General features: G+C 55.0%; 250 protein-coding genes across 250 annotated transcripts; 124 read left to right on the top strand and 126 right to left on the bottom strand.

Moving 5' to 3' along the window:
- Positions 1-598: 598 nt before the first annotated feature.
- On the bottom strand, positions 599-2,087 carry CH63R_10645 (C6 zinc finger protein; the record flags this gene model as incomplete). Its single annotated transcript, XM_018305619.1, has 2 exons — positions 599-1,913; positions 2,038-2,087. The coding sequence occupies 2 exons, from the start codon at positions 2,085-2,087 to the stop codon at positions 599-601; spliced, it is 1,365 nt and encodes a 454-aa protein (XP_018155043.1).
- A 1,589-nt stretch (positions 2,088-3,676) lies between these two features.
- CH63R_10644 (Beta-glucosidase) lies at positions 3,677-6,520 on the top strand (the record flags this gene model as incomplete). Its single annotated transcript, XM_018305618.1, has 5 exons — positions 3,677-3,841; positions 3,894-3,941; positions 4,052-5,018; positions 5,076-5,752; positions 5,819-6,520. The coding sequence occupies 5 exons, from the start codon at positions 3,677-3,679 to the stop codon at positions 6,518-6,520; spliced, it is 2,559 nt and encodes an 852-aa protein (XP_018155042.1).
- A 584-nt stretch (positions 6,521-7,104) lies between these two features.
- Positions 7,105-8,286, top strand: CH63R_10643 (Methanesulfonate monooxygenase; the record flags this gene model as incomplete). The annotated part of the gene is made up of 1 exon (XM_018305617.1): positions 7,105-8,286. One exon carries the CDS (start codon positions 7,105-7,107, stop codon positions 8,284-8,286), a length of 1,182 nt encoding a protein of 393 aa, XP_018155041.1.
- A 191-nt stretch (positions 8,287-8,477) lies between these two features.
- On the bottom strand, positions 8,478-10,201 carry CH63R_10642 (Integral membrane protein; the record flags this gene model as incomplete). Its single annotated transcript, XM_018305616.1, has 4 exons — positions 8,478-9,243; positions 9,345-9,709; positions 9,777-9,844; positions 9,919-10,201. The coding sequence occupies 4 exons, from the start codon at positions 10,199-10,201 to the stop codon at positions 8,478-8,480; spliced, it is 1,482 nt and encodes a 493-aa protein (XP_018155040.1).
- A 7,301-nt stretch (positions 10,202-17,502) lies between these two features.
- Positions 17,503-19,582, bottom strand: CH63R_10641 (uncharacterized protein; the record flags this gene model as incomplete). The annotated part of the gene is made up of 3 exons (XM_018305615.1): positions 17,503-17,602; positions 17,656-18,675; positions 18,744-19,582. The coding sequence occupies 3 exons, from the start codon at positions 19,580-19,582 to the stop codon at positions 17,503-17,505; spliced, it is 1,959 nt and encodes a 652-aa protein (XP_018155039.1).
- A 2,728-nt stretch (positions 19,583-22,310) lies between these two features.
- CH63R_10640 (Upf0187 domain membrane protein) lies at positions 22,311-23,903 on the bottom strand (the record flags this gene model as incomplete). Its single annotated transcript, XM_018305614.1, has 1 exon — positions 22,311-23,903. The coding sequence occupies one exon, from the start codon at positions 23,901-23,903 to the stop codon at positions 22,311-22,313; it is 1,593 nt and encodes a 530-aa protein (XP_018155038.1).
- Positions 23,904-29,656: 5,753 nt separating this feature from the next.
- CH63R_10639 (Major facilitator superfamily transporter) lies at positions 29,657-31,321 on the bottom strand (the record flags this gene model as incomplete). The annotated part of the gene is made up of 2 exons (XM_018305613.1): positions 29,657-30,827; positions 30,909-31,321. The coding sequence occupies 2 exons, from the start codon at positions 31,319-31,321 to the stop codon at positions 29,657-29,659; spliced, it is 1,584 nt and encodes a 527-aa protein (XP_018155037.1).
- Positions 31,322-33,754: 2,433 nt separating this feature from the next.
- On the top strand, positions 33,755-34,060 carry CH63R_10638 (uncharacterized protein; the record flags this gene model as incomplete). Its single annotated transcript, XM_018305612.1, has 1 exon — positions 33,755-34,060. The coding sequence occupies one exon, from the start codon at positions 33,755-33,757 to the stop codon at positions 34,058-34,060; it is 306 nt and encodes a 101-aa protein (XP_018155036.1).
- A 1,172-nt stretch (positions 34,061-35,232) lies between these two features.
- On the top strand, positions 35,233-36,846 carry CH63R_10637 (Isoeugenol monooxygenase; the record flags this gene model as incomplete). Its single annotated transcript, XM_018305611.1, has 1 exon — positions 35,233-36,846. One exon carries the CDS (start codon positions 35,233-35,235, stop codon positions 36,844-36,846), a length of 1,614 nt encoding a protein of 537 aa, XP_018155035.1.
- Positions 36,847-37,213: 367 nt separating this feature from the next.
- CH63R_10636 (Major facilitator superfamily transporter) lies at positions 37,214-39,610 on the bottom strand (the record flags this gene model as incomplete). Its single annotated transcript, XM_018305610.1, is given in 12 exon segments — positions 37,214-37,557; positions 37,628-37,807; positions 37,861-37,997; positions 38,077-38,219; positions 38,227-38,352; positions 38,415-38,588; positions 38,681-38,898; positions 38,946-38,991; positions 39,048-39,086; positions 39,150-39,249; positions 39,313-39,368; positions 39,431-39,610. Coding segments are annotated over 12 exon segments (1,743 nt in total).
- A 1,326-nt stretch (positions 39,611-40,936) lies between these two features.
- CH63R_10635 (Sulfatase) lies at positions 40,937-42,975 on the top strand (the record flags this gene model as incomplete). The annotated part of the gene is made up of 4 exons (XM_018305609.1): positions 40,937-41,273; positions 41,343-41,500; positions 41,554-42,522; positions 42,616-42,975. 4 exons carry the CDS (start codon positions 40,937-40,939, stop codon positions 42,973-42,975), a joined length of 1,824 nt encoding a protein of 607 aa, XP_018155033.1.
- A 602-nt stretch (positions 42,976-43,577) lies between these two features.
- CH63R_10634 (Glutathione-dependent formaldehyde-gfa) lies at positions 43,578-44,186 on the top strand (the record flags this gene model as incomplete). The annotated part of the gene is made up of 5 exons (XM_018305608.1): positions 43,578-43,663; positions 43,735-43,760; positions 43,816-43,925; positions 43,983-44,008; positions 44,066-44,186. The coding sequence occupies 5 exons, from the start codon at positions 43,578-43,580 to the stop codon at positions 44,184-44,186; spliced, it is 369 nt and encodes a 122-aa protein (XP_018155032.1).
- A 299-nt stretch (positions 44,187-44,485) lies between these two features.
- Positions 44,486-47,134, bottom strand: CH63R_10633 (Glycosyl hydrolase family 92; the record flags this gene model as incomplete). Its single annotated transcript, XM_018305607.1, has 2 exons — positions 44,486-45,158; positions 45,222-47,134. The coding sequence occupies 2 exons, from the start codon at positions 47,132-47,134 to the stop codon at positions 44,486-44,488; spliced, it is 2,586 nt and encodes an 861-aa protein (XP_018155031.1).
- Positions 47,135-48,969: 1,835 nt separating this feature from the next.
- Positions 48,970-49,199, bottom strand: CH63R_10632 (Hydantoinase; the record flags this gene model as incomplete). The annotated part of the gene is made up of 2 exons (XM_018305606.1): positions 48,970-49,107; positions 49,143-49,199. 2 exons carry the CDS (start codon positions 49,197-49,199, stop codon positions 48,970-48,972), a joined length of 195 nt encoding a protein of 64 aa, XP_018155030.1.
- A 2,347-nt stretch (positions 49,200-51,546) lies between these two features.
- CH63R_10631 (uncharacterized protein) lies at positions 51,547-51,775 on the bottom strand (the record flags this gene model as incomplete). Its single annotated transcript, XM_018305605.1, is given in 2 exon segments — positions 51,547-51,757; positions 51,768-51,775. 2 exon segments carry the CDS (start codon positions 51,773-51,775, stop codon positions 51,547-51,549), a joined length of 219 nt encoding a protein of 72 aa, XP_018155029.1.
- Positions 51,776-56,284: 4,509 nt separating this feature from the next.
- On the top strand, positions 56,285-58,972 carry CH63R_10630 (Sulfate permease; the record flags this gene model as incomplete). Its single annotated transcript, XM_018305604.1, has 4 exons — positions 56,285-56,558; positions 56,716-56,975; positions 57,378-58,271; positions 58,388-58,972. 4 exons carry the CDS (start codon positions 56,285-56,287, stop codon positions 58,970-58,972), a joined length of 2,013 nt encoding a protein of 670 aa, XP_018155028.1.
- A 650-nt stretch (positions 58,973-59,622) lies between these two features.
- Positions 59,623-60,285, top strand: CH63R_10629 (Sulfate permease ii; the record flags this gene model as incomplete). The annotated part of the gene is made up of 1 exon (XM_018305603.1): positions 59,623-60,285. The coding sequence occupies one exon, from the start codon at positions 59,623-59,625 to the stop codon at positions 60,283-60,285; it is 663 nt and encodes a 220-aa protein (XP_018155027.1).
- A 1,342-nt stretch (positions 60,286-61,627) lies between these two features.
- CH63R_10628 (uncharacterized protein) lies at positions 61,628-62,098 on the top strand (the record flags this gene model as incomplete). Its single annotated transcript, XM_018305602.1, has 1 exon — positions 61,628-62,098. One exon carries the CDS (start codon positions 61,628-61,630, stop codon positions 62,096-62,098), a length of 471 nt encoding a protein of 156 aa, XP_018155026.1.
- Positions 62,099-62,549: 451 nt separating this feature from the next.
- CH63R_10627 (Alpha beta hydrolase fold-3 domain-containing protein) lies at positions 62,550-63,464 on the bottom strand (the record flags this gene model as incomplete). The annotated part of the gene is made up of 1 exon (XM_018305601.1): positions 62,550-63,464. One exon carries the CDS (start codon positions 63,462-63,464, stop codon positions 62,550-62,552), a length of 915 nt encoding a protein of 304 aa, XP_018155025.1.
- A 796-nt stretch (positions 63,465-64,260) lies between these two features.
- On the bottom strand, positions 64,261-66,576 carry CH63R_10626 (uncharacterized protein; the record flags this gene model as incomplete). The annotated part of the gene is made up of 1 exon (XM_018305600.1): positions 64,261-66,576. One exon carries the CDS (start codon positions 66,574-66,576, stop codon positions 64,261-64,263), a length of 2,316 nt encoding a protein of 771 aa, XP_018155024.1.
- Positions 66,577-67,328: 752 nt separating this feature from the next.
- Positions 67,329-67,900, top strand: CH63R_10625 (6-O-methylguanine DNA methyltransferase; the record flags this gene model as incomplete). Its single annotated transcript, XM_018305599.1, has 2 exons — positions 67,329-67,642; positions 67,747-67,900. 2 exons carry the CDS (start codon positions 67,329-67,331, stop codon positions 67,898-67,900), a joined length of 468 nt encoding a protein of 155 aa, XP_018155023.1.
- Positions 67,901-68,755: 855 nt separating this feature from the next.
- On the bottom strand, positions 68,756-74,374 carry CH63R_10624 (Kinesin-like protein; the record flags this gene model as incomplete). The annotated part of the gene is made up of 4 exons (XM_018305598.1): positions 68,756-69,334; positions 69,410-73,674; positions 73,765-74,088; positions 74,209-74,374. 4 exons carry the CDS (start codon positions 74,372-74,374, stop codon positions 68,756-68,758), a joined length of 5,334 nt encoding a protein of 1,777 aa, XP_018155022.1.
- A 3,745-nt stretch (positions 74,375-78,119) lies between these two features.
- Positions 78,120-78,950, top strand: CH63R_10623 (uncharacterized protein; the record flags this gene model as incomplete). Its single annotated transcript, XM_018305597.1, has 2 exons — positions 78,120-78,369; positions 78,829-78,950. 2 exons carry the CDS (start codon positions 78,120-78,122, stop codon positions 78,948-78,950), a joined length of 372 nt encoding a protein of 123 aa, XP_018155021.1.
- Positions 78,951-80,101: 1,151 nt separating this feature from the next.
- Positions 80,102-81,047, top strand: CH63R_10622 (Kinase; the record flags this gene model as incomplete). The annotated part of the gene is made up of 3 exons (XM_018305596.1): positions 80,102-80,567; positions 80,636-80,971; positions 81,022-81,047. 3 exons carry the CDS (start codon positions 80,102-80,104, stop codon positions 81,045-81,047), a joined length of 828 nt encoding a protein of 275 aa, XP_018155020.1.
- A 33,119-nt stretch (positions 81,048-114,166) lies between these two features.
- Positions 114,167-116,602, top strand: CH63R_10621 (C2H2 finger domain-containing protein; the record flags this gene model as incomplete). Its single annotated transcript, XM_018305595.1, has 5 exons — positions 114,167-114,510; positions 114,568-114,802; positions 114,852-115,174; positions 115,228-115,604; positions 115,656-116,602. The coding sequence occupies 5 exons, from the start codon at positions 114,167-114,169 to the stop codon at positions 116,600-116,602; spliced, it is 2,226 nt and encodes a 741-aa protein (XP_018155019.1).
- Positions 116,603-117,194: 592 nt separating this feature from the next.
- Positions 117,195-117,419, bottom strand: CH63R_10620 (uncharacterized protein; the record flags this gene model as incomplete). The annotated part of the gene is made up of 1 exon (XM_018305594.1): positions 117,195-117,419. The coding sequence occupies one exon, from the start codon at positions 117,417-117,419 to the stop codon at positions 117,195-117,197; it is 225 nt and encodes a 74-aa protein (XP_018155018.1).
- A 126-nt stretch (positions 117,420-117,545) lies between these two features.
- On the bottom strand, positions 117,546-117,773 carry CH63R_10619 (uncharacterized protein; the record flags this gene model as incomplete). Its single annotated transcript, XM_018305593.1, has 1 exon — positions 117,546-117,773. One exon carries the CDS (start codon positions 117,771-117,773, stop codon positions 117,546-117,548), a length of 228 nt encoding a protein of 75 aa, XP_018155017.1.
- Positions 117,774-122,144: 4,371 nt separating this feature from the next.
- Positions 122,145-122,775, top strand: CH63R_10618 (EC51a protein; the record flags this gene model as incomplete). The annotated part of the gene is given in 2 exon segments (XM_018305592.1): positions 122,145-122,625; positions 122,630-122,775. Coding segments are annotated over 2 exon segments (627 nt in total).
- A 336-nt stretch (positions 122,776-123,111) lies between these two features.
- CH63R_10617 (uncharacterized protein) lies at positions 123,112-123,497 on the bottom strand (the record flags this gene model as incomplete). The annotated part of the gene is made up of 2 exons (XM_018305591.1): positions 123,112-123,321; positions 123,369-123,497. 2 exons carry the CDS (start codon positions 123,495-123,497, stop codon positions 123,112-123,114), a joined length of 339 nt encoding a protein of 112 aa, XP_018155015.1.
- Positions 123,498-132,135: 8,638 nt separating this feature from the next.
- On the top strand, positions 132,136-134,254 carry CH63R_10616 (uncharacterized protein; the record flags this gene model as incomplete). The annotated part of the gene is made up of 3 exons (XM_018305590.1): positions 132,136-132,364; positions 132,419-132,781; positions 132,840-134,254. The coding sequence occupies 3 exons, from the start codon at positions 132,136-132,138 to the stop codon at positions 134,252-134,254; spliced, it is 2,007 nt and encodes a 668-aa protein (XP_018155014.1).
- A 203-nt stretch (positions 134,255-134,457) lies between these two features.
- Positions 134,458-135,340, top strand: CH63R_10615 (uncharacterized protein; the record flags this gene model as incomplete). The annotated part of the gene is made up of 5 exons (XM_018305589.1): positions 134,458-134,548; positions 134,610-134,732; positions 134,815-134,841; positions 134,900-135,041; positions 135,103-135,340. 5 exons carry the CDS (start codon positions 134,458-134,460, stop codon positions 135,338-135,340), a joined length of 621 nt encoding a protein of 206 aa, XP_018155013.1.
- Positions 135,341-135,505: 165 nt separating this feature from the next.
- On the bottom strand, positions 135,506-138,489 carry CH63R_10614 (ankyrin; the record flags this gene model as incomplete). Its single annotated transcript, XM_018305588.1, has 6 exons — positions 135,506-135,646; positions 135,718-136,499; positions 136,761-137,178; positions 137,231-137,587; positions 137,646-138,349; positions 138,396-138,489. The coding sequence occupies 6 exons, from the start codon at positions 138,487-138,489 to the stop codon at positions 135,506-135,508; spliced, it is 2,496 nt and encodes an 831-aa protein (XP_018155012.1).
- An 846-nt stretch (positions 138,490-139,335) lies between these two features.
- Positions 139,336-140,457, bottom strand: CH63R_10613 (uncharacterized protein; the record flags this gene model as incomplete). Its single annotated transcript, XM_018305587.1, has 1 exon — positions 139,336-140,457. One exon carries the CDS (start codon positions 140,455-140,457, stop codon positions 139,336-139,338), a length of 1,122 nt encoding a protein of 373 aa, XP_018155011.1.
- Positions 140,458-141,374: 917 nt separating this feature from the next.
- CH63R_10612 (uncharacterized protein) lies at positions 141,375-142,213 on the bottom strand (the record flags this gene model as incomplete). The annotated part of the gene is made up of 2 exons (XM_018305586.1): positions 141,375-141,781; positions 141,835-142,213. The coding sequence occupies 2 exons, from the start codon at positions 142,211-142,213 to the stop codon at positions 141,375-141,377; spliced, it is 786 nt and encodes a 261-aa protein (XP_018155010.1).
- A 1,457-nt stretch (positions 142,214-143,670) lies between these two features.
- Positions 143,671-144,410, bottom strand: CH63R_10611 (uncharacterized protein; the record flags this gene model as incomplete). Its single annotated transcript, XM_018305585.1, has 4 exons — positions 143,671-143,693; positions 143,741-143,857; positions 143,904-144,264; positions 144,312-144,410. 4 exons carry the CDS (start codon positions 144,408-144,410, stop codon positions 143,671-143,673), a joined length of 600 nt encoding a protein of 199 aa, XP_018155009.1.
- Positions 144,411-146,803: 2,393 nt separating this feature from the next.
- Positions 146,804-147,599, top strand: CH63R_10610 (uncharacterized protein; the record flags this gene model as incomplete). Its single annotated transcript, XM_018305584.1, has 2 exons — positions 146,804-146,889; positions 146,942-147,599. 2 exons carry the CDS (start codon positions 146,804-146,806, stop codon positions 147,597-147,599), a joined length of 744 nt encoding a protein of 247 aa, XP_018155008.1.
- Positions 147,600-147,935: 336 nt separating this feature from the next.
- Positions 147,936-149,178, bottom strand: CH63R_10609 (Mus38-like protein; the record flags this gene model as incomplete). Its single annotated transcript, XM_018305583.1, has 2 exons — positions 147,936-148,548; positions 148,601-149,178. The coding sequence occupies 2 exons, from the start codon at positions 149,176-149,178 to the stop codon at positions 147,936-147,938; spliced, it is 1,191 nt and encodes a 396-aa protein (XP_018155007.1).
- A 3,285-nt stretch (positions 149,179-152,463) lies between these two features.
- CH63R_10608 (Wac domain-containing protein) lies at positions 152,464-153,468 on the bottom strand (the record flags this gene model as incomplete). Its single annotated transcript, XM_018305582.1, has 1 exon — positions 152,464-153,468. The coding sequence occupies one exon, from the start codon at positions 153,466-153,468 to the stop codon at positions 152,464-152,466; it is 1,005 nt and encodes a 334-aa protein (XP_018155006.1).
- A 2,240-nt stretch (positions 153,469-155,708) lies between these two features.
- On the bottom strand, positions 155,709-156,767 carry CH63R_10607 (Aurora kinase 2 splicing; the record flags this gene model as incomplete). Its single annotated transcript, XM_018305581.1, has 1 exon — positions 155,709-156,767. The coding sequence occupies one exon, from the start codon at positions 156,765-156,767 to the stop codon at positions 155,709-155,711; it is 1,059 nt and encodes a 352-aa protein (XP_018155005.1).
- Positions 156,768-158,599: 1,832 nt separating this feature from the next.
- On the bottom strand, positions 158,600-160,982 carry CH63R_10606 (Glycosyl transferase; the record flags this gene model as incomplete). The annotated part of the gene is made up of 2 exons (XM_018305580.1): positions 158,600-158,608; positions 158,634-160,982. 2 exons carry the CDS (start codon positions 160,980-160,982, stop codon positions 158,600-158,602), a joined length of 2,358 nt encoding a protein of 785 aa, XP_018155004.1.
- Positions 160,983-161,973: 991 nt separating this feature from the next.
- On the bottom strand, positions 161,974-163,109 carry CH63R_10605 (Mitochondrial chaperone bcs1; the record flags this gene model as incomplete). The annotated part of the gene is made up of 2 exons (XM_018305579.1): positions 161,974-162,000; positions 162,066-163,109. The coding sequence occupies 2 exons, from the start codon at positions 163,107-163,109 to the stop codon at positions 161,974-161,976; spliced, it is 1,071 nt and encodes a 356-aa protein (XP_018155003.1).
- Positions 163,110-165,421: 2,312 nt separating this feature from the next.
- Positions 165,422-166,545, bottom strand: CH63R_10604 (uncharacterized protein; the record flags this gene model as incomplete). The annotated part of the gene is made up of 3 exons (XM_018305578.1): positions 165,422-166,056; positions 166,108-166,417; positions 166,465-166,545. 3 exons carry the CDS (start codon positions 166,543-166,545, stop codon positions 165,422-165,424), a joined length of 1,026 nt encoding a protein of 341 aa, XP_018155002.1.
- Positions 166,546-167,616: 1,071 nt separating this feature from the next.
- Positions 167,617-168,577, top strand: CH63R_10603 (uncharacterized protein; the record flags this gene model as incomplete). The annotated part of the gene is made up of 2 exons (XM_018305577.1): positions 167,617-167,873; positions 167,920-168,577. The coding sequence occupies 2 exons, from the start codon at positions 167,617-167,619 to the stop codon at positions 168,575-168,577; spliced, it is 915 nt and encodes a 304-aa protein (XP_018155001.1).
- Positions 168,578-168,659: 82 nt separating this feature from the next.
- Positions 168,660-170,127, bottom strand: CH63R_10602 (uncharacterized protein; the record flags this gene model as incomplete). The annotated part of the gene is made up of 3 exons (XM_018305576.1): positions 168,660-168,865; positions 168,899-168,962; positions 169,006-170,127. 3 exons carry the CDS (start codon positions 170,125-170,127, stop codon positions 168,660-168,662), a joined length of 1,392 nt encoding a protein of 463 aa, XP_018155000.1.
- Positions 170,128-170,659: 532 nt separating this feature from the next.
- Positions 170,660-171,588, bottom strand: CH63R_10601 (uncharacterized protein; the record flags this gene model as incomplete). The annotated part of the gene is given in 2 exon segments (XM_018305575.1): positions 170,660-170,674; positions 170,692-171,588. The coding sequence occupies 2 exon segments, from the start codon at positions 171,586-171,588 to the stop codon at positions 170,660-170,662; spliced, it is 912 nt and encodes a 303-aa protein (XP_018154999.1).
- A 1,147-nt stretch (positions 171,589-172,735) lies between these two features.
- On the top strand, positions 172,736-174,196 carry CH63R_10600 (Nuclear pore protein-like protein; the record flags this gene model as incomplete). The annotated part of the gene is made up of 4 exons (XM_018305574.1): positions 172,736-172,863; positions 172,934-173,709; positions 173,763-173,980; positions 174,143-174,196. 4 exons carry the CDS (start codon positions 172,736-172,738, stop codon positions 174,194-174,196), a joined length of 1,176 nt encoding a protein of 391 aa, XP_018154998.1.
- A 1,019-nt stretch (positions 174,197-175,215) lies between these two features.
- CH63R_10599 (uncharacterized protein) lies at positions 175,216-176,200 on the bottom strand (the record flags this gene model as incomplete). The annotated part of the gene is made up of 2 exons (XM_018305573.1): positions 175,216-175,448; positions 175,507-176,200. The coding sequence occupies 2 exons, from the start codon at positions 176,198-176,200 to the stop codon at positions 175,216-175,218; spliced, it is 927 nt and encodes a 308-aa protein (XP_018154997.1).
- Positions 176,201-182,674: 6,474 nt separating this feature from the next.
- CH63R_10598 (uncharacterized protein) lies at positions 182,675-183,998 on the bottom strand (the record flags this gene model as incomplete). Its single annotated transcript, XM_018305572.1, has 3 exons — positions 182,675-182,771; positions 182,936-183,918; positions 183,969-183,998. 3 exons carry the CDS (start codon positions 183,996-183,998, stop codon positions 182,675-182,677), a joined length of 1,110 nt encoding a protein of 369 aa, XP_018154996.1.
- Positions 183,999-186,217: 2,219 nt separating this feature from the next.
- CH63R_10597 (uncharacterized protein) lies at positions 186,218-186,670 on the top strand (the record flags this gene model as incomplete). The annotated part of the gene is given in 3 exon segments (XM_018305571.1): positions 186,218-186,239; positions 186,248-186,546; positions 186,608-186,670. Coding segments are annotated over 3 exon segments (384 nt in total).
- An 8,860-nt stretch (positions 186,671-195,530) lies between these two features.
- On the bottom strand, positions 195,531-196,472 carry CH63R_10596 (FluG domain-containing protein; the record flags this gene model as incomplete). Its single annotated transcript, XM_018305570.1, has 3 exons — positions 195,531-195,752; positions 195,956-196,329; positions 196,376-196,472. The coding sequence occupies 3 exons, from the start codon at positions 196,470-196,472 to the stop codon at positions 195,531-195,533; spliced, it is 693 nt and encodes a 230-aa protein (XP_018154994.1).
- Positions 196,473-197,021: 549 nt separating this feature from the next.
- CH63R_10595 (UbiD family decarboxylase) lies at positions 197,022-197,369 on the top strand (the record flags this gene model as incomplete). Its single annotated transcript, XM_018305569.1, has 1 exon — positions 197,022-197,369. The coding sequence occupies one exon, from the start codon at positions 197,022-197,024 to the stop codon at positions 197,367-197,369; it is 348 nt and encodes a 115-aa protein (XP_018154993.1).
- Positions 197,370-198,272: 903 nt separating this feature from the next.
- On the bottom strand, positions 198,273-199,445 carry CH63R_10594 (uncharacterized protein; the record flags this gene model as incomplete). Its single annotated transcript, XM_018305568.1, has 1 exon — positions 198,273-199,445. The coding sequence occupies one exon, from the start codon at positions 199,443-199,445 to the stop codon at positions 198,273-198,275; it is 1,173 nt and encodes a 390-aa protein (XP_018154992.1).
- Positions 199,446-200,747: 1,302 nt separating this feature from the next.
- Positions 200,748-201,801, bottom strand: CH63R_10593 (uncharacterized protein; the record flags this gene model as incomplete). Its single annotated transcript, XM_018305567.1, has 2 exons — positions 200,748-201,666; positions 201,722-201,801. 2 exons carry the CDS (start codon positions 201,799-201,801, stop codon positions 200,748-200,750), a joined length of 999 nt encoding a protein of 332 aa, XP_018154991.1.
- A 4,462-nt stretch (positions 201,802-206,263) lies between these two features.
- On the bottom strand, positions 206,264-208,769 carry CH63R_10592 (FluG domain-containing protein; the record flags this gene model as incomplete). Its single annotated transcript, XM_018305566.1, has 4 exons — positions 206,264-207,309; positions 207,369-207,718; positions 207,782-208,263; positions 208,323-208,769. The coding sequence occupies 4 exons, from the start codon at positions 208,767-208,769 to the stop codon at positions 206,264-206,266; spliced, it is 2,325 nt and encodes a 774-aa protein (XP_018154990.1).
- A 6,299-nt stretch (positions 208,770-215,068) lies between these two features.
- Positions 215,069-215,764, top strand: CH63R_10591 (BZIP transcription factor; the record flags this gene model as incomplete). Its single annotated transcript, XM_018305565.1, has 1 exon — positions 215,069-215,764. One exon carries the CDS (start codon positions 215,069-215,071, stop codon positions 215,762-215,764), a length of 696 nt encoding a protein of 231 aa, XP_018154989.1.
- A 1,240-nt stretch (positions 215,765-217,004) lies between these two features.
- On the top strand, positions 217,005-217,789 carry CH63R_10590 (C6 transcription factor; the record flags this gene model as incomplete). Its single annotated transcript, XM_018305564.1, has 2 exons — positions 217,005-217,561; positions 217,621-217,789. 2 exons carry the CDS (start codon positions 217,005-217,007, stop codon positions 217,787-217,789), a joined length of 726 nt encoding a protein of 241 aa, XP_018154988.1.
- Positions 217,790-219,583: 1,794 nt separating this feature from the next.
- On the top strand, positions 219,584-220,416 carry CH63R_10589 (Nudix domain-containing protein; the record flags this gene model as incomplete). Its single annotated transcript, XM_018305563.1, has 3 exons — positions 219,584-220,137; positions 220,330-220,345; positions 220,396-220,416. 3 exons carry the CDS (start codon positions 219,584-219,586, stop codon positions 220,414-220,416), a joined length of 591 nt encoding a protein of 196 aa, XP_018154987.1.
- A 365-nt stretch (positions 220,417-220,781) lies between these two features.
- CH63R_10588 (C2H2 finger domain-containing protein) lies at positions 220,782-223,224 on the bottom strand (the record flags this gene model as incomplete). Its single annotated transcript, XM_018305562.1, has 5 exons — positions 220,782-221,728; positions 221,784-222,160; positions 222,217-222,539; positions 222,589-222,823; positions 222,881-223,224. 5 exons carry the CDS (start codon positions 223,222-223,224, stop codon positions 220,782-220,784), a joined length of 2,226 nt encoding a protein of 741 aa, XP_018154986.1.
- Positions 223,225-228,386: 5,162 nt separating this feature from the next.
- On the bottom strand, positions 228,387-229,358 carry CH63R_10587 (Integral membrane protein; the record flags this gene model as incomplete). Its single annotated transcript, XM_018305561.1, has 1 exon — positions 228,387-229,358. One exon carries the CDS (start codon positions 229,356-229,358, stop codon positions 228,387-228,389), a length of 972 nt encoding a protein of 323 aa, XP_018154985.1.
- Positions 229,359-231,580: 2,222 nt separating this feature from the next.
- Positions 231,581-233,971, top strand: CH63R_10586 (ERCC4 domain-containing protein; the record flags this gene model as incomplete). Its single annotated transcript, XM_018305560.1, has 1 exon — positions 231,581-233,971. The coding sequence occupies one exon, from the start codon at positions 231,581-231,583 to the stop codon at positions 233,969-233,971; it is 2,391 nt and encodes a 796-aa protein (XP_018154984.1).
- Positions 233,972-234,928: 957 nt separating this feature from the next.
- CH63R_10585 (Phosphoglycerate mutase) lies at positions 234,929-235,853 on the bottom strand (the record flags this gene model as incomplete). Its single annotated transcript, XM_018305559.1, has 2 exons — positions 234,929-235,707; positions 235,838-235,853. 2 exons carry the CDS (start codon positions 235,851-235,853, stop codon positions 234,929-234,931), a joined length of 795 nt encoding a protein of 264 aa, XP_018154983.1.
- A 1,687-nt stretch (positions 235,854-237,540) lies between these two features.
- On the bottom strand, positions 237,541-238,228 carry CH63R_10584 (uncharacterized protein; the record flags this gene model as incomplete). Its single annotated transcript, XM_018305558.1, has 3 exons — positions 237,541-237,656; positions 237,769-237,842; positions 237,957-238,228. 3 exons carry the CDS (start codon positions 238,226-238,228, stop codon positions 237,541-237,543), a joined length of 462 nt encoding a protein of 153 aa, XP_018154982.1.
- A 2,854-nt stretch (positions 238,229-241,082) lies between these two features.
- On the bottom strand, positions 241,083-241,520 carry CH63R_10583 (uncharacterized protein; the record flags this gene model as incomplete). Its single annotated transcript, XM_018305557.1, has 1 exon — positions 241,083-241,520. The coding sequence occupies one exon, from the start codon at positions 241,518-241,520 to the stop codon at positions 241,083-241,085; it is 438 nt and encodes a 145-aa protein (XP_018154981.1).
- Positions 241,521-244,436: 2,916 nt separating this feature from the next.
- CH63R_10582 (Oligopeptide transporter 8) lies at positions 244,437-247,421 on the top strand (the record flags this gene model as incomplete). Its single annotated transcript, XM_018305556.1, has 12 exons — positions 244,437-244,659; positions 244,726-244,809; positions 244,866-244,899; positions 244,947-244,991; positions 245,052-245,279; positions 245,335-245,441; positions 245,491-246,121; positions 246,175-246,367; positions 246,410-246,760; positions 246,822-246,916; positions 246,970-247,309; positions 247,362-247,421. The coding sequence occupies 12 exons, from the start codon at positions 244,437-244,439 to the stop codon at positions 247,419-247,421; spliced, it is 2,391 nt and encodes a 796-aa protein (XP_018154980.1).
- Positions 247,422-247,862: 441 nt separating this feature from the next.
- On the top strand, positions 247,863-249,161 carry CH63R_10581 (Sirq protein; the record flags this gene model as incomplete). The annotated part of the gene is made up of 3 exons (XM_018305555.1): positions 247,863-248,154; positions 248,214-248,344; positions 248,397-249,161. 3 exons carry the CDS (start codon positions 247,863-247,865, stop codon positions 249,159-249,161), a joined length of 1,188 nt encoding a protein of 395 aa, XP_018154979.1.
- A 135-nt stretch (positions 249,162-249,296) lies between these two features.
- On the bottom strand, positions 249,297-250,734 carry CH63R_10580 (Chitinase 1; the record flags this gene model as incomplete). The annotated part of the gene is made up of 3 exons (XM_018305554.1): positions 249,297-250,136; positions 250,198-250,441; positions 250,505-250,734. 3 exons carry the CDS (start codon positions 250,732-250,734, stop codon positions 249,297-249,299), a joined length of 1,314 nt encoding a protein of 437 aa, XP_018154978.1.
- Positions 250,735-254,006: 3,272 nt separating this feature from the next.
- On the top strand, positions 254,007-256,522 carry CH63R_10579 (Zn 2cys6 transcription factor; the record flags this gene model as incomplete). Its single annotated transcript, XM_018305553.1, has 5 exons — positions 254,007-254,297; positions 254,364-254,447; positions 254,508-254,617; positions 254,676-255,751; positions 255,810-256,522. 5 exons carry the CDS (start codon positions 254,007-254,009, stop codon positions 256,520-256,522), a joined length of 2,274 nt encoding a protein of 757 aa, XP_018154977.1.
- Positions 256,523-256,648: 126 nt separating this feature from the next.
- CH63R_10578 (Voltage-gated potassium channel subunit beta-2) lies at positions 256,649-257,862 on the bottom strand (the record flags this gene model as incomplete). The annotated part of the gene is made up of 3 exons (XM_018305552.1): positions 256,649-257,253; positions 257,310-257,704; positions 257,849-257,862. 3 exons carry the CDS (start codon positions 257,860-257,862, stop codon positions 256,649-256,651), a joined length of 1,014 nt encoding a protein of 337 aa, XP_018154976.1.
- A 626-nt stretch (positions 257,863-258,488) lies between these two features.
- On the top strand, positions 258,489-259,448 carry CH63R_10577 (NAD dependent epimerase/dehydratase; the record flags this gene model as incomplete). The annotated part of the gene is made up of 1 exon (XM_018305551.1): positions 258,489-259,448. The coding sequence occupies one exon, from the start codon at positions 258,489-258,491 to the stop codon at positions 259,446-259,448; it is 960 nt and encodes a 319-aa protein (XP_018154975.1).
- A 348-nt stretch (positions 259,449-259,796) lies between these two features.
- On the bottom strand, positions 259,797-261,573 carry CH63R_10576 (Cytochrome b2; the record flags this gene model as incomplete). Its single annotated transcript, XM_018305550.1, has 5 exons — positions 259,797-259,960; positions 260,025-260,233; positions 260,296-260,756; positions 260,812-261,359; positions 261,423-261,573. The coding sequence occupies 5 exons, from the start codon at positions 261,571-261,573 to the stop codon at positions 259,797-259,799; spliced, it is 1,533 nt and encodes a 510-aa protein (XP_018154974.1).
- A 682-nt stretch (positions 261,574-262,255) lies between these two features.
- On the top strand, positions 262,256-263,242 carry CH63R_10575 (Dihydrodipicolinate synthase; the record flags this gene model as incomplete). Its single annotated transcript, XM_018305549.1, has 1 exon — positions 262,256-263,242. One exon carries the CDS (start codon positions 262,256-262,258, stop codon positions 263,240-263,242), a length of 987 nt encoding a protein of 328 aa, XP_018154973.1.
- A 469-nt stretch (positions 263,243-263,711) lies between these two features.
- Positions 263,712-264,854, bottom strand: CH63R_10574 (glycosyl hydrolase; the record flags this gene model as incomplete). The annotated part of the gene is made up of 1 exon (XM_018305548.1): positions 263,712-264,854. One exon carries the CDS (start codon positions 264,852-264,854, stop codon positions 263,712-263,714), a length of 1,143 nt encoding a protein of 380 aa, XP_018154972.1.
- An 808-nt stretch (positions 264,855-265,662) lies between these two features.
- Positions 265,663-267,776, top strand: CH63R_10573 (Quinate permease; the record flags this gene model as incomplete). Its single annotated transcript, XM_018305547.1, has 9 exons — positions 265,663-265,879; positions 265,938-265,958; positions 266,015-266,202; positions 266,262-266,373; positions 266,451-266,558; positions 266,616-266,777; positions 266,835-266,966; positions 267,022-267,274; positions 267,341-267,776. 9 exons carry the CDS (start codon positions 265,663-265,665, stop codon positions 267,774-267,776), a joined length of 1,629 nt encoding a protein of 542 aa, XP_018154971.1.
- A 1,130-nt stretch (positions 267,777-268,906) lies between these two features.
- Positions 268,907-269,992, top strand: CH63R_10572 (C6 transcription factor; the record flags this gene model as incomplete). Its single annotated transcript, XM_018305546.1, has 1 exon — positions 268,907-269,992. The coding sequence occupies one exon, from the start codon at positions 268,907-268,909 to the stop codon at positions 269,990-269,992; it is 1,086 nt and encodes a 361-aa protein (XP_018154970.1).
- Positions 269,993-270,817: 825 nt separating this feature from the next.
- On the bottom strand, positions 270,818-271,995 carry CH63R_10571 (Pectate lyase 2; the record flags this gene model as incomplete). The annotated part of the gene is made up of 4 exons (XM_018305545.1): positions 270,818-270,980; positions 271,036-271,549; positions 271,615-271,784; positions 271,847-271,995. 4 exons carry the CDS (start codon positions 271,993-271,995, stop codon positions 270,818-270,820), a joined length of 996 nt encoding a protein of 331 aa, XP_018154969.1.
- A 6,032-nt stretch (positions 271,996-278,027) lies between these two features.
- On the top strand, positions 278,028-279,610 carry CH63R_10570 (MIP family channel protein; the record flags this gene model as incomplete). The annotated part of the gene is made up of 2 exons (XM_018305544.1): positions 278,028-279,315; positions 279,432-279,610. 2 exons carry the CDS (start codon positions 278,028-278,030, stop codon positions 279,608-279,610), a joined length of 1,467 nt encoding a protein of 488 aa, XP_018154968.1.
- A 486-nt stretch (positions 279,611-280,096) lies between these two features.
- On the bottom strand, positions 280,097-281,329 carry CH63R_10569 (HPP family protein; the record flags this gene model as incomplete). The annotated part of the gene is made up of 2 exons (XM_018305543.1): positions 280,097-280,717; positions 281,063-281,329. The coding sequence occupies 2 exons, from the start codon at positions 281,327-281,329 to the stop codon at positions 280,097-280,099; spliced, it is 888 nt and encodes a 295-aa protein (XP_018154967.1).
- A 4,869-nt stretch (positions 281,330-286,198) lies between these two features.
- CH63R_10568 (TfdA family Taurine catabolism dioxygenase TauD) lies at positions 286,199-287,678 on the bottom strand (the record flags this gene model as incomplete). The annotated part of the gene is made up of 4 exons (XM_018305542.1): positions 286,199-286,361; positions 286,441-286,746; positions 286,817-287,303; positions 287,387-287,678. The coding sequence occupies 4 exons, from the start codon at positions 287,676-287,678 to the stop codon at positions 286,199-286,201; spliced, it is 1,248 nt and encodes a 415-aa protein (XP_018154966.1).
- A 537-nt stretch (positions 287,679-288,215) lies between these two features.
- Positions 288,216-290,464, top strand: CH63R_10567 (Pantothenate transporter; the record flags this gene model as incomplete). Its single annotated transcript, XM_018305541.1, has 7 exons — positions 288,216-288,476; positions 288,571-288,672; positions 288,755-288,919; positions 288,987-289,074; positions 289,454-289,682; positions 289,767-289,997; positions 290,131-290,464. 7 exons carry the CDS (start codon positions 288,216-288,218, stop codon positions 290,462-290,464), a joined length of 1,410 nt encoding a protein of 469 aa, XP_018154965.1.
- A 1,020-nt stretch (positions 290,465-291,484) lies between these two features.
- CH63R_10566 (TPR domain-containing protein) lies at positions 291,485-293,284 on the top strand (the record flags this gene model as incomplete). Its single annotated transcript, XM_018305540.1, has 1 exon — positions 291,485-293,284. One exon carries the CDS (start codon positions 291,485-291,487, stop codon positions 293,282-293,284), a length of 1,800 nt encoding a protein of 599 aa, XP_018154964.1.
- A 226-nt stretch (positions 293,285-293,510) lies between these two features.
- Positions 293,511-294,731, bottom strand: CH63R_10565 (uncharacterized protein; the record flags this gene model as incomplete). Its single annotated transcript, XM_018305539.1, has 1 exon — positions 293,511-294,731. The coding sequence occupies one exon, from the start codon at positions 294,729-294,731 to the stop codon at positions 293,511-293,513; it is 1,221 nt and encodes a 406-aa protein (XP_018154963.1).
- Positions 294,732-295,525: 794 nt separating this feature from the next.
- On the top strand, positions 295,526-297,154 carry CH63R_10564 (uncharacterized protein; the record flags this gene model as incomplete). The annotated part of the gene is made up of 1 exon (XM_018305538.1): positions 295,526-297,154. The coding sequence occupies one exon, from the start codon at positions 295,526-295,528 to the stop codon at positions 297,152-297,154; it is 1,629 nt and encodes a 542-aa protein (XP_018154962.1).
- Positions 297,155-297,725: 571 nt separating this feature from the next.
- CH63R_10563 (PA domain-containing protein) lies at positions 297,726-300,311 on the bottom strand (the record flags this gene model as incomplete). The annotated part of the gene is made up of 6 exons (XM_018305537.1): positions 297,726-297,859; positions 297,955-298,438; positions 298,544-298,865; positions 298,955-299,468; positions 299,547-299,752; positions 299,818-300,311. 6 exons carry the CDS (start codon positions 300,309-300,311, stop codon positions 297,726-297,728), a joined length of 2,154 nt encoding a protein of 717 aa, XP_018154961.1.
- A 2,328-nt stretch (positions 300,312-302,639) lies between these two features.
- Positions 302,640-303,562, bottom strand: CH63R_10562 (Cytochrome P450; the record flags this gene model as incomplete). The annotated part of the gene is made up of 3 exons (XM_018305536.1): positions 302,640-302,753; positions 302,839-303,361; positions 303,441-303,562. The coding sequence occupies 3 exons, from the start codon at positions 303,560-303,562 to the stop codon at positions 302,640-302,642; spliced, it is 759 nt and encodes a 252-aa protein (XP_018154960.1).
- Positions 303,563-303,638: 76 nt separating this feature from the next.
- CH63R_10561 (Cytochrome P450) lies at positions 303,639-304,600 on the bottom strand (the record flags this gene model as incomplete). Its single annotated transcript, XM_018305535.1, has 3 exons — positions 303,639-304,001; positions 304,080-304,276; positions 304,357-304,600. The coding sequence occupies 3 exons, from the start codon at positions 304,598-304,600 to the stop codon at positions 303,639-303,641; spliced, it is 804 nt and encodes a 267-aa protein (XP_018154959.1).
- A 1,890-nt stretch (positions 304,601-306,490) lies between these two features.
- On the top strand, positions 306,491-309,253 carry CH63R_10560 (uncharacterized protein; the record flags this gene model as incomplete). Its single annotated transcript, XM_018305534.1, has 2 exons — positions 306,491-307,431; positions 307,555-309,253. 2 exons carry the CDS (start codon positions 306,491-306,493, stop codon positions 309,251-309,253), a joined length of 2,640 nt encoding a protein of 879 aa, XP_018154958.1.
- Positions 309,254-309,348: 95 nt separating this feature from the next.
- CH63R_10559 (Oxidoreductase bli-4) lies at positions 309,349-310,459 on the bottom strand (the record flags this gene model as incomplete). The annotated part of the gene is made up of 2 exons (XM_018305533.1): positions 309,349-309,625; positions 309,705-310,459. 2 exons carry the CDS (start codon positions 310,457-310,459, stop codon positions 309,349-309,351), a joined length of 1,032 nt encoding a protein of 343 aa, XP_018154957.1.
- Positions 310,460-312,038: 1,579 nt separating this feature from the next.
- On the bottom strand, positions 312,039-314,138 carry CH63R_10558 (ATPase; the record flags this gene model as incomplete). Its single annotated transcript, XM_018305532.1, has 1 exon — positions 312,039-314,138. One exon carries the CDS (start codon positions 314,136-314,138, stop codon positions 312,039-312,041), a length of 2,100 nt encoding a protein of 699 aa, XP_018154956.1.
- Positions 314,139-314,912: 774 nt separating this feature from the next.
- CH63R_10557 (uncharacterized protein) lies at positions 314,913-315,101 on the top strand (the record flags this gene model as incomplete). Its single annotated transcript, XM_018305531.1, has 1 exon — positions 314,913-315,101. The coding sequence occupies one exon, from the start codon at positions 314,913-314,915 to the stop codon at positions 315,099-315,101; it is 189 nt and encodes a 62-aa protein (XP_018154955.1).
- A 1,069-nt stretch (positions 315,102-316,170) lies between these two features.
- Positions 316,171-316,719, top strand: CH63R_10556 (uncharacterized protein; the record flags this gene model as incomplete). The annotated part of the gene is made up of 1 exon (XM_018305530.1): positions 316,171-316,719. The coding sequence occupies one exon, from the start codon at positions 316,171-316,173 to the stop codon at positions 316,717-316,719; it is 549 nt and encodes a 182-aa protein (XP_018154954.1).
- A 117-nt stretch (positions 316,720-316,836) lies between these two features.
- On the top strand, positions 316,837-317,349 carry CH63R_10555 (uncharacterized protein; the record flags this gene model as incomplete). The annotated part of the gene is made up of 1 exon (XM_018305529.1): positions 316,837-317,349. The coding sequence occupies one exon, from the start codon at positions 316,837-316,839 to the stop codon at positions 317,347-317,349; it is 513 nt and encodes a 170-aa protein (XP_018154953.1).
- A 1,234-nt stretch (positions 317,350-318,583) lies between these two features.
- On the bottom strand, positions 318,584-319,802 carry CH63R_10554 (Starch binding domain-containing protein; the record flags this gene model as incomplete). Its single annotated transcript, XM_018305528.1, has 2 exons — positions 318,584-319,633; positions 319,701-319,802. 2 exons carry the CDS (start codon positions 319,800-319,802, stop codon positions 318,584-318,586), a joined length of 1,152 nt encoding a protein of 383 aa, XP_018154952.1.
- Positions 319,803-323,146: 3,344 nt separating this feature from the next.
- CH63R_10553 (Integral membrane protein) lies at positions 323,147-324,510 on the bottom strand (the record flags this gene model as incomplete). Its single annotated transcript, XM_018305527.1, has 2 exons — positions 323,147-324,079; positions 324,205-324,510. The coding sequence occupies 2 exons, from the start codon at positions 324,508-324,510 to the stop codon at positions 323,147-323,149; spliced, it is 1,239 nt and encodes a 412-aa protein (XP_018154951.1).
- Positions 324,511-325,697: 1,187 nt separating this feature from the next.
- CH63R_10552 (uncharacterized protein) lies at positions 325,698-326,882 on the top strand (the record flags this gene model as incomplete). Its single annotated transcript, XM_018305526.1, has 1 exon — positions 325,698-326,882. One exon carries the CDS (start codon positions 325,698-325,700, stop codon positions 326,880-326,882), a length of 1,185 nt encoding a protein of 394 aa, XP_018154950.1.
- Positions 326,883-329,111: 2,229 nt separating this feature from the next.
- Positions 329,112-330,585, top strand: CH63R_10551 (Methyltransferase domain-containing protein; the record flags this gene model as incomplete). The annotated part of the gene is made up of 7 exons (XM_018305525.1): positions 329,112-329,255; positions 329,310-329,400; positions 329,464-329,505; positions 329,561-329,753; positions 329,821-329,958; positions 330,059-330,478; positions 330,540-330,585. The coding sequence occupies 7 exons, from the start codon at positions 329,112-329,114 to the stop codon at positions 330,583-330,585; spliced, it is 1,074 nt and encodes a 357-aa protein (XP_018154949.1).
- A 1,868-nt stretch (positions 330,586-332,453) lies between these two features.
- Positions 332,454-333,515, top strand: CH63R_10550 (uncharacterized protein; the record flags this gene model as incomplete). Its single annotated transcript, XM_018305524.1, has 3 exons — positions 332,454-332,620; positions 332,745-333,198; positions 333,279-333,515. The coding sequence occupies 3 exons, from the start codon at positions 332,454-332,456 to the stop codon at positions 333,513-333,515; spliced, it is 858 nt and encodes a 285-aa protein (XP_018154948.1).
- A 1,389-nt stretch (positions 333,516-334,904) lies between these two features.
- CH63R_10549 (BNR/Asp-box repeat protein) lies at positions 334,905-336,155 on the top strand (the record flags this gene model as incomplete). The annotated part of the gene is made up of 2 exons (XM_018305523.1): positions 334,905-335,425; positions 335,537-336,155. The coding sequence occupies 2 exons, from the start codon at positions 334,905-334,907 to the stop codon at positions 336,153-336,155; spliced, it is 1,140 nt and encodes a 379-aa protein (XP_018154947.1).
- Positions 336,156-337,355: 1,200 nt separating this feature from the next.
- Positions 337,356-340,968, top strand: CH63R_10548 (Beta-galactosidase; the record flags this gene model as incomplete). The annotated part of the gene is made up of 10 exons (XM_018305522.1): positions 337,356-337,472; positions 337,568-337,644; positions 337,706-337,892; positions 337,958-338,073; positions 338,136-338,511; positions 338,587-338,721; positions 338,795-339,051; positions 339,128-339,319; positions 339,378-339,601; positions 339,668-340,968. 10 exons carry the CDS (start codon positions 337,356-337,358, stop codon positions 340,966-340,968), a joined length of 2,982 nt encoding a protein of 993 aa, XP_018154946.1.
- A 249-nt stretch (positions 340,969-341,217) lies between these two features.
- On the bottom strand, positions 341,218-344,647 carry CH63R_10547 (Hsp70-like protein; the record flags this gene model as incomplete). The annotated part of the gene is made up of 6 exons (XM_018305521.1): positions 341,218-341,704; positions 341,906-342,088; positions 342,678-342,705; positions 342,760-343,597; positions 343,675-344,251; positions 344,358-344,647. 6 exons carry the CDS (start codon positions 344,645-344,647, stop codon positions 341,218-341,220), a joined length of 2,403 nt encoding a protein of 800 aa, XP_018154945.1.
- A 1,769-nt stretch (positions 344,648-346,416) lies between these two features.
- Positions 346,417-348,340, top strand: CH63R_10546 (uncharacterized protein; the record flags this gene model as incomplete). The annotated part of the gene is made up of 3 exons (XM_018305520.1): positions 346,417-347,211; positions 347,271-347,607; positions 347,688-348,340. 3 exons carry the CDS (start codon positions 346,417-346,419, stop codon positions 348,338-348,340), a joined length of 1,785 nt encoding a protein of 594 aa, XP_018154944.1.
- A 1,557-nt stretch (positions 348,341-349,897) lies between these two features.
- On the top strand, positions 349,898-352,225 carry CH63R_10545 (Ring finger domain-containing protein; the record flags this gene model as incomplete). Its single annotated transcript, XM_018305519.1, has 5 exons — positions 349,898-350,544; positions 350,674-350,988; positions 351,102-351,620; positions 351,663-351,715; positions 352,104-352,225. The coding sequence occupies 5 exons, from the start codon at positions 349,898-349,900 to the stop codon at positions 352,223-352,225; spliced, it is 1,656 nt and encodes a 551-aa protein (XP_018154943.1).
- Positions 352,226-352,730: 505 nt separating this feature from the next.
- Positions 352,731-355,061, bottom strand: CH63R_10544 (ABC transporter transmembrane region 2; the record flags this gene model as incomplete). Its single annotated transcript, XM_018305518.1, has 4 exons — positions 352,731-353,457; positions 353,512-354,185; positions 354,257-354,472; positions 354,537-355,061. 4 exons carry the CDS (start codon positions 355,059-355,061, stop codon positions 352,731-352,733), a joined length of 2,142 nt encoding a protein of 713 aa, XP_018154942.1.
- A 908-nt stretch (positions 355,062-355,969) lies between these two features.
- CH63R_10543 (CSL zinc finger) lies at positions 355,970-356,310 on the top strand (the record flags this gene model as incomplete). Its single annotated transcript, XM_018305517.1, has 2 exons — positions 355,970-356,164; positions 356,230-356,310. 2 exons carry the CDS (start codon positions 355,970-355,972, stop codon positions 356,308-356,310), a joined length of 276 nt encoding a protein of 91 aa, XP_018154941.1.
- An 889-nt stretch (positions 356,311-357,199) lies between these two features.
- On the bottom strand, positions 357,200-357,830 carry CH63R_10542 (uncharacterized protein; the record flags this gene model as incomplete). The annotated part of the gene is made up of 2 exons (XM_018305516.1): positions 357,200-357,351; positions 357,413-357,830. The coding sequence occupies 2 exons, from the start codon at positions 357,828-357,830 to the stop codon at positions 357,200-357,202; spliced, it is 570 nt and encodes a 189-aa protein (XP_018154940.1).
- Positions 357,831-360,827: 2,997 nt separating this feature from the next.
- On the bottom strand, positions 360,828-364,789 carry CH63R_10541 (Leucyl-tRNA synthetase; the record flags this gene model as incomplete). The annotated part of the gene is made up of 11 exons (XM_018305515.1): positions 360,828-361,593; positions 361,677-361,719; positions 361,771-363,109; positions 363,162-363,327; positions 363,383-363,611; positions 363,668-363,706; positions 363,759-363,893; positions 363,947-364,073; positions 364,127-364,375; positions 364,431-364,518; positions 364,572-364,789. 11 exons carry the CDS (start codon positions 364,787-364,789, stop codon positions 360,828-360,830), a joined length of 3,399 nt encoding a protein of 1,132 aa, XP_018154939.1.
- A 621-nt stretch (positions 364,790-365,410) lies between these two features.
- CH63R_10540 (uncharacterized protein) lies at positions 365,411-365,939 on the top strand (the record flags this gene model as incomplete). Its single annotated transcript, XM_018305514.1, has 3 exons — positions 365,411-365,636; positions 365,690-365,760; positions 365,823-365,939. The coding sequence occupies 3 exons, from the start codon at positions 365,411-365,413 to the stop codon at positions 365,937-365,939; spliced, it is 414 nt and encodes a 137-aa protein (XP_018154938.1).
- A 145-nt stretch (positions 365,940-366,084) lies between these two features.
- CH63R_10539 (Clathrin adaptor complex small chain) lies at positions 366,085-366,719 on the bottom strand (the record flags this gene model as incomplete). Its single annotated transcript, XM_018305513.1, has 2 exons — positions 366,085-366,582; positions 366,651-366,719. 2 exons carry the CDS (start codon positions 366,717-366,719, stop codon positions 366,085-366,087), a joined length of 567 nt encoding a protein of 188 aa, XP_018154937.1.
- A 528-nt stretch (positions 366,720-367,247) lies between these two features.
- On the top strand, positions 367,248-368,010 carry CH63R_10538 (Frataxin; the record flags this gene model as incomplete). The annotated part of the gene is made up of 2 exons (XM_018305512.1): positions 367,248-367,607; positions 367,738-368,010. 2 exons carry the CDS (start codon positions 367,248-367,250, stop codon positions 368,008-368,010), a joined length of 633 nt encoding a protein of 210 aa, XP_018154936.1.
- Positions 368,011-368,688: 678 nt separating this feature from the next.
- CH63R_10537 (uncharacterized protein) lies at positions 368,689-369,168 on the bottom strand (the record flags this gene model as incomplete). The annotated part of the gene is made up of 1 exon (XM_018305511.1): positions 368,689-369,168. One exon carries the CDS (start codon positions 369,166-369,168, stop codon positions 368,689-368,691), a length of 480 nt encoding a protein of 159 aa, XP_018154935.1.
- A 1,220-nt stretch (positions 369,169-370,388) lies between these two features.
- Positions 370,389-371,786, bottom strand: CH63R_10536 (Upc2 protein; the record flags this gene model as incomplete). Its single annotated transcript, XM_018305510.1, has 1 exon — positions 370,389-371,786. One exon carries the CDS (start codon positions 371,784-371,786, stop codon positions 370,389-370,391), a length of 1,398 nt encoding a protein of 465 aa, XP_018154934.1.
- Positions 371,787-373,177: 1,391 nt separating this feature from the next.
- Positions 373,178-374,194, bottom strand: CH63R_10535 (RTM1 protein; the record flags this gene model as incomplete). The annotated part of the gene is made up of 2 exons (XM_018305509.1): positions 373,178-373,907; positions 374,022-374,194. The coding sequence occupies 2 exons, from the start codon at positions 374,192-374,194 to the stop codon at positions 373,178-373,180; spliced, it is 903 nt and encodes a 300-aa protein (XP_018154933.1).
- A 1,291-nt stretch (positions 374,195-375,485) lies between these two features.
- On the bottom strand, positions 375,486-375,710 carry CH63R_10534 (uncharacterized protein; the record flags this gene model as incomplete). The annotated part of the gene is made up of 1 exon (XM_018305508.1): positions 375,486-375,710. One exon carries the CDS (start codon positions 375,708-375,710, stop codon positions 375,486-375,488), a length of 225 nt encoding a protein of 74 aa, XP_018154932.1.
- Positions 375,711-377,277: 1,567 nt separating this feature from the next.
- CH63R_10533 (uncharacterized protein) lies at positions 377,278-377,784 on the top strand (the record flags this gene model as incomplete). The annotated part of the gene is made up of 1 exon (XM_018305507.1): positions 377,278-377,784. The coding sequence occupies one exon, from the start codon at positions 377,278-377,280 to the stop codon at positions 377,782-377,784; it is 507 nt and encodes a 168-aa protein (XP_018154931.1).
- Positions 377,785-379,204: 1,420 nt separating this feature from the next.
- Positions 379,205-379,845, top strand: CH63R_10532 (Extracellular serine-rich protein; the record flags this gene model as incomplete). The annotated part of the gene is made up of 2 exons (XM_018305506.1): positions 379,205-379,573; positions 379,642-379,845. The coding sequence occupies 2 exons, from the start codon at positions 379,205-379,207 to the stop codon at positions 379,843-379,845; spliced, it is 573 nt and encodes a 190-aa protein (XP_018154930.1).
- Positions 379,846-380,992: 1,147 nt separating this feature from the next.
- CH63R_10531 (Xylosidase : arabinofuranosidase) lies at positions 380,993-382,784 on the top strand (the record flags this gene model as incomplete). Its single annotated transcript, XM_018305505.1, has 2 exons — positions 380,993-382,595; positions 382,657-382,784. 2 exons carry the CDS (start codon positions 380,993-380,995, stop codon positions 382,782-382,784), a joined length of 1,731 nt encoding a protein of 576 aa, XP_018154929.1.
- Positions 382,785-383,242: 458 nt separating this feature from the next.
- CH63R_10530 (Glutathione S-transferase) lies at positions 383,243-384,085 on the top strand (the record flags this gene model as incomplete). The annotated part of the gene is made up of 1 exon (XM_018305504.1): positions 383,243-384,085. The coding sequence occupies one exon, from the start codon at positions 383,243-383,245 to the stop codon at positions 384,083-384,085; it is 843 nt and encodes a 280-aa protein (XP_018154928.1).
- A 560-nt stretch (positions 384,086-384,645) lies between these two features.
- On the top strand, positions 384,646-386,316 carry CH63R_10529 (Proline oxidase; the record flags this gene model as incomplete). The annotated part of the gene is made up of 3 exons (XM_018305503.1): positions 384,646-384,654; positions 384,855-385,396; positions 385,458-386,316. The coding sequence occupies 3 exons, from the start codon at positions 384,646-384,648 to the stop codon at positions 386,314-386,316; spliced, it is 1,410 nt and encodes a 469-aa protein (XP_018154927.1).
- Positions 386,317-386,686: 370 nt separating this feature from the next.
- On the top strand, positions 386,687-387,656 carry CH63R_10528 (Pyrroline-5-carboxylate reductase; the record flags this gene model as incomplete). Its single annotated transcript, XM_018305502.1, has 2 exons — positions 386,687-386,729; positions 386,788-387,656. The coding sequence occupies 2 exons, from the start codon at positions 386,687-386,689 to the stop codon at positions 387,654-387,656; spliced, it is 912 nt and encodes a 303-aa protein (XP_018154926.1).
- Positions 387,657-388,323: 667 nt separating this feature from the next.
- CH63R_10527 (Serine threonine-protein kinase nak1) lies at positions 388,324-390,615 on the top strand (the record flags this gene model as incomplete). The annotated part of the gene is made up of 1 exon (XM_018305501.1): positions 388,324-390,615. The coding sequence occupies one exon, from the start codon at positions 388,324-388,326 to the stop codon at positions 390,613-390,615; it is 2,292 nt and encodes a 763-aa protein (XP_018154925.1).
- Positions 390,616-390,648: 33 nt separating this feature from the next.
- Positions 390,649-391,872, bottom strand: CH63R_10526 (major facilitator superfamily transporter; the record flags this gene model as incomplete). Its single annotated transcript, XM_018305500.1, has 3 exons — positions 390,649-390,892; positions 391,108-391,764; positions 391,838-391,872. The coding sequence occupies 3 exons, from the start codon at positions 391,870-391,872 to the stop codon at positions 390,649-390,651; spliced, it is 936 nt and encodes a 311-aa protein (XP_018154924.1).
- A 913-nt stretch (positions 391,873-392,785) lies between these two features.
- On the top strand, positions 392,786-394,738 carry CH63R_10525 (1-pyrroline-5-carboxylate dehydrogenase; the record flags this gene model as incomplete). The annotated part of the gene is made up of 4 exons (XM_018305499.1): positions 392,786-392,935; positions 393,003-393,475; positions 393,525-394,501; positions 394,566-394,738. The coding sequence occupies 4 exons, from the start codon at positions 392,786-392,788 to the stop codon at positions 394,736-394,738; spliced, it is 1,773 nt and encodes a 590-aa protein (XP_018154923.1).
- Positions 394,739-395,780: 1,042 nt separating this feature from the next.
- CH63R_10524 (Sarcosine oxidase) lies at positions 395,781-397,150 on the top strand (the record flags this gene model as incomplete). The annotated part of the gene is made up of 2 exons (XM_018305498.1): positions 395,781-395,990; positions 396,050-397,150. 2 exons carry the CDS (start codon positions 395,781-395,783, stop codon positions 397,148-397,150), a joined length of 1,311 nt encoding a protein of 436 aa, XP_018154922.1.
- Positions 397,151-397,408: 258 nt separating this feature from the next.
- Positions 397,409-400,063, bottom strand: CH63R_10523 (C6 transcription factor; the record flags this gene model as incomplete). The annotated part of the gene is made up of 8 exons (XM_018305497.1): positions 397,409-397,902; positions 397,964-398,147; positions 398,215-398,390; positions 398,465-399,340; positions 399,400-399,594; positions 399,649-399,761; positions 399,823-399,945; positions 400,014-400,063. 8 exons carry the CDS (start codon positions 400,061-400,063, stop codon positions 397,409-397,411), a joined length of 2,211 nt encoding a protein of 736 aa, XP_018154921.1.
- A 2,544-nt stretch (positions 400,064-402,607) lies between these two features.
- On the top strand, positions 402,608-404,346 carry CH63R_10522 (Transmembrane amino acid transporter; the record flags this gene model as incomplete). Its single annotated transcript, XM_018305496.1, has 5 exons — positions 402,608-402,751; positions 402,818-403,079; positions 403,155-403,346; positions 403,430-403,821; positions 403,924-404,346. 5 exons carry the CDS (start codon positions 402,608-402,610, stop codon positions 404,344-404,346), a joined length of 1,413 nt encoding a protein of 470 aa, XP_018154920.1.
- Positions 404,347-406,375: 2,029 nt separating this feature from the next.
- Positions 406,376-406,978, top strand: CH63R_10521 (uncharacterized protein; the record flags this gene model as incomplete). Its single annotated transcript, XM_018305495.1, has 3 exons — positions 406,376-406,394; positions 406,457-406,689; positions 406,766-406,978. 3 exons carry the CDS (start codon positions 406,376-406,378, stop codon positions 406,976-406,978), a joined length of 465 nt encoding a protein of 154 aa, XP_018154919.1.
- Positions 406,979-409,508: 2,530 nt separating this feature from the next.
- CH63R_10520 (Isotrichodermin C-15 hydroxylase) lies at positions 409,509-411,208 on the top strand (the record flags this gene model as incomplete). The annotated part of the gene is made up of 4 exons (XM_018305494.1): positions 409,509-409,574; positions 409,672-410,446; positions 410,497-410,861; positions 410,939-411,208. The coding sequence occupies 4 exons, from the start codon at positions 409,509-409,511 to the stop codon at positions 411,206-411,208; spliced, it is 1,476 nt and encodes a 491-aa protein (XP_018154918.1).
- Positions 411,209-411,607: 399 nt separating this feature from the next.
- On the bottom strand, positions 411,608-414,079 carry CH63R_10519 (C6 zinc finger protein; the record flags this gene model as incomplete). Its single annotated transcript, XM_018305493.1, has 4 exons — positions 411,608-412,819; positions 412,958-413,413; positions 413,521-413,853; positions 413,945-414,079. The coding sequence occupies 4 exons, from the start codon at positions 414,077-414,079 to the stop codon at positions 411,608-411,610; spliced, it is 2,136 nt and encodes a 711-aa protein (XP_018154917.1).
- Positions 414,080-414,778: 699 nt separating this feature from the next.
- CH63R_10518 (C6 zinc finger protein) lies at positions 414,779-417,756 on the bottom strand (the record flags this gene model as incomplete). The annotated part of the gene is made up of 7 exons (XM_018305492.1): positions 414,779-414,994; positions 415,060-415,411; positions 415,507-416,810; positions 417,037-417,284; positions 417,420-417,474; positions 417,562-417,596; positions 417,654-417,756. The coding sequence occupies 7 exons, from the start codon at positions 417,754-417,756 to the stop codon at positions 414,779-414,781; spliced, it is 2,313 nt and encodes a 770-aa protein (XP_018154916.1).
- An 859-nt stretch (positions 417,757-418,615) lies between these two features.
- CH63R_10517 (Multidrug resistance protein cdr1) lies at positions 418,616-423,873 on the top strand (the record flags this gene model as incomplete). The annotated part of the gene is made up of 10 exons (XM_018305491.1): positions 418,616-419,228; positions 419,335-419,786; positions 419,926-420,269; positions 420,372-420,615; positions 420,717-421,303; positions 421,375-421,729; positions 421,797-422,109; positions 422,186-422,811; positions 422,896-423,359; positions 423,435-423,873. 10 exons carry the CDS (start codon positions 418,616-418,618, stop codon positions 423,871-423,873), a joined length of 4,437 nt encoding a protein of 1,478 aa, XP_018154915.1.
- A 1,491-nt stretch (positions 423,874-425,364) lies between these two features.
- CH63R_10516 (Alkanesulfonate monooxygenase) lies at positions 425,365-426,468 on the top strand (the record flags this gene model as incomplete). The annotated part of the gene is made up of 1 exon (XM_018305490.1): positions 425,365-426,468. The coding sequence occupies one exon, from the start codon at positions 425,365-425,367 to the stop codon at positions 426,466-426,468; it is 1,104 nt and encodes a 367-aa protein (XP_018154914.1).
- A 284-nt stretch (positions 426,469-426,752) lies between these two features.
- Positions 426,753-428,951, bottom strand: CH63R_10515 (Modin; the record flags this gene model as incomplete). The annotated part of the gene is made up of 2 exons (XM_018305489.1): positions 426,753-427,741; positions 427,871-428,951. The coding sequence occupies 2 exons, from the start codon at positions 428,949-428,951 to the stop codon at positions 426,753-426,755; spliced, it is 2,070 nt and encodes a 689-aa protein (XP_018154913.1).
- A 1,405-nt stretch (positions 428,952-430,356) lies between these two features.
- CH63R_10514 (Choline dehydrogenase) lies at positions 430,357-432,730 on the bottom strand (the record flags this gene model as incomplete). Its single annotated transcript, XM_018305488.1, has 8 exons — positions 430,357-430,389; positions 430,454-431,121; positions 431,185-431,271; positions 431,333-431,546; positions 431,628-431,872; positions 431,920-432,067; positions 432,132-432,358; positions 432,556-432,730. 8 exons carry the CDS (start codon positions 432,728-432,730, stop codon positions 430,357-430,359), a joined length of 1,797 nt encoding a protein of 598 aa, XP_018154912.1.
- Positions 432,731-434,637: 1,907 nt separating this feature from the next.
- Positions 434,638-435,765, top strand: CH63R_10513 (Oxoglutarate iron-dependent oxygenase; the record flags this gene model as incomplete). The annotated part of the gene is made up of 1 exon (XM_018305487.1): positions 434,638-435,765. The coding sequence occupies one exon, from the start codon at positions 434,638-434,640 to the stop codon at positions 435,763-435,765; it is 1,128 nt and encodes a 375-aa protein (XP_018154911.1).
- A 1,295-nt stretch (positions 435,766-437,060) lies between these two features.
- On the bottom strand, positions 437,061-438,182 carry CH63R_10512 (DUF636 domain-containing protein; the record flags this gene model as incomplete). Its single annotated transcript, XM_018305486.1, has 1 exon — positions 437,061-438,182. The coding sequence occupies one exon, from the start codon at positions 438,180-438,182 to the stop codon at positions 437,061-437,063; it is 1,122 nt and encodes a 373-aa protein (XP_018154910.1).
- Positions 438,183-438,597: 415 nt separating this feature from the next.
- On the top strand, positions 438,598-439,079 carry CH63R_10511 (uncharacterized protein; the record flags this gene model as incomplete). The annotated part of the gene is made up of 3 exons (XM_018305485.1): positions 438,598-438,625; positions 438,695-438,916; positions 438,994-439,079. The coding sequence occupies 3 exons, from the start codon at positions 438,598-438,600 to the stop codon at positions 439,077-439,079; spliced, it is 336 nt and encodes a 111-aa protein (XP_018154909.1).
- A 471-nt stretch (positions 439,080-439,550) lies between these two features.
- Positions 439,551-440,889, top strand: CH63R_10510 (Metalloendopeptidase; the record flags this gene model as incomplete). The annotated part of the gene is made up of 3 exons (XM_018305484.1): positions 439,551-439,853; positions 439,914-440,060; positions 440,131-440,889. 3 exons carry the CDS (start codon positions 439,551-439,553, stop codon positions 440,887-440,889), a joined length of 1,209 nt encoding a protein of 402 aa, XP_018154908.1.
- A 630-nt stretch (positions 440,890-441,519) lies between these two features.
- On the bottom strand, positions 441,520-449,720 carry CH63R_10509 (Amino acid adenylation domain-containing protein; the record flags this gene model as incomplete). Its single annotated transcript, XM_018305483.1, has 4 exons — positions 441,520-441,600; positions 442,326-448,722; positions 448,783-449,199; positions 449,449-449,720. The coding sequence occupies 4 exons, from the start codon at positions 449,718-449,720 to the stop codon at positions 441,520-441,522; spliced, it is 7,167 nt and encodes a 2,388-aa protein (XP_018154907.1).
- A 1,498-nt stretch (positions 449,721-451,218) lies between these two features.
- CH63R_10508 (Major facilitator superfamily transporter) lies at positions 451,219-453,252 on the top strand (the record flags this gene model as incomplete). The annotated part of the gene is made up of 4 exons (XM_018305482.1): positions 451,219-451,512; positions 451,605-451,957; positions 452,131-452,521; positions 452,593-453,252. 4 exons carry the CDS (start codon positions 451,219-451,221, stop codon positions 453,250-453,252), a joined length of 1,698 nt encoding a protein of 565 aa, XP_018154906.1.
- Positions 453,253-454,448: 1,196 nt separating this feature from the next.
- Positions 454,449-455,978, top strand: CH63R_10507 (FAD binding domain-containing protein; the record flags this gene model as incomplete). The annotated part of the gene is made up of 1 exon (XM_018305481.1): positions 454,449-455,978. The coding sequence occupies one exon, from the start codon at positions 454,449-454,451 to the stop codon at positions 455,976-455,978; it is 1,530 nt and encodes a 509-aa protein (XP_018154905.1).
- Positions 455,979-456,536: 558 nt separating this feature from the next.
- On the top strand, positions 456,537-457,250 carry CH63R_10506 (Cupin domain-containing protein; the record flags this gene model as incomplete). The annotated part of the gene is made up of 1 exon (XM_018305480.1): positions 456,537-457,250. One exon carries the CDS (start codon positions 456,537-456,539, stop codon positions 457,248-457,250), a length of 714 nt encoding a protein of 237 aa, XP_018154904.1.
- Positions 457,251-457,876: 626 nt separating this feature from the next.
- Positions 457,877-464,169, bottom strand: CH63R_10505 (SH3 domain-containing protein; the record flags this gene model as incomplete). The annotated part of the gene is made up of 2 exons (XM_018305479.1): positions 457,877-458,523; positions 458,595-464,169. 2 exons carry the CDS (start codon positions 464,167-464,169, stop codon positions 457,877-457,879), a joined length of 6,222 nt encoding a protein of 2,073 aa, XP_018154903.1.
- Positions 464,170-473,708: 9,539 nt separating this feature from the next.
- On the top strand, positions 473,709-475,116 carry CH63R_10504 (Integral membrane protein; the record flags this gene model as incomplete). Its single annotated transcript, XM_018305478.1, has 2 exons — positions 473,709-474,645; positions 474,746-475,116. 2 exons carry the CDS (start codon positions 473,709-473,711, stop codon positions 475,114-475,116), a joined length of 1,308 nt encoding a protein of 435 aa, XP_018154902.1.
- A 1,750-nt stretch (positions 475,117-476,866) lies between these two features.
- Positions 476,867-478,344, top strand: CH63R_10503 (cell wall glycosyl hydrolase YteR; the record flags this gene model as incomplete). Its single annotated transcript, XM_018305477.1, has 2 exons — positions 476,867-478,141; positions 478,252-478,344. The coding sequence occupies 2 exons, from the start codon at positions 476,867-476,869 to the stop codon at positions 478,342-478,344; spliced, it is 1,368 nt and encodes a 455-aa protein (XP_018154901.1).
- Positions 478,345-478,538: 194 nt separating this feature from the next.
- CH63R_10502 (Class II Aldolase and Adducin domain-containing protein) lies at positions 478,539-479,627 on the bottom strand (the record flags this gene model as incomplete). The annotated part of the gene is made up of 3 exons (XM_018305476.1): positions 478,539-478,936; positions 479,031-479,288; positions 479,390-479,627. The coding sequence occupies 3 exons, from the start codon at positions 479,625-479,627 to the stop codon at positions 478,539-478,541; spliced, it is 894 nt and encodes a 297-aa protein (XP_018154900.1).
- A 1,527-nt stretch (positions 479,628-481,154) lies between these two features.
- CH63R_10501 (Glycosyl hydrolase family 71) lies at positions 481,155-482,911 on the top strand (the record flags this gene model as incomplete). The annotated part of the gene is made up of 4 exons (XM_018305475.1): positions 481,155-481,325; positions 481,419-481,676; positions 481,764-482,171; positions 482,297-482,911. 4 exons carry the CDS (start codon positions 481,155-481,157, stop codon positions 482,909-482,911), a joined length of 1,452 nt encoding a protein of 483 aa, XP_018154899.1.
- Positions 482,912-483,542: 631 nt separating this feature from the next.
- On the top strand, positions 483,543-484,370 carry CH63R_10500 (Methyltransferase type 11; the record flags this gene model as incomplete). The annotated part of the gene is made up of 1 exon (XM_018305474.1): positions 483,543-484,370. One exon carries the CDS (start codon positions 483,543-483,545, stop codon positions 484,368-484,370), a length of 828 nt encoding a protein of 275 aa, XP_018154898.1.
- Positions 484,371-484,552: 182 nt separating this feature from the next.
- On the bottom strand, positions 484,553-486,466 carry CH63R_10499 (Cytochrome P450; the record flags this gene model as incomplete). The annotated part of the gene is made up of 4 exons (XM_018305473.1): positions 484,553-485,562; positions 485,653-485,766; positions 485,868-486,165; positions 486,260-486,466. 4 exons carry the CDS (start codon positions 486,464-486,466, stop codon positions 484,553-484,555), a joined length of 1,629 nt encoding a protein of 542 aa, XP_018154897.1.
- A 1,679-nt stretch (positions 486,467-488,145) lies between these two features.
- CH63R_10498 (aminotransferase class-V) lies at positions 488,146-489,732 on the bottom strand (the record flags this gene model as incomplete). The annotated part of the gene is made up of 1 exon (XM_018305472.1): positions 488,146-489,732. One exon carries the CDS (start codon positions 489,730-489,732, stop codon positions 488,146-488,148), a length of 1,587 nt encoding a protein of 528 aa, XP_018154896.1.
- A 4,935-nt stretch (positions 489,733-494,667) lies between these two features.
- CH63R_10497 (C6 transcription factor) lies at positions 494,668-496,982 on the top strand (the record flags this gene model as incomplete). The annotated part of the gene is made up of 2 exons (XM_018305471.1): positions 494,668-495,810; positions 495,963-496,982. The coding sequence occupies 2 exons, from the start codon at positions 494,668-494,670 to the stop codon at positions 496,980-496,982; spliced, it is 2,163 nt and encodes a 720-aa protein (XP_018154895.1).
- A 328-nt stretch (positions 496,983-497,310) lies between these two features.
- Positions 497,311-498,728, bottom strand: CH63R_10496 (Alanine racemase; the record flags this gene model as incomplete). Its single annotated transcript, XM_018305470.1, has 4 exons — positions 497,311-497,753; positions 497,828-498,323; positions 498,376-498,492; positions 498,558-498,728. 4 exons carry the CDS (start codon positions 498,726-498,728, stop codon positions 497,311-497,313), a joined length of 1,227 nt encoding a protein of 408 aa, XP_018154894.1.
- Positions 498,729-499,356: 628 nt separating this feature from the next.
- On the bottom strand, positions 499,357-501,255 carry CH63R_10495 (Cytochrome p450; the record flags this gene model as incomplete). The annotated part of the gene is made up of 5 exons (XM_018305469.1): positions 499,357-500,074; positions 500,165-500,476; positions 500,547-500,638; positions 500,738-500,886; positions 501,027-501,255. 5 exons carry the CDS (start codon positions 501,253-501,255, stop codon positions 499,357-499,359), a joined length of 1,500 nt encoding a protein of 499 aa, XP_018154893.1.
- Positions 501,256-502,930: 1,675 nt separating this feature from the next.
- Positions 502,931-503,953, bottom strand: CH63R_10494 (Thioesterase family protein; the record flags this gene model as incomplete). Its single annotated transcript, XM_018305468.1, has 2 exons — positions 502,931-503,787; positions 503,845-503,953. 2 exons carry the CDS (start codon positions 503,951-503,953, stop codon positions 502,931-502,933), a joined length of 966 nt encoding a protein of 321 aa, XP_018154892.1.
- A 978-nt stretch (positions 503,954-504,931) lies between these two features.
- CH63R_10493 (Paxu protein) lies at positions 504,932-505,819 on the top strand (the record flags this gene model as incomplete). The annotated part of the gene is made up of 1 exon (XM_018305467.1): positions 504,932-505,819. One exon carries the CDS (start codon positions 504,932-504,934, stop codon positions 505,817-505,819), a length of 888 nt encoding a protein of 295 aa, XP_018154891.1.
- A 508-nt stretch (positions 505,820-506,327) lies between these two features.
- CH63R_10492 (Cytochrome p450 1a2) lies at positions 506,328-507,902 on the bottom strand (the record flags this gene model as incomplete). The annotated part of the gene is made up of 1 exon (XM_018305466.1): positions 506,328-507,902. The coding sequence occupies one exon, from the start codon at positions 507,900-507,902 to the stop codon at positions 506,328-506,330; it is 1,575 nt and encodes a 524-aa protein (XP_018154890.1).
- A 1,598-nt stretch (positions 507,903-509,500) lies between these two features.
- CH63R_10491 (uncharacterized protein) lies at positions 509,501-510,710 on the bottom strand (the record flags this gene model as incomplete). Its single annotated transcript, XM_018305465.1, has 3 exons — positions 509,501-509,532; positions 509,606-510,543; positions 510,643-510,710. The coding sequence occupies 3 exons, from the start codon at positions 510,708-510,710 to the stop codon at positions 509,501-509,503; spliced, it is 1,038 nt and encodes a 345-aa protein (XP_018154889.1).
- Positions 510,711-511,429: 719 nt separating this feature from the next.
- On the top strand, positions 511,430-513,933 carry CH63R_10490 (uncharacterized protein; the record flags this gene model as incomplete). The annotated part of the gene is made up of 6 exons (XM_018305464.1): positions 511,430-511,464; positions 511,514-512,165; positions 512,242-512,311; positions 512,393-512,867; positions 512,941-513,106; positions 513,175-513,933. 6 exons carry the CDS (start codon positions 511,430-511,432, stop codon positions 513,931-513,933), a joined length of 2,157 nt encoding a protein of 718 aa, XP_018154888.1.
- A 1,093-nt stretch (positions 513,934-515,026) lies between these two features.
- On the top strand, positions 515,027-515,809 carry CH63R_10489 (uncharacterized protein; the record flags this gene model as incomplete). The annotated part of the gene is made up of 2 exons (XM_018305463.1): positions 515,027-515,507; positions 515,562-515,809. The coding sequence occupies 2 exons, from the start codon at positions 515,027-515,029 to the stop codon at positions 515,807-515,809; spliced, it is 729 nt and encodes a 242-aa protein (XP_018154887.1).
- Positions 515,810-516,073: 264 nt separating this feature from the next.
- On the bottom strand, positions 516,074-517,081 carry CH63R_10488 (uncharacterized protein; the record flags this gene model as incomplete). The annotated part of the gene is made up of 2 exons (XM_018305462.1): positions 516,074-517,003; positions 517,070-517,081. 2 exons carry the CDS (start codon positions 517,079-517,081, stop codon positions 516,074-516,076), a joined length of 942 nt encoding a protein of 313 aa, XP_018154886.1.
- A 1,036-nt stretch (positions 517,082-518,117) lies between these two features.
- On the top strand, positions 518,118-518,744 carry CH63R_10487 (uncharacterized protein; the record flags this gene model as incomplete). The annotated part of the gene is made up of 2 exons (XM_018305461.1): positions 518,118-518,572; positions 518,609-518,744. 2 exons carry the CDS (start codon positions 518,118-518,120, stop codon positions 518,742-518,744), a joined length of 591 nt encoding a protein of 196 aa, XP_018154885.1.
- A 3,418-nt stretch (positions 518,745-522,162) lies between these two features.
- Positions 522,163-523,859, bottom strand: CH63R_10486 (Major facilitator superfamily transporter; the record flags this gene model as incomplete). The annotated part of the gene is made up of 3 exons (XM_018305460.1): positions 522,163-523,482; positions 523,585-523,641; positions 523,719-523,859. 3 exons carry the CDS (start codon positions 523,857-523,859, stop codon positions 522,163-522,165), a joined length of 1,518 nt encoding a protein of 505 aa, XP_018154884.1.
- Positions 523,860-524,812: 953 nt separating this feature from the next.
- On the top strand, positions 524,813-525,211 carry CH63R_10485 (uncharacterized protein; the record flags this gene model as incomplete). Its single annotated transcript, XM_018305459.1, has 2 exons — positions 524,813-524,827; positions 524,984-525,211. The coding sequence occupies 2 exons, from the start codon at positions 524,813-524,815 to the stop codon at positions 525,209-525,211; spliced, it is 243 nt and encodes an 80-aa protein (XP_018154883.1).
- Positions 525,212-528,010: 2,799 nt separating this feature from the next.
- CH63R_10484 (uncharacterized protein) lies at positions 528,011-528,342 on the top strand (the record flags this gene model as incomplete). Its single annotated transcript, XM_018305458.1, has 2 exons — positions 528,011-528,031; positions 528,163-528,342. 2 exons carry the CDS (start codon positions 528,011-528,013, stop codon positions 528,340-528,342), a joined length of 201 nt encoding a protein of 66 aa, XP_018154882.1.
- Positions 528,343-530,970: 2,628 nt separating this feature from the next.
- Positions 530,971-532,881, top strand: CH63R_10483 (Heterokaryon incompatibility protein; the record flags this gene model as incomplete). Its single annotated transcript, XM_018305457.1, has 1 exon — positions 530,971-532,881. The coding sequence occupies one exon, from the start codon at positions 530,971-530,973 to the stop codon at positions 532,879-532,881; it is 1,911 nt and encodes a 636-aa protein (XP_018154881.1).
- A 336-nt stretch (positions 532,882-533,217) lies between these two features.
- On the bottom strand, positions 533,218-535,315 carry CH63R_10482 (uncharacterized protein; the record flags this gene model as incomplete). The annotated part of the gene is made up of 3 exons (XM_018305456.1): positions 533,218-533,244; positions 533,450-534,272; positions 534,330-535,315. The coding sequence occupies 3 exons, from the start codon at positions 535,313-535,315 to the stop codon at positions 533,218-533,220; spliced, it is 1,836 nt and encodes a 611-aa protein (XP_018154880.1).
- A 3,388-nt stretch (positions 535,316-538,703) lies between these two features.
- Positions 538,704-540,752, top strand: CH63R_10481 (Major facilitator superfamily; the record flags this gene model as incomplete). Its single annotated transcript, XM_018305455.1, has 8 exons — positions 538,704-538,900; positions 538,993-539,108; positions 539,218-539,397; positions 539,454-539,530; positions 539,599-539,714; positions 539,806-540,353; positions 540,411-540,499; positions 540,558-540,752. 8 exons carry the CDS (start codon positions 538,704-538,706, stop codon positions 540,750-540,752), a joined length of 1,518 nt encoding a protein of 505 aa, XP_018154879.1.
- A 70-nt stretch (positions 540,753-540,822) lies between these two features.
- On the bottom strand, positions 540,823-541,584 carry CH63R_10480 (N-carbamoylsarcosine amidase; the record flags this gene model as incomplete). The annotated part of the gene is made up of 2 exons (XM_018305454.1): positions 540,823-540,960; positions 541,030-541,584. The coding sequence occupies 2 exons, from the start codon at positions 541,582-541,584 to the stop codon at positions 540,823-540,825; spliced, it is 693 nt and encodes a 230-aa protein (XP_018154878.1).
- A 496-nt stretch (positions 541,585-542,080) lies between these two features.
- CH63R_10479 (Kinase) lies at positions 542,081-543,651 on the bottom strand (the record flags this gene model as incomplete). The annotated part of the gene is made up of 3 exons (XM_018305453.1): positions 542,081-542,329; positions 542,835-543,399; positions 543,452-543,651. 3 exons carry the CDS (start codon positions 543,649-543,651, stop codon positions 542,081-542,083), a joined length of 1,014 nt encoding a protein of 337 aa, XP_018154877.1.
- Positions 543,652-544,001: 350 nt separating this feature from the next.
- Positions 544,002-545,082, bottom strand: CH63R_10478 (Retinol dehydrogenase 12; the record flags this gene model as incomplete). The annotated part of the gene is made up of 2 exons (XM_018305452.1): positions 544,002-544,119; positions 544,181-545,082. 2 exons carry the CDS (start codon positions 545,080-545,082, stop codon positions 544,002-544,004), a joined length of 1,020 nt encoding a protein of 339 aa, XP_018154876.1.
- Positions 545,083-546,853: 1,771 nt separating this feature from the next.
- CH63R_10477 (Cofilin/tropomyosin-type actin-binding protein) lies at positions 546,854-547,294 on the top strand (the record flags this gene model as incomplete). Its single annotated transcript, XM_018305451.1, has 1 exon — positions 546,854-547,294. One exon carries the CDS (start codon positions 546,854-546,856, stop codon positions 547,292-547,294), a length of 441 nt encoding a protein of 146 aa, XP_018154875.1.
- Positions 547,295-549,460: 2,166 nt separating this feature from the next.
- On the top strand, positions 549,461-553,123 carry CH63R_10476 (uncharacterized protein; the record flags this gene model as incomplete). The annotated part of the gene is made up of 3 exons (XM_018305450.1): positions 549,461-550,831; positions 550,903-553,020; positions 553,082-553,123. The coding sequence occupies 3 exons, from the start codon at positions 549,461-549,463 to the stop codon at positions 553,121-553,123; spliced, it is 3,531 nt and encodes a 1,176-aa protein (XP_018154874.1).
- A 3,824-nt stretch (positions 553,124-556,947) lies between these two features.
- CH63R_10475 (ATPase) lies at positions 556,948-558,660 on the bottom strand (the record flags this gene model as incomplete). Its single annotated transcript, XM_018305449.1, has 2 exons — positions 556,948-557,364; positions 557,476-558,660. 2 exons carry the CDS (start codon positions 558,658-558,660, stop codon positions 556,948-556,950), a joined length of 1,602 nt encoding a protein of 533 aa, XP_018154873.1.
- A 4,410-nt stretch (positions 558,661-563,070) lies between these two features.
- Positions 563,071-563,496, top strand: CH63R_10474 (uncharacterized protein; the record flags this gene model as incomplete). Its single annotated transcript, XM_018305448.1, has 3 exons — positions 563,071-563,188; positions 563,243-563,315; positions 563,400-563,496. The coding sequence occupies 3 exons, from the start codon at positions 563,071-563,073 to the stop codon at positions 563,494-563,496; spliced, it is 288 nt and encodes a 95-aa protein (XP_018154872.1).
- Positions 563,497-564,118: 622 nt separating this feature from the next.
- On the top strand, positions 564,119-564,916 carry CH63R_10473 (Serine threonine protein kinase; the record flags this gene model as incomplete). Its single annotated transcript, XM_018305447.1, has 1 exon — positions 564,119-564,916. The coding sequence occupies one exon, from the start codon at positions 564,119-564,121 to the stop codon at positions 564,914-564,916; it is 798 nt and encodes a 265-aa protein (XP_018154871.1).
- A 1,519-nt stretch (positions 564,917-566,435) lies between these two features.
- CH63R_10472 (Flavin-containing monooxygenase) lies at positions 566,436-568,784 on the top strand (the record flags this gene model as incomplete). The annotated part of the gene is made up of 6 exons (XM_018305446.1): positions 566,436-566,789; positions 566,851-567,104; positions 567,170-567,318; positions 567,463-567,815; positions 567,886-568,142; positions 568,220-568,784. 6 exons carry the CDS (start codon positions 566,436-566,438, stop codon positions 568,782-568,784), a joined length of 1,932 nt encoding a protein of 643 aa, XP_018154870.1.
- A 913-nt stretch (positions 568,785-569,697) lies between these two features.
- CH63R_10471 (oxidoreductase molybdopterin binding domain-containing protein) lies at positions 569,698-571,521 on the top strand (the record flags this gene model as incomplete). Its single annotated transcript, XM_018305445.1, has 2 exons — positions 569,698-569,900; positions 570,042-571,521. 2 exons carry the CDS (start codon positions 569,698-569,700, stop codon positions 571,519-571,521), a joined length of 1,683 nt encoding a protein of 560 aa, XP_018154869.1.
- Positions 571,522-572,548: 1,027 nt separating this feature from the next.
- Positions 572,549-576,667, top strand: CH63R_10470 (cytochrome P450; the record flags this gene model as incomplete). The annotated part of the gene is made up of 8 exons (XM_018305444.1): positions 572,549-572,825; positions 572,921-573,039; positions 573,110-573,145; positions 573,217-573,909; positions 574,015-574,867; positions 574,958-575,553; positions 575,710-575,885; positions 575,989-576,667. The coding sequence occupies 8 exons, from the start codon at positions 572,549-572,551 to the stop codon at positions 576,665-576,667; spliced, it is 3,429 nt and encodes a 1,142-aa protein (XP_018154868.1).
- A 785-nt stretch (positions 576,668-577,452) lies between these two features.
- On the top strand, positions 577,453-578,508 carry CH63R_10469 (Arylesterase monooxygenase; the record flags this gene model as incomplete). The annotated part of the gene is made up of 1 exon (XM_018305443.1): positions 577,453-578,508. One exon carries the CDS (start codon positions 577,453-577,455, stop codon positions 578,506-578,508), a length of 1,056 nt encoding a protein of 351 aa, XP_018154867.1.
- An 842-nt stretch (positions 578,509-579,350) lies between these two features.
- Positions 579,351-581,174, bottom strand: CH63R_10468 (Major facilitator superfamily transporter; the record flags this gene model as incomplete). Its single annotated transcript, XM_018305442.1, has 4 exons — positions 579,351-580,279; positions 580,435-580,768; positions 580,879-580,932; positions 581,013-581,174. 4 exons carry the CDS (start codon positions 581,172-581,174, stop codon positions 579,351-579,353), a joined length of 1,479 nt encoding a protein of 492 aa, XP_018154866.1.
- A 1,029-nt stretch (positions 581,175-582,203) lies between these two features.
- CH63R_10467 (Fungal specific transcription factor) lies at positions 582,204-585,125 on the bottom strand (the record flags this gene model as incomplete). The annotated part of the gene is made up of 3 exons (XM_018305441.1): positions 582,204-582,901; positions 583,044-584,324; positions 584,642-585,125. The coding sequence occupies 3 exons, from the start codon at positions 585,123-585,125 to the stop codon at positions 582,204-582,206; spliced, it is 2,463 nt and encodes an 820-aa protein (XP_018154865.1).
- Positions 585,126-585,834: 709 nt separating this feature from the next.
- CH63R_10466 (Ketose-bisphosphate aldolase class-ii family protein) lies at positions 585,835-589,470 on the top strand (the record flags this gene model as incomplete). Its single annotated transcript, XM_018305440.1, has 4 exons — positions 585,835-586,114; positions 586,207-586,691; positions 586,758-587,396; positions 587,455-589,470. 4 exons carry the CDS (start codon positions 585,835-585,837, stop codon positions 589,468-589,470), a joined length of 3,420 nt encoding a protein of 1,139 aa, XP_018154864.1.
- A 715-nt stretch (positions 589,471-590,185) lies between these two features.
- On the top strand, positions 590,186-591,868 carry CH63R_10465 (uncharacterized protein; the record flags this gene model as incomplete). The annotated part of the gene is made up of 1 exon (XM_018305439.1): positions 590,186-591,868. One exon carries the CDS (start codon positions 590,186-590,188, stop codon positions 591,866-591,868), a length of 1,683 nt encoding a protein of 560 aa, XP_018154863.1.
- Positions 591,869-592,330: 462 nt separating this feature from the next.
- Positions 592,331-592,936, top strand: CH63R_10464 (uncharacterized protein; the record flags this gene model as incomplete). Its single annotated transcript, XM_018305438.1, has 3 exons — positions 592,331-592,381; positions 592,453-592,627; positions 592,719-592,936. The coding sequence occupies 3 exons, from the start codon at positions 592,331-592,333 to the stop codon at positions 592,934-592,936; spliced, it is 444 nt and encodes a 147-aa protein (XP_018154862.1).
- A 959-nt stretch (positions 592,937-593,895) lies between these two features.
- On the top strand, positions 593,896-595,431 carry CH63R_10463 (uncharacterized protein; the record flags this gene model as incomplete). Its single annotated transcript, XM_018305437.1, has 1 exon — positions 593,896-595,431. The coding sequence occupies one exon, from the start codon at positions 593,896-593,898 to the stop codon at positions 595,429-595,431; it is 1,536 nt and encodes a 511-aa protein (XP_018154861.1).
- A 2,197-nt stretch (positions 595,432-597,628) lies between these two features.
- CH63R_10462 (uncharacterized protein) lies at positions 597,629-600,550 on the bottom strand (the record flags this gene model as incomplete). Its single annotated transcript, XM_018305436.1, has 7 exons — positions 597,629-597,949; positions 598,665-598,730; positions 598,831-599,016; positions 599,317-599,719; positions 599,773-599,820; positions 599,888-600,024; positions 600,155-600,550. The coding sequence occupies 7 exons, from the start codon at positions 600,548-600,550 to the stop codon at positions 597,629-597,631; spliced, it is 1,557 nt and encodes a 518-aa protein (XP_018154860.1).
- A 1,851-nt stretch (positions 600,551-602,401) lies between these two features.
- Positions 602,402-603,149, bottom strand: CH63R_10461 (uncharacterized protein; the record flags this gene model as incomplete). The annotated part of the gene is made up of 2 exons (XM_018305435.1): positions 602,402-602,503; positions 602,556-603,149. The coding sequence occupies 2 exons, from the start codon at positions 603,147-603,149 to the stop codon at positions 602,402-602,404; spliced, it is 696 nt and encodes a 231-aa protein (XP_018154859.1).
- A 1,131-nt stretch (positions 603,150-604,280) lies between these two features.
- On the bottom strand, positions 604,281-605,885 carry CH63R_10460 (S-adenosyl-l-methionine-binding protein; the record flags this gene model as incomplete). The annotated part of the gene is made up of 3 exons (XM_018305434.1): positions 604,281-605,234; positions 605,346-605,609; positions 605,736-605,885. The coding sequence occupies 3 exons, from the start codon at positions 605,883-605,885 to the stop codon at positions 604,281-604,283; spliced, it is 1,368 nt and encodes a 455-aa protein (XP_018154858.1).
- Positions 605,886-606,462: 577 nt separating this feature from the next.
- Positions 606,463-607,920, bottom strand: CH63R_10459 (Glucan 1,3-beta-glucosidase; the record flags this gene model as incomplete). The annotated part of the gene is made up of 1 exon (XM_018305433.1): positions 606,463-607,920. The coding sequence occupies one exon, from the start codon at positions 607,918-607,920 to the stop codon at positions 606,463-606,465; it is 1,458 nt and encodes a 485-aa protein (XP_018154857.1).
- A 669-nt stretch (positions 607,921-608,589) lies between these two features.
- CH63R_10458 (Glucan-beta-glucosidase) lies at positions 608,590-610,623 on the bottom strand (the record flags this gene model as incomplete). The annotated part of the gene is made up of 1 exon (XM_018305432.1): positions 608,590-610,623. The coding sequence occupies one exon, from the start codon at positions 610,621-610,623 to the stop codon at positions 608,590-608,592; it is 2,034 nt and encodes a 677-aa protein (XP_018154856.1).
- A 1,012-nt stretch (positions 610,624-611,635) lies between these two features.
- On the top strand, positions 611,636-612,001 carry CH63R_10457 (uncharacterized protein; the record flags this gene model as incomplete). The annotated part of the gene is made up of 1 exon (XM_018305431.1): positions 611,636-612,001. One exon carries the CDS (start codon positions 611,636-611,638, stop codon positions 611,999-612,001), a length of 366 nt encoding a protein of 121 aa, XP_018154855.1.
- A 697-nt stretch (positions 612,002-612,698) lies between these two features.
- Positions 612,699-614,474, top strand: CH63R_10456 (Maltose permease; the record flags this gene model as incomplete). The annotated part of the gene is made up of 3 exons (XM_018305430.1): positions 612,699-612,880; positions 612,991-613,053; positions 613,178-614,474. 3 exons carry the CDS (start codon positions 612,699-612,701, stop codon positions 614,472-614,474), a joined length of 1,542 nt encoding a protein of 513 aa, XP_018154854.1.
- A 440-nt stretch (positions 614,475-614,914) lies between these two features.
- CH63R_10455 (Fg-gap repeat family protein) lies at positions 614,915-616,714 on the bottom strand (the record flags this gene model as incomplete). The annotated part of the gene is made up of 1 exon (XM_018305429.1): positions 614,915-616,714. The coding sequence occupies one exon, from the start codon at positions 616,712-616,714 to the stop codon at positions 614,915-614,917; it is 1,800 nt and encodes a 599-aa protein (XP_018154853.1).
- Positions 616,715-617,655: 941 nt separating this feature from the next.
- Positions 617,656-619,326, bottom strand: CH63R_10454 (Cytochrome P450; the record flags this gene model as incomplete). Its single annotated transcript, XM_018305428.1, has 1 exon — positions 617,656-619,326. One exon carries the CDS (start codon positions 619,324-619,326, stop codon positions 617,656-617,658), a length of 1,671 nt encoding a protein of 556 aa, XP_018154852.1.
- Positions 619,327-621,406: 2,080 nt separating this feature from the next.
- On the bottom strand, positions 621,407-623,312 carry CH63R_10453 (uncharacterized protein; the record flags this gene model as incomplete). Its single annotated transcript, XM_018305427.1, has 5 exons — positions 621,407-621,450; positions 621,524-622,198; positions 622,634-622,770; positions 622,833-623,066; positions 623,128-623,312. The coding sequence occupies 5 exons, from the start codon at positions 623,310-623,312 to the stop codon at positions 621,407-621,409; spliced, it is 1,275 nt and encodes a 424-aa protein (XP_018154851.1).
- Positions 623,313-625,013: 1,701 nt separating this feature from the next.
- CH63R_10452 (uncharacterized protein) lies at positions 625,014-625,315 on the top strand (the record flags this gene model as incomplete). Its single annotated transcript, XM_018305426.1, has 2 exons — positions 625,014-625,045; positions 625,129-625,315. The coding sequence occupies 2 exons, from the start codon at positions 625,014-625,016 to the stop codon at positions 625,313-625,315; spliced, it is 219 nt and encodes a 72-aa protein (XP_018154850.1).
- Positions 625,316-626,546: 1,231 nt separating this feature from the next.
- CH63R_10451 (Tetraspanin) lies at positions 626,547-627,681 on the bottom strand (the record flags this gene model as incomplete). Its single annotated transcript, XM_018305425.1, has 4 exons — positions 626,547-626,855; positions 626,941-627,439; positions 627,504-627,532; positions 627,649-627,681. The coding sequence occupies 4 exons, from the start codon at positions 627,679-627,681 to the stop codon at positions 626,547-626,549; spliced, it is 870 nt and encodes a 289-aa protein (XP_018154849.1).
- A 2,935-nt stretch (positions 627,682-630,616) lies between these two features.
- Positions 630,617-632,344, top strand: CH63R_10450 (Phosphoinositide phospholipase C; the record flags this gene model as incomplete). The annotated part of the gene is made up of 1 exon (XM_018305424.1): positions 630,617-632,344. The coding sequence occupies one exon, from the start codon at positions 630,617-630,619 to the stop codon at positions 632,342-632,344; it is 1,728 nt and encodes a 575-aa protein (XP_018154848.1).
- A 226-nt stretch (positions 632,345-632,570) lies between these two features.
- On the bottom strand, positions 632,571-633,210 carry CH63R_10449 (uncharacterized protein; the record flags this gene model as incomplete). Its single annotated transcript, XM_018305423.1, has 2 exons — positions 632,571-632,889; positions 632,921-633,210. The coding sequence occupies 2 exons, from the start codon at positions 633,208-633,210 to the stop codon at positions 632,571-632,573; spliced, it is 609 nt and encodes a 202-aa protein (XP_018154847.1).
- Positions 633,211-635,310: 2,100 nt separating this feature from the next.
- On the bottom strand, positions 635,311-636,117 carry CH63R_10448 (uncharacterized protein; the record flags this gene model as incomplete). Its single annotated transcript, XM_018305422.1, is given in 3 exon segments — positions 635,311-635,783; positions 635,815-635,987; positions 635,996-636,117. Coding segments are annotated over 3 exon segments (768 nt in total).
- Positions 636,118-637,597: 1,480 nt separating this feature from the next.
- Positions 637,598-638,386, bottom strand: CH63R_10447 (uncharacterized protein; the record flags this gene model as incomplete). The annotated part of the gene is made up of 1 exon (XM_018305421.1): positions 637,598-638,386. The coding sequence occupies one exon, from the start codon at positions 638,384-638,386 to the stop codon at positions 637,598-637,600; it is 789 nt and encodes a 262-aa protein (XP_018154845.1).
- Positions 638,387-641,546: 3,160 nt separating this feature from the next.
- CH63R_10446 (Homoaconitase, mitochondrial) lies at positions 641,547-643,800 on the bottom strand (the record flags this gene model as incomplete). Its single annotated transcript, XM_018305420.1, has 4 exons — positions 641,547-642,851; positions 642,920-643,282; positions 643,338-643,409; positions 643,468-643,800. 4 exons carry the CDS (start codon positions 643,798-643,800, stop codon positions 641,547-641,549), a joined length of 2,073 nt encoding a protein of 690 aa, XP_018154844.1.
- Positions 643,801-645,741: 1,941 nt separating this feature from the next.
- On the top strand, positions 645,742-646,771 carry CH63R_10445 (NAD dependent epimerase/dehydratase; the record flags this gene model as incomplete). Its single annotated transcript, XM_018305419.1, has 3 exons — positions 645,742-645,997; positions 646,174-646,202; positions 646,274-646,771. The coding sequence occupies 3 exons, from the start codon at positions 645,742-645,744 to the stop codon at positions 646,769-646,771; spliced, it is 783 nt and encodes a 260-aa protein (XP_018154843.1).
- An 81-nt stretch (positions 646,772-646,852) lies between these two features.
- On the bottom strand, positions 646,853-648,066 carry CH63R_10444 (Isopenicillin n synthase and related dioxygenase; the record flags this gene model as incomplete). The annotated part of the gene is made up of 2 exons (XM_018305418.1): positions 646,853-646,883; positions 646,955-648,066. 2 exons carry the CDS (start codon positions 648,064-648,066, stop codon positions 646,853-646,855), a joined length of 1,143 nt encoding a protein of 380 aa, XP_018154842.1.
- Positions 648,067-648,927: 861 nt separating this feature from the next.
- CH63R_10443 (Phosphatidylinositol N-acetylglucosaminyltransferase gpi3 subunit) lies at positions 648,928-650,433 on the bottom strand (the record flags this gene model as incomplete). Its single annotated transcript, XM_018305417.1, has 2 exons — positions 648,928-649,900; positions 649,955-650,433. The coding sequence occupies 2 exons, from the start codon at positions 650,431-650,433 to the stop codon at positions 648,928-648,930; spliced, it is 1,452 nt and encodes a 483-aa protein (XP_018154841.1).
- Positions 650,434-650,849: 416 nt separating this feature from the next.
- On the top strand, positions 650,850-653,522 carry CH63R_10442 (DEAD/DEAH box helicase; the record flags this gene model as incomplete). The annotated part of the gene is made up of 1 exon (XM_018305416.1): positions 650,850-653,522. The coding sequence occupies one exon, from the start codon at positions 650,850-650,852 to the stop codon at positions 653,520-653,522; it is 2,673 nt and encodes an 890-aa protein (XP_018154840.1).
- Positions 653,523-654,184: 662 nt separating this feature from the next.
- CH63R_10441 (Calcium-transporting ATPase) lies at positions 654,185-658,203 on the bottom strand (the record flags this gene model as incomplete). Its single annotated transcript, XM_018305415.1, has 3 exons — positions 654,185-656,700; positions 656,752-658,005; positions 658,125-658,203. The coding sequence occupies 3 exons, from the start codon at positions 658,201-658,203 to the stop codon at positions 654,185-654,187; spliced, it is 3,849 nt and encodes a 1,282-aa protein (XP_018154839.1).
- Positions 658,204-663,723: 5,520 nt separating this feature from the next.
- On the bottom strand, positions 663,724-663,903 carry CH63R_10440 (uncharacterized protein; the record flags this gene model as incomplete). The annotated part of the gene is made up of 1 exon (XM_018305414.1): positions 663,724-663,903. One exon carries the CDS (start codon positions 663,901-663,903, stop codon positions 663,724-663,726), a length of 180 nt encoding a protein of 59 aa, XP_018154838.1.
- A 1,688-nt stretch (positions 663,904-665,591) lies between these two features.
- On the bottom strand, positions 665,592-669,077 carry CH63R_10439 (WD domain containing protein; the record flags this gene model as incomplete). The annotated part of the gene is made up of 1 exon (XM_018305413.1): positions 665,592-669,077. The coding sequence occupies one exon, from the start codon at positions 669,075-669,077 to the stop codon at positions 665,592-665,594; it is 3,486 nt and encodes a 1,161-aa protein (XP_018154837.1).
- Positions 669,078-672,168: 3,091 nt separating this feature from the next.
- CH63R_10438 (ADP,ATP carrier protein) lies at positions 672,169-673,753 on the top strand (the record flags this gene model as incomplete). The annotated part of the gene is made up of 5 exons (XM_018305412.1): positions 672,169-672,207; positions 672,507-672,528; positions 672,657-672,733; positions 672,888-673,133; positions 673,190-673,753. The coding sequence occupies 5 exons, from the start codon at positions 672,169-672,171 to the stop codon at positions 673,751-673,753; spliced, it is 948 nt and encodes a 315-aa protein (XP_018154836.1).
- Positions 673,754-674,709: 956 nt separating this feature from the next.
- Positions 674,710-675,223, top strand: CH63R_10437 (uncharacterized protein; the record flags this gene model as incomplete). Its single annotated transcript, XM_018305411.1, has 2 exons — positions 674,710-675,114; positions 675,176-675,223. 2 exons carry the CDS (start codon positions 674,710-674,712, stop codon positions 675,221-675,223), a joined length of 453 nt encoding a protein of 150 aa, XP_018154835.1.
- A 6,639-nt stretch (positions 675,224-681,862) lies between these two features.
- On the top strand, positions 681,863-682,878 carry CH63R_10436 (Extracellular serine-rich protein; the record flags this gene model as incomplete). The annotated part of the gene is made up of 3 exons (XM_018305410.1): positions 681,863-681,911; positions 681,972-682,311; positions 682,596-682,878. 3 exons carry the CDS (start codon positions 681,863-681,865, stop codon positions 682,876-682,878), a joined length of 672 nt encoding a protein of 223 aa, XP_018154834.1.
- Positions 682,879-683,806: 928 nt separating this feature from the next.
- Positions 683,807-684,712, bottom strand: CH63R_10435 (Cytochrome b5-like Heme/Steroid binding domain-containing protein; the record flags this gene model as incomplete). Its single annotated transcript, XM_018305409.1, has 2 exons — positions 683,807-684,316; positions 684,413-684,712. 2 exons carry the CDS (start codon positions 684,710-684,712, stop codon positions 683,807-683,809), a joined length of 810 nt encoding a protein of 269 aa, XP_018154833.1.
- A 1,536-nt stretch (positions 684,713-686,248) lies between these two features.
- CH63R_10434 (uncharacterized protein) lies at positions 686,249-688,223 on the top strand (the record flags this gene model as incomplete). Its single annotated transcript, XM_018305408.1, has 2 exons — positions 686,249-686,605; positions 686,679-688,223. The coding sequence occupies 2 exons, from the start codon at positions 686,249-686,251 to the stop codon at positions 688,221-688,223; spliced, it is 1,902 nt and encodes a 633-aa protein (XP_018154832.1).
- Positions 688,224-689,485: 1,262 nt separating this feature from the next.
- CH63R_10433 (BTB/POZ domain-containing protein) lies at positions 689,486-691,231 on the bottom strand (the record flags this gene model as incomplete). Its single annotated transcript, XM_018305407.1, has 3 exons — positions 689,486-690,633; positions 690,696-690,905; positions 691,054-691,231. 3 exons carry the CDS (start codon positions 691,229-691,231, stop codon positions 689,486-689,488), a joined length of 1,536 nt encoding a protein of 511 aa, XP_018154831.1.
- Positions 691,232-694,744: 3,513 nt separating this feature from the next.
- Positions 694,745-697,099, top strand: CH63R_10432 (uncharacterized protein; the record flags this gene model as incomplete). The annotated part of the gene is made up of 6 exons (XM_018305406.1): positions 694,745-694,884; positions 695,126-695,187; positions 695,231-695,375; positions 695,868-696,162; positions 696,567-696,693; positions 696,753-697,099. 6 exons carry the CDS (start codon positions 694,745-694,747, stop codon positions 697,097-697,099), a joined length of 1,116 nt encoding a protein of 371 aa, XP_018154830.1.
- Positions 697,100-699,234: 2,135 nt separating this feature from the next.
- Positions 699,235-701,862, top strand: CH63R_10431 (fungal specific transcription factor domain-containing protein; the record flags this gene model as incomplete). Its single annotated transcript, XM_018305405.1, has 2 exons — positions 699,235-700,011; positions 700,084-701,862. The coding sequence occupies 2 exons, from the start codon at positions 699,235-699,237 to the stop codon at positions 701,860-701,862; spliced, it is 2,556 nt and encodes an 851-aa protein (XP_018154829.1).
- Positions 701,863-702,581: 719 nt separating this feature from the next.
- Positions 702,582-703,286, bottom strand: CH63R_10430 (Nad-dependent epimerase dehydratase; the record flags this gene model as incomplete). The annotated part of the gene is made up of 1 exon (XM_018305404.1): positions 702,582-703,286. One exon carries the CDS (start codon positions 703,284-703,286, stop codon positions 702,582-702,584), a length of 705 nt encoding a protein of 234 aa, XP_018154828.1.
- A 1,772-nt stretch (positions 703,287-705,058) lies between these two features.
- CH63R_10429 (Kynurenine 3-monooxygenase) lies at positions 705,059-706,378 on the top strand (the record flags this gene model as incomplete). The annotated part of the gene is made up of 1 exon (XM_018305403.1): positions 705,059-706,378. The coding sequence occupies one exon, from the start codon at positions 705,059-705,061 to the stop codon at positions 706,376-706,378; it is 1,320 nt and encodes a 439-aa protein (XP_018154827.1).
- An 807-nt stretch (positions 706,379-707,185) lies between these two features.
- CH63R_10428 (Nonspecific lipid-transfer protein) lies at positions 707,186-708,650 on the top strand (the record flags this gene model as incomplete). The annotated part of the gene is made up of 2 exons (XM_018305402.1): positions 707,186-707,688; positions 707,768-708,650. 2 exons carry the CDS (start codon positions 707,186-707,188, stop codon positions 708,648-708,650), a joined length of 1,386 nt encoding a protein of 461 aa, XP_018154826.1.
- A 100-nt stretch (positions 708,651-708,750) lies between these two features.
- CH63R_10427 (Acetyltransferase) lies at positions 708,751-709,551 on the bottom strand (the record flags this gene model as incomplete). The annotated part of the gene is made up of 2 exons (XM_018305401.1): positions 708,751-709,004; positions 709,026-709,551. The coding sequence occupies 2 exons, from the start codon at positions 709,549-709,551 to the stop codon at positions 708,751-708,753; spliced, it is 780 nt and encodes a 259-aa protein (XP_018154825.1).
- A 708-nt stretch (positions 709,552-710,259) lies between these two features.
- On the bottom strand, positions 710,260-711,063 carry CH63R_10426 (uncharacterized protein; the record flags this gene model as incomplete). Its single annotated transcript, XM_018305400.1, has 1 exon — positions 710,260-711,063. One exon carries the CDS (start codon positions 711,061-711,063, stop codon positions 710,260-710,262), a length of 804 nt encoding a protein of 267 aa, XP_018154824.1.
- A 1,640-nt stretch (positions 711,064-712,703) lies between these two features.
- CH63R_10425 (EC51 protein) lies at positions 712,704-713,554 on the top strand (the record flags this gene model as incomplete). Its single annotated transcript, XM_018305399.1, has 3 exons — positions 712,704-713,251; positions 713,307-713,395; positions 713,463-713,554. The coding sequence occupies 3 exons, from the start codon at positions 712,704-712,706 to the stop codon at positions 713,552-713,554; spliced, it is 729 nt and encodes a 242-aa protein (XP_018154823.1).
- Positions 713,555-715,416: 1,862 nt separating this feature from the next.
- On the bottom strand, positions 715,417-716,255 carry CH63R_10424 (short chain dehydrogenase; the record flags this gene model as incomplete). Its single annotated transcript, XM_018305398.1, has 2 exons — positions 715,417-716,143; positions 716,194-716,255. The coding sequence occupies 2 exons, from the start codon at positions 716,253-716,255 to the stop codon at positions 715,417-715,419; spliced, it is 789 nt and encodes a 262-aa protein (XP_018154822.1).
- Positions 716,256-717,909: 1,654 nt separating this feature from the next.
- Positions 717,910-720,999, top strand: CH63R_10423 (Heat shock protein 70-like protein; the record flags this gene model as incomplete). The annotated part of the gene is made up of 1 exon (XM_018305397.1): positions 717,910-720,999. One exon carries the CDS (start codon positions 717,910-717,912, stop codon positions 720,997-720,999), a length of 3,090 nt encoding a protein of 1,029 aa, XP_018154821.1.
- Positions 721,000-722,675: 1,676 nt separating this feature from the next.
- CH63R_10422 (Eukaryotic aspartyl protease) lies at positions 722,676-724,210 on the top strand (the record flags this gene model as incomplete). The annotated part of the gene is made up of 2 exons (XM_018305396.1): positions 722,676-722,910; positions 723,006-724,210. 2 exons carry the CDS (start codon positions 722,676-722,678, stop codon positions 724,208-724,210), a joined length of 1,440 nt encoding a protein of 479 aa, XP_018154820.1.
- A 1,000-nt stretch (positions 724,211-725,210) lies between these two features.
- CH63R_10421 (uncharacterized protein) lies at positions 725,211-725,856 on the bottom strand (the record flags this gene model as incomplete). The annotated part of the gene is made up of 3 exons (XM_018305395.1): positions 725,211-725,523; positions 725,629-725,718; positions 725,789-725,856. The coding sequence occupies 3 exons, from the start codon at positions 725,854-725,856 to the stop codon at positions 725,211-725,213; spliced, it is 471 nt and encodes a 156-aa protein (XP_018154819.1).
- Positions 725,857-729,956: 4,100 nt separating this feature from the next.
- Positions 729,957-730,603, bottom strand: CH63R_10420 (40S ribosomal protein S25; the record flags this gene model as incomplete). The annotated part of the gene is made up of 3 exons (XM_018305394.1): positions 729,957-729,982; positions 730,050-730,273; positions 730,569-730,603. The coding sequence occupies 3 exons, from the start codon at positions 730,601-730,603 to the stop codon at positions 729,957-729,959; spliced, it is 285 nt and encodes a 94-aa protein (XP_018154818.1).
- Positions 730,604-731,066: 463 nt separating this feature from the next.
- CH63R_10419 (40S ribosomal protein S5) lies at positions 731,067-732,054 on the top strand (the record flags this gene model as incomplete). The annotated part of the gene is made up of 3 exons (XM_018305393.1): positions 731,067-731,206; positions 731,455-731,638; positions 731,737-732,054. The coding sequence occupies 3 exons, from the start codon at positions 731,067-731,069 to the stop codon at positions 732,052-732,054; spliced, it is 642 nt and encodes a 213-aa protein (XP_018154817.1).
- Positions 732,055-732,989: 935 nt separating this feature from the next.
- CH63R_10418 (Acetyltransferase) lies at positions 732,990-733,898 on the bottom strand (the record flags this gene model as incomplete). The annotated part of the gene is made up of 1 exon (XM_018305392.1): positions 732,990-733,898. The coding sequence occupies one exon, from the start codon at positions 733,896-733,898 to the stop codon at positions 732,990-732,992; it is 909 nt and encodes a 302-aa protein (XP_018154816.1).
- Positions 733,899-735,752: 1,854 nt separating this feature from the next.
- CH63R_10417 (Heavy-metal-associated domain-containing protein) lies at positions 735,753-736,196 on the bottom strand (the record flags this gene model as incomplete). Its single annotated transcript, XM_018305391.1, has 2 exons — positions 735,753-735,916; positions 736,109-736,196. 2 exons carry the CDS (start codon positions 736,194-736,196, stop codon positions 735,753-735,755), a joined length of 252 nt encoding a protein of 83 aa, XP_018154815.1.
- Positions 736,197-737,882: 1,686 nt separating this feature from the next.
- CH63R_10416 (Nulp1-pending protein) lies at positions 737,883-740,069 on the bottom strand (the record flags this gene model as incomplete). The annotated part of the gene is made up of 1 exon (XM_018305390.1): positions 737,883-740,069. One exon carries the CDS (start codon positions 740,067-740,069, stop codon positions 737,883-737,885), a length of 2,187 nt encoding a protein of 728 aa, XP_018154814.1.
- Positions 740,070-741,195: 1,126 nt separating this feature from the next.
- CH63R_10415 (G2 m phase checkpoint control protein) lies at positions 741,196-743,265 on the bottom strand (the record flags this gene model as incomplete). Its single annotated transcript, XM_018305389.1, has 3 exons — positions 741,196-742,617; positions 742,837-743,077; positions 743,141-743,265. 3 exons carry the CDS (start codon positions 743,263-743,265, stop codon positions 741,196-741,198), a joined length of 1,788 nt encoding a protein of 595 aa, XP_018154813.1.
- A 1,264-nt stretch (positions 743,266-744,529) lies between these two features.
- Positions 744,530-745,228, bottom strand: CH63R_10414 (G2 m phase checkpoint control protein; the record flags this gene model as incomplete). Its single annotated transcript, XM_018305388.1, has 1 exon — positions 744,530-745,228. The coding sequence occupies one exon, from the start codon at positions 745,226-745,228 to the stop codon at positions 744,530-744,532; it is 699 nt and encodes a 232-aa protein (XP_018154812.1).
- Positions 745,229-747,458: 2,230 nt separating this feature from the next.
- Positions 747,459-748,528, top strand: CH63R_10413 (3-oxo-5-alpha-steroid 4-dehydrogenase; the record flags this gene model as incomplete). The annotated part of the gene is made up of 3 exons (XM_018305387.1): positions 747,459-747,495; positions 747,556-747,780; positions 747,858-748,528. 3 exons carry the CDS (start codon positions 747,459-747,461, stop codon positions 748,526-748,528), a joined length of 933 nt encoding a protein of 310 aa, XP_018154811.1.
- Positions 748,529-748,835: 307 nt separating this feature from the next.
- Positions 748,836-749,735, bottom strand: CH63R_10412 (uncharacterized protein; the record flags this gene model as incomplete). The annotated part of the gene is made up of 1 exon (XM_018305386.1): positions 748,836-749,735. The coding sequence occupies one exon, from the start codon at positions 749,733-749,735 to the stop codon at positions 748,836-748,838; it is 900 nt and encodes a 299-aa protein (XP_018154810.1).
- A 684-nt stretch (positions 749,736-750,419) lies between these two features.
- Positions 750,420-751,060, top strand: CH63R_10411 (Helix-turn-helix-domain containing protein type; the record flags this gene model as incomplete). Its single annotated transcript, XM_018305385.1, has 2 exons — positions 750,420-750,571; positions 750,661-751,060. 2 exons carry the CDS (start codon positions 750,420-750,422, stop codon positions 751,058-751,060), a joined length of 552 nt encoding a protein of 183 aa, XP_018154809.1.
- Positions 751,061-752,953: 1,893 nt separating this feature from the next.
- Positions 752,954-756,015, bottom strand: CH63R_10410 (RAM signaling pathway protein; the record flags this gene model as incomplete). Its single annotated transcript, XM_018305384.1, has 3 exons — positions 752,954-755,392; positions 755,452-755,563; positions 755,621-756,015. 3 exons carry the CDS (start codon positions 756,013-756,015, stop codon positions 752,954-752,956), a joined length of 2,946 nt encoding a protein of 981 aa, XP_018154808.1.
- Positions 756,016-760,479: 4,464 nt separating this feature from the next.
- Positions 760,480-762,143, top strand: CH63R_10409 (RecQ family ATP-dependent DNA helicase; the record flags this gene model as incomplete). Its single annotated transcript, XM_018305383.1, has 2 exons — positions 760,480-760,559; positions 760,658-762,143. The coding sequence occupies 2 exons, from the start codon at positions 760,480-760,482 to the stop codon at positions 762,141-762,143; spliced, it is 1,566 nt and encodes a 521-aa protein (XP_018154807.1).
- Positions 762,144-763,711: 1,568 nt separating this feature from the next.
- CH63R_10408 (glutathione-disulfide reductase) lies at positions 763,712-765,304 on the top strand (the record flags this gene model as incomplete). Its single annotated transcript, XM_018305382.1, has 2 exons — positions 763,712-763,962; positions 764,044-765,304. The coding sequence occupies 2 exons, from the start codon at positions 763,712-763,714 to the stop codon at positions 765,302-765,304; spliced, it is 1,512 nt and encodes a 503-aa protein (XP_018154806.1).
- Positions 765,305-765,640: 336 nt separating this feature from the next.
- On the bottom strand, positions 765,641-766,170 carry CH63R_10407 (uncharacterized protein; the record flags this gene model as incomplete). Its single annotated transcript, XM_018305381.1, has 2 exons — positions 765,641-765,758; positions 765,821-766,170. The coding sequence occupies 2 exons, from the start codon at positions 766,168-766,170 to the stop codon at positions 765,641-765,643; spliced, it is 468 nt and encodes a 155-aa protein (XP_018154805.1).
- Positions 766,171-769,481: 3,311 nt separating this feature from the next.
- CH63R_10406 (Integral membrane protein) lies at positions 769,482-771,062 on the top strand (the record flags this gene model as incomplete). Its single annotated transcript, XM_018305380.1, has 8 exons — positions 769,482-769,608; positions 769,661-769,680; positions 769,729-769,765; positions 769,818-769,885; positions 769,941-770,192; positions 770,256-770,377; positions 770,427-770,488; positions 770,536-771,062. 8 exons carry the CDS (start codon positions 769,482-769,484, stop codon positions 771,060-771,062), a joined length of 1,215 nt encoding a protein of 404 aa, XP_018154804.1.
- Positions 771,063-773,432: 2,370 nt separating this feature from the next.
- On the top strand, positions 773,433-774,123 carry CH63R_10405 (40S ribosomal protein S8; the record flags this gene model as incomplete). Its single annotated transcript, XM_018305379.1, has 2 exons — positions 773,433-773,496; positions 773,564-774,123. 2 exons carry the CDS (start codon positions 773,433-773,435, stop codon positions 774,121-774,123), a joined length of 624 nt encoding a protein of 207 aa, XP_018154803.1.
- Positions 774,124-774,944: 821 nt separating this feature from the next.
- Positions 774,945-777,888, bottom strand: CH63R_10404 (TBC domain-containing protein; the record flags this gene model as incomplete). The annotated part of the gene is made up of 4 exons (XM_018305378.1): positions 774,945-775,007; positions 775,066-777,266; positions 777,327-777,672; positions 777,787-777,888. 4 exons carry the CDS (start codon positions 777,886-777,888, stop codon positions 774,945-774,947), a joined length of 2,712 nt encoding a protein of 903 aa, XP_018154802.1.
- A 4,152-nt stretch (positions 777,889-782,040) lies between these two features.
- On the top strand, positions 782,041-794,628 carry CH63R_10403 (HECT-domain-containing protein; the record flags this gene model as incomplete). The annotated part of the gene is made up of 7 exons (XM_018305377.1): positions 782,041-782,088; positions 782,155-789,379; positions 789,440-789,985; positions 790,046-790,108; positions 790,165-794,079; positions 794,136-794,480; positions 794,534-794,628. 7 exons carry the CDS (start codon positions 782,041-782,043, stop codon positions 794,626-794,628), a joined length of 12,237 nt encoding a protein of 4,078 aa, XP_018154801.1.
- Positions 794,629-795,889: 1,261 nt separating this feature from the next.
- CH63R_10402 (ribose-phosphate diphosphokinase) lies at positions 795,890-797,382 on the top strand (the record flags this gene model as incomplete). Its single annotated transcript, XM_018305376.1, has 6 exons — positions 795,890-795,966; positions 796,013-796,093; positions 796,349-796,443; positions 796,505-797,009; positions 797,063-797,100; positions 797,156-797,382. 6 exons carry the CDS (start codon positions 795,890-795,892, stop codon positions 797,380-797,382), a joined length of 1,023 nt encoding a protein of 340 aa, XP_018154800.1.
- An 830-nt stretch (positions 797,383-798,212) lies between these two features.
- On the bottom strand, positions 798,213-799,547 carry CH63R_10401 (40S ribosomal protein S6; the record flags this gene model as incomplete). The annotated part of the gene is made up of 5 exons (XM_018305375.1): positions 798,213-798,308; positions 798,378-798,545; positions 798,839-799,201; positions 799,324-799,410; positions 799,542-799,547. The coding sequence occupies 5 exons, from the start codon at positions 799,545-799,547 to the stop codon at positions 798,213-798,215; spliced, it is 720 nt and encodes a 239-aa protein (XP_018154799.1).
- A 464-nt stretch (positions 799,548-800,011) lies between these two features.
- Positions 800,012-800,464, top strand: CH63R_10400 (Ctf8; the record flags this gene model as incomplete). The annotated part of the gene is made up of 1 exon (XM_018305374.1): positions 800,012-800,464. The coding sequence occupies one exon, from the start codon at positions 800,012-800,014 to the stop codon at positions 800,462-800,464; it is 453 nt and encodes a 150-aa protein (XP_018154798.1).
- A 1,812-nt stretch (positions 800,465-802,276) lies between these two features.
- On the top strand, positions 802,277-803,510 carry CH63R_10399 (Beta-xylanase; the record flags this gene model as incomplete). Its single annotated transcript, XM_018305373.1, has 3 exons — positions 802,277-802,504; positions 802,562-803,197; positions 803,271-803,510. 3 exons carry the CDS (start codon positions 802,277-802,279, stop codon positions 803,508-803,510), a joined length of 1,104 nt encoding a protein of 367 aa, XP_018154797.1.
- Positions 803,511-804,759: 1,249 nt separating this feature from the next.
- CH63R_10398 (Diphthamide biosynthesis protein 1) lies at positions 804,760-806,189 on the bottom strand (the record flags this gene model as incomplete). Its single annotated transcript, XM_018305372.1, has 2 exons — positions 804,760-805,913; positions 805,994-806,189. The coding sequence occupies 2 exons, from the start codon at positions 806,187-806,189 to the stop codon at positions 804,760-804,762; spliced, it is 1,350 nt and encodes a 449-aa protein (XP_018154796.1).
- An 845-nt stretch (positions 806,190-807,034) lies between these two features.
- Positions 807,035-808,506, bottom strand: CH63R_10397 (Aldose 1-epimerase; the record flags this gene model as incomplete). Its single annotated transcript, XM_018305371.1, has 2 exons — positions 807,035-807,417; positions 807,468-808,506. The coding sequence occupies 2 exons, from the start codon at positions 808,504-808,506 to the stop codon at positions 807,035-807,037; spliced, it is 1,422 nt and encodes a 473-aa protein (XP_018154795.1).
- Positions 808,507-811,764: 3,258 nt separating this feature from the next.
- Positions 811,765-813,168, top strand: CH63R_10396 (uncharacterized protein; the record flags this gene model as incomplete). The annotated part of the gene is made up of 3 exons (XM_018305370.1): positions 811,765-811,962; positions 812,192-812,418; positions 812,904-813,168. The coding sequence occupies 3 exons, from the start codon at positions 811,765-811,767 to the stop codon at positions 813,166-813,168; spliced, it is 690 nt and encodes a 229-aa protein (XP_018154794.1).
- Between the last annotated feature and the right edge of the window lie 6,345 nt (positions 813,169-819,513).

Below are 819,513 nucleotides of genomic sequence, written 5' to 3'. Positions count from 1 at the left end.
TGACCATATGGACAATTGAACGGCTGCCTTGGTTACAAAAATACTCATCGAAGCATGAATGCTGCATAATTAGCACCCTACTTGTGGCCGGCGTGTCCTTCCAGACAGCAGCTCTGATGACCGTGGGTTGGCTGGTAACAATCGACGTCCTATTTTACGGTGTCAGCTCTCGCGTCTCCGTAGCCGTGACAATCTTTTGCATCGGGTTCGGCCTGGGCTGAAAACCTTTATCTCACGTTGTGGCTGCCGAGACTCCCACCAAAGGGGCTGCGGGACTTCACTTTCACTCTTACCTCCGTCTGCAACGTCGTTGATCAGTCTGCCGTCGACTTTCTCTTCAGTCTTGAGGGTGTTACTACTCGAGACTTTGGCAAGGCCAAAGCTTGTCGCGATGACTCCGAGGTGGAAGACAATTTCGAGAACCATAATCTCCAACAACAAGGGTGCGAAGAACGATAGAGGTTTCTGGGTAATAAATAGACATCGTCAAGGTCATTGCGGGTCATCCAGGGTCCCACTGAGATGATTGAGCCCAAACTCTGAGCACTATGTAGTTTCTTAACCGTGGGGCTTGTTCAATGATTCGATTTCAAGACGGTCAGGGCGTTGGGTGACCGAACGTGTGCTTTACCGCCGGGGAGTTGCAGTCCCCAGCCTGGGCAAGCAGGCAAAGGTTCTCTCGGGGAAGGCCGGGAAGCGGCGCCATGCCTAGAGACTTCAAGCGAGATTCCAGGTGCCAGCACTTCGTCGCGACGACAGAGATGGCTGGCAGATATCCCACGTCGATGATAAAATACGCGTCGCCCGTGAAGACTGCTTTGACTTGGGGGTTTGTGATGCCCACATCATCCAGCATGGCTTCGTATGCTTCGAGGTGCTTGTTGTAGTCGTAATCATCTCCTCCAAATGCCGTATTGAGCCAGACTCGACAGGACTCGTGGCGGCACAAAAGAACGAACCGGGAAGCCTTGGACATGTATTCCGCCCCTTGACCTTGACCGGGTGTGTCTGGCGACCAGGAGGCACGAGATTCGTAATCATCGAAAAGGGCCTTCCAGATGTTTAACGAATGATTGAGTCTGGCTTGTTCAGCTAGTAATTTGGGCGGCACAGGACTTTGTTCCCCAGGGTGTTGGCGGTAGGCGTCGGCACGCCGCACAAGTTGCAATGTGCGACTGAGGACATCGTCGAGCATGACTTGGGCGTCGTTATAGACGGAAAACCCGGCAGGGATAGGGTGTTCCAGTCCCGTCAGATTCGGAAAATCCTCAGGGTCATCACCGTGTACGAATGCGATGATGGTTGTTCGTCTAAAAAAGGGGAGGAGATGCTCCCTTATCCACGGATAGACGGTGACCGTGACCGTATCCTGCAGGAGCTCAAAGCCATGCTTGCAGTGCTTGATGGCGACCATCTGCCTCGACTGGAGCGTCTCGATGGCTGTGAACAGGAGGCAGACAAGCAAGATCGCAGGCAGACGCAGCTCGACGGTCCCGGTCGTCAGGTCGCGGATCGCGGCGTTGTAGTGATGGAGAGCGAAAACCTCGTCTCGCAGGCGGAAACCCTCTGCCTTGTTATCCCAGTACTTCAGCCTCTCTGCGAGGGAGCTGATGGCGATAACGGAGTGCCGCGTGGCAGAGTCAAACACGGTAAACTGCATGACCAACTGGGGCCAAAACTCGGGGTTCACGGCGCCCGACAGGTACGGCCCGGCTTCCTGGCAGAAGTACTGCAAAGCCCGGCCTTCTCTTTGACCGTTTGCACTGGGGGACACTTGGTGTGGCTGGTAGTGCCGGAGCTCCAGATTCCTCGTCGATGAGCCGCCCGGCGGTTGGTATCCGTCACAGTGGCGGCCGGTGGCTATGCAGCGGTTGCACGACGGCTTCGTCTCGTCGCACTTGACCTTACGGATCCTGACGGCGATGAGTTAGATTAGGCGCGTCTTTACTGGAGAGACTTAACATCAGCCGCGCGCAGCGTTCCAAGTGTCTGCGGCAGATGGCCAGAGGGGAGAGGGCGGCTCTGGGGCAGACTCACTTGCAGGTGATGCATCCCGTCCTGGCCTTCTTGCTACCCTTTCGAGCCATTGTGTTTGCCCAGATGACTTTTGCGCGGGGCCACCCGGCCAATCCCGCGCGGTTCGCTGGAGCCACTTCCGTCCCCCTATCGTTGCCGCAAGCCTGTGTACGAGCGGAGGCACAGCCTGGTTGCCAAGGGAGTGAGAAACGCCTTCACCGGAACTAAGGCCTAAAGATCATGCGGAGAAGAAGAAATGATGGCGCTGGCTGATACTATCCTGACTGGTTGTTGCTCGTGCCATTGCGGGGGCAGCATGGGGTTTGTCCGAGCTGACCAATGTGAGAGAAGCATCTCAGGTTCGATTATGGGCAGCCAGGTCCTCCTGTTCGTGACTTACATAATAGGGTAGTTAGTTGACGGGAATGCTGGCAAGTTCGTGAGATGATGTTGGAACATAATGAGCTAGATGCTCGGGTATAGGGAAATGAGAAGCCTAGAAAGAAACCCATGAGTCTTAAAGATCCCTAAACTCCTGGAACCCAGGCCGGTTAGTAGTATGATGACTGACATGACAGGGCTGGCTGGGGTTGTATGGTTTTCTCATCAACGGTTTCAATTTGTCAGGGGCAGTCCTTATCAATGGCAGATGACTAAGCCTTCTGTCCCTTCAAACCCTACAACACAAGATTCGATACATTAACCGGTCAGAGCAGAAGGTTGACAAGCGAATATAGCTGCGGCGGAAGTAAAAAAATTTGAAACTCTGGAAAAAGACGTCAAGTTCGTGATCTCAAGACTGGCGAAGGGAAAAACAGACGGATTCTGCAAAACACTTGGAGAAATTTCATGGCGGTTTGGTGGTGAAGTGATGAAGAACTCGCGTTCATACGAGTCCCATGGAAGCTCAGCAAAAAGGCTCTGATAAGTATTGAAATGTAGCCAAACTGATCTTGATTCAAATGTATGGCAAGCAAAGAATGAGCCATCGCGCAGTCGTTTGGAAGCTCTTTAGGGTTGAGGGTAACAGGCGACTGAAACCACCAAAAAGTCAAGTCCACGAGATGGCTATCACAGCTGGCAACAGACGTGATATTAAACCGTCTCCTTCTCGCTTCTCGGGTGCAGCGAGTGGCCTCCGGCACGTGGTATGCCTACATTCTGGTCTCGTGGCTTGGAGATTTCCCTGGCGGCTCACGTGGCGATTTAAATGTCCGTTGCCCACATCGAGCCTGTCTCAGTCTCGTGCGGGGGATTCCACCAAATGGAGTCTGCGGCATTGGCATTCCCCGTGTCAGATCAACGACTGGTCCCCCGGACTGAGGTGGATGTGGGCTTTGTGGGGGGCCCCCCCGTGGACTCCGGAAGCCCTCGGACAGGGTTCCGGGAGTTGTTGCTTTAGCCTAAATGGCCAATGTTGGACCGCTCGAAGTACGCATGACTGGCACAGTTCCTTCTCGTTTACCGACGATACTCCGAATCGGGCCGTTGAATCCACGGCGGACCGGCCAGCTCGGCGGTTTGCTTCTCTTCGACCCCGAAGGACGGCCGCTTGAGGGAGACACGCCAGATCGCATAAGATACGCCGTTGGCGACCAAAGCCTCCGCTTCCGCATCGTCCGCATCGTCCCCGTTCGTCCCTCGCATTCCAGCCTTCTCGATGACAAAGGTCCCGGATCTCAAGATGACTACCGACACCACCCCCCCTCTCGACGTTGAAGCGTTGATCAAGCAGCTTAGCTGGGACGAAAAGATTGAGCTGCTCGCCGGCCAGGGCTCCTTCCGGACTACCGGCCTTCCGCACCGTGGCATTCCCGACCTTGTTGTCAGTCATGCTTTGAAGCACCAAAGTAAACAAAGCTGACCCCCTAGTCTAGACCTCAGACGGGCCTCATGGAATTCGTGGCCGTCGATCATTTGCTCGGGTGAGCACAGCGCACGACCCCTGCGTTGATTCCATGTCATATGATGGATTGATGAATGACACTTTGTATTATCACCGACCGCGTGATAGTGGTAGCTGATCTCCCTCCAGAACCCAAGCCCCATGTTGCCGTCCGCGACCGGCATGGGAGCAACATTCAACGCCGAGTTGCTGCACAAAGTCGGGAACCTCCTCGGCGAAGAAGCGAGGGCGAGAGGGGTGCACGTTCTGCTCGCGCCCACCATCTGCCTCCAACGTTCGCCGCTGTTCGGTCGAGGATTTGAAGCCTTCGCCGAGGACCCTTATCTCAGCGGCATCCTGGGGGCAGCCTACATCAACGGCGTCCAAGAAAGAGGAGTCGCGACCAGCGTCAAGCACTACGCGGCGCACGACCAGTCCGATAACTCCATCGAAGACAACGTCTGCATGACGCAGCGGACGTTGCGGGAGGTCCATCTCATGCCGTTCCAGCTCGTCATGCGCGACTCGGACCCCTGGACTTTCATGACTTCGTACAACAAAATCAACGGGGTCCACGTCAGCGAGGACCCTTTGCTTCTGAAGCAGGTTCTGCGGGAGGAATGGGGGTTCAAGGGGCTCGTCATGAGCGATTGGTTCGGAACATACAGCACCTCGGAAGCTCTGAATGCAGGTCTGGACTTGGAGATGCCCGGGCCGACGCAGTGGAGGGGTAAGTGTCTGAGTCTGGCGGTCAACAGTCGAAAGGTCTCGCGGGCAGCAATCGACGATGCCGTGAGGAATGTCCTCAACCTTGTCAACAAGGTGACCGACACGAAACCGGCGGGCCACTTCTCTGCTTCGAACACGCCTGAGCAACAGCGCCTGATTCGCACGCTGGTCTCGGAAAGCATTGTGCTGCTGAAGAACGACCGCAAAGTGCTCCCCATCAAGAAGACGGGGGAAACAAGGATCGGTTTGATCGGAGACCACATCAAGAACCCCGCTCTGAGCGGTGGCGGAAGTGCGGAAGTCGAACCGTACTACTCCGTGACGCCGTTCGACGCCATCGTTGAGGAGGTTGGCAAGGAACACGTCTCGTATGCTCTCGGATGCCATTGTAAGCCTAATCCAAATGGTATTGCTGAGGCATATGCTGGGCTAACTTGACTCGCAGCTTTCAGGTTCAGCCCGTTGCTGAAGAACCTTGCACCCAAAAGGCCGCAGCATCAAGGCTTCGGGTGGTCCGTCGAGGTCTTTGGAGAAAACCCGGACGAAAACCCCGGTTCTGAAGTCCTGGCATCGGCCCATGCGCAAAAGGAATTGATCGATATCCCGGAAAGTTTCCACGCCTCGCTGCCGAAGAAGTTCTACGCTCGAGCTCGCGCAACCTACACGCCTTCCACCTCGGGCCCCTTTCGATTCGGGTTCAGCACTTCGGGGAAAGGAAAGCTGAGGATCAACGGAGAGGAAGTCGTCGACTTGTGGACCGATCAGCCGGCCAAGACAGGGCCCACGCCCTGCTTCAACCGGCTTTCCATGGAGAGGTTCTGCGAAACAACAGTCACCGAAGGGCAACCCATCGACCTGGAAGTCGTTCAAGTCAACGAGGATCTTTCTGGAGGCGTCGGTACCGCATTGACTCTCGCAGGACGTGTCGGTGGTTTCGAGGTCATCGACGAAGACATTGCCATCAAGGAAGCGGCAGATCTGGCAAAGTCCGTCGACGTCGCAATTGTTGTTGCTGGCCTTTCCTCCGATTTCGAATACGAAGGGGCAGACCGTAAACATCTCAGGCTTCCCGGCCGCGTTGACGATCTGATACAAGCCGTGCTCGAGGCGAACCCGGACGCTGTGAGTTCCATGTTCATGTCCCAACGGAGAGGCACCGCGCTCCAATACTCACATCACGACATCTAGGTAATCGTAACCCAGTCTGGATGTCCGATCGAGATGCCATGGGAACCCAAGGCGGCCACGCTGGTTCACGCTTGGTTTGGTGGCCAGGAAACAGGCCATGGTCTCGCTGACGTTCTCTTCGGCAATGCCAACCCATCCGGCAGACTCTCACAGACCTTCCCGAGGTCCATCAAACATACACCTGCGTACCTGACATTTTCCAAGTCCGACTACGACATCGTGTACGGCGAGGGAGTGTTCATCGGCCATCGGTATTACGAGTCGGTCGACAGAGATCCGCTCTTCTACTTCGGGCAGGGTCTGTCCTACTCGACGTTCGAGTACTCCAACCTCCGGGTACCCGAAACCTTCGAGCCATCCGCAGAGCACAAGATGATCATCTCGGTCGACGTGACGAACACCGGCCCCTACGACGGCGCCGAGGTCGTCCAAGTCTACATCCACGACCCGGAGAGCACTCTTTTGCGGCCTGTGCGCGAGCTGAAGGCCTTTGCGAAGACGTTACTCGCCGTCAACCAGAGCAAGACGGTTGAAATGACCCTTGACAAGTATTCTCTCTCGTACTGGTCCCAGGAGAACTCCAAATGGGTTGCGGAGGCCGGGGAGTACTTCGTCATTGTGGCTTCAAGCTCCCGGCCAGGGGATGAGATCTCACGCGCTCGCTTCAACCTCCCGGAGACATTCTTCTGGGAAGGCGTTTGAGACTCCAAGCGGCTCGGGATGCACAACAATACCATTCGACGGTTCACTTCAGAGCAAGAGTTCAATTAGGAGAAGTGAGAAAAGGGGGGCATGGAAGAGGGAACTGGCTCTCCGCATCATTATCAAGCCTTCTACGTAGTGGTTATCGTAAAGATCAACCAGTGTTACATGCTTTTGATTGACCTAAGATCGAGTTACAGATCCTGAATAAGCTCCCCTGGGAAAACACAGAACTTAATTATACAGAAAGGCATCCCCCTTACCCGGGTGATGCCGTCTGAACACATGCTGCTTAATAAGGGAATCCGTGACCATCGATGGCGTGCTTCGTGTAAGCCGATGGCGGAGATGGTTGGTTTCCACAAGCGAGAACGATAGGCTCAGGAGGTAATCTCGACATCCCTCCTCAATCACACGCCATCTGCAACCTACATATCTGACGTATTTAGTTATCAATAAGAACAAAGCCTCGAACCGTATCTACGCTATCGGACAGGTAATAACGAGAGCTTCAACATCGCGCTGCCGAAGAAGTCCGGCTTTCCCATATCCAAACTCGAGTCACTAAGCAAAACCATCTTTTCATGTCTGCTTCATCGGTGCGTGAGGGCGGCCCCGCGCTGAAAGGGCCGTTCGACTTCGAGGATAGTCCACTGAGCAGGGCCGCCCGTCAGCCGTTGCTCCTCGGCCTCTTCCTCAACCTCCAAGACATCAACTTTTCCACACAGCCCACGACAAACAGCTGGACGTTTGACTACAACGTCGAACTCGTCCGCAGGGCCGAGGAGCTCGGTTTCGAATTGGCCTTCAGTCGTACGCAGTGGCTGCCCAAGGGCGGCTACGACGGCGAGGCTTCCCTGGACGCCTTCGTCGCGCTGGGCGCCATGGCGGCCGTCACCAAGTCCATCCTCCTTATCTCGACGATGCATGTCCTCTACGGGCCGCTCCACCCGCTTCACATCGCCAAGTACGGCGCTACCTTGGACCACATCGCCAAGGGCCGATGGGGCATCAACGTCGTCACCGGCCACAGGGCGGTAGAGCACGAGATGTTTGGTCGGCAACGCATCGAGCACGATAAGCGGTACCAGATGGCCGGAGAGCTGTTCGACGTCGTCAACAGTCTCTGGGGCGAGACCGAGAACATCTCCTACAAGGGGAAAGTGTCGCCGTGGCAGCTCGAGAACGCCTGGATCACTCCCAAACCGCAGTTTGGCAGACCCATCCTTGTGAATGCCACGGGTTCGCCTGCTGGCATCGACTTCGCCGCACAGTATTCCGACTTGATCTTCATCACCTCGCCGGGAACGGCGCACATTGACAGCGCATTGGAGACTCTCCCGGATCACATCGCCTCTATCAGGGCGGCTGTCAGGGCCAAGGGCCGAACAGTCAAGATCATCATCAACCCCATTATCGTCTCAAAAGACACGTCCGAGGAAGCCTGGTCCTATGCTGAGAGCATTGCCGAGGGGACCAGAATCCAGGCGGGGACCAAGAAGTTCGGCACGGCAAACGGGGCATATGACAGCGATGCGCACGCCTGGAGAGGGCGCAAGGACGCCAAGGAGAAGAAGGGCCTCAACCTCGGCGGCAACATCGAGATCATTGGGTCGCCGGAAGAGGTGGTTCAGCAGTTAGACGCCTTGCACAAGATCGGCATCGATGGTGTCCAGATCAACTTCTACGACTTTGCCCCAGACTTGGAGTATTTCGGCCAGAAGATACTGCCATTGCTGAAAGAATCTGGTTTGCGAGTGGAATAAGGAGATCATGACGAACCAACATTAGAGATAGCAGCGGCAAAAACAAGAGGTGCAAAGACGCAACTACCGCTTGCATTGAGAACTATGGCTGTCATAAGAACTATATACCGTTGGACCGCACGCTCGCAAGAGCCTGCTATCAGTAACCGCTCGCCATTTTGACAAGAAAATCTAGACGAAATTCTCGCTATTTATTCACTCGTTGACTTTCGAGATTTGGGTGGCGGGCTCAAAGGCGTCGGACACTCGAGGTCCACTTGTTCCTCCGTGACCCCGAAGTAGTAGACATCGTCATCCGAGTCCCTCTCGGTCAACGCCATGCTCATGTGTCTCCGTAAACTCAAGTCCCGACGCAACCCTCCGTCTCCCAAAGCAAGGCTGCGGTCGCTATACACACTACTCCTGACGCTGTTCCTTCGCTGCTGCTGAGGCCCTACGCTCTCGACCGTCCCGCCGCTTTCCCTCCGCACACCGTTCACCTCTACCGTTGGCATGGCCGCCATGACCGGCATTGCCGGCATCATCGGCGTCACAGGCAGCATTGGCGTGACGGGCAGCATTGGCGTGCCGGGCATCGGCTCGATATCGTCGACTCCTGCAATGGTCGACTGCTCGCTGCGTTGCCGGCTGCGCTTCCAGGTGAAGCTCGGCCTGTGCTTCCTCATTGCAGTGTCGGAAGCGCAACTTATCGACGAAGATATCCTGTCGTTGGGTTGTGGCAGGGCGGGCCGGGAACGGGGCGTGTTGCTGAAGTCGCTTCCGCCAGACGCGCTTCCGCCGGGGAGGTACCGGGATCTCTGAACCAGCGGGCGCAGCGTTGGAATACAGCAGCATATGACGGCACTTGAGAGTTCGGCAATGGACCAAAGGGTGGTCGGCGTACTCTCATATGTCTGATCGACTGTGTCAAGAGATCCCGGGAGCGTGATGATTCGAATTATGGATATAGCACAAGTCCTAAAGGCAGCATGTGAGCTTTGGTGCGCGTAATCGGTCACGGCCATTCCAAAGCATGACAGGAGGCCAGCATAATCCGAGGAACCAGGGGCGTGGCTTACAAGAAACCTAGTGAGAAGCTAGCAAATAACGCCAGCTTCTGCGGCTTGTGCAGTTTGAGCATGCCCAGTAGTGGTAAAGGCAGAATGAATATAAGAATATCCGTGACCAGATGCAGGGAGGCGTTTGCTAGCCACCATCCCAGTATGTTGATGGGTGAATTCCAGTAGTTGTTGCGAAATATGATGTCGTAGGTGACCCCCGCAGAGATGAGGGTAGATAAGCCGAAGACGACGAGGAACGCGATTCCGATGTTGCAGAGCAGCTCTACTTTCGGCAGCGGGAACACGCGGCGGTACTGAAGCAGAAACGCAATCTTGATTGAGATGAAGGCGATGTTATACAGCATGATGATGGACATGGCAAGCTAGAAGTGCGCAGTGAGTAATTACCTGAGTGCAGCCCGAAGGGAACAGGACCAACAACAACTCTACCTTTTGGCCTTTGATAATCGTCTTGATTGGCGTCATCCAAACGTGCTTTCCAAGACCGAATCTCGTGCCTTTTGTTTCGTATAGTCAGCGGCCTGAAAAGCCGTGTCCAACCACCGCGCCTCAAGCACACGGGAGGACTCACCGAGACAGATCATGGTATCGTGAAATACGACCGCAAAGAACGAACAGACAAGCATCGTGTCATCTGCTCTCCATTTCTTTATGAGGAACGCTCTAACGTAGATCCGCAGCGCGACGAATATGGTTGTGACGGCCAGCAAGGCGCTGGTTACGCCGATGATGAGGTCGACGAGATTTTCGTGCGAGTTTTCAGGAAGAACACCGTCGGTTATCCCAACCCTTGCGTCGTTGCCGGACGGCGACGGATCCATGTCTTCCTTCGGAGGACTGTACAAGATCAGCATTGAATCGATCGGTTCGCTCATCGGTGCATCGGGCGGTCGAGTGCCGTCGTTCGGGAGACGAGCGTTCCCAGGGGACAACGATGTGGCGGTTATCGCGCTGTCACAAGGGAGACTCCAGACGTAGTTGACTCCCAGGGTTCTTCTTCTTAAACGTGTTTTCTGTTGCGTGAAGAGGGAGGTCACTCGATGCGTACCGACTGCAACGGGGACAGCGATGAAAGGAGTGAAAGAATGAGATTCGGAATCCAAGTCCAAGGGAAGAAAACCAAATATACAGGACGCCACTTTGGGCGTTCCATCGTGCTAGAGCTGCCGCTACCAGCCCTTTAGCACGCGTTCGTCGAAATGTCTCAGAGACCGAGTCTACTTGTGAACCATCTCCCTCCGGATCCGGCGACCGATTTTCCAGATCGCACCCAGCTTGTCAGCAAGCGATCACTCGCCCGGTCTTGACATTTTGTTTTATGCCGTTTGTCCACAATTCTTATCTTGACCATTCTTCTTCGTACAGAGAGATCTGCCATATTGCTCTGCAGACGTGGGAGCAACTCGGAGCAAACCCCAGCTCGATTTCAGCCTGAGACCTGCCCACGGGAATGAGCCAGTGTCAGGTTCGTCCAGTTGACCCATTCCAGGAAAAGCTTGTCTCATTATAATCAAGAACATTCATCAAACGTTGAATGGACGACGGAGGTGGCTGGTCGTGATGGAGGCTGAAACGAAGACTGCCATACTGCCATGTTTGCACCACTCACGGAAACTCCAGCTTTCATTAGTCTGGTGCACTCCACTTGGACGCGATTCTCGTGGCACTACGAAGCTGGGGCACCTCCCGCTTGCTTAGAGATCTATTGTAACAGGCCCCAGAATCGACCGATCGACCCTGTCAAAGCAAGCCATGATGCAATCACTCGGGAACACCGCTATTCAGTCCGTAGCGTGGCGTTGTGGCGTTATGCCCCGGGGCAAATTACTCTCTTACTTGTTCATCCGCCGCATGTCTGTTGAAGACGAGCAGGCAGTCTAGGAGATACACCTCGGCGCATCGGATTCCAATCTCATCTGCTGAAGCTACAGGATCCACACATCTTTCGGCCCAATCAAGACCTTTCGATTTTGATATCATGACTCTTTCCCCGTAACCCTGCCCGGTCTGGCCAGGGGACCAGGATGCAACATGCGAGGATCATGCTGCTCGTCAAGGAACCAGCCAGACACCAGCCACGCTTCATAAAGTCATGAAGTCACGGAGGCCTAAGTGTTGCCCGGGTTAACCTTAAAATGACTTTTTCCTCACCCTCAAGTGGCGCGTCGCAGCAAGTATACTCTCATCGATCACTCGTAGTCGAGAGGAGAACGAAATGGGCCGTGGGCGGTCGGCTTGAAAGGCTATCGATCATTATTCGTCGCCCGGGATCGAATCGCCCCAAAGACTGGCAAATTCCTTGAACATGGCTTCGGCCATCTGTCACAAGTCGCAGTTGCGGCCACGGGCGCTTTGTACGCTCTGGCCGTTGCCGGGTGCTGCGGGCTCTTTGTTCTTCTGTTCTTTCGAGGCCAACTCGCTTTGTGAGGGACTATTCCTAGAGATACGGGTAACAAATCAGGTGAAGGAATCCGAGCAACATACTTCTCATAAGATTTTGTAACTGTTCATCTTGGTTGTTTTGATATCCAGAGAACATCTTGAAAGGTCCCAGAATTCCATTTTTGGTGTCCACTGGGATCCAATGCAGCAGCTTACTTTAACCAAGGAAAAAGGAGGAATGATTCCCGAGGGAAAGTCTTTGCAAACTGTTCTAGAGTACGAGACTATTCCGTCTTTGGTCAGTGCGTGAGAATTAGCAGGTGCTGTCATTGCAAATACGAATTCGTTGTTGTCCGAGATAATGAAATGGCATTGTGCGGATTGATGTGACATGACAAATGTCTGGGGTTTCAGTAACTGACACTCCAAAGTTCCGCAAATTTCAACTGGTGTACCTTCTTCCATGATTCCGATCTAGAGGGACACTCTTGAGAGATTGGAAGAGGCTCTGTTGCTCCCAGCCTATTTATAGAAGGGACCTCTTTCTTACAAGAGGGTGTGAAATACGAGCGGAGATTAGAATAGCCGCCCTCCCTATCTGTTGACGCCTTGCTCCATATACCATAGCCCCTGACATCCGTCTGTACAGTGATTCCAAGTGACTGAGTCTTCTTTTGACTCAACGATGAAACTCGGTCAAGAAGTAAAACCCCTGACAGTGATCATCGGAGTTCTAATGTAGGGTAGAACATGCAACCCAACAAATGAAAAGGAAACAGTGACAGCAAGAAGACCTATCTTGACGATTGTCCAATAGTGTAGAAGGCCGCTTGCTCCCTGGTGACAATAACCACGCGCAAGCCATGTGTCTCGGTGCATGTGCCGGCAGGAAACCTGGCGTCGGTGCCACAGCAGCAGCCGTCACAAAGAAGACGTCGTCGAAGATCCGATTCTGATTCTACTATGACGCCAGTTCTGGTAGCCAGCTCCCCCGTGTTCTTTCACAGACATTGCTCCCTTCGGAAAGATAAGTCTATCGAGGGCGACTGAGTCTGTTGGACGCCGGTCGTCAACCAACCGGAAGACGAGATTGGGATCTAAGACCGTGGGATTAAAATAGTCCCGCTGCAGATCTGGCAGTTACTTGATGTGCCTGAGTCAAATGCATTCCTGAGGCACGGCAGTCAACTTCGAACTAATGCACTTTTCCTGTTTCCGATGCTCAGGTTGCCCATGACGCAGTTGTTGATTGGAAATGAGGTGACCTCGACTTGTAGCAGCCATGAGCCGATGCCGATGGGTGGATTCAATCTCTCTCTAAGTCAACATACCCACATCTGGCCCCCCCCCACATCTGGCCCCCCCAAAAATGAAGCCATCTCCAACATCACCACCATTTTCACTTAATTACTGCCCTCTTCTAGATGCCACTACAATACAGTCTTCAGCTTCACTAGGTAAATCAGACTCGCTGGATTCACCTGCAGTATCCTCTTTTTCACCAGCCTCAACCTGCGCCTTCTGCACGTCTGAGATAGTGGCAAACTTAGTGTTAGGATCCAGCTGGACTGCCTTCCTTTTCCTCACTGCAGTATTGGCCACTTGGGCCTGCAGAAGCTCCAGCTTGTGCTGGGCAGTTGCCAGCTCATATGCCTTTTCACTGAACCCTTTTTTCACCTTCATGAAAAGGAGGCGTTGAGTACTGGCGTCATTATCCAGCTCTGTGAATAGCTTCAGTTGGCCAGCCAGATCCTTCATCTTCCTTGGCGTCGACCACACCACTGCAGATGACGCAGATGCCCATCCCTCAGCTTCCTTGCCTCCAGACTGCCCTTTGCAGGCCTGATCTAATGGCCCTGGTGTTGATGGGAGCAGTAATGAGCTCATAAGAGGCTTCGCCATAGAGACAGGCCATAGTCCAGTCCATTTCCATCCACTCTTGATGTTCTGCATTGTCAGGCCTGCCAGACGAGCCTTCTGATAACAGCCTATAAAGTTCCTCTTGCCTACAATAGTAGAGTCATTCCACTGACTGAGGTATCCAAGCTCCTTCCTATAGGCTGCCTTTACAGGGCTGAAGACTGACTGGTCAAGTGGCTGGAGGACATGGGAGGTGTGTGGTGGCAAGAACAATAGGTGGATGTTATTAATATAGCAGAGCCACATAAATTCCGTCGTTGTGTGACTCCCATGGCCATCAACAACAAGCAGTCTGGCCTCCTCCTTGCCCTCCTTGCCCTGGGAGACAGTCTGAGGGATGAAGACCTTCTGCAGCCATTCAACTGCAGTGTCGTCTGTAGTCCATCCATTCTCTGTTGCAGTGAACTGCCATCCTTTATAAGGGCCAAGGTCTAGAGGAAACCACTGCTGCTGGACTGTCTTGCCCTTATATATGATGAGGGGATCAAGGGCATGGCCCAGGGCAGAGATGCATTCGATGATGGATACCCATGCCCTTGATCCAGGCTGTTTCTTGCGGACAGACTTCGTCTCAGACATGCCTAGCACTAGCCCATTAGATCCTTGGCCCTCAAGGATACCAGTCTCATCCATGTTGTATCTATTGGCTGGTTTAATGCCCTTGATCTCTGGTATGGCGAGGAGTTTGAACCAGTCCCTGATGACCTCAGTAGATGCCCCATTAATACGTCTTGAATCTATAGGGCGACTTCTCTGCACCTTGACTGATGGATTTCTCTTCAAGAAGGCTTGGATCCATCCCTTTCCTATAGGCTCTGTGTCCCCTATAGCATGAAGGATCCTTCCTGCGAATACCCTCACTTGTTGATGAGTTGGGGCAAGGCCAAGGGCATGCTGGATTCGCACCCATTCAGCCAGCTTAGCCTCCTGATCTGGGGATAACCTCTGGAGGTCACAGAAGGCAGCTGTCCTTGCTTGGACACCTTGGAGTCGATGACGAAGTGTTGACCTTGGGATCCCCCATTCAGATGATGCCTTGTGAATAGACTGGCCATTGGCGACGGCATCTAAGGCCTGTTTGACCTCATACTCGGTGTATTTGCCCATAAGGACTATAAAAGGTTATGTAGAAAAAATGAAGTCATTTGGTTAAAAACTGTAAATGTTGTGATGTGGTGAAGTTGGTGAAAATAGGAGGCTGGTGATGGTGATGAGGCATTTTTGGGGGGGCCAGATGTGGGGGGGGGGCCAGATGTGGGTATGTTGACTTATATCTAAACTGCTGCTTGCTCAACGGTTGCCTCCCATCCGTTCGAACATCTTGCCAAGGCATGGAATAGACATACAAAACGCCTGCTCGGGGATCTATCCCAATTTCCCTGTCGTAGCAGGTCATTCGCAACGTCTATGCTCAACTCCGGGCATGCGTGGCGGCGGTATCCTTCCGCTGGGAGATCACGTCAAAAGTCATCGTGGCACCCTTGACTCTGACATCCAACACAAACTTTCAAGTTTGGGGGTCAGATAACGAGGTCATTCAGCTCCCGCTGTCTCTTGTTCTTTTCTGTCGGCGACTGGAAGGCCATGCTCATCGCTTCGCTTGAGACATTCGGCACGTCCATAGTCTAGCCCGCGAGGCGGTATCCATCAATGTCTCAAGGGGTTCCAGGGAAATGACGGCGTGGAGGCATCCCTCGTGTTTTTCTTTCCATTCATTATTGATTGTTCTTTAGGGTTTGGGGGGGGGGGGGGGGGTTCGGCAGAAACAGGCTTGAAACTTCTTGCACGAGCTGAACAATGGAGGGCAGAACGAGGTTGTGAATCTCAGCCGCTCAGTATCTTGGAGCCACAATCGCCCGAGTCCAGCGCGTTCGATTACGAAGCCATGATCCGAGCGAAAGGTCTTGGAACTCAGCTCGCGAGAAGGCTTTTTTTTTTTTTGAACGCTCTTGACATGCCATCAGGGCTCTCTGTACATCGAAGGTGTAACGAGGACCATGTGAGAGCTTGGTTACGAGCAGTCGTCAGACCCATCTACTGTTAGTGGACTTGAGACTCTATCATCGGCTTCTTCGTCACACCGTCACATAAAAACCCTACTCCGCGCTGGTGGGAGGCCTCGACCGTGGAATATCCTTCTTACCCCCCTCCCCCGGCACGTCATCACCATGTGTCATGGTTGATCTGGCTCGACGAGTCCACTGCTGGCAGTTTTTGGGACACTATCTCGCAGGGATACGACGAGCTAAGCTACTGCGGCTCCCACGATGCTTGTGTTGGTTCTCAGCCCTGATCAAGAGTGAGATCAGGGCGCAAATAACGGGATGGGGGGTTTTTTTTTTCCGTTTCTTGCAGCTGTCAGCTATGGCTTGTGGCACACTTGTTTCTCGTCCGTATCCCCGATGCAGGGCTTCTGAAGACCTTCGTCGAATGTGACTTGCACGTGCAGCAGAGCCGGGACTTCGATCCCTACTCTCGCATCAGCGAACAACGCTTGCTTATTCCGAGCGGATTTGCCGCGGACTACAGGCTCCTAGGCCGGCCGTTTTCTTCTTCCGACCTCTCTACCCAATCAGCGGCATCCCGGAGGTCTCTCGAGTTTCTCCTCGCCGCTGGGAGCAGGGGAGAAAAAGACCTCCTCCTCCCTTTTCACCCGGGGTGCCGGGCGGGCTATTTGTCCCTGCCAAGTCTCTGGCCGTGTGTGTGCCATGGTCTGATGTCTACGTCTCAGACAAGACCTTCATTTGCCCTTGCAGTAAGACCCGTCGGGTTCCTTGCAGCGCAGTCAATCTGAATCCCACCACGCCCAATAGTCAGGTACCGTGACGGTTCTAGGCGTTGCCCCTCTCATCACGCAAGCTCATCTCTGATTGTGAGTGTCTGCCCCACCTCGTCCTCTCGTCCTCTCGCCCTCTTGGCCTCTCGCCGCGGCGGTCAACCAAGAGAACGGGTTCCTACGAAACACACACACACAGAGAGAGAGAGAGAGAGAGCCCCCCGCGCAACCAGCGAGCCGTTGGTCCATCGCGGCGAGCAAGGACGCTGGGGCTAACCAAGCCACATTCGCTAGTGTCCGCAAGCTTGGTCTCGTCTCTATCGGACGTGGCCAGGCAGGGATGACACCTGCCCTGGGTTTCTTATCTCTCGATGGGCAAAGCAAGCAAACAGCGGCGTTCGGCCCTGGATCGTGGTGAGGCCAAGCCCACGGGCATGGCCGGCACTATCGTTGAGGCAATCGCGAAATGACCCAAGGGAAGAAGGAGTCTCAGACCTGGCAAGACGCGATATTGACTGCAGAGAGCAAGTCGTGGCCGTTCGTTTGCCTCCGGCCGGCCGCAGCTCATCCCATCCCTTGGGCAAAGACAGGTTCGCACGTCCAGTGATGCTTCTTCTTTTCTTTTGAGCCATTATCTTGTTTCCCAGGGCCTCTCTCTTCTCGAGATGTCTTTGGATGTATATAACTCGACCTCTCCGGGCAGGCTCTTCTAGATTTTGTTTCCTCTTCATCTCGACACCGGCGCAGTCATCTCCTGCATCTCCTGCATCTCCTCCCAACGACAAGATCTAGGCAATCTACCCCCCACTTCGAGCCTCGTCCCGAAGCCCAACGGTCCCAGTCTTCCTCAAGAGGTCCAATTTCCCGTCCTCCCATCTCCGGTACAGCCATGAAGCCTTCCACTTCCGCCGTGCTGGCCGCCCTCTTTGGGTTGAGCGCTGCTCAGTGTGCCAGGGACAACTGCCTGCGAGGTAAGTAACCGTCACCCATCCGCACATCCCCCGCACATCATCCAGGGGGGGGGGATCTACACCAGGAGTTCACAAGAGCTGACCCTTGCTTCTCTCTTTCTCTCCTTCAGCTATTGCGGCTAGTGCTTTCACGACCAGGAGCGGTACCGCCGACTGCTCCAAGTTTCTGCAGGTGACCGTATTCCCCAGTGCCGCGTAAGTCGTTCCTATACTCTCCCAGTCAGGTCAGCCCCCGAGACCCCGGTTCCCCGACACTAACACGCCACCAAAAGCACTTCCACCGTGACAGTCACGGCCGCGACCAGCGGCGTCTTCACGTCGACCGTCACCGTCACCGATGCCGCCCCGGGTCCCGTCGAGACGAGCCTCGTCGTCGAAACCGCGCTGGTGTCCGCCACGGAGACCAGCCGCGTCGGCATCACCCAAGTCACCACCGTCGCCACCGAGACCGTCGTCGTGCCCACAACCGTCCTGGTCGCCAGCACCCGCACCCTCGTCTTCGGCACCACGCAGATCACCACCGTCGCCACCGAGACCCAGACCATCTTCGAGACCATCGCTCTCAAGAAGCGCCAGGGCCCCGTGACCGCCGTCTCTTCCAACACGTTCCCGGCCTACGCCTCGGCCTGCAGCTCCGTGGCCCGCTACGCCTCGGCCTGCTCGTGCCTCGGCGTCCTGCCGAACACGGTGACCTCGGCCGCCGCCGTCGTCACCGTCACCCAGACGGTCCCAGCCACGATCTTGTCCACGTCTGTCATCACAGTCACCATCTCCACCACCGGCTCGGCCTCGACCGTCGTGGCGACGACGACGACGACGGCCACTGCCCTCGAAACCATTGTCCTCACCTCCACTGACTTCGACCCCCTGACCGCTACCGTCTCCGTCGGCAGCACCGTTACAGAGGTGATCGAGGAGACCACGGCTGTCACTGGCACGGTCTTTACCAACGCCACCTTCACGACCTTCGTTACGCGCACCTCGTCCGTGCCGCCGGTGTTCAACACCACCACCGTCACTTCCGTCAGCGCTTCGTCTTCGGCTTCCTCGTCCGAGACTTTCAGCTCCACCATCTTCCCCAACAGCAGCAGCACCACCGTCACCGTTTCGGAGACCTCTTCCACCTTCACGTCGACGTCGTTCCCCAACGTCACCTCCACCGAGTCCAGCAGCTCTGCTTCGACCGACTCGGTGACCTCGACTCTCTTCCCCAACACCACCACCATTACCTCCGAGTCCACGACCGTCACGTCCAGCATTGTTTCGACCACTGTCTTCCCTAACACCACGACATCGTCATCCGTGGAGACCGTGACGAGCTCCTCCTTGTCGAGTCTGTTCCCCAACATCACCTCGACCGAGTCTTCGTCCGCTTCTTCCACTCTTTTCCCCAACAGCACGACTGTTACCCCCTCGGAAACGTCCTCCACGCTGAGCTCGACCTTGTTCCCCAATGTCACGTCCACCGAGACTTCTCTGTCTGCTTCTTCGACACTTTTCCCCAACGTCACTTCGACCGAGACTTCTCTGTCTTCTTCTTCGACGTTGTTCCCCAACGTCACTTCCACTGAGACCTCCATCTCGGCTTCTTCAACCTTGTTCCCGAACATCACTTCGACTGAGACTTCTCTCTCCGTCTCGTCGACTTTGTTCCCGAACGGCACGTCTACCAGGATCTCAATCACGGCCTCTTCCACTCTCTTCCCTAACGTCACTTCGACTGAAACTTCTCTGTCTTCTTCTTCCACATTCTTTCCCAACGTTACTTCAACCGAGACTTCTCTGTCTGTCTCCTCGACCTTGTTCCCCAATGTCACTTCGACCGAGACTTCTCTGTCCTCTTCTTCGACTTTGTTCCCGAACGTTACCTCGACCGAGACCTCCCTGTCCGTCTCTTCGACTTTCTTCCCGAACGTCACGTCTACTGAGTCTTCTCTGTCGGTCTCGTCGACCCTCTTCCCTAATATCACCTCCACCGAGACCTCGATCTCAGCCTCTTCGACTCTCTTCCCCAACGTCACTTCAACGGAGACATCTCTGTCCTCGTCGACCCTCTTCCCTAATATCACATCTACTGAGACCTCCCTCTCAGCGTCTTCGACTCTCTTCCCGAACATCACTTCAACGGAGACCTCTCTGTCTTCCTCGACCTTGTTCCCGAACGTGACCTCCACCGAGACCTCCATCTCGGCTTCTTCCACCCTCTTCCCCAACACCACCACCTCGGAGAGCATCACCGCCTCGCCGACTTTCTTCCCCAACTCTACCGTCACCTCGGACGTTGAGACGACGCCCTTCCCCACGTCGACCGTCTTCCCCAACGTGACTGCGTCTGAGACCTCGCTCTCCTCCACCTTGTTCCCCAACAGCACGATCGTCAGCGAGACCTCGACCGTCTTCCCCACGTCGACGCTCTTCCCGAACTCGACGGCCGTTGAGTCCTCAAGCTTCACGAGCCTTTCTTCCTCCTTCTCCGTCGTCTTCCCCAACACCACATTCGTCCTCCCGACCATCACCACCTCGGATGCTTCGGAGACGTCGCTGCCCACCGTCACAGTCTCCCCCAACAGCACGACGGCGGCCACCGACGACGCCACCATCACCCTCACCATCATCAGCTCGTCCAGCACCACCCTTGAGCCGACAACGACGGACGACCTGAGCTCGGCCTCCGAGTCCTCGACCGCCACCACCTCCTCCGCGGGCGAGTCAACCTCAGCGTCCGAGTCCTCGACCGCCACCTCTTCCGCGGGCGAGTCAACCTCGGCGTCCTCGAGCGAGATCAGCACCTTCATCACGAGCACGACCGCCACCGGCACGACAACCACGACCGCTTCGTCGACCTCCTCCTCCGCGACCCCGACCTCGACCGAGGTCTTCGCCCGCAACCTCTGCCTCCGCGTCGCCACCGGCGACAACTCGGGCTCCGTCGTCGCCCTCGGCACCAACCGCTTCAACATCAAGCCCATCGGCACCACCGCCGCCCGCTTCGACCTCAACCTCGCGACGGGCGAGCTCTTCCAGTCCGACGGCCAGACGGTCGCCGTCCCGGCCCCCTACGACGAGGACAACCGCCCCGTCAACGGCTTCACGCCGCGCCAGGTCCTCGTCCGCAAGCTCGCGCCCCTCGTCTGCCAGACCAACGGCGTGTCCCTCACCGTCGGCGTCCCGCTCAACTGCACGGCCTCCGGCGACGACGGCGTCAACAGCAACACCTACGCCCGCTTCTTCTTCAACCGCAACTCGGCCGACTCGGTCCTCCGCATCGCCACGTCGGCGCGCTCCTTCACGCAAAATAACCGGGAGATCACACTGGCCCCCTTCGACGCCGCCGACTGCGTTTAAAAGGCGGTTTCCTTTTTTTTTTTTTGTTGATTTCTTCTCTCTGAGAGCCTTCGGCACACGGTCGGCGATTGGGCCCGGGACTGTTGGATCGAAGCGTGTACTCTTTTGCCATGATTAGGCAGTTTTTATTCTCTTTTATGGGAGCCATAATCGTGTACTTATATAAATACTTGGGACCCGGGTAATGGATAGCTCACTACAAACTCTCGTTAAATTGAAAGGCTTTATTTTTCTTGAAAAGCTTGGAATGAAGCGAGTGACTCTTGATTTGACTGTATCGAAGCTCACAAATGGACGTATCATGCTCCTGTGTTCGCTTTATGAGTCAGGCAGTGGTCGTGGACGAGGTGCCTTGCCAGCTTTTTTTCTTGCTTTTTTTCTTCTCTATCCATGGCTCACGAGACCTCGTTGTGGCTGAGGAGCCAAGACGCCAGAAGACTATGGCAATACTACCGACCTCGTCTCTCCGTGCACTGAGTGCCCTCCACAGAACGCAGAGGACAGCAAGCCAGCACGATCTCCGGTGTTCTTAAAGAGATAGGCGTCAAGAGGAAACAACGTCGTTGACGGCAGTTGCCACTAATAACTGTCACGCCCCATGTGTGTGTCGAAAAGTAGGGTTGTACAAAGGCTGGACTGGAAAACCACCGCCGCCATCCATCCAGCCATCCATCCACAGTTACACAGTCCGCGGAGAAGCAGTCAACCACGGCGGCCCTCGGGGGCCCGTATTATTCGCAAAGGGTCTAGAACAACCCAAACCAGTTCCGTGCCCCCCTTGTTTCGCCATGGATGCAACCCAATTCCGTGCACATCATGCATTTTGGGGGGGGGGGGGTTCCGTAACTCTTGTCTGATGGTTCTCCTCTGACCCCTGTCGATGGCGTCCCGAGATCCCACCCACAAATATTCCATACTTGTACACACACACACACATACACACACACAGCGACTGCACTACCGACGGCCCCACTTTACGGAGTGCGGCCCGCGCCGGGCCTGCGTGTCGCTGCTCGGCCGATTGTGTTCCTTGACGCTCTGCCCAGACCTTGAGAATCTGTCGGACGGCCGGCCATGTCGAGTCTGACTTTTAATGTGTTTTTTTTGTTTACTCCAGGGTTGATTGCGAAGAAATACCATCACGACACAATCGTGCAGGATTTTACAACAAAATGTCAATCCCAAGACGGTTGGTGGTTGTCATTTTTGAAATGTTTTACATTCAATTTGGATATCTACCCGTCGTAGAGTCTGTTTCTAGTATCTCATGCCATGAGAGATAATGCCGCGCTCAAAAACACACCTGTCCTTTTTTTGTGTTCCAGGTAATTACAGTGAAAAGAAAATCCGAATCCGTTCCAGTTGCCATGGCCGCCCTTTCGGGGGGCATGGATGAGTCTTATTTGGTTTACCCCCGCCGTGCCTTGAATGCTCCTGACGCAAATCGCTGAACCCATCTCGCATCCCCACTGGTGTATGCAGCAGCGGATGGGATGGATGAAAAGGAAGAAGAAGAAGAAGAAAAGGTGGGAGGACGCAACGCGACACAAAAGACGGCACAAGTCATATCTAGACGTTATGGTCGCCGTTGATCGTGGTGGTGCCCTCGCTGCTGGCCTTCTGTTCCGACGTGTGGCCGGCCCTCGACGCCACCTTATCGAGGATGACCTTCTTACGGAACTCGAAGACGGTGTTGTGCTTGGACTTGATGGCCTCACGGACGCGATCCTCGGAGCGGCTCATCCAGATGTGGTAGGGAGCCATACTGGCGGGGAACAGGGGCAGGTTGTGGGACGACTCCATGAAGCGGTAGGGGTCACGCTTCTCAAAGGAGGCGATGATGTCAAGCTCCGAGGCGATCTGCTCGCAGTAGGCCTCGAGGGGCAGGTCGTTGACGTCCTCGCCGAAGGGGTTCTCGATCTCGCGGCCGATGAACAGAATGCCGAGGATGATGTAGGCGGCGGCGACGGTCGCCGGGATGGTGATCCAGTCGAGCTTGTCAATCAGCTGGAAGGGGAGCAGCATGACGTAGACCCAGGTGATCTGGCTGATGGCGATGGTGTAGGCGATGGGCAGAGGCGTGGTGAGGACGCGCTCGGTGCCCGTCATGATGTCGTTGAGGAGGGCGACGTTGTTGTAGGCGAGCGTCTGCTGCATGGGGACCTTGAGCTGGCCGTCCTCGACCATCTTGTCGACGATGCACGAGATGTGGTTGAGGATCTCGAGGGGCAGGTTACCGATGGGGCGCGAGGCCTTCTTGATGGTCTTGCGGGGGTTGCTGGCGGCAAAGGAGACGCCGAGGTACTCGCCCGTCTCCTTGAAGAAGTTCTTCTTCTTGAGGACGACCTTTTCGGGCTCGGCGGCGGTGGCCTCCTGGGCAAAGGTCTGCAGGTGGGCGACGAGGTGCTCGAGGTCCTCGTAGGCGGTGTAGGGCTCGAAGCGGAGCTTGTGCTTGATGGAGACGGCGAAGGCCAAGAGGAGGTTCATGCAGCCGACCTTGCGCAGGAGCGACTGTCGCGGGTCAACGCCCTCGGCCTCGGCGCCGTGGATCCAGAAGACGCGGCCGAGACTCTGGGTCGCGAGGATGAGCTGGGCCCAGTAGCGGCGGCCCTCGGCGTAGCGCTCGTAGGCGGTGGAACTGCGGAACGAGAGGCCCAGACCGACAACGAAACCCAGGACGGTCAGAAGGACCGAGTCGACGCCCATGTTGGTGCGAAACTTGTCGATGCAGGTGATGGCGGCGGACCAGATGCACATCCAGATGAGGGGGACAATCATCTTGGGCAGGATACTGCCGTGCATCTGCATGAAGAGGGGCCACTTGGAGTGCTTGAGGATGTCGCGAGGGCCGGTGAAGTAGTCGTCGATGTCGATGCTCGTGTTCTTGCGGCTGAAAGGGTTCGGGGTCATGGGCCCCGTGGGCGACATGGGCGACATGGCTTCACGGAGCTCCTCGGCGTTGAAGTCGGTCATGCGGGGCTTGATGGTGAAGTCGGGCTCCTGCTTCTGCCGGCTGTCGCTGGCCGGGTTGTGGTTGTTGTGCGCGCCCGTTGGGACGTGGTGACCGCCTTCTTCGGCCATGATGTAGGGAGTGTTGCCCGAGTCGTTGACTTGTGTGTTGATTGCTGGAACTTCGTGTGTCGACGATGTGAGCTGTGGCATTATTCGGGTGACGCGGGGGGGGACGAGGAGTAGAAGTAAGAAGAGAAGGGACCCCGTGTGTCGAAGGTCCTTAGCTGTACGTGTGAGATGAGTACGCTTGTCGACTAAGAATGAACCCTGTCCATCAATCGGCAACGAATGGCGCGTGAGGAATGAGCGGTCCAAGGGAGCGTCAAGAGGTCTCGGTACGGGAGTCGTGGGTAGATGAGGCGTAGCGCCCAAGTCGTGTGTGAAGGGGTAGGGAATCGGAAGGGGAGCAAGGCCAACGAAGGAGGGGTGACCTGGTTTGAGGTTGGGATAATGCGGGAGTTAAGCTAAACTCGGTGATGGGTGTGTGTGGGAGGTTCGTCCAGGGGGAGGTTGAGATGGTGTGGTGAGTGATGTGTGTGTGTGTGTGTGTGTGTTTGGGAGGTGTGGGAGGATACGAGTGAGTGTGTTTGTGTGTGTGTGTACCTGTAAATGATTGGGCAAGTTGAGTGACTGTGTGAGTGAGTGAGTGAATGTGGCCGACTGCAGATGATGAGTTAAGGTACGGATAGAAACGGATGAAAGGGGAAGCAGGAACGAGGGAGGCAGTATGATGGGAGGAAGTAGGAGAGATCGAGGGGATAGGATGAAAAGGGAAGGAATCAAAAGAGAAGACGGCGTGGATAGCAGATGATGTAAAGAGAAGAGAAGCGAGAAACGAGAAGCGAGAAGCGAGAGAGGCCAGGGCAGAGCAGAGCAGAGAAAGAAAAATGTCACCGTCGCGTCTCTCGTGTTGATTTTTCTTCCCCCCTTCACTTTTTTTCTTTCATACCCTCCTTTGATTTGGTCCTTTCTCGTCCAAGAGGAGAGATGCGGTACGGATACAGATACAACTTCCCCGTAACTTACAAGTACCGTACCATCAGCATCGCTCCTGGTCCTGCTCCTGGTCCCCTGCAGGCCACAGTTATGTACCCCTTGCCGCCTTTCCTCTTTAGGCGACACCTTCCCGCTGCCGGATCGTCAAACGGTCAGTGCTGGGACATCGACAGCCAATGAAAGACGCGTGTTTCCTCTCCTTCTTGCCCCTCCAGCCGGCCTCTTGGTGCCAGTGGCGGTCTCCCAAACTTGACAAGCCCAAAGGGAAGGAGCGAGGGACAAGGGTGTGGGAGCGGCCTGCCCCGGGGAAGGAGCCCACATTTCGATGCCAAGTGGGAAAGCCAGTCAGAACCGGTGGAAAGAACAGGGGGGGCGGAGCTGAAACAGGGGCCATGCGGCTCCACTTTCGATCAGGTTCACACACTCTCTCTCTCTCTCTTACACTCTCACCCGTTCTTACACTCAAGTCTCACTCTCTCACCCTCTCACTGACGCCAGCCAGTCTCTCTCACTCGTGGCGGCTTCATGCTTTCTTTGCATTGTTCGACCAGAACCCCTCCCCCCTGAGTCGGTTGGGCCAGCTGCAGCGAAATGTGACATCTACTTACCAACACAAGAGGACGGGCAAACCCTTCCGCTCAGGTACACGAGAGCTGACTTGCATTTCTGGCCCTCCGCTATTCTTCTTCCTCATCTACCCACTGGGCTGAGCTTGACACGTGGAGGCGCCCAAGTTGATCGCTTGATTCCCTGCCCGTCCTGGAGTCGTGGATTCTTGTTTCTGTCGACATATCCAGACGCACGGCCACGGGGCCAGAGAAATGGAGGATGCAGAAAATAGCAGCTCTGCCGTTGATTGGAAGACGCTCACGCCGAAGAGGGGCACGCCCTGATGGATCGAGACCGTTGACAGTCACGGCATTCGATTGATTTGCCCCTTGGCGCAGGCCCTCCGTTCCTGGTCGAGATTGGTCCGCAATTGATTCAGTTCTTGGCCCGACACTGCAATCATTGGGTCACTCTGCACTCCGTCCCGTCGAGTGATGTGCTCCTCTCTCCCACCCCATCACAGCAGCACAGCATATCTCGTTCACGGCGGGTACAATGCATCTATCTCGGCTTCTTGCACAGCGGTCGCTTACCGTCGACATGTGCCCTCCTGGGGAACGTTACAAACGAGCACGCACGCACTGGTGGTGGCCCCCGAAGCCCACCGTCTGTAAGCCTATCAGCCAGCCCTCTTGGCCCTGTTGTCCCCGATGGCTAGGCCGGTCTGCGTGCAGGGCGCAACACGAAGCGATCGATCGTATTCGACGGGCGGAGGCGCCAGCGACGCGACGATCCTTCTGCTTTGAGGCTTCCCTCGCGCGCCCTTCCAAAGTTCCAATCCTCTCGTTTGGGCCTTGGCGGTGAGTGAGGCGACGCTCATTTCTGCATCTCATTTCGCCAGCGCATTTGCAGCCATCATCACCGACATCACACTGGGTCTTGGCGGGGGGTTCCCCTTAATCATCGGGGGGGTCGGTGTGCTGGCATCTTTTGTCTGAGACTCTTACACGCTCAATCAATCAGTCACTTACTCGCCATGTCATAACCACACTCAACTACACACTTACTGCACACGCAGCAGGTCGGTCTAGTCTGCTGTTTCAAGCGAGGACTCAGGAGTCACAAAACAGCTGGGACGAGTGTCCCCTGCGTCGATGCGATGCGCCTCACGGCGCGTGGTTAGTCGCGTGCGGCTGCTAGCGTCAGGCGGCCGGCAGTTTAGGGGAATTTAAACAACCTCGTCGACTTCTGGGGGACCGCGCAGGTGGACGGACGGCGTCAGTAAAGGTCCACGGACGACAGACAGCATTCTCCCGGCTTACGGGTTTTTCGTTCGGACGGTGATCCCAATGGCATGGATCTGCCTGCCGCCATCTGCATCCCACATGCCGTCCGCGGGCCTCTTGTCCGTCCAATGTTTCCTTCCTGTGGACACCAGATGATTCAAGTCAGACTGCTGCGCTGCTCGCTGACCCAACACAACACAAACGTTCATGATGAAAGGAAATGTTTTTTCCATGTTTTCCATGTTTCCCCCCCCCCTGACCATTTTCTTTCTCCTTTAGCGGCGGTGCCAAGAACCCGCTTCCCCTGCATTTCAACACACCAATCTCACATTGACACACGCCACCCAGGTCTCCGTCCACAACGTGTACCCGTACAGCAGCAGCAGGTAACACCGTCCAAGTACCTGTCCGTACCGTACCCTGTACCCCGTGTCTGGAACTTTGTAATGGCCATAGATGAGCCGGCCAGCATTTCACAGCAGAGATGGCCATGCCCCTCTGACATACATACTGACATACATACATCGTACACCAGGTACCGAGGAACTCACCCGGGGGCCCATCGTACCCTGGCTGACTCGCGGTCTCGATGTCGGCCAATAACCCAGGAAAACACAGTTAAATTGCCCGCGTCTCCATTCCCTTCCATCCGGTCCCCCTTCCCTTTGAAGCCAACTGACGGACGGGTCCCTGTGGTGGCGAAGCTTCCTTGGCATAGTGGGGTTCTACTTGGGAAATGGAACTGAGGGAACAACAAGGCCCCCCGGTTCCATTTTGGGACGCATACCGTACAGAGCTAGCCCACGGAATCGTCCGCTGAGTCGACCCATTCCCCAGCCGTTGACGCACACTACTCAGTCTGTCTGACCCGTTTTGTGGCTCGCGAAAAAAAAGCTTGACCGTCTTCTTGATGGAGAACGGTGGACAGCCTACAGCGGACGGTGAACGGTGCGCGCAGCATCGAGCTCCTACTCTTCCGCCCACGCAAGCAATGCTTTCGTTGTGCGTGTTCCGTTTATTTGGCTCCAAGTCACGCAACACAGCTCGCCGTGGTCTTCAAATTCACTGACTTGAAGAGGGTTTGTTTCCCTGTTCCGCGTAAGTGGTCGTCTTACCTCCGTCCAGGCCAACCTAGCGTCTGCGTTAAATTTCGTCCGTTACTTCTAGCTGCTCAACACTAAAGCAGCTGAAAGAACTCGAGTCGTCCCATCAATGAGCTAGACGGCGGCGAGCTTCAGCCTCGATTGTGGCTCTACCCGTGCTATTTTCTCCCAGTTCGTGTCGCTAGCCCGCGACCCGACAGAACGGGCATTGATCGGTATGTGGGATATCGACCGACACAGCCTCCTCTATACGACGTTCTCCGTCCCAGGACGGCCACGTCGCCGATCTTTTTTCCATCAGTGCCGAATGGCCTAGCCGATCGAGGTACCTTCAACCGCGCATTCCGCAGTCCCCGTCCGTGGGCCTCCCTCCGGCTCATTTCTTGGTGCCGTCGCCTTCGGACCCACTCGGCGGTACGCGCGCCGCCCGTCCCCTGATGAAGAAGACAATGGATCCTGACTGATTGGATGAACCATCCTGAGTTCTGTTTTTATGACTTCACTTGATGTGATGAAATCATTGGGATGGTACACAATCACTCTATGACGGTTGAATGTTCCTCCCATTCATAAGCGGGATATCAGTGAGCAACGCTGATCAAGCCCGCACTCACTTCTTCCAAATCCTCTAAACATCGTTGCCGGGGAACTCGTTTAAGCATCCACGCAAGAGAGGTTGCGGGATGTTGATTCGTGAAGCCCAAACTTGTCCTATCGCCAGATCGCCGAGACATGCGAAACTCCAAATTCGAGGTCGAAAGCAGGAGATGGATGACATGAGCCAGCCCTCTAGTTGCTCGGTGATGAATGGGATAGATGTGGGGATTATTGAGTGGGCGACATATCATCCAGGGGCGGAAGCTAGTTGGTGACGGGTTGCGAACCGCTTGGCTGCTACATGTAGTGGAATCTGAGTTGCTTTGGATTGCCTCTTATCGACTTGTGATACTTAACTGACAAACTAGCTGTTCTGGTTTCTACATCACTCTTAGGAGGGTATCTCCTAGCATCCGAAGCTGTTGCTTGCGTTCTCAGCTTTAAGCAACTATCTCGTCCAGTTGCTCATTCAAGTAAGCAACCGCATCTCAACAATCATTGAAAGTCTTTTCAACGCTCAATGTCAGACTCCTTTTATTCAGCTGATAAAATGTGCACATTGATATCACCGGACTTCGACTGGAACGGATGCTCACTTTCAGACCCTTCCACCGTTTGCGGGAGTATTGAATCGAACTCGCTACAGAAAACACACGAGCAGCCTCATCGCGCTATTTAAAGCGCGATCGCGGATCTTTCCAAAGCCAACGCTGCAGAATCTTACCTCGTGGATCCGAGGGGATCCCTCCATCTCTTCTGAAAGCGCATTGATGTATGCCTCTTGTTTTCCTCGCGTTCTTTCGACAAGTCGTTGTTCATCGTCTGCGTCTCGTAGGTAGGATACTTGTTGCAGCAAGGACAATGACAGTACTGATATCCCTTAACATACGGCATTATTAGTTTCTACCCGCAGTAACGAGCCCATCGTTCGGGTTCTGTTTGTCGCCTCTAGGAGTAGGCCGTTTGGTCTGGTGTGCAGAGGCCAGAGAAAGACATTTTGCAGACGTTCCCACCAGGAACGTAAATTGAGGATATGGATCGCGAGCATCTTTTCAAGAGGCTAGTACTCGAGCATACCTGGAGAAAATACTGGGGGGGATTATTCATGACCATACTCGGTTGTACATGTCCGTCTTGATTCTGGCTCGACACCGTCAAGGAAATCTGCAAACAAGGCGGCGGAGACATATTGGAAGAAGGAACTGAGTTGTGATCTACACGTCTTGCCATCTCTTTGGGATGCTCCTATTGGGTGGTATTTGTCATAATCGTGAGGTGTATCGTGAAAAAAATGATATACTCCGTGCCGACTGAATATCCTTGAGTCTACCAATTGGCCTTCTCACGAGGCCTCTTTTCCAGACACTAGTATCTACACCTCCCTCGAGCCTGTTACCTGGGCCGCCTTCGAGTCAGGCCCGCTGACCACTGTCTCGTTGTCGCCTAGCTTGGGGTTCTCTTCGTCCGACCCGTGAGCGTTGGAAGGCTTTTCGTATCCGTAGTCGGCAATCTCGGGGTGCCGTCTATGCCACCACAACATGCCAAGCTGAACCAAGATGGTGGCGACAGTGAAGGAGGTCGTGAGCGGGAACCCGATGGGGTATCTGGGCGCGTCGGCAACCCGGAACGCCCCCAGGGGAATCGTGGCGTGACCGACGTAGACGGTGGTCACGGTCATCGCGACGATGATGGAACGGGCCTCGGGCTCCTTGCGGAGGATCTCGGCCATCCACGCCATGAGTGAGGGGCTACCGGCGTTGGTCGCGTACGTGAGGAAGTAAAAGGCGAGGATGACCTTGTGGTCGGACGGCCAGCCGCACAGCACGGCGAGGCAGATGCCGTGGGCGGCGGCGGAGAAGACGCTGATCTGCCAGCGCCAGTGCTTCCAGTCGGACAGCCAGTTGAGGCCGACGTTGGTGACGATCTGCAGGGCGTAGCCGCCCAGGGGCAGGATGTTGACGTGGTACGTGTCGTAGACGCGGTTGCCGGCGGCGTCCTTGATGCTCTCGAGGTACAGGACGAAGTACGAGTTGGCGCGGTGGGCCCAGGCGCTGAAGGCGAAGGAGAAGAGGAAGAAGTAGGTGACGGGGTGGACGAGGAGCTTGCGGATCTTGGCGCGGAGGAGCTTGGCCGGGATGCGCTTGGAGGTGGTGACGCCGGAGTCGCCCATGCGCTCGCGGGCGAGGCGCTTCTCGTTCTCGGTGAGGTAGAGGGCGCGCGTGTTGGAGGGCGAGTCCGGCACGGTGACGAAGGCGATGAGGCCCTGGCCGACGGTGACGGCGCCGGCGATCAAGAAAAGCCACTGCCATCCGGCGTAGCCGTGGACGCCGTTCATGTCGCGGAACAGGGCGGCCTGCAGGGCGCCGAGGAACATGGCGCCGGCGACGTCGCAGACGGTGAAGCAGGCGACGCGGACGGCGAGCTCGGCGGGCGTGTACCAGTTGAAGATGAGGGCGACGACGCTGGGCCAGAAGGCGGAGGAGAAGAGGCCGAGGAAGAAGCGGAGGCCGAAGATGGTCTGGGCATTGGGTGCTTTGTATGTGCTTTAAGGGAGAGGGGGGGAGGTATCGTCAGTTGTCGTCTTTTTATATTTCTTTCGGGATTGATGGAGCTGATAAACTTACAAGAGAACCAACAGTCCCCAGCTCATCTCGCAAAGGGGGAGGAATATCGACGGCCGGAACCGCGTCTGGATCAACTGGCCGGGGACCAGACCGAGGGCGTAGCCGATGGAGAAGAAGGTGTTGAACTCGACCAGCTCGTTGCCGTAGAGGTTGAGCGACTCCCTCATGCCCGAGACGTAGGCCTGCGTCGTGGCGGACTGGTCCATCTCCTTCATGATGCCGGCGAGGAACATCCACGCGAGCAGCATGACATCCAGCTTGAACACGAGCACATTGCGGGCGTCGCGAAAGTACGGGATGAACTTGGAGATGTGTTTGAAGATGCCCTCTTCGGGAGGTCCGTAGTTGACGGGCTCTTCTCGAGCGGCCGGCTGAGGCGTCGTCGACGACGACACCGATGCGGTCTCACCCATAGTGTATTCGTCTGCTCGCTGTGTGTAGTCAAGAGAAGAAGACACGGGAGACTACTTGATCGTTGCGGAGCTCAATCGGTGAGCGGAGATCCGGGTTGGTAACAAGCTAGCCAGAGTGACCCTCATCTAAATTCCTAGGGAGTATTCTATAGAAAACCCAACAATGGGCGGCTGAGGTTATATAAACTCACAGGCAGGTGGTATTAGCTAAAGATGATCCAAGGATACGACTCAGGCCGCCGAGGAAAAGCTGGACAAATTCTTTCCCAAAGAAGTGATTTTTTCGATGTCGCGATCTCAGAGATTTGCACCACCATTGGCGTCCTGCGCACGACGTCCGATGCATCCCTCCCACACAGGGAACGCCAAAGTCTGGGCAGAACCCACCGATATTCGACCAAATGCTGCAGTTCTCGCCGGTTGACGGGCTTCCCAGCCTTCCAGTCTCCAATCACCGGCCGCGGTAGAGACGATAGACTCCCCCCCCCGTGTGATGCTCGCGGTTGTAAGGGCCGGGTGGCGGGCTGCCGTGGGGGAAAGGGTATCCGTCAGGGCAGAAATACGGGGTTGCGTCGGGGGTTCTGGTCCAGACATGCCCCCTGTTGCCGACGATTGCGTGACCAAAGGTCCAGACTACGACATTTGCAACCCGTTCGTGGTGTGCGGCCAGTGACCTCACCTCCACCCGCATCTGGCAATTTTGGTCGGGTTGTCGGCGACGATGCGACGGGATTCTCTTGGACTCTTTGGAGCATGTTGCCGGACCCTGTAGATCCTCGAAGCCGAGTTGTCGGCGTTCAACCCGCTCGGCAGGGAGGTTATCATAGCACGGTAACCTGCGTCGAGTACGGATAAAAGGTTCGAACGTACAGGATCAAGACGCCAAGTCCCTCGGATTATTTACTTGCTTTCCTCTCAGTGGATGCCGACTTTACTCGCCAAGACACCATGTGTAAGCAGGCCCATGGCGAAGCTTTACGCCGATAAAACCGAGCCTCTCTGCGATTTGGTTGATTTCAACACTTGCGTTAATCAAGTTTGACTTTCTATACACAAGAAGTTGTCTAAGCTTTAGCCAAACAAAGATATTGCGTTCGTCGAGGTCATTAAGCAGCTGGCGAAATTGATGGTAAGGCTTCCAGCAAAGCACTTGAGGATTTCATGTGTGGTTTCAATCTCTTTTAGCAAGACCAAAGGCTTTGTAAAAGACCAATCATGGTGTCCATGGAGACAACAACCCCGGTATCAAACCAGGTGTTGGTTTTCGGCTCTCACTATTCATAATCATTTTGATCAACACCCGGCCTAAGGCACTATGGCGGGGAGTGGCAATGCCTTCCTACGATGATAATTGCAACCTCCTGGCCATGAATTGGTCCAGGCGGCATGCTCTCGTTCAACTCTTCCCTCGTAGCACTCCATCATGGTGCAGAGCCTAGTTCCCAACAGTCCAACGAAAGAAGCCTCATCGCCGGCAATTCCGGGTCCCGGGTTTCCCGGCCACTTTGGAAGGGAGGACTAAAGCGATCAGACGGTGTTCCAGAGTGGCACGAGTTTGCTGCCCATAATTTCTTTTCCAGTCCGCGCTAGTATGGTCACCACGCGAGAAATGAGTACCAGTAGGTCTTGGCCGAGACATCTGACACCGGTTTGTAAGACATGCAGCAGGCTCGCGAGTTGTGACCAATTTCTCAACGCTACGATTATTCCTACAACTCAACTGGACTGGCGGAAAAGGGCGTCAGCAACCCGAGGGGCATAGGCCACGATAATGGAAACAATTGCAGTGTATGTGCAGCATTTTGACAACTTGTTTCATGCCTGTACCTCTGGGAAGTAACGCTATAAGCCCCGAGGGTTTTCTGCTTGTCACGAGCACTCCCATACACAGAACGGACGTTTGTTTGCTTCTTTCTTGGCTGAAGGTGGCTTACTGCCTGGTCTCTTCCCACCGGCACGGAGTTCCGTCAGTCTGTCTAACCTATCCGAGAGGAATACCTTTTCTCTACATGCGTTTCCTCCCGAGTACAGACATTGCAGTTGATGTGTATCGAGACGGGCCACCAATCGAAGTGCCAGAGCGTTCGACAGTCTCGTCTCTGCCTCTTCACTCGACACAAGCGCCTCCATCTGGCCGAGACATGCATGGATAAGACCGCATTGGCGCCGTGGTTCGCCTCAGGGGTCGGCGGGAAGCGACTCTTCTTGAAATATGCGGCACGCCCACACGTGGCACCACGTGCAATGCATGTGTAACCCATGCACTGGATTTCCACCGTTCCTCGAGACTTTCTCCTTCTCCTTTTCTACACACAAGCATCAACGTTGACTGATATTTCCGTAAGAAGAGCATCGACGTCCATCACCTACCAGTAGCGAGCTTTCGAAGCCTCATCCACCCACAGCATTCAAATAACCCGAGTTGATGCCCAGATGGCACCTCGAGAGTGGACAGATCAGCAATTGGCCAACTACTCGGCGGTCGAGTACGGCAAAGGGCGACGACTGTCGGCACCCCCATTGAAGCCGGACCGCGAAGGTATCAACGGACTCTCCGGCACGTACGTCACGATTCCGGTCCCGGGCGAACCGATGGCTGCGCAGAATCGAGGGTCGTGGATACGGAGGTACTGGATCTTTGTCTTGGCCATGGCGATTCTCGTCGTCGGCGGCATCATTGCCGGCGCCGTGGGCGGTATCAGTGCCTCGCACCAAACGACTGAGCGGGAGACCGGGTGAAGACATCACTAGCAAGTTCGGAAGGCCCCTCAGACGAACTACAGATTGAAAACTCAAGTCAGTACTGGCCCCCGAAACTTTTACTCTCCTCCTGGAGCTCAACTCTTGCAGTACGCATCGATGTGGACTAACCGCAATACCGAGGGGCAGAGTCATCATGATTTGCTTTTTCCATGCATGAGCATCTCGCAGCTGAAATCACTACGACGCTTTGCAGACTACGAAGAGACTCGGGCCGTTTTAAGATGCAAGACCCACGTCTGTCGACGCGATAGGCGCAGATATCCAACAACTCTCCGCAAATCTAGATATGAACCTTGAGGATCACGGCTCACGAAGACGACTCTGTTGCACACCAATCACGGTGGTTATGTTCCCTGGAATGCAACAGAAAGTTACCCGCGGAACTGCAAACAATCCGTCTCCTCCCTTTGCCCGCGAGCTTGCCAGACATGTCGTTGCACAGACGTGCCGACTCGGCACCATGCCGAAGCGGACTGAATGGCCGCCGGACACCCGGACTAGTCACTAGGAAACCTAGTGATATCTCGATGGCAGTAAAACAAGAATTCCCCATCCGCTGTCATGGAAAAGGGGCAATATCAGCACAGGGGTTCAAGGCGGTGTCACATGAGGTTTCAGCCCGCATTGGAACCGGCACTTCGGACGGCCGGCTGGATGTGAGACCTCCGTATGACGGTGCGTAGGTTGGCACATCATGGAGTGTTTGGACGACGGGCCCGAGATGTTCCCGTGTTTGATGATCCAGGGGGGCAAGTCACCTCAATCTGCCGGGACGTCCCTGAAGACTGAAGGCACAAGCAGTTGTGTATCCCGGCGGTGATCTCAACGACTGGGGCCTCACGCAGAAGCGGCCGCTCTGGATGCGGGGATTTCTGGGGTAAAAAGGATAAGTGAGCTCGATGCCGGCCGCGAGAGCTCAGCCGTTGAACCTTAATATATGACGCCCAGGATGTAATGTTTCGGTAGTTGCAATCCCTTTTCTGTGTACGGGATCATAAGCGTGTTCTTTAGCAAGCCTTGAGTAGACTATTTGAGAATCCAGATCAATACAAGACCGCGCACTCGAGGCGATTGATACAGTATCAGCAAGAGCTCTCAGGAACCACAACAGTCTGGTTATCACAGAGACCTTGAGTACCTCGTCAACAATGGCTCCCAGCCGTTTCGACAACGAGGCCCCCGACCTCGCGGGCTCGGCCGACGGCTCGTCTAATTATGGGCTGACCACGAAATGGCCTGAAGCATACGATCTTGCCGGGTCCAACATGCCATGTCGTCTCGAAGGAGAGATTGGCGACCTCGTTGTCCTGGGCGAGATCCCGAAGGAGATCGACGGGACCTTTTATAGAGTCATGACGGACCCCTTCGTGCCGCCGCATCCCGGCAACGTCCCGCTCGACGGCGACGGCAACATCTCGGCATTCCGCATCAAGGACGGGAGGGTCGACATGAAGATGCGGTACGTCGAGACGGAGCGCTACAAGCTGGAACGCAAGGCCAACAAGGCGCTGTTCGGCCTCTACCGCAACCCGTTCACGCACCACCCCTGCGTCCGCGCCGCCGTGGACTCAACCGCCAACACCAACGTCGTGCTCTGGGCAGACCGTTTCCTTGCGCTCAAGGAGGGGGCGCTGCCCTACTCTGTTGACCCTCAGACCTTGGACACCATCGCGTACGACCCGTTCGGGCAAGTCAAGGCCAAGACGTTTACGGCGCATCCCAAAGTCGACCCCTATACCAACGAGTTGGTCGTCTTCGGGTACGAGGCCACAGGGCTTGCGTCACTCGACATCGTCATATACGCGCTGGATAGCCAAGGTGTCAAGCACGACGAGCAGTGGATCAAGTCACCGTGGTGCGCGCCGATACACGACTGCGCCATCACGCCCAACTGGATCATCCTGGTGCTGTGGCCCTTTGAGACCAGCGTCGAGAGGATGAAGAGAGGCGGCCATCATTGGGCCTGGGACTACGACCTCCCCGCAACCTTCATCGTCGTCCCTCGCCGAAGCACAACCAGGCTGCCGCCCGGTTGGCAGCCGGGCGAGAGCCGGGTGTACTCGTGGAAGAACTGCATGCTCGTCCATACGGGCGGTGCGTGGGAGAGCGAGGATGGCGGAACGCTCTTCATCGAGACGACGCGGGTTCACGACAACGGGTTCCCGTTCTTCCCGACGAACGATGGGAGGTATCCGCCGCCAGACCCCAAGTCGGATTATGTCCGGTGGACGCTCGACCTGTCCCGGCCGACGAACGGCAAAGTGCCCGACCCGGAGACCGTTCTGGATATACCAGCAGAGTTCCCCCGACTGGACGAGAGGTTCCTCTCCAAGCCATACACCTACGTCTGGATCAACGTCTTCCTTCACGAGCACCAGAGTGGCGAGGGCCACACCATCGTGAACGGCCTCAACGGCCTCGCGATGCACAACGCGGAGACCAAGAAGACGCGGTACTTCCGCGCGGGCGCCGAGTCCTTCTGCCAGGAGCCCATATTCATCCCGAGGGCTGACGATGCGCCGGAGGGGGACGGGTGGGTGATGTCCATGGTGGAGCGGCGGGGGGCGAACAGGAACGAGATCGTCGTGCTGGACACCAGGCGGTTCGAGAGGCCGGTCGCCGTCATCCAGCTGCCGTTCCACGTCAAGGCGCAGGTCCACGGCAACTGGGTCGACCAACGGAGGTTGAAGACGTGGAAGAAGCTGGCCAGGGACGCGGAGGTCGGGCCTATCAGTGGCCAAGGGGCCTTGGAGCCGCTGTGAAGGTGAAGAATGGCTGCGGCCGAGGGGGGCGCAAAGAAGCAGCTCCATGACCAACCTGCTTTGCCATGGTGTCACATTCCTCAACGATGACTTCAGGACATACATCACGGAAATTTCCATATCAAAATCTATGCGGTCCATCTCATATACTATCTATTTTCCATCATGCATTGTTCAGCGACAAATGGGAATTGAGTCTTGTTCAACCCGTCTTCGTTAGTCCGTTCCCTCAACAGACGACCAAAACTAATCGATTCCCATACACAATGATGGTGAATCGATCTGGTTCGGCCGAGATGTGTTTTCTGGGCCTTCCGAGCGGCGACCTTTGTTGATCGAGTCTTCACACCGCCCGAGACTCGGAGCCTCAGTAGGCGAAGCGGAAGTCCAGACGCTTGCTCCCGCCATCCTCGTTCTGGTCCAGGTACGCCACCTTCTCGTCCGCCCGGAGTGCTTCCCACTTCTGGTCCCGGACCCTGTTCCGCCAGATGTAATAGCCGCGGGCGCCGGCGTAGATGCACAGGTTCCAGGCGACGATCCCCAGGAGCACACTGTTGCCCCGGCGGTAGCCGGGGGCGTCGTCGGCCCTGTAGATGTTGGAGCCGATGATGCCGCTCACCTGGACGCACATGTTGTAGAGGGCGGCCGATACCGTGCGGGAGCGGACGGCGTTGGAGTTGCGCGAGACGAGGTTGACTTGGATGGGGTGCGCTGGGCAGATTGGTCAGTTAGGGCCACGGACTTTATAGAGAGACGTTGTGTCTCCCGATGCTCAACTTACGCATCGGCTTCGTCAGCATCAGTGTCATGACAATCCAGACAGTCCACCTTGATGCCTTGGTGGTGTCGACGACTCTCAGCCAGATGAGGAACGGGAGCATCCAAATCTGCGAAAAGGCTGACCACGCCAGAAGCTGCTTGGTTCTCTCGGCGGTCCACAGCAACAGCATCATGGAGAGCGCTAGTTGTATTTAGCTCGAACTCGGGATCTCTTTTCGTGACGGCATGACTTACTTGAGAGCGCTTGGGACGGAATGACCAACAGATTAGTGTGGAAGGTGTTGAAGCCGAGCCCTCGAAGCGAGAGAGTGAGGTACTGTCTGGGCGTGGTGGCGGGAACAAGGAAAGTGAATCCAATCAAGTAAATGGGCCTAGGATAGTCAATATACTACATCATCTCAAGGTCCAGGGGCAGACAGGGAGAGGAAAAAAGGAGGAGATGCGTCTTACCACAGGTCGTAGTCGCACATGCTCTTCCAGAGCAGCCGGAGTGTGATCCTCTCTCGGTTATGCATAGAACCCTTGTTAGGGTCGTCCCTAATGATACGATTCACCATGATCTCTTCTTGTCTGCTTCTGGTGAGCCGATGCTCCTCTAACAATGGTCACCCCTACTTGCCTGGGGGTATACCAGCCATTTTTACCCCTGAACCAGCTTGCCGTCTGGGTGGGGCCGGCGGGCATAAAGAGGAATGACAGGAGGCCGATGGCCATAGTAAGCAGTCCCTGGGTCAGAGTCAGATTGGTGTGACCTAGCAATAACGATATCTGGATGAAGAGTAACCGACCTCTATAAGGAACAACCAACGCCAACCCTCGTGGCCGTGCACTCCTCGCATGTGGAGGATACCGTAAGCGAATAGGGCGCACAGGATGTCCGCAAAGGTCATGGCCATCCAGAAAAAGCCCAGCCTGATCGTCATCTCGGCATGTTTGTAGAAGTAGGAGAGATACAAGATGATCTGGCCGGCCCGGAGCTGTCAGCGCTAGGTTTGTGCCCCGTGACGGAGACGGAGCTGGAGCTGTTTCCGAACAAAACGAGGAAAGGACTCACATCGGGGATGAAACCTCCTTGCAGAAAACCGAGCAGGCAACGGCATATCAGGAACGAAGCCAGACCGTTGAGCTTGAACTGGCAGGCCGCCACCAGAGACCACAGGACAAGTTGGGTTGGTATCCAACGGTCCGGTCCCGCCCACTTGGACACGAGCTGTGAGGGCAGCTCTGCGCAGAGGAAAGACAGCGAGAAGAGGGTGTTTCCCAAGTTGTAGTCTGTCGATGTCAGTCATGACGAGATATCGAGGATCAACTAAGCTCACCGTTGGTAGTGAGACCTAGATCATTTAAAAAGTTGTCGGTCAATGCCTATATTCTTGTGTAAGCACCACTCTTACCAATGCTCATGTGATTAGCACAAATACCTGGCTCAAGTTTGCTCTGTCGATTTCGAGACCGATGAACTGTTATGTAGTTGGTCAGCATGGTTTCCTCAGTTCAGAGAGCCGTCTCAAACTTGCCATGACGCAAGCCCATATCATGATTCGCCAGTCTGTTCTGCGGATAACATCATCTTCCTCGGCCCAGGTCCAGCGAGCCGAGGGATTGAAGCGATGAATGTTTTCCCTACAAAGTTTAGCGTTCATGTCCCTGGTCATCTTTTCTTCATGAGACCAAAGAAATGCGTACCAATTGTCTTGAGGCTTATACTGTGATGCTATTGAAGGGTCGTCATATACGCTCGGCTGTAAGAGGAAATAGTTAAGAAAAAAAAAAACAATCCTTTCCTGAAGGGAGAAGAGTTTACCAATGTTGCAATTGCCGAAGGATCATAGTGCTGTCTCTTCTGGAACCAGAACTTTCTCTCAGGACGAGGCTTGCCCAACGGCGCAACCGGGGTAACGGTCTCATTGGGGACACTTTTGACGACGGAGTCCGAGTCTGACGACGACTCCGTTGCAGGCTTGGCAGTGACTACGGTGGCCATGGTGATCTGGGCCGAAAGGAATGGCAACTTGTATGGGGAGTAGCACCGTTCGAGAGAATCTGTCACAGCACGACGAGCGCGAACACTTTATTTATCAAGGACAAAACATCCCGCCAAGTCCAACTCTCCTTCACAATACGCCATTTTCGGATGGTACAGCGACACCCGAAGGGATGCCGAAGGGGTGCCGGAGCGACTGTTCAGGAAGTCGCAGGCTGTGAACCGACAAGGCTAGGTACGCGGGCAGACGATACCATCATCGGCTGCGCGTCTTGCACCATCGCGGGGGTCGTCGAGCCCAAGCATGCTTCCGACGTCAAGTCCAGGCCCTGAGTCTATGCATCGGGGCGACCTGATCCAGCATTCCATGGGCCCTCTTATGCAGAAAGGTAGATCGGCAGATGATGGCTGCGGACATGAGCCATTCCTATCGATTAGCCGTTGGGGTGTTCTATCCGAATTCTTGGTGTAGCTGTTCTATGTTGTAGGCATGAGGTTCGCCTGTTCACACAAAGAATCTAGTTGCCGTTGCAATACACTAGTAAGCACATTTCAATCGGGGTAGCTCGCGGGGTATCTTTCCAGTGATTCGTTTGGCAAACCATAACTGAACACTTGAGCAACAGTTGTCCTGCAATGCAAGTATGAAACAACTGAGATCTGATTGGAGAGCAGAGGATTTCATATCAGTGGCAAGCACGTGGGTGTTGCTGGCGAAAACGACATCTTCAAGCCAAGACGTACTGCAAGATAACAGGACGGAAACCGGCATCTCCTCGGAGGTCGATCGTGTATTTACATAAGTGTGTGCTGCCTCCCATGCATTCGAGAGTGATCTTGGGCACAGGTCGAAAGGGTGGGCCGTTTTTCGCCTGCTATAGCTGTCGTGATCTCTCCCTCCAGGCTATTTCCCTTGCACACGTGGTTTTTATTTGGCAATATTCGGCACCGCAATGCCTGGAACTGAACAAAGCCCCAGGACAAGGCGAAAGAGAAACAGTCCAGATGGTCCTCCAATGACTCCCGTGGCGTCGGTGTCTACTGATGTTATCACGGCATGGATCCTCCGCTGTCGGTGAAGATGTGGATGCTCCTCGTTGTTGCGATACTGGGGGCGGAGCACGTCATCGGAACTCGCGGGCGGCAGTATCGATTCTTATCCGGCGAATCATCTCAAGTACCGGAAGGCGGAGCTCGGCGGCTTAAGTAAGGAAACAAACTTTTGAGTCTCTCTGAGGATAAAGAGAAAACGGGAGAGTTTCTTTCCCGGCAAACACCAATTAATTGCCTGCAAGTGTCGATCAGCAGTTGGGCGTCGACTTCAAGATGCAGTTCAAAACTTCGGTACTGGCCTCCGCGGCATTGCTTCTGTCCGGCAATGTTGCGGCCGCAGGCGACGCTCAGGCTCCCCTCGCCGGCTCTGACCGGGGTGCGGTGCCGTCGTCCTCCCGGCCAAACATCGTCTTCGTCTTGACCGACGACCAAGACCTCCACATGAACTCTCTGGAGCACATCCCTCTCATCCAGAAGCGGCTGATCGAACAGGGGACTCTCTACAAGAAGCACTACTGCACAACGGCAGTGTGTTGCCCATCGCGCGCGAGTTTGTGGACGGGCAAACTGGCCCACAACACGAATGTCACCGATCTCAACCCGCCTTATGGTGAGACTCAGTCCTGAATGATTTATTTTGCTTCAAGTACCTGCAACTCACCGAGAATCTATTCTACAGGCGGATTCCCCATCTTTGTCAAGAATGGTCACAACGAAAATTACTTGCCCATCTGGCTGCAGAATGCCGGGTACAACACATTTTACACGGGCAAAATGTTCAATGCTCACACCATCTGGAACTACGACAGCCCCCATCTGAAGGGTTGGAACTCTTCTGTAAGCCATAAACTGAGAACATACTTCGTGCTCCCCTTGCTTATCCGTTCCAGGACTTCCTGCTGGACCCCAACACGTACGACTACTACAACGCCACTTTCCAGCGCAACCATGAGAAGCCGGTGAACCATCTGGGGGAGTACTCAACGGACTTGGTCGCGGAAAAGGCCTACGGCTTTCTGGACGACGCAGTCGAGGCCAGCAAGCCTTTCTTCTTGGCCATCGCGCCCATCGCCCCCCACAGCAACGTCAACGCCAGCATTCTTTTGCCCGTCAAGGGCCCCGACGACAACGTGCCCGTGTCCGATGACAAGTTCAGGGTCAACTTCCCCCTGGCGGCCAAGAGGCACGAGCACCTGTTCACGGACGCCAAGGTCCCCAGGACGGACAACTTCAACCCCGACAAGCCCTCGGGGGCCGACTGGATCCGTCGCCAGCCCAAGCTGACGGACGAGAACGTCGAGTACAACGACAGGCACTACCAGGGCCGCCTGCGCGCCCTGCAGGCCGTCGACGAGCTCGTCGACGGACTCGTCGACAGGCTTGAGAAGCACGGCATTCTGGACAACACGTACGTCTTTTACACGACCGACAACGGCTACCACATTAGCCAGCACCGGCTGCAGCCCGGCAAGGAGTGTGGGTACGAGGAGGACATCAACATCCCGCTCATCGTCCGCGGCCCCGGCGTGCCCAAGGGCGGCGTCACCGAGGCCGTCACGGCCCACGTCGACCTCGTGCCTACCATCCTCTCGCTCGCCGGCGCGCCGTTGAGGGCCGACTTCGACGGCGCCCCGATCCCGCTCTCCGACAAGGAGCTCAACGAGTCCCCGCTCACCCGCGAGCACGTCAACGTCGAGTACTGGGGCTGGGCCATCACGGAGAGCACCTTCGGCTTCAACGGCGACGACACAAAACGCATCTACAACAACACGTACAAGGCGCTGCGCGTGGTCGGCGAGGGCTACAGCCTCTACTACTCGGTCTGGTGCACGAACGAGCATGAGCTCTACGACATGACGGTAAGTCTCGACTGACTAACCCCGAGCCAAAAAAAAAGCTGGCAAGTATGAAATCGAATCCGCTGACTCTGTCTTTCTCTCTCATTCACGCAGACCGACCCTGGCCAGCTGCACAACCTCTTGCACGCCGACGAGGCCGCTCTGGCTGCCGGCGCCACCGTCCTCGGGTACCCTCTAAAAAAGGTCCTGCCCCGACTGGACTCGCTCCTCTTCGTGCTCAAGTCCTGCAAGGGCATCACCTGCTCGCAGCCCTGGCACGCCCTCCACCCGTCCGGCAACGTCGGGAGCCTGCGCGAGGCCCTCGCGCCTCGGTTCGACGAGTTCTACACGCAACAGACGCGTGTGCAGTTTGACCACTGCGAGCTTGGACACATCGTCGAGGCCGAGGGCCCCCAGTTCGAGCACGACGGAGCCGTGTACTGGAAGGGCTCGAAATGGAGCGACTGGACGTGATTTTGATGTCGTTCATTGGCGTGGTGTTTTGATAGAGTCGACATTGACAATGCGGGAGATATTATACAACACCAACTTAGACATCACAAGCCACATCCGGACTCTTTGACTTTACCCCTTCGTCTATTCGGCCGTACCAACGACCAGCTCGTCATGTAAACCAGGACGACAGGCAGCGTATTCTGGATAAAGACAGCATCACAGTCCAAGAGCTGCGGTGGCGATGTCCTTCTCTCTCTCTCTACCCCGCCACGACTCATGTTTCATGCCCCTCTCTTCCACCCCCGCCTGTCCCGCTCGGAACTATGGACCAAGCTTCCCTTCCCTTTTTCGGAACTAGGAATTCGGATTCCTTGTTCTCGAGAGGGAGAGAGGGGGCTTGGTTTAGGCTTTTGCGCGCCTGAATTCGTTTGAGGTAATCCACTCAAAGTGACCTCATTCCGTCATCGACCGAGGGACAACACCGGCCGCCTTGGGAAATGGAAACAAAGCTCGACACTTACTGCTTCCACACACCTCTTCTGTCGGCAATTCATCTGCTTCATGACGCTTCATAACCAGCTATTGTGAAGTCCGTTATCAATCCCATCCCATCGTCCACTATGGCACCCTACCAAGGACACTGCAACTGCGGTTCGGTCAAGGTCACTCTTAGCAACAAGCCCGAGAGCATCATCGTCTGCCATTGGTATGGGTTTTTTTCCCCCCAACACACATGTCAAAAGTGCCACTACTAAAACCACTTTTTCATGTTTCTAGCGCAAACTGCAAGCGTGCCGGTGGCCGTGAGTGATTGACAGTAGCTTGCATTCCCAGTATCCTTTGCTCACATCGGAATAGCCTTTTCCATGAATTTTCTCGTCGACGACGGCCAGTGGGAGGTTGAGGATAGCCAGAACACCCTGACCGAGTACCTGGACAACAACACCGATTCCGGGAACCCTGTGCATGTGAGTGGTGTTCAACCACAAAGTTTCCAAGTACAAGTGACTGATCAGATTGTACAGCGGTTCTTCTGTCGGAATTGTGGCAGGTGAGTCGTCCACCTCTTCTACAAACAGTCACTCTTACTAATGACCGACACACACAGCCCGGTCAAGACCACGGCTAAGCCATTCCCAGGCCAAGCTCTGGTCAAGGCGTCTCTTTTCGATGACATCCCCACCAAGAGAAATGAAGTGTTCGGCCAGAAGGCGTTGAGTTGGGCGTAAAAATCACGACGGCTGAGTTTGGTGTTCTACGGACCCAAAAGGCTTTGCACGGGCGGGTTCTTGAGATTGGGTAGTGGTGGCGTTTCAAGCAAAGTCGAGTTCTCGTTATAGGATTCTAAAGTCTTCAAGCAGAGGCATGCAAGTTCGAAGGGTCTCAAAGCTGATGTGCTTGTGATGAATTTCCCGACTGGCACCGACCGGATGGCCTAAAATGCATATACAGAGGTATCCAAAGCAACGAAATATGTCTCTCCACAACACACGTAAGTCAGTCCGCCATGAACCCCCAGCGCCGAACTTTACGCGTCCAAATCATGTCCCAACTCCCCAAAGTCGCTCTTGTACGTCGTGTCTACTATCCTTGTGCGATTCGAGGGAACAGTCCTGTTGAATCCGCGATACTCTCCCAGACTCGGCGGGAGGTCCCGGACCCTCGTGCCCCAGTTGCTCTCCCTCCGACCTAGAGTGAGCACGAGTTGCTGGCCCTCGGTGAAGAACTTGTGGTCGACCCAGTTCTTCCTGTAGGGCTGGCCGTTCAGCGTGGCGTTCTGGATGTAGATGTTCCGGTACTTGGGGTCGAAGTTGGTGCTGCGGATCCTGGCCGTCTTCCCCGTCTGCGGATGGGTGATCTCGACGCTCTCGAAGAAGGGCGGGATGATCAGGTAGACGTCCTGCCCGGGGTTAGGGAACAGGCCCATCATGGCAAAGGCGAGGAACGATCCCATGGCGCCGCTGTCGTCGTTCCCTGGTAGACCCGCGGGCTCGGCCGAGAAGAAGGACGGGATGTAGGAGTGGGCTCTCTTCGCCGAGAGCCCCGGGCGTCCTGCGTAGTGGTATTGGAAAACCGTGAGGAACGACGGCTCGTTGCCGATGTAGGTGATGTTTTGGTCGTGCAGGAAGTTGAGTCTGCGAACGAACGCGTCCGGGCCACCGTAGGTGTCGATGAGCGTTGCTTGATCATGGGGAACGAAGCTGACAAGAGTTAGCACCCGCCCGGAAGTCATCAGACAGAACAGGACACGGTCATCGACTTACAATCCGTATTCCCAGAGACTGCTCTCAAACGTTTCGGGCCCGTTGTTCTGTAACGAGCAGACACTCTTCCCGTCCAGGTTGCTGCAGTTCAACGGGTTCTGATACGCCCACGTCTGGTTCAGGAACTTGGGTTCGAAAAAGCCCCGGAAGCCGGTGTCTGTCCCGTTGAAGAAGGACGACTTCTGGTCCTGCTTGTACAGGTTCCGCCAGTTACCGCTCGACGCGATGTACTTGTCCCGGTCCGTCCCGCGTCCCATCCGGTCGGCCATCTGCGCGATGCAGAAGTCGTTGTAGCTGTACTCGAGCGTGCGCGAGACGCTCCGCGTCATGGTGCCGAAGCCCTTGACGTCGAAGTCCTGGACCGGGATGTACCCGAGCCGCTTCCAGCTGTCCATGCCGCCGCGGCCGTTGACGCTCCAGTCGAACGGCTCCTCCTCCGCGTCCTTCAGCACGGCCTCGTATCCCAGGTCCCAGTCGATGCCCTCGGTGATGTTCTTCAGGAAGGCGTCCGCCAGCACGTTGTCGGCGTTGGACCCTCCCTGGGTGAGCCCTTTGCACAGGCTCATCCGGCAGTCCGGCAGCCATCCGAGGTGGACGTACGTGTCGATGAGAGACCTGACCATCTCGGCGACCGATGTCGGGTCGATGATGACCAGGAAGGGGATCTGGGAGCGGAAGGAGTCCCAGAGACAGTAGAACGAGTCCCAGTACGGCTCGCTGCTGTCCCACAGCGGGTTCTCGCCCGTGTAGTTCTGCGGGTTGACCATGGTCCTGTAGATGCCGCTGTAGAAGTTCCGCGCAAAGGACTCGTCGACCCTGGTCGTGTTGACCTTGATGGGGCTGAGCTTCCTCCTCCAGGCGGCCTGGGCCTCCACCGAGACGCGGTCGAAGTTGTAGTCCGGGATCTCGCGCTCGGCGTGGGCGCAGGCCCGCTGCTCGCTGATGAAGCTGGTGGCGACGCGCGCCGTGATGGGCTTGGTCGCCGTCTTGAAGCGCACAAACGCCCCTCCCGGCAGCGGGTAGCCGTTGATGGACCGCGAGATGGTCAGGTTCTTGACCTCGGTGCTGGCGCGGCTGTCCGCGAAGATGCCGCTGTCGAGGATGTCGGCGCCGCGGAAGTCGGTACAGAAGTGCAGGACGTACGTGCCGCTGCCGAAGCTCGGCTGGAAGCGCGCGCGGCCCCTGATCCGCCCCGTCTTGCTGTCCACGCTGATGGAGGCGTTGTCCTGCCGCGTGTCGCCCAGATCGGAGAGGTCCTGCAGGATGAGAGGCTGCCCTGCTTGCGGGAAGTTGAACCGGATGAGGGATGCCCGCTCCGTCGTCGTCATCTCCACTCGGATGCCGGTTCTCATCGTGATGTTGAACAGTCCCGGCTTCGCAATCACGTCGTTCTTGTCGAAGTAGCCGTATTGCGCCCTCGACTTCTTAGGAAACGTGCACCAGTTGATGACCCCGCTGGGGCAAGTCGTGTAGGCGAACAAGGGGAAGTTCCCCAAAGATGGCTGCCCGCCCGTGCCGGAGTCGTGCATGGTCGAGAAGCCTGTGACTGGGCTGCCGTCCAAGGTGAAGCCGCCCTGGTTGGAGGTGCTGTTCGTGTCCGCCGAGGCCTTTGCCATGCCGTAGGGCAACGTCGCGCCGACGAAGACGTTGCCCCCATTCGTGGAGCCGATGAGAGGATCGACATACTGCAGGGCATCGAAATCGTCTGCCGCCAGCACCGAGGCCGAGTTCGTCAGGTTGGCCAGGTCAGCAGTGGTAGCAGTGGCAGCAGTAGTAGAGCCCGATACCCAGTTGGAGGCTGCGTGTGCGGCGTGCGAAGCCGCGCTGTGTATTGATGGCAGATGGGTTCCCGGCATGAGAAACCAGCGGAAGAGAGCCAGAAGGCCGTGGATCGACCACAGTTCCTCCCACATCGTGACTTTTTGTTGTTTCGGTCTTCGTGACTCAGATGAAGGATTCCGCGGCTCGCTCCATCGAACTGTGCCAGCCGTGGTCCAGCCTCCTCTTCACTCGCTTCTCCCCTACATGTATTAAACAACTGCCCCGGGTACCACGTGACGAAAAACGTCAAAGCTGACATAGTCTCAAGTCGCTTGCAGAGTTTCTTCCAAGATGTCCCGAGGACGTCCTGCAGGGCAACATGAGGCGGTCATCGAACGTCATGGCGCACGGCAAAACGGTTGTCACTCATCAGCCGCCTCCCAACCCTGCAGGAACCTTTTCTCGCTGGGGAAAGAAGATCGATTATGGCTTTTCATAGTGGTTGCATTGATTTCCATCTTTCTTCCACAAAAGCTTCTTTTCGGCTGAGTTTGTGAACGGCAGTTGAGTCACATTCTCTCTTCTCACGCGTCGCATTGATCGAACGTCCGCTTGGACCGACGTCTTAGCACCGACAAGCAAGCAGCCGCTGCAGAAACCAACAATGGAGGCGGAGGCAGGCGTGTGTTCGTAAACCCAACCGTTTCAAACCAGAAACATTCATCCCTTCTTTGACTTTGGACACGTTCGTGGTCTTCGTTTCCTCACAGGTCGGGTCAGCCGGTGAAGTTATGGTTGGCGGTCGCCGCCATTGTCCGCGATAGTAACGGCGTCCCCTCGGGTGTCCGTTGTTGTACTGCGGGTTGGTTTTCCGTTTAAGGAAGATGTAGGTCGCCGAAATGAGACGAACGACAGTTGAATTTGGTGCTTCGCACTTCCACGTTCGTGAGGTTGCTTCCGGTTCTTCTCATAACTTAAGCCTGCTGTCCGGCCTTTTTCACAGGATACTGGAAGAAAAAAGATTGCGCAAGACTGCATCGATTTTTTCAAACCCCTTGGCCTTCTGTTTGCCAACAAGTATCGACATAGTCACCGATCACAAACACCAACTCCTGACAATGACTCTTGTCGCGTGCGTTCATGGCAGTGGCGTCTCAAGCATTGTGTGTGTTGTCCGAACTTTCCCAATCGTTTCAAGAGTGTAGCTTTGGAATGGTTCGCGTTTGATCATGCCGCTGATGTTCTGTTGGGCCACGAGCTGGGCCACTTTGTGATCGAGGCAGAGTCTCTGAACCTTAAGCTCGCGTCCACGTCTCGGCGCTTATTTCATTGGGCAAGGCTATGCCCAGCTGCCTCGGCGGGCTTCATGTTTGCTGTTTTGGAACCAAGCTATTCTTGGCAGCTTGGATGACCACCTTGGACTTTTTAGGACATGCTTGAGCTTATCGAGTTTGGCATCTTCTCTGTGCAGGGGCTTGCTTGTTAAGTATGCTCCTTCAAGTTTCATGACGATTTGCTATCGTGGCGATGAATATCTCCTTGTCGAACTCACCAAATGCTTTCAGGCTTCCGAAGTTGCCACATGGTTTGTTCCTGATGTAGTTAACGCTAAAAGGATTTGGGCCTACCATTGCCAAGCACAAGAGCAAGACCGATGACTTCTGGCCACAAACCGAGACGTAACTAAGATTTATATATGTTCTCTGGCGTGCCGACAATCTAGTTGTACTGGAATTGTGATCAATGATTGTGTGAAAGTTCGGTACAAGTACCGTCAGTTCTCTTTGCATTCCCCTTTTCCACCTCTTCTGACACATAGCTAGCAGACGTACGAACCCTAACACCAGCAGCTTGTCAGCTCTTGAGAAGGGAATCTCGGCGAAGCCGATGTGATCCTACACGGCAGAGAGATTGGTTTTGTTTGGTTTTGTTCGAAGTGGACATATCTACACCCTCGAACATTGTCTCGGCTCTTCAAAAGCACAGTCTAAATGCTTGCCACGGCCCCTTCCAGATAATCTTCGCTTTCTCCACGACTACCGCGCTTCTCAATCAGCGTCTCCGCAACGTTGTCGACTTCCTTCACCTCTATTCCCTTGGCGACCGCGCGGCCGATCCGCCATAACTGGGAAAGAGTACGGAGTATGCTCCACTACCCACCTCGTGGTCTCGGCTCTCGTCACCGGCGGGGTCAGCGCCGGCGACCTCTGAGCCCATCTCCGCACCGCTCAACCTGCTTGTCTGGCAAGACTCATACCATTGTGACGATGTTTCCATCGTCGCCGCCGGCGATCAAGGGTGTCTAGATGGCAGCCCGCCCGTTGAAGAAAACGGTACTGCTTCTTGGCAGTCACGGCCGAAGACCCCCCTGCGTGACATCCATATCCACAGTCGACGGGAATATCACTAGGCTCATCAAGCAGGTTGATGATCGGGTTTTATAATGGAGATTTTGCCAAGCATCTCAAGCAGGATGGCTAGCCGCCATGGAAAGAGAATACCACTGCCGACGTTGCAGATGTAGCTTTTGATGCTAATATAGTCAAGCCAGTCTCAGCAGAGGCAGCGTTGAGCGATAGGCCTGCAGGTCAAGATGTCGATCTCTGCTTTCATCCAGCCTTTTGAGTTATCGTGGTCTGCTCCGCAAAAGCCCATACCAAGAGCGTGTAGGCTGGCGATGGATCGCCCTCAGGCAGGTTGGTTTGAGAGAAGCTCAATACTCCCAACTGATGTTGGAACGAAGCGTTACTGGTTGACAACGAATGTACTTAGTCTTTCAGCTCATGATTCATTGTTGGTAAGAGGTTGCCACTCCCAGATAGAAGGTTCCCAACACCTAGACAGACGAAGGAGTCGCAGCCGCAGCAACGGACTTCGCCTTGGTCTCATTCTCCACCACCTCTGCAGAGTCCTGGGCCAGTCTGGACTCCGTCAACATGCGTGCATCTACGATGGCACTAACACGTGCAACTGCCGCGCCGATCGCGTTGGCAACTTCACGCCAGCCCACTCGGATCTTGGCGCTTCGCTAGCCCCCTCCCCTCTCTAGCTCGTCTTGCGCAATATCAACGCCACTCCTGAGCTGAGGCGGAGGATGGTGCTGTCATTGGGTGAGATTTTAATCGTGTCGGATATCTTTTCGGTCTTTCGCCTCATGATGGCTGGGGGCCGAGTCAAGCCGCCGCCGCCGCCATCAACTACAAGTCGTGCCAGCGTGAAACGTATGATGGAAAGAGAGGCCAATAGGGCTCACTAGAACAGCAAAGTCCGTCGCGGTCAGAGATGAAGATTCAGATTCTGCTGCTTCAGTTTGGACCCAATATCTGTCAACGCCCTTAGAGCTGACGGTCACTACTAGGAAGTCTCCACCAATACCAACAGTTTCAACATTCTGACAAAATGAAACCAAGGCAAACACGCCGCAGACAGCTTGCTGTCGTGGGAAGAGGCTGTCTTGCAGAAGGCCAACACCGGTAATTGTGCCACAAAAATCGACGTTTACCACTCACTGCCTTGTCGATTTGTTCTGGTCATGGAAGCAGGCATTCGCCTACTCGACTTGTGTCATACCAAGGCTCTCGTTCGAGTCGATATGTGGGAAGGGTCAATGAAAACATTTTCAACAACATTGACAAAAAAAGCGACGGTCTAAGCAGTGCTACCCACTCTCATGCTTCTTCAGTACCCTAAGCTCTTGGTACTCCCTGTGTGGTCAAAACAGACTCGTAGGAGACAGCCAAACGGACTCAAGTAACTGCATACCCGCCAATGACGGCCAACATGCAAAGAAGTGGGAAGTGGAGACCCAGAGGATGGTGACCACCAGGAGCCCGAGAATATTTTCCCCTTCTCCCGATGCCGGAACGGCGACAGGCCTCGGACCGGCCCGCCAAGAACGGGGAATCCGGGCGACGTCCCAGAGCCTCATTCAACCAGGCAAATGATGCATCCCCGGATGTTGAACCCGAAGACGAAGAAAGAAGAAAAAAAACCCCGCTGACCGCGGATTTGCAGAAACTCTTGGTTCCATGTATCCACCGTCATGGGCTGTTCGCCAGGAAGACTCGGGCTCTCTGCCACATTTTTTTTTCTGGGCCGCTTCGCTCCGAAAGCACACAGACTCGGCTTCATTCGCCCGACTGGCGATGACGTGCTCGCAGAGACACCGAGACGGCCTCTTGGCGTATTCGAAAGGCCGCTGACAGTCTTTCCCATCCCTCCCCCCCCCCTAGTCAGTTACTTTACGTGAGTGAAGGCACATACAGCACATACATGGAGTACCGGCGCAGCTTTCTAGAAGCGTGCAGCCAACCGAGGCGGCCTCTTTGCCTGTCTCGCTCGTGCAGGGTGCAGTCGTCGCCGGGACCAGAGCCGTGGGCTCCCCTTTCCACCAAGGGAAAGGAAGGGGTGGGTGTTTCTAAATCCTCGCGCTTTGCATTAGAGGGGAGGGGGCCATCCAAACGGCAGAGCCCATTCTCGGCAGAGAACCGATGAGCGAGTTGGGGGTTTCTTTTCTTCCCGCGTCTGGTCTCCCTATGACCTCTGTGGCGAGATCCAGCATCATCTAGATGCGCATCCTGACGGACGCCGAGCACTCGCTCACTCCCTTTGGGCTCTGGAGAATGCAGAAAGGCCTATGTGCCGCGGCGATCCTGCGGTCATCGCGGGTCATGGTGATGGCCTCTCTCGCGTCGACGATCGAAGCCTCCGCGGCGATGGCCGAGATCCAAGATCTGACGAGGGTCCAGCCGGTGTCGATGGCTTCTTTGAGCCGACTTGACTCACCGTGGCATCTCATCAACCCTCATAGGCTTGTGCTATGATATCAGACACAGTTCACGGGATGTGGTTTGAGGAAAGGGGGAAAAAAGATTCAGGGAGGGGGTGTGTGTGTGAGTTGACGAGTCACCAACGCGCGGGATGAGCGCGCAAGCATGCGGCCGTACAGACATTTGAAGAAATCACCATTCGCACTTTCATTGCCCCCATTCCACGGTTCCTCCTTTCCTTTCATTTTTCTTCCTCCCGTCCCCCATACCATGTCTCGTTGCACCCCCGGCCTCCCCGGCCAGGCCAGAAATCCCTGATGGATGGATGGATGGATGGATGGATGGATGGTGGCACACATGTAAGGGCGAGGCGCAGATGAAGAGAGAGAGAGAGAGAGATAATGGCATCTCCGGGTGAGAGCCGGCCGAAGTGGCTCAGAGCCCAAGCGTATGGCGACATCTTCTTTCAGGGAATCAACATCATCTCCGTCGCCCTTTTTTTTCTTTCTTTCCCTTTGAGGAGTGCCTCCTGATGCGCTGCGGTGAGTGAATCGCGGCGATCTATTGCGTTCTGGGCCACCTCCGTCACCAAGGTCGACGCCGCCCTAGCTTCGACGAGTTATGTGGTTCGTGATCTCCAGCCCGTAGCCAGCGCGGGCGACGGGCCAAAGAGCTTCGACAACTCAGCACGCCATATAATCGATCGACCATGGTCTATTAGTGATCACAGGTTGTTGCTCGTCAGAATAACCAGGGAATATCCATGCGCGCACATCACATTTACATGCGCATGGCGCCGATAGACTGGATGGGAACGACCCTTTACAGGCCTACAAGTACATTACCACATACGCACGGCTCAGCTGTCGTAGGCATGCCCGGGGTGGGGGGGGGAGAGCAGGAGGATGGATTGTGTCTCGGGTTTCTTTGGGGGAGGAGTCCAAAGTCGAGCCTAAAGCGATCTCGCCAGCCCGGGCTTGCATGCTTGAACCAGAGTCTCTCCCGTTCAGCTGGGACACACGGCGGGAGGTGACACTGCATCCCATCCCACGCTCTCCGTGATTCATGCTTCGATACATTCTCGTAATAGTCCCAAAGTCATGCCCCCTTGGCTTAATTGATGAATACCCCCCCGGGGCACTGTAAGCACTGGACCTTGACGGGAGAAAAAACTCTGTCAGCTCATAAAACTCAAAGTGACGGGGTCCCAAGACATTTTGGACCTCGGAAAACTTGCAGCTCGAGACTCGCCCATTCATTCTCCTCCATTTTTTTTGTATCACATCCGCCGAACCGCTTCCGCTCCCCTCCCCTTTCCTCCCAAATCGCGTGACAAGTTGCTGTTTGTGGAGAGACCAAGAGATTTACCAAGAGCAGTCCCGTCTAGTGTAACCCTTGCCGGGCCTGATCATACACTCCTTGTGAAGAGTTTTTTTATTCTTTCCGTCTTGGCTGGCTGGGCTGGGCGTCTTCCCGCGCGATGCCCAGGCTGAACAAGCAACGACAAGCTCGCGACTCAAGCTCTCCGGCTTCGACGGAGAGAAGGTTAGGACGTCTGGGCGCGGGCGCAAGATCTCTTTGCGAAGAAGGATGGGTGTAGGGGGGGGGGAGACACCTTTTTGGGAATAGTTTGAGGGAAGAGAGTGAATGATGAGAGACAGACAGACAGAGCGGACAGAGATTACGGAAACCTTAGCATCGAGACCATGCTCCGATAGAGGAGGACGAGACAGACACAAGATACATTCAGAGAACCAAGGTAACAGGGGGGGCCTCGCCCTTCAGAAAAGAGACATGGGCGTCGCCGAAGACTTCCAAAGTTCGGGGGTAAAAAAAGGCAGAGAAACAAGTCTTCTCTCTGGGCTTCTCGGTTTTGTTTGTTTGGCGCGGATGATCCATGATTCCCCCCTTTGGAATCGGGGAGGATCCTTTAACGCTGGTCTCATTTACGCCAAGGATGGCGTGCTCAACACCATCGTCCAATATGCTTCCCGAGCCCCGTTGTTTTCTTTTTTTTTTCTCCTCCTCCCTCCTCCAAATGTCTCCTCATAGACTCATGCATGTCGGCCACCCCACGTCTCCCACCACCACCCACCTCGTTCCACCAAGATTCTCTCAGCCCCAGAAGAGCCTAAAGAAACAGACGAAACAGGGACCAGTCTTCTTTGGCATTTCTTGGGCGGGGGGAGGCGTCGTTTTTGCCCCCCCCATCTCACCCCCCTGCTGGGCTTCTGGAGTAGAAAGAAAGAGGGGGGGGTAAGAGGAAGATTGGTGGTAGCAGACTGGCCCGTCAGTGAGTGACATTTGTCGATTCTCCCATCTCTCGGGTCTTCGGCAGGACATCTGGGTCACACACAGAAGCACAGGCAACGCTAGACACGGCATCGCGGAGGCGAACGTGACGGCAGTGACGGGCAAACCGTCTGGCATTTAAGCTTAATGGGAGGGCCTCTGCCCCAGCATGCTGGGGAGGCAAATGGCACTATCAGGAAGGTGTAGAAAGAGAGTGAGAGAGTGAGAGAGTGAGAGAGAGAGAGAGAGAGAGAGAGAGAGGAAGGGAGGGTGAAGCTATGCAATCCGTAACAAAAAAAGAGAAAAGACCCATATAGAGCAACGCGTGTGCCCGTCGTATGGATGCAGCCAACGGCCTCTCGCAATGCCGCCGCGGAGAAGTGACCTCTGGTAGAGTTTCTCTCGGCCGTCTGCTGGTTTGCCTGCACGATATAACCCCCGGCCTTTCCAACGTTCCCAGACATCCCGAGGACCAAACTTGGTCTGGAACGCTGTTAGTCTGGCAGTCCTTCTTCTACACTACACTGCCATCGGTTCAAGGATGGACGGTCGAGAGAAGCTGAAGACGCCACACGCACACACCGAGTGATCATGGGAGTTGATCTCGGGTCCCACGAGGTTGGGCAGTCTGGAGAGGCGAAGACACACGGAGCGAGAGGCGAAAACACAAGAGAGACAGTCCGTTCGTCAGTTGGTCAAAGTCGGCCGAGTCTGTGTGTTATCTCTGCCGTCTCAATGTTACGCCAGCTCGTTAGCCGCGCAGTCCTGTAAGTCGGCTGCATGTACAGATACATGGCACATGCCGAATCAAGGTCAGCCCCGGCCGACGCAGAATTGGACGGCGCAATTGCTTTTTTGACAGCTTTTCTCCAGCCGCCCGCCCGCCGCCCCCACGCCCACCGAGAGAGTCAGGATCCCGGCCGGGCGAGAGGGCCACCAAGTATGTGCGTTCCAACGCGTGTAGCCCGTGGCGAGCATTACCAGAAGAGCGGGAGAGAAGTAGAGAAGTAGAGAGAGAGAAAGAAAAAGAGAGACAGAGAGAGAGATTGATTGGTGCTCCCCGGTACTCTGCGCTCGCATTCCACAATAATCGAGGACGTATTCTACTCATCTACCTGCAGAAATACACACGCGGCACAGCTTGCCAGTCGTCCAAAAACAGATTCTACCCGCAGAACAGGACCCTTAACAATTAGCTCGGTCCAAGATGATGCAGAGAGAGTGAGTGAGTGAGAGAGTTGTATGTACTGTAATTAACCTGTGTCCGCCCCGCCGCCCCCATCCATCCACCCCCCTCCCTGTCCTCCCCGGCGTGGCCTGGTCTTCCGCCGGTAATGGCACACTCACACTCACACTCACACTCACACACCATGCCATAAACGAGGGGGAAAAAAGACACCGCGCTAGAACATGGACCATCCCTTCCCGATGAGCTGGATAGAGTACAGTAGTGGCAGAAACAGCGTGCGTCCGCCTGGGCCAGGCTCCTGAACCCCAAATCTCTCTTGGAGAGGAAGAGGAAGAGAGACACACAGACAGACCGACAGATGGAGAGAAAGACGAACATCACAAGGGGAAAACAAAGAGTGTGCCCACCCCGATGCGACGCCATCAAGATTGGGAATGTCGTCAGAAAATGGCTTGCAATTCACACACTCACTTCATAGAAACATAGACACTACGGATACACACTACTCGTATATCACACACACACACACACCCCCCTTCCCTTCCCTTCCCTTCCCACCCCTCCCCTTAGGGCGGCGGCGGCGGCATGTGGGAGTTGTGTTGTGCAACACCAACAGGGCACCAATCCCAAGTCCCTTGGCGAGACCTGGGCGATCCGAAAAGCCATGCTTCTTGGCGACGCGGCCAAGCTTTTCCTCTCGCTCTCCAAGAGGGGAATAGCATCATGACGGGTCCTCTGTCGTTCTTCTTGACCTTGTCGCCGCATCGCATATAAGGTTCAGTGCCCGGCCGTGTCCCATCGTCGTATTTGTCGTGGTCCCTCCGTCTTTCGGCCAGGCAAGCATCATCTCCCTTTTTCTTGAACAACACACACACACACACACACACATACACACGCCCGCCTCTCCCTCTGTGTGTCGTCGTGGTCTTGGTTCTTCTCTTCCACCCCCTTCAACTTGTTCGTTCCCAGTCCCAGTCCAGCCCATAAGGCGGAAACATCCACGCCCTCCCCATCCCCCGCCTCGGGACATTCGTCTCACCAGGACGCCCGCCATGCCGAGCAACGTCGGACGAACGCTGGCCAAGGGCCTTGGCATCGACGTCGACGCCCGGTACCGTAACGAGCCTACCGAGGTCGTCCAGTCCGCCGCCGCCTCCTTCCGGTCCGTCGAGCAGTACGAGGAGAGAGAGCCCACCATCGCCGAGTTCCTCCATGCCCACCGGCCGACGGTCCACGGCGCCGTCGCCTACCTCAAGAGCCTGTTCCCCTTCTGGTCCTGGATTTTCCATTACAACGCGACATGGCTGTTGGGAGATGTCATTGCCGGTACGTTTGCATCACTTTGCCCCCCTCCTTGGGTACACACACGTACACACATACATACACATACAAGCACACACACATGTTCACATGGTGATGAACAACAACTGATGATAAACAATAACCCCCCCCCAATGTCCCGTGGCTGACAGTCTCTCCCAAGGTGTCACGGTCGGCTTCGTCGTCATCCCCCAGGGCATGGCGTACGCGCTCCTCGCCCAGCTGACGCCTGAGTACGGCCTGTACACGTCCTTCGTCGGCTTCATCCTCTACTGGGCGTTCGCGACGTCCAAGGACATCACCATCGGCACCGTCGCCGTCATGTCGCAGCTCGTCGGCAACATCGTGCTGCGCGTGCAGGACTCGCACCCGCAGTACGGCGGGCCGCAGATCGCCCAGGCCCTGGCCGTCATCTCGGGCGCCGTGCTGCTCTTCATCGGCCTCGTCCGGCTCGGCTGGATCGTCGAGTTCATCCCGCTCGTGGCCATCACCTCCTTCATGACGGGCGCCGCCGTCAGCATCGCCGCCGGCCAGATCCCGGCCCTCCTCGGCCTGCAGGGCGTCAACACGCGCAACCCGACGTACGAGGTCATCATCGACCTGCTCAAGGCCCTGCCCACGGCCCGCATCGACGCCGCCATGGGCCTGTCCGCCCTCTTCCTGCTCTACGCCATCCGCTCCTTCTGCAGCGTCATGTCGAACCGCCAGCCGCACCGCAAGAAGTTCTGGTTCTTCATGTCCACCCTCCGCATGGCCTTTGTCATCCTGCTCTACGTCCTCATCAGTTGGCTCGTCAACCGCCACGTCAACTGGAACGCCAAGAAGGCCAAGTTCAAGATCCTCGGCAAGGTCCCCAGCGGCTTCCAGCACACCGGCGCCCCCAACATCGACACGGAGCTGCTGTCCGCCATCGCCCCGGACCTGCCCGTCACCATCATCGTCCTCATCATCGAGCACATCGCCATCTCCAAGTCCTTCGGCCGCGTCAACAACTACGTCATCAACCCCTCGCAGGAGCTGGTCGCCGTCGGCTTCACCAACCTGTTCGGGCCCTTCCTCGGCGCCTACCCGGCCACCGGATCCTTCTCCCGCACCGCCATCAAGTCCAAGGCCGGCGTCCGCACGCCCCTCGCCGGTATCTTCACCGCCGTCATCGTGCTCCTGGCCCTCTACGCCCTGACGTCGGTCTTCTTCTACATCCCGATGGCCACCCTCGCCGGCCTCATCATCCACGCCGTCGGCGACCTCATCACGCCGCCCAAGGTCGTGTACCAGTTCTGGGAGGTGTCGCCCCTCGAGGTCTTCATCTTCTTCGCCGGCGTGCTGCTCACCATCTTCACCAACATTGAGAACGGCATCTACCTGACCATGTGCGCCTCGGCCGCGCTCCTCCTGGTGCGTCTCGCCAAGGCCAAGGGCCACTTCCTCGGCCGCGTCCGCGTCTACCGCGCCACCAAGGACACGACCGGCAAGGGCGTCCCCTTCAACGACCAGGGCGAGGCCATCGAGATCCCCTCGCGCGAGGCCTACGTCCCGCTCGCCAAGGACGACGGCACGAACCCCAACATTGACGTGCAGAGCCCCTACCCGGGCGTCTTTGTCTACCGCTTTGGCGAGGGCTTCAACTACACCAACCAGGCGCACTACATGGACAGCCTCGTCGCGTACGTCCAGAAACACGCCCGCCGGACGATCCTCGACCGGTACGAGAAGCTTGGTGTAAGTTGTTTAAAACCCACCCCCCCCCCCCCCCCCCCCCCCCCAAAAAAAAAAATCAAATTTTTAAAAAAAAAACCACTCTTTACATGAGACATCTGACTGACATCCACTTGCAGGACCGCCCCTGGAACGACCCCGGCCCGCGCCGTGGTGCCAAGATCGACATGGACGACAACCGCCCCATCGTCCGGGCCATCATCCTCGACTGCTCGGCCGTCAACAACATCGACGTCACGTCCATCCAGGGCCTCATCGACGTGCGCAACCAGCTGGACCACTACGCCGAGCCCCAGGTGGTCGAGTGGCACTTCGCCAACGTCAACAACCGCTGGACGCGCCGCGCCCTCGCCGCCGCCGGCTTCGGCTTCCCGTCGCCCAAGGACGAGAACAACCTGGGCCGGTGGAAGCCCATCTACAGCTTCGCGCCCGTCGACTCGGGCTCGGGCCACGAACCGCACGTCGCGGCGCCGCGCAGCCGCGACGAGGAGGAGGACGTCATCTCGCCGAGCAAGGGCAACAACACCGACGGCGCGGCGCAGGTCGTGGGCCGCGGCGACGGCAAGCTCGCCGCCGTGCAGGGCATGAACAGGCCCTTCTTCCACATCGACATCGCCGCCGCCGTTGAGAGCGCCATCCTGAACGCCGAGAGCAAGAGCGAGGGCCAGACGTCGCCGGCGAACTCGGTCATCAAGAGCGGTTAGACGGGGTGACTGTTGCTGTTGCTGTTGCTGTTGCTATTGTTATACATTTGTACGAGCGACGAGGACGAGGACGAGGGCGCAGCGGTTGTTCTTCCAAGTCATAGATACTGATACCAGAGTTGTTGTTGTTGTTGTTGTTACATATGGCCGGTCTAGACTCTGCTTACTTACAGAGAGACAGAGAGACAAAGAGGGCCGGAGAGGATGACAAACCTCATTATATCTTCTAATTCAATCATCCAAGTGCATGCTTTCATGTTCACAGTCAGCCTACGGTCCATCAACGGCCAGCCAAGTGTGAGCCTAGAGGGCATTATTCATGTACCGAAGTCTCTTTTCCGCTTTGGTGAGTGTTTCAACGCCATGTGACTAACAAGTGTGTCTGATGCACCGAGTATCCGTGCATTTGGCCCAGCAGAGTTGGTCTGAAACGTGGGTGATGCAGCTTGGCTGATCTTGACACTTGGAGTTAGCATTCCGTACATATGCTAGCACTCACCCACTTTGTGTGTGTCTCTCTCTCTCTCTGTGGGTGTGTGTGTATTTGGTCAAACAAAAGTTCAAGCGTTGGCGTTGAGTCGACGCAGGCTTTGAATCTCTTCAACTCTCTCCCAATCCACTGCGTGCTCCTCTCGTCAGGATCCAAAGCCATGCGTCTATCGTCAGCTCCACTACTGCGAGCCACCTTCGTGGCCGCCTGGCTCGTCTCGACGGCCCTCGCGATGCCCCAAGTCGTCGACCGCGAAGACCCGCCGCTGTCCCTCCCTAAACCGATCGCGACGGCCGACGAGGGCGACAAGGCCAGACCCAGCAACTCGACAGCGGCGTCACCGTCGCCGCCATCACAAGGAGAAGAGCAACAAGCCAAACCCCCGATCCCTATCACGGTGCGCCTGTTCCCGAGCGCGCCCGGCGTCAAGACGTGCCGCGGGTCCCCCTTCGTCGACATGGCGCTGCCGGCCGACGCGTCGAGGCAGCCGACCTTCACGACGCGCGACGGGCAGTGCTACAACCTGCCCGGGACGGCGCAGTGCGGCCTCTTCGCGGGCAACAAGGCGGACGGGTGCGAGGCGAGGCTGTTCCGCGGCGAGCGGTGCACGGCGTTCTCCAACGTGGCCGTGTTCCAGGACGAGCTGCGGCCCGTCGGCGGCTTCTTCGCGAGCATGAGCATCAAGTGCGGCATCGTGCCCGTCGAGCCCAAGCCGCTGAGCCTCGGCGGGCTCGGCGGCAAGTTGCAGAAGCCGGTGCAGGGCAAGAGACGGACGACGGCCGCGAGGGGGTCGGCGCCGGACGCGGGGATGCACGGAGAGTGAGGGTTGGGATCACATAACTTGGGGGCAGTGGGGAGGGGGGTTCCTTGGACAAGAATCTGGGACACCAGGGATGTATCCATCCATATGATTAATGAATGATGAGACTTGACGACACCATTGTTTTGGGACTTGTGGACTTGAAGAGGGGAGAGAGAGAGAGAGAGAGAGAGAGAGAGAGAGAGAGAGAGAGATTGCGTGTGTGTGAGTGTGCCCGATTAGCTGTGGCCCTAGCGGCTGCCAATCCACCTGTCTGTCACGGCACGTCAACAGAGCATAAAGGAGAACGGCCCTCGGCCGAGTTCTTGTCCCCTGGCTTGATCGATTCCCTGATTCCCTGGACTTGTCAAACTGCTGTACTGGCTGTGGGTGGCTGGGCTGGGCTGGGCTAGCCACCAAGGAACAGCAAACCGTTATGCTAGAGGAGGATCAAACAGGATGGGCCCGCTGCCGGACCACTCGTCCGTGTGTCATTATCGCTGTCGACGACTGACTGACTGGTCTGTGCATATTGAGGAGAAAACGTGAGACGATCGGATCTGTGTCGCTTGGGTTGGTGACCCATCTTGAAGAACTCACTCGACCGTCAACTCCGAGATGGATTGCGCGCAGATACAACACACACACACACACACACGCAAGCTGACATAAAGAGTCTATGGAAACTCAATCCGAGTATAAACTCGTCCATCATAACAAAAAGACAACTTTCGTCTTGTCAACAGAAATCAGCAGAAGCACCAGCGTCTCAAACCCCCACAGAGAAAAAAGGCTTAGCCATGTGCGTGTCCCTGAGCATTCTTAGCGCAGGCTTGATCCAAGACACCAGACCGTCTGATCTGAGGTCCCAAATGTGTCATCTCGTCTCAGCCCCTTGCACGCACACACTCACACTCACTCACCACTCACTCACACGCTTACACAATGACACACTGACAAGCACCACCACCACCACCCCCCCTTCTTCCATGTATTCTCTTGTCCATCGTGGGGCACATATAACCACGCGGGCTTCCTTGTCTTCCCTCTTTTTGGTGCCTGCTGCCGCTCTCCCTCATTTTTCTGACTCAATCTACTTTTTTCTTCTTTTCCTATTTCGTTTTTCCGTATCCATTCTTTTCATTTCTCAGTGGCCGGCCACTTACAGCTTTGGGGTGTCAAGATTTGTTTTTCTCTCTATTTTCCAAGTCTAGTGGTGGTCTCACAAGATCCTCTCGTTCTTCCAAGCCACTTACATACCACCCTTGCTCTGTCGACTGTAGTCTGTCGTCGTTAATACTTGACTTGACTGTCCACCGCACCGAGACTCAAAGAAACGCACGCGAGACAAGAAGAGACGGAAAAGATGCACCACTTCGTCCTCGCTCAGATCCTCTTGGCGGTTTCCGTCCTGTCCAACGGCGCCCTCGCCAAGGCCCTCGTCGTCCGCCTGGCCGCGCCCACGACCGGCCAGCCCACCGCCGTCTCGTGCGGCGAGTACTCCCGCATCGCCAACCTCTCCACCGTCGGCGCCAACAGCACCTACCGCGCCACCTTCTTCGACGCCTCGCCCGCCGGCAACAGCTTCAACGCCGCCGTCCTCGACGCCGCCATCGCCAAGCTGCCCTCCGTCATCATGGACCGCGCCCTCAACGAGGCCTGCGGCAACCTGACCGCCCTCGCCATCCAGGAGGCCGCCAACAACTTCACCATCCGCACCGTCCTGCAGTTCTCCAACATCCCGCCCGCCGAGCCCCTCGACACCTCTCTCCACATCATCTTTGTCTGCGCGGCCGCCCTCACTTTCATGACGGGCACCTGGGTGGCCATGCCGTGAGATGCTCTCCACGTCTCTTTTGGTGAGAGAGGAACTTGGGAGGGCAACGGTGTGAAGGGAGACAAGACACGATGTCAAGGTCGCTGGATTCCTATACAGAACTTAATGCATCTCCGTTTACCACCAGCTGATCCGATGTCGATTGCCTTTTGAAAGCTGGAGCAGGGCGTCACTTTGCGCTTAACGTGGAGTTGGATGAATACAATTACGATACCCAATTCAAGCATGAGAATCTGAACCAGTTTTGAACCAATTCTGATGCCAGTAGGTACATGTAACTGTCAATTCGTAAAGTTCTCATCAATTATTTCCCTCAAGTATTACATCACTTTATTGACTGAAGTGGATGTTTATTGCTACATCTCTATGCTATGCGTGATCAATCCCAGAATCGCCCGTAGTCCTCATATTGTGTGATATTGGGCTTTTCCCCGACAACCGCCTTCAAAATCTACTCCTTTCCAAGAAGCCATCGCATCCCCTTCATCGTGTTGGGCCCCAATTCCGCCGGTGCATCGGCTGGCGCGAAGATGCTCCATCCCTGGTGTCCCCAGTCCAGGTAGTTGTCGACCCTCGCCTCGACCCCGTTGTCCCTCAAAACCTTTGCGTACAGGAGTCCATCGTCTCGCAGCGGGTCACGGTCTCCGACCTGGATGTAGGTCCTCGGGGACTTGGCTATCGCCTCGACGTCGTTGAACGGCGAGAACCATGGCGACCGAATATCCGGCTCAAGACCCCTCTGCACGTCTTCGATGCCCGCGCTGGTGAATGTCGGGCTCCATGTGGCGTTCTCCTCACGGGAGACCCATTCCGCCGCGTACTTCTCGGGCACGATCTCCTTGACGAGTAGGAACGGGATGCCCAGGAGGGTGCCCGTGATCCCCAGGCCCTCCACCCCGGACCGCTGGCTGACGACCGAGGCGATGTTGGCCCCGGCGGAGAACCCGCCGACGACCCAGCCTTTGCTGATATCCGCGCCGAACCGGCCGGCATTCCGCGACAGCCAGACGGCCGTCTCGTACCCGTCCCTCACGGACCGCGGGAACTTGTTCTCGGGCGACAGGCGGTAGGTGGCGTTGACGACGACGGCGCCGAACTCGAGCGCGAACTCGCGCGCCGGCCGCGTCGTGGGCTCGACCCCCGCGACGACGAATCCCCCGCCGGGCCACAGCAGGATCAGGGGGCGGCCGCCGTTGGCCTCGTTGACGCCGCGCGGTCGGACGATTTGTAGGTCGATCTTGTAGCCGTCGGGGAGGGTCGCGACGTCGCAGAACTCCTCGAGGGAGGGGTCCAGCGGCGGGAGGGCTGCCAGCAGGCTCTGGAGCAGCTGTGGTCGGGTTTCCCGAGACTTGAGGAAGGCTTCCATGGCGATGGTGGAATGGGGCTTGTTTTGGGTTATCCCAGGCAGAGTGACAACCACTTGGTGTAGATGAGTTGAGGGGGGTGAGTATGAGAATGAAGATAAGAGTGAAGGTGAGGGTGTGAGCGAGAGTACGAATGAGGGTGAGCAAGAAGAGTGCGAGTGAGGCTTCCCCAGCTCCAATGCATCACCCGAACCGCACCCCCTCCGCCCCCCGCACAAAAGGGATGGCGGGTCCGGAACGATGTCGAAAACGCGGGGGTCATCGGCTCAGTTCGTTCGGCCGCGGAGCGACTTCGGAGATGGTCAGGGCTAATTCCATCATCTTAGTGGGTGCGAGTTGAGAGGACGGGCCCGCCCGCGGGTTATTCTACACCGAGACCAAGCATTCCCGCCGTCCAGGCATCCCATCATCTCAGCTACCATACGCTGCACCTGAGGAACGCTCAATGTGGTTATGGCAGTCAACTAGAGTCTGTCTATAACATGCCGAGATCCAGTTCAAAGCCTGGCGGTATGTGGGAACCCTGCAAGCTAATCACCTGTAGGAGAGGACGCAGGTTAACGAACCATTGGGATTTTTTGGTCAATCGGACTCAATCGCATGTTTTGACATCGGCGGTCAACACGCTAGCGGGAGATAAATTGCAAGTATACGTATTATAGTTGAACTTTCACTCTGAAGGAATGTCCAAGGCTCGAATGACGGGACACCAACAACAACATGGATACCAAATCCAACGTACAGATCGAATCGCTGCGCGAACGCCAACACAACATTGTATCAAGACGGCCCCTTCTCTCACCCACCCATTACGACGCAGGGACGATGGCCAGGCCGCCTTGCGAAGTGGATACAGCACTCTAAGCAAGCTGTGACTTGAAGCACGCCAGGGCATGGCTTCTTGCTTGACCGGCCGCTCTTCCAGTTCGTCAATTGCTCTTGCATCAACCCACAGGTGAGAAGCTGTTCTAGCTTTCGACTTCGCAAGGCGTAAACCATCACCTCCCCCGAGGCCTGCTCGCCGGGCAGCTGTGGCACATTGAACCCGGAGACGACGATATCCTCGCCTTCTGGCACCTCATACGGTTTGTTCCTCGGGTGCTCGCACCGAGGGACCACCCAGCCGGAGAGCAGTTGAGAGATACAGCGTCTGAAGGAAACCGTCATTGTTTTTTGGGCATCGACCGCCAGCTTCAGCCGAACGGAGATGACCTTCTCAAGGAGGATGACGTTCACGAGGATGCTGGTTTTGGGAGGACGACAATGAGGCTCAAGACAAGTCCCGCCGGCCAACCGGACTGGGTTCTGATGCCCCGAGATTAGATCCAAGGCGCTTTCGACCTTGGGGGGGATTCCCTCAACAATGACGTTGCGAAAAGCCCCGTTTACCGATGCTCTGCCGGACTGAATGGCGATCATTCGTCCGAGGCCATCATAACACTCGTCTGTCATTATGCAAGTGTAATAAATCGTGTAGTGTTTTCCCGAGACTCCAAGCAAATAGTTGCGTAGTTTCGATGTGTCGGAGTTCTGCTGCCAGTCGGTCGAGAAGTCGTTGCAAATGAGCTCTGCGAGATGGCTGAAAAGATCTCGGTGGCTCGGTGCCTGCCTTCCCCCCACGAATGGTCGTCTCTGTCCGTTCAAAGGCGTGTTTTCAACCTTGCCGAAAACCATAGCCCGGGCCCAGGACGTGACGTTGTCGTCTATAAGAACGTGCTCCTGTACTCTCAACTGGTCTGCTTCGAATGTACAAAACATCAAAGCGAGTGCCGTTATTGCGAAACCGCGAATAAGTTTCGCAACGAAGCTACAAACGCAGTTCTCGGTAGTGTATGCCCGTTCGCCGTGGAGGGTATAGTGGTATAAGTTTGGCGGTGTACGATGAAGACCACACCTGCCTCGGAGTCCGCCCCAGGTTCGGTTCAGGTGAATATCGTAACTGGCCTGCTCATTCTCAAAATTGTCAAGGCTGATGCCCAATTGTATGAGTGTCTTTTCTAAAGCCAAGATTCCCTGAGAGTGCCCAACCATGGGGCAATCGAATGCCGCCTGAAGAGGATGTGGACTTTTATAAGTGCTAGACCAGGTATTCTTCAAAAGCCGAAAAGATAACTCAGCTATCGCTGCTTTGATGGATTCCGCCGTGTCGGCGTTGATCTCGGGCCTCTTGACGAACTGAGCCTCGAGTGCCTCTCCGAGCAAGTAGTCGACCGATATCGGGGAACATTCAGTTTCCTCGTTGTCCGGCTCTATCCTCAAGGTCATGGGGCCAGCTCCCCGAAGCGAATTCTCCGACGAACATTCCCAATGTCTGTCGAGCTGGAAATGGATGCTTCCTCGATCACCTCCACTCGCCCACACGATTTGATCCCCCAGTCGCAGCTCGACGGACATCCCAAGTACGTGACTGGCAAACGCCGGAAGCCAAGAACCGCGCATCTCGAGCACCATGTAGTCGCTCTGCCCATTTTTGGATGTGAGGATGAGCTGCTTGATGGCGCGAGCGAGGGCGACCGGGCTGCCCAAATTCTTCATCTGCAGAACTTGCTGTTCCGTCCTCAAACGTTCGGGTAAACGACCAACTGTTCGTCTGGACCTGATCACTCTTTCGCAAACATTGGTTATGTGCTGGACTACCTTGGAAAACCCGAGATCCTGGACGAACGGAGCCAGGTAGCCGACCAGGCCCTTGAGGACGTCCACAGTAGGAAGCATATCGGCCTCGAGCCCGTGGACGGACATTAGCTCCCACAGGCACTGCGCGGCGGCGAAGGGTTGGCAGCCCGTGGCGAGCGCGCCGACGAGAATGATGGCGTTGGACCCAGCCACGGTGCGCGCGAGGTCAGCGACGGGCGCCGAGTGACCCCAGCCGATGCTCAGGGCCTTGGAGAGGACGGACTGATACGTCTTCTTGGACGCGATCTGGGCGTAGAGCGTGCTCTGGAGCGATTTCTGGACCGGCATCAGTTTGCCGAGCTGAACGGCGGACCATAGGGCGTAGGTGTCGACGCCGCCGTCGCTGAGAGCCTTGAGGAGCCGTCCGGTGAGGACGTGGCCCATGGAGGCTGTGTTGACAACATCAGCCTGGAAGCTGAAGCCGACCTGGTCGGACATTTCGAGTGGTAGCGGGCTTTACAGCCCTCGCCGCCACCTTGGGGTAATGGATCGGTCAAGGCCAATCTTCTACAGCTTGACTTCGCGATGAATTGAGTGAGACAGGGTGAATGAATGCTCGCGAGGGAGGGGGTGCTTGTGTGAAAAGAGATGAGAAGTAGTGATGCTAGATATGATGAGACTAAGGCGAACCAGCTTGGAGATCTCAAAGCGGGGTCAAGGCGACCGCAGCCTGCAGAACAAACGAGGCAGGCGGCTGTGTTCCTTGTGGTGTTGATTTGGATGGACATGACTGGTTGTTGGAATGCAGGCGGTGCGGCTTACGCCCTGATCTCGACCGTATGTATGCGAGGGCGGCTGTCCCATAGCCACCTCGCCTTATCGTTATCGATCTTTCCCTCTTTTCCCCCTGTTCTGCACAGGGTCAGTAGAGGTGAAAAAAGAACAGAGACCATGGTTGACAAAGGTGACGGTGATGGCGAAACCACCAACAACACCATGGTGGTGTCTACAGATGCAAATGGCCATCAACCCCAGCAAAGTAGTAGCTCCAACCGTGGGACGGAACTGCTGACCAATCAGGATCACAAACAGATCTTTCCTTTCCAAGCAGAGACGAATCTGAGTCGACGACTTATTCCCTTGTTCACTTCACTTACATACCGCCGCATCCCATTTCGCACCGACCGCGCCGCTCCGATCCTCCAGTTGAATTTACTGCCGCCGGCCGAGAATACCGATTATACAAGGAAATGCCCCGCACTGACGAGGCCGAGGCCTTCTTCCACGCCGTCTACACCGCCGTCCAGGAGATCCCCGCCGGCAAGGTGACGACCTACGGCCACATCGCCAGGCTTATCGGAACCCGTGAGTCTGGCCCCTTACACTCCCTCCCCCCCACCCCCCTTCTCCATCGCGTTCGCCTCGCTCATGTCATCTCAGCCGAACGGCCCCGCCAGGTCGGCATCTGCCTCAAACACCTCCCCACCGACCCGGCCTCGCGCTTCAACAACGAGACCGTCCCGTGGCAGCGCGTCATCAACGCAAAGGGCACAATCTCGCCGCGGTCCGTAGAACCCGCTCTCCAGTCACGATTCACACACTCGCCATCATCCAGATCCCCCCCCCTCTCACTGAAGGCGCCAAACTGACCACCCATTCCTCTTGCAGCTCTCAACCCTCCGGCGCCCGTAGCCAGGCCGCCGCTCTCGAGGCCGAGGACGTCGAGGTCTCACAAACGGCCATAGGCGAGTTTCAGGTGGACTTCAAGACTTATGGCTGGTTTCCTGAGACCCTCCCCTCTGAGCAGGGTCAGGAGCAGTGATCAGCTTTGAAAAGGGGAGGTTGCAGAAACATGAACCGACATCAAAGAAAGCCACGGCCGGTCAGCCATAGAATAACGTCACAAGAAACACAACATCACGTCTCACATGATTCATGACAACAAGAAATAAGTTTGAACATCCAAGCTCCGTTTTATTCAACCAGCCACATTCAATGGGCGTGTCGGTAGCATTAACCAATGTAGGCTGGTGTCTTCTCGTCCCCTGTCACCCTCCCAGGAGGCGCGCACACCTCGACGAAGGCGCTCAAGGAACTCCCAATTGGCCAACCCAATTACCATTGATTCCTCCCGCCATCCTTTCCCTCGTGCCATTCATAAACGCACGACGTCGACCTTGCTATTCGTAGAACGTCTTATGTAAAGGAAATAATTATGATGATAAAAAAAAAGAAAGAAGAAGACCAAACCCAACGAGAAGGGCGAACCAGGGGCATCTTGCAGGAGCAAAGTCGCTTATTGGTATTAAGAAGAGAAAGAAAAAGATTCAATGTCAAACCCCCGCCAGCAGAACGACACGCGCGTGAGCCACCAGTGTGAGAAACTCCTGCCCATCATCTGGGTTTCGCCATGCGTAAGGGGAATCATCTTCGGCAGCATAAACATGTCGCACACGCAACAATACAAGATTGCGAAAGGGGATAAGGTAAGTAGGTGGTGGTAAACGCCAAAGAAGCAAACGAAGATGCAAGAAAGGGAAAACAAAAAGATGGAGAAACAGACAAGCCCCCTCATTATGAAGAGAAACGGTCTGCAGAATGTCAAATCTCATGAGACAGACGACCCCGATCAGGTGTCGTCCTTCCGAGATGTGAAGCTCCAGAAACATAGCCTCGACTAGAAACAGTTGAGGGAGCCCTTCTTCTTCTTCTTGGACAGAGCGTTCATGCGCTCCTCCAGGAGACGCTGTTGCGCCTCGGCAGCCTGGCGCTTCTTGCGCTCCTCTTCGACAGCGTGCAGGCTCCATCGGTTGTCCGGCTGGGGCGTGGGGGCAGGGCGGTCCTTGAGCTCCTTGATCTCGGCTTCCAGCTCCGTGCAGCGCTTGCGCCAGGCATCGCTGTCGGCCTTGACTTTGTTGGATTGACGCTCGAGGTCCGTGAGAGCCTCTTCGAGCGTTTGTGTGAGCTGCTTCTCGGCCTGGAGGTGCTTCTCAATGGTGCGGATACGGGCCTCTTGGTCTTCTTGAATTTGGTTCGTCGAGCCCATGTTGTCTTTGCTGCCAGGACGTCCGCCTTGGGTGGGTGTGCTCGGCACAGTCCCGTTGGGACCCGAGGCGGTGTTTCCGGCTCCGGGCAGAGGGGGCAGAGGGATGGCAGGCGGTGGCGAGGGGAGGGATGATACCGAAGTACTCTTGCGAAGCGGCTCGCTGATCGAGTTGGACCGTTGAACTTGACCAGAAGCCTCGTCCATCTTGGCCTGTCACATGTTAGCGTCTCTTCTTCTAGTCTACTTGGCCAAGCCCGAGTGTCACGAGCGAGCGTCATATCTCACCTGAAGAGCGGCGTATTCCGCCTTGAGCGATTCGAGCTCGCTTTCGGCCTTGAACTTGCCAGCTTGGGCCTCCTCAAGCTGCGTGTTGCGCTCCGTCTGCAATGTTGAGAGACGGTTGTTGGTCATCTGGACCTGGTCAAAGTTGCTTTGGAGTTGATCTTCCAACTCCTCTACGAGGCGGGAGTTCTTCTCGTTCCGGCTCTCCAGGTCTGAGATTTTCTTACGAACAGCAGACAGCTGGTCGGACAGAGCGGCCGGGCTCTTCTCGGCTTCGCCTTCGGCCGTCAGAAGATCCGTCAGCGTCGACTTGGCTTGCTCGAGCTCCTTGACAAGGTTGTCATTGATGGCCAACAACTCGGCAACATGCTTCTCGGCCTCGCTCGACTTCTTTTGCTCTCCACCAAGCACCTTTTGGTCGGCAATGAGATCGTCAATGCGCTCAGTGATCTTTTCGATGCTGACGTCCAGGCCGAGGGCGAACGCTACCTGGGTGGCAACCTTCATAAGGTCTTCCCGGGCATCGTTGAGCTCGCACTCAAGCGCCCTGACGTTCTCCGCATGCTCGTTGAGGAGGACGGCGACTTGCTCCTCGTACCCCTTCTGCTCCGCCCGCTTCATCTCCTCCAGTTCCCTGGCGTGGTTCTCCTGGAGCAGCTTCATGCCGTCTTGGTGCGTCTTGAGAGCCTGTTCATGAGCCGTAATCTGGTTCTCGAGGTTGGCGATCAGGCTCTGCTGCGTCTTCGCTTGGGTCTCGTGCAGGTCGCGAGCCCTGATGGCCTCTTCCAGTTCCGTCTTGGTAGCGGCGTGGGCAGCTTCCAGATCCGACACCTTGCTAGCATTGGTGTCGATAGCCAGCTTGTACTGGTCAATCTCGTCACGGAGAGACTTAACGAGCGTCTCGTGCTTCTCCTCAATGTCCTTGACTTCTTCGACACTGCGTGCAGAAGACTGCTCAGTCGCTTTGGTGTTCAACAAAACAATCTCGGATTCGAGCTCCTCAATGGTCTCCTTCATCTTCGTCTCCGTCTCTTGCAACGTGTCGAGGGCGGTCTGGTGCTTCGCTTCCCAAGTGGTGAGTTCGGCTTGAAGCTCCGTGATCTTCTTGTCGTTCTCTGCAGTCGCCTGCAAAGCCTTGGGTTCGGCGGCAACGGCCTCGGTAGATGCCACTGGGATGTCTGCGACAGCACCAGCCACGGCGGTTGCGACAAGAGTCTCGCTAGTGGTGGCAGCCTCTGGCGTGGCCTCGGGTCCAGAGCGAGCGGCGATGGGTTCCGCAGGTGCCCCTCTGACGGAGGCGCGCAGGCTCTCGAGCTCAGCCAGAAGCTTCTTCTCGGTAACCTCGTGCGTTTCTCTCATCTCGGCCATCTGTTTCTCGTTCGCCTCGAGCTGGTTCTTCAGGTTGGAGACCATGGACATGTCCATTGGCGAGGCCTGCAGACTGGATCGCTCACGCGTCAAACCAGAGATGATGGTCATCTTAGTTTCCATCTCTTTCTTGGCCGAGGCGATATCGGCCTCAAGCTCCTGGATCCGCTCCGACCGAGCGTGCAATTCGTGCATGGCGGCGTTCAGGTTCAACTCAAAGTTCTGCATGACATCGGGCTGCTCTTCGAAATTTTCCGCTGCGATGTTACGGAGCGAGGCGAAAGATCGATGGGCGCGGTCGATGATCATGACATTCTGGCTGGATTTGCGGCGGATAACAGGCTGGTTAGCCCTTGGCGAAGATGCCTCCATAGCCTTGGCCTGCGCAACCTCCGTCTTGAGCTCCTCGAGCATGTCCAGGGCCTCATGGTGCTTCTGTTCGAGTTGGGTATATCTCTCGGCGAGCTCCCTCTCTGCCTCTTCCTTCTCGGCGGCGAGGGCCCTGAACCTCTCGACTTCGGTGTCCAGGAGATCCTGGTGCGCAAGGTCTTCGGCGGACGCGAGCTCGGGGTCGGACTGGGGCTTCGCAGTGGCCGCCGTCTCGGCATCGGATGGGTCAACCGTCGCGGGCGACTCCAGCGCAGAGGACAACTCGGAAGAAAGAGAGCGAGACGAGAATTGGCCGCCGTCCTTCAAGTCGCTAGACCTGGCATCGGAGAAGAAGGAAGGAGGCCTGGTCTGGTTCGGGGACGTGACTGACATCATGGAGTCTCGCACCTTGCGCTCCGGGTGGCGGGACTCGTCAATGGTATCCTGAAGTTCTGCCAAGGTGCGCAGGGCCTCCTCGTACTTGGAGTGCAGCAGATCGTATTCGTTGACGGTCGTCTCGTGCTCGACACGCAAGTCGATAAGCTCCTGCGTGACGTTCTCCAGCTTGTCGTGGACGAACTTCGATTGAGCAGGGCTCTGTGGTGGGTACTCGTTCTTGTCGGCTTGTAGGTTCTGCTGCTTGGGATCGGACGTCTCAACGTCAGTATCACTTCCGCCTCGCTTGCCGACCTGTGCAGACTGGGTAGCCTCGGCTGTCGCCGCCGCTTCTTCTTCCACGTTCTCCGGAATGACATCGTTTTGGCTCATGCGGCCGATCCGCGACTGTGACTGGCTTCGAGAATGGTCGGCATTGGACCGCGTAACTCCGTTCGAAGTCTCTACGATGGGCTCGGGCACTTTGCCGTCTCCCTGAATGTGGTCCAGCTCGTGGAGGAGAGAGTCCAACTTTCCGAGGCTGCGCTGACGCTCAATCACCTGCTCTAGTCGGTCAATCTCGCGCTGCATCAGCTCTGCATCCTGGTCTGCTTCGGCCAGTCGTTCTTCCAACGTCGAGATGTAGTCTTCGCAGGATGCCTCGTTCTCTCTGACCCGGGATATCTCCTTGCGCAGCTCCATGATGATGGTAGCGTTCTTCTCCTCTCCGGACGTGTGGCCGTCGAGCTTGTTCTCCAGGTCGTGGAGATAGTTTTCGGTGCTCGCCTCACGGTCGATGAGCTTCTGCAACCGCGCCTGTAGCTGATTGTTGATGGTCTCAATGTAGGTGCACTTGGTCTCCTTCTCCAGCAGGCTGGCTTCGGTGTTGGCGAGCGTTCCGCGGGTGCTGGACAGCGATTGCTCCAGCGTCTGGATGGTCTTTTCGTACTCGAGTACGACCTGTTCAACGGCGGCAGCGAACGAGTTGGAACGGTTCAGTCGTTCGGTTGCCGTGTCTCCCATCGACTCTTCGTGCTGGTCGTTCTCTGCAGCCTCGTTGTCGCGGGCCTTGGCCATTTCGGCAATAAGCTTCGCGTGACGTTGGCTCAGGGTGGTGTAGTTTTCCTGTGCGTCCAGCAGCTGGTTTTGCAGTTCGTTCTCCCGCTCGTTCTGTCGCTCGGAGCGCTCGCCAGTGGAGGTGATGCGCCGTTCACCCCCTCCTCGTTCTGCACTGCGCACTTGTTCCCGCAGAAAGGCAACCTCGGCCTTCAGACGATCGATGATGGCTTGCTTGTCACCCTCCTCCACCTGCTGGATCCGCGGCTTGCTCTGGATGGCTCGGGCCCTCTGCGCATATTGGACGGTGTTTAGCGTTTCGCTCAGATGGAACTCGGCTGGTGTCACGCATGCAATCATGTAAGTGATGGCATTCCCGCCCAGCGAGTCTTGCAGCAGGCGAGTCAGCTTGGAGTCACGGTACGAGACGTGAGATCCAGCTTGCCGCGAAGACAGTTGCGAGATGACCTTTCCGAGCGCCGCCAAACCGGCGTTGATGGAAATACCTTCCTTGGCACGCTCGCCTTGAGCGCCCGTGTTTTTGAGCCTCTCGCTGCCTGCCAGATCGACGAAATGGAGCTTGCTATCTGTGGTCACCCAGGTCTCGGATCCCGTCATAGATTCGATGGGCACAGAGAAGCGCTTATCGGATCCGTTCGGACCCTGCAGTCCACTCTTCCGCTGCACCAAGTTGAGACTGAATACGGCATGTGAACGGGAAGACCTGGCGTTGATGGCCGTCGCGTCTGTCTGTCGGAGGGTCGAGCCGAATTCCAAAGCATTCATCAGGTCTTCTACAGAATTAATTTCGACCTGTCGCAAACCGGTCAGGATGATGTTGCCTTTTACATCCTCACGGATGGTTACGGCGCCACGCTCATGTTGTGGTACGTGGTCTGGGACCAACAGATCGCGCAGCTGCTCGTTGTAGATTTCGAGGTAGGTCGCTTTCAAGGACCAGTTCTTGTCGGCCGACGAGCTGGACCCTTGCCCGGAATACCGCTGTGGTGATCTAAGTTGAGACATGGAGCCACGATTCGCTTGTTTCTTCGCGCCGTCAAGCTTTTCGAACAAAGCCGTCGCCGCCCTCGGGATGACACCTAGGGAGAGGATTCGCTGTTAGCTCTCGAGCCTATCGAAAGCCGAAAAAGCTCACAAAGAAGCGAGGGGAACGGCGCGGTGTAACTCACCCATCATTTCAACATCGCCCTGTTCGCTAGGGCCCGACGTGCCCATTGTGTACGACTTTCCAGCTCCTGACTGTCCGTACGCCAAAAGCGAGACATTGTAGCCCTGGATAAATGCGGTGACGCAATCGTTCAGGTATTCCCAGACACCCTCCTGGTCAACGTCGGAGCCGAAAACGCGGTCAAAGACAAACAGCTTCTTTCCTTGCGGCGAGTCGATCGCTAAGCTCGTATTCGAGGTGACCTGGACCATGGATCGCTGGAACCGTTGAGGAATCAATTCGTAGCCAGGGTCGTTCGGGTTGAGTGGTGGTCGAACGCGCACGGCTGGAGGGACGAAATGGGTGGTTAGTGGTGTGATGCTCGATGGGCGAGAAAAGGGGGGGGAGGGGGCTGTCATGGCGGCCAGGGCGAGCGACGAACGACGAGGGCAACTTCAGAACTTACCGACTTTGACAGCGGTCCGGGAATCCTCGTCAGAGGCCTTACTTCCACCGCCATGTTTGCTCGTCATGCTCAAGCGACTATTGCTTCGTGGTGTTGGTCGCACCATTGCGCTCATCGGTCTTTGGGGTAACTGATTCCCAGGAGAGGCCGGCGGGGAGCTGGCCATGGTGAGAGAGGGAAGAAAGAGGAGAGGCGAGTCGGGTCAGGGTTCGCGAGAGGAATGCGTTCCTCCTTGTACAAGGCTAGTCGCGCAAGGCAAACGGCGGAATAGACGGGGGGGGGGGGGGGGGGGGGGGGTCGTTGGGGGTTGTGCAATCCAAAACCCCAGGCCCCGAACCCTGTATAGTCGGGTGGATGAAGCACTGTTCGGGATCTGGTGCGGTTGTGCCGATGTCTCAAAAGAATGATGGAATCGATGGGGTAGTTTAATGGACTTGCTTGCGTGGAGCGTCCCAAGAGCGGGAGTGTCGATTCCCATGCACTATTATTCGTTATGGTTCGTATGCGGGTTGTGAAGGAGAAAAGTCGAGACTGTTGGCCTTCTCTGTTCTCTCTTTTTTTTTTCTGTCTTCACCAAGGCAAGGCAGCGTCAGCGCAGCAGTCGCAGCAGCTTGGCGAAAGCGGAGAAACGCAAGCGTCCTAAGATGATGGTCGGATGGATGAAGCCGAGCAAAGAAAAGGGAAAACAGAAAGCAGAAAGCGTCGGCCACGGCTTGCTTCGTCGCCGGTTGTTGCGTTGCTATGCAATGCGTTGGCGGTTCCGTCGTTGCTTGGGTCGGCGCGAGATTGTTGAAGAGGGTCGCAAGAAGGGGTAGGCCGGGATGGTGAACTGTTTTGTTGCGGGCCTGGACGACAGACGTGGAGGGGAGAGGAGAACCACGTCGTGCGTGGACGCTCGACTTGGACAAGTCGGGTTAGGGGTTTCGCAGCGTTGCGCTGTGGTGTTCTGTGCGCCAGTAAGTATTCCTGTCCTTGTATCCGTGGGCGTGGAAGGACTGGGACTGGAGAGTGGCTAGACTGGTCATTGGCGTAGGGGGGAAACAGGGGAATCCAACCGTCGGACATGTTTATTTCAAAAAGACAGCTACGACATACAGGCTCAAGGGTCGTGGAGTGAATGGTCTTGGTGGTCACTGGTGGTGGTGGTGGTGGTGGCGGCGGACGGCGAACCAGGGGGGGGGGGGGGGGGGGCGTGGGTGGATGTCCCGCAAATTAGGATCGCGTCGGTGGCTCTTTTTGATTGGGCGACGCGAGATGTGACGGATGCGCCCGTTCGCGCAGTTGCAGTCTACTGCGCCGATTCGGGAATGGGGGGCAGACTGGGGGGACTCCTTTCCGACTGTCTGAATCAGGGCGAGTGCGAATTAATCCCCGGTCGATCGTCGTGACAGAAATGGGCCGCCAGGTGCTGAGTCGCGATATGCGACTAGATAATGCGTGCGGGTGCTCAGGATGGAGGAGAAGAGAGTAAGAGATGGTTACTTGGATAGACTGCGTGAAGAGGGGAGAGAGAGGAGAGAGAAAGATGCCTGCCCATAGGGATCAAAAGGCAAAGAAGGGGACGGGACGAAGACGAGGTTGACGCAGAGGAAGGAACAAGAATAGACGCCGAAAGTACCATCTCGGCCAGTTTTGGCAAGGGATGTACTTGGGGCACCTGGGGTCGAGACGAGAGGTAGCTCAAAGGAAGGTCCAATCCTGGAGCAGGAAGGAGCAAACAACTGGCAATCTGGCTTCCCAAGTTGAAGCAACTGCCATCCAGACATTCATATGCTTGATCTACGGATACATAGTACCTAAGGTTTTTAGTTTTGTATTTCACATCAATCCCCATTCAGCTGTCCAGTCGATCATCACTGATCAGCAAAACCTTCGGGACAGAGTCTTGTTGCACGAGGACAACAGACGAGAAGCAACAGGGTCCTGAGCAGGGGTGTTGGATGGATGCTACGAACTCAAACTGAACATTGAACACTGAACACCGGGCGCTGCATTTGTAAGCCTGGGGAGGGGGGGGGGGACAGCCATATAAGGCCCGCGTGGTTAGGACTGCCCTGCCCACTATGCCGGTATCTCGCTCGGCTTCAGAGTCTCTTCCTCGTCAGACCACCGTAGTTGGCATTGTTCCTCGTCATCCAGCAGCGAAAATGCACAGAAGGCTGCAGGTGAAGAGGAAAAGAAAGAAGGAAGGGGGAAAAAGAAAAGGATGGGACCAAGACCGAGCGGAAGAGGTGGGAATGCAGGCCATTGGTCCTCGACACACGCAGGCCGGCACAGGCCAGAGACTGCCAAGCGGGGCCACACATGGCGCTAGTCTAATATCGGCATCAGAAGGCTTATCCCTGTCGCGTTGCTTGAGCGCTCGCAAAAGGGTAAGAGTGAGAGGGAGGGAGAAAGAGAAAGAGACAAGGAGAGAGAGAGAGAATGGGTGATTGAGAGAGAGCAAGAGCGTGGCTGCCCATTGGGATCAAGGGCAGCCATGCAGAAGGCATCACTCACTGGGTCTGTAGCTACATGTACCTTTCCTAGGTGCCTACCTACCTACCACGCGACACTGGCTCAAGACTAAGAGGCAGGAACCAGCGCCAACTACCCACCGCCTGCAAGGCACATGTATCCATACGCAGGTACACTAGCACACAGGTACAAGGCAAAGCAAGACAAGGCAAGACCAACGCAAGCATGATTGATCAGAGATTAAGCACATGTATCTGTTATGTACAGAATATGGCGTCTGAAGCGTCAGCACACCACGATACGTACCCACTGTCCACCTGACGCAGGGACCAGCGCCCCTCAGCTGGTTTCGACTCACTGTGTGGGCTCTTTTGTCATGTACCTATTTTTTCTCGTCTTTTTCTCCTCCTCTCTAGGAGTAGTGCAGCTACCTAGGCAGGCCTTTGACTGGGACCGTTGCAGCGACAAAACTACTACGCAAAGAAAACAAACAGCAAACTTGGCCGAAACATTTGAAACAACACTGCCCATCCTTGCACCGGTACTTCTGGGCACCTTGTCGTCGTCCGGGCCGGGTCCACCTTCCGATGGATGCCTTCTCGGGTGACTCGGGCCTGCTCCAGTTCTCCCGATCGCTTGGTATTCCGTATCCATCCACGTCGGTATTTATCCGCATTCACGACGAGAGTCGAGAGTAGAGATCCAAGCTGACAGTTGCGCGCGCGCGCGCGCAGTTTATGCCGGGGATCATTTGACACTGCGGAACGAACTACCGAGAGCAGCCACGTCCACAGGAATTACTATTTGCATCATCATATTCTTCTTTTTCACCGATGCCACGGTGACACAACTCTCGCTTCAGCACGCCCATCGTCGATATTCCAGGGTCCTGCAGAGACACAGACCGTCCCTAAGCATGGGGGCGCAAAGACGGCGAAGCCAGTGCCACAGCTGAGAGGGTTGGACGGTTCTAGTCCAGAAGATGCATGTCTCACAGGCCCATCTTCGCTCTACCTAACCTATGATAACCATTTATATGCCGTCAAGTTGGAGCGCATCATCATCGTCAGCGGACAGAAATTTTTCAGACAGGGCGCAGCCAATGGGATCCCGTCCAGTGCACTTCCGGCCGCCCTCCCGCGTCACCCCTCGTCCACCATTTCACATTCGACGCATCCAGGCGACTGTCGGCCTGACGCCGTGAGGGAACCGAGCTGCCAGACGCACATACTGGTCTTGGCCGCCACTTGAGCTTGAAGACTGAAGGAAGCAGGCCCTCGCCATGCTCGAGAGCAAGCCGATGACATCGCCAACGGCTAAGCTCGGATCTGAACCCTTTTTTCTTTTCTTTTTTTTTTTCTCCTCTCTTGATTTTTTCTTTCCTTTCTTGCCTCACTAACCGACGCCACGGAACGGTGCCGGATGACTTGGGCCAGCTTCCCGAGCAGGCCCTGATGGTCGTCTCAAACCGTCTCACCTACGGCGTGGCTGATTCCATTCCTGGCACGTCAACCCATCACGTTCATGAAATCATGACTTACGTGTGCAGCAGCCGTATCCAGCTCCGTGATTCGTCCCCGTTTGCCCTTCTCACAAGAGTCATTTTGACGGAGAGCAGGGACAAAAAGGCCGGATCCGACCAGCTCAACTCTCGGCTCGAGGCATTCATTGATCGGCATTCCCGCCAATCCCGCTCCCAGCCATGTGTGTCACTCGGACTCGTCATCCCATTGTGCATCTCAATCCGGGAGCATACTGACGATGCATCACCATCCGGAGGTGAGCCCGTCCCAAATCTAGCAAACGTGCGAGAAGCTTTTTAAAGCACAACCTCCATCTTTACCACGGATCGATCGGGCGACCTCATAAACTCAAATTTGCTCGTCATCAACCGTGCGCGTGCATCTCTCCTGCGATCCTTTCCAGGGTCAGAAGCAAAGAATAGGGGTTCAAGGTCTTTAAGCAAGCCAATCGTCCCATGCCACTCACGCAATCTGGCTTGTCCGAGAGGCCTGAGAGCCGGCGAGCGACTATTGTAAGCGTGGGGGGGGGAAGTCAACAATCAGTGCAGCAAACGAGATCGCGTGGATCGGTTTTCTTTAGAAATTCGGGCTTGCAAATAATAGCCCAAGGCTGCAACGGTCTTTGGCTTCGATTTCAAAGGCGGTTCTAGACTGGGCAGCGCGCACCTTAGCAAGGCATACTTCCTTGTCGTCTCCGTTGTCGGCTCGAAGGATTTCCGGATGATCGTCGACGAAAGAGAGGCTTCATCCCTCGAGCTGTGAGCTGTGCCACGAATCCAGTCAACCACTGCATGAACCCACGCGATCACGTTGTACCAGCGTTCATCCCTCACTCCCGGGGTATATAATGCATATGATATTGCCCCTTAACCTCTTTTCACGCCACGGAAGTGTAGCATCTGAAACCGGTAACCGCCCATCGCCCTCTTCGGCGTACGCGTGTGCCAGAAAGTTGTTTAGTCTCTCGTGGGGGGGTGCCAGCCCCAAATGGCGATTCTGGACAATGCCTCAACGTCCGGGACGCCGAGTAATGAATGATATCTGCGTCTCTGTACACTTGCAAGTTCCCACTGCTGTCGAACGGACTGGTCTCCCGCTGGCTCCAACACGAGCTACTTGCCCTACCCGCTCGCTCATTCACCGACGCGGTCTTTTCTCAGGTAGCTAGCTACCTTACGTGTTCGTGCCCGATAACGCAAGGGTCACACGGTGGCTTGCCGCCATCGTCTCGTCACCGCCGCCCCATTGCTCTTGATGTGCTTTATTTACTCCGAAGCCTGTTTCATGATCCCTTTTGCCCGCTTCAGCACGAATTTCGTTGGCGCACGCACTCCACATCCATCCTTCATCTCGTTCAATCCGTCCCTCGGGGCCCGAAAGCCACCGATCTCTTCCGCCCACAGCGGGGCCGCTCGCGCCGGGTGGACTCGGTTGTGGGAGCGACGCCGTTAGGATGGGGCCAAGAAAGAGGCTGGACTTGGCCTGCTTCGAAGCACCACCATCAACGAGGAGGTTTAACCTGGCGCCAATCTGAATGCTGGCCTAGATCGCCTGCAGTGGCCAAGGAAATAACCCCCCCTCGTCCCGGCTGTCATGGCACGACATGGCAAAAGTCGTTGACCCGGAGAGACACGCGTTGAGGGGCGTGATACAGCAGATACCCGCTCCCGATGCTGTGTGCGCAAGATGGTCCATCTAATCGGACGCCGTACAAGATGACGGCAGCATGGCAAGCTCTAGAAGTCATGTATACATGCCGAGAATGAAGTGTTCATGCCGCCTAGCACAGCATCAAGCTGTACCTTGATACCTTAATTGAGAGAGCGGGCATCCTTGCATCACACAAACTTTGTAAGCAGACAGACCTGACTTCACCGGGTTCATGAGCCACAAGCTCGCAGTCAACGTCGTTCATGCAGCAAATGGCCCGATTACTTGGCACAAACGCGATTTTGACGGGGCGGCTCTCGTCCTACACCATTGTGAAAGAGCTGCACGAGGCCGTCGACAGAGCCGCCGTATACCTTGCCAGGCGAATTCCTGTCGCGACCATTGATCAACATCTGCCAAGTCGCCAGATCGAGCACAGGAACCAGAGCAGCGACAAGTTCGTCATCAAGAGCATCCGAGGCCATTGGCGCCTGCGTAACGAAGCCAACGTCCTGAGGCGTTACCAGTCCAGGACTCCTTTCCTTCGCCCCCTGGTTGACGAGATCCAAGAGTCGGCCGATCCATCGTCTATTGTCCTCAGGTATTTAGACAGCGACATGCTGGCCGAGTCGAACAAGAAGAGACTGTCGCGCCCCGAGATCAAACAGGTCGCCAGATGCGTTCTTGAAGCCCTTCAGGTCCTGCACGACGACGGGATGGTTCACACAGGTTTGCCTTCCTCCGCTCCTCACTACCTATTTACGTTGGACCGTCGTCTAAGCCTGTCTGCCCCCTAGACATGAAGCTGGACAACATTTTCGTCAACCATGGTCAGGGAGATCGGCGCTTCTCCGACATTCAGCTTGGAGACTGCGGAGGCGTTGTTTCCCAGCACTCAACATTTGCTAGAGAAGGGCACCTGATTGGCGCCGGTTTGACTCGTAGTCCTGAGGCTATGTTCCAGCTACCGTTCGCAGACAAGGATTTCCTTTTGAAGATTATGAAACTCGACCCCCGCGACAGGCCTTCGGCAGAGGACCTCCTTGCGGACGACTGGTTTACAGAAGATTCACAGGACACTCGTGACCCGCTGCCGGGAGAAGCGAAGCAGCCCGAGAAGGAGGAGCAGTGTGGTAATGTCGGGTCTGGCTGGGCTCTAGAGATCAATCTCATTAATACTAAGTGTTGGAATACCGATCGGATTATTGATAGGAAAGTGGAGACGTCAGCCTGGCTGGGCTAATCAGATTATACGGATCCATCTCTATTAGAGTAAGTCTACTAAGCAGCTATATTGCAGCCTTTATTCTTCCTACCCTTTACTTTAGATCCTCTCTTCTATATACTAGAATTTATAAATACCCTTATTTATTAAAGTATTTATTTACTTAAGTAACTTATAATTCTAATACTAATTAGTAGTTAATTTTATAAATTCCTACTTAAATACTGCAAATTAGTAAAGTTAATAGAAGAAATAAATTAATTAATACTCTTAGTCCTCTTATTTATTTAGCTAAAGAATAGCCTAATTAATTAAATTTATATACTCTTCTAAACTATATAACGTAGTTCACAAGTGAGTGAGCCACACAAGTGAGTGAGCCACTTTTCTAGAATTTCGCACAACCTACCTTTCCCTTTATTTTTCTCCACCTACAACCATGGTACAACATTCAAATGAAAGCGATTTAGTCCTAGCGCTAAATGCGCTTAAATCCGACCCAAAATTAAGCGTGCGAAAGGCTGCATCTCACTACAATGTATCTCGTGCAACCCTCCAACGACGATACCATAGCCAACCTGCTAGACGCGATATCCGACCACCCTACCAGAATTTGACCTCGTACGAAGAGGAGACTATTGTACGATACATCATTGACCTGGATTCGCGAGCATTTTCGCCACGCTTGAGTGCTGTTCGAGAAATGGCCGATCGACTGCTTCGCGACCGTGGCGCGCGACGCGTCGGAACGAACTGGGCCTCAAACTTCGTACGACGACGACCTGAGCTCCGAACGCGTTTTAATCGAAGAATCGACTATCAGAGAGTCCTCTGCGAAGATCCGGACGCGTATCGCGCGTGGTTTTCCCTCGTACGAAACACAATTGCGAAGTACGGGATAGACAATACCAATATCTATAACTTTGATGAGACTGGGTTTGCAATGGGCAAGATGTCCTCTGAAATGGTTGTTACAGCCTCTGAACGACGTGGCAAGCCAAGAGGAGCACAACAAGGGAATCAGGAATGGGTTACAGTAATCCAGGGCATTGGGTCGTGCGGCTATTCTATCCCGCCGTACATCATCTTTGCAGGCAAGGTCCATCTTGACTCCTGGACGTGCGACAGCCCCCTCCCACCCGACTGGGTAATTACACTTACAGAAAATGGTTGGAAGACAAATGAGAAAGGCCTAGAATGGGTACAGCACTTTGATTTCCATACAAGGAGTCGTACGAAGGGTGCTTACCGCCTCCTCATCCTTAATAGCCACGAAAGCCACCATTCTGTCGATTTTGAGCTATACTGCAAGGAGCAGAACATTATTACGCTCTGTATGCCCCCTCATTCATCGCACAAGCTCCAGCCTCTTGATGTTGGGTGCTTTAGTCCCTTAAAACGGGCGTACAGCCAAGAAATTGAGGTCCTTATGCGGGTGCACATTACGCATATTGCAAAGGAAGACTTCCTCCCAGCCTTTTATAAGGCGTACGACAAGGCAATGACAACATCAAACATTCAAGCAGGCTTTAGAGCAACTGGCCTTGTCCCGTACGATCCGGAATATGTGATTTCACAGCTAGATGTGAAGCTTCGTACGCCATCACCTCCAGGTTCTTCTGCTGGCTTACCAGCAGCTTGGGTCCCAAAGACGCCAAACAACCCAATTGAGTTTGATTCACATTCTGATTTTATTACGAATCGCATCGTACGACATCAGAATAGCTCCCCAACGTCAATTATTGGGTATATGCAGCAGCTGAAGAAAGGAATTATGGTGGTAGCCCATAACCAGGTTTTGATGCAGGCACAAATGACTGAGTATCAAGAGGCAAATGAGCGTATGAGCCGCCGTCGCCGTACGAAAAAAAAACAGCTTCAGAAAGGTGGAACACTTACAATCAATCAGGCAAAAGATATAAAGTCTCAAATTGATGTAACAGAGCAGTTACAGGTAGAAACAGGTCAAAGTAGTGGTCGTGCGAGGAGGACAGAAACGCGCGCGCGACGATGTGGCATCTGCGGAGAGACTGGACATAATGCTCGCACATGTCAGAAAGTTGAATCTACCTCTGAAGAAGAGGATTCTAAATAGTTTGAATTAATTTAAGGTGTTATGGTTAATTTCTCTTACACTTTGTCGTACGGGTGCTAGAAAAGTGATTCACTCACTTGTGTGATTCATTCACTTGTGAACTACGTTATTTTATTTCTTTAGAAGTATTAATCTATTTGTAATAGTAAATTATCTTTTAAATAAATTTAATTATTTTAAGTATAAGGAGGAATTAGAAGAACTAATTCTTTAATAAAGAGTAAATATACTATATTGTACTTAAGCTAAAATAAATAAATTACTTACAAAGCTAGAGTGCATTTATAAAGTAAAATAAATAGTATTTAAGAAGAATTAGGAGATTCTAAATAGTAAATTTGCAGATTCTACTGTATTCTCTTTTAAGTTAGTTGTAACTAAGGAAGTATAAGCTAGTAGTACTTTTAGAATTATTAATTAGGAGGTAGTATTTAAAAATCTAGAGCTAGCTAACTTTAATTTTAGTACTCCCTTAGTAGTATTTAAGAGTATTAGAGATTCTTAATTAGTTCCTATAAGTTATTTTTATATTTATAGTCTTTCTATTTAAGTTAATAAGATATTTATTACAACTATTTTTATTCTTGTAATTAATAATTTATTTAACTTTATACTCTAGTTTATTAAGTTCTATAATAATATAGTCTTTAGTATATAATTTATATAGTACTAGTTTAAGAAGTATAATATAAAAGACTAAATAGATTTTTATTATATTAAGTAGCTTAAATTTATAATTAACTACTAAAACTTTTTAAATAATTTTAAAGAGTCTAAGCTTTTTATAGTCTAACTTATTACTAAATTACTTAGTTTTAATATTTTATTATATAAAATAAGTACTATCTCCCTCTTCTAAGAATAGTCCTCTAATTCTTAAAGTATTAGTATATTTCTTTATTTATTCTCTAATAAATTCTAAATTTTAAGAGATATTTATTTAAATTTTGTATATTTTATTAATTTTAGCTATAGCTTTTAGGGCCTATAGTTCTTTGTATAGTTCTCTATATACTATAAATTTAAATTTATAGTTTAAGTAGAATAGGGAGTAGAGAGTACTTTCTCTAATTGGACTATTATAAGTAAACTAGACTATAGGTAAAAGTAGTACTTAATTATTTTAATTATAATTAATATAGTATTATAAATACTATTTAAGTATTTAATTAATTTATTTAATTTAACTATTAGTCTATAAGTAGAAAAAAGTAAATAGTTTATAGTTTATACTAAATTGCAAAATTAGTAATTTCTAAAACTTTAAAGTAAATAGCTTAACGTACACGCATAGCGAGTCGGCCAACATAGCGAGCCGGCCACTCCTTATCGCTAGAAAAAGCCCCTTTTCTAACTATTTATTAAAAAGTAGATTCTTAACTAATAAAGACCTAGTTTTTAGCATTAGATAACGATAAGAGTTAGATTTTAAGAAATAATAGTATTAAAATTATTATCTCTTTCTAGCCTATATTACTAAGCTTACCTCTTATCTAGGCCTCTAGATAAGAGGATTACTAAGAACCTAGGGTTAGGAAGAGACAATAATTTCTACAATATTATTTCTTAAAATCTAACTCTTATCGTTATCTAATACTAAAAACTAGGTCTTTATTAGTTAAGAATCTACTTTTTAATAAATAGTTAGAAAAGGGGCTTTTTCTAGCGATAAGGAGTGGCCGGCTCGCTATGTTGGCCGACTCGCTATGCGTGTACGTTATTTCTATTTAATACAATTTTATTAAGTAGTCTATAAGTACTAATAATATATTTTAAAAATATATATATAAAATTTTCTACTATACTTACTTCTAAGTATAGAATAAAGTAAGTATATTTAGTAAGTTAGTTTATAATAACTAAAATACTATTATAATAGACTTTTATAAGTAGTTCTCTTAACTTTAGTAATTTAATAATAAAGTCTAAAGAGATTAAATACTATACTACTAGTAGTACTAGTAGTAGTTAAATAAGTCTATAGAGCTTATATAGACTATTCTTACTTTTTTTATAGAGTTTGTAATTCTAAATTGTATTTATAATATTTTATCTTATTACTTAACGTACATGCATAGTGAGTTGCCCATCATAGTGAGTCGCCCACTTCTACTTCCTTCTACACCTTCCCTCTTCCTCTTAGCTTTACTCCACGTACGACAATGAGTTTTACTTCAAATGAAAGCCGCATTCTCCTTGCACTTCAAGCTATTGAAAAAGACCCAAAACTATCCGTACGGAAGGCTGCTTCTATCTACAACGTCCCAAGAACAACACTTCGCGACCGACGCGTCGGACGACTACCACGACAAGAAACGCGATCGAAATCAATGAAGATGACTGAGCTAGAAGAAACAGTAATTCTTGAACGAGTTATTGACCTAATCGATCGAGGATTTCCACCGCGACTTGACGACGTACGAGATATGGCTGATTGCCTCCTTGACGAACGCGACGCGACGCGTGTTGGACCCCGATGGGCAGAGAACTTCGTACGACGTCAACCACAACTAAAGATGCGTTTTCGACGTGGAATCGACTATTAGAGGGCATTAGCTGAGGATCCTGCAATTGTGCAGGCCTGGTTTACCCTCGTACGAAATACAATCGCAAAGTACGGAATCCACGATGACGATATCTACAATTTTGATGAGACAGGCTTCTTGATGGGAATGCTGTTGCACGCAAAGGTTGTTACAACCTCCGACTGTAAGGGAAGGCCTCGTACGAAGCAGCCTGGCAATCGCGAATGGGTTTCTGTCATTCAGGGCGTATGTGCGGATGGCTGGGCGCTGCCTCCGTACGTCATCGTCAAGGGCAAATATCACCTCCTCTCGTGGTATACCAATGGCCAATTCCCACCCCAATGGCGCGTCCACCCTAGCGAAAATGGATGGACTACAAATGAGATTGGCCTAGATTGGCTACAGCATTTTGAAAAGTGCACAAAGTCTCGTACGAAGGGTGCTTTCCGGCTCCTAATCCTTGATGGCCACAACAGCCACAAGTCCACCAAGTTTGACAATTACTGCAAGGAACACAGCATTATTGCTCTTTGCATGCCTCCCCATTCATCGCACGAGCTCCAGCCTCTTGATGTTGGCTGTTTTAGTCCACTAAAGGCGTCGTACGGTAAGGAAATTGAGAAAATGATGCGGATGCAGATTACGCACATTACTAAGGACGATTTCTTTCCTGCCTTTAAGGCAGCCTTTTTTACTTCAATGGGTGAAGAAAACGTACGAGCTGGCTTTAGACAGGCTGGCCTTATCCCTTTTAACCCAGAAGTAGTTATTTCTCGCCTGGATTTCAAGCCAAAGACGCCAACACCATCCAACTCACGCCCAAGCAGCCAGGGCTCCTGGGACCTAAAGACACCAACTACAGCACATGACGCCGTACGAAGCTCTGCATCACTTAAGAAAAGGATTACCAGTCATCAACATAGCTCACCAACCCATTTGTACGAAGTAGTTGACTTGCAGGCCAAAGGTATTAGCAAGTTAGCACACAAACTAGCTCTTATTGAAGCTGAGTGCCGTGGGCTTCGTACGGCAAATGAGATACTAAGCAAGCGTCGGAGGGCTAAAAAAACCCAACTGCGTCTTGGAGGGTCCCTTAATGCAGCTGAAGCAGAGGCAATCCGGGTAGAGAAGGGGGTTGTTGATGCTGGAGGCGAAAATACGCGTCAGGAGGGGGCTCGTACGGAGGGGGGTGAATTACGCGGTCGGCGATGTGGCAATTGCGGAAAGACTGGACATAACGTACGAACATGTCAGGTAGTTTGGGAGACCTCTGAAGAAGAGGATGATGAGTAGTTTTAATTGATTTCGTACGATGCTGCTTGATTGACTTATATAAATGGCTGGAGGGTAGGTGGAAGTGGGTGTTACGGTCGGCTTTCCGTGGTAGTGTCTATTAGCAGAAGCTGAGGCAACGAAGCTGGGGAACAGTGCTGTAAGTCGTGCTGAAAGGATCAGGTCTTCAGAGGATACGGTGATCAGTCGTATACTCAACAAAGGTCTTGTAATGTGTGTCACTAGTGAAGGGTGCCGAGAGTATCCGAGGGGATAATCACAAAGTTGATTGCTGAAGAGCTATGGGAGTCTGTCCTTGAGTGCGTCCAAGTCCATCCTATATACAAGTCCGCTCATGTAGTCTTAGAGGCATCCGTATGTTCAACATACGGGTGCCGTACTCTTGGCATACGGGTGCCGTATCCTTGGCGTACGGGTTCCGTATTTCTGGCGTACGGATCTAATCTAATCTTATCTCCACGTGACCTGTACCATAGTTCTTCCGTTCCGGGGGAGTCATCTGCTTAACCCTGTCTTTTGTCCATACAAAGGCTGTGCCGCCCGCGTCCTGCTGGCCGGGTGGGGCTCTCGTCGCCTGTAACTTGTTGGGTCGTAACATCAGGTCTCCCCTCCAAAGGTCTTGTCCTCAAGACCCATAAGTAGGTAGTGTCTCCCAGGTTGGGGAGTCGTCAATTCTGCGTCCCTGTTTATCATGATGTTGACAACATGACAGGTCGCGTCCAAAAGTCAAGGGACTCCAAATCAGCACTTCGTTCAGCGTGTGACGACGTCTTCGATCGTTTTGGTTCTTCTGATACCATGCCTTGTACCCGTTGCTTCCGCGCGAAGCGTCCATGTCGGATTGCTGAGGGTTCCAAAGTCTGCCAGGGTTGCAAGAACCTGAAGCGCCCTTGCGATGGCGTGGTGGTGGCGTCGAGCCGTGAGTTTTTCGTTCTTGTCGTGAGGTGTCTTCTTGGTGGTGTGCTGACAAGGGTAGTGCGACGCCTGAGTGATCAGCGTCAGGAATGGGAGGAGAAGGAGGAGCAAGCGAGTGATGCTCTCCTGGGGCTTCATGAGAAGCTTGCTCGTGTTCAGGCCGAGGTGGCTGAAGCGGCGGGTCGTTTGGCGCGAATTCGTACTATTCGCAAGAAGGTTAAGGAGCGTCATCTCGAGACGTTTTCTCGGGGTCTGCAGGAGCTGGAGGATGACGAGTTGCTTTCTGCTTTGGATGCTCACGAGCAGGGTGTCGTGGGTGATCTTCAATCCATAGGGGTTCCTAACGAGGTCGACTGGCCTTCCTTCGGGATTGGCGAGGAGTTTGCGGATTTAGGTTCCTTAGTTCCGGAGCGGTCTGAGAGCTGGAGTACTCCCGTAGAAGCTCCTGGGAATGCTGGAGGTTCTTGACTGGTTCCCATGAGTTGTCTTCGTGTCCGTAACCTTTCCACTTAACGAGATATTCGTCATGACCGTCTTCGTTCCTGTGGTCGATGATTCGCTCGACTTCGTATTCTGGTTCGTTGGGTTCAACGATGATGCAGTCTTCAGTGTGTGATCCGCGTGGTGCTGGTTCGAGGAGTGCGATGTGAAAGACTGGGTGGATTTTCATCGTATCGGGTAGTTTTAGCTTGTAGTTGACTGGCGAGACCTTCTTGAGGATTTCGAAAGGTCCGAGTTTTTTGTAGTCCAATTTGTCGCTAGGTCGCTTGGTTTTGATATTTCGTCGTATGAGGTAGGCGCTATCTCCCTCTTCTAAGGATGGTCCTCCAATCCTTGAAGTGTTGGCGTATTTCTTCATTCGTTCTCTGACGAATTCCAAATCTTGGGAGACGTTTGTCTGGATTTCGCGCATCTTATTGATTCCGGCCACGGCCTTCAGGGCCCGTGGTCCTTCGCGTGGTTCTCCATGTGCGGTAGGTTCGAATCCGTAGTTCAGGTAGAATGGGGAGTGGAGAGTGCTTTCTCCGACTGCGCTGTTGTAGGCGAACTGGGCTGTAGGCAACAGTGGTACCCAGTTGTCTTGATCGTAGTTGACATAGCATCGTAGATACTGTTCGAGTATCTGGTTGATTCGTTCGGTCTGACCATCGGTCTGCGGGTGGAAAGAGGTAGACAGTTTGTGGTCTGCACCAAGTTGCGAAATCAGAGATTTCCAAAACTTCGAAGTAAACAGCTTGTCTCTGTCTGACACAATTTCGTTGGGTAGTCCGTGGTTGCTGATGATGTATTTCAAAAACGTGTACGCAAGGTCTTCTGCTGTACTTGCTTCCAGGTATGGAATGAAGTAAGCGTATTTGGTGAGTCGGTCCACAATGACCAAAACGCTGTCGTAATAGACCTTCGTCAGTGGTTCTCTTGACTTTGGTAGTTTGACGATAAAGTCCAAAGAGATCGAGTGCCATGCTGCTGGTGGTATTGGCAGTGGCTGAATGAGTCCGTAGGGTTTGTGTGGACTGTTCTTGCTTTTCTTGCAGGGTTCGCAATCCCGGATTGCGTCTGCGACGTCCTGTCTTGTTACTCGCTGGTCGTGATGTTGTCGAATTCGTTTCCAGGTCTTGGTAACTCCTTGGTGTCCGTGTGCTCGAGTACTGTGAATCTCTCTGATCATCTCATGCGTCATTTTGTTGGTCGTGCCAATCATGACTCGTCTGGCGATCATGAGGAGTTTCTGTGCTGGAACAAGGTCTCCATTCTTGTCTGTCTTGAGGATAACTTGTGTTTCCTCTGGAACGGGGACTTCGTGATCCGTCCTTCTGCTGAGAGCGTCGGCTCTGCCGTTGTCGGTTCCTTTTCTGTAGATGATCCGGAAGTTGTATTCCGAAAGGAATTCTGACCATCTGACTTGTCGTTTGTTCAGGTTCTTGGATGTTGTGAAGTGTGCGAGGTTCTTGTGATCCGTGTATACGAGGACTTCGTGTTTCGTACCAGATAGTTGTGGTCTCCATTCATGGAATGCTTCGATGATTGCCATGAGTTCTTTGTCGTGGATCTGGTAGTTCAATTCTGGTCCGTGGAATGCTTTGGAGAAGAAGGCACAAGGGTGTAGTCTTCCTTCTTCGTCGCGTTGACCGAGTTGTCCGCCCATAGCGAAGTCTGAGGCGTCGGTCTCGACTTCGAAAGGTTTGTTAGGGTCGGGGATTCGAGTGACAGGTTCTGAGCTGACTTGTTGTTTGACTTTCTCGAATGCGTCATTGCGTTCTTTGGTCCATTCGAATGGGGTGTCTTTCCGTGTGAGGTTCTGGATGCATTGCACGCTTCCTGCGTAACTTTTGAGAAATCGTCGATAGAAATTGACGAATCCTAGGAACGACTGGACGTCCTTGACGTTCTGAGGTGTAGGCCAGTCCCTGACTGCCTGTACTTTCTTCGCTTCCATCTCGATTTGCCCTGGGGTGATGGTGTATCCTAGGAAATCGACTCTTTGGGTGTGGAATTCGCATTTTTCGGCTTCTACCAACAGTTTGGCTTCTTGGAGCTTCTGAAGGACTTGGTGGACGTGTTCCTTGTGTAGCTCGAGGGTAGGTGAGAAGATGAGGATGTCGTCGAGGTAGACGACAACGAATATGTCGATAAATTCGCTGAGGACGTGGTTGATCATTGTCTGAAAGGTGGCGGGTGCGTTGGTGAGTCCGAAAGGCATCACGAGGTACTCGAAGAGTCCTTTACGTGTTCGGAACGCTGTTTTCCATTCTTCGCCTTCCTTCATTCTGATCAAGTTGTAGGCTCCTTTGAGGTCGAGGGCCGTAAACCAGTTTGCTCCATGTAGCAAATCTCGGAGTTCTGAGATGAGTGGTAGCGGGTAACAGTTCTTCTTCGTAATGCTGTTGAGTTGTCGGTAGTCAACGCATAGTCGTAGTTTGCCATTTTTCTTTGGCACAAACAGGATAGGGTATCCTGCTGATGACTCAGAGGGTCTGATGTATCCCTTCTTGAGGTTCTCGTCGAGGTACTTGTCGAGTGCCTCTCGTTCTGTTTCATTGAGTCCATATATCGGATGGAACTTCGGGTGGGAGCCTTCGATGAGAGGGATCTCGTGATCGTAAGGTCCATGTTCTGGTAAGCCTGTTTCCAACTCTGGGGCAAACAGCTTTTCGTACTTCCGGTACTCCTCTGGAATAGCTAGGAGTGGATCTGATCCCTGATCTGATACTGCCGGGGCTACCGTCTTGGAAGGCCGTATCTCCCGGAGATAGGCTACGTATCGGATTCGTTGTATGGTGTCGTCAAGAGGTGCTCTAGAGGATTCGTTTGAGGCCTGGCTCTTGCAGTGCTGCTCAGTGACTGAATCTGACCATTGGAGTTGGCCGGTTCTCCAATCTATTCGTGGGTTGTGCTTTCGTAACCATGTGATTCCTAGGATGACGTCGATGTCTCCCATTTCTGTGATGTCGAATTGGAGTTCTTCTTTCTGGTCATGAACTTGCAAAGGGAGGTGCACTGTCTCCAAAACAATGAGTCCGCCACCGTACTCGACTTGTTCTCCTTCGACCGTCCGTAACGCGTACGGGCGTTCTTTCTTCTGCCATGGTATCTGTCGCTCATTCACCAGTCTGGGTGAGATGAAGTTTCCTTGAGCGCCGCTGTCGATGATCGCGCGCGTCCGTTGTCCTTGGATCTCGATGTCCAGGTCGAAGTGTGCTGCGTCGTAGGTTGCACATAGGGTCTTATGGGTTGTCGCCGTACGTTGCCCTTCTGTCGTAGGCGTCATCAGTTTTTTGACTGTTGAGCTTCTTTTTGTGCCTTCCGCCAGGCCTTTGCCTTGGCTTTGGAGTGGATGAGGCATTCGTCGTGTTCGCATTCTCGCCATCCCTTGTCGTCGTTGTAGCATGACATGGGGTATTCGGGGTCTGGGGTGAAGGTGGCAATGTTTCCTTCGCCGTAGTATCGCATTGTCCAGAATGGGAGTTGTTTGTTGAGGTAGACATCCTGAATGGGTTCTTTAGTGTATCGTCGAGGGTAGAAGTAGAACTCCTTCTTGCCCTTCTTGTGTCTTCTGCAGTTGTCGTCCAGGCATTCGGCCCAAAAGAGGTCTTCGTGGTCCTCGTGGCTGGGGTTCAGTAGCGGGTGGTCTCCTGGTACGAGTGGCGTAGGTGGATGGTTCTTTTTGTACGCTGTCCCATGGAACTGAACTGACTGGTTGTCACTCTTGGGGTTGATGATCTGGTATTCTGGTCGCTTCGGGGGTTCCGGGCTCTCTTCTTCGGAGCTAGATGCGATGTAGGTTTCGTAGTACTGACTAGGCGTGATCCTGTAGTCGGGTGTTTCTTCAGAGTCGTAATCTAAGCCGTCTGGCCCTTCCGGGTGGTCGCTTGCAACGTGTTCGTACGCCTTTCTCTGCTGGGGGGTCCAGGTTCGTGGGTCTCGAGGGTTGTTTGCTGCGACTTGGTTGAGTGTAGTTATCTCGATTTTTCCTCCTGGTGCTACTAGTCCTTGAAGTGCAGGTCTCCTGACTTCTTCAAGTTGTCCTGCCTGGAGCATCTCGTCGAGTTGTTCGTTGATCTTGCGTGTGAGCTTCTGGTTGGAGCCCCTTCGCATCATGGCGAGGGTTCTTGGTTGTTCTTGGGTGGTTCCCTTTTCCTCAGGGGTGTCGTCCTTCTTGAGTCCTTTCCTTGCATCGGGGATCTTTTGGTAGGTAGCAATCCCGCAGGCTTGTCGTAGGACGTCGACACACTGTCGTTGGTGTTCTTCGGGGGTTTTGCATATCCCTGTCTTCTCATAGCCTGACCGGGTCATAGCTAGAGTCCGGGGGGTCTTGGGATACCATCCCGATTGTTTTTTGCCGTCTTGGTGAGTGAGGCAGTTGTCGTCGTAGCATGCGGTCCATGAGAGCGAGGCGTGGGGGATGTCTTTGTTGGCGATGTTGATTTGTCGGCCTTTCTCAGGTACTGGTTGGAACCGCTGTTTCTTGGGTTGTCGGCATTCTCTAGCCATATGTCCTGGCTTGTCGCAGTTGTAGCACTTGAAGTCTCGTGTTTTGTTGTCTTTCTGGGCCACGCTGAGGTCCATAGGGCCACTGTGGTGTCCATAGGCGGTGCTGTTGCGATTCTGGTTGTTCTGCCAGTAGTTTCCTCTAGGGCGCTCGGCTTGCCCGTTGCGTTGAGGGTGGTTCTGCTGGAATCGTTGTTGGGGTTGCCATTGGTATTTCTTGGCCGAGTTGGCTGGGGCTCGCTTTTCGCCTTTCTCCTTGCGTCGTTCGTAGAGGCGGTTGTCAATCTTGATAGCGAGTTCGGCGTACTGAAGGAAGTCTTCCGGGCGATCAAGCTTGATGATCTCGTCCTTGACTTCATCCTTCAAGTTGTTGTAGAACATGAAGATCTTGGTGTCTTCGGTGAGCTTGAGCTGGGCGCAGAGTCTTCTGAATTCTGCTGCGTAGGCAGTAGCAGACTTAGTCTGGCGTAGGTGGGCCAAGTCTCTTTCCGCTTGTCGTGATCCGTCGGGATCCTGAAATAGGGATTTCAGGGCGTCTTCGAATCCCTGGAAATTGGCGAATATGTCCCTAACTTCGCTGGAACAATGGTCGAGGGTCTCATTGTTGAGATATTCTTCAAGGAAGGGCTCGAACCATTGAAGGGCTCGTCCTCGCAGGAAGGTCGCGGCATGAATGACTCTCTCAGTTCCGTTGCGGAAGTTTCCTTGATGGAAATTCTGATAGTTCTTGACTTGGATGAGGAATCCCTTGAGTAGTCCTGGGGTTCCGTCATAAGTGATGGGAGAGTTGAGCTTGAGTTTCTCTCGTCCATCCATGGGGGTTTGGATGATGTTGGCGGCCGCTCGGAGGGTGTGAACCTCCTGTTGGAGCTTGTTGGCGAGCTGGTTCTTGTTCTCGAGCTCCGTCACGGCGTCGTTGAACATGGCCTGCATATGCGCGATGTCGTTGTTGTTCTTCTCGATGCGCTTCTGGAGGTTTCCGTAGACTTTCTTGGTGAAGTCGAGTTCTTCGTCAGAATCCTCGGCTTCCTTCATTTCCTCGTCCAGGGATCGAGCAGGTTGCTTGCCTGAGGAGGCGCTGGATCCTGGGGTGGGAGTCTTAGGAGCGTTGGGTCGCGCGGCCATGGTGTCGTTACTGTTCGTTAGCTTCGTAGGGTCAACTTACTGAACAGGAGCAATCAAAGTGTTACGGTCGGCTTTCCGTGGTAGTGTCTATTAGCAGAAGCTGAGGCAACGAAGCTGGGGAACAGTGCTGTAAGTCGTGCTGAAAGGATCAGGTCTTCAGAGGATACGGTGATCAGTCGTATACTCAACAAAGGTCTTGTAATGTGTGTCACTAGTGAAGGGTGCCGAGAGTATCCGAGGGGATAATCACAAAGTTGATTGCTGAAGAGCTATGGGAGTCTGTCCTTGAGTGCGTCCAAGTCCATCCTATATACAAGTCCGCTCATGTAGTCTTAGAGGCATCCGTATGTTCAACATACGGGTGCCGTACTCTTGGCATACGGGTGCCGTATCCTTGGCGTACGGGTTCCGTATTTCTGGCGTACGGATCTAATCTAATCTTATCTCCACGTGACCTGTACCATAGTTCTTCCGTTCCGGGGGAGTCATCTGCTTAACCCTGTCTTTTGTCCATACAAAGGCTGTGCCGCCCGCGTCCTGCTGGCCGGGTGGGGCTCTCGTCGCCTGTAACTTGTTGGGTCGTAACAGTGGGCGACTCACTATGATGGGCGACTCACTATGCATGTACGTTAATTCTAATTAGTACTTAAGAAAGGCTAATAAATTAACATTACTAATAAAAATACCCCCTATACTTTACTCTTATAGACTGCATACTATAATAATAACTACTTTACTTACTAAAATAGTAAAGAATAATTAGAATAGTATTTTAAGACTCTCTAGACTCTAGCTATAACTTAATTAGACTATAAGAAAATAGGTATATATAAAACCCCTAAAGAATACTAATAATAGTATATTAATATTTTATAATAAGCCTATAGAATTACTACTTACTAAAGAATCCCTAATGTAAGGAAAGAACTTAAGAAGAATAATACCCCTAAGAAAAAGGAAACCCCCTAAGAATAACTAAGAACCCTTACTATAATATACAGGGGCTCTAACTAGAAGCTTATATACAAAATTAATAAATAACTTAATAAAATACTCTAAATAGAATAACTTAAAGAAGTTAGGAGACTTATACTTTAGGGACTAGTAGTACTAGGAGGAAAAATTAAAATAACTATACTTAATTAAATTATAGTAAATAACCTTTAAGACTTATAAATTTAGACTTCCTAATAGAGAAAAGTATATAAATATACTATAACGTACACGCATAGCGAGTCGGCCAACATAGCGAGCCGGCCACTCCTTATCGCTAGAAAAAGCCCCTTTTCTAACTATTTATTAAAAAGTAGATTCTTAACTAATAAAGACCTAGTTTTTAGTATTAGATAACGATAAGAGTTAGATTTTAAGAAATAATATTGTAGAAATTATTGTCTCTTCCTAACCCTAGGTTCTTAGTAATCCTCTTATCTAGAGGCCTAGATAAGAGGTAAGCTTAGTAATATAGGCTAGAAAGAGATAATAATTTTAATACTATTATTTCTTAAAATCTAACTCTTATCGTTATCTAATGCTAAAAACTAGGTCTTTATTAGTTAAGAATCTACTTTTTAATAAATAGTTAGAAAAGGGGCTTTTTCTAGCGATAAGGAGTGGCCGGCTCGCTATGTTGGCCGACTCGCTATGCGTGTACGTTATAATTTTATAGAATAGTATATAAAAAGAACTATTTACTTATACTACTTATATTAGGAGACTACTTACTATTAAACTCTAATTATAAGGACTATAAAGACCTCTTTTAGGCTGAATACTTAAATAATAATTGTAGAAAATATAAGAAGAGTAAGAAGGAGTTCTACTTCTACTCTTAATAATATACTAAAGAATTTATTTAGAATGTCTACTTTAATAAATAACTCCTATTCTAAATAATACAATACTATAAGGAAGGAAATACTACAATTTTTACTTTAAATTCTAAATACTCTATATTATACTATAATAATAATAACGTACATGCATAGTGAGTCGCCCATCATAGTGAGTCGCCCACTTCCACCTACCCTCCAGCCATTTATATAAGTCAATCAAGCAGCATCGTACGAAATCAATTAAAACTACTCATCATCCTCTTCTTCAGAGGTCTCCCAAACTACCTGACATGTTCGTACGTTATGTCCAGTCTTTCCGCAATTGCCACATCGCCGACCGCGTAATTCACCCCCCTCCGTACGAGCCCCCTCCTGACGCGTATTTTCGCCTCCAGCATCAACAACCCCCTTCTCTACCCGGATTGCCTCTGCTTCAGCTGCATTAAGGGACCCTCCAAGACGCAGTTGGGTTTTTTTAGCCCTCCGACGCTTGCTTAGTATCTCATTTGCCGTACGAAGCCCACGGCACTCAGCTTCAATAAGAGCTAGTTTGTGTGCTAACTTGCTAATACCTTTGGCCTGCAAGTCAACTACTTCGTACAAATGGGTTGGTGAGCTATGTTGATGACTGGTAATCCTTTTCTTAAGTGATGCAGAGCTTCGTACGGCGTCATGTGCTGTAGTTGGTGTCTTTAGGTCCCAGGAGCCCTGGCTGCTTGGGCGTGAGTTGGATGGTGTTGGCGTCTTTGGCTTGAAATCCAGGCGAGAAATAACTACTTCTGGGTTAAAAGGGATAAGGCCAGCCTGTCTAAAGCCAGCTCGTACGTTTTCTTCACCCATTGAAGTAAAAAAGGCTGCCTTAAAGGCAGGAAAGAAATCGTCCTTAGTAATGTGCGTAATCTGCATCCGCATCATTTTCTCAATTTCCTTACCGTACGACGCCTTTAGTGGACTAAAACAGCCAACATCAAGAGGCTGGAGCTCGTGCGATGAATGGGGAGGCATGCAAAGAGCAATAATGCTGTGTTCCTTGCAGTAATTGTCAAACTTGGTGGACTTGTGGCTGTTGTGGCCATCAAGGATTAGGAGCCGGAAAGCACCCTTCGTACGAGACTTTGTGCACTTTTCAAAATGCTGTAGCCAATCTAGGCCAATCTCATTTGTAGTCCATCCATTTTCGCTAGGGTGGACGCGCCATTGGGGTGGGAATTGGCCATTGGTATACCACGAGAGGAGGTGATATTTGCCCTTGACGATGACGTACGGAGGCAGCGCCCAGCCATCCGCACATACGCCCTGAATGACAGAAACCCATTCGCGATTGCCAGGCTGCTTCGTACGAGGCCTTCCCTTACAGTCGGAGGTTGTAACAACCTTTGCGTGCAACAGCATTCCCATCAAGAAGCCTGTCTCATCAAAATTGTAGATATCGTCATCGTGGATTCCGTACTTTGCGATTGTATTTCGTACGAGGGTAAACCAGGCCTGCACAATTGCAGGATCCTCAGCTAATGCCCTCTAATAGTCGATTCCACGTCGAAAACGCATCTTTAGTTGTGGTTGACGTCGTACGAAGTTCTCTGCCCATCGGGGTCCAACACGCGTCGCGTCGCGTTCGTCAAGGAGGCAATCAGCCATATCTCGTACGTCGTCAAGTCGCGGTGGAAATCCTCGATCGATTAGGTCAATAACTCGTTCAAGAATTACTGTTTCTTCTAGCTCAGTCATCTTCATTGATTTCGATCGCGTTTCTTGTCGTGGTAGTCGTCCGACGCGTCGGTCGCGAAGTGTTGTTCTTGGGACGTTGTAGATAGAAGCAGCCTTCCGTACGGATAGTTTTGGGTCTTTTTCAATAGCTTGAAGTGCAAGGAGAATGCGGCTTTCATTTGAAGTAAAACTCATTGTCGTACGTGGAGTAAAGCTAAGAGGAAGAGGGAAGGTGTAGAAGGAAGTAGAAGTGGGCGACTCACTATGATGGGCGACTCACTATGCATGTACGTTAAGTTATTTATATTTAAGTTTTAGAAATCCCTAATTTTACAATTAGAAGTTAATTATAAGCTATTAACTACTTTCTACTTGCAAATTAATAAATAGACTAAATAGATTAATTAAATTCTTAAATAATACTTATAATATTATATTAACTATAATTAAGATAATTAAGTACTACTAACGTACGTGCATAGTGAGCTGCGCATCATAGTGAGCTGCGCACGTCCACTGCCTTTCTACCTCTTAAACCTTTACACCTACTTTCCTCCACGTACGAACATGACTTCTTCTTCTAAAGAAAGCCGTATTATCCTTGCCCTCCAAGCTATCCAAAAAGACCCAAAAATGTCTGTACGAAGAGCTGCCTCCACCTTTGAGGTTCCTGAATCAACCCTTCGCACGCGACGCGCTGGTGTACTCCCACGAGCCGAGACGCGACCGAAATCAATGAAGATGACTATAACTGAAGAGGAGGTGATTCTTGAACGAGTTATTGACCTAATCGATCGAGGGTTCCCTCTGCGACAAGAAGACGTACGAGAAATGGCCGACTAACTCCTAAACGCGCGCGACGGGACGCGTACGGGACCCCGATGGGCAGAGAACTTCGTACGACGCGTCCCCCAATTGAAAATGCGATTTCGACGTCGAATCGACTATCAGAGGGCCTTAGCTGAGGATCCTACAATTATACAAGGCTGGTTTGCACTCGTGCGAAATACAATTGCAAAGTACGGAATACTTGATGACGATATCTACAATTTTGATGAGACTGGGTTCCTGATGGGAATGCTGTTGCATGCAAAGGTTGTTACAACGTCTGACTGTAAGGGAAGGCCTCGTACGAAGCAGCCTGGCAATTGGGAATGGGTTTCTGTCATTCAGGGTGTGTGTGCAGATGGCTGGGCGATGCCTCCGTACGTTATCGTGAAGGGCAAATATCACCTCCTCTCCTGGTACACCAACGGCCAATTCCCAGCCACATGGCGCATCCATCCAAGCGAAAATGGATGGACGACAAATGATATTGGCCTAGATTGGCTACAGCACTTTAATTAGTGCACAAGGACTCGTACGAAGGGCTCTTATCGCCTCTTGATCCTTGATGGTCACAACAGCCATAAATCGACCGACTTTGACGAATACTGCAAGGAACAAAGCATTATTGCTCTCTGCATGCCTCCCCATTCATCGCACGAGCTCCAGCCTCTTGATGTTGGGTGCTTTAGCCCGTTAAAGCACTCGTACAGCAAGGAAATCGAGAAGATGATGCGGATGCAGATTTCGCATATTACTAAGGATGACTTCTTTCCTGCCTTTAAAGCAGCATTCTTTGCCTCAATGGGCGAAAACAACGTACGAGCTGGTTTTAGACAGGCAGGCCTTGTACCTTTTAACCCTGAAGTGGTTCTTTCTCGCTTGGATTTCAAGCCAAAGACGCCAACACCATCAAACTCACGGCCAAGCAGCCGAGGCTCCTGGGACGCAAAGACACCAACCACAGCACTAGAGGGCGTACGAAGTGCTTCCTCTCTTAAAAAGAAGATCCAAGCACATCAAGGTAGCTCACCAACACCAATGTACGAAGTAATTGACTTCCAGGCCAGAGGTATTAGCAAGTTAGCCCATAGGCTTGCTATTGTTGAGGCTGAGAACCGTAAGCTTCGTACGGGGATAGAGGTACTAAGTAAGCGCCGGAGGGCAAAAAAAACACGACTACGTCTTGGAGGGTCACTTAATACTGCTGAAGCAGAGGCACTACAAGTAGAAAAGGGTGGTGTTGATGCTGGAGGAGAGAATAACCCTCAGAAGGAGGGTCGTACGGAAGGTGCTGAACCACGCGCGCGACGATGTGGCAATTGCGGAAAGTCTGGACATAACGCACGAACCTGTGAAGTAGTTTGGGATAGTGATGAAGAAGAGGGTGATAAGTAGTTTTAATTGATTTCGTACGTTGTAGTTGAATTAACTTATATAAGAGGTAGAAAGGCAGTAGACGTGCGCAGCTCACTATGATGCGCAGCTCACTATGCACGTACGTTAATAATATAAGGGCTCTAATACTTTTACTCTTAAAGGCTATTATAGCCCTTTAACTTTTTATAGTATTATACTAGACTTAAGTACTATAGGCTTCTCTATAGTAGGCTACTTATAGTACTTTACTCTTTAATAGGCCTTACTAATTATTATAATAATAGCTCTACTAACTAAGGCTATTATTGTTACGACCCAACAAGCTACAGGTGACGCAGCCCCACCAGGCCAGGCAAGGGCGCGGGCGGCACAGCATTTGTATGGACAAGAAACAGGACCACACAGGTGACTCCTCGGAACGGAAGAACTAGGGAAGGTCACGTGCAGATAAGGAGGACCGACGGACGATAAGCGGTCCACGCTAGGGACCGACATCCAGACAACCTTTCGCGAACTTTCTCTTCACAAAGTATCCACTGTTAGTAGCTGTTAAGATCATAGAGGGCTCCGGCCCACCGCACTATCATTTCTCATCATCAGCCCACGTGAGCTGAATTTCACCATCATGGCCGTCTCTCTAGACGCAGGGCCATCGATCACGGTTCACGGGGACGCCAGTACATCTCGACGGTCTGGACGTGTCCGGAAACCGACCGCAAAGGTCAGAGTGGTTGAGCAAGTCAGCTACCAAGACAATGCGGAGCTTAAAGACGAGATCAACAAGCTCTCAAACCTCGTCCAGGATCTCCTACGACGGGACGCCGAAAGGGAACAGTTCCTGAAAGACTGTTTGATGAAGATCGAATCCTTGGAGAAAGAGCTTCAGGAAGAGAAGCAGCGTTCAGACCGGCACCAACGTGGTCTAGCAAGGTCCATGCATGCTGTTAGCACAGGACCCAGCGAGTCTGCCCAGAGTCTCCAAGGGCATCCCTTACACACAGCCCAGAACCAGCCGCCCCAAGTTCGGTCCTACGCGATGGTGGCAAGCCAGCCACTTACCAGACAACTGCATGAAACAACTCCAGCAAAACAAGCCGCAAACCGGGCGGCTTCAAAAGACCTTCGCATCTTCGCACGTCTGCCACCTGAAAGCCCGCTCCGCAACGAGAGAGCCTACGACATCTACGCGTTCGTTCGTGAAAAGCTAAGTCCCCAAGCTCGAGAAGCCCTCAAGGGGATCGACCATGTCAAGACAGGATTAGCACTCCTACCATCGTCAGCAGATGGGGCAAAAGTCCTGCTAGAGAACAGAGAACAGATTGCTGCCCTTCTCCAGGCACAGGCGGTCGAGCAGCGCGACACCTGGATCCGGGCCTATATCGCAAACGTCCCTTACACCAGACACTGCCTGCTCACCAACACTGAGCTGGAAATCACGACCGAGGAGCTCCTTGAAGAGATCCAGGCCACGACGAAACTCAAGCCCGAAAAAGCATACTTTTCCAGAAAAGACGAAGCCGAAAGGCTAGGCACGGTGACAGCCTGGTTCAAGGCGGAAGCCGTAAGGCAACTACCAAGGCGCCTCCGTTTGATGGGGGCCAGCGTTTTCGTCAACCTGCAGTTTCCGAAGGAGAAGAGGTCTCCCCAATGCCACCGCTGCGGCGGCTTTCACAACGAACGAACGTGTACCAGAAGGAAGAGATGCCTCAAGTGCAGCTCTCCTTCCCACACGACCGAACAACACCGGGCACCTTGCGGCGGCACTGAGGGTCACGATGGCTGTGACTGCCCCTTTAAGTGTCCGTCGTGTAACGGGCCCCATGCCGCCTTTGACGTGACTTGCCCTATCAGACCAAAAGTGGTGAGGGGCGTAGTCCAGAGGAGGAACAAGGCACAGCTACGGGCCATCCGAGCCGAGGGAGAGAGATCGTGGAGGCTTGCGACCCAGCAGTCGCATCAACAATCCCGAGAAAGAGGAGAAGAGATGGACTGCAACCAAGCTAATGAGGGACATCAGGAGAATGCGGCCCTCTAGAGTCCTGCAGATCATGCAGGCGAACGTGGCCAGACGACCGCTCGCACACGAAACGGCACTGAATCTAGCCTACGCGGCCCATGTCGACATACTGCTACTTCAAGAGCCCGCTATCCGCTCGGAAGAGAGAAGGCTCACAAGATGCCACCCGGGCTTCGAGATCTTCACCCCAGTAGACAACTGGATTGAAGACAGACCAAGGGTGCTCACCTACCTCCGCAGAGGAACGGGACTACGGGGCGTACAAACACGCCCGCTGCCCAGCCCATCCACAGACCTGCTCTTCCTACAACTCCTGGCGGGAAAGCGGAAAGTTCTCACAGTCATCAACGTGTACAACGCCCCTTGTGGCTCGCTGCGACCAGGCCAAGCGATTAGGGATATCATAACAGCCTGGCAACCCGGACACCAGGAACGTGTGTTGGTCGCGGGGGATTTCAACCTCCGTCATTGGACCTGGCAACCCGAGGCGACCAGCTCCTCGGACGCTGATGACCTGGTGGAATGGACAGAAAACGTTGGCCTTGTCCTCCTGTCGCCGATAGGTGAAGCCACACATAAGGACGGCAACACGTTAGACCTATGCTGGGCGTCCGGCAGCCTCCACGGGGCATCCACCAGCATAGAAACGTCCCTACACACAACGTCAGACCACGAAAGCCTGCTGACCCGGGTCCCCTTGGCCCTAACCGATCCGGTCGACCCAACCCCGGGGAGGTTCCGGCTTGACACAATGGACGAGAAGCTCTTCCTCGACATCCTTCAGCGAAGTATACATCCCGTGCGCCATACTGCAAGCAACGCAAGAGACCCACAGGCTCTGGACATGCTAGCACAGCAACTCACAGATTGCCTTGTAGAAGCGCTTACGGCTTCTACAAGGCGTGCGCTTGGCAGAGGACCTGGGAGACCATACTGGGACGAGAACTGCAGGCGGAAACACCGAGCCTACACGACCAAGAGAGCAACTGTGGCAAGACTCTGCGCCTTGGGAATAGATTGTCAATGGGAGCGAAACGAGGAGGACGCTCTGAAACAGGACTTTCTCCATCAGCTGCGGCGCTCTAAGGACACGTACTGGAGAGGAAAGATCGCCGCAGCCTCCACTGGCAAAGATGTGTTTGAAATGGTCGGGTGGCAGAAGGCCAAGGGATCCTTCCAGACCCCTCCACTCCGGGATGGGAGCAATCCAACCGCGCTCATCTCACAACCGAAGGAGAAGCGGGATCTGTTCGCCCGCGTCCTCCTCAGAAATGCTGCCATCTCCACGGACATACCAGCAGAGAGCCCAGGACCTCGCCTGGAGGCCAATCTTCCTTTCCCGCGTGTTACAAAAGACGAGGTACAAACGTCAATCTTCTCTGCGAGAAGCACCACCCCCGGGTCCGACGGAATCACAACGGCCGTCCTCAAGACAGCGTGGCCCGTTATCGAGGACATCGTCTTCCGGCTCTACAGCGGATGCGTATGCGAGGGCTGGCATCCCACCTGTTTCAAAGAAGCTATCCTAGTCATCCTGCCTAAGCCGGGCAAGAGAGACAGGGCGCTCCCGCGCTCGTATAGGCCAATCGCGCTGTTGTCTGTGCTTGGAAAAGGCTTGGAGAGACTTGTCGCAAGAAGGCTTGCCTGGATCACAGTCAAGTTCCAGGTACTGCACGACCAACAGTTTGGGGCCCTCCCCCTCCGCTCGTGTAGCGACCTCATCGCTGCTGCCATCCACGATATCGAGTGTGCCTGGCAAAGAGGTCGTGTCACCTCTATGCTTACGCTCGACATCAAAGGGGCCTTCGACGCTGTGCTGCCAGGGAGGCTGATCCGACGCCTCCGATGCCAAGGATGGCCGGAGAACCTCGTGCGGTGGGTCTCGAGTTTCGTCCTCGGGAGAAGAGCAAGAATAAGGCTAGACGGAGAGATGGGGGACGTCTTCGACCTTGAGTGTGGGCTACCACAGGGCTCGCCCGTGTCTCCCATCCTCTTCATGCTTCACATCGAACCCTTATTCAAGCTGGGCACTGTTCATCCAGGCAGGAAGCGATCTCGATTTGGCTACGCCGACGACATTGCCATCATGGCAAGCTCAACCTCACTAGAGGACAATTGTGCCCTGCTAGCGAAAGAATGGGAAGAAGCCCAAGAATGGGGGGCGTTAGAGGGAATCACTTTCGACACCGATAAATCCGAGCTCATCCACTTCACCAAGAGACCAAAAGATAGAAACCCGCCAATCACCGTCAGACTGCTGGACGGGAGACAGCACACAGTTCAGGCCGTCAATCAAGGGGCCTCCCTACGGTGGCTTGGGGTCCACTTCGACCGGAGACTCACTTTCAAGAACCATGTGAAAGGCCACTGCGCCAAAGCATGCCAAGTAGTCAACGGACTACGGGGACTAGGGAACACCGCCTGGGGCGCGCCGACACACCTGCTGCGCCGTGCTATTGCCTCCTGCGTACTGCCCATTCAGTACTATGCATCAGAGGCATGGTGGCCGGGCAGGAATCGGATCAAGAACGGACACACCGCCTCGAACGGGGTCAACGGTCTACTCAACCAACTTGACATTACGCAGGCCAAGGCTATTCGAGCCGCACTTCCTGTGTATAGAACGACGCCTGTACCGATCCTACAGCGTGAAGCTGCCCTGCCCCCAGCAGAGGTGATGCTAGATGCGAAGCTCCATAAAGCCTCCGTAAGGATCCATCGCCTTGACGATCGACACCCCCTCCGAACGAGGCTCGGAGACAGGCCCGGACCGGACTCAAGACTACGGCGAATGGCAAGCCTTATCGAGAGACATGCCGAATACATCGACCCGCTAGAGCTACCGCCTTGGGAGCGCTCAGCCGACTGGCACACAGCCCTGAGCATGGTCGGCTATGAACCAAGGAAGACCAAGGATGAACTGGCCACCGCCTTTACAGACAGATTGGGAGCATTCTCAAAGCGGGACATTGTTGTCTATACTGACGGTTCCCAAATGGTGGACGGTAGCAGAACCGCCGCTGGAGCAGGCTGGGTCGGGTACCAGGCCACACGGCAGATCTTCCGAGGATCAGAGCCGCTCGGCCACCAGACGGAGGTCTTTGACGCAGAAGCGCAAGCCGCTTTTCGGGGCCTACTGGAAGCCATGAGGTCTCCCACGGCGCGGATGGCAGACAATGTTCATATCTGCCTCGATAACCTCGCAGTCGCAGCCAGACTCGTCACCCGGAGCCCAGGAAGCAGCCAGGCTAGGTTTAGGGCCTTTAGTGAGCTCTCTGCCTCTTGGGCACAGAGAGGACGGACAAGCTGGACGATGCCTGGCAGGGTATACATTTGGTGGTGCCCTGGACACACGGGAATAGCAGGAAACGAGGAAGCAGACGCTCTTGCCAAGGAGGCCTGCAGACAAATCCCAGAATCACAGCCACAGCCTACATTGGCGCACTTGAAGCGGGAGTCCAGAGCAGCCGATCTCCAGGCTTTCGCCAGGAGATGGCCGTCAATCTGCCCTCGGCAGTATGCCGACCTTGGGATAAGTCCTCATCCCAAGCCCCCCGAACTTCGCCTTCCTCGGCATTTGCTAGGAAGGCTATATGCGGCAAGATCGCATCATGGAGACTTCGCAGCGTACCACGAGAGATTCGCCCACCAAGACGCACTGCTTCACTGCAGTTGCGGAAGACGCAAAACCCCAGTACACTTCTACTTCTGCAAGCGTGGCCGTAAGGCCACCCCGCGGCATCTTCGCCGACGTATGGCGAAGGCAAGCATAGATTTTCTGCTAGGTACTACGCAGGGAGCTTCTCTTCTGTGCGAATGGATGGAGGCGACCAATTTCTTTTCCGAAATCTGCCCAAGTCACTGAACAGGAACGTTAGGTGAAGACGGCAGCCTGTAAAATAGTTTAGATTAGGATAGACCATGTCGGCATCGCCCGGCACGTCCCTTTTTACTCTGGACGTTAAATACATCATCATCATCATCACCGACATCCAGATCGTCGGTCCCAGGACGAGGACCGACTTTGAGATGTCGGTCCCAGGAACAACACCCAAGGATATAAGGACATCCATTCCGTATAGATAGATTACCTTCCATAGCTCTTCAGCAATCAACTTTGTGATTATCCCCTCGGATACTCTCGGCACCCTTCACTAGTGACCAACGTTACAAGCCTCTTGTTGAGTATACGACTGATCACCGTATCCCCTGAAGACCTGATCCTTTCAGCACGACTTACAGCACTGTTCCCCAGCTTCGTTGCCTCAGCTTCTGCTAATAGACACTACCACGGAAAGCCGACCGTAACACTTTGATTGCTCCTGTTCAGTAAGTTGACCCTACGAAGCTAACGAACAGTACGACACGATGGCCTCTAAAGCAACCCCCGCGACTCCTGCTCCCGCCTCCAAGGGAAAGGCCCCTATGCCTCCCAAGACCCTGGACGAGGAAATGAAGGACGCCGAGTCCTCTGATAGCGACGACGACGCCACAGAACTAGCCAAGCAGCTCAAGAAAACCCATCGAGACATGGCTCGTATGCAGGACGCATTCAACAGCAACGCAGCTGAAGTTACTAGACTCCAGCAAATGATCCAGCAGAATCCCGAGCGTGCCCAGCTCATGGCACTCCAACAGGAAGTTAATACTCTCCGTACGGCAGCCAACATCATCACCACCACACACCACGACGGACGAGAGAAACTCCGACTTAACTCCCCCCAAGCTTTCGACGGAACCCCAGGACAACTCAAGGGATTCCTCACTCAAGTTCGAGCTTACCAACGATTCCACGGAATGAGTTTCAAAGATGAGGCTGAGAAGGTCATCCACGCGGCCTCCTTCTTGAAAGGACGAGCCCTCGCTTGGTTCGAACCTCACCTCACCGACTTCATGACCAACGAGTGGGACGGACTCAAATCCAAAACCCAACTCATCTTCCAAGGATACCACGGATTCGAAAAGGCACTCCTGTCCCTCTTTCAGGAACCAGATGAACAACGACAATATGAACGCGACCTTGCCAATCTCAAACAGAAAGGCGCAGCCACTCATTACGCTGCAGAGTTCAGACGCATCTGTGCCAGACTTGACTACACTGATACCACCAAGATCTTCTTGTTCTACGAAGGACTCAAAGAAGATGTCAAAGACGAACTCTCTAAGCAAGACCGACCAGACGACTTCCTACAGTACGCGGAACTCGCTGTCAAGATTGACAACAGACTCTTTGAACGAAGAAAAGAGAAAAACGAGAAACGAGCACCCGCCAACTCCGGAAGAAAGTACCAATGGCAACCCCAACGACAATTCCAGCAGAACTACCCTCAGCGCAACGGACAAACCGAGCGCTCCAGAGGAAACAACTGGCAGAACAACCAGAATCGCAACAGCACTGCCTACGGGCACCACAGCGGCCCCATGGACCTCAGCATAGCCCAGAGAGACAACAAAACACGAGACTTCAAGTGCTACAACTGTGACAAACCAGGACACATGGCCAGAGAATGCCGGCAACCCAAGAAACAGCGATTCCAACCGGTACCCGAGAAGAGCCGACAAATCAACATTGCCAGCAAGGACATTCCCCACGCCTCGCTCTCATGGACCGCATGCTATGACGACAATTGCCTCACCCACCAAGACGGCAAAGAACAATCGGGATGGTATCCCAAACCCCCTAGAACACTAGCCATGGCCAGGTCAGGATATGAAAGAACAGGGATATGCAAGACCCCTAACGAACACCAACGACAATGTGTCGATGTCCTCCGACAAGTCTGCGGAATCGCCAGCTACCAGAAGATTCCCGACGCAAGAAAAGGACTCATGAAGGACGACCCAGCCAAGAAAAAGGAAACCCCCCAAGAACAACCCAGAACCCTCGCAATGATGCGACGGGGCACCAACCAAAAGCTCACACGCAAAATCAACGAGCAACTCGATGAGATGCTCCGGAAAGGACAGCTTGAAGAAGTTAGGAGGCCTATGCTTCAAGGCCTGATAGCACCAAACGGACAAATCGACATAACCGCACTCGACCAAGTTGCAGCTGCCAACCCACGAGACCCACGAACATGGACCTCCAAGCAGAGGGAAGCGTATGAACGCGCTGCAAGCGACCACCTGCAAGGGCCAGACAGCTTGAACTATTACGATTCAGAAGAAACGCCCAGCTACAGAATCATGCCCAGCCAGTACTATGAAACTTACATCGCATCCAGCTCTGACGAAGAGAGCCCGGAACCCCCGAAGCGACCAGAATACCAGATCATCCACCCAGCGGACGACAATCAATCAGTCAAGTTCCACGGAACTGCATACAAGAAGAACCACCCACCTACGCCACTTGTGCCAGGAGACCACCCCCTACTTGATCCCAGCAACCAGAACCATCAAGACTTGTTCTGGGCCGAATGCCTGGACGACAACTGCAAAGACCACAAGAAAGGCAAGAAGAAGTTCTACTTCTACCCACGACGCTACACAGAAGAACCCATTCAGGATGTCTACCTACACAAACAACTCCCATTCTGGACAATGCGACTCTACGAGGAAGGAAACATCGCGACCTTCGCTCCCGACCCCGAGTACCCTATGTCGTGCTACAACAACGACCAAGGATGGCAACAATGCAGACACGACGAATGCCTCATCCACTCCAAAGCCAAATCGAGAGCCTGGAGGAAGGCACAGGAAAAGAAACAGCCAAAAAACTGAAGACGCCTACGAAGAAAGGGCAACGTACGGCGACAACCTATAAGACCCTATGCGCAACCTACGACGCAGCACATTTTGAACTGGACATCGAGATCCAAGGACGACGAACGCGCGCAGTCATCGACAGCGGCGCCCAAGGAGACTTCATATCACCCAGACTGGTGAATGAACGAGAAATACCATGGCAGAAGAAAGAACGCCCGTACGCGTTACGGACGGTCGAAGGAGAACAAGTCGAGTACGGCGGCGGACTCATTGTTTTGGAGACAGTGCACCTCCCTTTGCAAGTTCATGGCCAGAAAGAAGAACTCCAATTTGACATCACAGAGATAGGAGACGCCGATGTCATCCTAGGAATCACATGGTTACGAAAGCACAACCCACGAATAGATTGGAGAACCGGCCAACTCCAATGGTCAGATTCAGTCACTGAGCAGCACTGCAAGAGCCAGGCCTCAAACGAATCTCCTAGAGCACCTCTTGACGACACAATACAACGAACACGATACATAGCCTATCTCCGGGAGATACGGCCTTCCAAGACGGTAGCCCCGGCAGCATCAGATCAGGGATCAGATCCACTCCTAGCTATTCCAGAGGAGTACCGGAAGTACGACAAGCTGTTTGCCCCAGAATTGGAAACAGGCTTACCAGAACATGGACCTTACGATCACGAGATCCCTCTCATCGAAGGCTCCCACCCGAAGTTCCATCCGATATATGGACTCAACGAAACAGAACGCGAGGCACTCGACAAGTACCTCGACGAGAACCTCAAGAAAGGATACATCAGACCCTCAGAATCGTCAGCAGGATACCCTATCCTGTTTGTGCCAAAAAAGAACGGCAAACTACGACTATGCGTTGACTACCGACAACTCAACAGCATCACGAAGAAGAATTGTTACCCGCTACCACTCATCTCAGAACTCCGAGATTTGCTACACGGAGCAAACTGGTTTACGGCCCTCGACCTCAAAGGGGCCTACAATTTGATCAGAATGAAGGAGGGCGAAGAATGGAAGACAGCGTTCCGAACACGCAAAGGACTCTTCGAGTACCTCGTCATGCCTTTCGGACTCACCAACGCACCCGCCACCTTCCAAACAATGATCAACCACGTACTCAGCGAATTTATCGACATATTCGTTGTCGTCTACCTCGACGACATCCTCATCTTCTCACCTACCCTCGAGTTACACAAGGAACACGTACACAAGGTCCTTCAGAAGCTCCAAGACGCCAAGTTATTGGTAGAAGCGGAAAAATGCGAATTCCACAGCAAGAAAGTCGATTTCCTGGGATACACCATCACACCAGGACAAATCGAGATGGAAGCGAAGAAAGTACAGGCAGTCAGGGACTGGCCTACACCCCAGAACGTTAAGGACGTTCAGTCGTTCCTAGGATTCGTCAATTTCTATCGACGGTTCCTCAAAGGTTACGCAGGAAATGTCAAGTGCATCCAAGACCTCACACGAAAAGACACCCCGTTCAAATGGACCAAAGAACGCAACGACGCATTCGAGAAAGTCAAGCAACAGGTCAGCTCAGAACCTGTCACTCGAATCCCTGACCCAAACAAACCCTTCGAAGTCGAGACCGACGCCTCGGACTTCGCCATGGGCGGACAACTCGGTCAACGCGACGAAGAAGGAAGACTACACCCTTGTGCCTTCTTCTCCAAAGCATTCCACGGACCAGAATTGAACTACCAGATCCACGACAAAGAACTCATGGCAATCATCGAAGCATTCCATGAATGGAGACCACAACTATCTGGTACGAAACACGAAGTCCTCGTATACACGGATCACAAGAACCTCGCACATTTCACAACTTCCAAGAACCTGAACAAACGACAAGTCAGATGGTCAGAATTCCTTTCGGAATACAACTTCCGGATCATCTACAGAAAAGGAACCGAAAACGGCAGAGCCGACGCTCTCAGCAGAAGGACGGATCACGAAGTTCCCGTCCCAGAGGAAACACAAGTTATCCTCAAGACAGACAAGAATGGAGACCTTGTCCCAGCACAGAAACTCCTCATGATCGCCAGACGAGTTATGATTGGCACGACCAACAAAATGACGCATGAGATGATCAGAGAGATTCACAGTGCTCGAGCACACGGACACCAAGGAGTTACCAAGACCTGGAAACGAATTCGACAACACCACGACCAGCGAGTAACAAGACAAGACGTCGCAGACGCAATCCGGGATTGCGAACCCTGCAAGAAAAGTAAGAATAGTCCGCACAAGCCCTACGGACTCATTCAACCACTGCCGGTACCACCAGCAGCATGGCATTCGATCTCTTTGGACTTTATTGTCAAACTACCAAAGTCAAGAGAACCACTCACGAAGGTCTATTACGACAGCGTTTTGGTCATTGTGGACCGACTCACCAAATACGCCTACTTCATTCCATACCTGGAAGCAAGTACAGCAGAAGACCTTGCGTACACGTTTTTGAAATACATCGTCAGCAACCACGGACTACCCAACGAAATTGTGTCAGACAGAGACAAGCTGTTTACTTCGAAGTTTTGGAAATCTCTGATTTCGCAACTTGGTGCAGACCACAAACTGTCTACCTCTTTCCACCCGCAGACCGATGGTCAGACCGAACGAATCAACCAGATACTTGAACAGTATCTACGATGCTATGTCAACTACGACCAAGACAACTGGGTACCACTGTTACCTACAGCCCAGTTCGCCTACAACAGCGCAGTCGGAGAAAGCACTCTCCACTCCCCATTCTACCTAAACTACGGATTCGAACCTACCGCACACGGAGAACCACGCGAAGGACCACGGGCCCTGAAAGCCGTGGCCGAAATCAACAAGATGCGCGAAATCCAGACAAACGTCTCCCAAGATTTGGAATTTGTCAGAGAACGAATGAAGAAATACGCCAACACTTCAAGGATTGGAGGACCATCCTTAGAAGAGGGAGATAGCGCCTACCTCATACGACGAAACATCAAAACCAAACGACCAAGCGACAAGTTGGACTACAAAAAACTCGGACCTTTCGAAATCCTCAAGAAGGTCTCGCCAGTCAACTACAAGCTAAAACTACCTGACACGATGAAAATCCACCCAGTCTTCCACATCGCACTGCTCGAACCAGCACCACGCGGATCACACACTGAAGACTGCATCATCGTTGAACCTAACGAACCAGAGTATGAAGTCGAACGAATCATCGACCACAGGAACGAAGATGATCATGACGAATATCTCATTAAATGGAAAGGCTACGGACATGAAGACAATTCATGGGAACCTATCAAGAACCTCCAGCACGCCCCGCGACTGCTTCAGGAATATCACGGCCACCGGACGACTCCTCCACCACCAACGGTCCCAGACCCGAGAAATCATCACCGAGCCCGAACGAGGACCAGTCCACGTCATTAGAAACCCCCATAAATTGCAGCTCCTCCACCACACCACGTTCATGAGCACCCAATGCCGACTCCAAGGCATCCGACTCATCGATCTCCTGCATACCCCTACGGAAAGTCTCGGCCTGACGATCGCGAACCAGCTTCCGAGTCTTCCGAATCCTCGCCAGACGACCTGCTGCCGTTGCCATCAAGGATTGCAAGCGAGCAAGCTCCTCGTGGAGCTTCAGAAGCTCCTCACCAGCTTTTTCCTCTTTTTCATCCCACTCTCTTTGCTGAGCATTCAACTTTTGAACTACAATCAGTTAGCCAAGAAAGAATTCATACGAATAGGGCTACCCACGAGTGGACGCCACCAAGACGCCGTCACAAGGCTTCTTGGCCTCGACACAAGCCCGACAGCGAGAAGAGCCTTCGCTGAAACGACAAGACGCCTTTGCGCGAAAACAGCGAGTACAAGGCATGTCGGCAACAGTAGAACGAGCGTCAAAGAACTCCAAAAGTGCGAGACGCTCACGATCTTTTATCTCTGTCTTTTGAGACTTAGACTTCGATTTCGATTTTTCGACGCGACCTGACATGGTGTCAGCATCATGAGGAATCAGGAAGCAAGTTTGACGACTCCCCAACCTGGGAGACACCACCTACTTATGTGGTCTTGAGGACAAGACCTTTGGAGAGGAGACCTGATGTTACGACCCAACAAGCTACAGGTGACGCAGCCCCACCAGGCCAGGCAAGGGCGCGGGCGGCACAGCATTTGTATGGACAAGAAACAGGACCACACAGGTGACTCCTCGGAACGGAAGAACTAGGGAAGGTCACGTGCAGATAAGGAGGACCGACGGACGATAAGCGGTCCACGCTAGGGACCGACATCCAGATCGTCGGTCCCAGGACGAGGACCGACTTTGAGATGTCGGTCCCAGGAACAACACCCAAGGATATAAGGACATCCATTCCGTATAGATAGATTACCTTCCATAGCTCTTCAGCAATCAACTTTGTGATTATCCCCTCGGATACTCTCGGCACCCTTCACTAGTGACCAACGTTACAAGCCTCTTGTTGAGTATACGACTGATCACCGTATCCTCTGAAGACCTGATCCTTTCAGCACGACTTACAGCACTGTTCCCCAGCTTCGTTGCCTCAGCTTCTGCTAATAGACACTACCACGGAAAGCCGACCGTAACAATTATTTAATTTAGTAGTAGTAATTCCCTTATATTTATAAGTATTATTACTATTCTAATTCTAATTAGTAAGATCCCCTTTTATATTATCTTATTAAATACCCCCTTTTTTTTCTATCTTAAAGATATAAATTAATTTAGTATATAATTTAATAATTTCTATAATGTCCTCTATTAGAGTAGGACTATTATACTTATTGTACAAAAATAGGGCTACTCTTAAATACTTCTTAAGTATTAAAAGGAGTAATTCCTTTCCTATAATAACTTTATGGAAGGTAAATTATAATACCTCTATTATTAATTTAATTATCCCTCTATTAATTAACTTTATAAAGTACTATAATAAGTTAGCTATTTAATTAAGAGAAAATTACTTAAAGAATTAACTAAAGTCTACTAATATTACTAACTTTATACTCCTACCCCCTTATAATTTAAATTTACTCTTTATAATAATTATTACTTTAATTTTAAAGTTATTATTAATATTATATATATTAAGAGTAACTACTCTATCCTTTATATTATTAATACTACTACATTCTTTAATGCAGTATAATTTCTTAAAGACCTTTCTACTTATTATATATAGGAAACCCTTTCAATATACTAAATTAATATTTATTAAGGACTACTAGACTAAATTATTACTCTCTTAAAGAATGAAACGGCTTCTTTGCCGCCTATTTCGGCAGGTTCTGCCTTCACATTCGGCGGGATATCTGCCAAAAACCTGACGCCGCTTTTAGCCAGGAGGGCCGACCCACCCAGCGATCCAAGCCCAGTCCCAGGTGGGGCATGTACCGCGGGGTATCATCCAAGGTACCGTTTGACTCTTCCATGCCAATGTTTCCCGAGGCTGCTATTTTCGTTTGGCTCTCATCACAGCTCCAAAAATGGCTTACGCACTGGGGGTACATAATCCACGACTGCTGCTTCCCAACAATGCATCTTGTTTGCATCCTTCATCATCCCTCCTTTCCCGACGAACGCTCGCCGCGAAGCAGTCAGCTCTTTGTGTCTCCCCCTCCCCAACAAATCTTGCACCTCTTCCATCACCATGCCACCCCGCCAGCGTTGTCATGTCGACGCCTCCAACTCGGACGATTCCTTATCGCCTAGCGATGACGACATCAGTGATGGCACCTCCAATGCCAACGAGGACGTCTTTGATGTAAACGAAGATGAAGATGGCCCGAGCACCGACGCGACGGACATCGAAGACCTCGACAAGGAAGCCGAACTTGACGTCGAAGACCAGATCATGTTGTTTGGTGGGAATCTCCACCCGCCCGACTACTGGCGGAGGGCGGTGGAGGAAATGAACGAAAGCGAATTCGAGGGTCAAGATTACAGTCCTTCGACAATGGCATTACTAGATAATGTTGAGGAGCAGTGGCGCTTGTAAGGACGACGTGGGCTTGCCTTTGACATTGCCGTAGCTAACGCCCTGAACCATAGATATTGCGAAGTCCTCAACCGCGACCCTCGACATTGCTACGAGACGCTCTCGATCAAACTCCTCTATAACTTTTTCGATTGGTACCTCAGCCAGAAAGTTGGCAAAGACGGGAGGAAGAGGAACGGCATCAAGAAAAAAAGCTCATTAGGGACATACTGGAAGATCTTCAGACTTGTGTTTGAGAGGGCTATGGGTGAGAGAATAGCCTCTAAGCTGGGTCGCAGCATGCGCAAGGTATGCAGGCGTTTTGAGTCGACACCACCGCTTTTGCTGACGAGATCAGGTTATTGGAAGGCTGGCCGAGAAGCACGGCCTAAACGACCAGGCGCGGGCCAACCGTATTATGACAATCGACCAACTGAAGCAGCACATCGAAGAAACGCTAAGCACAACACGAAAGATGTTTGAGGTGGGAGAAGTGCGCATCCTTGCTGTACTCTTTGTCCTGTTGGTTGCTCCTGCTGGCGCCCGTCGCAGAGCTATCGCGAGGCTTCGTTTCAGGGACATACGCGTCGTTCTAGCGAGAGATCCACAAGGAGGACCACATAAGCTTCTCATTCGGTTCACTCCGAAGTTCACAAAGGAATACCTGGGTGCTAAAGCTCAGTATGAAGCCGGTGCTAGTCCTCTGCAAGTGTCAAGAGCTAACGCGTCTCCAGGAATACCTATCCAATACCTGAAACTATGTTCGATCCCTCCTTACTGCTCAGCCCACACGTGTTTCTTCTGGGCATTCTCTTCCGCCACCAGGCATTTCGTGCAGGCAGCCTTATCTCACCGGACCAGCTGAAAAAGCTCGACATTTGCCCCGACGAGCTCGAGTTGCCTTTGCCGCTACGGGAGAAATTGAATGACACCTACATTTTCCGTCGCGCTGTTTTAGGAACCGAAGGTTATGTACTATCCACTAACGAACCCATTTCCGAGGCCATGATGGGGGCCTGGTTCAAGAGAATCGGTGAGCTTATGGGATTGGAATACTCCACCATACTTTACAGCTTGCGCTATAATGCAGCGAACGGATTTGATCAAAGCGGTTTGTGTTGTGTCCTTCCCCCCGGTGAACAATGCTAACCCCCAGCTATAGCCGATGTCAGCGAGGCGCTCCGAAACCTGGTCTTGGGTCACGCCAGCTCCGAACCGTTTCGACATCACTATCTTGGACGTGAAATTGGCGCCGATCTTTGGGGCATCCTCCGCGGCCAAAGGCCGCAACAGGCGCTGATCAAGCAGTCTGGCAGCATTGGCCACTCCATCAGCAGGCGTCGGCCAACCGACCTCACGCAGGAGCAGTCTGCATCCATCGCCACTCATCCTACAATCCGAAGATTGAAAGCAGCCCTTCGACGACTACCTCCTCGCTCCAAAGCGTACAGGGATGCTAGACGAGAAATAAACAATGAAAAGCAGAGACTCAGGAGAGAGCTCAAGCAGACTATCATCCACGAATGGACTGACAATCAGGCCGTTGACGACATTGAGCGCCAACTACGAGGTGATAGCTTCACCAAGCCTGCGGTGGCGGACACCTGCCGTCCACAGGGACCGGCACAAAAGCGCTTGCTCGCAGCGCTCACTGCTCCGCTCATCGCCACACTCGAAGACCAATACAAACGGAGAGACAACGCCATCGATGCAGTATCCGCGTACTGTCTTGTCCAGGAAGGTTGCACCACGCACCGGCCTCGGTCTCAGTCGAAGGATTCGCTCCCTAAGACGCCTTCCAGTGGCTCGGAAGTCAGCCCCCTTTCTCTTGCCACACTATCTGTTTATGCCAGGAATAAGACAGAGAGGCCAAGAAGATGCTTTCTATGCATTGGCCAGGCCCATTGTCTCCTTCCGGACGATCCTCGGGTGGATAATCTCATCCAAGAGTTCTACTCTTCCAACAGCCTGACTAGGCACTTCAAACGTAAGCACTTGTCCAAGATGAAAGCCGATGACAAGATAGAGTGTAAGGTTTGTAAGATGCCGCTGGTCCACAGGATGCACCTTCAACGTCATGCCTTTGAGGTCCACGGCACTGTTTCCTGAGCGTTCCTATCTCGTTACAAATATAGCAAGCCGTTTTAGTAAAGAAAACCCAGGACGACTCCATGACCCGCAACCACAAGCGTAAGCCAAGGTAGAATCCGATACCACCGCCCTGAGGACAACCCGTAGCCAAGCAGGAAGGTCATATCACATCCACTAGCAGTATGTACCTCACATCAGGTCATGCAAAGACGATCAAAAAGGCGAAGCCTAGACAGACAGCTAGAGGGATATGGGTCCAAACCGAGAGCCGGGCCTAGAATAGAACGGAGGTGTTGTCCGAGGATGTCCTCGTGTAGTCCAAGGATGTCCTCGTCTTGATTGATTGACTGACTAATTCATAGGCTGACCTAGCAGCTATAGTGGCAGCTATGCAGCGTGCAACTAACTCTCCCAAAACTGCTTCCCTTCTGCTTGAGTGTAGTTACTCCTCTACTGACTGACTTTGTAGATTTCTGCATCTATGCACTTGTTAGGCCTTTTCTGGCCCTCCTGTCCTTCTGCTTACTACTTATCACTCGTCTTCGCTATGTGTATTTAAGAGCTGTGGATGGCACCATCCTGAATTGCTTGAGAATCCCCGTCCTTAAAATCATTTGACTTCTTGTACTGCCATTGACGGGTTGCAGAGAATTTGCTTCATGTCCGTGTACGTTCGCTTGCCTGCCCACATCCGGTACCGTTCGTCTATCCAGTTTCTGCGCTCGAGGATGGTATGTCGCACCTTCTGTCTTCCGCGGCCGCATTCGCACTCGCCGGTGTTGGCCTTGTTGATGTCGTAGAGATAACCCTGCAGCCCGATCTTGCTTGTGCACATTTATGTGATGGCGGAGCTAATCGCTCTGTGCGTCCTGTTGTGTATGCCCATTGTCGACTTTCCCGGTCGTACCCCAAGCTTGTAGAGGTCCCTGCCGTGCTTGGACTTATCCCAGGACGTCTCCCACTAGTCGTTCGATGCCCGTCGATTGATGGTTTTCGTGGTTGCTATGAGTGTCCGTAAGTGCTCCGGCTCCGGCGGTGGTGCGGCGCAAGCGTCCGCGATAGGGCTGAAGCCGGCGGCTTCTTTGGCTGCTTGATCCACTATTTCGTTGCCTGGAAGACCGACATGCGCCGGGTAGAGCTGTCCAAGTCCCATGACTCTCGTCTGGCCGTAGTGGCAAGGCTTGGCCATCTGCTGGGAACATGCAGCTATGGCATCTGTTCAGCTACAGCCAAGGCAAGGATACCGCAGCAAGCCAGCTAAATGCCGCCATACCTATCGAAACTTTGCTAAAGCGTCGGGCACCCTCTGCCTGTCGATGTCAGCAGGTCCCTCCCCAGCGACCGATGGATTAGGAGGAAACACTCAGGCTCCCTATAGGATGAAACAGATCAGGCACCAGAGGGGCACCAGCTCACCACTGGTCACCTAACGGGCACCTATAAAAGGACCTCCTTCCCTACACTAAGGAAGGGGAGGTCCAGAGATGAATTTAGTCACCTTTTCATACCCATCTAGCGTTGACCTCTTCACTCTGTAAGTCAAAGCACCCACTTTTGGGCCACCCCCACATATGGGCCACCCAAAAATGCCTCATCACCAACCTCCTCCTTCATCCTCCTCCAACTTCAAACTATCACATCTTTTTCCAACCTTATGCAAATGGCCTCATCTTTTTAGGGCACCTTATTCTAGGCATTATGAGCCAGTATACAGAAAATGAAGTCAATCAAGCGCTTGAGGCCATTTCGAACGGTCAGAGTGTCAGGAAGGCTGCCCAGCAGTATGGTGTGCCAAGGTCTACCCTTCAGCATCGTCTTCAAGGCACCCAGGCAAGGGCAGCAGCATTTTCTGACCTGCAGAGGTTCACAGTGAGCCAGGAGGCCAAGTTGGCTGAATGGGTGCGAATCCAGCATGCCCTTGGGCTTCCTCCAACCCATCAACAAGTGAAGCATTTTGCAGAAAGAATCCTTCATGCCATAGGGGATACCCAACCTATAGGGAGAGGCTGGGTCCAGGCCTTTATAAGGAGGAATCCATCAGTCAAGGTCAAGAGAAGTTGCCCTATTGATTCAAGACGTGTTAATGGGGCATCTACTGAGGTCATCAGGGACTGGTTCAAGCATCTCGCCATACCAGAGATCATCAGCATCAAACCAGCCAACAGATATAACATGGATGAGACTGGTATCCTTGAGGGCCAGGGATCTAATGGGCTGGTGCTGGGGATGTCTGAGGCGAAGTCTATCCGCAAGAAACAGCCTGGATCAAGGGCATGGGTGTCTATTATTGAATGCATCTCTGCCCTAGGCCACAGACTTCATCCCCTTATTATATATAAGGGTAAGACAGTCCAGCAGCAGTGGTTTCCTCTAGATCTTAGCCCTTATGAAGGCTGGCAATTCACAGCAACTGAAAATGGCTGGACAACAGATGCTACTGCAGTTGAATGGCTGCAGAAGGTGTTTATCCCTCAGACTGTCCCTCAGGGCAAGGGGGATAAGGAGGAGGCTAGACTATTGATCCTGGATGGGCATGGGAGCCACACAACGACTGACTTTATGTGGTTGTGCTATATAAACAACATCCATCTATTGTTCTTACCGCCACACACCTCCCATGTCCTCCAGCCACTTGATCAAGCAGTCTTCAGCCCTCTTAAGGCAGCCTATAGGAAGGAGCTTGGATACCTTAGTCTATGGAATGACTCTACTATTGTAGGCAAGAGGAACTTCCTAGGCTGTTATTATAAGGCTGCCCTTGCAGGTATGACGATGCAGAACATCAGAAGTGGTTGGAAATGGACAGGGTTATGGCCTGTCTCTATGGCGAAGCCTCTGATGAGCTCCCTCCTACTCCCAACAACACCAAAGCCATCAGCATCGTCAGATCAGGTCAGCAAAGGGCAGTCTAGGGGCAAGGAAGCTGAAGGATGGGCATCTGCGTCGTCTGCAGTGGCATGGTCGACGCCAAGGAAGATGAAGGATCTGTCTGGCCAACTGAAGCTATTCACAGAGTTGGATAATGATGCGCATACCCAACGCCTCCTTTTCATGAAGGTGAAAAAAGGCTTCAGCGAGCAGGCCTATGAGCTGGCCACTGCCCAGCATAAGCTGGAGCTTCTGCAGGCCCAAGTTACCAACACTGCAGTAAGGAAAAGGAAGGCAGTTCAGATCAACCCAAACACTAAGTTCGCCAACATCAAAGACATCCAGAAGGCTCAGGTTGAGGCTGGCGATAAAGAGGATATCACAGATGAGTCCAGCGAGGCTGATTTACCTAGTGAGGCTGAAAGCTGTATTGTGGTGGCATCTAGGTGCAGTCAATAGTTAATTGAACATACTGGTGTCGATGGGAATACCCTCATTTTTGGGTGGCCCATATGTGGGGGTGGCCCAAAAGTGGGTGCTTTGACTTATAGTGACCCTGACACCACATCAGCCATCGCAGCATTGGTGTCCTACACAGCACAGCGCGGGCGACAAGAGATCCATAATCATAAGCGAGGTTTTGTGATTCGAGTTGCGATGCCTACGTCGGTCACAGATAACGTAATGGAAGAAAACAGGTACAGCCTAGACAAAGACACGGAAACTTTGTCCTCTGCGAATCTGGGTTTTCTCTCTACAGTTAGTATAGACTTGAGATTTTATCAAGTTGATAACTATCAACAAGAGTCGTCGGAATTGAGTCCGTTCCCAAACGCGAAAAACTGTTATTGCAACTCGCACCACACCCGCACCCGCTGCAGCTCACTCACTCACTTGCAGCCTCTCACACCTCCAGCTCAACCTCGCACCAACCTCTCACATTCCCAGATGCCTTCACATCTAAGCCCGGCAAACTACTGATTTGTAAATGCCCCCTGATCTCACCCTTCCGCCCTTGCCCCAGCCAAGACTCAGATACTTGAGCTGTGTAGCGGCGAGGTGATAAAGCTGGCTGAGAGCGCTAACTAAGGCAGCTGGTAGGCGCTCTACCTAAGCCACAGAAGGCCGTACATCGCCACTAAGCTGACCTCCTGCAACAACATATATAAATCCAAGTATTCCTGATGTAAGGTTGCTAGCTGTCATGGCATGTCACCCCTGCTTGCTTCCCATTACTAGCCCATTGAAGAAAAAGGCAGCTGCGATGTGGAGGGTTGCATCACACACAATGTATTACTAACCCTGGATTGACCGTTAAATCATCATTCGACTGATGTCATCCAATGGCAGGTCCTTGTTGAGGCGAAAAAGGGGTTAAAGCTAAGCAACTTGCCTGTTGTCTCTTTACCCTTATTCCAACTTTATAGGGTCGGGCCACAAGAAAGCCGTCGTGGCGCAGTAGCGCGCGGGTCGTCTTTGCTCACCACGATCACAGGCTCTGCAGTATCCGCCATCGTCGGTTGCGTCGCGTCACACTGCAATCGGCAAATGGCTTGATCACGACCAAGCTAGTGAACTGAGAGATTAGTCTCATGTGCACTGTTTCTGCGTGGCGCATCACAAGTAATGCTTGCAATGTGCAAATTCCACGCAGGAATCACAGCCCTTAAATCGCATCCCTAAATCACGTCCCTAAATCACGTCCCTAAATCGCATTCCTTAAATCACATCGGTAAGAATCGCAGGCCGACGCACGCGCCAAGACCTCACCCTCTTCGCCGACCAATTCCATACCCCGTCCGGATTGTATCATCGTTTGCCAGTAACAATGCCCTAAAGCGCCAACAACTGACTCCACCCCCTGCCAAGCCAGCAAAATATAGTGAATGTTGCTGACTAATGAGAGACCCGGGAATGTACAGGCCCGTGAACCTATCGGGAGCCTGGATATACGAAAAAAAGGATTTATTCCATTGGGTCTGTCTGAGCATTGTCGGTCGTACTGACAAGGCAAAAGACAATGGTGCTACTGAATGTTCCAAAAGAAACCGATGAGAACGGAAATTACCGAGCAGTAGGTTTAATTGTCTGAAGCGTGCAGTGATGGAACTGAGCTAATAAGTCCGTAATGTCACGGCGCTGGGCCGGAACCCCACCACATCTGCACATCATGACAGCCTAAACGCGGCATTTCCGACGCGCCACTCGGGCGATTTCAGAATCACAGTTTGGGTGGATCTGGCCACCCAAAGGTAAGGATTTCGATGACAGGCACATTTTGTGGATACAGAAGCAGAAGTTCACAGCTAGCAGGACCTCTCCAGCTACACACACATCAATACACAAGAATTGACCCCACCCATCAACACAACATTCTTAGTTTTACATACGTATGTCACAAGGGAATGTAGCGCAGATTGCTGCCTGCATTCAATTGTGTTGTTTTTGCGGCAAAGGTAAAAGAAAAAAAAGGCAGGGGTTGTTAAATTTGTCTCTTCAAGGTTAAACCTTCCTCCGGAGATTCACTATATAAGACTCAATGCTCTATGGACAGGTGGATCCACACCTGTTGGCATCTGGTGACTAGTGTTCCTATATAGGCGTGTGACAGTAGCTATATAAGACACATGGTTTCGTATTTCCTTTCTATTTACTTGATGAGCTTTTGATTTCAAACACTGTATTTATAAAGATGGTTTCTCTCATCATTACTCTCACATACCTCCTTGCGACGGTGACATTTGCCTTGCCTATCGACCTGCTAGGCCTTGAGGAGAATTTTCCGATCAGCCTGGTCACGCGCCAGGACGGCCCAACATCTCGATACACGACAGTTAAGAACGCAGCAGCAGCAGCCGGCAAGACCCTAAACAACGGCGAATGGCACTACTTACGGCTATGCACGCCTCTCAACGGACAGCCTCCGGAGGACCATGTCCAGGAGGAAACAGGTTGCAAGCACTTCTATATTGTTGTCGGCCAAGTTATAAAAGAGCGCGTTTTTAAAAAAAGAAAGGACTTTCAGGGCCTTATGTACCACGTAAGGTACAATGACGACACACGCAAGTGGTTCTGGACGTCCCATACTTACATTGCCTACGATTTCCAAGAGATCGTCTACGGAGGCAAGACTACAAGCAGAAAAGCTAGTACAGCCAGGCTTGACACACTTAGTAGGTTACAGTGGAATCGTTTATTCTAGGAACAGCGCTAATAAGATGACTACTAAAGGTACAGCTTGGGTTGATAAATGGGGCTCGTACTGTGATCTAAATGAGGCGAGGTGTTTCGGCTACTATCAATATATGGCTTCAAACTTATAATTTCATGCTCTCTAACTCCGCTTTGCTAAGGGAGCTTGTGCTTAGGCGCACAATACCGTCCGTGTGGACATTGCGTCCCAGATCTAGGTTTCCAGAAGATTCCATGCAGACTAGCCACACAGCAGAGCAACGCCCCTCAGAGTTTAGCAAAAAGGGTTCTTTGCAGCGTTGGTGTAGAAGCGTCTGTTTGTTCATGATCTGCTCAAATGAATCTGCTAAAATTTCCTTCCGTTGCACAATCTCAAGCTCGCTTCAATTTGAGCCAACAATCGTACTCGCCGTTCTGTAGAGCCGGCTCATTGCAATCTGAAAATAAACTTCCAAGGCCCTGGCTACCTAGATAAAGACTCCACAATATTGTCCTTGGGCCTTGAAGCTTGTTACTTTGAGCGACCTATTCTCGCTGCCAAACGCAGAGTCGTTCTTGTGAGCGCTTATGTTTTCTGGTCGAAGAGATATAGTAGGGAGACGTTTGGATGAAATAGTGCTCTTTCTGGTCGCAAAATCCCGGGGGCATCTAGTCACAGGGACAGGATGAGCCCTGCTCTTCAAGAAACATTAGTCCAGGTCGATCACCCCGCAATTTTACTAACCAACTCATCCTTAGACTTAGGACACGATGGTTCGTTTGACGAAGTATATTCGTAGTGTTTGTGCTGTCGATGAATTTGGATGTATACGTCGGCATCATAACGCTGCCTTATTTGCTCACACCTCCACATGAAACTCTTTAAAGCCTTCTCAAGATTCTCGTTACAGTAGTTCTGTCCCGCTTTGTGCCTGGAGTTGTTGTTTCGGCTAGCGTTGGATCGCGCTGGACATCTGTTAACTGTGGACCCCAGGATGGGCTATGATAACATATTAAAATACCTGATGCTGATGCTGATGCTGATTATGGTGCTGAAATGGGGAATGGACTGAATCCTCAGACTGAGGGGAAAGAGGTGATCCAATAAGATGCGAGCCCCGTTTGGCTTAGGTAGGGCGTAATAAACCAAATTGGTGAATTATGGGATGCTGCTTTGTGTGATGGGCCTAGATATGCATCCCAAACGTTGGACTTACCCGGTAATCACAGTCAAGTTGGCCGGCATCCAGCGGGTTGTTGTTGTTGTTGTTGTTGTTGTATTTAACGCCATGGCGGCAAGGGTGGAACCCTTGTCGCAGACCTCCCGAAGGGTATGTGGCGTGGAGAGCCGTGGGCTAGGACTACGTACTTCATACATCGCCCTTCCTTTCGTCCTCCAGATCCTGCCTGATGGCTACTATGCGTTCTATCTGTCCCTGGTTCCCGCTGGTTCCCCAGTTTCATTGCTTCCCGTCTATTTCCCTTCAGGGCTTAAGTGACTGTCCAGGTCCCGTGCCGGAGCCCGTTCCCTAGTAGCGTGGACAGATCTTCCGGAAAAAGTGTGTCACGCGCAGGAAGGCCTCAAAGCCTTTTGGGTCAGTCATTAGTCCCTTGAAGTATCGTTCCAGGGATCCCATAGGTCCTATGGGGTCGAGCGGACCAGTTGGGTAGAGGGTGGGCCACTGCTGCCTCCTCGCCAAGGTCGCTGGGCAGTAGACCAGATGATCTACATCCTTTGCCTCCCCGCAGGAGCAGGTTAACAAGGCCTCGGTGTGGTTAAAGCGTCGGTGATATTGTTCAAAGTCCCCGTGACCCGACCGGGCCGCCAAAAGGTGGTGGAGGGTGCTCCGTGGTAGGGCGAGTTCGGGAGGGCAGGAGAAGTGTAGCCTCAGTCCAAGCTGGGTGTACCGTTCTGTCGCCTCTTTACCCCACCACTGTCTGTACTGGTTTCGCAATCTCTCTCTACCGAGCCGTTTGATCCCGGAGAGCGTAGCCAGTTGGCCTAGAGGGACCGGCAGCGCTGTGCCCTCCCTGGCTAGCCGGTCCGCCTCTTCGTTGCCCTTAATCCCCTGGTGCCCTGGCGCCCAGTGGGTGTGGATGTTGTATATCCTAGCAGCAGCTTGGATCTCGAGCACCGCTGCTTGCGAGGAGTCTGGTGCCTCGCCCCGTATTCCTTAAATGACACTGGTGTTGTCGATGCAGATGTGTATCGGCTGGCCTTGGGAGGTTAAGAGGGCCCGCCGGAGTCCTATCCTCGCCCCTTCAGCCTCGGCGTCGAACACCTCTGCTAGACCGAGTCGGCCGCAGCCCTGGGCCACGCGCCTGTTGCTGCGGTAGATAACGAACCCATATCCTGTGGCTCCGTTCGTCGCTTTGGAGCCATCTGAAAAGACAACCATGTGGCTGTCTGGTACGGTCTTTAGCCAGGCCTGGAAAGCTTTGGCTGCCTCTTTCTTACTCTGCAGGACTATCAGGTCCTGTGAGCCTGGGAGGTACTGCGGTTGGATGAGTGCGGGTCTCGGGCATTTCGGTGCAAGGTCTGCAGTCCGTTGGAGCCTCGTCTGCTGTCGCCCTCGTTGGGAGAGCCTCGCGACAAGAGGGTGTTGTAGGTCAACCTTCTTTAGACGTGCTGCGAAGCGTAGGCGGACTCCTTCCAGAGCCATCTTGCTTGGTGGTAGTCCAGCGTCCCTAAGGAGGCTGCGTGTCGGAGTTGTTTTCCAGGCCGGCAGGATAGCCCTTGCCGCTTTCGTGATGACGCTTTCAACCTTACGCGCAAGGCTCTTCTAGCCTGTACTGACTGAGCCTGTCTGGGGGATAAGGTTGCGGCCGGTATCGGTGGTTCTGCCAGAGGCTGGCTTGGTCATGCCTCCATACCAGGTCTCGGCCCCGTAGAGGGCGATTGGCAGGACGCAGGAGATCACAGCCTTACGTACAGCAGCGGCCGGGAGCCCGCCTTTTGTGTTTGTCAGGTGTCTAAGATGTTGGGCCGCCTTCTTTGCCGCAGCCAGCTTCGTTTCAACATGGTGTCGGAAGGAGAGCCTCTTGTCGAACCAAACCCCTAACCAGCGGATAGGCACAATGGATGCTTGAATTTCCAGTTCTCCCGCCTTGATCCCTGGCAGGTCTCTTTGTTGCTTGTGTTTTCTTGTGAAGTGGATAGCTTCGGACTTGTTGTGGTCGAAAGCGACCTTGTTCTCAGCTCCCCAGTCGAGGATGCGTGTGATCTCCTGGCCGAGGATCGCAGCATTACTCTCAAGGGAGGGGCCCATGGCCAGAAGGCCGATGTCGTCTGCGTACCCGGACCGGAGCCTCGGATCTTCTGCTAAGATGTCTGCGATGTAAAGAAGGAAGAGAATAGGGGACAGCGGGGAGCCCTGGGGCAGCCCGCAAGCCAGCGGGAAGTCCTCTGTTGTTGCGTCCTCCAGCCTGACTCTGGCAGTTCGGTTCGAAGCAAAGTGGAATATCAGCCTGGTCAGGCTGTGAGGCCAGCCTTGTTGTCGTAGCCGGACAATCAGACGGTTCCGAAGGACAGAATCAAAGGCACCTTGGACGTCCATCGTTACCAATGTCGCTGTGAGCCCTTTGTCAAGGGCCATCTCGATGTCGTGAGCAAGGCAGGTGGTTAGGTCGACCGCTGACCTGCCAAGTAGAGCCCCTATTTGTTATGGGCTGGTCACCCCTTCTAAGATAGTAAGGTAGGACATTCTTCTGGCTATCAGCCTCTCGAGCCCTTTCCCAAGACAAGATAGTAGGGCTATTGGCCGCCAGGATCCGGCTTTTGAGAAGTCTGTTTTCCCCGCTTTCTGGATCATAGCGACCTCCGCTCTGCGGAAGGCTGGGGGAAGTAGCCCGTCTGTATGCAGGCTTGGAACAGTTGTCTGACAGGCTCAGATACAAGGTCCCAGCAGGCCTGAAGCAGCCGTGTTGTGATCCCGTCGATGCCAGGGGTCGTGGTCTTTGTCAGAGTAGCCTCTCTCAGCTCTTCTTTACTGATGGCATCATGCCAAGGTATCCGTCGTCGAGAGACCGTAGGGACGTCGAACGGGTCTCCTGGCAAGTCATCCTGTGCACTGAACCTCTCTAGGAGGGCTCTTCGGAGTGCCTGGGCCTTACCCTGAGTGTCGTCGATCGTCTGACCCTCCACTATCAAAGGGGGTGATTTGACCCCTAGGCTAGCCTTTCGCCAGCCCATAATCTTGTAGAGATCTTGGTCCGAGGAAACTCCTTCGATCTTATCAGCCCAGTAGGCCCGTTTCGCTTTCCTGACTGTCCTCAAGAAGACCTTCTGCTCTTCGAGGATAGCAAGGCGTGGGGTAAGAAGGCGTAGGGTCTGCTCTAGCTCTTGGGCTTGCCGGCAGCAGGCCTCGCGGTACGATCGGTGGGCTACTGCGCACTCCTCTGTCCACCAAGGGGCCCCCTTCCCATGCTTTCCTCGTTTCTTCCCTACAGCCTGGACAGCCGTGGAGAGAAGGTCGGCTATTCTCCCAGCTTGGGTGTCCAACTCGGCGGGGGTAGGTTCGTCTTGGAGAGTGGGTAAGACCGAGGCTCCTGCTCTGATCAGGTCTCTGAACCGGGGTAGGGCCGAGTCTGGGACTGATAGTGACCGTGGTTGATCTGTCTGTTGTTGTCGTTGCTTATGAAGCGGGATTGTTGAGACAATTGCTTGATGATCGGCCCCTGGGTGCAGGTGTGGGCTGATCACTGCGTGTGCCAGGGGGATGTTGGAGAAGGTAAGGTCGAGTACATGACCTTGGGCATGGGTTGCAGTCCCTGTCTCGCCTATGAAAGACAAGCCGTGGCTATCTGCCCAGTCTGCTATGTCGTCCCCCCTATTCCTGTTCCTCGATCCGGGCTCCCAGGAGTAGTGATGAGCGTTAAGGTCTCCTGCTACAAGGACTTTTTCTGGCGGCCTGTATCCTAGGAGGGTTGTGGTTGTGTGATTGTGAGGATCTCCTGGTTGCCTGTATACGTTAACCACAGTTATTGCGTTATTAACTGTGATCCATAAGATGTCCCTTGTCTGTACGGGCCTCTGCTGCTGGGCCTTCCACTTCATCCCTTTCCGTACGTAGGTCATGACCCTAGGTCTGGTTTCCCTGTCCTTCCAAAAGTCCACTGGGACGTAGGAATCGAAACCTGGGTGTGTGTTGATTTGCGTTTTGTCAACATAGCCTATCCAGGGTTCCTGGACCAGTACAATGTCGATCCGCTCAGCCCAGCAGAGCTCCAGGAAAGCTGTATGTGCTGGCGACTGCTTCCCTACGTTGCACTGGGCTACGCGCAACACCCGTGGAGAGCCCTGCTTCGTCTTACGTCTCCAGGTCGAGCTCCAGGTGGGTGTAGGCATTAGCAACGTTGTAATCCGGTTTCTGGGCTACCCTCTGGCTCCTGTTTAAGAGGGGTAGGATAGCGCGGTTGGTCTGGGCAGTGCCCTCTGCGTCCTCAGGTTCGTCTTCACTCATGCTGCTGCTATCAGTGTCCCCGTCCCCGAGGCACACAATCGAGCTCTCTGAAGGTGTCCTTGTGCGTGGTCGCTTGGAGCCGAGCGGTTGATCCTGGCCAGGGGGGGGGAGTTCCCCAGGCTGTTGGGTGTTCTTCCGAGAGGCACTCAGACTGACCTCGTAGAGGGCGTCGTATGCCTTCTGTCCAACCTTGCGGATCTGGGCCCGCTCCTTCCGGTCTGGGAGAGTAGGGATGCCGTTCATCGTCATAGGCCTTGCTGGACAATCCTTGTGGCTGGCCTGGGATGGGCCGCAGCAGTTCGCACACTGAGGTTTGGCTGTGCAGGGCCCAGTCTCGTGCGAGTCTGAAGGTCTGCCGCAGTTGTTGCAGAGTGGATGTCGGTTGCAGTAGCTGTTTGAGTGGTAGCCCTGGCAGCCAGGGTCGTGTCTGATAAGCGTCTTCCTCTTCTGAATAAGCTGGGACCTGCTACTTTGGTTAAAGAGTCTGAAGGGTTGTGTCTCTTTGAGGAACGAGATCACCCAAGAGACTTTGTTTGTGATGGGGTCCGGCCCAAGGCGGGATTGCCGGGCCCGGGTGGGCTTCTGTCTTGTCTGGGCAAAAACCTCGTCTTCGATCAAGGTGGCTGGGTCCAGGGCGTCCCCATCAACGCTCCACAGCTTGGCTGGGCAGCGCGGGACGACGTAGGTAAACCACTTTATCGGGGTCTCTATCTTGTAAGCTCCTAGACAGGCCGCTAGTTTTCGCTCTTCCGCCAGGAGGCCTTGCTGAATCTGCTTGTTTGATGGCCTCAGTGAGTAAGTCAGACTACCCACTTTTCGGCACCCCCCCCATTTCGGCACCCCAAAAATGAAGCTATTCCCATCATACTCGTCGACTTCAATTAATCATTGACTTCTTCTAGATGCAACAACAATACAGCTTTCAGCTTCACTAGGGTATTCAGAGTCGCTGGATTCGGCTGCATCATCCTCTTTTTCCCCAGCCTTAAGTTGCGCCTGCTGGATGTCTTTGATGTTGGCGAACTTAGTGTTAGGATCCAGCTGGACTGCCCTTCTTTTCCTTACTGCAGTATTGGTGACTTGGGCCTGCAGAAGCTCCAGTTTCTGCTGGGTATTTGCCAGCTCATATGCCTGCTCGCTGAAGCCTTTTTTTACCTTCCTGAATAGAAGGCGTTGAGTAAAGGCATCATTCTCCAGCTCTGTGAATAGCTTCAACTGCCCAGCTAGATCCTTCATCTTCCTTGGCGTCGACCATGCCACTGCAGATGACGCAGATACCCATCCTTCAGCTTCCTTGCCTCCAGACTGCCCTTTGCTGACCTGATCAGATGATCCTGATGCTGCTGGTGTTGATGGGAGCAGTAGGGAGCTCATCAGAGGCTTCGCCATAGAGACAGGCCACAACCCTGTCCATTTCCAACCACTTCTAATGTTCTGCATCGTCATACCTGCAGTACGAGCCTTCTGATAACAGCCTATAAAGTTCCTCTTGCCTACAACAGTTGAATCATTCCACTGACCAAGGTATCCAAGCTCCTTCCTATAGGCTGCCTTGACAGGGCTGAAGACTGACTGATCAAGTGGCTGGAGGACATGGGAGGTATGTGGCGGTAAGAACAATAGATGGATGTTGTTTATATAGCATAACCACATAAAGTCAGTCGTTGTATGACTCCCATGTCCATCCATGATCAGCAGCCTGACCTCCTTGCCCTGAGGAAGAGTCTGAGGGATGAAGACCTTCTGCAGCCATTCAACTGCAGTGGCATCTGAAGTCCATCCATTCTCCGTTGCAGTGAATTGCCATCCTTCATAAGGGCCAAGGTCTAGAGGAAACCACTGCTGCTGGACTGCCTTGCCCTTATAGATAACGAGGGGATTCAGAACATGGCCCAGGGCAGAGATGCATTCGATGATGGATACCCATGCCCTTGATCCAGGCTGTTTCTTACGTACAGACTTCGTCTCAGACATGCCCAGCACCAGCCCATTAGATCCCTGGCCCTCAAGGATACCAGTCTCATCCATGTTGTATCTATTAGCTGGTTTGATGCTGGTGATCTCTGGTATGGCGAGTAGTTTGAACCAGTCCCTGATGACCTCAGTAGATGCCCCATTAACACGCCTAGAATCGATAGGGCGACTTCTCTGGACCTTGACTGATGGATTCCTCTTCAAGAAGGCTTGGATCCAGCCTTTTCCTATAGGCTCTGTATCCCCCATGGCATGGAGGATCCTTTCTGCGAATAGCCTCACTTGCAGATGGGTTGGGGCAACACCAAGGGCATGCTGAATGCGAACCCATTCAGCCAGTTTAGCCTCCTGACTAACAGAAAGTCTCTGCAGGTCAGAAAAGGCAATTGACCTTGGTTGAGTGCCCTTAATCCGATACTGAAGTGTTGATCTTGGGATGCCATACACCTGACCAGCCCTCTTAATGGGCATGCCGTTGGTTATTGCGTCAAGGGCCTGATTGACTTCATCTTCGGTATACTGGCCCATAAGGTCGAAAAGAAGCTCTGAGGAAAAAATGAGGTTATTCGCATAAGTATAGAAAATGTTGTTGATGTTGAAAGTTGAGGGGTATGTTCTGGTGATGAGGCATTTGAGGCATTTTTGGGGTGCCGAAATGGGGGGGGTGCCGAAAAGTGGGTAGTCTGACTTATCCGGTCGCAATGTGGTAGATGTGAGGGATATCTGCCAGTTGGAGGTCAAAGGTCCGGCAAACTGTCTGTCGCAGGGCAAAAGGAGCGTTCTTTCGGGCAGCTGACAGGCCCTCCTCCGGGATGCGGGCGAAGACCCGTAGGTCCTCTTTCGGCTGGGGTTGAGGCTGGGGTTTGGCCTGCGGGCGGGTCGGAGCCCGGTGGGGGTCCGGAGCTGTGGCTGGTGCCGAGGCCGTGACGGCGGCCCAGCTCCGGCTCAGTGTCGGAGCATGTTCCTTGTTAATGAGTTTCTCAAGGGCTTGGATCACATAGGCCGTAGCCTCTTTTGCGATCTGCTTCCTGGGGCCCTCAAAACTGGAGACGACGTTATCGACAGACTGTGCGATAGTTAAGAAGACATCCTTGCGGGCCTCATAGTGCCTGGCCTCCTCGTCAAGGGCGGACAAGACAGACCCAGTGGCGGTCCTGCTAGTGGTTGGAGTTGAGATCGACGGCCCCTTTGCCGTTGGGGGAGCTGGACTGAAGGCGTTGGGCTGGCTTCCCGCGAGGCTGGGCCGGAGTGGCTGAGTCTCGGTATTGCGGCGGCGTTTAGCCCTTGATGGAGAGGTTGGCTCTGGAGGTGGCCCAGGGCCCCGATCGGGGCCGGCCGGTGAGGCCGGCAGCGGTCCGATGCCCGCCGGAGGCTGTGAGGCCATCGCGGAAGGGCTCCGGAGCAGAGAAGTGAAAAGTTTTCGGCTGTTAGGGCGGCTTAGTTGTGCCGGCTGAAAGGTCGACCGGGCTCGACAGAGTGTCAGGCTCAACTGGACAGGCCCTACTCGGTGTCACAAGAACGCCGAAGTTGTACGGCAAGTGGATGGGTGCCTATCGCAGTCTGGCGACCATGGTTCATTCTCCAGGTACGGCCTGGGAGCTGAGACCGTCCAGGCCAAGTTCAAAGCTGGTGACGTGGCTCGCTAGGTCTAGACAGGGGTTGATGGCTTCGCAATGCTGCGGATATGGCCAACCATTCGCCCGGCAAGTCCGCTATCACAGCCGTCGATGGGCGAGGCGGATCGGCAATCACACACAAGAAGGCGCCCATCAGCGCGTCAGGGGCATCACCAAGGCTTGGAAGAGAATATCGCATCATCCTGAGTACCGCATGACGAATGAGTTGCATTTAGCCAGTGGCCAAGTGATGCTGGTTACGTATTCCCCTGTAGGTGTGGAAGCAGCAGGGTCTTCTATGGGTTGATGGGCGGATGTTTTGGATGAACAGTCGTGTCCAGGAGAGGAGGGGCTCATTTCAAGACGGGTAACACAAGTATATAAAGCCCCCTTTCGCCATTACCATGCCAGCCAGCTCATGCTAGATCAGTCAAACTCGCATTTCTTCCTTTCGCCCAAGATGGTCCTCTCACAGTTCAGAGAATTGGACGTAAAGTCCATGGAACAGTTGTACGAAAAAAAAGAGCGTAAAAAGAGGCAACGCGCAGAGCAGAAACGTCGACACGAGCGCGAAGAGCAGCAGCAGCGACAGCAGCAGAAACAAGCGCAACTCCCATCAACGGCCCTTGCAACACTACTTGGACAGACCGTTGGAGTTCTGGGTGCGACAGAGGCCCAGACCACAAGCTGTATGTCAACTACATTCTAACCACATCCCGCTGACGTCAACTTACAACCAATAGGGACAAGCGCCGACCCTTTCGCTAGCATTGGCAACCTTGACTTTGATTCCGGTGAGAATATTGGAATCGCCGAAGCGTACACACAATGCGACTTCGCGTCCTTGGAGTCCACAGAACCGTCTTGTGAGATCGGTGGTATCCTATCGACAATACCAAAGCCTACCTTTGCAGGCAATATCAAGTCACATTCGCCATTTTGGTTGTCTTGCGCATCCCTACCTGCTCAGCCTTCCACAGAACGAGTCCCTCATGACGAGGCAAATCCATCTTCGGCTGAGGAATTGTCATTGGCTCTTGACCTAGCCAGACGGGCAACTGGGCAACTTCGCCTGGCAAATTCTGTTATCAGCGCCATGAATGCATGTGAGTAGCCAAGATTCGATCCAGGAAGAAACATCGGACTGACACAATCATTGCACAGCTGTAGTTGAAGTTGCAGATAGCAGCGAGAGCAGCGAGAGTTGCAATGCTGATGAACCCGACGACGGCAGGGGTTCTGACGATGAAGAGACCGATGTTGAGAGCTGCCATCAAGAGATGGCAGTCCCAAGATGTGAACTTACGGGAAAAGATCTGTCGGGTAGTCCTGTACTACACGCCCTGTCACAAAGCAACCCCGCAGCGCCCAACTGCCCAGAGTGCCCATCTGTTGCTAGAAACCCATTTCTCAGCGACTCGGCAAAGGCGCCAGTTGGTTCCTTGGGCGGGTTGAAAGAGCCTCAAACAGGCGATTTTTCACTCCCTACCCCAGCGTCTGATCACGCCTCCGATTCAGGGCAAGTTGGCCATATTGTTACCTGTCGGAAGAAACGGGGAGGCGAGCCAACCGAAGGCGGCAGCGAGAGCCATGAACTACGCCCGGCTAAACGAATGAGGCCTCGCAAAGTTGACAACGGGACAAAATCACCGGCTCTGCCACCCAGGACTTTACGCGCATTGCCATCTCGAGTCCCGGCTGAAAATTCAAGTAAGAGGCTGTCAAACGAAATTGAAAGACAGCCTCGTCGCTCGGCCGAAACACCGGAACGGTCTGAAGCGGAGGACCCCATCGGTTTAATACCCTGTGGCAACGACAAGCTGCGCCCTGATACATCATTAATGCACGACTTGGATTATACCTCCAAAAGAAGCAGGTGCAAGGAAGCAAGGCAGGGTCGCTCGCGAAAAATATCGCCTGTTCCCTCACTTCGCCCAAACCACCTTTCTAGGAATCACGATCAGACCGAGAGGTGCGGATTGGTTCCCCCTCCGCCTATCAACACCACGGCGAACCTACCAGTAGCCACATGCCATGCTTGCGGCTTTTCTGCGAAACACCTATTACGCATGATCAACACTTTCGAGGCTCTCAATGGGGGTATCGCTAGGTTGCCTGATGGTGAAAGACGAATGGACATGCTTGAGCTATTCCTTGGGTTCATCAAAAACTATGCTACGGAGAGACTTCCACACAACGAACTAATCACGGGGGAAGACGAACCGTATAACACGACACATCAAGATCATTCAGCGGAGGTTGCTATCGGACTGTCACACGGTGATACATTCAACCAGGATGATGGCTCGGACGACAACACCGATGGCAACGACAGCCAAAGCGACGACCAAAGTGACAGTGATAGTTCTGATCACAAACCCAGCCCAAACAGTCTTGATGAAAGCGTTAAAAGATCTAAGCGCCGCCGTTGGACGGATTGGGAAGAGGAGCGTCTGCGTGTATACATTGAAGAGGGGAAGGAGTGGTCATGGATTGCAAAAAGGCTGCATCGAAGCGAGCCAGCTGTGACTCAGCATTGGGTGATAATGGAGAGGCAAGACAAGGAGGCAGCAAAGTGATTCAGACGTATTTGCTACTAAGTTGCCAACAACTTCAGAGGACTGTCATTTGATGTCTTGCAAGACTAACATCAAACGTATAAATGGAAGGTGGTAGATAATATCCAAATTGTATGCATCACCAGCACTGAGATAATTCATACACACTCCAACAAGACTTATAAGCCATTCTGTTCACTAAGAAAAGGCCGATTTAGCCTCTAATGAAAATTGAAGTAGATACCTCCCGAGAAGTCGGCAACGTCCAAAGTCCTCCAGCGAGTCGAGTCCAGGCTGAAGCGAGTGAAACTTTGCGTGCGTTTGCCACTTTTAGACCCCTAGGTCCGCCAGCCATTGACAGACTAATAGCTCCCAGGTTCTTATGCCGAAGTTGGTTCGGACCTGGAAACTAGCGATGAGGATGGCGCTTATAGATCCAACGACGACTGCGTCAGAGAGCAAGCCAACGCTGGCAAAAGTCAGCTAGGGCCCCAGGGCTGTGAGAAAAATTCTGCAGGAGACTGTTGCTCGGCAAACTGCTGGCCCCGCCCGATGGGCAATTGGGCAACTTCGCCTGACAGATTCTGTTGCAAGCGACATGAATTCATGTAAGTCGCCAATATTGTATCGAGGAAGAAACATCGGACTGATATGATCATGGCACAGCTGCAGTTGACGTTGAAGATAGTAACGAGAGCAGCGAGAATTACCATGCTGATGAGACCTCGGACGACGGCAGGGGTTCTGATGATGACGACACTGGCGTTGAGAACTGCCAAGAGAGGGTGGTTCTCAGAGAGTTCCCTGGGTAGGCTTGTGCTACACGTTCTGTTAGAATGCAAGTTCGCAGCGCCTGACTGCCTGGGGAGCTCGCCTGTTGCTAGAGACACAGTTCTCGGCGATTCAGCTCACGCACCAGTTGGTTCCTTGGGTGGGTTGAAAGAGCCTCAAACAGGCGGTTTTTCACTACCTACCCCAGCGTCTGATCACGCCTCCGATTCCGGGAAAGGGGGCCAAATTGTTACCCGTGAGAGGAAACGTGATTTCGGCACAACTGGAGGTGTTTGCGAGAACCTTAAACTACAGTACACCCGGCTAAACGGATAAGGCCTCGGAGAGTCGACAACGGAAGAGAGCCGCCTGCTCTGGCTGGCAGTGGCAGCAGGATCGCCAGTGCACGTGTCACTGATGGACAGACAAGTGGTAGACTGGTAGCCAAGCAGTAGTCTCCAGCCTTGTAGGGAATTATTTTGATTTATCATTGGCTTATACCTATTGCAGGGCTTGGCGAATCTTCCTCTTTACTTCATCTGCTTGGGCCTCGACACACTCTACTATTTGTTTCGCCATGCTGTCCTTCATTAACTTGCACATGTCTTCTTTGAATGTGTCGCCAATGTTTGCCTTCAAGTCCTTGAACTCGTCACAAACGTCTGGTATTTGATGTACAACCTCGACGTACTTGTCCTCCAGCTCTCGCTTACTTCAACAGGTAGATTGTTGATGGCGTCATTAGCTTGATCTTGAAGAGTTTCCAGCCCTAAACAGTCGGCCTCCAACTCATCATGTAGTCCCTTGAGCTTTTTGTTCCACCTCTGCAATTCCCCGACATTCTTTTGTAGATGTTCAATCTGTTCGTGTTGCAGTTCAAGTTGTTGGCGTTGCTGCTCAAGTTGTTGGCGCTGCAGTTCAAACAAATGCAGGAAACGCGCTGCATTGTTCTCGTCGCCCGAGTCCAAGGATGTAGATGGCGGTATTCTTGCAGGGTGAGAGGCGCCTTTTGCAGTCGTTCCTGGCGAGCAGACAGCGGCAAATGAACGTTTTCTTTTGGGGGTTGCGTGCGTATTGATATCTTGTTCTCCGCAGAAGGCGGGCGGGGACATATCCAGCACATCGTACGGCTGTTCGGTATTGCCGTACTCCGGTGGGGCAAGGCCGCCAGCTGGACTTTTGGCGAAAATGGCCGCGGCTGCGGCGTCTGATCTGACCCTCGGCGACCGTTCCTCATTCAGATATTCGGCATACGGCGGTAGTGACTCTGGGAGACGTGGGTCAGTCTCAAAGGCAAGGGTGCTGCCGTACGACGCCGTCGTGGCTGAGGCGGGAGAACTGCAGCGTTCCCTCGAGGGCGGAGAGCGGTGATGGTCACGGGGTATGTGCACTTTGCCGCCAATGCCATTATAAAGCCTATTCACACTCCGCATACCCTTGTACGACTTCCTCAGGACTTCCATACCCAACTCGACATCGTCCGTCATCCCGTCGGCTGTCCAAAAAGGACGCTTTGATGTTATGTCCATCCACGCTTTTCAAACCCTGCTCCTCCCCAGTTCAGTTGTTTCGGGACTGAGACGTCCTTGGTAAGACAACTGACATTGCCTGTTAGAAAACCACCATTCTAGGTTGTCGCACCAGTCCACCAGAAACCAACTCTCACAATCAGGTAGTGTCGGTTGCTCTTGGGCCAAGACAGCATTGGATACACAAGGCCCGTCATCCGTGAGCCAAAATCCCAGCCATAGCTTACAAGCAGGATCAACACTTGAAGCCTCTCCTAAGCAGTCGAGTCTGATTTGACCAACACAAGCTGAGTTTCCGTCGGTATAATGTAGTAGAAGTCCGATGGTGATAACCCTTCCTCTATGATGGCGTCGACATGGGACAATCTCAACTACTTCGTTGAGTTTGGCTTTGTTCCAGGCATAGTACTCGCCATGACGAAAGATCGGATACGATGAGGTTGGCCGCTCAAAACTGGGTACTTGGGCTCGCCGCTCAGGCCGAGGTGTCTCGAAGCCTAACCTCCGCACACCGTAAGTTGTTGTTTCGACATAAATGCGGCTCGTGGTGTCGCTCGGCAAGTCAAGAAGAGTCCACTCAGATTGGCTCCAGTTTGGCCGAGGCTGCACCCCTAGGAATTCCGAGCGGCCCTGGTTTGTAACTAACTGTTCGATGTAAGCAGACTCTAACGTGATTCACAAACAGAACGAGACGTACCAGTAATCCAATTGCACTTCTGAATGGCCCATTGAATTTCCAAATTTCTGTCAATACCTCGTCTGCATGAAGTGGCATGTATTGCCATATAGCAGTTTCGTCCGTGGTTCGTAAGCTTTGATAAAAGTCAAGGTTCTCTTTGACGTAGTGTGCATGCAGCATGAGGATTTGTGAGTTCCAGCATAGTGAGTAGGCTGTGGTCTGAGGATCGTTACAAGATTCAACCGACATGTGGTAGCTCGGCTCTGCATTCCATATGCTTTCAAACCGAACACACTCGGGTGCAAGTTGTGGAACGCCCCAACAGTCTTTTGGTAACACCATTGCTTCACCTTTGAGGTCGCGCAATTTCAGTCCCTAACGCCTCAAGTAAGCATGCATATTGAGAATCACTGCGTGGCTGGCTTTTACTTACATCGCTATGGTACTGGATACGGCCACCGAGGCTTTCCAGTTTCAATGCTCTCCACCAAACGCCCACTTCCTGTTCGATGGTGCATTGTTTTGAAGAATCGGTAAACAACAGCTGCCGGACACCAAGATGATCGTTTGCGACAAACAAGCTATTAATGGATGTTGGCGAAGTCGGATCGAACAAAAGAATGTCTTTGTCGTCGCTGGCTGCATTCGTCAAGTAGGCAATGTATTGGACGCCCTCAAATTCGACGTGTCTGGCATAAATCTTCTCCGAAGTCTTGACGGACAAAACAGCGCTCACTTTCTCCGCACATCTTTTGTTGACACAATCAATGACCAAGCGACGACGGGTCAGTCGATGGTCTAGGGCCCATGCTGCAATATTATGACGGACTTCCTCCGGTAAATGAGGAAGATGGCGGGTCGTTGTTTCGAGTATTCCAGCTAAACGAGACTGAAACCAGCGGATGCGTCGTTTGTCTGCGAGTACGGGGGGCTCGAATGCAGGTGTGGTCACTTCAAGAACCTTTGCGAGTGTAAAATCGGGCGTGATCTCGATACAGTCAACATGACAGCCAGCTCTCTGCTCATCGTGATGACATCTCCCAAGACACTGGGCATAATCGATGCCCAGAACACTGTCGGTAAAGCCCACAATGCTGTACTTGTAAGGTTGAGATGTTTTGATGTCGGACCGCCGCACTAAGGCCGTCAGAATAGTGGATGTCGAGGGTCAGGAAATACTAACCTGCAACAATGTTGTCGCCAAGTTGAAGCTCAAAACCACAAAGTCCGCAACGTCGTGGTACGCAAACAGATTTCATTGTGGTCTTAACATGCATGTTGTGTGTTCAAAAGCTTTCCTCAGGAGCGAACGGAGGGGAAATTTTCTGGCTAAATCACGCGTCATCAGATGTCTCGGATTATCTTTCTGCCAGATTAGTAAGAGGCTCCCATGTACAAAACCGGTGAGAGGCCGAACGTGGTGATACACCTAAGAACCCGTCAGACTCTAGACACTAAAGATCGACTGCCCCTAATTAAGTGGTAAAGAGGGCGTTATGTTCCGAAATCGGCGAGGGAGGTGGTTTCTAGTCATTGCATCAGCAAGTGGGTCATCTCCCAGCACAGACAGACAATAGCACTTGAAAAACAAATACAATCAACACACCTGCCCCTTTCAAGCATGTAAGAGGCGTCCGGCCACTAGGTCTCCTCGGTGCAGCCCAGATGAAGGAATTTTGGTGACCACAACGGTCGAGGTGACCCATCAACTCAACACAGCTTGAGACCTACCACCTTCACCACAGGCTAAATGCTTGGGACGGAGGCATGAATGCTTAGGTCGGTAGGCTTAAGATATTGCCCTTGCAGAACAAGATTCTCTGAGTCGCAACGAACCATATTATCCATGACCTTTGTCCTACTGGCACCCGAAACGAGGAATTGCGGTGCGGCTTAAGTTCAACGTAGTTCAGTTATTGCTGCAGTTTCAAGTACACGAGAAGATGATGCAGAAGCGCCTTTGAATAGCATTGTGGAGGCGATTGGCAATAGAGATAGGATGTTGTATTGGTGACGGAGGAGTGTTAAATATTTTCCTGAAGTCAGAATTTGCCGGAGTTGAGCTGGCAGGTTACAGTAAGGAAATAGATACCTGTGGGAAATGTCCGAAGCCCTGTCGATGTTTAAGGCTTGTAGCCCCAAACAGTGTAGCCATGCAACTGTTCACGTAAAGTCAAAACGTTTCCATCTCGTGTCCATTCGCTCTTCTCAGTTTTGACTTTCTCCTTCTTCCACGTAAACTTGTAGCCAGAGTTGTTTTCCCTTCGTTCTAGCGTCACCTCCTTGGTTTTAGGCCTTCTCCTCCTTTGCCCCTCTTGCGAGGGACCAGGCTCAACATCCGGCTCATCCGGCCCAAGCGCGACTAAGTCGTCGATCTCCATTGCATGGCTTTGCGAACTCTGGAAATTTTCGGATGGATACGATTGATCCGCAGAGGAGGGACCAACGCTGTGCATGTTGTACTGGGTTGAGGACTCTGAAAGCTGATTGGTTTGGGAGTAGAAGTCTGCTGGGATATATTGGCTCGGGGCAGGTGGTCCCTGGGGTTGCTCCTGTTCGTACAGATATTGCGCAGTCGCTTCCTGGAGGTTGAGTTCTGCTTCCAGCCGTTGCTTCTCTTCTGCCTCTAGCCGCATCTGCATTATGTCAAGTCTGTTCATCCAGTCTGGTGGTGCGACTAGATAACCTTGGACTTCGAATGCTCCAAGCGGAAGAACATCCTCATTCTTCACGAGACTTCCAAGTCGATGCCATTCGTACTGGCCAAACGAGGTACGGATATCGATGTAGGAGTTTTTGTCCGCTCGGATGTAGTTACCGAAAAGTGGTTGAAGTTGGTAGTTTGGATATTCAAGCGTCCAAACACGGAACGCTGTCCCCACCGTCGTGTGACAGTACAGCTGGCTTAAGCCCCCACTCTCCATCACCAGCCTCGCCTTCCTCTCCACGTCGTCTTCGGCCTTCTTGATTTCTGCCTTTGCAGCCCCCAGTCTCTTATCTTCTCCTGCGACCACTCTGATCACATGGTTCCCTTGTAATACTCGTGAGACGGTTCTGTCGAATCTGAGATTGCTTCGATTATCTGGATAATCTTCTCGTGTCGTCATAAAGCGTGCTGTCACTGGATACATGATCTGATTTTCGAGGTCCCAGTATGCGTTCGTGCTGGCTTCGCGGTCGTCACTGTACACCTTTGCGTATCTTAGTCGTCTCACATCGGCAACGGGGTCGAGTTGAGAAGCCATTTTGAATAAAAGCAAGAAGTTTCTAGGCGGTAAGTACCGTTATTGGGCTGAACTAAAGAACTTTGAAGAAGTATGGTCCATCAGTCAATAAATAAGTATTTTGCAACTGGGTGAGAGTTGACTTTCTTGCTTTCTTGCTTTCTTGCTTTCTTGCTTTCTTGCTTTCTTGCTTTCTTGCTTTCTTGCTTTCTTGCTTTCTTGCTTTCTTGCTTTCTTTCTTTCTTGCTTTCTTGCTTTCTTGCTTTCTTGCTTTCTTGCTTTCTTTCTTTCTTGCTTTCTTGCTTTCTTGCTTTCTTGCTTTCTTGCTTTCTTGCTTTCTTGCTTTAGACACAACCATGACTCAGGCATCAAGTCCTCTTGGGCACACACCAGTTTGCTCCCCAACTCAGATTTTCTTCCTACAACAGTCATCTATCTCAGTCATGAATCTCTCCTCCAACCCGACACCCTATCACCAACGACAAACAATAACTACCACAGACCTGCACAAGCTGAAGTATAGTATCATTCAAAAGCCATGCGTCAAGTTCGAGCTCAAGAAGCTGAGGTTATGAGAACATGCGCACAGGAGGTAGAAAGCTCTACCATCAACAAATCACGCAAAGTAATCAGTCTGCTAAAATGTCAACAGGTGTCTCTGGATGAAGTCGAACTGGAGTGGAGGTTCGTGCAAGACCTGAAAAGGAATGTACCAGCTCAACACGTGACCAAGGGGTCAGTGTTGGCAATTGTCGTTGACATGACCGAACCGAAGGGGCACATACGAGTTTACGACAGCCAAGACGAAGAAATTGGTGTGGTGCAGGGCCAGGCCAACAGAGGCTGGATGGTAATCATCCCGTGGACACCTGGGTGGCAATACGTCTTGTACGGCACAAGCTGCCGCGTCGCTCATGTCTATTCCAAGATTGAAGAGTCTACATGATCTGCTCTAATTCTGTTAAAAGGCGCATTGCCTCTTTGGGGTCGCATCTGAACGTGACAAAAGGCCATTGCTCACTATCAGGCATCGTGAGTAGCACTTGGAGGTCGGTTTCCCTGTTCACCGCCAATAGCCGGACAGCGTTCAAAACCCCTAATTTGTAGACCTTTCCGGTGAGTGGAGCTTTCTTGCAGTCAGTATGTGCTGTGCCGCTGGTGGAGTTTATCATACCGTCGGATAACAGTGGGTCATTCGTTGGCTCAGCAGTGGCCACGTCACAAAAGTCGTCCTCATCCAGTGTCATGCGCCTGGCCTGCGGAGTCGGTTCTCCGCCTTCCAGTTCTGTGTCGCCAAGTCTGCGTTTCAGATGCACCACTTTATTGTGGTTGTCGGTCGCAGTGGCTGGGGCTTTCTGACGTTAGACCGACCTATTGCAACTAGGGGAGATTGCCTACCGTCATCTTCAACTAGCGTCTTGTGCCTCTCTTTGTATTTCCCAGCCACTGTCCTAAAATTACTGGATATTTTGATTCTCTGTTGTAACTCTCTGAGGAATGCTTCATGTTTCTTTATCCCGTAGAGTGCAGTCTGTGAGAAAGTGAACGAACACAGTAAAAACATGTCAAAGCCGAGGTCGTCTTGAATCCTCTTCAAGAGTTTGAAGGCCGCCTTGCGCTTTGACACGGTTGGTGCGCTGTCTTCAGAGCGACACCCTCCATCTGGAAACAAGCCGATTGCTGTGGAAAAGTTCGACTCGTGCCTGCTGGTTGGTTCAGCATTGTTCTCAAAATGCTCAAGCACCTTAGACAACGAATGGAGGAAGTGTTTTGACATGGGGAGAGAGAGGAGGACGCAGAGCGGGGGAATGAGCGCGCAAGCAAGAAACAAGAAACCAGGAAAGTAAGAAACCAGGAAAGTGGGACAGTTAAAAAAGGGATGGAGGGACTCTTAACCTCGGCTGTTTTTGGCTAAATTGGAAACCAACCATCGGTCGGATCTCGGCGCATGATGGATCTTGACTGGAAAGTCTGTATTGATTGGTCGAACCGCCTGCCAAGTGTTTGGATTGGGAGTTGCCCAGAATTTGGGGCCGGAGCCTTATAACCTCACTGACATTGCTGACCAAAGGCCCCATTTCCGCCAAGGGCGGGGTAGGCCCAATAGGGGCTCCCAGATCCAAGATCCATCAGAGTCATCTAATAATTACACGTCAATCCACATGTAGCACTTTGTACTGGCTCGGCCACTGGAAGAGTATTAGGAAATCTCGCTTATCCTTAAAGTATTATTAACGAAGCAGGGAACATTAGCCTAGCTGCATTTGAGGCAGGCTATAAAGTCGCTATTGAAGCGCAATGGAAACATTGTTCATTGCAGCAGGGTAGCACAGATTTTGCATTGTATCCGTAATTGTTCGCGCAATAAATGCGCAGTAAGAGCTGAGTGATTTTCACATTTGCATTTGCATCATGCGCGTGTACATGGCCTGACGGCAATTCCTATTGTGAGGAACAGGCAGCTTTTTGTCTCACTATTCCTACCACCTCGATACAGAGTGCTATCTAACTGCCGGTTAAACTCCCAGCAGAGAAAGATGTCCTAACAGCCTCAGATTCCCATTCATTTAGATTATAGCCTCTGAAAGCACAAATCGCGAACACGTTGAGATCATAAAAGGGCATAATTGAAGTTGTAATTGGAAACTGCCTTGTGCTAAAACTCGTTCTTAATTGCATTGCAAGCAAAAAGAATTATCTGACGGTCGAAATCGGTGCTCTCTAGCAATATCTCCGTGGCCAAATTTCCGAATTTCCGGCCATTCGTCTTATTACTGCCAAGTAGCTGAAGCTCATGACAGTTAAGTCTAAAAAATAAAATCCTGCCGCTGGAACTTTACAACCTGACATATTGGCCGACCTAGAGGGGCTGAACCTTGATCCAACTCCATAGACAACCCCATTAGTAGGGCAGAACCGAACCGAACCTAGCTAGGTAGAGCTGCCCTGGATGAGGTTCAAAAATTCGTAACTTCGAGCAAAGGTCGTTGGTCATCAAGAGCGCAAGAAGGGTGCGATCGTTCCTTTTGCGTAGGATTATGTTGTCTAACGTAGTTTTTATTCCCTTATACGGAGGTATTCGTATGGCGGTTGGATACAGAGAAGCACTTCAAGAGGATCTAGGTGGTGTGAATCCAGTTTACATCGTTCGACCGTAGGCTATTGACAGTATGGCTCCACCGGTATTATCGATTAAGAGGGTATTGTCTTGGGCCTGCTTATGTCTCGCGTGGATTATGGTCCTTCGATTCTTCGTTCTTTGCAAGTATTAGAAGCAAGCCAATCAATGAGGGAAGTGGCTTACGTCTGAACTGTTGAGTAGAGAAGCGATAGAAACCTTTGGAACTGCTTGAGCTTTCTGGGGCCAATGCTCCTCCCAGAATGCCCGTTAGACTTGGCTCATGGAGCGGCCCATCACGACCTGTACATGTAAGCTCGAGGCTTGTTCAATGGATCTAGAGACTTACGTTCTATAATTTGAGTCGAGTCATGTTCGGCGGTTCCCTTAGGGGTCGGAAACTGGTTTTGTTGATAATTCGGCAGAGTGCCGTGGTGCTTAAGCGTATCCGTGGGTGAGATCTGCATACCTGGTGGTGCAACTTTCCAACCGGCATCTTTTAGTATCTTTGCCAGTTTCCACTCAATAACGAAAGCTGCTCCTTGGGGATCTGGCTCAAAGTCATAGGGCGTAAGCGGGTCCTGTTCTGAGGCTAGACCTGGGGGCGCGACGGTCCAGCCCTGCTCACAAAGCATCCTAGCCAAGCTCCGCTCCGCAGCTGGACGACGCCAGCCGCATTTTTTGCCGCCTCTGTTGCATGTAACGTATGTCTATATCGTGTCAGCAAGGGGGCAAATCTTCCTTTTGACCATCATACCTTCTGATCATGTCGAGAACGCATCTTTCCTTGCAATTTTGCAACTCTAGTTCTGCCATCGTCGCGCAGACGAGAAGCTTGAGTGGGATCCTTTCCCATGCTGGAGTAGTTGGAAGTGTGGGTATCTGTCCTGACAAGACAAATGGTGGGAAGGGTTAGTTGCAACGATTTTGTCCCGGCAGCCGCGAAACTTATAGGGCGAGGCACGCCAACCTGAGGTGTAAGAGCCCTGTCTCAGTCTATTCCTGGTTGAGTACTCTATCAGGGGGTCTGCAAAAGATGCAAAGCTATCGGGTGGAAAGGCGCTATTTGTTGCTGCATACGCGGAAGTCGACACACCCTAGGGCGTGTGCATGAAAGATGAGATGAAGCAAAATAAAGGGCGCCCGAATCTGGTTAGATAAGGCTTTTGTTTGCTGATCGTCTGTCAGTATGAAAGAACCAAGGTCATTATGAAGTCCTTGGACTGTTTCTTCTGGCCCTCCGGGATGGGTGTAATCAGTCGACACCTGCGATGGAAAGGGACTGTGCGGCGGATCCATATCATTGAAGGCTGCTCCTGAGGTCTGGTAAATGCAGCCAGTGTAACAGGCGTTCCTGATGAACCAGATGCTACTTGAGATTCTCGCAAGCCGGGTTTTGGAAGTGAGCCGCATACATCTTTAGCATCGGGCAGAGCCGCCAACCTGTCCGCCTCATGGGCCGTCTGTACCTTTCCTTCTTACAGGGAACCGACCTAGATCGGGATGTGCTGGCTAGACTCAAGGAGCGGGGAAGGGCCCTGTGCAGCAACGTTCAACCCAGCAATCGGCCAACCCCGCTGGTGACCAACGGACAACACTCTACAGTACATTTTACCATCGTTGATTTTTTGTTTCGTCACGGAGCCTATCATCAAGTCTTTGTTGTAATATGGCATGATGCAGCTGCACGAGGCCGATTATTACCAATCATTAACGCAGAGGTAAAGGGGCGTCATGTCTCAACGGCGAGCGGGATGCGACACATGCTTTGACGCTGACGCGTCAACCTCGCGAGGCGGCGGCGGAGACATTACTTTTGGCGAACTAAAGCTGCCATCCCCACTGCCCACGCGGGTAGGTCATCAGCATAATGAGTGGACATAGAAAAGGTCTCGCTTTCACGGCTATTTCGGTCGTTTCAAAGTATTTTTTTTATTGATGTCTCCTCCGATTTCTCTGATAGCCTTTTTCTGTGCCACATGCTGGCAGACATGGCCGACGTGGACGTCTCGCAATCAGCATGTGGACGCCAAGTTCCTTCAGATTCCCGATTTCGAATGCGAAAGTTGCGACCGCTACTTTAACCGTCGAAAGGCCGTCGAACAGCATATGCATGCCCTTGGTCACTGGGCAGATTCGACCTCTGACGAACCCGGACAGTATTGCGATTTCGACGCTTGCTCCGAGGTCTTCGATGACGAAGAACTGAGAGACCACGACATTGAGAAACATTTCTACTGTGATTGTTGGTATCACAGATGTTGTGATACTGGTGATCACGAGTATCGAGCCTTTCAGCAGGGTGAAGTAGCAGTGATTCTATTGATAATACTGATTCTCAGGGAACAGAAGAGTAGAATGTGAAGAGCTCTCTGAAGCAGTGGTCTATATAAGCAAAGTGAGATTATTCAGAACTGACGATAGTCACGCCCTTGAGCAGGGTTCTGCTTCCTGCGTAAGTCGCCGGCTCCGGCAGCCATAATGTGAAAAGTGTTCTGTCACTTGCGTGCTGCACGCCAACTTGCAGCCAGTGACGGTTCCACCATGGTGATTGGTTCGCCTTGGTGGCTGTCAGTTGGTCCATCTCGTATATAGTTGCTTGTTTGGACACTCTGCGGGTTCTGTGGTTATAGCCCGTCATGAGGGGTACCTGCAAGGCCGAGCCTGGTATCGTTGAGATTTGGATTCAAACCGAGTCTCTACCGCCGCGTCTTGAAGCAGTAATCCGGGCGAATGCATTTGCCTAGCGCTTATTATTCCATAAACCAAGCTTCGATTAGGACTGTTTCGAAGATAATGCAATGACCTAAGTGCAGCCGCGTGAGACTGCATATCCTTATGATCAGTCAGATGGGGGAGGGTAAGGGGTATGAAGCCGGGATTAGGCGCCCGCGTAGATGCTTGCGTGAATTCCTGGAGAACCAACCATTTTGAGGCGGTTATGACGATTGTCAGCAACAGTTATCCTGGAAAGTTCACATCCAGGCAGCAATCCCCTTTCGGAGGCACCTGCAGCATATATTGCTCGTGGGAGTAGCTTTGTTTTTTCTCCCTAATCTGGTCGCTAATGGGGTGGTGGCTTATCTTCCACCGAGTCTTCTGCAATATTTAACAGCGTAATCCCTCTCACTTCTCACTCCTCTTGCAGCAATTGCACCGCGTATCTCTTCTGGACTCCATCAATTTCTCTCGAAGCAATCTATCATTACTTAGTTGCCAAGAACCCCCTAGCAAAATTCTGGCTCCATCATGACAGTCGCAACTCCAAGCCCTGTGGTTATTAACGGTCTTCACGTTCCTCCCACCATTGAGGACTTGAAACTGTCATCCCTGGCGTATGTTTGGAAAATGTGGTGTAAGAGCCTTTTGCTGATCGTTCTGGACCAGTTACAACCTTCTCCCAGACGACGGGGACCAGCCTGAGGTACAGCAGGTTCACCTCCAGAAGCTAGCCGACCTCTTCAAGCGCTTCAACGTTCAGGACATGTTTGGAATGCACCTCATTCATGGACACTTCCAGCTGGACGAAGGCAACGTCATGCTCGGGACTACCCTCGCGTCTGTTCGTGGGTGTTGGACCAAACCTACTCCCATCACGGATCTCAAGTCCGCAGAGATCCACGGCCATATCTTCAGACTGACTGAGAGTGGCGAGATGCAGGCCTACGAGTATCGTGATGGGCCGACTACCAATATGGATGGCGTCGATCCCGCATTTTTCCAGGAGCTGGTCGAGTATCTACGCGTCAATAATTTGACGAAGATCCTCGGACTTGAAGTCCTTGCCAAAGAAGTTCCAGAGATGATGTGCGAGTTCATCCTCAAAGACAACAGCACCGTCATGTTGGACGCGAGAGATGTCAAGAAATGGACGTCCTACCGCTTTACCGGATTCGCTGTCAACAGGCCAGGCATGAGTGAGCTTAAGGGCAATCAAAGCCATGCCAAGACTGTCAGGAATACCCACCAGGTTTTCACTGATGGGAAGATTGGCAAGGAGGATATTCTCATGGATGTTCTCCGGGCTGAGGATATTGTTCATTGAGTTTTCAGGAAGATCGCATTTGGCGTATCTCAGAGGATTTCAGGAATAACAACTGTCACTACCAGATCATCTCTATGTAGCTTTGGATAACTCAATTTGACCAACTCCGTTCGGTACAGCTGCTCAACTTCCCCCCCCCCCCCCCCCCCCTGAAACCTTCGTTGATAGCCCGCCTCAGCTCTTCATGCGCGGCCTCAACCCATCTTCCTCCACGTGTTCTTCCAGAGTCCCATGACTTTGTTCAAGCTGTGTCCAATTGTGAAGCTAGTCTTTTCAGGGTTAACGCTATACCGGCTCGAGAGCGGCCATGGCATCTAGCTAGATGGTTCGCAAAGGTTACGCCAACGCAAATGATCCTGCTTGCGCTCCAGGGGCCCAGTCATCAATTGTGCAGAATGCATCGAGATACGCCAGGGAAGAAGCATCAGACAGATCCACCACACCTTTCACAACTTTTCCTTCTACAATGAAGCCGTACCGGCAGAACAGACCAATCATCCTCGCAGCCCGGATGAACTGCAAATCAACCTCCGAGGCATTTCTGGCTTCCTCCAAAAAGGTCTGCCAAAAGAGATCCTCAAGTTCGCGGCGATTGTCATAGTAATGCCATCCCTCAGAATCCATATATCCTAGCACATTCTCAAACCCCCACAGCGAAAAGCCGAATGGAAGGATTGCTGCTTCGGCCCAGTCGACAATCCCAGTAATGTTTCCGGTTTTGGAGTTTACGAGGAGGTTCATCTCGCAGAGGTCGCCATGACTGAGAACGAAAGGAAGTGTCCCTGAGAAGAGCGAAGGGAGCACTTGTCGAACTCTGCTCAGGTTCGACGCAAAACGGTGAGGAAGTGATCGAGTAAGAAGTTCAAACTTAGAGCTGAACTCCCTCCGCAGAGTGTCTATATTGTCTTGGGACAAATGTTGACTATTGTTCCATGACTGCGCGAAGAAACTATTCACGCATTAGCCCTGGATGTGTTAGCGCAATGAACATCTGAACACACCTCGCGAGGTCTGTCACGGTGCTGCGCTGCCGGGAAACAGCATCAGTTGGCTGAGGAACAGAGAGATTGCGCGCAATAATGTAAGCGGTTCCAGGAATGTTGTCCATCTCGTAGATGTGGATGGGCCGCGATTCGCCAATGGTTCCGTGATATTTGCAGTCAGCAACAAGTTTTGGATGAACTGTCTTGGCCAGGTTCATGATTTCCATATCGATGCTGGAGTCCTGGATTCGAAACTGGAAGATTTTGGACTTGTTAGTCCCTGCCGTGACAGTATAGCTGAACGTCCCCTGTATCTGCACTGGGTTGACCTGCCCACCAGCGCGAGAGAGGGTAAATGCATCGCATTGTTCTCTTGTTGCAGTTGTGTTGGTTTCAAAAAACGCACTGATTGCGTTGTCGAGACTGTAGTAAGTAGCCATGGTGGTGAAATTGAAGTACGGCGAGGGATGATGAGAAATGATGAAGAGCGTTGGCGTTGACAATCCACTTTGGTGAATTGATGTGATGTGGGTTCTGGTGCTTTGGCAAAAAAGGAAGCACGGACCACACACCCAATGAAATGAACGAAATGGCATCAGCTTTGGGAGCACCTGCACCGCTGCCTAACCCTTCGATTAACACTATAAATATGCGGATGGTTGAAAGGCCTTTGTTTACCTAGTTTGTCTTGGCCCGTCTTACCTCGCTAAGCCTGTAGACAGGACAGTAGACGAACTGGATTCTGTGCATACTCTTATCCTAACTTGCTGTCTGGAGTTTCTGCCTGATTCACCAGAAACATTGGCACACTGCCCCGTGCGGTAGAGCTTGCTGCGGCCTGTTACCACGCCTGGTTCGACTGTCAATTCATTCTTCAAATGACGTCATCCAATGGTGTGTCATTGCCGAGACACAAAAATGGATTCAAGTCAAACAACTTGGCCATCAGGTACATACTTACCTTCATTGCACTCATCTTATTCTTTCTCGGTAAGCCGAAGTTATCGGCTAAAAAGATGCATAAGGCGCCCAATCAGCGTTGGTGCGATGGGTTCAACTGGGCTCGTTGGCTAAGCAGGGATTTCCGGTCCGGATACCTGCCTGTGGAAACACAGCTGTAAAGTACCAAGCAAATGCCACAAAGGGTCTTCAACTTCGCCCTGCTTGCGGGCGTACCAGACCCGTCGTTACAAGTCAATGCTGTCAAGACCCGCTTAAAATATTGTATCCAACCGGAAGGGGTTTCACTTCATCTTTACAGGCTCATTCCTTGTCCGGAACACGCCATGGCGTAAGTTGGCCAACCAGAGTGTCGGCCTGGGGCGCGAGGGGCAACTGTCCATTTCCTGCGCCGCTTGCGGCCCTTCCGACAGCCAAGCTTGAGCCAACAGGTGCTTTGCCAATAGCGCCATGCCAAGCAGATCAGCAGCCGCATAATACGACCTTTCGGCTCCGTTGTCCGTCCTGTTGGAAGATACACTACATACACCTCCACAGGGATGCCAGACGTTAGCTTTATACTTACTAACTAGATTAGGGGGGGGATCTACAGGTCAGTATACTCTTCAAAAGGAGGCAGATACTACTAATGATAAGTATAGATACTAGTTATTACTCCACTATTCTAAGCTACAAGTCACAACTAGCAGCCGCTCAGCGTAAGTGCTTGTAGCTTAGTAAGGAAACTGATTTCCTACTCTAGATCTTATACCTACATTTTGCTGTAAACCTCACTATTAGCTAAGTTCCTCTTCTAAGTGGGGCAATTCACTGCACTAACGTCTGACATCCCTGTGGAGGTGTACACTGAGTAGCTAGGCGGTGTGGGCTGCCAGCGTTTCTTTCCACGTCCAACGAAGTAGACCTGGCTCGCTCCTGCCGAGTGTCTCTTAGTCCGTTTCTTGTGTCTTGTGTCATCTCATTCGTCGTGGAACTGGAAGCGCCCGTGGCCTGCTTCTCACAACGCTAGGGCGGAAGATCGGGCCCGTAACCATAGCACAAAGCTGCCCGTTGCAGCCGCTGAACTGCTCTTTGGCTTAAGCATGGCTATCGGAATGGCCCCATTCAACGCCGACACTCTGGGTCAACGAAATGGCAGGGCGCCTTTTCTGACAAGGGACCTCTCAAGATGAAGCAAGATCTGCTGCCTGTTTTTATCGCTCGTGCAGCCCTGCGGATCATCCGATTGGATAACGATGGCTGAAGAGGGTTATACCCACTCCTGTAAGTTGATTACATTGCAATTGGCCTTTTGATGTACAGGCACATAGTACTAGCCAAGGGGCCTAGCCACACCCTTGGTTGTGTCATCCTGTACATGCAGGAACCGGGGAGCATGGGCAAATCACTCATGGATTTTAATGGTTTCCGGTCGTCCGTGTTAACGGGTTGTCACATTTTAGGCTACGTGGCTAGCAGTCACACGAGAGGTTCGTGCATGGACGTGACATGTGATGGCACCTTTGCCAAGTCCACGTTCCGGTTCGATGCGTAACGACATGGTCGTCTCTTGTCGCCACGGCGCCTGACACTCATGTCCGATGAAACAGATGGTCCAGACCTTCCAGCACCAACAAACCAATTAAGTGATCGACAGGCTGGAACAAGCAACCATTTCTCAGCGGAGTCTTGGTCGCGCTGTACTTGAGCGTATCTCATCATTGAATGGTTCTTGTGGCACCGGTTCATTCCTAGCTTTGGCTGCAAATCAGCCTCAACCCCGGACGAACAGGGGTCCACCCAATCCGCTCCTCCACCAGGGGGCCCTCCGCACATCCTTGCTCCGGAGAGATATACGGCTTGGAAACCCTTGTCTACTTGTCTGTCTGGACCCGGATAAATTGCTGTAGAGAGGCGCAAAAGTCTACTATCACCGGGCGCCTGAAAGTATGGGGATGCACATCGACGTTAAAGGTGCCAAGCGCTTAACAGGTCATTATCAGGTAGACAATTCATAGCATATACGCTGGCAATAGAACCTATACTTTGTCCGTTTCTAGGTCTCTGAATCTGATATTCTTCCAAGAGGGGATAACTTTGAAATGTCCACGACGGCTGTTCACAAAAGGTGTCCACCACGACCGTCTAAGCCAAGTATACAAACCGTCTTGGATGTTGGACTCGGAAGAGATAGCCCTGCAATCGCTCTTCCGGTGGACTCCAAGTCTTTCAGACCTGGAGGGTTCCGCATACACGCTATAGGTATTGTTAGCTGGGCGTGGCATCTGAAGCGGCTTATGTCAAACTGAAAAGGTGACGCAAGAGATATTTCAGAGCTGGGTTTCTGAGACAGGGAACAGTAGCTCTAAGAACTCTTTAGTGTTTCACACGAGGTCTGACAGGGAACAAAGCAAACAAGGAAGTTCTTTAGAACGCTTTAATGTTTAAAGCCACTAGTTTGTATCTGCAAAGGGCAGTTCTCAGGCTTGCTAAATCAAGGTGTGCTGTAAATTAAGTAGCTTGAAATGAAGCAGGGAATAGGCAAGCTGCAGTAACAGGAAGCTAGACCCGGATTGCGCCTGAGGTTTCCGGTATGCCGTAGCATTGTGGTGGTGACTAGAAGGCAGCAAGAGAGCTGCGTTCCCAACTCATACCTGGGCCGTTGTGCGGAGAAACAGGACCGGTATACCGGGAATTAGCGCGATCTTGAAGCCTGGACGGGAATATCCATGGATCGATGGTCGGGCAGGTCCTCTTCAATCATGCTGGCATCGTCGCCATGAAGATGTTACGACGGTGCCAGGTCTTCGAGCTGATTGTCTGACTTCTCCGGTCTAAACCCCGTGGATTGGGAAGTCGAATTATGGCAGGGTTTTTTCTGCGACCGGATTCGAACCGAGTGTTATGATATGATTCGATCGGCATGCTTCGGTGGAAAGAGCCTATGGTTCCCGCGGACTCGTGAACGCATGTGTCTGGCTTTCGCTAACTGTCGCCTTAGGCTCGGGTATCTCGGATTCAGTCTTCGGTGTCTCGGGTTGAGATCCATGTGCGACAGACACAGACTCGGGCTCTTGAATACAGTTTATTCGGAGTCGTCGCGAGGAAGGGGTTGAGCGGGGCCCCCATCCGAGACGGGCATTGGTCAAGCCTTCTGAAGAGGCGCTTTTGGGACTTTGGCGGCCTCCGGTATGGTGAATGTGTAGCCTGTCATCTTCGGCGCCGATCGGACGCACCTCAAGTCTCTGTCGGCGTGGACTAAAGTTTGATTTCTCGTCGGGGAGGAAAACCTGCGAGCGTTTGGTAGGTTTGGAGGGGGTCTGCGTTGCTAATTGGCGTGCTCTTTCCCGAAACTTGACAAATTTATCTTCGTTCAAGCCAAGGATGTCCTCCAGCTTCTCCACAATAACATCCGGGCAGTCAAATGTTTCGTCGTCGCTACTGTCGTCTTCTGAAGGATAGTCTGCAGTTCTAAGTTGAACATCGTAGAAGGCAGCGAGATAAGCTAACATCGACCGGTGTCGATTCGTTTGAGGGTCCCTCAAGGAATAAAACTCGTTTGCGTTTCGGGGAAATCGTGTGAGTTCGGGTTCGAGGATGCCTTGTTCAGGGCGATACACAACGACAGGGCGGATGGGGAGAGTTGGATTCTTCAACGCGTTATTCCGCATGTAGGCATGTGATTGACGGATCTGGGCTTCGAGGCGCTGGTTCTGGGCTTCGAGGCGCTGCGTCTGAGCCTTGACGAAACCGATGTCGTTTTTGAGTTCTTGCCGCACAAGGTCGATAGAACATCGAACGGATGTGAACTCGACTTTCAGCTGGTGGTCCTGGATATTGCGCAAGTCGATATAATCGTCGTGCGAGAGTAGCTGAGGATGCTGCTCGTGAGACCAAGAGAGGGGAGAGGGTGATGTCATGACGACGGTGGTAGTGGAAACGACCATGTGGTGATTGGGGATTCTCGGTCTTCAGGTTATGACAAAGTTGATCGCTGAGGGTCTAGGAAAACAGTTGGGGGAGGGGAGGCCAGTACTTATGCGGCTCGTCGCTCAATAACTGGCGGGGCAAACTTAGACATTGATTGGCTCGTAGTCGGAAGACGGACCTCCTGGACAGACCAAGCGCACTGTCCCCATGAGTCAGCGAAAGCGCACGGGCTAATCAAGTGGATACTACTCAATTGGGTCTGTGACCGACGCGCTGCTGTCAACGTGAGGGAGGCTGCGTCCCGCACTGCGACTAAGGTAGCACAAGCAGCAGCACTTCCAGTTCTCACCCATATTCCCAATTCCCAATTCCCCAAAAGCAGGACTTGGCTGCAGTATGAAAAATAGCTTCCTAAGGTGTTCGTGGGGAACAAGGCGCAGGATGGTCTCTATCGTAGGTAAGTAACTGACCCCAGTGGCGCGCTATCCTAATACCTCGTCCCCTATGGTCCGGAGGAGTGTCCGTCGACCACGGAACACAAGACAGCCTGCCTAAAGTGTCACGTCATTTCGCCTTGCCCTTTTGAAGGATATGTTTCTATCTCGTTATCAACTCATTCTGTGGTTCTTCTACTGTCCTGTTTCAACCATATCAATGATACTTTTGTGTAAGAGCTGAACAAAGATTCTGCTGCTCGTGCTAGACGAAAACAAGACGTGCTGAGCCTTTGTCTTGGAACCGTTTACCAAAACTGCTGTGAATTTCTGATACAGAACCAGAATGCCTTAATAACCGCCAGCGTCCATCATGTCTTGTGTCTCATCCATGGCCGTAATTTGAACGGGGATTATGTCGCAAAGCGACGATGAGGATCAGGAGCACCGTCATCTCTTTTGCCGCAGAGAACATTCATTTCATTGCCCTCCATGTTGATGGTAAGCACGGCGGTTGGGTTGACTCCATCACAGGCCGGACAGTCCTGAAGATGCCCGGTAGGCGACGTTTCCACTGTCTCCTGCGAACTGCTCTCCCAATTCAGCTAACATCACAGCAAGAGTTAGGACGTGCGAAGTGGATTCATTCGAGTAATATGACGCCGGATCCAGCTCTCCAAAGAGCTGGCACATAGTGATTGAAGCTGCTTGCAACTTCCCTGCTACAAACTCAGCAAGAAAGAAGCGCAAGCCGAAGAAAAGTTCCTAGTAGGAAGATGCAAGTGGTTACTACATGCACCCCCAAGGTATACGATGAATACGAGGGTTTCAGTCGTCCAAAATCTCCGTGATGGTCTTTTCTGCCCTTCCATAAACCCTTCTCAAAATCGTTCTGATTTGGCAAACATTCAGCTGCTTTTCCTTAGATGTCGGGGTTTGATCGTGTATTCTGCCGTCTGTTCTCGCACAATCTGAAACATTTCCCGGCCACGCTGTCCTCCTAAGCTGGACGTTAGTTGTTCGTCGCTTACTGGTTTGACAACACCTACGAAACGCCTCTAGGCCAAAAAGACCTGGACCTTTGTCATCGTGGTGACTCGTATTTCACAAGGTCAGGACTGTGGTTAGAGCAAGGGCGAAGAAAGATCGGTCGGGCTGATCTAAGTACCTAAATCGATAGGTTTCCTGGATTGATATTGTTGGCACAAGGCGGATCGATATATCGATGATTTGGTGATAACCTCACTTTTGGATTGGTGACTGGCTATCAAGGAAGGAGGGATAACCAACAAGGGTGCCCTGCAATGGGCCGGTGAAGTGGGTGGCCCATAGTGGGGCACCCTTCCCTTAACCCCGAAATCCTCCCTTAACGCCGATCTGCCGATTCGGCAGCACCGATTCCTGCAAACCAACACTGGCAACTTTTCTTATGGCGAAAAAGTGCCTTTTTCGTGTTTTTCGCGGGATCGGCCGAATCCTCCAAAAACGCAATAAAATGAAAGGTATTATACTTTTACAGGTCACGTGGCCTCCCCACGTGATGTGATCCTCCTCCCGTTTGTTCCGCGGAGCAACGCAGTCTCACAACGTCACGATCAGGTGCGTTTCTCCTCAGCCGAAGCGTTGGAGGCGTATCCCTTCGTTTGACGGATTACAGCTGTCGATTGCTTCCTCCATCCATTGCCTTGTTCCCGTGTATATCCTCCCTTTTGCCTCGCGGGCGCAGCCTCGGTGGCCCTTCTCACGATCGGGTGAGGATCTCGGTTCTCGCAGCCTCGTGGGCTCTTCTCATCTTCATGAGGGCCTTGCTCGGCTTGTCGATCTCAGGCTCGGGCGACCCATCCCTCCATTCGTATCTGCGCTGATGAAGTTGTGATGAAGTTCTCAAGGGCCTGGTTGGGCGTTGCCTTCGTGAAGGCGTCTGCCAGGTTATCGTCTCCATGGATCCATCGGACTTCGTACAACTCGCGTCTCTCGTACGACTGCCGAAGGGCCATGATGTCGATCATCAGGCGCTTTTCCTGAGTTGTGCCCAGCTTGACCAGGCACTCGTACAGTGAGTAGGAGTCTGTACACGCGATTGTGGGTATAGGAGGGAGGTTGAGTTTCTTCGTGATCATGGCCAGTGTGGATGAGATGGCATAGGCCATGTCTACGCCTGCCACCATGCCATAGATCTCTGAGGCCAGCACGCTTCTGGTGACTCTTTTGGACTTCGTTGAGCTGTAGTGAACGACGTTGCCGGTCAGGGTGAAGGCATCCTCGTGGCCGTTGATCGGCTCTTCGTTTCCGAGGATGATGATGAAGCCGAGCTGTGAGGTCATATCGCGATTGTTAGCGAATGATCCATCCACGAACACAAAGAGCTTTGCGGATGCCAGGTCAAGGGGCACGAAAGTGAGGCCACGATCGAGGGATTTCATCTGCCACTCGATCCTTCGGTTGAGGTTCTTGATATCCTCATCGGTCGGATCCTGCTGCTGGGCCGCTGTCGACAGGTCGAAGCATGCCTCGGGTTGGCAGATGGAGGCAATGTAGGCACCACGTGCCCGCTGCTGGACGTAATCTTGCTTAGCAGTCGGCGACTTCGCGTCGATCAGCTGTAGCTTCGTCCCCTGGCCTTTCTGCCTCTGCGTAATGACAGTGCTGTCGGATGAGGCCATCGCGACGATTCCTCCGTTGAACAGGAGCTTCTCGTCAGCGCTCAAGTACGTCTTGGGCTTCGCCGAGAACGATGCCTTGGCGAGCTCATCGCCCTCTCTGGCATCGAACAAGCTGTCGGAGAGGCCGATGGTATCATCGGTCTGCATACCGACTATGCCGAAGTCTGCGTTGTCATCAGAGGGAAGCAGGAGACAAGGATCATAGGTTGATGAGATCATCTCGAGGTTTTCTTTGTGGTGGCGATTATAAGTCGCCCACCAGTGGGTGCCCGCCTCCGCGATCCCGTATAGGGGTTTCACAACCTCCATGATCGTCCCAGCGGGGTGTTCATCCCGGATCTGCAATGGCAATCGCGCGAGGATCGTTCGGTTGAGCTTCGATTGTGACTGAGTGTAGGCCTGGGTGATGTCTCGAAGCCACAGTCTGAAGCCCTCCAGAAGGAGCAGTGATGGGGCAAGGGCCAAGATGAGTCGTTGACTTGCGCGCTGGATCGTAGGCGACTGGGTGAGAATAGAGGTTTTGCCATCGTCCGCGTAGCCTTGGATCACGAGTCGAGATTTCTCGTATGGGGTGTCTGTTGTCTTGTCCTTCACCTCATTGACGATTCGTGACTTGAAGATCCTCACGCCCTTGTGGCGTACAGGGTCGAAGACGATGAACACGAAGACCCCTCTGTCGATGAGGGCCTTCACCTCCTTCTTCGTGGACTCCTCGAATGGAGCTCCAGGAGTCGTGATGATTCCCTTGTCTCGAAGCTCGATGGCAAGCTCCCGATCGGCTTCTTCCTTCGTGGACATGAAGATCATGACGACGTCGGTCTCTTGGATTAGGACCACCCCGTTGGAAGGCGTCTTGCGCGGTCGGCCCCTCGTTCGTCTGGGTGAAGGCGGCGCAGGCAACGAAGGAGCAGGATTCGCGACAACAATGGTATCTTGCATGGTGTCGTTCCTGTTGGCGACAGGCGCCTCGTTCGTGATCGCATCGCCGCGATCGTCAGGGACCGTGATGGCATCGTCTGGATCGGGGTGGTATGGTTTCACCACCGTCGATCGGAATACTCTCGCGCCGTTGGCATCAACGGTGCAGTTCTCGCCATCGACTGCGAGGAGGCGATAAGGACCGGACCATCCCCCTTTTTCACGCCACACGCGTACGAGGGATCCGATCTCTGCCACCTTCAGCGCCGAGGTGTCTGGTCCGTTGCGAGCGGCCAACGCGTCATTGACCTTCCTGGTCGCGTGAAGCTTCTTGATGGCTTCGCTCGCTTTCCTGACGGCGGCAGCACGTTGGACGATGTCTGGCGATGGGGGCGAGTCATGAGTGAGTCGCGGGTAGGCGCCGAAGACCAGCAGGGTCGGGACCACGCCGTCCGGGCCTGCAGTATCATTGATGGCCTTAAGCGCAGACTGAAGGATTGACTCCTTCGCCATCTCCGGGCAGTCACGTCGAATGACGTTATACGCCCTGCGCAGCATCGCGTGGTATCTCTCCACCTTGCCGATGCTGTGATGTGCCTCGACGGGAATGATCTTTAGGCCGCAGGCCATTGCTTCAGCTTCCTGGCGGAACTCGGTGGCCACGAAGTTACGGCCTGCGTCGGCGACGATCCAATCCGGAGGCCCTTGGTAGGTGTCGATCCATGCCGCTCGAAGAGCTTCCCACGCGGACTTCGCCGTCATGTCAGGTAGGAAGCGTCCGGCATTGAACGCAGTGGCCAGGTCGACGATGTGAAGGACGGGGACATTGCCGTCAAGGTATACGACGTCCACGAAGATCTCGTGGTTGAAGGCACAGTCGTCATGAATGGTGAATCTGAAGCGCTGAGGCGCGCTGCCGTTCATCTGGCATTGATGGCATACCTTCGTGAGGTGCTCGATCGCAGTCATTTCGACCTTGTGACCAGCCTCGTGAAGGACTTTATGGAGTCGTTGGACCGAAGGATGACCGAAGCGACGATGTAGTCGACGAAGCTCAGTGTCCGTCAGGTGACAATTCGCGATAGGATGCTCAGGAGGTCCCAAAAGCATCCATGGATGTCCCCACTTGCGGATCACAGGTACTGAGAGCTTCCCTTGGCGCATGACGTTGGCCAGGTTGTCGAATTGAATGTGAAGGCGATCCATATCGTGAAGGCACAGGAGAAACGGGGTATCCGCGGGTACGACGTGGAAGTCGATCGGGCCGAAGGAGGTACGGACCGTGACTGTCCCGATCGAAAGGACGGGATCACCACTGCCGAATCGGATCTTCGCTTCTCCGACTTGTGACGTATCGATCGTCACGTCACGATGTGTGCGTTGAAGGGCTGTCACTTGGTGTTGACCTGCTGTGGAGAAGTTGGCGGCGCCGGTATCCGGAAGGATGCCCTGGAATACCTCCGATGAGTATCGGTCGAGTGTGAAGGTCGTTGCCTCGCCCTTCGGCTTCTCACGGTATTCGTCGGTCTTCGTCAGTCGATGACGAACGGACCGATCGGCAAGGTATGATGTAAGGGCTCCTCCGTCGAAGCTCTTTTCGCCGAAGAAGGCCGTGCTGACCATGAAGGTATTGTCATAGCCGCCCTCTTCGAGGTCCGACTCGTCGCCGAGGCTGGCAGCAGGGGTAACCTCAAGGTGGTGACGGATATCTTCGTCACTGGAGCTGTTGTAGTCACACCCTTCGTAGCTGGCGAGGAAGGACGTGTATGTCTTTTTCGACGGTTCCTTCACGTGTTTGTTGCTCTTGAACTTCGCGTAGGCTTCACGTCGTTCGTCTGCAGTGTGACGCGTGGAGTAACATCCATGCTGGCGACAGACGTAACACTTCTTGTCGGTCGGAGGACCTCTGTCACGACTGTTGTCCGAAGACGTGTTGCCTTGTGAAGGTGCTCTTCTTCCGAAGCGGTTATCTCTGCCGGAGCCGCGGTATTGTCGATCCGTGACGTATTGGTTGTTCCCTCCAGATGGGTACTGTCGATGAGGGACAACACGCATTGCGGTCGCGATCGATGACCGAAGCTGTGAGCAGACTCCTTCGAGTGTAGGGGCTGGGTTATAAAGACAGAGATTGCACTCCTCGATCCCAGCGCAGGCATTGAGGAGCTGCATCTTCATGGCCTCCTCATTCTGCATGCTGTCGGGGAGTGCCCTCTGGATGACTTCAAGTCGCTCGATGAGGATCTCCAGGACCTCCGTCTTCGACTTGTCTGGGTTCCTCTCGCTGACGTTGACGAAGGTGGTATCTCGCCATTCGGAGATATATGACTGCTTCATCTGGGGTGTCTCGAAGTGGTTACGGACCATGTTCGTCATGACAGTGAAATCCTTGACACCGGGCTTGCAGATGCGTCGATAATAGAAATCGGCAGCCTTGTCGCGAAGCATTAACGAGAAGGCGAGGGCGTAGTGTTGCGGCTTGATATCAACCTTCGAGCAGGCATCAAGAAAGACGGCAACCTTCATGTCAAAGACATCATACATCTCCCCACCGTACTTCATCTTGTCTGTATTCAAGATGCGTGCGAGATCCCCCAACTGTCTCGACTGTATACGGTCCTCTTCGTTGCTGCGGAGATGAGTGAAGCCCGTCGGCGGAGGCAGTGGCGGGCGCGGGGAGTTTCTTCGGTGTTGAGTGTCGCCTCGGGCGAGGGGACCGCCGTGGTCATCTTCGTCGCCGCTGAGGATGTACTCGTCATCATTGGGGTCCATGAATGAGAATCTTGCTGACCGTCGAGGTCGAGTATCTACGTTGGGGTGTTTCGTGAATGAGATTGGAGATGTCTCACGCCCTGATGGGACTGGTGCTGGACGTCGCAGTCGATCGGCGGTGTCGCCAAGCAACTCTTCCATGGCCTTTGCGTTGTCAATGGCCTCCTGCCGGTGTTCTCGGACTCGAGCCATGGTGTCTCGGCGATCCTCTTGTGACTGCGGCACTTTTGCGAAGATAACGTCGGCTCCTGTGATGTCGCGGAAGAAGTCGTCATCTTGGATGGCGATCCTGAACTTCGAGGCGTCTCTGGCCACCTCCTCTACTTCCTCGCGTGACCACTCGTGATAACCTTGGTGTTCGAGACATTCGGAGAGGTTGGTGGCAATGCTCTCTCGGTTCTTGGCCACGTATACCCCTCGCTCGCGGAGGGTATCTCTCAGGATCTCCCTCATGACATTCCCGGCAGCGCTGAACACATCGACGGTCCATCCGTTGAAGTCTCTGACGAAGTGACGCCAGAGGTCTCGGCTGATCAACTTGTCATGATCCCACTGGGCGATAGCGTAGGCGATGTATGAGCCTATTTTCTTCGGCTCTGACTGGCCTGTGAAGACCTCGTCGACGTCGCCCCACGTCGCGTGGTCGATGAAGCGTGTGAAGGCTGAAGGGATTGGAAGGAGATTGGGGGTTGTCGATCCCATCGCAACCAGCGGTTGTTTTTGTGAAGGGTCTGATGGGTTGACCATTGTGATGAAAGATTAGACGGGTGACGAAGGGATGAAGGATAGGGTGAAAGATGTGATGGTGATGATGATCTTCGCGAGAGTCTGGTTACGTTGTTGTTGTTGTTTTTTTTTTTTTTTTTTTTTTTTTTTTTTTTTTTTTCGCGTCTCGAAGACCGTGATCCTCCAGCTCGACCTCGTACTTGCGTTTGAGCGTCTCGTTGTCGGCGTCAAGCCCTGCGAGTCGGGTAAAGAGGAAAAGAGAAAGAGGGTAATGGAGGACGCGAAGGGCGCGTTATATAGGTTTTGTGATGATCGTGACGGTCCGCCGGCCCATACGATAATGGTCGTAATGGTCCGCGTGACGAGTTTTCGGGTGAGATGAAGGGGAAAAATTCGTATTGTGAAATGCCTGTCGAGCGAAGGCCTGAGCTTCGCAAGGTCGACTGGCAGCGTGATCTGACGCACTTGAAGGTATCGCCAACGGTCGACTGAACGGCGGAAGGCGAGTCTCTTCAAGGCAACCTCAACGGTCGACTGAACGACGGATAAGGTTGTTGTAGCAATCTCGGGGGCTCTCGATGGGCCGCCGAAATTCTCTTCTTTCTAGCCTAGCTTCTCTGTGGTTATGATCAACCACTGATCAGTGTTGGCACAAGGCGGATCGATATATCGATGATTTGGTGATAACCTCACTTTTGGATTGGTGACTGGCTATCAAGGAAGGAGGGATAACCAACAAGGGTGCCCTGCAATGGGCCGGTGAAGTGGGTGGCCCATAGTGGGGCACCCTTCCCTTAACCCCGAAATCCTCCCTTAACGCCGATCTGCCGATTCGGCAGCACCGATTCCTGCAAACCAACAGATATACATAATAAGAAGTGACAGTAATTGGAAATCCAAAAGCACTAAGAAGTGTATATGCAGCACGCCCCGAACTCAATCACTGTGAATCCAAGAGGTATTTCGTCTCAGCCCTACTTTCCCTTTGGTTTGGGAAACCCATCTCTCCGCATTACTCAAAGCGCCCGAGGGAGAGCCCCTGTTTGCGAGGAGGAAAGAAAGGATGTCAGCTGGACTGAATTCCAACTCGGGTACCACGCCTACAAACTCAATCGCCAACCGCTGAACTTCCTGGTTGTTCTTGGCTCGCTGCTCCACATCAGGCAGCTCCTCTTCTGACTGTTCAAATACAGTACGGAACAGCTTTGAGATCACATCGGAATCGGCAAGTTGGAACTCGATTTTCTTGTCGACGCGGCCAGGTCGTATCAGAGCATCATCTAGATGCTCTATGTGGTTTGTCGTCATGATGAGAACACGCCCCTCCTGCGAAGCCACGCCGTCGAGGACATTTAAGAGTCCAGACAACGAAAGAGTCCCGGGCGTCTTGGATGAACCTCTTGATGCCTCTGATCGAGAGTCGGACTCATCAGTGTCGGCCTCCCGGGATCGTGTCGTTCCGACTGCGTCGACGTCTTCAAGTAAGACGACACAACGCTGAGGAAGCTCGGTGAACAAGGCACTAAGTTGCACGTCGTTGATGCCGGCAAGACTAAGTACGTAGATGTCCAGCCCCAAACAGCCGGCGATGGACATACTGAGGCTCGACTTTCCAGTTCCAGGGCAACCATATAAGAGGTACCCTCGCCGGTAGGGTATTCCTCGGTTAGCGTACCAGACTTGCGCTTTCGGGTCGAGGAATGAGCGAATGTCCGCAAGAAGCATCTCCTTCAGCTCCTCGTTCATGACCACGGTATCGATCGGTCTGATGTCTCGAGTAATGGTCCTTTTCCAGCCGTTATTGCGATGCTCGAAGATGGAAGTTTTGTCCTCGGAAAGTCTCAAGTATTGGAGTCGACATTCGTCCATAAGCTGACGAAGGATCTTTGAAGAACGGCCGATACAGGAGACCGTCATCGTCTTGCGCGGGAACAAGGCGGATTCGTTTTCCGTGTACTTCAAAGTGAGAAGACACCCCTTGTACCAGAAAGACAGTCGTTCTCCCCAAGGTGTGAAACGAAGGGGTTTCTTAGCCGCGATGTCGGATTTGAAATGGGCGAGGGCTTTTCCTCTCCTGCTATCAACACTAGCAAGCGAGGAAGGGGCGTCTTTGGCGAACGCCTGGGCAGAGACCCATGATTCAAGCATGTTGTGCGCCTCATCTGGATCGTGAACTTCTATTCTCGAAGCTTGGAGATGTTAGAACCACACCACATGACTTAGAGGGGTTGCTGACTGAAGTAAGTGGACACGAAGCCTCCCACGTTTCGGCATATGTACCTGCCACAGACTACCAGCATCCCGCAGATGCATAAAAAGCCAGCATAGCTGTCCAGATTTCCATTGAGAAGCTGATGTAGCACCGCCGTGACGCCGGTGAAGCCGGGGAAGAAGATGTCTAAAATGGATACTTGGGGAGAACTAGGATGATCCATGATGAAGATGGAAAGAATGGCCTGTGAACTATTTCTGACAGTGACCAAAGCTGCCAGTTGTGATGATTTGAATTCGATTTATCGACTGATTTCGGACATTCACACAGCAGAGACACAGGCCGGGCATGTTTAGAAAGGTAAAGCTTGTGGAAGGAGGGGGCACAACATAAGTTTTATAGGCTTTATGGCTACCCATCATTGATGCAGAGGCCACGGATGGAAGCCATACTGCCAACTGCTCGCAACTCTTCCCTCTCCCCACAGCTAGGCTTTGCAGCTTTTGGCGATATCCCTTGTCCCTAACCCCCCCGCTCTCCACCCCACTGTGTAAGCGTGCAATGCAATCTGCGCTGCCTGCCAATGCAAGCAAGACGGGGCCAAACCCAAGTGCCTCGAAGCCTGCACCGTGCACCATGCACCAAAGTGCCTCAAAGTGTGCACCATGCGCCAAAGTGCCTCAAAGCGTGCACCATACACCAAATTGCCTCACGCACCTTGCACTCGAGTGCTGGAGAAAGTCCCGTACCTGAACATTTGCATTTGAGCTTAGTTCTGCTACCTGAGCCATAAGTTTCATCAGCTTGAAGGATATCATATTGGCCCCAACGGCGGGAGTATTATACACAATAAAACAGTCTGCTCGGAGATGGCTGATCTGCAGCCCTTCCGGCTAGCTTGGATTGGTACATGTTGCATAACGGATCCTCATATGTGTGGTTTATACCAACACCGTTTGAATTGAGGTAGGTCCGGCCCTATAATTACGACATACACAATCTCCTGATAATTCACATCTGCTGCCTCTTGTAAGATCTTTGGCGCGTTTCGTTCTTTTCACCATTACTTTGGGGGTTTGGTGATGAGGTCGAACTCGGTACGGTAGTTTCCGGGATGGTCTGCTGACCTTTGCACCTCGTGCAAATCCAGCCTTCAGGAGTTACACCTTCCGTACAGTACTGGCATCCAGGCATGACGACGTTTTGTGGAAAATTTGCTTGAAACTGCTGTGGTGTTAGTGCTGTACACAGAACAATATGATAAGACTCACCGTAAGGGCAAGAAACCTGGTTGAAGAGGGGCAGCAAGTCTCCAAATTAGACAACTGCGTCAGTGGGCTGACTCAAATATATAGCATACGAGGTGGCGAACTCATACTTGCATGTGACTCCAGTTAAGCTCGGATAATTGCATTGAGTAGACCCAGGTGTTCGGAACAACCTTTTCGCGGGAACCGTTGGGCTACCATGCGTCATGGCCATCAGCCCGATCTCCAAATTATCTCTAAACATCGTATTGCGCAAACAGTTTCCGAAGCACCCCTATCCTTCATATAGCGTCCGCGACAAACTATCACAGCAATGACAACAAAAAAACCCGATATTGAACCATTTGAGCTCTTCAAGGAATGTGGAGTTTTCTGCTTAGAAGACGAAAACATCGGGAAGTTGGTCCAAGAAGTGGATGACCTTGGTCTCTCCACCAATCTCGAGAGCTGGAAATTTTTCAAAGACACGGTTCATGGAAACTCTGTAAGTAGATAGGCACCAGTAGTCATTCATATCTAACTTTCCCTAGACAATACGACAGATACTTGAAGGGTTTCTCGAGCCGCCCAACCCGCACAGTTGTCATACCTTTGGTCCGGAACCCCGTCAGGTCTTCTGCTTCTGGCCACAACCGAATCAATCACATCGCCTGGTCCTTTCAATGTGGAGTGCGGGCACGAAATTGGAATTACATGAGGGATCACACAAAGGTCCTCTGAAAGCCGTTCTAGCCTCAAACGGTCTGTTCGAAGTACCCGGCGCGTCCTTGGAGAAGCATAGCATTAAAGCCGTACCGCGTGATTTGGAAAAGGGTGGCATGTAAGTGTGATATGTCCCATACTTCTGTCGGTCTCATAACCTGGAGCAGCTTGATCTCGGATGTACGATTCGCTTTCGAGAGGAAAGCCGGCTTCACGATTGCATACAGGATGGAAAGTGTAACCCCCAATCAAGACGGCATACCCAAAGTTGGATAGTATTACAAGCAATCGAACGATAGCTCATACTGCGTCTCCGCCGGCGCCATCGACGCGTCGAGAAACTGTTGGCCCGACATCGATTCAAGGCCAGAGCGCGGACCGTGGCGTGATGGTAACGACGTTGACTCTGCGCCTAAAGAGACCGTGGACCATAAGGGCATAGGGAATTCCGGTAATTGACTCTGCCAACTGATTCCAAATGGCAAGAAAAGGGGTGGATGAAGTTGTGGGGAGCGGGACAACTGCGAATCAACGGCGGGGACGAAAGCCGAGTCATCGGGGTCAAACGCGATGTCGCTGGTTTGTCGAGAGGGGCCATGGTTTCCTTCTTCCACAAGTCCTTCGATGTCTGATGATAGTATAGGCTGCCCACATCGGGTGTCATCCCCATTTCCAATATCTAAAACCATGCTTGGTCGCCGCTTGATCTGGCTTGCTGTCTTAGCCACACAATTTGTGTTGTTTTTCTTAGCGTATAGATCCCGCTTGGCCTCGGTGCGCAACACGTTGCATCTCCTTTTCGTGTATGTCCGCTGATTGGGAAGTCCGCCCTTTACGCACTTATGCGTTATGTACTTGCGTGCACTAGTGAAGGTGTTCGAACAGAACTGGCAGAATTCCTTGCATCGATAATCTAGTCACGATGAGTAAGTTGCTGACCAAGACGTAGTAATTGAGTCTTTACGAATTGTGTAGTGCCGTTCGAGATCTTGCTTCCTTGCGAAAATAGCTTCGCATTCCGGACAGGCGAATGCCTTCTGGGGGTCCGATGGGTTACTCTCGTCGGTTGCTCCTCGATGCTGAGGGGATTCTGCTTCATCTGCCGTCTGTATCATCGGCAACGGAGGCAAGGTATCAATGTCGGATTCGAGATTATTCGTGTTGACAATCGGGAGCAGGGGAGCGCGGGTGTCTGACGACTTGATAGTGTCGAGCTCTGTGCTTTGGTGGGCAAAGAGTTCATGCAACTTCGCAAGCAGTGTCGCAATTTCGGTCTAAATTGAATGATTAGAAAGTCCAAGCTGCCGATTCCAATTCTTACCTGGTAGTGCCAGATATGCTGTTGAAGCTGCTGCTGCGTTGGAAACGGCAACGAACAGACATGGCATTGGATTGAATCCATAATTGAAAATTGGGATGTAGGCAAAGGGGGAAGTTTGCCGGAGTCAAGAGATTGGCTGGACTTCCCCTCACCTGCAGCGATATCTTTCGGAGATAAGATCTCACGTGATATATGGATATTCAACACCGGCGAACCCCAGAATGAGATTTTGTCACTTGAAGCTCTCGTATTAAAACACACTGTGTACAGCCTGGTGCAGCACACAGATCAATACATCGACAAGATCCCTGCGCACTCATCCCGCAGGTTCTGAGGTTCTCCGGAATGATCGCTAAAGGATAGGTACGATCCGCCCACAGTCATATTACCCTCGTCATCCAAGCATCCTATCAACACGAGGCTTCAAAGAACCACTTCAAGGACAGGGGTCCACGGACCTTGTCAGCCAGCGAGGGGGTCCCTGATCAGCGTCTCCAATTGTCGATTGGGTAAGCGGTCATGTTTCTATCCTACGGGACGAAGCCATAGGGATTTTGTCAGTCGGAGATGCCTCATTCTCAGGCGAGGAGTTGTGATCGCGATCGCTCTCGTTCCGTAGGTCCATTGTCTCTTCTACGAGCGAGTCGTAACTGTAGACACAAACTTATCTATCGCGGGTACTGAACAGCAGCAATAGCGTTGGTGTTGTACACACACATAGCTAAAAAAGGCTGCAGTGGAAGTGGGCTGGAGGAGTCAAGGGTGTCTGTATGCGTGGTTGCCTCGAGGTACCCACTTCAAGTGCACGAGTCCATGAATCTTGCCAAGCACCTGGCCAAGCACCTCAGGTGCACAAAAGTGTGCACCTTGAAGGATCTCGTACCTCCTGGGCGCGGGCTTGTGCACCTGGCAAGGGCATGAAAATGTGCACCGGCAAATCAGGCAAATTCCGCTTGCATTCGTCGTGATAAAGTAGATGGTGTTGATGCTAAGTCAGTCAGGGTTCTGTATTTGGACCGGCCACAATCTATCAACAGGTCTATAAAGTTTATGTGTCCTCTCACATCCGAAGTCGTATGTGTCGAGAGCAAAGGTTCCGCAGAGACTCCTTGTTTTGCCTTTCGCTATCCATCTTTACAACTTCTCTTTGCAATGGACTCACCTGCCCTCCTGCTCTACAGGACTGCCCGAGTGGCCGTACGACAACCTCATGAAGCTCTTGTGACGACGGAAGGCGAAGAACCGGAAGTTCTGTATATCACCCAGGACGGCATAATAGGTGGAACCGGTCAGGTTTCTGTGTATCTGATGCAGCCGAAAATGACTAGTGTTCGGGCAGAAATCATTCGCCGTTCTGCCCATCCCGTATGTAACTATATTTGGAAGGTCAAAACTGATTGTTGGAAATTGTAAGAGCGCCCTCTTAACTCTGAGTGTCGACCTAATGAGAAACAGACAAGTGAAATTCACGTCTCCGTGGCAGGCCTTTGCTCAGCTGGCTTGGTTCCCGTCTCCTGAAGGATCTCGGTGTACAGCAGCTGCCTCCTTTTCTCGTTCTCCCGGCGAGGTGGTCGTGCGGATGGGTCCGTCTGGCCGGGCGGTCGGCAAAGCTACTCAAACTCTTATCGCCAGCTACGGCTCGCCCACCACCTATTCAATCGATATCAATCATATCACGAAAGACGATTTGATCGTCATTTTCCAACCAGACGATCCGACTTTGGCTCCTGTGCTTTCTCAGGCATGCACGAGATCACCCGTCGAATGGAAGACAGAAGCAGTCCAGCCAGCTCCCGATTATAGCAACGACACTTTCAGCATGTCAAGTCAAATCGATACAGTCTATACAACTGAAGCGGAATGCCAAATGGACCTCTGCTTCCCACTTCGGAGAAGCGGCGTCTCGCTTTTTGAACTGCAAGCTGGCCAGCAAAGCTGCGTTTCAGGCCAATACCAATCGCCATATACAGATGAATCCAGTCCGGCCTCGGAATCAACACTCGACATACGCGCAGATGATGGACTCAGTGCACGGTTTGCCACAATGTATAAGGGTGGAACTCAACAGGAAGATAATGATGATCAATGTATTGTCGTCAAACTTCTGCCGTGAGTCGATGAAGGGGGTTAGTTAGTGGCTGGCAAATAACGCCTATTGGTAGATCTGGTGATAAATGAGACGTTTGAAATGGCAATTATTGAGTTGTCTGTCGTATCTTATTTGATAAAAATTGTGCTTGGATGTTGTCGCGGGCAGACGCGTAGCGATAGGTATTGGGGTTGCGATTGTATTGGTAGGAGTCTAGGAAAGGGATTCTAATGAGTGGATGAGTAATATACTCCATGGAAAGCCCTTCCTGCGAGCATACGTCTCTCCGATGGCCGCGGCCGGGCATATCCCCTGCCAAAAGTGTTCAAGGAGGATGCTACATACCAACCTCATTCCCGGCGTATCGACTAGGCACCCGCGACTTTCGCTGATATATCGTTTCGAACTCCTAATCTCATTAGATTAGGCTATAACTACTAGGATACTCTTACCTTAACAGAAGCAAAGAATCTTGTAACCGCTTTGTCGCCTCCGAGCTCATCTACTCTACCACTCTTCACCCGGGCTGCAACCAGTCTTGCCACTACCTGAACGTATGTAGGTACGCTACGGGCCATGTCTTCGTTGGTGATCTTTGGATTTTGCACCTGGGCGATGACAACTTGTAGCCACCGTTCAATGTTGGACCATTGGAGGATGTGACCTCCGAGGGCTAAGGTTTGCTCTCCACGTACCCGGAAGACAAAGTGGATTGTGCCTGAATTAAAGAAGACCGTCTGGCCGGGCCTGAGAATGACATATCGCCACCGGCCACCGGTGTAACCTTGAGGGTTAACCATCCAGTCAGTCTGTTCTTGAACGGTCGGGCGTGACATCCAACCGAAGCCGAAGTGTCCTTCTTGGGAGGTGATCCACGTTGCAAGACCATGGCTGTCAATGTGTGGTGCTGTGTTGTGGCCCCCTTCTGATAAAAGCGCCCATTCAAGAACGTCTCTCCACTCATTCCATTGTTCCCCTGACGCAACTGCCCTCTCCGCACGACTCCCAGTGAGCACCATGTCTCGAACGCGAGGGAGCAGTTGGCAGTTTTCCCCAGTCAAGAAGGTAGGCAAAATGGAGGGAGGGAGCGGACTGCGCAGGTCCAGAATGTTCCAAGGGTCATTGGTTTCTAGCTTCTTTAGAAACCGGTTTCTGACCTGACTGAGTTTCTGGCTTTCAAATGAACTGAGTGAGGAGCTGCGAGAGGGGACCTGCACTGAGACAGATCGGTCAAAATCTTCCATACGGCGGAACAGCTCCTCAATTGGACGGTCTCTACCATTCCATCGAAATTGCTGCTGGCTTTCTGTAAAAATTGGAACGTCCGATGATCCCGACTCAACTCGGCTTGTCGCTTCGCATGCGGTACAGAAAAGGGCGTCAACCTCGCCACAACTCTCATCCGTTTGAGGTTGCTGGGCTTTTTGGAGGATGTTGTAGACTAGTTTGTCGGCTTCTTCGCCGTGGGTGTTGAGAAATGACTTGTTCCGCGCCAACCTCTCCTGCAACCCCGCGAGCACTTGTTTGCAGTAGGCCTCGTCGGCCATCTGATCGTGCAGTGGCCGGCGGTCCATGTCTCTTGGTCCGGTCCAGTGTGTGTGTAAGCCACCAAGTCGCGGTTTCTTAAAGAAAGGGATAGGATGGTTGATATCGGGGAGAGAGGCGGTGCGCCGTCGAGGGGGTGAGGTCTTTGAGGAATCAGAGGGATTGGCCAGTAGCGGCACGTTCCATTGATATCCCACAGATTTGCCCACCTGATAATCGTAAGCCATTACGGACTTGACGAAGAGCTGAAGATGTCGGTGACAAATATGATTGAGGTTGGACGAGTTTACCCTCACCAAGTCTGCCGAGAAGGCCAACGGGTTGTCAAGAGCTGCAAGTAACGTTGATGGCACCTCGGGCGGACAGCAACGTTGTGGTATCCTTGGGGTAGCAACCGATATAGCAGTGGCGTTCTTATCCGAGTTTGGTTTTCCACCGGACGGTTCTCGATAGGATGACTGTGTCCGTGGCCGGAGAGTTCTCTCCGCTTGGGTTTGTTTTTCCTGTGGAGCTGTTGCCTCTGGCGAATCACTGATATTTGCTTCAGCGCCGGCCAGTTGTTCAGCGGAGAATCCGCTAATCAACTCGCTCACAATGTCGCCTTCCGAGGCAGCTTCCGGCACGACTAACGAGTGAGTGTCGTTTTCGGCTGATGCAACGGCGAACTCCTTCCCAACCATGAGTCCAAACCTGTCGAAGCCAAACCCCTGGGGCAGGTCTGTATCTGCGAGCTTTTCGAATAGAAGGGAATGCTGGCCACGGCGGTTCTGTTTCACATAGGCCTGTTTGCATGTCCATGCTTTGAGAGTGACCAGATCCCTCTGCTCGATCGGATTAGCTACTAACTTGACGAGACGAGCTCCAACACGTTGGTGTCGTCCAAGCATCACCCGGTTCAATTTTATCGCAGCCTCGGCCCATTCGGGAACGGCTCGGGCTGCCGTGCGCAGAACCTTGCAGTACTTCTCTCCTTTAGAAGCCCAGTGGTAGTGCTGGACCTTGTCGAGTCCCCAGCAACGGCTCACCTCCGTCAGGGCCGACAGACACTTGTACTTGATCTCCATTCCTTCGTTCGCTACACCTACGAAGCGCTCCCATACTGAGATATCGTCCTCTCGGGAATTTGTTAGTCGGCTTGACGGCTTGTTTCTGTTCTTCCTCCAAGCATGATACTCAGCGCACTCGGCAAGCATAACCTGGTCGAATGCAGCGATCAGGAACTGCAGGCTTGAGTGTTGGCTGAGTAGATCATCTCGTGTCTGTAAGCATAGCCTATATCTTGTTGCTTCGTCCTGGCAGAGGCGAATCTCGTTGCGAAACCTGTCTATTTCCTTGGCCTGGCAGGCGTCGAGCAATAAGGCATCGTCGCTGACAGTGGTCGAGTCCAAAAGGGTTTCGAGCGGTTGCTCGGCGCTCGCCCGTCGTTGACGTAGTTTGGGTAACCCATGTCGTTTTCCTGCGAAAGAATCGTCCTCAGCAGTAATGGCCATTGCGGATGCTTGGTAGATGGGTAGATGGAGTAGGTGAACCACACTGGCGCCGCCGCTGTAAGATGCTTCGATGGCTGTTTGTGGCGACGGTGTGAAAGATAGAAGTTCCTTCATCATCTTCCTGCCTCAGGTGAGAATGAAAGACCCACAATGTCGGGTCGAAATGAGACTTGACAAGGTGGGTCTTTTATTCCTTTTTTTTATTAGCCAATCACGTCGTGGCCCCACGCGGATTGGCAAAAGATCCGGCATCTCCACGGCCCTCGTCGTGTACCCTGGATTGCACCACGCGAACCAGAGCGGACCCGAGCCGGATCACGGGCCTACCCTCGGTGCGGCGGCGCCAGATCTGCTCTGTAGGCCGTTGCCGCAGTAGGGACAAGACCATTGAGACTTTTCGTGAACGTAGCAGGGGCATAGTAGACTGCAAGCTTAGAGAAGTCCTGTGTGATGCATTGACATGTTGTTTGGTGCCAATGAAACTTTGCGTGAGACGCGTGAGAACAAGGTACGGAATGTAGTGGGGGAAAACCCAGCGGAGGTATTAATTATTGGTAAGTAGAGAAGCTTGTGGTAAAATGCCTAAGGCACACACACAATCGTGATGTTGAGCCTGAGGCTGATATGCGCTGTCTCCTTTGCGTAACAACAGTGACTTTGCATTTTAACCGAGCTGCGCTCGATTGTGCACAAGATATCAAAGCCAGTGTTCCTGCACACGGTGCATGTCCAACCCAAGCAAAAAGAAAAGACACGAATCATTGACGGCGAATTGCCGCTCTTCAAACCAACCTGGCGGTAACTGATGTTCTGTTGGCTGGTAAATGCAACGCGTTGGGACTGTCGAAACAAACTGCATCCAGGATTGGTTCGTACCGTCGGGGTTGGAGGTGCCCAGCATGATGATTGCAAGTGATTAGCCACTCTTCCTGCAGGAGGCCAACAGCTCCATACCCACTTGTAAGCTTGCTTTTGTGTGCCCGCAGCACAGACACATCAGCGGAAGCAGATGGGATGCAGTAACGCAGCAGACAAGAGTGAAAAGGGAGGAGGATAAAACCCCCGGGTCCTTTTGTGAATTTAACAGAGTCTTTCGCAGCAAGCCAGCCCGTTTCATATTTCGTCCGTCTTGCAAGTTACCACAGCCATGGCCGACGAGGTCTTCCACACAATCGACCCCAACGGAGACGTGTTGCTCATCCTCCGCAGCCCAAACGCGCCGTTTGCGGTTTGGAATGTAGACAAGGGAACCGAATCTCTTGCGTCAAAGCGGATGTAAGAATATTCTTCTTCTCCTGCAACGCTATCAAGATGCCCTAGGCAAAGTTAATCTGACTTCCTACAGAGGCTGGGAACAGGCTGTCTCGGAGTCCTTCGACCCTCCACCGCCGACGGATGATCTAGACGGATCGGATTTTGCAACCCACAGCATCTCGACGAAGAAAATGAAGAAGGGGAAGAAGATGAAGAAGAAACCAGGGGGCCGTGATTCGTCGCTCTGCATCACCATGGCATCGGGCTCGACCTCGACGGATGCCCTGTCCTGGTCCCAGAATGAGTCGCAGCAGCTATCAGAAGCTGAACCGCCCGGCCCGCCGCCCCCAGACCCGCCCGCAGACCCAGAGGAAGAGCCCGCAGAGTCAGGAAAAGAGACCGAGATCAAATATCTCGTCTCGTCGCGGCATCTTACGCTGGCATCAACCAAATTTGAAGCCGAGTTTAAAGGTCCTTGGATGGAAGGCTCCGTGAAAAACATCGACGGCCATTACCCCATCAACGCGTCGGACTGGGACCCTGATGCACTTCTAATATTGATGCGCGTCTTCCACGGGCAAACGAGAAGTGTTCCACGTCATATTGGTCTTGAGATGCTGGCAAAGATTGCTGTTCTTGTCGACTATTACGACTCTCCCGAGGTTGTTGAAGTTTTTGCAAACATTTGGATTGGTGCGCTCAAGAACAAGCTTCCCACCCAATACGGCCGAGACATGGTCCTGTGGCTCCTCATTTCACACGTTTTTCAACAAGACGACGTCTTCTCCCAAATGACCAAGATAGCGGTCATCCAAAGCACGGAGCCGTTGCCGACCTTGGAGCTTCCGATTCCGTCGATCGTAACTGGTGAGTTATTTTGTTCAGTGCACTCTCAACAGAAACAAACTAACCGCGAACAGACCTGATCGACTGGCAGAGACAAGAGGCAGTCGATTTCATATTCAAGACTCTTCAGACCCTCTTGGAGGCTTTCCGTAAGGGGTCGTCTGGATGCAGCTTTGAATGTTCCAGCATGCTCCTCGGGGCCTTAACCAAGGAAATGGATAGGCACAAGTTGTTGAATCCAGTCCCGAAGGAGCCATGCACAGGGTACTCTATTCTCGACACCGAGAAGATGGTGAATAGTTTCCACTGCCCTCATTGGAATCACCGCAGAGATTCCTACTATATGGATTATCCAGATAATTCGAATTCATGTAATCTCAAGATAATCATATCGGCTCGCTTGAGAACTCAACCCAATGAGGCCAAGGAAGGATTCAAACGCTCTGAGATCCAGACGCTGACCCAGAAACGAAGCCCCAAGACGGAAGACAAGAAGGAGAATGCTTAGGTCGGATATGGGCTGATACGCTTACCACTTGATTCTCAAGTATCTCTACGGCGGAATACCCATTGGGCTTGAGTGATCTTGATGGGTGGATAGAGATGATGGTGATCTTCCTTAGTATTCTTGCGAGGTAAGCCGGGCGACAGGATGTCCGAAGTACAGTCTGTTAAAGGCCAACGGAGTCTTCAGATGTAAAACATATTTCACTGGAAAGAGGTTGCAACAAGTCTTCCCATCAGGACTGATCTCTTGCAGGTACCACAAGAACCGATAACGGAGCCACTCGCTGCAAGCGAGAGAGGTCAGAGCGGAGTGCAGCTTGGCCGCCCCCGTTATCTGCGGATGGTGAAGGTAGTGATGCCAAGTCTACTGAACATGTGTGGCACCGTAGTTAGATACGTCTGCTTGTTTATGCTGCTGGTTATGTACATGCCAGACTATCAAAGGAGTCCTAGCACGAATTATCATGAGTTGCAACAAGTTGCGTGATTCCATTAAGCACCGGAGGGGTGCCGGCTGACTATTGGGAGGGTTGCGAACTAAGCCGGAGATGAGGCTCCCAAAAGAGAAGGGAAATCTCCAGCCGACGAGGGTAGAGCAGTCGCCACTCTGTTGCTCAGGTGCGGCCAGATCATCCGCCGCCCTGGGATAGTGCGACCCATCCAGACAGGGTAGGCAGGGTGAGCTAGGCACCTCTGAAGGAAGTTGATAGGAGAGTACTCTATTCGTAGAGGCGGTTGACAGAACTGTCCCTCCTGAACAGATACAACAATGCTTGAGGCAGTGGCTAAAAGGGGGTGGGGCGGGTTGGCAGTCACACTTTTGGGCAGTGGTGAATAGCCTCGTCAGTCCAAGAGCCCAGTCATATGAATATTGCAAGCCAGCAAGCCCCAAAAATCTAGTATAGCCTCGAATTTGATTTTAAGTACTTTGTGGGCAACGCTGGTTGTTGCTGTTCTCGATGTAATTAGAAGCTTGATTTTTGTTCGCTACTTTGGCTGGAATGGACAGGCTGCTTGTACTTAATAGCGCTTTTGATCACTCTGAGGTGACCATGATGTTTTGTATGTCCAACTATCCCCTTCAACCCAAATCCTGGCTTTGGCCTTGGAACGGGTGAACCTTCCTGGGTTAGACGGCTGGTACTGCACAAGAACCTTACCTTCGGATCTAGTGCAATCGAAGTCGAATCTGGATATCACTCCACCAGTCCGCCTCGGCACGTACCCAACCCATTTAGGATCTATACCGATTGCTGTGATAAGTGTTTGTCAATACCAGCTAATGATAACGGTGTTAGATTGAAAGCTTACATCTCTCGACCATTTGATCTATTTTTCGCATGAGAGGTTCATACTGGAAACCAGAGCTTGACGATTTAGGGGCAAACACAACAGCGACTGGATCTTCGTCTGGAGCGAAGACGTTGCCACTCAGATCCGACAGCCCATAGTACATATCTGAGCTCCCTCTACCATTATAAAGGACAGCAATACCATTCTCGTCAAATGTGTCGTCATTAGTGAGGACAGGGTGCTCGTACACATGAGCCATCCAAACTGCCGATCTCGACATGACAATAAGACCAATACATCCGCAAAGCCCAAGCATTGCGAGCGATCTTGGTTCATCCTTAAAGCGGACGTACTCGGAGGTGACTTGGCCTCCGTAGATAGAGACAATGTCGGATTGGGTGTCTGCCCGCTTTGCTATCTCGCCGCGGAAAAAGCTATCAACGCTGTTGCCATAGTTGTTTGGGCCATACCAATGGCCGCTGGCCGGATGTGATGACGGGTCGGGCGCTTCAAGAACTCTGGGACTCAGCTGGCGGCGACATAGACCCGCCCGCTCTCTATCACCGCAGGTTTCCAGGCTGCAATATTGGACTTCATTCGGCACTGCGCGACGCAGAGAGAAGTGGCTGAGTGCAGGACGCGATTCCCCCTCATGCGCGATCGCAATCCATAGCAAAGAAAACAGGAGAAGAAGTTTCGAATTTCGAAGCATTATAAAATGTCAGTCGCAGAAGCTTTAGAGGAGCATTTGGCCGGAAACGTGTAATGGAAAAACTTGATTTATGCTCTTATATACACTTGAAATAAGTGCACTGAATTGTCATGAACAGTAAGTACCCCATCTGTAGCTGATGAGCCCCGTTTCCGCTGTGGCTCGATTTACCCAATTTCCCTTCAATTTCAAGCAAAATCACTTTCAAACCACTTTTCGTGAGTCTTTGTTAATAAGCTCATATAATTGAACTTCCCTGAACCCATCAAAAACGGAGATTACCAGTTAATACAAAGGGCATGGCGCTCTTTTTTGGAAGTGTTCTGCAATCGAACTGACTATAATAGTTTAGTTCTATTTCGTTAGGGCCGGTCTTCGCCGGCCCCGATATCAAGGGGTTGCCCGACTTCGTTAAAATTAAAACAAAGCCGGGTTTTCGAGGGAATTAATTCGCCGAGCCTGCTTGGCTGCCTCTGCCGCGCCTGCGCGGCGCCCTGGGCACCGAAGAGTCATAACCCCCGAACAGGAATAACAATTCGTTGAATACGTTTTCTCAAACTCTAATCTCAGGAACAGACTGCCGCTCCACACCCCTCAACCCTGGGATCAGTTAGCTGCCTCAGCAAGTGTCCAGGCAAATCCTGGAGCAGCAGGCATGCTCTGTAACCCTTGAATACATGTGGATTCCGAACGGCTGATTGTTTCATTTATCACAACATAATAGCTATGGCATTCAGTCTCACTCACGGCTCCGCTGCAAAGAGGTGTGCATCTGGGCAGTGCCGGTCGACGCCCTAAAGTGAGCCACGTACCTCGTATGTTATACTTGCATCCTTAATAGCACCTCGCTTGCGGGCGTACTAGACCTGTTGCCAAAAGCTACTTCTCCGTCAGAGCCGCGGCCAAGGCGTTTCGACACTTGTGCCCTTCTAATGGCATGTCTCCGTCAATTCTGACAGTGCCCATTGGTGTCTAATCGAATGATCCGCATGGCTGCACGAGCGCTCTGTGAAAGTTTGGGAGTCGCTCTTGCTTCGCCTTGAGAGGCCCGTTGTCAGAAAAGGTGCCCTGCCGTACGTAAACAGACCAGAATGCTGGCGTTAAATGTGGTGATGCTGATAGTGATGCTTGGGCTGAGGAGTGCGAGGCCAAGAGCGCTACGCAAAGAGCTGTCCAGCAGCGGCAATGAGCGGCGTTGTGTCATGACTTTGGACCCGGTCTAGGATATCGTTTGTATACCTTGCAATTACAGTAGTAAATTGGAAGCGACCTAAAGAGCTTTGACAAAGACTAGAGCGGAACGCGTCAAAACCGTACTCTAAGATGGACGCACATGTCCTGCAGATAGGTTAGTGGTTAGTTGAGCAGCTGCTGTGTGATTGGCCTCTCTTTGCCTGCTGCAACGCGTCCTGATCAGTATGCATATTGGTTAGCTGGCATTAATGGTCTGAAGCAAGTTCCTGAAGGATAGAAATGGTGAAAGGCTAGGGAGATGTAAGAAGGGGCGACAGTTGGATTTAAACACCTGCATCTGTCTGCACAAGATCCACATAGGTGCTATAGTATGATGTTATCGCAAGGAGATGTCAAAAGGGGGCAGGCAGCTTCCAGAATGCTGATGTTTTGTTTGTTTGTTTGTTTGTTTGTTTGTTTGTTTGTTTGTTTGTTTGTTTGTTTGTCACACAAAGGCCCGCTCACACTTCCAACCCAGCTGTGCCTCACATCAAATCCCGGTTGGCTAATCAAATCTATGATTTACTACATGCCCGACTAGTTCCCTGCAACGTGCTACATCCTCCGATCCCTCCTCTAGCTCCATTGGGTTGCCGGAATGGTATGCATCAACATGATGGACCGGGGCCTTGGGGCTGTCTACTTTTGAGGATCCATCGTCACCGCGATGCTGGGCGTCATTTTCCTCGGCGGCGGCCCTTGGTCTGCGAGTTGGAGAAGAGGGGTGGCTGGTCGGGGCACGGCTTCGCCGACTGACAAAGTCCAGGGGCGTTCTCGTCACAGGAATAGGGTACGTTCTTCCCTTCAAGGTACTATTATTAGCCTTGAGCGGTTGCTCCACAATTGCACTCACCATCTCTGTCTTGGTCTTCGGCCACGATGGCTCAGTCAAGGAAGTGTACTCGTAGTGTTTATGCATCCGACGGACTTGAATGTATACGTCTGCACCATATCGCTGCCTAATTTGGTCACATCGCGACAACAAGTTCTTTGCTGCCTTCTCAAAATTTTCGTTGGTCCTGTCTCGCGTCTCGAGCGGGCGCTGATTCAGAGACGCCATCCTGTGACCTTCGAAGCCTGCGCTACGACACAATTGTTGGTATTGTCTAATGGCTAGTACAGTACTTATAGATCTTGTATGCACCAAACTGAAAATGGTATAATAATCTTCGCACCATGAGTGTGCTGGGCCTCACAATGGCTAATGCATAACCCGTCTTTGTTTGTCGCTGGAGTACGCCGTGGTAGTCGTCATTTTTGACCACTCTCTGGTCGGAGCCAGGAACCGAAGACAGAAGCAAAAATGGCCTTGATCCATTTTGAAGTCTGCAGTAATGCTGTACCGTAGCGTGCCTGGGATTCCGAGCAGCCCGTACCGTCGCCCGATGTCAACTTCAAAGTAAGCAGATTCAGCACACTGCGTTAGGTTGGGTAAACCTTCTTGGCCCGTTTCCCATTTGATTTTCGGCCCCATAAGCTTGTTCTCGAAGGTTCTGTGTACTTTTGGTGCCGAGGAACAGATGATCCACATCTTCAGCACGAAGGAGCTGCATTCGTTGAGCTTGACCAGACCGTGCACCAAACCTGCAGCCAAAAGCGTCCTCGAGGCGGGTTGTCCAAAGCTGACGCCCAAGCAGACGCCAAGAATGGGTGTTCAAGATGGCTGGTACGTTCAGAGTGATTGGGCGCCACTTCTTGCTGTAGAGCTGGAGGCCAACCAACCTTTGCCAGAATATGATTGAGTGCTGACAAGTTCCCCATATGAGGATTGAGTGCTGACAAGCTCCCCAAATGAGGGTGGATGCTATTCAGGTATTCACCGTAGTCATCAGTGCCAAGGGCCACCGTCGCAAGAGAGGATAGCTAGAAAACAAGCATGAGTAAGCACATCACAGGGGCCAATACAAACCCGAACCTGCCGTTCGTCTGTGACAATCCAGCGGCCACTTCCACTTGAAGGCTTCACTTACTGTGAGGATAACGTCTAGGTACTTTAGTATACTTAATGGATTATCAACAATTGGAAAAAAGTAGCTGCTGCGTGCTCTAAAAATCCGATAGATGCTGCGATTGTATGTGGCGTAAGTACCTCTAGGTATAATCAGCATAAGCTGTACGCACGACATCTGGTGCCCCATGGTGACAATGTGGACCACAAGATGCAGTATCTAGCTTACCCGGGTAGCCACTAGATCGGACTTTGTAGGATGAGCAGTGCTTGAGTTTTGTTATTCACACTAGGCGATGTTCCACACCCAGCAGCCTACCGTATTGTCCTTCCGTTAAAGTTGACCCTAAACGTTGATCACATTTAAAATGGACCCATCCCCCCACACTAATGCTTTTCACATAGACATACAGTGCAGCACTAAAGCTAGCAAAACTGTCTTAGGTCTTTTTGTAAAAACAAGAAGCCTCTTATCACTAATACAGTGTTGTTTCGCACGGCTGTACAGAAAGCGCCTAGCTTAGAGGTACGTATAGGCTTTTTGGAGTTAGAATCGGCTTTTGTGTCAGCAGGCTGCTGACAAGAAAAGCCACTGCTGGATTACCTGCCGACAGTCCAAAGTAAATAAGAGTGTGAGATATGCATATGCACCGTGTACACGTGTGTTTGGCATTTGCCAAAATGGACTACTGTGTGTGAATCCTTTTGCACGGTCAAGACACTGATTACTTCACCCGCTTACGGCTGGTAAGCAACTCCGTTTCCGCGACAGATCCATTTGGCCTAACCCATATGCCCCTCAATCGGACGGTTCATGTCAGCGCAGCATTGTCATCGTTTCAGTTTCCCAGGCGCTACACAGTGTCTTCAACGCGCATCAACGGAAGCCCAGGCCACGCCACACACCCGCCAGTCGTCTGTGCGGTACACTGTCATGCGCCACGCTGCGTGTTTGGATGGAAAGAGAAGCGATTCTGAGCATCAGACTTGGCTGTAAGAACTTAAGTGGACGTCACTTATGAACGTGCAACCAGAAGTGGAGGTCCAGTCAGCAACAGAAGTTGCTCCAGAACTTATTTGCCCAGGTTGCATCCGTTTTCTTGGGCCACCGTGTTTTCTCTACTGAGGCGCTGCCCTCAAACGCAAAGGCTTCTGAGTAGGATTGAAGTCAGGTGTGTTGGATATCTGTCCTGTACACCAGTTCTGGCCACTTATTGTGGTTAGCTACTCTGGAAACCCATTCTGGACGCCTCTTCTGGCCAGACAACTGGTCATGATCTGGAACATGTTCTGGAACCTGTTCTGGCACCCATGGTCCGTCCAGTTTATCAAGTCGGATGATGCCAAGAGAGCTGACTGTTGCTTTCTAGAAAATGTTTGGTTGGCTAGTCACGTGGCAGGAGTCCCTTGTTTGCCAAATCGCTTGTCAGCAATTAGACCCACAAGCGGCTGTGATTAATTAATTCCCAATACTGAAACACCGGAAACCGGTTTCGGTTGCGGCTACATAACTAAGTAGCGACTCAAGTCAAGTGTTTTAGGCATCTATGTATCTTGGACACCAGTTCTGGCCAGCTATTTTGGAAACCAACTCTGGACGCCCACTCTGGCCAGACAACTGTCCTGGAGAATCAGGTTTCAACGGCTAGCTCCCACTTTTGTTCAACGCACACTCGATAATGTCTTGATAAAAGAGCCAGCCAAGCCCTGGTTAACTCAGGAAGTAATGGCAGCGATTAGGTTGTTTTGTTAGAATCATTAGAAACTGCTAGCATCAGCATAGGGATCTGTCAGCTTACCAAAAAGCAATCCACAGACGCAGTAGTTTCTATTGGTTATGAGAAATCTAAAACAAAGCTGTCCAGAATGTGCTATAAAAAGCTGTAGGCATTCACGGCTTCACAATCAGAAACCAGCAAAGATTTATCTGCCTCAGTCATTCCTTATTGATCTTCCTCTTCTGGAAATGCCCTGGGGTTCACTGGAAGTTGGGTGCTAGAATGGCTATTGCACAGCCTCTGTATTCCACCGGATTACTGTACGACCATAGCAGTCGTTGATTTTAATTAGAAGAGAGCCAAAAGTGGCCATGTTCTATTTTTGGTTTGCGCTCCTCGCTACAAGATCTGGCGTGACTGCGGCGATGCGTCCCTGAGAGCCCAAGCATTGGTCGTCATCAGCTTCAGAGTTGATATACAGTTCAACTTGGGGCACATGTACTGTAGCCTCCTCTTCAGAATAGACTTACGATGTTTTTAAAGCCAAAAATGGCTGTATTGTACTCTCTAAATCCCTACTAGTGGCTGTGGCTGCCCATTTTCGCCTAATTATGGAGCTGTGGTGCTTGATGGCAGTGCAAGTAAGTAGGTAAGCTGTAGAGCTGTACTTAATATGCTCCGTTTCTGGCGATAGTAGTCGGGTTGAGTCCTATCAAGCTCCACAGATAGGCGTATACAGTTAACATCCCTAGGGAGTGACAATATGTGGAGCATGTTTAGAGATTCGGTGAATGTCTCTGAAGAGGAGGGGCTTATATTTACAGTTCTATAAAAACTGAGAAGATTCAAACTATGCTAAGTATGTGAAAACTGCCACTAAGCCTCTTGATTCGTCTCCTATAATGTCCTTGACTTATAATTTTCTTCTTGAAGCTTCTGTGGATGTTCAGTCTCGAGAGAAGAACGATCTACATATTCTGTACGAAAGAGGCCAAGTGACGCTCTGCTTTCATTGGGATAAGGTGGTGCACTAAATCTGCTGTAATGATTCCCGCACCGGTTGAGGTAAGCAACCTGGGTCGAGGTGGCTTGAAGGTCAATAGGTTAGACCCTCAGCCAGCAACAAGCCTCACGCTGCAACGCGATTGTTCTTTAATGCAAGTTTATTATGTACAGTACTCTAGCTTCTGCTCCTAGTAACCTGATTCAACATCCTAATGCACTGAAAAATGCATCCCGTGTTGCGTCGGGGATGCCTTCAACGCATGGCAAATGCAGCCGGGACCTGGCTCCCGATGATACTGGCTCCATTTCGCCATTAGCTACCATCGAAGGCGGTCCTGAAGCATTTGACACATGGCAAGGTGCTAGGAGTACATTGCTGCCAAGGGTTACTTACTGAGACTTACAGGATGGGCCGAAGAATCACACACTTGGGCTGGAATTTGCGGCAAATAGCTTATAACTGGCTGGAGCTGCGTTGAACAATCGAAATGGCATGGAAATGTATCGCCGCACAGCGATAACAAGTCGCCCAGTGAAGCAGGACTGGAAGCCCAAGCCAAGACGTCCGTCCTAGAAGCGCACTTTTCGAAGCGAAGCTGTTGTTCGGGTAGAATCCCCCATACCGCGAGGAGTGGCAACAAGGCCGTCAGAGTCCTGATACTCTTTGCTTTTACCCGTTTGTCAAGATGGCCCAAGACCGCATTAAAATCGGCTTCCTTTAACCGCCGAAGGCTGCTCTTGTTAGAGTGGAACGCGTAGACTGCGATCCAACCAACTCACTTATCATCTCTCAAATTCTCCGGTAGGAGCAGTAGGATACCACACCCATACCTAGTAACCAGCATAGCCAGCTTCTTTCCCACCGTGAGCCATGTGTTGAATGCGTTCTTGAGCGGCTGTCTCGAGGATATGTTGGAGCCACTTCGCATTGCTATCCCTGCTTTGCTTGGGAAGAGTTTCTCAGCAAACTGATCGACAAGTGAGGGATGGGGAGCGGTGTCTTTCGGGTCGTAGTTCGTCGCATTCGCAGTGCTTTGGTCAAGACTTTTAGCCTTATGATACAGATGTACCATTTGAACGTGGTGGAAGCGCTTAGTAGCTGAAAAAAAGTGCATGTTCGAGCTCGCTACCGCAGATTGTTCCTTCAGAATGTCTAAACGGTCCAGCACGGATTTCCCGTCCATGGACAGTTCTGGCTCGACAGGCAAGACTTGCCTGTGTCCTTCCGTGAGGGTCCGAGTTCCAGTCCTTGAGTCCCTGCAGCTGCTCCAGAGACGTACTATCGTGCTGGGGCTTGCGATGTTCATCATCTTCGCGATAGTGGGACCAGTACGCTTACCCATGCTGTCTCTTTTGCGCTTGAGGGATCGCGTGGCAACTTGTGGATCCATACAAACCTTTCCTCCGATTTCTTGCTCAGTTGGCAAAATGCCATCCGCCTTAGCCGTCTCTCGGACCAAAGCGTGTGGCAGTGACTTATCCATGATCAGATTTTGGGATGGAAGGCTGTCAACATTGCCATTGACAGCAAAGTCTGGCTCGCCGACTATGGCGCGCGAAAAGCTTTTACAGTGGCCGCTGTCGCTTTCGGTCAATGGCTGGCCAGTGGGTACGTTCTGTGCCATTTCTCTGGGATTACTGGCGACAAGGACCGCTACGGTACCGCTCTCTCCCTTTGCCAACGCTGCATTATGGGTATCTTGGGTTTGAGAGACGAATCTTGCAATCACGGACGTGAACTTCAATGGATCTTCGCTCAGGACAGAATAAAACGTATCGAAATCGCAGTTCAGACGATCGCATAAGTCTCGTAGCTTTATTCGATGTCAGTTTACAGAGTCATCGCCATGACAAGAGCCTCTACCTGCTGCGCTGCGTCCGTAGCCGTGTGCATCTTCGTCAGCCTATAACGTCGGCTTGCCGAGAAAGGTTGAAATGATGGAGGAGAAGGGCAAGTGCTTGATGGCCAAGTTGCTTGTCTTTAATAGTTTTTTTTGCCTTGGCAATGACCTGTCCTTGAATGACGTCAATAGAAGAATGAACTGACAGTCAAACATCTGATGCAGCACCAGATCCTTGCTGGGAGCGCCCTGAGGCATCTCTACGCCTCCGCTATGAATGTAGTCTTCCCTGCTTCACGTTTCTCATGTTAGCTGCTACTGGTGCCCCTCTGTTGACATCCTTCTTTCCTCCACATGGCAATGGTTTCCCCTGCGCCGACGCCTGCATCTGCTTCATTAGCGGAGTCCTTTCGACCCGATGTCGATCGTGAGTCTAATCTCAACTACAGAGCTCGGCCATCTCCAAGCGAGCGCTGCCTTGATCGAATGAAGAAATGGGAACCCAGGGAAGCGGGCACTATCCCCGTGTGTGAAGAAGACACCAGTAAGTCGCCAGCTAGCCACCAGTTAGGCCGCTGGTGGTCAAGCTCTGACATTGATTAATTGAGGTGGCTCGACCAAATGCTCTTGGTGCCAAAAGCTTTCAGGCAAACCCTGCTTCAAGATGGTCCCTTACCTAACCAAGAAGAAGGAATCGGTTACTTGTAGATTGGCAACCCTCCGGTGCCGTTGAAGTTTTTCCCCGCGAGCTTGGCCAGGTTCTCAGCGCCATTCGCAGGGATGGCTATGATCAGTGGAAGGCAAGCACTTAAGAGCAATGATGGGGCTACTTATACGCGGATCTAACCGCAAGAAGTAGGATCGGCTCTGCACTGCTCAGGCTGGTGTGAAGAAGGCCTTTCAGACGGTTAAAAACCTGAAGAGTATGCCTGCCGAGAAACGTGCCGTTCACGGGGTTGAAGAGATCGATTCGTACAAAGAACGGAAGCTCCGTGCGCCAGAGCGTTTGGTTGCTGCATCCGATAGTACAGACGCAGCAAACGCTTTTGGAGGGTTCTGTGAGGCAAGCTACTATTCAGGAACGCAACAACGTTGCCGCAGCAGCTGTGCAGGCAGCCACTAATGAGCGCCTTGAGCAGCTAGCGACACTGCATCAGGAACATTTAGAGTTCATCTCAAACATTGTACGTTAGTATCTACAATTCGCTTGGATTTTGCTGACACTTATCTAGAACAAGAACGCCCTTGAGTCGGAAGATAAAGATGACACAAATGTCGATATCGACAAGAATATTTCTGGGTTGTGTTGAGTACCATAGGAGGCGAATTGAGTGTCACTGAACTTTCAGTTAACATCACTAGTGGCGGTGGGGTGGCCTTGCGACTTGTGCGGCGTGGCTGATTACACTTGTAGTGACGAAGTACTCAAAGAGCAATCCAACAGAGCCAGAAGTGGCTGCTGACCTACTAGTAATCAGTCAGAGGTCTCCCTTGGAGGTACGCCTGTTGAGGAACGATAATCTCGGAAATACCGTTGTCTAAGGACGTCCCACCGTTGTCCAAGGACGTCCCACCGTTGTCCAAGGACGTCCAACTGTTGTCCGACGACGTCCCACCGTTGTCCAAGGACGTCCCACCGTTGTCCAAGGACGTCCCACCGTTGTCCAAGGACGTCCCACCGTTGTCCAAGGACGTCCAACCGTTGTCCAAGGACGTCCAACTGTTGTCCAAGGACGTCTGTGAGGGTCACGGCTCTAGAGAGAGCAGGTTCAACGCAATAGATGAATTACGATGACCCGTAGGGTCAGGTCTAGATACAAGACGTAACGCGAAGAAGAGGAGAGAGAGGTCGCGCCACCGCAATAAAAAGGGGTTATGGCTTCGCCATGACTCGCGATACCCTTGACACTACCCTGGCACGCGATCCCGTGACGACGTCCCACTGTTGTCCAAATACGTCCCACTGCTGTCCAAGGACGTCCAATTTCGATTTCAACAAGGCATAAAACTCAGCACTGTACATGTAGTCAGCTCCAGTGGCCCTTTTGGCTTTGCCGCCGAGCGTAATACATTGTGTGTGTGTGTGTGTGTGTGTGTGTGTCTGTACTTACTGCTTGCGCATATCTGCTTGAGACCTAAGCTGTTTTGGCGAAGCTGCTTGAGCAGACTACTGCGTACGCAGCCATTCTTAAACATTTTTCTGCGTACGCAGCTGTGCCTACGCACCCTTCTGCCTACGTACTCTTTCTTACGCACATTTCTGCGTGCGCAGATGTTCTTACGCACCCTTCAGCGTACGCAGTTAGTCTTACGACGAGCAACGCGTACGAAGATCCGCTGACGCACCCTTCAGCGTACGCAGTTAGTCTTACGACGAGCAACGCGTACGAAGATCCGCTGACGCACCCTTCAGCGTACGCAGTTAGTCTTACGACGAGCAACGCGTACGAAGATCCGCTGACGCACCCTTCAGCGTACGCAGTTAGTCTTACGACGAGCAACGCGTACGAAGATCCGCTGACGCACCCTTCAGCGTACGCAGTTAGTCTTACGACGAGCAACGCGTACGAAGATCCGCTGACGCACCCTTCAGCGTACGCAGTTAGTCTTACGACGAGCAACGCGTACGAAGATCCGCTGACGCACCCTTCCGCATACGCAGGCATTTTACGATCAATTATACGAAGGTCCGCTGACGCAGCCCTCTGCGTCGCAGCTGTCCTAATAGTTTATTACACCCTGGCTAAGCCATAGGATATCATGTGTTAACCTTACTCTTCATCCATTTTTACCCTGACTTTAGGTAGCCCATACATAGGATACACCTAATGTCTTATTCTTGATTACCGTACTCCTTTCCAACTCAATGAGTCCGTTCTCGTACCGAATTGCCTACTGGTGTTGGTAGCCTCGCCTGCCCTTACTACAGTATATCCTTTCAGCGGCTGTTATTAAAACGCGCAGATCCGGGCCAGGTCTAAGGTAGAAAGACCTGTTACGCTAAGGGTTTCCGGTGGCCCGGAGCACCGTGATTGTGACCAGAAGGCAGTGAAGAAGCAATTTTCTAAACTAGTATCTAGCAGCACTAGGATTGTAAATTGAGAAAGTGAGGTCTCGAAGGTGCTGCTGCTCAGATCACAGTAAACTCGGAGATTCGTACTCAGAATCTCTTACTCCCCCCTTCGCTTTGCTGTGCTATTCCCTTCTCTTACGGCTTCAAAGCGCAAGTTCTACCGACTCCGGGAATGGAGCCGTTGGCATTGGGCCCTCGGCAACGATTGGCTAGAAGGGAAGATGAAAACAACCAAACTTGTCCCACTAGTTGCTATGACAAATGATGGAACGTGGTTCTAGAACCTTCCATCTATCGTTTTGTGGATGCATGGGATGATGACGTAGCTAGGATATACAAGAGTGTGTCGGACCAATCGAACTGCTTCGACGGTGATGTGAGACGTGCTTGGTGCTTGGTGCTATCTAGCCCACGAGACCCTGACACTCTAGCCATTTCGCTTACCTTTACCAGTGACCTTGGTGTGGTGACAAGCGCCTAGGATGCACTCTGAGTGACTACTGAGGACCTGAAAACTGATGTTAAAGAAGAAATAAATCGCATGGTATTGGGGCTGGCAATTTAACGGGACATTGAATCTGGAAGAACGAGGTGCCTTCTCTGCTCCTCTATTTACAAGCTACATTAAAGTCCCCCTTGCGACTTATAGAAGAAGGACAATACTCTAAGTCAGTCTGAGGGTCACGGCTTAAGAGAGCAGGTTCAAAGCAATCGATGGATTCTGATGACCCGTAGGGTCAGGTCAAGATACAAGACGTAACGCGAAGAAGAGGAAAGAGAGATCGCGCTATGCGAGAGGCGCGTCGCTGCAATAAAAAGGGGGCATGGCGAAGCCATGACTCGCAATACTCTTGACACCACCCTGGCACGCGATCCTGTGACACACATGTACTGTAGCCTCCTCTTCAGCACAGACTCCCGATGTTTTCAAGCTAAAAACGGCTCTACTGTGCTCTCTAAATCCCTAGTAGTGGCGGTAGTAGCCCATTTTCTACACCTAATTACAGAGCTGTGGTGCATAATGACAGTGCGAGTAAGCAGTTAAGGTATATAGAGCTGTACTTAAAAAGATCCGTTTCTGGCGATAGTAATTAGGTTGAGTCTTATTAAGCTCTACAAATATGTGTATACAGTTAACATCCTTAGGGAGTGACATTATGTAGAGCATATTTAGAGATTTAGTAACTATCTCTAAAGAGGAGGGGGCTTATATTTATAATACTACTGTGAAAACTGAGCTAATTTAAGTTATACTATGTGAATGCTGCCTCTAAACCTTTTAGTTTGTCTCCTATTACATAGCTCCCTAACCTACAAACTTCTTCTTAAAGCTTCTGTACATGTTTAGTGCTAAGGAAGACTTAATAATCTATACGAAAGAGGCCAAGTAGTGTCCCGCTTTCATTGGGCTTGATAAGAAGGTGCATTAAATCTGCTGTGAAGACTCCTGTACTGGTTGAGATAAGCAACCTGATTCGAGGTGGCTTGAAGGTCAATAGAGAAGACCTTTGGCCAGCGGCAAGCAGTACGCTGCGATGCTATTATTTATTTATGCAAGTCTATTATGTACTGTATTGCGTAGATTTACAGCCTTCTGGTGCCATTGAAGTTAATTCCCGTGAGCTTGGCCAGGTTCTCTGCGCCATCCGCAGGGAAAGCTATAATCAGTGGAGGGCGAGCACTGAAAAGCACTGACGGGGCTCCTGAGCTAATCGCCCCACTCCATTTCAGGCTGCTAATCCAGTCCGTCGCGCTAGCATCCGTGTGCTAGCGTCTGTATATGTGTCAGATTGGCAAGGGTAACCGTGATGGGTCAATTGTGCGTATATTAAGTGTGTGTAGTGTGTAACTATTCTTGTGTGCTGCAGCTGCACCCTGCCGCCCGACTAGGCCTTTGGCAGCCCCTTTCTTAGGCGCCTAAGGCCACCACGAAGCCCACTGCCCGGGACGAAGCCTGTGGCAGGCCCTTCGTTGCCGCCGAGCGGCCGGTTATGCTGGCCGATAAGTCCTATCTCCGACGCCCTTCGTGGCGCCCTTCGTGTGCGTTACCCTCCAATTCAACACGCCCCCTCAGGGAAGGGCTTCTTGACGGCCTTTACGGTCCACGGCCGTGAAGGGCGACGGCCCCTTCGCTCCGTTGCTCCTTGAGCGCGCAAGAAGGCGTTTCCTGCGTTCGTTTTGACGCTCACGGGGCGCGCGGGAAGTCACAGGCTTCCTCCACGGCCCATACGTCCTCCTTCATCATCTCGGCCTCCAGTCGAGCCTCGTCAGCAGCCAGATCTCTAGCGCGGTTGCTCTCGAGAATGACCTTCTCGTTGGTCATATTGAGCTGTTGGATGAAGGCGTCGTGTTTTGTCATATCCAGGGCCTTCGTGAGGCCGTCTGCCATAAGCTCTGCAGACGGGGTATATGCGACGTCTACACGCCTTTCGGCGATTTCTTGACGCAGCCAGTGGTTGTGTATATCGACGTGACGGAGCTTCGTACGGAGCTTCGAGAGCTCACTCGTAACCAACTTAACCGTCTGTTGGTTATCGCATTGTATACGTATTGTCGTGGGCTTTTGCTCTTTTGAAGCGTACGTCGCGCGCTCGCCGAGCTCACTGGGGAGCTGGACTTGTAAGCGCGAAATCAATCGGCTTGCGAAAAGGGCTTCCTTGGCGGCCTGCGTGAGCGCTAGGAGCTCTGCTTCAGTTGTTGACGTTGTGACGGTATCTTGCTTGTTGGCCCGCCACGCGACGAGGCCTCCGAAAAGCTTCATGGCGAAGGCCTGGGAGCTCTTTCGGCATAGTGTATTGTCGCCAAAGCTCGCGTCAGACGCCACCTCAAGGGCGTCATTCGCGCTGCCTGGGGCGGCGCCGAAGCAAAGGCAGAGGTATCGCGTTTTGTATAGGTATCGAAGGACTCTGTCAGCGGCCTTCTGGTGGACTTCGCTTGGGTTTTGATTGAATCTCGCGAGCCTGCTGGCTGCGAAAGCGACGTCCGGCCGCGTCATCACAGCGGCGTATAGGATCGTCCCAACTTTGCGTTGATAACGGTTGATTTCGCTGGGTTGCGCGTTGCCTTCACGCGGCAGCAACTCCTCCTTTGCCATCGGAGTGTGCTTATGAGAATCGTCGTCTAACACGTCAGCGCGCGTGGGAAGCAGTTTCTTACACTTCTCGGCGTATACCGCCTGTGAGAGCCAGAGTCTCCGTGTCGCGCGGTCGCGAAGGATCTCAAGGCCTAAAAACCATTGAAGTTTTTCGCCGCCTTCAAGGTGGTATTTGCCTTGAAGGGCACGTATCTCGGCCATTGCCGCAGGCTCATGGGCCTTCGGAAACGCCAATACGCAGTCGTCAACATAGAAGAAGAATGTGACCTGGCCCTTTTGCCAGCAGCAGTCTTCGCCTGCAACGCGTTGAAAGCCTTGCGCCAACAGCCCACTTTCCAGGTGCCTTTGCCACAGCAGAGGTGACCGACGCAGACCGTAGAGGGCTTTCTGTAAGCGTAGGACTACGCCTTGTTTGCGGTATCCTGGAGGCATCTCCATATATACCTCCTCATCGATATCTGCGTGCACAAACGCATTCACTGCGTCGTATTGCAGCAGCTCGAGGTTGAATCGGGCGGCCAAAGCCATCAGTATTCGGAATGACATACCTGCAAGCGTTGCGGCGTACGTATCTCGCGCGTCTTTCGCCTGTTGGTCTCCACGTATCACGAGCCTTGCCTTCACCTTCGTGAGGCGGCCGTGCTTGTCAAGCTTGTATGTGTATACCCAATGGCAACCAAGAATCTGGTTGCCGCGCGCGGACGCTTTGGAGACCTCTCGCCAAGATCGCGAGAGCTCGTGACCTTGTAGGTGACTCCTTTCAGCATCTCGAAAGGCGCTTTCAAGCGGGTGAGTTGCCAGCTGATTGTGTGATGTGGGAAGAGGGGGCAAGTCTTTCCAGTGGGTGCCACGCGAAGTGGCTGCTTCAGTGACGGTTCTTGCGTCGTTACTACGCCTGCGAGCATGCTCAGCGGAGCGCGTAGGAAGCCCCTTACTGTCTGCCTTTAACTGCTTCCGGCCCGAAGGCCACGCGACTGCGAGCTGTTGGAGCCCTGTCTCATGCGCTTTTAGATCGTCCGCCGTGCTGTTAAAGCATTCAATCACGGGTTGATCTACACTTGCCGCTGGGTTCGGGTGGCCAGCCCGCTTCAGCAGCGTACAAGTGCCATCCATCAATCGTTGCGTGGTCTTGTGTTTTTGGTGCGTGCGTCCCGCCAGAAACGCAGCCTTGAAGGACTCGCGTAACGGCTTCGGCCACGTCTTTTGTGTAGGAATGGTATTACTGCCGTCTATGGGCAGATGAGATCCCCTTTCTCGCCCCCTCACGCCTAGCGCAGTTGTAAGCGCAGTGAAGAAAGACGCTCTCGGCGGCGTCGCCGGCGGGGTTATCAGTTGGAATCTTGCTTCGGTGTGCGGTGCCGGCCCGGAGGGCCCGTCAGGGCGGCCTTCTCGTGGGCCTTCAGACCTCCGGTCTTCACGGCCGTGGACCTCTGAGGGCCTTTCGACTATACGGTCGTGAAGGCCAGAGGTCCTTTCGACTTCACGGCCGTGAAGGGCAGGGCTGCCGTGGGCCGCCCCCCCAGCTCGCTCGGCGTGCTCTGTAATCTCGTCTGCTTCTTCGTCAGCCGTGTGCGTAAAGCTTGTCTCGCGCGCTCCTTCGCGCACAAGGCGGTCAATAGTCTGCTGTATTTCGTTGAGATCTAATTCTCGCACGCTTTCAGCAAGGCCTTTGAGATCGCCATTGAAAACGGCGCCTTCGTTGAAGACGACGTCGCGCGTTGTGAATACTTCACCACGAAGAGGGTTCCATATGCGAAAGGAGTTGCTGGAGCTGTAGCCAACGAGGTAACCTATCCAAGCACGTGGGGCAAGCCTTTGCCTGCGCTGTTTGTGAAGCTGGGTATCTGCAGTAAGCGCGTATGCTTTGCAACCGTATATTCGAAGGTGTGAAAGGTCGGGCCTTGCGTAGGGAGCCTTTTCCTCAATCCAGAAGTGCTCATGCCACAGCTGGTATGGAGTCTTCCAGCCGCGGGCTGCCTGCGGTGTGCGGTTATAAAGGTAAGTGGCTGCAGTGTATATTTCAGGCCAGAGTACGTCTGGAAGGCTTGCGTCAATTGCCATACTGCGGGCTTTTCGCTTTATAACAGCAGCAATGCGCTCTGCAGCGCCGTTTTGCGCTTGGGTATTCGGAGCGCTCGCCTCAAGGCGTATACCGCGTGCTTCGAGGCTCGCGACGATTTCATGGTGGCGAAGAAGTTCGTTATCCGTCTCGATGACCTTTACGCGGCAGTCGTATTGGGTGTCAAGGAGCGCAAGGAAGTCTGTGATTGTCGTGAGCAGGACGTCTGTGGTCCTTTGGCGTAGGTAAAAGTCCCAAGTAAGGCCACTGCCTCGGTCAGAAAACAGCATGCAAGACTTATACCCTGCGTAGCCTATTTCGAGGTCGTGAAAGTCGATGGCCAAGCGATCGCCAGGCTGCGCTTGAGCAGCTGACTCTCGTGGGCTTCGACGGATCATTCGATGGGCTTTGCCTTGAGCGCAGGCGTCGCAGTCCACCGTGGTGATCTGTTGACCTTCAACACCTTGAAGGCGTACTCCACGGGCTGCGTTGACGATCCTTTTGAGCGCTTCTGGGCCTGGGTGCCCAAGGCGCTTGTGCCAAGTAATAAGGTCGCCAAGAATAGGCTTCCGGCGCGTGGCCGTTGTGTATGCGTGTCTCCTGCGCGTAGGAGGTGCTTCGTCTAACCGAGCAGCCGGCAACGGCACAGCTGCCGCAAGCGCGGCCTCCGAGCCGAAAGGCCGATGGTCGAGCACTTGTTGGTCGTGGATTTCGTCAACGTACGCAACGAAGGACCTGTCTGCCCTTCGAAGGCAGTTATTTCCTGGGCTGTTATCCCACCAAAGTCCTCGTTGCCTGAGCTTCTTGAAGGATACGAGGTTCGCGGCCAACCCAGGGCAAAGGGCCACTTCGAACAGGGTGAGCTTCGTAACGCTGTTGCTACGTGCCTTTAGGTTGATCTCCGCGGTCCCATACGCTTCGATAGGCAATTGCTGCGCGCCAGCCCATAGGAAGTCTCCATGGGGCGCGGCTCTCAGCGTCTTGAACCATAAAGGACTATTGAAAACGTGTACTGTAGAGCCTGAGTCTAGTATGGCTGATCCTGCAAGGTGGTATTGATTGTAGGCAGTGTGAAAGGACGCTGGAGATAGCTTCCCTCGGCAGCTACCATACAGTCAGTTAGGTAGGTTAGCTGCTTGTCTCACCTGCCTCAGGCGCTCCGCGAGTTCTGGGTCGTTTCGGACGCGCTCATCGATAAGGGCTTGAGTCGTTCGGTTGAGTGGCTTGCCATCCCTTCGCAGGTGAGGGAGCGCGTAGAAACACTCGTCTATTTGGTGCCATGGGCCAAGGCACAGTTGGCAGCCGTTGGTGCGCTTGGCAAAGGGTATCTCAGTGGCGCTCGTGCTCGACCTTTCGCGCTTGGCGTGTACGCTTGCCTCACGTGAGGTCATTGGCGACGACGACGAGGTTGAGGCTTCAGTTGGCACACTGAAATCCCTTGGCGGTTGGCTTTGCCAACGGCCTCCGCGGCCACGGCCTCTGCCGCCGCGGGCCCTATTGTTGTTGCCACGTTCTTCTTGGGAGGCATTGTTGCCGAGGTTGGTTGGGCCAAAGGCGCCTCGCGCGGCCTTTCTTATAGGCTCTGCGTCGTCTGCGGTCTGAAGGAAGCGTCTGACGTCGGCTAAAACGCTCCCTGGCGTAAGGGCGTCCCTTTCGGCTTCGCGGACGTGGGTTTCGTGGTATACGTATACCCAACTTGAGATATATGATCTCGCGAAGGCCGTTGTGAAAGGCGTGAACCAAAGGCTTGACGTCTGGGCCTGCGGCAGGCCGCTCGCAGAGGCTTCATGGAGCGCCCTTTCCCACTTCGTGATCCAGTCTTCGACGTCTCGTCGGTTGTTGAGGGGTTTTCTCGTGGGCGCCGTTAATACGGCATCGTACGCGACTTGCGCGTTGTTTCTGCGTTCGAAAGGGCGTATGCCGACGCGGGCCTCAAGGGCCTTTATCCATTGATCGACTTCCTTATCTGAGGTACAGCAGTGAAGCTTCAAGTCGATGGATACCGTCTGGCGAATCCATTCTTGAAGGTCACAGTATCGTTGAAGGCGCTTTTCTTGCGCTCTAAGCTCTTCGTTATATTCTGCTCGTCGGGCACGGTATAGGGCAAGGTCGGAGGGTGAGAGATCCTCCATTCCGTGCGCCCGCGGCGTATCGTTGTCGGTGTGCGGCAACAGGGTGCCTAGCTCCGAGGCCGTCGGGGTGACCGTTGCCGAGCGCGTTGACCCCGCCGGGCGCGTTATAACCCGCGGGTGGTCGCTTGGAGAAGGCTTTATAGGCTCTTCAAGGTATTTCTCAAGCGTCTCGTGCGTTTGGCGCGTAGCAATCGATGGGTCAATTGCGGCCCAGAGCTTATAGGCCTTTGCTTTCGTCTTCAGCTGGTCGAACCAGAGGACCCAATCGGTGGTCGCGTTGAGGACCGTTTTAGTGGTATCATTGCTCATCCTAGCGTTATAGGCACTTGTGAATAGCTTTGCGGTGCTCGTTACTGTCGGTGTATAGGCGTATGAGACTCTTAATTGTCAGATTGGCAAGGGTAACCGTGATGGGTCAATTGTGCGTATATTAAGTGTGTGTAGTGTGTAACTATTCTTGTGTGCTGCAGCTGCACCCTGCCGCCCGACTAGGCCTTTGGCAGCCCCTTTCTTAGGCGCCTAAGGCCACCACGAAGCCCACTGCCCGGGACGAAGCCTGTGGCAGGCCCTTCGTTGCCGCCGAGCGGCCGGTTATGCTGGCCGATAAGTCCTATCTCCGACGCCCTTCGTGGCGCCCTTCGTGTGCGTTACCCTCCAATTCAACAATATGCTAGCATCTGTGTGCCAGCACTGATGTGTGCCAGCACTGATGTGTGCCAGCACTGATGTGTGCCAGCACTGATGTGTGCCAGCACTGATGTGTGCCAGCACTGATGTGTGCCAGCACTGATGTGTGCTAGCATCTGTGTGCTAGCATCTGTATATGCTAGCGTCTGTATATGCTAGCGTCTGTGTGCCAGCTCGTGATGGCCTCATTGATTTGTTTTGCATATACTAATAGCGTTTCAGGCCAGCGTTGCTCTGGGCATTTGAATGGATGCAGCTCAGAAAGATGTTGGGCTTGCGGCGTTCAGTGAAGACATCCTCAAGATCGAAATCAGCGGACCTGGCGTTAGTTCTTCTCAGCTTCCTAGTTCCTTTTTTGGTTTTTTTTTTACTGACCTTCTTTAAATCGCAATAACACTTAAAGATCATTGATGTCACAGGAATTTTCCGTGTACCCACGCCAGGTAAGCTATAGCTGGTCCGCTGGAAGTAGGCATCCACCGATTGAGGGGCGTGCAGGACTCACCACAGAAAGCGATATCGTCCTTGTCGAGGATATGGTTAAGGTCCGTACATGTCGTCTGAACGCATCCAATGTCGGGAACTTGGGTCATACTGGCATTGAGGATGGTTGCACCGAATGAAATCGATACGCTGTACAGCACGCTCTCTTTCTACCAGATGCTGGTCGTCAAAGTGGTCATTTTTGACCGTAGGCCGGCAGTACTTGAACATCAGAGCGACATCGTCGAGCATTACGGCGACCCTCATTTCCCGAAAAAGCTGCGTATGTTCGCCGAAGCAGTGTATCTGCCAGTGCTGGTTTCTTTACTCATAGTCCTTTTGGCTAATGTTTCACTTCTGACTGATGATACCTTGTCGGTGTCCCCTCCCTCAAGTAGATACCAGCTGCATTGTTATATCTCTCCATCGGCTGCATGCAAATATAGCTTTCTTGCTAACTGGCAGTGCAACTCCTTTCGGACTTGTCGATGTGTTAATCCTCGGAAGCATGGACGATATTCGACTTGATCATGAGCGACAAGAGCGGCGCTCAACCAAGGAACTAGATCAGCTGTACCGGGGCGTTTTGAGATCTCTGTACGGCGGCGAAGCCTCCCTGCACGGTCAAAGAACCCATATACAGCTCGACGCAAATCGGCAAGGTCCTTCATCACACCAAGTCTGACATGCTTGTAGGTCATCTCGGCAGGTATTTTCAGCGTGGAAGCCGTATCAATTCTCCCGTGATGGGTCTTTCGAAGCCCTGACCGAGTTGATGATACGTGGTCTCGACGAATTTGGCTGTTTCGCTCGGTTGTGCTCTGAGAGGCATCGACGGTATGAGTAGAATCCTTCACTATAGCCTTGTTAGTCAAATCGCAGTCTTGCAACGCGCTACTCACCTTTGTAGGTGCCGAGATAGATCACATCGTCGTCGGTTCGTTTCTTGGCTGGCTGGCAACCTACCGCCGTCAAAGATGCCGCATTCTGCTCAACCATCCTAGGTGATCGTCGTCTCACCTTTCGAAAAGGATCAGAAAATACAGCTGGTGAGATCGAACCACCAATTGTGGGGTACCTAGCTTCGTACCGACACGAGCTTTCATTCAATGTGAAGATGTGAGCGCGTATGGTAGACAATGGGCTTCCAAGCCTTTGAGCTTACTGATGCCTGAGGCAAATATATGCTGGATCGGCGTATGTAACACTTGGGTGACGCTAGGCGGTATAGACCCTGTGAGGGTTAGTCAGGGTGGCCAGCGGAATATGCATATATGAGTGAGCAGAAAAGAGTGTCTATTCCTACTAAAGAGTGGATGGAATCACCACAGGCTTGTGGGCCTAATGCTATCCTAATAACTGTTACAGAGCTAGGGCCAGGTGGAAATGGCAGGCTGGCCTGTTTAAGTACAGTCAGACCATTCTGGATGGGTTATGTCCATGACTCGCATAGAAGCATGCAAGGATTCTGTCACAACCCCACCCGCCTGGTTTTCTAACGAAACGCTCCGTCATATACAGATGCTCTGCGCAATCTTGACCAAGGTAATGGTCTTCACCCACTCAGTCGATCCCGTCTGGTTCCTGTGGAGCGTTCGAGAGGCTAGCACAGCGATGCTGGTCGGCAACCTCGTCCTCGGCTTGCCGATCCTCCGGACCTGCTGGCGGTTCTTCGTCCCCAGAAATGACAGCAGCTCGGGGGCCAAGTCATCAAAGGCGAGCTCGGGCGCCACGGGCGACTCGTCTGCGTCAGCAGCTTTGGAGCCGACCTCGTCGAGGTCGGCGCCGACGGCGCGGGTGGCGATCAATAGCGTTTACACGGACATCGAGCTTCACGGCAAGGACGGTACGCAGGGCATGACACGGAGGCTGTCGGTCCGGCAGGAGAGCGTATGAGACCCGTTTGTTCGAGTCGAGGGATGGCGGTGCTGGGCTTTTTGAAGAATGCTGTCTCTGGCGTAGGGCAAAAGGCGCATTCTTTCGAGTGGCCGACAGGCCCTCCTCAGAGATGCGGGCAAAGAACCGCAGGTCTTCTTTCGGCTGGGTTTGGCTTGCGAGTGGGTTAAAGTCCGGAGGGGGTCCGGAGCTTCGGCTGGTGCTGATGCCGTGACGGTGGCCCAGCTCCAGTTCGGTGTCAGAGCGGATTCTCCACTAACGAGCTACCTCAGAGCCTGTATCACATATGCCGTAGCGTTTTTCGCGATTTTTTCCCTAGACCCTCAAAGCTAGAGACGACTTTGTCAACAGACTGTGCGATAGTCAAAAAGACGTCCTTATGGGCCTCGTAGTGCCTGGCCCACTCGTGAAGGGCGGACAAGACAGGGCCAGTGGCGGCCCAGTGAGAAATTGAGATCGGAGACCCCTTTGCCGTCGAAGGAGCTGCATCAGAGGCGTTAGGCTTGCGTCTCGCCATGCTGGGCCGTAGCGGCTAAGGTTCGGTATTGCGGCGGTGTTTGGCTCTTGAGGTAGAGGCTGGCAGCCGTTCGGTGCCCTCCGGAGGGTGCGGTAGAGGCGACAACATGCTAAAGACGGTCGCTCTTTGAGGTGTTTGACTTGCGGTTGCCATAATCTCAGCCTATGCCAGCGATGGTAGCAGAGTCCCTGATGTTTACAATGACCTCACGCAGGGTTTGAACTTAGGATGGTCTTTGGTTCTGTGGATTATATATGCTTCCCATAGATTTGAAGTAGTATTTAATCCTATTTTCCTTGTCGTCTTGGGAAATGTGGCTGTGAGGCGGTGGATTGTTTCGTCTGATTCGAGCTCCCAAAATAGTAGTAACGTCTGGATCAATCGGTTCACTGGCTTTCCCACTCTTTGTACCATGTGGCTACTTGATCATCGGCGTAATCCCAGGTCGTCGGAGGCGTGAAGCTAGCTGGAAGAGAAATCTGATACGGGAAAGGAGGAACGTTGGTGGTAAAGTTATGTGGGCGGTCTGTGCTGCCCATCTTGTATAGTTCCACTAAAACCCATCTTTCGAGGCGTTGACTGAGAAACAAATTCCACGACGTGGAGACCCCGATAGTAAAAGAGTGGCGGAGGGCGTGGGAAGTGAGGGATTTTACTTCAATCAAGAAGTGATCGTCTCTTCGTTGACTACGGTTGAGTCCTATCGTAGTGGCCGTGCCCAGTACCTCATATTGAGAGTGATCAATAACGTGACTGGGCGTGGACATCGGCGTATCGATATTATCTGCAAAGTCCACAACAAGGGAGAAGCGATCGCCAACTCGTCGGCATTCCATACCCTTGAACTTCTTGCGCGTCCAGTCAGGCCAAATCACATCGCGCGTCGTCCAGCCGTGGTGTGCGTATTCCATCAGACGGCGGCCAAAATCATCTGTCAGTCGGCTCAACGGGTAAAGCTTATGCTCCTGAATGGTGACGATTGGGAAGAGCGAGTATGCCTTGTCTCTCGTGATGAATTTCAGGTCGGCGGTTGTACATGCAGTCTTGAGGATACTGAGGAGAGGAAATCCATCAGTCAGTGTGAGACGGATTGTGGTGCCACGCTTGGCGTTGTGCAGTAACATCTCGGCAGGTGTTTGAGGCTCATCACCATCGTCGTGTTCGCTTTCGTTCTCCACGTACAGTTCCTCGAGCCTTAGGTAACGTGCGAAATGCTCGGCTCTTGGTCCTGTCTCCAGAAACACATCCAGATACGGAGTGCGTAGACAGCCGGGAACGAAGAAGTTAAGGGCAAAGCCTCTCGAGATGATTCCGCCATATTGCCCCATGCGCTCACGGAATTGTCGGGGATTGCTGACAAAGGCTCGAAGATGCCTTTCGATGTTCAAGCGAGTCTTCAGCAAGTGCCCCGGGAGCCAGCGAAACGACCGGCACACCCGTTGCAATCCGAAAACCTCCGGTATGGTAAGGCAGGATGTAAGGGAGTCCAAAATTGGGTACGGAGCATCCTCGCTGAGTAGGCCCCGGAAGGTTGTGGCGGCTGCTTTAGCTGAAGTCATGTCGAATTCATGTCAGATAAGACGTGCAAAAACCAGAAAAGGTGCGGCGCAAACCTCTGTGTTGTGTCAGTCATGCCAGGAGCTGGGCTCAATCTGAACGGCCAGGAAGTCGGGGGTCATGAACGCCGCCAACCATTGTGGCTGCTGGACGGGGGATCCAGACTTTTAATGCCAGGCAGCAAGGAAATCACTACAACCCACTTTTCTGATGTCACACCGACGGCAGGTTTGGGACGGTTCGCCTCAAACTCGATGTGGACGTGGGTGAGGCGGATGACTGGGGCCGGGCGTAAGGGCAGCGGGCTGGGCTGGACAGGAACGGAGGGGCTACATCGCACGAAAGACCGTTGTTGCCATGGGTATTGGGTTGGGCTGACTGGCGCTCTCGGCTGGCACTTCACATCACTGGGCCATAGGGTTATATCCTCAAACTCGTTCTATTCTGCGACCATGGCGCTTCTGGCAGTACGGAGCTTATAGTTACCTAATCACCTGACGAAGCTGGCACCATCCTCGTATGTAAGGATACAAATAAAGTACCTCGGGGTGTTCCCCCACCAAACGTTTTAGAGGTAGATCTGGTTACTTATTGACTTGCTGCCTCAACACGTTAGAGTTTGTTTGGGTGAGCTTGGCCAGGTTCCGCAGCTGGCAGTAGTCCGCCGGTGCCCCACAGGTGCGCGCAGTATTCAGAATTCTGGAATCATCTAGGTCGGGGTTTCCCAGAAGCCCAGTAACATGGCACTTTGTCGCCAGTCTAGCAGCTTCGGTACTTCTCTGGCGCCCCAATAATCCTTTGCTGTTAGCCCCTCTAGACCTTTGAACCTCCACAGATACTCTTCAAGCCTCTCAGTACAATAGCTTTGTGTCTTGTTCCTCTTAAGCCGTATATCTAAGTCCACGTTGGCGTCATCCAGGTTAATCCCTCGGTACGATCGATGAAATGCAAGTGGAGACGAAGTTAGTGCACGGGCCAGAACGCTACCTCTGGGGCGTTGTGGCCAGTGCACACCAAGCCTCACTTCAGATGCGCCTCTTCGTTAGTGCTTCCGCCTCAAGGACTCCTCTATATTCCTAAGCGTTGTGCTGTCTAACATGGCCTCACCTGGACTATTTTCTGGACCCAAAACGGCGGTATCCCGGGAGTCTCGCATCCGAGCCGGAAGACGCGTTCCCCCGGCTGGCGCGGTGACCTGGCTTCGACCCAGTCCATAGCGAAAACAGATTGTTCTTTCTGCGGCTAAAAGAGACACAATGGACTTGTAACCATTGCACCCTTAACCACAGTGATGCAGATCACAACTAGAATACGCTTGTGGTCTTCTTCTTCTTTTTCTTGACCGGTGGCCCCCACTCCACATCAATCGGTTCAACTGCGTCTTGCACAGGCTCATCCTCCACCACAGCTTCCGGTGCAGGTTCTGCAGCCACCGCCGGAGACGCCGCCTCAGGCTTGGGGGCAAATCCATACAACTTGTTGCCCTTTTTCTTCTTCTTTTCTTTTCTAGTGAAAGCCTTTTCATCTTCCAGTGCAGGTTCGCCGTTCAGTGCAGGTTCCTCTGCCGGCTCCGGTTCAGGCTCGGTGGTATCTAGCAAAAGGGTCGCTTCGGGGCCTGCTGTGGTGTCCGATTCTGCCTGGGGCGCAGGCTGCGACTCGGGGTAGACAAAGGTCGACTTTTCGCAACATATCTCAACCATGAGTTTAACGAGCATCTTCGAGTATGGTGTCGCGCTGTCAAAGCACTTCAAAAAGCCGATTTTGTCCAACGAAGCGGGGTCCTCAAACAATTGCTGAACATGGAGTTTGATGAAGTCCGAAAACCAGCGGTCATCCTCCCCAAGGAGTTGACAAGCATCCGATGCTAAAACGAGAATCTCCAAAGCAGGCGACGCTACCGCATAACGAGAGATCCTCGCCTCAGCAAGCGCTAGCAACCACGGTAGCTTGTAGGTGCGCGCAGCGGCGTAGACGTGTAGGCTGGTTCCAAGTTGAGTCGGGTTTCTCGCCGTATCTAGCGGATATTTGCCTTGAAGAGTTTGCCACGTGCCAGTGTGGAGGTAGTGGATGAGCACATGGCCTGCTTCGTCTGGTATATGCCTCAGACGTATTTCGTGAGAACTGCGGCGAATGACATCGAGTTCTTCGCACAGTAGATCGCGCGGAACTCTAAACTGTTGTCCGCTCTTGAAGTAGACCTTACAGCTAGGGCTTGCATAAGGGCTTGGAATGATGATTAGCGTACGACTTTATGTTGAGAGAAGAAACTTCAACTTACGACACCTTGGGTCGAACTTCAGGCTCGGTGTTTTCCGATGTGTCTGGCGGCGGTGTCGCCCTCAACCCGTTCGTCTCCATGCTTGGCAACAGTTTGCTGCTAACCAATCCTCGATTTCATTGAAGGGTTCCAAGAATGCCTTTTAAGGCGTCTTACCTTGTCTCTGTGTAATGTTGTATTCACCATTACCTTAACAGAAAATCACCTCACCTATGTATAAGTCTTGTGAATCAGCGATGACCACGGTCGATGAGCTTCGTTTCTTTTCCTACAAGCGCCTACCAAACATAGCCACAGCTTTCCCCGCTGTGATTACAACGCTGAAGTGCATCGGGCTGTCTAGCTTCCTGCACAGACATTGCCAAACTCCAAAGGCGTTGGTTCCGACAACAGAATGAACGCCTTTGCAAGCCTGTTGCTCACACCTGCTTTAATCATTCCTGTCCCGCGTGACTTACCTGCAGTGGACTTGCAGCCGGTGAATGCAGCCGTGATGCAGGTGTCCACCGCCAAACCCAAATTAGTGGCTAAGCGCTCCCCACGTCGTTGCGGCAGGCGCAGCTTGCTGGCCAGAATCGCTGCGTGCCCAGACGCAAGACCAGCTTCATCTGCAGTAGTACTATGAGCGGCGTCGTCGCAACAACTTGTATCATCGCGCCACTTCAATGCATCGAACAAACAAACTTTCTTATACGCGCCTAGCGCTAACAGCTGGGCACTTGGAAGATGGGCAGCTGGGCAGGCAGGCTGGTGACAAACAAAGCAGCATGCCAGTATTGGCGGCGTCAAGGCGCACGGCAGAGGAAAAAAGGAGAGTGTGAAACGTGCCCGCTGCCAGGGAGGCGTAGCACATTGACGGCGGCTGCTGCATCTGCTGGCTGAGGGCGGGGTGCGGACCGCAAAGGGCAAACCATCTGTCTTGATTCAAGTGCCCCCAAAAGTAAAGTGATGGGCTAATACCTGAAATGCCGGGGAGCCGAGTCCAACCAACCTACCATTATCGGCACCTGCGCCACGCATACATCTGCTACATCCGACGGGTCTACCAGAAAAGCACTGCAATGTGACTCTCGGCGGCGGCTGTCCTTTTCCAGCCGGCGCTTATCATGGAACCCTGATTCGACCTACAGTGCCCATCCGGCGCTGTTTGAAAAAGCTCATCTCGGCGGCGCGAAGTGAGATTGTTAGTAACTCACCCTTGTAACCCGAAGCCAGTCGGAGGTGGAGTCATCTGGGCAACGTTTTCAATACCTTGACGAGGCTCTTCGCTGACGAGCACGGTACCAGCAGCGTTCGGGACATTGTAATAACAACACAGCCAGGGCCCGTTAAAGCGAGCCACGGCGGCGCGCTTCGAAGATTGTTACTAGCAAAGCGCTCAGATGCAGCCCTCTAATTGATGGCGACTATTGGGGCCGGTCGGAGGTGGAGTCATTGGGTGGCGGTTAGGGCACTGTTACTGGCAAATCAGTTAGTGAGATGACAAAATCGGGACGAGGTGGGGGATTAGTCGGCGAGGAGGATGGGGTCTCGGCGCGCGCCCGCCTGTGATGCGTTCCGATGTTTCTTCTCAGCGATTGTTAAGCGCCTTGACTGAAATTTGGAAAATTAATGCTGAAACATAACTTTTATAAGGGATTTGATTTCAGGGGATGATTTGGGGGACCTGATTTAGTGGATGATTTGGGGAGCCTGATTTAGGGACGTGACTCAAGGGACTTGATTTCAGGGATGCAATTTGGGAGACGTGATTGATAGATGGACTACAGGGAAGCTTGGGGAAACCAGTTCGAAATGGATGCCATCCGGGATGCTATTTCACTTAAATCTGCCGCTCTATGACCGCCCCATTGATGTCGTGCTCTGATCAAGCGCCGCCCTTTCATTGGCGCAGGCAGCCAATGCTGGTGAACTCGTGATGTTGATTCAGCGTTTGCCTGCTACAGTGGACTGGCAATCAGACTGGAGCTGAAGGAGCGTTCGTGTTGCGATGCCACGCCAACCAGACACAGTGGGCAGGTGGTGGTAGTATGGAGACCTGACTCCTAAGTGATTAGGTAATTTACCTCAAGGTGCCCGTCCCCCAAGGGGATCCACAAAATTTGGTCTCTCCCCGACCTGCTGATGTGGATCCTACATCCCAGACCCCTAGTTCAGGACGGACCTGAGGAGTCATTATAATTCATCTGTTCTTTCTGAACCTACTCCTTGAAGCTGCGACTCTCACAGCAGGGGACTTCTATTCCTAGGAACACAAAACTAAGGACGGGGCTATTCCCAGGAATGCTAAGGACGGGGGCCGCTCTAGGTCGCGGGAGCCGTTTCTGTTCCCAGGAACACTGAGGACAGGGGGACCCATTCCCAGGAACAAGAAGGGCAACGGGGGCTTCAGGTCGCTGGAGCCGTTTCCGTTCCCAGGAATACTAATGACAAGTAGGTTTTATTCCCAGGAACAAGAAGGGTCGAGCCGCATAACTGCTGGGCCAAGTCTAAGGATGAGCTGGTTAGTAATATCGCGGGGTGATCGACCTGGACTAATGTTTCTTGGAGAGCAGGGCTTATCCTGTCCCTGTGACTGAATGCCCCCCTGGATTTTGCGACCAGGAAGAGCACTGTTTCATCCAAACGTCGTCCTACTACATTTCTTCGACCAGAGGACATAAGCTCTCACAAGAGCGATTCTGCGTTCGGTAGCGAGAATAGTTCGCTCCAAGTGACAAGCCTTGAGGCCTAAGAACAATATTGTGGAGTCTTAATCTAGGTAGCTAGGGGCTTGAAGACTTATATCTATTTAGATTGCAATCAACCGGCTCTATTGAACGGCGGGTACGATTGTTGGCTCAAATCGAAGTTAGCTTGAGATTGTGCAACGGAAGGAAGCTTTTAACATATTCATTTGGGCTTATTATGAACAAACAGACGCTTCCACACCAACACTGCAAAGAACCCTTTCTGCTCAACTCTGAAAGGCGTTGCTCTGCCATGTGGCTGGTCTGCAAGGAATCTTCTGGAAACTTAGATCCGGGACGCAATATCTACACGGACGGTAATGTGCGCCTGCCACCTTCCGAAGTGATGATTCCCCATGCCCACGCAGAAACGGCTGGCAGCCCAAAGCACAAGCTCCCTGCTCCCCGAAGCTGAAGTTCAATGGCTTCATTATTTAACTGTCTGCTTGAGGCCTGCGCACTACAAGCATTACTAGTAATGCATCACGCAGAAACAGTGCACATAAGACCAATCAATCCGTTTACTAGCTTGGTTGTGGACAAGCCGTTTGCCGATTGCAGTGCAACGCGACGCAACCGACGATGGCGGATACGGCAGAACCCATGATCGAGGTGAGCAAAGACCACGCGCTACCGTGCCACGACGGCTTTCTTGCGGCCTAACCCTGGTGAAATAAAGTTGGAATAAGGGCAAATAACCTTTTCGCCTCGGCAATGACCTGCCATTGACCTGCCATTGGATGACATCATTCGAATGATGGTTTGACGGCACGACGAGCAATGAGTACGAAGGTCCGCTGATGAAACTCTCCGTGTCGCAGTTGTCCTTTCCTACAGAGGTTAGTGATGGGAAGTAAGCAAGGGTGATACTTGCCATGGCAGCCCTCAGTAGCGGCCACGATGGGTCACTCAGAGAGCCGCTCATAGTGCTTGTGTTTCCTCTGCGATGCAACATAGACGGCCCCTTGATCGCGGTGGTTTATTTTATTACATTGCTATATTACGTTTTCTCTGACTTTCTCAAAGTTCTCATTGGTTCTATCCCGCTTCTTTTACAGGAGTAAGTCAAGTTTGGTGGCATCCATGTTAGTATCGAGGCCACAGTGGCTTAATACCACACAGCATCGCTATACTGAATAACCATACCCTGTTTAAACCATAGATTAAGAACAACCTGCATCTAAATCTTAGGATTTAGTTTCTACGGTTAGTTCGCCTCAGTCGTGCTGACAGGCCACTCTCACCTGCCCCGGCCGGGCACGATTGATGTACCTCACCCCGAAGCGCCGGCCGGCCCGCCCAGACCCCACTATGCTGAGTGTCCCCGCACCGAACTTCGGTTGCCATACGGGACCCTTCAATAGTAACATGGCCGAGGTAGGCGCTTCGGGGGCCCGCAGATGGAAGCTTTGATGACTGTAACCAGTAAGCCACTCGGGTGTCGTCTCGCCTACCAGTAAATTGAATGCGGTCAATGTAGTCTGAAAACCCGACCGACCTGCTGGTAAAAGATCTCCCGAAACGCCCGCAACCTAGTCATGCTTCTGCTAGTCGAATCCGCTCCCGATCGGCCCGATAGCAACAGTGCCCAGAGCCGCCGCCGCCGGCTGGGGACTCCTGTCCTGGGAACTCCTGATCTCGGTGCCCGATAGATTCGAGCAGGATTGCAATTGGCTAGGTCTCCCAAGTGCTTCAACCGTTAGGACCACAAGTTAGCATCGCGTTGCATTGAAGGCACATAACAGAGGTGTTAGGGTCAATAACTTCTGTATGTCTATCTAAGTGTCCACAGTACATACTCTGTAAATCTAATCTAGGACTGGCCCTCAGCCTGGGCTTCCATCCCTTTAGCCATCAGTCTACGCTTGAACTTCTTTGATCGTCTTTGCATGACCTGATCTGACGTCCTGAGCGAAACCCCATGGGAGTCATGCACGTGCCTTCTGAACGCATCCAATGTCGGGAAGTTTGGATCATGCTGGCATTGAGGATGGTTACATCGAATGAGATCACCACGTTGTATAGCGCGCTCTCGTTCTACTAGATGCTGGTTGTCAAAGTGGTCGTTTCTGACTGCCGGCCGGCAGTACTTGAAAGTCCGTTCTTCTAGGGGGAGCCTCTCATCGCCGACGCACACAGGACACTGATTCGGGTCGAGGAGGAGTGGGAAAGACTTGGCTTGAGGGCTCTCCTCTTCGATAGGTTGCTTGGGTTGAGGATGGGTGCGGATGCGGTCTCGTCTGACCGTCTCTCTCTTATTACAAAGTGTGACCATCAGATCGATAGCCTCAATCCAAAGCTCCATGAGTTTGTCGTGAGAGCAGTCGACTGGTTGGTGGCAGAGGATGTGGGCCAGTCTGGTGCGCTCGGGAATCTGGAGGTTGGTTTCCGGTTCAGCATACTCCTCCTCTTCTTCGCCATTTTCTTGCCTCTCGATATCCCATGTTGGGCGGTTGTAGAAATAATATTCGCGATACTCTTTGACGACGTTCTTGTCGCGCTGATCCCGCTTCGAGCGTATCTCCTCGGTTAGCCTGCGAATCTCGGCTTCGTTCTCGTCTCCTTGCACTCGGTATTGACCACCCTTCAAATTCTGTCGTCGTTGCTCCAGCTCCAGAATTTCCGGATCGGGTGACAAGTTCTCCCAGACCTCCTTGGGGACCATGTCCCTCGTTGCCCGGGGATCGCGCGTGAGGCTGACATGCGCAAACACTTTATACATCTGCTCCTCGGTTTCCTCTTCTAGGAATGTGTTCTGGAGGTCGAACTCAACGTTCTCGTTGAGGTACGCGCCTTGGAACCTGGCGAACTTGGGATCGTGGCGTATCATCTGGTCGCGGACGGCATCAGAGGCATTCCCTAAGGCCGAAGTTGTTAGTATTGGTGGTCCTCGGCAACCGCTGCTTACTTCGACCTACCATTTGCTGCATTCGCCGCCCCTCTTCGGGCGAACCGTGGCGTCCAGGCCTTCTCGAAACCTGCATCAAGGCTCTGTCGGCCCATGTCGTCTCGTAATTTAGAATAGCTCATGGCCTCGCCGACGGCCAACGCACCGCCGCTAAGCTTTCGAAAAATCGGAACCTTGAGCATTGACTGCTTCCACCGCAAAGCCGTAGACTGGACTGGGCCCCTGACCTCTGCTCTTAGTATCTGGGTCGCATCTGTCAGGCTCGCTGCGTCGAAAGCCTGGTCGTGGAGCGCTAGAGCGATGATGGTGCTGACGGCACAGAAGATGAGCTTCCTTGCGGGCGTGAAGAAAAAGACAGTCCTATCCATAGTCAGCTTTGAAAGCACCAAAAGGGGTTGAATCCGCGGCGCTACGCATACTCACGGCCTTGGCTTGTTGTCAGCTCCTTTGTGGTGGATAAACTTGACGGCCATCGCTGGTACGGCTCGACCCGTCACTGGATGGCGAACAATCATCATCAGTATGTCCTCATAGCACAAGGCTTTGGGACGCCCTCGCCCAGCTGTTTCCTGTAGCAACAGTCTGTCGAGAAGGGAGTCGTTATCTTTGCCACACTCATGATTGATGGACTTGACGCCTTTGAGCTTGAAAATCTCGTCCGTGCATCCGTCTTTGGGTGTTTTCCTTTCGGCATGCACGATTTCGGCAGGTCGCGCACCAGTGTAGTAGAGAAGTTGGTAGCAACCAGCCAGCTGAGGGCGCTGCCGTTCTGACGGGAAGATACCAGTATCATACGCGATGTTGAATGTCAAGATGGCCTGTAGGTTATCGGCTCCGAGGACTGGCTTCCCGTTGATATTAGGTGCCCGGTATCCGAAGCGGGGAATCAGAATCGTGTGGTGAAACTAGCCCAGCCCATGTCAGCATCATTGTGGAAGTGTCGATTACCGCAAATGGTAGATACCTTATAGAGCTCCTTGGCATCATTCCTGTCCATGGAGCGACCGGTGACGGTGTTGTATAGCTGCTGAAACTGGCGGATATATACCTGCGTCGTACCCCATGATTTGATTTTCCCTTTCGACCACTCGCTGACCCGGAGAAAGAAGCTCATCATTGTCTCGCGAGTTACGTTTTCTAAGGCTGTTTGCCACTCGCCGAGGTTCTGCTCTTTACAGTAACTGTTGTTGTAGAGGTCAGTCAACAAGAAATCAGCGCCTGGGCTTCTCGCAGCGAACCGTTTCCATTTCCTGCATACGACCGCAATATTGATCTCGGTTTCGTCTGCGAATCTTGGCTTGATGAAGTTGACGTTCCTGAGCTGCTTGCGTAGGTCGGCGTGCTCCTCAGCCGAGAACGGCTTCGGCTGGTTCGCGATCCGACGCTGTGCTTCTTGGTCGGTGAACCGCATTAGAAAGTCTGCGGTTGCTTTTGTTTGTCGAGGGCGACAATCGGGGGGCATCGGCCGGGGCATGGCTGGGAGATGGTCGCTCGTCGCATCGGCAGGAGAGGGGTCGTGACCGTGTACTGAGGCGAGAGAAGAAGAGAGAAGACGGCGGGCGCGATGCCGCTCTTTATGGCGGGCGGCGCCATTTCGTCAAGCGGAACCTGAGCAGCCTGAGAAGCCAGAAATCGCTCCAACGGTTGCCAGAAAGCGAGAGAGTTGGCAACAGGAAACCGGTGGCATAGCCAACGGGCAAATCGTAGGACATGGCAGGCGCTTGGACCAAAACAGCTGCAAGGGGCGCACTGCCATGACCAGGGTGCCGCTTGGCGTTGGAGTCAGGCAGCAGGACGAAGTTTTCAATACCTGGCAGTGTTCGCCCCTCGCCCAGTTCCCCCTCACTGCTTGTGCCGCATAAAACGGCGGCGCTTTCCTCCGGATTAGGCGGCCCCAGCAGCGACTTCTCGCTTTTTAGAGTTGAAAAAAAGTAGCTGCTGCGTGCTTCAAAAATCCGATAGATGCTGCGGTTATGTGTGGCGTAAGTACCTCTAGGTATAATCAGCATACAAGGGGGAAAAAAGCTGTGCGCATGACATCTGGTGCACCGCAAGATGCAGTGTCTAGCTTACCCGACTAGGTAGCCACTTGACCCGACTTTGTAGGACACATAGTGCCTAATTCGTGCTATTCACACTCTAAGGATGATGTTCTATACCCAGCAGCCTACTAGATTGCTTGTCCGTTAAAGTTGATTCTAGACGTTGATTACAACTTAGAATAGACCTGTCCTCCTACAGTAATACTTCTTATATAAACATATAGTGCAGCATAATACGTAGCTAGACAACTTGTCTAGGGTCTTTCCGCAAAGACAAAGCCTCCTAGCTTTAGTACAGTTTTGTTGCGCACGGCTGTACCAAAAGCGCCTGGCTTAAAGGTACATGTGGACTTTTGGAGTCATAATTGGATATTGTGTCAGCAGCGTCCTAACAAGAAAAGCCACTGCTGGATTACTCCACCAACAGTCCAAAGTAAATGCAAGTGTGCAATATAGATATGTATATACTGTGCATGCGTGTTTTTAGCATTTGCCAAAATGGCTCACTGTGCGCAAAGTATCTCGTACGGTCCATGCACTAATTACTCCACCTGTTCACAGCAGGTAAGCAACTCCGTTTCCGCGGCAGGTCCACGTGACCTAAACAGGCCCTCAATCGGACGGCTCATGTCAACAGAGCACTGTCATCGTCTAGCATCAGACTTGGCGGTAAGAACTTAAGTCGACGTCCACAATGAACGTACACCCAGAAGTAGAGGTCCAGTCAGCAACAGAAGTTGCTCCAGAGCTTATATGCTCGGGTTGCATCCGTTTTCTTGCGCCACCATGTTTTCGCTACCGAGGCGCTACACAAAGGCTTCTGAGTAGGAATTCAAGTCAAGTGCTTAAGAAATCTGTCATGGATGCCCGTTCTGGCCACCTACTGGCCAGCTACTCTGGAAACACATTCTAGACGCCTCTTTAGGCTAGAGAACTGTTCTGGAGAATTCAACGGCTAGCTTCCAGTTCTATTCAACGCACACCTGAGGATGTCTTGACAAAACAGCCAACCAAGTCCTTGTTCACGCAGGAAGTGATGGCAGCGATTAGCTCGTTTTCTTGGAATCCTCGAAAATGCTAGCATCAGCATAGGGAATCTGTCAGCCAGAAAAAGACAATCTATTGGTTTGAGAATGTGCCACAAACAGCTATGTGCATTCACAGCTTCACAATCATAAACCTGCACAGATTTATCCGACTCTAAAGTTCCTTTCCGTTCTTCCTCTCCTGGGAATATCCCAGGGACTTGATGTGAGTCATAGCTTGGTTGGATGTGTGAGTGGGCCTTTAGGTGATAAAAAATCAAACAAGCATTGGCATTCTGGAAGCTGTCCCCTTTCGACATCTCCTTGCGGTGACATCATACTGTTAACCATGGGTCTTATGTGGACAGGTGAAAGTATTTAAGCCAGTCGTGGCCCCTTCTCTGGGGCTAGTCCATATCTTTTTTTGTCTTTGCACTCCAAAAACTTGCTTCAGACCTTTGATGCTGGCGACCCACCATGCACACACTGCTTAGGACGCGTTGCAGCAGGCAGAGAAGGCTAATCTCACAGCGGCTCAACCAATAATTAACCTACATAAGCTGTGGGACACGTGCGACCGTCTAGTTTGCGACTTTGACGCGTTTCGCTCCATTTTCTATCAAGATCCTCCAGTTCGCATTCAATTGCAAGGTACACGATTTACCAGTGTGACAGAACCAGTGCGACAGAACCGGTGTGGCAGAACCAGTGTGCCAGAACCGGTGCGGCAGAACCAATGTGCCAGAGCCAGTGTGACAGAACCAGTGGGGCAGAACCGGTGTGACAGAACCGGTGTGACAGAACCGGTGTGCCAGAACCAGTGTGCCAGAACCAGTGGGGCAGAACCAGTGTGACAGAACCAATGTGCCAGAACCAGTGTGACAGAACCAGTGTGACAGAACCAGTGCGGCAGAACCAATGTGCCAGAACCAGTGTGACAGAACCAGTCAGTCAGTTACTGTATCTCAGTCGTCAACAATCTTTTCGCGCCCTGACCCCCATAAGATAAGGTAAAGAGACAAAGGATGACTTGTTCAACTTCAAAACACACTTTTTTGCTTCGACAACGACCTGCCATTGGATGACGTCATTCGGATGATCAATGATCCAACAGGAAGCAACCCCAGATGTCCAGTGCAGCACCAGTTCCTGACAGGCGCGGCCCAGGGCCTCTCTCTGTCTCCGCTCTGAACTGACCAACCTCTATTTTGCATTGGTTAGGTTGTGCCTTTCTTGCGCGACTTCTGCGACGAACAAAACTGGCTGGCGTCTTTCTCCTAGGTGCGGGATAGATCCTTTCCTTCAAGGGGTTAGTACACACACACATACAAACAATTTATTACGCCTGGCGGCAAAGCCGAAAGGGCCACTAAAGCTGACTACATGTACTAAGCTTATGTCTCTGTCTCCTTATAGCCTCTAAGTGATGTCTCTATTTCCTAATTACTCCTCCATATCTGCCGTCTCGCTTCGGATTCCTGTGGTTTAGTTGTATTATTAGCATGCCACCTTGAAGACTATTCTCCAAGTGTTTAACGTCCTATCTACGGCGGCTGAAGCAGTGCGTGCTGTCTGTGGCACGGCCATGACTCGTGATATCCTTGGCACGCGATCCCTGGACAGATTGACCTTCAAGGCCCTTCAAGGATCGGGCGGTTACTTCCAACGAGAAATGATTAGGCTGCAGAGTTGGCGCATGCTCAGATCGAAATGGTCCTAGAGTAACGCGTCACTTAGCATTTGTTTATTGAAAGAGGTGCGTCGGGATTTCCTCGGCACCAACCTCCAAAGAAGATTCGAGAAAGAGATTGTAGAACCCAGGGGCCAAACAGCGTGTGGGATCGCGGACACACGAGAGGTAACTGTCTTGCCTGTCTATCTCCATAAGCAGGTGGGAGGTTATCCCCCTCCCCACCTCGCCTGGGGCGGGAGCAGGAAGAAAGGAATGGCTGGATGGAACCGATGCAAGCACTATATATTAATCGGCAAGCAACCAGTTCCTCCCAAGGCCGCACAGGTACGAATACACAACAGCGATAGAAACACGATTGAAAACTCCCAGCATAGGTGTCATGCCTAACACAGATACACATACAGCCCAGTCCAAATGGTTCAGACCAGAGACAAGCACGTGTGAGAATTGAGACTCGGAGACATATGCTAGCTAGGAGTGCGATGTTGCAGCCGAGCAGTAGCTTACGTGTACGGACGAGACCTCGGTACCATCAGAAACTGTGCCATGCAAGCCAGGTCATCCTCTTGTTGAGGCAAACCGAAAGCTTGCTCCTATGACAATGGCCACAAAAAGTACATTGAAAAAGTACACATCAGACCCGAGGGCTAGACCAAACATGGAAGCTTCAGCTGCACAGATGGCCTGTCTAGACCTCCCTCTGACCGATCAACGTTTGGCTGATTGTTTTGCAGGAATAAGAAATAACAACTGTGGCGGGGACTGGGAGAAAGCCACCGAACCCCAGCTAGGCCCACATGGCGTGATCTAAGGCCTAAGATAAACACAGGTGTCGCATTCCTGGATACGAAGCAAGGTCGGTGTGTCCACATCTTCTGTGGTGTTAGTTCTGGCACAGGGGTTCAGGAGTGTCTGTCCACCTGGCTCATTGGCTACGAGGCACCGGGAGATAAGTCCCGTGCTGATGACAGGCTGACTGCTGTTGGCTGGATTTATATGATGAGACGCCGCTAGCTGCATAACACTTTAAGACCTTTCACATTTGAACTTGGCATGTGTCGTTTACCTGCCGCGGTCCCGTCATTAGCTTGCGCTGTGTAACTTACAGAGGTATCATTGGATTGCAAGGCGCCATCTCCCTCCCTCCAGTGCGAGCTCTTCTCCTCATGGCTTGGTTCCTGTAAACCATCTGGCGCGCGCGTGTTTGGGCAGTAAAGCGCCTGTAATATGCCTAGAAGTTGGTGTTGAAAAGTCGGCGACGTAGGCCTCTCTGGTTGCTGGCCCTTCTGCTTAAACCCGGCAGACCGGAGCCAAGGAAGGGCAGCGAGAGACGGAAGACAGACACTAAAGGAGGTGAGGGGTATCCACAATGCGTTCTGGCACTGCGTATATATTAGCACCTCTCCACGGGCTGCAGGTAAGCCAGGCCATGTTCGTATCTGCATCGCTGATCATCTGGAGGGGAAGATGGAGAGAGGAAATGACGAAGAGGAGCGAGAAGAAAAAGAAAAACGAAGAGAAGAGAAACAGCAGGTTCATGGGGGAAGGAGGTCAGCGCGCCGGAGCTATCCCCCGAACCAATCACAAGGGTTACCGACCCCTTCGAATATTTCGACATGCAGGGTATCAGCCACTGGCTGATTGGCAATCATCCCTGTCAACGGACAGACATGCACCAACAGCCTGCCCACAGTCGACATCCGGCCTGGTATTGGTCTTGTTTATATGTTTTCTTCATCCTCTCATGCCGGCCCCATCACTTGCATGGAGTACAGCTACAATGTTTAAGCCCTGCGACTTCCCAGCCGTATGGCGTCTCATGTAATATCTCGAACTTTTTCTCCTTGACTGGCCAATCGGACCCTATTCCGTACCTTATATCTCGCAACCACGGTCTTTCGCTCCGTAGTCGTCTGCTCTCTAAACCCGACGTCTCCCGTTGCCCCACGGCCTCACCGTTTCATCTGTTCTCCTTGGGCATCCACCCGTCCCTTGGAAGCAAAGTGAGATATCTGGCCGCATCTCTGGATGGAATTTGCCCCTCCCTAGCTACAGCCCGCTCGCTATTCTCCTCTTCGTCTTAGTCCAAACAACAGTAAGCATGCCATGAAAACCACCGAGCCTCGCCCCGCCCTGCTGAACGACACGCTGGCCGGCCGCGCATGCCTCATACACGTGTAGAGCACAGTAAGTTTGGATTTAAACTTGGCGCCTAGAACATCTACCAAAGTCGCACCGCATGCTATCAGTAAACTTTGGGTGGGCAGTACTTCCTGTTGTTCTTATGCAGATACCTGCCCCATCGTGCCCATCTCGCATGACCGCACCCTTTCTTGATAATCACCAGGGTCTGGTCAAATATGCCCTCGCCACCCCTCCCAGTTAGTTCTTCGTCATCGCCTCTTGACCCCTGATTCTTTGTTTGCTGTCCGTCTTTATACACTTCTCAATTTCGGACTTACATCCGTAAGACAACAATTGGACCAAATTTATAGCCTTCAACCGAATCTGTTCTCCATCCCATCCACCAGGTCGCTTCCAACTTGAGTCTGTTTCCACAGCGTCCACTCGAGATCACCTCCTAGGCGACCCGCTCCTGGAGTCTGCTATCCCATTTCTGTATGACTCTTACCCACGGCTGTGGTCCAGTCCAAGAAGGCAAGTCAGCTAACACCCATCTGTCAGAAATCAAATGGCCCAGTCAGGCTATCCCGGCCAACCCCTGCTGGTTGACGCACGACACATGTCCCTGACTCTTTATGACATGCTACTGCTGGAGCAGGCGCCCTTCTTGTCTCCTACTTACGACAACTATCTCTGTCAGTAGTGGACTGGGCTAGGTTACTATATTTGTGAGCTAGTATTTTCCTCTGGCAACTCTGCAGGATTAATTCATTCGGATTATTAGGAGATGGAACAAACTAGCCATTAGTCGTCAGAGGCAGCTGTAATGACGACGCCTGGTAATTCAGCTGTCAGCTGGGCGCTGCGTTCCGAAAACTGGTCCTTGTACCAGGAACTTCAGCAAAATCTCCAGCAACTGCAACCAGCCTTCTTCAGCCAGTCGGCGCAGTGTCTAACGCCGGCTGACTCCCCCCTTGCCATGGACGCAGCCTGGCAGACTGCCACCAGCGGTCGAACCGGATCAGAGCCAGACTCTAGGACCACCATAATGAAGAAAGTAGCGATATTGGTAAAAGAACCACCGGAACCGCATCGTTCGTCGACGGCCCAACACCGCACCAAGAGGGCGCGCGTTGAAGCCGGCAGCGAACACTATCTTGTCACCCCGATATCGTATGACGACAACGAGGGCGAAAACAGTGACATATCTCAGGCGCTGCGAGGCCTGGAAAGGAAGAAGACACATCGCGTCAAAAGTCGAGCGGCCGCCAAGCGCTTCCGCGAGAAGACAAAGCAATACGAGACGACCCTGGCCAACAGGGAGGAGCAGATCATACAGAAACGCATATATCTGGACGCTTGGGTGAAAGCGCTTAAGAATGAGGTGCTCGCGCTTAGGATTCAGATTCTTGAGCATAGCAGCTGCGACTGCGAGATGATCCAGGGATACATTGCGAGGACGGCCTGTAGTGTCGTCTACAGCGGGTACGAAGTACTTGCAATGCTGCCGTCGTTGATATGAAGCTAGGACGGAAACGAAGCTGAAGCATTGCGACGTCCGATACCACATTGCTTTGGAGCAGTGCTGAGAGAAGCGCGGTTGGGGCATCGGAGAGCACACGAACGAGGGCAGTGGTCTGTTGGAAGGGAATTGCGTCTGATTCAAGATGTCAGTCAGTGTTGAAGCCGCCTCGTCTAGACTCGACGTGCCCAGTTGACTAAGCTTTGTTCTTGCTCCTCCTTTTATCCCACGGCACCAGTTTTCAGACATCTCCGTCTATTCAACAAACGGCTTCTCTGCCGCAAATATCGTCGAGAGACTTTGCTTAGTGGATGGACTTTCAGCCGATACAATTTGGCTGTTTGTTGTTGTCAGGCCCATCCCAGTTCACTCGTTACAACGATTGTCACACTATGCTTATGGGACAATATGGTCTTACACAAGCATGACTAAGTTTGCCTAGGATATGCCAGCATAAGGGGTCTTCCACTCACTATATAGATAGTCGGGATATTCCCATAGTCATTCGTTCTTCATACTCATCAATTCATCCTATTGACCCCCTACCTGACGATCGCTGCCCAACAGTTGTCTTGGAAGCGGGACGTATCCGTTGGCTGTGTGCAGAACGCTGTAGTGGGGCGTTGGAAAACAGGCCCTTGGTAGGTCCGTCATCTCTCGGAAGAGTCTCCGACGAATCAATCAATAGTCGCGGGGACGGAGCATTGAGCCTGGCAGCTAGCGCACCAATACCACAGACCCACAGCATGCGGTGTTGTTATCCTCACTACAACATCATCATGATCATCATCAGTCCTTCTTCTTTCCCTTCTTCAGAATTTATGTTCTTGCATCGTTATGGGCATCTTCCTCCTCATTTCCCCATCTTCCCTTTCTGGCTTTGTTGCTTGGTTCTAGTTTTCTCGTACTCGTCAAAAGACCTGCTCCGCTGTGTGAGCATGCCGACGGCGCTGGAACAATCCGAGCTCCTCGGCCAGACAAATGAGACAATCCAAGCGAAGCAGACGGATCTGCTGCTCTTGTAAATCCGGTCCGCTCCCGCGCTGATTGAGGCTCTGATTCTGCCCTCCCTCTCTCTCTCGATTCGTCCACCAGCGCGCTCATTCCAACTACTGTTGGCGAGCGTACCGATCACGCCATCCCAGCTACTACACGCCTGCGCCTTCTATCACCAGTCAGTCCTTGGCGATCCTGGTCGCCCGCCAGGCGTGTGCTTGTTCTTCCTGCGCCCAAGGTCACGATGAAATATCAGCGAGAAATTCTACCCTCAGGCCCATCAGTAGCCAGCAGCGTCTCATCAGGACGGGACTTGACCCCGCAATCCGTCACCAGAGCCGCCTCAAGTGCGCCTAGACGGCATCCCCTGACAAAGATTGCTTGCACCTTTTGTCGGAGGAGGAAATCAAAGTGCAATGGCCACTGTCCTGTGTGCTCCATGTGCGCCAGCATGGGCTGTGCAATGTGTAAGTATGATGGCGGTCCAGACGTTACTCGCTTTGCCGCCCTCAAAACCAAGCATGAGGAACTGCAGCACCGCATTACCCTCTTTGAAGAATTCTTCCACCTGCTGTCGATGCGCTCTGAGGCTGAGTCCGTCGAAATCATCGGCCGCATGCGCATCGCCAACATTGAAACGGACCTCGAAGACCTCGTCAAGTTCATCAAGAACGCCGACTTGTTGGTGCAAATGGCCTCCGCCCAGTCGGACCAGACACCTCCGGCCTCAGGAGAGCCAAGTGTTGACACGCAACTCCCAATTGTGCCCCTGGACTATGTGTCCTTACTCCTTGAGCTCTTGTAAAATGACCTAGCTCCAAACTCTCTCTGGGCTTTTGAGACTGACAGCAAGACACCAGAAAACCGGCCGTTTCCAAACTCGACGCCTCGGCCCAGACTGCTTTACTCGACATGATTAGACATGTATTAGATGCCTTCGCCTCACGCGAAGGCAGTCGATCAGGCTTCGCGGAAACAGTAAAACCGGACGGAGAGGCACACGACACGGAGAGGCACACGCAGAGATGAACGGCGGGCGCCCCCGAATACATATGGGGTTTCCCGAGCGGCTACTTAATGATGACATGATGAGACCGAACTGACGCGCGCATACCATATACCCTCGGAGATTGGCGCATTCTTATAGGACGGCCCCGAGCGAATGAGGGTCATAAGAAGGAGGCGGCCGGTTAGCCTCAAGCTGGCACGAGAGCTTGACCGGTTGATCGCGGACTACAAGTCGAAACAGGAGGCGGGCTTGGGAAACTACCGGGTCGTGACAGGGCACGCACGGAACGACCTTTAAAGGACAATTGAGTGCTCAGGCTGACCAATCAACAACGATGGTCTCCCTTTTGCGTATTGAGCTGAGGATCCACCAGTGAACCACCGACATGGACGTGACACCACTCAAAAGTGGGCGTCTCAGGGGATCGTTGGAGCATAAGTAGCTGTCGACTCTCTAAACCCGTCCATAAATGTACATCTCGGGACCACCATTGTCTCTCTTCCAAGTCCTCATTGCCACTTCATCATGGATCGGTATCCTTGCATCAACCGATACAAGCACGGCGTCGACTGCCCCATCTGGGTCTATGTGCACGGCGCTCGATGCGAAGATTGCGTGGTGCGTAATGCTTCAAGCCTTGAATGAAAAATTGGACTGCTGTTGAAACGATTCCAGCACAACCGATAAGGGCGGACTATGCTACGGAAGAACGGTCGTTTGCCACGGGCGAGGGTCGTGAGAAGCAGCTGGGGTAGGAAGGACGTACATCAAGCAAGGCCGATGCTAAACAATGTCATGACAACTCAACTTTGGTCCCGCGAATTCAACGCACTTGCTTGTTGTCTTTCATGTGAACGGCCAGCTATGGAGCTCTGTGTTGAGCAGAAGGTTGGACGACAATTGACTGCGGACGATGTGTTCCTTCAACTCGCGACAGTGTCCGCGGAATCTGTGCAGGAGCTCTCATACTTAGTAATTGGACGACCCGAAGCGAGTGGAGCATTGTGCTTCGTGGACCGAGCCTGCGTCAACTCGGCGGACGACAGTGGTGGTCGAAGGATGAAATCATATGGCCTTCCAACTGTTCGACCAGCTGAGGCAGCAGTCCCAGACCATCTGTACCCAAGGGCATCTATTCCAATAGTACCAGAAGGCCTGGGATCGAAAAGTCTATTAACTGGCTTTTCTTGAGCATCAGATTCAGTCATTACAAGCTCAGATAGACAGCCAACAAGAGGGTGGGAGAAAAAGGTCCAACTCGATCCCAAAACTAAGTTTGCGAATATAGGAGACATCTAGAGGGCCTAAATCGAAGCAGGTGCAAGTGAGGGTGATGCAGATGAATCCGGCAGGTCTGGTTCACCTAGTGAACCAGAGGCCTGCATCTGGGTAGGTGATAGGGTGGAGGAATAGTTGATAGGAGTAGTGGTATAGGTGGTGTTGATGAGGTAGATGGTGTGGTTCAAATGTGGGGTGTTTTCAAATGAGGACGGTTGTACCGGATATCTCCGGTCCTTGGCGTGTCATGCCATTATTAGGAACTGCAGGTGGATACCCAAAAACAAGGGTTTGTTCAATTGGGTCTGAGCACTGTCGATCGTACTAACACGGCGAAGGGCAATGAATGCTAACCTAATATTCCAAAAGAAATCGATCAAACCGGAAATTACCGAGCAATGGGTTTGATTGTTCTGAAGAGTGCAGTGATGGAACTGATCTATAAGACTGAAGCCCTATTACTCAGACTTCTCAGCAACACAAGAAGTGTTACAGCAAAGACAGCCGTATCTCAGCCATAACAAGCTGTCGCCACAATGAGGTTTCTTATTTACTCTCTATACGCCTTCTTGGCCCTGTTATCTACTACATCCGCTGTCACCATTGAAGAGCCCGATGCACTCGATAAGCTCGACGAGCTCGGATACCAAGTCAAGACCAATGGCGCAGAATGGAAAATTGGCCGTGATGGTATTGTCATTAACAAATTTTTGGTCGACGGTTTCTTGGAACAACTCACCATCTCCGATGCCTGGAATGCACTCGACAAGCAACCTCGACTTCGAATGCGAGAAATCATGGCTTTAGTCTGGGCCCGAGCCGGACTCACTCTTGACGAGCTTGATACTGTCCGAATCTTACGTATAGATAATGACGAGACAACCAAAGCTATTGAAGAAACACGCAAGGCGATTGGAACCCAAGCGAAAGAATTTGTAGTAGAAAAGGACGGCGTTGGATGGAACGAGATTACTGACTCTCCTTTTTACCTGTCTGTAGCTAAGCTCTGCGCTGAGAAGCAAGAAGAGATGAAAGGGAGATCAGTTGTTGCAATAAAGGTGCAAAGCAGTCCTGGGAAGCTTGACACAATGTATATTAAAATTAATTAAAATTTGTCCAATTGGGGGCAATATTGCACAAAAAGGGCATTTTAGAGGATCTCTAAGCCTCGACTGACCGGCAAGAGCATCTCTTATCCTTGCCTTCTAAGACAACACGAGGACAACCTTAAACAACTACTGTCCTAAGACTCCCATCCTAATAACCTCTGCCTTCTCTATAGGAAGGTTATTGATAAGGTTAGTACCTTATCTTAGTGCCTACTAGATTTGCGCTAATGTGTAATTAGCTACGCCTTTACAATGCTTGAACTGTTAGCGATCACGAGTTAGCATTATCTTGTACAAAAGGTCTAGGATCGAGGTGTTAAGGACAATAACTGTTGTGTCTATTTAAGCGTCCACAGTGCATATTTTAGGCCCGGCTCTCGGTTTGGACCCATATCCCTCTAGCTGTCTATCTAGGCTTCACCTCTTTGATCGTCTTAGCATGACCTGATGTGAGGTACACGCTGCCAGTGGATGTGATATGGCCTTCCTGCTTGGCTACGAGTTGTCCTCAGGGCGGTGGTATCGGATTCTACCTTGGCTTACGCTTGTGGTTGCGGGTCATGGAGTCGACCTGAGTTTTCCTTGCTACAACCGGCTTGCTGTATTTGTAATGAGATAGGAACGCTCAGGAAACAGTGCCGTGGATCTCAAAGGCATGACGTTGAAGGTGCATCCTGTGGTCAAGCGGCATCTTACAAACCTTGCACTCTATCTTGTCATCGGCTTTCATCTTGGACAAGTGCTTACGTTTGAAGTGCTTGGTCAGGTCGTTAGACGAGTAGAACTCTTGGATGAGATCATCCACCCGAGGATCACCCGAGGGGAGACTATGGGCCTGACCAATACATATAAAGCACCTCCTTGGCCTCTCTGTCTTGTTTCTGGCATAGACAGATAGCGTGGCAAGATCGAGGGGGCTGCTCTCTGAGCGATGGGAAAGCGTCTTAGAGAGCGAGTTTTTCGACACAGGCCGAGGCCGGCGCGTGGTGCATCCTTCCTGGACAAGACAATACGCGGATATTGCGTTGATGGCGTCGTCTCTCCGTTGGTATTGGGCCTCGAGTGTGGCTATGAGCGGAGCAGTGAGCGCTGCGAGTAAGCGCTTTTGTGCTGGTCCCTGTGGACGGTAGGTGTCCGCCACCGCAGGCTTGGTGAAATCATCGCCTCGTAGTTGGCGCTCGATGTCATCAACGGCCTGGTTGTCAGTCCATTCGTGTATAATACTCTGCTTGAGCTCTCTCCTAAGCCTCTGCTTTTCGTTATTTATCTCTCGCCTAGCATCCTTGTACGCTTCAGAGCCTCGAGGTAGTCGTCGAAGGGCCGTCGTTAATCTTCGGATTGTAGGATGAGTAGCGATGGACGCAGACTGCTCCCGCGTGAGATCGGCTGGCCGACGCTTGCTGATGGAGTGGCCAATGCTGCCAGACTGCTTGATCAGCGCCTGTTGCGGCTTTTGGCCGCGGAGGATGCCCCAGAGGTCGGCGCCGATCTCACGTCCAAGATAGTGATGTCGAAACGGTTCGGAGCTGGCATGACCCATGACAAGATTTCGGAGTGCCTCGCTGACATCGGCTATGGCTGGGAGTTAGCATTACTTACTGAAGGGGAGGGGAGGTGGAGTTCAAACCGCTTTGATCATATTCGTTCGCTCCGTTGTAGCGCAAACTGTACAGTATGGTGGGGTATGCCAACCCAAGAAGCTCCCCGACTCTCTTGAAAAAGGCCCCCATCATGGCCTCGGAAATGGGCTCATTAACGGATAGCACATAACCTGTAGCTGTTAAGATAGCGCGACGGAAAATGTAGGTGTCGTTCAAGTCCTCTCGTAGCGGTAGAGGCAACTCGAGTTCGCCGGGGCAAATATCGAGCCTTTTTAGCTGATCCGGTGAGGTGAGGCTGGATGCACGAAATGCTTGGTGGCGAAAGAGGATGCCCAGAAGAAACACGTGTGGACTGAGCAACAAGGAGTCATCAAACATGGTTTCGGGGATTGGGTAGGTGTTCCTGGGAACGCGTTAGCTCGTGTTGTCATTCTCAGGACACTAGCACTGGGCACATACTGAGCTTTAGCGCCAAGGTATTCCTTTGTAAACTTTGGAGTGAATCGAATGAGAAGCTTGTGCGGTCCGCCTTCTGGATCTCTCGCTAGGACGACGCGTATGTCACCGAAACGAAGCCTCGCGATAGCTCTCCGGCGAGCACTGGCCGGAGCAACTAACAGGACGAAGAGCACAGCAAGGATGCGTACTTCTCCCAGCCCAAACATCTTTCGTGTTGTGCTTAGTGTTTCCTTGTTGTGCTCCTTCAGTTGATCGATCGTCATGATACGGTTGGCCCGCGCCTGGTCGTTTAGGTCGTGCTTCTTGGCCAGTCTTCCGATAACCTAATCCCGTCAGCAAGAGGGGCTGTGTCGAATCAAAAGGACTACATACCTTACGCATGCTGCGACCCAGCTTCGAGGCTATTCCCTCACCCATAGCCCTCTCAAACACAAGCCTAAATATCTTCCAGAATGTTACCAAAGAGCTTTTCTTCTTGATACCGCTCCTCTTCCTCCCGTCTTTGCCAACTTTTTGGTTGAGGTACCAGTCGAAGAAGTTATAAAGGATTTTGATCGAGAGCGTTTCGTAGCAATGTCGAGGTTCACGGTCGAGAACCGCACAGTATCTATGGTTCGGGGCGTTAGCCAGCGGCAATATCAAGGCAAGCCCACGTCGTCCTTACAAGCGCCACTGCTCCTCGACGTTATCGAGTAATGCCGTTGTCGAAGGACTGTAATCTTGACATTCGAATTCGCTGTCGTTCATGTCCTCCACCGCCTTTCGCCAGTAATCGGGCGGGTGGAGATTCCCGCCAAACAGCTTGATCTGGTCTTCAACGTCAAGTTCGGCATCCTCCTCGAGGTCATCGGCGTCCGTCGCGTCGGTGTCCGAGCCGTCGTCATCTTCGTTCACGTCAAAGACACACTCGTTCGCATTGGAAGTGTCCTCGCTAATATCGTCATCGCTAGGCGAAAAAGAATCGTCGGAGTCGTAGGCGTCCACAGGACGACGTCGGCGAGGTGGCATGGTAATGGAAGAGAAGCAAGACTTGTTGGGGAGGGGCTAGGGCCCGCGCGAAGGGTTGAATGCTCTACTACGAGCGTCCGTAGGAAAAAGACGGATGGATAAGGATGCGAACAGGATGCATTGTTGGAAGCCAGCGGGCGCGGCATATGTACCCTCAGCGCGTAAGCCAAGTTGAACACCGTGGTGGGAGCCATTCTTGGATGTTGTGTTGGGACACCGCAAACCGAAAATAGCCGCTTGGGAAAACACTGGCATGGAAGAGGTCAAAAGGTACCTTGAGCGATACCCCGCGGTACATGCCCCACCTCGGACTGGATTTCGAGCGCTGGGCGGGTCTGCACTCTTGCCTAAAAGCGGCGTCAGGTTTTTGGCTGATGTCCCGCTGAATATGGAGGCAGATCCCACCGAAAATGGTGGCTAAAAAGCCGTTTCATTCTTTAAGAGAGTAATAATTTAATTAATACTTTTATAAAAGTATTACTAAATTAAGCTCTTAAGGGCCTTATAAATAATAATAAAATTAATATATAAATAGAAAAATAAATTATATAAAAGTAATAAGTAAAAGGAGAATTTGTATAGAGTATAAGAATAAGAATAGTAATAGAGTATTTACTTTACAAATTAAATTAATTAGCTGCAATTAGCTAATTAGCTATATAGTTATTCTAATTTAGTAAAAGTATTATACTTTTACTTTTATTATATTTTTTACTATATTTTAGTAAAAACGGTATTTTATTATTTTAAGGGTAAATTTAAGTATAATCTAATAGTACTAATGTACATGCATAGTGAGCGGATCAACATAGTGAGCGGATCACTTTCCCCTTCTTTCTTACCTTTCCTCCTTACAACAACTTTCCTCTACGCACGACTATGGAATCCTCCTCAAATGAAAGCCGCATTATTCTTGCACTTAAAGCTATCCAAAAAGACCCAAAACTATCCGTACGAAAAGCAGCCTCTATCTACAAGATCCCATTCTCAACCCTTAACTACCGACGCATCGGACGACTACCACGACAAGAAACGCGATCGAAATCAATGAAGATGACTGAGCTAGAAGAAACAGTGATTCTTGAACGAGTTATTGACCTAATCGATCGAGGATTTCCACCGCGACTTGACGACGTACGAGATATGGCTGATTGCCTCCTTGACGAACGCGACGCGACGCGTGTTGGACCCCGATGGGCAGAGAACTTCGTACGACGTCAACCACAACTAAAGACGCGTTTTCGACGTAGAATCGACTATCAGAGGGCATTAGCTGAGGATCCTGCAATTGTGCAGGCCTGGTTTGCCCTCGTACGAAACACAATCGCAAAGTACGGAATCCACGATGACGATATCTACAATTTTGATGAGACAGGCTTCTTGATGGGAATGCTGTCGCACGCAAAGGTTGTTACAACTTCCGACCGTAAGGGAAGGCCTCGTACGAAGCAGCCTGGCAATCGCGAATGGGTTTCTGTCATTCAGGGCGTATGTGCAGATGGCTGGGCGCTGCCTCCGTACGTCATCGTCAAGGGCAAATATCACCTCCTCTCGTGGTATACCAATGGCCAATTCCCACCCCAATGGCGCGTCCACCCTAGCGAAAATGGATGGACTACAAATGAGATTGGCCTAGATTGGCTACAGCATTTTGAAAAGTGCACAAAGTCTCGTACGAAGGGTGCTTTCCGGCTCCTAATCCTTGATGGCCACAACAGCCACAAGTCCACCAAGTTTGACGATTACTGCAAGGAACACAGCATTATTGCTCTTTGCATGCCTCCCCATTCATCGCACGAGCTCCAGCCTCTTGATGTTGGCTGTTTTAGTCCACTAAAGGCGTCGTACGGCAAGGAAATTGAGAAAATGATGCGGATGCAGATTACGCACATTACTAAGGACGATTTCTTTCCTGCCTTTAAGGCAGCCTTTTTTACTTCAATGGGTGAAGAAAACGTACGAGCTGGCTTTAGACAGGCTGGCCTTGTCCCTTTTAACCCAGAAGTAGTTATTTCCCGGCTGGATTTCAAGCCAAAGACGCCAACACCATCCAACTCACGCCCAAGCAGCCAGGGCTCCTGGGACCCAAAGACACCAACTACAGCACATGACGCCGTACGAAGCTCTGCATCACTTAAGAAAAGGATTACTAGTCATCAACATAGCTCACCAACCCATTTGTACGAAGTAGTTGACTTGCAGGCTAAAGGTATTAGCAAGTTAGCACACAAACTAGCTCTTGTTGAAGCTGAGTGCCGTGGGCTTCGTACGGCAAATGAGATACTAAGCAAGCGTCGGAGGGCTAAAAAAACCCAACTACGTCTTGGAGGGTCCCTTAATGCAGCTGAAGCAGAGGCAATCCGGGTAGAGAAGGGTATTGTTGATGCTGGAGGCGAAAATGTGCGTCAGGAGGGAGCTCGTACAGAGGGGGGTGAATTGCGCGGTCGGCGATGTGGCAATTGCGGAAAGACTGGACATAACGTACGAACATGTCAGGTAGTTTGGGAGACCTCTGAAGAAGAGGATGATAAGTAGTTTTAATTGATTTCGTACGATGCTGCTGAATTAACTTACAATAATAGTAGGAAGGTAGAGAAAGGTGATCCGCTCACTATGTTGATCCGCTCACTATGCATGTACGTTAGTAGTAATAATTAGAAGACTACTAGTAACGTACACGCATAGCGAGTCGGCCAACATAGCGAGTCGGCCACCTTCCTCTACCTTTCACCCTTTTGTACAAGTTAATTCAACTACAACGTACGAAATCAATTAAAACTACTTATTATCCTCTTCCTCATCACTATCCCAAACTACCTCACAGGTTCGTGCGTTATGTCCAGACTTTCCACAATTGCCACAGCGTCGCGCGCGTGGTTCAGCACCTTCCGTACGACCCTCCTTCTGAGGGTTATTCTCTCCTCCAGCATTAACCACATCCTTTTCTCCCTGTAGTGCCTCTACTTCAGCAGTATTAAGTGACCCTCCAAGACGTAGCCGGGTCTTTTTTGCCCTCCGGCGCTTACTTAATACCTCATTTGCCATACGAAGCCCACGGTTCTCAGCTTCAACAAGAGCCAGTCGGTGGGCTAACTTGCTAATACCTTTTGCCTGTAGGTCAACTACCTCGTACAAAGGTGTTGGTGAGCTACCTTGATGTGCCTGGATCTTCTTTTTAAGGGATGAAGCACTTCGTACGCCCTCTAGTGCTGTGGTTGGTGTCTTTGCGTCCCAGGAGCCTTGGCTGCTTGGCCGTGAGTTTGATGGTGTTGGCGTCTTTGGCTTGAAATCCAAGCGAGAAAGAACCACTTCAGGGTTAAAAGGTACAAGGCCTGCCTGTCTAAAACCAGCTCGTACGTTGTTTTCGCCCATTGAGGCAAAGAATGCTGCTTTAAAGGCAGGAAAGAAGTCATCCTTGGTAATATGCGAAATCTGCATCCGCATCATCTTCTCGATTTCCTTGCCGTACGAGTACTTTAACGGACTAAAGCACCCAACATCAAGAGGCTGGAGCTCGTGCGATGAATGGGGAGGCATGCATAAAGCAATAATGTTCTGTTCCTTGCAGTATTCGTCGAAGTCGGTTGATTTATGGCTGTTGTGACCATCAAGGATCAAGAGGCGATAAGAACCCTTCGTACGGGACTTTGTGCACTGATTAAAGTGCTTTAGCCAATCTAGGCCAATATCATTTGTCGTCCATCCATTTTCGCTTGGATGGATACGCCATGTGGCTGGGAATTGGCCGTTGGTGTACCAGGAGAGGAGGTGATATTTGCCCTTCACGATGACGTACGGAGGCATTGCCCAGCCATCTGCACACACACCCTGAATAACAGAAACCCATTCCCGATTGCCAGGCTGCTTCGTACGAGGCCTTCCCTTACGGTCAGACGTTGTAACAACCTTTGCGTGCGACAGCATTCCCATCAGGAACCCAGTCTCATCAAAATTGTAGATATCGTCATCAAGTATTCCGTACTTTGCAATTGTGTTTCGCACAAGTGCAAACCAGCCTTGTATAATCGTAGGATCCTCAGCTAAGGCCCTCTGATAGTCGATTCGACGTCGAAATCGCATTTTCAATTCGGGGACGCGTCGTACGAAGTTCTCTGCCCATCGGGGTCCCGTACGCGTCCCATCGCGCGCGTTTAGGAGTTGGTCGGCCATTTCTCGTACGTCTTCTTGTCGCGGAGGGAACCCTCGATCGATTAGGTCAATAACTCGTTCAAGAATCACCTCCTCTTCAGTTATAGTCATTTTCATCGAATTCGGTCGTCTTTCGGGTCGTGCGACGCGTCCGGCGCGTCGGTCTTGGAGTGTCGTTCGAGGGACCTCAAAGGTTCTAGCTGCTTTTCGTACGGACATTTTTGGGTCTTTTTCGATAGCCTGGAGAGCAAGGATAATGCGACTTTCGATTGAGGTGGTTTGCATGGTCGTACGTGGAGGAAAGTTGGTGTAAAGGTCAAAGAGGTAACGTTAGAAAGTAGGAAAAGTGGCCGACTCGCTATGTTGGCCGACTCGCTATGCGGATACGTTATTAGAATACTAATTAGATTATTAATAGGAATGTAGAAATATTAGTCTAATTAGGCTAATTAGATTATATAGATTTATCTCTATTAGAGTAAGTCTACTAGGCAGCTATATTGCAGCCTTCGTCCTTCCTACTTTTTACTTTAGATCCTCTCTTCTATACACTAGAATCTACGAATACTCTTATTTATTGAAGTATTTGTTTACTTAAGTGACCTGTGATACTAACACTAAGAATACATTTCAACCCTATGAGAACCGCCTAGTGGAAACCATTCTGGCGGGATGATGGCGAACCCGTGATCACCCCCATAAGGACCATAGTCAGCGTTTTCTTGGAGCACCATCGTTCATATGAGGGCCACCCAAAGCAGAGCGACTTCAAATGTGCCTTTCAGACAAGCAATCATATTACCCGATTCAAAAAACCACATTTTCTGCGGGCACTATGCTCCCCAAGGCTCCGAGCTGTTATCGGCCGGTTTATTGCTGAAAAGAAAGGGGGGACGACGGTCATGTTCGCTTGCTGGTGATGTTGATTTCTAGTGCGCCAGAAGGCCAATGAAGTGGGTATCTGTTCGGCTGCCGCCCGTGGTATAAACTACTACGGTCAACTATGCTACCTTTCAAGCGATGTGCGAACCCCTTGGTTCCGTCACGGACGACCCGTCAAATATATGGTCTTGTCGTTCCGTGTCTTGGGTCAACACCAGTCCGTCCGGTACCGCGTCTCCCTGTGGTCGCGCCAATCCTTTCGTCGGGGTGGTGTCCGCCGTCGTGACCCCCTTGGCGTAGCTTCCCGGCGTATGATCGAGGTGGTGACAATCGCACGAGTTCATCTTCGTGAAGGCCAGCAGCTTGTTGAGGACGGTGAACTCGACCTTCAGCTTGATGCTGTAGACCAGCGGCTTGCTGGTGGTCTGGTAGACAAAGTTGTTCGTGTACTCGAGCACGACAAGCGCGACGTCCAGCAGGAAGACGAGGACGAACAGGCTGAGGAGGTACCACGATATCAGCCTCGCCGCCCTCGTCTTGAACGGGAACAGCGGCCGCAGGTTGAAGAAGCCCTGGCGCGCGAAGATGCCCGAGATGAGCGTCTCCTGCAGCGTGAAGATGACGATCGAGACCCTCTCGTACACGCCGTACCGGGCGATCCACGCCTGCTGCTCCGGCGTCGGCGACGCCCAGCACAGCACCCACATCGCCACCATGGGGGCGTGAAGCGCGCACGCGTTGAAGACGATGAGGGCCAGCACCAGCCGGGTCCAGGTGCGGCTGTAGACGACGAGGTGGAGGCGCGACCACAGCACGACGGACTGGCCGGTGACCATGACGCACCAGGCCAGGATGGCGAAAGCGCCGGGGATGACGTTGCCGTGGCGGGAGAGGTAGCGGACGAGCGAGGCGATGGCGTGGCCGAGTATGCCGGTGTTGGCGACGACCATGCTCCAGAAATAGCGGCCGCGGCGCTGGCGGAAGGTGGTGAAGATGAGGAGGTAGATCTCGACGGCGTTGTACATGCCGGCCGTCGCGAGGGCGGCCATGGCCATGGCCTCGGGCCGCGTGAGCTCGATGGCGCCCTTGATGCTCGTCGCCATTTCTTTTGGTGGTTGCGTTTGTCTGTCTCGGCGTGGCCTCTTTGGGTGACGGTGACAATCACGGCCACGGCCACGGCCACGGTCACGGTGACGACGGGCGGAGAAGAGCCGAGATCTCACGACGCCCCCGGCCGCGGGTCATGCCGATCGGGAAGCGTGGGGCTGGGGCTCTCTGTTGCAAGTGTGAACTAGTTTCCCGTTCCGTTCCGGTCCAAGCGGGGTCGTGAGTTGAGTTGGATATCTGCTCTCTGTTTGAACTTGCCTCAGCTACACACAGCCGTCGTTCTAGCAAGTGCATGAGCGGCCAAGAGTCTTGGGCCTTGTCGAGTCTGAAGCCATTGGGCAGTGGGCACTGATGGTACGTACGGCTGAAGAAGAAGAAGGGGTGGAACTTGGGAACGGACGGTCCGAAGGACATGCGCCGATTGTATGGCTGCCATCATCCTATAAGTCAGCGCACAACGAATGTGTGCTTCTTCGCCCTTTAGGTTGATGGTTGGGGAGAAGGTTTCAATATTGAGTCATTGAAACACGTTATAGTTTAGTTTCGGTGGATGGCCATTGCCCGACACCATCGGACCACGATGCTAATTCTTGTGTGTCATGAGTCGTTTCTACCATGTCAGCGAACGTGAATGCCAGGCGGTGTTTGTGAGTTTCCTTCCCAAGCATGACCACCCAGTCCCTTTTCCGAGGTGCAAGTCAGCGATTGCGTGACAACCTTCGGGCCGCCCAAGCCGCTTTCAGGCCCAAGCCAGAATAGACCCTGTTGCCTGATTGATGGTGCGTCGCTTCTATGCGCGAGGCTTCCACAGACGGAGGGATCGGATGTTTGTGCAAACCAAGTATCGCAAGACTGCTCCTAGTGTAGCCCTCGGTGAGCTGGATGAGGTGAAGTTTCCAGACTAACGATCCCGTTGGCGTAGACGATACATGTCGTATCATATGAAGAAATACCCGTTCATCGTGGCATCTGAAATTGGACTATAGACGGTGATGTGGGGTTTTGTTACATCTGCACGGGGAACAGAGGAGGAGGCTTTTACAAACGACGCAAAGTCATGGGGTGTCGAAGCTGTCGCTCTACTCATCGAGCCTATGCGAGAACAGACCCTCGGCGGTTGCAAAGACACGACTCACGATCATGTCCACGACGCGCAAGAATACCATTGGCCCCGTTGGTAATTAAGGCGGCCCAACGGTAGGCGAGTATTTGACGTCAATACCAGCCAGTTCAACCGAGTGCGTCTCTGATAAGCGTAGAAGCCGTTATACCTTTTTTTGTAATGAAACCACGATGCCTGGTACAGTCCTGCCGCTCCAACACCTTTCAGGTTCTTGCAGCCCACTTCATGACGGGGATTGACATGTTGCGAACCTCCCGATCGGGGAAGAGTAGCCCTCTTGGCATGGATCGCTGAGAGCCGCACCTCCATGGGCTCACTGTTCAGGGCGTGGCGCGATGTGTCCCGTGATCCACGACTCGCCTTGCCGATGTGCTTGATTATTCTCTTTACCCCGACCCACGGCAAGTCCGCAGACCTCTGGTTACAAGAAGTGATTTATAGTTACGGATAACCCGAGATCGATGCAAAACATATTAGTAGGTCAAGCCTAGTCCAATCTGTAAACTGCAGGTCAATGACACGATGCGTAGCAGCCTTTTTGGAGGAAGTCAACCCCGCCGGCCATTAGTAGGTTGGTGTACGATGTACGATGTACGGCGTGGTTCAAGGTTGCTTAGAACCATAATGAGATGGGGCCAGAAGATCATCAAAAGCAAAAACTAGCAAAGTTTTCAATCCGAAGTTGGATAATTGGATGCGGTACCATTGTTTAGGGTTAGGCTCTCAGAGTGCTGGTGCATTTGGTTTGTTCATAAACTGTGAAGATGCCTGAAGTTCCCGACGATCGCCTGCATGAAAGCAAGGGTGCTCGCATCGGCTGACTCAGCACCGAGCCGTCCTCAGACACGTGACCTTCGTGGGTGTTTCGCGCTAAGCCAACGGCGCCAATCGCACCGAAGACCCCACCTGCTCAATTCCGAGACGCGACTCTGCGCCTATGTTTTAGCTACCCACTCTACCCACCTTACTGTGATGATATGTCGACAAAGATGATGATGCATCCTGCCGCCTCGTAGGCATCGTGGCGTGCCCACGCACTGTTTCCCTCCTGGCCAACAGCCCTGGATCTGGGTCAAAGAAGACACAACGAGAAGAATGGCGGCCGAAATCATCAGTTTGCTCTCCTCCAGTCCGTCCGTTGGGGACCAACCGGCACCTCCACCATGTCGTCCTGCACAGCCCGCGGTTACTGCCGTCACGAAGGCGCTGACTTATGACGATGACGATGTATTCGACTTGACGGCCGATTCACCCGAGTTCGCTCCACAATCCTTGCCCCAACCCGGGCCTCCGGAGGCTTCACGTTCCCCTGGAACAGCACCCCGGGCCAAACGACCACGAGAAGAACAAGCTCCTGTGACCGCGCCCGTCTACTTCAACTCGGACGACTTCGACACAACTGTAGATCTAGAAAGTAGCCTACCCATCGATGAAGACGTGCATGAGGGGCTACGGAACACCAAGAGGCCGAGACTGTCGCTTTCTCGAAGCGGAAGCACTACGTCGATCAATCGATCGCATCCTCTCGCAGACCAGCCGGGGCATCCGCCCGTCAAGCAATCGAACGGTCTGCGGCAAGTTCACACTTTGGCAGATCCAATAGAGTTCTCTAGTTCACCCGGAATTGCATCCCGACCCGGAATTGCATCCCGACCGACAACGATTGCACAAGTGGCCAGCGAAGGCCCAGAATCCGACGACCCATTCGCTGCGCTGCCACCCTCCGCCCAGCTTCCACCCTCCGCCCAGCCTGTACCGAGCAGAGAGAGCCCCCCGAGGGTTGCTCCCACCGCTGTCGTCGCCCGTATAGACTATGACTTGAGCTCCGACGACCCCTTTGCAAGCTCGCCCCGCGCTCCAGCAAAGCCAGCCTCAAAGCCGTGCCCGATAGTCTTGGACGTCGATGGGGATGACGATCCATTTGCCAGTTCCCCAAGAAGAGTCCCGGTCGAGACGATGAAATTTCCAACTATCGGCAACACCGGAAATGTGATACCCAATGGAAAACAGAAAGTCGCCTCGCCGAGACGAAAGGCCAATTGGGACCCCATATCCAGCTCTGCGCCCGAACACAAGACGAGGAACGATCCGTTTGATAGCTCGCCGCCTCCGCCACGGAGGACTCTGACAAAGGCCGTCAGTCTAGTCATTGACCTCAGCGACTCCGACTCTGCACCCGTCAATGCCGTCGTCGACTCGGACGAAGAGTTTCCAGACCTCGATAATTTCGACGTCACCAAACTCAAAGCCCGGTTAGATACCCAGACGACGGTCTCTCGAGGCTCGTCCAAGACTGCGCCAAAACCCACCGCCAAGTCGACATCTGCCCGAGCCACGGCCAAGAGGTCGACGGATGATAAGGCGAGAGACAAAGAGGCAAAGGCCACAGAGCGAGAACAGGAAAGGGAGCGCAAGAGGCAAGAGAAGGAGGCGGCCAAGGAACAAAGGGCGAAGGAGAAGGAGCGCGCTGCTGCCCTTGCAGAAGTCAACAAAATCAGGACCGACAAGAAAGTGTCGACGCCGGAAATGATTGCGGATCTTCCATCGAGCTTAGCCACCGCTGTGACGCTACAGATACAAACATTGCTGAAGGACCTCGACGTCCAGTCTAACACATGGGACAGCCCGGTCGGCAACGTCGTCAAGTGGAGGAGGAAGGTCGCAAGCAGATTCAACGATGAGCTCAACCACTGGGAGCCAATTCCACTGCGCATCGAGCCCGACAAGTTCGCTCTCGTCATTGTTACTGCAGACGAGTTCGTGACTTATGCTCTCGGACCCGAAGGAAGTGATCTTGAGGCGCACGTCTTGAAGATGAAGCGCCACTTCCCGAAAGAGCAGCTCATTTACCTCATCGAAGGCCTCAATCCCTGGATGAGGAAGAATCGCAACGTCCGCAACCGACAATTTGCCTCTGCAGTGCGAAATCAAGGGGATGAGGCTGATGCTGACGATACCTCGACGACGAGTGCCCAATCACGGCGGAAGAAGAATAAACAGCCGCAGGAGTACATTGACGAGGACTCGGTTGAGGACGCCCTTCTCCAGTTGCAGGTGATGCACGGCGTGCTAATTCATCACACGAACGCGGCCGTTGAGACGGCGCAGTGGGTAGCCATCTTCACCCAGCACATCTCGACGGTGCCTTACCGCAAGCAGCGCGAGGCGACCAACGCGGCCGGCGCCGGCTTTTGCATGGAGACGGGCCAGGTCCGCACCGGCGAGGACGTCAAGGATACGTACGTCCGGATGCTGCAGGAGATTGTGCGCGTCACGCAGCCCATCGCCTATGGCATCGTGTCCGAGTTCGGGACGGTGCCGGAGCTGGTGAGGGCGTTCGAGGAGCGCGGGCCACTGTGCCTTGAAAACTGCCGGAAGAGCACGAATAAGGATGGCGGGTTCTCGGACCGGGCTGTCGGCAAGGCCGTGAGCAAGAGGATCTGCAAGGTGTTTACTGGACGGGATGAATGGAGTACGGATGTATAGGCTGCCGACAAGTTCGGCACTTGTTTTATGGATTATGACGCGGATCAAGTGGCTAGAAGCAACTCGCTCATGTTTTTTTTTTTTTTTTTTTGTTCGTGATACCCAGGTCAAGCAAGTCTCGGGAGGTCGAACTGACATTCAAGATCGGTGGGAAATGTCACAACATTAAATACTTGTAGTCGACGATTGTGTATAAATATCGCTTAGAATTAAGCTCTATCCCGAACCGAGCTGGCTACTGGAACCACATGTTTCTCCTTCGCTGTGCACCAAGCTCCAGCCATGCCGCCATAAATTGTAGTCCCACGAGAAGAGTTTTTGTTCTACACCCTGAGGCTAAGCCCTTGTTGAAAGGTCCGCCAAGGTGACTGCTGAGTACCGTCCCCAACTGGACGCAGGACAGGGGGATTCGAACCCCCCAGCACTCATCAGGTTGATGTATCGTGGTGAGTGACCACGATGACATCTTGGAAGCAACACAGTATGTCAAGTTCCAGACCAGCGAGGTGAAGTCAAGCCGGTTAGAATCCAGAATCCCGCGAGATGCTTGAGCCACAGTTAGCTTGGGTTCCCAAAACTCTCAGATATCAGGAAGAGAAAGGGTTGCGCTTTTTGTCAGACAGCGGTTGGACGAAGTTGTTTCCACATGTAGTTATTTCGGTACAGGTCTGTGAATATTCTTGCCTCATCATGAAAAGCGGTGGGTGTGTGGTGATTGTAGAGAGTAAAATGGATTGACATACCTTTTTAAAACAGTGGGAAGACTCGGTAGTAGACCGAAGGTCCGAAACATAGTCGAGGACCAAGAGATCCGCAACTCCAGTTTGAACCCGCAGGCTCGTCAAGTTGAGACCCGCAAGACGCATCGGACAGTAGAAGTAGAACTGACACAGTGCTGCCAAGAGGCTGAACAGAAGGAATAGACACAGAAGTTGCGGCGATCATCAGATCCAAGTCTCAATTTTTGCGTTTTCTAGACGCGGGCGCGAAGAACGAAATGATCGTCTTCTGCTTCTCGTCAAACTTTGCGCTACCGATGCCGCCACGGGTCTTTTTCAGGCCCGCGAGGTGTTCGGTGCAGTTGACCGCGACAGTCTGAAGAGACAGATGCGGCCATCTGACGGCCGGCAACGCGTCTAGCGACGCGCGCGCAAGGTCAGAAGCTACCGGCATCGACGTGATGCGAATCTCGACGAAGCCGGTGTTGCTCCACGACCATGGCCGCTGGGACTCCGAGTCGGGATCCACAGCAGCGAAGAGCCCGGGGCTGCAGAGAACGCTCGACAATACACCCAGGATGATTCCGTGGGCGACGATGACGATGCTCTCTGCGGCCCCACCGGGCTCCGCTTCGACGCAAGCGAAGATGGGAGCCAGGTACCCGTCAACGAACCGCTTGGCGCGCATGCGCATGGCATCAAGGTCCTCGGCGCCATCGTGTCTGGGTCGTGCTGCCCCAGACGCGGTGGTGCCTCCGAACTTCTGTCCCTCCCCCGTGCCGAAGTGCTTCTCCCGGAGATCGGAGAGCCGCACGACCTCGATGTCTCTCGCTGCAGAGTGATGCGAGGACGCAACGGCTTCCCTAACCGCGGCAGCGGTGGTAGAGGCACGACGTAGGGTCGAGGAAAAGATGTGCGTGATGCCGGCGGAGGCAGAAGCGGTTCGTGTGGCGAGGTGAGCGCCCAGGCGCCTGGCTTGCAGGACGCCGTGGGATGTCAGAGGCGAGTCGCGTGAGCCTGCACTGCAACACACACAAGCAGAACAGTTAGAAAGAGGGCGACTCTTTTTCCCTGGCCTGGGGGGAACCTGGTGGGGAAGAGAGAAACGCCCACGTCCGGAACTGATACGAGGTGGGTATGCGCGTACTAGAGCTTTGCAACATTGTCGACGGATTCGCTATGACGGACGAGGAAGAGGTGAATTGTGCCCATGGTGCACGCGAGAGCAACTACATGGGCGGACAAGTCGAGCCGGTCTGCCGTCGTTGTCCCTGGGAGGTTCGCGTCGGTTCTGACAGTAGGTGGGAAACAATGAAGGAACACGGGTGGTGATGAGGAAGGAAGAAGAGAAGACGGAAAGAAAACTCAGAGCGCTGTCGCGTTTTTTGTAGGCGCGTGGAGTGGAGAGCGCGCTTTGACGCATGCACCACTTAGTGCTTAACAGCATACTGTGCCTATGACGATATTTATTCACTATCTCTTTAGAGTATTCCATCTGCCCTGCATGGTCATGGGGAGGGTGGGTACAGCGCGTGTCAGTTAACCAATCAAACTCTAACTATCGCAGCCCGACGCGACGGGCGCGAAATTGAAATTGATGGCATTTCCTTCCGTCTTCATTCTGTCCGGTTCCATCATGTAGCCGAGAAATCAGTCCTGATCTACAGGCAAAAAGAGCAAACTGAACACGTGAAGGCGTTCTTTTCATTGCTCCCGGTTCCAATGATTATTTGCAGTCTGACATGACGGTAATTGTACCCCCGTACCCAGTTCCACGTCTCTACATCCAGACGACCCTTGCAACCGAAGGTAAACCAGGTCTAAAGCGGTAAGTCAAACTACCCCCATTTCGGCACCCCCCCCATCTCGGCACCCCCAGCCCCACCAAGCTACACCAAAACCTACTACTTTCTAGCACCCTTATAACTATAAACCTACTTATTATATTTAATATAAAATTATATATTTAAGTAAATAGTATGTAATATAGTATCTTTAAAAAGTAAATATGCTATTATTTCTATCTACTATATACTAATTATACTATAAATACTAATGTTAGTATCTACTAGTATTTTACTAGTAAACCTTAACATTTTTTAAAACATCTTTTATAATTTAAAGAAATTATATTAAAATATAAAAACTACTTATTATAGTATATTTCTATATAATTAGTATTATAATATAGAGCAATATAGTATACTACTATTAATAAGCTTAAAATAAAGAAGTTAGTTTTCTACTTATATTAATTTAGTAAGGAAAATTTATAAATAGCTATAAAAAAGCTATTAAGTAAGTAATATTAAATTAAACCTTATATAACTATAGTAGTACTCTATAAATACTTATAGTAGTTATTATATACTATTTAGCTTTAAATTTAAGTTATAAAGCTTATAAAAAGAAATATAGTATATTACTAGTAAAATACTACTTTTACTTTCTAACTACTAGTATATAGTAAGTATTAGCTAAACATATATAAAAATAGTAAATTTTAGTATATATAGTACTTAATTACTATAAATAATTTTAGTATAATTCTTAGTCTTAAAAGTAGGGTTATATAGTATGTATAGAAAGTAGTAGGTTTTAGTGTAGCTTGGTGGGGCTGGGGGTGCCGAGATGGGGGGGGTGCCGAAATGGGGGTAGTTTGACTTATCTTTGGAGGACCAGGGGATTCAACCAGCGATTCTTTGGCAAAGGTAACGAACGCTGAGGCATGGCCAGAAGTACTTGTAATGTCTCGACAGCATATAGGCATCAGACAAACGCCGGTCTGCTTCAGCCTCAGGCGGCTGACCGCACCCAAACCTCCCACCCGCGCGTCGAACTCCCTAGACCTCAGACCTGACCCGTCATGAACCGTATCTTCTTCATCTCCTCCTCCGCACATGGTATCGGAAAGGCAGTGTAGTCATGACACATGAGACTACCTTGCTCAACCCATAGATAATCATCTGCCGGTCTGTTTGTTAGCTGGTGGCGTCTTGTGTCTTTGGTTGTCGACAGTTGCAGACAGGCAGGCATCCTTACCAATTTTGACTACGGCGTCGACCACCCCCCACTCACTATCGCATCTGCACTTCATCTTGCCCAACGCGGCCCGGTACTCGCACGCCGAGCAAGACTTGTCGAAAAACCCGCTAGAGAGTAGAGGCGAGCACGGTCAGCCAACAGTTCCAGAGAAAGGACGTGACGGGGCGACCCTCAATCAGTACATCGAAAGACGGAAACCGCGGGGCATAATCGATGCTTACTCTCTTGCGTACGTGATTGCCCCGTCAGTGTTCGCGAAGCACGCGAACAGCGGCATCCACGAACATTTGTCCGCGTCCGGTGTGAGGCATCTGGCCACCACGTACGGCGACGTCTTCTTGTACTTTTTGAAGTTGATAACCCTGGGATCGAAGAAGCGCACGTCGTAGCAGCTCTTGATGAAGCCACGCTCAGTCTGCTCGGAGCGTTGTATTACGTGGCTAGTGGGCGACTCTGGTGGTGCTGCCATTGTCCCGCCGCCTGCCAGCAGCATGAAGAGGAGACTCGACACCAGTAGTCTCATCCTTTTCCCCTCTTTTTGCTGCTTGAAGCGGTTGGGGAACAGTGGGCTCGGAAAGCGAGGAAGACACGACGGGTCCGAAAGCCGGTTCGATGGGACAGTAAAGGCTTTCCGTAACTGTGATGCGACAACAAGCGGCGGGCAGAGTTGGGAATCCTGAACATGTGGTCTTTTATCAAGGTCCCAGTAGATGCAAAGGATGGTTCAGGGAACCAGACCTGGTTTGGCACCTGAACTTGTGTCACACCCAGTTCTCCCGTGGCACACGAGAGTTTCGACAACAAAGGGCCATGATGACACGAAGAGCTTTGGATTCGCTGATCACCTCTTGGTATCACAAAACATGCCGTTCTGCGGATAGGCATTGGCCCTGAAGCGCGTCGCTCAATCCCTGCATGCGGCGAACCCGCAACCTCCGGCTTCTTGCCATAGACATAATTGACCATCATGTACCCGTGCGTTTCCCTCGAACGCAGATCCTGGCGCATCGTCACGGGAAAGATCTAGTGCTTGTCCCTGGGCCATTGCAGCATGTTGTTCTTCGTCAAAAGGGTGTAACCCAAGCTGGGTTGATAGCTAGGCTAGCACAAGAGACAGGCAGGGAGGAGGAGAAAAACCCCCTTAACAAACACAAGACTTGGCTTTGATAACATCATCTATTATTAGTTAGATATAACGCCTGACGAAAAACAACCCTCCTGGCAGCCCTTGCAGTCAGACAGGCTGAGTTGCGCGTCAACAGAGCTGAAAGACATGACTTACGGTCACTTTTTATGACGCTGGGCTACTGACCCACACGTCTCAAGCGTGTAGGAGGGAAGCAAATCACAAGTGAAGCAAAAGGCAAAAGCAAAGTAGCTGTTGAAGTAGAGGTTATAACACGCATAAAGGGCACTTTGGAGGTGGTTGAAAATAGGATTCATCAGCCGCTGTCTCCAGCCTCGATAACTAACAAGAGGGATATCAAGTCTCGAGATCATTTAGTTGGCATCCTCTCCCCTGTGGTCACAGAGATCTGTCAGGCAAGCCTCGTAGGGGTTCAGGGTTCTAAATAGAGTAGAAACATCGACAGCAACAGGCAACAAGACAACATGCAGATTATGCTTTGACATCAGACAATGTTATTTTATTATCTTTTGCTTAAAAGAGCTTGTTTGGCCTGTCTCAAAATCCAGCCTGAGAGCTACTACCTGCATCCGCAACTGGCCTCGGTACAGCATACACCTTCTTGGCAGCAGCCGATACAGTGTTGGACATCTCCGCATAACCCAACGTCTTTGAATTGTCGCGTTTCAAGTGTGCCGAGAGAGCTGGTTCCAGCAAGGCCTGCAGGCAGGACTGCAACTGCCGAAGCAAGAGTTGAAAAGAACAAGAGGTTGGTAAAGATCATGATGAAATGATGAAATAAAACTGGACAACAAGCTATTGCACTAGATTAGTAAAATGTTCTATTGACTGTTTTACTAGCATGTGAATCATTGGGGAGGACTAACCTAGCTGTAGTAAGAAGGAAAGAGTAGTAGGATCCGGGCAGACGGTTGAATGAAGGGCTATGGCGATGAAGACTGGACGATGTGAAATGCGATCTATTAGAGAATGGTGCATTTATATGCGATCTGGTGATCCGGCGAGTCATAACGGGTAAACGGCTTGCAAAAGATTGGTTCCTGGGTCTACCTGTATGCTCAGGGGAGAGTGCCCCGGTCATGAGTCAGATACACTCGTATGAATGACACGGGTCCATAGTCGATCCGACTGGGGGTCTGTAAAGAACCTGTCATTAGCGGCAGGCGTTGACTTGCAGTCCTACTGGCTTTGACGGCGACCTAAGGGGAATTCGGCAGGTTTCATTCCAGACAGGAAGTGTTTGATCGACCGTCTCTTGGATTACTTACCGATACTAACAGTTTTTTTATTTCGGATTCGGGTCCGTCGAGCGATACTGTGTGCGTCGTGCTTACAACGGAGGCTTGCCTTTCACTGCTACTCAACCAGTAGGAGAACGTGGTCGGCAAACCAAAGACTGAAGTCTTGCTCTTGCAACAACGCCCGCTCCGAGTCAAGGATCTCGCTTTGAGTAAGACTTTGTGTGGTCTCGAAAACCAAACGAATTTCTTGGGTTACTACATATGTGATGATTAGCCACAGTCAAGAAAAGACATAGTACAAACCCCACAATGCGCCCATAACAATGTGAATTAGTTAGCTGTTTCTCGCTGCATCAGTTTACCTAGATCGTGGTGAGACGCTGATGCCTACACAAAGAAAGTTGCTGCTTCTTACCCTTGCCATCAATGTCATATAGCGTGTAAACGTAATGCTCCTAAGCGTTGCGGTCTGACAGGCTGGATTGCGCGTCAGAAGAGCTGAAAGGCATGGCTCAAGTCAGTGACTTCTTGTGACGCAAGGCTGAAGGGCCAGCTGGGTCGCTGACCTACACGTCTCAAGCGTGTAGGGAAGCAGGTGTAACAAGTAAAACAAAAGGCAAAGGCAAATCATAAGCAAGAGGCAGGTGAAATCAAGTGTGTATCTTTACAGTTGAACCTTGCTTGGGGGAAGTTGACTTTGTGTAATGCTATGTACTCCATAGACATGTAGATCTGCACCTGCTGGCAGTTAAAAGTCGCTGCTCTCACACAAGGCATCAGCTAGTTTGGGATTTGCTGCCTATCTACTTAAAGATAACAAGTTTGTAAACCAAGATTTTTAAACAGGCACAGTTTAACCAATTCTACAACAAGGTACAACTGTTAGTCAGGATTGACGCACTTCAAGCTGGCACGTAACAGACAAAAAACCATACCTCAAATAGCCATGCGTTCAGTCCTTAAATAGAACCCATGAACTCCAGAGCGAATAATCGCGCATCAGCAAGGGCAGCAACTCGGTGCGGAACTACCAATCGCGCATACTCCTCGCTCATGATTGTGTCTCTGAACACCCTGATGCTCTCATACTTCACAAGGTCCACTTCATCCCACTGATCCTCCTCTAGCCCTAACACCTTGCCCACCATCTTGCCTGCAAATGGGACTCGACTGCTGCTCATCGTCGGAAGCGCAAAAAAGGCAGGTACATAGCGTTGTTGCCATGCCTCTTGGCCGCTGCAGGAAGGGAGAGAGAGGATTTCGGCCGAAGTAGAAGGATCGTAGACTGCGACGGGCCGAAATTTGAGAAGATTAAGCATATAGACAGGCTTGTCAGGGTCGATGGATGCAATGGCTTCTTCGATTGCCGAAGTGTCTGTGAGCTCTGTGGCAGGCATTGCAAGTCTTGAATATGAGTTTTTTTATTTGAAAGAGTCGGATGGGAATATGAATACGTTTGGACCAACGTTCAACTCCCCTTTCTCAACTGGCTGTTATAACAGAGGAATTTACCAGCTGAGAACAACCACTTGACTGAGGAGTACACTCTGACCGAATCGCAAAGCAAGGGTTGAGTAATCTAACCCGCTAAGCCGAGACTCTTTCGGCTTTTAATTACGTGTACTGTTGTCCATCAAATCCCGCCTACTCAGCTCTCTAGCCGATCACGAAATTAACGTAGTCCTTAGCACTCCACTACACTCAATCATGGACTTGTTACATAAACAAGCCGAGAAATTGATAACCTACTTCATCTTTATGAGGACATATCTGGGGTCAGTTGGCCAACACACGTGCTAAGAGGCTGCCTTACTGACTGGCGGCGGTGTGGTCCTTACGTAACGGCTGCCGAGATCTAGGGAGTTCAGAGCGCTAATTCGACTTGGTTTTTATTGTTGAGCTTTGACGACGGGGAAAGTATGTAACATGTCCGACCAAACTATGTAACATGTCCGACAAAACTGACAAACTCCTTCTACGCAAGTTTTCAGCTTACGACATTCTGAGGGTTACATGCTGGCGGCCAACAATCGAGGCGAAAACGGGACGGAAACTCGGATCAAGTACCTATGCATCTACTGTTGAGGTTTCAGTCCTCCGATGCTTAATTGTTTTACTTCCGAGCCCGTTTCCCAACCACCACAATTTCCTACCGGCACCGTCGACACCATAGCCCCTTATCTCATTCCCTTTAGTGACTCATTAGGTGCCTAGAGTCGGAGTACCTAGCCTCAACATTCTATTGACAGAAAATCTCATCGCGGATTGCTGGCTGTAGCATTGGGCTGCTTTTTTCAGATCTTTGCTGTTGCTGGTAGCTTATAGAGCCTAGTCAGTCTCAACTTCTGCGTAATGGCTCATGATTTAGTGTCATGAAGCTCGCTATGAACCTTGAGACCTCTCAAAGGATGATGCGGTATTGCAGAAAGCTGGAGGTGATAGACGCAGTGGAGTTCGACCTTTGCAAACCAGGTTTAGTCACCATTGCCATCAAAGCGAGACTGCATCTGGGCCTCTCACCCATCGTCTGCCAGAGCGGAGCCGACATCATCGCCATCGCCTTCTTCCTATCAGGTCGTGTCTCGACGCCAGCAACCATTTCCTCAACCTAGATGGATCTATCAATAAGCCCCTGATAGAAGACTGGAAGAGCCTACGGCATTTGGTGATGCGCCAATGACCTCTCCTTCGGGCCCTTGGGCCGAGGTACCAGACTCGGAAGATACATGCGGAGCCCTTACCATGATAGGTGGCGCCATTACGGGCCGCGCCGCAGCGGATGTCTTTTGTGTGGGCGGACAGCTCGTGATCACCAGTTGACGATGGCCATGAGTTCTTGGAATGAGAAGAATTAGAAGATCCAAACGGCAAGATCAAGGCAGTCTTATCCCAGCCGGAGGCGACGACTGACAGGTAGGTCAAGGACTTGGTCTGCGCCGAGCTGCAGGTTGGCATCACAGTTGAATCTGCAATCCATACTCTGAAATCTCAGACCGATTCCACCTAATGCCACCACTCCCAGGACCAATGTAGTGTCAGTGGATTCTATCGTTGCCATCTCCTTTCAATTTCTTGTGGTGGGGCCATTGTCTCGATGTATCCCAACCTCTTGTTGTTAAAAATGAGAAATAGGAGACGCAATTGGTGCAGGTACGGATTCGTCTCTTACACTCTGCTATGAAGTTGTCTACTAGAACGTCACTTTACGTTAGTGATAATCCAACGGGAACTTCAGTTGCGTGTCTGCAACCGACTCCGAGTTTTATTACACATCGACTTGGGCCATCTTGGAGCACTGGGCCTGCCGGACATAACAAGAAGCCCTAGAGGACGTGGGGTTTCTCCAGCCGGTCATCAACATAAAGGGTTGGGTCCATTGGCTCGGAATTCTATGCCACTGCCATGAACGGTACCGCGAGTGGATGCGTATCCTTGCCTCATATCAGGAAAAAAGGGAGCCGAGTCCTTGAACCGATATCGGGTCACGGAGTTGTGAGGTTACCGTGATTGCGGGGCAGATGTCTAATACTCCCGGCCTGTTCCTTGTGGAAAGCGATGGGCTTTTGTCAACCGGCAAAACAAACATCTGAAAGAGCAGTTATACCAATTGAATAGCCTTGATGTTTTCACCGACTGTGACGAGCTGGTTTTGCCAAGTGTTGCACTAAACCAGTATCTGCATCGCAATGTCTCTGTGCTGTTGGCGAAGCGTCCTAGCCCTCCATTTCATCGGCTTGACCTCCAGGGTACTCTTGGCTAGGCAAAGCTCTCTTCATCCCCGCACTTTTTCACTCTATCTCAATCCTCGATAAGTTTTTGAGAATGTCTTGGCATGTCACCACGGACATGTTCATACCGAGATGTCGGGACCGGGTCCGCTTCGGTGGGCCAAGAAAAGATGGCGACTGGCCGGGCAAATCTCGCGTCATTCAGAATCTGCAAGCGAAAGCGAGTGTGGCCCCCAATCAAGTGGCCAGCGCCTCGACTCCCAGTCGGGGCCAGCCCGATATCACGTAAGTAATAATACGAAGTTGGGCTAGCCGCCGCGAACAGAGGTGAACCGCCATGTGAGCTATCCCATGCTCTTATCGGTAGTGCAGTCTTGGCTGCATTAAAGTTATGGGCCTCCGCGGGTTTAACACAACAGCGGTTGACGTGATAAGAGAGAATTGCGGACTCGGAGCACCTGCACATAAACATGCATGGGAAATATAAGGAAGGGCCCGGGGGAAACGGAAACTTTGCCATTGCCCTGCGGATATTCTGGTTTCGGACAGAACCTCTCGCCACTTGATCCGAGTCTCGAAAACAAGATGGCGAACACAAAGGCATCGGTCGTCTCTACATCCGCCGTAGATGATGACGCCCCCTCGTCCGTCGCCGCCACCGGTCGGGGCGTTGATGCTTCGAAGCTCGACAGGCCTCGGGTCTTGGAGGATGACAAGTCGGACGACGGACTGAAGACGAACGACCCCGAGCGAAACGAATCCGAAGACGAGAGGCAGCTTGTGAACGGGGCTGTGGTGATTAGAGACGGTAACCCAACAATGGCTTTATAACTCTAACCAACTGGCTTCAGTTTGGCTGATCCGTCAAGCATAGGCAACGACGTTGCAAGATACGTTGTCAGCACCCAGGACGATGGCGACGCCTCCTGCACGTTTAGATCTTTCATCATCGGCTCTGGTAAACATACGCCTTGAGGCCCCGGCCGGCTTTTTCTTGCAGCTAACCTTGGGAAGGTCTCACCGCACTGGCGGCTTGCATCAACCAAATGTTTGTCCCTGGGCTCTCTTCACAAGCATGACTTTTATTGACATCAGCCCCAGTTACTTCTACAAGCCTGTAGACGTCTCTTTTGCCTCCGTGTAAGTTACATTGTCCATTACCCACCCCAACTTAACAGACAGTGAAGGCTGACAGAACAGCTTTCTCTGCTTGATGGCCTATGTAATTGGCGTCACATGGTCCGTCGTGCTCCCCCGCCGCCATCACGTCGAGCAATACCTCCCATCGCAAGCGAAATGGCTCGGGCCCGTGGTTCACTTTATCAACCCCGGTCACTTCGGCTTGAAGGAGCACGCCGTCGCCTCGATCCTGTCGACTTCAAGTGGCAACGGCGCTGCCATCGTTCAGGTCTTTGGCGCAGAACGGCTGTGAGTGCCTATTGTCGATGGTGTTACAAGGCGACACTGACAAGATAATGGCTAGCTTCTACAACCGAAACACTGACGCCGCTACTGCCATTCTTACCGTCTTTTCTGCCTCAATCTTCGGTTATGGTCTCGTAGGCATTTTGAGATCTATCCTCGTTCATCGTGAGTGCGACTCATAATCAAGCTTTCGGACGAACCTGACACGCAACAGCGAGCGAAATGGTATGGTGGCAATGTCTTCCCATGATCTCGATCTACCAGACTCTTCACCGCGAGCCTGAAGGGAACAACAAGGACAGACTTCGCATGTTCGGCTTCACTTCCATCGGCATGTTCATCTGGGAACCCATCGCGTCGTACATCTGGCCTTGGCTCAACGGCATCTCGATCCCCTGCCTCGCTTCCATGAAGGCAGCACCGCCGACCCGAAAGGTCCTCATGACAATCTTTGGCGGCATCTCCTCCAACGAGGGCCAGGGCATCCTCAACTTCTCTCTCGACTGGCAGTACATCACATCCCGGTATATGTCCCTCCCGCTTCTGCAGCAGGCCAATTCGTGGGTGGGCATCGTGCTCTCCTACATCATGTGCTTCAGCCTCTACTACGGCGGGGCCTGGGGCGCCAAAAAGTTCCCGTTCATGTCGACGGCCATGTTTGATGGCAAGACGGGGAAGGTGTACAACCAGACCGCCGTCTTTGGCCAGAACGCAATCTTGGACCCCGAGGCGCTGGAGATCCACGGCCTCCCTCGGTTGACGGCATCCAACGTATGGGCGAACATGGCGGCGATGGCAGCAATTGGAGCCCTGCTAACCCACATCTCGCTGTTCTACGGACCTCTGTAAGTTTACCTGAGGCAAGATATCTGGCGGAGGGTTGTGCTGATTCAAACAGTATCAAACGATCACTGAAGCAGGCCTGGAAGAAAGAGGAGACTGACCCCCACTACAAGATCATGCAAGAGAAGTACAAAGATGTCCCGATGTGGTGGTACATCGCTATTCTGCTTGTTGGTTTCTTCACTGGTCTAGGTGCCGTCATCAAGGGCAATACCACTCTCGACGCCTGGGCTTACGTCTGCGCTATTGTGAGTCTGATTCCCATGCGTGGTGTCTCCTTTTGCTAACAGGGGGACCAGCTCCTCGGATGCATTGTTGCGCCTTTCTCGCTCTGCTTGTACGGGTTGCTCGGCACCAGTGTCGCGACGAACAACCTATCCAAGATGCTTTGCGGTGTCCTCCAGCCTGGGAAGCCCGTGGCAAATCTCTACTTCTCCATGTTTAGTCACGAGGTCACAGTGCTTTCGGTGTTCTTGTCAACAGATCTCAAGATGGCCCAATACCTCAAGATCCCTTGGAGGACCATGTTCCTTCTTCAGACGTGGGGAAGTTTGTTTGGAACTGCTTTGAACTACGTCATCATGGACACCATTGTTGCCAACCGGCGAGAGATTCTTCTCGACCCCATCGGGAACCAAGTTGTAAGTCTTCTAGTTGAGGTATCTCGATGTGTCATAGAGATAGGTGCTAACGGGATCTCAGTGGAGCGGACGCAAGATTCAGTCCCTGAACACTACTGCCGTGACCTGGTCTCTTGCCAAGTATGTTTACGGCTTCGGGAAAGACGGATATGGATGGTAAGTCACAAATCGCCTGTCTGTTCATTCTACATGCCTAACCCTCAGGGCAGGATCCCGCTCTCTATCGTCATTGGAGCCGCCATCCCCGTCATCCTCTGGCTCGTGTCGCGCAAGTACAAGACGATCTACGGCTGGGAGGTCCGCAAGCTCGTCACCCCCGTGATATTCCACAACGCCTCTGAGACGACGTCGGGTACGACGTCCGTGATTTGGTCTCAAGTTGCGACCGGACTATGGTCTCAATGGTATATGCGTCTGCGCCACCCGGCCTGGTTTGGAAAGTACAACTACATCGTAGGCGGCGGTCTCGACGCTGGCGCCAAGGTCATGATGTTCATCCTGACCTTTGCTGTTGCTGGCGGTTCAGGAAAGGAGGTCCCCTTCCCTACGGTGAATAATTCCACAGACCTATCCTCAGTTCAAGAGACTAATTCGACGATAGTGGTGGGGCAACCCCAATTCGAGCTCGAAGCAGTACGCCGACTATTGTGGCACTGGCTGATGGACAAAGGATTAGTGGACGAATAGGTGCCTGCCAACTAGACAGAGCCCAATATGAAGGGGTGTAAATAGACAATGTGTCACAGACTTATAGTCGTCAGTCTATTGTAGCTAAGACTGAGTAACAATTCAACAAGTCTAGGGTGTCCAACTGTATCCCCTTTCCGAAGTTCTGAGAGACCACTTGACGGATTTGACGGAATCGCATTGCATCAAGGGTCATACCGATTGGACGCCGCCGGTGTGACGGATTCGGCGTCGTTTCCCCGCTATGAATCATAGTGGCTCACTGAGAGCGTATTGGGCCTGCATGTGATTTGAAGAGAATTTCGAAAACTGCCGGTTTGGGTAAAACCTCCAAACTGCCACCGTCCAGGTTTTTTTTTTTGGAGCCTCCGTCCCAATTTATTGGATATTCTGAAGCTTCAAACGTCCACCAAACATGACCGAACGAAACCACGCCATCGTTTTCGGAGCCGCAGGCCTACTTGGCTGGGCGACTGTCGACCAGCTGCTCTCCAATTACCCCACCGAAGGCTCATTTGACAAGGTCACTGTCGTCATCAACCGCCCTCTGTCTGAGATCGAGTTCTTCTGGCCGAAAGAGTCGGCGAGCCGGCCTTCTCTGCAGATAGTTTCTGGGGTGAACTTGAACAGCACCACGGAGGACCTCACGAGACAGCTGGAAGATAGGGTTCAGGGAGTCAAGAATGTTACCCACGTGTTTTATTTCGGTATGAGACCCTGTGTCTGTGTGTCTTTTTCTTGTGGCTAACCTCTTTGATTTCTGCAGTATTCAACCAGGTCGCTGATGACCACATCCGAGAGTGCGAAGTCAACTGCGGCATCATGCAGAGAGTCGTCGACTCGCTCACGTCATTGTCATCAAACCTCAAGTCTTTCGTCTACCCCGGAGGCACGAGAGTGAGTTGTGATTCCATCGCGTAAACTCGACGGACCAGGCTTACAAGCATAGGGGTATGGGATCTACGTGCCCGGCGGAACTTTTGAGGCTCCATTGAAGGAGTCTATGGCAGACAACCTCTCCGAAGACTACGCCAGGACTGTCGCATACCCGTGGTTCCGTGAAATTCTCGCAAAAGCAAGCGAAGGCAAGCAGTGGACCTGGTCAGAAGTGTGCCCTGACGCAGTCGTTGGTTTTACGCCAAACGGGTCTGGGTTCTCTCTCGCGCTCCACTGGGCACAGTACCTCTCGCTTTACGCCTACAACCACGGGGTTAACGACAAATCCGAGACTCCTGTTGAGGTACCGTTTCCTGGAAACGAAGGCGGTTATAAAAGCCTCTTTACTCCGGTTTCGTCTCGCGTTCTCGGCCGTATCGCCGTCCACGTCTCCTTGAACGGTGAGAAATGCGATGCCAAAATCATCAACATGGCCGACAGTGCGACGCCAACCAGTTTCAGCCAGATCTGGCCAGATCTGGCTGGCTGGTTCGGGCTGAAGGGAGTGGGGCCCACGGGAGACGAGAAGGCATTGAAGCCCGGTGAGTATGTCCAGAAGAACAAACACCTCTTCGAGAGGGAGGGTTTCAGCAAGGCGGTAGTTGCTGGTGTCGGCGGTGGAAGCTCGCAACTTGACAGTGTGGGATACTGGTTGTCATTTGATCGGCAGCTGAGTCTGGAAAGATTGCGAGTGGTAGGGTTCACTGAAGAAAGAGACCCGGTTGAGGGCTGGTTGGAAGCATTCGAGAAATTTAGACAAGCTGGTATTATTATGTAGGTCTATGCATACGGATGTGGCTAGCTAGCTGTTCACAACGATAGGCGTCTGTAAAGCCAAAGGAGGATACGTGTGGTGATTGTTATGCGGGCTTGAAAATTCTTCTATAAAAAGGACTAATGTTGAGATAGAACACTATCTCCTCTCAGAACTTCGGTTCGTCTCTGGGATGGAGGTAAAATTACTCTTCATCCCGTTGCGAATGTTGTCGTACTGAGAGACCGGGTATGAGAGCAAGTTTGGTGATTTCTCGAGCCCTCCTAAACCAGCTGCCATTTTGCGGACGAGGCTTTCGCGGCCAATTTTATCTCCCGTAGCCTCCCAGAACATGGCACCGCCAAGTTCCTTCTTCTTGATATATGCCTGTTTGTACTTTGCACTCTTCATATTGTCAAACGACACCAATTCTCCGGTAGTGTTGTCGTATGAGTATGTTGCTTTAGCCTCGTTGTCGAAAAGAACCTTGGATCTCGGCCGGGGGAGGTCTTTATATAACAAAATACCAGGCTGGCCGAGGGTTCCGTTAGGCACGCCACAGTATGGCTCCCCAAGACCCCGAGTTTTGCTGAATGCCCTTCCATAGAGCGGTATGCCGAGGTTGATTTTCCTAGGTGCCACTCCGCCATTGGCGTAATCTTTGATTGCGCGATCGATGCTGGCTTTCGTGCTCATGAGGTTGGCCTTGTTGCCGAAAACGTTGGATTGATGACCCGTGGTGTTGTCCCAGGGGCCTGCGAAATCGAAGGCCATGAGAGACCAGAAGTCGAGAGACTCGTCCATCGCCTTGAGGTTGAAAGCCCGGTAGTTTTGTGGCCCAGCGGGCGCCGCAAAGCCCAGGGCAAAGTGGTATCCCTCGGCATGCTTCGCGGAGTAATCATCGAGGCCTTTGCGGAGTTCGGTAAGCATCTTTACACAGTTGACGTTCGTCTCGGTGGTATTAGGATATTCCCAGTCGAGATCGATACCATCCATCCCCTTGGATCTCACGGTTAGAAGAGATTGATCTGTCCATCTTTGCGGGACGAGAAACACTCACCCAGTCCGTTACCAGCTTGACGGCGGAGGAAACGAAGTTGGCCCTGCGCGCATCGTCGGCGGCAACCGGCGCAAACTTTGGGGAGAAGCTATACCCGCCAATCGACAGGATGACCTTCATGTTGCGGTTGGCCATCTTTTTGAGATACAATTGCTTGATCAAGCCGTAGGCGTTATTGCCGGGCTCATTGGCGCTGTCATTGCCGAGCGGCTTCCCGGTGTCTGCCCATGGATCGGAGGAGACGCTTGAGACACACGCGTATTAGCACACTTATGCAAGGTCGTATCAATGGCATGTAAGGACTTACACGGTACCGTTGGGCTGAATGTCCGCAAACGCGTAGAGAACATGAGAAATGTCCTCCACAGGGATATTGTCAGGATTGTACCCCGCGCCATAGATGCCCCAGTTCGTCACATATAAAATATTACGATGGCCTTGCTTCACGGTCGAGCTCCCACATGAACGTACCGACGGGGCCACAGCAACAACTCGAGTTACCGTGACAAAGACTGCGACAAGAGTGAGGAGCAACATCGTCACCGGTAGCTATGTGTCTAAAAGACGGACGGAGTGATTTTTACAAAAGTAGGTCGGACCATGAAATTGCAGGGCCTCATATGGAGTATAACGTCGGGCACCCACTTTTCGCCCACCCCCCCATTTCGCCCACCCATAAATGAGGCTATCCCCATCATAACCACCAAGTTCAATTAACTATTGACTTCGTCTAGATGCCACCACAATACAGCTTTCAGCTTCACTAGGTAAATCAGACTCGCTGGATTCATCCGTGATACCCTCTTTTTCGCCAGCCTCAATTTGAGCCTTCTGGATGTCCTTGATATTGGCGAACTTGGTGTTTGGGTCGATCTGGACTGTCCTTCTTTTCCTTGCTGCATTATTGGTGACTTGGGCCTGCAGGAGCTCAAGATTATGCTGGGCAGTTGCCAGCTTATAGGACTGCTCGCTGAAGCCTTTTTTCACCTTTATGAAAAGGAGGCGTTGAGTACTAGCATCATTATCCAGCTCTGTGAATAGCTTCAACTGGCCAGCCAGATCCTTCATCTTCCTTGGCGTCGACCATGCCACTGCAGACGATACAGAAGCCCATCCTTCAGCTCCCCTGCCTTCCTTGACTTCCTCCTTGCCTCCAGACTGCCCTTTGCAGGTCTGATGAGATGATGCTGATGGTGTTGGTGTTGATGGGAGCAGCAGACGACTCATAAGGGGCTTTGCCATAGAAACAGGCCATAGTCCAGTCCATTTCCACCCACTTTTAATGTTCTGGATCGTCATCCCTGCCAGGGCAGCCTTATAATAACAGCCTAGGAAGTTCCTCTTGCCTACAACAGTAGAGTCATTCCAATGACTAAGGTATCCAAGCTCCTTCCTATAGGCTGCCTTTAATGGGCCAAAGACTGACTGATCAAGTGGCTGGAGGACATGGGAGGTATGTGGTGGTAAGAACAATAGATGGATGTTGTTTATATAGCAGAGCCACATAAAGTCCGTCGTTGTATGGCTCCCATGCCCATCCAAGACCAGCAGTCTAACCTCCTCCTTGCCCTGAGGGACAGTCTGAGGGATGAAGACCTTCTGCAGCCATTCAACTGCAGTGGCATCTGTTGTCCATCCATTCTCTGTTGCTGTAAACTGCCAGCCTTCATAAGGGCCAAGATCCAAAGGAAACCACTGCTGCTGGACTGTTATACCCTTATATATAATGAGGGGATGCAGTCTGTGGCCCAGGGCAGAGATGCATTCAATAATAGATACCCATGCCCTTGATCCAGGCTGTTTCTTGCGAACAGACTTCGTCTCAGACATGCCCAGCACCAGCCCATTAGATCCTTGCCCCTCAAGGATACCAGTCTCATCCATGTTGTATCTGTTGGCTGGTTTAATGCTGATGATCTCTGGCATGGCGAGATGCTTGAACCAGTCCCTGATGACCTCAGTAGATGCCCCATTAACACGTCTAGAATCGATAGGGCGACTTCTCTGGACCTTGACTGAAGGATTCCTATTCAGAAAGGCTGTTATCCAACCTTTCCCTATAGGCTCTGTATCCCCCATAGCATGGAGGATCCTCTCTGCGAATAGCTTCACTTGCAGATGGGTTGGAGCAACACCAAGGGCATGCTGAATGCGAATCCATTCAGCCAACTTAGCCTCCTGACCTATAGAGAGTCTCTGATGGTCAGCAAAGGCAAGTTGCCTTGGTTGGCAGCCCTTGATGCGACTGCGAAGTGTTGAACGTGGCACACCCCATTCGATTGATGCTTTCCGGAGGGACTGCCCATTGGCGACTGCTTCCAAGGCCTGATTGACCTCATACTCGGTATATGCGCTCATAAGGGCAAGAAAAAGGTATGCTGAAAAAATGAAGCCATTCGGATAAAAACTGTAAATGTTGTGATGGTTAGAAAAAGGAGGAGGTTGGAGGTTAGGTGTGCTGATGAGGGATTTATGGGTGGGCGAAATGGGGGGGTGGGCGAAAAGTGGGTGCCCGACGTTATCATCTGCAAACCATGGACGCCAGGACATTGCAGGAACGTGGGAGAACCCGAGGGACTTGTCTTCCAAAAGAAGGAAAAGAAAAAAAACAAGCTTCTGAAGGACGCGTCTCTTTTTCTGTTAAGCTTTTTGAAACAGGGAGCTGATGGATTTCTGTCCCTGTTGGTTGGATCTCCCGCTCCTCTTTCGTTTAGCGCACTGGCAGTGCCACGCTGATTCCGGATGGTTGATCCAACCAGAGGAGAGAAGTAGCCCATGCCGTGCAAGTCTGGGGAGTTTCGGGGGTCCAAGGAGAACACATGAGCATCTCTCCGTGGTGCCATTCGCTGAGAAGCACCGAAACAGATACAAACTGCTTGAACAGTGGCAATGGCTAGACGAACCTCGCTTTTGCTCTCGCCATTGCAGAGAAAGCCTCGACTGCTGCCCGCCATTTGCATCTGGATTGTTGTCGCGTTTCAACCCTCAAAGCTTGTCGGCCTCGTCGACCTCTCCTAGAGCTTTGTCTCCCTATCGAAGGAGACAGCCTTTTCTTGCTGAAGACCTATCACACTTTTGGCTAAAGATGAAGAGACTTTGCAGGGCGGTTCAGACCACACGAGCAATCTGGAAATATTCGGGCAAGTTCATTGGCCTGTGTTCAACGATGCTTTGCCAGCAAGGTGAGTAGATACGCACAAACTACCTGGGAAAATGTCATCTTCGTGAATCTATATCATGCTCGTCAGTCAAGCCATCTCACGTGTTAGAACGGAGCAGCCGAACCCACAACCCCGTCTTGTTGGTACGGGTTTCCAAGTCACACAGAAACCGGTTGGTCTATCAATATCCATGTCCTACAGAGACGGCCTCACTGTGGATTACTAAAATAAGTAGCTAATGGAAAATAAGAACTTTCACTATGTCTTTTGTATTTAAGTATTGCATGTAGATTAGGTATTTTAGAGCATGTATAAGGGTTGTTCATCTAGTTTTCAAGTCATCTTTCTTTTCGAGACTCCAAGTCGAAACACCATGTCAAATATCTCGTACATAACAGCTAGGTAGGTCTCTTGTTGCTTGAATTTCAGATGATTTGGTTATAGAAACATTTAATTTTTTAAATGGAATTGACAGCATGACCCAAGTTGTCTTCGAGCCAGTCATGGCAGCGGTGTGACACCTGATTGAGACAGCTCCAGAGCATATGCCCCAGAAATAACGATGTGTCATCAAAACGGTAAAACAATAAATAATACACACATCAGAACAGCTCCTCGTGATAGAATGTGGGGGTGGGGGTTGGCTCCATGTCCCCTAATCATCTCGAACGGCTTTCTAAGCTGCCGCGGGGACGTCGAGCAGATGCCCCCTGTCCCTTCTCCACACACAATGCCGACCACGCGGACGCATGTCATGTCTCGTTCGGAGGACTTCTCCTCATTTTGCTCCTTACGACCGGCTCCAGAGGGACCCGGGATTTTCGCAAACTACAAACACCTGTCAAGGCACAGCAGCGAGCCTCACCAGACGAGCTTGCGGTATCGGCCATGTCAAAACGCAGCTGGTCGGATGCCAACGAGGGCATGGAATTCATGACGGTGGGACCTTTATCTCCTTTGCTGTGTCCTTTACGCAACATGCTGACTGGCCACGGCAAACCTCAGCTGATCACGGCTGGAAATGGCGAGCAGTCGTTTCCGCAGATATCTCGGAAAATCAAGGCGTGTGCGGCGTGCCGAAAACACAAGGTCTGCAGGCTTGATGGGCCCCTTTCACGGAAAGTCTTGTGACTAAACCAGACTTTGCAGATAAAATGTTTGATGGACGAGAGTGGCCCGCCATGCCGTCGATGTGCTGAACGAAATCTGGGTTGCGTGCTGGGGAAGAACTTGCAAAGCATAATCGACGAGAAGACTCAGTAGGAGAAAGCCCCGCGTCGGATGTTGTAATCAGATGAAATGTTAACATTCTTGCAGATACAACGAAGCCCTTCTCCAAGACATCGAGAACCTGCACAACACACTCAAGGAAGTCTCCAAGAAAGTCGGTCTACCTGAACCCGCTGCTCTTCAATGTTCAGCGCTGCAGAAGTCCGCGGAGTCGCCCTCACAGCCAACCCGTTCGGTCCATGGCGTGAGCGGGAACGGATACCGTCTAGGAGTGTCCGTGCAAGACAACCACGGTCCATCTTGCGACAACTCGCCCAAGATCTCACCAGAAGACGAGAACCTCCCCCACGTACCGATTCATTCACTCTACGCCCTTACGAAACTGAGAGCTCTGAGGTCACCAGACGCCCCGGAGGGTCACTCGAGCCCTGCTCGGGACGATTTCATCTCCAGAGGCGCCTTGCAACTGGAAGACGCTGAGCGTCTTTTCCGCCTCTACCGAGACCGTCTCGATGCCTTCATGTACGGTGTTGGGTGCAAGTACCAACAGCTGGAGGAGCTGAGACGCAAGAGCCCGATCCTGACCGCGGCAACTTTGACCGTCGCCGCTCTTCACGATCCCCAGTCCAACAGCTTGTACGGTATTTGCAGCTCAGAATTCCGCACCCTAACGGAACGATCCATGTTCGACCGAAGAGTCAATCGTGACTATCTTCGCGCCATGTGCGTGGCGTCGTACTGGCTGAGTGACGTGAGCTGGATGCTTTCGGGGTACGCGATACGAAGAGCGGCCGAGTGCAACTTGCACAACAGCTACACCCGCGCCATCGAGGAGAAGAGTGAGGAGGCCGCCGACGGGGCGCGCTTATGGTACATCCTCAACATCTGCGACCAACACCTTGCCACTCTCTATGGGCGGCCTGCCATAGTGCAGGAAGACTCTTCAATGCAACAGTGGGAGAGCTTCCTAAAGTCTCCCATGTCGACCGAGGAGGACAAGCGCCTGGCAAGCCAGGTGGCCCTTCTTGGAATAATCGGCAGCATTAGGGAGTTATTCGGCCCTGACAAGGGCCAACCGACGCCGCGGGCCTATGTTCATCAGATCACTCACTTCAGCAAACAACTGGACCACTGGATCAAGCACTGGTCAGAAACTTTGCCAGGTGAGTTGTCAACTGATAGTCGACTTGCAAAAGAGAATTTCATTCTGATACTTTGCAGAACAGTATCAACACATCGGCCGCTTCCCTCGAAAGGGGGCATTGTTACACTTCCATTTCGCAAAGCTTCACCTCTACTCGCACATCTTTCGAGGCCTCTCGGGCGACAGCCCGATACCCCATCACTTCCTCGACTGTGCGGCATCGGCCATCTCCGTCGCGACCTCCACGATCGACTTCATCATCACCGATCCGGATGTCGCGGCCGGGGTCGTGGGGATGCCGTCCTACCTGCACTGCATGACTGCCTTCGCGTGCATGTTCCTGATCAAGGTCGCGGTCAAGTACGGCGGAGACCTCGTCGAGCCGCAGCGCGTATGGGGCCTCACGACTGATCTCGTACGGCACTTTCGGTCTCTGCCGGCGGGCCGGTGGCATTTGGCGAATCTCATGGCGCCGGGCCTTGAGCGTATGGTTGCGACGCTGAAGCCCGGTTCATCGGGCGAGCCTGGTCACCATCACTCGCACGTCCAGACTGTCAACACTGGGGATCGTCTCAATACCAACGGCGTCATCGATGCTCAGGTTTCGGGTTCGAATGCGGATGGAACTTTGATGGGCCCCGAAGGGGAATTCTTCTTTGACTACGACATGAGTTTTGGGCTGTCTCCGGTCTTCCAATTCGACATGTCGTCCTTGAACACCGATACTCAGACTATGACTGGCCAAGATTTCACCCAAGTTGACTACCAAACGACAAGGCCTGGCATTTGATCACAATCGAGTATACCTCACTTGATGTGGAGTATGATAGGTTTAGATGGCAAACAGATGACCGATGAGGCATTGGCTGACGAATCTAATGGCTTTATACGTCCTCTATAGACTAATCATGTGGAACTACATCCCTTGAATGCTCCTTGGTCTGTATTCGCTTTCCAGGTATTGACACTCCTCTTCGGTCAACTTCAGCTTGAGTGCTTCTATTGTCTCTTTGATCCTCCTTTCCGAACTCAACCCCACAATGGGCCAACATCCCTTCTGCAATACCCAAGCAGTCGAGACTAGAGCCATGCTGACGCCCCTCTTCTTCGCAATCTCTTCGACGCGGTTGACAATATCAAGATTGGCGTCCGCGAACCACGCTTGCGTCTTCTTATCCGTCTGGCTTCTCAGTGATGTCCCCTCGCCCTCGTTGGAGAGAGGCTTTTCGAGCAAGCCGCGCGCAATGGGCGACCACGGAATCACTCCGACTCCAGTCGCGCGGCAGAAAGGCAGCATCTCTCGCTCTTCCTCGCGGTACAGCAAGTTGTAGAACGGCTGCATCGAGATGAACTCGGTCCAGCCGTGTGACCGGGCGATGTACTGCAGGCGGGAGAACTCCCATGTGTACATGGACGACGCTCCGATGTAGCGGACTTTCCCGGACTGTACGACGTCGTGCAGGGCTCTCATGATCTCCTCGGGCGGCGTTTCTCGGTCCAGACGGTGGATCTGAAGGACATCTACCATCGAGACGATGAGTTTCACTACATCGGCCTGAAGAACCCAGTCAACTCACCGATGTAATCCGTCCCGAGACGCTCCAGGCACTGGTCGACAGCGTGAAAGACGTGCTTTCTGCTCAGACCCATCTGGTTGACCAGCGGACCGTCATTGACGCTGGCGGGCCGGGACTCATCGTCCATGACCGGGTTGAAGATCTTGGAGAGGATCACGACCTTCTGCCGCGGGATGTTGAACTTCTTGAGCGCTTTGCCAATGATGACCTCAGACTGTCCGTTCGAGTACGTGTCGGCCGTGTCCCAGGTATTGATGCCGTTGTCGTACGCGGCCTTGAGCAGCTGCAGCCCCTCTTCCTCGTCGAGAACCCATGGCGAGCCTTCCCACTTGGACGAACCAAAGGTCATGCACCCCAGGATGATCTTGGAGATCTTGAGGCCAGTGTTTCCGAGTCTAGTTCAGGGCCGTGTTAGGGGCTGGAAGCCTACGATGATATGCGAAACCCCATCAAGGAGATTTGGGAGCGCACGAAGGACATTCTGTGTGCAGGACGCGTTGCGTACGACTGTTGAAATGTTATGCGATAATTGAACTTACCTGACGTATTCCATTTTGAAGCTGTCATGAACTTTGAGTTGAGTTACAGAAACAGTAAAGTCACTTAGAGCAGCGAATCACCATTGCCAGACTCTGCCAATTTTCGAGGTTTTTGTTTGCATCGTCGCATCATCCCACATCGCTCCGCGGCCTAAACACCTCTCCATCTTGCTCCTCATTCTGATGATTCTACACCCCTGTCACCTCCAACAGATCCCCGGTCCCGGTGCGGGGAAAACGCCCCTCACGGATTTGAAGAGGTGGGACCATCGGCATTCTCACCGACGCCCGATGTAGACGCCTTTGCATCGGCCACTTGTCCGGCCTACAGCTCCAAACCTTTCAAGACTTGCATATTCGCCCGTTTGTAGCCGGTTACGTTCGGTAAACTCGCAGGAAAGATGAGGAGAAGCCCGAAGACGTAATTCGTCCCGGCCAAGAACCCCCTCATGGAAGATGTGGAAGGGCAAACAGCGAGGTCGGACGGTTAAAGCCGAGAGCTGCATGCACGATCACGCTCATGGTGCCATAAACGCCTGGCTTTTGTTGAACAGATTTGGTTGAGCGTCTTGCTAAGAAACACATAATCGAAGCACCGCCAAAAAAAAAAACCCCCCAAGGCACCTCAAGAGCAGCAAAGATGTCCAACGAAATTCTCGTCACAGGCGCGGCTGGCTTCGTCGGCCAGGCTCTCATCAGCGCCCTCGTCAAAGCGAACCCGTCCACAACCCTTGTCGTCACGGATGTCATCGAGCCCCCGATCCCGGCCGACGTGGCGGGGGAGGGCAGCAGGATACACTCGCTCAAGGCCGACCTCACCGACCCGGCAGCCGTCAGCTCCTTGCTCTCGAGGCAGTTCGCGGCGGTGTACCTCCTGCACGGCCTCATGTCTGGCGGAGCTGAGGCGAACCTTGACCTGGGTCTCAAAGTCAACCTCGACTCGGTCCGCGCCGTCCTCGACCATCTCCGCAAAAGCTACCCGGGGACGACCGTCATCTTCACCAGCTCGTGTGCGGTCTATGGCCCCCGCCAGCCCGTCATCGAGAGCGAGACGGTGCCGAAGCCGAAGACGTCGTACGGCACGGAGAAGCTCATCGTCGAGTTGTTAGTCGAAGATTATTCGCGTCGTGGGCTTATCGATGGCCGCATTGTCCGACTCCCGACGGTGACGGTGAGGCCCGGTGCACCATCCGCCGCGGCGTCCAGCTTCGCTTCCGGTATCGTCCGCGAGTCTCTCAAGGGCGTCAAGAACATCCTGCCCGTCAGCCGGGATCTCGAGATTTGGGTCTGCAGCCCCGCAACGGTGGTCAAGAACCTCGTCAAGGTCAAAGACGTCCCGAAAGAGAAGTTTGGGGACTCGAGAGTCGTCAACCTGCCCGGTATCACGGTGACGGTCCAGGAGATCCTCGACGCGGTAGAGAAAGTCGGCGGCAAGGAGGCGCTGGCGCAGATTGAAGAGAAGAGGGACCCGGCGGTTTTGGCCATTGTCAACACGTGGCCAGCCCGGTTTGATGTTAGTAGAGCCTACAGTCTGGGTTTGGAACCGGATGGGCCGATTCTGGAGGCTGTTGAGGCGTTTTCGAAGACATTGGAGGCGTAAGAAAGAGCCGTGATAGAGACGGTAGAAACATGCAGGTCTCGACTCAAGACAGAATCTATCTCCCTCATTGAAAACTTGTTAAAACATGCGAAAATTTAGGCTTTGTGGAAACACAAAATATCAATCTTTGCAGTTGCCTTGTTTCGAAGAATTGATTGATCTCTCACTGTGTCACCATATTTCATTCTTCGACATCAGAAACAAAATGATCAATAAATATAGCAAATGATCTTTTTTATAGAAAAGATTGGCTGGACCTTTTGAAAAATTTACAACACTTATTGTAGGCTAGCATCATGGAAACATTTTCTAAACAGGAGGACCAACGATAATCTACTGATCAACACGTCAAAGCTTCGACCGTGGTCTTCCCAAAGGCTTCTTTTGTCTAGCTCGGTCCTCCGAAACCACCAAGTACTCGACATCCAGAGTGTTCACCATTGCAGGAGTTGCCTGCCTAAGGCTGGTGATACCGCAGAGCCTCATTGAGGTTTCAAGCTCGTCTTTAAGGACTATCGATAAAAGAATTACTAGTCAGCAGCTGTCTCCTTTCAATTCTCGACTCAAACAACTTACTCTGTGAAAGATGCTCTACGCCTGGCTGGCCGTAAACAAGAGAATACAGGAACGGCCTGCCCACACCGACTGCTGTGGCACCAAGTGCAATGGCCTTCAGTATATCCGACCCCCGCTCAAAGCCACCGTCGATGTAAACCTCTAGCTTGTCGAAAACCTCAGGACACTGCTCTCGAAGTTCGAGCAGGACAAGAATGGAGGCTTGCGAGCTATAACCGGGGCGATGTCAGCGCGTGTTTACTCATATCATGATTCAGCTTCGGAAACCCACCCATCCAGAGATCGACCCCCGTGGTTGCTCAAAAGTACTCCATCCACACCATACTCAACTGCTAACCTGACGTCATCCGCCGTCTGAACGCCTTTAAGCACAATGGGAACGCCGCTGGCTTCTCTGATCCACGAGAGGTCCTCCCAGGTGATGGACTTGTCAATATACTGAGCCATTAAACGTCCAAGACCGCTGCCCTTCTTATCTTTGCTGCTTTCGGCGCCGCTGATGGCAGCTCGGATCGTGCCTGCTTGGGCGGCACGCTCATCCGCCTCCCGCTTGCCGGGGACAGGTGCGTCCACGGTCACAAAGACGGCCTTAATACCCAGAGCACGGGCAGAACGAAGAATCTCTATCGTCTTGTGGCGTTCGGAGTTGATGTAAAGCTGGAAGAAGAAGGGCTGCGTGGGCGGAGCAGCCGAGACGATGGACTTGAGAGTGTAGGATGCATTGCTCGAAATCTAGATTCCCAGCCATCAGCTCCATGGTCCGGTTTTGAGACACGTACGCGCTTACACATTGAATGATGTTCTCATTTGCCGCTCCTCGACTCAGGGCCAACTCGCCGTCAGGATGCACCAGCTTCGCCATGGCGGCGGGCGAGATGAAGAAAGGGGCCGAGCTCTCGAAACCCAAGATAGTCGTCCTCATGTCGATGTGGGAAACGTTTCTCAGGATCCGCGGCCGGATCATGATACGTCTTACAAGCTCCTTGTTGTTCTTGTGCGTTATGAGGTCCGTAGCTGCAGAAGAGTAGAAAGCCCAAGTCTTCGGCGTGAGTGCTTTGGAAGCGACATCCTCGAAATCCGGCGCCCCGATTATGGAATCGAGTGGCGGTATGGCGTTCTGTCCTTGAGTAGACGTGGATGCTGCTTGCACAGTCTCTGCAGATGCTTTTGTTGTGCCGTTCGTGCCACCTGACTGTGATGAAGCTGCAGGAACGTCTGGAGTGGCGTCTTGCAAAACCCCGACGAGCTTCTCGTCAGGAAGCTCCTCGAGGATGTCTGGTGCGTGGACCTCGTCAAAGATCTTTGTGGCATTTGAACCGGCACACTTGAGAAGGACTGAGCGGTGTCTACGGTAAGTAACCTGTATATTGGTTGCAAACGCAAATTGTCTTAACTCACCCGACGGACCTCCTGGGTGGTCATTGATGAAGTCAGTGATATCCCAGACTTTCGAGTGCACCGCTATCCAACAATCCGCCTTGGTGTTGTGCTTGCTGAGATCAGTCAAGCTGATCGTGGCTCGCTCCGGTTCCTGAGTCTTGGTCGTCATTGCGTTTCAGGTTCCGCGTGTAAGAGCTTTCTGGTATCTCTGTGAATTGCCGAGAATAGCAAGATGGCTAGGTCTTTCTTGAGCGGACGATATTGCCTGTGTTCGCGTGAGATAGTTGCTACAGCCACCATCAAACCCTATTATCCCTTGATTATGTCTGTCTGAGCCTTGACCGCCCTGAATGAAATGGCCGTCCAAATCACGGCATCCCGGCATAGTCGGAGACGACCCCATTGCTTGTGCACTCCGCACTCCACATGCACGCCCCCCTCCACGTATCGGCATTCTCGCCGATGTGGACCATGACACAATGGCAAACGGCGTACAACTTTGAGTAGCAAGATGTCCTTTCCTTACGAGAGCCATACGCAGGTCATTTGAATGGCTGGAATTGGGATCTCAAGAGGGGCTCGACTTCTCTGCGTGATCGGCATGTAACCCGGCTCGTGGCAACACATGCAGAGGGAGAAAGAAGGCAGCCGAGGGGCATTCTAAATCTGTTGGTCTCCACATCTTGGGATTTGGAGGGGTTATCATGAGCGGTTGGCTTCCATCGAAGCTAATTCATACCCTCGTCTCTGTCACTGTTTGATCACTCGTTCCAGTGTAGACGAAGCCGGCTGTACTACCTTGTACCAAATACCGTTATTCTATTCCTCCCTCCTCTAATCATCTCTCCAACATGACTTCCAGCTCAATCCCCCCAAAATCGACCCCTCTTCCGGCCGGGGTTTACACCCCAGTCGTCACCATCTACAAAGCTGGCGACCCCGAACAGCCCGTCGACCATGATGCCATGTACAAGCAGTGCCAGGCGCTGGTTAAGGCCGGCATGCATGGCCTCGTCTACTCGGGAACCAATGGTGAACTCTGTCTTCTCACCTCCGACGAGCGCAAAGCCATCGTCGAAACCGCCGTCCGGGCCGTCAAAGACCTCGGCAAGCCAAACTACCCGATCGTCGCCGGCATCTCAGCGCAGTCGACGCGCGAGGCCATCATCAACGCCAAAGACGCAGCATCCGCCGGCGCAAACTTTGCGCTTCTGTTGCCGCCCAGCTACTGGCCCAAGGCACTCTCCGGCGAGGCGATATTGGGCTATTTCCGCGACGTCGCTGACAACTCGCCCATCCCCATCGTCATCTACAACTTCCCCGCCGTGACATCCGGCGTAGATCTCGACTCGGACCAGCTTGCTGCCCTGGCGTCGCATCCCAACATTGTGGCTGTGAAGCTTACCTGCGGCAACGTGGGCAAGGTGACCCGGTTGGCGAGCCAGTTCAAGCCTGAGCAGTTCGGCGTCTTTGGCGGCAGCAGTGACTACCTACTGCCGACACTAGCTGCTGGAGGAAGTGGCTGCGTGACGGGGATGGGCAACATCTTCCCGGCTTCCACGTCGGCCTTGTATGATTTGTGTAAGGCCGGAAAGGCGGAAGAAGCCTGGAAACTCCAGTACGCCGTAGCAAACGCGGAATGGGCGTGCAAGAAAGGAATAGCCCTCACGAAATTCGGCGCCTGGCACTTCTTGGGCCGCGAGATTGGAGTTGCTGACGAGTCCTCTTGGGAGATGAGGAGGCCGTATCTGCCGTTGGGCGACGCCACGAAGAAGTGGGCTTTGGAGACGTTTGCGGCGCTTGAAGCCACCGAGAAGCAGAGATCATGGGGCAGCTAGATATAATTAATCGATAGTTAACATGTCCGAGATGCAGTCAAGTGCTAGCATGTCATGTAATTAGAAGGAAGGGTGGCCGTTGGCTTGTGAAAATTCCATACTCTCCCCCTTTCTCATTAGCTGGTGCAAAAGCAAGACATTATGTAGATAGAGAAAGATTAATATTGTCTCCCAGAAACATGAGACCGTTGTAATTGAGACAAAAACACAGTAAGCGCTAAGGATTTCTTATTTACGGCAATTATCAGTCACCTGTTGACATAACCAGTTTCAAGTGATGAGCAGATGAGTCCCCCCAGGGTAATTCCATTACACTTCGATTGTATCTCGATCGCTTGACATATTTGGTGTATGTTTTCATTTGCAGAGATTGAGACATAGTGCCTCTTCACAAGTTTAGTCTAAACTGCAGCCGAACCGGCTCCCTTCAGTGCAAGCCGGCACTTTCACCCAAGCTTATGCCCTTTATCTATGCTCTGTCCACCCAACCCTCCACATCGTCTATACGGACGTATTTGATGTACTGCCTGTGGAATGTGAAAGCAACATGTACCACTGATACGGGACCCTCTTCCTCGACGGAGATGCTCGGATAGCTCAACTCTCGATTTGTCTTCTCGATGGAGTTGTTCGTCATACAGAACCCATCACCTTCTTCCAGCACTCTCTCTTTCCAGCCCAGTCCGTCGTTACTAGAAACTGCAATGGTCAATGCTTTCCGGGGGGTTCCCCAAATGGCATGCTTGCCGTTGACGGACGCTTGATTTGGGCGCCTGTCGTCTTCTGGTGTAATGTCGTCGTAGAGGCCTTCCCTCCTTGCCATGTCAGGCTCAGCCGCGGATCGATTGAAAACAACGACGACGTTTCCTGAAGCCAAGCGGGCGGCACATATACCGCTGTTGGGGTTTGGTAACGTGGTCGGCTTGGGAGAGGCCCAGTTCAGCCCGTCGGCGGAGGTTGAGCGGTAAACATTGTCCGCCCAACGACTGCGGAAGAAGGCGACATACTCTGACCTCCCTTTCGACGGTGGAACAATGTTCATATGTACGCAGCCGAGACTTTCGGGCACCACGCTTTCTGACCATGTTTGGCCATCATCTCGGGTAAAGAAGACGGAGGAAATGTCGTTGTTACCAATCCACCTCTGACCCGGTGTCGAGCGGCAATGGAAGACGGGAAGAACCCAGGTCCCATCGCCAAGGACAACAAGAGGTTGACGTACGAACGCACCAGTGACACCCTCCAAGGGGTATCGGGGTTCTGACCAGGTTATGCCGTTATCACCTGATGTGCGAGCCATGATGTACGCGCCGTCTTGGTTGCCGGCATCTTGCGAAGTGTGAAACAGCCAAACATCCCCTGTCTTTGGTGCCCGGAAGAGGACGGGGTTCTGGCAGCTGCGATTGGTGTCGGAGGAGACTTTCTGCGGCGTGGACCAGCCCTTCGAACGCGGTTCTTGACGAGACAGCCAGATGCTGATGTCCGGAAGACCTTCCTGGGAGCCCCCGAACCAGGCGCAAAGCAGGGTCTTGTCGGGGAGTTGGAGAAGGTTGGAGGCGTGCGACTGAACGGTTGCCGCAGGGATGGCAGCGGAGTGGAGAGTTGGGGACATTCTAGAACGATTGGTTTTGTTGGTCGTCGGCGACAAGAGCGAGTAGTAGTATGTTCTGCGCCAATAGGTTGAAGTTGCTGCAAATGGGTTACAGGAAAACCAGACCCAAGATGCTGCTATGTTTCGGTGCTTGCAACCTCGGATATGAACTGATCACAGTTGGTTCTATGTATTCAGTCCTTCTGATGGCCCTCATCCACTGTGTCCCCGCTTCCAGCTTCCCTTCCCCTCTCTCTCTGTCGTCAGTCTGAGTTTGTGTTCAACCGGCACAATCTCCGGCTCCGCTCTTCTCCAGCCCCCGCCCCGGGGGGCCCCGGCCATATGCCGTGTCGCAAACTTGTCATAAGGTTACGAGCTAGGACTGGTCGCCGAGTTTCCCGATTCTGCCTAGTCTCTCCATATCCGACCATTTCGAGGAGCCAGAATGGGTCGCAGATCCGGGGAAACAAGAGACAGAGCGCGTACAATCACCTACTGGCGCATAGTATCAAGATGTAAACTGATGACATTGTTCGGTTACGGTCTTCTCCCCGAGAAAACGCATTCGCTGATCACCATGGTCGACCATGTCACTATGGGCCCAGGTATGCTGTGGGTTACGCGGGGTAGTTCGGCTCTTGAGTTGCTCCCCATGGGGTGATTCAACGCCTGTCATGAAGGGATCGAGTCAGTTTGCCCGGATATATGATATAGTTCAGAGCCTGCTGCTACCGTCGCTGAATTTAGAAGCCGCCAACAGACTTTTTGATCCGACAAACCCAGCTCTTCAATTCCTACGTCCGCCGGTTCGACATCAGAGTCAGCAAAAATGGGCGGGGGAACTTCACTTTGGGCTTCTCCCGAATGGAAGAAGGACCCGAAAGAGATTTTCAACTCGAGACTTCTCCTGCTGGGCATCACCATTGACTTTGCCGGATGCTCCTATGGCTTCGACCAGGGAAACATCGGAGGAATTATGACGTTCCCATCGTTTCGGACAGCCTTTGGGTTCGACACCATCAGCCAAGCGGAAGCAGACACAAGAGGTAGGATCCTTCGTCACTGAACGCTGTTTCTTCCTCATAAGACTAACTCTTCACTCAGAGGGAAATATAGCTGCGATGTGTACGTAACTCATTAGTTAAGCTACACGTCTTGTCTACTAATGGTCATGAATGCAGTGGCTGCTGGTGGAACCGCAGGGGCGTTGCTGGCAGCTTCTTTGTCCGACTTTCTCGGAAGGAAGAAGTCTGTCACTTCAATGGCGGCACTGTTCCTGGTAGGCTGTTCCATGCAAGAGGTTCCCAAGCTCAACGTTCTATACGCCGGGCGACTTCTGGCCGGAGTAGCCATTGGGGCAACTTCTATGGTCAGTACCTCCGCAAAGCAAGTTGGGTCTCTGCGTTTACTGAATGTTGGCTATCACAGCTCGCTCCTCAGTACCTAGCGGAAAATTCTCCGAAATCAGTCAGAGGCTCTCTCACCACATCTTACAACCTGATGATCATACTGGCGCTAGCTCTTGCCTTCTGGACAAACTGTAATTCAACGCCCCGTCACAATTTCCACGTATGTGAAGTGTGAAATAGCTTACAAGTACTAAAATGGTCTTTACAGACGCGGTCAGTCTTTGGTCTCAGGAGGACCTCAACGACAACAAGGCTTGGCAGTTGGCTCTGGGCGTTCAGCTTATTCCTGGCTTCTTCCTGTTTGTGTCCATATGGTGTAAGTTATCCCAGGGCATCGATATGAGTATTTTTGATTAACCTTTTGCGTTGCAAGTTGTTGTCGAAACCCCCCGTGCCCTCATCTCGAAAGGAAAACACGAGCAAGGTTTGAAGAACCTTTGCAAGCTTAGGGGACTACCCGCGGAACATCCCTATGTCCGTCAAGAATACATGGAAATCCTGGCACAGGCTGAAGCCGAACAGAACAAGGCGAAGGGTATGTCTCATTCATTGACTCTCAAGTAGAGCCATGACCTTTAACCTCAACTTCTAGGATATGGATACGTCGTTGTCGTCAAAGAAATTTTTACCAACGCAAGCAACCGCCGACGTCTCTTTCTCGCCGTATCGCTTTTTATCTTTCACAAGGCTACGGGTACAGATTCACTAAATTACTTCGCTCCACGTCAGTGTTCTCTTTTATCCCAGGCCAGGTCTCAAACGCTTACTATGTTTATCAGAGATTTTTGCTATGATCGGAGTTCCCAAAGGCTCTAGTTCGCTTTTGACTACAGGGGTCTACGGTGTTGTCAAGTTGGCAACGACCATCATCTACGTCACTGTCATCGTCGATCGAGTTGGCCGGCGACTCCCTCTTATGATTGGTGCCACTATCCAGGCAACATCGATGCTATATATCGGTCTCTTTCTTCGCTTCTCCGACGTTGAGCCTGGTAGTGGAACTACTCCTGGCGGCATCGTGGGGATCATTATGTGAGTCGAGGTTATGAGTGATTGCGCAGCAATTGCAGCTGGTCATGTCTCTGACACGCTACTTAGGATCTATCTCTATGCCTTTGGCTGGTCTTTTGGCCATTCTGTAGCTCCTTATGTGGTTGCTGCTGAGATCTTTCCCTCTCGGATCCGATCCGTCTGCATGTCTTGCTGCCTCTTCACGAATTGGATCGTCAACTATGGCATCACCACTGCAACCCCCCACATGCTGTCGACAATGGGTTACGGCACCTTTCTTTTCTTTTCCCTTATGACATACGCTGGCGTTATTTTCGTCTTCTTTTGCCTACCGGAGTTGAAGGGCCGCAGCATCGAGTCCATGGATGATTTATTTGCGCACTCACTCTGGACCATGTTCAAACGCGCGTACCCTACTGAAGATGAGAAAGTCAGGCATGATGTGCAGGAGAAGCTACATCAAGAGGAAGAGAAGGGAGCGTCACATGTGGCCATGATCGAGGATAGTGGGAGGCGAGCTTAAGAGTAATTGAAGGCCGGTCAGTGGTTGTAGGGTGGGACTCTGAAATGCGATCTCTATTGTGTGGGCATCATTGGCAAGAAACTGATTCATGAAAGACTTTTAATTAATGTGAATTTGTATACACCAGTTGATCTTCTGTTCTCTACCCGTATGTGAATCATGGGATAGTGTTGCTGTTGTTGTCTCGATAAGTTGCCGTCCCAAACAAAGATAATGGAATGCCGATCTCAGCAACAAGCTTTTACGTAAGATAGCTTCATGCAGTAAGCAAATGAAGAGCAGTTGAAAATGAAGAGAGTTTAATGACACCTTTCTCCGCCCTTGTGGGGAAAACATTTTGCACCGACTCACGTTGCATAGCACTAGAGCAAAATAGGTAAGCGCCCCAGTCATGATGGCATGGGAAATTCCGTTTTGTCTGCCTGCTGCCCACTCATCATGCTCGTGTCTGCCGTCAGGTCCCTCTTTTCCCTCTTGATTTCGTGTTGCCCGTGTCGCCAGTTACGCCCAACACGCCGAATACCGTCCGCTACAGGCCGCTTGCGCATATATCATGGATGAAAGGACCGAGACTGCCGTGACTCCAGTTGCGCAGTCAGAAACCCGACGTCGAAAGGGCTCCAAGCACGACAAAACAGGGTGCCTGACCTGCCGTTATCGGTAAGCACCGGAGACAACCTCGCCAAGACTGTCAACTTGGCCTTCTGACATCCTCCAGACGGAAGAAATGTGTCGAAAATACAATTCCAGTATGCGGCACCTGTGCCCGTCTGAACCTGAAGTGTGTTCGGCCGTCAACCCGCGATGTTGTGCCAACAAGCTGGGTTGACCAGAAACAAGTCACAAAACACGTGCAACAACTATGTACAGCTGACAATCGGAACGACACATCGACGACGACGACAACAACGGCAATCTTTCCATTCAACTTGCCAACGCTGACGGGAGATCATGCTGAACCACCTCGGAAACGTCAAGTAATGCGATATTATATCACAGTGCTATGTCACTACTTGACAGCTAGTGAGCAGTTCAACTCGTTTTTGTCGGGTCAGTCCAGTGTCAACTCACTCAACAGTCCCTTTGTCTCTGCAAATCCGTACTAACAAAACCTCTCAGCTTTTCTCCCCATGGCCATGGAGTCAACGGTGCTTTATGACGCACTGGTAGCGTTGGCCTCGGGACATTTGTCACTCTCGAATGAGTCGTACAGGCTCTCAGCGCTGGAAGCTCACTCGACAGCCATCACTAATCTTGCAACGGCGCTCGGCGCCCCCCAGAAACAGATCACATGGTACGAGACAAAGGCAGCAGCATGTCTCGCCTTCGTCATCGGAGAAGTCTGCGTGGGCGATGATTCCGGATGGTCTACTCACCTCAACGGAGCCAAGCTTTTGATCAGGTCCGCTGAGGTGGTTACGACCTCCGGTGTCGTGTTGCGTGGCCCAGAGGTCTTCAGGAGAAGTTCCGAGGGGCAGTGGATACTCCGGAACTTTGCATATCACGACATAATCGGCAGCATCACGTTGAGGAGGCGGCCTCTGCTCGACTGTACCTATCTGGACGGAATCACCGACGTGGTGGATACCTATCTGGGGGTCGCTACGGACCTATTGCGCCATGTCGCCACTCTGAGCAGTCTTGATGAAGAGACGAAGCTCGGGCCAGACCTCACAGTCGATGAAATCGTGGAGAGGAAATCGGCTTTCCACACCACATGTGCCAAAGTCGAGCAAGAGCTGCAGGTGTGGCAGTGCCGAGTCGATGCTTCTCCGGAGCTCGCTGCCTTGGCGCACGCGTTTAGAAGCGCGGTCTTGATCGTGCTGTATCGGCTCATTCGAAATCGACTGACTTGCGAGGAGCATGACGAGGAAGAGACAGACGTGGCGACGGGGTGGGACATACTGCCGACGAAGATACGCACGCAAGTTTCGAATATCTTGAGGCATGTCTCTGGCATCCCGATAGGGTCTCATTCCGAGTCGGCAATACTGTTCCCTCTTTTTCTCGCCGGTGGCGAGGCCACGGAGGCCAAACATATGGACGAGGTCCGCATTCGCCTGAAGATGACGCTACAAAAGAGACGATTTCTGAATATTGCGCGGTCCTTGGAAATTCTAGAGGAGTTGTGGCAAAGGAGAAAAACCCCGGATGGAGTTCGATTAGACTGGACTGACATCTTGGATGAGACTAGAGAGCACCTTTTGTTGACGTAGCGTGGGGGCTTGAAGGATTCTTTCTACCTTGTGCAGTTCATGAAGCCAGTTTCATCTAGTCAAGCGTCAATGGTAATCTACAATACTTTTAGTTACGTCTTGCGGTTCAATACACTTAGATCAGATCATTCGTGATGAAACTAGGCTCTCAATTAGGTTGCTATTTGACGAGGCCATAAACTATGACAACGCAATGAACAACCGCCTAACCTCTAGTCTTTAACCAAACATATCCAGTCATCCAGACGTATAACCCTCTGTTTAACATTCCAACAACGCACAGTTTCCAATTCCATGCAGAGCAGCTACAGGTCCTTAATCGTGCTGCATGTGATCCGTTCTACTGCTCTGACCATAACCTCCCAAAGTCTATAACCGCGGGTTTGTGTCAGAGGAAGTTGGTAAGTGCGGGTATGTTTGGTCCACGGTTTGCAGCCAAAGTTGTACAGACAGCGAGTAGAGAGATTTTTGAACCGAAACTCCAGATGAATCGAGATAGATTGAGTCACCAAGCTTCGAGACCTGCCAGCTTGATGTTTTCCTAGTCCGGGTCTCTTCAAGCCGGCTCGCACCGCTCTTCCGTTCATCGCTTGTCATAACACGGTCAAGAATTTCAGTGCTGCATAGTCAAACTGGAATCAAAGTCTTGATCGATGACATAGCACACTCTGCAACCGTCACTGATGCTAGAGACATTTACGGTTGAGCAACACATGGGTAAGCAGAACTTGCGGGTTTTTGTGTCTCAAAAATCTGTTATTCAGGCCAATCTTCCAAGAATATTGAACTATCAACTCTTGAGCCAAGAGCTTAGGCCATCGCCAATCAGAACCCAAGCGTTTGTCCCGCCTCCTTTGTCACCGCCGCCTTGACGTTGGCAGATCCCAAAAGGGAGTAGCTGTAAGGGGGGCTGCTGGCCGTGAGCTTGCCTACGGGCGCGGTGTTCGCGCTCTGGCCGCCGAGAACAACATCGATGGCAACGGCGTAACTAGATTTACCGGTGTTAATCTTCAAAATCCTCTCAGGGAGAAGGGGGGGCTTACCCGGTCTCCTTGCTCGACTCGCTGAAGATAGCCTTCTTGCCGACATTCTCAAAGACGGAGCTCTGGATGAGAGCCTGGGCGCCCATGCGGGTGTTCAGACCAGTGTCCATGGTGTTGTAGTACTGGTTGTAGACGTGGGCGGTGCCGAAGCGCAGCAGCGGGCCGCGGCTGCGGACGTTGAAGAAGTGGTTGTTGGCATAAGTGACGCGCAGGGTGCCCGTGTCCTCGGCTGCGTTGTTGTCCGAGTGGCCGACGAGGGAGCCTTTGGAGTGGTCGTGGAAGTAGGTGTGGGAGATGGTGACCCAGTCGGCGGCGTGGGAGAGGTCGGTCAGGCCGTCGTAGAAGTCCTTGTCGCCGTCGCGGGTGGCGGACAGGTCACAGTGGTCGACCCAGACGTTCTTGGACAGCTGGATGGTGATGGCATCGCCGTAGGCCGCCTCGACCTTGCTGATCTTGACGTTACGGATGATGACGTTCTTTTGTCCCAAGATGGTGAGGCCGATGCCTTCAAGCGCTGTGTGGGGAGATTTCGTTAGCTGATGTTCTCCTGTGACATGGCGATGTGCGAGGTAAACCAACAGCTGCCTGTTTTCCCGACAATGGTCTTGTCAGAACCAACCTGCACCTTGGCCTTGCCGACAATGTTGCCCTGGATGATGACGATTCCAGGGCCGGACGCGTTGGCAGCAGCAGACAACTGAGCGAGATTCGTGACGGTCGTAGTGGTACCGCCAACACCGCCCTTGGTTCTAGACAAAGTACTGGTCAGCATCGGATCACCGGACAAACGGCAGAAGCTTGGTTCACTCACCCGCCGTTCTGGGTCGCGTAGCCTATGTTGGCGGCATCCGTGATGGCTGCTCTTTTGTTCAAGAGGTGGCCCTCCTCGACAATGGAGGTGGGAATGGCCGAGACAGCGGCCGCCAGCAAGGCCCAAGACGCGAAACCGGAGAACTTCATGATGAGAACGAAAAAAAAGCGGACGAAGCAGAATATGTACAGGAAGAACAAGTTTCACAATGTCAAGTCTGTGGAGCGCTGCCGAATAAGCATAAATCTTCAAAAGACAGACGCGGATGGCGATCACTTATACGTCGGCAAACCGCGTAGTATCACGATGTATCCCGCCTACTCCACATCATTCTCCCTCCTTATTTGACGCCTGCCGAGTAAGACAGAGACAAGATCGACTTGCAGGGTGAACATACTGCTCCCTTGGCGTTGTAGCATCACCTTCCTCCAATCCGAACCGTCGCTCGTCCTACATCCTACCCTCTTAGGTGGAATAACCGGCGTCACGCAAATCCCCCGAATGAGAGGGAAGCTCTCTTGTCGTCGCGTGATGCTTCAGGGGACCTGTCTTTCTGTTCTTGGTTGAAACGCAGGCTTGCCCGAGCGGGCACGCAGAGGAACGGGAGACCGGCTTCTATTGGAGCAGCAATTTATTCGGTTCTCTTGGGGGACGGGGCCGCCGATCCCATTCACACATTAAAGGGGGCTTTGGTGCGGAGAAAATTGTTGTTGGAGGAAAATTGCTCCGGGGATTCATTCCCCCCCAAGTGACGCGGGGGGGCTGGTCTGGTCTGGTCTCAGTGGTCTGTCGACTCGTGAGAGCCGTCTAACTTGGGTACACACTCGAACTGGTCCCTCTTAAGGTCGCACAGGCACAAAATAAGAGAAGTGAGAATCATCTAACATGGCCAAGGAAATATGTCCGTCCGCCCCCCCCCCTCCCCCCGGACGTTACATCGTTTCTGCTTCTTTCCCCGGACTTGATCGGGCCCCGGCACGGCGAATACGCCGATGGGCGGCAATAGCCTGCCTTAGCGTTCGGATCATCGCCTATAACTGATTACCCGTGTAATAAGGTGTGGCCAGTTTTCAACATCGGCGCCGCTCCAGACAGACAAAGAAATCAACGATAGAAACCCGCCTTATCTGTAGGACGTCTCTTTAACGTTAGCTGACGCAGATCCTCATGGGACTCGGATGATACATAAAAATAAAAAAAAGCATTAGACATCCATTAGTTTCGCAGGACGGACTGAGTTTTTGAATCACCTCAGTCTTGATGCGCTGCGTCTGGCGGCATCACACCCTTAACGCTCAACTATCGCTCCGGCTCCATGGACGGCCGAGCTTCACGATGGTGATGACCTTTTCGAATGGGCTGGACCAAAAATCTGGACCAAACAACGAAAATTACATCTGAAGTTAAGGGCCGAGATGAGGGAATTTCTGCTTCACATGTGGTCTTGACGGTGAGGACGAGGAGAGCCGCATGGCTCGCCCTACGAACTCTAACCATGGGAAACTGCATGTTTACCATGTGAAAAGTCCATCATTGGCTGGATATTCATATTCTGTATTCGTGCTGATGATTTCTGGGAAGCACTGGTCCGAGTACAGCAGTTGCCCGGAGAGCTCTATATAATGCAGTTTACGCCGAGCATTGGTCCATGGGCACCGAGACAAGACCTTGTCGCAGCCCAGATGGTTGCAGCCCTTGCCTTTGGGGGAATAGAGTCCGTTCATCAGCCCATGGTTGGTTGCTTGGTCTATGAAGCTCATCTTGTCACGATTGGATCAACACGCTCATTGGCATTGGGCTTGGACGACGACAAGCTTTCAGCCTATGGCGGCTCGATTTGAGATAAGCGAGAGTCCGGGCACGAGAGTAGAATCGTACGTCCTAGACTCCCGGTTTCAGTGTTTCCCGCAGCATTTTGTGCCTGTCGGGAGAGTTCTCCTCGACTTTTACTTTTGAATTCATCTCACATCATCGGCTTCGTGGGGCGAGCTGCGACGTCGTCCAAGTCTGCTTCTCCTATTCCTGTCGACGATTCGTTAGAACACAGAGCTTCTTTAAAGGAAAAACGCGGCAATGAATTTAGAGAAATAAAAAACCATACGTCGCGGCCTGAGATTGGCTCGATTTCCCCCCCTTCACATAACGTTGTGGAAGGTTTCCTTCCTGGCACCACGCCACCTGTAGGGCATTTTGCAGACCCCTAGGGTAGAGAGAGGGTGTCGGGAAGAAACGGTGGTGTCGCTTCTGTAACCAGTTTCGTCGGATGCTTGGACTTCCCATCAACAACAAGACCAGCGTCGATGTAGTGAGCATTTCACTCTCACATCATCAGAACCGGAGCCAAGAGAACCCAGACAGGTCAAGTTTGTTCTGTCATGATGGAGCAGATACTCCGTATTCCCCCGAAGTCGAAGAGCTGCAAAACTCGAGGGGCATTTCCAGTCGGCCTGATGCGTTTTGGAAGATCGGATACTCCACGCCGGAACGTCTTCGCCTAAAGTTTAAGAGGCTGTGATGCCTGGGAGCATGAGCCCACCAAGTCAAGTCCGAGCCCTTGTTTCGTCATCCCACAACTAATCGTATTTTCCCCCCGTCGACGTGATCAAATGAACATATCCGTCCCCCTCTGCCCTAACCCCAACATCGCGCAATCCGTTTCACCGGATCTCGGTCGGCGTTGCACTGGCCTCAAGGCGGCCATCCAAGGGCGAAAGCCGACGTTGTCAGAAGACCCTGAGTCGCAGAGGGATTTTTCCCTTTCCGCTCTCACCTGTCGGACTTTCTCCGACCCTTTCTTCTCGGCTCATCGTGATCTGACAATAAGAGCCGCCGATGCAAGAGAACATGTTCGATGGCCAGCATCGTTCATAATTCCATGGCCCATAATTATCTTCTAGAAGGCCATACAGCAATTCGGAACTGGCGGTCTAGGCCAACTGGCCGAGTCTCGGTGAATGACGACCAACATGAGCTGGCCGGAGTGAAACTCAAGGATACCAGGTCTATGGCTGGGGAGTTGAGCAAGGGTATGCTGACTCTCAACTAGAGTGACATTTTCCCCCTCCCCTGCGGAACATCTCGCCTCACCCAACCTCGTGTGTAGCCATCTTGCTTCGTACCAATCGCTGGGGAGGAAGGGAAAGAAAAAAGGATATCCCGGCAATCTCGATCGCGAAAGTGTAGATCATCCTCCACTTTAGGGGGTTTCTCACACAGTCCGGCGACTCTTTGTCCCGTTGGGAGACGGCCACTGTTCATGTCCCCAACCTCGTGGCCCTCGGGACCAGCCACACACACAACTTCGAGTCAACGCGAGCCACCCGACTGAACTTCTGGACGACGGATAATTGACACTGGTTGTCAAAGAGGGTGGGAGGGGCTCAAGGCCTCAGTTGAATGGGGTTACCAGCCACTTGACACTGTCTTCCTGCCACCAGTGTGTCCGCCTCGTCACAGATGGAGAGGGTATGTACAGGTATGTCGTGGCAATGGTGGAGAAGCCCGAAGCCACCTGAAATAAGTTGACAAGACTTCTAAGGTCACACGGCCAGTTGCCGTGTAACAGAAAGTGAAGGGATTCCCACCTCTGGCGCAGATTGCCGACACCCATCTCCATCGGAGGCTACTCCGGTAGGTATTTGCTCACCGCTCCGTTATGAGAAGCCCCGTGGCGATGAACCCCTTGGCTGTAATTAGAGCTTGGATAGCCCGTCTCTTAATATGCCGAAAAGACTGGGGGAGCCATAAAGGGGCTGACGCGCCCGTTTCGTCTCTTGGCACTCGCTCGAGCGATCTTCCGAGGTCAGCAATGCCAACACGGTTCCAAGGGTATCATGGATGACCATGGATGGATGGCAGCGTGCGGTTGGCTGGTGACAGATGGAGGGAGGAGAGCAATCGTATTGAATGGAGCCAAGAAGATGAATGTGAGGGCACTGGATGCTCGATGCTTTCCACGTAGCACCCTACTGTACAGGTACCAAGCAAAAAGTCGCAATTTTTCCGCCTTACCTACATACGGCCTTGCTGAACCTGCCCTGCTTCGTCCCTCTCACATGAGTGTTGATAGAGCCAGGATGGTAAAGGTTTCTTCGGTTGCGGTGAGCCACTAAAACGCATGGAATGCTAGTCAACTAGTGCAGTGTCTTGATGGGCTTCCCACCACCACTACGCCGAGAAACAGCCTGCGTCCAACCCACGTCCCGATATTAACTAAGGTGAAAGGGGTTTTCTCCATCCCACTTGAGCTAATATACGAAAACAGAATTAAAAAACAGGAGACACGGTTTTCTGGTCATGTGGGACGGTGCGGTGGTTGGACCAGGCGAGTCGAAGACTTTTGACAACGGTTTTATTAACGCCCAGCCACCCTCACAGAGCCAGTCTCTGTTCTGCGGCCGTCATCCCTGCCAGTTGAAGTAAGCCGTGAACTTTGGTAAACTCGTGCAATTTGGTTACCTTCCTTACCTTGTGGCAGTAAAAAAGGTGACTGACCGACGGTGGCGAGGAGTTGGCCCAAAAAAGCATCTGTTCGCGAGGAGAGGCGAACAGACTCGTCACATTCAGCCAAAGAGCCCGTCCCAGGTTATTTTTGACTCCATCCAGTGTGAGCCTCATCCGAGCCACACCAACATCGGCTCTCTTGACTCTCCAGAGCCTCTGGTGGAATCTGAGGGACTTCCTTCTGCCTTGAGCACTCGTGGAGTCGTGGGATCAAATGCTCATTTCTGAAGAGTAGGAGAGCCAAGACCAGCCATCGCACAATCTCCTTCCGTACTCGGCATCACTTAGCCTTTCGCTCTACCTCGGACCTTTCCTTTAAGTTGGTCGATCATCTGCTTCAAGGGTCAGAGACCAGGCAATGAATGGGAATGAGATGGCGGTGGAGCACTGCGACGTTTCCAAACCACCACCAGCTACGAAGATCCTCCTTTCGCACACACGGTTAATCCGGCCTTCATGATTCAGTCCGACACCATCGACTGCCTTTTGACACGCCGTTATCGTCCTTGGCCCGCAATTCGTCTCAACCGGCGGACGCCAGCCAGCCAGCCTGGTGGAAAAAATATGGGACAAGGACCCCTCAGCTCATATCTGGAGTTGTGTTAATGGGTGTTCTGGAGAGAGCGTGGGCAGTCAAATCTTCCGATCTCCCCAGGATGCCACGAGACGGACGCCATCGTGAAGCTGTCACGCAAGGATACTGCAGTCGACGTGTCAACCGGTTGGCGCATAAGCGGCTTGGGTCTCCTGAGTTGCGACGGCGATGATCCCGGCTCGTTGGCGGCATTAACGTTCGTTTTATGAGTTCAATCCCAACCACACAGACGCCGCAGCGCCTCAATTTGCTTTCAAAATCGGGGCTCGTTTCACCCTCTCTTCTCCCGTCCACTATGTGGTCAGGCACATTCACACACACGCACACACACACACACACACACACATGAGCTGATGTGATCCCATCACGCCCAATCCGAGTTTGACGTCACACACCCGGGATATCGGCTCCAGTTCCTCCCATGAACCCTCACCATCGCCGGGACCTCCACAGCAAGCCAGACCCAGCTACCACGCTGCGTTGCATGAGATCAACACTGGGGTCACCCATGGAGGCCGCGCTCCGCCCTCCACGGCCTACCGACCACTCACGTCCGTCAATTCGGCGACCCCCGCGGGTCCGAGGGCAGAGGCCCAGAGGCCCCCAAGAGGACAGCCGACGAGGAGGCTCAACGGTCCCCTGTCGAACCTCCCATCCCACACGACTTCACTTCCGCTTCCGCAGTACGATGTATAGCGTCCCCGCGGTCCTTGTCGAAACTAAGTCAGGTGGCTGATCAGACGAAAAGGAATCAGGGCCTAACTAACCGAATGCGCGGTGACGTCGAGCACGAATAAGAGGGAGAGGACTGGTCATGGTTGGGCATTCATCTGAGTTTTGAGGGAGAAGGTATAATATGAACCCTCGGACACCCCCGGGAGGCACATCAACCCTACTTGAACCCTAGAGGACCCGAACAAGTCTTGCGTCAGCATCTACAACCCGTCTCTTGCCACACTTGCTCCTCTCTCTCTCTCTCTCACTCACTCCGTCAAGACGGCAGACTTAAGGATCCAAGGCCCCCCTCGGTCTATAATACTGCCCTCCTCGTCCCTGAGCTTGACACCCGAGTTTGACCGAATCATGTCAGGCCAGCAGACAGGACACTTGAAAGCCCCTGAGGGTGAGCCCTCTCCCGTATCACCAGCAACAGCAGTCGACCCCAACGCCTTCTCGGACGAAGACAACCAGACGCAGTCCCCGAGATTCGTCTCGCACTCACAGCAACCCTCGAGAGGAGGCTCGCGATCAGTCCGCCGCAATAACACCAACACCGGCCGCGGAGGGAGGGAGTCCGTTGACGACAACAACCCTCCGCCCACTGGCGTCTCGGTCAAGTCCAACCGGCCCCTGAGAGAAGGCGGCGCCCGCTTCGGAGACTACGACGACGAATCCGACACGGACCGGTACTGGGACAGTAACGACCGGCATCCGGACTACAGCGGCGGCCGAGCACCCCGTACACGGCCGCCCCGCGCGCACCTCAACCGGCCGCAACCCTACTTCAACTACGACGCGCAGACGGAGGCCAAGGACTACTACGAGGAGACGCGGTCCTACGAACCCGGCGACTACGGCGGCAGACCGCCCTCCCGCAGGATGTACGACGAGGAGATGGCGGGCTACCCGCGCAGCGGCGTGGCGGTCCGCAGCACCAACGGCGAACAGGCGCGCATCGACTGGCACAACCTGTCGCGGGAGGAGAAGGCGCAGGTGATGCGTCTGCCGCTGACGCAGTGGATGAACTCGGACCTCAAGAACCACTTCGTGGCCAGCCTCGGCGAGCTCGTCGGCACGACCATGTTCCTCTTCTTCGCCTTCGCCGGCACCGGGGTGGCCAACATCCAGTCGGCCGATAGCAACTCGACGGGCCTCCTCACGAGCAAGCTGCTCTACATCTCCATCATCTTCGGCTTCTCCCTCATGGTCAACGTCTGGATCTTCTTCCGCATCAGCGGCGGCCTCTTCAACCCGGCCGTGACGCTCGGCATGGTCCTCGTCAAGGCCATCCCGCCCGCCCGCGCCGCGTGCCTGTTCGTGGCCCAGATCCTGGGCGGCATGCTCGCCTCGCTCATCGTGCGCTTCCTGTTCCCGGAGAAGTTCAACGTGCGCACGTCGCTCAGCGGCGGCGCCACGCTGGTCCAGGGCGTCTTCATCGAGGCCATCCTGACGGCCGAGCTCGTCTTCACCATCTTCATGCTGGCCAAGGAGAAGCACCGCGCCACCTTCATCGCCCCCGTCGGCATCGGCCTGACCCTCTTCATCGCCGAGATGGTGGGCGTGCAGTTCACCGGCGGCTCGCTGAACCCGGCCCGAAGCTTCGGGCCCTGCGTCATCACGGCAACCTTTGAGGACGAACACTGGATCTATTGTGAGTTTCTTTCTAGTTTTGTTTTAGTTTTTTGTTATAACCTTTACCCCTCCCTCCCTCGACACAAGTCATGAGTAGTGGCGTAGCGGAAGGCTAACCTTGTTATCAACCGTTAGGGGTCGGACCTTGCTTTGGTGCATTGATCGCTGTCGTCTTTTACAAGTTCATCAAGACGCTTGAGTACGAGATGGCCAACCCGGGCGCCGACGGCGACCCGGAGAATGACCCTACTCAGAACCCGGCCAAGCTGGCAGAGCTGCGTCTGGCTCGCTCCAAGTCTGCCAAGCAGGGTTGATGATGAAGAAAGAAACAGAAAAAAAGAAGAAAAAACAGTTGACCACAAGAACCCCATGACCAGAAGGGGAAAGAATGAAAGAGAGAGAAAAATCACGGCACGAGATAATGGAGGGGAATTGATGTGGTTAATGAACGACGACGAACGTTTTTGATGCTAATGATTTTGCACCGTGTCAAACCGGGATTTTCATATCCTGACAAGAATGATGAGATGACTTTTCTTTTTTCTCTCTTACGACGAAAAGGGAATTGGACGGGATTTTGAGGCAATATACGACAAGCCTCCTATGGGTGAGATATACCAATTTGGTGGATGGGGAAGGGGGGATACTCGAGTTACGATGATAGAATAGGACGGGATGATTTCAGGAATTCTTTTTCTTCACAAGAAACCGGATTCTTCTGAAACGAAATAGGGGATATCTTCTTTTTTGAATTTTACCTCGGAAACGCTACATAGATGATGTGTCTGAAAGCAAGCGGCTCATAGTCGATTACTCAGTTCTTCCAAGAACATCTTCTCCTCGGGCGTGATGAACATGGTTTCTGGAACAATCACCTCCCCGGGCCTCATGATCAACACGGCATCCTCCCTCACCGTCGATTCGCTCCGGCTCCGGGCCTCGGCCTCGTCGGAGCTGCCGTCCCCTCCTCCTTTACTTTCCACGTCCTTGTTATCATTGTCGGCCCGCCGGCGCCAGGGCGCGCGGTGCAGGCGGACGTCCTCGGGCGACCACCAGTACTGCGGGAAGCGGCGCTGGATGTTGTTGATGACGAGGGCGACGACGAGCATGAGAACGCAGCCGAGCAGGACGATGGGGACCAGGATCCATCCCAGGCGGACGACGCCGTCGTCGACGACGGCCAGCAGCGCGGTGGCGCCGGCGGGCGGGTGGACGGTCTTGGTCAGGGCCATGACGGTGGTGGCCAGGGCGCACGACAGGGCGCCGCCGAGCCAGCGGATGGACTCGAAGTGCGGGCTCAGCTGGAGCAGTTTGCAGATGGCGACGCCAATGACGGCGGCGAGGAGCTGGCCGAAGACTGAGTTGCGGGGCTGGGCGAGGGGGGACTCGATAGAGTAGAACTCTAAGACGGCGGCTGCGCCCTGGGAGGAGGAGAAAGACGAGTCAGCAACCGTACGGATCGACGTTCAAGGTAGGTTGGCGTTCTTTTGTGTGTGTGCGCGGCAGTAGTAGTAGCAGCCGTCACATGCGAGGTGTGAAACGGGACGAGGGGGTGTCGAGGTCAGAAGCTGGCCCCCCCCTTGAACGGTGGTGCTGCTTCTCCGTAACATGGTGGTTGTAAGAGAGGTGTGGGAACGGTGATCGGGTTATGGGTTATATAGTATAGGCGTGTGTAGGTGGGAAAGGGAGGGGGAGATTGGAGCACGAGCGAGACCAAGACAGTGAGAGAGAGCGAGCGAGAGAGAGAGAGAAGAAAATCCGCTTACAAAACTGCCCACTATGATGGGCGCGCCGTGCTCCTTGAAGACGGGAATCTGACGCGAGACGATGGCGACGACGGCGACGCCGCAGAAGACGCCGATGCAGGCCCAGAAGATGGGAACGAGGTTGCCGACGTTGCTGGGCTTAGACCTGCGGTGGCCGAAGAAGTGGGCGATGGGGTAGGGGAGGTGGTGCCATGGCGGAGGCGGGATGAAGGGGTTCAGCAACCGATCAATGTCGAAGTTCCATTCCCTTGGGTTGCAATGCAACATCTGAGGGGAAGGGGGGGGGGGGAGGGGGAGGGGGAGGGAGGAGGAGGAGGAGGAGGAGGGCGAGGGCGAGGGGATCGTTGGCGTGCCAAGTCTGGGGTAAGACTCGAGAATCTGGGGAGCGGAGCCACTTATGCCAGGGGGGATGGGGGGAAAGAAGGGGGAACCGCCCCCTTTACTCGTCGGTGAGTTGATGTGATGTCGATCGCCCGCAAGGTCTTGTTCTTCTTCGAGTTGTCGTCTTCGTCGTCTCCGGGAACAAAGAAAGGATGAGTCGATTCTTGTGGGTAGACTGGTTGAAGCTAGATGATACGGGGCACAAGCCACACACTAACAAGTGGTAGTAGTAGCAGCAGCAGCAGCAGCACAGCAGCAGTACTAGCCGTAGTCGTAACAGTAGTAGTCGTGATATCCGTAGTGGTACTAATAGTAGTGGTAGTGGTAGTGGTAGTGGTGGTAGTGGTAATAGTAGTGAATAGGTAGTAGTAGTAGTAGTAGCAGTAGTAGTATCACAGACTCAAGTAACGGGCAACACGGTCCACGCAAATTTTCATCCAAATTCGAGCTTCATCTCGTCCCACCGGCGACCAACTTCTTTCCTCTGAGGGATCCCTCTCCCCCTTTAACAACCACCGCAGCCGCGGAGATTCACCATCAACGGTGGCCGGCTGACAGGTGTTGTCCTGGCGTCGACCGGGGAGTCCCACGTCATATTTGGTAACAGAAACTCCCAAACGGGCTTAGGTGCCGGGCCGGACGGGACACCACCGGGCATAAGTGGATCCCAAAACGGCCATTGGGGCGCCCCGCGAGCAAACTATTATATAACAGATGGCAAGTCGTCATCTGATGGCCGTCTGGGGCCATTCAGACCGTCTCACCACCTTGCCCTACCGTGCTCTTGCGTGCCTACCGTGCATACCGTGCCGTCCTGGCGCCTGTGGCCCAAGGGCTCGGCCATGGTTCGGTTCACTGTCGGTTGACTGTCGGGAGGGGGGGGACGGAAGGGTTTTTTCAAAGCCCTTTCATCCTTCTCCGGACCTCCGGGGAGGGGAGTCAGTTCTCTCTCTCTCTCTCTCACTAACTGAGTACGCGAGACTCCCGGGAGTCGGTCGGGAGATCGGCCATGCCCTACCGCTGGGAAATCTCTGCCCCGTCGAGGATTCAGAAAATTCTCCGTTGCGCCACCCCGCGCGGGCGCTTGTCACAGTCGAGTCGGCGGGCTGAGTCATGACGACCTGCTCCATCATCTCCTAAGACTCGACCAGAGGCTGAAAAGCTTGGAATGTTTTACTTGCCGGACGGACTCGATACGAAGGGGCGCCCGCTCTTCGGAAACACAACAATGTCTTGCTCGATTCTCCACAGTCGAGCTCTCAAGGTTGTCTTAACTTTTGTCCCTTTACGTTCTGAACCGTCGATCGGGGGGGTTTGCCTCGACTCTTCCCAATTGGGGTCTCCCTCTCTACTAACTCTCATTCTCTTGTCATTCAAACATGCCTTGACATATCTATTTACATCACCCCCGGACGAAGACAGCTTCACAGATATGCCCACAGAGTCGACGGAAACCTTAACGACGCCAAAATGACACCCTGCCGCCAAGAAGCTTTGTGGCGCTTCGTAACGCCTCCCACCACATATGCTACACGGCCCACCCCTGCGCTGCCGCGTGTCCGTCGCACGCACCGAGCGGCGGTTTGTCAGTGAGGGGAGGAGACACAGCAGAGAGAATATTTCCTCGACTTGTTTGCCCAGAGCCCCAGACGATGGCACCCCTTTGAGACATTTCATTGCCTGCTCCTCAATCTCGCGGTGCCAACTCCTCACCAAACACCGTCCCCCGCGATCCATCATACAGACACATGATGCCGTTCCAAGCATCCCGTCGGCAGGAGTAACCGGTGTCCTCCGTTGCCCGACGATGTCACCGTGTACGGACCGGATGGCGACACGGCCAAAGCACAAAACGTCGCCTGATGTTTGGCCTGAAGTCGTCGGCGGCCTTGCGCCCCGTCTCGTCTGGACCCTGCTGCCATCACACCTGAGATGACGCGCCGTGTGGTGTTGCTGTTGTGTCGGCAGCGCCGCCGTGCTCGTCATCTTGCGGTCGGCCCGTCCTTTCTTTAAGTGTAACGTGCATGTTTGCGACCATTCGCCCTGGAAACTGTCTGCCGTTGGTGCTTTGGAACAAAGCGGCATCGAGATGAATGGGTCGTGGAGTCTCCGATGGTCGAAATAACAACTGGGTTGTTGTTTGCTCGGACGATAGCAGCCCTTTGAGAATTTCCGTTGCCCCCTCCTCGTTCTCGTGGTTGCAAACCGCACCACGGTCTTCGCCGTTCGCTTTCCATACACATGAAGCTATTTCGAATTTGCGGTTCAAGCTTTGGCGTCATGCCATCGTCTAGGCCTTGGGATGGGCTCCGTGACTGTCGCGGCTTTTGCTCACCTTTCATAATAGTCTGGGCGATAATAGGGCGAGGCAGAAGTAGCACACTGGCAAAGGGCGAGGTTCTATACCCTGCAGTCTTAGGGTGTTTTTTTATATACATATTTTGATAACTTGAGGAGTCAGTAAGTAGATAACGTATCCGCATAGCGAGTCGGCCAACATAGCGAGTCGGCCACTTTTCCTACTTTCTACCTCTTTGACCTTTACACCAACTTTCCTCCACGTACGACCATGCAAACCACCTCAATCGAAAGTCGCATTATCCTTGCTCTCCAGGCTATCGAAAAAGACCCAAAAATGTCCGTACGAAAAGCAGCTAGAACCTTTGAGGTCCCTCGAACGACACTCCAAGACCGACGCGCCGGACGCGTCGCACGACCCGAAAGACGACCGAATTCGATGAAAATGACTATAACTGAAGAGGAGGTGATTCTTGAACGAGTTATTGACCTAATCGATCGAGGGTTCCCTCCGCGACAAGAAGACGTACGAGAAATGGCCGACCAACTCCTAAACGCGCGCGATGGGACGCGTACGGGACCCCGATGGGCAGAGAACTTCGTACGACGCGTCCCCGAATTGAAAATGCGATTTCGACGTCGAATCGACTATCAGAGGGCCTTAGCTGAGGATCCTACGATTATACAAGGCTGGTTTGCACTTGTGCGAAACACAATTGCAAAGTACGGAATACTTGATGACGATATCTACAATTTTGATGAGACTGGGTTCCTGATGGGAATGCTGTCGCACGCAAAGGTTGTTACAACGTCTGACCGTAAGGGAAGGCCTCGTACGAAGCAGCCTGGCAATCGGGAATGGGTTTCTGTTATTCAGGGTGTGTGTGCAGATGGCTGGGCAATGCCTCCGTACGTCATCGTGAAGGGCAAATATCACCTCCTCTCCTGGTACACCAACGGCCAATTCCCAGCCACATGGCGTATCCATCCAAGCGAAAATGGATGGACGACAAATGATATTGGCCTAGATTGGCTAAAGCACTTTAATCAGTGCACAAAGTCCCGTACGAAGGGTTCTTATCGCCTCTTGATCCTTGATGGTCACAACAGCCATAAATCAACCGACTTCGACGAATACTGCAAGGAACAGAACATTATTGCTTTATGCATGCCTCCCCATTCATCGCACGAGCTCCAGCCTCTTGATGTTGGGTGCTTTAGTCCGTTAAAGTACTCGTACGGCAAGGAAATCGAGAAGATGATGCGGATGCAGATTTCGCATATTACCAAGGATGACTTCTTTCCTGCCTTTAAAGCAGCATTCTTTGCCTCAATGGGCGAAAACAACGTACGAGCTGGTTTTAGACAGGCAGGCCTTGTACCTTTTAACCCTGAAGTGGTTCTTTCTCGCTTGGATTTCAAGCCAAAGACGCCAACACCATCAAACTCACGGCCAAGCAGCCAAGGCTCCTGGGACGCAAAGACACCAACCACAGCACTAGAGGGCGTACGAAGTGCTTCATCCCTTAAAAAGAAGATCCAGGCACATCAAGGTAGCTCACCAACACCTTTGTACGAGGTAGTTGACCTACAGGCAAAAGGTATTAGCAAGTTAGCCCACCGACTGGCTCTTGTTGAAGCTGAGAACCGTGGGCTTCGTATGGCAAATGAGGTATTAAGTAAGCGCCGGAGGGCAAAAAAGACCCGGCTACGTCTTGGAGGGTCACTTAATACTGCTGAAGTAGAGGCACTACAGGGAGAAAAGGATGTGGTTAATGCTGGAGGAGAGAATAACCCTCAGAAGGAGGGTCGTACGGAAGGTGCTGAACCACGCGCGCGACGCTGTGGCAATTGTGGAAAGTCTGGACATAACGCACGAACCTGTGAGGTAGTTTGGGATAGTGATGAGGAAGAGGATAATAAGTAGTTTTAATTGATTTCGTACGTTGTAGTTGAATTAACTTGTACAAAAGGGTGAAAGGTAGAGGAAGGTGGCCGACTCGCTATGTTGGCCGACTCGCTATGCGTGTACGTTACTAGCTATTGATACACCGTAATCCTGGCCCACTAACATAAAAGCGAAGCGTAACAACTAGAAGTGAGTAGCAAGGCAACACAGCATTGGTACCGTCTTTACATTAGATACAATCTGTGGATGTAACTGTAGGCTGATAATTACACTTTCGTAGCATTCCATCCTCCCCTTTCTCAGTTGATACAACACTCCAGATGGCTATCTGCAATCAGAACCTGTCTAGCCTGTGTTGGCTGGGAGGGACAGTTAACAACGCAGAGTCTCTTCAGCTGGGACTCATGTAGGACACCCAAAGAACCCTGGAAAAAACTCGAGCACAGAGGGTATGTATTTGAACAATCAACCTAGATTCAGGAAATAACGCGCTGTAATTGTCGAAAAGCTTCCCACGACATGTCATGCTTCCCCTATCTTCTCAGCAACTAGCGACCCTTGTTGGCCGAACTACGGATGTATGGCTCGAGCGTGAAAACCTCAGTCTCAGGCCGTACATCCTTATATATCTGATCCCACCTCGTCTGGAGGACTTCGGGAGTGGCCCACGCATTCTCCGGATCGCGGAGCCAAAGGCGGAGTAGGTGGCGCCTAAGATATGTTTCTTAGCTCCAACTCCTTGCCGGTGGCACACACATCAACCCCAAGCATGGATGGTGTGAGGACTTACTGCTTCTCGTCCTGGTTGACGAAACCGTCTCGGGCGTGGAAGAGGCTGAGGTTGTTGACGTACTGGATGTCGCCCTTTTCGAATTCCGTGTTGACGCAAAACCTCTCCCCGGTGAAATGCAGGGTATCCAGGGCCTCGGCCTGGGCCTCGGTGATGGGCGGGATCTCTGAGCTGCGCGGCAGGGCCCCGAATCCTACAAAGTAGCGGCGCCCGTACTGCAACGAGACCCTCTGGGGCGCCGTCTCGGTGGCGGGCAGGAGGTACAGCAACGGCCTCTCCGTCCACTGCTTGTCGGCCTTTTCGAACCTGTTCGCTCATCAACAACGCTGTGCCGACGCAACGGAAGTCGGCGAATAGGCTGTCTAGTGTTACCTACACTTCCATATCCCACGGCTCGGACAGGGTGTGGATCAGGTCAGGCCGCGTCCGGGCGATCTCGTTATACACCCGCCACGTACTGGTCAGCTTACTTGCGCCTCCCTCCTTGGCGGTCTCGAGGGCGAAGAGAGCGACAATGTCGCCCGAGTCAGTGTGGAAGACCTGCTTGTCAGTGGTGTAGGCCGGGCTGCCGATTATGTTGTTCGGGTCGGCGTGACTGAGGTCCTTGACGTGAGTGAGGACCACGTCGGCGGGCTCGCCGTTGTATTTGTGGTCCTGCCGTCCTCGCTGCGCGGCCACGTGAGCAGAGAGCCCAGCATAGATGATGATGTTCTCCTCCCGGGTGTGCTCCTCGACCTTGATGCCGCGGAGATCGAAAAAGCCGTGGCCGCTGTGCAACTCGTGAGAGAGGCGTCGGAGGACAGAATGCAGGGTAGGCAACGGGAAGGTCTCGACGTTAATATGGCCGTACGAAAGATGGAGAGCTGCTCTGATTCAGTTTGCTTGTAAGATGAAAGCATGGGGCCTTGGTCAACAGCCAGGCCGGAACGGACGGTTCATGACGCACATTGGAAGTGAGCGACAGCTCGGTCAACCTCGGCCAGCTGCTCGGCATTCAGGACGTACGTCCAGTCGTACGTCTCTGCCAGTGTCTCGCCCTCCCACACCATGGGCCCGGTCAGCTGAGAGGGAAACCCGTCGGGCAACTTAGTATGGAGGTTGCCTTGGGAGAGGCGTCTGGCGACGCGGGCTTGCCATTTGTCGTAATCCGGCGCATAGTTGATTTCGGGCTGACCTGGAGGTTGCTTCGCTGCTGGAGTGACCCAGGTAACGGTGCTGGTAGTAGTAGTGGTAGACATGGTGGTGGATAGGAAGTATTACATACCGAACTGGAGCAACATCATGTGTAGATGGGGTTGAAGGTGTTATTTTAAGCATACTTTAGACAACCGATACGCTCCACTTGGTTTACCTTGAAGGCACTGAGCCAACGGCACCTCAACCAGGACCTCGGACGGTTTTCCCCTCTGGAGTCGAGTCGGCCCATTTCTGCCCGCATAGAGCGTCAAAGTCCAACGAATAATGAGGCTCGGCGGAGGAATACGTGCTTTGCGGCCGCCATTTGACCATTCCATCCTATCCACATTTTGTCAAGTCTTGGTGCATGTCACCATTGTGGATCCCAGACAAGGTGGTAACCCGACTCATCATACAGCTTTCTCTGTGCAGAGCAATCAAACCGAGTCTGAGATTCCGTTGTAAGAGCACGCGTTAAATATGTATTATATGAACAGCTTTCCTCTCGCGAGCTGTAAGCTCCAGGGTCTCAGCACCAAACCCTTTCACTCGTCCACATTAGCCATACACGTCGGCCTTACCCAAAGACAACATATGAAATGAGCGTCAAAAACGTTCACGATGCGTCTACTGCTATTCACCCAGAGACTCATGACGAGCTGCGGACGGTGAAGCGGGCCAACAAAGACGACATCGTCCCGGACGACGCAACAACGCTGTCGGACAGCGAGCTGGCTCGAGAGGCAGCGCTCACGGCCCTGACTGTCGAAGAAGAGAAGAAGCTCATCCGCAAGGTTGACTGGCGCTTGATTCCCCTCCTTGCCATGCTATACCTTGTGAAGAAGCTGGACGAGAGTAATGTAGGCCTCCTGAAGCTCAACGCCACTCCTTTCCGCCCTTCCACCCCTCCCCCGTGCCCTGTCTGAGCCCGTCTGCTAACATCCATCTGGCCAGGTTTCCCAAGCTCGCATCATGAACAAGGGCACGGAGAGGAATATCCTGACCCAGCTCGACGTCACGTCTGACCAGTACGGCATGGTCACGGTTCTGTATACTGTGAGTCCTAAGCGGCCGGCGTAACCCTCGGCTTCTAGCGTCTGGTGTTGGAGCGCTATCAAGCTAACCGTTGGATGAACAGGTGCCTTATATCCTGGCTGAAATCCCGTCCAACCTGTTGCTGAAACGATTCAAGCCGTCCCGATGGCAGTCCAGAATCATGCTCTCCTGGGGCATTGTCACCGCTTGCACGGCCGCAGTCCATAACTTGGGGGGTCTCTACGCTTGCCGGTTCCTCCTTGGCTTGGTACGTTGGATTTTCATGCAGAGCTGCTTGGTCTTCTGTTATAATCGGTTTTTCTCACAACGAACAGACCGAGGCTGGGATGTTTCCCGGCATCATTCTCCAGCTGTCGTACTGGTACCGTCCGGATGAAATCGCCGTCCGACTGATGTGGATCTGTAAGCTTATGAACGCAGAGAGTGACTGGAGTGTAGTGCATTTAAGCTGACAAGAGTCCAACAAGTCGCTTTGGGGAATGTTTCTGGTATCCTTGGTGGTTTGCTAGCCTATGGCTTCCACGCCGTTTCAGGAGCAGCCGGGCTGTCCGGTTGGCAGTGGTATGTATATCGACGGGCTATCTACCCATCCACTTCCACAGGAGTTGTATAGCGTTGTATGGCTGACCATGGTCTCGGTAGGCTCTTCGCGTTTGAGGGAGTCTGTACCGTGCTTCTTTCTGGTCTCGTCCTCTTCGCCCTGCCTGACTGTCTGTCGTCCCAATGCTTTCTTTCCCCCCTTCTCGCTATGCTTCATGAGACCGTAGCTAACATTTTATAGTCCCTGGCAACACAAAGTGGTTGTCTCCCGTCGAAAGCGCATTCCTCCAGGCCCGTCTGCCGCCAAACTCCCCCCGGTCGTCCGAGAAGAACTTTGCCGGCAGCGAGATCATTGCATCCCTCAAGGACAAGCGGCTCTGGCTCTTTACGCTCAGCTGGGCCATGATGACGTGCGGAAAGAACGGTATCGACTTCTACCGCCCGAGTATCATTGCCAATATGGGGTTCAGGTATGTTGATATCCGCCCTGCTCTGCTCTGCTCTCCTCAACTGAGGGGGGTATGATGTTTCTGGGTGCTGAGAAGGAACTGTAGCGACATTGCCACCGCCCAGGTCTTGAACATCCCTACATCCGCCGTAGCCATCTTCCTGATTCTCTCGCTGGGGACCTGGTCCAACAAGGCCAAGATCCCTCTCCCGCTGTTCCCCATCGGATGCACCGTCGTCATTGTCGCCATGTACTCAATCCTCGTGGTGTACCCCAACGACATTGGCGTGTATATCGGAATGATGATTGGCGTCGCCTGCGGCACCGCCTGGTTCCCGTGAGACTTTTTCTCTGTTACCTCTTTCGATATCTCTCTCTCTGTCCCCCCCCCCCTCTCCCCTTCCCTCTCTCTCCTCACTGTCTGTATATCAGCGCAACGATTCTTTGCTAACCCCGAGGTACGCATACAGTCTCATGTGGCCGTGGCGTGCTCAGACAGTCAACGGCGCGACGGGATCCGCCTTTGCGATTGGTTTCGTCAACAGCTACGGACAAGTCGGCGACGCGCTGGGGCCGCAGATGTTCCAGGAGAAGTACGCGCCGTCGTACCAGCTGCCGTTCGGCCTTTCCATGGGCCTCGTCGGCCTCTGCGGCATCGTCAACGGCGTGACCTGGTGGGTGACGCGTCGGACGGAGAACGACACGCGCAGACACAAGCGGGCCAGGATCCTGGCCAAGAAGAACAACGAAGCCGTGCTGGACGACGTCGTCGACCTGGACCTGGGGCGCAAGCTGCGTGTCTGATGAGCTACCCCGGGTTACCGTCGTCGGAGGCGACGTGTCCCAACTGGTCAAGTCGGGAGGAGGAGACTGTTTGAGATTCTCGATAGTAGTCAGGCTTTGTCTGATTCGGTGGTCGGAGTGGGAGAATGGAAAGCCGCGGGATTAGTCGATAGACCCCAGAGAGGAAGGGAGAAATGAGAATATGTGTATTAGTCGGTTTATGAACGGCTGTAGGCGGTAATGAAACGACACTTTAAGGGTTTACATTTTCTACTCTCTAGTAAAGCTTTTATTGTTCGTTTGAAACACAGATCAGCGTTGCAAAGGATCATGGTGGACATTTTGAGACAAGGCATAATAATATAAATACAATATATGCAGAACAGGTTACGCAGAATCAAACTGCACAGACTTTGCATATTTCAAGGTAAAACTGACGACTTTACAAACAAGATTCAACATTGAAAAATGCTGCTCAAGCGCTCTTGCAGATTTGTGATGTCGGCACACAACTTGCTTTGGTGTGCTGACTGGCTAACATGATTTCGTTCTTGTTCCTGCAGCCACAACTACTAAACTCATCTTCCTAATCGTACTAGCCTACTATTGATGTTTGCTGGTCTTTCATTGACTGCTCATGGCCTTATCACCGCTTGCGCAGCATCCCAGGAGGGTTGCGTGATGGACAGTAAAACCTCCGCTGTGGAGCTTTAGATGGACACAAAAAGGTCCGCCGTGGGGCTCGGAGGATTTCCCCAACTTTCATGCCCATCTACACTACATGCAGCGTCTCCAAAAGATCTGCGCTAGGAAGGGGAGGAGGAGGGGGAGGAGGATGACGAGGGGAAGAAGAGGGCCTCGGGAACAAGCCTAGCTACATACATGGTGTAGATTCAAGATGAAGAAATGCCAGCCCAAGATACGCCGCCCATACATTCCACGGTCAACGTCACACTAAACCCCGGTCTACGGTAAGCGTACAGGCTGAAACAAACAACTCTCTCACTGGCTCCCGTCAAAAACCAACAAGGCACGCACAATATGGGCTCCGACTCGCCCCTCCCAGCCGTGGCTTCACGGTCCTCGCGTGATGCGTACTACGACCTCGGCAACTTCAGTCTCAAGGTCAGCACCGCCTCACCCGAGGCCCAGGCGTGGTTCGACCGGGCCCTGGTGTGGACGTACTGCTTCAACCACGACGAGGCCATTGAGTGCTACAAGCAGGCCATCGCTCACGACGGGGACCTCGCGCTCGCGTACTGGGGGCTCTCGTTCTGCTCGGGGCCCAACTACAACCGCACCTGGAGGCTGTTCGGCGAGGCGGAGCGACAGAGGGCCGTGGAACTGTGCTTCGCCTACTCGCAGGAGGCACTCCGCAGGGCCGCGGGCGCGGCGCCGTGGGAGCAGGGGCTCATCGAGGCCCTGGGGAGCCGGTTCCCGGACGGCGACCCGGACCGCGATCTCGCGGTCTGCGACAGGGCGTATGCGGACGCCATGAGGGAGGTGTACCGGCGGTTCGGGCAGGACGACTTCGACATCATCACGCTGTTCGCCGATGCGCTGATGAACGTCGCGCCGCGCAGGCTGTTCGACACGGCCAGCGGCGAGCCCATCGCCACGACGCCCGTCCTCGAGGTCAAGCACCTCCTCGAGGCCGCGCTGCGGATGCCGGGCGTCGAGAGGCACCCCGGCGTCGCGCACATGTACATCCACCTCATGGAGATGTCGGCCACGCCCGAGGCGGCCCTGCCGGCTGCCGACATGCTCCGCGACCAGATCCCGGACACGGGGCACACGTACCACATGCCGGCGCACATCGACGTGCTGGTCGGGGATTACCGCCGGGCCGTCGAGTACAACCTCAAGGCGACGCTGGCCGATGACATCTTCTTCTCCCAGGCCAAGGTTCAAGTCGAGGGGAGCAGCAGCAGCAACAGAAGCAGCAGCAGCAGCAGCAAACAGCACACATTCTACAGCTACTACCGGCTGCACAACTACCACTCCCTCATCTACGCGGCCATGCTGGGCGGCATGTCCAAGGCGGCGCTGAGTGCGACGGACCGCATGGAGGCCGCCGTCACGGAAGGCCTCCTGCGCACCGAGAAGCCCGCCCTCGCCGACTGGATGGAGTTCTTCAAGGCGGTGCGCGTCCACGTCTACATCCGCTTCGGCCTGTGGGACGAGCTCAAGCAGCTGCGGCCGCTCGAGGACGGGCGCCTCTACTGCGTGACCAACGTCATGCGCCACTACGGCAAGGCCGTCGCGCACGCCGCCACCGGCGAGGTCGACGAGGCCGACGCCGAGCGCGCGCTCTTCCGGGAGGCGGCCCGGCTCGTGCCCCCGGAGCGCCTCGACTTCCCCAACAGGATCCGCGACATCCTCCACGTGGCGGCGGCCATGCTGGACGGCGAGATCGAGTACCGGCGCGGCAACTACGCCGAGAGCTTCGGGCGGCTCCGCGACGCCGTCGCCCTCGAGGACGAGCTGCCCTTCGCCGAGCCGTGGGGGTGGATGCTGCCGGCGCGGCACGCCTACGCGGCGCTGTCCCTGGAGCAGGGCCACGTCGAGCAGGCGGCCGTCGCGTACGCCGAGGACCTGGGCCTCCGTCCGACGCCGAAACGGGCGCACCAGCATCCCAACAACGTGTGGGCGCTGCACGGGTACCACGAGTGCCTGGTCCGGCTGGGGAGGGACGCCGAGGCGAGCGTCATCAAGAGGCAGCTGACGCTCGCGGCTGCGGAGGCAGACGTCGACGTCACCTCGTCTTGTTTCTGCCGGGTCGGGGTGCCCAAGTCGGGTACAGATGGACGTGTGAACGGCTCATCGTGCGATGCTTGTTAGGTGTAGGACTCGAGGTCTTGTTCACAGCTTTAGGCAGGTGAGGCAGAGGGAGGAGAGAAAGGGGAGAGTAGAGTCAAAAGAAATATAATAAAACAAAAACGTGTCATTATCGCCGATGATTTGCTGGCTTTCTTTGTGTCATATACACCAACGATTGCTCTCCCGTTCAGCTTGAGAAGCGGAATCAAGCAGTATGGTATGTTAACCACCCCCTTTCCCTCCCAACCTAGGCCAAGGCATCCTCAAACTGCCGGATCTTGGCCCTGACCTCGTCGACGATTCGGTAGCACGGAATCAGCGTCCTGGCCGCCGCGCTCTGGGGACAGACATCCGACGGGTCGGGGTCGGCGTAGCAATCCCTCTCCTTCCAGCAGCGGCCGTCCTGGTCCGGACACGCCATGTGGCCGATGAGGTGTCGCTGGCGCTGTCTCTCGGCAAACCGTCCTCCGAGACGGGCGAGCCGGTCGGCGTCGGTCTTGAGGCCTTGGGTGACGACGTCGTAGAACCCATTGCTGGTCGTCTGGAAGCCGAGTAGAAGCGGGGAACCGGAGCTGGAGCCGGCGTCACCACCGCCTGGTTCTCCGGCCCCGTCCCCGCCGAGCGTGAGATAGACCGTGTCGCCGCACATGTTGCCCTCGGCGAGGCCGCTGCAGTAGTCCCGGAGCCAGCGCAGGTAGCGCTGGTACCCGGCCGTGACCTTGAGGCAGAGCCGGCCGATAAGGAGGACGTTCTGCAGGGTGACACGCGGGGGCCTCGACACGTCGTAGCACTTGGGGCACGTCAAGAGCGTGTCGAAGAGATCGCCACCCTGGCGGAGGGTGCGTACCGTGTTGTGCGACACGGCGTGCGTGTTGAGCGATCGGATCACGTCGAACACCTGCTTTGCGCAGTCGCAGTCGCAGGCTGGCTCCAGCCCAACCGCTGCTGCCGCCGCCGCCGCCGCCGGTCCCGATGCTGATACTGATGCTAATGTTGACGTTGACGTTGATGTCGATGCTGCGGCGGCGGTGGTGGTAGTAATAGCGCTGCTGGGTGAGGGCAGCTCCATATCATGCTCGACGCCGATCAGACAGCTCCGGAACGAGTCCAGAGGCAGCGCGTCCAGCTGCCCGCTCATATCGAAGTCGAGGAACGGCAGGGCGCCGAAATCGTCGCCGCTGCTGAAGATGGCATCGCTGAAGACGGTATCGGCCGAGTCGCCGGAGGACGTGGCTGCTATCGAGGAGCCTTCGTCGGGGGAGAACAGAGGGGTCATCGTCTGGTCATTCACTCGAGTGTCACTGTCTCGAGCTTCATCTTGCTGTCCGCCAAAAGAACGGATCTGCCGTTCGTTGTGCTTGGCGTGCCGTGCGTGAGTTGAGCGGCGGCGGCGACGATGCTGCTGCTGCTGCTGCTGCTGCTGCTCTCCGAGTTCGACGATGGACCATTTCCGGGGTCGGCCGGGCATCCCCTTGTCGTGAAAGTCACAAACCAGCCCGAGGCGGACGCATCTGGAGCACCCGGTACTATCTTTGCCCGAGCACTTGAGCTTCCGCGAGCCTAGCAGATGTCAACACGTGGGGTCCCCCAGACCATTGATGAGAGGGAGGGGGGGCAAGATCATGGAGAGAGACTGAGACACGGAGAGAGACTAAGAAATGGAGAGAGCCTGAGAGATGGAAAGAGACTGGAGACTCACGACATGCTTCGCATGACTTTCGTTTCTGCGGCTGCATGGTGCTCATTGAACAACTACGGATACGGCGTTTTGAGGGGAGGGGGGGGGGGGGGGGTTAGATTCGATCCGGCCTTTCTGGGGCTTACTTTCCTTGCTTGCTTGTCCAGTCCACAGTCTCTATTACTCCGCGCCCATTGACTGTCATGAGATGGGGATGAGAATGAGAATGAGCGATACGAATGGCGAGCGTGAGCGGGGCGATGGCGAAGTGAGTGAGGAGCCCGGCCGACTGGCCCTCCTTACAGGGATTATGATGCCCCCGGAAAGGCGGAGAGAGCTGGCTGCTTGATGTGAAAATGGTCCGAGAGGGTTGTATCTCCATGAATGGGTGCGGATACTTCGGGTGTTTTAACATGTTACAGTCACTTTGAGTACTGAGATATAGTATGGTAATAGAAGGTCTGCAGAGCTAGTATAGTCACAGTAATAGACCCCCATACTATGCCGGTCCTGGGCAGTAAAACATCAGGCCGATATTGCAAGCTGACTGTGAACATACATCAGCCTCTCACTCCCATCGAGCCATGGCCAAGTCAACCACCACCACCCCCCTCGAGCTGCGCCAGCACTGGCTGCACCGCCGCGAGGTGGCTCTGCTCGATGTCCGCGAAGAGGGCCCCTACGCCGAGTCCCATCCCTTCTTCGCCCTGAGCGTCCCCGTCTCCGAGCTCGAGGCGAGACTGCCCGCCCTTGTCCCGCGCCTGGCCGCGCCCATCGTCGTCTACGACAACGGCGAGGGCTACGTCGACCGCGCCTCGGCACGCATCGCCGCCTTGGGCTACCGGGACGTTTCCGTCCTCGACGGCGGTCTGGCGGCCTACGCCCGCGTCGGCGAGGTCTTCCGCGACGTCAACGTGCCCTCCAAAGCCTTTGGCGAGCTGGTCGCCGCCATCCGCCGCACGCCGTCGCTGCCCGCCCCGGAGGTCAAGAGGGTGCTGGAGAAGAGGGGCGGGCGCCACGACGACGACGACGATGTCGTCGTCCTGGACGCGAGGAGGTACGAGGAGTACCACACCATGACCATCCCGGGCTCCCGGAGCTGCCCCGGCGGAGAGCTGCTGTACCGCCTGTTCGATGCCGCGCCGGACCCGGCCACCACCGTCATCGTCCACTGCGCGGGGCGCACGCGCAGCATCGTCGGCGCCCAGTCCCTCGTCAACGCCGGCGTCCCGAACAAAGTCGTCGCTCTGGAGAACGGAACCATCGGCTGGACCCTCGCCGGCTTCGACCTGGACACCGGCAAGAATGCGCGCGTCGGCCCGCCGTCGACGGCCGGGGTGCAACGGGCTCGAGAGCACGCCCGGGCGTGGGCGCGGCACGTCGGCGTCTCCGTCATCGACGCTGACCAGCTCGCGCTGTTCGCGGCCTCAGCCGAGGACAGGACCCTCTACCTGCTCGACATCCGTGACCCGGAAGAATACGCCCGAGGCCATCCCGATGGGTTCGCCTCCGCCCCCGGCGGTCAGCTCGTCCAGGCCACGGATGAATGGGTCGGAGTGCGGGGTGCGCGCATCGTCCTGTACGATACCGACGGCGTCAGAGGCCTCATGACGGCCAGCTGGCTCCTCCAGCTCGGTTGGGATGTCCACGTCTTGCAGGAGGATGCCACGCCGCCCGGCGGCCTGCACCAGGCCCGGCAGTCGCCCTCATGGCTTCCACGGAACTCGACAAGTGGCATCACGGTCGAGGAACTAGAGAGTCGCCTCGGCGACGCGGCCGTGGTGGACCTCGCCCGCAGTCCGGCATACCGCAAGGGTCACATTCCCGGCGCGTGGTTTGCTTCCGGCCCCGAGCTGGCCCGGGACCTCGGCCGCGTGCCGGGCACCGGGCCCATCGTGCTCACGTCGCCGGACGGTGTTGTTTCCTCTGCCAACGTCGAGCATGCGAGCCAAGCCATCGCCGGCTCCTCCTCCGTCCGGCAAGTCCTCCACCTCATCGGGGGCACTGCAGCTTGGAAAGCGGCGGGCCATGCTCTCGACACGGAGCCGAAGTGGTTGTCAGAGCCCATTGACGTGTACAAACGTCCGTACGAGGGGACGGGAAATGCCGAGAAGGACATGCAGGGCTACATTGACTGGGAACACGGACTTGTGGCCCAGGTTGCCAATGATGACATCGCGAATTTCCACGTCGTGCGTGAGCAGACAGCATAGAGTAGGACTGTAACTGGTCACAATGCTGGAAGAAGGGAGCTTGACATAGTGGATGTCATGATGGATGTCATGATGGATATAGAAGGGCGTCCCTTCTGTCAGTCAAGTCAGTCCTTGAAACCAATCCAAGACGTAGATAGCTTCAGGATAGGTAAACCTCTCCCTTTCTTTGCCCTCTATTCTCGCTAGGGAGACTACACGCTTCTCATCTTCTGTCTCCTCCATGTATCCGTCACAGCAATGGACGATGTCAAGAACCAAACGCCACAGCTGGTTTGTCAAAGCCTCCAACTCATGGCACTTATTTTGAGCAATTAATTCTATTTGCTTCTCATTAGCTGCTACCCAGATGTACCGGACGGCTGTACTACTAATTCAAAATGAGGGTATCACAGGTTAGCTCCAACTCCTCGTCTCGTCCCACGCCGTCTATAGACCATTCATCAAGCCGCCAGGGTATGCCGTCCCCCTTTATGTCCTTTCCATCGCATACGCATACGCCAAAACTCCGACAGTCCCCCCCTCCCGTCATAAGAAAAGAAGTCATCACGTTTGCCCATCCTTCACCACGTCAAGTCTTGATGATGTCGGCGGCCCGCAGGATACCCCGCGCCGTCTTGGAGACCCACTCCTGTGCGACCGTCAGGTTGCCGTCGCCGTACTGGATCCCCTCGGTGATGCCGGGGAACAGCACAGGGGCGTAGCCTACGAAGAAAGGAAGAAGAAGTAAAACGTCAGCAACGGCATAAGAGAAAGGACACACACATGACCCTCCACGGTGAGAGCTTGACTGTACTTACCCGTGTCCAGCCCAGGCGCGGTCACGACGTGCTTGTAAAACTCCCGGTCCGGCAGGCCGCCCTGGCTGATGAAGCCCCTCTGGAAGTCGCGGTACTTGTGGTTGACGACGGCGATCAGCGCCGTGTCGTTGGTGGTGACGGCGAGCCGCTCGAGCGCCTTGACCTCGTCGGCGCGCGCGGCGAAGACGTCGACGGCGTCGGACAGCTCCGAGAGGTCGAGCCCCGCGGCCGCGGCGCCCTCGGCCTCGGCGTACTCGGCCAGGTCCTCGAGGTACGCGCGCAGCTCGGCGGCGTAGTTGGGCACGTCGATGGGCAGCACCTCGTCGTCGGCGAGGTGGAAGGCCAGCAGGGCGAGGTACTGGCCGATGGCGGCGTGCTGGAGGAAGCCCGGGTCGCCAAAGGTGGCCATCCAGTGGTAGCTGTCGTAGTTGCTGTGGTAGTGCCAGATGGGATCCGTGGCGCCGCCGCTGGAGCCGACGTCGAGCTTTATGGGAGCGAGCGGTCAGTCAGACTGGTTTATCTTGGATCTCGATAGTCCCATGTCCAACTGCGAGGAAGCGAGCGATGGAGGGAGGGATCTCTCACTTACCGAGTTGATGCCCCGGTGCAGGAAGCCTGTGTAGTCACTGCCGCTGCCGAGGGCCTCGACGACGCCGCCCGACGCCTCCTCCCACGCGTCGTACAGGCTGATGTTGAAGGCGCCGAAGTTGGGGTAGATGACCTTCTTGAAGATGTCCGTGCCGATGGCGTGCAGCTCGGGCGTCGTGGCGAGGTTGGGCCGCGGGCCGGAGACGGCGACGTCGATGTTGAGGTACGCCACGGCCGTCTCCGTCAGCCAGTCGACGTGGTCCTCCACCCACTCGGTGCTGCCGACGAGGCCGTACTCCTCGGCGTCCCAGGAGGCGATGACGCTGGGTTGTCGTGTTGTTAGTAGCCGTCAAGGGGGGTCGGAAGGGGGGAAGAGGGAGTTCCCGGTGATCAACACCTTGAAAGGACTTACATGTTCCTCCTCGGCTTCCAGCCCTTGGACACGAGGGCGTTGACGGCCTTTGTGAACTCGACGAGGATGGCCGAGCCCGAGTTGGGGTCCCCGTTGCCCCCGATCATCCAGGTGTCGCGGTGGTTCCCGATGACGATGGTCTCGTCGGCGTTGGTGCCGTTCAGGTGGCCGATGACGTTCCAGATCGGCGTGATCTTGCCCTCCATCAGGTTGTCGAGGTGGAGGGTGACGCCGGGCTCCGGGCCGGTGCTGTAGTTGGCATTGAGCGCGCCCGCCCAGACCGTCCGGTTGACCTCCTCGGCAGCCACGCCGAAGCCGTCCAGGGCCTGCAGCAGGGGCTCGGCGGATGCGTACGAGATGGGGATGGAGGGGATCTTGGGGGTGACGGGCGAGATGTCGGCGCGGTCTACGCCCTCGTGGGAAGGGTAGCCGGGAGTCGTCGGGTCGCCGGGGTGGGTTGAGAGGAACAAGACGGAGCCCTTCTGGACCGCGCTGGGGTGTCTAGCCGGGCCATCTAATTTGACGATGTTCAGAAGGTTAGTATTTGTGGCAAGGGGCCAATGGGAAGTGGAACAACGGGGTCAAGACGGACTGGGATACGCTTCGTAGCCGTTGGCCACGGTCTGGTTGCCGTCGTCGGCGGGGTCGGTGAAGATGACGGCTCCGATCATGCCGTGATCCTGCGCGTTCTTCACCTTGAGGCCTCGGAAGAGACCTCCGTATCGGGCGAGGGCAATCTTGCCTTCGAGCTCGACGCCCAGCTCGACGAGGCGGTCAAAGTCGAGCTGCGATCCACGTCTTCAAGACCGTTTCCCCGTTAGCTCAATATCCAACCAAACATACAAGAACCTGTCGTCACTGACCCGACGTAGACGTATTCCGCAGTCACGTTGCCCGACGCCGAGTAGCCGTGGAAGGTGGGCTGGTTGTCTTCCCGGCCCGTCACGTCGTCCTCCTCGAGGACATCCTCGTCCAGCCTGACCTCGCTGGTCGTGCCGTTGGCGTACATGATCTCCAACGAGGCGTGGACCGGGTAGCTCAGGTAGACGTGGTACTCGCTCAGGTGCGCGTCGAAGCCGTTCTCGGTCCACCGGTCCGCCGTCCACTGCGCCGCCTCCTTGCCGAGGCCGGCGAGCTTGACCTGGTGGCCGTAGTAGTCGGACCACTCGTCGATGGTGACGTTGTCGAAGGCGTTGACGAGGATCGTCTCCTCCTCCGAGAGCACCGGGGGCCACTGGTCGTCGGCCCTCTTGGTGATGGGCTTGCGGTGCGTGTGCCTCTTCTCGAGGATGAAGTCGCGCTGGCAAGCCGATGCCAGCGCCGCAAAGGTCAGGGCGAGGGGGATCTGGCCACGCATGATGGCAGACTTAAAGTTGAAATCTAATTCTATTTAGACGGTCAAGATATGCCACTCGTTCCGGGAAGAGAGAGAGAGGGAGACGAAAGAAAGCGGAACAAGCTACAGCTGGTTTTATAGCTTTCTTGCCTGCGCCAGCCACCGACCCCCTTGCAGAGCACCTGTTGTAGCACAGCTGGACCAACTTTGTTGATGATTGTCATCCTGCAGAACGCAGACCGACCCAGCCGGCCATCCCGGTGATGCCATTGCTCAATGACTTTCCGTAATTCGCTCGGCATTCCGGGGGGGGGGGAAGGGGAGACTGGAGCTGGCACAACTGTCCGCCAATGTTGGTCCGCAGCTCAGCGAAGAAAAAAGCACGCAACGTCGTCATATCTGCTCCCAAGAGCTCGGCACTTTTGGGCGCGCAAGCTAACATGACCCGTTCTTCGGGGGGGGGTTAGATTCCAAGCTTCTACCCCAACCCAAGAGAGGGCGGGGGAAATGGACGGGGGAGATGGACGAGGGGCCACGCAGTCAGACGGCGTGGAACGGCAAGCTTAGCTGCATGGAAGGCCGCTCGACCTGCCCTGTTGGTGCTAGACAGGGCAATATGCCAAGCAATGTCGGTGGGTAACCTGATGACATATCGGCGAGGTGAGCTTCTTGATATCGGCGCGGCGGAGGTCGACCTTGGTCTGCTTCGTCGAATCGTCTTGGAACACCCCGCATCAACCGGGTCCAACCCCTCTTGAACTCTTCTGGAAGTCATTGTCTAGTTGTAGTTGCATGTCATGTCAAGATTGACCGGGGCCGACTCAAGCCGACCCCGAAGCCGACCCTTGAGGGGGGGGGGGGAGGTGGTGTGGTTCCTGGGCTGCTGCTCTTCGGGCTTGTCTGCCTGGGAGGATTCGTGACGTGACGCTATTCACGCCATCCGTCCCCCCCCCCCCGCGCACTTGGATGACGAATCTTGTCGGCGAGGGACTTTTGCTTCCCTCGCGCCGCATGTCAGACGCGGGATGTGGTCCGGTGTAATCTTCTTCAATGGGGGGCTTCCCCCGAGCAAAAGTCGGATGAACCATTGGCTTGAGCTCCGGCAACCCTGTTGCACAGCATGCATTCGAGGAAGGCAGTTGACAAGAGTCTGGGATGAACACAGCTGCACGTTGTCCATTATGCCAAGCCTTACGATTCCCTAGCTCATTGTTCATTCGGCTGAGGTTGAGCAGTAAAAATTGGTTGGAATTAGCTTATCCAACTGAATTGTACCGATGCTGACAAAGACCAGATGCCACAAGTCCAAGTAGTCAGAGTAGTTTCAACGGGACTAAGGTTATGGATTGTAGATTTGAAGTTCTCTTCCACAGTTGTAGCTAACGTCAAGGGTTGACGTGTTCGGGGTCCGACGGACGCCATACAAGTAAGGCAGTGTACAGATGCAGCGATGCCCAGCTTCCAGGCGCCTCGCTGGACCTCTTTATGTCTACATAAAAGGGCCCTCTTTCCCACTGCCTAGCGAAGTGAATAGAGTGCTAGAACCGAGTCTGGTCGCCAACCTGGACATGTCGACAGTTGACCTAGCCACTCTGTGCTGCAGCCCTAAGCGTTCTATCGCGTCACCGTTTTCGGAACTCATATGTCTTCCCAATAGTATCGAACAGCTGACGGTAGAATTGCGGATAATCCGTCGGAGGGATCTAGGGTAACAACGAACTCGTCGTGCGAGTGATGTCGCTGTAAACAACGGTTACCAACACAGCAATTCTAGTCCCGCATCACTTGTCTCAACCTCTCTCCGTCTTTTTTCCCTTTCCTTCTTTCGCAGACGAACTGGCCTGACTCGACTTGGTGTGTCAGAGAGTGAAGCGAGTGTCAGTCACTGTTACCAGCCAGCCGCAGTTGAACAAGGAAGCCCCTGTTTGTTCAGACACACACGGTGGAGTTGAAGAGGACCGTTTCCACATCGCCGTGAAAACTCTGCAAACCTTGCCAGGCTTTACAAGCTCACTTTCCGCCATCCACCTCAACAATCCAAGGCAGATTTCATATCTGCCCGGCTAGCTCAATCGGTAGAGCGTGAGACTCTTAATCTCAAGGTTGTGGGTTCGACCCCCACGTCGGGCTCAATTCCCGTCAGCGATTGACATGAATCTTTTTGACTTTTCGACTGTTTTGGTGATCTAAGGAGGTTGACTGACGCAGTAGCTAACCAGTAAGAGGTATGTATGTGTTAGTATTGGAGGTCTTCCTCTTTAGGGTCGAGTCTTCCACTCGCTGTAATGGATAATGTGGTAGGAATAGACTCAACCTGAATGACTAGACCTCTCTCCCTCCCTCCTCGACTCACGGCCTTTTGGTCACTCGCAGCCAAAAGTCTGTCGTCACCCAGAACGCGGCGTCATATAGCTTGAGCGGCTCTTGTGGTGTCACGACCGCGAAGTCGAACCTGCGCAGCAACTGTCAAAGTCCGGCTGTCATTAGCTGTGACTCTCTATTTACCACGATATGCCACACATCCGTCAACGAAAACTTGTCCACTCACTTCGACAAAGATCTTGTTCAGCTCCATGGCCGCGATGGTCTTGCCGAGGCACTGGAACCGGCCGTGGCCGAAGGCGAGGTCAACGACACCCGCCATCTCACGAGAGCGCGCCTCGCCATCCTTATCATCATCAGCGGCGGCGTCGGCAGCCTCTAACCAACGCTCCGGCCTGAAGACGTCGGCGTCCGGCCCGAACGTCGCCTTCGACCGCATCAGCTGGTGTATGTTGACGCCCAGCTGCGTTCCCTCTGGGAGGAACTGCCCGCAGAGCTCCGTGCCGCCCTTGGCCACCTGCTTGTAGTTGAGGCCCGTGGACGGCGGGTACATGCGGAGCCCTTCCTTGATGACGGCCTGCAGGTACGGGAGCCGGCGCGCCTCGGCATCGCGGATCGGAGAGCTGATGAGGCCCTTGGAGATGCCGGTGTCGAGTTCTTGACGGAGCGCGTTTAGAGCCGCCGGCGTGTTGAGGAGGCAGAGCATGGTCATGCGGATCGCCGTCGCCGTCGAGTCCGAGCCGGCGATCCTGAAGCAGTCAGTCGGTCAGCGATCTCGGGGGTTTGACTTGACCTCTTTGGGGTTGTAAAGCCAGACAGACTACTTACAGCTCGAGAAAGATCTCGGCCAAGAGCTCCCTGTACGTGACCCCGTTGCGAAGGTGGATTTGCACCATGTTGTTCTCGTCGAGCCCGGCAGCCAGCTTTCTGTCCGCCAGGTTCTTCGCCATACTGCAACCGTGTAAGCTCCTCTTCTCGACTTATATTCATTCCACATGGAAAAAAAACAAAAAGCGGTATGGCGTTTTACCCCATGAGCCTCCCGAAGCCGAACCGGTCGCTCTCGAACGGCAGCAGCTTGTTCAGCGGCCACCGCTGCATCGCGATACCCAACCACGGCATGTTCAGCATGACGGCGAGGACGGGGAAGATGCGGTCGTTAGTCTCGACGTAGCGGAACAGGTCCTCGTCGCCGGCGACGAAGCCCAGGGCCTCGCCGAACGAGAGCTCGCTGACGACGTCGAGGGCGAAGTACTGGGCCTTGTGGGAGAACTCGATCGGGCGGAAGTCGGTCGGCGTCGACGTGTACTTGGACCCGATGAGCGTGACGAGCCGCGCGACGATGCTGTCTATGCCCGCCTCGAAGCCGCCGTTCTCTCGTCCGGCGTACTGGAGAAGCGAAGCGGTTAGGGTACTCGGTCTCTCTACCAGACGCTACGCCTGACATATCAGTTCGGCATCACGGACGCCTGGACTCAGCTTGGCCTTCAACTCCTTGCGCTTCTCGTCGTCTCGCAGCGAGAACAGGCTGTCCTGGTCCGGGACGACCTTGGAGAGGGCGTACCACGGGCCCTTTGTGAAGTCGGAGCGGACCGCCGAGATGGCGCGATAGCTATCCGCATCGCCGAACAAGACCTCGTTCGGGCCGACGCGGACCAGCGGGCCTACAGAAAGACAACATACTGTGAGACTGATGAATCCCGGATGAAGCGGCACTTGTGAATTAATGAGTCTTTTCTTTTACCGTATCTGTCACCTAGGTCCTTGAGCCGGAAGCTGAGTTTCCCGCCGAGGCTCATGCAGTTCATGGGCGCGATGGAGATGGAGTTGAGAAAGGGGCCGGGGATGTGTCGCAACCTGTACCACGACCGTAGATACCACGCCAGCATCAGGAGTATCGCCAACGCTGCTCCGGGAGACGACGAGACCGGCTGGGGTCGACGGCTGAGGAGCTCCGCCGCCATGCCGTCGTTATCGTGGCGCGCCATGGCAGAAAAAGGCACCCCTCCCCTTGGCGATTGCAGACGTGATGAGGACGGGAGTAGAGTTGCCAAAGACAAAAAAGAACGATGGCCTAAACGCGAACTGAACGAGCAGCGAGGGACTGGTTTTTAACATTGTGCTAGCCCGCCCACGGTGCGTGCGGGGAATAATAAGCTTTATGCTTCATCCTCAACAACACGTCAATGGCTGCTGGGTGGACGTGATCCCGGTTCCCGATTCGGGGACAGACCCTGAACTCATCGATGTTGCATCCGAGACCTACAGGCTTCATCTGAGTGGTCACAGGACGTCTGGCGGTGAGCCCGTCGCCGCCAATCGGTGATCCGTACCATATCTCATAGCTGCGTGGCTGAACGCAGGCATTGTGAGTGTGTGTGACTGATGATGACAGCAGTGGTTCGAGCTTCCTGCAGCGGGTCATCAAAGAGTTGCGAACGGACCAGTGGTTCGTGGCGGGGAGAAGAGAAAGCACATGGCAGTTGTGACGGCACGACATTTGACGGGCCTCGACGCGCATCTTGTCATGGTACCTTGACATACCGATGTGGGATTTCTGTGCGAGGAATGGACCGAACAGGACTCAATACTGTTCTCTACTTATCGTGTTCTAGCACTGTTACTCCGAGAGGTATCGGAACGAGTCTTTGCTCTGATACGGCTGAGGTGAGGGCTAGAAAGTTGTCGACAAACCAGCCAAGGATTAAGAACGACCTTTTCGAGGTTGGCTCTTGGAGCTTTGTGTGTTTCACAAAAGACGACATGGTTTGATCGACGCCGATACGACAGATGCAAGGGGAGTTTCGGTGCTCAACGTGGCAGCTGGGGAAAAATGAATGTTCTTTGCGGCACCGCATCGCGTTCTTTGGTTCCGGACCCAGCTCCGTCGTGGGCGGGCATCCGAGAACATCGGAGCTCAACCCTCTTTGGGCCCAACAGCATCCCGCGCTGTCTGTCTGTCTGGCTTATCTCCCTGGCGCCAGAACCGACAAAGTACCGATGAGTCCATGGTCCGCCGGCTTGCCATTGGCCACGGGAACGAAGAACCTGGCGACGGCGAGACGAACCAACAGACACATTCAGGCCCCCCCCTCTATACAACCTACAAAAACGTCTTAGCGCACCCATGTCGGCACACAGCGAATGGAACTCTGCCACCAACAGCATGGGAAAAGGGGGGGTTGGGGGTTGGTGGACGATGCTGACAAGGGGGTGATGGTGGGTTTGGTGAGTGAATGTGCTGAATTTTTCATCGAATTTCCTTCATCCCTGTGTACATAATGCTCCACCGGTCCCTGAGAACCCAGATGATCCTTTCCGACTTTCCCACAATAGAGAGAGAGAGAGAGAGAGAGAAAAAATTAACAGCGAATTTCCGGCCCAAGTCTCCATCGCCCACACGCCGCCGATCTCCGTCCTCGACGCCGGTAGCGGACGGATACCGGATAACCGACACGGAGGGAGACACAGCCCACTCGGCCGCCGGACTTGCTGGGACACTACTCCGGCAGAGACAGAGCAGGTTCACAGTGGGGGAAAGGGGTTGACTTTCGGGCCATAGCCAGATACTCTCATCCCGCGTCCGTAGCCCCCCTCCTTTCTGTTACGCTTGGAAGCCTGGATCCAGTCTCTTACTTGGCTTATCTGGTGGGACACAGAGTGGATGCAAGGGCAAACTGAGTATCCAGCCGTCTGAGTCGTCCGAGGGGCACATATTCATCATCAAGGAAGGGCGGCATTCCAGCCAACGGACGGACGGACAAGATCAACCACCGCCAGACATGCTGGTCCACCCGCAGCGGCGGACTAGCGCATCCTCCGTCTCACTCTCGTCCTCACATGCGCCAGTGTTGTCTGCCGATGCCGAGACAACGCCCATGGTGTCTTCTTCGTCCTCCTCTTCTCCACCGCCGCGGGGATGGCACGCCCGCTCAACCTCGTCCATCTTTCGCAAACCAGTGCCCGCGACCGCGCTCCCGGCGTCCAAGAAGCCCGGGCCGACCGTCCACGTCACGGAGACGACGACCGAGAGGACGGCCAACGGCCAGATGGACGCGCACGGCATCGACCTGAGCTCGCTGGGCGGGTCGTCGACGACGGCTGCGGCGCGTTACGGCGGCGCTGACCCCGTGTTCCGCGGCCGAGACTCCATCTCGCCCGATGAGGCGGCGGCGGCGGCGGCGGATGATGCGATTCGCGGCCATCACGTCGACCAGCGCCACGATGCGCGCGCGGGGCTGCTTCAGAACGCCCAGGAGTCGGCCTATGACGGCTACTCGTCCTCTTCCCCGGACTCACAGCAGCAGTATCAACAGCAACAACAGTATCAACAGCAACAGCAGCACCATCATCACTATCATGAACAGCTTCATTATCATCAGCAACCAGCCCAGCCACCGCCATACATCTCAAAACCCCTTTCAGTATCCCCCAACGAGCCGGGGAAGAAGCCGTTCGGCATCAAGCACCCCGGCTGCGGCTGGCACGCCTCGTGGAACATGTACCTCTGGCTCGTCCTCGGCGTCGCCTGCGCCGTCGGCCATCACGTCTTCTACCACACCCTCGACGGCAGGGCGGCCGACGACCAGGTGCGCATGCTGCGGTACGGCACCGTCCTGGCCTTCGGCGCCAAGGCCAGCCTGGGCGCCGCCGTCATCTCGGCCTTCCAGCAGCGCATCTGGACGACGGTGAGGTCGCGGTTCATGACCATCGCCGCCCTCGACTCCCTGTTCGCCGCCACCGAGAACTTTGTCGCCCTGTTCAACTGGGAGTTCCTCAAAGGTGCCAAGGCGGCTGCTGCCCTGGCCTTGTTCGTCTGGTGAGTGATGTGATGATGTGATGATGTGACCAAATGTCAATTTCCAATCTTGATGTCCATGTCATGAATCTTGATAGACATGATTTCTAATGCTCATGTACCATCTAATTCCCCCTTTTCTAGGCTGTCTCCTCTGGTCGTCATCCTCACTTCCAACACGCTTCTCGTGGAGCCCAGGACCATCATGGAAAACACGACGTGCCCCAGTGTCCGCAGCCTCAACTTCGCCAAGGAGGACACGCACCAGTGGCGGGAGCCCGTCAAGATCGACGGCCGTTACGAGATGCCGCTGTCCATCTGGAACTCGACCAAGCCCGCCGACTCGGAGCCCGACGGCTGGTTCGACTACTACACGGGGCCGAGCCCCAACTTCCAGCAGACGGCGACGCTCGGCGCGTTCCTCCAGGAGGTCGTCACGCGCAAGAACGCCTCGACCGAGGTCTGCGGCAAGGGCTGGAACTGCACCTTTGAGATCGACTTCACCGCCCCGGGCTACCGGTGCAGCGAGCAGGCCCGCGGCATCGGCTCGCGGCCGGCGAACCTGACGCAGGCGTCGGGCGAGGCCCCGCCGCCCTTCGGCACCGACATCCTCCTCCCCGAGGGGACCTACGCCTACTACGCCTTCACGAGCGGCGGCGAGTACTCGACGACGCAGATGAAGGAGGTCGAGATCGGCGGCATCCCGAAGATGGAGCCGCCGTACCCGGAGCACATGGGCGCCCTCCGCACCGAGCCCGTCATCTGGATCGGCCACGTCGTGCCCCCGGACGCCGAGCACCCGGCCTCATCCAAGGAAGGGGACGAGCAGCAGCAGCAGCACATGGACTACGTGCCCAAGATCTTCGCCTGCGAGCACCTCGAGACCGAGTACACCGCCGTCTTCAACTACACGGACGCGACGCAGTCGGCCTACATGAAGACGCGCCGGTTCCTGGGGCCCATCATCAACACGACCTTCGCCCCGGGGCTCGACGCCGACGACGGCACGGCGGACAACGTCACGGCCGTGCCGGAGCAGAACTACGTGCTCCCGCGGGACGTCGAGCGGTACCGCCGCGTCGCCGCGTACCACTCGCTCGGCTTCATGCTGCGCCGGTTCCTCAACGGCACCGTCCAGGTCGACCGGCAGTCGGCCAACCCGATGGCCAACACCGAGGCCATCCAGACCAAGCTGCTCGACCCGCGCAACAGCTACTTCCCCGTCTTCGACCTGCAGGACGTCGTCCAGGAGTTCTACGAGGACCTGATCCTCTCCATCTTCTCGACGCCCCAGTTCCTCCCCGTCGTCTGGGCCGCGCGCCCGGACGAGAACTCGGGCGGCCTGGCCGTCGGGGGCGGCGGCGGCGGCGGCGGCAACCGCTCGGCGTACGAGTACCCGTGCCAGCGGTCGCGGGTCGCTAACATGTACAGCTACCACGCGCGCGACCTGTGGATCGTCTACGCCATCGCCATCCTCCTGTCGTCCTCGGGGGTCGCCCTCGGCGCCCTCGCCGTCCGGGAGAACGGCGGCGTGCTGCGGAACACGCGCTTCTCGAGCGTCGTCGCCGCCACGCGCGGGCCGGCGCTGGACAAGGTGCACTGGGAGGGCCCCGACCGGGACCGCGGGGACGTGCCGGCGGATGTGAAGAGGTTGAAGCTCGGCTATGGCGTCATGAACCAGGGCATCGAAGGCAGCGGCGGTGGCGGCGGCGGACTGGGTATAGGAGATGAGAGATATCCCCGGCAAAGCATGATCTGGTCTCCTAGTGAGATTCGGTGCGGCTTCGGGTTAGAAGGGGATGTGAATCAGAAGCGAAAGGAAGGGTCCCTATTTCACAGATAGGGCAACGAAGTTTTCTTCATATATTATACATAATTACTACACAGAGAACATGCGATTCATTCCTAATTATTACATTATAACCATGAATAATCTACTTAATGCATTACCAGGTCGTCCATCGGGCATCCCTTGTCGACGGACTGGCTCTTGGTCTTCTCCGTGATGATCTGCCGCGTCAGCTCCATGAGCTGGTCGGCGAGCGCGTCGTCCTGGGACAGCTTGCTTCCCGGCTCGGGGACGGCGGGCGGGCAGATGTACTGTCCCGACTCCTTAGTTGTCGTGGCGGCGTAGACCATCGAGACGGCGCCCTCCCACTGGGACTTCTTGAACGGTTCCATGCCGACGGCCATGGCGTATCCCCCGAGAGGGTATCTGCTTTCAGTCAGTATCTTGAGGGGACAAAGTCCAGGTAGCGAGGACGAGCCGAGTTTGATCGATGAGGAAAACATACGGCTCAAAGATCTCCTGCTTGCTCATCTTGGTGCTCACGAAGCCGGGATGCGTCGCGTTCATCAACACGTTGGGATGGCCGTTCTGCGTCACCTTGCGGTTGAAGTAGCGCGCGTACAGGATACCCGCGAGCTTGCTGCGGCCGTATTGCCCGTTGGGACCCAGGTCCTGGTTGAGCTCGTCGAGGCTCTCGAACCTGCAGTCGCTCGGCGCCGCGTTGTGCGCGTTGCTGGCCTGGTTCGCGATGCGCACGACGTCGCCGCCCTCGGCCGTCTTCTTGATGAGCGGCAGCAGGTGCGACGTCAGCACGACGTGGCCCATGTGGTTGACGGCCATGTGGCGGTCGACGCCGTAGTCGGTGAGCTGGTACGTCATGATGCCGCGCCCGCCATTGTTGACGACGATATCGAGCCTATCCGTGTCGTTCTTGATCTGCTCTGCGACCTCCTTGACGCGCCGCCAGTCGCCCAGGTCGCACTGGAACCACTTGGTGCGGCCGGCCTTTTCGGCGCCGAGCTCCTTGGAGATGGCGTCCTTGGCGCCGTCGACGACCTCCTGCAGGACGGAGAGGATGTAGATCTTGGAGATGTTGTTCTTCAGCAGCGTATATGTGACGCCGTAGCCGATGCCCTCGCTGCCACCGGTCACGACGGCGACCTTGCCGGTGAGGTCGGGACACTCCTCAAGGGTGAACTGGTGGGTTCCCAGCTTCGAGGCCGCGCCTCCAAAGTTCTCAGCGATGGTGTTCTGTGACATGTTAGTGGCTTGCTATAGACTTGATATCATCACTTCATAGGGGGGGCGGGGGGCATCAAGTGTTCACCTTGACAGCGTCCATGATCGGAGGGGTTTGTAAACGTCTGGTGTTGTTGTATTGACGGAAGCCTTTGGAGGGTGACATGAGGGTCTGAGACGTGATGAAGGAGGATCTGGAGCATGATAAGTCCAACGGGCTACCGCGTCCAACCACTCGGATCGGGATACGTTTGCAAGTCATTGGCGGAGGTGTGTGTGAATGTGTCGAATGATTTCATCCCACTGTCACCTAGCAGTCCAAAGCCTTCCCGTGGGCTACATGCTGCTCGCTGCTGATTGCTTATAAGTCGTCGTGGCCGAGCGCCCATGAATCATCAAGTGTCACTGTTTGTCTCACCGGTTGATCGCACCCGCATACGGGGCGATCGATGACGCGCTTGTGTCCGTGCCGGGAGCAACACCCCCTGCAGACTAGGCCCTACAGAGGTCGGGTTTCGGCTGGACAGCGCGGAGAGGGGGTGGGTGGGCGTTGTTGGTGTTCCTTGGTGGCGTTGGTAATGCTGGATATGCGATTGGGGGTGTCGTAATATGTGCGTATTTTACTCAACGGCCAGCTCCACCGTAGTTGTCTCGTACTCCATCGTCACTTCGGCTGCTGGTGGGGGTGAGCAACTGAAGCTTGATGCATTGAAGCAACAGGGCAGTTTACCGAAGGTGTTTGATTCGTTTGCTTCCTAGTTGATGGTTTTATTGGTGTAATGAAACATAATGTACAAACAAGCAGTGAATGAATCCGATTGGGGTGGGTTTTGTTGCTTTAATGATAGGCCGGTGATGTCTACTCTTGGAACGTCTCATTGTTTTGGCTTCTGAGATTAACTAGACAAGCAACAAGATGTACCACACAGAAGGTAATCATAACAGTTGGAACTGTCGGAGATGAGGTTGATAAACCATTGACTCAGTTAAAACCACATCTCCCAATTGCGCTTAACCAAGTAATCAGCATTACACAACACATCTCCAGTTTCACAAAGTGAGTAGAGTTCTGCGTTCAAGATATTGACACCGGGGCTGTTGTTGTTTTGTTGTTACTCTTGCTGCTTAAATTAGTTTCCTAACCTCTCTATCGATTTATGAGTTGCCTTGGTTCATCTCGTTCACTCTGGACTGACGCGGATCAAGTGATTCTTCTGATTGGGGTAACGTTATTTTGGGTTGCAGATCAAGTAGTTCTCTGAATAAGTACATCGTGATCAACAGAGCACCAAACCAAATTTGATAGCTACAGACAGCGTAACGCTGAAATGTTATCTCGCCATCACTGTGCCCACGAGTAATTGTCAACCAATCAACCCTTAGGCAAAGTGCGCTCATCGTCGACCTAAATCTGAGGTATCAATAACCTCTCAACATGACTTGAACACATGTCCTATTCGTGATACCTATCCTGCGACTCCAAACTCCTTCCCCGCCAACACTGACCAAAGCTATAACCTGCTACACAGCGTTGATGCGGCCTGTGGTCTAACAATAATCATGAACGAAACACCTACAGCCCTCAGGCTACACCAGATGCTCACGAAGATGACTGCGGACGCCTCTTCTCAATGTTCAGGACGACGTCGATGAAGCTGCGCCGCAGCGGGCTCTTCTTCCTCGCAGCAAGCAGCTGCGCCGTCTTGAGGACGTTCTTGATCTGCCGCCCGTTGAGTGGCAAGGCCGCCAGCTCCGCGACGTCCTCGTCCGAGACCTCGCTCTCCAGCGTCGCGCCCTTCAAGAAGTTGGCCCAGATCAGCCGGCGCGACTCCGCCGTCAGGTCCGGGTACTCGAGCGACACGTGGATGCGCGACTGGAAGGCCGGGTCGATGTTGCCGACGCGGTTCGTCGTCATGAACAGGATGCCCTCGTAGTACTCGAGCGTGCGCAGGAAGATGGAGACGACCTTGTTGCGCTCGAGGTCGTGCGCCGAGCGCGCCTCGAGGAAGACGTCGCACTCGTCCAGCAGCAGGATGGCGTCCCACCGCGCCACGAGCTCCAGGATCCGCGCGAGGCCGTTCTCCACCTCCCACGGCTCCGAGCCCAGGTCGCCGGAGCTCAGCGTGTGCAGCGGCACGCGCAGGTTCTCGGCCACGGCCTCCGCCGTCAGCGTCTTGCCGACGCCGGGCGGGCCCGAGAGCAGGCAGATGATGCCCTTCCCCTTGCCCGAGATGACGTCGTCAAACGTCGACCCGTCCAGCTGGGACTCGGAGAAGGCGAGGATGAGCTCCTTCTGGTCCTCGGGCAGCACGAGCTTGTCGAAGGCGTTGGTGTTCCACGTGATCTCCGTCACCTGCTCGACGAAGAAGTCGAGCCACTTCTTGAGCTTGAGGGAGTAGCCGCGCGTCCGGGACCGCGCCAGCATCTGGTGGTAAGGCGTCAGCTTGGGGTTGCTGCCGTCCTTGCCCGGGCCGCCGTGCTGGCGCTTCCACGCCGAGAGGGCCTCGGCGTCCTTGGCGGTCCAGTCGTTCAGGTAGCGCGTGTTGTAGTACGGGCTGAAGCGGTTGAAGGAGTTGATGTCGATGACGACGCGGCCCTCGACCTGGATGGGCACCTCGTTGCCCTCGCGGTCCCAGGTGATGGCGGTGCCCGAGTACTGCTTGTAGTGGTGGCCGGCCAGCTCCTCAAAGATGCTGCCGCGGCGGACCAGCGCCGCGCGCAGGGCCTCCCTGTCCGGGTGGAAGGCCCAGGGGTAGGCGTTGAGCCCCGTGATCTTCTTGGTGCCGAGGAACTCGGGGATGTTGATCTTCTCGCGGTGGCGGCCAAACGTCTTGCCGCCGTAGTCGACGCAGTCGGCGCGCAGCTGTAGGAACTTGCCGCACTGGTTCTCCATGTACTCGGTCTCGTCGAGCTCAAAGGCCGACAGCGGGCCCTTGTGGGCGGCGAGGACGACGGCGCCGGGCTGGAACATCATCCAGAGGTGCTCGAACGTGATGACGCCCTTGACGACGTAGTCCTCGAACGCCTTGATGCTGTGGCCGATCTCGTACTGCAGGATGTCGCGGAGGATAACGAGGTGCTCCCTGGTCGTGTCGTCGAGGTCCTTGTTGTCCAGGTACTTGCGGAACTCGGTCCAGCGGTGCACAAAGGGCCGGAAGGGCGCCTCGAACTCGAGGCGGTCCAGCTCGCAGGCGACGCCGGTGTAGCCGTCGAGGACGTCGGCGAGCGCCTTCTTGAGCCAGGGGCTCTGGATGACGATGGAGTCGGCCTCGAGCTTCTTGCGGCTGTCGTTGCTCTTGACGTTGCGCACGACGACGGCGTACTGCGCCGTCTCCTCGTTCTCGGCCGCGTCCTCGACGTCTTCGGGGTATTTGTCGACCCAGGTCCAGTTGCCGTCGCTGTCCTTGGGCGACTTGTAGATGTTCTTGGGCGATGCGATGGAGCCGAAGGGGGCAAGGGGCTTCTTGGGCTCTTTGGGCTCTTCGCTCCCGTCGGCCTTGGTGTCGGCAGATGCTTCTTCGGTATCTTCTGTGTTTCCGTTTGTGCTTCCGTTTGCGGCATCACCGTTTGTCTTGTCGCTATCAGTGTTTGTGGTGGTTGTGCCGTTCGTCGTCTCCTTGGAGGGGGTCTTGGTCTTCTTGGACGTATCACCACCCATGGCGAGACCCTGGGTCTTAGCGATTGTGCCTGAGGGTGCCATTGTGTCGACTGTTGATGCTGCTGAGATGATACGAGGAAAGACGGACAATGTTGAAGAGCTGAAGCCAGAAGCCAATTTCAACAGGATATCGAATGCATATTTAACCAGCTTCACTGCATCCGTCCCAAGGCAGCCAGCCGCGAGAAAAAAGTGTATAAACTATCAACTCCACACTTGCTGGCGTCGGTATCATCGCTGTCGGCATGCCGCTAGGCGCCAGGCATATCCTCTCGCGTTCTGTTTCAGTGGCTGCCTCACTCCGACAAGGGTTTGCGGTTTGCGTCCCGTCTCTTGTGGCGGTGACTCACCCATGTTCTTTTCAAGGTTTGCAGCCTGCAGCCTGCAATACACAGCCGCGCGAGGCCAGTTGTGCTGTGCTACGTGGAAAGGAGCATGTTGCTGCCTGCAACGGACCCGTCTCGTCTCAAAACCTCATCGTATGAGGGGCGTCAACGGGCGAGATAGGCGTAAGCACTAGAGAAGGATAGACGCTAGGCGCGTCCCAAGGCTGAAGAGAGAAGAGCCCAAAGTTTTTTCTCAAAGGAATATGAGTCCTCAGAGGATTGAAACCGCCAGAGTTGACCGTGTTACTCACTCGCCGATCTGTGGCAACCAAATGTGATTTGCTGTGAGTGAGAACCGGCGTCGTCTTCACTCGCTCTTCACTGCACTGAACTAAGACACATAGCACACTATCCCGGATGGGGAGTGAGTGAGATCTACGGGTCCACTGAGGCCTCATGAAGGATCCGGCAGACGGCGGCTTTCCACGCCATGACCCCCCTGTCCGCCCATGGCATGGCTGCAGGGGCGCAGGCAGCCGGCCACGGTCCCTGGTGTCTTGTGGAGTTGATTTGGCTGAAATCTAGCGAGACGGGACGAGCCGATGACACCATAATCCCGAGCCTGAAGACGGTTACCTACTACTACAAGGTTGCATTGTCACGAGAGAGTAAGGACTAGGCCATTATCCTACAAGTCCCTGATTCCAAGTTCATCGAATGTCATATGCCGTAGCCGTTAGATCTCAGGACTTACGCTACGTAGAGCCCACTCATATTCCTGTGCGGCTCAGACGACAAAACCTTAATGTCTTTAATTAATAACTTAGAGCTTTGCAATGTGTCTCCTACAGCATCATCGAGAAAAGCAACAATGGCGGGCTTAGCGATGATGCCGCGACGGCCGTTCACCTTCTTGGAGCTTTGTTTCGGTCTCGACGGGCATTAGTAGAGAGACTGTGGTCCCATTCATGATATACATCAACGCCTAAGGACGCATTGAGAGCGGAATGGATGAGAAGACTGATTTATATCGGCTATGCTAGTAGTGGAGGCGGTTACGAACAACAGATCTTGACGACCGGATGTACGCAAAGGGGGACACGCATCGGCCAAGTTGGGGGGGGGGGGGGGGGGGGGGGACAAAATCAGGCGATAATGCCGTATCATCTGTGCTGTCTGTACCACCTGAATTGCGACATTTCATAACGTGGCGTGCCTGCGACCAATTACCCGGCCTTATCGCCAAAATAAGACATCCATTCGTCTGACAGCCTGCTTAATCTATCCATATCTCCCTATGACAGGCTTCTGCGGCGTGCACAAAAGTCTCTACCAAGAGTGGCATGTGGCGTTGGGCTATGCAGCTAGATTAGACCCGGCATAACTGGTTTGCTTGTGACTTATAAGCCCTATATTTAGACACCGACGCAATACAAAGTATGGTACTGGTTGATCATACCCTTACAGCATTAGTCATGAACATCCTACCGATGTGCTCACCAATATTTTCATTAAATAATTGGATCACGGACTGTTCCTTACAGCAGAATGTTGCCGTCTTTGTTAGCTCTTATTTTGGGCGCAATACCTACTGATTTGCTACTCGGCTACTCAACCGTCTTTATGGACTATAACCGGCGTCTATCCGAGGAGTCGGACCCTCACAGTGATACGAGGAACACCATGGGTGGCTCCTTTGTCATCGCTCCCAGGCGTTCCGTTTTATCAACTGACGACAACCATTCGAAATGAGCGAAATGCATCAAGCGCCTCGGCGAGAGCTCGGGGTAGAAAGTGGATCTGCAGCGTCTCTTCTCGACAGCAATAGTCCCGATGTTTCCCCCCGCTTCCCTTTGGATACTGTCACCCACAACCTCCCAAGGACACCGGTCATGAGCCGAAAACACTCGAGAGTCGACCGTATCTTGCTGACTCTATCTTCATGGTGGTGGTGGGAGATATGCGGCTGTCTAGTCTGCATTCTCAGTAGCATGCTGCTGATTGTGTTCGTCGCGAAAATCGACCAGGTGTCTCAAGAAGAGTGGGACTACAGGCTACAACCCAACACAATCATCTCGATTATCACTACAGCTGGGAAGACATCCATGATGGTGCCCATCGCGGCTTGTATCAGTCAGCTAAAGTGGACCGAGTTCAGGCAGCCAACTCGACTGAGTCTCCTCCAGAGCATCGACGACGCCAGCCTGGGGGTCTCTGGTCCTCCTAGCCAAGGCGCGCACCAAGGTCCTCCTTCTCCCAGCTCTCGCCTTCCTGACAGTTGCCTCGGTGGCGTTTGAGCCAAGTGCCCAGCAAATCTTGCAATTTCCAACGAGGATGGCATTGCTCAGGAATGCTAGTGATGTGGCTCTTACCAAAGCGTCACGGATCAAGTACGCCGTAATTGTACCTACGTGATGGGAGAATACATCAACTCTACAAGCACCCGAGCATGGTCTGAGAGAACATGCGGTTACACCTTTCCTGGCCGCGCTCTCAATATGGGAACCTTTCAACGCGACATGGAATACGCTATGAGCTCATCCAAGGAAGGTGCGAATCTTGCTATAATCATCGAGTCGGCAATCCTTTATGAAACCAGTGATAAACCTATTGGTAGACGATCCGGCATCACATTTGACGTTTTGAAAATCGACAAGGAGACAGAGTTCGAGTACAACAGCCCGCCACATTTCGATGCTTACACTATTAAATGGTATTGGTGCGCCAAGACATTTCACAACTTATCAGCTTCTCAAGGGGAAGTTGATATTGGCACAACAAGCTCAGAACCTCTTCAAGTCAACGCTGACTACAAGGTTGACGATCCATTCGGATTATATTACGATCCCTATCTTATCGTCGGGAATACTTCATCGTCAAGCGCGCTGTACCAGACGCCCCCCCCCCCCATTCTGGGACTCTCTTAGCGACTCACTACACCATTCTGTATTTCATGGGGCTCGCCGTCATTGAGCTATCAAAACACTACACGCGCTGCGGAAGTACCATACACTGCAGACATAGCTCAGACGGTAGAGAATGTAGCATCCGTCCTCAGCAGTTTCGTCCGGAACGATACACTCGATAACCTCTTAGCAAAGACGCTACTTGGCGACGCCCTAGTTACAGAGTCGTACATCCACGTCCGGTGGCAATGGATCGCTATAGTAATCATAGAAGTCCTCCTAGCGACAGCTCTCTTAGGCGCATCGATTGTTGCCGTTCGCGGGGATCCGCTGCCCAAGGCTTCTGTCATCGCCTTATTAGTGCACGGGCTGGAAGATTCAGATGATGTCAAGGTGCCCGCCCTAGAAACTTCGGCGAGCTTGGAGGAATCGTCGAAGTATGTAGTGGTTCAGTTAACAGACAATGGCAAGGGTCGCTTTTTGTTTGTTAACCAGAAGGTACAATAGGTCTTGCAGACTTAATGTTAACTTGAATAATCCCCACTGAAAGCCCCTTCCATCACCATGGTACGCCTCGAGGCCGAGGAAATCGTTGTATGGTTGGCTAGGATCCACCTCGAGGCCGGGAGCATCGTGGTTGGTTCGTGGGAACAGGCTCTACCACCACGTATGTTCCCCTCGAGATGGCGTGTAAGTGTCGACAAACAACAAAGCAAACCCAAGCCATCCCTCCGGGATGCCATGACAGGTCGTCTGGGCTGTTGACATGAAAAATAGTTGTGGACGTAGCCTCCACAGCCTGCCTCCAAAGCCTCCACCGCATTCTGAGAACTGAGACAAGCAAAAGAGACAAGGAACTGATGAGAGGTTGAGGAGCTGTGCCCCCATCCCATGTGTTTGCTGTACGCTAAGCTGAAGCTTCGCCTCATCCTCATGCAGGCAGCGAGACTTGTTGTGGATGTGTTGTCTTCCACGCAAAGTCCACAGCAACCGAGGTTCTTCGCTCACTCACTCACTCACTCACACCAAGACTGCATCAACGAGGCATCAACAGCAAGTTTGTTGTTAGTCCAGTCAATGCGAGATTGTATCGTGTCCAAAGACATGTAAACGATTCCATCAAAAGAAAACTAGCTGCAGAATGAAACAAATACAAGAATGAAACTGAAGGCCGGCGTGTATCAATCCTACGCCGGTTTCCCCGACCAAACGGTTCAAACCCTGGCCAGATCGACTCCATCACAACGCCCATCATCTATCTCCAGTTGCTGCTCACCGTCACGGCCGTCGAACAGCCCCGCGGCACCGTGTACGACCGGTTCGGGTCGCTCTCCCACGTCGCCGCGCCGCCCGACGCCACGTTGATGAACTTGTACTGGAACGTCGTCCCGGCCGGCAGCGACACCGTGTACGTCCACAGGTTGTTGCTGCTGGTGTACTGCGCCGCCGAGAGCGCCGGCGCCGACGAGACGTCCCAGTTGCCCAGCGCCGCGATCGAGCCCGCGACCTTGATCGTCTGACCCGGGTTCGTCTTGACGATCTCGTTGAACGTGACGGCCACGTTGCTGGCGATGGCGCACCCGCTGGTCGCTGTCGCCGCCGCGCTGCTGGTCCGAGTCGACGTCGGAGGAGGGTTACTTCCACTACCGCCGCCGCCGATGGCGATGTCGGCGCAGGTGAGGTACACCTGGCCCGTCTGGAACGAGTTCCAGCGGAACGAGAGCAGCGTGTGGTTCGAGACGTAGTCCGGGATCCTGATCTTCTTGGTGACCGGGTACCCGCCGGCGATGGACGTGTAGCAGGACCCGAGGGGAGCGTTGTCGACGCCCTGGCACGCCCGCCGGCTGCTCGCCTGGAACGCGTTGCACGTGAACCAGTCGTTCCGCCAGCAGGCCTCCCCCGCCGAGCAGTCCGGGCTGTAGCCGCAGCTCTGGCCCGTCACGTCGGTGCACTTGAGGGTGCCGCGCTGGAAGCAGTCCTCGGCCGCCTGCTTCTCGACGTCGGTCGGCAGGTAGCCCGGCGTGATGAACTTGTCGACGAGCGCCTGGTCCTGGCAGATGCGGTAGCTGAACATGCCGCCGTGGTCGCCGTTGTTGTCGACGCACCACTGCACGTCGACCGTTTGGCCGCGCGTGTACGTCACGACGGGCGAGTTGCCCCATTTGCTCGACGGTTGGTTGTAGTCCACGCTGACCCGCGCGTTGTACCCGCAAGGGCCGCTCCGGCCGACGGTGGCGGCCGTGACGTCCGGCCAGGCGGCCACGGGCTCCCGGATGGTGCACTCCGGGCACGAGTCCAGACCGGCCTGGATATGGTGTAAGTTCAAGCGTCACAGGGAAAATCCGTGGTGCCCTGGGGCCTCTGGTTCTCACCTCAGCGCCCAGTCTAGTACGACTGGAAGGGATAGTCAAGTAACCGTGTCCATAGACAGAGCCAACGAGGCCGGCAACGGCCAGAGCTGCGGTTGACCTCATCTTGACGACTGGTTGTGTGGCAAGTATGTACTTGTAGATAAGTATCCGATGCTGTGAGAAGCGTCTAGGCGATTTGCTCTGGTGTCTGTCCTTTAGTATAGCTCACCAACCCCCGTAGAGGAGAAACTCTTCTCTTTTTATACTGCTCATAGTCTCGGTTCCTCAGCAAACGCACACAATTCTCCCATGCCACTCTTCACGATCCGGCCGCCGTGGCTCGCTCTCTTTGACCAGCCGGCATCAGATCAAACAGCGCCGAAGTACCCCCAGCCGAGACGGCCCTACCCGCGCATGTCTCCCCGGATCTAGGCTCGTCCAGGCAGTCCGGGGGGGGCCCTCCTCCAAAATGGCATGCAGGTCATGGCGGGGTAAGTAGGTTTTGTTAGTGCCGGCCGTTGTGGCTCCAACCGGCAACCATCGCCGCGAGAATAGGACCGTTTTGTGTGGCCGGCCGCCCATCCAAACACACGCCATGCGCCGACCCCATGGTCCAGCGGTCGAGGCCGTACACTACTGTGTGATGTATTGGCCACGGCTGCATGTGCTCGACTAGAGAAGCCCACAAAGTGAGCCTGTTCGACGGGCCATCCCCAGAAAGCACACATGCTCGAGGCGGAGTTGTGCGGAGTCTCCAGCAGTTGAGGTGTCATCCCGTCTTGCCGATCAGACGACCTGTCAAGCCTGCAGGCTAGTAGGCCGAGCGAGGCTGGGCGACGACAACCTCAGATGCTCAAGAATAGGCCCGATGATGGGCGTTGTCTCAGGCCATGGCATGCCCTCTGGTTAAAGTCTCAGCGCAGAGGCAAGCGAACGACCGTGGAAGCTGCCGAGGAACGTCCGCGCCCTGCATACAGCTACCATACTAGACGGTTATGTCATTGGTGGCTTTCTATACTCATGGGTCGGCCAGCGTTGTTCTATCTCGGGTCCCCTGTTGTTCACCTTTGGCCCGGAAACCGGGTCATGTTTGGGCTGCCATCACCCCGCGGGCTTGAACCCCATTATGGCTGCCGCCATGCACATTTATTTCCTGTAAGTACCGGGCCCTTGGCCAAAAGCCCACCGTGAGGCCGGGAGAGTATCGTGGAAATCGATTGTGGCGGTTAAAGTGAAGGACACGATTCGGCCCGACGTGGAGCTTGAGATATCACATCTCAAAGCTGGGTCACCTGTTCACCATCAGTCCTTCACGAAACCTTATTGGAGTGCCTCAACGGGCTTTGTGTGGTTTCTGAGGGACCATGGGTAAGTCGGCATGAGATCAACCACACTGGAGGGGCTGCCCACCTTGGCACCAATATGAGAGTAGCAAAGCTAGTCGCCGATGAGCTCATGTCAGCATATCTACACCTCGTAGCCCTCTACCATCTGAAGTCGCTCTGTAGACCTCATAGCTGGGTCCAGAAGTAGTATCAGGAGGACTTCCGGCCTATTTTTACGCGTCATCTGGTCATAGAGCATCCCACTCAGTGTTTTTGTTAGCAAATGGGGGTTGGCGAGGGCCCAAACATACAATCGGTCATCCTCTTGGACTAGACATTTCGGGATTGATACGACTAAAGCACGTAAGCAAACACGTCTTGGGCTGTTGCGTTCAACAAATGGGGGGTATTGTGGGATGGCTTATAGCAGAGTGTTGCGTTCTTGCGCCCTTGTACTTGTTGTTCTCCAATGCCCACACAAACCTGAAGTTATTACTCTGTTCTGAAAGTCCCATCCCACCGGCCGGCTTACGGAAAGCTGTTTCGGCACAAACCTTGTCAGCGTCGATCGATGTATGCCTACGGCATCTGTTCCCGAGCCTGACTAATTTAGACTCTTCTCTCTATTTTCCACGTCAGAAGAAAAACACCCGGCCCCATTGAGCCTGCCAAGCCATTGTGTCAAACGCGTTTCTTCGTGTCAGTCCCCTGATGTATTTCTTATTTGGTCCGCTGTATCGATCAGCGGCGCCATCCGGCCACTTTTCTCTGTCCAGTATAGTGTCGTCGTTCGGCAAAAGACTCGCATATCAGCCAGCACCGTAAAGGGTGTTTCCCAGTACGAGGACACGACGGTTCTGACGGCTACCACATGGACCACGTGGACCCTGCGTGGCTACAAGTTGACGGAGAGTCGATCTCGATTTTAGCTTCCGGGTCCAATGATGGGCCACTGAGTCCGAACTTAAACCAAACTTAGTTGAATGCTGAATTCCTTAATAGTGTGGATAGAGACCAGGTGTATCCTGGCTCTGTCTGGCTCCCACGTCGTTCTGTTCGGTAACAGTTTACAAATACTTGCAACCGATTTCTCACTTGCTATGACCTCGAGATGTGCTCCCTGCAAAAAGTCAGGATCCGTTTTTTGCTGGCGCATTTCTGCAAAATATCAAGGTCATGTGGGTGCCGGTTCAAGATTTGAAAACAGTTCTATCTAAAACCAGATAAAGGTTGAATGCCGCAATGCCGGCCATGTCGGAGCACAAGAACTGTCCTTAACCTTAACTAAATAGTCGGAATAGTCGGCATGTATTCGAATCCTATCTATTAGACCACTCGTCCAAATCGTAGACCGGAATGTTTCTTCAACTTGCATGAACTCACACGTGAGATGGGTTGAATTTTAAGAGCCTCTCCGCATCGACGCTTTGTAAGACTTGATTGAAACTGCGAATCCCCTGTAGCAACTGCAACTTGTTAGTTTCGGGCAGCAGAAGCTCAGCAGCTGATATGACAGTCGTGTGCGCGAAAATGACACGTTTGTTGTCTGATTTTCTCCCAATATCTGGAAGTGAGGTTCCACCGGAGCCGCAAACGATCCTCAGAGGAGACCTCATAACGTTCTGCAACGACGAGCCGACATCAGCAGCGGGGTTACTGGAGAAAACGAGGCGCGTCGCTCTCGGTCCTAGGAGAAACACCAACTCAGGTCTCCGAGTCAGGATTGTGGAACTCGGCCTTGCTCGTGCCCTCCAACCAGGGGTCCATCTAATCACCCACCATCCCCTATCCACATTACGATCGTTGTCCATCGAGGACACAGACGAGCACGGACGAGGGGATCGGCAGTTTGCCAGACAAAGGAAAGAAGGGTTAAATCAAGGGGGGGGGAGGGTTGCAGAGACTTTTCCACTGGGTCCTCTGCTTCGCCCAAAACGAGGGAGTTGGCCTCGCAAACCAACAAAATAAAGGCGCGTGTGACCAACAGCCAGATCCGTCGGCGCTGACACCCACTTTCTGGGCGTCTCTCGTTCGGGGGGTTCTCGACTCTTAGGGGGGGTGGGGGGTAAGTTTGTTTGAGCTCATGTTTTTATTGTAACATACACTACGTGTCCACTTTCTATCGTTATCGCGTCATTTTCTTCATACAATGTTGTTGACCCTGTGCCTCCCATCGTGCCCCGTCGTATCTGGAATCGAGTGGTTGTCGCCGCTCTCGTGAGTCGCGTCGAGGCCGTTCTGCCGAACGACGTCCATCTCGATGCCGTTGTCCCTGCCCATGATGTTCTCGGCCGAGCTGGCGTACGCCTTGCGCGGCCCCGAGCTGATGGTCTCGTGGTTCGTCCCCTTGGTGCCCCTGCTGTTCTCCCGGTCCCGGTTCGACAGGCCGAGCGTCGACCTGGCCGCCCGCCAGGACCCCATGATGGCCGCGTCCAGCACCGGCAGGGACGCCGTCACGATGCCCATGGCGATGTCGAGGACCGTCCATCGGAGGATGACGGTGTAGTCCCAGAAGATGTCGGGCGACGTGAAGGGCTGGATCTGCTGGAGCAGGCCGCCCGTGACCGTCAAACCCCCCGCGGCCCAGATGATGAAGAGCCGGACCTTCTTGCCGCGGTCGATGCGGACTTTCCACAGGATGATGATGGGCGTGGCGAGGAGCAGGACGCTCTGGACGACGTGGATGATGCTGAGGATCTTGGCGCTCCCGAACTGGTTCCCGCACGTCGCCGGCTCCGCCAGGCTGCCGGCGAACTCGCGGTCCCAGATGACGCGCGACGGGCTGCAGATGAAGAGGTTCCAGAAGACGGCGAGCAGGATGTAGGCGACGAGGGTGCCGAGGAAGACGTCGGCCACCATCTTCCAGGTGCGGTAGGCCGTGTCGACGAGCCGGCGGATGAAGAGCGTGATGGAGATCTTGATGATGCCGACGGTCGGGTAGTACAGCAGCCGGCAGAGGGTGAGGTAGTACGAGTAGAACTGGTAGTCGTCGTAGGTGTTCTCCCACGTGTGCGTGCCGCCTCCAGCGTCGACGACGACGAGAATCTGGAGGATGGGATATACTATTGCCAGGACCTGTGGCACGAGACGGTTGGGTTGTTAGTCTTTCCACCACCAAAAAAAACAGAACATGCCTTGCTTATGAAAACAAACAGAAGGCGGGGAAGGGCTTCGGGCGGGGGATTCGATCTTCGACGTACGGCTCCTGCGCATAGCACCCAGTCGTCCCACCCGAACTTGGTATAGGCCCCTCGTCCCCGGACCCAGAGCCTCGCCGCCGTCGGGACGATGATGGCGAGCATGACGACCACCATGCCGGCGATGATGGCCCCTTGCTTGGACTCGTGGACGGCATTCTCGGGCTCCTTGGCGGCGAAGACGTATCCCAAGCTCGGGTCGAGGCCGGCGATGCCGTACTGTCGGTAGATGCCCCGGATGATGTTGTAGTCCCGCTGGTTGTTCGGGGGTTTGCCGATCTTCGCGGACGCCGTCGTCGTGTTGGACATGGCGGGCGAGGGCGAGGGCGCACAGTCGGCGGGAGTGGTGAGGGCCGGTTCTCTTCGGAGGAAGTTTGACCACCACGGTGGGAGGCCGGGTCCGCTTTATGACGATGGGAATTTGCTTCAAGTCGGATCGGATCGTCTTGTTGTGAAAATCTGGCGCAGCATGGCGAGAAGGATGGTCCAGACCGGCTCACACACACACACCCCTGGGTTGTTAATAAGTCGGGGTTTCTAGGACCGACAGCGCTTTCTCTCTCTCTCTCTCTCTCTCTCTCTCTCTCTCCCTTTATCTCTCTGCCTCTGCCTCTGCCTCTGGCTACCTAGTCCTTCTCTTTGTCTCTTTTTCTCCAAGCTACCCGCTTCGGATCTGCCCCGTTCCATGTGGCGTGTCCCGGGATCGTGGAATAGAAGGTCGCACTGGAGAGGAGTTTCGCAACCGGATCAACATGGGGGGGCAGAAGCCGCTGTTTTAGCTGGGTCGTGATAGTGCTCAACATTTAAATTAGACGCAAGGTCAAGGTTCCCCCCAAGGTGGGCAAGCTGATGTGGAGGATGAGGCGATCGCGAGTCATGGCCGACCCCTCAACCCTGCAACAGACGAAGAACACTGAGGCACTGTCCGCCCCGAGGACAGCCCTCTCCCCCTCCAACTGCACCAAGTTCGACGGCCCTTGGCGCCCAAGATCGGACAAGCCCAAGCTGCATGGCGAAACTCTAAAGAGATCCCGATCCCCTTCGCCTAGCACGTCTTGCTTCGCTGGGGGGGGGCATTTCACTTGGCCGTGATGTGTTGGGTAACAAGTCCGTCCGTCTTCTTCCTGGTAAAGACCCCATCCCCCGAGATTGGCCGTCAAAAGTTCGCGCTCCGTTGTGGTAATCTCCCGCTCGTTCCTTGGATGCGGGACCACACGACGAGAGAAGGACCAAGTTACCGTTGTTTGGCGTATATTAGCGATGGCAGGCTGTTCGTCAGCCCTCTTCGTCTTGATGGATCTTGTTTCTCGTCCCTCTCTCCTTTTGACGTGTGTGTGTGTGTGTATTGTGTCTGTGTGTGTGTATTGTGTCTGTGTGTGTGTCTCTGTGGCGGCCGAAAGACCATCCGCGCATGTCACCCTGGCGCATCCTTTGACGTGGGCCATCACTGATCAACATCAACAACAACAACAACCTCCACGCTACGTCTCGTCGTCATGGTCAAACTCGGGGCACTCTCTGCCCTCGCGCTCGGCCTCGGCGCCGTCGGGGCAGCCTCTTCATCTGCCGAGGATGGTGGCTGCGTTGGCGTAAACGCTGTGAGCGCGAGGTGCAGCCCTCAGGAAACTCTGCACAGCCGAGAGTTCTTCTACGTCGGAGGCCAGACCGCCTCCGACCCGACGGGCAACATCACCGTCGGCCAGCTGTACGTCGAGAAGCTGACGCCCCTCATCAAGCTCCGGCCGACCCCCTTGGTCTTCATCCACGGCGGCGGCGTCTCGGGCACCACGTGGCTCAACACCCCGGACAACCGCCCCGGCTGGGCGACCTACTTCCTCAAGCAGGGCTACCAGGTCTACCTCATCGACGCCAACAGCATCGGCCGGTCGACCGTCAACAACCCGGCCGCCTTCAGCATGGCCGTCGGCATGTCTGACGAGTTCGTCGAGATGGGCTTCACCGCCGTCAAGGCCTACAACACCTACCCTCAGTCCCAGCTGCACACCCAGTGGCCCGGCACGGGAATGCGGGGGGATCCCTTCTTCGAGCAGTTCCAGCAAAGCTTCATCCCATACACCAGCAGCTACGTCCCGCAGGAGCTGGCCGTGCGTGCCGCCGCCTGCGAGCTGCTCTCCCTCATCGACGCACAGTCCTACCTCGTCTCCCACTCGCTGGGGTCCAAGTTCGCCATCGGCATCTCCAACGACTGCCCCGAGCACCTGGCCGGCAGCATCAACATCGAGCCCTCCACCATCCCCTTCCGCGCCTACGGCTACGCCCTCGGCAGCACCGCCGCCAACCCCTGGGGCCTGACCAACACGCCCGTCGACTACGAGCCCGCCGTCTCGAGCGCCGCCGAGCTCAACGCCTCGGTCGAGTCCGTGGGCCAGGAGTCGCTGGCTCGCCGCAACTGCTACCGCCAGAAGGAGCCCGTCCGACGCCTCCCAAAGATCGCCAGCGTCCCCTACGTCGCCCTGACCGGCGAGGCCAGCGTGCACGTCACCTACGACCACTGCATCATCGACTACCTGAAGCAGGTGGGCGGCCGGCCGGAGTGGATCAAGCTGGGCGACATCGGCATCAGGGGCAACGGCCACTTCATGCACCTGGAGAAGAACAGCCTCGACATCGCCGCCGTCGTCCACTCTTGGATCAAGAAGCAGCAAAACTGGTGGTGGTAGGGTTGCCGTAGTCGTGCAGCTGGGCTGGATGACCGATCATCGACTAATGTACATAGTATAAGTATAGAGTAATGCTAATGCTAGAACTCAAGCCAGCCCGTCTTCCATTGATGGAGATTCTCATAGGTTTCCCCAATGGCACACATCCCCTAGCTTCCTGGCTGCTAAATCTATGATTTGATCTTTGCGGCTTTGAAACTAACAAAGGTTAAGGCTCTTTGTTTTCTTTTCTCTCTTCGTTGAAAGCGTATGAAGTAATCAGGACTTGTCGAAGAGCGGCATGTTGAACGCCTTCGTCTTCGACAGGGTCTCGCTGTTCATCATTAATATACTTCGACGAATGCCATATGTTCTCATAGGTAGTCGGAGACAGATCGACTTATACATAGACCCAGGAACAGGGACCGTGTTTTGTTTGCATTTCAACCCAAATCCAGACTCTTTGCGTGTCTTATTTGAAGCTTGGTATCCGATCACGGCAGACCTCTTGGAACGGTTTCATTCCCAGACACCAGTGATCCGGCGACAACCTGCAGCACTTCAAGTTTGGCTTACTAGCCAAACCCGTTTCTTTGAATTGAAGCGCCCTTCGAATTGGAATGAAGCCCGGTTATTTTCCTAGCCATTGCAGACTTCCCATTGTCCACCTCGCTGCAAACTCTGTGATGAGTGGTGACTGGTAGGGCTGAGCCAGACGGTTGTTAGATCCTAACCCACATGTTCCGAAATGAACGAAAACCTCATTCTTTGAAGACTGATTTTTCCAAATGTTAATTCAAGTCTTACTTCCTGTGGACTAGGTACACCACAACTCTTTCAGAGCAAAGGTAACTTCCGTACCAGGGAAGCATAGCTACGATCACAAGAATTCTTTTTTTGTTCGAGTTATCAAACCTAGTCTGTGTCTGATCTTTTTCGGTTATTTTCCCCACCAGTCAACCATTGGAACGGACGTAAGTGATCTCACATCAACGACAATCCCAACTAAACAAACACCTTAAGAGAAATCGGGGTTATACTCAACGTTTCTAAGCACCAAACACCAAGGATCGAGCATTTTCAATCTAGTTCACTGGGTTTCTAAATGTCAAATTAACAAAGTCCAGGAGAGGTTGGAAGTTGCGGTGTAGCTTTTGCAAATTTCTACAAGAAGTTCGGCCTCAATGTTACCATCACCACGACTGGTTCACAACCCGAATTCATCAGTTCCATTACAACCTCAACCTGATATTTATCATTCAAGGTTTTTAAAGATACAGTTACGTGATTTACTATTAATGTCTTGAGGAACGCTGCACACCGTGGATCTAGGTTCCAGTCGCAGAAGGTGGATGGGATCTCGTGGGGTAGCTTAACTACTGTGCTGTCCCTTGCATTTTGATCTGGGTTTCACCAACTGATAAGACATGTATCCAAGTATCCTGATTCTTGGGGCCAGTTTCCCTTGTATGTGACGGACATTTCGAATCATCCTCCAAGTCGCTGCGCGTTATCGCACAATCAACATCTGCACACACCGTAGTCATGGTCAAACACATGCGCCAGATGAGTCAAGTTTGGCTAACTGGTTGGTTAACGCCGGAAGAGGCTCAAACCAACGTTTGGGGGGGTTTCGACCATTTTAAGCAACGAATGTGGACTCGGCCCTTGGCTACCACGCTCGAAGCATACATAAAATGAATGGCAGGCTTCAACAACCTGCTACTTTTCAACACAACATGTATGAACTTTCGAGACAAAATAAAGCGAGAATGACTAACCGGAATTCGACATGGGCCCCTACGATGGATAGAATCAGCCAACCGCCTAGCCATCCACACCACTGGTGATTGGCTGAAGGCGATGTCAACAGACGAGGTGTTCAGGGTCCGGCCAACAGCGCACATGTTCTGTGAAATTATGCTCGAATGATTGAGAATGGTTGGCCACACACCCTTGTCCCCGCAGGAAGAGAGCCTGCCGCTGCCCGGTTGTCTTGTCCCAATGCGTTGGAATGGTGCTCATTCGGGCAGCCATCTCCGCCGTGTGGGAACAACAAGGCCGTTGGAACCAACGAGCATGACGAACAGCCAAGGAGAGGGGAAGGATTTCAGCCCCCCCCCAAAGAATAGATAAATGTCTTAGCTAACCACTCGTTCCTGAACTCATGCACAAAGTTGTCCCAGCACATCATAGCCGATATTGAATAGCAGCAACGTCTGACAACCAAGCCAAGCACATCCTCCCGAGATGTTCCGTGGCCTCGATTCTGCCCCCGAGACTATCATTGATCATGAGGTCGAAATTACTGCAGACAATACAGTATCTTGGGATTATCAGTTTGGTTTTGAACACTCCGTTGGGGCTGGCGGTTATTCGTCTGATCCAGCATTCGTGAGGATGACCGTTACATCATGAACAGATTTGTGTACTCATCACAGCGCATAGGGTCCAGCTTCTTCCAGCAAGAGTGCAGCGGCATCGGTATTTGAGTACAGGCAGGAGAATGGAAGGACATACCACGCCTACAAAGAGGGCAGTGAGTAGAGGCTTTCGACCGGCAAGGATATGCCAGGGACGTGCTGACCGAGTGGCTGCGCAGAATACAAGCTCCCCAATGATGAGAGAGAGAACGACCGACTTGGTAAGCAGATCCTGCGCCTGACGACCTCATGCACGGCTGACTAAAAGCCCTCAAGACCTACAGCACAATCTTATCCTTCTCACCTTCAATGACAGGCTCGGTAACGCTCCGCCCAATAACCCAGGCGCCAAGGTCGGAAGGGTCTTGGACGTCGGCGCCGGGACGGGTATCTGGGCCATCGACTTTGCCGACGAGCACCCAGAGAGCGAAGTCCTCGGCTTTGATCTCTCGCCCAACTTCCCAGAGTAGTCAGTCGCTCTATGCCTCCGTGCACGTTCCCGTTCTGAGAAACAATGCTAAAAGACAAGCGCTCAGCACGCCGCTCAACGTAAGATTCGAGGTTGACGATCTCGAGGAGCCTTGGATATACTCGCGGCCCTTCGACTACATCCATAGCCAGATGATGAACGGGTCTGTCAATGATTGGGACGTTTACGCCAAGAAGTGCTTTGAGTAAGTGCGGAACATTTTGACACCTGACACACGTCACTTTTTGCCATGCTCAACCCAGGTACCTCCTGATGATGACTGACAGCTGACTGAGACCCTATAGCAACCTGAACCCGGGCGGCTGGGTCGAAATGAACGAATGCAACATCAAGCCCGAATGTGACGACGGTACCCTAAGAGAAGACTCCATGCTTCTCCGGACCGCCAAACTGGTTCAGGAGGCATCCGAAAAGTTTGGGCGGCCAGCCAAGGACATGAAGGAGCTGAAGAATGTCTTGATCGACGCCGGTTTCGTGGACGTGAGGCTCATGCAGTACAAGTGGCCCACCAACGACTGGCCGAGGGAGCAGAGATACAAGGAAATCGGCATGTGGAGCCACGACAACGCGGTGTCCGGCTGGGAGGGGCTCTGCATGACGATGCTCACCAGGGCACACGGCTGGAAGGCCGCTGAAGTGATTATTGCCATGGCGCAGTGCCGCAAGGAGCTCAAGGACAGGAGCATTCACGCCTACTACCCTCTGTGAGTCTCGGCACAAAGGCATCCGAAGCCCCGCGAGCAGCCTCATACTGATGTTCCCCAGATACTCGGTCTATGGCAGGAAGCCTACGGAGGAAGAGTTGGCATGAGAGCTGTTGATGGAGGTTTGAAGTTTCATGGATTCAAGTGGCAGTGCTCACTGTATATTCAAAGTGGCTTTGGAGGAGTGGATGATGCTCTGGTAGGCCCAACAGGCGGTCTCAACACTGAGAGGTGATTTTGAGTGTTGTAAAACACGGAGAATAGTTGGCTTTTTGTACTTTGAAAAGACGATTGAAAGCTACTTAGGTTTTTTCGTAGGTTTTTTTCTTTTTCTTTTTTTACCGATCGGCAGGAAACCGACGGACGAGAAAAGTTGCACATTTGAGGAGTCAATCCTAAGGTTGTCATGGTCCTTTCCAAGGAGAAGTGCACAGATGAAGCGTTGCGGCAAAAAGAAAAAAGAAGAGGAAAACAAGAAAAGAGAAATTCATGTAGTAGTGGTAGACTTGTATGGTTCGCTACATTCTAGCTTTCCATTCTCCCAAGACAACTTTGGCATCGAAACTGACAAAACGTCGGATGAAAAGCGCCCCATGGACTTGAGAGACTCTAAAGACTTCTTCCTTCCGGGTATGCCAAGAAAACCTAAAGGCGTTTTGAAGGAAGAGGATCAAACAAACAAGACAGGAACCTGTTCCTCGAGGCTTAGCTTTATCAACTCCAAACGTGTGGTGACCACATGCATCATAGGCATCTCAGATAGGCCGACAAGTCTTGGCGCAACCAGGCGGTTGGCGCCACAGAAGGCAAGACAATACATCGCCCAAGGCGGCCGCAGCAACACTGCCTCCGTGCGAGCGAGCAGCCTCGGCGAGTGTGCCTGGCGATCAACCCCAAATCCAGGAGCACATCGCTCAACGCAGCAGGCAGTGCATGATGTCTGGGAAAGAGGCGGGAGCGTCAAGCTTCGCTCTGCGTGCATGCGGCACCGATGAGCGTGGCGAGGGGGAACGAAAGGCTCTGTAGCGGGGACGCCGCTGAGCACCGTCCATCATCAGAAACAAGCATCGAGAACAGGCGAGGGAGAGGTTGATAAAGCTTTGAAGTCGAGTGTCGTGGTGGACCAGGGATCACGACAACGAGGTGACCGGCAACCCGCCTGCGGCATTTTTGGTTGTTGTTGTTGTTGTTGAACCTCTATCAACTACCGCACGATATTCTGCACCCCAAGGGGGACAGTAAATTCCTCATCACTTGACCCTATTCCCCGGCCAGGCCGTGTCCCATCTTCCCGATACGAGAGATTCTGCTCCGTTTTTTTGCTTCAATATACTCCATGCTGACAGCGCCCCTGGGCGAATAAAGGGGGGGCCACAGCGTCACCTCTAGGCTCAAAAGGCATAGCGTTCTTCTCTTCTCCATCAGTGGTTTAGCAAGGGAGATCGTCGGGTGCGGCCGCATCACAGGGGGGGGGCGCCCCTCCCATCCGCTCAGACGAGACATCTCCCCCTCTCTTATTTGCCAGCTCGCACTACACTTACCCAAACTAGCCAGCGAACTCGGGCGGTGGAGAGGTGGCTAATGTGGCTCTGCCGTTTGCCGTGTGTGTTTGCACAGGGGCTAGTGTGCGGCACAGCCAGTAGTCCGCCCGGCCAAGGTGAAAGAAATATGGCAGCCTAGACGGTATTGGGCTCTCTCGCCAAGAGGGATTTTCCCATCAGCCAGGGGGGGGGGGGGGGGGGGCGGGAAAGGCGATGAGAGTGGATATGGATAAGAGCATCGTCGTGATGGCTCTGTTGGTTCAAGGACATACTTAAGGCTTGGTTGGCCGGGCTTATTGTTGTGTGACGGTGTGTATCAACCAAGTTCAGTTTGACTTAACTATTGACCATTCGACTTCGGGTTCGAACCAAACCACCCACAAGAAACCAACCACCAACAAACCCGACAAGCAAGTGGACTAAACATCTGAAAGATGGATCTGTACGACATCCTCTCCATCGTGCGGATCGTGCTGGTCCTGCTGGTCGCCGTGCCGGCCCTCGTCTTCTTCGGCCGCCTCCTCCGCCAGCCGGGCTACCGCCACGACAACACCCGCCGATGGGTCGACCTGACCAAGATCGCAACTGGTCTTTGGGGACTGTAAGTCAAAGTCAACCCCGTCACTGGAGCTCCTCCTTCTACAGTGACGACACTCTCCCTCCAACCCTCAAGCCCGAATGCCAAGCAAAATGGACTAACGCCTCCTCCTCTCCCCTCCCACCAGAGCCCAGCTTCTGAAAGTACTCGAGCTCATCATCTATGTCGCGACCTCTTTCGACCAGTACTACGCCCGGCAAGCCTACTACGTCTTCTACCACACCAGCTCCCTCCTCGACGTCTGGGCCGTCATCGTCATCTTCCTCGCCCTCTTCTACCTCGCCCACGCCCTGACGCAGCTCCGGACCGAGAGCCAGGAGGAGTCGGGCGCCTACCGCAAGGGCCGCCGGGTCGTCTTTTGCGTGGCCGGGCTCCTCCTCCCCCTGAACCTCGCCCGGTGGTGTCTGCACCTGGTCGACGACCTCGCGGGGGCCGACCGGAGCGTCCGCAACCGGACGGCCGGCCTCATCGCCAACTGCTTCAGCGTCGCCATCGCGGGGATCCTGTTCCTATGCGCCACCGGCTCCGTCGTCTACTCGGCCAAGTCGCGCAAGAAGTCCTTCGGCAGCCCGCTGAGAAAGGTACGTCGATGCCATCCGTCCGAGCTTCGTCTCGGTGCCTGCTCCGTGCTGATATCAGGTGTTTTCTTTCCTCCTTTCAGGCTGGCACCCTCCTCGTTGCCTGCTCGTCGCTCTACCTCGTGCGTGAGGCCTGGCAGTTTGTTGCCTTCTTCTTCTTCGGTCTGTTTGGCGTCTTCAACCTCATCGACGTCTTTTTGGGCTGCTGGATGACGTTTGCCATCTTGACCATGCTCTACCTCTTGGGCGCCCAGCCGCATTACTCACTCTCCAAGGTTCACTACCGGTCGAGTGCCACGACGGATGGCCAGGCCATTTAATGGTCTTTGACTCTTGGGAGCAACAGTGTCACGGGAGGAAATGATGATGGAGCTTTCGTGTGCACATGGAAAGGGAAGGGGATTTGTTACTTTGATGTACAAACTCCGGAGACGCGTTACGAAGTAGAGGCATTATAGATTACACATAGACAGCTGGATATACCCATGCTTTGCTCATGAAGTACATTAGACAACCACAGTACCACCCCCGCCGTGCTCAGTTCCGTTCTTGTGCGCCGGACTACTTTTGCCGTCCGATGACTTCCCCGGACGTTAGGCGTAGGGAGTACAGGGCTTCTCGAGGCCGCATCAGAAACAACAGATAACAAAACCCCATCATTTGGTGTGAGTGAAAGAATCCCGCCGTGTAGCCAAACACGTAGGCTGCATACTAGCCAATACTGCATGCAACTCCAAGAATTATCAGCACGACACAACAATAAATGTTGCAGAATGAGTATGGAGGATGGACCGAACATGGCGACTTCCAGAGGTTTTAAACATCGCAAAATATAACAAACCACCGCTTCCCCTCACCATGTCAGCATCAGCTCACAACCCATCTGCGCAGAAGAATTCGCCAGGCCAAGAAACACCATCATCATCGCAACCGGGCCATTGGCAGATATGATTGGCGCGCATCTCGGTCTACACGCGCACTCGGTACTTGACTCCATTTCCCCCGCACCAAAAACCCACAGCCAGACTTCACTTCCCAAGCTGCCGGGGGGGCGGTTCCCGAGCGAGCTCGAGACAACATTGGCCCGGCTCTCGCGACACCCCTCAATCTTATTTCTTCTCCTACTCGGCAGAACCCTGTCGTCTATGGCCTGGTCCTGGGTGCCCTCTTTCATCATCGTCATCTCGCGCCGAGGGTCGTTTGTTTGGAGCGCATACCGGGAGTTCTCGCGCGCAACGATGCTCGCTCCTCCCAGTCGGTGTACGAACACTCGATGCTTCATTCGGCTACCTCCAACCATGCTTGTCAAGCTGTCCTCCTCTCTGGGTTTCTCCAGGTCTCTCCAGTTCTATCGAAGCCTCCCCAAACGCCTCTCCATACTCTCCACGTCTTCCCCCCGGTCTGTGGGGAAAACAAGTCGGTGCATAGCCGCCACATGGCCACCGAGGTTACCGAGATGGAGCTCGTAGCTCGGGCCAAGTCGCATCGCGCATCTTGGAACGGTCACCAGCCGGCCCAGACCAGTTCTTAGTCTGCTCCTCTTGGTCTCAATGATATGAACCCGGCAACGAGGGACGCGAACGACCAACGGAGCCGTACATAAGAGAAAGGTCCCCTCGTCTCGGTCCGGGGAACGATCTGCTCTCCCTCTCTCTCCCCTCCCACCTCACCTTTCAGACGCGTCGCATCCCGCAGAGAACAAGTCCATCATGATGCTCCGGTCCGCCCTCGTCGCCGCCGTCGCCGCCCTCTCGTGCGGCCTCGCCTCGGCCCTCGAGACCTTTGAGCGGAACCTCATCTTCCAGCCGCCCGACAACTACACGGACCCGCGCGTCCTCTACCCCCGGACTGTCCAGCTCGACGACGGCCGCCTCCTGGGCACCTGGGAGAATTACTCGCCCGAGCCCCCGCTGGTCTGGTTCCCCATCTACGAGTCCCTCGACGGCGGCCTCACCTGGGAGGAGGTCGGCCAGGTCCACGACCAGGTGAACAACTGGGGCCTGCGCTACCAGCCCTTCCTGTACGAGCTGCGCCAGGACTTCGCCGGCTACCCGGCCGGGACCATCCTCCTGGCCGGCAACAGCATCCCTACCGACCTCAGCGAGACCCAGATCGACCTGTATGCCTCCCAGGACAAGGGCCGCACGTGGGAGTTCCTCTCCCACGTGGCCCGCGGCGGCCGAGCCATCCCCAACAACGAAGAGACCCCCGTGTGGGAGCCTTTTATCCTGTAAGTTTTTTTCTTTCTTCTTCTTCGTGAGGTTGTGAACGTACAGAGTGCAGTGTGTGTGTGTGTGTGTGTGTGTAAATGTGTTCGCTGACATGCCCTACCCAACTCCAGCATCTTCGAGGACGACCTGATCCTGTACTACGCCGACCAGCGCTCGTCCGAACACGGCCAGGAGATCTCGCACCAGACGACCAAGGACCTCAAGGCCTGGTCCGACGTCGTCATCGACGTCTCGTACCCGCGCTACACCGACCGCCCCGGCATGCCCTACGTCACGCAGCTGGCCAACGGCGACTACATGTACACGTTCGAATGGGGCGGCGCCGACATCATCAGCCCGTACTCGTTCCCCATCTACTACCGCATCGCCAAGGACCCGCGCAAGTTTGCCGAGGCCCCCGACCACTACATCAAGAGCACCAACGGCGGCGTCTTCCCCATCAACAGCCCCAACGTCGTCTGGTCGCCCGTCGGCGGCTGCAACGGCACCATCGTCGTCAGCAGCAACAGCGCGCCGCTCTTCGTCAACCGCCGCGGCGGCGACCCGGACGCCTGGGTCGCCTACGACTCGCCCGAGGCCGGCGCCTACACCCGCAACCTGCGCATCATGGAGGACGACCCGGACTTCCTGCTCATCATGAGCGCCGGCGTGCTGCCGCCGAGCACCACCAACAAGGTCACCGTCAGCATGCTGAAGCTAACGGACCTCTTGGGCCTCAAGCAGGCGTGAGTGCTGGGGAGAGGGGGGTCTGGAGACACACGATTTAACGTAGATTATGTCTTGTCTTTTTGTTGGCGCACACGAATGCGGAGATCAAAACATGGTGGCATATTTATGCGTGTAATAAACGTTCAAAAATGAGACCCATCGCATTACACAAGAACTTTCTCTCTCTCGGCATTTTGTGTTCCACGTGACTCTACCAGCAAGTCATCATCAGCATGAAGGTATTTGCCAAGAGTCAGCTCAGCTAACCATGTCGTATGGAAAAACTTCTCCCTCATCTCCGTGACGTAACGAGCATGGCGGATGTGACCCCCTTTTGCCTACCTGAATCCGTCTTTTTGCATGTGACCAAACCCGACTCTCTTCCTCTTGGCCGGGTCTGCTTTTCCGGTAAGAGACCTGGAGAATTCTCCGTGGTTCGTGACGAGTTTCTGCCAGTGCTGGAACTACCCAAAGTCAAACACAAGATGGGATTCATGAGAATCCTAATTCTCCGCGTTGGCGAGTCCTCATTCCCGGTATCGTATGGACCGAAGCCTCGACTTGTTCCTGAAGGCCACACCCCCCTCCCTCCCTCTCCCCGGGCACGCGGACCGTTGGAGGTGGCGCAACCTCCGCATGGGAAAACCCCTGACTCGTCGGGAGACAAGGGACGAACAGGTGGTTAAGTTTTGATACCCGACAAACGCGGGGTTGGTCGAGCGGGGAAGCAGACCGGGGGGATCGGTTGGAGATGCTGTGCCATTCTCCGTCTCTTCTCCCGGCTAGTCGAGTTGCAAGTGCCAGAAGTGGCGCACACCATGCACGTCATGCTATATCCGTTCGTCTCTGTAGACTGATGAGATCAGAGCACGCACGTAAGCAACCAGTTGGAGTTGGAGTAGGCACAGAACTGTAGGGGGGGGTGGAAGAGGGGAAGCTTGCTCGGTCGACATTGCAGACGAGGACGCCGCGGTTCCTGGTATGTGCCGACCATTCACGATGCGGCAATGCCGATGATTCCGCCGCTACGTGGGGATCGGGTCAGGGCGGTGGTGACATTCCGGACCGTCGCTTGTAGAGGTCGGATGAGCTGTTGTTCACGTCAAATAGTAACGGGTTCCGCGCCCTCGGGAGGTTGGGATAGATGTCAGTCTCAAGCAGCTTTTCCAGTTGACAACTCCCAGCTCTCTGACATTAGCATTGGGTGAGCTTCGACCAAAGATGTTGCTATCCCGTGTCAAGGCCCTCTCTCTCCTGGCTTTGGCCTGGCTCGATGGAGTCAGCGCCAGGGCCATTGGGCGGGACTTGAAGCTTCTCAATGGGAGACAGCAGGACATTGTAAGTTTTTAAACACACAAGAGAGCGTCAATTGGGTCCTGGTCGGGACTTTTGGCCATTCTAAGGGGCGGAGAGGAACTCACTAACAAGCTTAGGTTACCTGGGATGACAAGAGCTTGTTCATCAACGGCGAGAGACTGATGATCTTCAGCGCCGAGTTCCATGCTTTCAGGTAAACAAAGCCCACCGTGGTATGCTGTAAATAAGTCTGAAGGCTAACAACTAACAACCAGAATGCCCGTCACGTCCCTCTGGCTCGACATCCTGCAGAAGATCAAGGCAGCCGGATACAACTCGGTCTCCTTTTACGTGAACTGGGGCTTGATCGAGGCGAAGCCGGGCGAGGTCCGGGCCGAGGGCATCTTTGCTCTCGAGCCGCTTTTTGAAGCCGCCGAGAAGGCTGGTATCTATCTCTTCGCTGTAGGTCTCGCCCCTCCTTCAGAGTTTTATCTTAGCACGGGGCAGATCACTTACATGACCTCCAGCGCCCGGGGCCCTACATCAACGCCGAGGTCACAGGAGGCGGCCTCCCAGGCTGGCTGCAACGCGTCCAGGGAGCTCTTAGAAGCGGCGACGAGGCCTACTTGAAGGCCAGCGACAAGTAAGACGCAACGAGAAAAGAGTGCGCCACCATGCCACAATCGCCCACTGACAGAAGAACAGCTACACGGCCGCTCTCGGCGGCATCATCGCCAAAGCCCAGATCACCAACGGCGGCCCCGTCATCCTCTTCCAGATGGAAAATGAGTACAACGCCGCCGTGCCCCCCTACCCGTTCCCGGACTACGACTACTGGCGGTACGTCGACAACCAGTTCCGCAGCCAGGGCGTCGTGGTGCCGTACGTCAACAACGAGGCCTGGCAGCTCGGGGCCATCACGGCGCTGACGCCGGCCAAGGTCGACATCTACGGCCACGACTCGTACCCGCTCGGTTTCGACTGCTGGAACCCGACGGTGTGGCCCCCGAACGGCCTGCCGACGGACTGGCTCGCCACCAACGACCGCATCGCGCCGACTTCACCCTACACCATTGTCGAGGTATGCTATATACGGGTGGTTTGGATGGCTCACCGGACGTCCTTCATCAGCTAACAGCTTTCCCCCCCTTCCTAGTTCCAAGGCGGTGGCTTCCAGCCATGGGGCGGCGCCGGCTTCGAGTCCTGCGCAGCCCTCTTGAACCACGAGTTTGAGCGTGTTCTCTTCAAGAACAACTACGCCGTCGGCACCACTATCTTCAACGTCTACATGGTAAACTCTTAAGCCTGATCCCGGGTCTCTCTTGTCTCCCTATGTATGTGTGTATATCCGCTGACTCTGCTAGACCTGGGGCGGCACCAACTGGGGCAACCTCGGCCACTCGGACGGCTACACGTCGTACGACTACGGCGCGCAGATCACCGAGGAGCGCCTCGTCCACCGCGAGAAGTACAGCGAGACGAAGCTGCAGTCCAACTTCCTCCACGTGTCGCCGGCCTACCTCGAGGCCGACCGGTACAACTCGTCGCTCGAGTGGACGAACAACGCCGCCATCACGGTGACGCCGGCCACGACCAACTCGACCAAGTTTTACATCGCGAGGTATGTTTCAAACAGTAACCTCCCCCGTCGGGGTATTCCCCTGTATACTAGACGACGGCTAACCCTCGGCGCCCAGACACACCCAGTACGACTCCCTCGAGACCGTCGCCTACAAACTCAAGGTCAAGACCGTCAGCCACGGCGACCTCGAGGTGCCCCAGCTCAGCGACAGCCTGTACCTGACGCGGAGAGACTCCAAGATCCACGTCAGCGACTACGCCGTTGGCGACAAGAACCTGGTCTACTCGACTGCCGAGATCTTTACCTGGTCAGAAACGCCTCCTCCCCACAGACAACCACCGACCGCTTGCTAACACCCCTCGCAGGAAGAAGTACGCCGACAAGACCGTCCTCGTCGTCTACGGCGGTGCCGATGAGCACCACGAGCTCGCCGTCGAGGGCGAGCAGGCCGACGTGACGGACGAGAACGTCATCGAGGGCTCCGACGTCACCATCGAGCAGAGGGACGGCTACACCGTCCTCGGATGGGCCGTCTCGGACGAGCGCAAGGTCGTCCGTGTCCACGAGGATCTCTACGTCTACCTTCTGAGTAAGTCACACACCATCGAAGCCGTCAACCTATCCTCTTGTTGACATGATACAACACCTCTTCCAGCCCGCAACGAGGCCTACAACTTCTGGGTGCCCCCCGCAGTCGGCGACTTCGCCACCTCGGACGTCATCGTCAAGGCCGGCTACCTCGTCCGCAACGTCGCCGTCACCACCGACTCCCTCAGCTTCTCGGGCGACGTCAACAGCACCACCACCATCGAAGTCATCGGCGGCGCCCCGAACCCCCTCAAGGCCCTCAACTTCAACGGCAAGTCCCTCGACTTCAAGCAGAACGAGCACGGAGTTGTGACGGCGACCGTCGCTTTCGCCGTGCCCGAGATCAAGCTCCCCTGCCTCGGCCAGGCGGGGTGGAAGTACATCGACAGCCTGCCCGAGATCAAGCCGGACTACTCGGACGACCTCTGGACCGACGCCGACCTCGAGAAGACGTTCAACACGGCCAACCCGCTCAAGACCCCGACCAGCCTCTACGGCGGCGACTACGGCTACCACACGGGATCGCTGCTCTTCCGCGGCCGCTTCACCGCCAACGGCGACGAGTCCACCCTGGACATCACCACCCAGGGAGGCAACGCCTACGGCGCCTCCGTCTGGCTCGGTGACGAGTTCGTCGGCTCCTGGGTCGGCAACGCCGTCTCCCCGGCCCGCAACAGCACCTTCACCCTCCCCAAGCTGACCAAGGACAAGGAATACGTCTTCACCGTCGTCGTCGACAACATGGGCCTCAACGGCAACTGGGTCGTCGGCGAGGAGCAGCAGAAGAACCCGCGCGGCATCCTCAACTACGCGCTCGCGGGCCACGAGCAGGCCGACGTCAAGTGGAAGATCACGGGCAACCTCGGCGGCGAGGACTACGCCGACCGGGACCGCGGCCCGCTCAACGAGGGCGGCCTCTTCGTCGAGCGCCAGGGCTACCACTGGCCCTCGCCGCCCTCGGGGTCCTGGGCGGACAGCAGCGGGCCGACGGCCGGCATCGACAGGGCCGGCATCGCGTACTACTCGACGACCTTTGACCTCGACCTCCCCGCGGGCTTCGACATCCCGCTGTCGCTGACGTTCGCCAACACGACGGCCTCGGCCTACCGCGCCCAGGTCTTCGTCAACGGGTACCAGTACGGCAAGTTCGTGCACCACGTCGGCCCGCAGACGCGCTTCCCCGTGCCCGAGGGCGTCCTCAACTACCGCGGCTCCAACCACCTCGGCATCACCCTCTGGGCCATGGAGGCCGGCGGCGCCAAGATCGAGGGCTTGAAGTGGGAGGTTGGCATGGTCAGCGCCTCGGGCTTCGGCGAGGTCGAGCCCGCGCCGCAGCCCAAGTGGGCGGAGAGAAAGGGGGCCTACTGAGGGATGTGTTGAGAATGTAGTCTTCTCGTCATGGCTTATTTGAAGTCCTACGATAAACCAACGTCTCTGCAACACGATACAAAGCTGCCTATCTGTAGCCTAACGAATGGGAATTCGGTTGCCATACGCTGGAAGTACTAGATATCAAAGCACAACACCCGATCTTGTCAATCATATGTTGTGAAGTCTTCAAACGTCTACTACTTCCTCCTGCAATCAGTCTTGTTCATAATCACCTGCACTTTCCACTCATCCTTGTTCCAGAAACAGTAACGGTCCATGAGCCATCAGGAGGACCGTAACCATCCCTCTTGTCGTGTTTCCCGACCGTGGACTCGGGGTGGCGAGCCGCAATGTAACGCTCTGCGGGGCGGGATTAGCTGGAGAAGACTCCGACACTGGGAGCGCTGCATCGGGCTCGTCAGGGGCCCGAAAGGTACCTAGATAGTAGAACGGAATGTAGAGACCAAAGTTGCCGGCCACATTGGCGAGAGCAAGGATAAAATAGCGCCGGTCCGGGAAGCCGCTAAAGTCCGCGACGGACCAGACGGACTTGACGGGTTTGCCGGGATGCTTAGGCGTAGAGATGAGCACAGCGACGGCGTAGCAGCCCAGGCTGATGAGCGCGGCGATTCGCAGCGTCCATTCGAAGCAGAGCCGCGGCACGAGGTGGGAGATTATGACGGGCAGACAGACGCCGCCGATCGCGAGAGCACGGCGCCGGCTGAAGTGCTGGCTGGCGACCGGCACGGCGGCGCACGTGCCGAAGACGGCCGTTGCTCCGAATAAGACGCACTGCAAAGTACCGGAAGTGTGAGCTTAGAGTTCCAGGCGGGGGAGGGGGAGGGGGATGTCACTGACATCTGGACGTCGACCTACCTGACTCGGGATGAACTGTCATATCTGCCCGTCCTGCGCGAACGGGACGCCGACGCACGAAAGCACCGCGCTGAGTGCGGCCACCGAGTATAGCCTCGCGGGGCCGTAGGCGTCCGCGAGGCCGCAGGCGACCGGGTTCAGGATGTACATGAGGCCGAGCTCGAGCGATTTGATGACGACGGTGACAGACGACGGTGACAGACGACGGGTACTCGGCGACCCCGTGCTCGGGATAGTGGTCCTGGAAGTGGCCGAAGTTGTTCATGTACGCCAAAGGACATGAGGTCAACGAGGAACGGCCCGGCCACAATGAGCTAGCCGGCGACGGTATGCTCGCCGTCGTCGGGGTGGTCAAAGGGGTCTCCGCCCGCTTCAACCTGTTGTTCGGGGTCAGATCTGGATGACATCGTGCTGTAAGCGGGTTACCTGGGTTCCGAACAGCGCAGAAAAGTCACCGGATATTGCAGTGCTTGCCGATGATTTCTCATTACTAAGTACTGAGGCAAGTCGCTGGCGAAGACGAGAAGATCGCGACACACAGAGAGAGCGTGGGTGTCTGGATACTCAGTGATTACAGTATGGACGGTCATGGAAAACTGACAAGACATGGGTCAGAATACTTCGATAGCGGCGGCCTCAACTGATTATCTGATTACGTGACTCGGTTGGCAGACATATCCACACCCATCGCGATGTCGACAGGACTCCTTTGTCGAATCTTTCCTCACTCCATTATCTACAGGACCTGGATCCTCAAAATGTACCCTGCCTTGAACTCCATCACCCCCATCCAACGTGTCTCTTGTGTGCGTGTCGACCATCAAACATACTCGGCGGTCACGGTGCTGTATCGCTGATCTAGACAACGTTAACGGACGACCTCCCGGTATCGGGGATGGAGCAGCAGCTTACTGTTATAGAGCAACGTGTAGGCGGTCGACGCAGACAGGTAGACGGCCTCGATCTTGCAGCTCAGCTCGTAGTACCATTGCCCATCAAGACCCTTCCGGCGGGCCAGCATGTGCTCCGGGATGTGGCTGACATCGGCCTCGACGTGGACGAGCATGGAGACGTTGTCGTCGCGGGCCACGGGCGCGGCCCGCGCGTTGCGGTCGGCGTAGACGTCCATCTTGATCTTCTTGATGCGGCCCTGGCTCACCAGGCCGGTCCACACAAAGGACGTGTAGAAGGGCTCGTTCTCCGACACGTTGTCGCCGCGCTGGATGAACCACTCCATCGTGTACACCTTGTAGCAGCCGTCCAGGCCGCACCAGTGCCGCCTCTGCTCCAGGTGCTTGTGGGCCTTGACGTCGTACTTGGTGCGCCACTCGGTCCCGTAGTGCTTGCGCGCCTTGCGGTTCTGGACCCGGACCTGCGTGAGGCGGTCGGGCGACACCTGCGCCAGGCCCTTCATGACGGCCCCCTGCACGACGGCCTGCCACGCGTTCGGCGGCTGCATGATCTGGATGTTCTTGTCGATGGCGTTGCGCAGACGCTCCTTGAGGTAGTGGGAGGCGCCGAACCCGCCCACCAGGAGGACGGCCCGGATCGGGGTGTTGCTGGCCGTGATCTGGTCCTTGACGAGCTTGATGCACTCCAGCACGACGGGCTCGAAAATGGTCTGGAGATCAGACGCCTTCAGGGCGAACCGACCGCGGCTGATGCCGAGCTCCTTGTTGTTGGCCAGGCCTCCGACCGGGATGGTGTAGGTTTCTTCGGGGGCGGCGCCGAGTGTGAACTGCCGCTTGATCTGCCCCGTGTGTGTCAGTAAAAAAGATGCCATAGTCTTCCGTGACTCCCGGGTGGGAAGATGGATTCGAGCTCTACCTTCTTCTCAAACTGCTCCATGGCCTCTGCCATGATGTCGTCGTCGAACCCGTCCTCCTTGCCGAGCTTCGCCTTGAGGAACTTGGCGAAGCGCATGTTGAGGAAGGTCGAGCCGCACAAGGCACCGGATCCCGGAGCGGCCTCTTGGACCTCGAGGATGGGCTTCAGACTCGTGATGGTGTAGGAGATCAAGTCGACAGTGCCGCCTCCCGCGTCCACGACGACGACGGTATCGCCGACCTTGAGGCCGTGAGGGTCGAGGCCGTGCAACGCGTAGATGGCGGCGGCCTCGGGCTCGGAGACGAGGTGGATGGGCGCGTTCGTCCCTGCGGTGAGACCCGCCGCCTTCTGGCAGGCCTGCCTCGTCTTGTCCTTGGCGAGGTCGGACCAGATGGCGGGAACAGTGACGACGAACTCGAGAGGGGTCGTCTTGACCACTTGCTCGCCCAGCTTCTCCCGCAAGGTGTAGTGCAGATGGTCGCCGAGCGCCGAGATGTAGTCGGTGACCAACTTGTCCACGGCTTTTCGCTCGGAGGGGACGGCTGGGCTCATGCCCTGAAAAGAAGCATCGAGGTCACTAGCGAGCATAAGCTACTACTGGTTTCTTGAAAGTGTTTGTTTACCCCGTTTGATGGGCTCTGCACAACATGAAAGTAAAAACCCAAGCGGCGCAAGAGACTCACAGCTTGAACCACTCGATGACTTGATCCTGAGGCGCAGTGACGGGGATGGAAAACCCCCATTGAACCTCGCCGTCGGCGTATCTGAGCTTGGTAGGCACCTTGTCGGAGGATTCGCCCTCGCGAACCGTCTTGCTGATGGGCCACGTGGTGATGGCGGTTCGCCGGTCGGGGCGTTGGGTTTCGGCCCAGGCCACGCCCGAGTACGTGGTGCCGAAATCGATACCGACGACGATCTTGCGCTCGCTCACAGAGAGCTTCTCAAAGGTGTCCATTTTGGGGGGCGTGGTCATTTTCTTTGCGTAGAGATCGTGAGAGAGTCAAGCGACGGATGTCAAAAACAGGAGTGGACGAGCGAAGCTGTCGAAGTGTGTATATCGATCACTCGAACAGATCTAGTTCAGCAGACGGAGAGCAAAAAGTAGGCAACGACTCTGAGACCAATTTTAGGGAGGATATCTGGAAGTCAACAATTCTAGGTGGCCTCGCTTCTGGAAATATGACTGAAGCCGTGATGGACGTGGCTGGATGCGCCTTACACCAGCGAGAAACGGAAGCGCGGTGTTCGAAAGACACAAAACAGGGGGGAAAATCAAAGTCGTAGGGGGACGGCGGAGAAGAAGGGCGAGAATTGAAAATGCAAAAGGCAAAAGGCCGAAGCGAAAACCTGTCCTTGTTTAGTCCGTCTCATCCGGCAGAGAAGGATGCTTGATCGGATTATCAGGTCAGCAGGCAGAGCACCGAGGACAATTCTACCTTCACGAACCTTGGATGAAGATGGGTGTCTTTGAAGGCGAAGAAACAAGTAAACGATGCAGACGATCAGGCAACTGGATACCTTCCAGCTCCCGGTAGGTACTTTACAGCTTCCACGTACGTTACGTTGGAGAGCTTTGTCCCGGTTCCGTGTCGCCAAAGTGGGACCGAGAGGAAACGTCGTGACCTTTCAATGGTGACGGATATCCAGGCGCGAGCCCCAGGACCGTCAAAGACCAGTTCGTTTCAGAGGTGATGCGAGCCATGGGATGAGAACATGGAGCGGTAACATGGTACGACCAGGTAGTTGGCGGGACGAGACCTGCGTCCGAGCGAAACACTGCCACCACCCGCATTGGAGGTTGTCGTGGGCGTCCAAATAGGCGTACAACCAAGAGCAGGCATAACGCCTATGAATGAAGCATTAAGAAGCGTGCCCCTCCCGATCTGTATCCACAACGTTCCAGCTCCTCATGTTGCAGGGAAGCGCGTATGCGGCATGCCGCTCAGGGCCTGCAGGCATCGTGGTTTGCGCTCTCCGGCCCAATACATGGACCGCATACTTTCGAACGTCAAGCTCGTAGCATCATGAAAAAAAAATCAACAAAATGCTAGGGCATTGTGATCTCTGCTAGAGTTTTGGGACGCATGGGCTGTTTCTGGTCAGAGAGCATGACGATGCATCAGTCCCGTGCCCGCCAGGGCAAAGCAGAAGCGTGATCTGAGCTAATCAGACAGTCAATGGCCACCACGCAGCAAGAACGGAAGGAATAGATTGTGCTTTGGGTCAAAAGCTGACTGTGAGATACAAAAATGTACTTGTCGCAATACGTAAAGATGCATCTCTTTGCTTCATCCCCCGGCGTAGATGCGTGAGATGGGTAGATAGGTACGTACCAAATCGGGTGTTACGGCCCCACCCCTTGGCGAAACGCCCCACATCGGAGCCGGGATACCTGCGGCAGGCAGCCGAGACAGACGGAAAGAATGAGACAGGTAATACGGTCGTTAAAGAAATGATGATAGACAGCTACCACAGTCGCCGGTTACAATTCTTCTTGTCCTATCTGCCTGTAAAACTCCCTGTGTCCCTGGGATTGTGGCACATGGAATAGAGCATGGCATGGAATCTTTCACAGCACGCAGCGACCCGCGCCGCTCCTACATTTCATCCAAACCATCCAAACCTCCCCGCCCATTCCCCCCCATTCCCCCATCAACCTCTTGCAACTCAAAGACCCGGACCTCACTCGTCATCCAAACTCTCCTCCGTTGATCCCGCCGTCTGGCATCCCTCGTCGACATCATGGAAGGATTCCAGCAGCTGCACTCGACCTTGGCCCAGCACTACGAGGACCACCACGGGCCACCGGTCCCGGCGAAGACACCCCTTGACGTTGACGTCGCACCCACAGCCTACGAAGACATGAGATTCTACTGTAGCCCTTCCCTCAAGAACGAACCAACCATCACCACCGAGCCAGCTAGTCCATCAGCCTTGTCTGAATCCGACATGATGGGATTCACAAAGATCGAGCCACCGTCTCCTGAGCAAGGTGGCACGCAGAGTAGGGGGCCAAGGCAGCCGCTGCCAAGAGGCCTCGTTGCCAACAGATTTCAGAATCATCCTCCCTCTCATCGACTACAGCACCACCAGTCTGCTGCTTCTATCCCCACCTCACATGGCTCGGTCGAAGGCGATCTGATCGACCTCGGGGCTGACCCAGACGTCTCTTCGCTCCCGCGAGAGACCTCCAGCCATGACCCCATCAATGGCGCCGGACCCGGAGTCGAGCCCAACTGGGACCTGCTTCTGCGCCGCGAGATCAACGCGTTGCATCACAGACTCAAGTCCACCATGGCGCGAGCCGAGATCGCCGAGGAAAAAGCTGAGAGAGCGCAACGCAGGATCGGCGAGATCAAGTCCAGCATGAGCTCGACCGCCACCGGCGCCTCAACAGACGAAGGGTCGCTCGCCCTGAATCTCGAAGAGATGCGGGCAGAGAATTCTTCTTTGAAGGAGCAACTGAGAGATGCGGAGTCGCACATCTTCAGTCTGCAGCCTTATCGCAAAGAGCTCACCCCCGAAGAGATCGGCCGCGTAAGTACAGGATCTGCCCGGCAAGTGTTCGTTGTATTCCATGTCTAACTAGACTGCAGGAGTACGATGATCTCATTGAAGGCATCACCGACTGGGTCTCCCGGTTTATGGACCCCCTCTTGGACGACCACAATCGGGGCATTGAAGACGTCCTTATTCAAGCCCGTCGGAAGCCCAGTGAGGCTCTCAGGTTGAAACGGACAGTAAACATGTATCCGGACCTGTTCACTGCATCCACGTTTCCAGAAACGGACGAAGACATCATTGTCTCCATCATCATGCGATTTCTCAACGAAAACATCTTTCAAAAGGTGCTCTACGGATCCGTGGATAATTGCGTTGGAGTCATAAGCTCGGTGGAGACGGCGTTGCAGAATCACGTCGAGCCCAAGCGAGGTAAGACCATACAAACACCCACCCACCGGTCATTGATATTACATATACCCGAGACATAAAGGCTGAACCGCTTGACACAGATCTTTTTGCGATTCGAACGTGGACCGCCGAGGCATACAACGCCATCCTGAGCTCTCTGGAGTTTGGAATCCTGCGAGAGAAGAAGACGCGCGAGCTGGCGAACGAACTCGCCGGCATCTTCAAGATATACTGCCGGAAAGACAAGACGGAGTGGTTCTTTCGAAGCTTCGCGGAGCAGTGCGTCGAGCCGGCGGCGCAGCTCTACGAGAAGATCCAGGTGTCGACGAACCACTTCTACTTCGACATCAACCCGTACGTCATGTGCGGGCCCCACGGCGAGATCCTGACGTCGCCCGACTTCCTCGACGGCCTGCGGGACCTCGACTGCAAGAACATACTCCAGAACCGCAAGGCCGTCCACGTGGCCAAGATGGACCCGCCGCCCACGAGGGCGGAGCTGGACCTCCACATGTTCAACGTCTGCGCCCTCACCCCGGCGCTCTACATGCGGCGGATCGGGCGCAACGACTCCATCAAGGAGCCGCAGCTCGTGCGGCGGCAGCAGATGCTCGTGGCCTGGGGCCCGCAGGACAAGCGGGCCGAGTTCCGCCAGAGCGGCGACCGCACGCTGCTGTATAACCTCTACTGCGATAGGAGCGACCGCGAGAGGCAAGAGGCGGGCGGGTGGGCGACCTTTCGCTGGGGAAGCTAGCGGCGACTCAGCTGGGGGCTGTCTGCTCCGCATTCTCTTTGCTGAACGGGGGTGGCATGTTTCTGATTCATGTGAGCTTTTGAGTGGCACTGCTGTGTTGTGAAGTACGTTTGACGATGATGACGAGCGGCGGAGACAAGGTGTGCGATTGCTCAGAGATACATGAGATCACTTTCTTTGCAAGCCCAAATGTCGATCACTATTGGCATTAAGGTTGATAGCTACTATCGTTCTTTAGAAACTGAGTAACACCCCAAGGGTTCAGTTTACCATTAGGTAGTGCTCACTTGATGTCTTGAGAGCCCGTCTTGTGTCAAGAACGTACGGCCTAATCATTCAAAAGAACCCCAAGCCCAGACCTATTCCAGAAAGTTTTAACGTCGGCGGGCGGACAAGACGATATCTAGGGGTTGTTTCCTGTAAGAATCAGTTGGTATGACCAGTGATGTAAGTCAAAGCCGCCATTAGTCTCACTGAATTGGTACTGGTCGAAGGTTTCACATGAGCTACATTGATACATATGCATACTCCCGCCAAAGGCTCATCCCTCCTCCCGCAAACCCGTCTCGCCCATGCCATGAACCACTTGGACGGAGACCTGGAACCGTCTTCGCGTTCAAGGTTCGTTGCTTGACCCTCTATCAGCCTCATCCAATGTCCCTCCAGTTCGTGGCGCCTCATGCCCTGGCTGTCGTCGCCCTGCGGGAGAGCATCGCGCGGCAAGGCGGCGAGCTGCTCTGCAGCATTTCCACACCCTTCCAGGCTCGCTGCCTTCTCTTGCATGACAGACACACGCTGTAGTCAAGAATCAGAAGCATGTCTTGAAGAAGCGCCGGGATCTCGGTTTCGCTCGGAAAAAGCGACAGCATAGTGTTTGTTATCCCAAATTAGCCAGTGAGGGCATTTCAGTTGCAGACCTGATTCATCTAGACTTCTCCAGACCACCTCTCTACGCCACCGTCCGTCTACCTTTCTTCTGTTTCCTTGTTTGTTCTCGTGGCATGGATGCATCTGCCATATGCTCGGACGATGATGCAAGGTCGAGGGCCCGAGTTACACTCCAAGCATCTCTAAGCGTCGAGCCGGGACATCCCAGCGAGCGTGCCGCTTCCCGTCATGTTTCAACCACACAGGCACAAAGCCGTTGGCGCTGGAAAGCACCATCACCAAAAACAAACAGGCAGTCAGGCAGATACTGGACCCCGGTTGTTTGTGTGTATCCTTTGCTTCTGAGGCGCTAGAAGCAGGTGGCGTTGACCTACGACCGCTGGCAGAAAGCCAAGCTACCTCCTACCCTGCAACTTTAACACCGTCAAGCAAGAGTCTCGAGCCATTCTTACCTCCTGCTGATACGAAAACCCTCTTCGACGTCCCATCTGCACTCAGATAGCTTCCTTGACGATACTTCTGGCCGTTTGCCAGCAGTGCCGACGAAAATATCAACGGCTCGAGCAGGGCCAGCGGCCAAGGACAGACTCCAACAAGAACAGGAGGACGTATCGTCAGACCCAGACCCGAGATATGTTCTTTATGTCGACGGTGTTCCCTTGACCAGAAATGTTCGCCCCTCGCAATAACGGGCCGCCGCCCAGCTATCACTCCAGCGCCAACTCCTCTCTGGTGGGAGGCTTTGGCGGTGACGATGGATTCGACTCCGACCCCCCTCAGTACGACTGGGTGATGGCGGCAGACGTGGGATCTCCAAGGGAAGAGCAACGGCCCTCGACACGGTCGCGGATCGCACAGCGGGAGCAGCCGCTGGCCTCCTCCTCCCACGAGGCCCCGCGACGTGCCCACTACTACCGCGCGACCAGCGCCGAGATCATGGCCGACTTCGACTTCCCCGTACCGACACCCAAGCAGACCCCAGCCGTGACAGAGACGGCGGGACCGTCCACCTCGCCCGCTCGACCGCAGAGGGGCTATCTCCTCCCGACGCCGGCGTCGATTCTCGCCGGCTTCGACGTCGCCCCTTTCTCGCCCCAGACCACGGGTGGCAGCACCAGCACCGCCGCCACCACCCCGCCCATGCCGTCGCCGTCTACGCGCCCGGCGTACAACTCGAGACTGGACTCGTGGAGCGCCAACAACCCGTACGTTGCCCTCCTCGAGCAAAAGGAGCAGGCCATGACGGTGGCCTTCCTGCGGAGCCAGGACGCGGGCTCCGGGTCGCGTTCTGCCGACCTTGCAGCCGATGACTTTAGGTGGGCAGTCCCCTTAACCTCTTCTCTTCCGTTTGAAACATCCCGCAAGGGGGGAACTGGGCAGACTATGTGCTGCTGCCTTTGACCGAGAGGGGACCCTGCGTCTCGGCGGCTGCTAACATGAAGCAGCTTCGGCCAAAGATATCACAAGGCGGCAGACACTACAGATGTCGTCGTTACTCGACAGAGGCTTCCGGCCAATGATCTCGGCGGTTCGAGAGAATGCCCCATCTGTGCCGAGACGAGAGACCCGGCCTCCTTTCCCGTGCTGAGCGTCACGCCGACGTGTACGCATCCTCCCGAGGCGTGCTTGGACTGCTTGCAAACCTCCATCAGGTCGGACTTGAACAGCAAGCTGTGGACGGAAATCCGGTGCCCAGAGTGCCGTGAGCCTCTAGAATACGTCGATATCCAGAAGTATGCGGACGAGGAGACGTTCGCCCGGTAGGCTCTCCTCGTGCACATCTCCCCTCCCCCCGTCCTCCCCCTCTCCCTCTCTCCCGCCCTCAGGTCTCAAGAGAGAGCATCCTCCACTAACCGCTCCCCTCCCCCCCAAGGTACGAGGCTTTGGCCCTCCGAGCAGCCATGGCCGAGGCCGACACCTTCATCTGGTGCACCGCCAACTGCGGCTCGGGCCAGCTCCACGACATGGGCGGGGACCGGCCCCTGGTGACCTGCTTACACTGCGGCCAGCGCTCCTGCTTCACCCACGGCATCGCGTGGCACGAGAACCTGTCGTGCGACGAGTACGACGCGCTGCTGCGCGACCCCGAGAACTTCCGCTCGCGCATCGAGATGGAGCACGACGACGAGCACGACCTGGCCCCGGCGCGGCGGGCGCTCGAGGACGCCGACCGCGCCGTGGCCCAGGGCCTCATGGCGGAGCAGAGGGCCGAGGCGCGGGAGCGCGAGGCGCAGGAGCGCGACGAGAAGGAGAGGGCGCGCAAGGCCGTGGCCCTGGCCAGGAAGGTCGCGGCCCGCCGCAAGGCCGAGGAAGAGCAGAGCCGGGCGACGGTGAGCCGGACGACGAGGCCGTGTCCCGGGTGCGGCTGGGCCATCGAGAAGAACTCGGGCTGGTAAGAGGCCTTGCTTGACGCGGAGATTCTATTTTTGATGAGGACCGACGACGCTGACGACGATACGACGACGACGCACAGCTCACACATGACTTGTAAGTACATCATCTCATTCCACTCATGTGCTTTTGAGCGTTCCCCCTTCCTCCCCCCTCCTCTTCTGTTCTCGAAGCCGTATTAGTGCCCAAGCATTCCGTCTTGTTCTTCCAAAGCCCAGGCCAACACCCATCATAGGCATAAGGTGCCGCTACGAGTTCTGTTGGGGCTGCTACGCTACCTGGGATCGGGCGCACAGCGTCCAGTGCCGAGGCCTTGTGCCTCCCGTCTAGTCCGGGTAGCGAGTGGGCGAGCGAGTGAGTAAGTGGGTGAGTGAGTGGGTGAGTGAGTAAGTGGGTGGGTGAGTGAGTGAGCGGCATCAAGCGCATATCCCCCCCCCTGAGGCCGAAGAGGAACATGTGTCTGACCCGGACGGTCGGGCTTTAGGTTCGAAATGCAAACACGAGTTCTGCTACGACTGCGGAGCGGATCACAAGCGTGTCCTGAAGTTCGACAACAGCGTACACAGCGAGGGCTGCCGCTTTCACCCGAACAACATGTTCGACTAGCAGCAAAAACCCAAAGATGCCGCGAGAACGGGTATGGCACCGTGGCATAAGAGAGATATGAGACTTCTTAATGGTAGTAGTAGATTGCCAGCATCGGGGAGGTTGGAGCTTCACGCCTGCAAAAGGATCGGCTGGTTTTGAGAGCACGGTAGTATGGTCGGATGGGAGTGATTCCTTGATACCTTTTCTCTTTTCTTTTTGAGGACTTTTTGAGACCAGGCCGGAAAACTGCACGAAGCGTGGGCAGGGAGCCCAGGATGGCCATGGGAGTTGTTGACATTATTCTTTCGGTTGCCGCACCAAATCTACGCCAAACCCCCCTCTCTCTGTAGTCGTCGTGGTCTACTTATGTACAAATTGCAAAACATCCGTAAAATCCATGAAAATCATGTTGTTGGTAGAAACCCCCTTCCGTCATCTGTCTCATCGGGCTCAACTTGCTTCATACATGCCCGGCCAAAATGTTGCGCAGATGACGTTCCAAGACCGTGTGGCCACTCACGACTCACGCCGCAGTCAACTCGGCGATGCGCCTCTCGATCTCGGGCACCTGGCGCAACAAAACCTCAAGGTCCTCCTTCTCGTCCTCGAGCTTCAGGCGGCGGTCGGCGTCGAGCTTGGTGAAGACGAAGTTGCCTTGGCCGTCGAACTGGAGGATGCGGCTGTGGTACTTCCACAGGCTGCGGCGGTGGCTGACGGTCATGAGAGTGATGCCGAGAGCCTTTGCGTTGTCGTACATGACCTTCTCCGTGTCGAGTGTGACGCTCGAGGTGCACTCGTCGAGGATGGCGTAGCGGGGCCGGTGGTAAAAGAGGCGGGCCATGGCGACGCGCTGCTGCAGGCCGCCCGAGAGCACATCGCGCCACTCGGCTTCGGCGTCCCAGCCGGCGTCGTAGAGGCCCGGGAGGTGCTCGAGGCCGAGGAGGGAGAGGATGGAGAGGAGGTCGGCGTCGGTGACACCCTTTGCGCGCATCTGACGGAGCGAGTCCGGGTACGTGATCTGCGTGCGGAGGGAGCCGCGGGAGAGGTAGGGCCGCTGGGGGATGTAGAAAATGTCGGAGAAGGGCGGCTTGTGGACGGTGCCGCCGTAGACGGGCCAGAGGCCGCCGAGGATGCGGAAGAGGGATGACTTGCCGCAGCCGTTGGGGCCGACGACGAGGAGGTGGTCGCCCTGCTTGAGGGAGAAGGAGAGGGCCTTGACAAGGACGTCGCCGTTGGGAGAGATGATGGGACTGGCGATGGTTAGTAAGAACAAAGGTTCACGATGAGGGTGGTTTGAGACTTACACGTCGATGAACTTGATGTCCTTGCTCTCAACGACGGTACCGCGGCCCTTGAGGACGGCCTCGTTGTTCTCGGTCCCGGAACTGGAGACGAGCTTCTTCTCGAAACGACCGGCGCGGATATCGTTCATGACCTCGAGGAGGGAGTCGACACGCGACGTGTATCCTGCCAGCTCCATGATCTCGCGGTACGAGAACATGATGCGGCCGAAGGCGTCCGAGGCCGACAGCAGCATGCGGCGGTTCGTGACGAAGCTCTCGGTGCGATCACCCATGTTCATGGAGATGTGGCCGGGCATCTTGACGAAAACGGGCACGGAGCAGAGCAGCAGGCCGAGGGCGCCCCAGAAGTACTTGATGACGAAGTCCTCCATGAAGCCGTGGTAGAAGCGGCGGCGCAGGATGTAGTTGACGTGCTTGATGAGGGTGAAGTAGCCCTTGTCAAGCGTGTCCTTCTCGGCCTCGTGGCCGTGGTAGAGGGCGACCTCCTCCGAGTGGTCGATGAGGCGCGAGTGCTGGAAGCGGAACTCGCCCTCGAGACGGGCCTCGTCGGCGACGTATTTGCCGAACGGGGGCGTCAAGGCGCGCATCACGTTGGCCGAGAGCTGGACGAGGAGGGCCATGGACACGACGCCTTCGCCGCCTACGCTGCGAGATAGCGAATGTGTGTAGATGGTCTGTGAAGAAGGTTAGGAATCGGATGCACAATGGAGGTACAGGTGGGGGAGGAGGGGAGGGTTTGATATACCATGTCTAGAATCGGCTTCGCCAGGTTGCTGTAGAGTTCAGCCAAGCTGTTGGAGAACTTTGCGACGTCGACCGCGATCAACTGGTCAGGGTTGTTTATCCGGTCATCGAGGGCAGAGATGCCGTAGAAGGTCAGCTTGGAGAGGTACTTGTCGTGGATGTGCTGCGTCAACCGTGTCCGGTACTTGAGCGACAGCTCTGCCTGGTGATAGGAAAGCTGTTGGGAGATTTTGTCAGTGCCAGTTCGACCAGACCCTTCCTTGGCTCCACGGGACACACACCATTGAATTCGTAAACGTCGCGGGGATGGCGATCAGCATCCACCACACAATGTGCATCAGGAACTCCCTGCCGTTGCCCTTGACGAGACTCTTGACGATGGCGCCGTCCATCGCGGCGACCTTGAGGCTGATCAGCGTCCTCACGACCAGGAAGAACGAGTGGCTGATCAGTAGGCGGGCCTCCTTGCTCCTCCACCCCGGTATGACAATCTTCATCAGGCGCAGGAGCGAGCGGAAGAAGTCGCGGTTCAGCTCGACCTTTTTGCGCTTCTTGGTGACGTCCTCGTCCGAGACGGCGACGGTGGCGCGGGACTCACGGACGGCGGCCTCGCGGGCCGAGGCGGCCTTTTGCTCCGAGATGGCATGGCGGATGCGATTCGCGAGGGCGACGAAGAGGGTGATCCAGACGGCGCGGGAGATGCGTGAGCGGTTGGCGAGGTAGAGCTGGGTCAGCTGCAGGACGAGGTTGCGGACGGTGCGGTTCGAAGGGATCCCGATGAGGGAGACCTTGGATTGGACGGCCATCGTAGACGATGCGTGCGCCCCACGGGGGCCGGGGAGAGAGGGATGTTGTGGATGTTGCGGTTATCGGGATTCGATGCGGATGGTTGATGATGATGATGATGTTGTTGTTGTTGTCAAGTTCGTTCGTTCGTGGGCGAGTCGTCGACGAGATGCCGCGGCTACGTCACACACTGGCAGCGTCCTTCGGAGGGAGGGATTGGGTTCGTCAGGGCATTCGTCCTGGACTGAGCTTCGTCGGCGGGCGGCGATGGGGCGGAATTATTGGAAGGAATCGGCGTCGTCGGTGAGAAAGGGGAAGAGGATGTCGCCAACGGCCATGGCTGGTGCTGGTGCTGGTGGCCGTCACACGTTCCTCCGGACGAGTCTTTCGGCCTTTGTGGTGGTCTTGGTCTCCTTCAGCAGACAAACGGTACTAGGCTCGGGTCTTTGTTTAGCACCCGCCGGCGCAGGGGACTTGGGGCACCTGGGGAAAGCGCTGCTGTCCCTCGGCTCCCCAGAGTGCTCGCTGGAGAACGTACGGCCCCATATATGAAGAGGATCTGATTGGTGAACCCCGGAAAATGGGCGCCTGGGTCTCCGTTCCCATGTGAATCGGCAGCCGATGGCATGTGATTAGGTACCTTGGCATTGGACGTTGCCTGAGGCTCCAATGCACTCGGGCCGCTATGGCTTGACGTGGCTCAACTCTTGGGGGCAACAATCCACCAGCCACATCGCGGGGCAAAGTGTGGGAGGAGCTTTTTCTTTTTTTCCAAGTTTTATTTTTATTTATTTTTGTCTCTCCATCCCCTCACGAACAGTGACTCCATCGCCAGCTCAACCGTCGCAGCCCCAGCAGCAAACATACAACCACACCCACCGGAACGATCTTGCCTATACAAACCACGCCGAGAAACCAACCGCTCACAATGTCCGACGACAACATCTCCATCTACGACGAGATCGAGATCGAGGACATGACCTACGACGAGGACATGCAGATCTACCACTACCCCTGCCCCTGCGGCGACAAGTTCCAGATCGCCCTGGCCGACCTCCGCGACGACGAGGACATCGCCGTGTGCCCCAGCTGCAGCCTCATGATCCGCGTCATCTTTGACAAGGTATGTCTCAACCAACATCTCAATCCCGGCCCCCGCCGCCGCGGCTGACCAAACCGCGCGAACAGGACGACCTCCCCAAGGACGACCCCGAAGACGACGCCGAGCTCGCGGGAGAGACCGCTGCTCAGATCCCCGTCGTCGCTTGAACGCCCTCGGATGGAAATGAGACATTTGCGCCGCCCGAGTCCGAAGCGCGGCTGCGTCAAGAAAACAAAACAGATGCCGCCCGCGCCCGGGAGGACAACGGACCCCAAGTCGCCTGCTACGGTGCGCAATCATCAACGCCGCCCTAGTCCACACAAGAGCAAGGTTTCCTTCCGAGATAAGAGGGAGGCAACGCGCGACAGTGCCCGCGCCACGTTATACAAGGCTTCCGTGCTACGGTGCACCCGGGTCACGTCCCTCCCGTCGAAGCACCCTCCCTTTCCCCCTTTTCCTTTGTGCGATGGGAGAGGGAGATTGGAATGTGTCGCAGAGAGAATAGGGGCTCTCGCAAACAACTCTTGGTGAGAACACGACTTGTGGCCAGATACTCGGCTCGAGAGCATTGTTCCAGGGGCAACAAGCGCCGCGGCGCTGATTTTCCCGGCTCACGGCACACAGTTTCTGCTCCACGGGCAAAATCGGACACCATGTTTGTCAAGTTGGCCATGCATGGGACAGAGGATGTGAAGGATCTAGATTTTGCTCCAGACCTGAATTGGCAAACCCTTTCTGTGAATCACGAAATCGGAACATGACATTGATAAACATCACATACGCTATCAAGAGAAGAGAGGCAAGATGTTCGAAAATATTCATATTTATAAGAATTAAGTAGCAGCATTCATGCTGTGTCGTGATTAAGGTCCTTAATCATCGTATGCAAAATATCCAACGCCGTGGCTGCTCCAAGCCGTGTTTCATCATACATGTTCCTGAAAAGCCATTGTCTGTCATGTTCCCTTCGCGTTTGAAAAATAAAATATAAAAGTCCGCTTCGCTGTCATTAAGCTTGATAGTAGTAGTTCCGTCGTGATGTTGTTGTTAGGTTCCTTAAAAGAGGAAGAAGCTGGCGACGCCGGCGGCGATGAGACCGACGATGGAGCCTTGGAGCTTGTCGGCGGCGGCGGTGGGTACGACCACGGGACCGGTAGTGGTAGCGTTGGGGAACGCGGTGTGAGTCTGGGTGAGAGTCGCGAGGGTGGCTGGGGGGGTCGTGTTAGTCGCTGGGTCATTCATGTTCACGCAGATGAGAGAGAAACTCACTGTTGAGGGGAGGGGGGACGACGGCGGTGATGGTGGTGGCCGGGTCAAAGGTAGACTCGGTGATCACAGGCAGAGTGATGACCGGGTCAGACTCGGAGGCGGTGGGGATGACGATGGGGGTGGTGATGGTGACGGGAGGGTCGCTAACGACGACGATGGTGGTGGTGGTGAGGCCAGCCGAGACGGTGCTGGTTCCCGCGGAAACTGTCACGGTGGTGGACGGCGTGGGCTCGGGCGAGACGGTCACGGTGGTCTCGGGGACGGTGGCGGTGACGGTGCTAACAGCGTCGCTCGTGGCGTCGGTGGGCTCGGGGAAGACGGGGAGGGTGAGGGTCGCCGTGATACCATCGGTGATGACGATGCTGGTGACCTGGGCGGCAGCGAGACCAGCAGCAGAAAGGATGGCGAAAGAGCGCATTTTGACTTGTGGTTTGGGTTTGGTTGGGTATATAAGAGCCGAGGCCTTTTGTAGATGCAAAGAGTTGATGTTAGTGTCGAACAGGAAGCGACTGATCTAGCTCGGAAGCCTTGGGTTGAGTTGCTGAAGTGCGGGAGTGGGAAATTTGTTTGCGGTGATGGTTGTGTGAGTAGTGAGTGATACAGAAAATCAAAAGAGACGACTGGTTTGGGAAGAGAGACTGGATGAGGATATATACTGCGAGACGACAAGTGAGGGTTTGCGTGACGGGCAGCAGAGCCCGAGAGGGACGGCTACGAGCTGGGTACGCCGCACATTGTGCGAGTCGGTGACAGCAGCGGTGCCAAGAATGGCGATTTTGCACGACATCATCTCGACTGGGGGTGACGGTGACGGCACACCACTCAAAGGCGCTGGGGTTGGAAGGCGAAGGGTTGGTTGTTTGGTTGCTTGGAGGGTGCTTGGGTTGCCAGGGGTGGGAAGGGCTAGAAGGGTGGTGAGGTGGACTTCTCCTACATTGGCAGGCCTGGGTGATTCGTGAAGCAGGGAAACGCGGCCTTGGAGGCTTTGACGGCCTGCAGAACCGAAGCCAGCCCAGAACACAGCATCATATCCTCTCGCTTGCTTGCTGGCTGAGTGCTTGCCTGTCCAGGCTGTCCTGCTAGACGCTGCATCTAGACTGGCCGCGGGCAAGGGTGGTGGAAGCAGCCGAACAACGAGGCAGAACAGGGTTGTTGTTCGTCAGACAGGGAAGATCGACGTGGGGAACTAGGCGGGCTGTTTCTTCGGAAGACACAACAACAACTACGTACTCGGCAGAAGAGAGCGAGGGGCTCCACGTCTCCAAGGAAGGCTGGGTGGGATGTCCGCAGTGATCTCTGATGTGATGGATGCGCGCATAGTGAAATGGCTGGGGATGGCCTCACTTGCAGCCTTCAGCACCACCTCACTGCCTCTATGCCTCTATGCCCAAAGGTGGGTGACTCGCCGCAGCAGACGGGTGCTTTCCCCCACCACCTGAATTTCCGTTTCATGTTGCTGCCATCCCATCTCATTGGCAGAGGCCATTGCAGACCAGCATGATCCCCAACGACACAGGCACTGGCAGACGCCATACCCGACGAGTTCGCGCCAGAACCACGAGCATCCATGGACGAGCCGGAGCTCCTAGCTCAGGAACGACGATCTAGATCTTTGGCCTCATCCGCACAAGCAGACATCCTGCACTGGGCATCCGTACCTGGCCAGATGGAATCTCCTCCAAGAGTGACCGACGGACAATTTCAAGAGTGACGCTTGCCAACGGTGCTGGACTGCCGGGTTCCCGCAAACCTGCACCGGCACCCTCGCGCAAGAGGGCATCTCGTCATTTCGGGCCAGGGGGTGGTGGTTGGGTGACGGAGGGCGACGCGGAAGACAAAGCAAACAAGACCAAATCAGGCAAGCTGGCCATCTCCGCCGACAGAGAGAGAATCCATGGTGGTACGGATACCTGTATTGTTGAATGGCCGCGGGATCCAGGCCTGGCCTGACCTGACAGAAAGGAAAGCACAGAAGGGGAGGGGGTTGGAAGCAAGCTGGCGATACCCGACGCTGTGCTCAGTTGCGTCATACCTGACCGGGGGGGATCGGTGGGTGGTCGACTAGCTCGCAGAAGAAACTCGAACAACCGAGAGGTGTAAGCAGGCGGCTGGCTGGCTGGCAGGGAGACGGATTGAAAGGAAAAAGAAGAAGCAAAATCGGCTGCATCGGCTCTCCCCTTGTGCCTGGATTGGTCGGGCCATTGCATGGCATCCCATCCCATCCCATCCCATTCCCCCCTCCTCTCGAGGGCCTTGAAGCGATCTCGCGTCCTTTAACGGATCACACCATGACATGCTAGGCCAGACGAGGCGGCTCCGGGTCTTGGAAGAGGGTGTGAATGATGTATGTCCGTATTCAGCGTCGTCGTCGTGGTGGTGGTGGTAACATGGAGAAGCGGAAAAGAGGGAGGCCGGGACCAGGGCCACAGAGACTGAGAGTGGAAGGTGCAATGGCAGGGGTCCCGGCCAGGTTTTTCCCTCTTTTCGTTTTCGACCAATCGCCGTCGGCCCTGCTGTTTCCCTTCCCTGCAATTGGCATCCGTCACCGCATCGCCGCCCCCAGCCACTCCTCCACGTCCGTCTCCACAATAATAAGACCCAATCAGAGCTTCAAGATGTCCCACCAGCCACCTCCGCCCAGACCACGATACGTAGTTCTCTACACTATGAGTATCTGTACAACTACCGTCCTCTCTCAAAGCCACACCGTCTCTTTCTTCCACGAATTAGCATTCCACCACTCCTCTTGTTGTTCCAACGCTCCATTCGCTTTCTTCGTAATGTAGACTTGGAGGCCCAGAGACTTGGACCACCTCATCGATGTACGACGTGCTGTCATACTGCAATAGGCCATGGCCCAAGACCTTTCGAGTCTGAGTCCGAAGTATGGACATAGCTCCTCGGGTCTCTCAACTCAACTCGTCTCCCATGTCAAGCATACCGGCATAATGGATCTAATGCCTTGATTCCCATGACCCCATAAACCCTTGTTTTCAGGCCGCAGTGAGCGACGGCTGTCCCCGAGCAGGTTCCCCATGTCCCCTCGATCCACTGGGCATGCAAGAATCCCATCTTCAACACCCACCCTCTTTGCTGGAGAACGATGGACTCTAGGCTTGCAAAGAACCCCGAACCGCTGGCCAAGCCTTCTCCACGCCAAGTCCGGCACCACATCATGAGAAATGCATGCATGCCTCGGCCCTGTTTCTTGTGTCACCTGTTCTGACGAAAACCTCGTGTTTTTTTCTTGAACGAAAATTCGTAAACATTCACGTCTATCTCTCATCATCTTCCTTTTTTCTTTTCTTCTCTCGTCTGCCATGCTTAGATATGCAGTGTGAACATTCAAGTGCTACCACCACCTGGGACTAGGTACTTCACCATTTTGACCATGACGCCCATCTACCGCTGCACCTCATGACGACTCCACATTGGCAAACAGGAAGTTGGGCGCTCCCGGCACCGCACCCTCGGCGTTGGGCGGCAAGTTCTCCTCCACGGCCCCGCTGACGAGGTCCGTACCCTTCTTGCTGCCCTCCTCCACCGCAATGATCTTGACCTCGACGAGGTTGGCGCTGCGCTTGAGGCCGTCAATCATGTCCACGAGTACCGCCTTCTCGTCAAACGCCAGCTTGCGCTCCAGCACCGCACTCGCCGGCTCGCCCAACTGGAGACGCCTCTTGAGACCCTGCACGAACGGCATCGCCTTCTTCATCTCCCCCATCTTGGCGATCTTGCCGTTGAGCGCCTTGTCGTCCACCGAGTTGGTCTCGGGGTTCCACATCTCCTTGAGAAGGTCGATGTACGCCTGCTGCCACTGCGGGAACTTCTCGCTCATGAAGATGGTGAGCGCCTTGGGCTTCTTGGGGTCGAATGACGTCTCCTTGCCCTTGGCCTTCTTCTTGAGCTGCAGGGACTCGGCCGAGTTGACGTTGGACGCCGTCACCGAGATGTACTTCCTCGCCGCTGTGAGCGCCGCGTCCGTCTCGGGGATCTCAGGGAACGTCGCCTGCTGGATCGACGTCGGCTTGCCGAGGATCTCCACCCACACCGACTCGGCCCAGTGAGGCGCGATGACGGCGATGAGGAGACTCTGGAGCTCGATGTACCGGAGCACCAGGTCGTGGTGCATCTTGGCCGTCGCGCTGCTCTCGCGGTAGAAAGAGAGGGCGTTGTTGAAGCTGACGCGCGCCGTGTGTTAGTCATGTTCGGTCAACCGTAACCATGGGTACCAAAAACCCCCAAACCCCCAGAAAAGACTTACTCGTAGAAAGCGGCCTTGAGAGCCAGCTTGTAAGACGTGTCGGCTAAAGATCGTTAGCGTGTTCACTGAAGCATCGGGACTGCGACATGCTTACTGTATTGCTGGATGGCCTCCTTGGCAATGACGTTCATTTCGTTGTTGAAGACCTTGTCAAAGAAGTTCCACTCGCCCATGCGAAGCTCGCTCTTGTTCTTGACAGCATCCTCACACCATTCTGCTACTATTAGTCCATGCTTCCCCATTCGGTGTGTTGTGTAAAACGTACCTCTAAGAGTGTGCAGACGCAGGATGGCTTGGTTGGCGACGTCCTCCTCAAAGTTGCTGTCGCCGTTCGTGTCGCCAGCGTCGGCGAGACCAATACGGGCGGCATCGGCACCGAATTTGCGGGCGACGTCCTGCAGGGTCATGAAGTTACCGGTCGACTTGCTCATCTTCTCGCCGTTGAGCATGAGATGGCCGTTGGTGCGGATGCCTCGAGGCCAATACTCGGGTTTGAAGATGGCGAGATGGATGTAGAGGAAGAAGGTCAAGTGGTTGCCGATGAGATCCTTGCCGGAGCTGCGAAGGTCCAGGGGGTAGAAGTATTCGAACGAGCGACGCATGCTCTCCAGGGTCTCCTTGGAGATCTTGGACTCGGACACGATCTTGTCGTCGAGCTCACGACGGCAGAAGACGTAGTCCCACACCTCGTCAATCATCTGCTCGGGGCCGATGTCGCCGGTGCCCTTCTCCCGACCAAAGATGTCCTTGTGGAGGTAGGGGGCGATGGTGTAGTACGCCATGTAAATGGTACTGTCGCTCAGCGACTCGACGAGGAACTGAGGGTCCCAAGGCAGCTTGGATCCGAGACCGTACGATCTCGCGCACGCCCACTGGTTGAGCCAGTTGAGAACACCCTGGAAGGCGTTCTTGGTCTCGTGGCTGAAGGTGTTGAGGCCCTTGCCGTCCGCGTTTTCGACCCAGTCGAGAGCCGTCTTCTTCCAGGACTCTTCTCCGTAGTCGAGGTACCACTGGTCCATCAGCGCGACGATGCAGTCGTCGCCGGATCGACTGACAACCTTGCGCTCGGGCTCCGAGTAGACAAAGGCAAGACCTTGGTCGATCAGAGCCTGGCGGACCTTGGGCTTGGCTGTCTCGACCGGCTCGCCCTTGAACTCGCCAATGTTCATGGTTCCCTTGTAAAAGCCTTCGCTGTAGGCCGTCTCCTTGGCCTTTTCGAGCTGCACGGTGTCCTTGGGCGAGGCAATCTTCAGCTGCTCGCACAGAGTCTTGGCAATCATGTCACCGGACGGGGTGTTGATGATGGAGACAACCTCGAGCTCCGCCCACTCCTGTTCGATGCCGTAGTAGGCAGCCTTCTTGCGGAGATCCATGGTCATGACCCAGTCGGCAGGACTGTCCGAAGGGACAGAGGTGACGACACCCGTTCCTTTCTAGAGGATATTAGACGTGCCAAGCGGTGGCTAAAAAATGAGTTTCACTCACCGTGGGCAGAATCGACTCCATGGGCAGAACGCGGACACCGTCCTTGTGGATAGAGAAGGGAGCATTGACACGGGTGCCGATAAGAGCAGAACCGTCAATGTCGGCGGTCTGGTCGACGACGCCGTCCTGGACGAAAAGACCCTGGTAGGCCATGTTGCGAGCGGCACTAGTTGTTGTTAGTGTCCGTCGCAGACAGATAGGGTGCGGAATGTGCTTCTCACCGCTGGGTCATGATGTAGTAGTCCTTCTCCGAAGCCTTGAAGACACCGTACGTGATCTTGGGGGACACGAAAACGGCGTTCTGGCCGTACATGGTCTCAGGGCGCAGGGTGGCCGGGATGAGGAAGACGTTGGCGTCCGCGGGCAGCTTGGACTTGAGAGCCTCACCAGCCTTGGGCGCCCATTCGAGGACCTTCATCTTAAGTCCCGTGTACTCCTGGGCACCGACGCCTTCCGTAGAGTCAGTCTGATAGTCAACGTTATGGTAGTATGAAAGAGAAACTCACCTTCACCCTCAGCGCGGTCGTGGTCCATGCAAGGTTGTCCTTCAGGTGGTCAGCTAACAGTGATGCATCCGGGATAATGGCAAAAGCATACCATCCTTGATAGAGTAGATGGTGTATCTCTTGCCGAACTTGATCTTGTTTAACTCTTTGAGGCGGATCATCTGCCACCGCACAAAAGCATCAAAGTAAGGGTTGGCCTCGGTGGTGATGAACGATCGGCGCCAGTCTAGGCTCGTTAGTCAGTTCGCCATAGCGCTGAATGTTGGGAATCCCACGAACCAATTCTGAACCCGAGGCTTGTGAGATCTTCCTGGGCCAGAGGCGGGAAGAAGTCGAGCCAGTACGAAGCATCGGCGAAGAGATGAATCTCCTGCCTGGGGATGCCCATGGCCTCCATAATTTGGAACTACGCAGCGTTTAGTCCCGAAGTCTCATGCCGCCGTCACAACCGCAACACACCTGGTACTTGGCCTTGATCGTCTTGGCATTCGCCTTGCTCTTCTTGGTGGAGAACTTTGTGATATCTTCGCGGGCCTCCTTGGCCTCGACAGGCTTCTCGTCGACGAGGACCTCCTCCTTGTATCCCTCAAAGTCGCGGCCGAACATGGCAACTTCGTTCTTCAGCTTGTCGGCAACAGCCTTAATGGGCATGCCGGTCGCGTGCCATCCCATGGGGAACAGAGCACGCTTTCCTTGCATACGGGCGACCTGGATCACTCCATTAGCTCCCTCCCTGGGTTTCCAGACATATGGCTTCTCTTACACCGGCACCGAACTCGACCTTGCTCACGGAGAACAGGTGGCCGGCGTGAAGACGGCCGTTCATGTAGGGAAAGGCCATGCAACCCATCCTGCGCACTTGTCAACATGCCATCTTCAGCAATCTCACCCAGTTGCATCATACCATTTGGGCTGCTGCTGGCGCAACTCCTCGGCGGTGATGGAGTGCAGGGGGACCTCGGTCGTGGAGGGGGCGTCGACCTCGAAGATCTTCTCCTCGGCCCATTTCTGCTGGTACTTCTTCTCGAGAGAAATGAGAAAGTCGCGCTTCTCGGTTCCCTTGAGCTCCTTGGTCTTGGAGACCTGGAGAGCCTCAAGGGCCTTGGCGGCTTCGTTGGCCATGATTGCGGGTATCTCGTTCGATGATCCGTGGAATTGGGAATCCGCAAGAGGGGGAAGCCAATTCCAGCCGACTCAATGCGGGTAAATGTGTTTCGACGTTAGGCTCGTTGCGCCGAACGATGCAGTTCACTCTCGGAAATCGACCGCGTGCTCGTTTGCTGCTCCTTCGGAACGTTGTGGTCGAGGATCCTGAGTCACAATCGAACGTGGGGGGAGATTTCGTCGCAGCTCCGATGTTTTTTTCGAGGCTGAGTGTGCCCCGCGATGGGCGTGGGTGGTTATGGCGGGGTATTGTCGGGTCACTGATCAGTGTTAGCGGTCACTGGCCGCTATCCCCTGTGTACGATGTATGCGGTAATAGAGCGCTGTGTTTCACCGGGTCGAAAGGCATACTGTCATTGGGCGGTACGTACCCGTTTCGAGCTCCGACTGCTCGCCGGGACATATTGGCTAGTGCGATGTGGCTGACCATCCATGGCCAATCTTGGGTGCGGCTGTGCAGTCCGACGAGCTTCTCCCGTCGCGAACGTTCCGAGGCCAAACGCTGCACCGTTGAGATCTTGTCTGTCCAAATCGCCCGCTAAACCACCCCGGCCAAGTCGACGTGCAGCCAGATCGACAATGTTTCCCACGTTTGTGCGACGAGCGGCCGAAGCTGCCGGCTCCAAGCTTACAGTCTTTAACAACCCATACCGGACGAAAAAAGTCTGGCCTCCCAACTTCACGAGCCTTTCGCCCCAGTCCCAGCTCCGATTCGAGAAGAAATACAAGCGGCGCCTAGCACTGGTATACGCGAGGCCGCGATGGAACAAGGCCGTCAAGCTGGCCCAGCTTGCGACAGTCGTCGGTTCGTGCAGGATACTGCGGCGTGGATATGGGAATTGTTCTAACCCGCACCAGGTTTCCTTGGCTGGACGTTCTTCTTCTCCGAGCTCGAGTTCTTTGGCAGGCAGTATAGGCCTTCTGAAGAGGTAGGCAACCAGCTTTTCAATCCTTGCTCTAGATGTCGGGTTTTGCTCACACTTCCCGCCAGATCCGCAAGCGCGTCCTCGGCGTGTTTGGTACCATCGATGCCGACAAACGCTACGAGCGACGCAGAGATGCGCCTGAAGCGCCCGAAGCGCCCACCTCCACCGCGTCGCCCAAATAAGCCATCGGCCGACGTAGAAGCATCAGCATTGGAAGGAGTTATTGGCGTTTTGAATACCCGGCGCAAGAAAGAAAAAAAGAGCCCCATGTATAACCACAATCACTTGAACAAGAACGATGATATTCCTCTCAGAAAACGTCCCAGTTTACCGTCCATGCCAGACGAAGTTGCCACCCATGCCCAGTCCGCCTCCCAGCCCGACGTTGCGGCCCTCGTTCACGGGTCGTTTGGCTACGGTGCCTTGCGCCCTCACCCCAGACACGATGCGATCCAGATTCGTCTCTATCACCACTCCTCCCACAATCATCTCGCCCAGTGTCGCGTGTAACGTCTCGAAGTTGAAGATGAGGTCCAGCTCGCACACGTTCTCAAAGAGCTTATCGAGCGCTTCGACGTAGACTTGGATCAGGTCGATCAGCGCGAGGGGCGACTCGGTCGAGGTCGAGATGACGATGAAGTAGAGGGTCGCGTAGTTGCGGTAGGTGACGAGGGAGGGCACGTCATTCTCCTCCGACGACGACGAGTGCGAGGTGCCCGAGGCGGCGAGCAACGGGGGCAGCGGGAGGAAGTTGCAAGAGCCGGCCGGACGGTTGGAGACGAGGGTGAAGATCTCGGAGATCAGGCGCTGTTGCATGCTGGTTTCCTGTGACGATGGGGTGTCAGCCAACTTGCTCAACGAAGCGCATCCCTTGCGCCTTGCTTGGCTCGTACCAGTTGAGTGTAGAACTTGGTCAGCCTGGGCTGACCCTGGCCGTTGAAGACCAGAAAGGCGTTGATCATTGTATTCTCTGTTGTCTGAGCATCACGACTTGGTGGAGAGTATCGTGAGGCTGGCGAGTGCTCTCGCGGGATGGCCCACCAATCTCTCTCGATGCGCGCTCGCTGCTTTGGTGGGGTCCAGCAGGTGCCTCAGCAATTAATTGCCTTACCATTGCCATCCACATCCATCCCGCTGAGTACCACCCAAAAATGAAAGGTGCGCTGGTCGTTCGGGCACATGACTTTCTGACGTAATCCACACCCCGGGGCCGCTCGATGGCCCAAGCTCGATTCTTTCATCGCCTGTGGGTCGAAGAAGCACTTGCAGCTTCCTCCCCCGTCACTCCTGCAGCAACGTGGGGAAACAAGCAAAGCAATCGAAGCTGTCTTCCATCTTCCGTTCCGCCTCTTAGAAACACCATCTCAATCTCCAACAAAACCAACCCTCTCCTTTGCTCTCTGCTTCGTCCACCAAACACTCACAGTTCAAACGTAAAACTCTACAATACCAGCTATCCAACTGTCCAATTTCACCCACATACAGCTATTATGGCCCGCAGCAACCTCACGAAGCTCTCTGGCGCGGCTGCCCGCACGCTCCGCGCCTCGTCGCAGGCCCGTCTGGCCATCCCACGCCGCTCTGCCCTCCTCCTCCTCGCCCCCAAGCCGGCCGTCTCTGTAGTTCCGGCCCGGAAGCTCTTCACGACGTCGTCCGTCGCTGCCCGCGGCATCATGCCCGATACCGACGATCCCAAGGTCAAGGAGACGCCCAAGGACGAGGTCAAAATGAATATCGTTGAGCTCACAGATGCCGAGTACCACGAGCTCTCAGACGCTCACCTGGAGACCATCCTCACACAGCTTGAGGAGCTTGCTGATGCCCGCGAGGGAATCGATGTCGAGTATTCTGTAAGCAATTACTCTGCTGAAAGAACCACGCCACTGAATCTCTGATTTCACGACCTTGCCCCCCCTGTTTGACGCATTACGAAATCTCAACGCAAACAATCGCGCGCGTATGCTGACTAGGGTTACACAGGCTGGTGTTCTCACCGTCACATTTCCCGACGCCGGCACCTACGTGATCAACAAGCAACCCCCCAACAAGCAGATCTGGCTCTCGTCGCCCATCTCGGGCCCTAAGCGCTACGACTGGGTCATCGTCGGCGACTCGCAGAACGAAAAGGAGGGCACCGCCGCTGGCGCCTGGGTCTACGCCCGCGACGGCAGCACCCTCGACGACCTCTTCCTGAAGGAGCTCGATATCGACCTTAGTATAGCCCCGTCGACCTACGGTGAGGATCAGTCGTAGGACGTCAAGAGTTCCACCCGAGGATGATGGTGGGAGGCAGCCGCCGACGCAGCCTTGCGAGTATTCAAGCGCTGGAGTGTATTCTACATGGCAACAGGGAGTTTCAGGGTGGTTATTAGGGACTGGCAGCAAGCGACCCCTCTCAGAAGGGAGGCGACAAACAGGATGGCTGTTAGGCCTGTGTATACAAACTCTGTAAAGCAAGCGTTCAATCGCGCAAATTTGACCCCGGATCTTGGCGAGATTGCCGGATCCTCCACCCGGTGTGGTGTCACAGTGAGGTGGGAAAAGTAATTCCCTGTCAACAGGAGATGCGCCTCGTGTGTTTTGAATTTCTTTTGATTCTATTTACGCTACAGGTTATCTCCCGCTCAGGACCCGTATGCGTAGGTTGCGTAGATACCAGCCTGTGTCGTGCCGGTCTAATAGGTATTCCAGACTTGTTCCTCCGCACATACATTACAGGGCTATCCACACTCTTTGGCAACTATGCTTGCAAAAATAGGATGAGTCTTTCTCACAGAGTCCGACTCGGGTCGTAACGATGCTAAAGCGAGGACAGTGCTTAGCGAGGGTATCGTGGGTCTCATTCCAATTTCGTTTCATCAGGTCTCCGACTCCGGGGCGCCATCTACATCGTGCTGATTCCCTTTTACTTCCTCCCCGGGGCGAGCGGCGTTAGGCGGGCATCTCGTGCCTCTCGACAGGAGCCGGCAGCTCGACGGGTGGCCCCTCTCGCGTCTCGGGCATCTCGTGCAGACCCCTCGGCGCCGGCAGCTCCGTGGTCTCTCCGGCGTTGTGGGCCAGGATGGCCGCGTCGTCGGGCTTTTCCGGGTCCTCCATGACGGTGTCGAGGGCCTCGTCGCGGGCGGCGAGGCGCCGCGCGCGACGGCGGTTCCAGAACCAGACGAGGGCGACAACGAGGAAGACGAGGCTCGAGGTGGCGCCGACGGTGATGCCGATGATCTGCCCCGGCGCGAGGCCGGACTGCTGCAGGATGTTGTCGGGGAAGGGCGAGGCGTCGGAGGTGGCGGGTGTGCCGACGGTGGGCGAGGGCGTGAGGGTGATGGTTCGGCCGCCCTCGGTGACGGTCACGGCTGTGGGGACCGTGAAGCCTGGGCCGAACCTGGTGGTCGGGAAGGGTAGCGTGAGCGACATGGTCGGCGGCCGCCCAAATGAGAAGGATGGGAATGGCTGCGCCAGCGTGAGGAGAGCTGGGTGGTGCGGTGGTTGCTTGTTTTAAAGGGGGGGAGACGGTGAAGGACGAAGACGGAAAGGATGCATCAGAGCGGGATCCAAGGTTCGCGTACTTTTGCCCCCCATCCTCTTTTCTCTGTGTCTCTCTGTCCTATTTCTCTCACACACACACTCTCTCTCTCTAATCTTCCGAATTCACGGTTGAAGAGGGGAGGCGCAGTCCTTTTTGACAAAGGCACCCCGTGTCATGTCCGACGGCCATGGCGTTCTTGTCTGCCCGTCTGGCGGGTGTCTTGACGGAGGAGGCTCTCTGGGCGTATGCAGGAGGAGGGAGGAGGCGGCGGCGGTCGCAGATCGATTGGAGGGTCGAAGGGAGTTTTGACCGACTCCCGGACGCTGTTATGGCGTGCGATGCTGAGACTTGGATCCAGCCAACACGTCAGAAGAAGCGCAGAGGCCGTGTGTTCGTCGTCGGTGATGGGACGTGCCAATCCCCCATCCTCCTCCCGCCCCAACCTGTCCAAGACATTTAAGAACCCGAGGAGAGCCCACTCCCTCATCGTGCTTGCCTTCCAAGACTCCGGATACCCGAGGCGCCCGGCGTGCGTCGCGATGGCGTTGTTTGGCATGAGGTGCGTGGCCGGGTGTCGCCCTTGCGATTTGAAGGAGGGGGAGGAAGACCTCGTTGGTGGTTGGTGCTGTTGGTGGGCATGTTTCGGACTTTTGGGGGAATTGTTTTGGCGCTGCGGTGGCGCAAAGCCCGAAGTTGAGACGGGACGCGCGCACCGGTTCGTTCCATGATTTTCCTGGGCAGAACAGCAGCTACATGGACTGGGTGCTCGTCAGATCCGTCCGACGATTAGTCAGTCTTCCTCTCTCTCTCTCTTCCTCTGTCTGTCTGCCTGTGTGTGTATGTGTGTGTAAGGGACTCTCTGTCTCAGTCTCCGTCTCGGTCGCCGTCCCTGCTCGCGAGGTCGCAACAACTCGGGCCTTGGAAGAAGTCGTGCAGCTCTTAAAACAGGGTCGTCTGCCGTCGCATCCTGTGGTGGACGCAGGAGGCTGGTTTTTGGCTGCCGTTTTGCCGATGGAACAAGGTTTCCTATCCTTTGATCTTCCTTGTCTTGGTTTTTTTCGTCCCTTTTTTTTTTTTTTGGTCTCTCTTCTCACGCTTTTGCCCGTCATCATCCCGTGTGCTCTCCGAGCACGGAGAGGGGGAAGGCGAGCCACTCGGACCAGTAGTCGCCGAGGTGGGAGGCGACAGCGCGGATGAGGAACTCGCCGGCGTCGGCAAAGATCCAAAAGTTGCGGCACCAGTGCAGCAGGACGGCGTAGAAGGCGAGGATGACAAGGGCCTCGGGGCGGCGCTGCTTGAGGACGTCGATGAAGCCGGTGGTTACGCGGACGCCAAAGGCCATGACGGAGGCGGACTGATGGGTGCTCCGCTCGGCGATGGTGCGGTAGATGGCGTACGAGTGGCGCAGGGTCTCGGCGGCGTCGCGGCAGGCCTGCAGGGAGGCTGGGCCCAGGTCGGCCTGGTCGAGCATGCGGTGGAGGATGTCGACCTCGGAGGGGGCGTGGTCGGCGGGGCGGCGGGACTCGAGGAATTCGATGAAGCGCTTGGCACCGGACTCGCGGATGACGTGCCAGGAGCGGCTCGTGACGGTGCTGACGCCGCGGTGGAGGTTGAGGTAGCCGGCGAACTGGTCGAGGAAGGCGTTGAAGTCATGGCGGTTGGCGCGCAGAGTGTCGCAGAGCAGATGGGTGCCGAGGGTGGAGGAGAAGAGGAACATGGGGATGCAGGTGTCGTCCGAGATGTCCTCCTTGGCGTCGTTGAAGAGCATGAGGGCGCGGGTCTGCAGCTGGGTGGCCTGGTGGCGGTAGTGGTCGGCGCGGTCCGGGTGCAGGTCGGCCATGTGCAGGGCGGACAGGCCGAGCAGGACGTCCATGAGGTAGGGGGCGTTGAGGGCGGACTCGAGGTTCATGTCGACGAGGGGCTTCATGAAGTCGTCGGCGGACATGAAGACGTTCATGTTGGTCTCGAGGTGGTGCAGCAGGCGCATGTGCTCGAGGGTGAAGAACTGGCCGTTGGCGGGGCTGGCGACCTCGCGGTCGACGTCGGAGCGCATGATGAAGTCGTTGACGACGGCGGTGATGGAGGGCGAGGTGGCTACGGCGGGCATGCTGCCGGCATTGATGAGGCTGCCACTGTTGCTGCTGCTGTTACCACCACCGCCGCCGCCGCCGCCGGTACCGCCGGAGCTGGCCGGGCTGTGGCCGGCGACGACGAAGCCTCGCTTGGCGGGGATGGAGGGGGCGGCAGAGCGGGCGGAGGCCGGCAGGGAGTCGAGATAGGAGCAGTGACGCTCGGCGGTCGCGCAGTTGACGCAAGTCGGGCGAGTCTCGTCGCACTTGACATGCCGGCGCTTACACTCCTTGCAGCCGTTGCGAGACTTCTTGTGCGCGCGGCGGAGCTTGATGTCGCCGGCGGTCGTGCCGGGGGTGCTCGGGGGGGTGTCGCCACCATTGGCCGAGCCGTCGCCAAGAGCCGGCGCCGGGTGATTGCGCGTCTGGGGCGCCATGGAGAATGGCTTTGGGGGGGGGGATGTCTTAGGATGTCCAAGCAGAGGAAGAGGAAGAGGACGAGGAGGGGAAGAGAAGGAAGATCTCAAGGCGAGAGGCGGGCCATTGGATGAGTGAGAAGTGATACAGCTGTGTTAGAGAGCAGCACACCGGTAGGTGCTCTGTAGATGTGTAGCTTGGATTGACCTGGCCGACGATCTGATGCGGCGGCGGCGGCGGCGGCGACGCGGCTCTGTTTGTATTAAGACCGGATTTCCCTTGGACTTTTATTGTGTTCTGTTTTTGTCCAACAAAAAAAAAACCCCGAGTTCAGCCCTTTTTCGGTGGGGGTGGAAGGGAGAGTAAAGGAGGGAGAGAATGCTGATGAATACCCGTAAAGATATGCTTATCTGGGCTGGGCTTACAGGTACTCCCTACTCTGTACAGGTGCGTAATGTCGGAATGCACCAATGACGAGAAGGTGGCATAAAGGGGTGGGGCCTCTAATACACGGGTTTGGCTTCGCCTTTTTACGGTGGATCCCCGGTAGCCCATCAGTAGGCGTTTTTACGGGCAGACGCACCGCTACAAGGGCCTGCGAAAGTGGTTCCAGGCCACTTTGTAGCGTGATGCGCCACAACTACAACGTACTGCGCCTGCCGTAGGCCACGCGGCCTTCCATGTCGAGCCTGAAATCTTCTGTCAGGGTGCTCTGTAGGTATGTATCGTATGGCACGGAGATGGTATGGTGGTTATTTCCGATCCAATGACATTGCGCTCGACTTGGATTACACCGCGATTCTTCTCATTCTGTCGTCCCTCTGCACTGCAGTCGGGTGGTTGTGGGCTGGGAAGCCTCCACGATACACGATACTGCGTTTCTGAAGAAGCCTTATCTGGTGTTTCAGTGTCGGGCACAATCCTTGTTCCGTATTTTCTTTACCACATTTTTCTGTCTACCGGGTCACCTGTGAGACCTAAAGAGGAACACACATCTTTAGCCCATCTGTATTGCACAGTTTTGCGGTGCTTTCGTGCGTATGATGTATGTAGCATCTACTAGAGGTTATTCCCATCCTAGCTCTCTTCAACATTTAGACTTCAAGGGGTTTTATCATCGTGTTACAGCAGACGATAACTAGTGGTTAAAGTTTGTGGGGGAAAAGCAAGACTTCGCCGATGAGTCAGCCCGTTAATAGTTAGGGATCATAAAGGTCAAGCATAACCGGCATCTCTTGATATTTCCTAATGGATGGTTGATTACATATCCCCAGCCTCTCTATGATTACATGTCCCGCCGTCTCTATCATCGACCTGTCGTGGACTCGTGGTTCGCTTGACAAGTTACTGGCCCAAGAACGATCCATCGCGAACCCATCCTCAGTCTCCCATCCTCCGGCTCCCAGCTGCTTTACCGCATCGGCTTGCCCTTGGACTCTCGCTGGCTTCCGTTCGTCTCCGCCGTCATGTCGTAGTTCTCCACGTCCGACGTCGACTGCGACCCTCCCTTCCGGATCTGGAACGCCGCCGGGAACCGGAACCCGAACGCGACCATGACGAAGAACATGAGCGTCGCGTCGAACACGTACAGCGTCCACTCGTTCCGCAGCGGGTAGCCGTCGCTGCCCAGGACGTACTCGATCAGTCGGAAGATGGACCGCACCATGATGAAGGCGCTGACCGCGTACAGCATCCAGAGGCCCGACCGCCACGGCGACCGTCCGCTGGCCGACGCCTCGGTCGGGAACTTGGCCAGCCGCACGTGGAACATGATGGCCGTCACCCAGAAGATGCCGAACAGCACGATCTGGATCACGAGGCCCGCCACGATGAGGTTCTGCCCCATGTCCTGGCTGCCGTCCTTGACCATGAGCCCCGCGCCGCTCGCCTGCACGAGGAACGAGAAGACGTCGCCCGTCACGAAGATGCGCGTGAGCCAGTTGACCCGGATCACCGACAGCGACTCGCCGTGCACGCTGCGGATGATGCGCCCCAGCGTCATGTACACCGACGCCGCGAAGAGCGCCGGCGCCACCAGGATCGTCACGCTCTGCATCACGTACGGCCCGATCTCGCCCGTCTTCTCGCGCGCGATCGCCCGTCCTGCATATCCGATGATTTCCACTGCGATTCGCCAACTCCTGTTAGCCGTCATGGTCTATATAGTACGGGCTTTGCTGCCGGAATGGATCGATCTTGGAATGAGTCGGTGGCCACCCCCCGAACCCGAGGAGGAAAAAATAAAAATAAAACACCTACAAAGACCACCGATGCAAAAGACGATGCAGAACCACGTCTTGGTCCTCGCAATCTTCCACGCGTGGAAGAGCGTCACCAGGACGAAGAGCACCTCGAAGATGATGGCCGCTACGAGGCTCGGCACGTAGTGCCAGAGGTAGTACCCATTATACGACTGTAGCTCGGGCATTGTGTGGCTTTGGTTGCGGCCGTGAGTTGAATGAGTGGATGGATGGATGGATGGATGGATGAATCTTTGGCTTTCCTCCCTATTTCGTGCTATTACCGCGTCGAGTAGCGAGTGGGCTGTGTTGTTGAACGGGGTGTTGGCTCGGTTCCGTCGAGATGCTGACGACAATTGCTTCAGGTGTTCTGGCGGCTTGTAATCTCGTCCTGGCCCGTTCGTGTTGTAGCAAGCATCCGCCAAGGCTCAAGGGGGACACTCGACGTCTGGCCATCTTTATAGGGGGCCCTGAGAAAGAGAATTGCTTGTCCCCAGACCCGTGATTCAACGCTTTTTCGACGCCATCCCCATACGCGTTTGAACCCCCAGGGGCGACGGCCAAGGTCCTACAGAAGCTTGTCTGATAGTGAGGCCCACCTGTCCGGCTTCCCCATGAGGACGGATACGTGGAAGGAATCTCGTCTGATTGGCCTATCGGACAACCCTTGCTAGCCCTGTTGGTGGATCGTGCCGAATGCCACTATCGGACTGCGAATCACGTCTTGGCCCATACGCGTATGCGGGGATGAACAATCCCGAGGAGGCTGAGGGCATTACTCTGGACCTCCTCCACCCGCGCTCTTTGGTTGCCTGTTGGCTGTAGAAAAATACAGCTCTTTGATAAGGAGCTTTCCGTTGACGGGGGCTTACGTGTGCTCCCACAAGGCTGCATTTACGTGTATTCGTCTTTACGAGGGACCCGGCCGTTGGGGGCGCATGTCAGAACTAAGTTGCATCGCTTTTCTTCCGGCACCAAATAACCCGGACGCCCTGCCAATTAGATACATCGGAAAAACGCTGCTGGGCGAGTAGAAAGGGGGTAGGGAGCTTTGAGTAGTGGTGCTCTTGAATCCTTAATCCTCCTGACGGAGAAGGGCTTGGTGATTGCCTGTAACATTAAAGAGAGGAAGATATCCATGGGCATTCGCAACACTTCTCTACATCAGCGAAATCCTTTTTCCTCCAAACTTACTTCCACCAGGAAACCCTAGCCTTCGTAACATGCTCGGTGGCGCCATTCGCTGACTCGACTGTGGAAACCTGATGTGGTTTTCGTTTTCCCTTTTTTTTTGTCCTTTTTTTTTTGTCCTTTTTTTTTTCCTTTTTTTTTTCGAGGGAGTCTACCTTCGACGACGGAACAAACGACAAATCAGGAATTTCGACTTCCTTAACGCCCTTGTGACTGGCTGCTAGGCTCAACCTCTCCAACGGCATGTTCATCAGCAATAATCAACGTGATTTTTCCTCCATTTTCCCCTTAGTGTTTTTCACGGACAGTCGCCATCACCCGACTGGCATGATGGGCCGGAGTCGCCCGTGCTTTACACCAGCCGTGGTCGCGACTGCCAGTGCCGGCGTCCCTATCCTCTCTCTGCTCCAGGGACTTGCAGCCGGTGGGATACGGACTCATGCCCGCCACCTTGATGCGTCGTAGGTTCTCGCTGGTCTTGGCAGCGGAGCGGATACCGGCCTCATGTGTCATCTGCGGTGAGTCTTCCACTTGCTACCCATTTCATAGGTCGGCTCGCTTCAGATGAGTTTATTCGAAGAGGGTCCGGCCCGCAGTGGACTAGCAAGGATCTGGAATACTGCGGAAGAGCATGGCAGACAGGCCGAGCCGCAATCGGCCTCCTGGCGCAAGTGGTGTTTGTCGCAGCGTCGTGGTCGCTGCAAATGTCGCCAATATTTCTTACTAGATCCCCTCACCCCCCCTTTTATGGCAGTTTTCAATTTGCTTGGTAGATCAATTATCCAATGGCACCTGCTAAAAATAGGGCTTCCACGCGCTGCACCTAGACTCTCCTGTCGCTGTTGTACGCCTTTGGTGGTTGGAGGCTGGGAAGGATGACCGGTCTCCGTCGACGACGGCTTTGGCTTGACGGCATGTAGCTTTTGGATTCTCTTTTCCTATTTGAATCTGATTTACGATCGCTTTGTACGTGCTGGCTGCGTTGGATGGTGGAGATTTACACATGCTCATGCCTCCTTATATCGTAAGATGCAGCCAGGGAAATGCGCAATTCTAAACAAAGTAGTATATTTAGGGAAGTAGGGAATGTTGCCGCCAGTTCGGCTGCTGCGAGCTATTCGGGCTGCGGCTACACTCCTAAGGATGTAGCGACAGACCGTACCGCTACCGGGCGGCGAACGCCGGCGACCAACACTGTGATTAGTCCCGGTCCTTTTCCCGGCCCCGGCCCCACCCAGTCCGGAACGAACTGCCCCGTGTCCTCCAACACCACTTTGACTTATCTAAGAATGCTTCTATTCGTTTCTGCGGTACTTGACTGCTGTTGCTGAGATTAACTAGGCGGGCTTGCATGACCTGGATTAACGCATATCCCCGGTGCGGATGGACCTCAAGTATGCAAAGGACCGGAGTTGCTAGAATAGACATATTGCATAGCAATTTGATCCTAATGAGAGATTGGGTAAGCCGAATTAGAGATTCAGCACGCAACATACGTGGGGTGAAAATTGATTTGAGAGCCATTTTCCCGTTGTTTGGTTGAGAGAAATAGTTGTCCCTACCACCACCACCAACACCGCATTTTTCGTACTGAGTCAACACGCCCAGCTTGCCCTTACCGGGGCGATGAAAACCGCTACAGTGTATACCTTTTTGTTGCATAAAACTAGCCTATGTCCCAAACCGAGCTAGACGTCACCGTGCGGTAGTAGTGCCGAGCAGATCAGTCCGCCACAAACACTTCGATGCAGGGGTTGTCGGCGAGAATAAGGAACAGGCGAAGTGATGTCAACGCGCTGCCAACTTTTTCTTGATAATCGGATATCACATATCCCGTATCCCAAAAACAAAAAAACAAACGTTGCGGGCAAAGCCACCTACAGCATAGAGCGAGTATCTATCTTCAACCCTCCCTGCCGAGAAAACCCTGACAAAGAACGCAACCCGCTGCATCCAGCCCATTTCGATCTCCAAGCATCTTGGTCCTACCCCACACGGATCCCACCTCCCCTCATTCCTATCTCTCTACACTTATCTCTCCCTTTTATCTACGGGCCACCTCACCTCACCTCACATACCCATGTCGTCCCCGTCGCCGGAAGAGAAGCAGACGCAGAAGGACAAGGTTCTCGCGCAGGCGACCGCCAAGCTCCAGGAGGCGCAGCAGGAGGCCGAGTCGGCCGAGGAGACCCGCCGCCGCGCCGAGGGGGTCGAGGACCCGGAGGAGAAGAAGAAGATCCTTGCCGAGGCGGCGGAGCACGAGAAGAAGTCAAAGTCCCTCGCAAAGCAGTCGCAGCGGCTGCAGAGCGGCGTCTGGCAGGGCGGCATCGGCGGCGCGGGCATTGGTGCCGGGGTCGGTACGGGCCTCGGCGCCGGCGTGGGGACGCTGGTCGGCACCGTCGTTGGGGGCGTCACGGCGATCCCGACCACGGGGCTGGGACTCCTTGTCGGTGTCGGGACTGGGGCGATTCATGGGCCCTGGTACAAGTTGGACCAGGAGAAGAAGAAGGAGGCGGGCGAGGATGCTGCAGAGGATGCCGCAGAGGATGCCGCAGAGGATGAGAAGGATGGGAAGGGCGACAAGTGAACTGCGCCATTCTTTTTTTCTTTTTGGTTTCTCACGTCGCTCTTCAGAGGTGACACGATGGTTCACGGAGAGGGGGGTTGGGTGGAATTCGATGCATCTTTCCTCTTAGTATCATGGATCACGGCCGACGATGACGTTCGCTGCTTGATTTGGTATCGTATTTTTGCATAGCGAGGCAACAACGGGCACACTTAACGCAGTTTAAAAGGAGCGGAACTATAGGCAATCAGAATTCCTAGTCTGGTCGGCGTGAACACCTTTGGCAGTCCAGACTCCCTACTCTTCGTTTTGAACCTATGAAACAAAATATTCAAGCATATGCCGAAAGACTAGTGCTAAGAATGTGACTTCTCGCCTAAACACGCCGATTCAAGGGATCTGCTATGAAACCTCCGTAACGAGTACACATTTTGAGGACGCGAGTTCAAGGAGACGACTTCCACACTTGTACCGCTATGCCGATACGCTGTACAGTGCATTCCCATATCCTCGGCCAGAGCTAGCTCTCTCCCTCCCAGTCAATGAGTGCAGAAAGCCAAATGACAAGCTTAGAGTACGATAATACGTCTCGTCAGGTCTCACTCCAGGGCAAAAACAGCAGAATCCTTCCTAGTCGCGGAACGAGTTTTTGTTTCTAATAGATTCCCAAGAACGATCGCATCCATTTACACACGAGCTAACTTTTAGCCCTGGATCTGTAATAGTGTCCAAAATTAGACGCAGGCGAAGTGTTCATCTCGTCAATGGGGCGGAGTTTTGGCAGATGGGCTCCGCCACGCCATCCGGTCCAACAACCCGCTGCCAGGGTACCGCACACAACGCCAGGGTCAGCCGCCATTTTTTCCGCCGTCAGCATTCCTTTTCCCGCAGCTGCTGCGCGGCAAGCAGCCAGTCATCTTGCAGTCCTGTCTCGGCTGCGTGAGGTTCCAGCGTCAGGGAGGATTTAGTGCTGCTTGTGTTTCCCCCCGGACCACCGGCCTTCCGGCTCATGCTTGGGGGGGTGACACAGACTAAGTATTTCGGGCGTTTCTTTTTCGCGCTTAGAACACATGGCCAACTGCGAACTGCCAACTGGGAGATGTAAGCCGCGTTGTGGAAGAGTATCGTTCCGTAGGGCTGTACAGCGACGCGGCGACGCCATAAGCTGGGCAACATGAATCCATGATGGAGTCGGAGGGAGCATTTTCTGGAATTTGTATATAAGAAACCGATACGTCTGTCCACCTATTGCCTTTCTCTTTCTCCATCACACAGCATAGCAAACAGCAAACTCATCTTTTTAGAATCTCACCTATCTCGCAATCTCTATTTTCTCCAATTCCTAGAGTTTTCTATTCACTTGTTTCCACAAGAATAATTCATCAGTTGCCGCCTACTTCTTGAAAAGAGAGATAAAAAGCCACAAAAGTCCTCATCCAAAATGTTCTCCATCAAGACCCTCTCCACCGTCCTCCTGGCCGCCGCCGCCGCCACCGTCTCGGCCGCTCCGACTAACACAGTCGGTACCAAGACGCCGTCCCGCACGACCCACCTCACTGGTGTCACTCACTCTGTCGTCGCCGGCCTCGGCGGCCTCCGCTTCGACCCGGACAACGTCGTCGCCGAGATTGGCGACGTTGTCGAGTGGCACTTCCTGCCTCGCAACCACTCGGTCGTCCAGTCCAGCTTCGCCGACCCCTGCGCGCCCCTCGCCGACGGCACCTCCTTCTTCTCCGGCTTCAACTTCTTCACCCCCGAAGGCCAGGCCGACAACGTCTTCCAGGTCGTCGTCGAGGACCGCAAGCCTATCGTAAGTCTTGTTCCTTTTTGGACGTTGTTGTTGGACGATGGCAATGGGGACTGACAGTCGTCTTGTAGTGGTACTACTGTGCTCAGAACGTCGGCCAGCATTGCTCTTCCGGCATGGTTGGCGTCATCAACCAGAACTTTGACAGCCCCGACTTCACCCTCGCCAAGCACAAGGCCTTGGCTGCCCAAAAGGGCGATGCCATCGTCCCTGCTGTCCAGCAGGGCGGCTACGTCATTCCGAACCCCAACCCGCTCGGAGGCTTCAAGCTCTAAATGTCGAGGCGTGAAACTGTCAGGAATAGGAGAGGAGGGAATTTGCTTTGTTGAAGACGTGTTGCATCACGGCGGCGGGAACTTGGCATAAGGCGGCGTTACATTGCTTTTTGGTTGCTGGTTGAATTAGGCTGTAGAATCTCTCATCGTTCTCTTGAATAGGTAACTTTACACTCTTCATTCATATGAATCATGCTCCCTCTTGAGTATCACGCAGTGAGCATTCTGGTTCCGCTGTACGAGCTCTCGAGGACGTTGATCAGATGCCGGAGTGCCGTCCACAGACTGGTACTCTTCACATGTGTTTCTGAGCCAACGACTGACAGAATGAGAATAAATGTTGTAAAGCCTGACGTGGGCCATCGTTTCGACTTGTTTATTGTATAGCTGACCCTCCATAAGGAACAAATTACCACAAACAAGCTTACTACTGACCACATTTTCTCCCTACATGCTTAGAAGTGAGCAACTTAACAACCTTCGGCTGACGGATGAGTAATGGCGGACCAAAAGTCGGGCTATCCAGCGAGTCACTACGCCCTAGGGTTTACATCTGTTCCGAGAATCACGCCTACGTCCACAGAAACTTCTAAAGAGCCGTAAAAGCGCCAACCGGCACGATCTGATTCGCCGGTGGTTTTGTAACCGCAGGAAGAGACATCCATGGCCTCGCGAGCCCTTGCATTATACGACGTCCACCTGCATGCGCTTACCCCGGCTTGTTGGGAAATGGCCTCATGCAGTAGTTTACCCGCACAGGCACGACGTTATCACTGGGAGACCAACAGTAGTGGTACGCGACTTGTGCGGGGTTCTGGGGTTCTTGATGGTATTTAACCAATCCTTCACTGACAACCCCGCTTCAATTCCGCCACTATCTGGGGAGAATAGCCATATCTAGAATCGAATTGGCGGAAGAAATCAAGGGGGAAAAGATGTTACTCGCTCTCGCTCTAGCGCCTATTAACACCACAGGCCAAGCCGGAAAACTCGCACTTGCCGACACATCCTTCTGTCTGCAGAACCGCCTATGGGAATGTACTTAACATATGGCCGGACCTCTGAGGCCAGAGAGAGAGAGAGAGGGGCAGGAAAGAGCTGCTTACAGCTAACATAACGTTTACTGGTGAGAACCTCCCTGTCATCAATGCGCCTCTTCAGCCTCTTTTGGCTATCAGCTATCACCCTGGCGACCCAAGGCCAGTCTCAGGTCAACAAGACCTTCACCAACCCAGTTTTACCCGGGTGGAACTCGGATCCCAGTTGCACCTTTGTGAAAGAATGGGACAACACGTTTTTCTGCACAGTATCATCGTTCTTGGCTTTCCCAGGCATCCCGGTGTACGCCAGTAAAGACTTGGTCAACTGGAAGCTCGCCAGCAACGCACTCACGCGGCCCGAGCAAGTCCCAGAGCTGTACAGGAACTCAGGACAGAACGAGGGAATATGGGCATCTACGATCCGTTTCCGCGATGGCACCTTCTACCTAATCACTTCGTACGTGTCTTGGTATGATGGATGGGGTCCGAAGATCCTACTCTTCACCACCACAGACCCCTACAATGATGCATCCTGGACGGGCCCGCTGCATGTGGAGAACCCGGCAAACGACATCGACCCGGACATCTTCTGGGACGACGGCAAGGTCTTCATGTCGGTAGCTGCTGGAATCTACATCAGCGAGATTGACCTCAAAACCGGCGCTGCGACCGAGCCCATCCGAGTCTGGAACGGGACGGGCGACCGCAACCCCGAAGGACCGCATCTGTATCGAAAGGACGACTACTACTACCTCCTGATCGGCGAGGGCGGCACAGAGACCAACCACTCCGTCACGATCGCCCGGTCGAGAGAGATAGCCGGCCCCTACGAGGGTGCGCCGCACAACCCCATCCTCACGGCCAAGGACACGGATTTGTATTTCCAAACGGTCGGTCACGCCGACCTCTTCCAGGACGCCTCTGGAAACTGGTGGGGCATCGCGCTGGCCACCCGATCCGGCCCCGCGTGGGAAATCTACCCCATGGGCCGCGAGACGGTCCTCTTCGCGGTCGACTGGAAGGACGGCGAGTGGCCGTTCCTCGACGTCGTCCGCGGCACCATGACAGGGCCTCTGCCGCCCGTCAACAAGGACATCCCGGGAGACGGTCACTGGATTGACGAGCCGGACGTCGTCGACTTCACGCCGGGGTCGGGGTTCCCAAGGCACTTTTTCTTCTGGCGGCCGCCCAAGACGTCGCTCTTCGCCATCTCGCCACACGGGCATCCAAACACGTTGGAAATCTCCCCCTCGCCCGTCAATCTGTCCGCAACCCCCGCTTTCGAGCCAAAGGAGGATGGTCTTGGGTTTATTGCCCGCAAGCAAAGCGCGACCCTTTTCAACTACACGGTCGACGTTTCGTTCAACCCCGAAGTGGAGGAGGAAGAGGCGGGCATCTCGGTGTTTCTGACACAGGCACAGCATATTGATCTGGGGATCGTTAATTTGCAGGCCTGCTCCGGTACAACATTCATCCCGCGGTTCCGGTTCCGCGTCGAAGCATCAGGCAAGCCGAACATCACCGTCCCCGAGACCGTTGTCGTGCCGGTCCCCAAAGAGTGGAGGTCGGAACCGATACGGTTGTCCGTCTCGGCTGTTAGTGACACCGAGTACGTGTTCGGTGCGGCTCCTGCGGCAAGACCGGAAGAATACAAAGAAATAGGCTCGGCAAGCGCCCTCATAGTTTCCGGAGGCAGCGGACCTTTTACCGGTGAGTGCTTCTGAGCAAATGTTTAGGCGGATACTTACTGACACACCTACCTACTCTGCAGGTACTGTAGTTGGCGCTTATGCCACCAACAATGGCGGCCAGGGGAAGACTCCGGCCTATTTCAGTCGGTGGAGATACACTCCTGTTGCGCAGAAGATTGAACAAGACACTGTAGTACCGGCAAAGTAGATTACTTGAGAGATTAAAACCGTGGTTTGAATGGTTCACTTTAAGCTGTTTAGCCAATGCCAGAGGTATACAGATGCTTCCGTATAAGGTGTATTCTACGTCCTTGTAGTGCTGTCAAAGTTGATTATCTCAAGGGCACACTATGACAGAAAATGTTAATTTTGAAACCGCTCATTACATTTGGGCCAATATTGTACGCCCAGATATGCTCGGAACCCCGAAGCCACGGATCGGCGGAGGCGGACCCGAAGTGGATCCTACCCGGCGCCGACACTTCGGAGGGCGGATTCTCCGCATTTCGGCGCGTCTCCAAAACACAATCACAATCACGTCATTGGCGGACTCACGTCATCGGTCATGACCTGCCATTCTACACCACTCCAGAGGAAGTCCTCACCAATTCCACCCGAGACTCTTTACGTTCGTCATCCTCAACGTTGAAACACAAAACCCACACCATGGCAAACGTCGACACGTCGATCGGCGCTCGCACCACCGGCGCGGCAGCCCGGTTCGCGGCCGAACACTCGGAAGAGCATCCGCTGAAGCTGTACGGCGGCTGGTTCTGCCCATTCGTGCAGCGGTCTTGGATCGTCCTGCACGAGAAGCAGATCCCGCACCAGTACGTCGAGATCAACCCTTACAAGAAGGATCCCGAGTTTCTCAAGATGAACTCTCGGGGCCTGGTTCCCACACTGGCCGTCCCTGTGGACGTCAAGGGCAACGAGCAGAGGCCACTCTACGACAGTACAGTGGTGTCCGAGTACCTCAACGAGGCTTACTCGGGTAACAACTACGGTCCGCATCTTCTCCCGGAGGCGCCGTATGACCGCGCCAGATGTAGGCTGTGGATAGACCACATCAACTCGCGCATCGTGCCGGGGTTCTACAAGTTCATCCAACACACGCCGGAGAAGGAGTACAGCATAGATCAGGCGCGAGACGAGTTTCTAGGAAACATCAAAACGTTCACCAAGGAGATGGACCCCGAGGGGCCTTGGTTTCTCGGCAAAACGTTCAGTCTCGTCGATGTCATGCTTGCACCATGGGCGATGCGCTTGTTCCTCTTCGACCATTACAAGCCAGGTGGCCTCGGGATTCCAACCGAAAGTGAAAATGAGGACGACGAAAAGACTTGGAAGAGGTGGAGGCAGTGGTATGATGCCATTCAAGAGAAACAGAGCGTGAAGAGTACGCTCAGCGACAAGGATGCCTACATCGAGGTATACAAGCGATACGCCGAAGACAAGACGAACTCAAAGGTCGGGCAGGCAACAAGAAGTGGAAAGAACTTGCCCTAGGTACTGCGTCCTCGGCACTGCCGTACGTTCTTCTGCTCTTGGACAAAATAGCCGATGTATGTACCCCTCAAATGAGCATGGCTTCGGGGTCATGGTTACACTGCAGCCAGAAGAAACGTGTACGGCTAGACGGAGATAGAAACGAACAGCATTTCAGTTAGTCAAGGAATGCCTCATGATAGGGTCTGAGCTGACAGCCGTGATACTCGTATCATCTCTCGCATCGTGCATACTCCCTACTACCATCGGTCCCCTCTCCGACTCAACCTTCCGGATTCCAAACCGAAGACGCCCAAGCATCCGTCCCCCCCCACACCCACCAATATCGGGTTCCGGGCCCGGTAAGTTTCAGGCAGTCCAGCCAGGCATGATGCCAATTTTCGACCGAGGACTGCAAGCAGGCCTATCTGGTCACCTCGTGACATCGTACAGCTGGCTATCTTACCCCGCGTTGTGGGCGGGGTATCGATAAGCTGGCGGACAAACATCCACGTGGCTATGGCCACTGAGTTTCCCAGTCCAGTACACGCATCAGACGGCTCCGGTCTCGTTGCGAGCCGATGGAGCTGGTATGTGCTGACAGGTGTGAGTGACTGAGTTTGGTGTAAGTGGCGCTGGGAGCAACTCACCCGGAGGCCACGATGTGTAACAACTTAAAGGCAAACCGTCCGCTCGAGCATGTATCACTGCGTAAGAAACAACCACAGAAATTGTCATGATGAAACTCTCATACTGCAACGCCTCTCTCATAGCGAGAACCCCTTTGAAGCGCCATGTTACAACTGCCCCTTTCCTGCTCTGTTCGAGATCCGTCTCGACCGCCCCCTTGGTTGTCGAGAAGGGCGTTGGAACTGCAGCTCCGTCCACCTTGGCAGCTCTGCCTACGCCAGTCCTCATGAGGTCCCTTTTGGTGGCTGCCATCTCTTCCAAGCCGATGCTCCTCGGCCCATCACTCTCGGTCCTGTCGTTCCTCACACGACCGAACAGAGGGTACTTCACCGACGTCGACCGGAACCCGGTGCTCCACGCGCTGTTGAAGGGAGTCTTCTACAAGCAGTTCTGCGCGGGGGAGACGCCGAGAGAGGCGAAAGACACCATGCGCCACCTGCGGTTCATGGGCTTCCGCGGCACGATCCTCACGTACGCGAAAGAAACCATTTTCGATGCAAAGACGAACACGGAGCACGGTCTGGGCATCGACTCGGAGGAAGACGCCGCGAAGAATGGCCACTGTTCCACCATCGAGTCGTGGAGAAAAGGGGCCTTGGAGACGGTCGACCTGCTCAGCGATGGAGACCAACTGGCCTTGAAGTGAACCCCCCTGCCTTTGGTTGCAGAGACGGTTCAGATGCTAATGTGACGGCATCCATAGACTCACAGGAGCCGGCCCTCGCGTCACGGAAGCCTTCGCGGCCAGACGGCTGCCGCCGCAGCAGATGATGGACGCCCTCAACGAGATCTGCCAACGGTGCAAGGACCGCGGCGTCCGCCTCCTGATCGACGCCGAGTCCCAGCACTTCCAATGGGGCATCTTCCTCGCCGGCATGGAGCTCATGCGCAAGTTCAACCGCGACGCCGGCCGCGCCACGGTCTACAACACCTACCAAGCGTACCTGAAGAGCACGCCGGACACCCTCGCCGGGCACCTCGAGGCGGCGAGCCGGGAGGGCTTCACGCACGGCCTGAAGCTGGTCCGGGGCGCGTACATGAGCACTGACGAGAGGTCGCTGATCCACGACACCAAGCGGGACACGGACGAGGCCTACGACGGCATCGCGCAGGGGGCCCTCAGGCGCCGGATAGGCGAGTTCGGCGCGCCGGGCGGGAAGCCGTTCCCGTCGCTCAACCTCTTCCTGGCGAGTCACAACAAGCGCAGCGTCGTGGCGGCCCACGAGATGCACCGGCAGAGGCTGGCGGACGGGCTACCGACGGTGCCGGTGGGGTTCGCGCAGCTGCAGGGCATGTCGGACGAGGTCAGCTTCTCGCTGCTGCAGATGAAGGAGGAGGAGGGGGGCGGGACTGGAGGGCAGGGCCGGGACGCGTCGCCGCAGGTGTGGAAGTGCTCGACGTGGGGGAGCGTGGGCGAGTGCGCGGCGTATCTGCTGCGGAGGGCCGTGGAGAACAGGGATGCGGTCTCGAGGACGGTGGACGAGTACGTGGCTCTCAAGACCGAGGTGGGCAGGCGGTTGAGGTCCAGGTTCGGCCGGTCTCGGCAGTCTGTAGGGCAGTGATGAGGTGGGTCGTTGTGTTGTTGGCCTTGCAGACAATGACTGCGGCGTGGAGTGCCTTCGATGGCGGAGACCACGACGGATGCCCTCCCGATATCAACTCCCCACCCGTGAGGTTGGATGGCGGGGTAGATCCCGGTTGATGTGTGGTGAGGGGTAGCTTCAGGGACAAAAGACAAGGACAAGGGTAGCTTTCTTCTAACAGTCGAGAGCTTCAGGAGTTTGCCTGCTTGAACCAATTCGAATTCGTGTCAGTTCTCTGTTTCTTCCATCATACGTTGCCTGTCTAAGTCGTCTCCAAGCAGCTCAGTTCTCCAACATCTGTATGCCAACAAAAATAGCCAGTACGCAACAAGGTTCAAGAAATCACACTATGGACTCCCTCAAGGACCTAACATTGTGTGTATTGGGATGTGGTGAGTCCTGTATTGATCGTTTGAATCGAGGTACGGTTCTCTAACCAGGTGCTGTTAGGAAACCTCGGCATTCCCATACTGAAAGCACTTCTCGACAACGCCGAAAGCGCAAGCAGCACCCTCCCCATCACTCGTTTTATTGCGTGCGTCCGAAGCGAATCTTCAGAAATGTCCCTGAAAGAACGGTTCGCGGCAGCGGGAGACAAGCTCGTCGTCTCGAGGGGCGACAACGCCGCCGCCCTGCAGAAGTCAGATGTCGTCGTGTTGGGAGTCGACCCCGGTGACGTGGAGGCGGTTCTCTCGCAACCAGGGACGAAAGAGGCGTTGGGAGACAAGTTGCTGATCAGCGTAGCTGCTGGCTGGACCAGAGGCAGGCTGGAAACGACGATATACGGCAGCGAGACCACGTCCGAGAACGCAGCAGGCCGCGCGTGGGTGGTACGCACGTTGCCCAACATCGCGGCCATGGTTTCCCAGTCCCTCACGGCGATCGAGATATCGGAGCCGGCGGTCCCGGCCCGCTACCTGGACCTCACCGAGGCCATCTTCAACAGGATCGGCAAGACGGTGCAGATCGCCCCGAAGCTCATGAACGCGACCACCGCCCTCGGAGGCTCGACGCCGGCCTTCTTCGCCGTCATCTGTGACGCGCTCATCGATGCCGCCGTCGCCGTCGGGGTCCCGAGGAACCTCGCGCACATCATGACTTTTCAGTCCATGCTGGGAACCGCGACGCTTATGCAGAACGGTCTCCATCCCGCTCTGTTGAAGGACCAGGGGACGTCACCCGAGGGATGTACGATTGGGGGGTTGATGGTCTTGGAAGAGGGTGCCGTAAGGGGGCATGTTGGAAAGGCGTTGAGAGAGGCTGTCACGGTGGCCCGTCTGATGGAGAGCCAACCTCATGTAAACGACACTAGACACTAGATGACGATGACGGCTGAGCTGGCACAATGCCGTGTCATTTTGTTGAAGAGGCGGCAAGTTGGTCCAGTATCGAGAACATTTGTCCCCTCGACGGCGAGAAGGCTCTGATGTGGGATGGTAGTAGCTAAACAGAGCATGCCAAGGTACCTAAACTCCAGTTATTCCTACTGCCAAGGTAAGGTCTCTCTTGCTGGCTTTTAGGGCTTTGGGTGCCTGAAGCTCTAGCGGCCTCTCAGTGGTGCAGTTAATGTGGCCTTTGGTGTGTAGCTTTATCGCGTGGTCGAGGGGATAGATTCCGCCCGCATGCCTCGGGTCACGTTGATGCAGGATAAGATAAGATAAGATTACACTGTCTATCCGCTGATCAGTCAGCAGGGATATAAGTAATTGATCGGTGAAGCAACTTCCACGCCACCATATCCCTTGGCTACCCCGACAACATGCAACATAACCACAAAACTGAACCATCGGCGGACCGGTACAGTTCACTGTGCTCATTCTCATTTGCAGAAAATTCTGTGACAAAGTATGGTTAATCTCGGTACTTGGGAACTGTCGTCTTCGCGCTCGCAGCGCCGCCGCCGCTGCCCTGTCCGGCTCTCCATCAACCGCCTCTGCCACGTCGAGCCCAACCCCTCCCTATAATCCCATATCTACAATCCAAGCCATGTCGAACTATCAACAGGCAGATTCATCCGGCTATTCGGCGAGCAAACAAAAAGCTGTCGAAGACGCGCAGAAGGCGCAGGCGTCCGTCGTCAAGCAATGCGCTGTTGCCGGCAAGGAACCACCGCCATACATGCTTTCGGAGCTCATCGGTAAGGGAAGCTTTGGCCGTGTCTACAAGGCAACTGGCCCGGCGTCAGGACAAGCTGTCGCCGTCAAAATCATCAGCATTGAAGAAGGAGACACCCTGGAGCCCGTTGCGGCCGATACGTTGAGTGACATCCTCAAAGAGGTGAAGACCTTGAAGCTGTTGAGAAGTAGCGGTGCGAAAAACATCAACGCTGTCATCGACACTCTTCTTGTCGGGCATTCGGTATGGATGGTCACTGAATACTGCGCCGGTGGCAGTGTTGCATCACTGATGCGGCCAACTGGTGGGCTACCTGAGAAATGGATCGTCCCAATTCTCCGTGAAGTAGCCGAGGCCATCTATTGGGTTCACAAGCAAGGCATCATTCACCGCGATGTCAAATGTGCCAATGTTCTCGTCACCGAACTTGGAGGAGTCCAGCTTTGCGACTTCGGCGTGGCGGGCATCATCGAAACAAGGTTTGACAAGAGAAGAACAGTAACTGGAACGTTGCAATGGATGGCTCCTGAACTATTCGACTCGACAGTGTCTTATGGCATGGAGGTTGATATTTGGGCTTTCGGCTCCATGGCCTATGAGGTTGCCTCTGGGTTACCACCAAACGCAACCACAAGAATCGATATCCCACGCTTCGGCTCCTACTTGAAGCAACATTGTCCTCGTTTAGAGGGTGATCAATATTCACCCCAGCTCAAGAGTCTCGTTGCTTTCTGCCTGGTCGAAGATCCGAATCTGCGCCCTCCCATCGAACAAGTACAGACACACCCGTACATCTACAACACAAATGGCGAATATCCGACTGCGTCACTTTGCAAGCTCGTGAGTGCCTACAAGGCTTGGGAGGCCCAAGGTGGCAGCAGACAGTCCTTGTTCTCAGCGGGCGGTGCTCAAGGATCTCAAAACCACCCGTCCCCTATTCCGAATGATGAGTGGGATTTCAATGACGATAGCGATTTCGATCAGTCAGAACTCAACAATCCAGCAGATGCACAAGCCGTGTATGATGCCTATGGTCTGAGCATCGATTTTCCTCAAGCGCGTCCACAGCAACCTAATCGTCGTCGTCGTCTACCTCCAAATATGAAAGAGTTCAAAGCTCCCCTCGCGAAGCTTTTCGATCCTCATACCATCTCCAATTATGGGGACAACACTCGTGCCGTTTATACCAGATCGGCGTCATCCGACTTGACCATTCGGGACGACTCAGAGCACTTGGATGTTCGCGAATCATTGATCGATCTCGACATCTCCTTTGCGGATGGCGAGCCGGCGCGAATCACAGGAGCCGACACGATCAAAGCCAGACCGCGCTCAACTGACGCGACAGATATGAATCGCCGTACCCAGGACTGGACCTTTCCCGCGTTTATGCCCGCTTCTGCGAACCTGGATATGCCACACTCTGAGTCAAGATTCGCAGACCTAGACACAATCAAGGCGGCCCCCTCAAGTGGGCCAGGCAACTTGACGAGTCGCCGGACCCAAGATTGGGTCTTCCCGGGCTTTGCGCCTCCCGCCGAGCTACATAAGCCGCACTCCGAGCCAGAAGATGATGACACGCTCCATGACCTTAATCGGATGTCCGCTCTAAGTCTCATCGATCTTGACGCGGGCATAGCGCCCACATTTATGGATCGCCCTTCTACTGCAGTCTCGGATGCTACGTCGACTGGGTCAGGGAGTCTTCACACACCCTTTGACCTTGAGCCGCAAACAAATGGACAAGATTTCGTTCATGGGGTCAGAGAACCATCGATCTACGTACCTAGAAGTGTTGGGTCCATCCGAGAGCCATCCATCTATGTGTCTGACGACATGGACGTGTATTCCATACAAACAAGTCAACCGAGTGAGTGTAGTGCCATGCTGAATATCCCTGATGAAGACCCTATCGCTTCAGCTGCGCCTGAGAAGGGGACGAACCCAGCCAGGCCACCCACACACCTTCCGCCCGCGCCACCTCCAGTATCGCAAAACGTGATGCAGGGAGTTGCCTCCCCGGACGAGGTCAAGAATGAGCTACGTCGCATGGTATCCAGCTTCGCCGATCATCTCCAGGCCATCAATGATGTTGTGGGGAGGATCCTGGTCCGCCAACTAGGACATCACGGTAGCAACGGAGACCGCCCCAGGGAGCCCTGAACAAAGAACAAGACCGGAGGTAGAAGAACGGATCTAAGTGGGACAGAGGGAGGCCGTGTTCTTGACATGATGCGTCTTGGCCTCGAGGAGCTGCTTGGACTCGGGGAAGCAGATGCGGATGAGGCCGACGGCGATGGAAATGCGGGTGGCGATCCAGAAAACTGTATTCCACGTCTCGACGCCGCTACCAAAGCCGGGGTTAACGCACGCGGCGAGCAGGCAGTCAAAAGATTGTCGCTGCTGGAAGACACCGTATACGAGACCGCGGGCGCTGGAGCTGAATGTGTCTGCGTGTTAGTAGGCATCTATTTGTAGACGCTACACCCTCGGATCACCAGCAAGTTCTGTCTGGGGATATGTAGACTGTGAATTAACTTATTGCCTTCACCAAATCGCCTGCAATGAAGGATATCTGCCAATCATGGATTTGTCTATGTCATTCGGGAAGCCCAGCCCTGGAAGAATGTCCGCAACTCCAGATTCGCCAAACACCCGATGCCAAACGCCGGTATGATCCTGACGCAACGCATGACAACCGTCGACGGCACATGCCCCCGCGTCCGGGCCACCCTGTCGGAGAACGGCAACCGTGTCTGCCTCTCGTAGTAGTCCAGCGCGATGAGGTGGATCGGCGAGGCCACCAGCTGCGACAAGACGGGGACTGTCAGCTGCGTGATGGTCGTCTTGGCGTGCGAGGACACCATCACGGAGTCTGGGATGGTCGACGACACCCAGCCCGGCAGCGTGAAGGAGCCGAAGATGGTCACGGCATCTCTGAGGAGGAACGTCGCCGTCGCGGCCCTGGGGAGGCCCCGGGGTGCCGTCGTCGTCGTCACCGCCTTGCCCGCCTCGAGAGATGCCCCGGAACCAAAGATCTCGGCGAAGCGCAGGTCTTTCCATACGCCGAGGGGAACGTTGACGAGCAGGGTGGAGGCGAAGGTGGCGGTGCCCACGGCAGCGGCGCCTTCGTATCTCTCGGCCACGGTCGTCGCGGCGTTGGCGGTGACGTAGGTTGCCGCGTACAGAGTCCAGACGATGCCGAGCGGCCGGGTGAGGAAGAAACCGCGGGGTCGACGGATGGCGGAGCGTAGCTGTGAGACGAGCCCTCGGATGAGGGGCCGTCCTGTGGTTGTCCGCTCAACGACGGCCCTGGGTGGTCGTTAGTCTTCGACCAGGGGTTCATGTCTCTGCTGGGGCTGTCTCGTGTAAGTTGTTGGCTCACCTGTCTAGGATGGTGATTGCCGGAGAGATCAGCATGGCGGAGACAGCACCCGCCGCCAAGTCGCCCGCCAACTGTCCCGGAAGGGAGCATGACTCTTGCTTTTTGCTTTCCAGGCCTTTTTGGGTATCGGCTGGAGTCATTGTAGAGAGTTTGGGGTAGAGGAGCGTGAGACGTATGGGACTCCCACTTAGTGTGGCCTTTCCCGTACTTATCTATGCATTCACACGATGAGCACCACTGGCCAAGCCTCGGAATTCCCTGATCATCAGTGCCTCGAGCAACTACGCATATGTTGCTTGGAAACCACATCGAATTATCAAAGTCAACATTGCGTCGTTGGGTTTACGTATGACAGCCTTGTACTACTCAGGGCGAAGCTTGTGATCGACGCCCTTGACCAAGGTCGGGAAAAGGCAGCACCAGAAACCCCTACTGACTTGGCCTAAGGTCAATAACTTGACTTCGAATCGGGATCGGAGACGACCGATTGCAGTCTTGGTTGAACACGGGAGCACATGCCGCTGGACGCATGTGTCAAGGTTCAGAATCCGAAATTCGCGGGGGATATGCAGAAACAAAGCACATGCTCCACCCCGGCGGGGGTCCTGCATCGAGATATCGGCAGGCCGTCCGGGACCCCTCCGCTCCGGGATCTGCTCCGTCCGATCTCGGCACAACTGCAGCAATGACATCGACGGAAGAGGTGATTGGTCCACAAACGAGAAGAGCTATCGGGAGCTTGACCGGTGCAGCAATGCCATTGTCAAATAAGACAGCAGGAGAGACGTCCAAGCTGGTGCTATGTTCCTTGCAGCAGCACTCTCGTCACTCGAGGCAAAGCAGACAGAAAGCTACCTTGTCGACATTCGTCGTTCTTAGCAGAGAACCAACAAACACAACCTCCTACGAGTCGTCAACTTTGAGTCTCAACCATCTGCAGCCGTCACAATGCAGCTCGCCGGCATCATGAGGTCTGCGAGACCCGTTCGGTCCTCGAGGGGCGCACTGCACCAGATCACAGCCCCCGTCGTCCTGTCACAAAGAAGAGCAAAGTCGACGATGCCATTCAGGCTACCCGATCCGAGAAACGAGCCCAACGTGAGTCCCAGGCACAGGATTGACACAAACGGTTAGACCATGCCTGCTGACACTCGTTGTGCCAAAGCCCACGTACGAGAAGAACTCCCCGGAACGCGCAAAACTCCAAGAAGCCCTCAAGAAGCTGCGCGCTCAACTGCCCGCAAAGAGCGACCTCTTCTACAACGGGCAGACGCAAGCAGCAGCCAAGTCGTTCAACACCGTCCTCCCCTCCGAACACGCGACGACCTTCTCCAACTTCCCCCTCGCGTCCAAGGAGCAGGTCTCCTCGGCCATCGAGTCGGCGCTGGAGGCGAAAAAGAGCTGGGAGAACACGCCGTTCGTCGACCGCGCCGCCATCTTCCTCAAGGCCGCCGAGCTCGTCGTGACCAAGTACCGATACGAAATCATCGCGGCGACCATGCTGGGCCAGGGGAAGAACATGTGGCAGGGAGAGATCGACGCGGCCGCCGAGTTGGCCGATTTCTTCAGACTCAACTGCAACTTCGCGGCCGAGATTCTCGAGAAACAGCCGACACGTGGCTCTGATGGCATGTGGAGGTGAGACAATACTCAAACCCCCAAAACCAGATATTATGCTCTTCCAAAGACGTATTGTGGCTGACTTGGACTCTAGCCGCCTAGAGTGGCGGCCCCTGGAAGGTTTCGTCTACGCCATCTCGCCCTTCAACTTCACTGCCATCGGCGGCAACCTCATCTCCGGCCCCGCGCTGATGGGCAACGTCGTCGTCTGGAAGCCCTCCCCCAGCAACATCTACGCCAGCCAACTGCTCTACAACATCCTCCTCGAGGCCGGCCTGCCCCCCAACGTCATCCAGTTCGTCCCCGGCGACGCCGAGGAGGTCACCGACGTCGTCCTCGGCCACCGCGACTTCGCCGGCCTCAACTTCGTCGGCTCGTCCGACGTCTTCCGCTCTCTCTACGCGAGGATCGGACAAGGTATCGGGAAGAGGACGTACCGCGAGTTTCCGCGCGTGGTCGGCGAGACGAGCGGGAAGAACTTCCACCTCGTCCACCCCACGGCCGACATCGAGCACGCCGTCAACCACACCGTCCGCGGCGCGTTCGAGTACCAGGGCCAGAAGTGCTCCGCCACCTCCCGCGTCTACCTCCCACAGTCCCGTGCGGAAGAGTTCCTCTCCAGCCTGGCGTCCAAGGTGAAGCAGATCACCATCGGGAGCCCCGACGGCAAGCTGGATGCCTTCATGGGCCCGGTGATCCACGAGCGCTCCTTCAACAAGATCAAGGGCATCATCGACGAGAGCAACAAGGACCCCTCGCTGAAGCTGCTGGTCGGAGGTACCTACGACGGCTCCGACGGATACTACGTCAACCCCACGGTCTACCTGGCGGATTCGCCCGACCACCGCCTCTTCAACGAGGAGATCTTTGGCCCCGTCCTGGCCGTCTCGGTCTACCCAGACGCCGAGTGGTCCTCGACCCTGAAGAAGGTCGACCAGAGCGGAGGTGGCTTCGCCCTGACGGGGGCCGTCTTCGCCAACGACAGAGTTGCCATCCGCGAGGCGGAGGATGCCCTGCGCTACTCCGCAGGCAACTTCTACATCAGTAAGTCTCATAACTTAACCTTCTAATGCAATTTTCTCCTGTGATCTAACGTGTGTTTCCCTAGACTGCAAAACCACCGCTGCCTTGATCGGACAACAGTCCTTTGGCGGCGCTCGCGCCAGTGGTACCAACGACAAGGCGGGAAGCGCGGACGTCATGCGGCGGTTTGTCAGTCCCAGGCTAATCAAGGAAGAGTTCTTCCCACAGACGGAGTTCCTGTACCCCAGCAACAAGTGAGAGAGGCGGTGTTGGCTTATTGACGATGGATAATGTGGTGTGTTGTTGTGCAACGTAGGCGTAGCCACGCATCACAACAAGGGCCTGTTAGAGGCATACTACGTATCAAGTTGTTTAATTGTCATGAACGCTCAAGTTTAAGAGAAATTGTTTCCCGATCTCGGTGATCATTCATGTCCGCTAATAATGTATCTCATGACCGTTGATGTAGCATAGTAACATAAGGCAGTTGTAGCTATACCACTTTGCTCTCAGCACAGAATGCTCTGACAGCAGGAAGCTTCTTGACAACGACCTGGAGCAAATAGAAGATAATGCGTTTTGACTGATTCTTTCTTGAAATCAACGCCCTCGCCTTTGAGAACCCTTCAGCCCCATGGGAACATTATCGCTGGAGCCATATAACCCCTCACAACTCTTACGCATGGGAAACGTGCTTTTCCTGAGGGTCCTTGCAACAGCCGACAGACACACCTATGATTGCCAATGCCCCCATTATCTCCAATTCGCAAGTCAAATCACTAGTTTATTGTTCATTGGTACGCTGGAACCGCTGTAGACACCCCAGTATCCCATCCCCGCCCCCCACATGGTCCGATTTCAGTCAAGAGTGTGTGCACCGGATGAGCTCCCGGCCACCTCAGCAGTGCATTAACAGATAGTCGGATCGGCATCCGTCTTGATGATACAGAACGATACGACCACGCTACTTCCCCGTAAGCAAAAAGATCTAGCCACCTGCACCACCTTGTGGTGGTGCGCTGCGCCGCGCCAGATCCCCTGCTCCTTGCGGCTACGCTTGTTTGCTTCTAACCCCACGATGTAGCTAGTATCTCGCAGCACGTCTGATCCGAGACCGGGGCAAGGGCCCGAAGGAAGCCGGTTTTCTGACTTTCACGAGGGTCACACACGGATACCAAGCAACATGCTTTACATCATACATTAGGAGTGGTAGAGCTGCTCTGGCTGGCCATGCACCGCACCAAGCTGTAATCATTCACAGCTACTCAGTAACTAATTGTCAGTTCACCATCTAACGACCATGACTATCCGTCATTCCGACCCAATCATCATCGTGGGCGCCGGCGCGTTTGGACTGTCCACGGCCTACCACCTCTCTCTGGCCGGTTACACGAACATATCCGTTTTCGACAAGCACGAGCAGATCCCCCCTCGGGATTCCGCCGCCAACGACATCAACAAGATCTTCAGGGCCGAGTACGAAGACCCCTTTTACACGAACCTCACTATTGTATGTCGATTTCCATCACTCCAAATCGGAAAGAAGATGAATAAGCTGACTAGAAACAGAAAGCTGCAGCAGCATGGCAAACGCCGCTTTTCGCACCGTCCTTCCACCGGACTGGCTTCCTCCACTGCGTCTCGGCCAAGGCTCCTGAACGAGCGTCCGAGACGCTTCAGAGATTCCAAAAGGCATCGGAAGACCACCCGCTCCTGGCAAAACATGTGGTCCCCATCAACGGGGGGAAAGACATCAACCATAACGTCTGGCAGTACGGCGAAGGCCCGTGTTCCGGCTGGAAGGGCTACCTCAACCGCTTCGACGGCTACGTGCATTCGGGAAACGCCTTGATTGCGCTCTACAACGCGACCCGCGTCCGTGGGGTCAAGTTCTTCCTCGGCCAGCACGGTGTCGTAGGGGAAGTTGTCTACCAAGCCTCCCCCGAGGGGAGGAAAGCCACCGGCATCAAGACACAGGCGGGCCACCACGTGCCATCCAAGCTCGTCATTGTCGCCGTGGGAGCGGCCGCGGCGAGGTTGATACCGGAGTGCAGCAGGCAAGTCGTGGCCAAGTCGTGGTCCGTAGCCCACGTCGAGCTCACGGACGACGAGACCTCGGCCCTCCGGGGCATCCCAGTCACCTACGCCCGCGATCTCGGGTTCTACTTCGAGCCTGACCCCAAGACCAACCTGCTCAAGCTGTGCCCCATGGGCGGGGGCTACATCAACACGGATCCGGACACGGGCGTCTCGCTGCCGCCGGCGTACGAGGAGAGCCAGTTCATGCCGCTCCACGACCAGCAAAAGGTGCGGCAACTCCTCGCCGAGACCCTCCCGGCCCTCAAAGACCGGCCCCTCGTCAAGCAGACCATCTGTTGGTTCGCGGACACAGCGGACTCGGACTTCATCATCGACTACGTGCCTGAGTCGAACGGGTCGGTAGTGCTCATGTCTGGCGACTCGGGGCACGCGGCCAAGTTGATCCCGCTCGTCGGAGACTGGGTCAAGAGCCTGCTCGAGGCGCCGGACAGTAAGCAGCCCGTGGAGAGGTGGCGCTGGAAGGAGCCTAAGACGAAGGACGATGGAAAATGGGGTGATACCGTCAGCTGGCGTCTGGGGAGCACCGTCGAGTTTGCCGAGATCCGCAAGGCGAGACAGTCGAAGTTGTAGACCCAGCCCATAGATGAGAAAAGAAGGGTTATTTCTTACACTTAAACAATCGTTGTAGTTGTGGTGGCACCTGTGTGATATGCGTACAAAGCCTTGGACAAGTTCTGGGTTGCCAACGATCTCGGGGTGTGTTGGCCGTCACGCCAGTCACAGCTCACCCATCACTTTTGTATCCATGCCTGACATGCCAAAGCTATCTAGAGTTCGGGCAATGGGAAAGACAAAAAGACATCGCCGAAGCAACTTTTGGTTCCTAGGCTACCAGATGCTATGCTCAACTATCGTCTGAGACATCCACTCCGAGTCCTCCTGCTCAATGGAGTTCGCCATGTCCAGCAACTGCGCCATCGTGAGCCCGCTATCATAACTCATGTCGTCCATGGTCCCCGGTATCGAGGACGAATAGCTCTCGTGCTGCGAAGGGTCCGTTGTCATTGACGAAACGACCGTGTCCGGGGGGCTTGCGTCCTCGCGAGGTTGCGTCTGTCCCGCGTCGCCCACGAGAGTCGCCTGCTCCGACGCCTGGGACGGCCACGGAGTGAGCTGTTGCAGCATGCTTTCCAGCTGCTGCAGCTCCGACTTCCGGAACTTGGCGATGGCGTTCCCGGCCATGATCATCTCGTCAAAGACCGCGTAGACCTTTTCCAGCGAGGAATCGAGGCACCCGAAGCACTCCGGGTCTATCGCGGGACCTAGCAACAGACTGCTGGCGGAGATGAATATTGCCTCGAGGTCGAAAGGGAGAAAGGTCTCTGAGGAAAGGAAACGGTGTCAGTTGTTGACCAGGTTTCGCAGTGATGCATGAAATCTCACCCAGTAGCCCTTGTGACTGAAGACAATCCAAAATGGACACCATTTGCTGCGAGGAGTCGATGCACATCTGGATCAAGTTTCGGACCGTCTGAGAGGAACCCAGGAGCTCTGTGCATTTGCTCTGGGACTCGAAGCGGATCTTCAGGAAGCAGAAGAGCAACGGTCTGGTGGCGAGCACGATACACTAGCAAGACCCCGTCATGTCAGTTTACTGCCTGCCATGTACCCCCTTTCGGTTCAACGCAACATACTTGATGGTGAAGGAGGTGAAGGTGGGCCGACGTTCTTGAGACGCAGCTTGTGTCCTTCTCCAGCGGCAGCGCAAAGGACTGTTGGAGCTCGTCGGCAACTTCTGCGACGCTGGCGAGCACTTCTTTGGTGCCGAGCATGAACTTATTGTTCAGTCTCCCGTCGAGGCCGTAAACCTCTTTTGTTTTTGGCATGCTGTTAGCTTATGTCGTGGTTCAGTCAAAAGGTAGAACCAAAAAAGACTTCACTTACTCCTGTTGATGCTCCCTATCACGCCGGAGAGCCTGACCCGCATGCGCAGGGCGGCGGTCCGTTGTACGGACCCTGAGTAGGTCGGGAGCTGGCACAAGACGTAATCGTCATGGATCGACGGCGGCAGGCCAAATAGGGATGTCATCTCCCTGTCCAGGATATGCACCGTCCACCACAGCCTGCGACATCTTTCGACGTGCGACTCTCCAAGCTGCTGTGCCGGCATATCCGTGTGCATGCCTTCCCCGAGTGCGAACCGGAGAGCCTGACCTATCTGGCATTTCTTGTAAGTCATGGTTATAGTGGGATGCAAATCAGAAGAAGAGGCTCTCACAAAGTTATTTGAATGGTGCCTGAAGTCGATGCATTGCATGTACAGGGAAACGCAGCAAAGTATCTCGGTAGACAGCACCGGTTCTCGCAGCAGGACAACGAGGTCCGGGAGCAGCTGCATTGCCTTGACGAAGAAGTCGTGGCCCGGAGGCCTTCTACCGCGGCTCGTCTTCGTGGTGAAGGCCTTCCCGAACGAGAGGATGAGGAGATAGTGGATGAACCATAGATCAGTCGGGTCCGGCCTCGGGTTGGGGTCCGAGTAAAAGTGACCAAGCGACTTCATGAAGGTTTCCTCGTCAAAGAGGTGGAACATCTGGCCGCAGTGGAACTTGACGGCGTTGACGAGGTAGATGGCGTAGTCTTGCGTCGGGAGAGCCGGCATCTCTGAAGCATCTCCGGTCCTGTAGCCATTCCAGTCCAGAGAGTAGGCCGTGGCGTCAAAAAGGAGGGCGTTGGTCGGCAAGGGGGTCTTGTTGACGTGCTGGTGCGTGATGCTGAGGAGGCGGCGCACGAAGGACCAATTCGAAGACGTCCCGAGGTACACTTCCCACCCGTGAGCGTGTTTTCCATTTACGTCGAGTTTAACAACAAGAATGACTTACGTATCCTCCCATCCGGGGCTGTTGTGTACTCGGACTGGCCGGTCGATAAAGGGTTGGTCAGGGTGGAAGCCACGGGATCTACTGGCGGTGGTGGTCTGGGCCGGGCTTCCGCGCTTCCTTTCTCTTGCGTACTCTCTGCAGCATTTGGGCCGCCGCTTGAATCATCCCTCATGGGAATGTCAACATCGCCCTCACCTCCTATCGTCAGCCAGGTCTTGGCCAAAGCGGCAGCACGGATGGAAGACCAACTGTTTCTTGCTTTACTGGCACGAGGTCCGCCCTCGACCGAGGCAAGGGTAGGCTCATTGATGCTCCGGCTCCGTTCCCACCGTTCGATCCTCTGTTGAAGGTCGATGATATATCTGGTTCACGGATGATGAGCCCAGCGAACCTTGTGCCCACGAGAACGAGCCAGGCTCTTACCCTCTGGTAACGACAATCCGCTGGTCTCTCTCGTCAAAGATACACGACTGTCTCCGCTTGCCACAGGCATCACACGGCTGAGAGCCGGAGCATTTGATCTTCTGACGGCGGCACCTCACGCAGCTACCCTTGCTGGTAAGCTAGCTTGCCATTGCACCAGGGCCACCGGCGGAGAGACGGAGAAGACCTACGCATTCGAGGATCGCTTCGATACCTTGTTTCGTCCGGCTCCGGGCTCCATGTCACACACTCTTTAAGAATGATTTACTCGAATAGTTGACGGGCTGGAAAGATCTATCGAGCAGGCATAAAAGTTCACTCGGTATACCAGTCCGCTGGTCGGGTTCGGTGAGCCTCAAGTGTGATGTGACGTCCATCGCCAAACCGAAAACGCGGGGTAGCGGCTGCTTGTGGAGGAACCAGATCCCGGGGGCCCCCTCGGGCCAGGTGCCTATCTAATCCATCTATCTCACAGTACAGAGTAATAGTTCCCCGAGACTCTCACCAACACGGACCGGCGATAAGTTGGGGTTCGGGAATGCTGCACCCAAACTCCTTTCTCGTCTCTAGCGTGGGGCGGTTGGCTATCAGACACGTGCGGCCGGTGATAACGACAGTTTTGATGATGGAACTGCACCGTTGTCGGAGAATTGCCACCCTCCTAGAGCCACCCTCGATACACCGCAGCAATACGACATGGCCATGCGCTGCGATGCAAGCATGCGTTGATAGGTATCTATCTGCCCGTCGGTGGGACCCTCTCGACTCGCTTCTAACGGGGAAAGATACCTCACAGAAGAGAAAAAAGGGTTTTCCCTATCTCTTTCTCTCTCTCTCTCTAACCGTGGACGATGCAACGCGACGTGAGACGGGCCCCGCGACACCAACCGTCCGCGAGGGTCTGGAGATAGATAGACACCGTGCCGAGAGTGCGCTGACGGCGGTGGACGCGCTGTTGGCGACACGGACACGGGCAGAGCTGGCCATGGCTCAATTACCTGCTGTCATAATTTATGCGGACCGGCCGAGGGTCGTGGTGAGTGAGTGTCGGAACGATGGCTAAATTGTCGCTGAAATGCATATCCCTCCGTATCCGACACACTCAAACGGAGTCTCCCCCGGGACCATGGCGGGAAAGCTCGTGGAGCCTCCAAGTTCCAGCTGATGTCAACTACTTGATGCCATGGTCATCTCATGTGATGGTTCACCCGCACCCCATGGGGAAGCGGAAGTCAATCCAACGCTGCGAGGCTTGAATCCCCATTCCATCATCATCGACACCAGGTTGGTTCTGCGGCGAGTGACTAACAGAAACTCATCGTGAGCCTGGGTAAACCATGGCCCCCCGCGATTCTCCCCTCATTCCAAGTGTCCCAGTGTCGTCCCGCAGTGGCGACGTGCAGGAAAGGGAAGGGAACACACTGGGTGCGAAAAGTCGGAAGGTCATCCCGATACGTGCTCGTCAGTACAGGTAGGCGGGACGATGACCGGTTGAGCACCCGATGGTTTGATTTCGAAACGGAGGCGGCTCCGCAAAGAGGTGGAGGGAAAACAGGGATCTTGGGCGTCGAGCTATCCTTGCTTCAGGAAGTCCTCCGCGAGTCGTGCCGACGGCGCCTCCGCTTGGCCAGCGAGAGCGGGCAAGTCTCCACGGGGACGTAACCTACAGGGCATGCGAAGGCAGGTTTTCGCTGGATATGGGACATGGGGGGCAAACGGGCCGTTGTTATCGCAGCTGCTGCAACATGCATGTTTGCGTTTGCGGTGTTTTCTGGGGGGGATAAAGCGTGGTCCGGCAAGGATTCAGATATCCCTATCCGACTCTGCCGCAAGATATCTAAGAGTACATGTAACGCAAAGTTGGGAAACTTGCAAGATTAAGTGAGAGGAGATAGAGAGATGCAGATACACATTCCGTCTCAAGCATGGGGGAGGGAAATAGTCGGGATGGCATCCGACCATCCAATGTTATCAGGTCATTGGCTCTAGCGAGCTGTTATCCCACACCCACACCGCCCACCAACGCGTTGCTGCAAACGCGTGCATGCTCTCAACGCTCTCACGCTCACGGAGAAGTGCCGTGCGAGTCAGTCTTGCCCCCCTGAGTCCTTGACATCCGTCCCGCCGTGACGTAGAGACCCCGTTGAGAATCAGTCTGGGGAAAATATGGGGTAGTTCTCCCTAGATGGATACGTAATCTAACTAGAGCGATAGCAAGTTATCTCTTGTTCATTGCGCTGTGGCCCATGCAAGAGGAGGGAGGGAGGCCTGGGCCTGCCAGGCAGGCTGATGGGAGAAAGGGTTCTTGGCAGCCTATGCCAGCTTTCTCCCTCCCTCTCTCCCGAATCCAAGGACTTGTGAGGCCGCACGCTTGGACTGTGTTTTGTACAAAAGCGCATGATTCCCAATCCCGATATGGGTCGTTTTTGTTCCCCCGAGTCTCTAGACTTATCTATCATCTCTAGCAAGCAACAGTTCGCCTTCAGAGTCAATGCATCTCCATCTGCTTGGCGACTCATTCCTCCACATTACGAGAGCGTTCACTTATATCAACCACCGCTCTTGAACTCTCTGAAATCCCGCTACTTCAATCAGTCTCAGAGACAACAATATCTACCAACTTGCAACAACAACAACAACAACAACAACAACAACTCCTCTCCATTGCCGCGAGTGACTTGTTGTCGTCTCTTGTGAAACGTCGTCCGTCGACTGTTGGCCGACTGCCGCCTCTACCGTTTGCGAATCAACAAAGTGAAAACCCCTGTTTTCAACTACTGCCAAGATGACGAAGATGAAGAAAGAGGACATTGAAGGCCTGGGACCCGTCTCAACACACTCGCAAAACGGCCAGGTCCTGGAGGACCCCAACTCGTCCTACGATGCCGTCTTCGGCGAGATCAAGGAGGGTGGCCCCAACTACCGTAATGTAAGAGAAAAGAAGTCACAGGGAGGAGCGGGTCTTCAGCAGGATACTAATCAACCTCCCCTTTAGGTTGGCTGGAAGGGAACCGTGGCTCTCATGATGAAGACCCAGATCGGTCTGGGTGTTCTGTCCATCCCCAACGTCTTCGACGTCCTGGGCATCGTGCCGGGCGTGATTGCCCTGATCGGCATTGCCGCCATCACGACGTGGTCCGACTACATCGTCGGTGTCTTTAAGCTCCGTCACCCCGAGGTCTACGGTATCGACGACGTCGGACGCCTGCTGTTCGGCCGAGTCGGACGCGAATTCTTCGGAATCGTCTTCTGCCTCTGTGAGTGATCGAACCATGTCCCATGTAGAGAGAAAGAGGGAAAGAAACTCGGGCTAATTCAGACATTCTCAACAGACTGGATCTTCGTTGCCGGTTCCGGCATGCTCGGTGCCTCGATCGCGCTCAACGCAGTCTCCATGCACGGCGCATGCACTGCCGTCTTCGTTGCGGTGGCCGCCCTCATCGGGTTCGGCTTTGGAAGCATCCAGACGCTGGGGAAGATTACCTGGTTCGCATGGATCGGCCTCATCTGCATCTTGTCTTCGAGTAAGTGCCGTGCTACATGTCTTGGCGCAATTTTACCCCCTTTGGGCGAGAAGAGCAGCCGGCTAACACTACATGTCACGCAGTCTTTGCCGTCACCGTCGCCGTAGGAGTCCAAGACCGACCGGCCGCCGCGCCCCAAGAGGGCCACTGGACCTCCGACTACAAGATAATCGGGAGCCCGACTTTTGCCGAGGCCTCGTCGGCGCTGTCCACCCTGGTCTTCGCCTTCGCCGGCACGCCGGCCTTCTTCTCCATCGTGTCCGAGATGCGGGACCCCCGCCACTACACCCGCGCCCTGATCATCTGCCAGAGCGGTGTCACGGCCACCTACATCGCCATCGGGTGCGTCGTCTACTACTTCTGCGGCTCGTTCGTCGCCTCGCCCGCCCTGGGCTCGGCCGGCGCCACCATGAAGAGGATCTGCTACGGCCTCGCTTTCCCCGGCTTGATCGTGACCACGACTCTGGTTATCCACGTAACCACCCCCCCCCCCCCCTCCCCTCCCCCTACCCCTCTCAATGTTTGGAGCCGGATGTAGTTGTATGTGTCACGGTATCACTGACAAGTTCTCTCTCAGCTTCCCGCCAAGTACATCTTCGTCCGGATGCTGCGTGGATCCCGGCATTTGACCGAGAACACGATCAAACACTGGGGCATCTGGCTTGGTTGCACCTTTAGCATCACCGTGATCGCATACATCATTGCCAGCTCCATCCCTGTTTTCGACGGCCTCGTGTCACTTGTCGGTGCGCTCTTTGGCACGCTCCTGTCCTTCCAGCCCATGGGCTGCATGTGGCTGTACGACCACTGGACCGAGGGCAAGTTTGAGAAGAGGCCGAGGTGGATTGCCATGGTCTGCTTCAGCGTCTTCGTCGTCGTCAGCGGTACCTTCCTAATGATTGCCGGAGCCTATGGCTCGATTGTCGGGATATTGGACAGCTACAAGGTGTCCGGGGGCTCGGCGGCATTTTCCTGCGCCGACAACTCCAACTCTGTCTGACGTGCCCCCCGGAGATTCGTCCGCGGGGAGTTTTCGAGCTCCATGCTTATTGTTAGAAATATACCCAATCTGTTCTATTCTTGCCAATGTCTCTCCTACTACTAGGCTGTTCCCCGTTGTGTAACTCTAGTTTTCGCCCGGGCCGAAAAGGCTTCTGGGGAAACAGCTGAAACGGAAAACTTTTCTCCAACGAAATCATTGTGCTGATCCCTTATTTGCAATACGCAAAAGAGGCCAAGATCTACAGGGTTGTGGTTGGTTACGGAACACCCGCCATCCAGCTGATGTGCCGGATTCTTGCTAACCCCGGACCCCGGGACCTTTCAAGGATGGGCGAATTTGGAGCAGACCCTGCAAGCCAGTTCAGTTCCGCCAGGGCGGGCTGTCAGGCAGTTCCCTTGACGGTTGAGAAAGATGGCATCATGATCTTCATCCTTCGCCTCACGAAGTTCCATTCCGTTGAATGAGGTCCCATTCATGCATGATAAGGGTACGGGGCGATTTTCCGACGGCAACCCGATATGGGCTGTGGATTGCGGACAGGCGTGCACAAACCAGTAGTTCCACATGTGGGGATGGGGATTGGGATTGCAGTCGGATGACCCGGCATTCTCATGATCATCACGGCACTGGTGATTGTTCTTTCCGCATCCGAGTATCTTGTCAAGCTTTCCCACTCGAAGACTCTCTGGCGGAGAGTGTGGCGGAGAGTGTTTTCCACCACGCGACAAAGGTAGTCTTTGCCTGGTCCCCTCAGCCAACAGAAGCTACTCAAATTCCATCTGGGGCCTCGGATAATGAAATATCGATTGCGCGTCCGTTGGATGATGAATTTTGTGACATTTAATTCTGTTCGAGAGGGACACGTGTTTGGCTGGAAACTAGAGCCGTTGGGGTTTTAAATCAAATCTTGCTGACGCTCAGTCTGATGGCCATGATCAACGACTCTGCTAGCCTGCTATCAGGCCGCTGTCTTGGGACACTGATTCAGAGACGGAAGAATGCGTAACACAAAGAGCAAAAGAGAGTGATTGATAAGTTCTCTGGAAGCAATTTGTCACGTGTGTCTCTAATTGATGTCCTCTTCGGCTCGGGATTCTTCTCTAGTCCGACCCTGTCAAAACGTGATTCCGTATGAACCGTTGACGGCCTCGCAACACAAGTGACAATCGTTGCAACTCCTGCCGGGCTTCTCGGAGCTGAAACAGCACGTTGCTCTGTTCAATCATTGTCAGCCACAAACGGACCAAATTCCCGAGGTACACTGGGTGGCAAAACCCGCCCAATGCAAACCTGGGTAAGCACCGCCAACGATATGATCCGGCATAAGCGTACGACCCGCAGGGTTGTTAGATATCGGAAGGACACTCCGACGTCCTCAGATTGTTCAAGTAACTTGGTCCTCACACAGTATGAATCAATGTTCCCGAGATTTGAACGAACTGCGGATCCAACAAATGAATAATGTCGGAAGCGTCTTCTCGTTCTTCATTTCTTGAAGCGGACGGGAAAGAATCTTGATTTGAGGTTCCATAAATGCTTGAACGACCTCTCTCATTCTATCAAGCGATGATGTGATTGGGGACCTGGGTTGGAATTACAAGTCTAGCATCATGCTGACGATATTTATGGTCACTAGAGAAGGGGGAAACAGGACCAAGTTCGAATTTCATCACGTGGAAGTGAAATTGGTGCTCTGAAAACTTGTCTTTTGGCGTCAGTACATACGTAGGGCGTACCCAGATAACCCCCTCTGGCCTACACACTCGACATAACTTACAACCAACTTTGTGCTGTAGAGCTAGCAGTTCTACGATTACTTACGTCAGACCACCAATAATCTCTTTGGAAGACCATGTTACTCCAAGTAGTGGGAGCAGATATCTTTGTCATCGAAACTTCATAGACCAATCTCCAAAGTTCTGTATACGGAAAGCTCATCTCTTATGACGAGAAATGTTTTGATATTTCCGCAGGGCCTAGTATCAAGGTAACCAAAGCAGTCAACGCCTTACCTGGCTATCTCAACATGGCAGCGGCCTGTCACTGTGAAGGGAACTGGCACACTACTTTAGGAGCGAAAGTACTCAGACTGCTCCCCGAACCGCAGTACTTCCGAGCCTTCTCGACGTCATGAAACGGGTCTTTGGCACATTCCACCTCGGAAACGCTGTCGCAGGAGAACTTGCCGGGCCCATCTTCATTCCCCGTGTACCGGCAACCCTTCTTCCCGAAGACGCTCTGCTGAGCTTTGAAGCTGGGGGGCCAGGGCCGTTTCTCCACGGAGTCGAGTGCCGCCGTCCATCCGACCGAGTCAGCAGTGCAAAGGTCGAAATCGGAGTCGTCTCCCTTTTTGGGGAAGATGAGCCACTTCCCACCCACTCCCCCACCTCCTGCGGGACTGTAACTTCGTTGAAAGACGACGACTACTCCGTCCGAAGGCCTGGAAGGAGGAGGAGGAGGAGGAGGTGGTGGTGGTGGCGGTGGTGGTGGAGGCGAAGATGTCCGAGGCAAGGAAGAGGTCGTTGAGGTTGTCGGAAGGATGCTTGACTTGGTCGATGGGCTCGGCGTCGAGGACGGAGCCGAGATGGCAGTTACGGTCTCTATAAGGTTTACCGTTGTCGTTTCTTGATACACCGTTGCGGTGACTGTCACGGTTGTTTCGGGGGCCGACTCAGTGATTGCCGTCCTTTGTGATGGCGGCCCGGACGCGCTCGATGTCCGTTCATCGCGTTTTCCGAGACCCCTTTCTGGAGAGTGTATAGACCCTCTTTTAGAAAAGATCAAGAAGGACACGCCAGCACAGGAGCCGATTGTACATGTAGGCTCCGTTGGGGCGATGCTCTTTGTAGTTGTTGTAATCTTCGCCGATTCAATGGCGCTGCAGCCAGTGACTGTTGTGTAGGCGCTGATCACGCAGGCGCTTCTCGTCTTTAAACCTAGGCGGCTCCCCAAGTCTGTTAGGTTTGTCAGTTTAGAACAGAGAAGGCCCGATACGAAAAACGAGGCGAGGTTGAAAAGTCAGCCTTTGGTTGGGTGCGAAGAGCCTGACAGTCCTGACCTTGAGTGACAGAACAAAGTACGCTCTGGTAAGTGGCCGTAACAGAGACAGCGTAGAGAGAAGGGGGACATGACGAGGTTTTGCTTTCATATGGAACCAAGAGGGAGTCTTGTTTTGGTGAAGAGGTTGCGACAAATGGTAACGAAGTGAAGCTCATCCCCGTCGACGTCCCATGATTCCCACGATCACCAAGCCCCTTGGCGGGCGGTAGCCCCCACATAAGAAACACTAGACGTGCAGACACCATGGTTGATGGAACCAAGATGCTTCGAAGTGACGGAGCTTGGTAACATCTTGGCTGTTATAAGCCGTGAGTCTAAACCACGAAAACGACTTCAGGGATTCCGGGCATTGTGTCTCGTTTCTCGTATTCGATGGATGCCATTCCAAGCCTAGAGAAACAGTTACACAACAGCGTTTGGCTGATTGAAACGCTACTGAATGAGCAAACATTCGTACAAGCTTTGCCACCCGCGCCTGAAGATGTGTACTGCATTCTTTCATTCCTCGTTAGTCACATGCGCCTCTGACGGAAGCAAACTCCATCAGTGTTTCGGAACAGACTTACATCTCCCTTCAGGGAGATTTCTGTTTGTTCGAGAAGACTTGGAAGTGTTACACAACAAAGAATAGGTAGTTTTCAGTCTTGGTTCGCCTGTCAAGGTAAGACCTACCACACACTCTGGAGAGAAGCTATGGAAGTTGACTGGGAAGATACCTTGCCAAGAAATACAAGAAGCCGATATGAGCGTGACATGATCGAAAGGGCAAGGTATGATTCGAGGATAGAAAGATTGTGTTGCCCTGCTTCGAGACTGAGTTCTACGGATGATGGGGTGCAGAAGTTATCCGGTTCTTCGGAAAGTACTTGTATTTAGCGGAACAATGGCATGCGAAGCAGAAAAGGACGAAATGCAAACAGAATGGAAACACCAGGTGTAAATGCACATGGTGGAATCAAGGACAATGATGCAAGGGTTATCTGACTGTCGTACAGACATGAAAGACCGTTTCATAAGCAGACTTTTATGCCGTGTTGCTATCCCAAAACCATTAATAGAAGCTAAAACTGTTTGTGCTCAGTTGCGATTAGCCAAGGGACGGTTTGCTGTGCAGTCGAGATTAGAGTGACTGATGACCACGAACACGACATCGTTCAAGCCTGTCGGCAGCCCGGAAGGCTGTGCGGTCCGGTGGCCAACAATGGCGACGACAGAATAAGGACCAAAATCATCTCCACCCGACTGTGAGAAAAGTCTCGTGCCCTAGGCTGGATTCCGGCTCTGGACTACGGAGACGGTGGACGCTCCGGCCGCCATGAGGGGCTTCTGGATCGGCCGGACTTCACAGGGATTCCGGCAAGTGACCTCGGAACCTTATTCAACCTGACGAAAGATTACGTCTTGCACAAAGATCAGCAAAAAGACATCAAGCGTAGGGTTGATAAGCTGTGATACTGTGTGACGACTTCAGTGTTGTGTACTATGCTGAAGCATTGCGCGAGTTGTTTGTATCTACTGAATGAAGGGCAATTCAGGAGGTCTCACAGTGCATTCTTTGATTAATAATCGACCAAAACAACAAGGGGTGGGAGGAAAGTTCTTGAGAAGCCCATCGTTTGTCACTTGTGTTTTCATCCCTGGCGACATCTTGCAAGTTGGGGCGTATGGCCTTTGCAGCTTACAAGTACTTAGACATGACGGACACCGGGCAACAACGCCTTTCACAGGATCGATTTTATTGCGGAAGCCAACGAGAATGACACATGATGATGGGACTCGCAGTAAGGCGTTTCAATCCGAATACGGCACTGGACTGGTCCGGGTCGGTTTTGTCGAAACACTCGTCCGAAGGTTCAAACCTGGTGTGCCCGGTGACAACCCAATCATCTCGTCGATAGCAGGTAACACTAAATGCAGCATTGCAGAAGCGAGTTCCTTGTCCTCGCGTGGTGGAAAAGCATGTTTGCCGCCTGGAGGTTTCCCCTCTCGCTCAAAAGCTCAACAGCCTGTTCTGTCGACGCTGATGAACGCGGGGGTTTGTCAGAGATGCAAACATCCCACCGGCAGCTCGTGCTTTTTTTTTGTCATCAACATCAAATATGGCGGCTATCTTGACATTCCTGTGGGAGAATTCCACCCGTATCGTGGCAGTTGCCCTGGGAGGCGTGAGTGACGCGAATACCTCTTGTTTCTGCTGCGCTTCTCGCCACATGAAGCCAGGCCTGGGAAAGACAAAGGCGAAGCTGAAGCTGATGATGGCAGGCTCTTCTCTGGCAACTCCTCCTTGCCGGCTACAACATCGCCCTCCACCCCCTTCGCAAATACCCGGGCCCGGTTCTTCAGCGCGCCTCTCCTTTCGTCTGGGCATGGCAGCATGCCTTTGGATACCAGGCCTTCAGCACCCAGCGTCTCCACGATCGGTACGGCCCCGTGGTGCGCATAAGCCCGAACCACTTGTCCTTCACCAATGTCGAGGCATGGAAGGACATCTACGGCTTCCAGATCGGCAAGGACTTCGAGGACAACGAGATCCCCAAGGCTCGCCTGTTTTCCACGACGATTGAGGAGATCCCGACGAGCATCGTGAATGCCGACCGCGAGGAGCACCAGCGCTTCCGCCGTGCGCTGTCCCACGGTTTCTCTGACAGCTCCATGAGGGCGCAGGAGGGTATTATTGTCAAGTACATTGACAAACTCATCAGCCGGCTGCAGAAGAACTCCGATAGGGGGAAGAAGGCACTCAATATCGAGGCCTGGTACAATTGGACGACGTTCGATATCGCTGGCGACCTCATCTTTGGGCAGTCGTTCAAGTGCCTAGAAAGGTCCGACTATCATCCGTGGATCGCCTTCATTTTACAGACCATACGCTACAACGCCTTCATGACCGCCTTGAAGTATATCGGACTCGACCCCGTTGTTCAGGGGTTGTTCAAGATGGGCAGCCTTTCTGCCATGGCCAAGCTACAGGAAAGCACACACGAGATGATGGAAACACGGCTGAACATGGTACAGGACAGAAAGGATCTTTTCGAGGGTTTGCTGAAGAGGAGGGAGGAATGGGTAAATCTGCCAATGCCCCCTTAGCCTTTCCTTCCAGAGCCTCTAGAAAGCTGACAACGCACGCCTGGACCAAGAATCTCTCTTTTGAGAAGCTCTCGGCCAATGGGCTCATCTTGGTGCTCGCGGGCTCCGAGACTACGGCAACGACCCTCGCAGGCGCCACATACCTCCTTGCGAGAAACCCGGACGTGCTGCGGAAATTGAACAACGAAGTCCGCTCGGCCTTTGCCGACCAGAGCGAGATCAATATCGGTTCCGTGAGCAAGCTGGCGTATATGCTTGCGGTGCTCAACGAAGCGTTGCGACTCTACCCCCCCGTGACGTCTGGTCTAATCCGGGAGATCCCCAACGGCGGATGCCAAATCGCGTCAGAGTTTGTTCCAAAGGGAGTAAGCATTTTGCAGACTCTTGCGAGGCCTTTGAGGGAAAAGAAAGAAAGGGATGACGGCTAACCTCTGCCCCGAAGACCTTTGTCGAAGTCCAACAATGGTCGGCGAACCATAGCCCAGACAACTGGACCAGGCCGTGGGAGTTCCGGCCGGAGCGTTTCCTAGAAGGTGGAAAGGGGGAGCACAACCACCTGGACGCCCTGCAAGCTTTCAGCCTGGGACCGCGCAACTGCATAGGGAAGAAGTACGAACTACCCGTGGGCCCCTTGGTTCTCAAAAAAAGCACAAACGAGATGAGGTTTGCTGACAAGAAACCTGGTTGTCAACATCAGCCTGGCGTACGCTGAGATGCGGCTCATCTTGGCCCGCATCGTGTACGATTTCGACATCAAGCTCGCCGAGGGGAACGGCCCCTGGATCGAGAGACAACGGTCGTTCGGCTTGTGGGACAGAATCCCGCTCAACGTCTATCTCACGCCGGTCTCTCGTGGGAAAACCGAGTGATCAGGACTTGTGAGTTGAAACAGATCAAGTTGGACCGGAGCGATGCCGAAGGAAGCCAAGAAAGCGGCCGGGACTGCATCTGTAGGCGATGGCACGTCGAGAGACCTACCTACATCAGGGCTGGTGATGGAAGGACTGGCAGTCCGCTCCCTGAGCATGACTGCACGTAAACGCGAACATCTGGAATTCTGGATAATATACATCTATCTCTTTAATCCGTCTCTAGGCGGCGAAGGGCCGTATCAAAGAGCATGCTGTCCCGGCGCCGTGCTACCCAAATGCCCAAAAGCTGAGGCGCCGCCCGAACCCGGAGGCAACCCGCCATCAAAAGTCTCAAAGTCGGAGATGTTCGCGTACGAGAACATGGCGGCGCCGTCGTCGGACCCCGTCGCCGGCGGCCACTGCTCGAGCGGCGGCAGGCCCGCCTGGTGCTGTCGGAACGCCTCGAACGTCCGCAGCCTCGCGACGACGAAGGGCGTGTCGCACGAGATGCCCAGGTTGCGGAACGCCAGCTCGCGCCGGCCCCAGCCGGCGAGCAGGTTCTCGGCCCGCTGCAGGTTCTCCCTCTTCCCGACGTCGTACAGCTCGCGGTGGTGGTGGTACAGCCGGTCGACGGCCCTCCACGCCCGGTCGACGAGCGTGCCGACGGGCTGCCACTGGAGCAGCTCGATCATGACGGAGAAGGCGTCGGCCTGGAAGTGCAGCTTGAGGTACCACGTGAAGCGCTCGTCGATGGCGTCGTACCAGTTGACGTCGCTTTCAAAGGAGATGACCCAGGCCCGGAAGAAGGACTGCTGACTGCCGCTGCCGCTGCTGCTGCCGGCGTCAGCGTTGTCGATATCGTCCCATGGTTCGCGCGCGTGGAGGATCATGTCGCGCATCCGCTGCGCCGTCAGGGACCGGATCTTGCTGGCGATGAGGTGGATGCCGCCGGCGCTTGCGTTCGTGTATCGTCTCTCGGCGGCCACCAGCCGCTCCTCGTACTGGTCGACCAGCTGCCGGTACTTCTCGAGGGGCTGCCCCGCGAACCGCTTGGAGCGTTCGGTGCTCACGGTGCCGCCGCCGAGGATGACGGCCTCGAAGTCGGGGGCCGGGTTCTCGCAGAAGAAGACGCGGGACTCGTAGAGCATCAGGCAGAAGGCCATCTCGGTGGCCCCCTCGCGCGACTTGACTGGCTCCGAGGAGCCCGGCAAAAGGTCGACGTCGTTGACGTTGGAGGGCAGTTTCGTGTCCCAGTTGGGCGGTAGAAGAGTGTCGCAGAAGCCGGCGAGGATGGCGTACTTGGTCTCCAGCATGATGATCTGCCACCAGATCCGCCGCCTGATTTCCGTTTCGAACGGCGATAGCCCGATGAACTCGCCATCGCGGTGGAGGCCCATCCGCTGGGCTATCCTGACCAGTGTCCCGGTCAGGATCCACGCCGCGTGCCGGTCGAACTGCCCCTGAAGGGAGACCTGGGGGTCTGTCAGCTCAAGAGCACCCGAATATCTCTCAGGGGCAGGGAGAGAGAGTGAGAGAGAGTGAGAGAAAGTGAGAAAAAGAGAGAAATGGAGAGGGACAGGGAGAGAAGGAGAGGGCCTCAAACGACGTACCAAGTACAAGACCAAACACTGTAATATTGTGATGTTGTATCTCCTCATGAAGTCGAGCTTGGCGAGGGCCTTCTTCAGCGCAAACATGGAGTTGCGCAGCGCCTTGCTCTTCTCGACGTTGAGCATCTGGACCGCCTCGGCGTCCGAGAGGGCCATGATGGCGACCACGTTGATGGAGCACAGCAGGGCCTCGAAGTCGGGGCTGAGGTTGAAGCGGTCCGTCGCGGCCTCGAAGACCAGCGGCTCCAGGCTGGGGACGTGGACGATCTTGACCATGGGGTTGACGCGTTCCAGGAACACCTGCCACAGCCTGAGGACCTCGACGGGCCCCAGCGCCAGCAGGTCAAAGTCCATGGACTTTTGGTGCGCCGGCTCGCCTCGCTCGGAGGTGCTGCAGGACGCGGACGGGTTCGTCGAGCGTTCGTTGTCCTTGTCATCGAGGCTCAATTTTGAGAACTGCAGCTGGGTTATCACCGTCAGATGTATGTTTGCAGGGGGGAGCAGCAGCAGCAGCAGCAGCAGCAGCAGCAGCAGCGCGGAACGACTCGAACAGCGTTACTGACGTGGTCAAGGACATTCCCCCGAAGCGGGCTTTCCATAAAGGTGGCGCGGCCCTCATCGCACACGATCTTGCCGCCGGGTCTGGAACTGGGCTGCTTCCGGGCTTCCTCGTAGCTCACCCAGGACATGGCCGGGCTCGGTGCCGACGCCGCCGCCGCTGTCGTCGATCCCGGCGTGCCGGGGTAGACGGGACGGCCGCCCCTCTCGGCATCGTGGGGTGCTACCTGGCTCAAGAGACTCTCGCACTGGTGCAACCTATCGAGCAAGTCCTTCACGACGCGCCGTCTCCCGGCACCGGGGGGCGCTCGCGTCGACGGGACACACGGCTGATCAGACTACGTGCGGGCCGTTAGTGGGTTATCTCCGGGACGAACCCCCCCATCGGCTCTCGGACGCGATGTGGAGCTGAGCTGCTGACAAACCAACCTTGATGCAGTTGGCGCAGGGAGACTTGCGGTCACACTTGATCTTGCGCTGGTGGCAGAAGACACAGGCCAGGACGGTGCGCGGCTTGTCGGGTGCCGGGGTGCTCGGTTGCGACGCTGAGGTCTCGGATGCCATGAGATTTGTTTCGAGTCACTCTCGAGTCGTTGGGCTTTCACATAACTTGTTCATGTACGTGCATGACGTGGGGATGTGTGTCTTCCAGACACACACAGAGAGAGAGAGAGAGAGAGAGGTTTTGTCTTTTAAGTGTGCTTTACTTTCTTTGACGGACCAAGGGTAAATACAAGAATAAAATGACAGGGGGGGGGGGGAGGGGGGAGATGGAGGAGGATGAGAAGGGGGAGTGGAGGCGGACGGGCGGACTAATACGCCACATGCCACAGGGCTCCACTGTTCCCGGAGCTGGTGGAGCCGCTAGGCCGTTTTGGACCGCCCGAGACCCGGCTGATCCCTGTAGACGGACCGGAGCGAAAGCCCGGAATGCCGGAGCCAACCGCCACCGAAGACCTCGCGATGCCCACCTCCTTTTTCGATGTGTAGTTTCCCGCCAAGCTCCCCCGTCTACAAGTACGTAGGCCAGCTGTTGAAGCGGTGGTCAACACGCCGCAAACGCCAAGTGTTGGACATGTATAAGCATGCGTGGCAGCGTACCACACATGGTGTACTGTACATTCTCTATGATAGCGGAGTGATCTACCGAGTATCATATCGTGTGCATCTTGCTGCAACCGGCCACCCATTGGATAAATTGGCACGGCAGGCTACCACTATTTGGGAATCCACGTGCCGTTCTCGCCGTCCACTGCCACCACCTTAATTGACGGGCCCTCCGTTCGGCAGCATGTCGTAATCCTGCGTCAGACCCTGGTAGAACATGGGGTCCAGGTCAGGCAGGAAGTAGCTGAACAATCCCATAACGTTGGTTCCCATGGGAGCACCGGGAGACACCTGGTCCATCCCGTTGTAGAACGAGAAGTCGACGAAGCCGCTCTGCAGAGGACCGGGCATCACGGGATGTCTCACCATGGTCTTTGGGCCAAGTCAGCATAAGCATCAACTTGCCTTCGGCGGCGGATTTTCAAAAAAATACTCACATCAGAAAGATCCATCTGCATCACGTCCGGCTGTGGCGCCTGTTGGCTGTCCTGGAGCTCAAACGCTGGTTCCTGGGCTGCCGTGGTGGACACTTCAGTCGGCGGCTTCGCGGCATCTGTCGTCCGCTGTTCCGACTGCTGGATCTCGTTCACGTAATCCCGCGCAATCTTGGCAAACTCGGCGATGAGCGATCCCGGCACGGCTCCGCCGCTCACGAACTCGATCCTGCTAAAGTGGCCCGCCGCCATGTCGAGCAGGGCCAGGTTGGACGCCGTGTCTGGCAGCTGCGGGTCGTGGATCACGATGTCGAAGAGCACGAAGAGCGCTGTGATGGGTATCCCGGCAATGACCCTGGCGGCGAGTGAACAGTGAGCGAGGAAACCTTAATCGAGGGGAAGGGGGACGGATGGGGATGGCGATGACGAATGTGCGTGTTCGCTGCCTACCATGTGTTCGTGTACGGCTCCACCTCGATCATCGATGTCAGTTCGAGAATGAACCGGGACCCGTTGAGGGTCGTCTTCACATTGGACGACCTCTTCGCCGCCACCTCGGGCGCCACCGCCACGGAGCCATCCGAGGTCTGCAAGTAGACCAACATGGTCCTCGAGAGGGTCAGGAGGAGGCTGTAATAAAGGTAATGCAGGACGACGGCGAGCGAGCGGGCCATGGGCTCCAGGATCGCTTGGGCGCGAACCGTCCCGCCCGGCCTGAAGCCGTTGTCCGGCAACGACGCCCGCCAGGCCTCCAGCTCGACGTTCAGTTGGTCGATGACGTCCATGTAGTACGAGCTGGAGTTCCCCGACACACCCACCGAGAAGAGGGACGTGTACGCCCGGGAGAGCAAGCGCGAGAGCCGCACGAGGTGCAGGAACGGGTTGAAGCCCGCGATCGCTGCGTCGGGGATGACTGGGATAGGGCAGGAGATGTCACAGTCGACGAAGCTCTGTCCTGGGCGGTTAGCAGCGTACAGCAAAGAAGAACCGGGCGGGATATCGTTGTTGTTGTCCGGGGGGGGGGGGCTTCTCACAGAGCTTCTTCCAATATGGAAGCTGGTGATTTTCTCGATGATGTACATGGACCAGAAGGCCTTCTGGTATGCTGAGGCCGCCGAACCGGTGAAGTTGTGGCTCGACATCATCTGGGCGCGCCGGGCCGCCTCCGACATGATGACGGGCTCGACCGAGAGTCCGCAGAGGCACAGCGCGTACAGCGACATGGCCGTCAGCGCCTGCAGGGTGGTGAGAGAGTCCGGCAGCAGCAGGAGGTCCGAGAAGCTGCCGAGGCTCACGGAGAAGAGGCGCCAGGACTCGCCTTTGCCGGGCTCGAAGGTGCCGCCGTCGGCATGCTGGGAGCCGATGGCGAGGACGGCGTGGTAGAGGCAGGTCCACGGCTTGCTGTGCTCGAGGAGGCTGGGGAAGTTGGGGTTCGCGACGGTGGACTCGAACGAGGCCCTGTCGAGGAAGGGGAGCGACGGGTGCACGCGTTCGAAGTAGACTGGCCCGGCCGGACTCGTTAGCTGTCTGCAGAAACATTCGGGAGGAACGAACATGAGAGTGGTGTGTGTGTATGTAACTGAGTGGGAGCGCTTACGGCGAATGTACAAGTTGGCGCTGCCGCGGTAGACCACCGTGCCGGGCTGCCCCGTCTTGCGCGTGGTCGTCGTCGCCGGGTCGGCACGCCGCAGCCGGCCGTTGACGATGGCCGAGATCCTCCCGACGAGCTCGTTGACTTTGCGGTTCCGCAGACGCTTCGACAACGACAACAACCTGCTGTCCGAGAAGAAGGTAAGATTGTTAGGACCCCCTTTTGATAGATAATCCGTCAGCAAATGCGGGCACGCTCAAGGTCGGGGGTGGGGGGGGGGGAGATGGGGCGTTTTCAATGTTACCAAGAATGCTATTGCTCTGAGATGGGGGGCGGGATTTCTTCGTCAGTGAGAACGATTCAAGTACCGAGGAGAGAATCCAGCATACCGGGACGAACATGGCATCCTCTTGAGCCTTTCCGTCAGAATCCTTTGGCTCCTGGGCTCGGGCGAGGATGCGGTCGACGTAGAGTTCATGGATGCGATGTGATGGAGATTTCGGCGATGGCGTCTCCGTGGCTTCGGGTTTGATTTGGCCGTCTGATGTCGACAGGTCCAGAACGGCTGTTGCGTTCGGCGGGCTGGGTGCCCGTTGGCTTGATGGAGAGTAGTTGGTTGGCAGAAGCTGACCGGCAACTGGACGATGATGTCAGTCAGTAGAAACCCAAGTCGTGTGGCCTCTCAGATCGGTAGTCTTCTTATCGTGGCATGTTCCTTTGGAAAGAGTCCAGGCGACGTGATGATGACATGCACTGTTTGTTGAAGACTTACCATTTCGCCTGTGCGCGAGCTTCTTGACACTGAAGCGACACTCTTGCTTCCGACGCTTCACAGTTTGAACGAATCCAGTTAGCGATAATACACAATAAGGATCAAGAAATCATCGAGAGCAAAACGATAAGCATCATCTTACCGTACAATTAGCACAGGGGCCTGGTGGGCCGGTGCCTGCTCATGAGGTCAGTCGGGGCATTGTCTGCTGTTCTTTTAACCTGACGGACGTACTTGGACAGCGGACTTTACGAGACTTGCATGCATCGCAGGACTTGTGGGTTCGTGACGCAGCACCGACGGGACTGTGTGCTGGCGTAGTATCAGCCATGCTCATCCTCGGCTTTTTCACCAAGAGTGCAAGTTCAAAACAGGTCAACAGCCGAGATAAGAGATTCGAGAAGTTCGGAGACGAGGACAGACCAAAGGAACAAGAAAACCGCAAGACGTTGAGATGAACGGGAAACCTTTCATGGGGGGGGGGGGAGGTTTTGGCGGTGGATCAACCGAAAGCTTCGGATGACATGACATGTGTGTTGTGACAGACCTCGGCCCCGAGATGCCGCATCGGGCAACTCTACGCACCCACAGGGGGGGGCTGATCTGCACTGCCCCCCCTTACATACATGCTGGTTTCGCAGCCGAGATCCTAATGGCGGGTTAGCGGCAACGTCGGTCAGGTTCGAGTTTCTTGATCTCGACTTGTTCTCTCGGCGCCGAGTTGACAACCACGGATCGGCCCCCCTGTTGACCTTTGGGAAGGGTCCAGCGCAAAAAGGGAGGAGGCAGCGTATGCGACTGAAGCCTGGGTTGGAACTCGGCTCGCAGAATGTCAACTCGGCATGGGGGGGTGACGCAAAGAAGTCTAGCTCCCGCGTTCGACCAAGTTGTTGAACCCCCCTTGCCCGTCGTAGCTCAATGAAAGCTCGACCGAGATTTGATTTTGTCACTTGCACGAAATATTCACATGCTTGAAGTGTCTAAGGGTTCGTGGTGTGTGTGTATGTGTATGTGTGTGTGTGTGTGTGTGAAATGCCACTGAGGAAAGGCAAACAATAAAGTATATCTACCACCTCTTACCTCGAAATCTTTTTCTTGGCCGTCTCTCCTCTAGTCGCCATCCACTATAGTTCTTGTTTGCATTCTCGTTCTACCATTTCCGAGTAGGTTAGCCTAACAAGGTCCAGCCGCCCACGATGATGGACTCTCGGCCCTCCGCCGGCAACGTCAAGTCCAGCCCATCCGATGACACCCTACGCGACAAAGCGGTGCAAGAACACGACCATCGACAAGATGAAATGGACATCGAGATCAGCACCCCCCGAGTGAATGACCTCGTACGGCCTTACAGCCTCGAGCTCATCCGCTCAGCATCTCGGCTCGACCCCGACATCAACCCCTTCCTCTCGTCCCACCCGTCCCTCGACCCCAGCTGTAGAGAGCAGTTCAACGCCAAGAAGTGGGCAAGGGCTCTGCTCCAGCACTCTGCTCGCAACCCCCAACACTATCCTCGCCTCGAGGCCGGGGTCGCCTACCGCAGCCTGAGCGTCCACGGCTACGGCACCGACACGGACTACCAGAAGGACGTCCTCAACGTCCTCTGGCAGGCCCCGGTGCTGGTGAAGCAGGCCCTGAGCAAGCGCCGCCAGAAGATTGACATCCTGAGGGACTTTGACGGCATCGTCGAGAGCGGCGAGATGCTGCTTGTGCTGGGCCGCCCCGGCAGCGGTGTGTCGACGTTGCTGAAGACGATTGCCGGCGAGACTCGGGGTCTCCATCTCGGGCCACACTCGCACTTTAGCTATCAAGGTGAGCGTTTGTTCAGTTCAGGCTTCTTCTGTTTCTTTTCCGGCTTCCAGATCATAGCAATGGCCTATTGTAACTTGCAAGAGACTGACGAAGGACGAACCCAAAGGCATCCCCATGGAAATGATGCACAAGCGGTTCCGCGGGGAGACCATCTACCAGGCCGAGACCGACATCCACTTCCCGCACCTCACCGTGGGACAGACGCTCCTCTTCGCCGCGCTGGCGAGGACCCCCAAGAACCGACTCCCCGGCGTCAGCCGGCAGCGGTACGCCGAGCACCTGAGGGACGTCGTCATGGCCGTCTTCGGCATCTCACACACCGCCAACACCAAAGTCGGCAACGACTTCGTCAGGGGCGTCAGCGGCGGCGAGCGGAAGCGCGTGAGCATCGCCGAGGTCACCCTCAGCCAGAGCCCGATCCAGTGCTGGGACAACAGCACCCGCGGCCTCGACAGCGCCACCGCCCTCGAGTTCGCCCGGACCCTCCGCCTGTCCACCGACATGGCCCGGACGTCGGCCGTGGTCGCCATGTACCAGGCCTCGCAGCCGGCTTACGACGTCAGTTTGTCCATCGCTTTCCCCTATACACACACACACACACACACACACACACACATACACACACAAACATACACACACACACATATACACACGTTACGTGACACCGGATTTGCTGACAACCCTACCTCATCTCCAGGTCTTTGACAAGGTCGCCCTGCTGTACGAGGGCAGGCAGATCTACTTCGGGTCCACGGCCCTCGCGAAGCAGTACTTCGTCGACATGGGCTACCGCTGCCCCGACCGCCAGACCACCGCAGACTTCCTCACGTCGCTGACGAACCCAGCCGAGCGCGTCGTCCAGAGGGGGTATGAGAACAGGGTGCCTCGGACGCCGGACGAGTTTGCGGCGGTGTGGAAGAGCAGCGACTTGCGCGCCCGGCTCATGGACGAGATCCATCGCTTCGAACAGGAGCATCCCCTGAACGGGCCCGGAGTCGACAAGTTTGCCACGACTCGCCAAGCCCACAAAGCCTCTCTCCTGTGAGAAAAAACAACCCCCTTCAAGAGTCTCCCCAAGAGTCTCCCCCCCCCCCCCTGCGATGGATGTCGTTGGGTTCCTCGTCTGACAGTTCGTTCTCGCAGCTCCTCGCAGTCCCCTTACACCATCTCGCTGCCCATGCAGGTGTGGCTCTGCATGACACGCGGATATCATCGCCTCGTGGGAGACTGGCTCTTCCCCTTCGTCACCATCTTTGGAAACTTTGTCATCTCCGTGGTTCTCGGCAGCATCTTCTTCGACTTGCCCTCCGACGCCTCGAGCTTGAACTCCCGGTGCATCCTGCTGTTCTTCGCCATCCTCTTTAATGGTCTGAGCAGTGCTCTCGAGGTGTGTCTCGCCCAGCCAGCCAGCCAGCCAGGCACCTGACGAGGAGCAAAAATAGAAAAGATGACAGTGAAAGGACTTATGTGTTAACAACAAGCCTCTAGGTCCTCACTCTGTACGCCCAGCGGCCCATTGTCGAGAAGCACGCTCGGTACGCTCTCTACCACCCGGCCTCCGAGGCCATCTCGTCCACCATATGCGACATGCCGACCAAGATCCTGTCATCCCTGGCCTTCAACCTGCCGCTCTACTTCATGGCCAAGCTGCGCATGGAGGCCGACGCCTTCTTCGTCTTCCTCCTCTTCGGCTTCATCACGACGCTCTCCATGTCCACGATCCTCCGCACCATCGCCCAGACGTCGCGCACCATCCACCAGGCCCTGACGCCCGCCGCCATCTTCATCCTCTCCCTCGTCATCTACACGGGCTTCATCCTGCCCACGCGGGACATGAAGGGCTGGCTCCGGTGGATCAACTACGTCAACCCCATCGCCTACGCGTTCGAGAGCCTCGTCGCCAACGAGTTCACCGGTCGGCGCTTCCCCTGCCTGCAGTACGTGCCGGCGTATCCCGGCGCGGCCCCGGACGAGAGGACGTGTTCTGTTGCGGGCGCCGCCCCAGGAGCCGACTTCGTCGACGGTGACTTCTACATCAACGCCACTTACAGCTACTACAAATCGCACATCTGGAGGTAGGGAGCGCTGGAAAACAGACGGACAGTCGATTCCAATCCGGTGCCATCACTGACTGCTTGATGTACAGAAACTTTGGCATCCTCGTCGCTTTCATCCTCTTCTTCATGTGCACGTACCTCGTCGCCGCGGAGTATATCGCCACAGACCGCTCCAAAGGCGAGGTTCTGGTCTTCCGCCGCGGCCAATCGAGGCCTTCAAAGACGCCGGACGAGGAGGCGGGCCAGCCGGACCGCGTCTACGCAGCTGAAAAGAGCTCAGTCTCCCCGGCGGGTGCTGGGGGTGGGCGGCCCACGAACTTCGAGGACCGATCCGTGTTCCACTGGAAGGATGTCTGCTACGACATCACCATCAAGAACAAAGACCGCAGGATCCTGGACCGTGTTGGGGGATGGGTAAAGCCAGGGACCTTGACAGCCTTGATGGTGACTTATTCCTGATTCTCCGAGGAGTGTTGAGGAAGGGTCCTGACTGACATCAAATGCGATACAGGGCTCAACTGGCGCCGGAAAGACCACCCTTCTGGACGTGTTGGCGAACCGAGTGACGGTGGGAGTGGTTTCGGGTGACATCCTCGTCAACGGGGTCGCCAGGGATAAATCTTTCCAGAGGAAAGCGGGCTACGTCCAGCAGCAGGACATCCACCTCGAGACGTCGACGGTTCGGGAAGCACTGCGGTTCAGTGCCATGCTTCGACAACCGGCATCCGTCAGTAAGCAGGAGAAGCACGCCTATGTCGAGGAGGTCATTGGGCTTCTCGAGATGGAGGCCTATGCGGATGCCATTGTCGGCGTACCCGGTGAAGGTGAGTGAAGAAGGACGATTCGATATGCAACCAAACTCGAGACGGTATAATTGACTGACAACCCGGCGAAAACAAGGTCTGAACGTGGAACAGAGAAAACGCCTGACCATCGGCGTCGAGCTGGCCGCCAAACCGGACCTGTTGCTCTTCCTCGACGAGCCCACGTCCGGCCTGGACAGCCAGACTGCATGGTCCATCTCCTCCCTGATCCGCAAGCTCTCGGAAAACGGCCAGGCCATCCTCTGCACCATCCACCAGCCCTCGGCCCTCCTGTTCCAGCAGTTCGACCGGCTGCTGCTCCTGGCCCACGGCGGCAGGACGGTCTACTTTGGCGACATTGGCGAGAACGCCCGGGTCCTGACCAGCTACTTCGAGCAGTACGGCGCGGCGCCCTGCGGACGGGACGAGAACCCCGCCGAGTGGATGCTCAAGGTCATCGGAGCCGCCCCGGGGGCCAGCTCGGAGAGAGACTGGCCTCAGACGTGGAAGGACAGCCACGAGTGCGCGCAAGTCCGACGGGAGCTCGAACGGCTGGAACGGGCGTCCAAGGGCGCCGGCTCTGTGGCCGCCACTGAAGCCGAGATGTCCACCTATGCTGCCCCCTTCCGCGTCCAGCTGGCGTTGTGCACGGAACGAGTCTTCCAGCAGTACTGGCGCACCCCTTCGTACATCTACTCCAAGCTGATCCTTTCAGGCGGCACGGTAAGCCAGACCCCCCTTTTTGCAGACAGTAATTTCCCCTTGGTAGACTGGCGAGGATCCCGACTGACAAACCTTCCGCTGCAGAGCCTGTTCATCGGCGTGTCCTTCTACCAGTCGCCTCTGACCATGCAAGGGCTGCAGAGCCAGATGTTCTCCATCTTTATGCTCCTCGTGGTCTTCGTCTTCCTCGTCTACCAGACGATGCCCAACTTCATCCTCCAGCGCGAGCAGTACGAGGCGCGGGAGCGCGCGTCCAGGGCGTACTCGTGGTACGTCTTCATGCTGGTCAACATCGTCGTCGAGATACCGTGGAACACGCTCGTCGCCGTCGTCGTCTTCTTCCCCTTCTACTACCTCGTGGGCATGTACCGCAACGCCGTCCCGACGGACGCCGTCACAGATCGGGGCGGTCTGATGTTCCTCCTCATCTGGGCGTTCATGCTTTTCGAGTCGACGTTCGCCGACATGGTCGTCGCCGGGGTGCCGACGGCGGAGACCGGGGCGACCCTGTCATTGCTTCTCTTCGTCCTCTGCCTCATATTCTGCGGGTAAGATCGTCCCTGATAACATTATTCTCTGAGGAACTGTCTGGTCGGTATACTGATTGTGTAACTCCTCTATAGTGTCATCGTCCCTCAGGATGCACTACCAGGCTTCTGGAAGTTCATGTACCGAGTATCCCCCCTCACGTACCTCGTCGAGGGCCTCTTGTCAACGGGTCTCGCTCACAACACCGTGGAGTGCTCCCAGCTTGAGCTTTTGCAGTTTCGCCCTCCGCCGGCCAACGGCACCACGTGCGGCGACTACATGGCCCCGTACATGGAAATGGCCGGCGGTCGCGTCTACAACCCCGACAGCACCGACGTGTGCCAGTTCTGCCCGTTGTCCACCACGGACATGTTCCTGTCCACCGTCTCGGCGTCCTATGATAGGAGGTGGCGGTCGTATGGGCTGATGTGGGTGTACATCGTCTTCAACCTGTTTGCCGCCTTGGCGCTGTACTGGCTGGCCCGGGTGCCGAAGAGTTATTCGGTAGCCCAGCTGTGGAAAAAGACGAAGTAGTCTGCGAGCAGTCATTGAAGACTTGCTGATTCATGGTTTGAGTGCTTACCTAGGGGAGTTTAATATGGTTCTGGGTCCCCAAATTGTTGTTGTTGTTGTTGTTGTTGTTGTTGTCTCAAGCATGTAGGCTATGCTCGTCGAAAACGAGGCCATTTTGTGCAACAAGTCGAAATGGTATAATGATGAGTATGATTACCGCTCTTTAGTTGATCTTGTACTTCCCTATTTTGGAATAATGTTACTGCTGAAATCGGATCCGTGGCGCATTTCACCCTACACCAAGAAGGCCACTAACATTGCCACGTCTGAGTCTGCGGTGGCCGTTCCATCACCCGAAATATCAGTTTGCTTGAAATTATCTGACAGAAGTTTGTGAAGGAAAGTTCGCTATAACAGCCAATCCGCGTTCTGAAGCCAAGGGCAGATTCGCATACGGCCAAGCGACGTAGCGTACCCAAACTCCAAAGATGCACGCAGTGTCTCTCTTGCCACCTTTGATTCCCCGCTGGCCGCCAACTATCCATTAAGCGTTATAAAACCCTATCCCCATGATACAAACGGCCAGCTCGAATGCGGGATTTTCGCCGCAGCCATCGTTGGAAGGCCCCCAAAGGAGGAGAAGTGGACGACGTGCCCGTATGCGGCCAAGTGACAAATCACGACACATGCGGCTCACTGCGAGGCGAGTTTGATTTGTAAGTGATGTTATGATGGCTCGATAAGGGTCTGAGTCGGACAAACTGCGCCTCTCGAACCCAGCCAATGTCGAGCCCTCGGGAGGTACTGATTTGCGGATATGACCGACGTTGGGTCCCAAAGATGTGGATGTGTGGAACTCAGCTCGACGATTGCACCATCGCATCCCGATTGCTGAAGCGGGGTAAACCTGAAGCTGACGGAACGCGCCCGGTATCCGTTGGTTCCAGGAACTGTTTATGCCATCCGGGTCATGAGGGGTTGGTTATGAGGGGTTATGAGGGGTCAGTGAGAGTTGATCGGACTCTGGAGGGGTTGCCGGCGTCGAGTCCGTGGCTTAGCGGAGCTGCCCCGGCTCGCCCGGCCCCGGCGCGGCGCGGCGCTTCGGCGCGCTTGTCGCTACTATCCGGGCAACCGGCCTTACAAGACTACAAAGTCAACAATTCTTCAACAAAGCTCCCGGGAAAGACAGCAAAAGGAATGGAAAAAAGGAACCACTGCTCAATTTCCAGATCGACCCAGGGCCCCTCCGGATACGATGGGGAGTTATGGTGACATCTCGCTGGGGAACCCCCCTTGCCGAAATCGGCTCGAGGGTGTAAGGCGTGATTATCATGCAGTTGTCGTCATATCCTGCAACGAGTGTATTATATAGGCCGCCGCATAATTCATCAACAATGCCATGATCGAAAAGGGAGACAGAGACAGAGACAGAGAGAGAGAGAGAGAGAGAGAGAACAGAGAGAATAGTATTGATACTCCACCCACTTCCCCCTTTCACACCAAACATTCACAATGCCTACCGAATTCATCAGCGTAACCTTCCCCAACGCCTCGACGGAGATCGCCCCGATCCCCGGCGCCGGCATCGACCCGGAGTTCCTGGTCCGGTACGCCAAGAACCTGGACGACTACGGCTTCAACTACACGCTCGTGCCCTACGGGTCCGACTCATATGACCCCTTCACCATCGGCGCGACCATCGCGGCCGTGACCAAGAACGTCAGCGTCATCATCGCGCTGCGGCCCAACACGCTCTACCCGACCGTGGCCGCCAAGGCGCTGGCGACGCTCGACCAGCTCAGCAAGGGCCGCGTCGTCGTGCACTTCATCGCCGGCGGCAGCGACGCCGAGCAGGCCAAGGAGGGCGACTTCCTGTCCAAAGACGAGCGGTACGGCCGCCTCGAGGACTACATCAAGATCCTGCGGCGCGCGTGGGAGTCGGACGCGCCCTTCGACTGGGACAGCAAGTACTACACCTTCAAGGGCTTCACCAACAAGGTGCGGCCGACCAAGGGCACCATCCCCGTCTCGGTCGGCGGCTCCTCGGACGAGGCGTACCGCATCGGCGGCTCGCTCGCCGACATCTTCGGCCTCTGGGGCGAGCCGCTCAAGGAGACCAAGGAGCAGATCGACCGCATCTACGGCGAGGCCGAGAAGGCCGGCCGCAAGGACCGCCCGCGCATCTGGGTGACGTTCCGCCCCATCATCGCCGAGACGGACGAGCTCGCGTGGGCCAAGGCGCACCGCACCCTCGACGCCCTCCGGGGCAACATCTCGGCCGGCCAGGGCAAGCCCGGGCAGGCCGGGCCGGAGCCGCAGAACGTCGGGTCGCAGCGGCTGCTCGAGATCGCCAAGAAGGGCGAGGTCCAGGACCGCGCGCTGTGGTACCCGACCGTCACGGCGACCAACGCCCGCGGCGCCTCCACGGCGCTGGTCGGCTCGCCCAAGACCATCAACGACTCCATCCTCGACTACGTCGACCTCGGCGCCGACCTCATCTCCATCCGCGGCTACGACAACCTCAACGACGCCATCGACTACGGCCGCTACATCCTGCCCGCCGTGCGCGACGAGTTGAAGAAGAGGGGGGAGAACGGGGCCAACGGCGCGCAATGATGCGACCCCTAGGGGTGCGTAGGGTGCGTGGATGTGTGTGTGTATGAAGTTATGATGTACATAGCCACTTTGGATATTGAGAGAAATACCATGCAAGACGACATCAAGAAGACAAAGTCCGTACGACTTTTTGAGAACATGGTGCTCTATATAACGTGACGATGACATGGCTTTCTATGGGTTCCTATTCATGATTTCGTTACCTTGACATTATCTTCGTTGTCTCATTAATATCCTCCCTCAGCCACTGACTGATAGTTGTCCCTCCTTCTCCCCCCTCACCCTTATGTGATATACACCGGCAACCGGCTGCCAAACACCTCGCTCTTCTCAACCTGGATGTCTTTCCCGTGAAAGTCGTGGAGCAGCAACCAACACATCATCCTGAACACGAGCATGCACCACACGTCGTTCACCTGCTGCTCCTGGTCGTGAGACACCGGCTCCCCGGAGGCCGCCGAGACGATGGACCGGGCGCCGCGCTCCCTCCGCGTCTTGTCGGCGAGCATCTGCCTGCAGACGACCTCGACGACGCGTTTGCGGACGAAGAAGAGGTAGATCTCGGCCAGCACGGCGTGCCGCTCGCCGGACGACGCCGCGTCGAGCTTCTGCAGCAGGGAGATCTCTTTCTGGGCCTTTTTGCTCTCCTCGCTCGTCTTCGCGACAACGGGTGCCGCCGCCGCCGCCGCCGCCGCCGTGGGGCGTTGGATGAAGAGATCTTGCGCCTGGTCGGCATTCGATCGACTCTTGTCCGTGGCGTCGGGGGCGGCGGTGGCGGCGGCGGCGGCGGCTACCACGGCCTTATACTCCCCGTCCGTGTCGTTGAGGATGCGCAGGATCTCCTGCAGGTGGACGCGCAGCACGTTCTGGACGAGGTGGGCGCGGTCGTGGTGCTTGAGGAACTCGTCGCACCGCGCGATGGCGGCGTGGAGCGCCACGACGAGGTCGTTGGAGTAGATCCTCTCCTCGGCGTTGTTCGTCGGCCGCAGGATCGCCTCGGGCCCGTCCAGGGACTCGAGGTCCTGGAACTTGCTCTCGATCGTGCCGGCCTCCGCGGCGATGACCCCGACGCACGACGACACCTCCGTGCTCTTCAGCAAGCGCTGGTCGGCGGCCGGCGCGTCGGCCATGGCGTGCACGAAGTCGGCCAGGAACGTGCGCAGCGAGAACGATTTCCGGTCCCAGTGCCAGATGGTCGGGTTGGGAAGCATGCGGAACGCGGTGCCGGGGATTTGGAAGACTACTCCGACCATTCCCAGGAGCTCAAAGGCGACTAGATAGAGAAGTCAGGCAAGATGCCGAGTGTAAGCCAGACAGAACCTCCGTCTACTCGAGGAAAATGGCACAGCACGGCACGCCGGTTGTTGTGACGATGAACATATAGAGGAGGAGCTTCACCTACCTGGAAACAGATGAATGTGACGCGTGTCTGGCTGAGGCTTCCGGAAATACCTCACAGTGTTCGTGTTGCAACCGATCACCACCAGCGTCTCGGCAATGGCGGCCATGCTGCCGAGCTGCAGCGTGCCAATGTCCTTGGGCTCGTCGGCGTACTTGTGGTTGTTGCTGGCCTCCGGGCGGAAGATGGTCGGGCAGTAGCCGAAGCAGAGCTCCTTGACGCGGTTGTCCGGCACGACGCGGTTCTCGTGGAACCAGGTGGGCCCCGTCTTCTCGAAGCTGAAGACGATGCCGAGGTCGTCGACGTCGTAGCCCGTGATGCTGAAGCCGTTGCCCTGGGCGCGGTACCGGTCCTCGTTGCGGTTGAACTCCTTCCAGTGCACGCCGAGCATGCCCGCCACCTCGACGAGGTGCGAGATGGTCGTCGTCGCGTACGGCTTCTTCATGTTGTCCGGCATGCTGTCCCACGACTTCTTCTTGCGCTGCATGCCCACCGCGAGCGTGTGCGTGACGGCCGCCGTCGGCGCGTGCGGGTGGCACGGCGTCTGGTCCTCCCACTGCGGGTTGCCGTGGCCAAAGTACTCGTTGTCCTGCCAGGTCCGGGACTCCCTCTCCATGCGCTGGATCGCCATCAGCAGGCCCAGCCAGTTGGCGAGCTCGTTGTCGGCCGTGTGGATGGCCTGGCGACTGTTCCCGGCCCGCAGGCTCCTGTCCACCTGGTCGTACTGCTGCTGGTCCCAGGTGAAGGTCTTCTTGTAGCTGTCCGAGGTGCCCGTCATGTACGTGATCTCCTTGTCGTTGTGCTTGCCGAGGGGGCCCCTGTGGTTCGTCGGGGGCGCGACGAAGATGACGGGCACCTCGAATTCCACCTCGAAGCGGAACTCGTCCCACCGGAACCGCCGCCGCGTGAACTGCGCCCAGTCGCCCATGACCTTTTGCGTGCACGAGGAGTAGCCCGTTGCCGAGGCGTAGTACTGCTGGAGGGCCTGGAAGATGGCGATGATGAAGGCGAAGACGGAGATGACCAGGGCGACAATCGCCACGATCAACTCGACGCCCTTGTCATCGCCGTCGTCGGCGGACATGGTGTGGTAGACGCTGTTTTATTTTCTTTCTTTTTTTTTCTTCTTTTTTTCTCGCCGACCTATGTTAACAAATGAAATAATTATTCAATACCTCAAAGCAGGTCGGTCGGGTATGGTGCGGTACGATATTGTGTCTGCTCTATGTTCCTGCATAGCTTCATAGGAATCACACGATGCTGCAGCATGACTGTCGAGGTGAGGGCTGCCGCCATCTGCCCGCGGCAGAACTGGACGTTATATGTGTAACGTCGACACTCACAGACTTAGTTTCCATCTTTCAACCTCCTTGACGCAAAGGGCGGGCTGGGCCGACCATCGCCGCCCCATCGACCAGACCATGTGTGTGACCACCCCCCTCCCCTGTGTCTCGCATCGTGCAACACACGATTCGGTTGGTTGCATTCGACCGGGGGCTGAAAAAGGCTCGATGCCCTCCTTGGTCATCTGTACCTACAGGGTAGTCTTTCACTAGCGCAGCGAGTTGTTGCGATCCCATTCGGTCGTTCAAGTCTGGTCAGGTTGCTAGTTAAACTGCTTCGGTGTGTCGTCCCCCCCAAAACACCATCCCGCGAGCCATCGAGGCGGCTAGCGAGGCAGACTGAAGATCCAGAGTTTGCACTACGGGCTCGAAAGCACGCTGTCGTGTCACGGCTCTTGTGGCTACATCCATCCATCATAAATGCAATCCAATACCTACACACACTTTGGAGCATTGTGACGGCGCCGAGTTACCCGTACGTACGCAAAAGCCACAATAGTGGCAGCCTGGCAGGATCAGCACGCCACCCCATGATGACGGCTGACTGAAATCGATCAGGGAGGAGGAGCTTCAGTCCCAGTCCCTTGCTATCGAGGGTTCAAGCATGGGTTCTATTGGCTCGACGGAGGAAAAAGGCATGCAACGGGCCATGCTGACACGCATCTGGTGGAGCCGACTATCCAGCCCCAGCCGTCTTTTTTTTTTCCATTCCTTTTTCCCCTCCTCTTCGTCAGGAAAAACAAGCACCAAAGGCCTCTCCTCGGCGCGGTTCCGCTTTCCGAAGGCTTAACATCTTTGTCGACTATGGTCCGGCGTCAGACCTGGTCAAATGGCGCTGCCAAGTCAAGTCACAGAGGGGTTAGAATCTGACGAAACTCGGTCATGACCCGTGGTGTTAAGGCGTCCAACTTGGCTTGAAAGACAGTCAGTGACTTGACGAGGCAAGAAACCAAGTGGCTTCAGCCTAGGCGAGGTAGAAAACGCTGCCTGCAGGTTCGTTTTCAGTGTAAGCTAGGATTTCACCGTCACATCCGAACTGCGTCAAGTTCTGTTTGCCCGTGGTCCAACTATACAACTAACTAGTGCTCCGGTTTGTACACTTCCTTCTTCCTTCGCGGGTCCCTTCTCACACCACGTCACGTCACGTCACGTTCGTTGTCCTAGAATCATGTCCGCCGCCTACAAGTGACATCAGCACATGTAGCTACACCAAGGCGTGCCGATACGAAATTCGGAGACTCACCTTCTCAGCAATGGCATACACCGTCGCCTGCGTGTGCGCCGATGGTACGAGAGGCATGATACTCGCATCCACGACCCTCAACCCGTCAACTCCGTAGACCTTGAGATCGGAGCCGACGACGCCCCCGAGAGCCCTCGGCAGCATGGCGCAGGTCCCCGAATAATGAAACTCCGTCGACGTGACTCCTTTGATGAAAGTCAGGATCTCCTCGTCGCTCTGCGTTGCGGCCCCAGGAAGCGTTTCCACGGCCCCCAGCGCCTGTATAGGCGCTGTGGCCAAGAGTTCCCGGTTGAATCGCAGCGACTCCACCAGGACTTGGCCGTCGTAGGGGTGAGAGAAGTAACGCGGGTCAATCAGCGGCGGTAGGAAGGGGTCGGATGAGTTGATGAGTACCGTTCCTCTGCTCAACGGATGCATCAAAATGTTCACCACCGAGCGGCCGCCGTCAACGTAGAGGAGCTCCATCCCGGCCGTGGACCTACTCTGGTGCATCCTGTGCAGTTGCTCCAGTTGTTTCTCGTAGCCAGCGACTACGGTCTCATCAGTGCCTGGAGGGAGAAACGAGGTACCGTCAATAGCAGAGAGGAGACGGTTGGCCGCCTCCAAGGTAGTAAAGTTGAAAAGGGGGATGAAAGCAAGAGCCTCGGCAATGGTATCCGTCCAGCGCCCTACATCACGAGGTGTCAACATATTCGCGCCCCTGTATGACTATTCAGTTGCAACTGGCTCACCTCTGCGTTCGGAGTAGTACAGATCCCGCTGTTCGGCATCAAAAGTTGCATTGTCCAGTTCGTAGTTCCCGGGGACTCCGTCGCTCACTGTGAACCCGTTTTAGAAGACGTCAAATAGGCCACCAACAGGGACTATGATAGGGCTTACGAGAGGCGAGCGTGAGCCCAAATGGGTGATCCTGGAGATTGGCCCCGACTCCGGGTAGGTCGACGATGGACGCAATCCCAAACTGGGATATCACCGTCGCAGGGCCGATACCAGACAGTTGCAAGAGCTTCGGGGTGTTTAGGGCGCCCGTGGATACGATTACTTCTTTGCCTGCTGTCACCCTTTGTACGACGGAGTCTGGACCGGCTGAGAACTTTTCGAAAACAATGCGTTAGCCCAGTCATTTGCCATCAGGATGTGTACAAATTCCCAAAGGACATGGCAACAAACTCACCTCAACCCCTTGTGCTCTTGGTTTTTCGCCGCTCGTGTCAAACAACACCTTTGTTGCCTGTTGGCCCGTAGCTATGTGCAAGTTGGCTCTTCCCAAGATAGAATCGTAGTGAGCAGTCCTTGCACTTGACCTGGACTGGTTGCGTGGATCGATGGAGTGGGTTGTGAGGTATGCGCCGAGCGGATTGCAGCCCTGATCATCCGGGGTGCTGATGCCCAGGCCCTCCATAGCATTTAGAAAGTTTGCTGCGGCAGAAACGTTAGTATAACTCTCGATTACCATGCTCAGTCACAAAGGTCTGGGTAGGGCAGACTGTTATTTGGATGCGACCAAGCCAAGTAGCTTGACTGAACCGGCCCCTCGAAACCGTGACAGTCCGGATCATATGTCATATCAAACAGAGCTGTGTTTTCTGGCGATGCTGGAGTAAACCTCTCGCTCTGTGTTGTGAAGATCCAATAAGCTTACAATTTCGTACAAGCATATTGGGACAAAAGCTCAAACCTTTTTGAAATAGGGCAGAAGACTCCCAAAGTCCCAGCCGTCGTTTCCCAGCGCGGCCCACGCATCGTAGTTCGAGGGCATGCCGCGGTCGAATATCATGGCATTGACCGTGCTGCTCCCGCCGACGGCGTGGCCCTGTGTGAGATTGACGACTTGCCCTTGCAGCGACTCCTGCGCGACGGAAGTCAGGTTCCAGTCGTACCGGGTTCCCGGCGCGAAGCCAGAAGCTCCCGGGTAGAAGCGCGGAATCATGACGGCGGCTTCATAGTTGTCTCTGGTCACAAGTTAGGCCCCACTGCACAAAACGATCGGCGGAGACTGGGACCGTATGTACGTACGGCAAGCCGGCCTCGATGACGAGAACAGAGTCTGTCCCCTCGTCAGCGTGAGGCTCGTATGCAGGTCTTGCGATCCGTATTCTCACTTGATGGGTCGCTCGACAGTCTGGAGGCAAGCGTCAATCCGGCAGTGCCGCCGCCGACAATGACATAGTCGTAGGAATCTCCGATTGTCCCAGTTTGCCTGCCATGGAGCTCCGCCGAGACCACCGAGGCGGCGGCGAAGATGACATGTCTTGACGCCTTCATCCTCACACGCATGTTCAAGTAGTCAGCCCGAAGCAACTCGACTGAGGATTTCGGAAACAGAACCCCCAAGGTTCTGGTTTTCTGGTTATGAAGGCCAGTGCTGGGCGGAGAAATGAACCCCCTCCCTTTTGGTCGGTTTGCGCGGGAAACAACCCTGTTCTCGCACAGCTTGAGTTCGTGCGAAGTAACATCGCCAAAAGTATAACATAGTGCGGACATGGGGAACAACAAACATTTTGCAGACCGAGTCTAGAACCAGTGTGAGCAAAAACATGGAAGCCCACTAGGCAAAGCCTCTAGTGGATTATTTGAGATTTGGGTTTACTTAACATTCATGCCAACCACAGCACTAACAGGGAGGAGAGATACTCTCAGACGCTCTCTTCTTTTATGACGACGAGCAATGGTCCAAATTTTCCTCTAGACTACTTCTAAAGTTTTGACGATTCATACGTGTATAGTAGTGAAAGGCCCTGTTCAACTACTCCGCTGCTAGCTGTTGTTTGGTGCCAAACTTCTTCAGGTCGCGTGTCGTTCTGCCCTTGTATTGCACTTTCATCCGACTGTGCCGGATGAGTATCAAAGTTCAGAACACGACTGTCCGTTCCATTTACTATATTGGTCGGACTGGGCAGCCTTTTTCGCGAGGTGTTGAAGCGCTTACACAATTACACAAGCGGCTGGAGTGGGAGGTGATCATTGATGTTCCTTCCATTACAACATCTTAAGCAACGGCTGTTACATAGAGCGCATATCAAAAATACATTATTGCTACTAGCCAGCCGTCTGCACACTTGCCCATTAAACCCCGTGTTTCTTAGCTGTTCTCTCATCCAATTCGAGGCCTCAGTCAAGGTTCTCACTACCCTAGATGTTCTTCGGACGGAAGTTCTGAAGCATTGTTGTCAGCGCCAGCTGGATTGGTTGCCGAGATTTCAGATAAGCGGTGTGTGGCAAGGTCGCCGATCGTTCCGCTTAGCCTCTGAGCAGAACGGGTATAAATAATGGGGCGTATGTTGTTAGCGTGTCCGTAAAACGTGGTTGATACGTTACCCAGACAAGCGAACTGTTTACATTTGTGAAAGGATGAAGAATGATTATCAAGTGGAAAGGCCAGCCTGCAGTCGATCCCTTGTGCTTGCGTGGCCACGTCAAGCCTCTCCAGGTAGACCTTGAGCGACGCAGTCGATGGTATGTCAGCCACATCTTCATTACCACACATACTGCCTACCTTGATGGTAAGTTTATGCCATCACCGACCGTGGTTGAAGTGAGACATGAGCCAATGGTCGATCAGTTAAACACACGGTTTGAAGAAGCTGAAATTTCTTGGATGACAAGAAAATCTTCGATAATCTAGCTTTAAGATGACTTTAAGAGGACCTGGAGTATGCTCAGTGGTCTATAAAAGAGCTCCTATCCCTCCCTTTCCGAGAAGATGGTCAGAGAAGAGTAAGAGCCCCGACTACTACCCAACTACAGCCCTCTTGACGGACCCTTTTACTCTGTGCCTACCCAGCCCCTGCCTGACCCATCACCTCTCATGAACAATCGATTCGCATGAACAGCCACCCAACTACCGCATTCTCTTACAAGCACTACTTTCGTTGATCATCATGCAATTACGGTCTCATACCAAGGCCACGCGGCCCACTTTTCGATGGGCAAGCCTTCCACAAGAGCTGCGACTCACGATATTGGAAACGCTGCAGAGCCTGGTTCCGTCTTGCAGAAAGCAGCCCATGGCAAAATGGGCTTGTGTTTCAAAAGAATGGCAGGGCTTTTTTGAACCATTGCTTTGGCGGACGTTGACCTTCCGGCCCTCAAGTTCAAAATCAGGATTACAAGGGTTCCGCCGATTTATCAAAGACTCGAATTACCGAAAAGCTTTGGTCAAGAAAATCTCACTCACTGTCAATATGAGCAAATTCAGTTGTGAACGCTGTGGTAAAATCACCAGGGACGTCTTACTTCATGTTCATATGAATTCTTACCCTTGTGGTCGATGTGGTCAGACGACTTCTAGCTTAGCCATCATCTTGGACAACGTCAAGAGGTTTTCAGAAAACACGAGGAGACTCTTCTCCATTCTGCATGATTGGACCGAAGAGGCTGCAACGTCTGGCATCGCGCTTGAGCTTGGTGCTGCTTGGCCTGGCGATGACGATACTCAGTACCCGTTTGGAGACTGTCGTACCCGTTGTCGTGCACACTTAATGCCCCATATCAGCTGGTCCAGCCTTATTGGTCTTGATCGACATTCATCCCTTCGGAATGCTCCTATCATCACTTCGCTTTTCATCAAGAAATCTCTGCCTTCCAGCCTTCTGGCCTGGACAATATTCCAGATTGTCGACCATCTGCCCCGTCTCGAGCAAATCAATTGCGAGCACCGACTCGAACTCGAGCTCAGCGAGCACGACCTACATCACAGCGCGAATTCGGCTCTTTTCAGTATACGTGGTCAGATGCGGAGAATATCTTTATGGGTGGCTCGCTCACAATCTGGGGCACCAAGAATACCTCACGATCTCGGCACAGCTGCGACACGGGCTGCTTTCCAAGTGAAAGAACTGGCAATTTCGCATGCTTCAGAAGCAAGACAATTTTTCCAGCTCCTCAACTCCAAAGCCTTGGCAAATCCAGAACAGATATCACTTGAGTATCTGGTTCACACCTGTACTCTCAGACAACTATATTCTCAGCCGGCGGAGGTCGCGAATCTGCTTTTGCTTGCAAGCACCGCGGCCAAAAACATGCCCCATCTAAAAGTCATGGAAGTATGGAGCCCCGGCGTTGGAGAAGGCTTCTTCTTTCGATATGAGGCTTTGGAAAGCGGTGTCAGGCTCACGGTGGCTGCTACTTGGCAAATTCGAACCGACCTTCGGCAGGCTATCCAGGGATGGCAACAGGTTGCGGAACGACACGCAGATCAGTATTTTGCATACTCTGTCGAGAAAATCGATCGCAGGATCTTGACTGAGAGGGACAGCATCTGCAAACAACTGAAATTGTTTCACCTACTGCGAGAGTGGGACCGTACGTAATTACGTGTTTAGATGTAGAAGAACTGCGCGATTCTCATTGAAATTTAGAGGCGCAATACATTCAGCATGTGTCTTGGGATATGTGTAGTCCTATCCACAACGAGCTTGTCAACTCGCTTTCTTGCACGTAAGTCTGTTTCATTCAGTTACAATCTGGAGCCTGGCAGTCTGTGCTGTCCTTCAGTCTACATCGCTTCAAGCTCATCACCCTATTAATCTCAGGAGTTTAGGGGATGAAGGGAACATGTATTTCTACCCCTCAACCTGTTTCACATTGGCATCACCATCCAGCACTGCCCTTACCATCTTACTCTTTCCACCCAATGTCCTTTCTATGTAGGCATGCACCTCAGTTCTGTTAGCAAAGGCTGAACGAGGATATGATCTTGCCGTTGGAGTTACTTTACCCCCGCCCCATACGAGATCCCTCTTCTTACTGTCCTATTTTGTAGAAGACTACATACGGTCTTGCACCCGTCCTAGGCAGGATGCTAGCAGACTTTCATAATGTAGAAACGAGTTGGCAAGCTAAGCCTTCCTGAATGAAGAGCATGTTACGCTATTCAAAGACGCTAGGCACTACTTAGTGTGTGTTCAAACCACTACATCTGCTCAGAGTTTTTGATAGGCACTTAATCTCGTCATTGACAACGCAGCCAGTACATATATCTACTTGATTCAGGACCGTCATTCCACGGATTGCGTAGACACAATCAATACCTTTCCAAGACTTGCCCAGTTTGGCTGACATTCAAGTAACAACAGTTCTTTTCTTCTCTTGTGTTGTTGTGATGAATGGCGCAAAAGTGGACCTATAAGTGCATCACACACAGCAATTGTGGCTTGTGTAAAGTATCGATCCACACTTATCACACGACAAGTGATTCGTTTAAGATAGGCATGCAATTTCTTCAAACAAGCAAAACCTTGCTTGCCTATTACGCCCGTGGCGTAGGCAAAAGAGTGCGCCGAGGGGGAATCGAACCCCCGGCTCCCCGACGCTGCTGGATGGCAACGGAGAATTTTACCACTAAACCATCGGCGCAGTAGCTGTTGATCCAAGGTGGAACCCGGATGTGATTTCAGCGGCTGGCTGGCGATTTACAGATGCAGGACATGGCTGGTATTCATAACTACACACGCCTCTTCTACATCTGCTCATAAAACTCCAAGCAAAGATTGCAAGGTTGAAAGTTTTCATTCGGAGCTCAGCAAAAGCTAATTGTTATTGTTTTGTTTCCTGGGCCAAGACCTGCCATCCCTGACCGGCCTGCACAGACTACCGGAGCAACCGTTCATCCTATGTGTTGTCCCTCCCGGACTGGGGTCATCCATTCACTCGAAAGAGATTTCACCGAAGTCACGATTCCCTCTCGCCATCCTCCAGCCGCGTCCACATCCCATCCGACCTTGCCGTAGGACCACGCGAGCAGCCCCTCGGCACGAGCGCCGTTCGGGTGATGCAGCAGCCCGACCGCGATGTCCACCATGCCGTCCCGGTCACGAACGGCGTAGAAGACGTTGGCGGCGCACCTGGAGCAGAAGTACCGCTCGACGTCCGGAGAGCTGTCGTAGACCGCCAGCGTCCCCAGCCGGGCGTCTCTATTTCGGGTTGCCGTGACCGCCCCCCTGAGCGCGGCGAGACTTCGCGGGAACTCGGGGAGACCCGGGGACGAGTTGCCGGCCACGTCGAAGCCGATGTGGGTTAGGGGAGCAAAGGCCCAGGCATTCACATCTGAGCCGAACGTGAGGCGGCACGAGTCACACGAGTCAGCGCTGGCCTTGAACTTGAGCGACTGCGGGTTGATGCATGATGTCGTTGAAACTTCCGCCGGATCCGCTTTGAGATCGGCGGCGCTGCGGAGCGAGAGGTGGACGCCCCTGCAATGGCAGTGGAAGGGGGTGGCGGACGGGGAGGCTCTCGCCCCGGCGGGGGGCGAGGCCGATAATAAACCCTTGGACGCCGGCGACGACTCCAGCGACAACTCTTGGCTGCCGCGCCCCCCGTTCCATCTCTTGGCGGGCGGCAGCCAAACAGAAGCGCCGCCGTCGACGGTGTCCCCGACAAACATGTGACTGCTGTACTCGACGAGACCCGGCGTGTTCTCCAGCGCGCCGGTCACGACGTAGACGGCCGGCCCCAGAGTAGAGACGACGCGGCAGAAGAGCTTCGAGGAACAGCCCCCGCAGAAGAAGATGTCGGTGTGCCTGCTGTACGAGTACTTGTCGAGACCGGACAGGTCTTCTGAAGGGTTGGGCCACGGCGCGCAGCTGGAGTACAGCGACCCGGTAACGCGGCGGCAGGAGGTGCAATGGCAGCACACGGCTCTCAGCGGGAGGGCGGATTCGGCCAGGGATGCCGAGAACATGTGTTCCTTGCACAGGCACTGCGCCTTGATGGTAATCGAGTCGGCCATTCTCGATGCTACGCTCTGGTGACCAAGAGACCCAGCGGTTATGCTGGGAGTTGGTTGCTCGAGCTGGTTGGTGGTGGTGGTGGTGGTGGTGGGGAGCCACAAGGCGGAAAAGCTTCATGTGCAGACAGAAAAACTGCACGATTTGGGTTTTTTTTCCCCCTTCTTCTTTTTCTTTTTGCGTTTTCTAGAAACCTAGGCTGTCAGGAAAACTCACAAGGGCTGACGGAATATGACAAGACCAAGACCACACACATCACATGTCCTGCCAGCCCTGCCTTGCTAAGATATGCTATGCCGGGAATGGCATGGCATGACATGACATGGCTCATCTTAACACTCGCCGGTTTAAGACTCTCTCCAATGAGTGGCCAGTCGCTGTTTTAAGACGGTCTAAAGCGAGTCCGAGCTCGCTGCAATGCTGATGTTGGCGGAACTCGAAGAAAGTGAGAGAGATGCTCCATCCAGTTGGCCGCCTTGAATTACTCCGGATTACTTTCTATTTCTATTAAAAGCCGCAAGCCCACCTTCCTTGGTGGGCGTACCCGAAGGCTATACATCGTACGTAACCACGTCCGTCCCCCCCATCGAGCAAGTTTATCTTGTTTCGGTGTGCCCTAGCGCCCGCTCATGCATCTTTTCCCAGCTGAGGCCTGTTTTGACGAGAACAAGATGGATGGTCCTTGTACCAAGAGATACTTTTCTGGCCAGAGCTCAGTGCTACGGTAGCAATATGCGTACGTAAAGTCTCTTCGTACAAAGATGATCCTTGGTCTGCGAGGCTCTACTTCCCGACAATCTGATTCGCTGACAGCCAGTCCAAACAACAACAACCCGCCTCTTGGGCTGCGATGCTCACGGGTAAACCGCCGAGAATACACACCCGACGACCTGCGTTGAACGGTCGTGAAGGCTCTGTTTAGACTTTGGCAAAGACCCAAATGTGCTATGAGGATCTACACTCTGCACAATACGGCCTGAACTCTGCAATATCTGCAGGCTGAAAAGATACAACGGCAATCTGCGTGAGGGACTTCCTTAGCGAGGTGGAGGAATAATGCAACATCGCAGTGCTTTGTAAGGTTCCCGACTGGTGGCCGCCGTCGAGCTTCGGTCATGATAAATAGGAAGAACTTCCCAAAAACCGAAGATCATTTCTCTTTCTACCTCTCCAGTCTTCCAGTTTCAGTCTGCTACTGTCGTCTTCACCTTTGGTCGCTCTTTTGACATCACACCCACTCTCGTTCACCAAACATCACTCAGCCTTGTGCTCTCTCTCCTTCATTCGCTCAGGGGAGAAGTTAGGCATCCATTCGCTTTTTCAAGGAACAAGTCCCTTCGGAACGAAAAAGAAAAAAAACCATCATCATCATGGCCTCCATGACCCTCAAGGCCTCCATGGCCGTGGCCCTCGCTCTGTCCCAGACGGCCCTCGCCGCCGTGTTCCCCGCCAACATGTACGAGCGTTCCGAAATCGAGGCCATGCCTCTCGAGAAGCGCGGCGCCATGAGCCAGTGGCAGCTCTGGGACAAGGGGGAGATTCCCTACATCCTGGAGGGCCTCCAGCACGACCTTTCTGACAACATCCGCGATGCCATGCGAACTTGGGAGCAGAACACCTGCATCCGCTTCCTCCCCAAAAAGGATCAGGCCGCTTGGGTCAACTTCAAGAAGGTAAGGGTTCTTCTTGTTATCGAGAACTCTCGGGCACACTGCTGACGGACTCCATTCCAGTATGACGAGGGTTGCTACTCTCAGAGATTGGGATCTCCCGACAAGGGAGAGGTCCAAGTGAACTTCGACTACCCCAATGCATGGGAGCAGATGATTAGTCTCGGTACCTTCAAGGGCTGCTCGGCCCCCGGCACGGCTGGTCAAACGGTGAGTTGAGAACTGCGTTTCTACAACCGATCGATGTCGGCCGACACTGACATCATAACCAACAAAACAGCTTGGACACGTCATTGGTCTCATCAACGAGCAGCAGCGTCCCGACCGCGATCAGTTTATCGAAGTCTTGGAGAACCGCATCAAGAAGGAGTTCCTGGACCAGTTCACCATCAACCCCGACGCCGACACGTCCGTCCCCTTTGACTACAACTCCATCATGCTGTACGGCCGCAAGGCGTTCGCCAAGCACAACGCCTGGACCTGGCTCGTGGGCGCGTGGAGCCTGAAGGACACCATGAAGTCGGTGACGGATAAGCGCATCAACCCGTGGGACACGCCGACGGCCAACGACTACGCCGCCGTCAACGCCGGCTACGGCTGCGAGGAGTACTTCAGGCGCTCCATCCCCGAGTGCCGCGCCGGCGCCATCCCCGCCGACGGCGAGCACTCCTCCTACAGCTTCCTCCTCGACCACTGGACGGAGAAGTACATGCGCGACAACGGCTACACCCACGTCGCCGCCCACCAGAACTGCCGCTCCAACACGCTCGGCCAGGACACGAACAACTGGGGCTTCACCCCGCTGAACGGCTCCGGCCCCAACGCTCAGTACAACGTCACCGTCGACCGCTGCAAGAAGGACTTTGACCGCCACGCCAGCCGCTACGAGGTCGCCCTGTGCAGAGGGCCCGACGAGGGCACCTGCGAGGTCAAGTGCGGCCTGCGCCGCGTGTGCCCCATTGATGCCAATGGACAGCAGGTCGACAGCAAGGCCATTAACATCGTGGACGACGCCCTCTGGGTCTGCCACGGCCACTAAATCATGACTGCAGTTCGTGACTCAAAAAAGACAAACGAAACGGGTTCAGCTCCATGGAGTTCAGGTGGTTGGGTGCATGATCGAAATAATGGGTGGTCGGTCGGTCGGTCGTCAGCTTAGAAGGGGGGAAGGGTTTAGGTTTTTACTTTCAACACGAGGACATGCCGCGGAATAGAATAAAAGTTCTTGATATCTATAACTATATACCAATTTGTAATATCTCTTGGATATTCACACCACGCCGGTAACTCGAGAGTGCATCTGAGCTAAGCATTCTCGGCGACTCTTGGGGGTTTTGTTGACCATGAGTGAGACAGTCCTTGGAGTCATGGAATCGCTGATTCTATCATCGGCCACGTTTGTTCACGTCTTCTGAAGGCCACTATTCTCATCTAGCCCAGGCGTTGAGACACTGGGGCCTTTCTTCTCATCTACCATTTCCTGGAACACGGGCCGGTTGAGGCGAAAGCTGCGCAGTAATATTGTATGGCACGATGGAAATGCCGCTTAGACATACTTGACAACCAAACGCCTACAAAGCCTTAGGAAGCGTTTGACTCAACGGCGTGCATTAGGATAACGCAGTGACTTCAAAAAATGACGCAGTTACATTTCCCACTCTCGGTCTCATCACCAGTACACTGCGACCCAGTAAAAGAACGCTTTGATCTCTTCAGGACAGGCAATGACTCGGGTGTCAAACAGAGGAAGCTAGTACCGCAATTGCAAGGGCAGTTGGGTGAGTTTCCATAAGCCTTGCAGCCCTTGAGCCGGGTGGTCCTCTCCAGGCCCAAGAACGGAGATGTGCTGGAAGCCAGCAAGGCAGATTTCCCGACTGGTGACGGAGCAGCTGGATGTCTGGGGACTCCCTTGGTGTTTTGACGGGATCTATGATATTATTCTGCATGTTCTTGTGCATGTTCAGCTCTCTGTGGCTTGGAATAAGTCCGACTCGTCTCGTGTATTGCGACCATCACAGGCTCAACGCTGTGATGACAGGGAGAATCAATTTACGTGTTCGTCTCGGACAACTGAATTTACCCATGATCGGGGGCGACAGATAATTGCTTAACAAAAGGGTCGTAACGTTAATGGACAACTGTACGAAAGTTTCCCCAACCTTCTATGGGACTTGGAATGCAACACAGCTTCTCAAAAACATCATCGTCTAAACCAAGTGCCTCTGTCTACTAGGACCCTGATCGGCGAAAGCTGTTTGTCGGCCTCTTAATCGAGTGAGTGACTGATCCTACAGCAGGTAAGAACCCGATCCGCATGAGGAATTCCAGATTCCTTCGGACAGCAACTTTGAGTCGCACGGGGCACTCGTTCACGCGGCTACTCCTGACATCCCACTCCATGGAGCCATCGTAAAGCAGGTGAGCCAACGGCCACAGTGGATGCGCCTCCCGTCTCGCATCCACATCCCCCCTGACCGCCGAGAACCATTCAGACGCCGGAGTTGGGCGGATATGATACCCCGAGGCCTGGACGAGCCTCCAAAATCCACCCCATGTCATCCCATCCTCTTGGCTTTCGACGGCGTTCCCCCGTGGCGTTGGTTCGAGCGCGGTGCGGATGGCACCGGCAGCAGTCGTGGCCGCGTCTGACACATGCAGCCAGGCATCCTCGTCATCGGCGTTGTAAGCGCCAATGTCGATGTTCGCCGAGGTGAGTCTCCAGATGTAGTCGTCGAGGTTGGCCACGCCCTCAGTGGCGGTCCCGATCACGAGGCCCGGCCTGTATACCGCAATGTTTCTCCAAAGGGGACGACACCTCTCGGCGGCCCTCTTGACCAGGACCTCTGCGACGAACTTTGTCTGGCTGTATCCCATCGCGCTCGCAAGCTCGAGAGCAACGTCTTCGTCCCTCTCCACCTCGCTCCTCCACTGCCGGCCGCCCGAGACGTATGCGAATCTGAGCGATGGGTTTCGGATGGCGAGACGAAGCAGCTGAACGGTCGAGCCGACGTTGACTGCCTCGAGGGCCGAGTAGCTTTTGTTCCAGTGCACAGCGGCGCCGTTGTGGATGATGGCGTCAAAAGAGTGGCCGTCGCCCAGGAGGTCCCAACGCTCTTGTGCGAGGCCCAGCTGCGCACGCGACAGATCCCCGTCCCAGACGTCGAGCTTGTCGTCGTGGAACTCGGTCCACCACAGGGCCTTTTGAGCTGTGTCGACCACCCGGCTCCTGGCTGCCTGGGGGCTTGAACTGCGCACGAGAGCTGTCACACGGCCAACATCGCTACGCTCGAGGAGTTGGCGCAGTATCTGTGTGCCCAGGTAGCCGCTTGCGCCGGTAAGAAAGACGTTGAGGCCGCTGTCTTTGTTCTTAGGACGGCTAAACGAAGCTTCGGGGACGGATCCCGACAGCCTAGACAGCTCGTCGTCGTACCGGTTGACTTGAGCCATGATATCGATCGTCTGGCTGGTGGCCGGGGGCGCAGATGCCTGGACGGAGTTTCGCCTTGGGCTGGAACGGGAGATAAACGCCGCCAGCGATCGGATGCTGGTCTGCTCGTCCATCAGGAACTGCATGCTGACCCTGGTCCGGTATTTCGTGTGGATGAAGTGCATGAGCGACATCATATTGAGAGAGTCGAGGCCGGACGCGTGAAGCAGTATGTCGTCGAAGCCCCCAGCGATGGCCGACCTGGGAGAAAGAGACCTCGAAGGCACCAGACTGTAGATCTTTTCCGCCAACTCGTAGGCGGGGGTGTCGTCTGGGAGTATAACTGCGAGCTCTGTGGACGACTGGGACGTCTTGCCAAAGATGCTCGGTTCTCGCCCCGACAGGCCTTCGAGCCAAGTCGTGATCAGCTTTCTGTCCACCTTTCCAGAGGCGGAGAGAGGAAAGCCTTTATGAGACAGTTTGTTGATGCCAAGCCAGTGGGCTGGTACCATGATGCTGGGGACCTTCTCGGACAGCTCTTGCCGGATGTCATCCACCTCTTTGTTGCAGCTTTCTTCGGCATGCGGATGGCCAGTGGCACTCCTATGGCTATTTTCGGCTTCCAACACTACCACAAGCTGACTTGATAATGGCCCTTTTGTAGGGAAAACAACAACTCCGCGCTGGAACCGGAGGCAACCCGACAGATGGGATTCAATGTCCCCGATCTCAATTCTCTGGCCGTTGACCTTGACCTGCATGTCTTTGCGGCCGACGTAAACCATGTTCCCGTCGCTGTCCTTCCGGACAAGGTCTCCCGTCTTGTAAAGACGACCCGCGTCTCTCGGACGACTCTCCAGCGGCCATGAAGAACTGTCGACGAACGCCGCGGCTGTTCTCGCCGGGTCGTTGAGATATCCGTCAGCCAAGGTCGCCCCCCCGAGAAGCATCTCGCCGATATCTCCGTCGGCAACCAGAGACGCTTCGTTGTCATCCGCATTAACGATCCACGAAGAACAACCCACAGGGAGACCAATGGTCCGAGGGTCCGTATGTGCGGAGTAACAGTGGCAGGCCGCGATCACGGAGCACTCACTCGGCCCGTAGGCATTGAAGAGTCTCGTCCCGGCATCTCGCCATTTCTTAACCAGGACCCCGTCCGGTGCTTCCCCTCCCAGAATCAAGGTCCGGAGCGACGGGACCTCTGCCGGATCGACGATGCGGGCGACGGACGGCGTCAGGAGGGCCAGGTCGACATTCATCCGCCGCATGAAGCCTCCGATGCTCTCCAAGCGCTCTGCTTCCATAGCCACGCAGACCGTCCCGCCATGGATGAGGGTCGTAAGAATCTCGAACAGGCTGGCGTCGAAGCTGTACGCCGAAAACTGGAGCACGCGGTTGTCGCGAGACATGCCAAAGACAGAACCGTGGGCGGCTGCGCTGGAGGCGAATGCCGCATGAGATACGACGATGCCTTTCGGGGTCCCGGTAGACCCGGAGGTGAAGATAACGTATGCTGGACTGTCGGGTGTGGAACGAGTGGCGAGCATCTCGGGGTCATCAGAGCTTCCAGGCCTCTCGAGCGATTCCCGGTCGACGATGATGCGCTCAAGAGTGCCAAGGTCTGTTGCTTTTGCTTGGAATGCCGACATGAGGACAGTCCTGGCTCTGACTTGGGCGACGACCTCTCTCAGGCGGGATATTGGCTGACTCGGGTCCAGGGGGACGAAGACGGCGCCCGCTTTCAAGGCTCCGAGCAGGGCGACGACTGTCCAAACTGACTTCTCGAAGCACATCGGAATCATATCCCCCGGGGATACGCCACTGTCGACGAGTCGTTGCCCCAGTGCAGAAGCCATGCTTTCCAGCGTGGCATACGATAGACGATCGGTCGTCGAGACGACTGCGTCCCGCTCGGGCTCGACTCGGCTCTGCTTTGTGATGAGTTCGTGCAGCATCGCCGAGACCTTGACGGGTTCCTGATCGTTGTCGCAAACAGACTGTGAGAGGCATGAAACCTTGTCAAAGGCAATGTCGGCAATCTTGAGGGAGGAACAGCTCGTCCCGATGGTAGCCCGAGCGAGCTGGGTCATGATGATCTTGACAGTCTCGATGGCGTGCGCCACGAAGACCCGGCTTGTCACTTCCTCGTCCACGTGCGTCGCGAACTCGACCCGTCCAGGGTGCAGCCAGGCCTCGCAGGTGACTGGGAAAGTCGTGTACTCTTCTCGATAGGCCGGCTTCAGGAGGGGGCCCGGTCCGGTCTCCTCCCAGCCGCCGCCAGCCTGGACAACCAGCAGGTTCTGGAACTCGCAGGCCCGCCTCGTGTCGTCGTTTAGGGCCTTGATCCCCTGGATGCCCGTCTGCTCAAAGGGGATCATCGAAGCCGCCTGGTCTTGGATCCGGCGGAGGAAGTCGACCATGGCCAGCTTCCTGTCGATGCGGACCCTGACCGGAACGGTGGCGATGGTCGGTCCTTCAACGCTCTCGATGTCGTCGAGGGGCGCATTCCTGCCAGAGACCGTTGCTCCGAACAGAACATCATCCGAGACTGAGAAGTGGCCGACCATGAGAGCCCAGGCTGCGCGCACAAACGTCGACATGGTGACTCCGGACGACGGGTCAATGTCGATGGCGAGTTCGTCTCGGACGACAGCCCTGGCAAACGACTGATGACGCGGATCTGGCGAGGCCGCCGGGAAGCTCGACGCCGGAGATCCCCACAGCTCCCTCTTCCAATACTCGGATGCGCTGGGCGAGAGCTCGCGGGTATAGGCGATGAAGCGGCGGTAGTCGGTTGCCGGTTTCGCGACGCGTCCGTGGTAGAGGTCGTTGAGTCTACTGCAGAGCATGGCGAGCGACCAGCCGTCGTAGAGCATGTGGTGGATGGTCCACACGAACGTCACGGCGCCGTCCCCGGACGTCACGAGCGCGAAGCGGTTGAGCGGGTCGCCGGGGTACATGGGCCGGGAGTCGTCCTCGTCGAGGTATGCTTCGAGGTCGTGGTGCGCGAGCCATCGGACCCTTTCCCTTATGACGGCCTGGAGAGAGCCCGCGGACGCCGTCGTTGCGAACCGCGTCCGGAGTATCGGCGACGTGGCGTGGATATGCTCCCAGACGCTCTTGAAGCGCGCGAGGTCCACGTCTTGGGGAAGAGAATGGATCCATCGGCCGGTGTAGCTCCCCGGCCGCGTGAGGTTGACCGCCATGAGACCTTCCTGCATGTTGGTGCAAGGATACAAGTCTTGGATGTCCTCGGCCCTGACATCGCACTGAAAGGAGGCTTCCTCACGAAGCTCGGGCACGGCATCGGGGTCGAGGAACTGGAAGGGCGTAGTGGTGCAGCGAGCCGAGCGTGCCGGGTTGTCCTCGTCGTCCTCGCCGGCGCGTTTGCAAACCAGGGCCATCCTCCGTAGCACCGAGTTCTTGAAGATGCTGGCGACGTTGATCTGCAGCGCAAGTCGGCGGCACGCGGCAACGACTTTGATGGCGCCGATCGAGTCTCCGCCGAGCGCAAAGAAGTCGTCCTCGGGCGAGATGGTGTCGCCTGGGACGCCCAGCACCATAGCCCAGGCCTTGCGCAGAACAGCCTCGATCGGTGTCACTTCAGAGTCTGAGGGGCTAAACAGAGACAATGATGCTTCGGATGAGGGTTTTGTGTTGCCGGAAGAGATGGTGAACTGTCCAACCGAGGAGCCTGCTTCAGACTCGGGGAGGCCGCCGGGCGGTAATATTACAGATGTCTCTGTTTCAACTTCGGATGCCGTCTCGCCTCGCGCAGGGGACCGAAGAAGCTGCTGCGTGGTCATTCCGTTCCCGAGACCGCGGAGAGATTTCCTGTCGACTTTCCCAGAGGGCGATAGTGGCAGTCTATGGCAAGCAATGACTGCCCTGGGGACCATGTAAGCCGGGAGGACAGTCGCAAGCTCGGCCGAAGCCTCTCGGAACCGGCTGTTGGTATCATGCCACGTTCGATCTGTTTCGCTGACCAGTATCTCTATTCGGCCGTCTGTAGTAACACCAGTAGACGACTTTGAAGCAGGCGTCACAAACGCCGTCAAGATGCCGTGGTCAGCTCCGATCGGCCGGAGCAGCTCGACTGCGACATCCCAGGTGGTCTTCGGGGACCCGGGAGTATTCGTCGAGCCCAGACATCGCGCCAGGTGGTGCTCGACCTCGCCAAGCTCAACACGCTGGCCGTTGATCTTCACCTGGCCGTCTTTCCTCCCCAAGAAGTCTACCGAGCCATCCACCCTCATCCTCCCGAGGTCGCCCGTCCGGTAGCATCGTCCCGAGTCCCTCGTCACGCCGCGGAGGAAGCCCGGATCGTCGAGGAAGACGGCACCGGTCTTCTCCCTGTCGCCGAGATAGCCACGGGCGACGGGCGGCCCCTCGATGACGATCTCGCCGACCGTGTTGAAGGGCGCCAGCCGCCCGTCCTCGCCGACGATCCAGACGGCGCAGTTCGCCGGTCTCCCGAGCGATATGCTCTTGACGCCCTTGGTCCTGGGCTCGCTGACGATGGTGATGGCCGAGCACTCGGCGGGGCCGTAGGCGTTGATGGCTTGGACGTGGCCGGCCCAGGTGTCGGCCACGGCTTGCGGGAGCGCCTCTCCGACGAAGCAGAGGACTTCCAGACCCGGGGCTTCTTCCGGGCTCATCAGGCTCGCCACCGAGGGCGTCAACATGGCCCAGTTGACACCCATGCTGGATATGCACCGGGCCAGGTTGTTCATCCTCTCCTCCTCCGACGGGATGCAGAGACAGGCGCCGACCATCAGTGTCGACAGGATCTCCAGCATCGAGATGTCGAACGAGAAGGAGGAGTACTGCAGCACGCGGGCGCTGGGGGAGTCGAGGCGGATGGCCTTGGAGAACCCCTTGGCACTGGAGCAGAATGCCGCATGGGGCACCACGACGCCTTTGGGCTTCCCAGTCGATCCGCTCGTGTAGACGACGTAGAGCGCGTTGTCCGGAGTGGTCCAAGGCGGCTTCGTGGGTGGAAGTGATGTCGCCGCCGTCCTGGCCGGGAGCCTTCTGCAGAACGATTCGTCGACGATAACCCTGTTGCCCGGGAGTATCTCCTCGGGGATCCGGTATTGGCTGCCAGGAGACGATATTACGACGGATGCCTTTACATCCTGGACGATCATACGGATCCGAGCGGCCGGGAGCGACGGATCAAGAGCTACGACGGCGCCGCCGGCCCTCACCACCGCCAGTATGGCGACGACGCTCCAGAGTGACTTTTCAAAGATGACGGGAACCAGGACTTCCGGGCCGACGCCCATGTTTGAGAGATGATGCGCAAGCTGTTTGGTACACTGCTGCAACTGGGAGTACGACATGTTGCCGTCCCAGGCGCAGATAGCCGGGGCGTGCGGCTCTGACTGAACCTGTTGGTCAATCACATCATGAACCAAAACATGTTCTTCTTTCGGTAGTCTTTTATCGTCAGTCTCCCAAGTTTTTCCATCACGCTCCGGGGAGAGTATGGGTACTCACGGCCTGTTCAACTGTACAAGATGACGCTGGCTTGCCGGGCTCAGCATCTTGACATTTCCCAGCGTGGTCTTCTCGCCGAACAGGTTGTCTAGCTGCCATAGAACATGCTCCACGTCGTTTAGTAGGAGTCGCACCGCCGGCCGAGAGAAGTGATGGTCGAAAGTGGCCGAGAGCTCCAGTTCTTGCTCTTTGATCCGGCACTCGAGTCGGATCGCCCAGTCGGAGAGGAAGTCCGACAACTCATGCGTATCCGGGGCCGCGGCCGAGAGGGCGATGACCGTAGTTTGGGATTCGTTCTTGTCCGGTGCTGGGGCCTTCAACCAGGGCTCAGTCTTGGGGACACCAGATAGAGCAGCAGTCGAGTCTGCGACGTCTCTCAGGAACACAGATGCTCGAGTGTGACGACTGACGGCAAGTCTGGTTGGCAACGGCGGAGACAGAGCCTCCCAGTCTGTGTTGTTGGAGACGCTCAGCCCAAAATTGATATCCTCTTTATCTGTCTGCGAGGACGACGACAACGAAGACGACAACACCAAAGCCCATGCGGCGCATACCGCGGGCCCGATATCTCCTTTCAGGTCAACCACCGGTCCCCGAACGTGAGATAACTGGCGCGCAGTCGATTCCGCATCGACGGTTGTTTCTTTGGCAGCAGCAGCAGCAAACAACGCTTCTCCAGGTGGCGTCCCGGCGTCGGGTGAGTCGTGGCCATGCCCTGGAGGACCGTGGACCGTGTGCGTGTCATCCTGCTCGGGGCCTCGCGTCGTGGGGGATCTGAAGACGAAGCGCTTGGGCACGCCCGGGACGCCGGCCGGGAACGGGTTCTCGAAGACGATCTCGTCTGGGGTCGGCGAGTCCGCCGGGGTTGGCGCGTCGAAAACGAACTTGACGGAGTGAAGCCGCGGGGTGAGCTTCCATCTCCCGTCTGTAGACAGCATTCTTGACTTATGGTCTGATCACGGAGACAGCAACGACGAGAAGATGGAAGAAGAAAAAAGGAGGTATTGGATGTGTGGTATCATCAGTCTCGGAGCTTGGTGCCAGGACAGAAGGGCAAGGTTGATCGTGTTGGTGTAAGTGAGTGTGGTGGCGGACTCTTAACCCTGGGTAGGAAGTAACATCAGGCGTCTCTCGTCCAGACTCTAATACGAGACGTCTAGACTCGCGTCATGTGAATCCTTCAATGTATGACAACCTCCACATCCGTCTCGGCGGGCGCGGTCCATGTCATCCATCCTCACTCATCCCACAACCCCGTCGTTGACGGTCCAAATACCTGACTCTCGGTGCGCCACCGAGCCGATGGCCGCTTGATCATGTCCACTCGGGCCGTCTAGGCTGCTGAAGAACGTGTGCTACCTGCCTAGCAAGGCAAGCTCGATGGCACCACCCCCCCTTGTCCTTCAATCCTTCCATGGGGTGGGCGCCTGGTGATATGTAGATTCGTAATCGTTGGATGATGTGACTCCATTCAGACTAGGAGAACAGTAGCCCGGTGGTAGGAGGAGCAGGATTCCCTAGGTCCGGTAGCGGCTCCAGCAGCGGAACGAAAGGATTGTGGGGTGCAACATCTCACGGCACCAAGTTGCCGTTGACTTGGGTCATACAGAGGGGGAGACTTCCTTCGATTCCGTCTCCTCCGTCTTCCTCGTACTGGGATGGATGAAAGGATGAGACATCTGCAGCCGCTGCTGACCGTCCAAGCCGACTTGCCACCTGAACGTAGTCCACTCAAATACAGAGACAGCCCTAACGTCGATGACCCTGCAACATGGCCCTTTTGTAGCGCGTGAGGTCGGATGCGGTTGCAACCATTGCCCTGCCTGGAGATTCGGACGAGTCGAATCTTCGGGTCCCTCTTTGGAACGACGACGTAGTCGGCTCTTTGGGCCCAATAAGCGGGAGCCAAGCCCTTGACAGAAAGCTTGAAGGACCTCGGGATGCAGGTCCCTGTCGACTAGTCGCGCACTTCAGATCCTTCGGCTCCACGGAGGGGGGAGGGGGGAAAGAGGGGTGGTCAGCGATAAGGCGACATAACCGTCACGTCGCCCCGGTATCGTAACGCAGTGGTGCCTCTGGGTCTTGTTCGACGTTCTTTAGGCGCCTGCGGTGTTCCTATGGCCTTCCTGATGCGGTTGGGAACCTGGCGAGGGGGGGGCGATGAGATCCATGTAAGCCTAGGCTCCAATTCCGGACCCGGTCTGTTCTGCCAGTTCGGCGGGGCGAATGTCATAGAGCTCTTTTACAACCTAGCGGTAATCCTTTGGAATTTATGACAGAGATGAAGGGGGTGGGAGAGAGAGGAGGGGCAGGATAGTGTTGGGCACACGGCATATTGGACCATGATGCCCATTATCTCAACGTTGTGATTTCCAACGTTATAGAGATTCCCCTCCGTACAGCTATTGTTCAGATCAAAGATCAGACCAAAGAGCCATGCCTACTACAGACGACGACCCGAGTTCCACTGATGCTCGCAGCGGATATCAGGACCATAAGAACGAAAAGACCGCCGCCGCCGCCGCCGGCGGGCTCAGCATCAAGCCAGATGTCTCCTCCCTCAATACGGCAGAACCGGCCGCAGCGCCCGACGACCTCCCCGGGTGGAAGGTCTTGGTCATCTGGTCGGCCATCGCCCTCGGCGTCCTCTGCACATTCCTGGACGAGGGCATCATCGCCACGGCCATCCCGCGGATCACGGACGACTTTGGCTCCCTGACGGACGTCGGTGTAAGTAGTAGCAAAACAAAGAAACCCCCCCCCCCCCCTCCAAAAGAAACCCCGAACTTCCGTGAAACCGAGACTGACGAACCGAATGCAAGTGGTACGGCTCGGCCTACCAGATGACCCTCTGCGCGTTCCAGCTCGTCTTCGGCCGTCTGTACAACCAGTTCTCCATCAAGACCGTCTTCCTCGCCTCGCTCGCCGTCTTCGAGCTCGGCTCCCTCGTCTGCGCCGTCAGCCCGAGCTCGACGGCCTTCGTCGCCGGCCGCGCCGTCGCGGGGCTCGGCGCCTCGGGCCTGCAGAGCGGCTGCATGGTCCTCATCTCGGCGACGCTGCCGGCGAAGCAGCTGCCCATGTACGTCGGCGCCATCGGCATGGTCTACGGCGTCGCCGCCGTCCTCGGGCCCGTCGTCGGCGGCGTCATCACCAACAGCCGCCTCACGTGGCGATGGTGAGTTTGGCCCAAGCCGTTTCTTAGCCATTGTTTTTGTCTTTTTTTTATCATTTTCTATTTTCCTTTTCCCCCCCCCTTCTTTTCTAACCCTGCTGAAACCCGGTTTGATCCCCCCCCCCCCCCCCGGTTTTGTATTAGCAAATCCCACTTACAAAAACAACGCTGTCCAGGTGCTTCTACATCAACCTCCCCATCGCCGTGCCGCCGGCGGTCGCGACGCTGTTCCTGGTCCAATCGCCCCCGCCGACGGACGAGCAGCGGCGGCCCTGGCTGGAGAAGATCCGGGGGCTGGACTACCTCGGCATGGTCCTCCTGCTGCCGGGCATCACCTCGCTCCTCCTCGCGCTACAGTTCGGCGGCGCCCTGTTCGCCTGGGACGACAGGCGTACGATCGCGTGCTTCGTCGTTTCCGGGGTCCTCGTCGTCGGGTTCGTGGTCGAGCAGTGGTGGATGGGAGAAAAGGCGCTGGTGCCTCCGCGCCTGGCCACGATGCGAGTGGTGGCCTTCGGCGCCGTGTTCGGGTTCTGCTTAGACGGCGCCTTCTTCACACTCGTCTACTATGTATGTATTTTATATCCTTCCATGGCATCCTCTGCAACTCTCACTGACGGTCCTCCCACCCCCCGGCTTAGGTGCCGCTCTGGTTCCAAGCCATCCAGGGAGCAACGCCCGAGCAATCCGGCGTGAGATATCTGGCCCTCTGCCTCGCCTTCATCTTCACCATCTTCCTCAGCGGTTGGGGCGTCACCAAGACCGGCTACTACCAGCCTTTTATGCTGGCGGGGACGGTCCTCTTGTCGATCGGTGCCGGGTTGCTCTCGACGCTCAAGGTCGCCTCCGGTGCGGACCACTGGATCCCGTTCCAGGTCATCGCGGGCCTCGGCATCGGGGCCTCGACGCAGCAGGCCGCGGTCGCCGTCCAGAGCAGTCTGAACGAGGCCGATGTCGCCATCGGCGTGGCGGTCGTCTTGTTTTTCCAGTGTTTGGGGCCGACGACCGCCATCACCGTGGCCCAGGCCGTCTTTGCCAGCGTCCTCACGTCCGGCATTGCGGCCGAGGTTCCTGGGGTCGATCCCCAGGCCGTCAGAGCATCGGGAGCGACGGGGCTCAAGGACCTGGTGCCAGCCGAACAGTTTGGGAACCTCGTGCAGGTCTACAACCACGCCATCACGAGGACGTACCTGGTCGCTGCGGCTCTGGCTGCTGCCAGCCTCGTCGGCGTCGTGGGGGTAGGGCTGAAGAAGATTGAGAGTGAGGGTGACACTGAGAAGTCGGATGTTGAGAGCCGATGAGGCATACCGTCACCGTGTTCGGTACACCATGAGTTGAGAAGTGGCTGAAGTACGGACCGGTCTTGGTTGTTTCTTGATGATATCTTGGAGGAAAAGTAAAAGTCATCTCAAGATTGTTCCTGCATCGACCTTTCAGAACACTCAAAACGCGTTTGTAGAGTTGAAGAGAGATTTGGTAACTAAATGTGTTGTGTCACTTTGCAGTAATAATCAGGACTGCACGCCCCATAGTCTGGCTATTCATGTCTCTTCATTCACTTGTCTCTTCTCTTCCTAGGTGACTTTTTGCTCAGATTCCTAGTCATGTAGCAGTCCCATCGCCCATACAGTTAATCGTTTCAGAAACGCATGCTGAGGAACCCGAATGCGAGGGATCAAGATACTCAGTCAAAGCAGTCCCCCCCCCCCCCTCTCTTACGGACGGGTACGCAGACGATAATTACAGAAAAACACAGCACAGAAAAGACTTATCCATAGCACTAAATGTTTCCATGTACATGGGGTTTCCCCTGGCAGAAGAAGCGCAACACCCCAAGACAGGCTTCGAAAGTTCATTCCCACCAACTATACAATGCATAGCATATAGCTCGTAGACCTAGAGCAAGATTGAGAATTTAAACCTCAGGCCAAAGAAGAAGAAGAAAAGAAGCAGCAATTCGCAGTGGCAGTCGTGTCTCACTCCAGGACAAAAGCCCGCAATAGGGGGGCCATGCTATGATATAGGCGTAATTTGGCATGTTCATGCAGCGTGATTGAGGGTTGGTTACCACCAATTCTCGCATAGACGGGCAGTGTAATATTCAAAGGACAATCCTCCCTTTTAACCTAGCTCTGGCGTCTTAGTCATCGTCGTACGCATCACGGCCAAGAAAGCTCCGCCTCTCCCATCTCCCCTTCTCTTCTTCTTCCCCCCCGCCAATGACGACGAAACACACATACACACACACACACACACCCCAAGAAGCCTGACGACTCCAGACAGTCTCGGATATACGTTTTCTAGCATTTTTGACCAATTTCTTTTCTAATTCTTTTTGCCATTTCCAACATTGCACCCTCGAATCCTTTTCTTCGTCTCCTTTTCAGCTTCCAGGTCCCACCCACATCCTTAGATTGCATACACATACATATATACCTAGACATACCAAGACACACACACACACACACACACACACGCATGTAAAGCACCGCACCCCATGGACGAGCACGACGCCGCCGTCCGGCGCATCGCCGAGGCCGTCCGGGACCACCACTCCCGCCGCGAGCCCTTCCGCATCTTCCACGGCGCCACCAGCAGCACCCGGCCCCCCCACGGCCAGCGCGTCGTCGACATCAGCGCCTTGCGCCGCGTGCTGCGCGTCGACGCCGCCGCCGCCACCGCCGTCGTTGAGCCCAACGTGCCCATGGACGACCTCGTCGCCGCCACCGTCCGCTGCGGCATGCTGCCCCCCGTCGTCATGGAGTTCCCGGGCATCACCTGCGGCGGCGGCTTTGCCGGGTCCGCCGGCGAGAGCAGCTCCTTCCGCCACGGCTACTTCGACGAGACCGTCCGCTCCGTCGAGATGGTCCTCGCCAACGGCGACGTCGTCACCGCCTCCGACGCCGAGAACCCGGACCTCTTCCGCGGCGCCGCCGGCGCCCTCGGCACCCTCGGCATCGTCACCAGGCTCGAGCTGCGCCTCCTCCCCGCCAGGCGCTTCGTCAAGGTCAGCTACCACTCCTACTCCACCATCCCCGAGGCCATCGCCGCCATCCGCCGCGAGACCGCCCTCGCCCACAACGACTACGTCGAGGGCCTCGTCTTCTCCCGCACCAGCGCCGCCGTCGTCACCGGTCACTTGACGGACGACCTCCCGGACAAGTGCCGCCCGCGGACGTTCCGCCGGCCCGGTGACCCCTGGTTCTACCTGCACGCCCGGAAGCGCATCGCCAACGGCACCCCGACCCCGGACTACGTCCCGCTGCAGGACTACCTCTTCCGCCACGACCGCGGCGCCTTCTGGATGGGCGAGCTCGCCTTCCGCTACTTCGGCTTCGTGCCCTTCAACAGGTTCACCCGCCGCGCCGTCGACGGCCTCATGGACACCCGCACCCTGTACAAGGCCGGCCTCGGCGGCGGCGGCGGCAGCGGTCGCATGACCTTCCGCTACCTCGTCCACGACCTCTCGCTGCCCTACGCGACGGCCCAGGACTTCATCGACTACGTCGCCGACACCCTCGAGATCTGGCCGCTCTGGCTGTGTCCCCTGCGCGCCCTCGCCTCGACCCCCAGCTTCCACCCGTACACGACGGAACCGCCTGGCGGTGACGGTGACGGCAACGGCAACGGCAACAGCAACGGCAACGGCAACGGCAACGGCGAGGGCGAGGGCAACGCCGTCACGCAACCCATGCTCAACGTCGGCGTCTGGGGCCCCTCGTCCAAGAAGATCGACCGCTTCGTCCGCCAGAACCGCGACCTGGAGGCCAAGCTGGCCGAGCTGGGCGGCCGCAAAGTGCTCTACTCGCACGCCTACTACACCGAGAAGGAGTTCTGGGACGTGTATGACAGGGAATGGTACACGGCGCTGCGGGAGCGCTACGGCGCCACCAGCCTGCCCACCGTCTTCGACAAGGTGACGGTCGACGTCGGCAGGGAGCGGGAGCGCAAGTCCCTGCGGGACAGGGTCGCCGTGTCATGGCCGTTCGCGGGCCTCATCGGGGTGTGGTCTGCGATCCGGAAGTGAGCAGGAGAAGGAGTAGTAGTTAGTAGCGGCGGGAGCGTGATCGTCTGGGGGCGGGACGTGGACTTGAACACAGGATTGTGTAATGCTCGAAGTCGTTGCCTGGGGACGGGCGGCGCTACGCAGGTGCGTATACTACGGGGGACTTGATGAACCATCATGAACCATCATGAACCATTATCACGACTGGTCGGGGCGTTGGTTTAAGCGTTTCTTCACACAGGGGGTGGGAGGGAGGCACTGCTTTGGTTGGGGTCTTGTGCATTCACGCCAGGTTCCGGTTGTTTACATTGGGAGAACGTTGAACATCTTGCGTGAGCCCAGATGGGTCAACGAACGGAATTAATACCATGGGATCTATGACACAATGATATATCTATCATACATCAACCTGCTTTGAAGAAAGGCCTGGCATGATGCCAATATCTGCCGCATTACCGAATACAGAATGAAACAAATCAAAGACAAGACGAATGGTTTATGAGTGATGACAGACTCCCCCAGCTTAAACTAAACCCAATGGTGTATGACGTCAGGTGTTACATTACGCATATAAACAAGATGCTCTCCTTCTCTTTGAAGAACACCAAAGATGATTCAGTTCCCATTATACACCAAAGTCTCAACTCTCCGAATACAACATCATTAACACCCTCGAACCCAAGAGCCCCGTCACACTTTCAGCCAGAGTTCCACAAACAACCAAGTCACAAGACGAAAAAGAAGATGCCATCCAATCTCGCCCTCACGCCTCTCTCCTCCCTCCGCGTCTCCAGACACCTGATCCCAGCCCACGGCCTCCTACCCAACACAAGCATCCAGAACAAGCCGCTCCTAATCTACCACGGCGTCTTCCTCTCCTCCTCGGCGTCCGCCATCGAGGCGCACCTCCGCTCCGTCGGTGTCGTCGAACCGCAGTGGCGGTACACAATGTACACCGCCACCCACTACCACAGCACGACCCACGAGGTCCTCTGCGTCAGCGCCGGCCGCGCCCGCCTGTGCTTCGGCGGCGAGGCCAACCCGCACCGCGTCGAGCCCGTCGTCGAGGGCGGAGACGTCCTCGTGGTCCCCGCCGGCGTCGCCCACCGTCTCCTGGAGGACCTGGACGGCGGCCGCTTCGAGATGGTGGGAAGCTACCCGCGCGGTCATGACTGGGACATGTGCTACGGGCGGCAGGGGGAGGAAACCAAGGCGGGAGACATCGGCAGGGTCGCCTGGTTCTCGAGGGACCCGGTGTATGGCGACGATGGGCCCGTGGTCAAGGAGCCATGAGACATGATTACGGAGAGTTATTTATGTATTTCCCTTCCCTCCTACGACCATCATGGCGGCATTGAACTGGGAGATAGGAAGAGAAAAGACACTTGAAGGAAGAAGGGAAAAGGAAAAGACGCCTCGTAGTCCAGCCTCCCACACACACAGGGTGGGAGAGAAATTATTATTCACGAAGAGAACCTAAAGTGAAAAGAGCCGCATCTGCCGCGCTGTGTCGTCACGCAGATGAAAGGAGGGGGATCCTATACACACACACACACATATCCTGAACACCGTCGCCCGCCAACCTCTCTACCTTCGCCCCGACAAATCAACCACCCACACCACACATACGCGCGCGCGCGCACACACACACACACGCACACACAAAGAATAAAAAGCCAAGGGAGTAGCCGGCAGCTATCCTGAGCACTGCCAACCCCTTCCCCGTTCCCCATGGGAGACCACTTCAAGTGAACAAGTATGTACACATCGTCGTCCTATTCCTCGAGACGACCATCACCTTGCTTGCTCTCCTCTCCTCTCCTCTCCCCATAATCAGGTGATCCTCACGACACTGGGTATTGCCACTCGCCCGTCGTCTTGTTCATGTAGCCGAGCTCTTCGGCCGCCGCCGCGAAGTCCTACTCCTCGTGCACGCTCCCCATGGCACCGCTACTCTTATTAGACTTCTTGCCCAGTTTCAGCATGCTAAACCTCTTCCTGACGCTGCCTCGCTTGACGATACCAACGTCCTCGACCGGCCGTTCGTCTCTGTACTCGCGCTCCTTTTCCGTCAGGTTGATGCCGGCGTCCGAGCTCTGCCGCCCGCCCGAGTCCGTCACCCACTCGCTGGTGGCATCGTTACTGCCCAGAATCCGCGGGGCGTCCGTGGACGGCGCCCGGAAGAAACTCCGACGGTTAGGATTGTCTTGGGTTTTGCTGAAGCTCCTGCTGCGTTGGCTGACGTTGTCCTCCGCCTCGCCGTTCGCCGCCGGGGCGTCGCCGTTGGTCTGCTGCAACACTGGCGGGGATTCCTTCTTACGGCCTCCCAGGAAGCTCAGGCGTGTACCCCGGCCCTGACGGATGGCAATCGGCTGAACAGTCGAGACCTCCTCGGCCACCACGCCGTTGCTCACGCCGCCGCCGCCTGCAGTGCTCTGCGGTTGCGGAGATGCCTGTTCTGTGGACGGTGATGACCGTCTCCAGGTCTGCGAGCCGTTGGCCGAGTCACGAGTCGGTTGCGGTGGAGCAAAGAGAGCAATCTCGGGCGCAAAGGTGCTTTCGAAGTCTATTGGTTTTTTAAATGAGAAAGAGTCCCCCTTTTTTATAGGAATGACTTGAAATAACAAAAACACTTACATTGTTGGAGTTCCTCGTGCCTTTGATTGAGTATCTCGTTCGAGCTTCTCGAGAAGGTCGCTAGGCATCGCTTGATCATGATGGCGTGGTCCACAAGGGCCATCTTGATGGCCTTGTCTTGCGGATCAAGCTCGACGTCGCGCCCCTCCTCGTCCTGGTCCTCATCATCGTCGTCGTCGTCAACATTCGCAGCGGTTGGCAGTAGCTGACGGTAGCACACCACGCTGTTGTCAGAAACGGGATTCACCGATACGCTCACGGCATCCACCAACAGTTGGGCATTCTCCTCGTCCCCTTCGGCGATTCGCTTTTCGACAACCGTCATCTCCTGCGTCTTCCTGACGATGCGCTCCAAGCCCGTCTCGCGAGCCGTGAGCTTGATCTCTTCGGTGTGGACGATTTCGCTGCGACGGAGGATTGTTGGGAACGGGTCGGCTGTGATGAACACCATCTTCTCCGCATAGTGCTCCTCGACGGGCCCGGACGTGCTGCGCTTGGATGACACGGAGAAGCTCTGAGGATGGGCTGAGAGTAGGTAGTCTCGGATGACCTGAGGGACGCGGGCCCGCTGGAAGACGGCGTGTGTCAAGTCGCGATGGGGAGTGATGGAGGAAATGACAAGGAATTGCCCTTCAACGTCGTCGACATCGCCCCCAGTCACAATCTGAGCAGATGGGTACTGCTCCTGCATGCGGTCCGTAAAGGCCGAGGCGCGTTCTGTCGGGGACCCCTCGTAGACGAACTCCTTGTCGCGAAGACTGGAGGGGAACCCGAGCCCCTTGTAGACAACCTTGAAGTACTTGGGCACCAGCTTGTCGCTTTTGGAAATCGTCTCGTAGATGGTCGCAACGGCGCGCTCCGTCCTGGCGAGCTTGGCAAAGTCGAAAACGTTGGTCTCGTACTGGGTACGCAGCTCCTGGTAGGCGGCCAAGGCGCTGCTCCAAGCCTCGCCCTCCTCGAAGTGCTTGATCATGTCGAAGTAGATGCGCTCCTTGCGCTCGAAGGATGTCTGCACGGGGAACTCGGGGTCGTCCAAGGCCGCAACCTGCTTCGTGGGGTCCCAGTCGTAGAGATCGGCATGCAACCGTAGCGCCAGGCCTGCTTCGCAATGGTTCCTTGCCTCGCCCTGGAACACGGCCAGCTGATGGACGTACCGGATAAAGATCTCCTCCTTCTGCATGTCCCGGAGGAACTCCATCAGCCGCAGGCGGTTGATGAGATGCGACGCCTCGCTCGTGTTGTCGCTGCCGTGAACGGCCACGAGGAGGTTGAGGAACTCGTCGACGGTGGCCATCAGATCGCGGATCGCGGCGTACAGCGGCTCGTCGGCGACGCTCGATAGCGGCGCGAACCTCTCCATCAATTCGTTGACGAACAGCTTCTGCAAGATGCTCTCGGTCAACGGCTTGGACTTGAAGTAGTGGTCGAGGCAGTCAATCATCTCGGTCTGGATGACGGACAGGTCCTCGCTCAGCGTCCATTCGCTGACAATCATGGTCTGCAGCACCTCGACGGCCATCCGTCGCAGGCCTTCGTGCACACTGAGGCAAAGCTCGACGATGGGGCTGACCAAGGTAGGGACGTATTGGACCTGGTATCCGCCCATCTTGGACAGGCCGTAACGCGCCCGCTCGTCGCTGCTCGTCTCCCAACCAATGGCCTCCCATGTCCGCCTGAGCAGCTCGGCGCCGTGCTCTCTGACGTCGCCGGCAATCTTCCACACAGCTCGGCGCTTCTGCTCGGGGAAGGTCTCCAGAGCGAGGGATGGGCTGCCGACGAGCTTGAGCATGGTCGTGAAGAACATCTTCCAGAGCTCCGTGTTGAAGTTCTCGGCCTCGTCGGGATGGGGTAAGAAGGACTCGAGGAGGATGGTGGACAAGTACTGCAGCGTCCTCATGGTGGACTTGTGGTGGTAGATGTGTACGCTCAACCATTCTGGCGGGAAGGCCTCGCCCATCAAAATGCTCATGTGCACGCGAAGGGTATTCTCTAGCAATGCAGTCAAGTCGCCTTCCGTCAGTTCTAGTTGCATGCCGCTCGGCGAATTCGAAACGGCAGAAAGAATCGCAGAAAGCTCCACCAGGGCCTCGTCAAAAGTGCTCTCTTCGGCAGCGGGCTTGGAAGGAAAGGGGTATGATGTCGGGAAGAGAAGGGAGAGACGGTTTCGAGGCGTGACCGGGGCGGCCACGATGGACATGTACGAGTCGATGATCTTGGGGAGGTAGTCGGGGATCTCGGCGCCGAGGTTGTTGATCTGGCCGGCGAGGACCGAGCAGCAGAGACGGACTTGTTCCTTCCAGGAGTCGGTGACGGCTTCATTGTGGCCCCAATGGGGCGCGATCCATCGAACCGTGTTGGCGGTGAGGGCCGACTTCTGGTCGGGATGCGCAAAGATGTCCAGCTTGGAGTAGTTCATGATGAGCACCAGCTTGTAGAGCACCAGCTTGCCCTTGACGTCGGCGCACGAATCGAGGAAGTCGATGGCGATGTGGAGAATCTCCTCCATCGACAGGAGACCCGTCAGCTCCGGCAACCACGTGTGGAAGTGCTGGACGGCCAGGGTCTGGCTGCCAACAAGCACGGGGACGTTGTTGCGCATCATGGCGTCCAGGGCCTTGAAGATGTTTCTCAGTTCGCGGGTGAAGCCGGGCGCCGAGTGGGACGTCGTGATGCCGATTCCGGCTTCCTTGGCCTGCTGCTGCCCCCGCGCATGGGTGATAAACTTGAGGATATGCCGCACAACCTTGAACGTAGACCGGAGCTTGCGCGATGTTGTGGGCTCTGTCGGCTTCTCGAGCAAACGGGTGAAGGAGCGGACGAGGCACGCCGTGGCAAACGGGTAGTTGAAGCGCGTCTCGGCGTACTGGTCGACGAGCGGGCCCAGGTTGAATCGCCTGTCGTGCACGATGCCCAGGACTCTGACCAGAGCCGTGAAGACGAGGTCCTCGTATTCGTCATTGCCCGAGTATTCCACCAGCACACCGAATAGCGCATCGAGGACGTCGCTCAGAAGCTTGACAACCTCGATCTCGGGCACAAAGATGAGGTGTTTCAGCAGGGTGGGGATGTCCTCCTTGGTCGCCTCCTTCCACTTGAGCAACCCCAGAACGGTGCGGTCCTGGGAGAATCGGGTGCTGCACAGGTAGCTATCGACTCGCAGGATGGCGAGGGGGCCCGTAACCTCGGCCGAATGTTCGTCGGCTCCCCTGGCGCTCCACTGCAGGGAGAGGTAGCCTCCCTTGCCAGAGGGACCGGCTTGCGCGGTGGAAGTGAACTCGTCCGTCTTGTACAACAGCAAGGTATGCGCTCCGTCTCTGACGAAGGCTTCCTGGTTCCACAGCGGCATGTGGGCAACCGCAAAGGGGGCGTTGGGCATGTCGGACAAGAACATGACAATATGCGACGAGAAGACATCTTCGGGCGGGACGGCAAGTCGGACGGTCTGGCTCCAGTGTTCCCCTTTCTCGACCGCCACAGACTTCCACGTGGTAATCCCTTCCGTGTTGGACGAAGAAAAGATGCAATTGGGGATCTTTTCCCCGCCCGTCCTCCGCACCTCGAGTGTAACCTGCAGGTTATTTCCGTGCAGCGTGCTGGAGAGCGTGGCCGGGTTCCCTGCATACCTAGACAAGAGGCTCTGCTTCGAGAGCGTGGCCGTGTCGAGGGTGACGTAAATGTCCGATCTGGCTTTGGTAGGCGCCCCCGAAAACCCCATCTTGTTCGTCTTGCGGATGCCAGCAAGCAGAGTGGGCGTCACCTTGACTAGCTCGTCCACGTCGGGATGGTTGAACGATTTGAGATGCACCTGTACTCTCTCGGTTCGGCGCGACTTCTCGTAGTGGCCACTCTTGCTGTCCATCAGATCCCGGACGACACTATCCCACTCTTCGTGAAGACCTTGTTTCTCTGTCGAGAGTGTCGGTGACGACGGCGACCAGATGCTCACGACCTGTTCAATCTCTTCGTCCTGCTTCATGACTGCGTTGAGTTTCAGAACACCGATGCCCACAGTCCGCTCCGCCATCAGGAATCCGGGACCGGCGTCAAGGGAGCCACGAGGCTTCGATCCGGCGGTGCTGGGAGGGCCGGCGGCACTGTCTTGGCCGTCCTCTTGAGTTGGCGGGCGGCCCTCGGGATGCTCCGTCAGCGAATCGAGCTTCGGCGTGGCATTCCCCCTCGAAAACGCAGACCGCCCATTCTTGGATCCCCACATGAGACTTCTCCTAGAAGGCTTGCTGTTGCCGGCAGACGATGGCTTGGCGGGATCCTTGGAGTGGCCATTTCCCTGGGACTTTGCGCCGGAGCGAGAATCCGGCTTCCCACTGACGACTACTTGTTGACCGGACCGGACCTTGATGACGAGGTACAGCTCCGTTTCCGCAGACGGGATGTCGCCTATGTCCTGCGAAGAGAGATCGGCAAAGATGGTCCTCGTCTGGCCCGATTTTGCCAGGCTGCCCATAGTCCCGCCGGGGGGGATGTCGATGACGAAGCATTCGGTGAGCGTGGCAGCCTGACCCCCGGCGGGCTTGGCCACCAAATAGGTCACTAACGAGGTCTCCTCGGCCGATGCGCCAGCGAAACCCTTGATGTCGACAAGGAGGTGGTGAAGAGCCGTGGGTTCTATCGTGGGCTGGGGAGGCTCGTCCAGAACGCTCATGACCGACTGCAGTTTGGTAACATCCACCACCGAGTCGTCGCCCGTCAGAACCCGTCCGCGGTCTGCCGGATCGCGAACGATGACTTCCCCGCCGCAAAGCTTGTTGACGCGCACGAGGTCCCATACAGTCTTTTCGCGCAGCTTTTCGTATTCATGCCTTGTGAGAACATTGTGTAGGAATTGTTGTCGGCTCAGGTTGAGCGTCTGGATGAGTTGCGACAGCTTGTCTAGACGAGGGTATTGCCGAGACAGGAGGAGGCCGTGCAGATTCGTCGAGTGCCATTCGCGCAGGCAGCTTGCAATCTCGTCGATGAGGGGTTCGGCGACCGAAGTGGGAGTCTCGTCGCCAATCTTGAGCATCGGTACGGGCGCGGCAGGGCGAGGTGCGTCAGGATCGCGCTTGACGGGGATGGAAAGGCGACCCTGTGTGCCATTAGGGAGTTCCCTGAGGGGCCTGCGGCCCTTGATCTCGAACCGGGAACCCTTTGAGCCTCTCGAGCTCCCTATCGACTTGTGGCCGTCCGTTGTCCTGGGCGTCTCGGGGGCAGTGGGAGTCAAGCCGCTCTTGCCCGAGTCGCTCCCGAGCTGCACGTCGCCGGCGACGCCTTCGCTAGCAGCATCATTGGCGGCGTCTATGTCGTCGGTCTCGCCCAGCACCTCACGCACCTCGACGCAGCTGCGAGGAAAGATGCCACTGAAGACGCGGGCCTCGAGGGTTTGGCCCTTGACGGAGGTCAGCCCGGCCAGCAGACTGGGCGGAGCGACCAGGTAGCCACGCAGCCAGTTGCCGTCAGGGGTCTCCTCAATTATGTACAGCTCATCGCCAAGTTCGAGAGGAAGGTCGGCCGGGCCCGAGGCGGCAAAGGGGTATGTCGCGACGGCGAAGGCAATCCGGGGAAGAGGCTGCCAGGGCATTGAAGGGTCGGATCGTCGTTGACAACGGGAGCGAAGAGGGGTCGGTCGGGTAGGGAGGGAGAGAGGACGAGCGGGCGAAACGAACGTTTGGTTGGGTTGTCGACCTGTTGACCTAGATCAGATGCACTTTTAGCTTTTTGGGGGGGGTTCTAGACCACGAGGCGGCGGGCGACAAGATGGTCTATCGCGAACCTGTGGGACCCTGACAGGGCTAGGCAGTGGTGTTGAGGCGGCCTCGTCGGGGACGATCGGCTATGGCTTCATCAGGGACTGACGACACGGGCCGAAGTTGCGTGGTTCTCCCGGCTCAAGGTATCCGAAGAATCGGGCGGCGTGGGGGCGAGAGACGAGGGAGAGAGGAAAGGAAGGGGGAGGGGGGGAGGTCGCAGATCGACCGACTCGGAGAACGGGGGGTTCAGATATGGTGGTAATAGCGGCGGAAGGAAGAGAAGGGTGAATTTGTCGATGGAGCAACGGCTGCGTCGTCGGCTTGCCTGTTGAGATGAAGCGAAAGGGAGATGGATCGCATTAGGCGAAATGGGTATCGAATTGGTCGTTTTGTTTGTTATTGCTGTTGACGTTTTCCCCCTGTTTCTCCTGCTGGGAAATTCGGCGTACGAAAGCGAGGACGTGGAGTTTCCCTTCGTGAGAGGGGGGGGGGGGGGGGGGGGGGGGGGGGGGGGTGAAGAAGGGGGAGGGAGGGATGGAATGGAGAAGGGGGATGAGAATTCCGAGAATGGGGTATCAATCAATGAAGCGCAGTTGGGGCGAAGAAAAGCGAAGAAGTGAAAGAAATGAGAACGAAGCGACTACGGGGTCGGGCCGGAGGAGGAAGAAGGGGATTCGCCGTCGTGCTCGGGGGTCCCGTTGATTGTTGATGGTTGATGGTGTTGATTCTGCCGGATATGCGATATGCGTGCTGTGCGTGTGTGTGCGCGCTTGTCCGTATGTATTGTGTGTAGTATCTATTTGCTCGGGATCGGAGGACAGGACAATCAAGATCAAGCCGTCAAGCCGTCAAACGAGTCGACAGGGAGGACGAGAACGAGGACGGAGACGGAGACGGAGACGAAGAGACGATGGAGACAGCGAAAGAAATTGAGCCATCAAGAGGCGCGAGATGGATGGCCAAGTTGGTTGGTTAATTGTGTACAAGCTTCAATTGGAGAGTGAAGAATTTCCCGCCTATGCGGTTGCGTCTACATCTGTGTCTGCACCTGCGCCTGCGTCTGGGTATACGTATACACTGTACATCTGTGATAAGAAGCAGCAGCAGCAACAGCAGCAACAGCACCCACCAATCGAAAGGAAGGCGCATTGAACAATGAGTTGAGAGCATGGCATGAGCAGAGCATCAACCATGAGCCTGACCCTGAGCATTAGCATTAGCATGAGCATGAGCACCGCGCCTACCTACATTGACTTGACTTCCCTGCTCCCTGTTCCCGACCCCCTAAAATTCAGGAGCCCCTGAAGCACACAGCACGCAGCACACACACACAGCAGCAGCAGCAGCAACGCGTGGGAACCTAGGAAATGGAAGGCACGACCTGGCGTGTGGGGACCTGAGCCGTGCTCTGAGTGGTTGGCGGAGAGAATGGAGCCGGGCTGGGCTGAAGCTGGGCCCCACGCTCCCACTGGTCGGATTGGGCTGAGATGCACCAAGGTGTGGTGGGACCTGCATGGCGCGCACGGATCATTCATAAGGGAAGGGCCTAGACACTAGACAGGAGGAGGGGGAAGGAATGGATTCTAATAAGACTGCTGCCATGCCTGTGCCCGTGCCTATGCCTGTGTCTGTGCCTGTATCTATCTGTCTGTATCTGTATTTGGCTGCTGCTGTGTTTGTCTGCGAAATACGGAGTACTCTGTTCTCACCTGTCTGAGGTGGTGGAGGAGGAGGAGGAGGACATTTCTCGTCTACCCACAGCGTTTCCCTACCGACGCTCCCTATCAACAATGCACCCGCTAAGAAAATCAAGAAACGCCATCAGTTCTACGCAGTGACATACAAACCTGTTTCAGTCTATTTGTGATGTGGACGAAGCACATGAGGTTACCTGACCTACCTACCTACGGATACCTACCTAGGTATGCACGCAAAGCGCCAATGGGTCCGAATAGCACGTCGCTTGTTAGATGGCAAGCCAACCCCGTACACTCCAGCCAAAGCACACAGAACACATCCAAGACCAATCAGGCTTCATTTCAGCAGACAGAGCAGACAGACAAAAAAGAAAATTACACGGGGACCGGGAAAAGCATTGCGATCGCTGCCGCCAGGGTCTCATCGAGTCAAGCAGCCACTCTCGAGCGGAATTGACTCTCCCAATCGGGACCCGTTGCTATTTAACCGCATATCGAGAGGCATGCATCCGTACACTCCCAGCAGGGGGCGTCCCGTCTCGTCCCAAACCGGTTCGGCCGGGGAGGGCATGGGAAAGAAACCTCCCGTTGCCAGCCAACTCAAATCCGCCATCAGTTCCAACGTTTGTGTCTTGGACCCTGAACGAACCCTTTTCTGGTCTTTCAGCTCCGCGGCGGGAAGGAAAACAACAACAACAATAACAACGCAACACGGGGCACAGACAGACGGACACCAAGAGAGATACACACAGACATTCAAAACCGCTTTACTCTAGTCTTGTCGGGCGTGTGCTGGAGTGCTGGTTGTTTTGGCGTAGGACTAAACGTTAATTGTTGTTCTGAGCCTCAGACATGTGGTTTGCGCTACCAAACAAACGCTCGCCTCCTCGTTGGACTCTGGTGGTTTTCTGTTCCGCTGTAATGTTCTCCGGGGGTTTGTTCTCCTCGCCTTCCGTCTTGTTTTCTTCTTCCTTTTTTTTTCTCTCTCCCTTTTTTTTTTTTTTTTTCATGTCTTCGAATTCTGAAAACCGTCCGAGCGCTGCTTTGAACGCCCGACGCTCGACGCCTACTGCTTTGGTGGTCAGGCCATGGGCCTGTGGCTTCTTTATCTCTGTGCTCCCCGTCGCGCCTGCGTCCTTCGTTCTTCCCGTTTGGGCAAGATGCCAGCCAACGACTCGAAGCTGCAGCTGTGTTGCGCAGTACGTACCGCCCCCTCGCGCACATTTGCGTTGGAAAGCATCAAACAGGCGGGTCCATCCTAACAAACGCAAGAGCTCGTGGTTGGCTAGGCCCGTATCGGCATTGGGCCCGAGCGTCCACTGGTGAATACGCTAGGCCCGAAGTGGCATTTCCATTCTTCCACACACTGAACCCGAGGAACAACAGCCCTGGGGGTCCTCCTTCCTGATCTCCCGACACCACTCTCCTGCCGCTTGCCTGTCTCGTTTGCTCCTGCTTGCTGTTTGATGCCGTATCTGGCCGCAGGTACCGGTAAGGTGAGGTACCACCACCTAGGCCTGGTTCCTGCATTTCGCGCTTCCCTGTTGCAAACTGCGTGCGTGCGGGTGGTGCCTTTTTCCCCCCGGCCTGGCGGGGTGTACAGGTAATGCCTGATTTGATGGCCATCAGACGAACACTAGCATCCACGGCATGCGTCAATCGCATTCATCTCACCTCTCGGCATCAACACCACCACCGCGTTCTTCTACTATTTCACAGATCAAGATCACCTTGGATCCAGTCTCGGTCTCCCTTTCCCTCCTGTTTTGTTTGCTGTTCTTCTCTTCAACAACCGTGTTCCCCGCCATCCAAGCTTCTCATAATTCGCCTCCCTCGGTCGCCATGCCGCACACACACACACACACACACGCTTGACTACGCAAAGCGCTTTCGTCTCCGTCCTCGGCATATCGTGAGACGCCAACATCTTCGCGGCTTCCATTGACGGATCCCACCCCAAACCTTGCCCTGATCCTCAGCCAGGCCCCATTGGTGCGCAAGAGATGCCACACCAAACCCTTGGGATAGATTTGTGCGTCGCCGAACCGCTCTTTGTGTCGTCAACAAGGGCATCTTGCACTCTCTCGTTGGGCACGTTGGCACGTCGGCGCCCTCGCACTCCCTCTCTAGTGCATACGTTCGCACCTTTTGAGGACCCTACCGGCGCCTGTGTCCATGTCGATATCCCTGCATCACCTCATCAACTGGCTACCATGGACGTTGCTACATTGCGCTCGTATATCTGTCTGTCGCAGTCATGCCACCCACAACCAGAGCCTTTAGCCACCTTCCATCGATGCAGTAGGGCTCGTCAGCGTCTACGATTTCGGGGATGAAGGGCCGTCTGGCGTACGACACACCCCGAAGGCTCGTGTCCCTCCCGTCAAGCTCTCGACGATGCGAAGCATGATGTCCACCCCGGATCCCCGTCGTCGAAAACCGTGGACGTGGCGGAAGACCTAGAGCATATGAAGCTCCCTCCTGGAGTGCCGAAACGAGGTTGACGCCAAAACCTGTCTGTATGACTAACTGCTGGTGCTGCTCGGGTGTAGTCTGCTGATTCGGATATTGGGATCCCCGTCTTCGTTGCGCCGTCGGCTCTCGATCTCCCCTCGTTTCTTATGGCCTTTTGCTGCCCAAATCTTTCCCGTTGCCACTCCGATGACACACGCCACTCAGCTCGCACCGTACACGAACATGTGGCATTGGTATAGCCTGTAGCGCCAACTGTGCCGTAACTACCCTCATTTTCCGCCATTCTCGTTGGGTCGAGAAAGATCAGCAATTGGTTCCATCTCCAAATCTACTCACACAGCAAGACCTGGGCGGGATTGGGTATTGCAGACTCTGGCATATGGAAGCCTTCGTGAGCAACATGATGGTATCAAGTTTGCAAACCCATAAGCTGCTCCCTCGATACCGTGTTCGCCCCTTTCTGGGAACCATCTTGATGGGAAATGTTTCTCCGTTGGAAATGAACAACCTTTACGTTGCACAGGAGCGAAGGCAGTAGAGATGCTGGCCAAGGAGCGTTCTCTCCTTACACCTACCATGTCATATCAACGGGAACCGCGTCCATGTTGACGAGCGCTTTCACCGTAATGCTGATCGCAACTGACAGCTTGCGTCGATTGCCTCCATATCGTCGACTAGTCGACGGCTTGGCAAGGCGGGCTTGAATCCACATTCGAGACCTCATGCGTGCCCAGGTCTGGTCGATCCAACTTCCCCAGATTGCGTAGTGCAACAGTCATGCAACATGAAGTCATCATCACTTGACATCTTTGCATGTTCCTCCGGTGTATCGATCCGCTTGGGAGTCCGTACGGTGGAGGTGTGTGTCAGGTTTGCACTCTTGACTTGCTTCTCGTTTTCTCGTGTTGCCGTTTCCTCAATGGCAAGATCGTTCCGATTGTCAGAAAAGCAGTCCGTTCGACAGGCATGGTCGGCGTCAGGGACATCTAACCATTTTCCGAGTTCTGTCTGTTGGAAGAGGCGCACTTCGCTTCAAGTGCAGTCCTTTCAGAAGCCTCGACTCGACCGTCTATCACCTCGGAGGGGTACAGGAGGTATTCGCGATGGTGGACTTTGCCTCGCGTTTTTCAATTCCTCCACAGTTGAATCGACCCGGTGGACAGGTGGGCGCTGTGATGACACCGTCGGCTTTTCAAGTCGGCGCAATTCTTTGGTACAAGTCTTGTATTGTAGGCACACGATCCGGATGGAGAATATCTGTCCAGCTGGGCCCCGACTGAACAGGGTTCGACGGCTATCCTGCGCGGAAACGCCACGCGGGACATGTCAGATGTTGGAGTGAGCGAGGCCACGGCCGCAATGTTTGACGGTGTCGGAGAGCAGAGTCGTGATACTCTCAACCCTCTTGGGGATTTGCTCCGGCGGACAACGTCTAAACCTTTACTTACTAGGGGATCGCGATACGTGGAGGGGAGACAAGTGCGCCATCAGTACATCCTGCCTGACATTGGCGAACAAAGGCAAACTCTTTGCTGAGGAGTCGGTGCTGAGGCGAAGATCCTGGTCGCTGACAACAAGACGCACTGCTCCGGCCGGTTGACGGACCGGCAGGACAAGATGTATACTAATCGGCGTCGGAAAACGGAGATTTTGGATCACCGAGACGGAGATTTGCGGGGTTGACCTCGGTGGAATGTTGAATCATCCGGAGCGTGCGGAACTGAGACGCCTACTTTGACTATCTCACAGTTGCAGGCTCCCCGAACGGAGATAGGTTCCATTACGCCGACCCGCAAGTGCCGGCCGGGTATGAAGTTTTTGGCCGATGCTGACAAGTCGAGCAGCATGTCAACAGCGTAACGGAGTTCAACCAGCACGGCGTCGAGCGGACATTGCCAAAAAGCTCGGAGCTCGGTAGCGCCCCGGGGTCGATCTGCAGGGCTGAGTTTCTAAAGGGGGCGGGCGGCGTCAATACGCGGGACGGCCGGATGGATCGCATAAACGCGGAAATGGCCAGTCAACTAGCACCCCCCCGACGAGGCCAGAAGCGGACTAGTCGAGGACTGACAGGCAAGCGACAAGAAGTCTTGATGGCAACAAGACTTTTGTCAAAGGTGTCTGTCTACAGACATTGGTAAGGAGCCGTTTGCCTTGTTTGTGGAGAAGGGAGAAGATAATGGGGGAAAGGCTCTCTCTTCACCGTCAAGGGCACCGACAAGAGAGGCGGGCTTTTGTCTGTCGAAACGAACACAGGGGAAAATACGGTACGGTAAATACCCCCCACACACAAGACAAGACAAAGTCTCGGAAACCCGCCGTGGGCAAATGTGATGATGTAGGCCAAGGCGCCTTTCTACTTGGTGTTGCATGGCGGGTGTGCCGGCCCCCCTCTCAACCTCAAAACCCTGCAATCAGATGCAGTCAGGTCACCCTCCATCCACCGGCCAACGCAATTAATCGCGGTCGGAATCTGGAAATCTACCTAGGGCGTACAGAGTATGGCGGCGGCATGTGTTTGGACGCCGACATCCCGCGAGACCGTAGGACAGCGGGTGGATGGATGTGTGGCGCTTCTCTTCGTTCAATCGACGCGGTGCCACCCGTCCAAGGCGTACGACGATGTACATTTGTGCTGTATCCGTTCTGTTCGCCAACTAAGAGTACGATGCCTAGAAAGGGATCATGTTTATTGGCGAATTCCACTTTGAAGGTCCAGCAGAGCAGATGCCCAATCTTGCGCCCCAGTGTTCAAGGGGCAAAGGGGGCCGGTCGTGGGAGCGGAGTGGAATCCATCCCGGCGGCGACACAGGCGGCGGCAGAAGGTCGATTTGGTCCATGGTGAATGATGGATGAAGAACTGGGCCGACCTCTCCTGGCTCGTCGAGTCGGTGTCCGTCCGTCTTCCATGCCCATGCCCACTGGAAAGTTTTCTTCCGGCCGCTGGACACGGGCAATGCGACGTAAACCAAAACACAGCGGTGATTATCGCTGCTGGCGGAGGACGCAGCGAACGGACCAGCGTCCCACCGCAAATTCAGCGGAGTAGAGTACAGAGTACAGATACAGGACACAGGTACAGAGCAATTAATAAACAAACACTCAATCAATACCCAGAACGACAAGACGGACTGTCGGATGCCACGGAAGCAGTCTTCTCCACAAGGCTCCTCCCCTCCTCTCACCCCTGTTCGATTGGTCGACTGGCCCATTACGCGGTGTCGTGTGCCTCGCACACTCCGTCATCATCGATCCCTCGCCCAACTTTTTGGTTGACGGCAAAGAGAGAGCACTCTAGAGAGACGAAGAGAGAGAGAGAGAGAGAGAGAGAGAGAGATAGCGGCGGTTCGTAACTACAGGTACACCTCCCGGGGATGTGGGAGAAAGTAAGCGGAAGGCAGGCAAGCAGGCATTCAGGCCACGGATACCCAGCGATAAGCATAACTGGGATGGATGGCCGTTCCCACGGACCTCGACTTCGAAGCATGAAGAGAAGCACCAGAACAAGAGACGCTCGTTTTACGGTAGGCCGTGCTCTACTTACACCGCCCAAGTAGTTGGTTACACTGCTTGACGGCACGAGCCAAGGTACGTCAGGTAGCCCTCGGAGCAGAGGAGAGGGCCAAGTCATTCATGGGTGTCACTACGTATGTCGAGAGAGTGAGAGAGTGAGAGAGAAAGAGAGACAGCAATAACGGCGAGCTGCCAACGACTGAGCACGCGACATGCGGTCTCTTTGTGGCGGTTTCTTTCTCCATGTCTCACTCATCCTATCAACTTGGGCCGTTGGCCACCCACCACCCACCTTGCAATATTTCATCTTTTTCTGGGTAACACAACCCACGCGGCACTTGGCGGGCGATTCGTCCACGTCGGGCATCCCAGCCAGCCAGACATGACTGACAGACACCCAGACACCAAGACCTTCAGTCCCGCCCTTTCAACAGCCCACAACCCGTCTCCATGGCGAGATGGGATTTCGTGTCATGGACAGGGGGTCGTGGCGGGTAGAGCTTTTTCCCTTTTTTTTTTTTTTCCTTTTTTTTTTCTTCACTTCTTCTTTCTACGTTGTATTCCCATTCCCACCGTCCACTATGCGCCCCCTTCCCTCTCTCCCCCCCCCCTCCCCGCTCTCACCGCGGCCAGGGCTGCCACCGGCCGTCGGAGACCATGCGGAGCCCGCTCATGTGGACAAATGGCCGGTGGGTGGGATTGGGAGCCAAGTGCGAGAGGTCTGCCACGTCTGTGTGTACGGTTAACTGCCTGCAAGACAAGCACAGTAGGTGCAGTGTACGGGATGGTGTACACTAACATGCGGCATCTGCTGCGCTGCGCTGCGCAAAGCGAAAAGCCAACCTTGTTCCTCTCGCATCGGTCAAGCAAGGTCCAGCGCGTGTGTTGTGGGTTGTGCCGAGCCTGGGCTCTCCGCGCAAAGTGTGCCGCAAGTTCCATGTCCTGGTTTCTGGTATTATTACGAGCTCCATCCCATCCCATCCATGTGTGTGTATTCGTACCTATTACTTGCAGTCTTGCTCGTTTGTTGGCAAAAGCCGATGTACGTAGTAGTGAGGTTCAGTACGTCCATCTGCTTGCTGCTCGTTACCCGTTTCCCAACCCAACCCATCCCATCCCATCCCATCCCTCCCCTCTCGTTCTCGTTCTCATCCTCACTCTCGCTCTCCTCTCACTCTCACCACTCTAATCAACTCACCCGCCTCCGTCCGTGCCAAGAAACCATCCCGTAGCTTCATGAGACCTTCTTTTGACACGGACACTCTCCCATCCCACATAAACCGACCATCCGGTAGCCCTGTCATTCATTGGCTTTGACCATCCATCACACACACACACACACAACCAGCCGGTGGACAGGCGCTTGTCGTTTGTCAGATCCATCCCACCCACGCCCGCCCGCCTCCCGGGACCTGTGCCCTTCCCGAACCTCCCGCCCTCAAATACCACGTCGGCGGACCTGGAGCGAAGCCAAGTCTCCAGTTCTCCTCCCACCTCTTCCTCTTGTTCCCTCTCTCTCTCCCTCTCACTCTCACACTTTCTCTTCCTATCACTGATCGCCGTCTCCATTGTCGGCTGTTGCTTCCCGTTATTCGTCACTTGTCCTCCATCACCCCCCATACAGCCCCCCCCCCCCCCCCCCAAAAAAAAACAAAGTAGACGAAGCAAAGAAGAAGAAGGGGGAAAATATGGGTATCGGAGCCGTGGCAGAGCCCCTGGTGGTCATCACCCTCTTGTTCGGCGGCACTTGGTTCAACCGCAACACCGGTGGCAACACCTACGACAACCTAGGATGGAAGGGTCCCGATATCGACGACGTCGAGCACAAGCGGTCTGACGAGCGCCGTTCCGGCAACTCGACGCCCGACTCGGAAGAGTCTCTCCTCTCGCTCGGCGGCGCCTTCAGTTCGTCATCGACCTTGTCGCCGCACGAGGAGCCCCCGCGCCGCACGCGCCGCATCAAGTTCTTTGGCTACCAGCGTCTCGTCACAACACCCAACACGAGGGCACACAAGGACAGGCTCCTCAGCCGGGTGCTCCGCAAGTTCCCCTTCCTCGTGGAGGCTTGGTACTGGGCTCTCATCTACTGGGTGTACCAGGTCGGACGGGCCTTCACCGCACTCACCCTCAACGAGGGGACGGTCGACGTCGCGCGCAAGCACGCGCTCCAGCTCATCCACCTCGAGCAGCGGCTGCACATCTTCATCGAGGTGCCGGTGCAGCAGTACTTCCTCCAGCTGCCGACGGTGATGCACTGGATCAACCGCATCTACTCCTTCATCCACATCCCCGGCACGATCCTGTTCCTCGTCATCCTCTACTTCGTCACCACGACCCGCAAGCGCCGCGCCCTCTCGGCCAAGCTCGGCGGCAACGAGAACGTCCGCTGGAACTCGGCCGGCCCGGCCCTGTACGAGGCCCGCCGCCGCACCATGGCCACCTGCAACCTGCTCGCCTTCGTCGTCTTCACCCTCTGGCCCTGCATGCCGCCCCGCCTGCTGAGCGACCCCAAGTACAACGGGCCCGACGCCGGCGAGTCCAAGAGCTTCGGCTTCGTCGACACGGTCCACAGCTCCTCGGGCGAGAGCAGCGTCTGGACGACCAACAAGTTTTGCAACCAGTATGGTGAGTTTCCCTCCCCCCTTGACATGACGTGACGGGCCACACTTTATTCTTGGTCAAAACGTGAAATATACAGAAGAAAAAAAACTAACAATCACCTCAGCTGCCATGCCCTCGCTGCACTTTGGCTACTCCCTCCTCATCGGCCTCACCGTCGCGACCCTGCCGATGCCCTCGATCCGCTCGCGCCCGTGGAAGCGCTTCGCCATCGCCGCCATCGGCATGTCCTACCCGGCGCTGATCCTGACGGCCATCGTCGCGACCGCCAACCACTTTGTGCTCGACGCCGTCGCCGGCGCCATCGTCTGCGGCCTCGCGTGGAACTGCAACGGCGTGCTGCTGAACCTGCTCGTCGTCGAGGACTACTTCCTCCACGTCCTGCGCCTGCACAAGCCCGTCAACTGGACCGACCCGGAGGTCTCGGCCGTCGAGAGGGAGTGGAAGCCCAGCATGGCGCTGGGCGACGACGCCTGAAAGGACGGCGGGGGGGGCGTGACAATGGGGAGATTGTGTGCGTGTATGTGTGTATGTGTTGTGTGTCAGATTCCGGGGTCTACAGTGCACGCGGCCCTGTGAGACGATGTGTTTTGATGCGTTCTGTTCTGCATGGGGAAAAACGGGATACATTGTGTGAGGGTGGCCGACTCTTTCTCGTATTTTGCCGACTCGTTTTGGTCAGGCGAGCAACCAGGCTCGGTGGGGAGTTGCGCGGACTGTTTTCCCCCCTCTCATCTATTTCTATCTTGTTGCTGGTACTATTTTATTTTTTTTAACATCATCACAGAGTGGAAGATATATACACTCCGGCTTGCGGGTGATATTCTGGTCAACTCCCACGACTGGGGAAGTACCTCACGAACGAACATGTTACCTATGGTTTATTTAATGGAACAATGATGACACTCTACACTCGGTCCTGGTCCAACTACCTACCATGCGGTCCTCCAAGTCTTGGTCTTGCCGCTCACACACCTTCCTTTGTATCACAAGCCTGATGAATGTTTGCCACATCCCTCTCTTCCAAAGCGTCTGCCAAGCCGGAACCTGTTTGCAGATGGCATGGTTGGGCCCGTTCGCGACGGCCGAGCACATCGTTCAATGTTATTCGGGGGGGGGGGGGGTCGTGTTTGACGGACGCTTCTTTTTGGGGGGGAAGGGGAGGGAGAGCATTAATGCCATGCGAATCAGAGGGGAAAAGAAAGGGTGGAGGGGGAGGTGAATGTGGCTGAGGGGGATTGGTGAGGTTTCAGTTCGGGGCTTCAAGTTCGGATGACGGTCCGAGGATTCATGGTTTGCGGAAACGATGTCCCGAGGAAGGAAACGCATGGATTTGGACAGTGATTTGGGGGGGGGGGGGCGGGACGAGGGACGGACGGGTATGAAAAAACGCTCCAAATAAGATTCTGGGGAGCATTAAAGCCATGAATGGCCCCAGGGCAAACGTTGCTTGTCAGGCGTTTCGGGCGGTTGACCCCCGCGGGTGGTCCGGCCGAGCTGAACGGGTTATTCTGGGCCGTTGATCCCGTTCGCAATGGAACCTGGGATCTCTCCGGTTCAACGGTTAACGGTCGACGGCGCTGGATCGGAGGGCAGATGGGTCCACACCCGTCCCCGGATACGCGGCACGGCACGGGGGGATCCGCTAGCGCCGGGGTGGAGCTGATCTTTCGGATCGGCTCCGGACGATGGTTCTCGGCAGGTCGTCGTCCTCTGGATGTTCGAGCCGACGCGGAGGGGGGCTACTCTCAGCCGCAGCCGGAAAGACCCCCCTCTCCAACCCTGCCTCTGACTCTAGCTGAATCGGACCCGTGGCGTAAGGAGTCCTACTCCTAATCGGACCCCAAAGCGAGGAGATGCCCCGAGGATTTCGGGGTACCGGGGTTGCTAGCCCCCTTTCCCCTCCCCCCTTAACCTCCAATGGGACATCATTCCTCAAAGGAGACCATCGTTGCAGCGCCCGCGTATTCTTCCGGCTTGGCGGGCGCGCTGCAGGTCATTCCCTCCCGGCCGCCCCCTCCCTCCCCCGTGCATCTCCAATTTCGCCGGCGCCGTTCGAGAATTTCCCTCCATTGAGACATCTCAATGCCTCGGCGGGGACCCTTTGCTCTTACCCCTCCCCCTCAACGAATGCCACTCTGTCTGCAGTCCGGCGCATGCGACGTCGTAGTGGTGGTGGTGTTGTTGCGCGGAAGAGGAGGAGAAAGGAGAGGGGCAAGGAGTCGCGATGCAATCTCCCGGGGTTGCTCCAGTGTCCTGCTGCCCGTGGAAAAGGGAGCACCCGGGTCGACCTGCGTGTAAAGGGTTGTTATATAGCCAAGAGGTGCTGTTCCTTGCCTTGGGCTGGTTCCCGTTCGTGATCACAGCCCTAAATCTCTTGGTGTTGTTGCTACCCACCCACCCCTGCCTGCGACTCGTGCCTAGATCCCCTCCTCCGTCCACGATGCGCACCATCGCCCCCCTCCTCGCCCTCGCGGGCACGCTCGCCCTGGCCTCCAAGTGCTCCTCCCGCCCCTACTCGGAGTGGCTCGCCTCCTCCTTCGTCGCCCGCAAGTCCCCGATCGACGCGGGCTACGGCCCGGCCGTGCTGTACGATGGCATCGCGCGCGCCGCCGCCCACGTCGGCAACGCGACGCTCCTCGCCGCCGCCGAGGCGGCCGTCTCCTCGCTCGTCTCGGACGCGGGCGTGCTCGACGGCTGGGACCCGGAGTGGTACTCGCTCGACGACCTGCGCATCGGGAACAACCTCCTCTGGTTCCACCAGCGCACCAACGAGACCAGGTACAAGGTCGCCGCCGACGGGCTGCGGCGGCAGCTGGGCCGCTGGCCGAGGACGCCGAGCGGCGGGTTCTGGCACCGCGCGCCCATCTACGAGGACCAGATGTGGCTGGACGGCATCTACATGGCCGACGCCTTCTACGCGACCTACGTCTCGCTGTTCGAGCCGCGCAACACGACGGCGTGGGACGAGATCGCGCTGCAGTTCGACCTCATCGAGGAGCACACGCGGAACCACACGAGCAACCTGCTGGTGCACGGCTACGACGAGGCCCGGGACGCCGTGTGGGCGGACCCCGTCACGGGCGCGAGCCCCCTGGTCTGGAACCGCGCGGTGGGCTGGTACTTCATGGCGCTCGTCGACACGCTGCAGGTCTGGCCGCGCGACCACCCGGCGTACGGGAGGCTGCTGGGCTACTTCGCCACCCTCGCCGACGGGCTCGAGAGGAGCCAGGACGAGGGCGGCGGCGGGTGGTGGCTCATCATGAACGAGGGGTACGAGGCGCGCGCGGGGAACTACATCGAGTCGAGCGCCGCCGCCATGTTCGCGTACGGCCTGCTCCGCGGCGTGCGGGACGGGTTCCTGGCGGCGAAGTACCGGGACGTCGGCCTGCGGGCGTACCGGCTGCTGACGAGGGACTTTATCCGGGACGACGGGGACGGGAACGTCAGCTTCCTGGGCACCGTCCGGGTCGGCAGCCTGAACTCGAACGCGAGCTTTGAGGTGAGAGAGAGAGAGAGAGAGACGAACCCATTCCTTGCTCTTGTTTTACGCGTGTGTGTGTGTGGTGGTGAAACGTGTCTACGGATGGCTAACATGTCTTTTTTGTGCAGTACTACGTCAGCATCCCAGTCGTCGAGAACGATGCCCGTGGCGGGGGTTCGTTCATATTCGCGGCCATCGAGGCCGAGAAGATCAAGGCCTAATGCCGTCTGGTGTGACTTTGAAAGCCACAGGGGGGGGGCAGAGACCCCCCTACCTGCAGTCCTCGTAGATGGTATTGGGATTCCCAAGGAATCATGATATATATATAGATCGTCCAGCAATACCTACATCCTGCTATTCCTTTTTCTCAGCCTGTCTGTCCTATCCCGTAGACCCCAAGGCAACATGTGACATGCTACAACAAAAAGTCCCCGCCAGACTCTTTCAGAATCATCTGGTACTCGGGCACGAACTGCATGTACATGACCTCGGGCGTGCCGGTCCCGTCCTTGGTGTACTGGGCCTCCTCGTGGCCGACGATGGTCTTCCGCAGGCCGGCCGCGGCGCCGTTGGTCCCGGGCGCGGCGGCCTGCTCGACCAGGAGCTGCGTCTGGCACGCCCGCTCGAGGGCGATGAAGTAGGCGGCCGCCTCGGCGACGGTGCCCCCGGCGGTCAGGAGGCCGTGGTTCTGCAGGATGACGTTCTTGTTGGTCGGGCCCAGCGCCTCGGCGATGTGCTCGCCCTCCTCCTTGGCCAGCACGACGCCGCCGAAGCCGGCGTAGACCGAGAGGTCGTTGTAGAACATGCAGGAGTCTTGTATGGCGCAGTTAGCGTGTCTGTCTGTACGTCTGTACGTATGTGCGTATGTATACATGTATGTATAAAGAGTTGTGCAGTCTGTACCTACCCTGGTTTAACATCTCAATGGGCCGCCCGAACGTGCTCCATGCGCGGCCGTATGGGCTGTGCATGTGGCAGGCGGCGTTGATATCCGGCCGTCTCTTGTGCAGCACGGAGTGAATGGTGAATCCCGCCGTGTTGACCGGCTTGTCGGCGCCGCCGATGCGGTTGCCGTCCTCGTCGATGTGGACCATGTCGGACACCTTGAGCACACCAAAGTGGACGCCGTACGGGTTGATCCAGAACGTGTCTGGTCTGACGGGATCTTTACGGGTCGGGAGGTCAGTCACCTCCGGGTATCGTAACACCCCAACGAGTAGATCTAGAGGCTTTTCTCTGACTTGTGTTATGGACGGGTAAACACACCTCTCAGGCTGATGTGGCCACTGCTTCCGTCCGAGAAGCCCAGCTTGGCAAAGATGCGGAATGCGGCGGCCATCTGCTCAAGCTGCCATTGCCGGGCCGCCTCTTTCGTCTCGGGGACCGGGATCTGATGAAGTCTCTTGACCTTGCCGCTTCCCTCCCTGCCCGAGTCCAGCGCCGAGCCCAGCTGCGCCGGTGCCGGTGCGGGGGCGGAGGCCGTCACTGTTGTAGTGGTTGACATGTTTTGTTCTGTAGGTCTTTTATGAGTGTTGCCAGGGAAGTCTGAGAGATGTGATAGTTGCGTGTAGATTGTCTTCTGCTCCGGAAGATCTTGTCCAGGTCCTCTTAGAAGCCGTGAGTGACGGCGGGCTCTGGACTGGACGGCAGTGGACGCCTCAAAGATCCTGGTGGTAGAACGCTGGGGTGGCGGCTACTCCGCATCGGATCCGCGTCTCAGAGGGACGCGGATAAGCACACGGAATGTCGCCATTGTTCGGAAACCCCCTCTTCCTCTCTCCATCTATCATCTATCTCGCTCATGACCCGCCTGCGAGTCGCTCTGTTACCGCACCCCCCGCGCCGAGTGTAAATGCTTTCCGGCATCGGAGCGGCTCCGAAGTTTACCACGCCGGCTCTGATGCCAGTGTCGACGCGCTTCCCGGACCACTTTGCAATCCGGACGATTCGGGAGCAATCAACCCGTGCTGTCCATGAGCCAGTCGTTCTCGACTTTCGGTTGTCCGTGTCTTCCACTCAGCGGCTGAAAGGAACGGACCGGTTGAGCAGCTCTGCCTGGCGCCTCTTGGTTAACTTGGCTTCCATCCATGCACCATCACCAATCTCCACAGTCTCTGTGGCTCAGTTGGAAGAGCGTTGGTCTCATATCACAGCAATATGACTCTGGAGCATCCAGGGACATCCAAAGGTCGCAAGTTCGAGCCTTGCCAGGGACATGATCTTTTGTCAAATTGACGAAGAGCAAGTTCGTCGTCTCTTTTTGATGCTGGATCCCTCGTTTTCTCTGGTTAGTATGGTTAGTTTGCTCAGCAAGCAGCACTTGGTGAAAAATGGTACGCCACTCGCTTTTACCACATCAACTAGACGTGCAACACAACATGAGCAGTGCGAGCCTCTTCCAGTCGGTGGATCCAAAGAAGAGACAGCTACAATGAATGACTTCAGGGTTGTCGGCGCTCTTCGCAGCGAGTTGAGCTCAAGTCATGTTGGTTAATTAGTGTCCGTCTGCCCAGCAAGCATAGCCCATGTGCCGCAAACAAAAATAGCACCCGGGCTGGTTCCATTTAGCCTCTGCAGCATCCCTGTACCACGACCGGAACGCCCTGTAGTGCGCTAGAACTGGAATGAAGTGGCTGACAATAAGGTACGTCTGTGGTCCCGGTTGGTGTGTGCTGCTACATAATGCAATCTTCGCACTGGCGTCGTTGTCTCTCTCTCTCTCTGTTTCTCTCCAGTCCACGGCCCCATGGCCTATCTATGTATGCAGAGCATCACCAGAGACTCGCCCATGGCCTCGAGATAGTCGGGTAAGTCGGGACGTTGCTAAGCCCTCGGCTACCGCAGAAAATGGGGCCCTTTTCATATGGCCTTGAGTTGCCAAGGTCTGAAGCTTTCGCCCATTCCACGTGTCATTTTTAAATGGAGCGGCCCGGCGGGTGAAATGCGTCATTGCGTCGAGTGAATATTGATTCTTCGACTTCCTCCCCCCCTTTTGTCAAAACACAAAACAACGACGCAGACTGCCATCATCATGAGGAAATTCTTCAAGGAGGCCAAACAGAAGATCGAGGCCGAGATCGCGGCCATCACCGGCGACGATGACCCTCAGAAGCAGCAGCAGCAGCAGCAACAGCAGCATTACCCGCCGCCTCCGCAACCGCCGGCTCAGGGGTTCGAGCGGGCCGTGTTTGCCCATTTCATGGTATGTCGAGAGGGTGACGCGTCAACCAGGCGGGGGAGGGGGAGGGATGAGGCCTCCTCCGGTGGTGTTGTAGCCCGACTATGAGACTGTCAGACTGACGGAAAACAAAACCCCCAGCTGAGCAACACGTGTGACTACACTGTCGACGAGTTCAAGGTCGACATCAGGCTGGCCCAGGAAGCGCACATTGACGCCTTTGTTCTGAACTTTGGCATCCACGAGGAGGCCATCGCAAAGCTCCCGGACGTCTTCGCGGCGGCCGAGCAGACCGGGTTCAAGCTGCTCATATCGTTTGACTACGAGGGAGCGGGAGCATGGCCCAAGGAGCGAGCCATCGACATCCTTAGCCGGGTAAGTAGCACACATACATGTCCCCCTCCCCCCGGATAACGATGAGGAAGAGGACGAGCCGCTGACATCCCTCCGTCACCCCACCAGTTCGGCCCGTCGCCGGCGTATTTCAAGCGCGGGTGGCAGCCCGTGGTGTCGACGTTCGAGGGCGTCGGCAGCGCCGCCGACTGGCACGAGATCAAGGCGGCGACGGGCTGCTTCTTCATCCCGTCCTTCTCGTCCGTGGGCGCCGAGAACGCGCTCAACACGGGCGTCGTGGACGGCCTCTTCAGCTGGGCGGCGTGGCCGCACGGCAACACCCGCAAGCTGGACGAGGGGCTCGACGCGTCGTACCGGCACTTCCTGGGCCCGCACCGGCCGTACATGGTGGCCGTGTCGCCGTGGTTCTACACGAACCTGCCGACGTGGAACAAGAACTGGGCGTGGAAGGGCGACGACCTGTGGAACGACCGGTGGAACGAGATCCTGGCCATGCGGCCGGAATACGTGCAGATTGTGAGTGAGACCCTTGTTTGTTTTTTTCTTCTTCTTTTTTTTGCTCTCCGTTATACAAGCCAGGATGTCTCTTGTCGGCATCTGTTCTGTTCCATCCCGTCTGTTTACTGACAACAAACTTCCAGCTCACGTGGAACGACTTTGGAGAGTCTCACTACATCGGCCCCCTCCACGAGAAGCAGTTCGGCGCGTTCGAGTACGGCAAGGCGCCCTTCAACTACGTCCGCGACATGCCGCACGACGGCTGGCGTCTGCTGCTGCCGTTCCTCATCGACCTGTACAAGTACGGCACCGCCGCCGTGACGAGGGAGGGCCTCGTGACGTGGTACCGCCTGCACCCGGGCGACGCCGGCGACGCGGGCGGCACGACGGGCAACACGAGCAGCCACGGCCAGGAGCTCTTCCACCCGGCCGAGATCATGGAGGACAAGATCGTCTACTCGGCGCTGCTCGCGGGGCCGGCGCAGGTGACGGTCAGCGTCGGCGGGGACGCGCGCGAGGGCGCCTGGGACGACGACGGCGTGCCCCGGGGCGGCGTCGGCGTGTACCACGGCAGCGTGCCGTTCGACGGCCGGACGGGCGAGGTCGTGGTCACGGTCCACCGCGGGGGCGACGTCGCCGTCCAGGTGCAGGGCCGGCCCATCACGACCGAGTGCTCGCACGGGGGGATGAACAACTGGAACGCCTGGGTCGGCGCGGCCAACTCGCACGCCGAGACGCACGCGGTTGCGCACCTGTGAGACGGGGTTGAAGAGTTGAGGAGAGTGTGGAATGGGCGTTTTGGTCCTGTAGCGGTTCTAGAGAGAGAGAGAGAGAGAGAGAGAGAGAGAGAGAGAGAGAGAGAGAGAGTTGTCTAGTTGAGCTGTTATATACTTCAACATGGTGCCAGAGCCCAGAGTTGAAGCCGGCACAACGACGTTGAGATACCTACCTCTCAGTCTCTCCATCTACAAAGCCAGTCAAAATATCAAAATACTCCAGTAAGTGAGACACGGCCAGCCTAGAATGCTTCTCGTCCAAGCCACCGCAAAAGTCCCCCCTCCGGACGCCCGATTTAGCCGCCACGGCAGCGGACAGATAAGCCCTAGCAGGTTGATTACAACCAAAGAGGAACAATACATACTTGGCAAGCTTCCCCTCACCATCTCTTGATCTCACGGGCGTGTTCCAAGTATGCTTCGCTTACATCCGGACCCCATGCAGGTATAAGATAGGCGCCCGTCATGGAAAGTCCCCGAAAACGCTCCGTAAACGTTTCCGGTGCTGTTATATAACACCTGGGAAACTATTTCCCCCAAAGATCCTTCTCAACTGCAAGATCATCACCATCTCAAGCCATCCTCACTTGCCTCCATCACTCCACCATCAGTCATGGTCGACACAACGAAGCCCCTGGCTCACTTCGACGACTCGGCGCAGTCGTACGAGAAGAACACGGGCGGCTGCACCCGAGAACTCGCCGAGCGCATCCTGCCCTTCCTCGACGACGTCACCGCCGACTCCGTCGTCCTGGACAACGCGTGCGGCAGCGGCATCGTCACGGACGTGCTCCTCCGGCACTTCTCCGCCGCGCCGCCGCCCCGGATCTTCGCCACCGACGGCGCCCCGAAAATGGTCGAGCTCGTGCGGGGCAGGTTCTCGGGCGACGAGGGCGTCACGGCCGCCGTGATGCCCGGCGAGGCCCTCGACGTCGCGGACGCCACGTTCACACACTCGGTCACGAGCCTGGGACTCATGTTCTTCGCCGACCCGGCCAAGGGTGCCGCGGAGATATACCGCACGCTGAAGCCCGGCGGCACCGCCGTCGTGACGGGGTGGGAGGAGCTCGGGTACGTCCCGATCGTCCGCGAGGTTCAGCGGGAGATCCGGCCCGCGGACGAGCCGTTCAGCTACCCGATCGGCGCCGACTGGTTCGACCCGGCGCACACCGAGCGGGTCATGCGAGCAGCCGGGTTCGAGGACGTGGAGATGAGAAGTGAGCTGGTCTACTGGGCCGACAAGACTGCGGAGGAGGTCGTGTCTTTTATCGCAGAGATGTTTGGATCGATTGCGTTCAAAGACTGGGACGACGCGGAGAAGAAGAGGGCGGAGGGTGTTTTGACGCAGGTTGTAAAAGGATCGACCGTGGATATCGAGAGAGACGGGGCGAAGTGGGTGGGAATCAAGATGAAGGCCATCGTAGCGGTTTGCAGGAAGTAGACGAGATATATATATCAAGGGAACGATGGGGGAGGATGAGTACCACAGTAGCAACTGAGTGAGCATTCTTGGGATATCATTCGCTACTTTGCTCTACTTTACATACCACACACACACACACACACACACTCTTTCTTCCATTGTCTTTCACCTCTCATGCTCTCTCATTCCATCCATCCTCTCTAGACGTCGGTCGTTCTCAAAGGACTGACCCGGACCTTCAAGCCGCCCTGGGGCCGCAGCACGGGGCTCGGGTTCACGAGCACAATGTCCTCCGGGTCGACGGCGGCCTCGAACTTGAAGTTGCTCAGCATCTCGACCAGGAGCACCTTGATCTCGAGCAGGGCAAAGACCTTGCCGATGCACTGGCGCGGCCCGACGAGGAAGGTCGCGAAGGCGTGCGGGTTCGCGGCCTCGCCCTCGAGGCGGTCCCAGCGGTCCGGGTTGAACTCGTCGACGTCGTCGCCCCAGATGCGCGCGCTGCGGGTGACGAGGGCCGGGAAGAGGTAGCACAGCGTGCCCTTGGGCAGGACGGTGCCGCAGACGTCGATGTCGTCGAGGGGCTCGCGGGCGGCCAGCACGCCCGGCGCGTAGAAGCGCAGCGTCTCCTTGATGATGTTGTCGATGTACCGCAGGCCGTCGAGGTCCATGTAGTCCGGGTCGGGCTTGCGCGCCAGCAGCTCGAGGACCTCGCGCCGGGCGCGGTCCTGGATGTGCGGGTACAGGGTGAAGGTGTGCGTGGCCCAGGTCAGCGTCGTGGCCGAGGTCTCGTGGCCGGCGACCAGCACGTTCATGGCGTTCTCGAGGATCTTGGCCTCGGGCCAGGGGTCGCCGATGGCGCGGGATTCGAGGATCATGTGCGTCAGGAGGTCGGGCTTCTCGTCGGAGGAGGCGGTGGTGGAGGTGGTGTCCCCCGAGTCGATCTCCCGGACGCGCTGCTGGATGATCTCCTTGAGCCGCGAGCGGACGGCGTCGCTGCAGGCGTTGAACTCGCGGTTCTCCTGGAAGGGCAGCCTACGGGTCCCCGGGACGTAGGCGTTCATGACCATGAGGAACGCGCCAAAGGCCGAGGGGTCGAACATCTTGTGGTAGGCCTCGTGGAAGACCGAGGTCGAGAGGGTGCTGCCGAGGTCGATGCCGAGGGTGAACCAGGCGACTATGTCGAGGGTGACGCGGCCGTAGGCGGAGGAGACTTGCGTCGTGTTAGAGACTATCTATGTATACATGGAGCTGGTGTGAAGCCATCTAAACTAGAACACCAGAACACCAGGTCATCACTCACCATCCGTGACGCCGTCGTGGGCCTTGATGCGGGAGTTGAAGTGCTCAATGAGCTCCTTTCCCTTGCTCTTGAAGAGCGGGATCGCCCTCTTGACGTTGCTGAGGGCAAACTGGGCTGTATATAAGATTGCGTCGTTAGCCGGTGTGACTAACACATGCAGCACATATCACCCATGCAAACGGGGGCTGAGAAGTGAAAAGGAAGAGCAGACTCACGCGCCAACAGCTTCCTCTGAGACTTGTGCGCTTCGCCCTCGGCAAAGGCCATGCCCGTGCCGGTGACCTGGACGATGACCCTCGTGTTGAACTGGGCCTTGACGAAGGAGTAGCTCTTGGTCTGGAAGATCTCCTTGTAGGCCTCGAGGCTATTGATGAGCAGGCAGTCGGCGTTGCCGAAGCCGGTGAACTTGATGAAGGGCTCGTTGGGCCACTTGCGCGTCCACGAGAGGTACGGCTCAATGGGGTTCCCCGAGCGCGCCTGGTTTAGGAGGTCGCCGAGCAGGAAGTGGTGGTCCTGGGTCATGCGTCAGCTTTGAGCAGTTTTAGAGATTCCAACCTAACAGTCTTGTGTGTGTGTGTGTGTGTGTGTATCATCACATCGCACTCACCTTTGGCCCGGGCAGGTGCCTCAAGGGCGAGAAGAAAAAAGGGTAGATGAAGATGCCGTAGACGGCTTTGGCGATGTGTCGTGCCACGGCGAGGGCGAGGAGGTAGCGGGCCACCGTCTGCACCGGGGACTCGCGCAGCGTCGACAGCGCCGAGAGGGCGCCCAGCAGCAGCACCTCGTGGTTCCAGGCCGGCTTCGAGGACGCCATGGTTTGTGCGGGGGATATATTATATATTATACAAGAGTGTTGATAGTCTCGTTCTCTGTCAAAGGTTAAACAGACAGGGAAGTAAGAGATAGAAAGCGAGAGAGAGAGAGAGAGACGGGGTGAGAGAAAGGCAGAGGCAGAGGATGTAACCTCATATGAAGAGGTGGTGGTCGCACAGTTTGATAAATCGGCCCTCAACACTGCTGTGACCCATAGAAAACCAATAAGGCAATGGTCCCCTTTGGGACGTACAGCAGTAGTTAGTTGTATCTGCAGACTTCATGCACACTACATACAGACTGCAGGTGTCACAGCAGCACCGGTGTGGGAACCATAGGATCCATGGGAGATTTGAGAAACAGAGAAAGAGAGAGAGAGACAAAGACACTCAAGAGAGGGCATCCCTGGCGTCCCTTGGGGTTCCCACGCACCATCTGGTGGCCATCGAGGGGTTTATTTCCCATCCCGGGCCCCCCTCCCCCACCGAACAGCATCAAACATCAGACAAACATCCCGGCACAGAGCAGATGGGGGGGCCTTTGCGAACTGCTGCTACAGTGATTAAGCCCTGGGTTCCCCCTACGACTTTAGCTCGCTTGGAGTGTAACTGTCTTGGATTCCGTCTTTACCATCCCATCCCATCCCATCCCATCCTATCCCGTCCCATCCCCTTGAGAGTCAAAGGAGACCAGCAAACGGGCTTAACTCATCGACAACTCGAGCTCCTAAGCCGACCCTCTCGGGTGATGATGCTGCTGCTGCTGCTGCTGTATCCATATAGCGCATGTGAACGAAGCAAAGCAATTACTCAGGGCCCGGCATAAGAACACGTTGGCGCCGAGAGCGGCGGCCAATGAGACGTCCCTGACGGCGCCATCACCGTTGCATTCTCGTCCACGGACGGCCTAGTTGGTCCACACCAGCAGAAAATGGGGGCCGCTGCTGCAAGAGAGAGAGAGAAACTGCCGATCCTGTTGGTCGTAGAACCCCGCTGAAGAATCAACATCCCCATATATGGCAAAGAAGCCAACCGAGTGCTGCCCGTTAATAAGCGCGGTAAGCCACGCCTTTCTGGCGGGTATGTGGGATGATGATAAGAGACGGGTTCACGTCGGGAAAGGCGCTTCGATCGCCAAGACGACGAAGGGTTTGCGTGACGAGAGAGAGAGAGACAGAGAGAGAGAGCAAACTGGGTCGCGATCCCACCTCGCCATGCCCAAAGAGAATCTAGTCCGAGGGTGGATGCATCTCGGAGGTTGTTGTTGGACTCGGGCTTTTCCACCAAGTTGTGGACTTTGTGGGTTTCCCATCCCATCATGTTTTCTCACTCTCTCTCGACGCAAGAGGGCGAAACATGCCGGTATTTCTTTGCCGGCTCTCGCGGGTTTGTCCCTGCACGTGCGAAGCGTCCGTCCTGGGTCGAACCGCTCCCCCTCCCCCCATCTTCTTGGTTGTCGTCGTCTTTGTCCGGGCCGTACCTCTGGGCTCTAGACTTTGAGTTATATGTACTCCTAACGCCGCGGGAGGGCCCGTTTGTCCATGGCGATCGACCGAGTCTCTAGCGTGTGAGTCTTGAGTGTGACTGCGAGTCTGAGCCTGGGGTATCGAGTTTCGAGTCTTGAGTCTCGAATCTCGAGACTTGCGTCTCGTTACAATGCCGACTCAGTCCGAATATACTCTCAACACCGATCGTGTGTCGGCAGCCCGTTCACCGGCGCCAGCCTGTCCCGGTACGTCTCCTCCGCAAACGCTATGAACCGGTCGACGTCCCCCGTCGTCGTCACGAAGCCGAACGAGATCCGGACGGCCCCGACGGGCGCCAGCAGCCGTATGTAGTCGTCCGCCGAGCCACCGCCGCCGCCACCGCTGTTCATGACCTGCACCTGCATCTTCATCTGCATCTGCGCCCGACTCAGCGGCTCCAACACGCGCTTGCTCAGCCCAAAGGCCGCCTCGCCGGCGCCCGGGTTGCAGAAGCACCCGGTCCGCAGCGAGATGTTGCGCGCCGACGACTCGGCCGCCACGAGCCGCTCGTCCACGATGCGGCCGCCCACGTCGAGGAAGTTGAAGCAGATGGTCCCGCCGCGCGCCGTCATGTCCGTCGGGCCGTAGATGCGCACCACGGGCGACCCGTCGCCGTGCTGGAGCGCCCGGAGCCGGTCGAGGCACCAGCCCGTCAGGCACCGGACCCGCGTGCCGATGAGGTCCATGCCGATGCCGTCGAGCCAGTCGAGCCCGAAGCGCACGTCCGGGATCGACAGAAAGTTGACGGTGCCGTCCTCGAAGGCGGCCTCGTCCGGCGCCATGACGTGCCAGGGCACGCCGACCGAGGCCGCCGCGATGGTGCCGCCCGAGAACCACGGCCGCGAGCCCGCCAGCCGCGCGAGGGCGTCGCGCCGCACGACGAGGCACCCGACCCCCGTCGGGTACCCGAACAGCTTGTACCAGCTGACGATGACGAACTCGGGCCGCGCCCCGGACGACGGCGACAGGTCGAGCCGCGACGTCGGCAGGTAGGCGGCCGCGTCGAGGAGCACGTCGTAGCCCTGCTGCTGCGCGAGGCTCACCCACGAGAGCGGGTGCCGGACGCCGCTGAAGTTGCTCTGGGCCGGGTACGCGAATAAACCGTTCTTCCTGCTACCGCTACTACTGTTGTTGCTGTTACTGTTGTTGCTGCTGCTGCTCTTGTGTCCCTTGCCGCCGTTACCGCCGCCGCCGCCGCCACCAAACAGACGACTGCCCGTTATCCTGCGAGGGGGCTTCAGCGCCGTCACCAGGTCGGCCGGGTCGACCCTCAGCTCCGGCGCGCGGACGGGCACGTAGACGGTGCGGGCATGACCCCGACGGGCGAACTCGCGCAGGCCGTTGACCGAGTTGTGGTTGTCGGCGGTGAGGACGAGCCTCGAGCGGCGCGTCCAGGGGTAGGCCTCGGCGACGAGGCGGGCGGCGCCGGTGGCGTTCGGGGTGAAGACGGCCGTGTACTCGTCCGGCGAGGCGCCGAGGTGGGCGAGGATGCGGGCGCGGGCGTCCTCGACGAGGTGGGTGGCCGACCGGCTCGTCGGGTTCTCCGAGTGCGGGTTGCCGAGGAGCGTCCGCTCGAGCCGGCTCTCGTGCGCGCGGAGCTGCGACTGCGCCGCGAGGCCCGCGCCCGTGAAGTCGAGGTACAGATGGTCCTGCTTGTCGAGGTAGCCGTAGTCCGTCGCGCGGAGGTCGTCGAGCCGGGCCGTGGACTTGTACTCGGGGTAGTTGGCGTAGATGCTCTCCATCGGGGGGGGCACGTCGTCTACGTTGTTGTCCAAGTGGCCAGTCAGTCAGTCAGTCAGTCAGTTAGTTGTTCGAGACCCCTTGGCGGAACGAATCAACAAGGAATGTTCCAAGAGAGGGCGTATTCATTTATAAAGGGGAAAAGAGGCAGCCGGGATAAGACAGTGAACGTGTGTGGGAGGTGCCGTTCAGTCGGGGGGGCGTGTTAAATACGATTACAAACAAGACATGCAGAGAGACGTGATGGCTGGCATGTAATATGTCGCCAAGGTACGCCGAGAATCCGTTGAGGAAGAACCTCAGACCAACCATGCATGCCATCCAGAACAGATAGGTGCAGAGACAAGGACTAACACCGCGATCGTCTGAACTATTTTAGACACCTGAACCCTCGTGGAGCGCGTAATGTAGGCAGACTGCTAGTGAATGGTGATGATGAGCTCCATCTCACTCACTCCTCTCGCTCACCCCGGCTAGTGTGGCTCACATCTTACATACCGCCTAAGCCTAGCCGGGGGTTGTGAACCAGGCGGCGCAAGTGCCCCGGAGTTCTGGAATCTCGAGTCCATCGGGCTAGCAATGGCCGGGCCCAAATGGCCTTGGTATGGTTGTGAATCAATCATGTATGTCTTCTTTGGTTGGTCTAACGGGGGGAACACAATTCGGCTCAAGTCTGTAGTCCGCACGCATGACATGGACGGTGCATGAGATACACAATTGCTTTTCAGGTTCGTTGTGCGAGGTCCACAGGTGGTGTTACCGGCGACCTTCAGCATTCGGCATTCTGCAAGCTGGAAGTCGGCCTGTTGCGTCTTCTTTGGGTTGACACAACCTCGACAACACCCACAATACACCACACACACACACACACACACACACACACACACACACACACACACACACACACACACACACACACACAGTCACGCATGTGTCAAAAGCCCAGGAATGTAGGGCAACCATCCCACTAGGGGGGAGTCCTCGACAAACTGGGAGAGGGGCAATATCGCTTTGGGCGCTGACACCCCCCGGCCGAAGGATCGCGGATGGAGCCCAGCGGCGAAGCACGGTAGTACGCCATGCATGGCATGGCATGGTGGCATGGCAGCATCTCAACCTGAAGGCGTTCGACCAGGGATGGATGCAGATAGTTACTGACAACGGACGCCCCCCGGTCTCCCTCTCTACAGTGTACGGTTTCCTACCTTCTTCGGGTGAATCGGGACTCGCTAATTGGTACTGTTACCACTTACTCTCTCTCTCTCTCCTCCCACCTGGCCTCTCACTTGGCCGTCGACCGGTGAGCGCGCTGCCCCTTGGTCTTCATCATGCTGTCCCACCTGGGCCTGCATACATATGCACGCGCCGCGATCATCGACCAGCAACCACCGAGCCGACGGTCACACACCTCGGGACAGCAGAGTCCCTCACAGGTTCGTCCCGGACCGGTCCCTTGGGAAAATATGGAACATGATGTGGCTCCCCGATTCACACCAGCCGCACTCCTGCGCGTGTTCTCGGAGCTCTCGAGATCCGGCGCCGCAGACGATAACTAGGGCCTAGGAAAGCTCGCGCCCGTGAGATCAGGGGACGAACGCTTCCTTGCTCTCTCCCTCCGATGAACCCCGTTCGACGAAAGCTGTCCTGCTGCTGCCTTTGCGGGCCCCGCCTCTTGACGCTATCGCCACATGCAAAGTACTGTCCCCCTCCCCAGCTCCATGAGTAGCTAGCTTGACGAACTAATTCTTTCTTCTTTCCCCCATCCCCAATCACCAGCTGAATGGAACCCTATGCTGACACCCACGCTTACCGTGTCAACAATACTACCCCAAGTATCGACTCCACTCATGGCTTTCGTTCCCCACTGGTAGGATCCGAGACAGTTCAGCTCCGGAGGCGTCATTTTGATGTGGAAGACTGCAGGATGCCCCCCCTGGTCAATGTTGGCTGCATGTGCATGTTCGCTAGATTCACTCTCGCGATTGGATGCGGAGGGGCTGCCCTCTCTAACCCTCCAGCTGCGTCGTTTTCCCAAGGGGCCATTCGCGGTTCGTTCCTTGCCGTCGAGCCCTGTCCGCACCCTCTCGGGGCTGTGCGCAGATGACGCAGTGAGTATTGACTGTGGAAGCTGAATCATGGAATTGGCGACCGATTCCAAAAAACTTTTTCTCAGTGTGCCGTCATGGACTGCAGAACACGTCGCTCCTATGCTGGCGACTCTTGGCCAACCTTCCAAGTCTCGCTGGCAGTTCAAGGTTGTTATTACAGGCGCCACGAGGCATAGCGGCAACAGTGCAGTGTGTTGGTCTCTTGTTGGTCGAACTGGAAGACTTCCTCTGGCAGATGGTTAACATGTACCGCTAACGCTGAAAATGGACGGTTGCACAAGAGAAAGGTCCAGAGCCGTTATTGGCTATCATATTTCCACTTGGGTGCACATAGACCTCACCTGCTGCTCCTGGACTACGCAAGTGAAATGAGCAGCAAGTAAACCAGGCATTGTAACATTCAGCTCAAGTAGCTCTTAGTATTTTCTAAAGTCGTCTGTTGATAACCTGCTAACATGGCCACACTACCATGGTGCAACCTCTTGGCAACATGAAGAACAGTCAATTTCACTGTGAACACAACTAACTGTTTCCCATCCTCATGGTTACTCCTCCGTATGCCTCCAGTTTGCTCCCTCTTCTCCAATCCCGCCGCTCGATCTGTGGGTATCTGTCTAGCATGTTGTTTACTTGCACATTTCCGCGTATCCTACGTTTTCTCAATTTGCCCCACGATTGAAAGGGCTCAATAACATTGCTGAAGACTGAAGTTTCTAGTTCGAGAGTTCTTTTCGCTCTTTTGACAGGATCCAGCCTCTTAGCCCTCTTCAAACAGTCCAATGACGGACGGCAAAGACTAGGCAAACGACAATGGAGTGTCAGCCGGACTCGCAGGGTCAGTCAGGAAAGCAAGAGCAACTCGACATCAGCCCATTAAGATACATAAAGAAAGCAATGGTTCAGCAGAGGTCGTCATGCCAGTATTTTCAATAAATGTGGTTGCCTTGAAAAATGCAGTGACAGCTTAGAGAGTCTACTAAGGGCCTGCATTCCTGAACCCAGGACTTGTACATGCTGCGCTGACATGCCCTCGAGAAGGCGTTAGAGACAATAAACTGAAAGATAAATCTTATTATTAGTTCCTGCCAAAGGAAAAGTCAATTCATAAAAGTTCTTTACACGCAACATAAGAAGTTTAGAAAATGTCTGTCTGCCGGTTTTGCAATTGCTAAATAAACATATTTCAAAAAGCTCAGCCTGCATTCGAAGATACAGGCCTACGAAAATCCGAGGAGGCTCTTACCAGCCCCAGGTGTAACGACGCAAGGATTTTTCAGTGAGACTCGAACTCACGACCCGTGGCCTGGGACGTTCGAGAGAGACTCACGAAAACGTGCCTAGTAATCCCACTGAGCCACGGGTCTTGGTGACAGTATGAGAAGGATTTGGATTATCTATAGTATAGGAAGGTGCGAAGATGGTGAATGTGTTGTGGCTCGTATTCATGTGGGCTGGTCCTGGTCTGCACCGCTCGTTGCCATTTTGGTCAGACAGCGGCTAATCGTTATTTTCCATCTGCATTCTACAGTAGATAGCCACGGTTTCAGAAAGATTATGAGCATGAGGGTTTCAGCTGTTGGTGAAAAGACTCTGAGTGCCGTGTCGTAAGTAACACGCTCAGTCTCGCAATTTAAAGAGACGCTTCGCCTGCTGGCACACGGAACCACCTCACCGACTGGTCACCATCATCGATGAGCCATTGCAATATATTTCTACCGATTGATACGTCAATGGCGTCTCCCAGTATTTTCATATTCACTCAGTGGGCAGCAGAAAGACTTGAATACCGTCGCTGGACATTGCACCACGCTCGGCCTGGGCCAGGCACGCTTCTAAGGCCAACTGCGGCAGCAAGATACTGAGTGGTGAGGAAAGGACAAGAACGCACCTGTCAATAGTCTAGGTAGCCTAATTCCTAGTCAGTATCCTCTTTTGTCTCTGGTCGGTTGGGTATTTGTAGATTCAGGCGGATATGTAAGGCAGAAAGAACTATCTCCAATAGTCAGTCGATCCTACATACTCTACCCAAAGCCGCACAAGTGCAGCCGCAAAGGACATACAGTGTCGGTTGCTAATAATAGTATTTACTTTCCAGAACACTGGAATACTTACGGCCTTTAATTTAACTCTATTAGCCAACTCTCTAAGAAAGGGCATCAAGCATCCTCCCGCCCCCAATACATCCTTGCAACCCCCCCCGGCAACACAGTCAAAAGCAGTTCATGTGGATCGGCGGGGAGGGGGGGGGGAGGCACGCGTTCACTGCTTCGACAGATCTTCCAGAATGATGTAAGGATTCTTCCAGATCAGCCGGTTTGGCCGTTGGGCATGACATAGTCGCAGCTCGTCCGTCGTAGGGGGAACCCGGCCGAGACACGTTCGAGGGGGAGGGATATCATACCAGGACATGCGGGGTGAGCCAATCCGAAGCTTTACCGCGCTTCTAAACCGGCGTCAAGTGGGTCGGCGGGCACGGCGGACCGCGCTCGAGACAGCGACGAGTTGTCGAGACTGAAACTTTTCCTTATCCAGATGTATCCCCGACCCACGGCGACGACGGGCGACGTCAACCCGCCGCTCTCTCTCTCTCTCTCTCTCTTTCTCTCTCTCTCGCCTAACTGTGTCCGGACTATTGTCCATCTAGCATCGATACCGGGGGGTTCAACTCATTGCCCTCAGCTGTGTGTGTCTATCGTCATCGTGCCTAAACCCCCCCTCCCCCCTTCCCCCCGCCTGGACGAGTTGCTGTTCATTTCCCCCCTCCAAACTCACACTCTCCCTCCCCCTCTCTCTCTCTTTAGCTCGGGGGTGCCTCCCACCGCCGCGGCTATGCCGGTCATCTCCTCTTCGGCGACTAAACCCCGCCGCACGCTTGCGGGTCCCATCTTCCGCGTCCGGACGGGGTGCCTGACCTGCCGCGGCCGTAAGAAGAAGTGCGACGAGACCAAGCCGCGCTGCCGCGGCTGCGAGCGGAATAAGCTGGACTGCCAGTGGCCGTCGACGACGGGATCCAACGGCAACGGCGCTTCGCGGTCCGCTCGGGAGTCGTCCGTCTCGCAAAGCGCCTCTCGGGGGGGCCCGGGGCAGCATCACGCTGGTGGTGGTGCTGGTGGTGGTGCTGGTGCTTCGACTGCATCCCCAGCAAGCTCAACGACGACAACCACGACGACAGGTGCATCTCATAGTCCGCAGGCTGTCCAAGACTCATCGTTTGCTCTCGAGGCCTTTGACTTTGCATCACAACCCACCACATCCTCAGAGTCTCCCGCCGCCGCGGCGACGATTGGGTCGTCTAACAGTCCAGGGTCGAATGCTCAGTTGTCCAGTGCAGCCGCTCCCATCGCCGCACCCGTCACCCCAGCACCCAACGCCGCAACGACGACGGCCCATCATCATAATCATCATCATCATCATCATCACATCGAGGACACAGATATAGCTTACCATTTCGACGCGTCAGACCACAGCTCCATCGCCGGGCTGTTGCCAGACGGGCCACCGCCTCTGCCCTTCACGACGATCGAGGGCAACGACGGGGACGATGACGAGACCGTCGTCCCGCTGGTGTCCTCGCCGCTCCGGAGGGTGTCGGACGCGAGCAGCAGCTTCGTGCCGAGGGGCATGAGCCTGCTGGGCGGGAACCACGACGACAACTCGCTCGAGCTGCTGAGCCACTACCTGAGCGCGACGACCATCAGCATGGCCAACGGGTCGACGATGGAGAACCCGTTCTCGGTGCAGCTCATCCCGCTGGCCTTCAGCAGCGACCTGGTCCTGCATCTCCTCCTCACCCAGAGCGCCGTCCACCGGGCCGCCAAGTCGCTCGTGCCGACGACGGACAGAGTCGCGACAAAGTACTACAACCAGTCGCTGCGGCTCTTCCAGCAGAACATCTCGACCTTCATGGGCGGCCAGCACGGCGAGGAGTCGTTGATCCTGGGCATCGGGGCCCTGATTCTCTGTCTTGTCGAGGTGAGTACGACTGAGTGTCGTCTATCTTTCTTTTTCTTTCTCTCTCTCTCTCTCTGTCTCTCTCTGTCTCTCTCTGTCTCTCTCTGTCTCTCTCTATACCCGGCCTCCCAGGGTCATTTCCCACACCCCCCGGATATTGACCCCTCTCGCAGACGGCCAAGGGCGACGTCAACGGCACGATCCTCGACCACCTCATGGCGGCGCAGTCCCTGATCCTCCCGTTCCTCTCGGCCAGCAACACGTTCCTGCACAAGACGCTCAAGGACTTCCTGACCGAGTACTACCTCTACACGGCGACGGTCAGCATGATCTCCATCGACGTCCGGCTGAGCGACCAGCTCTTCCTCAGCAACGACCTGCTGCTCCTCGCCACCGAGCTCGTGGCGTCCTCGTACATCGGCAGCCTGTGCGGCTGCTGGCTGGACCTGATCCTCCTGATCCCCTCCGTCTTCGACCTGGGCCGCCGCATGATGGGGCACGACGACGAGGGCAGCCCCGTGGCAGGGCGGCGGCGGCGGCAGCCCTCGGCCGACGACTTCATCCTCTTCGCCCAGCTGCTCAGCCAGATCCAGAACTGGCAGCCCAACCCGACGGTGAGCGAGAACGTCGCGCTGGCCGGCTACATCTACCAAAAGGCCCTGCTGCTTTATCTTCACACGGCGCTGCACCCGCTCTCGCGGGACGAGAGCAACAGCCATAACATCAACCACAATAACATCGACAATAGCAGTAACAGCAACGACAACAGTATCAACAACAGCAACAACAACAACAACAACAACAATAGCAATAGCAATAGCAACAGCATCAACAACAACAACAACAACAACAACAACAACAACAGCCTGCACTCCGCAGCGGTGCAAGCGGCCGTCAGCGGCGCCCTCTCGCACCTCGCGCAGCTGGACCCCAGCGTGCGCATCAACACGAGCCTGTGCTGGCCCATCACCATCATCGGCTCCTGCGTGACGGACCGGGGCCAGCAGGCCTTCCTGCACGAGCGGCTCGGCCACATGTTCGCGACCATCGGGCTGGGCAACATCCGGCAGACGTCGGTGCTGCTGCAGCACGTCTGGGACCACAACGAGGCGGTGCCGGCCGACGTCGGCGCGGGGCCGTGGAACGTGTGCCGCGTGATGAACGAGAAGCAGATCTGGATCTCCTTTGCGTAAGAAAGATGGAGGGAGATGGACATCTGAGTGATTTTCTAAAAAAAAAGGTGACGGGGGGCGTTCTTGAACGGCATGAGAGTGGGATGGGGATGGGATGGGATGGGATGGGATGGGATGGGATGGGATGGGATGGGGCTTCATCGGCGTTGGACTTTGATCGAGACGGCAGTATTTTCTATTTTCAACGGGATCATCATGTTCAAAATGAGATGGGCGACACAGCGAAGCGAAGCGAAAATCTGAATCTGGATTTGTTTATTTGTATTTTTATTCTTATTTTTCATGTATACACACTATCAAGAGGGACAACCGCATCGCACGATCCCAATCACCAGCCCTTCCACGGCACCCAGGTGTCGCGCACAACATCGTCCTCGTCCACGACGTAGTACACGTAGAACGCCGCCGCCGTGATGCACGCGTGCTGCACGTTGAGGAAGACGCGGTCGCCGACCTCGAAGTTGGCCTCGACGTCCCTCCTCTCCGGCCCGGCGTTCTTGGAGCCGGCTCCGGCGGCGGCGACCTCGGCCTCCCCGACGATGCCGTGCTCCTGCGACATGCGCACCACGGCCCAGCCGGGCTTTCCGACCACGCTGCCGAAGCCGGGGGAGGGTCCCGTCTCCTTGGAGAGGGCGATGGTCCCGGCGTTGATCAGCGCCTCGTTGCGCTCCGGGTACACGCTGCACACCTCGGCGAGGACGCGGATGGCCTGGTCCTCGGCCGCGACGAGGCCCGTCGCGACCTGTTGAAGGTCGTTTGTAGGGAAGTTGCCTGGGAAATGGGGGGGAACGAGGGAGAGTCAGTTGTCCGTTCACACACGACTCATGCAGGTAAATGTCACTCACCCGCGTGGAGCTCCAGCGTCACGTTGGCCGGGATTGCCGTCTTCAGGCTGCCGACGACGTGCGCCGTCGGCGTGGCCCCGACGGACAGCGTGAGTTTCCTGTCCCCGCCGACGATGAGCTTCGCGGCGCTCAACACGCCGTTGATCTCGTCGGCGAGGACGCCCTCGGCCTCCTCCTGCGTGCGGCAGCCGTACGAGTGGCCGGCGTGGCAGTAGAAGCCGTACAGCGAGACGGCCGGCGACTCGTCGGCGCGCCGGATGAGCTTCTGGAGGCGCTCGCTGCCGAGGGGCAGGCCGGCGCGCTTGGTGCCCACGTCGAGCTTGATGTAGATGTCCCAGGGCGCCGTCGGGGCTTCGGGGTTCTTCTTGGCAAACTCCTCGAGCAGGGAGATCTGCTTCTCGTGGTCGATCATCAGGAGGATCTTGACCGAGCTTCTGAGCTCGCTCAAGAACGGGATGGCTCCTGAGGCGGGAGGGAGTCCATACAGAACCTGGGCCTGTGTCAGCGCTTGAAAGTAGGCATTGAGCACAGGGTCGGTCTCATGGTACCTCATCTAAGATGCCCTCTTTGGCGAGGGGCAATAGCCCACGAATCTCCGATAACGTGGAAGCGACCGTCTTTTTGAATTTCCCATCTCCGAGCATCAGACGCGTCACTTCCAAGCTCTGGAGGCATGTTCGTTATTGAGTGAGCCTTCAGAGTGGAGGGGGGAATGTTGTGGGGTTCCTACCTTGAGTGTCTTCACGTGCGGCCTGAGCGTGACTCCAGCCTTTTCCACATCTTGATGCAACCTCTCAATGTTCTTCTTGATGACCGGCAAGCTCAGGATCAACGCGGGCGAGGGCAGGTCGGACGCCTTGGAGCCGATGAAGGAGCGGTGGTTCTGCAACGAGTAGTCCATCTTGACAGGGGGGGGTGTTTGGCGTGACTACTATAATTATACACAGTACGTTGGTCTTGGGAAACGGGATGCTGTGAGCTTGTGACAGAAACAGAGTTGCTTTTGATGCAGAACAGCCAAGCTTTCCGTTGGACCAGTAGCAAGGGGAGGGAGGGAGATGCCGACCAGGGGTGTAAGTAGTTACACAACAAAACCCGCGCAACATAACACACGAGCTACGATACGAGGCCAAGAACGGCGATGGAGGCGGTGCGAAGCGGGGCCACGTTGCCTGTATTCCCCGCGCAAACCTCCGCTCCGGCGCCGGCGGCCTTGAGCGCGGAAAAGTCCGTGATTGGCAGTGGTTTTCCGGTTCAAGCCCCCGATCACGAGTCCGGTCGTTTTGCCAGATAAGAAACACCGTCTTTAGCTGTGTGCTTCGTATCAGCAGAGTCTGTCTGTCTACGTGCGAGAGGGAGGCGTTTAGGTGCTTGAGACCAGAATCATAATGCCTAGTTGCGTTGACAAGGACAGGACATGAATGTAATTCGTCTTAATTCTCTGCTCATATCAGACCTCGGAAGTAAGAAACAGAGTATCAAAGAGATTCTCATAACCTGGACCCTTTGTTCCAGTTTGCTACAAGTCTTCAGTCTTTACTCTCATTGTCCCTCAACCTGAGTTGAACCTCGAACCCCTCGTTGTACGCCACGCCCCCAGCAACGACATATTTCCCTTCGCGGATCACTTCAAAGTCGAACCGGCGAACAATCTCCGGGACCAGCTTGTACAACTCCATGATGGCCACGTCCTTGCCCAGGCACACCCGCGGCCCGATGCCGAAGACAAAAGCGCAAGCCTCCATCTCGCCAATCACCTCTTTCGAGGCATCACCACCCTCGCCCTCCTCTTCCTCCCCCAACCACCGCTCGGGTCGGAACGCTTCCGGGTCCGGCGCGTACAGCCGCGGGTCGCGCTGCACGACGTTGGCGTTGCTCGTCATCTCCGCGCCGGGCGGCACCCACGTCCCGTCCACGACCTTGCCACCCGGCGACGGCGCCACCCGCGCAAAGAGGTTCGGCGCCGGCGGGTTCAGCCGCAGAGACTCCTTGATGCACGCCGCGAAGAAGGGGAGGTGGCCGCGCGTCTCCTCGTACTGGATCGGCGTGCTGAGGCGGTCCGCGGCGGCGGCGGCGGCCAGCTCGGCGCGCGCGCGCGCGAGCGCCCGTTCGTGCGTCAGGAGGAACCGCAGCGTGCTGCCGAGCGCCGTGCCCGTCGTGTCGGCGCCGGCTTGGATGAGCAGCGTGACGTGCGCTCGTTTCTGCGTCGGCGTCAGGGGCTCGCCGTCCATCCGGGCCTCGAGGCAGCTGGTCATCATCACAGGCTTGTCAGCTGTGGGTTGGAGATATTATGAGAAAGCATCATGCGAGAGGGGCAGAGGGCACGCCACTACTGACGATTGCAGATAATCGGGCTTCTCCTGGACGTAGCCCTCTTCGAGGATGCGCCGCTCCCTCTCCGACACCTCCCTGTTGGCCTGCTTCATCAGGTACCCCATGCCGGAGTCGTCGGCCGTGCTGGGGAGGAAGTAGACGCCCCACGGCGTGTTCATCACCACGTCGCGGAACCAGCGGAAGCGGCCGACGAAGCCGAAGAAGGGCAGCCCGTCGCGCCAGCTCTTGAGGATCTTGCGCTCGTCTCGGCTGTTGGCGACGAAACCCCAGGGGGTCGAGAACGACACGAGGGCCATGATGTCGGCGGCGAACTCGCTGCGTGGTGAACAGGAGCAGTCAGCTGCGTGTACTAGATCTGGCAGGATGGATGATGGAAGGGTCTTACGCCGCTTTGTCGGAGAGTATCACGGGCTGGTTCCGCTCGGCATACTCGCTCATTCTGCGGACGAACAGATTGACGTGGTCGTCGATCCGCGCCTCCCAGTTGTTCTTCAGTGCCCCGACGGACCACTTCGTGCCCGGTTCGTATCAGATTTACTCGGTTAGATGCGCATACAGCTGAGAGCAGAAACTTACCTGTGGTCCACCCAGTGCTTTCCTCAAGGCTCTGTGGTCATTCCCGTCGATGGTAGAGAAAATCTGCGGCGGGCCAAGGGCCCCGGTCCCGTACAGCGGTCCTTTTGTGTTGCATTTTGGATCCCAGTAGATGTCCTTGAGCGCCGCAGCTTGAGGGAAAAGCAAGAGTGAAGGAGCAATCCGGATCGGCTTATCGGCTTCGAGATTCAAACATGTCGTCGTTAGCCACGTCTGCATACCAGGAACAAGCTCTTTTCTTTTTTTTCTTTTCGCAGAGTGGACCACTTACTGCCATAACGCTTGGCCAGGAACAACAACCATTGCGGCTCGAGCTTGAGGTTGGATATGATTGCGGAGCATATCGAGAACGACGCGGCGTACCAAGGGCCGTGGAATCGGGCGAGCGGATGCAGGTAAAGGTTGTATACGACACGCAGAGCAAGCGAGACGAACAGAAGTGCCACGGTGAAGCCGGCTAGGGAGCTCAGCGACAGCTCGGGGACGCGCAACAACACCATGGTGGACGGGATAGGTTATGAGTGTGACAGGGCTCGCTAGCGATGCAAAGCCACTTGTTCGGGCGATGCTTCGTCAAAGGGGCATTCCGTCTCTTAAATCATGAAATGACTCGTCTGCAGACCCCCATCCGGATGTCGTTCTTCACACATACATACACCCATACAACCAACATATAGCCTTGATTAGGACCGATAGGCTGAATGAAGCATCACGAGCAGCGGTCTCCAAGCGTCTGCTTACGTCTAAGTGCATGTTGCCACACACAAAGGTGGTACAAGGAGCCCTTCTGCCTGCCAATCCCTTCCCCTCGCCAACCTATCGGCAAGCAAGTATCTGCCTTGGGAGCTGACCGAATGAAGACAGATTGAGCATCCTGCTGAACCCAGCTGTCGATGCATACGCAATGGAACCCTACTGAGGGGCTGCGTTCCACCGACTCTGGCAGAAGTGAGACACACGTCTGCGCCTGTCCAGTCCAAGATGATGTGCACATGGAACTGGAGAAGAGCAGACGAATGTGCATACAAAAAACGCCATCCCGTTTGTTTTGCCAAAGCAAGGTGTCGTCATTTTACGGGTTCATTGGTGCCTACTGCCAGTTTGTCGCTTAATTTCCAGACTGGGTGAGTTGGGCAATGTAATGAGGTTGGCATGATTCTTCAGACGAAAAGTCTTCAGCCGAGTTTGCACGTAACGGCAGAAGCGAATACTGCTTGTCATGTCTTTACGGGCTCATTCTTGGCTAACATCATGGGATATTTGCCGCCACACAGCCTATTCCAAGATCTCCTTAGTCCATTCCAAGGTCTCCTCTGTTGTTGTATCTAGGTGTCGTCAGTCTTCCACACCGCAGGATGGATTCGTTGTTATTAGGAATCCTAGGCACTCTCCAACCTACGCCCACCGAGCGCTTACAAGATCCCCTCGTCTTGGATGAGTAAAATCTGTCTTGTCTTCTCGTCTCAGAGCAGTTATGATTCTGTCGTTCTACCTAACACCCCTCTATACAGTTAAGGTCTCGCTAGACGCAGTCTAGGTATTGACTAGATATACATACATACACCCGGCGCAAAAGAAAAAGGCCCAAACTCGGCTCGAACACGCAGCGTGCTCACAGCGTGCTTAGAGGGATAGCACCTTCGTCTTTACTAGTCCTGTTGAGACCTGAAAAGAGTAAAAAGATCGTCCTTGACTTCTTCAGGGCCCAATTGGGAATTGAACCCAAGACCTCGCCCAGTGAGTGTGCAATACACACGGGTTGTAAGACCCGAAGGGCGAATCATACCACTAGACCATTGGGCCGACATCGGATATTCGTGAACGGAGACCGGTCGTTAGGCGGCGTGGGGTTCTTCGTCTGTCATAGACGAGATGGACGACGGGTGCATGCATGCAGGCTAGAGTGGAACTCGGCTTGTCGTAGTTAGTGTCCTATCTCAGCTTGAAGAGAGGTCGAACATTCACACTATATGATAGCTAGACGACTTGCCCTTGTTGCGGAGCATATTGCGTCTAAACCTGGTATCATTATGTTCTCAGCAACGACCTCAGCAACGACCTCAGCAACGTACTGAAGGAAAGCTTAACAGAATCAAGAACCAAATACATCGATGCTCTATTTTTATGTATCGCTCCCTCATGGAAAAAAAAAACACGGTCTTGGTATCTTACACTCTACAGCTTCCCCGCGACATGACTTCGCTCTTTCATATTCCTCTCCGCCGGCAGCACCATGTTGACATGGGTGCTCAGCGCCACGACGTCTCCGCTCTCGTCCAGAACGGTGACCTCGAGATCGAGCCTGCCGTTCCGGATCACCTTGGCCATGGACCGGATGAAGAGCCACTCGGCCCCGTCGGCGGGCAACGCCTTCTTCACGTCCAGGTTCAGCGCGAGCGTCGGGTACCAGAACATCTCGCCCGAGCGGAACGGCGTCTGCTCCTCGTCGGGCCTCGGCCTCCAGGCCTCGATGACCGTCGGGTTCGCGTCGACGACGTACCCGAGCGAGGCGTTGGTGAACCTCTCGCCCGACTTCAGGCGCATCCATACGTCCGAGATGCCGCGGGGCGTCCCCTCGCGCGGCAGGTAGTGCTCCAGGTTGTTGTGCGAGCGCGCAAACGACGTCGCGCGGGCGTTGAGCCTCGCCCGCTTCGCCCAGTGCGGGTCTTTATCCAGGGCGAGGAGGGCGAAGTCGGCCGGTCTGGTGGGCGGCGTCATCGACCACGCCGTCTTGAGCGTCAGGCCCTTCTCGACGGTCAGGAGCGTGTTGATGAAGTAGCCGACGACCTCTTTCCGCGACTTGGGCGTGAACCAAGGGGCCGACGACTGGAGGTCGTGCTGGTAGAGCGAGACGTGCACCGTCGAGAGATTCCGGCCGATCTTGACCTCCTCGACGACGACTATCGCGGGCCCGATCTCGGTGCGGTTGACGTATTCGAAATGGGCAGAGATGGTGTCGGGCTGGCCACGGCCTGCGAGGTGCAGAGATGCCGCGCGCAATATCACGGACGCGACGTAGCCGCCATTCGGGACTACAAAGGTGTCAGTCCACGCCCGCCTAGCTCACGAGTGAGTGTTTAGTCACCGACCTGAACCAATGCACCACCCAGAAGCCAGATTGGCCCCGTAGACATTGGAGTCTAGTCTCGTTATCCTGGTGGCTTCGCTCAAAGGTACAAGCTCTTCCGAGGCGGACATGGCGCTGGCAAATGATGCTACTTGGCGAAGTATGAGATACAAGTTCAGACCAGGGTGTTGATGGTGAGAATGAGACTGAGAATGTCCGATAGGCCGCTGAACAAAACACACGAGACGCCGGATACAGAGTACAAGAATGAGATATCTGAAATCGGTAAAGATTATTAAAGCCAGAATTGCCCAAGTGGGATGCCGATACTCCACGCGTCACTGGTTAAGGAAGCTTTTCCAGTTCATCTATTCTCAGGAGTCCCCTCTCGGATGAAGTGAGTGGATCAATCCCGGAACAGCAATCAGCTTCCCCCCAAGACTTGGCGATGAAGGTCGGCCGGAGTTCGCGCTCCCTCGCCGACGGATGGTGCCTCGGCTTTGCACATGTCACCTGACTCGCCGGCTGCTCTCTCGACGCTTGTCCTGTTCCAGCGAGCGAGCATATGTGCCTCGGTAAGTGGATCCATTGCCGTCACACTCACTCACTGCCAAGCTCACTCACTTCTCATACGATGTGTGGTTGGTGGCTTGCGTGAGATGAGATTTCACTCAATCCCACTCCTGGCGGCTCCCACTCACCGTAGCATTGACCCAGTCGCATCGAAGACCACCACCCCCTTACGCGACGCGCAATATGATCCTTCGCAAGCCAGACACGGGCTTTCCGGGACCTCGTACGCAATGAGATGCTCCGGCGAAGTCCCAACAATCCAAACCCACGTATCCACGGCGTCCCAACGAGACGGCCCGGACATACCGGCCGAGCCCCCGGGCCTTGTGGTAGGAGTGATGCCGAGATGAGATCAGTCATCAAAAAAAGAAAAAGAAAATGTCCTGCCGGTGAAAACTATGAAGCCTACCGTCTCCTGCTGACGCGAGTGGTGATGTGTGTAAATACACTCATCCACCCCAAATTTCAGCGCCCATCTCACTTGATTAACCCCATTGCAGTCTTTCTTCATCATCTCGACTTCAAACAGACTCACTATGGCCTCAAAACCGGACCGCTTCCCCGGCTTCACAACCGTCACGGACCAAATCTTCGTCCGCGAAGGAGAAGAGCCGGCCGACGGCGCACAACCGCCGCCGGGCCAACCAAGGGTCGTCGTCATCTACAGCTGGGGCGACGCCGTCCCGAAGCACGTCGCCAAGTACGCCGACGGCTTCCGCAAGCTCTTCCCCCACGCGAGGCAGATCGCCGTCCTCGCGCCCATCCTAAAGGCCCTCGGACAGGACCTCGAGACCCGCGCGAACAACATGAAGCCCGTCATTGACCTCGCCTACCCAGACGTCAACACGTCAGCGACGACGACGACGACGACAGCGCCGGACGAAGACGCCGTCCTGCTGCACGTCATGTCCAACACCGGCGGCATCAACTACGCCGGCACCCTCTACGCCTACCAGCAGAAATACGGCCGCCCTATGCCGCACCGCCTGTCGTCCTACGACTCGACGCCCGGCAGCGTCGTCCTGACGAGGGCCAACCTCCGCCGCTGGTCCCTCGCCATGACGCTCGGCACGGCCGGCTGGTTCCCCTGGCCCTTCGCCGTGACGCAGTGCATCATGGCCGTCTTCCTGCTGCTCAACCAGGCGTTCGAGTACCTCGTCGGCCGCGAGAGCGCGCCCGTCTTCAGCGTCAAGGCCATCGGCGACCCCAAGTACGTGTCCAAGGGCTCGCGCAAGCTGTACCTGTACAGCAAGGAGGACCCCCTCATCGGCTGGGAGGACATTGAGGCGAACATGGCCGAGTCCAAGGGCCGGGGCTACGCGTACAACTCCGTCATGTTCGAGGGGACCGGCCACGTCGGGCACATGCGCGTGTTTCCCGATCAGTACTGGGGCGCCATCGCGGCGGCGTGGAGGGAGACGTGAGACCTCTCCTCCTCTGGAGGGATGACGGCGTGACTGGTGTAGAGTGTGCAGTCTTGGCGGCCATCGTGAGTGGACTGCTAGGGCTTATCTTATGGCGACGGAGGATCTAGCTTTTGATGGACTTCCAGTGGGCATTGGGCGTATTGGAGGCTAAATGGGTTCGGACTTTGGGTATTGGTGTCGGGGTCTGCAGTGGGTTTACAACTTACACCAACTTCAGCGATATGAGATTTGGCTGTCAACGGCATCGGTAAGTGACAGCTACATCCAGGTAGCCAAGAGATATGGCTAAGGCATGTAACAATTTGGGATAATTCCGGCATCTCCAGTTACTTTTCTGCAAGTGACGCTGTTGTAAGCGGGCTGTATCACACACTTGTCTGGTTTGGTGACCATCCAATTCCATGTCCGGCGGTTGAGTGTCAGACGAACAATATCCAAGTCGGAGCGTGAACATCCACAGTATCATTGGCATTATTGGTATTCCCAGCGGACTAACAGCGAAGACTTATACACTACGAGCACCTAGCAAACCCCAACGTCGCTGATCCCTGGCCTTGATTCGACACGGGAAGGGCTTAGGGTGACTTGTAAGGCCGTTAGTCAACTCCACCTCGGGTACAACCTCCTCTCCCTCGGGGCCTATTTCTCTTCCTATTTCGACCGCCGCGAGCAGAGAGGCGACTACAATCCACACGTTGGCCTCGGCGAGATGTTGCCCTACGCACAACCTCCTGCCGAAGCCGAAATGCCCTACGGGGAACGGCTCGCCGCGGCCGCCTTGCTCGACGGGGCCGTACCGATCGGGATCGAAGCGGCCGGGATCCGAGTACGTGCGCTCGTCGTGCGTCATGGCGCGGGCATTCGCGTAGACGAAGGAACCTTTCGGTATGAACATGCCGTTGTATACGTCGTCCTCCAAAGAGCGGTGGGGCACCCCGAGGGGGGAAACGGGGCACCATCGCAGGGTCTCCTGGACGATGTAGTCGATGTACGGCAGCCTCGGTCGGTCCTCAAACGTGGGTAGCCTGGCGTCTCCGACGACCTCGTCAATCATCCTCTGGGCCTTCTCCTGCACCTCGGGGTGGAGGACCATGTTGAGGACGAAGACGACGAGGGTGGACCAGGTCGTGTCCTGACCCGCGGCGTAGACCGCCCCTGCGGCCCCCTTTATGTCGTCCACCGCCAACTCTGGAGACCCTGCTGCCGCCTGTTCTCTTTGCAGATCGAGCATGATTTTAACTAGGCTGTGTTCCGGACTCTTCTGCGCCACCACCGCCGCATACGGCACGTCGTGGAGCTGCCGGATGGCCCATTTCCAGTCCCGCGCGAACTTGAGAGAGCGGTCTCTGACCAGCCAGTCCGGCAGATGCCTCAGTAGGGGGAAATAGTCGACAAGGGTCCCGGCCGGCGCCCCTCCGTGGCCGAGGGCGTACGACGCGTCCGCGGCGATCCGGATATACGGGTCGTCGTCGCTCTCCACGTCGACCCCGAAGCCGATGCTCATCACGACCGCCGTCGCGAACCTCCGCAAGGCCGTCTCCCACGACCCGGGATCCCTCACGATGCCCTCCACCAGCGTCCGGGCCTCCTTCTGCTGCAGGCCGCGGTACGCCGGGATGCTCGTCCGCGAGAGGCTCTTCTGCAGGACGCTGCGGTGCATCCGGAACGCGGGGCCCCACCGCAGGAACGTCAGCGTGCGCCGCCAGCCCATCTCCTCGAACAGGACGAAGCGCGGGCGGTCGCAGTAGTTGGCGCCGCGCCGGTCCAGGAGGTCGACGGCGGCGCGGACCGAGTTGAGGACGACAACGTCCTGGCCCAGGACGTTGAAGTACAGCACGTCGGACCCGTACTCTTTCGACCACGCGGCGTAGGCGTGTTCCGGGTTGTCGGTTGGGATGACGCGGAGGTGGCCCAGGATCGGCTCGCCGGGGGGGCCGGGGGGCAGCGGAACACCCTGCCGCCGCCGTCTGCGGGACTGGTGCCGGGCGACGACGGCGCGCAGGGCGAGACACGCGGTCAGAAGCAGACATACTGCGGCAAGGGGCGTGCTGTGGACGGCTAGTAGCCGGACAAGGGCCATTGCCAATGGCAGGTGATCGTGTCGATGAACGGCTTGAGGTGGATGATGGAGGTTTGCCACGATGCTGGCGATGGTTCGTGCAGACGTGTTGCGAGTCGCCAACGGGTGATTCGTTCCAACTCTACGGACTGGCGATGGGTGGTCCGCGGCACCGAGGGAGTCATGACGACCGACAGAACACGTCGAGCACGTAACAGTCAAGCGAGAAGAGTTAGTTTCTGTCTTGCCTTGGCTTGTCAGGCAGGGAAACCGGTCTGGAAGGCTACGTTTGACTCGGATTAGTGCATAGGAAAAGCTTGGGATGGGGGAGCCAACAAAGAAACACGCCAGAATTTCTGCCCGCACCCGCCTTGATTCCGATCGCCGGCACAGGGCGCTAGCTACTTTCCTGGCGCTGAGTCTCTTGGTTTGCCGGAATCGGATGAGGAGAAAAAGGGGTTCTGTGTTGGAACATGTTTTTTACTTTGCTACTGGTTGGAGGGGGGGTTGGAACATCTTCTATGTTTGCATTATCATACTTCAGTCTTTCATTGAGCGATGTCTCTTCTAGTCTGGGAAACCTGCCTTAACACGACATAGGTCTTCATCTCTGCTGTCTAGGCCTGCAACATCTGCTCCATACGCATATATCCTGCCTCTTTGGCAACTCCTCAACGGGATTTACAAGCCACTGGCAACACCTAGTCAGCAGATGGTAGCCCAAGTGATATCATCGAGTCAAATCAGCCGTATGTGTCGCATACCCCTCAACTGCCGTTGTCGGGGGGCCAAAGCGGCGGCCGAATTCTCTGGGGGGGGGGGGGGGGCTCCGACTGACTTGGCGTCCTGACCTACATCCCAGCAGGTTCGAGGCTTTAATTGTTCTCATTTAATTGTTCTCAGCGTCAGCAAGCCAGTTTTTATATTGTGACAGCAAGGCCAAGTCGCACGATGCCTGATACAAAGTGTTTGGTTTCCATAGACCAAAATGGGAGAGCAACATGGCTGTCGAGCAAACAACTGCACATGTGAGGGCGTCAATATGTGTAACGCGAGGTGATTTGATATAGAGAAAAGCAAACGCCACTTGTACTGGAGACAGATATTCTCTTCTGGGCCCAATTGGTGGCATAAAACAGGGGTTTGCCAATAATTCATAGATAATCTCTATGTTGTAAACAAGCGAGGCAACAAATGGTTCAGCCACAACTAACAGCCATGGTGGGATAACAAGATTACGTCCATGGTCAAAACGATAGATATCCTAACAAATTTCCAACTAGAAAATGAAACCGCACAAAGCATGCTCGTACAGCATTCCCCGAACCAATGTTTCAGTCTGGCAGCTCCCAGAGAGAAATGACAAGAATTAAAACCTCCGCCTTGCCAATCAGCCCACAACCATCTCTACATCGACAGGCGGATCTTCTGGTAGATTGGGCGAGGATTCCACAATCACGGGCAGACTTGTGGAGGAACCGCTTTCGGCGACTTGCTGTGCTTCGCGCGAAGCAGACACCTTTTTGTTGTAGTCGTCAATCCACCCTTGGCGGACGCTCGTATGAGGTGACGCTCGGTGTGATAGCACTGTAGCGACGATTGGTAAGTCAACTTGTTCGCTAGTGGAGAGTCCTCTCATCTGCAGTTGTCACTGCATGGCCATGATGTATCTATCACATGCAGAAAAGTCGAATCGGAAACGAAAGCAGTGAACAGGTACTTACAGAGGCGACCATACCGGCGCACAATGTCAGCCTCGTCTTTGAAATCCACGCCGCACTCCCTAAAGTGATTGAAAGCCAGATTGTCGTGGAAGGGGTGCGTCCGGAACAAAAAGTCGCACGTCTCCGTCGGGCAGTACAGGATGTAATATCTGTCCTCCACGCCCAGGTTGTAGGAAAAGACCAGGCTTGGCCTATCGTTGAGCATCTTGGTGGCAGAAGCGGTCCAGATCGGGTTGGGCTCGTCGTCCTGGAGGTTGTCGTCCTTCGTGCTGCGCCGTCTCGGCTTCGAAGAAGTCGTCGGCGGTTTCCGACGAGTCGAAGGGCTCTTCTGCACCCGTTGCGAAGGCGTGGCCGGCGATCTTCTGCGGGGGAGTTGCCTCCGTGCAGACACACTTGTCTTGCTCGACGATGAAACCGTGCGGTTCGACCGCCTGCTCGGTTCGGTCTCCAAGGAGAGGCGGTTTGCCGAGTGCATCTTGCGCAACCAGAGAGTCAGTCCAGAGCTCAACATCAAACATCCATCGACAAAGATACAGTGTAGAAAAGAAGATACCTCTTCTGCGATGCTCCGCTCCACCCTGGGGGTTACTTGATCAAGGGGGTCGTCATGGGTGAGCATGGGCAGCCAGTAACCGGGCGGGCGCCGATCGGTGAAGGCGACGGACGAGGTGCCGCCTTGGTAGTAGTCGATCTTCTTGATGAATTGTGGGAACCTGATATAATTCTGGAGCCGTTGAAAAACGTCTTTCGAGTACTCGAGCGAGACTCTGAGCAAGATACGGTCGAGATTTATTGCCCGGTCTACCTCGTGTGTGTTGACGACGTGGCACAGAAGCTTTCTTAACTGGCGGTCTGAGTCTTCGCGGGCTTCTTGGACCTCGGCAACTACTTTCCGTTTGGCTTCTTCGAAGGCATCGTGTGGGCCTTCCAATGTATCACTGCGGAGGAGTCTGGTCAGGTTTCATTTCGGGCCTATCAGTAACTCATCACTCTCTTTCGGGAGAGTGACTTGGGAAAAGTTCGGATTAGTATCATACCTCTGGCCGCCGGACTCCGACCCCTGCTCGGCAGAGGCCCAAGAGCCGCTGTCGGTTGGCAAGGGCATTATTGCGATGTTGAAAAACCAGAAAGACCAGAAACCGAGTGAATGACAGTGAGTCTAGAGCAGTTTAAAGAGAATAAACACTTTGTACGGCTAGGGAATCACGTTGTTGAGATGTCGTCGATGCCCGGGGGGGTAAACGCCGTCTCCTTGGCGACCTTCTGATGGTAGACCAGACCGACGTGGCTTGATTATGGAAGAACTTGGAATCTAACAGAAGAGAAGGGGCCTTCATTTCCGAGATTGAACGGGGACAAACATCCGTAGGTGGCCAGACTGTCACGGGCAGCGGCCGCATCCCATTTTGTTTGCTTCTCGACCCCTGGCTCACATGGGACATTTCGAACAACGCAGGCAGCCGATTCGACAGGGCGACTCCCTTTTTCCGCTCACGTTGAAAGCCACTCGGCTGGAACTCCGGCATTATTAAATGTCTATTCCCCTCATGTCTTGAAACCCGCCCTTGCAATGGCTGCATATAGCCTGTTTGCGTAAAGTCAAGCAAGAGGAGGTTGGGTGTGTCCCTTTCCAATGCACTTGTCAGAATAACCAGAGCCTCCCCCAAGACCCCCAGCATAGAATTCAGGCAGAGTCTCTCCATGACTCCAAACTGTCTCTTCACTTGGAATCCCACGCAGGAAATACAGTGGCAACAATAGCAGAAGTAGAGCTCCAGGACCACGAACCCTATTCGAGCCTCGACAGAACGCACTTCGCAGAGGATGCCACCATCAACGAGAAAAAAGCGCACTGCCGTGTGAGTGATTGCACTGATACCACGCTGGGAACACGTTTACTGACTTCAGGCTGAGCACATTGGGCAATGATTGGGGAAGCACCGCCATCCGACTCTTCTTTTACTATATCGAGGAGCAGCGGCTCGAGTGGGTGAACAACCGAGCCGCGTCGAACAAGTGCGACGAGACCCGGTACCACAACGGCTCATGGAGTGGCTACATCGACGTCTCGGGCAACGGGCCCGTCTACACCGGCGACGATGTGCCCTCGGCCTTCCAGATCCCGGCAAAGCTCATCATAGGCAAAGGCAAGGGCATCGACAAGACGAACCCGCTGCTCGCCGTGATGAAGAGGAACAAAGGCGACGCCGTCTTCAAGAGGCGGTGCGAGGAAGGCCCGGTGGCGGCCGTCAGGACGTTCGCGGCGCAGATCGAGATGCATGTCCAGAGCAAGAACAAGCCCCTGGAGATCGTCGATTTCGGCCTGACGGTGCCCGCGCACTGGACGCTCGATGAGATGGAGAACTACGCCAAGGTGCTGAAGAGGGGCCTCCCGCGCTCGCTGCGGCAGGGCGACTCGCGGCTGCGCAACCTCTACTTCATGACCGAGGTCGAGGCGTTTGCGCACTTCTTCTTCCACGACCCGGACCGCGTCGAGGAGGTGCTCGGCAACGTTGTCAAACACTTTGTCCTGTTTCTCGATTTCGGGGGTCACAGCATGGTAATTGTTGGCCGTGTTCACGCCGATATATCATCAGGTCTCGTCGTTACTGACACGTTTAATATCTCTTTTACAGAACGGCTGCAATTTCTTCATCAGAGGAGCCGACGGCAAGTTTGCCTTCATCCGAGCCCAGGAACCCTTCGGTATGCCCCTCTCTCCCACTCATATGTCCATATCTTTGTCTCGGCACCACTCCCTCACTAACTAACCACGCCTCCATGTAGGTGTCGTTGGCGGCTCCGCGCAGTGGGAGGCCGCCGTCGGCGAGTTCTGCGCCAAAAACACGGTGTCGTCCAGCGGCGCCATGTCCGAGGTCTCGGCAGAGATCTATAACAGGCTTCTCAAAAAGTTCCGAGAGGAGCTCAGAATGCTTGTACGCGACGTCTTTAGCGACATCGAGCTGCGCGCCAAGCAGCCCGAGGGACCCAACGGCGGCTCCGGCGACGTCTGGACGACCATCAGCGCGAACCAGTCCGCCGCCTTCTTCAGAGAAGCCACCTCCGCGCCGCTGCACCTGGCCCAGAGCCAGATAAAGGAGCTGGCCAGGCTCCAGCGCCGGTGCCCCGGTGTCGGTGCAAAGGTCATCGTCTCGGGCGGCACCGCCAAGAACGAAACCGTACAAGGCGTGTTGAGGGACATTTGTATTGCTGCTGGCCTCGACGAGCCAGTCTTCGTTCATGATAATATGGGCAGTCACGAGTATAGACCACTCCCTTTATATGCCTCGTATTCTTACGAAAATAAACACGCTTTGCTGATATTGCTTGCCTAGGTCGTTCAATATCGCGAGAGGCGCAGCCTTGGCCACAGCGGCCAATATGACACTGCTGCAGTTCATGGAGAACGGCGCCGTCTTCGGCATCCAGATGCTTCAAGGTGATAGAGCCAACACTGAGAAGTACTGGGACGACAAGGCATCTATCGTGCTGTCTGGAAAGGTAGCACAGCCTCCAACGAGAGATAGACTCTGTGCCCGTTTACTTACCTGTCTGCTAATCCTGTACAGGGTCGTGAGTGGAGAGAAGGGCAGCCGTATGTCGTCACAGTATCTGGTGCGGACCGGTTCAAGATCATATGCGAGCCGCTGTCGGACAAGGCGTCTCGCAGGAAGTATCTGGACTGCACGAACACGTACGACGTCCTCGACCTCCTCGTCCCCGATCGAGGCGACTGGATCTTCTCGCTCTCCATGGCGCCCGGGGACGAGGGCCTGCTGCTGAAGAGAACAAAGGTCTCGGGGCCAGACCGCGAGACGCAAAAGCTCCATCTCGAGATGGAGTTCCGCCGCTCTCAGTTATGCTTCCTGGTCAATGCCGACGATTCGATCGAGTCCCTGCACATGGGCCTCGGGGTCACGGCAGACGGGGAGTTGGTCGCCCTCACAGAAGAGTTGGAGCAGAGCCTGGAGCTGAAAAAGGAGCAGGCCAGGAGGGGGGCGGAAACTTCAGCCGCAGTCGGCCTTGGAGATCCCTACGATGATTATCATAGACCACCCGCCCCCGCCGCTCGCCTTTCTCTGCGAAGAGCGCGGTCCCCCGATGAGGCGGCCGAGGACGAGAGACCCAAGAAGCGCAGCGGCCGTTGGAAGCCACAGGGTCGACTGCCGGAACTCAAGCCCGCGCGCAGTCGTTACTTTGAGGAATCTCAGGCGGGAGACTTGCAGGACGAAGGCGAGGATCAAGACAGCTTCGGCTCCAGTGACGAGAGCTACCGTGAAGCCGATACCTCCAGAGATTCATCTGCGAGCTTGGGGGCGCTTAGCTAGTGCGGTCATCTGAAGATGTGTTGCGGAGAGACCGTATGGTTGTCTGATGTGTGCAACATGTCTTGAAAGGGCCTTGTGAACCCGCCAACTCGCCATTTGTTTCCACAACAAGTACATTGCAATCGGCTGCGTGTACCTTGGGTGTCACTAATCTGTACTTAGTAGCATTCAATTCAAAGACTACGCTCTTTCTGAAGTATCCTGATGGGTGTGCCCCCCCTCCCCCCTTCTATCAACGGTATGACAGATGTTGCTCAAAATCGTGTGATGGGGGCCGCTCACTGATGGCGCCTGGTCACTCAATATAGGCTTAGCGGCAATAAAACGTACAGTATGAGATACTGGGGGCTAATAATCAATACTTCCAGAACATGCCTTGGGGGCCACGGGGGCACAACCTAGACACCACCACTGTGAGATGAAGATGGCCTAGACTGACCAAGATGGCTCGTATCAGCACACCATTGCGTCAATATCCTCTCGAACTGACCACTTAGACCTTGTGAGCTCATTCGAGTCTGCAGGAGAGCAGTATAACACTTGTTAGCCTCCCTTGGCACTTCCAATATTCCTTTTCAGGGCCGTCACATGCCTTGGAGGTGCGTCTGGTGTGAACCCAGGCTCTTTCACATACGTAAATCATCCAATGAGAGGATAAATTCACCCCTTTTTCTAATAAAATGCTCACTCTAGAGTTGATCAGGCTCCTTGATGAGAGGGTGTGGGGCCGAAGAGGAGGAGGGAGGAGGGATGGAGGAGGGGGAATGTGACCGACGGTGGTATCAGACTGCTGCCGCTTCTCCTTGAGACCCAAGGATTTCCTACGACACCAATTGTGGAATATTGTTTTCTACAACACTTCTGGTTCTCCAGACTTTGCCCGCTCGCCAGTTCTCCCTAATCTCGACATTCTTAAAGCTCATCTTGCCTTCCGACCAAAATCAACAGTCTCGTTTTCTCCAGACCAGCTCTTCGGCACTCTTCTCGTACGACTATCCAAGTCCCTTGGATACTTGGAACACTTATACGAACGTTTTGGAGATTCACGGTTCTTTTGGCTACCCTCCGGATTCTAGAAACCGGATTCTAGAAAATGAAGGACGCATTTGATCCGAGTTCTGCTCTCAAAACCAGTTGCACCACAGCTGGAGCAAAGTCTGATTATGTCTGCCGTCTGTACCCTTCTATCCTCGAGCTATGGGCATTGGTTCTGTCTCAGGAGACCTGGGCTCTACGAACGCCACCCCAAAGCATCAAATTCTCGCACTCGAGACGGACATTATCAGCAGAAGATCTCGAGGATCTTGAGCTCTGGCCAACCACATATAGTCACCATGAAGCTCCGTGTGGAGAAAAAGCATCTTTGGACACATACATTGCTTCAATCAGTGATCAGGACAAATGGAAATGGGTCAGACTCATTCTTAGCGACCAGAGAGACCGGTTCTATGTGTGGAAATCGAGTTTCTCAAATGAGGAGTTGGCACAAATCACGGGTGGCAAGTCCAGCAGGCTGGGGAACTCTTTACTAGAGTCCTTGGTGAACATCGCAGAGAGCCTCGTGATGTCCCTCGGTATGTGTATCTACTCGATGAGTACAACACGAGACGGGCTAATATTGTTCTCAGATAGCGGCCCCCCCAGCTCGAGGCTTCATGAGAACGCAACGAAGTTGACAGAGCTGGTAAAGGAAGGCAAAAGGCATCTGAAAGATTTTGGCCGGGTCGCAAACGACAGCCTATGTAGCACAAAGGTGACACTGGGGTACTTGCAGCTTGAGGGTGATGGGTTGATTGAGATAATGAGTGACGAGATACAACAACTACAAAGGCTGAGCTATAGTGCTCGTTTGGAATTGGAGTTTGGTACAGCATGATAGTTTGTAATCATTAAGCACGCTACATGTGTTGTTCAGATAGCTTCAATGGTGATGCTTCAACTTGGCTCAACCAAAATCGACTCGTTACAGCCGCAAATGAAATTCGGGGTTAAGAAATAGCAAAAATAGGTAACAAAACAGACCATCACACTTGACTAAACTTCTCTGTTACAACCCACTGAACAACCTAGATGGATAACATAGACCAACACACGACACACGAGTAATGGCTCTAGATACTCCATGTCAATGCGTTCCTCTCTAGCCTTCTTTCTTCGGCTCCTGGTGTTCGACCCTCACCTTCTCGACCAAATTTGCCTTGATGAGTACCTCCAACTGTTGTTTTTGAGCAGAAGAAAGACCATCAGCTGTGTTCCGGGAGATACCCCGGTTGACCATGACGGAATAATCACGGGCCCGGTTGCCAATGATGTTGGTCGGTCTGTTGGGGACAATGAATGCATCACGATCCGCTGTACCATTCCCAATGTACCCATTGAACATCGAAGAAAAGCCAGAGGTCGTGTTATTGAGTATGTTGTCGCTTGGAATGGCTGCTAAAGTTTCCCTAACCTCTGGATCCTGCAGGGGACCCAGAAGCTCTTCCAGCTCCTGGGTTGTGGGCTGGTAATATTCCTGGCTTGCGTCGACTCCCTTTTGCTGGAGATATTCGCTGATGTTGAGGCGACCGTCGATGCTGCCAGGGAGATTTTGAAGCCATCTCTCGACCTTGGAAACAACCATGAGATTGATGACGGTGGTGCCTTCCTTCTTGAATAAGCCGACTGTTGAAGCTTGGATGCGAAGAAGCAATGTCGTCTTGGCCTGCAGTAGGTTTTCCTTGTAGCCATTGAGCTGCTGCTGCTCAGAAGGGCCTTGGAGAAGTCCTCGAGTGAACCTTCGGAACCCACCACCCTGCTCGGTGCGCGTGAAAAGTTCCTCGACGAACTCCCCTAACTGCTTGGTTGCATCGAAGATTCCAGTGAGGGCTGGAGTAATGTCCGAGACTTGGAGGGCAACCTCTTCGGAGATGGATCGAACAACGGACTCCACAGTCGCTACATCGTTACGGACGTTCGTCAAGTATGTGGTGATGCTCTCAGCATATCTCAAGGCATCTTGGATTCGAGTGAGAAGCTGCAAGGATTGTTGCGCCAAGGCAGCAATCGCACTGCTGGCGCCGACGATCTCCTATACATCAGGGCGTGATCCAGTCAGTGACGTTACGTAGAATCAACTCATCAAATGGGCTCTTACCAGTGCTGACATGGAATCTTTGCCGTTTCGGAGACGGAGATATTGGAATGGATTCCTTTTCAGATCGACTTGATGAACAAAAAGGTCTACTTAAGATTCGATAGTAGTGAAGAACACAGAGAAGAGGGCCAGGAAACTTACCTGGGAACCTCCTGGGTCTTGGTTCCAAATAGAGGGAGGAGGCAAGCAGCGGTTCTGCCCCTCGTCACATAGTGCTAGCTACATGGAGATGACTGCATGGGAACTTCTGCAAGGCGTGGTCAGCCGATAGCATATGGCGGATGGAACTCAATATCGGGAACGGCTTAGAGAAAGCCATAGGAAGCGCCCCGAGTCCCATGCAGATGAGACTGGCGAATTACAATGGTTGGAGCTGTTGAGTATGCAATATGATCTGACCAACATGCTCAGCCTGCCTCGACTGGACACCAGACAGTAACAGGATTGGATTGACTACCGCCAAGACAGACTCCCACATTCAATATTTCTCCTTCCTTTAAAACGTGTTTGTTTCTCAGCGGTGGTTCAAAGGCGGCCCCGTCGGTACCTCCCTCCCACGCTGCCCCCAATCACGACTTGACCTTTTCTTATCTTCACCGGCGAATGGAGAAGCCGTCTCGACACTGGCCTCATAGTACGCACCGTACTGTATACATCTGTTGGGTTGCACTCCGTGGCTGTGTCTCGCTCGGCATGTCCGTGGACAACCAAGCCTAGAGTTCGGTGTGCAAACTCCGTGCAAGTCCGAGAGGGTGTCAAGCTTACAGAGATCTGAACAACAAGCAACTCAGGCTATGGTGTGGCTTGAATAGGCAGACTGACATGATAGCGCACCATTTTCCGAAATCAGGCTGCCTGCCCGCCTTATCACATAAATCCGACTGTACCCGTTCTGGCGCTGGATCTCGGACAGACGCATAGCCATACCTCAAACTTGATCTCCTGGATCAAGGTTCAGTGACAAACGCAAGGCATCAGAAGCCAAGTGCTCCAATTGCTGTCGAATAACAATTTGCAACCTGATCAGTTGTCAAACGCCCTCTTCACCATGGCTCAACCACCACGACAGACAACGCCGTTCAACGCCATTGGCAACAACAAGGCCCAAGACCACGCAACAATGTTGAATGGAGACAGCTCAAGCTATAACAAGGTTGGATATATTAACAGCATCCAACAAGTGCAAATCTTCCACCAGCAGGTCTGCGCAGCGGCTGGGGGGTCATCACTGGGAAGTGATCACCATCTACAGGAATCAGGAGTCAGCACCGTGGTGACCTCAGAGAAGCCAGATCTTGACACCTACATTGGGGAATTTGTGGAGCTAGGCCGTCTTATCAGTCTCGGCTACCAGAACCTCCACAGAACAGCAAAGCCATATCGGCCTTTCTTCAAAGAAATCCGAACAAAGGTCACAGAGCAGGACCTGAAACTCGAAAGCCTCAACAGAAGCCTCGTCCATGCTCTCCAGCAACGGAAATCCTTTTTGATCAGCGGCCCAAGGTATGAAGGGATGGTACCCGTCTTCAGTATGCTCAGTATGCTCGAAGAAACGCTCAAAAGGATAAGGGGGGCTGTCAACCAAGACATGCAGCAGGCCCTTAGCAAATGTGTTATTGAGCTACAGGTATCGTTACCACTGGACAAGGATAACATGCAATCTTATGGCAACTAACAAAGACATGAAAAGGGCCAAGAAAACTTGAACACATCAGAAACATCAGAAGCGTTGCGCCACATCCATGACCCCTTCGTCGAGGCACTAGAGCGAGTGGACCTACAGCTAGAGGACTTCGAAGGACTAGCCAAACCCTTCACTGAACTCGAAATGGGCAGGAAACATCACGGACCTAACACGTCAGAACATTTTCAGAAGCTCTCCGTTGAAGGTCAGACATCGGATAGGATATACAACTGCCTAGGGCAGTGTTGCCCAAGAAACCACCAGCACACAACAATCATAAAATTGGAGTCGCGGTTGTATGATGAGAATGGGCACTCCGCCATTGCCGCCCAATCAAAGCACACAGAATACCATATGGCCATCGAATCGACCTCAGGGCAGACAACCGGTCTCATTTGGCTGAAAGTTGTGCCTATCGTTATATTGGAGCAACCGGCGGTCCCTCCGACTCCCTCGAGACTCGCGACCCCGAAAGAAACTAATGAGCAGACTCGAGCGAGCGAAGACTCTCTGCCTCGGCTCTCGAAGAGACCTCGTTCTCGCAGCTTGGAACAACCTTTCAAAGCTCCCGATCCGAAGGCCCCCAAGCTCTGCGATGGGCAATCTATGGCCCCAAATGCGAGCAATTCGAGTTCCAAGGCTTCATCAGGATCGCACGACATCGGACAAGTCATGGTTTGCCCGGCCTGCTTAGCCCCCCATAACGACAATGGAGACCTGCCCGTCATGCAGATTGCCCATGACAGCACATTTGAGTTGCAGATATACTACCTGCCTATGGGCGATTGTCCGCCAGTTGGTTTCAATCGAATGAACCTATCAGATGTTCTCCGTGCCTTTGATGATCGACAGAAAAAGACCCCTGGATCCACAAGAAAGAAGTGGACAGCTCAGACCGCTCGAGTCATCGCCGAGTCAGTCCTTCGATTCGACTGGAGACATGCACGCCAAGGGCCTCACATGGAAAATCTCGTATTCTTCCACCAGAATTCAACTGAGAACTTTGAGCCTCGCGGGCCCTTCCTCGAAATCAAGATCAGCAATCAACGACGACCATCGGAGACTTCCACCGGGACTTACTCTGAAGCTCTCATGGCAAAGGAGGTTGTTCTGAACTTGGGTCATATTCTTCTCGAGCTTGGCAGTCCGAAACGGCCAAAATTTTCCGCCCAAGGATGGGACCACAAGCATTATTCAAACTTTTTGCACGATGAGAGCCGAGGCGGTGTGGCTACTACAAAAGGTATGGGCAGAGATTATGCCGACGTGATTCAAAAGTGCGCCTTTTTCGAAGTGAGTACGTTGGACGGCGATAAAACGTTGGTGAAGGAAGCACAATTCTGTCAAGATTTTTTTGAAGTTATTATAGCTCCACTCAAGAGGTTGGAGCAGAACTCACGGTGATGCTGCTATCTTAGGACAACATTTCGGAGACTGCTAGGTTTCGTTTTCATATGAGGTTCTGTATCGAGACAGTGGTTCACTCATTTATACTTCACTTGTGGTCCTTTTTGTTTGCAGTTATTCTCTATTATCATAATATTTGCGTGTTCCTGTTGTTGTAAGACTTCCTGTTCCAGATTTCCCCTCGACTGTCACCTACTGATAGCTTACACCGAGACAATATAAATATCTAAAAAAAAAAAGTAACACCAATCTGACAGCAATTCGCTTTGAATGATTTCATTTATTTTTCCCCTGGTAGAAACATTACTAGAGACAGACGCATATGTCTAGCACAGCTTAGCAGGCAGGAAGACACAGTAAGCAGTGTGCAGGGAGCACAACAGTATTCAGGACTTGGCACCAGTAACACTCTTCTAAATCTAGGGCTGGAACATGCACAAAACACTATGGAGCACAAGTCTCTTGGATCAATTTGTTTACTGTCATAGACTCGAAAGGTCGATCGGACTGGCTATGAAATTGTGTATACAAGATTTGATGATATCACGGTCGCCCCCAAACACCAAAGAAGATGATTGAAGATGCTCTGTCTCATTTGGATCCCAAATACCAAGAACCTTGCTGGTCCTGGTCGCCTTATAAGGTACCTCCCTCACAGGGCACAGGCTTGGGGAAAGCCTTCTTATCAACTCAACCGAGACCCCCTCTATGCCTTTCTTCAGAGCTTCCGCATTTCAACCATGGCTATTCAAACAAGCTCTTCCATAACTGCATCAGGTCTACATTTAACAAACCGATCGTGATCCGTTGGGACTCTGGCGAGAAGGCCGACGGCCGCGTGGTGTTCTTCCCCGCGCAAGAAGGCGAGGAGCCTCGGATAGCGTTTGCCCAGCTCCTAAGAGATTGCCAGACCGCCCGCCACCTTTGGCCTCAACAACAAGGAGGTCCTTGATAACATATACCGCAACGCCGGCAAGATGGACTAGGGGAGGTTCTGCACCAACTTCACCCCGTACGAGCACGACATCATCGACACCGTCGTCCAGTCCCTGGCCAACATTGACAAGGCGTCAAACATCAAGCGCGGCGTCCGGGCCGAGCTACAGAAACTGAACGTGAGTCCACCCCTGAGGACCTTTGCTCAAGGTCACCCGAGTGCTCACAGTATGCCTCTTCCCTTCCCACAGGTCTACTCTGCGCCAGCGGGCAAGTTCAAACCCCATATAGACACGCCACGGTCCGAGCAGCAGATGGGCTCGCTGGTGGTCTGCCTACCGTAACCTCACCAGGCGGCCAGCTCGCCGTCCGACACGATCCGCAACAGGTCACGTACGTTTTTCAGGAATACCTGGAGGACGCAAGCGGTACACTGGATTTCCGTAAGTTAACACGCGGCATCATAGAAAGCAAACAGTACCGGGAAGAGCAACTCTTCACCCACCAGGAGGTAATGTGGCTCAATACCATTCCTGAGAATGCCAGAAACAAGGAGCTAGCGATCGCACACTTGACAGTGTGATTTTGAACGGATCGGACTCACATCAATTTGGCTTGTCATTGCTGGGTCTCTAGTATTCTGGAAACGGTTCGATGATCTGTGACGATGGCTGTATGTCTCCAGCCTCGGACGAGGGCATCTCCCTGGCTAAGAGTTGATGTGTTTGATGATGTTCACAGAAGCCCTTGATGCAAATTGTTTTGTGTCACAAAACACAAAACAGGATTCACTTCATAGTCACTGAAAATTACATATAATCGTGTTGATGGCACGAATGCCAAGTGGTATCATTGAGGTCGCAAACGCAAACAATGTACAGAAAAGTATGCTGTCGCAACTTGGGAACAGCACCCCAGTTAACCCCAAACATATGTTGGTGAGCCTCCAAACGGAGGAGAGATTTCCATCTTTCCTCGCCCTTAAGTCTATGTATATGGCCGAAAGCAATCGCAGTGAGAGAGAGAGAGAGATAGAGAGAGAAAGCCAGCCGGACAACCACACCCTCTAGAGAGTGTAGAGGAAGTCCGGGCGCTTATCACCGGCCACCCACTTCTGATCGTCGGTCATGGCGGCCCACTTGGCGTCCATCTTGCCGTCCCTGCGGTTCTTGTTGGAGATGCGGAGGGCGAAGTGCATGAAGATGGAGCCGCCGAGCAGGAAGAGGACCTGGTAGCCGAGGACGACGCCGTGGCCGGTGAAGTACCGGGGCGCCTCGTTCTTGAGGTAGATGTTGGACGAGACGACGCCGTTGAGGTTGCCCCAGCCGACGACCATGCCGAGCACGACGGCGCGCTTGAGGGAGCCCTCGGTGTTGTTGATGACCCAGGAGAGCGTGTTGGAGATGGTCGGGTAGATGCCGGCGGCGCCGAGGAAGGTGCCGGCGTACTGGATCTGCGGGTCGCTCGAGACGATGAGGAGGACGAAGCCGACGATGCCGATGACGACGGTGGCGACGTTGCAGTAGCCGCGCCAGCGGGTGCGGTCCGCGACGACGCCGACGGCGACGGTCAGGGCGGCGGCGACGGCGTAGGGGGGCACGGAGAGCAGCTGGGCCTTGGTGCCGGTGTGGCCCATGCCGCGCAGGATGGTGGGCAGGAAGAGCGAGAAGGCGTACAGGGGCACGAGGCAGCCCATGTAGATGGTCATGTAGCCGTACGTCTTCCAGTCCTTGAGGGCGGCGTAGATGTGGCGCTTGTCAAAGTCCTCGGCGGTGCGGCCCTGCTTGCCGGCGATGAGGCGGCGCTGGACGCGGATGCGGTCGTCCGGGGTGAGGAAGCGGGCGTTCTCGGGCCAGTCGAAGACCATCCACCAGCAGAAGATGCCGACGAAGACGGTGGCCAGGCCCTCGATGATGAAAATCCAGGCCCAACCGGGCTTGCCGCCGATGCCGTCCATCGTGGCGATGGCGGCGGCGAGCAGGCCGCCGAAGGAGCCGGCGAGGGCGGCGGCGGAGAAGAAGACGGCGGAGCGGACACCGATCTCGGAGCCCTTGTACCAGCACGAGAGGTAGTAGTTGACGCCGGGGAAGAGGCCGGCCTCGGCGATGCCGAGGAACCAGCGGGCGGCGAGCAGGCCGGGGAAGTTGGTGCAGAGGCCCATGAGCGTCATGATGGAGCCCCAGGCGATGATGATGCCGGTGAAGAAGAGGCGCGGCGTCAGGCGCTTGAGCAGGGCGTTGGTGGCGGGCTCGAAGACGGCGTAGCTGATGAAGAAGATGGTGAGCGAGAGGTTGTAGTCGCTGGTGCCTGTCATGCCGAGGTCCTCCTCCATGCCGGCGAGACGGGCGTTTCCAATGTTGGTGCGGTCGAGGAACGAGAGCAGGTACTAATAAATGAGAGTCGTTGTCAGTGATATGTCCTTTTGCCAACGTCGGCCAGTTGCGCTTTCAACCATTGGCCGGGTGAGGGAGTTGTTGGTTGTTCTTACAAGAAGAGAGAGCCAGGGCACCAGGAAGAGGTCGACCCTCCACATGAGCTTCTTGTCCTATGTAGAGAAACATGTCAGTAAACAGGCTTCTTCACACTCCGATTCCGAGCCTCATTTGTAGGAAGCACACGTACGATGGCGGCACGCTCCTCGTCTGACTTGCCGGCGTCGGGATCCGGCAGGTCGGCGAGCATCTGGGCCTGCTCGAGCTGAGCGCCGACGGGCTTCTCGTCCGAGATGTCATGGAGATCGCTGTCGTTCTTGTAGTGATCCATGGCTGCGGTTTTGAGAGTTCTGCTCTCGGGCAAAGCCGTCTTGTGGTTGTTTTGTGTATTGACGAGTGCGACGGGAGCAGAGGTGTCGCTTGTCTCCGGGTTGTTTATGAGATTCCCAGAGAGAGAAAAAGAAGTATCCTGCCGGTTGAGAAAACTCTTTTGCTTTTTTCCCGAAATAGAGTTGGGACGAAGATAGGAGGGCAAGAGCAGTGACTGTTCTGGTTCCTCGTAACCGGTGAGAGTCGGCCGGCGTATTCAAGTATGATAAACTACCACCGCCGGTGAACGGTGAAGAGTCCCGGAAGACGGAAAGGGCCACTAGAGATGCTGTGAAACGCGGCGAACGGACACACACATACACACACTCAAAGTAAGTGAGTGGGAGAGAGGGAATAAAGAGGGAGACGATGCGTGTTGCTCCGAAACCGCTTCGGTTGTGCTTGAGAGGGGTAGAACTTGGAGAAGCCGGGGCGGGATGAAACCTTGAGAGGAAGCTCTGCCCTTCTTTATAAAAAATCCGACGAGATAAGATGGGATGTCCCTCGAGGAAGAGAGAAAAAAAAAAACACAACGTGGGAAAAAAGAAAACTTGCCAATGTCCAGGGGTGGGTTGGTTGTCGACCTCCTCCGTGGCCGCCGGACAACTAGACTTGGGACGTCTTCCATACGATCCACTCACACTGCCACTCCGTGTTCACGCACATACACTACATACACACATCTCATGGCAATCAGGAAGGACGACATTTGCTTGTTTTTGATGGAGACCCCTCCCCCCTTCGGAAGAGGCAGGCTAGGCCAGAAAACACAACATGCAGCCAGACATCACCGTGCGGGCTTCCGACAGGAGGGGGCGCAGGGTACTTTGCGTTTGGTACCAAAAGGACCCCTGCTTACCCTTGCTGCCGGTCATATCTAGCTCCCCTCTCGGCCGGCCGTATACGTCGCCCAAGATGGATCAAGATATGGTACTGCATCGGAGAGAGTGAGGGAGGGTAGGGGGGAGCAGGGCCTCATCCGCTCTCGCAGGGCTTTTGCAGGGCTTGCTCGGGGTGGCTTGTCTGGTATGCCCTCCCGGCACGTACAGGTGGTGTATGATCCGTAGATTGTGCATGATGATGCAGCTTGCTGGTGGCGGTCCCGGTCCTCGCAGCGTTTTGGGTTGCGTCTTTCGGGACGAACAAATAACAAGAGGCCGTGTCCTTGAACATTGGAGGACGCCTTTCAGTGGTGGTGGTGGTGGTGGTGGTGGCTGGCTGGCGCTGGGCGGGTTCGTCCTCTGTGCCATCGAGTTACGTCTCGAGGATGTGGAGGAGCAAAAGTTGAAAACCAACTTCTTCTTCTCTTCTTAGTCCCTACGTCCGGGTTGATTACCATTCGCCTGTCCACCCATCCACCAACTCCCTCCCAACGCACGCCCAGAGCTTCTTGGCACGTAGCCATGAACCACCCCGGAAGCTGTGTGCTGGTGGTGATTGGGTCGCTGTCCGGTCAGTCCGGGGCATAGCTGGCAACCCCCAGAGGAACTACAGGGTAGTTGATTGGGGCCCTTGACTTGAAGCTTGTAGTGGAACGGGGAAGCAATGGGGGTACTGGGGTGGCCGCTCCACTGGGGCAAGACGGGGGAAACTAGGGCCAGAATGAAGGCTAATGGGGCATCCATAAGAGGAGGAGGAGGAGGAGGAGGAGGAGGAGGAGGGGGTGGGAGTGAATGATCGAGAGAGAACTCCCCAGACGAGATGAGAGGCAGAGGAGGATGCAAGCGGTTTCGAGAGAGGAAAATGGGAGAGATACGGGAGGAGGCCGGTCTCAAAAGGCTAGTGTCAACCGCCATGAATGATTCTGACTATTGATGGTGAAATCTGTGTGTGGCCCAAAGGAGAACTGGGGGTCGACAAACGCCCAGACTCGACCTGAACAGCCCCATGACTCGTATCGTGCAACCCTACTATGTCTTCCTCGCTTTCTCTCTCTCTCTCACCTTCTCGACTCTGGGCAGACACGAGAGAAAAAACAAAACAGTATCGCGAAACGACCCGGTTGACATGAGTTATTTCCAGTAAGGGATACCGAAATGTCCGCTTCAGTTCCACCGCCCAGCGCCCTAGGGTGCAACCAAGACACCGAGACCCAAGATACCAACTTGGCTGTGCGACGGGCGCGCGCGGCGTCGTGCGTTCCCGGGTCTGCAGGCGGGAAGAGGGGAATTTTTATTTATTTGTATTTATGCTTTTGTTTTCGGATTGGACGGATCGATCAAGTCAAGACGACCAAGAGATGAGAGAAGCCAAGTTTGGCAGAAGCAGGCGTAGAATGTTCCAACTCTCCCCATAACTAGTCCGTGGGATGCGTACCCGTCTGAGCCAGACGCCGGTTTTGGGGATTGAGTTCCAGCCACACACGCGCACCCAAGACTCAAGAGAACTCTTGTTTCCCTCCCCCCTCTCCAAGTCGTCTCTCGAGGCTCTCGACTATGTCTCGTAACGTCGTGCGCGCGGGGAAAGACAAGGGAGGAGGCGGTGGGCAAGTGGCACGGGAAGAGGAGAAAACGGGGCAATCTTCTTCTGCAGAGAATTTTTTCTTCTTCGTCTTTTCTTGTCTTAGTGCTGTGCCTCCAACATCACTTCTCCTCTCTCACTCACGTTTCACTCCCTTTTCTCCCACTCCTCATCTCACTCTCCCTCTCACTTACCCACTCACTCTCCTTCGTCACCACGGCATCATCCCCGGCTCCCCCTCACGAGTGTCCCATCTCCACTCACCCACTCCGAATCCGTCAAGGTGGCCCGGATGGAATAAGCATAAGAGGAGGGAAACAGCCATTTCGGACTTTGAGCGAGGTTGGGGCATGGTCGGACAGGGATTTATGACTGCGCGCGTGCCCAAACCAAGGCCACCCCTCTCCCTCCGCCCCTCTCCCCTCCCCGCAATCCTTCTGTCTCGGCGTGTTTTCCCCGGACGGAGAGCGCGGAGTCGACCAGAGGAACGCTGATTATTACATCAACTCGGGTTCGAGGCCTTGATGAGGGGGAGAGAGGGAGGGAGGGGCCGGCAGTGGAGGCGGGACATGGATCACTGGCCAGACTACTGCTTCACTAGAGGGGGATCCTGCCGACGTATGTGATCTCTCTCTGTTGCAATAGAGGTCGTGTCCCTGATTTGTTGGTGAGCGAGCCAAGCCTTGGCTAGAGGAGAGGTTAATGGGGCATCGCATGCTTTTGACTCTCGAACCGTCCGCCATGGCTGTCATGTGTGCCGTCACGTCTTTGCTGAGTCCCATCGACGGTGGATGTTTCCTCTGGTTTCTGTCAGCACGGAGACCGGACTTCTCCCCGCACCGATGCACCTTCCCCGTGGCAGCCGAGATATCGGGCAGCATGCCGGGGGTGTGTGCTAGCACTAACATCTTGGAAGGGGCCTAGTTGATTCTTGGCTGGTCTTGGGAGCGTGGGAGCTTGATGAGACCATACTCGACACGAGGCTTCCAGACCGGTGGGAGCCAGCGGTAACGGGGCACAGGCTCTCGCGCGCCCGCTACCCTCACCTGAGGAGATCAGAAATTCCTTTTCGTGAGGCCTCATATTTCACGGACGGACGCGTGGCGATGAGAGGACAGCGCACACGGAACTCAGAAGAGTCGGCGAAAAAGGACAGCCCACAGGCCGAACGACGAGATAAGCTTTGCGTCCATTGGGAGATTCGACAACCGACAACCGACTTGACACGAAATGTGGCTCTGGAACTAGCGCAACGCTTTCGGGCCCAAGCAGACAGACCACTCAAGCCTGGGTTCTCCAGGCTCTCCAGACGCTCCAGTGCGCTCTTTTTTTTCGTTCTTTTTTTCCCCCTTCCTCTTTGCCCCATCTGACATCTCTGTTTCGTGGGGAAAGGGAACCCAGATCTCGACGTGGCGAGAGTCCCTCTTCCCCGGATTCGACGCGAGTGTCGGCCCATCTCCGACCAAAAACGCAACACTCATCCACACACACACCCACCCATCCACGCGAGAGAGTTCCCACGTTTCTTTCTCGTTCCCTCCCACTGCATTCGTTCCCTTACACCGGTCGGGGCAGACCGGGAGAAGCGGGGTCAGCCAGAGTCCGAACCATCAACAGCCAGCCAGCCGAGTTGCAACCCTCCGGAAGACGGTCATGTACGTCAGAGACAACTTCGTACGTAAGAAGCTAGGCCTGCTCATGCAGTTGATTAGATCCATCTTGCTCCGTGATCCCAACATTATCCGCAGGCGTCTTCCATTTCCCTAGTCCCTCAACGACATGACCCCCCCCCCCTCTCTCCCAAGAACACGGGACAGCCGGGACTCGTAGGAGCCAATCGGGCAAGGCCTAAAGATGTCCTAGACGAGGCGATAACCCTAATTGAACGGCCCCGAGTTGAAAGACAAGCAGAGCTTTACCCAAAGCTCGCGGCCCTCTCGGGTACCGCAACGCACCTCGCCGTTGACGATTCCGAGGCCATGTAATCACGCGGAGCCGTGGTGGCACAGCATACTTTGGCTCGCGTTTGTGTTTGTATTTGTGTGTGTGTGTGTGTGTGTGTGTGTGTGTGTGTGTCGTGTTCCGCCGCTTGCTTCTCTTGGGAACACCTCCCGTCCGCACTTCATCTTGCTACGTCCGTTCTGCAAGACTGCAGCCACCAGACGACATGAGCTGCTGGCCCGCTACACACACCGGTCCCCAGGGACCTTTCCCATCGTCACGGACCAAGGGAAGAAGCGTTTGTGACGCCGTGGCGTTGAGGGTTGGATCAGAGCCAGCTCGAGATGCAACGTGATGACCGGGAGGGCTGCTCAACAGTTGTCGCGGAAGGATGTGTAATATGGCATCCCTTGTTGATGCATGAGAGACGACATTGTGTCCGTGGATGATACCTCTTTTCGTTCGAGATCATCTATCCACCCACCCCATCCCGTTTTCCCGGAGCAATATCTCTTCCGTGCGGATTGCGTACTATTCCAGTCGGTGCCCCGAACTGAAGCGTGCAGGTCCAATTTCCGCCGTCTCGGTGCTCCCAGTTTTGCACCCGGCCAGAAGCAAGCGGGCAAACAGCAGTTGAGCAATGTGGATAGTATTGGATACGTCCTCCAATTAACCAAGAAGCGCTCCCTCTCCATACCTTTTAACACCGCCTCCGCCTTGGAGAGACATAGAGTATCAGATAAGACCGAAACCATGCTGGGACCCTCTAGGGCGGGAGAAGTTCCCGTTGGGTCCAAGATCTCGGCGCAGAGCGACAAGCCCTTTCCACCACCATCTCGGACCTTATCCCAACACCAGCAATACTGCGTGAGGGTACTTTGCAGCTGGAAACGTGGCGTTTGCTTCTTCCTGCATATACACGGTACAAACACGCCTCCAGACCCATGTCTCTTCATGCGGTGTCGGTCTGCCCCCTTGCCTTCCTCCCCCAATTCCCTCCTTTTTCACCTGTCTAAATTGGTTTGGCCGGCAACTGTAATCCCGAGAGAGAAATAGAGAGCATGAAGACGTGCTGCCTAGGGTCCTTTGACCAAGCAGCCGGTTTGATGAAGCGATGCCAACAAAGAAACTCGTTCAGGGGGGGAGACACAAACGTTCGACTACTTGTAAGGGGGAAGGAGACGGAGCGATGAGGCTTGACGCCCACCTGAAGTCTGCTTCGTGGTAGATGTTTGCCCTCCGCTGCCCCGGCGCTCGGCACTTGGTGATGCCTGGACGGGATGGACGCCTCTCGTTCGATTCAGCGAGGATCTCGAGATGCGATTCGTTGACCTAATGGTCTCAAATCCCTCCGATTGTCCAAGACTGGGCAGAAAGGCCTGAGAAATTCCCGGCCCCTGACGATCAGCGCATGAAGGAAGCGGCGTGCGCGTGCGAACGGCGCGCGGCGGTTGATGCGCCTCCAAACGAAATGGATCCAACGAAAGACCTCCCGTCGCGCATCTGGAAGGCTTCCATTCGGCGTCGGTGCGCGTTCTATTTCCGGGCAGACAGTACGGATAACATGCGGTCACCACTTGATACTTCGTCTCCTTGAACCTTTTTATCCTTCCTCTCTCGCAGCGGTGAGTCTCTCTGTCTCATCCACCCCCCCCCCCTCCCCTTTCCTTGCGGCCCAGGGGCGCAGCCTGCATCCAGTAATCGTTGGCGAGATCGACCAAGACGGTGCCTATCCCCGAGTTCTTTGCCCTGAGACTACCCTCTCGTCAAATCCCGCAAGAGCCGTTCGCGGCTTCCAGACTGGTCTTCCAGCTGTATTCATAGCTGGTGATGCTGCCTGTTGCGCAATCGTAGTGCGGCATCCAAGGACGGGCGTTCTCGGAGAAGACGCTGCAGAAGGGCCAAGACGGGCACATTCAGGGATGAATTAGCCGCTCCGGTGGAAACGTTGAGTGGTTTCGAAGGTGGACATCCATTACCACGGGTTTGTTGACATCTTTCGCGCAAATATCGGGCTTGGATTTGCGCAGTCATTTGCCGCTTCTCGTGTGTCTTCCAGCCCCGTTCATGGCCACGGCGAGTAGAAACAACGTTGACAAGTAGCGTCCAAGTAGGTGACGTAGGTGTATTCGTCTCTCCCAGCTGCTCACCTTCGTCTAAGTGCTTTACGCCTCCCTTGTGTGATGATGTTCAGACTTGGTTGAGTGAACTGGGTGAGTCAGCATGTACATGATTGAGGCTATGCTTGTTATTGGCTTGTTGTTGCAAGCGCAATTACCTATTTAAAGGGTTGTACTGGGAATTGCACTCTGCCTATATATCTTCCACTTTACCACTTTAGTATTAGAACACACTAGGCTCCGTGGCAAAAACAACACCTATTGTGTTGTGGCGCATGCCACTATGTCGTCGTGGCAGCCAGTCAACCTATGCGCCCGACCCACATTCAAGACTTACGTGAGATTCCTATTCCTACTCCAAAAGAAGAAGGGTATGTCAGGTATGTCAGGTTAACTTGGGTAGCGTGGGTGGGCACGTCAGGCTGAATGCGACGAGGCTCGCATCCCGAGGTTTGTATAACTATCCTCTGTATGGGTTTGCACATAAGAATTACCGAGGACAGCCAACTTTCACCGCCTTTCTTCAAACCTGTCCAGCGGCAACCCAACATCATGAGCACTCATCAAGGCCCGAAAGAGGCCGGCCTCTACACCCCTCTCAAGACCAACCAAGTCCGACTCCTGCGGCTGGTTCCAGACCCCGACTCGGATGAAGTGGGCAGCCTAGAAATCGTGGAACTGCACGATGCCCCTCCGTATTACGCCCTCAGTCACAGCTGGACGAGCCAGCACAGCTACCGGGATGTCCTCATAGACAACCGGGTCGTCACGCTCGGGGCCGATCTCGCCGCCTGCGTTCACAGGCTCTCGCAACTGGCAAGGACCAACTCCGAGCTCGACCCCCCCGTCCGTCACATCTGGATCGACAGCATCTGCATCGACCAGTCCAACCTCGCCGAGCGCGCGTCCCAGGTCTCCCTCATGGGCCAGCTGTACCGGACCGCCATCAGGACGCTCATCTGGCTCGGCCCCGACTCTTCCGACTGCTATGGCGCGTGGGAGCTGCTGGACAGCATATACCACGTCTTTCGGCGGCAGTATCACGGCGCCACGGAGCCGAGCGACATACCCGCCCGCATGTACCGTCCCTCTGCACACGAGGCCTCCGGTCTGCCGCCGTGGGAGGACTTTCGGTGGTCGCATCTCAAGAACCTCATGGCGAGGCGGTGGTTCTCCAGGATCTGGGTCGTCCAGGAGGTCGCCCTGTCGACGCTGGATCCCATCTTCCTCCACGGGGATCAGTCTTTCCCCTGGAGTCGCTTTGGCTGGGCGGCGGCCTGGCTGCGCAAAAACGGCTACATGCGTCTGTCTCAAGTGCCCGAGCAGCTGCGCAACATCGACACCATGGCGAACCTCCAGCGGGCGCAGGCGCTGTGGCCCCTTGACGCGCTCGTCTCCATCACGCAGGTCAAGTTCAACGCCAGCGACCAGAGGGACAAGATCTACGGACTCATGGGTCTGGCTCGCGAATGTCAGGATCTGCCCGCTGTACCTCCCGAGCTGAGACCAGACTATCAGATTGACGTGACGGATCTATATCCGAGGGTCGGGCGATACATGCTGCAGCAGAGTCGCTCGCTTGCGTTCCTTACCCGAGCACGTTGTGTTGATGGCAGCACCACTAGAAGACAGCGGGAGAAGATTCTAGATATACCCTCGTGGTGCCCCGACTGGAGCGATTTCAAGAATCCCAACGAGGGTATCGCCACAAGTCTCTCGTGGGTGCATGCCGGAGACAAGTCCACGCCAGCCAGACTCGGGTTCCTCGAGCAGTTCTCTGCAGCGTCTGGGCTTGAACTCGACATCCGGCATGAAGACGATCCGCGGGTACTTTCACTCGAGGGCATCAGAGTGAGCACAGTCGAGGTGGCTGTTCCGTTTGCCGTCAACCCTTCTCGCAAGGTCGAACCAGAGCAGCCTTTCACAGAGCAGATGGCACGCATCTTGTCAGAGGCGCTGAAGCTACTCAAGAGGGAACCCATACCATCCTGGACGAGACAGTTTGTCAGCGTAACTACGGTCGAGCAGCATTCATTTGTCGGCCGGGACTGGGACCAGACTGTCGCGGACGGCGCGGCCTATATCCATCATCTGCTGCTGAACGACGTATCACTGTCGTCCTTGTGCGTAGAGCAGAGCGGGGATCCGAACGCCCTCTTCGTACTCCAGGAAGTATCTTCCGGTGGGGCCGCAGACTACTACAAGAGCCTAGTTCACAACTATGGTTTTGATAGGGCCTTCTTAGTTACGACAGATGGGAGAATGGGCATTGGTCCATCGAACATCCAGCAGGGAGATGATGTTGTCGTGCTTGCTGGCGGTAATGTGCCGTACTGTGTCCGTAGGGAGGGAGACTATTGGCTTTTGGTGGGCGAGTCGTGTGTACAGGGTTTGATGAAAGGGGAGGCTGTTAATGCGGTGGATCAGGGGTTGTTGAAAAAGGAGATGATGCGTTTTAAGTAGTTTCAACAGATAGATAATGTCCTTGATGAGCGAGCGTTGCAGACATGGGAACATCGCACTAATCTCTCCTACACCTATTTATTTCACTTCATAAATCAAATTTCCACCGCCAAGCATGCCAGATGCCACAATCGAGTATCGACTCAAGAACCCTTCTTGTCATCTGTACGCTTTAAAGTGACCCAAAAGTGAGTGTCAGTTGTCAAGATGGATGTATCTATTGATGAGATTCCCTATAACGGAGGTCGCCAGCTCAGCACAGGGAAATTTCGATGCTAGAGTGGAAATTACGTACATGTCCACGGGGGGATGTACTCTAATGTCAAGTACTGCCAACTACATAGTGACGTTCACATAATGATCCTAAAAATTTGTATGTTGTATTTCTAGCTATGAGCATTAATTACTATTCACGTTGGCTATCTGACAAGTGTCCACATCTAACAACTATAAGACATTCCTTTAGAAATCTGTCCAGCTGAGTCTGAATCGATAGCCGTGGTCTTGTTCTTGACCCTTACACCGGCTTTTACTATTTATATCTTAACCCCTCAGTTGGCAATCTTACGGTGTCTGTCGCGGCTGTTGTGAACGTGCATTTGCCCTCTTCAGCCGACATCTGAACCACTCCCCATTGCAATGGGAGTAAATACCCGCTGGCTCTATCCTCTTCGAGAACATGGCATGATGCGCTAATTGCGAGACTGTTTGTTGATACCATTCTCATTGTCCCATCATAGCGACGGAAGCCAATGGCAACAATCAAGCCAACCATGGCAAGTCCTGCCAATATGGCTAGCGGTTCCGTTAGACGCTCGTCTTCTAACCCCCAAAAACTTCCTGAAGAAACGACAAGAGACGTACTGATAAATGTCGCAATCGGACTGTAGCCACAAGTCGAAAATGAGTTTGCCTCGTCGTCACCCCCCTCGGCCGAGACTGCGCGAATTCTTGCCAGGAACAAGCTTTGCGAAATCAACCAGTGCATGATTCCAGAGCTTGCGTAGAGTGGTATGCCGTATCGCAGGGGGAGAGAAATGAAGTAACTCGAACGTTGGATGCCAACCGGCTCGGAGACGCGGAGTGCTTTTCTGTACTCGGGGTTGTGCATCCGACTGAACTCTCTCTGAACGAGAAACGTGCTGAGCATGGTGTTGTACAAGATGTACAGGATCGACAGCACGAGTTGAGGTAGGTTCGCCAGAAGAACATTCGAGATCAAGCCTCCAGGGTCGCGCCGCGGGAGGTTGATGACGAGATACGTGAAGGGGGTCAGCGCCCCAAAGCCAAGCTTCCACAGCTCAGGTATGCCAACCCCAAAACGTCTGTGTCGAAGGCTGGTAAAGGAGGTGACTAGAAGAATTGCCGCAACCAGGAGCACCAGCAGGCACCTAGAGAGACTACGTTAACACAAGGGACACTAACAGGTATTGACATGGCTTTCTCACGTAGCCAACAGTATGACCCAGCGCTTGAGACTTGCAGCAGACCTCCAATATTTCACTTCAACCTGGAACGTTCTGGCTTCGTGTGTTTCCTCGGCCAAGACGGTGGGAGGACATCTGACCAACCGGTTTTTCCACTCTCTTGTAGTCAAAAAGTCGTACTTCGTCCCGAGACCTAGGTCCTCGGTGTGCTCACATGGCTCCCTCATGAAAGATGCGATGGCATCACCAAGTGTATGCATGACCTGCTTAGCTTGATCCCGTTGCTGCCGGTTCTGCCACTTCCTCATGACCCAAATGCACAGCATGATGGACGCTTTCAAGAAGTTCATGATGCAGATGGTGAACATGATGGGTGGCGAGTATTCAAAACGACACCTGGTCCGCAGGCTTTCCGGTGGTTGAACGAGACATCGATCGACTTCGTAATACTTGGGTCCCAGGAACCACTTCGTCACATCTCCTGGAGGGCTTTGGGCCACAAACCTGCCGGTTCCGTTGCCCAGAGCCCACATGTTCTTGCCCCAATTATCGGATCGAGGCACGACTGAGACGTACATCAGGAGGCTGTCCTCTGGCGGGCTCTGCAAAGTCTCGTTCTTGACAAACACTAGTGCATTACCTTGCGGTTGCCAGTAGTCGTCGTATAGGGCAAAGCACGCGGAAATGTTCATTTCCTTGTATGTCTGGGCGTCTTGTTGCATGCCGCGAATAATCTCCTCGTAGTCCAGGTTCTGAGGGTTGACTCGGGTGTCGTCCCATCCCCAGTCTCCAGCACGGTTGGCCTCGGCCGTTGAGAGACTCCAAGAGCTGTTGTTCAAGAAAGAGTCTTTGACAACGGCCACCGTGTAGTTGTGGGAGGACAGTGACTTGAAAACTGCCGAGTTATATCTGATGAGAGTTAATGTTCTGTATGCTGCCAAGCGCGCGTGCCAAAGCATACTCACATCAAATGTACTGGGATGGAACTTATCGCCAGGAGAGCCCATGATGCCCGTCTCCAGTTGCTGAGGTAGCGAAGATTCCGCAAACTAGGGATGCCGATATCCAACCACTTTCCCGCCTTGTGCGCGGTATCGACGTTCTCGCGGGTCGGAGCGGCCTGCAGCTGCATGCAGTAAGTCAACATACCCACTTCCTGGCCCCCCCCCCTTCCTGGCCCCCCCAGCCCCACCAAGCTACACCAAAAGGTACTACTTTTTAGTATACCCTTAATTAATTGCCTAAAAGAGCTACAAAAATAAAAAAAATATTATTTTAAAGATCTTAACTTAAATTATAAATAAAAAAATAAAAAGAATAAATTAATAGTAAGATAAGCTTGAAATAGTACTATAAAAATAAAAGTTAGATTTTCTATATAATTTACTACTATTACTTATTATACTATTATTTTAGTATAGTAGTATAAATTCTACTTTTACTTTACTATATAGATTTAAGGTAGACTATAGTTACTATATTAACTTAATAAAGCTTATTATATATATTAATAATAGTTTTAGTCTATAATAAGTATTTTATAATAGTAAACTTTTACTAGTAAGATCTCTATTATAGAATAACTTTACTATTACTACTATTATAAAGCTATAAAGATAGCTTACTTTCTATATATAGTTTATATAAATATTATTTTAAATAATATAAATTCTATATAATTTATAATAGTATATATAGTAGTTAATACTTTAGTAGAAAATACTATATAAAACTTTATACTATTACTAATACTACTATTTCTAAGTAGTAAGTATACTATACTACTTAATTTATATATTTCTATAAACTATACTTAAATATCTACTTATATATAGTTTTCTTTTTATTATAGTCTTTTTAGGTAATTAATTAAGGGTGTAGTAAAAAGTAGCACCTTTTGGTGTAGCTTGGTGGGGCTGGGGGGGCCAGGAAGGGGGGGGGGCCAGGAAGTGGGTATGTTGACTTAGTTGGAAGCGGACAGCATGCCTGTTCCTAGAAGGTTAATCAACAAGTGAATCCACTGATCCAGCTTCTTCACCGTGGAACATTCTCCATGGTAAATGAGCCCAACGCCGTTCTCGCTGCCATAGCTTGCAACCGCGAATATTGTCAAGCTTAGGTTTGTGATCAGGATGAGCCCGATGATACCGAGCTGGACCATGAGCGCACGGCTCCTTCTGGATATCCAGATTCGCCAGCTGTTGTTCTCGTCATTCTTTATCTGGGGGAACCATCCAGATAACGTGTTCTTGTCTGCAAATCCGTGGACCCGAAAGCTTGTGGTGCTTTTGGTAGGGCCCTCGCTGGCTCTAACTGTGTCGGCGCCGTTATGTGTAGAAGTGCTTGTAGTCGTTCGCGCAGGTATCGCGACATCGGGTCCTGGTTCAGGCTGAAAAGTTGGCCTAATCCGACAGATGATCTATTAGTATATTGCAGAAAGCCACATCTCCTAGGTATTGACAAATAAAAGATGAATGAAGATGTAAAACTCTACTCACCGATCACCATTCTGCTCGGCAGGGTTCATGGTCCTGGAGGCTTAAGCCTAAGCACCAGCGAGTCCTAGTCTCCGGGCATGCGTAGACGAGATCACTATGCTAAAAAGAAGGGATCGTGCATTCCGAGCCACGAGGCTGGGAAAATACATTACTTTATAGAAGAAGAACGTACCCGTCCTCTTAGGCGCCGCACTTTGCCAGCCTGCGTCGTGTTCCACACAGGTGCATCCTCCACCTGAAGACGAACCTATACGATTGGCCGACGTGCTTATCGCGGATGGGCAATGTCGGAAACAACGCCGCCTTCAGCTAGAGGATCTAAGTAAGTAAGCTGCATATCAGGGGGTTGCGGTTGGACAGCCTGACCACGCGTGGGTGTGTTGGATCGAAGGGTCTTTGAGATGGGGCCTCTCACCTCGTTTCTGAACTCCCACGAGGGTGCATCAAGTATATCTCCGGAAACACAGTGAACAAACTCGGAAAGCAATTTGCCTAAACAAGCGCCTTTCTCTTGCTTCCAAGAAGACACAGAGATAAATTGACTGGCCTGTCCGGATGTTCCCCAAGACATGATTACAGCAAGACGGGTGCCTGAAACTTCAACCCCAGTCAGTTTCCAACATGGCTGCGCAAGGCTCGGTGTCATGTCAGACAAGGCGAGTTTTCGTTGTCCCTGAATGTTCTGTCGTCTCTGGGTCGTCCAGCAAGAGCATCCGTGACCGGGCCAAGGCTATCAACATTCAAGATGAAGCAGAGTTTGCAAGATTGACGGCACAGCAGTGTAATGGGGTCCTTGCCTTAGTGCTGTTGTCGCCGCCAACTCCTCTGTGTTGCCTCCGGGAATAATAAGTACGGTGGATAGTGTATGTGTGACAGGCTGAGACTGGACGCATTTGTAACGTCTTCCTCCCACGCTCTCCAGGGCTTTAGGCCAATTGTTTCCAGGAAACAAAGCCAGCAGGCTAGTAGAAACCATCTTTTTCATTAAAACCACAACTTCACATGTTCCAAGTAAAAGCCCACATCTCCAGCGGCTCTTTCGCTCACCTTATCTTCACAATAAAGCAACCCGCGTAAGACGCCATCCACTACTACCGTAGGCTTAACATAAGGCTATAGAAAGATGCTGACTGATTGCTGATAGTGGTCCATTACCAATAGCCACTCATTCAAGGGCATTTAGACCACGGCCACTATCTGTTGCGTTGACGGCCTGGTACGATTGAAACTTGTGTTGAGATCCGATACCCTCACGATTCTCTCTGACCACCTGTTTGCAACTTGATGCGACAGTAACAATTCCTTATTGCCAATTGTCTTATTTCCGAGCCAAGGCATCCAATCTATGACGTACACGTACAACAAACAATCCCTTCACTAGGCTATCAATCTCGGCCGACACGCCGGATATGCCACGGGTACATCCTCATCAACTCCACGAGCCGATCCACACGTTGATCCACCTCCCGACGGCCCAGACTCTAGTCTCTCCATGTCATGCCCTTCCCAACCAAGCCCTCATGCAATGCGATGCGATGGCCTCGCATGCCCTGTTGCCCCAGCAGAGAAACGGGACGGGGGTCCCTTCGGGTTGCCGCTGCCGGAGACCCGCCTCCCTTCCCCCCCCCCCCCCCCCCCAGATCACAGCCAGCCTTTTCCGATACGGCACCGATCCATTTTGGCCGACTTCTGGGCCTACGTTGGGGCCCAATTATCCTCGGGCAATTTTTTCGTAGACCGACGAAGCTAAGTTCTTTCTTTCGCTCGATGGTGCCGTCCCGAGGCAACTCTTCCTGCTTCTTAACGTCCATCTCCCTCTCGCCGTGAATGAGAACAAGTGGAAAACTGGACAAAGGTTCGCCCCACGTTATACCGGTCACCGTCCTCTTGTCCCACAATGGCTGAACCTAAAACTGAATGCCGGAATGCCGGTCCGGGCGCCGGTGCCGCTTCCGTTTCCGCGCCCGCCCCGAGTCCCGATCCCGGTCCGGAGCCCCTCACTCTCCCGCTCGGGGAAGCTGCCCCGGCCGAGGTCTACAGCATCTTCACGCGCAAGGAGAAGTGGTTCATTGTGGGCATGGTCGCCGTTGCGGGGTTTTACAGGCATGTGCCGACTCTCCTTTCTAATTTTCCCCCTTCGCCGCACCCATAAACCCTCGAACCCGTAACTGACGAGAACGACGCAGCCCCCTGCCGGCCAACATCTATCTCCCCGCCATCCCGAAGCTCTCCGAGGCCTTTGGTCACTCGGTCGAGGACCTTAACCTGACAGTGACGGCGTTCTTGGCCATGCAGGGCATTTGTGAGTTTGAACTGAGTGACGGGGTCGATGAGCGGCATAGAGCCACCCACCCGTGATTAGTGCGTGTAACATACGTGAGAACGCCGCTGACGTCCTTCTCAAACCACAGCACCGATGCTTTGGGGTCCTCTATCCGACCGCTACGGTCGGAGGCCCGTCTTCCTCGTCTGTCTGACTGTGCTGATAGGGGCATGCGCGGGCATCGCTGTCATCCCCACCAATGCATTCTGGCTCCTGATCGTCCTCCGTTGTCTGCAGGCCGCAGGCTGCGCCAGCACCATCGCCTTGGGTAAGCCATCAGCAGGAGTTTTCTAAAGTCATAGCGGCAGGACTAACGACGGGCAGGTGCTGGTGTCATTGGTGATATCTCGACACCCGAGGAAAGGGGCGGCTTTTTTGGCATGTTCAACCTCGGCCCGATGGTAAGTCTCGTCCTGGGTAGACTGTGACCTGAGGCTTTATCTGAGACTGCGAGACTGACCTTGGAAAGATATCGCCTTGCATAGCGCCTGCTATCGGCGGTGCCTTGTCAGATCAGCTCGGCTGGCGGTCCATTTTCTGGTTCCTCATCATCATGGCCGTTTGCTGCCTCCTGTTCATCCTCCTGTAAGTGACGGCAGACATTCCACCCCCGGCACCCATGCCCGTGCTGCTATGTGAATCTTCATTACGATTTTCTGACTCCTCATTCTGCAAGCTTCCTCCCAGAGACGCTCCGCAACCTCGTCGGCAACGGCAGCGTCTCCCTCGGCGGCGTCTACGTCCCTCTCCTCCCTGTCGTTGGACGCTCCCGGAGGAAGAACAGGCCGGCAGCTCGCTCGAAAGCCGGCGTCCGGCCTTCCATCAACCCCTTCGTCATCCTTGTATACCCGGACGTCGCCATCACCCTGACCTTCACCGGCATCGTCTACGCCGTCAACAACACCGTCGTGACGACCATCGCCTCTTCCTTCGCGCGGGTGTACCCGTGGCTGTCCGAGACGGCGCTGGGCCTGTGCTACCTGCCCACCGGCTTCGGCATGATCGTCGGCAGCACCCTGACCGGCAAGATTCTCGACTGGGACTACGCCCGCATCAAGAAGCGCGTCGAGGCATCCGACGGCGCTTGCCCGTTCCCCAAGGAGTATGCCCGCATGAGGACCATGCCGATACTCCTGGTGCTCTTCTCCGGCGCTGTGATAGCGTGGGGCTTCTGCGTTGACAACGGCGTGCACATCGCTGTGCCTTTGGTGATACAGGTGGTTTGTGAGTGCCCCTATCGCGAAGATAATGGGGTTCGTGCGTGTGCTGACCGAGTCGCAGTGGGTTACACCTCCATCTCCATCCTTAATACTACGATGACCTTGATGATCGACATCCTGCAGACGAGAAGTTCTTCGGCAACGGCGTGTGTGAGTGGCACTTTCAACATGCTCAGAGTTGTTACTGGTATTGACTCAAAATTTGTAGACCAACCTCGTGAGATGCCTCCTCGCCGCGTTACTAGTAGGCCTAATCGATAGAATGACCTCTGCGCTGCGCATCAGCTGGACTTATGTCCTGCTGGGCGGGGTCTGCGCTCTGCTTTTGCCGCTGATGTACATTGAGATGAAGGTCGGACCCAAGTGGAGGATGAAGCGGGATCTCAAGTCTGTAGATGATTGAGAACACCCATAACTTATCTTGGCTTAACAATGTGATCGGTAGAAATAGAGCATTCATGATACAACAAACATCATGTGTCTGCCCAGCCTAGTCTTAGATGTGCCAACGCATCCTCTTCGGTCACAACGTCAGCATACTTGGAGTCCAGATCGAAGAGATTCGCCCTCTGGATCTCCTCGCTACGGTCGCCACAAGCGTCGCCCACAACCTGCAATGCTCTTTTCTTTAGAAACTCTCACCATACCAGCCGATACTCGCGGGAAAGGAGCAAGCCTACCATTGGCCGGAAGCCGTGCTGCATAGCATCCAGAGCCGTCGCTCTCACGCACCCACTCGTGCTGACACCGCAGATGACTACAGTGTCGACGTTCCTGCACCGCAGCTCCATCGCGAGCGTCGTCCCAAAGAACCCGCTGGCGTACTTCTTCTTGACCACAGGCTCGTCGTCCCTCGGCGTCAAGTCCACGCCAACCCAGTCCGCCAGGCCCTGCGCGTGCAGTGCGCCGCCGACCTGCCACACGGCCAGTGTCTTGGCTTTGAGCCAGAAAAGCCCGGCATCAGCCATGTTGGCGTCAGTATACTCGACCGCCGTCCAGATGACCGGGACTCCGCCTTCTCGGGCTGTCCGTAGTAGTCTTGCTGCGCTGTTCGGGACCGCAGCTGCGGACGGGTTTGCTGAGAGGTCGAGGGGCGACCCAGGTGTCCAGTAGGCTTTGCAGATGTCGACAAGGAGGAGGGCTGGTCTGGGGCCCCATCCCATGCGGTTGCCATAGCCAGACGCGGCGTACGAATCTGTTTCTGGGTGGTCTTTGTGTGGATTCCTGGGCTCCATGACTGTGTTCTGTGAGTTGTTGAACGAACACTGCTTGAGGTCGAACCTGCTGGTGAGGGGATCTGAGTCAAGTAATTACCTCAACGGCCCGTCCTTGTGCCGGAAAGGGACCGAGACGGTCTCACGGAAATCTTAGCAAGCTCCGAGCAGCCGGTGGCAAAAAGACGTACTATGAATTACGATCCCGATTGTAGCTCAAAGTCGACTGGGTGTAAATGTACTGTCCAGATCTATGTTGAACGCAATGCTGACACAGCCTTTTGTCGAGAGTCAACGTACCTAATCAATGCGCACATGAATAATTTTCGAAACAAATCACTATGTCGTTTTATCGAGCCCGATCCCGAGCCCGATCCCGAGCCCGATCCGCTGCCAGAATCCTGACCACCCTGTTGCTGCCCCTTGGCTCGACACTTCTTCAACTGCTCTCTTCAAATCAGACGTCTGAGCCTGGCCCTGATCCGCAGTTTGAGAGGTCCGCTGACTCTGTTCCTCTTCACACTGCGCCTTTTCCTGCTCCGATAAGAAACGCATCCTGATGCGCAGACATCAAGCACTTGACTTGCAGCTCGCACTGGTTCGCCATGTCCCTCCAAATGGTATCATTTTCCTCGTTGTACTGGGTAGTGCCATCTTGATTGGGCCGCAGAGGGTCTCTGAAGGTCTGTTCTTGCGTCTTGGTGATGGGAATGAACTTAGCCGTGCCGACGGGGACGAAAGAGCTGCCTGCGTAGGTGTTGTCACACTACGACAAGCAGCCGGAACCAGGCCACACAGTCACTAATAATACGGTGGGTGCAAGCCGCCACGAGGGGGAATGTGGCAGGTATGCTTGCAGGGACTTGTGATTATGAATTTATGAATAAGAAGGTGAGCTTCGTAACATGAGAATGATGGTCGTTGCTTATCAAACAACCAGTTCATGCAGGTCCTCACAAAGGAAATTTGTGCAGTCGAGTACATTGCCGCTAGTTGTTGGGATGTATGCTCGCTCACCCCACAGACTACAGTTATGTCACGAGTTAGAGCACACAGTAAGGCATAGGAGAATAAGGGAGAAAGATGCTTAATTCTATATAAAGTAAAGAGAGTGAGATGTGGTCTAGTTATATACATGTAGGCACGTGAAATGGCACGTGAGAGGACTGATTCAGGGAGCTCTTGTGCAAGAGGGTATTCCTGTGACAAGTTATTACTCACAAGAGCCCAAACCCAATTCACACTTGTTGCTGTTACATGGCTGCTTCTACATCCCGTTTGACGTCGGCAGCACTGTCGTATTGGCCAGTCCAACAACCCATGATGATGTGCCCTCCCGAGAGAGAAGAAACATCCGGAAACTTTCCATTCTTGAACCTTTCCGCAACCTGCTCATCGTAGCTGCTGGCGTCTTTCCTGTCCAGCCCGTTCATAGCGCCAGGCTTGCAAAACGGCCACCATCCGGTCACGATCGCGTAGAGCACCGAGCCGAGAGCAAATATATCCGTCGCTCGCGTCGTCTCCCACTCCAAGTTCCAGAATCCAGCATCAGGCAGCTGTCCACCATCCAAGCCACGCTCTTCGCACACCGACCCATTAAAGTCGCTAAGCCAGATGTCCTGCCCGTGAATCAGAAAATTCTCGGGCCGCAGGTCCGAGTGTATGATACCGCGATCGTGAATGTATGCTATAGCATCTGCAGCTTGACGACACCAGCGCTTTCGTTCGGGCATGGTAGCCTTGGTAAAGCCTTCCTCGAGGTACTCCTGTAGATTACTGTCGGCCTGGGCGAATAACAGACCTCGGTAGCCCTCAAGTTCGTGACATCCGTAATACCTGCCATCTGTTTGTTAGTGGAGACAAGACACTCTACAGGCAGAGGACCCACGGAAGGATGAGATCGTTCTCCCCAAGTTCTTCATAGATTTCTCTTTCTACGTCGAATCCTTTCGCCCTGTCCCGATTGAGAATTTCGTAACCGTCGTTGGTGCTAGGGACCTCTCTTGGTACTTTCAGAACCTTTCCCGGCTCGAACTGATAAATATTTGACGAAGAGCCTCTCCATAGAGGCTCGTTCATGGCTCCCATGGTCGTGGTTGGTCGTTTGTTGATGCTTGATTGTTTGGTGATGGTGGCCAAGGAATGAACTTTGCGACAGAGACTCGTGCCCGCCGAGCTTCAAATGCATGCTCCTCTGTGGCTTGTGGCTTCCATAGTGGCTGATGAAGCACTTGTAATTTACACAAAAACTAGATAAATGACTTTTTGTGTTCTCTTCCATTTTGAAAACTGGTATAATGCCGTCAAAATCCCGCCAAACACCGGCACGCATAATCATAGTCTCATCTCAATTCTCCAGCAGTCTGTCTACCTTGACGTCATTGTCCTCATCCTATGTCGTGGAACCTCGTGCTCTACAGCTCTTCAATAGGCCAACTCTACAGACCCTTCTCGATTTCAGCAAACGCCTCAGCAAAGCCGGGCTCTTTCTTGGTCTCGGCCCATAACCTGTCCTTGAGCCCGGTCCCCTCGGTGGTGTACATGACCGCCGGCCACCTGTCCCAACGTTAGCATTCTCGGTCCGATTCTCTCACGGGTCACGCGACAAAAAACTCACGGCTTGATGACACCGTCCGAGGTGAAGCTGCCGTGACTCTCCTTGCCCTTGACGATGGCGGCGTCGAGGTAGCTCCTCGCGCCGACCTCGACGCTACGGCCGAGCGTCTTCTTCACCAGGCCCATGAAGAAGCTCTGGCTCGCGGGCTTGACGATGTTGGTGCCGCCCGTCAGGCCCGAGTTGGACAGGTTGACGATGATCTCGTTGGGGTTGATGAAGGTCGCGAGCTTGGCGACGAAGAGCTGGCCGAGAAACTTGGACTGCTGGTAGTTCTTCCCCGACTCCCACAGCTTCTCGCTGTCGGCGGGCTTGAAGAGCGAACCCGTGACCATGTCCTCCTCGGGCTCGTGCCAGTAGGTGAAGTCGGAGCTGACGAGGACGAGGCGGGCCGGCTCGCCCGGCGGCCGCTTCTCCTTCATGGCGGGCAGCAGCAGCAGGGCGAGCAGGGCTGTGGACAGGTAGTTGACCTGCAGCATCAGCTCGCGGCCCTCGCGGGCGCGGATGAAGGACTGGGCGATGGTGGCGGCGTTGAGGATGACGATGTCGATGCGGGCGAGGTCCTTGCGGCAGCGGGCGGCGAAGGCGCGGACGCTCTCGTAGGACTCCATCTCGAGGTGCCAGACCTGGATGCGGGCCATGGGGAACTCGCGGCGCAGGCCCTCGGCGAGGGCCTCCCCCTTGGCGGTGTTGCGGACGCCCATGATGAGGTGGCCGAGGGAGCGCTCAAGGAACTGGCGGCTGGCCTCGAGGCCGAGGCCGCTGCTGGCGCCCGTCATGATGAGGGTGCATTCGGAGAGGTCGAACTCGTCAGGGATCTCGGCCGGGGTGATGACGGCCTGGCGGTAGAGGAAGGACAGCGGGTTGGACTCCCAGCCGGCCTGGCTGGCGAGTTCGTTGGACATGCCGGGCGATGGAAGGGACGATGAGGATTTCAGATTCTCAGATTCTTAGATTTTCAGGTTCTCAGGTTCCCAGTTTCACTTTTGGTGTTCGGATGAGAGACGACGGGTGCAAGACGGGGGCGACAGTGACGGATTGATATAGCAGTGACCCCCGGATGATCCGACAATAATATGTGGAGATGGAAACATCAAACAACCGGTCGTCAAAGGTCCTCCTTGATTACGACAAGTTGTTTGTGTAAGGCTGTGAGAGACTGGGCGCGGGACGGGGGACGGGGGACGGGGGGGAGAGGAGGGGAAGGAGGGGAGGGATTCGGGGCGTATTTGATGTCATGCGGAGGGCAACAAAGTGTCGCAGACTCGCAGAAGTAGTTGACTTTGAACCGGGATTCCCCCACGGGGGGTCGCGGTGTGCGGTGTGCGTCGAGGACCGAGCGGCGGAGGTTGAGACGCACCAATGCCTCCGATCGGACCGGGGGAGGGGGGATGACGGGTTTTGCTCGCCGCAGAGTGGCGTTTGAATTGGTCGCGCTGGAGGCTTCCGGGGAGACTATCCACTGGGTTGCTGATGGATGCAACGCTGGGCGGCCATCGCGATGATGTTGAGTGCTGGACGTTGCCATAAGGGGTGGTGGTGTTTCGTTGCATCGTTGCACGATGGACTGTACACTACGTAGGGATTCATGTGTGTTTGGTGCAGGGGAGGTTTGGGGAGCTTTAGGGGTCCAAGACAGTTGGCGTGAGAGGTCTAAGAAAAGTATCGCTGGTGTTGTTAGTCAGCGTTGGATGAGTTGGAGATGTAGGCCTGCTTTCAACGTTGGCTCTCGTCTTCAGTAGAAGCGGTGAACAACAGACTTTTTCTTGACTGGGTAAGTATTTGGAGAATGCTGTATGACAAGACAGACTTCTTGGTGGGCGTGAGAGACTGAGTCAGGGTGTTGGTGACGGGATGGAGAAGATGTGATGCTCACCGACGCTTACCGAGACTCACCTTGAGTACACCTTGAGTAGTCTCCTGATCGGGCCATCGGTGAGAGAAATTGCTGAGTCAGCATCAGTGTCTTCCATTCGGTCACACCTCGGGATATCTCAGCATGGCCCGTGCTCCAGACACCTCTAACCCGACAGACCCCCCTAAGACCCCCCCAAGACCCTCATCTGCCCCGCCCCCTCCGGCTTGATTCGTTGCGAAGCGATGGTGGGGGTAGAACGGCCTAAAATGGCGGCGGGAGAGACCGACGGCGGACGCTGTTGCTGTCGCTGTCGCGCTGGCGAGTCGAGTCGAGTCGAGTCGAGCGAAATGCAACCTTGGCCTTTCTCACCGTCGTCTCGCCTTTTTTGACATCCACATCTACATCCACATCCACCATCCACCATCGCCGAGTCCACTCGCCCTTCTTTCGCCCGTCTTTCGCCCCTCTCTCTCTCGTCCCCTCTCCCTCTCTCTCTCTCTCTTACTCTCTCCCTCGACCGCCTCGAACCGCCTCGAACCGCTCACCGAGAGTCCAACGATCAACCTCCCTCCGTTCCCCTTGCTCCCGTCTCTCACCTCCGGCCACAAGCCGCCTACAGAAACAAGAGATTCCCCCTCTGTCTCTCTCTATCCGACCTACCTCCGTCCTCTCCCGTTCTTCTCTTTGTCAACTCTCCTCCACATCCCGTCCGCCGATCCGAGTCTCCACAAAAAAAGGAGACCCCTCTCGATCCTCGTCCCGTCCCGAACCGCCGACCGTCCGCCTCCGCCCACTACAACACACAAATAAACCACACCATGTCCGGCCTCGACGCGCCTGAGATCGCCGCCGCCTACGACGCCGTCCGCTCCGACAAGGATGACACCAACTGGCTCCTCATCTCGTACGCCAGCGCCGTCGGCAACAAGCTGAGCCTCACCAAGACGGGCACCGGCGGCCTGTCCGAGCTGGCCTCGGAGCTCGACGACTCCCAGGTCCAGTACGCCTACGTGCGCGTCGAGTACGCCAACGACGCCGAGAGCACCCGCGTCAAGTTCGCCTTCGTCATCTGGATCGGCGAGAACACAAAGATCATGCGCAAGGCCCGCGTCAGCATCGAGAGCGGCGAGGTCAAGAGAGTCCTGCCCCACCACAGCATCACCGTCAACGCGAGCGACAAGGGCGACCTGGACGAGGACGACATCGTCAAGCGGTTACGCAAGGCCGGCGGCGCCGACTACAACGGCGGCCGCGGTTAGAGGCCCGCCTCGCCCTTGGACCCACGGTCTCGATACCTACCTACCTCTATATATACCTATGCAAGTCATCTTCATTTCTGGGGGAACTGCCAGCGCAAAAAACAAAACAATAAAAAAGAGAAAAGGGGCCGGCGTCGGGGAAGACACAGAGCCGTCGGGGCACGGCGGCATCTTGAGCTACAAGCACAACGGTCTACGAGCACAACGGTATCTGGCCGCGCAGAGGCGCTTGGGGAGGGGCATGAGAGCGCGAATATGCATACATACACTTTTTTAAATACAACCTTGGATAAATATATCTGGACCCGTCTTGGGTACTTGGCGCGAGCCGAGCGAATCGAGGGACCCTCCGTCGCGTAGTAGTACTGTGTGCCTGTGGTTGTCAGCGTGGGACGATACCCGTGGTTCCTCAACTTGGAGGAGCATTCAACCAACTTTGACCGGTGTAGTCTCCGGAACTCCAACCTCGCCCATCCTCGGCCATTGCGGTTGAATTGTGTAGTATTTGTCGTCGAGGTTCTGGCGGGTGTACTTGGGAGGGGAGACCCCTGAGCTCAGTTGGGTGCCCCAAGTCTTCCATTGGAACTTGAAAAGGAGAGGCCTCTTTGATGCTGTTTACTGGTTGTACGTGCCGATTCGTGATGGAACCTGTCCACAAATCCAGAGGGTCCAAAGGCTGTGGGACAGAGTGGAACAGACTCGGTCAAGTGTCGGTCAGACGACGGCAGTTCGTCGGTGGCTTTTGCTCGGCGGCTGTAGAGCTCATGACTGGGAAGAATTATCATCAACACTGCCAAGGGACTTGCAGGCGTCATGGGACTGAAAGGGTTGGACGCTGTTCCTGATGAGAGTGAGGACATGAAGGGCTACGAATATGAGGAGGAAGAGAACGAGATTGACGTGAGATGGAGTTTTGTGGATGGATGTTGTGAACCGTATTGACTTTGATTAGAAAGGCTGCTCTAAGTGGGCTAACTGAGAATCTGCCTGCCGCTCGAGATGCAATGAAGTATGACACTGCAAATTTTTGGGTTGTTTCTGCTTTAGCAGTTTGTTTATCCTTTATACCTGGTATTAAGCATTTAGACTGGGATTAAACTCATCTTGTGCACATCGTCATCAAAAAACCCCCCCGCCCCCCAAAAATCATTTCAGACGATTGTCACTACTTGATCCAACTTCCCTCAACCATCTCTTCAGAGGTACAGGAAGTGGGTTTCAAGGTGTCGATGCTGGCGGTTATTTTCTTATCTTGGACTGTGTTCAGTAGTGGGAGCGTAACTGTATTGTTGCCTTGTTTATGACAGAGGTTTGGAGGTTTAGAGGTTTAAACACCAGTTGAAGAAATGGCAGAACACACACCTTATCTCTTCTACCTATTAGCTCTGCTTGACTTGCATAATAATAGCAAGTTTGCTGATTTAGAGAGACAAGCTACCTATACTAAGCAATTGCTCTCTATGCATACAAGAGTATCCAGTCTCTGGACTTTGTCAATGTTTTCATCCCAGCCATGATCCTCTTCCACTTTCCTTCCAGGCCCTTTCCTTCCTCTTGTCAACTTCAACTTCTCATCTCACGTGATTCTCATCCCAAGTCACTCACGCACAAGCAAGGGGACAAGAAAACAAAGGAATCCCTTGGCTGTGACCCTGTCGCTTAAGCTGGTTGAGCGTATTCACTGTTTTCTTATTCTTTTTACCGAAAAGCCTGGGTAGGTGAGAATTTCCTCTCCTATCTTTGTCTAGGCCTCCCCTTCTTCTTTTGCTACTCAAGTCTCTGGGTATTTATTCTCTGCAGTTCACCACTGAGCCTGTTGAAGGCTTCCTTCCTACAGTATCGCGCTCTTGTTTTGTTCAAAGTCAACTAACAACGTCAGTCTCTCACAACCAAGGACCTGATCACACTGGAAAACGGCACAAAAACAGCGATGGGTACGCGCGTGTCTTTTTGCAAGGCACTGTGTCGCAGTCTCCTTCATCTGACCATCTTCGCTCTTTTGATCAATACCTGCCAGGGTCGGGGCAAAGGTGAAAAATACCATGAATCATCCTTTTCAACATTAGCATCCATCTAACATTTGACCATAACCCAGACCACAAGAAGCGAGATGGCTCCTCTGGAGATCTGACATCTCTTGCCACTACAGACGGAACTACCCTCTCCATGTCAGCCTCCGAGAGTAGACAGGGCCGAGTTGTCACAAGCATCGTGACCACCTACATCCTCGTCACTCTCCCATGTGGTGCTTCAGACCTGCCTTCTTCGATCAATCTCCAGACTCCCGCTTCGTCTACTTCAACCAACGTCAATGCTACCAGAGGTCCTGGAAGTAGTCTCACGCGGCCCTGGAACACAACCGTCGTCAACCCTAGCGTTTCATTCAGTCCCACCAACTGGAACAGCACCAAGGTCAACTCTAGAACCTTGACTGCGTTCTCGAATGGGACCACAACTGCCGTCAACACTGGAGTCCTGATTCCCTCTTCATATGGGGGCGTTCCCACTAGCAGGACCGGTCAGTCGCCTGTCTTCTCCAGCGTAATCACCGCAACTGCAAATCACCCTGTCTCGCATTCGGTATCCAGCTTGTTCTCAAAGCCAATTCAGAGCAAGCAGCCGGCTGAATCAGAGAATGCTTCCTTCAATGCTTCGCTCTCTTCGCCTATCACTTCCTCTACGCAGGGAGGCCAGTTCAGCAGAAGTGCCGTGTCCAGCACTTTCACCCTGCAGATATCTTTGTCCGAAGGTGGTACAGACGAGACTTCTCGTGTCAGCACATCCCTTGGTCAAGAAACAACCCCGAGCGCTGGTGCCCAGCCAGTCGAGTCGCCCCCCTCTGGTAGCACCAAGGCCACAGGCAATAAACCGTCTCTGTCACCTAGTTCCGGAAAGGGCGTTAGGAGCAGCACCGACTTGCCCCAGACATCTCCATCGGGCACTGATCGCGATGTAACGACCTCATCCATGCCCCGTTCTGTTCCCAGCGGCGGCAGCACCCAGAAGCATTCAACCAAGGCGCCCGAGGCTTCTGACAGCAACAGAAGCAAGACGGCAGAGGCCACGGGGCATGACGATAGCAGCAAAACGTCCACCAAGAAAGGTCATGACGACACCAGCAGTGGTAATGACAAGTCGACCAAGGCCTCTCCGGGCAGCACGCAAGACAGCGGCATATCGTCAACCAGCGCCGCCTCATCCAACGGCAAGTCTGCTTCGCCCTCGGCAACTGCTGACCCCGGAAGCAGCGAGACAGGTAGTCCCAAGTCCACGTCGTCCGAGGACCAAGACTACGCCACGGTCTTCATGACTGCCACCATCGATCCTCCTCCTGGCGTCGACCCAAAGACCACCGTCACCTGGACTTCGACCGAGGTCACCAAGACGACGACACGCGACGGCAACGCCTGGCCCACCATCTTCCCCGTGTGGTTCTGCGGCGGTGGCCAGCTGCTTTGTGCACCCAAGTGCCTCATCCCGTTCCTCTCCTGCGGCGGCATCAATGGCCCGGGACCCCTCGGCTTCCCGTGGGCAAAGGTCAGTCCAAGTTGATAGCTCGTATCGTGCCTTGGGAAATAGACTAAGCTGACGGTGCAATACAAAAACAGCCTCCACCGAGGAAACCCAGGGGAAAGCCGCGCAAGGTGAGACCCGATGACCCTACCGACCCTGAGGATCCCGAGGATGATCCCGAACCCTCGGAGACGCCGACATCTTCCTCATCTGAGGTTTCTTGCACCGCATCCACGACCATCTCGCCTCACTGTGATCAGCACTGTTTCGTCAGTCCCGTCACGACAACCGGCTCGTCGACCAGCTTCACCACCTCCTGCAACACGGCCACCTGTAAGCCAACTGTCGTCTGCAGCAGGACGCTCGACACGACTACGACGACAACCTTCACCACGCACTCATCCACTCCGACCCCCGTCGAGCACTTCTGCGGAGACCGAGAGTCCCCCTGTCTTGACTGCGGCAAGGAGAAGACGGGAGCCAAGGGGATCGTCGCCCGTCAACACGGCTTCATCCCTTGGAATCCCGACCCGGATCCGGAACTCCTCAACGGCCCCCAGGGACTTACACGCCCCGAGACGTGGCCGCAGGGCCCGCAGAACTGGTGGGATCGCATGTGGAGGTACGTCTACCACTACTGCGACGGCCTCACGGCGCCCCGGCTCACGCAGGACGGCGAGCGCCTCGAGATGGGCTACTCGACCATGCACGCCGACGAGTTCAAGGACCAGGGGCTCGCCGGCGCGACGGGGCCCTTCTGGGGCTGCAGCGGCATCGTCATCGTCACCAAGAGGGGCATCTACACGAGCCACGTCTGGGAGATCCCCAACTTCCACAAGGGCACCCACAATCCGACGGCCCTTGACTGGGCCGAGGAGTTCGAGGAGGGCATCCTGCGGTTCCTCAAGCGCGGCTCGGGCGACCGCATCGGCGGGTACGTCGGCATCGACCAGCTCGAGGACTCGACGGACATCTTCGCCAACAAGCAGGAGGACACGCTCGCCGTCATCCTCCACGTGCCCTCGTCCATGGCCTTCTCGGGCAGCTCGCAGATCCCGCCCAACTACGGCGACTTCGACCCCCGGCACGCGGCGCTCGTGGACCGCTGGGCCGATTTTATTGCTGGCAACCTCGGCTTCCCGCGCGACAAGATCCGCAACAACATCTACGTCAAGGGGCCCTCCTACTGGCCCGCCTACGTCGAGGAACGGCGGCCGTTGAACCCGATGGACATGTACACGCCCCCCTACGGCCTGCTGCACTGGCAGTACCACCCGGCCCACGTCGTCGAGACGCTGGCGGACGGCACCGAGATCCGCAAGCCGACGATCCGCGTGTGGTACGAGAAGTTCCTCATCTTTGAGGAGTCGTGGTGTCTCCCGGGCACCGTGACGGCCCGTAATGATAAGGGCGGCGGCGGCGGATCGTGCCCGATGCCCTCTGCTCCGGCGGCTCGGTCTTCTCTCGCGGCGTCTGGCGGTTCGGGCTCGGCCTCTGGTTCTGCGTCCGGCGGTGCTACTAACAAGTTGTCTCCTACCTCTGCAGCCACCAGGAACTCGTCTTCGACGGCTTTTGTTCCTCCTGCCGGATTCCCCAGCAACAGTACTCGAACCAGCGGCGTCTCAACTAACACGAATGCTCTCCCCGCCACCAGTTCCTCTTCCTCGTCGTCCAAGGCAAAGGCCACGGCCTGGGTCACCGCCACCGCTGAAGTCACAGCCACGAACTGGGCCGACCCCACGCCGTCCGCTGCCACGAACAAGCCCAGTTACGTGTCCGGCGGGCCCGTCATATCCCGCGTCCCAGCCAGCGAGGCGACGAAGCTTCTCCCGACCCCGAGCTACGGGCCATCCAAGCGCGTCGTCCGCATCAGCCAGGACATGTCCTTCGGCGCCGACAAGAAGACGAACCACACGGCCGTCATCACCGTGTACGAGATCACCGATACCGCCGGGGGCGGTGTCAGGGAGACGATCCTCGTCAGCCAGCGCGACGGCGGCGGCGGCGGCAGTCCCGTCGACCTGCCGAGCAAGGTCGTGGTTGAGGACCAGGAGGGCGGCCGGCTCGAGGTCAAGTTCGTGACGGCGCCGCAGCAGATCGAGCTCGAGTCCAAGAGGCTCGGTAGAGTCCTCAAGTGGGCCATGATCAACATCAAGGACGAGCAGAACCCGGACAACCCGTACTGCGACGTTCGCAGCGTCACACCGGGCGAGGTAGGTCTTTGTCTTACAAGATTTGGTTTGATGAGGTCCAGGCTAACGTTGAATCTTCCAGGGCGTTCTGAAGAGATCCGTCGAGTGTTTCTACAATACTTAGGTCTCTGGCCGGCCGATAGACAGTCGTACCGACGATGGGCATCTATCAAAGGCTGGGTCTCGAATAACAGGAGAACAATGAGGGAGAGAAAGATAGAAAACATTCAGCCGGAAGGAAATTCTGTGGCAAAAGACTTGATCAATGATTCTGCTTCCATAGATGCCGTCTTCTCAGGCTGCCGAAGAATAATCCGTTCCGCATACCCGTGTTATGCGTTGTTCCATGATTGTGACTGGATGATTCAGGAACAACCCCTGTTCAAGCATGTAGACCGTCCTCGGAACTAAACAGTTTGGTATACCCGAGCGTGAAACACGCTCAACAATCACAATCAAACTCTTCAGTGACACTTCTCGGCTCTGCCGCCCGTCTATTACCCCACGCAAATGACGTCCCACCCAGTCTCGGTGCCCTCAGCGTTCTTGAGGGCAGAGAAGAGGTATTCCAGAAGCGCCTATTCTATGAAATAGAGGTACAGGAAACGAGAAGGGTATTTACGCCCATCCCGAAGCTATCTACGCCTTAGACCGAGTTTTAAGATCGACTCAAGCTGGAAGAAGGGGCCCTTTTTATCTACGCGTTACAACATCGTCTCTGTCCCACCACTAAGCACGACCTGCGTAGTTAAATCAGTTAGTCTGACGGGTTGTACGTTTGTTGTCGATGGCCTTTGGCAGAGTGAGGTGGCATGTTAGTTCAGTGAATCTGATGTCTTACAAATGGGAGGACGTAGACCATACAGGCCTTTGGCCGCGGTCTGCCCTTATAGACGGAGCAGTTGCATTCGGGCTGGGCTAAAACGCCGTCGACCTGGCCGGTTCGGCGGGGTTCCGGTCCATTAGAATGTCGCCGGTCCCATCTTTTGCGCCCGTATGTCTGGGGGCTCGGGCTGTCGCGGGGGCTCAGGCTGTGGCAGCCGCTGAGGCTATTGCCCTATTCCAGCAGCAGCGGCTAACGGTCAGGCAGTAGTCTGTTCAGCCTTGCACGAGCCGGTCCAGCGAGTCAAAGACGTTGCCTGGGTATGCGCCGGAGTCAGTCTCTCAGATACGTAGAGTTACTTCGGGCCATCAAAGCAACGAATAGTATGTCAACGAGTATCGTTTCGGCACCCCCCTTGTCCAGGCCGAAATTATCCAAGGTCATACAAGCCCAGTTTTCAGTGTTCTTGGCGATCACTGTCCTCTTTATGAGTGTTGGAGTCAGTCGACTTGCCAGGGTGGCAGCGAGTAAGCGTGGCAAACCTCTAAACAGCCTGTCGTTGAGAGTTACAACAGTGACGCGCGCCGGTCCTAGTGAGACCCAGCGTTCTTGACGGCGACATCAGCGTGGAGAGAGAAGTACGGGGGTCGTCGAAAAGGGCGTCATCCCATTTCTGATGCTTTTCGTACAAACTTCTGTCATCTAAACCCAACATCTACACATACATAAGCATAATCACAACGTTCTTACGCTACTAGACCATCCTTGGTTATGGAGTTTTCGAGTCATGGCTCGGTGCTTTACCCCTGTCTTCCGGTGCCCCGTATCAGTCCCACCAACATAGAGTAGCGAAAGGAGCGTTTGAGTAAGATTTGTTCAGTAATCTTTCAGCATGGCAATCAAAATCAGATTACCAGTTTTGTCAGGTTGGTGGGTACAGGCATACGAAGAGCTCTTACCAGAGATATTGCATATCGACGCTGTTTGGATGGTTGCTCTGGCCATCCGCGCAGAGACTGCTTCGGGCTTTCTCCTAAGCAGTAGGCTGCGTGGAGGTTTTTGTGAGATTGTGTAGATTGATTCAAACCCTACTCAAAGATCACATATTCAGGATGTTGGGGTTAGGCAGCTGGTGAAGAATGCTCGTCCAGGCTACGAAACGGGCGATGTCACAGAGGAGCCGCGTTAGTCTCAACCACTAAAGTTTAACTCGAAATTTGGTGATTACTATACATCAAGGTTTCATGTAAATAAAGAAGGAACCGAAGCTATTCAACAGGTCTCCATACAAGCAGAGGAGCTGATCCCTAGGTATAAAGCGAGTCTTCTGGAGAGGCATTTCTGTTATTCAGCTAAAGCAGATCTACCTATTCTTGGTTTCTAAGTTAAACAGACAGACAAAGACATCCTACCTCTACTTGGCGTACTCATCCGCGATCGTTCCTCTGGACGCTCCTCAAAAACATTGATCATGCAGCTCAACTTTCTTGTCGTCCTCGCTGTCGTCTCGGCCGCTATGGCCGCACCCCAGAGCACTTTGTGCACGATTGGCGAGGCCCAAGAATGTGCCATCAAGGTACAGATGAATTCTTTCTTTAAAAGAAGTGAGCTGACTTAGCAGTGTGGACGTGAAATCGTTCCGTGCATCCCTGGTAACTGCGTCTGCTAAGTGTCCGTCTCGCCTCGTTCGGAGTGTCCTCATGCCGAGTGAGAGTTGAACATTTGAAAGCAGCAGATTCATAGACAGCTTGGTGTAAGTTAGGATCTCTCCCATCCTAGTTCCTGTCTTATCCCCCAGCTCGCTCTCACCAAATTCGTAAACATGGTCAGACTTCTCACAGAATTTCTTACAGATACGGTTTATATAGAGATAGCAGAGGGCGGGACGTCTCTTTGTTAGTGGTACATCTGTCGGAATCTTGGGCAGATAAAAGGTTTCCAACTCGTTCCGTCGTCTCATTAGCGAACAAATACCTCAAATTTCAACTCCGTTTCAACCCAGTCAGGTCACCAATGTACATGCAACAATAAGGCTCAAGAAGTGCCACATTACCAAAACAGTTATTTTTTTCTCAGCTTCGAGAGTTTAACTAAGCGGGAGCCTGACAACGAAGCGACCATTAGTCTCCTGCCGGAAAAATACAGCTTGGTTTCTCTAGATGGTCAAGATCAGCCGGCTCTTCGTTCGTTGAGCCTCTGTAGCTAATAAGCTGTCGTCAGACTCATTATCCGTACATTATAGTTCACGCATCTAGGACCAATCAAGTTCCTCGTCTGCATCTTCCGCCGCCACGTACTGGGCAAACGGAGCGTTGCTAGCGTCTAATTGTCCGACAAGAAAAACTCCGTGTCTGGCAGATGCTGCTGCCCCAGAACCTTTCGTTATTACCGCCAGTCAACGTCCTGGAGTCTTCCAACAACAGCAAGTGTCTGTCCGACCCGGTTTTTCCATGGAATCCGTCTAGTAGCCAACGCGAAAAGTACTCCTGAGCCCGCCAACAAGACCGCAGAGGCCGACCTGTCGTCCAGCTTCTGCGACACCATGGTCGAGTTGAGAGTTTCTCGGGCGTTGTGGGCAGCATCACGGCCCATGACCCGAGGGGCTTCTGGGGCCGTCATGAGTCTTCACTGTTTCTTGGTTTCTGGACGGCGCAGGCTGACAGACCAAATCGTCCAGACACACGCTCGCAACTCGTCCTCTGCGGCAACTTCCTCATCTACCTCTCCCTCCTCGCATCCGACGTAGCCGATATGACGCTGGGCGTTTCGCCCGCTTGAGGGATTTAACGGCCTGGTCCAGCGGCTGAAGTCCCAGTTCGACCCGGCCTCGGAGCTTCTAGTTCTCTCGGTTGTGCTGCGCATCGAGTTATTCTTCCTCCAGCCGGCTGATCACCTACGGGGGCGCCTCGTCATTTGGCCCTGCGGGTGTATCGGCCCTCTCATCCGGATTGTGACACCGTACCCTTCATAAGACATCCGCGGTTCCGAATCGTTTGATCATTCGTTTTCATTATCCATTACCATACTATCATACACTTCAGTTCACATGGTGCCGTTGTCATGCCTCATGGATGACCATCATCACCAAAGCCTAGACCATTTCAAAAAAAAAAAACACATCAGCATCAGGCCGAGGTGGCCGTCTCCTGCTCCATGCCCTCGCGCAGGATCTCGATCTGCTTCTTGATCTCGACCCACAGCACAAGCTTCTTCAGGTCCTCGTCCCCGGACGCGTCCACGACGCCGAGCCAGTCGTCGTCGAGCTGCTCCGTCAGCGCCGGCCGGGCGCTCTCGCGCTTCTTGCCGCCGCTGCTGCCGTCCGACTGGCGCGCGATGGCGAGCAGGGCGGCAACGAAGGCCTCCTGGATGTAGGCGAAGCTGAACTTGTCCGTGATGCCGGCCACGGCGTCGCATAGCTTGTCGGGGAACTCGATGTCCTTGTTGGACCGCAATTTCTTCTGCCAGAAGTGGCAGTAGGCGACGCGCTGCTCGAGGTTGGGGTCCGGGAAGAGGTACTTGCGGTCGAAGCGCGACGGGCGTTTCTGATGATATGGTTAGTTGCCTGTCTGTCACCAACCACTGTTGTCCTGGTTCATGGTCATCGGGAAGAGGGAGAAGGGGGGGGGGCGGAGGACGGGAGGGAGGAAACTCACAGCAATGCCCGGGTCGAGACGGTCCAGGTGGTTCGTGCTGCCGATGATGAAGATGCCGTCGTTGGACTTGAGGCCGTCCATCTCGTTGAGGAAGTAACTCCGGACGCCCTCGGAGATGATGGTGTCGAGGTCCTCCAGCACGAGGTAGCAGGGGGCGTACTCGCGGGCCTTGCCAAAGATCTGCTTGATGGAGTACTCGGGCCCCATGTACGACACCAGGGTCCGCACGTACAGGGTCGGGATGCCGCGGCCGTACAGCATGTTCATGGTGGCCTTGATGGAGATGGTCTTGCCGTTGCCCGGCGGGCCGTAGTAGATGAGGCCGCGCTTCCACGGCACGCGCAGGTTCTGGTACGTGTCGCGCGAGTTGAAGAAGGACAGGTGGTCCTCGACGAGGGCCTGCTTCATGTCTTCGTCGAGGATGACGCTGTCCCAGGAGGCGTTGCGGATGCTCTCGAACAGCTCGCGGCTCTTCTGCCAGTAGCCCTCGTCGTAGACCCAGACCTCCTCGTGCAGGTCGCTGCTCCACTTGCCGGCGGCGAGCACGAGCTGGTCGGCGTAGTACGAGTCGGCGGCCAGGACGTAGTAGTTCTTGATGGGCGGGTAGGCGCCGGTGCCGTCGCGGCCGTCGACGAGGTAGACAATGAACTCGTGGCCCTGCCACTTGTAGAGGTATTTGCCGTAGATGGGCGCGTTGGCGAGGCCTCCGCGGTCGCCGTCCAGGCGGCGGGCGGGCGGCAGGTAGACGAGCCACTCGAGCGACGAGGGCAGCGCGCCGCCCACGTCCTCGACGGGCTCGAAGGTGGCGTTGCCGGCCTGGGCAAAGCCGAGTAGGTTGCAGTCGTTACCGTAGCCGAGCATCTCGGGCACGACGACGAGCTCGAGGTGCGGGTACTGCTCCTTGAGGGCCTTAGTGATGACGGCGTCCGTGTTGACGCGCTTCGCGCTGCTGTGTTTGAAGAACTCCTTGGTGACGCCATCACCGCCGCCGCCGCCGCCGTTGCCGGGCTCCGACTTGTGAGGTGTAAGACGGGAGGGAGGCGGAGGAGGAGGAGGAGGAGGTGCGCTGATGTGAGGATGCGTGCGGCGGGGGAGGCTTGCCGCGGCCGATGGGGGCACGAACGCCGGGTTCCGGAACGCGTCCGGGCTCCAGATGTCGTGGCGAGGCATGGGTGGATGGGGCATCGTGTCCGTCTTCTGTGTTTGTGTGTTCGAGTCTTGAAGTCTAGAGGAGACAAGAGGTTTGGGGTGGAGTGAGATAGATGATGGGTCCCTTGATATGAGGTTGTTGGAAAGCTGGCGGCAGTCAAGAGTAAGCTGAGCGGCGGGGGAGTCTCAAGCCTCAGGCCAGATAGCTCGACATAGCTAAGCTACCTACCTACCTTCATAGCTAGCTACAAGCACCGTGACGGACAAACCGGGTTTAGCTGTGCCGTTTAGCTGTTGCCTAAAGGTCGTCGTACGCGGGCGGAACGAGGGGGGATGCTTGGAGACGCGTTCGGGGAGGGAGGCCGGGGGTTCAACACCAGTGACCATACAAGCTGGAGCCGTTCGGGAAGCTGTTTGGCTGTGCCGCCAGCCCCCTGTGACGCAGCGACGTTGCGTTATTCGTCAATCCTCAGAGCAAAAGGGACAAGGGAGAGCTGCTGCGCCACCGTCCCTCATCAGCCAGGGCATCCCCGGGCGTTGTGGGGTCTCACAGGAATTCTTGGCTGCATGAGCCAACCGGCGGGCGCCTATCTCTGTCTATCTGTCTGTGTTCCAGTTAGCCTGTTATGTCATAGTTGTGGTGCTGTTATCGAGACTGGTGCTTGGTGGTGGATACGTCAACTCCTAGGAGCGCTTTCTGTGTAGATTTGCTGACAAAGTCGTATTACTAGTCCAACATTCTCACTCTTGGACATATTGAAGCACCATGTAGTATGTAGAAATATCAAGTGAAATTTATAGACTGATGACGGCACAAAGACATCACGGTAGAAAAATGGAGGTAGAACCCTCAAGGCAATCAATACCTTCGACTCTCGCGGCATCTTCACGAACATGAGATACTAGAAAATCTAACTCTTAGTTACCTTTGGTGTCTAGACCAGCAATATCTCAGCAACCCTCTGTAGCCAGAGACTTGTATATAGTCTGTTTTCTGACAATTGTGGACAAGGGTGGTTTACCGGGCCTTTGTCGGGTCATCCTGCATAATCTTAGTCTCTTATTAATTCTTCCGAAGTCTGCACCTGGGGCCGGGGGAGGAGGCTGCTAATTACTCTTGCTGCGCTTGAGAGAGACCTGGGCTGAAATTTCTCTGATACCTAGGTGCGGTTTAGATTTCTTAGCCGGGCGGTGTGCTTGTATCCTTTGTCTTTGGGTGGGCGAGGAAGCCTAGAGGATCTCCGAGACTAATGATGAAGGACTCGAAGACAAAAATCACCGACATCTTTTCCTAAAGAAAACATTGCCGTTCTTATATGCTCCTTCGATAGAAGCTGGAACATTTGGTTCTTGCCATATTTTCTGTGAATTGGCATTTGACAAGGTACCAGCCCGCTCCCCGACACTCCCTCCTCGTCTCTCTCGAACTCACCCTTTCTCCCTCTTCTCGACAATTACATTACCGGGTGGATCTAATCGTCTACACAACGCATGGCCCCGCGCTAACAGAGAAAACAAGTTCTTGGAGCTAAATTTAAGTCGTCGCAAAAACCATCAAAACAAAAGGCGATACTGGATGCTATGCGTCGAGGAATGATTTGGAGGAGTTTGGAACGTTGTCTGCAGGCGTGCATAGGACATGGCTGACACAGGGAATCCGAACAACAATGAGGAGCTGGGAGCAATCTTGTCAATGGCAAGAGTGTATGCTCTACACATCCGGTGAGAGTGTTGGTGAACCGGATTCCACATGTATCCGATTCTGACTGACCAGTTGCGCCTTGGACCCAGCAGATCTGGCAGCATTTCAGTAACTTTGTTTCTCCTTGTCCACAATCTCCTCTTTATGCATCCCAACTCAGGCCTATCTTGTAAACCTAAGTACAGAGATTCACTGGTCTGCGCACGCGAGCCCAGTTCAACAAAGTAAAGCCAACTTGGACTCAAGTACCTGGGCTCCAAGGTATGCGGTGTTTCCTTGCAAGATACGTCACATCGCTGGGATTACAGGACATAGAAGGACGCTTTGTACAGAGGTATCATTTATCATTTCTTCTATTCCTTTTCGCTCTCAACTTGTTTTGTATGCATGGGATATATAAATAAACCTCCAAGTAATCTCTCCTCCCTAGAACTAATTATAAAAGAAGGAAAGGATTTGTAGAATATGTACCCCTCCTCTGTAATTAAAGGTATGATAACATAAGTGAAAGTCATCTAAGTTAGGCTTGAACATAAGTATAATTGAAATTCTTTGAAAAAAAGGCTGGGATGATCTAAAAATGCCTGGACGGACTGAAGACAATGGCACAAATTGAAAGCTTCCTGTAGCTATCCTCTGTACTCTCTCCCCTCCTTGTGTCTATAACCTGTTGACTGTTGGCGAAAAACTCCTGGCATGGGCTTGCAAGCGGTCGCTGACGGCATGGCGAGCTGGTTATGTCGTCGTCGCAAGCACCAACCGCACCGGCCAGATCAGTCAAAAGTGGTGGCCACAGCCATGTACGTGACAGGTGGACAGTGGCGCCAACCTGACAGTTGCGTAGCCACGCTCAGGCAATGTTGGAAGCATCAAGTAGATAGTGTGCGACCTTAAGAGGAACTGCCTTGGCAACGTACCTTAGCATCAACTGGATAGATCTTGCCACCTAAAAGTGGGTTGTTCCATGATGGACGCATTTTCCCTGTGGGTGTCTTTCAAGTTATACATACAATACTTATTAGACGCATAATTCAGCTATTGAATTAGAGGGTGTAACTCATGCAAGTGACACTCTAGAGGCCCTGAGTGATAGGCCTTGATAGCTTGCTTGGCTGGCTGCTTGGCGGCAGTGAAGAGCCTGCTGCAGGCTTTGTCTTAGTCAGTGAGCTTTGTAGGGTTGTTAAAGGCCTACTTGGGCGGCAAGGTGCATTCAACGCTCAGAATGGTTACAAAGATATTGTATCTCATATACACATAATTAGCCTATTACAACTACCCTAGTCAGTCTAACTAAATCCAACAAGGGGTAGATTCTGTTGATGGAAGAAGGAATAGGGTTGTAGAAATTACCCCCCGCTCTCTCGTGCCCTCTCCCTCTCCCTTCCCCCCTCCCCCCTCTCTCTCTCTTCAAACAAAATTCTCTCATGCCTTCAACACTGAGCCCCCGGTGAGCCCTGGCCCTGCCTCTGACGATCTTGTTCCTTAAATCGACCCCCAGCCCGAGAGCCCCCCGCTAAACAGCCTCCCGAACCGGGCAGAAAAGAGCGCGTGAACATGATGTGACTACAATAGTTTGGGGCACAACGCACGTACATGTTAGGGTGATGCTACTGTTGCGGACAGCAGAAAGTCCAACTATGATTGATTCAAACGCATGGTGGTGTGGAGCCTTGCTTGTCTCTCATGCTATGGATGTCGTCGAGTGGCGACGGGTGGTCCCTTGGCTGAGTTCAATGCGGCATTTGCATTGCGGATACTGTTACACCCTTGCAGAGAAGCGATTTCATGACAGGTATGTTACAGGAGGTTTTGCTTTCGGGTGGGGAGAATAGGCAATACTGCTCATCACCTGTCTCCTTGGGGTTTCTTGCTTTTCTTTGGACGCCTGGAGTGGATATCATCAGTCCTGTGATGCCTTCACCTGATAGCATATGTGGATCGCGATGCCCAAGCAGAACTTCTTGTCTATCTCGTATTTCTGTACTTATTGCCGCTAGGCTTGCTGCATACCCCGAGGCCAGGCGTTGGCGGATACTTGCATGATATCCGGGCAGACAGTCTGCAAGAAGTTTAGCATCTCTACGTCCGTTGGCACTCTGTTGTTGAAAACCATATACTTGTCAACTCTGCGGGGTATAGAGCTAGCTAGGGTAAGGCAAGCATTTGAGCTTATCCTATCGGAAGACTTGCTTGGTTGCCTGCCTTTTACCCACCAACCAACCTAGAATGGTAGTGTTACATTGCATCTCAGAGGTTAGCCGATGGTTTGCTTTAGTGCTGCAACGACCGGGTAGAGTTGTCTCTGCTTGAAGCTAGGGTCAGGCCCGACGGTCTTCGGGTGGAATCTAATGCTGCTTCTACTAGGTCAACCTTAGGAAGGTGGCAACCGCGGCCTATCCCGACTTGCCTGACCGGAGTTAGTGGCAAACAACCACGGAGGACGAGACGGATTCAGCCTGATGGCGGATTCTATCTTCACAACAACGTCTTGGCTGCGTTTGCAATGAACGAACTATTACGCCTGACGACAGTCTGGAGCAAGAGACCCAACGGTCTAGACGTAGGATCAGTGTCCCTTATAGCAACGACGCAAGTATAAAATCCCCGTGGTTTCCCCCCTTCCATGAGCCAAAACAACATTCAGTCTCTTCATCCTCATAGAGCCTCCCAATTCACACCTCTTTTACATACCGTCTTCATCCAATCCAGACTTTTGTCTCACTTTTTTCTCCTCGCAAGCAAACATGAAGTCACTCGCAGTTGTAGCTGTCGCGCTGCTGGGCCTCGCCAGCGCTGTCAACGTTGAAATCTGCAAACTCCAGACCAAGGGAGACTGCGTGACGATTGACGTCAATGGGTGTAGTAGGTTTCTGGGTTCATGCTTATCTTCGACTTCAACGGGCTAACGTGCTGTAGCAAACTTCCCGGGTGGCTGGAACGACCAAGTTAGTTCGGTCGACACGGGCGCTGCTACGTGCACCTTCTATGAGTACGTTCCTGTTCCTTTTAGCTTACCCTTTCTCTTTTACTTTTCTGCATGTAGTACATCTCTAACAAATATGCACTACAACAGACACGGAAGCTGTGGAGGTGGCGCCTGGACGACCAGCGGAAGGCAGAACACGGTTCCTACCAACTGGAACGACAAGTTCAGCTCCGTCCGTTGCTAAAGAACACATGACCTGTGGATATCTTAGTTAGATAGGTATCAGTAAATACATATACTACCTGCTACCTATTGAAATATGTCAACGTGCTCTTAGCCCCTGCTGAGTATTTCTTCTGCAAGGCAAAAGCGCGGTGCTGTCAATATCCAAGTCTTCTTTGTTAGACACTTCCTTTTCTGTAACCTACCTGTTGCAAACTATTAGCTATTACAGGATTAGGTGGCACCCTACAGGGCACCTGGCGGCTGCATGAAAGGATATATACAGGAACTACAACAATTAGGGTGACTCCTCTAAGAGGAAGAACTGTAGCGTAACTCACGTGATGATCAAGGGGATTGCTACCTAGGTAGCATAGGTATCTATCTGTGCTCTGTATCAGGTACGCAAATCAACCACTGTCATTACCAGACAGTGAGTGACTTGCTTTTTGGCTGACACATTTCGGGTTCGGCTTAGTCATTGCATCGAGACACTACGCATGGATAGATAGCTCAAAATGCCATGGACCCCTCGGGTTGAGATCTGCCTCTGGTGCTCAACATCCCTCACCTATCAAGCAGCCCATTTATCGGTGTTCATTCAACAGCCTCCGCCGTTCCCGCACCTGTTCTGAACCCAAAATATGGACGAATGGATTGAGGTGAAGCCGTACCTACTAGCGGGTGTCAAGAGAATTATCGGCCGAGGAGCAACTTTCTGGGTTGGCGAGCTCGACGATCACACAGTCCTCAAGTATCCCAACGAAATCGGCTTACTCGACCCAGAAGAAGCTAGAAACAACTTGTTGGTCGAAAGCAAGCTTTACGAGCAGGTTGGGGAACACGAGCACATCATCAGGTCACGAGGCCTTCGCGAGGATGGACTTCTTGTGCTTGAACGGGCGACGAATGGCAATGTCTTCGATTATGTCGCCAACCATCCACACATGCCACAGACTTGTCGCCTACAGTGGTGTATCGAGATATGCAAGGCGTTGATCCACTGCCACACCCACCACGTACTGCATTGCGACATCCGACACCGCAACATACTGCTCGATGACAATCTCAAGGTCAAGCTTGCCGACTTTCAGGGTCGTCTAATATCGACTGGAGGCGAGACCCTCCTAGAGGGTGGCTCTCAGGAGCAGGCTCAGTACTACTGCCCTCGACAAACCGCAAACCATGCCGATGTCCAAACAGATCTGTTCGGATTCGGCACAACCATCTTCTTCTTGATGGTCGGGCACGAACCGTTCCCTCAAATTACAGGGCACAATGAAGGTGATGATGAGGAAGTTGAGCGGCGTTTTCGGTCGAACGAATTCCCAGAGGAGAAGCACATCTGCACCCACATAGTCGAGAAGTGTTGGGAGCTGGGCTACGACTCTGCCGAGGAGGTTTTACAGGATCTAGAAACTGTCATGGTGAAACTGATGTGATGTTGATTCTGTCAGCTTTCTAGGTACTCGTAGCAACTGCTCTCTAGACGACAAGACGCACTTCCAAGTCTATTGTAAAGCATAGCTTTAACTAATTACATACTTTTCACCTACCTTTGCAATTCACTTCCCTGAACAAATCAAGTTATTCCTGGGCAAGTTCGAATCCTAGTGTGTATGGACCGTAGTTGCTTATTACTATGATATAGCTGCTAGTCTTACTAAGGTGTTTAAAGTTACTGCATTTGGCTGCAACAACCTCTTCTATAGATTTAATAAGCTCTCTATCATTCTAGTAAAAGTAATTTTTGATATCTACGCCTGGCTAGGTATGTGGTGTAAGAACACTGTTTTGGTATGTTTTCTATACCATGTCTTTTTCACAATTATCCTAGCATGGAACGAACAGAACGCGTCCAACGGCCACTTTCCTCTACTGTAGTAAAGTTGGAGCTGCTGGAAAACACGAAATTGCCTACACCTCAGATCTGGCATAGAAACGCGCCGGCAATCCTTTGTGCTACCACCCGTCTATGGCTAAGGTAGGGCCACCGATTCCAACACATGACGCAGCGCTTGAAAGGGTTCGGAATGTTGTATCACATGCAAGAAGCCCCCCTTCACCAAAAGAGGGGCCGGGGGGGAGGAGGAAGACATTCGCTCATCCGCCCGATGTGCCTGATTGTACTGACGAGAGAGTCCCGGTCCCGTGATGCTTTGATGCTTGAGGCTGGCGATTCTCGACCTTCTCTCCAATACTCCGCCCAACAAAAGACCTACGATTTTCTTCACTCGGGCATTCCTACGGTGAACCCCGCTCGCTACGCGCTGCATGATACTGTAGTGTACTCACTGCATCCCCTTAGTGAGACAAGGCGTCCAGTCAACTGGCGAGACGGTGAGCGCTAGCGAGGTGTTGATGCGGGACACGCATGTCGGGCCGTCTACTCAACGGGCGCCAGCCAGCCTCAATCGGGTTCTCCAACCTATCGTATCCCAGATAGCAATTACCAGCCTACATTTAGAGGTTCACCATTACTAACCCGCTGTGCGAAGGCTTGGAGAGAAGGGGGGGGGGCTAATGCAATCCTGCCTGGAAACCTCCGCTACTCAGCCCATCCCAAAGGAGTAATTCGATGTCTCTCACGAGGAGCACAATATGTCGACACGTTGGCCCAACATGGCGTCTAGCCTGTCGGTCGACGTGGCAAGCCCTTCCGGATCAGATGGACAACGAACTGTCTTTCGGCCTTCCCCAAAGCCCTGCGCATTAGTCTGGCCGACACACCCCTCCCTCGATAATGAGACATTGTCCAACCAAGATCTGCAAGCCGCTACTAGGGCCGATCCGGTTTGGTTGCTGAACAAGCTTATGCATGTGCGTCCATAGGGCTGTTGGGGGGAGTATGAAAAGAAGAGAGTCCTCTCTCGTTCTCTCTCTTCCTTGGGCCGGACGACGTTTGGGTTTGAGCCCGAGCTGCAATTACTTTTTACATATTTACGAGTTCATCTATGAAAAATGGAGCTGCCGGAATATCCACCGAAGGTCGATATCAAGACCCAGATCTATGAGCCTCTCCCCAAGACAGCCAAAGCACTGTCGAGCTGGGAGACTCTCGATGCTAGCGAGATCGGCATAAATCTTTTGGCGGGTCTATCGACAGCCCTCCAACACGGGAATCGCCTCGACGTGGAAACCTTCTTCGCCATCCCATCCGCACACTGGAGAGATACTCTAGCCTTGACGGCTCACCTCAGGACTTTTAGCGGAAGAGAAAGGATATCGTCGGCGTTGCTGGAGCTGTGCATCCAACGCGGCGCCGGTGGCTTTGAGTTTCACGGCGGACAGGTCGTGGCGGCGAACGAAGACCTGGTAGGCTTGTCATTCACTCCCCCCTTGTTCGCGCATCGCGTCGCTGACTGATGAGCGATAGAAATGGCTGGACTGCGGCTTCAGCTTCAGCACCGGGTCTCCGAGAGCGCTGTGCAAGGGGAAGCTGATGCTGGTCCCCTCTGTCCGGGCATCGGGAGACTGCGACTGGAAGATTTGGTCCATGACCACGTGGTTGGCCGAATGGGAGGAATACCCGGAGAACGAGGCCCTCTTGAGGCTTGCTTCGGCCCCAATTACCGGTGACGGCGACGACACTATCTCAACAGACGTCCTAGTGATCGGGGGTGGTAATGCGTGAGTCGCGCCATGATCGACCAAGGAGCACGGCGTCGACGTCAACTAATACCAGACCGTTCTAGGGGCATCCTTCTAGCAGCCCGTTTGAAGGCTCTGGACGTCGATTATGTGGTAGTCGACCGCAACGACAAGGTGGGAGACAACTGGCTGCAGCGATACGACTGCATGAGGTTCCACGTCTACAAGTCCTTTTGCGAGACGCCATACATCCGTGAGTGCATACCCAAGTGACTACATAGACTAGCCACTACAGGCCAACCGCCCGTGCCTCCTTGTCCCTTCTTGATACCTCTCCGAAGGGACACTCATGACGAATCACTCCCTCCAAAACCCTTTTGATGAGAGCCACAATCAGCTGATGCTCCGCAAGCGTATCCCCACTCGTCCAACGACGGCCTCACGCGGGACCAGCTCGGCGCACAAATCCAGGCGTTTGCCAGAGAGTTCGACCTCGAACGCCGCGTCCTTCACCGCACAACAGTGACCGCCACGGCGTACGACTCGACCACCAGAACCTGGAGCGTGGAGCTGAGGACGGGAGAGAGGCGCAGACGTCTGTCTTGCAGATGCCTGGTCCTCGCCACCGGCGCCGGCTTCTCCGGGGCCGCCCCTCTGCCGGACCTCCCCGGCCGGGAGCTGTTCAGAGGCCCCAGCATGCATTCCGTCGAGTTTCGCAACGCCAAGGAGATCGTAGCAAAAGGCGCCAAGGTGAGTCTGTTCTTTCAGGTCTTCCGTGTCCGTCGGACGTGTTTGTTGACTCACTCCCCCCCCTCACAAGTCTGCGGTTATCATCGGCTCGGCCAATACTGCGTTCGACGTGATGGTGGACTGCCACGACGCAGGCCTTCAAACCACCATGGTCCAGCGGTCGGAGACGTATGTCGTCCCAATGACTTACTTTGCGCACCCGCTGGGGCTCGGGGTCTACAACGTACTCCCGACAGAAGACGCCGACGCCCTTATTAACGGGGGTCCGTTGGCGATCGGCGGGAGTCTGCTCGGGCTAGTCCACGCAACGCAAGCTCAGGAAGAGCCGTAAGCATCGCCTCCATCCATACATGCACCAGGGGGGAGGGGGTTACAGCCACACTGACGTTTGAACTGCCCAACAGAGACCGATACGACGAGGTTCGCAAAGCGGGACTGAGAGTGCGGGACTCCCTGAAAGGCGGCGACCTCCTCGTCAACCTGCTCGACCGTTGCGGCGGCCACTTCGTCGACATGGGAAAGGGGATCGACCTCATCGCGACGAAAGAAGTCGGCATCCGCTCCGGCGTCGTGCCGAAAGCGTATACACCCGAGGGTCTGCTGCTGTCGGACGGCAGCAAGCTGGAGACCGACGCCGTCATCTGGTGCACCGGCTTCGGCCACGTGGACGGCCGGAAGAGCCTGCCGGACGTCCTCGGAGACGGGGCCGAAGCCATCGCCGGTAGGCTGGAGCCGACGTGGGGGATCGACGCCGAGGGCGAGACCCGCGGGCTCTGGAAGCGACACCCGGGCGTGGACAACCTGTGGATCTTCTCCGGGGGCACGGCGCAGCACAGGTGGTTCTCCAAGGTGATTGCGCAGCAGGTCAAGGGGGTGCTGGAGGGCATACTGCCTGATGCGTACCGGCGGACGCCGGAGCCCGACGCCGCGAGGGACTGGGGGCACGGGGGCACGTGGGCGAATTTGTAAGGTTTTCTCGTGGATACAGAGGGAGACAAGAAGCTTAAGAGGGTGTTGAACAAGTCGCAAGTCGCTGGGTTTGAACTCTCACTGTCAAGTTGTTCGAGTTCCGGCATCTGGAGGCAGTGTCGTGCTTGAAGATGCTGTCAGGGGGGTATGCAGACCGTGGTGTCGTTTGAAAGATTGAATTGTTCCACGACACGAATGAGAAGATCAGAGCCTGTTTCAAGGGAACACTGGAGGTCTATCATGTATATTTAGCAGCGTTTTTCTGGTTCTTAATGCGGGGTTAGACTCACACGAATGACTGTCAGATGTGGCGGGTATTGAATTACGACTGAAGACATGCCCAGTAGTGACTTTCATCAATGACGCATCAAAAACAGCAAACCGACTCTGGATGAGCTCACTCACTCTTCATGTGATTCCAATGGACGTTCAACTCGGAAACGACTGTACTGGAATTGCCGGCCGACCTTCTTCTTCTTCCCGTTGACCTGTTGCGCCAGATAGACGAGGCGACATGGGACCGGGTTGAGGCATCATCGAGAAACCTTGGGAGAGCAACTGGGCCCGTGCTACTTCGTCTCTTCTCGCCGTAGACCGGAAGCTTATCGAAGCCCTACGCTTCTTACTGGCCCCGGGATGCTCCCGCGGTCGAGCTGTTTCATCCAGACCACGTTCTGGCTCCTGTGAGATGTCCGTGCAAGACGTCAAAGACTCAAAGCTTGCGCGAGCTCTCGGGAAAAGCGGTTCGTGTTTAAGTGTGGGTGACCCCTCAGCTAGAGCTCCCCCAGATCTGCCACTCCCCCCCCCTCCTCCCCCCCTCCCTTCAACTCGTCTTCTTGAATCAGATCCATCCCATTGATATCTGGTAGTAATCAAAAAGAACCAGACTGAAAAGCAGACCCAACTGTCGGCCATGAAGACCTCGAACCGCCCTGATGAGTGGAAGATTGAGCAGGGCCTCTCCGGGGCGGTGCTTCCGGTCCTCGACATGACCGGGCCCGAGACGAAAGCCCTGCCTCCTCAGACCTTTGGGCCGCTGACCAAGGACGAGGAAGCTCTCAGGGGGATCGGCAACCGCGAAGAGCTGTTTGCTGCTGAGCGGAAGGGCTGGGTCGGGTGAGTTAACTCATGTTCACAGCACATGCCGAGGAAACAAACAGCCTTGGCCCGTCTTTATTCCAAGAGGCCCAAGATGCATCGGTATTAGAAGTTGTTAGTTAGTGACTGACTGACTGACTCGGGCGAGAATGTTGCCAGCTTCGTCGAGTGGGAGAACTATCCCGCCAAGAAGGCCGCCGCCCACAAGATCCTGACATCCCAGACGTTCCCGCCCAACCCGGAGTTCCAGCTGGGCCCGATCCCCGCGACGAACCCGGTCCTCCCCGGCACCCACTGGAAGATGTGGCACCACGCCGTCGGCGGCGAGCTCGACCGGGTCCCCGACGACTCGTGGGATATCGTCCAGAAGGAAAAACACCCGGACATGCTCCACCTGCTGCAGTTCCCCTACAACGGCGAGCCGCCGAAGCGGCTCGTGACGGACCAGGAGATCACGCCCAACCCGCTGCACTTCGTCCGGAACCACGGCGGCATCCCCATCATCGACAGGCGGGACTACAGCTTCCTGCTCGACGGCCTCGTCGCGGAGCCGCGGTCCTTCACGCTGGACGACATCATGGACGAGTCCCGGTTCCCGCGCATGGAGAAGACGGTGACGATGCAGTGCTCCGGCACCCGGCGCATCGAGCAGATCCTCAAGTACGCCGGGCAGGGCGACGAGGTGCCGCAGGCGCCGTGGGCCGAGGGCGCCATCGGGACGGCGCGGTACGTCGGCATCAGCCTCAAGAAGGTCGTCAAGGCCTGCGGGGGCCTGGCCGAGGGCGCCAAGCACCTCGAGTTCTACGGCGCCGACACCTACTTCAAGGACGACAAGACCATGAACTACCTCGTCAGCGTCCCCTGGGCCAAGGTCAAGGCGAACGAGGTCATGCTGGCGTGGGAGATGAACGGCGAGCCCCTGCCGCGCATCCACGGGTACCCGCTGCGCATCGTCGTCTTCGGGTACATCGGGGCCCGGAGCGTCAAGTGGCTGTACCGCGTCAAGGCCATCAGGGAGCCGTCGCGGGCGCCCGTCCAGAGCCAGGAGTACCTGTACTTCCCGCAGCAGGTGGGGAAGCACAACCTCAAGATGACGGACGGCATCCAGATCCAGGAGATGCCCGTCAGCTCGGCCATCATGTCGCCCTGGACCAAGCAGGTCGTCATCCACAACGGGAGCATCCGCTGCAAGGGCTGGGCGTACTCGGGCGGCGGGCGGTGGCCGGAGCGGGTCGAGCTCTCGGCCGACGGCGGCTTCAACTGGTACGCGGTGCCGGTCGAGAAGCTGTCGCGCAAGCGGCGCTGGACGTGGCGCACGTGGGAGTTTGACCTGCCGTGCGACGTCGAGGGCTGGGTCGAGGTGGTCTGCCGCTGCTGGGACAACGCGCTCAACACGCAGCCGCCGGACGTGCGGACGGCGTGGAACTGGGGCCTGCACGTCACCAGCTCGTGCCACCGCATCTCGCTGTACAGCGTCAACAAGAGCCGGCCCGCGACGAGGGCCCGCCTCGCCGAGTTCGAGAGCAAGGGGATCCCGTTTGGGCCCATCACGGTCCCGCTGGCGTTCCCCTCCCAGTCGTGGGAGGACTACGAGAAGTACTGGGCGAGCCACGACCCCCGCGACGCCGAGGACGACTGAAGGTCGGTGGGCGTTATGGCGGGTGGGAGTGGACGACGGGGTTTATCCTCGACTAGTAACAAGTACTTGTGTCTGGCTGTAGAAGAAGCTCGTTGTGGCAACTATAGTTGTGTAAAACAAAACGACGAGTGTTCTCTACGGCAATGCTACTACGGAGGTTCTTTGAAATCTGCGTGTGTGCTTAGTTGGGTCACGGAATACGCAATGTTTTTCATGTTGGCAGACTTGGGAGATGTGGTATTGGTGTGGTCGTCACTTGTAACTGCAATTTATTTGTCTTTTGTCCCACTCGGGATAATTTATTGTGTACCCGAGTTTCGGTTGGCACTGCAAAGTGCTCGTTAACCATGGACGTTGTGTCTGTCTATTAGGAGGTCAAACATCCCAGCCCGAGACTGTAAGCAGACTGTATACAGGCTTTATGTAGTGAATAGCCTTCAACTGAATGCCCCACCGAGCAAGGCTATTGGCTCCCCCCCTTGCCTCTAAAGTCATAACGCTGTGCGCCAGTCTCGTCATCGTCTTTACGGCAGACTTTCTCTGAAGCAGAACAGACGCGGCATTGTTCGTCTGGCGGCCACGCGGCGTCTGGCCTCTGTAGCGTTGCGAAAAGCGGAGACCGGACGCCCGCGGAGGGCCGGGCAGCAGTCCCCACCCCCCCCGGGACCCGCGGGTACGATTAGGAACGAATCTCAAACAGCGGTAGAGACAGACAGGACAGGACAGGACAGGTAAATGGTAAATGTGGTTATTTTCCACAATTTCATCGTTGGACTAGGGATCATCACGCCTTGAAACCCTCACTCAGCCACGCTCGATATCCATCCCGAGGACGCCGAAGCCGAAGGAACAACTTGCTACTCAAGTCTGACCGACTCCGGCGGCGGTGGCCCCGCGGTGACCCCCCGGTAGGGAGCTTCTACTAAGCTGCCAAGCATAGCCTCATATTAAGCATCGTATCGAAGACGAGTCTCAAGGAAATCCCGTGTTCTCTCTGTCAATTAGTATTTATGCCGGACACGCTCCCATGCCCTTACCCAGACTCGAAAAGCCCATCATGTCGTCCATCACGAATCAGAAGCCTCCTCCCGCAATCGAGAGCCCTCTACCACCACTCCATCACGAGAAACGCAAAAGAATCTTCAGCCTGTCCCGACGGTCTTCCACGAGGAAGAGCTTGAGCAGTATGCCAGGGGAAATCGTCGACATCCCGGAGCCGCCTCGCGTGCCCGTCCTGGGACACGTGACGGAGATCGACCAGGAATACCCCCTGGGGTCGTTTTTGCACCTCGCCAACAAGTATGGTATGTGACGTCCGTTTCCCGAGAAGCGGGGCTCCTCCTCTCCCCGGAAAAGAAGAACGTAGTGAGACTTTACTTACAACACACCGATACGGTAGGCCCCGTCTACCGGCTGGATCTTCTTGGCACCAAGATGGTGGTTGTCAGCACCCAGAAGATGGTGGACGAGTGCTGCGACGACAAACGGTTCAAGAAGTCCATCGACGGCGAACTCAATGTAGGATCAAGCGACCATTCCACTCTATGTTTTTTCTTGTTTCGCTGCTGACACATGTATCGACACACAGGAACTACGCGCTGCAGTTCACGATGGCCTCTTTACAGTAAGTTCCGCCCTGGTGTCCCCTCCGTCCCTCTCTCTCTCAATAACTGCGGTTAACCAAACTTGTCACAGTCCAAAGGCGTGGAAGAAGAGAACTGGGGCGTGGCCCACCGAGTCCTCATGTCGGCTTTCGGCCCCCTCGCCATCAGGGACATGTTCGACCCCATGCACGACGTGGCCGGGCAGCTCGCGATGAAATGGGCCCGCCACGGGCCGTCGACGCCCATCAACATCGGCGAGGACATGACGCGGCTCACGATGGACACGGTGGCGCTCTGCACCATGGGCTACCGCTTCAACTCGTACTACCGCGAGGACACGCACCCCTTCATCAAGGCCATGTACGCCGTCATGAAGGAGGCCGGCGACAAGACGCTGCGCGTGCTCCCCCAGGTCTTCTACTCGAAGCAGGACAAGCGGTACAGGACCAACATCGACACGCTGCGGTCGACGGCGCGCGAGGTCCTCGAGGCCAGGCGGCTGGACCCGGACGGCGCCAGCACGCGCAAGGACGTCCTGACGGCCATGCTCAACACCGTCGACCCCGTCACCGGCCGCAAGATGACGGACGAGAGCATCATCGACAACCTCATCACCTTCCTCGTCGCCGGCCACGAGACCACGGCCGCCACCTTCACCTTCACCATGTACTGGCTGCTCAAGAGACCCGAGGTGTACCGGAAGGTCCAGGAAGAAGTCGATACCATCGTGAGCGACGGGCCTCTCCGGGTGGAGCACGTCCCCAAGCTGAAGTATCTGGCTGCGGTAAGTAGTTGTCAACAGAAACCCCGTCCGTCTTGACTCCCAAGGTAGTCGGTCAGTCAGTCAGTCGGTCTGACACTAACCTCTACCTGGTCGAACAAACAACAGGTATTACGAGAAGTCCTCCGTCACAGCGCCCCGATCCCGGCCTTCGCCCGCGAGGTCCAAGGGAACGAGGCGGTCATCGGCGGCAAGTACCGCGTCAAGGCCGGGGAGCAGATCGTCTGCTTCCTGGCCAAGTCGCACCTCGACCCGGCCGTGTTCGGCGACGACGCCGAGGAGTTCCGGCCCGAGCGGATGCTCGACGACAACTTCGACCGGCTGATGCGCGAGTTCCCCAACTGCTGGAGCCCCTTCGGCACGGGCATGCGCGGCTGCATCGGCCGCGCCTTCGCCTGGCAGGAGATGGTGCTCGCCTTTGCGCTGCTGATGCAGAACTTCAACTTCGTCATGAACAACCCGGGCTACGACCTCAAGGTCTCCCAGACGCTCACCATCAAGCCCAAGGACCTGTACATCCGCGCCATCCTGAGGGAGGGGCTGACGCCGTCTCTGCTCGAGGCCCGGATGACGGGCTCCCTCGTCGGAGGAGGCCCGGCAGCGGCGGCGGCGGCGGCCCAGCACAGCACGAACACCAAGGGCAAGGCGGCCAACGGCGGATCCGGGCAGGTGAACGGAAGCAAAAAGGGCGCCAACCTGGCCGTCTTCTACGGTTCCAACTCGGGCACCTGCGAGTTCATGGCCCAGAGACTAGCCAGCGACGCCGTCTCGCACGGCTTCTCCGCCACCGTCGACTCCCTCGACGCCGCCAGAGAGTCTCTGCCGACCGACCGGCCGGTTGTCATCGTCACCTCGTCGTACGAGGGCGAGCCGCCTCACAATGCCGCGCTCTTTGTCGACTGGTTAACTAATCTGAAAGGAAAGGAACTCGAGAACGTTTCCTACGCTGTATACGGTTGTGGTGAGTTGTCAAACCCCCCCTTCCCCTTAATCGTCTACAAACAATTCCCCTGCCCCCTAACACATCAGCTCTTCTAACACTTCAAAACAGGCCATGCCGACTGGGTCAAGACTCATCAACGGATCCCCAAGCTGGTCGACGTCTCCCTCGAGGAACACGGCGGCCGCAGAATCACCCCGATCGCCACGACCGACGCCAAGGACAGAGACATGTTCTCCGACTTTGAGACCTGGGAAGAGGAGACCCTATGGCCCGCGCTCAAGAAGGACTTTGGCGGCCGGCCGGCCGGAGATGGAGACGGAGACGACGCCGGCAGCATCCCCGACGCGGGCCTCTCCGTGTCCTTCTCGACGCCGCGGACCTCGACCCTGCGCCAGGACGTCCGGGACGCGCTCGTCGTCGGCTCCCGCATACTCGCCGGCGGCGGCGCCCTGGGCCCCGTCAAGAGGCACATCGATGTGCAGCTCCCGTCCGACATGCGCTACTCGGCCGGCGACTACATGGCCGTCCTGCCGCACAACCCCAAGGACACCGTCGCCCGGGTCATGCGGCGCTTCCACCTGACCTGGGACTCGCACGTCACCATCGAGGCGTCCGGTCCGACGACGTTGCCGACCGACACCAGCATCCCCGTCTCTGACGTGCTGAGCTCCTACGTCGAGCTCTGCCAGACGGCTTCCAAGAGGGTACGATACATACATGACACAGTCCCCAGTTTCTAATGTTTTTTTCTTCTTATTGCTGTTCTTTTTCTTTTCCCTTTCCATCAAGTTGACCGAGGGAAAACGCGTCCACTGACGAGAAACCCCCCCCCCGTGTAGAACATCTCGACACTATCACAGCTTTCCCGGGACGAAAGCATCATCCGCAAGCTGCAGCACTTGGCATCTGACGGTTACGACGCCGAGATCAGGGACAAGAGGCTCTCGGTTCTGGATATCGCCGAGCAGTTCCCCTGCCTGGCGATCCCGTTCAACCACTTCCTCCTCATGCTCCCGCCCATGCGTGTTCGCCAATAGTAAGTTAAAAACCACAAAAAAACATACTGAAAAAGAAACCCTGTCTCTTGATCCCTTCCCCACACATCATCATCATCGTTATGCTAATCATCACCCCCCAAGCTCGATATCCTCCTCGCCCCTCGTCGACCCGGGCGTCGCCACCCTCACCTACGGCGTCCTCGACGCTCCGGCCTTGTCCGGCCAGGGCCGCCACATCGGCGTCACCTCGTCCTACCTCTCGAGCCTCACGGCCGGCGACCGGCTCCAGATCTCGATCCGCCCCGCGCAGGGCGGCTTCAAGCTGCCCGTCGACATGGACAAGACGCCCCTCCTCTGCGCCGCGACCGGCACGGGCCTGGCGCCCTTCCGCGCCTTCATCCAGGAGCGCGCGACGCTCCTCAGCAACGGCCGGCGGCTCGCGCCCGCGGTCCTCTTCTTCGGGTGCCGCCACCCTACCGCCGACGACCTGTACCGCGACGAGTTCGACGCGTGGGAGGCCGCCGGCGCCGTCACGGTGTACAGGGCCTACAGCCGCCGGCCGGACGCCTCGCGCGGCTGCAAGTACATCCAGGACCGCGTCTGGGCGGAGCGCGAGCTGCTGTACGACCTCTGGGACCGCGGCGCGCGCATCTACGTCTGCGGCTCCAACAAGGTGGCCGAGGGCGTCAAGGAGGTCATGCTCAGGGCCGCCAGGGAGAAGAGCGAGATCGACGACGGGAAGCCCATGTCCGAGGAGGAGCTGGAGGCGTGGTTCAACGGCATCCGGAACGAGCGGTATGCCACCGATGTGTTTGACTAGATAGACTGGTTCGGAAGTGTATTACTGTCCGGGTGTTTGTGGCCCGAGAGAGGTAGATTTAACTCGTGAGGCCATCAACGCCAAGCAAGTTGTGTTTTGCTTTTGTTTTGTTATTTAGAGTAAATCTAGCAATCAAAAAAGCTGCTCTTTTCCAGACTGGACAACACCCCAAGACGAGTAGACAGATGGCCCACGCAGCGAGGTAAGCTTTGTGCTCGCATGAACGGTGTTCAAGGACGGCGAGAAGCCACATACATACATCACACGTTGTTTTCTGCTTGGCCAAAGTCAATTCCATCGGGTTGAATATCTTCCACCATGGCCAAGAACGAGCAAGAAAGTGTGACACACATACACACACACAGAGAGAGAGAGAGAGAGAGAGAGAGAGAGAAAGACAAAGACAGAAAAGAGGCTAGCCAGCGCACCCTACGTGGCAACCCCGTCATGCGCTCAGACAATGCCACCGGGGCGCGCGGTGGCCTCCAAGACTAAGCAGATTCATGCCGCTCGGACGAATTAGAAGCCTGTCGCCTTGAAAACGGATTCAAACCTCTTACTTCAATCCATCTGAAGTTTCCAAGCTAACCAGGTTCATGGTACTGGGCGGCGTGGTGGTGTTGATACAGCTACCAACCGGAACCCGTGAATCAAGAAGGATATAATGCCTTTCGCGTGTCCCCCCCTTGGCAACACAGCCAACAGGTCGAAACAACCCTCCCCTTTCCCCGACGGTGAGACAAGGGTAAAGAGAAGAGGTGACAACCAAGCGCATAAAGCCCACCATGAGCCCCGGCCTCTCCCTCCTCGGCGGCGTCATCGTCGGGATCTTGTCCATCCTCTACTATGCCAACCAGCCAGCCGCGCCAGAGATGACGGGCCTCCAGTTCGACGCCGAGTTCTGGGCCGCCGCCGGTCCCCTCATCGCCGTCCGGCCGCCCAAGAGACCTACCGACGCCCTCGAGCTCCGCGCGAGCGTCAACACCGGCCTGTCCGCCATCCTCAAGCACGCCCTGCCAGACGGCATCGTCGAGACCAGGCACCAAGTCAAGTCCTTTGATGGCCAGACCATCGCGCTGTACCACTTCGCACCACCACCAAAGGCCGACGAGACCAACGGCACGCAGCCGGCGTTTATCTACGTCCACGGGGGCGGCATCGTCGGCGGGGACGTCGACCCGTACAGCCGGCCCCTCGCCGCCAAGGCCGCCCAGGAGACGGGCGTGTCCATGTTCGCCGTCGAGTACCGCCTGGCCCCCGAGTTCCCCTACCCGACGCCCGTCGAGGACTGCTACGCCGCACTCGCGTGGCTGAGCCTACACGCCAAAAGCCTCAACGTCGACCCGGCGCGCATCGGCTTCTACGCCCTCAGCGCGGGAGGGGGCATCGCCGCCGGAGCCGCCCTGATGGCCCGCGACCGCCGTCTGTCACCTCCTCTGGCGAAGCAGATCCTCATCTATCCGATGCTCGACGACAGGACCCGGGTGCTCCCAGAGAACCCGCTCTCGCAGTTCCTCACGTGGACCGACGCCTCGAACCGCATCGGCTGGACCGCGTACCTCGGCGAGGGGAAGGTCGGCGGGCCGGACGTGCCTTCGTACGCGGCGCCCGCGCGGGCGACGGACGTGGCGGGCCTGCCGCCCACCTACATCGACGTCGGCGGCGTCGACCTGTTCTGCGCCGAAGCGGTGGCGTTCGCGGGCCGGCTCGCGGCGGCGAACGTGCCGCTGGAGATGCATGTGTACCCGGGGCTCCCTCACATTTTTGACCTCTACGCCCCCGCGATTGAGCTGACGAGGCGGGCAAAAGAGAACCGCCTGCGGGCGGTGAGAAGTTTATGACAGGAGAAGGTCCAGTGAGCCGGGCTCTTCCGGCCAAGGAGGAGGATGAAGAGTCAATAGAATGGCTATGACCGCGGCAAGGACAGCCTCGAATCTTTCGACCTTGTCGATGGGTGATAAATAAGAATTCACTAACTAGGTTTGTCGATGTATTAGCGGGTTTACTTGAAAGCAAGCTCTTCCTGAACCTCACGAACTGGGCTGACAAGGCAATGGGAAACGTTTTGTCTAAGTGAGTGTTGAAGAGGAGGAGGAGAGAAGCGGTTGTAGGAAGTTACTTTAGGCTCTAGAACATATCTTACCGAATGATCGTTACGAAGCAATGGTTCAAACTGATCAGTTTAGCCACAAGAGGCGAGTTTTGCAGAGGCGACTTGGCTGCTCTTGGTTATGCAAAGTCGAGGTTTTGCAGCTACGTTGACCAATGGCTCAGCATGATCCTTTTTAATAATCAGCACGGCAAAGTAAACAAGCATCTTCATCTTCTCAGTACCATTGGTGTTATCTAATGAGCATAGGGTATGGACAAGATGCTCCTAGCAATCATAAAGAGCCAGTTCGTGTTAATGATGTCCCGCATAACGGCCGGCTGGTAAGCAAAGCATCAGGCTAAACGTGCAAAGCCTGGATAATAGACAGGACTCCTGAAGATGTTCATATGGAAGAAACTCCCTCAAAGATACGAGGACATTCTGTCTCAAACCGCGACACTAGTAGTGGAAACCTCTCTGGTATTGTTTATCACTAGAAAAGCAATCCAGTTATACTCAAGTATCACATCACCCCCTCACCATTCCCTTACATTATCCCTCTCATGATCTTCATCAACCTGCCCTCACCCTTTACTCCTGCTCCTCCGCAAGAACCTCCCTCTCGGCCTTGGTCCCCTTCCAGTCCACCCACTTGACAAACAGAGGCATCAGCACCGCAACGATCATGCCGGCGCCCAGGAACGCCGCCGTGACGCCGAACCCGACATGGTACGCCGGCGCGTCGCGGCTCGGCCAGATGCGGCTGCCGTACACGCTCGAGAAGTTGCCAAAGGCGTTGACCATGGCCAGCACGATGGCGCGCTTCTCGGGCGGCAGGCTGATGACGCCGCTCGTCCACGACAGCACCAGCGGCAGCGCCGACCAGATGCCGGCGGCGACGAAGCAGATCATGACGTAGCGCACCATGGGCGTCTGCACGGCGGCGCACACGACGCTGCACGCGAAGCCCAGGGCCAGCGGCGCCGCGACGTGCCAGCGCCGCTCGACGTGGCGGTCGGAGCTCCAGGCGACGACGTTGAGGCACACGGAGGCGACGGCGTAGATGGGCACCGTCATGTACTGCGCCGTCACGGTGTCGTAGCCGAGCGTCAGGGTGATGGTCGGGATGAAGTACGAGATGGTGCCGGCGCCGACGTCGAGCATGAAGAGCAGGATGAAGGCGTACGTCCGCGGGTCCGACACGGCCGCCACCAGGGCGTCGCGGTGCGAGAGCCGCTTGCGGTTCTGCCCGCCCGACGCGATGCCGTCGGCGATGATGCGGATGCTCGCGAGCCGGCGCTGCTCCGGCGTCATCTGCCGCGCCGTGGCCGGGTAGTCGAGCAGCACGAAGAAGGCGATGAGGGCCACGCCGACGGTGGCCACGCCCTCGACGATGAACAGCCAGCGCCACCCGCGGATGCCGTGGGCGTTGTCGAGGTTGGCGGTGATGGCGCCGGCGAGGAGGCCGCCGAACGCGCCCGAGAGGACGGCGGCGGTGTAGAAGATGGCGAAGCGCTTGCCTGCGATGGTGAGGGACCGTGTTAGTCTAGGTTTCCTTTATCACGGTCTATGGTGTTTGTTTGTCTTCATGGGTTGTCTCGATACAACCGTGGTTATGGTGGTGGTGGTGATGATGACAATGATAATGACGGTGGTTATGACGGTGATGACTTACCCAGCTCGGCCCTCGTGTACCAACAACTCAGCAGGTACAAGACGCCCGGGAAGAAACCGGCCTCGACGCACCCCAGGATGAAGCGGAACGCCAGCAGCGCGCCGTAGCTCTTGGAGACGGACATGAGGGCGCTCAGCGCGCCCCAGACGAGCATGATGCCCGGCAGGAAGATGGACGGCCGGCTGCGGCTCAGGATCATGTTGGACGGCACCTCGCAGATGAGGTAGCCGAAGAAGAAGATGGACAGCACCCAGGCGTAGCCGTCGTCGGTGAGGCCGAGGTCCTTTTGCATGCCGGCGATCTTGGCGTTGCCCTGTTTGGGACGGTCAGCGAGCTGTGCGTTGATAGATTTTGATGAAGAACGGATAGACAGACAGAACACACACAAACACACACACACGAAGAGAAAGAAAGAGAGAGATAGATAGACAGAGAGAGACTCACAATGTTGGTGCGGTCGACGTAGTTCAGGATATACATGATCCAGAGCATGGGCATCTACGCCGGCCGTTAGCATCATCACTCCACCCACCCACCCACTTGATATTCCCAACATGCCGCGGGTGCGAGCTGCTCACCAGGAAAATGTCAATCTTGCGCACGAGCTGCTTCTCCTCGCGCGTGCCGGGCACGTAGTTCCTCAGCGCCTCGGCGAGCTCCGCGTCGGCCTCGCTGACGACGGGCGCGTTCTTGTCCTCCTTCATGTCGAGGGACGGCTTCTGCCCGTTGTCGAGGCTCATGGTGAGCAGTTTTCCTTTTCGAGGCTGTCTGTCTGTCCGTCCCGGCTGTTCGTTCCTTTGTCCGTTATGTGGTGTTGGTCTTGTCTCGCCACCTATCAAAACCCGCCTTCGACTCCTCGTGCGGGTGGTTGGAATGCGACGAGATAACTGAGCAGAGAGACCCCCCCTTTTTTTTTTCCTTCTCTTCGTCTCTTTTTCTCGCTGTAGCTTATCGGACGGGGGAAAAAACACACGCGGGTGTTATCTGAGCACGAAACGAGGTTTGAACGACAAGGTTGTTCCTGTCCCTAGTGATGTGTCGTTGGCATTAAAACGGGACGTCTGATATATAACGCCAAAGACACGAGTCGTGCCGGCGTGTGTGACTGTGACTGTGACTGTGACTGTGCGTCGTGTCTGCCCCGGGGGATTCTACCCGGTGTGTTCCGGCGGCCCTCTGCCCACGATTTCCCCCACGGGGTAACGAGGCTTTACGGGGGAGGAGGAGGGGCTAGAGGCGTCAAGAAGTGGGTGTGTTCATCGGGGCGTGGAGGTGTGCAAAGAGGATCCCCTCGTTCTCGCGTCCGTCCTCTGGTTGAGAGAAGAGGGGGGGAGAAGAGAGACAACGAACGCCACCCCCATTCCAACGAGGCGTCTCTGATTGGGGACCGCAAGCGTCCGGGGGACGATCCGGATCCACGACAAGAGGGGGTTGATTGGAGGGGGAGAAAGGATAGCAGAGCGGACTTCTCTCCGCGCCTCCAAGTGCCGACGGGACCGCGGTGTTGTGTCCGAGATGTCATACAGAATAATCCCACTCGGGTTTTGTCCCGTTGTACGGATACAGACGGATGGAGATACCTTACGACGCCAGAACCACTATCAAACTGGTGAGATGAAGCATCACGAGGATTGCGTGGTCACCAGAACCACCGTATACGAACAATTAACCCGGTCGTGATCTCATTACACATAGATACATGCATACATACATACACAGATGGATACAGTACATACACACACATGCGCACGCACACTGACGACGACACATCAGCCCGGCATCTGCGAGTTCAACAGGTCCAGCATGTTGAGCGGGTACTGCTCCGGGCCCATGCCGAAGTTGTTCATCATCTCCCCGCTGAACATCCACTGGTTCCAGTCCTGGCTCATCTCCCCTTCGTTCCAGACCGGAGGCATCCCCTGGCCCGGTTGACCGTCGCCGCCGCCGTACTGCCTCTGCTGCTGCTGCTGCTGCTGCTGCTGTTGCAACAGATGCTGCTGCATCTGCGGGCCGCGCTCCTTGAACTTGTCGAGCATGTTGCTGAGCCCGCGGCCGATGTAGTGCGCCACGTGCCGCGCGCACCGGTTCGTCTCCTCGAGCAGCCGCACGACGCGCTCGATGAGGTCGACGACGTCGTCGTAGCGCACGTCGAGCCGCGCCGCCTTCCACTGCGCGTGCACCTTCATCAGGAACATGGCCGCGTACGCGATCGTCGTCAGCAGGTACAGCGGCACCCCGATGACGGCCCGCCGCATGTCGGCGTCCGTCAGGATCAGCTCGAGCGCCGCCGACGCGCTGCCGATGGCCAGGTTGATGAACTCGCGCCGCTCGTCCGACATGGCGTACTGGTCCGACGGGTTCGACGGGTTCAGGCCGCGCAGGCAGATGGAGAAGAGCAGGAGGCGGGCGAAGTGGTAGTGCAGGATGACGCCCTTGGCGGGGTACTTGGATATGTGCTTGTCGGGCACTGTTTCAAGCATGTTAGTTGATGGTTTATCCTCTCGTCATGGATGATGAGAACATGGCTTATAAGGACTGCTAGCTATGATGTTCTCTCATCATGGATGATGGGCATGGGCACGTATGGTAAGCAACTGGGTTATTCTCACCTAACCGGGTCTCCCATTGGAGCTTCCACCGCCCCAAGTCGGCGTCGTACCTCTTGAGGGCCTCGAACTCGTCCCGGGCCACCTGCCGCGACGTGTCCGGGCCGAAAGTGTGGAACACACTGCTCAGGATGATGAAGACGCCGACCTGGCTGTGCAGGCGGTGGTCGGCCTGCGTGATGCCGGGCAGGGTCAGGAAGGCCTCGTGGTGGGTGATGGTGGCGTCCTCGTTGATGACGGGCGGCCGGCCGTAGGCGATGCTGAAGTGGTGGTCGCACACGTAGAGCAGATACCACAGCCTCGCCTTCTCGACGTGCTGCGGCCCCTTGTTGAGGGCCTTTGCGCAGAACTGGTGCAGGTTCAGCTCGGTGGCGATGCGCACCGCGAGCCCCGACACCTTCCAGCTGATGTCGGACAGCCAGAAGGCGCCGATGCACAGGCCGCGCACGTCGTCGAGGCTGTGGTAGCGGTCGAACATGGTCTGGCTGGCCAGCTCGAGGAAGGTCGGGTAGCAGATGTCGAAGGCGCGGCCCTCGTCCTGCTCGTGGAGCGCCGTGACGGCGAGGATGGCCGCCGTGAGCAGCGGCGACGACATGCGCGTCGCCGTCAGGTTATCGTGGACCAGCGCGATGCCCCCCCACAGGTACGCGTTGAGGGTCCCGCGGAAGGTCGAGAAGAGGTGCTCGGCCTCCTGCACGCTGAACTTGCCCTGCGCGATGAAGTCGGGCTCCTGGGCCCGGCTCGACGGGAGGTGGAGGTGCACCCGGGCCCCCGGGTCGCTCCGGATGTTGCGCAGCTTCGTCACCTCGAAGAGGCTCGCCATCGGCGCGCTCACGATGGCCTGGTCTTCGCCGTTGTCCTGGGCCGTCTGCTCGGGTGAGTTCTCCCTCGTCATGGCCGTGACGTCCGGCGGCCGGACGGGCGAGGGACCGGTGGTGGTGCCGGGACTGCATTGTGACCCGGCCGGGTTGACGGGACTCTGGGACATGCCGGCGCCAGTGGTCGTGGTGGCGGCGGCGGCGGCGGCGGCGGCGGCTTCGTATTGATAAGATTGCTGGGGAGGAATCAGCTGTGGCAGGTTCAGGGTGCGTCTGACCTCCATCATGGACGCTTGGAGCGTCTGCAGCTGCATCTCCATCTTGGTCTTCCACTCATTCTCGCTGTCGAGCAGGGTTTGGAGGCTCTTGTTAACGACGCACTGCAGGCCGAGGCGGGAGCAGCGGGCACACTGGTTCTGGCCGGGCTCAATGCCGCACTTGATCTTGCGGTTCTGGCATTCCTGGCCTGTCCCTGGTGTCAGTAGGTAGGTCTCTCCTGCTCCGTGACTCCGTATCTCTCTATTTGCATGTGTTGGTGTCTCTGTATGTGCATGTGTAGGGGTATGTGTGTGTGTGTGTGTATGTCTATTCGTCTCTCTGCATCCGGCCCGCCACAGCCGCGGCTAGCCTAAACTTGTCTTGCGAGGGCGGAAAGCGGGGAAAGAAGAGGGGTCGGTTGGGCTGAATGAGACTCGAGACGACTCAAGACGCAAGTTCAAAGCCGAGGAGGTATCGGGGGACGGATGGATGGATGGATGGATGCACACGAGGCGGGCTACTCACACGCTCGGATCTTCCTGGAAATCTTGGGCAAGTGGACGTTGTTGACATTGACGTTCTGCCCGGAGGCGACCCCCGAGGCCGAGGCCGAAGACGGGGTCTTGTCCGGGCCGTCGACTCTCGCACGTTTCATGATCCGAGAAGGATAGAAGTCCGAAGGGGGGAGGAAGTTTTCTGGGTCTCCCTCTTTTTTTTTTTGGCGGCGGCGGCAGCAACAGCAGTAGCAAGGTGGACGGACGGGGGGCGAGGAGTGGACAATCACACGAGAGAGTGTGTCAGAGGGAGGGAGGGAGAGAGGGAAGAGGGCGGAAAGATGGCCGAGAGGTGGAGGAGGGCGGAGAGAAGAGAGAGAGAGCCAGAGGGAAAAGAAGGCGCCCCGACAACATGCATCTGACCATCTGCCTTTGCTAATAAGCGGGGCGGACTTCTGGCCGTTGCGGGGTTTGAACATTCCCATCCTCTCCCATCCCATCCCATGCCATGTCATCCTCCCTCCACATGCTCGAGCTGTACTCTCATACTGGGCTCTGCTTTGTACTCTGTACACTGTACTATCTGTTAGTCAGTATCCACACTTACCTTCGTCCCAAGAGAGAGCGAGAAAGAAGAGAATATAGAGAGACAAAGCAGAGAATGAGAAAGAGAGAGGGGGGAGTCAGAGAGAGACAGAGTAGGGAGAGAGTCAAAGAGAGAGTCAGTCCAGTCTAGTCTGTATCTGTACAGGTAGACAACTTAACTCCCTCTTGGCTCGCGCGCGGCAGTCTTGTCCGGTTCCCATTATCACGTTCTTTTCTCTGAAGAAAGCCCCCGAAAGAGAGATAGAGCAAAGTCCCCGTCGGGACATAACACGGAGCTGTTCCCCGGATGCTCATCTTCCACCAAACATTCTCCCGCCCGCCCCCCCGGCTACTTTTCCGAGGAAGCCTTGGCCCCGCCCGCCCGCCCGCCCGTCCCGGAGATCTGTACGTAGGTAGACAGACCGTAAGAGGGAGGGAGGGGAGGAAGGGTATAAGACGACCGGGTCTTCTCCGATGAAGTAGTCCCATTCTGAAAGCCAAGCACTCTTCTTGTTGAAATCCTCTCCGAGGAACAATCGCCGACGCCAAGTCCATCTCCCAAAAACAATACGTTGACGGACACGACCACGACGACAAACGACAACAACCAGGAGAGAGACTTCGCAAAACACTTCCGAGATGGCTTCCCCCGACGGCCCCCAGCCCACGCGCGTCGGCTTCATCGGCCTGGGCGCCATGGGCTTCGGCATGGCCTGCAACCTCCTCAAGAAGCCCTCGTACCGCGTCCAAGGTCACGATGTCTACGCACCGAGCGCCGAAAGGTTCGTCGCCCAGGGCGGTTCTACCGGCGAGTCGCCCAGAGAGGTGGCCAAGACCAGCGATATCCTGGTCTGCATGGCCGTCAACGCTCAGCAAATCGATGACATTCTCTTCAACCATCAAAAGGGCGCCCTGCAAAGTGAGTTTCTTTATTGGATGGGTGCTTGTCATTTCATGTCACTAGAAAGCCATCCCTGGTCATGCCAAGATGCTAAGCTTCACCCCCCCTAGCATTACCGGAGAACGCAACCGTGCTGCTCTGCTCGACCGTTCCGCCCACGTACCACGAGACGCTATCGTCTCGCATCGCCGCGGCGGGCCGGCCAGACGTCCTCATCGTCGACAGCCCCGTCTCCGGCGGCACGAAGCGCGCAGCCGACGGCACGCTGAGCATCTTCGCCTCGGGTGCCCCCGAGGCCCTGCAGCGCGCCGATGGAATCCTGCGCGACATGTCGGAGAAGCTGTACATCATCCCCGGCGGCCCGGGCGCCGGGAGCAAGATCAAGATGGTCAACCAGCTCCTCGTCGGCACGCACATCGCTGCGGCCTCCGAGGCCATGGGCCTGGCGGCCAAGGCCGGCCTCAACACCCGTGAGGTGTACAACATCATCACAAACGCCGCCGGCAACTCGTGGGCCTTTGAGAACCGCGTGCCGCACATGCTGGATGGCGACTGGACGCCTCTTTCTGCCCTCAACATCTTCGTCAAAGACATGGTGAGAAAACACATCTCAAGCCCTCTTAATGGACGGAACCGAACTAGCTAACAAGCGTGCATTAAGGGCATCGTCGTATCCACGGCAAGGACTCTGCAGTTTCCAGTACCTCTCGCATCCGTCGCCGAGCAGCTGTACATCTCGGGTGCTGCCCACGGCTACGGCGCCGAGGACGACTCCGGTCTCGTCCGCGTCTTCCTCCCCGGCGCTCAGAACATCGTCAAAGAGCAGGCCCAGGCTGTCAAGCTGACGACCCAAGAGAAGCTGACGCCGAGCAGCACGCCTCTGGAAATCTCAAAGATTGGCATGGTCGGCTTGGGAGCCATGGGCCAGGGCATGGCCGGCTCGCTCCTTCGCGCCGGCTTCGCTGTCCACGGCTACGATGTCTACGAGCCCGCCGTTGACAAGTTCGTGTCCAACGGAGGCAACGCGTCCAGGGCCGCCAGTCCCGCCGAGGCCGCCAAGGGCGCAGACATCCTGGTTCTGATGGTACAAAACGCGGCGCAAGCTGACGACGTCCTGTTCGGCTCCGGTCACGCCGCCGATGCTCTACCCGACGGCGCCATTGTCGTCCTGAGCTCGACGGTGCCGCCCTCGTTTATGAGGGACCTGGAGAGCAAACTAACAAACCTCGGCAAGGGCATCAGTCTCATCGATGCCCCGGTCAGCGGCGGCGTCGTCCGCGCTGCAAACGGCACCCTCACAGTAAGCCGGCCATCCTCCTTCATCACGGGCGTGATTATTATGCTAACGGTTGAATCAGATCATTTGCTCTGGCGACGATGCTGTGCTCTCCAAGATCAACGGCCCCCTGCTGGCCATGACGGGAACTTCCAGCAATCTGTGCCACGTTCAGGGAGGTGTCGGCGCCGCTTCTTCCGTCAAGTTGATCAACCAGCTGCTGGCCGGCGTCCACATCGCCGCCGCTGCCGAGGCTATGGCGTTTGCCGCCCGTCTCGGCCTCGACACAAGGCGCGCATTTGAGATCCTCGGAAGTGCCGCCGCGTGGAGTTGGATGTTTGAGAACAGAGTGCCACAGATGCTCGACGCCGACTGGACACCGCACTCCGCTCTCGCAATCTTCGTCAAAGACCTCGGCATTGTCCTCGACGAAGCGAAACGCCTTACCTACTTCGCCCCGATTTCATCTGCAGCACACACCTTGTACCTTTCGGGCGCCTCGCATGGGTGGACGAAGGAGTCCGACGCCGGTGTTGTACGATTGTGGGAACTGGCCGGGCTATCTGTCTCGGGAAACGCTGGACCCAAGGCCCAAGAAACCACGCAAGAAGCTCAGGAGGATGAGCTGGAGGTCGAAGCAGGCCAGGAGGAGGGCCTTCCGGCACAAAAGACAATTGAGTCGCTGCCCAAGGAATACTCGGGAGACGTCATCAGCTCGACGCGGAAAGTGGTCGACAATGGCGAAGTCCCGGTTCTCGTGGTGCTCGACGATGATCCAACCGGCACGCAAACCTGCCACAACATCGACGTCCTGACGGTGTGGGATGCCGCAACTCTGGAATACGAGTTCAGCCTCGACCCCACTGGTTTCTTCATCCTGACCAATTCGCGAGCCCTGCCTTCCGCCGAGGCCAAGCAGCTCATCCTCGAGATCTGCCAGAATGTAAAACAAGCAGCGGAGAAGTGCGGCAAGGCGTTTGAGATTGTCCTGCGCGGAGACTCGACCCTGAGAGGCCACCTACCAGAAGAGCCAGAGGCGGCCGAAGAGGCGCTCGGCAAGTTTGATGCGTGGGTCATCACACCCTTCTTTTACCAGGGCGGCCGATACACCATCAACGACGTGCACTACGTCAAGGAGGGCGATGTGCTGGTGCCTGCCAGCCAAACGCCATTTGCCCAAGACGCCACGTTCGGGTACAGGAACTCCAACCTGCGAAAGTACGTCCTCGAGAAGTGCGGTTCGCGGTTCGATGAGTCGTCGTTCCTTTCCGTCACCCTGGATGATATCCGTGTTGGGGGTCCCGCAGGTGTCACCAAGAAACTCCTGTCGGTGGCGCCCGGCTCCAACACGGTTGTCATCGTCAACGCTGCAGCAGAGTCGGACATGCACGTTTTTGTGGCGGGCCTTCTCGAGGCCGAGAAGGAGGGAAGACGGTATCTGTACCGCACGGGCGCCGCCTTCGTCTCCTCCCGCCTGGGGATCACGGGAATCCCGCCCCTGACAATGGCGGACCTCGGGGTGTCGGTCACGGCGGGGACCAAGCAACCAGGCGGATTGATTGTGGCCGGCTCGTACGTGCCCAAGACGACAGCACAGCTCAAGGTGCTCCGAGAGAGGCGAGGCGACAAACTGACAGTCATCGAGCTCGACGTTGCCGGACTGATCGAATCGGAAGAGGCGGCCGAGAAGGTTGTCACGGCTGCAGCGGCCGAGACGGCGTCGAAGCTGAGTGCCGGCGAGGACGTGCTCGTCATGACGTCGCGAAAGCTGATCAAGGGCGGCGATGCGCTCAGCTCGCTCCAGATCGGATCCAAGGTCGCGCGTGCCCTGGTTCAGCTGGTGGAGAAGATTGACGTTCGACCGCGGTATCTGATTGCCAAGGGCGGCATCACCTCATCTGATGCGGCGACCAAGGGGCTGAAGATGAGACGGGCGCGCATCCTGGGCCAAGCTGCGCCTGGTGTCCCGCTCTGGAGGTGCGATGAAGAAACGAGCCGGCATCGCGGGGTGCCATACGTCGTGTTCCCGGGCAATGTTGGCAGTGACAGCACGCTCGCCGAGGTTGTCGAGTCGTGGTCGATTGAGAATGTGGCGTAATTGTTGTAGTTGTTGTAGTTGTTGTGGCTTCTTGCTTTTCTTCTTCTTTTCTTTGCATGGGAGCGGGGAAAGCGTAGCATGGTGTGGGACGTATTTGGATACCAAGCAACAACCGAGGCGTAATAGTTTTAATTTTGACGACGATGAACGACGACTTGTCGATGTTATGCAGGCAGGAGGGAATTCGGTGATAATCGGTAATAAGTGAACTGCATAATCTGATGACATAAGGTACAGTGTAGACAGTCCCAGAAACCCACCTCGTGACAGTGCCCAGACTGTGAGCCTACGCCCAGACTAGACCGATCCACATAAGCTCTTTCCTCCAATCACATGCGGGACAGACGAAAGATGACTCAGCATGGGGCTTGTTCTCCCAGGCTCCCATCACTTGGAATATCTCCAAGTCAAACTCCAAAAGACTACGAGCTGCATTTTTCGTGGGGTGTCATCTGGACTTGATGCAGCTATTCGCGTCAAAACCAGCCTGCACGTATCACTCGCTATCTTGACGTGCACCTCGCTCTCCCATCGCAGGCTCCTTTTCTCCACGTCATGACTCATCCGCCCCAATATTCCCTCGCTCCTCCATTTGGCTTAACGACACATCATCATCTCGTCTTGCCACCAAGCTGAATCGAGCTGAACATTGCCGTAAATTCCAACAACAAGATACAAAGTAACTGCTCTTATAAGCAACACCGCATACCCATCTATGGCCCAGAATGGATCCCGCAAGACTTCGCCTCCGTCCGAGAGCGTCACGGAGCCCCAAGACCTATTCAAGACGGCCGAGGATCTCATAAGCCGAAGTGGCAAGCTGTGCGAGGAGCTTCAACAACTTCGTTTTGCCGTGGAGGCCCAAGCTACGAAAGTCAACAATCACTGGCATGCCTACATCCCCGGCTTCAGCACCTTTTGGCAGGCCAACATGACCCAGCATCACCGCGCCGAGTCCCTGTTGCAGCGATGCCAAGAACCAAGCGAGCCCGGCTCGGAAGCCGAGGGATCCATGCTTCGGGATTTTAGGCTGCTGGAAGGGGAGCTGTCATCGTATGAGAATCACTGGTCCGCCATCAAGAAATGCCGTTCCGTCACCTGGTTCCGTTTCGCCGTGCCCTACGCAAAGCAGAACGTGCAGAGCTCTGTTTTCATCAGCGCCATCGTTGAGAACGGGCATGAGTGGATGAGGGTCCTCAGCACGACCGAGCGAGCACTGTTGGTCCAGATGGCCGAGGCAGACTTCCCCTGGGATGAACCTGAGGACGAGGACGATGATGAACCTGAGGACGAGGACGATGATGATCCAGAGCTGGCCGAGGTCCTTGACGACGACGAAACTCAAATCGAGGTCCTAAAGTGCGCCAAGCAGCTCTTGACGGCTGCTCGAGATATTCACGGGGGATATCGTCACCGGATACGCATCGTTCTTCCCAATATTCATCTCGGCAAAGTCCCTGCCATAGACAGGTTCTTGAAAGGCATTGAGAGTCTAGGTGACGACGCGATTTCCCTCGCTCTGGAGTGCGCCGACGAGAGCCAGACCGCGCCTCCGCCTCTCGAGACCGCTGTGTCAAATCTTCTCAGTCTCGGAAACACAGCAAGCACGCCGCCACTGACACCGGTTCTCAATATTGACACATCCATATTTGTCGCTTTGACGACGGACATCTCTCACAATCAGGGCTCGCAGAGGAAATGGCGGCCCAAAATCCTCGAAGACGTCGCGGACGAGGCAGAGCACGGTCCCAGGCTCCCAAAGTCCCTTTACCCCGTCCTTCGCGGCCACACGCTCGTCTGCACCCGGGAAGCCGCAGAAACGTGTCTTCGAATGGTCTACGACGCATCTACCGAGTCAGAGGTTGCCAGGCTGGAAGTTCTCTTGGGTCAGGAGACTCTCCGGGGGAAGCAAGACGACAAAACGGCCTTCCTCGACCGTGTCCTGCGGCAAGACGGGTGGCCCATGGAGGAAAGAGACGACGAGTCAACCGAGAGACGGCGCCGGAATCTCATCGCCGAACTGCAGAAGCTCTCTTGTCACAAAGTGCCAGACGACTTGCAGCTGCCGATCCGCATTGTCGAAGACTTCCGCAGGGAACACGTTCAAGAGGAGATACGCAAGGGAACGCTGCCGAGGGTAGTGATGGCGGTAGAACCGACCCTCAACGAGACCAACTGCTCGTCTTTTCTGTTTGGCTGGAAGACGGGCCACACAACCATCACCTGCAATCGCCACGCCGTGAGACGGCTGGGCAACCTTGTCAAGAAGCTGCGGTGGTCCCGAGACGCTGAGACGGCCCCCATCGTCGCCCTCGATTGGGCTCGTGGGCTGGCCAAGATTCCGTTCCCTGGGGAGGTGCTGGTGGATGCGCCCATCGAAACCGGTTCCACTGTGTGACATTGATGGGCTATGAAAGCCCAAGTACACCGAGTGTTGCGGCCGGACTATGAATATTCTCTGCAAAAGAATTGTGAATACATACGAATTTATTTCCCGGCAGTAAATAAACACCATGGGTTCTCATCGGGAAGACACATGGCGAATGGAGCCCAGGGAAGAGAAAGTACGAGGCTTCACGAGGATTTCAGAAGAGAAAAAGGATACCGCCGTACCAACAAGATGGGCACGGGGTTTCCTAGATGAAGTGGTTGATCGCGCAATCTCCGCTTAGAGGATCGCGACCTGGACGACATTTGTCAGCTGAATCCTTTGGATGCAGGCGGGAATTTGTCAGCCGGCGAGTTCCTCGGAGACAAAATCAACTACATATTCTAAAAGAGGTCTTCTATTTCGATTCGCAGTGTTCCTGTAGCGGCCTTGAAGACAGCTGTGCGTTTGAATCTAGATACAACCAACACCATGCCTTCTGTTCCCCATACTCCCGAGGAGGTGCTCGCATGGCTGCGACGTGTGAGTTTGACCCTCCTACAACCAGTGCCTAGCTCGCTCTTCAGTTCCCATGCTCATACACCAAAACCAAGTCCCACGAAGTCCACGACTCTCTGAGTGTTGCGGAGTTCCACGAAATATACTCGCAGGATGCCCAAGTCAAGTTTGCCAACTACCCCGTCGCCGAGGGGCTGGACGCCATCAAACAGTCCTTCATCCCCACCTTTGAGAAGCTTGCCTACATGAAGCACCTCATCCGCCAAGCGGGTAAGTCGCAGGTAGCCAGCCCCCTGGGACGATGTCCTTTGAGTCCGGGGTCGTGGACTATCGAGACACGGACGGGCCTGACAGCGCATAGACAAGGTGGACGATAGAGTCTGGCTCACCGTGGACATAACGTACCGGGCAAAGGGCGACCCCGACAGTGAGGACATCACCATACCGGCTGCTGGTTTTGCCACTGTGGTCACGGAGGGAGAAGAGGCCGGGAAGATTAAACGGTTCGAAGTCTACATTGACAGCGCCCCGCTCCTCCAGAAGATGGAAGCGGTTGCCAACCTAGAGCACGGGAAGTAAGCAGGAATGACATGATTTGATCGAAACACATTATGAGAATCACGAGTCGACGATATTCGGACCGTCTGCTTGGAGGGGGGGCTGAGCGTTCCCGACCCCGTAATTATGAGAAACTGATCGCGCGAGAAACCGAAAAAAACGTAGCTAGGCTTGCACAATGCGTCACCTTCGTAAGAACCAAGGCATTCGTTTTCTTTGTGTCCGCGCAAAGCCGAATGTGCTGCAGATTTGCTGGGTCAACCACCCTGTCGACTGCCATCGTGCGTTTATTCCCCCTCAGCTTCCGGGTTGCGTCGTGCATCAAGTTGAGATCAGCGTCCGTTCAAGCCATTCTTCGAACCATGAAGTATTTTAGACAGACCTAATAGACAACCTAGTATGCGTTAGGTCTACTGAATTGACTGAGTCTAGAGCAGTCCTAGTTCACTGTGCAATCGCCCTTTGCCTAGTTAGAGTCCATGCCTGAGGTGAATTCAATGTTGGTAGTAAAGTTGCTACCGCAGTAGTCGCAGAAATGGAACTTAATTAAGACCAGGCTGTATCCAGATTGTGCGTTCATAAACCTTTGTGAACATGGTAACCCTCACGGCCGCGGCTTCGACTTCCCCTCTACCACGCCCCGAGAAAACCAGTCACTAGCCCCATCAACGGCAGTCATTCTTCCCTCCTTGCGCAGTGCCCCATCCTGGTTCTCTCGACTTAAAGTTTCGTGGCTTCAGGGTAAGCCACCGTCTTCCCCCGGCTGGTTGCCACCAGGGCCCCTCGCTGATGGAGATAGGTTTTTGCCCTGCTATATCATAACGTCCTGTCCGTCCCCCATACACCATGGCCTTCTCCATCGCGATCATACAAGCTTCTCCTCCTACAGCGGCTCAATCACAGGCGGGGAAAAAAAGTCAAGAAGAACGCCCAAATCAGCAAAGGCCTACCTACACACCAGCTCCATTCTTTAGCCCGACATGGACCTCACGCGTCGACCAACCGAGCACGAGCGCGACTGGTTTTACAACGGCCTTTTCAGCCACCCCAAGCTCGTAGCACGATCCAGCTTCACTTCGTTCAAGGACGGGAAGGACAGTTGGTCATCACCAAAGAAAACTCTGGCTGTCGTCGGCGAGCATGCCATAGTCAGCCAATGGAATGACGAACCTTCCTCACTAAGAAACCAAATATTGGGTATTCTCGCCCGGGAGAAGGTCAACTGGCAGGCAATCGATATCCTCCGCATCGGGTACGACGGTGAAGAGATGCCTGTGATTGTTTCGATCTCTGTCTTGGCAGACACCCTGTCGTGGGTGATGGGCAACCAGGTTGCCTTCCACTGCAGAAACGCCCTTGTTGAACACGGATTTGACGACGTTCACTGCGAGATCAAGGAGTCGACGCTGGTTAACCTCGCCTCCACTCCCGCGGTCCTACAGCAAGATTCTCATCAGCACCGTCCCTTTTTGAGACCTTACATGTATGAGCTTGCTGATCAACTCGGCACGAGCATCGCCAGTCTGGACCAGCCCCGCCGCGAAGGCACAAAAGGCATCTACTTGCGCAGAACCGGTGGTGATCCTGACGAGGTTTTTGCCTTGACGTGTCGACATGTCTGCTATGACGAGTCTGAAACAGGCTGTCTTCTGCCGAGAGAAAGGTCGTTGCCTGGCAAGTCTGTTATCCAGCTGCCAGAGAGGACCAGAAAGGCCGTGGTGGCAGACCTTGAAGACCTCAAATACCAGTCGGTCAAAGTGCTCCGCGGGGACGGGAAGGCCACGGGAGAGTCCTACGACGACAAGATTATCACCGAATGCCAGCAAAACGTTAACGAGATCAGCGCCGTCTTACAGCACTTTACCCTTCGCGAGGCTTTGGAGGCCAGGATTCTTGGCGACGTCGCGTACGCCAGCGAGTACGCGGTGGGAAGTTCGGGACTCCTCAGCGATTGGTGCCTCATACGGTTGAGAGCTGACTCTCACGAGAGACGCCTTTCCGAGCTTTCCAACCGCGTCTACATTGACGGTAAAGAGCTGGAGCGTCGGTTTCAAGCTTTGGTTGTCTTGATCAAAGACCTCGACCAAGACGGTACTCTCCATATACATGGCATCGTCGCGGCTTCCAAGCTTCAGAACTCGACGAGGTTTCGTCGCCTCGTAGGAATGAGCGGCCGAACATCGGGAGTAACATTCGGGGAAGTCAACCAAGCCAAGTCTGTCGTCCGCAGGGTTTCCCACGACGGCACCCCATTAATCTCTCGGGAGGTTGGCGTTGTGGCAGAGAGAATGCAAAAATCCGACCCCTTCGCCAGGAAAGGCGATTCCGGTGCTTGTGTCTTCGACCTAGAGGGAAGGGCCGTTGGTATGGTGTCGGGAGGCATAAAGCGCGAGGAAGTGCTGAAAGAGGACGATGACTATATCCATGACCTGCCGGCGGACGTGACATATTTCACCCCCATGGAATCGATTCTGGCGGATATGAAGGCTTGCGGGCTGTCGATGGAGATCGTGTGAACAAGGGCAGAACAAACTGCGTGAAGCCACACAGTTCGAATACCGTCCCGTGAGGGCAATTTCATCAAGATTGGAAGATAATACTGCAATCGCATAATAATTTGTACTTGTGTTCTTGGATCGGAATCACTAATGGCCGTGTTACAAGGTCTGGTTGACCATCACTCAAGAGCCATAACCGAGGTAGCTAAATACCCAACATCATGTCCGAATCAAAATCTCTTTCATCGGCCACTTAACAACACCCCTTTCCATCCCAGAAGCCATTCGCTATGACATTTTCTCCAGTTCGGGGAGAAATACGCCTGGAATTCGCTCCTTCTCGCCGGCAAGCTGATCAAAACACCCTATGAGCCACAGACTGTCGACCAGGTTGCCTGAAAAGCCCGATCTGAGCTCGAGGCTGAGAGTATTGACTTACAAACTGTTTGGCGTTTGGAGGCACATGATCGTTTGACCGGAGTCTTTTTGGCAAGGGCCCCCCGTGACATGCCGCCTAGACACGACCACGGACGAGACCGAGGGCCCTGTTCACACAGTCGGAGTACTCATTCATCGTTCTCTCGACATATCGTTCCTGCAGCTGGGATCGGAGCTCAAACGTCTTCCGAAGTCGGTTTGGCGCGACGGCAACGCGACGGCGGCAGTGTGCAGCCTAAGCCATGTCGCCGTTGCGAACATTTGGGGCGCCGGCTCGGACGGTGTCAATGATGACCTCGCAAGTACCCTGGCCTTCTTGAAATAGATGAAGTGTGAAAAGTTCTGCTGGACTAGGAAGGGATCGAGGCGAGTCTACGGGACGCTTAAGGTATTTGCGACAACATGGTGTTTTCTTTCTAGTTGCAACGATAGAAGCCCACTGTGTGGTTTTTAACTGGTTTTTAGAGTCATCTTGCATATTGGCTGGTTCTTTTGTGACGAAGTCAGTATGAAGTCGAACGACGACCAATGGTGCTGGCGTGGGGTGATTACTAGGCATGTAGTAAGCAATCCGAACCCCCGTGGTTTGGATAAAGACTAGAATAGGCTAGGGCCATACTCCATATTCCCCTCTGTATACAAGCTGATAGCTGGCTGCGTACTATATTTGGAAAATGGGGGGGGGTTGGGGGGGGGGTCCCTATCTACACCCTCTCTCGGGACTGAGAAGAAAGTTGTGTTATTGGACATCATTTGGAGGATGTTCCCTACTACCCAATTTGTGATTCGAACGATGGTGCTTTGTTGCCTAGTCATAAAGTACGGACGACTGTTTCTCGATCTTGGAATCACTCCCAAGGACTGTTGTGGTGGTGGGTGACTGAAGATTTATCCCCCGTGGCTTGACCTGGCTTAACTAGGGCCTCACGGCTTCTGTTCTCTCTCTTCCCGGTACCCTGTCCTAGATCTCGGCCGTACTCTTCCCAAACCTTGTCATCCGTTACGCCCAGCCTTCCTCGCCTTACGTCTTATGTCCCCTCACATGTGCGATGACGTGTACTCCATGCATGAGCTCTTTGCAGTGCTTACCACCCACACCGGTTCTTCCCGTTGGAGGATAGACCGGGTTGCCGCTTTAGGAACAGCTGCCTCGGCCAACCATCACCTACTTGTAATCGAGAGGTCCAAAGCGACTTCTCGGTGTCCAGTTTTCCGTGCGTGCCTCCTGGCCCCCCATGTGACAGACAGAGCTGGTTAAGTGCCAACAACCGTCGACTCGTCGTTCAGTGGCAGTCGCTTCTACTCTTGGCCCTCGCCCATCGCCTTCCCTCTCAGACGAGCCAGCAAAAGGCACTTGTTGCTCTTTGAATAAAATTGTCTCACCAGCCATATTCCTCCTCACTTTCCGTAAAGGGCAGTACGCGCATCGGCTGTATGAGCAGACGGGGCACGCGACTGTGTTGATGGGAATGCCCGATTGTCCGCAATTACACTGCGTGATATCAGCCCCGAGAAAAGACCATGCAGGGCTTTGCAATACTTACACATGACCAAAGCCAAAGTACACTGGGAACCCTGGAGCTCAACTCCTGAAGAGGCTCTGGAACTTCTAATCGGCGAAATGATGAAATACCGGCGTAGAGGCGAGCGTCGGGCCCGAGGCCGCTTGATGATGTCTGCATCCCAGTTGCGTCTCTGGACGATGGAATCGTTCCAATTTACCTCTTAGTATCTTGGTGTTCCTAGTCTGTCCGATGCTCGCGACGTCACGTCACGCTCAAAGGTTGTAATGTAGGAGAGCCAGGGCTGTTTGTGTCACTTCTGACAGACTTTGTAGTGGAGCGGAGCGGGAAGGCTGAGTTGCATATATGCTGTCAACCTCTGCCAAAGTCGGCAAGTTGGTACGAGAGATCTTTTCCTTGATCTGCACTGGTACGGTGATGTTGACGCTGTGCTTCTTCGTATGATCTGGAGTCCTGCGGCCCGAGAAATCGAGAGAGCTGGCTGCACTCGGATGTTGGGGCAGGACAAGAAGAATCAAGCCCATGAGAGAACGGAGAGAGAGAGAAAGAGAGAAGAAGTACCTGGGTTTTCTGGTCTGCGGAGTGGTTGCATGTGGCGCAGGATGCAGGTGACCTTCCGTATGTCGCACAATAGGTGGGTGAGGGGGGGAGGAGGTAATGAGACAAGCTGAGAGCCTTACTGGCTCGGAAGGCCAACTGATGACATGCTCTGATAACCACACCATTGAGAATTATTTATCGGATGTCATACAATTTACAGCATAGAAGTTTATCTTTAGCACCAGAGACTGTTTAAAGACGAAGCCTTGCAACACTTGGGTTCGCATCTCGACCATCCTAGGGACATCTTCCAGAGCCACGTTGGTGAGCAACGTATGTATCTCTTCCGGAATTTCCCGTGCTCGCGTGGATCCAGAGCGAGAGACATGTCAACCCGCGAGATCCTGGCATCCTCCCTCATTCAAAATGCAGAGAGTACCAACAACAACAGTCTGAAGGGCATCCAGTGCAGGATTCGCGTTTGTGAAACAAATCTCAACAACGGCTTAATCAACCAGGTCAGTATTCCTACGACGAGGGCTAGTACGAGGAAAGAAGCCAGCGAAGGCGTGATGCCGATGCCTATCTGCATTATGCCGCTGGCAACAGCAAGGGGAGACACGAAGTGGAGCTTGGAAAGATGAGATTTGGGTTAGCAGGTTCTGAAACAGGCCTCCGCGGCGTGCCATTTCTAGCTATTGTTTTCTCTCTTGATACCTGAAACCTAACAGAGGAAGAACTTCGACTTACTATTGTAACATTCCAGTATTGCAAGCCAATGGCCCGACCGCCGTCCACAGCAACATGCAGCCCAATCTAGGAGTTGTGTCAGCCCATAAACACGCTCAAGAACTCGAGGTCGATGTCTCAAGTGACGACACGTAAATGGACCACCATAGGTAAAGATGAGAAGTACCTGTGTTTTGAAATCATCCACCTCTTTCTTCAAGTCGTTAAACCTGTCAAGAAACCCTTCGAGATCATCAACTATTCGTTGAATCGAATGATTGGTGTTTTCCGTTCTACTAGGATGTCCAGGATGAGAAGGGACGATGATCAAACTTGCGTCTCTTGAGTCGAACTTTTGGTACGCCTTGATTGTCTTGGAAAGTGCAGCTATGAGCTTGTTCAAGAGGTTGCTTATTTGCCTGACCCATGCCTCGTCACTTTCAACTGCTTGTGAGTGGCCATCGACGGTGCCTAGGGTCATGGTCCCCCGTACGAGTGGGATATGTGTGTCGGCAAGCTACACCGAGCAACGAGGCAGTGTTAGCTAGTAAACGATGAGACCAGCCGGCAAAGCCTCGATGAAAATTCGAAGGTGATAAATAACCTGATGCCCCCCTCCAGATTACACATACAGAAAACAGGCGTTTCTTAGTTCTAATGAGAATGCACGTACGTATTGATGGATTCCCTCCTCCAGGAAAAGAAGAACATTTGCCCACTCTTCTTTTAACTTTTGAGTCCTGTGCTTTAGGATGAGCAGAAAGTACTCTCTGGGGTCGTTTGGAGATGTAGCGTCGGCGGTTAGATTGCCAATGCTCAGAGGATCAAAGGGTGGATTTAGTTCATCCGGTGGACCGCAGTTGTGGTAATGCCGCAGCATGTCCTCGTTATGTTCGAAGGTATCGTCGTCATAGTAGTAAGTGTCATTGAGGCAGACTGCTGTCCAGAAGTTCACGTTCCATCCAGTCATGAACATCGAGGTGTGACATTCATGGAGAACATCAGATATTCCCTCGTCTTTGGATCGTGTATTGGATCTTGAGAGGAAAGAAAGATCGTGAGTTGTGCGGATCCGACTACCGCTGGAGGTTTTTCTTCCGTCACTCTTTACCACCTTGCTTCGTCTTACCACAAAGAACGGGATGTTCGACTCAAATGTGAAGGTTCTTCCGCCAAGCTGTAGATGATGGTCGTTAGGTACCAAGAACGGGGTAAATGTCCTACGTCTTGGGGGCTAAATTCACGTACCCCAAACTCTACCGACAGTGAGGTTTCCGCCCTCAGGTGCTGGTAGAGCATCTTCCTGATCATAGGGGTTTGTTGCTGTGATGAACTCAAGGCAAGCACCCCTAGTGTGGTTGGATGGGGGTCTGGCAAGTATCTGGCATGTGTTAATGACGTGGATGGATGAGAATAAGAACAGTAGAAGCTCACATGCGTCTGATGTGTGCATCAACTTCGTCCGGCTCCGAGAAACGCTATTTATGGTATTAGTACTACTTTTCACATACAAGCAATGGCAGGAAGAAGGTTGGAAGATAGACCTTTTGCTTCAAAACTTTGTCGAACCTCTTTGTGGGCATAGCTCCGTTGTAAGAGCGGGATTTGTTCATAGTGCTATTTCTGTCATGTATCCAAACTGCCAAGGCGGTTGGGTCTTCGTAATCGTCGTCACTGATCTTTTGGAGTGCTTCTTGATTGAATATGCGTTCAAAAATAGGGAGCTCGTAGTTCCTTCTGGAAGAATGGTCGGGTATGTCTAGCAAGGCTTCGAGCAAACCTCCTTCTGTAGTATTGCCCTTGGTTTGGCCGTTGATGAAAGGTTCGTCCTCCCACTGCTCCGGAACCGTTGGTCGATCCCAAACGAAGGCGGGATTTTGGCTAACCCGCGTTGAATATTGGTGCATAGCTCATGCATGGTAGTGTAAGATGGAAAGATATCATTTTTAACAAAGATGTTCTGCAACGTCGTGAGAGATGGGGTACGAGCTCTCGTATTTGACATCAGTAGGAGAGGGAATATTCCACACCTCGCCTCACATCGCGAACCAATAGTAACGCGATCGGGTTGGCTCTTTACACTGCTGCCCAACCTCTCTCCCACCTGACCTGCCTGAAAACAAGTCCTTTTACATGATTGAACGATTTGAATTTCCTTACAGGGCGACGCTGAAAGTGCAAGATCAAATGGGTGCGGGTGAAGACGCTGGAACACGATATCGGTGACAGATTCTTTTCTACTGGCCACTCCGAGACAAACACGAATCCCCGTTTCGTGGACAGTACCGAGGTTCGGGCGTTACGAGAAGGTAAGATGCAGCAGGATAGCCCTCATAGGTCAGCGAACACATGGCAGACAGCCCTGAGAAACCACAGCCGCTTGGTTCGTTGAAGAATCTCGGGCTACCACACCCTCACGAACAGGCGTAAATTAATTCCTCGCCCAAAACCGCTCGTTTGAAGCCGACACGATGTGCTAGGCGAGTAGTCATGCGCGAATTGATAAGGTTTGCGGTATCAGAAGACAGGTGAGGCGGCCGTAGGCAATCAGGCAAACCCAAACACCAGACAAATCGGCAACCGCACAGCTGTTGATTGAAAACGGCGCCGATCTTGGCTCCCTTTGACCGAGCCCCTTTCCAAGGAAAAATGGTTATGTCATAGTCAGTTGGGCGCTGACCATTGCGGTGTGTTTACCTCCTCATGTGTGCCCGAAGAACACCCCCTCTTCTCTTCCGCTCGTCCGTGAACAGGGTTCGATACACGATGACTAGGGTGTCTTCTCTGCATAGACGTGCCTCTCCCAATGGAACGTTTGCGCTACTATTCGTGAGTTCCTCGCCAAGAGGGCCTATGGAGCCGACATCTCATTGGCAAGCAAAAGTAGTGGCCCAACAAACTTCTATAGGTGCATTAACAGACAGCATGCATGCATGTTTGCATGTCGGGTGAGACTGAAAATGATAAGCAGGCTGCAGTTGGGAACGGCCTATTAGAAAGGCAGTTGAGATTGTCCGTCAGCACGAACCAATAGACGTGTCCCAGTTAGGCATTGTCGGTGAGGAGGGCCCTGCAGGAAGTAGAATGACGCGAAGACTTGGGTAGGTGTGCAAAGACAAAACTCGAATGTACGATTAGCAGCAGCTCACGGCGACAACAAATGTAGTCCGGTATTCTGGCCGGCTCGGTCGGACCCCGGTGTAGGGCTGGCTGGACTTTGGCGGCCGGGTTTCTTTCATCCGAGGTTTTCCCCACGTCACCTGATTTCATCTTAGACGCCAAGCCGAGAGAGATTGAATTTCCCGACTAGAATAATGAGCGTTATGTTTTATTTAAATCTAAAAACGTCAAAACTCGGCTTGGAAATCGCATTAGCACTTGAGGGATTGTTGCAGTTATACCTCGCTCTGCACCCAATCCTTGAAACATGAGTTTCACAACCTGGGAGTTAATAGTCTCGTTCCATCGCGCTGTTATCTCGACCCAGAGACTCAAATTATGTCTCCGGTTTGAATGCCCGGAATATTTGGTGGCCTGGTTGATGCGTGGATCTTGGTGTAAAGGACGTCTTCACACAATCGCCCTACTGGTGAACCGCTGAAACACTCCTATTATCGTCAGGGAGACACTCATAAGTTTAGTTCATTGCAAACCTACCAATCCATTAGCTTTTCAACAACGAGCCCTCCCAATCATCACTTCCACCCATCTTCCAGCTTGCCATTCGTATTCGAGACTGTATCCGCGAGTTCGGCGTGCTAAACACGGACTTTCGAGACGGGACAATAAGCGCAGCGAGGATAACCACAGCTACGGCAAGCTTCAGACTTGATGGAGATGCCACCCTGGCCGCAATTGCACTAAGCCTCAAATGTTAGCATTGGGAACACGACAGTTCCTGAACAGTCTTACGCATTGCCAAATGTATGCGTGTTTGCGCTTGGGTCCCCTTTCAGTGAACCAACTGTAGCCCAGATCGACATGAATTTGATTCTTCTCGAAACTGCTGTCCTTAGAGGAGAGGAGGTTTGTTGCAATTTGGGACAAGTCAAGTTCTGCATTGCTGAAACCTTGCAAATCGCTCCATTGGGAAATGGTAAGACCGTTACTTGGTGAAATGAGAAAAGGCTGAGACCCATGGCTATGCCCTTGAAGATCCTGGCATAGTCCGAGGACATCAACACACTGAGGATACGATGCGCTTTGCGGAGCGCCAACCGAATCTGACAAGTCCAGGTCAGTGTCCGACATGCCCCTGATGGAAGTGTAAACACTAGCAGGGTCGCCGATTGTGCCATCGGCCAGCCTGTGTGGCCGGATTCTCCAGTCGTCCGTTCGATCGAGGGCCGTCGTCGAATTTCGAGCCCGCGTCGTGAGTCCTTCTGATGTCGAGGAGGTGAAGTCATCCGATTTCGCTGGAGGCCCGCAAATATCCAAAGATGCGGGGTCGTAGGAACGCTGTTCGGTTTGCGAAGGGCGATCTGTGATGCCGAAGCTGGACAACATAGTTTGAGATGATTCGAGACTCGTCGGGACATACACACTAGATCATGGGTTCTTTTTTGGAAATTTTGACCTCGGGGAAACCATGTTTGTGTGCATTCTTGTCCACATAAGTGATGCGAGTTTTGGTGATTGAGGATGGAATTAATTAGTCACGCGCATATGCAGTCGGTCTCACACTGTGCAGTAGTAACCTGCATCTCTTTTCTTTTCAAGATCTCATCAAAACACAAACACTGTAATCCATTAAATTGAAACACAAAATAGAAAATATTACACTGACGTCGGTACAAGCCTAACCATCCAGTCAGGAGAGAGGTGACCTGCGATAAACTTGGCGATGAGACGAGTATCGCGTGATGAGATTTCTAGATCACCACGCAGTCATCTCATCGTCAGTTTCCTGTGCTGATCCCAGATTCGAAGTACTAATATCAGCCAGAATGTGGCTATATTTCCATAAACCAGTTGGGTGCTTTCTGGATACCAGATACTCGACTTGTGTTTTTTATGTCTGGTTCGTTGGATCAAGAATGGCCACTTCAATTCATCGCATCTTTCTGGGTTATAGCATAAAACTGAGATTTTTTCTGGACAGGTCAACAGAAGATACAAGTCTTCCTGGTTTACATCGCGGCATCGCTTATGCCTCATACAAGGCTCGCAGGGGGGGGTGGGGGAGCGCTGTTGGCCACCCCTCAGCACTTTGTTTGGACCGATTTGCGGTGAAGCCCGGATAGTTTGTTTCCCTGCACCAATCTAGTAGCCCGACCCAGGCGGGTCATGGCATGACCGTACATGCAACATGCAACAGGGTGCATGCCTATTATACAACGAAAACGACTGACGACTACCTGTCGTGACATCGTCTGTGGAAACCTCGCATGCGAGGTGTCGCAAGCATCATTTGCTGGGCCCTCAAGCCATGATAGCTGTGGGTTTTAAACCAATAACTCTTATCTGGTTTGCTACAGAGATAAAAATGAGGAGGAGAGCCTGGGCTCCTTCGCGACTTTGGACTTGGATGGTTCCGTTTCAATCATTTCAATCAAGCTTATCCCAAGGGTAATTACTTTGATACCGAACAGAAGGCTGCTTCTGACTCTGTCCGCAGTTTTAAGGATGATACCGGAATTATTGTGCTTTTTTAGCAACCCAGGACTGCGCCGAGTACGCATTCTTGGTCAGGGCCTTATCGTTGAACCCATACACCGCCTCCTTGCCGCGAACCTTCTCGCCCTGCAGTGTCACACCGCCGCACTGCTCGCTCCCGTCCACGAATTCGAACCCGATGCTCTTCGACACGGCAACGATCTCGTCGAGCGAGAGTTGGACAAACGGTCCCGTCCCCCACAACAGGGGACCGAAGTTGATCCAGTAACCCCCGGGCTTCAACAGGGCGTGGATGCTGTCGAGGTAGCTCATGATGTTGCGCGCCGTATCAATGAAGAAGTGCGTGACGACGACGTCGTACTGCCCCTTGTCCGACTTGAACGCCGACGTGAAGTCGCCCTCGACCAGCAGCACGGAGCTCGCGTTGACCCTCCTGTCGGGGAACGACACGCCGCGGAACATGTCGGACGTCGTGGCGTGGTGGGACCAGCTGTCGACGAACGGGTGGAGGGCTTTCGTGCCCGGTCTCGGATGCGCCTCGAGGAAGCGGTATGCGAGGTTCATGAACATGGACCACTCGTTGATGGTCACCTCGAAGCCGCCCAGGCCGGCGACCTCATGACCCAGCCGTCCCACGCCGGCGCCCGGGAAGAGGATCTTGATGTCTCGGGAGGATCGGTCTGGGAACAGAGTCTGCAGAGTATCTAGGATGCACGGGAAGGCATCGTCCCGCTCACCGGTGCCTGCTGTGGACCAGTCACGCACAAAGTGCTTCAAGGCTTGCGACGTGCTAACCCTGTCAGCGGCTTGGCCTGCGTTGTCCTTGGCCTTGCTGTGGTCGGCGAGCTCCTCGTGCGAGATGCCGTAGAACTCGAGGGCCGTCTCGACGATCTCGTCGCATAGCTGCTGGTTGAGGTCGAGGAGCTGCTCAGCCGTCTCGAACTTTTGCGAGTATTTGACGGTCTTCTCGAGGACCTGCTCGCCGGGTCAGTTACACATTCATTGAGGAAAAGGGTCCAGTGAGAGCTTCTTCAGTGAGAGCAGCACGAAGTATGAGACAAATGCTCGTGAGGGCCGGGGACGCACAGCTTTCTGGGCCTTGGAGACATGCTTGTAGAGGCCCTTATACCGGTCAAGCTCGGCCATCTGACGGGGCTTGTACCGGCTGAAGCCAAACAGCGCCTCCAGCAGCCGGTGGCGGGGGTGGTTCGTGTCCCATTTCCCGTGGGACTTGCTCATGCGCTTCAGGAGGTTCTTCTTCTCCTGTTCGTGTCGCGGGCTTGGCCTCTCCGGAGCCTCTTCAATCGTGACGGTGACCTCGTGAAACTCGACGAACGAGTCGACGGGCATCTAGGCCAATCATCAGCTTTGTTGGCTCGGGTGTAATGTGTCACAAATTGCCTGCAGATCATCGTCTTTGACGATGTTATTGCCGGTGGATGTCTCAGATCTCCTTCGGGTAAGGGGTACGCTTACCGACGCTAGAGTCTCTTCCTCGCTGTGCACGTCGGCGACGGCAACCTTGTTGAGCGGGCCGTTGTTGTCAACGTTGGCTTCGCTCGCCGTTGAGAGAACGCCACAGGCCAAACTCAAGGCTAGCCATGTGGTTGGGTTACACAGCTTCATGGTGAGGTTGATGACTCGCGCATGCGTTGGAGCGAGTGAGCGAGTAAGTGGGTGGAGAAGTCGGTGAGACTCGTGTCGGTGAGTGAGCCACTGTCCACGGAGTCGCAGAGTGAGAGGCGGTGAGTGAGAGGGGCGCGTGCCTTATCTCACCGTGAGCTTCTGTGTCTCAGAAGAGAGTGTAGATGCTCGAGAGTCGCGACTGTGAGGTGAGATGCAAGAAGTCGGCTGGTCATTGGGAAAAAGAAAGGTGAAAAATGAAGAGGCTGAGTGAATTAACACTCCCCCCCGGGTACCTTGATGGCCGCCAAGACTGCAGAAATGTGGAAAACATCGACAACCAACACGAGCTTTCTCGACTCTTGAGGTTTAGCTTCATGGTTGGCTTGGTGTAGATGCAGCATATGACAGGCAATATCAAAATCAGGAAACATGAGTTCCCCCTGAACCAAACTCATAATGAAAATATGGAGAGATTCTAGGTATCCCTGGTGTCAAATTCTCTTTGACTCTTCTAACTTCATCAGTATCTTCGTCATCATCAAATCAACCAACCCCCAGCAGACCCCATCAAACCCCATCAAACCCCGTTCCCCTTGACGGCGTCCTCGCGCAGGTACTCGTTCAGCTGGTCGCGCGTCCGGCAGTTCTCCAGCGCGAAGCTCGCCGCCAGCGCCTCGAGCTCCTCCTCCGTCTTGCCGCGGAACAGCTCGGCGAACTCCCAGCCGGCGTACTCGCTCATCAGGCACTCGCGCACCACGCGCTCGACCTGCCGGTCGAACGTCCACGTCTTGGGGTACTTCTTCTTCTGCAGGTGCTCCGGCACCTGCTCCTTGAGGCGCGCGATGAAGGGCGCGTACGCCGCGCCGTCGACGGCGCTCTTGTCGACGCAGCCCCAGAAGTCGAGGCCGTTGCGCTGCTTCTTCTCGACGAAGGGCCGGATCAGCCGCATGTAGGGGCTCTCCGGGTCGACGTAGACCATGCCCTGGTACCCAATGTCCTTGTACAGCCAGATGCTCCACGAGATGCCGCCGAACTCGCGGTAGATGGCCAGCTGCTCCTTGAGCAGCGCGAACCGCTTCTCGTTGGTCGCCGCCGCGTCCGGGTCCGTCCGCGGGTCCTGGTACACGGGGCCCCACTCGCCGTTCCAGATGGGCACGCCGGCCTTCTGCATGAACTCGACCTTGCGCAGGAGGCTCTGCCGCAGCTTCTGCTTCTGCTCCTCGGTGCCCTCGTACTGCTCCGGCAGCGGGAACCCCATCAGGCTGTAGTCGTGGCAGCTGTACACGCTGTTGGGCAGCGTCTTGTCGGGCGAGAAGGCCGAGAAGTCCATGGCGTACGTGTTGCCGTCGAGGAAGAGGATGTGGTCCGGGTCGATGGCGCGGATCGCCTTCTCGGCCCGCTCGTACCAGGCGATGAGCCGCGTGTGGACGGGGTCGGCCGGCTCGTTGAGCGGGTTGTAGCCGGCGATGACCTTGTTGCCGGCGTAGTGCCGCGCGAGCGCCTCCCACAGCTGGATGGCGCGGTCCTGGAAGTCGCGGAACTCCCAGAAGAGCGCGCGGCTGATGCCCGAGTCGCTGTGCCAGTCCTGGTTCTGCCCTCCCGGCACGGCGTGCAGGTCGAGGATGACGTAGATGTTGTGGCGGGCGCAGATGTCGACGATGCGGTCGAGCAGCGCGAAGCCCGCGTCCTTGATGACGGACGGGTTGTCGTCGTCCATGAAGTGGCGGTAGTTGAAGGGCACGCGCAGGCAGTTGAGCCCCAGCGACGCGTACAGCGCGGCGTCGGCGTCGGTGAAGTAGTGGTGGATGAGGCGCGAGAAGAAGAAGTCGGCCTTCTCCTGGCCGAGCACCTCGGCCAGCGCGGCCCGGTGCTCGTGCTCGTGCCCGGCGTAGCCCGTGATGAAGTTCTCCATGTTGAGCATGCCGCCGATGCCGGCGCCCTTGAGCAGGACCTCGGTGCCATTCTCGTCGACAATCTTTGTGCCGCTGACGCGCAGCAGCGTCAGGGGAGGGTTGGATGTTTCTAATGATGACATGGTTGTGAGGGAGGAGGGTAGACTGATGTGAGGTTTTACCGTTCTGGGCTGGCTGGGTTCAGCAAGGTCTCTCGAGGTGACAGTTTTATATCCGTTGCTATCATGACCAAGCACCACATGGTGGACCATCTCTTGACAGTCGATCAAGTCAGCCTGTCCTCTCAGGAGATTGTTCTGTTGTCATTGCGCATTGTTAGGTGAGCGCCAGTATCCATCCCCCCCTCCCTCCTCTTACAGACAGTCTGTCTTATGAGCGACATTCCGCGATGGTGGGTTGCTGTGGATCTCTCTCTATGGCGTTTTCTCCAAATAACTTAGTTAAAAGTGAATCCGGGGTACAGCCATGTGCGCGTGACAGGATGCCGGGGTTTTGGTCCGGTACAGAGTAAGGTGATCCCGGGAACTGCCTAATGCCAAACCGACATTCACCATTCCCCCCCCCCCTTTGTCTGCCCATTCCAAGTGGGTTGTTCAGCTACATAGTACTTTTCAGACGCTTCACAATGATCCACAGCTCAAGAAAAGGTATCGTCTCGTCTGCCGAGCATCGATCGAGTTTGAATTTAGCCTGAATGAATCGGGGCGGGTCAACGGCTAATCACACATGGCCCCATGGGCCCGGGTCTGCCTGTCTCCATTTCTTCATATGCACACTTTGTCACTATAGTCCTAAACTCCCATGCGATATGCGGCCGGTGATGGGACCGAGAACATGGCGCACGCCTTCTCCAACAAGCGCCGCGTCGTCTCCATATCCCTCGTCTCACACTCCCAGAAGGCGAGAAGGTCAATCACCTCCTCGATGGCCTCGTACCACCCAGAGGGCAAGGACAATGTGGGGGTACCGTCGTCCTGTACACCCCTCCCCCCGTTCGACTCGGACTGTGAGAGGATCGCGGCCGCGGCCAACACCAGGGCGCTCCGCGAGCAGGACCGCATCATCGGCAGCGTCCCGTGGTGGCGGTGCCTGTACCCCAGCCGGTTGACGACGAGACGGTAGAGGTGGTTATCGAGGCCCTTGTTCGCCAGCGCCACCGCGCCGGACGAGACGGCCGCCCGAGGGAAGTTCGGGTTCGCCCCGAGACCGTCGAGCACGGCGGTCGTGAAGGGCCAGTAGATCTGCTCGTACAGGTTCAGGGCGTGGCCCCGGAGCACGAACCTGCAGACGTCATCCTCCTCGGCCGGCTCGGAGAAGGACAGGCTCGGCGGCAGCGAGGCGATCCACTCGCGCGCCTGCTCCTCGTACCGCGGGACCGCCTCGGCCAAGGCGGCGAGGTAGGCCTGGCGCGTGGAGGAGTGCTCCCTCTGCAGGCCGACCATCTCGGCGCTGATGCGGGACGCGAGCCTGCGGAGGGAGATCTCGGCGAGGTAAAAGTACCACGACGTCCTCTCGCGTGCCAGACGCGGGTCCGCCGCCTCCTCGACCTCGGCCCGGGGCGCGGGCGGCGTCGGGAAGAAGGGCGGGTAGATGCCGAGCTCTTGGTCGGCCAGGGAGAAGTCCGGCAGGTAGAGGTCGCCTCGCATCTCCCGCTCCGACTTCCACGACGACCAGTACACGGCCTGCTGGAGGGTGTCGATGGAGTAGTAGTCGCGCGCGTCGTCGTCGCCCGCCTCCGCGTTGCTGTGGTAGCGCTGCTGGGCCTCGGGGGTGAGGAAGGGGAACTGCTGGCAGCTCGCGAGCGCCTGGACAAAGTGCCTCCACGCCTTGACCGGCTGGAAGACGCACATCATGTAGACGCCCGACAGGAAGAGGCACTGGGCGGCGATGATGTCGTCCGACGAGAACAGGCCGCCTAGCCGCTTCTGGGCCGCCCGGAAGTAATCCTGGGCGTTGGCGTGGGCGGCGGACCCGGGCATCGTCTCATGACTCGGGCCGAAGGGCGTCGCGAGGGAGCCCAGCGCGCAGATGAGGAGCGAGAGGCAGGACTCGGCGGACCAGTCGACGCCGTTGAGCACCGTGCGCGAGACCATCTTGCGCGTGGCCGTCTCGTCGAGGATCGGGTTCTTGACGTGCACGTAGCTGAAGAACCTGTCCAGCAGGTCGTTGATGAGCCGCATCTCGAGGTCGACGGCGCCGAGGCTCGACATTGGCGAGTTTCCCACGGCCGAAGAGGCATGGTCGACGTGCAGTGACGTGTCGTTGGCCTCGATCCCGTTGCCGAGGTCTCGGAAGATGGCCCATGACATGACATGTTCCGGCCTTGGCGGGATGATCATGGCGAGTTGGATGGGTGGTCCCCCTCCTCCTCCTCCTCCTCCTCTATCCGGTGTTTCCACCCGGTGCTCCAGCTGGATGGGGTTCCGTGGTGCCTCGACCACTCTTGTCTTGTGGTGGCTCGGCGACCCATCGACCGACACGGATCTCATCAGCTCTTCCAGGTCGTCGAGCCGTTCCAGAATCTTGAGGCTAGCCGGGTCGAAGCTGGACAGGTCGACGGGGGACTGGATGCAGGTGGCCCCAACCTTGAGGCAAAAGGAGCATGACGGCTTGAGATTGTCGCATTTCGTCCGCCGGGCTCGACACACCTGGCACGCCTTGACGGCTCTCTTGCGCTGGTAGAAGGCGGTCCCGCGCGCTGCTGGACGAGTGTTGGTCTTGGCCGCCGACGAGGACCGCCCCTGCTGGCTTCGGTCTCGCTCCGGTTCCGGTTCCCCGGGGGGTGAAGACACGGGGTGGTTGTCCGGGGCAGACGGGTCTGCCATCAGGGGGAAACAGGACGAGAAGGGGGGGTATGAGCTTCCGAGTGGTTCACCGTTCAACTCTGTGGGGAGAAACAGACTAGCACACAAGAGCTGTTTGTGGGTTGTGACGAGACTGCTGTGGATGTGAGGAAAGCTGGAGAATAGCCGGGGGTGGGTTGATGTGTGAGAGAGAGGATGCCGCGGAGTGTCGCTTTTAACATAAACTCCCCCTCAACTCCAACTCCTCCAGGAGACAATGACACTAACCCAAAGCGTCTTGTGGGGAAATCTGGGGCCCCATACCTGTAGACACCAGAAGGATACGTACAGGTCATCGTCCCTCGCTCGTCCTATGGTCTCGGCCCAACGCGGAGGAGCGGCGTGGACTGACTGACTTTGTAGACCACGCGAGCCCCGGCTAGGCCAGAGCAGACTTGTATGGGGGAGGATCCTGGTTCCTGGTTCCTCAAAAGGGTTGGATGAGTCGCGGAATGTCGCCTTTACGAATATACCTGTACACCCCCGTTCCTTTCTTTCACTACCTTCCTCTCTTGAACCATGAACGGGGGGTTCACGAGGAATCTGGGCCGGGATGGAACTGGAGTTCAGCTTATGTTGCTTAAGCGATTGAGACATCAAGATCGAGACGGGGAATTCGCGGGGCGTCGTCTCTCATCAGCATCAATAGTTACGTGAAGTTTTCGCTCAAAAGTGCCCAATAATCGCATGAGGCATTGTGCTCTGCTTGGGTCGACGAGGACGACATGACAACTCGCTGTCTACCTATAAATTGCTTCAACTTCTTGCTTTACAACAGCCGTGACAGCCTCTCTCCTCTGCGCTTCTCGCCATCGTTCAATCCAAAGCGGCTATTGCCCTTGTGTCAGTTACGGGTCTCTACAACTACCTACAACAAGATTCATTTCGTCCCGCACAACGAACCCACGCCCCCCCCCCACACACACACATAAACACACGCCTTGTGCAACGGAATTAAGCACCTCAAAACATCCACATTCGCAACCTAGCCAACATGCGTCTCTCGGGACCCATCGGGTTGGCCGTGGCGCTCGCGGCCGCCGGCGCCCAGGCGTGCCTCGAGATCAACGGGTGGTTCCTCTCAGGGATCTACTCCGGACAGAACAAGAAACCCTTCCGCGCAGTCGACAACGGGGGCCAGGCCGTCTGCGAGACGGACAACTGCAACTACCTGAACCGGTGTGATCTGAACTGCAGGGGGAACGTCAACAACGCGTACGTCGTCAACATGGAGAAGCTGTACTGGAACACGAACCACGGCAACTTCGTCGTCGACCTCAACCCGAAAGTCACCAACAGCTGCGAGAGGTGGTGCGGCATCGCGCTGGAGTACAATATCAACACGAGAGCCTTCTGCTGAGGGATCTATCGAGGTGCCGGCGTGGCTTTGAGGAAGTGCGTGCCAGAGCGTCTGCGATTACTTGGACCGGGGAGCCGGGGAACCTAGCTCTCGGGGGTCAGTCGGTGGAAAAGGATGAGTAGACGTTGTTTAGTTACAGCAGTAATACATGATAACGTACAACGATGAGCGGGGTGGGCCAGACAAGGCAGTGTGCTATTCCGAATACATGTGTAGTTCCTGTCAAGGTGCCTTGCGAGAAGCTATCGATCGACCCCGGGTAAATAGCTGATGCATGAAAGAGTGGGGGGTAAGGGAGAAGGAATCCGACATCCCTCCCACTTTATTGTCACGACGGATGACCTCGACGCAATATTCAAGTTTCTTGGGACTTTGCAACCATCCCGGATCGGGGGGAGAGGGAGAGAGAGAGAGACTAATAGCCCGGTTCACGGGTAACGATGGGGCCTGGAAATGACTCGTCGGTCTAACTATAAGTTCTTGGACTTCCCCGGATTCTCTGGCTATTGTCTCCGCCCCGTCCTCCCACAACCCTCCCCCCCTTCAAGTTTGAGTCTTCTCGGCCAACTCTCTATTTCCCACATCGAGTTTACCCCTGAAAGGAGTCGAGGACTTTGTCGAACAGACGTTGTTCTAGTTCAGTCCCGACCAGTTTCGAACAAAAACAAGAACAAGAACAAGAACCACAACCACAACAATGGCGGACAAGAACGACGTCTCGGACCACTTGGAAGCAAGTGTGTCGCACCACGACGCAAAGGGGGCCGCCATGGCGACGACGAACCAGCAGGAACACGACCTCACGGTCCGCGAGATCTTCAAGAACCACAAGGCCATCGTCTGGTGGTGCTTCTACTGGGCCATGGCCGCCATCGGATGGTAAGGCTGCTTTTTTATTTGTCACGCATCAGCAACGATGGATCGTTTATTGATGTGTGTGGTCTGATGACGATGATGATGATGATGGGCTGACAATCCTGGGCTTCAAGGGGCTTCGACGCTCAGATCAACGGTGCCATGATCGCCGTGGTGTCCTTCCGACGAGACTTTGGGTACGTGATGGATGACTACAGCAACACACAGCAACGTCCCTGTCCCCCTTGATCGATCCATGGTCGATACAACACGACACGACACGTAAAGACAACCCGCTGACGGAGTATACTCCCCCCGCAGATACGTCCTCGACGGCGAAGCGATCCTCCCCGCCGACTGGCAGTCGGCCTTCAACATCATCAGCACCGTCGGCCAGTTCTTCGGCGGCTTTGCCTGCAGTTGGCTCGCCGACCGCATCGGCCGCAAGAAGTCCCTCCTCGTTGGCGTCGCCGTCTGCGCCGGCGGCTGCGTCGGCGAGATGCTCTCCGACACCCGCGTGGCCTTCCTCCTCTCCAAGCTGGTCCTCGGCCTCGGCCTCGGCTTCTACCTGACCCTCGCGCCCCTCGCCACCAGCGAGCTGGCCCCCGTCGCCCTGCGCGGCTACGCCACCGCCGGCGTCAACCTCGGCATCGCCGTCGGCCAGCTCCTCTCCAACGCCGTCGTCAAGGCCTTTGGCGAGCGCCCCGACCGCTGGGCCTACCGCGGCCCCTTCGCCACCCAGCTCTTCTTCGTCCTCTTCCTCGCCGTCTTCCTCCCCTTCGCCCCCGAGACCCCCTGGTACCTCGCCCGCAGGGGCAAGCTCGAGGACGCCACCAAGGCCCTCCGCCGGCTGTACGGCGCCGACTACGACGTCACCTCGAGGCTGGCCGGCATCGTCGCCACCATCGAGGAGGAGAACACCCAGCAGACGCACGAGCTGGGCTTCATCGACTGCTTCCGCGGCACCAACCTGCTCCGCACCGGCATATCCACCGGCGTCTTCCTCTGCCAGCACCTCGTCGGCATCGTCTTCCTCCTCGGCTACTCGACCTACTTCTTCCAGCTCGCCAAGTTCGACGTCGCCAAGTCCTTCGACCTCGGCGTCGGCGTCACCGCCTGCGGCGTGCTCGGCAACATGGTCAGCTGGTTCGTCGTCGAGTCCTTTGGCCGCCGCAAGATCTTCCTCTCCGGCATGGCCTCCCTGACGTGCCTGCTGCTCCTCATCGGCATCATGGACGTCGTCCCGACCAACGCCGCCAAGTGGGTGCAGGCCGCCTCGACCGTCATCTGCGCCTTTGTCTACTTCCTGACCATCGGCGCCATGGCCTTCGTCATCCTCGGAGAGGCTTCCAGCACGGTGCTTCGCGCAAAGACCATGGCCCTGGCCACAGCCACCCAGGCCATGTGCGGTCTGGCCATGAACTTTGCCATCCCCTACATGGTCAACCCCGACGAGGGGGACCTCAGGGGCAAGGTCGGCTTCATCTTTGGCGGTCTGGCCTTCATCGGGACCATCGGGAGCTTCTTCTATATCCCCGAGCTCAAGGGCAAGACCTTTGACGAGATCGACCGTCTCTTTGTGGCCAAGGTGCCGCCTAGGAAGATGGGTGACATGTAAACTTGTAGATACCACGGATATTGCGTAGTTGGTTCCAAGCCTGTTGGTCGGAGGGTACCAAGATATGAATCATGTTCCAAATTTATCTTCCCGGAATGTCTTTAGTGTATCCACTGGCTTCCCCCGAATGTTGTGTTGTGTGCAGAAAGACGGTCCATGAGAGTAGATGTGTATATACAGTAAGTACTAACTAATATTTAACAGAAGAAGTGCGACTTGGTGTGTGAAACTTGTGCGATAACCCCAGGAGTACACCCTCGCAGACCCGGCTCGATAAGACTTCCAACAGTATAGTTCCTCTTGTCTGTCAGCCAGCCAGTTCCCTCGTGCTGTTCCAGGCTTTGTTGCGGGAAACCTTTTGCTTGTGAACTTGACTTGACTTGGACTCCAACAACAACGACAACAACAACAACAACACTATGATCTAGACCAAGTCCTCTCTATCTGGCCCCCGCATAACGAATGTTCGGCCGCGGCGGCGTCTCCATGCCCTTGCCGAGGAAGTAGTCGACGTGATGCGACTGCACGTACCCCTTCAGCGTCATGGCGTTGCGGTACGCCGGGTTGTGCGCCAGCGTGTACAGGCGGATGTCGCTCGGCTTGTCCGTCGTGAAGACGAGCAGCTCGTCCGCCGCCGCGTTGGTGACGATGACCTCCTCCCGCCAGTCCCCGAGGATGTCGCCGATGAAGGCCGGGTTCCGCCCGTACGGCGCGCCGCCGAAGTCGCTCACGCGGAGGATCCGGGGCAGGCCGTTGGAAGCGCTCGGGTTCTCCCAGTCCCACTTCTCGAACTTGCCGTCGTTGAACAGCTCCAGCAGCTCGTCGCCGTCCCACCAGATGCCGAGGTGAGGCCACGGCGCCAGCGCGGCGTCCGCCGTCTCGGCGTTCGTGAGGGCGTCCTCCTTGGCGTTGTACAGCCCGGAGAACGACCACACCTCCATGCCCGGGTGCGTCGGGTCGATGTCGCCGACCATGCCGCGGCCGACGTCGTTCTCGCTGTCGCCCGAGTGCTTCCAGATCATGTCCCCCGTCGACCCGTCGTAGTAGTACTCGTACAGGAAGGACGGGTTCCTCTGCTGCACGCCGTACCCCTGGAGACCCTCGCGGGTCGGGTCGATCTTGGCGAGGTGGAAGCGGTCGCCGTGGACGACGCCCTGGCCGGCGAGGCTGTATCGTTCCGTGCCGTCGCCGTTGAGCGCGAAGCCGATCTCCAGGACCTCGTCCCGGCCGTCCCCGTCGACGTCGATGATGCGCGTGTTGTGGCCGTCGGGGAAGTCCTTGTCGCCGCGGTCCCACTTCCACTTCTGCGTGAGGGAGGCGCCGTCAAAGGTCCAGGCGACGAACATGAGGTTGAAGCCGGCGGACCCGATGCGGTTCTTCAAGTACGCCACCAGATGCGGCGTGTCTCCATCGAGAAACCCGGCGCCCAGGCGGGCGGCGACCGGGCCGTCGGAGATGTAAGTCGTGGGGACCGGGGCCGAGGCGCGGAGAGCGCCCGTTCGCCCGTCGATGATGGCCATGAACTGGTGGTTGTCACTCTCGCCCTCGTCGAACGTCGTGCCGTCGCCAAACTTGACGCCGTTGGCGATCCTCACGGCGACCTCGGCGCGTCCGTCGCTGTCGAAATCGAACACGGTGACGCCGTCCCAGTGTCCGAGGTTGACGGCCGAGGGCCCGGGCTCGATGTTGTTCTGGTTCTCGCTGTTCGGGCCCAGGTTGAGCTCCCAGAGAAAGGTCCCGTTGCCCGTATAGGCCTCGATGGTCTGGGGCGAAGTCTGCCGGTCGAGGACGTAGTCCCACTCGCCGTCGCCATTGAGGTCGCCCACCCAGACGAACTTGACAGCGCCGCCGCTGCGGATCGGGACTCGGACGATTGGTTCGATTGGGTTCTTGGCAGGCAGGCTGAAGGAACCACTGGCATCCTGCTCCTTGCCATCGACGACTGGCCGTACAAAGTAGGTGTTGACCTCGTCCGCAACAGAGGTAGAGTCGACGAAGTTGGTGCCGCCAGTGAGCACCTCGCTATTGAGCTTCGTCGGCGAGCTGCCTGTGTCGCGGTAGACGTTGAAGCCGATCCCATCGGGATCGAGTCCGAGCAGTCTCCAGGTAACTAGAGTGTCTTTCTCACTTGCGCGGACGGCCACCACGCCACGGCCGAGGTTTTCCAGCGGCCGCGCCGCCAGTGCAGGGAGGGCACATGACAACGTGATTGAAGTTGAAAGTAACGACAGAAACCTCATGGTGTGACGTCCAGATAACAAGAGGGGAGATCAAGTCGTCTTGGGAGGCACTGGCTTAGACCTCTCTGACGACAATCAAGTTCTAACTGTGGGCGACGGTTCGTCTTTTTATACCAGCGCGTGGCGATCTCACCCTTACAACCCACGGATTAAGTAAATCCAACTCGGTTTCTTAACAGGGTCTCTATGTCCGTTGACGATCTCATGGTCCTGTAATTTGGCGAGAGTTTGTAAAGTCCGCCGCTACAACTTGGCAAATGACATGGATGGTGTACCTACACAATGCGACACTGCCACCGCATGTCATCCCATCAACAAGAAACTCCAATTGGAGGAGTAACAACTCGTCAAGCTTGGCAACCAGCCAGGTGCCCTTTTGGGCAGCAAGAAACAACGCTCATCCGCTCTACATGGGCCGAGGAGTGTCTCCAGTTTCGCGGTGACCGTAGCAAGAGCCGCGTTTCTCGGTCGATTCAACGCGGACGAGCGGACTATTGACATGGGGGCATCGGTGTTTACCCCACGGGGTCAACCCCTTCTCTGCGATGTCATGCTGCACCCCGCAATCAATTGCGAAGTTGATTACTAGTCTTGGCGTTGGTCTCGACTCTCTGATCCGGCTTACCCAGTTGTAGTTACCGAGCTGTATTTGTCAAGTCCGTGCCGGTCACAATCTCATTTCTTATGGAATCTTCTTAACTACAACTCGGAGCCGTCGGTCCGCTTGGTACTTGTGGTGTTCTGCCATGCATGTCAAACTGCCCGCTCCAGGATATCATTCGGCATCAAGCGCAGTGTTGGATGAGGACAATGGCACATTTTCTGTGGGGAGACAGACTTTTAAAACAACTAACTGAGCATTGAAAGCAGCGGGCAATGACAGCCCGTGTTCAGTAATCTAGACTCCGCACACACAAACAACCATGTCCATGATGTCCAACTCACTGAAGCCCTTTGGCTGCCCCAATCTGTTCCATGAGGTTCTCAACACCCTTCGCGCTCCTCTCGAGCCCGCCGTGGACCAGCTCCTCCACCCACTCTCCCCTGGGCTTGAACAGCGCCTCGAACGGCTTGGGGGCGATGACGATGCCCAACGGCGGCATGTCCATCGGGTCAATCACCACCTTCTTCCCCGTGGCCGCGTCAGTCGGCGCCTCCATCTCGAACGCCCAGAGCAGCCGCGCATACAGGATCCATAGGCCGTCCCGTCCCACGTGTCTCCCCGGGCACAGCCGTCGTCCGTACCCGAACGAGATCTTGGGCAGATCCTGGCCCTCGAGCCACCTCTCCGGCCGGAAGTCGTCGTTGTCCGCGCCGAAGACGGCCTTGTCCCGCGTGATGGCCCACTGCGACGCCACGACGGTGGCCCCCGCGGGGATCCGGTAGCCCATGTACTCGTCCTCCTCGGCCGCGGCGTGGTCCATCCCGGCGGGGAGGATCGGCCGCCACCGCATGACCTCCTCGATCATGGCGTCGATGTACGGCAGCCGCGCCCTGTCCTCGTACACGGGTAACCTCTGCTGGCCGACGACCTCGTCCAGCATGGCCTGCGCCTTGCGCATCATGTGCGGGTACGTGACCATGGCGACGACGAACCAGCTCAGGATCGACACGGTCGTCTCGCTGTTGGCCAGCGTCAGCGTCGCCGCGATCCACGCCATCTCCGCCTCGCTCGTCCCCGCCCCGAGCCGCTCCACGCCGTTGGCGATCTGCTTGCTGATGTTGTATCCGGGCTGCCTCAGCGCCCGGCGGAAGTTCGACACGTGGTGCTCGGCCTCGCTTTGGTGGTACTTCTCGCCCGCCCGTTTCCACGGCGAGATGAGGTAGGGGACGTGCTTGAGCCAGGTGAAGGTGTCGATCAGGGGAACAGGGCCCCCCGCAACCGCCGCCGTGGGGTTGGTGTCGAAGAAGTCCATCTGCTCTTTCGTCCCGGGGTGTCCCTTCATCAAGCGGTATCCCCATATGACCAAGCTTATGCTGCTGGCCGAGGCGCGTCGGAAATCCCAGTGAGGGTTTTGCGGCGCTACGCCGTCCATCTCTTTTTCCCCGCCGCTCGAATCTGATTTCAGCTTGCCTTGGGAAAGCATGTCGTTGAGAAGCTGGAGGGACTCCATGTCCTGGATAGGCTCGTAAAGCGCTGCGGAGCGAGGGTTCAACCCGTGGGAGTGGAGGCGTTGGTGAAGGCGGAGCTGTGAGTCGTATCGGCGGAAGAGCATGTTGTATCCCTTTGTGACCATCTCAGTAGTCATGTAGCCGAACGACCGGTCCGAGTACTTGCTGGCGCGCTTGTTGAGAAGCTCGTGGGCCGCTTCGACTGTTGTCAGGACGATGGTGGACTGCCTTCCCACCTTGAAGTGAACCACCGGGCCGTAGATGTGTCTCCATTGGTAATGCGTCAGCCACCTGAGGTGGAATGGGCTGTTGAAGAGATTGCCGACAATGGGGAGTCGAGGTGGCCCCGGTGGGAGAGGCAGATTTGAATGCCGCTGGCGAGCATAGCGGAGACGGGAGAGGAGCAGATAAATGCCCAAGAATGAGACGAGCGTCAAGGGAACGAGTATGGACAGTGGCTTGGAGAGCAAACTGTCGCGGTCTCTGGCAGAGTTATCCATTGCGATATCCGTTGGATTTGGCTTCGGCTTTGAGGATGTCGAATAGCAAGAATGTGTCTGCTTCTGTTGTACACTTTGAAGGGGAGACTGCTGATGCTTTATATCCTTTGTTCCCCATTCTACGCCATACGAGTCTCGCTCATTCTCGTCTCTTCACCAGGAGATTTACATGGTTATTCGCTCTCGAGCTCGTGCAGGGCATGATTTCTCACCTAGGTACATGTCGTAAAACGGACTTGGTGATCCGGAAGTGATGCTCAAGTTGCCCCTCCCAGCCCGCAGCGTAGTATCGCAGGCTCGCTTTCGGATTTGGAACTCAGGCAACATTCCCTTCGAGAAATTGATTCCTCGCTTAAACTACTTTATGGGTCCCAGCTCACGGCCTGAGTCATCGGCGAAGTCAGAAAAACGGCATTTCTCCATACACGGAACGCTGGCAACGGCGGGACGAGCCACGTCCCGTAAGCATGCAACTGCTGATCCCTTCCTTCAAAGGCATCCCTACAGCGGCGCTTGACGTTTGTGGGCTGAGACTGTCGGGCTGACTCAACGGCGAAGAAGTTACCCCTTTTCACTTTAAACGAACTCAACCAAAGATCCCTGCAGCGTCCTTGGCTTACAACTCAAGATCCCGGTTGCCCTGGTCAGCTGTTGATTGGTATGTAACCAGGCCGAGCGATATGGGCAAAAGGAAGGTCTCTCACTTGTTTTGGTATCTCCAAGGCTTCAAGTCGTACGTAGCCCCTGTATTCAACAGAACGGGAATTGCTAGAAATCTATTCCCACAGATGGACGAGGAGCAGGTGTTTTAGTTTTTTGTTTATGCTTGTTTCTGAAGCCTAAGATGTTCCATGTCTCTCGAAAATAATTATGTCAAATCAGCAGAGGGCGGTTTAGTTTTGATTTTTTCAATGCGTGAATAACCCCCGGACACCAACTCCAACACCTGGGTATCGAGAACACGTAACGAGAAGGAGTTTGTGATATCTAGATAGGATACGTACAGCTTTCTATAGACAGATTGAGCTGTTTGTATCAGCAGAGAAATCTTGTACTGTAAGTACTTGGTGCGTAGATATGGTGTACCGTTAGTAAAGAGACCACAATCGAAATTACACACCAGACAGATATTTGTAAATGTTCAGCAAAGCAACAGAAAATGCATTATTTACTGACGCTAATACGGAACTCTACATCATGAAGGCTACTCAATGCTCATGTCAATTCGAAGCCATGAGGAGAGTAAAGTTCTAGTATATCTGATACCCTTCAGGGCCCATGCGGTTGACAAAACTGGTCCTCGCCCAAACGACCATGTTCATGAAGTAGCGTGCAGAAACTTCTGACGCGATAGGCACTAATTTATTCCCAAAACAACCACATTTTGAATGCTCTCTCATCAACCGGTCCTCAACCAAAGGTGTTTGAAACCCTTCTGTTTCCCCCTTGAGCCATCTTTCCAAGGAAACCATTTGAAAGTTTTCTGAGATGTCCGGATCAAGACTGGTGATCTTTCTCCAGGTAAGCAATTCTGTCTGGATTGACGCCCATAGAACACCCACGTCTTGCATGCAAGGTAGTCTGAAGAGCTCGTGAACGTTGACACATTCGCAGTCGAACAATTCCCTGTAACGGGCTTCTTCCCAATCTTCTGAGCTCATTAGTTCAAGGTCAAAATTGCAGCGGCCGTTATGGTAGTGGCTTTGAAGCTCGCTATTGAGCATCGCGGATTGTTGTTCTCGTCGCAGTCCTGGGCGCTGAGGGTATACTGCGGTTGATCGGTGGAGGATCAAGGACAGACATTTCCAGCCAGTTTGACAAGATGGTGACCACCTATCAATGATTGACTGAGGAACCTGTTCCGCTAGACCAGCAGGAGTGATGGGTGGGTGCCTACAGCCATTGTCTTCGGCAGAGCTGAGAAATTCCGCCACAGACAGTTCTGCTTTCAGGTTCGCATCAGCCCCAAGGATCAGCAGGCAGACTGCGCATGCCACTGCACCAAAGAGTGTCTCGCCATCCATACCACGTTCTGCAAGATAAAACGCAGCAACTACAAGTACATGGAGTGGTCCCATCTTCATCTCAAGACCACAATCGGCGCAACGACGTCGAAAGAGGCCACTAAGGGTATCGATATTTGGTGCTGACGTTGGAATATATATTGATAGCATGCTGTGGCACACTGCCTGCACACTGCTGTGGCAGAAGTTGTGTTTCCATTGCTGAGGAATACGAGCGTGTCCTTCTTTGTGCAATAGCCGCACTTCCGGTGAGTCGGCATCCCACCTGCCGCAGATGTCCTTCTCTTCCCCGGGGAATCTCGTGCGATAATTGAAGCGTGTGCTAACCTCGAAGGGGGCCAGGTTCGTGTGTGACCGAAGAATTGAGATCATGAGGCTATCAAGGACGGTATGTCCATCAGAATCGATGTTGTTAAGCGCAATGGGATGGTTGTCATGAAGTTGAATGATGAGAGCGTTCATTATCATGCAACAGGTATGACCGCCATCCAAGAAAGAGGCTGCCAGATGGTAAGGGTGGATAGCTCCGATGTCAATTCCACGGCCCGAGTCCAACAAGTTGGAGACAGACTCCAGATTGCCCGACATAATGGCAAAGGCACAAGAGTCTAACGCGAGCTTTTCAGGGGACTTGGAGACGGCCTGAGCGATGAGCTGGTTGGACATCGGTAGTTCGTCAACCGATGTTGCACTGAACTGACTCCGCGCGAAAGACTCCTCCATGGCGCTTTGTAGAGTGCGATTCTGTGTTTCGGCGGCTGGCCAAGGGGTCCATGAAGATTCATCATGCAGTTCGAATTTGGCTTGCGTCTCGATAGGTGGAGAATCTTCAATTTCATACTCGAGGTCTACATCTTCGTAATGAATCACCCATCGGCAATGACTGGTCGGTTGTGGGATTTCAGATGTGCGCGGAGAGGGAGCAGAGAACCATCCGGCCGGCGACGAGAAGTTCGGAGGGGTTTCCAAGTTGTTTCCTACAAGTGTGACCTCCGAGACTAATCCAGCAGTCCACTGCTGGGGTCCTCTGCCCCAGAACTTGGCTGTAAGGTAAGAATACATCCAGTAATCGTGAAGCCATCCAGAAATGATTCTTTGAGTTGGGTCAGCGTCGTTTCGTGGCCTGCGACGGGGAAAAAGCTTCCTTCCATACCTTCTGTCACTCTCGTTACACCTGCTCAGAAGCTCTTCTCGGCGGCCTTGCAGAAGCAAGTTTGAACGATCCTGAAAAGTCTTTTGCGTGATCAAAGCAGCCGTGGGGGTCAAACCGGGCGCCGGCCCACCTGGTGTGGTTGCTTCGGGGCTGCCGACATTCAGGTAACGAGGAGTGGTTGTTATTGGACCAAAGGGCGACGGCTGGTCCGCCTGTCTCGTGATGGAGGCTATGTATGCGTCGTAAGGGAGATTCCAGTGTGAGAACCTATGAGTGTGTGATTAACGTCAGCGCGGTTCCATGTGAAGCATAGAGGAAGCATGACTTACGTCCCCGGCGAAAGCGTCTCGACCAATTGGTGACGAATCTTGTCATTCAGGAACCTCTTCAGCTGCTTCTTGTCTACTTCCTTCGTCATACCTCCTTGGTGAATGGTCACAGTGGAAGTACTCGCACCGGGGCGGCTGCGTTTGCCAACAACAGCCACAATATCGTCCTTCTCTTGCGTGGTGGTTCGTTTTCGTATGTCCCACTTGCGCAGGCGATGTCGGTATTGATGGACCCTGAGCAAGACGGAATCAGAGTGTGAGGCATGCCAGCGGGGGAAGCAGGTTCATGCCTTACTCTGCACTGAACCCGTGGTTCTTCTCCATAAACTCTGCGAGCTTCGGGATTGTCAAGGGTTTACCAGAGCCGCTGTTGCCAAGGTAAGCCTCCACGATGATGGGTTTGAGGTGCTCCCAGCGCTCGTCATATAGGATGTGCCGAAGATCGAGTCCGGACACAGGTCGATGGTGTGGTTCTTCCATGGCATGAACGAGACCGTAGCCCGCTCGAAAGCTGACTCGAGTTACTGTCTGGGTTGAAGTGGGATAATATTGAGGCGACGAAGTCACCCGTGGGGAGTAAGGAGATGAAGCAGTGAAGTGAAGCAGCTGAGAGCCACTTCGTCGAATGGCGGGAGACGAGGGCTTTAAAGGCAGGCAGGCTCACATCACTCGAATGTCTTCCCGAGCCCAGTCGCGGTCGATTAAGGCAACCGGCGGCTGGCTGCCTTGACCCAACGCCGGTCAAGGATGACCTAAGGCAGTCCGATTCTGCACGTCTGCACGTATCAATGGTCGCCCGTACCACCACAAAAGGAGACGAGCCAATAGAGAAGAGAGGCAGAAGGAGGCCACGCCAAGTCGTCAGGCCAAGGAGGCTCTTCCCCATGCTGCCAAGTATTCAAGCCCAACAAGAATGATGAACAAAAAGAGAGGATCCAATGGGTGGGAGGATGGCAAGCCAGGGCGCTGCAGTGTCTGCCAAGAAGCGGCATGTCTTGCACGCTTTGCCATTATAGACCCCCAACTAACGGGCGGAAAGGGGGAGGAATGTCTTCCACCCATCCCCGCCGCACTACCATTCCAACGCATCGAGTATATCTGCAGGTCTCAAAAGAAGTGCAGCGAACTCAAGTGGGGGCAACAAAAGATCACCGACCAATAGGGCCGAACGGTTGATACAGCCTCTTGCGCTCAAGACAGTGTCCATCAAGCACTCTCGGAATGTGCGCCAACAGTACGTTTCATTCCGCCCTGGGTCTTAGATGAGTTCAAGGCCCTGCCTAAATCCAGGCACGTCCCTTTACAAAACGACATCATCCAATAAAAGACCTCATAGACAGCGTCATGTCGGTAAAACCGCCGCCCATCGTGGACGAGGTCCCACCGATGCATTCCTCGGCAGGCGGGAGTGGCACAAGAAAGCCAGCTAGGTGGGCTTTCTCCCCCGGCTCGCGCGACAGCTGATCGTCCATCCCGTTCGGAACTGGCCAAAGGTTGAATGGAACACCCTGCCCTGAGGGGTAGACAAAACGTGAAGAGCCAATGGGATCAAGCCCTCTCCTGAGAACTTGGCGCCAGAGTACGAGAAAGAGACTGCCAACACCGTCTTCCGGACGCATTACCTGGAAACCGGGCCACACCTCAGTTCACACTACAGTCAAAGTACGGCGGGGCTCAGTTGGATTCTGCAGACCGATGGAAGTTAACACGCAGGCAGACGTGTCTGGTCATTTCTTCGGGTAGATGAGGCTGGTCGACCAGGGCCGCCCTGTCACTTACACGACCAGGTCGAGTCCGTCTTTGAGACGTCAACGAACATAAATATACATCAGTAATCCACGCCTCCAAGTCCATCTTTTCCTAACTATGCTCGCCAGTGACAGCTTTCATCGTTCTTCTTACCTCGCACATTCTACACACCTGTTTGGTTTCGATCCTCTGTCTTTCCGCCTACGAGTACTCTGCTGTGAGACGAGTCGTGTCCAACAACCCGATCTGCCATCCCTTACCCCCCTCTCTGCTGCAACTTCAACCTGAGATTCCGACGGTCTAAACTTCACTCGGCTTGGCCTTGTGGACTCACTTACAATCTTGCCGTTGTCTACCCTCACGTACACTTTCTCGATCATCCCATTCGACTGTTCCCGCTCAATATCCGCCTGTATCACCGCTCACAACGTCATGCCATCCCAGAGCAAGAAGACGAAGCCGACGTGCGTATCTATCACAAGCTTTGATGTTCTGATCTGCCCCATTCCTGTCATGGACCATCACTAAACGCCTTTCACTTCTACAGACCGGCGGCCCCGCCATCCTCTCTCGACCACGACGCATCGAGCACCGTCGCCCGTTCCGGGTCGCCGCCGAGGTCTGCAAAGAAAAACAAGCACCGGAAGGGGGGCCACGGCAAGAAGAACGGTGGCCCCAGCACTTCGGATGTCGGGTTCGAGGTGTCTTACATGGGGGGCCAGTTCGATGACTGATCGGGTGGCAGAGCTGTTGCTGTTGATATGTTCCTTTTGTATGACGGGGAAGTAGTGATGGTCATCTTTGTGGTCTTCTTGGGGTGCAGTACTACATCGGATACCCTCCATCGTTTATAGTCGTAAAGGATTTGAGGCCAGCCAAGTCAAATCCCCAAGTCTCGTCCGTTGCCAATGCCAATGCCTCGCTGTGTTCTTCGTTGCCCGCAATTTCGGTCGACAGTGAGTAGCCTGTATGATAGGTAACCGCCTCAAGCGCTGTCTCGCTCGGAAGAACTTCCGGTCAGCAAGGAAGGCTATCAAGTGTGGTTGCCAACCCAGACGGTGAGGGACAGAGACGGCGAAGTGAGGATATAAGTTAACACTAGCCCCAAGACAGGCTTCTAGCGCCAAGATCTACCCTTCCATCTTGGTAAACAACCATACCGTGATTAGACCAAAGGCTTACCCCAATTGGCCCATTTGCCGTAAGTCCGGGGTGGCTAGAAAATATGGTTTCCACTTGTTGGATACAGTAAGACTAAGGCGTAGCGGTGTCAACGACTAGAATTTTCAGGGTCACACAACTTCTCTGATAATGAGACTACAAAGCCTTCGTTACTGATTCCCATGATTAATAAAACACTTGGTATCCAGACAGTCCCCTATGTGCCCTACATAAACATAGCATACAATATCACATCGTCAATACCAGCACAGCAAACCCACCCGTCGTTATGACACTCCCAGTCGTCTCTAAGGGGTTTTTAAGGCATTCGTCATACTTTGCACACAAGAGAGAAAGAATAAGTTCATGGGGTGGGAACGCTACTGTGTCTATTTTTTTCCATAGTACCCGTATAATATGTCCATGCATAAAACATGTCAAGCTGATCTGATTATCCGGTCCGTTCGACGGTTAATCATCTATAACGCCGTGGTCAAGGATTTGAAAGTGAGAGGGCATGAAGCTGTACTTGTGCCAAATCACAGATAAGATGTACAGTCAGGGAAAAGAAAAAGAAGGCACAAAGCATCTGATATGTATTTTAGACCCGAGACAAACTAAAAAGTAGTGTGTGTGCCGCCCCCCTTAGCAACGCCAATTTTATCAACCCCCGGTTAGCAGATGGATACATACTCTCGCTCGCAATGATAATTCAATTCCATTCTCAGTCGTGTCGTCATGTATGGGTGTAGTGTCTTTGTGTATTTGAAGTAGTCGCCGCACCCATGGCTCGAGAAGGCCCCCTTAGTCGCCCCCCCAGACATTCCTCAAAGACGATGGTTCGATGCGGCCAGAGGCGGCGCGAGGTCGACCCCGGTAGCCCTCATCTGTGGTACCGTAGCGCGGACTGAGGTCGCGGTAGGAGACTGGCACGTCCGATTCATCACCGCTGTCGTTCTGCGCTGTTTCGACGGCGGCAGCAGCAGCAGCGGTGAGAAGAGGTCGGATGCGCTCGCGCTCCTCGATGGGACGTTCGGATAGATGGCTCCAGCCTTGTGCCCACCAAGCGTGCCTCCAGTTGCTGGCGCTCTGCATGAAGAGCAAAGTGAGGACCTAAATTGGACGCGGTTGGCTTTGAGTCTCGGGAAATACCAGGGTGGGCTACCATGGTCATTTGTACATGGGGGCGAAAACATACCTGCAAGACACCGACGGCCAGGACGATGCCAAGATCGATGGCCGAGTTCCTCACGGTCGCCTCACGCCACGGGCCAACGCAGGGCGTGTCGCGACTGAACCTTTCAGCGCATCGGACATTGCCGGCGAACGGCCAGCCGCGGTCCTTGACGCTGTTCAGGCCGCAGCAGTCGAGGCTATCCTGGATGCTTCGAATGGAGGACTCGTCCTTGGCGGAAAACATGCGCTGCCAGCGGGTGGATAGAGCGCAGTTCAAGTCATCTCCGGGCAGGGCGGACTGCAACAGGAGGACGGCGATGGCGGTGGTTAGGATGCCCTGCAGAGTCTGGATGATTGTGGGGAAGAGCTGCTCGGCGCGGGCCGTGGAACGGCTCGCGTTGAAGAGCAGACGCGGGTAGTAGAAGGCGTTGATGGTGCCGATGATGGGCAGCAGGATGGGAAGAATAGACAGGAAGGGAGCGGTCGGGAGGAAGAGGTTGGTGCTCGAGACATGGACGATGCTGCGAGATGGGTTAGTTGGTTATGCTGGTGAAGATCTCGGCGATGCTTGGCATGGGGACTTACATGGCCGTCGTCAAGAGCCCGAGGGTGATCTGCAATACACACGCATGGTGAATTAACGAGGTGTTCATCGAAGGGATTCAACACGGGGACGATGAGTTGTCTCGTTCTCGCCTTGGTCGATATCTCGCTCGATTGGGCTACTTACCAAGATGAACACAATGCCCGGATTGCCCATCATCGCGGTGGTGTGTATCTTGCCCGATCACGCGTGTGGCACAGGGTCGCGAGGTCGATGCCTACCTATCTCGATGTCGGTGAACCAAGCTGACCAACAAACAAAATCATAGGAAAAACAGCGGATTGTGGGCGTCCAAGTGGCTTCACATATAGAAGAAGAGGAGTGTGTTGAGTGTGAAGTGAAGTGGGAGGTGGGAAGGTGAAAGATAGAGGACGAACTGAGACCTCTTACCGGGGTCGGAAGACCCTTGGACAATCACAAGGGCCGATGGTTGTGGTAGCAGCGGGGAGCTACTGGGGAGCGACTAGATCGAGCCTTTCCACACCCCTTCCGGGGCATTCCAGGGCACCCTCAACGTGCCCCAAGCGCCAGCGACCAGCGGCACTGAGCCACGCCGGGCAACCACAAGCTCTACATGCTCTACACCACCTTCAAGGAAAACACCGCTGCTGCTGCAGGTTCTCGACGTCATGGCCCAGCCCTCATAAGAAGCTTATTCCCTCAGACACGAGCACGCCATAGGCTCGAGAAGGCCTTTCGCCGCCCGGGGAGGGGCAGGCCGAGACACCCTAGGAGACACCCTGGGAGACACACCCTGACGACCCATTCGCAGCACCACCCACTGCAGGAGGCCGCTGGCAGTCCGGCAGCCTGCATTATAACATGGGATGGGATGGGATGGATGGTTGACTCCGCACGCGGCGTATTGAGTACCAGCATTGCACGAGGGCGCAGTCGCCCCGTGTCTTTGCCCGTTCACGTCCACGTCCACGTCCACGTCCATCCAGATGCCAATTTCCGCGGCCAGGTCCTGGTCGCGCAGATGGAGTGTGTGTGTTGCTGTCTGGTCGGCCGGATCGGGTCCTCTGTGCTCGTGTGCCTTTGAGCACCAGGAGGGCGGGCTGATGATGATGATGACACTGGTGACAGGGAGGGAGCTCTCGGGACGCGTCCATACAAACGCAACGCCCGCACTTCGATGCCGCCATGCTGATTGATTGCTCAGTGGGGTGTTTGCTTGTGCTCCGTGCAGCGAGCGGCCAACTCTCCTGCACTCGCCGTTGGCTGTTGCTCATCCATTTGAAGGTATGGATGTCGGATGCCCAAATGTCTAATAATGTCTTGCCACCCAAACATTGCCATGTGCACGTCGTCTGGCCCAAACATTCCGAGCCGCTGGAATGCACCTGTTGGCGAATGGGATATCGTCCCACCCTACCCAGTACCAGGGTGCATGTTTTGCTCTCACCAATGAGGCCGGAGAGCGACAGAGACGACGTGAATGGATCTGTCTTACGGGCGCAGGATTCGTTTGGCGGAAAAAGAAGGGAAGACAAGGTTGAAGCAGTCCAAACGCCGCCGGCTGTCAGCTATTTGTCCTCTCTCCATGTCCTAGGTGCACTGATGCGCCAGAGCGAAATGCTTAAAACGGAGATACCCGCGTGCGGTTGGTCGGAACCGACAGTGGGCTACTTGTACAAACCTTTTCGCGTCAGAGGCAAAGGCAAAAGTGTTGGTCGTGGTGGTGCAAAAGCCTGAGCTTGCCTTGGTCGGTAGCGGATGGTTGAACGAAGCGGCCGACCCCGGGACATGGTAGTGTTCGCTGGGGGTTCCAAGCGGCCGTTCTCGAAACTCACAAAACGATCAAGTACCTGAAGCAGTCGGAAAGAAACGGGATTCAGTCTCGTCAGGTCATTTCTGCGCGACAAGAAACTGCACACAGCAGTTAACCCACGCCAGATGGCAGAGGTTATTGAGTGACGAGAACATCCGTTTCTGTTGTGGTTCGTGAATGTCAAGGATCTGGGGCAGAAGGAGGACGGCACATGTGCAGCTGGCGGCGAAACAGGGCCCACAAGGCTGAAATGGGAATATTTCCCGGAAGGCGTTCCGTTCCAAGAAGCCCAGCCGGTAAGTAAGTCGCCGAAGTGGAGTTGCCGTTCGTCGGGGGACTTGGGGTTGACTTGGGGACCATGGGGATCACAGTCGAAACCTGGAAGCTGACGACGACGCTGCCGCATGCCCAACCTCGAGAAATGCCGGAATGCGAGCTGATTGGGCCTCACGGGGCACGCTATGTGTTGGCAAGAGACTGGTGCATGGTTGGTGACCGAAAGCTTGTTGACGAAACATACAAGCGCTTTGTGGGAATGTCAACTCGGGGGTTGCGCTTCCTGCACTTTTCGCTTCAAGGTTTCCAACATGAGTAGGCTCCTATTGAAGCTGTAGACGGGGCTCAAGAGTCCATTTGCGTGTCCAAGATACGGCTGCATTCGGTGTTAGATGGTGTGTTCCTTGGCCGAGTTGAGACGAACGAACATTCTGCTTGCCTGAGATGAGAAAGAGGCGGAGAGCAGCGGAGAAGAAAGGATTCCTAGCTGCGTTGTCTTATGTAAGACATATATTCCCTCTAACCAAAAGGGGCTATCTCATGGGAACCTAATTGGCCGAAGCTTAGCGAGCTCTGTGCTTATCAAATTCGATGTTCTATCTAATCTGATGCACTCCACATCTTAACCCCTCCCCCTCACTACCTACTAGGTAGGTATTGGTGCAAACGACAGCAGCTCAGCTACAGCAGAAGGAGCACCTGAACCTGCACCTGCACCAGTACCGGCACCACGGCAATTGCGACCTTACGCGGCGCACATCAGCCAAGCTCTACGCCGTCCTCTTTTGTTCCCATTTTCCCTCTTTTTTCCCTCCCTCTTCTCCCTAGTGCCGTCATCCTCCTCCCCATACCTATGTGTGTCTGTCTCGCTCTTCTGACGAACTCCTGTTTGCGTCCGTCTCACCTCCGCATTCTTCGCATCTAACTCCCCTTCATCCGTTCTCAGAGGCCAGCTGCACCGCAACATACATTGGCTGAGAGAAGTAACACGATAGACGACGACCAACAAACGATTGATTACTGACAGACGTCGCGCCCCCAACAATGGCTTCTCTCACGTCAAAGTTCGCCAATCTGAACCCTTTCTCCAAGTCGGCCCCCGAGGACGATGAGGAGCTCGGCGATGCGACCGACAACACCACCCTTGCCGGCGGTGGCCACGCCGCCCGTGACTCGGAACTGAAGCACCGCCTGCGCGTGAGTCGTGCCCTCCGCTCCTTTCTCGTCGACCAAGGGATCATCTCGTCCAGCGACGCAAATCTCAACTCGGATCACCCCAGCCCGGCGCTGCAGGCCCTCGTCGACAAGCCTCACATCAGCGTGCCGCGCGAGCTCTTAGACAGGTCTCACCCGCTTCCCGAGTACTTCATCAGCTCCAGCCACAACACCTACCTCTTGGCCCATCAGCTCTTTGGAGACTCCTCGGCAGAGGCCTACAGCGAGACGTTACATGCCGGCGCGCGCTGTGTCGAGATCGACGCCTGGGACAACCCCGACAACAAAGACGAGCCCAAGGTCACCCACGGCTACACCTTGGTCTCCAACATCCCCTTCCGGACCGTCTGTGAGACCATCCGCGACGTCGTCGACCAAGAAGCCAAGGCACCCGAGCCCGCCGCACCCATCCTGCTGTCCCTGGAAAACCACTGCGACCCCGAAGGCCAGCTACGCCTGGTCCAGATCATGAGAGGCGTCTTCGGGGACCGCCTTCTTAGTCGAAGCGTGCGAGAAAAGGGCCATGCCGAGCAAGACGGCCAGGGCGACCACGTCCGCCTGGAAGAGCTGGGCAGCAAAATTGTCGTCATCGTCGAGTACCACTTCCCCGGCGAGCCCGACGACAGCAGCTCGAGCTCAAGCGACAGTGACGACGAAGAGGAGAAAAAGGCCCGCCACGATTACAAGGCCAAAAAGAAGGAAATCCCTCCTTCCCTCATCATCCCGGAGCTGGAAGAGCTCGGCGTCTACGCTCAGTCCGTCAAACCCGTCAACAACTCTTGGTATGAAGAAGTTCTACAGGACGCACCTCACCACCACCTGATCAATGTTTCCGAGTCCGGCCTGGCCTCCCATCTGCCCGAGGCTACCCACAAGATCTCCCGCCACAACGCCCACCACCTCATGCGTGTCTTCCCCAAGGGCACCCGCATCTCGTCCAAGAACCTGCATCCCGTCCCTTTTTGGGGCGTGGGCGCCCAAATCTGCGCCCTCAACTGGCAAACCTTTGGCGCTTCGATGCAGATCAACGAAGCCCTGTTCAGCGGCTCCGAAGGTTACGTCCTCAAGCCCGCCGAGCTCCGGGCCGGCGGCTCGGGCAGGCTCGGCAACGGCACCAAGAAGAAGCTGCGGCTCCACGTCGGCGGCGCGACGGACGTTCCCATACCCTCCGGCCGCGACGATGACGAGACCATCAGGCCTTACCTCACCTGCACGCTCGTCCACCCCCACGACCTGGCGATCAACCCCCCTAAGAGGAAGACGGCCGGATACAAGCAGCATAAGCTCACCGGCTTCCTCCACAAGGGCGAGAACCCCCCGCCCACCGACCCCTTGTGGAACGAGGTGCTGGAGTGGGAGTACCAGGACAACGAGATGGTCTTCCTGCGGATGCTCGTCAAGAGCGACGACAGCTTTTCGAAAAACCCCATCCTGGCTGTCGGGGCGGTGCGGCTACTCTACACCATTCCCGGCTGGGTCTTCATCCGCATGCTGGATCTGAAGGGAAGAGAGACCAAGTGCTCCATCCTGGTCAGATTCGAATTTGTGGACGCGTGATGACGGGCACAGACGAGGTCTCTTCTTTGACGATTATCACGACTATTCCTCCCGGCGGTTTCGTAACTTTAGTACATGCCTCTCAATCGCCGTATCCAACTCTTCCATAGCGTCGCGTGATTGATGTCACAGTTCGAAAAACGAACCTTTGATGAGGCGGCGCGTGTACATGAATTTTATCATGCTTCATCAAAGGCCTTCCCTTTTCGCACACCTTGCAATCTCCTTATATGACTGCAGCCCACCACCCAACTCCGTCTAGGATTGTGATTCTCCCACCCGCAATGCTACTCCTCGTCAACCCCACGCCCGACGAGAGCAGGGTCATCGAATCGACGCTCGAACACCCAAGCGCGCGGACGAACACATCGTGATTTCCACAGGGCAGTGAGACGGCGCAGCACATTAGCGTGAGCTCGCAGTGCAGAAAGGTCAGCGCGCCACGGAACCACAGCGCCTCGCCTTCCACAACATCGTAGGCCGGCGAGTACACCGCCGCGAACTCAACGGTGAAGTAGAAGGCGACGTGGAAGCAGACGTTACGCCTTTACTGAGTCGACGTTGTGCATGAGATACATGACGGAGACGACGGCGATGCGGCCGAGGGCGTTCACGAGGGAACAGACCGCAACGCCTGACTCCTGGAGTGTCAGGCCGGTTGTGAGGCAGAAGCGCTGCCGGAAGACGAGTCTCGCGTTGAATTTCCGGGCCCTTTGGAGCCAAAGTGGTGTAAGAGCTTGAAGACGGGGATCGGCATCGGGATAAAGCTGTCTCGTCAGTCGGCCAGTACGTCCTTTGAGCGCGAACTCTGTGGAGAGTGTGACGGACGAAGCATCGGCAAACGTAATCAAACACGGGAACGGCATGCAGTGGCCTTGGACGGCGATGGTTGGGACCCGGTGATGTTATTTGCCGCAAAGCACGAAGCTGTGAGGACGGCGGACCTGAGATGCCGTCAACATTGGTGCCGTTGGCCGCTCTTGGATACATGGAGGCGTCTGAGTCACACACATCACTGTGCATTCAAGACTGCTTTAGTCAGGTTATTTGATGCTGGCATAGCTTCCTACGATGCTTCTGATCTTTAGGCCACTCTTTACATCCTTCCACAAGCCCATCGTGGAGACAGCAAAGGGCTTAGGCGCGTCTCTGATCAGCGAAGATGAAGGAGTAATTATCACGGCTAGTGTCCATAACGGTTCAACGATATCGGCTTGCGACACTCAACGGTTTCTATCATTCCCTACAATCTCGACGTTGTGGCCAAATCACCCTAACAAGAATGATGTTGCAGAGTATTTAAGAAAGATACTGCTAGAGTTCTTGCTGTGTAACTTAAAACATTGGAATTCATACAGCTAAGGTCACACATATACTTCTATTTCACAACTTGAAAAGCACTCAGCACCATTTACTCGGTTGTTCAGGCATGATACATCACCATAGCTAAGACATGTTGCGCCGGTGCTCTTCTTGGCTCAAACGTGGATAATGTCTCCGGACGGCTGATGACAGGGGTCGAATTGGATCTCTCTGTCATTTAGGGGATGATCTCTTCTCACGAATCTGAGGCAGCAGTGACAGGATTTCCTTGGTCTGGCCGTGAAGAGCTCCGCCTGCGTGCCCATAGCACGCCCTTGGCCAAGGTTCCAACTCTCCGTATGTAAGTCTGGTGAAGTATCCGCACACGACCCATCACGTCGACAACAACTGACCCCTTGGATCGACCGCGGACACGTTGCTGTATCACAACAAATGCTGCGGTTCGTGGTCACCGGCCCCCCACGGCATCAACCGACGATCCGCGCGATGCGCCCCGTGAACCCAACCCAACCCAACCTCACCAAGTAGACGCTCGCCCCCAGGGATCGTAAACCGTTTGAATCATGCCCGCGGCAGTTCGCGGGCGTCGACGAGCTCCTGTCGTGACTAAAACCACCCGTTCGCTGGGCCCTGGCTTGCTGTGGAAACCCGAGAGACTGGGTCGCAAACACGGGCTGCGATTCGGGGGGGGAGGGCGGATGGTTCGCTGGGGACACCCTTGATGGTAATGCGACTGCTTTCGCCAAGAGGACGTCGTTCCGGGTTCATCGGTCTCGCAACTCTATCCACGACTATCCGATGTCTAGTTGTAACACGCTGACCTCACTCTTTCGCCTTCTCTAGAAAAGCTGCTAGTTGTCGAGGAGGATACAGCGGCAAGAGGGTACGTGTCTGTCGTTGGCGGGAATTACAAAATCGCAGTTCTTATTCCACCCCCCTCAAGTTGTTCATCCACGCAAGAACTTCTCTTCCAGCGTCACAGCCTTGCCGCAACGAAGGGGTCTAGGTTCTGGGTTCGGTTTTGACTCCGTACACGTGTGCTAGTCATCCCTCCGTGTCGTGTCTTCTCTTCCACGAACGGGCCAGGCGGAGGCCTCCCACGCCCCATCAGCTCGAGTCTGGACTCCTGGCCAGCCGTTCCAGAACGAAGTTACCTGATGCGGAAGAGGCTCTTTTCTTTAGACGTGAAGTCACGCAAGGGCCAGTGGGAATCCGATGGTGCGGAAGGGGGCGGACGCATTCATTTTAGTCTTGGGAACTTTCAGACGACTCGTCAGTTCCTGAGGGTTTCCCAAAAACTCAAACTGGTCCCCTAGGTTTCTGAACGGTAAGTGTTGTGGAGTTTGTACCGCCCGGGACCGAACCGGCATTTCGACTTGATGCCGCTGCTTGGGGAAGAAAGAGATTCGACGGCAACGGATCCGGGCCCTGAGTATGGGCCTGGGTATGGGTGTGTTAGCCGTGATGAGAAGCCCTTTGTACCAGTTCGCGATAGTAAGGAACACAGCGGCGTCAAGTGGATGGCAAATCATGTCAGCGATGTAGATATCGGATTATCAATTCGTTCTTTGATTTATTCATGTTCATCGCTTTTGTTCATTTTTATCTAGATTTCCTTTTCCCTATCCCCCCCCCCTCCCCGGTCAGAAGTTGACGCCCGCGTCCTGCGTCCGGTACGCCCTCGTGACCCGGGGATCCCACTTCATCTTGTTCTGCCTCTCGAGCTCCTGCTGCCTCTCAACCTCGAGCTCGTCAATCTCCGCAAAGTGGCGCCGCCTGTGGAACGGCCATCGGCCCTTGCGGTACAGCATGCCGATGATGAGCCCAAAGATGAGCACGCCGCCGACGGAGCCCAGCGCGATGGGCAGCGCGGGCATCAGCTTGACGCCGTTGCCGCCGCCCGAGGTCTCGGCCTGGCTCGGCGAGGCGATGCCGCCGGGTAAAGGCGTCGGCGTTGGCGTCGGCGTCGGCGTCGTCGGTGGCAAGCTGCTTTCCGGTATGACCGGCGGCGGTGGCGGGATGAAGGACGGCGTTGGTGACGGCGTCAGAACGGCCGGTGGGGAGCTGGGTAGCACCACCGGAAGGGAAGTTGCCGAGGGCGGTAGTGCTGGCGCATCTGGTAGTGGTGTTGATGTCGCGTTTGTTACCGATGAGATGACGAACGTGGTGAGAGGGCGGCCGGAGCTCAAGGGCACGGGTGGTTGTGGTGGTGATGGCGTCGGTCTTGGTGAGGCTGTCGGCGTGTTTTGCCTCGCGGGCGGCGCAGACGATGATGATGATAATGGCAGTAATGAGCCGGTTGGTGCCGCCCGTCTCGGACCTGTCGACTGTGCTCCCGTCGCTCCGCTGAGTGTGTTTGGTGTCCCCGTCCCAGCCCCCGTTCGACCCAAGAGAGGCGCGCTGCTAGAGGCGCTGAGAGGGGTGCCAGCCCCGGGTTGAAGGCCGGCCATGGCGTAGTATTTTCGTAGTTGGACGCGCCTGGCGATCGATTTCCGTGGAATGATATTTAGCAGATAGTTGTGTGTGCGGCCGGCCGTTGGTGTCGTGTCGTCGTACGTGGGGGGGTATCTCAGTCGTATGTTCGTTGTGTAACGAAGCCGGATCAGAGAGACGTCCTCTGGACATAGACTCGCCGGTTGAGAAGAGTCGAGCTCAAGTGACGGGTAGTAATGGACATGAGATCGACCAGCATGTATCGAATACGTTGGCGAGGGTTGATATTGATGGAGATGGCCGGGTTACCGCAGTGAAAGCCGTTCCGGTGTAAGTCGTTCCAGCGGCTCGAGAATCTTTTCACCTGTCTTCGTCCGCCAAGCCGGAGGAGCTGTCAAAGTCGGGTCTGGTTCAAACAATACAGATTAAACAAGTAATAAACATCACACAATGTCGGTCCCGGAATAAAGAGTGGCGGCTCTCCCGTGTGCCAATGCCAGTGAAAACGAGGACGGGTCACATCTTTAAACAATCTGTGGCCACGTACCCCCTCATCCCTCTCCAGGACCTCCCATCTTCGGGCAATCGCCTGAGGTGCATGCTGGTACGATGTACATGCTCGCCCTCTCTCGCTCTCGTACTCCCTCGGTGCTTCAAGATCTCTTTGCCCACATGCTGCAAAAAAAACCTTACCGGGGAGGGGAAGGGAAGGGAAGGGCACAAGGGGACAGTTTGGGCTGACGTGACGCAGAGCTGGGACAACGCCCACACAACAGCAGGAGAGGGACGCACCAAGAGAGGGACAATAGGGCACACAAGTGGCCAGAGGAGGCATCGCAGGGATCTACAGGGGCCGCGGCCCGTCTCACAATGGTCTTGATCCCTGCACGCCACTTGGAGGCTCAAGCGCGGCTCCGTTGTCCCATCGCCGTGGAACAAGCAAGGTACACTGCACACATGCTAGAGTGTATGGGTAAACTTATACCTGTACTCGTTGGTTTCGCGGTTCCCCCCCCTCGCAGGGTTGCTGCCAGACCGTTCCAGACGTGGAACGTTTGACTTGATATTCTTCAGACCAATGAAACCATCGACTCCTACGTCGTCCCACGTCTCTCCCGCCCTTTCGACCAAAAGCGTCCCCCCTTCCAAGGTTCATCCCTCAACTCCCACCAATGTTGCCGAATACATCATAGTCGGCCGGTTCTTTGGCCCTCGGAAGAACCATTGGCGTCCGCATTCCCTCGTCTATCGGACAATGAGCTAGGGACCTGTGAACCTGAACATTGACCTTTTCATTCCAGAGAAAGGCCGGACACCCCTCCCTCTAAAGCTACCTGTACTGCTTCGTCTGCCGCATACGGACACCGATCCCGGTTCACCTGTCAAACGATCTCACTTCGGAAACTTGCATGAACCCCGTGTCGGAACCCGCAACCAGCAACCCGCAAAGACGACCGGCCCCCGGCGATCGAACTCGTTGAGGTTTCTTTCTCCTAGCTAAAATACAGCGATAATTTGATCGACAATATCATGGACCAGAGTTCCTGGCGGAATTTTCTGTCCACCCAAGCAGAAACCGATCTCATTACCAGAGTTGATATCACTCTCGTCGGGATGGTTATTGCAATGCTTGCAGTGTTTGCACGTCGTCCGCCCGTGCCTACAGGTCGTAGTATGCTTGCAAGTTCTCGGGAGTTCATTAAAGATCGCTTTCCACTCTGTGGTGACACTGTAGTCACTCTCCCCGTCAGGCATGGGCATGCCGTCCGGGAACATGATTGTGCCGCGCTTCGAGTGTAGTTCGTACTCGGTCCATCCTTTCTGGTCCGTATCATCCTCGCGTTGAAGCTTGAGCCCGAATTTGCGCTGCAGACCTCGCTCAGAAACGAGACTACAGAACTCGGCAAAGAACGACTGTAGACCACTCATGTCGGGTGCATCGTGGTTGCCATACTCGTAGGCCTGAAGAGACCCATTGTCATCGACAAAATAATGGATGCCTCGAAGTTGGTTGCCGTTTGGAGGCACTATGGGCTTCATGATCTGAACGAACCCATGTCCTGGGACTGGAATCTTGTCAAAAACCATGACTTCGCCCTCGGTGGTGTCAAAGTGCTTGTGGATCAGGCGAACGCTGACGCCCTCGGGGACGTTATGCTTGTTCAGCAACTCGCGGAGGTCTTGAAGATCTTGGGAGTGATCCGTGGGTGCACCGGCGACTTGGCTAATCAAGGGCAAGGTGTTGTAAGTGCTGGAAGGCACAAAGGTATCGATGAGGGAGCTCATTTTGATGATAGAAGACAAGCTCTGGGGGAAGAACTGTTAGGGGGTCAAAAACCGACAATTCAAGAGAGTAAGGAAACTTTGTGGGACATCAATCGAATTGAAACGACAATGTAGAGCAACTTTCCCGTCTTTATGTACCGAGTCTGAAGCAGCCGAATCCGAAGTAGATTCCTAGTTAGTCGAGATGCAATGCTTTGTTTTTCATGTATGGCGGGTGGCGTTTACATCCTTGAATCACACAGGGTGATTGGTTTGGCGCTGTGACAACAGGGGCCGATGCAAGGTGACGGACAGCGACCTGTCCTATTTGGTTACCCCTTACCTCTCAGTCAGTTGGAAGTTGGTAGCAGGGCGGGGTGGAAACTCGTTGATTGGGGGAAGTGGCTTTATTGCCTGACCGCGGGCGGACCGGCCTGGCAACAGAATCCAACAAGACTTAGCTGCCTTGTGATATTTGACATGACCGACAGGTGCACCAACTGGGTTACCGAATCGTTGGAGACGGGCACCATCGATTCGTTGCTGCTGATCTTCCTCATCGATTTACAGGTTGCTGTTTGCAGGGGTAAGAACAAGAAAGGCGATGGTTTAACCGCTGTTGCCATTTCGATACCCCACCCCGCCCCCACCTTCCTTGGCTGTTCAGTGGCCATAGCCGCCTCCTCGCCTTATACATGACTGATTTGTGATGGGCAGGCAGTCTGCATTGCCGAATCATTTCCAAGTTGCGCCTTCCCCTCGCTGGAATGAATTTGGTCTTATTGATTACAACAACTTCCGAGGCAGCACGTGAGGTCGCAACTCGAGCGTGTACCTGGAAGTTCTCATGCTCAACCGTCCACCTACCATTCGCACTCCTGACCATGGAGAATCACCCGGCGGTAGATCATCCGCCAGCTCCACCGGCCTCCGCAATGGACGACCAAGAACTCCTTGAAAACATCGACGGCCGCATGCATGGCCCCATGAGCGGATTTATCAAGAAATACTTTGGCAGCTTTCAGTACGCGCGCCAAGATGCTTCATTGGAAATCCAGACAGCCGGAGTAGGAGTTGGTGGCCGCTGCGCAATCCCATCGACCGCCCCATCGCCCGACAGTTTTTTACAATGGTTTTCCAACCATGCGTCGCGGGAGCTTGACGGCGCCCGAGGCTCCTGGCACATTTCGAGCGGCGAAATAGCCCCCGAGCACCAGAGTGCACGTCTCCTCTTGACCATGCCCACCTCCCCGGCCGCCAACGTACCGACAAAATGGGACCAAGTTCAGGTTGTTGGCCAGTTTTACCGCCATAGTTGCGTTTGTTATCAAGATGGCCTTTTACGCCTCTGCCAGTCCGCACAGCAGGTCTTCGCCAGTCAGCCTACACGGCTATTCTTACACGGCTTCTACATCCGCGGTTCACTGATCGAACTCTGGGCCTTTGATCGATCCGGCTTATATTGTAGCGATGTGTTCGATGTTCAGGAAGACTTCATCCAATTTTTCTCCATTCTTGTCAGCTATCAGTGGATGACAGACCAGGACCTGGGGAAAAGTGACCTCATTGAGGCGGATGAGGGCGGCAGCTACATTGTCCTTGATAGCGAGGCGATGCCCTCCCTGGGAAAGCTCTACCTCGAAGGCCAACCAATTGCGTCGCGGGAAAGCGTTGTTGGCACAGGAACAACTTGCTACCGGGCTAGAATGCCTGATTCGAATCGATGGGATTACGTCTTGAAGTTCAAATGGCGTTGGGCCAGACAGCGTCCGGAGGACGAGCTTCTGAAACTGGTCCAGGAGAGACGCGTCTGGGGCGCCATCTCCCTGGACTACTACAAGGAACTCGAGAGTACGGCAAACCTGCGTCGAAGTCTCCGATGGGGGACACACAGAAAGTTTGTTAGGGCACACTCACCCGGGAGACATTCAAGCGTGGATGAGCAACGACGGCATGGTGCTTGCAGCGCCAACGGACTCGTCGACTGTACAGAAGAAACCGACCATTTCTTTCAAAATCGCATCCTTTCCTGCATCGTCACTTCTCCCGTCGGCCGATCCCTTTGCACCTTTCAGTCTAATGCAGAGTTGCTTCGAGTATTCCGTGATGCTATCAAGTGTCACCGATCACTCTTTTGTGACGCCAAAATTCTCCACCAAGATGTTTCTCCGGGCAACATGATCATTCTGGATGGCCAAGATGAAGGAAAGCCCCAGGGGATTTTGATAGACCTCGATTCCGCAGTAGAGCTCGCCGAAGAATCAGGAACAGAGCTCGGAATTACCGGCACCAGACCATTCATGGCTATCGGCGTTTTGAAGGGTGAATACCATACTTACCGGCACGACTTGGAGTCCTTTCTTTACGTTTTCCTGTGGGCAATTATAACGAACCACGGGGAGAATCCCCCAGCCACAAGCAAGCTCCGACAGTGGAGCAACGGCGACTGGGAAGAGTTGGCGGTACGGAAGTCTCTTGACATGGGTCAGGATAACTTTCAAAGTATCTTGGAGGAATTCACATCCGAGTTCCGTTCCCTTAAGCCGCTCGCCGAAAGCCTACGCCAAATTTTGTTTCCCCTACGGGACGGTGTGATTTGGACGGGGAGCGACGGCTCGTCTGAAGCTGTAGACAAACTCTACGACAGTATAATACACGCGCTCGAAGAAGCCATTGTATTCTGAGGGTAAAAGATAAGATAGTACAGATATCTGAAGGTTTCTTCTATCCTAGCCAGAGCCGCCCCAGTTTGTTCTATCTCCAAGAGCCTTTGCGTGCTTCTATCCTCTAATTCGAAAACTTGATTACCTGCCTTTACTTTTACTGCTTGTTCCTTTCTTTGCTGTCCGCTGCCCGCTGCCCTGCCCTAATTTGACCGTGTAGGTGAGTGGCCCTGCTGTGTCTCACGGGTCGGCCGTCGCGCAGCCCGTCCTACAAGTCATACCGGAACGGCTGCCAGGCGGGCTTTGTCCAAGGCCGTCTAGGAAGACTGAGCTGTTTACCTTTTTTCCAACAAGGATCTACGCCTCTGCCTTTTCGATTTCATTCTGAATCCACTTGGTCAAGCCGCCCTTTGCAACAATCTCCTGCAGGTTTGCTGGGAACTCGCCAACCTTTTCTTCCCAGCAATCCCCACCCTCGCCCTCTTGCACCTGGACGACGCTCCGCGCCACATCCCACGTCAGTGTCCACTGAGTTCGACGTGTGAGCACTTTGTCCGAGCCAAAAGTGGCGCGTAGGCGCTCAATGAGACGGGGGACCTCCAAGCCCAGCAGCGCGTTGTTGACGCTGTTGCGGGAGAAGATGCTTCCAAAGCTACCTGCCACAACGAGCGGGATCTGCTTGGCCAGGATCGAGGTCGCGGCTTGCTCTCTCGAGGATCCACAGCCAAAGTTGAATCCAGAGACGAGGATATCGTTGGGTTTGGTGATGACTTTGAAATTCGGATCATAGTTCGACATGCAGACGTTGGCCATACCCTCTGTCGTAATGTCGTCCTGGTATGTGTACTTTCCTGTACCTTGCTAGTTAGCAGCGAACCTTCTCCCGAGCTTGTGGCAGACTTCCCTGGGTAAATGTTGTCGGTGTCGAGGTTGTCAGCATCGCAGAATACGATCTCGCCGCTAATCTTCTCAGGAAAGCCTGGAAGGATCTGAGTAGTGGTAGTCTCTGCGTCGCTGTTGCCTACGGAAGACTCGGCCCGGTCGATGAGAGATTCGAGTTGTTCCAAGACATTGCCGAGCTGGCTTTCCGTGGTCGCTGGTGCACCAGTGCCGTAACCAAACTCCACGCCAGCGTAGTTTTCCGGGACCTCATACACACCCGTGCCCGAGATGACGCCGCTGAGCGCGCTAGCAGCCACGACCTCGGGGCTGGCAAGATAGGCAAGAGCATTGCGAGACCCCATACGCCCCTTGAAGTTCCGGTTTGAGGCCGATATTCCCACTTCGCCGTCCTCCAACAGGCCGGTCCCCAGTCCAATGCAGGGTCCGCAGGAAGCCGGGAGCGGGATGCTCCCAGCCTCAAGTAGAGTCTGCCAGCTACCTTCGTCTTCTGCAATCTCCTGCTCGCGAGTCGAAGCTGCTGCAACATAAAGCTTGACGCCCTCGGCAATCTTAGGGATCTTGCCACCATTGGCCTTCGCCGCGTCTTGGAAGACCTTGGCAGCTGCAGCGAGATCGGAGGCGCGGGAATTGGTACAAGACACAATGTATGCCTTGTCCACCTTGATTTTCTCGGGGGCAAGGTCGCTCAGTGGCGTTGAGATTTTGACAGAGTTAGGACCCGAAATGTAAGGCGAAAGAGTCGAGAGGTTGAGGTAGAGTTGCTTGGCGTAGTGAGCTCCGGGGTCAGGCTGAACAGGGTTGGCGTAAAGCTCGTCAATCTTTTCATGCGTAACCCGCTCTTTGGTTGTCCGGTCCGGAAACATGGCTGCCTCTGTGGCCTTGTACCGTAGCCAGCGCTTTAGAGTCTGGTCCATAGGGAACTGTTTGAATGTCGGGTAAGCCCATGCTTCAATTCGAGAGGGGCTTTTTCCTTCCTGGGAAGCCTTACCATCGCTGCCAAGGCAGACCATTCGGTGGACATGTTGCTGATGGTCAATCTATTGTCAATCGAGAGACTGGCCATTGTCTCCTCGGAGCCGGTAAACTCAACCGCGTGGTTCAGGACATCGCTCTTGAATAACCCACACAACGCCACGATGACGTCTTTTCCAGTGACACCTGAAGGCAATGTCCCGGTAAAGGTTACCTTCGCAACGGGAGGGACCTGAAACCAGCTCTTTCCGGTAACCCAGATTCCTGCTGCGTCTGCTCTAACAACAGCGAGGCCGAGATTCGCGAGCGCACCGTAGGTATTGCTGTGGGAATCTGAAGCCACGCACATCTTGCCTGGCCAGACAAAGAGCTCTTCGACCTGATGATGTATTAGCAGAACGATCCGCCGTTCGAACCGTAGGGAACATGTTTACCATGACTTGGTGACCGATCGAGTAGCCGGCGGGGAAGAAAGGAACGCCGTGCGCTTTCGCGAATGCCTCAATCTGTGCAGAGTGTTAGGTAACGTGAGGTCTGGGTGGCTGTTGAGCATGGACTACGTGCCTGCTCATACTTCTTCAGGTTGGACTCGCTCTTGTTCTGTACGTCGTGATCGAGAGCGAAAACCAGCTGCGACGGGTCCTTGATACGAGTAGCGCCCATTGACATGAATTTCTTGGCGATAGGCCAGGTGTTGTCGTGAGACATGCAACGGGAGGGCTCGATCTGTACGTAGTCGCCGCTCCGAACGACCTTTCCCTCCGGAAGACCGACAGCATGGCGCTGCACAATCTTTTCCGTCAACGTCTGCGGTGTCTTCTTCTCGGCCGGGGCATCCGTGAGAGAGGACTGTGTAACTCGGGAAAGCGAGAACGATCGTCGGTCGGAGGTCGCCATCAACCGGCGGTATGGGGGCTGGTAGAATGACGTGCGTGGGAGGCGTTGACTCCATATCGGGATGCGACTGCATGCCCGGCTGAGCGATCGAGCCCACGGGGCGGTCGCGACCTGCGAGAGTTAGTCTCTAGACAATCAAAGAGAACGGAGAATCACATGCTGCTCTGTGCGCCATCGCCATGTCTTAGGAACTGTCTTTGGGACAATAGCATAAAAAGTTCCCAATATCAAACATCTTTTTTTCCCTGGGACTTGATCAGCGGCACGTGCTCCGCAACTCAAATGCCGATGACGGACCCGAGGAACCAATGACACTGTGGACATTTTCAATTGCAGCCTACCTGTATCCACTTACAAGTAATTACCTTCCTTCCGACTCACAATCAAATCACACTGACGAACAGTTGGTACCGATAAAGAAGCAACAATCAAAGCCTCTCGATGACACTCAAGCCCCAAGATCCGCCGACCAAATGGGACAGGTTTAGGCCTTGGCCACTGCGCCGCTTATGTCGAAAGGACGGGTCTCGGCACGCTCACCACCAACTTTTGAAACCCGTCGCTAACATCGAAGTTTCGCTGGAACAGCAGTATCCGGAATCGCAGACCTGGTTGTTGTGTTGGAAGGCAAAGGCCCGGTGGGGCTGGGCAACGTTTGCAGGTCGGGTATCCGTGCTGCCGACCAACAGGCCAACAGCCACCCCTGCATGAACCGTCGCCGGGGGTCATGAGGCGGTCGGTGTTGGCGGGCTGCCGCTGCCGTCCCCTCTCATTCCCGTCCCCCACCGGATCCCGAGTTTCCACCTTCTCCCAAGAAACATCACATTTCACATTTGCTGCATTGAGAATATCCAGTCGATATGGCTCTCTCTCGGTGTTGGTTGTGGTCTGGCTGTTGTCTAGCTGATGTTTCCACCGGCTCAGGCTGTGCCAGGCTGGACGATATTACGCAGTATAGTGAACACGGGTGTTTCCCCTCAGCCCTACGTAGCAACATACACATACTGTGAGAAGGCGCTAAACATTAGGTAGGATGCCGGTAGGTGGGGCTGCACTACAATGATGCGGGTTCTTTTTCTCTCTATCTTACGTATGGAACATAGAGCACACCGCATCAAGTCTCTAAGAGGCTGCTGTCCGATCAAGGCCATGCTACAAGAGAAGTTGAGGCAAAGATTGTCATTTGGACTTGGCACTTAAGGTGAGTTCAAGAATCTACCGCGCACGATAGGGCGTTCTGTCACCGACAGCGGCCACGCAGGCATTCGAACGTCAGCAGCCAAGGTATCGCATCTCCAGTTAAATAAAATAAAACAAAAGTAAAGTAAAAAAAAACTAAAAGGGCACGACATATTGACAAGAACTGACGACGGGGCGGGATGAGTAATTGGTACACGACAAACAAAGGAAAACCCACTCAAGATTCAGTTGAGCGAGTGCCCCCTCCAGCTCCCAAGGTGGTTTATCGGCGTTTAGGAAGGGGCTTGCCCCACTTACAGCGAAATAGACTCGCGGGAGCGACGTCATTGACGCTGCGCTGACGTGATCGGGACCCCGAACATTCGTCGTTCGCGGGGCAGAGGACGGGTGAATCCACATCGGGACATCGGACAGCCCGTGTTCCCTAACACACTTTCGATTTGAACCCCATTCTAACCGTCTTTAACGCCGTCCCGACGAGCGGGGGCGAGGGAGGGAAGGGGGGCCCGCCGAGCGGCGGGGAAGCAGGTTTGTAAATTCCAAAGCCGTGTGGTGTGATCGGTTCTCCGAAACTATTTGAGTCGGCCGTCCGCCACGCCGTTTGGGGGATTGAGGAATTCGGAATCTCAAGAAAGCAGCCTCCTACCTACCACACCCGTGAGAACATCTACAGCATCACTACTCTCAAACACACACGCACACACACACACACACACATCCACACACACACATACATCCACCATGAGCAGACACGTCCTCATCCTCGGCGGCCACGGCAAGGTCTCGCAGTTCCTCACCCCGCTCCTCCTCAAGAAGTCGTGGACCGTCACGAGCGTCATCCGCGCCCAGGAGCAGGTCCCCGCCATCGAGAAGCTCGGCGCCGGTCAGGCCGGCAAGCTCAACGTGCTCGTCCGCAGCATCGAGGACGTCTCCGACCAGGCCAAGGCCCAGGCCATCCTCGACGAGGTGAAGCCCGACACCATCGTCTGGAGCGCAGGTGAGTCGCGATACTTGTTTGTTCTTGCAGTTGCTTTTTTGCCGTTGCATTCCGTCATCGTCATCTTTGATCCCTCCGGGTCCTCCCCTTCCTCTCACTCGCGCGAGTCATGAAGCTTGGAACGGACGATCTTCCAAGCTTGGCAGATGGAGTGGATGCTGACAGACTCGTCATAGGTGCCGGTGGAAAGGGAAACCCCGAGAGAGTGAGTCCGAAACATGAAATCCCATATCCGTTAGGAGCTATCTATTCAGATTGATTGACACCTCTTCCCAGACGTTCGCCATCGATCGCGACGCCGCCATCTACTTCGTCAAGGCCGCCGTCGCGACCCCCTCGATCAAGAAGTTCATCCTCGTCTCCTACCTCAGCTCCCGACGGACCAAGCCCACCTGGTGGTCTGATCAGGCCTGGCAGGACGCCCAGGAGGGCAACAAGAAGCTTGCCAACTACTTCCAGGCCAAGGTTGCCGCCGACGAGGTCCTCTGGCAGGAGTCTAAGAAGCGCGCTGATTTCTCCGGCGTCAGCCTGCGTCCGGGCGCGCTGACCGAGGCGCCCGCCGGCAACGTCGAGTTCGGCAGGACAAAGGGCGTCAAGGGCTCGTCGAGCAGAGAATCCGTCGCCGAGGTCGCCGCCCTCATCGCCGAGAACGACGCCTTCGCGACGTCATGGGTCGACCATCTCGACGGCGATGAAGACCCCAAGGCAGCCGTCGACAGGGTTGCTAGAGAGAAGGTGGACGTCGCCGAGGGCGAGGAGTTCTACAAGGCTTGAGGGAAAATACACACATGTCTTGTTTAAAAAAGAAAATACTATTAATAGTACTACATTAATACAGCGAGTTTTTTTTGTTCATCATGTCATCAGGGCAATGTGCTTGAGCTCTCTAGAGGAGAAGGAAAATCGGGTCAGCTTCGAGAGTTCAACGGTAGAAGTTACCGGGATGGTATGACTTACTCTTGCACTTGGTTTCCCACCTTCATGGGCTTATACACCACCTCCTCGCCTTCGTCCTTGCCCAGGTTGAACTGCTCAGCCCGGACCTTTTGTGCCTGCTCCGCCAGCTGGGGGATCGGTGTGATATCGAAGTCGGATGACAGGTGGAAGAAGAACGTCGACGAGATGCGGACGAGCGGGCGGTCCGGGAATTGGGTTTTGCGGCGCTCAATCACGTCAAGTGTCTTCTCGTTGACCACGACCTCGTGGAAGCCCGCCTTGATGAGGCCTCCCGTCAGATGCTCCAGCTGCTTTCCGGCCTGGACCAAGAGGTAGTTGCCCTCGGGGATCTTGACGGAAATCTTCTTGCCCGTGTTGCGCGCCCAGATGTGCAGGCCTGGGTACCGCGAACGGCCGTGAATGGTGAGGAAGTTTAGGTCCGTGTGGAAGCCGGCCAGAATGGTGTCCTGCTTGCCGTACTTGACCAGATCCGAAGCCGTCGGTGCCAGGAGATGAGGTCCGTACTTGGCGGCGTCGCTGAAAGTGTCGGCGGGCAGGCCCAGGCCAACAGCCGCCATCTTGGAGAGGCCGGTGACTGCCTGCTTCATCGATGTCCCCCACTTGTCCATGGCAGGCGGCCAACGCTCGCGGATGTGCGGGGCTTCCGGGACGACGTTGGGCGCGTTGAGCCCGGGGAACTCGGTCTCATAGGGCGGGTTTTCGGCCATGCGCCAAAAGAAGCGACACTTGGGATCGGGTTCGTGGCCGCCAATGTCGAGAGGGCGCTCGGAAGGGGCAAGGCGCTGAATAATCTGCAGACAAGGTTCATCGACAGCGCACTTGGGCTTCTCCGTGTTCTCGAGGGTCACGCCAATCTGGTAGCTAAGCTCTGGGCGCTCGTCCTTCTTAAGGTCTTCGGCGGGTTGTGCGAAGTAGTCCTCGAGAAGGTCAAGGAATGTGGTGTTGTCGGATTCGGCGACGCGAGAGTCGTGCAGCACGAGAGCGCCATAGGTGATGAGGGCGGTGGCGGCCTTTGCGCACTCTTCGCGGACGGCAGGCGAGTCGCGCGGCTCGTTCAGGAAGACGTCGAGGTCGATAATTGGGAGATCCATGGGAAGGTCTTGCGCAGCCATGGTGGGCGATCGGGTGCGCGGGCAACTTTTCAAGGTGGACGGCGATTTGGAGGGGTAAAGGCGTCAGTATCAAAGTGGACGTCGGAGGACAGTGGTGAAGATGGCGGGAATGAGGTTGAAAAGAGCTCTTCGCACGAGTTTCTGATCGCGGGCAGCGGTCTGAAAGGGGGATGATCAAAAGTGGTCAGAAGCCAGCACTAACAACAGCGGAAAGCTTTGGGGTTTTGTCTCGCTCCGTCGTGCATGTGAGCTCTTGGAGATGCGCGCGCGTGGTGGGGGTTTCGATGCTAAGAAGGTCGCATGGCCCACGCCAAAGCGCTTGGCCGTATCAGGCAGCTCAGGGCCGACCCAGGCCGTTGAAAGATGCAAACCGCGGTCCGATATGGGGACAATGACAGCCAATCCCGTGTGTTTGTCGGCGCTGTCCGGGGCTGCGGACGGGGGCATCCAGGACGAATAGTCGACCCAGACTCCCAGACTTCCATGCTGATTGTCTTTTGGCCTGCTGTCATTGGAGGAATACTTACGAGCAAGTATCTTCCGACGTTGCGCGCGGCCCTTTTGGGCCGCGGATTCTGTGAATTTGAAGCCGCCCTCGATGGGCTGACTCGGCACGCAGGAAAATGTTGGCCGAGGGCCTGGGCCCATTTCCCATGTTGCATGTCCTGCGATTTCCGCCGGTCATCACCGGTCATCGCCGACAACCACAGGTCGGGTTGGATTTCTGGTCCTGCAATTCGCGATTTTCTGCCTGCCCTTCGCATAGTGTTCGAATGATTTCGGGCAGTGACATTTTAAACCGATCGGAATCCTCCGAATGCATTGCTGGCGATGATGTGGTTCTGGAGAATGGAGATTCCCTCAATCCTCCTTAGAGTCCTCAGCATCGTCAACGATCTTCCGCGGCCACTCGGGGCAAATGTCGATCTGCTCTCGTGGGAACCACAACTCCAGGAATAAAAACAGCAGGTAGTCGACAATGACGCAGAGACAGAAGAGCTTGCCCGCCCAGATGCCGCAGCCGTAGTAGCGTTTGAGCCGATCGATGAGTGTGAAGGACCGCACTCGACTGTTGCCAAAGGTTGAGGGGTTGGCGGTGTCGAACCCGTAAAACTCGGCTTCGCTAAGCTCGCCGGTGATTCCGTGATAGACCCGCTCCGTACGGATGGCTACGTTGGTCCAGGAATACATCTTTCGGACCTGCTCGTGGAAGCGCTCAGTCCGCACCTTGTTTGCCCTCAGAGCAGCGATCGCCTTGCCCGTCGCAACAACCAAGTCGTCCTCCTCTGGCTTTGCAAAGACAGTCATGTGAGATGGTAGGACCTCGGGAATCCCGCCGACTTGCGTGCATACGACGTACAACCCACAGCTAGCTGCCTCCACAATGACCGTACCAAAGGCCTCCGTCAAACTCGGGTGTAGGTAGATGTGGCCTCGAACCATGACATCCCGCACCTCTTCGTGGCGTATCGGGCCCAGCATCTCGACGCGGTCTTGTAGAACGTTCTGTTCAATCATCTGCTCGAGGTCGATGGCCTTTGGGCCCGAGCCGGCAATGATGAATCTCGTGTTGGGGTGGTTCTCCAGGATACGGGGGATCGCGGCTGTCAGAAGATCCGTCCCCTTGTTATAAAACAGGCGGGATATCACCACGATCGTAATCACGTCGTTCGGGCCGAGATGGTGCGCTGGGGGCGGGTTCTGTCCAAAGGGTTGTCCAGCAGCGTCGGAAGATGGGTAATCGAGGGGGCGGAAGTTCTCGGCAACGACGGCGTTGGGAATGACCGAGACCATGAGGGGGTCCAGAGACGCTCGGAGGACAGTATTCTCTTTGCTGCGAGGCCCAGTTAGTTACCTGTCTCCGTCGACGATCCACGGCGCAACGTACCATGTATGGCTGACGCAGATGACATGGTCCACGTCGCTCAGGGAGAACTTGAGGATCTTGTTCGTCAGAATACTGGCTGCATCCGCGAAGCCGAACAGCGAGTGGTCTGTGAAGACGGTCCGCAGACCCATTGTCCTTGCGTGTAGGATCGCTTCATGGCACATACTGCTCAGACTCGCATGGCCGTGGACAATCTCGATCTGCTCTCGGATGAGGATGTTGCGGAGGATCGGGAAGAAGGAGAAGACGGTCGGAAATGTGGCGGATCGAAATATGACGAGGAACGGGACGTGGTAGACTCGCAGGCCGTTGGTCAAGTTCCGCACGCCGCTGCGGCCTTCGTAGGCGTGGGTGATGATGATGACTTTGTGTCCGCGGTCGATGAGCTTCGTGGATAGTTGATAGATGTGGCTCTCGACTCCTCCTGGCTGTGGGAAAAAGAAGTCGCTAACCATAGCGATATTGTATGTTCGACTCATCTTGTCGGCTTGCTCGGCGCGAGCAATTGTCACCTTGGAGATTGGTGCTGGAGCATCGTCTCGTAGAGCTTCGAAGGCGTCGCGAAATCACAGGTGCCGGTCGCAATAGTACCTTCTTAGGTACTTACCCTTACTCTCCTAGGTAGGTAGTTACGCGGCGGGATGGTGCGCGCGCCGAATGTAGGTACGTACCGGAGCTTAACTATGTACCTAGGTACCTTAGCTTCGATTCCGATAAGGAACAAAAGTACAGGCGGTGGACAGGGGCAGAAATGCGATAAGGAACGCCGTCCAACTTTTTTTTGGGATGCGCCAGCTGCCCCTCCAACACTACATATCTATGCAGCTATCACGCCTCGACGCTTGCGCAAATACGGCTATAGGTTGTCAAAGGTCCCACAAGCCCAATTGGTGAGATGTACGCCCGTTACGTCCCCTCGAAGAAGAACCAGGAGGCTCCGAAGCCTGCCGAGCCGTCACCTCCGTCGCCAACTCCACCGGCCCCCGCGCCGTCCTCGATCCCGACCGACGACGGGCTCGTGACCGGAGGTTCGACCGCCAGTCCCTATGCGAGATTCGTTCCCTCAAAGAGCTCGAAGCCCCGTAGTTCCCTCTCCAATGTAACCACGGCAAACGCCCACGACAGCCTGTCCCCGGCGACCAAGCGCAAGCATCAGGTCTCGGTCGAGGCCGAGGAAGAGGCACCGACAAAGAAGAAGAAGTCCAGGAGGTCCGGGGATGGTGTTGGATCGGACGAGGATGCAGCCACGCCCAAGAAATCCAAGAAGGAGAAGAAGATCAAGACCTCTGGGCAGGACTCTGCGCCTGTAGATGACGCCGACGCGATGGACACTCGCGACGATGAACCTCGGGCCACGGAACCACAAGAGACGGGAGCGGAGGAGAACAAGATGCAGAAGAAGAAGAAGAAGAAGCGTGCGTCAGACGCCGCCAATTCCGATACCATAGCCGAGGAAAACGACGCACCAACCAAGAAGGATAAGTCGAAAAAGAAAAAGAAGAACCGCGACGACGCCGGAGACGAAGAAGAAGAACAAGAACAAGACAAGGTCGATGTGCGGCACAAAACCGTCTTGGCCAAGGCCACCAAGTACCTCAAGAAGTCGGCGGAAGCGGCCCAGGCCGGCGCCCCCGAGAAGATGGACGTCGACGACGCAGAACAGGTGGAAGAAGAACACGGCCTCGAACCCCTGCCGCAGCCCGAGCCCGCCCCCCTCGACGCCTCGAAACCCTCCTACGAGACCCTGCCACACTGGCTCGCCGCCCCAATCCGCGTCGCCCCCGACACCCGGACGCCCTTCGTCGACATCGGCATCAACCCGAAGGCCGCCCAGATCCTCGAGGCCCGCGGTTTCCGCGACGCTTTCGCCGTCCAGACCGCCGCCGTGCCCCTGCTCCTCCCGTCCTGCAAGCACCGCCAGGGCGACCTCCTGGTCGCCGCCGCCACCGGCTCCGGAAAGACGCTGGCCTATGCGCTCCCCATCGTGCGCGATCTCAGCCAGAGCGCCGTCACGAGGCTGCGCGCCCTCGTCGTCCTGCCGACGCGTGAGCTGGTGAAGCAGGCGCAGGAGGTGTTTGAGCTCTGCGCCGGCGCCTTCGACGGCCGCGACCAGAAGAGGGTGCGCGTCGGCGTCTCCGTCGGAAGTCAGCAGTTGAGGCACGAGCAGGCCGCCCTGGTCGAGAGGAACGAGAGATACGACCCCGAGGCCTATCGCGCGGCTCACCAGCGGGAACTCGACGCGTGGAAGGAGGTCGAGGAGTCGACGGCCGACGCCGATGACGACGCGGCGGTCGCGAGCTCTCTGCCGGACCACGTCGTGAACTACGCGTCCAGGGTCGACGTCCTCATCTGCACCCCCGGCAGGCTTGTCGAGCACATCAACCTCACGCCCGGCTTCTCGCTCGACTACGTGCGCTGGCTGGTCGTCGACGAGGCCGATAAGCTCCTCGCGCAGAGCTTCCAGGGCTGGCTCGACGTCGTCATGCCCAAACTGCGCACCGACGACAAGTTCAGCGCCCGCGACTTCCCCGATTCCAACCTCTCCGGCGTGCGCAAGGTCGTCCTCAGCGCCACTCTCACCCGGGACCTGAGCCTGCTGAGCGGGCTGCAGCTCCGTCGGCCGCAGCTCATCGTCCTCGAGGGCGACCAGGCCGACGGCACAGCACCCATCGCCGAGCATACCCTGCCGACCCTCCTCAAGGAATCCGCCATCAGGGTCCACGACGCGAACCTCAAGCCGCTCTACCTCATCGACCTCCTCCTCGGCGGCCACCTCATGTCCGAGACCGCTTCCAAGACGCTATCCACGTCCGCCGCCCACAAGGACGGCTCATCCTCCTCATCCTCGGACAGCTCCTCAGATGCCTCATCCGAGAAGAGCTCCGATTCCGACTCAGACTCAGACACGAGCTCAGACTCAGACACGAGCTCAGACTCAGACACGAGCTCAGACTCCGACTCCGACTCCGACTCGGACAGCTCATCGGACGCCAGCTCAGAAGCCGCCGCCGGCACGTCCAAACCCAAAACCGCCCGCACTCTCTTCCAGACGACGGCCCTCATCTTCACCAAGTCGAACGAGTCCGCCCTCCGCCTCTCCCGCCTCATCTCCCTCCTGCACCCGTCCCTGGCGCCCTCCATCGCGACCCTCACGTCGACCCAGAAGACCTCCGACCGTCGCCGCGCCCTCCGCGCCTTCGCCGGTCGCCGCCTGCGCCTGCTCGTCGCCTCGGACCTCGTCGCCCGCGGTATCGATCTGCCCCTCCTCGACAACGTCGTCAACTACGACCTGCCCGCCAGCGCCGCCGGCTACGTCCACCGCGTCGGCCGCACTGCCCGCGCCGGCCGCGCCGGTGCCGCATGGACCCTCGTCGAGGACGGCGAGAGCGGCTGGTTCTGGGGCCGCATCGCCAAGCCGAGCAGCGGCATCCGCCGCGCCGTAAAGGTCGACCGCCTGCGCATCGGCGACCCGGACACCGGCGGGTTCGGGGACGATCGGGTGCGCGAGTACGAGGAGGCGCTCGAGAAGCTGGGCAAGGAGGCTGGCGAGGCGAGGAGGCACAGATAGCCTCTTGTCGCTGTTGTTGCTGCTGTTGCATAGTAGTAGTGTAAAGATGATTAATACCATATCAAGCGTTCAAATATGCCAGCAGATCTCCGCACCATACATCTATTTCTCTACTTTGATCTTAGATGAGCAGTTCGGGGGGAGCCCACTCACTGTTCACAATAAAACATTCAATAACACCCCCCGGAGAATGGATGTCCGATGTTCACATCATTGGCAAGCATCATCCGGTCCGGTGAACACACCAATTGATCACGAGAAGCGATGCGCAAATTGAATCAAGATTTGGTATCATTGAACATTAACTAATTCTGGTATTCGGTCTTCGCAGCGTACACGGTCGGCGGTCTATCGATTGGTTGGTTTGTTTGTTTGGTGAATATCGTACAGGTTGTAAAGGCAAAAAGGGGGTTTTGTTTTTTGCTTAAGTCGTATCGTATCGTTCGATCGGTCCAAGGAAAATAAGAGACGAGAATACCACATTTCGAATCTCGATTCGTTCGTAACATGAAGGGTAGTAAGTTGAAGAAAAAGCACACACACGCTCAGCTATTGATGAACAAGACAAAATGGACCGATCATTACGCCAAAGGGCGCATCGATGCACAACGAGGCGGATGCTGGCCCATGAGATATGGACGGGCGCACTCCTTGTGGTCGACTCAGGCCCGCGGCACCTCCAATTCGTTTCCTCCCTCATTGGTCCGGCTGTCGTGAGACAACGGCCGTTCGACAGGCGACAGGCCGCCAACACTGGCGGCCACGATACCGGGCATGCCCAGAGCGGCCTTCATCGGCGACGTGTTATGCCTGCTGGAAGATCTGGAACCACTCCGGCTGCGGGTTCTCTCGCGGTACTCGCGGGGCTTCATAATGACCTCGCTGATCTGGCTGATTCTTCCTCCCTTGATGCGCTTCAGGAACGCCAGGTCGTCTCTGATCTCCATCAGAGCATCCTTAACACCACCCAGGTGCTCGGCATCCTCGTCTTCCGTCTTCTTCTTGCGCTTCCACTTGGGAATCTTGGACCAGCACCAGGCGAAGGGCTTAACGAGTGCCACGAAGACGGCGTCGGGAACGAGACGGATTAGAATGCCAACAGGGACGGAAAGGAAGCCAAGGACAATGGAAATACCCCATTGCGGTCCATTAAGACGCTCGACCTTGAAGGCGGCGCCGCCAACGTAAACGATGAGGATCTGGCCGCCGGCCATGATGGCCATCATGAGAGCGAATAGCTTGTTCTTGGTGATTCCCTCAAAAATGTTCAGCTTGTTGTCGATGCGTCTGCTGTTGATGAGCTTGAAAATCTGCATGAAGACGAAGACGTTGAACACGAGCGTCTTGCGCTGGCCTTCCGGGTAGTTGTTGATACCGGCCGGACGGACAAAATGCAGAATGAGGGTGACAATGAGCTGGTAGATGGACTGGCCGATGATCATCTTCCACATGGGCGTGTTGATCAGGGCGGCCGTCTTGGCCTCAGGTTTCCGGCGGAGCATGCTCTCGGTAGGAGGATCGGTGGCGAGGGCGAGGGCGGCGAAGGTATCCATGATAAGGTTCACCCATAGAAGCTGAACGGCGTTCAACACGGGCTCTTGTGTTTCGCTGCCAACAGCGGTGACGAAGGTGAGGATGACGGCCGTGATGTTTACGGTGATCTGGAACTGCAGGAACTTCTTGACGGCATCGTTGATGGCACGGCCCCAAGCCATGGCCTTGACAATGGACGAGAAGTTGTCGTCCATCAGGATGATGTCCGAGGCTTCCTTGGCAACTTCGGTTCCGGTGATACCCATGGAGAAGCCGACATCCGCCGACTTGAGAGCAGGCGCGTCGTTTGTGCCGTCTCCCGTGACGGCGACAACCTCGCCCAAGCTCCTCAGGGCCTTGACCAGGATCTTCTTGTCCTCGGGACTCGAACGAGCCAACACGCAAAGGTCTCTGACAATCGCAATTCGCTCACGGTCATCCATGCGGCGGAACTCAATACCTTCCATGACTTTGCCCTTCTCGGTCAGGATGCCGCAGTCTCTCGCGATCGCTCTGGCGGTCTCGACGTTGTCGCCGGTAACCATCTTCACAGACACGGAGGCGGTGCGGCAATCCTGCACAGCCTTGGGAACACCGGCGCGGACGGGGTCTTGGATACCGACAACACCCACCCACGTGAGGTTCTTGAAGATGCCGGAGAACTCAACGTTTTGGGAACCTTCCTCCTTGCGGACGTTCTCGGGGGGCCATTGCTCAAAGTCGCGGTATCCGAGGGCGATTGTGCGGAGGGATCGGCGAGCGTAATCGGTAATGATCTGGCGGATCGCCTCCTGCTGCTCCGAGGCCATTGACGCTGTGCCAGAGGGCTTGGTCGGGTCGGTAACGGCGTGGGAACATTGTCCCAAGAGGATCTCGGGGGCGCCCTTGACGAAGAAGCGGTACTTGTTGTTGGGCAAGCGCACGACAGCACCCATAGCCTTTCGCTTAGAGTTAAAGGGGAAAAGCTGCTCGATGGGGCAGTTCTCTCGCTCGATGGCGATTTGCTGCAGGGCGAAGCATCGGCGAGCCCAGTCGAGCAGGGCCGTCTCCGTCTTGGTACCTACAAAGAGCTGCTTTCCGTTCTCTTCCGTTTCAAAAGCAGTCGTGTTCATGGCCACGGACTGCTTGACAAGATCTCTGAACTCGGGGTCCAGGGCCGATGAGAGCTTGGACATGGTGACTTCGGCCGCAGGCTCGCTGTGAATCTTTTTGTCGTCTCCAGCGACCTGCTCGTGAGTTCCATCCTGCGTATCGGCAGTTTGGTCGTCGACGGCGGTGAAACGGAACTTGCCGGTGCCCAGAGTGCCGGCCACGACAGTCATGACGTTCTCAGTAAGGGTACCGGTTTTGTCGGAGCAAATAACGGTGGCATTGCCCATGGTCTCGCATGATTGCAAATGTCGGACGAGGTTGTTCTCCTTTGTCATCCGCTTGGTTGCGTACGCCAGGGCCAGTGTGACGGCCAGGGGTAGACCCTCAGGGACGGCAACGACGATAATGGTGATGGAGGTGATGAGAATTTGCAAGAACCGCTGGCCCTTTTCCTCAGGGGTACCATCGTTCTGCGGGAGGTGGGCCAGGAATTCGATCGTGAGGACGCCGAGAAGCAGCAAACCAGCACCACTGCCGAGCTTTGCAATGTATCCTGTTTCGCCGTGTTAGTGATGTCTCTGAGCAGGAAACGGAGCAAACTTACCCGCAAGAATATTGAGCTTCAGCTGCAGGGGAGTCATGCCGGGGTCGTCGCGAAGGGACATCATGGTCTTGCCGTGACTGGAGTTCTCGCCAACAGCGGTGACGAGGAACGTGCCAACACCGTCGAGAACTCTAGCGCCAGAGATGATGAAGGGATCAAGCTTCTTGGGGTTCACTTCCTCCTCGAATAATGCCTTCATGACGACGTCGGCAGGCACCTTCTTGATGAGATCCGACTCTCCGGTGGCGGACGACTCGTCGCAGCTGACATTGTGACCGTCAATGAAAACGCCGTCAACGGGGATGATGTCTCCCTGCTCCAGCAGCATGACATCTCCGACGAGAATTTCGTGCACTGAGAGGTTGGCGGGCTTTCCGGAACGAATGACCTTGACGACGCGGTCCTCCTTCTTCTGGTTCAGCTTGCGAAACTGGCGTTCCTTTTGCCAATCGTTGATGGAACCAACGACTACGACAATTGTGATAGCGACGATGATGGCCACACCCTCGACCCATTCGAGCTTGGCCGTATCGTCTCCGTGATGTGTCGCACCGAAGGTCTGGTACAGTCCCAAAGCTAGAGAAATGACGGCTGCCACACTCAATAGAATCAAAACCTTGTCCTTCATGGCGATCCAGGCAAGCTGCAAAAGCGACAGCGATTTCCTCTCGGGCAGGAGGTTCAGGCCAAAAACGCGCTTCCGGTCGTCGAACCCCTTGCCTGCGCTGTCGCCATGCTGAACGGCCTCCTGCTGCAGGGAATCCGTCGGTACGGGCTCCGATGATGAGGGGAGCTTCTTGCCAGCAGCGACGGCCTCGTCGAAGCTGACAGCGCCGTCGAGCCTGGATTCGTCGAGACTGAGGCCGGCGCGCCTGTCTGTCCGCAAGCCCTTTTCCAGGCCCACCAACCCGCCGACGGCAACAAAGGCATCGAGACTCTTGGGGTTGATAAGTTTGGAAACCTGGCCGGGCGTGAAGGCAAAGGGATTGTTGTCGACATGAAAGGAAGCTTCCTCGCCGGGGTTCGGTGCGAGAGCGTCGTCGGGGTTCAAGCCATAGCCCTTGGGTGCGTCTGAGTGTTGGACAGTTGGGGAACCCTTGTCCGTGCCGTCATTCGTCTTGGACTTGGCCAAGGTGGTGTTGTTGGAGTCCCACGACTGTGATCTCGACTTTCTTGTGGGCACTGATAACGTATTGTTCACCTCATCGCCATTGTCCGAAGACGGTGTTGATGATGTGTTGTGAAGTTCGTCTCCTGTAAGTCGGACGCGGTGGTTAGTTGGTCCAGATGGACGCGTTACGATGTCTTTTTTTTTTTTTCGTTCTTCTGACCGGTCCAGGGAGGAAAGAGTGGAATGCAACATGGCGTCATACCTTGTTCGTTCACGGCCGAGGTGTCGAGCGTGATAGTAGGAGCTCGTGGCCGCCTCAGCGGTGAGTTATTCCTTGGCATGGTGCTGGTTGCCTTGGGCCGGTTATTTTGAATGTGTTACCGGCGTCAGGTTGCCGTCCTCCTGTGTGGTGTTTTGTTTTCAAGGAGTGGCGAAACCGAAAGGAGAATTGAAAAAGGAGGGGGGAGAGAAAAGGAGAGAGAGAGAGGGATAAACAATTAAAACAATTCGGTCTCTCTTTTTTGGAAGAAAGGGAGGTAATGGTCCAGGTCCAGGTCCAGGCTTGCTTGGCTGGAGGCTGCTTTCGGTAGGGAGTTGGGTGGGAAGGGTAGCCGCAGAAGGGTTTGGGGGAATTGGTGGTTTACAGACAAAGAACGAGACGGCACAGTACCGTCCTGCCTTATTGATGGAGGTACCGAGAGAGAGAAAAGTGCAGGAGAAAAGTGTGGCAATCAGTGCAACAACCCGTGAGGAATCCAGGCCTAATGGGGATTGAGAGGCGGTGTAGGTTGGGCAGTCTTGTTGAAGGGAGGGAGACTGGGAGACTGGAAGAATGATGGATTGTCGATCGAGAGTTTGTTCGGCTGAAGTCTGGCCGACCTGAGGAGGGTGGCGGGATGTGTTTGTCTGGAGATTAAGAGATTACTGGTGCCAGCGATGCGATGATGGCCGTCGTTGTCGATGAATGTCGACGTCCAAGCCGACGGGGCGTATTGATATGGACGGCCGAGGGGGGAATGAGTCTGGAGAAGGGGGTGGTGGTTCCGCTAGGTACTATGGGGTCTCATGTCGTTCCATGGGCCATTTGAAGGGGGCTGTGTGAAGGCCAAAGGTAGTTGAGTTTTTTTCTTCTCCTTCCCTCTTAGTTCTTGTTTTTCCCTTCTCCCTTCTTGTTACCTATAGTCTGGACCGTCGAGGTACCGGTTTGGCAAATGTTGGTTGGTGGTTGGCAGCGACAAGGTGCACTGGGGGGGAGGTGAATAGAGTTGCGTGACAAGAAATGGGGACAGACTGCGCTGGTGGGTGGGGTCGGGCTTTTGGCAGGGCAGATTCTTGAACAGAGGCTGGATCCTGGGCGGCGACGATGAGATATGAGCGAGGAGAGGAAGGTGAGAGCGAGGATGAGAGTGAGAGTGAGAGTAAGGGAAGTGAGTGACGTGACGTGAACGTGATTCGAGTATCGGCGGGAATGGCGGTGTTGACGGGTGAACGAGGAGCCAAACACCACACAACAGGACGCAATATCGAGGAGACGAGACAAGCGTCTACACTACTCCGTTCCTAGGTACGGATACTGCTAGGTCTGCTTCACTAACTGGCTCCGAGGTTACAGCAGAGAAGGTAAAGAAACAAGAAACTCGGTAAAATAGGAAAGGGAACAAACACTGTACGTCAATTCTCACCATGACATGAACCATAAACACGCCCTCACTCTGACTCTGACACTCGCACTCACACTCACACTCAGGGCGTCGGGGCTTCATTCGCTTGGCTTGGGGGGGGTGATGTGCTAGCCAGGCTTGGCTCTGGTGATTCGTGAATGACAGGAGACGGGAGGACCTACACAGCCACCATGACTTGGCTAGGCCGCCAGAAAGCCAAGGAAATTCCAGCTTTGCCAAGAGGTCGCTCACGCCCTGTACGTAAAGCTGCAGCGGCAAGCCGTCGTCCAACGAGCCCAGCCGGGAACCAGAAACAAACCCCAGTTCGCCTTTCTGCGGGCTCCTGGCTCCTGGCTCCTGGCTGCGGGCTGCGGGCTGCGGGCTGCGGGCTGCCGGTGTTCACAACTCTTTTTTTGAATTTTTTTATAAGTATCCTCTCGCCGCTGGCATGGAGAGCGCTGGATGAGGGTGACTGAGTGAATGTCAGTGAATGGGTGGATAGATGGGTGGGCGGTCCGAGTGAGTGAAGATCGTCCAGGTCAATTACACGGACGTATTTCCTCGCTGGCAATCGAGGCATCCTCATTGGCGATCGAGTGCGGTCCAGGTAGCGCAAGGGGGCACGCCGCCAAGCCATATCGTTGAATTGCGGTGGAATTGCTTCCCATCAAGGGGAACAAAACCATTCAAACGGGTTGAGGTTCAGCATGGATCCTCCTCTCGGCTTCTCTGTGTTTCTCTTTACAGAGTACTCATCAATCCTTCCGCCTGCGAACACCGTCTGTACCAGGCAGCATATCACCCCAAAAAAAATTTTCTGCTCGTCGCATCCTGCGCCAAGATGGATGCATATCCACGTCCATGCCTCTTCTACCGAGGTGAGCGTGGTGGATGGAATTAATGGCCATGACCACAGCATGTAACCTCGTTCACCACGGGCCCGGTGTTCGCTTCGGCGGCTCACCGGTGGGGAGGTGACTTGGGTCACTCCCGGAGCCCGGTGGACTGATGTTGCCCAAACGCTGACAGGATTGGGGACAGCAACGCCGAGACATTTTGGGGGGGTTTTGCCCTTTGCCTTGACCTGACTCTCTTATTTCTGGAGGGGAAAAGGAGGCAGCCGGCCGCAAAACGAGATGAGCCACAGTCCGGCGCTCTTGGCAGGAACCCAACAGAGGAAAGAAAGGAGCAACTCCTGATTCAGTACCGATCGGTTTTGAGACTGTAACGAGATTCCATGTGGTAGGTTCTTGGTGCGGGAGAAGAAGAGGGGGGAAAAACTATTGTACCAACCGGACGAAACTCTCGGTTGAACATCTTTCGTCTTGTCACTCGCCCCAAAAAAAAAGCATGTGTCACGACTGGTTGAAAGGGGATCATCGTCACAACTTCTCCACGTGTGTGGCCATACTGCGGGGGGTGGGATGGGATGGGATGGGTTGGGTTGGGTTGGGATAGGATATGGGATGGGATGCAGCGTGAGATCGGGGCAGCTTGAGAAAGAAAAAAAGAGGTCTCGCTCTGCCGCGAGCTTGACGGACCAAACTCAACGATGATGGGTGCATCCCATCATTGGCGTGGCGGCTCCCCCCATCTGCATCCGCATCTGCATCAGTCATACCACTTTGTGCCTATCACGACGGTGTGCAGAACTCCCAGGTGTCAAGACATCTCATACTAATCATTGTGGACAGTCTGTAGTACCATAGTATGCTCTGTAATGCGACCCGGAGGCATCCCAGTTCCCGGCCCCCCGGCGACACCTCCCCCCTGGCAACAGCGAACCGGAACAAGACCCCCGACGGCGAAAGGAGGGCGGCAGGACCCATTTCATTAGCATCGTTTCCCATCACATCACGGGTGGGGCCCATTTGATGGACGGGACTGGGCTTCATCGGGAGTCGATAACTACCGGCTCTGAATGCGCCTCTAGGCTCAAAGACGGCAGAACTCACATAACGCCGTCGGCAAAGGGGTTTGGAGGAGACGGGAAGAGTCAGGACAGACAGGCAGGCCGACGGACTGATGGACAGCACTGCCACCCCTGATCGTCTCTCTCTGTCGCCTTCTCGCATCTCCGTCTGTTTGTGTTTTTGCAAGTCGCCGGAGAGGGTCCAAGGAGAGAAGGGGGGGCTGCCAAGCCAAGACTTGACATCATCAAATCACACAGCCAGCAACAACACATTCTCTGATGGTGTACGGATCTATACAGTACCACCCTGAACAAGCTTGATCGTTAGAGGATGGGGGACACACGACTCTAGAGAAATGCGCGATGAACTCAACCAACCAGTCAGTCAGTCACACCCACACGGATACAAAGACACTCACACGTGCCCGGTGCTTGGAGGGAGGCGCAGTCCAAATTCTCAAGAGCCAAAGTGAAAGAAGGAAAACACGACGCTATCATGGTGAAATGCCAAGAACTTGTCCAATTTGCGTTTGGTTTTGATAGCCCCCCCCCCCCCCCCCCGTTGCATCCCTCATCCTTTCCCCACCCGCCGACCCCCTTTTTGCGCAGAAAAAGTTTAATCGATGCAGCTCTGATTCCTTCTTTTTTTTTTTCGCCCTCTTGTCCTGCTTCGCTTTTTGATGCTCTCCAGGGGTTGTCCCTCCTCTGACGTCAGGGCCCTGCACCTCGGGAAGCTGCTGATAATGCTACTCTGCATTTCTGTATTCTACCGTAGCGACGAACGGGGGACCCGTACCGAAACGGGATACTCCCAGCCAGTCATCTTTCAACTCAATCCCATCTCACCTTGCTGGATTGCTTCCAAGAACTTCTGAGGACCGGCTCGATGCTCGACAGCCACCGATCGCGGTACACTCTTCCTTCTCTTTTATGTGGCTGGCTTACGCCCAACCTTTGCTAGCTGATTTGGGTCTTGTGGCGGTCTGGCCAGCCAACCTCTCTTCTGCCTGACTCTGACTCTGGCACTGACTCTGACACTGATTCTTGCTACTCTGACTTGTCTCTTTACTCTGTACACTCTGCTCTACTCCCTTCCAACCTAACCCATTTCCAAATCTCACTGGACAACAAACACAGCCTAACCGGACGGATATACCGCACCGTGAGGGCCAAGACCGATGGGGCCGCCCGCTATGCAAAAAGTTGCCTGCCGCTTCTCTCAGCCTGTGCCTAGCATGCCTCTGCCCGCCCCAGAGCTACACAACGACAACAACAACAACAACAACAACAACGAATGCCTGTCCGGCGCGCCAAGCGAAACCAACGCCGGCGAAGGATGATGGAAAACCAACAAACCCAAACGCGCAGCACACAAACACTCGCCTTGAACTTTCATCGTCACACCCAGCACTACACTGCGCAACGGGCTTGTTTCCTCCCTGCTGCTGTCGGCAATTCAAAATCGCCCCCCCCCCCCCCCCTCTTCCCCCTCTGACTCGGCCTTGGCACATGGCGCAGTCAATACTGATGACGCTCTTTTGCTGCTTCCTGTGCTACGCGAGATTTCCATGCCTCCCTCCCGATACGCCCCCAAAGCCGACTCATTCCGTTCCTGTGATTGAACATGCATACGTCCCCTCCCTCCATACGTGAACCCTCTTCACCCCCCCTCCCCATCCGGGGCAAGCCAACCCCGCTCCGGTATGCTACCAACTGTCGTGCCCGGCCGTTGCTCTCCACAATTGCCGGTCCCTGCCGGCGGCATGCCCGTCCTGTATCCGCAAATCTAAACTACTCCGAGCCGGCAAAGACGCCCGCTTAATGACTATCCATTCACTTTTGACGAGACGCACACGATCACTTGCGCAAGCTCTGCCGGTGCTGACGCTGCCGACCCTCGGTCCCTCATGCGTGCGCGCATTTGGCCGCTTCCGCAGGATCCTCCTAACCCGGGGGAGGACGGGCTCGGCCCATGATTACGTCTTGCCATCCCATCCCGTCTTGAACTACAGGGAAAGCTGGTCCCTCGCCCGTAGACTAAGCCATGAATCGTATAGGCTAATCAACCCCCCCTCCGTGACATTGTATCGTAACCACAGCCTCAGCCGTGAGACGGTAACCCCCCCGCCTGGAGCTGGTTCGCCGAGATACGCTTCCACCAGACGACGCATCACCACTCTCGAGGCTCAGCAATGTCGATTACCCCAGCCACTCAGTTCCACAGTATGCCCCATCCACGTAACCGCTGCCACCAGGGGCGGCATCGGCTTCGGATTCCGTAACCCAGCTCAGCCGCCAACGCAGTCGTTGCCTTTGTCTGCTCCGCCTCGCCCCTTTGCCGCCGTCAAGGCCGCGAGCCGAGCCACTAACACCACGTCCTCGAAGGCGACCTCGCTCCCGAGGCCTCCGTCTCCGCCCTTCGGTTCCTTCGGGGCTGGGTAACCCATCGGCAAGGCGGCGCTGGTCATGCTGGCGGGACTTGAAGTATTGGGGTAAATCGCGGGCCCGTAGTAATTAGCAGCACGAAGAGGATGTTATGTATCCTTCAATTATTTGCCAAGGGTGCCTATAGGCCAGATATAGACAGCGTGCATCGTGAGTTACAGTCAATATATCAGTGGTTGAAATTCTTTCAGTATAGTAGTTGGCCACAATCTCCGATCAGTTGTCTTCGCTGTCGAGGCAGTTGCCAAAAGCCCACCTCCCCTGCCCCTGTCTGAGAGCATCTTGCCTCGTAGCACCATGATTCCAGTTTGCTCAATAATTTCCATGTGGCTGACAGGTGTCGAAGTCACGCTTCTGGTTCATGGTGGTGTCCGTTGCCCGCACTGGGCTGACGCTGTCTGATTGCCAACCCGGTCGCTTCTTTCTTGTGCTATCAGATTGTTAGTCCTTTCAAAACTTACTACTGTTGACTTGTTGAACATGGTAGACTAAACTTGGGTAGTGTAGGACGGCCAGTTTGCAAATTCCCGGAACGACCCACAACATTTGCTTTTGCCCTAGAGTATCTCTATAAGGTAGAAGAGATGACCGGCGTCGTTGCTCTCTTCCGTCCATGCATGTCCCTATTTGAGCGCTCGCCGTCCCCATAGTGATCCGTTGGTTCAAGAGTTCTAGTGTCTGCCTCCCGTCTCATAGTTACGGCATTCTTATTGATGAGCCAGAGCTGGACAGGCAACAACGTGGCGCTGGAGACTATACCGTCAAAACGAATGGTACTTCGGACTCAATGGCCGTCGAACCTTTGAGGCCTTCTAGTCATCAACACCTTCATTCGGTACAAGCGTGGCAGCGTGGCAGCGTCACAGGAACTGAGAACGACCGTCGAAATGCCCTCTCATAGAGAATTGGGAGGCCAGCAGAGCTAGAAATGGCGATGGGGCTCTCAAAGGAAGCAAGCTGCCTGCTCAGCAACGTGAGTCCATGGAGTCATTTGGAGGCTTCCATAGATACTATCTATCATCTTCTTGATGACGGCACGAGCATCATCGACCACCATCCTAAAGGGTCGAGGTTTTCTTCCAGAAGCGATTCTTCAGATGTACTTGAACACTCTCTGTCTACTTCCAGACTGACCGACCGAACATCCTCGCGGAAGACTCTGTGGACCACTGAGTGTCGTTTGGACTTTCCGGGTCCATCCAAACCGCATCTCTCGCTTCCTGGTAACCAGCTTGTTGTCAACATCGTACCCTTTGATGTGAATGGGCTGTCCCGACTTTCTTCAGAGTCGTGTGCAAGGTACTGACATTGCACTAGGCCTTGGCTCCTATATGGGCAGCCATCGATTGTGCCACAACGACCAGCGTATGAATGGTGAGGCAAGGAAAACACTGGCGAGCCGGACACTGACGAGCAGATCCGTTACGTGCCCTACGACTCACACGGTCTCAATAGAGACACGGACCAAACAAGCACCCCACTCTTCCCTTGAACATTGGCGGTACAGCCATATGACATCTCAAGGTAATAAAAAGTTTGGCCACAATTGGGCTTGTTAATAACGTTATCGTACGGAGACGAACTCTCATGTCCGCTCTAAGTATCCTACACTACTAAGGACCGGGACGTTTGGACCCTTTCTGTCTATGCTCCATTGGCGCAGAATAAGTCAATTCAATCATAAAGAGTCGCGCGCAATACGAGGCAACACCTAGTTCCTTGTGCCCACGCGCCTTCTCCTCGTCGTCGACCCCATATCGACGTCACCAGCCAACTCGTCGACATCATCCTCCGCCATCGGCGTATCCTCGCCAGTGGCGACACTGGCCGGCCTCGTATTGCCGGAATTGGACGTAGCTTGACCTGTGCGTTCTTTCTCCGCATTGCGAAGCTCGCCGATGATCTTCTCAACCTCCATAGACATCATCCTCGTAGAACGGACTACGGCATCCTCGTCAACCTCATAACCCACCACGTCGGCACCATCAGCTGCTGTTCCACCCTTCATGAAGGCCGGACCCGGTCCGCGGCTTGGGTTAAGGTTATACATGATGGCGTTGGAGAACATGTGGACGAGCTCTCGCTCAAGCTGCGCGCTGTTGATGATGCTCTTGGGTGGCACTAGGTCCTCGCTGATTGGCAACAGAACAGATCCGGTACCTGGATCTCCGTCCGGGAGAGCCTTGGCGGCTTCCGTGGCTGCTCTGTTGCCATGAGTGATGGCCGCGCGGATGGATTTGATGTCCTGTGGTTGCAGAATGATTGTCTTGTAGCCAGGCGCGTCCCGCTCGCGGATCGGATTTGCAAACTGGTTCGCAAATCGGTGGGCACTGATTTGGTCGAGAGCGGCAGCGCTTACACGGCCAAACTGTCTCGTCCAGACGACGTGAGTGGGTGCCGTGGGCAAAGGCAGTGGCTCCGTCGGGGTGTCTTGACGTTTCCGTTTGTGAGCCAGCCGTGATGACACGCTGCTGGGAGTAATCATGTTCCTTCGACTCGGCACGCTTTCATCAGCAGTGGTATCGCCCGTGTCATCCTGTGGTTTTGGTGTCGCTCTTGGAGTCGCTCTTGGAGTGGTGTTCTCATCCTTAATCCTAGGCGCCAACTCGTGATGATCCATCGACAGCTCATCTGTCTGAGATGCCACCGACTGACTTCTCCGCATACCGACCACTGAAGATGGAGTGCTGCCAGCACGAACCTTGTTTGCGCTGCGAGGTGGTCGGCCCCGACCTCGAGGCCCGGGGGTCCTCGCCTCTGTTTTCGGCACCGGAATGGGCACCGGTGTCGGCTTCGGGCTGGCCTTCTTCGGTGCTTGCAATGGCGTCGGCGGCGGCAGAGATGTAGACTGTTGAACAGGACTCAGCGGCTCAAAAGCGGGGCTAGCGACCTCCTTTACGGTTCCGGTCAGACGGGGGGTAGAAGGCGTGGACTTCAATGTCCATTTGGTACCAGAGCCGGTAAGGAGGAACGCAGGAGGTGCGGCAACAGGCGTTTGTGGAGGCGGAATAGGCGTACTCGCGGGTCTTTGTGTCGGTTGAGGAACGGCTGTGTGCTGTGGAGCAAGGTGGGGAGGTATCGCTGGACGAGGGTGTTGCTGCTTGTTGAGCGGGGAGCTGACGCGACGTTGGGCGTCGGCCGACTTCGCCCCGAATGAAGCGGGCGCCAGGGAAGGGCTAAACTGCTGTTGCGCGTAGGTTGGTGGTGGGTAACCCTGGGGCCATCTTGGGGGAGGGACCGCAGTCTGTCCCGGGGGTCCAGATGGGGGGGTAGGCGAAGCAGCAGCAAGAGGCCTTTGTTGATGTTGATACCCGACGGGTGGTTGTGGAGGATGAGGAGGTTGTGAGGTATGGGGAGGATGAGGAGATGGCGAATGGGCCTGTTGTTGCTGTTGTTGCTGTTGTTGCTGCTGCTGCTGCTGCTGTTGTTGTTGCTGCTGCTGCTGTTGTTGTTGTTGTTGTTGCTGGGGGGGTTGCGGTCGTACAGGAGGGGCAATCGGAGTCGTCGATGACGGACGACCCTGAGGCAGGATTGCGGGTCTCTCTGAAGGGCTTTTGACCGGAGTTGAGTGCGTTGGAGCCACCAACTGCCCCTTGGACTGTGCTTGAGGCGGGTGAGGATGATGAGCCTGATGAGGTGGATGAGGCGGGTGAGGTGGATGAGGTGGGTTGGCCTGGGACTGAGACTGGGCCGGGCTCTGGACCGGAGCTTGAGTATTCAGTTGGGTATGAGCCTGCCCCTGGGGTTGAGGCGGCACTAATACAGAATGTGGTTGTTGCTGGGGAAGTCTCTGTGCTGGGTTTGGCTGGATCGGAACATGTGGTGGGTGCGGAGGCCCATGATACTGTCCTGCCGGCTGAGGGTACCACTGTGAGGGCTGATGTGGTTGGCCTGGGGTAGAGGGAGAGGATGTCGAGGGGATGTGAGGTGGCATCGGGCGGCCCGATGGTTGCGATGGCGGGGCAGCGGGTTGATACGGCTTTTCCCACTTGAGAGTCCCTGGTGTCGAGGGTTGCGCAGGCGCTGGCGGCGCTGTCGTCCGAGACTTCGGAATGTTGTCTGGTCGAGGTGATATGGCCGGGAGAGGAACTGGCGATGTCGACTGACCGGGACGGACTGGCGGGTGACCAGGGCCACCGGGAAGTTGAAGAACGTGACCAGCGCTGTTGGAAGGTCTGGGAGGCTGCTGCTGCTTGAGGGGTTGCTGTTGCTTGACCGGCAGGGCAGAGGCAGGCGTCGGAGCAGGAGCGCCGGCTACTGACACAGCTTGCGCCGGAGGCGGCGCAGGCGGCGGTTGGAATGCGCCTGTAGAAGGAACCACATCTCGTTTTGCCGGTGCAGGTTGCGGGGCACTCGCCAGAGTCGATGCTGCAGTTGTTGGCGGTCGGACATGGGAATGGGCATGGGGCGGTAACGGGACGGGTGTTGGAATCGGCACAGGAGTTTGTGTGGGAGCGGAAGCTTGTCCGGTGGCGGGCCTGATCGGTCTCGGAGCCTCGGCAGGCGGCGTTGGCGTCGGCGGCTTGGTCTTGGGATGCGCCGCAGCTTGCGCAGGCGTCGGAATCGGCGATGGTATCGGAACAGGCGTCGGGGTCGCCTTTGGGCCTTGATTGCCGTTCGGTCCTATTTGACGGGACGCATTGGCCTTGGCTCGGTCGGCGGCCTCTTGCGCTTCGAGGACCTGAATCTCCTTGGCCAGTTTTTCAATGCGCCGCTCTTCATCCCGAACACTCTTGACGACATGATTCTTGTACGTCGAGTAGAGTCGATCAACCAGCGCCGGGATCTTATGCAGCTGTTCCTTCACTTCCCTCAATGTAGGCAACGGCGGAGGGCCGAGCTTGCGCTTCTTGGAACTGGGCGACGAGGTGCCATCGGGCTTTTCTGCGGTCGCATTCCCACTCCGAAGCTCCTCCTGTATCAAGTACAGAAAGAGTTGTCGGAGCGCATCCGGGCTCAGTCGTGCGGCGTCATAGGTCTTGTCATCCTTGATCAGCGGATTGTTGACGAGAAGATCGGAGACCTTGGTGAATGCGGCGGCCTCGACGCCGTGCTTGAGGATGGCTTGGATGAGAAACAGGGACTCGAGGGGAGTGTAGGCGGCCGGGTTATTCATGCCCCAAACCGCACCTCGCCAGTGATCGAGGGCGCTGTCAGGTCTCGCGGGGAGAAGATGGATGGGCGCCAAGGTCTGCATCTCCGACGTTAGACAGGTGTCATCTTATCACGGCGTCGCAGGGCTGGAAGTTGCGTCGCGGGACGTACTGGCAGCCTCTACGAGGCCTCTACGAGAAGCTCTGGGTGGGCTGAGGCATCTATTTGGGCGCGTCCAGGGGTGTGAAGGGGTGGCTATCGCGAGCCACTCGTCGTCGGCGCGTCCAAGGTCGTGCGTGTCGTGTCGGACGGGGTGATGTTTTTTTTCGTCTGCTTGAGATGGGTCACGTGATACGAGATGCTTGGAAGAGTGTGGTATTTCGCTGGGTTAGGCGGGCCACTGGGCGGTCGATGAATTTTTCTTGTTGGTCGGTCGGCAATGTTGGAGAGTTGATGGGGAACTGAGAATGCAATCTGGAGCAGGCGGCGAGCGAGATGAACCACAGGCGCAGCACGGGGGTGGGTGAACCGTGAGCTTCGAATACGGGGCGGAAGGAAGCCTAAGGTATTGAGAAAAAAAAGGAAGACATGCATAGCGAGAGCGGGTCCAATCCGTCACTGTCACGTGGCCTTTAGGAAAATCAGAGGAAGAGCCGCCTTATGTCATCAAGCTCTGTTGTGATTGCCAAAAGGCAACCGCAAATCCGACCACCCACAAGGCGCCAAGGCATTCGCGGAAAACAACAACAACAACCAGCAAGGTGTGCGGTGCGGTGCGGGTAAGAGCAAGGTGAACTGGGGCTGCTTGCGGCCCGCTGGCGCTTCCAGTTAGCCAGAAAACGGAGCGAAATCTGAAGCCAACCCCCCCGGTATCCGTCTTGTCGCGCCTTAGTCAGACCGATCGGTCTTTATTTTCACACGGGGACCCATGTCGAAATAGGAGAAGCTGAGCTGGCAGAGAGACAATCCACATCGAAAGCCATCCTTCCAATGGTCCCCATCAATCCCTCTTCCCGCTCTCCCGGTCTCCCGCGCTTGGGGCTTGGGGTTCCGAGGCTTCGCGGAATGGCATCCCAGCCAATCCAAGCTTGGTTGTTCGTATGTTTGGTCGTTCATTCGCTTTTTGCCCAAGAGGCTATCTGTGATCAGGCTGCTACCTGACTACCGGATTAACAGAGTAGACGACTCGCTCCGAGACTGCAAACATGGTGACACAGCTGGCAAGTTCCCAGACCGGCTTCGCCGCCTCTCGTTTTGGGATGCCGCCGCGTACGAGTAAGGAACACGTGACGTTTCTGACGGAAGTTTGACGTTGGGTTCGTGTGTTGATACTTGATAGCGGCCACACTTATCTCATTCGTGCCCATTGCATGCGGCTAGCCAGCGTCTCTGTTCGGTCTGTCCTTTGCCATGAGAACTCAATTGCTTCCACCCCGGTACGACGCGGACATGCAAGGTGTCAACAGGAATAGGAATCCCTCGGCTTTGCTAGCGGCTTTCGAGAAGGCGAAAAAGACGCCTTCCGTGTCTCCCTTTCAAGGATGGCGAAAATTTATATTGGGCGGCGTGGACCGTATCCATAGATCTGCTTCATCATTTACATACTTCGTACGGCGGTTTCGCATCCAGCCGGCTAGCCTGTTTGAATCGAGTACTGACTATCCTATGCGTCCTTCTCGAGCATGTGAGTGCTCTACCTGCCGTACGGGTACGTTTTCAATACCTTCGTCCGTACCTCACGTCGCACACGAAAGGGACGACGGGACGCGGGCACTGGAAGACCTGCCGTTTTCGCTGTATTGACCCGAGGCCAGCGAGGAGACTTGACTCGGCCGACCAGGGCCGCCCCCCTGACCTTCTGGAGCATGTGTGGTTTTTCTCTTTCTTTTTTTAAGCTCGGCTGTCTGGATGCAGGTCAATGGCGGATGGCGGATTGCGAATTAGCGGCGGCGGCTCAAAGGATTGGGCGCTGCAATTTTGCGGGTTACCAGACAGACCCCAGGAGGGTACCTGACCCAGCCATTCGAGCTTGGCACCGGGACATGGGAGACATCTTGCTCGGGATGAAGGGGCTAGAAGGGGGGATGCTGATGACATTGAAATATCCATCAGTAATGTCTGGTTGCCACGGCAGATAGCCCTGGATGCTATGTTTCCGCACTCCCGGCTAGACTTGGACAACAAACAGCCATAAATCATGTTCACGAGAGGAAGCACACTGGCTGGTGATGCCAGTGGTTCTGGAACACGACAGGACATGATATTGGAGTGTCATCTACGTTCACATAGACGGACAAAGAGGCTTGGAATGGAATTTCATTAAGCAGAGGTCAGTAGGCTGACCGGCCGTCCGGCTATGCTTCTGCTGTTTGGCACCTTATGTTCAGATCGTCAATCCCGTATGCAATTCGATCAACAGCACCTTGATGATCCGAGCCATCATCTCTCTCTCCCCCCCAAGCGTCAGTCTCATTTGAGACTGCCCAAATGCCCCTATTCATCAAGTCTGTGACTACAGCGGGAGTTGCTGTCTGGACTTGACAGCTTCCGCTACGAGACAAACGAAGCAGCCCAGAGCCCAGCTAACGAGCGCTAAAAACACATTGTCCTCCCGTCAGACACACACACACACACACACACAGAGAGAGAGAGAGCCTGCAGCGGAGTCCCCGTGCAAATCTCGGGGTGAACCGGTATCTCAATTCCATGGCAAACTAGCGCTTCGGCCTGAGGCAACAGTTGCCCGGCCAAAGAAAAACCTCACCTCACCTCTCCTATCGCTGGCGCTGGCGCTGCACCTTCCCAGCGAGCTTGGGGGGCGTCGACCCACCCGACACTGGAGAGGGAAGACGCTGGACAGTGGGCATACTGGGACTGTCTGGAGTCTGGAGGGCCGCCAGCGAAAGGGGGGCCCGCTTTTCCACCCACCTCTCACGCACTCACGCACCCTGGCCCTGTCCCGAGGTGGTCGGTGCTCCTTGTTTAGCGCGGCCCGGAAAGATTCGCTCAAAAGCTGTTCCTTCTTCGGCCACCCTGCAGGAATTTTTTTTTCCCTCCCTCAAACCTGCTACCGTCGGAGCACTTAAATTCTCTCGACTCGCCCTTCCGTCTTCACATCTCCTTCTACTCCTCCGTCCATCTCCGCTCATTCTTTTCTCTGAGGTTGATCTTTTGAGAAGAAACCCACAGCCAAAATGTCTCCTCCTACCGACCAGAAGGTTCTGGGCATGCCGGTAAGCTATCACCCCCGTCTCCTTTTATCCCGAGCCTGCGCGAAAAGAAAGAATTCCCTCGCCGGCGACGTTACTTCCATCCATCGTCGGTCTACTCTCTATGGCCATCGACTTCCAACTCTGGTTTCATCAAGAGGCGGCCCATCTCGACCTGATGGGCCTCGTTCGATACGACAATGGCCAATGCTCGGCTTATCGCCGCCGCTGAATGCACCGATGGACGGAGGCCGAGAATTTTCTTGAGCGCTGGTTGGAATTGATACACCCATTGAATCAATGTGCTAACTTTTATCTTCTAGCCCTTCGTGGCTGACTTCCTCAGTATGTTCTACCATCAATGACGTTGCCGTGTCAATGTCACTCGTCAGCCACCGACTTCGGCGAGCTGATGTGGACGGCGCGATACAACGAACCAAATCATCCGAATGATCGCTAACAGATTCCTACAGTGGGAGGTGTCTCTGCCGCTGTCTCCAAGACTGCTGCTGCCCCCATCGAGCGTATCAAGCTCCTCATCCAGAACCAGGTCAGTGAAAACTCTCTGTACCCGATGTTGACAAGTGGTCAGCCAAAGGTCATCCGGGTCTTCCCGGTGTAGTGTCAATACGCAATGACACGTGACCTTGGTCCACTGTGCCAGCTATCATGAAGCTCATGAACCGCAACTAACAGCCTCATAGGATGAGATGCTTAAGCAGGGTCGTCTCGACCGCAAGTACGACGGCATCGCCGACTGCTTCCGTCGTACCGCCGCCGACGAGGGTGTCATGTCTCTGTGGCGTGGCAACACTGCCAACGTCATCCGTTACTTCCCCACCCAGGCCTTGAACTTCGCTTTCCGTGACAAGTTCAAGAAGATGTTCGGCTTCAAGAAGGAGCGCGACGGCTACGCGTGGTGGATGGCTGGTAACCTGGCCTCCGGTGGTGTATGTTTCCCCTTCTCTTGCACTTCACGAAACAAGTCGACTGACATTGAATGCAGGCTGCTGGTGCCACTTCCCTCCTCTTCGTCTACTCCCTCGACTACGCCCGTACCCGTCTGGCCAACGACGCCAAGTCTGCCAAGAAGGGTGGTGAGCGCCAGTTCAACGGCCTCGTTGACGTCTACCGCAAGACCCTCGCCTCTGACGGTATTGCCGGTCTCTACCGTGGTTTCATGCCCTCCGTCGCTGGTATCGTCGTCTACCGTGGTCTCTACTTCGGTCTCTACGACTCCATCAAGCCCGTCGTCCTCACCGGTAACCTCGCCAACAACTTCCTTGCCTCTTTCGCTCTCGGATGGTGCGTCACCACCGCCGCTGGTATCGCCTCTTACCCCCTTGACACCATCCGTCGTCGCATGATGATGACCTCTGGTGAGGCCGTCAAGTACAAGAGCTCTTTCGACGCCGGCAAGCAGATCATCGCCAAGGAGGGTGTCAAGTCTCTCTTCAAGGGTGCTGGTGCCAACATCCTCCGTGGTGTTGCCGGTGCTGGTGTCCTGTCCATCTACGACCAGCTCCAGGTCCTGCTCTTCGGCAAGGCCTTCAAGGGTGGCTCCGGCTAAATGCCTTGACACCTCTTCGTGTATAAACTCTTCATCGGTGGCGGGTTGGCAGTTGGCGAATACCCGGGCTGTGGGGATTCGTGGCTGGCTAGGATCAGATGAGGATTCGGTTGACAAAAGGGGTGAGATGGAAGTTGCGGAGGGACTTTGGATGCGGACGCCACAAAAGGTGGCTCGTCTGCGTCGGCCAGTCCTTCGTGGTTTAGACTGGCATATGGCAAGGCGTTCTCTTACATGACCTGAAGAGCTTTGCTTGCTACCTAATCCACTGTAATTTGTACACTAAAGCAATTCTCGATTGCATTTGTTCACGCAACCTCTTTCTCCGCCGGACTCGACTGGCTTCTGGTTTATCCTGGCGTGGATTTTCCTTGGTCTTGCATGAATTGATAGACTTCCGTGGTACAATAGGAAGATTTCTTTGTTTCTAAGATTGAAGGTTTCCAACTACTCGTGCTCTGTGATTTGAATGAACGAGTTTCATTCTTCGGCACAATGTGTGTAGATGATGATTTAGTGATGATGACGATGATGAGACGTGGCGTTGAGAGTTTGCCAGATCCCAAGTTGCGTCGACGTGATTGGTCAATGGCGCTAGTGTCGTGATGCGCGTCTACACCTCCGCAGTGACGGTGACAGTCGCGTCTCGCTCCCACCCCACATGCTCCCCGCCCTGATCGCCTGATCCGAAGTCAGATCAGATCTCGCACTTCAGCGAACGCACCCCCTTGACATTTTGCTTGGGGAAGTGGGTTATCACACCTTCGACACGTGGAACTCCTGTCGTTACTCGACTGCTTGCGACTACCAACGAAATCTCGTCACCTGGGAAGACAACCAACCAGCCAGCCAGGCAGCCAGCATCGTCCCGAACTTCTCGAGCCTTCATCTTCCCCGACAACACGAACGCGCTTCCCTTTTATTGTGATCTATTGTGACGAGACCAAACCTCCAGAATGCCAAGACAGTCAGCACAGCCCGCGAAGCGCGGTCGTCCCGCCAAGTCTCAAGAAACCGCCGCCGCAGGCACGAAGCGGAAGGCCACTCAGCAGCCCGCGCGAAAGAAGTCGGGGCCTTTTGAACTCTCCGACAGCGACGCGGCGACGCGGGTCGTCGTCGACGAGGACGATGTCGAGGAGGCAGCGGAGGAGGAGGAAGAGGAGGAGGAGGGTGAAAGCGCCGAGGCGCCCGATAACACCATCCCGCCCGAGCTGCTGACGCGGCTCCTCCACCTGTTCTTCGAGAAGGACGACACGCGGCTCAGCAAGGACGCGAACGCAGCGGCGGGCAGGTATATGGACATCTTTGTCCGGGAGGCCATCGCGCGGTGTGTTCACGAGAGGCCCGGTGGCTTCCTCGAGGTGAGTTCGGGCGCGTGTTTCCTGTCTCGAGAGGGTGCAGACGACTGACGGTGTGGTTTAGGTCGAAGACTTGGAGAAGATTGCGCCGCAGCTGCTCATGGACTTTTGAGGAGCGGCGGCAACAAGTCGCAGTTGACAGCCCCCGATACTATAGCGAAAGATATCCGGAATGTTCTTCACTATACAACTTCTACATTTGGGAAGACGCTTCTCCCAATGGGGATGGGTTTCGACAGTGTCATTTCAACATCTCTTCTTGAATGGGGAGGCAGATCTCGTCTCCAACTTGCCATTGTAGAGAGAGCCGCGGAAAGGTGCCTACATTGTTCACCCTGCTAGTTTGCCATAGAGCTTCTGGGAATCAGGAAGGGGCGTAGCGGGACGTCCAAAGAATGCTCTACACGGGTGGGTAGGAAGTTGATCATCTAGACTAAAGCGCCCAGAAACTCTTCGGGCAGCCCGAAGGACTGCGGCCGGACCTACTCCTTCACAAGGTGTAAATCCCCCGGCTTTGGTCACTCCACGTCGGCACCATGGCGCCAATGAAGACGCGAACAGACTGTGCGGCCCAGGCTTTCACGCAAAGCCGTTGTGGTTGTGGCTTTGGCCTGCGGGCAAGCCTCTCACTTCTTCTTCCGGTCGATCAGGTGGATGAGCAAACGCATTTCTGCTGCAACTAGCAGACATGATCGTCAAGCAGCGGACCGGAGGTACACAGAAAGTACACCATGTTGATCCGCTTCAAACAAATATGTGTACACATGTCTTGGCTGCATGTGCCGGACAGACGGCACTAAAACAATAACAATTTGGATACCCGCCGCCGGCCCGATCGTGTGATAGACAAATGCGCCGACTATATGGTCTGTACAGGCATCAGGTCTTCGGGCCGTTCACGATGGAGGACTTGCGGCCCCATCAAGTCGTTCAGATATCCCCTCGCTCTCATGTCCTGCGACTTTGAAGATGTCAGCCGACCCTGGTCCGTCATCGTCCTCGGACCAGACCGCAAGAGTGAATCAAACCGGCCGGGACAAATCTGTCATTCGAAGAAATGAGAGAGAGAAGAGGGCTGCCACTCTTCCTGCCTCAGACCGAGTCGGTGTTCAGACGAAACATCAGAGGGGGGTGGGGAGGACGGGCAAGCAAGCACGAGCTCATCGGGTACTAACCTGCCTCGATTGAGCAAAACAACAATGCCCGCGGCTCGTCGGCAAACACGTACCGGCTCTCGACGAGGACGAAGGGTCTTTGTGTGTGTCTGAGGCGGGAATTGTTGGGACGAAACCCGACGCTGACACGACGAACTTGGCACCTCTCGGGGGGTTTTCATCGTCCAGGTCGGGGTCACAGCAAACACGACATTCCGGGCAGGATCCCCCATCCGGGAAAACCATGTCAACTCGGTCTCTAGCTGCATTGGATTGGAGCATCGTCTGTAGTCCAAAGCACAGGAGTTGTTTGTGATGGGGGCGAGTGGACCACGGTGGTAAAGCCTAAGCCATTCGGGGGAGAGGTTTCGTGACGATGATGGTCCCTTCCAGGCTTTTTCTTTTGGAAAGATGACGGGCATTTAAGCGGTTGAGAATGTCAGCGGCGTCCTGAACAAATGAACAGCTTGTAGAAGAACTCTTCGTTTTCTTTCCTTGGGACTTTTCGTTCGATCGAGACATAGTTGTTGATGGTCAGTGCCGTCTGGCGAATTGTAAACGGCCATAGTGTCAGAGCAGAACTTGGGATTCTCTTCCCCTCTACCTCCTGCTGGATGTCGTCGGCCAGAAACCGCCATCTCATGTCCCAAACCCATCCCAGACAGAAAGCAACATGGTAGTCGTGAGAAGTCCTGATATACAGATCTAGGAAAAAAGCACGGCCGCGGTTCTCTTGACACGCACCACGGCTTCCGACCTCGTCGAGCTCAAATCAGCCTCGAGCCTCAAGACTCGCCCTGTCCCTTTCACGCACGAAACACCAACTCTTGGACTTCCTTGGCTTCTGTGAGTCTGCACTTTCTGAAATCCATAACGACCTTTGTTCCTCGTGACGTGAGATGGGACCGAGTCCTTCTGATCGCCCTGTACATCCTAAGCGTACCACATGCCGTGCCTGATTTCTAAGACTACTCAAGCAATGTCCAAGTGGAGGTCGTGGATTGTTTTATGCCACGAGGCTGGCATGAGCCTCGTCCACCAACACGTCCAGTGAGTTGTGTCTTGAAGGCCTTGACATGTAACAGAAACACTTTTGCGTTCTCAAGTATTGCCAACTCTGGTAACACTCTTGCCAAGCGTTGGCTGGGAAAGAGCGAGGAAAGAAACCTGACTAAATCTGGCCCTCACTCACGGTTTGGCAGAGTGTCGGTGAATGAGTCGTGAAGCCAGCCAGCTTCGTCCAATGTTTCCTGACACCTCGCCCCAAGGGAGCTTCTCCTAGCCGCGGAGACTTGGGCTTCAACGCTAGCGTTCGGAGAAAGCGAATGTTTGTGTGCGGGAGTGTGTGTTGAAGAGATGTTTGGCCCCATGTTCTGCTACCCCGTTGCTCGCCTTCTCCCAGACATGACGGGACATGACGGGACATGAGTAGTTGAGGACCTTGGCGGCGGCACAGGTTCGCCCTGCTTCCGGTTTCTTTTGTGCCCAAGGACTACCTTGCGTGCCAAGCCAATGAATTGTTGGATAAGGAAGAAGAAGACAAAGGAATGGGTAATGGGTGATGGGTGCGGGATAGTGACCGAGGTCCAAGATGACAGTGGCGGTACGTAACGAGAGTTTGTCTCTTCTTGGCGCGCAAGACGAACCAACTTGGGACGAAGCTCAGAAGGCGTGAAAGTGTCAGCTCAAACGAAGATATAGTTTCTGAACGGCGGCGAAAGGGCCTGTCATTTCAACCATGGGTTGAAACCCCTAATCCAGGCTACCCAGTGCGAACGCCACTATTCTTAGAACCCTCCGCGTAGCCAAGCGGCAGTTTGGTTGAAGCCGGAAATTTTCTTGATGGATTTTTGACGCATCGATTCGTTACTAAAAACCAGAGCGTTTCGTTTCTGCCCCGGCCTAGGAACGGCGGACGGCATTCGAGTTACCCTGAGACGCCTCCATCCGAAGAGATTTGCAACCCGCATGCAGTTTAAAACAATCTTTGATCAAGTAGACAGCGGGCGAAAGAGGGTACTCGAGGCTATAACGACAGGCGGTTATACGGTCCCGGCGGCGGTGGCTGGAAGCGGCTGTCTCTTCCGTGAGACGACCCTTCGACTGCCTTGATGCTTCGACGGGTGAAGGGGAAATGAGGAATCCACGTGGAAGGGGACGGCGACTAAGGCACCCGTGGGACGGAGGAAACATGACAAGCGTCTGTAGAAGCAAGGCACCCCTGTTTTTCTCTGGGACAAGGAGAGTGATGGGAATGGGTCAGGGGGCATGAGAGTCACGAGGCGAGGCAGAGCCAAGAGTCGGAAGGCCGCTCCAAAGAGAAGGGAAAGGGGCATGAAAAAGGCATGGGGAGGCGCCTGATTGCGAGGAATTACGATCAAGTTTAGCAGTGTGTGCGGCGGGTATGTGGATCATGCTTGAACAGTAGATCTCGGGAAGCTGATCTTGCGTACCTAAGGCTGTCTAAGTGTATTGGCTAATTTTCGGACACAGGCAAAGACATTAAACGGATTGGATATACTAGGATAGATAGATTTCTTCTCCCTGCACTGGAGGGTGACCGTTGGCCCGAGAGGCAGGGGGGAGACATAGGAAGCAAGGCGGCAGGGTACGGGGGCGGGATAACCAGACGCAAGTGCCTCCGTTGACTGACTGACCTGTCTTTCTTCCTCGACGGCCGAGGAAATGCCATGGCCAAGGGCTGGGCGAGGGCATGACGACGTCGTGAACGTGGTCTTGCTGGGCGAGTCGGGCGTCTTCTAAAAGACGGGGATGTGACTGGCTTGGTTTCGTCAAGACGGGCTGACAGACGAAGGAGCGGCCAAGCAATGACAAGCAACGGCAGTGTGACGCAGCGGTTGGGAAGCTAAGATCAGCAAGGGTGTCGGCTGCTTGGGTTATCTTGAATCCTGGTGTGCAAACTAATGTATCGTCGGCAATTTTCCGTTGGGGTCGTCGGTATGCAATATCGCCAGGGCGGAACACGCGGCGGGACGACGGATGGACGGACGACTCAGGGGTCTTGACAGGCCCTCCCGCCAACGGGGCAGAACTGGGGTGGGCGGGGGGAGCAAAATGGCAAAGCGGCAAACGTGGTTGAAAATGGCCAAGACGCAGCAAGGTGGTCCGGGACGAGGACGAAGGACGGAGGACGCAGCAGTGATGGGGAGGGAATCCGTGGTTGTGGACGGAGGGGATGAAACAGGGTGCGTTACGGAACTGTCAGAGGGCTGAGGGAGAGTGTCAGTGAAGCACATCCGAGCGCCAGCCTCTTTTCGGCAGCTAAGGTTAGGGCTTCAGCCAATAACAAGAGCTACCAAGGGGCAGTGGGAGGATATGTTATGGGTCTCGGAACCGAGGACGAATCACGACGGGGGTGTGAGTGCGTGTCCTGGCTCGTTGGGCGAACCGTGCGTACCCAAACCTTATTTCGGCTTCGACGTCGTCCGACTTGGATTGACACGCGCTATCACCGCTTGCCAGTCTCAACTTTTTCTTCTCTCTCTGCTCTTCCCATTCACGGTTCAGATGGACAGTGGTGGGAGGGGAGCAGGCACTCAGCTGATTACCCCCGACTAGAGGCGATGAAGGGAAGTCGTGGCTGCCCCGTGGCCCGTCTTGGTCTTGGTCTTTGTGCCGTCTTGGTAGGTGTCTCCTCTCTTTTATTCTTCTTTTCTCTACCTCCCAGACACGGACTCGGAGCGACAGGGTTGCATTCCCCCATTGGCCTTATGGTCGAAGGCCGACTGACGGGCCTGTTTTGTGTGGAATGTAGGTGTCTCGGTGTGCGAATACGTATGGGTGTATGTGTGTGTGTGTGTGTGTGTGTGTGTGTGTGTGTGTGTGGCTCGGAGGTTTGACGGGCTGAAGTCCAATCATGATGAGATAACTTTTTTCATTTGCTTTTACCTTTCCATTTTCTGGCGAGCAGACGAACCGCAGTTACTGCCAGTGTTCCTCTCGGATCTCTTTTCTATCCTGTCAAGATCGGCCTGGTCCCAACTTTGACGACGTTGCAATTTACGACATTGGCGTAGCCTGTGCGTGCGCCACCACCGGGCGTGTGTCTGATTGTCTGATTGCAAGCAGGTGCAGCAGCGTCGCTAAACCCAATTGCCGTTCAGCCAGTCTGGCCTCCTCGGGCCCGTCATCTTCAGTTGACTGACGTTGGCCTGCCGCGGTGTGTGGCGTGGTGTCTGTCAGTGGCACGAGTTCACAGCCCGCGATGAAAGTCCAAGCTCCCTCGTGTCAACTACCTTTGTAGGCCGTCTCCCCCATCGGGGGCCGTCCGTCTTGCAACTCCTCGGATCTACGCTTCCAGGCCCTCCTCATTTCTTTTTTGTTGTGCAAACGAGCGGTAATACTGTGCCCGGGTACAACGGCTTCCATTCTCCTAGCTTGTATCGTCTTGCTTGGAAGCCGTCTTGGCCGGCTTTAGGGTCTTCCCCCATACCCATCTGCTTCTGGCAAGCCACTCGGGAGACAAGGGTTCCTTACACAGCAACCTGACCAAGACCCCATCAAACTAGGTACGGATGTTAAGCTATGCGGTAGTGTATTTAGATTGAATCCTAAGAGTGGCTGCAAATGCCAAGTCGGGGAAAGCCACCGACGACGGCAGCAAGCAGGACGCAAGCAAATGCGAGGCCCGGCAGCGGCAGCAGCAGCAGCAGCAGCAAAAAAAAAAAAAAAATCAATGTAAAAAACGGTTATAGGGGATCAACAAACAACATCCTGTAAGCTTGGGTTCTAATGTGTTTCCCATTGTCCCAGACCTGCAGAATTGACCAAACCAGCCGTCGTTCCAAGCCCACCAGACAGAGTCGGTACGGCGGGCACATTGGCCCAGGTCCAGACGCAGGGTAGGCTCTCACACCCATGGCCTGGGTGCCATGGTCAAAACGCGTTTCAACCACGCTGCATCAGCCTCCTCCTTCTCCTCCTCCTTCCCTCTCTCACCTACCACACCCCCTTCGCAACCAACGTCCATTCGCCTCGTCTCGCCTCGCCTCGCCTCGCTTCTGCCGTCATTTGCAACACGCCCATGGTCGAAAGGGGGCCCCCTCTCTGGCCCTTGTCCACTGACGTCTCGCGGTGGGCCGGTGCCCGGGAAGGGAGGGGCGTGGACATGGGTCTTTGCCTTTTCAGATGCTCGACGAAAGACAGCGACAACGACGACGACGACCACCCAATCGATGCAGCCAGGGGGCCTGAGGGTCTGGCTTTTTCTTCTTTCCGTTGTCGAGGCTTCCTATCACTGGGTCTTGGGACGATCCCGAGGGTTGCTTAAATTCATGCCGTTCCCTCGCACCCCCCTCCCTCTCTGTCTGGTCCCTCTTCTTTCCTAGAGATTCCATCAACAAACAATCTTGAGGCGGGATTTCCTAGTTACTTCTTCCCTTTTCTTTACTTTCTTCTCGAATCTTTAATTCTTCAACTTCTCCAAAGGCTAGTCCTACCAAGCGCAAGTCGCTTTTTGCTCGATATTTCCACCGTTTAGTACCGCTACTCTCGCTCGACTCGTCTCCGCCGACCAAATATTCACAACACTATTCTACTGGTTGATTAAGAACCACATAAAAGACTCTCTCATCAAAATGCATATCTCGGCTATGGTTGTTTCGGCTCTGGCCGCCGTTGCTCAGGGTAAGTCGGAGACCCAAGTCATGACGCCGAGGGCAAAGAGACTAACACGACCGCTCGCAGCCGTCGACGTGCAGGTCGTCTCCGTCGCCTCGACCAACAACACGCTCAAGTTCTTCCCCGACAAGATCAACGCCCCCGTCGGCTCCATGGTGCAGTTCCAATTCCGCGGCGGCAACCACTCAGTTGTCCAGTCCACCTTCGACAACCCGTGCATCCCCATCTCCAACGTAAACGCCTCGGCAAAGGGCGTCTACTCGGGCTACCAGCCTGTTCAAGCTTCGGCCGCTATGGGACAAATTCCCGTCTTCACCGTCATGGTCAACAGCACAGCGCCCATGTGGCTGTACTGCTCCCAGGGCAAGCACTGCCAAAACGGCATGGTTATGGTCATCAACGAGAAGTAAGTCATATCCTGATCCACTTGGTCCTTTTCTGGCCCAACTTTCTGCTTTTTGGTCCCCTGTGTTCTTCGCCGCACATGTCAAGTTGTCAAGCCGGGACCCGTCTGCGGATGACGCATCCGTGCCGCTTTGTGGCTGTACCACGTTTCATCCTTCGGACGATGATACAAGACGAAACCCGAGGGGCGCATGGACATAATCACACAGCACCCACTCATCCACTCATCCACTCACACACATTTCACACCAAATGGCCCAGACACGATGCTAACAATTTCAACAGCTCCAGGGCCAACGCCACCCGTACCATTGAGAACTACGCCCAGGCCGCAAAGAAGGTCCCTCAGGCCCAGATCCCCGGCGGCGGCTCTGCAGGCGGCAACGGCGGCGGTTCCGCCTCTCCCACTGGCGGTGCCGGTGGTGGCTCCAACGGCGGTGGCTCTAACGGCGGTAGCGGCGGCGGTTCCGGTGCCACACCGTCCTCTCCTCCTACCGCCGGCGCCGTCTCCCTCAGCGCGCCCGGTACTTTGCTGCTCGCCCTCGGTGCCGGCTTCCTGCTCTTGTAAGAAGCGTCGTCGTGACGACTGTGGGGTTCGGGTCAGGCCGGGCGTTGGGCTCTGGCTACGGTGTACACTTTTTGTGCTGATGAAACTTAATACCATTCACTTTTCCTTTTTTAAAACCTCATCATTCGTGGAGGGCGGTGCATGTCAACCGCTGGTTCGCACGGTACGGGCGGGAAGCCCGAGAAAACCAAAAGACTAGAAGGGGGGGTTATCCCCCTGTGTATATGGGGATCCATGCCGGGAACGGCGTCAATTGCATGATTTGCTATAGTATCTAAATCGAGTTTCTTGATTCTGGCATTTGCAATCTATCTCCACGCGCAATTGTCTGAACTGTCTGTATGTCGGTACCCGTGGGCTTGGCCACTCAGGGCGACCGGCAATCACGTACACGGAACACTCTCAAAAACCAAGCTCGAGACAAGCTTGCATCCTTCGCCACAGCATTCAAGCATGGTCGAATAGAGGACTTCCAAGAAACCAAATGTGGTTGACCGAGCATTTCCACCTGAAAAGCAATGACTCCTCTTGCCCCTCTTGGGCTTGTTCTCGGTAATGTCACCGGGCTCCCAAGAGGATTGAAATTGAATATTAGAGGGGGCGCGTGGGTGCGAAATATGACGGGTTTGCGCGTGACCAACCAACAACCGGTCCTCGGCCCGTTACACAACCCCTTGGCGGGTCGATCGGATCTTGAAAGTAGCCGCTCAGAAGGCAAGAGAGCACAGCATTATGCTTGTCACATTTAGTTTGTTCAGATTCGTCGAGCAAGTGATTCGCAGGGTATCTGTGAACGCATCGTGACAAGCTGCACATGGTTGGCGCTCCCACAGTTGAGTCCGTGGCAGGGAAACGAGCCGCCCTGTTCACAGTGCCTATGAACGAGACAACATAGTATTCAAGCACGCGCGGTCCGTCATCATGGCACCTAGTTCTGGCCCTCCTGCCCAGGAAGCTTCCTCGGGACCCTGCCCTTCTGCGCCTGCTCGCACAGCTTCTTCTTGGGCTCCTTCTCGAGCCAGTCGGGATCCCTCCTGACCTTGCCGACGGCGCCGTACTTGTCGCTCTTGGAGAAGAAATCGACCCAATGCTTGAGCGCGTCGTGGACCTTGGCGCGGGCGGCGGCCAGCTCCTCCTCCTGCAGCCTCCGCATGTCGTCGTAGGACCAGTGGCGGTCGATCTCGGGGTCGTCGAGCGGCAGGAACATGGCCTCGACGCCGCGCATGTCCGGGGTGCGGTCCTCCATGAAGCAGCCCGTGACGAAGCCGCGCGAGGCGTCGCGGCCGGCGAAGACGTTGTAGGAGCCGCCCGGGCCGTAGATGCGCGGGTTCGCCGAGACGTCGAAGATGGTGTGGTTGATGGCGAGGTAAATGGGCTTCTCGGGGTCCGAGCCGTCGTACTGTAGGAGCTCTTCGGGGGTGAGGTAAACGGGGCCGTTCTGCGGATGGTAGTGGGTTAGCCTCTGCAGTCGTCTGTAGGATGGACAAGTGTGTAGGAGTGCCTCTCCGCAGAAAGGAGGGCTGAATGTACGCACCCATTTGGACCGCCAGTAGCTGGGCCGCAGGTACCAGGGCTTGTTCTTCTGGCCCCAGAAGAAGCTCTCGCCATTGCTCTGGAGATAGCTGAGGGCGCAAGATGCGAGGAGGAGGAAGCTCAGCAAGCGGAGGATGTCGACGTAGGGGCTGTACACGTCCGCCTCAGCCTTTGCCTTCTTGGACCTTTTGCTCTTCTTCCCCCGCGAATGTTCGGCCGGGGTGCCCGCAAACAGGTTGTCGTCGTCCTCGGCTTGCTGCACCGGCTTGCGCTGGCGCACACTGGGAGATTCGTCTGCCATGGCCGTGGGTGCTTCTATTCTGCGGAGGGGGCAATTGGTAGTGTCGTTGGCAGCGATGATGTTGAAGCCAGGGTAGACAAAGTCAGAGTGTTTTGACTGAAAGCTAGGTAAGTACTTGAATGATCGACAGAGTTAAGCTAAAAGCAGAATGAAAGTGAGAGTAGGAGAGAGCGAGAGAGAAGCCCCCCTGTCTGCTGTCACGTTGTCGATGTGGGGTGACAAGCGGAAGCAACGGACAGATTTCTAGAAATAACAGAAGAACCAAAAAGCAGCTGAATGGATACGCGGACAGTCAAGCACGTCTGCAGGCTTTCTGCACTCCGCCAGCGGCAGACAAGGTAGGCGGATGGACCGACCGGTGACGAGGTGGAGGCCGAGAGCGAGGAACGGGGGTGTGTGGCCCGGCGGGGGACGCAAAGCCGCGCAAATGGCGAAAGGTGACTTTTAGACGACGCGTGATAGGTTGCGGCGGATCCAAGCCATCCGATGGAGAGAAGTCCCCTTTTCTGGGACCACGACGAGTTGGGGGAGGGGGGGGGGGGGGGGGGAGCTTTCAGATTGATGCAGGAATGTTCCTGGAGGAGGGCAAGTTACAGATAGAGTACAGCCCTCTGGAGCTGCATTCAAAAGAATCGGGCTTCCCTAAACTACTAGCTGTGGCGCTGACAATATATAGATACGGATACAGAGTACCGGTTGCATGTCTCAAGCTTCCAGAAGCTGTCGCCCTGGTCGATATACCCGGGTAGATCAGTACCTTCAGTACCTACCTGGCCTAGGTAATCCGTAGAGGGACACAATAGACAGAGCAGGAACCCCCACTTATGCGACACTTGGTAGCAGCTGCGCCGGAAGCCAAAAGGCCGATGCTGGCGGTAGCAATGGGATTGGAACTTGTCAAAGAATCCATCATCGTCACCTTATGCTATTCAGTCCTGACAGGCATGAAGGCTCTCCGGATGAAATGAGCACCATATGCCATTAAGCACATCAGAGACAACCCGGAGCAGCTTTCGAGGATATCGCTGTGTCGGGGAGCAGAGTCCCCCCCCCTTACCACATCCAGCAGCAGCTCCCAGCTCTGGGCTAACCAACTTTTTTTTTTCTTGTGCCTAAAGGCGGACTTGATTATGTCATTCATTGACGGCCCAATCCCCGACGCTAAATGAACCATTTCGCTAGGGCAATCCATCCGCGTCACCCAGACAACCCGCCTCCAGCTCCAGCAGCACCCGCGCCCGCGCTGTAAACACCCATCGGCCTGCTCCCACCCATCAATTCGGACTGGGAGATATCTACATACTCCTCTAACTTATTCTACCTACCTACATGATACCGCCTCCATCAAGGTAGTACACTTTTACTCCGACGCTTTCACGGCCATCCACCGCGAGGCGCGAACACATGCAAGCTGCCTTCGAGCTCCTGGACACGAAGCAAGCTCGATACTAGCCACGACATCGCCTCTCAAAGACCTTCCCAGTGTTGCATGATAGAGCATTGCCCGGTTAACACAGCAATACACTCACCTTCACCATGGCCGATAGTGACGACCAACCGCCCTCGCCAGGGGGGCCACTCAGTCCGATGACTCCCGATCGCGCAAACCAGAAGCAACAGGCCCGCAACCTCTTCACATCGCCTCGCAGCAGCCCCGGCGGCCGCGACAGCTCTGTGCACGACAAGATATCCCAGTTCAATAACCTCGCCATGCAGTCCAAGACACTCGAGCGCAAGACCGCCGACGCTGCCCTCAAGCGTGCCATGCTGGGTCGCGAGGAAGCCGAGACCGAACTGCGCCGCTACCGCGACGAGTCCAAGGTCCTGCGTGTTCAGTTGGAAAAGGGCAAGGAGCGAGAGCAACGCGTCAGCGAGCGTCTCGAGACCGTCATGGTAAGCCCACTCGCTCGCCTCTGCCTCCTCGCTCAAGGGGGGCCCTCCCAGCGTTGCTGACTGTGCATTCAAGGAACAATACGGCCGCGCCAAAGAAACATACGCCCATACGAAAGCAGCATGGGAGAAAGAGATTAAGCTTGCACGCAAAAAGACATTCAAGAACGAGTCCCAGATCATCAAACTTCAAGAGGAGCTCAAGTCCGCCCGCGAAGGCTGGCGCCTGGCCTCGGACAACCTCGACGCCGAGAAGCTGCGCTCCAAGGCCCGCGAAGAAGAGGCTTTTCAGGCTCGCTATCAAATGGTCGGCATGGAGCAGGAGCTCGGCGAAGCTTTTGAGCGCATCAAGATGCTCGAGCAGGAGCGTGACGCATACAAGACCTTGGCGGCGGAGGAAGAAGTCGCCCGCATAGCCGCCGAGGGTCGCATCCCATTACCCAAACCGCTCGACGCCGAACCCGACGACGAGTTTGCATCACCCAAAAAGAAGAAGAAGGCATCGCGATTCTCGCTTTCGACGGTGGACATAGTCTCCTCTGCCGCCAGCGAGGAGGAGATTGAAGAGCTTTCTCTCCAAGTTTCCTGGGAACGCCAACGCGCAGACCGTGCATACGAACTCGTCGACTTCTTGCAGGCCGAGTGCGAGCTGCGGTGCTGCCCTTGCGCCAAAACCCACAGAAGACAAAGTATCGTCTCCCCGAGACAGAGCCTGGCTTCCAACAGGCCAAGCATCATGTCGCCGAGGCGCAGACTCATGCCGCCGGCTGAGATAGCCGACGCCAGTGACCTGGTCCTTCTTCGCGGAAGTAAGGGGTCCTCTGCGGGTCGCCCATCATTCGGTGCTTCACAGAGCCCCCCGGCCGATGAAAACGTCTTCAAAAAGCCCGATGCTCCCAGGAGGTCGAGGGAGGAGCGCCGGAGCACCATCTTCTGCGCCCGCGAGGGCATCTTCCGAACGGTGTCTCTACAAGAGGCCGAGGAGATCGAGGCCCAGCGGGAGCAGGAGAGGAAAGAGCACGAATCCAGCGAGGAGTCTCCCAATGAGCCTCCCACTCCCCACGATGCTCCCCCGAGGTTCTCGCGCACACCCTCTCTCGAACCCCCTGACTTTGCTGTCCTCGCCCAGGAGCGCATGTCGCTGGCATCCCTCCTCAATGCGCCCCACGGCGGCGCCGACGGCGAAGCCCACACCGCGCCTCTTCCCTCCATCCCGACCATGCCTGACATGGAAGACCGTCCAGCGGCTCGTTCCTCAAGAAGCCCCTCGCCGAACCCCAAGGATACCGTCCGCCCACACACAGCAGCCGCGTTCTATACCAAGACAACCACAACGACCGTCCCCGTCCGTGATGACAAGCCAAGACCCCAGCCTAGGGTCGAACGCGGCCGCACGCCATCAGGTGGCGACTGTCAGATGTCTTTTGACATCAACAACCCCGCCATGACCCCTACCATGACGCGCGAGGAGGCCCTGGCCCGCATTCGCGAACGCCGAGGACGGGCCCGCTCCATTGCACAAGGCACAGCGACGCCCCGCAAGAAGATGATTGAGGGTGCTGGCGAACGGCGTGATGTTAGCGCCCCTGCCGGTCAGCCGTATCCCAAGGCGAAGGTGTAGAGTTCCTTATTGTCCGACGCGGGCTCGCCGGGCGGAAAACAGGGCACCGCCGGATCAGTTCGCCCCAGCAAGGATGTCGTCTCGCCCAACGTACATGACGGGGACTATGATGTCGTCTCGTACTACGTTGACAATGAGGCCTATCCCCGATTGACTGAAGCTCAAAACATCACGGTGCGGAGCCGCCTGTGGAAGCTGACGCGGGACTCGCTCGCGCGCAGCTCGTTTGGCTGGTCGGCGACACGTACATAAAAGAAGAAACAACAGAAACGCGCAAAATGACACGGGAAAAGGGAAGGCGTTTTGGTTCCCGGGCACGGGAAGTGGCATACCCAGGAGCTTTCCCGCATGGCTCAGGCGTTTTTCTTTACATTTCGTTTTTCTTTTCCCAGGTGGAGGGAGGACTCGTTTGCTACTTGTTATTCGTTCGGCTGGCACCCTTCTCTCTATTGTCTGCATAGTCAACGGCGTTTCTCTTGCGCCGGATTTGAAAAGGGGTAACGGCCTACCTTCATCCGGGGGGAGGGGAGGGGGGTGAGGGATATTTTGTTTCGACGAGGAGTTTTCTTATTTTCCCAAACCGCAGCGATTGCGATTACACACATACGCATATCCTGCCTGGTCTTCTGGTCCGGTTTTCGTCACCTTTGACTGCTGTGCATTATGATGAAAATGAGGGGGCTTTGGGAGCTGGACGAGAGAGCGGGATGGCAGTATTGTGGTTCCATCGCCTTGTTCTTCTTTCCTTCCTCATCCTTGATGCACGCGCAAACCGAGTTAACTTTCCTCTACTCTCCCATACTAATGTGTGCGCTATTGCCGCACTTTGATACTTCATTCTGCATTTCTCACACTCACGCCGACTGTTATGTACACCTCTTAAGTGGATTCAAATGAGGACCATGGCCAGACGAGTGGTCTTCGAGAGCCGTATACGTGTGGGACGTGAAAGACCCAAGACCGGTTTCGCACATTGCCGCAAGTGTCTAAAACACGTAACCCTCTCGCAGTCCCCTCCATCCTCTTCGCGGTGGAAGTTGTAAGATCTCATTCTCGTCAACCCCCCCCTCCCCCCCCTCTTCTCTTTGATTCGTGGTATAGGTATGTATATACAGTAGTATTGAGTCGTAACGTCGTGTAGCATAAGAGTTGATACCCACCTCGACCCGTTCACTCTCATTGTGTTCACCGAGCATGGTCGCACCACAATCCCTCAAAAGCCGCAGGGGGTGTTAAAAACGCATCAAACAAGGGACCTCGTCTCATCCGTTCAAGAAGCCCCTAGAGGTGTTCCTCGCGTTCTCCGAGCTGTACGCGTCAAGCTTTACGGCAACGAGCACGACCTCGACGGAGCTCTTGCCGCCCCGTGACCCCTGGATCTTAAGCCTCCATTGGCCCGAACGCACAACCCACTCTTCAGCCGTCAGCGCTGTTTGGCCGGCGGCCGCGTAGCCATGCGAGTCGACCCGCCTGCGCTTGCGCGAGTTCGGCTGGGATGCGGACGCTGTTGGGGATTCAACCCCGTCGGCTTGGCCAGTGCTCGAAGCCGCGGACATGGGGTTCGCGAGGTGCAGGTCGTCATTTTCGAGGGCGTATGACTTGCCGTCCAGCATGATGGAAGTATCGGTGTCGATGAGCACGCGAACAAGGTCCTCGCTCAAGGGCGTATGTCCCGGGGTCGGGGGCTGGCTGCCTGCTCCGCCCGAGGCCATCAGGAGGCCTAGGGGCTGGGTAGTTGGTGGGAGGTTCAGCTTCGTGGCCACGACTTCGAACAGGCGTGCAATCCGGGCACGGGTGTCCCTGAAGAACTCGGCGCGGACCGAGCCAGACTGGAAGTGCAGGCGGGTGCTCTCACTGCCCGTCTCGAGGACTAGCTCCGCCGCACGATCGTCGACGTAGGGGCGCGCATAATTGACCCAGCCTGACAGATGTTCACCCGGGGAGGCAGAAACATCGGCTGCCACGCTGATGCCGCTCTTGAGGATGTCCTCCAAGCGCAAGACGATCTCCTCGCGGCGCCGACTCTGGTTGTAGCTGATGTGATGGGGTATAAGCCTCTGCTCCAAGCCCTTGAAGTTGAAGTATCGGCAGTCACGCAGCAGCTCGGCGCGGTGGGTCTCATCGCGGATGGTGACGGGGTACCCACGCAAGAGGTGCAGGATCTCGGAGAATGTTTCGGCGGAGCGGTTCGGCACGGACGGCGGTAGGATGGACGGCGGACGCAGGAGACCTTCGCGTTCGAGGCCGGGAAACAGGTCCTCGGGATTCGAAAAGAAGACGGCGAAACCGAGGGAGAAGAAGTTGGGAGAGTTGCCCGGGTCGGTGAAGATGTCACGGGGTATTTGGAACTCGCGGTGGCCAATGGATATAAAGATGGACTCTTCGTAGAGCTGGGATATCAACTTGGGTACTGCCAGATGTGTTGGTTAGTGTGGCTCGGACGAGGACAGCGGCTTGTTTTGGCGAGCGTACGGCTGTAGAACTGGGCATCTGCAAAGAGGCGCACAAAATGCGTGCCGTCTCGAGGCTTGACATGATACCCTTGAAGGTGAAGGGAGATGTCGGCAAAGGTCTGAGGGTCGCGGTCGATGTAGAGAGTGCGGATGGCACTGGACAGATCCTCGCCCGTTTCCTGTGCCTTCTTGATCTGGCAGTAGAAGTATTGGGAGAAGTAGGAGGGCGCTAGCAGTGCAAGTTAGCACAGCAATAGAAACCACGAGTGACGTGCCGTTGGGCCCAAAGTCGGACAGGCATCATCGTGTTGGGCGGGGCGCGGAGCGAGACCGGGGTTTCCGGTCAGTGTCGAGGATAGCAGAGGTTGCAAACGCACCATCGGACGAAATGGAGGCGCCAGAGAGCTTGAACAGTTCGTTGCCTATTTGGATGGGGAAGACGCGCTCGTGGGGGAGGATGTGCGGGATCTTGGCGACTTGAGCCTCGTCGCGCGGCGCCGAACTCCTTGAAGGCGGGCGGGGTCTGGCGTTGTTGTTGGCGTTGGCGGCCGACATGGCGGCGGCGACAAGTTGGCGCAATGGATCAAGATACGGTGCGGAATGAGAGATGACTGGTGGTATACAATTCTCGGGGTCTATTCGGGCGCGAAGCTCGGGAGGAAGCTGATCATCCTACGGCGCGTTGTCGAAGCACAGACCAGAGACATGAGCATGCGATGGCGATGACGACGGCGAAGGCGACATGGCCCAAGGGTACTGATACCGCAGTCTGCGTTGGGACGTTCGCGCGAGGGGTGTATGGACGTAGACAGTAACAGTGGCAGTAGGAGATGAGGTGCCTTGGCTACGATTCGCTGGTTCGAGGCGACCAGGGGGGGTTGGGGTTTGCACTTCAACGGCGCGAGGCATCCATCGGCCGTGATTTGATGGGGCTCGAGGCGCGCTGCTCGGCTCCTTGGTTTTGTTTTGTTTTGTTTTGTTTTGTTTCCGGGCCACACACGAGCGCAGTTCCGTTGTGTCTTTGAATGGGGAGATTCGGAAACAACGTGGCTGGTACGCAATGGGCGAGAGGCAACCTCCGCTCCGTACACTAACATAGAAGGTGCACACACACAATGCCTGCACAAGGTAAGGTACTCTGTACTCTGTACATAAGTATGAATACCTAGGGCGAACTATCTACCTACCTACCTTAGTACAGAAGCCACCTCTATTAATGTAGCCCATCGATGTACTTTGTCGGCAATAATCGTACGAGAGAATACTTTCGTCAGAGATTGGGGGCCGTTATTCCCGACAAAAGCGGCGCTAAGCGGCGGCTAGGAGGCTGGACATTCATGTCGCCACTACCTGTTGTCACCACTAGGCATTCGGGCCTCCCGCGGCGCTAGGCCCATTTGTCCTCCAGCGACACTGACGCTGGGTAGGCGAAAAACGATTCCCGTTGTGGTTAAGTGGGAGGACCTGCAGGCAACTGGTACGCGCCTTCTGTTTCCTGCCTGGTATCTGGTGTCTGGTGTCTGGTGTCTGGATGCAGGAGCAGGCAGGTAGGCAATGGAATCTATGTGTATTCATGTGCCGAACCAAATTCACCCACGACACGTTTACGTCGTGAGGCGTCACTGGGAGATGAAACCGAATCCTTCATTCGAACAATCGAACAGCAACAAGGTCCGTTGCCACACCTCGGCTCCGCATAATGCCACAATCTATCGCAAGCTCACACCGGGAAAAGCAACCACGACATGGCAACATGGCTGTGGAAGCACGTCTGCAGGTCTCGGCGGTCGTCGAGGACCTTTGTCAAGCTGACTTGGTTCTGCACGCCGCCGTTTCCACGTATCGTTTGATGATACACACAAAGACTTCAGAAGTCGACTCACTCCCACAGCCTGTTTGGCATGTCCGTACTGTGTACACAGCTATCCACAGGCGCGGTAGTTCGAGAATCCCGTCTGCACCAATCGGATGACGATGACCATAACATCACCTCGGAGAGACAATGTCGTCTTCTAGACTATATTCTTCTTGGCAAGTCTTAGCCGAACATGACACCCTCCGCCACGCGGTGAAACTTTTCCCGCGCAAGGCTGAGGGACGAACTGACCGGTCGACGCTCGCAATAGTCTCATGCTTTTGCACTGCATCCTTTTGTCGTCTGTCGCCGAGAGTGCAACAGCGCCGAGGAGAAATACGCGCGTCATATGTCGCTCGCATTGACACGCGGCTGCTCGCGAAAAAGAGACAAAAGGGGCATGGCTCATTGCGTTTCTCGACGTCGACAGAACCTACTGCACGCAGGTTCATCGCCCCATACCTTCCGATCGGGGTCGAGCAGCCAGTCGGCCGAGTTGTGGAGTGTTCCTGGCGACAAACCCAAAGACGTACGGGGGCGCACTGCAGATAGGGAGGGGCACACGCACTGACGTTGACGCGTACCGAAATTTCGGACGAAAATCAAACATGAAGCTTGGAGAGGGGGAGTATGTGTTTAGGAGAGAAATACGCAGCAGCTTCGGTTCCGCAGTCGGGTTCGCAAAGCGTACACTAATACAGTGTTGCTCCGAAACACAGGGAGGAATATACTTCCAGATTACGGATTTCGGCCAATGGGGGTATCTTAGTTCTTCTCTCCTCTCCTCTACCCCCTAAGGAGATTGGCTCGGAGCCGACGTATATTACGAACCGCCCGTTAGGAGACGGGCCCCATCGACCCTGAATCTGACGGGGACACTCGCCGGGCTCTATCGTACTTTATTGCGACCTGATGTCGTGCTGGGCCTGGCCACTGTGCCAATTACATGGCCTGACCTCGACGTCTTGGTGTGCCTCTGTACAGTATGGATACAGCACATTCACGATCCGCACATCGTAGTCTCTTCACTGCGTGCACGACAAGGATGCTACTTCGTTAACGGCACTCGTCCCTATTATCCGGCCGGCCGACTGAAGATGCTGGGGAGACGACGCCAAACTAAGACTAGCCCCAACTCGCGGGCATGCGAAAGAGACAGGCCCGGCCAACTCGGCATCGATGAATCAACAGGCGTTGAGCGACTCTCTCTCTCTCTCTCTCTCTGTCTCTCTCTCTCCTCTCCTTCTCTCCTTCTCTCCTTCTCTGACTCCATGTCCCTGGCGGGCTCGTCTTCGGCAGCCATTGGTATTGTGCTGGGGGAGGATCAGGCATAGACGCGCGTTGGAGAGTGGGCGCATGCTCGTTCCCGTCTCCTGTCTTAACAAGAGGCTGCTTTGTATTCCACTCACGGAGCCGACAATCAGTCACTCACACGCACACCTTAATTCCCCTGGATGCTATCTAGGTGAAACGTATCCCCAGATCCAGATACCCATTCCATGGTTCCCACCGCACCGGCGGCCGTTTCGGAGTCCCGTCGTGCGTCGAGTGAAATTGATCGACGTCAAGCCCTAGGTGGCCCCAGGCCGGAGCCTGTATTCATGGTCATTATTTCAGCACAGAAACAGGCGAGACCGAAATTGGTTTTCAGACTTTGCATGCACAGCCTGTATCGCGGGGCAAATTTTCTGGAGCCCGGGGACGCGCGATACTCTCGCGAAAGCTCTCGGCGGATGGCAAGAGACGCGTGGATGTGGACCGCGCAGTTTGTCGATCGAGGCAAGCAACTCGGGCTTCGGGAGGAACATGGGATGAGGAGTCCATAAGCCACCGTCCAAACATCCTCGCCGTCCGCACGCGCCCCGGTGCTCGCGGTAGGACCGGCCTATCGTATGGCTTCGTGCTCGCTTCTCGGCGTCTCCCTCCAAGGAGCACTAGGTTTGCGACGCCAACATTCGACTTGGTGAGGGCAAGGGAAACGGGGACGATCAAACTTTAGCCCTCCCCCCCACCCAGGCCCCAAGCAGAAACTGGGCCCGAAGGATGAATCTGCCTGGAACACGCACGCCGACGACCTGGCCACAGACACACTCCACAGGGGGTTCTGGTTTTGGGGCTGCCGACGACGAAGAGGGCGGGGAGAAAACGAGATGGACTAGGGGATGCTAGTTTGGCGGTTGGAAGAACAGACGCACAGGAGCCTGGCGCTAGGCATGGACAACAACAGCGCGCAGGACGGCCCGGCACCAGACTCAAATCCTCGGGCGCTCGCAATGTTTCCAGGGAAGGGTTTAGCGACAAAGAACGTGCGGTGCGGCGAGGCGACGGCTGGCACTGGTTTTGTGTTGCTTATGTAAGGATATGGTCCCTGTCCGAGGTGCGGTTCGCCCAAGGTTGGACCTGGACCTGTCAATGGGCAGTGGTATGTGCTCACTCACTGCTTAGCCGTATAATACTCTGTACCGTGTCATGCTCTTAGACGGGGGGGGGGGGGGGTGTGGCGGTCTGTCTCGACGGAGGAACGATGCCCAGGAATGGAGACGCGAGTGGGCTTGCTCCGGACTGGACTCCGTGGCCTGAACTGGTCTGATCAGCGCAGAGGGCAAAGGCCGAAAGCTCGCTCGTAGCAATTGGGGGTTTACAAATGCAGAGAAGCGTATGTACGAAGAGTGCATACACGCGCACACACACATGGCCAGACGCCTCCGCCTGCGCCGCGCACTCGAACTCGACCGCAGGTGGGCTGGCTGGTTTCCAGGCTGGCGGTTCGGCCCAAACAGAGAATGGACGGCTCCATGTCGACGATGGACAGGACAGACTCCTCCCGTTGCCTGTCTGTTTCGGGTGGGTGTCCCCATGTCCTCTCTCTCGGCGGCATCGATGATCGGACCTGACAGCATCGAAAACCCAAGCCACTCGGCCCCATGGCGCCCCTGTAATGAGCGAGAAGGAGGACGAACCCATCCGAGCACAATATTGGAGATGCCCCAGACACGGCCTCTGCACTACGTATCCCGCGACATTGCCAGGCTCATCGTCATCTATTTTCAGTCTGCCATCGGTAGAAACACCCGCCGTGACTGGCCACACAGATTGATAACCTCCAGAGGGGGGTTCTTACTTGGGCTATGCAGCTGGCCTACAGGGAGGTAGGTGTGTGTATGTGTGTATGCGGCATACGCCTGTGTATGCGCATATCCACACTTGGCACTTCATCTTGGCCACCCATCCTTCAACCCCTGGAGGCGGTGGGGATGAGACAGGAAGCTTGAGTGGATAAGGACGAGGGACAGGATGATACAGAACAAAGAGTATCCTGAGAGGGACGATTCACAGCTCCGATATCAGCCATGGCCTCATCAGCACACTCGCGGAAGTGCACACAGCATGGGCATACAGGGCATGCCATGCGCGGGCGCAAGAGAGAGCTCGGATTTCTTCCGCCAGCGCGCACATGGTCTTTGAAAGACTGGATACCGTACACATGACCGAAGGCAACAACATCAAGAGGTCCAAAACGCGCAAGACATCAATCAAGATTCCCGATGCGAAAAGCAATGAAGGAATTTTCCGGACCTCGCCCAGGCGCGCTATAGTAACACATGCTGTCAGTACACAATGTACTGTGTATGTAAGCAAAGCATCGGACAACAAGCCAAGGGCGGGCCTGGTCTAGCTCGCGAGAAGACAAATGTCTAGATGGTCAATAGCGTTGTCAGTGGCCGGCCACACTGATACCTAGGTACACTACACAACACACTACAGAGCACGTTCGGCAAGTAATCGTTCGCCAACGTGCTACCTTGCAAGCTCGCGCTAGAACCGGAGACGCCCGCGTTGCACACCAGACAAGACTTACCAGCGTCTTTTAAACCCGTCTCTTGTGCCTTCAACTACGGATACAAATGTTTTCATTTATCCAAACCAGCTCAAGTTTTCCGTCGTTTTCTCCATTCCCGACCCTTGATTATGATGGAGAAGAAGGTCCTTTGCCTCGGGAACCCGCTCCACGGACACGGACATGGCCACGAATAGGGGACCCGGCAGCGTGGCAAGGGTGCCCGGCACGCCGATCCCTCACGCAGCAGCTTCGTTCCAGGCCCTGCCTGGCGCGCCCCTCCCCAGCCGGCGTCTTGTCTCTGGGCCCTGGTAGTGGTCAACAGTGTGTCAGTAGCTGCGTGCTCTGTACGGAGCGCAGTCTGCGTGCCTATTTGTGCATAGCTAGGCCCAGATGGGCCATGGCTCATCGGCACCCTTCGGGGTCTGGACCCCCCCCCATCTCTGGCTGTCGTCGAACCGGTGCTGCTCTCTTTGAGTCTTTTTCTGCCCTCGGCCGACGATTTTTCTGCCCAGCCTCCCAAGGAAAGATTGCTGCTGCCCGCCCTAGTAGCCGACCTGCTGGGACGCCACGCCAATGTACCCACGAAAACAGACAGACTCTGTGCACCAACTTCGTACCTACACTGCCAGACTGTTGTTCTCTCTCGCCGCCCGATGCCGAACCGGAGAGCCTCTTCTTTGACGGTGAGTCGTATCTGCGCTGCATCGATGACGCTCAAGGCAAATGATCGGTCACCGTTTGGGCCTGGGCACATCATTAGCTGTCCTCTCTCTCTCTCTCTCTCTCTCAGGCTCTCAGGCTCTCAGGCTCTCTCAATTGCAACATGTCACCCCTGTCCAGGTTCCTGGCTGGGTGTTGGCACAGTGTTGCACACCTTGTTGCACACCCACTCGCTGAGAGGTGACAGGGCATTCGTATTACTATAAGCGGAGCAACGGAGTGACGGAGTCCCAAGAGACCAAGTAGAGTGTACGGAAGAGTGTACAACGTACGAATGCTTGGAAGACTTGGAGAGTTGCAGAGGCTGGCATTTGGGGAAGGTCTGGCGTTGTTTGACCTACAGACGCAGCATCGCACCGTCAGCTCACATGCGGGATGGATATCTATCAGTCCTCTCTCGGCATTCTTCTTCTCCTCCTTTCGGATACAAGCAAATCTTCACACCATTTACACCCCCCTGGTTTAATACCCTCGCCCCCCTCCCACCTTGGCTTGATCCGTGTGCCCCCTTTTTCTTTTCCATCTTCCATTCTACTTTCTTTTGCTCGGCGGCTTTTTCATCCACACCCCATCCGTCTCCGTAAACCCCGGACCTGACCTGGCCTGACCTCTCACGTCGAATGTGGACGGCCTGGAACAAATCGCTGGGGGAAAGAAGGGAGGGGGGGTAATGGGGTGTGGGATCACCAATCCCATCATTAAACACACCACCACCTCTCGACCTTCTTTTGCCTGGTGGTCTACAGGTACAGTACAGACTACGGTCTACCTTTGCCTCAACCTTCCATACTTCCCGTCCCGTCGTCCACCACGAACCAGCCCCAGACTAGACAGGCTTGACCAGGGCTCCGTGTCCTGCACATTCGACACTTCTTTTTTTTTCCTTCTTTTTTTTCTTCCCTGGCCCTCGGGTATCCTGGACATCTCACCCACTCATCCATCCACTCATTCACTCACTCAATCGAACCCCTGCCCCCCCCTCCGAGCTCCATGCAGTACTCTGTGAGGAGAACAAGACCCGGCATAGAGCAGAACCTCACCCCGAAGTAACTCGGCCGTTGCCAGTTGGACAACTACGGGATAGTGTCCACGGCAAGCAGACCAGTGGTAGCAAAACCGGACGGAGCCAAAGACGAAGAGATCAAGAGAGGGCGTCGCAGTCTCACTCACCATCTCCAAATTGCCAGCCTAGATACCGCCGTCTGCCCGTTTCTACTCGATCCTTACCTTGTCTGGCTTTGCTCTCCTTACGAGACAGGCCGCAACGCACCGCACCACGCACTACGCGCCAAAAGCCCCGACGAAGCTTGGATCAATACAACTAGCAATTTGCTGTCTTTTTTTCTCTTCCCTCCCCTAATCCGTCCCTCCCCTTCTTCTTCTTCTTCTTCTCCTTCACACACGTCCTTGTCTGTCTTCGTCACTTGCTGCTGCTCCCAGTCTGGGGCTTCACCTGCTTCGTTGACGACGTTCCTGGGCACACCATTACCACATCTCCGTAGACCGATCTGGCGGACGGCCTTCCTGTTGTCTTTGCTGGTCACGAGCACAGTGACAGCCACTGTTACTCCTACGTACTACCTTCTCGCACTACGACTTTTACTACTACCACCACCACCACCACCACTACTACTAACTACTACTACTCCCACTACTACTACAACCAAGTCTATATCTCCAATTCCGAAACCAGACCATCGTCCCTACAGCTTCCCCGTGCTCCGTCTGCCTCGCACCTGCAGTCACAGCATGTATGGTCTGCGAATGACTCGGCACCAGTCAGAGTCAACAACATCATCACGCATTGCGAGCCACAACAGGGGCAGCCGGTGTCGTTCACGGGACGTTCAATGAGCAGAAGTTTGTCCACCTCGCCCATCTATAGCTGCAGCTGTTGATCTTGTTGCCGGCGCTGCTACCCGAAGAAGCTTGCTACGCGGAGCTTCCATTCTCGAAGCCAGCCGGTATAGCCGCCGCCGCCGCCACCACCACCGGAGTCTGTTCGTTGCGCGCGCTGCGTCGTGCTGTGCTCCTTGCTTCGCTGCGGTTGCCCGTCCCCTCCTCCCCACTACCGCAAATATCACTATTCCACACCGGTGCCGAGCCAAGGTTTCCTGGGACTTTTGTAGCTCACGGCCCAGAATGGCCGCCACGACCACATCTGCCCAGGATATGGGCACCGTCACCACCACGCTACATCCAAACACCAACTTGCTTGCTGCCGTTGCTACCATGAGTCCGATGCCCAGCACGGCTCCGTACGAGACATCATCCCCCTCTCAACAAGCTCCGCATACTCTTGCTACCGGCGCCCCGGTACCGACGCCCGCATCTGCGCCGACTGCGCCAGCTCCTGTATCACCTGCCCCTGCTGGCGGATCAGCAGCCTCGGCGGCCGCGGCTGCTGCGGCCGCGGCTGCGTCGGCATCGCGCAGCGTCAAGAGGCCACGTCCCGTCAAGTCATGTACCGAATGTCGCAAACGGAAGCTGAGGTGTGATCGCAACCTGCCATGCTCCCAGTGCCAGAAGTCGCACCGCAACTGCAGGTATGCCGCCGAGCACGACTCCTCCATGCTCTCGGACGGCTCCGATGCCGAGGTCGGCGATCATCTGCAGCGCCCGCCAAAGAGGAACTGTGTACCCGCAATCACGCCTTCGGGACCACCGCCGGCGGAATCCTCGTTCGTGCCCCTTCGCAACGGGGAGTCGGCCGGCCACTCTGCCCTGGAGGAGCTGACGTTGAGACTGGACCGCCTGGAGAGACAGTTCATGATCAAGAGCCCCGCTGGTACCGAATTCAGCGGAAGTGGTCAGCGTTTGCCGCTCTCGCCGGGTACAATACGAGGGCTGACGGTCAAGAGAGGCGCCCTACGAACACGGTTCTTTGGCCAAAACAGCGTGCGTGTCTTGCTGAACCTGGTAATTGCCCTCCCCCGAGAGACCCAGAATCACTCTGTCAGATACCACTCCTAACCCACGTTACTTTCCCAGTTCGACGACGCCAAGGATTTCATGGCAAACCAGTCCAAGATCGAGGGCATCCGAGACATCATGTACGGTCTGCAGATACTCCACAAGCGGATTCAGGAAGAGTACCGAAAGTCTCTGTCCCCCATCTCTGTTTTTGCCGACTCTGTCATTCCGGTCCAGAAGCGCATGCATGACATCCTCCCGAAGAAGGCCGTATGCGACAGGCTGCTGGCCTCGTACATCGACACGTCCGAAACCATCTACCGCATGATCCACGTACCGACCTTCAAGGAACAACACGAACTCTTTTGGGATGGAAAGCTGCCGGGCGACGACTTCCTCCCGCAGCTCCTGGCCGTCCTGTCCATCGGATCGAGGTTCGAGACCAAGTCAAAGGGGCTGGGCCACGAACGCGTCGAGGGCGTGCACATCCCGACGGCCTGCGCACTTGTCCGGTCGTGGCTGGACGGCCTCAGGGGCAAACAACTGGTGGACTTGACGACGTTGCAGACAGAGATCCTGCTGGTGCACGCGCAAAGAATGACCACCCCGCGGCCGCAGGACTCGTGGGCCCAGTTGGGCTACATCGTGCGCATGGCCATGACCATGGGCCTACACCGGGATCCGTCCGAGTTCGAGCCCCGAATGCCCGTTTTCCTCGGCGAGCTTCGAAGGAGGTTGTGGTTCACCATACTCGACATGGATTTGCATCTATCACTGGCTTGCAACCTCTCGTGTCTCGTGCGCGAGGGCGACTTCACCTGCCGGCCGCCCCGAAACCTCGACGATGCCGATCTGTATTTCGACATGAAGGAGCTGCCGCCAAGCAAGCCCATTGACCAGCTGACCGACAACCAGATGCAGGTGTACGCCGCCATGACGCTCGGCGTTCGGATGCAAGTCGCGCACCTGATCAACCGCGTCGATTCCGTCCGGGACTATGGTGAGATCATCGAGGTGGGCACGAAGCTGGACCGGTTTCTGGAAGACATCAACTATCTGTTCCCGCGGCACGGCATCCTGAACGAGGTGGAAAAAAGCAAACAGTGGAGGTCCAGGGTCATCCTTGACATGCACGTGAGGCGGCCGTTGCTGGCCCTCTACCGCCCCTTCGCCTTGGGGTTGCCGGACGCTCCGTCGCAGATATCGAGGGCGTACTTGCGGTCCTCCATGGTCATCATGCGCTACCTCGACGAGCTTGATCCGCTGCTCACCCACTTCCAGGACGTCAGCGACATGTACCACATGGTGCTGAAGAAGGACATCCTGCAGGCCGCCTTCAGCGTGTGCTTCTACATCAAGGCGGCCACCGAGTCGCACGCCAACGGCAACACGCTTGGGATAGCCTCCACCGTGGCCATGTCGCCCGATCCCATGGACGACGGTGTCGCCTTCAGCACCGAGACGTTTGCGCTCTGGTCGCCGTCGCGCCTCATCAAAACGGTCGAGAAGACGCTCAACCTGCTTGTCCGCAACGTCGGCGGGAACGATCTGAAGGACATCGTCGCGCTCGCCGTCGTGCTGGCGTCTGTACAGACCGCGAGTCAAGAGCAGAAGCTGCAAGAGATCCGGCGCAGCCTGCAGGGCGTACTCGATGCCTGCAAAGCCTCCACCAATGCGAGCCCTGAGAAGATGTCCCTGCAAACCCCAGCCGATCCGATGGATCCATACATGCAGACAAGAGCGCCATTCATGTTTCATGCGAATGCGTCGGCAGCTGCGGTAAGTGACCATCACGGTGGCTGGGTTTTGTGGGACGGATGGGACTGGGCTGATGCGTGGTCGGCAGACTCTGGATGATTACGCGGACTGGGACCTGGACTCTTGGAATCCGATGCTCCCAGTTCCCTCGACTCACAGGCAGGGGCCCTAGAGAGGACGTGGTTCATCTCTCATCAAACCACGAGACACGGATGGTTCTATTATATATCGACGGGCCACGATCTACTCCAAGAACACAGCCGAGCGGAGGGTGGGCTACATTGACGACATAGAAGAGGCGATAACGCCGCGGTGGCGGCTCGAGACATGGTCGCTGCGGACTGGGCGGCAACAGCAATGTGTACCCAAGGGGGAGCATCTGTTTGGCCTCGTCCATGCTGGTCAGTCTTGACCCATTACGTATAAACCAACACGATTGACCTGCTCATGGGGGAGCAGTTCTCTTAATTCTACGCAGGCGTGTCACTTGGCACCCAGGCGAGCGAGACGATGCTGAGGATGGATGGTTTCTCCGACATTCCAGCACAGGAAGCAAATATGAAAGGCCGAAACTAAAGTGAAGAGCACACATGAAAAGAAACCCATGTAAATATATTACAGCGACGATACCAAGCGACAGGAGGACATTTCAAAAGAGAAAAGGGCATGGCATGGCTTGGCTTTACCGAACATCAATATTATTGCTACAACACACAAGACTCGCTCTCAAGGACCACAATGGTTCCCCCGGAATGACACGCTAACACGGCTTGTTTCGGCCCCCCCCCCTCCCCCTATTGACGACGCAAAACGCCCATTCAGTTGGTGATGACCGGAGCCCCGCGGTTCCACTCGTCCTTCTCGATGGCGTCCACCATGAATTTGGCCACGCTCCGCCGCGTGATCCTGGGCACCCAGCTTACCCCGCTGCCATCGTCGCCGTAAACCTTGACCGGCAGTGACTCGCCCTCGGTGAGCATGGGCGGCCGGACCAGCACCCAGTCTACGCCGTCGCCCCGGTCGCCCCTGACGAGCGCGTCAACGGCATTGTGGTCGTCTAGGGTGTGCCTCATGCTGCTGTGGTTGAAGAGCACGCGGAGCGGGAGGACGAGGCTAGGGTTGCTTGCGCCGGCGCCCTGCATGCTGTTGATGACGAGCTTCCGGGCCCGGGGCAGCGTGCCGTCGTCGTCCCGCATGGCCTCGAGGGCGTTCCGGACCGAATCGTGGACGAGAGCGGCGGGGGTGTCCGGGTGGAGGGCGGCGAAAGGGGAGTCGGAGACGCGCCGGGCGTTGAGGGCCACGACGACGGCGTCCGGGCCGTCGCCGGGAGGGGTTCGCATCGCCGCGCGGAGGTCGGGGAGGGAGAGGGGGCTGCCCTTTACGAGGGTGAGGTTCGGGTGAGGGGCGAGGGCCGCGGCGGAGGGGTCGCGGACGAGGGCGGTGACGGTGTGGTCCCGCTCCAGGGCTTCGGCGAGGACGAGGGCGCCGTTGCGGCCTGTTGCGCCGAGGATGAGTACGTGCATTTGGGAGATGGAACGGCCGTGGAGACGTTGCTTGAGGACAAGAAGAAGAAACAGGAGAGATTATTGGGAACTTGGAGATGATAGAGGGGATGTGATGAGGGACATGATACACATCTCCCCGTGGCGACACGACGGTGGTCTTATATATATATATCGTGTCTAGTTCGCGAGCTGGACCCCCCTTCTGAAAAGATGATTGTGTTCACATTTCCATCTTCACCGGCCGAGATATTCGATCCCATCCGACGCACGCATCATTTGTGAGCTCCTCTCTCTCTCTCTCTGTCTCTCCATGTATCGGCCGAGACGACCACATGGGAGAGCGCGGGTAAGACGGCGTCGGCGCAATTCATCTCGCACTCGCTGACCAACCGGAGCACCGTGCCTCACGGAGCCGAAAAAGCGCCTCCTCTCTCGGCCGGGGACTGCTTCGACACCCTCCCCCCCCTTCACGGAGACCGGCGCCTATGAAGCTTACTTATCCATGCTCGGACCCCAAAGCATGCAACGAATCCTTCTTCCCTCGGGCTCCGTGATCGCGCGGTACAAGTGACACGAAGCTAGCTATGTGGACGCTAGAAGCGGGGGGGAGGAGGCCACGAGTAAGTGGTGAGTTCAGTGCGTTTCACGGGCAGGCTGCATACTTTGCCTCCGCAACTCTCCACCCCGCTCAGCGCTAGGGGGAGGGCCGTCGATATTTGAGAGAGAAACGGAGAGACAGAGAGAGAGAGAGAGAGAGAGAGGGTTCTAGGCGAAGATTACGGAGTCTTTCAAAGACCCCGTGCCCCCGTCGAGGTCGAGATGTGATGGGATCTCGGTGTTCAATCGACGTTGTCGTCCGTTTTCCGCGCGGGAAAAAAAAGGAAAAGAAAAAAGGGTAAGCGGCATCCATGTGGGCGCTACGTGGTCTGGGAACACAACACACCACCAACTCAGGCCGGGTGGGTGGGAGGAGGGGTGAAAGCTTTTATTTGTACATGTACCTGTACATCCGTCACATGGAGAAAGGGGGGGCGGGGGTTCTTCACAGGAAGAAATGAGATGGGTTCATGAGGTCTGTCGTTTCTTCCTCTAACATTTGCAAATTCAAGCACATCGGAGGAGAGCCGAGAGGTTAACATGGAATGATCTAGAGTTTCCACCGCGCATGGGTGGGTGGATGGGCGTGCGAGGGTTCAGAGGTGTGTGTGTGTGTATAGTGTGGTTGCATTAATAATAGTGAGATAGTGCTTACTCGGGGTTTCGGAGCAGGAAGCGGGGGGCGGAGCGATGCGGCGCTCGGGAAGGGGGGGGGCACGAGCACGGAGCGGAGCACGGTTTACGGATGAGACTAGGCCTCATTAGGAATTTCGTATCTCACTCGGCCGAGTAGCGGGGCCGGTGAGACAGAGAAGGGTGACCCGCAGAGGGATGATTTTGGCCCGCGCCCGTATTGGCCAAGTGCGCGCGGCTTCAGAGACAGCTGCTGAAAAGGGGGGAGAAATCAGCTCCATAGTTGGTGATGTGGTTCTTGCTTACGGGAGACGGGAGCGGGGTCGGCGTGTTTATCTGGAGATGGAGGATGGAGAGACTGATGGCGGATGGGTATAAAGAGCGATGATGGCTTCCTTCTCTTCGGTGTGGATGTTCGTTTCTTACAGACGAACAAGACACGGCGCCATATCATCGTCGCTGCTCGCAAAATTTCCCACTTTATCACACCTGTTCAGTGTTACATCTCTCATCTTACCTCTTCAGTCTATCCATCACCCCCCCCCTTCTAGCCCACTATAATGTCCACCAACCACGATGACATCGCCATCATTGGCGGCGGAATCGCAGGCATGGCCCTCGCCATATCGCTCGCGACTCACGGCATCCGGGCCACAATCTACGAGTCGCGCGACGAGACGCCTCTCCCCCACCACGCCGGCGGCGGCATGATGCTCTGCCCCAACGCTCTGCGCATCCTCGACTCCTGGGGCCTTTACCGACCGCTCCTCGACAAGGCCTACAGCTTCGACTACGTCTATTACAAGAACCGCGAAGAAATCACCGTCGACCGCTACCCCCTCGGCGGCGCCGCGGCCTTCGGCTACGACGCCGTGCGCATCTTCCGCCAGGAGCTGGTCGAGATGCTCGCCACCGCGTGTCGCGAGCGTGGGGTCGTGATTGAGTACGGCAAGCGGTTCGTGCGCGTCGTCGAAGAGAAAGGGGAGACGAACGATAATAGCAATGACAACGACGACAATGACAGGGACGGGTCTGGCGGGGTAGAGTTTGAGTTCCGGGACGGGAGCAGGCGGAGGGCGGGGCTGCTCGTCGGCGCCGATGGGATCCACTCCCACATGCGGAGCAGCTACGTCGCGCCGGATGCGGCGCCCAAGTTCGTCGGGCTCGCGGCGCTGACGTATGCGGTGCCGACGGCGCAGCTCCGCATACCGATGAACAAGGACTACCGCTTCCCCGTCAGCGTGGCGAGCGGCAACGGCGTCTTCGTGCTGGCCCCTCAGGGGGCCGATGGCGGGGAGATGCTGGCGGGCACGCAGGTGCCGTTCGATGCGGGGCGGGCGGCGCTGGGACGCGAGGCGCTGCTGGCGGACACGGAGACGCTGAAGGCGCGGCTGAGGCGGGACGAAGGGGAGTGGCCCGACGTGGTGCAGTCCGCGCTTGAGGCGATCCGGGACGAGACGATGAACGTCTGGCCGTTCTTCATGCTGCCGGCGCTCGGACGGTGGGCGTCGGAGAAGGGGCGGGTGCTGGTGCTGGGGGACGCGGCGCACGCGATCCCACCGACAACGGGGCAGGGGGCGTCGATGGCACTCGAGGACGCGGCGACGCTGGCGCTCGTCGTCAAGAGGACGAGGGAGAGCCGGGGCCGGATCGGGTGGCGGGAGGCGGTCGGGTTCTGGCAGGGCATCCGGCGGGAGAGGCTGGCGCAGCTGGTGGTGCTGACCCAGATGTTGAACAATAAGCGGCTGCCGAGCGACAAGATGGCAGCGCTGCCGAGGGAGGAGGTCTGGTTCGAGGAGAGCGAAGACCAGATGAAGTGGCTGTACGTACCCGAGATCGAGGACCGGATCGAGGCGTGGGTGAAGGAAAAGACGCAGTAAGATAGAAGTGGTGTGTCTGTAACGAGCCAAGATGAATCGGGGGGGGGGGGGGGGGGTTGATGAGGCTCTTCTTTACTCTTTAACAGCAAGTATGTCGTACAACCAGTTACTGGCTCGTTGCTATCGGATCAGATGTCAAGTTGGACCACTCCTGAATCACCTATTCGAGTCAGCTTGTCGTCACAAGAAAATAGTCCGACGAGAAGGTTACCAAAAAGAGTCATTTCACCCCCCTGTGACTAGAGACCGACATTACCTCGGCAAGCTATGTGATTGGTCAAGACCCTAGAAGAAGCTCGACAAGCTCTACCCTTCTGGCGGCCGGGGCCTCGGCAAGATGTCCACTGTCCCCTCCTCTCGCCTGGAAGACGCCTCCTTCAATGCGGGGAAACAGTGCTCAAACAGCACCAAGAACCCCGAGCTAGCGCTGTGTTTGGCACTCCGGGTGGCGGTTCGGTCGCTGTTTTGGGGGCGGAATTGGAAAATCTGGGGAAGAAGCTCATCCCCGAAGAACCGGGGCAATGAATGAGAGGAGACAGGGAAGGGATTGGGGGGCGAGAGGTCGCAACATCAGCTTTCCCAAAGCATATGATAAAGTGAGCTTTACGACTGTTTCTCGTTTCGAGTGGCGGCCGTGGGAATATATCAATTACCAGACACCCTGCTCGGTTCTCCATCCACTTTCCCCCTTCCAGCATCTGACAAATCTATCAGAACCACCGAGTCCAGTTGTCAACTCGGAGAAGCAGCCCGCCACCTCTGAGCACCCAGGAGACATCACACTCACCAGCAGCAATAAACCACACCATGGCGCCCCGGCAGAAACGCGAAAAGGCGCCTTGCTACGTGCTCGGCGTCGGCATGACCAAGTTCATCAAGCCGCGCGGCAAGGTCGACTACACGGAGCTGGGCTTCGAGGCCGGCGTCAAGGCCATGCTCGACGCCCAGATCAACTACGACGACGTCGAGCAGGGCGTCGCCTGCTACTGCTACGGCGACAGTACCTGCGGCCAGCGCGTCTTTTACCAGTTCGGCATGACGGGCATCCCCATCTACAACGTCAACAACAACTGCTCCACGGGCTCCACGGGCCTCGCCATGGCCCGGAGCTTCGTCTCGTCCGGCGCCGCCGACTGCGTCCTCGTCGTCGGCTTCGAGAAGATGATGCCCGGCTCGCTGCAGAGCTTCTTCAACGACCGCGAGAACCCGACCGGCACCACCATCAAGATGATGGCCGACACGAGGGGCATCACCAACGCCCCCGGCGCCGCCCAGATGTTTGGCAACGCCGGCAGGGAGTACATGGAGAAGTATGTCCGCCGGGAACGGTCCCCCCGACGACTTTCTCAGAAGAGATGAAAGCCAAGATCATTGACCAGAAGAACGCAGGTACGGCGCCAGGGCCGAGGACTTTGCCGAGATCGCCCGCGTCAACCACGAGCACTCGACAAAGAACCCCTACTCGCAGTTCCAGGACGTCTACACGCGCGACCAGATCCTCCAGGCCCCCGAGATCTTCGCGCCCCTCACCAAGCTGCAGTGCTGCCCGACCTCGGACGGCGGCGCCGCTGCCGTGCTCGTCTCCCAGGCCTTCCTCGACGAGCGGCCCCACCTCCGGGACCAGGCCGTCCTCATCGCCGGCCAGTGCCTCGCCACCGACGCGCCCTCGCTCTTCTCCCGCTCCGCCATCGACCTCATGGGCTTCGAGATGACCCAGACCGCCGTCCGCACCGCCATGGCCGAGGCCCGCCTCACCCCGCGGGACGTCCAGGTCGTCGAGTTGCACGACTGCTTCTCCGCCAACGAGATGATCGTCCTCGACGCCCTCGGCCTCGCCGAGCCGGGCAAGGCTCACGAGCTGGTCCGTCGCGGCGACATCACCTACGGCGGCAAGTACGTCGTCAACCCCTCGGGCGGCCTCATCTCCAAGGGCCACCCGCTCGGCGCCACGGGCATCGCCCAGTGCGCCGAGCTGGTCTGGCACCTGCGCGGCTGGGCCAACAACCGCGCCGTCCCGGCCACCACGGCCGCCCTGCAGCACAACCTGGGCCTCGGCGGCGCCGTCGTCGTCACGGTGTACCGCCGTGCCGACGGCAAGGAGGCGCCCAGGCTCGACTCGGCTACCATCGGCAAGCTCAATAAGCTCGGCTATAACCCGGCCGTCGAGGCCAAGGGGTTCACGGCGCAGCAGGCGGCGGCCGTGAGGAGCCGCACCAAGACGAGCGAATGGGCGTTGCAGGACACGGAGGAGAAGGTTGAGGCGCGGTTCTGAGATGTGTTTTATGTACACTTATGAAAGTTCATGTTGGAGAAATTGTAGTGCAATGATTACAGACACTATGCATCAAGTGCTTCACTCAAAAACAACCCCTTCAGGAACTCGTCTTGCTCACCTCGTACGTCAGCAGGGTCACCCAGTACCCCTCGCCTCCGTACTTGATATCGTCCTGGTACCCGCGATGGATCTCCTTAAAGCCCAGTCTCTTGTAGACGTTCAAGCCGGCGGGGAAGGCCAGGATGAAGACGTCGACGCCCGTCTCCTCCGCCAGCCTCACGCCGTTTTCGACGAGTGCCGTCGCGACCCCTTTGCCCTTGTTCTCGGGGTGGACGGCGAGGTAGTCGAGACCTGTTCCTGGTGTTAGCCTACGACCCTTGGGGTCTCCGAAGGGGGGTCCGGGCCCGTGGAAGGCGATGAGATGCGTGTCCAGCCCGGTTTCGCCCACTGATGACGGCCACTCACTGATGTACGGCTTCTCGGCCAGGACGCGATCCTTCTCCGGCACGCAGTCATCGATTCCGTTCATGAGACGCGGCTTCCACCACGCCGCGTCCGACCTCTCCTTGAACGTCTTTCGCTGCTCCTCGCTCACGTCCGCGATCTGCGAATCGGCCCATGCGGCAGCCCCCTCGTAACCTGCAGGAAGTTCCCAGCGTGCGTAGCCGACGACGGCGCCCGTCTCCGGATCGACGGCCTTTTGGTGGCGCAGGGTCGCGCGGTTGCCGAGGAGGCTGTTGGGCATGCGCTCCGTCACCTGCTCGATCAAAAAGTCGAGCCTGATGTCCTTGGGCCAGAGGAGGATCCAGTTCGGGTCCGTCCAGAAGGCGCTCATGTTGTTGCGTGCCAGCGCCGGAACGTCGGCAAGCGTGCAGGGTTCGATTCTCCAGGGTACCATGGCTGATGATGTATGGGTTGATTCAGGGTTGGGGTTTTTTTTTAGCTGATGTGGTGAAAGTGCTGCTTCATTAGGTACGTGTCGGGCAACTCTTTTAATATTAGATAGCAAGGATCACTGGTGCGTGGTTGGTTATTTTCCTTAACATACGTGTGCTGACGAAATTGCAACCTGTTCTCTTGAGAATGACAAAGTCACCCAAGCAGTCTGTGGATTTTTAGATTAAGATGCACGCCAGGGGCGCAACGAGTTTGAGGCCACAGCGAACGGCGGCGCGGAATCACCACCTGTCCTCAATCCATCGTTCGTTTTCTTGAATAAGATAGGGGACTAGAGACAGAAGGTTTGCAGGGTTTCTCTCTTCTAGGCTGCCACTGTGGAGAATCCGGTTGTTCATCAAGCCTGAAGAGCGCCACCGCTGCTCTGCTCAAAAGATTCAATTCGCAGCGAGCCACCTCCTCTTCACTCTCATTCTTACAACCCAAACAACAGGACTCTCACTGATATGAAGACGCAACGGTGCTACCTATTGCACCAGGCATCTTAAAACCCTAATTGGTTTTATGTGCTCAAGCTACACGCTCAACAATATCAATATCATATCAATCCGGCGCTGATTTCATCAAGGTCTGATGATCCCCTCATGATTGACGCTTCCCAAGCAGGCCGTGCATAATGTGCAACCCAGCAGGTGAGTCTCGGGCATCATCAGTCGTCGTGGAAAATGAAACCTCCGCCGCGCCCGGACTCGTCGACCAACTCGGCACGCAAGCCCTTCAATTCCTTGCTCATTGATTCGGGTCTCGCGTTCTCCTGAGCGCGTTCAAAGTCGAGGAGCTTCACACCTTCCTGCGTGACGATAAAGTTGTACCGGTTTACGTCGCCATGTAAAAGTCCCAGTCCGTGTAACTTTCTGAGGGCAGCTTCGCAGACGTTGAGATCCTGGACCGAAGCGAAACGCCCCTCTAATCTCTCCAACAGAAAGCCCACGATGCGTCCATTCTCATGGACATGCGCGATGAAGCGCGGGGCCAGACCGGAACCCTCGACTAGCTGATATGCTCTCGTTTCTTGTTCGATGCGAGGCACCTCCCATTCGAATCGAGCTATTTTGGCGATTAAGATGTCTTGCGACGGGGTGATTGGGAGGATAGAATGTAAGCGGGCTTCAATAGCCATCGCCGTAAGCTGTTTCATCTTCTCCAATTTGAGGCAATCGACCTTGGTTTTGTGCCATTGACACTCGACGCCGGCGAGTGTTCGATTCGAAAAAGAAGTCTTCAGGTTGCCTGTGATTTCGTCGCGTGATATGTTGGCCACAGTCCATTCTTCGTTGTAGGGAAGACATGACAGGGATGGAATGGGGAATGAGAGTGTGTCTCTATCGAATGTCCTGGGGGGCACGACGAGGTACTTGACTTGGTTTCCGGTTTGCAGTCGGTATTCGCTGTCAAAAGAATCGTCATCGTCCACTTCCATAGACAAGATGGTTGGCTGTGTTGACGGGTCCATAGCGTGGAGGCTAGGCATTACCATTGGAGTGCCAGCGGATGTGATCTAACAAAATCCAGATGGTTGGAGGGATAATACGCCGAGAGCCAAGGCATGAGAGAAAGGCTTGTCTTAGGTTGCCAGAACTTCACCGACTTTGAGGATGGCGGGCAGGGTAATTTCTCTTACTATCTTACCGGAAGCCATTTTTCAATGTTGTTGCTCGCGGCTCAACCTGTGTTCGACTGGTTGGAGACGCAGTAGACAACCGCTCCAGACACCTGATGGCCAAATCAACGTCGAGTACTGCCCAACGTCACAGCTTGCGTATTGTAGAGTTGCGTTGAGACAGTAAACCGTATGTTGGTCAGGTGTTTTGGAAATTTGTTTGAGTTCTTAATGTTTTTGTACCTGGATATGCTACGCTGTACATAGTCCGACCGCACTGCATCATCGAGCACTTTCTGCACCCTTCTTACTTAGGTCATTCTCTTTCGTTAAAATAGCCTTCTCTCCGAGCAGCCTCCGGTAGCTCAATTGGCTGGCGAGTGCCTTGACCACTAGATTTCCAGAGGAGTTGTGCTTGTCACACCACCGAAAAAAAATTCACAAAACTTCCTGGCGAATACACCATGTAGCGAGTCTCAAGTGCCCATCTCTTGCCTTTACAGCCAGTGATATTTTTTCTCAATGGTAAGCTGATACCCGACATACGAAATTTCGTTATCGTGTCTGCCAGTTTGCTTGTTGTAAAAAGGAATTGCGCCAGACCCTACAAAGTTGAATTTCTGACATTGTCCCGTAACCACTGGCTGTGCTTGTGCCAGTGATTGCGATCGCTGTTCGGATATCAATGTGGCCTGGTGAACAGACACAACCTTGCTGCTGGACCGATATGGCGATTCCTTCATTGAATAGATTCCAGGCAGCGTCTAGGATGGCCTTGGCTGGTCTATCTCCGCCTTGGTCAAGTGGAGTCGCTTCCGGGTAGCGGCCACAGTTTGCATCTGAGTTTCTGCAGCAACATCGAACCCATGTCAGGAAGATTACAAACCCGTCAAACCGATCGCGCCAATAACGCACTGGATCGATGAACCGCAATGCACCGAAAAATACTCCAAGACGGGTGTCCGACGTTGTCCGAGCGTCACGTGAGAGGAAGCCAAGCCGGCGGGTCCGAGGAGCGGCTCACGGCTGGGCGGCCGGCGACCCACTCCTACAGCAGGCATCTCCGTTTAAGTGTTGATCTCTACAATCTTAGCGTTTAAAGCACATTTCAGCGTAATTACCTGCTGGATCCACAGGGAGTAGGCAGCATGCTTATTGGAGTACTTTTGGAAGAATTAACAAGCAAGCAATATTTGTCTCCTGTTACCTTACGCTTACCCTGTCTTACTGGTCACTACACAAACAAAAAATTTAAAAATACCCTAGTTAACCAAAATGCGAAAGCGAGTTCCTGCAATATGAAGAGATATGTTATGGGGGTCTGCAAGTGTGTTTACAATCTTGGTACATTGAATGCTGTTATGACTTGGTATTAAAGGTAGCCATACCTCCGTTCATTCTCGGCTTGACTTTGCTGCATTTTGCACACATACACTGCTGCAGTCCTGCTTTATCTGGCGCGTCCCTACTTTGCCTGTAAGGCTGTTTCGAAGATGAAGCTACTCTATCTTTTTACCTACTTTTCTATGATAGCTGCTCTAGCTATCCTGTCTTCGCCTATCCACACGGACCATACTGGTATCGAAGTTCGCAAACAACCCAATCGAAGCAGCCCAAAGACACCCGACACAAAGGCAGACGACACAAAGGCAGACGACCCAAAGAAAGCCGACAAGGAGAAAGCCGACAAGGAGAAAGCCGACAAGGAGAAACCCGACCCATCGAAAGCCTGGAAGTCAATCGAGCACTTTTTTCCTTCGGGTTCCCCCCAGCACAACACATACTATTGGTTCACGACCTGTATAGCACAGGGGGATAATCGCGAACCAGGAGATAGTGGCGGGGAACCTGATGAAGTAGAAGATTGGTCTATTGCAGAGACTGGTTGTGCTCACATAGGTATTGTGGTTGGTAAGACTGCGCGGCGGAAGAAGGAATTCAAAGCGACCTTAATAGATCTTGTGGAATTCGATACGCCGGAAGGCAAAGAATCCTTGGGCTATAGGTTTATCGAATGGGGAAACCCAATCAACAAGCAAAAGTAAGGTCGTGGTTAATTATTTCCCTAGGTCTTCTGCTAACTTAAAACACTAAAGACTTCGATACGGTGGGAAAAATAAAGCTAAAGCTGAAGGTGGGAAAACAACTAAAGCTAAAGCCGATATAACTAAACTGAAAGCTCATGGTCTGTATTTCTTTTATCTTGTCTTAACTTACGTTGCCTTCTAGACAAGACACTAACAAATGTATAGCTAAATCGTGGTTGGATGAAAAAGGCAAGGAATATAACATGGAGGCGAACTGTTTAACTTTCTATTGGTATATAAAATCTTTACTGCAGTAGATATATACGTGTTGGAATTGGGTGGTTGGGGCTATCGAGGCACAGGGTGGAAAGTATTATAGGATCCACTTTGGTTTCTGTTTTTCAGATCCCACCATGTAAAAGATAGAATGTGTGATACGGTCAGCGTTCCATAGTAGTTTCTGCTAATGGAAATAGAGGCTGGAAGCTAGAGTATTTAGGCGAGAGCAGTACAACCATGAATTGCCGGAATACAAGAAACTTGCGGAGTACAGGCAATACAATGAGTACCTGCGATGACGCGAAGCAAAGCAAGCCAGCGCATACCAAGTTGCGTTTGGGATAGTCACCCGGCGGTGTAAGCCGGTCTAACATTATCTCGGCGAAAGAGTCTTCCAAGCTTTAGAAGCTTGACTCAGGCAGTTATTTGCAAAACAAGAGTGCAGGCGCGACATCACATAGTCTCAGAGACACAGGCAGCAGTACCAAAAGTCAGGTAGGGAGTGAGGTGCCTCTTATGTTCCGTTGTGTCTGTGTCGAAATAGCGATATGCAGTGGCCGTGGCGACAGCGATTATGCATCATTACCTTACGGACGCCTCTGTGAATTCGCCCACTAGGGCTCGGTTCTATCAGGAGAAGTTGCACTTGTCAAGCCCGCCCTTATAAATCTCATAACCTGAAAGATCGGCCTGATTGGGCGAAGGGTCAAGCCAACAGATCTCCAAATGCACTTGCCCTCAGTATCAGGTATTTTCAATCACTAAATGTAATAGACTGTGGTACATAGGAATTCCTAGGTCTCCAAAGACGAAGAGGTTCAGTATTTTTGCACCATCTCAGCAGCCCAGTAGTCTAATCTAATCGTCATTGCAGCAGAGTGTCAGGAGGGCTTTAAAAAAGTAAAGAGGTCAATTGCGGGATAGGTCTGAGTAGGTAACTAAGTTCATCTCCAGCTTTATTTTCCCTTTCACTAGGGAGAAGGAGGCCAGTACATAGACCACAGGGCTCCTCTAGCGGAGCTCCGGGGGGGGGCACTGGTGCCCTCGACCTATTCCTCAGCTCTAAGGAGGTATAGCAAGGGGTTTCGAAGGCCGTGGGTCCTCCATTCCATACTCCAAGTCCTTCAACTCCTAGGTAACTGGTAATACCCCACTAGGCTTGTGACACATAGGTAATCATACACCGGAAGCGCTACGTCTTCCAACTTCAGCAAGTCAAAGCCTCGTACATCAAGTAGTCCCTCGCTCCTCATCCAAGCTTAGTTGCTCAACAAATGCCGTTCAAGCTGCAGATATCATCCTATCCAAAGCCCCCAACGCTCCAAGGTCCATTCGCGGCTGCACATTAAGCATCAAGTACCTCACCAACAGCACGTGAATGTGACTAAATGCTGCGCTTTCTTCGCAGAACAGGACTTGGTGCCGGATTTGGATGTAAGGCCCGTGGTCGTGAAGTCCAAAGCTAGTTTGAGCCGTTGCGCACGGGGAAAAGTTGCAGATATTAAAGCCCCATGTACATCGTATGATCCCTCAGCCATTGGCTCACTGCTCCCTACTTACCGCAACAACCGGACGGGGCGCCGGGGATAATTCGAGTATGTTTTAACTCAAAACCCATGCAAAACCTTCTTTTAAGTTGAAAAGTATAAAGGAAAACGGGTTGCAGCATTCCATTCCCCCATGCAATTTTCTTAGTAGTTCAGGAAGCAGCCAAGAAGCACTTAAACATCCAGAATATTCAGTAAAACATGGAAGTAGTGGCTGGCTACACGGTCGAATCGGAGGCAGATAATTCGTTAGTCGTCCCAATAATCCTCAGCCAAATGGAAATCAAGCCAATAGCCCGTGACGAATTCACACGTCAATAAAAGAGACAATCGCCAATCGCCAGGACGAGGGCTCACTTTAGGCCGCCGCTCAACAAGATGCTCTGCCCCGTCAGATAGCCAGTTTTGCAAAGCATGATGACAACATTGGCACACTCCTGCGGCGTACCCAGCCTTCCAACAGGTATGTTCTTCACGTCGCCGGGTGTGCCCTCGACACGCTTTTCGTCAGGAATCATGCCCGTGTCCCCAATCATGGCCGGCGCGACGTCGTTCAGCGAAACGCCGTCCTTGGCGTGCTTGGATGACAGGTTCTTCATCATGCCCGTCAGACCGGCCTTGCTGGCGGCGTAGTGACAGCCGTTGATGCCACCGCCAACGGCCGAGATGGACGAGACAAAGACGATGCGGCCCCAGTGCTGGGCGGCCATGTGCGGGATGGCCAACTTGCACAGGAGGAACGAGGCGCGAAGGTTGATGTTGATGGTGAAGTCGAATTCGTCGAGGGAAATGTTCTCAAGATACGGATTGGCTTTGTTGCCGAAGCCAGCCGTGCCGGCATTGGAGACTAGTATGTCGGGGGGTTGGCCGTGCTCGGTCTTGATCTGCTCAAAGAGGTGCTCGATGGCACTAGTGGAGGACATGTCCACCACATGGCAGGAGACGGTGGCGTCTTGGGTTGCAGCGCTCTTCAACTTCGAAGCGAGCTCTGTGATCTTGGCGTAGGTGCGTTCGGACGAACACGTCAGGGCCAGACGAGCGCCGTTGGCGAAGAGCTCCTTGGCACAAGCTCCTCCAATGCTGTGTCATGTAAGTCGAAGTCAAACAGATGAAGACCTCCCTGAACTTACCCGCCAGAGGCACCTGTGACCAGGGCCAATCTGCCTCTGACTTCGTTGTCAACGGGAGCCATCTTGGAGGCACGGAGCTTGGCAGTTTCGACAGACCGCGGATTTCTTTGCAACTAACCCGGGAAGGAGGCGTCTTTCTCGGTTAGCGTGATGGACCGAGTTGTATTCAGCCTTTTGATTTGCAGTGTTATCTACAGAGTCGAAGGAAATGTGCTGAATCGATGGGGGGGGAGGAGACGGAGATTGTAGGTGGTGTAAGCCAGGTTGTACCCCGCCACGAGCTGCCCCGCCCCACTCTTCCGAAGCTCATACCCCGCCATCTCCAAATGTTGGGACAGATGAGACTTCGGATCACTGTGGCAGTTGCCGATGCTGAGAGACATGGATGAGCCGACGTGTCTTCAAAAGATGAAGAAGAGTAGGAAATCTGCTCAATCCGTGTCAGAATTCACTTGAAGTCCCTCCAGTAACGATTCGGGTGTCTCTAGTAACAAATGCAAGTAGGATTCAAGGCGAACGGCACAGCGTCAATGATAACAGTGACAACCGGGATAGAGGAAATAAGAACAGTACCAAGAGAGGCTACAGTCGTACGTCTTTTCTTTGCCTTTACTTATCTTTGAGATATCTGTGAGTAGAACCACTCCAAGAACAGTACACCTAAGCATGATGCCACTTGTATTGTTCATGCTGAGGATATTTGGCCCCTGGGACAAGTAGGCGCCTAGTGAGATATATCTTAAACCATTGGGCTGATGACAGCTACACACAAAGGCTTACTGCTTTCGGGTGCATGACCCCGGCTGCTGTTGGCAAGGTCTGCCTGGTGCCACAATGAGCTTCCATGGCTTCCCTCCTGCAACATCAATTGCGCTCGCCTCTTGCCTCTGCCCACAGCCAGGCAAACGGAATGAATCTCCAATGGCAAAAAAAGAACCGACATTTGTAAAAAGAAAAGTGTTTGTAAAACCTGAGACATGACTGACCGCTCTCTGTACGGAGTCATGATTCACGTAACCTTTAGGTAATGCTTAGCCTGCAAGCCCTTTGAATGAATTGTCATGGCATACAGGAAGACAGGAATTGGTGATGGAAGCTCGGCGCTGACCCCTTAATAAGGCAGCTTCATGCCGTTTATTGGCCCATGATGGCCCCACCCCGCCGGAATAACTGCCTCCAATTCCCGTCGCTTAAGCTTATCGGGCCAATAGCAGGCTTATCGTGCATTCAGCCTTGTGGTAATGTCAGGGGGGCCTTACACTGGACGAGAACGCCACAGCTTTTTACCTCTCTTTTTCTTACAGCTGTCCTCTTCGCCAGGACAGGTAATCCACTAGAAGGTACCTTGCCGAGACCGACCCAGTTTGGAGGAATGGCACCGAACCCAGTAGAGGACACCTTCACGAATCGTTGTTGATGACCCTCAATTGCTCCCATTCTCTGTATATCTGGGTCCCTAACTGCCTCGAGGATTCCCATTCTTTTTTTTTTTTCTTTTCTTGTCCCTAGCCCCCCGTCCTCTCATTGCCCTTGGGTTCCTGATCCTCTTATATACAACATCACATTAGAGCTTCCCAGGTCTCCCTCGACGACAACCGGGACTCACCCAGCAGAACCCGTGTAAGCACCGACGACATTTCTTGCGTCTCGGTGACACGCACCCGGCTCAAACCACAAACCACCATCGACAGCGCCATTGGGCGCAAACCATATACCATGGCGCAACGAACTTTCTCGCCCCTGGCAATAGTCCTTGGCTGCGTCTTCTTCTTTTCCGCACACGTGTTTGCGGTTTCCGCAGTCCTCGGCATCGACCTTGGCACCGAGTACATCAAGGCCGCCCTCGTCAAACCCGGCATTCCTCTCGATATCGTCCTGACCAAGGACTCCCGCCGCAAGGAGATCTCTGCCGTCACCTTCAAGCCCCTCCAGGGAGGCCCCAAGTCTGGAGCCTACCCCGAGAGGCTTTACGGCTCCGACGCCATCGCCCTCTCCGCCCGCTTCCCCCACGATGTCTACCCCAACCTAAAGACCCTCCTGGGTCTCTCCGTCGACGACCCCATCGTCCAAGAATACGCTGCCCGGCACCCTGCGCTGCAGCTCGAGAAGAACAAGAAACGTGGGACCGCTGCTTTCAAGAGCAAGGTCTTCACTGAGGAGGAGGAGGCATGGCTAGTCGAAGAGCTTCTGGCCATGGAACTGCAGAGCATCCAGAAGAACGCCGAGGTTGCTGCTGGATCTGGAACCTCGATCCGCTCAATCGTTCTGACTGTCCCTCCCTACTTCACCGTTGAGGAGAAGCGCGCCATCCAGACCGCCGCTGACCTCGCCGGTCTCAAGGTTCTCAGCCTCATCAGCGACGGCCTCGCCGTTGGTCTCAACTATGCCACCTCCCGCCAGTTCCCCAACATTAACGAGGGAGGCAAGGCTGAGCACCACCTAGTCTTCGACATGGGCGCTGGCTCCACCAAGGCCACCGTGATGAAGTTCCAGGGTCGCACCGTCAAGGACATTGGCAAGTTCAACAAGACCGTACAGGAGGTTTCCGTCATCGGCTCCGGCTGGGATAGGACTCTGGGTGGCGACGCGCTCAACTACCTCATTGTCGATGATATGGTCACCCAGTTCGTCGAGTCCAAGGCCGCCAAGAAGATCTCTGCCGACGCCGACAAGGTCAAGGCCCACGGCCGTGCCATCGCGAAGCTGACCAAGGAGGCGGAGCGCTTGCGCCACGTCCTCAGCGCCAACCAGCAGGCCGGCGCCAGCTTCGAGGGTCTCTACGAGGACGTTGATTTCAAGTACAAGCTCACCCGCGCCGACTTCGAGAAGATGGCCGAGAGCCACGCCGCTCGCGTCGACGCTGTCATTTTGGGCGCCCTTAAGACGGCCCAGCTTGAGCTCGCGGACCTGACCTCCGTCATCCTTCACGGTGGTGCTTCCCGCACCCCCTTCGTCCAGAAGCAGCTGGAGCAGGTCGTTGGCTCCGCCGACAAGCTCCGCAGCAACGTTAACTCGGACGAGGCCGCCGTCTTTGGTGCGGCCTTCCGTGCCGCCGAGCTCAGCCCCAGCTTTCGCGTCAAGGAGATTCGCATTTCCGAGGGTGGAAACTACCCTTCTGGCATGAAATGGACCAACAACAAGAACAAGCTTCAGCACCAGCGTCTGTGGTCCGCCATCTCTCCCCAGGGCGGTGTACCCAAGGAGGTTACCTTCACCAACCACGAAGACTTCGACGTCACCTTCTACCAGCAGATCGGCTCCGCTGAACAGGACACCAAGGTCCTGACCACCAAGAATCTGACCGCCTCGGTCGCGGAGCTCAAGGAGAAGTACTCTTGCGTCGACAGCGATATCCACTTCAAGGTCGGAGTCAAGCTGAGCGGCGAGAACGGAGAGGTCGATGTCACCAAGGCCACTGTCGAGTGCGAGGCCGAAGCCCCTGAAAAGGAGGGCTTTGTCGACGGGGTCAAGAACTTGTTCGGGTTCGGAAAGAAGGACCAGAAGCCCCTGGACGGCGACGAAGACGGCGAGTCGTCGACCACCTCATCCGAGTCTTCTGCCACTACCACGACTTCTACCAAGACCGACACGACCCCGGCCTCTTCCTCCCCCAGTCCCAGCGATCCCACCTCTGATGACAGTGAGCCCGCCAAGAAGAAGGTGCTCGTCATCATCAACGTCGACTTCATTCTCGAGAAGGCTGGGCGACCCGATCTATCCCGCGACGATCTTATCCATTCCAAGGACCGCCTCAAGGCATTCGAGGCTTCTGACAAGGCCCGCCGCCTGAGGGAAGAGGCACTTAACCAGCTGGAGGGTTTCACCTACAAGGTCCGCAGTCTCCTTGAGAGTGAGACGTTTATTGCCGCTTCCACTGCAGAGGAGCGCGCCACTCTGGAGAAGAAGAACAACGAAGCGAGCGACTGGCTCTACGAGGAGGGTGCCGACGCATCACGTGATGATCTCAAGAAGAGATACAAGGAGCTCCACGACCCCGTCGTCAAGATCCAAAAGAGAAGTGAGGAGGCCGATAAGCGCCCCGAACTCGTCAAGGCCCTGAAGGACGCTCTCAACTCGACACAGTCCTTTGTCAGCACCATCAAGAAGCAGATCGACGAGTATGACGAGTGGCACGCGTCCGCATCCGCCGGGTCTTCGAGCAGCACCTCCACCGAGACCCCCTCGGCGACCCCCTCAGGCGACTTTGATGACCTCGAGGACGACGATAGCAGCAAGGAGCGTACGATGGATGACGTCGTCAAGGAGAAGGGACCCGTCCCGCCGCTGTACAAGCGTGAGGACGTTGACGTGGTCGATGACCTGTACGAGTCGACGACTAAGTGGCTCAAGGAGATGGAGAAGAAGCAGGACGCCCTCACCACGACGGACGACCCCGTTCTCCTCGTCAAGGACCTCCAGGCCAAGCGGGACAAGCTCGACAAGGCCGGCATGGACCTCGCTATGAAGGGCGTCAAGAACTTCGAGGGCAAGACCAAGAAGGCCAACAAGAGCGCAAAGACCAAGAAGACAAAATCCACCACCACCACGGCCTCCGCCTCGTCCGGCGACTCCAAGGAGAAGCCCACCACGACCGTTCCGTCCAAGAGCTCGACCGCTGAGCCCGAGCCCCCCGCCGGCCGGACAGTCGAGCTCCCCGGTGGTGGGAGCTACGTCCAGTTCGGCGCCGACGGCGATACGCCGAGCGAGGCCGACATTGAGGAGATTCTCAAGAAGTTTGAGCAGTCGCAGCAGGGCCAGGGCCAGGCTGGCGCTCAGGAGGACGCCCCAGAGCACGATGAGCTCTGAGGGTCCTACCCTTGGGGTGAAAAAAGAGTACAGAGGGGAACGAGAGATACAGACAGCTTTGGAGTCTTTTTTTATAGCATAAACCATACCTAGGGCGTTTTTTTCCAGATGAAATGAGATCGCACACAACAAGTCCAGACGGGAATTGATCCAACCCCTGCCCTGCTGTGATTGGCTTGCTGTAGCTGTAACCCCTTGGGATGAGAGGCCATCGTGGCCTCAACTGTGTCAAGTATTTCCTTCTTGTCCTGCTGCCCCATACGGTGATCGGCCCCCGACCCCTCCACCGCAATCTTCGAGCCGAGTGTGCGACGTGATCCCGACCTTGAAGACAACGATCCCGAGCCAAGGCGACCCGGATGCCTCGAGGGAGATGAAAGCAAACACCAACTAGCCAACCAACCATCTCGTCACCACCGTCCGCCCCATCCCCAGCACGTCGGTCCCATGACCTGATGATGCCATGATGTCACCTCCCCTCTCTCTTCGCCGTGGTTAACCAGCCCCCCAGCTCTCCAAGACGTACTTACCAGCACAACCAAAATAAAATGTAGAAAAAGGACTAGATCGATATCTCCATCTAGTTTGGTCATGTGCGGTCAACCCATTTCTCAACTGTGACACGATCAGCACCGCCCTTCCCGGCCGGCAACATACATATATACATGGTCCACCCCCACCCCTTTTAATTCCCTCGCCAACGTGTCGTACCTATCCCGTGTCCCTCGGTCGGGGAAGGGGGAGAGGAACCCGCGCTTCCGCAGCATCCTCGGCCGAATCTCTCTCTTTCCTCTCCTTTTCCCGTCGCATTCTTTTTTTATTGGGGGAGGGGAGGGGTGGTGAAGGAAAAGGTTCCCCGTAGAGTGTCGCAAAGTGTCACATGGCAATCGCTCAACCAACTAACCCTCGGCCGCTTTTCCTTGCTTTTGTTATCTATCGCGGTTTACCAGCTAGCCCATTAAAAACGCATCATCACAGTTCATGATACCGCGCATCACGACAACGAGGGCACGACTGTTGTTTGTCTGCCCTCCCCACCCTTCTCTCTATCTCTTCCGGTGTACGTGCGGTGTACGGCGAGACCCTCGTGACGAGCACGCATCCCAGCCCGACAGAACAATACTGCATTGCCTGCCCGCTCGCCCTCTCCTGGACCTTCTCGCGGCTTCTCTCTCGTCCCACTCCCACCCAGAATGACCAAACCCATGACCAACAGCTCGGTAAGCTCAGCCCGTCGGCTTGCTTCCCGCCGCGTCCATGGCTCCCCTCGCGGGTATCTGCACCGGGACAAGAGCTTCCGCCAGATCCGCCGCGAGTGACACATGGCTGTTCCAGGGACCAACAGGCAACAACAAAGGGGAGAGACAAACAGCATGTCGCTGCTGCTGCGATACCGCTCATGCTGGCCAGCAGCAACACATGGCTCCCGTGCGAAACAAACATTGCTTGACGAACTTTGTTGTTACTTCGGTTCTTGATCCGGACTGAGATCCCCTTTGGGGACAATGAAGCAAGTAAGGCTGCCGGGCAAGATGAGAGGAAAAAAAAGATATATATAGAGGTGATCTTATCCGACCTCTCCAAGATCGAAAAGACTGTCTCTTACATCCGCATTTAGATCGAAGCAACCATCCAACCCCAATTTCAGTCGTAAACTTCAGTAGAAATTTGTCAACATGCTCCCAACTCTCCTCGTACCGCTGCTCTGGTTGGCAATGGCGTACGCCGTCCCGACTGGCCCCACAACATCCGGGTTTGCGCCCGGAACTCTCCAGCGCAGTACCCTCACGGTACCGGTCCACGCCAACCCGGACTACGTCTCGGGCGGGGCCGCTCTCACAGCCGTCTATGAGAGGGGGAACATGCCCGTCCCGGATGCCCTTGCAAGACACACACTGACCCGGCGCTCTGGTTACTACTGCAAGTCCCCCTAATCCCCTACTCATATTTGTGGAAGCACCCCCGAGAAGGATTCTGAAGCTCACTGAAGTCTGTTCGCTTTTCAGCCTCTATCGTGGCGTCTAGAAGCACGGGCAGCTACTGGCTGACCGACATCTTCGTCGGAAACCCCGAAACCCCCCAAAGGATACCAGTCATCATCGACACGGCCACTTCCGACTTGTATGCCTCTCCCCCCGCCCCTCCCCTTACAAGCCATCGGCATCCTCTGGCAGAGCCTGTAACTCACATGAACAATAGCTGGCTGATGACTACTGACACCCAGTTTGGCGACAAAGCGCCTAACGGTGTGCCGACGCTGTATGACCCCTCAAAGTCGACAACGAGCCAGGAAATACCCGGCGCTACTTGGTCATCTTCATACGGTCCGTCCATTCTCAGCGGCCACGGTCCTATTGAAGCGACTGACCACCTCACCATAGCGGATGGTGTCACCAATTCGGGCAAGGTGTACTTGGACACTGTCCGCTTCGGCCTCCTGACAGACAACCACCGCTTCAACATCGTCAACGCTACAGTCCAATCTGTCGTAAAAGTTGACCAACGTTGGGCGGTTGAGCCCAAGGTCAGTGGCGTACTGGGACTTGCGAAAAAGCGCCCATCGAGCGTCCAGCCGAGAACGCCATCCATGCTCGACCGTCTCAAGCCGGAGCTGCATTTCGAATGGATTGGTATCGACCTGCGGCACAACTCGGACAAAGGATTCTTCTCCTTCGGGTACTCCATGGGAACCGCCGACATCAACGAAAAGCCCATGGATGACGACGACGATTGGAGTTTCCTGGTCACCAAGACTCGCTTGAGTACCATGAGTGGCGGGGTGTGGTATAAATTTGCGCAGCCTTTCGTTGCAACCGTCGACACAGGCAGCAGCTTCTTGTTGCTTCCATCATCGCTGGTAGTCAAGTACTACTCTGAGATTCCCGACTCGGCCTTTGACCCAGACCTGCAACACTACATCTTTCCATGCTCCTTGGCATCTGGGATCCCCGACTTCCAGTTCATAACTGCAGGCGGATACCTTGGGACCGTTCCGAGGGATCACATCAACCTCGGACCCGTGCCCGGCAATACCGAAAAATGCTACGGCGGCATCCAAAAAAGTACCGACGGCCAACGTGCCATATTCGGTGGGGTGGCGCTCAAGAACATGTATGTTCAGCTGAATTATGGCACACAAGGCAGCTATGTCGGCTTTGGCGACAAGGGATCCCTCGATGTGTGCTCAACGACATCGGTCTGTGACACGTAAGGAAATGGTCAGGGTTCGACTTGGCCGAGGAAACTCGAAGATTCAAAAGTGTAGGCAGTCGACGGATTGTTGGTTCCAGATATCCCGAGGCACTGCAGCTGTTAGTTTGAAATGACTGACACAAAGATCGTTCCACCCGAGCTATTGCGATGTCTTACTCTCCGAGCTTGCGCATATGTGAGAGAAAAAGGATCATCATCCGAATTTCTCGTACAAGATTCTCAGACACCGTGAACCTTAAAAAATATTGCTCGGTGAACTGACACCATTGCAGCGTGGCAATGAAGGCAATACTCCTCAAGCATTTCCCATTGCTCAAAAAGAATCAGAGATGAATTTCCACTTCTTCCTTTGATATATACAGAGGTAGCACATTTTCGCTCCTGGACATGACATGAATGACCAGAGGGTATTAGTCCGGCGAGGACGATCCACTCATGCATGCTATAAACTCCACTGACTAGGTGATAAAAAAACGCGTAACCGATCAGGCTAGCGAACGAAGAGGAACCAACTGCAAAAAGATATCGTGGTGAATCAGGAATTCATGCTTCTAACGCCCGAAAGAGCAGCTTTGCGGCGGGGACAGCGAGCGACGTCCCGTGCTGTGATGCGATGTTGGGCATGAGCCTTTGCCAAAAGTAACCTGGAAAAACAACAGAAATGTCATTTCTGTGTAAAAAGCTCGGGAATCCAACGTTGCCGACAAGGACCGGTGGGGCCGTGAAATCGCAGATTGCGGGTATATGCGGGATGAGGTCGGGCAAGTATAAAGAGTTTGGTGTTGCGATCTAATGAGGGGCATCTAGCCTCATGCCTGTTCGCGGTCGCCGTCTGAAGTAGCAGGAACGAGGAACAGTCAGCATTTCTCGTGGCCTCATGTAACAGATGACTGTGGTGGCTTGCTCGGAGCGGGCGGTCATGTTGAAGGAAAGGAGAAAATCAGGCGAGACGTGGCAATGTGGGTATTGTGCGGGTTGGAAGTGTCAAATGCAGCGATTCAGTGTCGGGGTGGGTGGTCGTCAAGGTCATCCTTGCCGACGAAATCGTATTCACCTTCGCTGGCAGTAGGCGTGGGCGGCATGTTGGCCGAAGACGGGGCATGAGGCTGGTTTTGGCGCGCCGTACCTGGTCGTGACCTGGCCATCTCCTGGGCTTCCTTGGACAACGTGGACGCGGCAGCTCCAGCAGTGGCCGGCTCGTTGGTAGATGTTTGCTTGTTGACGGCGTTGTTCTTCAACCGCTCTTCCATTTCGCGAATGCGACGCTCGAGAGCCTCCAGCTCGCTTGTCTGACTCTGGACGTTTTGCTTTCTGTGGGCGGGGCTGGTCAGCAACTGACAACGTGACTTCGGGCACGACAATACGAGTGAGCAGTCCGGGTGAAGGGTACCGAGACTGCATCGCGGGATTGCATACCGTTGGTCAAGCTTCCCGTCGAAGTCGGTGACGGGATCGTCAAGGCGAAAGATGTCGGCAAGCTCCTGGGAGAAAGAGCGAGCGATGGTGCTGAGCGGGAGAAGTCAGCATGACAGCTCAGAGAGACTGTGTCAACCTGGATCAAGCAATCGGTACGAACGATTGAGGGCGACGGCCGTTGGGCTGCCAATCGTGGTCGAGCTCAGCGTCAGTCATGTTCTGTGCCATTTCGTCGGTTGTTCCGTCGGTTGAGGAGGCAGAAAGCAGGTTGGGGAATTTGTGGTGTAGTTGGGAGGAAAGACGGCGCGCAGTCAGGCAATGGAGACGGCTGAGTTCGTGGTCGACCAAAAGGGAGGATGATCAGCAGCTAGTGGTTGACAGTATCGACAGGGTTGTTTGTTAGAACCAAAGTCGTAAACCCGAAATCAGGCGGGTAACAATGGGCAGTTGATAGAGCGACGATGGCTATGTAGGTATAGACAACGCTGTGAGAGCAAGCGGGAAGACGTGAGGAAATGATGCTGCTTTGTCGCCAAGGGAGAGAGAGATCGAGTAGTCGGACAGAGAAGAATGGGGTATAGTTGTCGCGCCTCGGAGGAAAAAAGAGGACGGGAGTGGGCGAGTATTTGTTTCGTCTGCAATCGGCAGGGAAAAGGGGATCGCTGATGGTGGGAGTGGTGGAGGTCACAGGTGGGAAGGGGGAGGGAGCGGAGCAAGGAAGATTGGCCGGGATGAGAAGGCCGGAGGAGGGTTTGGAATGCGGGATGGACTTGGGGTTTTGTAAGGCCGAGAGAACAACTTGGAAGAAGAATGAGAACAAGAAGAAGAAGGAGGAGGAGAAGAAGTAGAGGAGGTGGAGGAGGAGCCGGTGGTGGTCCGAACTGGGTCACGGTCTAGATACCAACGAGGCCAAGACAGTGCCAGTTGGGAATAGGAAAAAAAGGACTGAGCAGGAGAAGGGCAGAAGAGCAAGATCCAAGACACAGGTGCCTGACATCAGGGCCAGTTGGTGCACATCACTTGTCACTTGGGTCGCCGTGTTGGAGATCACAGGCCGGGAAGGGCAAAGGGCCAGGTACGGCGCACACAGTGAGGAGGGGCTCGGCCTGGAGACGGTGTACCCGATGCCACCTGCGGTCGAGTCTATTTGAGGGAAGGTACCTTACCTTAGCAGGTAGGTCGGTCGGTACCTAGGTAGGCAGGCAGTCCTCCCACAGCGGCAGTGGCAGTATCATCTCTTCTTCTTCTCCTTCCTCCTCCTCCTCCTCCTCCTCCTCCTCTTCCACCTTCAGGTGAATTGCGGCAACAAGGCAGGAGAGGAGCAGTTTGCGATTGCCTCGGGGCGGAAAGACACCAGGTACGTCGGCGCCCCGCCCGCGGGCTGCAGGAAATCATGTACCTTGGGTCCGGCGGTGGAGCGTGCAATTACCAGGTTGCCATCTGTAATCAGCTGCAAAGGGAAAGGCCTCGAGACCCAGTCAATTGGGCGCAGAAGGAGCGTTCATGCGACCGGACCGGGACAGGCGATCCAAATCTAAAAAGCACTGCAGGTGAAGGTGAGTGTGGCCGGTGGCCGTGGCCGGGTACCAGGTGGACAGAGTGGCCCGCATGCAAGTGCATAAACCAGCCCTTCTGACACAGACTGAGAGCCTTTGGGCATGAAATGGAGGGGGGCGCGTTTGAGACCATGTAGCAGCCTCGTCCAACGCGCGACCACTGACCTTTAAATACACTCACTGGTGTTGGTGGTGCTGGTGCTTACGCCGACGGTCACTTATTTCCAACTGCACTCGACGCTAAATAAAAAGCCTCTTTGCTACATGGGAAGGACAGGAAACGCTAGATGTCTTCCCGTCCGTCGGCTGATGGTGCCTACAAGTATGTGCATGTGGAGGGACACCATGCATCTGCATCTGCACCTGCACCTGCATCTGCATCTATACACCAGCATCTTCCCATGGCCACAGGGTGCCTTACCTCGGATTAATAGGCTTGACTGGCCCCGAGACTCCTCAACCACTCTGCCGATACCTGACGACATCAAGTGGAAGCCAACTTCCCTCCTTCCATGTGCATATCTGATATGGGACGCTGGAACACTCAAGCACACCAACACCTGTCGCTACGACCAAGGTGGCTTAGTAGATCTCGGAACTACCTACTGTGCGGATACATACCTGGTTAACTAGCCATTGCATTAGTGCACACACCAGGACGATGGGCATCGCGACCTCACTCGGCTCCTCCACCCCCTACCCCCCTCCCCCACGAACTGCTTTGCGCGCGCTTCTTTCCATTCCTTCATCCCATCCCATCTCATCCCACGGATGACCAATACTCGCCTCGAAATGCCTTGGACCCCTTCCCATACCGCCGCGCTCCTCCATCATGCCGGCAAATTACACTTTCTGCAAATATCCTCGCACTCGAAACGAACCAAGAGATCCGGCCCGTCATGGCGTTCATTACCCCCCCACGGGCAGCTGTGTCTTGCTGAACAGTGGCATATGGCCCGTCGTCTCTTGTCCTGTCATTCGTCGGGAACCACATGACGTTCACGTCTGGCTTGCAGCCGCATCATGTGCCGTTTCTTTGTTCGAATGAGACCCTGAATTCCCCCCTGTCCGACCTCGTCACTCACCCATCGGCTTTGTCCCGCCGATGCATTTGCCCCTCGACAGTTTGAGAAGAATCGATGCACGCGAACCGCGCTACAAGTCGCTTCTCTCTTTGTCGACCCCTCTAAAATGGAACTCTCTGTACGAGAAAAGAAAAGGGGCCATTTCGCGACAGTGCCAATTTCAACATGACATCAAATTTCGGACTGCCCTAATCAATTTGACTTCCTGGTCAAACACCCCCAAACTTGACCAAAGCGTCTGGGAAGTCCCGCCGCAGTGCCCAGCCGCCAACAATATGTTTAATCTCGCCAATCCGAACCACTCCCGAGTCCTCTTCCGAATCTCGAGGCCTCATTCATGCTGTGTTCGACACTTCGGGCGCCGGGCTTGGGCCCCGGGCGACAACCGCCGCACCCGGTCCCGTCCTTGCACCTTGAAGCTCGTTCCGTTTCTTTCTCTCGAGTCCGCTCACACGGAACCAAGGACGGCATCGTGGTGATTGTAAGGTTGCAGCACACGGGTGATACGACAAAAGATCAGCAATGACGCAAGTGCCCATTACCGTGCTGCCGACGTCTCCGTTGAACCGCCAGCGCGAGTAATTCCAGAAGCGAGTGACAGATTAACTGCCTCCACTTCTCTGCACAAGAAATATTATTACGTGACCACCAGCGAAATTCTCCTCAGGTGAGAAGACGGTGTCCGACGCCAGGCGCACACTGCAAAAACACGAGCCCGGTCAGTCACAGTCAGCATGCCGTCTCGTCATGCAGTGGCTTTCTGTCCGTGAAGAGCCTGCTTAGTCTACCGCCATAACCATTTGAAGCCTGAGGAGCCACGGCTCGTGACTGTCGTGTTGCAGTTAGTGAGTTTCGTGAAGTGGAAACTCTGGATGAATTGGTAGCTCGGACGACCCAAGCCGTCGCGCTCCTCCAAAGTCAGCCTTTCGCTCGACTTTGGCATGAATGCATGCCAAGTCCCAGGGCACCTCGTTGTTCTTTTGTCGCCCGCACGTAGCAAGGAGTGGGAAGCAGGAAGCGAGGTGACATTGACCTGTGCGTCACAGCCCTATATTGTATCGGATACGGCTAGCCTTCGGGTTCGAATAGAGAGTTCTGGGCCGTGAGCTGGCGAAAGGCCCCTTCATGCTATTGCTGCTGCTGCTGCCAGAAAAGCGTTCATCCTCCTTTGCGGCGACTCGCGAATCGGACCAATCAAGCACCAATAGTCGAAGGCATCAAAGCGAGCAGCATGTCGATGCATACCAATAATATCTCCAGTTGGACAAGGGCCTCGTGCTGTAACAACCGTCGTGACCCGCTGGCTGGCTGGCACGAGAAAGCTCCTGGCTCGTCGGCGGGTCTGACCAAGGCCACGCTCTCAAATACGCATGAAAAATGTTCTCGCTCAGGGGTATGACGTCTGTGATGTCCAAGCACTGCAGGATGGGCAACTTGCACAGGAAACGGGATGGTCAGGACCAATATCATGGGGACATCAGAACGTGATCATGGTCTATTTGACGACACGGCAGATGTACGTATCAACTCCGTTCCATTTGCGATCTTAAGCAAATCCGATCCCTAAGGCCAAAGGTATAATGCTTCATCGAGCATCTGTACAGCCTCCTGACTAGGCAGATATGACCAATCCGTCCTTTGATCCCCTTTGCTTTTTGTTTGTCGTCACGCGTACCAAGTTCATGGCTTAGTCAGTACCACCGACGGCACGGGCTGGTTGTGTGTTAGTTTATGTCATATTTAAGACGTTAATTGACGCAGGTCAGAGGCCTCGACGTACTGTAGATCTTCATCTTGCTGTGCTGGACAATGGGCTTGATGATGCCCTTCTCCTCGAGGTCGGCAAGACATCTCCGGGCGAGGGAGCCGTTGATCTTGAGACGGTCGACCAGGACGGCAACGGTCACCAGGCGGTAGGACTGAACATCCTTGTAGAGCTTGTCGGAGGTGGTCTTGTCGAGGATGACGGCGTGTTGGGCCTTGTCCTTGACCTTTCCCTTGGACCTGGAGACAGGGTAAGTCGGGTGCGATCGATGGTAGGAACAATGCGTCGTTCGAGACACAATGATGGATCGGTGGTCTCGTTCTCATGTGTTCTCTCGTGCGCAACAGGATTTATACATACCACTATCACGAACGCACAAGTCAGCAAAGATTTCAAAACACGAATACACACGTACAAGGGGACTCAGTTGCAACGAACCTTCTTCTTTTGCTTCTTAGCTCCTGCAGCTGGCGCCTTTACCATCAAACAAGTCAGCATAAATAATTCGCCAAAGGCGCGATCTTTCGCGCGCACACACAGAGGAGAGGGCGTCTCGCGGGGCGTACCATTTTGTCTGATTTGTGATGTCGTCGGTCGGAATTCAACAGGCACCAAGGTCGTCGGGGAGTAGAGGAATTTCAATTGTATCGAGGTTGCGGAAAAGAGGTGCCACTTCTGACCACCCCTCCTGGCCGCCCCTTCGGCTGCCCGAGGGCAGGAACCCTCGCCGCAGTGGATCCACTCGTTGCCTTTAACGCGTTTTGATTGGCCCAGGTTCATACCACAACTCTGGAAAAATTATTTCGCTCGCAGGTCAAAGGCTGTTTGGCTTGCTGGAGCCGGCCACAAAGCCCTGGGCTCCTCCTCACCAAAGCAAAGCGAACCGAGTAGGAAAATCGAAACCCACTCTGCGGCCGTCCCTTTCGCACTTGGACAACTTCAACCCACGACCACCACATTTTCCCACTCAAGCTTCTCGACTTTCCTTCCCTCCCTCCCCAAAGGTTACTAACCCCCCAAGGTCGAGCGAAAATGTCTGACGGCGGCGATATCGAGGTCGAGAACGTGGGCTCCTACGATGTCCTCCCCAAGGACGTCGTCAAGGAGGTCGGCAACGTCAAGCTTTTCAACAAGTGGGATTACGATGTTGAGGTCCGGGACATCTCTCTGACGTGAGTCCCCCCCTCTTTCTACTGCACCCTCTCCAAGGACTTCACGAAAAGAATATTTCTCTGCGCGCGGAACACGAATTCGAGAGTAAGAGGAAGGGAAACGACCAAGACACGCGAATTGGAATTGGACATTGGGACACGCAACCGGACACGACACGCACGCACACGCACACTTGGACAAGCACAGGAACACGATGAAGAGCAAGAAAAGAACAAGTCAGAGGCTAATCGTAAATCGATTCGAACAGTGACTACATCTCCCTCCGCAACCCCGTCTATGTCACCCACTCCGCTGGCCGCTATGCTGTCAAGCGCTTCCGCAAGGCCAACTGCCCCATCATTGAGCGTCTCACCAACTCGCTCATGATGCACGGCCGCAACAACGGAAAGAAGCTCATGGCTGTCCGCATCGTTGCCCACGCCTTCGAGATCGTACGTCAACCCACGCAAAAAGCGAAACATTCCCCCGCAAACACCCTCCACAAGGGAACTCGACAGGAAATAACAATTGGAACTAACACTCGACCCAGATCCACCTGATGACCGACCAGAACCCCATCCAGATCGCCGTCGACGCCATTGTCAACTGCGGTCCCCGCGAAGACTCTACCCGTATTGGTTCCGCCGGTACCGTCCGTCGCCAGGCCGTCGATGTCTCCCCCCTGCGCCGCGTCAACCAGGCCATCTCCCTCCTCACCACCGGTGCTCGCGAGGCCTCTTTCCGCAACGTCAAGTCCATCGCCGAGTGCTTGGCTGAGGAGCTGATCAACGCCGCCAAGGGAAGCAGCAACTCGTACGCCATCAAGAAGAAGGACGAGCTGGAGCGTGTCGCCAAGTCCAACCGGTAAAGGGTTCATCTTCTTTCCACATGTCACGTGGCTACGACGACTCTGTTGGCTGGGAACTTTGTGCTGTGTTTGGGGAGAGCTGTGGAATACATCGTCTCTTTCCCATCACGCTTTGGAGATTATGGGGGTGGAGACCTGTTGAGAAGACGGGTCGCCATCTCCCTTGAGACGTCAAAAAACTGCTTTTTGGGGGACAAATCAACGGAGGCGTGGTATTACATAACAGGGCAAAATCAACGTCTTTTTTCTTCATCGTCTCCGAAAAGAAAAAGAAAGCCGGTGTTTTTATGCGCTGACCTACTTTGCATTTGCGCGTTCGGGATATGGGGAACGCGGCTACGGCATCTTGTCTCTTAAACGGCTTCTAAAGGTGGTTTTTCCAATAAAAAGCCAAAGCTCGTCAGAGCAAATGATCAATATCCTCCGCGTTCCCCTATCGGTGTGTCTTGGGTCTTGCTGAGCGTAACGTCACCATCCTACTTATCCCCGCGAGAGGTCTATCTAACAGGGTCGGCGGCAAGCGCCTGCTATGTGACAGACATGACCATGATCATGGACCCCCGCCTTTGGGGAATAGAGCCCGCCTCAATCCAACGCTGCCAGGTGGTCGCTTGTGTATGTCCGACATCCCATGTGAAATGCCCAGTTGATACAACTCGCGGGCTCTCCAGCCTTTTGTGACATCAACAGACTCACAATGTCGAATATCTATTATGGTTGACAAGAGCTAGTAGTGGAATAATGGGGACCGTAGTCCAATTAGCAAGAAACCGTCGTGGAAAATCGTTAAGTCATGAAGATCCCCAAGCCGGCCAACACGCCTGGCGTCAACCCAAGTCGAGGGCACCCCACTCCTCACCACATCCCCCTTTTTCGTCATTCTTCTTCTCCAGCACTGTTGCCCAGTCACGTATCAGTTATTCCACCGTCACACCTCAGAGAGTTGGTGTCCTCTCCCCGATATCCAACCTCAAGAACATGCCCTTGTGCTCAATGCCCTCCTCCCACCAGGTCCCCATGCCCTGGTCGACCTGGAATCCAAACTTCTCCCAGGCGCCCACGACGGCGGCCTGCGCGTGCACACACACGAGGCCTTTCCACTTGGGTACCTCCTCGGCGCTCGCGGCGCCGATCTGCTCGAGGCCCATCTCCTTGATGCTTGGGTCGAAATAGCTCGGGTGCGCCCGCAGCCATGCGAGCGCCGTCGTCACCAGCAGCCTCGCGATTCGGTGGCCCCTAAACTCCCGAACCACGGCCAGCCGGCCAAGCTTGACGTAGGGCTCCTTGCCGTCATGCAGTTCTGTCGCGCGATCCGGCGCGAAGACCTTGATCGCGGACAGCCGTCTCTCGCCGCCGACGTGCTCTGCGGCCGTCTCGGCCTGTCCGTTAACCGGGCTCGCGTTCGCGTTCGCCCTCTCGTGGGCCGCCGGCGCGAATTTGGCCCCCTCGGCGTCCAGCCCCTCTTTGAGCACGCCGTCCCAGTAGACACCGCCGTTCTTGGGGTGCGGGGCATGGGGGAAGGGCACGAGGCGGATGGTGCCGATGGGGGTGCTGCGGGTGCTACTGCGGCGGGGCTTGACGATGTTGCCGGCGGCGTCGACGACCTCCTGCTCGACGACCTTGTTGACAGATGCGTACGCAACCCAGTGACAGGCGCGGCTGTCGTCGGCGTCGAACTCGTTCTCGGCGGGCACCTTCTGCTCCTCCACGAAGACGGCCTCGCGCACCTCCATGGCGTCGCAGAACTCCTTGGGGATCGCCGCCGGCTGCTCGTCATGCGGCACGCCACGAATATAGGCATCTAGCCCGGTCGGCTCGAGGAGAGAGACGAAAGGTGTTCCCATGGTGAAGAGTAGTGGGCGTTGTGGATGATGTATTCGTTTGTTGAGACAGTACGCAATGGGGTGAAGAGTATGCGTTGTGGAAGTTCGACACTCATCCGAGTGTAGTAGAGTCCGTTTGAGGTAGGTAGGATGAAGTCGGAAAAATTCAAAGGTTCAATCGATATTCTTGACTTTGGGGGGTCATTGGGTATGAGGAATGAAAGTGCATAAATATCGAGCTGTCGAGGGCTGCAAGCCGGCGGTCTCATCACAATGCAGGGAAGCCATGAGAGGTTCGGGCAGGTACTAGTGTAGGAAGGTACTTAGTGTAAGGGTAAGGGTACGTGCTCTCCTGGACGCGGGAACGCACGGGCAGAAACAGCACGTCGTTCACAAACGTGGTGGGAAAAACGGGGAACAGGCACCGCCACCCACTTCGGGGGTCCGGTCGTCATCTGGCATGGCCGGTCGGTCGTTTGTATATCTCCTGTCTCCTGACCACCATTGCACATCCCGCGACGCATCCAGGTATTCAAAGAAGAGGGTTGACACCGCGACGGATGCCAGCCAGCCCTTCCGGCAACCCCCCCAAAAGCCGCAACATGACGTTTGTGGGCGCCCCTCCCCTGTCTCCCGGGTGGCGTTGCCAGCCCGCCGACCAACGGGTGTGTGGGTACCCCTTGGGACCGGCCCCCGGCATTTTGGACACTTTGACGTCTTTCCGGCATCCTGCATCGCTTTCAGGGTGACCCATTTCACGTGTCCTCCCGGCTCATGCTGGATCGCGCGGGTGCTATTGGACAAAGCATCAAGATCGGCGGTGAGGGATCCTACCATGTAAGTGCTCCGACGCGGCTTGGACGAAATGGCGGGCGGCGAGGACAGCAACCCCATCGCCGCTGCTCGACTGCGTGGCCATGTTGCATAGGCGGCACAGCAACGAGGGGCAGCCTAGCCGAAGCTTCTGGCAATTGCCCCTAATTCCAGACCACGCCGATCTGCAACACGTTGTGTTTATTGACGGGCACTTTGTCTCAAGGTTGATAGACCTCACAGAGTCACTGGGTACGTTACGTGCCGTTTTTCAGGCTAGAAAAGGACGCCCTGTGCCCGATTCTTATGCGACGGTCAAGCGAAGAAGTACCACTGTCGTCAATTTATTATACTGGGGTGCTCTCAAAATATGCCGCTTACATCAAGACAGAGTATCATGATACTGCCATTGACGAATACAGGCAAGATACAATCAGGTACGCAGGGGATTTCATCGGGGTCGGCTCCGACGAGCCCGGTACACAGCTCTTGGGCGCAGGGGGTCCATTACATAGCCCAGATAAGAGTGGCTGAAATCTACATCGTATACCGATACGGAATCCCGGCAGTCAAGCAACTTGCCTCAGGTCGGAGATGAGGTCCCTGGTTTGTCGTTCATAAACGGACAGCACACTGTGTTACAGTCAGACGCATTGACACTGCGAGCCAGTCAAGGCAGCCTCTGCATCGATAGTAATGTTTATTGCACAAATCACCAGAATTCGCCTCAGTACATGGATTGGTGTGCCAGGAGTGGTTTGTGGAGCATTCCCAGCTCAAGTCTTCCACATCAAGTACTCTCAAGTAAAGATGGGTGACGGCAGCCTCGCGTGCGTCTTGTTCTGTTTTCATTGACTTTTGTAAGTACGAAAAAGTGAGACCCCAGGCGTTGCGTTGTCCTCTAGGTATATTGCACACACGTCCCAAGCATGCCCTGCAGACTGGAAATTCCCCGCCCAAGAACGGATCGAACAAAGCATGTTTAATTTTCGGGGGCTCTCGTTCGTTCGACTCCTAACGCCCGGCTCGGTTCGGTTCGGTTCGACTGGTTTGGTATCGAATTTATGCGGTGACCTCGACGCTCTGCTCGACGCCGTCGGCGCTGCCAGAGTTGACCTTCTTGCCCGTCTTGGCGATGGTCTGGAGGACCTTCTCGTACGGCAGGCTCTCCTCAGCGACGACAGTGGCGGTTTGGCTCTCGAGAGAGACCTCGTAGGACTTGACACCTGCGCAAACATGTTGAGTTAATAACTGTTCTCCCCCAAGTTTTGGTATACGGTGTCCATGGAGCGTTTGGTTGTGGTCGTCCCGACTACCGTTCAGCTCCTCCTCCCTATGGCGCAGGAGCGGCAGGGTGGGTTGGCGCGGCGGAGACAGACCGACAAGGTGGGGGAAGAGGATGGGGGATTTTGACGTACCGTCAAGCTTCTTCAGGACACGGTCGACGGCACCGGAGCAGCCGCCGCAGCTCATGCTGACGTTGAACTTGTAAGTGTGCTCAGACATGTTTGGCAGTGTGTGTTGTGTGTCTTTGGAAGTCGGCGTTGAGATTGGTTTGTGTGAAGTTGGGAGAGTTGGCGTTATGGCGTTTTTGGCGGGGTAGAACAATAAAAGGCGGGGCAGCGAGCTCCAGCGTGTGTTTTTTCTACAGAGTCGAGAGCGATGTTCTGTCCCGAGGTCCCACTTAGATGGAAGGGTCCTGGTCGTTCAGCAAAGGCGAATCACGGTATTAGTCGAACGGAAAGTAGGCAGGAAAGGGGTATCTTGAATGGGAAAGCAGTGATGGAGTAAGCGGTCTGAGGAGACGAGCTCGGGAGTTGGTTATTTATCTGTCCCAAACAGACAGACACTGACACGCCCATTATTAATTCAGGTGCCCATGGGATAGGTAATCACAGCGCTCCGGCCACGGATGGCGCAAGAGCTCCTTTTCGCTAAGCCATTCAATCAAAGTAGCGCCCAATCGGCCGCCATTCCTCCGGGGGTCTCGTTTCTGAAACTTGCTCACCTGAACACCCTTCCCTGAGCTCACCTCCTGAAAACCTGGCGGAGAAGGAGACCAAGGATGGACTCGAAGGGCACGGTCAGTTAGTACATGTACCGCAGATGCGCAGGGGACACAGACCATCTTTACTAGGTAATGTAAGCAGGTAGACAGGTAAAGAGTGAAAGAGGCTGCGAGGAGCAATAATCAGGGTGCTGCTGCTTTGGCAGTTTGCAGCAGGCAGGCGGACAACGATTTAGTCATTACGGGCGTCACAGGGTGCTAGCGATTATGAAGGCGATGCTGGCGGTGCTAAAGATACAGCTAGCTGGCTTGCAATGTGCTGCTGACAAAGTTAGCTGATAAATGGGACCATTGGGTGGCAGATCACCGCTCCTATGATTGGTCGACCGAAAATGCCGATGCAAACTAAGCATCATAGGCTTGTATCGACTGCTTCTCAGCAACAACATCCGATATGGTGTAGTGGCCAACATGATGCCCTCTCATCTCTTTGAGAGGTTAGGCATAGCCCCGAGTTCGATTCTCGGTTTCGGAATACTTTTTGTCTATTTCCTTTTAATTGTCCAATGTCTTTCTTCCCCCCCCCCTCTTTCCCTCCCTTTTCCGTTTGTTTGTTCTGTGTTTCTTTTCCCTTGCTTCATTTGTCCTCAACATATCTGTACTTCTCGACGTTCCGCAAATTTCAAACTGGCCCGAGCGCCTCACATGTCCACTTTGTACCTGTCTCCTCTGGCTCTACTCTCTCACTTCCTGAATCCCCTGAAACGGACCCAGTCGTGCCGTACTGGTGAGCACATTTCATTTAGAGGCTCTTGGACGCCATGCCCTAGACAGGAGACTACCCGAACCCGAGATCAACGTCACCTCTCGCTGTACAGAGTACTTTTCCAAGCTTTAGCTGCGTTGTCTGATTTGGACCATGGTTATTGATTGCTACGTGCGGTTGAACCCGCCTGTTGCCCAGGGTCCAGGGTCTGTTTGAGCTTGCACATCTGGATGTCAGGCATTTAGTAAACGTACATTACGCATTTCGAGATCCAGGTGAAATCGCATAGTCATCAATCAGTCTTCTTGTAACTTCAGGGAGTCTGATGAATGCCCCCACGTTCACGAACGAATACCTTGAAACGGTGCAGCAACATACATATATATATATGCATGTCGTTGAAAACCCTCAGATCTATCTACTGCGGCTGGTGCCCGCCACGCTGCTGTCGTGCCTCGCCATCACCAATGTCCTCGTCAGCGTCAACCAGGCTAGGCATCTCATCGTCTCCCGCGTTCGAGTGCTCGTCGCTCTCGCCAGTCGGCTCCGCCGGCCATCCGCCAGGTATCATAGACGCTAGCATATCCGCCAGCCGCTGGACCACGCCAGCCGAGGGGAGCTGACGTCCGTCGCCCTCAAGCCCATCATCGTCCCCGTCGCTGAATGCGCCCTCCCACGCGTCCCCAAAGTCGTCTCCTTCGTCGTCATCCTCCGGGAATGCACCCATCATGGCACCCATGGCACCCGCCCCTCCCATTGCGCCCATGTCCGCGGCACCCCCGGCTCCTGCTCCCGCCCCACCTCTCGCCGCGGCTCTCTCTTGCTGTCTCCGGAGCAGGTTCATGAGCGCGCGCTCTTGAGCAAACATTCCATCTTCACCATGCTCGCCGCCTTGCCGCCAGGGCATCTGGACGCCCTGGCTCGTAAAGATGTTCTCTTCCTTTGGCGGTGGGAGAGGGTCAAAAGCGTAGTTGGGTTCCCGCGCGAGCATCGCTCTTGGAATGCCGCTTAGCAGACTTGGAGTGTCTTCCAACCAAGTCCACCTGGCTGTGCGATTGTCTGCCGGCATATCTTCCGGGAGGGCCTGGCTGGGCTTCTGCGCCATCTTGACAGCTTCCTTGAGCAGGTCAATGGCCTGCGTGTTGTTCCAGATATCCTTGGCTTGGTGGATGTAGAGATTCGTCCAGAACTCGCGCTCGTTGGTGTCAGGTCGTACACCCCACAAGGGAGGCGGCGCTTCCACGTTCAACGCCTGAAAGAGGGCACAGTAGAGCCACGGCAACCGCTCCATGCCCGCCACGGCGGCAACCTTTGCTCCGTCAGTGTCGCCCACCTGCAGCTTCGCGAGAACGAGCGTCTGCTTGAGATACGTGTCGTCTGTCTCGTCCGACACAAACTCGTGCGTGGTCATGAAATCAATGAGCCACTGCGCTTGGCGTGCGCGGATGGCCAGTGTGTGGATGAAGTACTTCATCCCGTAAGGATCGTTAGGGTTCAGGCTGAAGAGCAGCTTCGCCCACTCCAGTGCAGTCCTGTAAGTGCCCTTGCGAATCAGGCTCTTAAGGTATGTGTACCCGGCGAGCCATAGTTCGCGGTTTTCCGGGCGGCGGAAGTCGAGCCGGGCCTTGCCCTGCTCCAGCTTTTGTCTGAAGGCAGATGTCGTAGCCCGACCAAAAGTGAACAGTGCTCGCTCGCAAAGGTCCGCAGCCAGGGCCTGGTTTTGGTCCTGGATGGCGACCTTGCTAACCTGGAGCAAGGTCGAGACGTGGTAGGGGAAGCGCATCAGAAGCTGAACCATCTGCATGGGGTCGCCGAGCTGGACGCAGCTGAAGAACATGATCTGGACGTTGTCGTAGGTCTGCTCGTGCACGAAAGCAAACTCGGTAAGGCCATCCGAGCCTTTTCGGATCTCCTTCATGACCAGCCCCGCCGCAGTAGCGCGTGGCCACGTGTCTTTGCCTTGGATGAAGACGTTGCGTCGCAGCGATATCTCGGGGAGTTTCTTACGCGGGTCCCCTCGAAGTGCCGTCTCCAGGTCGACGTGTTGATTAGGGCCCCTTTGAGCCCGGCGCGCAGCCTCCAGCTCGGCCCGTTCTTCCTCTTGAGCAGCCTGAATGGCATCCTTTCCAAACAGAGCGCGCATCTCGTTGATCGCCCGGAGGTATTGGGTGTTGATTTGGAGGAGTTCGTCGACGTCGCGGCTTCGTTGCGCGAGGTTGTCGGAGGCGGCCGAGCCGGCATTGCGCGCAATGCTGAGCTCCTTAAGGGCCCGATCAATCTCATCTTCCTTGTCCTCGGTGTTCTTTGCGGATTCGTCCAGCTTCGCAGCCTTCTTCGCCTTCTTCTTTTTCTTGTTCTTCTTCTTCGCAGGCTGAGGCGCTATCTCAGGTTCGGATTCTGGTAGGGCTGCATCTTGCGCGTCGTCCGATTCTTCGTCATCGTTGTTGTCGTCAGCACCACTTAACGCTGCGAATAGACTCTGTCGAGGTTTCATGGGTACAGGTTCGGGCTCGTCGTCGCTGGACTCCTCTGCGGCCGATTTGGCCTCTTGAAGCTTCTCTAGCTCCCTCTGTTTTTGCAGCTTACGGAGCTGGCGGCTAGACATGGTGAAGTGTGTCGGTTCCAAACCACTGTGAAATCAATCCGGTGGGAATATTTCCGGAGCGTGAAGAAGAATCCGCAGAGTGGTTTTTTTTTCTTCTCCTTTTTCGTTGCTGGAATTTAAGTGCCTTGTCAGTGGGAAGTCGGCAGTGATGCGTCACGCCGGAAAGATGCCGGCATGACGTGTGGCGGGGTTTGGCGGGGCAGGTATTTCACAGCTCTCAATCCTCAACCCACATAACCTTTCATCAAAGCCTTTGCAGCTAAGCTAGGTGCTCAGCACAGCAGCAGCAAATTCACACACAAGTCCGTCACTGATAAAGGGGCCTTCCTTCTTGATGTAAAGAAGTGAGGGTATTTCAGGTCTATTGCGATTTCCTTGAGTCCACATAGCTATGCATCATACACTCACTTAGTTCACTTCAGCTTAGGGACACAAATGCTCATATGGTGGCTGGCGAAGATGTATTGGTCTGCAGGCAAGAACTCAACATTGTTCTTGTCCTTTTCACCTGGTTTTGGGATTCTTCCACCGCCACCACCACCAAAAAAAAAAAAAAACCTCCTTTCTCGTTTCCTCATTTCGTTTGGCATGGATGAATTCACGCTCCTCATTGCATCCATCCCTCCTGTCAACTGCAAGGCAATGACCATTTCTCTGCCGTCAAGTCGTGTTGCTCTGGTCTGTCTACCCAGTCCAACAAGTAAGCAAGAACTCAATGCTTGCTACCCATGCCTGAAATCCATGTGTTGTCACTGAGCAACCATGAGACCACAGCTCCCATTGCTTGTGGCCCATCACTGCCAAACTCCTTACGATCCCATGCGTGTCAAAATAGCAATCCCCATGATTCCTGCCCTTCTGGCCAAACCAACTCGAGGGGCTTTTCAGCCCAATGTTCCGTCCGTCGTCAATGGAATCCGAGAAAATCGAGAGTCGAGGGAGTGATAATACATCATACAAAGTCTTGCCTGAAAGTGTTTCCTTTCAGAGACGCGTCCCCAGTGAAAAGTGTTGAGTTGGATCCATCAAGATCCTGAGCCTTTGGGTAACCCAGATTATGAAATCTCATCCCAGAGTCGCTTGCGGCAGCGACACTGACCAAGGAGGCTCGATGTGCAGTGTGGCTCTAATTTGCGGCCGGGGACGCGGCGGCGCCTTGGCCACCGCGGCCTCGGAATCCGCCGCCTCGTCCGCCGCGACCACCATAGCCTCCTCGACCTCGGCCGCGACCTCTGCCTCGGTAACCCCGGTAGCCGCCATCGACACTGCCTTGACCGAAGGTCTCCATGTTCTTGCGCTGCTCTTCGCCACGCCATTCGCGACCACCAGGCTTCTGGCCGTTATTGTCTGCACGGTCCTTGGCTTCACTCGAGATGTTGTCAAAGAACGACCGCGTCTTGTTGTAGGCGACGGGGGGGTTTGCGCCAGTCACTTCGGGAACAGGGGTTTCGACGACAGGACCGTTGTTGGGAGTCTCGCCCAAAGGCGAGCCTGCGATAGCTTCCTTGACCAAGTCGTCCTTGTTGAACTTCGCGTTGGCCTGGGCGAAATCAAAGTCCGCGTCAGGGACGTCAACCTTGGTCTGACCTTGTCTACCGCCACGGCCTCGGCCACGACCACCTCCGGGCTGAGTGGTCCGGGCAGCGTTAACCCTCATCTCGTTGACCTTCTTTGTCAAGTTGTCCATCGCGTTGCCGTTGCCCTGGGGCGCAGTAGGAACAGTCGCGTTGCCGGCGTTCATATTAGCCATGGCCAGAGCAACGGCTGCCTTCGCGGCCTCAGTCGCATCCCGTACACTGGCAGCAGTCGGGCCGGCGGCAGACTTGGGCACGGCTTGGGTGGCGTTACTGTCATTGATGGGAACGGGGAATGCCTTGGGCATCGATCCAGCCAGAGGAACGGCCGGTTGAACACGAGCAGCGATCTTCGGACCCGTGGGTACAGGAAGCTCGACAGGCTTCGAGGGGCCGGTTGTGTTCAAGGAAGCGGCGGTGGCTTTGACTTCTGCAGCAGAAGGCTTCGACTCGACAGGAGGCGTCGGTGCAGGTGCTTGCTGGAAGCCAGGAGGGGGAGCTGGCTTGGGCTCGCTCTGAGCGCCCTGGGCGGCCGGGGTGGCAGGCTTCTGCTTGTCACCAGCAGGGCCAACCGGCGGAGGCTTCACATCTTGGGGACCGGGGGTGCCGCGGTTCTCCGGAGCCTGGCCGGGTGCACCACCGGGGCCCAGAGGTCCAGGGGGGCCAGGAGGCCCACGAGGTCCTGGAGGGTAGTTGTTGTAGTTGTTCCACTGATCGGGGCCAGGAGGAAAGCCTTGGCCAGGAGGACCGGGGGGGAACCATCCGGGAGGAGGAGGGTACGGCATGCCACCCATTCCAGCACCAGGAGGGCCACCAGGACCACCAGGACCACCAGGACCACCAGGACCGCCGCGGCCAGGAGCAGGGCCCCACGGACCCGGAGGAGGGTAGAAGTTGTTCTGGAAGGGAGGCTGGCCGAAGCCAGGTGCCGGAGGCGGCTGATTGTTGGGTCCCTGACCAGGACGAGGGCGGGCCTATATTGTGCGACATGATTAGCCATGTTCCGGTCCAACGTGTCCACTGATCTTCAAGAAAATTTGAAGCCTCGATTCAGAAGGAAGGCAACGGAAAATTTCGACATCGTGTAAGTTGCGCTTTTCCGACAAAGACGATAAATTTTACATCCGCAGTATTTCATCATGGTAGGCATTGATAAGAAGTGGTGGTGTGGGTAGAGGAATGACGGCACTCACGTTGACGATGGCCGGGTCCTCGGGCATCGCAGGAGGCTTGTTCTCCTTGATGCCCGGGTGGTCCTCGATCCTCAGGTCCTTGACATCGCTGCCGCGGAAGATGATGTAGTCGTAAACCTGGTCGGAGGGTGCTATCTCTTCTTCGGGTCTGTTCCTTCGACCTTCTGTACCGAAAGAGCGAACATTCTCGAGTGAGACGGTCGACTCGTCAGAGTTGATCTCGTGGAGAACGCCGACATATCTAGGAGGCGATGAGATGAGCAAGGGGACTGGGGGAGCAACCAAGAGTCCTCCAAGTCCTTACCGAATGTCGCTCTTGGAGATGAGAGAGATGCGGGATCTATATAGGTCTGTGGTCAGCAAGGATGTTCGAGCGAGATTGCGCAGAGAGGGTCCATCCAGGTCTTCGTACCCTAAGAATTCTGACATCTCGAATGGGGGGGGCTGCGTAAAACACGCAACCAAGCTGAGTTTTTTGCGACTGTTGGAAGAATGAAAAGAAAGAAAGTCAGGTCCAAGCCGCAGACCAATGCGCTCCAGGAGAAAAGTAAATACAATGCCGGGTTGGAGGACACAGGAGAGAAATATGATGGAATCGGGGTGGTTGGGCGACGCGGTGGTGAGGAGAGAGGAGAGGGAGCACACGTAAGGTATTTGTGTGGAGGAAAGGTTTAACAATGGGGGCCCTGGATGGTGGAGGTGGAAGGACAGCAACAGGAAAGCGAAAGGCTGAAATGCCCCACTCCCAGGCTGCATTTGGCTGGAGCCCTCCACCTTTTTCTCGTTCATTTGGCCTGCCTACCTAGGTGAGCTTGGGTGGCTAAACCTCGGCTGGAACAAGGGTGCGCCTTCTGAGCTTGTCACGCACGACTCACACACGCAACACAACAGAGGACAGAGCTTCTCTTCTTTCCAGCGCCAGCACGTTTAGGCAAGCGCTACATCAACACACACAAGCTGAGAATCTTTCTGTATGGTCCAAACCACCTTCACTCTCACTGCCGCCTTTGTTGAACTGGGCAAAGTGAAAAGCAGAGCAATCATCATCCCCTTTTGTTTCTACCACTGGCAGCTTACCTCTACTTGTGTAAAGCTGGGCTCTTTGGGTTGTGCATTGTCCTGCTAGGCGATTTTCCAGGTGTTACCATACGGTCTCCCACTAACAAGTTGCTACGCTTTTATAAACATCTGGTTTTATTTTTATTCTTATTTTTCAGGGACGGGGGGAGAGTGCATCTCTGCACAACCACATTTGAGAGAGCATTCCATGAGTACTTCCTGCCATTGGGCTGCAAGTAACTTTACTTTGTTGCCTCTCCAACCTCTTGCCTAACCTCTCCCAAGTTTCCTGAGAGACTGTCTATCCTGTGTCCCTCCCTTGCTCGCTCTGGAGTATGCCGGCTTGTGGCATAGTGAAGTAATCTGAATATCCTACTCGTCCAAGCCGTTCAGCTGACCAGAAGCCATACTACCTCTGCAGTTGATGAATAATAAACCCCTTGAATGTTATCCCATATCCCTTCCGTGGACACAAAGGGCCTTGCTGAGACGAAGAACCAGACGCCCAACTTCCCGCCTTTCCAATGTTGGCTTGCAAGTGCTCGTCTCGGGTCTTGATCCAAGATTCAACACCTCATAAGGTTGTCTCCTTCGCCATCTCCTCCTTTTTGCCGACGCTTTCCTCAAATAGTCATCACTTCCTCTCTTGCTCCACGTCGCACTTCTTTTCCTTGTTCCCATCTCCTTCTTGAGTCGTGGCCATGTCATCTTTCTCATCCAGCACTATTTCGTCGATTATTTCGCGGGTCCAAACGGGGAGACACTCGACGTCGACATCGCAAGTAATACTTGTATCAAGCTCTAGCAAAGACTGCGGCGGAGAAAGACTGAGCCTGTCCAGCTTGATGACCTTTTGACGGTAGTCCACCGTGTCTCTTTCGTCATTTGCGCAATCGCCTTCAATCACTCGTACCGGTTCTCGGGTATGATTCTGCCTAGGGAGAGGTAGGAATCGGCCTGTATCGTCCGGTCCGATTCGGCGGCCAGCTTCCTTAAAAGCTGACAGTGGCGGCCATTCGACGCGCTCGCTGTGTGGTACCGTGTCCATTCTCGTGTAATGCGCGTTCCAGCACAAATCTGCGCCAAACAACGGAGATAGCTTGTCCGAGGTAAGACTGTGGTGTAAGGTGGCCTCGGGTCTGGGTGACTGAGTAGGATCATGCTCTTCCTCCGTCTTGGGATGACGCTGTTGCTCATCAGCCCTCTGTTGCTGTCTCTTCTGTAGAGCGAGACCGCGTTGCACGTTATGCATTCTGGTGGTCAGGTATTCGTTGAAATCCTTTGGGGCCGCTGGCGATTGATCGATACCAAGATGTCTCATTTCGGCCGACATCTTTCTGAAGGATTCACGAGCTCGTGCCTGGTCGCTTTGCCAAGTCAGTGACTGGGACCATGAGGCAGACTCGGCCGGTCTTGTCAACTGTTGCGAGCCTTGCGTTGGGATTAGTCTTAGTACTTGTTTTCGCTGCGCTGCCGGGCCAGTCGGTGCATTCAGAGGGGGTCTATTGTCTCCGGTGCCAAGGTTGCCGGGGATGTGACCAGGTTGGTTATGTCGCTTCCGATCTGCTGCGGGGCCTGTCGGTACACCAGGTGGTAGATATCTTGATGAAGGCTGACCTTGGTTATGGCAAACATCTGTGTAGCCGTCGAAGCCGGACTGTGACCTTGCTGCCGAGGGGTCGGCTGTGGTCGATGTGGACGATGGGGGCGTTGGGGCGTCGCTTCCATGGCGCTGCAGTGCCCAGTAGGGCCGTTGTTGCAGGCCCAACATCTGAGTATCGGAAGGTATGATGCCGGTAGCATTCGATGGCGGTTTTATCAATCCGAAATGGCGAGTGCGTCCTGGGACGGATTCGGTGGTAATGTCCTTGCTAAGAAAATCGGAAAACAGAGAAGGGCTGGTCTTGGCTGGGCGAGGGCTATGCTGTATGCCAACCATATTTTCTGCTAAGGATGGTAACGAATCGAGGAGCGGCTTGTTGCCTCCAACCTTGGTAAGATAGGAGTAACCATGTGGTTGTGCTGGTAGGATGGAGTGGTTGGAAGATGTGCACTCCCTTGGCCCACGCAGGTGGTGATGGAAAGCCTCCTCTTGCACCGAGTGATTCAGTGGGACAACGAAGGAAAACGATGATGGTGAGGAAATGGAGGAAGGCGACGGGGTGAAAGCCAGTGGCGACCGAGGCAGGTACTTCTTCAAGGCACTCCTCGCCAGTGGCAGCCTTGCTTTGCGGATAGAAAAAAGCATAAGCTTTCGAGGTAGCCTTGCACTTACAAAAGGTTGAACCGCAGTGCAGAAGAATGTCGATTGGTAGGTGGAAGCCAATCTACCCAATCTTCTTTTTGGCTGCAATTCGAAATGCTGAAGATTTGGCTAAATGGTTCCAGCAACTGCGTATTGTTGTCATCAAGAAAATTCAAGGGAGGTCAAAAGAATGTCTGGATGGCTCGCGAAGAATAGGTAACTAAGTCTAGGAGAATCGGAGAAAGACAGATCTTCTCTAGGGTTCGAAAACACATCCCTGAACAAAGACAGTTGCTTGTTTATTCGGATGAGAATTATGGGAACCAAGAACGAGAGAACGAAGCTTGTTCTAGAGTGTCAGGACGGCGCTCTGGTGACTTCTCGAAGCCGTGAGATCATTTGATAATTTCCACAGATGCTTGGGACACGAAAGTGTCTCTGAATTCAAACAAAATACGCAAATTTGGCCATAGGAGATTTTGAAAAGTCCAAACATTGTGTTGCGAGTTCCTTATTACTCAATGCCACAAAAGTTGCCTTCTCACTGCTTGTCAGGACTTTGCTGTTAATTATGTTGGAAGTGGTCCAGGTATTGAATATGAAATACTTGGTATTTCTGAATTGTTGGTGCTGTAACCTCAAGTGACCTGACGAGCCAGCACTGGCTGACAGTTTAGAGACAGCAAACCCTCACTGCCTACAACTGACCAAGAGACATGTCCACACAGCCCAGAGTATTTTTCTCAACCTCTTTCACAAGTATGGAATTGTTTAAAGCCCTGGTCACATGAATCGAAGTACTCCAGGCAACAGCAACCTTGGAGTCCATGTCATGTGCGCTGCCCACGTACCGTATGACCTGGAACCCTTCTGGCAGTCTCAAGGTGGGGACTAGAAATCAAACTCGCGAAAGACTCTGAACACTTTAAAATACGGTGAAATCAGATCTTTACGGTTGAAGAAACAATTCCAAGAGATATGGGACCGTCGACGTCGTGGTTCTCGATGAGACTGATGAGAGATGATGTTAGTCGCCTGAGCTGGATAAGGGACTCAACACAGATTAATGCATAAAAGAGAGAATATGCATCTATGAATCGTCAATATGCCAATGCGTGTCAGACCCCACATTGTCCGAGGCACAGCCAGCGGCCGTGCAGTAGCTTCTCAACAACATTTCCAAAACCCAGCACGTTAAAGCCCTTCCGTCAAGCTCCTTGGAAACGGCCAAGTACGACCCAACCCGCCCCTTCACCAACGCAGCTCGACTTTTACACCGGACACTCAAGTTGGACTTGGTACAGGCAATCAAGCGAGAATGGCCGCCAAAATCACGCTCAAGCTGAGCAACCGCTGTAAGCAACCATTGGCAGTTACAGATTCTGGGGGAAGTCTACTTACACACGTGCCAACAGCGCCGAAGCAGCCGATAAAGAAGCTTCCTGAGACCATCGAGGTCCCCGCCGATGCTACCGTCGAAGAGGTCAAGCATATCGTCGCCCGTAAGGCTGGCTTCAGCGACTTCAACCGCGTCGGTCTGTTCGACCCCTCGACCCAGAAGACGCTGAAGAACCGCAAGGCACAGATCAGCTCTGAGCCGGCCGTCATGTCCGCTGGCCACGTGCTGGTCAAGGACCTCGGTGCGTTGTAACCCCCTAAGACCTGAATGGCCGCCATTCGATAAGGAGGAAAGCTCCCGACTAACACCACAATGCAGGTCCCCAACTGGCATGGAGCACCGTCTTCGTGATCGAGTACCTCGGTCCCATCCTCATCCACCTCGCCGTCGTCAGCCTACGCCCCTACATTTACTCGGGTCCCGGTGCTACAAAGGCCCTCTCACCGACCCAGCTCCTTACTCTCGCCATGTTCCTCGGTCACTTCCTCAAGCGCGAGTATGAGACGCTCTTCGTGCACAAGTTCTCGGCCAACACGATGCCTCTGCGCAACATCTTCAAGAACTCCTTCTTTTATTGGGCCTTTGCCGGTCTCCTCAGCGCCTGGCACGTCTACTCCCCCAGCTCGCCCACGGCCCTCGCCCGCAACGACGCCGTTGATGTTCTCGGTACCATCATCTTTCTTTTCGGCGAGGCGTCCAACGCCATTGTTCACCTCAACCTCGCTAGCCTGCGCTCCCACGGCGGCACGGAACGCCAGATTCCCCGCGGATACGGCTTTTCTCTCGTCACATGCCCCAACTATATGTTCGAGATTATCTCATGGATCGGCGTCATCATCACGAGCCGTAGCTGGGCCGTGGCCGTTTTCATCGCTATCGGCGCCGCTCAGATGGCCCAGTGGGCCAAGGGTAAGGAACGCGCCTACCGCAAGGAGTTCCCCGAGACGTACAAGAAGAAGAAGTTTGTTCTGCTGCCCGGTATCTTCTAGATGCGCTCGCGCAGACAGAGCACTTCACTCACTTTAGACTGGACTGAACTGGTTTACACCTGGGGCTTAATCGTTCGGGTTGCTTAATGCTCACGAGGGATATCTTGGCGAATGGGGTCGTGGAAAATGTGTTGAGGAAAACTTGGAAGGTCTTCAGTACGGAAAGGCGTAATAAGAGAAGGATCAAAAGCCCAAAGCATAGCAATCATTGTCGCTGCGCAAGTCCAATCTCAGTCGTGAAATGTCGTCATTGTCGTCCAGTCGTTAAGAGGTATCGTATGGTGTCTTGGCGTCAGTTGTTCGTGATTCACAAGGTCGAAATCGACGTCGTCTCGGACCCTTTCGTCCGGCCCCCCTCCGTGCCGTTGACCGACTCAGCCTCGGTCAAACTCTGGCTCTCTAAGCAGTCCTCATGGCCCCCATCAACCTCCATCGACCCGGCATCAACCCCATCCTGACCCAACTTCATCTTCCCTTTTTTCGGCCCCTTACTACCATCATTCCCCATTCGTACATCCCCCTCTCCATCACCAGCCTCGCTCCCACTCCAGCTCCCGCTCCCGCTCCAGCTCCCGCTCCCACAGCTCTCACACTCGCTCCCGCAGCTCCCCTCCCGCACCAACCGAAGCGTCTCCTCAAGCACCAGGAAGTCCCTTTCCAGTACCTCGGCCCAGTTCTGCACGTTACCCAGCTCCTTGACCCGCCGTGCCGCGTCCCCAGCGAACCGCGCCAGCTTGTCATTCTCTTTACGCAACGCGTCTGTGGCCCTGACGACGTCCCTCTCCTGCTTGTCCAGCGCCGCGGCGTTGGAGTGCAGCATGCGGGCACGCGTCTGCAGCTCGCCGTCGAGCATGTTCCCGATGGATGCGACGACGGCCGCTCGCGCTTCCGAAATGTTGCGCTCCTGGTCCTCGCTGGGGAGGGTCTGGTGTAGTGGGGGTGGTGAGGCCGATGGTGCGAGGGCGGTTGAGGCATGCTGCGCTATGTTGTGGACCAGTTGCTGCTGCTGCGGCGGCGGCGGCCCCGAGATGGATGTGTTGGAGGACTGAGAGTGCTGCCCGCGCGCCGCGCTCGACACGCTGAGATGCTGGGACGCGGACGCGGATGCGGACGACGACGACGACGACGTCGTCGTCGTCATGATTGACGGCGGTGCAGGCGGGAGAATCCTCCCCGCCGATGGGGACGAGGACTGCGCGGCAAACATGATGCTGGTCGCTGCTTTGAGCACCCGTGGTGGTGTCGAGGGCGGACTGCGGTGTGTGGATGGATAAAACGAGGTTTGAATGCAAGCCGTAAGCTGACAGGGTCCATGGAGTTTTGTCAGGGTGGCGGGGGTAATGGTTCATTGGGATACGACCCTAACTAAGGAGATCACAATCCTGTCTCGATCGGGTAAGTCGTGGTGACGACGAATTAGAGAACGCAAAGGGAACGACTAATTCTCCCCGCATGAAAATGGCGGGGTAGCGGGGCCGGCCGGTCCCGGGATGGCTTCGAGGCGTTGTTCATCATACACTGCCGTTTCCGCGGTGCATCCGGTATCCTATCCCCGCCGGGCAAAATGGATGGAATGGGTTGTTGTATGATCTCCACTAATTTCAACGCCGGTACCAATGCGGTTCAAGATAGCGTCCTTCCCTCTGTCTTCCCTCACGTCAGCACTTGGAATGTTCATCCTGGAACCCCGTTTAATGTCTGAAGGCGTTTGTCGTAGGTCGAGGAGCAACAGTGCAAAGCTGGTGGGGACTGACATGAACGAATGCCGCAATGGCCGCTATCATGCAAACGGGAATCGGTATAAATAATGGTCATTCTGTCTGTCTCTCGGGACTGTCCACACTTCTGTCTTCCTCTCAAGACATCTATCTCTCTGACAACATCCGTCAAAATGGTCTCCCTCTACAACGCCTCCATTCCCATGATGATCAAGTACTTGGGCAACCTCAAAGTCATTCTCAAAATGGCCGAGAAACACTGCATTGCTAAGAACATTAACCCTGAAGAGATGATCAAATTTAGACTCATCGAAGACATGCGCAGGTATGCTTCTCACTCGCCCCCCCCCCCCTTTGATCTTATTTCCTATCAAGGATATTAGTACATGATATAACCCGACTAACAGTACCAAGCCTTGACTATCAAGTCCAATCCGTCTCTAATACGGCAAAATTCCTCGCCACTCGCCTCGCCCTGCAAGAAGACACCTACTTCCCCGACACCGAGACCACCTTCCCTCAGCTCGAAGCCCGCGTTGACGCCACGATCTCCATCCTGTCCGAAATCGACCCTTCTTCCTTGGACGGCAAGGAAGATGTGGAGGTACTTATGGAGACCAAGTCCCTCGGCACCTATCGCTTCACAGGCTACTCGTACGTCGTCCAGTACGCCTGCCCTAATTTCCACTTCCACCTCGGCTCCGCGTACTGTATCCTGCGCCATTTGGGAGTGCCGCTCACAGCGTTTGATTACCTCGACACCCAACGCGATCTTTTTGTCAAGGTTGAAGCTCCTGCTTCGTCTGCTTCTTGAGGTCTGGGTCTGGCAGACATCCACGAAACTTTCCGGGGAAAGGTGGTGTTGGAACTTCATTCCAGGCCCCTCTCAACCTTGAGAAACAAACACATGGTACCTTCCAACTGTCGTTTTGAAAGCATGTACCTGAAAAAAAAGTTGTCCCCAGAAACGTATAGCCATAATTTGTATGTCAGAAAACAAAATCCTCGTCCAATATTTCGAGCAACATGAGCGCAGACGCCACCAACAGGATGACCGGATAAACGATCTGACCATCGGCTTAAAAGTGGCTACAGCACTGTAACGCGTCAGGTCACGCAATTTGAAGGCCATGCATGATATCACATAATTTGCCGGAAGCATACTTGTCTTGTTAAAACACTTTTGGTTGTGTGTGCCAATTGGGAACTCCTAGCCTAGTAGGTCAACCGGGCGGTTGTCACAAGCAAGCCAAAGCTTAAGCACCCTCCAGCATCGTCTATGGTGAACGCCGGCTACGTCTTCGAAGCTTAAGAGTCTTCGTAGGAGTGTCACAACCTGACCTCGCTTGCACTTACTTTACCGAAAAAGCCCGCTAAAGGTTAGCGACATGCTCAAGTGACAGCAGCAACGACCATGAAGGCACCACAACTTGAAGCAATGGATATGTGGAACAAACCAGAGGGGTTGATGATGCTTAGGGAGGCGGAATGAGACTGTTGCAGCAATCTGCAGCGGCACAAGGACACTCAAACTTTGTGCTTTTATGATGCGGGCGTGGTAAACAGTTGCACCGAAGCATTGCGGCCACGAGCTCGCTGTTGTCAAGGAGCTGCTGGATATCGGCAGCGTCAAGTCTCATGGTGGTGCGGCCCACCATTTGAAGCTCTTGGCCCATTCGATTACAACAGATTTGAATGGAGGCTAAGCCCTGTGAGGCAATGCTTGGCCTTTAGCTTGAGTTCTGCTTCCAGTCTAGAAACATGACCTGGGATTAGTTTGAGGCACCCTGCTTGATTTAAGTATATGTGACTGATAAACAGTACCAAAACCAGTCATCCCCCAGCTGTTTTTTATCTCTAGCTGTCGTATAGGGCGATGTCTATCACAGTTATGTAAACATGGTCTACAAATGACGAAGGAGCAGAATCTTACATAACTTTCTGCCTGAACTGCACCAAGCAGTGGCTGCTTGTTGTGACAGCATCATAGATGCATAGAGCCTTAAGCAAAACAAAGAAGGAAACAGACAACAAATGCCCAGTAAATCTTACCAGCTACCTACTGCTTGCTTCAAGAGCAACCCATTTGCTTGTGTAGTGTGTAGCATGCTTTGCTTATTGCTTTCTACTATGTATCAGTATCAGATCAGGTGAGATATTTTTGAGGGCCACAGCTAAAAAGGCTGTGCTCAAGCTATGTCATATTCACATGCCTTCACTACGTAACAATGCCCATAATAACAGGAAAAACATCACACTGTCTGTGATATTTGCCCATTTGCTGAAGGAGAAAACCTAGTGTACAGTCAACTGTAACGGTGAATGCGTAAGCATAGCACATGAACTCGTTGTGGCATATTCACCAAACCTGCCGCATCTTGCCACGTCTGGTATGCATGGAAACAGCATCAGCTTGGCTTCTCTTCGTGAGTATAACATTACATGCGTTCCCCAACCCAGCCGCCCGGCCAGGATCCTGCTTGCTCAATGAGTGTATAGTTTCAGCCCCTAATTAAGTCTGACCTTGACGCCTATGCTATGCGTGAATGAAGGAACAAAGAACTTGACAAAATGTGTATGCTGGTCATATAGACTGCTGAAGAAAGAAGAAGGGGATAAAAACACAAAAAGGGGTTTATTTCGTGCCTACCCCATACTTCTTGCCCAATAATGTTCGTCGAATCCAAGGTGTAGCTCTGTGCTTCGACTAGAAGGCAACTTTGCTACCATTGAGTCGCAGTGGCACTGGACCAGGGCCAAAGCCGTTGGGGCTTAGGACTGATGAAGGCGTCATGGCTCCTCCGTCTGATGAGAATGATGACATGGAAGACATGGTGAAACTAGCGGCCGAGCTGTTTGTCATCGTACCGTTTCGAGACATTGAGAGCCCGCCCATGTTGATAAGGGCATCGGCCCGCTCGAAGACGTTGCCGTTGAATGCTGCCGCAAAGGAAGCACTTTGAGGAGTGGATGGAACTGTCGCCTGAACAGCGGGTCCCAGAGCTGCGCTTTGGGGCGTCATCGGCAGTTGGATGGGTGCCAAGCCCGGGCCGCCATTGGGGCTGAAGGTGTTGGGGTTTAATGACTGTCGCAAGAGATAGCTCCAGGGCGATTGAATGATGGTGTCTCTCGCTTCCTTCATAGCCTGCTGAATAGGGCGAAGTCTGACCCTCGTATCGGGCGGAAGGCTGACTTCATTGAATGCAGAGCGGATCTGGTAGCCAAACTCCGCCCATGAGTCAATGAAATTGCTGATCAAGCTTCTGAATGCCGGTTGACTCATAATTCCAGGCTCCTTGAGCTTGACCAACGAAAGACGGCTGCGGAGCATTTCAGTCTGCTGCACCGCGGTGCTGCACTTGGAGATGAGCCCTTTCCAGCACATCATTTCGTGATCCGGAGCGCGACGTCCCATAGCCTTCTTCGCGAGGACCGACATGTGGTTCTGGAACATGGGCAAAGTCCTCATGACGAGCTCGGACGATCGCTGAAGTGAAAGGAAAATCTTCTCAAAGTATCTGTCCTCCTCTGTGAAGTCGGATATGCCACGTCCGCCCGACGAAGCCGAGGCGAAAGACTCTCCGGATCGAGGCGTGGCCGAAGCAAGCGTCGCCGTACGACTAGCTGCGACACCATTCATCCCATGCATGCCGTGCATAGCGTTCATTCCATTCAAATAGGGAAGGGGCACGTCCGTCGCCACTCTGAGATTACTCGGATTGTGAAGAATCGGGCCGGGCCGAGGCCGCTGGGCCAGTCCGAGCCGCTCAGCGGTAGGCGTAATGGAGTTCTCACGCGAATGCGGCTTGATAGTGTCGCCCAATGCCATGGCCCGCGGCGTGGGCTTCGATGGGCCAGCGTCAGGCGAGACCGCAGCCAATGTGCATCTGATCTCCATGATACTATTGTAGATGAGCATCAGCAGGGTGCGAATGTATCGCGGGTCCCCGTTGTCGATGAATGAATCGATATTGCCTGCCAGCAACGTGCAGACGTGAGTGTAGGCGCCGACCAGAGTCTGGCAGGCTCGGTGAACGTTCTCGTTCTCGCGACCAGCCGTCTCGTCTCCCTCGGCGGCAGGATCGTGCTTCTGGATCTCCTGCTCCAACTCCTCTACATGCGAGTTGGTGTTGTAGAAGACGATCTCAAGGCTGGATCTCTTTGAGGAACCGTCGCTCGTCAGGCTCATCAGCATCTGAATCATGGGGTGAATCTGAAAGACGGCATAGAGGATGCCCTTAGCAGCCTCCAGGATGGGATCGTAGAACTTGGACTCGCGTCTTCGCTCAGGCAGCACGGAAAGCCGTCGAACGTAAATCGGACGCTGGAGAAAGGGCTCGGCCGGGCTATTGGGACTCTTCACCGACATGCTGGCCGGCGGCGGCTGCATGGCCGAACCATGGCTCAGGCCCCTGTAGTGACTGAAGCGGTTATTGGCCTGTGTCTCATCCAAGGTGCCTAGCTGGGTAGCCTTCTGAGACACGATGCCCATGCGTCTCGCTCGGGATTCGGGGCGGTCTCCTCGGGTTGCCTGCAGCAGCGTCTCTGAGTTGCTTCGAAGGCGCTCGTTGACGTTTCCTATAGTCAATGGCATGACACCCGGTCGACGGATAGCCGTATTTTGCTGAGACAGTCCTCGGTAGTGAGACCGATTCGGGATGGGAGGCGGTCGGATCAGGTTTGGGGATCGAAGGTCGGGAACATCAGTGCCGTTGACTTTGATCGGGAAGCGACCGCTGACAACACGCTTGATCGGGGGCATGCGAGGAGTTTCCATGCCTTCACTAGATTCTTCGCCAGCCGTATCCGACTCTGCACGGCCATTCATAGTGTGCTGTCTTAGGAAGCGCTTGATATGCGCAGTGACGGCCACTTCTGTGACCTCGCTTTCTTTCAAGTAGCCTTCGTTGGGGGGACTGCTTGCCTGCACCTGCAGGACTTCTCGCGGTGGGAATGTGATGGGGTTGCCGTCGAACTTGAGCACCTGCAATGAAACCATGTCGGCCAAGGCGACCGGCAGCTCCTCGATACGGTTCTTCTGGACGGAGAAGACCTTCAAGGAGGCAAGCTTGACAATATCAGGTGGCAGGACGCGTAACTTGTTCTTGCTCAGGTCGAGGATCTCGAGTGACTTGAGGTCACAGAGCTAGAGGGTTCGTCAGTCCGATACAGCTCCGAGTGTGCCATCAGCACGGAGGCACTTACCGGCAACGGAAACTCTCGAATCTGATTATTTCTGACGTTCAAGTAGCGGAGGGATGTGCATTCGGAGAAGCGAGTCGGGAAGGAGTTGACTTGGTTGTGCGAAAGGGCAAGACTAGACAAGCGCGTTAGCAATGCTGCCCAAGCAGAAAGGTGTACGGGATGAACGAACCGTTCCAGCTCGTTCTTGATGATATCAACAACCTCGTCGGGGAGTTTCTGAATGCCCTTGCGACTCAAATCAATGGTGACGCCAGGCTTCAATTCGTTGCTCACGGCACTCGCCTCGGCAGCCTGCGACTCGTTCTCGTAGAGCGCGCTCTGCATAGCGTCGCGAGCAAGAGCGATGACCTGTGCCGAGGTCATGGGCGCGGAAGCCGAGAGGGTCGCCCCTGTCGAGAGGTTTCGGAGGTCTTTGGGCATCGGCGGGAGAGGCGGAGGCGGAGGAATGTTGCCGAGCGCGACATCCTTCTGGAGTTGTCGTCGACCTTGGGCGGGATTCTCGGGAAGGCCGCGAGGCATGAGGGGCCCCGAGGGCCTCTCTGATCGTTCCATACGTTCGACCATGATGGGTTGGCGTCGACCGGCGAATAGAGGGTTGGATGGCGAATGGAGGTTTCCCCCCTTTCCTGTTCGATCGTCGTCGCGGACGGGAAGGGTTGAGTCGAATGCAGCGTTTCAGGGTTTCCCTCTGGCTGTTGCTGATTCGGCCGTGGGTTGGCCAGGACCGTGGGTCAATTGGTGGACGGAAGCCGATAAATTTAAGCCAATGGACTTTCGCAACGGAACAAGCTGAGCTGCAAGGCGAACGATATCATTATGAAGGGTCGGACATGCGTTGGAGAAGAGCGCATGGTTGGGTCGTAACGGGAGGGGTGGTATTGTGTGTAGCTGGTAGTAGATCGGTGAGTTGGTGGCAGAAAAGGAAGGAGCGACTGGAGTGGGTGGACGGATGGTCGTAAAACCTCACTCAGCAAGGCGCTTGAAGCAGGCGGAGAATGGACACAACGAGTCTGCAGATGCGGCCCAGCTCAGATGCAGGTCAGGTTGCTGGAGACTCGGAAACGTGGAAGTCAAGTGAGGTATTGGCAAAGAAAGAATAAAAAAGGCAGGTAGGTGCTGGATTGACACACGGGGGCGGGGGGGCTGGACTGGATTGTTGTTCCTTCCCTTTTCCTGCCGCGCCTGTATGGGTATGGGTGTATGGGTATGGGTGTATGGGTAGGGAATGGGTATGGTTGTTTCCTGGAAGCCAAATGGAACAGGGACAGAACACGGTGCCGTAGAAGTGGAGTGAAGAGTAAGGCAGGAACATCGACCCGAGGGATTAGAAGAGAAGAAAAAGAGTGGGGATGTTGTCAGAATTGTGCTATGATGAAACTGACATCTCCCAACCCGGGAGCTTCTTTTTCGGGATTGGTGGTGGTGGTGGTGGTGGGCAACTATTCGCAGGAAAGAATGGATGAAGAGGATTCGTTCGTTGGAGGTGGCCGTCCGCAAGACACGAGGCCGGCTCTCTCTTGTCTTGCTTGTTGCGTCCACGCCCCTATGCACGCCAGGAGCCGCACTCCATGGGCCGTGGGGAAACACACTTAGGAGAGGCGATGAGAGACACGACGGAGAGGGGGCCAGATCTCGGCCAGTCTGGACGGGAGGGATACGAGAAAGGGGGCGCTGATGGGCAAGTGGGTCAACCTTTCTGATTCCGGCCCCGATCTTACGACTGACTGTACTGTGTACGGAACGAAGTCCATAGCCATAGGGATATACGAAGTACTGCATCTACAAAGCACCTTTGTGGGGAGAAAGGCAACAGTTGCAGGCTGCAGCTAGGTTAGGTAGTTGGTGAACTGGAGAGCCTATGAATAGGTACCAACACGAGACTTGAATTCGTACCTTGGATACAACATGTGCGTACTCTACCCACCTACACTGGCGACTGGGGAAGACAACAAGAAGGGGGGTTCTACCAGGCACAGTTTGGGGGTATCCTTTGCTTTGAGAGGGATTGGATCGTTGCACAGACTGCTGGCATGGGGAGACTCGAGCGGGTGTGTCTTGTTGGACAGGCGTCTAATAGGAAAGCGATTCGTTACTTTGGTTCGTCAAGACAAGCAGAAGCTGCTTGTATGACACGCGAAAGGAAGAGCACGCGACTGGCTGGAACCTGGGACACTGGGCACTGGCGGTGGGGAGAGGATGAAAAACACAGAGTATACGGATGGAAAGGATGGAAAAGGAAAGGACGGGGGTGCGTGTGTCTATGTGTGGGACGGCCGACGGAAGGAGGCGTGGGCAAAGCGTCGAGGCTAAAACGCCTCTTTAGCGCGCCGCCAGAAATGCAAGGCACCCCCGACGCGCCATCGCGGCTCGGGGTCGTCGCCCTCTCACAGACCCAGACTTTCGCACTCACTGGCTCCATAGGGATACAGTGTACGTACCAGCTCCGCTGGACCAGATCTCTCCCGCGTCGCACCGTGCTGCAGCAGATGCAGGCATGACAGAGACATGACCAAAGCTTCTGGCAGTCCATATGACAGAACTCAACGTGCTTTCGAATTTTGTGTTTGCAGCCAAAACCTTCAATGACGACATGCTCAACTTGGGCATCAACATGACACAGCGCGTTGGGAGTACCTGTAGGCATACACAAGCCCGCCACTCATCTACCAGAACCACACACCACAAGATAGTGTACTCTACAACTAACTATCTTACCTGCCTACCTACATAGCAGGTATACAGGTAGTAGGTAGTAGGTAGGGCCATTAGCCGGCCTGCTGCTGCTCCATCGAGTTGGCATGCCGGATTCAGCACTGGTGGCCGGCCCGCTGCTGGGCTGGTCGCTGGCCAAGGAGGAATAATAGCGAGAAACAGAAACAAAGACATGGCGCCATACTGGAAAACGCAGTCTTAAAAATCGAAAAGAAAAACCTATCTTGTCAGGGACTCGGCGTCGCATTCCAACCGACCTGCCCACGCGGTTTCCGGGTTCTCCAACGATACCCTGTACATACCTAGGTATCTGTACGGATGCTTTGTTTCCAGTTTTCTCATCGTCGCCGTTTGCTTTTTACCTCGACTCGCCTCAGGCCACGACTCTCACCGTCACCTGTGACCCATCCCGGCTCGCTCCCCGCACACATTCTCACACCGTCACACCTGCTCTCTCCCTCTCCTGGGCGGTTACTTTTCATGGTGAGATGAACTTTGGGAGTGAGGCGTGGCCGGCTGGCCCAAAGTCAATGGGAACGAACACATCCAGTTCGCTGCTAGGGCGTTACAGAGTTGGGATAACCGTATCAATCCACGGCACCTGAGGAGTCATGACGAAGGCAAGAAGGGAATGAGCCGGTACTTCGAGACGAGTTACCCGTTGCCGACCCCCTGAGGTCCGTTGATTGGCTTCCTTGGCTGTGTCTTCTCCTCGATCAAGTTAGGGATCGGGGAGTTTTGCAGATCTGGGGCCGTGTGTTAAACGGCCTGTAGGCTGTCAGACATCTCGCTGGTATCAATCAAAACGTTAAAAATAAAAAAGGGGGACATGCACATCATCCAGTACACGCTCAGTTTCTTCATAACCATCTGCGCTTACCTCATCGCCGGGCAGTTATCATCCTCCATCTTCGGTTTCATCGCCCAGTCGATGCAAAGATAGGCGCTCCTGTCCGAGTTCCCACAGACGTAAGCCCCAGGACATCATCCAACGGTGATGCAGGCCTGAAATCAGCCATGACCCCCCAACCTGTACCACTGATGGCCGGCTGGCTGGCTGGCTGGCTGGCTGGCTACTACAACCGCAGGAACGAGGAGTGACTCTCGCGGTGGTTTGGGCAAGGCGCATCAGCTGCGCGATGCACTGTCTGTGATCCGCCGCCGCTTGACTTGAAACTTGACTAGCACGCTTCAGGCCACTGAAAGGAAGGGGAAGGGAAGCTCCCAGAATGGCAGAAAGAATCTGCTACGTGTGGTCTCCTCCCTGCGCCTGTCTCCCCTCCCTCGCACGCCTGGAACCCGTTTACTTGTACGCCCTTCAATGTTCTCCAGGTTGTGAACACTGAAATGTCGGGGAGCCAGCTGGACGGGAAGGCATGGCCTGGCTGACCAGCGACAACATCGCTTTGACGCTTGCAAAACTCAGCAGAGTGGGTAAAGGTCGAGAATGACAGCAGACTTGTCTCTTTCAGTCTTCTCTCTTGCAAACACGTTTCCGTGAATCGCCTCACGGGGCGACCCCTGAAGCCCTTCGGCTCCTTCCTACCACCTCGATTGCCCTGTGTCTTGAGCTTGGCAACTAATCCCCTTCTTGAAGTTGCAGCAGCTCATGGTTTCTGCATTCTGCCTCCTGCCCCACGGGAGCAGGAGCAACAAAAGAGGAAACTTCCACCTTCAGCAGCGGCAGCACACAGCTACGAGTTGTTGGCACGATAGCTACGTAACCTACCTAATAGGTAGGTTACCTTGCCATTGGTGCTGGCCAGCTACCTACCTACCTAAGTACCTAACTTTAGATGCTAACGCAATGGGCTGTACCGCCTCTCATAGGTCGGCTAGCACCAGCCTGTGCCTGTGGCTGCGGCCTGCGGGTCTGTTCGCTGGTTGCTTCGTAAAGGAATCCTCTTTGCCGCGAAGTTACACTGCCACTCGGACTGGAATATTTCAAACTTGACAATCCGCACGTCGCTCCACCTAACCGCCAACCGGTCTGCTTATGCGACTGCCACCAACGATACTCCAACCCCACCGGCGTTCGCCCTTGTCTGCTCCGCTTCCCGAATCTGAGGTATTCGGGCAGGCCGGCTGTCCAAGGCCCTTCCTCCAGGCCGCACGACGTCAGGCGGATCGCCTCCGGACCCGAGCTCGATTACCATCACTTCCGGACCCCCTTCTTGGTCTAGCGCAACTTTATGCCCTTGAGCCCTGCACGACGAAGCAGTTGAGAAGCTCGGCCAAACAATACGCATCCGGACTGGGCACTGTCTCGTCAAGTTGCCCCAACACCCTCATCAACCCCCAACACGTACCGTCGTCATGCCTCCTCTATCGCGCTCGCACTCATGCGTTGATATAGACTATACCCTCAGACGGCAATTCAACAAGACGACGTTCAGGTGAAGATATTCGCACCATGGCACAGCCCGCACGCAACCATCTTCATGAACAATCACCATCAACGGACGAGTACATACTGACACTTATTTCATTCCAGGCCGCTGCAACGTGAAATCATCACTGCTGCACTCGATGGCCACGATGTGTTCGTCCAGGCCGCTACGTCGTTTGGCAAGAGTCTTTGCTTCCAACTCCCTGCCTGCATTGACCATGGGAGTAAGTGCCCAAAGCTGCTTCGAGCTTACAAGCACGCGTCGTCCCCGTCAACTAACCTGGCTTCTCACTGCGGCAGTCACCATTGTCGTTTCGCCGCTGCTCAGTCTCATGGTGTGTGGTGGCCCATTCAGTTTTGTCCAGACATGGCAGCTGACAGCTTCTGCCAGATGAATCAAATTGAAGCGCTGCGGTCAGCTGGCATCGATGCTAGCTCCTTGAACAGCAACACGCCGCCCGCCGAGAGGGATCGCATCAACCAGGATCTTGCCAGTGGCCACCCGCGCATACGTCTGCTCTACGTGACACCGGAGCTGTGCTCTGGCGACTCCTTTCGGAGACGTATCAAGCTGGTCTACGAACAGTGTGAATTGGCACGCATCGCGGTTGATGAGGCCCATTGCATCTCGGAATGGGGCCACGATTTTCGAAAAGACTTCAAGCGGCTGTCCTGGTTTAGAGAGACGTTCCCGACCGTACCAATCATGTGTCTGACGGCCACTGCAAATCCCACCGTTCGCAAAGACTTGCTAAGGACTCTGGGCCTCCTGGAACAGCCTGACAGGCTCAAAAGTTTTGTCATGACTGCCCACCGGCCCAATCTGCATATTGAGATCAGATATACAAAAGACCAAGACGACGACCGCCTGTCTGACTTTTTAACTTGGATACGTAGCGTTTATGAGAGAAGAAAGGCAGACCCTCGCAAAGCAGAACTAGAAGCCGCCGGGGAGCGAGTCGACAATGTCTCCGGCATTATATATACGATATCGCGAGATGAGTGCGAGTCTCTCGCGGCGGCGCTCAGAGACGAAGGCGTTGGGGCTAGGCCCTTCCATGCGAAACTTACCAAAGAGACCAAAGAGCAAACCTTGGATCGATGGGTGAAGAACGAGCCTGGCTACGATGTCATTGTGGCCACCACAGCGTTCGGCATGGGTATCGACAAGAACAATGTGCGATTTGTCGTTCACTGGCGGCTGCCCAAATCATTCGAGGGATACTACCAAGAGGCAGGCCGCGCAGGCCGGGACGGCAATGCGAGCTTTTGCTTTCTGTACTACAGCCGTGAAGACCTGCAGCGCGTGCAGAGTATGATCAGGAAAGGGAATCGCGACGGATCGAATTGGGAAGCGCAGGCAAAGAGTCTGCAAAAACTTGCCCTATACTGCGAAGACACGACCGCTTGTCGCCATGCCCAGATCTGCAGGTATTTTGGTGAGGACGAGACACCAAAATGCGACTTTGCTTGCGATTGGCACAAGGACGCGCAAGGCCTTCAAAGGAGGTTGATGCGTGGCCTGGCAGATGAGGAATGGGTCAGCACGCAGGCCGAGTATGGCCAGTATGAAGGCTACTACGACGATTGATGAGGGTAGAAGAAGGGTATTGGATGAGTGTGGCTCTGGTCAGTTAAAATACCCGGAAAGGAGAGCGATGGCGGACGGCACACTGAAACAAGTAGGTTGCAGTGGTGGGCCATACGTGCATTTGAGGAATACTACGCTGCTGAGCATAAACTCGACGGACTGCAGCCTCGATGAAGGTGGCAAGCTTTTCTAGGACCAAACCGAGGGTGGTGCCAAGACGCCAGCATTAGTTTCGTCCAGATCTAGTGAGGTTGGTGACGTCTGCTCGCATCGCCCAACGAGTCTAGCCTGCAAGAGGTCAGCTAGATACCTTGCTGACTGACTGACGGACCCAAAGCGACATTGGATTTGGAACGGGAACGAAGTTTGATGCCCCCGCATTGTGGCCTTCCCGGTCACCAACCGGAGCCCCCGTTAGCCTCCGTGCCCGTAAGAGGACGGCTTGTGGACCTCGGCCGAGGTGACGTGGTTTTGTTTATTTGGAATTTGATTGTTATGGGGCCGGATATCGCGGATGCCGTGGATGCCACGGCCTTGTACCTGCCGCGTATTGAGAGCGGGGTGGGCAACTAGAGCTCTTACGTCTCTCTCTCTCCCTCTCTCTGCTTGAAGTTGAGCGTCTGACAATGTACATGTCTACCTACCTATGTATATATCTACCTACCCTGCAATTCTGCACGGAGCTTAGTTATCCATGGTTCCACTGCACTCTTTAGCGGACATGGGGACACCCTTTTTCGTCGTTGATTGGCGATGATTCATCAATGTGCATGTCTAAGTGAATACCAAACCTTTCACAGACACACTCGCCTCGCTCGTTATAGGCTGAGCGGAATACACAGTTAGGCCGATCCCCTCTTGAAACCTCCAGATACACAATGTAGGGGGGGGAAACACATTTGGAGAAAAAACCACAGGATAAACGACATGCTTAACACTAAAGACATCTTTTTCTGTAGAAATGCAGTATCATGGCGGCTTCCAAGTCTCTCGTTCTAGACCCTCAGTTGGCAGTCCAGTTCAGCCGCGACGTCGCCCCTGTACACCGACTTCAGATCGACCCCATGAACCCACTTCCAACCGCCGACGCCGACCACCTGTACCTAAGCCCGCCGCAGCCCCTCTAAGAGAAAGGCGAAGAAAACTCAGTTATCGAATGCAATGGGTCTCTGCAAAAAAGGGTATGTAGCCATCTACCTGTGCGAATTCAAGTCCCACATTTTGCCGTCTGCAATGAGGATACAGGGTACCTATAGATAGAGACATTCGATCTGGATATCTGACTAGCTTCCATGCGAAGGTTGATTATCTAATCAAATTAACATTTCATTTCAATCCAGTTTCGGACGATATCTTACTTAGTACTCTACCGACTTACCCCCCCCAAGCCCACCATATCGAATCCAAATCGTGCTATCTTTTCTGCAGGTCAGCATTTGTCAGTCGGTTGTTGCGCATCTTCGAGCATATAAGACGTCACCTCAACTTGCCCCACCAACATACCTCGTACATATATAATTCTACTCCCCTTCTCCCCTCCGCCCCCCCCTCCACGACCACCACACTCCATGCAAGCCTTCTATCGCACATCCACCGTCGCGGCATCACGAGCAGCAGCACCCACGAGACTAGCATCGATACGGAGGCACCTCTCTTCAACAGCCCGTACCATGGCTCCCATCACCAAGGAAACCGATTTCCTCGTCATCGGCGGCGGCAGCGGCGGCCTGGCCTCGGCTCGCAAGGCCAGCGGGCAGTTCGGCACAAAGGCTCTCATCGTCGAGGGCTCGCGGCTGGGAGGAACCTGCGTGAACGTGGGGTATGTCGAACCATTGGGGGAACCCCTCTAGGCCACCTGAGAAAATCGAGAACTAACCTTTGATGTGCCCTCCCCTCGCAGCTGCGTCCCGAAAAAGGTTACCTTCAACGCCGCCGCCATCGCCGAGACCATCCACCAGGCAAAGTCCTACGGCTTCTCCGTCGCCGAGACGGCCCCCTTTGACTGGCCCACCTTCAAGACGAAGCGCGACGCCTACATCAAGCGCCTCAACGGCATCTACGAGCGCAACCTCAACAATGACAAGGTCGAGTACCTCCACGGCTGGGCCAAGCTCACCTCGCGGAACGAGGCCGAGGTCACCCTTGACGACGGCACCAAAGCCCTCGTGAAGGCCAAGAAGATTCTCATCGCTGTCGGCGGCAACCCCACCATCCCGCCCAACATTCCCGGCGCCGAGCTCGGCATCAACTCGGACGGCTTCTTCGACATTGACAAGCAGCCCAAGAAGGTTGCCCTCGTCGGCGCCGGCTACATTGCCGTTGAATTCGCTGGCATGTTCAATGCACTTGGCTCCGAGACCCACCTCTTCATCCGCCACGACACCTTCCTGCGCACGTTTGACCCCCTCATCCAGGAGACCGTCACGAAGGAGTACGAGCGTTTGGGCGTCAACCTGCACAAGCGTTCGCAGCCCACAAAGGTCGAGAAGGACGCCGAGGGCAAGCTCACCATCTTCTACAAGGACGCCGAGGGCAAGGAGATATCTGAGGGCGGCTTCGACCACCTCATTTGGGCCATTGGCCGCACGCCGGCGACAAAGGACATCGGCCTCGAGGAGATTGGCCTCAAGCTCAACGAGAAGGGCCACATCCCCGTCGACCAGTACCAGAACACCAACCTGGAAAATATTTACGCCCTTGGTGACGTCACCGGCCAGGTCGAGCTGACTCCCGTTGCCATCGCCGCCGGCCGCCGCTTGGCTGAGCGTCTGTTTGGCGGCCCCGAGTTCTCCAAGGCCCACCTCGACTACTCCAACATTCCATCCGTCGTCTTTTCCCACCCCGAGGTTGGCAGCATCGGCCTTACGGAGCCTCAGGCCATCGAGAAGTATGGCAAGGACAACATCAAGGTCTACAAAACCAGCTTCACCGCCATGTACTACGCTATGATGGAGCCTGAGGAAAAGGGTCCCACCGCCTACAAGCTCGTCGTGGCCGGCCCCGAAGAAAAGGTCGTCGGTCTTCACATTGCCGGTCTTGGCAGCGGAGAGATGCTCCAGGGCTTCGGTGTTGCAGTCAAGATGGGCGCAACGAAGAAGGACTTCGATAGCTGTGTTGCGATCCACCCGACTAGCGCCGAGGAGCTTGTGACTTTGAAATAGACTTGCATAGAGATTTTGCGAGGCTTAGAAGAGGAGGAAGAGATACCAATTCGTAAAATTCCAGGTTTTAACGCCACACCACGTCCCTGACGCCTTTGCTCATTGTGAACGGTTATACCAGTAGTCCCTGGTTCTTTTTCCTCGACGCCAGTCCGTTTTCCGAGTTCCCTTATCGCCCAGCTCCAAAGCATTTCAGGTTTTCTGTTCCATTCTGGACGTCCTGTCGATTTTGTGCCTAGGTAAAGTGCCTAGAATTTCGCGTACTGTTTGGCCACGACTGTTGTATCAACGCAATCAAGATGTGTCTTGCCATACTATCGTGCGGCCGATCTTCTCTCACAGGAAGACCATGCTGACAAGGCTAGTGGCGGAGAGGCCGAGGACAGTGAAAAGGAATGCGTGAGGGGCAATGGCACCCGCAGCGCTAGGCTTCGATTCCTGAGGTTTGCCTCCGCTGGGACGCGGCATTAGCATGGGTTATCCACGTTGGAGATGACACCACAGGAAGAGACTTACGTGCTGGTTGGTATTGATGGCGTCGGAGTCGCGTCGGGCTCGGAGCTGCCAGAAGGCTCCGGAGTCGAAGTCGGAGCGTTGACTGTAGCCGAGGTCAATGGCAGATCGTCAACCTTGAAGCCAATCTCGGCACAGGTAGATGCGTAGGCGTCGTATGCGGGCTTGAGGTCGTTGCCATTGCAGACGCTGGTCAGATTGCCGACCATGGCGGCCATGTGATCATCGCAGAGGTTCTCGACACCGGCCGGGCTGGGTTGCTGGCCCAAGGCAGCAAGAAGGCAGGCGGGAGGGGCTGCCGCGACAAAGTTAACGAAGCCAGCAATGGCAGAGATGATGACGGCGGACTTCATCTTGCAAACGCAAAAAAGAACAGGTGTTATGTTTGATGTAGGTAGGTATTGTAAGAGCTTGAGATATTCGAAGGGTAGTGCTGGAACAAGGGGTAACGAATGAGTCGACCGGCGTATGAATGTACAGGGCAGGAAATCAAGAGGACTGTCGAGAAGAGTAGACAGGGGCTGCTGTGCTAGGAGGAATACAATTCGTTCCGTTTCTCGGTCTATGTTGGGAAACCCGAAGGCAAAACGAAGTAAAATCAGTCGAAGAAGTCCGGAGGTTAACGATGCATTGAGGCGCAGGCTAGGGACGAGTTTGCTGTGTAAGTGTTTGTCGCACTCAACTCTCCCTCTTTCTGGCAAGAGGCAGAACCAACGGAATCCCTGTGACCTTGTGGGGTGGAGAAGGTGATCATCGGGAAATGCTCCGAAGAAGGCGGCTTTCCTGGGGAAGGAAGGGTCCGGTGGGTGGGGCCGACACGAACTTCACTCCTTCTGGAACAACTTCAAAACACCATGGCCTCTTTCCCATCCACAACGCCAAAAGCAGCCCCTTCCAGCTGCCACGATCGGCTCATTCTCGCAACTAAGGGCGAAGGATCCCGAATCGCGCATTCTTACTGCTATAGCAATTATCCCCCACAAGTTCACGAGTACGTGTCTTGGCGCGCGGAATGTCTCGACTCATCATTCTCCCTGCTACGGCAAACATCTCGTTTTCGTAAGCACTCACGACGTCGTGGTTGCTGTTCTTAATCTGTCCAGGTCTCTCTTTCTTGCGATATATTATGTTGCTTCTCGTCTCATGAATACTCTCTTCTCTCTCGTGCTCTCGTAGGATGAACGGCGGAGGATCCTTGGGGGGAGGGGGGGGGAAGGGTCACACCAGCACCAGCGGAGTGGCACACGCAGCCAACTGGTGGACGGCACCTTACTCCCCCTTGTCCGGGGTTTCGTCACTCTTCCGCTCGTGTCAAACACCACTAATTTCAACCGTCTGCCATTGACCGTACTTGGCAGCCCAGAAATATCTGGCCGGTCAACTGGCAGCGTGGAATTGAGTTTGTGTCCCTGGACTCTTGAACTCATCAGACAACCTGCATCTGGTGACCGTGTTTGTCCCATGATCCCAAGGTTTAACTTTCAACTGAGACCAGCCACACCACGTTTGTTCGTCTCTCGATTTATTCCCGACGCTCTGGTCGGTCGGTCGGCTTTTCTTGACATCGTTACCCGTACTTGCATCGGAAAGCTCGAGCTTGCAAACATCAGAACCAGCTGCATGAAACCCTCCTTCGCCACGTGTCCATCTGCTAACAAACTAGATACAAGCTAGAGATCATTACAATGATCTTCTAGTAAAGAAGTGGTTCGACTTACCAACTTGTGCCTCATAATGCCTGTGCGACTGGATGCGGCAGCTCTCTGGATTTCTGCTGCCAGAAGGAGCACATATCGGTCTTCTTAGTCGCCGCGACGTTTCTTGTCACGAAACTTCAGATGAGTTTCGCTTCTTCCACAGATAAACGAGTCATATCTTCCGCCTTGCAGACTCGAAATAACCTGGCCACCTAAAGCCTCCACTATCCTCGCCTATTGAGTCGTCATTGACCGTTGCACAGGCCATTCCTTCCATCCTTGCCCCGAATTGGAGGGTATTCCACCTTCTTGTATTGTTCCAGCCCCAGAAGCCGGCACCGCGGCGTTTACTCGACGCCCATCTTGACGTCGGGAACGCACCGAGCTCTCGGGATGCACCGCGGTGTCGAGACTGAAACCCAACACACGAAATTCCTCTGGCACATAACACGCCGCGTCTCTGACGGGTAGCGCACTTTGCCCACATCTCCTTATCCACCAGAAGAGCATGATCGGGATCCTCCCTCTTTCAGCCGTCGAAACTTGCGAACTCCGCGGAGTAGGGGCGATTTGGCTCATGGCGAAGGGCCAAGGTACAGTTACTGCTGGGAGGGTTCCGCTCGATCAAACGCACCCGGGTACAGCCCGAGCAGAGCAAGGGACTCACCGGAGCAATTTGAGGCAATGATCCTCTGCAACCGACGGGTAATTCTTCTAGGACGACGTGTCTACCTGGCTAGACATGTGGAATTCGTCCGTATTCTGCGGATACATCGGCGACGGGAGCTCGCACAGACGAATCTGCTGTAACCAGGTCGCGGCCTTCGTTGTGTTTTGTGTGATTGAAGGCAAGGCGTTCAGAGCTTGACTAACAGTGTTTGCCGCCACATCCAAATCCCTCGAGCGGTATGGGTAGTTCTTGTGCGCGTTCCGTCGTCTCAATCTTGCAGCTAACGCACATGGCTACGTCTATCATAGAAGTCGTCAAAGAGGACCATCCTGACCTCTCGAATGTTATCTGGACAGCTCATTAGAACGCTATTGGACGCTTCCTAGTCACAAGCTCATGGCTGCCGGACATCACCAGCATCAGCCCCTGAGAGGTTCGCATCCTTGGAATCTTCAGCTGGACAGTAGACAGGTCTGGCCAGCAATCGTGAGCCGCACTTCCGATCACGGGACGAGTCATTGTAGTAGTCGTCGACCATGTAGCAGGTAAGTAAAACGAGACACTTTCGAACTTTCGCACTTCCCTGAAGGTCAGAGCACGGTTCTTCAACGCCAAAACGGTCGGTCTGCATTAGTTATTCCTCGTTGCATTGCTGCGCGCTCCGTACTTCTTACCCGGATTCCCCTGTGTGCATTTGCAAGGCCGACCCATCGACGGCCACGAGCCGTTAGGCTTCTCGTCCTGTTCTATTGATCGTAACCGCAGTTTAAACGGGTTTTCACATGGAACCCATTTCTTTAGAGCCTGATGTTCTGGACAGCCTTCCGTGCAGCGATCAACCGGCCTTTGAACTTTGAAACTTGGCTGTTGGAAGTTTAACCTCCCAATGAGGGGTTTCGCAAGCAGACCTCTTCGCTGAACAGTCCGCGGAAAGTTCACGCTCGACCGCCTCTTGACATCAGCTAAGCCCCTAGCGAATCTTGCCTCATATCAGTTGGCTGCCCACGCACGACATCACCAAGCCAAGGGCTATCCAGGAACATCGTTGAAAAGATCAGACAGCACTGGAAAGGAAGGGTGTGGGTTCGTTTTCCCAGTCCTGGTTCAATGCATCAACGTTGGCCTTGTCAGGCAAATACGTAGTGTACCGCCTGTCAGTCATGGACCATCCCTTAAGGTTTTAGTCCGGGCCTCCTCTCTGGATCGATGATAACATACCCTCTCCCCCCTCCCTTTCTTGTGACGATCTGTTGCTGAGAAATTCACTCCTTCGACCTGAATGTAACAACCGGCAAACATGGCGGACACAAAGGTCGCTCAAACGACGAGCGTGACCATCGTGATGATGAGTCTCATCACGCTGACAGTCGCGATGAGGACCTTTGTACGAAGTGTACTGTTGCGGAGCTTGGGGTGGGACGACAGTGAGTATCGTCGAGAATTTTGCACTACGACGGTCAAGCTGACAAGTAATAGCACTGGTGATCACCAGCTGGGTATTTAACCTTGACGTCGATTTACGAGATCCTCTCTAACCGAGATAGGTACTCACCATGGCGCTTTGCAGTGCAATCCTTGCCAGTGAGTCGCTTCTCGTCTGCCTACTGATTTTACTCAAGCTGACCTACAATAGTGACCGGCGTTGGGTTGGGTTCCCACTTCGAAGACGTCTCAAAAACAGACTTTGCACAGTTTCTCAGGGTTGGTGAATAGCTAAAGAGAGGTTGGCTGATGGAGGCTGACGAAGTTCGTCTAGTATCAAGTCGTCACACAGCTCACTTACATCTGGGCTTTCGTCACAGTCAAGATGTCGTTTGCGGTGCTTTACCTGCGGCTGCTTCCCGACCAGATCTATCAACGCATCAACAAGTTTCTCATCATTCTGCTACTTGCAGAGGGCATCGAGGAGACAGCGGTGGTAATCTTCAGATGTACTCCTGTCGAGCGTGGTTGGACGCCATCCGTACCCGGGACATGCCTGGACTTGACCATCTTTTACTACTCTGCTGTATGTTGAAGCAATTGGCAAGACCTGCAGATCACTGAAAAATTGTTGGCTGACTCGAGATAGTTCGTCATCAAATTGTTGACTGACTTGGTACTCTTCATTCAACCAATTCCGACCATTTGGAAGTTGCAACTGCGGATTGCGAAACGGATTGGTGTTATTTTTATGCTCTCTCTGGGGTTGCTGTAAGTGCTCTACTCAATACCGACAGGATCCATGGCTAAAAGCTTCTAGTGTATGTATCATCTCAGTCATCAGAGTGAGCTACATCGGTGCTTTCGACCAAGACGTTACTTGTATGTGACCCCTGGATCAAGATTGAGTCCGCCGCTAACGGTTGCAGTCTTGGTTGCTGATCCCTTGCTCTGGTCCGAAGTCGAGGTCTGCGCCCTCATCATCTGCTCTGGCGTGCCGTCGCTGCGACCGTTGATATCACGATTCCCCGCCCTCAACAAGGCTCTCGGTCTGTCCACGGGCAAGTACTCGAAAGTATATTACCCAAATCAACGAACAACGATAGGCGGTTCCAAGCCGACTATGGGCCCAAATGCGTACGCCCGCGCAACACAAGGCAAAGCCGGCGGGAAATTGTCCGTGAGCTCGAGCTCTTACGGCCCTTCCACGACACGTAGCAACATCGAAAGTATGGATATCATCCTGCCATTGGATCTCGACAGGCCGTCGTTGGTGCACAGCGTGGAAATGGGTATCATCAAGGTGAAGAACGACACCCAGTCATCACAAATATCGAACATTCCACTGTCACAGTACGTGATGGAGGACCCTTATTTTCCCGCGGGACGGCCGATGGCCAGGCGGAAAAGCCGGGGGAACATCCATAACGGAACGGGTTGGATAGACGACGATTGAACGCCCTCTTATTGGGAAGCAATTTTGGGCACGTTGCCCAGCATATACGCTTGTCGCCGAGAAAAGCTGTAACGGCTACTTCTAATGTATATAAAGCATCACAGCCCTTGGCAAACAGGCATGTCAACCTTGACTGCCTGCCGGCTTCGCCTCCCCCTTATCTTTTACATATGATCGCTAGACGATAAAGCGCCTGCATATGAACAGGCCGATTCACTTGTTTCAAACGTTTCAATCCTCTATGTTTTCCCATCGGCAATTTTGTGTGCGTGTTTCCTTTGGCGAGTGATCATCAGGAAACCGATGGGGCCTCTGTCAGCCAGTTTGAGTGGCTCGGGAAGGCTCCGTATCGGGGGTTTTGCAGCATGTCGAGCACTGACGCAATTCCGCGAAGCAATTTGTCTCTGCTTGACACACTCCACGCCTGAAAGACCCGACTCTTTAAAGCGGGTATGTTAATGGCTCTTGTAAGGGGGCCCGAATAAGCCACGGGTGTGGGACACGATCCCGGATCCGATGAGGAGACAAGATTTTGTGTCCGCCTCTCTGCGTTACGGATGAGGTGGCTCTTCCCTTCCTCACTCTCTCGTTTCGCTAGTGACAGAGAGAGAAGAGGGCCCATGATACCTGACAAAGAGGCATTGGGACCAGATGAAATGTTTCAACATAACCCATGACAAGGGATTTGGCCTGATCAGTTCGGGCCCCGGAAAAAGAAAGGCGTGTAGTCTGCTGACGTAGTTTCTTTCGACGGAAGTTAACGAAGATCTGGTGAAAACATGACCACCGCTTTCAAGCGTTGAATTGATGGGCTATATGACAGAGAAGTTGAACTATGCAGACTGGAATCTGGATGAGGCTATAATAGAACATTAAATCGACGCAAGCGTGGTTACATAGATGACACGGTAGGTAGGCTGGCCGTGGAAGACCAAAGCATTGCCCAGCATATGTTGACCCTCATCTTGTTGCGAAGGTCTTCCTTCATGTGAGCGGAAAAGGGCATCCTCGAGATGGCGGGACAGCTTTGAAATCCTACTCTGCAACAAGTCATCATCTAGAGTAGCCTCTCCCTGATCTATGGATCGGGAGGGCTCGTCGCCACGCTCCATGCCGGCACGAAGCCAACAAGATACTTTAGAACTGTAAAGAGATCGCGGCAACCTGACGAACGGCGCAATCTGGCCACAGAGAGATTAGCAAGTCTGGTTACTTGACCTTGTTTCTTCATAAGGCGACTGAAGGCCTCCGGGCCGAGTTGGTCGCAGTACATCTTGGTATGCTCAAGGCTCTCTTGGTGCTCGGGATAAGTCAAAGGTGCACTTTTGCGGTGCTAAGTTATAGTGATAATTGAGCTAGTAGGGCATTAACTAATCTAAGAGCAGTTGGTTCATCTTCATGATAAGCCCCCGGGTTCTCGTTGTTGCTTATGTCACTGGTGTAAGTATGGATTGGCTTGAGACATCTCAACTCTGACGATGAGTCGCACTTGGTCTGTATCCCACTACCAGGTACCCACAATCTCCCCGGAAAAGATTAAAGCAAAATGTCTCACCTATTGACTACAATGACTTTACCGGGACAAACTCAGAATCATGACTGGGGAGTCGCCCTTCACTTTACAGGATTTACTGCCTTACATGGGCAAAAATCCGACTTAAACCCTACGAATCCCCGTTAAAACTGTTGTCCTGCCAGGCTTCATTAGCATATATGTTTGAAAAGCAAAGAGAGAGAGAAGATGTATCAGATGAGAAGTGCAGTAGGTATTGCTGATGCTGGAAGGTATGCTCTAATGGATAGTGAGTGTTGCATGATACAGTGAGATTTCATCAGGAGACTGACCCCATCCCGGCTTGCGGCCAATTAAAACACCCTTAAGAACATGCACGACCAACTCCCGGCCTCAGGCGCAAAACTTGCCCTAGCATGGTCCGTGCATATTTCCAACTTCGTGCCTGTGGGGTTAGCGAGCCCGCACAAAAAATTACCAGGCGGTCTTCCTCGATTCTCTCGTTCCTCCCGAAAAAGTTCATTCCCGACAACCTCGACAATCCAACCACCCAACGCCGGCCAGCCACCAGTCGATTGCCTCTGAGCCACCATCAGGTTAGTTGAACGAGCAGTAGACGCAGCATCACCCCGACTCGAATTTGTCTTTCGAATCCACTGTCGCAGTGGACGATACAACTCGATGTTCCTATCTTCGTTCCCCTGGCTCTCCGTCAGAGCAAAGAAAGGCATTTCGCGGTATCTCCCTGGCGACACTTGGAAGCACCAATCCCACTGCAGTCCCTTTCCTTGATGTCGCATGTACATTTCGACCAGAACCTGTGCTAACTACTCTTCTTCCGAACAGCATAAGCAATCATGGGTATCTCTAGAGATTCCCGCCACAAGCGCTCCGCCTCCGGTGCCAAGCGCGCCTACTACCGTGCGTAACATATTCGAAAGCCCGTATGCTCTTACCAAGCATGCGTTCTGACCTTTCTGCTCAACAGGGAAGAAGCGCGCTTTCGAGGCCGGTCGCCAGGGTGCCAACACCCGTATCGGCCCCAAGCGAATCCACACGGTCCGCACCCGCGGCGGCAACCACAAGTACCGCGCCCTCCGCCTCGACAGCGGTAACTTCGCCTGGGCCTCCGAGGGCTGCACCCGCAAGACCCGTGTCATCGGTGTCGCTTACCACCCCTCCAACAACGAGCTCGTCCGCACGAACACCCTGACCAAGTCCGCCGTTGTCCAGATCGACGCCGCTCCTTTCCGTCAGTGGTACGAGGCCCACTACGGTCAGAACCTCGGCCGTCGCCGCCAGCAGAAGCAGCAGGCCGCCGGCACCGTCGCCAAGGAGGAGGATGCCAAGAAGTCCAACTCGGTCGAGAAGAAGCAGGCTGAGCGCTTTGCCGCCCAGGGCAAGGTCGAGAACGCCCTCGAGAAGCAGTTTGAGGCCGGTCGTCTGTACGCCGTTGTCTCTTCCCGTCCTGGCCAGTCTGGTCGCTGCGACGGATACATCCTTGAGGGTGAGGAGCTCGCCTTCTACCAGCGCAAGCTTCACAAGTAGACGTCACGCTCTTCGTCTTCACGATGAGTACTGTGATGTTTTGCTAACCAGCGTCGCGTTGGGGGGGTAACGGCATGATGGGGGGAAACACTAGATAACTGACTCTCTCACGGGGTTCACGTTAACGGGAATGAAAAAAACATTTTATCGGGCTCTTAGGTTGTTCTTGGTGTTCAACAGGTTTTGCTTTTAGTCAGTCTGGCAAAACCGCCAACGAGGGGTGTGATCAGCCTGCAATACCACTATGTAGGCTCGGGTAAAAAAGCAAACCGGGCCGACGGACGGGTTATATGGGTTATTAGGAAGACTCAAAAAGACTATACCACCAAGTTTTTGCCTGCCTCAGACACATGGGTTCATTCGCTTTTTTGACGTGAAGTGCTGTTTTGCCATGTTCTGTAACTGGTGTCGTAGTTGTAGAATTCTACTGAAGGAAGCCAACTCGTCATCGCCATGAACTCCTTCCCGTTTGTTTCGACATGGCTTTCCTCCGGCATAGGCCCCGTTCTGATGTCAGGGGCGGCTGGCCAGTCCAATGTCAACTCCACGCCTCTGCTTGTCTCCACCGGCGTATTCCTGCAGCTCTGTTGTTGCAACGTTTCTTGGGATATCAAACATGAATGTCCATTTCTTGGATCCTCCTCCCCGGTTCCTTGTTGCCCCCATAGCCATCTTTGGCGCCCAGATGTGCGTTCGGCCAGCAAGCACACAACACAAACCTCTCCATACTTAATGGGAAGCCATAATTACTTTTTGTACATTAAGATGTTCAGAGAATTCTGCTTCTGGGTTTACCAGGATTGTACTTCGGACACGTCACTTCAGGCAAACTGTCGCTTGAGGTCCGTCCACTTCCGTGTAAGTGTCTCGTGCTGAGAGTTGATCTGTCATGAATGTCAGTGAATGGTGGTCAGTTTGAGGGGATGAGAAATATCTTCTCACCTCGGCATACTGCATCTTGGTCTGCACAAGCTCCTCCTCCAACTCTGCCATCTCCTTCTCCAACTTCTCGTTCTCCTCATGAACCTTCTGGTTGCGCTTCATGAGATCGTCGCGCTCGGCCTTCCATGCATTCTCGAGCTCTTCGGGCTGCTTCTGGATGACGTTACGCAGCTCGCGAACCTGTCCTTTGAGACTTTCGTTTTCATCCTTGAGCTCCTCGTTCTCGACCTTGGTGTGAACCAGTTCCGTAGCGAGGGCTGCCTGCTCGCTGTCATACGCCTCGACACGTTCCTCGAGCTTGCGCACCTTCACGGCAAAGTTGATGTTGGCGCTCCGCAACTGCTCGAGCTCTGCCTCACGTTCCTTTTCCGCCCTCGTTTTCTCTTCCCATTCGAGGGTGTAAGCCTTCAGGATCTCAGGGGTGATCTTCACATCGCAAGCATCCCTGACGAACTGGTCGGCGCGGTACACTTCCTTGTCCATGCTCGAACTGGAGCTTCCAAAAAAGCCGTTTTCCAAGATACTTCCGGCGCTCGGTGCCGTGTCGATATAAGCGTCGAATAGCTTGTCCTTAAGGAAGACTGTGAGCTGCTGCATGTCCGAGATGGCGAGCAAGTTGGCAACATTTTTTTGCATCAGGACGATGCCGAATCGCAGAATCGCCGACAGGCCCTCGGATAGAATCAAGTCGTAGATACGCAGCACAAGTTGCAGGGGGAAGCGGTAGGCAAAGAGCGTCAAGAACCACTGGGTAGCGTATAGATGCGGCGAGATGCTGCGGCGGCGGAGGTGGCAGTACAGAGCGGGCTCAAAGTCCTCGAGGAGGCGCTCAAAGATGTACAAGTTCTTGTGAAGACCGGGCATGTCCTGGATGAAGAGATCGCGTAGGTGATAATGGTTCATCAGTCGTACCAGCAGGCAAAATGCTTCCTCCTCCGACATATTGAACAGGAGCGGCATAACAAGGAAGTTCATGCCTTGGGCGTAGCCGACTGCCTCATCAAACAGAGCATATGCCTTGCAGACGCCGAAGAGGCCTTCTTGGAGCCCCGCCGCAGCCGCGTATTTGGAGAAGCTGGTTCTTGCGCCCAGATCCCGCCGAATGGTCTTCTCGAGCTTCTGCAGCATGGCGGTGTCCTCTTTTTGCTTCTTTTGCCTCGCCACGGTGGCCGCCTGCTGTGCCTTCAACACGGCCTCGGCGCTCTTCTCGTGGGGCGAGGGCATGCCGTTTGCGCCCGAATGCTCCGAATGAATCGACGACGCAGAAGAGTTGACAACATCATTCTGTATGCTGAGGTTTCCATTGCTTCCCGAACTGACGGTGCTCTGGCTGTTCCGATTGACTTCCTTATCAGTGCCTCTAGCCACCAGCTCTCTGTACATGATCTCGAGCTCTTCGTTGTTGCTCTGGGCCAAGACTTGCCAGATGACTCCTCGGATGGCGTTAGGAATACCGCTGGCTATAGCCCTGTTCAACTCCTCGGAGCTCGTTCGCGCAACGACCGCCGGACCTTCGTAGACGACAGACTGCCACAGATCCCAGTCTACCTGAGCATCCGACATATCAGATGGACCGGCCGAGACTCCAGATACCGTCCCTGGTGCCAATGCCGGGTTCGGGGTCGTGGGCAGTGGCGACTTAGGTGCCTGGTCGGCCCCCAGCTCCTTATCGTTGCCGATCTGTGCAGGAGGGGTGCTCAAACCCAGTCCTTTGGGGGGTGGAGCAGGTTTGTCGTCGTCGCTCGGCAATGTGATGCCCGCTTCTTCCCGTAGCCGCACCATCTTGAAGCGGTCTTTCAAGCTATGGCGGGGCACACCGCTGGCGCCGGCCCCCTCCTTCTCTTCATCCAGCCTGCCGAGCATCATCTCGGAGTTGCTTGTCAAAGTCGCGATGGAGCTGGCAGTATTGCGTCGAGGGGAGGCTTGAGGAGGAGGCGAGGTCTCCTTTTCCTTGCTTGTGCTGTTGCGGGACAGCCAGGAGAAGGGACTTGTGAGCTTCCTGGTCGGGGGCCCTGGGGGAGGTGGCAGTGCGGCAGAAGGAGCGGTTTGCGGAGGGGCCGCGGCTGGGACTATAGGGGATTTGGCGGGCGATGGCTCGGCTGGCGGCGACCATGGCATGGATGGGAGGGCGCCGGTGATGCTGCTAATGGACATCTTCTTGGGCGGGGGTTTCTCTTCGATAGGACTAATGGGTTTCGATTCTGTATTTAAACTTAGCATATTGACACACGTCAATCGGTTCATGCTGCGAGACAACAAACCTGATTCTTGCAGAGCAGGGTGGTCGTCGTCCAGCTTGATGTCGTCCAAATTGGAGGTGTTGGAGAGACGGTGGGATACGGGAGACGCCTTCCTCTTAATCTCGCTGTCGTCGTCGTCGCTCTTGAACTCTTCGTCGACAAAGTGGTTGGCTTCCTTTGCCGGTGATGGAGGGGCTGCTGCATCCTTTTCGTCTTCGATCTCCTCCTTTTTCGGGGGTTCAGGGTCCGTTTCCTCGGTGGGCGGCGGTTTCGAGACCGAAGGCGTCCTCTGGGTAAGGGAGCGGACTTCGGTCACCTCAGCTACTTCGGCGACGTCGACGGCGGCGTCTTCGAAAGCATCCTGCTGCTCGTACCGTCACGTTAGCAAACAATGCCCCTTTATGAAGGTTCTTTGCTGTAGCCTCTGCCCCAAGTCCGGGGTGGGTGGTTGATGTATCAAGGGAGGAAAGGGGACCGTTACATTCTCCTCATCTGAATCGGAGTCGGTCGAAAGTCTCTTGACTTTCGTTTCCTTTGTGACCTCGGGCGAAATGGTCGCAGCAGGGTTGTCTGGCTGGGACATGGCGAGGTTGAGAATCGTAGGTCAACTTGCGCTGACCTATGTTTGTGGGTTGTAGGTGTGAGTGTGTGTGTGCAGTTTGGTGGGATGGGCTTCTCTTTCTCCTCCAGCTAAGGTCGGACTTGTTAGTACCTCAGTTGGTGGCCATGGAGATGGGGGGTGGGCGTTCCAGCACTAAGGCAGGTAGGTAATGCAGGTTAGGTAGGGAGGCAGTTGTACACTTTGTCGTCTGTGCTGCTGAAGTATACTTTGTGGTACGGTGCTATGGTATTCGTGAAGTGCAGGGGGACGCTGGGGGGGCTTTGCTTTGTTGCTGTGATGATCTTGTTGGTGAGCTTGCCAGAAGAACGGACGACCGAGAGTAAAAAGACGAAGGGATCAGGATTGACGGGTCGAGGGTCGAGGTTAGTAGTCGAAGAACGGGTGTGGCGCGCAACGAGTTGCCCTTCCCTCCCTTTTCTTTTTTTCCCCTTTCTCTTCTGACCTGCTTCGGGTTGGGGGGAATGGGGAATTAATCGAAATCGAATGAAGCTGAGCCTCACCGCAGATGGGGGACAGGACCCTCCAGATGTATCGTCACAGCGCTACATAGTGGCACTGTACCTGCCTCCTACCCACCTACTTGACTGGGGACCTGGAGGCAGTCTGCCCGTACTGAGTAGCAGCGAAGTGGACAACAGTGACTGTGAAGTGAGCCCCATATGCGGATATCATTCGTCCACATCTTCAATGCTCAGCACCCTTGAGTCCTTGACATCCACCGTGAACATCTCTATAGGTGCATTCAAGACTGCGTTGGGGGCGGCCAGGGTACATTGGGGGGGAGAAAAAGAACGGTCGACCACTGATAGCTTAGCGCGCCGCTTACGGCACGGGATCGCTCTCTGTTTCGGGGGTCTGGATGCCGCGAGTTCATGTCCGGAGCTCAGAAAGCCAGCCCCCCGCACCCTCCCAGCCAGCCAGAAACACTGTCAAAATGCCATTAACGACAGGGGCGAGCTCTCTTCCTCGACGGGTAAACACTAAACAGGCCGCGGGGGCCAGGCAAAGGAAATTGGCCGGGATCGACGGGCAGGGAAGCTGTTGTTTCTTGATGATTGCCCAGCAACTCCTACGCCCTTTTCAGCCTCCCAGAAGCTTTTTCGGTTCATCTGGTCCTCTCGCTAAGTGACATTCCCTCAGGTGCGTGTCCGAAAGAATTGGCCCGCAACCCTGGATCTGAGGGAAGTGGTCCGATGTAGCGGTCTGGGTTTTCCAATAGCCTCCCCAATCTTCAGCAAAACAATCTCAAGGGTACGAGAACGTTTACTCTCGTACCCATAACAGCGGTAACCCCCGTCCCGAGTCCCGAGGAAGAGTACCGGTAAATGTTAGTTAGGCACTATGCCCTCCCTAATTAATGGACGCCTCAGGGCTGGGAAAGAAAGGGACGAGTCGACTGGTATAACGCCAACAAGAAGTGCCGCTGTACCACGTCTTCTTGTTTGTTTGTTGCTGTCTTGGCTCCTAGTGTCCTGGGCATGTGTGCGCGCCTCCCCGAGACGAGCTTGTCTTCAAACAGTCGTGTTCGGCCCAACAGCTGCTGCCCCTGCAGCCCCTGCAGCACAAGCTGGCCTCTTGGTTGGCATGATGGTTGAGTAGCCGAAGCAGAGCAATCGGGGGTGAGGGGGAAATGATGACAAGATACCTGCCCGGTACGTGTCATGTCTCGGCCAGCCGTCGTCGTCCTGAGTACACCGTTGGTAGCACTAGCCTTTCCCCATTGGTACAATCCTGATGTCCTCACGCCGTTGTATATCGGTAAGATCTCCTCGTCCGCCCTCCCCCCCCCCCCCCCTTTTTTCGACCTAGTCATCCGTACACCACAGTACCTCTGTACCTTACCTACACTAAAAGGTGCCGGCCGCCTGCAGGCCCGGCGTTACGCCGTTCGTCCGGTGTTCTGGTTGAGAACGGGGCCTCGGGGGACGACCGCACCGAGACGCCCTGGCACCGCTTCCCCTTTGTATATAGATAGAATCCGGCGTCAGGAGCGGCAGCCGTTGGACGGCAGTTGTCCCATCCGCCGTTACTGTTATCAAGCTGACATGGAATGCCTGGAATGGGCACCAGAAAAGAGCGGCGTCTGTAGCTCTCGGTGCGCAATCTGCATGCAAATCCTATTTTGGCCAGCCCTCAACCAGCCCAGGTCTGCAAGTCTCGAGACTCTGGAATGCCCCTAAGCCCCCCATGTTCTGCGTGTCACCCAAGTCTTTTGTTTCTAGCCACACACGGAGATGCCGCGATCGGTAGCACATCTACCACACAAAACTCCGAACGGTACTCAGAAGTGTAAGAGTCATCATAGGTTACATTTATTTAGCCATATTAGTATTGGTTGCTGCTGTTACGTAGCCCAAGACTGAACAATCCGCTTTTCCCTCAATTTCTCAACAGACAGGCAAGTGCCTTGGGTGTAGACTGTGCGACTAGGGCTGCGTCCCGGGCTTGTCTTGGACAGAGCTGACAAGTCACTCACACTGCCAGCGCACGGCATGCGAAGTGGATTGGCCCGAGGGCCCCTTCCCACATGGCTGGTTGTTGTAATGTTTCTAGCAGTACACGTTTGCCGGCGATGGATTTTGGTCACCATACAGTCATTGCCATCGCGGAAAGGTGTTGGCCCTTGGTGGCCTCTCAAATCGGCAGGCTACGCAAAGCATCTCAAGAGAACACAAGCTGGGTGCCAGAGCGCGAGACCCGGGTGCATATGCAACACAACGACAGCCCCACGATGACATCGAACCGTGCCTCTGACCTCCGGACACCCAGGTGGGCCTTGAAGACTGTTCAATATTTTCATCGCGGCCGACGTAGTTGAGTGGGGATTGCATCCTCGAGACTAATCCAAGGTTGGGCCGGTAGTTTTAAAATTCCACTTGTTCGAGGCCCGCATGTTGTCATACATCGTTGTTGTACGTAAAAGAGAGGAGGCGATGGTGAAGACCACAACAGATTCAGACTGGTTGTGGTTCGTTTTTCTCTTTGTCCACGCTCTGAGACCAACAAATTCAGTGATTAAACGGTTAGAAGCAACACTCAAGAGCAACGTATTCGGTTTTATGGGCCCAGTACGATGGTGTTCTCCCCTCAAACTCACTACCTTCTTCGGGAAATATTGACGTACAAGTCGCCATCTTATTTCGATGGGATAGACCTATGGTTGTTGACAACTGCCTTGCGGTACGTACCTCTGAACCAAGACGTTTTCTACGACGAGCCCTCCCCTCCCACTTCCTGACCGCGTCCTACCCGCGAGAGGTGAACCGTGCGTGCGCTCACATCCCCGCTATCCTCCTTCCTCCCGTCATACCGCTGCCACTGTTTTCCCATCGCCATCAGCACTGTCCATCACACTGAGGAATCGCACATCTTTACAGTGCGCAAAACACGTGCGCCAGCTAACTGCCCGCCTGCTCGTCCCACCCTGACTGACCGCCCACAAGGCGGCAGACCACCCGACGCTGACTTGCCAGCCAAAAAGTGAGGGCACTTTCATAGGAAGCTACCTCTACCTTCCTTGCTATTACGCAAAGGGCCCACTATAACCGCACCTACCTTTCCTTACCGATTTGACATCTGCAACTTCTTTTTCCACCACACTCTCCAACATCTCATCCCGCCTCTTACTTCCACCTCGCCCCCAATATCCCGACACTCGTTGCGACCGACGGCTTAATCGAACCTGCTACTTGTTGCTCGCCTGGAAAATACGAAGCCTTCTCCGAGCGACGCGCACCCACTTGACGCCGACGACGACGATTTGAACTCACCGGTATTGGCGAAGCTGTTGGTACTGTAGCCTGCAAGGACGTCCTGCACACCCGGCCTTGCACCTCTTTACCTTGGTGACCCAAGATTTCCCGTCGTCGCCCGGTTGGGGTTTCCCCCCCCTCAACTTTTCACTTGATCGGAAACCTTGACCTCTTCCTTTTCGTCCTCCCTCCTTGACTGTATATTATTCAAAGACAAGGACTTCCTCTTCGGTGACGCGTTCGTTCCGTTTGCGCCAGTGTCAACAATATCCCCGTTGCCCCATCAAGACTTTGCTTTCCGACCCGGGCTAGCTAGCAAGGCTGCACTTATGAACCTGCGGCCCTGCCGCGCTCGCCCACGATGGGGAAGATAACGAAGCAGATGCAGCCTAAGCATGCCGAGACTTTGGTAAGTTCACTCCGCCTGCCCTTTGTGTGTCCTCGTTTGGCGGCCAGCCCGGCTAATCGCCCGCAGTCTCCATGGCTCAAGGACTTCGTCACGTCGGCCTGCTCGACCCCTTTGCCTCTTCTCCCAGACCACCTCTCCAAGTTTCCGACGAGATGGCCTTTCCCGAGAGGCGATCTTTACCACTGGATCCCCCTCCTCAACCGATTCGACAACATCTTGGACTGCTTCTCCACCACGTACAATCTCGATCAGGGTCCCCAAAATCGCGATTTCAGTCGCGACCTTCTTCTTAATCAAGGCACCAAGACTGAATCATACGGTGACCAGATATGGGATGCCGAGGGCTTGTCCAAGCTAGGCTACGAGGATGATGGTGACAGGCAGCTTATTGAGGCTGTCCTCAAGTTCACCCGTACCCTCCTGGAGCACTGCGGCAACCGAAGCATCTACTCCAGCAGCATGGTGCTGAACAAGTTACTCAACACTACCGCCTTGTCAGTCCTCCTCGCCACTCTGCAAGTCAGCGCCGAGTTGGCACAGCGCTACCAAGCTTCTGTCAAGCGAATCGGTAGTGCCTCTAGAACAGTCAGCACGGCCTTGCTGGGCAATCACTACCAGATCGACCTCGACCGCGTACAAAATCTCGCACTGCCCTTCTCCAAGACTCCGATCGTTAGCCTTTCGGACTCGGCGGCCGTCGCCACGCCCACATCCAGCACCAAAGGCAAAGACAAGGTCCAGCCGACAAACCAGAAGAATGCAGCAGTTATGTTTGCCAACGATCTGGGGTCTGTTCTTACATCAGACAACGCCCGTTGGAATGGCTGGGGCGACATCAAAGTTCCTTACACAGCGTCGTCCGCTGCGAAAGACCAGCCCATCCCGGCCGCTTCAGATCGTGTTGCGTCGAGCATGCCTTCCACGCCCACCCCCTTAAGACGCAGCACAACGGCCGGATCACAGCACAACACCCCTCGCTCGGCTCGTCAGCCCGGGGCTGAAGATATTTCGCCCCTGAGTGTCCGGCAACCTGGTAACTTCGGCGAGCAAGCAAACTCCAGTCAGAGGCTGTTTGACCTGCCACAGTCAATCGTGGCATCTACCTCCATTTACGAGCTCCTTTCGCGGTGCCCCGAGGATATGCCGGCTTCGACAAAATACGATGTGCTCAACCGATTGCGAGTTGCCAAAGCGCTTCTGGGTGGTGCGGAGTCCCGGCAGCAAGCCCTTGCCGTCCGCTTGCTTGCCATCACGAACCTGGCGTACATTCACCCCGAGTCTACCTTCCTCGAAAAGGTACTGCGTCATGACAATGATGAAACTCGCCGTTATCAGCTGGCCTACCAATTGGCTGAACTTATCCACCCTCCGGCGGATGGATCCATCCAGGTGCCTCTCTGGCTCCAATCCATTGTTCTCGCCCTTCTTGAAGTCATTTCCAACTACGCGGCGAGATACCAAGATGTTTTGTCCGCTTTGAATGCCAACGTCAACCACGGCATCCTTCTGTATGTTATTCGCAAGGCAGTTGCAGGCATGAAGACGGACGAACCGGATCGCGGCATCCATACTACTGAGGTCGATCAGTGGCGCACCAACCTCTTCTCGCTGACCACCCACCTGGCAATGTCCACCAGAATCGGCGCTGAAATGGTTACCGCTGGACTCATGGATATCCTGGTGGAGATTCTCAAGATCAGGTCTGACGTTGCTCAACGCAATCAATCCATGATCTTGGCGTTTATTGACGGTCTGATCTGGTCGTACCAGAATGCCTTCCAGACATTCTTCAGCGGATCCGGTCTTGACGCCATATCCGACCTTCTCGTTACCACTGTAGCCGATGCAAAGCAGCTGGTTGAGTCTGGCCAGGGAAACAAGCCAGAACACTTGTGTCAGGTCGTGGATTATGAGATTCCCTACAATCAGCAGCAGACGCTGAAATGGGTTCTCAAGTTCGTTCATCACATGATGACGAACTCGTACAGTTACGGCGGGAACACCGACAGACTCCTGCGTAACCTTGTAGACAAATCAGAGTTGCTGGGCAGCCTCCGGGACATCATGCAGAACACGAAGCGCTTCGGCTGCGTCTTGTGGACTAACACGGTCGCGGTGCTAAGCGACTTCATCAACAACGACCCCACGAGCTTCGCCGCCATCTCCGAGTCTGGCATGATCGTTGCTTACCTGGAAGCCATCACCGGCCGCCCTGTTGCGTCTCAGCCAACCCTTCCGCCGCCGCAGGAATCGGAGGATCAAACAAGAGACAACACGGAGACGCAAACGGCGACGGATGGGGAACCCGAGGGCAACCGTGAGGGCAACGAAGATGAAAGCAGTCCCGATGTACTCAACGCCCCTGCGCAGATCGAGGCTGACACCCGCCCTCACCCACCCCCCGAGGATGAGTTGGCCACATCTCACGACACCCGTCCGCTGGCGCAAGGCATTTTGCCAGCCTCTGATGCCATCAACGTTGTGCCGCAGGTCCTCAACTCGATCTGCCTCAACAACGCTGGTATGAAAATGGTGGCATCTTCACGCGCCCTCGAGTCGTTCTTGGAAATATTCGAAAGCCCAGCTCATGTCAACACCATGGAAACCGATCCTCATCTTGCCAGTAACGTCGGAGCCAGCTTTGATGAGCTTGCCCGGCACCATCCCAACCTGAGACGTCCAATCTCGAATGCTGTCATTGACATGGTTGCTCGGGTGAGGTCTCTGGGTATCTACAAAGCCAAGACTGCCGGCTGGGGTGCGAAACTTCTCTTGGGCGATGGTGCACAGAAGCCCGCTGCCGCTGACGAGGCATTGAGGGAGCGTCTCGCTGCCCCTTCCACTAAGGGCAAGACATCGGAGAGCAGTGGCGACCCAGACATTGAAATGTCGGATGCAGCTGAAGCCTCAACTCGAAAGGCAACACTGGGCAGTGAAGAGCCATCCTCTTCCGTAACGGCCTATGATGACATCACGCCTTACGTCTACGCCCTGTCCAGCTTCCTTTCCGCCTACTTCAACAACAACACGCTGAAGGCCTACTTTATTAACCATGGAGGGATTGAGCTGTTGTTAGACGTCGCTGAGTTGCCCAGTCTCCCGCACGACTTCTGCGATTCGCACGCATCCCGGACGTTGCACTTGGTCATTTCCCAACTCGTTGAACAGTCTCCGGTCCTCGGTCTACCCTCCTTGCTTAGACGTGCCCAGGCTTCCGTGGAGGCGCTCAAGCCATTGGCCGAGTACACCAAAGACTCACCCTACTTTGGCCCATTCTTGACTCCTGATGACAAGTTGACCGTGGACCAAGTCCTCGATCTTGATACTGAGACGCAAGAAAGGATTTACAACGGCACCAAGATGGTCAAGGCTCTTCTCACCGCACAGTCGCTCATCAAGACGTTGTACGAGTGCTTCACGTCGTCACCGCGCTCCAACTCGGTTCAGCTCTATCCCATCAACGTGTTTGACTCCTATCTAGACTTGATCAAGTCACTAGGACCTCTTCTGAAGGCTGTCCTGGCGGAGGAAGGCGCAGAGCACAACGTTCTACCTCAACACTGGTGGGCGAAAAGACCGGCTCCCGGCAGCGACGTTATGGTCTCGTTTGGTGGGCCCGCTGGAGCTCAGACGGTCGGTGAGCCGGAGCCGGAGAACGTCACGGCGCCAGTTGAGCCCTCGGGCGCTACCCCTGGTGCCGTCCCATCGGCGGGTGTTGGCGCTCAGCCTAAAGGCCCAAGCAAGCAGGAGCAGGTGACACCTCGGTATCGTAACTACGAGACGCTTCGCATTCTCCTTCATTCGATGGTACCGTCAACGTTCCCCTTCTTTCAACAACTAGGCAAAGCCCTCTTCCCGAGACGCGAGCGCGATCCTTACTCTCGTCCGAAGCACATTGATCTTGCCAGGCAGCTGTCTGGCACGATTCTGGGACAGCTGGCTCCTTCAGTTAGTCTTGCTGAGCCTACGGCCAAGGAGTACCATTACTGGATCATCATGCTCCATACACTGACAGAGATGTTGATGGACTCTTCACGATCATCCAGCGATCGGTCATTCATCCTGGTCGTCATGCCGGTACTGGTAGCCTTCTTGGAGCAGGGCGGCTTCCTTGTTCTCACGGCCATGGTGCGCCGCTTCTCGGCCGAGATTTGCAAGGAAACTGGAGATTCTGATGCCGGGACCAGTGCTAGTGCTAGGGTTGCGTCATTCGGTCTCGGGAAGATCTTTGAGTTTTTCGCGGCTCTCGTCAACGGCAAGAACATCTCTGACTCATCTGCACAATTTGGCCTCTTGCCTCGCCCAATGGAGAGACGCCCCGAAGCCCCCATCTCTCAGCAAATCGTTGTGGATGTGCGAATGGCTGTTCTTCCGGTGATTCGTGAGACGTGGGAGTCCTCCTTGATCGAGAAACTACGGCCTGACACGGTGGCCAAGGTCATCGAAATTCTCAAGATCGTCTCCGCGGGCGACCACGAACCATCCCCTCGAGACAGGTCTGCTGTCGAGCTCTTTAAGAAATCACCAGTCCCGTTCAACTGGCAGGCTCATCATATCTTGATTGCCCAGCTTGTCGAAGACGGTGCTGATTTGGACCTAGCCCGCGAAGCTGTCTTCCGAGCTAATGGCAACCAACCATCTGCAACGGAGTACAGCCGCCTCCACAGGGCTGGCAAAGCAGGCCAACGCAACCCTGTGCCCCCCGAAGACGCCTACACCACCGGGCGACCTGGGCCATCTGGTGCCCCAGCTCAAGCTGAGGCGTCCGTACCGGCAGCTCCTGCCGACGCTGATGCAATGGCAGTCGATGTGGCACCCGAGTTCGCCACACCGGAGCTGGATCGTCTGCTTGGCGACGCCGTTCTTGGCGATCTAGGCGACAGAGCACCCACTGACTCGAGCGGCAACGGGAACGGAACCCCTGCTGCTGCCGCGGAAGCTCAACCCAGAACCGTCACCTCTGCCCCAGCGGCCGCCGAGGACCAGGCTCAGGCCGAGAACCGTCCGACAAACAAGGAGAATCTGGATAACGAACGGTCAAAGCTGCGGGAGAACCTCATTGACCGATCCCTTGACGTTGTCCGGGCTCACCCGCACTCGGCTATTGAGCTTTCTGAGCTCATCAGCGCAATGGTTTTCCGCCAGCAGAACGATGACGCTCGAGACGAAGTCGGCGCAACTCTGGCGAACGCGCTGACCTCTTTGTCCTTCGATGACAGCGACTCAAAATCCAACGGCACTAGCATTGCCGCATACGCTCACCTCCTGGCTCTCCTGATGCAGGACAAGAGCTTTTTCAAGTGCAACATCGATACTTTGAGAGAAAAGGTGGATGAGTATATCGCATTCCTCAACTTGAAGGTCCTCCCGACGTCGAATGAAGAGCTTCCGCCTTGGATTCCCTACATTCTTCTAATCGTCGAGCTGCTGCTTTCGCATGATGAGCAGCCTCTTGAAGCTCATTGGAAGCCTCCGCTTACCGACAGTGAGGTAACTGTACCGCCGGTGCTCCCACAGCGAGATCCGATTGTGTCGGACGACCAGCGAAACTCGCTTCTCGAAGCGATTCTTCGTCTGCTTCCCGTTCTCGGCAAAGAAGAGACTCTTGCAACGTCGGTACTCCGAGTCATTCTCATATTGACGCGGAAGCCATCCATTGCGCAAAAGGTTGGGGAGAAGAAGAACCTCCAACGTCTGTTTGTTATGGCCAAGCAGCTCGCTGGCGCAGGTGCGACGCGTCTAAAAGAAAGCAAGACGACCGGCAGCATCATGGCGATCCTGAGACACATCGTGGAGGACGAGGAAACTCTCAAGCAGATCATGCGCGCTGAGATCCGCAACTTGTTTGAAAATCCTCAGCGTACCCAGAGGAACCTGGATCTCAGCACGTACTTGCGCAACATGGCCCCCCTTGCCCTGCGTTCTCCGGATCTCTTCGTCGAAGTCACCAACGAAATGACCAAACTATCTCGTTGGACTCCAGGGAGTGAGGGTAGTAGCCGTGCCAATCAACTGGCACTGAAGGATCCCGAGTCCGCGGCCAAGGCCAACCCCACTGATAAGGACGCAATTGTCGAACCTGCTGTACAGGCCACAGAAGACCTTTCAATTCACGACGTCAAGCAATCAACGGAGACGGATGACAAGGAGATGGCGGATGCGCCGAAGCCGGTGGCTGAACTGAAGCGACCGGTGGTCGAAAACCCCCATGGCATCATCCACTTCCTCCTCTGTGAACTGCTCAACTACCGAGAGGTCGACGACAAGGAGTCCTCGCAGCCGGCTAAGGACCCCAAGGGCACTGCGTCGCCTGGCGCCATTACCGCAGAAGCTGGATCGCAAAACGCCGCGGCGGACAGCCAGGATGCTGCCGAGAACAAGGACAAGGATAAGAAGTCGTCCAAGCCGGTCTTCAAGGCTGAGGACCACCCCATTTTCATTTACCGATGCTTTTTGCTCAACTGCCTCGCCGAGCTCCTTCAAAGCTACAATCAAACGAAGGTTGAGTTTATAAACTTCAAGCGGAGCGCACCGATGCAAACCAACACGCCCGTCAAGCCTCGGTCGAATGTCTTGAACTACCTCATACACGACCTGCTTTGCCAAGGCAATCTTAGTGACAATGGAGACAGCATTCTGTCGAAGAAAAAGGCTGCTACATCTGCCCAGGCCCAGCAGGTTCTTGTTGCACTCGTGGCCAAGACTGGCGAAAAGGTTATTGACAAGACTCGGGATCGGTTCGAGTATGATGACGAGCCTGATTTGCTTTTTGTTCGCAAATTTGTCTTGGACACCATTCTCAAGGCATACGAACGCGCGGCAACGCCAGAGGAGCCCGTTGACACACGCTATCCCAAGATGCAGTGTCTAGCCGAGCTGATGAACCACGTCATTGGCGAGAAGGACAAGGAATCTACGTCCCAACGCACTCTCGACTCTGCGCAAGGCCGGTCTCAGGCGCAGTTGCGCAGAATGATGTATGAAAAGGGCTACCTCGACAAGCTGACTTCGTCTATCGCCGAGGTTGACTTGAGCCACGCCGGTGTCAAGCGTGCTATCAAATACGTCCTCAGAGTTCTTCGCGTCCTGACAGATACCGCAAAGGAACTGAGCCGCTCGCATGTCATTCCCTCGACATCCCTTCCTGAGAATGCGGAAGACGACATCATCTCAACGTCGTCCATGTCTGACATGGATGACGATCGAGAGGAGACGCCAGATCTCTATCGCAACTCGACTCTCGGAATGCTCGAGCCTCGCGGAAGCGACGACGAGTCTGACGATGAAGACGGTGAGCCCGCGAACCCATCCCCCTTCGATAATTGTCGAATGTTGCCTAACGTAAATACAGAAGACGATGATGAGGAGATGTATGACGACGAATACGGCGACGAGCTTGACTACGGCGACGAAGACGTGTCCGACGATGGTGAAGGGGGCGTCAGTGACGAAGACGAAGAGCTTGGTGAAATGGGTGAGATTGAGGGTCTTCATGGAGAGCCTGGCGTCGTTGAAGTCATCATGGATGAGGATGATGATATGGACGAGGATGACGACGAACTCAGTGAAGACGACGAGATGGATTCCGATGACATGGAAGACATGGATGACCACGTTGACATCGTGGAAGAGATCGTCGACGAAGACGGCAATCCCATCGAAGATGACGGTGCCTCGGATTGGGAGAGCGAGTCGGACGAGGAAGAAGACGAGGATGATGAAGATGTCGACTACGAGGCCGAAGCTCAAGAGCTCGAAGAAGCTCATATGCACGGCATGGAGCCTGGCGATATCATTGACAACCTCGCCCGGGCAGTTATGGATCCTGAAGACTACGAGGGCGACGATATGGACGACCTCGGAGATCACTACATAGACGACGGCCGTGACGAAGATGGTGAGAAAACGAACTCATTCTCTTCTTTTTATCCGAAGGCCCTACTAACTTTGCTTCCAGACGACGAGGACGACGATGAGGACATGGAAGAAGACGAACTCATCTATGATGAGGACTACCCTCGTAAGTAAATCACGCACTGCGATTCGCCACGATGACTAACTATTTTCGTTCTCCAGATGACCACCCGCCCCCCAACCTCCCATCTGCTCTTGGATGGGACACCTTGGTTGTGGAGCCATTCGGCGGCCATCCTCATCAAGCTCACCGTCACCGCCATGGACACCGCAGCCCGTTTCCTCCAGGTTTCATGGTTGGCGGTGGTCGCGATCCCCTTGGGGACTTCCGAAGCTACTTCTCCCCCCGGCACAGACCGAATGCGGTGCCTAACAATGCCGACGATGGTGTCAACCCTCTCTTGCGTCGAAACGGCCAGGGCCGCGATGCGTCCCCTCGCCCTGCGCCTGGTTCCGGCTTGATTGGTCTGCGTCTGCCTCCAGACATTTTCGGCCCTGCTGGGCAGCATCTATCTAACAGCCCTATTGCCATTCTGAACGACTTGGTTGCGTCTCTACCGGTTATGCGTCATGGCCAGTCTGCAGTCCATCTGTCTATCACCCAGAACGGACGTGGCGAAGTGAGAGAATACCACGTTGCACCCCGTGATGCCAGAGCGGACAACCGCCGCGAAACCACCTACCACGAGCCTCAACAAGCTGTTGCCTTTACACCCGAGACAACGTTTGAGCGTTACCAGGAAGAGGCCCGAATTGTGTTCGGCGGCGCTCACTTTGTCGAGAAAGCCCAGAAGCTTATCAACATCATCCTTTCAAAGCTGGTCCCTCCTGCCATGGAGTTTGAGAAGAAACTCAAGGCTGAAGAAGAAGAGCGACGCAAGGTTCGGGAAGAGGAGCGCAAGAAATTTGAGCAGCAGCAAGAGCAAGCAAAACGGGAAAAGGCAGCCAAGGATGCCGAAGAAAAGGCTCTTCGCGAGAGAAAAGAAGTGGAAGAGCGCGAAGAGCACGAGCGCGTGACTGCTGAAGCTGCAGCCGCTGCAGGTGTGAACGATGCGACGTCTGCTCAAGGAAACCGCCCGGAAGCGGCTGTGTCTCAGGCCATGGAAGGTGTCGAGACACAGGAAGCATCTGCACCCTCCGCAGAGGACACCGTTGATGACGGTAGCCGTGTTCTGACAACAATCCGAGGCGAGGAGGTCGATGTCACCGAACTTGGCATTGATCCCGAGTATCTCGCTGCCCTGCCAGAAGAGTTCAGGGAAGAAGTCATTGCGCAGACTGTCAGCACTAGACGTTCACAGGCCCGGGATGAATCTGCCACTGGCGAACAAGGCGAGGTCTTCCAAGAATTCCTGGATGCCCTCCCCGAAGACCTGCGTCTGGAAATCGTTCAGCAAGAACGCCAAGAAGCGCGCCGACGGGAGCGAGACGAGCAACGCCGCCAGGTGGCGACTGCAGGACAGGACCAGATTGCGGTCGACATGGACCCTGCAAGCATCCTTTTGACCTTCCCCCCCGAGTTGCGCCAGCAGGTACTCATGGATCAGGGAGAAGACATCATGGACCATTTGCCTCCCGAAATGGCCGCCCAAGCCCGCCTACTCGCCCAACAGCACAGCGTTCATCCTGCCGCCACAGGCAGAAGCCCGCCTGTGGTTGCGCGTCGCCCAGGTGCGCCGCCGGCCGAGTCCGGAGAAACTGCCGATAACAAGGTCCAGCGACGAACCGTAGTACAAATGTTGGACAAGGCTGGAGTCGCCACTCTTCTCCGTCTAATGTTCATTGCCCAGATCGGTTCCATCCGCAACTACCTGTTTAGTGTCCTGGCCGATGTTTGCGAAAACCGACAGAACCGCCTGGAGGTGATCAGCACCATCCTGTTGATTCTCCAAGAGGGAAGCACAGATATGGATGCTGTTGAGCGCAGCTTCAGCCAACTGTCTCTCAAAGCCAAGAAGCCAAAGGACAAGGATGCGGACCCGAAGACTCCTCAGAATCTTAAGCGCACTCTGACGTCCCTGAGCACCGCCGTACAACAACAGTCCAACTCAGAGATCTCGCCGCTTATGGTGGTCCACCAATGCCTAGATCTTTTGCAAGATCTTTCGACGAAGAACCCGCACATCCCGATGCTTTTCCTGACAGAGCATGAGGCAGTAGGGTCCTCTCTCAAGCGTACGCTCAGCCGAAAGGGCAAGACCAAAGATTCCAAGGCACACAAGTACGCGATCAACTCCCTGCTCAGTCTTCTTGACCGAGACTTGGTTATGGATAGCTCGGTCGTAATGGCGTACCTGGCCGACCTTCTTAACAAGATCACCGTGCCCCTGGCAACCATGGAACGACGCCGCCGCGAGGCCCTGGAGAAGGCCGTCCGGGAGGCAAAGGAGAAGGCTGCGGAGAATGCCGTAGAGGCTGGCGATACTTCTATCGCAGTCGACCAGCCGGCAAACAACCAAGCTCCCGAGGCGACGACTGCCGATGCAGGTGCCAATGCCGAAAACAAGGAATCCAAGGTGCCGAGTGCCGAGGCAGGCGCACATTCGGAGAACTCCAAGAGCAACGACAAGGCAGATGCGAGCCAGAAAGCACCTCGACAAATGCAGGTTCCCGTCATCCCGCCACACAACCTGACGCTTGTTATCAAGATTTTCGTCGCCCGCGAGTGCAGCTCCAAGACCTTCCAGAACACTATTTCGGCCATCAAGAACCTCTCTGCCATTCCCGGCGCCAAGGCTACGTTCGGACAAGAGCTTGTCCGACAAGCCCGTGTGCTGAGCGAGAACATTGTGGCGGATCTCGATGAGCTTCTTCCCCACATCGAGAAGGCGACGTCCGGAACCGAGATTCAAGGTGTTGCGCTTGCCAAGTTCTCCCCCGGTGCTTCCGAGCAAAACAAGCTGCTCCGCGTTCTCACCGCGCTGGACCACTTGTTCGACAACAAGAAGAAGAATGACAAGGCGGACGAAGAGGCGGAGACGAGCATCAATGAAAAGCAGGATCTCGTCACGTCCCTTTACCACAACTCGACCTTCTCGACGATGTGGGAGAAATTGAGCGCCTGTCTCAGCGCCATTCGTGAGAGAGAGAACATGGTCAATGTGGCTACCATCCTTTTGCCTTTGATCGAGTCTCTCATGGTCGTCTGCAAGAATACTGCTATGAACGATGATCCGCAGGCGCCGAACCAGACAAGCAAAGAGATGCTGCTGTCCAGCCCGCCGCCAGAGAACCGCATGGCTGGGCTCTTCTTCACCTTCACTGAGGAACATCGGCGAATCCTGAATGAGCTGGTTCGCAACAGCCCCAAGCTTATGTCCGGAACCTTTGCGCTTCTAGTCAAGAACCCTAAGGTGCTCGAGTTCGACAACAAGCGAAACTACTTCAACCGCAGCGTGCACAGCCGTTCCAGCAACAATCAACGACCGTCGTTCCCGGCTTTGCAGCTCTCTGTCCGTCGCGAGCATGTCTTCCACGACTCCTTCAAGTCCCTCTACTTCAAGACCGGCGACGAGATGAAGTATGGCAAGCTCAACATCCGCTTCCACAACGAGGAGGGCGTGGACGCTGGAGGTGTGACGCGCGAATGGTTCCAGGTCCTGTCAAGGCAGATGTTCGATGCCAACTACGCCCTCTTCATTCCGGTCTCGTCCGACCGCACCACGTTCCACCCCAACAAGCTGAGTGGCATCAACGACGAACATCTCATGTTCTTCAAGTTCATCGGGCGCATCATCGGCAAGGCCCTGTATGAGGGCCGCGTACTTGACTGTTACTTTAGCCGCGCTGTCTACAAGCGCATCCTTGGCAAGTCCGTCTCCGTCAAGGACATGGAATCCTTTGATCCCGATTACTACAAGTCCCTCGTTTGGATGCTCGACAATGACATCACAGACATCATCACTGAGACATTCTCGGTCGAGGACGATGAGTTCGGCGTCACTCGGACTGTCGATCTGTGCCCCAACGGCCGCGACATTGCTGTCACCGAAGAGAACAAGCACGACTACGTGCGCTTGGTTGTGGAACACAAGCTGTTGTCGTCTGTTAAGGAGCAGATGGAGCACTTCTTGAAGGGTAGGTTTGCATCCTCACGACAGAAAACGGTGCCGTCCCGCTAACAATGTTGCCAGGCTTCCACGACATCATTCCCGCGGACCTCATCTCCATCTTCAACGAGCAGGAACTGGAGCTGCTCATCTCAGGATTGCCCGACATCGACGTCGACGATTGGAAGAGCAACACGGAATACCACAACTACACCCCGTCGTCCCCGCAGATCCAGTGGTTCTGGCGAGCAATCCGCTCATTTGACAAGGAAGAGCGAGCCAAGCTATTGCAGTTCGTGACGGGAACCAGCAAGGTACCGCTCAATGGATTCAAGGAGCTGGAGGGTATGAATGGTGTCAACCGCTTCAACATCCATCGAGACTACGGCAACAAGGAGCGACTCCCCAGCTCCCATACATGCTTCAACCGTAAGTTGTCCTTTTGAAGACACCGCAGGGCCAGGACTAACGCATGGATGTAGAACTTGACCTCCCTGAGTACGAGAGTTACGAGATGCTTCGCCAACAGCTCATGAAGGCCATCACAGCGGGAAGCGACTACTTCGGCTTTGCATAAGATGGGAGCGAGCACACATAGATAAACGGGTTTGTGATTATGTCAGCATTTGCATTCCGGAGGGCAGGCGACACAGGATACGGCAACGATGGGTGAATGGATGGCTTGTGTGATAATCGAGTGGAAGTGCATCGTTATCGCACGCAGGACCACGCGTACATATGGCAGTCACCGTGGCTGCGCTCAGACCAGGGCGGCTTGAATCTGGTTTCGCTCATTTCTTTCTTATGATGTTTAGGCACTCCAACACGAGACACTGGCTAGGTTCTCGGCGGAGTGCAGGCCGCTTGGAACCACAGCCGGTTGCTCATTGCGCGGGTAGTCCAATAGTATTATGTAGAGTACCTAACAAGAAGCATATCCATCATGGCAGGTCGTTATCCATGACGGGAAGGGTGCATTTTATGGATGTGTGGTTCATGCTGATCAAGTTCCAGCTAGTGAGTGGTAAGCCCTCCCGGTCGTTTCCGAATCACCAAACTCCAAGATAGGTAAGTACTAACTACACAAGAATCCTGTTTCCTATTCCTGCTAGCCTTAACCTGAAGTACCTGGTTTCGAGATCCCAAAGGTTTTAGCTTGGCACCTCTGTATTTCCAGTTTATCCCGGAGGTCGACATGCAATCCAAGAACCCTTTTCTGCCATTAGTACCTGTGTCATTTAATTCTGGTGCAGCTGCGCACAGTACTCCATGACTGCTAGATAGCCTGGGCAATGGAAGCGACCAAGGACATAAGACCCTGTACCCATACCTGTCATCATTCTCCACTTTTATTTTTCAACCTCTCAGCGATCGCGGAACAACGACGGCAAGGCACTAGGTTTTTTTCTTCCTTGTCTGGCACACAGTTGTCTCCGGTACCAACCGCGGTGAATATACCTACACAAGTGGACAAGCACGAAGTGGACGGCTTTTTTTTTCCCTCCCTTTTTTTTCTCTGCAACAGACTACTCGGGATCTATCCACTTGAACACCTCAACGACTCGCTTTGTCTCACTTCTTCCGCATACCACCGCACAAGAACAACCAATCGACAATCCAACCCTCCGACCGCATAGTGTGTGACTAGGTGATAGCCATACCCCTCCATCGTGACCCCGCGCTGCAATTCGATTCGCCCAAGCAGCCTAACCACGCCTTAGCCTACCAAGCCTCAACCAGGTGCTGCTGCAGCCCTTTATACTCGGCCGATCTCCTCTCCTCAACCCCTTTTCTCCTCTCTTCTTTTTTCCCCCAGTCGTCATACAACGACCGTCCTCATGGGGGATATGACGAACGACATCAAGCTCCTCAAGGGCAGCAGCCATGGGGAATTGTCCGAGAAGGTCGCGCAGCGGTGCGTCTATCCCTGGTGGTGGACGAATCACTTTCTTTTTCCTTAGGGGAAAAATGGGTAAAAAGCTGGTGCTGACGCGCGAATGCGCCGACTACAGACTGGGCATTCCCCTTGCGAAGACTATGAGGTAGGTTGGCTTGGGCTCCCTGGTCTCTGCGCCTTTCTGCGCGCCGACGTGGATCCTCCTCAGGTGCCGTTCTTGTTTGGCTGACCACCTTGTGCAACCACAGCCTGAACTACTCGAACCAGGAAACCAGGTTAGCAAACGATCCGCGGAACCCAGCAGGTCTTTGAGCCTCGAGTGTCTGTGAAACTGACTTCTCTACGGTGTCACCGTTGGCGAGAGCGTCCGTGACGAGGATGTTTTTATTGTGCAATCCAGCGAGCCCGGCAACATCAACGACGGTCTCATGGAGCTTCTCATCATGATCCATGCTTGCAGAACCGCTTCCGCCCGCCGCATCACCGCTGTCATCCGTTGGTCTACCCCTTTTCCCGAAACGCGCCACGAGCACCGGTCGCTGACGACGAGATACAGCTTGTTTCCCCTACGCTAGACAAGACAAGAAGGACAAGAGCCGTGCTCCGATCAGCGCGAAGCTTGTCGCGAATATGCTCCAGGTCTCCGGTTGCGTAAGTTTCGGAAGTTTTGCTCGCCGAAGGAGGCAAGGGAGAAAGGACAACACGAACCGACATGTGACTGACGCGCGCGAACAGAACCACGTCATCACGATGGACCTCCACGCCTCGCAGATCCAGGGCTTCTTCAACATCCCCGTCGACAACCTCTACGCCGAGCCGAGTGTCCTGCAGTGGATTCGATCCAACATGAACGTCGAGGACTGTGTCATCGTCAGTCCCGACGCGGGCGGTGCCAAGCGTGCCACCGGTATTGCCGATCGCCTCGAGACCGGCTTCGCGCTTATTCACAAGGAGCGCCCGCGGCCCAACGTTGTCGGCCGCATGATTCTTGTTGGTGACGTTACGGACAAGATTGCCATTCTTGTTGACGACATGGCTGACACCTGTGGCACCCTTGCCAAGTTCGCACACCCTGCAGTCCTGGGACGGAAAGCAATGCTAACAATTTGGACAGGGCCGCTGAGACTCTTGAGACCGGTGGTGCTCGCGAAGGTGCGTATTCCTGAAAATGCATGGACTCGTGGTCAATGCTGATTTCATTTTCTAGTCATCGCCATCGTCACCCACGGCGTGCTGAGCGGCAATGCGGTCGAGACCCTGAATAAGAGCTGCCTGTCTCGCATCGTTGTCACCAACACGGTGCCCCTTGGCGACAAGATCGAGCGCTGCCCTAAGCTGCGCGTCATTGACATCAGCCAGGTCCTGGGCGAAGCCATTCGGCGCACTCACAATGGTGAGAGTGTTAGCTACCTCTTCAACCACGTGCCCGTCTAGACAAGAGGCATTACGTGGGATTTGCGTCAGTTTTTGCCCAGGGTTGCGAATGGCATGGCATAGGTCTCTTTCTTCAATTCCTTTTTTTTTTTTTTCAGGGAGGCGTACTACGGTAAATATCGGCATACGAGGGATTTCTTCATGAAGACATCGCTGCGACAGGGAGAGGAAAGTTGAGAAATCCAGTCAGGTGGTACGTGGATGAACAAGACGTTTGTCCTCCGTGGCACATCTTTTGGTGCTTTCACTTTGCGTGAACGAGCGAGGCGGAAGGTGACGGACAGAGACAGTATGACGCTGCTTGGCCACTTGAGCCTTCCTCCAGTATCCACAAGTGATTCTCAGGGTCTAGTCGAGGCGGTCTGGCCCAGCCACAGTGACCCCCTCCCCCGTTTGGCATGCGGAAGAATTTTTCGGCTCCCCACGGGTACAGGCTCAATGGCGGGGCGGGCAAGTCGAGAGCGTGACTAGTCTGCCTGTCAAGAGGTGTCTGGATAAGGTAGGAAGAAGACTTATGAGAGGGAGGCTGGGATAACAAACGAATCACAAGAGGAGCAGTGGCTAATTGAACGTTCAAACGGACTCAGAGAACCTTTTGAAAATGGTCATCATAAACAAATTGCTGGTGGTATTCGCGCGTCAAGGATGCATTTCCATTTTGAATGCCCTATTACATTCGTGATGATTGAAGACTGGTGACAAAACGTTTTGACCCAGTTCCACCCGTGTAATCCCGTCCGCGCCTCATAATGCAAGAAAACCAGAAGACCCGGAGTAATCTTTCACTTTTTTCATTTTCCACCCCAAAAGACGCCAGCGAGCTACAACGCTTACTTGCGCATGGAAGAGGCGCGGCGCTTGCGGAGCTCGGCCTTCTCGGACTTGCGCTCGGCAACACGCTTGGCGAGGATCTGGGCGTATTCGTTCTGCAGGGGGGTTAGCACGATTGAAGCCGTCTAAGAGGGAAACAAAGAGGGGGGGTGGGTTAGACGTACGGCCTCGTCCTTGACCTTCTCGGCCTGGCGGCGCTTGAGAGCGATGCGGTGGCGCTTGTGCTGGAGACGCTGGGGAGTGACGAGTCTCTGGATCTTGGGGGCCTTGGTGTAAGGCTTCTTGCCCTCGCCCTTGGGCTGGACCTCGCGGCGAATGACGTACTTGCGGACCTAATGATTGTAGCAAGATTGCCATATTAGCCACTGTGATCGTGTTTTTGTTTTGGTTCTTCACATAGCCTGACACATGTTCCCCCTCCCTGCCCCCTCGTGACATCTCATCTGGCGCACTTGAACCAAGGCATCAACAGATGGGTTTGATGAATAAAAGGGGCGAAGAGGGGAAACACGGTCCCGTCTCTCACACTCTACCTGGTCTGCTCGGTCGTGATCCTCCCCCGCAGCACCAGATAGGCGATGACGAAGTGGCTGTTGGGGCGCATCGCAACAGGGAGCACACATACATCGTCATCCTTGGTGAGGCCGAAGAACTTGCGGATCTTGGTGGCGCGCTTGGGGCCGAGGCGCTTGGGGTGAACGACGTCGGTAAGGCCGGGGATGTCGTTGTCACCCTGCTTAACGATGGAGAGAGCGAGGACGGAGAGGTCCATGCCGACGATGCAGCCACGGACGGACTTGCGCTTGCGCTCGCCGGTGCGGCGGGGGCGGTAGCAGGAGTGTCCCTCAGAGAGAAGGAGACGGACACGGGTAGGGTGCATGACACCCTGCTTCATGGGGAAACCCTGCTTGTCGTTGCCGCCGGTGATGCGGAAGATGTAGCCCTTGAACTCGTCGCCGACGGAGTCACCGGGGACCTCAGCGCCCATCTGGTGACGTTGTCAGCATGTCTGTTTTCCTTCGGTTTCGAAAATTTCGCCATCGGTTCGAAGATTTCGTTGCTCGTCTCTCGTCTCCCGCGGCGGTCGAGGGGTAGAAGGGTAGTACGTACGCGCTTCTCCATGAAGACACGGAGCTTGCGCTCATCCTCAATGTCGATGAGCTTCTGGCTGCCATTGGCAGGGTAGGAGATGTTCAACTTTGACAAAAGTCAGCCTCGAAAAAAAGTTCGCCTTCAAATTTTTACAATCAATCAAAACATGAATATCGTAACGACATGATTTCTTCAATGGACGATCGTTGTGCTCGTCGCTGGGGTTGGTTTCGTACCTTCATCTTGCCGGCTTTGGGTGGTGCAAGAGTTGTCGACTGGCGGCTGGGCGTTGGGCGTGGGAATGTTCAGTGAAAAGGAAGAAAGGATCACCAATTTCGAGCGATATGGGTTTGTGTGTGCCTACCTAGGGTCTGGAAAAAGCACCCTGGCCAATCACAGCTCAGTAATCCGAATTTTGAATCGGCCAAATGTACTACCGATTAACCGATTTTTTTCGCCGTCGTTGCTGGGGCCAGTGAGCCCACCAGCTCACGTGCCAGACTGTTCCATTTCAGGAAGGTTCTCGGGCCACAGTACGTACCCTTCTCGTTCTGTAGCCCCGCGTTCAGCTTATCGATTCGCGATTGTCATCTGGGTTATCTCACGAACCAAAATCGCAGCCATTACCTTCCTCCGTAGTCGCACATTCAAAGCTGCTCTTCTTCATCTTCGCGCCCCATCATACATCTGGACTTTGTTCAACATCATGTCATCGGTCAAGATCCACCCTCCCATGAAGGGCCCCTCAGCCTCAGAGGGCCCGCTGCCTCCGCTCATCGCAACTCCTTCTGGGCTCGCACTGCTTGAGATGCAGGGGACCATCAACCTGCCACACTTCAACCCCGACGAAGATAGTGACAAATCCGCGCCGGAGGTTCCCATTGGAAAGGTCGTCTTCCCCGATTACCACCCAGAAACCCAAGAAGAAGGCAGCACGGCGTGGATGAAGCGCGTCTTCCTTTACGTTGGTCAGCATCAGAGGCTTCACGGTGAGGTCAAGAAGCTTCCCAAGGCCATGGCTATCATCCGACGCAGGGAAGAGGCGACAACCGGCAAGGGCGGCGAGGTCGAGGAGGAACTCGAGATCGCCGAGATCGTCAAATACAAGATCATGTTCGGAAACCGACCGGAGCCTGTTACCACGGAGACCATCTCGTAGTAGAAGTTGCCGTTTATCATGGGACAGGCTACTGGAACGAAGTTAAAAAAGTCCCGGTTCTCGTCATCTGCATAAGGGTATAAAATCCTACCAGCACCGGCCTACCGACTTTTAGGCCATCGCCACAAAGACCGAACCATGCAGCACCGCCAACTGGCCAATTGGCCACCAGGAAGGAATATGGTTCCCGGTCAAATTTGGGATCCTTAGGTCGTCTTCCTACAGTTGCTCCTAGGCCAAGTTGCTGTGGGTGGCTGGTTTCCATCAAAGAGCAATTAATGTCCTTCGCCAGCACTGCTTCTCAGTGGTTTTCATACCCGCGACATCCAAAGCCATTAATACCACTCGAGGCCGTTTTACTTCAGTGGCGCGGACGAGAAAATATTCGCAGAGCATTGGTGCCTCAGCGAGCGCTAGAAAGTCTTGCTTGGTATGGGTGCGTGGTGACGGTTGGTCCGGAGGATGGCTACCTCATACCCATCAGGAAGAGGAGCTGCTCTTTAAAATATCCGACAATCATTCTTAATCGGACATAAGAGGCGGAATTGCACCCTCCATATCAAGGTTCGATCTTTCGAGATGGACCGCACGCACCTAACTAGCAACAACCAACCACGCATCTATAACCCCCCCTTCCCCCGCCGCCGCCGCCGGACTGTCCTGGCTTCTGACGGCTCTCCGTAGGCGTCACTGAGCAGTTGGTCCACCTGCCAAGAACCACCCTTTTGCTAAACAAAGACGTTGGTCCTGGCATTGCCCGTGTCCTAGGAGGATTCAATGCGAACACCGATTCATTTGTATCCAGGGGCTTTTCTATCATAGCGTGGCGGGGTGTCCAGTTTCTTCGACAAGGAAAGTACACTGGTGAAAGGCTGCTCTGGTGATTACGCCTTAGTCCGCAGTAACCCATGTTTGCGGTCTCAAGGCCATCATACTGATATCATGGTCTTAACATACGTTCTCGCAGATGTTATATACAACACACTTGGCTTCTACCTACATCCAATTTGGCCAAGTCTGCGCAATTGACGACTCTCTCACGACAATGCCTGTCCAGGTCAACACGCTCGTATGATGACAGCCAGGGATTCTCCGCATCCCCGCACTAGAGGAAGTCCAGAGTTGTGAGGGGGGGCTCTGGAGAGCCGAGGAGGCTATTAGGATAAATGTCCCCAATTGCAACTCTAATTTAACCGCAGACAGCCTGATTGAACAGTTCGTCTTCCTTTTGCCCCAGCAGAAGATGGGGACACATTTGCTGGGGACAACCCCTGCAAGCCGCTAGCCGTAATAGCGCCATTGGTTACTCGTTGACCGCTCGTAAAACAACTCTGGTTCTCGTTCGGAACGAGCTCCTCTTACAGTGCTTTTGTTCCGGAGCCCACATCACGGCCGTTCAGGTGTTTTCTTCTCTCTCCCTCTTCCCAGAATTCATTGGGTCAGAATCCAGCTCATCCAACCAACACCCATGCAACCCAGGCCTGCAGCATTTGATCCCAAGACTACAGGTTGAGTCCTTGCCGGGCTCTCCTCACCTAGAGGACGTCACCTCAGGTGGCACTGTTCTTGTCAGCTCGGCCCCCTCACATTGGGCAATCTGGAAATGGTTCCTTGTCCCATCGGCTTGGAATTTGGGGTGGCGATGAGGGGAGTAGCAGAGTCGTATCGCAGTCCGGACCTTGCATATATGAATTGAGTTGCCCTCTCAGCGGGTTGCTGTTTTGTCCCACTCCACCTCGACGATCTCAAACACAGATAGGTCCTCTCCTCTCTCAGCTCTCGCTAGGATTCTGTTGTCAATCGGCGGTCACGATGCATATACAATCTTTCACCGTGCCTCTGCTGGCGGCGTGTCTGCCCATCGCCTCCGCTCAGCTCGACTACTATGCGAAGAAGGCCGGTCTGTTGTACTTTGGTGCTGCGACCGACACCCCCGGACAACGTGAGCGTGCCGGTCTAGAGGCGGCCTACGAGCAGTACGATGCCATTCTCGACGACACAAACGAGTTCGGTCAGACGACGCCGACCAACGGTCAGAAGGTGGGCCTCCAACGATATTGCTCTTGTTTCTCCGTTCCAGGCTGACTACGTCTCCAGTGGCTGTTCACCGAGCCTGAGCCCGGCGTTTTCAACTTCACTGAGGGCGACATCGTCACCTCCATCGCCGAGGAGAACGGCCAGCTCCTCCGCTGCCACGCGCTCGTCTGGCACAGCCAGCTCGCCCCCTGGGTCGAGACGACGGAGTGGACGCCCGAGGAGCTGACCAAGGTGATTATCCGCCACATTCACGAGGTGGCTGGACACTACAAGGGCAAGTGCTATGCCTGGGATGTTGTCAATGAGGCCCTCAACGAAGACGGTACCTACCGCGAGTCCGTTTTCTACAACGTGCTCGGCGAAGAGTACCTCAAGCTGGCCTTCCGCACGGCAGCCGAGGTCGACCCCACGGCGAAGCTGTACTACAACGACTACAACCTCGAGTCCGTCGGTCCCAAGAGCGAGGGCGCCAAGCGTATCGTTAAGCTGCTCCAGGACGACGGTATCAAGGTCGACGGTGTCGGCATGCAGGCCCATCTCGTCGCACATCGCGCGCCTACTTTGGACCAGCAAATCGCTGTCATCCGCTCGTATGCCGAGCTTGGCGTTGAGGTGGCCCTGACGGAGCTGGACGTTCGCATCGAGCTCCCAGTCAACGAGACGAACCTCGAGTGGCAGAGGGAAGCTTACAAGAACGTAGGTTACCCTTGGAGGGGGGGGGAGGCTCTTTTCCATTTCCGTCCGAAGTTGCTAATCGGCTTTGCGCTAGTCTGTCGGCGCCTGCGTCCAGGTCTCTGCCTGCGTTGGTGTCACCATCTGGGACTTCTACGACCCCTTCAGCTGGGTCCCCTATGTCTTTGACGGCGAGGGTGCCGCCCTTCTCTGGTTCGACGACTTCAGCAAACACCCAGCCTACGAGGGCGTTCTTGAGGTGCTGAAGAACAAGACTGCCGCGCCGTGCAGGAGAAGACGGTCTCTGAACTCTGGTAAAAGCAAGAGGCTCTTCTGAGTTCAAGCGCATCGTAGATTGGGGAGTCAGCCCTCTGACTTGCGGCAGTTTACCAGCGTACTGGCTGGCTGTCGATAAAGTCGGCGAAGGCTTCGTAAAGAACCAAACCAACCCGTCGTCTGGATACTTATTTTGAAAAGTCCTGATTAAATACTGCAATATTCATAAACAAGTTCTTCAGGGTTTGCAGTCCCCTTTGAATACGCGGCATTGTGTCCGAGGAATGATGTTCACTTTCCAGGAGCTTGTAGCTAGAAGAGTGTGTTTTTTCTTGACTCACGTCACCTATCACTCCTGATGGCCGCTTCTCAGTGTCATGTAGTAGTAGGGTTGATGTCGGTGATCAGTACTCCAAACCTGTTTGAATGACTATTCTCACGTAATATGTGAGAAGGCGTGCTAGATGACAACACGGCGAGGTAGGCGCTGTCTATGACACTGACCAGCTTCACATTTTACGGCAAATGCATAGTCCGAGGGCGGCCTTGACTCGTAGGAGGCAGGTAAGTAGACTCGTCAACGAGGACCTTCGGTCAAATATAAATCGCGCTACTGCGGCTCATCATAGATAGCACACCCTTGAGGCCGCGCACCTTGTGAAAGAAGAAATTCTCCTGACGCGTTCTCACGAACTCAACATTGAACTTTTGCATCCTCTCTTTGTCTGGAGGCAGTCCAGGATAAGCAGGGGGTAAGGCACGGCAGGCATGACGTCTTGATCTTACGCACAGTATTGCCGAGGCCAGGAGTGTGGACGCAACAAGTCCGCGCAGAACAGTGTTGTGGCAGGCCAAGAGTGTAAGAGCGGGGACTATTATATACCGAAGTTCCTGGTCAAGTGTAGGAATCGTTTCGGTAGCCGACTCGGTGATAGGCTGGCGGAGATCTTTTACTAAGGCAGCTCGTAAGCGCTCTACTTTAGCTGCCTACAGGAGGCTGTGCACAGTCTCTACGCTAGACCCCCTGCGATGATGGAGTTCTAACTGTAACCTATATGGTGCTTCAGCTCGTTCGCATCACATCCTTACTCATCATGGGACCCGTCGAGAAGAATGTGGTGGGGGGACCACGACTTCCTGTCCAAATACTCTGTAAGGCATGTAGCAGGTTGGGCGAGAACACTTGAAAGAAACATTCGGAAATATCAAGTCCATGAGCAGCTACCCCTTTGGCAATATGGTATCATTTCGTGCTGCATGTATTCTTCGTAAAAGTTTTTGGCCTCCAACATACCCCAAAGCGACAGCCCTCAAACTTGTGCCTCCAGCTGCGCAGGCTTCGTCCGCCCAAGGCCATCCTTCCCATAGTAATCCATAGGATACACCCCCTTGCCCCAGTCATCCTTTACCTCGAGCGCCACCAGCGCCTCGTATGGCGTCAGCAGCGGCCGCGGGAACGCGTACCCCCAGTCAATGCTCAACCGCGGGCACGCGACCTGCACCCAGCACTCCACGTCGCTCATCATGGCCAGCTTCCCAGGGAAGATCTCGCTCAGCAGCAGGTTCACCCACGGGATGCCGCGTTCCCGAAGCCGCTTCTCGATGAGCCCCATCGTGTGCGGGTTCCCTTGGCGACCCAACGAGCCGAGGATCAGCCCCCACTTGCGCGCCGTCTTGGCCGTCCGGATCGCCGTCCGACGCAGGTCCTGCATCTCGTCGTGGCCGTATGTCTCGCGCGTCAGCTTACGCGAGTACGGGTCGTAGCGGTACGCCGGCACGCTTGGGTTGTGGATCATGATGCTCTCGAGGTGGAAGCGGCCGTCGCCGAGGTACAGGATCATGTCGACCCTGTCATCATCCGTCAGTCGCGGGCTCGTGCAGCCGAGGATCTCGCCCTTGCTCAGCGGCGCGATCTGCGGCACAAGGACCTTGAAGCCGGCCTTCTCGAGCGTGCCGCGCACGCCGTGGATTGTGGCGTTAAACTGGATTGTGCCGACGATGGCGATAGTCTTTCCCGAGGCGAAGTTGCGCTCGAGGGAGGCGAGCAGGTGCGATGTGTCGATACTGATGTCGACGAAGACGTAGAGCGTCTTGATCTTGGTCACGTCGACAGGAATGAGACAGCTATGGGCGTAGTGCACGAGAAGGTCGCAGCCCATGGCGCGAGCGGTGTAGTCGTCGATGCAGCAGGCGCCGTAGGTGACGTCGCCCATGATGAGGGTCTCGATGCCCGGGCAGAACTCGGTGAGGATATCGGAGATTGTGGTGGCGAAGAGAAGGAGGCCCTCGGGCATCTGGAGGGCGACCTTCTTGGCGCCGGAGGAGCGGATGCGATGGATCGTCTTGGGTATCTCAAAGCTGTAATTGGAAGGGAGTATAGAAATGGCGGAATTGAGCGCCGGGTCGTTGAGGATCTCGGGGGGGACTTGATTCAGGAGGCGCGGGCCTCTCCGTGGTTGTGCAACTACGGGGTGAACGTGAGCATGGGGTGATTCTCTCATGTGAGAATCAAAATGAGACAAGAGGCGTTAACGTCAGTCTTACCTTGAATGGAGCTGCTGTCCTCGATAGATCCATTAGAGCCTCCGTTCTTCGCCGCAGCCTCGGCCGCGGTCCTTCTACCGACAAACCGCTTCTTCGGCTGCTTCATTACGGGCTTGGCCGCCGCCTCCGCTTCACGATGAGACGCCTCGATGTCGGCGGCGATGCCCAAGTCGGTTTGCGCCCGGTCCTCCTCCATTGCTGAGATACTCACTCGCCTTACTATATTTAGTCCTTTATCCAACTTGGATCAACCTTAGTGAGCCTGGTGCCTATTTCGAATATTCCGGTGGTCTTCGTACGATGCAAGTCTAGGTGCCCTCACCAGAGATGTGTGTCGTCTCTGTGAGTGAGTCCACCATGGAAGTTGCCCCGCGATCATGTTCCTGCTAACTGAATTTTTCGCGGGGCAATATGGCACGATAAGATTGATGACTAAGGAAATATGCATGTAACGAAGGATTTGTTAATCTGCTCGTTGATTGGCCAAGTACTTTCGTCGGCCCTTCGATGAGCCCTCGGTGAGTGATTCGGTGAGCGCACCCAACTAAAACAAAAGCAAGTTTTCGACGGTCGGTCAAGAACTAAGAACTCAGTAGTGATTGGAGAATGAAAAGATAGAGTATTCGAATGGGGACTTATCGTACTAACTTGAAAGCCAAGATGTTAAGATACAGATGGTGACTACTGCCTCATCCACGATTTCCTCACTGCACCTGTGTTCAAGAGGGTGTATCATACGCTAACCTATTCAATAACTTGATGTACAATCCAGACAATAGAAAGAAACCACTCTTCTATTGCCCATCTCTACTTTCTCTTCTGAATGTGGATTGATTCTTGTTTGCATGTCAGACATCGCGGGTTTGCATTCGTCAACACATTGGTATTACGAGTTCATTAAGTCTAACGGGTGACTCCCTTCTTGTAATAAGCACGTATCGTTCTCTTGATATCGTTGATACCTTGGGCTAAAGTAAACACTTTTCCAAAGTCTTCCTCGCTCCACTGAACACCAGCACCACATCATCATCCATAGCCGCTCTACGCATCAGAGGAGGTGGAGTTGATGCTGAAGCGGTAGCTAGCCTGAAGAACGTACGGGTCACCGCCGGGCTCGAAAATCTGCTTCTTGCCACGGCCCCATGCGGGGTTATTGATTCCATCGATCCAGTCCTGGACTTCAAGGACGACGCAGCCGTATTTGGGGATGATGCGGGGGTGATCGGCGTTGTCGAAGAGGCCTTGCGACTTCTTAAGAGCTACAGAGCCATTCTGCTGGCTGCAACTGTACATTTGAAATGCGTCCTGGTCGGAATAAACGTCGACCTGGATGCCAGACCAGGCAGACTGCAGTCGGGCGATGTATCCCTCGGTGCGCCAGTTGTAGGGGCCAAGGTCGTCGCGGTTCACAATCCAGCAGTTATCTGTCTTGGTTAGTGTCTTTGCTTCCAATTGAACAACTGACAAAACTAACCATAGCCAGTGCAGTTTAGGCCACAGTTATTCTCAAGCTCGGGCTTAGAGAAGTCGGCGCCGATCTGCTTCGGGGCACTCCAGAAGTCGTTCACGGAGCCCTTGGGGTTAGGAAGGATCTCGCCGGTGGGGATCAGGATGTTGTCAACGGCCACTCTCTGGCCGTTGTAGGGCATGTGCAGAGTGTGGTTAAGAGCCGTGCTGGTCTCATTGTTGGCAAAGCCGTCGAGGTTCCAGTACGTGTGACTACTCAGCATGATGGGCGTCTTCTTGGTGGTCGCGGTGGCAATCATCTTGATCTCCCAGTTCCAGTCGATAATAGTGTAGGTGATGAGCGCCACAACTTCACCGGGGAAGCCCTCCTTTCCGTCTGGGTCCGTGAAGGAGAAAGTGATGCTGTTGTTGGTGTGCGACACAACGGTGAAGTTGCGGTAGTCCCAGCCGTCAGAGCCGCCGTGGAGCGTGTTGAGGCCATTGTTGTCGTTGAGGTCAACCTTGTATGTCTCGCCGTCAATCTCAAAGGTGCCGTTCTTGATGCGGTTTGCATAGCGGCCCGGCACACCGCCGAAGTGAGGGTGCTGACGGTCAATGCTGTAATAGCTGGCGTTGTCAAAGCCGGCGACGATGTCACGGGGGATACCGTACTGATCTTGAATGATCAGGTCCGAGATGGAAGCGCCGTAGGGAATGAAGGCGGCCTTAATATGATTGCTGGAGATCCAGTATTTGCCGTCCTTGTCGGGGCTCGCGGCGGGAGCTGTTGTTGTGTTTCCGTCAGGTCCGCCCACAAACTGGGCCATGGAGGCCGGGAGGACGAGAGCCCCGACAGCGGCGGGGAGTAGTGAGAAGCGCATCGCGAGGGTAGTGGACCAGACGAGGTAACAGAGAACTGAAGCGCAAAGCAGCCCGGGCCAAAACAGACGACTATGATGGAGAGACGGACAGGAGCATCTGTGTGAGGGAACGATGGGGCGATGCAGGAGCTTATATCCCAAAGGCGCTCCTCCCCTTATGCGGGAGGAGCGGAGAGTCTTGCACATGGCCGCGGGAATGGGACGACTGTGGTCATCGGACCAACAAAGCTTCGTTATGCAACGCAAGAAGGACCGCGGAGTGCAGAGAACCAGCTCCACTCGGCAGGTTGGGGTAAGGGAAGCTTGGGAAGGACAGAGACAGGATGAAGAAGTAGCAGGGGGGACGATCAATGGGTTGGATGTGACGGCATGATGTTACTGGAGCGTCTAGATGAACATGTGGTGTAATCCTTTCTCTTGTCCGGCGCAGCCCCAGGCGAAAGACAGACCAACAAGCTCTGGCCGAGCTAGCTGCTAGCCGGGGTAAGCGTGCTAACTTTTCCTCACGGACCAGAGTCAATGGCACGTAACGATAGGCTAGCCGAGACCGCAAGATTGGACCTCGACTGGGCGGGCGAGTGCGGTGTAGTAGGAGCAGCTCGCTCCGGAGCAACAACAACAGAGCGAGGCCGGCTAACGGTGATTGTTAATGGGGCCCGATGATACCCTCTCCAATGAGGCGAGCGGGGTCGATTGAAGTGCGGCTGGTTGCTTTCCAGCTTCCAGGAACGCACGGCACGCCAATAGCCAAAGGTTCTTGCGGAGACGGTATGGGACGGGGGTGAATTCCAACAGCAGGAAAAGAAAAGGGAAAAAATCCGGGGTTGGGACCGGACTGGATGGATGCAATGACGACGTTAAAGAAGCGGAGATGTGGGGAGCTGGGGGAAAAGAGGAAGGAATAGGAAGAGGAAAAAGCAGAAGAGAAGCCTCCCATTGGTGCGCGTGTGTCTTTCCCCGATGTCCTGATGTCCCGCCCACTGGAGAGCAGCGAGCCCTCGCAGGGGGTGCTGATGCCGCTGGGTGGGAGACGTTGTGGCTGCAGGTGCCGCAATGCTTGGTTTATGGTGTGGTTGTTGATGTTTTGCTGAGGACGTTGGCTGGCTGGTGCGGGGTTTTAGTGCAACTTCCCCAGATGTTTTCCCTGTTTCCCCGCCCTCCGCCACTTCGTGGTTGACGTCTTCTCTCAAAGTCAAGCTTTTCCTGGTCCATGTTACAGCTGCTTTCCCAACATATCGTCTTTAAGTCTTGCAATGGGAGTCTACTGTCCGTCCGTATTATGGACCTAGAAAGTACGCATACAGAGTACAGCTCTCCGTCGGTTATCCCCTAGGCATTCCTTCCAATAACAAGAATGCTTCCTCGGTAGAGAGCTATCCAACAACTTCTCAAAATAAACAACAAGCAGGCATGCTACGGGTCCCGAATGAGTATTGTTGATGACGCTAGACACACCTCGTCGCGGGAAATTTTCTGATTGGTACGCATCGTTCATAGCACCTTGGACGACTATGACTACCTCATTGGCCCATACAGCCGGTCCTCCATCACCCTTTTGGGGGTGGACATTTCGAAGGATACGGGTCTAAGTAACAGCTCATATACCGAGGTGGTTGGTAGTCAAAGCCCCAGGCTTGGATTCGTCTATTGAACCCATTGACGGTGGCCAAACCAACGTTAAACTTCGAATGCGAATCGAACGCATGACGATAACGCCAACACCTTCCCTAATCGCCTGCGTAGTCTCTTCTCAATCCAGCCTGAACTCACTAGATTCATTCGGTCATCTCGATCGTGACCTTTTTTCTTCTTCCTATTTTCTTCAAAGATAGAAACCCCCATACGTCGTGCCGCCGTCGAGAAATGTTTAAGTCGAGCGAGTGTTTTGGAAGGAAACATCCGAACACTCCCTACAGCTCTATTCTTTGATGACACGGTCAGGGACCGTAGCATTGTCTGCATCATGACCATTTATGTCGCTACTAAAGACCATGATCATGCCCTCGGTCACTTGGGTGGAGCTGTTGGTGACGAACGTGAACCTAACCTCGGGAAAGGCACGCAGGACCTTTTATTTTTGATGAAGCGAGCTCCACTGCTCATCGGTATCACATTTTTTGACAATGAACGCGCCTCGGATTGTGATAGCGTCACTAGAAACGCAGGAAGGCCGATGCTGGAAGCCGCGCGTCGATCTGGCACAAGAGGTTGATGACAACGTAACAAAGCGCTCGAATCCGACGAATATCTCACTCGTTGTACTAGTTGCTGACTTCCTGACGAATGTGTTTATCCATGATGCCGTCGTATGGCTGAGCTTCAACGCAGTCCCTGCCGAATATAGCTCTGACACGAGTACGCGCCAACTCATTTGCGCCTCGGAGCTAGGCCTGAATATAAAAAATAAGGGTGTCTCGTTGGCGTTGACTCTAAACTGGCTTATAATATGAGGCCGAACAATGATGTTGTGAGGGACGATACCGGTGTAAGTATTTTCCCTTGTCAACAAACTGAACCGTTAGGCGATCTCGAGGCATGCCTTTAAGGTCGTCTTTGATATAGTCAAAGCTGTAGTAAATCCAAATACTAGGATTGATATCATTGAGAAACGGGAGGACGTTGGCGTGGTAGGCTCACTCGATCTCGGCGATTTGTTCGGAGGTTGCTTGCTCTATGTTTCGGCTGTTTTGAATAGCGGATATTGCGTCTGTTCGGTTGAGCGGACAGGGAGTTTATGATGTAGTCAATGGCATGCTCTTGACCACCGAACTCGATACCTTTCAAAACCAATCCCAACGAGGTTTGCTTGGAGGCAAGGGCTTGTCTTGTATTTGCTTAGACTATCAGTCTTAAGATCGAGATGGGTTGTAACGTCAAATGCTAGAGAACCCATGGCTTAAACACGCGCACACGGCGTCTCAAGAACCCACATGATATGACGAGTGATTCGCAGTGCTTAAGGAACTCTTGCCAGACTCACATAGAAATGTTTCTCCTCGAATACAATCTAAATGAATTATTTTCGCCCTGGACAGCATTGTAGTGTATTCTAGAGCTATGTTACTGTGTCTGAGCCGACTTCATAGGGTTGACACGGCAGCCGACGAGACAGGGACATCATGTTGCTTCCGAGAGGTCAAAGCCAGCATTGCATTATTTCCACCATTATAAGGCCAATCATTCAAAGCCAATGGATTCAATGGAATTCAGGCTTGCGCTTGTACTCTTGTGCTTCATTAACAGCTCAGAGGCCCAGCCCAACAATCGGACACCAACAGGTAAGTCTCTGGGGTCTCGTAAAACCACGCTTTCGGAGAAACAACCGAGGAAGAAACTTCACTTAAGTTGGCAATACCCATTATTCAAACTCATGTACTCTGGTCTTGATGGAAGGAACGCGAGTAATACTTTGCAGCTGGCGTGGTTGAAGTGTAACATTGTTTCATGCCGCTCACCGGAGTGGACCACACTCTCACCGAGTACGGAGCTGAGAACATGACGACAGCGTCTTTTATGATTTTCATGATTGTGTATCCCGCAACTCGTCGAGAGTGTGGTTGGCGAAGAAAGATGGGAAAGAAAGAAACCAAGTATTTCATCACTAGCCGACGTGCTGTCGCTCATGGACGAAGGCTTCTACGCGTATGTCACGAGCGGGCTCACCTCGGTGACAAGGGTGTCGGTGTAGCCAACATGAGGGCGGATGACGACAGCGGTCTCTCCTTCATTTGGCGAGGCAAAGACGGAGACGAATGCGGTTGATTGCCTCTCTCTGGCTAGGAAAGAAATTTTCCCATTTTGCGATTGAGCAAAGTCAAGTCCACAGCCGGCTGCAGGCAGGCTCGCTTCCTACCTTACCTTTCCTACCTAGCTACCTAAGGAGAATAGCGAGGGTTTCCTTACAACTCCATTCCCTTTGCTTGATCTCGATGCTCCTGAGGCGAGACAGGCACATACCGAATGGAAGGAAGGGGGCGAAGGTGGGCAGTGCTGGCAAGCCGCTTTCTTCCCGGCAACCTTCCCGGCCACCTTCCCGATAACGAGGTACCTAGGTAGTCGCGAAGTTGTGACGCCACGAACTGCCAACTGGCAGGGAAGGTAAGGCAAGTAAGTACCTCGACACTCGGCATCAGCATCGCAGCCTCTCACTCCCATACCACACACGTCTATTTGCCATGGATGGCCCTCTCCATCTCCCCTCTTGAGCTTCGTCCCTCTTTTGTGAACCCCTCACCAACTTCCCCGTCAAACACGCAAACCCGCAAAACCCCATTCTTCTCGAACAAAAACATCCTCTCCCCCGGACGCCGCGGCGACAATCTGTCCCAAACAGAGGAGCCTTTTACTCGGCTCCGCAAACACGCTGCTCCTTTCGCCTCTAACAGGGTGACACCGCAGATCTTATTTTCCAGAAGAACAAGCGAAGACGCACCGGACTGGGGGGTGACGCAAACGAAAGGCAGGGGCTCCACAACGATATCCAGATCCTTGAGTCCGCATCCCGTCCGAGCTGGAGCAGTTCTGGGACATTGTCATCAAAAAGGCGAGAAAATTTTTAAAATTGCCTGCGCTTCTTCTGCCAGGGTTCAGAAGCCCAACACGACAGTCACCGCCGAAACACTGTCACCAGTGACCACGTACATGGTCATGGACGTGGTCAAAGCTACCGCTTGCACAGCACTTCTCACCGCACATCATGGGTCTCTCGCCGGCAGAGGCCCGCACGTTGCGAGCGGAAGTCTTTCCCCGGTGCGCCACGGCATCGTTCTCCATCCCTCCGTGCCATCTCGCATCTCGTCGCCGTCAAGCCTTCCACAGCACCTCTGGCATTTTACAAAGTACAAGTAGTACAGACAGGCTTTCTGGTCCCAGGAAGGACATATTGCAGCGACACCCAGCCACACCAGCAAGACAATTACAGCGGCAAATCGGTAATCAGATTGTTGTTTCGCTTGTCCGCCTTTCAAACTCTAGATGGAAATGGGCCTGCTCACGGCCAGGGGACGTTTGCTTCTCTGGGCAACGGATGGCCGCCATCGCATCATGGATGATGGATGAGCTCAGCTTGCAAGGATACCCGTGTCCCCAGCCATGCCTCTGAAGGCACCGATGGAAAGCTTACCCAGCATTGTTCGCCGGAAAGCTCACGCGAGGAAATGTTCGTTCGCTCCATGCCGCGACAGCGTGCAGGTGCCCGGCCTGACTCGCCATAGAGTTCGTTGCCGAACATCCTCATCACTTTCGGGCCAGTCGCAATCACCCGGTTCGAGACTTTCCAGATGCTCTGTGGTCTGTGGAGCCAATGCCACCCAGCCCGCTCAACCACACGAGCTACGAATACAGGTACAAACGCACGACGACGGCCAACGCAACAAGCTCAAACAATAGGGCTGAGTCATGACCTGTCGCTCCAAAACTTATTCCATTTACTAAGGAGAAAGCTTCTGGAACGTTTTTGAGGCCTCAGTTTAAACCACCAGTCATAAGCGTGTTCATGACTCCTGTGAGACACCGCTATGCACTTCCAAAGAGCTTTCTCGGCGCTTTAGACATGACTGATTACGAATGAACGTCGGCTCGCTCGACCCGACGGCTCGTCTGTGACAGGTGGCTTCGTTCACGGTTGCCTGAGTCAATTACAACCTGTGCTTCCGGCGCAGAGCTCTGGCAGGCCACGGCATTCGGTCCTCACCAAGAAAGCATCAATTGAAGCTATAGGGTTCAGACCTTATCATTGCAGATTCGCACCGTACCGATAGCTCTTTGCCCGCCGCGGCCTCGCTGTCTCTGCAACGTTTGTCTAATCACACAAGCTCTCACCGACTGACCGATGCGGGTTTTCATTTCCCTGTATGGACTAGGGAGTCGATACAGCGCTATACTTTGATGGCTCTGGGTCTCGGAACATCCTTTTTAACTGGCTCTACAAGCAACAGCAACGCTCACCGAAAGCTCACCCTAGCAGCCAATGGCCTAGGTACTGAACCCCATGAGGGAAGATCCACGCTGTGAGTAGCCGGTCAAGACCCGCTCCGGGGAAGCCTTCGTAGTGCCTTCACCGGGCCTGGCTCCGGCTAGGTACCAGTCACAATCAACCCCAGCCCAACTTGCCATCCCTGTTTTTATACTAGCATGTCCGGGTTCGTCAAAACAGCCGTTTTCTCAACCTTCCCGTTGGTCCCAAGCTCCCGGCAGCGAAGCCTTGTCCCGCAAGGTTCTCTGAAGTCGGATTTCGTTTCGTCCTGGTCACGTTTGCGCTTACACATTGATTGCGGGTTGGGGCCTTGCAAGGGCACATGGTAGGGTGGACACGCAAAAAAACAACAACAAAAAAACCACGGCTTCATCCGCCAACCTAGCATGTGGGATTGTGGACGAATGCGCATGGCTCGGTGGGGCTAGTGGAAGCGTTTGGCAGGTCCTGACCGTTGGGTTGGGTTGGGCTGTGGCAGAGTGCAACCTCATCAGACCTCGGGGAACCATTCTACCGGCCACCTTGCACGTCCGCTACTCAAGTTACATGATGGTAATTGGCTACAATGGGCTCTGAAAGTTCGATGACACAGATATCATCCAGTGTAATCAGCACATTTTTGATGAAAGGCGAGACGTTTACAAAGGACTGCCGCTCACCATCAAAGAGGTATCAAGACGTTGTTCGCCGCCTTACGGACAGTCAGCCCACCGAAAAGGGGCGGAAGCACGAGCTTCTGCTTCTTGGAGCACGACCGGCTCCTCGGTATCCAGCCGAAGAGGGTCACAATTTTACCCCTGTTTCATCGCATATTTTCCCCAGTAGACCCAAGCCACCGAATGGGCTAATGCAGGAACAACGGTACGAGCAGTTTTGATTGCCTTGACACGGGAGCAACGGGGTCGACTGTACGTACCCTGCCTCCTCTGGACACGTGTGCCATGACATCGTCCTGCCGCGGCTTGCATATCCACATCCGGCGACCCAATCCACACCAGCTCACGGCGATTGCAGTACACTATTGTAGCTTCTGTAGCTCTGAGAAATCATACGGCCGGCTGACTGATCTTGTCTATCACCTTGTAAACGCCTGTCTCTCTTGAACGAACCCGCCAGCCAAACGAAATTTGTTCCCAGCGACAGTTTTCCTTGTCCTCATTAGAACCCATACGCTCGGATGCCCGACTCGAAAGCCATTGACAGAAAGTGTAGGCGAACTTCAGGGCCCAGATTTAGGAGTTAGAAGGTGGGCAAAGACCCCACGGAATCCCTGGAGCTTTACGGTGCGATCCATCTGCATTACGGGCGCTCGCACACGGTACCAAGTAGGTACCACACAAGAAAAGAACTGGGTGCGTTTCACGGGTAGAGGTACCCACCAGGCCAGGGCATCCTCAACGGCGGATTTTTGGCCAAGTAGTTCCGGGGGGACCATCGCAGGACTTTGACGCTTCCATACCTTCTGGAAGACTTCGATGAGGTGGAAGGTCACTGGAAGAACAGTGCTCAGGGCCCTGTGATGGAGCCCAAGTGTGTGAACAAAGGTCCCTGAATCACACCCACCGAACAGGGGAGGCCATATAGTATTGGCCAGATTCAACAGGTCGGAAGAGGGGGGTACACGAGCAAAAGCGAGCAGCAAAGCTTCGGAGGAAGGCGGCATCTCATCTGCAGGATCCCATATTGATTGATGGGAGAATTGTCTCACATGCCTATTTTGAGCCACGGAGGCTGCGCTGATACGCGAAACGAGACCAAAAAAAAAGACGACGTCAGGGTCTCCCAAGGAGAAAGAAGTTGAGTTGTTTGCGGCTGTCGTCCATTCACCAAGCAACGAACAGGGCCTTTCAACAATTGGATTGGCCAACGGCAGTTTTTAATTTGATTGCGCCGACCACCAGGAGGGCAACAACCAAACGACTCCTTTGGCAAGCGAGAAGTGTGGCGCCTGTCGTTGATTGCAAGCCAACCGCCACGAATCTCAGATGAGATAGGAATTGTCTTTCCAGTAGCAAAATTAATCAGTATCGTATTTTCGGGGCTCCGCTGAGAGAGATTGGGGGCCATAAGCAGATGCTGCAAATTCATGTGGTCTACTCTGGACTCCACCGCCGTCGACTATGTTGTGTCCACAGCACCAGCGTCTAAGGATAGTAAAACGACGTGATGGCGGACACATTGTCTTTTTTAGACCCAGCCACGGCAAGCATATCGGCAGCAAGCGTTCAGTCGGGTGCGAAAGCGACTGTTGCCCCATTTGCCAGCGGCCGCAGAAATTATTGCCCAAAGTGTTGGTGTGGCACATGAATTTTAATATGCTGCAACTCAGGCGAGCGGAAGGGATCGATCCGCCTCATGCAAGCACTCAAGCTCGCTCGCTTGTCTTGTTTAGGCCAACGGTCGGTGTTTGGTTGCTTGTCGGTCAGTCCAGTCTGCCACATGCCGTATTGAGAAGAGAAGCCGCAGCGATCGCTCCTAGGTGAAACAGTCTTACCACGGGCTGATCGTCGTCTGAGGGGCCTCACGGTAGGATGGACTAGCGTGGAATCCGCTGCTGATCTCCTGGTGCGATGCCCGCCTCCCACTCGGAGTTGACAGACACGGAAGGTCACTGGCCGAATGTCGATTTTATCACCACCGAGACCAGCAAGACGATCAGGTTGACGACAAGAGGATTCAACATTCTTGTTTTGTCTCAATAAAGAGAAACCCGAAAGGTCCATTTGCTGTCGTCATGATCATCACTCCAATCGACACCTTTGTTCATCCCATCTCGATTCCCGCGTCCCTGAAAATTGCTCTGTTTTCGCAGAAGGTGCTCTACGCTGGCGACCGAAATCATCGACTAGGTTTACAGATCAGACAAGCCAAGCGGGACGGGTTCAGATGAGCAGGACGAGACTCGTGGCCTGTTCGTGGTGTGCCAGTAGGCGAGCCCCTTCTCTTGTCGAAAAGCCTGTCGGAAAGTGTTCGTATTTTCGGTTCGAGATATGACGCATGTTCCCGCATCGCCTTGTCACCAGGCTGAAATGCGCCCTTCCACGGCACCCATACAGTTGACCTAAGCACTGGCTGCGGCTCTTTATGGATGCTGACTTGGTCAGAAGAACCGGAACGCCCACAGCCCGGCTTCCCATGGACGTCAAGGCTAGCACACGATCGACTTGATGAGTCGTCAGAGGGTTGGCAAGTATTTTGACCCCATGGACCATGGAAACATGCCAGTTGCCATTTGTCACCATGCCGGTGCACAGTTGCATTCCATTCTTAAGACATTTGGCGAGCCGTGAGTCGCCTGTGTGCTCTGACCGAGAGTTGCTCGTCCTTCTGCAGCTTCTTTGGAAACCTTTACGGATAAAGCCGGAGCAGCCGTTTTCGCAATTTTTGCTTCGCGAAACTTGCTTACTTTGAGCGTTTCGCGATCATGCGACACGACGTTGACCTGGCTCTACCTAACCGATTTCTAACCTGCAGGTACCATATATCAAAGCACTATTTTTTTTTGAGAAACTGGCTCCCGCTGTGGCTGTTCTTCCCATCCGTACGCACACGAAAACGAAATCCCTTCTCGTGGAACGGGATTTGAGCTGTGTACCTCCAAAAGCACCGAGTGTCTGGTTCTTACAAACCGAACTACTCTGAACGGGCATCGGGTACCAACTTGGTACGAGTATCGTTTGTAGCCGGGGTGTCCCAACTCCCGAGGCGAAAATATCAATAGGGAGAAGGGAGCAAAACGTGGCCCAAACGGAGGACAGTGATGCAAACACCAGCCTAGCATGGGAATGTATTTTCAGATGCGATGTGGCACTACGGGGATGGTCGCACATGGGCCGCCTCAAGAACACAGAGAAAGCAAAGCAACTGCGGCGGATACCATGTATTGGCCGTTGATTGAACAATCACCTTCGCGTCCGGTCAAGTGAGCAGTCTCGCTGAGAGCAATTGAACTTCCATGGATACATGTCGATACATGTCGACTGCCATGGATCAGCCAACGGGAGGGCCTAGCGTAAGGAGATATTTCTGGACGGAGTTTTTTGTTATATTAAAAAACATTTCATAAGCCGTCCTTGGATGGTGAGCGCGAAAAAAGGATGGAAAGAAGCCAAAACAAGAACAAAATCAACCACCCCCTCCCCTAAAGAGCAACGAGGGTGAGCTGCCTAGCGGGCCAGCCGCTCACCGTCGGAGAACATGTTTGACGAGAGAATAAAGACGTGACGGTGGGCAACGGATCGCTGTCACCATTCCGAGGGGAGGGGGGGAGCACGGCAGGGAGAGGCATGGCACATCCGGGCCCTCGAAGCCGGCGCCCGCCAGAGCAGCGCAAGGAGTTAAGGGATGGAATGTACGAGACGGACGGATGTGCTCTCCTGATACACCATGTCGACAGTCGGATTTCGGCGCTGTCAGGCTGGACCCGGTTGCGGCCAGTCTGGTGAAGGTATCGTAGGGAACGCAACACAAGGTTGTGGTCAGTCAGGAGCGGTAAGCATGGATAGCTGCGAGCGTTCGGGCAGCCCCCCTTCGTTCGCATTGTTTCTTCGGTTTGGCCCGCAGCCAGTGCCCGCAGGCCCGCCCGGCTTGCGAGACAGAAGATGCAAGCATCAGCAGAATGTGAAGTTGGGAGAGCCTTGTAAGAAAGAAGCAAAGAAGAGAGGGTTAAAATGAAAGAGGAAGACGAGGGTGGGTGTGTGGTATTAAGTTTGGTGGACGACTCGACACAATGGTTAGCGCAAAAATATACCGGGAACTGAGCAGCAGAAAAGCATCCAGAACTGTTGGGGTTTGGTTTCTTGCTTTTCCCTCCCCCCCGGACACTCTCTTCCTCACTCTCCCCCGTCACCAATCTCATCACTCTGGGCCGCTGACAGAGTGGAATATAACTGGCCATCTTTGTCCACTGTAGCAACTTAATGACTGCAGCACTGCAGCACGGGCGATAATAAAAAAAATTGCCGTGCGCAGCTGAGCCGAGCTGAGAGGCTGATTAGGGACGCGCCTGGATAAAACAGAAAACGGAGTAAGAGTATTCTCATTGTCTGCTTCGCGACAAGCACAAGCGGCAGGGCCGGTACGGATGGAGGCAACACGGCATCACTCCATTCACTCATGATGATGAGGATAATGACGGAGAGGAGGATGACTGGATTATGAATGGCTTGATGGATAGGCGTATAGGTGGTATCCCTGCTCGGCGTGGTGACCCAGGAGGA

The sequence above is a fragment of the Colletotrichum higginsianum genome (assembly GCF_001672515.1).
Source record: "Colletotrichum higginsianum IMI 349063 chromosome 7 map unlocalized unitig_7, whole genome shotgun sequence".
Lineage (NCBI taxonomy): Eukaryota > Fungi > Ascomycota > Sordariomycetes > Glomerellales > Glomerellaceae > Colletotrichum > Colletotrichum higginsianum.
Note: the sequence above shows the minus strand (reverse complement) of the source record. Positions and strands in the feature narration are given on the sequence as shown.